Source organism: Schistocerca piceifrons, chromosome 4 (assembly GCF_021461385.2).
Source record: "Schistocerca piceifrons isolate TAMUIC-IGC-003096 chromosome 4, iqSchPice1.1, whole genome shotgun sequence".
Lineage (NCBI taxonomy): Eukaryota > Metazoa > Arthropoda > Insecta > Orthoptera > Acrididae > Schistocerca > Schistocerca piceifrons.
The window spans coordinates 634,879,935-636,033,367 of record NC_060141.1 but is presented as its reverse complement, the minus strand read 5'-3'; the positions used below and the strand labels follow the sequence as shown (position 1 = coordinate 636,033,367).

The 1,153,433-nt window shown below is 43.7% G+C and overlaps 2 protein-coding genes, 1 long non-coding RNA gene, 1 other non-coding gene and 1 pseudogene across 4 annotated transcripts in view; 3 read left to right on the top strand and 2 right to left on the bottom strand.

The window, feature by feature from the left end:
• Positions 1-229,007: 229,007 nt before the first annotated feature.
• On the top strand, positions 229,008-229,125 carry LOC124796757 (annotated as a pseudogene).
• Positions 229,126-290,933: 61,808 nt separating this feature from the next.
• Positions 290,934-1,098,792, top strand: LOC124794967 (protein slit-like). Its single transcript, XM_047258696.1, is given in 33 exon segments — positions 290,934-290,999; positions 330,368-330,439; positions 569,509-569,580; positions 911,202-911,273; positions 947,498-947,569; positions 990,365-990,597; positions 996,532-996,673; positions 1,018,788-1,018,859; positions 1,025,690-1,025,761; positions 1,048,733-1,048,804; positions 1,050,458-1,050,529; positions 1,051,219-1,051,290; positions 1,057,182-1,057,267; positions 1,057,270-1,057,338; positions 1,060,196-1,060,346; positions 1,064,294-1,064,440; positions 1,064,545-1,064,619; positions 1,065,456-1,065,527; positions 1,065,606-1,065,766; positions 1,068,859-1,068,991; positions 1,069,124-1,069,195; positions 1,069,405-1,069,476; positions 1,072,017-1,072,088; positions 1,072,453-1,072,524; positions 1,072,609-1,072,772; positions 1,074,833-1,075,049; positions 1,077,447-1,077,586; positions 1,077,984-1,078,153; positions 1,084,785-1,084,992; positions 1,085,085-1,085,319; positions 1,090,287-1,090,510; positions 1,090,588-1,090,887; positions 1,097,281-1,098,792. Coding segments are annotated over 33 exon segments (4,110 nt in total). The 5' UTR covers positions 290,934-290,979; the 3' UTR covers positions 1,097,508-1,098,792.
• On the top strand, positions 991,420-991,494 carry Trnat-cgu. The gene has a single exon. It is a non-coding gene; the product is annotated as a tRNA-Thr (tRNA).
• Positions 1,051,690-1,066,552, bottom strand: LOC124794968. Its single transcript, XR_007016632.1, has 3 exons — positions 1,066,531-1,066,552; positions 1,065,422-1,065,535; positions 1,051,690-1,051,754 (listed from the first exon to the last, which is right to left on the bottom strand). It is a non-coding gene; the product is annotated as an uncharacterized LOC124794968 (long non-coding RNA).
• A 12,580-nt stretch (positions 1,098,793-1,111,372) lies between the features above and the next one.
• LOC124796081 (cell division cycle protein 16 homolog) overlaps positions 1,111,373-1,153,433 on the bottom strand; it is a 69,562-nt gene continuing 27,501 nt past the window's right edge. The window contains exons 5-6 of the mRNA XM_047260167.1: positions 1,131,496-1,131,688; positions 1,111,373-1,111,775 (exon numbers count right to left, since the gene is read on the bottom strand). Of these exons, the coding sequence (XP_047116123.1) occupies positions 1,111,615-1,111,775; positions 1,131,496-1,131,688 (354 nt within the window). The 3' untranslated portion in view covers positions 1,111,373-1,111,614. The remainder of the gene's footprint in view (positions 1,111,776-1,131,495; positions 1,131,689-1,153,433) is intronic.

Below are 1,153,433 nucleotides of genomic sequence, written 5' to 3'. Positions count from 1 at the left end.
CACCACCGCCTCCGAATTTTACTGTTGACACTACACACGCTGGCAGATGACGTTCACCGGGCATTCGCCATACCCACTCTCTGCCATCGGATCGCCACCGTGATTCGTCACTTCACACAACGTTTTTCCACTATTCAGTCGTCCAGCATTTACGCTCCTTACACCATTTACGGAGTGATGTGTGACTTATGAGCAGCCGCTCTACCATGGAATCCCAGTATTTTCACTTCCCGCCTAACTGTTATAGTGCTTACAGTGGATCCTGACGCAGTTTGGAATTCCTGTGTGCTGGTCTGGATAGCCATCTGCCTAATACACATTATGACACTCTTCAACTGTCGGCGGTCTCTGTCAGTCAGCAGACAAGGTCGGCCTGTACGCTTGTATGGTGTAAGTGTCCCATCACGTTTCCACTTCCCTATAACATCAGAAACAGTGGACCAAGGGATGTTTAGGAGTGTGGAAATTTCACGTACAGACGTATGACACAAGTGACACCCAATCACGTGACTACGTTCGAAGTCCGTGAGTTCCGCGGAGCGCCCCATTCTGCTCTCTTCCGATGTCTAATGACTACTGAGGTCGCTGATATGGAGTACCTGGCATTAGGTGACAGCACAATGCACCTAATATGAAAAACGTATGTTTTTGGTGGTGTCCGGATAGTTTTGATCACAAAGTGTATGACTTCACAGCCAATGTCAATCCCCTTTGGTCGAAACTGGCAGGTTGTCTGTAGACAGTAACAAAAAGAATTTTAATTTTCCTTTACAATGATTGCATTCCCCACGCTCTTGAGGGTTGCAAAACGAATAAATTTTTAGCATTTATGGACTTGAAATCGGAAAGAGGACACGTGACGTCCCCTCGTTCAGTTGAAATCAGAAATCTTTCACGTGCGGCCCCTCGCTCACTGTGTGATGCAATCTTTGTCTTGACCCTCCCAATTTACGAAAGAATTATTAAGGATTCAATCGCAGCTAAATATATGTGACACGCCAGATTATAAATATGACTGCTGGTCGTTTGATTCGCAGCAATTTTAGCTGTGCTCTTACATTCATGCCTAGCCGCACCGTCGGAAATCGTGACATACACTTATGAGCCAAGAGATTACCACTACCTGCTTAATAGCACCTTTGCCCGTCTCTGGACGAAATACATAATTGATCCTGCGTATCAGGGATCCGACGGTTGGTTGGTAGGTTTTTGGAGGTATCTGGCATTAGAGTCTACTCACAGGTAACGTAATTCGCGTAGATAACAGGCTGCAGATTTGGGTTTGCCGTGTTTGCGGCCGATAGCGACCCAGATGGGTTCCATAGGATTTACATGAGGCGAATTTGCGTGAGTTCACTATAATGCTGTAGCATGGTTTTGGCTCCGAGACACGGACAATTATACTGATGAAAGATGACACCGCCGTTGGGGAAGACATCAAGCATGAAGGGATGGCGCAGTGGTTAGACACTGGACTCGCATTCGGGAGGACGATGGTTCAATCCCGCGTCCGGCCATCCTGATTTAGGTTTTCCGTGATTTCCCTAAATCGCTCCAGGCAAATGCCGGGATGGTTCCTTTCAAAGGGCACGGCCGACTTCCTTCCCCGTCCTTCCCTAATCCGATGAGACCGATGACCTCGCTGTCTGGTCTCCTTCCTCAAACCAACCATGAAGGGATGTAGGTGATACGCAGCAGTCAGCGTGTCTTCGATTGCCATCCCAGCTCCCATGCAAGCGCAGGAGAAAGTCTCCCATCAGCCTGCATCGGTGGCGCACTGCACGTTTCGAGCCGCCGTCACCTCGATGACGGCGTTTGTGGAGACGACCGTCTACCTAGTGTAGGAAAAATGTGATTCACCCGAAGAGCCGTCACGTTTCCATTGATCGACGCGCGAGTACTGATCGTCACGTAACCGCCCAATCTTAAGTGACGATTTTGTTGGGTCAGCTTGTGAACTCGTAGGGGTGGCCTGCTGAAGAGCTCCATGATCAACAATGTACGATGAACGACGTGCTGTGAAACACTTGTAAGTGCTCTTTCGGCAGGGATACTAAAGATCTGCCCTACTTTGCAGAGCAGACAAGCCTCCGAACACCAAGTTCTTTGAAGATTCGTGAACGTCCAACCATTTACGCCTAGTGGTAGTTCCACAGTCCTATGTCTTTCCATTAATGCTCACGACAGTAGCACGTGAACATCCAATCAGCTTCGCAGTTCTCGAGATGTTCACAGACTCTGCGTAATAATAATGTACCCTTTGTCAGAGTCGCTGATCTCAATGGATTTCTCCCATTTGGAACCCATATCTTCGTCAGCATTATCCCACGTGCGTGTCTGCTCCGCTTACATACTTTTGTTACCGAGTCACGTACTCACAACGCACCAGGCAACATCCAACGTCGCATTGGACAGGGATCATAATATTTTGACTTATCAGTGTATTCCGAAATAAACAGCCGAATATTTGTGACAGGCAAGAATTTAGTGGCACAGGCAGAAGAGCTTGTATCTTAGGAAGACACCAACCAACAAGTCCTAGAAGAAGGACTGGAGAAAACGATATAAGGCTAAACAAAAAACTGCAGCCTTTCTCCTTCAAAAGCCATTAAATGGGAAACAACTCAAGCGAAACAGTTTAGATGATCTTTAATGTTTTTTAACAGGAAACTGCAATTCATCAAAACATTACATATTCATAATTCACAACGTTAATTATTAATAATTCACACTCAAAGTCATGCTGAGGCACATCAGAGCTCGAAAATTACAATAAAGTAATAGGGCGGCCCCCAGTCAAGGTCAGGACACAAACCTACAGACGACACAACAGATCTCAGACGTGGACATGGGAACCAGACCCCTCTCCTCCCCCCCCCCCCCCCTCCCAGCGACCGGCCGAGAGAGAACAGGTTGTACACTACACCATATACAGCAAAGCGCTCTTAAGCAGTGAACTGGTTAAATGAAGCGAAAGTCTTTGCTCCAGCTCTAAAAGAAATCCAGTAACTAATATTGACATTTCGGTACCACTGAATGCACCATCACTCCGATCGTGACGCTAATTATTGAAGTTAACGGATTCGAGTGAGATACACACTTAAGCCGGAATTGCTACTCCAAGAATCGAAATTTGCCACAGTCTTAATAAATGCAGGAGGAGTCTTCAAACTATAGCAATGGCCTGTTATTAACTTAATGATCAAATCAGAATTTTTTAAGAACATCAGTTGTCCTCATGGAATTGTCTAGTACAGTTTATATATAATTCATCAGAGGCAAGCATCATATGAAAAAAATCCACCTGTTTTTGTCGAAGGTGGTTGTAGTATCTAAGGGAAAAGAAAAAAGTTACTGGCTGCAAGGGACAAGTTTGTGCCACCTAAGTGGATATCTCTTCAAAAGGCCAACATAGTGAGAAGATGTTACTTAGAGTTAGACACAGGCTTCTGGGCTTAAAAGTAAGTCACAGTCTGCACTTTAATTAAAATTGTGCTCTCAAAAATTTTAAAAACATTTACTCTAAACGTAAGTCAATTTCCCCACTGGATAAAGTTGAGCATGTGCCGCAAACCCTTTAAAAATCACATTAAACGAAAATGAGGGAGTGCATCACAACAAAAAATCGAAAAATCAAGAGAGAGGCCAGCGCAAGGCTGTTTCAGACAAAATCAGTTCCCTGGAGAAAATACAAATGACGCTCATTGTAAACATCAGTAAGTGGAACCGGGCTCTTTCCTCGACCAAGGAACCCGGAGAAGGCGTTGACTCGATGTCCAGCAAAATTCTCTTGTGAAGATGTTTTGGTCGTCTAGTGCAGAAGGAGATACTACCGATGGGCTTCGCCGAATCGCACGAAATTCTCTGGGAGGTACCCGGGAACTGTGCGAGTAAGTACAGCAAGGGCAGGACTAAGTTGGGCCAGGACGACACGTCAAAAACCGCAACGCCCGGCACGGTTAAAGCAGACCGCCAACGCTCACATCAGAAAAATTAGGAACGACTGTCCTGAAAAAGCTCTTACGTTATTTGATTTTCACACAGCTGAGCAAGACTGAACATACTCAGACAGTTCTCTCTTTACTTATTCTGATCATCACTAAACTGACACACAATATTTTTTAGTGCAACGCAATCTGACTTTCAATAATCCCTACAAAAGAATGACCCTGACTGACAATAACCTATACCTTTCAGGAATCACTTACCTCACAAAAATCTTCGTTTCTCGAACTGCTGCAATATAGCGAGCGCCACTACTGCCAGCTAAATAAAAGATTCTAACTACTGAGGGCACTAACTACTGACAGGCATAGTTAGCAAATGAAAGATTTTTATGGAGAACAAACATTGTATTTACCTTAATAGTGTTCAAAAGTCATAATATATATACATAATTTTCTGACATCCAGTGAAACAAATTTCCTTTTTCTGACGGACACACGTCCACATCGTCCGCTCAAATCTCTGTTCCCACATCCACCACTGCTGGCAGCTCACCTCCAACTAGTGATGGGGAGCTCGTGAATGAGTCGTTCAAATGAACGCTTCACTCCAGTGAAGTGTGAACTAACCACTCAATTTCAATGAACTGGTACTTCAAACTCTTCACAGGTAGCACACTCCACACTTTTCCTAGTTCACTCACTCTCTTCCCCTCTCCCTCTCCCACTACATCGGCGCTACGTCACTCATCCTCCCTTCAATTCAGTCCACCCTCTACTCAAGGTCCGTAAAAAAAATACCTCTACTGCCTGTCGACGAATCGCGCGGTGTTTGGGGCGAACGATAGGTTTACGAGGGGTTGGGGAAGTTAGGGGCGAGGCGAAAGCAGCGTCAGTTGCCTCCTGCAGTGCTGACATCATTACCCGTGACTATTTCTGCAGTTAAACTTCGCGTCCACGGGTAGCCTACCCTTGGCAGCGCTTGCAGACAAATGAATATTAAAGATACAAACGAAGAGGCTGGCTGTGTGAGCACGCACAGCCAACATGAAAATAAAAGGTTTGTTAATAACACTGAAAGAGGGATTTTACCTGAAATCGTGCCAATGATTACAGGTGACAGTTTACGTTTTGAAGCTAGAGGGTTATTATTCTCAACAAAAAAAAAAAAAAAAAATAAAATCCACAGGAAAACTTCTGAATAATTACTTAATGCGGGTATGTAGACTTTGTGGCAGTGGTAAACAAACTCATTCTATTTTGGATTAAATTTTTAAAGGTATATAAAATTGGACTGCATTACGTTGGTAGCCCTAGTTTTCAGTCCATTAATACAACAAATAATGTTTCATTTGGCAGCTAAAGACTTTTTTGGGCGCTTCATGAGAAAATGTCGAGCAAGATTAAATATAATACCTTCTTTATGTGTGTCAGGCTTCTCTGTTTATCTTTCCTTTGTCCCCTTCGACCATGCTCTATTTAACTCACTGTCAGACGCTGTAAGAGCGTGAAACGTTGCGTGCACGTTACTGCATAGTTCGGCCATCTGTTGGTAAAATTATGAAGTATTACGAAGCTTTATTGTAAGACCGAGGCGAAGCGAGCGTAGCCGCGGCTGAGCGGCGAGCTGGGCAACTTCGCTATGCTTCCGTACTTCATGAATGAACTACTTCATTTGAACGCTTCACGGCAAAGAGTGAAATGAGTGAAGTAGTTCACGGGAATGAACGAGTTCGACCCATCTCTACCTCCAACTGCCCAACGCTACGCGCTGTTCACATCCAACTGCCCAACACTACACAAGCGAATATTCCAACAATGACTCCAACCAACCACAGACTGCACACAGCGCAGTCAGCGATTTTCATACAGAGCCCTACGTGGCGTTACCAACATAAAAACCTAAACAGCCTTCTTACAAACGGTGCGCCAGCAGTGCAGACCACTGGGCACACCAACCACCATAACCGCCCAGTTCCGACTGCCCATTCCCCTTCCGAACAACCCACTTCCTCTGCTACCAGAGGTAGAACCAAAGACCCTCTCACGGGCAAAGACGGCACTCAACTCGTCTGGCGCGATCTTTCGAACTCTGCGCACTGCTCATCTGCATGTCATTTAAATTGTAGTATTAGACTTGTTACTAACCATACTATCGGAAATCGTTATATATCCGGAGAAACCGGTCACATATTTGTAACAACACGGAATGTAAATGTAATTGCTGGTTGTTTCACTCGCCGAAATTTCGTTTTTCGTTTTTTTAAACAGACTGAGGTATCTAAGTGGAAGAAACTCATTATGAGGGAGCACGCTCTTATATGTAAATTCATCGAATACTGCAGAACATACTTTTGTTGAATTAGCCGGCCGGAGTGGCCGAGCGGTTAAAGGCGCTACAGTCTGGAACCGCAAGACCGCTACGGTCGCAGGTTCGAATCCTGCTTCGGGCATGGATGTGTGTGATGTCTTTAGGTTAGTTAGGTTTAAGTAGTTCTAAGTTCTAGGGGACTTATGACCAAAGCAGTTGAGTCCCATAGTGCTCAGAGCCATTTGAACCATTTTTATGTTGAATTTATTGGAAACGGAAAGGTGGGAAAAAATTGCACACTACATGACGCCAGAATAATTTATTTAATAACGGGTTTCGTAGCTTAGAAGCCACATCATCAGGTTATAAATGTTAAATCATGACATTAAACTTACGACATGGACGGGATCGAGCATTCCTTGTCTATGAATAAATGACGTAGTTAGTGATTATTCATAGACAAAAAATATTCTGTCCAGTCTATGTCGCAAGCTTAATGTCATGATTTAAGATATCTAACCTGATCAAACCGTTCCTAACTTATGACACTTGTCGTTCAATAAATTATTTACTAGCGCAGGCAAATGATTATTAGTTAGGATGCCTACTTATGGCTGCTGCTGTCCCTCATACTAGACAATGTATTACTTTTATGTTTCTTGCTTCCACTCCCAGTTTCCTTACAGTTTGTGCTGTCCCCGCCCCACTCATGAGTTTTATTATTTGCTTAGTTCGGCTCTGTCTAAATTTTGACTAAATTCGTCGAGTGGAAGAGGGGACGGCGCAGCTGGTGTAGAAAATGTCGCATATGGCGATCATTCACCAGTAACTGACGCTGTCTGACTGCTTCTCGTGATTACTCTTATTCAGAACTCCTTTTTTACAATAGTTAGAGAGATTTATTTCGGGTCTTGAGGTACCGCCTACTGCGTTACCGGCCGTTAAGTTGCTTCTTCCTACTTTCGCTGTTATACCCAAAGTTCCTCATTATACATTCTTCGTTTTTTTTTCCTCCGAAGTCCAACAACCGCCTCGGAGTATCCCGCCGCCGCCACTCTGGACCTCCATGGAGCGACGTCATCAGCCTCCCTGTGTTTGCTCCATGGCGGCCCGCTACTTGCCGCCTCAACGAAACTCCGCGCCTGTTGCTGGCTCTGTGTTTGAATTATCTGCACGTATAAAAACCAAATACTTCCGCAGTATTTATGCACTTAGCTAACAAATCCTAACCCGCAACTCAATTTTATCATTTAACCCTTTCGTGAGCCGTGGGAAACATGCTTCCCACTACAATGATCTCGCTCCTAGTCCCGTGGGATTCACAGTTCCCACCTCTGTATGGTGCTACTACCTAGTGAACAGTATAGGGTACTACTTCCAGTCGGAAGTTGCCGCCGTTTTTGCTGTACCTTCGCGCAAAGACATTGTATAGCTGAGTGTTGCTCTGTAGAGGAGCCTTTCAGTGCTGTTTGCGTGACATTTTGTGATTTTTTCCTCAAAGCAATAGTATAAGGTAAATACTTTTGATTTACCCAAATTTATGAAGGAAAAAGTAAAATTCGAACGAGGGGAATTCCAGTTTGAAACAAAAGGAGCCGTTTCTGCAATAAAATGGATGGATAACCTTCCTGTCACTTTCCTGTCCTCAATTCATGACCCATGAGAAACAGCCACAGTGAAAAGGAAAAACAAGGATGGTACTAGTACAGAGATTCCTTGTCCTGAAGTTGTGGCAGAATACAACAAAATAATGGGAGGTGTCGATAAGTTTGAGGTATGCTATTGGAAGACGTTCTGTAAAATGGTGGCACAGAATATTTTATTTCCTGGTGGACGTTGCATCAGTGAACAGTTTTATCCTGTGGAAAATAAGTAAAAGAGAAAGTGGACAGCATGATCAGCTCACATACAGGATCCATCTAGCCAGACAATTGATCGCTGGCTTCTCACCCCAAAAAAGGCGTGGACAAAAACCTGTCTTTCTGGCAAAAAGGGGTAAAGTACCTGAAGATTTTCGTCATGTGGCTGTAGGGGAGCGTCAACCCAGTTTAGGAGAAACCTAGTGGACGTGCCGTCATTGTAGTACCAAAGCTGCGGAAAAGAGCATTCGCTGTGTTTGTACATATTGTCAAATACCACTTTACATAGACCCATGTTTCAGAAAATTTCATGGCAAGTAATTGTGAACAATCATTGTAACAAGAGAAGTAAATTTATCAAATAAATATGACATATATTGAAAAAGTTGTTTTTGTCATTTAATTCCAAGGAAGGACAGTGGGAAGAATACTTCCCACCTTGTTGTGTGACTTCACTTTCACAATTGGAGCAAATTTGATATTCTGTATGATAACTACACCTATCTGTTAACTACTATCTGCTCTCCACTCATTAAAAAAAACTGCTCAATAATTTTGCCCACGAAAGGGTTAATTAGAATTTGTGCTAGGCCAGGGGCGATAGATGGTGCACGCAACAGACCACTTGTCTGTTACACCACAAGTTATAACATTTTACATTCATAACGTTAAATATATGCTCAGGTTTGTCAAACGTCTTTTTTTAACACAGGTTATTAGAACATTTCTTGACCGCTAGGTTCATCAGTTAGATCACCTACTTTACAGCAGATGAATTACTTTACTGCCTGCGAATTCCCTTTGGCCCATAATGGCCCTCGTGAGTTCATCGCGACGTTTGATAATAATTAAACGATGGGAACTATTGTGTTGTAGGCTATGAAGCACCTTGTCAATAGTACTGTATGAAGCCTATGCGCTTAGTTCTGCTCCACATATCTAGAAGTACTTGCAGACTTCCGGTAAGAAATTATATTGGGAATAGACTTCCGTTGCAGCTGTACTCTTGTAATCTACAACCGAAACTGTGCTAATGAGACACGGGAGTTCCGCACTATTAGGCCGTGGGAGCCCTCCTCGTTGCAGCCGTAGCAAATGAAGAACTTCCTCGTTCCGGCACGCTGCCTCCCTCCCAGCTGCCCGTTGCCCGCAGCCCATCCTCTCCTTCTTGCACTGCTCGCACCGTTGTGCACCAAATAACAAAGACCGACAGCCGTTCTTTGCGTACACCGATGCATCTAGATGTTCACCTTGTTTCATAGCTGCTTCGTGTACTAGGTTATTTCGTTCGATTCCCGAACGCATTTGCTTCTTCAATGAACCACGCTATTCACAACCAGTGTAAACCACCACGCGCTGATTTTCCACTTCATGTAAACAAACCCAACGCTCGACAAATTGTATGAGAAAAAGAAACTTTCCAGCAGATTCTTAAAAAAACATTCTATATCTTTATAAAAATCATTGTACGTTTCACATACCCTCCAAAACGATTGCATCGATTTCATCTGCAGTTGCTACTGACATTACTTACAATTTAGAAAGAAGCGCCTGTAGCGGTAAGAGCCACCTGTCTTACTTAAGAGTGGAGTTGGAGGTGAAAAGGGAGAGGAGGGGGACGTAGAAGTCACGAAAGTCTGGAGCAATTTATTTTAAGTTTTGTTTCCAAATAACTCATTACTTTCATTATTTGTGCAAAAAAATCTGCAGGCTGGGGTGGCGGGGGAGGATAAATAACCCCTCTCACCCATAGGGTTGGGGCAAAGCTGTGAATCACTGACGTGAAAAAATATTACATAACGATCGACGTTAACGTCGAATCGATTGGTTTCAGGGTCGCTAGACATATAAGGAACAGCCCCGACGACATTTCATCCGAACAGTTAGCATAGGAACGAGGGAGGGGTTGCAGAGACAAAAATGGTTCAAATGGCTCTGAGCACTATGGGACTTAACTTCTGGGGTCATCAGTCCCCTAGAACTTAGAACTACTTAAACCTAACTAACCTAAGGACATCACACACATCCATGCCCGAGACAGGATTCGAACCGGCCCCAGACTGTAGCGCCTAGAACCGCTCGGCCACTCCGGCCGGCGGTTGCAGAGACAGCCACATATCAACATATCTCCGAAACTCTTAAGCAATTTCTACCAGACCTGGAACACGTATCATGTGTTATCTGAAAAAGATTAGTTTAACAGTGATACTCCCTTATGGGGTGAGGGTTGGGTAGGGTAAAAAAGGGGCGACATAAAAGCGTAATTCAGGAACGCCTCGAGCAATTCCAATCAAAATTGGTATACATATGTGACTAATTATTTGTATAAAAATTCTGTAGGACCTAGATACCCCTACTATCGTTAAGCGTGCGAGTGGGGATGAGCTGACATGGAATGCTTTAAAAGTATGAAGCGCAATTGGTCTCTGACATCATCATCATTTAAGACTGATTATGCCTTTCAGCGTTCAGTCTGGAGCATAGTCCCCTTATAAAATTCCTCCATGATCCCCTAACATTGGTGCCTCTTCTGATGTTTAAGCGTATTACTTCAAAATCATTCTTAACCGAATCCAGTACCTTCTCCTTGGTCTACCCCGACTCCTCGTACCCTCTACTGGTGAACCCATGAGTCTCTTGGGTAACCTTGCTTCTCCCATGCGTGTAACATGACCCCACCATCTAAGCCTATTCGCCCTGACTACTACATCTATAGAGTTCATTCTCAGTTTTTCTTTGATTTCCTCATTGTGGACACCCTCCTGCCACTGTTCCCCTCCACTAGTACCTGCAATCATCCTAGCTACTTTCATATCGGTAACCTCAACCTTATTGATAAGGTAACCTGAATCCACCCAGCTTTCGCTCCCATACAACAAAGTTGGTCGAGAGATTGAACGGTGCACAGATAGTCTTGGTACTGACTTCATTCTTGCAGAAGAGAATAGATCGTAGCTGAGCGCTCACTGCATTAGCTTTGCTACGCCTCGCTTCCAGTTCTTTCACTATGTTGCCATCCTGTGAGAATATGCATCCTAAGTACTTGAAACCGTCCACCTGTTATCCTCCTATTTGGCACTCAATCCGCTTATATCTCTTTACCACTGACACTACTTTCGGTTTGGAGATGCTAATCTTCATACCATAATCCTTACATTTCTGATCTAGCTCTGAAATATTACTTTGCAAACTTTCAATCGAATCTGCCATCACAACTAAGTCATCCGCATATGCGAGGCTGTTTATTTTGTGTTCACATATCTTAATCTCATCCAGCCAGTCTATTGTTTTCATCACGTGATCCATAAATAATATGAACATCAGTGGAGACAGGCTGCAGCCTTGTCTTACCCCAGAGCCAACTCGCTTTATTTGTTCATGAGACCCAGAAAATATTAGATACAGTCTCCCAGGTAGATGCTATTTTTCTTGACTTCCGGAAGGCGTTCGATACAGTTCCGCACTGTCGCCTGATAAACAAAGTAAGAGCATACGGAATATCAGACCAGCTGTGTGGCTGGATTGAAGAGTTTTTAGCAAACAGAACACAGCATGTTGTTATCAATGGAGAGACGTCTACAGACGTTAAAGTAACCTCTGGCGTGCCGCAGAAGAGTGTTATGGGACCATTGCTTTTCACAATATATATAAATGACCTAGTAGATAGTGTCGGAAGTCCCATGCGGCTTTCCGCGGATGATGCTGTGGTATACAGAGAAGTTGCAGCATTAGAAAATTGTAGCGAAATGCAGGAAGATCTGCAGCGGATAGGCACTTGGTGCAGGGAGTGGCAACTGACCCTTAACATAGACAAATGTAATGTATTGCGAATACATAGAAAGAAGGATCCTTTATTGTATGATTATATGATAGCGGAACAAACACTGGTAGCAGTTACTTCTGTAAAATATCTGGGAGTATGCGTGTGGAACGATTTGAAGTGGAATGATCATATAAAATTAATTGTTAGTAAGGCGGGTACCAGGTTGAGATTCATTGGGAGAGCGCTTAGAAAATGTAGTCCATCAACAAAGGAGGTGGCTTACAAAACACTCGTTCGACCTATACTTGAGTATTGCTCATCAGTGTGGGATCCGTACCAGATCGGGTTGACGGAGGAGATAGAGAAGATCCAAAGAAGAGCGGCGCGTTTCGTCACAGGGTTATTTGGTAACCGTGATAGCGTTACGGAGATGTTTAGCAAACTCAAGTGGCAGACTCTGCAAGAGAGGCGCTCTGCATCGCGGTGTAGCTTCCTCGCCAGGTTTCGAGAGGGTGCGTTTCTGGATGAGGTATCGAATATATTGCTTCCCCCTACTTATACCTCCCGAGGAGATCACGAATGTAAAATTAGAGAGATTAGAGCGCGCACGGAGGCTTTCAGACAGTCGTTCTTCCCGCGAACCATACGCGACTGGAACAGGAAAGGGAGGTAATGACAGTGGCACGTAAAGTGCCCTCCGCCACACACCGTTGGGTGGCTTGCGGAGTATAAATGTAGATGTAGATTTACTCAAAAGAAAGAGCTTCACAAATTCACAAAGTGAGGAAATTAATAACGCGCTGGTGCACCTCTGGTTCTTACCCAAGCAGTTATTCGGCTTGGCGTTCATTCATAGATTTGTTGGATGTCCTCCTGAGGGATATTGTGCCAAATTCTCTCCAATTGGCTCCGATCGTCAAAATTTCATGATGGTTGCAGGGCCCTGCTTATAATGCTTCAAGGGTTCTCAACTGGGAAGACATCAGGCTACCTTTCTGGCCAAGGCTGGGTTTGGTAAGCACGAAGACAAGTGGTAGAAACTCTCGCCGTAAGCGGGCGGGCATTATCTTGCTGAAATTTAAGCCCAGGAAGGGGTAGAGTATCGTTGACGTACTGCTGTGCAGCAACAGTGCCGCGGATGACAACAAAAGGGATCCTACTACGAAAAGAAGTGACACCCCAAATCAGGCCGTAAGGCGCGCGACACTCAGGCTGGTATCCCACTAGTGTCCCTGGCGTCTTAGCTGATCATCGGGGCTCAGTTCGAATCGGTACTCATCACTGATCTTCTACCGTCCGTCCCCGGTAGCTGAGTGGTCAGAGCGACAGAATGTTAATTCTAAGGGCCCGGGTTCGATTCCCGGCTGGGTCGGAGATTTTCTCCGCTCAGTGAATGGGTGTTGTGCTGTCCTAATCATCATCATCATCATCATCATCATTTCATCCCCATCGACGCGCAAGTCGCCGAAGTAGCGTCAAATCGAAAGACTTGCACCAGGCGATCGGTCCACCCGACGGGAGGGTCTAATCACACGACAGTTACATTTTCCTGATCTTCCATTCAATGAGATTCCATACCGAAGTCGTGTCTGGAGTTGCCAAACCCTAGCTTGGACAGCAATGTCGCCGGATCTCTCCCCAATTGAGAACGATTGGAGCATTAAGGGCAGAGCCCTCCGACCATCTCGGGATTTTCACGATCTGACGCGTCATTTGGACAGAATTTTGCACGATATCCCTCAGGAGAAAATTCAGCAACACTGTCAGTCAATGCCAAGCCGAATAACTTCTTGCATAGGGCCAGAGGTGGAAAGACGTGCTACAGGCTTACCCAATTTGTGAAGCTCTTTCACATGAATAAATCAAAACAAAATTTCTGAAATTGTAACCATTTGTTCGTCTCTACGTGTACATCAGAGCTACCCGTTTCCGTCGCGTTCGGATAATTTCTTCGTGGTGGACATTTTTTTCTGTCTTGTTCAGCGCGTCAATGTTGTCTTGAGAACAAGTACTACAGCGAGCCAACGATGTTGTCAGCGTGTTTCGGGCCCAAAGTTCATGCCACGTGGCTGAATAGCACAGATGCATTTAACGTCCTCTCTGGAGTCGTGTACAAATATTTGTGATGTGTATCATCACCACAAAACGTTGTGCTCAGTGCTGAGTGTCATTATTGCTGAGCGTCATTACCCCAACTTCGCTATTCCACACAGTTACCAGCGTCTCTCGCCGGCCGCGGTCGCCGAGCGATTCTAGGCGCTTCAGTCCGGAACCGCGCTGCTGCTGTGGTCGCAGGTTCGAATCCTGCCTCGGGCATGGATGTGTGTGATGTCCTTAGGTTAGTTAGGTTTAAGTAGTTCTACGTCTAGGGGCTGATGACCTCAGATGTTAAGACCCATAGTACTTACAGCCATTTGAACCTTTTTAACTAATTAGACCACTATGTCATTGCGGAAAATTTCAGAACCTCCTTTGAACAGCAGCAGCTTGGAAATATAGTAGATAATGAAAAGATAATTGAAGCTAATCGAACACAAGGAACATCAATTGATATAGTGGAACATGGTTATGCTCGCTAACTTGCAGGAATTTCCAAGTGTTTAATTTACGGAGTAAAGATGTTTCGTTATGGGTGAAAAGGGAGGAGGAGATATATGATACATATTTAGGAATACTGGGTTAAAATCCACATAACGCTTGGCAAAACACCTCGTTACAGTTCATATGGCTTAGCCTACAAACACACATAAAAGCGCAACAGAATAATCAAATTACAATCGACTCATCATACTAGACGTTATTTGCAAAGGCTAAAATATAAATCATAGTGTGAGTCACGTTTTATTAGTACACTGCCTGCCACTTGATACGTTGCATTCAAAAATATCTGACTTTCCAGTTCCTTCATATACGAGGCGTATTTTTTAAGTAAGTACCGTTTTGAAATTTAAAAAAAGACGTGCTAAGATATCTCAATAATTTTATTTTTACATGAAAGCCTGTACCTTAATCTACGCACTGACGCCATTACAGTCTGATTCTTCTTTGTTTAAGTTGGGTGTTGAATGTTTAAGATGCCTCCGATAATCGTGAGTCCCGCCGATTGTGAAGTACGGGCTGTTATAAGATTACTTAGTGCTAAAGGCCTAAAAGCGATCGATATTCATCGTGAGATCTGTGCAGTTTACGGAGAAAACATTATGAGTGATGGAACGGTAAGAAAGTGGGTGAGAGCATTTAAAGATGGTCGCACAAATGTGCATGATGAACAACGGACTGGGCGTCCTTCGGTCGTTAATGGAAGTTTGGTGCAGGAAGTGGACAATAAGGTGAGAGAAAACAGACGCTTTTCGATTTCCTCCTTGCGGGATGACTTTCCTGATGTTGCTCGCAGTGTTTTGTATGACATTGTGACCGAGCACTTGAATTACCGAAAATTGTGGGCACGTTAGGAACGGAAATTATTGACGGATGTGCACAAAACCAAACGTTTAGACAGTGCATTGACTTTTCTAGAGCGGTACCACAACGACGATGACGATTTCTTAAGCCAAATTGTTACGGGCAACGAAACGTGGGTGGCCTACGTCACACCAGAATCAAAGCAACAGTCCATGGAAGTTGAGCAAGGGCATCGTTTCGCTGCAAGACAATGCCCGTCCGCATGTGACGAATCAGACCAAAGATCTCATCACATCTTTTCGATGGGAAACTTTAGATCATCCTCCGTACGGCCCCGATCTTGCACCCAGCGACTACCATCTGTTCCTGCACTGAAGAAACACCTGGGCGGTCAGCGTCTTCAAGACGATGACGAAGTCAAAACAGTGGTGATGCGGTGGTTAACAAGTTAGGCGGTAGACTTCTATGAGGAGGGTATTCAGAAACTGGTACAACGTTATGACAAGTGCCTCAATATTGACAGAATTTATGTAGAAAAGTAGATTAAGGTACAGGCTTTCATGTAAAAATAAAATTATTGAGATATCTTGGCACGTCTTTTTTTAAATTTCAAAACGGTACTTGCTTAAAAAATACGCCTCGTATATGTAGGAGATTGAATGATGACCACTAAAACCAACACTTGCGTCACTCTTCTGCCAGTGTCGTGTCGGCTTGGAGAACATCTGTTGCCAAACCGTATAATACAAATGTGGTTAAGCCATTTAATAATTATTTTAGAGAGCAAGATTCATTGCTGTTTCGACATTCACCATCCATCTCTCGGTAAGTCGCCCCGCCATGGATATCGAAGTTAGGCGGCTTGTTATCGGCTCGTATCAGCGGATATTTTCTTAACAACGTTTAGCTTCGCTTGACAAGCAATATTTCAAAGCGCGAAAGCGAGGATCTTCCCAGGTTGTTACCTTACTCTTTACAGAGGTTCCTTAATTACTACACACAACAAGAATCCCGTTAACGAATTGAGATTTATCACCCGCCGCTCTAGCATATGAATTATAGTCGTCGGTCCCGGAGTTAAGTGGGCTAAAGACGAAACAATGCGACCTCGCGTATCGTTTTCTTACAAAACAATTCGAGCTTTGTGAAAACTGTCACGGTTTCCTGAAACCACATGCCCGTTTATGGAGTAGTATTTCTTCGTAACTTCAACCGAGCACGGTATTCCAATATTCGTGCCCCTACTGAAACAACAGTCAGTAAATTATATTAACATTTTGAAATGGTCCGAAGCGAATCAGTTGTCATTAAAGTATGCCAAGAACCAACACACGCAGTTCAGTGCTCCTTAACACATTCCATGAATTACAATTTTTTTAAAAAATCAATTGAATTCAAGGGAATTAAAAATCAAGTTTTGATACCGACAGAAGACGATAACCTGAACTGGATAACTGACACTGAAGACTTAATGAAACGCCATACCACGCCTACATTTACAGCATGCAAGATTGCAGCTTACTTCGGTGATTTAAAAACGAAGCAACCGGCAAGTATTATAATTCGCTGAAGGCTATTTATAGTAGCGAGAGGAAACAAGTTATTTGTACAGTATGCCGCGGTATCCAAATTTACAGTTGCCTCTCCTCATTCGTCGTTTAACAGATTGTCATTATACACTGTATATTGTCCTAAATAGTCAAATTTCAAAGGCTTCCTGTTTTCTTGCCCTCAGACTACGCTTCTCTTGAAACCATAATAAGTCTACACTTCACACGGACACTTTAAGTAAATTATTCGTTAGTTGCCCATCCGAAAGCCTCGGCATACAGCAAGTACGTAGGTATCCCTCCCGTTTCTGTTCCAGTTTCCACTGCTTCTCCGCATCTCGAATCGCTACTTGTTCAACTTTCACCGAGTCAGGTGGCGAAGTGGTTAGCACACTGTATTCGCAGCCCACTATCAAGATTTGTACTTTTTTTAATTTTTTAATTTTTTAACTATTTAATGCTGAGATTCACAGCCGTTATACACTGAACAGCTGAAGAAACTGGTACACCCGCCTAATATCGTGTAGGACCCCAATAGCACGCCACACGACGTGGCACGGACTCGACTGATGTCTAAAGTAGTTGGTTGGCTGGTTGGTTGGTTTGGGGAAGGAGACCAGACAGCGTGGTCATCGGTCCCATCGGATTAGGGAAGGATTGGGAAGGAAGTCGGCCGTGCCCTTTCAGAGGAGTCATCCCGGCATTTGCCTGGAGTGATTTAGGGAAATCACGGAAAACCTAAATCAGGATGGCCGGACGCGGGATTGAACCGTCGTCCTCCCGAATGCGAGTCCAGTGTCTAACCACTGCGCCACCCCGCTCGGTGTCTGAAGTAGTGCTGGAGGGAATTGACATCATGATTCCTGCAGAGCTATCCATAAATCCGTAAGAATTCGAGATAGTGGAGATCTCTTCTGAATAGCACGTTGCAAGGCATCCCAGATATCCTCAATAATGTTCATGTCTGTGGAGTTTGGTGGCCAGCGAAAGTGTTTAATCTCAGAAGAATGTTGCTGGAGCTACTCTGTAGCAATTCTGGACATGTGGGATGTTGCATTGACCTGCTAGAATTGCGCAAGTCAGTTGGAATACACAATTGACATACATGTCACCTATCAGAGTCGTATCTAGACGTATCAGGGGTCCCATATCACTCCATCTGCACACGCCCCACACCATTACAGAGTCCCCATCAGCTTGAAAAGTCCCCACCTGACATGCAGGGTCCATGGATTCATGAGGTTGTCTCCGTACCCCAACATGTCCATCCACTCGATACAATTTGAAACGGGACTTGACCGACCAGGCAACATGTTTCCAGTCATCAACAGTCCAATGTCGGTGTCGACAGGCCCAGGCGAGGCGTAAAGCATTGTGTCGTGCAGTCATCAAGGGTACATATCGATGATGTTTCGTTGAATGGTTCGCACGCTCACACTTGTCGATTGTCCCGCATTGAAATTTGCAGCAATTTGTTTAAGCGCTGCACTTCTGTCACGGTGAACAACCCTCTTCGGCCGTCGTTGGTCCTGTTCTTGCAGGATCTTTTTCCGGCCACAGCGATGCCGGAGATCTGATGTTTTACCGGATTCCTGATATTCACGGTACACTCGTGAAATGGCCGATTGGGAAAATCCATCGCTACCTCGCTGATGCTGTATCCTACCGTCCGTGCGCCGACTATAACACCACGTTCAAACTCACTTAAATCTTGATAACCTGGCATTGTAGCAGCAGTAACCAATCTAAAAAATGTGCCAGACACTTGTTGTCTTATATAGACGTGTTCTGCCATTTTTCATATCTCTGTGTTTGAATACGAATGCTTAAAGCGGTTTCTTTGGCTCTTTACTGTAAATTTATGCTTGAGGATTTTTTATTTGAAAAGGGCCAAACACTTTACTTTTTTCATTAATAATTAATTTATTTCGGCTCATTGGGCTGTTGTTTGATTTTCAAGGGGACGAAATTAGCTAGTCGCAGATGACTTCTGCATTTACAAGGGCGTGCTGAAAAATAATACCTTTCAGTTTATTATTTTGTCTTCGGTTTCTGTTGAGGTGTTATATGTCATATATATTAGTCGGTGAAGTTTCCTCATTCGATGACGCAACACTCTGCCGCAAGAGGGCTTCAAACTGTAGCGTGTAACATGGCGGCGTGTAATGTAACTACGTCGGTGCGTGAGAAACATCGTGCTGTCACCGAGTTTCTAACCACTGAAAACATGCGTCCAATTGAAATCCATAGAAGAATGAAAGCTGTGTTCGGTGATGATTGTATCGACATTGGTAATGTGGTACATTGGGTTATTCGTGCCACGTAAAGACGGAAACGGTGGTGCTAACCGCAACATATGTGACAGAGTGCGGAGTGGACGATCGCGTAAGGCAACTGACGAGACTCATCGGAATCGGGTTGATGAAGTCAGCAGAGAAAGTCGTCGAATGACAATGGTAAGTGGGGCATGTCACGAGAGCGTGTACACGCCATCGTTGCAGAATTGCGGTACAGAAAAGTGTGAGCACGCTGGGTGCCTGTGATGCTCACTACTGACATGAGAGGAGATAGAACATTTGTTAACAGTTTCTTTTGCATTTTGAGTGTGAGGGTGAATGGTTCCTTAACTACACTGAGACAAGGGATGAAAGGTGGATGCACCATTTCGACCCCGAAGACAAGAAAGCATCAATGGAGTTCCGCAACAGAGCATCAGCGACGCCAAGTAAATTCAAGACAAGGGCATCAGCAGGCAAAGTCATATTCACAGTGTTCTGGGATGTTCAGTGTACGATGCAGTTGGAATTCATGCCTAATGGGCACCACCATTAATTCTGCAAGGTACTGCGAAACCATCTACATCTACATCAATACTCCGCAAGCCACCTGACGGTGTGTGGCGAAGGGTACTTTGAGTACCTCTATCGGTTCTCCCTTCTATTCCAGTGTCGTATTGTTCGTGGAAAGAAGGATTGTCGGTATGCCTCTGTGTGGGCTCTAATCTCTCTGATTTTATCCTCATGGTCTCTTCGCGAGATATACGTAGGAGGGAGCAATATACTGCTTGACTCCTCGGTGAAGGTATGTTCTCGAAACTTCAACAAAAGCCCGTACCGAGCTACTGAGCGTCTCTCCTGCAGAGTCTTCCACTGTAGTTTATCTGTCATCTCCGTAACGCTTTCGCGATTACTAAATGATCCTGTAACGAAGCGCGCTGCTCTCCGTTAGATCTCTATCTCTTCTATGAACCCTATCTGGTACGGATTCCACACTGCTGAGCAGTATTCAAGCGGTGGGCGAACAAGCGTACTGTAACCTACTTTCTTTGTTTTCGGATTGCATTTCCTTACGATTCTTCCAATGAATCTCAGTCTGGCATCTGCTTTACCGACGATCGACTTTATATAATCACTCCATTTTAAATCACTCCTAATGCGTGCTCCCAGATAATTTATGGAATTAACTGCTTCCAGTTGATGACCTCCTATATTGTAGCTAAATGGCAAGGGCTGTTTCTTTCTATGTATTCGCAGCACATTACACTTGTCTACATTGAGATTCAATTGCCATTCCCTGCACCATGCGTCAATTCGCTGCAGATCCCCCTACATTTCAGTACAATTTGCCATTGTTACAACCTCTCGATATACCACAGCATCATCCGCAAAAGGCCTCAGTGAAATTCCGATGTCATCCACAAGATCATTTATGTATATTGTGAATAGGAACGGTCGTACGACACTCCCCTGCGGCACACCTGAATTCACTCTTACTTCGGAAGACTTCTCTCCATTGAGAATGACATGCTGCGTTCTGTTATCTAGGAACTCTTCAATCCAATCACACAATTGGTCTGATAGTCCATATGCTCTTACTTTATTCATTAAACGATAGTGGGGAACTGTATCGAACGCTTTGCGGAAGTCAAGAAACACGGCATCTACCTGGGAACCTGTGTCTATGGCCCTCTGAGTCTCGTGGACGAATAGCGCGAGCTGGGTTTCACACGATCGTCTTTTTCGAAACCCATGCTGATTCCTACAGAGAAGATTTCTAGTCTCCAGAAAAGTCATTATACTCGAACATAATACGTATTCCAAAATTCTACAACAAATCGACGTTCTGCATATCTGTTCGACGTCCCTTCTTGAAAACGGGGATGACCTGTGCCCTTTTCCAATCCTTTGGAACGCTACGCTATTCTAGAGACCTACGTACACCGCTGCAAGAAGGGGGGAAAGTTCCTTCGCGTACTCTGTGTAAAATCGAAGTGGTATCCCATCAGGTACAGCGGCCTTTCCTATTTTGAGCGATTTTAATTGTTTCTCTATCCCTCTGTCGTCTATTTCGATATCTACCACTTTGTCATCTGTGCGACAATCTAGAGAAGGAACTACAATGCAGTCTTCCTCTGTGAAACAGCTTTTTGGAAAGAAAACATTTAGTATTTCGGCCTTTAGTCTGTCATCCTCTGTTTCAGTACCATTTTGGTCACAGAGTGTCTGGACATTTTGTTTTGATCCACCTACCGCTTTGACATAAGGCCAAAATATCTTAGGTTTTTCTGCCAAGTCAGAAAACTGAAGGCACGTGTCGTCCACACATGGAACACCCTCTCGTTCAGCATGAAACTGCAAGAGCGCACACGAGCGCTGCGACATGTGAGCAAACCGACGCCTTAGGTTTCTGCAGTCGACATTTGTCCTCCAGTCATTCCTACTTTGCCGTTTTGCACTTCCTGCCTACCCGAAGTTTGCTGCTCCTGTTCTTCACTTCGCTCTTTTCTGTGATGATTTCATTCATGATGGTTGTAGATGGAGATATGACCTTATCGCCTCCATTGCGGCGTGATTGAAGAATATTTGACAGAGCAGCGCGACCGGAGATTTCTGAGGCGGTTAGTCGTTTCTTCCACTCACTCAAATGCAGATGCAAACTGAACGGAGCGCGCGACTGACTGAAAGCAGAGGTGGGTGAGTGAGTGGAAGTCGGTGTGCTCCCCGCAGCGAGGAGGGCCTAGCGGCGGCGGTCCGTAATAAAAATTTCTCGGCCATTTGCGCAGGCGCGGGCCGCGACAATGGTAGGGGCCGCGGGGGTTAAGCGGGCCCGACCGCACTCTGCACGAGAATTAGCTGCGAGCGGCTGGCATTGTGCGCGATAAATCAGCCGTGGAGCCTGCCGCCTGCCGCCGCCGCTCCCAGAGTGCCGAGCCGAGACCGGCCGAGCAAAGCCGAGCGCAGCCGAGTGTCAAGGAGCGCCCAGCAGCGACGCGGCGTCCGCACGCCAATAGCTGGGGACAGAAAAAAGATCGGTTTCATTTATGGCCAAACTTTTGGACAACATCAGTCTCACTTTTTGCCAAATTCGGTGTATCTTTTTGCCAAATTCGGTGCCAATTTTTGCCAGTTATGATGTATTTGACAGATTCAGTGCAATATTTTGCTAAATTCGATGCTGTCTTTTGCCAGAATCGGTGTTCTTTTTGTCACATCCTGTGTTACTCTTTTTTCAAATTCCTGTATTTTTTTCCAATTCATTACATTGTTGCCAATTTAAGTGTTATTTTTTGGCCAATTTCGGCGCTATTTTCGATGTCCCATCATAGTTATCTCGGAATATGTCATTTTAAGTTTACACACGTGCATTTGCCTTGAGGAAATAACTCAAAATGCAGTTTCAACATTTAATAACTGTCAGTTACAAATACTGCTGTCTTTCAAATTTATAACAATTTCTACAGGGGTGAAATGGCGAATTTCGCAATATCTAATAAAAATCGATGATTTCGTGTTATTTCGCTAAGACCTTCCAGCTTCGCGAAATGTTCCTGTCCCTACCTATGGCCATTGACTGTGCTTACACCTCGAATTAAATTAGCTGTCATTAGACAACTGGTGGGCTGGACTCCTCGCACCAGCAGTACACCAACGAAGATTAGTTTTGGCAAAGATTACTTCGTAAGATACAATGTTATGCAAAATTCTGAGCTTCATTTGATATGTAGTCCAGAAATTTTGCACTTTATGAGGCTGAAACAGCACATTTGTCTGTGCCATTAGAATATAATATACCAAAGGTTGTGCCATATTTCCCAAGATCCTGCAATGTTCACCAAGTTCCTCAAGGTGGGCCAAGTTCCTCAAGGTGGGCCAAGTTCCACAAAGTGGACCAAGTTTCTCAACGTGGGCCAAGTTCCTCAAGATGGGCCAAGTTCCTCAAGGTAGGACAAGTTCCTCAAGGTGGACCAAGTTCCTCAAGGTGGGCCAAGTTCCTCAAGGTGGGCCAAGTTCCTCAAGGTGGGCCAAGTTCCTCAAGGTGGGTCAAGTTCCTCAAGGTGGGTCAAGTTCCTCAAGGTGGGCCAAGTTCCTCAAGGTGGGTCAAGTTCCTCAAGGTGGGCCAAGTTCCTCAAGGTTCACCATGTTCTTCTAGGTTCGCAATGTTCTTCTAGGTTCGCAATGTTCTTCTAGGTTCACAATGTTCTTCTAGGTTAGCCAAGTTCCTCTAGAGTTCCCAAGATTCCCCAAATTCTGTAGCATTTCCCAAGCTGTTTATATTCTGCAAGTTTTCCCAAGGTCCAGTAGGTTAATTAATTTTGTAAGAAAACATCACTAATGCACTAGAAAAGCAACATAAACTGAAGAGGTTGAAAAAATCAGCCCACCAGTTGCAAAACAAAGGTTTATTAGATCTTAACCTAGGTTTCGATATTTCTAAAAATATCTTCTTCAGAAGGAGTGGTCATTTACCACTAGGCATTTATTCTGAAGTACGCTGAATGTAATCTGTTTGCAGTCTAAAGCCTTGGCATTTAATAATTCTTGTTTTTATGTCAATTTTATATATGACAGGAGCCATTCTGCTGCAACTAATGTTGTGTACCACCATATGATGTAACGAGGCCTACTCCTTGTGAAGAAGATATTTTTTAGAAATATCAAAACCTAGGTCAAGGGCTAATAAAGCTCTGTTTTGCAAATGATTGGTTGATTTTTTTCAGTCTCTTCAGATTTACATGGTTGCTGATTTGAGACATTTTAAGATTTTGCAATATAAAGTGGTTCTCATCTCTCTCGCATTGTTGTGAGGATAGCGCCATCTTCTCCTGTTTGTAGTTTGCCTGTCTCACTGGCAGTCCATACATTCTACCTCTTCTGTTGCTTCTTCAATGTCTCTCTTGATTGCCGTTGTCTTTATTTAATTCCACCCTTGCCTTCTTCGTTTGCTTTGGTAAGTGATCTCTCGACAGATTTTGGAAAAGTCGAAACCACTTTAGTTATATATATATATATATATATATATATATATATATATATATATATATATATATATAATACTGCTAGTTATTGATCATTAGCCTCATTGAGTACTAGGTGTGTAAAAGCACACATTTTCCATTGTTCCTAGCTTGATGATTAACGTTGTTAGAATTTATGGTGAAACCTTGAGCTGCCATTTATTTTCATATTCACAACTGAAGGTTTCACCATGAATTTTAACAATTATTTGGCGGCTGAATTTCCCCACCTGTAAGCTGTTTCTTTTTTCAGCAAGCTGAGCAACTTTCTACCATGATTTAGTTCGTCAAAAGGAAGGGGCGTGGTAAAGGATAGTTGTAGATAACTATTGTTTATGAAATAGCGCCCAACTGTTAACATTCGACAGTTGAAGCCTGAAACGAAATTACTCCTAATTATGGTGGTCACTCACTTGATGTATACAGCAGTGACAATAACATGAATCGTGTAGCCGCAGTTGATCGATAATTTTCGCCACCTTCACAATGGGAGACACGATTTGCGTAGCTGGTTTTATGGTTAGTCCTTATGTTAATTAATACACCACTTTCCACTTAAGTCATATCCAGTAAACAAACATGTGGAAATATGAAATGCATGTGTTAAGCTACAACTTAACAGATAAGCGAGTTCAGGGGGAAACGCCCTCGAAAAATTTACTTTCATATAAACTATATGCAGCAAATCGTTAATTTTCTTTTAAACTTGAAGTTATTGAACTTTGTACAACCGGGTCAAATACAGAAACTTTGACTCTTGGATCAGGCACATACAACCTAAGCCAGAGTTGAACATGCAGCGAAGTTGGAGGCTGATTGTATGAATGTGAAGTCAGTAGATAATACACTACCTACCGAAAAGTCTTTCTCTTGAATCAGTTTGTCATCTGTTTATAATATGGATTCAAAAGATACAAATAATTTTCACGTACAAGTGGATACCAAGATTTAATGTCACACACAAAAGAGATCCATTGAGATCCTTTTATTATTATTGCTGTTATTATTATTTGCTATTCTGGTATGAAAATTGAAATTACAGCTCTGTGGTACTAAAAGATTAAAAATACCATTTTCTCCTTTGACGTATTTCGATTTGCATCCACAGCAGCAACAGTTATTCACCATAGTTGTTATTAATAAATGCGTGGATAAATGCAGAGCAAGCTAGTTCGGCATTAGGTGAAAATGTAAACGCATCACGTGACAGTGTCGGGTTGATGTTAACGACATGCGCAGTATGCTATGCTCAGGCCGCGGAATTTCCTACTTTACGTATCTCTGGTGCGCTTTGCCGGGTCACAGGCGTAGAAGCAGTCTCGGATCGGCACTCCCAACCACTGGTAGACTGGCACGAGTGTGCATAATCTCTGTATTGCTGCGACAGTTGCCCATCTGGATGTCGCGTACGCTGGGGGCTGTCGGTTTTCATACACCCTGCGTTTACACCTCGGTCAGCGCCGGAGACGGCCGAGCGTGTCCGAACGCGATATTGCCTCCGGCTGCGCGGACGTCTACGGCATTCACCCGCGGCTTTGTTCGGCGACCCTGCGCACAGAGGTGCCTTTCAGACGGGAGCGTAATTACTGTTTTCGCTTCTGCGCACGTGATTCATTCGCACGCTGCTTTACGAGTCGGTGCGGTGACTTTACGGGGTGCTGAGAGAGGTAATATTTCAGAGAAGGTGTTGTTAATGGTAGCTCTTTCACTTCCTTTTGTTGCCACCACTGTGCTTCACACCCCAGTGTACGCTTTCAGCGCCTCCCAAGACATGTGGGGGTGTATTTTTTTTCTTGCTTCCCTGCTTTTATCCTTGTGCGGTCAACCAGTAATGAATATAACTCTTCTCTCGCAATTTTTACTCTTCCCGCGAGGTTACTACAAACAGAGCGCTAACTCAAATTTGGATGAACTGTGGAAGTATCTGTCCTTGTCCGTAGTTAAGAAAAATATCTCGGCAGACATTGTTAGCGATAGTCGTGCGGAAACCACATAAGAAGCGGATTAAATTTACAGAAATACCGTGTGATCAAAAAGTCAGTACAAATTGGAAAACTTAATAAAGCACGGAATAATGTAGACAGAGAGGTAAAAATTGACACACATGCTTGGAATGACATGGAGTTTTAAAAGAACCAACCCATACTGTTAGACGCGTGAAAGATCTGTTGCGCGCGTCGTTTGTGATGATCGTGTGCTCAGCCGCCACTTTCGTCATGCTTGGGCTCCCAGGTCGCCGGACCTCAGTCCGTGCGATTGTTGGCTTTGGGGTTACCTGAAGTCGCAAGTGTATCGTGATCGACCGACATGTCTAGGGATGCTGAAAGACAACATCCGACGCCAATGCCTCACCATAACTCCGGACATGCTTTACAGTGATGTTCACAACATTATTCCTCGACTACAGCAATTGTTGAGGAATGATGGACATATTGAGCATTTCCTGTAAAAAACATCATATTTGCTTTGTCTTACTTTGTTATGCTAATTATTGCTATTCTGATCAGATGAAGAGCCATCTGTCGGACATTTTTTGAGCTTTTGTATTTTTTTGGTTCTAATAAAACCCCATGTCATTCCAAGCATGTGTGTCAAATTGTACCTCTCTATCTACATTATTCCGTGATTTATTCAGTTTTCAAATTTATGCTGACTTTTTGATCACCCGGTATATGGGATTAATGGGTTCGCCGTTTCCTAATGCTCTTGAAATTAGAATAATTCTGTGGCTTATGTTCGACAGAGCCCACCTCTCAGCAACGAAACAACTACAGACCAATATATTTTCATGGAAACCGAAAAATCTTAAAGTAAAAGAGTGTATATGCTCAATTTTGTTTCACAATGATCTGAATAATCGGTCCGGAACCGCGCTGCTGCTCCGGTCGGAGGTTAGAATCCTGCCTCATGCATGCATGTGTGTGATGTCCTTAGGTTAGTTAGATTTAAGTAGTTCTAAGTCTAGGGGACTGATGACCTCAGATTTTAAGTCCCATAGTGCTCAGAGCCATTTGAACCATTTAGTCTGAATAAAAGAAATAATTTTAAATAGTACTGCGGTATGTTGAGAGAAGTAGAAAGAGGGAGGTGGAGGAGGAGGCGGAGGAAAATAGGAGATCTTAAATGCTTTCTGGTTGGCACCAGTGGGATGTGCTAAGATTCGATTTGTAATTGACTATAGTGCCTACGTGTATACACTGATGTGACAAAAGTCATGGAATTTCTCCTATGTCGTATCGGATCCCCTCTTGCTCGGCGTAGTGCTGCAACTAAACACGTGGCATGGACTCAACAAGTCGTCCAATGTAGAAATACTGAACGAAGCTGCCTCTATAGCCGCCGATAATTGCGAAAGTGTTGCCGGTGCAGGATTTAGTGCACGAACCGACCTCTCGATTATATCGCATGAATGTTCGATGGGATTTATGTCGGGTGATGTGGGTGACTGTATCTTTCGCTCGAATTGTCCAGAATGTTCTTAAAACCAGTTGCAACCAATTGTGGCCCGATGACCTGTTTGTGAACATGAAGTCCCTGAATTGCTGAAAATGGCCTCCAAGTAGCCGAACATAACCATCTCTAGTCAATGATCAGTTCAGATGTTTTTTATTCCAGTCTTTGATCACAATATCAATTCTTTTGATGAAGACCGGTTTCAGTCCGTAATGACCATCCTCAGATCTGAGGATGGTCACATTATTATGGAGCCACCACCAAACGCCCAGCGCCTTATTGACAATACGGGTCCATGGCTTCATAGGGCCCGCGGCATACTCCAAACTTACTATCAATTCTCACCAACTGAAATCGGGATTCATCCGACCAATCCACGGCTTTCCAGTCGTCGATGGTCCAACCTATCCAGTGACGAGCCCAGGAGAGGCGCTGCAGGCGATGTCTGTTGCTATCAAAGGCACTCGCGTCAGTCCTCTGCTGACATAGTCCATTTAACGCGCGATTTCGCCGCACTGTCCCAATGGTTATGTTCTTCTTACGTCTCAATTCGCGCACGTAGACGTGCTCTCCGCGTTTTTAACCGCCACCTTACGCTGGGTTCATTATACGAGGTGTGGCTAGAAAAAAACCGGACTAGTACTGGTGAAACAATAAAACGAATGCAATAAGGCTGAAAGTCGCGTGGCCTGTCACGTGACTCTCGCTCCGCCTACTGCTTGAGCTTCATCTGCCTCCTGCACTCAGTCTGCCCGTGGCGTCTGTTTTAAGTAGTTGACGTTTTGTCTGTGCGTCGGAAAATGTTGAGTGTACAGAAAGAACAGCGTGTTAACATCAAATTTTGTTTCAAACTAGGAAAATCTGCAAGTGAAACGTTTGTAATGTTACAACAAGTGTACGGCGATGATTGTTTATCGCGAACACAAGTGTTTGAGTGGTTTAAACGATTTAAAGATGGCCGCGAAGACACCAGTGATGACACTCGCACTGGCAGACCATTGTCAGCAAAAACTGATGCAAACATTGAAAAAATCGGTAAACTTGTTCGACAAGATCGCCGTTTAACAATCAGAGCAGTGTCTGAGTTAACAGGAGTTGACAAGGAAAGTGTTAGGCAGATTCTTCATGAAAGTTTCAATATGAACAAAGTGTGTTCAAAAATGGTTCCAAAGTGTCTCCCAATTGAACAGAAGGAACGCTGAAGAATGATTTGTTCTGACATCCTGGAAAACATTGAAAGTGATCCCACCTTCTTACAAAATGTTATTACTTGCGATGAATCGTGGTTTTTTACTTACGATCCCGAAACTAAACGCCAATCGATGCATTGGAAAACTCCTGGTTCTCCACGACAAAAAAAAGCACGAATGTCAAAATCGAAATTCAAGGCAATGATGATTGTTTTTTTTTTGACATCAAAGGGATTGTGCACATTGATTGGGTACCAGAGGGACAAACAGTAAATCAGCATTACTACATTAGCGTCCTGGCTACCCTACGTGAGCGAGTACGGAGAAAACGGAACGATTTGTGGAGAAAAAAGTCATGGATCCTTCACCAAGACAATGCCCCAGCTCACAGTGCGTTGTCAGTGAAGACGTTTTTGGCAAAACACAACATTCTCATCTTAGATCATCCACCCTACTCACCTGATTTGGCCCCCTGTGACTTTTTTCTTTTCCCTAAAGTCAAGTCACCTTTGAAAGGAACTAGATTTGAGACTGTTGAAGCAGTAAAAGAAAAAGCGACGGAAGTAATGTATGGACTTACCGAAAATGATCTGCAGCATTGCTATGAACAGTGGAAAATTCGTATGGAGCGGTGTAGAGACCGAGGAGGAGAGTACATTGAAGGAGATAACATGAAATTGTAAATAATTGTAAATAAATGTTTTTTCCAGCATCAGTCCGGTTTTTTCCTAGCCGCACCTCGTAAACAGATGCGTGCAACGTGTCGTCGAGTTCATCGGGATAGCAAAAGAGTCAGTTGTATTTCGTTCACTAGTTCTTTTACCAGTTCCACACCTTCCTCTGTTGTGTGGGCCAACCTCCATTTCCGGCCTGACAATCGGTGACGATGTCATCGTGGATCCTATTGCCATCTCCAGCACCCTGGGCCGCCATTTTGCGGAAGCTTCGAGATCTCTCCACTGTCACCCTGCCTTTATCCATAGGAAACGAGTGGAAGAGGGTCGGGCGATGCCCTTCTCTTCTCCGAATCGTGAGTGCAACAATGCCGCCTTCACTATAAGGAAGCTAGACCATGCGCTCAGTTCATCCCGGTCCTCCGCCCCAGGGCCAGACGCTATCCACATTCCGATGCTGCAGCACCTCTCTCTTGCGGGCAGGCCTTTCTATTTAACACATACAACCGCATCTGGGCTGAGGGCACATATCCTGGACGCTGGGGTCAAGCCACAACCGTACCCATACCTAAGCCCGATGAGGACAAAATCCTTCCTTCCAGCTACCGCCTCATCTCTCTTACCAGCTGCGTTTGCAAAGGTGACGGAACGTATGATTCATGCCCGGCTGGTGTGATGACTCGAATCTCGTCATTTACTCACGAATGTACAGTGTGGATTTCGAGCGCGGCGTGCTGCAGTTGACCATCTAGTTACTTTGTCCACCTATGTTACGAATGGTTTTCTACGGAAATCCGAGACTGTGGCCGTGTTTTTCGGTTAGGAAAAGGCGTATGACACCTGCTGGAGAACTGGTATCCTCCGTACTCTTTACACGTGGGGCTTCCGTAGGCGCCTGCCCTGTTTTATTAAGACCGAGTTTTCAAGGTGTGTGTGGGTTCTGCCTTGCTAGATCCCTTTATTCAGGAAAATGGTGTGCGGTTCTCTGTCCTGAGTGTCATCCTCTTTGCTATCGCCATTAACACTATAATGGCCTATCTCCCACCGGGCGTCTCCGGCTCCCTTTTTGTTGACGATTTTGCCATCTATTGCAGTTCTCCAGGGACCTGTCTTACTGAGCGGCGTCTTCAGCGCTGTCTTTATCGTCTTCACTCCTGGAGCATCGCCAATGGCTTTCGCATTTCCAATGACAAAACCGTCTGTATGAATTTCTGGTACCGCTAATGGTTTCTCCCACCGTCTCTACATCGTGGGCCTGTTGCCCCTCCGTTCGTTGACATTACGAAATTCCTAGGTCTCGTGCTCGATAAGAAACTCTCTTGGTCCTCCCATGTCTCTTACCTGGCAGCCTGCTGTACACTGTCTCTTAATGTCCTCCTTGTCTTGGGGTGCCGATCGAATCACCCTCCTCCGTTTGTACCGGTCCCTTGTCTATTCGAAACTTGACTATGGGTACTTTGTTTATGCATCTGCACACCCATCCATTTCATGCCTTCTCATCACTATCCACCAACGTGGCATCCGTTTGGCCATGGGTGCCTTTTACACCAGCCCGGTTGAGAGTCTGTATGCTGAAGCTGCTGAACTAGCGCTGTCCTACCGCCGTGACTTCCTCCTCGGCAGGTATGGATGCCGTTTGTCTGCCATGCGTGGCCACCCTTCCTATGCCTCCTTCTTTGATGATTCCTTAGATCGTCAGTATGGGGCTCGTCCCTCTTTCCTGTAACCTCCTGGCGTCCGCTTTCGCCACTTGCTACAACGGCTTAACTTCACGCTACCAGCAACTTTCCCCGTGGATGTGAACCCTTCACCATCTTGGCTTCGTGAAGCGGCCCACGTTAAACTTGGCCTTCATTCGCTTCCTAAGGACACTACTGCAGCCTCGGTCTATCGCATCCACTTTCACGACCTTCGCATGGAACTTTATGTACACTGACGGCTCTGACCGTGGGGTCGGGTGTGCCTTCGTCATTGGCAACAGATACTACCTTCATATATAGTTAAAATATGGCTTCCCGGCCATTGACCTTCTTGTGCGAACGCACACGCTATGCCAAACTCTTATGGCACTTGGTAGATTAATCTGCCACGAGTAATGAGTATGATGGGCAAACATCTATTAGGTGCACTACGAATGTAGTGGTGTGGCCATGTTGGGGAATGTCGGTCTCACGGGGAGCGTGCAAGGGATAAGTCCCTGCAGGCGCACTATCCTCCGTGCCCTCGGTGGCTCAGATGGATAGAGCGTCTACCATGTAAGCAGGCGATCCCGGGGTCGAGTCCCGGTCGGGGCACACATTTTCAACATGTCCCTGTTTGCAGCAAGGGTGCCCATTTAATTATCATTCCAATTGTCATTTTCCACACCATATAGATATCTGTTGTAACCCTTCTTGGTAGATATGGTAGACATGATACTTTGCTCGTAGTACTTGTGACCAGGAACCCGATGTAACGAATTTCAGTGGAAAAGTAGTAGTACGACGTTTGGTATACAGTCTATCTTACGGCGTAATGGCCACACGTTTCCTTCGAAAATGGAGAGGAGCGGCGTCCCGAATTTTCAGTCAATTTGGAGCTTTTACGTGACCTGGAACTGTAGGAAACTTGTTTAATCCCGTCATAAATGTCGGAGCTCTTCGCAAGGGCCCGGCGGTGGGGCGAGAGGCTGTGAAAAGCGCGGCTGTTACTCGACCTCAGCTGAGGACCGCATCATCTTCGGCGGCCATCGACCGGGCCGTAAAAGAAGCGCCGGGATGGGCCGTTCGCCGTTGTCCCGACCCTTCGGTGGCATCGGAGAGAAGAGCGCGTTACGGCGACAGCGGCTTTAGTGGCAGTAAAGGCGAGCGCCGAGCGCGCGCCCCGCGGGGACAGGCGGACGTCGGCGGCCGGATCCGAATTTCAGATGAGGACCGGCCGGAACCCGCGGCCACCCGACCTTAACAACGTCGCCCGCCTTTTATCGATGTTTTCGTCGTGGCTCACATCTCCTCGCCTGGTGCACTCTGGTGTAGAAAGGCGGTTCTGTGGTAGCGTTTATCCCGTCTTACGCGGTCCGCTATTGTTCACGATGTGGCAAACTTATTTACGCTATTTTGTTTAAAACTGACCTTCTGAGGCCGTGGCTGTGTACAAACTACTCGATTCTTGCATAGAAGGGCACAGCAAGCGGCCACAGTTAACAATGCTATTCATTTACACATATATCACCCTTACAACGTCGCACCGACGACTTCAACCTCAGAAAGCTGTTATGTTTTAGTTGTTATTTAGTTTGTAAGATGTCAGGCAAATTCAACACCTTCCATGAAAACCCAGACATGATAGCAAATCCGGCAGTATGTCACATAGCTCCGAATAAATCCTGACATTAAATTAACCAAAGTAATACGATCAACGAGTGAGCAAATGGAATACCACAGACAAACACAAGAACGCATAAATGCATGTCATACCTTCCCACCGTGAAACAGACGCAGTTCCTAGGGAAGAAACGAGAACAGAAGCCGAGAGCAGAGTCGTGTAGGCTAGGAGGCCCTACGATAAGGGACGGACACCCACGTTTCCAGCCGACCGCCAGGACCACCCCCCAGCCCATGTTAAAACATAGGGTCCTCCAGAAGAACAGTATAGATCTTACGATAACACTAAATGGGCCACACCAGCTGCAAGTTTTAGCGTGAGACTTTTTCGCGTCTCTGTTACGTAGCAAACATTAAAAACATTGCCCCACCACGAAAAGTATAACGTTTCTCATTGGATAGACAGAATTTTTGTAGGCGGAGCTTAAGGTTAACATTGAGACCCTGATTGGTCAGTTGAAAACACAGCCAGATAGCTTTTCTTAAACCAACTTCGGTAAATTGTAGTAAGGAGAGAGTTGCTTCCGAGTCGGCGAGGTGCGTGGAGCTGCGCCGCCCGCTGCCCCCTGACACAGCCTAACCAACGACAAGGTCATGAATGCACGCGATGCCACATGAGAGCACATAAGCACTCAGAACTGCAGAAGTCTCATCAGTTACATCCCCTTTTTACGTAATACTAGTGTCGATCGTCAATTAAACTTCGTGGTTTTCACATTTGCTACTTGAAGTTAAAATCTGAAACGCGATGATTTTTCTGTTATATAATTATTGAGAAGCCACATCAGCCACTGTAATTTACGACAAGTTAAATAAGTAATTAACGATAATTGAGGGTCACTGTAGACCATTTTGATAGTTTTCTCTTTTATAAAACTTAATTTAAACCTAGATTATAGATGTGATGTGGCATATGTCATCCTTCGATCCATTGTAGAACCTGGAAACCCATTCAGGGAATATTCGTTCACATTTTTGTTGAACGCAGTTGGTTTTTATCATCGTGTATTAAAATATTTCCTTTTATCAATAGTGCAATTTATAAACAATGTTTTGTGAGTAGAATAAAAATTCCAATGGTAAACTTAACTACTTTTTCGACGTTATTTTACCAGCTAACTAAAAATAGGAAAGCCTTGAAAGTGAAGTGGAGCTGACGCTGAAATCATTAAGTACTTGATTAAATCATCGCTAGTCTCACTGAACTCTTCTGAACTCTACATGTCATGTGTGGTCTGGCGTCTCCTTACCAGCAACAGGTCCCAGGTTCAAACTAGTCAATTCCCTAAAAAACACGCTCAGAGCGTCGTTGCGCGAAAGTGGTAGGGAGACACGACTTAGAACAAACAGACACCAAGCAGAATGTTAGAATTTGTCAGCTGTTTTACCCCCTCTGTAGCCGATGACATTGTAATTCTGTCAGAGACAGCAAAGGACTTGGAAGAGCAGTTAAATGGAATGGACAGTGTCTTGAAAGGAGGATATAAGATGAACATCAACAAAAGCAAAACGAGGACAATGGAATGTAGTCGATTTAAGTCGGGTGATGCTGAGGGAATTAGACTAGTAAATGAGACGCTTTAAGTAGTAAAGGAGTTTTGCTATTTGGGGAGCAAAGTAACTGATGATGGTCAAAGTAGAGAGGATATAAAATGTAGACGGGCAATGGCAAGGAAAGCGTTTCTGAAGGAGACAAATTTGTTAACATCGAGTATAGATTTAAGTGTCAGGGAGTCGTTTCTGAAAGTATTTGTATGGAGTGTAGCCATGTTTGGAAGTGAAACATGGACGATAAATAGTTTAGACAAGAAGAGAATGGAAGCTTTTGAAATGTGGTGCTACAGAAGAATGATGAAGATTAGCTGGGTAGATCTCATAACTAATGAGGAGGTATTGAATAGAATTGGGGAGAAGAGGAGTTGGTGGCACAGCTTGACTAGAAGAAGGGATCGGTTGCTAGGACATGTTCTGAGGCATCAAGGGATCACCAATTTAGTTCAGTGTGTGTGAAATCTTATGGGACTTAACTGGTAAGGTCATCAGTCCCTAAGCTTACACACTACTAAACCTAAATTATCCTGAGGACAAACACACACACCCATGCCCGAGGGACGACTCGAACCTCCGCTGGGACCAATTTAGTAATGGAGGGCAGCGTGGAGAGTAAAAATCGTAGAGGGAGACCAAGAGATGACTACACTAAGCAGATTCAGAAGAATGTAGGTTGCAGCAGGTACTGGAAGATGAAGAAGCTTGCACGGCATAGAGTAGCATGGAGAGCTGCATCAAACCAGTCTCAGGACTGAAGACCACAACAACAACAGCGAAAATTCCCTTGGGTGGTGGTGTCCTACAGCCAAGAGCGGTGTCAGAGACCGCCTGTTTAATTGTAATTGTACTCAATAACGAATGAAAGCAATGTAAACAAGTCTCTAAGATATTTCTTTTTTTCCGTTGTATGGGGATTGCCCATTTAGCAATCACAGCAGTGTAACATCAAGTATGACGATAGGAGCGTTACGGGCAAAACAACGTCCAGTACCCAAGCGCAGAAAATCTCCGAAAATCTCCGAAATCTCCGACCCGGGCGCTTTACTTACAAGGGAACCTCCCCATCGCGCCCCCCTCAGATTTAGTTATAAAAGGGCACAGTGGATAGGTCTTGAAAAACTGGACACAGATAAATCTAGAAAACAGGAAGAAGTTGTGTGGAACTATGAAAAAATAAGCAAAATATACAAACTGAGTAGTCCACGCACAAGATAGGCAACATCAAGGAGAATTGGAGCTCAGTGGTTAGCGTGAGCAGCCACCGAACGAGAGGTCCTTGGTTCAAGTCTTCCCTCTTTATTTTCGCGAAGTTATGATCTGTCCGTTCGTTCATTGACGTCTCTGATCACTGTAATAAGTTTAGTGTCTGTGTTTTGCGACAGCATTGCAAAACCATGTGATTAGTAGACGAAAGGATGTGCCTTTGCAATGGGAACCGAAAAGTTTTGATCGCAAGGTCATAGGTCAACCGATTCCTCCACAGGAAATCACGTCTGATATATTCTATACGACACTGGTGACGGCATGTGCTTCATATGACAGGAATATGCTGTCGACCCACCTAACTTGTACACTTGGCGAATGGGTAAAAAGATTCTTCTACCTTGCCCGATTTAGGTTTTCTTGTGGATCTGATAATCACTCCCAAAAAAGTGATGAAAACATGAGAGTTTGTCACATAAACTGAAAATAAAAAAATTAAAATTTCCATTCGAGGGAAGACTTGAACCAAGGACCTCTCGTTCGGTGGCTGCTCACGCTAACCACTGAGCTCCAATTCTCCTTGATGTTGCCTATCTTGTGCGTGGACTACTCAGTTTGTATATTTTGTTTATTTTTCCATAGTTCCACACAACTTCTTCCTGTTTTCTCGATTGATCTGTGTTCAGTTTTTCAAGGCGTATCCACTGTGCACTTTTATAACTAAATCTGAGGGGGGGGTGCGATGGGGAGGTTCCCTTGTTAGCAATCCACCGCGCTGGGTGCGCAGCTACTTAGATAGACGATAGAACAGGACTGATTTTAAGTTACGTCCACATTACACATGGGTGAAATCTATTGTGTTGATGTGTGTGTGTGTGTGTGTGTGTGTGTGTGTGTGTGTGTGTGCGCGCGCGCTCGTCTACACCCTATGAGCATATTTCTACATCCGGAAAGTGTTTTACATATATTTTTCTATTTCGTAAACACAAGCAGTCAACACAGGAACATCGAAGTAAGCAAGCTCAAACTAAACCTAACCAACCTTACTACCTTAAAGAATAGTTTAAATAGCTTTCATTCATTATTTTTTCGAATTCGGCATTTTTTGCGAAATTAGCTACATTTTTTGCCAAATTAGCTACTTTTTATTGCCAAATTCGGTGTAATTTTTTGGGTAGTTTGGTGTCATGTTTGCCAAATTCGGAATTGTGTTGCCAAATTTTCAGTTTTTTTTTTGTCACATATGAAGTGGTTTTTCTGCGAAAGCGCGTGTCGTTCTTGTGCCATATTTAGTACTTTTTACCCGATTCAGTGTTGTTTTTTTGCAAATTCGGTATTTTTTGTATCAAATATGGAATTACTTTTTGTCAATTTGCTGTTGCGTTTTTGCCAAATTGCGTGGTTTTCGCCAAATTCTGGGGTTTCTTTTTTGTTTTCAAAACTCAGTGTTGCTTGTTCCAGATTCAATGTTATTGTTTTCACCAATTTTATTTGGTCTCGCGGTTCTAGGCGCTCAGTCCGGAACCGCGCGACTGCTACGGTCGCAGGTTCGAATCCTGCCTCGGGCATGGATGTGTGTGATGTCCTTAGGTTAGTTAGGTTTAAGTAGTTGTAAGTTCTAGGGGACTGATGACCACAGCTGTTAAGTCCCATAGTGCTCAGAGCCATTTGAACCCCATTTTTGAACCAATTTTATTTTTGTTTTTCACCAAACAGAGTTTTATTGTTTACGAAATTACACATTGTTGCGTTTTGGCACTTTTCATGTTTTGCCAAATTCGATGTTTGTTTTTTCCAAACTCAGTGCTATTTTCGTCGTCACATCAAAGTTTGTTATGCGGGAAATGAATTGTCATTCAGTATTATACACGAACCTTAGCCTCGCGAATACTGTAAGTTAAAATGCTGTTTTAACATTCAATAACAATCAGTTACTAATATTAGTAAACTGCCGTCATCAGATTTACAAAACTTTTGTACAGTAAAATTGCAGATTTCGCGGTAGCTCGTAAAAATCGCTCATTTCCCGTTATGGCGATGAAAAGTCCTAATTTCGCGCTATTTTTCCAGTTACCGTTTTCGTGGAATTTCCTGTTTCTAGTTATTAGGTACAGTTACAGTTAAATAGGCCCTTTCTCACATCGTTTGTTTTTGCTCGTAATTAGGTGCAGTTGGAGTTAAACAGGTTGTTTCTTAAATCGTTTTTTGCTGTGGGGCGCCATCATCCCGAGAAACTTTAGCCAGAAGGAGCAGAAAGCGGACGAACAAACAACAACAAAATCTAAAAGAGAACAGCCGTCTGAAGTTGGACATGTTGGTTCGAAACGGGAAATGGTGCTATTTGTGTAAATAAACAGCTTTATTAACAAATTATGTAGCTGATTCATAACTGAAACAGTTTCCTTTGCGGCCGTCGGACATAGGTAAGAGACGGTCTACAGAGAGAACACGTTTTATGCGAAATCTGACAGTGTTGCCTAAAACGGAAACGTGTCTTTTTTCTTTGACAATAACTGTTATTTTGAAAGGAAAACATTTAATCTCATTTACATCGTTTATTGAGTTCGTAAGTCACTCACTCCCAAAGAATGGCTACACTCACCCATGTTTATACTAGAAGTTGAATGTAGTTCCATTTTGACACTCAAGGTTGGCACTGCTGTATTTAGCTTCCAGATTGTTGGAGAAAGGAGCGAAATCGGAACCACATTCGTAACCAACAAAAAGGAGTGAGAAACTGGCTCGCAAACTTCTTGCATCGGAAACATTAAACTGACATCCTTACCTTGTTATTGACAGGGTAGAAGGTAAGGCGGGATCACTGCGCTAATTTTGTTCCACCACAACTGAATTATAAGATTTTTCGTACTGTGTCTTTTTGATTAAATCATATATCAGAGAGAATACACACAAGGTTTATATTTTAATGAATGATTAAAGGGAGCAAGGATGACTATGTTTTACCTTTTCGTCGACAACGATATTTGAGAAGATGGAGCACAAACTCAGGTTTTTGAAGATAATAAGCAGTGATCTTTATAACGGTACCATCCGGACTTTTTGCTTCAGCCCCTGAAATCAGAATTCTGGATGGCCAGACAAGGATTTGAATTCTGGTCTCTCTAAATGCGAATCAGATGTTTTTACGACTTTTTAAAACAATTTTACTTCTTCGTATTCAACAATTTGCCCCATTCAAAATAGCCCCCATTCGATATTATGCACTTATACCAGCGCTTTTTTCAATCCCCAAAGCACCTCTGAAACTCCGTTTTCGGGGTAGCTCTTAGCTCTACAAGCGATTCGTTTTTAATCTCAGCTATGGTTGTAATACGACTGCCTGTTTATTGCTTATTTTCGGATGCATACGAAAGTAACATGCAACTATGTTGCGAATAGACATTATTTCAGTATCACTTTTGACCAAAGGTTCACAAACAGGCAACGGAGTGGGAGTAGGTGCATTATCGCGGTGGAAGAGCCATGAACAGTTTCGTCCAAAACATTCGAAATCATTGATTTATTTCATGACTTGAGCCATTGATATGCTAACTTCTCTGTAATTCGGGGCTCGTTCATAATCTTTTCATTCACCTTTCCGACGATTTGACGCTTGCTGACAAAGCGGCATCCGAGGCTCTTGTTATCTTCGGCTTCAGGTCTTCTTCAAAACGCTTATACCCCTCGTAAACAATTATTTTACTCATATCAAACTCATCAGAAGCAGTATTTAACGTTCCTAAAACCCTGTCAAACTCTGTTCCGTCCTTATAGAAATATTCAGTACAGTTATCTGATTACTTTTATAAATAATCCCCGATACTATAAAATACCTGTTAACTTTTCGACTACTGACAACAGGTTAAATATCAGATATGAGCAACACTGTACAGGTACTTTTAAGAAGTGTTTACCAACACATTAACGAAAATCCCCCTCATTTCTTAACCCGATAAGCATATGTAAAAATATAAGGGTGGGGAACCTCTTTTACTAATTCCACGATACGTTAGCTTAGATGCACGTACAGTATTATTAACAGCAATTCAGTATATTGGTTGTTTGGAATTTACAAGGAAAGTCGGTTTTTAGGGATAAAGAGGTTAGTGCCCTCTATATCTATAGTGGAATAGCCAAATTGGACCAACCAAGCATCTGACTGACATTTGGCGCCATCTATGAGGTATTTAGTAAATATGAACAATATCCTTATTATGATTTTGTCATATGATGACATGGTTGGTGACCATGGCTGTTATTTGAAGACAAATGTTGATGATGTTGAGACAGCAACCAGCCACAAATTTATTTTAAGTTCCTTTAAGTTCCATTTTCACCACATTTCTGTCGTTGCACAACATGTGGTGAAAATGCATTCAGTGACAAATGTGAAGTGCTCAATTATGTGTTTGTGTGTGCAACGATGTGAATGCGGCGAAAACTACAAACGTTGTCTGCTGGACGAAAACTATGTAAACAAGTACTCAAAACCAACTTTTCACATGACTCGCATCCCAATGCAAATCTGTGACTCAACCAACTTTGTGACGTGCTTATAATTATCTATAATTTATATTTTAGGATAAGTAATCAGTAAAAAACGCGGCACATGTTGTAATGAAAACATGAAAGCCTTCTGACGATGAATCTTAATGATTCGAAGTCGGTAACGGTACCTTTTGAATAAAGGAAGTTAAAATAAATTTGTGGCTGGTTGCTGTCTCAACGCCATCAATATACTTATCATGTTTTAATAAAGAGAGATATAAAGATAAAAATATTTAAGCCATATCAACTAATAGGTGTATACAGCACGTGTCTTCTTGTGTCTTATAAAATTTAAAAAAAATTAACAAGTTTTAACCATCTGACGTAATTTAGATGTTTTAATAATAATAACGGACTCACAAGGAGTGAACATGGAAATTTTATTACATGCCGGCCAATATGTAGTAAGTCTGACTACAGTGTGAAGAATTTTACTTATGTTTCATTTTATGCATTTCTCACGTAAATTTGAAGTGGTTTACTTCCCTTGAATTTTATATCGCAGTTCATGTAGATGGCACCATGTAACCAACCGATGTGTTCTCCATACAGCCTGCCTTCCGCAAACAGTAGTATTCAATGAACTGTGGGTGAAGCCCGATCAACAGGGACTTACATGTAATGATCGAAAATAATAGTGGTATATAATATACAAACCATATGACTTAAGCCATTACTTATAACTTTTTATGACATCATCTGACTATGTACTTCTTGTATTCTTAGCATTCAGCACGCCGAAATCTAGATCTGTATAATAAAATTTAAAAAGGACGACTGATTGCTGCAATCTTAAGCTACAAATTTATTAAGCTGTTACTTTCATTTGAATTTCACCTTCATTTTTTTTATTATGAAGAGATGAGTCAAGTTACGCAACTGAAATCTACATCTTCATGAATTCCTTCTGCATTACACAAGCACGCCAACCGCAGAATCAGTGACAGGTCGTACGAGGCTCGTTCGGGTACGTAACGCGCAATCAAGCCATCTCAGACATCAGTAAAAGCAGACAGACCTGTTCCGCCGATCATTACGAACGTTCACTGAAGAGATTTTAATGTATGTCCATACATTCTGCAGCATTTGAGATCAGTTTTGCGTCAGCACAATTCGCCAGTCTGTTTTAATCACAGTAACATTCCTCCATCGAACGGCAATTACTTAGAAACGTCTCTTTTTTTTGTTCCGAAGCTCGACCTTGCTGGTCTTTGAAGTAGATACGTATCGATACAGCGCGCCATCGAAGAGTTTTCTTGCTACAGTTGCAATGCGCGTGCTGCTTTAATTGCTCGCTATTGGGAAGACAGACGCCATCCATCCAGTCGAGTGCCGCATCATTAGCGCCAGACGTCACTGGGTGGTAATAAACGTCGTCCCATCTCAGCGGCACGGCAAGCAGTTTATTAAATTTTGCGGGCAAAAAATGTCAGCTGTTATTAAAATTCTGGACCGAAGAGAATCTTATTTCGCATTTAATATCTGGTTCCACAGTGCTTAAATATTTTATTCGGATCAGACATTTTTGACAACGATTATTAATAAGAGCATATTAAAAGTGGAATCCTCTCATTTTTCACATTTCCTTTTCGGTGTTTTCCTCTGTACGTTAGGAACAAGAGTTAGTAGATTTGAAAAAGTTCACCGTTTCCACAAAAAATTATTGATAAAAGCATGGCGCTTTCTCTTATACCGCAGTTGATTATTGATGGACGAAAAAGTGTAGTCACAGGTGTCTACCAGCTACGACCATCTTTCATCTTCTTCTAGGGCCGGGGGTGGATGCTTGATGTTTAGGTGCAACTGTATTAGTGCTTTTCTGCTCTACTTTGTTCTTACGTGGAGCGAGAAGAACTGGTTTTTATCTAAATATCTTGGTATCCACCCTCAGTGAGGTTCCGATTTCGTGGCCAGCACACAGTTTTAACCTGTCAGGAATTTCAAAACACTGCACCAGTGCACACTCCGCTGAAAAGGAAAAGACTCGTTCTGGAATAATCACTCTTTCTCTGTGCAAAACTTTATAAACATACCTCAGTTACGCCAAACCAGCCTATTCGCCTTCAGTGTGCGGTCACATGTACGCAAAAGCAACGCAGTTCGTTTAATTCGCTAGGCGATTAGAAGCAGCATATATCACTCAGTCCTGATTTAGGTTTTCTGTGGTTTCCCTAAATCGCTCAAGGCAAATGCCGGGATGGTTCCTTTGAAAGGGCACGGCCGACTTCCTTCCCCCTCCTTCCTTAATCCGATGAGACCGATGACCTCGCTGTCTGGTCTTCTCCCCGAAACAACCCAAAGTCTTTCTTTGGAATTTTGAGCCGGCGTCGGTGGCCGAGCGTTCTAGGCGCTCAGTCCGGAACCGCGCGACTGCTACGGTCGCAGGTTCGAATCCTGCCTCGGGCATGGATGTGTGTGATGTCCTTAGGTTAGTTAGGTTTAACTAGTTCTAAGTTCTAGGGGACTGATGACCACAGTTGTGAAGTCCCATAGTGCTCAGAGCCATTTGAACCATCACTCAAAGATGCTGTGGTCTCTCAGGATATTATGATGTGACTGAAATGATGTATTAATTGGCGACTCCATGGAGTGCTGTGTGCACAACGACCATATATGTTAAACTAAAAGGAAAGTCAGCGTTGGCCGTAATATTGATGTTTTATTGGTGGCAGAATCGATTTTCGATCACATAGGGATCATCTTCATTGCTGATATGTACAAATGAAACTCAGACACTGGTATCAAGTTATCAATAACCAAAACTGAGAAGCGATCACAATAACTCTTACTGCGATCGCTTCTCAGTTTTGGTTATTGATAACTTGATACCAGTGTCTGAGTTTAATTTGTACATACCAGCACTGAAGGTGATCACTTTGTGATCGAAAATCGATTCTGCTACCAATAAAACATCAATATTACGGCCAACGCTGACTTTCCTTTTAATTGAAATGATGTAGTTCCGAACGTACTGCCGAGTTGTGGTTTCCATTTTATGCACGATGTTTCGACGAGGGACCCAATCGTCTTCTTCAGGCACAGTGAGTACAACTCGCAACACGTGAAAGAGACCACTGAGTCAGTCCACTAAATATCATGCACACCTGGAAGCACAACTTCAAGTCGACCTTTCACGGGACGTGAAGACAAGTGGATGAGGTGCTGGTGACGTCACAGCTTGGAATTCCGCGTTGCAAAGCTTGGAATGAAGAATCTGGCATGTCAGATCTTTGTCTCGTGGACAGAAACGTGGTCACTCTGATGCGACGTCGTGGTTACCTCTCAAGGAGAAGTGTGGAGCCGCCATATTGTACTTCGTTAAGCTGACGCGGGTTTTCTTTACCAAATGGTTCAAATGGCTCTGAGCACTATGGGACTTAACATATCAGGTCATCAGTCCCCTAGAACTTAGAACTACTTAAACCTAACTAACCTAAGGACATCACACACATCCATGCCCGAGGCAGGATTCGAACCTGCGACCGTAGCGGCCGCGCGGTTCCAGCCTGACGCGCCTAGAACCGCTCGGCCACACCGGCCGGCTTTTCTTTATCATAGAGTACATGGTACGAATGTAAACTGTTTCACAGCATCAGCAAAATGAGGATCTCTCGAAAATGTGTAAATTTCAGTTATGAGCTGTTGTAATGAAACGACAGGAAGGTAGGTATTCTTTAGGGAAATAGCTTCCTATACATGATGTTTTTACTCTCATAACTTGGGTACTATGGAAGTATACCGTTTCAGTGCCACAGCACAATTGTGATCTAGCAATTGGACGTCCTTTTGGCACAATTTACAAGTTTAAAATTAGAAAATGGCATTTGTAGATGCAGTCTGTGCACGGTAAATGCCATTTAAGGACGAATGACAGCCATTTCTAAACTGTAGCGTAGTTGACAGTATTGAGAGCCGTGTAAAAAAAAGGTAGCAGTTTCGCGTTTAACTCCTTCCACATTTTTTCACCTTTTGTTTTCTAAAAGATTCTGAGTGTTTCTTATTAATTTAATAGATATCGCCTGGGGAGAGATCGGGACTGTGTGGAAGATACGTAAGGGCTTCCCAGCAAAACTTCTGCAGCGTGCTGGAAAAAATGTGGGCTGACCTACACGTTGGTGAGAACTACAGAACACAGTTGTGGCGGCAGAGAAGGCAGCAACCTTGAACTCAATATGCAGTGGCCCGACCTAATGTATCGTGGAGCTATGTGTTTAGGGAGGGGGGAGGCGAAGAGGGGGGAGATATTGGCGCCAGGCGCTGGCTTGGCGTTGGCGTCAGAGTGGGCGGTGGCCGCTTCTCGCTGGAACAACAAAGGCAACAACAGTGGCTGCTGCTCGGTACGGAGAAAGCACATTCGTCCATTGCCAATTCCGCGGCGTGACTGTAGAGTTGCGCTCTAACTAAACTACGCTTCGGTAGTTTAGCTACAATACATAAATGGCGTAGTAGCTGGTAGCATTACCGGCAACAATGGACACATTGTGGACACATTGGCAGGGAAAGAAACAAAGAAATGTGTATGAGTGAAACTGGGAACCACCAACCTCTCTTTGTTTGTTCGTTTGTTTGGTTGTTTATTTTGCACTAAAATACACAAACTCACATCGGAAACGTAGGCTTCCGCGGCCGTTGCCACATTCAATTAAATTCTTCTGGGTTTGAGGCCGCATTGTCATCTGTAACAATCCGACGTTTCGGCGACTATTGCAAGGCGCCTTCCTCAGTGTGTATTGCTAACTACTGAATGAGCACTAGTTTGGATGCTTATGTAGACTACTGGCTATTGAAATTGCTACACTAAGACGAAATGCAGATGATCAACGGGTATTCATTGGACAAATATATTATACTAGAACTGACATGTGATTACATTTTCACGCAATTTGGGTGCATACATCCTAAGAAATCAGTACCGAGAACAACCACCTCTGGCCGTAATAACGGCCTTGATACGCCTGGGCATTGAGTCAAACAGAGCTTGGATGGCGTGTACAGGTACAGCTGCCCATGCAGCTTCAACACGATACCACAGTTCATCATGAGTAGTGACTGGCGTATTGTGACGAGCCAGTTGCTCGGCCACCATTGAGCAGACGTTTTCAATTGGTGAGAGATCTGGAGAATGTGCTAGCCAGAGCAGCAGTCGAACATTATCTGTATCCAGAAAGGCCCTTACAGGACCTGCAACATGCGCTCGTGTGTTATCCTGTTGAAATGTAGGGTTTCGCAGGGATCGAATGAAGGGTAGAGCCACGGGTCGTAACACTTCTGAAATGTAACGTCCACTGTTCAAAGTGCCGTCAATGCGAACAAGAGGTGACCGAGACGTGTAACCAATGACACGCCATACCATCACGCCGGGTGATACGCCAGTATGGCGATGACGAATAGAGGCTTCCAATCTACGTTCACCGCGATGTCGCGAAACACGGATGCGACCATCATGATGCTGTAAACAGAACCTGGATTCATCCGAAAAATGACGTTTTGCCATTCGTGCACGCAGGTTCGTCGTTGAGTACACCATCGCAGGCGCTCCCGTCTGTGATGCAGCGTCAAGGGTAACCGTAGCCGTGGTCTCCGAGCTGATAGTCCATGCTGCTGCAAACGTCGTCGAACTGTTCGTGAAGATGGTTGTTGTCTTGCAAACGTCCCCATCTGTTGACTCAGGGATCGAGACATGGCTGCACGATCCGTTACAGCAATGCGAATAAGATGCCTGTCATCTCGACTGCTAGTGATACGAGACCGTTGGGATCCACCACGGCGTTCCGTATTACCCTCCTGAACCCACGGATTCCATATTCTGCTAACAGCCATTGGATCTCGACCAACGCGAGCAGCAATGTCGCGATACGATAAACTGCAATCGCGATAGGCTACAATCCGACCTTTATCAAAGTCGGAAACGTGATGGTACGCAATTCTCCTCCTCACACGAGGCATCACAACAACGTTTCACCAGGCAACGCCGGTCAACTGCTGTTTGAGTACGAGAAATCGGTTGGAAACTTTCCTTGCGTCAGCACGTTGTAGGTGTCGCCACCGGCGCCAACCTTGTGTGTATGGTCTGAAAAGCTAATCAATTGCATATCACAGCATCTTCTTCCTGTCGCTTAAATTTCGAATCTGTGGCACGTCATCTTCGTGCTGTTACAACTTTAATGGCCAGTAGTATATATACTATAGAGGCGTGCTGTCATATGATGTGAGGGTGAGGAGGAAGGGTATTAGGAGTTCATTTCATTGGCCTTTGCATTGCGTGTTGGTGGTTCTGAACTTTCTCTTCGGAGGAGAGGGGGAGGGCGCCATTGCAGGGATCCTTCATGTTTCCGGTTCTAAGTGACGAATGCATGTTTCGTAGGCTGTGGCAATGTTTGTCGTTGCTCCTAATAGTCTTCTGCTAGGCGGCGAGGAACCCAAAGGACACACAGCGTTGAGTACCCCAACTGATGGACCAGAGTGTCATCACTCTCAACAGGGACGTCCAGTTGTGCAGAGAGATGTTTGATTGTGATCCGTGGATCACCAGGAAGGAGAGTGTCTGCGCTTTCCAACATTGCAGGAGTCACAACTGTGAGCCGCCGGTCGGCACACGGGAGATCGGACTGGTTTGCGCGATCTTGCGATTATGACAAACGCCTTGTCCAACGACTCACCGTGCTTTTGATCACTGCTTTGTCTCTGTAGACATCCTGTAAGTGCCTACGAATATCTACAGTGCTCTGGTTTCCACCAAAAGAAACTCTGTGACACCTCCGTTACAGACACCATTTAGAAGGCTATGTATAACGCAGCCACGCATTGGAACTTCATGGGACTATAGGCGGCTGAAGCACCAATGTTCCTAGATGCCCCACAAAATATTCCGCATTTCTACAATCGGAATCAGACGAGAAAAAACATGTGTTGAATTACTTATTGAACGCCGTTATGTTCCCATCATATTTTATTATTGCTTAGCTTACATTGGGCCTATGTACTTTATATTTTGTACAGTATTTGGGCTCTGTGGCTGCCAACAGAAATCAGCCCCAAGTCTGTATCAATACAACATGTCGTCTACAATACAGTTATCATATAGTAATGTTTGGGTTGAACTTTATAAAATAGTCTCTGAACTATGTACGAGGGTAATCGCAAAAGTTAGGTGCTCTATTTTGTATAAGTACACAGACTTGTTTATTTCTACAATTGTTTACTATCAGTTTACAGCTTGAAAAAATGTTCAAATGTATGTGAAATCGTATGGGACTTAACTGCTAAGGTCATCAGTCCCTAAGCTTAGACACTACTTAACCTAAATTATCCTAAGGACAAACACACACACACCCATGCACGAGGGAGGACCCGAACCTCCGCCGGGACCAGCCGCACAGTCCATGACTGCAGCGCTAGACCGCTCGGCTAATCCCGCGCGGCAATACAGCTTGAACATTTAGCTATTTTTCGACATAATCACCATTTTTGTCGATGTATTTTTGTTGACGCTGTGGCAGTTTTTGTATGACCATGTCATACCAGCTCGCCGCGATGCTTTTCAGAAAGTTATGAACCTCTTCTTTCACCTCGTCGTCGGAGCTGAATCGCTTTCCGGCCAAATGTTCTTTTAACCTAGGGAACAGGTGATAGTCACTGGGCGCCAAGTCAGGACTACAGGGTGGGTGGGTGATTATGTTTCACTGAAACTGTTGCAGGAGAGCAACGGTTTGACGAGCGATGTGTGCGCGAGCGTTGTAATGGAGAATGTGTACGCCCTTTCTCAACATTCCTCTTCTCCGGTTCTGAATTGCCCGTTTGAGTTTTTTCAGAGTCTCGCAGTACCTGTCAGCGTTAATTGTGGTCCCAGCGACTCAGCTCCGACGACGAGGTGATAGAAGAGGTTCATAACTTCTACATCTACATCTACATCTACATCTATACTCCGCAAGCCACCCAACGGTGTGTGGCGGAGGGCACTTTACGTGCCACTGCATTACCTCCCTTTCCTGTTCCAGTCGCGTATGGTTCGCGGGAAGAACAACTGTCTGAAAGCCTCCGTGCGCGCTCTAATCTCTCTAATTTTACATTCGTGATCTCCTCGGGAGGTATAAGTAGGGGGAAGCAATATATTCGATACCTCATCCAGAAACGCACCCTCTCGAAACCTGGCGAGCAAGCTACACCGCGATGCAGAGCGCCTCTCTTGCAGAGTCTGCCACTTGAGTTTATTAAACATCTCCGTAACGCTATCACGGTTACCAAATAACCCTGTGACGAAACGCGCCGCTCTTCTTTGGATCTTCTCTATCTCCTCCGTCAACCCGATCTGGTACGGATCCCACACTGATGAGCAATACTCAAGTATAGGTCGAACGAGTGTTTTGTAAGCCACCTCCTTTGTTGATGGACTACATTTTCTAAGCACTCTCCCAATGAATCTCAACCTGGTACCCGCCTTACCAACAATAAATTTTATATGATCATTCCACTTCAAATCGTTCCGCACGCATACCCCCAGATATTTTACAGAAGTAACTGCTACCACTGTTGTTCCGCTATCATATAATCATATAATAAAGGATCCTTCTTTCTATGTATTCGCAATACATTACATTTGTCTATGTTAAGGGACAGTTGCCACTCCCTGCACCAAGTGCCTACCTGCTGCAGATCTTCCTGCATTTCGCTACAATTTTCTAATGCTGCAACTTCTCTGTATACTACAGCATCATCTGCGAAAAGCCGCACTTTCTGAACAGCACGGCGGCGAGCTGGTATGACATGGGCATACAAAAACTGCCACAGCGTCTACAAAAATGCGCCGACAGAAATGGTGATTATGTCGAAAAATAGCTAAATGTTCAAGCTGTAAACTGATGTAAACCATTGTAGAAAAAGGCGGGTCTATGTACTTATAAAAATAGGAGACCTTACTTTTGGGATTACCCTCGTATTTTGGTGGAACAGTGACATGTGCCCCTTTTTCCACTACCATTGCTTTAGATGACCTGTCCTGGGGTATACCTTTTTATTCTTCGCTGTGTTCGCACAAGAAGGCGGACGCTCGGTAATTCATTAACACAACTCCAAAAGTAAGAGTCGAACTTTGTAAGAAGATAGGCAAAGAAAAGACGCGCAAGAGAATGTCATCTGTGGCGACGTCGGGCAACCCGCCCAGGCAGAGCCGCTGAGTGCTGAGGCGTAGGCAGCGGGGCGACAATGCGCCGTAAGTCAGCAGGCAGTCAGCAGCTGTATGGCCGGCTGGCTTTTTGTTGCATTCCGCAGCTCGCGCCCGCTGCCGCTGCTCGAGTCGCTGCGCGGCCGTTCGCACTCGGCCGCCTCCGCCATTGTTCAGGCCGGGCCATTGTTCGCTGCGGCCGTGCCCATCTGCCCGAATCAATTAATTCTAAATTACCGCTCGTCCAACGTCTTCTACGCGCGATACGAGGCGTCGTTAATAAATAGTACCGCGGCCCGAGGTCTCCGATAACTTTCTTCGCCTGGCATTACAGCTCTCGCGACGATTTATGTGCCGTCTTTTCGGACCTTAAAGAGTGCTCGTCATCGCGGAGCAATGAAAATAAAATGTAAATGGATTTAAAACTGTTTGTCCCCCAATCTGTCCAGCGCACTGGAAACAATCTGCGGATTCTACACTACGCAAAAAATACACCAAGTGACAAAAGTCACAGGATAGCGATATGCACATAGATGGCGGTAGTGTCGTGTACACAACGTATAAAACGGTAGTGAATTAGCGGAGCTGCCATTCGTAGGCGGGTGAATCATGTGATTATGGCACACGGCGTGAATTAACAGACTTTGAACACGGAGTGGTAGTTGGACATAGAAGCATAGGGGTTCCATTTCAGACATCGCTAGGGAACTCAATATTCCGAGATCCTCAGTGTTCTGGATTGGCAGGAGACCAACCCACTAAATTGAGAGGAAGCCGAAAGGCACGCGTTTAAGCTCACGCAGGCTGGCGTGAGGTCTGGAACAGGACAAGGTAATTAGAACAGAAAAAAGGAGGAAACTGGTGGAATACTTAACTTTAATCCATTAATGCTGAACGTCGCTCTTGTCTGTACATTCTTTACAATATCAATAGCAACTGATAATGGCGCCTAGATAGGTCGTAGCAAATGACGTAGCTGAAGGCTATGCTAACTATCGTCTCAGCAAATGAGAGCGTATTTTGTCAGTGAACCATCGCTAGCAAAGTCGGTTGTACAACTGGGGCGAGTGCTAGGAAATCTCTCTAGACCTGCCGTGTGGCGGCGCTCGGTCTGCAATCACTGATAGTGGCGACACGCGGGTCCGACGTATACTACCGGACCGCGGCCGATTTAAAGGCTACCACCTAGCAAGTGTGGTGTCTGGCGGTGACACCACACACAGTGTCTAGAGTGCGCCGAGAATACCGAATTTCTGGCATTACCTCTCACCACTGACAACACAGCGGCCGAAGGCCTTCACTTAACGACCAAGAGCAGCGGCGTTTGCGTAGCATTGCCACTGCTAACAAACAAGCAACATTGCTTGAAATAATTGCAGGAATCAATTTGGGACTGACAATGAACGTTTTCGTTAAGACAGTGCGCCGAAATTTGGCGTTAATGGCCTATGGCAGAGAACGTCCGAGGAGAGTACCTTTACTAACAGCATGACATCGCCTGCAGCGCCTCTCCTGGACTCGTAACCGTATCGGTTAGAGCCAAGACGACTGAAAAACCGTGGCCTGGTCAGATGAGTCCCGATTTCAGTTGGTAAGAGATGATGATTCTGTCAGAGACGGCAATGGACCTGGAAGAGCTGCTGAACGGAATGGACAGTGTCTTGTAAGGAGGATATAAGATGAACACCAACAAAAGCAAAACGAGGATAATAGAATGTAGTCGAGTTACCTTGGGTAATGCTGCGGGAATTAGATTAGGAAATGGACGCTTAAAGTAGTAAATGAGTTTTGCTATTTGGGGAGCAAAATAACTGATGATGCTCGAAGTAGAGAGGATGTAAAATGTAGACTGGCAATGGCAAGGAAAGCGTTTCTGAAGAGAAATTTGTTAATATCGAGTATAGATTAAAGTGTCAGGAAGTCGTTTCTGAAAGTATTTGTATGGAGTGTAGCCATGTATGGAAGTGAAACATGGACGATAAATAGTTTAGACAAGAAGAGAATAGAAGCTTTCGAAATGTGGTGCTACAGAAGAATGCTGAAGATTAGATGGGTAGATCACATAACTAATGAGGAGGCATTGAATAGAATTGGGGAGAAGAGAAATTTGTGGCACAACTTGACTAGAAGAAGGGATCGGTTGGTAGGGCATATTCTGAGTCATCAAGTGATCACCAATTTAGTACTGGAGGGCAGCGTGGAGGGTAAAAATCGTAGAGGGAGACCTAGAGATGGATACACTAAACAGATTCAGAAGGATGTAGGTTGCAGTAGGTACTGGGAGATGAAGAAGCTTGCACAGGATAGAGCAGCATGGAGAGCTGCATCAAACCAGTCTCAGGACTGAAGACCACAACAACAACAACAACAACAACAACAACAACAACAGCTGATGGTAGGGTTCGAGTGGGCCGCAGGCCCCACAAAGCAAATGACTTCAGTTGTCAACAAGGCACCGTGCGAGTTTGTGGTGACACAATAATGGTGTGGGCTGTGTGAGTGGAATGGGTCCTCTGGTCCAACTGAAGCGATCATTGATTAGATTAGATTAGATTAGATTAGATTAATACTAGTTCCATGGATCATGAATACGATATTTCGTAATGATGTGGAACGAGTCAAATTTTCAAATACATGACATAATTAAGTTAATTTAACAACATACTTAAGTTAATATGTAACTTTTTATTTTTGTGTTTTTTATTTTTCTTTTTTGTTTTCTTCCTTTTTTTTCTTAATTTATATCTAAAAATTCCTCTATGGAGTAGAAGGAGTTGTCATTCAGAAATTCTTTTAATTTCTTCTTAAATACTTGTTGGTTATCTGTCAGACTTTTGATACTATTTGGTAAGTGACCAAAGACTTTAGTGCCAGTATAATTCACCCCTGTCTGTGCCAAAGTTAGATTTAATCTTGAATAGTGATGATCATCCTTTCTCCCAGTATTGTAGTTATGCACACTGCTATTACTTTTGAATTGGGTTTGGTTGTTAATAACAAATTTCAGAAGAGAGTATATATACTGAGAAGCTACTGTGAATATCCCTAGATCCTTAAATAAATGTCTGCAGGATGATCTTGGGTGGACTCCAGCTATTATTCTGATTACACGCTTTTGTGCAATAAATACATTATTCCTCAGTGATGAATTACCCCAAAATATGATGCCATATGAAAGCAATGAGTGAAAATAGGCGTAGTAAGCTAATTTACTAAGATGTTTATCACAAAAATTTGCAATGACCCTTATTGCATAAGTAGCTGAACATAAACGTTTCAGCAGATCATCAATGTGTTTCTTCCAATTTAATCGCTCATCAATGGACACACCTAAAAATTTGGAGTATTCTACCTTAGCTATATGCTTCTGATTAAGATGTATATTTATTAATGGCGTCATACCATTCACTGTACGGAACTGTATGTACTGTGTCTTATCAAAATTCAGTGAGAGGCCGTTTACAAGGAACCATTTAGTAATTTTCTGAAAGACAGTATTGACAATTTCATCAGTTAATTCTTGTTTGTCAGGTGTGATTCCTATACTTGTATCATCAGCAAAGAGAACTAAGTTCGCCTCTTCATGAATATACACTCCTGGAAATTGAAATAAGAACACCGTGAATTCATTGTCCCAGGAAGGGGAAACTTTATTGACACATTCCTGGGGTCAGATACATCACATGATCACACTGACAGAACCACAGGCACATAGACACAGGCAACAGAGCATGCACAATGTCGGCACTAGTACAGTGTATATCCACCTTTCGCAGCAATGCAGGCTGCTATTCGCCCATGGAGACGATCGTAGAGATGCTGGATGTAGTCCTGTGGAACGGCTTGCCATGCCATTTCCACCTGGCGCCTCAGTTGGACCAGCGTTCGTGCTGGGCGTGCAGACCGCGTGAGACGACGCTTCATCCAGTCCCAAACATGCTCAATGGGGGACAGATCCGGAGATCTTGCTGGCCAGGGTAATTGACTTACACCTTCTAGAGCACGTTGGGTGGCACGGGATACATGCGGACGTGCATTGTCCTGTTGGAACAGCAAGTTCCCTTGCCGGTCTAGGAATGGTAGAACGATGGGTTCGATGACGGTTTGGATGTACCGTGCACTATTCAGTGTCCCCTCGACGATCACCAGTGGTGTACGGCCAGTGTAGGAGATCGCTCCCCACACCATGATGCCGGGTGTTGGCCCTGTGTGCCTCGGTCGCATGCAGTCCTGATTGTGGCGCTCACCTGCACGGCGCCAAACACGCATACGACCATCATTGGCACCAAGGCAGAAGCGACTCTCATCGCTGAAGACGACACGTCTCCATTCGTCCCTCCTTTCACGCCTGTCGCGACACCACTGGAGGCGGGCTGCACGATGTTGGGGCGTGAGCGGAAGACGGCCTAACGGTGTGCGGGACCGTAGCCCAGCTTCATGGAGACGGTTGCGAATGGCCCTCGCCGATACCCCAGGAGCAACAGTGTCCCTAATTTGCTGGGAAGTGGCGGTGCGGTCCCCTACGGCACTGCGTAGGATCCTACGGTCTTGGCGTGCATCCGTGCGTCGCTGCGATCCGGTCCCAGGTCGACGGGCACGTGCACCTTCCGCCGACCACTGGCGACAACATCGATGTACTGTGGAGACCTCACGCCCCACGTGTTGAGCAATTCGGCGGTACGTCCACCCGGCCTCCCGCATGCCCACTATACGCCCTCGCTCAAAGTCCGTCAACTGCACATACGGTTCACATCCACGCTGTCGCGGCATGCTACCAGTGTTAAAGACTGCGATGGAGCTCCGTATGCCACGGCAAACTGGCTGACACTGACGGCGGCGGTGCACAAATGCTGCGCAGCTAGCGCCATTCGACGGCCAACACCGCGGTTCCTGGTGTGTCCGCTGTGCCGTGCGTGTGATCATTGCTTGTGCAGCCCTCTCGCAGTGTCCGGAGCAAGTATGGTGGGTCTGACACACCGGTGTCAATGTGTTCTTTTTTCCATTTCCAGTAGTGTAGAATGGGTTGATATTACCCAATACTCATCTGACCAGAAATCCTTGTCTTCCTTCCACTTCACTTCACTGACCCCTACTGTATCTAGATTGAGCCTTTGCATTTCCCTTTTAAGATTTTCTAGTTTCCCTACCACGTTCAAGCTTCTGACATTCCACGCCCCGACTCGTAGAACGTTATCCTTTCGTTGATTATTCAAGCTTTTTCTCATGGTAACCTGCCCCTTGGCAGTCCCCTCCCGGAGATCCGGAATCTTTTGCCAATGGAGAGATCATCATGACACTTCTTCAATTACAGGCCACATGTCCTGTGGATACACGTTACGTGTCTTTAATGCAGTGGTTTCCATTGCCTTCTGCATCCTCATGTCGTTGATCATTGCTGATTCTTCCGCCTTTAGGGGCAATTTCCCACCCCTAGGACAAGAGAGTGCCCTGAACCTCTATCCGCTCCTCCGCCCTCTTTGACAAGGCCGTTGCCAGAATGAGGCTGACTTCTTATGCCGGAAGTCTTCGGCCGCCAATGCGGATTATTTATCAAAATTTAGGCAGTGGCGGGGATCGAACCCGGGACCAGAGACGTTTTTGATTAAGAATCAAAGACGCTACCCCTAAACCACGGCCATTGATTGAAAATGGTTATGTTCGGCTACTTGGGGACCATTTGCAGCCGTTCACGGAAGTCATGTTGCCAAACAACGATGGAATTTTTGTGGATGACATTGCGGCGTGCCACCCGACCACAGTTGTTCGCGATTGAAGAACATTCTTGACAATTCGAGAGAATGATTTGGCCACCTAGATCATCCGACCTCGAACATCGCTCATCAAACATTTATGGGACATAATCGAGAGCCGGCCGAAGTGGCCGCGCGGTTCTGGCGCTGCAGTCTGGAACCGCGAGACCGCTACGGTCGCAGGTTCGAATCCTGCCGCGGGCATGGATGTGCGTGATGTCCTTAGGTTAGTTATGTTTAACTAGTTCTAAGTTCTAGGGGACTAATGACCTCAGCAGTTGAGTCCCATAGTGCTCAGAGCCACATAATCGAGAGGTCAGTTCGTGCACAGTATCTATCACCGGCAACACTTCCGCAGTTATGGACGGCCATAGAGACAGCGTGGCTCAATAACTTCCAACGGCTTGTTGAGTCCACGCCGCGTCGAGTTACTGCACCATACCGGCCTTAAGGGGCTCGACACGAAACTAGGTCTCCCATGACTTTTGTCACCTCATTCTTTATGATCATCTTTGGAGAAATAGAAATATTAATAAATGAAAGCTATGCATACAAAATACGGAAAAGTTAACAAAACGTAAAAATAGAGAAATGATGATCAAACAAGACATGCAACACAGAACGAACAGAGAAACTTCAGAAATCGTCGAGACATGGGTGCACTATAATACAGTTGTACCACCAGAAGCACTCTATGGATCAGAATCGACCACAAGTGGAGCATCGAGCATCACAGAGACAAAAAAAAGTAATATTCTCAGAAAAATTGTTGGGGCTGTACACAGACATGGTATATGAATGAACAGAGAAACAAAGAATCATACGGACACACAGACATGATCAGGAAACGTCGACTAATATTCTGTGGCCACGTTAACAACACCAGATTCACGAAAGGATTTTTGATGCGGTAAACAGTTGAATAAAAAAATTGTTTTTAAGAAATAGAAGAAGACCTAAAACAACCACGAAGCACTTGGGAAATGATAAATGAAAAAGACAAATTCTAATCCAAAATTATGAACACGAAACTTGAAGTAAAAGAAAGGAAGAAAACCGGGAAATTATGGAGACCAAAGGAAACAGGAACACAGGCAAACAGTGAAGAGGTTTTGGGAAGAGACGAAGAACGAAACAAGAAAAATTGAATAATCATACAACATTCAGGTTAATCACTGTCTTAAGAACAAAAATGTGTGATAACAACAACAACAACAACAATAATAATAATAATAATAATAATAATAGCATATCATCACAAAACATTCTCAGTGTAGAAACTGAACTAGCTAACAATGTTCTTTGAAAGATATAATCGCCATTTGACTATAAAACAGGTTTTAGTTCATAATCTAGATTTTCGGCTTAGGCCATTATCAAGTGTTACAACTTCCGTTGAAAACGAATTACATCTCCTTATGTCTGGCTAGACAAACAATTAATGAATTTACTTTTGTATGGACATAAAGTCATACAAAATTTTTTGAACAATATAACCGCCATTTGACTGTAGAACACGTTTTATTTCATAATCTTGAGTTCAGCCTGAAAACTTCCAAAAGCTACTCCCTCATAGAACACAAAAATAAATTCCGCCAGTTACTAGCAGAAATATATGCATTACATATTTATAATAAATTTTGTACGTAACGCATGTTAAGTATAAGAGACTTTTTAGTAAAAACATTATCTCATATGTATTTTTAAAGAATAACTATGTATAATTATTTTTTGCTGCACTTCGATCAATTATTTATGTAGTACTGCTGATAACATATCGATGTTAATGTCATCTCTGACACCTAATGTAAAAAAAGTATATCTTTGCTCTGTAGCGTCTTTGCAAGTTATCAGAACACGTGAAACACGTGAAATCAGTTCGTTGTGAAAGTGCTAATGGTGACCGACTGTTTACTCTGTGTTTTCGTGATAATGTTTATAACACTGGGACACGTTTACCGTGGTACTACTGCGAGGTACACGAAAAGTAACAAAAACTCAAGCCTTCAAAGCCACCAAGACACGTTCATTTAAGTACTAGTTGTAAACAGTCATTCTGCAGTTTCCAAATTTCATTTATCTTCGTTTTCGTTGTGAATATTTATCTGTTAACATATTTTCGTGACAGAACAACCAACGTAGGAGTAACAGTTCATACTGTAGTGCAGTCATTTGATGGACGAAAGTTCGAAACCAGTAATGGCGTGGCACAATAAAACGCGTTGAGCAAAAACGTCTTTAAATTAGCGGTCGGCATCTGGTTTTATAACATATTTTATAAATGATTTGTGTTGTCTTTAGGTATTTTATAGCCTACTGCCAAAAAAAAGCTTCGCTTTGTCACTAGACGACTAATGCTGATGTAGGCGTTGTTTGCCTAGTCTATTACTTTCGTGTTTTGTTCCAGCGTCTAGCACATATTTGCCAACATGGATATAGATCTCAGCATACATTGAGAGTCATATCACCTCTCACTCTCTTGTATAGGGCATTTATTTAGACAATATTGTCGTGCACTATATTAAAGTCATTTATCTAAAAACATTTTCATTCATGTTTTTCGTCTTGTACATGTTTCCGTATTTCAGGTCCTCCTAACCTCATTCAGTGGGGGGTTTCTTTTATATAAATTTTGAGTAGCCTGATCCCTTAACAAATAAATCTTTAAAAATTTCCATCAATGCATCTAGAATACATATATAACTGTCAAACTCATAATAATAATTATTGCATATATTGCAGATAGATGAGAGTGCTATTAGGTTGGATGCTAACACTAGCTTCCAGACTAGGTAAGAATAAGGAAAAAATCTAAAACGTGTGTTCACACAAGCTGAATTGGTACAGTTGTAAAAAAAATTCCTGAGCGTAAAAGTATGGTCGAATTTATTTCCCTGGTGAAACCAGCATTCCGTCCCTGTTGCGGATGCCATCTTATCTTTATTCGAATAACAAGACATTCTTTAAAAGTCATAACTTTTGCCTTTAGCCTTGACGTTTTTGTGACCTTTTTTTCCAGATTAGATTTTGTGAGTGCGTTATTTGGTAACACGAAATTATGAAAATGCGAGAGTCACCTGCTGTTCCAATAATTAATTTTGTTTGTGTTGTTGGTTGTCATGGTTGTGTGTAAATATTTGACAGCTATGAATGAGTGATGTCTGACAATGAGGGCATGGCAGTCGCGAGTCGTGAGCTTTGCGACCACAAATATTTTTACCGTGGATTTTCCGACAGTTTTAGTAATAAGAACATCTCTTCACATTTTATCCAGGTTTATGACTGCCTATGCACATAGACATATGAATATTTAAATATTTTTTTTAACTTAAACACCCTAAATGCCCCGAGTTGTTACGTATTTCTGTAACGTCTTTTAACCTCTTCTCTGCTTTGTGTAACTGGTTTTCTTTTTTGAAGAGTGGGGCCATTGGCATCTATTTTAAATTCAAATATAATATTTAATACGTCCTCATTGAGCTCACTTATCAGAAACAACACGTTCGAATTTTTTTGACAGCTTTCATGAATCTGTGCCACTGGTTAAAATCATTCCACATTACAATTAGTGTACCAGGATTTTCCATCCATTGATTGACTGTATAGCCTTCCAATTGCGTGACCTTCTCTCCAGGGCGCATTTCCTACATTATTACCATCCAAGCTTCATCAATTCTGTTCAGTGCAAGATGGGGCATAGCAGCACACATGCAGCAAATAATAGAATTTCTTTTGCATCCGTGTATTCCTCCAACAATCTCAACGCTTGCATTTTCTTCTACAGGCATTGGCTGAAGTGAAAATTTCAAGCGGAAAAGGACATTTCGGGAAACACTTTTTTCACAGTTTTAAATATGTCTATTTCAAAGTATAATACTGCACTCCTCTGCGGCCGCCCAGGCACCTTATTTTTTCTATCTGGAAAAATTTTTTCATATATATTTTGAATTTTGTCTACGAACAAAGCATATAAAACAGGAAATACCTTCGTCTCCTCTTCTGTGCTTCCGATGTCTACGTATCTTGTGTACAGTTGTTCGAACTGTTTCGAACAACACTCAGATGCACCGTCCATGAGAACTTCCATTTTCGAACAGAATTTTCTCCAATTATTAGTAACCGAACACCAAGATCCTTATGTCAGGAACAGAACCATCGTCAATTTTCAAAGAACTGCTATTTCAGTTAATTTCAAAGTGTCTCCGCGCAGTTGAGTCTCCGAATTAGAACCGGGGTTTTGGGTTGCACCCAGTAGCTCCTCTTCGTACTCTACACAGTCCAGCCTTGGAGTTCTCACAATGTGCCGTACTTGAGACGGAATATAAAACTTTTATCTTTCGACTCTTGAAAATTTTCTTTGAACATTTTGAAAATAGGAACTGCCTTTTCTTCGAGGACTCTTTCCCTGTTAGTTTCTTAAACTGTACATTTACGCCGTCGGGTGTGCGAAACTGATTCTATCTTTTGTAGTTTGTAAACGGTCTCGACACTTACTCCATTCGAAATTCATGCACAACCACTTCGTAACTCGTCACACTTTGTGTGCACCCAGTGGCGATGACCATCCTTCAGGAGACGCGGCTTCCGTTTCGTTGTTGTTATTTCCATTACTCACAGTATGTAGAATTCTAGTAGCGCACGAAACTGCAAGGAAACGGACGCTGTCGGTGAGGAGACTGTCTGCCTGACGGTGACACTATCTGCTGCTGGTGAACGGTTGGCGTAGACCGGCAGTGGGGGAGGCTCAGGTCGGAAAACCGGCTGGTAGGAAGTGCCACGGTACCTGTGGCATCTAAGAAGAAACGCAACGGGCGGAAAGTCGATGTAGCCGGCAGTCGGGGTACGTGCCGTGGGGGAGTAGTCTTCTGACAGAAGACTCGAAGGTAAACAAACAGGGAAGAATGTGGATGAAAAAGGAGGAGAAGTCTGTAAAGCACTAGCAAGATATGGGGCGGAGATATACAAAAGAAAATATTGAGAAGAGTCGGACTGGACCATACTGAGCAACAGCAGCTCCATCTCTCTCTCTCTCTCTTCCTCTCAATCTCTCTCTCTCTCTCTCTGAGACAGAGACCCTTGTATACTCTTTTCGGTTACTCACTCATGCTCATAAATTAAGGATAATACTGATACATGGTGAAATAACGCTCTGCTGGGCGGTTTGCGAATTTAAATCACCTCGGGGTATGACCATGAGGTGCATTTGACTTGCGGTCGTCGCACGGTGGCGCTGGCAGCAGTCCACATACGCAGAGGTGTGTTGGTGCTGAAACACGTATGTAACGCAGCAGCGATGGCGAGGCATTGTAGCATCTGTGACCAGAGAGTATGCGCTTGACCGCGCGAGTGTTGCGAGCGGTTCTCAGTGAGTAGCAGTCAGTCAGTCGTTGCGAGTCTGTCAGTTCAGTCGTTGCGAGTCTGTAGCTCTGTCTAGTTGAGAGCAGTACTCAGTCTGTAGTCGTCATGCAGAGCGGTCGGTCAGTAGTAGCAGCCCAGTGCGTTGTGTGATGTAGGCGGTCGGCAACACTGGTCAAGATGAGGAATAACGCAGCAGCGATGGCGAGGCATTGTAGCATCTGTGACCAGAGAGTATGCGCTTGACCGCGCGAGTGTTGCGAGCGGTTCTCAGTGAGTAGCAGTCAGTCAGTCGTTGCGAGTCTGTCAGTTCAGTCGTTGCGAGTCTGTAGCTCTGTCTAGTTGAGAGCAGTACTCAGTCTGTAGTCGTCATGCAGAGCGGTCGGTCAGTAGTAGCAGCCCAGTGCGTTGTGTGATGTAGGCGGTCGGCAACACTGGTCAAGATGAGGAATAAGGTATACTGTTAATTAATATAATCATTAGATAATAAAAAATTATTATTGGGAGACTTGTTGGAGAATAATTACAATAAATAAAATTTTTCATTATCTAATGATTATATTAATTAACAGTATACCTTATTCCTCATCTTGACCAGTGTTGCCGACCGCCTACATCACACAACGCACTGGGCTGCTACTACTGACCGACCGCTCTGCATGACGACTACAGACTGAGTACTGCTCTCAACTAGACAGAGCTACAGACTCGCAACGACTGAACTGACAGACTCGCAACGACTGACTGACTGCTACTCACTGAGAACCGCTCGCAACACTCGCGCGGTCAAGCGCATACTCTCTGGTCACAGATGCTACAATGCCTCGCCATCGCTGCTGCGTTACATACGTGTTTCATAACTCAACACAGCAGACGCCACTTAGCGAACATTTGTCAGATTTACGCAGCGTGTATAATGTGAACAATTTACAGAGACTACGCGAATTAAAATCTGAAAAGCTACGCGACTTAAAATCTGAAAAGTTACGTAACTTGAAGTACGAAATGACACAAACAAACAGATTCACACACAAACCCGAACGTGTTTTTAAATTCAATGACGAGTACGTAGATTACGAGCAATTTCTATCTGTAAGAAAATGTAAAGAATTTAATAATGACAGCGTACAGGTACACGCTTTGCACTGTATACGACAATTTATCTTTGTACATTCACCGCTATTACCTGTAATGCAGAAACTAGCTTTGAACCTGAGGCGACAATTTGCTATTGTATTTTCATCAGCATTACGTATTATGCAGAAACTAGAATTAGCAAGAATACAGCGATTTGCTTTTGGAATTTTACCGCTATTGCTTGCAACGCAAAAGCTAAAATTTATTTGCAGTGCGTATTAGACCTCAGGGGATTCATTACGCTTTAATGAATATGTGCCGTAGCGAGCATAGGGCCCCGAGCTGTAGTAGTGCTGTTTCATCTTTAGTTTTCTGCACTGCTGCCTTCTCTTCTACTATCCTTTATATCTATCAAAACTGCTCTTTAACTATTGCTCTACCTAGTATTAAGAAACGAGTAATGAAAACCCGATATGACAAATCTTTTACCGAATGTGACAATTTTCAGTAGGCACTCCCGTAATGACAACTACCGCCGTAATTTTAATTACAGATAAAATCGTAATCATCAGTATGTATAAAATTTTGAGCAATCGGAACCACATTTTTGTAACAATAGATGTTTTCCACCACAATAGCATGAAAGTCAACCGCTTAGCATACCTAACCAACAATGCAGTCTACAAGGTCAACCAAACTTTAATGTTTCGCCGCGTGCACGTATAGTCCCAGCTCCAACAAATAGTAACGCATGGCAGCAAAAATAACTACGTACAGACAACAGACCATTTCAATTCCTATCGCAATGCGCCGTATAGAAATTACTATCATGACAGACGTAAAAATAACGAGTACAATTTTCAGCGTACATTTAATAACAGTCGATCTTATTAGCAGCAACAACATCAGCAACAACAAATAATCATGAATGAAACAGACAATAGGTGTCATCCATAGCGTAACATGTCAGTAAGAAATAACAGAACAGTTCATATAGTGGGTATGCCACAGCATCCTCCCGTAAATAACAGCACGTACGATAGAATTTGACCAGATACAGCACAGATTGCATATTACAGTAACGCAAACATTACTTTTGACACGCAGAATTTTGTTCACGAGAATGTTATTTGAAACATGCTTTGTTGAATGCTCCACTTTTATCGCACCCAGATCTTACTAGAAATTTTTCCATTGCCACCGACAGTTCTAACACCGCTTTAGGCGTACATATTTTCCAGGAAATAGAAGAAGATGGCTGTATAGTAATTAAAAACATCGCATTTGCAAGTCGCATTTTGTCACCCGCTGAACGAAATTATTCCGTTACAGAATTAGAAACATTATGTGTTGTATGGGCTTTCACGAGATTTAGGCACTTTCTTTATGGCAGACATACCACCGTCTACACAGACCACAGAGCGATACAATTTTTACTTTCTGCTAAATTCACACACGATAGATTAAGTAGATGGAAACTGTATTTACAGGAATTTAATTTTACAATAGTTCACATTCCCGGCACGCAAAATGTTGTAGCAGACGCACTATCGCGTTCTCTCGGCAACAATCAGCAAGACGTAGCAACCAACTTCTGTAAAGCAAATTTCAGTGTCATGTACATTCAGCAAGTTGCATTTGAAAACTTTATTTCATCGTCATTACAGGACATAGCGCAAGAACAAAATAAAGACAATGTGTGGAAAGAAGTTAAACACCTTTGGCTAGATAAGAATAATGTTACGATTAGAAACCACTACACTGTACGCAATGACATTCTGTTTCGCCGCTCTCATCCTGACAGCAACAATTGGTTATTATGCATACCTGACGAACTGGTTAACAAATTAATTTGGTACACTCATTTAAGTTACGCACATTACGGAGCACGAAAATGTTTTCTTATACTGAGACAGAACTGTTATTTTACTAACATGGAAAAACGTATACGACGAGTTTTAGCGTCTTGTAAAATTTGCCAGAAAGCTAAATCAGACACCACTTCACATATTCCTCCATTATATCCCATTATACCTGTTAAATTAAGACATATGGCCGCAGTAGATATTTTTGGTCCGATTCCGAGAACTAACAGAGGTTTTTGCTACATCTTTGTCGCTGTTGAGCTCACTTCAAAATTTGTTACTTTCACTCCGTTACGCAAAGCTACTGCTAAAACTGTTTCAAATGCATTTGTAAAACATTTTCTATCTCATGTAGGGCATGTGATGAAAGTAATTTCTGACAATGGATCTCAATTTCGTAGTAGCGTATGGACACGCATGTTACGAGCCAGAAACATTTCTCCGATCTATATATCCAAGTACCACGCTTCTTCGAACCCTTGTGAAAGATTAATGAAAGAAATTGGTAAATTGTGCCGAATATACTGCCACAAAAGACATATTGATTGGGATACACACATACTCTCATTCCAAGATGTAATTAATTCCATTCCAAATGAATCCACTATGCTATCTCCGACTGTTATACTGAAAAACGTTGAACCACCGAACAAAATTAAAGAATTAATAGAATTTCCCAAAAGTCGTCGCCTAAGACACCACGAAATAATTAACATTGCGCTGAACAACATCAAAAGTGCCGCAGAGCGCCGGAGAAGACAGCAAAAACAGGTTTGTAGACGCCGAGACTTTCACGTTGGACAGAAAATATTAGTACGTACACATTATTTATCCAGTAAATTAAAAGGTAAGTGCAGTAAATTTGAACTTCTATACGCAGGTCCATATCGGATTCGCAGCATCCCTCACCCCAATGTTGTACATGTCGAAACTTTGAGAACTAGAAAATCGAAAGGCAATCACCATATATCAAACATTAAACCGTTTATTGAGTGAAACCACTGTATGATTCAACACACTATGATGCCATTTACTAATGCAATTATTTCACGTAACTAATTACTGATGATTATCGTATTTTTTCTTGGCAAGTGCCCGGCAAGGTAAGGTTAGCAGGTCGCTCTTCTTGTCGTTACACATCAGACCGTGCATATTTTTCCAGATGAATTTACACATTTACGACTATTTCAGCAATTATATTTATGTGACTACTTATTGATGATTATCGTATTTTTTCTTGGCAAGTGCCCGGCAAGGTAAGGTTAGCAGGTCGCTTTTCTTGTCGTTACACATCAGACCGTGCACATTTTCCATTTTTTTGGTGTATGTGACTGTACTCCAGTTTTGTTTGTATGGACTATGAAATAGTTAAGATGTAACACACACCAGTCGACTTTGACATTTTTTTTTGCCTTATGACATCTCAACATCGTGACTGTTTCACATTTTTTGCTGCTGCATTGTATTATTCTGTGTATATCTTTGTTTTTGAACACTGTCAATGTTTTTGACATATTACGTTTTCTGTCATGTTATGCTGTAGGGTTAATTATGTTACCATAAACCAGTCATTATCTAGTGGGTATATGATTTAAATGCAGGACATTAATCTTTGTTCATCAATTTCAGAAAGGAATGATGATTCTAAGAAATAAATTTAACATAAATGGGAATTTCACCTACGGAATAAACGAAAGGAGATGCAATAACTTTATGAGGAAGAGTAAAGGGATCAGGATTAACAAGCATTAACAAGACTATACTATACTCATCACAGAATAGCAGTCTTAACTAATTTTTTCTTTCAGAATACAAGGTGATTGATGCAGGCTGTCAGAGAGAACTACACATCTTAGTTTTAGTGATGAAATATGCTAGAGATAAGGAATAGTTATGTAATGAGTAATGAAGTGATTTTTTGCAGATGATAATGAATACTGATGAATAATGATGAAGGATATGGTATTATGAATAATGAAGTTTTTCTTTACAGGTGATGATAATGGTGAAGTTATGATGATATGGATAATGAAGTTTTTTTTTCTTTACAGATGAGGATAATGTTGAAGTAATGTATTTATGCTACGTAGTTATTTAAGTATTTGTTGCAGTTTGCTTTGACAGCAGGTGTTACATTGCATAGTAGGATGACTGAAAGTTTTGGAAAGGACAGCTATGGAATACATTTTTATACACATTTCACTACCTGTTAATTCGAAGTTCACTACTTTTCAGCATAGTGTGCGTTTCTTCTTTCAGGTCAATAATCCGTTTTTGTATTTTTTCCAGGAGAAGTTTTTCATGATACTTGCTAAACCTGTTACTTATTATACCTGTTCTAGAACTTGCATTTTTTTTTTTTTTTGTATTTTACCCATTTGTGTTTATCATTTATAAATGTGATCACATGTACTGCCTTGTTACATAATCTTGCTACAGCTGACTCATGACGAATGACGTTACCTATCCTCATTTGCAGCAATAGGTCAAAAACAAATAGTGTTATGTTTCAGCAATTAATTATCGATCCCAACGCAATGCATTGCTAACAAAAAAAAAAAAAGAAAAAAAAATATAAAATGTATTAACAGTCCCAAATAGTGATACCAGTTTGAGAAAATTATGAATAATACTGATCAACTCTGAATAGCATGTCACTTGAGTAATGACCTCTTAATGAGACTATATTCAAAATAATGCTTTGTCACTAGCTAATAACTGCCACTGTCTATTATAATGATACTACATATAATGCCTGTGATTATTAATGATTTGCCTGTAATTAACTGATTTTAATAATGACTTTGTAATGGTCTGAATACTACTGAAGGAGGAACACTGTTTATTGTAATGTTACCACTTATAATGCTTGTGATTACTAATGATTTGACTGTAATTAACTGATTTTAATAATGCCTTTGTAATGATCTGAATACTACTGAATGAGGAACACTGTTTATTGTAATGAGTACTTGTAATGCCCATGATTATTAATGCTATGACTGTAATTAACTGATTTTAATAATGACTTTGTAATGGTCTGAATACTACTGAAGGAGGAACACTGTTTATTGTAATGTTACCACTTATAATGCTTGTGATTACTAATGATTTGACTGTAATTAACTGATTTTAATAATGCCTTTGTAATGATCTGAATACTACTGAATGAGGAACACTGTTTATTGTAATGAGTACTTGTAATGCCCATGATTATTAATGCTATGACTGTAATTAACTGATTTTTAATAATGACTTCGTAATAATCTGAATAATACTGAATGATGATTTTATTCAATACTTGCTGGCCACTGAGTGCCAATAATTAATGTCACTCCACGAATTGTGATTAATTATGCCATTGATTAGCTCTTGTTTCCAATGTTGATACTTTGTAACCAGAAAAGAATGTGACTGTTTAATAATGCTTTGTAATTAGAAGAAGGCTAATGATTCTTAATATATTGGAATTTCAAATGATTAATTAACGATGCCATACTTTGTTGTTGGAAATGAATGTGACTGTTTCATAATGCTTTGTAATTAGGAAAAGACTAATGATTCTTAATAGATTGGAATGACACATAATTAATTAACTATGGTACTGTTTAATAATGCTTTGTAATTAATTAAGGCTAATAATTCTTACTATACTGAAATGACAAATGATCAATTAATTAACTGTAATTAGACAAATGATTAATTAACGACAAATGATTAATTAACTGTAATTAGACAAATGATTAATTAACGACAAATGATTAATTAACTGTAATTAGACAAATGATTAATTAACGACAAATGATTAATTAACTGTAATTAGGAGAATACTAATGATTCTTACTATATTAGAATGACAAATGATTAATTAACGACAAATGATTAATTAATTGTAATTATACAAATGATTAATTAACTGTAATTAGACAAATGATTAATTAACTGTAATTAGACAAATGATTAATTAACTGTAATTAGACAAATGATTAATTAACGACAAATGATTAATTAACTGTAATTAGGAAAAGGCTAATGATTATTGGAATGACAAATGATTAATTAACTGTAATTAGGAAAAGGCTAATGATTCTTAATTATACTCTGTAACTGAAAAGAATGCGATTATTTCATAATGCTTTGTAACCAGGAAAAGAAGGCTACTGATTCTATGTACAACAATTAATGAACATTTTTCTGTAATACTACATACTTGGTACAGAAATGTTCAATAACTGGGCTATGAATGCCACAAACTACTAATTAAGTCTGTAATTGTCAATATTATGTGACTTGATGTCCTTCACCTCATAAGCTGACTACCCTGAATTACTGCAATGTCCATTTGTCCTGTTTATCCCAGTGATCATGGAGCACTATCTTTGGTTTTGCACTAATTCTACGTTGGTGTGCCTTGTAAGAGTGTGGTGTTGACACGACATGCTGTCCACCACCATGAGCGATGAAGACATTATTATGGTCCCACTGTTTGGTGTACCTAATGTACTGCCAAAATGAAAACATGGAACATTACTACGGCAGTTCAGTGTCTTGGCTACACTGATAAATTCTGATGGGAAAAGAACTTCAAGTTGTGTCACTTGGTGTTGTACTTCTGTGAAAGATATGGACTTTCAGAGCAGCTGTGTGCAATCTAAAGTGCTACAACCATGATGCAATCCTTCCCTTTCCTATCCTGATTCTTGTCACATAAAGAAAAAATTTTTTGGTAACATCATTTATGTTCATAGGTTATACATTTTTCGATTCGCTGAACTCCAATGCGAGTACACTTATGTCACTTGTCAACATAATATTTTTTTGCCAGTCTGTTTATTTGTTCTGAATATGCTAAAGAATTTTTTCAGTGCCTGTGCACTTTATCTGTCAAATAATTTGTATATACTTTTCTGATTTGCTACTATGTTTTGTACTCACATTTTGTCTTTGTCTGATATATTTTGTACTTAGTGCGTGTGCACAACATATACTTTATGTACTACATCTAATTATTCTTGCCAGTCTGTTTATTTGTTCTGAATATGCTAAAGAATTTTTTCAGTGCCTGTGCACTTTATCTGTCAAATAATTTGTATATACTTTTCTGATTTGCTACTATGTTTTGTACTCACATTTTGTCTTTGTCTGATATATTTTGTACTTAGTGCGTGTGCACAACATTTAAATACTCTGTAAGTTGTAGAATTTTGTTAATTAAAGAAAAATTTTGCCGCGCTTGGCAAGTCCAAATGACTCACCATCGCTGCCAAATTTTTGCCCCCCCAGTGGAGGGTTATGAAACACGTATGTAACGCAGCAGCGATGGCGAGGCATTGTAGCATCTGTGACCAGAGAGTATGCGCTTGACCGCGCGAGTGTTGCGAGCGGTTCTCAGTGAGTAGCAGTCAGTCAGTCGTTGCGAGTCTGTCAGTTCAGTCGTTGCGAGTCTGTAGCTCTGTCTAGTTGAGAGCAGTACTCAGTCTGTAGTCGTCATGCAGAGCGGTCGGTCAGTAGTAGCAGCCCAGTGCGTTGTGTGATGTAGGCGGTCGGCAACACTGGTCAAGATGAGGAATAAGGTATACTGTTAATTAATATAATCATTAGATAATGAAAAATTTTATTTATTGTAATTATTCTCCAACAAGTCTCCCAATAATAATTTTTTATTTCAAAAGCATTTTCTTAAAAATTTAATTTTTATTGAACTGAAGATCTCGTTGCACTTCCCATTTCATTCCACTTCTTTTGAAGAAAAATTTCACTAGAATCACAAAAAAAAAAAAAAAGGAGAATATTATTATTTGCAATGCAGTTCCTCCAAGCGGTGCGCAACAACAAGAGCAGATATGTGACATCCATTTATTCTGAGGTAAGACTTTAATTCTGATTGTTTTACACAGGGCCAAAGACCGATATTTCGGTTTAATTGAATTTTCTTGTCACTGAATGGACTTTAATTTTTTGAAGGACTTATATTTGAGTCAGATTGCGAATTTCACATTTTTGTTCCCATTGTCAGTACATTTCATTGTGGGCAGGTTACGCATAGAGCCATGTCCGTCAGCATTTTTAATTAGTATCGTCATTTTTCTTTTAAAATTTTTGTAGGGAGGTTACAGTGCATGTCAGAGTACGGTGCAGCGAGTAAGTGTGCAGACGTTTTCAGACGTGCTAATGGTGACTGTGTGTTGAAAATGGCTCAAAGAACACATGTTGATGACGTTATGAAGGGTAGAATACTAGGGTGACTGGAGGCTGGTCAAACACAGCAGGTCGTAGCGCGGGCCCTCCGTGTGCCACAAAGTGTGATCTCACGATTATGGCAACGATTCCAGCAGACAGGAAACGTGTCCAGGCGCTACAGTACGGGACGTTCACAGTGTACAACACCACAAGAAGACCGATATCTCACCATCAGTGCCCGCAGACGGCCACGGAGTACTGCAGGTAGCCTTGCTCGGGACCTTACCGCAGCCACTGGAACAGTTGTCTCTAGACACACAGTCTACAAACATGGTTTATTCGCCCCGAGACCTGCAAGGTGCATGCCACTGACCCCTGGTCACAGGAGAGCCCGTAAAGCCTGGTGTCAAGAACGCAGTACATGGTCATTGGAACAGTGGTCCCAGGTTATGTTCACAGACGAGTCCAGGTATAGTCTGAACAGTGGTTCTCGCCGGGTTTTCATCTGGCGTGAACCAGGATTCAGTTACCAACCCCTTAATGTCCTTGAAAGGCACCTGTATGGAGGTCGTGGTTTGATGGTATGTGGTTGGATTATGACTGGTGCACGTACACCCCTGTATGTCTTTGACAGAGGTACTGTAACAGATCAGGTGTATCGGGACGTCATTTTGCACCAGGGGGTGCAGTGGATCCCACTTTCCTGCTGATGGATGATAACGCACGGCCCCACCGAGCTGCCATCGTGAGGGAGTACCTTGAAACAGAAGGTATCAGGCGAATGGAGTGGCCTGTCTGTTCTCCAGACCTAAGCCCCATCGAACATGTCTGAGACGCTCTTGGTCGACGTATCGCTGCACGTCTTCAAACCCCTAGGACATTTAAGGAGCTCCGACAGGCACTGGTGCAAGAATCTGAGGCTATACCCCAACAGCTGCTCGACCACCTGATCCAGAGTATGCCAACCCGTTGTGCGACCTGTGTACGCGTGCGTGGTGATCATATCCCATATTTATGTCGGGGTACATGCGCAGGAAACAGTGACGTTTTGTAGTACACGTGTTTCTGGAGGGTTTTCTCAACTTATCATCAATACCGTGGACTTACAGATCTGTGTCGGGTGTGTTCCCTATATGCCTATGCTATTAGCTCCAGTTATGTGTAGTGCCACGTTGTGTGGCCCCATATTCTGCAGTTATCCTTAATTTATGTGCGTGACTGTAGATGGAGCCATTCTGTTAGTCTAAATGAAACAATGAAGAAAGAATCGCGATATTGGTGCAAAAAATGCGACATCGGGTTGTGTATTTCCAATGTTTTTAATTTGTATTATACAAAAGCGAATTATTGAAATGTGTCATTGTCTATCGTGTTAATATCAGCGTACTAATAAACAGACTAAGTAGTCTTGAGGATTAAAAAAAAATGGTAACTGTTGGTAGGTGAGCGGGGGCAGGGAGCGAAGTCGAAGCTTGCCTGAGGCACCGGATGCTCTGATTACTCACCTGCTCTAGGCGCCAATCACACTGAATCTACACGAGACGCGGTACGACGAGGCCTATGAGAAAGACAGACCGTGGCGGCTACGTCACAGCACCTGACATTACAGGTCTTAACGAGTGCCAGCAGCCGTATTTCAGACGAGTTTAATAATTGTTGACTGCGTATTTAAATGCATGAAAGTTCTCGATAGCACACGACAAAATTAAAACTTTTAGTGGGTAACAGTTAAATATCGATTTCATGTAGCCGAGCGCTCGCGAAGTGTGCTGAGAAGCTGACTAGTCTGACGTTACAAGTTCATTGCAGAACCCTTGTATCTTGTTGGCCCCGGCGATACAAGTTGCGACAAAGATCACGTGACGTGGCGTTGTCGGTGCGACACTCATGGTCCCAGGACGGTACGATACAAGCTACAAGATAGCACGAATAACGTTTCTGTCCGAGTTGCAATCATGAGCTCTCTTCTGAAGAGGACGTTATTGTGGCTTATTATTTAAAGCTCAGAAAACTGAAAAAGAAGAGGAATTATTGGGCACACCCATACAATATCAGTATATCCTGAGCTATCTCTCAGTACGAAGACAAGTTCCATGAATTCTGCCGAAAGAGTCCAGACAGTTTCCAGTTCATTTTTTTTTTTTTTTTTTTTTTTTTTTTTGCAGAAACTAGTACCAGCTACACTGACAAAACAGGACACAAATTTACGATTCACCGAATGCTCTCCTGCTGATAAGCTAGTCATTACATTACAATAGGATAAGTTGCTGCAATTGTTTGAGTGACGTTAAAATGCCTAGTAGGGTATTTTATTCATTGTCGTACATACTTATGCAAGGATAATATTTCAACAATTGCTGAATTTCGCAACGTAGTATATGATTCAGCTCGAGGAGTATCCAGAAAAAACGTTGCTGGATTTGAAATGAGATCAGCCATCATCGATGGTGTAGCGCTGAGCATTGAACTCTGCGTAGGGCAGACACTGTGTTAGAACAACTGGAAGAAGCTGGCTTCCTCCAGTTGGTCATTCAGAAGTAACAGGAATTTCGATTTCAAATCTCTTATGCCTGTAACGAAGTTTCCTGAGATCAGGGAGCATAGACTGAAACGAACATCCAATCAGAATCATCTGCTTATAGTTCCCGGTGTCTTTTTAATTTCGGTAAGTTATTTCACTTCCAGTTTCGGGTTGTCAGGTCCGCACTCCGCATAGCAGTTGGCAATAGCCTCGCGTGTGGCATCTCGTCGTGGACAACGTCCAGTTTATCTCACGTACTTCCTCAGTAACGGAAAGAGGCTTGGTGCTCCTTCGATGTGTTAGCTATGTTACATGCACAGTAACGTGTGACCTAAAACACATCAAACGTAAACTAGCCTGTGACTACATTCTTCACTACAAACTTTTCAAAATATGCACGATGTTTTACTTGTTTTCCAAGTGCCAAAATCGGTACGGCGGCCGGCACGCCAGTCGAGAACGATAGAGTAGAGGGCTGTGAAATGACGTCAGCCAATTCAACGCTGACCAACCCCTCTCAATGATGACAACGCGACAGTAGTAGAAGAGGACACTACGCCGCGCCCGACTGGCCCCGGCCAGTCGAAGAGAAGATTCAAGACTAGCGACCTGAACAGAAGCGTCAGCTGTATTACTTTGCTTTTATTAGAAATTGTATATACTGAAGAAGCTTGTTTGCCTGTCGCCCTTTGCTTGCGACACACATGTTAATATTTAGCGTTAATTAGCTCATTAATACGATTTGTTTGAATTGACGTCTAGCGGTCCGAGAAAGCAGGTTTCCTAGGGACTCCATATTCGAGGACTAGGCAGGATTTAACAAAAATAACCCTGGTCAATAGTGAAAAGAAAACCAGTTCATTGTCAGGCTGTGAAAGACGTGAGAAAACCAATTTTGTTTTCACAAAATATTTTCCTTAGAATCTCATGAGAAAGATCGTATATTGGGCACACGCAAATCCAAAAACCGTGGTTTTAATTTTTTATGCAGCAAGTGTAGAACATTCGCTGAGGACTAAGCAGAGAGACAGGGGTAGCTTTGTTTCATATACATATACAGGGTGGTCCATTGATAGCGACCGGGCCAAATATATCACGAAATAAGCATCAAACGAAAAAACTACAAAGAACGAAACTCGTCTAGCTTGAAGGGGGAAACCAGATGGCGCTATGGTTGGCCCGCTAGATGGCGCTACCATAGGTCAAAGGGATATCAACTGTGCTTTTTTTTTAATAGGAACACAATTTTTTATTACAAATCGTGTAGTAAGTAAAGAAATATGAATGTTTTAGTTGGACCACTTTTATCGCTTTGTGTTAGATGGCGCTGTAATAGTCACAAACGTACAAGTACGTGGTATCACGTAACATCCCGCCAGTGCGGACGGTATTTGCTTCGTGATACATTACCCGTCTTAAAATGGACCGTTTACCAATTGCGGAAAAGGTCGATATCGTGTTGATGTATGGCTATTGTGATCAAAATGCCCAACCAGCGTGTGCTTTGTATGCTGCTCGGTATCCTGGCCGACATCATCCAAGTGTCCGGACCTTTCGCCGGATAGTTACGTTATTTAAGGAAATGGCTCTGAGCACTATGGGACGCAACTGCTGAGGTCATTAGTCCCCTAGAACTTAGAACTAGTTAAACCTAACTAACCTAAGGACATCACACACATCCATGCCCTAGGCAGGATTCGAACCTGCGACCGTAGCGGTCATTTAAGGAAACATGAAGCGTTCAGCCACATGTGAAACGCCAACCATGACCTGCAACAAATGATGATCGCCAAGTAGGTGTTTTAGCTGATGTCGTGGCTAATCCGCACATCAGTAGCAGACAAATTGCGCGAGAATCGGGAATCTCAAAAACGTCGGCGTTGAGAATGCTACATCAACATCGATTGCACCCGTACCCTATTTCTATGCACCAGGAATTTCATGGCGACGACTTTGAACGTTGTGTACAGTTCTGCCACTGGGCACAAGAGAAATTACGGGAAGATGACAGATTTCTTGCACGCGTTCTATTTAGCGACGAAGCGTCATTCACCAACAGCGGTAACGTAAACCGGCATAATATGCACTATTGGGCAACGGAAAATCCACGATGGCTGCGACAAGTGGAACATCAGCGACCTTGGCGGGTTAATGTACGGTGCGGCATTGTGGGAGGAAGGATAAATGGCCCCCATTTTGTCGATCGCAATCTAAATGGTGCAATGTATGCTGATTTCCTACGTAATGTTCTACCGACGTTATTACAAGATGTTTCACTGCATGACAGAATGGCAATGTACTTCCAACGTGATTGATGTCCGGCACATAGCTCGCGTGCGGTTGAAGCGGTATTGAATAGCATATTTCATGACAGGTAGATCGGTCGTCGAAGAACCATACCATGGCCCGCATGTTGACCGGATCTGATGCCCCCAGATTTCTTTATGTGGGGAAAGTTGAAGGATATTTGCTATCGTGATCCACCGACAACGCCTGACAACATGCGTCAGGGCATTGTCAATGCATGTGCGAACATTACGGAATGCAGCCGGCCGTGGTGGCCAAGCGGTTAAAGCCGCTACAGCCTGGAACCGCGTGGCCGCTACGGTCGCAGGTTCGAATCCTGCCTCGGGCATGGATGTGTGTGATGTCCTTAGGTTAGTTAGGTTTAAGTAGTTCTAAGTTCTAGGGGACTAATGACCTTAGAAGTTAAGTCCCATAGTGCTCAGAGCCATTACGGAATGCGAACTACTCGCTGTTGAGAGGAATGTCGTTACAAGTATTTCCAAATGCATTGAGATTGACGGACATCATTTTGAGCATTAATTGCATTAATGTGGTATTTACAGGTAATCACGCTGTAACAGCACGCGTTCTTAGAAATGATGAGTTCACAAAGGTACATGTATCACATTGGAACAACCGAAATAAAATGTTCAAACGTACCTACTTTCTGTATTTTAATTTAAAAAACCTACCTGTTACCAACTGTTCGTCTAATATTGTGAGCCATATGTTTGTGACTATTACAGTGCCATTTATCACAAAGCGAAAAAAGTGGTCCAACTAAAACATTCATATTTCTTTAAGTATTACACGAATATTTAATAAAAAATGGGGGTTCCTACTAAAAAAAAAACGCAGTTGATATGCGTTTGACCTATGGCAGGGCCATCTAGCGGGCCAACCATAGAGCCGTCTAGTTTCCCCCTTCAAGCTAGAGAAGTTCCGTTCTTTATTGTTTTTTCGTTTGACGCTTATTTCGTGAGATATTTGGCTCGGTCACAATCAATGGATCACCATATATATATATATATACATATATATATATATATATATATATATATATATATATATATATATATATATATATATATATATATATATATAAGGCATATCTGATGGCTCGAAATTTGTATCGTACGACACCGTTGCTTGAAGCAACGAATACCCCCTGTTGTTGGATAGGCACAATAGAGACAGGCCTAAGTGTCGGTGTCATATCGCTGTCGTCCCAGTGTGAACCAATTAAGCCGCTTGACATACTTTTATATACGCTCCGCCAATGGAGGTTGCTTCTGCCTCGTATCACGGGTACTTTTCGTATATTTTCACCTCAGTGAGAACCGCGCCTTTCGGCTGTCAATGAAAATGTACAGTATGAAATTTTTTCACTTGCTTCCTGGAAGAGAAATGATGAAAAAAGAAAAACAGATACAGCCTTAAAACGAAGTTTAGACTGCTTAGCTTCTTCAGAGTCGTAAGTGACTTTGGACGGAACAGAAAGCTAAATACCTCCCACGTCACGGATTTAATAACTGGTGGCTACCGTACAGATATCAGATCAATATTGTGTTTCAATGAGCACACAGAGGAGGTTAGTTGCTCTCAGTCTGCGGTCTGACCGCGAGGGTCCGCAGAGAGAGAGAGAGAGAAACGCTGACCACAGAAAGCGATCTGCCCAACTGTTCCTCCAGTTTCCAGTATCCACATCAGCTCTGGGGGCAGACTGCTGGCCGTTCTGTAGGGTCCGCACCGGGAGGGATGCTCGTCTCGTCCTGTGGTCAGCGGCTGCATACAGACGATCATCTCAACGTCGGTCGCCTTTGTCACACGCACCCACGGAAACCGATTTTTAAACCCTTATTTCTAGAAAGGACAACACAATCATTGTTATTTTTCTTCGCAGGCAGACGGCTTCGGTGTTATAGTGCACCGCCTCCAGTCCCCACTGGGTGATCACTGACGGAAAAAAAAAAATCAGGAAGGAGTAGTGCGACATAAATTAAGGTTGGCAGGTGCGTTTCTGCATCTGAAAGATGATGTCTAATCAAATTTCGCGCCAGTCGCTTAAGAGTGGCGCAAGTAGCGCCACTATAAGGATGCAAATCAGGTTTCCTTTAAATACACGCTGTAACGGTTGTGAGCATTAGTTACCATGGACGTCGTGTAACAGGGCTACGAAAAGTTGGATGTTCCTTCGGCGATACTGCAGAAAGACTTGGCAGAAATGTAGTCCCTGTAGATGACTGCTAGCAGCTGTGGTCACGAGAATGTACTGTCGCAAGAAGACCTTGCTCCGGAGGCCAAGTGGCCCTACCGAGAGGGACGACCATCGTGTTCGACTTATGGCTCTGGCATATCGTACTGAATCTTCAGCAACAATCTGAGCAGTAGTTGGTACCACAATGACACAACGAACTGTTACAAATCGATTGCTTCTAGGACAGCTCCGAGCTAGACGCCCTGTAGCGTGCATTCCACTGACCCCAAACCACCGCCATTTACGACTTCAGTGGCGTCAAGCGAGAGCTCGTAGAGTGCAGGATGGAGATCTGTAATGTTTTCTGATGAAAGCTTGTTCTGCCTAGGTGCCAGCGAGGGCCAGTTGAGGTCCTGCAACAAACCTGTATGCTTGCTAGACACACTTGACCTACAACTGGAGCTATGACCTGGGATACGATTTCGAATGACAGCGGGAGCACTCTCGAGGTTATCCCACGCAGCCTGACTGCAAATATGTACGTTACTCTGGTGACTCGACCCCTTGGGCTGCTATTCATGAACAGCATACGAGAAGGTGTTTTCCAAGAGGATAACGCTCGCCTACATACCGCTGTTGTAACCCAGTATAATATACGATGTGTCGACATCTTGCCTTGGCCTGCTCAATCACCAGATCTGTCTCCAATCGAGCACATAAGGGATATCATCGGACGACAACCCCAGCGTCATCGACAGCGTTACCGTCACTATATAGACCGACTAAGTGCAACAGCCATGGAACTTCATCCCTCAAACTGACTTCCGCACCGTACAACAATGCATGCACGTTTGCTTGCTTGCATGCAACATTCTGGCGTTTACATTGGTTATAATGTACCAGCACTTCACATATGCAGTGGCTTATCTCGCGCTTACAGTGTTTATCACTTAAGTATGTTACCTAGACGAATGTATTTCCGAAATTTCAGTATTCTACATTAACTGGGCTGCGATCTTTTTCCCATAAGTGTAGATAGATATTTGCTGCAAGAGGTCCAAAACATCGACGTCTGTTAAACTGAAGTATCACCTATGATGTGTACGCTAGCAGTACTAGTATGTCTTCAGTTTCACTGTCATATACGGAAGCAAAAAAAGTATGCCATGGTTTATTTTAAAGGAAGTTTTACTGATGCTAAAATCCTGGAGAATCGATGAGTACCCTCTATACGAACGAGTACTAACAGATTTCAAAGTACGATCTTGAAATCATTAAACGTAAAACATTCAAGAGAATTAAATGTAAAACATTCTAGTTTGGCTTTAGTATATGACAGTGAAAGTGATAGTTCCGTTAAGACTGATTACTCTTTCATAACGGTATACTATAAAGATATTATTAATCGATTCTGTTGCAGTCAGACAGACCATTTTGTTATCCTGTAATATTGTAAACATAGGATAAAAACCAGTTGCCGTTTATTTGTATATTCTGTTACAGATCTCAAGATAGGTGACAGTCTCAAACTGTTCTGTTTGAAATAATAACAAAAAATGGAAAGAAAGTCGATCTGATGTTTTGTGAAATGTTTTGCCTAATACTAATCAATAAATTAGCGCAGATAAACTTCTGACGCACCTCATTTGCAATACCTGACTTCGAGCATCATTCAAAGGTGCGGCGAATGTTTCTCTAATCTGTTTTATTTTTTACTTCCAGACAATAATTTCGCAAACATTTGACAGATATCTTTTCCTTTTTATTTTTGTTTTTAGGATGATGTTATTGTCTTCTCGAAATGTCCTGAATTTAGAACTCGCTTGAAAGGAAATCATTTTAACAGTTCAGTATCACACCACTATAGCTTTTTTGAACAAAATAACTAGACCTCGCAAAACTGTTTGACGCATTACGTGGCTTCGTGGCGTCTGCTGTTCTTGAATGGTATAAATTTAGTACTTGAGTCGAAGGAAGCCACTTTAAAAAACAAATACCACACCAATGCAACTTTTTGCACGTAAAATAGCTAGGTCTTGAATTTTTTGATACCTCATTTGCCTTCCTACCTTCTTCTGTTCTCTATATGTCCTAAATTATAGTACTTGATTCGAAGGATGCCTTTTTGACAGTTAAATATCTCACCGATTTAACTTTCTATGTGCAAAATAACTAGGCCTTGAAGAGATGAACTTTTTGACACTTCATTTACTTAGCTAGCAGTAGCTGTTCGTGACGTCTTTGTATTTTCCCTCAAATCAGTAAGTTTTTCTTAATTACCCTGATTCTTTTCAAGCAATTAAATATTCTCATGAAACTAGACCTCGGGCAGGTCAGTTTGATACCCAATCTGTTCATTCCCAACTCTTCATTTGTCTATGAAAATTGAGTCCAAAATACATCGTGTAATAGATAAGGCGTATTATGTTTGCGCAGCTCAAAAGTTGTCAAAAACAGCTATCGGCGGACGGAAAGCGATAATCACTGGTATCTCCCTATGCCAAGTATGTCCAGCTCTCATAAAGTATACATATTCCTGACTCTGACATTGTTACGTATTTAAATTTTTCATTCACTTTGATTATGAATTCCTGTTGTAGATTGTTCGTCATGGGCGTAATCCCGACGCTAGCGGTGTAGTACTAAAACAGCTATTACTATGTGTGGGATGGTGTGTAATTTGTTGTAACTGCAAATATGTCGATACAGATAGAGAGAGAAAATGTGATATTTCGAGACTTCATTGCTCTACCTATTGTTATAATAACGAAAGGTACTGCAGAAATTCAACTATATGGGAGATATTATCTCCACTACTTCTTGAGTGTTTGTGGCTATGTTTGTGTGTCTGTGTAGGTGGATGCGTTTTGTGTTTGCGTCAGGGAGTAGACTTTATATTAACACACACACACACACACACACACACACACACACACACAGAGGGAGAGAGAGAGAGAGAGAGAGATTCCGATAACAATAGGATATAAACCATTAGCAGGTAAAGAAACAAGAGGGGAAAAAAGTGGTCATTCACTGAGGATAAACGAATACCTATACGTCGCAAAAAATCACTTCGCTTTTACGAAAACCATTTGCAGTTTATTTTATAACTGAATAAAAAGCAGGGAGAAAGAGGCCTTTGTTCTCTGTGGATAAACGTGGAAACTTTTATCGACAGCATATTCTAGTTTTAATTTTCTATCGAAATGTTAACTCATGCATTTCAAAGTGGTCCATCTCCATGCCTCAGCGGTCAGTGCAGCTGATTGCCCTGCGGAGGACCATGGTTCAATTCTCAGTACACCCAGAAATTTCTCATTGCAAGGAAGACAGGATTTTGAATGCGTGTATCTGAAAATATAGACAGAAAAATACTGTGTCACTGTTTCATTTTACCGGATATGTGTCTTCCTATCCGCAGTTTAGCAATACGAAGAGTTGCCAGCAGGTCTAAGAGTATCGACACTAATCTACAAAGGACTTGGTAATCTTGTATCACTGCCATTTTATTACGTCCTGCGTTTAGGCACCTCCAGTGCATATTGCTAAAACGATTATCATGTTCACACATCGAAACAAACAATTACACATACATTCGAATAATGGGAAGTCAGGTTATCACTTGACTGTTTTATATTGCAGTGAAAGATCTGTCAATTTTCCTGTGATATCTTTTCAGGTGAATCGTTGACAATTTTTACATTTAATATTCATTGCTTAGCCATTTCGGACGTTTCCCTTGGTTTTCCTAGTTTATCTGTTTCCTGTCTTTCTGAGAACGTGGCGGTCTTCAGTGGTTTTAATATGTTTTACTTGCTGCCTTTTGTAACTGTGTGCTTAAGTAACTTTATAGCATGTATTATAGGACTTTCATTAACCTTGGTACGTGGCACACGTGAGTATAGTTTCTGGTGTTTCTTTTGAATTGTTATACACTGAAGGAAAAAAAAGGCAACACTAAAAAATAATTAATGTAGAGTAGTGAAATTTCGGGAATACATTTGTCTTGATAACGTAACTAAGTGTTAACATTTCAAGCTCAGAGGTTAATGTAAGTGCGACATAAGCCATCGCAAATGTTAAATGCTGGTACATTAGTAACCGTTGTAACCACTAGAATGTTAAAAAGAAGCATGCAAACGTCCATGCATTTTATTGTACAGGTGACAGATGTCAGTTTGTGGGATAGACTTCCATGGCTGTTGCAATTGGTCGGCCAATGCAGGGACGATTAATGGTATTTGTAGATGACTCTGGAGTTCTCGTCCGAAGATGTCGCTTTTTAGTTCTGACATATGACTTGTATAAGATTTCGGGGTAATACATTTGCTATCGAAGAGCATGAATATCTATACGAAATGCACAAACGAAACATATGATGTATCGCTGTAGAAACGGATTCTTACTTTAGCAGTGAAAGACCAGATACTGTAACACAGAGGGTACATGTTTGTGTTTGACTTTATTCATGATATGTATGAGGTCGTGGTTGTTAAAATGTAGATCTCAACCACTATCACAATACAAATGTGCTACAACTGACTTATTTCGAAAGAATAAGCCTTCATTATCAGAAATAATAGTATAGGAATAAAAGATAAAGATACAAAAAAAATGTTAAAACGTTGTGCTCACTTGTCTTATAACCATGAAGCACTTCCACGTCATTCGTCAAGCAACGAAAAAAAGCAAATGGAAAGTGCACGCGAGTAGCAGTTGCTATGACTTTCAGTATATTCACGACTGCATACGCCTTTTGTTTATTTTAAAAGTGATTGTTATCTGTAAGTGGTTGGTTATATGGAAGTTGTTGGCTACATAAAAGAAACCGGTGTGCATAGGCTGCGATGTGTGTGGCTGGCTGTGGCAGATAAAATAAAACTGTCTACAGATTGGTGCAAACATTCACGCACGCTACGAGTATGTTATAAGATCTTAGCATCAGGCCGCATAAATTAACGATTGAAAGCAAATATCAACGCAATTATATGACACCTCATTGAGAAACAAGAGTGTAAGCATCATTACACCAAACCACATATGATAATTTATTGCTATGCCTTTGGCGTGAGGTATATAATCTTAATTTATCGATGTCTTATTGACGTTCCTGATTTTCATTAACACAATTGCCTTCTTCATCGCCGGCCGCGGTGGACGAACGGTTCTAGGCACTTCAGTCCGGAACCGCGCGACTGCTACGGTCGCAGGTTCGAATCCTGCCTCGGGCATGGATGTGTGTGATGTCCTTAGGTTAGTTAGGTTTAAGTGGTTCTAAGTTCTAGGGGACTGATGACCTCAGATGTTAAGTCCCATAGTAGTCAGAGCCATTTGGACCATTTTGAACCTCCTTCATCGCATTTAAAATATGTTGTTGTTGTTGTGGTCTTCAGTCCTGAGACTGGTTTGATGCAGCTCTCCATGCTACTCTATCCTGTGCAAGCTTTTTCATCTCCCAGTACCTACTGCAACCTACATCCTTCTGAATCTGCTTAGTGTATTCATCTCTTGGTCTCCCTCTACGATCTTTATCCTCCACGCTGCCCTCCAATACTAAATTGGTGATCCCTTGATGCCTCAGAACATGTCCTACCAACCGATCCCTTCTTCTGGTCAAGTTGTGCCACAAACTTCTCTTCTCCCCAATCTTATTCAATACTTCCTCATTAGTTATGTGATCTACCCATCTAATCTTCAGCATTCTTCTGTAGCACCACATTTCGAAAGCTTCTATTCTCTTCTTGTCCAAACTATTTATCGTCCATGTTTCACTTCCATACATGGCTACACTCCATACGAATACTTTTAAAATAAACCATTTAAATTCTCACGAAGAACATGAGACACTTGCCCTAACATGTATTGTGCTTTGTTAATGCCTAGGAAACACATGTGAGAAAACTGGAGGAAACTACATGGCGAGAGAAACTAAACTTCTACAATGAACATTTACTTCCATAAAAACCTGTTGCTGGTGCCTGATTCACTTCTGAGACAACCTTAAACTAAAATCCTTATGTGACAAAAGGCTTTTACTTGTTGAAGCACATATGAAATTCAAGGAAATGAAAGAATGGAGCAATACTCTCGTAATTGCACTCATACAGAAAAAAATGAAAGACAGGCAGAAATTAGACCATCACCATACACAAAGTTATAGCAAAGAGGCTTGTACAGATTGACCTGTTAACTAATAAAACACACACAAACATGGGATGTAATAAGTGATTCGAAAAATATTTACACGCAGAAACGAATGAAAGAAAGGTAGGAAGCACGTGCATTATCATAAGCAGTAAAAATTGAGTACAAGAAACACAAATTCGAAAAAGATAAAGTGAAATGCAGAAGCGCCGATTAAAAATAACGAATAGGAAAAGCTGAGGACTCGATTTGTTTCTAGGAACACATGGTTCACACGAACAAAGCAGGTTTCAGAAACACAAAAATCCAGAAGCAATTTCACACAGAAAAACAGTTTAAACACGGAATTCAATTTAACGAAAGATTACGATTGGAATTAGGAAGACATGGAGCTGAAGACTCATTCAACGAATCACGAACACGTAAGTGCAATGGAAGCAAGCACACAAATAGAGAATACAAAGAAAACTCGAATAAATATTGAAACTGCAATAGGAAAAAGAATTACACACGAAGACACAGTTTCACATGCATTGATAATAAAAAAGAATTATTGTCACATAACCAAGTCTTCTCATGACGTACCCCACACTTTCACAGTTCAGAGTTCCAGGGGAATAAATCAAGTCCCTGAATAAATCAGTGAATCAGGGAAATCCCATCATTTCCAAATCTAAACAAGTCATGAAACATGATTTCGGAAGCATAGCTGTAAAAGAGGACGAATGAATCCCTCAATTACGGTGAAGACTTTCACAATCTTATCATTATTCTAATTTACCAAACACGCTCTTGACCGACGATATTCACTCACCAAAACCCAGTAGCTGTGTGTCCGAGCACCCTTGCTGACCACAGATCCATCCAGGTAAACGGAAGTGACCAAAGTGGCCACATCCGCCACGTACCTTATAACAGTCGAATGACTTACACAAAGCGAACGAAGTCTTCCTTAAGCTACTGAACGTTGGTCGTGCTCTCACTAAATAATCTCACTACAGCAGACGAAAAAGCTACACTACAGTCTCCTTGAAAATACATTGCTTGACGGTCGCACCGAGCGAGGTGGTGCAGTGGTTAGCACACTGGACTTGCATTCGAGAGGACGTCGGTTCAATCCCGCGTCCGGCCATCCTGATTTAGGTTTTCCGTGATTTCCCTAAATCGCTCCAAGTAAATGCCGGGATCGTTCCTTTGAAAGGGTGCGGCCGACTTCCTTCCCCATCCTTCCCTAATCCGACGAGACCGATGACCTCGCTGTTTGGTCTCCACCCCCAAACAACCCAACCCAACCTTGACAGTCGTTGGACAGGAATATTCACAGGTACTGAAGCACGATATGAAACACAGTGCATACGTAATATAGGTGGAGTGGTATATTTATAACGAAAAATGTAACAGCTTGCACCACATGAGAAAGCAAGATAAGACACAACTAAAGTTCAAGTTTGACACATGGCAGACTCCCAACATAAAGGTCGATATCGGAATCTCAGCAAGGAATATGCCGTATGGGAACTGATGCACATTTTGCACCTGTTATTCATACTGGGTACCGAACTGCTAGTGAGTCGGTGGAGGGATATTGCCCCACTCCTCTCTCAAGGTGGTTTTCAGTTCTTCCACGGTTGAGAAACACGTCTACCAAGACCATCCCAGGCATGATATATAGACTTTAGGTCCGGGGAGAAGCAGTCCATTCCATACGTTCAATAATTTCACTTTTCAGTGTCTGTGTAGGCGGGCACTTTCGTCCATAAACAGAAAGTCGGGACCTACCGTACTCCTAAACAGGCGCATATTATGCAGAACACTCTTTCTGAGATACTACTCTGCTGTAACGGTATATCGCGCAAAGATATGCAGCGGTGTTTGGCCATTATGCATAATGCCTGCGCACACCATAAAACCTAGACCACACCGATTACGCTCTTCAGTATTCTGTGATTATAACGGGTCTCTCTCTCTCTCTCTCTCTCTCTCTCTCTCTCTCTCTCTCTCTCCCTCCCTCCCTCCCTCCCTCCCTCCCTCCCTCCCTCTCCCCACCTCCTCGACACTAGCTGGTGACCGCAGTTGAGCGGTGAGCGGGAGTCGTCGAAGAATATCCCTCTGGACAAACTGTTACTGGAACCAAGCTACATGCTCCTTACACCAACGAACTCTTTCTCGACGATGGTGTGATTGAATTGGGACGTTTTTAACAGTATTCCGAGCATAGAAACTGGCCTGATTTAATTGGCACAAAATGGTTCTGACAGAGACACGTGCACCGTTAGCGGTTGCAAGGCCTGCAGCGAGCTGCCGATGAGTGAGATATCTGTTCCTTTTCACTACAAGAGCTACGAGTCGATCCTCGTGAGGCGTGGTGGTCCGTCTGCGACCACCGGCTTGCTTTCGCATAGCATTTTCCACCTTCAGGGCCTTCGCGAGATGACACTTTTGGACACACCCATTACAGTGGCCGCAGTAGTGATACTTTGAGTGCCTTCGAGTCATCCGACGTCTCACCCACGAGCGTAGGTATTCGAATGAAGTCTTCCAAACACATCGTCGTATCACACGTAATGTCGTACCAATCGGTTGCCCAACAACCTTCGTCAAATACCGTTCATCATGAACTGTAGAATGCATGCAGTGTGGGTGCACAGGCTTCGCTGCAGTTAACGCGTCCCGCCCTCTATATTTCCTTTTATTGTCATTGATCGTGTGTGTTTCTAGCAGTTATCGGTTTTTCCGTAGCAGCTGTCGGTGTTCTGTAGCAATTTTCAAGCGTTTACAAAGCAGACACACATCTTCGCTCACTCTTTTATGCAAGAGGGGAGGGAAGGGAAAGAGCATAGGAATATAAGATGCAAGTAATATAAAATAGAGTTATGGGTTGCATGGGAAACATAGGATAATAGTTATGCCTAGATCAACATGAACAGATGTAGCACACACGTCGTTTGCATAATAACAATTAGCTATGGTTGAAGCCATATACATATTCCACTGCCCACTCTTCTCCCAGGTTAAGAAGCGCACCGAAAATCAGAAGTGCTAATATGAGATGGAATACCAAAGTAAACCAAGCAAAATATCGTGAAACGGTTCTTACAGAGACATTTCAATTTATTCTCTGTATGACCATCTATTTAGAGATGGTTGCGGGACTCGGTTTTTCGATACACGATGTCAAATTAAACATCTTTCAGCCGTCTAGTTTCCAAATTTGTTTTATTTGGCTACCATTTTCTGCGTTTTATTACACCATCTTCAGACCCCTGACTGACGTGTAGGAATAATCTACCTCAGTTCCGAACAAAACAGTGGCAATCTGCAGATGATGGTTGAAGTGACCGCTACTAGTGCCAGTATTTCGGGCCCCTGTTTTGATCAGAACCGAGGTAGAATTTTCCTACATATCGGTCATGGCTTAGTAAAACGCTGAAACAGGTAGCCAAATAAAACAAGTTTGGAAAGTAGACGGCTGAAAGGTGTTTAATTTGACATCCTGTTTCAGTTTAATGTGTGGATGAATGATGTAGAAGCAAATTTCGGGAAGACAGGGTTACAAGGGATGCGACACAGAAGTTTTAGTGTTTTTATTTATGATTTTATGTTTGGCGCTTTTATAGATTCTCGCGTAATAATTTTGATGGTGAAGGCTTGCTGTTTCGAAACACGTCAGTTCTAGTGCACCTGCATCGTGAAAGTGGTAGAGCCTACATTTTAATGTGTGCGTGCGCGTGCGCGTGTGCGTGTGTGTGTGTGTGTGTGTGTGAGACAGAGAGAGAGAGAGAGAGAGAGAGAGAGAGAGAGAGAGAGAGAGAGAGAGAGATTAACAGTAGCTAAACCATATAATTTTACCACCTTACAAATAACTGCCGCCGTCCTTACGATCTTGATGTTTCGTGGATTTATTGCCTTGCGTGCTTAAGAGAGAGCACCGATGCCAGCTGAATCTCATGCAGGTCAGTCGGATCATCTGTGAGGGAAACGCACGCCTGCCGCGATCGCACGCCGCGTTTCCCACGAACCTGTCCTCTGTGGGAAGGGGGACAGCAGGAGCAACAGCAACAGCAACAGCACAAATCTCGTGCTGAGGTCTGCGGCCAGGCCAGGGCGGATCGTGATGCGGCTGCCTCACGCTAAAGCCACGCCCGTGGTTCACACGCCCACGCCTGCCAAGATTGCCGGGGCGCTCTGTAGCGAGCGCGAACGCTAGCCAACAAGTAGGGCGCTAAGTCTTGCTGTCTCTGACGCCTAAACGTTGGATGGGCCTCACCACTAGAGCGGGAGAATATTGTGTCTTCAAAAATACTACGTAATAATGGCAAAGAAATTTGTATAATTTAAATTCTACGAATTAGACATTCTTTGAAATTTTGAATGTAGCACGGATAAAATACAGAGAGCGAAAAGTTATTTACAACTTGTATCGAAACCAGACTGCATTTATAAGATTCAATTGAATTTAAAGGGAAACCGTAGTTGAGACGGGAGTGAGGGTTGCAGTCTGTTGCCAATGTTACTCAATCTGTACACTAGCAAGCAATAAAGGAAACGAAGAAAAAAATTTGGAAATGGAATTAAAATTCAGCGAGGACAAATGGTATATGGATGCATGGTGTGTCCTTTTGGACATGCCACACTACGCTTTCATCTAATTTAATTTATTCGCTTCGATGACCAGTGAACCCACAACCTTCAGTATGGATGCACATTTCCGTTCGACCTCCAGTGGGAATTAAATTAGCGAGTATGGAGGAAGTGGACGGGAATCGTGGACAGGTGCCGCTAGGTAGGGATGTGAGATGACTGGGGAGCGAGCCGAGGTAGACCGTGCATTTGCGATAAAAACTCTCCGAGCGGCGCATTGGTTAAGGCAACTGCCCACTAAGCAGGAGATCTCAGGTTCGAGCCCGAGTCCGGCACACACTTTCACTCGTTTCCCTGACTCCGCACGAAACACTGATGCAGCTTATATAAAGTTCCTTCCCTTCCTTTTCCTTTCCTTTTTCCCCTCTCCCTTTTCAGTTTATAAAAAAAAATTAAGGTTTGCTTATAACGTTATAATTATGACAGGCGACGAATGACCTCGAAGGGAAGATCAACGGAATGGATGGTGTATCACAAACCGGTTACCTACATCCAAGTATACATCTACATACAAACTACGCAAACCGCCACACGCTGGATAATGGACGATACATTGTACTACAACTACTAGTCACTGTCTTGCCTGTTCCACTCGCAACTGGTGCGGCAGAAAAATAACTGTTTATACGACTCCGTACGAGATGTAACTTCTGTTATCTTGCTTTCGCGGTGCCTGTTGAAATCTACGATGGCACCTGTAGGATCGTTCTGCAGCGACCCGCAAATGCCGGTTCTCTAAATTTTGTCGGTATTGTTTCGCTAAAAGAACGTTTTCCCTCCAGGGATTACCATTTGAGTTCACGAAAAGCATTTCCGTAATACAGAATGAGATTTTCATTCTGCAGCGGAGTGTGCGCTGATATGAAACTTCCTGGCAGACTAAAACTGTGTGCCCGACCGAGACTCGAACTCGGGACCTTTGCCTTTCGCGGGCAAGTGCTCTAGGTAGGAGACGAGATACTGGCAGAAATAAAGCTGTGAGTACCGGGTGTGAGTCGTGCTTCGGTAGCTGTGATGGTAGAGCTCTTGCCCGCGAAAGGCAAAGGTCCCGAGTTTGAGTCTCGGTCGGGCACACAGTTTTAATCTGCCAGGAAGTTTCATTTCCGTAATACTCGTGTGTTTTTCGAACCTATAGGTGACAAATCTAGCAGCACGCCTCTGAACTGCTTAGATACTAGTCTTTGACACTACATTAGTCCAGGGCCGGCGCAAGGCACGTGCGGCCGCACGGGGCGGCACTTTCTGACAAGGGAACCTCCCCATCGCAACCCCCTCAGATTTAGTTATAAGTTGGCACAGTGGATAGGCCTTGAAAAACTGAACACAGATCAAATGAGAAAACAGGAAGAAGTTGTGTGGAACTGTGAAAAAATAAGCAAAATATACAAACTGAGTAGTTCGTGCAAACATAGGCAACATAAAGGACAATAGGACCGCAGGGACGCCGTGGTCTTGTGGTAACGTGAGCAGCTGCGGAACGAAAGGTGCTTGGTTCAAATCTTCCATCGAGTGAAAACTTTAATTTTTTATTTTCAGTTTATGTGACAAAACTCTTATGTTTTCATCACTTTTTTGGGAGTGATTATCACATCCACAAGAAAACCTAAATCGGGCAAGGTAGAAGAATCTTCTTACCCATTCGCCAAGTGCACAAGTTAGGTGGGTCGACAACATATTCCTGTCATGTGACGCACATGCCGTCACCAGTGTCGCATAGAATGTATCAGATGTGTTTTCCTGTGGAGGAATCTGTTGACCTATGACCTTGCGATCAAATGTTTTCGGTTCCGATTGGAGAGGCACGTCCTTTCGCCTACTAATCGTACGGTTTTGCGATGCGGTCGCAAAACACAGACACTAAACTTATTACAGTGAACAGAGACGTCAATGAAAGAACGGACAGATAATAACCATGCAAAAATAAAGAAAGTAAAATTTTCACTCGTGGGAAGACTTGAATCAAGGACCTCTCGTTGAGCAGCTGCTCACGCTACCACGGGACCACGGCGCTACTGAGCTCACGTTTTCCTTGATGTTGCCTATGTGGCCCATGGACTACCCAGTTTGTATATTTTGCTTATTTTTTTCACAGTTCCACACAACTTCTTCCTGTTTTCTCAATTGACCTGTGTTCAATTTATCAAGGCCTATCCACTGTGCCAAGTTATAACTAAATCTGAGGGGGGTGCGATGGGGAGGTTCCCTTGTGAGAGGCCCTTGGAGGGAGCGGCTTCGGGAACTGTGGCATGGCGCCTGAACTACCTGCCGGCCGCCCCTGTTGAACAAGGGGAGGGAGGAGGGCTAATTTCTGCTTCGCCACTGTGGCAGCACCGTCGTGTTTACGCCGGAGGAACAAAGAGGGGGGAGCATTCTGGCGTACACGCCAGACGCCAGTATTCTTTTGAGTGGAGCGCTGCCAGCCTGTTAGCGCAGTGCGTTTACTCACAACTAATTTAACAGAAGACGAAATCTAATTTGGAAATTCGAATGCAATGTTCGATACTGCGGTTACATGTTAAGCCTGAAGCAGTTTCAGTGGCAGTTTCCGAGTGTTTTATTCTTCTCGCATTATGGAAAAAAAAATGGTTGAACATTACTACAGTCAAACATGTCTAACACCTACAATGGCTAGAAGTACAGGGTGATTCAAAAGGAATACCACAACTTTAAAAATCTGTATTTAATGAAAGAAACATAATATAACCTTCTGTTATACATCATTACAAAGAGTATTTAAAAAGGTTTTTTTTCACTCAAAAACAAGTTCAGAGATGTTCAATATGGCCCCCTCCATACACTCGAGCAATATCAACCCGATACTTCAACTCGTTCCACACTCTCTCTGTGGCGGCCGGCCGCGGTGGTCTAGCGGTTCTGGCGCTGCAGTCCGGAACCGCGGGACTGCTACGGTCGCAGGTTCGAATCCTGCCTCGGGCATGGGTGTGTGTGATGTCCTTAGGTTAGTTAGGTTTAAGTAGTTCTAAGTTCTAGGGGACTTATGACCTAAGATGTTGAGTCCCATAGTGCTCAGAGCCATTTGAACCATTTGAACACTCTCTGTAGCATATCAGGCGTAACAGTTTGGATAGCTGCTGTTATTTCTCGTCTCAAATCATCAATGGTGGCTGGGAGAGGTGGCCGAAACACCATATCCTTAACATACCCCCATAAGAAAAAATCGCAGGGGGTAAGATCAGGGCTTCTTGGAGGCCAGTGATGAAGTGCTCTGTCACGGGCTGCCTGCCTTGAACCAATTTCAGACGATAAGGTTTCATAACTAACCTTTTTCGTAGGACTCTCCATACAGTTGATTGTGGAATTTGCAGCTCTCTGCTAGCTCTGCGAGTCGATTTTCCTGGGCTGCGAACAAATGCTTGCTGGAAGCGTGCTACATTTTCATCACTCGTTCTCGGCCGTCCAGAACTTTTCCATTTGCACAAACACCCATTCTCTGTAAACTGTTTATACCAACGTTTAATACACCACCTATCAGGAGGTTTAACACCATACTTCGTTCGAAATGCACGCTGAACAACTGTAGTCGATTCACGTCTGCCGTACTCAATAACACAAAAAGCTTTCTGTTGAGCGGTCGCCATCTTAGCATCAACTGACGCTGACGCCTAGTCAACAGCGCCTCAAGCGAACAAATGTACAACTAAATGAAACTTTATAGCTCCCTTAATTCGCCGACAGATAGTGCTTAGCTCTGCCTTTTGTCGTTGCAGAGTTTTAAATTCCTAAAGTTGTGGTATTCTTTTTGAATCACCCTGTATTCCGAATGGGTAAATACGCTGCGAGTAATTGCAAGGGATAAAGACATTGCTAATAAGCCTCGCTTAAGGTGGGTTTCGATGTATTTTTGAAAACTTTTGCTATCCGTTTCTGAGTGATAGTCGGACGTTTTGGTTTTTGAGCCATGAAGCACCTGTCTCCATCTGCATGAACAACAATTAAACTCTGACCGGCGTTTTTGTTTTACAATACTACTCGCACACTAGATGTAAGCACATAATAAAAGCTTGAGACTGGCCACTCGGTGGCTGAAACCTAGGTAGATCAGAAAAGTAAAAACAAAAATTGCGATTGATTGCTGACATTTCATACAGATTTGTTTAAATAAAATTCCACAAACGTTTCGTAAAAACAACGGGGGGAGGGGGGGGGGGGGCAGTTTAGCAGCTCACTTGAGCCGGCCCTGTACATTACTAAACCTTCGTAAAATTTACGCTTCAGTTTGGCCTCTCTTCCTGGTCCCCGCCAATGCGGACACACGAGCGACATATGCTCTCCAGTACCTTCATGGCAAACATTGTTGTTAACAATGGCTAAATTTTTTATTGCCTGATTCCAGCGGTTTGCTGACCCTGGTGCTCTTGCCGCAAATATTACAAATGTTTGGTAATTGTTTGCTTGTTTTCTAATAGTCGGCATATTTGTTTTATCGATTAAAATTTCCCTTACGGAGACCATACAGGTGAAATATCAAGCAGGCACAGTTAGAACAGTGGTAATTTATATCACATTGGCCTTCTGCAATGCAAAATGTCTTTTGCTACAGAAATTAGCACAATGTGGATGGTACTGAATTAGATTTTGACGCTAATATACTGGGTGATTTGCCTGAGCAGCAGCAGCAAAAACTACAACCACCTCAAGGGAGAAAAGAATGTTCATTTTTTTCCTTCGAGCAAACGAAGAAGGACGATGACATTTTGTAACCATTGTTCAACAGCAATTTGAACGGGACCCTGAGCCAGATCTTGCTTAGATTATAATAACAGCGACTATATCAGAAGACTCTCTACTCATTTTGTATAAAATACTCTTGGAGCTATAATTTGTAACCAGTGCATAACATAAATTATGACTTTATTCCCGGGAACATTTTTAGCAGTAAAATTGGCGTTGTGTGGCATAAAACAGTACCTTTTGAACTTATCTTGTATGTAACATATTACTGGAGATTAATATTAGTAGCTAACTAGCACTTAACCTGTAATTTATGACTTCCTTTGAATAAAATTTCTAATAGTGAAATTTTCGATGGCTTATTAGCAATGTAACAAATGGTTCGAATGGGTCTGAGCACTATGGGACTTAACATCTGTGGTCATCAGTGCCCTAGAACTTAGAACTACTTAAACCTAACTAACCTAAGGACATCACACACATCCATGCCCGAGGCAGGATTCGAACCTGCGACCGTAGCGGTCACGCGGTTCCAGACTGAAGCGCCTAGAATCGCACGGTCACACCGGCCGGCAGCAATGTAACACTTTCTCCCTTCAGTGTCTAGGGGTTAGACCTGGTGGGGATACCAAACAGTCGAGCAGTACCCGAGAATAGTTTGCACTAGTGTTTCCTTTATACAATAGCTATTCCTTCCTGAAATTCTCCCAATAAACCGATATCGAACATTCGTCTTCTATACTAGCGACCTCATGTCCCGTTCCAATTCGCACCAACAAAACATCCCCAAAAATAAATCAAGGATGATGAAAAGCGATTGAATTAAATCAGGCGATGATGAGGGGCTTAGATTAAGAAATGAAACATAAGTAGTCGTTCAGTTTTGCTGTTTGAGCAGCCATATAACTAAAGACTTTGAAGTAGGGACGATATAAAATACGGATTGTCAATAGGAAGAAATGTGTTTCTTAAACATATCTGAGATTGTTGCCCGTACAGGCAGACATTACTTGTGGGACAAAAATCGCAGATTTGGACCTGAGACATCAGGTAACAACTAATTTAAATCAGACTATAGTTCGAATGTTTTCCCTCCTGCATATGTGTGATCTGATGTAGTAATTACCAGCAAACCTCCGAGTCTCTAACGAATCGAACTTCCACGCGTGAAACAGCTCCAAACGTCTGATTACTTTACGAATGAGTTAATGTGTTAAATATTTGCTTTTAGGCACGTGGCCGAGAAAATGTTTACGAAAGATTTCAAATCATGGTTAAAGCTTATTGGAAGTCTTCAAGTGCTCTCATTGTGAAACATTGAATGAATGTAATCAGGGTAATTTGTGTTCCATTGTAAGCAAAACTGTTTTTCGTTCATCCCATTGTTTCTGACATATCTATGGTACCGTGGGTCATACATACATGAAAATACTGTCTACAAAGTGTGCTGAAATTAGAGTCGCTAGTCAACAAGTAATAAATTAAAACGTCATGCCTGATGCAGAACTTTTACTGCATCAACAGCGAAAATGTAGTAAGCGATATTGTTTTTTCCTTTCATAATTTTGTGGGAGAGTGAGCGAGAAAAAGTTTCATAACGTTTCGACATTGTGTGTGAAGTTTGTTGCAAGTCGCTTAAGTTCTCTCGATCTCAAATACAGGTATCTGTGCACAGTCATCTATGCTGACTCCAGACAACCTTCCAATGTTGGTACGTTTTCAACTGCAAATTCCTTAACCTTTACTATAGAGGGAGTGGAAGGACTTAATCCATACAGTGACCATTTCATTTCAACATATTTATTTGCATCATGGATAAATCATTAAGAGAATTACAATCATAAGTCAGATAATAATACCTTTAAGAAACGCCACTCAGGCAAACTTTACAAACTGCTTGTTATAATACCACAAATGAATTAATCTCTTTGCAAACATTTAAAAAACCGCCACTCGGGCCAAGTAAATCATTTAAATATACTTTACATCAAATAACCAGGAAATCAATTATTATTTCCACATATACTGAAAACCGCGCCTCCCGACGACATATTACCAAACAACTTTCATAGTTTATAGACAGTTTGATCAATAATAACCCAGTTATTTCCCGATCAAACTTGACATACGCCACTAAGGCTGAATTGCGCCGCAATATTAGAAAACGGTTTCAACTAAGACACATTCTTCTAGAAATCCCTCAAAATTCCTTGCATAGCCACCACAAGTTTTAGAAAACTGTAGCTTGTACAATAACTGAGGCCCGAGATTGTGATGCCGCGACTTGGCCACGAACGGTGGAGGCGACTGAATACCTATCGTCGAATTAAGATGTGGACTAAGTTTGTACTTCCACCCCGTTCAGAACACCGAAATCGGAACCAAACAGCACACGCGAGCTCAGACGAGTTCCACCGCCCGTACGCCCGCTAGTAATTTAAAAGGGGAGGCTCTGCACTTCGGTTGCCCACTGCTTCCGATCTCTGAAACATAAATCAGAAGTGACAACAGGGAACCAAACAACCCTTCCTTCACCTTAATACTGAAACTTATACAGAAAACTACTTCGATAAAATTGACAATAATAAAACTGATTTCATTCCTTTAAGCAAAACCACGTACAGAATGATGCAAACGGAACTGGCTCATTAAACCCCAAGCATCACATGGAGCACCTTATGTGGGCCTGTAAGGGACCACACGGCAATCTTTAGACACGGAATATAGATCTTTCGGTAAGGATGCGCACACGTATCAATGTTTTAGACACTTACCAGTTGAAGTAAGAACAATACTATTAAGGAGCGAAGCACACACTTAATAAGAGGCATGAGATACCACATCAAAGTCCTTGTAACGCTTTGCTGGCTCAAGAACAATCATTATATTTCACTAATCGTTGGTTGGACTTGAATTACTTAACTTGATGCCAGCTGCTGGATCGATGTGGCGAAGACACTGGACGTTGCTTAGTCCGATAGTAACAGCGTATTCCTTCACGGAAGCGAGCGCATGCATAGCTTCACGAGGTTGCCAAGAAGCCACAGCGCCGGCCCGCTGTTACTGACCCCAGTACTGCCAAGCGCTAACTGCCACCCGTACCCACAAGGGAACCTCCCCATCGCACCCCCCCTCAGATTTAATTATAAGTTGGCACAGTGGACAGGTCTTGAAAAACTGAACACAGATCAATCGAGAAAACAGGAAGAAGTTGTGTGGAACTACGGAAAAAGTAAGTAAAATATACAAACTGAGTAGTCCATGTGCAAGATAAGCAACATAAAGCATACCGTCAATTTAGGAGCGCCGTGGTCCCGTGGTTAGCGTGAACAACTGCGGAACGAGAGGTTCTTGGTTCAAGTCTTCCCTCTGATGAAAATTTTATTTATTTTCGCAAAGTTATGATCTGTCAGTTCGTTCAATGACGTCTCTGTTCACTGTAATAAGTTTAGTGTCTGTGTTTTGCGAGCGCACCGCAAAACCGTGCGATTAGTAGACGAAAGTACCTTCCTCTCCAATGGGAACCGAAAACATTTGATCGCAAGGTCATAGGTCAACCGATTCCTCCACAGGAAAACACGTCTGATATATTCTATACGACACTGGTGACGGCATGTGCGTCGCATGACAGGAATATGTTGTCGACCCACCTAACTTGTACACTTGGCGAATGGGTAAAAAGATTGGTTCAAAATGGCTCTGAGCACTATGGGACTTAACATCGATGGTCATCAGTCCCCTAGAATTTAGAACTACTTAAACCTAACTAACCTAAGGACATCACACAACACCCAGCCATCACGAGGCAGAGAAAATCCCTGACCCCGCCGGGAATCGAACCCGGGAACCCGGGCGTGGGAAGCGAGAACGCTACCGCACGACGGTAAGAAGATTCTTCTACCTTGCCCGATTTAGGTTTTCTTGTGGATGTGATAACAACTCCCAAAAAAGTTATGAAAACGTAAGAGTTTGTCACATATACTGCAACAAATGACTGCAACAGTTTCACAGTCACACAGTTTTCCCTGTGCTCTGTCAAAACATATGTTTTTAACGTTTTCCAATTTTTTCCGTGTGTAGACCGTCAAATCCTGCATATGTCCAAGCAATTCTGAACATGTCCTGGAATTTTCGAGAGCGAAGTTGATTGTGTGAGTGCCTGAACTTCGATAATTGACACACGTCAATTGCTAGAAAATAAAAAAGTTAAAATTTTTACTCGAGGGAATACTTGAACCGAGGTCCTCTCGTACCACAGTTGCTTACGCTAACCAAGAAACCACGGCGCTCTTCAGATCACGTTGTCCTTGATGTTGCTTATGTTACACATCGACTACTCAATTTGTATATTTTGCTTATTTTTTTCATAGTTCGACAAAACTTCTTCCTGTTTTCTCGATTGATCTGTGTTCAGTTTTTCAAGGCCTATCCACTGTGCCAACTTACAACTAAATCTGAGGGGGGTGCGATGGGGAGGTTCCCTTGTCAGGCACACCGTGCTCGCTGTCGTCTCTCCGACGTCTCGCTAATACGTGCACTTCCGCGTGCCGTGCCCAACATTGTTCTCCCTTTCCTCTCCATACTGCCCGCTATATCCTGAGCCGGCCCAGGCCCCAAAGGCAAACTTCTGCCAGAGGGAATCGATAGTGCCTAACCAAAGATAGCCCTGGCACCAGTGCCGCCACGGCTCAAGTTTCTAATTTTAACGCTTGTCCTACAACAGAGCTTCACAACATACGTGCTCGCGGAGCAAGCTGTGAGCAGCAAGGAGCGAGCACGGAGCAGCGCGAGCACACTACCCCCACTACCGGACCAGAGCGGAGAGTGGGGAAAGTCACGTGGGGCACACAACAGCTGCCGCCAGTCAATGTAAATCCGCGGCCACCTGCAGGGATATCACTCACGAATTATTACTGCGACAAATGAAACAAATAAAGGAGAATGTACACATGCCACATAATTTTATTAGCTTAGTGTATGCCTCTACATTCGCAACTTGTGAACTGTTACACAATAAAAGGTGTCACTGAAGTGTGGGATTCTCGGTTGTCTTGTACTTTTTGCCCTTTACAATTGCGTCTATGTTCGGAGTAATTGTTCTTGTGCATTTTGGGCGCAGCGTGCAGTTTAAATTTCGATCAGACAATGCGTTTCTCAGGAGCGTCTTGTTACATTTCATTGCAGAGAACAGTTGTTCACAAAAATACGTGGAACCGAACATTGATATTATTGTAGCCGCCAGTTTGTGCAAACGAGGAAATCTATCCCGAGGGAAGTGTCTGTAGAATTCCAAAATGTTTTTCTTGTTCTGAAATTTGTGTCTGTATTCTCTGTCTCACTGCACGTCAATAATTTCTTGTTGCAGCTCAGGACGAATCTCTTAAATATTCGCTGAATATGGAGAGAACAGATCAAAATCACTGTCTAGTGCTGTCAGATCTCGAAAGCGCTGATCAACTAAACTATGTGAATAACGTTCACAGTCTTTGTGAACATCTTGCATGGATGATGATTTAGGAAAATGAGCTAGGTTTCCTGTTTCCAGCTGACTCATCCAAAGTGCCAATTTCATTTTAAAAGCTCGTATTCGATCTATGAAATCAGTAATTAGCAGATCTATACCGTGTAGTAAAATGTTCAAAGCATTCAGATGGCTAGTTAAATCTGCTAAGAACGCGAGATCACATTCAAACGTGGGCGCATTTCCCCTCCCTCCCCTCCCTCCCTACTCCGCGACCTTGTACCCGCTCGCGAGCACGTGCCTGAGCAGACGCGAGTACTCGCGCTCAAAACCGGCCAGTTGTTAAGCCCTGTCCTACAACGTTAAACTTTTAAAATAAGATTGTACCTCTTAATGTGTAGATTATGACAACATTTTAAATTTTTATTTTCGGTCGATAATTACACGAAATATTGAAACTAGAATTATTGTTGCCCCTATGCTGCAACTGGTATTGGGTTCCAGGAGAGCGTTTTCGTCGTATAGAATACCCCGTTAAGCGGGAGTTACGCAGATAGAGCACTGATAGGCAATTTAAGCCTACGGACTCAGCTCTCCACCTAGATTGCAAATTTAATCCAGTGCGTAAACCGGAGTGCGCAGTTCTTAAAATGTGCCCTCGTTATCGCACGCTGTTAGGCCTGGGCTTTCAAGTGCTCGATGCTGCTGCAGGAATCGCGCTCAGCTCAGCTCAGCGCGCCCTGCAGATCATAGCGGGGCGCTTCAAACCGCAGCCATCGAGTTCGCTGTTTGTTGTCGTACCCAAAGCCGCGAGCGCAGCCTAAATATTTGGACCCGGCGCTAGCCGATCCCCAGGGACTGTGCAGTCCGTGTCCGGCCATTAACGGGCGCCATGCACGGCCGCTCAAAGCGAGCGCCAGCCGTCGGCAGGGGTGCGCCTCTGTCCTTTCGCCGGCTGCCGTGACGCAATAACCACAGTCAACCCGCTGTAAGGCTGCATTCATAATGATACAGACAGCGGTAGTCAAACGCGGTCGCCATAGGGGTCAGGGAGGTTGAGTTGGGCTAGGCTAGCTTAGAGTGTATTCTGTATATGAAGTAGATTACATTTTAACCTCCTAAGGTGGGATGGACATCAAGACGCTTCTATGCTGGGAAGCGAGTATTGCACTGCAGCTTTTGCTGTTAAAAAGTCGCCGAATGCATGTGACAGATCCTCTAGTGTCTGACGCGGAGTTTCTTCCTCTTCCGCCCTTAACGTGTCAATTGTCTAAAGTTGTTGGTCATTCTGATTTGAACTTAGGGAACTACTTCCGTCGTTTACGAACGTCTACTGCACTGGGTGAAACGCCCCGCTAAACCCGCAGGAGAGGACAAGTATTAGGAATTTTGGAAAGGGGCCAGAATGAGCGGCTGTCAGTTACCCTCCAAACATAACATTTTATTTAGTTGTCCAAACATTACAGCGCAATTTCTAAGCTTGACTATCGACAGAAAACGACTTTAATTCTAAAATGGCTGAAGGCTCATGAATTAAATACATCTGCTATAATATATTTATTTATTTTTTGAGACAGAAGGCTCTAGGCTTTAACCTTAAACAGTATCTAAGGTCAAGTGATGTAAGACTTGACTAGTCAGATAGATTAAATGTTTTAAAAGCGGCTGAAGGCCGATAAATTTAAAACAACATAACTGCAATAACAATAGGCAGAAGGCCCAAGCTTTATGACCAATAAGAAACCTTACTCCAAAACGGCTGAAGGCCTTTGTTTAAAAAAAACTGGAACCAATTTTCCAAGGCAAAAGGCCCAAAGCTATTAACCTTAAATGGTATTTAAGCCCAAGTGATGTAAGACTTGATAAGTAAGAACCCAAAATTTTAAAGCGGCTGAAGGCCCATCATTTTAAGAACAATACAACTACGATAAATTTTCAACAGGCAGAAGGCCAACAGCTTTATCTTGAAAGAATGTAATACTTGTTAAGTAAGAATCTTTAAACTGAAAGCGGCTGAGGGCCCATGCTTTTAAAAAACAATACAATTGCAATAAATTTTCAACAGGCAGGTAGCCCACAGCTTTATCTTCCTAGAGGTAATACTTGATAGATAAGATTTTTAAAATTTAAAGCAGCTGAAGGCCGATGCCTTAAAACAATATAATAAATTTTCAACGGGCAGAAGGCCCAAACTTTATCTTCAGACAATGTAAGACTTGCCCAATTTAGAAAAACTTACTTTTAAAACGGCTGAAGGCCTTTGATTTTAAAAACACGATTAGAAGAATACAAATGCCAACCATCGGCTGTGAGCCATTAAAAATACACAAACGCCAACAAGAAAGGCAGTATAGGTAACGCCACTCAGAAGTTTCCAAGGGGCTCGGTCTGCCATTGAAATCTTATCTTTCGCTTAGGCCAGACAAGAAGTTGGCCAAACTTTACTCGATCAGCCGGCAACACAACCAAGAGACAGTCAGGGACCCACCGACAAGACGACTTGCTGACCACCGACCAGTATACGAGAATTCCAAAGCCAAAACATAGCCGCCCACAACCAAAAATACATTAAGCTGTCAAAAACTACACACCATGTTGGACAGCGACAGTAGGTGAGGAAAAGACACTGCCTGAATTTGCGTCAACGACCAGGGCAGGTAACCGGAACACTAACGGCCACAAGGCTAAAAATTCATCTGGTGCACATGAATTTCAAACCGACAAATATAGTTAATTCCACGACACGGCGGCTAAATCTTCACCAACTCGAACACTCACTGTTGCTCCCAGGAATACCGCCAACAGCGAACCACCAACCAAGTGGACAACGTGAACAGACATGGCTTCGGTAATTAAATCACCACTCAACTTTCATGTCCTGGTTCGGTGAACCACGAACCTCGTAGCACTCGGAACAGCCCCCACACGCTCCGACACTGCATAGAGACCGCCAGCGAGCTCGGTCAACTGCGCTTCGGGGAGACTTGCTTGCTGAATCGCTCCAACCGACCTGCTGTCTGCACACCGCCAAGCCGGAACTATAAGCGCCAGACCAAAGATGGTATACGGTGCAAATATCGATACACACCGGTGCTGCCACACATAGAAAGAGGAGGAACCACGGCATGACCGCAATAACCGCGGGAAACCAAACGCAGAGTGACAGCCAAGTTTTAAAGCAATGCATAAGCCGGGGTCAGCAAGGCTCACTGGGATAAACAACGCAAATGAACGCAAATGTTTTTGGTACCAACTGTTACGTTACTACCCTTGTGAAACTCAAAAAGCGTACAAAGGCGGATGTGTACCTGTTCTAGTATTCAGCTACCTACTTCACCATAAATTGCAAAACAAAAAAGGAATTAATTAATTACTGGAGAGTAAACAAGTCACTCTAACCTTAAAATGTCCTTAGCAGAACTTTGAAGTACACAGTGAGCTGATAAATGAGAAACGAATACCGACTTTCGCAGAAACATTACTAAGTGGTCTCCCTGATAGCTATAGGGCTTCCTTCATTTAATTCTGAGTTGTGTTTCACCCTGTCCGCGTGCCAAAGAAAAGCTGGCGACCTTTACTTACGTACATTGATTGGGTAACGTAGCAGTGCAGACAATTAATACGTGTCCGCCAATGGAAGTTTCCGATTAAAAACCAGCCAAAGCGAGACGTTTCACAATTCAGATTTTATTTTTTTACACTTGGGTCTGATGATGGCGTACTGGAACTTCTAAACTGGGTCCGTAATTAAATTAAATGCAAAAGAAAAGGCTGCAGGTGCTTTAATTTTCATTACATACTGATCGGCCGAAGTCCTTGTAACCAACTACGAGGGCAAGTCAGAAAGTCTTTGTCCCTATTTTTTATTAGCCATTGTAAGGCACGTACAGGTACTGACAAATATGCAAGTTATTCTACGTACATTACACTATTTTTCCACATAGTCTCCACACCGGTCCACAATTTTGTCCCATAGCAGCATTAAATTTGGGATGCCCGTGTAGCAGAATTCGTCCGGCCGATTATGAAACTACCGTCGGACTGCTGTCTTGGCTTCATCGTTACTTGCGAATGGCTTCATTCCCATAGGATACGCCAAGCTCCCGAGAAATGGCCGTGATGTGCACATCCCGATCTACTTTCACGATCGCACCCACGCGGGAAACGTCGTCAGTCAGCGACGAACGTGGCCTCACCGACCGCTCATTGTCTTGCAAGACTTCACGGCTCTGTCGAACTCATATCACCACCACCTCACAATTCTCAGTTTTCCCCATATTTAGGCTGCATTGGCCTGTAGATCTCAATGGACGTTCTTCTCTTGATCCTTGTTCGTTGCTCTAAAACCATGGGCGTGTGAAGCACAACCACCGTCTTTAACAAATGACAGCAGCATCGTGCGGCGGAGCTGCCGGCAGACAAGGCTGCCAAGAACCAGCACTGGGAATGGAAATGTTGGCCTCTCATTTACAGCCGTAATTTGGCTAGAAAAAACGGGGGGAGCAAAAGCTTTCTCATTCTCGTATTAGGCGAACGGACATATAGATTTTATGTGATGTTGTTCTGCATCTACTGGCGAGGTAGCGAAGAACAGCTATCCTTTGAAAACTGGTAACTGGTATACTGGTTGACAAAAATGGCCAACCGGATCCGGCCTGCCATTGGTTTCAACTCGGCTCCAGGAAGAAATTCGTGGGAGAGAGAGAGAGAGAGAGAGAGAGAGAGAGAGAGAGAGAGAGAGAGAGAGGCAGCCGCTCGCATTATATCCCCACCAGGATGCATCTCCCGGTATTTCCGCTGACAGTCGGCTCGCCACGAGTTTGCAGCTCATGACGGAGACCAGTGAATGTTTTGCTTATTCCATGCACGCGTAATGCCATTTCGCCGCCACTGGATTTGAAACACATTCGAAGGACCTGCCTGTGACAGAAAATCTCCTAATTTCTTATTGACTGCGATTGTCTGAGAATGCTCTTTTCTCGTATTAACGCTAGCAAATACTACCTCTTCGTCGGGAACCTATTATAACGCTGCAACTGTTGAAACTGAACGTCTTCAGATGTTTACATTTATTTACGTGTCGTGAGCATTGTGTCTTTACTAACGGCTTTCCAGTACTTTGCAACAGAAGTACTTAAGACATCTATTGTCAAACGTCGTAAAGTAGAGAGACGATGTTCACAATGCGTAAATAAATATAAACATCTGAAGATGGGATGAATATAAAGTGAATGTAACCTCAAAAAAGTGTCTTTTGGGGCATAATTTGCAGGCGTGACCCGCCACAAAGAGGTAACATTCATATTGCTGCGTTACCCCATAATATTAATGGCACGAACGCTATACTTTTAACTTTATGTGTAGCGCTGCTGTCACATCACGTGACTAGGCTGCCCTCGAGCTTAAGTACCGGGTGGTTAACATTAAAGCTCACCTACTGACGGAGGTCCAGTGTGAGCTGTAATTACCGATGGCAGCGAAACGTGGTACATATGCTAAAACGTGAATGCGGGACAGATTTACACTGTAAAACCGATTAGTTCCGATTGTGGCCACCAGGTGCAAATCAGACGCTGTTCGTATGATGTATGATATACACGCTGTCATTTGACAAGCCGTAACATGAGTGAACAAAGTGGCTGTCCAGAAGGGACACCATACGGTGCCAGTGAAATTGTTTTATGTGAACAGCAGCAATTAAAGTGCTGCACTGAGAGAGTATCGCCGACTGAAAGACCTGGGGAGAAGCCCGATGGTATTTCATGGTTAAAAGATCATGATTTTTATTTAATTTAAACGTATGGCTGGGGCCCCCCGTCGGGCAGACCGTTCGCCGGGTGCTGGTCTTTCAATTTGACCCGCTAAGGCGAACTACAGTCGATGAGGATGATAGGATGATGATGAGGACAGCACAAAATCCAGTCCCTGGACGGAGAAAATTCCCCGACCCAGCCGGGAATCGAACCCGGGCCCAGAGGATTGACAATCCATCACGCTGACCATTCAGCTACCGGGGGCTGACAAAAGATGACGATAATGAAATTCGAAAAGACGCATTTGCTTGGTGTGGTACGTGGAAGAGGAAGACATCCAAATTATTCACGAGGTTGCTACACATGGAAGACGAAGGCGTGCTATCCCGACGGACGTTACTGACGAAGTTGCTATTGCTGTAACTGACATGTAGCACGTGCCCAGAGTAGTGCTATATAGTGCTCGTGCAGTGTCGCGAGCATTGTCCCTCCCATGGTCAACATTACAGAATGTTTTGCGGCCTATTTTACACTGCTACCCGTACAAAATCCAGACGGTGTACGACCTAGAACGTCATGATCCGGAGCGACATTTTAAACTTGCTCTTTAGTTTCTGGCACCGTTCGAAGTTGATGACATGGGAGCGGGCAATATTCTTTGAAGTGCCGCGTGGAGTGTCCGCGCGGTTTGAGGCGCCATGTCACGCAGCCCCTCCCGCCGGAGGTTCGAGTCCTCCCTCGGGGATGTGTGTGTGTGTGTGTGTGTGTGTGTGTGTGTGTGTGTGTGTGTGTGTGTATGTTTTGTTTTCGATTGGTTGGTTAGTTTAAGCAGTATGTAATTGTAGGGACCGATTACCTCAGCAGTTTGGTTCCTGAGGAATTCACACACATTTGAACATTTTTCTTTGAAGCGACTGGGTACATTTTGCACTACAGGGTGCAGTGAACACACCGAACTGCCGAATTTGAGGTACTGTTAAGCCGCGTCTTGGGCACAAACGACCATTTCACTTGGCGTATGTGACTGTGTCGTGTGGATTCACAAGTATCTTTATTCTGGGTCCAGTGGGCCTGCCACCTGTACCGAGGCGCTTGCACGCTGTCGAGACTTCGTACAGCGTGTGGTTCCTGCTTTGGAATAGCGCAACTGTGTGGAAAGCACTGTTTTCAGGCAAGATGGCGCATCACGTCGTGTTGCTCGCCCAGCGAAAGATTTGCTTAATGCAACCTTTCTCCATCTTGTTATCTCCAGAGGTTTTCCAGATGCACGTCCTAGAAGATCACCTGAGTCGAATCCATGTGACTTCTGGCTCTGGGGATTTCTAAAAGAACGTATTTACCATCGACACTTTCGGTCTATCTGATCTAAAGGCCAGTTTTGTAGGAACACATTGTTCAGATAGCTCTGGAATTTTTGCGAGCAACTGTTGATCACGTCGTTTTATGGAAACGGCATTTCGTCGATGACTCCATGCCCATATGGAACAAACTGTGTAAACAATGTTTACTAATAAAATCAACATTATGCCTTACTACGTTGTTAGACCTCTTTTTGCCCACGTCCCGTTCTTAATCCACTACATATGGACATATTTCTATACATTTCTTACATTGACAAATCCAGATTTGCACCTGGTGGCGAATATTGGAATCTATTTTTGTCATAAATGGATTTCACGCTACAATATCTACGAAGTTTAGCTGCCATATGATAATTACATCCCACACAGGGCTTCTGTGAATAACTGCACGTTAATTACACAGAGGTGACAGAAGTCATCGGATACTTCCTATTGTCGTATCGGACCTCCTTTTGCATGGTGTAGAGCAGCAACAAGTCGTTGGAAGTCCCGTGAGATATTGTGCACTAACTGACCTCTCGATTGTGTCCCATAAATGGTTGATGGGCTATTTTCGATGTTGGGTAATCCGGGTGGCCAAATCATTCGTTCGAATTGTCCGGAATGTTCTTCAAACCAGTAGCGAACGACTATGGTCGGGTGACAAGGCGCATTGTCATCCATAAAATTCCATTCTTGTATGGGAACAAGACGTCCGTGAATGGCTGCAGATGGTCGAGTAGCCAATCATAATCATGTCCAGTCAATGATCGGCTCAGTTCGACGAAAGGACCCCTTTCATTCACTCAGCCCACACCATTATGGAGTCACCACCAGCTTGCACAGTGCCTTTTTGACAACTTGGGTCGGTGGCTTCATGGTGGCTGCGGCCCACTCGAACCCTACCATCACCTCTCTCCTACTGAATTCGGACTCACCTGACCAGACGACAGTTTTGCAGTCTAAGGTTCAACAGATGTGCTCACGAGCCCAGGAGAGCCGCTGTAGCCGATGTCGCGCAATTAGCGAAGGCACTCACGTCGTTTGTCTGCTTCCATAGCCCATTAACGCCATATTTCGCCGCACTGTCCTAACGGATACTTTCGTCGTACTTCTCACGTGATGTCTGCAGTTATTTCACTCAGTGTTGCCTGTCTGTTAGCACTGACAACTCTACGCAAACGCCGCTCCTCTCGGTCGTTAAGTGAAGGCCGTCGGTCACTGCGTTGTCCGTAGTGAGAGGTAATTTCTGAAATTTAATATTTTTGGCACACTCTTGAGACTGTGGATCTCGGAACAGCGAACTCCAAAATGATTTCCGGAATGGTAAGTCCCACGCATGTAGTTCCATTTACCATTACGCGTCCAAAGTGGTGCGGCCATAATCACATCAGAAGCCTTTTCACGTGAATCAGCTGAGTACAAATGGCAGATCCGAGAATGCTCTGCCTTTCAACCCTGTGTACACTATCATCAGACCAATGAGCCAGCAAAGGTTGCCTTTCGACCGCGAGTGTTCTTTAAAGTTGTTAATGTGGTAAGAACCACTGTTGAGAATAGGAACCCAGCTTCCTTTATTGCAAAAATTATGTGTTCCGGAACTCGTTATCTGTTTGTGATTCCTGCATATTGCAAAAAAACTTACGATGGCTATTGAGTCGTTCGGTTGTGGCCAAATGGCAACAAAGATGAGAGAATTTTCCCTCAGGGTCAGCCAGTTAGAGCGAAACTCGTAAAGAAGTTTGACGGTGTACGTTTCCGCTGGCGTGGCAGAATAATAAAAACGGCGGGGGGGGGGGGGGGGGGGGGATGTTCGCGAGCAGGGCTCCAGCGGAGTCGTTCGTAGCACTCGCCGATCGGACGAATCTCCGCCGGACCGTAAACACTTGGGAGCTTGGCAGCAAGCGTACAATTTTCTACTTCTTACTACACTGATTCGATAGAGCGGGTAACGCAATGTACTCGCATTTGGGAGGATGGCGGTTCAAGTTCTCGCCCAGCCATCCAACTATACGTTTCCTGTAGTTTCCCTATATCAAATAACGCCGATGCAGGGATACTTCACTCGAAAAGAATTCTGTAGATTTCCTTCCTCATCCTGTCCGATGTGAGCTTGAAAGCTGCCTATCACACTGACAGCTTTCAGACCTGTTACTTCACCCATGTCTTATAAAACTGCAAACATGCTTATGTATCAAGCATTCCACCGCAGCACGTAACACAATATTTGACGAACTTACAAGGAGATCAAACAGCAACTGTATTTTTGTAATTTTTCTGTATTTATAGTACGTGAAGTTCAGAACTCGAATATCAGTGCCACAATACATTTAAACGCAGCTCTTAAAAATTTTCCAGAAAATCTACTTTGAAGATTTACGAATGTACTTAGTACCACAAAGTAAGTATGATATTTCTGTAGGGAGTGCGGCTCTGTGGAGACGTTCTCGTATGCGAAGTGGACGGTGTGGGTTCAATTTCTGGCCAATGCAATTTTTTTTTTAAAAAAAGGGGACGTCCTATGAGTATTTCCGTAAAGGATAAAATGCAGAAAGATGGAAAAGAATCTATAGCGTTCGAAATTGTTAATTGCTGGTTCAGGTCCCGTCTAGGTAATTGCTTTTTTCGTTTGGTTCAGTTTAAATATGAAATTCATCAAATATATGCTAATTAAAATATATCTGTCATTTTTATGAAAAATACACGTATTTTTATTTATAATATCACACTCAAAAATCCAGTTTGCATTGCAAATATAAATTATTAATTGTTGATAATTTATGAAAGATCGGTAACAACGTTTGTTTCAGTTGAAGAAAACATTACAAATTAATTCTTTTCAAATTTATGTATTTCACTCGTCACGAAAATGCGCGTACAACGTGCACCTTTATTTAAGAATTTACCACAGCAAGGAATCCAACCTGGGCCGCTCGTGTGGTAGGCAACACTGCACCACAGCGCAATGCATTTGTCGAAAAATTAATCTCAATCTCCTCGAGAATTTTAGAGTTGCACCAAACGGGTTTGTTAGATTGATATATCAGTTATGAACTTTACGTACAGTATTACAAAAATCTGATTGTCGTGTCATCCCCTTGTCAGAAGGGATATAGCAAGTGGAACACTTTGGTGAGCAGCTGAGTTAGCTGGTGGGAAGTGAGCGCGGCCGCCTTCTTTGCCATTGACGGGCCTTCCAAACGACACGAGGCGAGGCGAGTCTAGCCTGTTCTTGTTGGTGCTTTCCGGCTGCAGCGGCGCTGCCATTGTTTGAGTAATGTATTGAAATGAAATGTACGTATAGTATTTTGCATTTTCTAGGTAGTTCGGCAGTCCGGTGCAAGGCTTTTAACGCCACTGCGGCGACTTGCGTGTCGCTTATGGTGATGAGGAAAACACACACACACACACACACACACACACACACACACACACAAGTCAGTCACGTGCGGAGAAAATTCGAACAGCTTGGCGTAACAGTATTTACAGCGTTTCCAGATCTTTAATACGCATTTACTGATGTTCAAATTTTGTTCGGTGAGGTGATCAGTTTCCATCAGAATACTTGGGCAACTGAATTCATCACATCCCCGTCTAGTATAAGGCTTTCAGTACTTTTTAATGCAGATTGTGCAGTTCTTTCCTGGCGGTGATTTATTACAATAGGTTGAAAGGTATCTTTATAATTAAGGGGTTGTTGTTGTTGTTGTTCGAATCCTGCCTCGGGCATGGATGTGTGTGATGTCCTTAGGTTAGTTAGGTTTAAGTAGTTCCAAGTTCTAGGGGACTGATGACCTCAGATGTTAAGTCCCATAGTGCCCAGAGCCATTTGAACCATTTTTGTTGTTGTTGTTGTTGTGGTCTTCAGTCCTGAGACTAGTGTGATGCAGCTCTCCATGCTACTCTATCCTGTGCAAGCTTCTTCATCTCCCAGTACCTACTGCAACCTACATCCTTCTGAATCTGTTTAGTGTATTCATCTCTTGGTCTCCCTCTTCGATTTTTACCCTCCACGCTGCCCTCCAATACTAAATTGGTGATCCCTTGATGCCTAAGAATATGCCCCACCAAACGATGCCTTCTCCTAGTCAAGTTGTGCCACAAATTACTCTTCTCTGCAATTCTGTTCAATACCTCCTCATTAGTTATGTGATCTACCCATCTAACCTTCAGCATTCTTCTGTAGCACCACATTTCGAAAGCTTCTATTCTCTTCTTGTCTAAACTATTTATCGTCCACGTTCACGTTGAGGGGTATCTTTACAATTAATCAGAATATGGGGGGTAAAGTATGGCCTCAATACAAATGTCGCGCAAACGGAGTACAGTAGGTTGTGCCGAACATCAGAGCTGGATGAAGCATGGAGTGGAAAATTCTGGCAAAAGAACATTTTTTAGATCGGTAAATTTAATTTAATTAATAAATTAAATCATTCCACTTCCATATATCATAGACTTTGCAGGGGACTCCGAAGTAATATGTGACGTAATAGATTGTAGGCAACAGCAAACATCATATTACTCACTACACATGTTCGTGTGTGCAATTAAATTTACCGAGCTAATAATTGTTCTTTTGCCAGAATTTTTGTTTACACACTCACTGCTAAAATTCCATTCCATGCTTCATGCAGCTCTGACGTACGGCACGTCCCACTGCATTCCGTTTGCGCGACATTTGTATTGAGGCCATACTTTACTCCCCAAATTCAGATTAATTGTAAAGATACCCCTTAATTGTAAAGATACCTTTCAACGTATTTCACGCATGGATGATTGTATGCTTTATGATAAAGCGACTAGGCTTTAAACAAAATAATAATCGCTTGACTCAAGGTTTATGAGGCTTATTTGTAATCCTGTGCCACTATTTAGCCGAGCGGTCTAGGATGCTGCAGTCATGGACTGTGCGGCTGGTCCCGGTGGAGGTTCGAGTCCTCCCTCGGGCATGGGTGTGTGTTTGTTTGTCCTTAGAGTAATTTAGGTTAAGTAGTGTGTAAGCTTAGTGACTGATGACCTTAGCAGTTAAGTCCCATAAGATTTCACACACATCTGAACATTTTTTTGCCACTATTTAAAGGTCCTATTATTCTGCCGATATTGTGGTGGATTTACAAACTGCATCTCATTACGACACGTAACTTTACAGGCTTTACGCCTTCATCAGGGAGACCATTCTTCGCGAGCTACTTTATAATCAGTACAGACGTTTCTAAAAACTGCAATCAGCGGAACTCCTCGATATTTCCTTGATTGCTTTTTATATCATAAGTTAGGTCGTCGTCTGAAGGAGCAGAGGGAATTGTTGGTACATCACCTTGCTCGAAAGTAGAATGCGGCATGGATGGGTAAATTAAATTTAACTATCTGGTTTCCATTGACAATAAGCATTTATTTTTACTAATAGCAAGCAGCAAAGAAAACGAAAAACAAATGAAAGGAGGTTACAGTTCAAGGAGAAGAAATATAAACGTTGAAGTTTGCCGACGACGCCTACTTCTGTTAGCAAAAGCAGTAGCTGAATGTAATGAATAGCATCTTGAAAAGACGTTATGAGGTGATCAACAAAAGTAAAAAATGGGTGATGGACTGTAGTCTAATTAAATCAGGCGATGTTGAACGAATTAGATTAGGAAATGAGGCACTAAAATTAATGTACGATCGCAGGTTCGAATCCTGCCTCGGGCATGGATGTGTGTGATGTCCTTAGGTTAGTTAGGTTTAAGTAGTTCTAAGTTCTAGGGGACTGATGACCTTAGAAGTTAAGTCCCATAGTGCTCAGAGCCATTTGAACCATTTGAACTAAAATTAATAGACGAGTTCCGCTATTTGGGCGGCCAAATAACTGATGACGCCTGAAACAGAGAGAATATAAAATGAAGACTGGTTATAGCACGAAAAGTGTTAAAGAGAAAGAGGAATTAGTTGACAAGTAATACAAATTTAAGTGTTATGAAGTCTTTCCTGAAGTAGTTGTGTGGAGTGTAGCCTTGTACGGAAGTGGAACGTACACGATAAGCAGTTCAGACAAAAAGAAAACAGAAACTGTTAAGGCTTTCGTGGCCACTTGTTGACGAATTGCCTATAGGCTTCTGTCTCGGGTTCTTTGGCCGACCAGCAATACAGGTTGAAGCTTTGACAATTCCAGCCACTCTTGCTGTCGAAACGTCAGAAAAATCACTAAATAAACGTCGACCAAAGAATCCGAGACAGAAGCCAACAGGCAATTCGTCAGAAAACAGACGCTTTTGAAAAGTGTTGCTACAGAAGAATCCTGAACGTTAGGTGGGTAGGTGGAGTAACTAATGAGGAGGTATTGAATAGAATGTGGTAAAAAAGAAGAGACTGACTAAAAGGAAACACGCTGTAGCAGAAGGGAATTGTCGGTTTGGTAATGGAGATCGATGAATGAATACAGTAAACAGGTTCAAATCGATGTAGGTTGCAGTACGTATTCGGAGGTGAAAAGTTTCCACAGTGTAGAGCAGCGTCAAGGGATGCATGAGAACAACCTTCCGACTGAAGACCACAACCTCAGCAACAACAACAGCCTTCTCGCCTATAATCAAACTTCACAGAACACTGTATGCCACTATCTTTAACTGAACTATCTGAACAGCAATTTAATTACACTTTGGACCTTTTGCGCCACCACTTATTATTTAAAAAAAAACATCCTTACCATCCTATTTTAAATTCTAGCGACCGACGCATACAGCCATTTACACTACTGGCCATTAAAATTGCTACACCAAGAAGAAATGCAAATGATAAACGGGTATTCATTAGACAAATATTATACTAGAACAGACATGTGATTACATTTTCACGTAATTTGGGTGCATGGATCCTGAGAAATCAGTATCTAGAGAAACCACCTCTGGCCGTAATAACGGCCTTGATACGCCTGGGCATTGAGTCAAACAGAGCTTGCATGGCGTGTACAGGTACAGCTGCCCATGCAGCTTCAACACTATATCACAGTTCATCAAGAGTAGTGACTGGCGTATTGTGACGAGCCAGTTGCTCGGCCACCATTGACCAGACGTTTTCAATTGGTGAGAGATCTGGAGAATGAGCTGGCCAGGGCAGCAGTCGAACATTTTCTGTATCCAGAAAGGCCCGTACAGGATCTGCAACATGCGGTCGTGCATTGTCCTGCTGAAATGTAGGGTTTCGCAGGGATCGAATGAAGGGTAGAGCTACGGGTCGTAACACATCTGAAATATAACGTCCACTGTTCAGAGTGCCGTCGATGCGAACGAGAGGTGACCGAGACGTGTAACCACTGGCACCCCATACCATCACGCCGGGTGATACGCCAGTATGGCGATGACGAATACACGCTTCCAATGTGCGTTCACCGCGATGTCGCCAAACACGGATGCGACCATCACAGTGCTGTAAACAGATCCTGGATTCATCCGAAAAAATGACGTTTTGCCATTCGTGCACCCAGGTTCGTCGTTGAGTACACCATCGCAGGCGCTCCTATCTGTGATGCAGCGTCAAGGGTAACCGCAGCCACGGTCTCCGAGCTGATAGTCCATGCTGCTGCAAACGTCGTCGAGCTGTTCGTGCAGATGGTTGTTGTCTTGCAAACGTCCCCATCTGTTGACTCAGGGATCGAGACGTGGCTGCACGATCCGTTACAGCCACGCGGATAAGATGCCTGTCATCTCGACTGCTAGTGATACGATGGCCTTTGGGATCCAGCACGGCGTTCCGTATTACCCTCCTGAACCCACGGATTCCATGTTCCGCTAACAGTCATTGGATCTCGACCAACGCGAGCAGCAATGTCGCGATACGATAAACCGCAATCGCGATAGGCTACAATCCGACCTTTATCAAAGTCGGAAACGTGATGGTACGCATTTCTCCTCCCTACACGAGGCATCACAACACCGATTTACGAGGCAACGCCGGTCAACTGCTGTTTGCGTATGAGTAATGGGTTGGAAACTTTCCTCATGTCAGCACGCTGTAGGTGTCGCCACCGGCTCCAACCTTGTGTGAATGCTCTGCAAAGCTAATCATTTGCATATCACATTATCTTCTTCCTGTCGGTTAAATTTCGCGCCTATAGCACGTCATCTTTGTGGTGTAGCAATTTTAATGGCCAGTAGTATACTACATCTCGTGTACGACTCTGCCGGCCGACTGATACTCCCCGCGGTGCTAAACAGAGATCAAGCAAACCCATTACTGAGGCCAGACATGCAGTTTTAATTAATTATCCACACAGCTCGCCAACGCAGTTCCCCTCTAGCTTCGCACGCGGACACTGATATTCGGACGAGCTGTGACACGAGCGACATTATACTCCCTAATCTTTCTTCCATTATTAGCATTTTTTCGACATTGTAACTGTAAAATTATCACTGACTGCCAGTATCCAAAAGTACCAACGTTTGCAGGTCACGCGCAATCTAGATGAGCAACAAATTAGTCAAGTGGCGATTGGCCTCCGCGCTTGTATGGAAGTGTGTCGCCTACATTGATTCTCACAGGTATCCATTGGTATATGAGGAAGATAGCACGGTGAATTCAACATTGACGTAGTTTCCTAGCTGTAACGTTCTGTGGCCGTTTAAATCATAAACTCTACCTGACCTAGACGGGATACCTAGCTTTAAAATTGTCCACACGAACACGATCGCACAGCACAAATTTCGAAATGTGTGAATATTAAAAATGTGTGTCGGATCGGGACTTGAACCCTGAAACTTTCCCTTTCGCGGACATGTGCTGTAACAACTCAGCTACCCAAGGACGATTCACGGCTCGATTTAATTGCGGCGGTACCTCATGTCCTACCTTCCAAATTTCACAGAAGTTCTCCTGTAGGTTGGAGAACTGTGAATCTTACTATATAGAAGTTGTACTTGCGGAAGTAATGCTGTGAGAAGGGCTCTTGAGTCGTGCTAGGATATCTCAGTTTGTACAGCATTCGCCCGCGAGACCTGAAGGTTCCTGTTTCGAGTTCTGGTCTGGCACAGACTTTTAATCAGGCGGAAAATTTCATGTCAGAACACACTCCACTGCAGAGAGAAAAATTAATTCTGGGTGTACACTGTTCGTAGCCAGTCAAATGTAATACTACAGCGCCACGTTTAAGAGGCATTAAGGCTAAGTCATCTTAGGCTCCACATCGAAAGGCACAACTGTTGATTTGTCATTACTGCTGCCCGCGCTGAAATAACGAAAGTTCACCTATGAAACTCGGAATTGCCGATAATACTACGCAGAGAAGCGATGTCAGTAACGCCTGCTCGTCAGCTGAACTAGTTTGGAGACTTTAATCTTGAAGTGACCGGATAGTTCTAACTGTACTGATTACTAGGGAGTCATTTGTCATTTTTGGTCTGCTGATGAAAATTATACAAACTGAAGTTCTATCTGAAGATCATATCATGCCAGATTACAAAAACTTAGATCAGCGCCTATAGTTCCATGCGAACTTTTCATCACCCAATCTTGCGAAAGAATAGTCCATAACAATGACCAAGAATGCCCCTTACCCATTCCAGACGGCACTATAAGTTACCCTAAGATCAACAACAGACTTCGATCGCAGTTTTCGGGATCTGCGCGCATACTCCCCTTCCCAGTGTGTCCGTGTCCGCCCCCGGTAGCTGAGTGGTCAGCGCGACAGATTGTGAGTCCTAAGGGCCCGGGTTCGATTCCCGGCTGGGTCGGAGATTTTCTACCCGACGGGAGGTCCTCGTCACACGTTTGTAAGTGTGACCGTACACTGCACATACCCTCTGTGTGTTCCTCAAAACTTGTACAGCTAACACGATCCGTGAGGATGTTGTCGTAGGTTGGATGTATGTCGATATAGTAGAGGCTACCTTAGTATCACTCTGTTGTGGTACTCCATAAGTTACAAGTAGCTCTCCCAGCGTTTTGGTATCCTTGAAGTAAGTAGGAGTCTGCGGCCATCCGATTACAGGGCACAACTGCTACCTCTCCTTTTTTGTGCCCACATGACCAAGACACCGGCATCGGTGGTGCGGCTAACTGGCTAACGCGATGTTGGAGTGCAGGCCGGTAATCTGAAATGCAAATCGGGTGCCCTCAGCGGCGAGTTCCGGTCGTTCCCCCGTCGCTGCGGCAATAAGCGTTAAATAAACCGATCCGAGGCGCCGAGCCCGGTATGGAAATGCGCAATGCACGTCCCTGTCCCGGCCTCCGTAAATAATCTCTCTCGCCTGCACTTCCTTAACGGGGCGCTGCTGTTGATAGCGGCGGATGCCTCCTCTCATTTTTACGTGACAGCGTTTTGCTTCGAGTCTGACACACACACACACACACACACACACACACACACTCTCTCTCTCTCTCTCTCTCTCTCTCTCCCCCCCCCCCCCTCTCTCTCTCTCTCTCTCTCTCTCTCTCTCCCCCCCCTCCCCCCCCTCTCCCCCTCTCTCTTACACACCACACACACACACACACACACACACACACACAGTGGCCGTCAGACTTAACACATCGCTTCGAATGGACGTTTTATCGCTCCACGTTCTTTTAGTCTTCTAGGTGTCAACGTAGTCTGAATTCTAAAGACCTCACGGCGCAGTACAATTCGGTATTGCCAGCCCTCCGACTTAGTGAAACCTTGAGCTCTTTATGATACTTAACCAACGTGTCGTATCCGTCGCACAACGTATAAATAGTTCTCAGATGTATGGTGCTTGATTAAAAAAAATATTTCGGTACTGGAAAAAAGAAGAAAGAAATTGGTACTGTGACCTTCCAGCGAGTGTTTTTGAAATTCAGACTTCTTAAAATGTTATTTTAAAGCTATTCTGCGCATTTTAAATATGTGAATACAACATTTGTTGTACATCGCCTCAACCGTACCAAAAGTTCTATCGGACCACATCTCAAATTCTTCATGTCTGATATTTTTCCGTAGGAGGTACCGGTAAGGCGTATCGGTGCGTAACGTGACAAAGTCTGCTCAGGTGTCGAAAATCTGTCCCTGTAGCCTTTTCTCTTCTTTTTTTACCAAAATCATTTGGTAATATCAGGAGGAAGCCCAGTCCTAAACAGGAAGACACAAAGCAAATTCACTTTGCATCTTTGTAATAAATAGAGTGCAATATAACAAACTGGGGCTAAATGGAGCGATTTCCTGTCCGAATTACCGAAAATTTTAATTATAAACATGCTTTTTATGATAATTATCTGAAACTGTAATTAGGAATGTAATACAGAGCGAAGGTAATGTTTAAACAAAACTGGATGAACTCTAATATTATGAGAAATTCTGCATATTATATTTAATTTAAAGGAACTAACGTTATAATATCACAAGCATGGGTAACAGAATTGAACAAATTTAAGTTACAACGTATGTTCAATGGTTACTTTAAACAAGCGTCATAAACACAGAATGAAATTATCACTCTGCAGCGAAGTGTGCGCTGATATGAAACTTCCTGGCAGACAAAACTGTGTGCCGGATCGAGATCCGAATTCGAGACCTAGAGGCCTCGCCTGCGAAACACAGAGGTCCCGAGTTCGAGTTTCGGTGCGACACACAGTTTTAATTTACCAGGAAGTTTCATATCGGCGTACACTCCGCTGCAGAGAGAAAGTTTCGTTCTGGAAACATCCTCGAGGCTGTAGCCAAGCCACCTCTTGCAGTATCCTTTCTTCCAGGAATGCTACTCTTGCAAGTTTCGCATGCGAACTTCTGTGACGACTGGAAGGCAGTACATAAGGTACTGACGGATGTAAAGCTATGACGAGGGGTCGTGAGTCATGCTTGGGTAGCCCAGTCAGTAGAGTACTTGCCTGCGTAAAGGCAAAGATCCCGAGTTCGGGTCTCGGACGGGCACACAGTTTTACTCTGCCAGGAGGTTTCATGCTATGTACATTATGCACATGTACATTACTGTACGTATTGAAAAATGAAAGACTACACTCTACTCGAAATTTATATGCAACATTAACTGCTGTCATCTGGATTTACAATGATATGGTCAACAGTAGCGGATGAAGCACTGTTATTTATAGTCTCATGACGCCGTGCCAGTATTTTCATCATCAGATCTTCTAAACTTAGCGATATGTATTTACTCTAACACTCATCTTGGTTACTATCTACATCTACATAACTGCTCCGCAATTCACACGTAAGTGCCTGCCTGGTAGAGGATTCATCGAACCATTTTCACACTATTTTTTACCGTTCCACTCTCGAACAGCGGTCAAAAAATGAAAGATTAAATCTCTCTGTGCGAGGTCTGATTTATTTTATTATGATGATTATTAGTCCTGGTTAGGTGGGCCTCAACAAAATATATACGAATTCGGAAGAGAAGGGTGGAGATTGAAATTTCGAAAAACGGCCTCGCTTGACGACTGCCACCGGAAATCGCGTATCGTATCAGTGACATACGTTCCTCACAATCTGCAACGGGTGACGCGAATGGGAAGAGAGAGGATGCGTTCAGTATTTTACGATAAATGGACTTCTATGGTGAATGCTTTCCGGTACACTAAGGCGGCATTTCACTTCGTGGTGGAGAACCAGTCCTAACTCCCTCTAATTCCGAATTAGGAAGTCCGAATTAGTAACGGTTCAATGTATTCGCATACTGCGCGAAATTGATAGCAAACAAATTTTAAGGCCTATCTGTAGAACATCGTACTGTGCACAGATTTATGCAGTGGGACAGCACATTGCAGCTTAAAGACTCCTGCAGTTCCATGCAGCCCTTCCATGCAGCCCTCCAGGTAAAACAATGCTCACTGAAAAGTCAATCACCTCGCTCCATGCTTCGTTTTCACTTATGCATTTATATACCTGGACGGCTAGATGTCACAAATACTGCTTACATGAAATATGACATACATTTTTGTACAAACGACGAAAATAATATCGAGGCCAAAATACAGTGTGTTTCACGTACTCTTCAGACGCTGTCTTCAGCGTTGCGCAGAAAGGAATACTCCAGTAGGGAGATTGTGATACCCTATGGCGTTCCGGCTAGTTCCTCAAACGTTGGGACGTGCCATATCGCTTTTGGTTAACTTGAGTTCACTCTGGAAAGAAGCCCGGTTCCGGACTGAAGCGCCTAGAACCGCTCGGCACACCGGCCGGCAATCACAGAGTCGCCATTATAAATCAGAAAGGTGAAGTCCGATTACCACGTGGAAATCTCTGGGTGTGTCCACCTCAAAGGAGGACGGAACCTACGCTAATCGAATACACCGAACATGGGCAGATCATCTACACAGCATATTTTTAGCGCGGTGCTCCAACTTCACCACAAAGCAATCGTGAATAAGCGTCATGGTGTGGGATGTCGAGAGGTAATCTTGCTGCAAGACATTGCCCATCCTTATACAGCAAACGTGAGGAGTGTGTGTGTGGGGGGGGAGGGGGGGGGCGAGGCAGACTGCTATGTCGTCAACCGTAGAGGAGGGGAGGGGAAGATGTGAGATGTGCTGCGCAGTTGTCGCGTGCCGGCGTGGGGCAAGAAGTTGAAAGGTCATCATCTTTGATACACCAGTAAACCAACACATCATATGTTTTGACGAAAGCATGAAGGCCGTCTAATAAGGAATTGCAGAAATTCGAAGTCGTTAAGGGTACTTTTTGAATAAAGTAACCTTAAACCAACTTGTGGCTGGCTGCTGTGCACCATCAACAGTTAGTTTATTTCATATAACAGAAACAGTCTGAAACCAAAATTGCATAAGACTAGGGAAAAGCAAAATCCGGGTGGCCAGACGCGGTGTAAGCGATAAAAATATCGCAATTAATAGCTAATCAAGTGTAGTTTTAGAAATATCGATTAATGAAATTTTCATGGACAATAAGAAATGTTTCCTTTGATGCTTTACATACAGTTTGAAAATTTTCAGAGGTATAAGCCTAAAATATGATGACAAGCAGATAGATGTCGACAGTGTGAAATTTAGGGAACTACTGTCCCATAATAAATTCAGTTGGGAGGAGCTTATCACAAAACTGCTGAAGCGCTTAAACAGATCTCTATTTGCAATGCACATTTATCTTACTTTGATTTCGAAATGTCATACGGGATTTTTTTTAACTTGTCAGGCCAACCTAAAGTTTTCAGAGACTAGAAATGTGAAATAATGATTATGTGTGCTCTTTTGCAAACCAAAACCTCAGTTCATGGGATCAATGCCTGAAATAAGAATAATCTTCACAAACATGTAAAGTCAGTCACTTTGGTCCAGAAAGGTGGCCATTGTTCAGGAACAAACATTATCAGTAATTTGCCAGCAGCAGTAAAAAGCTGAACTACTAATGAAGTTCAAACCACTGAGTACGAGGGGCAACCAAACAGCAGTGATAATACGTTTCAATTGACGACAACCGCAACACATGCATGAAACTGATGAATAAATCATGACTAGTTTCACATTGTCACATTGTCACATCGTCACATAACGAATTCTTGACCTTCAAAAGATACGAAAATACGATTAGTATCTTTGTATCTTCTTTGGGGCAAAGTTTGTCACCAGAAGATGTGACTATAATATCACGAAATTATTGGTGATAAATAAATCATTTTGATGCAGCTGTTGCGGTTTTCTTCAGTTGAAAAAATAAAGTTCACTTTTAAACGAACCTAAAAGATTTCTTGCTGGCCACCTCCCTGTACTCTATTGATGAATCTCCCAGTACAACGAACTGTGCGCAAAATGACTTTTCTATTTGCTGTTGCCTGGTTACAATAACCTATGAACTATCGTGTGCAGCTCAGTTTGTTGAGCATTTGCTCATTCTGTGTCAAGTTTGCTATTACCTGGTAAACGAAAATATTTTTAGGGTTTTTTTGACTTATTCCTCAGCCATGACGACCATTCCACTTGAGACCTATGGAAAGTACATTAGCACTTTTCTTTGGAAATATTCATTGTGTATTTTGGTGGCCACGAATCATGGAACGATCAGCCAGTGTTTCGGTTTTCTCCTAAACGTGTCACGGAGTTACCGGATGACGTCACGAGCAATGTGTCGATACCCATAAATGAGCGGCAGCACTATTGCTGTCGTTTCGATGAAACAGTTTTACGAGTGGATGTGTGCTCACCTTGTCCAGACTCATGTTAACAGTCTGCAACTGTAATGCACACCGATGTGTGCGTTTCAACACTACAACGTCGTACCAGTACTGGCACCTAACGCAAAGCGTTGACACAACTACCGATACTGGAGCTCACAGTCTGAATATCGTTCCTATAAAGTTGGGTACACGTACGGTAAATAGTTTTCCGTCTATACTGAATAGATAGTGAATGTTTAATTGTAACCACCCTATACAGGGCTATTACAAATGATTGAAGCGATTTCATTAATTCACTGTAGCTCCATTCATTGACATATGGTCACGACACACTACAGATACGTAGAAAAACTCATAAAGTTTTGTTCGGCTGAAGCCGCACTTCAGGTTTCTGCCGCCAGAGCACTTGAGAGCGCAGTGAGTCAAAATGGCGACAGGAGCCGAGAAAGCGTATGTCGTGCTTGAAATGCACTCACATCAGTCAGTCATAACAGTGCAACGACACTTCAGGACGAAGTTCAACAAAGATCCACCAACTGCTAACTCCATTCGGCGATGGTATGCGCAGTTTAAAGCTTCTGGATGCCTCTGTGAGGGGAAATCAACAGGTCGGCCTGCAGTGAGCGAAGAAACGGTTGAACGCGTGCGGGCAAGTTTCACGCGTAGCCCGCGGAAGTCGACGAATAAAGCAAGCAGGGAGCTAAACGCACCACAGCCGACGGTTTGGAAAATCTTACGGAAAAGGCTAAAGCAGAAGCCTTACCGTTTACAATTGCTACAAGCCCTGACACCCGATGACAAAGTCAAACGCTTTGAATTTTCGGCGCGGTTGCAACAGCTCATGGAAGAGGATGCGTTCAGTGCGAAACTTGTTTTCAGTGATGAAGCAACATTTTTTCTTAATGGTGAAGTGAACAGACACAGTGTGCGAATCTGGGCGGTAGAGAATCCTCACGCATTCGTGCAGCAAATTCGCAATTCACCAAAAGTTAACGTGTTTTGTGCAATCTCACGGTTTAAAGTTTACGGCCCCTTTTTCTTCTGCGAAAAAAACGTTACAGGACACGTGTATCTGGACATGCTGGAAAATTGGCTCATGCCACAACTGGAGACCGAGAGCGCCGACTTCATCTTTCAACAGAATGGTGCTCCACCGCACTTCCATCATGATGTTCGGCATTTCTTAAACAGGAGATTGGAAAACCGATGGATCGGTCGTGGTGGAGATCATGATCAGCAATTCATGTCATGGCCTCCACGATCTCCCGACTTAACCCCATGCGATTTCTTTCTGTGGGGTTATGTGAAAGATTCGGTGTTTAAACCTCCTCTACGAAGAAACGTGCCAGAACTGCGAGCTCGCATCAACGATGCTTTCGAACTCATTGATGGGGACATGCTGCGCCGAGTGTGGGAGGAACTTGATTATCGGCTTGATGTCTGCCGAGTCACTAAAGGGGCACATATCGAACATTTGTGAATGCCTAAAAAAACTTTTTGAGTTTTTGTATGTGTGTGCAAAGCATTGTGAAAACATCTCAAATAATAAAGTTATTGTAGAGCTGTGAAATCGCTTCAATCATTTGTAATAACCCTGTACATACAGGGTGACAATTACTGAACTATGTGAAATAAAATCTGAACGGTTTGCGTTAGGACGTTCAACCTGCACGGTTAGCCGCGGGGGGTGATGGGAATTAGCTAATAAGCATGCGCTAGACCTTGTTGTTGTTGGCCATTTGTACGTGAATATGTCACGGCACAGCGTGCCTGAGCGTATATCGCTTGTGATGAAGGCCTACTATGCGAACAGTAGCATTCCAACTGCATCTCAAAGGAAGTTTGCGACCGAGTTCAAGCTACAGACAACCGGTCCAAGTATGCTAACAATCAAGAATTTGATTCGCAAGTGTGAGAGAGCGGGTAGTGGTCGTGATGAAAGTGTTGGCAATGTCGGTCGTCCAAAAATGGTGAAAACGCCTGAAAACATCGGGAAGACTCACGCTTTGTTTCAAACCAGCGCCAGGAAATCGATCAGACGAACTGCACAACAGGTGGGAATCACCACTGCGACAAATTGTTTTTGAAGATCTGCACCTATTCCCACACAAAATTCAAACCCATCAGCCATTAAGCCCCAGGGCCATGTAACAGTGGTTGTGCTTCACCAACACTATTATCCACAGAATTGACGAACAGGATCTTGATGTTATATGGTTTGGTTTAGCAACGAACCCCTCTTTCATTTGGATGAGTTCATCAGTAAGCAAAATATTCCCATTTCGGGGACTGAGAATCCACATTTCCCGATCGGGAAGTCTCTTCACTCTCAACAGGTGACTGGGTGTGTACAATGCCCAGTCACGGAATAATCGGTACAATATTTCGTGAACGGTACATCAAGGTTTTGGAAGATGATTTCATCCTCATTATCAAAAAGTGACCATGATTTCGACAAGATGTGGTTCATGCAAGACGGAGCGTGACCCCATTGAAGCAGGAGAGTTTTTGATGTCCTGGAGCATCGCTTTGGGGACTGCATTCTGGCTGTGGGGTACCCAGACGCCACTGGCAAGGGCCTCGATTGGCCATCTTATTCTCCAGATCTGAACACGTGCGGCTCCTTTTTGTGGGCTATATTAAACACAAAGGTATACAGCAATAACCCCAAAACCATTGCTTAGCTGAGAACAGCCATTCAGGAGGTCATCGACAGCATTGATGCTCCGATACTTCAGTGGGTCATGTAGAATTTTTCTATTCGTCTGGGCCACATCACCTCCAATGATGGCAGGCATATCGAACGTGTCATAACCTAAATCTGAATATCTATAGTGACGTTTACATGTTGAATAACGTTTACATGTTGAATAAAGTGTGTGCACACCGTAGTTTGTAACTAAACTACTGGCCATTAAAATTGCTACACCACGAAGTTGACGTGCTACAGACGCGAAATTTAACCGACAGGAAGAAGATGCTGCGATATGCAAATTATTAGCTTTTCAGAGCATCCACACAAGGTTGGCGCCGGTGGCGACACCTACAACGTGCTGACACGAGGAAAGTTTCCAATTGATTTCTCATATACAAACAGCAGTTGACTGGCGTTTCCTGGTGAAACGTTGTTGTGATGCCTCGTGTAAGGAGGAGAAATGTGTACCATCACGTTTCCGACTTTGACAAAGGTCGAATTGTACCCTATCGCGATTGCGGTTTATCGTATCGCGACATTGCTGCTCGCGTTGGTCGAGATCCAATGACTGTTAGCAGAATATGGAATCGCTGGCTTCAGGAGGGTAATACGGATCGCCGTGCTGGATCCCAACGGCCTCGTATCACTAGCAGTCGAGATGACAGGCATCTTATCCGCATGGCTGTAACGGATGGTGCAGCCACGTCTCGATCGCTGAGGCAACAGGTAGGGACGTTTGCAAGACAACCATCTGCACGAACAGTTCGACGACGTTTGTAGCAGCACGGACTATCGGCTCGTAGACCATGGCTGCGGTTACCCTTGACTCTGCATCACAGACAGGAGCGTCTGCGATGGTGTACTCAACGACGAACCTGGGTGCACGAATGGCAAAACGTCATTTTTTTCGGATGAATCCAGGTTATGTTTAAAGCATCAACAAGGTCGCATCCGTGTTTGGCGACATCGCGGTGAACGCACATTGGAAGCGTGTATTCGTCATCGCCATACTGGCGTATCACCCGGCGTGATGGTATGGGGTGCCATTGGTCACACGTCTCGGTCACCTCTTGTTCTCATTGACGGCACTTTGAACAGTGGACGTTACATTTCAGATGTGTTACGGCCCGTGGCTCTACCCTTCATTCGATCCCTGCGAAACCCTACAGTTCAGCAGGATAATGCACGACCGCATGTTGCAGGTCCTATACGGGACTTTCTGGATACAGGAAATGTCCGACTGCTGCCCTGGCCAGCACATTCTCCAGATCTCTCACCAATTGAAAACGTCTGGTCAATGGTGGCCGAGCAACTGGCTCGTCCCAATACGCCAGTCACTACTCTGGGTGAACTGTGGTATCGTGTTGAAGCTGCATGGACTGCTGTACCTGTACAGCTCTGTTTGACTCAATGCCGAGGCGTATCAAGGCCGTTATTACGGCCAGAGGTGTTTGTTCTAGGTACTGATTTCTCAGGATCTATGCACCCAAATTGCGTGAAAATGTAATCACATGTCAGTTCTAGTATAATAGGTCAGTAGTGTAATGTACGTTTTTTCATATAATTCAATAATTGTCACCCTGTATAATATACGAGGATTGTATCTAGCAGTGGATCGCAAGCATTTGTTTTTGCTCCTACTGCTGTTGCTCCTGGTAGTGATGATGATGATGATGATGATGATGATGATGACGATGACGATGACGATGGCGATACCTTAGGGAAAGGACAAAATTGTCAACTCTATTCTAATAATGCTTTTTTTACCCCTATTTCGATAAAGGTTTGCAAAGAGTCGGTGTCGCGGAAATCGTGTCTCGTGGGTGTCGGCTCGCACGTAAACAAACGAGTGTTGTGTCAGAGAGAGGCGATCGTTGTTTGTGTTACGAGGCGGAAGCGCCATCGGTTTACGGCAGCGGGTTTGCTGGGCGGACGGTTAGCGCTCCCAGTGCGGCACGGGGAACCGGGAAAGCAAGGCCGCTTTCGCCGTAATGACCGCCGCGCCGCGCCGCGCCGTGCAGCCAACGCCGCGGGGTCACCTCCCAGTCACGCAGCTGCCGGTGACGTCACGCCGACTCTCCAGCCCCAGGCGCGATCGCGAAGAACGCGCCTCAGCATCGCGGCCTTACTTCTCCGCCGTCTTTCCAACAAATCGACACCAGTGGACTGATGTTCCACATGTATCCCTCAATAAGGAAGCGCCGTAAAAGACCAAAGTAGATGTACAGATGGTGTCAAGAATGGTTCACATGGCTCTGAGCACTATGAGACTTAACATCTGAGGTCGTCAGTCCCCTAGAACCTAGAACTACTTAAACCTAAGGACATCACACACATCCATGCCCGAGGCAGGATTCGAACCTGCGACCGTAGCGGTCACGCGGTTCCAGACTGAAGTGCCTAGAACCGCTCGGTCACAACAAAAAAAAAAAAATGGCTCTGAGCACTATGGGACTCAACATCTTAGGTCATAAGTCCCCTAGAACTTAGAACTACTTAAACCTAACTAACCTAAGGACATCACACACACCCATGCCCGAGGCAGGATTCGAACCTGCGACTGTAGCAGCCTCGCGGTTCCGAACTGCAGCGCCAGAACCGCACGGCCACCGCGGCCGGCTCTGTCACAACAGCCGGCTACAGATGGTGTCACACGGGAACAAGTTTCGCCGTAAGTTTGCTCGACGGCGCACATGGCTGTCGACAAGCAGACACTGGGAACGCCTAGCTATCTCACAAAGTAAGATCTGCGAAGTCGTTTGGTGTTAAACTACATGTTTCAATCGTCCACGTTCACAAGAAATGAACTTTTCTGGTTATTTTGTTCTGGTTATTTTGGAAAGGACGGAAGGAGGCTGATCTTTATGGTTCATGGTGAATTGAGGGTAGTGGCCGAAGGAAACACTTTTATTCAGTTTAAAGCGTGGTGTTAATGATTGCCGTCTTCCATTGCGATTTGAGATTCAAAGTTTGATTAAAACAGATGACTTTGTTATAATGCGACGGCAAAAAGAAGGGCGCGAGAGCTGAAATTATTGCTAGAATTTAGAGTGCTGTGTGTGTAGTGAGGCTAAAAATAGTAAAAAAAGCACCTCGAAGGAATTATCCAATTGGGAATTGGTAGACGTACAGAGACACAAAGATTAGAACTTAAGAAAAATTGGAAGATTTATTGAAGAGAAAGAGCTTCACAAATTGAGCAAGTCAGTAAGTAACGCGTTGGTCCACGTCTGCCCCTTAGGCAAGCAAATTTGTCACAAACTCACATTTTCGCGGTTTCGACGAAAAATACTGAACTGTAAACTTTGGCGGTCAGTGGATGAATGTGTGATGTTGGAACACAATTTCACCACGTAGTTAGAAAGGATAGTCAACAGGGGACGTGTCGATACCAGGGCACAATGAATTTGATAATTTCATTCCCTGTACTCAGCTGGACGGCAATTATGCCTCGCAGACAGGGGCGTGAACAATGTACGCAGACGTCAGCATTTGAGAGGGGACGTGTAGTAGGTTGGAGTAATTAGAAAATCGCTCGACATTTGAACAGACGCGATGGCACTATTCGATGATGTTGGCAGGTGGGTGAACCATGGACGAATATAGCGTCAAGAGCGAAGCGGTCGACTTTTAAAGCGACAACAGAACGTGAGGGTCGAACAATCGTCAGAGAAACACTGAGAGCCCCAGAATCATCATTGTTATCAATCCGACGTGCAACTGGTGCTTCAAGGACCACAAGGGCCATTAAAAGGGGACTCACAGAAAGTGGGCTGACCTCAGGCTGCTCCTTGCGCCGACTGCCATTGACCTCTGTAGACCAACAACCCAGTTTACAGTGGTGTCGGGCACATTCGGTCTGGATTCACATTGACTGGAGTCGAACTGTCTTAAGTGACGCGTCCTATTTCGAACTGAGCCCTGTTGACCAGGGAAGACATGCCTGGGAAGCCCCGACGTCAGTGGTATATCAACCTGATTGTCGCCCACAATGTTACCGACAGCCCCGACTGTCAGTTCATTTCATAGCAGAACCCCTTTGTCGACATCCGCGGCACCTTTACAGCACAGTGCAAAGTCGACGATATTCTACTCTCCGTTTTGTTGACGTTCATGCGAAGCCATCTTGGGCATTCATTTGAGCAAGACAATGCACACCTGCACACGGCAAGAGTTTCTACTGCTTAATTTCGTGCTTGCTAAACCATACAGGCCAGCTTGGCCAGCAAGGCCGGATATCTCCCTAATTGAGAATGATTGAAGCATTATGACAGGATGCACCTACCAGCTCAGGATTTTGACAGTCTAATGCACGAGTTGGACCGAATTCGGCATAGTATCGCTCAGAAGGACATCCAATAATCTGTCAATCAAGGCCAAGCCACATAATTGCTTGGCTAAGGGTCAGAAGTGGACAAACGCGGTACTGACCTGCCCAATTTGTGAAGCTCTTTCGAATAAATCCTTCAATTTTTCTGAAGTTCTAATCTTTCTGTCTCTGTACGTCTACCAATTCCCAATTGGATAATTCCTTCTAGATGCTTTTTTTCGTTTTTTAGTCTGATTACACACACAGCACTCTAAATTTTAGCAATAATTTGGTATTTGTTGTAATAATTGAGTCTTTACAGTACATAAAGACGTTTCTTTCCAATATGCAACAACTAAAGGAGTGATGCTGTGTATGTAGATTGAAGTAGTGAGTGAAAATTTATAGCCAGTCAGGGAATCGAACCCGGGTCTCCGCTTGCCAGAAAGGCGCTATATCCACTAAGCCACCTTGACAGAGATGTTCATAAAACTGCACGTATAACCCTCACATCCCTCCTTAATTCTCACTGCCACCTCTGTCTACTTTGAATTTCCCCTTACACATTTTTTTATGTAATATCCCAGTCTGATAATATGCTAGACTTTCTGTACTGATCGTAAAGCACAACCACTTCTGCAGATCTTTCTAGGAAGAATAAGAGTAGTAAGAGCACAGGAGCATGTGCATCTATATAACTAGGTGGTTTGTTGACACTTGATATAGTGTCGTATTGGAGAAGATAAAAGCAATGGAGATATGAGATGTTCTGATGGGATCAAGAATGGCAGAGCGTCTCTCTCGGGACACAAAGATTCGTAAGTGATTCTTAACTTGCCAACATTCTTTTAATCCACCAGCAACAGTTCAAAATGGTTCAAATAGCTCTGAGCACTATATGACTTAACTTCTGTTGTCATCAGTCCCCTAGAACTTAGAACTACTTAAACCTAACTAACCTAAGGACATTACACACATCCATGCCCGAGGCAGGATTCGAACCTGCGACCGTAGCAGTCCTGCGGTTCCGGACTGCGCGCCTAGAACCACTAGACCACCGCGGCCGGCACCAGCAACAGTGAGGATAATCCAATACTGTAGTGTCACATGCTAAACTTCACCAGTAATTTGATTGGGCTGTTTGCTCATTCAAGATGTTCGCCACAGTAGAAGCAAGCGAAACGTTTATCCATATCCTAACCAGTTAGACACCTGCCTCCTCAAGGAACTTTGGCGGTGGGAACAGTCCGTCCTGAGAGAACGGTCAAGTTGGCCAGTGGTTGCTACAAGCATTCGGCGGAGAAGCGGTTTCCTTGTTCTTTTTTCTCTACTTTTATAAGAATTTTAAGCCGTGGGCGGTTCTTTCAGTGAGAACAAAGTCGTTCCCCTTCATCATCATGGAATAGCGATTTGGTTCTACCTTAGTGACACTGATGGGTCATTTAATACAGTGTGAGGTGGCGCAGTGGTAAAACTGTGGACTCCTGTTAGAGGCGAGACGACAGCATCATCGGACCGTTCAGATTTAGGTAGTTTCCCTCGGTCGCTCAAGTTAAATGTCTGGACGGTCACTTTACAAAGGTCACAACCGATTTCTTTCCCCGTCCTTTCCCACCTCGAGCTTCTGCTCTGCCTCTGACGACCACCTTGTCGATGGGATGTTAAGCTCTGATCTTCCTTCCTTTTCTTCTCTCTCCTCTAGTGCCTCTAAATTCAGTGACATGTTGAACACATTTTTCTAATGCTACAGACGTTCATACGTGATTCTCAAAAATCCTGCAAGTATAATAAAACTGAATATTTTTGTAAAATAATTTCAACTGTGAATATTAATGTCGCTGCAAAGCCTTCATCGATAATTCTGTCTCACTGTTTACCAGTTTGTAAGAGCATCTGTATTCTGACAGTCGTTTCCTCTTTTATTGCAGGTGAGTACCCGAAGAGGAAACCATGCTGCTCTGTTCCTGGTGCTGTGAAGCAGTGCAAGCTCTGTCGGAAGGTTTGCTGCTGCTTCTGCGTTGTTTTGTTGTACCTCGCACCTTAAAAGTCGGCAAACAAATGTTTAAAAATCACAAACAAATGTTTAATAATCGGCAAACAAATGTGTAACTATGACCAATTTAGCAGTAATGTCGATGTGTATCACTACCTATACACTTTCAGGAAGCAAATATTTGGGCAGCACTTTGAGGCCGGCCGGGGTGGCCGAGCGGTTCTAGGCGCTACAGTCTGGAACCCCGCGACCGCTACGGTCGCAAGTTCGAATCCTGCCTCGGGCATGGATGTGTGTGATGTCCTTAGATTAGTTCGGTTTATGTAGTTCTAAGTTCTAGGGGACTGATGACCTCGGAAGTTAAGTCCCATAATGCTCAGAGCCATTTTATAGCACTTTGAGCAAAATGTCGAACAAAGAAACCAAGATAATATGCACTATTCGTTGCGGAATGAGCACAGTCGTTAGCAGTTTGAGGGCACTCTTAACGAGGCGAAACAGTGAGATGTAAAAGTAACCTTGGGTGTACCCCATGTTTGAGGTATACGGCATTTACTGTCATGATGTATGTGGGGTGATTAGCTGCCATTGCACCTATGGATTTTATGCAACTCACAACGCTTTCAAATACCACGTGCAAGATTTTGATATTCACTCACTTGCTATGCAAAAACCATAAGTCATACAGAAAAAAAAATGAACAGGACCTTTGCGTACCAGATATAATGCAGTTAAATTTTGCACTGGGATACATCTTCGCTAGAGGCCATAGTTTTCGATTTATTCAAGAAATCTTTCCAAAGGGTCCTTCAGATGCATTGCATTTTCTTGAACGTCTCGAGAACTGTGGCCTCCAGTAAAAACGTATCCCTGTACAAAATTTAACTACATAAAATTTCCTACAATAAGGTGCTATTCATTTTATCTGTAGGACCAATAGTTTTGCTCATAGCGAGCGAAAGAATATGAAAACCTTATGGTGGTTTTTGAAGGTGTTTCGGATTGCATAAAACCCATAGGTAGTGGCAGCTGAATCACCCAGAATACAAGATTCGATGGAAGGCATCTAAAGCACTGCTACGCTGTTTGCAGTCGATACTGCGGTAAAACAGGAAATTCTTAACAAAAGAAAAATGAAACGAAATTGAGGAAAATGTCCTGAAGACCAACGTTTTGGCAGAAACTCCCGTATAACATTCAATACCAATAAATATTATCTATTGGCTACTCGTTATTGTTCCGCTTACATGAGTTGCGATCAACAGTAACAGCTGTAAAATATCTGACTGTGTAGCTGGAGCTATCCAAAGTGAAACGACTACCTCATATTGGTTGTAGAAGAAACAGGTGACAGGTTGAAATTCCTTATTTGTAATAACTCTAAGTGATTCAGCCATGAAAGTAGAACCTTGTATGCGTAGCCTTCCGCGGGCGTTGACATCACAATTTAATATGATACCATTATCGTGTAATCTGGAGACCTGAATATGTGATTTTGAGGGCAGTAGGATTTAATAACAACATCTCATTCCTTCCGAGATCGGCGGCAACGCCACTGCAACTATGTCCAACAGTAACAATACACGGCAGCTTCCATACGGTACCCTTGGTACGAAGCTCCCACTATGTCTCGTCTGGGAAGTGCGTCAGAGAGGTGCGTGATTAATACTGTTGGCCGTTGCTTCCACCCCAACAACTGGCCAGAATGCCAACTGTTTAGTGGGCTTCCTCGTACTCGATACACCAAAGTGAAGCGGTGGTAACAACTCTGAACAGCGGTGCTGGCATTGTGTTTCTGTGTTCACTGCAAACTCTGCTTATGAGGAAGGGAGCTTCCTGTGACGGAATTTTACGTGCAATTTAATTACTTTCGCACAGTGTGACGTACTCGTAACGTATTACGAGAGGAACTTATTATACGACAGAGCTACTAATTATGAGCTGGTTGATGACATACGGGTAAAATAGTAGAAATTTCTCGGTGGACGTGGTTTTTATTTTCAACAAGGCTATCGTGCCTGAGTTTTATTTTACAGAATTCCATTTATCGGTTACACATATTACAACCTGTCCTTTCCAATTCCACTATTCGTAATTGTGTTCTATCAGTTGTACTCGCCTTTATTTGTGGATATTTCACACACACACACACACACACACACACACACACACACACACACACACACACACACCATCTTGTTCTTTTTTTTTTACATTTGTCGTCCCCAATTAAAAACCGAGCGAGGTAGCGCAGTGGTTAACACAATGGACTCATATTCGGGAGGACGACGGTTCAAACCCGCTCTCAGCCATAGGGATTTAGGTTTTCCGTGATTTCCGTAAATCACTTAAGTCAAATGCTGGGATGGTTCCTTTGAAAGAACACTGCTGATTTCCTTCTCCGTCCTTGACACAATGTGAGCTTGCGCTCCGCCTCTAATGACCTCTTTTTTGATGGGACGTTAAACACTAATTTCCTCCTCCAGTTAAAGCAGATATTTTTACACAAATATGCATATAATGATTGTTTAAGGTAATAAAACTAATCAGTTCATATTTCATTGTTTCCAGTAACTTCATGTGTAAGTTCGAAATCTCATGACATGTTCCAAAGCTACATTTAATTAAGTATGAAATCTGTTTAAATTTTTGAACACATGAACAAAATTGGGAAACTGAAAAATTAATAAAATAAGAAAAGTAAAATATGGAAAACGTTCCCAATGGTAACCTTTTTTTCATATATAATTCGCTTTAAGCATTACACTCCAACAGCAAATTTCATATCTATTACGTTAAATCCCAGTAGTATTCCATTGACCGTTTCGATGAGGAAAAGTCAAAAAGTTCTGCATATAATCGTTTTCTTGCTTTGCGTGTGATCCATTGCTCTCTCTCTCTCTCTCTCTCTCTCTCTCTCTCTCTCTCTCATGTATATCACAAGTGAGGCAAAATGTAAACTGCTCTCGTTTGATTTTACCATCATTGTGGTTAATAAGTACCGGTACTGGAAAACACCGATCTATCGGCGATTGTCGACGATGCCACCAGGCTCCATTCCCGTAAGTCATTTGCAGTGGCGTATCAGTTGTGGCTACGCACTAACAAGGCCTCTCAGGTCCCACGAGTAGAACATGTTGCATTTTTTTTTTTTTTGTATGATGTATTCCAACTGGACACGCAAGGGATTTATGAATGTGTACAAGCATCGATTAGTACACCTGCTGAGGCCTGCCCCTACATGAACGGTAACCATGTGGAAGATTTGTTGTAAAGTGTTCGTTCCCAAGCATATCTGCTGTTTGCATCCTTGGGGACTCTGTTATATGTTCAGTTGCTAACTTACTCAGTCATAATATGTCGTAGCAAGAAAACCATTGGTTTCTGGAGCCTTTTTTATTTGGATTATTTACTTGTTTGATTGTCTTCTAGTCTTCTCTTTCTTTTATACCTGCAATAGTCACACAGGTTGTTAAAGACGAGAATCGGAGAGTAGAACTTATGGTTGGCTTTGTAACTGACATCGATAGAGCTTCTTGGTGAACCAGTGTAATTATGCCACGAACACAAAAATGTTCCTTGTGTTATACCTGTTTATATTTTACTCGAACGACGTTTCAGATTCTGGCTCTGTGGTAAATCAAATTGATAGTAGTGACAGGGCCTATTCGAATAACTCAGACCTGAAAGTGTATCTGTTGCAGCGAAAAGGGGGGAGGGGACAATGGAGCGATAGGTTAAGTGCAGTGACATGGAAAACTACTTACAGGACAATAGGTTAAGTACCTGTCAATCAAAGGAGAACAATAGGTTAGCCCCTGAGTGGATACCTGCCCCTGATGTAGGCAAATTTTGCTCTGAGCACTATGGGACTTAACTTCTGAGGTCATCAGTCCCCTAGAACTTAGAACTACTTAAACCTAACTAACCTAAGGACATCACACACATTCATGCCCGAGGCAGGATTCGAACCTGCGATGTAGGCAACTTGCACTAACAAAATGCACCAGCATCCACTTCCTGATGAGGGAGTGGGGGGTGGCAGGGTGTGGGGAACAAATGGGTTAAGTGCAGTGACATGGAATAGCACTTAACAGTACAATAGGTTGACATGGAAAAGCACTTAACAAAACAATAGGTTTACCTCTGAGTGCATACATGCCCCTGATGTAGGAAACCCACACTAACAAAATGCACCACAACAAACTTTGTCCCACTACTAAATTGTAAAACGTTTGAAGATGCGATGTTACAATATGGGTTCGTTTTTCCAGCTTAGAGCGCGGTTCCTTTATTGCGATTAAAAATTGGTCTGTTTCGGAAGAGTATCAGGTTTTACAGCACTGTGTCCTGCATACAATGAGGAAACATAGGGAGATGATTAGTGTTCGTTTCAACATGACACTGCACCCTGTCATATAGCAGCACCTGTGAAGCAATCGCTTGTGGACAATAACATACCGCAGAGTCCCAATCTGAGCAGAATTGAACACCCCTGGAATGAGTGGGAAAGACGACTTCACTCGATGTCCCAGCACCCAACATCATTACCTTCTGTGGTTTCGGCTCCTGAGGAAGAATGGGCTGCCATTCCTCCACAGACTTCCAGACAACTCACCAAAAGTAGAGACAAAAAGACGAAAGGTGAACACACCGCTTGTCCAGATACTTTTGATCACATAGTGTGGATAACTGTTACTGTAGGACAGTACTGTGTTTTACTAGTTTTATGTTACACGGTCCAATTTTCGCCTTCCAAAGTTATTTGCTAATGACAATGTTTCGTCCAATGGAGAATTCACTGCCAAGCTTACTGGAGGGGTGTGACAGACTGTGCGAGAAGGCAGTCCTGATTCTTAGCAGCTCGAATATCTTATCTGGAGGTAGGGGGCGACTTTGCGTGGGAGTGCGGATGTCGTCGCCACAACATGTACGTGGGCCGTTATCTCTGGGACGGCGGCGTGTCACAGCTAGGGACTGTCGCCGGTGCCGCCTTCGTGTCAGTGCCAGCCTTAGACCAGCCGCTGCTGATGGAATGGCGTCAACATCGCCGTGAAGGAGTGCGCTACATGATAACATTAGAAACGTTTTACAACTGCTTATTTACTCGAGCTAAATAAAATACTATCATCGCAGCCGAGGTCCCCAGCGTGCAGTAGGCAGTGTCATCGACTAGCAAGAAGCTGAATCCAGTCCTGCAGGTTTAATATACCTCTGTCAGAGGTACTCGATCTGAAAGAGGAGGATAAGTCTTTGTATACGCGTCGTGAACAGCGGAGCTTAACTCATGGGTAGTCAGTCTGCGGCCTAAATAAAATGTTCGTGCGACTCGCGGTGCTCAAATCAAATGGCTCTGAGCACTATGGGACTTAACACCTAAGGTCATCAGTCCCGTAGAACTTAGAACTACCTAAGGACATCACACACATCCATGCCCGAAGCAGGATTCGTACTTGCGCCCGTAGCAGTCGTGCGGTTCCGGACTGAAGCGCCTAGAACCGCTTGGCCACAGCGGCCGGCCCGAGGTTCTCAACAGCATTTTATAATAATATGCAGCTAACAATTAACAGCAGAATCTAAAGCGTCAACTAACATTAAGAGCTTAAAAGGGTGCGGTAGTCAGTAAGAAACAAAAATACTGAGAGAGATGTGCTTCATTTTAATTAACGTTGGTGAATTCGGCCGCGAGCTAAGTAAAGTTTGACGCTTTTCTCTGGGTAAGAGGGGTAAATAGAGCGGCCATTGCGCGGTTAGAGAATATAAGGGGGGGGGGTAATGTTTTATTGTTTATCTTTCAGCTCTGACAACTCACGGGCGTGCGTGGCTTGTACCGAGAAGTTGCTTTGAAATAAATTTTTGACACGGGAATAACATGGGTTCGTACATTACACAGACGGTCATCTTTAAATGAGGTACTTATTTATACTAAAAGAACATTAAATTAATTAAGGCTGTTGTAATACAACGCAATGAATAGAAGAAAAATGACGTTCAAAACATTTAGTAAACATCTGTGATGGTGTTTCATATTGCATAAGCCATTTAAATAGCCGTCCATAAGGGTGTTATTTACTATACCGCTACCACATCATCTGCAGGCCGTAATTGACGCTAAGAGGATTAACTCCAATCGTATACGCGATTCATCAGTGGCCAGAATCTATTAACTGGCTTTCGCAGATTACCTGTAACAACGTTGTTGTGTCTCCTGAATCGTGTATTCAGCGTCAGTTAGCCAAATAATAAATATCATCTTAAGGACGGCTGCAGGTGTTTCAATTTATTGCGCAGGTGAACGGCCGATGTCCTACAAATCTCCAGTTAGAAGGATGGACAGATAAAATTTACGTATAGAATCTTCAGAAACAGTCTGAAAGGTTGTACGGCTGTTGCAGGGTAGGTTATACTGAGAAATAATTGTTAAGAAATAAAGTCGATACGTTGTATCTTTTCCGAGGTAATTAGCACTGGAGTAATTCAGTCAGGCCATTATTGCCGAAAATTCAAGCGGCCAGTCAGATACAATTAGTGTCAATCGATCTCAGAGCGGGTCCTATGTCCAATTTTCATATTACTCTGTAGTTTGGTTTTAGGTAAGGAAACGAATACGTTTGGCGACACTGTCTCTGGTAGGCCGCTTGAATTTGCGCTCGCAAAGACCTGATTGGCTAACTTCAATGCTAATTAACTCGGAAACGCAGCAACGTATCGAAATTTTTTCATAACGTTTATTTCTCAGCGCACCCTCCCCTGCAATACATCTTACAAGCTTCTCAGACTGTTTCTGACCACCTGATAGAGTCGCTCCGTAGCTGAGTGGTTGGCGGCACAGTAGCTCAGCGCCTCCGGTCAGTGGCTAGCCATTGTCTGTAACAAAAAAAGAAAAAAGAAAAAAAAAAAAAAAAATTGAGTGAAATTCTCACCGACAGAAAGTGAAAAATATTGTGCGACATCAGCACAGAAACTACTGGCAATATAACGATGAAGGAACAGATCGAAAGAAAGAAGACGGGGCAAAAGTTGTTAGCCTGCCTGGTTTGCGAAGCACCCGGATTCCAGTCCCAGTATTCCTCACGTACAGGCTATTAAGGCCCAAAAATACCGACCAGCCGCCCTGTCATCCTCAGCCCACAGGCGTCACCGGATGCGGATGTGGAGGGGCATGTGGTCAGCACACCGCTCTCCCGACCGCATGTCAGTTTCCGAGACCGGAGCCGCTACTTCTCAATCAAGTAGCTCCTCAGTTTGCCTGATAAGGGCTGAGTGCACCCCGCTTGCCGACAGCGCTCGGCAGACCGGTGGTCACCCATCCAAGTGCTAGCCCAACCCGACAGCGCTTCACTTCGGTGATCTGACGGTAACCGGTGTTACCACTGCGGCAAGGCCGTTGGCATTCCCTGTATTGCTACAGACTTTTTACTGGGGGCGGCGGGGGACTAAGGAGTAGGAGGACTATCACAGGATGCACACAGCCTCGTGATACCAACAGGGGAGGTACTTCAGTGAGAAGTAGCGGCTTCAAGGTCAAGAAAGCTGCCAACCGCGGGAGAGCAGAGTGCTAACCCTCGTCCCTCCATACCGTGTCAAATGCCACCATTAGCAGAGGATGACTCGGCGGTCAGCCGGTCCCGATAGGCGACAGTGAAGGTGCAACTTCAACTATTTAAATATGAGTACAATTACTATTATTAATGAATTAATCATCGGCTCAGACAAAACGCTCACTTCGTCAGGTAATTACTGTGGCGCAAATTTGGGATCGCTAAGGGTGAAAGCAACCTGAAACAGAGCACAGTCAACAGTAAGTGTTCAGAATGATGCAGACTTTCCAACGATTAGCTCCTGAGGTCGGCAGCAACGTATCGAACCGTTACTAGTGTATTGGAGGCTCATAATTTACTCATTTACGTAGGTTTCTGTGGTGTCACCGCCAGACATCACACTTGCTAGGTGGTAGCCTTTACATCGGCCGCGGTCCGTTAGTATATGTCGGACCCGCGTGTCGCCACTATCAGTGATTGCAGACCGAGCGCCGCCACACGGCAGGTCTAGAGAGACTTCCTAGCATTCGCCCCAGTTGTACAGCCGACTTTGCAAGCGATGGTTCACTGACAAATTACGCTCTCATTTGCCGAGACGATAGTAGCATAGCCTTCAGCTACGTCATTTGCTACGACCTAGCAAGGCGCCATTATCATTTGCTATTTATCTTGTGATGCATGTACCGTCAGACCGATGTTCACCAATTATGGATTAAAGTTAAGTATTCCAGATGTTGTGGTGTCGGTACCTGGACCGACACTGTGGAGTTGACTTCTGCAAAAGAAAGCTAAACTAACGCTGTGGCCGATAGTGCACGAACGGCAATAAACATACGGGCGTGAAGTCTGGAACATGAGAACTTATAAATGAATAAGAAGAAAAGTATGTAGATGCTTTTTACTTAACTTTTATTTATCCTTGGAATACATCTCTCTCTGGAATACTCGTACGCTATAGGCACTGATACAAATGGCTCCTTGCTAGTTCTTAGCCCTTAACTTCTGATGGCTATTGTGTCTCTCGGCTAATGAGAGAGAAAGGCTTCGTACAACTGGGCGATAGCTAGGTTCGCGTACAACTGGGCGGTAGCTTGGTTCTCGTACAACTGGGCGGTAGCTTGGTCCTCGTACAACTGGGGTCGAGTCCACTCTCGTATCACGAGACCTGCCTAGGTGGTGGCGCTAGGTCTGCGATCACAGTGGCGACACGCGGGTCCGACATGTACTACATGGACCGCGGCCGATTTAAACTACCACCTAGGAAGTGTGGTGTCTGGCGGTGACACCACATTCCTCCCCCGCAAATCGGCGAACGGTCGTGTAATAAGGCTTCCGCCCGCCGTGGGGAGGACCACATGTTGACGTATGCGATGAGGTGGGGAGCCTAACAACAGGCGAGGCTGTGCCACCCGCACCCGGCCATCCGGTCCGAGGGGAGCTAGGAAACGCCTGCAAAACTAGTCCAGGGTGCACGTCAACATGCGGTGTATGCGCCCGTGAGAAGACATGAGGGACCGAAGGGTCGACTTCCATGGCGTCGGGGTAGCCGACGCGCGATGACGTCATGTGGTCCGGAGCGGGCTGGAGTTCCATGGCGGAGGACAGCTGGTCACGGGAAGCGATCGGCGGCGCGTGACCCTGGGAGGCGCCTGGCGGCTGCAACGAAGCGTCGAATGCGGTCGGCGGCGGCGGCGGCTGCTGCTGCTGCTGCCGCTGCGGCGGCGGCGGCGCGTCGCCATGGGGCAAAATGGAAGGCATCGTCGGTAACACCTGGGGATGAGGCGAGCCAGTAGATGGGTCCCCAGGGCGCTGACCGGACGGCACCGTCGCTGAAAGCAGACGGGGAGCGGCAGAACCCGAGCGACGACAGAGGCGCAGCTGATTGAGATGCCGACGCACCTCACCAGAGGCCCCCAAAACCAAATACATCGCGCGGCCGAGGCAGCGAAGAATGCGCCCTGCGAGCCAACGCCGTGAACCTCGATAGTTGCGATAAAATACAACGTCGCCTGGAGCAAAAGCAGGAGTCTGCCGCTGCACAGGAACCTGATGCGGCGGATGCAGCAAAGACATCAAGGTGCGATGAGGACGACCGTGGAGCAACTCAGCCGGCGAGCGCCCATCTCGGGGCTGAGAGCGATACGAAGACAAAAAGAGCAACAATGCGTCCTCCCGAGAATGCGACTCTTTCAATTTCAACATCTGTGACTTGAAAGTCCGGACCAATCGTTCAGCGGCACCGTTGGACTGAGGCGAAAACGGCGCGGATGTCAGATGTTGAATACCATTGACCTGGCAGAATGACTGAAATTCTGCGGACATGAATTGTGGGCCATTGTCGGAAACAATAGTCTGCGGAAGACCTTCAATGCAAAAGATAGCAGACAACGCTTGGATGGTGGCGGAGGCCGTCGTGGAAGACATCCGGACAACAAAAGGAAAATTACTGAAGGCGTCGACCAGAACCAACCATCGAGCGTTCCAGAATGGACCAGCAAAATCAATGTGCAAGCGTTGCCAAGGGGAAGTGGCTTTTGGCCACGCAAAGACTTTCCGCGGCGGTGCGGACTGGTGTTCGGCACACGCCGGGCACGAAGAACACATATTCGTAATCGCAGCATCGATTCCGAACCAAGTACAGTGCTGACGAGCAAGTTGTTTCGTTCGCACTATACCCCAATGTCCTTGGTGAAGAAGCCGTAAAACAGAGGACTGTAACGAACGTGGGACCACGACTCTGGACTGATCATTATCAGAACGCAACAACAAAACACCACGTCGAACAAAAAGTCTCTCCTTGTGAGCAAAAAATCGGCGAACCAACGGATCCTCGATCCGAGACTTTGACAAAGGCCATTGCGTAGCAACAAAACGTAAAACAGTAGCAAGAACAGGGTCAGCAGCTGTGGCTGTAGCTACACGACGAAAATCAATCGGAAACGATTCGACCACTTCATCGGTTTCCGAATCAATGAACATGCAAGCAAGTTCGGAAGAATCGAATGCTTTATCCTCAGCAACAGGCAAACGGGACAACGCATCGGCGTTTCCGTGCTTAGCAGTGGACCGATACAAGATATCGTAGCGGTACTGCGAGAGGAAAATAGACCAGCGAATGAATTTCTGCGCTGTACGTGGAGGTACAGGCTTGGTCGGATGAAAAAGCGATGTCAACGGTTTGTGGTCTGTGATGATGGTAAAGTGACGACCATACAAGAAATCATGGAACTTAGTAACACCAAACACGAGAGCCAAAGCTTCTTTCTCTATCTGTGAATAATTTCTTTGCGCAGACGAGAGCAATTTGGACGCAAAGGCAATAGGGCGATCATGGGAGCCAACTTTGGGCGCAAGTACAGCACCGATCCCGAAATCCGATGCATCTACCATCAACAAAAGGGGTTTCTGGGGATCGAATGGCGTAAGGCAAGTATTAGTAAGCAACGCCGATTGCAACTGGCGAAAGGCGCGTTCGCATTCCGTCGTCCAGAGAAACGGAACACCTGTACGGCGTAAGCGATGAAGCGGAGCTGAAAGGAAAGAGGCAGTGCGCACATACACTCACACCTTGTGATTCTACAGTGTTCAATGTTCTTGCGACCTCCTGACGCAATGCGTGGGGAACAGTGCGCGCTCTGAAAAATTTCGGTTGCGCGTTGACCTTCAGTTCTAAATGTGTTTCATAGTTTTGAGCGCAACCTAAGCCCGGTGCAAAAATGTCTGCAAATTCGTCACACAGCCGAGAAACACTGTCTGTAGGCACAGTCTGATTCACTGATAGGACCTGATTTACAATAGACATGTTAAACAACTTAAATAAATCGAGACCAAACAAGTTCACTGCAGAAGAAGAACGAAGAACGTAAAATGACACAAGTTTTGTTTGTCCCTTGTATGTTGCAAGAAGGCTGCACTGTCCTAACACAGGAATTTCCTGTCCGGAATATGTAGTTAGCTTAACATTTGCGGCACGCAACGGAGGTGCGCCCAGTTGTTTGTATGTGTCGTGATTGAGCAATGAAACTGCAGCTCCGGTATCGAGCTGGAATGGTATCACTTGGCCGTCAAAGTCTAAGTCCACAAAAAGTTTATTGTCCTGCTGACGACAAGAGCGACTGTTTTGTGCAATTGGAACAGACACTGGTACAGAATCACTTGCTAATTGACGTGATTTCCGGCGACGTCGACGCACAGTTTTTGTGGGACGATCACAGTCACTGTTAGAGAAAGTGTCACTGGATGAAGTGGAATTAACGACATGAATGGCCATAGGCGAAGGTCCACGAGCCTGAGTGTCCTTGGTTCGATTCCGGCGCGAAGCAAAGGGCCTGGAATGATTGCGATTGTCTGATCTGAGCTTTTTCTGGCAAACACTTTGAACATGTCCTTTCTTATTGCAGAAAAAGCAAATAGCTTGGCGTGACGGGCAATGTTCACGCGAATGTCTAGTAGCACACCGCGGGCATGATTTCACTGCATTTGTGGGCTGGCGCGGCACACCTGGCGTAGCACGCGGCGGTCGCTGTGTGTCCGTGCGCGAGGCCCGGTTACCGGGCCGCGCGGCGCGTCCAGCGGGCCGGTTAATGTTACACACGGCTGGCGAAGTTTCAAAAGATTCCTGAGCACAGTCCAGTGTGTCCTGTCTATCCAATATGTCTATCACTTGTTGAAGGGAGGGATTAACTAGTTTCAAAATTTGCTCCCGTATGCGAACATCAGAAACGTTCTGTGCAATTGCATCACGCACCATTGTATCTGAATAAGAAAGACCACAGTCACATTCAAAGGCACAGTCCCTAGTAAGTCCTTGCAATGTTGCTACCCACTCCCTATTAGTTTGACCGGCCGTACGTTTTGTACGAAAGAACGTATACCGTTTTGCAACCACATTAACTGTTTCTTTGAAATAGGCATCTAAGGCAGACAAAATTTCCTCGTAGGACAAAGTTGCTACGTCGCGTCGGGGAAACAATTTCACTATCACACGGTATGTGGACACACCGACACAAGAAAGCAAAAACGGCTGCCGCTCATTACCTTGAATTCTGTATGCAGCCATGTGAAAGGCGAACTGACGAGACCACTCTTGCCAGGTCTCGTGGTTCGGGTCGTAGTGCCTAAAAGGCGGTGCAACGGCAGGTTGTGGCTGCGGTAGCGGTGAAGTGGCTGCGGCCGCATCGGTGTGCAGCGCACGTTGACCCTGGACGAGCTGTCCAAGGGCATCCAGTAACGCCTGCGTCTGCTGATTCTGCAAGCGATAAAATTCGGACAGTACATCTGGAGAATGTGGCGAAGCCATGACACAATTAAATAGAAACAATCAGAACACTTGAAACGTCAGCAATGGTACAAACAAAGTAATACAAACTCTTTAGCTCGTCGCCATATGTTGTGGTGTCGGTACCTGGACCGACACTGTGGAGTTGACTTCTGCAAAAGAAAGCTAAACTAACGCTGTGGCCGATAGTGCACGAACGGCAATAAACATACGGGCGTGAAGTCTGGAACATGAGAACTTATAAATGAATAAGAAGAAAAGTATGTAGATGCTTTTTACTTAACTTTTATTTATCCTTGGAATACATCTCTCTCTGGAATACTCGTACGCTATAGGCACTGATACAAATGGCTCCTTGCTAGTTCTTAGCCCTTAACTTCTGATGGCTATTGTGTCTCTCGGCTAATGAGAGAGAAAGGCTTCGTACAACTGGGCGATAGCTAGGTTCGCGTACAACTGGGCGGTAGCTTGGTTCTCGTACAACTGGGCGGTAGCTTGGTCCTCGTACAACTGGGGTCGAGTCCACTCTCGTATCACGAGACCTGCCTAGGTGGTGGCGCTAGGTCTGCGATCACAGTGGCGACACGCGGGTCCGACATGTACTACATGGACCGCGGCCGATTTAAACTACCACCTAGGAAGTGTGGTGTCTGGCGGTGACACCACACCAGAAGCTACGTACTTTTTTTACTAGACTCAACTCCTTTAACTGTTCCAGACCTCACGCCAGCCTGCGTGAGCTTAAGCGCGTGCCTTTCGGCTACCTCCTAGTGGCTTCGCTGTCTTGCCAAGTCCACAACAGTTTCCAATTAGTAATAAGATCGGTACATATGCGGCCCAAGATGCCGCCTTACAATGTTAGTATTGTCTCTCGAGCAAAAATTTTGACGAGCACTGTTTTAGCCCCCACTCGAAACCTATCTCAGTAATGTTAATGGAAATGCGTCGTATATTCGACGGATAATATTTGCCATATCTTTGGTGCTATTCTAGAGCACTACGCCCTGTACCGACACCCTCCCCCCCCACCAATTATTCATTTCATTTGCCGAATCGTCTAATTTATTTCGGTCATCCACGAGACACGGATACTCACAAGGTACACGGACAGCATAATTAAAGGAACTATCGACAAAAAAGATCTCTGAGAACCTAATAAATGGATCGGAGTTTTCCATTTAAAATAGTTTCGGGATCTGGCACTCAGTTTATCATCAACTCGCGGCCGTACCATCCATTAGAGATGAAAAATGTTGAGAGAATGTACCTTTCACAAAATAACAGTGCGGGCTCCGGAAAACAAATGAGCATCGAAGGACGGAGTGGGCGCCGGGAGAACAGAAAGGTCAGCATCGGTCGTAATGTCATGTCTTTTTTATTGCGTTGCAGGCCTAGATTCCAGCTGACAGTGCGTTATAAGTAGTCATGTAGACTTGAACGCAATTATAACGACACACATTCCAATGTAACTCGGCAGCTACAAGCTAATGCTTATACATGCCAGAGTTGCACCGGAAAGGGTGACGTTATACTACGTTGAGTTTACATGAATACATATAACGCACTGATGATAGCTGCATTGTCTGTAGAAATTTAGGTCTCCAGTGCGATAAAAAAAGACAGATGACATTACGGACAATGCTGACCTTCTTTCTGTCCTGGAGCAACTCTAATTTCACAGTCTGGTTGGTGTAGTGGCAACGAATACGTGTAATACTGATGTAGCACTAGAAGAACACAGTTGGGTCGATTGTGGAAATACCGAATAGAAAAATGGAATCTACAAACTTACTGAACACGCGAAAGCACCCATTAATCAGGTAAATACTCTCGTCACATTACGCTGAGTGAAGAAGCATTCCACCTCCGGACTTCAGTTTATTGTACGAAAATGCCATGTTCGAATTGATCACTTGCTTTCAGGCTGTGCTACAGAATTTGTGGTGTATTTTACTTGACTTGATCCTATTAGAGGTGGTACATTGATTATTTCCTCCGACTTTTGAATTGTGCTACCCAGTCGGTTATGGGGGTAGATAGATTAAGGTTGGTTCAGAACCGCGGTGCATCTTAGAATTTTTAATATTTTGATCGTAACGAATACCGCCAGAAGCGAAAGAAGTGAGATAAAAATCTTAGTACTTACCGGGCATCAAACCTGAAACCTTTGGATCCATGGTCTGGTACTTTCCCTCTGAGCCACCCAGCCGTCATCGGCTATAAATTTCGGGACTCCCTAGAAAATATTTCGAGACTAGATCGGATTTACTGCTTTGCCACGAGACAAAGCCTTATTCAAGCTATTCATTAAGAAAGCTTGCCTGCGCCTGTGGAGTTCCTACATCACGTGATAGCGAGTGCCGTTACCAATAAAATGAGGAATCTGATCCATCAGAACTTGGTGCAGTCTTCCTGCTGTGGCGGATGCCGTTTCCGGGAGTCCTCGAGGAAGGTAACAGATGAATGAGAAACCTAGATTATAGGTTATTTAGATATGGCTGGGTGTCAAAAATGCAATGTCCTCATGACTCATGTGAAATTCCTTGGAGAAAACATCCATGGCTGCATCGTTTTCCGTCCCGATACCCCTTGGTGACCCACTGACCTTTATTCGCCATCACTGAAGTAATTTCTTTCTCGTGGATGGTCTGCAGTATCCTCTTGAAACTAATTGTCAGACATCAATCTATTCCCCATTCTATTGTATCCCACAGGCCTACTATCACGTTGAGGTCTGCCACAGCTGATAAAGTGTGACACTAATTGTATTCGCTCTGAAAGCCTGGTATATTTTTTATTTCACGATGATCACCTTACTATCGTCTTTGTAGAAGCGCACCGGGCAAGGGGCGATACGGTACTAGTGCTCTTCAAGAAAGGAACATCTGTGTGTGGATCTTTGAGCACAGCTGTTATCATCTTGAAAGATGGGAGTGTCTACAGCATACTTACGAAGATGTAGAAGGAAACGCAACATTGAATGACTGAGAATGTTGAAATAACCTCCTGGTTCATGTTCAGTGACTTGAGTGGACAAAAGCCATGGTAGGAAGAATGCTCCTAGAAAATCACAGAGCATCTTCTAGCTTGAGTTACATCCTCCATACACTGCGTGGATCATACCTCACTGGTCTTTCGGCGAACTCTACGCCTTGTATCACTTGAAAAGAAGAAAAATAACTACTCATCGGACCATATGTAGAGACCTGTGCAGTCAATATACTCTTTTTCCCGTTGAAGACATGGATCTTTATTTGCTACTGTGAGATATTCGACATCAGATGTCCGTTGCATGACGTTCCCTTCACAATGTTTGCACAGAAAATGGTTGAGATGGTTGTACAATAGATTATTTCGTCAAAGTTCGCTTGTATATGAAAGCTCTGTGTTTATTAAGGTCTGATCTGTCGCGAAATGGAAACCTCGCTGAAAATCAAAAAAGGTTTATTTGCAACAGTTATCTACATTTTTCAGCTATTTCTCTGCATAGTCGCCGCTCCGACTTAGACATTTCTCGTATTGTTGCACCAACTTTCCAGCACCCTCTTCATAGAGGACAGCTGCTCGTGGTTTCCGCCAAGTCTCTACACTGGTATCCAGCTCGCTGTCTGTGCCGGAGTGTTGTCTTCATAGCCAGCAGCTCATGTGAGCAGGGATGAAATTCAGAGAGAGGCAAGTCAGGGCTGTATGATGAGTGATCAAACACTTTCCATCGAAAACACTGCAGGAGCTTCTTCATTTCCCTTGTAGCGTGCAGCTGAGAATTGTCACGAAGAAGGAAATGCATGAAATGTACGTTATGTCGGGATACACTTTCTAGGCTTCTTTACGTGGTCACTGTTCGGTCAGAACTGAAAAGAGTGACCTGACGCCATCGGTGTGCATGCTAGAGACAATGCCCAATACATCTGACCGATGATTAAACGGATTTTCGATGTGGATTCCATTTCGCGATCGATTGGAGCTTTTTCTCTAACCGTCTTCTGAGCAATTTGATGCGGCCCGCCACAGATTACTCTTTTCATCTCAGCGTAAAATTATAACACACGTCGTCAGTTATTTGCTGGATGTATCCCGAGGACGTTTTGATTACTAATCAAAGACGACTACTACTAGACCACGGGTGCAAGGAACGTAACTGCGAAGAAACCATGGGTTACGAAAAATACTTCATTTGATCGATGAGGGGAGGAACTAAAGAAATTTTCAGGGAAATTCAATAATACAAGTCACTTAGGAATGAAATACGTAAAAAGTGCAGGGAAGCGAAGGCGAAATGGCTGCATGAAAAATCTGAAGAAATCGAAAAAAAATTACTGTCGGAAGCACTGACTGAGCATATAAGAGAGTCAAAACAACCTTCGGGGAAACATTAAGAGTGCAATGGGAATTCTACTGTTAAATGGGGAGGTTCTCGACGGAACCGGCGAAAACCTGACAAGAAGGGACAGAATGTTAACCCTTTAGTGACCTTTGATAACTATAGTTCCCACTTATTTGTTTTTGCTGTAAGTTCAGTGGTAACCCGTTTTCCCACTTCTAACTTGTGCTGTCATCTCTATTAGAGTATGCTAAATACATGTAGATTGTCAACGGGTGTGCGAAAGCGGTTGTATTTCTACCTTGTTAGTCAATCAATGCAGAGGCGCAGTTTCCGCGTGAAAACGAGCCACTGTTTCGACCGCTACAGCGTTTTTTGTACAGTGTGCTTTCGTTTTGCGTGTGAAATGACTTGTGTTGTATTTATCTACTTTTATATTTGCGAGGGAGATAGTATTCGTGTATATTTGCTTGGTTTGACTGAAAATTATGTAAATAATACAAGGTAAGTTAGTGGGAACTATTATTCCTACTGAACTTGTGTGAAGTGCAATGAATATGGCTGTGCAATCGGCATCGTAGTTATTGTTTGTTTGTTATTGTTTAGAATGTGTGGACTGACGCCAGATGAGGTTTTCAGAATTTTGTACGCTTTACCCGAAGATGTAGAAGATAAGCGAAGAGGAAGGCCCGTTCATTTTCAAACACCAAAAAGAGGCGTGTCTGGAGTACCAGATGAAGTTCATCTGGAGAAAGTTGGAACTCATTTGCCTACAAAAGGTACAACAAATAGAAGATGCCGTCAATGTAGCACCAAGAACAAAGAAAAGATAACAAAAATAATGTGTAGCAACTGTCGTGTACCTTTGTGTGTAGCACCATGCTTCTCTAAGTTCCATAGTACATCACCTTAGTGAACTCAAAGGACAATACGAACTAATACAAATATAAATGTAACGTTTAACATGCTTTTTGTACTAAAAATAAAGGATATACATTTTTTAAAATTACTCCAGAGTTCGGTGGGTACAATAGTTCCCACTAATTTTTTTTATACTCGTAGGCTAAACTCTTAGTTTCAAGATTTAAACTATGATTTTATGAATGGTTTCTTAGCCCAATAAAGTGCTCTTAAAAAGTCTACAACTTCTGCAAATAATTTGGTCACTAAAGGGATAAGACATATGTCAAGACATTCGGGATAACTTCCATGGTACTAGAGTGAGCTGCAGAGGGTAAAAGCCGTAGAGGAAGACAGAGCTAGGGATACAGCCAGCAAATAGTTGGGGACGAAGGTTGCAAGGTTGACTGAGGAGACGAACTCGCCATGAGCCACATTAGACGAGTCAGAAGACTGGTGACTCAAACAGGAAATCCTCTAGACCTTAATAAATGAACAGCCCTCGTATATGTTATCGGCTTCGCCAAATAGATGCTATCTGTAGATGTGACAAAAATCCTCTACAACCCATCGCACAGATATACGTGTAACAAAAACAGGCACTTCGGACATAATGAAGTCAATTAAAAATTTTACGTGGTCAAAAGAAAAAAAAAGGATGTACGTGCATTCACTGTCGGAAGCATTTCCTATCAGTGGATTGAAACCAGTTGTCATTAACAAGAAGAGGAACTCATCTCTGGTCCCTGTTAGTTTGGACTTTATAGGAGTACCTTTACCGATCACCTTTCTTACGCTGTGTTAAATGGCTATGATATGTTAGTGATTCATTTGTCATCCGTTCTGAGATGCACACGCATACCAAGTTACTTGCATGACTTAGGTCAGCGTTGGAACGTCACGTGACCGCCACCTACAGCGCTCCAAAGCGAGAGCTGTGCTCTCTTTTAGGCTGCAACTAATATTTTGTTAGAGCCCACCCGGTTGGCCGTGCCAGGGCGGGAAGGAGCGCCTAGTCCCCAGCACAAATTCGTCCGGCGGATTTGTGTCGAGGTCCGGCGAACTGGCCAGTCTGTGGATGGTTTTTAGGCGGTTTTCCATCTGCCCCGGCGAATGCGGGCTTGTTACCCTTACTCCGCCTCAGTTACACTATATCGGCGCTTGCTGCGCAAACAAATTCTCCACGTACGCGTCCGCCACCATTACTCTACCACGCAAACATAGCGGTTACACTCGTCTGGTGTGAGACGTTCCCCGGGGGTGGGGGTGGGGTGGGGGGTGGGGGGGGGGGAGTGTCCACCGGGGGCCGAACCGCACAATAACCCTTGGTTCGTTGTGGGGCGGCGGAGGGGTGAAGTGGACTGCGGTAGTCGTCGTGGGGTTGTGGACCACTGCGGCTGCGGCGGGGACGGAGCCTCTCCGTCGTTTCTAGGTCCCCGGTTAACATACAATACAACATATGATATTTTGTTGCGTGTGCTTGAACGTCACTGCACTGAGTTTATAAATAAGCAGATTACTTCATGATGATCGTATGGTGGTGTCACAGTCTGACATAGTACCAATCTCGAGGACATCAGGGGCCATTTGTCATTTTTTGTAGGTGTGAGCCATCGCGCCAAAGCAGAAGTTTCAAGCACATTATGGCTTCTTTCCGCGGCAAGCACACCCAAACCGATTGTTATCCTCTATTTCACTGCACGAGTGGAGTTGCGTACAGTTGCTAGCAACTCAATTATCCTCTTGGCGATATTTTTTAATCACTGTAATACAGGCGCATAACATCCGAAGAGCTCAGATGCATTTCATTTCCAACACAGCATTTGGATGCTTACCGTCTTTTTCCGCCCGGTGCCGACCTCTTGTAGAGTTAAGAAGCAAGCGTACGTGGCAGCTCGTGGCACATTAAAAGAATTCGTAATCGGCGTGAGGTCAGGGCCGCGGCACCCTGACATTGCAACCGCCTTGTATCCCTCGGCACACCTGCTATTAAGTTGTTAGCCGCCGCTGACGACCCAATTATGACGGACCGTTTCCCCTTCCATCGCAGCCACATCGCCGAGCTTGTCTTGCCACAGCATGATCGCTGACGTCACCTCCATACTCTCGAGATGAGCCCTGTGTGGGAAAGGAGAGACTTCATCCGCGTTCGCTACTGATCATGGCGCCATATTAGACAAATAAACCGCTTCCAGCTGTACATGAATCTTTGTTTATAGGAACGCGACCGGTTGCATGATATCAAATCACATTCTCAGGTGTGAGTCTGAACAAAACATACAGTTGACATTATGATCCCAAAACGGACACGAATCCTAATAATATAAACCGTTTGACAACCAAAATGAAAATACACTTCGCTAAAACAATAAAGTTATAAGTTGGGGAGGATGGGTATTCAACCTGGCCTAAATAAAATGCTATTTCCCGCAAAAAGTAGGACGAATCAAATCCCCTGGTTGTAAAAAGTGACATGTTAAAACAGAATCAACCTACAACGAAATGGAAAAATAAGAATAAGTCCCAGCTACTAGCATCGGAGGGATACTATCCGCCGCTTCCCTATTTCTTTTGAGTTTTAAACGGTCGAGCTATCAACGCTCATAAAGGTTCATATAAAATCTAATGAGTACAGAATATGGATTGAGAGTAAATCGAAAAAAGACGAAAGTAATGAGAAGTAGCAGAAATTAGAAAAGCGAGAAACTTAACATCAGGATTCAGGGTCACGAAATAGATGAAATTAAGGAACTCTGCTACCTAGGCAGTAAAATAACCAATGACGGACGGAGCAAGGAGGACATCAAAAGCAAACTAGCAATGGCAAAAAGAGCATTCCTGGCCAAGAGAAGTCTACTAGTATCAAATATCGGCCTTGAGGAAGAAAGTTTTGAGAATGTACGTTCAAAATGGTTCAAATTGCTCTGAGCACTATGGGACTTAACTTCTGAGGTCATCAGTCACCTAGAACTTAGAACTGCTTAAACCTAACCAACCTAAGGACATCACACACATCCATGCCCGAGGCAGGATTCGAACCTGCGACCGTAGCTGTCGCGCGGTTTCAGACTGTAGCGCCTAGAACCACTCGGCCACCCCGGCCGGCTGATGTACGTCTGGAGTACAGCATTGTATGGTACTCAAACATGGGCTGTTCGAAAACAGGAACAGAAGAGAATCGAAGCATTCGAGATTTGGTGCTAAAGGCGAATGTTGAAAATTATGGGGACTGATAAGGTAAGGATTGAGGAAATTTTGCGCAGAATCGGAGAGGAAAGGAGTATATGGATAACACTGATAAGGAGAAGGGACAGGATGATAGGACGTCTGTTAAGACATGAGGGAATGATTTCCATGGTACTAAAGGGATCTGTTGAGGGAGAAAACTGTAGAGGAAGACAGAGATTGGAATACATCCAACAAATAATTGAGGAGGCAGGTTGCAATGCTACTCTGAGATGAAGAGGTTGGCAGAGGAGAGGAATTCGTGGCCGGCCGCATCAAATCAGTCAGAAGACTGATAACCCAAAAAAGTTAAAGTACAGTTGGAAGCGCTTTATTTGTCACATACAGATTAATTCAACTGCGACCATCTACAACATAAAACTGTGTTATTACGCCGTCGTTCACTGGTCGGAGGGTTTCATGTCTCACGGGGTATTAAAACTGCAGCCAGTCTAGTTCCGGAACGAAACGATCCATTCCTCACACATTTACCGCAATATATTTCAGATGCAAAGCATACACCTTGGATTTTTCGAACGCTATAACAAAAAAATAAAAAAAAATATTTGCCAACCCGTATCGAACACTGAGCTACAGTATAAATATGTTAGTGATTCATTTGTCATGCATTCAGAACACACCCGTGTCTGCACTGCCTAGTGTTTTATTCAAAATAGAGCAGCGTAAATATTTTAACTTCCCACATATTGACAGCCACAGCAAATAGTCAGTTCAATGAATTAATTCAGCTCCCGGTGTACGATATCCGCCTAAATATGTCATGTGTTCAGAGTGTTGCAGTACGGGCTGTATACATCGCAAGACGCTGAAACATAGTAGGTATGTTCATTAATCGGTGCGCTTGCGAAGTACGCTGAAAAAAGTATTCGCTTCACTTTCTACCATCATGTGAAAATGTGGCGCTGTAAGCAGTCAGAATGTGAAATATCTTCTGTTTTGACGTCTGTATGCTGTTTGTCACTTGTCGACGCCGCGCGGTCTTGGGTGCCTTGTCGTGGTCCGCGCTGCTGCCCCCGTCGGAGGTTCGAGTCCTCCCTCGGGCATGGGTGTGTGTGTTGTCCTTAGCGTAGGTTAGTTCAAGTTAAATTAAGTAGTGATTAGCTTAGGGACCGATGACCTCAGCAGTTTGGTCCCGTAAGACCTTACCACAAATTTTCCAAGTTGTCGACGCGTCGTGGTTTCTTTTGTGAAAACGACTGATGGTGTAAAGGGTTCAGTTGACGCTTCCCATACTAAATGCAATGGCTGTGGGAAAACAATATAAACCTCTTCTAAACCAGCACAGAACATGTCAGTATACAGGCGCTGTAATTTATTTACGTAGTAATATAGCTTACGCTGTTCTAAAAATGTTCAACTGTTGAAAATCTGAAAACTTTACATTTTCACACAAATAATCCTGTATAGCTCACTCCTTTAACAGCAACTGAGCAAAATAAAATTTACAAGTTTGACAAAGGAGTAGAGAACAATGCAAAGTAGTAACAATTAATGCCAAACATAACTACAACTACTAAATTTCCGTTACAAAGATTAATCCCCAAATGGTAATGGTGCCAGTTAATGGGTTAACAATGAGAAATAATGAAACAAATGATGAATCGCGCACGGCTGTTGTACGTGTCTCCTCGTCTGGATTGGGGAGACAACTGAATTCAGCCGGCAGCGGTGGCCGAGCGTTTCTAGGCGCTTCAGTCTGGAACCGCGCGACTGCTACGGTCGCAGGTTCGAATCCTGCCGCGGGCATGGATGTGTGCGATGTCCTTAGGTTAGTTAGGTTTAAGTAGTTCTAAGTCTAGGGGACTGATGACCTCAGATGTTAAGTCCTATAGTGCTCAGAGCCATTTGAACCAATTTGAACAACAAGGCGTGCGTGACTCTACACCGTTGCATGCACCCTCGTGCCTCTTCGTGCAACGGCCGAATCTACGTAGTGCGCACGGAATGTCGCACAGGTGGAAATTCATCTCAGGTGTGAATCAAATATCACACGCATACGTGCTGAGAATGTGGCACGTCTCTTCTTGCATATAATGAAAGGGTAGACACGTCGTTTAGCCGCAAGGCGCACAGGTCAGTGCATCTTAAGATACTTGAAACGTTTTTTCTAGCGTTGTTTGTATTCATTGCTCTATAGATGAAGAGTACTTGATCTGGCTATGTGGGGCAAATGTAGACCGCGGTGTGACGGTTCGGACTGTCCGCAGGTCTTCCCGGAACGTAGGTTTCGTCCGTTCCCAGAGCGCGCAGCAACTTTCTTCGGCGGGCGACGGTCCGGGGTTCGCGACCTGCGACCCGGCGGGGAGCCCATTTGCATAAGTCGTGCGGCGCGCGGCCGCGTCTTCAATTTGGCGGCATAAATCAGGCGCCGAACCAGCGCAGCGCAGAGCACAGCCCACACCGGACGGCCGCCGCGTGCACCGCCGACAGTCGCCGAGGCGCCCGTCTCCATTCATACCGGCTCGGCCACTGAACAACGCACTCCACTGTAAAGCGTCTTTATTTTCTAAAGCTGTACTCCGCAAGCCACCTTAACCCGTCCTCTCGCGTGTCGTGTTTCTGATCGCGAAGCACACCAGATGGGGGTATCCGCCGTAGTTGATGCACGCTCTGAAATAACCTGCAAACTGTTATCGCTATGAATTATAAATAAATAAGTACACTACCGGCCATTAAAATTGCTACACCACGAAGATGACGTGCAACAGACGCTAAATTTCACCAACTGGAAGAAGATGCTGTGATATTCAAATGATTAGCTTCTCAGAGCATTCACACAAGGTTGGCGCCGGTGGCGACACCGTGCTGACATGAGGAACGTTTCCTATTGATTTCTCATATACAAACAGCAGTTGACCGGCGTTGCCTGGTGAAACATTGTTGTGATGCCTCCTGTAAGGAGGAGAAATGCGGACCATCACGGTTCCAACTTTGATAGAGGTCGGATTGAAGCCTATCACGATTGCGGTTTATCGTCTCGCGACATTGCTGCTCACGCTGGTCGAGATCCAATGACTGTTGGCAGAATATGGAATCGGTGGGTTCAGGAGGGTAATACGGAACGCCCGTGCTGGATCCCAACGGCCTCGAATCACTAGCAGTCGAGGTGACAGGCATCATATCCGCATGGCTGTAACAGATCGTGCAGCCACGTCTCGATCCCTCAGTCAACAGATGGAAACATTCGCAAGACAACAACCGTCTGCTGGAACAGTTCGACGACCTTTGCAGCAGCATGGACTATCAGCTCAGAGACCATGGCTGCGGCTACCCTTGACACAGCATCACAGACGGGAGCGCCTGCGATGGTGTACTCAACGACGAACCTGGGTGCACGAATGGCAAAACGTCATTTTTTCGGATGAATCCAGGTTCTGTTTACAGCATCATGATGGTCGCATCCGTGTTTGGCGACATCGTGGTGAATGCACATTGTAAGCGTGTATTCGTCATCGCCATACTGGCGTATCACCCAGCGTGACGGTGTGAGGTGCCATTGGTTACACGTCTCGGTCACCTCTTGTTCGCATTAACGGCACTTTGAACAGTGGACGTTACATTTAATGTGTGTTACGACCCGTGGCTCTACCCTTCATTCGATCCCTGCGAAACCCTACATTTCAGCAGTATAATGCACGACCGCATATTGCAGGACCTGTACGGGCCCTTCTGGATACAGAAAATGTTCGACTGCTGCCCTGGCCAGCACATTCTCCAGATCTCTCACCAATTGAAAACGTCTGATCAATGATGGCCGAGCAACTGGCTCGTCACTATACGCCAGTCACTACTTTTGATGAACTGTGGTATCGTGTTGAAGCTGCATGGGCAGCTGTACCTGTACACGCCATCCAAGCTCTGTTTGACTGAATGCCCAGGCGTATCAAGGTCGTTATTACGGCCAGAGGTGGTTGTTCTGGGTACTGATTTCTCAGGATCTATCCACCCAAATTGCGTGAAAATGCCATCACATGTCAGTTCTAGTACAATACACTCCTGGAAATTGAAATAAGAACACCGTGAATTCATTGTCCCAGGAAGGGGACACTTTATTGACACATTCCTGGGGTCAGATACATCACATGATCACACTGACAGAACCACAGGCACATAGACACAGGCAACAGAGCATGCACTATGTCGGCACTAGTACAGTGTATATCCACCTTTCGCAGCAATGCAGGCTGCTATTCTCCCATGGAGACGATCGTAGAGATGCTGGATGTAGTCCTGTGGAACGGCTTGCCATGCCATTTCCACCTGGCGCCTCAGTTGGACCAGCGTTCGTGCTGGACGTGCAGACCGCGTGAGACGACGCTTCATCCAGTCCCAAACATGCTCAATGGGGGACAGATCCGGAGATCTTGCTGGCCAGGGTAGTTGACTTACACCTTCTAGAGCACGTTGGGTGGCACGGGATACATGCGGACGTGCATTGTCCTGTTGGAACAGCAAGTTCCCTTGCCGGTCTAGGAATGGTAGAACAGTGGGTTCGATGACGGTGTGGATGTACCGTGCACTATTCAGTGTCCCCTCGACGATCACCAGTGGTGTACGGCCAGTGTAGGAGATCGCTCCCCACACCATGATGCCGGGTGTTGGCCCTGTGTGCCTCGGTCGTATGCAGTCCTGATTGTGGCGCTTACCTGCACGGCGCCAAACATGCATACGACCATCATTGGCACCAAGGCAGAAGCGACTCTCATCGCTGAAGACGACACGTCTCCATTCGTTCCTCCATTCACGCCTGTCGCGACACCACTGGAGGCGGGCTGCACGATGTTGGGGCGTGAGCGGAAGATGGCCTAACGGTGTGCGGGACCGTAGCCCAGCTTCATGGAGACGGTTGCGAATGGTCCTCGCCGATACCCCAGGAGCAACAGTGTCCCTAATTTGCTGGGAAGTGGCGGTGCGGTCCACTACGGCACTGCGCAGGATCCTACGGTCTTGGCGTGCATCCGTGCGTCGCTGCGGTCCGGTCCCAGGTCGACGGGCACGTGCACCTTCCGCCGACCACTGGCGACAACATCGATGTACTGTGGAGACCTCACGCCCCACGTGTTGAGCAATTCGGCGGTACGTCCACCCGGCCTCCCGCATGCCCACTATACGCCCTCGCTCAAAGTCCGTCAACCGCACATACGGTTCACGTCCACGTTGTCGCGGCATGCTACCAGTGTTAAAGACTGCGATGGAGCTCCGTATGCCACGGCAAACTGGCTGACACTGACGGCGGCGGTGCACAAATGCTGCGCAGCTAGCGCCATTCGACGGCCAACACCGCGGTTCCTGGTGTGTCCGCTGTGCCGTGCGTGTGATCATTGCTTGTACAGCCCTCTCGCAGTGTCCGGAGCAAGTATGGTGGGTCTGACACACCGGTGTCAATGTGTTCTTTTTTCCATTTCCAGGAGTGTATATTTGTCCAATGAATACCCGTTTATAATCTGCATTTCTTCTCGGTGTAGCAATTTTAATGGCCAGCAATGTATTATTGCAGTGGAAATTATGTTTAAATCTGTAATGGAAGTATTCTGGTCTGAGTTCTGCAGTGCAAGTAAATTTATCTTTGAGCATCAGTATGATCAAATCCGATCACAAAGTGCACACTCATCAATGCTGAAAAAGTGTGTTTAACTTCAATCTTTATGCCTTTCACTGAATTTATTACATTCTATTCATAACAATTCTAACAAAATAACAGCAAGCGATCTCACGGAGTTTCAGCATAGTTATTCTGCGGCGAATCTGAAATGAACTGCTAACAGTGCATCAGATTTTGGACACTTCCAGTTAATTCAGAGTCTCCTTGCGTCTTTATAAGCAGACAGGAATCCGCATGTAAGCTAGTGCAACTCACTGCAAGGAGATTGAAAGAGCAGCAGTAGGTTGTAATTATAGTTGAAATTCAGTTTAAATAGTGATTTACCTAGGGGGCAATGACCGTGCTGCAGGTTCAATGTACCCGGTCATTCTGCACAGAGCCCCAAGACTTAAAAGACATCTGTCGCAGTAGATGAAGTATCTAGGATTAGGTTTTCAAATTACATAGTTAAAGTTTACCTAATATAAATTCATGTATTCTCTTCGTTAATAAGTATAAGTGGTACCTATCATTTGCTACAAGAATCTTCATCAAGCTCATGTATTAAAATGAAACACCTCCAGCCGTCCATTCAGTGTATTTATTGTATAGCAACCTGTTTCGGTGGCTCATTACAGCATCTTCAAGCCTTAACTGACGCTGAGGGGTGAACTGGAATCGTATACCAGTATACTAGTAGAAGTTATTCGTTAACTCAGTTGAATCTCCATCTCATTTTCGCTTTTAAATTGAATATAGTTAAAGTACAGTGCCTAATGTCAGTATGCGCTTGCATAATATCCATAATCTCGACGTCTTACTGACTACCGCCACGCTGAGTAACGTACTAAATCTATATATATATTTCAATATCGAAATTCGTTTCGTAACTTCATTCGAATAGATGAAGATATTTTTTGCGAAGGTACTGACCATAATCGAAAAACACCTTTATCGACAAGATACAGGTAAAAGGCAGTCCAGAAAAGCAAGAGACAGATATAAAACTTTTACACACAGTTTCATAATAGCAAAAGCTCGTACCGTGTAACTTGTGTTTACTTTCTGACGTAGACTGGCAGTCACGTTAAGATTTCTGGCCACTGGGGAAACATTCCAGTCGTTGGCCTATGCAACAAGTACTGCAGCATATACGGTATGTATAATAAATAACATGGACTACCGCAGATAACACTTTTTGCCGTATAAATGTTGTTATATGGTACTGAAATACGACAAATTAAACCAAAAACAACGGGCGTTTGGTAAATCATTGTGAGGTGGTTCAAATGGTTCTGAGCATTATGGGACTTCACATCTGTGGTCATCAGTCCCCTAGAACTTAGAACTACTTAAACCTACCTAACCTAAGGACATCATACACATCCATGCCCGAGGCAGGATTCGAACCTGCGACCGTAGCGGTCACGCGGTTCCAGACTGAAGCGCCTAGAACCGCACGGCCACACCGGCCGGCCATTGTGAGGTGGTATTGAAACGATATTCTTTCATAGCATGCAAGTTATAACACAAAACGCATCATACACAAGAACTTTTAACTACCTGTATGTTATTTTACTGTAACAAATGGTATCTAAAACGATGCGCTTTGGAGAGGCCCTCAATGTGCTTTTGTTTAGAAACAGCTTATATCCATACCACGTTGGCTACAATATAAAAACCACAGAATATGGAGTCCAGCTCCAGACTTATTGCAATATGGCGCCACCTAAGTCCTGTTTTTTGATGTAAGACTAATGCTCCACCTAAGTGACCACTTTACTCTCCACGAGGCAAAAATATAACATGCAACATTCTTCGTTGCACGCTTTAAAAAGTAGTGAAACGTGAAATTCCACGCTGTTCCTTTTCTACGAACTTTTTAACGTCCCATGAGAGGACGCATTTACCGTGCGTGGAGGAGTGTGCACCTTTCTCTGTCTCGTTCTAAAATGGTGCGTGGGGAGAACGACTGTACAGAGGTGCATTTTAGTTTTAATTTTTGTGATTCTCCGATCGCTGCTCATTTTTCTTCACGAGACCTAAGAGTGAAGAAGGACGTAGGGACGTCAGAAAGTAAGCTGCACATGTCGTCCCGCACTAAGTCCACACCATAATGGAAAATTTGGAAATTTGAGGTAAGTTCCTATGGGACCAAACTGCTGAGGTCATCGCTCCCTAGACTTACACACTACTTAATCTAACTTAAGCTAACTTACTCTAAGGACAACACACACACAGAGCCATGCCCGAAGGAGGACTCGAACCTCCGACGGGGTGAGCCGCGCGAACCGTGACAAGACGCCTCAAATGGCTCTGAGCACTATAGGACTTAACATCTGAGGTCATCAGTCTCCTAGAACTTAGAACTACTTAAACCTAACTAACCTAAGGACATCACACACGTCCATGCCCGAGGTAGGATTCGAACCTGCGACCGTAGCGGTCGCGCGGTTCCAGATTGTAGCGCCTAGATCCGCTCGGTCACTCCGGCCGGCCTGCATTTATATAACAATAATATACAGAAGAAGGGCGAAGAAATGAAAGCTATTTTGTTCCAGTTAAACGCACGAGAGAAGCAAATATAGCATTCCAGAATGAGATTTTCACTCTGCAGCGGAGTGTGCGCTGATATGAAACTTCCTGGCAGATTGTGTGCCGGACCGAGACTCGAACTCGGGACCTTTGCCTTTCGCGGGTACTGGCGGAAGTAAAGCTGTGAGGACTGGGCGTGAGTCGTCCTTGGGTAGCTCAGATGGTAGAGCACTTGCCCGCGAAAGGCAAAGGTCCCGAGTTCGAGTCTCGGTCCGGTATACAGTTATAATCTGCCAGGAAGTTTCAAATATAGCATTGTTACTATTTAAGTGGGGAAGTATGAAGCATAGTCAAAAATACACACCATTTGAGGACGTAAAGCAATCGACAGTTTAAATTGGAAAAGATGTTCTAAGTTCTCAGAATTATTGCGCACATAGGGGACAATATACTTGTACCACTATTGAAATAAGACCTTCAAATGGTGTACGGCTTCGTGAGTATTTGGCAACATAAAGGTTACATATATGAAGATTAGTAACTGTTCTGAAAGAACAGATACCCATGATGACTATGCAGCTTCTCTAGAAAGAAATGATAATTAATCGAAACCCTCTGCTGCCAACAGGTGTTGTAATTGGTTTCTGTTCTTTCGGAACAGTCACTATCTTCATATAGTTAAAGGCTACCGCATCATTGACCTCCTTCAGGGCGAATGCGCTCACTTTGCCCGAACTCTTACGGGAATCGTCACCTTATTTGGCGCGAGTAATGAGGAATGGGCAAATATCCTTTAGGAACATTACGAATGTAGGTTGTGGACAGTTGGGAATGTGGGTGCAAGGGATAAGTCCCTGCAGTCGCGCTATCCTCTGTACTCTCGGTGGCTCAGATGGATAGAGCGTCTGTCATATAAGCAGAAGATCCCGGGTTCGAGTCCCGGTCGGCGCACACATTTTCAGCTGTCCCTATTGTGGTATATCAACAACACCTGTTGGCAGTTGAGGGTTTCGATTAATTATCATAAAGGTTACGTGCCAGTAAGCTGCTTCCATCTGCTTGCCCGTAGCAGAAGACCATCTGCCATCTCCTGTACTGAATAGTAGGTCTACATTGGTAGCTGTACATCCAGTGACGGACACGGAAACGAATTAGAGTAATGTACTGCAGTGTGAGAACAAACAGTGCGCCATATGAACACTACGGGTACACCAGATGAAAATAACACACCTGACCGATACGCCACGTGCTGTAGTACGCTGTGGAATACTCTAAGTGTTCTTGTGTAGGGTGCGTGCTTGATACCAAAGCAAACACCCTTCCTATGGCGATAGTATTGTAACGCTGAACTAGCACATTCCCCATTCTGATAATACAGCTTCACTAAAAGCGCCTTTTCAGGTAACGTCAACATGCTGCGACTGCTGGCGCATATGATTCTCTCTCTCATTACAGCTCCTATTATACACGATTGTCATGCGCAGTCACTGACGGTTTGTTGTCCAGAGCCATCTGTCGGACATTTTGTGAACTTTTTATTTATTTATTTATTTATTGATTTTTTATTTCTAGTGAAGCCCCATGTCGTTCCAGGCGTGTGTGTCGGGTTTTGCCTCTCTGTCTGCATTGTTCCGTGGTTTGTTAGGTTTTCGGGTTTGTACTGACTTTTTGATCACCCAGTACATAAATGACTTTGTGGATAACATCGAAAGTTCACTGAGGCTTTTTGCGGATGATGCTGTAGTATATCGAGAGGTTGTAACAATGGAAAATTGTACTGAAATGCTGGAGATCGACGCATGGTGCAGTGAATTGCAATTGAATATCAATGTAGACAAGTGTAATGTGCTGCGAATACATAGAAAGAAAGATCCTTTATAATTTAGCTACACTGTAGCAGGTCAGCAACTGGAAGCAGTTAATTCTATAACTTATCTGGGAGTAGGCATTAGAAGTTATTTAAAATGGAATGATCATATGAAGTTGATCGTCGGTAAAGCAGGTGCCAGACTTAGATTCATTGGAAGAATCCTAAGGAAATGCAGTCCGAAAACAAAGAAAGTAGATTACAGTACACTTGTTCGACCACTGCTTGAATACTGCTCACCAATGTGGGATCCGTACCAGATAGGGTTGATGGAAGAGATAGAGAAGATCCAACGGAGAGCAGCGTGCTTCGTTACAGTATCATTTAGTAATCGCGGAAGCATTACGGAGATGATAGATAAACTCCAGTGGAAGACTCTGCAAGAGAGACGCTCAGTAGCTCGGTACGGGCTTTTGTTGAAGTTTCGAGAACATACCTTCACCGAGGGGTCAAGCAGTATATTGCTCCCTCCTACGTATATCTCGCGAAGAGACCATGAGGATATAATGAGAGAGATTAGAGCCCACACAGAGGTATACCGACACTCTTTCTTTCCACGAACAATACGGGGCTGGAATAGAAGGGAGAACCGATAGAGGTGCTCAAAGTACCCTCCGCAGATGTACAGGGTGTTTCAAAAATGACCGGTATATTTGAAACGGCAATAAAAACTAAACGAGCAGCGATAGAAATACACCGTTTGTTGCAATATGCTTGGGACAACAGTACATTTTCAGGCAAACAAACTTTCGAAATTACAGTAGTTACAATTTTCAACAACAGATGGCGCTGCGGTCTGGGAAACTCTATAGTACGATATTTTCCACATATCCACCATGCGTAGCAATAATATGGCGTAGTCTCTGAATGAAATTACCCGAAACCTTTCACAACGTGTCTGGCGGAATGGCTTCACATGCAGATGAGATGTACTGCTTCAGCTGTTCAATTGTTTCTGGATTCTGGCGGTACACCTGGTCTTTCAAGTGTCCCCACAGAAAGAAGTCACAGGGGTTCACGTCTGGCGAATAGGGAGGCCAATCCACGCCGCCTCCTGTATGTTTCGGATAGCCCAAAGCAATCACACGATCATCGAAATATTCATTCAGGAAATTAAAGACGTCGGCCGTGCGATGTGGCCGGGCACCATCTTGCATAAACCACGAGGTGTTCGCAGTGTCGTCTAAGGCAGTTTGTACCGCCACAAATTCACGAAGAATGTCCAGATAGCGTGATGCAATAATCGTTTCGGATCTGAAAAATGGGCCAATGATTCATTTGGAAGAAATGGCGGCCCAGACCAGTACTTTTTGAGGATGCAGGGACGATGGGACTGCAACATGGGGCTTTTCGGTTCCCCATATGCGCCAGTTCTGTTTATTGACGAAGCCGTCCAGGTAAAAATAAGCTTCGTCAGTAAACCAAATGCTGCCCACATGCATATCGCCGTCATCAATCCTGTGCACTATATCGTTAGCGAATGTCTCTCGTGCAGCAATGGTAGCGGCGCTGAGGGGTTGCCGCGTTTGAATTTTGTATGGATAGAGGTGTAAACTCTGGCGCATGAGACGATACGTGGACGTTGGCGTCATTTGGACCGCAGCTGCAACACGGCGAACGGAAACCCGAGGCCGGTGTTGGATCACCTGCTGCACTAGCTGCGCGTTGCCCTCTCTGGTTGCCGTACGCGGTCGCCCTACCTTTCCAGCACGTTCATCCGTCACGTTCCCAGTCCGTTGAAATTTTTCAAACAGATCCTTTATTGTATCGCTTTTCGGTCCTTTGGTTACATTAAACCTCCGTTGAAAACTTCGTCTTGTTGCAACAACACTGTGTTCTAGGCGGTGGAATTCCAACACCAGAAAAATCCTCTGTTCTAAGGCATAAACCATGTTGTCTACAGCACACTTGCACGTTGTGAACAGCACACGCTTACAGCAGAAAGACGACGTACAGAATGGCGGACCCACAGACTGCGTTGTCTTCTGTATCTTTCACATCACTTGCAGCGCCATCTGTTGTTGAAAATTGTAACTACTGTAATTTCGAAAGTTTGTCTGCCTGAAAATGTACTGTTGTCCCAAGCATATTGCAACAAACGGTGTATTTCTATCGCTGCTCGTTTAGTTTTTATTGCCGTTTCAAATATACCGGTCATTTTTGAAACACCCTGTAGATGCTACATAAACGACTAGTACGTGCGCGCGTTTCCTCAATTGGCTCGCGCCGGAGTGCTTGGTGTGCAAGATATGCTCCTCATACACGTGCAGGCAGAAACTTAGAAGATATGAAGCTTACGACCTATTTTTACAGCAACATTTTTTCCTTCCCTTGATCCCTACTACGTTTCTGTAAATATTGGGATCTTTTTTTCCGGATGCCCAATTGTAAATAGTAACAGTAAACTTTTAGTTGCAATAGATATAAGTAACTGGCACGGTAAGGCCAAACCTAAAATGTTTGCACGCGCAGCAAGTAGCAGACCAGAAGATAATTTTCGGCGTGCCACACTTGTTACACAAGGCCCGGCGTGTTGCGGTACGGAGTACCGTTGCTCGATGGTGACCGCCGATCACAGATGCCGGAACATAATGGGCCGCTAGTTGGGAGGCAGCGGCGGAAGCGCGCTGATGCGGCCGGCCGGCAGGTAAGGGGAACGTGTCGGGGCGACCGCAAGATTGCAGCCTGCTGAACAGGCGAGGGCCCGCCTCTGCCTCTGCCTGTGCGTTATCTGGGCCGCGGCATCGCTGCGCCTTCTCAGCCGCCGCTGCAGACATCCCATCTGCGTCGCGTGCCCGCCCTTCGCACCAGCGCAAGCGAATACTATAACCACTTACACAAAAAAGATTTCGGAAACCGTGGGAAGAAAGGTCAGATACGAAAATCACTTTCGAGGATGTGTAGAGTACAAACTTTAAGGACGAAAGTAACTTTCGCATGATGTGTCTCGGCCAAGTAATAACCTCGATGTACTTGGACCATACATACAACGATCTTCTATAGTATAGTACAGAAGGTAACTGAAATATGGAATGAGACGATCAGAAATGACCCTTATTCAAAGACTATAATCACACTGAAGTCACGGCCATCTATGATGGCCCTATGAGCATTTAAAAAGGTGACAGATGGTTCTTATTAGGTTCAAATGGCTCTGAGCACTATGGGACTTAACATCTGTGGTCATCAGTCCCCTAGAACTTAGAACTACTTAAACCTAACTAACCTAAGGACATCACACACATCCATGCCCGAGGCAGGATTCGAACCTGCGACCGTAGTAGCCTCGCGGTTCCGGACTGAGCGCCGAGAACCACTAGACCACCGCGGCCGGCGTTCTTATTAGAGTGTGTGATCACCACCAGCGGCAGTTAATGCTCTTCAAGATGCTCCCATGCTAGCTTATGTGTTTGTAACGAGTTCTTGTAAAAGAGCGTAGCTTTCCTCCTCTAGCCGCGCGCGATTAGCCGAGCGGTCTGAGGCGCTCCAGTCATGGACTGTGCGGCTGGTCCCGGCGGAGGTTCGAGTCCTCCTCGGGCATGGGTGTGTGTGTTTGTCCTTAGGATAATTTAGGTTAAGTAGTGTGTAAGCTTAGGGATTGATGACCTTAGCAGTTAAGTCCCATAAGATTTCACACATATTTTTTCCTCCTCTAGCGCGGTTGACATTGCTGCTTGGTCGTTGTTGCCTGTAGACCTTCTGCAGTACGTCTCGATGGGATTAAGTCGCAAGAATGGGGAGCTAGTCCATCTGGTGAATTCCCTCTCGTTCCAAGAGCTCGTCCACCTGTGCCTACGATCCAGTCGCACATTGTCATCCACAAAAATGAAGCCAGGGCCGAAAGCAGCCCTTAAAAGACGTACACAGGGAAGGAGTACAGTGTCTCAATAACGTTTGTAACTGCTCCTTCTATTGAAAATGTTCGTTGATGAAGTTCATGCTCAGACCAGCTAGCGGTAGAATGTCCGTTTACTGTTTGATAAGGAACGTTACAAAAGAAATCTGTCCTGCTGCACTACATTCACGCCGAGTGCGTATTGATTGTACCGGCCAGCTCAAATAATCACATACTCACCGACGTGTACGAACACAGCTACAGGTAGATGCATACAAACTGCTGTTATTGCACTAATCATGGTTACAGTCTATATAGAGCAATAGTTTCTTCACTAAAGATTTCAGTTTACGTACGCTAAATAGTCTGAATCAGTACGGTAACTTTTTTAGAGCGCTCTGTTATTAATCTGTATCGTTGCTCTGATAAAACGTTTCGTAAGCAGGTAATATTATTTGGTTTGAAATAAATATCAAACACGGTAAATTCCCGTTATTGTGGTTTATTATAGTCTAACCACATCCTATCATTGTCTTAAAGAAGTAACATTTCCCTAAGCTGGGTGGAATTAGTTACGTAAATTTCAGTCAAAGAGTGTGCAATAAGATCCAGATTTCACCAGTTGCTTTAACGAAATCTAAGTATTTTCTCACAATTGCCGGCCAGTGTGGACGAGCGGTTCTAGGCACTTCAGTCCGGAACCGCGCTGCTGCTACGGTCGCAGGTTCGAATCCCGCCTCGGACATGGGTGTGTGTGATGTCCTTAGGTTGGTTAGGTTTAAATAGTTCTAAGTCTATGGGACTGATGACCTCAGATGTTAAGTCCCATAGTGCTCAGAGCCTTTTGAACCATTTCGCACAATTCGATACTAATATTCCCTTCCTTTTTCGTTAAGTTACTAACGGTCTATCACTTTTGGACAAAGTTCCGTCTTCCATTGATAATAATCAATTTAAGACAAATTTCGCTTATTTTTCTACCTTGACTTTACGTAATGATATACTCAAAGTTGCTGATATACCGATTTCGAGCTTAGTGATTTCTAGCAGATAGCAAATCTCCAAAATGTAAAAACAATCTCGTATCGCCTACGTACAAGAGCACACGTTAAGTTACGACACAATCAAGCAAGCGCTAGAAGCACATTAACAATGTATAATGTTATCTTCTGTATTCCGCGGTGTCCTCAAAGATTACTCACAAGGAGTATTTGAGGTCACCTGCTCTACTCCGTGACCTATAAGTGCATTACTTTGCGATTTACTTTTACTTTAATTTTATACAAAAGGGATTCTGTTTTACTTTCTTTTGCAAAAATACTAAGTTACTTTATACTGGATTTCTTTTCTATTTCTTTTTACATTGTTTCTCTTCAGTGTACTTGCTGCTATTCAAGTGATGCTATCACAGTGGGACTTTGTTTTCTTTTTTTATGAAATTTGGATCTTGGGTTTGGAGCTTGTATTGGGTTCAAAATGGCTCTGAGCACTATGGGACTTAACACCTGAGGTCGTAAGTTCACTGGAACTCAGAACTACTTAAACCTAACTAACCTAAGGACATCACACACATCCATACCCGAGGCGGGATTCGAACCTGCGGCCGTAGCGTTCGCGCGGTTACAGACTGAAGCGCCTGGAACCGCTCGGCCACACCGGCCGGCGCTTGTATTGGGTTTTGGGTACTATTTTTATATTTTCATCGTTGTGTCCAAATGAAGCAGCGTTAGACGTTGAGCGGTGAGTGTACTGTACTCAAGGATTTGGACATCAGTATCGTTGTGCAACATTATGCCTCCCACACCTTGACACCTGGACCACCAAAACAATCAGGTTCGTCAGTGTTGCTGACTGCATCATGTGTTCACACGTCCTGTACGTTGAGCACGATCGGTTTGGGAGTCCAGGAATGTAGGCGTGCGGAGTCGTAATGTTGCATTGCCGTGCTGACCTCCAAATCTTTGAATACGATACATTCATCACATGGCGTTATTGTGACAGTTTAGTCCTTTCCCATGAGCGTCTTTTGAAGGGGGCTTTCGGCCCTGACTTTATGCATGACGACACGCGCCACATCGAGCAGCGTATGGACGAGCTCTTGGAACAATAGTGAAGTCGCCGATTGGACTGGCCTGTCCGTTCTTGCGGCTTCAATCCTATCGAACACGTTTGGTCCGCGTTGGCGAGACGTACTGCGTGTTGCACCAAAGACGATCCGGCAGTTGTCAACAGTGGCGGTAAAGGAAAGTAATACCCTAGCACAAGAACTCGTTACCAACCTTATCGCCAGCAGGGGAGCACGTTCCAGAGAACACGCTGCTATCCTTGGTGATCACACACAATTAAGAACCATTTCCCTCCTTTTGAACTGTCAATGAACTGAAACTGATCATCAATAAAGATATTTTTGCAATTTTTACCTAGAATTTTTAATCCATTCATTTTAACATAACGGATCGCTTGTCTCCCTGTTTGACAATGTCAAATAACAACAGAATATTTATACTTCATTCGCTTTGTCACCCCGGTTGCCTTTGTTTCCGTGAAAATACTTTCACAGCAGTGAAAATCGCTCTAATATGTCAATTCTTACAATGCAAAACACCAAATAATGCTGCAACCTTCCAACAAAATATGTAGACTTTAGTAAAGTGTGTTCAGTATGTTCTGTCAATATATGTACAGTACGTAACAAATGCAGAACTGTTCCTCAACAGGTATTGTTCAAAATGTAGCCCACCATGATCAGGGTTGAGGGTACAACGACACGACACCGTCTTTACGTCCAAGTAACCCGGGATTTGCGACGATCCTAGCAACAGGTCCATCTGAGTTTCGACCGGAGTCCTGTAAACCGGGCTCTTCACTCGCCGCCATAAGCAGTAGTTTGTACTTGGGTATCATGTCTGGTGAGCGAACTGACCATGGAACAGGTTCACAGATAAAAATGGTTCAAATGGCTCTGAGAACTATGGGACTTAACATCTGAGGTCATCAGTCCCCTACAACTTAGACCTACTTAAACCTAACTAACCTAAGGACATCACACACATCCATGCCCGAGGCAGGATTCGAACCTGCGACCGTCGCGGTCGCGCGGTTCCAGACTAAAGCGCGTAGAGCCGCACGGCCACACCGGCCGGCCAGGTTCACAGAGATCAGTTCTTTGTTGTCCAAACTGTAAATCAGTGTGGTTAGTAACAGCAAGCAGCGGATATGAATGGAACACGTTTGTGTGTGTGTTTGAATTCCTAAAGGACCAAACTGTTGAAATCATCGATCCGTAGATTTATACACCATTTAAGCGAAGTTATCCTAACAAGGGAACCTCCCCATCGCACCCCCCTCAGATTTTGTTATACGTTGGCACAGTGGATAGGCCTTGAAAAACTGAACACAGATCAATCGAGAAAATAGGAAGAAGTTGTGTGGAACTACGAAAAAAATAAGCAAAATATACAAACTGAGTAGTCCATGCGCAACATAAGCAACATGAAGGATATTGTGAGGTCAGCAGCGCCGTGGTCCCGTGGTTAGCGTGAGCAGCTCAGGAATGAGAGGTCCTTGGTTCAAGTCTTCCATCGAGTGAAAACTTTACTTTCTTTGTTCTCGCTAAGTTATGATCCGTCCGTTCGTTCATTGACGTCTCTATTCACTGTAATAAGTTTAGTGCCTGTGTTTTGCCACCGCACCGCAAAACCGTGCGATAAGTAGACGAAAGGACGTGCCTCGCCAATGGGCACCGAAAACATTTGCTCGCAAGGTCATAGGTCAACCGATTCCTCCACAGGACAACACGTCTGATATATTCTATACGACACTGGTGACAGCATATGCGTCACCTGACAGGGATATGTTGTCGACCCATCTAACTAGTACACTTGGCGAATGGGTAAAAAGATTCTTCCACCTTGCCCGATTTAGGTTTTCTTGTGGATGTGATAATCACTCCCAAAAAAGTGATGAAAACATAAGAGTTTGTCACATGAACTGCAACAAATGAATGCAACAGTTTCACAGTCGCACAGTTTTCCCTGTGCTCTGTCAAAACATATGTTTTTAACGTTTTCAAATTTTTCCGTGTGTAGAGCGTCAAATCCTGCATGTGTCCAAGCAAATCTGAACATGTCCTGGAATTTTGGAGATCGAAGTTGATTATGTGTGAGTGCCTAAACTTTGATAATTGTCTGAAAATAAAAAGTTATTCACTCGAGGGAGGCTTGAACCTATGACCTGGCGCTTCGCAGCTGCTCACGCTGACCACGGGACCACAGCGCTTCAGAGTTCACAGTGTCCTTGATGTTGCCTATATTACGCATGGACTACTCAGTTTGTATATTTTACTTATTTTTTTCATAGTTCCACAAAACTACTTCCTGTTTTCTCAATTGATCTGTGTTCAGTTTTTCAAGGCCTATCCACTGTGCCAACTTGGAATTAAATCTGAGGGGGGTGCGATGGGGAGGTTCCCTTGTAAGAACAACACACACACACCGCCGGCCGCTGTGGCCGTGCGGTTCTAGGCGCTTCAGTCCGGAACCGTGCTGTTCCTGCCTCGGGCATGGATGTGTGTGATGTCCTTAGTTAGGTTTAAGTAGTTCTAAGTCTAGGGGACTGATGACCTCAGATGTTAAGTCTGATAGTGCTTAGAGCCACTTACACATACACATCCATGCCCGAGTGACGTCTCGAACCTCCGTCTGGAGGACCCGCGCAATCCGTGCATGGCGCCCCTGACCGCGCGGCCACTCCGCGCGGCTGAGCACGTTTGTTTCCAACCATACACACAGCATCTACTGCTAACATTTTCAGTGTTCTGCAGACATTTTCACTTCAATACAAATACAAAAAAAAGTTTAGGAGAGAAATCAAACGAAATGCTATTACCCTGTAAAGGCCCGTCGGTGCCTTATACCGAGATACCCATAAAATAGTCCTGAACAACTACCGAAATAGGGTTGGTGTGCTTGGAGTTCAATTACATGTAAATTGCAGGTGGAGAGGGGAAGAAAGGAAAAAAGGGAGGAAATCACTGCAGTCAGCTGCATCAGGACATTACGCAGAATCAGCAGCGGCGATTGAAAATGTGTACTGGACTGGGATTCGAACCCGGGATCACTTACTTACTAGGCAGGTGCATCTCCTGCTTACTAGGCAAGTGCTTAAATCACTGCGCCATCCGGGACACAGCGTTATTGCAACTGCGCGGACTATCTTGGCCTCCTCATGGTCGATTCACACTGCCATGTTCGCTACTCTGAGATTCTTACAGAATGTCGGACGTATTTGTGCATCTGCACTGAAGAAGGTAGATCCACTGCCCAACTGTGCCAATCAATTATATGAATGCGTGGTGTCTGTTCTTTCGGTCACTACGTCCTACCTCCTGTCGAAATCTCAGAATAGTTCACAATCATTAAGGAAATGGATATGGGCTGCGGATAGGTGGTGCTCTATGGGAGTGTGGATGGCCGAGATTGTCCCTGCTGTTGCCATAAAGCTGTGTCCCCGATGGTGCAGTGATTTAAGCACTTGCCTAGTAAGCAGGAGATCCCGGGTTCGAATCCCGGTCTGGTTCACATTTTCGCTCGTCGCCGCTGATTCCGCTTAATGTCATTATACAGCTGACAGCAGTGATCCCTTTCCTCTCCTTTCCTTTCCTTTCCTTTCCTTTCCTTTCCTTTTCTTTTCTTTCCTTTCCTTTCCTTTCCTTTCTTCCCCTCTCCACCTTCAATTTGCACATAGTTCATCACAGCTGCGGATTTTAGGTTCTTGTGGACATGTCCGAAAGAACAGATACCAAGCATTCATATAATTGCGGCGCATTACAGGAAACAAGCAACATTACCGTCACTACCAGTGCTCCTCTGATGGATGTAGCTCCCACGGCCGACCCATCGTTCATCGCCATCCGTATTTCATCGAACAATTAGCGTCAGCCGGGCACATTTCCGAAGCAATGAATATTCCCCACCTGCTAGCCACTAAGCGTTTTACCAACGTAATTGATACGTCCCGCCGACAATTGTGAAAAGTTAAAAACTGCTCCGGCAGCGCTAACGATGTGCCCGCGGGATTTATATTTCCTGGGAGCAGTAACACTTCGTCTTTATGAAGGTGTCATACCCGTAAAACGGATGGGCGGTTTTAAATAGCCTGCTCTTGGATTTCAAGGGCGGCGAGCGTCGTTATACGCAAGTTTAAGCGACGGGGACGGATCGCAGTGCATTTCGTCCGACGGAAATAGAGCGGGGACACTTCTCCCCATCTCGCTGTGTCGCTCACAGAACGCAGGGGTCTCTCCATTAACGTCGCGAAAGAATGGAAATGTGATGATGCTTTCACTCTCATAATTAACAGCCTCCCATTCTTTCAAACTCCCTTCTTAAGTTCTTCAATTATAAAGCATTGTCATATTTACATTTCATATGTCACTCGGAATTCTTGCTGTATGTGACGAAGTACATTTGTTTTTGCCGGCCGGCGCTACAGTTTGGAACCGCGCGACCGCTACGGTCGCAGGTTCGAATCCTGCCTCGGGCATGGATGTGTGTGATGTCTTTAGGCTAGTTAGATTTAAGTAGTTCTAGGGGACTGATGACCTCAGAAGTTAAGTCCCATAGTGCTCAGAGCCATTGAACATTTGTTTTTAACTATCTCGGCTACAGTACCACACGTGATGCAATTGGCAGGAAGCAAAATACTGGCACTAATTATGTACGGAAGGATAGAAAAACTTGTAGTAACTAACGTCGGGAAAGATACGAGGGTGAGTCAAATGAAAACCTTAAATTTGTAATAACAAATCGAAATTTCGCGCCGTTATCCTGGAAGTTGGTAAGCGTGATACAAATAGCGTGCAGAATGGCCTGTAAGTGGCAGCATAGTGCAGATGCACACATACCGTCGCAGTTTCAGTATAAAGATGGCCGCCCTACTTGCGACTTGCACTAGGGAAGAACAGCGTTCTGTTATTCGGTTGCATTGCAGCAGTTGAAGCCATAGTGAAGGAAAACCGCAGAATGACACTGAATGACATTGCAGCATGTTTACAGATCAGTCATGGGTCAGCACACCACATTATGCATGATGTGCTCCAGTATCACAAAGTGTCTGCAAGATAGGTGCCACGGCAGCTGACTTCTGAAATGAAAGAACGACGTGTTGATGCTTGTGAAGAGCTTCTTCGGCGCTTTGAACGAGAAAGTGATGGCTTCCATCCAAGAATCGTTACTGGGGACGAAACCTGGATTCACTTCCACCAACAGGAAACGAAGAGAGCGAGCAAGGAATGGCGCCATTCCTCATCACCAACACCAAAGAAGTTTCGAACAGAACCATCAGCAGAGAAGGTTATGCTGACACTCTTTTGGGACGAAAAAGGCGTCATTTTGGAGCATTACATGCCTAGAGGGACCACTGTCACCAGTGCATCATACGCAGAACTCCTAAAAAATCTTCTGCGGCCTGAAATCAAATCAAAGCGACGTGGATTGCTGTCAGCAGGTGTCCTTTCGCAACATGACAATGCAAGGCATCACACTGCCCGTACAACAGTTGCAACAATCAAAGACCTGCATTTTGAGTGTCTTCCTCATCCAGCATACTCACCAGACCTTGCCCCAAGTGATTTCCACATGTTTGGACCACTCAAAGACGCAATGAGAGGAAAGGTTCCGTCCTGATGAAGAGGTACGCCACGCGGTGCATGAGTGTTTGCGCGGACTACCAAAAGAATTATTTTGTAAAGGAATTTATGCACTTTGTAAGCGCTGGAGGACTTGCATTGAGCGTAGGGGAGATTATGTTGAAAAGTGATACAGCTTTGTACCACTTCTGCACAATAAATAATATTTAAAAATATGTAAGGTTTTCATTTGACTCACCCTCGTAATTTCCGGAGAAATATATCTTAGAAGACATGTTGAAAAAAGTAAACCTAGGTCTGTAGCATTTGCAGGTACAGAAAAAACTAACAGTGTTGACTGGAGTATACTTTTTGAAATTTTGAAGCTAGCAAGAATAAACTACTTGGAGCGAAAGGTTATCTAAAACCAGCGTAGAAGATGGGAGTTAAGGAGTCGACGGACTTAAAAGGGAAGCAGTAGTTGAAAAGGAGTGCAACAAGGTTGATATTTAGAAGTTTTCCAGCGACATAGTAATTCTGTTAGAGGCGACAAAGAACTTGGAAAATCAGTTCAACGGTGTGGACAGTATCTTGAAAAGAGGTCATGACCGTCGGCAAAAGTAAAACAATCGTAGTAGCCTGTCGTCCAATTAAATAAGACAATGGTGAATGCTTTAGATTAGGAAATGAGACAATAAAAGTAGTAGATTAGTTTGCAATTTGCGCAGCAAAATCACTGAAACTTGTTAACATCGAATGTAAAGTTCTTAGGAAACGTTTACGGAAGATATTTCTCAAAAGTGTCGCCTTGCACGAAAATGAAATGCACCTCTGCAGATCATACAAGAATAGAATATGAGCTTTGGGAGCATCGCGATACAAAAGAATGCCGAAGATGAGATGGAATAACTAATGAAGAGATAGTGAATCGAATCGAGGAGAAAACAAATGTATGGAAAAACTTGACTAAAAGAAGGGATTCATTGATAGGACACATTCTGGGGTACCAGTGAGTTGACAGTTAGGAAATGTGGGGGCGATTGATTGTAGACATACAGGTCCGAAAGAACATTGAATCATACTTCATAACATTCCAGGCATTCCTATTTCGTATTTATTCGCCAATACCAGGCCCTCGACTCTCAATAAATACGTCCTTCCTGGCTGGGAATATGCGTAATGTACCAGTACAGGTTGGGTCTGGCCGTGATTGGTGCACGGATAGCCAAAGCGGTTAAGGCGACCGAACCCATAAAGCGGGAAATCCGCGATCGGGTCCCGGTTTGGCACAGATATTCATTGTCATCAGCCGATGATGGTTCATATTCGCAATTACAAATAGATTTCCTGTGTTGTAGAGGCAGTCCAAACCTGTCTACTGTAAGCAGGCTGAAATGATTGTGGGTTGCAGTCGTCATGCAAAAATGTAGAGCCTTCTACAGAATAGACTAGCGTGGGAAGCTGCTTCAAACTAGTCTTCGCATTGGACAGCAAAAGAAAAACCACAATAGGCAGATAAATGCTAATAGTGACTCCGCCGCAACAGGCCTCGATGTCCCAACGTGGCCGACTGACCGCCGTGTTATCCTCAGCTCAGGGGCGTCAGTACATGCGGATAAAGAGGGGCACGTGGTCAGCTCTCAGCTCTCCCGGCCGTATGTCAGTTTACGAGACCGGAGCCGCTACTTCTCAGTCAAGTAGCTCCTCAGTTTGCACCCCGTTTGCATATGGCATTTTTGGCTGGGAGTCTTCTTTTTGAGGAGTTCGGACGAGTGTTTCAAGACTTTACTTCATGCATCTTCGACAACTTGCGCGTCTGTAATGATAAGAACACATACAAGCAGTCCCGAGAGGAGAAAATCCCCGATGTGACCGGTAATCGAACCCGGGCCCCCTTGGTACCAACGTTAACCACAACACAACTAGTTGCTGTCTGAATAGAGTAGTTAGTTCGGCGCTACACCGGTGTCGTTGGGTGATGCGCGACACATCATGCGCAACGGATAACGGGAAATTTTTGAAGGACGTGATCGAGTAAGAGTGGTTCGCCCCACTACACTGAACTTTAGCAAGGTTGGGATGTGACAGATTTTGGTCACGTAGGTTCGCCGTTTACGTAAGTACAACGAATGTCTTGCTAAATACATCGACATTTTAAGTAAACATTTTAGTGTACTAAGATACAGGGTGTTTCAAAAATGACCGGTATATTTGAAACGGCAATAAAAACTAAACGAGCAGCGATAGAAATACACCGTTTGTTGCAATATGCTTGGGACAACAGTACATTTTCACGCGGACAAACTTTCGAAATTACAGTAGTTACAATTTTCAACAACAGATGGCGCTGCAAGTGATGTGAAAGATATAGAAGACAACGCAGTCTGTGGGTGCGCCATTCTGTACGTCGTCTTTCTGCTGTAAGCGTGTGCTGTTCACAACGTGCAAGTGTGTTGTAGACAACATGGTTTATTCCTTAGAACAGAGGATTTTTCTGGTGTTGGAATTCCACCGCCTAGAACACAGTGTTGTTGCAACAAGACGAAGTTTTCAACGGAGGTTTAATGTAACCAAAGGACCGAAAAGCGATACAATAAAGGATCTGTTTGAAAAATTTCAACGGACTGGGAACGTGACGGATGAACGTGCTGGAAAGGTACGGCAACCACAGAGGGCAACGCGCAGCTAGTGCAGCAGGTGATCCAACAGCGGCCTCGGGTTTCCGTTCGCCGTGTTGCAGCTGCGGTCCAAATGACGCCAACGTCCACGTATCGTCTCATGCGCCAGAGTTTACACCTCTATCCATACAAAATTCAAATGCGGCAACCCCTCAGCGCCGCTACCATTGCTGCACGAGAGACATTCGCTAACGATATAGTGTACAGGATTGATGACGGCGATATGCATGTGGGCAGCATTTGGTTTACTGACGAAGCTCATTTTTACCTGGACGGCTTCGTCAATAAACAGAACTGGCGCATATGGGGAACCGAAAAGCCCCATGTTGCAGTCCCATCGTCCCTGCATCCTCAAAAAGTACTGGTCTGGGCCGCCATTTCTTCCAAAGGAATCATTGGCCCATTTTTCAGATCCGAAACGATTACTGCATCACGCTATCTAGACATTCTTCGTGAATTTGTGGCGGTACAAACTGCCTTAGACGACACTGCGAACACCTCGTGGTTTATGCAAGATAGTGCCCGGCCACATCGCACGGCCGACGTCTTTAATTTCCTGAATGAATATTTCGATGATCGTGTGATTGCTTTGGGCTATCCGAAACATACAGGAGGCGGCGTGGATTGGCCTCCCTATTCGCCAGACATGAACCCCTGTGACTTCTTTCTGTGGGGACACTTGAAAGACCAGGTGTACCGCCAGAATCCAGAAACAATTGAACAGCTGAAGCAGTACATCTCATCTGCATGTGAAGCCATTCCGCCAGACACGTTGTGAAAGGTTTCGGGTAATTTCATTCAGAGACTACGCCATATTATTGCTACGCATGGTGGATATGTGGAAAATATCGTACTATAGAGTTTCCCAGACCGCAGCGTCATCTGTTGTTGAAAATTGTAACTACTGTAATTTCGAAAGTTTATCTGCCTGAAAATGTACTGTTGTCCCAAGCATATTGCAACAAACGGTGTATTTCTATCGCTGCTCGTTTAGTTTTTATTGCCGTTTCAAATATACCGGTCATTTTTGAAACACCCTGTATATGCCATGTAATGATACTTAAATGTTGTACTTTTGTGCCGACCGGAGTGGGCGAGCGGTTCTAGGCGCTACAGTCTGGAACCGCGAACCGCTACGGTCGCAGGTTCGAATCCCGCCTCGGGCATGAATGTGTGTGATGTCCTTAGGGTTAAGTAGTTCTAAGCTCCAGGGGACTGATGACCTCAGAAGTTAAGTCTCATAGTGCTCAGAGCCATTTGAACCATTTGCACTTTTATGTTAGGTTGTGTTATTGGGAATCTGGAATAAAAATCCCCGCAGTTTGTGGATGTGAAGTTGCACTACTTTACATATATAAGAAAGGCTTCTTTCATTGACTCACGAACTAGTACAGTTATGCGTGTTAGTACTTGTTTTGTTGGGGTCGTTAGTGCTATAACGTCTGGCCAGAAGATTCTATTACACCCGTAGTCGTTATCTCGGATGGAGTCCATCATTTTGAAATACAAAGAGGTTCTAACATATCAGAGATATAGAGAATTACTAGGGAAAAACAATGATGTCTTTCAGTTGAGAAAAGCTTTATTCATTCCGTATCTATGACTGATGTTTGGTAAGATGGGTGAAAGATGATGGCTTTAACACAAGCCGAACGCACTAAAATCGTCCCGATGCCAGAACGGCAGAATAGCTGTGGCAGAAAAAATCAACGAACACCACCCAGAAAGACCATCCGGTATCCACAGAGCTATAGTGAAACTTCTTGCGAAATTCCTTGTAACTGGCTGCGTCGCAGACAAATCGAAAGCTGATATTCGAAATGGCAGCGGATGAATCAACATCAACCACAATGCTACCGTAGTTCAGTAAGAGTCTGTGGTTCGGTACTTGTCGCTTCTCACAGGAAAGTAGGGTGTACTGGACACTAATAATGAGAGTTGCTTAAATTATATGAAGAATGGGTAAAGCAGATGAAAAAGTTCTTACAATGCGCTGGAAAGCACATCGAGCACGTTTTGCAGGTTTTGTATGTTGTCACCAGGACTTGCATCTATATGTACAAAATACGACATACTCGTAATTCGAGAAAGAACAAAGCTGCACTCGAAAGACACCAGTGTTTTTCTCATCTACACTCCTGGAAATGGAAAAAAGAACACATTGACACCGGTGTGTCAGACCCACCATACTTGCTCCGGACACTGCGAGAGGGCTGTACAAGCAATGATCACACGCACGGCACAGCGGACACACCAGGAACCGCGGTGTTGGCCGTCGAATGGCGCTAGCTGCGCAGCATTTGTGCACCGCCGCTGTCAGTGTCAGCCAGTTTGCCGTGGCATACGGAGCTCCATCGCAGTCTTTAACACTGGTAGCATGCCGCGACAGCGTGGACGTGAACCGTATGTGCAGTTGACGGACTTTGAGCGAGGGCGTATAGTGGGCATGCGGGAGGCCGGGTGGACGTACCGCCGAATTGCTCAACACGTGGGGCGTGAGGTCTCCACAGTACATCGATGTTGTTGCCAGTGGTCGGCGGAAGGTGCACGTGCCTGTCGACCTGGGACCGGACCGCAGCGACGCACGGATGCACGCCAAGACCGTAGGATCCTACGCAGTGCCGTAGGGGACCGCACCGCCACTTCCCAGCAAATTAGGGACACTGTTGCTCCTGGGGTATCGGCGAGGACCATTCGCAACAGTCTCCATGAAGCTGGGCTACGGTCCCGCACACCGTTAGGCCGTCTTCCGCTCACGCCCCAACATCGTGCAGCCCGCCTCCAGTGGTGTCGCGACAGACGTGAATGGAGGGACGAATGGAGACGTGTCGTCTTCAGCGATGAGAGTCGCTTCTGCCTTGGTGCCAATGATGGTCGTATGCGTGTTTGGCGCCGTGCAGGTGAGCGCCACAATCAGGACTGCATACGACCGAGGCACACAGGGCCAACACCCGGCATCATGGTGTGGGGAGCGATCTCCTATACTGGCCGTACACCACTGGTGATCGTCGAGGGGACACTGAATAGTGCACGGTACATCCAAACCGTCATCGAACCCATCGTTCTACCATTCCTAGACCGGCAAGGGAACTTGCTGTTCCAACAGGACAATGCACGTCTGCATGTATCCCGTGCCACCCAACATGCTCTAGAAGGTGTAAGTCAACTACCCTGGCCAGCAAGATCTCCGGATCTGTCCCCCATTGAGCATGTTTGGGACTGGATGAAGCGTCGTCTCACGCGGTCTGCACGTCCAGCACGAACGCTGGTCCAACTGAGGCGCCAGGTGGAAATGGCATGGCAAGCCGTTCCACAGGACTACATCCAGCATCTCTACGATCGTCTCCATGGGAGAATAGCAGCCTGCATTGCTGCGAAAGGTGGATATACACTGTACTAGTGCCGACATTGTGCATGCTCTGTTGCCTGTGTCTATGTGCCTGTGGTTCTGTCAGTGTGATCATGTGATGTATCTGACCCCAGGAATGTGTCAATAAAGTTTCCCCTTCCTGGGACAATGAATTCACGGTGTTCTTATTTCAATTTCCAGGAGTGTATTTCTGTTTTTTTATGTCACATAACCTCATTTCGGTTTGAAACTTAAGAGTTGCATCCAAGAGGGGGACTACCAAAATGGCCGCCGTGTTGGTGAGATAGCCTCACAGGTTCCGCCATCCCGTTCCTCTACCATCTCATACAACGTGACTAAAATTCCGTTTATTCACCTGCTATTGTTTTGGAAGGGTAGGTCAACACTTAAGCACCAACCTGTACTACTAGACTAGGAAATGTGAAACTGTGGATTATGAAACTGATTTCTAAGTTACTTTCACTAAATCACAATTTTTGTTTTTCGCTTTTAATAAGCTGTACTTATATAAAAACTTCACTTTAACGTAGGTGCAATCCCCTCACGTGCAGTGAGAATTAATGAATCTATTCATGATTTGGTGGTTGATGGCACGTGACTTTGATGGCATGTAATATCCTATTAACCAGAGCACTTTCACATAGCAAGGGAAAAAAAGAAAGAAAGAAGAGTATACGAACGATAACAACGCCATCACCTTCTATCAGATTCTGTCTTCCGTCTCCAGATCAAAGCGTTGTGTAATGTACTTACAGTTATTCTCTCCCTTGCTCAGCCGTATACTGATAACTGACGGCAGTTTGTTTGGACTGCTTTCAGGACAAAACAAAAATATTTCACGTGCGAGAGTATAGGTACAGAAATACTGCAGGTAGTCGCCGCTGTTGAGCAAAAAACGTTAGCACTTGTTATCGACGCATTCGAACAATGGGTGCCACGAGCAGTTATCACATTTGCGGACTGACAGCGGTTCGCTCAAAACTTGTGAGCGACAGTTTCCAAGCGGCGTGTACTGCGGACGTCCGGTTTGTCTGTGTCACAGTTGCCGGAAATGTTTTCTTTTATTCCCTGCAAAATTTCGCGTTTCGAAATATTACACAAGGGGAACATTCGAACGATTCTGTGGCTGAACGGCTGCGATAAAAATGAATAGGGTACGATACAGAGCGTGGAGCAATTCTATCTCATGTAACATACCTTTATAATACGAGAACGCGAAACTTCCTAGATGAGTTGCTTCACTCCGTGATTGATAATTCTTGTTAGTGATACAGCTTTGTTTCTGAAGCTTCTCAGATCACATTTACTTCCCCCACATATCCCTAATATATCCCGTGGTTGAAAGGGGATCGTTTAAAGGTGTGGCAGGCAGCGAAACATTTTCAGGGGAGCCGATTGAAAGGTCACTACAGTCTGTCTGACGAACATGTTTCAGGGGGGTAACTGCGGCTAATAACGATCTTGAGACAGCTGCAGTCGCTTGCTCTGTTTCAGAAGAAGCCTCTCCGCCTGTAAGATCTGGGCCTTCGCAGAATGTGTGCGCTGTTTGCATAGCGGGTGCGTCATGCCAGATGTGGAACGGTTCCTTCAGGATGTCGATGCAGCTGCAGTTTGTGGCTCATGCCGGTACTGAAGATGCGATCGGGAGGGATTCTCCTGTTTCCAGCGGATATCTGAAATAAAGGCAGCCACTCTTGCTTGCAAGACGAAGGCGGGCTTCGCAATCTTGAGAATCTGTGAGAGGGAGAGGACCAACTGCAGACCTTTGGTAGACTGTCGAGTGGAGGGTATGAATCAGAGGCGACCGTGTAGGCTGTAGTTTCCATCACCTGCACTACATGGACAGGTCTCAGGTTGTGCTTAACAGATCAGGAGATAGTAGCGGGGACTGTTAGAGATGGACTGGGCCGTCTTTTAAGTTAGTGTCTCGGAAAAGCACGAATTCGGGTTCACTCTTAAAAGGAGCAGGTAAAACACAGGACGAGGGTGGACATCGGAAACAATGGTATTACAGTCGTTACTTGTCGTACGTGTGTCGAGAATCAACCAGAGCTCCAAGCCCTCATAGAAAGAACTGAAGCTGAAATAGTTACAGGTAGCGATAGCTGGCTAAGGCGGGAGATAAATCAAACGAATTTTTTTACCAGGGACCTAGCAGTATTCAGAAAAGATAGATTAAATTCAGTCTGTGGTCATGTTGCTTCTGGCTACTGAAACTGTTTAACAATTACATGGAAACAGGTCAGATTCCCACAATCTGGAGGAAGGCTAAAGTTATTGCCATTTTAAAACCAGGCAAAAATGCTGATGACCCCAGAAATTTCCGACCCGTATCACTTCTCTGCCATATCTTTAAAATCTTTGAAAGAATACTCCAGGATCGCCTCTCCAGTGCCATAGAACCCTACCTAATCCCCCAACAAGCAGGTTTCCGCCCAGGGAAAAGCACTACATCTCAGGTAATTAACCTCACGCAGCTGATTGAAGACGGCTATGAGAACCGGAAAATAACCGGTGTCGCCTTTATAGACTTGACAGCCGCATATGACACCGTCAACTTACGTCTGCTAATGATGAAGCTGTATGCCATTACCAGGGACTTTAAATTCACATCCACAGTTAGAAGTCTGTTAGAGAACCATAGGTTCTCTGTGGAATTCCAAGGGATGCATAGCAGGTGGCGGGCCCAGAAAAATTGTCTCCCTCAGGGCAGCGTACTGGCACCCTTACTTTTTAACATATACACCAACGATCAACCACTGCCAGCTGGTACGGAAAACTATATCTACGCCGATGACCGTGCTATGGCCGTACAGGGTGACTCCTTTGAGGATGTTGAGACAAAGCTCACGGATGCGCTAGACATGCTCTGTCAGTACTACGCCGACAATCAACTCAAGCCGAACCCTAGCAAAACACAAGTTTGCGCCTTCCATCTCCGTAACAAGCAGGCATCCCGTAAGCTGCGTGTCTTCTGGAAGGACACACTCCTCGAACACTGCGTTAACCCCAAATACCTAGGAGTAACCCTAGACAGGGCTCTGACGTATAAACAGCACTGTATTAACACCAAAATGAAGGTGAGCGGCAGAAATAATATTCTTCGGAAAATAACGAACTCCTCCTGGGGCGCAAAGCCAGAGGTAGTGAGGACCACAGTTTGCTTCCCAGCAGGCGAATATGCAAGCAGTGTCTGGTACAACTCTGCCCACGCTAAACAGGTCGACATTGCTCTGAACGAGACCTGCAGGCTCGTCACTGGATGTCTGAAACCGACGCCAACAGACAAGCTCTACCATCTTGCTGGGATTGCACCTCCTGCAGTGCGAAGAGAAGCGGCAGCCTATAGTGAAAGAGCGAGGGCTGAGATGGCAGAGAGCCACCCCCTCCACAAAACTCAGCCAGCCACCAAACGCTTGAAATCTAGACGCAGTTTTCTCAGAGCAACCGAAGATTTTAGCGACCAACCTGGATCTAGGGTGGAGAGATGGAAGCGATCGGGAGAAGGGCACTGGGTGGAACCAAAGGAAGAATTGACACCAGGTTACGATGAGGACTGGGTGATCTGGAGACCACTAAACAGGCTACGCACCAACACTGCACGGTCAAGAGATAACCTTCTGAAGTGGGGATATTCTACTACACCTAATCTCTGCGAATGTGGAGAGGTGCAGACGACCCAGCACATGTATAACTGCCCTGAATGTCCTTTACACTGCACTTTAGAGAATCTGATGTTGGCAACCCCAAATGCTGTCGACGTAGCCCGCTTATGGGCCAAATGCCTATAACATTTTGTTTCTGTGCACACATATTTGTATATATATTTTATATATATTTTCATATGCCTGTAATTAATTTTTTTTTCTGTGTGCTATTCATTTTTTTATATTCCTGTATCCATGGTGCTTCTGACACGAATAAAAAAAAAGAAGTCTGTGGTGGCGTGATTTTTGTTGTTAGGAGCACTTTATCTTGTGCTGAAACAGAAGTAGATGGAGGCTGTGAGATATTATGGGCAGAGCTTATATTCGTCATCCGGAATAAATTAATAATTCATCGACCTGAGATGTTATAGTTGGTGGGGTTTTCAAGAAAAATTTGAGTCTCATTTAGAATACGAACCCGACTCATACAGTTGTAGCTGATTTCAACCTTCCATCGACATATTGGCAAAAGCACGAGTGTAATGTCGATGGTCGTCACCCCGAAGATGCTTTACACGCCATGATGCTACTGGAGGCGGTGCTTCCTATCGAGCTTCCAGATGCCTTATCCAGTCATTAAAGATGTATCTATAGTTTATAGTGGATTCTGAAAAACGGTGCATCTCACTGCTTTCCTCTTACAGAAGTCGCTCTCAGAAATTTATGGAGTGATGACAGAAAAAAATTGAATGACTGATGGACCTAATGCTGGTAAGTCGCCGTTGGGGGACCGATCTCCTCGAAACTCTGTTACTGTTTTGTAAATAGATTTAAATTTCCACATCTTCATAAATATACGGATAAGAATTTGACAAATTAAAGATCTGTGCCGGATTAGGATACGAACACTATCCCTACCTTACGTGGGCAGTGCGACAATATTCAGTCAGTTAGATCACGTGTCACGGATCAAGGTTAAGCATAAACCTGTCTAGGGTTTCTCCCCTTTATATGAAAGAAAATCTGTAGCGATGTCCGACAAGCATTCCCATCTGTCGAAATGCTGAAGAATTGTGAGTTTCTGAGCTGGACTAGAAACATTACGTTTAACTTTAATTAGCAGGAATACGAAAAAATTACAACTCCCAAAATCCGAGATCCACTGTACTCTACAGGGAGGAAAATATTTTGTGGATTTTGTTTTACCAATTATTATTCAGGAATTATTATTTATAAAAGAAACTTAGTTGTTTATCAGCGTCCATGCGTCTGCGATGGAAACAAAATCGACAGATGTAATTTCCAGAATACACAAGGTAACGTGATATAATGAGTATAAATGATGTAGTAAAAAGCGTCGGAAGCTCTTCACGACTGTTCGCAAATGACGCGGTTGTCTTTAAGAAAGTATCAATGCCAAATGACAATATATATTTGTAGAATGACGTACAGAGGGTTGATGAACGGCGCAGGCTCTAGCAGCCGACCCTGAATGTAAATAAATGTAACACATTGCGCATACATGGGAAAAGAAATCCACTACTGTACAGCTACACTACTGATGAAATATTTGTGGTGTTACCGAAAGGCACCACACTTGCTAGGTTGTAGGCTTCAAATCGGCCGTCGCGCGGGATTAGCCGAGCGGTCTTAGGCGCTGCAGTCATGGACTGTGCGGCTGATCCCAGCGGAGGTTCGAGTCCTCCCTCGGGCATGGGTATGTGTGTTTGTCCTTAGGATAATTTAGGTCAAGTGGTGTGTAAGCTTAGGGACTGATGACCTTAGCAGTTAAATCCCATAAGATTTCACACACACACACACACACACACACACACACACACACATGCAAATCGGCCGCGGTCCGTCAGTACACATCGGACCCGCGAGTCGCCACTGTCGACGCTAGCAGACCGAGCGCCGCCACTCGGCTGGTCTTACGAGACAAGCTAGAACACTGCCCAGTGCTACAGCCGACTTTAATAAGAATGGTTCACTTGTTATAGCTTCAGAGATCTCATTTGCAGAGACGCTAGTCAGCATAGCCCTCAGCTAAGTCAGTAGCTACGACCTAGCCAGGCGCCACATACAGTTAATGAATTGACAATTGATCTATATGTGTGAAGCAGTCAGAATTGTAAAGAAATATTCGCAGTTCAGTCTATAACTGCACTTGTAAATATTATTGTACAAAGTCAAGATCGACGTTCACCACTGATGCTGAATTAAAGCTAAGCATTTAGTTGTATTCCTGTCTACTAACTTTCTAATCACCTAAGATGTTCCTCACGTCAGCTTCTTGATCAACGCGTGCAGTTAATGGCCACACCTCTTGATCAAACTAAGAGTCAAATTGCGTGACTTAGCCGGGTCAGCTTTTTTCCATGAGACCCATAGTTCCGCCTCATACATAACAATATTATTGGAAACAGTATTTGCCAGCCGCTGTGGCCGAGCGGTTCTAGGCGCTTCAGTCTGGAACCGCGCGACCGCTACGGTTGCAGGTTCGAATCCTGCCTTGGCATAGATGTGTGTGATGCCCTTCGGTTAGTTAGGTTTAAGTAGTTCTAAGTTCTAGGGGACTGATGGCCTCCGATGTTAAGTTCCATAGTGCTCAGAGACATTTGAACCAAACACTATTTACTGCAAAATATCTACGAGTAACTATGGGGAGTGATCTTAAGTGGAATGACCTCATCAGACAAATAATAGGACAAGCAGATTCATAAGAAGAATCTTAAGAAAATGTAACTAATCCACGAAAGAAGTGACTTACAGGGCTGTTGTTCGGCCGATTCTTAAATTTTGTTCACCAAGAGGGACAAATTCCAACAATCAGGAATATATAAACTTGAATGTCAAAGTTGTGATGCAGTATACATAGGCATGACATGCAGGAATTTTGAAACAAGATACAAAGAACATATCAGATGTTGGAAGTATGAAACAAACCATTCCACATTTGCAGAGCATTTAAAACACTACAACCATCATCCTACAAACATGGAACAAGAAATGAAAATTATGAGAATAAGCAACCATGACAAACATCTTACACAAACACAAGAAAACTTCCACATCCAGAAAGCCATAGCAGAAAACAAACATGTGATAAATGAACAAACACACATCAGCACAAGCTCCCTACTACACTTAATAAAGGAAATGATAACATAAAACAAGAAAACTCTTTCCCACACCATCTGGACACACACACACACACACACACACACACACAAATTATACCACACCAAAATACAGACACACACACACACACACACACACACACAGCATAAAAAAATATATCTCACACCAAAACACATACACATACACACACGCACACGCACACACAGAGCACAAAAAAAAATTAAATTAACATCACACCAAAACACACACACACACACACACATACACATACACAAACGCACGCATAAATGCATAAACGAACAGACCAGAGATACTTTAACAATTACACTCATAAGTTTCGATCTTTGGCAAAAACATTTGACAGTCGGCAACAGAAACCAAAACATTGCATTAAAACAAGCGTTCAGTGCATAGTGCTGTGGAATGTGGAAAAAACTGCAAATTGGCGTTCATAAGAAGAAAAACAACACCAAAAATGCAACAGGAGCGTAATATGTAAGAAATTGTCCACGCAACCTGTAAGTACAGTTCAAAACATTACTACTTAATAGGAAATAGCAACCACCAGAACTGTTTATAACCTATAGGCACGGTGACAAAAATGTAAATAAAATAGCTAACATATGTACATATTCCAGGCCACTGATGATGCCTTGCAGAAAATAAAGGCGAAACGCGTATGGCACTAAAATTGTGTTTTATTCAGTTGCTGTCAGACGGTCCATAAGTAAAAATTATCAATATACCGTAATATTTGTTCACCAATTTGGGACCCTTAACAGGTATGACTGATAGAAGAGGTGGAGAAGGCCTAGGAAGAGCGATGCGTTTCGTCACGAAGAGTTTTAGTCGATGCGAACTCTAGTGACAGACACCACAAGAGAGTTGTTGTGTATCAGGAGAGGTCTACTACTGAAATTTCGAAAGAGTGCTTTCCGGGAAGAGTGGGACAGCTAATTACTTACTCCCACATACGTCTCGCGGAATGAAAATTCGAGCTGAAACAGTCTTACCGACAATCATTACTCCCATGCGGTATTCGCGAGTGGAACTGGATAGGGGTGATCCGTTATTGATAACAGAATTACCTCCAGACACACATCATCACGTGGCTTGCGGAATATTGATGTAGATGTAGGTTATACAATGCTTAAGATGCTCATACTATAGACCATCACCTAAATTATTTTAGACTAATGCTGGGTGATGTCTTCAACAAAACCGTGTCCAGTTTCTTGATGCGTCCCTAATAAAGTCAGTAGTGATTACTCTTTCTTCCTAGCCCTTCGTACTATTCTTTACGGTGCTGGACCTTTGCCATCAGGGCGTTTGGACGGATTCCTGTTCGCAGTTGTCTCATAGCTCCTCACGTAGAAGAATAAATCGTGACATACGAGTTTCATCAGTACCTGCCATCTGAAGTGCACGGCGTGTACAAGACATTCTGCCACATTAGTCTGTACCAGTATCCTGCAAAAACTACAGGTAGGCAGTTGCACTGTAGCCCGCCGTGTGGCCGAGCGGTTCTAGGCGCTTCAATCTGGAACCGCGCTACTGCTACGGTCGCAGGTTCGAATCCTGCCTTGGACATGGATGTGTGTGATGTCCTTAGGCTAGTTAGATTTAAGTAGTTCTAAGTTCCAGGGGATGGATGACCTCAGATGTTAACTCCCATAGTGCTCAGAGCCATTTGAACAGCCTACCCATAGAACGTGCCGCGGAGGAACGCCGCCAAGTGCTGGTTGGAGGACAAGGCTTAGACTGTGCGAGGGTCTGGTTGTGTTTATAAAGAGCTGCTCCCCCACTCTTCGGCTGGGCGCCTGTCCCGTCTGCTTGTTGCTAGCCGCGTCCCCTGGTGACCAAGCTGTGCAGAATTGGGTCTTGACCTCCTTAACCTTAGCGACAACATCCTGATGACGGGATACCAATTCGATTCTACACAGAGTACGCGAAAGAACTTGCCCCCCTTCTAACAGCCGTGTACCGCAAGTCTCTAGAGGAACGGAGGGTTCCAAATGATTGGAAAAGAGCACAGATAGTCCCAGTCTTCAAGAAGGGTCGTCGAGCAGATGCGCAAAACTATAGACCTATATCTCTTACGTCGATCTCTTGTAGAATTTTAGAACATGTTTTTTGCTCGCGTATCATGTCATTTCTGGAAACCCAGAATCTACTATGTAGGAATCAACATGGATTCCGGAAACAGCGATCGTGTGAGACCCAACTCGCTTTATTTGTTCATGAGACCCAGAAAATATTAGATACAGGCTCCCAGGTAGATGCTATTTTTCTTGACTTCCGGAAGGCGTTCGATACAGTTCCGCACTGTCGCCTGATAAACAAAGTAAGAGCCTACGGAATATCAGACCAGCTGTGTGGCTGGATTGAAGAGTTTTTAGCAAACAGAACACAGCATGTTGTTATCAATGGAGAGACGTCTACAGACGTTAAAGTAACCTCTGGCGTGCCACAGGGGAGTGTTATGGGACCATTGCTTTTCACAATATATATAAATGACTTAGTAGATAGTGTCGGAAGTTCCATGCGGCTTTTCGCGGATGATGCTGTAGTATACAGAGAAGTTGCTGCATTAGAAAATTGTAGCGAAATACAGGAAGATCTGCAGCGGATAGGCACTTGGTGCAGGGAGTGGCAACTGACCCTTAACATAGACAAATGTAATATATTGCGAATACATAGAAAGAAGGATCCTTTATTGTATGATTATATGATAGCGGAACAAACACTGGTAGCAGTTACTTCTGTAAAATATCTGGGAGTATGCGTACGGAACGATTTGAAGTGGAATGATCATATAAAATCAATTGTTGGTAAGGCGGGTATCAGGTTGAGATTCATTGGGAGAGTGCTTAGAAAATGTAGTCCATCAACAAAGGAGGTGGCTTACAAAACACTCGTTCGACCTATACTTGAGTGTTGCTCATCAGTGTGGGATCCGTACCAGGTCGGGTTGACGGAGGAGATAGAGAAGATCCAAAGAAGAGCGGCGCGTTTCGTCACTGGGTTATTTGGTAACCGTGATAGCGTTACGGAGATGTTTAATAAACTCAAGTGGCAGACTCTGCAAGAGAGGCGCTCTGCATCGCGGTGTAGCTTGCTCGCCAGGTTTCGAGAGGGTGCGTTTCTGGATGAGGTATCGAATATATTGCTTCCCCCTACTTATACTTCCCGAGGAGATCACGAATGTAAAATTAGAGAGATTAGAGCGCGCACGGAGGCTTTCAGACAGTCGTTCTTCCCGCGAACCATACGCGACTGGAACAGGAAAGGGAGGTAATGACAGTGGCACGTAAAGTGCCCTCCGCCACACACCGTTGGGTGGCTTGCGGAGTATCAATGTAGATGTAGATGTAGATGTAGATGGCGCTGTCCACACAAATCAAGCTCCCAGCACTGTAGCGTCACGCGATATGAGACTGTAAACACGAGTTTCAGGCGAGTACATACGTTTGCTAGTGTACGTGCATCAGTCGCCCTCAAATTTCTCTCTCTCTCTCTCTCTCTCTCTCTCTCTCTCTATATATATCTCTCTCTCTGTCGTTTCCATGTGTCCATCTTATCTTCCTCCCTCTCTCTTCGTCTTGGTATCTCCGTCTCCGTTTCTGTCTCGGAACACGTATCCAATTTCGTTGAGGTATTTATGGACTGAGCTGAAACAAAATTTCGATCTATCCTCTCTCCCTCCCGAAGATTCCCTATTTGGGAATGTATATTTGTTTTTGAGATGTAGACTCAGCTGAGCCTTAAAAAAAACTGCAAGAAGATCAGCAACAATTTCTAGAAAAGAAAAAAATAAGAAACGACCAAATAATAAAGAGAATGGAAGTAAGAGAAAGAATACACAACGTGGTAGATAGAAGGAAGTTACAACGGTGCGGGCATGTTAAGAATGGAAGAAGCCAGAATTCCGAAAATGGTCCTGGAATCGGAGCCAGAGGGAAAGCAGAAAAGAAGACGCCCTATGACCATCTGGCTCCAAAATGTACGACTAACAGTGAGAAGAATTGGCGCATAGGAAGAAGATATACAAGATCGAGACGAGGGACATCCTGAGCAGATACATTAAGATCTTGTGTAAAAGATGTAATAATTTCTGATTTTTTGCTATGTTGGAGACAAACCTTTGTACAGAGGAAAATCTCGAGAAATAAAAAAAAAAGACTGAATTAGACAAAATGCTTCTGTCTGTCTTCATATGTGGCACCCAGTGTCAACAAAAAATATCAATTTATGTATCGCCCATTTTCCCAAAAGAACTGCGAAATACTATACGGAGTAAGGACTTTCAGAAGTGTGAAGCTGTTTTTAATGGATAATATGGTGTACAAGGAGATGTCGGCTTTGCGTTTAGCAAATTTCCCAGGTGCTTTTGCGAATCATTTGTCTACAAACATTGAAATGTATTACGTCAATATGCAATTATATAAAACCGAAGAGTTTACAATATTTCAATTTAAGAAAAAAAATGAAACCTGGTACACAAAAATGAAAAGTATAGTATTCATTCAGGAATATACTAGCCTCTTTCCGTTGTATAATTTGTGTATTGGTATCTCAAAATTTTTTTGAATCATACCGTAAGTACCACAGTACAGCAGCAGACCACTAATGCAGTATTTACTTGCGAATGGAGGCGACACAAAATACTGCCTGCAGTCAGATAAACAGAGAGGCAAACTTTAGAGTATAAAGGGTTTAGCAGTTTTAGGTGGGGTGTTTTGAACTATATTTGCTTAAGATACCAGTAAAGGTCGGAACTGAACTACCACGTCCACTACGCTGCCACGTTATAGTGTCCGCACTGTCTTAGAATGGATAAGAGTCGGTAAATACTGCAACAATTTGTAAGGAATCTTTGCGATTTTTATTCAGCCCCCTTCGCGTCGAAAGCTTACTTGTAAACAATTTTTGATTTTCCAGTATCTGTATTTTCCAAAAAGACAAAGCAAATTCTTGTTGTGGTATGAAATCATTTGCACGAGTCACGCTGGTAATTTACTATTCTGAAATTCACTGTTCTTGACTATGTTTGTAAGACTGCTGTTTGCCTAAGCACTTGACATTTAAGACTAAAAATATCCATTACCCCTGTCATCCACTGCATGATCATTAAGGTGTAACTTGCCGAGTGAAACCTAGAGACAGCTTCATCGCTAGGACTCAGTTACTGGAGGGGAAACTGCAGTCTAACCACATCAGATGGGAGACTAAGCTTGCGCCGGATATTCCTGCAAAGGAAGCGCTAGCCCCAGCAAACGACGTCCCTACCCTGCTTGGAAATCATTCAGTAACCTTAGGATGAGCGTCTCCACCTCAGCAAGATCAACAGGCAAAATTAAGCCATTCTTCCAGACGATGGGAACGTGTCCTGCGAGAGCTGAATTCCACAAGATTCGGGTTACTTGCTAACATGAAATGATAATTAAATGGACACTCTAGCTGCAAACAGGCGTTGATGTACTTCATTTCTAGCAAAGCTGCATGGTAATCCACGGTAACTGTTCTTTCGGGAACAGATATTACCGTCATATATAGTTAAAATATGGCTTCCCGGCCATTGACCTTCTTGTGCGAACGCACACGCTATGCCCGAACTCGCACGGGACTTGGTAGATTAATCTGCCACGAGTAATGAGTATGATGGGCAAACATCTATTAGGCGCACTACGAATGTAGTGGTGTGGACATGTTGGGAATCAGTCGGCTTTCAGCCGTGTTACCGTGCGGACGGGCTCGGCGCGCCGGGCAGTGCTCCGCAGGTGTTGTTGTTTACCCGCTAGCGCGCGGTCGCGTCGTTGTCTTGCCGTATAGTACCTGTACCGACCCGACATGGCGTTCTCATATCGAAAAGCTACAATCAAACTAACGTTCAACGCATCGTACACGAGACCGAAGGCCCATGAAATTGAACGGTTTCTACGAGACATCATGCACATCGAACCACAAGAACTGATAGGAATTCATCTGTCTATTGTAACCAGCACAGTGTACCTCAAACTGATTGACGAAGCGGCCTGCGACAGATTACTCCAACGATCTGCAAACGGCTTTCGCTTCTGTCACGCAGACGGTAACATGAGCGTGGTAGGAGTTGACCATGCTGGTCTGGGGGTGCGTACCGTGCGCATCTTTGAACTACTGTTCGAAGTCCCTGCCAACCTAGTCGTTGATGCGCTGCGGCCATACGGCACAGTTCTGAGCCACACAGAGGAGAAATGGAACACATTCGAAACGTACCCTGTCCTTAACGGGGTACGACAAGTGCGCATAGAACTTAAGAAGCACGTTCCATCGTATGTTTTCGTTGGTGGCTGCCGCGCAATTGTTATATATGATGGACAACCGAGGACCTGCTCGGGCTGCGGCCAGGAGGGCCATGTTAGAACTGAGTGTCTGCAGCGCCACCTAGTTCAGGTGCCCCGCAATGAACTTCCCCATCGATCCACTATGACCTCTCTCCCGCTAACATATGTGGAGGCGGCACGACATGATGTGATGGATGATCAAAACCTGCTACCTCCTCAAGCCGCTGCCAGCTCCGTTGGAGAGTCAGCGCCGTCGACGACGCCGCAGTCCAACGGTGCAGAGGTTCCTACAGCCTCCGCCCACCGCAACGTCGTGGGCACCCAGCCACCGTCACTGTCGGGATCAGACACAGGGGTTCCTAGCGACCGAGACTGTGTCGAGCCCCGCCCTCCAGTGGATGTCGAATCTCGGACCCGAAAGCAAAAATCACCCAAGCGACACAAGAAGAGGCGATTGTCAGCTGACGAACAGGACAGGAATGTGAAGCCGGCGGAAGACATCGACTTCGTTGACTCGCCCACAATTGCAACGGACTCCAGTGGCATCATTCACCAGAAGGTGCCTGCAGACAAGGAACACTCTCCTAAATCTGGTGGCCCAGAAAACGAGGCGCACTGCGTCGACTCCCAAAATGTGGGCTCCTGTGAAAGCGTCCAGCCCCCAATGACATCACAATCGTCTCTTGGTGATTGGGCAGACGATATGGAGGCAGATGATGCACAGCAAACATCGATATCTCCACCAGAGCCCATGGCTGACAATGAGCCCGGAGGGCTCTGCCAGTCAGGGACTCCTACGGCACAGTAATGCACAGCATGCAGGTGGATGGCTGTGTGGTGTGTGAAATCACTGTGGGATTGCACCGGCACACTGCCTCCGCCTCTTGATATGTCTCAGTCATACCGTGTGGGAACAGTCAACGTAAATGGTGTCCACTCCACTGTCAAGACCCGCATGTTACACGACATGATCAGAGCGGCAGACTTGGACATTGCCCTTCTCCAGGAGGTCCGTCCCGAGCTGTGTTTAGACCTATATGGCTACACCACGTACAGCCTACCCGTAGGTGATGGCGCAGGAGGAACGGCCATCCTTCTCCGAGATGGCATAGACGCGACGGACGCGACGTACTTGCCGAACGGGCGAGGCATCGCACTCACACTTGGCGCAGTGCGCCTCATTAACGTCTACGCTCCCTCCGGTAATTCGCACCGCGGTGACAGGCATGTCTTCTATTCGGAGGAGTTGGCCCCACTTTTGCAAGGAAATATGGACCATTACATAGTGGGCGGCGATTTTAACAGTGTTCTGCGGCCCGAGGACCAGATACCGCATTACGTCCCATGCCCCGCTCTACAAGCATTGATACGTGACCTCGCGCTCCACGACACATGGCTCTTGCATCATGGAACGGCCGGCCGCGGTGGTCTAGCGGTTCTAGGCGCTCAGTCCGGAGCCGCGCGACTGCTACGGTCGCAGGTTCGAATCCTGCCTCGGGCATGGATGTGTGTGATGTCCTTAGGTTAGTTAGGTTTAAGTAGTTCTAAGTTCTAGGGGACTGATGACCATAGATGTTAAGTCCCATAGTGCTCAGAGCCATTTGAACCAGCCATCATGGAACCCAGAGTGGATATACGCACTTTACCAGCCATTCTGCCAGTCGTCTGGACCGGATATACGTCTCGCGTGCTCTCCGCACAGCAACCCGTGATGCAGAACTCTGGCCGACGGCCTTCACGGACCATCTCGCGTATATCTGCACTGTCACCTTGCCCCGACAACTCACAAGACGCAGCAGGGGCCCGTGGACGCTGAACGTCTCCCTCCTTCGCGAGGAAGCGTGTCGGCGAGCAGTCTCTGACACGTGGCGTCGATGTATCAGGCGCCTGCCTATGTATGCTTCCACGTTGCTGTGGTGGCTGGGATGTGTCAAACCTGCCCTCCGAAAGACCTTGATGGCCTACGGGCGTGACAGATCGAACTGGCAAAGGGCAACATCGGAATTTTACTATACAGCGTTACGTGAGCTGGCGACGCAACCGCCGTCTCCCGAACGTCAGATGTCCGTACAACGCATCAAAGCTCGTCTACTTCGCATCAGGACAGAGCAGTTAGACGGTGTCCGCATCCGCGCGCGAGTGCAAGACTGTATCCCCAACGAAACAGCGTCAGTGTATCACATTGTGCGCGAGAGACGCCACCGCAAACGTCAGCTCATTACGGCGGTAAACACGGAGGACGGCGGGCGCGCAGTGACACAAGCGGACATCGCGCACACGTTCGCCAGACACTATGGGGCCTTGTACATGGAAGATCCGCGGAATGTACGTGATTATGACGGGCTGTTGCACGATTTTCCCGCCCCTCGGGACGTGGCACCCGATGATAGTCTGCTGTTGCCCATTACACCCGACGAGCTGACATCGGCCTTGGCACGTGGAGCACCGAACAAGTCGCCTGGACCGGACGGTTTACCCCTGGAATTCTACCGCACTTTTTATCACCTTATGGGTGACAAGTGGCTCCAAATGTTTCAAGACCTGATCCGCCCTGATTTCACTGTCCCCACAGAATTCACAGAAGGCATCTTGATCCCAGTTCCGAAACCGAATGGTGGTTGTAGGTGGCAGGATTTTCGCCCACTCACACTCCTCAACAACGACTACAAGATCTTCGCCCGTATCCTCCGCGCGCGTCTCCACACCGCTATCGGGAAAGCCATCCACACCGATCAGACATGTTTAGGTGGTGTCAGCAACATTCATACGGCGTTAGGAGCATACCGCGACGTAATTGCTTTGACGGCGGCCTGCAAAATACGAGGCGCCCTTGTCGCCGTAGATTTTGACCACGCATTCGACCGCGTCGATCACGGCTTCTTACGCGCAGTTTTGCATCGCATGGGCCTCTCTCCGGAGTCTGCACAGGTGGTCCTTCGACTGGTCCACGGAGCGCGCTCCCGCATGATGGTCAACGGTTATCAGTCTGGTCATATTGTTGTTGGACGGTCAGTGCGACAAGGGTGCCCCCTGTCGGGCATATTATTTGCTGCAGCACTTGAACCAGCTTTACATGGTCTACGGCAGCGATTAACTGGTATCTCCTTGCGGGACGTGACCTTTTGTTGTGGTGCATTCGCCGATGACGTGGTGTTCCTGGCCAGATCAGAGATGAAATGCATATGGCGCTACAGTGGCTACGCCAGTACGGGGCGGTCGCTGGGAGCGTCATCAACGTGAAGAAGACAAAATACATGGATGTCGGAGGGGGGATTTCCCACACAACGGCGGTGCCCTTTGACAAGGTGCCCGTACTCAAGTGTTTAGGAGTGCAATTCTATAGCAATGTCCGCCGCACGGCGGCGGCTACGTACCGCCGGCTCCTACACCAGACACGTGCTCTGCTGCAGGACAACAAACTGCGTCGCTTGGATATGCTCCTCAGAACACGTTATGTCAACACCTATCTTGTCTCAAAACTGAACTATTTTGCGCATATCCTTCCCTTGACAGCTACGATGGCCGACAGATTTCAAGCAGCATATGGACATTTCGTAAGCACCGGTCTGGTTTTTAAAGTCCGATACGCCACCCTGACACTGCCGCAGCGGGCGGGCGGTATCGGTTTAATTCACGTATATAACCGTGCGCGATCGCTTTATCTCAACACTATGCGTCGCACGTGGACCTCTGCCCACGCCACTCTGACGGGCACCCTGATAGCGGAAGTGGCACCACACTCTCTGCATCCCCCGGTTTCTGTAGGACACATTTCACCGGCACTCACCCACATAAGAGACTTCTTTATTGACTTCAGCTACTTACGTTCAGAACTTTCGACGACACGGAAGCCCAGCACAAAAGACTATTATCGCCTCTATCAGCAGCGGCAACCTGTAAATACGGTCACCCACAGACACCCTGAAGTTGCCTGGAACACGGTGTGGCGAGCGGTACACACGCCTTTTCTACCTACGACGGTGCGTTCATTGTGGTACGTAGTTGTGAATGGGAAGTTCGCTACTCGTCAGAGGTTACATTCTGTACATCTGACGGACGACCCCTTGTGTCCGACATGCTCAGTCGCTGACTCGGATGCACACCGTCTGACGTGTGCCGCGACCAGCGAGTGCTGGCTACTGACGCAGCGCATGCTGGCATTACTCTTGCGGCGATTGCCGGAGTCTATCTCCCCTGATGACGTATTGCGCCCCGACGTCGTATACTTTCCATCAACCAGAACGAACGCCGTTAACTGGCTAAAAGGCATGGCCGTTCACTACATATTTTGCGATGCTCCCAAAGGTACACTCGACTTTTGGTCCCTATTGATGACGACACATGCAGCTTTCAGCCGCCACCCGAAGTACAGAACTCGTTTCGCAAATTATTTAGGTTCATTATTTGCGGATCCTCCTGCTCACTGGGGCGTTCCGGGTATGAGACGCTGAAACTGAAGACGAATCCTGGAGCATATTGATCCTCTACGGACGGAATAGGGGGGAACCCCTCCCAACAGACGAGAAGACGACTCGGACGCTCGGCTACGGCAGTTGTAGGATCTTTCTTTGTAATGAAACAAAATAAATCTATAATACAAAAAAAAAATGTTGTAAAAATTAAAGAAATAAATACATAAAAAGAACAACATCGACAAACCCACTCCATCCTCTTCCTGATCCTTCGATCCTCGAACTCGAACACGTTGCTTGGGCGTGGCGGCGGGATGGCCAGGCTTCGGGTGTCGACCCCTGCCCTACCCGTCGTCCTGCTCCTGCAGCGGTTCATTAGGGAAAAAAAAAAAAAAAAAAAGATGGATAGAGTGTCTGCTATGTAAGCAGGAGGTCCCGGGTTCGAGTCCCGTTAGGGGCACATATTTTCAACATGTCCCCAATGAAGTACATCAACGCCTGTTTGCAGCTAGGATGTCCATTTAATTATCATTTCATTTCTAGCAAAGCTGCATGGTCATCCACGGTAACTGTTCTTTCGGGAACAGATACTACCGTCATATATAGTTACTTGCTAACCTACTGGAACAGTCGTGCAGAACACAGTTGTTACCGAGACAAATAAAAAGGTCACCGGAGTGCTATCTTCTGGCAATGCTGACCGGATAGGAAATGAATCAGTTTAAAAAATTACTGGAGTATTCAATTGATAGAATAATATTATTACGAAAATAAGCGTTGGAGTACTTGAAATAGTTCTATATTCTTGTAATAGGCAACTGTCTCTGATAACATTTATGTTCATAAAGAAGAGAACCGAGTGTAACCAACAAAACTCTAAGCTAGAAACGCCCATTAAAACATCAAAGGATTATGTAGCGGCAGTTCGTTCCATTCATTAACACAGATGTAATATCACGATGTAATATCAAAAGGATAGTGCCATAGGCCATATGACCCGCCAGGGTTGCCGACCGCGCTAACGCGCTGCTTCCTGGACTCAGGCGCGCCGGCCCCGGATCGGATCCGCCCGGCGGATTAACGACGAGGGAGGCCAGCCTGGATGTGGTTTTTAGGCGGTTTTCCACATCCTGCTAGGTGAATACCCGGCTGGTCCCCATGTTCCGCCTCAGTTACACGCGTCGCAGACATTTGACACACGTCCGCACTATTTCACGATTTGCACTAGACACAGACAGTTGGGGTACTCTGATTCCGTCCTGGGGGTACGAGGTGGCGGCAGGAAGGGCATCTGGCCATCCCCAACACTAACACTGCCAAATCCGTTGTAACCACGCCGACCCTGCAATCGCTGCCGTACTATGGCGTAAGCAAAAGAAAGACAGGAAGTGCCATAGGCCGTAAGGTCAATCATCCTGCTACAATCACAGGACTAAACACAGTGCCTTCAAAGGAGGTTAAATATTCTCTTTGCATTCAGTAAGAAACAAACTGCGGGAGAGTTGGAAAGAACAGAATTCAAAGTTCCTTTTCTGAAAAGGAAGACGTACTATTATCTTTGCGAAACAGCAGTCCAAATGCAAAAATAGTGATTGAGTGTGCGTGAGTTTTTTTCTTTTTTTAATATTTATCTGACGGGTGAACCTAACGTACTAGCTGGATGCGATACAGCACAACTGTTGTGATGAGTGCTTTCAGCATTCCTTTCTTCTACGAGCGCTGCTGCAAGGCGTCCCTAAAAGAAAGATGCGGCCTGCGGAGACTTCTCGAAGCCTTTACATATCATTGTTTCCGGGGCAGCTTGTTATTATTAGCACACGGGAAGACCGTCGAAGCAGAAGGAACGAAAGCAAGAGGGAGGCGGTCCCCAGCGACCACGAGCGCTGAGTTTGCATAGAGGAGGAGGGGCGCAAGGCTCAAGTCGGCGTGAGGGGGCGACTCCGTAAACACACGCCGGAAGTTCCGCTCCCTGAAGGCTCCAGAAACGCACAGACCTAGCAAATATCCTGAGGAATTCGCAGTTTCTGTTACGGGAATGCGTATGCGGCTAGTGTTCGTTTTACAGATTGTGGTTGCAACCCTCTGATTACCTCCATCTGAGATTAAACAATTATCCAAGGCTCGCTGATTACTTCGACCGGCTGTGCTAAAACGGAGTCATCCTTACTGGTATGAATGTTTCTCTCACTTACTTCCGTCTTATCAGATAAACAGGAAACAGCTGCCAACAATACACTATTAGCAATGCCTCACTGAACCGGTTACCAAGTACTCCTTGTTTCTCGTCTGACACATACAAACAAAACATCACCACCACCCCTTCCTCTCGTCTATAATTGATACCAACATGGAGTAATACGCAAAATTTTTCTGCTTGGTGTACTTCTGCTTCATCTGTCCATTGACAATATGCGTACGTACTCACAAACGCCCACCCACATCACACAAAAAAGTATACAGAATATTAAACTACAATAAAAATAATTAAGTAATTGATGAAGTTCATTTTAACTAACGAACAGTGTGTTTAATTTAAAGTGAAAATATTGAACATAGTTGTTATGGCACGTTTTCTCTAATGTTGACCAATATTATGAACAGTGTCATTGTCGTTCCAAAAATTTTGCAAGATGCCTGAGTGCAGCTAGTATCGTATACACAGAAACTGCTTGTCGAATAACTGCGAGAGAAATTAATAGTACTGCGCACGTTGTGTCAATTACACTGAATACTGACAAAGTGAGTTTATTTTCTACAGTTTCTGGAATGAAGGTAGATTAACTTTTATTATTTAATTTCTACTGTAATGAATTGTTTCTGGCGTTTTATTCATTCACTGAACTGGACTGACATGACGGAGTTCGCATCGTATGGCGCTGTAGTGCGTTCTATATTATACAGGTGGATGCACGTAGCAAACTCCTGTGTCGAAAGGAGTATTGGCAAGGTGATTTGCATGCAATGAAATACAAACTTCGCAAGTCATGAGGCAGGTTGCTGTTGTTGTTGTTGTTGTTGTCGTCTTCATTCGAAGACTGGCTGGTCCCGGCGGAGGTTCGAGTCCTCCCTCGGGCATGTGTGTGTGTGTGTGTGTGTGTGTGTCCTTAGGATAATTTAGGTTAAGTAGTGTGTAAGCTTAGGGACTGATGACCTTAGCAGTTGAGTCCCATAGGATTTCACACACATTTGAACATTCGAAGATTGCTTTAATGCTGTCCCCGTTAGTCAATCCTGCGTCAGCCTTATCTCTGAATTACATACAGCCATTTGAATTGAGTCTTAGTATTCCTCTAACATTTGGAGCTCGTAGTAGTGCCCTGCATAAGTTTCTCGAAACTGACGATTCCTTGATGTCTCATGATGTACCCATCAAACGATCTTTTAATCCATCTGTGTCGTGCATTTACTTTTTCCCCAGTTCCATTCAGTGCATTTTCACTAGTTATTCGACCTATCCATCTAAGTTTCAGTATTCTTACATAACACCACATTTTAGAATATTCTATTCACTTCTTGTCTTAACTGTTTATCGCCCACGTAACACTACCTTGCAAGGCTACATTCCAGGAAAATATTTCAGAAAAGATTGCCTAACGACTAACCACTTACATTTATATTCGGTGTCAGCAAATTTCTTTGTGACAGAAAAGTTTTATAGCCTCCCTATTTCGTCCATTATCAGTTATTTTGCTGCCCACATTGCAGAACTCACCTGCTACTTCTAACGTTTCCTAATCTAATTTCCACAGCATCACCTAATTTTACTTCATTCCATTATCCTTCCTTTGTTTTGATTAATATGCATCTGATGACATATTTCAACACACTATAGTTTTGTTTAATACCGTAGCTGAGTGGACAACGGCACGGTAGCTCAGCGTGTTCGGTCAGAGGGCTGCTCGCCCTCTGTAATAAAAACCTGAGTAAAGGAATCAAGGATCAACCCGAACGGATGTCTTGTGACGTCCCCGCAGACCGAACGCAATGAAAAAAAAAAAAAAAAAAAAAAAAAAAAAAGTGGACAGGGCCCTGGCTTTTCATGCCTGGTTCCCGGGTTCGATTCGCGGGTGAGTTGGAGATTTTGTCAGCTCAGGGACTGGGTGTTTGTGTCGTCTTCATCGTCATCATTTCTTCCTCAACGACGCGCAAGTCGCCGAAGTGACTCGCACCAGGCCACCGCCGGGAGGCCATCGCCACAAGACACTTCATTTTCATTCTGTTTAATCGAACTTCCAACTCGTTTGAGTGCAATACAAAAATTTTTGAGTCATTTACTTGCAGATAACTTTATTTTATTACCTGACTGTAATAAACAACACAGGGAGAATATAGTGAGAGTAGGAAATATTTGGGCGAAAGCGTGTTACGAAAGATGTTTCCGATCAAAGAAAAACAAAATATGAAAGTCATGGAGGCGGTGCAAAACTTCTATTTTAATTTTTGAGCACTCTAGTTCTACATAACCTGTTGTACAGTGGATGGACAAAAGAATGGAAAACAACAAATTACCATCCGCAATACGTCGTAGGAAAATCGTTGGCATTCTAAAACAGCTTCCAGTCATCTCTGAATGGATAAATACAGGTCCTGTATAGTTTTGAAGGGAATCTTATACCCTTCTTCCCGCAAAATATTGGCACGTCCAGGTAACGGTGGTAGAGGTGGATTACTATGAAGGAATCTTCTCTCCAAAGTAGACCACCAAAGCTGAATCATATCGAGATCTGGTACGTGTAGTGACCAGGGTAGATGCTGCAATTCATCCTCGTGCTCAGAAAACCAGTAGTGGACGATGCGAGCTGTGTGAAGAGGTGCCCTGTCGTCTTTGAAGACAACGTCACCGTTGGGAAGCAAACTTTGTACCATGGGACGGATCTGATCACCCAAAATGATCACATAACCCTTGACAGTAATGCGACCTTGCAGAGTAACCATGGGACTCATGGTATACCACGATGTGTCTGCCCAAATTATCATCGAACCCTCACTGTTTTGCACTCTTGGGACGTAAACTCAGCCAGATGTTGGAAACAGTATGAAACAACTCATCCGATCAAATGACTTTCTTCCATTGCTTCTTACTCCAGGGTTTATGGCTTCGGCACCACATTGTCATGTTACGGCATTTGGATCACTGATATGTGGTATACCACACTGGGTAGCCGCGCGGTCTCAGGCGCCTTGTCACGGTTAGCGCGGCTCCCCCCGTCGGAGGTTCGAGTCCTCCCTCGGGCATGAGTGTGTGTGTTGTCCTCAGCGTAAGTTAGTTTAACTTAGATTAGGTAGTGTGTAAGATTAGGGACCGTGACCTCAGCAGTTTGGTCCCATAAAACTAACCACAAATTTCCAAATTTCTGTGAGTGGTTTCGGAATTGCAGCTTGCCCTGCAATTCCCTGATTGTGAGACTCCCATCGCGTTCTTTTGTTGATGGTAGCGTTCGCGAGTTCAACAATCAATTCCTCAGTGACGTTTGCAGCTGTCGTCCTTATACTTTTCGTCACAATCTTCTTCAGTGACAGTCCGTCGCGATCACTCGACTCCCACTTCCGTGCACGTAGTGGATTAGCCCCGTAAGTGGTATAAATCTTCGTTACGTTGCCTCTTGAAAGACTTCGACTACCTTGGTTACGGAAGAACCTACCATATGAGCACCAACCGTTCGCATAAGATCGAATTCACTTGGGTCCGACCACAACAGACACTTGGAATGTACTAAGGACGTTGCACAGGTGCCGCTTGTTGTCAACCTGCAAGCTTGCCTAACGTCTGCATTTATGTTCGATCGTGCACTTCTAGCGTTTTTCTATATTTTTGTCCATTCCGTGAAAAATATCAGGATATACGAGGAGGAGTCCGTGTAAGCAAGAGGGGATGCAGGGTGACAAAGTAAGCAGTTTGTGGAAGTCTATGATGACTCAGAGTAGATAGCAGCGCTTAATGAGGCAGTGTGGCGCGGGGTTGGAGCCTGACAGTGTCCAGCTGTCGGCATGGCGCCCATGGCACTTGAGCGCTTCCGGCGTCCATACAGCACCAACTCCCTACACTCGCCTCCAGTGTAGTCTGACGGCAGCTTTCTAGCAAGTTGACACATTCATCTAGGTAATGTATAAGCCATCTCTTCAGCCTTCTCATATAGTCTGTCCTCTAGTAAGGTATACAGGTTTATCGATCTTGGAAGTACACTACTGGCCATTAAAATTGCTACACCAACGAAGATGACGTGCTACAGACGCGAAATTTAACCTACAGGAAGAAGATGCTGTGATATGCAAATGATTAGCTTTTCAGAGCGTTCACACAAGGCTGGCGCCGGTGGCGACACCTACAACATGCTGACATGAGGAAAGTTTCCAACCGATTTCTCATACACAAACAGCAGCTGACCGGCGTTACCTGGTGAAACGTTATGCCTCATGTAAGGAGGAGAAATGCGTACCATCACGTTTCCGACTTTCATAAAGGTCGGATTGTAGTCTATCGCGATTGCGGTTTATCGTATCGCGACATTGCTGCTCGCGTTGACCGAGATCCAATGACTGTTAGCAGAATATGGAATCGGTGGGTTCAGGAGGGTAATACGGAACGCCGTGCTGGATCCCAACGGCCTCGTATCACTAGCAGTCGACATGACAGGCATCTTACCCGCATGGCTTTAACGGATCCTGCAGCTTCGTCTCGATCCCTGAGTCAACAGATGGAGACGTTTGCAAGACAACAACCATCTGCACGAACAGTTCGACGACGTTTGCAGCAGCATGGACTATCAGCTCGGAGACCTTGGCTGATGTTACCCTTGACGCTGTATCACAGACAGGAGCGTCTGCGATGGTGTACTCAACGACGAACCTGGGTGCACGAATGGCAAAACGTCATTTTTTCGGACGAATCCAGGTTCTGTTTACAGCATCAAGATGGTCGCATCCGTGTTTGGCGACATCGCGGTGAACGCACATTGGAACCGTGTATTCGTCATCGCCATACTGGCGTATCACCCGGCGTGATGGTAGGGGGTGCCATTGGTTTCACGTCTCGGTAACCTCTTATTCGCACTGACGGCACTTTGAACAGTGGACGTTACATTTCAGATGTGTTACGACCCGTGGCTCTACCCTTCATTCGATCCCTGCGAAACCCTACATTTCAGTAGGATAATGCACGACCACATGTTGCAAGTCCTGTACGGGCCTTTCTGGATACAGAAAATGTTCGACTGCAGCCCTGGCCAGCACATTCTCCAGATCTCTAACCAATTGAAAACGTCTGATCAATGGTGGCCGAGCAACTGGCTCGTCACAATACGCCAGTCATTACTCTTGATGAACTGTGGTATCGTGTTGAAGCTGCATGGGCAGCTGTACCTGTACACGCCATCCAATGAAGGCCGTTATTACAGCCAGAGGTGGTTGTTCTGGGTACTGATTTCTCATGATCTGTGCACCCAAATTGCGTGAAAATGTAAAAAATGTAATTATATGTCAGTTCTAGTATTATATGTATGTCCAATGAATACCCGTTTATCATCTGCATTTCTTCTTGGTGTAGCAGTTTTAATGGTCAATAGTATATATATATATATATATATATATATATATATATAGTGTCTCATCTAACTCTGGCACCTCAAATATCTCTGGAACAGCAATAGGTTTTCAAAAACAATGCCACCAGCATAAACGTATGGCAGGAGCTTGTTGTTGTTGTTGTTGTGGTCTTCAGTCCTGAGACTGGTTTGATGCAGCTCTCCATGCTAATCTATCCTGTGCAAGCTTCTTCATCTCCCAGTACCTACTGCAACCTACATCCTTCTGAATCTGCTTAGTGTATTCATCTCTTGGTCTCCCTCCACGCTGCCCTCCAATACTAAATTGGTGATCCCTTGATGCCTCAGGACATGTCCTACCAACCGATCCCTTCTTCTAGTCAAGTTGTGCCACAAACGTCTCTTCTTCCCAATCCTATTCAATACCTCCTCATTAGTTACGTTATGTACCCCCTAATCTTCAACATTCTTCTGTAGCACCACATTTCGAAAGCTTCTATTCTCTTCTTGTCCAAACTATTTGTTGTCCATGTTTCACTTCCATACACGGCTACACTCCATTCAAATACTTTCAGAAATGACTTCCTGACACTTAAATCTATACTCGATGTTAACAAATTTCTCTTCTTCAGAAACACTTTCCTTGCCATTGCCAGTCTACATTTTATATCCTCTCTACTTCGAGCATCATCAGTTATTGTGCTCCCCAAATAGCAAAACTCCTTTACTACTTTAAGTGTCTCATTTCCTAATCTAATTCCCTCAGCATCACCCGACTTAGTTCGACTACATTCCATTATCCTCGTGTTGCTTTTGTTGATGTTCATCTTATATCCTCCTTTCAAGACACTGTCCATTCCGTTCAACTGCTCTTCCAAGTCCTTTGCTGTCTCTGACAGAATTACAATGTCATCGGCGAACCTCAAAGTTTTTATTTCTTCTCCCTGGGTTTTTAATACCTACTCCGAATTTTTCTTTTGTTCCCTTTACTGCTTGCTCATTATACAAATTGAATAACATCGGGGACAGGCTACAGCCCTGTCTGACTCCCTTCCAAACCACTGCTTCCCTTTCATGCCCCTCGACTCTTATGACTGCCATCTGGTTTCTGTACAAATTGTAAATAGCCTTTCGCCCCCTGTATTTTACGCCTGCCACCTTTAGAATTTGAAAGAGAGTATTGCAGTCAACATTGTCAAAAGCTTTCTCTAAGTCTACAAATGCTAGAAACGTAGGTTTGCCTTTCCTTAATCTTTCTTCTAAGATAAGTCGTAAGGTCAGTATTGCCTCACGTGTTCCAACATTTCTACGGAGGAGCTTAGGAACTTTATATATTGTTTCTCAGTAATTGCAATCGATTTCAAAGCACAAACGATTTAGATCTTAAGAACATGGTGTGGTAAACGCTGTATTACACAGTTAATAAGATTCTTCTGGGTTTGTGGCCGCATTGTCAACTAGAAAATTCCAACGTTTCGGCGACTGACTAACGCGAGTCAGCAGTACACCCTGAGGACGGCGACTTGCAATACGTGTCGGAATTTTATAGTTGACAATGCGGCCCCAAACGCAGAAAAATTTTATTGACTGTGATAACGGCCGCGGAAGGCATAATATCTCAGGTAACCATAACCTATACGTAATCTACACATCACCGGGTATGGCCACGCCATGAATCACCGTAATTGGTGGTGCACTGATTATGATCACTTGATACACCTGCAGACGTGTAAGCGTGCATGGATTAGCATGTTACGTACTCGAAGATGAAGCCTCTTGCACTTTGAAATAGACTGAACTTAGAGAAAAACAGGAAATACTCAGTTATTTCAGAAAGTGACTCAGTGCGTGACACTACAACGGGGCATGACTCAACTATGAAGAAATCACAGTTGCTTTGTGTACTATAACAATTCAATTATTCGACCCTTGTAAGTGTCACTTAAATTACGAATTGATCGATGTCAGACGAAGTCTTAGACAGTAAAAAGTGTTTGCTTGGTGTTCAGCGGACTGTGATGGGTGAGATGTTTCTGAATAGCGTTTACTGTTTCACGCCACCTCCGACTGACCGATTGCTGTGAGGTGTTCCCCTAGCTTCATATTCTGTTCTGGCTGAATCTCCGAGTGTCAGTCTGAGAGGCAATATTTACCGCTCCACTGCCAGCTAATACATTTTCCTTATTAACGTCCTTTGCTTGCTTTCAAACAAACAGTTGCTCAGTTATAACGCGAGCAAATTACTTGCTTCATTACTACATCTGCCGACTGATGAATTATTTCCTGTAACTGGTCGCTATATCGCTTTGGTCGACACTACAAAGAAATTTCACTGTCTGTTTTTAAGCCACCCACACGCAGAAGGCTTCGATACGAAACCTGTACTCAGTGATTCTTTGTAAGGACATAATTCTCTGTGAGGATGTAACCACAGTCGCGTTAATCACTCGGGCACGCACCGTTAAAAGTGAACCGGTGATTAAAGTAATTGTTCTTCGAATAGGAGCGTGAGGTCTGCGTGTGTGGCACCATATAATAAACGTCGCGCGGTGTTAGCCCTGCAAGAGGAATTGTGGCGTCTCTATCAACGTGGCCAATACGTTACGCCCTGTGCCCGCAACTCCAATAGCGTTACGTTGTGGGGTCGCTCCTTGTAGTTGATTGCTGTTCTTACTTTTGTAAGCGGCCATCGCTGTTATTGTGACACTATCATCGTCGACTGTACGACGTTCTTTCGACGCAGGGAAGCCCTCTAGCGACATCTTTTCAGTCCTCAGTGGGATGATGAACCTTAGAAAGGCACCGCGCCTATTCGTCATATGCAATTTTCACCCAAATTTATAGTATGGGCAGGACTGAAGAGCCAAAGAAACTGCCATAGGCATGTGTATTCAAATACAGAGATATGAAAACAGGCAGGATTCGGCGCTACGGTCGGCAACGCCTATATAAGAAAAGTGTCTGGCGCAGTTGTTAGATCGGTTACTGCTGCTGCAGAGGCAGGTTATCAAGATTTAAGTGAGTTTGAACGTGGTGTTAGAGTCGCACGAGCGATGGGACACAGCATCTCCGATGTAGCGATGAAGTGGGGATTTTCCCGTACGACCATTTCACGAGTATACCGTGAATATCAGGAATCCGGTAAAACATCACATCTCCGACATGGCTGTGATCGGAAAAAGATCTTGCATGAACGGGACCAACGACGACTGAGGACAATCATTCAACGTGACAGAAGTGCAACTCTATCGCAAATTGCTGCAGATTTCAATGATGGGCCATTAACAAGTGTCAGCGTGCGAACCATTCAACGAAACATCATCGATATGGGCTTTCGGAGCCAAAGGCCCACTCGTGTACCCTTGATGACTGCACCACACAAAGCTTTACGCCTCGCCTGGGCCCGTCAAGACCGACATTGGACGGTTGATGAATGGAAACGTATTGCCTGGTTGGACGAGTCTCGTTTCAAATTGTATCGTGCGGATGAAAGTGTACAGGTATGGAGACAACCTCCTGAATCCATGGACCCTAAATGTCAGCAGGGGCTGTTCAAGCTGGTGGAGACTCTGTAATGATCTGTGGTGTGTGCAGTTGGAGTGATATGGAACCCCTAATACGTCTACATACAACTCTGACAGGTGACACGTACGTAAGCATCCTACCTATTTACCTGCATTCCGACGGACTTGGGCAATTCCAGCAGGACAATGCGACAGCACACACGTCCAGGATTTCTCCCCGTTTCTCAACTCTCGTTTCTGTCATCTTTTTTTTCGTTAGTTTTTTGTTCAATTCGAATACGTACATCATTTTAATACATAATTCATCATATATATGCCAGGGAACAACTACCTAGCTGTGATTTTCTAAGAAAAATACATGTCCTCTTATGTATAACAACATATCACACGCAGAAATTCTATTTTCATCGCAGACATAAAGTCTTAATTACTGATTTATATAAAAGATCCGTATTAAAACACTGCTTAAATTTAAAAAAAATTACGAATTAAATTTTTTCTTCCTTTCGCATTTTATGCTTCACGAAAATGCTCATGGAACACGCATCGTTCTTCAAAATTTTACCCTAACTGGAAATCGAAACTGGGCTTACCACGTGAAAAGAGAGCATTCTACCATAGAGGCATTCAGTGTGTGAGAAAAAACATCTTCCTTTGGGGTGTGAAAGGTGTTGGAAAGACTTCAAAGTCGTTTTTCTCGATATTTTTTGAGAGCTGCATCGTCGTCTTTTGAGGACTGATGTTTGGATTCTGAACTTCATGTATACAAATGTAAATTAATACAAAAATGCGGTTGTCGTTTGGTTTCTCCTTAAGACTGAAAAGACCCTCCATATAGACGTCAAGGGCTTAATATTAGTATCGAAAAGAGTCAGAGACATCGTGTGTACACTTGTATTCAAAAACCTGCCAAACCTTGTTAAATATTAAATGAATAGAAATGAGTTTAAAACTAAATTACAAGTCTTTTTGATTGGCGGCTCCTTGTAGTCCACCGAAATTCTCAGAAAAACTTATCATTAGTGTTTTAGGTTACTTAACAATAATAGCACTGTACTACAATATTTCATACTCCTGTTTAATTTTATCACATTGAAATTAAATGTACATGCTTCACTTCTTTCCACATCCCAGGGACACTCAATTGTGAATCCTTGGAACACTTATAACGTAATATGAAGAAGCGCAGTAAACCATTCTAAATTCACCGTCATTCATTACAGTTTGTAAAAATTCAACACTACCTTGAAATTTTAAAAGGTGAGAGAAACTATATTGAGATGAGACCTACCGTAAAATAAACAGAAGGTTAGATGAAACAGTACTACATTGTAAAAAACAGGGTTTGAACCTACCACGTCCTGCGGTGAGGGGTCTCTTTATATCAGGATATCGGGTCCGATAAGTTTTAAATGCGTTCCTGAGAAGCGAAATTTCGGACAGTTTCTAGACAACTTATTTGTTGTATTAGCTGCTGGGTGAAGACAACTAACGAATGTATTCATTACAGCATCCAGTTTCACAGTCATATTAGTTGTTAGGTGGAAAAATTGCCATTTGGAAAGGACGAACATTCTCGCGGAGATACGCAAGTAGTCGATGTAAGTAGTTGTGGCCCTGCGCAAATTTTCTTTCTGAAATATCCGATAAACGTACACTCGCCTTTAAATAAATATCCTAAATATGCCAGTCGAAAATAGGTATGTTTTTGTTGTAAAAACAAACAATACGCGCTAACTATCACTTTATATTCGTACACACAGTGCTCATTCCTGAATAATTGTTCCAGTTCCTTTTCGTCAGTACGCGCATTCCAGTAGATGAATTTTTCCGGCAATCGTCAAAACTCACAATATCTGAAAATAATGGCATAGCCAAACTGCTTGCAATCTTTAACAGGCATACTGTTATTCCAAACTGATTTTGCGTTAGTTGTCGGATAACAGTGTAATGATTTCTGACGTGGAAAAGAATTTTCATGACAATTCGGATATGCTCTTTGCAAGTGGAACCGAAGAACGTCGTTGCACAGAATCCTGGGTTCAATCACATTTCTTCTAGCAAGCGCACATCGTTCTTTTCTTCATGCCATGAATGATAAAAAATTGAATGATGCCGGTATTCTTTAAAAGAAGCCAATTTTTTGTGATGAAAAGACTCTGCAACAAATCAACTAATACAGACCCGTTGAAAGATATATTTCATGGCTTTTCAACGACAAAATTCGACAGTCTTTGTATGTCCGACGCAACATCATAATTGCTATATGTGTGAATTTACAACATTTCCAACAAAAAGCTTGTTGCGTTGTTAAAAATTGTTTGCAAGTCAGTATGTTTTTTTGTTGTAAGGTTTCACGTTTTTGTCCAAACTTCTTCTCCGTCATCATCCGTCAATTATTTCTTCTTTATACTCACTACAGGTAATATGTTTCTTGTGCCCAAGGCGAGTCGAACAAAAACTCTCTTTAGGTCGTACTCTCCTGATCTGCGCCAGTGTCCCCTTCCGCCTAGCTTGCTGGTCACGTTCGGATTTAATTAAAGCCTTCATGAGAGTTTCTCTCCCTGCGGGCTGTATTAATGAACTTCACCAGCGCAGACTCCTGCGGCTTCTTTAACCAGTGTAAGGAATTCTGTTCGAGTCTAAAGTGTTCGCCATTTACACGACTGCAGTACTTTGGGCTTCCGAACAGCTTATAGGCTTCATTACTAATTAGCAATTAAAGGAACGAGTCATTTTCACTGAATTTTACAAACCAGATTAAAATCTCGAAGCGCATACAGACAGTGAGAATAATATTTATTGATAATTTCGCGCTCCGTCCAGCGACAGTCTTATAAATACCAGAAGTAAGTAGCTCGAGAAGTTTCAGCTTGGAGAAATTGCCTTTTTGCGTATTTTTTTTATTTTTACCCGTAATTGCACGAATCCAGCTGGATATACTTCTTATTTTATTTACATGTTGCTTCGGAAATATGGCGTCTGGTGCTGTTTCTCTCAAGAATGTAAGATAGTGTATATCGGACGGTCGATGGTGGTGTTGGAGTCAATTGTGGTGGGGTGGGGGTGGTGGTGGTGATGGTGATTGTGGTGGAGTAGTCGATAAGCCTTACCATTTCATTTGGCAGCTCTTCACGGAAGACAGTTCTTTGCTGCAGTTTTCATCACTTATTGCTGGTAGACCGTTTTACTCATGCTCATAGTCTGGATTCATTCCAGCCATTGCTTCTGGGCACAGGAATAAAATTTTCGCAAACGTTAGTGGACATACATGACTCAGTATTCATTCTCGTACTGATATGGATAACGAGGATGATGGAATGTAGTCGAATAAAATCAGCTGATGCCGAAGCAATTAGATTAGGAAATGAGACACTTAAAGCAGTAAATGAGTTTTGCTATTATGGAGCAAAATAACTGATGATGGTCGAAGTAGAGAGGATATAAAATGTAGACTGATCATGGTAAGGAAAACGTTTCTGAAGAAGAGAAATTTGTTTAGATTTAAGTGTCAGGAAGTCTTTTATAGAAGTATTTATAAGGAGTGTAGCCATGTATGGAAGTGAAACATGGACGATAAACAGTGTACACAAGATGAGAATAGAAGCTTTCTAAATGTGGTACTACAGAAGAATTCTGAAAATTAGATGGGTAGATCACATAACTAATGATGAGGTACTGAGAAGAACTGGGGAGAAGAGGAATTTGTGGTACAACTTGACAAGAAGAGGGGACCGGTTGGTAGGACACTTTCTGAGGCATCAAGGGATCATCAGCTTAGTATTGGAGGGCAGCGTGGAGGGTAAAAATCGTAGAGGAAAACCAAGAGATGAATACACTCAGCATATTCAGAAGGATGTGCGTTGCAATAATTATTTGGAGATTAAGAGGCTTGCACTGGATAGAGTACCATGGAGAGTCGCATCAAACCACTCTCTCGACTGAAGACAACAACAACAACAACAACAACAATGATCTGGACAACTAAATAAAGCAAATACCTAAGTTAATATAATTCTTGAGGATTTGCAAAGGTCAGTCATACAGTATCGCCCCTGATTTTATTTTGTTTTACCGCAGGGCCCGACATGTACATAGACAGTTCATCTAATGATTTTGATAGATTTTGATGAGTGAGTTTGCGAGTATCAAAACATGTCACGGACATACGATATCTTTTAACTGCAGTGACTTAGAAGCTTAAATTATTTACAACGCCAGTAGACCGTAGACCCTAGTACGTGGCATCAATTTCAACTTGACACTTATACCTGTTCCTGAGGAAAAAGCGTCTTAACACACGGACAGACAGACAATAAAGCTACCCTATAAGGATCCTGTTTTTACAGATTGAGGTACGGAACATTGAAAAGGAGCAGTACTTTGTTACTCCGCCTCTTAAAACAATGAGTCTTTCTCTGGCCTTCAGCTGCTGAGAACAGGCTGTTATCTTTTTCACTTTCGAACGGCACAGTAAACTTGTTTTCAGAAATGTTGATATTTTCAGGAACGTTCTCTTACATACTTGTTTCTCAGCCTTTCCTAGTGTCGACGAACACTGCGCCTGCAAGAAAGAGGCTGCTGTAGAGCGTTCTAAGTGCTGCCTCCATCTGAAGAGCTCTTATCAGCGTCACAGTCGTAGGCTGGGGGACTCTTGGTACGCAAAAAGGAAACTCGTCTGTGGCTCATAATGAGCAGCCTGTGTGGTGGAGTCTGCAGTTATCGTACGCACGCCGCTCTTGTGGCGGACGCGTCCTGCTTCCCAGCTCCTACCGAAGACACCCAGACTCGGGTTGCCGCCTTGTTTTGTGGAACTCGTTTGATATGTCCACAGTATATAGCCACAGTAAGAACTATTTTATAAGATGACACTTTTCTATTCGGAAAGGACAACGTTATAATGATATGTACTACCTTCTATAGTATATCTGACATAACCCCCTTTACTAGCAGCAGTCTTCCGTAAATCACTGGAGGAACGAAGCTGTCTTATTGGAAAAATGCAAGTGTCATACCCGATTCCAACAAGGGTTGTCGAACAAGCACACAACTGTAGACTCATCTCGTTGACTCACTTATTATTATTTCTGCAGACTGAATAATCTTCTCTGTAGGAATGAACACGGATTCCACAAACAAAGATTGTGTGGAACTCAGCTCACTCTATTTGTCCACAGGACCCAGTACGCAGTAATTACGGGCGCCCTGATGGAAACTACACTGTGCAACAGAATTGAAGAATCATAAGTTGGAAACCCCAAATTTGTTTTCCATGCCGATGTATGGTGCAAAAGCGTTGCGCCCTGCGATGCCGCCCTCGGACACTACGACACTTCAGACAGCAACACGTTGACATATGCGAAAAAAAAGGCCAGAGTTCAGAAGTTCATGTGAGGTGAAAGATGGGTTAATGTCGCCATATTGTCACCAATTTTCACCTTCAGCTCTGCCAAGAGCCACTGTGGACTTGTGGACGTGTCGCGCGATGTGAAGGTTGTCACACCGTCCCCCTTTCCCACATTTTGCCCCTTCTTTTGAAGCCTGTGCGATAGACGTCAGAACAGCGATGCCCAGCGTTGAAATCGCGTGTTTTCTTATGAGTAGCCGATGAAAACGTTTCAGAATGGACACGAAAAGGCCTCTGAGAATGTCATGAGGGGCGCCAGTGAAACCACGTCTTTCCTTTGGACATAGATTCCAACATCATTCACTATCGAGAGTTACAGTGTACAGTGCAATGATAAAGAGGAAGATGTTCATTTCAACCCTCGTGTAAGAAGATTATAGCCTAGCAACACTCATGTACGTGATCTCTCCCCTCTGGAGAGCTGTGCGACCGCAGTTTACGCTCTTGTGTACAGGCTGGAACGCCTAAGCAACGTTCAAAATCATTCGACGAAATTTGAACGTGATCTGAAGCAGCAAATCGTGCTTATGGTTTTCTAGTCCACCAGTTTCACGCCATTGTGTGGCGTGATCGCAGAGCGGTGAGACATTGATACGTGCATCGATACAGTGGCAAAAGGCCGTTCTGAGACCCCGCTGTTCGGCATTACCCTCAGTGGCACCAGCTCACATTATTGAGGATTTTAAAAATTTGCCTTTACAAAGAAACCTACAGGGTAGACCTAGACACCTGCAGGCCAGCAACCACTTAACGCATCTCCAGTGCCAGCTGCCTACCTGCAGGCGTTTAGGACTACTTCACAGCATTTGTTTGTAAAGACACAGTTTTAAAAGTCATAATACATGTGGGCTGGTCCTACCGAAGGTACTGCCGAACTGTGGTGTCTTGCAATTGTATTCATGCATGTCTAAGTATCACACCTCACCATGATCACGCTACAAGAGGGTGTAAAATAAATGGGCTGAAAATGCATAAGCACCGTTCAAATTCATCGAATTGCTTTGAATGTTCCCTAGTAGTCACGATCTCTTCTTGAGAGCAAAAATTGCGTTGTGTTGCAGGCCAAAGGAGTGTGATCACGTTTAATTTTAATGCAGCCCCACAATGTCCTTACAGAGGAGTTGAAACGGTGGCGGGGGGGGGGGGGGGGGGTGTCAGCAACGTTGTCGTCAGTAGGGGAGAGAGTGTCATGGAAAAAATAAGCTAGATAGAGTGCTAATCATCCAAACAACTACATTTCTCAATGAGTGAAAGCAGGTACAGCAATTAGTCACAACTTGTGTTTATTGTAGCAGCTCTGCTTTTCAGTCACTGAGTGACCATCTTCAATGCAGCAGATAAAGCTAACACAGTTCAGCCGTTATTTGGCCCAGTCCTTCATGGACTACATTTGAGTGCGATTTGAACTCTTGTCGTGTACAGTCCACGAGGGACTACGCCAAATTCGGCTGAAATGTGTTAACGTTGCACTGAAGATCGTCACTCAGTGACCGATATCTAGATCCGGTACAATGAACACAGGTTGCAACTGATTGCTGTACCATCTTTCACGAATTGAAATAAGTACGGTCGCTGAGCACTACCAGGTTCCAGATGGAGCCAAATTAAAAAAAAAATGCGTTTTGCTTTGGGCCGGGATCTCTTCACGAAATTTCACTTACCGACTTTCATATACGACAGCCAAAATATTGGCGTGACGTCCTCGTAGATAGGGAGGAATGACCATTGTAATATAAGTGAAATCAAAGCTCGCATCGGAAGATTTCATTTCTCCTACGTCTGATAGTGGTTCTATGAGATATCTGCTCAGAAGTTAAATGTGAACTGCGGAGTGATCATGTAGATGTAAATCATAGCATCAGACATTTACAAACACTTCTACGCAACAGTCACAAAAAAGGCTAACGTCTTAAATAATTGTCATTCGTTATTACGTGGTTTTCAGTGTGTAAGGTCTTACCTTTCTCTCTCTCTCTCTCTCTCTCTCTTTCTTTCTTTCTCCGCTAATACAAATAGGAAATACCGAATCTGTCATTTTGGTCTTTGTATTGTAACAGTGTTGAAAGAGCTTTTCCAGTTACTCGATTCTGTGTGGCCCCGTAGACGTGTTTTTCTACGTAGGTGAAAAGACTTTTGTGAACAACTCTTTCTTCTTTGTGCGGGCTCCGCTGGGACTGCTTCCAGAATAGACTGTTCGGTTTCTCAGAGCTAACGGCGACGCAGTCCGGCCGGCTGTTATTCTTCAACGGCAACAGCTGTTACAATTTGCGCGTCGAGGGTCTTTCCGAACTCGTTTTAGCATACGTTGTTTGAGACGCAGCGGGAAACACCCTGCTTAGTTCTTTCAGTACCGGATAGCGGGGCAGATACGGCACACGAGGGCATTGTGAAGCTGCAGTGACGTATTAGCCCAACTGCTTCCACGTCATCACGCCCATGAAACACCTGCTTTGTATTTCGATTACTTTCTGGTATTTATTCACGAACTGCATTGTGTTCAGTGACAACTGACAGTTCCCGTTCCACTGGCAGGGAGCAGACTACTGAGTGATCACACACTTCCATCGCTTCCGTTACATGCGTTTTTTTTAGTTCCCGTTAAAATATTAATTTCAGATATGAAGCCAGTAAAATTTCAAGAAACTGTTGCTGAGTGATGAGAGAAGGGTGACGACAGGGGAAAAAGCCTTTTGTTAAAAACTTTTGAAAAAGTTGTTTCATGTAATCGGCTAAGAACGTCCGAGCCGCCATCTAGCTTCAACATGAGGTAGGCAGTTGATGGAGAACAGATCTGTGGGCGGTACAGGCTCAGAACAACGAAATAATACGCACGAAATCAATAACCCGCCATTGTATCACAGGAACAACAAAATAATGAAGTTAGTTATTCAGACATTGCTTTATATTCGTTCGGGACTGACCAATATATTTTGCGTCAGAGCTATTGTTATAACTGATTTCTTTTTAAAGGCTGTCGACTCACTACGGAGCGCGGTACCTGTAATGATTCTGGAAGAATATATAATTTGTTGTCGATTTAGTAGCGAGTCGTTCCCTTTACAGGCTGAATAAGACGGAAGTTAGATTTTTAAGTATTAAATCAGTTTCCTGTTTTTTAATTGTTGCGTGAAGCTGAGACAGTTATTTACTTATTGTTTTTCCACTGAGTACTGTTTGTTGGCTGTCGGTGCTCATAGTGGTGAACATTGCTGAAAGCAGTTAGATGCGTAGTCTAGGATCCTAGTCATTATTATCACGCTGGTAACTTAAATTTTCCAGGAGTGTGTTTATTTTGGGCCCCTTGTAGCTATAGCCGGCCGATGTGAGCGTGCGGTTCTAGGCGCTTCAGTCCGCAACAGCGCTGTTGCTACGATCGCAGGTTCGAATCCTGCCTCGGTCATGGATGTGTGTGATGTCCTTAGTTACGTTTAAGTAGTTCTAAGTCTAGGGGACTAATGATCTCAGATGTTAAGTCCCATAGTGCTCAGAGCCATTTGAACCATTTGAATCTTGTAGCTGTAGTTCACCCGAGACGAACTATAAGAACCTTTTTTTTTTTTTTTTTTTACTGAACTTCGCTCGGGATTCAATCCTTAGGTCTTATAGGAATGGCAGCTGCCACATACTGCAGATGTGTTCGCTGTATGTGAATTAAAACCCCTTTCAGTTGCATAAATTACGATATTCATCTGTTCCCTTGACATCTTTATATTATTTCGAAATGAATTCTCTGACTTTGAATTCTTTGAATCAGCTGTGTTCGCTATAGCGACATATGAAACTCTGTGCTGGTTGGGGACTCTAACCTCGATTTCCAACTTATTGCGAGAGATCGCCTTAATGACTTCGGCTATCCGTGCACGTTCTCTGGACTGACCCAAACCTGCGTATGTCACTTTGTCTACATCCTTATACAGTAACCAAGTAAATTCATCCCTAATGCTCGCAACATTTTTTGGATTCCCTGCATAGAGCAAATGAGACAACGGGGAATCGAGGCCAACGTTATTATCGTCGTGTGGCCCCCAAGACTTATGATACTTGCAAGCATGTCTGAAATAGCAAACACTGTTGACAACAGCTGTGCGAAATACTTCGAAATACGGGAGTTTGGATCGTTCTGGGGATCGAGCACGGATAGCCAAATTGGCTATTACAGCTACACTATTACAGAAACAATTTAACTGGATACAGTGGAACTTTATGTTGTACTTAACTTACAGGAATTTAAAGCATGTATAGTGTTTCTGCGAGATAGTACACCGCCAGCACACACGGAGTTATTAATTCGCGAATTCTTATGTGAAACCTTGCCAGACAAATGGATCAGTATAGACGATCCATTATTATGGGCACTACGTTCACCAAACATAACCCCTCTTGACGTTTTTTTATCCGTTATTATTAAGTGTTCACTTCACCACTTCCTGATATGCAGATTCTTAATTTTTTACTGCAAGAATACGAGATGCTTTAGAGGTGGTGACAGGTGAGATGACGGCAAAGACTTGGGAAGAAATTGGACATCGCCTTCACATTCTACGGGCAACAAACGGAGCTCGTGTGGAAGTGTATCCATAAAAAACTATGAGCTAAGTAGACCAGAACGTCATGGTCTGTAATTTTCACTATTATGTTAAAATATAGTAACACAAAAAATTCAGTTGATATTGAAACTTTAATCAGATAGTGTATTGTGACCTCTATAAGACAAAAACTGAAATACTGGGAAATTCATAATGGAGTAAAAATTGATTTTTATCTTACATACAGAATTACGTGTAATTTTTATTTTCGGTACACTGTACTTCCACACAATTCGAAACAAAAGGTCAAAACAAATTTTATGCCTTCATTTATTAAGTTGTTAAAGAATAAAGCAGGAGTATTTTCCAATGTCTTATTTTGTGTATCTTAAAAAGCATTTTAGTAGAAGTCAATCTTTTCAACTAATTAATGAACATATGACATATTTCAACCTGAAATGTGTGGTCTGTTGTCGAATAATCTGATTCGATGTGTAGGCAAGCACTGTATTATTATTCCTGTAAAATTTTGTTTTCGTAGCTTTAAAACGGATGTGATAGCGATACCTAAGTATGAAAGAATTTTAATTCCAAGAAATTTCCATTTTTTTTGCCTTCATATCGTCTAGGTTCCCATAACTACCATTTGCAACAAATCACGTAGCTGTCTCTAGGATAGTTTCTTAGGGATAAATTTTTGTAATGTGGGAGAGACTTTACGACCACGCTGTAGAATCGTACGCAAAATGAGTGAAATCAGTGACACATTGGGTGTATGTTTGCTTTGGCAGTAGCAATTTCAGGCGTTTATGTGCAGTGTCTCGCGTCAGTGCTGTACGGCAAGAGTGCGCAGCTCCAGTGGAACGGTGTAGGCCCGGCGCTAGACGAGAGAGGCGCCACACGCACCTTCTCTCTCTCTCTCCCCCCTGCTGTGGGCGTCCCCTTATTACGGCTTTGTGTCTGGCCTAACGGGTCGCTTCAATATTTATGGCTGCGTGCGCCGGTAATGTGTAATCACGACATTATTCCCTAAATATTTGGTCGGATCTGTTTCCGTGACGGAAAGGCATATCATCTCCAGAGCTCCACGTGGGAGGCGGGCTGAAGACACGTCAATAAAAGCTGCTCCGCTGCCTCGACCGATATTTCCTGTAGCTGCTCTTTCCGGCCCTGGCCGTCGCTACAAGGCGCTCGCGTGTAAACAAGGTCCTTTAGGTGGTTGCAGATAAGAGAGATCTGAGACGTCACACGGTATCTGGGCCGCCTTACTGTGCAACGGAGTCCCCACCTAGACTGCAGCTTCATCACACCCACGATGTTCAACTCAGTTTTAGTAGGGTGTCTAGCTGTCCGATTTACTTCTTATTTTATGCTGCCTGACAAAAATAGTGAAGCACGTTGAAGACATGGATGGATGTGGATGTAACTTCGTACTCGTAGCTGCAGTTCTCTGTGACAGGTAGAACAGACACAAGTGGATTACTGCTGTTCGTGATTAGTGATGTTACCAGGTCTGGTAGCGTATACAATGGGCAGTTGTTGAATGATCACTGTGAAGGACGCGGGGACGCTGCGTACTCTTGTGAGACAGCGTTTTCAGCGCCTAACAGCCTTCCAAAGGGACCTCATTCTTGGCCTTCATTTGGCCGGCTGGTCGAATCGAGCAGCATCCAGATTCGTGGGGCATTCGGTCGTGACAGCAGCCTGATATCGGAGTGCATGAGAACGTCAAGGCATTCATAATCGTTCTCATGGTTTCAGTAGACGACGTCTGACCACCATGAGGGCTGGTATTGTGCATCAAGCACGAGGTAACCCCTTCACATCTGCGCCTGCCAGCCGAGAACAAATAGTGGACTCCCTGCAACATTCCCTTTCATCCCGCCCCTTTGGTTGTGGACTACCAGCAGCCGCGTTCGGTAATTACCGTCCCATACGTAGGTTGCTGTCAATACCACAACACAAATGGCTGCGTTTGGAGTGGTGCTGTGACCGGTAAGCAAAGCATGGACTACAGAACAACTGGGCAAATTGGACGGAGAAGGAGCTGGCGTTGTGAGATAGATCACGAAATAAAATATTCATTAAATGTGATAACATAAAGAAGCGAGGTGCCCGGATTAGCCTGTTGCTATATCACCACCACCAAGTGAGGTCTCTCACTCCAGGCTTTGTCATCATCTTTCGACGATTTAGTAGTTTCCACAAAAGCTCTTCACTTAAACATGGTTGAAACACACTCGTCGCAAAAGTTAAGGACGTCATAGGCCATATTAATAACTCCGTGGAAAGCGAGAGCACGTTGCTAGACGTTTCCCAGTCGCGTACAGAAGCTGGACGTCACACGGCGCGAGGGCAGCGTGACTACAGGGTCAAATGGAGCTGGCAACGCAAGACGAGGCAGTTGAAGGGGAACACAGTGTGCGTCAGTCGGCAAGCAATTATGCTCCACTGTGGTGCCGGTCTTCATTATACACCGAAGAGCGAAAGAAACTGGCACACCTGCCTAATATCGTGTAGGGGCACCGCGAGCACGCAAAAGTGCTGGACTCGACTAATGTCTGAAGTAGTGCTGGAGGGAACTGACACCATGAATCTTGCAGGGCTCTCCATATATGCGTAAAAATACGACGGGGTGGACATCTCTCCTGAACAGCATTTTGCAAGGCATGCCAGATATGCACAACAATGATCATGTTTGGGGAGTCTGGTAGCCAGCGGAAGTGTTTAAACTTAGGAGAATGTTCCTGGAGCCAATTCGGGACGTGTGGGGTACCGCATTGTCTTGCTGGAATTTCCTAAGTCCGTCGGAATGCACAATGGACATGAATGGATGCAGGTGATCTGACAGGATGCTTAGGTACGTGTCACCTGTCAGAGTCGATCTAGACGTATCAGGGTTTCCATAACAAACCAACTGCATACGCCCCACACCATTACAGAGCCTCCATCAGCTTGAACAGTCCTCTCCTGACATAAAGAGTCCATGGATACATAAGGTTGTCTCCATACCCGTACACGTCCATCCGCTCTATACAATTCGAAACGAGACTTGTTCGACCAGGCAACATGTTTCCAGTCATCAACTGCCCAGTATCGGTGTTCAGGGGACCAGGCGAGGCGTAAATGGTTCAAATGGCTCTGAGCACTATGGGACTTAACATCTTAGGTCATCAGTCCCCTAGAACTTAGAACTACTTAAACCTCACTAACTTAAGGACATCACACACATCCACGCCCGAGGCAGGATTCGAACCTGCGACCGTAGCAGTCCCGCGGTTCCGGACTGCAGCGCCTAGAACCGCACGGCCACCGCGGCCGGCCGAGTCGTAAAGCTTTGTGTCGTGCAGTCATCAAGGGTACACGAATGGGCCTTCTGCTCCGAGAGCCCATATCCATGATGTTTAGTTGAATGGTTCCCACGCTGACACTTGGTGATGGCTCAAATGGCTCTGAGCACTATGGGACGTAACATCTGTGGTCATCAGTCCCCTAGAACTGAGAACTACTTAAACCTAACTAACCTAAGGACATCACACACATCCATGCCCGAGGCAGGATTCGAACCTGCGACCGTAGCAGTCGCGCGGTTCCGGACTAAGCGCCTAGAACCGCGAGACCACCGCGGCCGGCCACACTTGGTAATGGCCCAGGATTGAAATCTGCAGCAATTTGCGGAATGGTTGCACTTTTCTTCAGTCGTTGTTGATCTCGTTCTTGCAGGGTCTTTTTCCGGCCGCAGCGATGTCGGAGATTTGATGTTTTACTGGATACCTGATATTCACGGTACGTTCGTGAAATGATCGTACACAAAAGTCCCCGCTTCATCGCTTCCTCGGAGCCGCTGTTTCCCATCGCTCGTGCCTCGACTATTACCCCACGTTCAGAGTCATTTAAATCTTGATAACCTGCCATTGTAGCAGCAATAACCGATCTAACAACGGCGTGTTTTGCCTGTGTACATATCTCTGCATTTGAAAACGCATACCTGTACCAGTTTCTTTGGCACTTCAGTGTAACATCGCTTGGAGAGAAAGTCTTCATGAGTTCACACGGGGAAGAATCATCGGGAAACTGGAAAAAGGACGGTGATGGGTGTAGCCCAGGAGTCTGATAATGCTCAAGGCATTTATCCCCGAGCATGGCGAGCGTTCCGAACCAGAGGCGCTGCTGATCGAAGGAGATGGTCGATCACGGTCAACTACAGCACCATATGACTGCTAAATTGTGCAACTGACGAGAAGGGATACACGTCAAAGGGCGACTGCAATTATAATCACATTTATTAGGATTGCAAGGCAAACAGTCTCACGCAGTTCAGTGGCACGGGCAATGCAGGGCTGTGGTCTCTCTGCTCGACAATCAGTAATCTGTGTTCCGTCGACACGCGCACATCGGAGGCACCTTTTGCGGTGGTGTCAAGAGAGTGGGGACTCAAATGAGAGTAGATTCACTGTGAGTAGTGATTCTGGACGGACTCTAGCACTTATAGAGTTGGGGACACGTAATGCACACAGGAACATTGTCGAACATGATCCTTTTGGTGGGCCAGGTGTTATAGTATGGGGAGGCATAGTGTTGCATGTGCTGTCTGACCTTCAGATCTTGATCCTGGTACATTCACCGATCAATGTTTCTGTAACCACCATGGATGCCTTTTCAAGGTTGCATGCGCCTCTGACTTCGTTTTCTGGATGATAATGCGCTGCTGCATCCATAACACCAGATGGGCGAGCTTTTCGAACGAGAGGATGTTCGTTGAATGGACTTTGTCTGCCCGTTTCCCCGATTTAAGTCCAATCGAGCACTTCTGAGGAGACATTGCAGCACGTCCACGTGTATTAAGGACCATGCAGCAGTTGTCAATCGCCCTGGTGGAGGAATGGAACCCCCTACTGCAAGAACTCGCCACCAAGCTGGTGGCCAGGATGGGAGCGTGTTCCATAACATGCACTGGCGTTCGTGGTGATCACACACCCTATTATGAACCATGTCCCCCCTTCTGCAGTGTCTCGGGGACCATAATCAACCGCGGTGACTTGACGGTGATTTTTGTCTGTGAATAAAAGTGTTATTTCTGGCCGTCCGCTGTAACCGAGCGGTTCTAGGAGCTTCAGTCCGGAACCGCGCTGCTGCTACAGTCGCAGGTTCGAATCCTGCCTCGGGCATGGATGTGTGTGATGTCCTTAGGTTAGTTAGGTTTAAGCAGTTCTAAGTCTAGGGGACTGAGCCGTGCGGGTTTAGCCGAGCGGTCTCAGGCGCTGCAGTCATTGGACTGTGCTGCTGGTCCGGGCGGAGGTTCGAGCCCACCCTCGGGCATGGGTGTGTGTGTTTATCCTTAGGATAATTTAGGTTAAGTAGTGTGGAAGCTTAGGGACTGATGACCTATAAGATTTCACACACATTTGAACACTTTTTTCTAGGGGCCTGATGACCTCAAATGTTAAGTCCCATAGTGCTTAGAGCAATTTGAACCACTTTTGTTATTTCTGCTTGCCTCGTTGCGTATTTCTTTCAGTGCTAGCAGTAGCAGTTGTTTCTACATATGGTCCAAGTTTCATCGAGCTATGTTACCTGGCAGTGACACATCATGTGAAAATTACTTTCGTCCTTAAATATCGCGCACCACTCTACATGCAAACTCTTTTAGATGTAAATCAGTTCATCAGCCTACAGTTAGCTTTTACGGAAATAGCACACCATATAATTCTGGTATATAACTGTCACATCATTTTACTTGCACAACTGATCGTTAAACACACATCTTGTGACCAAATGGTTGAAAAGTGCCAGAAAATACTTGGCGTAATTTAACTGCTGTATGAGTCATTGTGCTAGTGTACAGGCAAATTACGAACTCTTGATAAAAAGGGTGTTAAAAACTTTATGAAAAATAAAAATTGACATTCTGCAAATTTAATAAGGGTAGGGACGCCAGGCGGGTGTTAGTCTTGAGGCTTAAATAGAAATGAGTCAGATCATCAATCTTGGTGAGTTAAGTCTATGAAAATAAAAGATTATTTCCAGAACATGATGTACGTCAATCTCCATGAATTTAATAAGATCCTCGACACCCTCTTGTTTCATAGCGTGAAGCCGAGTAATAACTATCAGCTGTCCTCGCCGTTGAGACATCCGCCGCGGGTTGCATTCAAAGGGAGAGGGAGAGGGAGAGCGAGAGAGAGAGGAAATTTGTCAGCGCATTCGGCAAGTAATGACTGTCGCACCGCGGGGGGAGGGGGGAGACGCTCTAGGTGCCGCGACTTGGCAGCAATCTGTCAGGCGTACGCTTTGTAATTACCCGCGGCAGCTGGAGGGGTGGGCCGTGAAATATGACGGCTACGAGGGGCGGACTTCCCTGATGCTTGTGATTCGCGGCACGTCCCCACGTGGCACCGCCACACGTGTCAGACGCGCATTCTCGTTGTCATTGTCTGCCGACGCTTCGCCGCACTTCGTGGACAGTAACGCTGCACGCAAACCGCTTAGTCTAGGCTGTCATGTTTCCTTTCGCCTCCTGAACGCTTTTTTTGTGGTAGCCGCAGTGACGCCTTGGTTTGTTTATTATTCTTACGAGCACATCACAGTAATCTACATTGCTAGCGAATAAAACAGCCACATCAGCTAAGATATGATGCGTAAACAGAATACACTGCTGGCCATTAAAATTGCTACACCAAGAAGAAATGTAGATGATAAACGGGTATTCATTGGACAAATATATTATACTAGAACTGACATGTGATTACATTTTCACGCAGTTTCGGTGCATATATCCTGAGAAATCAGTACCGAGAACAACCACCTCTGGCCGTAATAAAGGCCTTGATACGCCTGGGCATTGAGTCAAACACAGCTTGGATGGCGTGTACAGGTACAGGTGCCAATGCAGCTTCAACACGATACCACAGTTCATCAAGAGTAGTGACTGGCGTATTGTGACGAGTCAGTTGCTCGGCCACCATTGACCAGACGTTTTCAATTGGTGAGAGATCTGGAGAATGTGCTGGCCAGGGCAGCAGTCGAACATTTTCTGTATCCACAAAGGCCCGTACAGGACCTGCAACATGCGGTCGTGTATTGACCTGCTGAAATGTAGGATTTCGCAGGGATCGAATGAAGGGTAGAGACACGGGTCGTAACGCATCTGAAATGTAACGTCCACTTTTCAAAGTGCCGTCAATGCGAACAAGAGGTGACCGAGACATGTAACCAATGGCACCCCATACCATCACGCCGGGTGATACGCCAGTATGGCAAGAGGAGTCTACTAGTATCAAACATAGGCCTTAATTTGAGGAAGAAATTTCGAAGAAAGTACGTTTGGAGCGCGGCATTGTATGGTAGTGAATCAGCACAGTGGGAAAGCCGAACAGAGGAGAATCGAGGCGTTTGACGTGTGTTACAGAAGAACGTTGAAACTTTGATGGACTGATGCGGTAAAGAAATAGGATATTCTGTAAAAAACCGGAGAGGAAAGCAATATGTGGAACCAGCGAGAAGGAGAAGGGACAAGATGATAGCGTATCTTTTACAATATCAGGGAATAACTTCCATGGTTACAGAAGAATGCTTAAGTAAAGTTCTATGTACTGACTTGGCAGAAAATCCTAAGAAATTTTGGTCTTACGTCAAAGCGGTAGGTGGATCAAAACAAAATGTCCAGACACTCTGTCACTAAAACGGTACCGAAACAGAGGATGACAGATTAAGGCCGAAATACTAAATGTCTTTTTCCAAACCTGTTTCGCAGAGGAAGACTGCACTGTAGTTCCTTCTCTAGATTGTCGCACAGATGACAAAATGGTAGATATCGAAATAGACGACAGAGGGATAGAGAAACAATTAAAATCGCTCAAAAGAGGAAAGGCCGCTGGACCTGATGGGATACCAGTTCGATTTTACACAGAGTACGCGAAGGAACTTGCCCCTCTTCTTGCAGCGGTGTACCGTAGGTCTCTAGAAGAGCGTAGCGTTCCAAAGGATTGGAAAAGGGCACAGGTCATCCCAGTTTTCAAGAAGGGACGTCGAACAGATGTGCAGAACTATAGACCTATATCTCTAACGTCGATCAGTTGTAGAATTTTGGAACACGTATTACGTTGGAGTATAATGACTTTTCTGGAGACTAGAAATCTACTCTGCAGGAATCAGCATGGGTTTCGAAAAAGACGGTCGTGTGAAACCCAGCTCGCGCTATTCGTCCACGTGACTCAGAGAGCCATAGACACGGGTTCACAGGCAGATGCCGTGTTTCTTGACTTCCGCAAGGCGTTCGATACAGTTCCCCACAGTCGTTTAATGAACAAAGTAAGAGCATATGGACTATCAGACCAATTGTGTGATTGGATTTAAGAGTTCCTAGATAATAGAACGCAGCATGTCATTCTCAATGGAGAGAAGTCTTCCGAAGTAAGAGTGTTTTCAGGTGTGCCGCATGGGAGTGTCATAGGACCGTTGCTATTCACAATATACATGACCTTGTCGATGACATCGGAAGTTCACTGAGGCTTTTTGCAGATGATGCTGTGGTGTATCGAGAGGTTGTAACAATGGAAAATTGTACTGAAATGCATGAGGATCTGCAGCCAATTGACGAATGGTGCAGGGAATGGCAATTGAATCTCAATGTAGACAAGTGTAAAGTGCTGCGAATACATAGAAAGATAGTTCCCTTATCATTTAGCTACAAAATAGCAGATCAGCAACTGGAAGCAGTTAATTCCATAAATTATCTGGGAGCACGCATTAGGAGTGATTTAAAATGGAATGATCATATAAAGTTGATCGCCGGTAAAGCAGATGCCAGACTGAGATTCATTGGAAGAATCCCAAGTAAATGCAATCCAAAAACAAAGGAAGTAGGTTACAGTACGCTTGTTCGCCCACTGCTTGAATACTGCTCAACAATGTGGGATCCGTACCAGATAGGGTTGATAGAAGAGATAGAGAAGATCCAACGGAGAGCAGCGCGCTTCGTTACAGGATCATTTAGTAATCGCGAAAGCGTTACGGAGATGATAGATAAGCTCCAGCGGAAGACTCTGCAGGAGAGACGCTCAGTAGCTCGGTACGGGCTTTTGTTAAAGTTTCGAGAACATACCTTCACCAAAGAGTCAAGCTGTATATTGCTCCCTCCTACGCATATCTCGCGAAGAGACCATGAGGATAAAATCAGAGAGATTAGAGCCCACACAGAAGCATACCGTCAGATGGCTTGTGGAGTATGGATGTAGATGTAGAAGATTAGATGGGTAGATCCCATAACTAATGAGGAGGTATTGAATAGAATTGGGGAGAGGAGGAGTTTGTGGCACAACTTGACAAGATGAAGGGATCGGTTGGTAGGACATGTTCTGAGGCATCAAGGGATCACCAATTTACTATTGAAGGGCAGCGTGGAGGGTAAAAATCGTAGAGGGAGACCAAGAGATGAATACACTAAGCAGATTCAGAAGGATCTAGGTTGCAGTAGTTATTCAGAGATGAAGAAGCTTGCACAGGGTAGAGTAGCATGGAGAGCTGCATCAAACCAGTCTCTGGACTGAAGACCACAACAACAACAACAACTTCCATGGTACTAGAAGGAATTGTAGACCGTAACAATCGTAGGTGAACACAAGGCCTGGAATACATCCAGCAGATAATTATAGAGAACGCAGGACGCAAGTGCTACTCTGAGATGAAGATGTTGGCAAAGGATAGGAATGCGGTGCGGGGCGCGCAAACCCGTCAGAAGACTGATTATTCAAAAAATTTCTCGGCTTAACTATATACAGTTTCATACATCATGAGGCAGCAAATTTCTGTTTGATACGGAGCTGCTTTTGCATCACTACAGACTGGTATAGCTTCTGTGCAAGCTGCAGATAACTGCGGGAGCAATATTTTCTACGTGATTCACCGTGAAGTTCAGTACCTTGGAATGAATCTGAACTCTGATATTTGCGAGTGTGGCACTAGAGCGGGTATAAGACGTCATTTGCAAATGCTGTGAAATTGGACACGTTCCAATTGAAAGACGCGATACTGGACAACGGCGCTATCTGTGGAGGGGGGGTCGAGGATTGGTGTGCGCTGAGGTGGTCGTGGGCGGTCGCGGACAATGGCGATAAGACGCCATTGTTGCAGGCGCGGGTCCCACCCGCCAAAGCTCCGTTCGCACTGGCAGATCTGCTTTGGAGGAGGCGGAGGCGATCACTCCAAAGACGTCCGCCGATGCTATCGGCCTTCCTCTCGAAAGCGAAAACCCAGATGGTGTCTTTGTGCAAAGCTGTGGATAGGATTAAAGTCTAGCTGAGATAATGGCACAGAACGCCACAGTTCCAGATAACTGCAAGTAAGGGAACACCGTAACTGTTATTCAGCATAGAGCGCGACCATTGTATTCCATTGTCAGACACAGGCTGTAACGTGGCATTTTATTTACACTTTTGCGAAACTTTTAGACCTTGTATGGCTTTATTAAAAACTAACGTTTACATACAGACAGTTAGGGTGTCTGTTCTTTTGGACATGCCCGAAAGAACAGATAACACATATACAGGGTGTCCCATTTATCTTTACCACCCTAAATTACTGTTTGTCCAGATTCAAATTACAAAATGTTTCAAGCAAATGTACTTTAGCCGTCAGGGAGACATTAATCAGCATGATTGCCTTTGTTGTAGCTTTTTTTTTTACAAAGATATGAACAGCGGTATGACTTTTTAAATGACACACTGTATTTTTTTCTTCGATATTTCATTTCCTCTCCTAAAGACCTATTCAAAAACGTATCACAGTGTACCAGTTCACTGAAACACAACGTTATTAATTACATAACACAACATTGACATTGACGCTCCCAGCACTTAGGGCAGGTACTCGGGGTAATGGAACACATTCACGTGCTGACGTTGACAGAGGATAAATGTAAACATAAGGAGAATGCCCACCCGTCATTCCGTCAACTATCGCCATTTGAAGAGTTGTGCGAGTAGAATGTACACCAACAAAGAGGAGGTAGAAATACTAGCCATCTATGGCTCTGAGTAGTATAGGACTTAACTTCTGAGGTCATCAGTCACCTAGAACCCTAGAACTTAGAACTACGTAAACCTAACTAACCTAAAGACATCACACACACACCCATGCCCGAGGCAGGATTCGAACCTGCGACCGTAGCGGTCGCGCGGTTCCAGACTGTAGCGCCTAGAACCGCTCGCCCACCACGGCCGGCGAATGGAAGTTAGCAGAACAGTAATTGCGATAGTGTTTTCTTATGTACGGGTACATTTAGTACAGTACTTTAGTCCTCTTAAATACTGTTGTGTAGAGTAGGCGTACAGTAAAGGCTGTCTTTCCTATAAACTGCATCGACATAATGTTTCTTTAATTGTTGTTGCTGAAGGTAGGCGAAATGCTACTACGCAGGCAACGGAACTGTACAGAGAGTGATATCCTGACAAGAACCCAACTTCCCGACGGATGTTTTCCCGTCTTGTTGCGACGCTTCAGGAAACGGGAAGTTGCAACCCACGACAACGCAATCGTCGTAGCACTCGCACAGACCAAGCTGCCGAAGTTACTGTTCTCGCTACAACCCCAAATCCAAGGTTTTCACCGCCTGCCACCCTGGTTACTGAAGAAGCCCGGAGTGATTTTAGATTTATTGCAGTACAAGAGAGATTGCACTCCTGCCACCATTTTTAATGCAGCATTTTCTGCCATTTCATCTGAGCACCACGACTATGTAGCTGTTTTTACGGATGGGTCGAAACAAGGGGATTCTGTTGGTTGCTCAGTTGTTTTTCCATATCGTGTCCTCAAGGTCCGACTGCCTCAGACTTTTACTGTCTTTGATGCAGAATTGTTTGCGATCTTGCGGGCACTGGAGCACATGAGACATTCTTCCTCTCCTAAATTTCTTGTCTGTTCCGATTCACTCAGTGCCCTTCACTCATTGCAACGTTTGTATCCGGCAGACAAAATTGTCCAGACCATCCAGGATGATCTCCTCCGACTACAGCGACTGGGGAAGGTTGTAGTTTTCTGCTGGGTTCCGGGGCATGTTGGCATTGCTGGGAATGAAAGGGCAGATCTCGCAGCCAAGGAGGCGTGTCTTGCCCCACAAGTATCTCAGTGTGCTATCCCCTTGCACGCACTCACCTCGCTGTTGAGCTCACGGGTCATGCGTCGGTGGGAGGATGAGTGGCTGGAAGTGACTGACAATAAGCTCCGTATAGTCAAGCCCACAACGCGTGTGTGGTGTACTTCCTTTCAGCCCCATCGACGGGACGAGGTTCTCCTCACTCGGCTTCGAATAGGCCACAGCCCTATGACGCATGGCTTCCTGCTCCGGCGAGAGGACCCTCCAATGTGTGGTGCTTGCGGCGTCCAGGTCACTGTGCGCCACGTTTTATTGGATTGCGTTTTATTTTCTGACCAGCGGGTCGCGGCTGACTTGCCAGCGGACCTGCCATCTCTTTTAGGCAACACTCGGACGAATGTGGCTAAAGTTTTAAAGTTCTGTGCCCTGTCAAATGTTTTTACAAAGATTTTAGGGAGAGGATTTTAATTTGCTCACTGTGTGACAAGCTCGCCCATATTTTATGTAAGTGGCCAGCCAATAACAATTTCCTGTGACATTCTTGTTGCTATGTTTCCCCTTTCCTTAGGTTTTACTTTCTTAGGTAGCATTTTCCTTCTTTTCCTGCTTTGTTTGAGTGTGTTCTTTAGTTTTCTTAGGTCTGTCCACATTCGTTCCTTTTAATGTGTGTCAGGGCGCTGATGACCTCGATGTTGAGCGCCCATAAGCCCCAACACACCACCACCACACCACCGCTTCCGTTGCTATGAATTCTCATGTGAGCACACGACAGCTTCAACAAGAGATTGGCATTCCTAAAACCAGTGTTCATCTTATTCTTACACGTCACCGGTTCCATCCTTACCATGTACACCTATATCAATAATTCCATGGGAATGATTTCCAGAATAGTGTACAGTTCTGTCAGTGGGCACAGCAACAAATCCTCGCCAACCCGAACTTCTTCTCCAATGTTCTATTTACCGATGAATGTTCCTTCTCAAACAAAGGACAGGTAAACACAAGGAACATGCATTATTAGTGGCAACGGCCTTGCCGCAGTGGTAACACCGGTTCCCGTCAGATCACCGAAGTTAAGCGCTGTCGGACGTGGCCGGCATTTGGATGGGTGACCATCCGGACCGCCATGCGCTGCTGCCATTTTTCAGGCTGCACTCAGCCTCGTGATGCCAATTGAGGAGCCACTCGACCGAACAGTAGCGGCTCCGGTCAAAGAAAACCATCATAACGGCCGGGAGAGCGGTGTGCTGACCACACGCCTCTTCTATCAGCATCCTCAGCTGAGGATGATACGGCGGTCGGATGGTCCCGATGGGCCACTTGTGGCCTGATGGCAGAGTGCTTTGCGCATTATTAGTCCAGCTACAGGTGGAACATCAGCGTCAATGTAGAGTTTACGTCTGGTGTGGGATGCTTGGTACTACAATTATTGGCCCTTATTTCATCAATGGCAGTCTAAACGGCACAGCATACGCAAACTTCCTCAGACGAATTCTTCGTCCTCTTCTGGATGAAGTGCCGCTAAAAACCAGAACGCTTATGTGGTTTCAACACGATGGATGCCCAGCACATAATACCTTGCGTGCACGTCGTGTTCTGAACCGAAGGTATCCTGCCAGATGCATTGGTCGAGGGGAACAGTTACTTGGCCTGCTAGGTCTCCTGATTTAAATACTCTGGTCTTTTTTCTTTGGGGATGCATTAAATACGTTGTCTATCGCTACATTCCAACAACACCAGAGGACATGCAGGAACGTATCGTGCTTGCTTGTAATACTCTTCAGCAGGCAACACTGGAAGCAGTAAAAAATTCTTTCACTAAACGAGTGCACCAGTGTATCGGTGTCCAGGGTCACCACTTTGAGCACTTCTTAATGTTCTACTCCTGGGCAATGGTACAGGGGAGTTAAAGTCAATTTTGTTTTATGTTTTTACTTGGTTTTCATTTGTTTTCTGACAACTCCAGCAAGTGGACGAGTTTGTGATCCCAGGCTCAAAGTCAGGGTTGTGTTATGTAATTAATAACGTCGTGTTTCAATGAATGGTACACTGTGATACATTTTTGAGTAGGTCTTTAGGAGAAGAAATAAATTACCGAATAAAAAATACAGGGTGCCATTTAAAAAAGTCATACTGCTGTTCATATCTTTGTAAAAAACAAAGCTACGACAAAGGCAATCATGCTGATTGATGGCACCCTGACGACTAAAGACCATTTACTTGAAACATTTTGTAATTTGCACCGGGACAAATAGTAATTTAGGGTGGTCAAGATAAATGGGACACCCTGTATATAATTAAGGCGAGACTGGCCAGTGACCCCTTCAGTGCAGATGCACAACACACGCCAACTCTTACAGCGATCGGCCAAACGCCTAGACTAATGAGGATAAAGGGCAAGGGCATCATGTGAGTAGTTTTCGGATAAGTTGAGAATTCGGATCTGATGGGAGGAGCGTTGCGATGCGATGATCACTGTGTCCAAATGGCTCAGTGGTCAGACTATTTGCCTAGTAAGCAAGAGACCATGGTTCGAATCCTGATACAGCATAAATTTTCAACTTTCCTCATTGATGTAAATCAATGCCCACTAGCAGCTACGTCTCGTAATTCCTTCGTGTATTGATAAATAAATTAGCCTCTGGCTGCAGGGATGATTTTCAGTTTCTTTGTTGGAGTAGCGATTTCGCGTCTACCAGCCGCAGCTCCAGATGCTCCTTGTAACACATACATCTAACCGTGACTTCCACGTGAGCATAGCTTTCTATCACAACAACTCAACAATTTGTTCACCATTTGTGGTGTTGTACACTCATTATGTACAATACCACACAAAACTGACATCTCGGCAGTCAGCAGAAGTCGTCGACACATACAGCTTCACACTTGTTGCAGCGATGTAGCATCCAGTCAACATGGTGCACCAAGCTGCATTCATGAAATTTATTAGGAGGAAGCGATAACTGTGCGAAACACATTCATGAGGAACTGGACGATCAGGTACAATGATCGATAGGTAAAATTTGTGTTACGTGAACATACCTGTGCAGTGACTTGTAGTAATATCTTAACTAACATATCTGCAGATGCAATATTTCGATGTAGACGGAAAACTCTCTCGGTTGGAATAATCATTAAAATACATATACTTTATTTCAGAATAAACTGGAACCAAGAAAGCGTTAAGCTTTCGTGTAATGCTACCAGCCATTCAGGGATAACAATGAACTTCTTGCTTCTAGAAGCTACAATTGGACATAGTCAGAACAGCTAGACTAAAGACATAGAGCATCAGCTTAACACAATGACTTCTTTTATTTAGTTTATTTACTCTACATTATAGCCTTTTACTAGATGGTATTATCTTTCTGCAGATTTCCATATACACTTTAAGGAAAATAATGATATGGTTAAAAATATAGCAAATATTATTATTATTATTATTATTATTATTATTATTATTACTATTACTGCCACTGTTATTACTGGTGATACCACCATCATAACCACCACCGTCAGTATTACAACTACTATTACTACTACCACCACCACAACCACCACAATTAACTCTACTAGTTTTATGACGTGAAACCACTCACAGAAAAGTGTCAATTTAACAGGTTTTGAATCATTGATTGCTCGCAGTAACTCAGTTCCCTCCCGTGCCGTAGGTTTACTGCCAGCTCCATGGGCATGACAGAAGACATTGTGAAGGAATCTGATATCTTCGTCAATTTCAGTTTGGTTGCACACTTTTCTCCAGTGCTTCCACATTGCAGGAGTCTTTCCTATGGTGCTAGGGCGTGTTGCAGTATTTAACGTCATCTGTCGTCGCATGACAATCTCGCGTCACCTACCATGTGATGGCGAGCGTTCTTGGATGCATAGACCAGTACTTCAGTGGCGCTGCTGTTCTAGCAGTGAAGTGAGAACAGTTTGGTTCAAATGATGAAGTGTAACAGTAAGGACTGCATCGATTTTAGAAACCAGTCTTTTCACAACAGGTGTCCTGCCTTTTCTTTTATCTGTATCCTCCCATTTAGTTTGTACAGTGTGGTCCATTGATCGTGACCAGGCCAAATATCTCACTAAATAAGCGTCAAACAAAAAAACTAAAAAGAACTAAACTTGTCTAGCTTGAAGGGAGAAACCAGATGGCGCTATAGTTGGCCCATTAGATGGCGCTGCCATAGGTGAAACGGATATCAACTGCGTTTTATTACATATTCGCGTAGTATGTAAAGAAATATGAATGTTTTAGTTGGACTACTTTTTTCGTTTTGTGATAGATGGCGCTTTAATAGTCACAAACATATGGCTCACAATTTAAGACGAACAGTTGATAACAAATAGGCTTTTTAAATTAAAATACAGAACGCAAGTACGTTTGAACATTTTATTTCGGTTGTTCCAGTTTGATACACTCCTGGAAATGGAAAAAAGAACACATTGACACCGGTGTGTCAGACCCACCATACTTGCTCCGGACACTGCGAGAGGGCTGTACAAGCAATGATCACACGCACGGCACAGCGGACACACCAGGAACCGCGGTGTTGGCCGTCGAATGGCGCTAGCTGCGCAGCATTTGTGCACCGCCGCCGTCAGTGTCAGCCAGTTTGCCGTGGCATACGGAGCTCCATCGCAGTCTTTAACACTGGTAGCATGCCGCGACAGCGTGGACGTGAACCGTATGTGCAGTTGACGGACTTTGAGCGAGGGCGTATAGTGGGCATGCGGGAGGCCGGGTGGACGTACCGCCGAATTGCTCAACACGTGGGGCGTGAGGTCTCCACAGTACATCGATGTTGTCGCCAGTGGTCGGCGGAAGGTGCACGTGCCCGTCGACCTGGGACCGGACCGCAGCGACGCACGGATGCACGCCAAGACCGTAGGATCCTACGCAGTGCCGTAGGGGACCGCACCGCCACTTCACAGCAAATTAGGGACACTGTTGCTCCTGGGGTATCGGCGAGGACCATTCGCAACCGTCTCCATGAAGCTGGGCTACGGTCCCGCACACCGTTAGGCCGTCTTCCGCTCACGCCCCAACATCGTGCAGCCCGCCTCCAGTGGTGTCACGACAGGCGTGAATGGAGGGACGAATGGAGACGTGTCGTCTTCAGCGATGAGAGTCGCTTCTGCCTTGGTGCCAATGATGGTCGTATGCGTGTTTGGCGCCGTGCAGGTGAGCGCCACAATCAGGACTGCATACGACCGAGGCACACAGGGCCAACACCCGGCATCATGGTGTGGGGAGCGATCTCCTACACTGGCCGTACACCACTGGTGATCGTCAAGGGGACACTGAATAGTGCACGATACATCCAAACCGTCATCGAACCCATCGTTCTACCATTCCTAGACCGGCAAGGGAACTTGCTGTTCCAACAGGACACTGCACGTCCCCATGTATCCCGTGCCACTCAACGTGCTCTAGAAGGTGTAAGTCAACTACCCTGGCCAGCAAGATCTCCGGATCTGTCCCCCATTGAGCATGTTTGGGACTGGATGAAGCGTCGTCTCACGCGGTCTGCACGTCCAGCACGAACGCTGGTCCAACTGAGGCGCCAGGTGGAAATGGCATGGCAAGCCGTTCCACAGGACTACATCCAGCATCTCTACGATCGTCTCCATGGGAGAATAGCAGCCTGCATTGCTGCGAAAGGTGGATATACACTGTACTAGTGCCGACATTGTGCATGCTCTGTTGCCTGTGTCTATGTGCCTGTGGTTCTGTCAGTGTGATCATGTGATGTATCTGACCCCAGCAATGTGTCAATAAAGTATCCCCTTCCTGGGACAATTAATTCACGGTGTTCTTATTTCAATTTCCAGGAGTGTACATATGCCTTTGTGAACTTATCATTTCTGAGAACGCATGCTGTTACAGCGTGATTACCTGTAAACACCACATTACTGCAATAAATGCTCAAAATTATGTCCGTCAACGTCAATGCATTTGGCAATACGTGTAACGACATTCCTCTCTACAGCGAGTCGTTCGCCTTCCGTAATGTTCGCACATCCATTGACAATACACTGACACATGTTGTCAGGCGTTGTCGGTGGATCACGATAGCAAATATCCTTCAACTTTCCCCGCAGACAAAAATCCTGGGACGTCATATCCGGTAAACGTGCGGGCCATGGTATGGTGCTTCGACTACCAATCCACTTGTCATGAAATATGCTATTCAATACCGCTTCAACCGCACGCGAGCTATGTGCCGGACATCCATCATGTTGGAAGTACATCGCCATTCTGTCATGCAGTGAAACATTTTGCAGTAACATCGGTAGAACATTACGTAGAAAATCCGCATACATTGTACCATTTAGATTGCCATAAAATGGGGGCCAATTATCCTTCCTCCCGTAGTGCCGCCGAGGTAGCTGATGTTCCACTTGTCACTGCCATCGTGGAATTTCCGTTGCCCAATAGTGCATATTATGCGGGTTTACGTTACCGCTGTTGGTGATTGACGCTTCGTCGCTAAATAGAACGCTTGCAAAAAATCTGTCATCGTCCCGTAATTTCTCTTGTGCCCAGTGGCAGAACTGTACACGACGTTAAAAGTCGTCGCCATGCAATTCCTGTTGCATAGAAATATGGTACGGGTGCAATCGATATTAATGTAGCATTCTCAATACCGAGGTTTTTGAGATTACCGATTCTCGCGCAGTTTGTCTGCTACTGAAGTGCGGATTAGCCGCGACAGCAGCTAAACACCTACTTGGGAATCATCATTTGTTGCAGGTCGTGGTTGACGTTTCACATGTGGCTGAACACTTCCTGTTTCCTTAAATAACGTAACTATCCGACGAACGGTCCGGACACTTGGATGATGTCGTCCAGGATACCGAGCAGCATACATAACACACGCCCGTTGGGCATTTTGATCACGATAGGCATACACCAACAAGATATCGACCTTTTCCGCAATTGGTAAACGGTCCAATTTAACACGGGTAATGTATCACGAAGCAAATGCCGTCCGTACTGGCGGAATGTTACGTGATACCACGTACTTGTACGTTTGTGACTATCACGAATGTGTAATAAAAAATTGGGGTTCCTATTTTTAAAAATGCAGTTCATATCCATTTGACCTATGGCAGCGCCATCTAGCGGGCCAACCATAGCGCCATCTGGTTTCCCCCTTCAAGCTAGACAAGTTTCGTTCTTTGTAGTTTTTTCGTTTGATGCTTATTTCGTGAGATATTTGGCCCGGTCGCCATCAATGGACCACCTTGTATAAAAGAAATCTGGATACTTATTGCGAAGGGTTTGATACCTGAAAACAGTTCTTTTATTATTGCCATGTATCATAATTACAATGGATAAGTTGCTCCTGCGCCAGTATCCCCATGAGCCGAGGTGGGGTGGCTTGTGCGCCTCAATGATCAGATAAGCGCACTGCAGGCTCGTTCACATCGGAAGGATATCTGAGGAGAGATCAGACAATCATATGTATATGGGAAATGGCAGCCGATGTTTCAGTACTTTCAGGGGCAACTATCTTCTGATTGGCTGATCTCGCGTCGTAACGTTAGCCAACATGGCCTTGCCATGTTGCTACTGCGAACAGATGAAAGGTGTTATATTTCCAGGGGGCGGGGGGTTAGTTCACCTGTGCGGCTGATGATGGCTTGCTCTTGCGCAAAACTAGTCCTCCATTCGGATCTCCAGGCGGAGACTTCTTGGCAGATTAAGGCCATGAGGCGGATAGAGACTCCAACTCGGGACCTTTGCCTTTCGCGGACATGTGCTCCACCATCTGAGCTAACCAACCACGACTCACCGGCCCTGCTCGCAGTTTTACGTCCTCCAGCACCTCGTCTGCCGCCTTCCAAACTTCAAAGAAGTTCTGCTGCATAACTGGCGGGAAGAAATATTTTTGCGGAGACATGGCTTTGCCACACCCTGTTGGATTTTCCCAGATTGAATTTTAACTCTGCAGCAGAGAGCGCCTGAATACGAAACTTATTCCCAGATTAAACCTGTGTGCCGAACCGGGAGTAGAACCAGGAACTTTGCAATTCGCGGGCAAGTGCTCTACCGAACTGGTCTAATAATGAATAAGAAAATAGGTTCAAATGGCTCGAGCACTATGCGACTTAACCTCTGAGGTCATCAGTCGCCTAGAACTTAGAACTACTTGAACCTAACTAACCTAAGGACATCACACACATCCGTGCCCGAGGCAGGATTCGAACCTGCGACCGTAGCGGGCGCTCAGCTCCACACTGTAGCGCCCAGAACCGCACGGCCATTCCGGCCGGCAAGAAAATAGGAATTCAGATAAAGTGCTATGTACGGCATAGAGAACGCACTATCGCAACCAAGGTAGACACGAAGCCAATATCATCTCATTCTGAACACAGGACTAACTGCGGGAAATTTCACAGTTGTGTACTTAATATTACAGCACAATCGGCGGTGGCAAGATGGTCAAATCAGTCGCTGCGCTCTCGCACAGACGGATCAGTGGCATGTGTGAGACAGACGGGCGGCCCGCGGCGCTGCCGACAGGACAGCCAAACAAACAAGTGAGACGTGCCATTAGGCGAGACCAATCCTTCTGTAAACCTGACGGGCGGCGGAACGGCTCCGTTTCCGTCCACCGGCCTGTGGACACAGAGACCACACACGACATCAGAGCAGTAACCACGGTAAACTGACAACCAGCTAAAATCGTGAAACGGTAAACGGAAAAGAAACAGTGAGATCTAACACACAGTGTCTTCTTCTGAATCGATAGACATAGCACGTACAAGGTGAGCCTGAACTCCACCAAGTTTTGAAGGCTGCTCGGGGGTATATTCGAGTAAAGGATCGTTTAGTAAAAGCCGGAGTTTTTTAAACGAATCTGTTACGAGAATGGAATGCAACACATGAATTTTTCAGCTGAATCCACCTCGAGCGCTATGCAGTTGTGACAGCGCTGGACGAACTTCTCTGTTCCACGTGCAAAGAATTCTTGGGGGCGTGCGTGTAACCACTTACGCACTACTGCCTGGACTTCATCAGCGAACCTCTAGCCATCAAGAGCTTCTGTGAGTGGGTACAAAATGTGACTATCTGCGGTCCGCTGTGTCCGAGCGGTTGTAAGTAGGCAGCTTAGGTTTTTATGTTGGTAACGCCACGTAGCGCTCTGTATGAAAATCACTGACTGTGCTGTGTGCAGTCGGTGGCTGGTTTGTATTGTTGGAATATTTGCTGTTGTAGTGTTGGGCAGTTGGATGTGAACTGCGCGTAGCGTTGCGCAGTTGGAGGTGAGCCGCCAGCAGTGGTGGATGTGGGGAGAGAGATGGCAGAGTTTTGAGAGCGGATGATCTTGACGTGTGTCCATCAGAAAAAGGAAATTTGTTTAATTGGATGTCACAAAATTATATATAAAATGACTTTTTACCGCTATTAAGGTAAATACATTGTTTATTCTCTATCAAAATCTTTCATCTGCGAACTATGCTATCAGTAGTTAGTGCCTTCAGTTGTTAGAATCTTTTATTTAGCTGGCAGTATTGGCGCTCGCTGTATTTCAGTAGTTCGAGTAACGAAGATTTTTGTGAGGTAAGTGATTCATGAAAGGTATAGGTTATTGTTAGTCAGGGTCATTCTTTTGTAGGGATTATTGAAAGTCAGCTTGCGTTGCGCTAAAAATATTGTGTGTCCATTTAGTGTTGATCAGAATAAGTAAAAAGAGAAATGTCTGAGTACGTTCAGTGCTGCTCAGCTGTTTGAAAATCAAATAACGTAGAAGTTTACCAGCACAGTCCTTTATAAATTTTTCAAAGGGGACGTTTCACGGTTCTAGGCGCTTCAGTCCGGAACCGCGCTGCTGCTACGGTCGCAGGTTAGAATCCTGCCTCGGCATGGGTGTGTGTGATGTCCCTAGGTCAGTTAGGTTTAAGTAGTTCTAAGTCTAGGGGAGTGATGACGTCAGGTGTTAAGTCCCATACTGCTTAGAGCCATATGAACCATTTTTTCCCCCTGACTATCTGAAGGGGAATACGGGGTTCGAGGAAGCAAACGAACTTCAAGTCAGCCTGCACACATCAATGCGCTTTTCTTTCAATTCTGATGTCAGATATTTTGGAAACCCCCTCGCACACGCTTCCTCGAACATCATCACGTCATGAACAATATGGTGGGCTGATCCGACACTAATGTTCACACTGCTGCAAAATCACGCACCGTAGTACGCCCGTTTTCCATTCCAACTCCTCAACTATGGCAGTGTTGTTCCCCGTGAATGCACAGGTAGAGCGTCCTGGTTGTGGTGATTCTTCAACACTTGTTGCACCCCATTAAACGTTTCTGCCCAGTCGTACGCTTGGGTTCAGCTCAAACAACCTTCACCAAATTTCTCTGTCATCCGACGCCGAATTTCCATTGGCTTCAACCCTACAGCTAACAGAAATGTAATGACACTCCGCTGCTCCACGTTGGTGCCAACCAGCCAGAATGCTGCCATCTAGTTTCACTGATTCCCAGCATCCGGTTCGCGAGGCAAGCGTGCCAACCAAATCTGATAAAGTTTCCAGGACACCAACGAAAGATAAAGAAGAAGCACAGATTTTGTCGAAGTTTCGTATTTTTTATACAACTTTTACGCTTATTTATTGAGTGGATCTTGAATTTTGGTACAACGGACCCGTGGTCTTCGGTGACTCGTTTCGATTAACTAAATTTCATTTTATTTTTTCTTCACTGTTATCTTTGTATCCGTATTGCACTGAACATATTTGCACAAGAATGCAAATGACGAAGGTGAGCGCTGTCTGTGTTGTTTGACAACAAAAAAGACTAATAAAGTCATCAGAAGATCAAAACAAACTACAATACGGTTTAGAAAAGATATCTGAATGGTGCAAAAAGTGGCAGTTGACCCTAAATAACGACAAGTGTGAGGTCATCCACGTGAGTGCTAAAAGGAACTCGTTAAACTTCGGTTACACGATAAATCAGTCTAATCTAAAAGCCGTAAATTCAACTAAATACCTAGGTATTACAATTACGAAAAACTTAAATTGGAAGGAACACATAGAAAGCGTTGTGGGGAAGGCTAACCGAAGACTGCGTTTTATTGGCAGGACACTTAGAAAATGTAACAGACCTATTAAGGAGACTGCCTACACTACGCTTGTCCGTCCTCTTTTAAAATACTGCTGTGCGGTGTGGGATCTTTACCAGATAGGACTGACGGAATATATCGAAAAAATTCAAAGAAAGGCAGCACGTTTTGTATTATCATGAAATATGGGAGAGAGTGTCACAGAAATGATACAGAATTTGGTCTGGACATCATTAAAAGAAAGGCGTTTTTCGTTGCGACTGAATCTTATCACGAAATTCCAATGACTAACTTTCTCTTCCGAATGCGAAAATATTTGTTGACGCCGACCTACATAGGGAGGAACGATCACCACGATAAAATAAGGGAAATCAGAGCTCGTACGGAAAGATATAGGTGTTCATTCTTTCCGCGCGCTATACGAGATTGGAATAATAGAGAATTGTGAAGGTGGTTCGATGAACCCTCTGCCAGGCACTTAAATATGATTTGCTGAGTATCCATGTAGATGTAGAAAACATTCCATTCACTCACGGTACTTCCTGTTGACAACAGTAATTGCCATTTCACTCTTAGCTCCCAAGCCTGCATTCACTAATGCTCGATTCTGTCTTGGGTTTATTTATTAGGCAGTGTTCTCTGTACTTTAACAGTAAAAAATACAGGGGGTGGACAAAATGAAAAGACGTATAACATTAACGTGCCTAATGCGGTGCAGAAACCCGTTTGCGTTTGAAACAGCTCCCAGTCGCTTCGGGATGGATAAATACTGGTCCTGTATGGTTTTCAAGCGTTCTTTTATTATTTATGCAAAACAATGACAAGTTTATGTAACGTTGATGGAGACTGGTAGCTATCTCGCACCGCTCTCTCCAAAGAAGACCACAAAGACACAAGAATATTGAGATATGGTGATTGTTTTGGCAAGAGAAGATGTGACAATTCATCCTCGTGCCGACAAAACCAGTGCTGGACTATGCGAGCTGTATGAACAGGGGTCCAGACGTCTTGGGGAACACAGCATCACCATTGGGGAAAAAACGTTGTACCCTACTTGATCAGCCAAAATGGTGATATAGTCCTTGACAGTAAAGCGACCTTGCAGAGTAACCATGAGGCCCATGGAATATCACAGTACGGCTGCCCAAATGATCTACGAACGCCAGCAGTGTTTCAATCTTGGGAATTTAATCCAGCCAGAAGTTGGGCACGGTGTCAAACAAGACTCATCCGACCAAATGAGTTTCATCAATTGCTCCACAGACCAAGTTTTATGACTTCAGCACCACGTGTTTCTGTATTGGTCATTTACGTCACTGACAAGTGGTTCTGGAATTCCAGCTCGCAACTCCCTGCTTATGGAGCTCCCTTCGCATTGGTTTGTCGCTAACAGTGTCCGCGAGTGCGACATTAAAGTCTGCAGTGAGACACAATCCTTCTCAGTTAGCACCCGACAAAACCTTTCGTGTGCGTCGTGACGGATAACGTTTTTTTCGCTTTTCCTGTATGCGGTATGAATCCTCGATACGGTGTCTCTTGACACACCAAACACTTCGGCTACCATGGTTACGGAAGAACGCACCAGACGTGCACCAACAATATGCCCACGTTCGAATGCACTTAGCTCGGACACAGCGCACTCACAACTACACGGAACACTATTGTGACCAAGACTGACGCTTGCAACATATCGAGGACATTGCAAAGGTTGCGATCGTGATCATGTGAAGGGCTTATTTCAATAGTGGTACAAGTCCATTACCTCCACTTTTCTGCCTGTAATGCTTCTGGGATAACGAGGATAATGGAATGTAGTCGAATTAAATCGGGTGATGCTGCGGGAATTAGATTAGGAAATGGTACGCTTAAAGTAGTAAAAGAGTTTTGCTATTTGGGGAGCACAATAACTGATGATGCTCGAAGTAGAGAGGATATAAAATGTAGACTGGCAATGGCAAGGAAAGAGTTTCTGAAGGAGAGAAATTTGTTAACATCGAGTATAAATTTAAGTGTCAGGAAGTCGTTTCTGAAAGTATTTATATGGAGTGTAGCCATGTATGGAAGTGAAACATGGACGATAACCAGTTTGGACAAGAAGAGAATAGAAGCTTTCGAAATGTGGTGCTACAGAAGAATGCTGTAGATGGGTAGATCACATAACTAATGAGGAGCTATTGAATACAATTGGAGAGAAGAGAAATTTGTGGCACAACTTGACTAGGAGAAGGGATCGGTTGGTGGGGCATATTCTGAGGCATCAAGGGATCACCAATTTAGTATTGGAGGGCAGCGTGGAGGGTAAAAATCGTAGAGGGAGACCAAGAGATGAATACACTAAACAGATTTAGAAGGATGTAGGCTGCGGTAGGTACTGGGAGATGAAGAAGCTTGCACAGGTTAGAGTAGCAAGGAGAGCTGCATCAAACCAGTCTCAGGACTGAAGACCACAACAGCAACAATGCTTCTGAAATTAATGATCCAAACAAACAGAATCAAATGTTCATGTCTAGCAAGAAGCCACATGTTTGAATATTTCTGGTATCTCAACTGCAGATTTTTCAGCGCTCATTTAACTTCAGATCTCTGTATCTCAAAATGAACAAAAATGGACTTGTACCACTACTGAAATAAACCCTTCAAATACACAGCGCAATATCCAGTCGTGGCTAGCGTTTGCATTTATGTTCAAGCGTGCATTTTCCGCGGTGTTGTCATATTTCCGGCCTTCCCCTGTATCTGTACATATAGGTTTATTGTTGAAGAGATGCCCGATATCCACTTCTTGTAAGGGTTCACTGTCTGCAATGGAACAGCGGCATGACTACACTATGCCGAGCAGTTACCGTGACGACGACAATCATACCACAGTACTTTTGTATCTGTGCATAGGCGTTTGTGATTTAAATTCTTCATTTTGATTACTGCGTATTCCGGGCTTCTACACTGTTCTGAGGATATTTTCACAGAAAAAGGTATTTGCTATAGCAACTAAATAAATTGTTATTACATTACTGCTCTGTAACGAGTCCCCGGATAGCACGGGTCGCTTCTACCAGATTACTCAGAAAATATCCATGAACAGGATCTCTGCAGTAGAGTATCAATAATCAGTGATAACATAATGCGGGGGTTGCCTTAGATTACGTATTTTTTTTGGACGGACACACCAGGTTTACAAAAATATGCAGTGTAATCGTATGAGATGCATAAGACGCATTGTTAGCATGAGCTAGGACAGAGCGGAATGCCTGGTCTATGGCAGGGGTCTCCAAACTACGGCCCACGGGCCGAAACCGGCCCGCGAGGGCCGGCAAACCTGCCGGACATCCACGGTATCCGATCCGCCAAATATTTGAGGTGGTACCTATACTGGCAACAATTGAGTTTCGAGGCCTATCGCGACCAATACACCGCGACATTGGCTCTGCTACTCGCAACAAGACTACATAACTAAACGTATTGTTGCGCCGCTTGAAATAACAATGCGTTGACATACTCTACCTCTGTTACGTCTTGCAGTAATAGTGTTGCTAACAATGATTTTGAGATTTCGTTAGCTTTGTACGACGCTTTCGTGAAGAATGTGCAGTGACATACTTTTTTGTCGGTGAAATTCTCCAGAATAAAATACGCCAGAATTTCGGTCAGGTACGTCCACCAATCAAAATTATGTAATTAAATAAAAATCGTATTTCGTTTCAGTGCTAGCTATTCCCACAACCTTAGATTTTTTGCGATTTCATCTTTCCTTTAGCCTTACATTACGGTGATCGTGGAGTGCTATGGTGCTTTAATCCCACTAGGTAGATATTGGCCCTTATGACTTCGTGGAGGAGTCAATGCGGCCCGCGGACTAAAATGTTTGGAGACCCCTGGTCTATGGGAAATTAGTTGCCTACGCTATTACCTTTTGGGTTCTACAGAATATGTTGCGACAGCAAGTAAGCGTGTTACAAACCATTAGGTCCGAGACAGCGTATGCAGAGTGACTTAAATTCCTTGAAAGTCATGGTCTTCGCCTGTCTTTCTGGGACGTCGTATTCTCCCCAACACCAATCTTCTACCATTCAATAAATTCTTTTGACTCCTCCCCAAGAACGGGTACCTACGTATGCCCCTAATTCGATACCATCACTCTCAACATCACCCCTATCTATATATCTATCTTCTATATATATACACTCCTGGAAATGGAAAAAAGAACACATTGACACCGGTGTGTCAGACCCACCATACTTGCTCCGGACACTGCGAGAGGGCTGTACAAGCAATGATCACACGCACGGCACAGCGGACACACCAGGAACCGCGGTGTTGGCCGTCGAATGGCGCTAGCTGCGCAGCATTTGTGCACCGCCGCCGTCAGTGTCAGCCAGTTTGCCGTGGCATACGGAGCTCCATCGCAGTCTTTAACACTGGTAGCATGCCGCGACAGCGTGGACGTGAACCATATGTGCAGTTGACGGACTTTGAGCGAGGGCGTATAGTGGGCATGCGGGAGGCCGGGTGGACGTACCGCCGAATTTCTCAACATGTGGGGCGTGAGGTCTCCACAGTACATCGATGTTGTCGCCAGTGGTCGGCGGAAGGTGCACGTGCCCGTCGACCTGGGACCGGACCGCAGCGAAGCACGGATGTACGCCAAGACCGTAGGATCCTACGCAGTGCCGTAGGGGACCGCACCGCCACTTCCCAGCAAATTAGGGACACTGTTGCTCCTGGGGTATCGGCGAGGACCATTCGCAACCGTCTCCATGAAGCTGGGCTACGGTCCCGCACACCGTTAGGCCGTCTTCCGCCCACGCCCCAACATCGTGCAGCCCGCCTCCAGTGGTGTCGCGACAGGCGTGAATGGAGGGACGAATGGAGACGTGTCGTCTTCAGCGATGAGAGTCGCTTCTGCCTTGGTGCCAATGATGGTCGTATGCGTGTTTGGCGCCGTGCAGGTGAGCGCCACAATCAGGACTGCATACGACCGAGGCACACAGGGCCAACACCCGGCATCATGGTGTGGGGAGCGATCTCCTACACTGGCCGTACACCACTGGTAATCGTCGAGGGGACACTGAATAGTGCACGGTACATCCAAACCGTCATCGAACCCATCGTTCTACCATTCCTAGACCGGCAAGGGAACTTGCTGTTCCAACAGGACAATGTACATCCGCATGTATCCCGTGCCACCCAACGTGCTCTAGAAGGTGTAAGTCAACTACCCTGGCCAGCAAGATCTCCGGATCTGTCCCCCATTGAGCATGTTTGGGACTGGATGAAGCGTCGTCTCACGCGGTCTGCACGTCCAGCACGAACGCTGGTCCAACTGAGGCGCCAGGTGGAAATGGCATGGCAAGCCGTTCCACAGGACTACATCCAGCATCTCTACGATCGTCTCCATGGGAGAATAGCAGCCTGCATTGCTGCGAAAGGTGGATATACACTGTACTAGTGCCGACATTGTGCATGCTCTGTTGCCTGTGTCTATGTGCCTGTGGTTCTGTCAGTGTGATCATGTGATGTATCTGACCCCAGGAATGTGTCAATAAAGTTTCCCCTTTCCTGGGACAATGAATTCACGGTGTTCTTAATATATATATATATATATATATATATATATATATATATATATATATATATATATATACACTCCTGGAAATTGAAATAAGAACACCGTGAATTCATTGTCCCAGGAAGGGGAAACTTTATTGACACATTCCTGGGGTCAGATACATCACATGATCACACTGACAGAACCACAGGCACATAGACACAGGCAACAGAGCATGCACAATGTCGGCACTAGTACAGTGTATATCCACCTTTCGCAGCAATGCAGGCTGCTATTCTCCCACGGAGACGATCGTAGAGATGCTGGATGTAGTCCTGTGGAACGGCTTGCCATGCCATTTCCACCTGGCGCCTCAGTTGGACCAGCGTTCGTGCTGGACGTGCAGACCGCGTGAGACGACGCTTCATCCAGTCCCAAACATGCTCAATGGGGGACAGATCCGGAGATCTTGCTGGCCAGGGTAGTTGACTTACACCTTCTAGAGCACGTTGGGTGGCACGGGATACATGCGGACGTGCATTGTCCTGTTGGAACAGCAAGTTCCCTTGCCGGTCTAGGAATGGTAGAACGATGGGTTCGATGACGGTTTGGATGTACCGTGCACTATTCAGTGTCCCCTCGACGATCACCAGTGGTGTACGGCCAGTGTAGGAGATCGCTCCCCACACCATGATGCCGGGTGTTGGCCCTGTGTGCCTCGGTCGTATGCAGTCCTGATTGTGGCGCTCACCTGCACGGCGCCAAACACACATACGACCATCATTGGCACCAAGGCAGAAGCGACTCTCATCGCTGAAGACGACACGTCTCCATTCGTCCCTCCATTCACGCCTGTCGCGACACCACTGGAGGCGGGCTGCACGATGTTGGGGCGTGAGCGGAAGACGGCCTAACGGTGTGCGGGACCGTAGCCCAGCTTCATGGAGACGGTTGTGAATGGTCCTCGCCGATACCCCAGGAGCAACAGTGTCCCTAATTTGCTGGGAAGTGGCGGTGCGGTCCCCTACGGCACTGCGTAGGATCCTACGGTCTTGGCGTGCATCCGTGCGTCGCTGCGGTCCGGTCCCAGGTCGACGGGCACGTGCACCTTCCGCCGACCACTGGCGACAACATCGATGTACTGTGGAGACCTCACGCCCCACGTGTTGAGCAATTCGGCGGTACGTCCACCCGGCCTCCCGCATGCCCACTATACGCCCTCGCTCAAAGTCCGTCAACTGCACATACGGTTCACGTCCACGCTGTCGCGGCATGCTACCAGTGTTAAAGACTGCGATGGAGCTCCGTATGCCACGGCAAACTGGCTGACACTGACGGCGGCGGTGCACAAATGCTGCGCAGCTAGCGCCATTCGACGGCCAACACCGCGGTTCCTGGTGTGTCCGCTGTGCCGTGCGTGTGATCATTGCTTGTACAGCCCTCTCGCAGTGTCCGGAGCAAGTATGGTGGGTCTGACACACCGGTGTCAATGTGTTCTTTTTTCCATTTCCAGGAGTGTATATAAAACAAAGTCGGGTTTGTTACAACACTTATAACTCGAGATCTGCTGGACCAATTTTCATGGTTTTTGATTTGTTGGATTTGTCTCCGCCCCGAATAGCAGAATACATCTTAAAAATAATGAAAAATGCGTTATTTTCCCTAAAAGTTCTTTAGTTTCGGAGCTGTCAAATTTTTTTGTCAAAATCTGTAAGTAATTATTGACATTTATGCATGCGTTCATAAACTATTTAAAATGGATGAATAAACTATTATGTGTATTTTTTTTGAAAAAGATTGAAAAATATTACGCGTGCGTTCAGAAATGTGTAATGAATACTTAATCTATATATATAAAAGAGAGTCGTGTTAGTTACACTATTTATAACTGAAGAACGGCTGGACCGATTTGGCTGAAAATTGGTGGAGAGGTAGCTTAGAACCAGGAGACGGGCATAGGATACTTTTTATCCCGTTCGACCGCTATAAAACGTAGTATAACAGAAACGCATCTGGCGTGGAATAACAAAACGTAAATTAGATTTAGTAGTTCAAACGAATGTACCCCTGTTGAACCCCCAACAAAAGGAAGTTTATGATACATTAATGAAGGCAATTGATGATGGAAATAGTGGTTTATATTTCCTGGATGCCCCTGGTGGAACTGGCAAGACATTCCTCATGTCAGTAGTTTTAGCCACTGTTCGTGCGAGATCCAACATTGCGGTTGCAGTTGGTTCTTCCGGAATAGCAGACACATTGTTAGAAAGATGCCGTACGGCTCAGTCAGCATTAAAATTACCGTTAAATCTTCAAGCTATTGAATAACCAACATGTAATATTACAAAAAACTCAGCAGTGGCCGAAGTTTTATCAGCATCCAAGATCTGGGACGAACGCACAACGGCTCATAAACGTGCATTAGAGGCACTTAACCGAACATTGAAAGATCTACGCAATGACTCGAGATGTTTTGGAGGAGCAATGATTTTACTGTCTGGCGAATTCCGCCAAACACTGCCAGTAGTTCCAAGATCAATGGCTGCAGATGAAATAAATGCTTGCCTCAAATCATCGAATCTATGGCGCTTTGTGAAGAAACTTTAACTGACAACAAACATGAGAGTTGCATTGCTTAATGATACATCTGCTGAAGATTTCTTTGAGCAATTGCTGACTATCGGTAATGGTCGAGTACCCGTCGAAGAATCGAGCGGATTGATTTCATTTCCTCATAATTTCTGTAACTTTGTCTCATCGAAAGACGAACTTATCAACAAAGTATTCCCAAACATCATTACTAACTACAAAAGTAATGAATGGTTGAGTGAGGAGCAATTTTAGCGGCTAAGAATAAAGATGTAGATGACCTAAACTACATAATTCAGAATGAGATCATTGGTAAAATGCATTCATTCAAATCTATTGACTGTGTAACAAATGAAGATGAAGCTACCAACTATCCAATTGAATTTTTAAACTCTTAGGATGTGCCTGACATACCACCGCACAATTTACGCCTAAAAGTTGGCTCCGTAGTAATCATGCTTCGAAACATAAACCAACCAAAACTGTGCAACGGTAAACGTTTTGAGGTAAGTAAATTGATGACCAATGTTATTAACGCGACGATACTCAAAGGAAAATTCGAGGGTGAGGAAGTTCTCATTCAGAGGATCCCGATGGTCCCAACCGATGTGCCGTTTGAGTTTAAAAGACTTCAATTTCCAATCCGTCTTGCATTCGCCATGACCATTCACAAATCACAAGGCCAATCCTTGAAAGTTTGTGGTTTAAATCTGGAATATCCATATTTTTCAAATGGTCAATTATATGTGGCATGTTCACGGGTCGGAAGACCATATGCGTTGTTTGTTCTTGCGCCTGATAATAAAACAAAAAATGTCGTGTATCACAAGGTACTGAATTGAAGAGTGGAAGCTATGCACCAAAAAACATAAAGAATCATTAAAATACTTAATTTTTATTTGTCCTAATAAAAAATTGAGCTTAACATCCAAAATCTGATTATTTATTGGCTTTAAGGCGGAACAGAGTTCGCCGGGTCAGCTAGTTTTGTAATATTTGTAAGCTCCGAAGCCAGTACCAACAACCTATCTTCTCGCATCACTAAGCAGCTTCAACCCTCACTTGATATCTCCTCTCCTATTAGAACGGAGTTCCCTCCCCGTCGCACCCTGAGCCTCTCCCCCTTCTCACGCTCCTCCGACCCATCAAGGCTATCTATACCTCCCTGCTTTCTTAGCCCTAAACCACAGCCCCATTCACGACCTGCTATAGTCACTTTAGCTTAACCCACAGTCCACTAATCCTCCAAAAACTCATGAACATGTTAGTGCAGTTCTCTTAAATAACGTTTGCCAACTTGCAGTATCAGAATATAATACGCCATTTCTCCCTACGCTTTTGCTGCGCAGGGTGCGAAGTTTCAGGATGAATATGTGAAGTAGCGAAAAGAAGAATTAAGGGTTAATGGAACGGATTTGAACCACATACTTTTGCAGATAATATTTTATTTTAAAATTCTTTTATGAAACAGAATTGCTCCCAGTACATAACCTACAGATGAGGAAATATATATAGTAGTGTTTATAGATAAAAATAAATGTTATTATTTTATTATTATTCGAATTTGGGCTACCCAAGAGCGCGTGAAACAGCTCATTTGACTTTTTTAAACTTTTTGTTTGTCTTCCCAATACTCATTCATTCTTGCTCTCTTTCTCTTATTTCTTCTGTCTATGTCCCTCCTCTCTTCTTATGTGTGTGTCCTTCCGGGGACCATTCCCTTTTGTATTTTTCCCTGAATTTAGGTCTATGTATTTGCCTGTTATTTCCAACTCATGTAGATCTTTATTAACTTCTATAACTCATGAAATTTGGTGTTTGACGTTTCTGTGAAAACAGTTGAATATTTTTTTTAGTCAGCCTCTTCTACTAATTCTACATGTATACTCTGCAAATCACATTTAAGTGCCTGGCAGAGCGTTCATCGAACCATCTTCACAATAATTCTCTATTATTCCAATTTCGTACAGCGAGCGGAAAAAACGAACATCTGTATCTTTTCTCGTGAGCTCTGATTTCCCTTATTTTATTATCATGATCGTTTCTCCCTATGTAGGTCGGCGTCAACAAAATATTTTTGCATTCGGAGGAGAAAGTTGGTGATTCAAATTTCGCGAGAAGATTACGCCGCAACGAAAAACGCCTTTGTTTTAATTATGTCCACCCCAAATCCTGCATCACTCCAATGACACTCCCTCCCCTATTTCGCAATAATACAAAACGTCCTCACCTTCCTTGAACTTTCTCGATGTACTCCGTGAATCCTAACTGGCAAGGATCTCTCATCGCGCAGAAGTATTCCAAAAGAAGACGGACAGGCGTAGGGTATGCAGTCTCTTCAGTAAATCTGTTACATTTTCTAAGTGTCCTACCAATCAAATGCTGTCTTTCGTTTGCCTTCCCCACAACATTTTCTTTGTGTTCATTTCAATTTAATTCTTAGTTCACTTTCGCAATGTACCTATTACATTCTCAGATTTTTCGTAAACCTGCCTGTTGCTTCTCAATTTCCAAAACCCATTTTCATTCCTTGGACGCAACAATTTTCTAATTATACTTCTTTTTAAGGCCATCGTGCCAATATTGTAAAGAACAACTTGAATACCTATTTCTGTATTTGCATTGTAGCCTGAAGATGACGTTTGTTCTGCGGAACATGTTGCATCATTAAATAGTTTAAGTAACTCAACAAGTCTTGTGATCAGTAACGGTCTCTGAAACACCTTTTATTATTCTTCTTTCTTTCTTATTTAACTGTTATTATTATTTAACTGTTGGGCTGTGTACATTTCGAGACATTCTAAGCCGTAAATAAAGCGATTTTAATCGTCACACTACAATGCTTCAATTTTGTATTAAAAGACAAAGAATTTTCCGTGTATGTGGTCTTTGTTATGTGGTCTTTGTTATGTGGGATGCCATTTCAATTTTTATGAGTATATCTACGTTAGCTGTTTTGTCCAGAGGATTTGGCTGAATTACATCCCGCAAGTATTTAAATTCTGAAACCTTCTTTATTTTTCCATACTTTTTTCCACGTAATTTGGTACAACTTTATAGTACGTCATGTAGACGGTTTTTTCGGACGTAATATTTGACCTATTTTTTCCTGGTATCTAGCCTAGCGGTGTAAGGCGCTGCAGTCCTGGACTGTGCGACTGGAGGTTCGAGTCCTCCCTCTGGCATGGGTGTGTGTGTTTGTCCTTAGGATAATTTAGGTGAAGTAGTGTGTAAGCTTAGGGACTGATGACCTTAGCAGTTAAGTCCCATAAGATTTCACAAAAAAAAAAGAATTTTCTGGTACCTCTTGGAGTGTGTTTATCTGTTTCGTTGCATCTTCTAGGTTCTCTGTTAAGAATGCCATAACATCTGGAAAAGCTAAGCAATCATTTTCAATTGGCGACTTCTCTTAGTCAATGGAAGATGTTAAACAACTCAGTCATCTTTTCTTGAGGCTCTTTTTGTTCCTCCAATACGCTTTCATTGTTTGCGAGAAGGCTTGTTTACTTTTTTCCGACCACTTTGGTCTGTACTGTTTTTGTTTTGGTTGCTCTGATGTAATTTCCCATTTGTCTACTTTGCGTCTGAAGGAGTCTCTTTCTAAAACGTCGTTTGGTCTTACGTTTACATTTTTGAGATCCTTTCGAATTTCGTTTAGCCAAGGTGTTGAGTTCCTAAGTGATGTTACATAGTCTATTATTCTTTAGTCAGTCGCTTTCCTGGTTGTTTGTTGAGATGACCAAACAATTTCATTTGCCGTTCCTTAATGTCAATTTTGATGCTTGAAAACTCTTCTGTTGTGTTGTTTGATTACAGTCTGTAACCGTCTTCGGTAGGTCTTGCTCCTAAAATTTTCTCCATGATCTTTCTCTCTCCTTTTTTGATTCTTTCAAGTTAAGTTTTCTTTTAATCGTCAACGTTCGTTTGCTTTTATGACTGTAGTGCCGAACTTTTGTCTGTGTGATTTGCTCAAGGCCTGTCGGTTCGCCGGCCGCTGGTGGCCGAGCGGTTCTGGCGTTACAGTCTGGAACCGCGCAACCGCTACGGTCGCAGGTTCGAATCCTGCCTCGGGCATGGATGTGTGTGTTGCCCTTAGGTTAGTTAGGTTTAAGTAGTTCTAAGTTCTAGGGGACTTACGACCTCAGCAGTTGAGTCCCATAGTGCTCAGAGCCATTTGAACCATTTGAACCTGTCGGTTCGATGAGTTCTCCGAAGTATTTCGATGAGTTCTCCGAAGTATTTCAATTATGGGAGCCTGTTGAATTTACTGTATTTTCTTTTCAGGTTGGTGATTTCTGTCTTAGAACATAAAAACTCGGTTTTCTCAAATGAAATTTGTAACCCTACTATTTCTACAATGTTTGTCTCGAGCTGTTTGACGGTGGTCTCTTCGTCGCCTGCACGTATCGTCAGGTTGTCCCTAAATGCGAGGTACGGTATGTAGACGTTATTTTTGGGAAAGCCCATTAAGATTGGCTTTCAAAATCCACGTTTGTTGAGTTCTTTTTCCCATTCTCCTATAACCTCGTGTAAGACAACGTTGAAGGGAATTGGAGAGGATAGTTTGGAGAATTGTTTCAATGTCAAAAGGTTCTGAGATTTCCCCTGTAAATTTTACTTAAGATTTCGTGCCAGTTGTGTTTGTTTTACAAGTTCTCGTGTTTAGGGACCTAGTCCCCTCTCTTCTAAAATTTGGAATAGCGAGAGTCTATCTACCGAGTCATATGCGTGTTTGTAATCTACAAATGTGCTTACTAGAGGTTTTTGTCTAAGGGCTCGCATTTTGAGTAAGATTTTGAGGCTAAAAATCTGCTCTGGACACTACCTGTTCTGTCTGAATCGTGCTTGATATTCTGCTAATTTGGCTTCTCATTGCTTTTGTGCTCTGTACAAGAGACAAACTGGTAAGATTTTGTAAGTGGTCGGTAAAATGGAGATCCATCTGTAGTTATTTTAATGATTTGTTGACTTTTTTATGTAGTGAATGAATTAGAACAGTGCTCCATTATTATTATTGTTATTATTATTTTGCACTATCCCGCAATCGTGCTCTATCGTTTGAGTATTAATTATATGAACTACTGGTGCACACGTATGGAACTTTCCCACATTTAGCGTTGCTGAGCAGCGCTGGACATTCCTCAAAAGGGCAGCTCAAACTCGGCTCGGCGGGACCGGGATCACGTTCAGAGTGGACAGTTATTTGCCGAGCCAGTGTTTGAAGAGCAGCCGGCATGATTCAGTGGCGACAGGGGATTTGCAGCGGCGTTTTATCTCGTCAGGGGCCAGGGCGTGGCTGTCACGCGTGTCGGGGGGGGGGGGGGGGGGAGAGGGGGGGGAGGTGCCCGCAGTGGCAGCGGTAATTGGCACGCCGTTTGATTGGTAATTAATATCACGCGTGACGGCGCCATTAATTAACTTAGCGCAGCGCAGGTCGGCGCTTGTTTCGCACCGCAGGCCGCTTTTATCTGCACTTCTGCCACACCCTCCTCCCGTGTCTCCGTCTGCCATTAATTACCGTCTCTTTTAGAGTCAATAGGGGCGGACAATAAAAAAGTGCCATCATTTTATTCCGCCCGCTTCACGCCAAAAGAATATTAAACGCGCCGCCATCCAAAAATCTGCAGTGGTCTCGAACTGTACGTGCCGTAGCGGCGCACTCGAAAACGGAAGTATTTCCGTCGCCCTCAGCGCTCTGGAAGTCACAGTACTGCATACAGGTTTTACCATGTGTAGAGCAGTTCAACGGAATGGACAGTGTCTTGAAAGGAGGATATAAGATGAACATCAACAAAAGCAAAACGAGGATAATGGAATGTAGTCGAATTAAGGCGGGTGATGCTGAGGGAATTAGATTAGGAAATGAGACACTTAAAGTAGTATAGGAGTTCTGCTATTTGGGGAGCAAAATAACTGATGATGGTCGAAGTAGAGAGGATATAAAATGTAGACTGGCAATGGCAAGGAAAGCGTTTCAGAAGAAGGTAAATTTGTTAACATCGAGTATAGATTTAAGTGTCAGGAGGTCGTTTCTGAAAGTATTTGTATGTAGCCATGTATGGAAGTGAAACATGGACGATCAATAGTTTGGACAAGAAGAGAATAGAAGCTTTCGAAATGTGGTGCTACAGAAGAATGCTGAAGATTAGATGGGTAGATCACATAACTAATGAGGAGGTATTGAATAGGATTGGGGAGAAGAGAAGTTTGTGGCACAATTTGACTATAAGAAGGGATCGGTTGGTAGGACATGTTCTGAGGCATCAAGGGATCACAAATTTAGCATTGGAGCGCAGCGTGGAGGGTAAAAATCGTAGAGGGAGACCAAGAGATGAATACACTAAGCAGATTCAGAAGCATGTAGGTTGCAGTAGGTACTGGGAGATGAAGGAGCTTGCACAGGATAGAGTAGCGTGGAGAGCTGCATCAAACCACTCTCAGGACTGAAGACCACAACAACAACAGTGCTCTAGAACTTGTACGTCAAAAAACGATCAAGTCGGTTGAGAAATTTTTCTCTGTAAATTCTTTCGGGTCTCCCTGTTCTTCATGCTGCCTACACCGTACTTGAAACTCGTACCTGTTAAATTCCTGCAACGAATAATGTTCCATCTCTTTCTCCACGTACACGTACACCATAATTACTCTACCACGCAGACATTGAGGTTACACTCGTTTGGTGTGAGACGTTCCCTGGGGGGGGGGGGGGGGGGGGTCCACTGGGAGGCCGAACCCCACAATAACCATGGGTTCGGTGTGGGGCGGCGGTGGGGTGAGTGGACTGCTGTAGCCTGTGGTGGGATTGTGTACCATTGTGTGTTACGGCGGGGACGAAGCCTCTACGTCGTATCTAGGTCTCCAGTTCCATACAATACAACACAATACAATACAATGTTCCATCTTCTACAGCCAAACATGGGCTGTAAACGCTAGTCATCTCCACCCGGGACATAAACAACTGTGTTGTTTCCTAAGGTAGCATCACAATGTCGGTGCGGCAGACAGTTGTTACGAAGCATAAAACGTTCAAAAGCATATATCACACTGGCATTGCTAACTCAGTGGCTCGTACTACGTGATACAATTTCTTACCATTGGTTCCCCATCTGAAATTAGTTTAAGAAGATTTTCTGTGAACCTAGGTCCACAGTTGCTAAGAATTCTTTGAGTAAGTACATGGCGCCTGCAGTTGTTAAGTTTTGGTTTATTTTCGTACTATGGAACGATTTCGACTTCACAACTTTTTCAATCACACTGTTAAAAACTGTTTTACAGAAACGATGTCCCATATTCGGCAAGTAATTTTTGTTAGTTTAAGTTAAAAACAGTGACTGAGCAGAACATAAACCACGCCAAATGAAATGTCTAACTAGATACATTAGTCAGCTGTTTGATGATCAAAAATCTGCGATCACAGATATTGACAATTCTGCGGAAGGTGCTGTCAGAAAGGACTTACGCTATGTTTGTAATGCCATTGAAGTTGTGACGCAGGAATACATTGTTAGTGGTAAGTGACTGGGGCATGTGGGGCTATAAATACTTATCAAGCTTAAAAAGATTCATTAATAATGTAATTCAGCAAGTCAGAGCTAATGAACGTAATAAAAACATAAAGAAAGTTTACTTGTGCTCAAATTCAACAAGTACACATGAACTGAATATCTTACACAAAATGCCAGTCAGGCAAAATCGCCGTGAATATTGAAGCCATCATCCCACCGAAGCACCAGGTTGAAGGTACCAGTTTGGTAAAACATGGTACCGTGCTGCGCGAAGTAGTCCGTAACTGTCTGTTGCACATCGCCGTCCGATCTTTCAAGGTTCAAAAATGGGTCAAATGGCTCTGAGCACTATGGGACTTAACTTCTGAGGTCATCAGTCCCCTAGAACTTAAAACTTCTTAAACCTAACTAACCTAAGGACATCACACACATCCATGCCCGAGGCAGGATTCGAACCTGCGACCGTAGCGGTTACGCGGCTCCCGACTGTAGCGCCTAGAACCTCTCGGCCACTCCAGTCGGACGACCTTTCAAGGTCTTTTTTTTTTTTTTTTTTTTTTTTTTTTTTTTTTTTTTTTTTTTTTTTTTTTTTTTTTTAAGGACTGAAGGTGTAATAAACGCATGGAGAGACCAGGACTATAGGACGAGTGCTCAACTATCGCACACTTAAGTTGGCATCACTTCTACGTTACGACATTTGCGGTATGGGGAGGTGCGTTATTTTGAAGCGGGAGCACACGGTGGTACACCCTTCCATAACGGTGGTTTTTAGATGAACGTGATACCCCATGTACATTCTTCGTTCTCCGTTGGGTATCTACCGGTGTTTGTCCTTCAGCAGCCACGAAAAGAATAACAGTACATTGGTCCTGTTTGCGCACATCTGGTAATAACCTGGCCAAAGTTCAGGTATCCGCATTTACCAAACGCACGTCGGAAAGACACGAATACCACACTAATTCCGTGCCTACGTGTCGGTGATTATTTAACCGCCTCGGAATATCGCTACGTTGCATATACGTCTCAGCAGTGTCCTCAAGTGGAATCTTTTTGGTCGCCTCTTATACGTAAAATACAAATGAGAACTGACACAAAACAATTAAGCTAGTATTAATTCTACCAATAAACTAAAGGCAGCGAAACGTAGACAACTTAAACAATACAGAATAAGTCCTACGTTGTGTTGGAATATAGCCACGATAGAGAGGTCCAGCAAAATCAAACACTAGGCCTACCGACTAAATATGAGAGCACCCATTTCAACACAACTGATCAACAATATGAAAGCGCACCCCCAGCCTCTATTTCCGTAAATTCTCATTAACCGAAATGTTTTTCTACCGACACAGTTACGTCTTGCAGTGGCGCAGCAGTTAGGATAATAGTACCAAGAGAGCACTGAACCCTCCAACTGCCAGCGAATCCCCCCCAGAATGCTAGCGACTGCACAATGGCTGTCTTCTTCACGCACCACCAACAAGACACTCCGCTTACGCACCGCCGGTGAAGAGCGTACACCACGGGTATCGTCAGCACGACCTCTCCTGGAGTCGAGACGCGTGTCCGTCCGTCCATCCATCCGTAACGGGAACTGATGTCTGCTTGCTGATAACGAGTTCCTTCTGCTCTAACTGCACAAGGCTGCCACACGAACTTGCAACTCTCTCTCTCTCTCTCTCTCTCTCTCTCTCTCTCTCCCTCCCTCCTTCCGTGGATGCCACAAAACATCACAGTATAAGAAATGCACTGCCCGTATTATGATGCGGAAGTAGAGAACGACAGCAGCGCTCCTAGTGGTCTGGCAATGAACTTCGTACGCCGGAAAATATGGTGGCAAAATGCGTATTCCCGCTTTTAGAAATACGAATATTAGATGACAACATCTTTTCATTTATGCTTTGTGGGTGGGCCTCGTAAGCTAGTGGCAAAGAGCCTGGCTTGAAATGTGTTTGAGAATACTCGAAACTTTGTAAGGTTACAATCAAACACTGAAATTACTTTCTCGTAACAGGGATTCACGCTCATGTAATATTTTGTAAATGACGTCGTGGTCGCCTTTTGGCTGTAAAATTACTTATTTGTAAAACTTAATTTTGAATTTCGACCATATGGCAATTGTCAAGTGGAAATAATTGCGATTTAGCACACGCTAAAACCTAAAAATCGTCCGACATGGTTTCATAGCACTGTCTTCTTGATTACGAATTCTTGCGTGTATTGTACTCTTTGATTTGCCTTGTAAGTAGGTTGCTCGTAATCTGCTTGATTTTTGCTCACAATTTTTGCTTGATTGGAGTAAATGTTTCCATATTTGTTACTGTTTCACAGAAAAAGATGCTGCTTTCGTCGCATGGTGTTCTCTTAACCTACAGTATCTGTTAACAGCGTGTGAACATATTCGATTAACTACTGCTGCATTTTTAGCTTTTGCATGAAATACTGATATAGTCACAAGAACGACAAAGCATCTTAGTGACAAACAGCAACACCATTTCAAGCAGAATTCCATAATCACACCGACACAAGCTGTAATAAAGATGAATACAAATAATGTCAAAAGCCGCTAACATGGTGTTCTCCAAAAAGCTAGTTTTCCAAGCATCTCAATATTTATGACGTCATATCTCCTGAACTTCATTTCCTACAAAGATACAATTTTGCAGGTACATTCGGTCGTATATGCGGACATCGTCTTCAAAATGTTATGCGAATAGAATCAGTAGTAAAAAAAGTAATAAATTAAAACGTCTTGCTTGATGCTGAACTTTTTTGCTTTGATCATTTTTATTAGGCAATTTTTCCTCGCAACCGCTGATAAAAGCGGTTGCACAGACTGAAATTTACGTTACAATAACTTTGGATGTATTGCTTTCACTGTCTGTGATCTCCTCAACATCGCCACCACAAAAAAGTCATATCAAAATCTCCTACAATCACGTAGCACAATCTCCACGCCAGCTGTCGCTTTTGTTTGCTATAACCGAATGCAACAATGCACTGTATGTGTAGAAGTACCTCAGTGTACCACTAGATGTCTGTCTTGCAACACCGTTGATGGTTTGAGGTACCTAAAAAAAATCAGTTAAAAGGTGGTTTCGGGAATAAACCAGTGTTACTCAAAGGATTAAGGTATGCGTTTTAGAGCTGATGTGTTCTGGACGTTTTCGCTTCGAATGATCGTTTCTGTCTTATCCCTGAATATTGGCCATTCCTTCTGGGTCCTGCGTCTGCTGAGACACGGGGGATGGAGGAGAGTAGAAGCTGGGGGCGGGGGTTCGTAGAAATAGACATGGATGGGGAAGGAGTCAGATGTGGCCGTTCTTACACGGAGGAAACAAAAGTCGTGCGGTATCTCGACGTGGCACGGACTCAAAAAGTCGTTTGAAGTCCCCTATAGCGATAATAAGCCATGCTGCCTCTATAGGCGTCCATAACTGCGGATTTTGTACACGACTGACCTCTCGATTATGTTCTATAAATGTTCGACGGGATTCATATCGGCGACCTGGGTGGCCAAATCATTCGCTAGAATTGCCCAGAATGTTCTTCAAACCAATCGCGAACCATTGCAGCCCAGTGACATGGAGCATTGTCATGCATAAAAATTCCATCGCCGTTAGGGAACATGAAATCCATGAATAGCTGCAAATGGTTGCAATTTTTAGTCTATGATCGGTTCAGTTGGACCAGAGGATCCAGTCCATTCGATGTAAACACAGCCCATGCCCTTATGGAGCCACCACCAGCATGCACAGTGCCACCCTTGAACCCTGCCTTCAGCTCTTACCAACTGAAATCGGGACTCATCAAACTAGGCAACGGTATTCCAGTCGTCTAAGGTCTAATCGTGATGGTCATGAGCCCAAGAGAGGCGCTGCAGGCGATGTCATACTGCTAACAACAGCTCTCGCGTCGGTCTGCGGCCATTGCCCACTAACGCCAAATTTCGTTGCTCTGTCCTATCGGATACTTCCATCGTACGCCCCACTTTGATTTTTGCGGTTGTCTCACGCACTGTTGCTTGTCTGTTAGCACTGACAACTCTACGCAAACGCCGCTGCTCTCGGTCGTTAAGTGACGGTCGTTGCCCACTGGAGAGGTAATCCCTGAAATGAGGTATTCTCGGCACACGCTTGACACTGTGGATTCCGAAATATTGAATTCGCTAACGATTTTGTAAATGGTATGTCCCATGTGACTAGCTCCAATTACCATTCTTGCGTTCGAAGTCTGTTAATTCTCGTCGTGCGGCCGTAAACACTTCGAACCCATTTTCAAATGCATCAACTGAATACAAATGACAGCTCTGCTAATGTTCTGCAGTTTATATCTTGTGTATGCGAAACTACCGCCGTCTGTGTAGGGGCGTACCTCTATTACATGACTCCACAGTGTAACTGTCTGAGGTTTCACCTAAATTGATGTATGACTTTGCTTTCTTTCTTTCTTTCTTTTGCTGGTGCCTTTTTCCCGCAATGACGCAGGGTCGGCACAATTAATCGGAATTGGCAAGGTTAATTTGAGGGGTGGCCGGATGACCTTCCTGCCGCCACCCCGTATCCCCCGGGACGGGATTAGTGCATCCCAACTGTGTGTCTAGTGTAATCCATGGAATAGGGCAAATGTGTTCAGATGTCTGCGAGCCGTGGAACTGAGGCGGAAAGCGGGGACCAGTCCGGTATTCACCTAGTGGGATGTGGAAAACGGCCTAAAACCCACATCCCGGCTGGCCCGCACACCGGCCTCCGTCGTTAAGCCGCCAGGCGGATTCGATCTGGGGCCGGTGCGCCTACCCGAGTTCAGGAAGCAGCGCATTAGCGCTCTTGGCTGACCTGGCGGGAAGTTGATGTATGACTTTATGGAACAGCAAATATCATAGTCGAATCGGGATATGAACATTTTGCGCTTTGTCTTGAGCTTTGAGTCGCATTACTGCCACACCACGTATCATTGTAAGTCTCATTGCCTCAGCGTAAATTGTTTGTACAACCAACCTACACAGCCTATACCTAAACCTCCACTACACTAATAACTTCTGATCTGAAACTTAAAGTTAGGCACCTCTTCAGGGGACTTACGCTCCCTGGTAAGAGGCGGCGCACCGCCTGGATGGAAGGATCTTAATTGTGGTTCCTCTCTTTGGAGCCCAACCCGACGGATACCTATGGTAGATCGGGGAAAACCACCGTTCAGGTCGTGTTGTCGGCGGGGCCGGGAGGTGCTTGCGCCTGATGTACTCTACTAGGAGCTTTGTAGGCTCAACACAAACCGTTAGCATTATTACCTTATTACTTTTACCGCAAGTACCCTTTCATTAGCAACTTTGAGCCAAGCACAAAATCAATTACCTCTCTGTTGTATATCGTAAATAGTTTAGCAGGCTGGACATGGGGGTCTTAGTCTTAGTTTCTAGCTTTAACGTACCGTAATCTCTTCTAGTTAAGTTAATTTTTAGGATGGCAGATGTTAAAGGCATGGTGAGCGACGGCCAGCGTCTTGAGGGTCATTCCAAGACCCGGGCCGGCGCCCACAACCAAGTGACGGGCAATATTATACCTATCTCTTCTCTATTCAATTCTCTTACTTCCTTCTTTCTAAATATTTAATTTCGTTTTGTTTATTAATATCTCACTTGATTTTGTATTAGTTATAAGTTTTTCTAGTGCTGCACAAAAAGAGATATCAAATGGATGTAAACAACTAGAGCCCCCCTCCACGTGGCGGGACACGGGCAACGGTGTGAGTGGGGACGGGAGCCGGTGTGGTGTCACTCTCAGTCACACCGGACCCCGGACCCAGTCACAGCGGCTAAGTGGCAACATACGACCCACCATAAGAAATTAGACGGTGGGTCATAAAATATAAGCAGCTAGTGAAAAAAAAAGAAAGTCGCATTGTTCTGTGCCACTGGTAGACAAACGCACTGCAGCTCCAACTTTGTGACAGGTCGATTGACGACCTAAAGTAGAACGCAAAGAAGGAGCACTAACAATGAAAAATGCTTACGTAAAGCTAGATGGGCCAATTAAGGGAATAATACTAGGAACAGGACGAAAGACGACAAGCGCGAGTCGAGATAACTTTCTCGCTGCAGGAGGAAGAGGCGGGCGCTGCGAGCAATCTCATCTCGCGAGAGAAAGCGGGAAGGAGCCGGCAAGGGCCTCTCGCAGATTGCGTTAAGCTGAGTAATGACGTGGCCGTTGTTTGCATACAGCCGGCGAGGCGGGGACAATTAGGAGGCGCAATCCATCCTCCGGTTGCTTTATGGAGGCTCTTAAAGCGGCGCGCGCGCTAATTACCATCGCTGGCGCACCTGTTAGCCCACGTGGCGCCCACGACACGCGAGCGGTCCTACCTTCATCCGCGCTGCTACTCCAAAAGCCGAGCTCATGTGTGTTGCATGTCTCAGCTTTTCTCTTTTAGAGACGTCTTGTCCACCGTAGCAGTTTCACAAGTAAAATGGAAAAGCACACTGTATCAATACGTCTAGAGGTCGCCTTCTGCAAGTGAATATTTTTAAAACAGTTTGTCTATAATATAAATACACTCCTGGAAATGGAAAAAAGAACACATTGACACCGGTGTGTCAGACCCACCATACTTGCTCCGGACACTGCGAGAGGGCTGTACAAGCAATGATCACACGCACGGCACAGCGGACACACCAGGAATCGCGGTGTTGGCCGTCGAATGGCGCTAGCTGCGCAGCATTTGTGCACCGCCGCCGTCAGTGTCAGCCGGTTTGCCGTGGCATACGGAGCTCCATCGCAGTCTTTAACACTGGTAGCATGTCGCGACAGCGTGGACGTGAACCGTATGTGCAGTTGACGGACTTTGAGCGAGGGCGTATAGTGGGCATGCGGGAGGCCGGGTGGACGTACCGCCGAATTGCTCAACACGTGGGGCGTGAGGTCTCCACAGTACATCGATGTTGTCGCCAGTGGTCGGCGGAAGGTGCACGTGCCCGTCGACCTGGGACCGGACCGCAGCGACGCACGGATGCACGCCAAGACCGTAGGATCCTACGCAGTGCCGTAGGGGACCGCACCGCCACTTCCCAGCAAATTAGGGACACTGTTGCTCCTGGGGTATCGGCGAGGACCATTCGCAACCGTCTCCATGAAGCTGGGCTACGGTGCCGCACACCGTTAGGCCGTCTTCCGCTCACGCCCCAACATCGTGCAGCCCGCCTCCAGTGGTGTCGCGACAGGCGTGAATGGAGGGACGAATGGAGACGTGTCGTCTTCAGCGATGAGAGTCGCTTCTGCCTTGGTGCCAATGATGGTCGTATGCGTGTTTGGCGCCGTGCTGGTGAGCGCCACAATCAGGACTGCATACGACCGAGGCACACAGGGCCAACACCCGGCATCATGGTGTGGGGAGCGATCTCCTACACTGGCCGTACACCACTGGTGATCGTCGAGGGGACACTGAATAGTGCACGGTACATCCAAACCGTCATCGAACCCATCGTTCTACCTAGACCGGCAGGGCAACTTGCTGTTCCAACAGGACAATGCACGTCCGCATGTATCACGTGCCACCCAACGTGCTCTGGAAGGTGTAAGTCAACTACCCTGGCCAGCAAGATCTCCGGATCTGTCCCCCATTGAGCATGTTTGGCACTGGATGAAGCGTCGTCTCACGCGGTCTGCACGTCCAGCACGAACGCTGGTCCAACTGAGGCGCCAGGTGGAAATGGCATGGCAAGCCGTTCCACAGGACTACATCCAGCATCTCTACGATCGTCTCCATGGGAGAATAGCAGCCTGCATTGCTGCGAAAGGTGGATATACACTGTACTAGTGCCGACATTGTGCATGCTCTGTTGCCTGTGTCTATGTGCCTGTGGTTCTGTCAGTGTGATCACGTGATGTATCTGACCCCAGGAATGTGTCAATAAAGTTTCCCCTTCCTGGGACAATGAATTCACGGTGTTCTTATTTCAATTTCCAGGAGTGTATAAACAGCTAGAATTATTACAAGAGCAGGCAGCAAAAATAGGATTGCAAATTTCATTCGAAAAAACAAAATTTATGACTGACATCAAAGATGCACCTTCTGATCTCAAAATTGGTAATAACTACATCTCTCGAGTAAAAAAATTTAAATATTTAGGTGAATGGATTGCAGAAAATTGTAATGAAAAGAAATCTGTCAGATCAAGAGTCCAGAAAATGGAGACGGCGTTTCAGTTAGCAAAAAACGTTTACAACAAAAGGTCTCTCTCGTGGAACTGCAAAATAAGACACTACACAACAGAAATTAAACCAGAAGCTCTCTAAGCATCTGAGACACTAAACCTTCAACATAGAACACTAAAGAGGGAATTAGAAGTGAAAGAACGTAAAATAATGAGGAAAATCCTAGGACCAAGAACTAAAGATGGTGTGCATTATCCAAAATCCAATGCAGAAATATATAAAAATATCTCCAAAATAACAGACACAATGCGCATGAGAAGAATCCAATTCATGGGGCATTTAGAAAGAATGGACTGACAGGTTAACGCACAAAATCCATGCATTTTTAAAGAACAAAACTACAATACCGAAATGGTACAAATAGACGGAAAAAGACCTGAGACAATTAGAGTCCAAATCTACATGACAGAAATGAAATCAGAAAACTCACAAACACACGGGGTTTTGAGGAAGAAGAGAGAAAAACTAAACGACATACGTGGTCTACGCAACGAAAGCTAGCCCATTCGTTGCTTATGAAGGAATACTGGGCGAAAAGGAAGGCCAACAAATGTTGATTACGCGTGGTCCTAAGTGATCCATCCGCGAAGAAGAAAGAAGAAAATATTGGTTTATTGGAAGAATAGAAAGTCTTGCATCTGTAACTTTTTACACTATCGTGTAAATAGTTTTTAAAATGACAATGAGGTAGATTTATTTGAAGTCGGCAAGCCAGAGGTCACAATTGTATGACTTTTCTGACTTTCAGTTCTAGGTAAACAAGATGTTCTAATAAGAAATATGCGTCTGCTACAGTTTAATTGATGGTATCATGGTTTCATTCACGTATTTCTAGAAAACACAATTCTATTGGTACATACGCAATTGGGAGTTGCTTGTAATTCCATTCAACAACCTAGTTAGCGCTAGTAGCGTTCTTGTTATCTTGCACTATGTCCTTATGGCAATACACTTTTAGCTCGATTATTCGGTATTTTATTTAACGTAAATCTCTGTACAACCTGTTCTCTTCTTCTGTAGAGACGATTACTTTGTATCATAAATGCATTCAATAAAGAGGGCACTGATGGGGTCTACCACAAACATGGATCTTAGATGCGTAGGTCTTTTGTAAGCAGCTGGCTGAGTATGGATGTACCTGTTCGTAGGCATTTCCTTCACGATAAATGCCTATGTTTGAAGTTATTTTTTGTGCATGATTATATGAGTCCACTGAAGATAGTCTTGGTATCATTTTACCTCGTAACAATGTTCTCTGCCGGCCGGTGTGGCCGTGCGGTTAAAGGCGCTTCAGTCTGGAACCGCGTGACCGCTACGGTCGCAGGTTCGAATCCTGCCTCGGGCATGGATGTGTGTGATGTCCTTAGGTTAGTTAGGTTTAATTAGTTCTAAGTTCTAGGCGACTGATGACCTCAGAAGTTAAGTCGCATAGTGCTCAGAGCCATTTGAACAATGTTCTCTACCGTAAAATAACAAATATGTTTGTGTATTGGTCATTTAGGTTTGTCTTTGAGTGTTCTTATTTTATTTTAGCAATGAAGATGATCACTCTGTGATTAAAATCGAAATGTTAAAAAAAAACTCTTTCAAATTTACGACCAGTGCTGGAGTTCCTCTTGTTTGCAATAATAAAATCGAAGTTATTCAATCTTTTGCCACTGTAAAAGTCTTATTTGGAGCAGACGCCAATCGCTTTTCTTTAGTTCCTTGAAATCAAATATTTCCCAGTCTTTCCCTAAAATCCTTGTTTCGCCGACTTCTGCATAAACATCCTGGTTTGTGTTTGGATTCAATATTTCTGAAATTTTACGAAGTTTCTTTTCTACTCGTCCAGAGGTAAAAGGGAATATCCTCGAACTGGAAAGCAGAGAAGTACATCAGTCACACGCACTGGAGATTCTTTGAATAGCCAGAAGGCAATTACATGAATAACGTGATCAGTTTTGTTTTGGCCAGCACATCCATCTGCGAACGATCTGAGAAATGTGACAGGTATGCCAATTTTTTTAAGAAATCGGTGATGGCCGAGGAATTTTCTTGTGGCCCTTTGTCTGCCTGCGTTTCATTCCAAGTGAAAAATGTAGGTTCTGTACCTGCCACATTTGTTACACAAAAGAAGTACAGAGATATATGTCTTGCATAGTATGCCTCATCAGTAGATAATTTTGGGAGAGGTTGTACCTGCTGTAAATCAAAGGCAAATGTCAGGCTATAGTCATACATTTGCTTCATTAATTTGTGGAAAGCTAGAGCTTTTAATTTGTGACCCAAGTTCAATCATTAGCTTATTCTTTGTGTTGATGTCTGTAGCGGTTTTCATTTGGTGATACATTGTATGGCAGAAGCTACAGGTATCACTTGCTGGCATTCCAAAACCTAGATTAAATTTAGTATTAAATATTTTCGTATAAAATGTTTTCTTCACTTTCAGATCAGATGTGACTGAATTGCTATACTTCTGGAGTAGTGACTCTCCCTTGCGTGAAGATGTGAAATGAATTCAGTTACCTTTTTCCTTTTTGTACCGTACTTTCCAGCTTTATGGTCTCCTCCTCTCGTGTCAAGCACTCCTTCACCTGTTTTAAGGCCGTAAGCGATGGTATGCACTCTTCTTTGACCAACGTCAAAAGGGTTCCTGAAGAAAGCAGCACACACAGGAACCCTACCACATTTGAATAAACCTGAAAAGCATTAAAGGTAGCAATTACAATATTATTCCTCTAACACGTTTTATCAGAGTAATAAATCGTAAGTTTGACGTGTCTTTACTTACGTGATACTGCACTGTTAGAGCAGTTGGTTTATTTTTCGGATCATTCCGTACTCTCCTGCGGTTAGGACTGCTCACATTGAGAAAGAAGGAAAGCCTTTTATCTTGTTCCTTTTTGTCTGGTTCAGCAAACACTACACTTTTAGTTTTGTGTAGACTGTTAACAGAAATCTACAACAGCAAAAGCGTCCTACTTTATGTTGGCAAGGAGGTTCTAAGCTCATGAGATGAGGAACCATATCCCGATACCTGACAATAAAAAATTACAAGAGAAATAATTATACAGGTAAGTACGAATAGATTAATGTGTATAGATTTGCAATAACAGTAATTTTATTACTCTTCACTCTTACCTGTAATCAAACTCTAATTCCCTTTTTGATTTGGCCTTCATTCGTTATCTCGTTCCACGATTCACTTCCTCTCCAACAGTCACACATTCTACATCTACATCTACATGGGTACTCTACAAATCACATTTAAGTGCGTGGTAGAGGGTTCATCTAACCGCCTTCACATTTCTCTATTATTCCAATCTCTTATAGCGCACGGAAAGAACGAACAACTACATCCTTCCGTGCGAGCTCTGATTTCCCTTATTTTAACGTGGTGATCGTTCGTCCCTATGTAGGTCGGTGTCAACAAAATATTTACGCATTCGGAGGAGAAAGTTGGTGATTGGAATTTCGTGAGAAGATTCCGTTGCAACGAAAAACGCCTTTCTTTTAATGATGTCCAGCCCAAAGGCTGTATCATTTCACTGACACTCTCTCCGTATTTCGCGATAACGCAATACGTGCTGCCCTTCTTTGAATTTTTTCGATGTACTTCGTCAATCCTGTGTGGTAAGGATCCCACACTGCACAGCAGCATTCTAAAAGAGAACGGACAAGCGTAGTGTAGGCAGTCTCCTTAATAGGTCTGTTACATTTTCTAAGTGTCCTGCCAATAAAACGCAGTCTTTGGTTAGCCTTCCCCACAACATTTTCTATGTGTTTCTTCCAATTTAAGTTGTTCGTAATTGTAATACCTAGGTATTTAGTTGAATTTACGGCTTTTAGATTAGACTGATTTATCGCGTAACCGAAGTTTAACGAGTTCCTTGTAGCACTCATTTGGATGACCTCACACACTTTTCGTTATTTAGGGTCAACTGCCACCTTTCGCACCATTCAGATATTTTTTCTAAATCGTTTTGCAGTTTGTTTTGATCTTCTGATGACTTTATTAGTCGATAAACGACAGCGTCATCTGCAAACAACCGAAGACGGCTGCTCGTATTGTCTCCCAAATCGTTTATATAGATAACGAACAACAAAGGGCCTATAACACTACCTTGGGGAACGCCAGAAATCACTTCTGTTTTACTCGATGACTTTCCGTCAATTACTACGAACTGTGACCTCTCTGACAGGAAATCACAAATCCAGTCACATAACTGAGACGATATTCCATAAGCACGCAATTTCACTACGAGCCGCTTGTGTCGTACAGTATCAAAAACCTTCAGGAAATCCAGAAATACGGAATCGATCTGAAATCCCTCGTCAATAGCGCTCAACACTTCATGTGAATAAAGAGCTAGTTGTGTTCCACAGGAACGATGTTTTCTAAACCCATGTTGACTGTGTGTCAACAGACCGTTTTCTTCGAGGTAATTCATAATGTTCGAACACAATATATGTTCCAAAATCCTGCATCATATCGACGTTAACGACATGGGCCTGTAATTTAGAGGATCACTCCTACTACCTTTCTTGAATATTGGTGTGACCTGTGCAACTTTCCAGTCTTTGTGTATGGATCTTTCGTCGAGCGAACGGTTGTATATGATTGTTAAGTATGGAGCTAATGCATCAGCATACTCCGAAATGAATCTAATTGGTATACAGTCTGGACCAGAAGACTTGCTTTTATTAAGCGATTTAAGTTGCTTCACTACTCTGAGGATATTTACTTCTACGTTACTATTGCTGTCAGCTGTTCTTGATTCGAATTCTGGAATATTTACTTCGTCTTCTCTTGTGAAGGCATATCGGAAGGCTGTGTTTAGTAACTCTGCTTTGGCAGCACTGTCTTCGATAGTATCTCCATTGCTATCACGCAGGGAAGGGATTGATTGTTTCTTGCTGCTAAGATACTTCACATAAGACCAGGATCTCTTTGGATTTTCTGCCAGGTTTCGAGACCAAGTCTCGTTGTGAAAACTGTTATAGGCATCTCGCATCGAAGTCCGCTCTAAATTTCGAGCTTCTGTAAAATATCGGCAATCTTGGGTATTTTGCGTCTGTTTAAATTTGGCATGTTTGTTTCGTTGTTTCTGCAACAGTGTTCTAACCCATTGTGTGTACCAAGAAGGATCAGCTCCGTCGTTTGTTAATTTATTTGGTATAAATTCACTCGCTGTAATGCTCTCCATCTTAGCACAACAACGTTTTTACGTCTGACTTCTGTAAGTCTAACAGACAGAATGATAAACTTCATACACAACAATGCTGTAATACTGAAAACTAATATTAACTGGTCATTGTTGCTCAGTTAAAGGGTTTCGCTTTAGTCCACCAGTCTTACATTGTAGCCAACATAGCGTGATAAAACAAAGTAAAGGCAACAGTTGGAATTAATGTAGTTTGATTCAATCATACTAGAGGACAAAATGCTATTTGTTGCATCTGCTACTTTCCAGCGCTCTTTTTGAAGGTGTTAAAATGCGTTTGGACATAATCTGATTGCAGGAGTGTGTAGAGCGGGTAATAAAATACCGGATTTCGTATCATACTCAAGTTTGTCCACCAGTGGACATAATGCATTTTGAAAAGTTGCTCATCTTAGATTCAACATGCCCGACGTTGATAAACGTGTTCCCCTAATTTTTTTATACAGTGTATTTGATGACTGTCGGAAATAAAAAGCACTACAAACGGCTTGCGTTGCACTTTCTCCAGCCAAAATCTATTGCACGCACGTAGGCTGCATGCGTCTTACGTAACGAGTGTCGCTCTTTGGGCGTCAGGGAAAGGTTCAGAGTCCGCAACGCGTCAGCCAGCTGCGAACAGCAGAATTCCGCCGCCGCCGCGCAGGCACGCCCCCGCCGTAATCGTCCGCTCTCCGGGGGCTCCTTAGCGGTAATAAACCCATTTCCGGAAAAATAAAGGTCGCAGGTTGACATTTTAGGGCCTTTGGGTTGATGGCTCGCCCTTTAGAGCGAGCAGGTAGCGCCCCTCCGCAGCCGAGATGTAAACGGCCCCCACAGGTGTGACTCACTTCTCTACCGCCTGTTCCCTTCTCCACTCACACACGCGGAGCCAGCGGGAACTGCGCGCTGCATTTCACCTGCAAACCAACAGTCTCCCCTTAGTACTACATGGACGAACTACTCCGCCACTACTTCCGCCGAAATTCTAATATAATCTTTTCTTCTCCTCTTGGCCATCTGAGGATAGTGTTAATTCGCGTCAGCTTCGATTCTTCTCGTCTTTATACTTGCCCAATATTCTTTGATATTTCGCAACCTTTTTCTCTCCTCTGCTCGTGATAATTTTCCACGGGGTCTAATTATGTCCTAGAAACCTGTGAAAGGCTTAATTTTTTATACGAAGATCACTCTGCTGTAAATCCGTGGTTCTTATATTTCCTTTCTTCTTTTCCTTCAGATCTCTTTGGACCTATTCGATCCAGCTTGCTTTTGTTGTTTTGCTCACAAGAAACTGTATTACTTGATTTGTCAACCTCCTTTCGTCCATTTAAGGATGTGTCTGAAGAACAGGCTTGTCTTTTCCTGATATGTCCGACTTGTTGGAAGAGTTGGAGATTGAAAAGGCCAAAAAGCATAAGCCCCCAAGGGTATTCAATGGACAAAGCAGTTTTGTGCCTAGCGCCTACTTTGCTTTGTTTGATAACATACAACGATACCCACTTAATGCCTCGCTTATTTATATCCAGCCTTCTCGCTGATTTATGTCGAGAACAGTATGCATTTGCCTTACTTCCATACATTCATCGCTCTAATCCTGTAACTTATTATACGCTACCTATTCATGGATTGTATGGCCAGACAATATAATTTTATTAATTGACGGTTAATATGTTGTATAAAGGTTTTCTGTGGGAGGCATATCAAGATGTACGAAAAGCCCTCCTGTGGTTAAGTTCTTATGATCCCTGCACACCTACGCAACATCTTGGTTGCCTAGCCAACAGAAGGCGCTGATCATTGATCGGTCGTTTCTTCAGTTATGTTGTCGTATAGACATTTTATCTTTTATAGCTAATTTATGGGTTACTATAGGCAGTGTATTACGTATATTTTATTTTTGACCGTAAATTCACCACAAAAGTCTCAGATCTAATATCTTTATATATTTCTTTTTAATAATTTTATATGGTTAACTGTATTCGTCTTTTACATTATCACAATTGGTTTCTATAATAGTTATCAAAATTTAAAAGTCTGCTACATGTATTATACCTAATGTGTTTTTATCACATTATGGTTCTTAGGTAAATGAAGAATACATCTAAGCCCACAGTAGCGACATATATGAATCATGTAGGCAAACAGATTTGTGGTAGCTACGGCACTTCAGTAGGTTTTGTCCAGTAACACCAGTTGCAAAATCACTCTGTGGACGATGTGGCCTATTTTACACCAGATTTGTGTTCTACGTGACGATGCTTTGCTGAGTGTATTTATATGTTTTGACGATGCCATTACTGCTTTATCTCATTAGGACACGGTGTAGAACAGGTACGCTTCACCTTATTTTATCTGTACATTTCCCAGTTTGTATGAGAGTATATTGTGATATGAAATTCTATATTGTTTTGAAAGATAGACAGCCCACTAGATATACATTTGTTATAGTGTAGATCTGGAGATGGTCATTACTGACTGAAACCGGTCATCGTTAAAGGAATTTATATTGTGATCATAGACTGGAATAAAAAACATTTGACAGTATTGGATCACTGTTCATATTCGCCACTACGTGGCAGCTGAAAAAAAAAAAACACATCGGAGATGATCTGCATTTGGCCATACGATTTAAGTTGTTAGTGATTGTTATTCCAAGATGTTTAGTTGAACTGACAGCTTTTACTTTTGTGTCCTTATGTGGATGATCGTATACTTTTCATGATTTAAATTGCCTCCTTTCGCATCATACAGATATCTTGTCTACATTACTTTGCAATTGGTTTCTATCTGATGACGTTACTAGACGGTGAATAGCAGTATAATCTGTAAACAATCTAAAAGGCTGCTCAGTTTGTCTCCTAAATCATTTACATAGATTAGAAACAGCGTGGATTTAATTTGATATCCCCTGCACAAGTACGACGTTTTCAGAATCCGTGCTGACTGTGTGTCAATAAATCGTTTTGTTCGAGATAATTCCTAATGTTTCAGCACACTATATGTTCCAAAATGTGCAGCAGACCGACTTTATTGATATGGGTCTGTAATACAGCGGATTACTCTTTCCTTCCTGGCTTGGTGACCTGTGCCAATTTACCATCTTTAGGTACGCACCTATCGTCGGTTGTATATGATTGCTAAGGGTGGAGCTGTCGTGAAAATTATGACGTTGTCAAATTTGTGAGGGTTTATTATTATTACTATCGTTCTTAAATTAACTGCATGAACCATGTTCTCAAAGTTTCGGACAAATGCTTTTCGAAAATCACATTTCTATGAAGTGGGATTTCTTGTTTGTTATGCTAGAGCTATGTACGAAGTACTGATATAAACACACTAGTATTATTACGTTAAAACACTGTATGTGTTTTATCATTACTGTAGTATGCTTTGCCGGCCGGGGTGGCCAAGCGGTTAAAGGCGCTACAGTCTGGAACCGCGCGACCGCTACGGTCGCAGGTTCGAATCCTGCCTCGGGCATGGATGTTTGTGATGTCCTTAGGTTAGTTAGGTTTAACTAGTTCTAAGTTCTAGGGGACTGATGACCTTAGAAGTTAAGTCCAATAGTGCTCAGAGCCATTTGAACCATTTTTGTAGTATGCTTTACCCTGGTATACGAGTGCAGCGAGTCTGAGGAACGGCATGTGGCAGCAAGGACGGATTGGTCGACGGCTAAAACAATTCACAAATCCGAAAGGACAAACCGAAACGTGAAATCCAAGGAACGTCAACAGTGTAGAAACAAAGCACTAATAACAAATGAAGGGGAAAAAACCAAGAGCAAGTGAATGAGCGTGCTCGAAAATGACGTCGGCGATCGGAAAGCTTCGGCAACCTCATAATAACCGAACCAGGAAAATGTTAACACTTTCCTACCAGCTTGGGCCGCCAGAGGGTCTTGCCAACTGACGCAGAGTCCACGCCACCCACTGAGAGGACGCGAAACCAACAATTTTCGATGGCCATCGCGATCTCGATGCTAGAGTCCCGTGGCGGTACTAAAGTTAGTAGTATAAAATTGTTGGCTTTTATGTGGGACGTTAAGTGTGGGTGACCGTAAGTTTTATTTGTGGAAAGGGGGAGGTGGGTAGGAGCAGGAGACCGTCACTGGAACTGCATCTGCCGTGTCATCGCTCGACTAGCTTACCCGTGACATATCGAAGTACTCCTCTTGAAACTTCGTGACAGATAAAAACTGTGTGCCGGACCTGGACTGAACCCAGAACCCTGCCAATCATAGGCAATGCTCTTACCGGCTGAGCTAGCCAGGTATGACTCCCGACCTGTCCCCACAGCTTCGCTTCTACCGGTCTGTCTTTCCTACATCCTGCATACCTTGCGGGGCCCGTACTGCTGGAAGAAAGCTATAGCGGAGAATTGGGTTAGCCACATCTCAGTTTCCAGATTGAATCCTTAACTCCGCAGCGGAATATGCGCTGTTTTGAACCTTCCTGGCATATTACAACTTATTGCTTAATCGGGACTCGCACCAGGAAGCTTCGAAGCAGTTTACAGTCTTCTGCTGAGTTAAATATGCAGCTAAGTCTCTTCCTTTCTCTCTTTTCTGTGTTTTCTTGCCTTCTAGTTTTTCCTCCTGTCTCTGTTCCCCTTACTACTTCTTTCTCAAGCAAGTGGCAGTTTAACAGAAGGTGTATATCTTGTCCTACATCTACCGAGTTCCAGTTCAGCAACACCCATCATCGCAAATGAGCTGTCCCGTGTTACACAGAGCGCACGTTCTTAGAGCTAGGCATAGAAAACTGTTAAATTATTGAAATAGAGGCCAGATAAGGCTTAAGCTTCTGAAAACGAAAGTCTATTAATAAAGTCTACAGAAGAGAAAGAAGGGCATGAGTTACTTGCAGAGTGGAGAAATGCAGGCGGATGAAACTAGATTAGCGAAAGTAATGAGTGGGAGTAGTACGGTTGCGAACCTGTTTACAGCATCCTTTCCCTAACTATTAACGTTCTGCAACAGGAAGTCGACATAATAAAAGAAATTGGATCTAGAAACAGAGCTTTCCAAAGCAATCTATAGTAGTAACAAGAGGCTTACTGGAAGCTGGAGAACCTCACGATCTATGTTCGCGATATGCAGCAGTAAAAATAGGCAAGAATGAAATTACAATGAAATGAACATCCTTAACTGCTTACAGGCGTTGACATACGTCAACGGGGACAGATGAAAATGTGTGCCCCGACCGGGACTCGAACCCGGGATCTCCCGCTTACATGGCAGACGCTCTATCCATCTTTTTTTAATTTTTTTTTAAATCTTTGTGTTTGGTTGTTGCTGACGTCGCAAGATATCCTGTTCAAGTTCGGTGGTTGATCCTTCCACTCAGTTTTTTACTACAGAGGCCAACCGGCTCTCTGACCGAACACGCTGAGCTACCATGCCGGCGGTCCATCTGAGCCACCGAGGACACAGAGGACAGCGCGACTGTAGGGATTTATCTCTGGCACGCCTCCCGCGAAGCCCACATTCTCAACGTATTGTCCCGCACTACATTCGTAGTGCCCCCGCCCATTATACTCATTACTCGCGGCGCGCTGCCGATTCCCGTAAGAGTTTGGGCACTGTTTGTGCATTCGCACAGAAGAAGAAGATGGTCAAGTGGCCGGTGAGCCTTAACTATATATATATATATATATATATATATATATATATATATATATATACATATACACTAAGATGGTATCTGTTTCTTTCGGACATCTTAGTATATAAAAATAGGCAAGGATTCTTTTGGTTTACACTTATTTATTGTCGCGGGACACTAGAACAGTTGTTTAAATAGAGTCAGGGGGTGATGAATATATATATATATATATATCAACGCATTTCTCACACAAGGTGTTTCCTGAAAAAATAATTGTTAGCACAGAGATTCATGAGCCTGACTTAGGGGTGCAGATATCTCTGAGAAGGCTGCCGTGAGACCCTGGTATTGTTTTCTTATGTGGTGCTGTGCACGACGCGAAGTATCTCTCGCTTTAATGCTTAAATCTTCACAAACGGTATCGTTATCCTTGGACTGAATTGCACGACAATCTAATTTGTGATAACTTCATGCTAAACTGCTCTCTATCTACGTTGAAATCAGCTATTATAATGCAAGTTACAAACGCTTGTAGCCCAAGGTACACTAGCTCCAATGAAAAATCGCTTTATATTTTATGTAAGGGCCACGGATGAAAATGCACCTGTAGCAGGTCATATCGCAAGTCAGGCAGGAGAAAGGCTCACGCTCTGCAAATGGCTCGGTCGTGATCCATTTAATGCTGACCAGCTTGAACAGATTCTGCGGTTTTCTAACACACCCGAAGGGTCATAGAATTGATGGAAACGCTATCGCTACTCGCTGTTATGCTGACACGGCATCTCCATTTAGACCTTGTCGGCTATAATGTGGCATTTTGCAGTGGATGTGAAAAATCAGTATCAACTAACTTGGGTCGAGGTGGCGCAGATGCGAAATTCGAGATCTACTTCCAGATCCACGTTCGGCCATCTAGCTTCTGCATAACGCTAGTGAAAGAATGACACCTTTCAACAAAACACTGCATGTTTCCTTCCCATTCTTGTAATGTAGGAGTTTGTGCTCCATACCTAACGGCCCCAACAGATTGGTAATTCCCAATCTCCCTTCACATAGCTTCAGGACAAGATGAAAAGCAATTGAGCTAGAAATTCTGAGTACTTGGTGCAGTGTCAACGGTTAGAACGGAGTATCTCAAAGGATAATTAAAATTTTTATGGGTCATTGTATAAAATGTAAAGTACTTTAAATGTGTGAACCATAAACAGGACATTTCGGCCGTGTACCGACATTCCTCAGGGCAAGAGTAGTTTTACTGGAGAAAGGTGCCCTTATTTAAGGCTGCCGTGAAGCATTGTTAATTTTTTTTTTTTTTTTTTTGTGAAAAGGGGCACCTTTCATTCAGTAAAACAAGTCTTGCCTTGAGGGAGACTGTTGTGATACTGTCGAAACATTGGTTTTATTTTTTACTAGCATTTTCCCACTGCTTTGCCTGCATATGCATTCGACAGCGGCGCGGGATTAACTAAGCGGTCTTAGGCGCTGCAGTCATGGACTGTACGGCTGGTCCCGGCGGAGGTTCGAGTCCTCCCTCGGGCATGGATGTGTGTGTTTGTCCTTAGGATGATTTAGGTTAAGTAGTGTGTAAGCTTAGGGACTGATGGCCTTAGCAGTTAAGTCCCATAAGATTTCACACACCACACACATTTGAATTATTTTTTGCATTCGACATTTATACTGAACACCCTTCCTCCTCCTCTCTCAGTGTCCATCTCATCCCCCCCCCCCCCCCAATCTCTGTCTGGCTATCTGCTCCTCCACACTCTCTCTGTCTATTCATCTCCTCCTTCCCCCTCTCTTTGTTTATTTCCTCCACCACCTCTTCCTCTCATCATATCCTCCTGCCCGTTTTTCTTTCTGTCTCTCCTTCGTCCTCTTCCTTTTCCGTGTGATTAGCACTCCTCTACACTTTCCAATTGTCTCATGCATAGCCCCTCCTTTCATCGCTGTCCATTTTTTCCTCCTCCATATTCTATCAGTCCCCTGCTCTATCCATCTCAAAATGCCCACCACCCTCTACACCTTGCACTTGCCATACACATCTCCCCTTCCTCTCTCTGTCCATTTCTTTCTCCCCTTTGCTCTGTCCATTCCCTGCTCTATCCATCTCAGCCTGTCCACAGCCAGTCGGGAACCGAGCGACCGCTACGGTCGCAGGTTCGAATCCTGCCTCGGGCATGGATGTGTGTGATGTCCTTAGGTTAGTTAGGTTTAATTAGTTCTAAGTTCTAGGCGACTTATGACCTCAGCAGTTAAGTCACATAGTGCTCAGAGCCATTTGAACAATTTTTTTTGTCCACAGCCATGCTCATCAGCACATGTAGCTCCAGCAGTACAGTTCCCCTGATAGGAAGCTGCCATGGAAAGCAAGTCAATAAAGCAGGCCAATAGTACTCCATCGCAACACATGGAGGGCAGGTTATATGCGAGTCCAGTGTGTTAACCACTGCAACACCTCGCTCGCTCCTTTAACCCAATTAATGGCCTTGTTGCAGTACAGTTATCAGTTTCCTTTCCATTGTTACATTACAGCAGAGTTTGCGGCAACAATCAGTCTTATTAAGAAATCGCAGTTTCAGTGTGCTTGACATCGTGTTTGTAGTCGCCACTAGTCTACGGTCCTATCCCAACACCAGCTGTTTTTTTGTTCAGTCTTGTTATCACTGGCATTAATTCGCGTTTCTTCTGTGTCGTATACAGCCTCCGAGAGAGGAGAGGGGAAATCGGAGTGACTATTACGTTATTTATTTATCAGTCTTTCCGTAATAATTCATGATTCATAACTCTAAAAATGGTTCATATGGCTCTGAGCGCTATGGGACTTAACATCTGAAGTCATCAGTCCCCTAGAACTTAGAACTACTTAAACCTAACTAACCTAAGGACATCACACACAACCATGCCCGAGGCAGGATTCGAACCTGCGACCAGACTGTAGCGCCTAGAACCGCTCGGCCACTCCGGCCGGCACACCGTCTTCTTCGAGGTAATTCACAATGTTCGAACACAATATTTGTTCCAAAATCTTGCTGCGTATCGACGTAAACGATATGGGCCTGCAATTTAGTGGATTACTCCTACCTTTCTTGAATATTGGTGTGACCTGTGCAACTTTCCAGTCTCTGGGTACGGAACTTTCGTCGAGCGAATGATTCATGTTGATCCCCGTTTCTGCATATTCAACGACTAGGGCTGCATTCCATTTAGTAGCCCTTTTACAAATAGCCGACCCTGCCGTACGATACTAAGCCCTCTTGCAGTATTATTAAAATCTTTATCTAAAGGTCTCTTAAGACGGCTCGTTAACCTCACGTTCGGCAGGTCGCAGGTCGCACAGCAAGCTGCGGCGTAACCGGCGTCTGAACGTCGGGAGTTGCGATCCTAGCGTGAAACGCGCCACGCAGCGGTGCGGCAGCCACGCCAAGCGCCGGCGTGCAGCCAGGCCGCCCCGTGTTTGCTCATTACGCCGCTCCCCGGGGCCCAATTACACCTGCAGGCGGCCCTGCGCGTGCCTACGCCGTGCTCCCGAACTCTCGCTTGCCGTAGTAGCAGGTGGGCGACACCTCGCCGTTTAGTGAGTACGCGCTCACGCCCATGCCTTTACAAACTTTACAAGCCTCCGGTATCGTACAGGACAGTCAGAAATCAGTTAGTTCTCCTTCTGGCTGTGCAGATCCGTTGGGGAACTCTGATTATGTCAATATAACATTTGGCTGGATGGAATTACTGTAGTTAGTTAGTTGTTGTTGTTGTGGTCTTCAGTCCTGAGACTGCTTTGATGCAGATCTCCATGCTACTCTATCCTGTGCAAGCTTCTTCATCTCCCAGTACCTACTGCAACCTACAGCCTTCTGAATCTGTTTAGTGTATTCATCTCTTGATCTCCCTCTACGATTTTTACCCTCCACGCTGCCCTCCAATACTAAATTGGTGATCCCTTAATGCCTCAGAACATATCCTATCAACCGGTCCCTTCTTCTTGTCAAGTTGTGCCACAACTTCTCTTCTCTCCAATTCTATTCAATACCTCCTCATTAGTTATGTGATCTACCCATCTAATCTTCAGCATTCTTCTGTAGCACCACATTTCGAAAGCTTCTATTCTCTTCTTGTCCAAACTATTTATCGTCCATGTTTCACTTCCATGCATGGCTACACTCCATACAAATACTTTCAGAAACGACTAGCTGGCACTTAAATCTATAGTCGATGTTAACAAATTTCTCTTCTTCAGAAATGCTTTCCTTGCCATTGTCAGTCTACATTTTATATCCTCTCTACTTCGTCCATCATCAGTTATTTTGCTCTCCAAATACCAAAACTCCTTTACTACTTTAAGTGTCTTATTTCCTAATCTAACTCCCTCAGCATTACCCGACTTAATTCGACTACATTCCATTCTCCTCGTTTTGCTTTTGTTGATGTTCAACTTATATCCTCCTTCCAAGACACTGTCCATTCCGTTCAACTGCTTTTCCAAGTCCTTTGCTGTTTCTGACAGAATTACAATGTCATCGGCGAACCTCAAAGTTTTTATTTCTTCTCCATGGATTTTAATACCTACTCTGAATTTTTCTTTTGTTTCCTTCACTGCTTGCTCAATATACAGATTGAATAGCATCGGGGAGAGGCTACAACCCTGTCTCACTCCCTTCCCAACCACTGCTTCCCTTTCGTGTCCCTCGACTCTTATAACTGCCATCTGGTTTCTGAACAAATTGTAAATAGCCTTTCGCTCCCTGTATTTTACCCCTGCCACCTTCAGTATTTGAAAGAGAGTATTCCAGTCAACATTGTCAAAAGCTTTCTCTAAGTCTACAATTGCTAAAAACGTAGGTTTGCCTTTCCTTAATCTAGCTTCTAAGATAAGTCGTAGGGTCAGTATTGCCTCGCGTGTTCCAACATTTCTATGGAATCCAAACTGATCTTCCCCGAGGTCGGCTTCTACCAGTTTTTCAATTCGTCTGTAAAGAATTCGCGTTAGTATTTTGCAGCCGTGACTTATTAAACTGATAGTTCGGTAATTTTCACATCAGTCAACACCTGCTTTCTTTGGTATTGGAATTATTATATTCTTCTTGAAATCTGAGGGTATTTCGCCTATCTGAAAAATATTACAAAGAATTTGTGGTATCGATAGTTCCGATGCCACAGCGTATGTGCACGCTCGTAAGTTGGCACTACGAGAGCGGACGAAATAAGCCGATCCCAGCGCTCTCTAGCCGACGCTGTGGAGCTCAATGAGAGCCTCTCTACTTTCTGCCCAGTTGACGTATCGACTTAGCTTCTACTTGTAGGGGGCTTGCCATTATAGACTTCGCCTTTGTAACTTCTAGTAACTGTTAGCTTTGATACATGAACGGCTTCGCACCTACGTGCTCATCAGTACCAAACGTTAAGTAATGTGTTTCTGTATATTTATACACCAGTGAAGGTGCTTTAACTTTACGTGTAGTACCGAAGTGCTTTACCTCACCTGTTCCTACTCGCTTCCTTCATTCGGTCCAGTTTACAGATCTCAGAAGCAGACCCACGCGCCGCCTTCCAGGCGGGATACAAAAGAATTAAAGAAACTTAACGGTCGGCAGCTTATTATGTGTTCAAAATTACTGCCACTGCAATCACTGCCTATTAACGGTGAAAACGTTACGCAAGAAGCTTGATTTGTTGCAAGGCGAAAACAGCAAAAAGTTGCTAAATGTTGCTCTAGCGTTTTTTACACTTGAAATAGAGTACCACGTAAATTAAAGTGTTGAAAGTGAGGCCTGTAGAGTCAGACTCATTACATTTTGGAAAGTATCTGTGATAATTCGGTTACAGAAGTAAGTATAACTGTTTCTCGTTCGTACTCATAGGTTCCCTAAGGATAAGGAAGAAAAAAAAATAAAAACGAAAGCAGCTTTGGATACAGGCCCTGAAACGGAAAAACTTCAAAGTCTTACCTTTCATCTAAAAAATCATTTTTTTAACTGATAGTTTAAACTTTTGTAAAAATAGTGGGAACTGAACCTTTGAAGTGCACCTAAAATTGATACTGTAAAATGGACCTGCTCCTAAAGTCGACAATTTTGGCACCTATCGTTGACATAATTCCCTTATCCCATTTTCTTTTATAAGTGACCAGAGCTCAACACGTGGCGATCCAATGTTTAAAGTTTTGACACGAGCCCACTCTTACTGTGTAAAAGAATTTTAACGACATTTTATTTTAACTGATAGTTTATAGTAATTTCGTCCCACTGCCAAGCAGGGTGGTGTTCGACGTATTTGTTAGATTTTGTAAATGGTACTGTGAACAAATCCAGGTCAAATGTAGTTCTGGAATAATTTTTCGCAAATAAAAAAGTAATTTTTGGTGGAAGCGTTTGGCAGTCAATTGAGAAATGTGGGGAAAATACGATACAAACAATAGGATGGCAGCCGCTGATTTGAAATCCCGCCACGTTTTGCCAACAGTCACTTGGTATATGTTGGAGCCACACCAGCCCTATATGTTCTGCACAGTAAGGCCAGTCTACTAGTACCTATGGTCGAAGCGTACCGCTGAAGTTGGTTGGCGTAGTATATTACAAAATGAGCGACTATGACACTTTTATAATACAAATGACAGTATAAAAATATACTATATAAAAATACACTGTCGTATATTACGTCAACCAAGATCAGCGATACGATCGCAAGACATGCAGAAGACATTTCTACTGACATTAAGATTGACATATCGATAGTCAAATCGAAACTAGCCTCGTTTCAAATGAAACAAACTTACTGTTACCAGTCACTGTTTAGATTTACATTTCTTAATATGAGACGTGTGTGTGTGTGTGTGTGTGTGTGTGTTGTGTTACGATTTTTTTGGAGGAACTTATGGCACTTTCTCCAGTGGTCACAGGTTCCTTTCACTGTCGTAACAGTTCACATGTGTACTGTCATATTTTGTAACAAATACCAGATAGTTCACAGACTTCGTCGTACAATTAAAAACGCCACAAGGAAGAAAAAAATAGCTAATCGTGTAAGACAACAGTTACCTCCCAAACTGAACCAAAACAACCGAAGGGAACACACATTCTACACACCTTTCCACAACAACATCGAACGTAATACTGCAGAAGAAGGTTCAGATGGCTCTGAGCACTATGAGACTTAACAGCTGAGGTCATCAGTCCCCCAGAACGTAGAACTACTTAAACCTAACTAACCTAAGGACATCACACACATCCATGCCCGAGGCAGGATTCGAACCTGCGACCGTAACGGTCGCGCAGAAGAAGGGGCACTACTCTGCAAAGAATTAAAACACAACGTACAAGCTCCACTGGACCAAAAGAACTAAGAGAAGTTCATTGGCCGTATTTGATTACAAAATATGACAGTATATATGTGATGCGTTACGACAGTGAAAGGAACCTGTGACCACTGGAGAAAATGCCTTAAGTTCCTCCAAAAAATAGTAATACAATGTTCACAAACTTCATATTAATAAATGTAAATCCACTTGATTACTGAGGTTTAAGCCTTTGAAATGCATCCTGTAAATAAATAAACAGTGACTGGTAACAGTGAAATTGTTTAATTTAATGTCAATAACAGTCACGGCAAAGTCTAACCTAAAATGTTCGTATTTAAAGTTAGTCTTGTTTTAACCGCGTTATTGTTTTCTTCATTGCTGATCTGTTTTGTGTTAGCGTGTCTTAAAGTCACCCCTGTGAAGTTTGTGAACAGTGGTGAAGTAGTCCAAGAGAGATGTGGAAATAGCGGTACCTCAGAACATCACAAGATTGCCACGCTACACGAACGAAGTGAGTGATCACTTTCTAAAAATTTTCATGTGAACAGCAGACAAGTACACAAAATGACATACACAATTACTTCACTACTGGCCATTACACCACGAAGATGACGTGCTACAGGAGCGAAATTTAACCAACAGGAAGAAGATGCTGTGATATGCAAATGATTAGCTTTTCAGAGCATTCATACAAGGCTGGCGCCGGTGGCGACACCTACAACGTGCTGACATGAAGAAAGTTTCCAACCGATTTCTCATACACAAACAGCAGTTGACCGGCGTTGCCTGGTGAAACGTTGTTGTGATGCCTCGTGTAAGGAGAAGAAATGTGTACCATCAAGTTTCCGACTTTGATAAAGGTCAGATTGTAGCCTATCGCGATTGCGGTTTATCGTATCGCGACATTGCTGCTCGCGTTGGTCGAGTTCCAATGACTGTTAGTAGAATATTGAATCGGTGGGTTCAGGAGGGTAATACGGAACGCCGTGCTGGATCCCAACGGCCTCGCATCACTAGCAGTCGAGATGACAGGCTTCTTATCGGCATGGCTGTAACGGATCGTGCAGCCACGTCTCGATCCCCGAGTCAACAGATGGGGACGTTTGCAAGACAACAACTATCTACATGAACAGTTCGACAACGTTTGCAGCAGCATGGACTATCAGCTCGGAGACCATGGCTGCGGTTACCGTTGACACTGCATCACAAACAGGAACGCCTGCGATGGTATACTCAACGCCGAACCTGGGTGCACGAGTGGCAAAACATGTTTTCGGATGAATCCAGGTTCTGCTTACAGCATCATGATGGTCGCATCCGTGTTTGGCGACATCGCGGTGAACGCACATTGGAAGCTTGTATTCGTCATCGCCATACTGGCGTATCACCCGGCGTGATGGTATGGGGCGCCAACGATTACACGTCTCGGTCACCTCTTGTTCGCATTGACGGCACTTTGAACAGTGGACGCTACATTTCAGATGCGTTAAGATCCGTGGCTCTACTCTTCATTCGATCCCTGCGAAACCCCACATTGCAGCAGGATAGTGCACGACCGCATGTTGCAGGTCCTCTACGGGCCTTTCTGTATACAGAAATTGTTCGACTGCTACCCCGGCGAGCACATTCTCCAGATCTCCCACCAATTGAAAACGTCTGGTCAATGGTGGCTGAGCAACTGGCTCGTCACAATACGCCAGTCACTACTCTTGATGAAGTGTGGTATCGTGTTGAAGCTGCATGGGCAGCTGTACCTGTACACCCCATCCAAGCTCTGTTTGACTCAATGCCCGGGCGTATCAAGGCCGTTATTACGCCCAGAGGTGGTTGTTCTGGGTAGTGATTTCTCAGGATCTATGCACCCAAATTGCGTGAAAATGTATTCACATCTCAGTTCTAGTATAATATATTTGTCCAATGAATACCCGTTTATCATCTGCATTTCTTCGTGGTGTAGCAATTTTAATGGCCAATAGTGTATGTTATTTTTCTCTCTCTCCACAGGATGAGCACAGCCTGCTGGTGAGGTATCACCTCGAAATATGTCGCTAAATAAACAATTTGGTAGTCGACAAATTTTGTGACTGGTAGGGTTATCATATCAGTAATATAGTGCTGTACTAGGAGACGACGCCTCCTGAGACCATAATGAAGCGAAGCGCCACATTAGTGCGTGGGCGGCCTCGCGTTGTTGTCCTAACAGCCACCTGCTCGTCGCTGCGAGAAGCCAACAGGGACAGGGCTGTGGCAGAGGCGCAATTAGCCTCCACGGGCGGCGGAGTTTGGCGTTGCGCTGCGGCCTGTTACTGGCGCGTAGTTTGGCGTAACAGTGCGGCCTGTTGCTGCCGCCCCCGTCTCGTTAGCGAACTCTCGGCCACACAATATCTGCAGCTGCGTCCGATATTAAACAGGCCATCCGTGCGTGCTGGCATCGCGCTCGTAAGTGCGTCCAAGCGGAACGCCCACTGGCGAGGGCCGACAGCTTATTGCTCGCAGGCGGCCGCAACTGCTCGTACGCAATGTGGAGCACGTCCAACGGGCTGTCGGATCAACCGAATAACCGCTCTGAATTTTACAGTCGAAATAAGCCGGTATTATTCATTCCACAGACCATTCCTTTACACTTGTGCGTCACATACGATGTTTTCTTTCACAGTAACTCATTCGGGAAGAGAAACACACACGACTTTTTTCCCTTGAAATATTTATTTGTGCATTAGTTATCTTCTGGTTCCGCAATCTGTTAGTGGTATTGTTTTAAGTGGTGTGTTCATGAAAAACACATACTAAAAGACGAACCAAATCTACAATTCTGAAGATATGGCAATGAAATTTTGTACAATGCTTTAAGGGTGGTAGGACGCCAAACGGGCCGACTTGGAGCAGGAGAGGCACCACAGGACATTTCAGTTTCCACTGTCTATACTTTTACAAATAAATTTATAGAACTTTGTCAGCATGACCAGGGAGGATTCAGAATTTACAGTCATAGCAGTGGAAGTTCTAAAACATAACGAAGTAATTTTTTTTTACGTGTGAAATTTCATATTTTTTTCACTTACTAATGGCAGCATTTGTTACTATAGGTACACTTTTCTTCATAAGTAAGAGAGATTCTTCGATGAATTTTGCACAGCATACAAACCACACTTAAAGGTGCAAATGGTTCAAATGGCTCTGAGCACTATGCGACTTAACTTCTGAGGTCATCAGTCGCCTAGAACTTAGAACTAATTAAACCTAACTAACCTAAGGACATCACACACATCCATGCCCGACGCAGGATTCGAACCTGCGACCGCAGCGGTCACGCGGTTCCAGACTGAAGCGCCTTTAACCGCACGGCCACACCGGCCGGCACACTTAAAGGAGTATGAAACTCTAGAATTTTCCAAATCTATTAACAACTATAAAATTTGTGTTTTTTCTAAACATGGAAGTTTAAAATATAACAGTTCATTCGTTTTTTCACAAATTAAATAAATTCTAGAGTTTCATACACCTGTGAGTACGGTATCTATGCTGTGCAAAATTCATCGAACAATCTCTCTAACTTATGAAGAAAAGTGTACCTATAGCAACAAATGCAATCATTAGTAAGTGAAAAAATGATGAAATTTCGCACGTATAAAAAATTATTTTGTTATGTTTTCGAACTTCCACTGCAATGAGTGTGAATCCTGAATCCTTCCTGGTGATGCTGACAAAGTTTTATGAATTTATTTGTAAAAATATAGACACTGCAAATTAAAATGTCCTGAGATGCCTCTCCTGCTCCAAGTCGGCCCGTTTGACGTCCTACCCCCTCCCCCCCCCCCCCCCCCCCTCCTTAAGTGAAATCAACATATTTACTGTTCAGTTCCTGCGAATCTTTTTGTGGAATTAAAATTTTTATCTTACAAAAATTTTGTGTATACTTTTTTTTCGGAAACGGAATTTTCTCCATTTAATCTCATTGTATATGCTAAGGTTCTCTCATGAGCTTTTTTGAATGTATCGAACAGAAGAATTTGAATATTTTTTAATTATGATTCTGTAAGTATATTATAAAATTCATGCAAAATTCCAAGCACTTAACACCATATCTCAGCTAGCACTCAGTTTGTCAAAATATACCAAAGAGACATCATTTATTGGGTTTACAGAAATAAATGTACAAAATCTCATAATTCTAGTCTGCATAGATTCTGAGAAAAAGGTATGTAAACTCTATAACATATAATCTTCAGGAAATGCAATTTAAAGTGCAACCTAAAGTTTTTTCTTATGTCACCTTTTCAAAACACCCTGGATTTGTAATCAGATTCCTCTTTCCCTTCAAGGCTTCTGTTCTGGTTTCTTGCGTTCTGCCTTCTTTCCTGTACCAGGTCTTCAACTAATTTTTCAGCTGTAGAGAGGTGCTGGAAATCTATTCTGCTGAAATGTCTTGAGTGAAATTTCCTGTCTCAAAGCTCATTCTCTCTCAAATATTCATCCTCCCTACTTTTCATCCATTAAATACAAGAAATGCACAATAAGTTGTAATCACACAAATGTAGCGTACGAAAATGTGGGTTTAGGACATGGTTTCCATATGAGAGAATTTAGAGACTCATTTGGATTCTGGGTTTTGTCTTGAAAAAACTTTTTTGGACTTCGAATATCGGCTGGAAACCTGTAAGTGAGCTTGACAATATCCAGGGTACAATTTGGAAGCCTGTTCTTACGAATATATGTGGTTTTTACCCCTCTGAGTCGCTAGAAGTCGAGGTCACAGTTTCGTCAGATGTTGTTACTAGGGACGTCACATCATTGCTGGTTTGTTGCTGTTTCTCACATCTTGAATTCACTAACTTTTGCAAATGCGGTTTATTCAGTTTTCTATACACTCTTTGTGACCGTGGCGTCATTGAACGGTGAAAGAATCGAACACTTTAGTAAATCTCCTTCACTAGCTCAAGACAAAACAAGATTTGCTTCTTCTTAAACAAAGCAACTTGTTTGTTATTGTTTCTAATTTACGGAACAGAGTCACAGACGATCTGTCGAACTAATGAGTATGTATCACAGTCTTCTACACACATCAAAAAAAGTTTTGCATCACCCCGGTTTCCAGAACTGAAGACAGACGCTGACTGTGGATGTTATATCACAGACACAATCCCTTTCACTGCTCAGAGGAGAGGTGTCACTAAACCCGCCCAAAGATGTTAACAACCATGCACGAGCAGCGCCTATTAGACAGAGGGGGTCCGACAGCCGATCACTTCGTCATTCCACCAGTAAGTAAGTACACGGCTCGCGTTGTCTGTAGTTCAACCATGCCTAGACGGTCAATATCGCGGTTCGATCGCATCCGCATTGTTACTTTGTGCCAGGAAGGTCTCTCAACAAAGGGAGGGTCCAGGCGTCTCGGAGTGAACCAAAGCGTGTTGTTCGGACGTGGAGGAAATACAGAGAGACAGGAAATGTCGATGACATGCCTCGCTCAGGCCGCCCAAGGGCTACTACTGCAGTGGATGACCACCACCTACGGATTATGGCTCGGAGGAACCCTGACAGCAACCCCACCATGTTGAATAATGCTTTTCGTGCAGCCACAAAACGTCATGTTCAACTCAAACTGAGCGCAATAGGCTGGATGATGCGAACTTAACTCCCGACGTCCATCTCGAGGTCCATCTTTGCAACCACGACACCATGCAGCGCGGTACGGATGGGCGCAACAACATGTCGAATAGACCGGTCAGGATTGGCATACGTTCTCTTCACCGATGAGTGTCGCATATGCCTTAATGCAGACGATCGTCCGAGACGTGTTTGGAGGCAACCCAGTCCGGCTGACGCCTTAGACACACTGTCCAGCGAGTGCAACAAGGTGGAGGTTCCCTGCTGTTTTGGGGTGGCATTATGTGTGGCCGACGTACGCCGCTGGTGGTCATCGAAGGCGCCATAACGGCTGTACGATACGTGAATGCCAACCTCCGACTGATAGTGCAACCATATTGGTAGCATATTGGCGAGGCATTCGTCTTCATGGACGACAATTCGCGCCCCCATCGTGCACATCTTGTGAATTGCTTCCTTCAGGAGAACAACATCACTCGACTAGAGTGGCCAGCATGTTCGCCAGACATGCACGCTATCGGACATGCCTGGGATAGATTGAAAAGGGATGTTTATGGGCGACGTGACCCACCAACCACTGTGAGGGATCTACGCCGAATCGCCGTTGTGGAGTGGGACAATTTGGACCAACAGTGCCTTGCTGAACTTGTGGTCAGTATGTCACGACGAATGCAGGCATGCATCACTGCAAGAGGACGTGCTACTGAGTATTAGAGGTACCGGTGTGTACAGCAATCTGGATCACCACCCCTGAAAGTCTCGCTGTGTGGTGGTACAACATGCAATGTGTGGTTTTCATGGTCAATAAAAAGGGCGGAATTGATGGTTTATGTTGATCTCTACTCCAATTTTCTGTACAGGTACCGGAACTCTCGGAACCGAGGTAATGTAAAACTTTTTTGATATGCGTACTTTCTGAAAGTAATTCGTGGAACCGTCGTTCACACAGCTGGTATTGAAATGGTGCTTCAAAAAGAGGGCGTGCATAAAGGTCATGTCACACATTTCATTATTTTTCAGGCACTTCGGATGCTGTTTAATCATTGAAACTTTGCTAACTTATTGTCCACGAGTTCTACTAATAAATAAATAAATAAAACATGAACGTTCCCTCTTAAAAGTAGGTCCATTCCAATATTTTTAATATATACTATCACACAAAATTTAAGGATGAAATTAACTTTAGCGTAATGTGTCACTGCTATGTAACATAGCTCGATGAAACTTGGAGCATACATAGAGAAAGCTGTTGCAGTACAGTAAAGAAGATATGCTTTCTGTAATTAATTCGTGTATATGCTCTCGAAGCTACAATATTCTTTGCAGTTCTATCAGCTGTTGTACGTTGCTAACATTAGATCTGAAGACGTCTAGATTGTTGGCCGAAATTAAACTCAAATAAAGATCATTTGCGATTTAGACTTCATGGGTTTTCAATTCCTGCCGTAAACGAAGAATTCAAATGAAGTTGTGAAAACGATGCCATTGCCGCCTAATGAACAGCCGGCCTAACCCGAAAGATCAGCAGTGCCTGAGAACGCAAAAAGGGGAATGTGGTCGAGCGGTATAGTGCGTGGCTGGAAACCGAAAGATGGTGGGGTCTACCTCGGCTGTTTTTTTTTTTTTTCACTTTGCCTTCTATTCACCTCTCAGTTATGTGGAGGTACACACTGAACGCCAAAGAGACTGGTATAGGCATGCGTATTCAAATACAGAGATTTGTAAACGGCACTGCGGTCGGCAACGGCTACATTAGACAACAAGTGTATGGCGCTGTTGTTGCATTGTTTGCTGCTGCTACAGTGGCAGGTTATCAAGATTTAAGTTTGAACGTGGTGTTATAGTCGGCGCACGAGCGATGGGATACATCATCTTCGACGTAGCGATGAAGTGGGGATTTTCCCGTACGACCATTTCACGAGTGTACTGTGAATATCAGGAATCCTCTAAAACATCAAATCTCCGACATCGCTGCGGCCGGAAAATGATCGTGCAAGAATGGGATCAACGACGACTGAAGTGCAACCCTTCCGTAAATTGCCGTAGGTTTCAATGCTGGGCCATCAACAAGTGTCAGCGTGCGAACCATTCAACGAAACATCATCGATATGGGCTTTTGGAGTAGAAGGCTCACTCGTGTACCCTTGATGACTGCACGACACAATGCTTTACGCCGCGCCTGGGCCCGTCAGCACCGACATTGGACTGTTGATGACTGGAAACATGTTGACTGGTTGGTCGAGTGTCGTTTCAAATTGTATAGAGAGTATGAACGTGTACGGGTATGGAGACAACCTCATGAGTACATGAACCCTGCTTGTCAGCAGGGGACTGTTCAAGCTGGTGCAGGCTCTGTAATAGTATGGAGCGTATGTAGTTGGGGTGATAGGGACCCCTGATACGTCTATATATGACTCTGGCAGGTGACACGTACGTAAGCATTATGTCTGATCACTTGTATCCATTCATGTCCACTGTGCATTCCGACGGAGTTGGGAAATTCCAGCAGGACAACGCGACACCCCATGCGTCCAGAATTGTTACACAGCGGCTCCAGGAACACTCTTCTGCATTTAAACACTTCCGCTGGCCACCAAACTCCCCAGACACGAGCGTTATTGAGCATATCTGGGGTGCCTTGCATGGTGCTGTTCAGAAGACATCTCCACCCCTTCGTACTCTAACGGATTTATAGACAACCCTGCAGGATTCGTGGTATCAGTTCTCTCCGGCACTACTTCAGACATTAGTCGAGTCCATGTCACGTCGTGTTGCCGCACTTCCGCGTGGCGAGCTCGCGGGGGACCCACACGATATTAGGCAGGTGTAGCAGTTTCCTTGGCTCTTCAGTGTTTATTTCGAAATATGATGTCAATTTCAGTCTGCCGATTTCTGCTTGTCTCAGATAAGCAATCTTAATTCGCACTCTTAATCCTCTGCAGATTCTTTGAACAACAGGCAGGGAGTTACCCAGTTTTGAAGTGTCGTAATAAATACGACCAATAACGAAAACATAACGCCTCATCATCAGGCAGACATGGGAATCTTACAATTTGAATTAATCAAATATTTTAACCAATAGTTTCCCTCAACTGATTGAGAAAAACTGTGTATTGAGAAATAGGCGAATCCAAAACTTATGGTGTTTTCTTTTTGATGCTGAAAGTAAAACCTATTTCGAGAAACTACTTCAGCAACTTTGTTTCGTATATCGGCAGTACGTTCTATCATCAGTGCAGCAGATGGTTCAACTTTAGCTTCCTCCCTTCCGTGAATCAAACCAAGATGTGGAAACGATTCTTTGCATGGCACGGCGAGAAAGTCCACGACAAAGAATTGCTCCAGTGAGTGTCAACAGTGCATACTAAGCTTCACAAGAGGACTGCTGTAACACGAGCTAAACATGTACAACACGTGTGTTTCTTATTTTTTATTTTATTTGTGTCGTAACAGCCAGCCTACGATACATATTGAATCACTCACACACATGCGCCCATGATTCACGTACAATTTATGCTGGCTGTAAACATATACTACTTACGTCATTGTGTGCTCCCATCATTGCCATCGGGTGTCACTCCAAACGGCGGTTCCGTATGGAACATATTACATTCAAGTCTTTAGACAGATTTCCTGCTCTATGCTGCTTATATCCTGTAAGTTACATGAAAGGATGATATTCAGCTGCTTAACGTGAAATTTATTCATAAAGCTACGCCTAATAAGTCTTCTAGCTGTAGACACTTAACTCTACCCTCGCTTAGCCGGGCCGGGTCGCTATTTATACGACAAAAAGGCTTTCTAAATTGTCATTGTTTGAGTTCATTGCCCCTCATAACCAACGTGATTAGTGGGCTTTTGTTTCGTGAAATAACACTACGCACACTTGTTGACACTGATTTATTTGCTTAAATTATTTTCTACCATTAGCTCGAAGTTGACATCTCGGTTCTCTCATGTCAGAGATTCGTACCTCTGCTTGGACGTCGTACAAAAACCAAAGCAGGAGATCGATAACTCAATTACTTACTAAGTCGTAAGTTTCATAAGCTTCCGCTGATGATTATATTTCGATTTTCTCGTTAATACTTACGATATGCATGAAAGAACTACTTCAGTACTATAAATAGTCCATTGTGTCATCTCATTCATATCTTTGCTTTTTCATATTCTCGGTGACAAAGCGTCTCTAGTCTGAACTATTTGATACTACCTTATTTCCATGAAAAGCTGCGTCATTCAGCAATAATCGCCAAATTCATCCTGTTTTTGTTAACATAAACGGATTTATTACAATTTGTATACTGAGTTTTTTGTTATTTGTGTTTCAGAGATCTTCAAGGAAACAACTTGACGGTCATCTTCGAGACGGACTTCGAGGACATGGGGAAGCTTCGGATCTTGTAAGTAAAACTCGAATTATTTTCTAGACTATCTTATAATAAACTGTACAGCTGTTAAGAATATTTACTAGATATTCTTAATAAGAAAGCACTAAGAAATTTTGTCGATACAGAGAAGATGCCTTTCAGTAGTCCCGCACGTCGCTCTTGCGATGAATATGAGGAACTTACAAATACGTTTATATTTGTGATAGCTATCCGACGAGCTTATAATCATGTTTCCTCATCTCTCTACATCGTTATAATGAACATATGCGTTCACCAAGAAAGAAGGAACAGCTGCTAATTAGTAGGGCTTACAAATCAATTTTGTAAGAAAGATAATCAGAAATAACAGACTTTCTTTCAGTGATCTGCACTAAATTGCATAGTGATATGTGTGCATTTTCGGTGTAGAAGTATACGGCTAAGCGACTGAAGTGACGTGACAAGTCATAAATATTTTTGGTATTCAGCTTCAGTAATTTCACTATCCTTGCAGAGAGAACCGTTTCCCTGTCATTAAGTTATATCGCTACACTGTATAACAATCTCAATACAACATTTGTCGATGAACTGAGAAAATTACTGAAAGAAGATACACCAGGGGCTTGCAGTCACTCTCATTTCTTTTCCAGGAAGTACAGTTATGAGATTACACTTTTCTTGAATATTTGGTCATTATTTTGATTTTATTATCCCATTGAGAAACAGCCCAATGTATTTTGTTGCTCATTAGGTCTTCTGAGATACTTTCGTTGATGGATTGTTCTTATCACTATAAGTGGTAATTTTTCTTTATATCCTCAGAACATTTTACTGAGTATTACTAATGTTCATTAATTTTCTTTGCAAGTTTATTTCATTTTTACCAAGTTTTTGTTCCAAATATTTTGATTTGAAGATTATGATGATATCTCCATGTTGAATATTCTCGAATCTTTGGCCAGGACAAATTACAAATAAAAGTCAAGCTTTTGGTGAATACCTCCAACTTTTCTTCAGTTCCTCTTGAATATAATGGAGGTAATCGTAGAAAGCTCGAGTTGCCGTGGCCAGTTGCCTGAGAATATATTACATGAATACGAGGGCTTCTTCGCTACATCGGAGATGCTGTGTCCCACCGCTCGGGTGTCGACTATAACACCACGTTCAAACTCACTTAAAACCTGACAACCTGACGTTGTAGCAGCAGTAGCCGATCTACGAGGGATATTCGGAAAGTTAGTTCCGATCAGTCAAGATATGGAAACCACTGTAAAAATCTAATAAAGCTTTGTACATATGTGTTCGACAGTGTCTCTAGTATGCCTGTCGGTTGCATCACTTCGCTCTTTTCAGTTCTGAGTGCATGGTGAGCACATCAAGATGCGTGGAAAATAGTGTCTCCCGCCAAGAATGAGATCCAGTCGAGAGATTTCGCCTGATGAAGACAACATTTTCGCACAGAAAACGAGCTATAGATGAGCGTAGAGAATTGGCGGGAAGAACAGGCGGCTGCCTTCTATGACGAGGGTATTGGAAGTTGGTACAACGCTATGACAAATGTCTAAGTCTGACTGGTGACCTCGTAGAGCAGTGGCTGGAAGCTGTAGCTAACTGTTGCAGATAAAATATTTCTGATTTTCAAAGTGGGTTCCATTACGCGATCAATCGGAACTTACTTTCCGAATAGCCCTAGTAACAACTGCGCCAGACGCTTGTTGTCTTCCATAGGCGTTGCCGACCTCAGCGCCGTATTTTGCCCGTTTACGTATATCTGTATTTGAATACGCATGCCTATACCAGTTTCTTTGGCGCTTCTGCCTATATGAAAGGCTAAAAGCAAACAGAAAATAAATATGTAAGGATTGCGTACCATCTTCAGAACAATAATGATACAATATTACTTCTATATCTATAAAATAATAATATTATTTACGAAGGTCTTACTTCTGGTATGAAAGTGGTGATTCCGAACACGTTTTCCACGGGAAACTCAAGTTTGGAAATAGAATTTCGTTATTGGGGCTACGTTTGAGAGCAGTTCATAGGGTTGAAGATTTTTAATGGATGCGTCATGAATAAGCTTCGACGACGTTTTTATCCACAAAGCAAATAAAATGCCCTCAGCTCTAGTATTGTACTCCATCTACTTTTACTAGAGACTGTTATAAGGTTTTAGGTGGTATGCTAAGTTCAGTGAAGTTGAATGAACACAACTGGAAACTGTGAGGCAGATTTAAACTAATTATAGTTATCGGGGGAGCAAATAAGGCAATATGAAGGATGAATGTTTCCTTTCGCGATGAGTTAAGTAAGGCAGGAAATTTCTTTACAAGGAAGAGGAATGGACTGAGCGGAGGCTGAAAACGCAAAGAAAAAAAAATGTAATGTGAAAAATCTGGTATTTTGGGTTCAAATTGTTCAAATGGCTCTGAGCACTATGGGACTTAATATATGAGGTCATCAGTCATCTATAACTTAGAACTACTTAAACCTAACTAACCTAAGGACATCACACACATCGATGTCCGAGGCAGGATTCGATCCTGCGACCGTAGCGAACGCGCGGTTCCAGATTGAAGCGCGTAAAACCGCTCGGCCACTCCGTTAGGCTGGTATTTTGGGAAAATATTCTATTGCCGCCACTTGGCACAAAGTGGTAGCGCCTTCCAGCAGCAAAGATAAAAGAAGAAGCATTCGTGGGTTGGGTTGTTAGGGGGAAGGAGACCAAACAGCGAGTTCATTGGTCTCATCGGATTAGGGAAGGAAGCCAGCCGTGCCCTTTCAAAGGAACCATCCCGGTGTTTGCCTGCAGCGATTTAGGGAAATCACGGAAAACCTAAATCAGAATTGCCGGACGGTGGTTGAACCGTCGTCCTCCCGAACGCGAGTCCAGTGTGCTAACCACTCCTCCACCTCGCTCGATATTCGTGCTGCCATAGCTTTAGGACAATGAACATTTCGAAGCACGTTGGACATTAAACACAAATGAGAATTTGGGTATATTTCCGGAAGACGACAGAAAACTTCCTCGAAAGAAAACGAGCTACCAGTACCAAAAATAAAGCATGTTGAGTGTCAGGGTTGAAGAAAATCAGCAGGATATGCGGTGCCATCATTCTCTGAAGATACAAGTGATGGGCTCCCCGGACTACTTCCCCAGGGTTGTATGGCCCTATCAGATAAACATTGCTAAAGATCGAATAAGGACATTTTTGCTATTAAAAGACGATATTATATAAAGTTACCGAATTAATCTTGCATTATGATTTGAGACAAAAAAGTCACACAGTGTTCTGGGAATGTTCATTTAAATTAAACGATACGAAGCAGATACTATGATAATACTGTATGATAACCTAATAAAAGTCCGCCCCCGGTAGCTGAGTGGTGTCGGCACGGTAGCTCAGCGTGTTCGGTCAGAGGGTTAGCTGCCCTCCGTAATAAAAAAAAAAAAAACTGAGTTAATCGACCAATAACGAACTTAAACGGATATCTTACGACGTCCGCCCCGAGCAGATGCAACGAACAAAAGAGAACAAAATGAGATTTGAAAAAAAAAAAAAAAATGTCGTCAGCGTGACAGAACGTCAATCCTAAGGGCTCGGGTTCGATTCCCGGCTGAGTCGGAGATTTTCTCTGCTCAGGGACTGGGTGTTGTGTTGTCCTAATCATCATCATTTCATCCCCATCGACGCGCAAGTCGCCGAAGTGGCGTCAAATCGGAAGACTTGCACCCGGCTAACGGCCTACCCGACAGGAGACCCTAGTCACACGACATTTATTTTTTTTACCTAATAAAAAGATTTTTAAAATTGTATTTGATATATCTTGAAACTTATCAGAAATATAAAGAAACGAAGTTGCAATAACTCAGAAACTATCTTTGATAGGAAAAAAATTACCCAGATTTCAATTCAGTACTGAAAGTTCAACCTGGACCACCAAGTATTTCACCAACCTTTTTATAATTTACGATACCCCTCAACCACTGTGTTCCCTCTATTGCTCTTCATTCCATTGTATGATCACTGGAGTCTCAGTAGCGTCGCCAACACGAAATAATGGAGTCAAAAAAGCATTTCCGTATCGCGTATATACGTCCTGGGCTGATACATAAAACAGGAAAAGAAAAATTCTCTAGCAGCCAGATTTAATCTCCGCATATATCGCGAAACTTCCCTGACTCGCAGAGAGCCGAGCCATAGTTAGCGAAATTGTTCTGTAAAAACCGTTGGGGCCGAAACTTCTGGCCGTGCGGTGCTCGCCAGAGTTGGCTTTCTGACAGCGCCGTGGACGCGGCGCAATTTCTCCTCCGCTAATTAAGTGGGCCATATTTACGAGCCTGAACCGCCAGTTCCTCCACTTTTTGAAACAAAAACAATGTTTCGTCCGTGAATTACCAAAATTAAGTGCGAGTCATAATTTTCATTCTGAAATTACTCTTTCACGTTCATATTAATTAATGTGGGAGGATAAATACCGCCTGATTTTTGTTCTCCATGAGCGCCGGAAACCGCAACACAAAGTAGTCATATGTGCATATGTAGAAGCTTGCTGTAGCAAGGTGGTAAAAGATTGCCCGGTTTAAAAATAACAATGAAGGTTACCTTTCAGAATATTTCCATGCTCTGTATCTTCATAGCATGATACACCACATTATATCTAACGTCTCCAGAGTAATGAGAAATTAAAATCAACATACTGTCATCGATTTCAAAATGCAGTTTTATTGTACGGAATCTAATAATTAAACGTAGTCAAATTGAATACAGTTTCAACAACACAGTGAACATTTTACTGTATCCCTCTGAATAAAATGATTACCGTGAAATTTTTGAGTATTAATTGTCCGAGAGGTGGGACACATCGCATTGACAACAGCAGTACTATGGTAAGAATAATATGAAACTGTAGACTTTTTAGGTTAATTATTGTTGAAAACTTTGCTGGAGAAAGTCAGCAATCCAAACAGAATATTTGAAATTAATTACAAAACAGTCTAGATCGCAAAGGCACCTTTACTACAGGGTGACCGGTTTCGAGCATCAGACGATTATCTCCAAAAAAAAAACCTGTAATATGATACAAGATATGAATTAGAGAGATACACAGAAAGAACTTAAAATTAGCTATAAAATTACAATACATGGATATACAATGTTGAGAATGGCTGTACACGGAGAAGGAACCGCTAAATGACGACAGTCAGCTGCTGGAGAGAGCAGCGCAGCTATTTCTTAAATATTGAAGGCTGCGCCTGCAGCTAACAGCATGATGTCAGTTAGCCAGTCAGATATAAGTCGAGATTATTGTGTAGTAAAAGCCGTACTCTTTAGTAAATTGAATATCAGAGTTGAGTATAATAATTTTACAATAAAGCAGAAACAGCTTGTTAATGCAGCTGTTGTCAAATAAATATACAGAGAACTTTAGAAAAGGAAATAAATGATTTTATATCCTTCTTCACACTGATTTTTATTGTGACCCTTATTATTGTTGTGCTTCACGATATTTTATTCACATTAAGTGGATAGTGACATTTTAATGTTTCATATTATCTTCTTACATTTGTACTGTGTGTTTACATTGTATAAATAATTGGCACGTTAGGTCACAGCACGGTATTTTTAATTTATACTTGTTCGTCATGAAGTTATCTTAATTTTTGACGTTACTTATTTTTTCACTAGTTACAACTTAATATATTTTCGTAATATGGGCACATATTTTTCTTTACTACTGCTAGCCTCGCATAACGCTGTTGTTGTTATTTGCTAGCAAATTACGATCAAGAACTATTTACAACATATCGAGGCATACATTAAGGGCTACATTTATGTTCTGGGACTGCATCTACGAGGCGTTCTCTACTGAGGTTCATTTATCGATGTTTGTGGCCGCTTCAATTGAAAACGCCTGAGATCAGCGTCTACCATCTCTATAGTAATCACACCTCAAAAGAAGTTTTGCATCGCCTCGGTTCCGAGAGTTCCGGAACCTGTACAGCAAATTGGAATAGAAATCGACATAAACATCATTTCCGCCCTTTGTATTGATCATGAAAACCACACATTGCATGTTGTACCACCATACAGCGAGACCTTCAGAGGTGGTGGTCCAGATTGCTGTACACACCGGTACCTCTAATGCCCAGTAGCATGTCCTCTTGCACTGATGCATGCCTGTATTCATCGTGGCATACTATCCATAAGTTCATCAAGTTGATCCAGATTGTCCCACTCCTCAACGGCGATTCGGCGTAGATCCCTCAGAGTGGTTAGTGGGTCACGTCGTCCATAAACAGCCCTTTTCAATCTATCCCAGGCATGAAACTTCCTGGCAGATTAAAACTGTGTGCCGGACCGAGACTCGAACTCGGGAGCTTTGCCTTTCGCGGGCAAGTGCTCTACCAACTGAGCTACCCAAGCACGACTCACGCCCAGTCCTCACAACTTTACTTCTGCCAGTACCTCGTCTCCTGCCTTCCAACCTTTACAGAAGCTCTCCTGCGAACCTTGCAGAACTAGCACTCCTGAAAGAAAGGATATTGCGGAGAAATGGCTTAGCCACAGCCTAGGGGATGTTTCCAGGATGAGATTTTCACTCTGCAGCGGAGTGTGCGCTGATATGAAACTTCCTGGCAGAGCACTTGCCCGCGAAAGGCAAAGGTCCCGAGTTCGAGTCTCGGTCCGGCACACAGTTTTAATCTGCCAGGAAGTTTCATATCAGCGCACACTCCGTTGCAGAGTGAAAATCTCATTCAGGAAATATCCCAGGCATGTCGATACGGTTAATGTCTGGAGAATATGCTGGCAACTCTAGTCGAGCGATGTCGTTGTCCTGAAGGAAGTCATTCACATGTGCACGATGGGGCTACGAATTGTCGTCCATGAAGAAGAAAGCCTCGCCAATATGCTGCCGATATGTTTGCACTATCGGTCGGAGGATGGCATTCACATATCGTACAGCCGTTACGGCGCCTTCGATGACCAGCGGCGGCGTACGTAGGCCCCACAGAATGCCACCCCAAAACAGCCCGGAACCTCCACCTTGCTGTACTCGCTGGACAGTGTGCCTAAGGCGTTCACCCGACTCGGCTACCTCCAAACACGTCTCCGACGATTGGTTGAAGGCATATGCGACACTCATCGGTGAAGAAAACTCAATGCCAATCCTGAGCTGTCCATTCGGCATGTTGTTGGGACCATTTGTACCGCGCTGCATGGTGTCATGGTTGCAAAGATGGACCTCGCCATGGACGTCGGGAGTGAAGTTGGGCGTCATGCAGCCTATTTTGCACAGTTTGAGTAGTAACACGACGTCCTGTGTCTGCACGAAAAGCATTATTCAACATGGTGGCGTTGCTGTCAGGGTTCCTTCGAGCCATAATCCGTAGGTAGCGATCATCCACTGCAGTAGTAGCCCTTGGACGGCCTGAGCGAGGCATGCCATTGACAGTTCCTGAATCTCTCTATCTTCTCCATGTCTGAACAACATCGCTTTGGTTCACTCCGAGATGTCTCAACACTTCCTTGATTGAGAGCCCTTCCTGGCACAAAGTAAAAATGCGGACGCGATCGAACCGCGGTATTGACCATCTAGGCATGGTTGAACTATAGACAACACGAGCCGTGTACCTCCTTCCTGGTGGAATGACTGGAAGTGATCGGCTGTCGGACCCCCTCCGTCTAATAGGCGCTGCTCATGCATGGTTGTTAACATCTTTGGGCGGGTTTAGTGACATCTCTGAACAGTCAAAGGGTCTGTGTCTCTGATACAGTATCCACAGTCAAAGTCTATCTTCAGGAGTTCTGGGAACAGGGGTGATGGAAAACTTTCTTTGATGTGTGTATTTTGTGTAGCATGCTCTCTTACGCGTTCCGATAACTGAGGATGTTGAGTGCAAGTGCTAATCTAACATAGAGGGCATTTTTTTCAAGTTATCAGTCTTCTGACGGGTTTGATGCAGCCCGCCACGAATTCCTCTCGTGTACCAACGTGTTCACCTCAGAGTAGCATTTACAACCTACGCCCTGAATTACTTGCGGGATGTATTCCATTCCCTGTGTTCCTCTGCTGTTTCCTCTAGTACCATGGAAGTTATTCGGTGATGTCTTGACAGATGTCCTACCATCCCTTCCTTTCTTCTTGTCAGTGTTTTCCATCTATTCTTTACCCCGACGATTTTGCGGAGAACCTCCTCATTCCTTACGTTATCAGTCCACCTAATTTTCAACATTTTTTTTGTAGCACCGCCTCTCAGAGGCTTCGATTATCTTCTTTCCGCGTTTTCTCACAGTCCATGTTTTACAGCCATACATTGCTGTGCTCCAAAATGTATATTCTCGGGAAGTTCTTTCTCGAATTAGGGCCTATATTTGATACCAGTAAACTTCTCTTGGCCAGGAATGCCCTTTCTGCCAAAGCTAGTCTGCTTTTTCTTTCCTTCTTGCTCCGTCCATCATGGGTTATTTTGCTCGCTATGTAGCAGAATTCCTTAAGTTCAGTCCTGATGTTAAGTTTCTCGCTGTTATTTCTGCTAATTCTCATTACTTACGTCTTTCTTTGATTTACTCTCACTACATATTCTGTGATCATTAACGAATTCATTCCACTCAACAGACCCTGTACTCTTCCTCACTTTCACAGAGTGTAGCAATGTCATCAGCGAATCTTGTCATGACATACTTTTACCTTGAATTTTAATCCCACTGTGGAATATTTATTTCCGTCGTTGCTTCTTCGACGTATACATGTTGTTCGTAAATTCCTATTACAGACTTCTAGGATGTGTAGAGGGGAGTAATTATGGAATACTTTGTGTAGGCCGGCCGCTGTGGCCGAGTGGTTCTAGGCGCTTCAGTCCGGAACCGCGCTGCTGCTACGGTCGCAGTTTCGAATCCTGCCTCGGGCATGGATGTGTGTGATGTCCTTAGGTTAGTTAGGTTTAAGTAGTTCTAGGGGACTGATGACCTCAGATGTTAAGACCCATAGTGCTTAGAGCCATTTGAACCAATTTTGAGCCGCGCGGGATTAGCCGAGCGGTCTAAGAGGCTGCAGTCATGGAGTGTGCGGGTGGTCCCGGCGGAGGTTCGAGTCCTCGCTCGGGCATGGGTGTGTGTGTTTGTTCTTAGGATAATTTAGGTTAAGTAGTGTGTAAACTTAGGGACTGATGACCTTAGCAGTTAAGTCCCATAAGATTTCACACACATTTCAACATTTTGAACCAATTTTGAACTTTGTGTAGGAACCAACGTCTGGAAACGTACCGCTTCCGTTCTACGACGGGTTCAATTCAAATGTTTAGCTCATCCATTTCAGATTGAGAAATTGTATTAGGCGTGACGCAGTATCGTTATAATATAATAATACTAAAAGAAACATAATGAAATATTCTTTTATCACTTAAATACATTTGTTTGTATTAACACTTAAACATTATGTTTTCATATTATTCCGAAACAGAAAAGAACACAGACTACGTACAGAACAGTACTGATGCATTACAAAAGTGGCTGGATTGGCGACCACCGACGTTGTTACAGACATTGTACCTACGAACTTCTGGTACACACTCTCCATCCAACCTGGTATCTCTTCAGTTTCTAGTGCAGCGGCCAGAACTCGTGCCAGTACGTCCATTCTGTCTCTACAGGAACTTTGTAAATTAAACTTTGCATACGACCCCAGAGGAAATAGTACACGTTATCCTGACTACCCTATTGCACACCAGGTCAAACAGCTCTGAGACTTTTTTCTTTCACTGAGAAGACGTGGACGCGTTGTAACTAACCTGTTTCTACGGGTTATTACGTTAAGAGTGGGAATGGAAATGCTTATTGATTGTGAAATTAACGTGAGAAGATCAGGGTCGCCACCGACTCTAACCATGCAACTAATCAAAGGTTTGGCCGAGTCGGAAAATAAATTAATTTGATCACAGACCAAAAACCATAAAAATACGTACGTCGTGATATCGCTCATAGGGGATGCGATGTAATTAATAGTATTTCCTCTGCACTGTCCACGAGAATCGACCATTTAAAATAAAATAGCACATGCATGAACACTGTGCAGAAGATCAGCTCTCAGCAACAAACCGGAAAATAATACTTAATCTAAAGCATTTTCTTTAAAATAAAAGGGGAAACTAATCACTGGACCTGTGCGAAAGGAAACGTTTTGGATGTTCTAACAGGAAAGCTACGAGACGAGTGGCTTAGGTGCGAAAACATAACTTCGGAATGCAAGAGAAAATTGTGTATAAAATCATTTATTCCTAAGATGTGGATGTGAGACATGTACACAATTCCTGATAACATTAATTCCTAAAACATTAAAGAAAAGCATCGATACATACACCGTTATAATCTTCACTTAAAATCATAGTTTTGAATCATTCATACAACTGCTGTTGCCTGATCGCAATAACTCGTGAAACGGTACACGTTTCGCAGTACACCCGCGTGCCGACGTGGTTTGTGGAGACGCAATTTCTAGTTATCGTGGCCAAGTTGCAACAATATCACATCACACAATCATGAACAGTTAACATTCTTTAAAACAAACATGAGACCGGACAGTTAGTGATGACGGTAGCCCAACAAACTTTAATGTTCAACCACGTGGTCGGTTCCCCAAGGACGAAAGAGACATAAAGCAAGGAAAATTTACGAGAAGACAAAGCTATTAATATTTAGAAAAATGAAAGCTTATCTTATCGACACCTTTGTGTGGCGTTCTTCCGGTGGATCCCAGTCTGCTATAGAAATTCACTAAAAGAAAAATCTGCCAAAGTTTTGCATCCCTTGCTGCGACAAGGCACGCAATCTTTCTGAGTTGAAAAGCGAGACCGAAAGCTAACAACTCTCCCCTCGCCAAGTAACAACGCGCCACGCGGTCAGTCTAACTCACCCTCCTTCGACTGGAACACAGCTGTGGACGCTTCCCGTACCGGCGGCAGACTGCCTCCCTTTTTCATCTCCAGCCTCCTCCACGCTCCGCGTGGCCCGGGAAACCCAAAGGTGCCATTTACGCCACCAACCTAACGCAGGCGGATTTCTCACAAGTAGCGCAAACCTCTTTGCCCTGACCACTACGAGAGTTGGCTATTCTGTAGGCGTACAATTGCTGTTGAATCTGTATCACTATCGCAGACTTTCTGCAGCAGACTACGCCACCGTCTAGCAGCGTGACACACAACCACATTCATTCAATCACACCACTATGAGAGTTATGAGAAAAGATCAACAAGGAAAGGAAAGAGAAATGCTAGTGAAAATGGGCTACCGGACTAATGAATGGTGGCTACAGGACCCTTTCAGCGTTACACATCTGAAGTGAAGCCGTCGTAGAACGGAAAGGGTACATTTCAGGAGATGCGTTCCTGTTCAGAATAGGATGCACTCAGTCCCGTCTACAAATCCTAAAAGTTGGTATCGGGAATTTCCGAACACCCTATTGACTGAACGGTAGGGGCGAACGGCTACATCCCTTTTTTACACGCTTTTTAATCCAATCACTTCGTTCTGGGCATAGGAGAGACAATCGTGGGGCACCACAGGAAACGGATTGCTCTGAGAGAGAGTGAGGGGGGGGGGGGGGGGGGGGAGGGGTGGATGTATGGCATGCACGTTCCGCGCAGACCCCGGGGGCGACAGAGTCTCGCGAAGAAGCATAGGGGAACCGTTTTCGTCTTTTCTTTCGAGCACTCAAGAGCGACCACTCGGCATTGGCAAATGCAAAAAGCCCACGTCCTGTGCTTTGTGCTCGCGCGCTCCGAGTGAGAGGAGCCAAGGAAAGGAAAGCGCCGGGGACACGGTGCGTCGCGGAGGTGGCCCGGCTGTCCCGGGAACGTTCCCTGGGGACAAAGGGGGAGGGGCGCGCAAGACGCAGCAGCCGTAGCGGGGAAAGGCTCTATTAAATTCTCACAGGCGAGGGCGCGCGCTGAAAGCGGCGAGGCGGCGTTCTGCGGCTGAAGCTGGCCAATTAATGACACAGTGGCGGCGCTGGCGGCGGGTGCCGGTGAGCTGAAATACAGCGCCTCTGCCGGCGACAGCTAGCATCGCGGCACGGCCCGCCCTAGCGAGGGAAGCCGCGGCGGTGACTTTGGCTGCCCCGCGCCGCACTTTCCGCGCAATTAACGGCTGCCCATTGCTCTCCAGAAATGACGAGAAACGTTAATTGCCCCCGCTGGCATCCAATACGAAACAGATTGGGTTACACATCTGCACAATCCGCACGTAAATAAAAACGGACTATATTACTTTTACGGCGATTATTGAGGAAATTAACTTAGCCCCGGATTCCTGTTTGGTGTGGAGCCTCATCATGAGACGGTGGTGGCTGGTGCTCATTTTCGTTGGTATGGCCCAGATAAAAAATGAATAACTTTATAACGGGATTGTTCCGAACTGTTGTACACTACTGGCCATTAAAATTGCTACACCACGAAGATGACGTGCTACAGACGCGAAATTTAACCGACAGGAAGAAGATGCTGTGATATGCTAATGATTAGCTTTTCAGAGCATTCACACAAGGTCGGCGCCGGTGGCGACACCTACAACATGCTGACATGAGGAAAGTTTCCAACCGATTTCTCATACACAAACAGCAGTTAACCGGCGTTGCCTGGTGAAACGTTGTTGTGATGCCTCGTGTAAGGAGGAGAAATGGGTACCATAACGTTTCCGACTTTGATAAAGTTCAGATTGTAGCCTATCGCGATTGCGGTTTATCGTATCGCGACATTGCTGCTCGCGTTGGTCGAGTTCCAATGACTGTTAGCAGAATATGGAATCGGTGGGTTCAGGAGGAACGCCGTGCTGGATCCCAACGGCCTCGCATCACTAGCAGTCGAGATGACAGGCATCTTATCCGTATGGCTGTAACGGATCGTGCAGCCACGTCTCGATCCCTGAGTCAACAGATGGGGACGTTTGCAAGACAACAACTATCTGCACGAACAGTTCGACGACGTTTGCAGCAGCATGGACTATCAGCTCGGAGACCATGCCTGCGGTTACCGTTGACACTGCATCACAAACAGGAACGCCTGCGATGGTGTACTCAACGACGAACGTGGGTGCACGAATGGCGAAAAGGAATTTTTTCGGATGAATCCAGGTTCTGTTTACAGCATTATGATGGTAGCATCCGTGTTTTTCGACATCGCGGTGAACCCACATTGGAAGCGTGTATTCGTCATCGCCATACTGGCGTATCACCCGGCGTGATGGTATGGGGTGCCATTGGTTACACGCCTCGGTCACCTCTTGTTCGCATTGACGGCACTTTGAACAGTGGGCGTAACATTTCAGAGGTGTTACGACCCGTGGCTCTACCCTTCATTCGATCCCTGCGAAACCCTACATTTCAGCAGGATAATGCACGACCACATGTTGCAGGTCCTGTAGTGGCCTTTCTGGATACAGAAAATATTCGACTGCTGCCCTGACCAGCACACTCTCCAGATCTCTCATCAATTGAAAACGTCTGGTCAATGGTGGCCGAGCAAGTGGCTCGTCACAATACGCCAGTCACTACTCTTGATGAAGTGTGGTATCGTGTTGAAGCTGCTTGGGCAGCTGTAACTGTACACGCCATTCAAGCTCTGTTTGACTCAATGACCAGGGGTATCAAGGCCGTTATTACGGCCAGAGGTGTTTGTTCTGGGTGCTGATTTCTCAGTATCTATGCACCCAAATTGCGTGAAAATGTAATGACATGTCAGTTCTAGTACAATATATTTGTCCAATGAATACTCGTTTATCATCTGCATTTCTTCTTGATGTAGCAATTTTAATGGCCAGTAGTGTATATTACGTTTACGGCGTTTATTGAGGAAATTAACTTAGCCCCTGTTTCCTGTTTGGTGTGCAGCCTCATCATGAGACGGTGGTGGCTGGTGCTCACTTTCGTTGGTGCGGCCCAGATAAAAAAATCAATAACTTTATAACTGAATTGTTCCTAACTGTTGTAATATAACTTTCATTTGTATCATTTATGGCAAAGGAAATGAACCTTTCAGCAGGTTTCTTTCTCTTCAAAATGGTTCAAATGGCTCTAAGCACTATGGGACTTAACATCTGAGGTCATCAGTCCCCTAGAAATTAGAACTACTTAAACCGAACTAAGATAAGGACATCACACACATCCATGCCAAGCAGGATTTGAACCTGCGACCGTAGCAGCCGCGTGGTTCCGGACTGAAGCGCCTAGAACCACTCGACCACAGCGGCCAGCCCTTTCGATTCATACACGACAATATACTGACAACCACACTTTTGCAGATAATATTAGTCGTTTCGCTTGAGCGTACAGAAACAGAAGTGGCAGCATGAATATCTTTAATCAGTTCTTCAATGTAATCGTGATACATACAGTCTAAAAGTTCATTTTGTATAGTGTGTGATGTATATTTACAGATGGAAGAACTAGAGCTTATCTAACACTGTCTCAAGTCTTTCAAGAAGAGCAAGCAAATCCAAGAAATTAACACTGTTAGCTGACTCCCGTTTACCATTGGGAACTCTTAGTGCCAACTCATCAGTTCCATAAAACGTTAAGCACTTTGCTATTGTGTTTAACATGTTTCTATTCGTCATAACTAATTGATTATGTTTCTGAACCTACATTTCATACGCTGACTCAATCTGAGCAGCAATATTAATGGTGCAGAACATTTTGTATTTACAAGAATTTTCTTAATGTTATTCACTTTCCTCATGTTTCTTAATTCGTTTACGTAAATGATTTAGATCCTGACAGCCATCTGTTGTCCACAATCCTCCATCAAGCGACACACAATAGAAACAGTGTTAACGATGATATATTGCTGTAAGTTCTGTTCTTCTTTATACTGAGTTGAGACATCAAGAAATCTTTTGGTTGATGTCTATCTAGCCACATAATTTCTAGATTTTCTTTCTTACTTAATAAAGTGTGTTTTTAGCGGACAATTTGCTTTACTCATTTTGAAATCACTATAAGAACACTTAAGTTTCAAGCACAGCTCCAGAATATGGAACACTGTTGAGAGATAGAACGGTTTCCTATTTGCGACGTTTTCCATTGAAGAATGGCAATAGGGGAGCGGGGTAGGGGCCTGAGGGATGCAGTAATGCACATGACAGCGACTGCTGGCAGGTGCGGTAAACGATGTGGGTGAAAATTCGGGCTACAGGCCCAAGCTAGCTGTCCGCAAACACTGTAGACTTACACTCAGATGGGAGAGTGGTAACGTGACAGACAGAAGGGGAGAAAGAGGGCTGTGCGCCAACTGGGCCGTCCACCAGGTGCGCAGGAGGTGACCCTAAACTATGCCATGTCAAGAGGCAAAGCAGAGAGAGAGAAATAGCTCTATCACTGTGATTCCAGTTTTCGCAGCCGGCGTTGTAGTTCATGTAAGGGCTATCTGTTACTGCCCCCTTTTTTTCTTTTTTTTTGTATTTTTGTTCGTTGTCGATCGTTGGGTGTGGTCGTTGCGGACGTCACATGACATCTGTTAAAGTTCGTTTGTTGATGCTTCCACTCAGTTTTTTTTATTATAGAGGCCAACCAGTTCTCTGACCGAACACGCTGAGCTACCGTGCCGGCTATTCCCTCGGCATTTCGTCACTTTGATGAATGCTTTGCGTGGAGGGTGAGGGAGAATTAGCGTAAACGCATGGCGAGGCTACTCGCAGCTCGAGTAACGTTGTGTGTAACTGCAACAGACCTGATTACCTTTAGTCTCTGTCACATGTACTACATCAAAATCATGTCGCACTCATCCTGTTTCATATGGTACTGAAAAGACACACAGAATAAAATTATACCACAAAATTCCTGGTGGGGCCAGACCCGTCTGGCCCTCAAGAGTGATCCACCCTTGTCATGAGGTGAGTCTGCTATACGTACCTCAAATTAATATGTGGTAGGCTCTGACCGTTACGGGACCATTTCTTGTAAACATCAATTGTGCTACACAACTGTCTAGTAGTAATTTACCTGTGTCTTTAGAGTTATTTGGATTTTGTTGGGAGCTGTACCGTGGCTAGCGTGATGACTGGACAAAGATGATTGTTTCAAATTATGAAAACATCCAGTGATCAGTGTACTAATCATTTGTGGTCGTAAAGAAGTGCTAAATGAAGTAAAATGTTCTGGTTTAATTGTTGTGTTCTAAAATTTTATGGTTTCAATTATCAGATTAGTATGAGTGGTGTGATGCAAAACGATTCCGTTCCTGCTCCCCTACACCGATACCTTACGAGTGGCAACCGTAACAGGACAATCCCAAAGTTCCAAGTTTGTGTCTTGCCACGGCCGCCACTTTGTCTGTGGTTTGGGGGGGGGGGGGGGGGGGCGGGGAATGGTGGGCGTCCCTGCTACTTGAATAATCGGAACCAAAAACTTATAGGATACAACAGTTAAATTCAGTGATTGATACACGCATATGCCTTCCCTTTCTCATATACTTAGTACTGTCGCTGCTTTTACAACTTCAATCACCCTATCCAACTCCCAATGCTAGACATCGACTCAACCCCAAATACAATTCTTTGTAGTCCAAGGACACAGATAGCTTGAATATTTCGTCCTTAAAGTATGGTAACGCGAGGACTGTGATTGTCGATAAGTATAACGGAGCTGACTGTTTTATTACACAGATAGCTTACTAAACCAGTCTTTCAAGTGACAGACCAGCGCTCCTTAGCACTCCTCACTAAGCGACTCTCACAGTGCCTGGTTGCTGAGGTAGTTGATTCGCAAAATGTGTTGAGGGCCTCTTGTCTGATGCTGCGTACTTTTGTAGGACGATTGATGTCCACAAATGTGGTCATGTGGCGTACATATTACAAGTCAATTTGATGTTAATCATCACATACATCTGAAGATGTTATTGGATGTGTCGATATGGACAATGACAAAATAAAATGAAGATTATTTAACTACAGTCTGAGGCAAAGTTTATTTTACGTAATTAAACAATCGATTGCGTTTCCTGCAGCCCCGTTTACGATAAAAAGCTATAATATGCTGTTATAGCGTATTTCACATTTACAGCAAGGTTGGCAAGGATGGAAAAAGAATTAAGGTTTAGCGTGCGGTGTACAACGTCAGTACAGATGGAGACGGATTTTCAAACAGCTTATAGGTATGCAGCCGGGCGGTGTCTTCGGCAACTTCCTATATTTCGACAGATGCACACCCCGTTATTTTCAAGGTACAAATGCGACCTATACGAGATTGGAATAACATAGAATTGTGAAGGTGGTTCGATCAACCCTCTGCCAGGCACTTAAATGTGATTTACAGAGTATCCATGTAGATGCAGATGTAGAAACCTCTGTGTAAAGATATTGAAAACTTCGGTAGGCGGGGCTACACTGACCAAAATCCATAATACGACATATACACGAAGGCAACACACAAACGCCGTAAACAACTAGCGCCATGACAAAAAACATGCACTAATAAGCGAAAACATTATGACCACTGCTCACCGCGGAGCTGAATGCGTCTGGTGGCGTTACGGGCACATGACGCGGTAACAGAATTTATAAGCGGAGCAGACACGGACGGGGAATCACCTTAGCGAAGATATGAGCTGCAAATGACAAAATCTATTGAGATAAGCGACTTTTGACAAAGGGCAGATTACGCAGAGTCTGTGAACGAGTGTCTGAAAACGGCGAAGCTGGTAGAATGTTCACGTGCTACTGCCGTGAGCATTTGCGGAAAAAGGTAGAAAGAGAATGAAACTACCACTAGGCGCTAAATCGTTGCACGTCCACGACTCTTCACAGATCGTGGAGTTCGGAGGTTTGTCTGCTCTTTAAAGTAGAAGCACAATGCTGGCGCACGCACCGTTCATCGTACATCGTTGAACATGGACCTCCGCAGCAGGCCATCCCCTACGTGTTCACATGTCGACTTAACGACATCATCAATTACGATTGCTGTGAGCACGGGACCATCGGGATTCGATTGTCGATCAGTGGAAGCGTGTCGAGTCTTCGGTTGAGTCTCATTATTTCTACACTAGGTCACTGGTCGTCTCCGCAAACGCCGTTATCGAGGGGAACAGCGGCTCAGAATGTGCAGCGCATCACGAATGCAGCCTGGTGGGAGCCGTATTATGTAATTGGAGACATTCTCCTGCTCTTGCATGGGACTCTTGGTAGTAATCGAAGACACCTAACAGCTGGGAACTACCTACATTCTTTCATGTTTGATGTCTTCTCCGAAGGCGGTGTCATCTTTCAGCAATATAATTGTCCATGTCTCGGAGCCAGAAACGTAGTTCAAATGGTTCAAATGGCTCTGAGCACTATGGGACTTAACAGCTATGGTCATCAGTCCCCTAGAACTTAGAACTACTTAAACCTAACTAACCTAAGGACATCACACAACACCCAGCCATCACGAGGCAGAGAAAATCCCCGACCCCGCCGGGAATCGAACCCGGGAACCCAGACGTAGAAACGTAGTACAGTGGCTTGGAGAGCACTATAGTAAACTCACTATGAAGTTTCGGTGACTAAATTGGCCTGTTGTAAATTCTATGGAACCCATCTGGGTCGCTAACATGATCCATCGTGGCGTACTCAAACGAGCGGCCTGTTATTTACATGAATTACATGACGTGTGCGTAGACATCGAATGCCACATACCTCCACAAACCTACCGACGAACTGTCGGATCCCTGATACAAGGAATCAGTGACGTTTTTCGTTCAAAATTCGGGCAAACAAGATGTTAAGCAGGTGGTCACAATGTTGTGGCACATCACTGTATATGACCAGCATCAGAAGTTATCGGTTGTGAATATTAGTAACCAGCGGGTGAGCAAGTAGTATTAACTCTGACCGTTGTATGACCAGGGAGAGTCCGTGATTCTAAACAAAATTGAAGCAAAAACTCACATTTCTATTTATAAGCACACTTTCTAATTTCATTACAACTGCTTCCTCAATAACATTATCCCAATAGCAAGAAGTGCATATAAGACCCTCTATGTTGTTGTATTCCATAGAGTCACTGGTGGTGTCAGTACACAGTCCCTAAGGGACTGACCATCTCATCATCTGCCACAATTGCAGGGGATATGGTAGGCAATTTCCTTACGCAAATAAAGATCAACCCTTACAAACCCTAAAAGTCCCCTAATCTGAGAGCATGGTCAAAAAGTGTGTTTCTGCAGAGGACGACTAGTCCTATTCGAAATGATACATTAAGGAAAAAAGGCCTTAGACTTTTGCGTCACGACGTTATTTCCATCATTCACTCAATTCACACTTGTTCGATAGCACAATGGGCGTCTGTTCTTTCACTGTAACCAGTCTGGTGACTTCGAAGTGGACTAACTTGATCCTCCTGGACGGAAAGCCCAAATGCACCGCCCCCCCCCCCCCCCCGAACACAATTAAACCACCAGAGGCACTTGGAATCGACAGGAAATATAAAATGGTGATGCCCTTTCCAGGGCTAGAACCCTGGTCCTTCTGGGTGGAAAGCCCAAGTGCACCCCCTAACACATGGGAACTGTTCAGATGCGGGAGATGACGGTTAGGTTAGTGTACTTTACTTATTTTGGTCAGGAAACCGACCCCAAGATCGATCTTAATTACTTAATTAATCACAAAGATCGGTCCTAATTACACAACTATATGTATAGCACTATACAAGGACGCCATAAAAGCGCAATACACCGTAAAACCTGACGACACCATACAACTGGTGTTAGCCTGCTGATAAAAAATTTCGCAATACCACTCGAAACTAGCGAAACACACACTCAAACTCTGCCCTACACCTACAAGCTGGTGGGAAAAAGGCTGGCGTGTAAGGTACTATCTTTATTCTTTTTGGTGGGAAACACGTTCAACTGACGAGATGCTGGTGTTGGACAGTTTAAAAAGTGTATTACCTGTAAGCATACAATATCCTTCCCTGTTTGACGCTACAGATGCCTGCTCAAAAACCATCCTGCAGCTCAGGTAATCGAAGCCAATACACGCTACCACAACTGAGGGGAAAAAATGCGTCACAGTTCTAATAACACTTCGTCGTGAAACAACCAGCACTCGTAACGAACGGGTTATAATGCACATCTAATGGGGAAAATCGTCGTCAAGACTGCACAGGAGGCGGTAGTTGAATGTGCATTCTCCTCTATAGGCGTCCACAAACTGCCGAAAATCGAGGCCCCCTTTTTCCCTCCCTCCCTCCCTCCCTCCACCTACGGGGGGACACATACTCTTTCAAATTATATACGACGGTAGTATCTGTTCCCGAAAGAACAGTTACCGTGGATGACCATGCAGCGTTACTAGAAATGAAATGATAATTAAATGGACACCCTAGCTGCAAGCAGGCGTTGATGTACTTCATTGGGGACATGTTGAAAATGTGTGCCCCGACCGGGACTCGAACCCGGGATCTCCTGCTTGAGTATGATGGGCCGCCTTAAGGCGACGCTCCTACGGCAACACAGTAGCCTGTATAGTCAACAATAGGAGATAAAAGGACGACCGCCTCAAGTGCAGCTTGTTCACTCCAAAATATAGCGACAGAGCCCCCATGCACTGCCTCCCCTAGACAGAGAGCAGCTTTGTTCGGCGACTGCTTTGCACCACTTATCGATACGCTGCATACCTTCAGACGATGGTGCTAGACAACAAAAGGGAAATTAAGTACCATAACACTGTCCATCCGGAGGATGCTCCAGATGGCTATTTCAATAGTCGGCTGTTTGCGAAATAGAAAGCCCCTTCTGCAGTGCGTTCAGTACAAAGCGCGATGTCGGCATCACTCAGAAGCGTGATAAACAACCGCTATCCCGACCAAGGGAGAGCCATGGCCTCATAGGGAAGTCGCCCGCTGTTCTGCGCTGGACTATTTAACATCAACTCGACTCCTATAATAAAGCAACTATTAAATAAGAAAATCACAATCATTTTGCATTCGACAACAACAGTTGTATGGTATCGTCAGTTTTTGAGCTGTATTGCGCTTTTATACCATCCTTGTGTAACGCTATGCATATAGTTGTCGTCTAACTACGCCCGATCTTTGCGATTAATTAGGTAAATAGGATCGATCTTTGCGTCAGTTTCCCGACCAAAATAAACAAAGTACACTAACCTAATCTTCCACTCCCACATCTGAACAGTTCCCATGTATTAAGGGTCGCACTTGGGTTTTCCATCCAGTAGAATCAGGGTTCGAGTCCCGAAAAGGGCGCAGCCATTTTTAATTTCCTGTCAGTTCCAAGCGCCTCTGGTTGTTTAATTCCGCTAGCGGGGTACACTTGGGCTTTCTGCCCAGGAGGACCAGGGTTCGAGTCCCAGAAAGGATACCGCCAATTTTAATTACCCCTCAAAATTCGAAATTCCCGCCAATAGGTTAGGTTGGGGGTGGGGGAGGGGAAGAGTGGCTGGGGCACACGTGTAACTGAGAAAACACGTGATGTCATCGGGGGCGGGGGTGAGCGTGGTCGGGGGTGGGATGGGGGTGGTTAATTGATCAATTTAAATAACTTAAATATCTATTTGATATCAAAATTGCGCTACAAATGCCACTACTAGCAAAGTCATCAGCAAATCGTACCACTGATATGCTTACACCTTGAATTTTAATTCCACTGCTGAACCTTTCTTTTATTGCCATCACTGTCTCTTCGATGAGCAGATTGAACAGCAGGAGCGAGAGAAAGTATCCCTGTCTTACACCCTTTTTAATCCGAGCACTTTCTTCTTGGTCCCTCTTGGGTCTTGTTGAAACTAGTCATAATTTAATTTTATTCACTTGCAATCTTGGATATTAAATAAATTTGTTACAAAAAAATTTACTTTATGTTGTACATGGGAGTTAGCTTCTGGAAAATGAGGTAGGTATACGCCTATACGGACCGTAGACTCGCCGGACGTGCGACTGCATACCGGAGAGTGGTTTTCTTTGGGGCAGCTGTGTTCTCCATTCAGGCCGGGCCACCTGTAGCAGAGCCTGGTAGGAAACAAGTATCCCGTCCGTCTGATTTATTCTGGGCGCAGCGCGCGCGCCTCGCAGGGCCCCGCCACGATAAATTCCCGCGTTCGGTCCCCGTTTTAATTATTCATCGCGAGCCATTAGTGGAGGCAGGTTCCGCCTGAGTGCGCGCGGGCCGTTCGTGACCGTGGCCGGCAACGAGTCGCCCGCCACTGACTCAGAGCGAAGGGGTTGGCCGTGCACAGCCTCTCCCACCCCCACCACCCCCTCCCTCAGCGCACCACTACTCTCTGTCCCACCAGGTCACAAATAACTGTCAATTGAGCCCCGTCCGGAGAAGCGGAAATGGCCCCGCGGCGATCTGGGGTGGCGGGATACTGCAGCGAGGGTTGATTCCTGCCCCAGCGGCCAGTGTAACAAACTCCCTTGTCGGCGAGTTCACATACAACGGCTTTCAATCGATGCTGGATTTGACTATACAGGGTGTTACAAAAAAAGGTACGGCCAAACTTTCAGGAAACATTCCTCACACACAAATAAAGAAAAGATGTTATGTGGACATGTGTCCGGAAACGCATAATTTCCATGTTAGAGCTCATTTCAGTTTCGTCAGTATGTACTGTACTTCCTCGATTCACCGCCAGTTGGCCCAATTGAAGGAAGGTAATGTTGACTTCGGTGCTTGTGTTGACATGCGACTCATTGCTCTACAGTACTAGCATCAAGCACACAAGTACGTAGCATCAACAGGTTAGTGTTCATCACGAACGTGGTTTTGCGGTCAGTGCAATGGTTACAAATGAGGAGTTTGCAGATGCCCATTTGATGTATGGATTAGCACGGGGCAATAGCCGTGGCACGGTACGTTTGTATCGAGACAGATTTCCAGAACGAAGGTGTCCCGACACGAAGACGTTCGAAGCAATTGATCGGCGTCTTAGGGAGCACGGAACATTTCAGCTTATGACTCGCGACTGGGGAAGACCTAGAACTACGAGGACACCTGCAATGGACGAGGCAATTCTTCGTTCAGTTGACGATAACCCTAATGTCAGCGTCAGAGAAGTTTCTGCTGTACAAGGTAACGTTGACCACGTCACTGTATGGAGAGTGCTACGGGAGAACCAGTTGTTTCCGTACCATGTACAGCGTGTGCAGGCACTATCAGCAGCTGATTGGCCTCCACGGGTACACTTCTGCGAATGGCTCATCCAACAATGTGTCAATCCTCATTTCAGTGGAAATGAAGCTTCATTCCAACGTGATCAAAGTGTAAATTTTCACAACCAATGTTTGTGGGCTGACGAGAATCCGCACGCAATTGTGCAATCACGTCATCAACACAGATTTTCTGTGAACGTTTGGGCAGGCATTGTTGGTGATGTCTCGTTTGGGTCCCATGTTCTGCCACCTAAGCTCAATGGAGCACTTTATCGTGATTTCATACGGGACACTCTACCTGTGCTGCTAGAACATGTATCTTTACAAGTACGATTCAACATTTGGTTCATGCACGATGGAGCTCCTGCACATTTCAGTCGAAGTGTTCGTACGCTTGTCAACAACAGATTCGGTGACCGATGGATTGGTAGAGGCGGACCAATTCCATGGCCTCCACGCTCTCCTGACCTCAACCCTCCTGACTTTCATTTATGGGGGCATTTGAAAGCTCTTGTCTACACAACCCCGATGCCAAATGTAGAGACTCTTCGTGCTCGTATTGTGGACGGCTGTGATAGAATACGCCATTCTCCAGGGCTGCATCAGCGCATCAGGGATTCCATGCGACGGAGGGTGGATGCATGTATCCTCGCTAACAGAGGACATTTTGAACATTTCCTGTAACAAAGTGTTTGAAGTCACGCTGGTACGTTCTGTTGCTGTGTGTTTCCATTCCATTATTAATGTGATATGAAGAAAAGTAATAAAATGAGATTTAACATGGAAAGTAAGCGTTTCCGGACACATGTCCACATAACATATTTTCTTTCTTTGTGTGTGAGGAATGTTTCCTGAAAGTTTGGCCGTACCTTTTTGTAACACCCTGTGTAAAAGAAAAAATACAAACTACAAAGGGTTCGATAGTGCAAAATAGTGCAAGATGATTGTAATTCACGGAAAAAACCGAAGTAAGCTACAGGCAGATACAGTTAAATTACGAGTGAATGCTGAAAAATAATGACACCGAATTTTTTATTTTTGCATTCTTAAAGCTTATTGAGTAAAAGTAACGATATTAACATCCTGCAAGATAGACGTGATTAATAGCCAAGTATAAGTTTTTTAAGTCACGGTTGCAAAATACTAACACGGAATCTTTGCAGAAGAATGGGAAAACTGGTAGAATCCGACCTTGGGGAAGATCAGTTTGATTTCCGGAGAAACGTGGGAGCATGTAAAGCGATAGTAACCCTACGACATATCTTAGGAGACAGGTTAACGAACCTGGTCCGTGAAACCTTGAAAAAATTGTCAGTTTTCTATACTGTGTAACTCAGCCCATATGGTGCTTACCATCTTTTTTTTATATGCAGTGTAACTCAAACCCATATAACGCTTACCATCTTTTAAGACGTCTTCATGGGACATTTTTATGTTTGAACCACAGCTTTAGCTCTCACGCCTTTTTTGGGTTCAAATGGCTCTGAGCACTATGGGACTTAACTTCTGAGGTCATCAGTCCCCTAGAACTTAGAACTACTTAAACCTAACTAGTCTAAGGACATCACACACATCCATGCCCGAGACAAGATTCGAACCTGCGGCCGTAGCGGTCGCGCGGTTCCAGACTGTAGCGCCTAGAACCGCTCGGGCATCCCGGCCGGCTCACGCCTTTTTTAAATTGTATTTTTTTCTTGCAAGTGAAATAAACCATGCTAGTTATTTATATACATCATAGGTACACACTACTCAAAATACAAAGTACTAGAGATGGGCAAACTGAAACACGTAACTGTTTCGAAACAAATGAAACAGTACAATGTCATGTTTCGAAACAGTGAAACAGTTCGTATTTTGTAATCTAATAAACCAACACATTTTATCATCTTGAATTTCTACTGTAAAAGTATGTCCATATAAGCACAAATGAGGTGCGAGAGCGATAATCATGTAGCAGAAAGTATGAAACTATCACTTAGGTATCTTGGCAGTTTCGTATTTCCTGCAGCAAATGCGCTGCTTTCGTGTCGTGTGACTTTCATACTTTTCAATTGGCTGAGGACAACCATAGCTGAAGACAGAAGAACGACCACGAACGGAGCTAGAGGTGGGAGTAAACTGCAGAAACAACGAATATGCTACTGGGATTCCCACATTCCGTTAGTATGGGTAATATACCCAACCTGCTAATTTCCATGCACACAAGGGAATCATTGCGGATAATAGCCACAGTGACTATAGACTCACAAATAACGCCAAATAATTCGAATAAATAACAAAATATAACAGAAAAATTTTTGTCTTTCAAGGTGTTTCGAACCGTTACTATAAATTCACCATGCCTCCCAGCCCTTCCCGTTCACCATTACACTATCAGTGATATGTCAAACAGATTGCTTGCAATGATACCTACATCAAATTTATGTGTATGTCTAATAACTGTCACTCTACGCCTTTTTTTATTCAAAATGTTGTAGGCTTACTTGCGTTTCTTAATATGATTACGTATTTTTAAAAAAAGTGTAATTTAACTGAATGATTTTCACATATTCATTATTTTGAATGTGAATAGTATGTGTTGTTTTATTGTTTGGTTAGTGTTCATAAAGCAGATGTTACGCCATTTCGAAATAGGAAAGTCAGCTAGAAACGAAGCTTTATTTTCGGATAACTTGAGCTTCATGCTATTGCTTCTGAAAAAGATTTCGACACTCTAGAAAGTGTTTCACGAAGTGGTATGTTGTGTTTCAGTACCTGTGCTGAGCCCGAATCTCGTCGGACACAGAGCGGAATGAAACATCACTGTTTCGATACAATCAGTCCGTTCCAAGCACAGGTGGACTGAAACAGCCTTATTTTGAAACAACGATACAGTTTCTGTGTCTGGCTCGAGATCGAATCTGGTCCGTTATCCGAGACAGGGGCGGAATGAAACACAACTGTTTCGAAACAGTGAACCACAGCCGTTCCGAAACACTGAAACAGTTCCACGTATCGATACACTGTATCGAAACATAGAAACAGTGGCCAAGTCTACAAAGAACGTTTATTTTTTTCCTGTAAGTTCTTCACACTGTTATCTTTAAATCACACAATTGAAAATATGGTGCTGTCATAAACTGTGATTCAAAAAAATTTTAAGTATGATTATCAAAAATTTTGGAAATGAATGCAACAAACAGTCTAAAGAGTACAGAATATGAATTGAGAGTAAATCGAATAAAGACGAAAGTACCGAGAAGTAACAGAAATGAAAACAGAGAGAAACTTAGCGTCGGAACTGGGGATCACGAAGTAGAGCAAGTTAAGCAATTCTGCTACCTAGACAGCAAAATAACCCCTGACGGATGAAGCCAGGAGGACATAAAAAGCAGGCTAGCAGTGGCAAGGAGCGCATTGCTGGCCAAGAGAAATATAGGACTTAAATTGGGGAATAAATTTCTGAGAATGTACGTTTGGAGCACAGCATTGTGTGGAAGTGAAACATGGAGTGTGGAAAAACTGCGAGATAGAAGAATCGAAATGTTTGTGATGTGGTACTACGGCAGAATGTTGAAACTTAGTTGAAGTATTAAGGTAAGGAATGAACAAGCTCTCTGCAGGATCGGCGAGGAAAGGAACATACGGAAAACTCTGACAAGAAGAGAGGACAGGATGGTAGGACATCTATTAAGACATCACGGAATAACGTCCATGGAACTAGAGGGAGCTGTAGAGAGAAAATACTGCAGAGGAAGATAGGGACTGGAATAAATCCAGCAAATAATTCAGGCAAATGCTACTCTGAGATTAATAGGTTGGCATAGGAGAGTAATTCGTAGCGGGCTGCATCAAACCAGTCAGATGACCGATGACTTAAAAAAGACCACCTCTGAAGATTAGCACTTACATTCAACGTCCTTAGTTATTGGTACGCATGAGACAGGATGCGCCACCTAGTATGTTCCAAAACTCCTCGCATAAAAAGGAGATTCTTTTGGAGCTCTACCTCGGGTTTTGTCAGTAATAGAAAGGTAGTGGTTAGTGAGTTTGGCAGGCCTTTGGCCAGGGACCATTTGCATAGTCGTCTTAGTGCCATTATCCTACAGAAAAGTTCAAAGTGTGAATATTACGCATTTCCTCCTGCTTAAACAAATGGTGCAAATCGATCGGGTCCGCAGTTCGTGGTCCAGTTGCTGCCTCTGGATCACTGGGTCCCGAGTTCGATTCCCGGCCGGTGATTTTCTCCCCCTGGGGACTGGATGTTTGTGTTATCCTCATCATCTCATCCTCATTCGGAAAGTGCCGAGACTGGACATAGAAAGATTTGGAGCTTGCACGGGCGCTGATGACCACGATGTTGAGCGCCCCACAAACCATCATCGTCATCAAATCTGTCGGTTCGTTTTGCCTTTGATGTGATCTGCGTTGAGTCTTAAGAGGATTATGGAACCACCATCAGTTCATGAACCGTTCCTTAGAAAATCCCAAAAAAGGGTATTTTTGACATTTTTCGTACCAAAATCGAGCTGTGGATTCCAAGACCGCTATGCACAGCAACTTTTATGGTATATTCCTGAAATTTTTATGGTGTATTTCTAAGACCCCGATTTCGAACAACCTCGAAAATTTTCTCGATATCTTGCTCCGTTTCCGAGATGGGAATGTATGGAAAACACTAACAAGCAGAAGGGACAGGATGTAGAACATTTGCTAAGACATCAGGCAATAAGTTCCATGGTACCCGACACAGATGTAGAGGATAAAAACTGTAGAGCGAGACATAGATTGGAATTAATCCAGCAAATAATGGAGGACGTAAATTTAAATTTGCCTCTGAGATGAAAAGGTCAGCCCAGGAGAGGAATCCTGCTTGAATTGGTGTGGCAGGTGGCTGCGACTGATTGATTTGGTTAGTTTTTTGTGAGAATATGTCAGTTGTAATGTTTCTGTGAGGTTGCTGTTTTGCGACACGAAATAGAAACGTATCTGTGTAAAATTTTGTTTTAAGCTTGGAAAAACCAGTGCAGAAACACACCTAACATTCAATCTTTTGGAGACAACGCTTCAGGCCACACAGAGACTTACGACTGGTGAAAGCGGTCCAAAAGCAAAAGTGTGTGGATCATTCTTCAACCTTTTTTTTAGCTGCTGAACAGGAGACAACTAAAGTGCGCGTCATTTATGACGACGGCCGAGTTTAGGTTCGTTCTGCACATCTGACGTCACAAAACACAGTCAGCCAATGAACAGAGAACGACGTTGCCAGAACTCGACTGCAGTACAGAGCACGGACGAGTGTCTTCAGTTTTAGAAACGTTCAGTCATAAATAAAGTAACTGAACGAAAGCAATGTCTTGATAGCAGAAATTTTTTATAGAAAGTTTCGAAAAAAGTATTCTTTATACCAGTAGCTTCATAGTCTATTATTTAATTAAACCAAACAAGCAATAAGCCTCCTAATTCAGGCGATAGCAAGGAAAGATGTTTGTATCATTCTCACTAACCGCTTTTTCGCAATAAAGAACAGCGGTAATTGTTTATTTCCTATTGTACTTCGACGAAACGTGAGTAATTGATAGTCATACTAACAGTGTTTGTCGGTATTTTGCGTCCTCGTTTAAAGTCCTCCATGAAGATTGTTGAGCGATGGGCTGCGTAAGCGTAATAGTTCAAGTGATTGACTGCAAAGCCAAAGGCTCCGAGTTCGAACCTTGTTCAGTGCTTAATATTTTCTTTATTTGAAAACAATGTCGAAGTGTCTTACTTCATTAATTTTATTCATTTGAATGTAATTTTTTGAAATTTCTAGTGGCAACTAAAATCGACCATACGGAAAGTATACGCTATGGACCTTTACCTCTGCAAACTCTTCAAAATTTCGTGCAGTGGTTTACTCCATTTAATGCTGCACAATAACTGCGTTGAACATCGAAACAAAATTAAGTCATTTATGGGGGGAAGGTATCAGTCAAGAATATGTGTAAAAATCAAATTTTTTGGCCAAATAGTTTTTGTGAAATCGAATGATAAGTGTGTCAAAGCAGTCGGAACACCATGTGTCTGCACAGGCGAGCAGTGCAGTGATGACAAAATCGCGCACAGCGTGGAATGCGGGGAGCAAGTCTCTGTAGCAGCGAAAGGGTTAATGCGGCCGTGGTGGCTTTACTTCATAAGCTGCGCGCTCCTCACTAAACCTAAGTTTGCTTCGCGCGTGCAACTGGCAACGCAGCAATCTCCCGCGACTGGGCGGGAGATAAAAGAATTGAACAATAGTGCTGCTTGCTCTTTATTTCACAGAATATAACGCCAGTCGTTCGTGTTGACACTCAGGTCAGTCCCGGAAACCACTTTGTCCGACGCCTCCTTCTTATCGACAGCGGCGGAAAGACAGGGGAAGCGAAGCCTTGTCAGGTGGAGTAATGGAATCCGTGGCTTTACCGGAGCGCGAGGCGGCAGTCGGTCGGATGCTCCGCGGCGACAGGGGGCGTGATTTTATTACCCGGAAAGGCCGGCACGCCGACAGCTCTCCGCCGCCGGCCCGCATCGGAAGCGGCGGCCCGGCCCTGTCGAATGCATTAGGTCGGCCGGCTACCGGCTACCGGCTACTGGGGCCGCTAATGTATTCCTTCTGTAGCCGGCCTGTCCGCATCCATAAACAGCTGACTGTCGGACACTTGCTGGCGCGCCCTACCCCCATCAGGACTTGCTGCTGTGTGCTGTGCCTCATGTTAATACTGCCGAAGCCGCTCCCGCCGATTCCACAGCATCTTGTTGGTCGGCGTGTAACATTGCCATAGCTTTTCGGTTTCTTTTAATGTATCATCCTGTTCGACCGCTACAGGGCATATCGAAAATATTGGCAAACTACTGGAAGCAGTTATTCGCTCCAAACCTAGGAAACGTAGGCCGTTAAAGTATGTAAGATTTTCAGTTGCTGAAAGAACTTTGTTAAGAGAACATTTATACGTTTTTAATTCCCCGTCCACAAGGTGCATTGGAAGGGCATCAACAAAAAAGGTTGGATGAAAACCCAAAAAAATGGTTCAAATGGCTCTGAGCACTGTGGGACTTAACATCTCAGGTCATCAGTCCCCTAGAACTTAGAGCTACTTAAACCTAACTAACCTACAGACATCACACATATCCATGCCCGAAGCAGGATTCGAACCTGCGACCGTAGCGATCGCGCGGTTCCAGACTGAAGCGCCTAGAACCGCTCGGCCACACCGGCCGGCACCTGAGCTAAGGCAAACAGGTGGGAGGGGCGGGGGAGCTGGTGGTTTTCCACTCGATCTTGTGGGCAGAAGATGTCAAATTATACTAAAAAAAAAAAAAAAAAAAAAAAAAAAAAAGCACAGACCCGCCTCCACGTGGCGGGACACGGGCAACGGTGCAACCGGATGCGGGAACTGGTGTGAGTTTCATCAACTACATCAGAGTCCGCACACCGGTCGTAGCGGCCAAGTGGTCAAAATAGACCCACCTTAAGCACTTAGGTGGGTTAATTATGACGGTAGTGGATATTCATGATCGTCTTTATAATTTTAGGAGAAATTTGTATTGATGAAGTATGAGCCGGCCGCTGTGACCGAGCGTTTCTAGGCGCTTCAGGCCGGAACCGCGCTGTGCTGCGGCCGCAAGTTCGAATCCTGCCTCGAGCATGGATGTGTGTGATGTCCTTAGGTTAGTTTGGTTTAAGTAGTTCTAAGTCTAGGGGACTGATGACCTCAGATGTTAAGTCCCACAGTAATCAGAGCCATATTTTTTCGAAGTGTGACATATTCAGATTCCTATTTCTTGACTAGTAAAGGTACATGTGTACATGTAAATCGACGAGATACAGTGTATCAAGGTCTGAAATATGATTCTGATAATGATTGTGGCCGAAAGTCGTTAAGGTTTACATTTTTAAAACATGAAATATAAATAGCGCTCAAGATGGGCAATTACACTGAATAATCACGTGAAGATATACAGCGACCCGACGTTTAAAGTTTGTTGTAATTCAAAACAGCCTTTGATTGCATTTTTTTCCTTTATTTTGTGACCAGATATGATAATCATCATATGTGTTAGTCTTTCAGAATTAGTAAACAAAATGTAAAAAAGAACTCTTAACCTATATTGAAAACACAATAAAACTATAGTCAACACAAATGACCCGCCGTATGTGGTACCTCAGTGACTGCATGCTGACTGTGACCCTGTTTGTTTATGTACGTTTGCTATTTCGTGTACTGTGCACAGAAAATTGTATGCGATGTTTAATACGTGTGAGCTTCTGCACAAGTGCGCCACAACAAAACTTACAGACAGTATAACTATGCAGCACCTTACACATCGAAAAGATCACGAATAAATGACATAACACACAGAAAACTCACTTAAAAATTGGTTAAAAATTGGAATCATTTAGCGAAACGTGGTATGCAAAGTATAAATAACAGAAAATCCTGACAGGTGGCAGAAGTTATTTGTAAACGAAACCATTAATGTTAGTTATGACTCTGTTACAGTTCTCATTATTTTAAAAAAATGCAGTAATCTTTCTTGTTTTTCTTATCCGACGAGCAGTAGATTTTAGTGCAGTGACATTATTGACACTCGAACTGACGATTTTCATATTTCAACGGGAAGTAGTATCTTTTTTTTTCCTTGTAATTTTAAACTAGCATGTACAAGAATATGCATGCCTCAGGTCTGATAAATCTTTCTGCAAGTCATTCGCAAGAATGGTCGTCCCTCTTTCTCTGTATCAATTTCTTTATATGTAAATTATAGTTATTTAATATTTTTAAATTAGTACTGATAATAACTAAAAGAATAAGGGTAAGATGAACAGTAAGAATAACGATGTACTTACTTCATACTGCGGCCGTTAGTCTGGGCTGTTGTGTAACATAACGCAAAAAAATGTTTATAGTTTTGCTTCTGACTATTTTGAAACCAATCCACGAATACAGTAGACATTATTTGGCTCATTGGTGTGGTACAAACGTTCCAACGCCGACCGATGCCTCATTAACATCCGTCAAAGGGAAGGAATATAGGTGCATGAAATTCGCCACTAATGATCTGTCTGTATGCCGCATAGCATATTCTCTTTATGAGGAAAAGCCACCGCCTCGTCATCGTGGACAATCGAACATAGCTTCAGTTGTTGAATAATAATCACCGCTGCGTCGTGTGTTGTCAAATATGCATTGCAAGCCTGTAGTAAAACTTTGATGAAGAGAGGAATTTCGATGTACTACAAAGATGATGCTAAAGATTATGTACCACAAATAATTCCTTACGATATCGCTCACTACAGTAAGCAACGACACGTTTGAGGTTGAGGCTGAACTCGAGTATAAAGGAGAGTAGTTCGAATTCTCAATAAAATCTTCTTGGTTTTAAAGCCACGTTAATGCGAATAGTTTTACTCCTGATGACGATGGCGGAGATAGTCATCGAAACCTTGGGAGTTTTATTAAAACTGACGCGACTTGAAAATCGAAATATTTTATTCAGACATGCCGCCGCGAAAGTCTCCGAGGACACAATTCGTATTCTCTCTGATTCTCCCATTACGTTTTACGCGATTTTCTCAGTTGCTGGCAGAAAATGTGTGAGTTGCTCCTTTAATGTTGCCAATCCTTACGTAGCAACAACAAAATGCAGTTCAAAAAATGTCTCTGAGCACTATGGGACTTAACAACTGTGGTCATCAGTCCCCTAGAACTTAGAACTACTTAAACCTAACTAACCTAAGGACATCACACACATCCATGCCCGAGGCAGGATTCGAACCTGCGACCGTAGCAGTTGCACGGCTCCGGACTGAGCGCCTAGAACCGCGAGACCACCGCGGCCGGCAAAATTCAGTTGCAAACCGAAACGAAAACGCAGCCGCACTACACTTCACAAAACAACTCTCCCGATATCCTACTTCTTCAGGTGGTCCTTGGATCACCCGATAATTGTTCGCGGTCTGTTGAATGGTTCTCGTACAATTGGGATATCTTCAGTTTCGTTTCATCGACAAATCAAGTCAGCAAATCATTACGCTCTGAGGGCTATAATGTTATGTGTATAGGAGTAGACAAGGAAAACTCACGTTAAGTAATAATTAAATAACTCACGTTAAGTAATAATTAAATAACGGAACGAATTTTGACAGCACAGAGTGAGTTTTTTGAAGTGCAGTGGCAGACTAAATCCGTGTGGTGACCCGGCGCGGTCGCAAGGCAACGATCTTACCACTGAACTTCTTTTATTGACAATTGTCTCGGACCGAACAAGGTGGTGCAGTGGTTAGCACACTGGATTCGCATTCGGGAGGACGACGGTTCCAACCTGCGTCTGACCATCCAGATTTAGGTTTTCCGTGATTTCTCTAAATCGCTTCAGGCAAATGCCGGGATGATTCCTTTGAAAGGGCACTGCCGCTTATTCCCCATTCTTCCCTAATCCGCGCTTGTGCTCCGTCTCTAATGACCTCTTCGTCGACGGGACGTTAAACACTAATCTCCTCCTCCTAAATTGTCTCGATCGCATTTAGGGGGCTCGATAGTTTACCGGTTTCGACTGTGATGCAGCAACGGCACGAGAACTGCTAGAAACGTTCCTTTCGTCGTACTTCGGAGCTTCTGTGGTGTCGCGCGAATCAGCATAAGCCTAAATCCAAGCATTATTTTCGAAAAGTTAGCGGAAAAAGTTACACGATATACTACTCCACTTATTTAATAGCAAGTGTTTACTGGCGTATCCCGATTACTTTTCTGCGGTGCCACACTACCCATTCAGTTTAAACCATTAAACTCGCGAGTCTTTTAAAGAATCTAATTCCCATCTTCACGTGTCTGATTGCTTTAAAAATGAGTCAATGTGTCAGATATTTGGCTTTGAGCGTGTAAGCGAGAAAGAGTTTTGTAAAGGTTTGAAATATGTGCAAAGTTTATCGATAGTCGCTCAGTGCTGTCATTCTCAAATACTGGTAGGATAAAGTTCGGGTGTTTGCGAGTAATCAGTGACGCTGCCTCAAGACTTTCACACAGTTTCTAAGTGTCTTATTGCGCTAAACATTGAAACCTTCCCGTCTCCTCTATATCTCTTTTGTTACGCAACCTTCCCTTCTACAATAACCTATGAAACTATCCCTTAGGATTTCTATCTTTTGCTTAATAATAACAAATGAAATCTTCCCTCTGAAATTAATTCTCTTTCTCAATCTTCGCTTACAAATTTAAATGCTGCTTATTAAAAGTGATTTTCTGATTATTTCGACGAAACATAGAATGTGTCGTCGTCGTGGCCCTCAGTCGTTACCTGCAATAATCCAAAACTGTTCCTTACCTTTTTTTACTGTTACTGGATCGCCATATGACTGCTACATCGAACTGCGACATGACTATACTTACTCTGTTTTACTATACTCTGTTAGCTGCTAGTGGGTTGTCATAATAAGTGGCTGTATTTATTCCCAAAGCTGACGTTATTCTTTAATTAATTTGACTGAAGTTACGTAATTCATAGTAAAACTTTTTCTTGACAACAATAAAATTTTGCAAAGTTTTACGTTGATGGTTTTTGGGATGGATTATAATCATAATGCAATATTGCTGCCAAAAATTAATTATATTATGAATGAAATGATTTTACAAACATTCAAATGGGACTTACTTTTTACAATAATCATACAACTAGCATTGCGCAAACATACCTTCAGTCGTCTTGAGTTTCTCAAAAAAAATAATTCGATAATATTAGTTCCTCTTATGATTATAGTTAGCTGATGTCTCTGTACATCCGTTTATAATCTCTTGTAAATCATAGCTGGTGGCTGGCAGGCACACCGCTCCTCTCAACCTCTCGCTTCAGACCTGCTACCGACTCACTTCACATCTCGCTTACTACTGACTTCCTACGAACGCTAAAGTGCGGTCTCTCCCGCCAACAATGCTTTCTAGTGCAGACAATCCCTGCTACCATTACAAAATGTATCAATGCGCGGTCTTTCCCGCTCTTTTCTTAAATGTGTCCATACGCGGTCTCTCATAACCTTTTTAAAATTATATCAATGTGCGGTCTCTCCTGCCAACAATACTTTGGTGCAGACATTCCCTGCTACCACAGTTATTTCCAGCATGACAAATATTAATATTCCGACTTAATCCAATTAATAAAATATAAACATCATTCGTAAATTGTGGTTTGACAATAGACAATAGAAATATACACTTCTTACAACATTTAACATAAGATTATATCTCTTAATGAATAGGTAGTGACAAAATTTTAAATGTGGTCAATAATTACGCGAAATATTGAAAATCAAATATTCGTTGCCCCCGAAAGCCGTTAGACAACCTGGAATTGGTATTAGGTTCCGTGACACGGTTTAGTAATATTGAGAATGAGCCAGAACTCGACTTTCACAGATGATAGTTTGGACTAAGACAAGGGAAAAAAAGCTAGTAAATGTGGTATTTGAAAAACCTTAAGAGCTATTAGGACTAGTCCATCTGCGATACTGTGAAACACATTTCTTCTGCTGCTAGCTTTTTCTTTCTATATTTTGGTTGGAGGTAAAGCGGATCAAAAAAAGAAAGAATGTTCAGTAAACCTGAGCCCTAAGTTGCATACCTTAAGAGCTATTTAGAAGAAAGGACGTGTTTCACAGTAGCGAAGATGACCAACTGCTAATAGCTCTTAAAGTATGCGCTTTAGAGACCATGTTTACTGGACCCGTTTTTTCTTGTTCATGGTCAATAATACCTCTTCTGAAATTATGAAAAGCAAAGAGCTGCCAGTAGTAGAGATGTGTTTCACAGTAACGAAGATGAAAAAGCACTAATATTTAAGATATACATGATAGATCCTATATTGTCTACAATTTTTCCCTTGTTTGCTCCACACTACCTCGTCTGAAAGTTTGTCGGTCGAGTTCCCGTTCCCCTGTAGACAAGGGTCGCCAGCTTTGCTCTCAAAGTCAATAATTAAAAGCCTTGTAGCTTTCTAATTACTTTCAGGGAAGATTCCGAGATCTTGTGGATCGGAATGTGTTCAACGCATGCAGTTCAACAAACTACCTCCGACTGGATACTAGCAAGTCTCGCCAATACTCACCGCAACAGCACAACGAGAATACAGTTCAAAGTTAGTACAGGAAGAGACACACAAACAAACCACTCTCAGATTCCCACGGACCCGAGTATAATTTGCTGGCATCTACTCAACCGCGCTAACTCCGTCTCCATTGCTTCACGGAATCTTCTAGCTAGCTACTGTCTCCGCGACATTATGTAAGAGCTCTCTCTGCCAGCCAAGCACCAGCCCTATCACTTAAAAGCAAGACTCTTCCGGAGCACCGGAAAGTTCAGCACGAAATCCACACCTGCACACTGCTGTGCATTATAGGTGTCTCTCAGTTTCACTTACTGCATGAAATAACTTGGTTAGCTTCGAAGAACCACCCTCTTCCGACATCCGAAATGCGAAAACACCAGCTCTACACCACGAGGACTGGCTCCACGGGTTTATTTAACGGATAGGCCTTAAGCCAAGAATAATCGGTAGCTGAATGTAGGCGTTTCCAGTGACCATTTCCTGCTCCCAGTAAGAAAGATTTTGTAGGGTGCTGCTTCCTTGCAGCGCTTTCATAATTTTTTTCTGAAACATGTTTGAGAAAACACAGTCTCTCGAGGAACATTTATTTACTCGTCCTTGAAGTCAACCTAGTCGGCTCCGACCACCACACATGTAGGAGGAATAGGGAATTACTGAGCAATCATTTTCAGGCCGAACAAAAAACCCTTTCCTCCTGCAGCCGGAAAGTGGCCAAGGTGACTGCAGTATCCAAAAAGGTTAGCACACATTTTCGCCCGAGAAATTATGTGTTACAATCTTGTTATGAAATCAACATTTTAAGAGGCTATGTAGTGATCATAGTGGTGAGTTAGTCCTCCCCGTTAGCTGAGTGGTCAGCGCGGTGGAATGCCACGCCAAGGGGCCCGGTTTCGATTCCCGGCTGGGGCAGGAGATTTTCACCGCTCAGGGAGTGGGTGTTGTGTTGTCCTCATCATCATTTGATCCTCATCTCCAACGCGCAAGTCGCCCAAAGTAGCGTCGTATGCAATAAGTAGTATGCAATAAGTACTTGCCCTCGGCGGCCGAACTTCCCCGAATGGGGGACTCCCGGCCCACAATGCCGTACGCTCATTCCCAGTGGTCAATTAGAATCAGCTGATAAGTTGGTCTGTCCAAACACAATAACTCCAGATGAACTTTGTTAAGTGGGTGACTCTGTTTTGTGAGCACATTATGTGTCAAAAAATTTAACGCTTCTCCTTTGTCCATTGCCGCTGTTTACCACTGATCTTGTAATCGTGAAATGTCGGTTTCTTTTTCTCTAAAAAATGTTCAAATGTGTGTGAATTCTTATGGGACTTAACTGCGTAGGTCATCAGTCCCTAAGCTTACACACTACATCTACATCTACATCTTCATGACTAATCTGCAATTCACATTTAAGTGCTTAGCAGAGGTTCATCGAATCACAATCATACTATCTCTCTACCATTCCACTCCCGAACAGCGCGCGGGAAAAACGAACACCTAAACCTTTCTGTTCGAGCTCTGATTTCTCTTATTTTATTTTGATGATCATTCCTACCTATGTAGGTTGGGCTCAACAAAATATTTTCGCATTCGGAAGAGAAAGTTGGTGACTGAAATTTCGTAAATAGATCTCGCCGCGACGAAAAACGTCTTTGCTTTAATGACTTCCATCCCAACTCTCGTATCATATCTGTCACACTCTCTCCCCTGTTACGTGATAATACAAAACGAGCTGCCCTTTTTTGCACCCTTTCGATGTCCTCCGTCAATCCCACCTGGTAAGGATCCCACACCGCGCAGCAATATTCTAGCAGAGGACGAACGAGTGTAGTGTAAGCTGTCTCTTTAGTGAACTTGTTGAATCTTCTAAGTGTCCTGCCAATGAAACGCAACCTTTGGCTCGCCTTCCCCACAATATTATCTATGTGGTCTTTCCAACTGAAGTAATTTTAACACCCAGGTACTTAGTTGAATTGACAGCCTTGAGAATTTTACTATTTATCGAGTAATCGAATTCCAACGGATTTCTTTTGGAACTCATGTGGGACACCTCACACTTTTCGTTATTTAGCGTCAACTGCCACCTACCACACCATACAGCAATCTTTTCTAAATCGCTTTGCAACTGATACTGGTCTTCGGATGACCTTACTAGACGGTAAATTACAGCATCATCTGCGAACAACCTAAGAGAACTGCTCAGATTGTCACCCAGGTCATTTATATAGATCAGGAACAGCAGATGTCCCAGGACGCTTCCCTGGGGAACACCTGATATCACTTCAGTTTTACTCGATGATTTGCCGTCTATTACTACGAAACTGCGACCTTCCTGACAGGAAATCACGAATCCAGTCGCACAACTGAGACGATACCCCATAGGCCCGCTTGATTAGAAGTCGCTTGTGAGGAACCTAAATTATCCTGAGGACGAACACACACACTCATGCCCGAGGGAGGACTCGAACCTCAGCCGGGACCAGCCACACAGTCCATGACTGCAGCGCCTCAGACCGCTCGGCTAATCCCGCGCGGCTTCTTTTCCTCGTTACAGCCTTTATTTTGCATTTACCTATTTGTAAAGAGAAATGCAATTGTGTAGATCATAGATAAAATACGTACCCCATGTGTGCTTCGTCGTTTTGTGGTTGGTTCGTATTGATAGCGCCAAGTCTCGTCACCGGTGGTGATTTTTTCCAGAAAAGAATTGTCCGTGTTTTGCATTTGAATCAAGTCGCAGCAGGCGTCCTGGAGTCATTGTTTTGGTTCGCGAGCCAGGGCGAGCGGTAAAAACTATAGACACATTTGTTTCTTCTTCAACATTTGATCTAGAGATGTTCCTCTATTGCGATTTGTGACAGAACAATTTTGACACACTACTGCCACACAACCACTGTTTAAAACTCCTTGCTCAAAACTGACTGTTCGAATGCACATCTGTTGTTTACAGTTGTTATCGCCAGCTGCCACCGTAGTTACTGCGCTAGAGTCGCTTATTCGCCAGTAATAAAAAAAGTGAGTACCGGAACTTATTGGAAGGAAAGTGTGTAATCAGTCTACAAGCATACTTAACAACTTGTGAAGGTATCTCACTTGAGTTAATTACGTTACTGAGTTGATGTGTTTTACGGAAGGCTAGAAGTAAACGCGTGTGACATGTGCGTTTCGTTGTGTTGCAGGCAGCTGCAGGACAACCAGATCCACACGGTGGAGCGCGGCGCCTTCCAGGACCTGATGGCGCTGGAGCGGCTGTAAGTAAAGTACTCTGCAGCTTCGTACCATACGGACAAGTGCCACTTGTCATTCAGCACTACTCTCTTTGTGAAAGGGAATTTTCTGGACATGTGTTGCGGTTATAACTTGAAATTGACGGTTTTCTCCAAGTTCCGGTATAATCAGTTTCAAGTAAAAACATTGCTTTGCTGCTCAGATTGTATTAAACAAATATTCTCGAGGGGAAAAAAAAACGAGAGAAATTATCGGTGCACACGGGTTTGAGCTTCGATTCGCAGTTGGCCACACCATGTTTTTCGTAGTGTAGACATAAATCACCATAGGTGGCAGTGTTAATTGGTTTATCCATTGCCCTGATGGCAATACGTTCATGTTAATAAACGGCAATAAATATCTGAAGATACTTGAGCCTGATGAATGAAAGTAGTAGTAAATGAAATAATATGCGGACCACGGCGGTTCATCTGTACATTAATTCTTAACCGCCGCTGTATCTTCTGCAGGCGATGATGATTTTCTTAATAATTCTCTCAGGATTGCTTACCTGGATGCAGTGCACAGAGTTACTTGTCATAAAAGAACTTTTTTTTCGTTCATAAAGACTTACAATACTTTTATAGTTGTGCGTCTTGTTTGCCATTGTGGCCGGCCGGAGTGGCCGTGGGGTTCTAGGCGCTACAATCTGGAACCGAGCAACTGCTACGGTCGCAGGTTCGAATCCTGCTTCGGGCATGGATGTGTGTGATGTCCTTAGGTTAGTTAGGTTTAATTAGTTCTAAGTTCTAGGCGACTGATGACCTCAGAAGTTAAGTCGCATAGTGCTCAGCGCCATTTTTTTGCGATTGTGACTCAGCAGCGCCTCTTCGCTGTATCTGTCTTCTACACATATCACATACAGTATTTGATGCGACACTGGATATACACTTTATAATGATACGCAGTACACCGTAACGCCAACCAACCGCCGTGATTTGCTTAGTATGTACAGGCGTCAAATCGGAGCCAACCAAGCGGTTGGCGTTGGTTAACGGGTCGGACTGCCGACGGTTAAAGTCAAAGCGTTGGCGGCACGTTTGTCTTGAGACGCATCTCAGTGTGGACGCCGGGTCGAATCTTCGTTGGTTTGTTGCAGTTTGCTGTGTCTGTTGAACGTGTGTGTGTTAATGAGATTAAAAATGCTGGACTATGGAGCGGAATACGGAGACAGCATTAAAGCTGACAATTTTATCAGGAACGGAAATGTTTATGGGACCCAGCGAAGTGCGATTATAGCAATAAACTGAAAAGACTATCTTGGAGCGAAGTAGGGTGACTGTTAGAAAGTAATGTGAAGACTGCGACAAAGAAAATGGATTCTTTATTGACGTGTCTTCGCCCAGTAGCTAAATATCTCAGTGTAATCTTTATCCTATCTGCTGCAGGTACATTTGTAGCCGGCCGATGTGGCCGAGCGTTTCTAGGAGCTTCAGTCTGGAATCACGCGACCGCTACGGTCGCAGGTTCGAATCCTTACTCAAGCATGGATGTGTGTGATGTCTTTAGGTTAGTTAGGTTTAAGTAGTTCTAAGTTCTAGGGGACTGATGACCTCATATGTTAAGTCCCATAGTGCTCAGAGCCATTTGAACCATTTGTACATTTGTCCTGAAAAGTTGTCATCTTTGAAATTCCAGGGCGTACATAATTAAATAAGATTTCGAAATCTGTAGCTTTCATTCGGATAAAATATGAAATTCCCCGTATTCCAAATCAGCTGCAAGGTCAGACTAATTTGTCTCACCACACTGCTCCCTACCTTTTAAAAGAGAGATCGTCCACCAGTGTCATTTATCCGTTTCTGACGATCAGCTTCTTGCAGTAAAATAAATGGTGCACGTGCGTCGACTGATAAATCGTCCTCTACCTTAGAACTGTAATTAAAGCGTTATTTTATGATAATATCGAAATGAGAGCAACCACGACAAGTTATCAGAGCCAGCTGCGATCCTGCACGACCGAATCCGTTGATCCGAATCCTCTATTTGGTGAGGATGAGAGGCCGAACGCGAATGTATTGGCGAGCAACGTTCGACCGAATCCACTGGCTGTCATTCGTTGGCCTTCGTTAGCACAGTGTGTACACGCCTCTCCTAGGAGGTACCGAAGTGAACACGCGTCTGTCGTAAAACCGCGAGATGTCCTCGCTCGTAGGTTGCCGAGTAGAGACTGTGGTGCCCCCCGTGCGTGCGGCCGGCTGTTGTAGCCGAGCGGTTCTAGGCACTTCAGTCTGGAATCGCGATACCGCTACGATCGCAGGTTCGAATCCTACCTGGGGCATGGATGTGTGTGATGTCCTTGGGTTAGTTAGGTTTAAGTAGTTCTAAGTTCTAGGGGACTGATGACCTCAGATGTTAAGTCCCATAGTGCTCAGAGCCATTTGATTTGAACCGTGCGTGCGGTGCATCAGCCCCCGGGTGCGCGCACGCATGCCCTGGCCAGCCGCAGGGCTCAGCTCCGGACCTGCGCCGCTCCGCGCCTGCCGGTTGCCCGCTGCCCGCGTCACTTGGCTGCGCCCGCTCTCTGGGTCAGTATCTCGCGCTGCCCATCTGGACAGCCGATTAGCGGGAAACAGACTGCGCCGCCACACGCGACGCAATTTTTCACGATTTGCTACGCTGCCCGCCGACCGGCGAAATTTCCATCGCCTTATTAAATTCCCTCCACTTCTCAGCCCTCCGTAGCAGACATGTGCTTGTACGGCAGCCGGCTCACACCTCGACTGAAAAAATTGTTGAAAAAAATGACATTATATCTTGCTGGCAGTGACGCATCCATGCGTAAAAAGTAATCAGAATTTCGACACTGTCTGTTCCTCACGTATGCGGTGGCTTTGCAATTTCCAATTTAATCCTGGCTTTATAATTCAAAGTCTGCTAAGTAAAAATAGAAAGAACAAAATTTCATCATCACACTAAAAATTTACATCAAACATTCGTAAAAAGGTTACGAAAGTGGGCACATAGACTCAACATAATACACATCTCATCTCATATAGCCATATTCGACAGTGCCATTGTCTACTGGCATAGGTTCTCTTCCAATAGAGAACGGTACTTCTATATCAGATGACATCTGTATTACGCTGAGTCTATATGTTCACTTTCGTGAGCTTGTTACTAAATGGTTGAAATGGCTCCAAGCACTATGGGACTTGACTTCTGAGCTCGTCAGTCCCCTAAACTTAAAAAAAAAAAGAATGGTTCAAATGGCTCTGAGCACTATGGGACTTAACTTCTAAGGTCATCGGTCCCCTAGAACTTAGAACTACTTAAACCTAACTAAGGACATCACACACATCCTTGCCCGAGGCAAGATTCGAAGCTGCGACCGTAGTAGCCGCGTGGTTCTAGACTGAAGCGCCTAGAACCGCTCGGCCACCACGGCCGGATTTTTACTAAAGTTTAATTTAAATACTCAGTCTGACAGTGAAATTTGGCAGCGCGTAATGCAAAGAAGTGGGAGACGGAAGTACTAAGGAATGACGAGATACGTTTGAAGTTCTCTGACGCTATAGATACAGCAATAAGGAATAGCGCAGTAGGCGGTACAGTTGAAGAGGAATGGACATCTCTAAAAAGGGCCATCACAGAAGTTGGGAAGGAAAACGTAGGTACAAAGAAGGTAGCTGCGAAGAAACCATGGGTAACAGAAGAAATACTGCAGTTGATTGATGAAAGGAGGAAGTACAAACATGTTCCGGGAAAATCAGGAATACAGAAATACAAGTCGCTGAGGAATGAAATAAATAGGAAGTGCAGGGAAGCTAAGACGAAATGGCTGCAGGTAAAATGTGAAGACATCGAAAAAGATATGATTGTCGGAAGGACAGACTCAGCATACAGGAAAGTCAAAACAACCTTTGGTGACATTAAAAGCAGCGGTGGTAACATTAAGAGTGCAACGGGAATTCCACTGTTAAATGCAGAGGAGAGAGCAGATAGGTGGAAAGAATACATTGAAAGCCTCTATGAGGGTGAAGATTTGTCTGATGTGATAGAAGAAGAAACAGGAGTCAATTTAGAAGAGATAGGGGATCCAGTATTAGAATCGGAATTTAAAAGAGCTTTGGAGGACTTACGGTCAAATAAGGCAGAAGGGATAGATAACATTCCATCAGAATTTCTAAAATCATTGGGGGAAGTGGCAACAAAACGACTATTAACGTTGGTGTGTAGAGTATATGAGTCTGGCGACATACCATCTGACTTTCGGAAAAGCATCATCCACACAATTCCGAAGACGGCAAGAGCTGACAAGTGCTCGTATTAAGAAGGGTGTAAGACAAGGCTGTAGCCTTTCGCCCCTACTCTTCAATCTGTACATCGAGGAAGCAATGATGGAAATAAAAGAAAGGTTCAGGAGTGGAATTAAAATACCAGGTGAAAGGATATCAATGATACGATTCGCTGATGACATTGCTGTCCTGAGTGAAAGTGAAGAAGAATTATGATCTGCTGAACGGAATGAACAGTCTAATGAGTACACAGTATGGTTTGAGAGTAAATCGGAGAAAGACGAAGGTAATGAGAAGTAGTAGAAATGAGAACAGCGAGAAACTTAACATCAGGATTGATGGTTCTGAAGTCAATGAAGTTAAGGAATTCTGCTACCTAGGCAATAAAATAACCAATGACGGACGGAGCAAGGAGGACATCAAAAGCAGACTCGCTATGGCAAAAAAGGCATTTCTGGCCAAGAGAAGTCTACTAATATCAAATACCGGCCTTAATTTGAGGAAGAAATTTCTGAGGATGTACGTCTGGAGTACAGCATTGTATGGTAGTGAAACATGGACTGTGGGAAAACCGGAACAGAAGGGAATCGAAGCATTTGAGATGTGGCGCTATAGACGAATGTTGAAAATTAGGTGGACTGATAAGTGAGGAGGTTCTACGCAGAATCGGAGAGGAAAGGAATATGTGGAAACACTGATAAGGAGAAGGGACAGGATGATAGGACATCTGCTAAGACATGAGGGAATGACTTCCATGGTACTAGAGGGAGCTGTAGAGGGCAAAAACTGTAGAGGAAGGCAGAGATTGGAATATGGCAAGCAAATAATTGAGGACGTAGGTTGCAAGTGCTACTCTGAGATGAAGAGGTTAGCACAGGAAAGGAATTCGTGGCGGGCCGCATCAAACCGGTCAGTAGACTGATGACAAAAAAAAAAAAAATCACAGCCCACAGGAGATGCTCCTGATCCATATATAAACCGTCCGACAGTTGCCAAAAACACTTACCTATAGTTTTTTGCGTCACATCGTCGACAAATTGAAGATAAACTTTTCGTTGCTGTCTCACATTTCTGTCGCTCGGCATTGCCAGAAACACGCAGTAGTGGAAGAGAGCTCACGCAGAGACAAAGGGCGACAGTTAATAACGATTTTAATGTTTGACATCATAGTTAATGAATTTTCTTCGCTGCATTGTTCACATAAATACGAAAAAAGCTACGTAATCCATACACACTCCTTGTCCCAAAAGTCCAAACAAACTTTCACTTTGCTGCCCCCTTGACCACCTACACACTGCTTCCACCTCACTCTCACATTTCCCGAATATATTTTTGTGAGCCGTTGATTCGCTGGGGTTGGGAAGTGTGAACAATGCTTCAAAACGATCCCTTCTTTTACTCAGGTTCTAGCGTAATTTTCTTTTCTTGCCTTTTCGATTCAGGACCACTTCGTTAGCTATACGACGTATTCATTTTACCTTAGGTTTACTTTCAGTTAATGCTGAAAGTAACAGATAATTTATGTATCATTGTTTACAAAAAATCTATCGCAGCTGTCGTTACTTTTCTGTAGCTCGTAACCGACAAGTCAAAGGAACATAGAACCGACGAATCGTTGGTTGATGAACGAAGGGATAGTGTTCTGTAAACCAAAGATACACGGACAAGGATTGTTTAGTATTGGCTCCTCTTACAACTGCACACAAGACTAGATCCCTCACAATCTATATTTTTCAAGGGGCCTGAAGGTGGTGTAATAAAATACTGAATCTGGTTGCGTAAGTAAATGAAATGCGAAAAGATATTTATACTCACAGATCGTCTACGAACAGTCTGTTGATGCTCCAGACGTTATGTGCCTAACACTCCCATGTCGATTTCATCTCGTTAAGAAGTAGTGTTGAGTTGCGTGTACTAGGAAGCTCTAAATCGAGTCGCAAATGTAGTCGGATGTTCGGTAAGATCGCAGTTTACTGAGTAAACGACAATGCGGAGTTGTATCGCATGTATTCCGGAAAGTATGGAGCAGAGTTAACCTGGGCCCCTTTGCATACGGCGCTTTGGATTTCATGGATAAACAGAGCGAGTTGTGTGTTGCACGATCACTGCTTAGATAATCGGTGTTGATTTTTTTATAGATGAGATATTGGTTTTCCAAAACTGTCATAGAACGTGAGCATAAAACATACTTCAAAATACTGCAACACAACGACGACTCTTGCAGTTTGCGAGTACAAGATGCAGGCTAACCTAGCGGAGCCTGCACTTCGCTTTTTTTTCAGATTTTTATTTCACTATTATGTTTATCAGTCGAAGTTCAAATGAGCTTTTGTATATTATCGTTACGCTAGACAGAACAAGTCTAGATAAAGATGTGTCGGATGCATGAACTAACGATGCACGGAAAGTGATCTCGTGTCAGGGGCCACTGTAGTTCAACAAATTAACACCGGAACCATCACAACAGTCTTCCTTCGTAACGAGATCGCAGCGCCAGAAATTGTTCGAGTCCACACACTGCGGCGTCGCATCTGTATTGGATTGGAAGGCTTCCGGCTGGACGTAGGTATAAGAAAGCACGCAGTGTGGCTGTTACACAATCAAACAGCGATTACACTCAACCTTCTGAAATAATAGTATATTTTACACTCTTATTTTTGACTGAAGGCTTGTACGTTCGTGTAAAGGTTATCGCGTAGGAGCAAGGAATTTGGTGGTGTGGATTGATTCTAGTTTTGAATGGCCACATTGAAACAAAAACGCCACCACCAGATAAGACACACAAAGCAGTTTAATCTGGATATATTTTATCTCCTGGCCCGGTTTCGCATTAACTCTTTACACGCTTAAAATCATGCGGATCTCTTCTTCATTTTTGGCTCGTATGTCTCGAGGAGCAGACATTGTTGACGACGGGCAGCCGTCCGAAATTTCCTGGATATAAATTTGCTGAATACGAGTAACTTGGCTTTATCTGTGTTAGGTATAGGTGTAGTACCTATTGGTGGAATATGAAAATGTGTGCCAGACCGGGACTCGAAGCTAGATCCCCCGTTTGCCGCGGGATGTCGACTTAACCATTAGGTTATCCGTGCACGCCTCCTGAGCCGACCAAAACTCGCGTATGTCACACTGGCTACATACTTATACCATAGTTTCTGAAATTCATCGCTAAATACATTAAACATATTCGCAATTGGGAATATAGACAATCATTAGCTGCAGAAAGGAATGACGACAGTGAAAATTTGTGCCGGATCAGGGCACGCACTCGGATTTCCCGCTATCCGAGCACGACTCACGGTGAGGCACACACTTTCATGTCGTCAACCATATGTCTATAGCAATACTCGAACATCCATTACGTTTATTCCCGTACAGGGGAGACATTTTACTTGAAAGTCGCATGCCTGGTGTCGGCGTATAAACATGAGGGTCACTCCGAAAGAAATGGACACTATTTTTGTAAAAATACGGTTTTCGTTCTGCATGTGTGAAAGTTTTACAGTGTGTAGATACATCCTTCCCGCTTGTTGTCAAACTTAGTTCAACCGGTTCCCGTGAGTGACGCCGTCACAGCATGTCTTCAAGATGGCTGCTACACTTGACGTTCGTCAGAAGCAACGTGCTGTCATAGAATTCCTGCACTGTGAAAACTAGACAGTGGGAAACATCCACAAGAGGTTGGAAAAGGTGTATGGAGATGCTGCTGTCGATCGCAGTACAGTTAGTCGGTGGGCAAGTAGGTTACGTGATGAAAGCGGGCACGGCAATACTGAGGATTGTCCTCGCAGCGGCAGGCCTCGTACTGCACACACTCCAGACAATGTGCAGAGAGTTAACGAATTGGTGACTGCTGACAGACGCATCACAGTGAACGAATTGTCACGCTACTTTGGGATGGGGGAAGGATGTGTTTGCAGAATACTGAAAGTGTTGGCGTTAAAAAAGGTTTGTGCCAGGTAGGTTCCCAGGATGTTGACAGTGGCTCACAAAGAAACAAGAAAAACGGTATGCAGCGAAATTTTGGAACAGTACGAGAATGGTGGGGATGAATTTCTTGGAATAATTGTGGCAGGTGATGAAACATGGGTCCATCATTTTTCCCCAGAGACGAAGAGGCAATCAATGGACTGCCATCATGCAAATTCACCCAAGAGGAAAAAAAAAAAAAAAAATTCAGAACCACAACTTCTGCTGGAAAAGTTATGGGTAAGGTGTTTTTCGATTCCGAAAGACTTTTGCTTGTGGACATAATGCCAAATAGAACCACCATAAATTCTGATGCATATGTGACGACACTGAAGAAACTTCAAGCTCGACTGAGTCGCGTTCGACCACATCGTCAAAAGCAGGATGTTTTGCTGTTGTATGACAATGCAAGGCCACATGTCAGTTAAAAAACGATGGAAGCGATCACAAAACTTGGATGGACAACACCGAAAAACCCGCTTAAACAGTCCTGACCTGGCTCCAAGTGACTATCATCTCTTTGGAAAACTGAAAGACTCTCTTCGTGGAACAAGGTTTGAAGATGATGACTCCCTTGTGTACGCTGCCAAATAGTGGCTCCAACAGGTTGATTTACCGTGCGGGTATACAGGAGCTGGTTCCAAGATGGCGTAAGGCAGTTGAGAGGGATGGAAATTATGTGGAGAAGTGAAAATATTGTTCCTAAAGGATGTATCTACACACTGTAAAACTTTCAAACATGTAGAATAAAAGATGGATTTGAAAGAAAATAGGGTGTATTTCTTTTGGAGTGACCCTCGTATATTGCAGTGCCTGTGTTGTTCAGAATTACTATGCAAAGTTCCTTTAGACATGCATGGATGTCCAGAGGAACTTTCCATCGTAATTCTGAATAACACAGGCTCTGCAATACCGTATTCATCACTACCTTCTCGCAGCACCAGTGATAATGAGACTATAACGACGTTATCGCCTTTTCCCGTCTCGCCATGTAATATGAAAGACACCCTCGTGCCCCGAAACCTAATATCGTACAGGTCTATGTTCTGGGAATAGTAGAAAATATCCAACAGTATAAAAGCAATGGCATGACTACTACATATCGATCCCAAGGCAAACTTATGACTGCGGAGCCCAGGGTAGAAGGATAGGACAACCACGAGAAGATGGTACCATCAGCTTGAAACGGTACAGTAGTTTCCACTCCATAAGCAGTAGGATTCGCTGCTCGCTCGCACCGGGAAGTACAAACGGAGGCCGGCCGCGGGTGCAACGGAACCCCATGTGGACGGATAGAGAATGCGTTAGGCTTCATTATACATATTTATAAATGTCGCGTGTCATGTATTTCTTGTACTTGAATGTGGATCTGAACGTGAACTTTCCTAATCCTCCTCCCACCTTTCCATAAAGCGTGGCCAAATACTAGATGGGAAACAGCTGAAGTAGTTTTGTAGTATAGCAGTGCCAACCTTACTCCTGGGTAGGGGATCAGAGATAAAGCACAGGCAGGTCGAAGTCAAAGACGTTCCAGTATCATAAGATTTGGGGTGGAGAAGTTGGTCACGGCCAAGTGGTTCGACCATGCCCTCCACCGGGGCCCAGGAAAACTTCCGGGTGAACGCTATATGCTAGGAGCTCTACAGAAAACGCGTAAGTGAGCAGACTTGTCCTCAGTGTGTCTGTCTCGATGTTCACAGGAAGAAAGGTATTTGAATATTTGAACTAATTCTTTTATTTCCAGTTTCAGATTATGTAGGGAAATGAATGTACACAATGATTGCTTTCTCGTTTATTTCGGAAATTCTGTGTGGAAACAGAGTAGGCTCCCATCCTTTGCACAAAGCCACGTGGTGTCGCAAGCTGCAAAGTCTCTACAAAAGTTCCAATGTATAAATTCTATCGCGCAAATCGAGTGCAAAGCAGTATACTCAAACGCGAGTGATTTATTTTGGTCGAAAAACTGAACTGTAAAAATGTTTCTGTGTGTGAAGGGGGTCTTAGAACACGTGGTCTGCCTCATGCTAGTAATAGTGAACGTGATTGAGCATTGGGTAGCCAAATTATAACATCGAACGGTCACACTAATTCGCCGCCTTACGGCATAGTTAAATTAGTTGTCTTCACTCCCTTTGTAGCTGGATGTACTGTAGTTTCTTTGGTCTATCGTTCGTTTCCGGAGGGCACAAGTTTCAAGTAGCGACAAAATAGACATCGCTCCGCTAAACTTCTTCGCCCCCCTGTGTTAATGTATCTGGTCCCCAGTTCGCCCATTATCCTCCTCTCACATAGTGGATGTTCTATGTAAAGCAATGGTAGAATTTGGTTGTACACATTTGGCCAAACGCAGTTCCATCTTGATCGTAAAACAATAATGTGCGTCCAGATTAGCAGACAATATAGCCGAGCTATAAGTTGTTAAAATGTAATCCCTGGCCGGCCGAAGTGGCCGTGCGGTTCTAGGCGCTGCAGTCTGGAACCGCGAGACCGCTACGGTCGCAGGTTCGAATACTGCCTCGGGCATGGATGTGAGTGATGTCCTTAGGTTAGTTAGGTTTAACTAGTTCTAAGTTCTAGGGGACTAATGATCTCAGCAGTTGAGTCCCATAGTTCTCAGAGCCATCTGAACCATTTTTGTAATCCCTGTAAACTGGAATACTTACTGTAATCGCTGTAAAGCCGATGATTATGTTTAAAATAAATGGATTATGAATGGTCATCAATCTTTAACATACCGTAAAAGTCACAAAGGAGTCAAGTTAAAAGAATTCATTTAAAACAAAAGATATAGAACGTAGGGACCCACACATCAGCATGTGAGCCCTCCAGCCCTGTGCCAAGTAACGTGCAAAATAGGGCACGCCCTGTTCTCTAGGTAGCCCTATCAAGCGCCCCTCTCCAGTTATCCGTTGCCCCATTTTCATTCAGGGCTAGTTGCAATGTCTACCTTTTTTAATAATGAGCCGGTCGGAGTGACCGAGCGGATCTAGGCGCTACAGTCTGGAACCGTGCGACCGCTACGGTCGCAGGTTCGAATCCTACCTCGGGCATGGATGTGTGTGATGTCCTTAGGTTAGTTAGGTTTAAGTAGTTCTAAGTTCTAGGGCACTGATGACCTCAGAAGTTAAGTCCCATAGTGTTCAGAGCCATTTGAACCACTTTTCTAATAATGCCGATGTCAGATGTCGGTTTTCCCCTGGTTGTGGATCAGTACAGAAACAAGAAAATCCACAAAAATCACGAGGGCTGCGTAAAGCAGAAATACGAGCGTTGCCAGAGGGTTTTAAGCAAGTACGGGAAAAAGCATAGTTTTCTCCACAACAAAACGGTTAACTTTCATCTGGCGTCCCTACGCCAAAAGTCTTGACGGGAATCTTTCAAGCTTTAAATCGCTTGGTTTCGAAACAGCTAAAGATGTCAATTCTGAAAATGTTCATGATGATAACAACCAAAGGGTCTACATCTATGACAGACTGACGGGAGCTGTTCCTAGAGTTACCCAGTTCTACCACAACGACTGCTGCTTGGCATAATCGTTGCGAAGCATTGGTAGTTGACGATCTCAATTCTGCCGCCGCGTCTTCGGGCAAATAATCCACTTCACTGACGCACTGAGCGCGGCTCCATTGTTTCACAGGTACTGCCGAAACACACACTATCGAGCCTACCAGCTGTTATGCCAATGACGTGCTCGCATTTCGGCAGGCAACCTGCCGCCCAATCGCCTTGCTTGCCGCCGGAGTTGGCGTTTGTAGGCGAGTCACGAGGAGCAGTCTGAGAGCAGGGCGAGAGTAGTTCCGCACATTCCCCGCGGCTAGCGACGCGGGGTGGCGGCAGCGAGCCGACAAGTTTCCGGGCGATTAAGCGGCGGAGTGCCGGTAGGCTCTCAGCGGACCGCTGATTGCATCCCTCGCTGCCGCTGCTGCTGCAACCGTCGCCGACAGCCACGAACCCCCCCCCCCCCCCCCTTCCAAACCCACCCCTGTCACGCTCCCCAGCCTCATTCCGTCCTCCGGCAACACACCACACACGTCGCACAACATCCCTACCGCCGACAGTATTACTTCCTTACAAACACGTGCAGTCTCAATGGTTGCCAATTCCCATGGACATATTGCATTTTGTAAGATCTAAATCAATATGGAAACCAAACATTTTCGTACTTGTGATTTACATAGAGTTCGAACGTGTGTCATCCGTAGTTCGTGGTCTCGCGGTCGCGTTCTCGCGTCCCGGGTTCGATTCCCGGTGGGGCCAGAGATTTTTCACCTGCCTCGAGATGACTGGGTGTTTGTGTTGTCCTCATCATTTCATCCTCATTCATGAAAGTGGCGAGATTGGGCTGAGCATAGGCTGGAAATTTTTACGGGCGCTGATAACCGCGCAGTTGAACCCCCCCCCCCCCCCCCCCAAACCAGTCATCATCATCATCTTCATCAAACGTGTGTCAAGTATTTCTCATCAGTCTGCGACTTTTACCATATACAGAGAAATGGTTCAAATGGCACTGAGCACTATGGGACTCAACTGCTGTGGTCATAAGTCCCCTAGAACTTAGAAATACTTAAACCTAACTAACCTAAGGACATCACTCACATCCATGCCCGAGGCAGGATTCGAACCTGCGACCGTAGCGGTCGTGCGGTTCCAGACTGTAGCGCCTTTAACCGCTCGGCCACTCCGGCCGGCCATATACAGAGAAGGTCCAATGAAGGGTGGCACATTTCGTCACGGGACCGTTTAGTAAGCGTGAGAGCGATGCTGAACAACCTTCACTGGCAGATGGTACAAAAGAGGCGCTCTATACCGTGGAGAGGTTTGCTGTTTTAATGTAATACACGGTCCGATCACATTTATGAGATGATCACCTATGTTCTACGTGAACGTGGCATAACCACTCACAGACGGCAGATGCCAGCACCAGTAATGGAAAGTATACAGGGTGTTACAAAAAGGTACGGCCAAACTTTCAGGAAACATTCCTCACACACAAATAAAGACAAGATGTTATGTGGACTTGTGTCCGGAAACGCTTAATTTCCATGTTAGAGCTCATTTTAGTTTCGTCAGTATGTACTGTACTTCCTCGATTCACCACCAGTTGGCCCAATTGAAGGAAGGTAATGTTGACTTCGGTGCTTGTGTTGACATGCGATTCATTGCTCTACAGTACTAGCATCAAGCACGTCAGTACGTAGCATCAACAGGTTAGTGTTCATCACGAACGTGGTTTTGCAGCCAGTGCAACGTTTACAAATGCGGAGTTGGCAGATGCCCATTTGATGTATGGATTAGCACGGGGCAATAGCCGTGGCGCGGTACGTTTGTATCGAGACAGATTTCCAGACGAAGGTGTCCCGACACGAAGACGTTCGAAGCAATTGATCGGCGTCTTAGGGAGCACGGAACATTCCAGCCTATGACTCGCGACTGGGGAAGACCTAGAACGACGAGGACACCTGCAATGGACGAGGCAATTCTTCGTGCAGTTGACGATAACCCTAATGTCAGCGTCAGAGAAGTTGCTGCTGTACAAGGTAACGTTGACCACGTCACTGTATGGAGAGTGCTACGGGAGAACCAGTTGTTTCCGTACAATGTACAGCGTGTGCAGGCACTATCAGCATCTGATTGGCCTCCACGGGTACACTTCTGCGAATGGTTCATCCAACAATGTGTCAATCCTCATGCTGTGTGTTTCCATTCCACGATTAATGTGATTTGAAGAGAAGTAATAAAATGAGCTCTAACATGGAAAGTAAGCGTTTCCGGACACATGTCCACATAACATATTTTCCTTCTTTGTGTGTGAGAAATGTTTCCTGAAAGTTTGGCCTTACCTTTTTGTAACACCCTGCATAAGGGTTGTAGAGGGGACACGAGAAACAGTGCAGTCGTTGTCGTAATGTGCAAATGGGTACGTACAGGAGGACAAGATCATTGGCTTTCGGACCAAGGCTGAAAGTATTTGCGTAAGGGATAAATCTGTAAGCTGTTCGCGTGCCGTCGTGGTTAAGTTTACGCGTGGCAACATGCGCTATCCGAAACCGGTGAGACAACTGTGGTGCAGCGCAGGCCATAAATGACAGGAGTGAAACGATGACTGCGGAGATGTGCACAAGCAGAAAGACCACCTAGATGAATTAAGGTGGCTACCAACAGTGTCTCATCAACGACCGTTCAGTGAACGTCACTGCATACGGGCCTCCGCAGCAGACGCCTGATTCGTGCACCCAAGTGTACTGTCTTCGTTGATCCATTTTGGACCGTGGACAACGGCTGGCATGAACTTCTTGATGCAGTAATTTACCAACAGCCGTATGTATTGTAGAAATTTATTTTATTTTATGAACTTCTATGTGCTACCAGTTTCGGCATTACATTGATGCCATCTTCAGGCCCCACACGTCATAGTCGTAAAATCGCTACACACGGAAGGAGCCATATAACTGGATCCGTGAATCAAATCGTCATGCAATAGCTCTTGGTGGCCAGGCGACACAAACTGACTATGGTCCCCTCCCCCAAACCAATCAATGAAGTTACGGACTTCTTCACGCATCACGACACGGTGTTTTACCAAACGGTTATCTTCAAAATGCTTCAGATGGCTCTGAGCACTATGGGACTTAACTTCTGAGGTCATCAGTCCCCTAAAACTTAGAACTACTTAAACCTAACTAACCTAAGGACAACACACACATCGATGCCCGAGGCAGGATTCGAACCTGCGACCGTAGCGGTCACGCGGTTCCAGACTGAATCGCCTAGAACCGGTCGGCCACACCGGCCGGCAAACGGTTATCTCCAACTTGGACCGACGTTGCTCGTAATTTAAAACCTTTACTGAACTCTTTCTCGCTGACGACCTCCATAAAATGACGAAACGAAAAAAGTTTATCGCTTGCTAGTAACCTAACTGCCACATGGAGCATGACACATGTGCCATTGAATGTACCAGAAAAATTGCATCATTGTACGTCATTAAGTTCAGGAGATATGACGTCATAAACACCGAAAACTAGCAAATCATGCAAGACTTTTAAATTTATTAATTCGTTGCTCTTAACTCGAGTAGTAATACTTCTCTCAGACAATATCTACATTTGCCGCTAAATGTACCTGCAAAAATATGTCATTGTACGACACATGATTCAGGAGATATGACGTCAAATACTGAGATGCATGAAAAACTGGCGTATCATGCATGACATTTTATTACTTCTTTGCTACTAACTCTGTCCGCAACACATGTCGCAGACAGTAGGCACATATAAAACTGGATGTACCTGCAAAATTGTATCATTGTAGAGAACTTGGTTCAGGAGATACGACGTCATACTGGAGAGCAACATAAGCTGGACATTCAGGTGAAATGTGTGTACAAAAAACGCGTGAAATACGATACAAATATGTTTGACATGTGCGTATGGGAGCAAAAACACATATAAAAATCTCATCCTAAGCCTTTGGAACGATTTCATTCAAATTTGGTACGCATATTAATTACAACATGGAAATAAATATTGTAAGGCTAAGAACTAACAGCCTCCTATTGGGGTGAGTGTGATAACTAAGAGAGAGGAGGGAGAACGAGAAGATGGACACAGAGCGGCGGTTCTGGGCGCTTCAGTCTGGAACCGCGTGACCGATACGGTCGCAGGTTCGAATCCTGCCCCGGGCATGGATGTGTGTGATGTCCTTAGGTTAGTTAGGTTTAAGTAGTTCCAAGTTCTAGGCGACTGATGACCTCAGAAGTTAAGTCCCATAGTGCTCAGAGCCATCTGAACCAGTTTGAAGCGCCTAGAACCGCTCAGCCACAGCGTCCGGCTGAGGGAGAGCAGATTCTTGGAGAAAGTGGGAAAAGGAGATTTACAGAGACAGAGGAGGAAGAGATGGACAATGAAGGGGGACTGGAGAATGTGGACAGAGGAGGGGTTGGTGGAGATGGACAAATGAAGAGGATAAGTTGATGAACAGGGATGGGGGGATAAATAGAGAGATGATGGGTGGATAAAGACATAAGGGGTCGTTAGAGAGAGTGGGGAGGAGGTGGTTCAAAAATGGCTCAAATGGCTCTAAGCACTATGGGACTTAAATCTGAGGTCATAAGTCCCCTAGAACTTAGAACTACTTAAACCTAACTAACCTAAGGACATCACACACATCCATGACCGAGGCAGGATTCGAACCTGCGACTGCAGCAGCAGCATGTTTCCGGACTGAAGCGCCTAGAGCCGGCCGAAGTGGCCGATCGGTTCCAGGCACTACAGTCCGGAACCGCGCCACCGCTACGGTCACAGGTTGGAATCCTGCCTCGGCCATGGATGTGTGTGATGTCCTTACGTTAATTAGGTTTAAGTAGTTCTACGTTCTAGGGGACTGATGACCCCAGAAGTTAAGTGCTCAGAGCCACCTGAACCAGTTTGAAGCGTCTAGAACCGCTCGGCCACAGCGTCCGGCTGAGGAGGTGGTGTTTAGAGAGAGGGGGAAGCAGTAAATGAAAATCGTGAGGGGGAAGCAGGAGATATTCAGAGAGAGGAGAATATGGACTAACAGAAGATTGGAATAAATAAATATACAGGCAATGCCAGGTTCCTTGGCAAGTGTGTGTCTAAAAGTTGAACCTGTCGATTCTAAACCGGGAACGGCGCCGTTTGTGTAAATACACTCCTGGAAATGGAAAAAAGAACACATTGACACCGGTGTGTCAGACCCACCATACTTGCTCCGGACACTGCGAGAGGGCTGTACAAGCAATGATCACACGCACGGCACAGCGGACACACCAGGAACCGCGGTGTTGGCCGTCGAATGGCGCTAGCTGCGCAGCATTTGTGCACCGCCGCCGTCAGTGTCGGCCAGTTTGCCGTGGCATACGGAGCTCCATCGCAGTCTTTAACACTGGTAGCATGCCGCGACAGCGTGGACGTGAACCGTATGTGCAGTTGACGGACTTTGAGCGAGGGCGTATAGTGGGCATGCGGGAGGCCGGGTGGACGTACCGCCGAATTGCTCAACACGTGGGGCGTGAGGTCTCCACAGTACATCGATGTTGTCGCCAGTGGTCGGCGGAAGGTGCACGTGCCCGTCGACCTGGGACCGGACCGCAGCGACGCACGGATGCACGCTAAGACCGTAGGATCCTACGCAGTGCCGTAGGGGACCGCACCGCCACTTCCCAGCAAATTAGGGACACTGTTGCTCCTGGGGTATCGGCGAGGACCATTCGCAACCGTCTCCATGAAGCTGGGCTACGGTCCCGCACACCGTTAGGCCGTCTTCCGCTCACGCCCCAACATCGTGCAGCCCGCCTCCAGTGGTGTCGCGACAGGCGTGAATGGAGGGACGAATGGAGACGTGTCGTCTTCAGCGATGAGAGTCGCTTCTGCCTTGGTGCCAATGATGGTCGTATGCGTGTTTGGCGCCGTGCAGGTGAGCGCCACAATCAGGACTGGATACGACCGAGGCACACAGGGCCAACACCCGGCATCATGGTGTGGGGAGCGATCTCCTACACTGGCCGTACACCACTGGTGATCGTCGAGGGGACACTGAATAGTGCACGGTACATCCAAACCGTCATCGAACCCATCGTTCTACCATTCCTAGACCGGCAAGGGAACTTGCTGTTCCAACAGGACAATGCACGTCCGCATGTATCCCGTGCCACCCAACGTGCTCTAGAAGGTGTAAGTCAACTACCCTGGCCAGCAGGATCTCCGGATCTGTCCCCCATTGAGCATGTTTGGGACTGGATGAAGTGTCGTCTCACGCGGTCTGCACGTCCAGCACGAACGCTGGTCCAACTGAGGCGCCAGGTGGAAATGGCATGGCAAGCCGTTCCACAGGACTACATCCAGCATCTCTACGATCGTCTCCATGGGAGAATAGCAGCCTGCATTGCTGCGAAAGGTGGATATACACTGTACTAGTGCCGACATTGTGCATGCTCTGTTGCCTGTGTCTATGTGCCTGTGGTTCTGTCAGTGTGATCATGTGATGTATCTGACCCCAGGAATGTGTCAATAAAGTTTCCCCTTCCTGGGACAATGAATTCACGGTGTTCTTATTTCAATTTCCAGGAGTGTAAATAGCATTGATAACAGTGGCTGAGTTGCTTGGTGGCTTCTTTGTGGTATTCACCCGACTCTATAAATACTGTTAATGATCATAAAAATGTAGAGATAGTAATATTAAAAAATCATCATTACGTATGTTGATATGAGCTCATACGCTTCCACAGTCAGTGTCATTTTGAATAAAATAATTTTATTCAGTTACATCCTTATAAAATACTAAAGGCAACTAAATTTCCGATATTTCGACCGACTTTGTAACGGTCCTCTTCACTGCCTTCTTCAGTCGACGCATCAGCAATTTAGTTGCTTTATTGATTTATAATGATGCGGCCTCATACCCAAAATTATTTTAGTCATTATAAATGTTTCTCAAAATATATAAAATATTTTAGATAGATTTTTAGTATTACAACTTTTAGCCTGAAACAACTTTTCATTGTTTGTTTTACATATGAGTATGAACAAATTATATTGTAATGTTTTGTAGTACTTCATACACAACAATAAGTGGGCTATAGAGTGGTGCAGCAGCTGTTGTACGGAAGCGGGACAGCGGCAGAAATGATTAGCGAACATCTAAATACAGTAAACAGAGATTTTACGCAAGGCATATTTTTTTATTTAACTAAGGCGTTTAATTGTGTTGATCACAAAATATTGCTCTAGAAGTTGGAACATTACGGAATACGGGGAGTAGCTCACAATAGGGTCACCACTTACTTTAGCAACAGACAGCAAAAGGTCATTATTCACAATGTTGAGAACGGCTGTGATGTGGAGTCTGAGTGCAGTATGGTCAAGTGGGGGGGGGGGGGGGGGGGGTGACCCAGGGATCAGTGTTGGGGCCATTCTTGTTCCTTATTTATATGAATGATATGCCCTGTATTATTACGGGTAACTCTAACATATTTCTATTTGCTGATGACACTGGCTTGATAGTAAAGGATGTTGTGTGCAACATTGGCTCGGTTTCAAATAGTTCAGTACATGACCTAAGTTCATGGCTTGTAGAAAATAAACAAACGCTAAATCACAGTAAGACTCAATTTTTACAGTTTGTAATACACAATTCAACAAAACCTGACGTTTTAATTTCACAGAATGGGCATATGATTAGCGAAAGTAAACAGTTCAAATTTTTAGGTATTCTGATGGATAGTAAACTGTCGTTGAAAGCCCACGTTCAAGATCTTGTTCAAAGACTTGATGCTGCTATTTCTACTATTCGAACTGTATCTGAAAGTGAGAAATCGTTCGACACGTAAATTAGTCTGCTTTTTTTTATTTCGTTCGCTTATGTCGTATGGCATTATATTTTGGGGAAACTCTTCGCATTGTAAAAGGATATTTTTGGATCAGAAACGGGCGGTTCGGGCAACAAATGGTATAAGTTCACGACCCTCTTGTCGACCCCTGTTCACGAGTCTGACATTGGCCTCTCAATATATATCCCTTACTGTCATTTCTTGTTAACAATATTAGCTTATTCCCAAGAATAAGCAGCTTTCACTCAGTTAATACTCGGCAGAAATCCAACCTGCATCTGGGTAAGACTTCCTTCACTCTTGTGCAGAGAGATGTGCCGTATACTGGTGCATCCATTTTCAATAAGCTACCACTCCAGTTCAACAATTTCAGCAGTAATCCACGCGCTTTCAAATCGAAACTGAAGAGTTTCCTCATGGGTCACTTCATCTATTCCGTCGAGGAGTTCCTTGAAAAATTGAAGTGATTCTTGTTGTATTGTTGACTGCGTTTACTAAAACTTATGGACTGACTTTTTCGGGTTCATAAACATTTTATTTATATGTGTTATTACTTTTATGTTGTAAGTTCATGTACTGACACGTTCCATGACCTTCGAGATTTGCTCCTCAATTTGGTCTTACGGAACTTGACGTATAAATAACTTGCACCTTTCGCTACGCGTTGCAAAGAAACTTTACAAAACAATAATCAGCAATAAAGGCCAGCAATCACAAGAAGCCAAAGAGCATTGTGCTGTGTGAGGCTCTCGTTACTAATGCACGAGCGAACCGTCGAAGGCTGCCCAAGACCGAAGACTGTCACTGAGCCGTTTAGTTGTCGCCATCCATACTATGTCGTAGCGACAGAGGGTGCTCTTTGTCGCCTGCTGAAGCCGTGATCAGCGGGCGTGCATTATTGGATCCGCCGGGTCCCTGTCCAATAGCTATCGGCGTCTGTCAGAAACGTCCGTTTCCGTTGCCATCTGTCAGACGCCGGGGAGGATCTATGATACCACGTTTACCATCTGTTTAAGCGTAACTGAAGATCAGAATTTTGTGTTGCATGAAAAATGTTATCGGATTGGGTAGTAGCTTCAATGAGCGTGTCGAGTTGTATACTAAATATAGTGAGTCACTCACCAATTCCATTGTAAGCTGCTGTGGCGGTTATTCTAAAACCGTGTAAGCTGTCGGAATGACGCGGCTCGGCAACGTTGTTCCGCTTGTGTACACCCCGGGGAGTGGAGGACGCGGCAGCGACACACGGGATTCGCGCCGCGGTGATGGATGGACCGTTGCTGCCGCCGGCCGTGAGTCAGCGCCGCCGCACCGCAGCGCGCCGGGCGGCGCCTTGCGAAAACACACCGCGCCCGTCTGATTAATATCGCAGATTTATTGCTGGCCCTGCCGCGTCCGCAAATATTGACGCTGCCGGCGCAGTTCATTAAACTATGTTTACACTAAGAGGGGAGCATTACCCGCCAGGCAGTAGTCTAGTGGAAAAAAAGAGAACTGGCCGTCGTGCGCGGGGAAATGAATTACCAGATTCCTGGGGAGCCGCCACAGCCGGCAGTGGCGCAGATAGCGCCGCCACACGAGGCGAGGACAAAGCCGGCAGCGTGTAGTTGGTGCTCGCCGCCTCGCGGCCGCGAATACAATTGCGCGTGGGCCGCCTGCTCGGACGCGGGATTATGTTGTAAAAGCGAGCGGCGGAGACCGCAATTAGAGTAATCGAGTCTGGCGGGGAGTGGGGCGTGGCGTGTGGGCGACCTAATGGTGATGAGGCGGCCTCTCGAGCGCTCCTTACAACCGCACCGCGGCCAGCACCCTCTGCGGTCCGCTTAGCAGCCGGGGGCAGCCGCAGCGTGCGGAACTTCACACTGCCGCCAACTTAAGAGTCGACGGAAGCACGTCTTAATGCGGCACGCCAACTGGCGAACAATTGTTGGACCGCATTCGAATCCTATAAGTACACCGGATCGAAAGGAGGTGGCTTACAAAACACTCATTCGACCTATACTTGAGTATTGCTCATCAGTGTGGGATCCGTACCAGGTCGGTTTGACAGAGGAGATTGAGAAGATCCAAAGAAGAGCGGCGCGTTTCGTCACAGGATTATTTGGTAAGCGTGATAGCGTTACGGGGGGATATTTAGCAAACTCAAGTGGCAGACTCTGCAAGAGAGGCGCTCTGTATCTCGGTGTAACTTGCTGTCCAGGTTTCGAGAGGGTGCGTTTCTGGATGAGGTATCGAATATATTACTTCCCCCTACTTATACCTCCCGAGGAGATCACGAATGTAAAATTAGAGAGATTCGAGCGCGCACGGAGCCTTTCCGGCAGTCGTTCTTCCCGCGAACCATACGCGTCTGGAACAGGAAAGGGAGGTAATGACAGTGGCACGTAAAGTGCCCTCCACCACACACCGTTGGGTGGCTTGCGGAGTATAAATGTAGAATGTAGATGTAGAAAGCTAGTCACCCACAGAAGACGTCACTCTAAGACTGTATAACGTCACCTCTAGCTTCGAATTTTCTCGTGTTTTACTTGGTAAAAAACTTTCAGTAGCCAGGATCGCATAATTTCGTCTTTTTGACAATCGGTTTCAGCAGAAGATGACAATTATATCTGTCGAAACCGGTTTTCAAAAATAAAAACGAAAATATGCGGTCTTGGTTACTGAACGCTTTTTGTCTCTAGCTATAATAATGGTCTCATTTCGGCGACGAATTCTTCAGCTAGGCCATTTATAGATGCAGAAGTTGGATCAAATGGCTCTGAACACTATGGGACTTAACATCTGAGGTCATCAGTCCCCTAGAACTTAGAACTACTTAAACCTAACTAACCTAAGGACATCACACACAGCCATGCCCGAGGCAGGACTCGAACCTGCGACCGTAGCGGTCGCGCGTTTCTAGGCTGAAGCGCCTAGAACCGCTCGGCCACACCGGTCGTCACTGCAGAAGTCATTGAGGGTTACATCATGTATGTTTCGCAGTGAGCAACGGCCTTCCGCAAAGTACCCGACTCCAAAAGATGATGCAGAGAGTCCGCAAGTTACTTCATGTACGAAATATCCAACTGAAAACACTCATTCATCATTAAATCCTTCTCCGCCTCGTGATGACTGGGTGTTGTGTGATGTCCTTAGGTTAGTTAGGTTTAAGTAGTTCTAAGTTCTAGGGGACTGATGACCATAGATGTTAAGTCCCATAGTGCTCAGAGCCATTTTTGAAATCATTAAATCTCGTAGATCCATCAAATTTCCGGGATGGTACAATCTACGTTTCATCCGCTGTTCCAGATGGTCTCAAACATTTTGCACGGGTAGCACTAGCTGCGGCTGGACAATTTCTGTGACGTAGCGGTAATAAATTATACGCGGTGATTCCGTGATGAGGTTTCCAACTTTCAAGGATGCTGGAGAAAGGTAAATGTTTCAATTTGACGTAAGGGGCCCTAGTGCGGAAACGACCGAATCGAAAGGTGTGAGCGAAATCCCTTCTCATACCTCTGACAAATGGCTCTGAGCACTATGGGACTCAACTTCTGAGGTCATCAGACCCCTAGAACTTAGAACTACTTAAACCTAACTAACCTAACGATATGACACACATCCATGCCCGATATACCTCTGACAGTGGGACACATGTATCGGTACTGTTCTAAGACTGTTGAGTAGGCAACATTCAGAGGTTGTATATGGACCAAAACAAGGAAAAAAGTGTAGTAAGTAAAGACTTCAAAATGCTTACCTTAAGAGCTGTGAGCAATTGCTCGTCATCGATACTGTGAAACACACCTTTTCTTCTGTAAGCTAATTGGTTTCCAGATTTTTGGAGGAGGCTGTGTGGACCAAAAGAAGAAGAAATTCCTAGTACATGTGGGCTCTAAAATGCATACGTTAAGATATATGGGCTCTTGTTTAGTAGAATAGATATTTCACAGTAGCTAAAATGAACAGGTATTCAAACTTCTTTTGCATTTTAGATCCCACGCTTCCTAGACTTTTTTTCTTGTTGTGGTCCTCCGCACTACCCACCTCTGAAAGTTGCGTACCCTACTGTTGTAACAACAACAGTACCGGTACATGTATTCCGTTGTCAGACGACTGGGGCGGTCCCAGACCAATGTCACTTACTTCAAATTGATACAGTTACTCCGCTCCATCACCCCTGAAAGTTTGTAACATCATCGCGGAATAACACTGTCCACACAAGCTACAAGCTATCTTAGTGAATCGTCTGTTAGTGAGTGAATGAGTATGCGTATGGCTAGGGCCTCCCGTCGGGTAGATCGGTCGCCTGGTGCAACTCTGTTTAGAGTGGCAACCGTATCAAAATCCCTACAGTAGTTCCTGTGATAAGCCTTTACATACAAAAAAAGTGGCGAGGGCTTTAATTAATAAATGTTGTGATAGATATGTATAATCTCTGGTCAAGCTTCGCTTCTGTCTAGAGTTACAGCGGCTGTTTGCTTTACTGATTTTCCCGCCGGTTATCGCCTCCTCTGTAGCCGAGCAGCTCAAAGCTCCCATCATTACCGCGAAATGTCACTCCAGACGCCAATTAGACATGGAGCAAATAGCGAAACGTATATAGCATATTCATAGTTACTATAACTTATATACACAAGCTGTCCTCGTGAATCGACTGTCTGTTAGTGAAAACAGTATGAAAATGCCTGCCATTGTTCGTGAGATTAGCCTTTACATTCATACAGCAAAACGTGGCGAGTGATTTCAATTAATAAGATTTATAAAGATAGGGTACTTCTACTGGCTAATCGAGGTGCTGTAGGTTATCTAAGTATTCAATGAGGAAAGTACGCGTGCAGCCTTGTGATGTTGTCACCTCATCAATATGTAGAACAAGAGGGCTTGGTCACCTATAACGTTGAAACAAACATGGCTGATGTTCGTGGTAGCTTGAACGAGTGAACTTAAGTCGCGATACGAAGAACACTCCCGAAACATCACAGAACTATCTTCGATCTGAACTACACCCGCCACAAGCTGAGATCTAAACACTTCATTGGAGCTTCGGAGCACTCGAAATCTCACATCATCTCCAAAAGAGGCATATGGTTTCGTTTCATCTTGCATCTTAGAATAACTAAACAGCTGACTGCTGTTTGATTTCCCCTCGTGCGAATACATCTAATTGTGTCTCCTGTTGCAGTGTGTATACGATTTTCCGTGACCTCTATCGAATTTGTTGATCGTTTCATTATACCACTTATATCATTTGACACAAACCTGTCTTCGAGCGGCGGACAGATGGTGTGGAATCCACCGGGAACAGATCTTTCTCACAGCTAAAAGTTCATGCAAAATCGAATGTACTGCCGCGCGGCTCCCCCGTCGGAAGTTCGATTCCTCCCTCTGGTATGGGAGTGTGTTGTCCCTAGCGTAAGTTAGTTTAAGCTAGATTGAGTAGTGTGCAAGCTTAGGGACCGATGACCTCGGCAGTTTGGTCCCATAAGACCCTACCACAAATTTCCAATTTTTTTCGAATGTACTGCAGCCTTCAGTGTTCGTAAGGACACGTATTTCTCACGCTAATTCTCTTACCGATACCGTTCAATCATGCAGCGGACAGCATCGATGAGTTCTGCGAGAACAACCGATTCTGCTAGACGTTCATGACACTCATCGCTAACGGAACATCGACGAAAACGAAATTTTAAAAATCAACTATGAACTTTCCCTGAATGTGGTTAATTACGATTCGAGTTAACGTTTTTGAGTTACGGCTTTATGAAAGTCATAAAAAATCTCCCAAAAATCTTAATGAGAAATTTCCGGTTTAGTAACTTCGGGAAATTTTGGAATAAAGAAATAGCTTATTGATTCCCTTTTGTTATTATTTTACATTTACAAAGTACTGTATTTTTTCACTAATTGCAATATATTTCATGTTATAACTTCCTTGCACGCTACGTAGCTCTTTAGTGGGTACAGTAGCGCCGACAGCTGTGACCGAGCGGCTCTAGGCGCTTGAGTTCGGAACCGCGCTGCTGCTACGGTCACAGATTCGGATCCTGCCTTGGACACGGGTGTGTGTGATGTCCTTAAGTTAGTTAGGTTTAAGTAGTTCTAAGTCTAGGGGACTGATGACCTCAGATGTTAAGTCCCATAGTGCTTAGAGCCATTTTTGATACAGAGGCGAGTACAGATGCTGTTAACGAACTGAGAAATCAGATGATGATTTATTCTACATGTCATGTCAAATAGTAAAAATAATACATAACTTTGTTGCTGTAGTTGCAGCATCAGTTGATAACACTAGATTTTAAACTTCCTGACAGATTAAAATTGTGTGGCGGACCAAGACTCGAACTCGGGACCTTTGCTTATGCAAAGGCCCCAGGTCGAGTCTCGGTCCAGCACACAGTTTTAATCTGTCAGGAAGTTTCATATCAGCGCACACTCCGCTGCAGAGTGAAAATCTCATTCTGGAAGCATCCCCTAGGCTGTGGCTAAGCCATGTCTCCGCAATATCCTTTCTTCCAGGAGTGAAGTTTGGAAGGTAGGAGACGAGATACTGGCAGAATTGAAGCTGTGGGGACGGGTCGTGAGTCGTGCTGGGTAGCTCAATTGGTAGATCACTTGCCCGCGGCAGGCAAAGGTCTCGAGTTGGAGTCTCGGTCGGGCACACAGTTTTAATCTGGCAGGAAGTTTCATATCAGGGCACACTCCGCTGCAGAGTGAAAATCTCATTCTGGAACACTAGATTTGGATGTAGAAATATATACAGATACAAAAGATTTATAAATCTGTCATTCTTCAATACTAAGTCTATTCAGAAGTAGTCGAGCCCTGGCCACTACGAAAGTCTGTGAATGTTATTCACCTGGCACACACACAAAATGGGGCCAGTGCGTGAATGTTAGAACGTAAGTACGCCCACCGCTGAAGCTCCAGAGAGGGGATGCTTGCACCTAATTGGCAACGGCGTAGTGCCCTAGTGTCGCGGTGGCGGCTGTAGGAAACGCCGGCGGGGTGGCGCTAGTATTTGAAAGTGTGGCCGACAGGATAGCGGCCGATACTGCGTTTCAAAGACACATATCGTGGTAATAGACGTTTTACTAATTCGCAACGGTATCAGCTCATCCAAAGACAAGATCCGTGTATAATCGAATACGGCTACACCGCGGCTTCTCAATTATGCAGAGCTGCTGCCGCACCAGAACCGCACTGACTTAAGGAAGTGTAATAAATAGATTACTACGCTATATCCCTGACGATGAAGCCTTTCGTGCTTCTAAGTCGATTTCAATTAGTGAAAAACAATAAATGCAGCTGGTTCGACATAAAATTAATAATGAAAGGGAGTATGCAGTACTCTTCAAATAAGACCTCTAGCAGCTGACGTTCACACCTCTACGAACAGTATGGCAGCAGCAAGATAGCCTTTCGGCGTTGGGTTTAGCAGATACGCGGAGGGGAAACGATATCAAGGCAGTCGAACGGCAGGACATTGACACATCACTACCTCTTCCCTACCCGCAACCCTCCAGCTCCGAAATTCCTCTAAACCTTTCGTTTTTGTCGTACTGTGCCAACGACATATTGGACGTACGAGTAAGAATTGGTCGGCGACCGGATGTCGGCCGTTCCCTTCCATTTGTCAGCTGAATACCTACACGCGCCACGGCAGTGTAACGGTTGACGACATAACCGCGCGCCATCGGTCGTAAAAGTTGAGTGCGTTTCATGACTTGTTGCGCTCGACGAGTTGTTAGCGGCCGTGTAATCAGCGGGGGTCTTTTTCCATTCCGCCGCTGATGAAGCTGGCTTTCCGGAATGAGATTACGCGAGTGGCGGGCTTCTGCGAGTGTCGCGCGGTACGACGTAAACGCAATTATCGTCACAATGGACGCGACGCGACGCTATGAATTAAGGGAGACCGCCCGACGAACTGGACGCTGGGGGAAGAGGCGGCCAGTCGGCACAAAAGATATGGACAGGACAAAGCAGCGCTGTAGTTGTACACTCCTCGTGTATCGGCTTTGTGCAGTTTTATGGCTTAAGACCGGAGACCGCGCTCGTATAGAAGCTACGAGAATGGATGCCGTCGTAAACTTGTTTTACGCATGCTACTGACCTTATCGAAGGCTGTCCTTCGGGGTCAATAAGGACTTGTCTCGGAATTATTAGATGAGGCGAGAACAGTGGATAGAACAGTTGCCTACGGTGATGACATCAACGCTGCACACACTGCCTAATCCAAACTGAAGCAAGAGTCGAGGATGAGTGATGCGCTGATGTAGAAATGGTGTGTCGGCAACAAATTAAATATAGTCCTCAGGTTTTCGATGCAGCAGTCAATTTCCATACAGTACTTCTGAGTTAAAGAAGAGTTTGAAAATACCAATTCAATTGTAAGGTTTTTTTATATTTTCCAATTCGTAGACCACGAACTGTTTTGGGCTATTATAGACCCTCATCAGGGGTGATACTGAAAATAAACAGGAGACCGAAGCTAATGGGAGTTTTACACACTGTATTACACACGAGGAAACAAAAAAGAAGTACCATATCACTTTTTCTGATTTTGAAGGTGGCAGGGGTAAAATACAGGGAGCGAAAGGCTATTTACAACTTGTATAGAAAGCAGATGGCAGTTATAAGAGTCGAGGGACATGAAAGGGAAGCAGCGGTTGGGAAGGGAGTCAGACAGGGTTGTAGCCTCTCCCCGATGTTATTCGATCTGTATATTGAGCAAGAAGTAAAGGAAACAAAAGAAAAGTTCTTAGTAGATATCCATGGAGAAGAAATAAAAACTTTGAGGTTCGTCGATGACATTGTAATTCTGTCAGAGACGGCAAAGGACTTGGAAGAGCAGTTGAACGGAAAGGACAGTGTCTTGAAAGGAGGATATAAGATGAACATCGACAAAAGCAAAACGAGGATAATGGAATGTAGTCGAATTAAGTCAGGTGATGCTGAGGGAATTACATTAGGAAATGAGACACTTAAAGTAGTAAAGGAGTTTTGCTATTTGGGGAGCAAAATAACTGATGATGGTAGAAGTAGAGAGGATATAAAATGTAGACTGGCAATGGCAAGGAAAGCGTATCTGAAGAAGAGAAATTTGTTAACATCGAGTATAGATTTAAGTGTCAGGAAGTCGTTTCTGAAAGTATTTGTATAGAGTGTAGCCATGTATGGCAGTGAAACGTGGAGGATAAATAGTTTGGACAAAAAGAGAATAGAAGCTTTCGAAATGTGGTGCTTCAGAAGAATGCTGAAGATTAGATGGGTAGATCACATAACTAATGAGGAGGTATTGAATAGAATTGGGGAGAAGAGGAGTTTGTGGCACAACTTGACTAGAAGAAGGGACCGGTTGGTAGGGCATGTTCTGAGGCATCATCAAGGGATCACCAATTTAGTACTGGAGGGCAGCGTGGAGGGTAAAAATAGTAGATGGAGACCAAGAGACGAATACACTAAGCAGATTCAGAAGGATGTAGGTTGCAGTAGGTACTGGGAGATGAAGAAGCTTGCACAGGATAGAGTAGCATGGAGAGCTGCAGCAAACCAGTCTCAGGACTGAAGACCACAACAACAACATTTTCAGAAACAGAGGTCGGGCTAGGTACAGTAAAACATGGGCTAGTGGCAGAGCGACATCAGACAACACAACTGATGACTGCGTGGATGAAGAAGTATGAGATGAACACCAGGACACTTACTTTTTGTGCTGCGACCCCTAGCGCTGCGATGGAGAGTACAGGACGCGGAGTACCACCAGCGAGCGCAGAGCACGGACTAGCGTACACGAAGGAGGAAGCAAACTGGTAAACCACATTGGCAAAAATTCTGCCATTTTTGACGGAAAGAATAACGCGGAACCAACTAGCACGGCAGTTCACAATTTGGTGATTCACATGAAAAAAAAAATTACAAAAAAGTTGCACGAAAAGTGTTGAGGATACTTGAGTGGAATAGAAACATATTGAAACGGGCAGTAAAGAACTGTAGTTAAAGGTTTAAGTGGTAGCCGGCAGCTTAAAGCTTCTGCATAAACCGTAAAACAAAATGAAACTTATTTTTGAAGGACATCATCTTTACGCCAGTGACTGTTATAAGTTTTTATTACACTATTGCAATTTCGGCCTTAGGCCATTATCAAGTGCTGCTGAAAAATACAGAATGTTTCGTTCGTTGAAAGTTGAGCAACATTCATTGTTTGCCTAGCGAGGCATAAGGGATGTTGCTGAACTTTCAACGAACGAAACATTCTGTATTTTTCAGCAGCACTTGATAATGGCCTAAGGCCGAAATTGCAATAGTGTAATAAAAACTTATAACAGTCACTGGCGTAAAGATGATGTCCTTCAAAAAAATTTTATGATTTTGAATCCCAGCTACAACAAGTTTATACAATGAAACTGTTTCTTTTCCGTGAGTGGCATTCGTATTTAAATGTAATGGGGAACACATATCGTGACGTGGAATAACGTGCCAATAATGACGAACTGAGGGAACATACACAAGTGCCACTCCTATTAAAAAACATATTGCTACTAAGCAAAATGAGAGGTACCTAAATCTTATAGTCCTCATTGTCATAAACCCCTATACTATTTAATAGTTAGCAATAAAGGGACACATTGAGAATAGGAGAAATATAACGAGATACCAGTTAGGAGTTTCACTATAGTTCTGTACTGCCCCTGTTTCAGAATGCTCTTTACCACTCTAATGTACTCTTAACCATTGCCAAGGAATTTTTTTGTAATTTTTTTTGCTTGAAAATCAATAACTCAAACTGTGAACGGCCTGGCTGGTTGGTCCCGAGTTGTTCTTCCCATCAATAGATGACATTACTTCTGCCAATCTGGTTTACCAGTTTACTTTCTCCTCCGTTTATTCTAGTGCTTGTTCTGTGCTCGCTGGTGGTATATTGCGTCCTCTACTATCCATCGTAGCGCTAGGAGTCGCAGCACAAAACGATAGTGTCCTGGTGTTCACTTCATACTTCTTTACCCACACAGTCGTCCGTTATATTGTCTGGTGTCGCTTTTGCATTGACCTATGTTTTACTGTACCTAGCCCGAGCGCTACTTCCGAAAAATGCTATATGGTACCTTGTTTTTCTTTTCTCGTGTGTAGTACTCAGTGTAAAAATTATTATTAGCATCGGTCCCTTGTTTATTTTCAGTATCACACCTGATCATGGGCTGTAATAGCTCGAAACCGGTTGTGGTCTTAGCATTGGAAAAGAAAAAAAACCTTACAACTGTAGCGATATTTTCAATCTCTAATATAATGTTCAGTTACGGATGTACCCCCGATAGGACTGTTTGTACTCCTAGGTTGTAGACTGCGTCATACTGTATTCTGTATCAGTGTTTCATCCACGGGCTTGTTATCTTAGGTTTGACTGTGTACTTCCTATCTTTCTTGCCTGATTTTTCACATCAAAGACGAAGTAGAAACCTGTGTCGTTCATATTCCCTACAATTGTCTGTTTTCAGATTGTAATCCCAGGCAATACCCAGCCTGCCACAGACTTTCCATGTAAACAGGTATAAATAACCGAAAACTGTCCGTAATTTCGAAAACTGTAGGATGACGAGAGAACAAGAAAATAATTTTTTTTTTGATGAGACGTGTATCAATATTTGGAAGTCGGAACTGATAAATAGCAGAAAGGAATACCCGGTATTTGAAATAAGTGCAGCACGAAGATTAGCGGAAGCTGTTCTGAGGCGAAATTAATGTGAAATAGGCCCGTATGTAAATTGGAGCTGAAGTCGCGTAGTCTAAGGTACGTGCCGTACACTTTATCTTTATACCTCACAGCCGACAAAACACAGAGCTTCGCACACCCGGGAAAAGAAATGGCTCAGCGAGGCACTGTTATCAGGACCTCTGCTACACGGTGCTTAATTCCCTTATATCACCATGCAGATAACAGGTGAGAATTGCAATTACTGGTACATTGCCTGAATGTCAGAGATAGTCGAGAAAACTCGTCAGTTCATTAGCGCGCTTCGTCTGTTTGCGCAGAAAAACATTAAACCGAGCTCCCACCTCACTTAGAAAAAGTAACTTAATTATATCCAGTCACTGACCCTCACTGTGCTAAATAAGAAACCCAAGTGTAAGAATTTAAATACTGGATTGAGGCTGACGCTAGGGAATTTGGGGAACGTGGAGTCGCAGTCCCTACTCTGGTATGTTTTATTGCATGGAAACGGTAATACCAGTTTTTAAAAAAAAATAATGTTTCATAAATTGAAAGTTCTGAAGCTATTCAGATGTCAGACCATGAAAAATAAATATAAAGTTACTTGTGACGTGGAACAGTGGATCGGATAGGTAACTAGAGCCAATGTTCCATCGACTACTGTAAGAACCTTCATACAAATTTAAATGTTCATACCATACTAAGGATCTGTATTATGATTTATCTTTGTTAATTAATCCATTTTGTTTGCAAAGTAAACGAATGCCTATTACATAACATAATAAGAATTTGTATTGCAAAACTAGATGAAAATATTGTCATTTTCGGTGTTTGTAGGCAATACTACTGTGATTAACGTCGAATTATGAAAATCGATATTTTATAGTTTTTGTATTGAAATTCGATTAGTGCTTTACTGTGAACCTTCATGGTAGGAAAACTAGGCAAATCAATTTTATAAAAAAACTAATCTGTAAAGTTCGAAAAAGGTTCGGTCTTGATTGCAAAATATTTAATTCATAGTAACCATCATCATAGAAGCACTGAGATTCTCCTTTAACGGTCGACAGAGGCAGCAAGCGGAGCCAAACCTATGCCAAAAGGCACATTCGTCGACTGCTCCACTTTACTGAAACTTGATTTATATCGCTGTTTTCCAACCATGTCACCAAAACTCATTAAAAAACGGTTGTTAAATTGTTGAGTACAGGACAATGGCTAGTCTGAGCCACAATGGACTCTGTTGAGCTTGTGGAATTTAGTGCGGAGAATATGTAAAACGTATTAGCTAAACAATTGTCAGAAAAATTGAATAAATAAAAAATTTCACGGAATTGGCATTTTGATTTACGAGACAAGAATATGTAGCTCATATTGCAGATTTTGACTGCATAGGTCTCCATGCTTCTCTGTCTTCTGCGTTCATCTTCATTCTTTGGTACCCTCCTTGTGGCCTGCTGACATCATCCAGCACCTGGAACCTTCTTCTGTCCTTCTCTCTCTTTCCCGGAACGAAACCTTCCATAGCCTCTACTAAAAGGCAGTCTCTTCTTAGATTGTGGCCTATCCAGTTTAGTTTCCTGTTTTTCACCGTCAGCAGAATCTTCCGTTCTTCAGCAGCTCTTCTCAGTACTTCTTCATTCATGACTTTATCAATCCAGCTGATCTTTTCCAATCTACGGCATATCCACATTTCACAAGCCTTTGATAGAGTTTAGTGGGATAAGCTATTAGATATCTTGAAAAAGAAGGGACTAAAGTGGAAGGAGAGAAGACTGATCGCAAATCTGTACCTAAATCAGAAAGCTCGGGTACGAATAGGTAATGGGATCTCTGAAGACAGTAAGATTGGGAGAGGTGGTAGACAGGGCAGTTGTGTCTTGCCGATCCTATTTAACATCTATCTGGAGGAAGTACTGGAAAGCTGTTTGGATGGAACAAGAGGCGTCAGGATAGGTGGGCGGAAAATTGAATGTAGATGATTTGCAGATGACATGGCGATCCTCACACAAAGTCAAGAGACGCTGACTCAAATGCTAAATGACCTGAATGAAGCCTGTGCAGCATATGGTAAGAAAATTAATAAAAAGAAAACCAAAAGCATAGCCAGAGGCCTAGAGAAAAGTAAAGTGAAAATTAATTTGGGGTCAGAAATCATAGAAAAGGTAAGAGCATTCGAGAATTTGCGAATTTGGATTAAAGAAGACATGGATTGCCAACAAGATATCAAAGTGGGAATGGTTCTGGCGAGAGAGGCATTTCGAAAGCAGAGAAGACTCCTAACTAGTTGTTTAAACAAGGAATTAAGGAAACGACTGTTTAAGTGCTTAATATGGAGCGTGCCCTTGTATGGAGCAGAAACTTGGATTTTGAGAAAGCAGGATGAGTATATGTAGCTCAAATCTTAATTTTTATATAAAAGTACGCTGGGCGATAGACCTCAATAAAATAATTTTAACTCAGTATTCGCCACAAGACAATTATCTTCTTTCCCGACGTTGTCCCGTATCTTCACAGGTTAGTCATGTTAAACTGGATTCTGCGATCTTATGGTAGAGGGTGGCCGGATTCCAGTCCTGTCGAAACCAGTGCTGTTGTCACGGCTCTCCACAGCACTATTCAAGAAGTTATAGGGGTTTGGAACGAGAGGATCACTGCTTCCTCTGACCTTTCACCAGGGTATCTATAGGCATACAGACATCCGTCTGACCACCACAGACAGAAAATAGGGTTTTCTCTGAACACGACAGAATGCCAGCGAGTGTCCCATTTTCTCTCTGGTTTACACCATTCTGTGGTGTCGTGTCAGAAGTAGCAATGTGGGGCAACTCGAGATCTCAGCTTGCAGTAACCTTAATGGCTCTGAGCACTATGGGACTTAACTTCTATGGTCATCAGTCCCCTAGAATTCAGAACTAATTAAACCTAACTAACCTACTGACATCACACACAACCATGCCCGAGGCAGGATTTGAACCTGCGACCGTAGCGGTCGCGCAGTTTCACACTGTAGCGCCTAGAACCGCTCGGCCACCCCGGCTGGCGCTTGCAGTAATCCTCGACGGATCGTGCTGACTCTATAACCGTAACATGTGTATATTCTTCAGATGCAGTCGAACAGTCCTGTCCTAGACTTAGTCCTGTTCTATCCTGGTCTTGGTGTAGTCCTTGTGGGTGGACTCTTGCCTAGTCTTCCTGCCACACTGTTCTCCTGAGAACATCTTGTAGCCACTCGCTCTGCACTGCAATCTGGCGATAAGAGGCATCCATGTCTGTCAAGCCAATGACTTGATCTTTCTGGAAGTCCTCTGGACATGCTATTGGCAATCTCGACGTAAAAAGATCCAGTAACATTAAATACACGTTATATACTCACACTATTCATTTGTAGTGTAGCGTCCCCAAAGCCTTATAGCAAAGCATTTCAGAGGGCGAGGGCATGCCATATGCAGCAACAAGGCTGTTTATTCATTCCGAGAGGGGCCAGGCTAGGCGCCGCATTCCTTGAGACACAGTGGTATCCTGGCCCGAAGCAGTAAAATATCACAACAGCTGATATACTGTCATGTCCATTATATTGTCCGGGCTGTTATGCCGTGGTCGGTTGATGAATTCTGTGTCAATTCCCAACGTTTCGTCCCCGTCTGCGGAGGACATCTTCAAGGGGGTCTGTACTCGATGGTAGGTCCAACACACCCACTGGCTCGCTGATCAGAAAAGCCTATTTTCTGTATGGCTCGCTGGTCAGCGAACAGGTGGGTGTGTTGGACCTTCCATCGAGTACAGACCGCCTTGAAGATGTCCTCCGCAGACGGGGACGAAACGTTGGGAATTGACACAGAATTCATCAACCTACCACGGCATAACAGCCCGGATAATTATAATGGACATGACATTTCCGGCCGTGAAAGTCTAAATTTTAGTAGCTGATATACTGGCTTGTATATAAACTTGCAGATTTTAGTTGACGGACGAACAACCCAGCAGGGTCTATTGGGACGTGAGAGCTACACTAGGTGAGCAGGGAACATGTACCAGCCAGCAGCCGCCATCAGTTCGGGCCTTCGCCATTGCAAGGCATCTCTTGGTACTGGCACCTATCCTGGGACAGTACCGTACTACTGAAGGGGCCTCTTCCTGGCTCACTGCAGCAGCAGCAGCAGCAGCAGCAAGCTCCTGCTATGAGGACAGCAGCTCAGCTACAGGGCAGAGTCACTGCTCACCTGTTATCGCTGCGGCACCTGTTCATCGAGGCAGAAATTCTCACTGAGGAGCTGGTTTCCCCTGCCAGTATTCCGGCCATCGGCAGCGCCACTGACACCGTCAGTTTTCTGCTTGGTTTTCCATAATGGGTCACGTGTTTCTAAGCTGGGCGCTGGTGTCAGTAATCCTGGGCGCATGTTGGAGCTGCAGGTCAGGCAGCCTCTGTCAACACAAATGGTTCTGATCACTATGGTTCAAACCTAACTAACCTAAGTCACACCGGCCGGCGGCGCTGTCAACACACCACACGCAGTGTACGACCACTTGTTAAGATGTGGTGTGGTCGATGCACCACAGCGTCCATCTGTAGCTACATGAGTCATAATAAGGAACATGTTAACACTGTTTCACTGAAGCCCCTAAGGCCAGTATCATTGCCACAAACCTCAGCCGCGAACCATCCCGACACAAGAAGTGTCCGCAGCTCGTGGTCGTGCGGTAGCGTTCTCGCTTCCCACGCCCGGGTTCCCGGGTTCGATTCCCGGCGGGGTCAGGGATTTTCTCTGCCTCGTGATGACTGGGTGTTGTGTGATGTCCTTAGGTTAGTTAGGTTTAAGTAGTTCTAAGTTCTAGGGGACTGATGACCATAGATGTTAAGTCCCATAGTGCTCAGAGCTATTTGAACCATTTGAACACAAGAAGTAACACGACACCACCGAATCAACTTCGGTGGGAACTGGGCAGATGATGGTTGAAGTGATCGCCGTAGCAAAAATCTACTAATACCAGTATTGCTTGCCCCTGTTTTGATCACAACCAAGGTAGAATCTTCCTAAAATGACGCAGTAAAACGTTGAAACTGGTTGGCAAATAAAGTAAGGTTGGAAAAGAGACTGCTGAAAAGTGTTTAATTTGACATCCTATTTAGTAGAAATAGTTTATTTCTATACTGAAAACAGGCTCGCATAAAGATGACAGTTTAGTCCACATATATCTCGTAGGCATACTGAAGTGTCCATTTGGTAGCAGTCTGCCAAGATTTTCAAGGTGTAATATCTCCAATTTCCGTCAATGTACGGGGGACCAATCTAAAGGTAAGTTTGGTCATTGGTTTTGAAAGACAAAATAACGCAGCAGGTGACACAAACAAACGCCTTATAAGTCCAAACCCGTTGCTGCTTCAACGATGGAAAGGGTGTCAGCAAAGTATGAATGACACAAGCGCAGAGTACCGAAGAAGAGAGAGTAGCAGCAGACCGCCGTGCTCATGGTACACATGACGATGGCAGACGGACGTACTGAAAACGTGGGCGCCAATGGAAGTGCGTGATGTTGTCCGGTATGAATGGGCATGTGAGATTAGTGGGTTCGTCATGCGTGAGCGCCGACAGACCGTTTATGGTGAAGAGGTCTTGTGTCCTCATATGGTTGCACGTTCACACAAGGAAGGCAGAGAGTGGAGGATGAAGGTCGAAGTGGGCGTTCCTCCACTTCCACAAATGAAAACAACATTGCTGGAGTACATGGTGTTAGCGGACAGGCTCGTGACGGTTTTCAAATGGTTCAAATGGCTCTGAGCACTATGGGACTTAACATCTGTGGTCATTAGTCCCCTAGAACTTAGAACTACTTAAACCTAACTAACCTAAGGACATCACACACATCTATTCCCGAGGCAGGATTCGAACCTGCGACCGTAGCAGTCTAGCGGTTCCGGACTGAGCGCCTAGCGTGACGGTGTCAGATGTACATTGTCTGTGCTGAGGCCCATCAGGTGCTTCATATTGTGTAGGATTACCGAAAAGTGTCTACAAAGTGGTGCCAAAAAATGTGACCCCCAAATCAGAAGGGTACAAGAATGGGAATCAGCCTCGATGACTCGATGGGCTACACCCAAAAGAGGAATGAGTTCCTGTTCAAGATCATCACAGGTGATGAGACATGGGTACACTACTTTACGAGAGAATCCAAGGCCGCCTCAGTGAGGTGAAAGCATAGCAGTTCACCAGTGAGGAAAAAAGCCAAAGTATACTGGTACATGGAAGGTGTGATTTTCCCTGACCTTCATCAGCAAGGGACTATCAGTGAGCACGCTACTTCAACACCCTCACCAAACTCAGGTCAACCATTCGACGGAAGAGAACAGGGCTCTTGAGAGAAGGTGTTGTGCTCGTGGACGGCATCGCAAAACCACACAAATCAAGGCTCACACAGGATCAGGTTGGTCACTTCCGATGGGAGATGTTGGATCACCCGGCCTGAAGCCCCAATCTTACCCTATCGGACTTTCACCTGTTTATTGCATTGAGAGAAACGCTGTCGGGATGTCACCACCAAAACAATGCTGAGGTGTAGCAGACTGCGCGACAATTCCTTGCATCACTGGACACCGAGTTTTATCGGACTAGTTTCTTCAAAGTGACTGCATGCTACGACAGATTTCTCAATGCCGGTGGCGACTACATCGAAAAATAGTGCAAGGTGTATATTTCGTGATGACGTGGTGTATTTTTTATGAAAACTAAAAGGGGAGGGAGGAAAGAGGAAAGAAAGGGAAGGAATTAAGACTAGCTGCGTCAGGACTTTGAACGTAATCAGCGGCGATGAGTGAAAATGTGTGCCAGGCCGGGACTCGAACCTGGTATCTCCTGCTTATTAGTCACTGCGTTAACCACTGCTCCAACCGAACACAGTATTTTTAGCAAATGCGCGGACCATCTCAGCAGCTACCCGGCTGGATCGCATTTCCACCTAGAGCCACCTATCGACAGTCCCTGTCCAAGTCCTCTCCAAGCTTGCTAAATTTAAGTTCCCATTTCGATTAGGATGTGCTATTAAATAGCCAGGAGATCAATATGATTGTCTGGCTGCCAGTTAGTAAATCCTACAAAAACCGAAACTACATGTTTCCATCTCAGTAATAAATTGGCAAGCAAACAACTTGACGTTCGTCTCGAGGGATATCGGCTCCGATCTACTGAGCATCCAAAGTACCTTGGAGTCACTTTGGACAGAGCGCTCACTTATAAACGACATCTGGAAAATACTGCAGCCAAACTAAAGACGAGGAATAATATTCTCCAAAAGCTGTGCGGCACTACTTGGGGCTCCTCGGCTGACACGCTACACACGTCGGCACTCGGATTGGTCTACTCGGCCACGGAGTACTGCGCTCCGGTCTGGGTGAACAGTGTTCACACAAAAAAATAAAAAAAATTAAAAAAATCGACGTGCAGCTGCTGAATAGCACGATGCAATTTGTCAGCGGAACCATGAGATCAACCCCAACACATTGGCTGCCAATTCTAAGCCACATACCATCTGCGGACCTACGCTGGAAAAATGCTCTTTTCCGGGAATATAGGAAGAAACTCGACAACGCCCAGCTCCCTACACACTTCGACATGCGTGACCTGGAAATAAACAAAGTTCGGTCTAGACATCGAACAATGATAACAGCCAAGGAATTGCAAAGTATCAACTTCGATGCAATAAAGAACTGGAGGGAACAACGGCGAGAGGTGTGCCCTGAGCATTGTCAAGCCCTCCCCTGCATCACTTAGAGACCGCCCGGATATGAACGACTACGTAAAATTTGGTCACCCCTTAACAGAATACGGACAAATCACGGAAGATGTGCAAATGCTCTTCATAAATGGGGAAAAACACAAACTCCCAACTCTGACTGCGGAGCCAGCAGACAGACCATCCGCCACATCGTCCAAGAGTGCCACAGAAGAGTATACAGTGGCGAGTTCAGTGATTTTCTGATGGCAACAGACGCTGCAAAAGACTTTATATATAATTTTGATGTTTGTATTGACCATATATGTTGTGTTGGCAGAAGAGCCAACACCGTGTTACGAATGGAGGCCTAAATGCACGCGTTTTAGCTCACGCAGGCTGGCGTGAGGAGGGAAGAACTATACTGACGTGAAGTCTAGAACATGACAAGGAATGAGAATTCAAAAAGCGGACGTAATTAGTTTGATACTTCACTTTACCATTAATGATGAACGTCGCTCTTGACGGTACATGATTCACAATATTATCTGTTCAGAGTACATAGTAACTGAATATGGCGCCTTGCTAGGTCGTAGCAAATGACGTAGCTGAAGGCTATGCTAAACTGTCGTCTCTGCAAATGAGAGCGTATGTAGGCAGTGAACCATCGCTAGCAAAGTCGGCTGTACAACTGGGGCGAGTGCTAGGAAGTCTCTCTAGACTAGACCTGCCGTGTGGCGGCGCTCGGTCTGCAATTCACTGACAGTGGCGACACGCGGGTCCGACGTATACTAACGGACCGCGGCCGATTGAAAGGCTACCACATAGCAAGTGTGGTGTCTGGCGGTGACACCACAATATACTGGGTGTTACAAAAAGGTACCGCCAAACTTACAGGAAACATTCCTCACACACAAAGAAAGAAAATATGTCATGTGGACATGTGTCTGGAAACGCTTACTTTCCATGTTAGAGCTCATTTTATTACTTCTCTTCAAACCACATTAATCATGGAATTGAAACACACAGCAACAGAACGTACCAGCGTGACTTCAAACACTTTGTTAAAGGAAATGTTCAAAATGTCCTCCGTTAGCGAAGATACATGCATCCACCCTCCGTCGCATGGAATCCCTGATGCGCTGATGCAGCCCCGGAGAATGGCGTATTGTATCACAGCCGTCCACAATACGAGCGCGAAGAGTCTCTACATTTGGCACCGGGGTTGCGTAGACAAGAGCTTTCAAATGCCCCCATAAATGAAAGTCAAGAGGGTTGAGGTCAGGAGAGCGTGGAGGCCATGGAATTGGTCCGCCTCTACCAATCCATCGGTCACCGAATCTGTTATTGAGAAGCGTACGAACACTTCGTCTGAAATGTGCAGGAGCTCCATTGTGCATGAACCCCATGTTGTGTCGTACTTGTAAAGGCACATGTTCTAGCAGCACAGGTAGAAATCACGGCGGTGAATCGAGGAAGTACAGTACATACTGACGAAACTGGAAACATGGAAATTAAGCGTTTCCGGGCACATGTCCACATAACATCTTTTCTTTATTTGTGTGTGAGGAATGTTTCCTGAAAGTTTGGCCGTACCTTTTTGTAACACCCTGTATAATCTTGATGTCTCTATTTAATTGTATTGCCCATTATCTGTATGTTTTATTGTGTTTTTTATGTATGTCTTTGTTTAAACATTTGTAAGAAGAGTAAAATGATGTACACTGCCATACGCTAAACAAATAAAGATTCCCGCTGTAGGTAGTACGTAAATGTGTATCCGCATTGAAGGTTTTGGATTCATTGCCCATTTATATGAATGCAAGGTGTCTGTTCTTTCGGGTCCGCAGCCGTGATACACTTTATTTTTTTTTGCAATAAAGTTTTCATGTGAGAAACAATAACAATATTTACTTTCAGATCGACCCTCGTATTTTACACAAAATTGGGTGCTCTAGACTAGAAACTTAGGTACATACAGTTAGTACAAGTATTCACCTAGTGCGACGTAACTTCGGTGTGGTGTCGGACTCCTTTGTTGTGAGACAGCAGAACCCCCCACCGCCGCAGCCGCCCCCACACCTGCACCTGCTGTAATGAGCCGGGTGCGGGCTGGCGTTTGTTGGCTGGGGGCCGCGCCTGCCTCCATGCTAATGGCCCACAGTCTTGCGGCCTCGCGCTCGCTAATGCCGGCCTCCATTACACTCGCGCTTCTGCACTTTTATTTCGTTTTTCCGTAAAGTTGCCGCGGCCTCAGGAGAGCGCCGGTCTGCGTCGCGCTAATTCCGCCGCGCGCCTCAGCTCTGCTCCTCCCCGTTCGTTAAGGAACCGGGCCATTTGGCGCGCCTCCATCTCCCCTGCTGAGACGTCGGAACAGAAAACTACGAAACTTCCGTGCCAGAAAGAAAAAGATTATTCGTCTCAGTTTCGTCCACAAAATGCTACTCCAGGCACTCAAATCATTTTAGTAATATTTGTCATAGTAAAATTGTTATTTCTTAGGAAACTATAATTAAAAAAAGCTAGTGTATGTCTGAAACTCTGGTCCGATGTGAGAGAGCACCTGATGGCTCTAACCCAGTGGTTCCCAGCCTGTGGGTAATTACCCCTGCGGGGTAAAATGAAGTTTTCTTAGAGGTGAGAACTAAATCATTCGTTTTTATTTCAGTTCCGAAACTAAATTATTTTCCAGACATCATTACTATTATCACAATTTTGTAAGACTCTAATACTGATTATATAAGTTATCAGTTCAAAATGGTTCTGAGCACTATGGGACTTAACATCTGTGGTCATCAGTCCCCTAGAACTTAGAACTACTTAAACCTAACTAACCTAAGGACACCACAAGCATCCATGCCCGAGGCAGGATTCGAACCTGCGACCGTAGCAGTCGCGCGGTTCCGGACTGCGCGCCTAGAACCGCTAGACCACCGCGGCCGGCTAAGTTATCAGTAATTACTTTTTCTCAATTAGTAGCATTAATGCAATGAAGGTTACAGGTTCCTCACATAGTCCACCACTACGCACATATGTTGTGCTTTGGCCCTTTACAGCCGCGCGGGATTAGCCGAGCGGTCTCGGGCGCTGCAGTCATGGACTGTGCGGCTGGTCCCGGCGGAGGTTCGAGTCCTCCCTCGGGCATGGGTGTGTGTGTTTGTCATTAGGATCATTTAGGTTAAGTAGTGTGTAAGCATAGGGACTGATGACCTTAGCAGTTCAGTCCCATAAGATTCCACATTTGGCCCGTACTACGCTGATGATAAAAGTGAGACATATGCGTAACAAATGCTGAATATCGCAAGAAAATATCTTCTCCAAATTGTAGACAGTAGCTGCAGTAGTCCAGAAATTCCTTCACTATTCGCTTCGAAACAGATAATTAATCCACAGCACGACACAGCGTTGTACACAGTATTATTATTATTATTATTATTATTACTACTGTTAGTGGCTGTGGTCAAACACAAAGGATTAACAGCCTGAAGTCTTGCAATTTCTGCAAATTCAGAAATAAGGAGTGCAGTAATAAAGTGATTTACGAACAGTAAATATATGGCATACATCTTAACTTGGTTGGTTTTAAACGGTGTTGTAGTGTGCAGGTCAAGCTAGTGCCGCAGTGGAGAGGAGTAACGCAGGAGAATAATGTGTTGTAACAACTGTTTACCCTCACTGTGGGCAGTTGGCTTTTTTATCTAAGAAGAAGTGCTGAGAGTGGTGAGCAGCACTTGTGATGCATCACGAATTCCTTCGTCATCATTCTCTCTCTCTCTCTCTCTCTCTCTCTCTCTCTCTCTCTCTCTCACACACACACACACACACACACACACACACACAAACTAACTAAATATCAGTCATCCTTCATCAGTTTAAAAATAAAAGCGTTCCAAGAAAAGTGTTTCATTCTACAGTTTATTTAGGTGTTAAAGCTGGTGATAACGTGCGGGAGCTGGGGGAGGGCCGGGGGCAACAGACTCTAGTTCATGTTTAATTGCACTCAGGAGCAATGGTCTAAGACAATTTCGGAACCACTGGTCTAATCAGATCGGGTAGGATAAATAAGTAAAATAAACAGGTTACTAAATATTTAGCAATACCAAAGCCATTCAAAATTAATATATTCGTTCATAGAAAGGTCACTGTAAATACGCTGCCTGACTAAAAACAGGCAAGCATCCAGAAAGGGAGGAGGAAACGAAATGAAACTTCACGGATGGGGAGAGAGTGCAATGTTACTTCACTGATTCAACTTTCGAGTCAACTTTACAGAGAACTCGACAGTCTATGAGTTCACCACCCCTGGCCGATGCATGTCCTGATGTGGTTGGTAAGGGTGTCAAAGCTATTGTATCCTCTCCTGAGGCAGACTGGCCAAATACTATTGTAGCTGCCCTCGATATCCTCTATAGTGGCGCCGGGGCGGAACTGGCGTCTGCACTGCTCCCACACATGTTCAGCCGGGGACAGATCTGGGGATCGAATGGATTGGAAATAACAGACCACCAGTTGCAAAATATAGGTTTATTAAAACTTTAAAACTTGACCATGGTTTCGACGGTTTTGAAACTGTGAGTCTTTCCCGGTTTTGAAACTGTCTTTTTCAGATTCATTGTACGTAGAATCACATATTATCTACATCTGATGGGAGAGTCGTTGATTATGTCTAGTACATCTACTTGTTATACGCTTAATTACCATTGATGACGTGTGATTCTGCGTACAGTTTTGAAGCTGTCGAAACCATGCTCAAGGTTCAATAAACCTATGTTTGGCAGCTGGTTGGCTGTTATTTCCAATCCGTTGGAGCTCTTGTATACACAGTTGCTGAAGCGGAACCATGTTTAAAATCCTAGGGTCTGGGGATCCTGTTGGCCACAAGAGTACCTCGTCATCACGCAGACCAAAAAGATGGCTCTGAGCACTACGGGACTTAACATCTGAGGTCATCAGTCCCCTAGAACTGAGAAATACTTAAGCGTAACTAACCTAAGGACATCACACACATCCATGCCCGAGGCAGGATTCGAACCTGCGACCGTAGCAGCAACGCGATTCCGGACTAAAGCGCCTAGAACCGCTCGGCCACAGCGGCCGGTCATCACGCAGACAGTTCGTAGAGAAACATGCCATGTGCGGACGAGCATTCCCCTGTTGAGAAATATTACACGAGAGGGAACACATGAGGATGCAGGATAGGTTGACGTACCTGAATTTATCCCCGATTCCTCGCCACATCATGACGCCAACAGTAACACCATGACCGTCAATTTGAGAATACTCGAATGTTCAGGAGTGAATATGTTGTGGATATTCGACTAAATGAAGAATGCAAGCAGTACATTCTCAGTGTTGTCTACTGTGGACTCCTTAATTGTAGGCTATGCTTCCGACAGATAAACTTCCCATACCTTGTGGTCTTGCAACTGCCACGGTGTTCCGATGATTTGTTTCCAGGCTCCTGGTGATTTGGCTTGAGCAAATGAACTAGATCGGATCGCAGCCGGCGCCATTCCAACTTTCTTATAGCCATTACGGGCACAACTAAGTAGACACTGAGCTTGTTACTGCTCCGGGTGTGAATAGGTCACGACTAATTCGTAAGAAGAGCTCTATTGGCCGAACACTTAACCTAGTGCTTCCTGTATGGAAACAATAAACCTCTGGGGTGGCCAGGAGGCGTTATATTAGAACTTAGTATTTAATTAATACAAGTACTTGCTGTTAATTCATATATGATATGTTCGAATTGATGTATTTTGGGTAAGCAGCGATGGTCCTTTCACTTCGAGCTCTTCGGCATGCCGCGAGATCGCGCTGCTTCTGACTTTCATGTAGGAGACGCCGCGCAAGCGCGAAAGGAGGAGTAGGGCTTGGGCAGTACGGAAGGGACCACTCTGCTAGCAGACAGCAATACCTGAAGATGGCGCAGGACAGAGGAGAAAGTTGATTCTGAAAGGCGGCAGGTTTTCCTTTTTGGAAGCGGCTAAGTTGTGGTAGCTACATGTAAAGACGTCGCCTCTTTCAGGTCATCCCCGTTGCCGTTATGGAACTGCGATTCTGTGTGGCAAGTATCACAAGCATTTAAGGGTAGTTAACGCTGACCGCCTAGCGTCATCAGTATTCTGATTGCTTTGATGCGGCCCACCACGAATTCCTCTCCTGTACCAACCTCTTCACCTCACAGTAGCACTCAACAGCCTACGTTCTCAACTATTTGCTGTATGAATTCCAATCTCCGACTTCCTCTACAGTTTTTGCCCTCTACAGTTCCCTCTAGTACCATGGAAGTCGTTCTTCGATGTCTCAACAGATGTCCTATTATCCTGTCCTTTCCTCTCCGATTCTAGCCGGCCGAAGTGGCCGAGCGGTTCAAGCGCTTCAGTCTTGGAACCGCGCGATCGCTACGGTCGCAGGTTCGAAACCTGCCTCGGGCATGGATGTGTGTGATGTCCTTAGGTTAGCTAGGTTTAAGTAGTTCTAAGTCCTAGGGGATTGATGACCTTAGATGTTAAGTCCCATAGTGCTCAGAGCCTCTCCGATTTTACAAAGAACCTCTCCATTCTTTACCTAATCAGTGCAACTTACTTTCGACATTCGTCTGTAGCACCACATCTCAAATGCTTCGATTCTATTCTGTTCAGGTTTTCCGACAGTCCATGTTTCACTACTATACATGCTATGCTCCAAACGTACAGTCTCAGAAATTTCTTCCTCAAACTAAGGCCTACGTTTGATACTAGTATACTTCTGTTGGCGAGGAATGACATTTTGCCAGTACTAGTCTGCTTTTGGATGTCCTCCTTTCTACGTCCGTCATAGGTTATTTTGCTGCCTAGGTAGCAGAATTACTGAACTTCATTTCCTTCGTGACCATCAATACTGATGTAAAGTGTCTCGCTGTTCTCATATCTGCTACTATTCATGGTTTTCGTCTTTCTTTGATTTATTCTGAATCCTTATTCTGTATTAATGAGACGGTTTACTCCATTCGTTATACCAAGTAATGCTCCTTCACTTTCACTGAGAATAGCGATGACATCCTTTCATCTTGAATTTTATACTCTTGAACCTTTCTTTTCTTTCCATCATTACTTCTTCGATGTATAGAATGAACGGTAGGAGCGAAAGACTAGACCTCTGCATAGACCCTTTTTAATCCGTGCACTTGCAATTTAATCTGCTTCGGTGGAAACCTGTTGGAATTAAGTTAGTCCTTGAGGCTTTTAAATGAATTTTTGTTAAATTATGTTAAATTATTGGTACTTCTTTAAAAAATAATTTTCATTTTAATGTTAAGGGGTGCCTTTCAAACTGTGTTAGTGTTTAATTTGATTTATTGCCGCCTTCTATTTCGAAGTTCAGCCCTTTTTAAATTTAATCCTTAGTGCCCATTTTTTGGAATTACGTTCTCTTTCACTTGGTTTGAATGGCGCTTTTAATGAATGCTTCGTGATCTCTTATTATTATAGTTTGAGTGTTTGACTTAAAGAAGAAATGTGTTAAGGGTACCAGCGTGTGCCTTGTGTGAACTGTTTTGTGATGCAATAAATTTGTTATTTTTCTATTGAGTCTGCGATCACAAGTTTACCGCAGCCGAATCTCCGCATCCTATACCGTTTCAAAATGTGGCGGATTATGTGATGTATGATATTGCCTTGGGATTTCTGAAGTTAACAGAAGCTCCACTTGGCAGGTATTTCATGTAGTTTTATTTTAAGTTATTTTCCTTCTGTGTGCCAGTTACTCTGTGAGGCATTAGTCTGTTTTTTAAAGCATTTTTCTTCTGCACATGCTAATCTTTTTGTGAATTATTAATTTATTGCTAAGTAGCGTGCTATCTTCCCTCAAACGTCCGAGCCTGAAGTTTATTATTAAGGTACTAACTATTTCAATTATCAGGGCAGACTGAATTTTGGCATACGTGTGAAGATTTAGTGGAGCTACGCATTATGTACGCATTTGTCTTAACCAAATCTTAATGTAACATCTTTTGCAGCTCATCAGATTATCCGTTGCAGACATTTTGTGAGTGGTTACTGACGGTAATCGGCGAAGAAACGATCCTTCAAAGGAGTGAAACAAGACTTTCATTGGAAACTGTCCAATATTTAATTCCTGAGGCAGACAATTATTTAAATTCGATTTTTGGCCATTGTAGGACTTTTAATTAATAAACGTTAAGAATTCATCTGCCCTTTATTAACACAATTCTCGCTCCCACTACCGACTTGTGGTAAAAATGTTGACCATGAAAATTATCCCCCGATGCCGTAACCCTTATCTTACCATTCTGTTCCTTCTCATGGTTAATGATTTCGACATATTTCTGTGTCGTCGATTCCTTGGAGAACTTCCCCATTTCTTAATCTATGAGTCCACTTAATTTTTAGTATTCTTGTGCAACAGTGCATCTCAAACTCTTCGATTCTCTTATTGTCTGGTTTTTCCACAGTCTGTGATTCCCATCCGTAAAATATTGTGCGGCACACGTACTTCTTAAGAAATTTCGTTCTCGCAATAATTCCTACCTTTGACTTATTCTTTTTGCGAAGAGTTCTGTTTAGATGACTTTTAAATGAGTTTGCCACTCCGGAGAAAGCGCAGGGAAGCTAAAACCCGCGTTAATGAGGGCTGTAGTTTATTAGTCTATCAAACTGTTCCGCGTATGTAAATAGCTTCTTCTTCACCACCGCTGACATTCATGGCACCTAAAAAAGCGGAAATTATGCAAGTCTCCACATTTCTTGAAGGGGCATACATTTCCAGTACACTCTGAAATATAGCCAGCGGGCTGCGATCTGTTAATTTAAAAAAGTGGAAATTATTGCAAGACTCCCATTTCTTGAAGGGGCATACGTTTCCACTACACTCTGAAATACAGCCAACGGGCTGCGATCTATGAATCACCATGGCGTCTAGTTGTATTAATAGAATTGCTTGGAGTAAATATAAAAGTGTTTGAAAGTTGTCATTCTCCAAAAACGACAAGAAACTTCTTGCCGCATCAAATTAGTTGGTAAACTCAAGCTTTCAACTACGTTGTCGCTATTGTCGGGAGTTACCCGTATTATTTATTGGACGTGTTGTAGCTTTTTACTAATTTCACCAAACTAAGTCGTGGAGACGTGCCGAACTCATGGAACTTACATATATAAAATGCTTGTGATATATCACTCAGTTTTCCTGTTCTGCTGGGAGTTTATTGGAAACGAAATCTACTAATTAGTGTTCTCTCTCCTGCACAACACCCAAGGAAATGTTATATATGTCTTTTTCTGTCTAGTGTGCACTAAATAAATGTTGTAGCTTCTCCTGAAAAGTCAATGACAAATCCCTTGATGGAGTACGCGAGGTGATCCAGAACTCCACCGACGACTTTCAAAGGTGGTAGTATGGACCAAGACAAGAAAAAAAAGACAGGTAAACGTGAGTTCTAAAATGCACACCTTGAGAACTATGAGCACTCCTCTTTCTTTGATACTGTGGAACAATCCTGCACACCTTGAGAACTATGAGCACTTCTCTTTCTTTGATACTGTGGAACAATCCTGCTGCGAGACCTCGGGTTTCCATACTTTTGAATGACGTAGTTTTGATTAAAACAAGAAGAGAGTAAAGAAAATATGGGCTCTAAAATACATATCTTAAACACTATGAGTACTTGTTCAGTAGAAGATGTGTGCTTCACAGTGGAAAAAATGAACAAGTGCCCATAGCCCTTAAGTATACATTTTAGAGCGTCTACTTACTGACTTTTCTTTTCTTCTTTGGTCTCTACCAGTCCCTCTCAGAACATGGATCAAACGGCTCTCGCCAACGACAATACGTTGCGAAGTGGCAACGTTGTAGGAAACGCAGAGACATTAACGTATTCAACAAATGGTTGAGGACGTTGGGTAAGTGTTGTTGTGTGGTGAAAAGGTTGGCACAGCAGAGAAAACTGTGGCGAGATACATCAAACAATGACCTAAAAAAGTATAAAAATTACCAAAGACCCATCAATTATCACTTTATACTTGTTCGAATCACTAACTTACACAGTTTTTAGAAATACTGATCAGTCTCTCAAAAATTTTGCTACGGTACTGGATTAGAGCTTAAGAAAATTTGAAAATACGATTCCCATGTGTAGGGAAATTATTCGTCGCTTCGTAACTAACAGAAAAATTCAGATTAACGTATGTCTATTCCTCAGAGACAACGATTTTCAGTCTTGCTATCTTCTAACTATACGATCTAGCATCATAGATTTTGTGTCGTTCAAATTCTCTTTTAAGGTTCCAAGTGATACAGAAAACTTTAGGTCTGTATGTAGTCATAAGATTTAAATTATCACCCCGAAGAAAATCAGTCTGCGAGTACATGTCTTGGAGATGATGATTGGTCCTTTTCTGCGGTTTAAACATTCAATGCGACACGTTTTTCCCGAGCGTAGATTGTCATCCATCCATCTGGATTGTAGATCCTGACTGTTCGGCAAATTTTTATTTCATAGCCCTCTATAAATTGTGGATATCGTATTTACTGTCAAGAAAAAATGTGCAACACATGAAAAGGGTGTGACTCGCACCAAATCGTCTGTGGATATTGATTAATTTTTCATACTGTAGTACTACAAAATAATATTAATATTTGTTCCTGGGCCGTCATGAGCCAATACTTCTGCATCGACACTATTGACTTGGTAGGTAGCTTTTAGTATAATGATCGATAATGTTGGTGAGTTGGTTTGTATCAATTACTTCGCTACATTGTCTTTGGTTTTGTCTATTCTGGCTCAATTAATGGCCTAGCTTTATTGCTGTAAATAATGAAAGTAAGAGTTAATTTTGCTTCCTAAAAGCTAACCCACACTGTTGTAAATGGTGCGTGACTATCGTAATAAAGTCCATTCTTATCCTAATTTTGTTTTGTATATTATGAGTTCGGCGGATCGCATTTCCGTAAAAGAGCCTAGATCTATCGCAAATTTTCCTATTTTCACTACCGCAAAACTGCACATATCTTTACCGCAAAATGTTCGATATCACTACAGGAAATATGAAGTGTGCAACAGCTTGCCTTTAACACTGACATCGCAGCACACTGCTTGCTCCGGTGAAACAGTTGTCGTAGAAAGGGACAGGCTGGATCTGATGCGTAGCTCTTTTTACGTAATCCAATAACGATGATATACCACGTTGATACTTCTCCCACAATTCAGCAGCAACACCATGATTTTTTCAGCCACTTGTACTTCATTTCCTTTTATAACGGGCAGATAAATTTCACTTAGCAATTGCTTTAAAGCTTTCGTAAAGTCATGGATAGAAGGCTGGGGTTTGTAAAATTGTTGTTTTAAATGTCGATGAAAAGACTCCGTACCGTTTGTAATTCTGATTTCTTCTGTTGAAATACTAGCTCATAAATTAGGGCGAAATTTAGCACCTTTACTCACAGTTTTCAAGTACATATCTAGAAAAAAATTACTATGAAAATTGGAGAACGCATTCCCCAACTTTAGCTTCTGCCCATAGATTCAACACACAATCCTCGATGTGGTGCCATCTACAAGGATCAATATGTGTGCAGGATTGGATAGAATAAACCCGTAGCTCGAAAACTTACGTAGGATATAGTTAGGAATTTAAGTTTCCGTAATGAAAATTTATCTTTTGCGGTAAAGAAAATCGTATTTTTTGCGATAATGAAAATTAATTTTTCCTCGATTTCCTTTGCGTTTTTGCTAGCGTTGTAAAAGTACCATAGGCTGCCGTAAACAGTCATAAGCAAGCATACACTACAGTAGGTTTCCTCGAAGCCTTGGTCAGCTAAGGTCGTAAAGGCGTTAGTGTACGTTAGATGTGTTAGGTACTATCGCTTTGTTAACGTATGGGATCAGTGTCGTACTAGATTCCCCTAGAAGCCGGAAGCAGTGAACCGTCTTGAAAGCGAGTGAGGATACATAAAGGGCTGCGTAACGTACGGAATATTTTTGTTCAACATACCTATCGTCCTGTCTGCTACTTAAAAGTAAACATTATTTACAGCAAAATTAAAATTGTGAATGTTTAGTTCAGCTTTTATTCGAAAATTGTTGATTTGTAATATGAAGCAGTGGGATGTTGTAGGAAAATTGAAAAGAAGCAATACAGATTTATCTCGTAGCGTTAGTAAATGCATTTAATGCATTTCCCTTAAAAAAAAGTGAACTAAACGCATAACTAAAACAACAAATTGCTTCAATACTTCGTAGAACATAAATGAAACATGCTTCTGTTACTCGTAACAACTTTCACGCTTATCAGTAATCACGGAAAACTCTTGTCTTTGACCATGATGAAGAACATTCCATTGAATAAGAAAGAACAATAATAATTATATAAGTTTTTTATGTTTGTGTATGTAAACTGGACTTGCATCAAAACTAATTGCTTTGGTTACATGAAAGTGCAGAATTGCGCGAGCATCTAATTTTTTTATTACTTATGAAGTGCAATTTAATTTTTTAAGGATAAAAAATACACGCCGGTCAGAGTGGCCGAGCGGTTCTGGGCGCTACAGTCTGGAACCGCGCGACCGCTACGGTCGCAGGTTCGCATCCTGCCTCGGGCATGGTTGTGTGTGATGTCCTTAGGTTAGTTAGGTTTAAGTAGTTCTAAGTTCTAGGGGACTCATGACCTCAGAAGTTAAGTCCCATAGTGCTCAGAGCCATTTGAACCAAGCCATTTGATATAAAATACACACTGGTTTAACACTGGGTGATGCGCGGTTCTAGTTAAGTGGAAAACAAACAAACAAGGAATCGTCGGCTCCCACCTGCTCGCTTATACATTCATTCTTTCTTTACTAATCCTACCACTAACACCGTTAACCTTACCATTCGCTATGTCATTTATGTAGTGCACTGAAACTACCGAGCCGGCCGCTGTGGCCGAGCGGTTCTAGGCGCTTCAGTCCGGAACCGCGCTGCTGCTACGGTCGCAGGTTCGAATCCTGCCTCGGGCATGGTTATGTGTGAGATCCTTAGGTTAGTTAGGTTTAAGTAGTTCTAAGTTCTATGGGACTGATGACCTTAGATGTTAAGTCCCGTAGTGCTTAGAGCCTTTTGAACCATTGTTGAAACTACCAAATTGCTGCTTTGATAGAATGCAACACTAGGTTTTACATATTTGCTATCAGCCTGTGGGCCGGGAGCCGGTGGCGACCTTGGCTTCTTTTTAATTCCTTCTGAAGTATTTTGCACATGCTGTATGCAAGGAGTAAGGTGTATACGTTGTACGACAGGACACAGAGGAGAATGTATGCTTCGAGAAAACTAGTGCTGGAGTATTACAAAATATTTCTTGATTGAAAAACTTTACTAACAGGCGTATGTTTTGGTTTATTTTATTTTATATCTGAAATAAACCAAGACATACGGCTATTGGTAATGTTTTTGAACCACGAAATACGTACCAGCCGATATCCCCCTGGCCATAATGGACCGACAGACTATTACAAAACAGTCTAAGAACCTTCAACATCGGTGCTTTTTTCGCAATCGAGGCGGGTTTCTGGTTTTTTAATACAAAACAGTCTCTGTATGTCCATCTTTTCAGAGACTGTTGTGGGACCTCGGATGTTCAGTACAGAATGTCAAATCAAACATCCTTCGGCCATCTAAATTGTTATTTTATTGGGCTAACAATTTCGGTGATATATTACGCCATTTTAAGGCCCCCTCATCGGCGTGTAGGGGGATCCCCACCTTTGGTTCAGTCAAAATGGGAGCCAACATTCAATGCCTGGTATTCGTACATTTGTACTTGAGACAGTGATCACTTCGAACATCACCTGTAGGCAGCTGATGCTGGCCCCTATTTTGATTGAACCAAAGTTGAGAATCCTCCTACACGCCGGGCAAGGAGCTTGAATATGGCATAATTCAGGGTGTATCAAAAAGAATCATCTGATTAAAAAAAACAAAACAGTTATGTTATTTGAGATATGTGAGTGAACAATGTGCTGTCGGATAGAGCAAACTCTCGAGTTTTACATGGTTCCCGCTAGGTAGCAGCAGTATGCGCCCGCTTCAGTTATTGTAAAAGTGGTGTCGGGACAACAGAAAGCGTTTTGTGTTCCAAAGTTCTGCGCAGTGCGGGTCAGTAACAACTGTTCACCGTGACTTTCGTACTAGGTATGGTGTGGATCCTCCTACAGCACAGAGCATTAGAAGATGGGATGAACAATTCCGAAAAATAGGTAGTTTGTATGAAGGCAAATCGCCGGGCCGTCCCCGAGTGTCTGTCACAGACTTCGAACGCATCCCCAAACCGTGAATATCGCGTAGAGAGATACCGTGCATCTCAAAGGGGGCAATATGAACACCTATGAAAAGGTATGAAAAAGGTACGAGTTTCCCGTCCATGAAAAAAATTTCATTGTATATGATTGTTAGTTTCAGAAATATGTTGTTGTTGTGGTCTTCAGTCCTGAGACTGGTTTGATGCAGCTCTCCATGCTACCCAATCCTGTGCAAGCTTCTTCATCTCCCAGTACTTACTGCAACCTACATCCTTCTGAATCTGCTTAGTGTATTCATCTCTTGATCTTCCTCTACGATTTTTACCCTCCACGCTGTCCTCCAAAGCTAAATTTGTGATCCCCTGATGCCTCAGAACATGTCCTACCAACCGGCCCCTTCTTCTAGTCAAGTTGTGCAACAAACTCCTCTTCTCCCCAGTTCTATTCAATACCTTCTCATTAGTTACGTGATCTACCCATCTAATCTTCAGCATTCTTCTGCAGCACCACATTTCGAAAGATTCTATTCTCTTCTTGTCTGATCTATTTATCGTCCACGTTTCACTTCCATACAAGGCTACACTTCATACAAATACTTTCAGAAACTACTTCCTGACACTTAAATCTACACTCGATGTTAACAAATTTCTCTCCTTCAGAAACGCTTTCCTTACCATTGCCAGTTTACATTTTATATCCTCTCTACTTCGACCATCATCAGTTATTTTGCTCCCCAAATAGCAAAACTCCTTTACTACTTTAAGTGTCTCATTTGCTAATCTAATTCCCTCAGCATCACCCGACTTTAATTCGACTACATTCCATTATCCTTGTTTTGCTTTTGTTGATGTTCATTTTACATCCTCCTTTCAAGACACTGTCCATTCCGTTCAACTGCTCTTCCAAGTCCTTTGCTGTCTCTGACAGAATTACAATCTCATCGGCGAACCTCAAAGTTTTTATTTCTTCTCCATGGATTTTAATACCTACTCCGAATTTTTCTTTTGTTTCCTTCACTGCTTGCTCAATATACAGATTGAATAACATCGGGGAGAGGCTACTACCCAGTCTCACTCCCTTCCCAACCACTGCTTCCCTTTCGCGCCCCTCGACTCCTATAACTGCCATCTGGTTTCTGTACAAATTGTAAATAGCCTTTCGCTCCCTGTATTTTACTCCTGCAACTTTTAGTATTTGAAAGAGAGTAGTCCAGTAAACATTGTCAAAAGCTTTCTCCAAGTCTACAAATGCTAGAAACGTAGGTTTGCGTTTCCTTAATCTTTCTTCTAAGTTAAGTCGTAGGGTCAGTATTGCCTCACGCGTTCCAACGTTTCTACGGAATCCAAACTGATCTTCCCCGAGGTCGGCTTCTACCAGTTTTTCCATTCAGAAATATAGACGTGCCAAATCAGATGGTTCTTTTTGTTACACCCTGTATATCGCCGAAACTGGTAGCCCAATAAAATAACGATTTAGACGGTTGAAAGTTGTTTTATTTGAGACTCTCATTACGAAATTGATCCCCGTCCGCTGGATTCCATACGTTGCGGCATCTGCGCGCTCTAGCACAACACAGTTACAGCATCTCGGACTCTTTGCCGCAACATACATCTTAGGCGACAGCACTGTGGAGTGACGTTACGATGTGGAGAGCCACAAACGGCCAGCGGCGTGCAGCGAGCGGGTGGGAGTAGCGACCGGCCTTGACGCGGCTGCTGTGAGCGAGCGGCGATGCAGCCGCGGGCCGCAGCCCGAGGCCCGGCACGGCAGGCCGCGCTTACGTAAGGCAACAGGTGTGCTGCGCTGCCCGGCTAGCCCCAGCTCACCACCTACCGGCTCTGACAGCCAGGCAAGGACGGAGAATCCCCGCGGAGCTTGCGGCCTGCTCGACTCGCCAGCAGTTCAGCTTGGCGTCGCTGAGTGAGGGCCCTTCTGTCTCCACAACCAGTAGAATTCACATGATCAGTAATACGTAAACCAACAGTTGATATACAGGGTGTTACAAAACGGTACGGCCAAACTTTCAGGAAACATTCCTCACACACAAATAAAGAAACGCTTAATTTCCATGTTAGAGCTCATTTTAGTTTCGTCAGTATGTACTGTACTTCCTAGATTCACAGCCAGTTGGCCCAATTGAAGGAAGGTAATGTTGACTTCGGTGCTTGTCTTGACATGCGACTCATTGCTCTACAGTACTAGCATCAAGCACATCAGTGGTGTCACCGTCAGACACCACACTTGCTAGGTGGTAGCCTTTAAATCGGCCGCGGTCCGTTAGTATACGTCGGACCCGCGTGTCGCCACTGTCAGTGATTGCAGACCGAGCGCCGCCACACGGCAGATCTAGAGAGATTTCCTAGTACTCGCCCCACTTGTACAGCCGACTTTGCTAGCGATGGTTCACTGACAAATTACGCTCTCATTTGCCGAGACGATAGTTAGCATAGCCTTCAGCTACGTCATTTGCTACGACCTAGCAAGGCGACATTATCATTTGCTATTTATCTTGTGATGCATGTACCGTCAGACCGATGTTCACCAATTACGGATTAAAGTTCAGTATTCCAGCAGCTACGTACGTTATTGGCTATATTAATTACCTTGTCCAGTCCAGACCTCACGCCAGCCTGCGTGAGCTTAAACGTGTGCCTTTCGGCTACCCGTCTCTGTGGATTGGCGGTCTTGCCAGTCCACAACAGCATCAACAGCTTAGTGTACATCACGAACGTGGTTTTGCAGTCAGTGCAATGTTTACAAATGCGGAGTTGGCAGATGCCCATTTGATGTATGGATTAGCACGGGGCAATAGCCGTGGCGCGGTACGTTTGTATCGAGACAGATTTCCAGACGAAGGTGTCCCGACAGGAAGACGTTCGAAGCAATTGATCGGCGTCTTAGGGAGCACGGAACATTCCAGCCTATGACTCGCGACTGGGGAAGACCTAGAACGACGAGGACACCTGCAATGGACGAGGCAATTCTTCGTGCAGTTGACGATAACCCTAATGTCAGCGTCAGAGAACTTGCTGCTGTACAAGGTAACGTTGACCACGTCACTGTATGGAGAGTGCTACGGGAGAACCAGTTGTTTCCGTACCATGTACAGCGTGTGCAGGCTTTATCAGCAGCTGATTGGCCTCCACGGGTACACTTCTGCGAATGGTTCATCCAACAATGTGTCAATCCTCATTTCAGTGGAAATGTTCTCTTTACGGATGAGGCTTCATTCCAACGTGATCAAAGTGTAAATTTTCACAACCAACATTTGTGGGCTGACGAGAATCCGCACGCAATTGTGCAATCACGTCATCAACACAGATTTTCTGTGAACGTTTGGGCAGGCATTGTTGGTGATGTCTCGTTTGGGTCCCATGTTCTGCCACCTAAGCTCAATGGAGCACTTTATCGTGATTTCATACGGGACACTCTACCTGTGCTGCTAGAACATGTATCTTTACAAGTACGATTCAACATTTGGTTCATGCACGATGGAGCTCCTGCACATTTCAGTCGAAGTGTTCGTACGCTTCTCAACAACAGATTAGGTGACCGATGGATTGGTAGAGGCGGACCAAGTCCATGGCTCCACGCTCTCCTGACCTCAACCCTCTTGACTTTCATTTGTGGGGTCATTTGAAAGCTCTTGTCTACGCAACCCCGGTACCAAATGTAGAGACTCTTCGTGCTCGTATTGTGGACGGCTGTGATACAATACGCCATTCTCCAGGGCTGCATCAGCGCATCAGGGATTCCATGCGACGGAGGGGGGATGCATGTATCATACATTTCCTGTAACAAAGTGTACGTTCTGTTTCTGTGTGTTTCCATTCCATGATTAATGTGATTTGAAGAGAAGTAATAAAATGAGCTCTAACATGGACAGTAAGCGTTTCCGGACACACGTCCATATAATATGTTTTCTTTCTTTATGTGTGAGGAATGTTTCCTGAAAGTTTGGCCGTACCTTTTTGTAACTCCCTGTATACAGGGTGGTCCAGAGATAGTGACCGGGCCAAACATCTCACGAAATAAGCATCAAACGAAAAAACTACTAGCTTGAAGGGGGAAACCAGATGGCACTATGGTTGGCCCGCTAGATGGCGCTGCCATAGGTCAAACGGATATCAACTGCGTTTTTTAAATAGGAACCCCTATTTTTATTACATATTCGTGCAGTACGTAAACAAATATGAATGTTTTAGTTGGACCACTTTTTTCGCTTTGTGATAGATGGGACTGTAATCGTCACAAACGTATAAGTACGTGGTATCACGTAACACTCCGCCAGTGCGGACGGTATTTGCTTCGTGATATGTTACCCGTGTTAAAACGGACCGTTTACCAATTGCGGAAAAGGTCGATATCGTGTTGATGTATAGGTATTGCGATTAAAATGCCCAACGGGCGTGTGCTATGAATGCCGCTCGGTATCCTGGACGACATCAACCAAGTGTCCGGACCGTCCGCTGGATAGTTACGTTATTTAAGGAAACAGGAAGTGTTGAGCCACATGCGAAACGTCAACCACGACCTGCAACGAATGATGATGCCAAAGTAGGTGTTTTAGCTGCTGTCGCGGCTAATCCGCACATCAGTAGCAGACAAACTGCGCGAGAATGGGGAATCTCGAAAACGTCGGTGTTGAGAATACTACATCAACATCGACTGCACTCGTACCATATTTCTATGCACCAGGAATTGCATGGCGACGACTTTGAACGTCGTGTACAGTTCTGCCACTGGGCACAAGAGAAATTACGGGACGATGACAGATTTTTTGTACGCGTTCTATTTAGCGACGAAGCGTCATTCACCAACAGCGGTAACGTAAACCGGCATAATATGCACTATTGGGCAACGGAAAATCCACGATGGCTGCGACAAGTGGATCATCGGAGACATTGGCGGGTTAATATATGGTGCGTCATTATGGGAGGAAGGATAATTGGCCCCCATCTTATCGATGGCAATCTAAATGCTGCAATGTATGATAATTTCCTACGTAATGTTTACGCTCCTTACACCAAGCGAGGCGTCGTTTATCATTTACCAGCGTGATGTGTGGCTTATACGCAGCCGCTCGACCATGAAATCCAAGTTTTCTCACCTCACTCCTAACTGTCATATTACTTGCAGTTTGGAATCCCTGTATGATGGTCTGGGTAGATGTCTGCCAATTACACATTAAGACTTTCTTCAACTGTCGGCCGTCTTTGTCTGTCTCTGTCTGTACTAGCGAATGTTTGGAGAAATTTGAATTTAGTTGATTACTGAGCGAGTTTCCCACTCCAGGGAAACTACAGCGTCGCTTGGGGAGTCATTATGAGAAACAAGGTCCGTTGCCATGTCAGACTGACCCATTTATGAGACAAGTCCTTTCTCCAGTACCCCCGACATTCATGGTATCTAAAAAGCCAAAATTATTGACAGGATCTACGTTTATTAACGAGTTGTGTTTTTCGAACACGTTCCGAAACACAGCTAACGGGCCATAATCTTCCGTTTTCCGTCTTTACTAGCTATATTAATGCCTCTGCCCATAAACAAACCTAAATATTATAGGAACACTTTTGTCGCCCTGCCGCATAAAAACATGACACCGATACAGAAATACGTACTTTCATTCACGCTGCGGAATATACTCACATGGAATCGTAATGGAGTACTCCTCTTAATACTGCGTCTTTTCTTTTTTTTTCTTTAAAAAAAAAAAAAAAGGAATAGTAAATCCCTGCTCTCCACCTCACCTTCTGCAAGCAATTGAGAATCAACTTTAACATACACTCCCTGTACTTTCTTTTTTTTCCTTTATTTTCGGCCTTAAAATCTAGGTTTCTGGTGAAACGCGACAGGTTGTTGCAATGTTTAAAAAAATTCCACAGCACGCCTCGTCGTCAGTTGTTTAGTTTTAGATTTACTTTTCAATTATTTCTCTAACTTGATGAGACTAAGACCTTCCGACTTTCTCCCACTGCTGAAATATGGCTTTTCAAATGCAGAAGTTTTGAATTAATTTGTATGATTGTTTCATTAAATGCAACACTGTATGTGAATGTAGGCTTTCCGGCATACTCTTCTGATGAAAAGCTCTCGGTTTTACAGCTGGATAGCAGCATTAAGACACTGCGACGTTCCAACGCGTCATATCATCTCTGGCCACGCCATAGTAGTAATGGTGAGGTGGCACCCAGCGAGTGAGTATGGAAGAGCAGCTTGTACCGTCCCCCGCCTATGTTCCCACCAAAAACAACTCAAGCTCCCATCATACCCCAAAGGACGGATTATTAAATCAGTATATTTGAAAAAAAAAAATGGCTATTCGTTGGTAATAAATGTACCCAGTGCCATCTCAAAATTGTTTCGTCGTTAACTGATAGACTGACGGAAGATTCAGTCAGGAAGTAAGAGGAAGAAAAGCAGTGTAATCTCCGAAGATGTCTTTTTAGCACGTCTTATTAGATCAATTTCCTGTTTGTCTCTCTCTTTGGTATAAATTTCGCAATTTATTTTAAATTAAGTTCTCGATGAGTTAGAGGTATGACACTTAAAACATCGCTCAGAACAGGACGCCAATACAATATTGACTCACTCTCTTGTCGGTCTGTTCAGTAGGGTCGGTGGTGGGAGTGAAAAAGTTAAGTAACACCTGTCATCTCGGTTGCCATGCAAGACCGGCAGATTCTACATGTAGTATCTGAATATGTTCTAGTCAGTGGACAGGCACAGCTGAGAAGAGAGAGGTTGGAAGAGAGGATGGGAAAAGGGAGTAAGGAGATGATGTATGATGCAATATACGTGACATATGCAAGTACGGACAAAGAGCAATTGGTAAAATGCTAGGGAATATATATAATTAATTAAACAAAAAAAGATTTCATCAACAAAATCCATTACAAAATTTCGCACACACAATACTAAAAAGCAGAAAATAATTATTTGAATAAAATTACAGTTTTAATGTAACATGTTTTTTAGATCAGAGCAAAAAGTATTTATTTTACTGACACCCGTACAATCAGTCATGAAAACTTGTGCTTGCGAATTTTTAGTAGTTATGATAATACGAGGGCATTTCGAAAAGTAAAGATACAATGACTCGCAGTCCTTAAATAGAGCATTTATTTATAAAACGTCAGTTACATCTTATTAACTGGATTATTTGTTATTTTTCGACCTAATCTCCCCCGTTATCCAAACATTTGTTAAGTCGGTGCACAAGCTTTTGCATCCCACAGTCGTAGAAGGTTGCCGCCTGTTGTCGGAACCACATTTCAACTTTATCTTTGATCTCTTCATCGTCGTGGAATGATTTTCCACCAAGATGTGACTTCAGGTATCGGAAGACATGAAGTCGGTGGGCGCAAGGTCCGGGCTGTATGGCGAATAGTCCAGTACGTCCCATTTGAATTGTTTGAGTAGTGCTTTGGTTACGAGCGCTGTGTGAGGCCGAGCGTTGTCACGAAGCAAGCGGACTCCACTTGTCAGCATTCCCCTGCGTTTGTTTTTAATTGCCCTTCGAAGACGTTTCAAAGTCTGGCAATATGCAGTAGCGTTAACTGTCGTCCCAGGAGGCATAAATTCCAACAGAAGACGGCCTTGTCTGTCCCAAAAAACAAAAGCCATGATTTTCTTCGCTGAAATCCACATTTTGCATTTCTTGGCTTTTGATGAGTGCGAATGGCGCCATTGCATTGATTGTTGCTTGGATCAGGGGTATGGTGATAAACCCACGTCTCGTCGCCTGTCACAATGTGATCAAGGAACTCATCACCTGCTTCAGCGGCCGGCCGAAGTGGCCGTGCGGTTAAAGGCGCTGCAGTCTGGAACCGCAAGACCGCTACGGTCGCAGGTTCGAATCCTGCCTCGGGCATGGATGTTTGTGATGTCCTTAGGTTAGTTAGGTTTAACTAGTTCTAAGTTCTAGGGGACTAATGACCTCAGCAGTTGAGTCCCATAGTGCTCAGAGCCATTTTTGAACCTGCTTCAGCATAACATGTGAGGAAGTCGAGTGCAAAGCCCATCCTTTTTTTTTTGTGTTCTTCCGTTAACAGTTTTGGAACCCAGCGCGCACACAATTTCCTGTACCCTAACTTGACAGTCGCAACGTCATAAAGAGTTGTCATTGACACGTCCGGTATGATCTGATGCAATTCTTTCAATGTGAGACGTCTATTCGCACGAATTGCTTCCTCCGTTCTCCGAAAAAGGGCATCAAAGATCACAGATGGCCGACCTGTTCTTTTTTCGTCATGAACATCGGTCCTACCTTCAGAGAAATGACGACACCATTTCGTTACATTTTGTCGATTCATAAAGTTCCCATAAACAGAAACAATTTCTTTGTGAATATTCGCTGGTCCCTGACCTTTTGCATGAAGAAAACGTATGAAGGATCCCACTTCGCATTTGGCGGGATTCTGAATAGGCGCAGCCATTTTAAACACGACCTACTCCAACCAGAAGCAACGTTCAACTGCCGAACGACTGCGAGGAGAAAGCTAACGGTTCAAGCTTAACACTAGTGTTGCCAACTTGCTCGCCAAAACTCTTCTGTTCCTCTGGCGTACTGTGTATCTTTACTTTCCGAAATACCCTCGTACTTGTAAGACTTACCCCATGGAAAATATGACACGCATGCAAAGTACGAGGGCAGTTCAATAAGTAATGCAACACATTTTTTTTCTCGGCCAATTTTGGTTGAAAAAACCGGAAATTTCTTGTGGAATATTTTCAAACATTCCCGCTTCGTCTCGTATAGTTTCATTGACTTCCGACAGGTGGCAGCGCTGTACGGAGCTGTTAAAATGGCGTCTGTAACGGATGTGCGTTGCAAACAACGGGCAGTGATCGAGTTTCTTTTGGCGGAAAACCAGGGCATCTCAGATATTCATAGGCGCTTGCAGAATGTCTACGGTGATCTGGCAGTGGACAAAAGTACGGTGAGTCGTTGGGCAAAGCGTGTGTCATCATCGCCGCGAGGTCAAGCAAGACTGTCTGATCTCCCGCGTGCGGGCCGGCCGTGCACAGCTGTGACTCCTGCAATGACGGAGCGTGCGAACACACTCGTTCGAGATGATCGACGGATCACCATCAAACAACTCAGTGCTCAACTTGACATCTCTGTTGGTAGTGCTGTCACAATTGTTCACCAGTTGGGATATTCAAAGGTTTGTTCCCGCTGGGTCCCTCGTTGTCTAACCGAACACCATAAAGAGCAAAGGAGAACCATCTGTGCGGAATTGCTTGCTCGTCATGTGGCTGAGGGTGACAATTTCTTGTCAAAGATTGTTACAGGCGATGAAACATGGGTTCATCACTTCTAACCTGAAACAAAACGGCAATCAATGGAGTGGCGCCACACCCACTCCCCTACCAAGAAAAAGTTTAAAGCCATACCCTCAGCCGGTAAAGTCATGGTTACAGTCTTCTGGGACGCTGAAGGGGTTATTCTGTTCGATGTCCTTCCCCATGGTCAAACGATCAACTCTGAAGTGTATTGTGCTAATCTTCAGAAATTGAAGAAACGACTTTAGCGTGTTCGTAGGCACAAAAATCTGAACGAACTTCTCCTTCTTCATGACAACGCAAGACCTCACACAAGTCTTCGCACCCGAGAGGAGCTCACAAAACTTTAGTGGACTGTTCTTCCTCATGCACCCTACAGCCCCGATCTCGCACCGTCGGATTTCCATATGTTTGGCCCAATGAAGGACGCAATCCGTGGGAGGCACTACGCGGATGATGAAGAAGTTATTGATGCAGTACGACGTTGGCTCCGACATCGACCAGTGGAATGGTACCGTGCAGGCATACAGGCCCTCATTTCAAGGTGGCGTAAGGCCGTAGCATTGAATGGAGAATACGTTGAAAAATAGTGTTGTGTAGCTAAAAGATTGGGGAATAACCTGGTGTATTTCAATGCTGAATAAAACAACCCCTGTTTCAGAAAAAAAATGTGTTGCATTACTTATTGAACTGCCCTCGTATAATGGTTAGGAGGTGAGCTACTGATGCACCAATCATGTATTACATACATCCCTTGTTTTTTGTTATAGTACGTCTTACAAGTGTTGTCTTAGCTGTTAAAAATTCACAAACAAAAAATTTCATGACTGTCTATGTGGGACTAGGTATCCGTATAGTGCTAGGAGAAATTATTTTATACTTTTTAGTCCGATATAAAAACGTGTTGCATAAAATGTCATTTTTATTTAAATAATTACGTAACAGTGTGTTGGCAAGAACTTGACCGTTGCTACAGTTACAGATAAAATAAAGACTTCTTAATTCAGGAAAGTCCACTATGCAAGCCTGTTTGCAGATAATGTCGGCTGTATGAGAGGAGGGAACAAATGATCCGGAGTAATATTGTTTGGAGAAAAGAGGGCAATAAATATTCACGACGGTCGTGCTCTGTGCTATGCGGGCCGCGTCTCGCCAATTGGCAGGGGCGCGTCGAGCAGAAGAAGCGCTCATCAGCGGCCGAGCAACTGGGCGACAAATCTCGTTACGGCCTACGTGAGCGGCAGCCGGCAGCGGCGCGTCCTTCCCGTGTTTTGTGCGCACGTCCCGGCACAAATAATGGAAACATTCTCTCAGGGGACTGCAGCTAACTGCATTAGAAGGCTGATATAAACGTCAGCGCCCGCACGCATTTCTTCTCAGCGACGACAGATGGAATTTCTGGCAGCATTCTAATGCATGAAAGAGCATTTCATTTCATTCTCGTTCCAGAAAAATACGGTTAGCTGTAAGATTTGGTGAGTGTGTAGGCGACAAGTTTACAGTACCCATTGCATTAATATCATTCATTCATTCATTTATTCATTCAGTACTCTCATTCATTCATGATACATTCCGTAAATCCCATCAAGAGGGTGAGCTACCAGGGATGTGGAACAACTTAAACATTAGCAGACAGAAACGACCACTCCAGGCTACTTCTACACTACTGACCATTAAAATTGCTACACCAAGAAGAAATGCAGATGATAAACGGTTATTCATTGGACAAATAAATTATACTGGAAATGACATGTGATTACATTTTCACTCATTTTGGGTGCATAGATCCTGAGAAATCAGTACCCAGAACAACCACCTCTGGCCGTAATAACGGCCTTGATACGCCTGGGCAATGAGACAAACAGCTAGTTAACATACTGGGAGTGATATCTAAGTGCAAAGCAAATAGAGCTAAGCTTTTTGGTTAATTTATTCACATGCCGGCACCACCTCAGTTTTTTATCCATCTAGATGCCCCCAAAAAAGTCGCACTTGGCGTTACATCCAACTTGTGCCTATTGTGATCTGTACTTTTACTGTCTGCAATTATTTGTTTGAAATTGCATAATAATATATACTAAGCGTCAAGCTGTTCCCAGTGTACCAGTCATGAGCCTCTGCAATAATTCTCCTGGCTTTGTCTGATGTCTATGTGGTTTCCCTTTTATCCACGTGACATCAGCAAACGTCGCAGTTTTTAAACAGTCTTCCACTTTCCCAGGAAAATAATTTATTTGGATCAAAATCGATTTTCATTATAATTAGCAATGTTTACAACGATGTCACAAACTCGGATCAAAAAACAAATACCGCAAACAACGTAATAAACTATCCATTTCTCATATTCTCATCGGGAGGGAAGAGAAATTAGAATCTAGTAAGAGTGAACTGTTGTGTACGTGTTTCTGTGACAGCAAGGACTTGGTCAGACGATCATCTCGCTTTCCTTGTCTAAGATACCATTGAAAAGATGGGTCGCCGATAGAAACAAAGCGAACATTGCACTTCCGCTATGTATTCGGCCGTCTGGATCCCGTCCCAGATGAGTAAACAATTTTCACTTTAGATCTCAAGCACACAGGTTCTGCAACGAAATGGAAAACTTTGTTGCCGTCAAATAACCGTGGGACCAAATACGTGATTGCTATGAGAACATCAGAGGAGTAATTCTCGTAACGCTTTGAGATACGGGTCTGCCTTACAGTCATCGGACCAAAGGGTTCCAAGAATTCTCCGAAATTACACCTCGTAAATTATTCATCACACATGATCTTAGTGACGGAGGTATTGGAAGCCAGACAAGGTTGAGTCAAGACATACTTTGGAACGTTGCCCAACAGCATTCACTCCGTAGCTGTAAAGTGACAGTGCGGTGTGCAAGTTCTATGTATGATGTGTTGGGTCCCCATTTTCTTTCTTTTTCAAAAGGAAAGTATCACTGTAAGGATGATTAGTCATCGATACTGCTGAAATGAACTGAACTTTCTTCGACCAAATGTGGGTGACATTATCAATGAACGTGGAGCAAAAAGTTGCAATGGCTTCATAACATCTCTCCGTTTTTTTGGAATCCTAAAAGAAGAGGAGTAATTCAGTCCTTTCTCCTTTCTGTATTATCACATATGACTAGCATATGTCACATTGCGATATATCCTCTCCAAAGTCCCGCTTGTTGCTTTCCTTGATTAAAATCCGGCGGCCGGTGTGGCCGTGCGGTTCTAGGCGCTTCAGTCTGGAACCGCGTAACCACTATGGTCGCAGGTTCGAATCCTGCCTTGGGCATGGATGTGTGTGATGTCCTTAGGTTAGTCTAGGTTTAAGTAGTTCTAAGTTCTAGGCGACTATTGACCACAGATGTTAAGTCCCATAGTGCTCAGAGCCTTTTGAACAATTTTTGATTAAAATCCAAAATTTCTTCTGTGTAGGTGGTGGTAATTTTAGTGAATATCTTGATTTTTACGAAGACGAGACATGGATCTGCTGCTATTTCCCTTCTAGCAACGTACAACGTTTATAGCACTGACAAATTTTGGAAATCATATTCTTCTCCAAATACTCCGTTCAAAATTTATGAAGCTTAGTTTACTTCCAGCTTTTACCATTTATATTGAAATACCATCACCATTACGGGCGCCTCTCATTTCTTTATACGGTGAGTGGCTTCATACTCCTCATTCGGCAGTGTTCAGAGTGGAGAAAAGCAACCTGAAAAAAGTATGGTCATAGTAGGGCAGAGAAGGTGGAATCAGGATTTTCCAGAAAACCCTAGATCGGCCACAAAACAACACCCAATCAGCGACGAGCAAGAAGTAGTCAGTACTCGTAAAGATTTTGGTCACAACGATTTCTAAAACCGTGACATCACGGAAATTTCGAGAAGATGTGCCAATCATTGCTTTGGTGGTGCCAACTTTGTAACGGTATTGGAGTCAACAGTTCCACCATTTCCTGTAGACAACTGTGATTTAGGAAAAAGAGTGTGTATAAAATTTAATTTCTGTTTTATTTTTCATCGTTGTTTTACTTTACACTTATTGTTGCACAGTGCTTGCTAGGATAAAAGTTCATTCATGCTCTCTGTAAATTACCAAAATTTTAGAGACGTGCTATCTAGATTCCATTGTTATTAACATTTCAGCTTACAATGTTCTTGCAGTGCAGCTTAACAAATCAATGGCATTAAGGTACCATCAGCATAGTCGATTGAGTAGTCAAGCTGCACACAGAAAACGTAACAGAAAATTGGCGGGTAGCGAAACTAACCATGAAGAGGAATTCAAATTTTGCATACCTTCAATTGAAACCATTATACTGTATTTAGCTAGTTTCGTTAGTAACTACTATGTTTAGCTTTTATTAGCTGGGGCAAGTTAATTTGAATGCATACTCTTCCACAATTTCGTCGCTGATGGCTGTCGTCTTATCGCTGTAGCTCCACAACGGTGCATTTCAAACCATGGTTATCTGGGAAATATTGTCAGATTCAACGTACCCCGCCCTGCTCTCACGTTATTAGCGGTGTTTTCCTCTATCCTGTACAGTTGATAAACTAATTTAGCTTTCCTATAATTTAAATTACATTTCTTATAATTATCTATGCTAATAATAAAACTGTAAAATCGTCGTGTCTACGTTTGATTGAACGCCCTAATCTCCAAAACTACAGGACGAATTTTCATGGTGCGTAACTTTAGCGTACCTTGGCCATATGGGCTTTATTTCATCAAAATCGGAACACGGGGAAGAAGTTATTATAATTTGAAGATTTACCTAAAATCGTCTGCTCAGCTTAGTAGTCTGGATGTTCAAACATCACATCGTAGTACATCAAAAAACCAATGGATGGCGCTGTTTATTTTTTGATTCAGTGACGGATATATTTTCGGAAGTTTACATCAGTGACAGAAGTAGGTGCCACACAGAGAATTTACTTGCCTAGGATATACGGATTTTCATCAGGCTGCCTTCTATTAGGAAAGTGGGTGCACTCAGCGACTGTTACGTAATTTATAAATGATAAAGCGCAGCAATCAGTCGTCCTTTTTTTTTGCAGGTTTTATTATGCAAATCTAGATTTCGGCTAGTGCCTAGGCATTATCGATGCACTATGTTTTAATCTCGTTTCATGCTAGTTCCCTGTTGATCGGGCGTCAGTCACAGTTACAGTATTCAAAGAAGTCACAGTCACAATATTCAAAGAACTGTGACTGATGCCCGAACAACAAGGAACTAACATACCTCGAGATTAAAAAATAGTGCATTGATAATGGCTACGCACTAGCCTAAATCTGGATTTGCATTAAAAAACCTGCAAAAAAGTTCGACTGATTGCTGCGCTCAATCATTTATATATACGGATTCACTGATTTCGCTCTGCGTATTAAAAAACGACATTGCCTTGCTTCTTTGGATAGGTTTTATTTATATTCTTTGGTAGGAAAAACGAATTTATCGAGTTTGCTTTGTGATTTGGGAGCCTACTGATTACGTTTTTATTTAATTTTGTTTACAAATCAAACTGCGTAGAAAAGGGTCGAGTTCATCTTAATACACAAGAATGGCCAACAGACAGAGGACTACGATGCGGCCTCAAGAAGCCAATGAAGATCTTGAGGAGAGACTTATTGCGGCTCGATTACATCAGGTTTTAACTTGCTCTTTTGCTACTCCTTTCGAAAGCGAAGCGCGACGTAACTTTGATGCATTATAGCGCTCCTCAGAACCCTTCGAGTTTTTGTACCCCGAATCCCGATTATTCCTATCATTTTACGTTAAACGTGTATATGCCATGAGCTTAAACAAAGCACAAGGCCAGACGGTGCGTGTTTCAGCCGTGAGTATTAGCATCAGTTCCTTTTCTCGTGGCCAGCCGTACGTGGCGATCTCCTGTATTAGCGAAGCACACAAGCTCTTCGTTCATGTCCTAAACCGTACTACTTCAAACTTAGTGTACAGAGGAGCTTTATAAGTCAGATTTCACGCTTACGGAGTCTCAGGCAGACCTACAAATAAATACCTGCGCAGCGTCAGGTTCCACAGGTAGTAGAAACATAAAATTGTTTTGTATAGGTCGAAAAGTATTTTTTGTGACATACGATCAGTTTCGGTGCCTTATACACCACCATCTTCTATTTTTTTTTTCAGTTATTGAATTTCAATTGCAGCTTAGTACGCCGCTCTTCAGCCGACAGATTTTGTATCATCATCTTCTATCTGTCCTACACACATTATAAAGTCTCCCACCGCGGTTTCTGCCGGTATGTTCAGGCTAATCTCGGGAACTACTGTGGAGATTTTGATACGGTTTTCACTAATGGACGGATGGATTCTCGAGTAAGGTTTATGTATATAATATATAAATATTTCGTGCTAATTGTCTGAACTACGATAGATTAAGGTCCACCGCCATGGTGAAAATGATTCCATTGTCATCTAGCGGTGAATGGCAGAACTTCCTAGAATTATCCGCACACAGGCGTAATGTCGCTCGACTGTAGCATCAGGCCGGCGGAAACTACCAATACCCATTTCCTAAATGATCTGCGATGCAAGACGTATCAGATATTAAGTTGAGAACTGGATGGCACGGTAGCTCCGAGCACCCATCATTGTCACGATATGTCACACCAAACGTCAATGAAATATGGAACACACAATGTTCTTGTCTCCTGAGAATTTTTCTGCCCTGCACTGTTTAAACCGTTTAAGTTATACACTGAACAGTCAGAACATTATGACCACCGACCTACGATCGATACAAACCCGTTCAGGCGATAGCAGCGTCACCTGGCGAGAAATGACTGCTACGCTACTGGCCATTAAAATTGCTACACCACGAAGATGACGTGCTACAGACTAGAAATTTAACCGACAGGAAGAAGATGCTGTGATATGCGAACGATGAGCTTTCCAGAGCATTACACATGGTTGGCGCCGGTGGCGAGACCTACAACGTGCTGACACGAGGAAAGTTTCAAAATGGTTCAAATGGCTCTGAGCACTATGGGACTTAACATCTATGGTCATCAGTCCCCTAGAACTTAGAACTACTTAAACCTAACTAACCTAAGGACAGCACACAACACCCAGCCATCACGAGGCAGAGAAAATCCCTGACCCCGCCGGGAATCGAACCCGGGCGTGGGAAGCGAGAACGCTACCGCACGACCACGAGATGCGGGCCGAGGAAAGTTTCCAACCGATTTCTCATACACAAACAGCAGTTGACCGGCGTTGCCTGGTGAAACGTTGTTGTGATGCCTCGTGTAAGGAGGACAAATGCGTACCATCACGTTTCCGATTTTCATAAAGGTCGGATTGTAGCCTATCGCGATTGCGGTTTATCGTATCGCGACATTGCTACTCGCGTTGGTCGAGATCCAATGACTGCTAACAGAATATGGAATCGGTGGGTTCAGGGGGGTAATAGGGAACGCCGTGCTGTATCCCAACGGCCTCGTATCACTAGCAGTCGAGATGACAGGCATCTTATTCGCATGGCTGTAACGGATCGTGCAGCCACGTCTCGATCCCTGAGTCAACAGATGGGGTCGTTTGCAAGACAACAACCAGCTGCACGAACAGTTCGACGACGTTTGCAGCAGCATGGAATATCAGCTCGGAGACCAGGGCTGCGGTTACTGTTGACGCTGCATCACAGACAGGAGCGCGTGCGATGGTGTACTCAACGACGAACCTGGGTGCACGAATGGCAAAACGTCATTTTTTCGGATAAACCTAGGTTCTGTTTACAGCATCATAATGGTCGCATCCGTGTTTGCGACATCGCGGTGAACGCACATTGGAAGCGTGTATTCGTCATCGCCACACTGGCGTATCACCCGGCGTGATGGTATTGGGTGCCATCGGTTACACGTCTCGGTCACGTCTTGTTCGCACTGACGGCACTTTGAACAGTGGACGTTACATTTCAGATGTGTTACGACCCGTGGCTCTACCCTTCATTCGATCCCTGCGAAACCCTACGTTTCAGCAGGACAATGCACGGCCGCATGTTGCATGTCCTCTACGGGCCTTTCTGGATACAGAAAATGTTCGACTGCTGCCCTGGCGAGCACATTCTCCAGATCTCTCACCTATTGAAAACGTCTGGTCGATGGTGGCCGAGCAACTGGCTCGTCACAATACGCCAGTCACTACTCTTGATGAACTGTGGTGTCGTGTTGAAGCTGCATGGGCAGCTGTACCTGTACACGCCATCCAAGCTCTGTTTGTCTCAATGCCCAGGTGATTGTTCTGGGTACTGATTTCTCAGGATCTATGCACCCAACTTGCGTGAAAATGTAATCACATGCAGTTCTAGTATAATATATTTGTCCAATGAATAACCGTTTATCATCTGCATTTGTTCTTGGTGTAGCAATTTTAATGGCCAGCAGTGTATATCGGATGATGGTACGTGAGGTATTGAAATCAGTTTCATGTTAATGAAAACTTTGCAGTTGAGACAGAAAAAAACTTGTATTACCAACAGTGTTGCGGTTGCTACAGCCCAATGACGATGTCACCATTTCTTAAAATTGCACCGGACGTTTGTTACGGCATACCTTCAACAGTGACGCGGACTATTACGTTTCCCACCCTTGTCTACGTAGAGGTCTGTGGCCAACGATTTCGATGTTGTCCGAAAAGTAAATCACAACAATAAAAGCAGATGGACTGGAGGCCAGTCAATAGCGATGGCGGGAAAGCTATCAGTGAAAACGCGTTTTTCGCTGAGCGTGCGCGGAAGAAGGGGCCCGGAGACACGCAGTCCCCCCCCCCTCCCACATGAGAGCGCGTGCTCACACCCACACATTCGCTGTCGCCGCGGCACTCAGTCGCGGCCTTGCCGTAATGGAATTTGTCCGTCTGCACTCGGGGCGCGCCTCCCGGCCACAGTAATATTATTTCGGTTCCCCGGCCGCCCGCCCGCTCTCCAGAGGGTTAATCAATAGATAATGGAAGGGGATCCTGCCTGCATTCCGCGCCCGCCCCAGGGCTGACGAACGGAGAAGTTAAAAAGGGCTGGGAAGGAGGGGCGGATAAGGGCTGGGGACGGCGGAGAGCTCTCGCAATATCGCGGCCGCTCTCGTTTACAGGCCCTCAGGGCGCGCCCTTGAGCCTCAGACTGCGTGCCTGCTGTCCTTGGCGGATCATCTCAGGACCTGCGCCTTGGAATGTCCTCCGCCATTCGAGACCACACACGGCCCCTGCCCGAGGGAGCGGTTTCGTCGGCGCAATACATCCGCTGCAGCGTTCTGGCATTCTGTGAGTGGTTACCTGAAACGCCAAGTGTGGAGAAAATAAACACACTGCTGCGCTGGACTGGCAGAATTAGAAGACGAAAAATGTGGTGGATCATCTGAAGAACTCAGCTTCTTATGACTGTGTCGAATATTTTAATTACAAATCAATAACAATAAGTCCTGTATTGCGACATAAATTAGTCGACATCTGACGTTTAAGGTTCGAAGTTGTGACGCTGTCACGACAAGTAACCAAGAAGCCGACATAGACGCTGCTCTCCGCAACGCTAGAGAATCCTTTTTAGCACACCTTATTTCCTACGAAAATCCCGTAAAAAATTTAAAATTCACGTGTGGTAGACATCTAGTGAAAACTTTTGTATGTCCATCCTTTTAGCAGGAGGTCTCTGAGGCGACGGTCACTTACTATCGTGATAAAAAAATACAAATGTAAGTAGGCTGTTTAGGTTTTTATGTTGGTAACGCCACGTAGCACTCTATATGAACATCACTGATTGTGCTGTGTGAACGCTGTGGTTGGTTTGCATTGTTGGAGTATATGCTATTGTAGTGTTGGGCAGTTGGCTGTTAACAGCGCGTAGCGTTGCGCAGTTGGAGGTGAGCCGCCAGCAGTGGTGGATGTGGGGAGTGGGATGGCGGAGTTTTGAGAGCGGATGATCTGGACAGAGACAGTAAATTTGTAATATTGGATATCATGGACTGATATAGATATTATGACTTTTGAACACTATTAAGGTAAATACATTGTTTGTTCTCTATCAAAATCTTTCATTTGCTAAGTATGCCTATCAGTAGTTAGTGCCTTCAGTAGTTAGAATCTTTTATTTAGCTGGCAGTAGTGGCGCTCGCAGTATTGCAGTAGTTCGACTAACGAAGATTTTTGTGAGGTAAGTGATTGATGAAAGGTACAGATTATTGTTAGTCAGGGCCATTCTTTTGTAGGGATTTTTGAAAGTCAGATTGCGTTGCGCTAAAAATATTGTGTGTCAGTTTAGTGTTGATCAGAATAGGCAAAGAGCGAAATGTCTGAGTACGTTCAGTTTTGCTGAGCTGTTTGAAAATCAAATAATGTAAGAGGTTTATCAGCACAGTAATTCATTAATTTTTCAAAGGGGACGTTTCACAAACACCTACAGCCGTCCCTATGATTTTATTTTATTGTGTCGCTACCGGTTTCAACTCTTCATTGCGTCATCTTCGGGCTGTTCCTGATGCGGTACAGGTTGATATGATGGCAGTTGATGGTTGGAGTGCTGACGCATTATCTGCGAATCCAGCAATGCTGGCAACTGATGGGTTATGCATGGGGATCATATCAACCTGTACCGCATCAAAAACAGCCTGAAGATGACGCAATGAAGCGTTGAAACTGGTAGCGACAAAAGGAAATAAAATCATAAGGACGGCTGTAGGTGTTTTTATTTTTTGTCACGATCTCGTGAAAACGTTTATTCGCTCGTGCTTCGAATTTTCTTTGTCATAAAATACTCTATTCTCTCGTCCGTCTAATTTTCTTCCTGACAAAATACCGTCAGATTTGAATCGCTAATAAGTGCTACGACACTAACAGTGAATAAAAAGTTGTTGGTCGTAGAATGGATGTGTAGTGTTGGCAGAAGAGCCAACACTGTGTTTCTAGAGGAGGCCGAAATGCACGCGTTTAATTACACGCTGACTGGCGTGAGGTCTGGAACAGGACAATATCTTGAGAATTGCAAATAAGGTACTTAGATGATGTAATACTTAACTTTAATCCACAATGTAGAACATCTCTCTTGATGATACATGCTTCCCATAATAAATATCAATTGAATACGGCGCCTTGCTAGGTCGTAGCAAATGACGTAGCTGAAGGCTATGCTAACTATCGTCTCGGCAAATGAGAGCGTATCGGTCAGTGTAGCTTCGCTAGCAAAGTCGGCTGTGCAACTGGGGCGAGTGCCAGGACGTCTCTCTAGACCTGCCGTGTGGTGGCGCTCGGTCTGCGATCACTGACAGTGGCGACGTATACTAATGGACCGCGGCCGATTTAAAGGCTACCACCTAGCAAGTGTGGTGTCTGGCGGTGACACCACAGGATGTATCATGTCTAGAGATACAGTCTACCAAAGCTACGGTTCGGTAGTTTTGGTACAATACATAAATGACGTAGTAAATGGTAGGATTACCGGTAGTGTTGGTACCATTGATAGGAAAACAAAACATAAATGAATGTGTGAGAAAATGAGTCTTGTCGCAACTGTGACGAATATTGAAGTAAAGCAAAGATTCATGTCAGGAATATTGTTATCCACAGATGCTGCTTTATGATAAGATGCCTAGTCATTATTATACAATAATCGTCTCTGAGCTTTTTCTCTACTGCACGCAGTGCAGAATATTGCATATCCTTCCACATGTAGCATTTGAGCGCAATAAGGGGACCATACCATAATCACGAGAAACACCCCCATACCGTAACACCTCCTTCTCCATAATACACTGTTGGCATTACAGATGATGGTAGCTAACGTTACCCTGGCATTACCCAAACCGAAACACGTCCATGGGATTGCCACAGGATAGAGCGTGATTCACCTCTCCAAATCACTTGTTTCCAATCGTCCGCTGTCCAATGGTGCCGCTCTTTACTCCACCCCAGCGGCGTTTAGCATGCACTACGGCAACGTGTGGCTTATGAGAAGCTATTCGACCATTGTACCTTGTTCTTTTTAACTCTCTAGGCTCAGTCACCGTGCTAACTGGAGTGCTGGTAGCACTATGGAAGTCAAGAGTGATCCCTTCCGTTGATTTCACGTGATTGATTACGACCTCCCTCTGCAATACTCGACTGCGTCTGTCAGCAAGTACATGATGTATGCGCGGTTTTGGTTTAACTGTCTTTGTTTCTTCGCGTTTCCACTTCACTATCACCTCACCAACAGTCGACTTTAGAAGCCTCAGCAGGTTTGAAATGTCCCTGATCGAGATGTTACTCAGGCGACATCCAGTGACCAGTCCACGTTCGGAGCCACTGGGCGCCACTGATCAACCCATTATGCTGTTACGCTTCTCTGTTGACAACACAATACTCCCGCCCCCTTTAATACTAGCGGGTATGCCTGTCGTGACACCTGGTGGGCGATTACGCATTGTGTAAGGGTATCCGGATACCTTTAGTCAGAGAGTATATATCTAAAAATAGACGTATCCCTTCTTTACTAGAAATTTTTCAAATGATTGTATCTCGAAAATTTCTCATTTGTGTGCTTTCCTTTTGGTACCGCAACTCTTCCTTTATTGTCCTTGTCATTCTAATAATTTTGTGGTTTCAGTGATTTTAGAGATGGACATCTGTAGTGGGTAAGGAAAGATAGAGATTGGAATGCAACCAAGAAATAATTGAGCACAAAGCGTGGAAGTACTGCGCAGGAGAGGAAATAGTAGTGACTGTACCAAATCATTGAGAAGACTGATGGCTAAAAAATTAAAAATTTGGCGTCCCCCTATGACAGAGAATCTCCGACGTAAGCTACGCATTGCTTATTTTCGATTCTCTGCTCTTTCAAAAACTCGTAAATCTATAGAAACTTCGTTGCTACTCCTGCTTCTCTGCATGACACCTGAAATATATTAAGACGGGCGATCGAATAGTTTCCGTTTGAGGGCGTTGCTGCAGCGTTTATGCAACGTATTGCAACGCCGATGCGGTTATATAAGCACCGACATGTAGGCAAGGGATTAATGTGGTATTTGTGTGTCCCAGACGTGCGTGCGGTAAATATGGAAACGCGAAGTGTGGCGACGTTATTATTAAATGTGTCTGATGAGGACCAACGCGCTATTATTCTATTCTTACCTGCCGAAGGTCGAAAACTGTGTCTGATGAGGACCAACGCGCTATTATTCTATTCTTACCTGCCGAAGGTCGAAAACTGGTAGACAAAATGGATCGAATGGCTCTGAGCACTATGGGACTTAACATCTGAGGTGATCAGTCCCCTAGAACTTACAACTACACTACTGGCCACTAAAATTGCTACACCACGAAGATGACGTGCTACAGACGCGAAATTTAAGCGACAGGATGAAGATGCTGGGATATCCAGATGATTAACATTTCAGAGCATTCACATAAGGTTGGCGCCGGTGGCGATACCTACAACGTGCTGACATGAGGAAAGTTTCCAACCGATTTCTCATACACAAACAGTAGTTGACCGGCGTTGCTTGGTGAAACGTTGTTGTGATGCCTCGTGTGAGGAGGAGAAATGCGTACCATCAGATTTCCCACTTTGATAAAAGTCGGATTGTAGCCTATCGCGATAGCGGTTTATCGCATCGCGACATTTCTGCTCCCATTGGTCGAGATTCAATGACTGTTAGCAGAATATGGAATCGGTGGGTTCAGGGGGTAATACGGAAAGCCGTGCTGGATCCCAACGGCCTCGTATCACTAGCAGTCGAGATGACAGGCATCTTATCCGCATGGCTGTAACGGATCGTGCAGCCACGTCTTGATCCCTGAGTTAACAGATGGGGACGTTTGCGAGACAACAACCATCTGCACGAACAGTTCGACGACGTTTGTAGCAGCATGGAATATCAGCTCGGAGACCATCGCTGCGGTTACTCTTGACGCTGCATCACAGACAGGAGCGCGTGCGATGGTGTACTCAACGACGAACCTGGGTGCACGAATGGCAAAACGTCATTTTTTCGGATAAATCTAGGTTCTGTTTACAGCATCATAATGGTCGCATCCGTGTTTGCGACATCGCGGTGAACGCACATTGGAAGCGTGTATTCGTCATCGCCACACTGGCGTATCACCCGGCGTGATTATTGGGTGCCATCGGTTACACGTCTCGCTCACGTCTTGTTCGCACTGACGGCACTTTGAACAGTGGACGTTACATTTCAGATGTGTTACGACCCGTGGCTCTACCCTTCATTCGATCCCTGCGAAACCCTTCATTTCAGCAGCATAATGCACGACCGCATGTTGCAGGGCCTTTCTGGGTGCAGAAAATGTTCTACAGCTGCCCTGACCAGCACATTTTGTAGATCTCTCACCAATTGAAAACGTCTGGTCAGTGGTGACAGAGCAACTGGCTCGTCACAATACGCCAGTCACTACTCTTGATGAACTGTGGTAATGTGTTGAAGCTGCATCGGCAGCTGTACCTGTAAACGCCATCCAAGCTCTGTCTGGCTCAGTCGCCAGGCGTATCAAGCCCGTTATTACGGCCGGAGGTGGTTGTTCTTGGTACTGAGTCCTGAGGCTCTATGTACCCAAATTGCGTGAAAATGTAATCACATGTCATTTCTAGTATAATACATTTGTCCAATGAGTACCCGTTTATCAAATGGTTCAAATGGCTCTGAGCGCTATGCGACTTAACATCTGAGGTCATGAGTCCCCTAGAACTTAGAACTACTTAAACCTAGTCCGCAGCTCGTGGTCGTGCGGTAGCGTTCTCGCTTCCCACGCCGGCTTCCCGGGTTCGATTCCCGGCGGGGTCTGGGATTTTCTCTGCCTCGTGATGACTGGGTGTTGTGTGCTGTCCTTAGCTTAGTTAGGTTTAAGTAGTTGTAAGTTCTATGGGACTGATCACCATAGATGTTAAGTCCCATGGTGCTCAGAGCCATTTGAACCATTTGAACTTAAACCTAACTAACTAAGGACATCACACACATCCATGCCCGATGCAGGATTCGAACCTGCGACCGTAGCAGTCGCGCGGTTCCGGACTGAAGCGCTTAGAACCCGTTTATTATCTGCATTTCTTCTTGGTGTAGCAATTTTAATGGCCAGCAGTGTATACAATCACCGATATGTAGGCAAGGTCCCAGACGTGCGTGCGGTAAATATGGAAACGCGAAGAAATGCGACGTTATTATTAAATGTGTCTAAAAGACGACCAACGTGCTGTTATTCTATTCTTGCCTGTCGAAGGATAAAAACCGGTACACGTACATAGGAGAAAGAAAAATGAATATGGGGCAGCATGTCTGTCCGAAACCATGTCTGGGAAAACTGCGACAAGAAGTGTGCTGCCTCATGATAATGTACGCCCCCATATTGCTGATGTAAAGCAAAAGTTACGGCAGCTCAAATGGGAGACACTCAAGGACCCGGCTTATCATACCTTCGGTCCTACACAAAAAGTCTTGAAGGGGCATCGACTTCTGTCAGAAGAAGATGTGCAGCCGGCCGAAGTAGCCTAGCGGTTCTAGGCGCTTCAGTCTGGAACCGCGCGTCCGCTACGATCGCAGGTTCGAATCCTGCCTCGGGCATGGATGTGTGTGATGTCCTTAGGTTAGTTAGGTTTAAGTAGTTCTAAGTTCTAGGGGTCTGATGACCTCACATGTTAAGTCCCATAGTGTTCAGAGCCATTTGAACCGTCGTTGGTATTGCCTCAATCATCACCGCGATTATGCCTGATTGGCATACCGATTCTGGGCTGCGTGGACTGCGAAATAAAATTTTTTAGTCGGCACTTAGAGAAGAGACAACGTCAATATCTGCCCTCTGTCTTTTGTCAAAAGACCATCCAATCGCTTTCCTCGTCGCGTATGACAGCACTACAGACGACTTTAGGGAACCCACTAGTCGAAATCTTCGGTGTCCTCGTTGTATTCGTTGACTAGCTCTAAAAAGCGTGGTCAGTAGAGCGTCGTTCACTCGAAGACAGCAGTCGCCTCTGGTTGCGACGGAGCCGCGCGCGTCACTGACCGAGCCCTGCTCAGCCCGGTCCAGCAGCAGGATAATAGACGACGGGCGTAACCGGCGCCGTGTTCGGCCAGGACCGCGGCCGAGGCACGCCGGAACAATCGCGGTGGGGCGAGGCGGGCCGATTAACCGCCGGCCGGAGCCCGGAATCCAGGCCGGGCTATCAGATGGTCCGGCCCGGAATGCACCTGCTGTCCGCGCGACCGCCACCGCCACGTCCGCGGCTCCTTTTGCTCGTCGCGTCAGCTCCGCACGCCGCCCAGCTGTGTGTTCAGAGACCATTTGTCGGGCGCGGACTACCTCCGGCCGCTCGTCTTCCGCGGAATGCCCGCCGGCGCTCCGGATGCCGTCGCGTCGTGAACAAAGCGGCAGCGCCACCGCACCAGGAGGTGGTTCGTATTGGGATACAGAAATACGAGCAGGTTCGGCACGTAGCGATCCTTCTGAATATGCGGCTGCAAATTACGGCCAAGCGAAAGAGCAAGCTGCGTCTTTCCTACGAACTTGACTCACATTAACAATGGTACTTTAAGTCGTGCAGCCAACGAACGGTAAGCAACAGAGGGTTCAAAGGTGTAACATATTCACTTTCTTCGCATATTATATTAGAAGGTTGCATTCGGTAAAAAATGACTTACGGCACGTTCTGTTGTTAATCTTGTTGTCCTCAGTAAACCGTGATTTTTTTTCAAAGAATTTTTCTGAGAATTTCTTCTACTTACTAGCGATTCATCAAGAACATTAACACATTTAATCACACTACGTGAGCGTAGAAGTAGTTGCCAGGGAGTAACTGATGAAATCATAAGGAAATTCCTTTTTAACAAATGGTCATTTATCAACTTTAATGGTGCCTAAAGCGTTTTTTAAAAGAAACAGATTTATAATTATAATCAGAAAGCACCCACTAAATATCAAAGTTACAATTTATTCAGAGGCAGAAAGAAATGAGTTTTGACTGTATGAGCTTTCGGGCAGAAAACCTCGCCGCTCCCTTTTGACACGGCCGTAGTTACGACCGCTCGCAACAGCCTCTGAAAGACTACACTGGTGCAAATCTGCAACACACCAGATTACTTTAAACTAAGAGTCTTAACAATTTACACAAGCACACAAACTATGCACCCCCCCCCCCCCCATTGGAGGGATGGAAATGGTACAAAACACTAGCAGTTAAAATATTAACCTTGCCACCGAAGGTGCAACTTGATTTTAACTTCTAAGAAAAGTCTTACGGTGAAAGGGTGGCAGCTTTATATACTAAAATGATCATTTAAATAAAAGCCCATGAAATGCAATCTTACATAAAATTATACAAGGTTGGCTCAACAAGTTACCATGCTCTACAGTACACAGACACCGCCTCTCAAGATGATAGGCAAGATCAAAACATATTTCAGGAATTAGGCCGTTACACTCCAAGCAATAAATTCGTTAACTCACCGAATCCGACAAACATGACAGAGGCAGCTACTAACGTACGGCAGATTGATAGATTGATAGGGAGATTACCGAACAACCTGAACCGCAGATTGCTCTAACCCGCCCCTACTCCACAAGGGAAAAACGGATCACCCAATTCATAAATAACCACCTTCCCGCGGGTGGGCAAAGGGAGAAGAATGGTGGGACGACCCCAAAACAAAGCGGCTGGTGACTTCACCAAGAAAACAAGTAGAAATTAACAAGTAAATGAAACAACATATCACCAGTCACTTAACATCTAATAAACTGCGACTTCTGGAGAAGACCTGGCGCAGCACCCCCAAATCGCTCTCGCGAACCGTCCGCTGCCAGTCGCTTCAACGGACGCAGGAAGGCGCGCCGATCTCCCGTCTCACGGCGTCGCAGCTCCCACCGGCCAGACCGATGTCGTGGGTTGACTCCTGTTGCTCTCGTGTCGACCGCGGAGTCACTACCCTTCGTTATATGGCGCGGCCCACTGGACTCAAGTGGCGACCTCACATGCGCCGACGCTCAAGGCGGACAAGTCATCTTGTGTCTCAGTGCGCGACCGACCAGCCGATCGATCCAACCGCCAATGACCATTGACTGAGCAACTCGAGCAGACCGGCGGCCTAACGCGCAGACTCAGATGCAGGAACTAAGCCCCGACCGGGCGACCATTCGCTGAGTTCTCTTACTGGCGGAGTGGAAAGACTCTCATTTATCCGGCTTTAAAGATTGATCCGAACGAAAGCATACTAGCACTCCGGACGACAGACAGACAGACACCAACTGCCTCACAATGCGGACGAGAGACAGACTAGCAAGCTGGGGACGAGAGACTGACCCAGATTGACCCACTGGGGAGCTCATAGCGCCACTTAAATGCACGTGAACAGCAACCCTTCCCCCTTTCCCACCAGAGGGAGACACCAAAGCTGCCATTACTACAGCGGCGCCACTGCCAGAAACGGAGGGCGACTGCTTCACACTACGCGCAAGGCGCGCTCTTCAAAACAGCAATTTTTACCACTGCTCACTCAGTCTAAAGAATGGCTCGATGCTGCTGTTCACAGTAGTCTATACTGTGCAAATCTTGTCTACATCTACGTGATTACTCTGCTATTCACAATAAAGTGCCTGGCATGGGGTTCAATGAACCACCTTCAAGCTGTCTCTCTACCGTTCCACTCTCGAACGGCACGCGGGAAAAACGAGCACTTAAATTTTTCTGTGCGAGCCCTGATTTCTCTTATTTTATCGTATGATCATTTCTCCCTATGTAAGTGGGTGCCAACAGAATGTTTTCGCAATCGAAGGAAAAAACTGGTGATTGAAATTTCATGAGAAGATCCCGTCGCAACGAAAAACTCCTTTGTTTTAATGATTGCCACTCCAATTCACGTATCATGTCTGTGATACTATCTCCCCTATTTCGCGATAATACAAAACGAGCTGCCCTTCTTTGTACTTTTTCGATGTCATTCGTCAGTCCCACCTGATGCTGATATCAAACCGCACAGCAAAACTCCAGAATAGGACGGACAAGCGTGGTGTAATCAGTCTCTGTAGTAGACCTGTGGCACCTTCTAAATGTTCTGCCAGTGAATCGCAGTCTTTTGTCTGCTCTATCCACAATATTATCTATGTGATCGTTCCAGTTTAGGCTATTTGTAATTGTAATCCCTAAGTATTTAGTTGAATTTACAGCCCTCAGATTTGTGTGACTTATCGCGTAATCGAAATTTAGCTGATTTCTTTAGTACTCAGGTGAATAACTTCACACTTTTCTTTGTTTAGGGTCAAATGCCACTTTTCGCACCATACAGACATCTTATCGAAATCATTTTGCAAGTCGTTTTGATCATCTGATGACTTTACAAGACGGTAAATGACTACATCATCTGCAAACAATCTAAGACGGCTACTCAGATTGTCTCCTATGTCTTTAATATAGATCAGGAACATTAGAGCGCCTATAACACTTTCGTGGGGAACGCCGGGTATTACTTCAGTTTTACTCGATGACTTTCCGTCTATTACTACGAACTGCGACCTTTCTGACAGGAAATCACGAATCCAGTCGCACAACTGAGGCATACTCCGTAGGCACGCAGTTTGGTTAGAAGACGCTTGTGAGGAACGGAGTCGAAAGCCTTAACGCGTAATTTACTATCTTTGTCGAATATTTCTTTTATTCCGTAATTAACTCTTTCGCTGCAATATACATGCTCTCTGCATTCCATGCTAAGTGATGATTTGTTACAGCTGCATTGCTTGCAACATGCTGGTGCCAATGTTGAGAGACAGCATTCCAGCCGATATGGAAAACTTTCATTCGATTTGAAGAAAACAGTTCGCTAAAAAAATTGTTTTTTTGCACATGTATAGTCTGATATCTTCGCTCAATAAAGGGCTGAACTTATTGTCTTTATTTCTCCTACTTACTGCGCTCATCAAATTAAGTGGAACAGTGCAGGAAATTTTAAAGAATATGCAAAGGTAAAAATGCATTGCGTAAACATTGCTTGTGGTTGATTTTAGCTGATACACTGCTCTGTATGAAATGTGAATAAGATACCGAAATTTTTATTTAACTGCCGGCCGGAGTGGCCGAGCGATTCTAGGCGCTTCAGTCTGGAACCGCGCGACCGTTACGGTCGCAAGTTTGAATCCTGCCTCGGGCATGGATGCGTGTGATGTCTTTAGGTTAGTTAGGTTTAAGTAGTTTTAAGTTCTAAGGGACTGATGACCTCAGTTGTTAAGTCCCATAGTGCTCAGAGCCATTTGAGCCATTTTTATTTAACATTGAAAGCGGAACAATATGTCATTTCGTCCACGAGTTGTCGACTTTTATATCCGAAGGACTTGCCCATTTCTGTACCGTACATCAGGAATTATGTGGTCATAACAGTCATATTCCATAAACGATTCAGTATGTTGAGTTTATCTGAAAATCATAGCACACAAAGAGCCACATATGTGTTATAGTAAATACTCCAAACTTTTTTATTCCGCGAGATATGGAATTAACTCGTCTGCAGCAGCTCAGGACACGCAAAGACGTCAATAGCGCTGTAGGAAAATCCAATCGGCGTATATGTACACGTCCACAGCACATGAGAAATGGCATAGCAGGACGTGTATATACGTCCGCAGCAGCGAAAGGGTTAGCTTTTCAAGCACAGACGGTGAAGAATTTTTAACGTTACCTCGCTGATTTAATTTCGTGTATCATATGTCTGCTGCCAATGTGCGAGCTTTTAGTCTCCTGTCTTCATTCACTTTCTTGGTCCCAGCACTGGTAGAAGCAAGACGCAATTTTCAACTGCTCCCCTTAAGTACTCATTGTTTGCATTATATAGGGTGATCAGAAACAGTATGAAAAGTTGGAAAGGGTGTTGCAGGGGACGTTGTGCTGAGACATATTTGTTAAGAAAAAAACTTCAGTTTGTTGCATAGTTTTCGAGCTATTTAGCATTGAATTTAGCCATAGAGACCGCTGCACGCGCAGTTTCAAGCTGCCCACCAGATACGATTAGTGTTAGGTTGTTCTCTCAGCGTAAACGATAGTGCACGGGACTGCTCAGCCTTTGGTTCTGGTTCGATCGTTACTACCTTTCCCTGTTCAGTTTATGTATCACTCTCTTGTTCGGGTTTAGGGAACCAAACGAAAGGCACGTTGGCGACGCCGTCTCCGACTGGCTACTTGAATTTTCTCGCGCAACTACCTGATTGGTAGTTAACTCGGAAACGGCGTAAAGAATTCTATTTTCTCACTTAACAATTATTTCTCAGTACAACCTATCCTGCAGTAGATTCACAACCTTTTCAAACTGTTTCTGACGGCCATGTATATGTATATCAGAGCGGTGCCCAATGCTGAAGGACGTAGCGATACGCGTAACACAATGGACTTATTAAAATTAACGTAAATGAACTTATACGCATTTCTCATTTACATCTGAATGTTCTATTGCTAAAAGATGTCTCTTTCTTTTGAAGCTACTGTTCTTTCTTAGTACTGTGACGTTCCACAAGTTTGCTTTCTACGCTACTACGAGAGAAAATAACTACGGGTAAGCTGATGCAACATTTTATACCTGCAGACTGCCCTGATTGTTCCACTGATAAAATTGCCTATAAAACACGATTTTAATGTGATTTACATTTCAAGCTCTTCATTATTTTCATTCACAATTATTCAAACGTTTATTAAATTATTCGTATTTAACTGAGCAATTTTGTGACGATAACGTAATTCATTATTTTTATTTCATGGATGCTGCATCTCGATCGTCCAAAATTACTGTAACCTACAACTATATGAACCTGCTTAATGTGGCCAACAAGCATTTGCCTTTCCTCTGCAGTTTATATGCGTCCTCTCACCATTGCCATAATGACGATTCCGTGATTCCTCTGAATTTGTCACATCAGCTGATCCGTTCTGTTGTCAGATTGTCCCGTGCAGTTGTTTCCTCTCCATTTCTATTCATCACCTTCTCACTAGTTAACCGGTCTAAGCATTCTTCGCTAGAAACACATTTCAAAAGCTGCTGTTCTTCTCTGAGCTGTTTATTGCGCAGGGTTCACTTTGGTACTAGGCCAAACTATACACACTTCCTGAGATTTTCCAATGCCGCTTCAGATTTCTTCCTCACAGTCAATATTCCTAGATACTTTCTGGAATCTTCACGAGGATTTCCTTGTGTTTCTAGTCAGATGACCGCGGACACCAGAAGATCCTGATTAAGATCCCAGCAGAGAGGTAACAAGACAAAAGTTACGAAAATCTGCAGATATGTTTTCCATTACTTTGTTGTACGTTTTTTGTATTTATCATACAGCCCTTTTGATAGACTGACAATTAGAATGCCATCGCGAAACCTCAACTTTGGAATTTCTTGGTGTTCCGGAATGTGTCGCATCAAACTGTTTGTCTGAAATGAGAAGTTTTTCTCACTATACAAACTGACAGGATTATTTAAATTGCTAGGTAGTGTATTTAATATCAGTTAATGCCACTGAATGACGAAGGAAATGTGATTCATTAATCCGAAACTTATATCTCCTTGTGAGACCTTTAATGGTCCTTGAACAAGATTAGCAAAAAAAAAAAAAAGATGGCTCTGAGCACTATGGGACTCAACTGCTGATGTCATTAGTCCCCTAGAACTTAGAACTAGTTAAACCTAACTAACCTAAGGACATCACAAACATCCATGCCCGAGGCAGGATTCGAACCTGCGACCGTAGCGGTCTTGCGGTTCCAGACTGCAGCGCCTGTAACCGCACGGCCACTTCGGCCGGCTCAAGATTAGCAGTTGTTACCAATGTGCTCTACCGAAAACGACAAATAAGCAACATTAGGCCAAGTGGGACCCTGCGTTGAATATAGTATCAATTCAGGGACTAAATTGTAAAGCTTTATTCGTAATCGGAGCCCAGTGTGGTGCGCATTTGTACCAATGTCAAGTATGGGGTATAAACACGTCTTTACGAAGTAAACAGAGCATGCGGAACCAGTTGTCAGTGGCTAACTGACACCGGTAAGAGAATGTCTCAAGGATCTATTGTCTCAAGGCATGATGGCAGAACATATTGGAAAAAAAAACATTGCCAAATGCGAGTAGGACTCAAGTTTCAATGCAGACCTACCTTCGATACAGATACTGGCATGATATCAGTCCCGGGAATTCCAAGACCGTATTAAAATCTCTATAGCAGTTCCTCAGACTAGCCTGGACAGGCAAAAAGAAGAAGTGGGGGGACTTCAGTTTATAAATGTAGATATAGAAGATTTAATAAAACATTTTTTATTTGATTGCTAAAGCATAACTACAACTTACATTTTATGTTTGCGTGCAAAAATAATAGTGTTCATCTACTGTGCTTTTCACGGACAATGAAGGAAATGTATGTCCTAATAGCAATAATCATATTTTTACGTGATATAATTACAAGTTAACAATTTTCAGATTTTTTTCACTTTACTTGTAATGTGAAACCTTGCTTCTTGTCAAATATCATGATTCTGCCTCAGCTAGAAGTAATCTATAGGTTTTGATGAATCGGTTTGCGAGTTTCAAAATATGTGACATAATAGGCGGAATCTTTTGATTGGATCGACTTAGAAGCTTAAATGTTTTAGACAACCAAAGGGTCATGGACTTACGGATATGAGAAATTTGAACTTGATACGCCAACCCTGTTCCAGAGAAGAAGCCATCTTAACAGACGGACAGAGAGATGCAAAAAATTGATAAACATTCTTTTTGTGTGATATGATTCAAATTAACAATTTTCGGATTTTTCATTTATGTGTATTATGAAACTGTGGGTCTTTGAAAATTTCGTGACCGTATGTCAACGGGAAGAACGCTACAGGTTCTGATGACGTAGTTATCGAGTATCAAACTGCGTGACATAAATAGCGGAATATTTTGACAGGATTGAAATGGTTCAAATGGCTCTGAGCACTATGGGACTTAACTTCTGAGGTCAGCAGTGCCTAGAACTTAGAACTACTTAAACGTAACTAACCTAAGGACAGCACACACATCCATGCCCGAGGCAGGATTCGAACCTGCGATCGTAGCGGCCGCGCGGTTCCAGACTGAAGCGCCTAGAAACGCTCGTCCACACCGGCCGGCCGACAGGATTGACTTAGAAGCTTAAAATTTTTACACCGGCAAGGGATCATAGACCATAGTACGTGACATAAATTTAATACACCAACCGGTTCAAGAGGGAAAGGGGTATTAACAGAGGAACAGATAGATGCATCAAAATAATGAACAAATATTTTTTCGTGCGGTATAATTACAAATTAGGAACTTTCGTATTTTTTTTTCCTTTACTTGTAGTGTGAAACTGTAGGATTTCGGAAACTTCATGATTCTAGGTCAATTGGAAGTGCCTTACAAATGTTCAAATGTGTGTGAAATCTTATGGGACTTAACTGCTAAGGTCATCAGTCCCTAAGCTTACACACTACTTAACCTAAATTATCCTAAGGACAAACACACACACACACACCCATGCCCGAAGGAGGACTCGAACCTCCGCCGGGACCAGCCGCACAGTCCAAGACTGCAGCGTCCCAGACCGCTCGGCTAATCCCGCGCGGACGGAAGTATCTTACAGGTTTTGATGAATGGGGTGTGGAGTACCAAAAACGTGATAATACTGACGTTATATTTTGACTGAATTGACTTAAAAGCTTAAAATTTTTACACTGCCATGGCATCATATACCTCAATATGTGACATAAATTTGAATTTGATACATCTGCCCATTCCTCACAAAAAGGTTTCTTAACGGTCGGACAGACACGCAGAGAGAAGGACGGACACAAAGCGATGCTATGAGGGAATCACAAAAAATGCAACACCTTTGTTCGACAAGTGAGGGAACGTAACAGAAACGACGAACAATCCAGCCCTTAGTCGAAGAAGAGCACTTACAAAATTTGCAAACCGGCTGACTTGAAGGGACATAAACGGCGTGGTGATTACACCTGCTATCAGAGCAGTTGTCGGCAGTGCAGAGATGGTGATAACGTCTGGCCGTACCCGCGCTGTGGCGGAAGCAGTAGAGGCCTGAGTGTTCCGGGATACAGGCCGTGTCGCGCTGTTGTAATGGGGCGAGCAGGAGCACAGCCATTACGTGGGCCGGCATGGCAAACGCTATCTGCGCATCGCTGGCCCGACTATGCTGTGCCGTGCCGTCCTCCGCTATGGCTTCATCCGGACCGTCTCCAGATGCCCCCCCCCCCCCCACCCCCACCACCAGCACTCCACCCTTACTCCAACCAGCGACGCTGTTGCAGCAACACCTCCAAACCGGGACGTTCGTGATGTCAGTAGCAGCGCCATACGCGGGTGGCTGTCACGGGGAACGTGTTTAATTCCGAAGGTGTACGGGAAGGTGTCGTCGTTGAATGACTGTAGGAGGATACAAGATGACTTGGACAGGATTTGTGATTGGTGTAAAGAATGGCAGCTAGCTCTAAATATAGATAAATGTAAATTAATGCAGTGAAAAGGAAAAAGAATCCCGTAATGTTTGAATACTCCATTAGTAGTGTAGCGCTTGACACAGTCACGTCGATTAAATATTTGGGCGTAACACTGCAGAGCGATATGAAGTGGGACAAGCATGTAATGGCAGTTGTGGGGAAGGCGGATAGTCGTCTTCGGTTCATTGGTAGAATTTTGGGAAGATGCGGTTCATCTGTAAAGGAGACCGCTTATAAAACACTAATACGACCTATTCTTAAGTACTGCTCGAGCGTTTGGGATCCCTATCAGATCGGATTGAGGGAGGACATAGAAGCAATTCAGAGGCGGGCTGCTAGATTTGTTACCGGTAGGTTTGATCATCACGTGAGTGTTAAGGAAATGCTTCAGGAACTCGGGTGGGAGTCTCTAGAGGAAAGGAGGCGTTCTTTTCGTGAATCGCTACTGTGGAAATTTAGAGAACCAGCATTTGAGGCTGACTGCAGTACAATTTTACTGCCGCCAAATTACATTTCGCGGAAAGACGACAAAGACAAAGTAAGAGAGATTAGGGCTCGCACAGAGGCATATAGGCAGTCATTTTTCCCTCGTTCTGTTTGGAAGTGGAACAGGGAGAGAAGATGCTAGTTGTGGTATGAGGTACCCTCCGCCACGCACCATATGGTGGATTGCGAAGTATGTGTGTAGATGTAGATGCAGATGTAGAAAGGCGTAATTTGTAACGTGACGCGCAGCAGCAATTCTTCACGCGGAATGAGGACAAATAACTCAACCAGTCTCCATGAAAAAAAATTCGTCCACCAACCGTTCTGTCGACTGCGTACTGTTTACCAGCAGATTTTTCGATCTCCCAGGAATGTACATATAGAATGATTCAAAAAGAAAGAGCATATTTCTATTGTTTATGATAGACAAACAACGGAAGACAAAGCGCATGTCACTGGATAGAGAAAGGTTCGAAGTTCTGCGTTCGCGTAGACACTATACTACACGCACAACATTAGCACCCTGCGTTGCAAGAAAACATGAAACGATAGTCCATTTCATTCCACACACACGGATCAACAGATCCCTGTTTATTGAATCGACAGCTTCAACAATTCGATTTCTCAGCTCTTGAAGAGTAGCTGCCATCGGTGGGACAAAGACTGTCTTTATCCCCACAGAAAAAAATCACAAGGAGTGATGTCTGGTCGTCTTGGAGGCGGGAAACAATGAGCAAAATCTTGTTGTCCACCTCTTCCAATCCACTTTGCGGGACAGTGTTAAGAAAACACTGCACCGCAAGGTGAAAGTGACACGGAGCGCCATCGCGCAAAAATGAAATCACTGCAATATTCGTGAACATGATGAAACAACCAATTTTGCAGCGCGTCCTTTCACAGTTCCCTCCACGGAAAAGAACAATCCGTAAACTCTGTGAACAGAAACGCCAAAATACACGTAGAGTTTCGGTGAATCTCATGTTCAACAATTACGCCAGGATTTTGTGACCGCCAGATTCTTACATTATGGCGGTTTACTTTACTCGACAGATGAAACGTAGATTCGTCCAAAAAGATGAGTCGTTCGGAAAAAGTAGGTAGGTAGGTGGTTAGTGTTTAACGTCCCGTCGACAACGAGGTCATTAGAGACGGAGCCCAAGCTCGGATTAGGGAAGGATTGGGAAGGAAATCGGCCGTGCCCTTTCAAAGGAACCATCCCGGCATTTGCCTGAAACGATTTAGGGAAATCACGGAAAACCTAAATCAGGATGGTTGGAGACGGGATTGAACCGTCGTCCTCCCGATTGCGAGTCCAGTGTGCTAACCACTGCGCCACCTCGCTCGGTTCGGAAAAAGTATCCTGTGCCATATCCAACTAATAATGTTACAAGACCCGATGCTGACAGCATAGATCAACTGAAACGGGTCATAGTAATAAAAAGAATAGTTTTTGATCTTGGCAAATTAGATTCTTCAAGAAAAATGTAACTTCCAAATCGCCTTCAAACTGACGCTGTGTTGAACATATATTTTCCTGGAGAACTGTAATGCAAAATTCGTACCTTCTGTTACGATCGCCAGGACGCAATTGCAGTAGTAACTGGAACTTGTAAGGCTTCATATGCAGACATAGTTTCAGAGCGCGCCACACCGTTGTTTGAGGAAGTTGGAGTTGCTGGCCTGCCCGTCTTGTGGACTTGCTAGGGCTCCGTGGGAACGCATCTCGGATTCGCTCAACATTTTCGCGAGACGTGCGTGACTGACCAGTGCTCTTCCCTTTGCATGTGCAACCTGCTTCCAATAATTTTGTATGCCAGTCATAAATCTGCTTGTTCAGAGACGGCTTCCTGCCGAATCGACGGTGGAATGCACGTTGTACTTGAACAATGGATTATTTCGCGCTAATTCCAACACGCAAGGTGATTTCGCTTGTGGTGTGGTCGCCATGTTGCTACAAACAAACAACAGCGCAGCTGTGTCAAAACTTTGAAACTTTCTGTATCCAGTAACACATCTAATGTGTTTCTAGCTTTTATAGTTTGTCTGAAACAAAGAGCTAAAATCTAATCCTCCTTTTTAAATCACTCTGTGTTTGGACGCCAACTGACTTTCGCTGGTATAATCAACATCTACATCGATGTACATGCACCGCACCCTACCATACGAAACGTGGCGGAGGGTATTTGTACCACTGCTGCGCGGAGTGGCCGCGCGGTTAGAGGCGCCATGACGCGGATTGCGCGGCTCCTCCCGCCAGAGGTTCGAGTCATCCCTCGGACATGGGTGGGTGTATTGTTCTTAGCATAAGTTAGTTTAAGTAGTGGGTAGGTCTAGGCACCGATGTTCAAAATGCTCAAATGTGTGTGAAATCTTATGGGACTTAACTGCTAAGGTCATCAGTCCCTAAGCTTACACACTACTTAACCTAAATTATCCTAAGGACAAATACACGCACCCATGCCCGAAGGATGACTCGAACCTCCGCCGGGACCAGCCGCACACTCCATGACTGCAGCGCCTGAGACCGCTCGGCTAATCCCGCGCGGCTAGGCACCAATAACCTCAGCAGTTTGGTTCCTTAGGAAGTCACACACATTTGAACATTTTTGTACCACTGTTAGTCAATCTCTTCCGTGCCCCATTCGTAACGGAGCCAGAGAAAAACGGATCTATGTATAGCACCGTACGAGTCCTGGTTCCTCTTATAATGTCTTCGCGTTTCTTACATGAGATTTATATTGGTGACAGTAGGATCTTTCTGTAATGTGATGCAAATACTAGTTCTCTAAAATATTTCAGTAGTGTTTCGGGAAAAGAACGTCCTCTTACCTACAGGGAAGCCTAACTGGGCTCACGGAGCAAAATACACTTACCCTTTACCACAATCTGTATGTCCGTTTCTCACTCCAAAACAAAACAGACGATAAAACGTTTTATCAGAATTAAAAAGTGGCTGAAATCAGTGTTGATAACATAAAAAACTGATTTAGAAAGGGCTTGTTAATACCGACCAAATACTAAATTTTATTTTGATACGTACCGGTTTCGGAGTGTTATAACATTTTCATAACACCGATGTGCAAATAAACAGATTTATGCAATGGACAACGGAGTTTCGCATCCAGCAGTGCATTCCACCACAATGAGGAAAATTTCAAAGATAAAAAGAGCTGCCACAGGAACGTACTGACGGCAGACACACGTCATGTATCTATCGCAAGTGCCCTACCCCCCCCCCCCCCCCTCCGCCCCCTCTCCTCCCACGGTCCCTGACGCTACTTAAGCAGCTTCTTTTATCTTGTGGCTCATGAAGTCACTGACAGATCGTCAAAGGAACTGTACGTCATAATGGCATCTCTAGAATCGTATGATATTTTATGTATCGTTAATTTAGATTGAGGGTAAACCAACACTATAATTGAATCATTCGTGATGTAAAAAGGCAGTCCTTTACACTGCAGGCTATTTACGAAGGAAATTCATTTGTAAAATGTAGAATGAACTGAGCTGAAATGAGGATCATGACGCGAGAATCATAAACAAATCCAGTATTATTAGCAAGTCAGAAATGAAAGGTTTGTTATCACCAATCATATCAGATGATCGCATTTTAACTGCGAACCATGAACCATGGACCTTGCCGTTGGTGGGGAGGCTTGCGTGCCTCAGCGATACAGATAGCCGTACCGTAGGTACAACCACAACGGAGGGGTATCTGTTGAGAGGCCATACAAACGTGTGGTTCCTGAAGAGGGGCAGCAGCCTTTTCAGTAGTTGCAGGGACAACAGTCTGAATGATTGATTGATCTGGCCTTGTAACAATAACCAAAACGGCCTTGCTGTGCTGGTACTGCGAACGGCTGAAAGCAAGGGGAAACTACGGCCGTAATTTTTCCCGAGGGCATGCAGCTTTACTGTATGATTAAAGGATGATGGCGTCCTCTTGGGTAAAATATTCCGGAGGTAAAATAGTCCCCCATTCGGATCTCCGGGCGGGAACTACTCAAGAGGATGTCGTTATCAGGAGAAAGAAAACTGGCGTTCTACGGATCGGAGCGTGGAATGTCAGGTCCCTTAATCGGGCAGGTAGGTTAGAAAATTTGAAAAGGGAAATGGATAGGTTAAAGTTAGATATAGTGGGAATTAGTGAAGTCCGGTGGCAAGAGGAACAAGACTTCTGGTCAGGTGACTACAGGGTTATAAACACAAAGTCAAATAGGGGTAATGCAGGAGTAGGTTTAATAATGAATAGGAAAATAGGAACGCGGGTAAGCTACTACAAACAGCTTAGTGAACGCATTATTGTGGCCAAGATAGATACGAAGCCCACACCTACTACAGTAGTACAAGTTTATATGCCAACTAGCTCTGTAGATGACGAAGAAATTGAAGAAATGTATGATGAAATAAAAGAAATTATTCAGATAGTGAAGGGAGACGAAAATTTAATAGTCATGGGTGACTGGAATTCGAGTGTAGGAAAAGGGAGAGAAGGAAACGTAGTAGGTGAATATGGATTGGGGCTAAGAAATGAAAGAGGAAGCCGCCTGGTAGAATTTTGCACAGAGCACAACTTAATCATAGCTAACACTTGGTTTAAGAATCATGATAGAAGGTTGTATACATGGAAGAACCCTGGAGATACTAAAAGGTATCAGATAGATTATATAATGGTAAGACAGAGATTTAGGAACCAGGTTTTAAATTGTAAGACATTTCCAGGGGCAGATGCGGACTCTGACCACAATCTATTGGTTATGACCTGTAGATTAAAACTGAAGAAACTGCAAAAAGGTGGGAATTTAAGGAGATGGGACCTGGATAAACTGAAAGAACCAGAGGTTGTACAGAGTTTCAGGGAGAGCGTAAGGGAACAATTGACAGGAATGGGGGAAAGAAATACAGTAGAAGAAGAATGGGTAGCTTTGAGGGATGAAGTAGTGAAGGCAGCAGAGGATCAAGTAGGTAAAAAGACGAGGGCTAGTAGAAATCCTTGGGTAACAGACGAAATATTGAATTTAATTGATGATAGGAGAAAATATAAAAATGCAGCAAATGAAGCAGGCAAAAAGGAATACAAACGCCTCAAAAATGAAATCGACAGGAAGTGCAAAATGGCTAAGCAGGGATGGCTAGAGGACAAATGTAAGGATGTAGAGGCTTATCTCACTAGGAGTAAGATAGATACTACCGACAGGAAAATTAAAGAGACCTTTGGAGATAAGAGAACCACTTGTATGAACATCAAGAGCTCAGATGGAAACCCAGTTCTAAGCAAAGAAGGGAAACCAGAAAGGTGGAAGGAGTATATAGAGGGTCTATACAAGGGCGATGTACTTGAGGACAATATTATGAAAATGGAAGAGGATGTAGATGAAGATGAAATGGGAGATACGATACTGCGTGAAGAGTTTGACAGGGCACTGAAAGACCTGAGTCGAAACAAGGCCCCCGGAGTAGACAACATTCCATTGGAACTACTGACGGCATTGGGAGAGCCAGTCCTGACAAAACTCTACCATCTGGTGAGCAAGATGTATGAAACAGGCGAAATACCCTCAGACTTCAAGAAGAATTTAATAATTCCAATCCCAAAGAAAGCAGGTGTTGACAGATGTGAGAATTACCGAACAATCAGTTTAATAAGCCACAGCTGCAAAATACTAACACGAATTCTTTACAGACGAATGGAAAAACTAGTAGAAGCCGACCTCGGGGAAGATCAGTTTGGATTCCGTAGAAATACTGGAACACGTGAGGCAATACTGACCTTACGACTTATCTTAGAAGAAAGATTAAGGAAAGGCAAACCGACGTTTCTAGCATTTGTAGACTTAGAGGAAGCTTTTGACAATGTTGACTGGAATACTCTCTTTCAAATTCTAAAGGTGGCAGGGGTAAAATACAGGGAGCGAAAGGCTATTTACAATTTGTACAGAAATCAGATGGCAGTTATAAGAGACGAGGGACATGAAAGGGAAGCAGTGGTTGGGAAGGGAGTAAGACAGGGTTGTAGCCTGTCCCCGATGTTAGTCAATCTGTATATTGAGTAAGCAGTGAAGGAAATAAAAGAAAAATTCGGAGTAGGTATTAAAATCTATGGAGTAGAAATAAAAACTTTGAGGTTCGCCGATGACATTGTAATTCTGTCAGAGACAGCAAAGGACTTGGAAGAGCAGTTGAACGGAATGGATGGTGTCTTGAAGGGAGAATATAAGATGAACATCAACAAAAGCAAAACGAGGATAATGGAATGTAGTCGAATTAAGTCGGGTGATGTTGAGGGTATTAGATTAGGAAATGAGACACTTAAAGTCGTAAAGGAGTTTTGCTATTTGGGGAGCAAAATAACTGATGATGGTCGAAGTAGAGAGGATATAAAATGTAGACTGGCAATGGCAAGGAAAGCGTATCTGACGAAGAGAAATTTGTTAACATCGAGTATAGATTTAAGTGTCAGGAAGTCGTTTCTGAAAGTATTTCTATGGAGTGTAGCCATGTATGGCAGTGAAACGTGGAGGATAAATAGTTTGGACAAAAAGAGAATAGAAGCTTTCGAAATGTGGTGCTACAGAAGAATGCTGAAGATTAGATGGGTAGATCACATAACTAATGAGGAGGTATTGAATAGAATTGGGGAGAAGAGGAGTTTGTGGCTCAACTTGACAAGAAGAAGGGACCGGTTGGTAGGGCAAGTTCTGAGGCACCATCAAGGGATCACCAATTTAGTATTGTAGGGCAGCGTGGAGGGTAAAAATCGTAGAGGGAGATCAAGAGATGAATACACTAAGCAGATTCAGGAGGATGTAGGTTGCAGTAGGTACTGGGAGATGAAGAAGCTTGCACAGGATAGAGTAGCATGGAGAGCTGCATCAAACCAGTCTCAGGACTGAAGACCACAACAACAACAATACAATATCTAAAAGCAGTGTATGAAAAGCATTCTGCTTTTATGTCAACGTCTTACTTATTTCGTATTAGTTGCAATGTCGGCTTGCGTGGAACATAAAGTGTTAGAATCGAGGTAATTTGACATCGATTATTACAAGAAGTAATTTCTAAAAGGTACCCAAAAACTAATGTAGTGCGTTTGTATACGGTTTCAGGGCTTTACGTCATGGGAGCCGTCCCCCCAGAATAAGTAAGACTCAAATGATAAAAAATTGGTTCTGTCAGTAAGTATTAGCAACATATGTTTAATTTCAAAAAACGAGACCAGTAGTGAATGTATGAATCATATGTTGACAGCCAATTGAATTAGTATATGAAAACTGATTGTTATGAAAAGAAACAGGAAATTGCAAGCAGTGTTACGTTATAGTCGAAAGTGTACTTTAAGGTTCGTCAGAACCAACTTTTAACCCCTTATTGCCGAGTGCCACGAATTCGCATCATACCAATGCGACGTTAAGAAATGGAAGCTTAACTGTTTTTAAGCGCCAGTCACAGCAGGTCTGCACAACGCTACCAACGCTTGTGACAAATGCTGCCATCTCTTGAATGTTTCGGGTAGTTCTAGAGCGACACGATTTTTGATTTTTTTTCCTCTCCTTCGTGTAGAAATTTATCGGAGTATTACAGGGTTAATAATCGAAAACTTACGTTGGAACTTTTATCCCGAAAGTAATCTAACAGATATCAATCATGTGTTTACTGCCGACCTTAGAGTGTTCATAGCTGTGGATTAATGGATGTTGAATCACACCACTAAGCATATTTCCATCAGAAAATACAAGTTATCAGCAAATTCTCACACATAATGATCGAGCACAGAAACTAGATTAGATAAAACACATGTTATACAACAATTCGGAATATTAATTTAATACAGCCGTCGTAATCTGATATCGGGAGTAATCCTACAAATCTGAGTGGAATGTTGACACTATAATTCGTGCTACAGTTTCTAACCTGCAGAGCTCTAGAGTCAAACCTGTAGCTTAGCGCGGGCCGGAGTGGCCGAGCGGTTCTAGGCGCTTCAGTCTGGAACGGCGCGGCCGCTACGGTCGCAGGTTCGAATCCTGCCTCGGGCATGAATGTGTGATGTCCTTAGGTTAGTTCGGTTTAAGTAGTTCTAAGTTCTAGGGGAATGATGACCTCAGCTGTTAAGTCCCAAAGTGCTCAGAGCCATTTGAACCATTTGAACCTGTAGCTTAGCTCGCCTGTAAGCAGCCAAGATAGCGTCCAATACAGACATCGGGCTATATCAGTTAAAATTCTATGCATACAGCAAAGTTGAATTCCTATTAGTGGTCATCACCGAACTCAAAGCTATGTATCTGAAGAAAACATACAGATACATACCGTAGTGCATAAGTAACTACTATTCCCCGTATTCTAACAAAAGCAATCTTAAACATGAAACAAATGCACTGCCACACAGGGATGATGTTCACAACGTCGGTTAAAATGTAGCTTACAGCACCTATAACAATTATGAGAGACGTACAGTCGCTGATATTGAATCAAGCTCGCACGTATACAGTATTCGTATCAGCTCATTCATAGGACGAGGAGCCTCAGCAATAAAGTAAATGAAGATGGTATTTGTTCTTACGGACATGTCCGAAAGAACAGATACCATCATAGACCATGCAGCACTCTTAGCTTGAAATAATAATTAAATCAAGACCCTAAGCTTTCGACAGGCGTTGATATACATCAACGGGGATAGTTGAAAATGTGTGCCCCGATCGGGACTCGAACCTGGGATCTCCTGCTGTTTTTTGTTCTAATTTTGTTCGATGTTGTTCGTTGCATTTGTTCAGTGCGGATGTCCGAGGACACTCGTTCCAGTTCAGTGTTCAGCCTTTGACTCAGCTAACCCTCTGACCGAACACGCTGAGCTACCGTGCCGGCATCCATCTGAGGCACCGAGGGCACGGAGGATGGTGCGACTGTAGGGATTTATCCCTTGCACGCTCCCCGTGAGACCCACATTCCCAAAGTAATGTCCATACACTACATTCGTAGTGCCCCTGCCCATTACACTCATGACACGCGGCAGACAATCTTACCGAGTCCCGAAGAGTTCGGGCAATGCGTGTGAATCCAGCACAGAAGAAGAAGAAGGTCAATGGCCGGTTACAGATACCATCTTGATATAGTTAAGGCTAAGCGGCCATTGACCTTCTTCTTCTGTGCTGGATGCACACGCATTGCCCGAACTCTTACGGGACTCGGTAAGATTGTCCGCCGTGAGTAATGAGTGTAATGGGCAGGGGCGCTTCGAATGTAATGTGTGGACGTTGGGAATGTGGGTCTCACGGGGAGCGTGCAAGGAATAAATCCCTGCAGTCGCACTATCCTCTGTGCCCTCGGTAGCTCAGATGTATAGCCGGCACGGTAGGTGAGCGTGTTCGGTCAGAGATCTGGTTGGCCTCTGTAATAAAATACTGAGTGGAAGGATCAACAAACTAACTTCACCGGATGTCATGTGCCGTCCGCAACGACCAAATCCAACGATCAACAACGAACAAAATGCAAAAATAAAAAAGAAAGAAAGATGGATAGGGGGTCGGCCATGTAAGCAGGAGTCCCGGGTTCGTTCCCCATTCGGGGCACACATTTTCAACTGTCCCCGTTGATGTATATCAAGGCCTGCCGACAGCTTAGGGTCTTAACTATCACTTCAACAATAAAGTGTTCGTGACTGAAATAGTTATCGATACAAATAGATAGAAGAATGAGCCGTGAGCAGCTATGCATTTTAAGTGACAATAAATAATAGGTTTCAAACAGTTGTTCATCTGAATGACTTAAAAGATAGCGAAATTTGTTCACCTCAAGACAGAACTTCTGAAAATGATTTAGTAAGTGAAGGGAGTGTAGATAGCAATAGTTCTAACAGAATATATTCGTCATAAGCCGTTCGACATCCACTACTGGATTAAGTTTTCTTTCAAACTTTTGCATACATTACGGTCTTCAGCCATACGCGTCCACGTTCTTTCATGCGTATTTTCTAATGTAATCTACCGACACTCCTTTTGGTCGTTACTCAGATCTTTTCCTGACTGTCAGAATCTAGCAGAGTACTCCATTTCTCCATCGTACACACAAGATGAGGGTAATGCTTCAAATTACAGTCGCAATAAATAAAAAATAAATTATTTGACAGCCGCAATAGGGCAACCATCTTTAATAATTATATATAGGTTGTAGAACCACCCTATATCATATTTTCATAAGTAGCATTCAACGTTCATAAGCATGAATTTGTTCTACGAACAAATGAAGGAAGAATCCATCATGATAATTTTACGTGCAATGCACCTGTCGAATTTTCACCTCCTACAGTTTGGTAGCACCACGCACTCTGAAAACACTTGACTATATAAAGAATAAGAATATTCAAGAGGTACGGCAGGAAGGGTGCTCGAAAGGAAGCCTCCGTTATTCAAACTTGCAGCTATCAGACGGATGCCATCCTGAGTTTGTTATTGAAATAAGTTGGAACGATTCAATTAAAGTCAGTCTTTTTTAAAATAAGAAGTTAGTCACGAGGAAGCAAGCCTGTCAAATTAAATTAGATAGCGTTCTGTGAAGCAAGATGAGGGAACACAATGGCTATAACGAATTGACGCGGAAGCTCCAAGTGTGTTGACGCGTGAAAGATGCTGGAGAATAAAAGGCTGGGTGGGAGGCCGAAGAAGGTAGATGGTGAGAGGGGTGGTGGGAAAAATGGTGGGGGGGGGCAGGGAAGAATTCATTTCAAAGGGAGGGGTGGGCAGAGACGTCTTCCCAGCCTGGCTGCCAACACACAGCTTCCGACAACACGCCACTCTCGGTTTGGTGATGCCAGACGGCAGGGATTATCATCTTTTTACGAGAATAATACGGGTGATGAACTGTAATACACGGTTGTATGCTAGAACACGTTATAAACTATGTTACATATCCGATACAACGTTAAAATTAGGGAAACAGGCGTAGATGTAGGTTACGTCAGAGGACAAGCGAATTCTTTGAGGTCTTGGTAAGCTCGTGAGTCGGTTTGACAAACAGCAGTAGAGCTGTTGTTCTGCTTTTCACAATATATATAAACGACCTAGTAGATAGTGTCAGAAGTTCCACGCGGCTTTTCGCGGATGATGTTGTAGTATACAGAGGGATCCTCTGTTGTATAATTGTATCATAGCGGAACAAACACTGGTAGCAGTTACTTCTTTAAAATATCTGGGAGTATGCGTACGGAACGATTTGAAGTGGAATGATCATATAAAATTGATTGTTGGTAAGGCGGTTACCAGGTTGAGATTCATTGGGAGAGTCCTTAGAAAATGTAATCCATCAACAAAGGAGGTGGCTTACAAAACACTCGTTCGACCTATACTTGAGTATTGCTCATCAGTGTGGGATACGTACCAGATCGGGTTGACGGAGGAGATAGAGAATATCCAAAGAAGAGCGGCGCGTTTCGTCACAGGGTTATTTGGTAACCATGATAGCGTTACGGAGATGTTTAACAAACTCAAGTGGCAGACTCTGCAAGAGAGGCGCTCTGCATCGCCGTGTAGCTTGCTCGCCAGGTTTCGATGAGGTATCGAATATATTGCTTCCCCCTACTTATACCTCACGAGGAGATCACGAATGTAAAATTAGAGAGATTAGAGCGCGCACGGAGGCTTTCAGACAGTCGTTCTTCCCGCGAACCATACGCGACTGGAACAGGAAAGGGAGGTAATGACAGTGGCACGTAAAGTGCCCTCCGCCACACACCGTTGGGTGGCTTGCGGAATATAAATGTAGATGTAGAATGTAGATGTAGGTCTTTTGTATCCTGCTACAGTTTCCTGCTGAGCATTTGAAGTTTTTGGATTCAGGATACATGTTCCGTTGACTGCCACCGCCAGCCATCATGCTGTAATATGGTCTGAAGATGTTCACATTTTAAACGAAACCGGTTACAGTTACCAATAATATTTTATTGCGGTGGACGCTGTTTTTAAGTCAATTTTAAAATATTGTATCAAGACCTCTGATATCCTTCACGAGAAATGTTCTCAGAAATTGGTAACGTATTGTGTTTTTGATGTTTCCATCTCCTGTATACTTTGACTGTATATTGTGGGAGGATAGAAGTATTCATTGTTAATTTATGTCACTGTTTCACCAATTGATACTGTGTTCTCTAAACAATCCTGGACTATGTAGTATTCATTAGTAAGGAAGTAATTGTATACTTTAACGGACTTTGCAAATATAGAGATTTTAGTTCTCTCTTTAATGTAAAAAAAAAAAAAAAAAAAAGGTTCAAATGGCTCTGAGCACTATGGGACTTAACTTCTGAGGTCATCAGTCTCCTAGAACTTAGAACTACTTAAACCTAACTAATCTAAGGACATCACACACATCCATACCCGAGGCACGATTCGAACCTGCTACGTAGCGGTCGCGCGGTTCCAGACTGTAGCGCCTAGAACCGCTTGGCCACACCGGCCGGCTCCTTAATTTCCTTGGACAGTTTATTACACAGTTTTATTGCCCTGTACAAAACGTTTATTGTTCGTTTTTCAAGGTAAATGTAAGTTTTAGCTGACATTGTTATGAAAGCTGCTGTTTACTATAAGAATTATATATCCTTCTAAATGTGCGTAACAGATTGGTAGTTTATATCAAATTTTTCAAAGTTCAGACCGTGTCAAAACAAATTAAAACTCGAGCTTTGGAGGATAACACTATCGTCTTCTCCAGGAGATGACTGCTGGAGTCGAAGTCTGCTTCCTTTATTGTGGTATTCAAGCTGGTCATTGGTCGGGTGACCCCGCTTGAAATTCCAACTTCTATTGGCGGTGGCGCAACTTAGAGGGCAGAATTCGAATGCGCAAACACAGGAATCGATATACAGAGCACACAGAATTGAAGACCATGGTCACCCGAGTTCTGAGTTGGAACACCTTCAGAATGTGATCAGGGAAAACGCATACAAGCGTCATCAAATCAGAGCTGCATTTGCTGGTAAACGTAGACGGCAGACCCGTTCAGCCAAAATAAGAACACAAACCCACAACATTACTCCGATTCTGCAAGGCGGCCTCAAGCAAAATTGGGAACATATTGTGTAAATATGGTATTAGACCAGTATTCTTGCCTCCACAGAAAATTAAATGATTGTTACGTCGAGCGCAAGACAACCTGGATTGCAGAGTATCTGGTGTCTACACTGTGTCTTATGAAGGTGGCAAAAATTACGTAGGGCAGACAATCCGTTGACCGCTACACTGAACTCACATGGCACGTAAATTACATAAATTGTGTAACTTCATTGCAGATGACAATATTTGACAGCTGTAAAACCTCACCTCATAACAGATCTAAGTACATAAATCTTGAGAAATCGGCGCTAGAGGGACAGAGTATTGCGGGAGGACATAAAATCAACTTTGCAATAATAAAAGTTCTCTTCTATGTATCGACCTGCTGGGATTCTGTAACATAAGAAGCGATAGAAATTCACATGAGCAGTAAAAACTTTAACAGAAATGAAGGTTGCAATCTGAGTGGTGCCTGTAGACGAGAAGCTGAGAAGCATTATGTCAAAAGAAATTAAAGAATAAATCCTAAACCTTAGGCGCTCTTCTCACTGAGGCGATACGATATGAACCATGATTCGACACAGAAGCAACCCGCATTGGTGGAGTGCGTAGAAACGTTGTTGAAACGACTTAACTGGTTCACACTGGGAAGACAGCAATACAGCATCTATCTGATTCTCTGCCGTATTGCCCGGTGCAATAATCAGTGTGCTAGGTAGGTGCTCTACTCAAGTGCATCGTACAATACACGGGGAAGGAAATTTCAGGTCATCTAGTGTGACTACAAAAATTGTTTTATGCAGACCAAACGGCGCCAAACCGTCTCTGCAGTTACTTCCTCAGTAAAAATTTTACTTTTCACGTAAGAAAATTAAAAACCACTGTTTTGGGGCTCGTGCGTGTTCTCCACTACGAAACTCAGTCAAGTCTTCGAAGGAAGCACTTTATAATTCACGACATACAGAAACGGGTGGCGACAGTAGGCAAAAATGGCTCTGAGCACTATGGAACTCAACTGCTGTGGTCATAAGTCCCCTAGAACTTAGAACTACTTAAACCTAACTAACCTAAGGACATCACACACATCCATGCCCGAGGCAGGATTCGAACCTGCGACCGTAGCGGTCGTGCGGTTCCAGACTGTAGCGTCTTTAACCGCTCGGCCACTCCGGCCGGCACACAGTAGGCAATATCGATAATTTTTAAGAGGCGCACATAGCGCCTGAAGATGACATATTGAACTGCCGAAACTGTTAGCGAAAATAAAAGAACTTCTGTATTTGCACGGCTGTTTCGCGAATTTCTTTGTTAAATATTTGGAAGTTGTCTGAGACGAGGTTGGCAGTGATGCGTCACATACGAGCCTATTGACGCCTGCTGTGTCTTGTTGCTTGTCGTATCGCTGCTATGTGAACAGTAATGTCACACGGATAACTGTCGCGCCACATAACCTTTATTGCAACATGGTGAGTAGCATTATACTCTGACTCAGTGAGAATGGCGCCTTAAGAGAACAGCTGATGCTGAAGGTGGTTTCCAACCCTCTTCCGCTCCTCAGCCACAGCGTGGTGGGGAAGGAGACCATACCACCACTTTGCTGACTGCATGAGAATTCTGCTCTTCAGATGACGTCACTGCTAATAAAATAATTTCAAGCGACATCAGCCTACCAATGACAAGCTTCAATGCCACTAAAAAGGAAGCAGACTCCGTTAGCGGCAGTCAGTTATCTCCTGATGAAGAAGACGGTGTTAATCTTCGAAAATTCGAGTTATAAAGCCGAGCTCATGCGGTCCGAACTGTACTCCGTTCATCGTACGAATAAACCTCATGTAAACTTTACACTATGTATTCTTCCGCGTTTGCTGGAACCTCATTGGATTTCGGTTCACGTGGAGCAGAAGTCAAGATGTCTCGAGTACAGTCAAGTACGATAATGATGATGTTTGATTTGTGGAGCGTTCAACTACGCGGTCATCAGTGCCCGTACAAAGTCCCAACTTTTACACAGTCCATTTTCTTTTCACAATCCACTGTAGTCACTCTCACAAATGATGATGATGAAATGATGATAATGATGAAATGATGAGAACACCACAAACACCCAGTTCCCGGACAAAGAAAATCCCCACCCCAGCCGGGAATCGAATCCGGGACCCCGTGATCCAGAGACAGCAACGCCAGCCCCTAGACAAGTACGATAATGAGGATACGTTTTACGCCCTGCGTTACGCGTACATCGACTCAGCGACAATACGGGACAACAGCTTTGCCGGCGCATTTGACCTAGAAAGCACTGGCCAGCCACCTGGTCCAACTAACCTGCAGTGATGTGAAAAGTTGTAGTAAAGACGCAAAAAGAGACGGGTAGTGAACAACATGGCCTTGAATGGCGTTTAATTTTTGAACAGAAAGAATTATTGGTAAAATTGAGGCGATGCGCTTCTCAGGTGACCTCATGGAAAACATAACATGCTCTCGAGGTTAGCTAACATAGTACTGTAATTAAAACCGAGAGTGATGAAAACTCCTTCAACAAGGGTAATTTTTCAGTGTGAGCTATGTGCGGCGCAAAAGCGCACTGCTGGGATTTCACCATGGAGTTAAATATTGAAGCCACTGAAATTATTACAGTCAGTCGTTAGTAATCTCTGAACTTCTTCCATATCGGTCTCCGAGGAATGCGGTACATTTCAGTATTATTACGTTGATAATGAGGCGATCAGCAACAGAATCCCAAGCCACGAAAAGGTCCACATTTTCTCCTCCTCTTTTGTGACGTGCTGTTCTGCATGTCGCCTTCGTTCACCAGTGACGTCTCACAAAGCTTCGTGCATTAGTTCCAGAAGTTTGGCAGCTTAAATTTCTTGTTATTTCTCGCGACAAATCTCTTAACTTGGCTCCAGATGCATTCTGTTGGGTTCAGATTGCAGTGTTGAGAAGTGTAAAAATGCAGTGAAAATTGTTTTCCGTGTTTCTACGACGCTTATTAATCTGGCTCGTGTGTGACCACATCTGTCTTATAAAACAATGGGCATATTCAGGCAAAGAGTACCCGATTTTTAGTTTTTCTCCAAAAATTTTAATCGTGTAATGTTTTCTTAACTTCAAAATCTTTAACGATTTTTTATAATATATCCATAATTACGAATGTGTATTTACAATGAAAACTAGAATTCTGTGTGTGGTATGTTATTAGAAACTAGAAAAAATGGTGATTAAGTACGAGTTAATTAAGAAATATTTGATAAATTTCACATTTAAATGATTTTCGTCTTCAAACCGAACAAAAAAAAATGTAGATCATAACGGGTTGCGAACATGCACCCACCAGCCCGCCCGATTATCAGTCTACGACACTTTTTTTGTTCCGTGTTGTTCGTTGCGTTTGGTCTGGGCGGACGTCACATGACATCCGTTTCTTTTTTTTTTTTTTTTCTGAGGGCCACTGCCTCTCTGACCGAACACGCTGAGCTACCGTCCCGGCACTACGGTCACGCCACGAATGTAACCGAAATACCATCCCTAAAATTTGTTACATTATGTTCCTCGAAAAATGTCAAAGCTGATTTTTCTCTGTAATGCTGTGAAAAATATTAACAACAACTTGTTTCCAACCATTAACGGCGTTGCGCGCACATTTTTTAGTACGAAGCAGGAAGCACTGTCATCCATTTTCGCGGTGCAAGTGAACAGCGAGACAGCGGACGAGAAGGGCTTACAGAGGTATCTAATAAATAAGTCTGAGCTACTTCCACGCGCGGAACAACACCAGTGTACGTGAGCTACGGCTGCTGATCAGTAATCGTGTTTGTTTACATCAGCTTTATTGTTATGGTGAACAGAGTACAGAAGATACACTATTGGCCATTAAAATTGCTACACCACGAAGATGACGTGCTACAGACGCGAAATTTAACCGACAGGAAGACGATGCTGTGATATGCAAAGGATTAGCTTTTCAGAGCATTCACACAAGGTTGGCGCCGGTGGCGGCACCTACGACGTGCTGACATGAGGAAAGTTTCCAACCGATTTCTCATACACAAACAGTAGTTGACCGGCGTTGCTTGGTGAAACGTTGTTGTGATGCCTCGCGTAAGGAGGAGAAATGCCTATCATCACGTTTCCGACTTTGATAAAGGTCGAATTGTAGCCTATCGCGATTACGGTTTATCGTATCGCGAGATTGCTGATCGCGTTGGTCGAGATCCAATGACTGTTAGCAGAATGTATCCAAACGGCCTCGAATCACTAGCAGTCGAGATGACAGGCATCTTATCCGCATGTCTTTAACGGATAGTGTAGCCACGTCTCGATCCCTGAGATAACGGAGGGGGACATTTGCAAGACAACAACCATCTGCACGAACAGTTCGACAAAGTTTGCAGCAGCATGGACTATCAGCTCGGAGACCATGGCTGCGGTTACCCTTGACGCTGCATCACAAACAGGAGCGCCTGCGATGGTGTACTCAATGACGAACCTGGGTGCGCGAATGGCAGAACGTCATTTTTTCGGATAAATCCAGTTTCTGTTCACAGCATCATGATGGTCGCGTCAGAGTTTGGCGACATCGTGGTGAACGCACATTGGAAGCGTGTATTCGTCATCGCGTGGCGTATCACCCGGCGTGATGGTATGGGGTGCCATTGGTTACACGTCTCGATCACCTCTTGTTCGCGCTGACGGCACTTTGAACAGTGGACGTTACATTTCAGACCCGTGGCTCTACTCTTCATTCGATCCCTACGTAACCCTACATTTCAGCAGGATAACGCACGACCGCATGTTGCAGGTCCTGTACGGGCCTTTCTGGATACAGAAAATGTTCGACTGCTGCCCTGGCCAGCACATTCTCCAGATCTCTCACCAATTGAAAAAGGCTGGTCAATGGTGGCCGAGCGACTAGCTCGTTACAATACGCCAGTGACTACTCCTGATGAACTGTGGTATCGTGTTGAAGCTGCATTGTCAGCTGTACCTGTAGACGCCATCCTAGCTCTGTTTGATTCAATGCCCAGGCGTATCAAGGCCGTTATTACGGCCAGAGGTGGTTGTTCTGGGTACTGATTTCTCAGGATCTATGCACCCAAATTGCGTGAAAATGTAATCACATGTCAGTATAAGATATTTGTCCAATAAATAACCGTTTATCATCTGTATTTCTTCTTGGTGTAGCAATGTTTAATGGCCAATAGTGTAATATACTAGGATAACGGCGCGAAAGACGTCGATGTCAGACTGGCAGCTGTACTGACAGTCATTTAGGTTAGCTTTTCTCTAAATTCATTTTAGAAAAGCGGAATAAAAAGGCATTGGAAGCTGTACACAGTGCACGAGCGCGGAAGGCCTACGGTGGCGTGAGGCAGCGAGCAGCAGTCTGCGGTGGGCAGTGGCCAGTGGCCGGACGGACGGCCCAGTGGCCTGTCCCTGGAGGTCAGGCAGGCAGGCAGGCAGTCGGCGCCGCTCTCCAAATATTGACCGGCTCGTTATCTCGGCGGCGACACTCTGAGCGCTAACCGACGCTCCTGGGCAGGCGGCACCGCCATCAGAAGCACCTCGCTGCACTCCGAGCCGCGGCTAAATGGCGGCCGAATCGAGCAATCTGCACAACCGGTCTTCTTTCCTCTCCCTTGCTCAACTAAACCAAAAACTTGACAGTTTAAGCTGTTTGTATGGACAGTGACGTCGGACCTACGTTACAGTATGATGATGTTATAAAACGCTGTTGCTAATTACGTCTGAAAACTGCATGGTCGTTAAACAAATAGTCGTAAAACGACAAACAGCAAACTTATAACTGTAGGGGAATTGACACAGCCCTTCCTAGTCAATAAACAGATTTATAACAGCAAGTATACTGTATTGTTCTACTGACTTTTATTAATCAGCCGGCCGGAGTGGCCGAGCGGTTCTAAGCGCTACAGTCTGGAACCGCGCGACCGCTACGGTCGCAGATTCGTATCCTGCCTCGGGCATGGATGTGTGTGATGTCCTTAGGTTAGTTAGGTTTAAGCAGTTCTAAGTTCTAGGGGACTAATGACCTCAGAAGTTAAGTCCCATAGTGCTCAGAGCCATTTTTTTTATTAATCTCGGACTAGTTTTCGGCTTATTCGACCATCTTCAGAAATCAACTGATTAGCATGTGGAAGGGACACTGGTTCAAAGAAGGGCAGCGCGATTTGTATTATCGTGAAATATGAGGGAGAGTGTCACAGAAATGATACACGATTTCGGCTGGACATCATTAAAAGAAAGGCGTTTTTCGTTGCGACGGAATCTTCTCACGAAATTCAATCACCAACTTTCTCCTCCGAATGCGAAAATATTTTGTTAACACCGACCTACATAGGGAGAAACGATGACCACGATAAAATAAGGGAAATCAGAGCTCGTACGGAAAGATATAGGTTCTTTCCGCGCGCTGTACCAGATTGGAATAATAGAGAATTGTGAAGGTGGTTCGATGAACCCTCTGCCAAGCACTTAAATATGATTTGCAGAGTATCGATGTAGATGTAGATGTAGATTACGTAGTGGGTGCTTTGAACGTCACGGTATTACAATGTCTGCCGGCCGGAGTGGCCGAGAGGTTCTAGGCGCTACAGTCTGGAACCGCGCGACCGCTACGGTCACAGGTTCGAATAGTGCCTCGTGCATGGATGTGTGTGATGTCCTTAGGTTAGTTAGGTTTAAGTAGTTCTAAGATCTAGGGGACTGATGACCTCAGAAGTTAAGTCCCATAGTGCTCAGATCCATTTGAACCATATTACAGTGTCTGTTGTGGTCGGTTTCCTGTAAATTTTGAAACTGTGTGTATTTTTAGTGACATCTGTGTTGAGATTTAAGAATTAATAGATGTTTCACCAATCTCCGTGGTGACCTGTATGTTACTGTGTTGTGAGTTTAGATGTTTAAGCAATGTGTTCAGTTGTCTTTTGGTTCAGTCTTTGCTTGAGTAACCTTCTGTGTAGGACGGATAAGTGTACTTCTTAGTGAACCTTAAATACGGAATTATTCTACCAAGAAGAAACGGAAGAACCCATAAATAACAGACTTACAAACAAATAAAACGAGCGATTGAAATGCTCGTTACCCTCATTGAATAGTAAGGGACTGATCGTTGAGTTTGGCCACTGTGCGCAACCATAACATTGTCAAAGTGAGAACAATAAGCTTAGGTGTGCAGCAGGTTGTGTTTATTATTAGTCGGTTGCCTAGCCATGGAAAAGTTGTAGCAAAATTTAAAGGATCTTGTAAATGAAATCGGGTCTGAGTGTAACAGATTTTTATTTCCTCTAATTATCGGATATACCATACAAGTAGTTACCAGAGAGCAAAGTTTTTTTAAAAAAATCTGGACTGAATTCACACAAAATGACGCTAGCAATATCGGGAGGCATCAAATTGGAAAACTGCATAGGGAAAACCCAAGAAATTATCCTGATTTGTGCAGCTCTGGAATACGACTTTACTGAGATAAAATCATAAATTACAATCAAATGGACAACTCAAGTTGTGTGGCAGAACAAGTAAATAGTGAGCTGCTCAGAGTACGGATCGTGCTACCACAAATTGCAAAACTTAAATTTCCCCAAAATCAGCAAAGCGTGTGACCATCAGCACCAGATAAAGGCCGGGAGGACAACGGTTCTGTAGCCGAAACACAAATGCCACGAAGCTTATGTCTCCCTCGTCCACTCTCGGGACGATTCATTGCTGTTGCTAATGTGATGGACAAGACCATCATTTCATAAAAGAACGGAGAAATGCAGTAGAAAGTTTCTGTTCTTGGCATACAAAACACACATTTATAAATACATGAGATTGGTGCTGGCCTAGGGAAATGTCTCCTCGATTAGTTCGTCTCTTTCCGCCAAGCATGGTGGCAAGGTGAGTCAATTCGATCGGATGGCCAAACTTTGGGAACACCAACAGTGGTCTTTCTCATGCCGGACTCGCGGTGCTTCAGTGTCTCGATCTTTGATATTCGTGCAGAGAAGGCAAAAAATGTCGTACTCAGTTATTCTCTGGGGGCAGCATGTCATCCCCTACCCTCAGTTTGACCAGGTGTCGGCTCTGCCAACAAAAGCATAAAGCATGCCGCAGCCTCACTTCCACGAAAACTGCCCGCCTCCCTGGGGAAGATCGCCTCTCCTAATGAGGTTCGCTGACTGCATTCTATCGACAGCAGGACCATGAGTGTAAAGTCTCTGAGAACACACCTTATTTACTAACATACATACATACATACTTGTTGGCGCTACAATCTGTGTAGGGTCTTGGCTTCCTGGACCATCTCTGCCCACTTTTCTCTGCTGGCTACCGTGGCTCTTTATCTTCTAACTCCCATGCTTCTCAAGTTCTCCACGTTTTCTAGCCGTCTGGTCCTTGGTCTACTCCATATACGGCGTCCACCTGGTTTTCCTTTGAAAACTTTCTTATTGTGCCGCTCTCCACCATTCTTTCTACATGTCCCAACCAAAGCAATCGATTACTCTATATTTCTGTAATAATATCTGGTTTGTTACACAACTCTCTGATTTCGTTATGATAAATGGTTTCTTATACTACCCTCTGATCTCCTTATTATTTCTGATTCACCAAAGCTACCTATTATTCACTGGACCGTAGAACCTAAGTATCTACCTTTTCCATCTCTGTGGCAACTCATGATTTTGTGTAATTGTCCAAGTCTCCGAATCATACATCATCACAGATCTCACTTCTGTACGATACACAGTCAGCTTCAGAGTCCTACTAAGGCTTCCCTCTTGGTTCTTGTGCATTTTGAATATTACCCGTCTTTCCGTGTAGCTTACCCCTATTTTTCTCAGAATTTCGAAAACCTTGCACCATTTTCACTGTCGAACGCTATTTCCAGGTCGACTAAAGTGTCTTGATTTTTCTTTAGTCTTGCTTTCGTTGTCAATCGCAGTGTCAGAATTGCCTCTCTGGCGCCTTTACCTTTCGTAAAGCCAAACTGATTGTCATCTAACACATCCTTAGTTCTGTTTTCCATTCATCTGTATATCATTCTTGTCAGTAGCTTGGATCCATTAGCTGTTAGGCTGATTGTGCAATAATTCTCACACTTGTGGGCTCTTGCAATCTTGGGAATTGTGTGGATGATGTTTTTTCCGGACGTCTGACGTATATTGCGTCTCATACAGCCTGCACACTAACATGAATAATCGGTTTGTAGCCAGTTCTCCAAATTATTTTAGAAATTTCGCTGGAATGTTATTCACCCCTTCTGTCTTATTTGATTTTAAGTCTTGCAAAGCTCTCCTAAATTCTGATTTTAATATTGGATTCCCTATCTCTTACCTATTGACTCCTGTTTCTCCTTCTGTGACGTAATCAGGTTAGTCCTCCTCTTACAGAGCCCTTTCCACCTCATTCTCTCCGCTGCATTTAACAGTGGCAGTCCTATTGCACTCTTGATGTTACAACCCTTGCTTTTAATGTCACTGAAGGTTGTTTTGAACTTCCTGTACATTAATGGGGGTAAGGAGCGTTGATAATAGGCGGTTTATAAAATGATTTGTAATACCTGCTCCTATTACTGTGTAGGTCAAACTGACAGAGCGATCCAAGTTAGTTATAAAGAACCTTTACTAGAAAAGATGGGTTGTAATGTGTACCACTCCACATTTCCTGAACATTTACTCCTTATGAATGGAACACACACAACAATGGTGTCATATTCTATAAATATTGTAGAATATTACTCCACTGTTGTGCGTGTTTCCTTCTTATGTATAAAGTATTCTATAAAAAATCGACGGAAAATTTACTGATTATTAATCATTCCCCTAAAGATGTGGGTGAACCGTAATTTTTTATGAGGAGGTTAAAGGGCGAAAATTTGACGCCTGTGAAGAACTAGAAGTTTTTAAGTGCACACTCATTAGTGATGATAACACGCTAAATTGACCAGCTGTTACTTGCGAGTCGACAGTTTCTTGAAGATGGTACTTCACACTAGTTAATGTAGTTACAGTTCGTTGGTGTCGTCCAATGGTCATCCATTCTCATAAAATTTCTATTTTCATTGTAAAGTATTTTCTTTCGTTCTATTTACCCTACTTTTTACTGGTATAATTCACTTTCACTTTTAAAGTTTTCCCTCCTCTTTTTCCTTCCTTCTCCCCACCTCCCACCCTCCCCCGATTTTTCTGCCTAAAAACTTTTCTCAGTTTCTTTTTGGTATAACGTGGCGATCGATAGTTTAACTTTGTCTGTTTGCTATGCGCGTATGTTTTCGCGCAAATACTTCACCTACCGATGTTTCCTATTCCGTGCACTGCGACAACTTTGTCAGTCGCCGCATGGCATCAGCCACCTACGGGCTATTGCGCTGCCGTTTAATTCGGTGCGCATTTTAATGTGAAGACTTTTACGCTTTTTATCTCCAGTGAGAATGTTTTTAATCGCTTTTATTTGATTTTACTGATGGTCACACCTTCTATGTTACTAGATACGAGTTTCTTCGCTCTGAAATTTGTCCTCGCAAATGTGTGATATTACGTGTCCGTGTACTTCTGAGAAAGACGATGTTACTATTGCTGAGACCATAGTCAGTGTATAACACTCCTGTCCGCTACTGCTATACCATAAACTCGAAGCTGGAGGCAGTTTGCAAAACAGAATTATTTTGTTAGGGTAATTATGGTATAAAGCAACAGAGCAGTGTTACCCTCTGAGAGGAAGTTTGTTATGTTGACCGTATTGTACCTAATGGAAGTGGCTTATCGGAAGTGAAAGAATTACGTAAACATTTAAACAGTAACAAATAATATTTTACTTAGCTATACTGTTTAGAGAGTAAAGAAAACGGTCGCCAGCCTAATTAGGCAAGAGAATTATTAACATTCTTGTTTAAGACATTAGGTATGAGTAACTTTAACGGATAACGCAACCTATAATTTACCACACGCGAGTGCAATGAACTCTGACACCTGCCTATGTTAACGTTAGGGTCGGAACTAACAACTAGAGCAGCACAAACTATTTGCAGAAATATAACAGATACCGAAACACACTATTACTTTCAAGACTTATTCAAACTGAATGGTCTTTATAACATTACTATTAATATTCACTGCAGAATCATTAATTGGACACAGGTTAAGTATTATTTTTCAAACACTTTCCTAGTTGACATAGAATTATAAATGTTGTTCACTGCAAAATTATGAGCTGGTAATAGGTTGAGTCTCTCTCAGTTAAATACTTTACTATTTAAAATGAAAGTTAATTGGAATTCACTAACAGGTTACTTATCACTGTCTTTTGAATAAAGATATTATTGTTTTCATAAATAGTGGTAAAGGATAACCTGTGGATCTTATTACACTATTAATATGCACTTTCAATACCCGAAAGAAACAAGTGCTTAGCAAGCCAGTATAACTTTCCACAAATGAAATTCACGACTTTTGCTGCAGTGAGACACTATGATGACACATTTACAAGAAACTGAATCACCTTTTAACATTTACTACAGGCAGCACTATGATCATTAACTAAGCAAAACTTTATAAGCCTCAGTTTTAAGAACTTTAATTTTTAAAAGAAACAGCAAATTGTCTTTATTACCACATTCTACTTTCAAGTAAATGATTAAATTGGTGACTTTGAAACTCCACTAAACTTTAAATTAGACTGTTTCCATCCCAGGAAGGCTTTCACAAGACTACATTTACTACCTCCCACAATTTCATTAAATCCACAGTAAATCTAAACACTCACTTCGTACCAAAGATCGAACAACATTATTAAATGTTCTGAGGCTTTCATTTTTTTTTCCACAGACTAGGATACTCGGTAATCATAATTTAAATGGAGAGGAACCTGAAAGGTGTTGTGATAGGGAAAAATCAAGGTAGGTACATAAATTTAGATACCTTATATTTGTGCACACTAAATCACCAAATAAGCTGATCCTTCACTGTACATTATTATAGTACTCCTTTACAGTGATTGCGAAATGTGGTGGCAACTGCATGTTGGTAGGCGGATCTGCGGACAGAATTGCTGGACTCTGGCCTTTCTTGGTGGCGATGATGAATACCAATTCCAGAATCGTTCCAGCTATTTATCTGTCCATCCGAGGCATTGGAAAGTAGCAGAAAAAGCCTCTCTCGGAATCAGCATAATATAAACCTTTACATGTCAGTGCACAGTTTGGTAGCTCGTCCTCGACTGACTCTTGGTTCCACCTTTTCTACCTAGGCCAACCACAATTTGCGCGCGCTACACAGTTCCGTTCCCGTGGGGAACCACTGCACCTTTTACACACAGAATAACTAAGAATCCTAGGTGAAGGTCAGCAGTTTACGTAACAGCAAACAAATACAATAAATAAAACAGAACATTTGCACATATTGACATTTCTACCAAAATTATTCACACAAAATTACAATTATATACAGTAAGTTTTGTTCCCTACAAATGGGACAAAGAATTTAAATGACAGATATACTACTTTGCATAGAACCAAACCACGACATCAAAGTTTGTACAAAGAAAGGAGTATACAATTTTGTGTTATCTATTCAATCAAACAAATGTACAGAAGCTTAACGATGTAATATTAAATGAAACAAAAGCAAAATAAATCAGTAGAGCACTAGAGTTATGGTGTTACAAGTGGTTGTTAATAACCCTTTGTACCTGCAACAGGTTGGCTGATTTTCTTAAATCATTCATCTAACTGTAATTAGTGAGGGAGAAATTTCTGAGAATGCACGTTTGGAGTACAGCATTGTGTGGCAGTGAAACATGGACTGTGGGAAGACCGGAACAAAAGAGAATCGAAGCCCTTGAGATGTGGTGGTGCAGAAGAATGTTGAAAATTCGGTGGATTCATAAGGTAAGAAATAAAGAGTTCTCCGCAGAATCGGCGAGGAAGAAGGAAAACATTGACAAGAAGAAGTGACAGGATGGTAGGACGTATGTTAATATAGCATGGAACAATTTCCTGGTAACAGAGGGAGCTGCAGAGTATAATAGGTGTAGAGGAAGCCAGAGATTGGAATACATCCGGAAAATAATTGAGGACGCAGTTTGCAACTGCTATTCTGAGACTGAAAGATTGGCACAGGAAAGGAATTCACATTAAACCACATGAAAGCTGACGACTCAAAAAAGAGATGTATGAGCACTTTGTCTTCTTTTCTGGTAATAAATATAATTTTTAGTAACTTTAACAGTAAAGGCAACGTCAGGATAGGTTCCGCTTTCAGTTCTGGAAGTGCCTTAACCCTTTGAGTATCTGTTTTATTAAAAAAAATATGAATGTATGGTTATTTTAATTACTGTCTTGGAGGCAACAATATGAAAAGAATATTTGCCGCCGATTCGCTGTCCAATGGGGTTGGTTGGATTGGGAGATGGAGGGATATGACGTATAGGATTATATGTAAATATCTCGAGGGTTTGAGAACAGACTGCGCAAAAACTACAAGAAAAATGAAAACAGGTACACATCATTGGGCAGAGCATCAGTCCAGGTTCGTAACTCACTCTACACGTGCTCAATATGAGCTTCGTCTGTGACGTGGAAAGCGCCAATTTGTGGGTGCAAGTCGTTCACATGACGTGTCCGGGAAGGCGCCAAGGCTGTCCAAATGGCTCTAAGCACTAAGGGACTTAACATCAGAGGTCATCAGTCCCCTAGACTTAGAACTACTTAAACCTAACTAACCTAAGGACGTCACACACACCCATGCCCGAGGGAGGATCCGAACCTGCGATCGTAGCAGCAGCGCGGTTCAAATGGTTCAAATGGCTCTGAGCACTATGGGACTTAACTTCTGAGGTCATCAGTCGCCTAGAACTTAGAACTACTTAAACCTAACTAACCTAAGGACATCACACACATCCATGCCCGAGGGAGGATTCGAACCTGCGGCCGTAGCGGTAGCGCGGTTCCAGACTGTAGCGCCTAGGACCACTCGGCCACTCCGACCGACCGCAGCAGCGCGGTTCCGGACTGAAGCGCCTAGCACCGCTCGGTCACAATGGCCGCCTGAGGCTGTCCACTTTGCGAATCTGCTAACTCGGTTGCCTATCTGCAGGTGCGAACTAATGCGATGTGACAATACGGAGACGGTGGTTAACGATGAAACTTTAGGAAAGCACAACCTACAGTTGCAATCTGTACGTATAAGTAGTCTGATTACCAGTATCAGGCTTCCCTTACGAGTAGAGCACTGATAAACAGCAAAAACACGCAGGAAATTCTATCTGGTTCTCTGATAACCTATCGTGGGACACTTACGGGGATGGAGAAAATAATGTAAACACCTGTACCTACTTCTGAAAGGTTTATTAATAAGGGATTGGACCCCATTTTCCCGTAATACAGTTACGATTATCCTTGGTGCAAATGGCTCTGTTGGCTGTCATGACTGTTGTTACGCCACTCTTCGATCAGAACCTCTTCTAATTCCTGTAATGACGAGGAAGATGGAAATCTGCTCCGGAGTCTGCGCTCCAATACGGCCCTCAAGCTTCGATAATGTTCAAGTTCGGGGAATGTGCTGGACAGGGAAGACGCTGCAATTCAGTCGCATGCTCCTCATACCACGATTGTACTGTGTGAAAGGGTGCATTACCGTCCTGAAATAAGGCATCATTGTTGGGAAACAACATTTGAATCATGGGTTGCACCTGATCACCTAAAACGTTCACATATTTGTTTGCTGTAACACGGCCTTTGACAGTAATGGTTGGACCAGCAGAATAACATGATATGGCTGCCCCTAGCATCACACTTCCAACTCCGTGCTTAACCGTTGGAATCAAGGAATCAGTTTTGTAGGGTTATTTTGGCGTTCTCCAGACGTAAACCCGGAAATAACGAAAACGTTGACACGTCGGACCATATAACGTGTTTCCACTGATCAGTCGTCCAGGATTTACGCTCCTGCCACCATGTTTTACGCTTCTTTGAGGTGGTTGTCGTCACTAATGGTTTCGGTATAACAGCTCGTCCATGAATATTCGCTTTATGGAGTTCTCTGCGGATTGTGTCGATAGATGCGGGGTCTCAAAGATGGCTATTGGCTCTGCAGTTACTTTAGCAGCCGTGATTTTGTGTTGTTCTGACACAATTTGTGTCAGCGTACGACGATCGTTGTCATTTAGTTTTGATTTGCGTCCATTGTTACGTTTACACAATGACGTCTTTCCATGTTTTGTGTAGACTGTCATGACTGTTGCAACCGCTTCTCTTGAAACATTCAATAAGTTGGCTGTCATGGTTACTGATGCTCCAGCTCAAGGGGCCCCCACTATCTGCCCTCTTTGGAACTCTGTTAGATCTTTCATTGCACGTCGACCTCGGTCTCTGAACGCAAACATGAAGCTTGCACTACTCATAAACAACCTGCACTGATGCCCTAGTGCTTACTGAAGACGCACAGTCCAGCGCGACACGTGCCTTACCTGCATTGTTGACCGTCGAACACAACCATCCCAGTACTACCACTGTTCACATTATTTTGCCTATCCCCCGTACGTCCCGATGATAGTCTGCTAGCGCCAGCAGTGTTGGGCAGCCGGAATCCTGTGTACCGATGTCTGACCGCTGGCGGTCCTTGGGCAGCCACAGAGGAGTCGCCGTGCAGCCTATCTGTCCTTTACGGCCCGGCCTGCCATTTATCTTAGGCGTGTCCTCCCACGCCTATCTGGCGCGGCTTTACGGGGCCCCATAACCGAACGGCTACGGCTGCAGTCGAGCCCTTCGATAAGGGGTCAGTCGCTTCTCGTCCTCCGAGCCTCGCCTGTCGATCACGCGTCCAGTCGATCCCGCTCTCCGATAGACAACTTGACATCACTTGCTGCACGGTGTCACGCACCAGAGTCTCGGAAATCCCGTCAAGTTTCACCAATATAGAAGAAAGTGGGCCCTGCAACACGTGGAAAGTCGTAGACATCTACCCACTTATTTCCCAAGTTGACAGCCATGGCTCGCAATTGAGTTGCGGTGTTATTAGATTTTATCGTGAGGTCAGCGCAAGTTGCATTCGAGAGGCCTTCAGCAAATATTTCTGTTCCTCTCCTTTTGTGGTGAGCACGATTTGCCCATTACTGCCGTGTCTGAGGCTAGTGAACAATAAATATACTGGTATATAAAGCCAATGTCCTGACTGACTCATCAATGCGCAGCCCGTACTGCCAAGGATAGAAACATCAGAATTGGGGAGAGTGTTTATCTTACACTGTAGGCATCGTTTAAGAAGAAACTTTTCGAAATTCCACCTCTAAAGGGGTGAAACAGGCGATGAAAAGTTTTTTTGGAAAATATTTTGCTGCTGATGCGATTTTGAAGCTAGAACTACGAAGACTGATATTTAGTTACAATACCTTTAACTAGGGACTCTTCCATTTGGTCCGTGTTTGCATACAAAAACAACAGTATCAGAAATTGAGTCCGCCTTGATGCAAAAAACCTTGTTATTTGTTTACTTATTTATTTTCCCAAATTAGTTTCGGCGACGAAAATCACCATCAGTAACACATTATGCCGGCCGGAGTGGCCGAGCGGTTCTAGGCGCTGCAGTCTGGAACCGCGCGACTGCTACGGTCGCAGGTTCGAATCCTGCCTCGGGCATGGATGTGTGTGATGTCCTTAGGTTAGTTAGGTTTAAGTAGTTCTAAGTTCTAGGGGACTGATGACCTCAGAAGTTAAGTCCCTTAGTGCTCAGAGCCATTTGAACCATTTAGTAACACATTATTAGATGTTTTATCGAAATATATTTATTATCAAAGAACTTTCGAAGCTAAATCTATGTGGATTTGTATTTCGTTTCACAATTAGAAGTAAAACAAATAAGTGTTTCAGAGTTTTTGGGAAATTCAGCACTTAGGGAGTTCAAATGGGGAATAAAAATGTTTACAAAAATATTTCGCTATATTAAAACGGTTTTAAAGCTGAATCCTTGAAAATCTGTATTTGACTTCTAAAGAAATATGTATTACGGAATGAAAGTTTCTTTGGAAATATCAACACAAGTACTGAAAAGGCAGGATTTATAGAGACCTCCAACTGTAGCTGCCTGAATCGCTTTTTGGTCAGAGGTAAATTCGGAAAAGACCATGCTTTTATGGTCATAATTAGCATACAAAGTTTAGAAGACGTCGCAATTTGTGAACAAAAAAGAATCCATTATAATAAAAAAATCAAAAAATCTGTGCAGACCTTATGTCAACGCGAGCGAAGCAGCGGGCGCTGAGCTAACCTGTTACAAAACGTGTCGTTTTAAAGCGGATAATGAAACAGCATTATTCCAATACGTTGAGGATACCATCAAATAATCATTTCTGCGTCGAGTAAAACGTGATAATTTATAGTATGGATCTGTGAATATGTTAATACCAATAACACCGACGCTATGAATGAGTGACATATGTAAGTGAACTGAACTGGAACAATGCAAAGAAAAGCTATCACGGAATTAAGTATATTATCACAAAGTTAAAGGGTCACGGAATTAGGTGTGATATGAGGAGCACTCAATAAGTAATGCAACACATTTCTTTTCCTCGGCCAATTTCGGTTAAAAAATGAGGCATTTCTTGTGGGGCATCGAGGAATTTCCTGCTTCAGCCCCTATAGTTCCACGAAGTGCCGACAGGTGGGACGCATTATGTAACATTCAAAATGGCGTCTGTAACAGAGGAGCGTTCCACACAGAGAGCTGTCAAACAAGTAAGGTGGCTTAAGGCCGTCGCATTGAACGGAGATTATGTTGAAATAGAGGGTTTCGTAGCCAAAAGAGTGGGGAATCTTAACGGCAACCAACATAATTTCAGAAAAAAATGTATTGCACTGCTTATTGAACGCCCATCGTGTAACGAGATTAGATAGAATGGCCGATTCATTCACTGAATTGCATTACTTCAACAATTTCGCGTTTCTTGATTGTTCTTCATCGAGGATTAGTAGAGCATTGTGTTAGTTTCCTCTGCATAAAATTTGAAATTTCTTTGTTTAGTGATTGTTTTGTTTTTCTTATTTGCAGTTCATAATATTACGATGTTAGGCACGTTTACGTGCATGAATCTTTCATTCAGCCGGAAAGAGAGAATTTATAGTGTACGAGGGTTGCCCAGAAGGTAATGCACCACTTTTTTTTTCTCAGCCGAAAACAATGGTATGAATAGGAAACGTTGCGTATGTATTAATTGATGTCTCATGAGTGAACACGCCAAGTTTCCGTCTCTTCCGACAGATAGCGTAGCTGCAGGACAGTTTCAAAATGGCGTCTGAAGGTGATGTACATTTTTATTGTAATCGAATTTTGTTTGTTCAGAAAAAGCAACGTCTTCTGAACTTTGCATGCTAATTACGACCATAATAGCATGGTCTTTTCCGAATTTACCTCTGGCCAAAAAGCGATTCAGGCAGCTACAGTCGGAGGTCTCTATTGATCCCGCCTTTTCAGTACTTGTGCTGATATTTCAAAGAAACTTTCTTTCCGTGAGATATACTTCTTTAGAAGTCAAATACAGATTTTCAAGGATTCAGCTTTATAACCGTTTTAATGTAACGAAATATTTTCGTAAAAATTTTTATCCCCATTTGGTCCCCCTTAGGGCTGAATTTCCCAAAAACACTGAAACACTTATTTGTTTTACTTCTAATTGTAAAACGAAATACAAATCCTCACAGATTTAGCTTCGAAAGTGCTTTGGTGATGAAATATTACAAGGAACATGCCGTCATTGATTGACTGTCTCACTGCAGAGAAAGAAACTGTGGGGAATATTCACAAACGCTTGTGCAAGGTCTATGGAGCATCTGCCGTCGACAGAAGTACAGTTAGTCGCCGGGCACACGGAGGGTGAGGTCATCAGAAGGCAGTTCGGCGGAGCTCCACGATTTGCAGCGATCGGGGAGACCATCAAATGGTTCACATGGCTCTGAGCACTATGGGACTTAACTTCTGAGGTCATCAACCCCCTATAACTTAGAACTACTTAAACCTAACTAACCTAAGGACATCACACAAATCCATGCCCGGTGCAGGATTCGAACCTGCGACCGTAGCAGTCGCGCGGTTCCAGACTGTAGGGCCTAGAACCGCTCGGCCACCCCGACCACCCGGGAGACTATCCACGGCTGTCCCACTTACATGTTGAAGCGAGCTGGTGTTGTCATTCGCGAGGACAGAAGCATTACGTGGAAGACATTTTGAGGACGATGAGTAGGTGATTCTCACAGTGAAGCACTGGTTCCGCCACCAGAACAAGGATTGGTACCGATAGGTCGTACACGCCCTTGTTTCGTGCTGGAGGAAGACCGTAGAATGGGATGGAGATTACATGGAATAATAGGGTGAGTAGACAACACAACATTCTTTCGTGTGTGTAATTCTTATTATGTTCAATAAAGAATTGTTGAAGAAAAAATGCGGTGCATTACTTTGTGGGCAACCCTTTTAAGAAGATGCTGTTCATAAAGAATTTCTGGTTTGCTGCTCTGTCTCTCCACTACGGAGGCAGCTGTCAGTATAATCGGATGTTCCTGCACTAGTTCGACACGCCCCGTATTTGCAGCGTTCCCCGACGTCGCGATTTGGCCGCCTTTGTGCGTACATCTGTCGGCGGCGTCAACCAGGCAGCGCCGTGCATCCCAAATGAGCAGCCGCCCTGCGTTTCCCCCCTCTTAATTGCTGGCCTTTTGTAAGCCATTATTATTTCGACGATTGCCAGATGGCGGAACAATGGCGGGGCCATCGACTTGGCTGACACGGCGGCCTGGCTCTCTCTAGCGACGCGTTGACAAGTGGGCGTCGACTGCGCCCGGCGCGGCGCGGTTGTTTCCGCATCCGCGTGGCGCCCTCCATGTCGAGTGGCGCCAACGACTGCCACTCTCTGACATGCCGCTTGGCGGCGCCTGCTTCGCCACCGCTAACTGAGCACTTGAAATCTTAATACGCCCATTGACGCCTTGTGCCCACGCTACTTTTACCTATTAGGTGTAGATACATGAGCTCATGATCTGGTAGCCGAAACAGAGTTGTATACGAACGGCGTGTTGAGAACAAATGCCTCCTCATTAATTATATGAAAACTGTAAGAATGCAGAGTCTCGCGGCGATAACATTGAATAAAATGTTGTCGGGTTTCCAACCGCGTCAATTGGTTAAAACCACTGAGCTTTCGGCCAAGCACTCCTTGGCCATTGTCAAGTGCTGTGACTGCCAGTGGGTTGTTGGTCCGCCCTTATACAGGGTGTTACAAAAAGGTACGGCCAAACTTTCAGGAAACATTCCTCACACACAAATAAAGAAAATATGTTATGTGGACATGCGTCCGAAAACGCTTAATTTCCATGTTAGAGCTCATTTTAGTTTCTTCAGTATGTACTGTACTTCCTCGATTCACCGCCAATTGGCCCAATTGAAGGAAGGTAATGTTGACTTCGGTGCTTGTGTTGACATGCGACTCATTGCTCTACAGTACTAGCATCAAGCACATCAGTGTGTAGCATCAACAGGTTAGTGTTCATCACGAACGTGGTTTTGCAGTCAGTGCAATGTTTACAAATGCGGGGTTCGCAGATGCCCATTTGATGTATGGATGAGCACGGGGCAACAGCCGTGGCGCGGTACGTTTGTATCGAGACAGATTTCCAGAACGAAGGTGTCCCGACAGGAAGACGTTCGAAGCAATTGATCGGCGTCTTAGGGAGCACGGAACATTCCAGCCTATGACTCGCGACTGGGGAAGACCTAGAACGACGAGGACACCTGCAATGGACGAGGCAATTCTTCGTGCAGTTGACGATAACCCTAATGTCAGCGTCAGAGAACTTGCTGCTGTACAAGGTAACGTTGACCACGTCACTGTGTGGAGAGTGCTACGGGAGAACCAGTTGTTTCCGTACCATGTACAGCGTGTGCAGGCACTGTCAGCAGCTGATTAGCCTCCACCGGTACACTTCTGCGAATGGTTCATCCAACAATGTGTCAATCCTCATTTCAGTGCAAATGTTCTCTTTACGAATGAGGCTTCATTCCAACATAATCAAATTGTAAATTTTCACAATCAACATGTGTGGGCTGACGAGAACCGCACGCAATTGTGCAATCACGTCATCAACACAGATTTTCTGTGAACGTTTGGGCAGGCATTGTTGGTGATGTCTTGATTGGGCCCCATGTTCTTCCACCTACGCTCAATGGAGCACGCTATCATGATTAAATACGGGATACTCTACCTGTGCTGTTAGAACATGTGCCTTTACAAGTACGACACAACATGTGGTTCATACACGAAGGAGCTCCTGCACATTTCAGTCGAAGTGTTCGTACGCTTCTCAACAACAGATTCGGTGACCGATGGATTGGTAGAGGCGGACCAATTCCATGGCCTTCACGCTCTCCTGACCTCAACCCTCTTGACTTTCATTTATGGGGGGAATTGAAAGCTCTTGTCTACGCAAACCCGGTACCAAATGTAGAGACTCTTCGTGCTCGTATTGTGGACGGCTGTGATACAATACGCCATTCTCCAGGGCTGCATCAGCCCATCAGTGATTCCATGCGACGGAGGGCGGATGCATGTATCCTCGCTAACGGAGGACATTTTGAACATTTCCTGTAACAAAGTGTTTGAAATCACGCTGGTGCGTTCTGTTGCTGTGTGTTTCCATTCCATGATTAATATGATTTGAAGAGAGGTAATAAAATGACCTCTAACATGGAAAGTAAGCGTTTCCGGACACATGTCCACATAACATATTTTCTCTCTTTCCTGAAAGTTTGGCCGTACCTTTTCGTAGCACCCTGTATACGCTAGCTGCCGGCTGTGACGTCACTGGTGCCCGTGACATTGCCATATATGGGCATGTTTTGAGTCGGCGTTCGATGTGCCCTCTTCAACCGCGCGATCGCTGGATCCCTCGCAGCGCTGAGCTGCAAGCCACCGTCTCTATTCAGGGTGTTTGTGGTAATTTTTATTCCAGTAGCTTCCTATATTAAACTGTCCCAGAAGCCGTTAGTGCGAGGCACGACAGAGGTATCACCAAACTTTATGTGGTGGCCGTTTTCTAGCGCATGCTCAGCTAACGCAGATTTCTCTGGATAGCGTAGGCGATAATACCTCTCATGTTCTTTCTTGTGTTGTTCCACAGTGCGCACCGTTTGTCCGATGTTGGTTGGTTGGTTGTTTGGGGAAGGAGACCAGACAGCGTGGTCATCGGTCTCATCGGATTAGGGAAGGAAGTCGGCCGTGCCCTACAGAGGAACCATCCCGGCATTGGCCTGGAATGATTTAGGGAAATCACGGAAAACCTAAATCAGGATGGCCGGACGCGGGATTGAACCGTCGTCCTCCCGAATGCGATTGTCCGATGTACTTCTGGCCACATTCACAAGGTATTTCGTAGACTACAGGTGTTCTGAGACCTACAGCGTCTTTAACTGGTCTCAGTAATTGACGGATTTTCGTTGGAGGCCTGAAGATTGATTTGATATTGTGTCTTTTTAACAGGCGGCTTATCTTGCCCGACACAGAGCCACGGAATGGCAGCAAAGCAAGTTTCTTTTCGTGCTCTTCGTCGGTGGTCTTATTCTGATATTTCCCAGAAATCACTTCTTTCGCTTTATGGGTGCTGTAGCCGTTATTCCTGAAAGCCTTGCGTAGGTGGCTCAGTTCGTGGGGCAGGTTGTCGTCGTCTGATATTACTCTTGCACGATGCACCAATGTCTGTAATACTGTGCGTTTCTGTGCTGGATGGTGATGGCTGGTGGCGTGCAGGTACAGGTCTGTGTGGGTGGGTTTTCTGTAGACGCTGTGGACGTCGAGGAAGTTCAATGCATTAATCAATTGACGCGGTTGGAATCCGGAGAACATTTTATTCTATATGAAAACTGATTGAATTTTCTCATTTTGAGAAGATCGAAGGAGCGATCTGCTTAGGTGTCAAAAACATTCAACAGCGAAGATCGCATAAATACTTCTTTAATTAAGGCAACCAGTTTCGACAGACTTTGCTGTCATCTTCAGGTCTTAACAAATCTTTTTGCTACGAGACGTTTCATTTTACGTTGGACCTCACGCCGAGATGTCATGTGGATAAAAATCAGCACATTACAAAACGTTTAACAGAACGAGTTTAACCTGAATGCTTACTTTGATATATTCAGAGACCTACTAGTTTGAGTAGCGTGGAGCACCCCAGCGGATTGGCGTGTGCCGGCCGCCGGCGACGAGGAGACTGGGCTGTCCGCTGTGAAAAAAAAAAAAAAAAAAAGTTCAAATGTGTGTGAAATCTTATGGGACTTAACTGCTAAGGTCATCAGTCCCTAAGCTTACACATTACTTAACCTAAATTATCCTAAGGACAAACACACACAACCATGCCCGAGGGAGGACTCGAACCTCCGTCGGGACCAGCCGCACAGTCCTTGACTGCAGCGCCTGACCGTTCGGCTAATCCCGCGCGGCTCTGTGAGCTTAACTACAGGGAAACATGGAAGTCATGCAGAGAAGCCACGTCATATTCGCAATCGATACTGCACTCTAATATAATATCGATTATCAATTTTCTATTTTTAATTAAGGGTCACTGATTTATTAACTGTCTTATGATTTCGTTCACAGTTTACTGATCGTAGGATAGAAGACTTTGTGATTTTTTTTTATTTTATACTTTTTATACTGGCATTCATAAAAGTTGTATGTTACCTAACCAGACTAATGGCTGTATTGTATATTATTTGTACTTTTTATGGATTTCAAGTATGAGTCTAATTTCACACATAGTATACCAGTATATGTTTTGACAGACGCTCGTTTAGCCAAGGGTGAAACTTTTCTACCTAAAGACAATGCATACCGCATTTTAATCTTTATATTGGCGACACTGGTTTACTATGTACTCTGGTTAAAATGCCCTCTGCTGGCATTAGATTTTTGTATAAATACTGACGCAATCTGAGTATTAGTAGACACATGTTTAACTTGACGATGATTTATATCAGAATATTTAACGGTATGTATGGCTGCCATACATGGCTATAAATATTTTATAATTTATATTTCATGCATCACTTGGACTTGAATAGATTTAATCATAACTAATTGAACCTGGTCGCTTACACAGTATTTATATTTGCAACAGATCTGAAGTTTTCGAAAAGCCGAAACTGGTCATAAAGAGTAAAGAAATCTATGTGATCAAGACGGACTTGTGAAAATAAAAGTGACCAGCAAATGCTTGACATGCCACAACCCCACAGCTCGACCAGCACACACCATCGACCGCCAAGGATACAACAGCCACCCAGGCACTGCGCCAAATCCATCCCGCTCGATGGCGTCTCCTGGCTCCCACTGCTATGCAGACTCCCGCACTGCTCTACCATCTCTTGTTGCTCTACAGCAAACCGCACCAGGCGTGCAGTACTGCGACATATCACACAGCACACATACATTCCAACGGCTGATGAGGAACCGCGGAAGTCCAGGTCTGCAGTCAGATCTACCCAGCCCTTTCGCCCGGAGGTGTGACCTCCTCCGCGATGATCTCAACGGCAGCACTGCACGGCCTCGCCTGCGGACGGCGCTGAAGTAGTGACACGCCAGATGCCAGTGCTCTCGTGTTACATAGCTGGCGCCGCCACCGTCTAGTCGAGGGACCCTTGAAATCACCGTGGACTGTGACATCCAGTGATGGCATCAAGGCGGGTGAGCTGTGTTGGCCCCAGCATATGCGTTGGTTTAAACCGTGGCTGTTACTCTGCATTTGGTTTCCCGCGGTTATAGCGGTTATGCCGTGGTTCTTCCTCTTTCTACGTGTGGCAGCAGCGGTGTGTATCGATGTTCGCACCTTGTACTATCTTTGGTCTGGTGCTTATAGTTTCCGGCTAGCCGGTGTGCGGCAGTCGGTCGGTTGGTGTGGATCAGCCAGGAAATCTCCGGGCGGCGCAGTGGGCCGGGCCCGCTGGCGGTCTCTACGCAGTGTCTGAGTGCGTGGGAGCTGTTGCGATTGCTACGAGGTTCGTGGCTCACCGACCCAGGACATCAAAGTTGAGTGGTGATTTAATTACCGAAGCCAGACTGTTCACATTGTGGCGTTGGTTTTCATTGTTGGTTGTTGGGTGTATTCCCATGAGCAACAGTGAGTGTTCGAGTTGGCGAAAGTTTGGCCAACATCCGGTGGAATTTAACTGTATTTTGGTTATTTGAAGTTCAAGAGCACCAGCGGAATTTTCTGCCTTGTGGCCGTTACCGTTCCGGTTACCTGCCCTGACCGCTGACTTAAAATTCAGGCAGTGTCCTTTCCTCACCGTGTTGTCGCTGTCCAATACGTATGTGTAGTTCTGGCAGCTTATGCATACTTGGTTATGGGCGGGGACGCTTTTTACGTTTTGGCTTTGGAGTTCCTTGTGTACTGGTCGGATGGAAAGCAAGTCATCTTGTCGGTGGATCCGTCGACTGTCTCTTGATTGGGTTGCCGACGGATTGGATATAGTTGGGCCGGCTACCTGTCTCCCCTAAGTGAACGTTAATATTTCAAGTGCAGACCGACCCCCCGAAACTTCTGAGCGCCTCTGGCTGTACTGCCTTTTCTTATTGGCGTTTGATTGTGTATTTTAATGGCTCATAGCCAGTAGTTTGAATTTGTATGCTTTTAGTTGGGTTTTAAATAATGGGCCTTCAGCCGCTTTAAAACTGAAAACTCATTACTTGTCAAGTTTTGCATTGTTCGGGCCTTCAGCCTCATTTAAAATAGCTTTTCTTGGAAAAAACTTTGGGCCTCCTGCCTTTTGAAAATTTATTCTAGTTGTGTTTTTCAATCATGGTCCTTCAGCCGTCTTAAATTTATAATTCCTTACTTGGTAAATCTTGGATTGTTTGGGCCTTCAGCTTCCTTTTTTAAAAATTATTTAAGGATAAAGCTTCGGAAAATTTATTGTAGTTGTGTTTTAAATCATGGGCCTTTAGCCGTTTTAAAAATTAAAGAGGTTGTGCCCTTAAGCCGTAAGATTGTGTGACATATTCAGTCGATAGTTAAACTCGGAAATTTGCGCTGTAATGTTTGGGCAACTAAATAAAGTTATTTGTGTTCAAGTGTAACTGATAGACGCTCATTTTTCGCCCATTTCCAAAATTCCAACTACCTCCTCTGTCCTGCGGATTTAACCAGCCGTTTCAGAGTATAAAGGGAGAAACCCTTATGCCACAAAAGTGAAGCCACCACCGCCATATTGGTGTGTCCTTAATATCTGGTGCCAGTAAGTATTCATACTGCATTGCAGTGATACTTTATACTGTATCAAAATACATACTCAGAAATGACTGCCTATTAGACGTGTCAAGGCTAAGAGAGTAAGTGTCACACAGTATTTAACGGAGAGACTCACTTCCTGGTCCCAAAAAGATGTTGCCCCTGGGGCTTCAGTCGATGGCTGCACTCCCCTTATTCCAACTTCCTTGGACGTTACAAACGGAACCAGCAACCTGACACTAATAAATCCAGCTGTCGAACTACATCAGATTGCATCCTTTGTCGCTCATTACCTTTAAGTATCAACTCGAGGTAACCATGACCAGCTTTAATAGTTTCTTTGAGAAAGAGATTTTGTGGTTTTGTTACTTTGGCCCCAGCTTGATATCAAGCATTACAGATCCGTCATCCTGTTCATGAATCATGCTGTTATTACTCTATAATTCGAGTGTGAAGAGTACCTGCGATGGAAAGGTATATTGAGACGATTACGATACGCATATCGCTGTTGGGAATTTAATAGACGTCCGGAAAGGGATCATCGGTTTTCGGGAAAAGACGGACAGCACTTCTAAAAACAAGAACGAAGTTTGAGAAGTCTTCTCTAGAATATTTGGCGAAAATAAATAATAATGTAAGGGACAGTCTGAATAATCAAAGTAGAAATTATGGATCTGCACTTGTTAATGACGCCCGAAGCGGCTGCGAGAGTGGATGAAAGCCAGCCAAAATATAATAGTGGAACAATTCTTCGTCCAAGTGAATCAGCCGCAAAACAGAGCCACTTCTGTCGCACACAATTTAGGGAATATTTCCGCGTATTGGACTTCAGGCTAGGTGTATGGTATTCCAAAAAAATTCTGCATCATGGGGTCATTTACTGTTAAAATTCCGGGAGCCTATGTAGTTGGAAGAGACAACCAGTATAATGCTTCTCCTACGTATGTCTCACGAATAGAGTGTGAGATAAGATTAGTGGTATTGTATTGTGTGGAACTGGGGACCTAGAAACGACGGAGAGGCTTCGTCCCCGCCGTCGCCCTCAGTGATTCACAACCCACAACAGGCTACAGCAGTCCACTCACCCCACTGCCGTCCCACACCGAACCCAGGGCTATCGTTCAGTTCGGCCCCCAGTGGAGTGGACCCCCCCCCCCCCCCCCCTCCCCACGGGAACGTCTCACACCAGACAAGTGTAGCCCCAATGTTTGTGTGTTTGAGTAATTACGGTGTACGCTTATGTGGAGAATGTGTTTGTGCACCAATCGCCGACATTGTGTAACTGAGGCGGAATAATGGGAACCAGACCGCATTCGCCGAGGCAGATGGAAAACTGCCTTAAAAAACCATCCACAGACTGGCCGGCACACCGGACCTCGACACTACGGCACGTCTTCCCGCCCGGAAAGCAGTGGTTCAAACGGCTCTGAGCACTATGCGACTTAACTTCTGAAGTCATCAGTCGCCTAGAACCAATTAAACCTAACTAACCTAAGGACATTACACACATTCATGCCCGAGGCAGGATTCGAACCTGCGACCGTAGCGGTTGCTCGGCTCCAGACTGTAGCGCCTAGAAGCGCACGGCCAGGAAAGCAGTGCGTCAGACCGAACGGCTAACCGGGCGGGCAAATCAGGGGTACTTGAGTTCATAGGCTCACCAACAATCTTTCTTCCCACACACTTCTAGCGAGTGGAACAGTAAATGGTGAAGATGACTGTGGCACACAAAATATCGACTGAGCGAGGTGGCGCAGTGATTAGCACACTGGACTCGCATTCGGGAGGATGACGGTTCAAAACCCCGTCCGGTCGTTTTCCGTGATTTCCCTAAAGCTTCAAGGGACCGATGACCGTCGCAGTCTGGTCCCTTGAATCCCCCAAACCAACCAACCAACCTAAAGCTTCAAGCAAATGCCGGGATGTTGAAAGGGCGCGGCCTGTTTCCTTCCCCATCCTTCCCTAATCCGATGGGACCGATGACCTCGCTGTTTGGGCCCTCTTCCAAATCAACCAACCAGCCAACAAAATACCGCCTGCCGCACAACAGAGTATAGGTGTGTAAAAGTGTAATGCACACGAGAACTGCGTGGTTACAAACTCATCCTCAGAGAGTACACTTGGCCGTATACAATGAGCGTCGTCCATGACAATGTTCCAGCAAAACAAGTGTTTCGTCGCACGGTCTGACGGAAAATAATTCAATGAGGACATTCAAGACATGAATTTCTGAAACCGCTAAGTGTTTTGGATCTCAACTACACTGATCATTCTGTGCACTCCCCAACAGCCGTGGCAAGCTCTGCAGTTAGTCCTGTTTCAGATACTAATGTAGACCCAACACTACTTAACTTCACCTCTGCTCCTTTGTATGAGCCAATTGGTGCTTGAGGTAGACACTAGCTGTAGACGTTAACAGTGTAATTCTTCAAATTGAGGTCCACAGTCTGTAGACGTGGTTCTCACTGAGGTTACGATGTGTGATACATTACATATGCGAGTCACAGTACCTTCGTTGTTGGAGCACTGGTTACACTTGGATGACAGTGACACAACTTTAATGCGATTCTTTGTCATATCAGCCCGCGAGACCAGGAGTGCTGGTTGCTCAACACAAGAGCATCTTTTAATACATGGGCAGGGAAATTTCAAATCATCTGATGTGCCTAAGAAAAGTTTTGTGCGGATGAAGCAAAGCTACATCCATCTCAGTTTCTCAATAAAATTTTTACTTTTCGTGCGAAAAATTAAAGACGACTGCACAGGGTTTCACATGTGTGCTTCGCTATGCTATTTTTCTCATTCGATTTTGAGGAAACTATTTGGTAAAATAATCACATCTACACAGTCTGATGATGAACTGATTTTCTTTCCTCTGTTGCCCATAGTTATTGCGATACTTCTAAATTAAGTAAAACATGGCGTATATTTTGCAAAGTTCGCAGTAAAACGTGTAGTCGCTGGCTAGGTCATACAATGATGCTTATCAAATGTAGCTAACACATCGAAATTGTTTTTACCACTGGAAGGAGAGATATACTTCTTTTCCAGCCACGACCAAATAGTTTACGTCGTAAAACTGGAGACTGTCCATGACGTGGCTGACACCGATGTTACACGCAAAGCTGTTGCCACCTGCTATGTCTTGTGGTTTGTCGTGATGCTCCAGTGCGAAGACAGGAGTCGGACAGATAAGAGTTATTTCATATGACCTTTACCGCAACGCGTGTGTTACAAATCGTTGCACCTCAGTGAGAACCGTGTCTTAAGTGAAAGCTTTTGTCTTTTATTTTGTTGTAACAATTTGACAAAAGTGCTATAAATTTTAGGCAGTCAGCTGATTTCGGCCTCTGTGACCATTTTCGAGTAATTCTAAACAAAGACAGTCGAGACATTAACACTGCAGCATTTCTTTTTGTTACATGCCATGAACAGAAATTAATGGTTATTAGAGGAAATCACGGAGGAAAGTATAAAACCTCTTGAACGACGTGATTAAAAAAAAGTATACAAACAGGCAGATTATTCTGAAATGTACACCTAATTTCAAAATTACATCGGGGCTTTCCCTCTGTAGCAGACAGAGGGGCAGTGGACAAGTCGATGCTCTTCAGCCTGTGTTTAACAAAAATAAAAGTAATATAAAAATAATTTAAATTAGATGAACAGTGATGAATTCAAGACTCGATATCGGTGATGTGAGTTCCATCGATTGTCTGCAGGTAATGATTTTGGAAGTTTTAAGTAATATTAGTAGAAGTTTCGATAATGTGGGATAGGAAGGAAAAAATGCTGAAAGTACATATCGGAGAGGACATGGGTAGTTTATGGGTGACGGTAGGACCGTGGCAAGTCTGGGGATTGCTGCCTTTATTTTCTGTGGAAGGTATAGGGTGGCTAATCGCTGCAGGAATTGTAAATCTCAAGGGTGATTTCATGATGTCCCAATATATGATCTATCTGTACTATATGAAATAATTATGCATAAACAGTGAATGTAAAAACGCAAGTGCTAGTATAAAACCCAAATAAATGTATTTAAAAACTGCGAAACATATATTTTGCGTTTAAAATCTGCAAACGCTCATATAGTCGTTGATCTGATAGTGAAATCATGTAACAAGTTTTTTTGTCCATCTGTAGGATGACTCGAAAATGATGAAAGAGAGCCGGCCCCTGTGGCCGATCGGTTCTAGGCGCTTCAGTCCGGAACCGCGCTGCTGCTATGGTCGCAGGTTCGAATCCTGCCTCGGGCATCGATGTGTGTGATGTCCTTAGGTTAGTTAGGTTTAAGTAGTTCTTAGTTCTAGGGGACTGATGACCTCAGGTATAAAGTGCCATAGTGCTCAGAGCCATTTCAACCATTTTGAAGAATGAGAGTGAAATCAACAGATTTTGTGTAATTTAAGTAATTATGTCTATATGTCTATTATTGTCTGATTATGACAGACAAATAGAGGAAAATGACATCATAATAATGTGTTTGAAAGGTACATAGTACATTAACTAATGGAAAAAGTTAAAAATTAATTATCGTTAAGTATCACCAGCAATGCGATGAGCCTTTCACACCCCAAATGCACAGAAAGACGTGATAGTTTTAAATGCAAAATAACCGACACTTTTCACCTAATGTTGGCGCCTCAGTTGATCCTGTTAATGGGCATACACTCAAAAATGGTTCAAATGGCTCTGAGCACTATGCGACTTAACTTCTGAGGTCATCAGTCGCCTAGAACTTAGAACTAATTAAACCTAACTAACCTAAGGACATCACACACATCCATGCCCGAGGCAGGATTCGAACCTGCGACCGCAGCGGTCACGCGGTTCCAGACTGAAGCGCCTTTAACCGCACGGCCACACCGGCCGGCGGCATACACTCTCTGATGATTATTTAATACTCTGTTCAAACAGACGACCGATCCATTATCATTTCCGCCGTTAAATGCAGGGAAAACTGTTTGTAAATGCGAAAAATTGCTGCTGAAAGCTCTGTAGCAGCTGTAAGACTACAGAAGTACCTAGTTGCCGCAACGAGACCACGAAATTTGTCCGTTTTTCCGTTCCTGTTATAAGTAATAATCTGACAGCTGGTTTTCCCCTTACTACCACGTATGCTCCTACCACACTGCGACGGATTAATCTCGTCGCAGTTCGCGCATTGACCTGGGCGGGTCTGCTCGGCAAACATTTAGCCCAATCACAGGCCCCGACATTTAATTGGAATCCGAGTGATCCGTTGGTGCGAAACAGGCTCACACCAAGTAAATTACAACGAAGCGGGCTTCCCTACTGGCGCTGTTTGTTGTCACAGCTTGTTAGCGGATTTGTCCACTTTTCCGTACCCTGTCGGGCAGCCGTGCGTCGCGTCTGCTTTGTTTACGTTTCGAAACGCCCACGTTGCTGCCAGTGCGCCGAAACTGCCGCGCCTCGTGTGGACTTCCTTGTTATTGAGCTGATATGCGCTTGTTAATCATGGAGTTAATAACGCTGCTACTACGATTCAGAAGAAATATCTTGCCTTTAGCTGACTTTGCACGTTCTCCAGTTACGCTGAAATAGCCTTATATAACCTTTAATTAATTACTTAGTGACCTGTAACTAACTTACTTTTTCATGAAGTGGTATATCATTCTGCAGTACACATCTGAATAATGTACTGGTCCTGCACATACAGGGCTATTACAAATGATTGAAGCGATTTCAGAAATTCACTGTAGCTCCATTCATTGACATATGGTTACGACACACTACAGATATGTACAAAAACTCATAAAGTTTTGTTCGGCTGAAGCCGCACTTCAGGTTTCTGCCGTCAGAGCGCTCGAGAGCGCTGTGAGACAAAATGGTGACAGGAGCCGAGAAAGCGTATGTCGTGCTTGAAATGCACTCACCTCAGTCAGTCATAACAGTGCAACGACACTTCAGGACGAAGTTCAACAAAGATCCACCAACTGCCAACTCCATTCGGCGATGGTATGCGCAGTTTAAAGCTTCTGAATGCCTCTGTAAGGGGAAATCAACGGGTCGGCCTGCAGTGAGCGAAGAAACAGTTGAACGCTTGCGGGCAAGTTTCACGCGTAGCCCGCGGAAGTCGACGAATAAAGCAAGCAGGGAGCTAAACGTACCACAGCCGACGGTTTGGAAAATCTTACGGAAAAGGCTAAAGCAGAAGCCTTACCGTTTACAATTGCTACAAGCCCTGACACCCGATGACAAAGTCAAACGCTTTGAATTTTTGGCCGGGTGCAACAGCTCATGGAAGAGGATGCGTTCAGTGCGAAACTTGTTTTCAGTGACGAAGCAACATTTTTTCTTAATGGTGAAGTGAACACACACAATGTGCGAATCTGGGCGGTAGAGAATCCCCACGCATTCGTGCAGCAAATTCGCAATTCACCAAAAGTTAACGTGTTTTGTGCAATCTCACGGTTTAATGTTTACGGTCCCTTTTTCTTCTGCGAAAAAAAGTTACAGGACACGTGTATCTGGACATGCTGGAAAATTGGCTCATGCCACAACTGGAGTCCGACAGCGCCGACTTCATCTTTCAACAGGGTGGTGCTCCACCGCACTTCCATCATGATGTTCGGCATTTCTTATACAGGAGATTGGAAAACCGATGGATCGGTCGTGGTGGAGATCATGATCAGCAATTCATGTCATGGCTTCCACGCTCTCCCGACTTAACCCCATGCGATTTCTTTCTGTGGGGTAATGTGAAAGATTCAGTGTTTAAACCTCCTCTACCAAGAAACGTGCCAGAACTACGAGCTCGCATCAACGATGCTATCGAACTCATTGATGGGGACATGCTGCGCCGAGTATGGGAGGAACTTGATTATCGGCTTGATCTCTGCCGAATCACTAAAGGGGCGCATATCGAACATTTGTGAATGCCTAAAAAAACTTTTTGAGTTTTTGTATGTGTGTGCAAAGCATTGTGAAAATATCTCAAATAATAAAGTTATTGTAGAGCTGTGAAATCGCTTCAATCATTTGTAGTAACCCTGTATTGTCACATCACACAGGATACCACATTTCTGGCACTGGTGTAGCCAGCGTGATTGGAGAGGGGGAGGGGGTGGGGGTATACTGGCTTTTACATGCTTCAATAATTAAAATACTATGTCATGTAGTAAGATTATATTGTAATCGACCGCTAAGACGTACTGTTATCAAACAGTTTCGAATATAGTGTTTTACTGCCACTGAGAGAAAGGAAATTTATCTCGGTACTATTCACACAAGCTTTGGTTCCACATCTTGGTCGAGATTGATATAGAGAGTGTGGTGTCTCCGCCAGACACCACACTTGCTGGGTGGTAGCCTTTAAATCGGTCGCGGTCCGTTAGCATACGTCGGACCCGCGTGTCGCCACTATCAGTGATTGCAGACCGAGCGCCGCCACACGGCAGGTCTAGTCGAGAGAGACTCCCTAGGACTCGCCCCAGTTGTACAGCCGACTTTGCTAGCGATGGTTCACTGACTACATACGCTTTCATTTACAGAGACGACAGTTTAGCATAGCATTCAGCTACGTCATGTGCTACGACCTAGCAAGGCGCCATATTCAGTTACTACGAATGTATTCTGAACAGTTAATATTGTGAATCATGTACTGTCAAGAGCGACGTTCATGATTATTGGATTAAAGTTAAATATCAAACTAATTACGTCCGCTTTCTGAATTCTAATTCCTTGTCATGTTCCAGATCTCACGTCAGTATAGTCCTTCCCTCCTCACGCCAGCCTGCGTGAGCTAAAACGCGTGCATTTCGGCCTCTCATTAGTAACACGATGTTGGCTCTTCAGCCAACACTACAAAGAGATGTTGTATTAGAACAGAAATAACTTTCATCATGTTGAGCACCACAGCTGAACTGACGACACTAATATCAATGAATAATGAAAACCACCTCAGCTGTACTACCACAAATTTACATTAGACTAAACTACATTACTTAATAAAGAAAACTTGGTGCGTAGTAAGCCGTGACAGTAGCTAAAACACCTACTTGGGCATCATCATTTGTTGCAGGTCGTGGTTGACGTTTCACATGTGGCTGAACACTTCCTGTTCCTTAAATAACGTAACTATCCGGCGAACGGTCCGGACACTTTGATGGTGTCGTCCAGGATACCGAGCAGCATAGATAGCACACGCCCGCTGGGCATTTTGATCACAATAACCATACATCAACACGATATCGACCTTTTCCGCAATTGGTAAATGGTCCATTTTAACACGGGTAATGTATCGCGGAGCAAAGACCGTCCGCACTGGTGGAATGTTACGTGCTACCACGTAGTTATACGTTTGTGACTATTACAGCGCCATCTGTCACAAAGCGAAAAAAGTGGTTCAACTAAACATTCATACTTCTTTACGTACTACACGAATTTGTAATAAAAATGGTGGTTCCTATTTTTAAAAAAACGCAGTTGTTATGCGTTTGACCTATGCCAGCGCCATCTAGCGGACCAACCATAGCGCCGTCTGGTTTCCCCCTTCAAGCTAGACAAGTTTCGTACTTTGTAGTTTTTTCGTTTGACGCTTATTTCGTGAGATGTTTGGCCCGGTCACGATCAGTGGACCACCCTGTATAAATTCTCAGAATACACGTTTGTGATGTAATGAAAGTGCACGTGCACTGGTCGAGCAACCCTGCATTCACAGAAGATAGGCGTGTTCTGTGAAATATAACAGTGTCGCAACAACAGACCAATTTTTTTCGAAATGTTTCGGGAATATGTGAACCAGTTGGACGATGAACAACCTACCCTGGCTGGGACCAACAGGATGGCACCACACGTCACACCTCTCGAGTGACCATGGCTGAGGTCGAGTCATTTTTCCCCAGCAAAGTGATTTCGAATGGACTGCAGCCCCCAAAGTCATCTTGGTTTAAGGGGGGTAGGACGTCAAACGGGCCGACTTGGAGCAGTGGGCATCACCGGACATTTTAATTTCTGGTGTCTATACTTTTACAAATAAATTCATCAAACTTTGTCAGCATCACCAGGAAGGATTCAGGATTCACACCCACTGCAGTGGAAGTTCGAAAACATAACAAAATAAATTTTTTTACGTGCGAAATTTCATCATTTTTTCACTTACTGATGGCTGCATTTGTTGCTATAGGTACACTTTTCTTCATAAGTTTGAGAGATTCTTCAACGAATTTTGCACTGAATACATACCATACTCACAGGTGTATGAAACTCTAGAATTTATTTAATTTATGAAAAAACGAATAAATTGTTATATTATAAAATTCATGTTTAGAAAAAACACAAATTTTATAGTTAATTACCTCAATTTTTACCACAGTTTTTAATAGATTTGGAAAATTCTAGAGTTTCATACACCTTTAAGTATGGTTTGTATGCTGTACGAAATTCATCGAAGAATCTCTCTTACTTATGAAGAAAAGTGTACCTGTAGAAACAAATACTGCCATTAGTGAGTGAAAAAAATGAAGAAATTTCACATGTAAAAAAATTATTTCGTATTTTTTCGAAATTCCACTCCTAAGAGTGTGAATCCTGAATACTTCTTGGTCATGCTGACAAAGTTTTATGAATTTATTTGTAAAAGCATAGATTGTGGAAATTAAAATGTTCAGTGGTGCCTCTCCTGCTCCAAGTCGGACCGTTTGACGTCTTACCACCCTTAACACCACCTGACTTTTTCCTCTGGATGGCCTAAGAGGCAAGGTCTATAGGAACAAACCACAAAACTTGAAGGATTTACGAGAGAACATCATCCATGAAATCCAGGCAATAACACCAGAGGTTCCGGCAGCAACAATCGAGAATCTGCAGCGTCGTTTTCAACTGTGTTTACAAGGACGGTCACTTCCAGCATCTTTTGTGATTCACCTTTATTTCCGCATGAACAAGGTATGACATGTTCATTTCATTTCCTGATTTTTGCGCAAAGCGTTTAAGGGTAACTTAAGCAAATGTTTGTCAGTGGGACCTCTTTTCGAGTTGGTGTACAAAATGAGTTGCCCGCCTTCGAGCTTTTTCGATGTCCTCCGTGAATTGTAACTGATGCTGATCCCACACCGCACAGTAATAATGTAAAACAGGGGGGACGAGAGTAATGTAAGCAGTCTCTTTAGTAGACCTGTTACATTTTCTAAGTGTTCTGCCAATAAATCGCAGTCTTAGGCTTTCTTTCCTCCACGGCATTATCTACATGATCGTTCCAGTTTAAGTTATTCGTAATTGTAATCCTTTGTATTTAGCTCTGTTTACAGCCTTATAATTCGTTTGATTTAATGTGTAACTGAAATATATCGGATTCTTGTTGTTTGTGTTGTTGTGTTAAGTTCTTGGCGTCGGACGAGAAGTCTTACTTACACTACTGGCCATTAAAATTGCTACACCACAAAGATGACGTGCTACAGACGCGAAATTTAACCGACAGGAGGAAGATGCTGTTATATGCCAATGATTACCTTTTCAGAGTATTCACACAAGGCTGGCGCCGGTGGCTGCACCTACAACGTGCTGACATGAGGATAATTTCCAACCGATTCCTCATACACAAACAGCAGTTGACCGGAGTTGCCTGGTGAAACGTTGTTGTGCTGCCTCGTGTAAGGAGGAGAAATGCCTACCATCTCGTTTCCGACTTTGATAAAGGTCGGATTGTAGGCTATCGCGATTGCGGTTTATCGTATCGCGACATTGCTGCTCGCGTTGATCGAGATCCGATGACTATAGCAGAATATGGTTCAAATCAAATGGTTCAAATGGCTCTGCACACTATGGGACTTAACATCTATGGTCATCAGTCCCTTAGAACTACTTAAACCTAACTAACCTAAGGACATCACAGAACACCCAGTCATCACGAGGCAGAGAAAATCCCTGACCCCGCCGGGAATCGAACCCGGGAACCCGGGCGCGGGAAGCGAGAACGCTACCGCACGACCACGAGTTGCGGACAGCAGAATATGGAATCGGTGGATTCAGGAGGGTAATACGGAACGCCGTGCTGTATCCCAACGGCCTCGTATCACTAGCAGTCGAGATGACAGGCATCTTATCCGCATGGCTGTAGCGAACAGTGCAGCCACGTCTCGATCTCTGAGTCAACAGATGGGGACGTTTGCAAGACAACAACCATCTCCACGAGCAGTTCGACGACGTTTGCAGAAGCATGGACTGTCAGCTCGGAGACCATGGCTGTGGTTACCCTTGATGCTGCATCACGGACAGGAGTACCCGCGATGGTGTACTCAACGAGGAACCTGCGTGCACGAATGGTTAAACGTCATTTTTTCGGATGAATCCAGGTTCTGTTTACAGCAGCATGATGGTCACATGCGTGTTTGGCGACATCGTGGTGAACGCACATTGGAAGCGTGTATTCGTCATCGCCATACTGGCGTATCACCCGGCGTGATGGTATGGGGTGCCATTGGTTACACGTCTCGGTCACCTCTTGTTCGCATTGACGACACTTTGAACAGTAGACGTTACATGTCAGATGTGTTACGACCCGTGGCTCTTCCCTTCATTCGATCCCTGCGAAACCCTAAATTTCAGCAGGATAATGCACGACCGCATGTTGCAGGTCCTGTACGAACCTTTCCGGATACAGAAAATGTTCGACTGCTGCCCTGGCCAGCACATTCTCCAGATCTCTCACCAATTGAAAAGTTTGGTCAATGGTGGCCGAACAACTGGCTCGGCACAATACGCCAGTCAGTACTCTTGCTGAACTGTGGTATGGTGTTGAAGCTGCATGGGCAGCTGTACCTGTACCCGCCATCCAAGATCTGTTTGACTCAATGCCCAGGCGTATCAAGGCCGTTATTACGGCCAGAGGTGGTTGTTCTGGGTACTGATTCCTCAGGATCTATGCACCCAAATTGCGTGAAAATGTGTTCACATGTCAGTTCTAGTATAATATATTTGTTCAATGAATACCCGTTTACCTTTGCATTTCATCTTGGTGTAGCAATTTTAATGACAAGTAGTGTAGTGTGTAAATGTGACGAGATGCACCGAATCACGCCTGTTGACGGACAGCGCTCAAAGCCTGTGCCCTGTGTGTGTGTGGCATGGCGCGGGGACAGATTGGTGGTTGTGTCCACCCGACACCAGCCACCCCGCGACATAATACGCCACGTACCCAGGCGTCGCCCGTGAGCGGCGGGGGTGGTCCCTGTACCTGCCGCCTGCTTGGAGCCTCGATATCAAGTGTCCGCCTCGCGGGCCCTCACAGCCGTATCACTTCTGCTGTGTATGTGGGGGGCCACAGGTAGAAACACACGACTACAAAAAACTCCAAGGCTTTTTCCCACTGCTGCTCCAGCCTTATATATATCCACGGAAACAAACAAGGCTCCCAAAGAGTGTTGCGTCTAATAACCACTGCCTCTCCTCTCACCCTTCTACCTCTGCCCCCCCCCCTCCCCGTCGCCCCCCGCCCCCCTAACATCTACCACCAATTCTGAAGATAGCCACCGAGCCTTTTTTCTTTTTTTAAATGTGTCTGTTTTTCCATTGGAATATCTTCTAGTACTATACTAGTCTTTTTTGTGTCTGCAGGATAGGCACGGGAAGTTCGAGGGGCAGTCAATGAATATTGCAACACTTTTTTTTCTCTCTCATTCCCTCCATCTCCATCTACATCTACATGGATACTCTGCAAATCACGTTTAATGGCCTGGCAGAGGGTTCGTCGAACCACCTTCACAATTCTCTATTATTCCAATCTCCTATAGCGCACGTAATTAACACCTATATCTTTCCGTACGAGCTCTGATTTCCCGTATTTTATCGTAGTGATCATTCCTCCCTATATAGGTCGGTGTCAACAAAATATTTTAGCATTCGTAGGAGAAAGTTGGTGATTGCAATTTCGTGAGAAGATTCCGTAGCAACCAAAAACGCCTTTCTTTTTATGATTTCCAACCCAAATCCTGAATCATTTCTGTGACACTCTCACCCATATTTCGCGATAATACAAAACGTGCTGCCTTCCTTTGAACTTTTTCGATATATTCCGTCAGTACTATCTGGTAAGGATCCCACACCGCGCAGCAGTATTCTAAAAGAGGATGGACAAGCGTAGTGTAGGCAGTCTCCTTAGTAGGTCTGTTACATTTTCTAAGTGTCCTGCCAATAAAACACAGTCTTTGGTTAGCCTTCTCCAAAACATTTTCTATGAGTTCTTTCCAATTTAAGTTGTTCGTAATTGTAACACCTAGGTATTTAGTTGAATTTACGGCTTTTGGATTAGACTGATTTATCGTGTAATCGAAGTTTAACGAGTTCCTTTTAGCACTCATGTGGATGACCTCACACTTTTCGTTATTTAGGGTCAACTGCCACTTTTCGCACCGTTCAGATATTTTTTCTAACTCGTTTTGCAGTTTGTATTGATCTTCTGATGACTTTATTACTCGATAAACGACAGCGTCAGCTGCAAACAATCTTCCTTCCTTTTTTTCTCGGCCAAGTTCGGTTGAAAAATGCGGAATTTTGTTGTGCAACATCTTGGAATATTTACGCTTCAGCTCTTATAGTTTCATGAAGTTCCGATTGGTGGCAGCGCTATACATAGCCTTCAAAATGGAGTGTCTAGCAGAGGTGCAAACCAAGCAGAGAGCTGTCATTGAGTTTCTTTTGGCTGGAACCAGAGCATCGCACATATTATAGGCTCTTGCAGAATGTCTACGAAGACCTGATGGGTCGTTGAGCGAGGTGTCTGTCATCATCGGAACAAGGTGGCGCAAACCTGTCCGATCTCCCATGTGCCGACAGACCACATGCAGGTCTGACTTCTGCGATGCTGGAACGTCCGGACACTCTCATTCGAGGTGATAGACGTATCACAATCAAACACATCGCTCCACATCTGGACACTTCTGTTGATAGTGCTGACACACTCATCCACCAGCTGGGGTATTCATAGATGTGTGCCCGCTGGGCTCACCACCTAACAGAAGACCATAAAGAACAACGAAGGACCATCCTTGCGTTACGAGGCTGATTGTGGCAATTTTTTGTCGAACGTCATCACTGGCAATGAAACGTGGGTTTATCACTTCTAGCTGGAAACCAAACGACAGTCCATAGAGTGGCGCCACACCTTCTCTCCTCCGAAAAAAAAAAGTTCAAAGCCGTCAGCTGGTAAAGTCAATGTGATGGTCTCCTGGGACTCTGAAGGGGTTCTTGCGATTGACTTCTTCCTTCGTGCTGGTACGATCAACTGTGAAGTACATTATGCAACCCACATGAAATTGGAGAAACTACTTTGGATTTTTCGTTGCCGGCCGTGGTGGCCGAGCGGTTCTAGGCGCTACAGTCTGGAACCGCGCGACCGCTACGGTCGCAGGTTCGAATCCTGCCTCGGGCATGGATGTGTGTGATGTCCTTAGGTTAGTTAGGTTTAACTAGTTCTAAGTTCTAGGGGACTGATGACCTCAGAAGTTAAGTCCCATAGTGCTCAGAGCCATTTGAACCATTTGATTTTTCGTCGCCACAAAAATGCAAACGAACTTGTCCTAACCATGACAACACAATGCTTTACAGAAGTCTTAGCACCCGAGAGAAGCTCACAAAACTTCGTTGGTCTCTTCTGTCTCATCCTACCTACAGCCCGGATTTCGTAACGTCGGAGATCCATCTCTTTTGCCCAATGAAGGATGCATTCCGCGGGAAGCAGTACGTGGATATTGGGGCTCCGACATCGTTCAGTAGAACAGTACCATGAGAGCATACACGCCCTCCCAGCCGGACGTAGTGGCCGAGCGGTTCTAGGCGCTTCAGTCTGGAACCGGGTGACCGCTACGGTCGCAGGTTCGAATCCTGCCTCAGGCATGGATGTGTGTGATGTCCTTAGGTTAGTTAGGTTTAAGTAGTTCTAAGTTGTAGGGGACTGATTACCTCAGATGTTAAGTCCCATTGGTCAGTCATGTGAACAGAAATAAGGCACGTGCATATTAATTAAGCAATAGCCGACGTGGGACTACATAAAGAAAATGATGCAATGGTGACGTTCATTCCATAGATGTTGCACTGCACCACTTTTGTGACTATTGAGGGAATCAGCACCAGCGGTTCAAGCAATATCTTCATACGAACATCCGAAAACAGTGAAGCAACGTCAGACAATAAAGGATGAGAAAGAATTAATCATTCAACGGATTTCATCTCAGTTTGGAGTTTATGGTATTGGCACGACAGGGCAACTAGCCGAGAAAGGTACGAAACGTCCAACACTGTTACATTGCTCTAAAAAGAAAAAAAAAAACTAATAAATAAATATTTTCGAAGGGTCGTCTAGAATATTTTGCACTTCAGAATGAAACTAGGAAATGAACACCTGTTTCACAATAGAAAAGTTTTTTCGAAATATCCACGGAACGTAGCAATGGCAACAGAAAGATTAATTATGGCACATGATTGCCTGGCTTATCATTAGCATCGAACTGGCAAGCATTCATCGCCAAAATCTGTAATTCGTCATAAAGAAGACAATGTCAGGAACTGGCATAATTAGGCAACAGGTGAAAACTTACTATAGCATTAAACGTTACCAACGGTAGCAGTGTATTGGGGAGTTCGGAAAAGAATGAGTATGTGTATAAGAAAAATGGCTCTGAGCACTATGTGACTTAACTTCTGAGGTCATCAGTCACCTAGAACTTAGAACTAATTAAACCTAACTAACTTAAGGACATGACACACATCCATGCCCGAGGCAGGATTCGAACCTGCGACCGTAGCGGTCGCTCGGCTCCAGACTGTAGCGCCTGGAACCGCACGGCCACTCCGGCCGGCTTTGTGTATAAGAGACTATCGGTTTTAAGAAATGCATCGCAAATTGCGAATACGATAGTACAACGGCTATACGATTTACTTGTACCATATGAGAATTTTGTGCCAGAGCCGACCCAAACTACCGTATCTCCTAATGCCTACGTCCCGTAGTGTCGCATACAAATCGTATGATTCCCACCCACACAGAGACACTGCTTTGCTCGTTAGATTACCTTGCTTTTGCATGAAATACAGTAGGGCAGTGTGTATTTTACAATGTCAGTATACTTCGACGCTGTGTTCCTTTGGCCAAGCATGCTTGTCCAGAGGAATATTGCATCGAACTATAAAGACACTGTAAAATACACACTCTGCCCAGCTGTATATTCAGTTTTATTGCGGTATCAAATCCGAGTAAAAGCTCGAGCTTTTTCATAGCCTTCGCCAGAAGCAACAAAGACGACAGAGGAGAGATCGTCGAAAACTCGAGTTTTTACTCCGATTCGATGAGGTAATAAAGCGGAGATTGTTTTATGCAAGTCTGTCCTCCGGAGAAATTTTGTTCTGAAATGACTGTGTACCACTGTTATAAGAGCATTATATAAAGAAATGTCTAAAACAGAACAACTTTGCACTGTTTCTTAGCTACATGTGCTTTTATGATCCTAATTAGTAACTATGACGGTAAAATTAGAGGATATTATGAACTTAATGACGAGTATACAGGACCAGACGACTTTTTGCCATGCTCTCCCGTACCGCCCAGAGGCAACAGCCGGAGATTGCGCAGGAACACAAGAGACAGCCGCTGTTGCGAAATGCGGAAAGGACCAAGGTCGACTCAGCTGGGCAGGTGTTCTCATTTCTTGCGCTTCCTTTTTTTCGCTACTCGCACCAACGCAGTCGTTGCGTGGAATCTCCCGACAACGAGCAGAAACATTTTACGAGGTCTTCTGCATCAGAATATTCTCTTAAGGTGCTTCTAAAGCGATAATGCACGACAATTTATCGCCAATTTCCTATCGTTTTACAACCGGGACGCTATGTTTACATCCATAAAATTGTAAAACGAGGGAACTGTTTTGACTTCAGCTATGTTATCATGTTATACACTGTTTTTTCTACAGGCTGCCTCGTTCTGAATTTTATGACAGGTCATTCGGAAAATAAGTTCCGTTGAAGAATTCCGGCAACCTGCTGTGCAACTCTTGCAATTTGAGGACCGAGAATTTGTGTTCTAGTCTGGCAATGTACAGCATTTGCTTCAGTTGTGACTTACGTCAGTAACATTAGTTTGCAAATAGAAGATGAATCGAATGGACACTAGTGTAGGAGTGTGTGGCAATGACTCTCATCTTCGATTCACGAAACACAACAGCAATACAAAATCGTCGTAAAATCTGTGAGATCCGTGAGTATAAACCAGTAATCGAATCTATGGTTCGTATGTGATCTCGAAGCTCTAGCTAGGATGTGAGAATGTCCACAAGTAGGTTTTATCGTCGTAAGTGAAAATGGTTATTTTTGTGTATGCTGTTTCGCAGCTTCAATAAATTAAATTAAATGCATTTCTTATTTGTGTATTTCACCAAATATGGTGGAATAGACGTATATAAAATTCATTTCATACTACTGATGAAAACTGAAGTGGTCAGCGTAAACAGACTTTTCTTAGTGATTATAAATTTAGGAAACAGAAATGCGTTAAATCGTCAACTTCAGCAACATAACGTGTTGTGTCAAAGCAAATAACAAAGATAACTACTCTAACTCCAAAATGCACCTGCTGCGGTGGAATGGATGCAAATCAGAGTACATTTATGTGAGGAGCGAGAACTTTATCACACAATTGTGAATCTGGGCACTCGATATTACCAGAACTTGTTAACACAGAAAGTCACCAATCCAAAGGAAACTGAACTGAATGGAAAATAGTTTAAGAAAAAAGCAACAAAAAACACTAGTACACTAATGGAGAATTATTATGTACAAGGGCATAAAAAGCGAATATTCATATCTGATCATACAAATTGATATAAAAGAAGCATATTTTAATATTTATATGTTTACTATGACAAAGCAAGACACTGAAAAATTGCAGAGCATTCTTTAGCGCAGTAGTTCTCATACCTGTAATTAAATGTGTTTCTTTTCTCCTGCTCCAGTCACATAATAGTCATAAACAAATGTCGCCACGGAATTCATACCATAACGTACTAAGCACCAAAGCGTATGATCCGTCACACTGCATGGAGAATGTCAAGCAGAATGAAACAGGCTGCATCAACAGCAAAGCCTGTAGACAAAAGCAGCCGAAAATCCATAAAGTAAGTCAATTTCTGTCATCCTTTCCAAATATCACTGATTCAATGTTCTGAATAATAAGAAGTCTGTCTTTAAAGGCAGTTATACACCATAGTACATACTTAGTACCTCAAGCGATGAATATGTTTCAGTTTTCCCTTCAGATACAAGCACGTGAATGTCGAAAATACTAGTTCCAATAACACAAGTGAATTCAGAAGAAATTTCTGAGCATTTAACAAAACCTTAACTTGATTTCATGTGTAGTTTACTACGCAAACATAAAAAGCAGCCGAAATGGTAACTGCTGCGTTGGAATTGTGTACTAGTGTATGTGAAAATTCCGCCGACATGTGTTCAGTACTAGAAGAAAGAGCTGCTGGCGCTAAAAGAAAGCAATTGCTTCTTAATTTTAAATACCCGCTAATTCACGACTTGTATGGCCTGGTGGCTAAAGAATCGTTGTTTTGCATAGCAGAACTATGTCATTTAAAATGCAGTCAACATACGTGCAGTGGCGGTTAATATGTAACTGTAGGAAGCCAGCTGAAGATGAGTGTAAGTCTGAAAGAACACCTGACATTGTTCCTGTGTTTGTTGCTGTCGTTGTTTTCAGTCCGGTTTGGTAGCTCTAAATTGGACTACCCTCCGTAAACCTCTTCACCTCTGCATGCTACCGCAACGTACATCTAGCTGGACCAGATTTCTGTGGTGAGGGCTTGGTTTTCCCCGCACTTCCATCCAGTATCAGGTTCTCGATGCCTCAAGATTGCCCTATCAGCCTACTCCTCCTTTCAGTCGGGTTGTACAACATAGCTTTCTCTCCCCTGTTCTTTGTTATTTGCATGTTCTACCAATCTAATATTTTACGTTACTCTGTAATACCATATTTAAAATGCTGCTGTTCTCTAATTGTCTGTAATGTTTGTCAACTAAGTTTCATTTCCATGCAAGGCATCAGTTCAGACAAACACTTACAGAACTTATATTCGATGTTAACAAGTTTCTCATTCTACAATTTATAGCCTTTTTACTTCGACTGCCGTCAGTTATTTTGCATTCCAAACAGCAAAACTCATCTAGTACTTTTAGTGTCCAATTTACTGATCAAATTCCCTCAGCATCGCCTGCTTCGACTACACTTCAGTATCTTTGTTTTACTTTCGTCGCTTTTCATCTTGGCAGTAATAGAGTTAAATAAAGTGGCAATATGTTGCACTATTTGTATTTGTTCAAGTAATTAAGAGCTATTTTCCCTGTAGAAGCTTCCAGGAAGAGCTGTATACATCAGCAAATTGTTACGTGGACAGCTGTGACATCAGTATAACCGTCAGCACGTTTTCAGCTGAATAGGTGTGTCATCGATTACGTTCCAGCGTCGTCCAACGACCTAATGGCGTGCTGCCTAAGCCACCGGCCAGATAGTGTTGTTAGCAGGTGTCTGGAATATCTGGTGCACACGTGTCGCCTTCAGCCACACCTGCGGCTGGCTATTCCTGGGGAAATCAGCTCGCTAGCAATAGTCAACCATCTCACATTCCTCCCCGCTTTCCTGGTCTCCCTCTCTTCTCTCTTCCTCTGCCCCCCCCCTCTCTCCCACCCTCTCTCTCTCTCTCTCTCTCTCTCTCTCTCTCATCCACTCACACATGCGCGCCCACGTACACGATGAGCAGCGCTTCATTTGCTCACATTTCTCACGGTGATAGGAAGAATACCCGTAGGAGGGAGTTGGGTGAAACACCTGTCCGGAGCGACAGTGAGGAAAAGCCGGAAGCTCCGCTCTTGGTCTCCTTAGGCACGTCCGCGCGCCATTTTTTGTGATTTGGATGGCTTTCCTCTGGTCGGAAAAAAATCGTCTTGGGAGCAGGCGAGAGAAGAAATAAAAAGGAACCGAGGCAACCAGGTGAGAATTTGAGGCACAGGTGTTCAGCTAATATAACACCGGCGTATTCTGTTTTAGCTAGAACCCCATGATCGTAGTTCTCTTTTCTTACCTTCTCATTCGTTCCTTTATGGATAAGCGTATCCCTTAACAATTATTTACATTCAGCCGGCAAGTGTGTGAAGATCCTTTATGTAGCGCAAATCATTAATTTTTCTAAGGAATGTAAATAAACCACGGCCGTTCCACACTTAGAAAATATTTTGTTTAGATGATGGATGACACCTTTTATGTACAATCATTCACGTTTCTCATGTTTTTAAAAAGTTCATGAAAAGACAGATTAGGATTCTAAAATTACAGTATTATCCTAATTTGTACCCTCTCCCATTTTTTTGAGACGTTTACTGGTCATAGAGTGATCAATGGACTCACACTTGGAAATAGCAGAATTAGATTACATGTTGCAACCATTGTCACACAGCTTTAATATTTCAGAATCCACGAAGGTAAGTTTTGCAAAAAGACCATAGTCCTGTTTTCTTACCAAAAAATACGGTTAAACGGTTCACCTAACACATATTTGCAGAAGAAAAATCGTGTCCTCGTCGGAGAAACGAGTGAGCGAGGTTGAATGAACTATCCTGCCATGCGTTTGCGTTAATACAAAGAAACGTCTGTAATACTACAACAGAAGCGAAGGACGACGATTTGAGACGATGCTCCTCAAGAACGTAATTCAGAATTTTGTCGAGTTAGTATAGTGCTTAGTCGCCCATCGACCTCGTATTCCAAAAGATGCACCAGCCTATCAGTGAAAAGTCTCTGATAAATGAGTGGTAAGTTGATTAAAGACATTGAAGTCCGCAGCTCGTGGCGTGGTCGTGCGGTAGCGTTCTCGCTTCCCGCGCCCGGGTTCCCGGGTTCGATTCCCGGCGGGGTCAGGGATTTTCTCTGCCTCGTGATGACTGGGTGTTGTGTGCTGTCTTTAGGTTAGTTAGGTTTAAGTAGTTCTAAGTTCTAGGGGACTGATGACCATAGATGTAAAGTCCCATAGTGCTCAGAGCCATTTGAACCATTTGAAATACCTTGAAGTGCGGCACACCTAGAACGCCACGGAAATCATTTGTCCTTTATTCCCGTTAACAAAAGATCTTCGTCCTGTTTTCGAGTATCCTGTTTCGATGCTGAAGCTCTTTTATCTTATAACGCCAATTGACTGTACATTCTCTTCGGTGTACGTAAGGAGCGGTTTTATATCACGTGTTTACAGTTGACAAGTATCTTTGTAAGGTATTCTGATACAAATGTTTTGAGGCCTCCAACAGCCGGTACGGGGGTTCTGAATGTTACAAATGTAAAAATATTTGTAATTAGTTAGCATAATTTCATCAAGATTTTCTGAAACGTAGAAAAAAATTCACGTCCCCATTAGAATTTAATATTGTATTGTAAATCAAAAATAAAATATAAAATAAGAAATGAAAGCAGTATATGTTGAACTGAAATAGTAGAACCAGCGCATTTTTTTAAATTTTTTATTATTTGGGGCTCTAGAAGACAATGAATGAGTAGATAATAGCGAAGGAAATAAACAGACGTTTAGCTATTGGTAGTATTTTAAAACTGAAATTCTAAGATTCGAAACAAAGAGGCAGTACATATTACCAAATCTGACTTAAGTCAATGAGACATCGACTTTTCATGGGAAGGCTTATTCAGAATTGCTGAGCGTTAAACAGTGCGTTCGTCAGCTCTGTTTCTCAGATTGTGGTATGGTGTACATCCACAATAATAAAAAGCTTCACGTACAATGTTCAGGATATGTGTTCATATCGCTGTGGTATATTAATAGTATTAGTAAAAATGGATAACATTCATATGGCTGGATGATCGCGGAACTAAACGGATGATCGGTCCATCCTAAAACGTATTAAAACATTCGTCCAATTAAATTGTGCAGAAGTACGGTTGCCACACAAAATATCAAAAATTTTCTTGCTATTGCTATCACCTAAAATTGAAGGAAATTCCCTTGTAGACCAAAGGCTTCCCTCCCATCAGTATAAAATACACACGACGGTAAAACACGGTGTGCCGCGAGTGGGATATCGCAAATATTGTATTATTGTATTTCAGTGGGCCCTCATGCCGCAAGAGATAATCATGCATCATTGGGCAGTGTCCGATACGATGGTGAGTAAGGACCACTGCGTCCCTTCTTGGACTTCGAAAAGAAGTGCACAATGGGCGAACTGGTAGGTTTGACGGACTGCAAGTTTGTTGTTGACGTTTTACAATCACTGCCTTTCCCACAAACTGTATCATAAAGAATCACCCGATTAAAAAAAACACTACGTTACTCGTATTTGAGATACATAGGTGAACAACATACTGTTGGGTAGAGCAAACTGTCGAGTTTTACCTGGTTCCAGCTAGGAAGCAGCAGTGTGGTCCCGCTTCAGTTGTCGTAAAATGGCGTCGGGCCAACAGAAAGCATATTGTGGTATAAGTTTTGCGCAATGCGGGTCAGTAATAACTGTTCAGCGTGACTTTCGTACTCTACATATAGTGTGGATCCTCCTATAACACAGAGCATTAGACGATGGCTTGAACAATTCCAAGAAACAGTTTGTTTGTGTAAAGGCAAATCGCCGGGCCGTCCCCGAGTGTCTCACACAGACGTCGAACGCATCCGCCGTAGTTTCACAAGGAGTCCGCAGAAATCAGTTCGTCGTGCAGCTCGACAGCTCAACATGTTCCAGATATCCGTCTAGCATGTGTTGAATCGACGTTTGCACATGAAACCATACAATATTCAGCTACTGCAAGCTGAAGGTGAGAAACAACAACGTGTGGAGTTCTGTAATTTCGTTCTTGGCAATCTGGAGGATAACAGGTTTCTTCCACACTTAGTGTTTAGTGACGAGACAACATTCCATTTAAGTGGAAAAGTGAACCGTCATAATGTGAGAATATGGGGTACGGAACAACCACATGAAGTTGTACAACATGAAATCGAGTCTCCAAAATTTAATGTGCCTCGTGCAGTTTTACGGGAAAAGTTGTATGGTCCATTTTTCTTTGCCGAGAACACTGTTACAGGAAGCACATATCTCATTATGCTTGAGAACTTTCTTTTCGCACAGTTGGAGACAGATTCGAACGACATCATTTACCAACAGGATGGGGCACTGCCACACTGGCATCTGGAAGTGCGGGAGGTTTTAGATCAAAGGATTACTGAACGATGGATCGGTCGCACTTTACCAAATGATTCAGCTTTACACTACTGGCCTCCAAGGTCAGTTGACCTGACTGTTTGTGATTATTTCTTGTGGGGGTTTACAAAAAACTCTGTTAATATGCCTCTGTTACCGACAACAATGAATGAACTGAGACATCACGTAACAGCAGCTGTGGAAGCTGCAACTCAAGACATGATTTCTGCATTGTGGGAACGATTTGAATACCACATTTGCATATGCCGTGCATCTCAAAGGAGGCGAATTGAATACTTATGAAAAGGTATGGAAAAGAAACTTTTTGATATTCCCCTTCATAAAAAAGAAAATTCATTATATATGTTTATTAGTTTCAGAAACATATACGACTCAAATTGGATGATTCTTTTTGATGCACGCTGTATTATCCACGTATTCCATGGAACCACAGCTGTTGGAAGCGTGCCGGCCGGAGTGACCGTGAGGTTCTAGGCGCTACAGTCTAGAACCAGGCGACCGCTACGGTCGCAGGTTCGAATCCTGCCTCGGGCATGGATGTGTGTGATGGCCTTAGGTTAGTTAGGTTTAATTAGTTCTAAGTTCTAGGCGACTGATGACCTCAGAAGTTAAGTCGCATAGTGCTTAGAGCCATTTGAACCATTTTTTTTTGTTGAAAGCGTGATGTTAGGAAGAACTCCGCTAACGGATGGTGAAATTGTTGTTTGTGAAAATACGATTGGTTTCGCGGCTTTGTGCAACAACGTTAAAAGATCACAGGCATACCAATCTCTCAGTCGTTCGTGCGGACCGTTTTTTCTTTGCCATATACCAAGCTGCCCACTCGTCACATTGATGCAGGCAAGTTTTAAAGAATGGAGCACATCTTCTTTACCTTTCGCTCGCCATAGAATTGACCATATTCTCTGAAAAAAAAATTGTGAGTAGGAGCGATGGGTATGCCTATGATAGTTTAACGTTGTTGCACCTGATGATGCGGCTTCAAGCAGTGAACCAGTGATGTTTTAATAAACAACACTTTCAACAGCTCTTCGCGGAGATCTTCCGAAAATCATACTGCCTTCCCTGTTCAGCCAAACACTGTCACCCACGACTCCACATCCCATAGCTCTCGCTTCTGTCAGCTACCTCATTCTTCTCGATTCCCTATGTACAGCGATCCGGCAGAAGGTTTCCTCCTCATTCCGCCTGTGCAGGGAGCTTTTGCTGGATACATTTGCTGCTTAGTCTTTGAAGATATGAAACTTCCAAGACTCATGTGCTCCGGTGCCTTCTTGACCGCCCATAGCTGTGCATAGTACACATGCGTATCATAGAATGTTCTTTCAGACATCCACGTAAGTATTACAAGCCTAGGTGGGCACACGATGATAACAATATTAGTCTAGTGATTCTGGTAATTTTTACTAGACCTCACTCTGTAGAAGTCTGAAGGTAGCGAGCATCAAATAAAGGGAGCGAATAATTAACTATAAATTTTACAGAAATTTGACTGCAGCTATAAGAGCCGAAGGAGAAGAAAGGGGAGCAGCAGTTATGAAAACAGTCAGACAGGGTTTAGGTCTTTCTCTGATGATATTCAGCCTTTACATTGAGCAAGCTGTGAATGAAATCAAGGATAAATTTGTAAAGATACACGAAAAAGTTTGAAGTTTGCTGTCGACCCTCTGTCAGAGGCGCCAAAGACTTGGAAGAACGGAATGGAAAGTGTGTTGAAGATGAACATTAAGAAAAGTAAAACAAGGCTGGTGGAATGTAGTTGAATTCAATCACGTGATGTCAAGAAATTGAATTAGAAAATGAAACACTAAAAGTAATAGACGAGTTTTGCTATTTGGGCAGCTAAGCAATTGACAATGGCCGAATTGGAGAGGATATAAAACGGAGACTGACAACGGCAAGAGAAACATTTCTGTTAAAGAGAAACTTGTGAACGTCGAATATAAATTTTAATATAAACGTAGGCTTCCGCGGCCATTGCCACAGTCAATACATTTTTTTTTGGGGGGGGGGGGGGTTTGTGACCACATTGCCAATATGTAAAAACTACGGACGTTTCGGTCACTGCTGCAAGTGACCTCCTTCAGTGTTCAATTAACAAAAATACCCTGCAGAAGGTCACTTGGAACAGTGACTGAAATGTCTGTAGTTTTTACATATTAACAATGTGGTCACAAAGCCAAATGCATTTATTGACTATAAATTTTAACGTTACGAATTTTTTCTGAAGGTACTTGTATACGGAGTATAGCTTTATGCGGAAGTGAAATAAGTTCAGAACAGAAAAGAATAGTAGCTTTTGAAATGTAGTTCTACAGAAGAATGTATATTAGGTGGACAAATCAAATAATTAATGAAGAGGTATTGAGTTGAATTAAAGGGAAGTATTTACGGCACAATCTCACTGAGCGAAGGTATCGGTTAATAGGACCCACCCCGAAGCATCAAGGAATCATCAGTCTGCTGATTTGGGAGTTGGGTGGGGGGGGGGGGGGAGGGATGTAGAGGGTAAAAATTATAGAGGGAGACAGTGTCTCGAATACAGTAAGCATGTTCAGATGGACGTAGGCTGCAGCAGTTATCCGGAGATGAAAAGGCTTGCACAGGATAGACCAGTGTGGAAACCAGTCTTCGTACTGAGACCGCAACAACAGCGCACTTCTCTTTCCAAAAACGTTACAGTACTCCACTTCTAATCCCGTGCTTTCACTGCGATCTGAACAGATTAATCCTGTTCGTGTGAACCTTGGGTCAATAATTTAAAGATTTCAGGTTCAGAAGTGAAGTAAAATAAATCATAAGCGCTCAAATGCAGTTTTAAGAGAGCTATTCGGAAAATGAGATCCGATCCGGCGGAAAAAGGAAACCACAATGAAAATCAGATGAATCTATGGACAAATGTGTTGGGGAGTGTCTCTTGTACGCCCGTCGATAGCGACACATCGTTCTTTTCAGTTCTTAGCGCACCTGGAAATTGGTGTCTCCCGCCAAGGATGAGGGCTTGATGAGAAATTTCATCTGATGTCACACAGCCCACATAACTTTCATGCGTTTCCTTCTTCATGACAATTCTCGGCCGCACTCTGCAGAGGCAATGTACACTGAAGAGCCAAAGAAATTGGTACACCTGCCTAATATCGTGTAGGGCCCCCGAGAGCACGCAGAAGTGCTGCAACAGACGTGGCATGGACTCGACTAATGTCTGAAGTAGTGCAGGAGGGAATTGACACCATGAATCCTCCAAGACAGTCCATAAATCCATAAGAGTACGAGGGGCTGGAGGTCACTTCTGAAAAGAAAGCTGCAATACATCCCAGATATGCTCAATAATGTTCATATCTGGTGAGTTTGGCGGCCAGGGGAAGTGTTTAAACCCTCTGTAGCAAAAAAATGGCTCTGAGCACTATGGGACTCAACTGCTGAGGTCATTAGTCCCCTAGAACTTAGAACTAGTTAAACCTAACTAACCTAAGGACATCACAAACATCCATGCCCGAGGCAGGATTCGAACGTGCGACCGTAGCGGTCTTGCTGTTCCAGACTGCAGCGCCTTTAACCGCACGGCCACTTCGGCCGGCCCCTCTGTAGCAATTCTGGACATGTGGGGTGTCGCACTTTCCTGCTGAAACTGTCCAAGTCCGTCGGAATGAGCAATAGACATGAATGGATGCAGGTGATCAGACAGGATGCTTACGTACGTGTCACCTGCCAGAGTCGTATCTAGACGTATCAGCGGTCTCATATCACTCCAGCTGAACACGCTCTACACCCTTACAGAGCCTCCATCAGCTTGAACAGCACCCTGCTGACATGAAGGGTCCATGGATACATGAAGGTGTCTCCATATACATATACCCGTACACTTTCATCCTCTCGATATAATTTGAAACGAGACTCGTCCGACCAGGCAACATTTTTCGAAAATACCAGTTTCTTCGTGGCTTCAGTGTAAATGCGCCTGCAGCGTTTTCGAAGGGAAGTGGTTGACCGCCGACCCTACGGCCCGGATTTGGCTCACTCTGAGTTTCATCTATGCTCATATGAACCACTGGCACAGACAACGAGCTGCAGACCAGCATAGAAAAGAGGCGGATAGCACAGGCAGCTTCCTTTTATGACGAGGGTAATGTAAAGTTGTCTCAGTCAGAGCGGTTTACTACACTACTGGCCATTCAAATTGCTACACCAAGAAGAAATGCAGAAATACTGATGATAAACAGGTATTCATTGGCCAAATATATTATACTACAACTGACATGTGATTACATTTTCACGCAATTTGGGAGCATAGATCCTGAGAAATCAGTACCCAGAACAACCACCTCTGGCCGTAAGAACGGCCTTGATACGCCTGGGCATTGAGTCAACCACAGCTTGGATGGCGTGTACAGGTACAGCTGCCCATGCAGTTTCAACACGATACCACAGTTCAGCAAGAGTACTGACTGGCGTATTGTGCCGAGCCAGTTGTTCGGCCACCATTGACTAGACTTTTCAATTGGTGAGAGATCTGGAGAATGTGCTGGCCAGGGCAGCAGTCGAACATTTTCTGTATCCGGAAAGGTTCGTACAGGACCTGCAACATGCGGTCGTGCATTATCCTGCTGAAATTTAGGGTTTCGCAGGGATCGAATGAAGGGAAGAGCCACGGGTCGTAACACATCTGAAATGTAACGTCCACTGTTCAAAGTGCCGTCGATGCGAACAAAAGGTGACCGAGACGTGTAACCAATGGCACCTCATACCATCACGCCGGGTGATACGCCAGTATGGCGATGACGAATACACCCTTCCAATGTGCGTTCACCGCGGTGTCGCCAAACACGGATGCGACCATCGTGATGCTGTAAACAGAACCTGGATTCATCCGAAAAAATGACGTTTTGCCATTCGTGCACCCAGGTTCGTCGTTGAGTACACCATCGCAGGCGCTCCTGTCTGTGATGCAGCGTCAGGGTAACCGCAGCCATGGTCTCCGAGCTGATAGTCCATGCTGCGTCGAACTGTTCGTGCCGATGGTTGTTGTCTTGCAAACGTCCCCATCTGTTGACTCAGGGATCGAGACGTGGCTGCACGATCCGTTACAGCCATGCGGATAAGATGCCTGTCATCTCGACTGCTAGTGATACGAGGCCTGAACCCACCGATTCCATATTCTGCTAACAGTCATTGGATCTCGACCAACGTGATCAGCAATCTCGCGATACGATAAACCGCAATCGCGATAGGCTACAATCCGACCTTTATCAAAGTCGGAAACGTGATGTTACGCATTTCTCCTCCTTACGCGAGGCAACGTTTGACCAGGCAACGCCGGTCAGCTGCTATTTGTGTATGAGAAATCGGTTGGAAACTTTCCTCATGTCAGCACGTTGTAGGTGTTGCCACCGGCGCCAGCCTTGTGTGAATGCTCTGAAAAGCTAGTCATTTGCATATGACAGCATCTTCTTCGTCCGCCCCTGGTAGCTGAGTGGCTGCCGGCACGGTAGGTCAGTATATATATATATAAGTGTTTTCGGTCAGAAGGTTGACAGCCCTCTGTAATAAAAAAAACTGAGCTAATCGATCAACAACGAATTTAAACGGATGTCTTTCGACGTCCGCCCCGAGCATATGCAACGAAAAATAGCGGACAAAACGAGGTTTTTTTAAAAAAATTAATAAATAAAAAAAATAGTGGTCAGCGCGACAGAATGTCAATCCTAAGGGCCCGGGTTCACATCCCGGCTGGGTTGGAGATTTTCTCCGCTCAGGGACTGGGTGTTGTGTTGTCCTAATCATCATCATTTCATCCCTATCGACGCGCAAGTCGCCGAAGTGGCGCCAATTCGAAAGACTTGCACCAGGCGAACGGTCTACCCGACGGGAGGCGCTCGTCACACGACATTTACATTTTTAGCATCTTCTTCCTGTGAGTTAATTTTGCATCTATAGCACGTCATCTTCGTGGTGTAGCAATTTTAATGGCCAGTAGTGTAAAACATTTTAGGTTTTGGCAATAGTTTCCGTTTCGCGAGCGACCGGATCTTATCATCTGAATAGCCGTCGTTTATTCCGTGGTATTACACTGTAAATCAGGTAATTAAAGTTACATGACATTTAAATTTTTAATGACTGTTTAATACGAGCGTATGTCGCAAAAGAGCATTGAGAGCTGTTGCGTTTGCACACGACCGATAAACAGTCAACGGCAAAATCCGGTATCGCTTTCCGTGATGTGAACTGGTACTACAGATACGGAGAATTCACTCGGATGTTAATGTTTAATGTCTGTTTCGTGTAAGAGACCGAATAGAGGTTGGGAGTAATGCATTTACCGGTGTGTCGTTTCGACCTTATCGTCACGTCGACGTAAATCAGTGTCGAATTTCGTGATATATCGAGTAAATACAGTCTGATCGGACGTTAGCATTTAATGGCTCCTTCACACGATGCGCCGGAGCGCCGTATGCAGTGCCGTGTCGTTGCGAACCGATCGATCACCGTCAGGACCGGCCGGTGATGGGCTGTGGCGTCGCACGGGATGTGTATTAATGGCGGGCAGTCGCTCAGCTGGTGTCGCGCACACGGGCGCCGAGTGAATTTAATTGGTGTCGTATTACGGCATGGCGTGCACGTTAAATCAGCCGCAGAGTGCCGGGCCGCGCCGCCAGCCCATTACCGCTGCTGGCGCCAGTAATTATGGCGCTGATTTATGTAATCGGCCGACTATAATCGTGGCGTGCAAGACGGCCGTCAGATGGGCCACTGCCGCAAAAATGTGCCGCGCCTCCGTGCTGGGAGTAAAAGCTGCGGGGTTCCTTGCCAACGCCGCGAGCGTAATACGGCCGTCTTATGCGCCGTCGAGATCGTGGGCGTGAAGTCGAAAACTCTCACCACTTCCAAAAGACCAACTGCGTCCAAATTCTGATTTTCATGATTGAGAAATAACCACTACAAACTGTTTACCTTTTTCCCAAAGCTTTGCGCACATATGCATTTGTCAAAAAATGGATCGAATGGCTCTGAGCACTGTGCGACTCAACGTCTGAGGTCATTAGTCCCCTAGAACATAGAACTAGTTAAACCTAACTAACCTAAGGACATCACACTCATCCATGCCCGAGGCAGGATTCGAACCTGCGCCCGTAGCGGTCTCGCGGTTCCAGACTGCAGCGCCTAGAACCGCTTCATTTGTCTCACACACACACACCCACCCACACACACACACACACACACACACACACACACACACACACACACACACACACACACTTGTATATAAATATAGGGTGGTCCATTGGTCGTGACCGGGTCAAATATCTCACGAAATAAGTGTCAAACGAAAAAGCGACAAAGAACGAAACTTGTCTAGCTTGAAGGGGGAAACCAGATGGCGCTGAAGTTGGCCGGCTAGATGGCGCTGCCATAGGTCAAACGGATATCAACTACGTTTTTTTAAGATAGAAACCCCCATTTTTTATTACATATTCGTGTAGTACGTAAAGAAATATGAATGTTTTAATAGGACCACTTATTTCGCTGTAATAGTCACAAACATATGGCCCACAATTTTAGACGAACAGTTGGTAATATGTAGGTTTTTTAAATTAAAATGCAGAACGCAGGTACGTATGAACATTTTATTTTTGTTGTTCCAATATGATACATGTACCTTTGTACATTATCATTTCTGAGAACGCATGCTGTTACAGCGTGATTACCTGTAAATACCACATTAATGCAATAAATGCTCAAAAAGGTTGTCCGTCAAACTCAATGCATTTGGCAATACGTGTAACGAGATTCCTCTCAACACCGAGTAGTTCGCCTTCCGTAATGTTCGCACATGCATTGACAATGCGCTGACGCATGTTGTCAGGCGTTGTAGGTGGATCACGACAGCAAATATCCTTCAACTTCCCCCACAGAAAGAAATCCGGGGACGTCAGATCCGGTGAACGTGCGGGCCATGGTATGGTGCTTCGACGACCAATCCACATGTCATGAAATATGCTATTCAATACCGCTTCAACCGCACGTGAGCAATGTGTCGCACATCCATCATGTTGGAAGTACATCGCCATTCTGTCATGCAGTGCAACATCTTGTAGTAACATCGGTAGAACATTACGTAGGAAATCAGCATACATTGCACCATTTAGGTTGCCATCGATAAAATGGGGGCCAATTATCCTTTCTCCCATAATGCCGCTCAATACATTAACCCGCCAAGGTCGCTGATGTTCCACTTGTCGCAGCCATCGTGGATTTTCCGTGCCCAATAGTGCATATTATGCCGGTTATGTTGGTGAATGACGCTTCGTCGTTAAATAGAATGCTAGCAAAAAATCTTTCATCGTCCTGTAATTTCTCTTGTGCCCAGTGGCAGAGCTGTACACGACGTTCAAAGTCGTCGCCATGCAATTCCTGGTGCATAGAAATATGGTACGTGTGCAATCGATGTTGATGTAGCATTCTCAAACACCAACGTTTTTGAGATTCCCGATTCTCGCGCAATTTGTCTGCTACTGATGTGCGGATTAGCCGCGACAGCAGCTAAAACACCTACTTGGGCATCATCATTTGTTGCAGGTCGTGGCTGACGTTTCACATGTGGCTGAACACTTCCTGTTGCCTTAAATAACGTAACTATCCGGCAAACGGTCTGGACACTTGGATGATGTCGTCCAGGATACCGAGCAGCACACATAGTACACGCCCGATATCGACCTTTTCCGCAATTGGTAAACGGTTAATTTTAACACAGGTAATGTATCACGAAGCAAATACCGTCCGCACTGGCGGAATGTTACGTGATACCATGTACGTTTGTGACTATTACAGCGCCATCTATCACAAAGCGAAAAAAGTGGTCCAACTAAAACATTCATATTGCACGAATATGTAATAAAAATGGGGGTTCCTATTTTTAAAAAACGCAATTGATATCCGTTTGACATATGACAGCGCCATCTAGCGGGCCAACCATAGCGCCATCTGGTTTCCCCCTTCAAGCTAGGCCAGTTTCGTTGTTTGTAGTTTTTTCGTTTGATGCTTATTTCGTGAGTTATTTGGCCCCGTCATTATCAATGGACCACCTTGTATGTATATATAGGTGAAGCAAGCAGCAACCTTGCTACGGAGACGCACTCGTGCTTCTTACAGCCAAGTATGCGAGTTTTAAAAGAGTCGAATTGTGGTCTGCTGAGAGGCGGGATGGTCCTTTCGGAGAACTGCCACAGAAGTTGGATGTGTATCGTCTGTTGTGCAACGATACTGGTATCAGTGGTTAAGTGAAGATTCTCACACACTCATACGAGATTCTGAACGCCCACGCAGCATAGATGCCCACCAGGATCGTCGTATTGAAAGGGCAGCAGAGGCAGTAGTTAAATATTCCAAGACATGTTGCGATTTCATCGAAAGGCTGTGGGCATACGAATTTCCAAATTAGCGTTACTTGTAAATTAACAGATAGATACAATACATAAGAAGAAAGTGCAGAAGAATAAGACGATTGTCATACTTTTTTTACTATGATATGAAAATCTGGGCTAAAGAAAAAGAATTATAAATCCTGCATCTCAGTACACGTACTGTCTCATGGGATTTGGGAATAAGTGTCCACATGCGCATGAATAATTCAAAATTCCAAAGAAACTACTGTACTCAATGAGTGATAAGAAAACGGAGAAAAGATTTGCACTCCAATCATATTTCCTTAAACAGGTGTGCACTATTCTGGGGGTTCAGCTATCAGTAAGTTTCCGAAGGCCATACTCGTATGAGTATGCCACATTCTTTTTTTTTCTTTTGTAGTCAGCTATCATTATGTAGGCATTGCGTAAAATGTGTTCATTGTTAGTCGTACCAAGCAAGAAGCGAGCGCAGAAATTCTAACAAATTCCTTGTACTTTTTTTACTGTCAGTTAGGGAGAGCAATCTCAAGACTTACCAAATTTAAAACTTCATCCATTGGTGATTGTGGTGTGTTTCATTTTTCCTTGGTTTACAAGCTGCTGAAACAACCTGAAAACTACGGTGGTATTGCTCGATCGTATACGAGGCCGATAACCTTTTGTATGGTTCTTATTGGTTGTCAGGACTGTCGCAGATCCCGGGAAATTTCGGGAACAGTTCTTAAAGATTTGTAGTGTAAAGCTTTTATGAAAATATAGCACACCACTTGCTTTTTCATAAATAAAAATTCTCATTAATTATTTTGACCAAAGGTTTTAGACAATTGTGCCATCATAAATGGACCTTTGTTTCATTCCTCAGTTAATATATTTTGGTGCATTCATTTATCGTGCGCACCCAAAAGAAAACGTTCATTGAGAACTGGAATGAACTAAAGACTTGCTGAGACAAGATCAAGTAAAGTAATTCACTTATTTGTAGACATATTAAGATACCGTTTTTGCCATTATTTCTGCAAACGTGGTTGTTCGAGATTCCCACAAGCCAAAGAATACAAAAATTATTTGCAGGATCAGTCCAGGAGATAATATTTCACGCTAGGACTGTGACGGATTTGACATACGACACAAATTAATGCAGCTAATAGCGGACCATAGTTGGTTTTTGGACTTGTGTAGAACGACTTGAGTTGAGCTTACGTCCATCTTGACACGCGACGACGAGTAAATACTGCCGCAGGCGCAGAAAACTTTATGATCTCAGTGTCAGCGACAGTGAATGGTCAATCTAGGTTGGCATTGATCGGCTAAGGCAAAACTATCCAGTTAGGAACTCACTCAGCGACAGGCATGACATTTAAATTTGTAATTCCTTTATTGTTAACTGTACTCGCAACCCATTTTGCAGACAGTTTCTGCATATACCATTGAATGTACTCGCAAAATAATGTAATCGCACGACTGATAGTTCAGGAGATGTGACGCCACAAGCATTGAAATGCGTGGAAAACTTGCTTTTCATGGAACGAAGAGCAAGTTGCCCACACTATACTCGTCCAGTGTTTTGATAATGAGACGCTTAGCGACTTCCAACAAACTTTAAACATAATTTAAGATCTTTTGTAAACTTTTTCTGTTTAACTGCATCACATAATAATGAAAGGATAGTAGTTTATTGATTACTAAATGCTCCTTGTTCATGCGGTGAAACTTGAATGTCAAACAAGTTTTAATTTATTATTTCTTTTACTTTATGCAAGAGAGTTCGATTCCTTAAAGAATCGGGAAAGCGGGGTGTTGGACAGTTTCTGCATATTCCATTGAATGTACTCGCAAAACAATGTAATCGCACGACTGATAGTTCAGGAGCTGTGACGTCACAAGCATTGAAATGCGTGGAAAACTTGCTTTTCATGGAACGAAGAGCAAGTTGCCCACACTATACTCGTCCAATGTTTTGATAATGAGACGCTTAGCGACTTCCAACAAACTTTAAACATAATTTAAGATCTTTTGTAAACTTTTTCTGTTTAACTGCATCACATAATAATGAAAGGATAGTAGTTTATTGATTACTAAATGCTCCTTGTTCATGCGGTGAAACTTGAATATCAAACAAGTTTTAATTTATTATTTCTTTTACTTTATGCAAGAGAGTTCGATTCCTTAAAGAATCGGGAATGCGGGGTGTTGATGGTGGACACATACTCGCAAGCTATTTAATGATGTGTGGCGGAGAGTACTTCATGCAACACAAACACTTCCCTCCTTTCGTGTTACCATCGCTAACGGTGCGTGGAATGAACAAATGTCTGTGTAATGTCCTTGTTATTTCGAATCTCCCGAATTTTTCCTTTTTGCCTTTTAGTGAAAGGTATGTGAGAGAAAGAAATGTTTTGGTTGATTCTTCTTTACTTGCTGACGGATTAAAAGTATGTGCCAGACAGGGTAGTTATTCCCCAGAGAGACCTTACGCTGTGTCTAACCCGTCACTCTCCGACGTCCTATCTTCCAGAGTACGTAGATGCTCTGTAATCTTTGGAATGTGACACTGGTAGTTTTGAAGCTTTCAAGTCGTTTCTTGATAACTCAGTCGGTAAGAGTAATGTGTGTGAAAGGCAATACTCCGAAGCTATTGAACTAGCCTAGAGGTAGAAGGTATCTCGCTGGGCAAATTACGTAGCCTTGTTACGTTGATCTACGTTTTCCGGTGAATGCAAGTACAGCTATTAATGGCTCCGTAAGCTAAATGACCATCCTTGAGTCAGCGCTGTATCTTAATGGCCTTCCTATCGACGAAGTTTCAACCTTAATTGAGAAATGGTCCTGCGCACGGGCGTTGTATGTATAAGAAAAGTACTCCGCACTGCTATCGTTATAGAGGTCATTGCTTTGCTGGCCTACCGTTCCTTCACCTTCTCCTCTGAAGCGACATCGGACGATGGTACCGAAGTAGGATTTTTCTTATTTTTGGTAACAGAATTCTGAAAGTTTGTTAGTGTGAAACAGATGGGTTTAAGAAAAAGGCATAGAGAGTTCAGCTGTGTAACTCAGTTAGCTTTATTAACCTTGAAATAGCAGGTGTTTGGATCATTGCAAGCTCTAGTACATCTAACAAAAGAAGATTGCGCGGGCATGACTGACATAAACCATGGGCTCCACCTACCAGAATCGCTTTTTGGTCAGAAATACATTCGGAAAAATCATGCTTCTAGGCCTTAATTACTGTGAAAAGTTTAGGTGTTGCAATTAGTCGACTGCATAAAAATTCGATTAAAGAAAACAAAAAGAAATAATCTTTGCAGACCGTACAGTGTATGCGAGCGAAGCAGCGGATGCTATGCTAGTTATAGTATAATCACTCTGAATAGTTTGTAGTTATGTCATCATTTACTCATTGTTGTTGTTGTTGTTGTGGTCTTCAGTCCTGAGACTGGTTTGATGCAGCTCTCCATGCTACTCTATCCTGTGCAAGCTTCTTCATCTCCCAGTACCTACTGCAACCTACATCCTTCTGAATCTGCTTAGTGTATTCATCTCTTGGTCTCCCTCTACGATTTTTACCCTCCACGCTGCCCTCCAATATTAAATTGGTGATCCCTTGATGCCTCAACACATGTCCTACCAACCGATCCCTTCTTCTAGTCAAGTTGTGCCACAAACTTCTCTTCTCCCCAATCCTATTCAGTACTTCCTCATTAGTTATGTGATCTACCCATCTAATCTTCAGCGTTATTCTGTAGCACCACATTTCAAAAGCCTACTATTCTCTTCTTGTCCAAACTATTTATCGTCCATGTTTCACTTCCATACATGGCTACACTCCATACAAATACTTTCAGAAATGACTTCCTGACACTTAAGTCTATACTCGATGTTAACAAATTTCTCTTCTTCAGAAACCCTTTCCTTGCCATTGCCAGTCTACATTTTATATCCTCTCTACTTCGACCATCATCAGTTATTTTGCTCCCCAAATGGCAAAACTCCTTTACTACTTTAAGTGTCTCATTTCCCAATCTAATTCCCTCAGCATCACCCGACTTAATTCGACTACATTCCATTATCCTCGTTTTGCTTTTGTTGATGTTCATCTTATATCCTCCTTTCAAGACACTATCCATTCCGTTCAACTGCTCTTCCAAGTCCTTTGCTGTCTCTGACAGAATTACAATGTCATCGGCGAACCTCAAAGTTTTTATTTCTTCTCCATGGATTTTAATACCAACTCCGAATTTTTCTTTTGTTTCCTTTACTGCTTGCTCAATATACAGATTGAATAACATCGGGGAGAGGCTACGACCCTGTCTCACTCCCTTCCCAACTACTGCTTCCCTTTGATGTCCCTCGACTCTTATAACTGCCATCTGGTTTCTGTACAAATTGTAAATAGCCTTTCGCTCCCTGTATTTTACCCCTGACACCTTCGGAATTTGAAAGAGAGCAAAAAGAAATAACCTTTGCAGACCGTACAGTGTATGCGAGCGAAGCAGCGGATGCTAAGCTAGTTACAGTATAATTACTCTGAATAGTTTGTACTTATGTCATCATTTACTCATACCCTCTTTTTAAACAGCGATTAACGAAGTGTATAGTAGAATAACCAGTAAGAATGATACAATGTAAATGTGATGAATGGCGGTATGGCGATGGTTAAATGCCAGTGGAGAAAAGAAAAATGAAAGTGGAGAATCACTGATACATGAAACACCACAACTCCTTCGCAATGCCAAGTCCAGTGAGACTGTCCGCGGTTGGCACCTCCGCTTCGCCACGAGATGGTGGCCCCGGCGGGGGCGGCGGTGATGCGGGCGGAAAGGAAAACAGAGAATGACGGCCGTAAAGAAGGCCGGGGGCATTAAGGAGGTAGGGACGTCCGGCACAAGAGCGCGCCACGGATATTTTATCGCGGCACAAAGCCATCGGTAAACAGAGTCCCCTTTTTAGACGCGCTGCCTGCCGGGACGGAGAGCCAACAAAAACAGTCTGCCTATTGATCCCACATGGGGTGTACCGTAATCAAACAGAATTACCTCTACGAATAGTATTCAAAATTAGTTTTGGTGTAGGATTCATTTGGCTCTCTGACGCTTTTTGTTTTGTGTTTTATTGTTCGGTCCCTGTGTTGGGGATACACAGTACTGTTTTCTTCTTTGTTTTGGGGTGTGACTACAGCAATGTTACTCTGGGACTGGTTTTCCCTGTCGAGTTCCTTCAGAAGTGGTACTACCAGATAACATGTGTCGCTCGTACAGCACAATTAGCGAAGAGGGAGAACAGAAGAAAATAAAGCTTATTCACGCCGTCATCTATTTGTAAAGAAACATGTTTCTTGCACTAAAAGTTTACTGAGGCAAGATGACCAATGACGTTATGGTAGTGTTTTCGAGTCCTAAGGTCTGGTATTGCTGGTTCAAAGTAAGATATAGGGTTACGAAGAATGTCAGATTCGGATTTAGGCCATAGACGTTGAGAGAATTGTGGGCATGAAGGTGATGTGCTGTTTTCTTTCTCCTTCCTGTTGTTAAGTAACAAAGATACAAATGAGCTGTTTGGAATATCTTCACCTGCGGTGGATACTGGAATCATTCTCGCTGTCAAGGGACAGGAATTGGCGGCGAATGCGCTGCACAATTTCTACTGTATTATTGCTTTAAATGAATACAGACAGCTACGGAAGAAAGTCGATTGACAGATCTCGGAGAAGAGAGTTTGTATACAGTGTTCTTAAAATCTCTGAAGATGGGACACGGAAAAGGGTTATTATTGGCTTACAGAAATCTGAAGTTGAACTGTTGTAGAGGAAGATCGTTGATACTTGTACCAACCAGATGAAGAAAATCAAACTCCCACGCTTGTTTCCTGTAGACAAAATGTATTTCCATCATGGTTGAGATAAACAGTACCTCAATGACAATGATACGACCGATTGAAAACAACTAGAAATTGCTAAGCCACGTGAACCTAGGACTGTGTAGGCCATTGGTAGCGTTCTGAACGAAAATCGATGTTCTGTACTATGATGAAAATTTAGCAGCATACTGATCAGTACATAAATTAAGACTGCATTCAATAATCAATAGGCATTACTGCTAAGTAATACTTCCGTTCTTGAATATCACAAGCATACGGATAATATTTTGGAACGGAGTGTAAATGCAATGTCTACTCCATCAGGAGGAGCGCGATTTTCGTGTCAACATATTAACAGAGACCAGTGCCCTCGAACGATTAAAGGTGCTTATTAGGGCTCCTGTCCGCCCCGGTAGCTGAGTGGTCAACGTGACCGATTGCCGTCCTACGGGCCCGGTTTCGATTCCCGTCTGGGTCGGGTATTTTCTCCGCTCAGGGACTGGGTGTTGTGTTGTCTTCATCATCATTTAATCCCCATCAGGCGCGCAGGTCGCCCAATGTGGCGTCGAATGTAATAAGGCCTGCACCAAGACGGCCGGACCTGCTCCGCAAGGGGCCTCTCGGCCAATGACGCCAAACGCTCATTTCTTAGGACTTCTGATAACTTATCGATATATCAATATTTTCCCCAAAAATGCGTAGGCGACATTCCTTTTGTCGACATATCAATATCGAAATGTCAAAATCAAAAATCGATATCTTTATTTTATATCATATTTTTTTCCAATTTTCGGTAAATATTTGAAATCGTTCTTTTGAAACTGTAACAGAAAAAGATTCTGCTTTCACTGTGTGAAGCAGTCTTACTACTTTTTGAGCTTTAATCACATCCAGTCTTTCTCTTTGACTGTGTAAAGCAAGTATAGGTGGCATAAAGACGCAGCCCAATTGCACTGACGGCGTTAAAAACAGTTTTTAACGCAACTAGTGAGCAATTTCTTCACGGGTCGGTATTCTTCAAAACCAGTTGCTGAAACTGATAAACAAAAATCTAAATGACAAGACTGGTCTGTACGATTGGCGGAGGCGTGTGAGAGGAAATGCTGGCGCAATCAGTGCTCGGCGCTTCACCACGCAATTTTGAGACTCCAACTGCTAGATCGTTAGCGTATACAGAAACGAAAATAACACCGAAGTCTACATGAAGTGCTCCGGACAATTCCGATACGTGACGAAACCGAACGACGGATCTATTGGACTCCTTTCATTGTGCCACTTACATGCAGTTACCATTGTTAGTATCGTGAAAACGTGAACGTGCATCGTTTTTCTTTCAATTCTTGCTCTAAGGGGGATAAGCAGGCTGCTAGTTTGTTGATGTACAGAATATCTAATAACAAATCAGTACTTAAATATACAGGTCGAAAACTGGCAGTATATTTACAATGTGCAGCTGGTAATTTTTTTGGCCAGTACGTCGATTTTGTCTCCGCCCATATATCGAAGTATCGATACATGCCATCGATATAACGTGAGCCGATAATGATGTCTTTAAATACCGGTATTACGGATACAGGACGTTTTTAAAAATATCAACTTTTCTAGTGCTTATACGGTGGTGAACCCGAACTATTTCGATAAAATTTAGGAGATTGCTCGGGATATTTCTTCGTATAAGGAACCTGTGGTCTATGGTGGCTAGTTACAGAGTAATTGCATTTACAGAAACTTTCTGGCAGATTAAAACTGTGTGTCGGACCGAGACTCGAACTCGTTACCTTTGCCTTTCGCGGGCAAGTGCTCTACCATCTGAGCTATCTAGGCACGACTCACGAACCGTCCTCACAGCTTAGATTCTGCCAGTACCTCGTCTCCTACCTTCCAAACTTCACAGAAGCTCTTCTGCGAACCTTGGAAAACTATCACTTGTGGAAGAAAGGATACTGCGGAGACATGACTTAGCCACAGCCTGGGGAATGTTTCCAGAATGTTCTGCAAGGTTCGCAGAAGAGCTTCTGTGAAGTTTGGAAGGTATACTATGTGATCAGTAGTATCCGGACACCCGCCAAAACATACGTTTTTCATATTAGGTGCATTGTGCTGCCGCCTATTGCCAGGTACTCCATATCAGCGACCTCAGAAGTCATTAGACATCGAGAGAGAACAGAATGGGGCGCCTCACGGAACTCACGGGCTTCTAACGTGGTCAGGTGATTGGGTGTCACTTGTGTCATACGTCTGTATGCCAGATTTCCACACTCCTAAACATCCCTAGGTCCACTGTTCCCGATGTGATAGTGAATTGGAAACGTGAAGGGACACGTACAGCACAATAGCATACAGGCCGACCTCGTCTGTTGACTGACAGAGACCGCCGGCAGTTGAAGAGGGTCGTAATGTGTAATATGCAGACATCTATGGAACCATCACACAGGAATCAGAACCCACTGAAAATGCTATGACAGGCTGGAGGTGAGAAAGCTTGGATTTCATGGTCGAGCGGCTGCTTATAAGCCACACATCACGCCGGTAAATGCCAAACGACGCCTTGCTTGGTGTAAGGAGCGTAAACATTGGACGATTGAACAGTGGAGAAACGTTTTGTGTAGTGTCAACCGTAAAATTCGAAGGCGGTAGTGTTTTTCATGGAGAGGGCTTGCACCCCTTGTTCTTTTGCATGGCACTATCACAGCACAAGCCTACATTGATGTTTTAAGCACCTTCTTGCCTCCCGCTGTTGTAGAGCAATTGAGGGATAGCGACTGCATATTTCAACACGATCGAGCACTTGTTCATAATGCACGGCCTGTGGCGGAGTGGTTACACGACAATAACATCCATGTAGTGGACTGGCCTGCACAGAGGCCTGACCTGAAACCTATTTAACACCTTTGAGGTGTTTGGGAACTCCGACTTCGTGTCAGGCCTCACCGACCGACATCGATACCGCTCCTCAGGGCAGCACTCCATGAAGAATGGGCTGCCATAATCACCTGATTGAACGTATGCCTGCGAGAGTGGAAGCTGTCATCAAAGCTAAGGGTGGGCCAACACCACATTGAATTCCAGCATTACCGATGGAGGGCGCCACGAACTTGTAAGTCATTTTGAGCCAGGTATCCGGATACTTTTGATCACATAGTATAGGAGACGAGGTACTGGCAGAATTGAAGCTGTGAGGACAGGTCGTGAGTCAAACTTGGATAGCTCAGATAGTAGAGCACTTGCCCGCGAAAGGCAAAGGTCCCGAGCCTCAGTCCGGCACACAGTTTTAATTTGCCACGAAGTTTCATATCAGCGCACACTCCGTTGCAGAGTGAAAATATCATTATATTGCCTTTACTGTCGTCATACATGCTACGCTCTCTCTCTCTCTCTCTCTCTCTCTCTCTCTATATATATATATATATATATATATATATATATATATATATTGCTCGCTTTCTTTCTAAGTTATCCCGGAAAGTTATTCCACAAGATATTATTGAATAGTAATATCGAAAACAGGAACATAATTGAACTTACCTGTTTGAACAACTAAGTAATATTTTACTCGAGTTGAAATTTTCATCACTACGTAGGCCCTACACTCAAAAATTTGGAAATGCTCCGATTCATGTGGTACTTCAGTTGCTGCTACGACTATTTGCTGTACACAACTAAATAAAGTCTGCTTTGTCAAAGTTAAGGAAGAGACCATTTCCAGAGAACCACGTAACAGTTCTTTGAAGAGCCACCATTAACAATTTCTTCTGTTGTGTTCCTTGTTAACACTAATATCGTCTAGAAAAGGCACAAAATCTGTTTGATATTTAAGGTCATTCGTATACATAAATAGTAATGGACGCAAAATTGAACCCCGTGCGACTCCTTTCGTGATTTCTCGCCAGTAACTAAGCTTTTGTCTCCATCCAACATGGTCTGAATTATTATGCAGCTTTAGTATGATTCAGACGAGTTGGCCCAGTGGTACCTCGTATACCGCAATCGAATGCCTGTCGTCATCTCAGCTTCCGTTTCCTGGGAAAATGGAAAAGTCGGAAGTGGCTATCTCCAAGTGTGACTTCACGACGCTCCTGTCAGTTAACGATCCCAGACGCAGGCCATTTGGGACTGAAGCTAAAGGAGACAGTAAAGCAGTAACAAGATTTAGTTAATTAGACTTTGTTAACTGTAAGCCGTACAAAAGTTTCGCGGCCCGTTTCAGGAGCATTGATAAAGTGTTACGGCGGCAATAAAGTGGTGCGCACCGCGGGTCGCGGAGACGAGAGCTGTATAGCGCCCGCTGGTGCCGCAGCCGGTGTAGGCCGCGGCGCTAACTGTCTGGCGGGCATATTGCGCCTCGCGGGCCGCCCTGGAAGGGCACGGCACAGCGCGTTCTTTTAATACCACGCCTCGCCGGCTTATTATTAATGTTGGCACAGACCGCAATAAAGAGGCGCCGCCAATAACGCAGACGCAGCCGCAGGTGCCCCGGGACTGGGCGCGGCAATAAGGGACAAGCCGGAGGCCCTGGGCCGCCCTGCTTTACGGCAGCTGCCGCGTTCCTCCCACTACACGAGCTGCTCCTTTTGTTCCCTCGCTGTCCAAAGTATTACCGTCTCTCCGAACCGAAGGTGGCACTGCGTGAGAACGAAATGCTGCCCGTGGCAAACCGCGGGCTCTCATACTATTGAAACAACTCCAGTTCCTTTTCGTTGTGACCTGCAGCAAATAATCAACACTTTGCACCGTAAGGGGGTTTATTGTAAAATCATCGATATATTGAAAAATCTCTATTGGTAGTCTTAGAAGACCTTGAGTTGCTATCTGACTTAAGTTGGCTCTGTTTAAACGCGCGGTGATGCCCCCAGTATCATTTGCGTCGAAATTGTCATTACACTTGTAAGTAGGCTGTTTAGGTTTTTGTATTGGTAACGTCATGTAGCGCTCTGTATGGAAATCACTGGCTGTACTATGTGCAGTCTGTGGCTGGGTGGCATTGTTGTAATATTCGCTATTGTAGTGTTGGGCTGTTGGCTGATAACAGCGCGTAGCGTTGCGCAGCTGGAGGTGAGCCGCCAGCAGTGGTGGATGTGGGGAAGTGAGATGGCGGATTTTTGAGAGCGGATGATCTGGTCGTGTGTCCATCAGAAACAGTACATTGGTAAGAATGGATGTCATGAACTGCTATATATATTATGACTTTTGAACACTATTAAGGTAAATACATTGTTTGTTCTCTATCAAAATCTTTCATTTGCTAAGTATGCCTATCAGTAGTTAGTGCCTTCATAGTTTGAATCTTTTATTTAGCTAGCAGTATTGCAGTAGTTTGAGTAACGAAGATTTTTGTGAGGTAAGTGATTTCTGAATTAGTCAGGGCCATTCTCTTGTAGGGATTATTGAAAGTCAGATTGCGTTGTGCTAAAAAATATTGTGTCAGTTTAAGCACAGTCACGTATAATTTTTCTAAGGGGACGTTTCACACTCTAATTATTAAACAAAAATATGGTGATTGCTAGCTACGAAATCAATAATGTGGTGATTAGCATATGATACCAAATTAAGATTTATTCAGAACAGGATGAGCAATATTTGTAGCCTAACGTGACAATCCAACTAGCCTATCATTGGCACAATGCATCCTCTTTTCCTAACTACTTTAGGTCAACACTGAACCCGCAACTGACTCTATTGAAGTTCTGCCTGAACGGACACAGACTCAGAGAGCACCAGTCAAAGAGCTAGCGGAATACGAACTCATTTAGAATTACAGTGCCCTACTTTGGCTTATGATTGCTAATATCACCGTAATTCTCCGTGATAATTACGACGGTCGGCCCAGCCAACGTCGTGATGCCGTCCTTCCCATGAGCGAGCTTGGCTTTAATCTCCAACGTGGACGTGGTTTGCGTCCGTAAACTCCTGTACGCAAGTGTTCAATTGCTGAGTCTGCCACTAGTCATTACTTAAGCTACTTGCACATATGCCAAGAGTAGTTGGTCGACTCAAGTGCGCGGCAGCAAAGGTACACTTCAGATTGCATATGAACACCACAAGTTAGTACAAATCTGTTTCTCTCCTCAGAGGAACAGATAATGCTACGTATGTGGAGTCGTATGCTCTAAACTATTCAGACTTGGAGAGTAACCACTGGACTCAATGCCGGTAACTTCTCTCCACGCTCTCCCGGCAGGGCAGCCAGACACCGCGACTGCTCTCCTCCACAGCCCACCCCAGAGTCCCTCTTCAGAGTTTTTGCAAACCTGGCCGTTCTTTGCCGCATCGACCCGTGCGCGTTGGTAGCCAGTCACGACACAGACTTCCATGTATCCGTGCGTGTTTGTACCCAACCATGACACAGAATTCTCCCACCGTTACTGTTGCCGCCAAACTTTTAACACGTATCTCTACGCTCTCTGCGCCAATCCCGTCACAGTCTTCCGCAAATTTTCCACTGTGGTGCGAAATCGTCTTTCTCTCTTTCGCATATAGCTCCTTCTCGCTTCTTGTTGTGATGGCCCAGCCTCTTCGAACGTCTTTGGTGGTCTGAAGTGTCAGCCGACAAAGGGGTCCGGCCGCTTCCATCCAGTTAGTTTGACATGACCTTCCTTAGGGGTTCCGGCCGTGTTCCATCCTCTGAGCCCATCTCTTTAGTCTGACATGTCACACACAACTTCCTTTTCTGTGTCCATTCTCTCCTACCGGTGGGCCAATTATCAATTATTATTCGGTGTATTATTACTGATTTAGCGTCACGTTAGGTGCAAAATCTGCTACCTTACAACTTACCTGCGTGCAGTTAATTTATACATTGAGCATACCCTGGCAAAAAATCTTACATGTTAAATACACTGACGGAGAAACAATCGCAACACCGTAAAGGAGCCGTTGACATGTCTCTACACCTGAAAGATGGTGTGTGTCAAAATTTCGCGCCGGTCGCGTAAGAGAGGTGCCACTAACACCACTTTCAGGAAGAAAAATCAGGCTAGCTTCAAAACGGTCGTGGGCGTTAGCTGCTTTTCAGATAGGACGTGGTGAGTTGATGTTAGTCAAGAATGCTTTTAAGGTGACAAAGACGCCGCTATCCCCACCTCACTGAGTTCGAACGAGGCTGCGAAAGATGGCTACGAGAATCTGGAGCTGCGATATTGCAGAAAGACTTGGTAGGAGCCACTGTACGTCATTGCCGACCGCCGTGGTCTACATCTACATCTACGTGATTACTCTGCTATTCATAATAAAGTGCCTGGCAGAGGGTTCAATGAACCACCTTCAAGCTGTCTCTCTACCGTTCCACTCTCGAACTGCACGCGGGATAAACGAGCACTTAAATTTTTCTGTGTGAGCCCTGATATCTCTTATTTTATCGTATGACCATTTCTCCCTATGTAAGTGGGTGCCAACAGAATGTTTTCGCAATCGGAGGAGAAAACTGGTGTTTGAAATTTCATGAGAAGATCCCGTCGCAGCGAAAAACGCCTTTGTTTTAATAATTGCCACTCCAATTCACGTATCATGTCTGTGACACTATCTCCCCTATTTCGTGATAATACAAAACTAGCTGCCCTTCTTTGTACTTTTTCGATGTCATCCATGAGTCCCACCTGATGCGGATCCCACACCGCACAGCAACACTCCAGAATAGGTCACAAGCATGGTTCAAATGGCTCTGAGCACCATTGGACTTAACATCTGAGGTCATCAGCCCCCTAGAACTTAGAACTACTTAAACCTAACTAACCTAAGGACATCACACACATCCATGCCCGAGGCAGGATTCGAACCCACGACCGCAGCGGTCGCGCGGTTCCAGACTGTGGCGCCTAGAACCGCTCGGCCACTCGGCAGACTCACGAGCATGACCATCGTGTATGCCGTTTGGGTCTGGCGCATCGCACAGCACCTGCAGCAGCAGTATGAGCAGTGCTTGGCACCACAGTTGCACAACCAAATATTACAAATCGGTTACTTCAAGGACAGCTGCGTGCCAGACGCCCTGCAGCGTGCGTTCCACTGACACCAAACCATCGCCATTTGCGGCATCAGGGGTGTCAAGCGATAACTCATTGGAGGGCCAGGGTGAAGGTGTGTTGTTTTTTTCTGATGAAAGCTGGTTCTGCCTCGGTGCCAGTGATGGCCACGTGTTGGTTAGGAGGGAAGGCTTGCTACAACCTTTCTGCGTGCTAGGCACATTGGACCTAACCTGGAGGTACAATCTGAGGTGCGATTTCGTATGACAGCAAGAGCACTCCCGTGGTTATTCCACGCACCCTGACTGCAGATCTGTACGTCAGTTTGGTGATTCGACCTGTTGTGCTGCCATTCATAAGCAGCATTCCAGAGGGTGTTTGTCCAACAGGTTACACCACTACTGTAACCCAACCAACTCCACAAAATGTCGACATGTTCCGTTGGCCTGTTCGACCACCTGATCTGTCTCCAATCAAGCATATATGGCACATCATCGCACAACTTCAGCCTCATCTACAAACAAAGTTAACCGTCCCTCTATTGACCGACCAAGTGAACCAGACATGGAACTTCATCCCACAACTTACATCTGGCACCTGTACGACACATTACATGCACGTTTGCATGCGTGAATTCAACATTCTGACAATTACGACGTTTATTAATGTACCAGCATTTCATATTTGCAAATAGCTTACCTCGCGTTTGCATTAACCGGTGATCTTGCAATGTTAATCACTTAAATATGCTACCTAGACAACTGTATTTCCGAAATTTCATTACTCTACATTAATTGTTTTCTGGTATTGCATTTTTTCCCGTCAGTGTAAATAACCTGCCAAAATGTGAAGTATCCAGAAGGAAAAGAGGAAACGGAATGAAAAGTCACGGATTTAGAGGTGAAACGAATCTGTATCTTTGTGACGTTTGTTCAGTACTAAATGACAATACAGCTGTGACAAATGAACTGTTCGATACCTTTCATATTCGAAACGCATTTCTTTGAAAATTGCAAATCTTGCTTTCATTATGGGAGTTTTAGGGGCTATTATATTTATGGCGATTATTATTTGAAATTTTATTTATCATATTGTAGTTTTACCATTACATTTTGAAAATCCATTTCTTTACATTTTCGCTTTCTCTCCAATATGTCCTTTTTATTTCCTTTGCAAGTTATCGAGAGATAAACTTACTTTTGTCCATGCACAAATTGTTAAAAATCCGGTGCTAAACTTATACACTCCTGGAAATTGAAATAAGAACACCGTGAATTCAATGTCCCAGGAAGGGGAAACTTTATTGACACATTCCTGGGGTCAGATACATCACATGATCACACTGACAGAACCACAGGCACATAGACACAGGCAACAGAGCATGCACAATGTCGGCACTAGTACAGTGTATATCCACCTTTCGCAGCAATGCAGGCTGCTATTCTCCCATGGAGACGATCGTAGAGATGCTGGATGTAGTCCTGTGGAACGGCTTGCCATGCCATTTCCACCTGGCGCCTCAGATGGACCAGCGTTCGTGCTGGACGTGCAGACCGCGTGAGACGACGCTTCATCCAGTCCCAAACATGCTCAATGGGGGACAGATCCGGAGATCGTGCTGGCCAGGGTAGTTGACTTAAACCTTCTAAAGCACGTTGGGTGGCACGGGATACATGCGGACGTGCATTGTCCTGTTGGAACAGCAAGTTCCCTTGCCGGTCTAGGAATGGTAGAACGATGGGTTCGATGATGGTTTGGATGTACCGTGCACTATTCAGTGTCCCTTCGACGATCACCAGTGGTGTACGGCCAGTGTAGGAGATCGCTCCCCACACCATGATGCCGGGTGTTGGCCCTGTGTGCCTCGGTCGTATGCAGTCCTGATTGTGGCGCTCACCTGCACGGCGCCAAACACGCATACGACCATCATTGGCACCAAGGCAGAAGTGACTCTCATCGCTGAAGACGACACGTCTCCATTCGTCCCTCCATTCACGCCTGTCGCGACACCACTGGAGGTGGGCTGCACGATGTTGGGGCGTGAGTGGAAGACGGCCTAACGGTGTGCGGGACCGTAGCCCAGCTTCATGGAGACGGTTGCGAATGGTCCTCGCCGATACCCCAGGAGCAACAGTGTCCCTAATTTGCTGGGAAGTGGCGGTGCGGTCCCCTACGGCACTGCGTAGGATCCTACGGTCTTGGCGTGCATCCGTGCGTCGCTGCGGTCCGGTCCCAGGTCGACGGGCACGTCTACCTTCCGCCGACCACTGGCGACAACATCGATGTACTGTGGAGACCTCACGCCCCACGTGTTGAGCAATTCGGCGGTACGTCCACCCGGCCTCCCGCATGCCCACTATACGCCCTCGCTCAAAGTCCGTCAACTGCACATACGGTTCACGTCCACGCTGTCGCGGCATGCTACCAGTGTTAAAGACTGCGATGGAGCTCCGTATGCCACGGCAAACTGGCTGACACTGACGGCGGCGGTGCACAAATGCTGCGCAGCTAGCGCCATTCGACGGCCAACACCGCGGTTCCTGGTGTGTCCGCTGTGGCGTGCGTGTGATCATTGCTTGTACAGCCCTCTCGCAGTGTCCGGAGCAAGTATGGTGGGTCTGACACACCGGTGTCAATGTGTTCTTTTTTCCATTTCCAGGAGTGTATTTAAGATTACTTAAGCTGTATATAAGTTATCGCAGACGTGCTGCAATGCCATCTAACAAACTGTTTGTGCTCTTTAAATGTAACATCTTTGTTTACTTTACAATTTTTGGAGAGAGTCTATGCGAGGATATGGAGGAGATCTGACGTGGGGAGCCAAGTCAGGGACTTGTCTTTATTGTAACAATATGTAATGTTTGCTTATTAAAACCGTGTGTGAAGACGTTTATATTCAGCAATTGTTTTGTTCCAAAATAGATTTCAGTCATCAGTTACATACGTAGGAAAATGTTATGCTCTTTAACACCTCTTGACCTAGGTCCCCATAGAGATCATACCATGAATTTTTTACAGAATGACGAGCAGAGCCAACATCTATGACTACGAGAAATCAACATGAGTTTGTTTTTTTTACTTCTGATTATTGCAACAAAAATATACGCGCTGCCTACCTACAACTTTGGTTCTCAAATTGTAATAAAAATGGTTCAAATGGCTCTGAGTCCTATGGGACTCAACTGCTGAGGTCATTAGTCCCCTAGAACTTAGAACTAGTTAAACCTAACTAACCTAAGGACATTACAGACATCCATGCCCGAGGCAGGATTCGAACCTGCGACCGTAGCGGTCTCGCGGTTCCAGACTGCAGCGCCAGAACGCGCGGCCACTTCGGCCGGCCCAAATTGTAATACCGCACGTGTTTACGCCGGTTTATTCAGATAGAAATGTCCAAAAAACTAATGTTGCACTCATAGTGTTTATTGGACCGTGGAAACCGGATTCTTAAGAGAGGGTATGTAATGTTACTTCAGTGAATACAAAGTCGAGTTAAAGTTACTAAGAACTTTGCATTATGAGCCCACTTACCAGTAAGACTCGCACCCCCTGTTGCCCGGACGCATTCATTGATTCTTTTGCGAAGGGTTTCATAAAGTAGTTATATCCTCTCCTGGGGGGAAATGGCAACTGTTGTAACTAGTGCTTGATATCCTCGATACTGGTTGTGGAACAGAGGACACGTCCGAAATGCTACCGCACACTTTCCACTGGGAACAGACCTGGGAATCTTGCTGGTCAGGTGAGTACCTCCAGACACGCCCCCTGTTTGGAATAGCGTTTCCTGTTCAAACATGGCACCACCACAATTGTCGCTGGGCGGCGGCTTGATTATGCTCTGAGGAACATTCACATGGCGCACTTGGGTCGAGTGGAGCTCGTGCAAGGTACCATGACGGCCAAGGAGGCATCGTACATTGGTTACGGACCAAGTACGCCACTTCATGACGATCATGCTTCCCGAGGGTAGTTGCATTTTTCATCAAGTAATGCGCCATGTCACGAGGCCAGGAATGTGATGGAGTGGTTGGAGAAACACAGTGGCGAGTTCCAATTGACGTGCAGGCCCCCCAGCTTGCTAGAGATGAACCCGGATTGATCACATCTGGGATGTGATTGAACGTGGCATCAGAGCTTATCGTCTCTCTCCCTGGAATTTTCGGGGATTAGGTGATGTGGTACCAACTCCCTCCTGAGACCTACAAAGGCCTCACTGCTTCCATACCACGAAGCGTCGCCGCTGTTATCCGTGAAAAAGGTGGACATGCCGGCTAGTAGGTAGGTGGTCATAATGTGTTGGCTGATCACTGCAGTGCTTCGTTTACAGTCCCGGCCTATCTTCTAGGTTTTGCGGTCAGATGTGGTCCAAGGAGTATGTCTGCCCTCACATGCAGTCATACGAAATATAACTTTTCAGTAATTTTATACAACAACTCGTACCAATAACGATTCATCTCGCGACATTCAACGTGCTGGTGCTTAGAAACAGCATGTATTCATAGAGTGTAACGTATTAGATAAAATCCATCGAAGACGTGCTTCTGCTGAACACGACAAGTACAGTATGGCGTCTTGGTTTCTGCTTGTGACGTAGGGAACGTTCTTATTTCCTGTCGGTTCTACTTTACGTGGCACGTTGCCGAAATATCGTAGAGTTATTATCTGTTTCACGAGACAAACGCCTTCTCAAAGAGAAATAACAGGAAGTGACGCCACAAAACTTGTTCAGCGTCAGGCAACGTTAGCTAACTCGTACAGTGCCGACGGCTTTAGAAGTACAGGCCACTGTTAAATGGGCTATATTGTAGGCACTAAACCATAACTTTCGCCTTTTGTTAAGTTTTATCCACATTGCTTATCACATGGTAGCTATGGAAAAATGGTTCAAATGGCTCTGAGCACTATGGGACTTAACATCTGTGGTCAATCAGTCCCCTAGAACTTAGAATTACTTAAACCTAACTAACCCAAGGACATCGCACACATCCATGCCCGAGGCAGGATTCGAACCAGCGACCGTAGCAGTCGCGCGGTTCCGGACTGAGCGCCTAGAACCGCGAGACCACCGCGGCCGGGCGGTAGCTATGGAAACTGGAGCTGTTTTAGTTCGATGGAATTAAAATACGGTCTGTTTCAATAGTATCTACTGCATTTATGTACAGATATAACAAAAATGTGTTCGCTATTTCATAGTTGCAGCGACGTCGATAGCAAATAAAGCGAGACCTTGAAATACGTCAATAGAAAATCAAACAGGCCATGAAAAATATTTATAAGCTAAGAAATATGTAAATAACACTTATAGTGTATAAGAAAAATATTTTGTAAAATTTATTTAAATTATTTGCATATCGATGGTGATAGTGAAGTATCCACAGCAAGCTCTTTCTTGGCGGGAGAGCCCGCTCATTGATACACAGGGGAGCGTGGCGAGATTCGCGCAGCATTGTCGATAGAACACTCTTGAGTCAACTTTGTGCAGTGAAGTTGTGTGTTGAGGACAGAGCGGTGTGCCTGTTCGCCACCAGCTATATACTACTTGAAGAATACTGTAATTATACAATTCGTAATTATTTATGAATTATTAAAAATCGAGGTCACGAAGACATCAAAGGTATTTAAGCGTTAACTGCATATTGTAAGTTCGTTGTACCTTTTTTATCTGTTTTATGTAAACGTCCCAAACTAAAGTTTTATAAATTGAATGACTATACAGAGTTAAAAATTTATATTCAATCATTTTCTGAATAGATCAGTATATCTCAGTCAATATCGTATTATTTTTCATTGAACCCAGTAACCACAAGATTTAACTTTGTTGAGTTTTCTCGATTTTTTATTTAATAATGACATCGTATTTGCACCAGTAAATTCAGTCAAAAAAGCAAATGAATAATAGTACAGTTTTAGCTCACATATTTGCAAAAGCCAACCCAAATAATTGTCAACAATAGATCAGAGTGAGTATATCAGACATTGCAGTCAGATGGCGTTATCCAGAGGCGACCCAGTAAAATAAAAGGTAAAGGAAATATATACGTATGTTTTCAGGTTCACTGCATAGATAACAAGTACTAAGGACCATGGCATAAGCTTATGTGTTCACGTCGAAATAATCTCCTTCTTGATTGTTGTTGTTGTGGTCTACAGTCTTGAGACTGGTTTGATGCAGCTCTCCATGCTACTCTATCCTGTGCAAGCTTCTTCATCTCCCAGTACCTACTACAACCTACATCCTTCTGAATCTGCTTGTGTATTCATCTCTTGGTCTCCCTCTACGATTTTTACGCTCCACGCTGCCCTCCAATACCAAATTGGTGATCCCCTGATGCCTCAACACATGTCCTACCAACCGATCCCTTCCTTCTAGTCAAGTTGTGCCACAAAGTTCTCTTCTCCCCAATCCTATTCAATACTTCCTCTTGGTTACGTGATCTACCCATCTAATCTTCAGCATTCTTCTGTAGCACCACATTTCAAAGGCTTCTATTCTCTTCTTGTCCAAACTATTTATCGTCCATGTTTCACTTCCATACATGGCTACACTCCATACAAATACTTTCAGAAACGACTTCCTGACACTTAAATCTATACTCGATGTTAACAAATTTCTCTTCTTCAGAAACGCTTTCCTTGCCCATTGCCAGTCTACATTTTATATCCTCTCTACTTCGACCATCATCAGTTATTTTGCTCCCCAAATAGCAAAATTGCTTTACTACTTCTCCTTTTGATTAGTCACATTAATATTGTTACCAAGAAAGGCACAAGGTGTACAACATAGTGTAGTTTATCAGATCAGACACGTTGTCCAAAGCAAGTCCAGACAGGAAAGCTGCAAGGCACAAAAAGTTCAATTCTCTTTCTTTCTTTTATTAGACGGAAAGCAAGTTAAATTATTTTATTCAACCTTTAAATACTGCTGAAGGTTTAAATCATACAAAAAGTACTTGGATGTGGAATACAGACCGCACGTGCAGATGACTTGGCGCTGTTGTGTGGCTGCTGGATGCCCTCGGGGGTTCTTGGCCGCGCATCTGTTAGGAGGGAGAGCGGAACCCCTCTCGCAGATTATGCCGAGGAATGCGACGCTGTTGCGGCGCGGCGCACGCCTCATCAATAACCGCCACCCTTCTTCACGAGCGCCGGACTGCAGCGGGGGACCCCCGCGAGCTAACAAGTGGTACCGCCACCCACTGCACCACCACTCCGCCGTTTCCGCTACACTGGGGCTCTCAGCTACGCAACACCCCTCCTGATTGAGATGCATTCGCCTGCTTCACCGTCTTAGTCATCGCCGGTCTTGAGGCATGCGACAAAATGAAACAAATTTTCTTAATGCTTTATACTGATTTTTTTAAAGAACATCATATCCGCCGCTAACTGTAGAGATTGTTTATTTCACTACCGTAATTTCGGCCTAAAGGCCATTATCAAGTGGTACTGCAGTAGGTTTTGCTTCAACATGATTCAAACCTTAAAAACCTGCGACGTATACATGTCGGATGATTTTTTTCTGACTGGTTTGATGCGGCCCACCACGAATTCCTCTCCTCTGACAACCTCATCATCTCAGAATAGCAGTTGTAGCCTACGGCCTCAATTTTTTGCTGAATGTATTCCATTCTCTGTCTTCCTCTACATGTCCCTCTAGTACCATGAAAGTTATTCCCTCATGTCTTAACATTTGCCTTAGGTTCCTCTCCCCTCTTCTCAGTTTCTTACACCTATTTCTTTCCTCTAAAAATCTGCGGAGAACATCCTGCGCCATTACCTTATCAGTCCACCTAAGTTTCAACATTCTTCTGCAGCTCCCCGTCTCAAATGCTTCGATTTTCTTCCGTTCCGATTTTCCCACAGTCCATGTATCAATACCATACAGTGCTGTGCTCCAAACGTACATTCTCAGAAAGTTCTTCCTCAAATTAAGGCCTAGCAGGCTTGTCTTGGCCAGGAATGTATAGGAACCACTATATGCGACTGGTTTCCGTAGACTTCTAAGAACTTCCCGGTCGACGTGGACCTTTAATACACCACAGTTGCCGTTAGAGGTGTGATGGGTCCACGTCTACTGAGAAGGATTTAGAAGTTGACGGAAACCATTTGGATATAGCGGTCCCTATAGTAAACAAACGATTGGATGACTTTCCTAGTTTCCTGTATACGTACCTGAGATGGTGACAATGAGGCGCCGAAAGTGGTAGCTGAATAAAATTATTAATAAAATGACGGCTGTTGGTACGTATTTTCTTCAAGTCTTCGACCAACCGCAGTCCTATTCCATTTACACCAAATGGAATTACAGAAACCTCAGTACCTGTAGCTAAATTTTTCAAGCAGGTTTTCAAGAGATATTTATCGTCTTTCTTCTGTTGTCGTTGTTGTGGTCTTCAGTCCTGAGACTGGTTTGATGCAGCTCTCCATGCTACTCTATCCTGTGCAAACTTCTTCATCTCCCAGTACCTACTGCAGCCTACATCCTTCTGAATCTGCTTAGTGTATTCATCTCTTGGTCTCCCCCTACGATTTTTACCCTCCACACTGCCCTCCAATACTAAATTGGTGATCCCTTGATGCCTCAGAACATGTCCTACCAACCGATCGCTTCTACTGGTCAAGTTGTGCCACAAATTTCTCTTCTCCCCAATTCTATTCAATACTTCCTCATTAGTTATGTGATCTACCCATCTAATCTTCAGCATTCTTCTGTAGCACCACATTTCGAAAGCTTCTATTCTCTTCTTGTCCAAACTATTTACCGTCCATGTTTCACTTCCATACATGGCAACACTCCATACAAATACTTTCAGAAATGACTTCCTGACACTTAAACCTATACTCGATGTTAACAAATTTCTCTTCTTCAGAAACGCTTTCCTTGCCATTGCCAGTCTACATTTTATATCCTCTCTACTTCGACCATCATCAGTTATTTTGCTCCCCAAATAGCAAAACTCCTTTACTACTTTAAGTTTCTCATTTCCTAATCTAATTCCCTCAGCATCACCCGACGTAATTCGTCTATCTTCTAGTCTCTGCTATTTAATCATTGCTCCCCTGGAAAGGAGGCTGCAATCATTCGTGAAGACCTTCTTTGTAAGCACTTGATGTTCCTGTTGAGTATTATGCAACGTCGGGCCGAGGAACGGTAGGAAATCCCTTTTGTTTACAATCTCCAGTTTTAAAATATGCCATCAAATTACCAAAAAATCTTGCTCTAACCTTCAAACAGTCGTAAATCAATAATTCTTGTTGGACCTCTGTTTTAGTCGTACGACGTACCATCGTCACGTTTACAAAGCTGACGTGCACCGAGGTGACGATAGTCAGGGATATCTCCTAATATCGTGTCAGACCTTTTCCTGCTGGGCATAGTGCAGCAGCTCGACGTGGCATGCCCTCAACAATTCGTTGGATATCCCTTGCAGAAATACTGAGCCATGCTGCCTCCTTAGCCGTCCATAATTGCCAAAGAGTTGCCGCTGCAGGATTTTGTGCACGAATTGACCTCTCCGTTATGTCTCATAAATGTTCTATGCGATTCATGTCGGGCGGTCTGTATGGCTAAATCATTCGTTCGAATTGTCCAGAATGTTCTTCACATCAATGCATACAATTGTGGCAGGGGAACATGACATCGTTGTTTGAGAACATGAAGTCCATGAATGAGTGCATACGGTCTCCAAGTAGCCGAACATAATCATTTTGAGTAAGTGATCGATTCAGTTGGATCATAGGACCCAGTCCATTCTTGTAAACACAGCCCGCACCGTCATGGAGCCACCACCAGCTCGCACAGTGCCTTGTTGGTAACTTGGGTCCATGGCTTCATGGAGTCTGCACAACACACGAACCCTACAGTCAGTTCTTACCAACTGTAACCATCTGACCAGGCCACAGTCTTCCAGTTGTTTAGGGTCCAACCGAGCTCAGTAGAGGCGCTGCAGGCGAGTCGTGCTGTTAGCAAAGGTACTCGCGCCAGTCGTCTGCTGCCATAGACCATTAACGCCAAATTTCGCCGCACTATCCTAAAGGATATGTCCTTCGTACGTCCGACATTGATTTTTCTGGCTATTCACTCACCGTTGGTTGTTCGTTATTACTGACTACTCTACACAAACGTCGATGCTCTCGGTCGTTAGGCAAATGCCGTCGGCCACTGCGTTGTTCGTAGTGAGAGGTAATGCCTGAAGTTTGGTATTCTCGACACGCATTTGACACCTTGAAACTTGGAATATTGAGCTAATTATGAGTTTAATAAGTCACTAACGCGAATTCTTTACAGACGAATGGAAAAGTGGTAGAAGCCGACCTCGGGGAAGATCAGTTTGGATTTCATATCAATATTGGAACACGTGAGGCAATACTGACCCTACGACTTATCTTAGAAGATAGATTAAGGAAAGGCAAACCTACGTTTCTAGCATTTGTAGACTTAGAGAAAGCTTTTGACAGTGTTGACTGGAATACCCTCGTTCAAATTCTGAAGGTGGCAGGGAGCGAAAGGCTATTTACAATTTGTACAGAAACCGGAAGGCAGTTATAAGAGTCGAGGGACATGAAAGGGAAGCAGTGGTTGGGAAGGGAGTGAGACGGGGATGTAGCCTATACACGATGTTATTCAATCTGTATATTGAACATGCAGTAAAGGAAACAAAAGAAAAATTCGGAGTAGGTATCAAAATCCATTGAGAAGAAATAAAAACTTTGAGGTTCGTTGTCAGAGACAGCAAATGACCTGGAAGAGCAGTTGAACGGAATGGGCAGTGTCTTGAAAGGAGGATATAAGATGAACATCAACAAAAGCAAAACGAGAATAATGGAATGTAGTCGAATTAAGTCGGGCGATTCTGAGGGCATTGGATTAGGAAATGAGACACTTAAAGTAGTAGATGAGATTTGGTATTTGGAGAGCAAAATAACTGATGATGGTAGAGGTAGAGTAGATATAAAATGTAAGAAGTGGTTTCTGAAATTATTTATATGAAGTGTAGCCATGTATGGAAGTGAAACATGGACGATAAATAGTTTAGACAAGAAGAGCATAGAAGCTCTCGAAATGTGGTGCTACAGAAGAAAGCAGAAATTAGATATGTAGATCACATAACTAATGAGGAGGTATTGACTAGAACTGGGGAGAAGAGAAATTTGTGGCACAACTTGACTAGAAGAAAGGATCGGTTGGTAGGACATGTTCTGAGGCATCAAGGAATCACAAATTTAGCATTGGATGGCACCGTGGAGGGAAAAAATCGTAGAGGGAGACCAAGAGATGAATACATTAAACAGATTCAGAAGGATGTAGACTGCAGTACGTACTGGGAGAAGAAAAAGCTTGCACAGGATAGAGTAGCATGGACAGCTGCATCAAACCAGTCTCTGGACTGAAGACCACAACAACAACAACAATTTCCGAAGTGAAATGTCCCATGCATCTAGCTCCAACTTCCATTGCCCGTTCAAATTATGTTAATTCCTGTCATGATGCCATAATCACGTCAGAAACGTTTTCAAATGAATCATCTGTGCACAAATGACAGCTCCGACAATGCACTGCCCTTTTATACCTTGTGTACGCTGCTGTACCGCCATCTGTACATGTGCTTATTGCCGTGACTTCTGTCATCACTTCAGTGTACATTGTCTGTTGTATGACTGAAATTGGAAGTTCCAATAAAAAACACTAAGTTACCTTTGAGGCCGGCCGGTGTGGCCGAGGGGTTATAGGCGCTTCAGTCTGGAACCGCGCGACCGCTACGGTCGCAGGTTCGAATCCTGCCTCGGGCATGGATGTGTGTGATGACCTTAGGTTAGTTAGGTTTAAGTAGTTCTTAGTTCTATGGGACTGATGACCTCAGATGTTAAGTCCCATAGTGCTCAGAGCCATTTTTTTTTCTTACCTCTGAATGATTCCTGGAACACTACTTAAAAGGTGAAAATCGCCACTTCCTTAAAACACAGTTTCGTCTAATTTCTCCTGTAATCTTCAAGAAACAATTTGGAAATTTCTTTTGTGCGTCAGTTGCGTCGGGTCTGCAAGAGAAATCCGCCATTTCACTTCGTCGTGCCTGTGCGTGTTTTTTTCGGCAGTAGAGACCAATTTCATTGCCTCACGTAGGCTGTGAACCCGGCGAAGTCATCCAGCACTGCAAAAATGTCCCTGCGCCGCCAAGTTGAATAATCTCGGTTTTTTCTGCGAGAGTGAAGGAACAGGACGATATTGTATGGACGATAAATAATGTCGGTATCTGCGGCGTGTATCGGGATTATAAAGTACATTCGGACACGCATGCGCACGTAATTAAGCTCTCCCAATGCGACGATTGCGCGCTCGTTTATTGTCAGCCCGAGCCACAAATCGCAGCCGGGGGACAGGTTGGCGAAATAGTACCAGCCACCTCGCCTGGAAAACACGTTTCAGACGCTGTTGCGTATGGGTAAAGACCTCCGCGTGTGCGCCTACGTTTACAGCTCCTTACGACTAGGCGACCGCCCGAGATTGGGGAACGCGTCTCATAACCGCGTGAAGCAGTAACAAAGCACAGTTGAGGCACTTTTGTAGCACCGAGTCTGACTTGGTCGCTAATCACGAGCGACAGCATTAAGCAACATATTTCTGGTGTGCCGTGTAAGCCGCATTAGCAGCCTTCAGTATAAACGCAAGTAAATGAGGCTAGATTCTTGTCTTAAAAATACACGCTGACTATGTGTAGTTGAATGATGACCGAGGTTTCACTTAATCAATGCGAGTTAGTTTATTATTTAGACAGGTACATGTTCCACTGGTCATTTGAGAGATTCTTATATCGAAAGAATGTGGAATTAGTCTGTTTACAGGATATATATGCACAATCACGCAACTTCAATTAAAGTATTCTTTTTACAAGTTGCCAGTCCACGGACTAGGGGGAGTTGACCAGGAGAAATGATTTTAGGTTACAGTTAAAACTTGCCTTGCTACCTGTCAGAAATTTTATGTTATTGGGTAAATAAGAAAAAAAAATTGCTGCTGCATAGTGAACGCGTTTCTGAGTCAGTGGCAATATTAATAATGGATAATAAACGTGATTTTTTTCCTCTAGTGTTGTAGATGCGAACAGCACTATAGTCCTCAAATTGTGAAGGGTTATTTATGACCAATTTCATTAGCAAGTACATGAATTGTGATGGTACAATTAAGATGCCAAAGTCCTTGAAGAGGCACCTACATGACGACCGCAGATGAACGCAACATGTTATTCTTACTACTCGCTTTTTTGCAAGCAATATTTTCTTTCTAAATGTTGACTCATTCTAAATAATTATAGTATGAAAGATTATTGACTGAAAACATACAAAAAATGTTTCGAAGACTAGCAATTGCACAAACAGCAAAAGTAGCCGAGGTGGTGGCATGTTGATGACTCTATTCTAGACATTACTTTCTGTAAAGACGCGCCAGAGGTACACATATAGCATTTCTCCGACAATAAAGGCAACTCTGCTGAAGCCTTCTGCACACCGTTTGCCTCGATACAACACATCCAATGGATGTTGCGAGCTCACGTACCAGTTGCCATACAGTACTAAGGTGGTAATGTCGTGCCCTTACAGTCAAATAACGATCCATTCTTCTGAAGTCAAATTCGGTCAACCCAGGCCAGGTCCTCGGGATACAGTTTCGGTCTCTATAAACTGCCGCCACATCCGAGAAACAACAGAACGGTTCACACAAAGCCATCGGACCAAATCAGTTTGCGGCTGTCCTGCTCCCTTTCTTCCTGTGGTCCTCCACCGCAGAGAGTCTGGTAGGCATTTTCTCTGTGCCATACTGCACTGTCTGTAATTGTGTACACGGCAAAGACTACCTGGTTTCATAGGCGCCCTGACGTAATCGTTGTCATGATTATCCGTATATCGGAATGCCATCTTCCGTGCAGTACACGACCGCATTGACAGTACGATTCTAGCGCGGGTTAGACACAGGGTAGGGAAATAGCGGTTTGTTGCTTTAATTTTGGACACCAGGGTGTATTTCCGTAGAGGCGAGACATTTTACTTGATACTCGTTTGCCCGATGTCGGCGGATAAATACGATATTGCACGCATGTCCGAAGGAACATTGCATCGTAATTCGGAATAAGACAGGTACTGCAATATTGTATCGATAGAGAGTGTCCGCACGTTCCAATCTTACAGGAGTCGCAGCTATGTGCGACCAGGCGGCACTCGGGAGATGGTACAGGTTTGCGCGGCCTCATTGCGATGATGACAGACGCCCCGCCCAACGACTCACCGTGCTTTTGTTCGCTGCCAGGTCACCATAGAGATTGTGCAAGCGCTTATGAATGTCTTTGATGCTCTGGTTTTCCGGCAAAATAAACTCAATGAGAGCTCTCTGCTTGGAACGCACCTCTGTTACAGGCGTCATTTTGAAGGCTACGTATAGCGCTGCCGCTTATTGGTACTTCATGAAACCACAGGAGCTGAAGCGCGTAAATTCCACGACGCCCCACAAGTTCTACATCTACATCTACATGATTACTCTGCAATTCACATTTAAGTGCTTGGCAGAGAGTTCATCGAACCACAATCATACTATCTCTCTACCATTCCACTCCCGAACAGCGCGCGGGAAAAACGAACACCTAAACCTTTCTGTTCGAGCTCTGATTTCTCTTATTTTATTTTGATGATCATTCCTACCTATGTAGGTTGGGCTCAACAAAATATTTTCACATTCGGAAGAGAAAGTTGGTGACTGAAATTTCGTAAATACATCTCGCCGCGACGAAAAACGTCTTTGCTTTAATGACTTCCATCCCAACTCGCGTATCATATCTGCCACACTCTCTCCCCTATTACGTGATAACACAAAACGAGCTGCCCTTTTTTGCACCCTTTCGATGTCCTCCGTCAATCCCACCTGGTAAGGATCCCACACTGCGCAGAAATACTCTAACAGAGGACAAACGAGTGTAGTGTAAGCTGTCTCTTTAGTGGACTTGTTGCATCTTCTAAGTGACCTGCCAATGAAACGCAACCTTTGGCTCGCCTTTCCCACAATATTATCTATGTGGTCTTTCCAACTGAAGTTGTTCGTAAATTTAACATAGTTGAATTGACAGCCTTGAGAATTGTACTATTTATCGAGTAATCGAATTCCAACGGATTTCTTTTGGAACTAATGTGGATCACCTCACACTTTTCGTTATTTAGCGTCAACTGCTACCTGACACACCATACAGCAATCTTTTCTAAATCGCTTTGCAACTGATACTGGTCTTCGGATGACCTTACTAGACGGTAAATTACAGCGTCATCTGTGAACAACCTAAGAGAACTGCTCAGATTGTCACCCAGGTCATTTATATAGATCAGGAACAGCAGAGGTCCCAGGACGCTTCCCTGGGGATCACCTGATATCACTTCAGTTTTACTCGATGATTTGCCGTCTATTACTACGAACTGCGAACTTCCTGACAGGAAATCACGAATCCAGCCGCACAACTGAGACGATACCCCGTAGGCCCGCAACTTGATTAGAAGTCGCTTGTGAGGAACGGTGTCAAAAGCCTTCCGGAAATCTAGAAATACGGAATCAACTTGAGATCCCCTGTCGATAGCGGCCATTACTTCGTGCGAATAAAGAGCTAGCTGCCTTGCACAAGAACGATGTTTTCTGAAACCATGTTGATTACGTATCAATTGATCGTTCCCTTCGAGGTGATTCATAATGTCTGAATACAGTATATGCTCCAAAACCCTACTGCAAACCGACGTCAATGATATAGGTCTGTAGTTCGATGGATTACTCCTACTACCCTTCTTAAACACTGGTGCGACCTGCGCAATTTTCCAATCTGTAGGTACATATCTATCGGTGAGCGAGCGGTTGTATATGATTGCTGAGTAGGGAGCTATTGTATCAGCGTAATCTGAAAGGAACCCAATCGGTATACAATCTGGACCTGAAGATTTGCCCGTATCAAGCGATTTGAGTTGCTTCGCAACCCCTAAGGTATCTACTTCTAAGAAACTCATGCTAGCAGCTGTTCGTGTTTCAAATTCAGGAATATTCCATTCGTCTTCCCTGGTGAAGGAATTTCGGAAAACTGCGTTCAATAACTCCGCTTTAGCGGCACAGTCGTCGGTAACAGTGCCATCGTCACTGCGCAGCGAAGGTATTGACTGAGTCTTGCCGCTTGTGTACTTTACATACGACCAGAATTTCTTCGGATTTTCTACCAAATTTCGGGACAATCTTTCGTTGTGGAATCTATTAAAGGCATCTCGCATTGAAGTCCGTGCCAAATTTCGCGCGTCTGTAAATTTTAGCCAATCTTTGGGATTTCGCGTTCTTCTGAATTTCGCATGCTTTTTCCGTTGCCTCTGCAACAGCGCTCGGACCTGTTTTGTGTAGCGTGGGGGATCAGTACCATCTCTTACCAATTTATGAGGTATGAATCTCTCAATTGCTGTTGCTACTATATCTTTGAATTCGAGCCACAATAAGTTGCGCATTATTTATTTATTTTTTCAAACGAAATTCACAGAGAAAAAAATGTGTTCATTACTTATTGGATGCCAGTCGCAAGCTGTCCTAGACATAGAAGAAGTGCTGTAATTGTACGAACATTTGGGCCGGTCGATTGCGAAGATCTTCAGGGCGTCAGGGACCGGGATACGCGGCCATCCATGCGGCGCGTGAGACGGCCGGGCGGACCCCGCACTGTGGCGACGCGGCCTGCCATTATACGTGCCGCCGCCCGCGGCCGCCTTTGTGCGGGGCGGCGACGCTCAGGATGCGGCGTAATTAAATTAATTTCCCCCGGCGTCGCTGGCGGCGCTGGACCGCCGCTCGTAACCGTGACGTCGCCAGCCAGCTGTTCAGCCCCCTGTCTTGCGTAACTCCCTCGCACCAAGTACTGCCGTCTTCCTCCTTCATATATCGGTCTCACAAAGGACGTCGACTGCTCACTCTCCAAATTGTCGAGATGGTCTTTCTTAATCTGGTGCTTGTGAGGTCCCGAGAAGACACACCTCTGTGTTACTTCTACAAATTATTTATTTACACTACTGGCCATTAAAATTGCTACACCTAGAAGAAATGCAGATGATAAACGGAGATTCATTGGACAAATATATTATACTAAAACTGACATATGATTACATTTTCACGCAATTTTGGTGCATAGATCCTGAGAAATCAGTAACCAGAACAACCACCTCTGGCCATAAGAACGGCCTTGATACGCCTGGGCGTTGAGTCAAACAGAGCTTGGATGGCGTGTACAGGTACAGCTGCCCATGCAGCTTCAACACGATACTACAATTCATCAATAGTAGTGACTGGCGTATTGCGACGATCCAGTTGCTCGGCCACCATTGACCAGACATTTTCAATTGGTGAGAGATCTGGAGAATGTGCTGGACAGAGCACCAGTCGAACATTTCCTGTATCCAGAAAGGCCCGTACAGGACCTGCAACATGCGGTCGTGCATTATGCTGCTGAAATGTTGGGTTTCGTAGGGATCGAATGAAGGGTAGAGCCACGGGTCGTAACACATCTGAAATGTAACGTCCACTGTTCAAACTGCCGTCGATGCGAACAAAAGGTGACCGAGACGTGTAACCAATGGCACCTCATACCATCACGCCGGGTGATGTGCCAGTATGGCGATGACGAATACACCCTTCCAATGTGCGTTCACCGCGATGTCGGCAAACACGGATGCGACCATCGTGATGCTGTAAACAGAACCTGGATTCATCCGAAAAAATGCTTTGCCATTCGTGCACCCAGGTTCGTCGTTGAGTACACCATCGCAGGCGCTCCTGTCTGTGATGCAGCGTCAGGGATAACCGCAGCCATGGTCTCCGAGCTGATAGTCCATGCTGCGTCGAACTGCGTCGAACTGTTCGTGCCGATGGTTGTTGTCTTGCAAACGTCCCCATCTGTTGACTCAGGGATCGAGACGTGGCTGCATGATCCGTTACAGCCATGCGGATGAGATGCCTGTCATCTCGACTGCTGGTGATACGAGGCCGTTGGGATCCAGCACGGCGTTCCGTATTACCCTCCTGAACCCACCGATTCCATATTCTGCTAACAGTCATTGGATCCTGCCTCCGGCATGGATGTGTGTGATGTCCTTAGGTTAGTTAGGTTTAAGTAGTTCTAAGTTCTAGGGGACTGATAACCTCAGATGTTAAGTCCCATAGTGCTCAGAGCCATTTGAACCATTCGAAGCAGGACTCATCACTGAAGCCAATTATACTCCAATCAATGTGATCTACGTCGAAGACGTGTCTGGTGACGCCCCGGACTATGGTGGAATACGAACCTAACTGTCGCCTGCCATACTGCCCGACAACCAGGAGTGATGGTCTTGAGTTCTATTTCTTTTCGTAGCAGGAGCTCTTTCTTTGTCATCCTCGGTATCCTTACAGCACAGCGGTACGTCGACGATAATTTACGCCCGGTTTTGTTATCTTGCACGGCAAACCGTCCTAGGTTTGCATTTCAGCAAGATAACCCCCGCCCGCACACGGACAGCGTTTCTACTACTCGTCTTCGTGCTTTCCAAACTCGGCCATGGGTAGCAAGGTTGCCAGATCTCTCCCCAACTGAGAAAGTTTGGAGCATTTGGACAGGGCCCTAGGGCCCTCCAAAAAGCTCAGGATTTTGACGATCTAATGTGCCAGTTGGGCAATTTGGCACGAGTATGTTCGAGTATAATGACTTTTCTGGAGACTAGAAATCTACTCTGTAGGAATCAGCATGGGCTTCGAAAAAGACGATCGTGTGAAACCCAGCTCGCGCTATTCGTCCACGAGACTCCGAGAGCCATAGACACGGGTTCCCAGGTAGGTGCCGTGTTTCTTGACTTCCGCAAGGCGTTTGATACAGTTCCCCACAGTCGTTTAATGAACAAAGTAAGAGCATATGGACTATCAGACCAATTGTGCAATCGGATTGAAGAGTTCCTAGATAACAGAACGCAGCATGTCATTCTCAATGGGGAGAGGTCTTCCGATGTAAGAGTGATTTCAGGTGTGCCGCAGGGGAGTGTCATAGGACCGTTGCTATTCACAGTATATATCGATGACCTAGTGGATAACATCGGAAGTTCACTGAGGCTTTTTGCGGATGATGCTGTGGTATATCGAGAGGTTGTAACAATGGAAAATTGCAGTGAAATACAGGAGGATCTGCAACGAATTGACGCATGGTGCAGGAAGTGGCAGTTGAATCTCAATGTAGACAAGTGTAATGTGCTGCGAATACATAGAAAGAAAGATCCTTTATCGTTTAGCTATAATATAGCACGTCAGCAACTGGAAGCAGTTAATTCCATAAATTATCTGGGAGTAGGCATTAGGAGTGATTTAAAACGGAATGACCATGTAAAACTAATCGTCGATAAAGCAGATGCCAGACTGAGATACATTGGAAGAATCCTAAGGAAATGCTGTCCGAAAACAAAGGAAGTAGGTTAGAGTACACTTGTTCGCCATACTGCTTGAATACTGCTCACCGGTGGGATCCGTACCAGATAGGGTTGATAATTCGCTACAGGATCATTTAGTGATCGCGAAAGTGTTACGGTGGTGATAGATATACTCCAGTGGAAGACTCTGCAAGAGAGACGCTTAGTAGCTCGGTACGGGCTTTTGTTGAAGTTTCGGGAACATACCTTCACCGAGGAGTCAGTCAGTATATTGCTCCATCCTACGTGTATCTCGCGAAGATGGTTCAAATGGCTCTGAGCATTATGGGACGTAACTTCTGAGGTCATCAGTCTCCTAGAACTTAGAACTACTTAAACCTAACTAACCTAAGGACACCACACACATCCATGCCCGAGGCAGGATTCGAACCTGCGACCGTAGCGGTCGTGCGGTTACAGACTGCAGCGCCTAGAACCGCTCGGCCACTTCGGCCGGCTCTCACGAAGAGACCATGAGGATAAAATCAGAGAGATTAGAGCCCACACAGAGTCATACCGACAATCTTTCTTTCCACGAACAGTACGAGACTGGAATAGAAGGGAGAACCGATAGAGGTACTCAAGGTACCCTCCGCCACACACCGTCAGGTGGCTTGCGGAGTATGGATGTCGATGTAGATGTAGATATCCCTGAGGAGGACATCCGATCAATGCCAAACCGTATAACTGCTTGCGCGACGGACAGAAGTGGGACTTGCTCAATTTGTTTAGCTCTTTCTCTCCAATAAATCATGAAATTTTCTTGAAACAGTAATCATTTATTTGTCTGTACATGTACATCACATGTACCAATTTCCGTCCCATTCGGAAATACCTCCGTGGCGCGTCGTTACTTTTTTTTAAACGAGGTTACCAAACAGTCCCATGCGATAAAAGATGTAACTGGATTAGGCAGCCCCATTTCAATGGTTCAGGTACTGTAGGAGAAAGTCGGGCGTTTTCTCGATATCCGCAACATCACACAGAGCATATACAATAACATTCACAGGAAAAATTAAGAGATCCTTGACCATTCAGTTGGCTGTGAAGAGAAAAAATCTGTGCATAAATATTGAAGTTGGCTTAAAGGACTGAAAATCTTTCCCAAACGGCATACCAGCGCGACTTTATTCTGTACAGTTTCGTCAGCTGCAGACGTTAATCTGTGACCCTGTGTCCCCGTCAGACACTGGTCCACGAACGAGTTCTGGTGAGCACGAAAGACCTGCGTGTCATCCACAGAAAATCCTTGGCATCCCGATAAAGTCACGTAGCGATTTCTCTTTCAACTGCTGAACTACCTTCTTCGGACAAATAGCTGGGGAGTCGTAATGCCTTTCTGAAATATTATCCAGTGCCAAGGAGCGCGACAGCCGAAGAAATCTCGTGGAGCTGTGCGGTGAAAGGAAGGGCAGAATGGGACGCTTTAATCCACCACGTGCCCGCGCATCGCACACGAGGATTTGCCGCAACCAGCGTTCGCTACCGCGCTGACAGACTACAAAAGAACGCCGCTTTTAAAAGCGGGCGCTCACAAACGGCCGAATCGGTGCGAGCGCGTACGGTTCGCGGCGGACATGTGGAAAACAGGATTCTGGGATGAGCCGAGGACGCCGCTTTGCGTATATTCCACGTCGAATACAGATCAAAGATCCGCAATCGGCTACAGCGGGCACGAGCGTAAATGCCGATATCGGTTAAATTCATATCGAGCCACAGATTTTCGTTTGTACGAGATATTATGGCCCGCTGTTGTTTACTCTGTAGTTCGGAACGGATTATTTGCACTTAAATTTTCACATATCGCTTTTAAACACGCGAGATCTGCGCTGACCCAGCACCGTGGCTCGAGGGGAACTGTGAGTTGAGGCAAACAATATACGTCAACAAGAACTCTACGCAAGTTGCATCTTCCTGATTCTGTGATCAATATATAACCATTGCTTTGACCATCTCATATACAGGAGTCCGCAGAAATTTGTCCCAGACGAAGCAAGATTCTTAAATTGTCATTTTCTTGTTTAACTGATTAGGTGAGTTTGAGGACGTGCTATAACCCAAGAACGAAACTTACCAAGAAGTGAATGAAAATTATTTTGTCTCAGAAAGTAGATATTTACCGTCTAAATTATGGAAACATTTTAACCACTGTAGTCTGAAATGATTCCATCATTTAGAAATCACACTGAGACTGTGGATCCGTGCATATTTATTTATATAATGTATTTTTGAAAAGCAGGAATGTTTTGACACACAAAAGATAAGCATGTTTCCTTAGAATATGCTAGATAGATCCTTTTATAACAGTACTTTTTTTAATATGGATGCTTCTTTTCGATTTAATGATCTTAAGTGACGCGTTCATATTAATAAATCCAGTATGTGAGCTGGGAAATATAGCTACATAACTCACCAATAGTGCTGAGTCGACATTTCTTCTTCTCCTTCCTTAGCGCTTGTCCCGCATGCTGGTAGTTTTCGCTGTTTTGGTTCTCTGTCATCATTTTACCCAGTCTTGGTCTGATCAGGGTGCAGGCCCGAGATCTTCAGACTTCGCGCAAGATGTCAAGCCACCGCTGCCTAGGTCATCCTACTGACCTTTTACCATTTTTAAACTAAAACCAGTCTTCGCCACTGTCGTTGTGTATGCTATAAGAGCATGCCCATACCATCGTAAGTGCGTTTCATCTTACCTACTATTTGTTCTACTCCATATAACTTTCTAACTTCATCATTTGTGCGTGACATAATCGTGTAGACGTAATTCAGATGTCCACCTGAGCGTCTTCTGTTGAAGAACAGCATTCGGCACTATCCAATGCAACTCAATGGATTAGTGATCGGAAAACTGTACGCCAGTCACAGACCGCCGTTTGAGCCATGTGCTGCTCAGCAAATTAGAAATTTCTGCGTCGAGATTTCCGTCAGCAGCTGTTGCCGAACCTAGGTACTTAAAAGTTCTCTTTATTGAGAAGTCAACGCCATCGATTTTGATAGTATCCAGATCTCTAGTGGTGACATACTGCGTTTTCTGTATGTTGATTCGAAGAACTACTTCTGCAAAAAGCGGAAAAACCGGAAATAAAAGTAAAAACGTTTATTCAACTTCCAATCTTTACCACTGCTTACTCAGAAATCTTCACGCATAGCCATGTTCATGGATTTACCTTTTTAATACTGGCTGATATAATTAGAATTGATCAAAATTTGTTTTGAAAGCTACCTTTTGGACTATTTGCGCAAAATGTAACCCATGGCTAGCTTTATAACCTCCCAGAAAAACGCCCAAATTACTCATTGGAGACGACTCTTAATGGTCGCGTTCTTAGTACTGCAGCATTTGTCCAGTTTGACACGTCATGTGCAATCGCGTCAACTGGACTGTAGAGTTCTATAACTGCATGTTGCTCTGTGTTTGACCGTACAAATTTTGAGAAGGCCCCAACTCCTGAAGGGAACGTCTCTACGACCTCGAAAGTCCACACGGTTTTCTTCTAGACAAATGGTAAAATTTATCTGTGATTAAGCTCTGCAACAGGGTGGACTGCGGGTTCCATACAGAAATTAGGGATATTGTGCACCTCACACCAACCGAGTCCAGCGCACACAGTTTCGAAACCGTTTCCACAAGAAAGGAGTTCTGGTTACTTTTGGTCTATCTCTCGCAGATATTGCACTGCTGGCTGTTAAAGTGTAGCGTAACAGAACCAACTTTTTCTTAGCTTTTACAATAGAGTAACGAATGAAGGCCGTTGGAAGTAAGAATTCTGTAGCAGAGAGAAAAGTACTTCAGCTGCAGCTTCTGTACACTACAAGTAATCAGGAGTGCTTAGACTCAGCGCATATTACCGTAGCCGATGTGCGCAGTGACCAGTTTTCGTCCAAAGCGCTGAACGAGTTCATTCGTTTGTTCGGAAGGGGAGGCTGAAACTGTCTGCCACCTTTCGACCGGTCAGCGGGAGAATCGAGGAGCACGCCCTGGAATCTTCCTGTAACTGTTTTACGGAAACTATTCGGTAAAAAAAATCATTTTTGGTTTTCTTGTAAGTTTATATGTCACATACACTACGATGTGCCCATCATTTCGTTAACGGTCATAGATACTGTGATATTTACATGGAAGTAAGATATTGCACGAAATTCGAAAAAGTTTGCAATGAAAAATAGGGTTCGCTATGATTTTATGTCTGGTGCATATTACATAATATTATACTGCTTGTGAAATTTAGCTAACATGTTGGATTTTTCTTTAGACTTGGGTGGACTCTCTTATCTGTCACCAGACTCGAGAAAATTGATACAATGTAGCACATTCACTTGCGATCGCGCCGCGCCGTAAAGCCAGAGTGAAATACCCACAACATTAATCATATTTCATAAACTGTTTCAGATATCAAAACGAGATTTTGGCAAATGATAGCACACAAAGAGGAGGGTATTTTTTCCGTGTGGTTATTATGCAAAACTTCGTTATCTGTCATGTTATTCCATTAACTACGGACTTTTTCGATGAGCGAATGTAATTTTTAAGGGCCATCGATAGCTGGTGAAACGAGAAATGCTATTGATTTTGGGACAACATACGTGAAGACATTACACACTTATTTTGTACCATGGACCATAAGATACTGACCATACTTTTCCTCATTTCCTCTCTTAACAGGCTTACTAAACCACTGTTTCAGAATTCTCTCGCAATTGTCTTGCACAACATGTTATTGTGGTGAAACTGTATAAACTCCAGTCTGTTTTGGCAAAAGAAGCAAATTTTAAGATGGCAACAAGAGAAATGTGTGGGTTTCTCTCAAAATTCGTCACTCGTGACGCAACCAGGCGAAACTAAATCGCCGCATTTTCGACTGAATTCTTTTTACATACTAACCAAAGCAGATGTGACAGATCTTTTTGAATAGTCACCGTGCAAATATGGACCTGGCGGGGCCCTGCTTAATATTTACAAAAAAGTGAGTGAAGGCTTCAGTTTAGAATGACACTTTCCCTCCAGCGCTCAGCATTTCCCCTACAGCGCCTCCTCACTGCCCCCCCCCCTCCTCCCCTCCCCCACTACCGCTCTCCACTAGCGTGTCCTGCCATCTGCAGATCTACTGGCTGCGGTATTCTGATCAGACTCCACTTGGTTAACACTCCTATTCAACACTGCACCTTGATTCAGTAGAATTCTTCTTGTGTTGAATTGCTATAATAATAATTATAAAAGGTGGCAATTTTATTTACGCACTGACTTTTAAATAGATATGATGGTATCTGATACTCAAGTACTAATGCAAAGAAACACAATGATTCTAAAATGCTTTAAATTCTTGCTATGGTTTAATCTTTAAAATTTAATAATTCTCTTCCTGTTAATATTTAATTAATTAACTTACGTCGTTCAGATTTCGTAACGCTGACGGCGTTAAAATTTAAAGTTGTTCCGTCCCTGTTTTGTTTTCTTTCAATTGTTGCGAGCCAGCGATGGTGCAATGCTGTTCGCTTTCAAGTCTACACATTTATAAAAGTCAGGTCCAGGAAACACTCTTGTGATCACGGTTGCGATTTAGACGGTATTCGCGTAACTGTACTGTTCAAGAGTTATCGTTTCCGAAAGATGCAGGTTCGATTAAAGCTGTGTGCACTTTTGCGCAAATAATGAAAATATTCCTAACACGTCGCGTAACAAAAAGTAACATGCGAATCACAACCGTGGTCAAACCAAGAAAATATATGATGACATAAATCTTCTGCGCTGTTATTCAGGACAGGTTTAGATTAAACACCGCAATTTTCAGCCTTTAGAAATCACAAGACGATACACTTTAGAGATATTTGTTTTGAATAACTTGTATTACCTTTTCTTATACAATATCCTGATTGTCCGCAAGGATTATCTCTCTCTCCTTTTTATAGCCTTTATACATTCACATTACATACATCGATTAAGAAACTTTTCTTTCTCTACCGACCAGTACGACAACATAATCCGCCCCGACAAAATGTCTTACATAGTATCAGTTCTCACTTAACAGTCATATATAGTTTCGTAGTACAAACAATGCTAGTTTATTCCGTGCACTAGAAAGTCTTTGATTCACTGAGCACAGAAATTAAAATAATAAAATTATAATTACATTTTTAATATCGTCAATTCTTCTTTATATCGAAAATAAGGTTTGACATTGTCGTAATATTATTTTTCATCGTTGTAGCACTATAGTGTCCACAAATCAGTCCGCCTCCGTAGCATAGCGGTAGCGTTAGCGCCTACCACGAAGGGGGCATGGGTTCGATTCCCGGCAGGGAACTGGGTGTTGTGTGTCCTTCATCATCATTTTCATCATCATTGACTCGCAAGTCGCCGAAGTGGCGTCAACTAAAATGCACTCGCAATACGGCGGCCGAACTTCCTCGAACGGGGTCTACCGGCCAACGGTGCCATACGATCATTTCATTTCATTTCAGTGCCAAAAAGTTTTACTTTATTTTTCTACTGAATAACGCTGTCCTAAACATTACTGTTCGACTGACTCCAGCCCTCAGAAGAGCTGAAAAGAAGTCAACGTAATTAGTCTCACATTTCAAACAATAATAATTAGGCACATACTGAAATGTAAAAAATTAAGATAGAATATTTCGTACCTCAGGTCTAGTAAACGTTCAACACGAATCCATACTGAGTGAGAGTGAACTTGTATGCAAGAGCAAAAGTTGAGAGATAGGGAGGGGCGAGTGTGAGATGACAGGCAGCTGGAGCAGTCATGTGGAGAGCTGGTGCGCTCCCCGTCCGGGCTAATAATTTAGGCCGTAATTAGCGCCGGGAGAGGGGGAAGAGTGGGAGGGGTGGGAGAGGATGGAGTGGGGAGGGACGGAAGAAGAACAGGGCACGCCGGCACGGCCTAAGTCATCGTAACGGCGCACAGCTTGCGAGCAGATGGTGTTCCGAACCGTAATACCTACGTGTAATGCGTGAACTTTCCCTTGTTCTGAAGGCTTCGTCTCGCGCTTGCTGTCACAAATGCAGTACTGCGACGAACTTGCGAGACTGTGCGTATTGTTCCGAGATAAGCACGGAGATTCCACTTCACGCAGTATTAGACAGCTGAGGTGCTAAGAAATTCACGGGACTCGCAATCCTTAAAACGATCTGACATCAATGTCTCTTTTCTTTATGTGCCGATTCTTGGCGTTCTCCACAGATCCTTCAGCTGGTGTTTTTATTATTTTTCTGCCCATTGACCGTCCATTACTGGTGGCTGTACAGGGTGTCCCATGACTAATGGTCGGTATTCAAGGATATGAAAGAAACAATAATTCTACGCTAAAAGTCGAGTAAACATGGGCTTTCAAGTGCATGCCGTAAGACCTACGGACACTTGTTCATCTTCGCTACTGTGAAGCTCATCTCTTCTACTGAACAAGTGCTCACAGTTTTTAAGAAAGGCGCTTTATAGCCCACATTTGTCATTTTTGCTTCGAATGATCGTTCCTGTCATGTCCCTGCGCGTTGACTGTTCCTCTCGGGACGCTGTGCGCACAATACCTAACACAGTTCTCTAGAAATTGTAGAAGAGAATAAATAGTGTTTAACATAGATGCATACAGCGAAGAGCTAAAATATTACCACAAATGCACACCGCGAGATCGAACTAAACCTCTTGGAGTTGCGGACGCGTAAAGCTACGCGGTGAGAAAAGTGTATGAGCGGGGCAGAGACGAATAAGGATTCATTCTGTCGACGATGTGGCCGAAAAATCCACTGACATAAATGACTGTGACAAAGGGCATATTGCTACGACTCCGCACGAGGGAACAGGCATATTACTAACGGCTAAGATGTTCGGCTGTTGTCGTTCTGACTTCGTGAACTTCTATGAAATGTGATAGAGGGCAGTGAAACCACAAGTCATCTGTAAGATGTTGGACGTCCACGCCTCGTCATGGACTATGAAGGTCAAAGGCTTGCATGCTTTGTAAAGCAGGGCAGGCGGTGATCAACATCATTCAACGCCAGGGACGCTGGCAGGTGGGCCAGTATGTGGATATGGGGGACACCCACGTGGACTCCCAGAGGACCTGTGGTAATAATTAAGGGCATCATCGGAAATGTAAACCACGTGAACAATTTTTGTAAGTCCATCATTATAAAGATGACTGTGGGATCTCGGCTGGTCAATACAAAATGTCAAATCACAGCGTCTTCAGCCGTCTTCATTTGCAGTTATTTTATCGAGCAACCAGTTTCGGCGCTACATTACGCCATATTCAGGCCCCCTGACAGGCGTGTAGGAAGAATCCCAGGTCTAGTCAAAACAGGGGCCAGCATTCAGTGACTGGTATCCATAGATTTTTGACACACTTTCCGACTCAGTCACTGAATGCTGAACCCTATTTTTACTTGTCCAGACGTGCGATTCTTTCTGCTTGTCTGTCAAGGGCCTGAAGACAGCGTAATGTGGCGCCGAAACTAGCTGATCAATAAAATAACAACTGCAAATGTAAATGGCTGAATGTGCTTTGATTCGACATTTTACGTGAATAATCAGACAAAATACATCGCTTCATGGCCTCGGAAGCTCCTGGATTTCACACCTACAGGAAAGAGACCGCCAGGGAGACACAAGAAGCGTTGGAGGGATGGACTCCATGAAGATTTAAACCAAGTGTCAAAAGATGTGAACGGATGGCGGATAGCAGCAATGGACAGAATACAGTGGAGGAGGAAACTTGTAGATGCGTGCTGTCCACTGGGCCTGTAGCAGTAGTAGTAGTAGTAGTAGTAGTAGTAGTAGTAGTTTACTTCTGAGGTCATCAAATACATCATACACTGAAGAGCCAAAGAAACTGGTGCACTTACCTAATATGGTGTAGGGCCCCCGTGACACTCAGAAGTGCCGCAGCACGACGTGGCATGGACTCAACTAATGTCTGTAGTAGTGCAGGAGGCAAACGCGGTCATGAATTCTGAGGGCTGTCCATAAAGCCGTAAGAGTACGATGGAGTGGCGGTCTCTTCCGAACAGCACGTTGTTAGGCACCCCAGATATGCTCAATAATGTTCATGTCTGGGGAGTTTGGTGGCCAGTGGGAATGTTTAAACTCAGAAGAGTTTTCCTGGAGCCATTCTATAGCAACTCTGGACATGTGGGGTGTCGCATTATCCTGCTAGAATTGCCCAAGTCCGTCGGAATGCACAATGGACATGAATGAATGCAGGTGATCAGACAGGGTGCTTACGTACGTGTCATCTGTCAGAGTCGTATCTAGACATATCAGGGGTCCCATATCACTCCAACTGCACATGCCTCAATCATTACAGAGCCTCCACAGGCTTGAACAGTCCCCTGTTGACATGCAGGGTCCATGGATTCATGAGGTTGTCTCCATACCCATATACGTCCATCTGCTCGATACAATCTGAAACGAGACACGTCCGACCAGGCAACATGTTTCCAGTCATCAACAGTCCAATGTTCGGTGTTAACGGGCCCACACGAGGCGCAAAGCTTTGTGTCATGCACTCATCAAGGGTACACGAGTGGAACTTCGGCTTCGGAAGCCCATATCGATGATGTTTCGTGGACTGTTTCGCACGCTGACACTTGTCGATAGAGCAGCATTGAAATCTGCAGCAGTTTGTGGAATGTTTGCACTTGTGTCACGTTGAAAGACGTCGGAGAGTTGATGTTTTACCGGATTCCTGATATTTACGATACACTCGTGAAATGGTCGTAGGGGAAAATCCCCACTTCATCGGTACCTCAGAGATGCTGTGTCCCATCGCTAGTGCGCCGTCTATAACACCACGTTCAAACTCACTTAAATCTTGATAACCTGCTATTGTAGCAGCATTAACCGAACTAACAACTGCGCCAAAAGATAATCTATCCGACGCACAGAGTAGGTCTAAAAGTTTTCCATTTGTTTTACTGTTTTCTTTTTCTTTCCGGCATCTCTTCGTTTAAATGGCGTCACAATGTAAGTCTCAAATAGTCAACTGAAAACCCTTAAGGTGAGATGGTGATTCAAAGTGTATGCTGGCTTATAAAATTAGCTGAAGAAAACAATAGAAGATTTTACCATTTAATTTTTCAGTCATGAGACTGCCACAGCTGACGCCATAACAAGCCACCATAACTACAATATTATATTTTCCTAGTTATGACTAATAGAACACTAGAAAGAAGAAATGAGCAATGAGTCAACGAATACTTCAAGAATGAAAATACGATTCGTTGTGTGGTAAACAGATTAAGCACAGAAATTAATTTGTTAGGACCGAAAAGTACGGTGCTACTGCGAACTTGCGCCCTACGTATTCTGCCAGGATGTTTCCTTTGTAGGAGTACGGCCAACTTCCTTCTCTATCCTTCCCCTAACCCGTGTTTGTGTTTCGACGATAATGACCTCGTTGCCTATGGGACATTAAACCCGAATCTTCCTTCCGTCCTGTGCATTATGTACTACGATTTAGATAAAATGATAGCTCAGCACGCTTCAGCATGAAGAACTGAAGGAAAACCAAAAGCGAAGTTGGTGTGTTTGTATGTGAAATCTTATTTGACTTAACTGCTAAGGCCATCAGTCCCTAAGCTTACAAACTACTTAACCTAAATTATCCTAAAGTCAAACACACATACCCATGCCCGAAGGAGGACTCGAACCTCCGCCAGTCCATGACTGTAGCGCTTGAGACCGCTCGGTTATTCCCGCGCGGCAAGCGAAGTTGGAAAAGTTCTCCTAAACAAACACATATTCGATGCCTCTTTTTGACCTCGGGACACATGAGGAAGGTCTCGTTCCTTTACTCCTCCTCTCCAATGAGCATCAAGCCGTTCAAAGACCTCAGCTGCGGCGGGTACGAGGAAGAACAGCGATTTTCGCTCGTGTCTACTTGCAGCGGCAGCGAGCGTACGGCGTGCCGTATAATTAATGAGCACGCCCAGACGCACTTCCGGCAACTCTTCCTTCTAGCGGCAAATACTGCAATCGCGCAGCGCGCGCACCAGCTGCTAATTCCATAATTAGCAGCCGGCCTCATTAATTAGTGAGCAGGCGATACTTTTGTCCCGTGATTGCGGCTCTACGGGGCTCTCGCCGTTAAACCAGACAACGGTGACGTCACAGACACGTCTCCACGCTGTCACCAACAGGCGCACTCGTCCAGGTACAACCGTTTTCCGAAAATAGAGGTGCTCATTTTTCCGACATTATCTGGTTAACTGTTGCTTCTGCAACGCACTGTGGACTTAAATATAAATTAAGAATAAAACTAAAGCGATTTCTGAATATTCGTCTGCAAACTCTGTTCAGGCTATCGCAAAAGGCTCGGAAGATAACTTTGCACAAACGTAAACAGGTACAATCCCATAGACGTAAATTTGTGCACACTTCACATGCAACACCTGGTTGCCTCCGCTGCGGTCACAAAAACAAACACTTGAACTGTATCACATCCGAGTTACATGTTTACATTTACGTTTGCTGTAGCAGGGCGCATGTTAGTGTGACCTTTCTGCTGAACTACGATTTGTGGTACAGTTTTTTTTATTTTTTTTTATAATTACGTACAAGAAAAGATTGCGGAGTACGAAGCATAGACATTTGTACACGAACAAGCCCGTTTGCAGTGATTTGGGCCACATTTGGCTTGGAATCTCATTGACTGGAGTGGAATTGTCTTCACTGTTGAGTCCTGTTCCTTTGTTCATCAAACTGTTCGATACTAGTAGAATTCTTTTGACAAAGATGAAACGTCCCCTTAGAAAAATTTATGAATGATTGTGCTGGTAAACCCCTTACGTTATTTGATTTTCAAACAGCTGAGCTGAACTGAACGTACTCAGACTTTTCTCTCTTTACTTATTCTGATCATCACTGAACACGATATTTTTAGCGCAACGCAGTCTGACTTTCAATAATCTCTACAAAAGAATGGCCCTGACTAACAATAATCTATACCTTTCATGAATCACTTACCTCACAAAAATCTTCGTTACTCGAACTACTGCAACACAGCGAGCGCCAATACTGCCAGCTAAATAAAAGATTCTAACTACTGAAGTCACTAACTACTGATAGGCATAGCTAGCAAATGAAAGATTTTGATAGAGAACAAACAATGTATTTACCTTAATAGTGTTCAAAAATAATATATAATATATATATCAGTTCATGAAATCCAGTCTTATAAATTTACTGTCTCTGATGGACACACGTCCATATCATCCGCTCTCAAAATTTCGCCATCTCTCTCCCCACATCCACCACTGCTGGCGGCTCACCTCCAACTGCGCAACGCTACGCGCTGTTAACAGCCAACTGCCCAACACTACAATAGCGACTATTTCAACAATGCCCACCAGCCACAGACTGCACACAGCACAGTCAGTGATTTTCATACAGAGCGCTACGTGGCGTTACCAATATGAAAACCTAAACAGCCTACTTACAAAGAGCACCCTCATTACCTGTGTTCATTGCTTCTTCCGTCATGTATTGTTTTGCTTCCAAGTTAGCAGATGCCTTAACTTCGCCTAGTTCATGGTCCGCAGTCATGAGGTTAAGTTTGTAGTTTATCTCTTTTCTGCCATTCCACATTACTTTCGGTATTGTTCGGCATATACTTAATCCATATTCTGTGCTCAGTATATTGTTCATTTCGTTCATTGTGTCGTGGAATTCTTTCTCGCTTCCGCTGCGTGTCATCAGCGAATATTGTCATTGATGTCCTTTCACCCTCAACCTTTCTTTTGTTCCCGTCACAGCTTTTAGGCGTGGACTGACGACTGTGGACAAACGACTGCATCCCTGTCTCACACCATTTTTAATCGGAGTGTTTCGTTGTTTCTTTTTGTTCTCTCTTGGTTCTTATGTATATTTCCCGCTTGTCCCTATATAACATCAATAATATTAAAACCAAATTGATGGAAGTAGTCCATTAAGAGCCGAACACAGTTAGTGAAAGTTGGGATATTTGTGCCAAAGTTTGTAGCCACTCTTGGGGAAGCGGAGGGAAATTCCTAATTAAGAGTGAGTTAGTTAAGTAGTATGAATTTTTCAGCAGCGCACACAGCCGTAGGGCCGGGTGGGCCATTTCGCGATGTTTGTGGCGCGCCGTAAATTATAGACGGACAATGCAGGCGCCAGAGCAGCTGGCTCGTGGCCCGGTCTTAATTTCACAGCAATTAACTCCCAGCCACGGCACCAGAGGGCTGGCCGGTCGGCGTCTCCTGCCACCAGCCACGGGGCCCCAGCGGACGCCGTTTATCTGCAGGCACCTCTCGCGGGCCGCGGGGTGCAGTAGTTCGTCACCAATCTCAATGACAAACTCGTAACTATATGCATGTATAGGAATTCCCAAGTAATGTAGACGCTGCTCATATTTCATAAATGGCGGAACCATAACACCATTAGACAGTGGCAATCATTAATACACTGAGGTGAACAAAGTCGCTATATGCACATATACAGTTGGCGGTAGTATCCCGTGCACAAGATATAAATGGGCGGTGCATTGGCACGGCTGTCATTTGTGCTCAGGCGATTCATGTGAAAAGGTTTCTGACGTGATTATGGCCGCACGACTGGAATTAACAGACTTTGAAAGCGGATAATGGTACTTGGAGCTAGATGCATGGGACATTCCATCCCGGAAACCACTAGGGAATTCAGTATTCCGATATCCACAGTGTCAAGAGTGTGCCGAAATGTTGTTGTTGTTGTTGTTGTTGTGGTCTTCAGTCCTGAGACTGGTTTGATGCAGCTCTCCATGCTACTATATCCTGTGCAAGCTTCTTCATCTCCCAGTACCTACTGCAGCCCACATCCTTCTGCATCTGCTTAGTGTATTCATCTCTTGGTCTCCCTCTTCGATTTTTACCCTCCACGCTGCCCTCCAATACTAAATTGGTGATCCCTCGATGCCTCAGAACATGTCCTACCAACCGATCCCTTCTTCTAGTCAAGTTGTGCCACAAACTTCTCTTCTCCCCAACCCTATTCAGTACTTCCTCATTAGTTATGTGATCTTCCCATCAAATCTTCAGCATTCTTCTGTAGCACCACATTTCGAAAGCTTCTATTCTCTTTTTGTCCAAACTAGTTATCGTCCATGTTTCACTTCCATACATGGCTACACTGCATACAAATACTTTCAGAAATGACTTCCTGACACAAATCTATACTCGATATTAACAAATTTCTCTTCTTCAGAAACGCTTTCCTTCCCATTGCCAGTCTACATTTTATATCCTCTCTACTTCTACCATCATCAGTTATTTTGCTCCGCAAATAGCAAAACTCCTTTACTACTTTAAGTGTCTCATTTCCTAATCTAATTCCCTCAGCATCACCCGACTTAATTCGACTACATTCCATTATCCTCGTTTTGCTTTTGTTGATGTTCATTTTATATCCTCCTTTCAAGGCACTGTCCATTCTCTTCAACTGCTCTTCCAAGTCCTTTGCTGTCTCTGACAGAATTATAATGTCATCGGCGAACCTCAAAGTTTTTATTTCTTGTCCATGGATTTTAATACCTACTCCGAACTTTTGTTTCCTTTACTGCTTGCTCAATATACAGATTGACTAACATCGGCAATAGGCTACAATCCTGTCTCACTCCCTTCCCAACCACTGCTTCCCTTTCGTACCCTTCAACTCTTATAACTGCCATCTGGTTTCTGTACAAATTGTAAGTAGCCTTTCGCTCCCTGTATTTTACCCCTACCAACTTCAGAATTTGAGAGTATTCCAATCAACATTGTGAAAAGCTTTCTCTAAGTCTACAAATGCTAGAAACGTAGATTTGCCTTTCCTTAATCTTTCTTCTAAGATAAGTCGTAGGGTCCGTATTGCCTCACGTGTTCCAACATTTCTACGGAATCCAAACTGATCTTCCCCGAGGTCGGCTTCTATCAGTTTTTCCATTCGTCTGTAAAGAATTCGCGTTACTATTTTCCAGCTGTGACTTATTAAACTGACGGTTCCGTAATTTTCACATCTGTCAACACCTGCTTTCTTTAGGATTTGAATTATTACATTCTTCTTGAAGTCTGAGGTATTTTGCCTGTCTCATACATCTTGCTAACCAGATGGTAGAGTTTTGTCAGGACTGGTTCTCCCAAGGCTGTCAGTAGTTCTAATGGAATGTTGTCTACACCGGAGGCCTTGTTTCGACTCAGGTCTTTCAGTGCTCTGTCAAACTCTTCACGCAGTGCCAAAATACCAAATTTAAAAAAAAAATGGTTCAAATGGCTATTAGCACTATGGGACTCAACTAAGGTCATCAGTCGCCTAGAACTTAGAACTACTTAAATCTACCTAACCTGAGGACATCACACACATCCATGCCTGAGGCAAGATTAGTTAAACCTACCTAACCTAAGGACATCGCACTCATCCATGCCTGAGGCAAGATTCGAAACTGCGATCGTAGCGGTCGCGCAGTACCAGACTGTAGCGCCTAGAATCGCTCGGCCACTCCGGCCGGCACCAAATTTCAGATATTACCTTTCTCCACGGGCAACGCAGTGGCTGACGGCCTTCATTTAACGACCGATAGCAGCGGCGTGGTAACAGACAAGCAACACTGTGTGAAATAACTGCAGAAATCAATGTGGGACGTACGACAAACGTATCTGTTAGGACAGTATAGCGATATTTGGCGTTAATGGGCTATGGCAGCAGACGACCGATTCGAGTGCCTTTGCTAACAGCACGGTGTCGCTGGGCTCGGGACCATGTCGGCTGCACCCTAGACAACTAGAAAACCGTCAGGCCTGGTCAGATGCGTTTTGGTGATACGATTCGATTGTGGCGCAGATCATACGAAGCCATGGACTCAGATTGTCAACAAGGTGCTCTGCAAGCTGGTGGCGGCTCCAAAGGATGTGTTTACATGGAATGGACTGGGTCGTGTGGTCCAACTGAACCGATCATTGACTTGACTCGTTTGGTTACCAGGGGATCATTTACGGCTATTCATGGACGTCATGTTCTCAAACAACAGTGTCATGTGGCCGGGCGACAGATGTTCGCGTCTGGTTTGAAAAACATTCTGGACACGTCGAGCGAATAATTCGGCCACCCTGATCGCCCGACATGAATCAAATCCAACTTTTATGGGGCGTAATCTAGAGGTCATTTCGTATACAAAATTATGCACTGGCAAGACTTTCGCAATTATGGATGGCTATACAGACAGCATGACTCAGTATTTCTGCAGGAGACTTCCAACAACTTGTTGAGCTACTGTATTACGCCGTGCAAGAAGAGGTCCGACACGGTATTAGGAGGTATCTCATGACAATCTGTCCCTAGTTCAGTGCGGAGACCAAATTTTATAGACGAACGAACGACGCGGCGCCCGCTCCACTAGCCAATGACAATGGGCAGAAAATCCGCAAAAAGCACTAACGAAGTGCGACGGCTAGTGGTCCACTAAAGTTCATTCAGGGAGACCTCTTTGCAGCACCAAAAATACGGGAAAAACGAGAGTGCAAGCGTTGGTACTACTGCTTAGGAGAATAAGTAAAGGGACTTCTTTGGCCTCTACAAGACATTCAAATGGCTCGCCCGTGTTTTCAGGCTAAACGTCAAGGCGCGAATGGTAACCATTTTGACTGTAGGAGAGAGAATGCTGAATTTAAAGAAAAATAGAACAATATTCGTCGTTCCCATCCTCGCTCAATCATCAGTGTGACTTTGAAACAGAAAATTTAGAGCAACAAGAGCGTGCTATTGCAAGACGAAAAATGGTAAAAATACTAAAGAGGTTCTATTTTTTCGTGTACATTTAATAAACAAATGAAATTTCAATGAATAAAAATTTGTGTATCATTACTGACACACACCGCTACGCAGTACTGTTCTAGTCTCTGTCATTTTTTCATGGTTATTATTTCGTGAGTACTGAACGTGTTCGCATGGGAGGAAAGCTGCGTATTTTTTTGGGCTGGCCAGTGCATCACCGGCGGTGTGACCTTTGCGTTCTTTCGTGCTGTAGTTAGCTATTAACATAGTTGTGAAATTTAAAACAAGTATCGAAAGGAAACGCTTCAAGAATTATATGTTTTGTGTCGTCTCGTTGCCGCTATAGGCTTGTACTATGGGACGCAAGGAGAGGATGTTGTTTGGTGGCTGGTACCCTCTTCCCTCTACACAACTGCGCACTATGTGTTAACACGGTTCTTTATCCATAAGAACAAGAAGTTGCTCTTCCATAATAGTCAACTTTAGCTCATTGCTGGTGAAGTACAAGTCCCGCTATGTACACTACTCTGGTCGCTAGGTACTGACTAAGCTGGAGACTGGACCCTGACTCTGTATGTGACTGGGCTGACTGTCTGTGACTGACTGGGGCTGTGACTGCTAATGACTGACTGGGCCCTGCAGTCAGCGGCGGCGATCTAAATACTTGCGGTCGAGAGGGCGTTGGCGGACCGTTGCTTGCGAGTTTGTCGTTGACCTGTCTCCGACGTTGATTAATGGCGGCCATTGTACATCCGCTTATTCTGTAAAAGGAGCGGTTTTCTGTTACAGCAACTTATTAACAGATCCGGTGCCAATGTGCCTGTTTTTCCGTATTTTCATTTTCCGCAGCCACGTGCTTATGTAAGATGACGAACTGCGACAGGCGGCACCATGATTCCTGCTGAATATGTAGCTGCTGAGTTGGTCACTAGAATAACTGGTCACTTGCTGTTGAAATATTCGTATTTACTGACGCGTTACGTGTACAGCCCATCATCAGAACATGAAAAGTAAGTCTTCATACTAAATATGGAGTCACATCTGTCAGCATCAGGAACTCGAATGTGCCCGAAACGCGTCAATAAGTAAAAATTTTTCAACAGCAAGTGACCAGCTACTCTAGCGACCTATTCAACAGTGGCGTACGTCTCCTCTGTTTCCTTGTACCGCCACTCAAAAATATTTTGCACATTTCACAACAGTACGTTGTTATATACTCGGTTATTTTTCGGCGTTTCTAGGTAGTTAGTCTTGCAGCAGACTGATGGTAAATGCAACAGTGCAGCCAAAAGACCTTACAGTCCGCTCTCACCAGATGCTTAAACAGAATTTCGTTGTGTTCAGAGATTACTGTTTTTGTGTTTAGTAGGGCTCAAAGTTGTTTCATATCGTACAAGGAGCATATACACGTGCTGTGCGCGGACGATCCTTTAGAAGAGGCTAAGAGTAGTAGTCCTTAGTTCCACTTGTAGTACTAACTGATAGTTTCCTTCTGAGACTCATAAGGCTGTTTCCTGTTGCGCTTACGAAGGTTAACCGTTGCAACAAAAATCATAGTCAGGTGCTCTTTCACTATGGCTTGCCGGAAAAACGGCTGTAATCAGTTTCAAGCAAATACATTAGTTAAAATAAATAAAGACAACAGTTGACTTTCAACTGTAGCGTACAAATCGGCTCATGCGTGACCGAACGTTAAAGATTCATTCATTCATGACCCCACTTTCATTACGTTTCACAGGGATCGATGACACTATAGTATTTAAAAGCTCCCTCCCTACATAGCCGGAGCATTTGTGTGTATGTTGACAACGAAAATGATTAAAAACAGTATCTGATCTACGAAAGGCATCCTCAGTTTGTTGAATAAGAGCTTGTTCATCGGCAAATTGCATTTTATTTAGGTACATTCTTCCATTTATCCTGATTCCTGGTCTTCCTCTGAGCTTCCAGTCGCTAATTATGTCATGTTTGCAAACATTAAAAAATGTAGGGGTTAATCTACTTTCTATTGTTAATAATTATGACTTTGTTTGTATGGTAAAGTACTGAAAAAGGTTCGTCTTCGTAGTGAAAGGATTTATATGTTTCACATGGAAACCAAGACCACATAATGCACATTTTCATTTCTTGATTATAATACTTTCTAAAGCTTCACACATGCACTGAACTCCCAGGCAAAGTCTGATTTTCATCCTTGCATAACATATCGCAACACTGAATCGTCATCGATTTTTCGGTGTCATTAAATATTTCTATTACTTTGTAATACATAATATAAAGCATTTTCTCTGCTATTTCCACTGTTGGTGAATTGTTTATGCATTGCTCTGGAAGTTTCTATGTCTTTGGAAATGAACATTGTACTCGGGAAATTTAGTAGTTTACGATTCAAGATGATGTATAGTTTATGAATAACGATTCATCATATTTTACTCCCGAATAAGATGTGACGTACGTGTCTTTCTTCGCCACATTAACAGCTTGGCCTATCAGCCATGCTTATGCGCAACAAGTTCTTCTTATAATATCCGTGACTTAATTTGGTCGCGAAATATTTGTAGAACAGTTTCTTGAACATTTGGTTGCATCGTGTTGTCAAGAAGAGCGTGTGTTTTCCGTTCTTTTGGTCACTGTCTTAAAGGTCTTTTTTTTTAATTGTAACGTAAGTCGACTGTCAGAATTTTGTTTTCCAGCGACATTACCCCATCTTCTGATAACATGCAGGAGCAACGCGTATATTTAACGCTGGAGACTGGAATCCATAGAAGCGTCTAGTAGAGACCAATCTGTGGGTTGTCGAGTGATTGCCAGTCGTTACAGTTTCCTGTTACTTCTTCTGGGTATTCGAAGGAAGAGAATAAGGTCCCGTCGACAATAAAGTCGTTAGGACAAGCCCGGATTGGGAAGGAAGGAAACAAAATACGATTTCACATATAATTAAAAGCTATTGTGTTTATTAGTATCCAAACATACGAGTGTTACTACTCGCTAATAGATACACAGTATCTATATACGTTACTACATAATTCGACAAGTATAGTTCATATATAGTCATCTTGAATTTTCAGTTGCAAGAAGAATAGCGGAGGAATAGTTCTGAGATTTTACGACAAACGGCTCTGCCTACGCATGTTACTAATCAATATCCTTTGTATGTTGCGGAGAAAGCCAGTACGTCTGTACTGCACTGCAGGACATGAGTTCCATTTTCGCAAATTATATTTTTTGTCCTCTGTGAGGATTTTCGATCGCCTAATCAATTTCTTTGCATCGTTGTATAACTCCTGAGGGTATTTTCGTTCTATCGCTGCAACTACAAAAAAAGTGGGTGTTTTTTTTTCACCAGACGCGTTTCGCTTTATTGGGATACAACATCATTACGTCCACACAAATGAAGAATTTAATGACACCTTGCCAAGCATTTCCAGTTGGCCTCTGTTACCACGATGTTTTATCTCAATAAAGCGAAACGCGTAGCACGCACTTTCTTGTAGTTGCACAACAGAACGAATATACCCTCAGAAATTGTAAACTATGGACAATATGGCCACACAAATGAAGAATTCATTGTATAACTATGATACATTTTCTTGATCGCTCAGACAGAATGCTTCTGCAGTCAGCAAATGTGGAAGTTGCGGAGAGATCATCATGTACTCAAATTTAGACACATTAGTAACAAATTTAACCTGACAGCAACGATTTGCATTTCGTTGCTTAGTTGTTGATAAGGTGTTATCTGGTTTCTCTATTCTAGCTTTATTGGTATAATAATAAGTGTGATACGTTACAGTCATAAGGGAGCGAGTAGCAGGAAGTGGCGGAGAGACGTGTGGATTTTCTATGGAAACAGCTCTTCTGAGAGAAGGAAGACGACGATAATGCAAGCGTCAGGCAACAAAGACGAGTCCAACAAGTAGGGCCGCGAGGACTCCGGCGACTGGTACAAGCTCTTCCCTTTTTTGTCGTGCTTTCCCCTTGTCCCGTATGGCAGTGACACGAATTAAAACGCCCCTGCGTTTATCCCATACCGCAGCTGTGGACATGGGGCGAAGTATTATTGTGAGAGCACGTACGCGAGACAAATAAGTGCGATTAAATATGTAAGCCAGATTATGTGGGAGGTGGAATGATGATGAGGACGAGGGGCCGGTCCGCTGTTGCCAGCCCTTTCGCCCTCCGCCCTACGCCCTAGGCGGATGTCCTCCGCAGGGTCGGGCGATCCAACTCTCTCTCTCTCTCTCTCTCTCTCTCCTGCTTCACAAAGCGCTTTGCTGCCTTGTTTCATGCACGGCCGTAAAAGCGTAGCGCCCTCCTCGTAACTAGTGACTGACGAGGGACAAAATGCCTTTCCCCCAGCACTGAGGTTCGGCAGTGAAGCATAACGGTGTTCAGTGAATCAAAACCGAAGGTGGATTTCGGCTGGAAGACGAGTGGTAAGGTCTTAACTCGTTTCTGTTTTCAAGAAAGGTGACTGATAGATGGGCATAAAACTATATCACTGAAACAAAATTGTTGAGGCTTTCGTGGCCACTTGTTGACAAACTGCCTACTGGCTTCTGTCTCGGGTTCTTCGACCGACGTTCATCTAATGATTTTTCTGACGTTTCGGCAGCACGAGTGGCTGGCATTGTCAAAGCTTCACCCTCCAGGGAGTTCACCACCGGCAATGGAGGGTGAAGCTTTGATAATGCCAGCCACTCGTGCTGGCGAAACGCCAGAAAAATCATTAGATGAACGTCGGCCGAAGAACCCGAGGCAGAAGCCAGTAGGCAGTTTGTATATCACTAAAGTCAGTCTGTTGTAGAAATAATTACGGTTTACGTTTAGTACTCACGACTTATGGCCTTCCTGGAAACCTTAAATATCACTTGTGGGTATCAATAAGAATTCACCAGACAGCGGCCCTGTGAAACTCATCAAGATCTCTTCGTACACGAAATTCAAAAAGAGGTTAAACACGTGTTTATAGACTAACGAAAGGCTTTCGATAAAATATACGAGCTTGCAAAATATCGGGCCGTCTTTCTGATTCCATTCTGGATAGATCTCAACGACCTGTTCTTAACTGGACGAAATCGTTATACGTGAACTTCGGACGTATGCCAAGAAAGTGTCATAGTGCAATTACCGTCCACAATATTCATAAGTGCCGGCCGGGGTGGCCGAGCGGTTCTAGGCGCTACAGTCTGGGACCGCGCGACCGCTACGGTCACAGGTTCGAATCCTGCCTCGGGCATGGATGTGTGTGATGTCCTTAGGTTAGTTAGGTTTAATTAGTTCTAAGTTCTAGGGGACTGATGACCTCAGATGTTGAGTCCCATAGTGCCCAGTGCCATATTCACAAGTGATCTTGTGGATGATGTCAGAAGCCCCCTGAGATTGTACAATATATTGTACATGATGCTTCAGAATGAATTTTCTCTCTTGCAGCGGAGAGTGCGCTGATTCGAAACTTCCTGGCGGATTACAACTGTGTGCCTAACCTGGAAAGTTTCGAGTCAACGCACATTGCGCTGGAGAGTCAAAATTCGTTCTGGAGACAATCGCTCAGTCTGTAGCTAAGTCGTGTCTCCGCAGTACCCTTCCTTCTAGCAGTGCTACATGGAAACGTGTGCAGGTGAACTTCAGTGAATTATGGAAGGTAGGATATACTTTAATTCATCCACGAAAGTAGTGGTTTACTGAGAAATTTTAGACAGATTCTGGAGTACTGTTCATCAGTCTGGGAACCTTACCAACTAGGAGTAACAGAAGAGGTAGAGAACGTTACGAAGAACGGCATGTTTCCTCACCCGATCGAGAACTCGGTGCGAGAGCGTTACAGAGTGTGCTCGACAAACTCCAGCGGCAGCCATTACAAGAGAAGTGTGATGTATCACGGGCAGAGTTACTGTTCAAATTCCGAGAGTTCACGACGCAACAATAATCAGGCAACTAATTATTTACCTCGTCATACGACTCACTAAACGGCCATGTTCCGCAAATCAGCGAAAGTCGTGCTCATACGGAAGTTTACAGACAGTAGATGTTACCACGCACTATTTGCTGATAGAACAGAGAAGGTGTAAAATGGTAGTGGTACCATAGGTGCTCTCCCCTACACACCGTAAGGTGATTTGCGGAGTATAGACGTAGATGTAGATGCAGCTTAACATAAATGTTGTAGCAGGTGTACTGTATGTGTCTTCCGGTCTCTCATGAATCAGTATGCCTAACAACTTCGGCTTTTCTACACTTTGCCGGCCGGGGTGGCCGAGCGGTTCTAGGCACTACAGTCTGGAAGCGCGCGACCGCTACGGTCGCAGGTTCGATTCCTGCCTCGGGCATGGATATGTGTGTTGTCCTTAGGTTAGTTAGTTTTAAGTAGTTCTAAGTTCTAGGGGACTGATGACCTCAGAAGCTAAGTCCCATAGTGCTCAGAGCCATTTGAACCATTTTTTTCTACACTTTATTATTGTTCGTTGAGAGTGACTGCTTGCCTCGTACCCTCGCCTTAGTTTTCCATATTAATCTAGGCTAGTGCCAGGCTAGTATCACATCTCTGCTTCAGAAATGTAGTTAAAATATGAAAACACACAAATAAAAGTGTACACGATTTACAGGTGGACTGTACATGTGACTTTCCTCCCTCAGGATGACTCACGCACGTGTTAATAGGTACTGCGACAGATTAAAGTATGGTTACTGAGTCCAATTATGAATATGGTGACTATTTGAAGCTAGCGTACGTTGTCACATGGTGGGGTAAACGCAGAAAATAAAGAGAGAAGAAATATGGTATTTGCAACTAACACTGAATGCGCGATTTAGTTAGTTAACGACGAGAATATTACTTCTTAAATATTTCCTGCTTTCCTTATAACGCAGGGACCACAGACGGACCAAAATTTTAAGTAAATGTCATACAAGGAAACATCACCACCTCGACCTCACGTTTTAAGAAGTAAAAAAAAAAACAAAAAATTTGGAAAATATCAGCCCCAGCAAACGCCCCCAGCGCAAAATTGGGGCCATAACTCTGGTAGTAAACAGTTCTGGCCCTCTGACAGTCCAGCTCTTAGACTTTCGCTTCCGCCTTTTGTTTTTCACTCGCTCCGCCCCACTGCAGCCGCTTAATGCCCGAGCGCAAAGTACTTAGACAGCGCAGAGAGTAAGAGGTTCGTGACGTAGGCAACATGCTGTGTTCATTGTGTTAAACTGCTCGGCTTCTCACCTGTAGCTGGTGCCAGAGATCTTTTTGCTTTGAACATTTTTATGTTGCGATTCACAGATGCAGCGTCAATGAATGTAATGAGCTGTCGTGTTCAAATGATTCTGAGAACTATGGGGCTTAACTTCTGAGATCATCAGTCCGCTTGAACTTAGAACTACTTAAACTTAACTAACCTAAGGACATCACACACATCCATGCCCGAGGCAGGATTCGAACTGCGACCGTAGCGGTCGCGCGGTTCCAGACTTTAGCGCCTAGAACCGCTCGGCCACTCTGGCCGGCGATCTGGAGTTCAAAAAGGTTCAAATGGCTCTGAGCACTATGGGACTTAACTGCTGTGGTCATCAGTCCCCTAGAACTTAGAACTACTTAAACCTAACTAACCTAAGGACATCACACACATCCATGCCCGAGGCAGGATTCGAACCTGCGACCGTAGCGGTCGCGCGGTTCCAGACTCTAGCGCCTAGAACCGCTCGGCCACTCCGGCCGGCCGAACTGGAATGTCATTACAAATGTAACGTAGCACTACATAATTATTAACATCGCTGTTCTGCGTTACTTTCGCTATAATTTAAACCTGGAACTCTTAAAATGAAATGAATCTGAAGGAGATGCTATAGTCTTCAACGTGATTGGCATGATTAAATTATAAATGGAAAATCGTTAACTCCATTTCGTAATTATTCTTCAGTTACAAAGGTTTATTAAATTTGTTTTTGAGACCTATATATAGCTATAAAGTACCCATACGAGAATATTGTTAAAAAGTATTGAACGTTTTTGTGCGTTGACATACTACGTTCTCTCATTCATACTTACTATTTTTCGTGTAGAATAATATGGCTGTTTCGAACAAGATTTCAAAACACGTTGGGCAGAAGTGCTACAACTTCTCCCCTCCCTTCCTCTTCCCCTCTTCCCTCACTTTCAACATCTGGGAAATAGGAGGACTCTGGCTATCATTCCTCTTTATAGTACTTCGCACTCCGGCATTAGGCGGCTGAAGTAGAGGGCATGGCGGGGATGTAGGCGACTGACAAAAAGACAGTGCGCGCGAAGTTTCATTAACGTCGTTATGCAGCAGGATTTTTGGAATATATTGTGTCAAACATTATGAGTTACCTCAGAGAGAACAGTCTGTTGACAAACAGTCAACACGGATCTAAAAGATTTCAAATTGGTTCCGTATTTATAGATTTCCAGAAGCCTTTTGACACTGTACCACACGAGCGACTTGCAGTGAAATTGCTTGCTTATGGAGTATCGTCTCAGTTATGAGACTGAATTCGTGATTTCCTGTCAGAGAAGTCATAGTTCGTAGTAACTGACGGATAGTCATCGAGTAAAACAGAAGTGATTTCTGGCATTCCGCAAGGTAGTGTTACAGGCCCTCTGCTGTTCGTTGCGTAAATAAACGATTTAGGAGACAATCTGAGCAGCCGTGTTAGGTTGTTTACAGATGATGCTATTGTTTATCGTGTAGTAAAGTCATCTGAAGATCAAAAGAAATTGCAAAATGATTTAGGAAAAAAACATCTGTGTGATGCGATAATTGGCAGTTGAGGTCATCCACATGAGTTCTAAAAGGAATCCGTTAAACGTCGGTTACACAATAAATCAGTCAAATCTAAAGACCGTAAATTCAAATAAATACCTAGGGATTACAATTACGAACAACTTAAATTGGAAAGAACACACAGAGAATGTTGTGGGGAAGGCGAATGAAAGACTGCGTTTTATGGGCACAATACTTAGATGCAACAGATCTACTAAAGAGAGTGTCTACACTAAGCTTGTCCATCCTCTTTTAGAATGCTGGTGCGCAGTGTGGGATCCTTACCAGATACTATTAACGGAGTAGATCCAGAAAGTTCAAAGAAGAGCAGCACGTTTTGTATTATCGAGAAATAGGGAGAGTGTCTAATGGACATGGTACAGGATTTAGGGAGGACATCACTAAAATACAAGTGTTTCTCTTCGCGGCGGGACCTTCTCACGAAATTTCAATCACTTTCTCCCCCGAATGCGAAAATATTTTGTTGAGTTCGACGTGCATAGGGAGAAACTATCATCACAATAACAATAAAAGGAAGTAAGAGCTCGAACGGAAAGACATAAGTGTTCGTTTTTTCCACGCGCTGTTCGAAATTGGAATAACAGAGATCTTTAGTGAAGGTGGTTCGATGAACCCTCTGCCAGGTGCTTAAGTGTGATTTTCAGAGTATCTATACAGCTTATATTTAGATGCAGATGTAAGTGCACACTGTCAGGATTATGGTCCAAATTTTCGGGGGTTCGATTGTGGGTGTTATCTTTCCTCTCTAAGATATGAGGTCGAGTTGGTGCCGGCTCCTTATTAGACTGTAATTTCTCTTGTACATCCACCTATTCTATATTCACTAAACCGCTGTGCAGTACACAGTAGAGGGTGGTTCCTTCTGAGCACAGGATGGATATCTGCTTCAAGGCCTCTTTCCGCACTGTAATAAGTCTTCAAAGATTTCTATGAGAGCGATACGTAAGGGGTTGTAGTACAGGCGTAAATTCCTCACTTAATGCTGGATCTTGAAACTTCGTAAGCAGACATTCAGTGGTTAATTTGCACCTATCTTCAAAAATCTGCCAGTTCAGTTTCTTCAACATATCTGTCACGCTGTACCATGAGCTCCGTGACCATTCGTCTTGCCATTCCTCGCATACCATCGTATTCCCTGCTCGTCGTATTTGGTTCGGGGCCCACAAAGTTGAGCGTTATTCTAGAGTGGATCACGTGAGTATACTATCAACGAATCGAAATCTTCCACCTGGTTTACCTACGACTGATCTATGTGATCATTACGTTTCATATCCCTCAAAATTTTTACAACTACAGGAGGTCGACTAAAATTTGGAATCACGGAAAACACAACAAATAACCTTCTCCAGTGCGATATAGGAAAACCTTTGGCATTCAAAACAGCTAACAGTCTTCTCGGAATGGATAAATACGAATCCTGTATCGTTTTCAAGGGAATCTTAACCATTCTTCCAGCAAAATAGTGGTAACGGCGATGGACGTGGATAGCTATCACAGGCTCTTCTCTCCAAACTAGACCATGAAGGCTCAATAACAATGAGATCTGGTGGCTGAGGTGTCCAGGATAGGTGCGACAATTCATTCTTGGGCTCACAAATATCTGTTCTGGACAATGCGAGCTGTGTGAACAGGGACCCTGCCGTCATGGGACAGAGCATCACGGCTGCAAAACTAACATTGTACCACGAGATGGACATAACGAACCAAAATAATCGCATAATCCTTGACAGTAATGCGACTTTGCAGAATAACCACGGTGCACACAGAATACTAGGATATGGCTGCCCACATCATCATCTTGTGTTGGTGCTGATAGGTTTCGAGCCGCGCGGGGTAGCCGCGTGGTCTGCGGCGCCTTGTCATGGTTCGCACGGCTGATGGTTCAAATGGCTCTAAGCACTATGGGACTTAACATCTGAGGTCATCAGTCCCCTAGACTTGGAAGTACCTAAACCTAACTTACCTAAGGACATCACACACGTCCATGCCAGAGGCAGGATTCGAACCTGCGACCGTAGCAGCAGTTCGGTTCCGTACTGAAGAGCGGAGGTCCGTCCTCCATCGGGCATGGGTGTGTATGCTGTCTTTAGCGTAAGTTGGTTTAAGTTATATTAAGTAGTGTGTAAGCCTAGAGACCGATGACCTCAGCAGTTTGGTCCCATAGAACTTACCACAAATTTCCAAAATAGGTTTCGCGAGCGTGACATTCATTTCTGCAATGACTTTTGCAATTTTTCGTCAGAATCCTCTTCATTGACAAGTCGTCACGATCACTCAACACACACTTTTGTTCGCGTTGTAACTTGGTGGATGATGCAAGTGGTATAGATTTCAGAAAAACGAAACATTTCGGCACTTTGGCTACGGAGACACCCACAATAAGAGCACGAACAATTTTCCCGCCTTCGAATTCACTCAGCTCCAACGTAATGCACTCACATCTACACAGAACGCAGTTCTGACCGCAGCTGAAACTTGCAACGTATTGAGGACATTGCACAGATACCGCTCATGGTCAAATACAATAGTGCAACCTACAGGCTTCGTCAGCATGTACATTTCTGGTTAACCATGTACTTCTCGCAGTGTTTCCATATTTTTGGCCACCCCTCCCCCCACCCTCCTGTAGGTATTGATTCATTGATATTGTAGCTTTCTTCGTTTTATGCACTATTTTCCGTTCTAAACGCTGAAAGCAAGTTGCTAGGCTCACACCATTTTGAACTCTTACTAAGATCTGACTGAATGTTTGTGCAGCTTTCCTGGATAGTACTGAAGACTGCGAGAAGTCCTCAAGGACATTAATATACAATAGGAACATCAAGGATCTCAACAAACTTCCTTGGGAACACATTACGTTGCATCCCTGGAGCTACGTATAATGAAAACATTGCATAAATAGTCACGTTACAGAAACTTGTTTCCACACATCTTTCCCAGCAAAGTACAGGTCCCTTTCGGTGTAACAGCGATCATGCTCTAGCATCCTCCGCCATCTGTTCCCGCGCCGAATCACGGCGTAATGCTGAGTCAGCCTCTCGCGCGCTCAGCGCTGGAATACGTAAATATTGGAGGAGACAGACTGTGTTTATTGACATTCCCGCCCCACTGTAGCTCGTAAATAGCGGACTCTTTCGCCTAAGCCGGACGCCTGCTCTCCATCCACGAAAACAAAGTGGCCACGCAGTTCTTGTTATAAAACCCGGGAATAGCGGCACCTCCTGTATTCATAAATCGCTTCTCAAGCGGCTCTGGGAAACAAACACAGCTTCCAAATGCACCTTGGACTCCGCCCCGCTGAGACCGCCTTAGCGAGGCACCGTTCTCTTATAGTCTCTTCCTGTACGACGTATTCTCCCTGCGTTGCACAGTAAAAGATATTTATAGATTCTTCCGTCACTTTTTGCTAGAACAACTTTTTATTTAATGTTCTTGTACTAATAATATTTTTTATTTTAAACATAGCTGCGCAACAGCAACGGTTCCACGTAATAGGATTAAAAACAGCCGACCAGTTGCAAAGGATAAAGTAATCTTTACCTAGGTTTCGATAGATTTAAATCTATCTTCTTCAGAAGGTGGCAGTATTATATTAACATGGAGTGATATGTCATTGTCGTTTTTACAAACATCTGCATAGCTCCATTAGTCAAAATAAAATGTAGCCCTGAGAATAGGGTTTGTCAGACAAATAAAAATAAGTACATGGAAGTTGGAGAGCGCATAAGCGACTGGGTAAAATCGGCCAGCGTAGTAGCACTGCAGCCAGGGCAGGTGGCGCTCAGGTCGCGAACTATGTGCCGATTGGCGTACTGAAGCAACATGTAAAATATCCATATTAATTGCGTCCTTAGATAGAGTGACAATAAATAAAAGGAAAGCATTTAACACTCCCGTTATGACATTGTGGGAGCCTTAGGAACAATAACGTAGATACATACATCAAAAAGGCAGGTGGCGCTTACGCCATAAGTTACATGCAGTGGCATATACAGCCAGAATATAAAAGTTATATTATCATATTAGTGAAGCACATAAATCGTATATAAATCAAAACTTTAAGAATAATCAGTAATGGCTCTTAAGACATAAATTACGAAACCTGGTCAACAATCCAGTTAATATACATTCTCAGGGAGCCAAGGTTTTAGAATAAGAGAAAATTACATGAGGGCCGATGTAGTGGCAGCCATACATCGTGAGAATACCACATTACATAAAAGGTAGTGAGCTTAAAGATTTGAAAGTGCATTGTAGCTTCCTGAGGAAATAGACCACTGAGGTTATCAACATTAATGTTATATATTAAACAGTACGGGTTTAAAAGCTTCGAAGAATTGTCTACAGGCAAGGTTCAACTGATCGTTCAGTATATTACCGTCTTTGAGCTCTAGATGTTTAAAAATAAATAACTCTTCCCACAGATCTAGTCTCCGTCCTTTGACTTGTCTGTGTAGGATAACCGTGTCTTCTAACTGTTTGGGCGTATGGCCTGCTATCAAGAGGTGTTCAGCGAAAGTAGAGTTGTGAATATTCGCTCCTTTTTTACCTAATAGATGTTCTTTATATCGTGTTTTCACAGCTCTGCCTGTTTGACCAATGTAGTATGAGGGGCAGTTATTACAGGTTAGTTTGTAAATACCTGAATTAGAAAACCAATCGCTGGCAATCTCTACTGACTGTATAAGATAGATTTAAATCTATCGAAACCTAGGTAAAGATTACTTTATCCTTTACAACTGGTCGGCTGTTTTTAATCCTATTATAATTTTTTTTTTTTTATTTCAAACCGGTTTTCGGCTTATTGGGCCATTGTCAGGAAACAACCGACTGGCGTTCACAAGAGACACTAGTACGTTGGAAACCAAACAGCAGAATCTTTGGTCCTTTCATTAGGCGAGAAATGTAGATTCGAACGCCCATGACTCGTCTCTTGCACCAAATACGTTAAACTACAATTTGTGAGATGGATAGTATCAGATCAGCACATGACGAAAACACACAGTTTTAAAATATAGTCTATAAGTTGTGAGAATCTAATAGTTAAAGTTCTAATTAAAAATAAATTACGACGTAATGACATTTATATTGTGGTGTAATTCTCTGAAGATGAATGTGGTCATTGGGCAGCATGCCGGGGAGTGTGTGTATCTGGTTGACTGGATCATGTAGAGCTTAAGAAGGTGAATGTTCCCAGCTGTAACTGATTATTTAGAACTGCGTGGGGGTTTTGTGCGAAATGCTTATTTATATGAAGGGTCTCCAGTAGGCTAATTCTCTACCAGTTCTGTGTTGTCTTCGTATCTATGACCTTCCGTTAGAACATGTTCAGCAAAAGTGGAGTCTGATTTCTGTAATTTGCATCTACGTTCCGTTTCAGTCAGTCTAGTTGCTATGACCCTATCTGACTGACCTGTAGGCAGTTTGTTACAGTCAATGCAAGTGATTTTATAAACACCTCTAATAGTGAATAAATCAGTTTATTTTATTTTATTTTTTTCACTGACGTTGAATACGATATGAGCTGTGGTGCACCCTATATGAAGTTTTATAAAAGTCGGTAGATTTTGAGAGTTTTGGCTAATTAGTTGAATGAAATTTCTAAATAAAAGATAGTACACTTCTTGATTTTAGTTACGGCTGCTACTGCAGAGAGAGCGTAAATGTAATTCGTTTTTCAACCTATACTGACAGTTATTTGTAATGTTGTTAAACACTAATAAAATCTTGTAATAGTTTTTTCAACGCGAGTAGACACGTAGTGGAGCAAGAAAAGAAATTGTAATATTGCCAGTATTAGCAGAAACAAGAAATTTTGCCTGTATTGACCACTTCCATGCCAGGTGTCTTGAATGTAACTGTGTGTGTGTGTGTGTGTGTGTGTGTGTGTGTGTGTCAGATATTATCATAAAGTCTCAAACAAGAGGATCCGTTGTAAATGCGGTAAAAAAGGGAGAAGTGCAGCTACTCTTTCTTCAGTTGAAACTTTTATAAACAATGATTATTTTTACTTCAAATGAAATCAAGTTCATTGACTTCAATAGACTGAATGAAAATTGAATTCAAGCCAAAATGATCATTGTTGGCTTAACGGAGCGCTTGGTCACGAGTGACCGCGTATATAGTTAACGTTGATACAAAATGAATTACTTTGTAAAAGAAGTTAATCAGACTTCGAATTAAGAAGCAGATACGATTTTGTAGTACTTAAGTAGCTAACGATAGAGTCCTTAAGGCATCAGCAAACAAGTCGCTTCCAGCTTAATTTAAAGGTTGGTCATTTTACAAAATGAAACAAGTTTTTAATGTAATACTCCGCCTATTATTAGCAAATGTCTGAGCGAGTACTCTTACATCCGTATCATCGCAATGCCTGGAAAAGAAGAAGAAAATAATCTAACGTCGCGTACTTCGTAGATGGAGTAATTACAGCTTTATAGACTGCTTTTTCATAAGTACAACCAAAAGAAATAGTTCGTTACCGTTCAGTAGTCGCCGTAATCCCACAAACATTTTAACTGAGCTAATATTAAGAATTTTTCCGTGACTGTACACAAGCAGGACTATCACTCCTAAAAACAATTCTGCCAAGTGCAAGGGTTCACCTTTGCGGTTTCGTCAAAACATAAGTTAGTGTGTGTGTGTGTGTGTGTGTGTGTGTTGACTGGTGAATGGAAGAGACAGACCGGCATTGGAGGCGTGGACGCCGACTCTTGTAGACGTGATCGTGCATGACGGAGCACATACCTCGGGGTATGACATTGCTCTCAATGTTAGCCCGTTACGTTGTAAGTCGGTTGAAACGGAGAGTGAGTGGTGATACGTATCTAACGGTCTAGTTTTTTGGTCCGGAGTTTCATACCTCTATTTCGCAATTTCCTAGCACTGAGCGCAATTTTACAACCTTGTTAGTCTCACCTGCAGCTGTTACGTTCGTCGTTCTGTTTCATACACCAGATGGCGCTGTTACGCCGCTTTCACACTATACGGTTTTGACCGTACGGCAAAAAGCCGTACGAGTTTTAGCCGTGCCTGTGTTGCTTTCACATTACACGGCTTTTTGACGTGACCAGTTGTTGGTGTCTATTCAGTTTGCTTAATGTGTGTATCAAGATGAACCGTAAACGAGTTGTTGCTTTGTGGTTGCTTCATCGTCGCCGCAAAAGAAAAGGTCGTCTTTTGTGGGTACACCCCATTAACCAGAGAAGAGACGAAGTGGGTTTATTTTATACACTCTTTGAAGATTTGAGGAACGACGGAAATAAATTCTTTAACTATTTCCGAATGTCTATTACCTCGTTTGACGAATTACATAGAAAACTAAAGGATGTGTTACAACGACAAAACACACAATTCCGCAATTGCATCCAACCTGTTCAAATGCTGGCTATCACGTTAAGGTAATTTAATACATAAAAACTAGTTCTGTTTATTTACTTATTTATTTGTGTTTTACATTTTTATTACGCTCAGATTATGAAGTAGAAAAGTCAATATCAATATCAGCAGTTGAAACCAAAGAGTTTGTAGCAGGACTGACTGTACTGTCACTTTGTGGCGACAGGCTCTCTGCAAAAACGTTGTAGAACTGCGTTGTTGATGGTGGGCCTTCATGGCTACTTGTGGAAGGCGAAGGGTATGGTGGTGGCACTTTATTAATTCGTTGATAAGAACTGCGACCTTGAGAAGTCTGTAATGGTTGTTCGAGAAAAGTAGTTGGGTTTGGTGCAGCTGGAGGAGGACGAATCTGATGCGTATGGTAAGAGGATATTGGAGCAGCATTTTCCATAGGTGAATAAGAATAAGCTTGAAATCTATTATTATAGGGCATGGGAGGTGTGTAATGGGTAAATGGAGGAGGTTGAGCTGTCAATATATTTCTCCTTTCATATATATTTTCTATAACTTTGAGGACTCCCATCTGAAACTGAAGATAATCCTGTTCATCAAATTTTTCCAGATGAGGCTTCAGACTAAGTAAAAATGACATTTTGCTGCAAGGTTTGTCTTCTTCCAGAGCTCGTAATATTTTCATTTCGATTGCATCAGGTTTTCTATGTTTTCTGTTTGTATGGCACTCGCTTTTGGATGTTTGTTGTGTGGGTGCTGTATCAAATGGCCCAGAAACATTCTCAGTATTTTCGACGGAGCCCTGCGTTTCTATATCTTCTTCCAGTCTGGCGGTGCGTTCCGATTGAAAACTGTCCTCCGTCTCTCGAGCATCATACAGCTTTTTTAGAAACTGCAGCTGATCAGAATATACATACTTTTTCATTTTCTTTGCTGCTGAGCCACTTTTTTTCGCAGCTTGAATTTTTATGTTTGACTTCACAAAGGAGTCTCGTAGATTGGTCCACCTCCGTATTACTTCTATACCTACATCAAAAGAAAACAAAACTGTATGAAAACATTTTAATTTTGTATAGAAAAAAGCAAAACTGTAACAAAAAATGTCCACTGCAAACTAAATGTCACTGATTTTTTTTCGTTTTGTTCAGGTATCTGGCAAGCGGTTGTTCCTTCACTGACTTACATTTCCAGTACAGAATTGGGATTTCTACAGCAAGTAAAGTGGTTAATGATGTATGCACAGCAATTTGGTCATCACTGCGGGAAGAATGTATACAAAGACCGACCAAAGAGGTATGGGAATCAATAGCGGCTGGATTTGAACGTACTGCTAATTTCCCCCACTGCTTAGGAGCGGTGGATGGAAAACATATCCGTCTTACTGCCCCATTTAATAGCGGATCAATGTACTTCAATTACAAAGAATACTTTTCTGTGGTTCTGATGGCTGTAGCGGATTCCAACTACAGGTTCATTTATGTCGACGTAGGAAGTTATGGCAAAGACTGTGACTCTTCAGTGTTCAGACGGTCCAGTTTATGGAAGTCAATAGAAAGTAATTCCCTGGAATTTCCAGACGTCCAATGTCTGCCTGGTACGGAAGGTCCAAAAGTACCCTACTTCTTCGTGGGAGACGCAGCATTTGGCCTACACACGCATTTGCTCCGGCCTTTTGGGGGAACAAACTTGACAGTTGAGAAACGTGTATTTAATTACCGTTTGTGCAGAGCAAGGAGGTATGTGGAATGTGCTTTTGGCATCCTCACCAATAAGTGGCGGTTGTTTCACCGACCTTTAAATGTTCATCCAGATTTTGCAGTAAAAATGGTTAAAGCTTGCATTGTTTTACACAATTTTGTACGTCAGAGAGATGGATTTATAATTGAAGACACCACATCCTTCACTGGTTTGGAAGACTTAGCCCAAGATGCCAACATAAGAGGAGGACTGACAGCCAACGCCATAAGGAACACTCTTTGTAAATATTTTATGACAAATGCTGGAAGCGTGTCATGGCAGATGTCAAAGATATAAATTAACAAGCCTTTTCCTTTTTGTAGATTGTTTGTGAAAGCCTGCGACTGTATAGTAAATAGTTTTCTTTATAAATAAATTACTGCTACCACTCACGTTTTTAATCGTTTTGTTTATATTTTGTACGACGCGTTTCGGGAAATAATTCCGATCTTCAAGTGCGTTTTTTTCTCTAAGTTTTCATTATGTGTAGTGTTTTTTTATTTGTGAGGTCTTGTGCGTGTTTCTCTTATAAATTACAGTAAAGAAAACAGAATGCAAGACCTGACACATAAAAAGACACCACACATGATGAAAACTTAGAGAAAAACGCACTTAAGGATGGGAATTATTTCCCGAAACGCGTCGTGCAAAATATAAACAAAACAAAAAAAACGTGACTGGTAGCAGTAATTTACTTATAAACAAACGATTTACTTTTAGAATAAAATTTATAACGTTAAATAAAAACTGTTTAAAACGTATTAAATGTAATATTAATATATTAAATAAATACTTACCAAACGCATTTTTATCTTTGTCTTCCATCTCATCAAAATCTTGCTTCAGTGCTACGCAAACTTCCCGCCAAGCATTCTTTGTAGCAATACGATCTCTATACGCATCTAGAGTTTTGTCCCACAGAACAGGTCTTACTTCCACCAAGGTTATCAAAAGTTCAGTATCAATTTCATCCATTCTTCTACACTTTTCAGTAAACAAGAATAAACACAAATGAATAAAACGACACTACAACGAACTAGTCGACGCCGTACGGCTCAAAACCGTCCAGTGTGAAAGCATGCACTTAGTCACGTAGGCCACTGTTGTCGAACTTGCCGTACGGCGACCGTCTGTTGTAGTGGCAAGACACGGCTGCAGCACGGCACGGCAGCGGCATTTTGCCGTCGCCGTATAATGTGAAAGGCGCCATACATTTCTTCACACCTACAGCCGTACGGCTTTTTGCCGTACGGTCAAAACCGTATAGTGTGAAAGCGGCGTTACGGTGCTAATACGGCCTTCTCTAACGACTGTTACTACCTTTAAACTTTCTCTGGCCGCAAGCCTGGTTCTACGGTGCGCCGCTGCAGGGCCGTACAAGGAACACCTCGACTTGGTAGACCACAAGGCATGCAGGCATTGTACAGCGAACTTTTAGGGGAATTATGAGATATCTTCCATTCACCTGCTGAACATTTTGACAAAATTTCATGTGATTTTACATATCACAGAAGACAAGAGTTCCGTCTGTAATTGAATGTGAAATGTTTCTTCTGCATCTTCTTCACGTTACGTATTGGGCAGATGATTACGCATTACATTTCGAGTCTGTTCCTTGTTTATTGGTCTCCAGCGTTCCGGTTTCATTTTTTTTTTTTAACAGTCTCTAAGGATTCATGCTCTGTCGGTGTTCGTACCATATTACGCTATTTTCCTCCAGTTTCCTACATAATGCCTTTTTCTGTCTCAACATCCTGATTCTGCGTACCCTTACATCTTTTAATTCTTTTCCAAAAATACCTCTTTTCTTGCCTCCTATTCAAAACCAATGACTCACTCCGAAACTGCAGTTTCGGAATATCGACCTCTTCATAAAACGGTGAATGGTACCTTTTCGTGTTTTTTTATATATTTTTGTAAATTACTTCACGTATCAATTTAAATCTCTTCGCCTTATTTCGTATGACATAGTCGTAATTCTTCAAAATACTTTATGGACATTTCAATTTCTTGTCTGACCTGTCAGATTAAGATTTTCCATAATTTACCTAAATCGCCTAAGACGAGTTTTTACGTTTGGTTTACAGACCAGTTTTGGTCGCAATTTCATGGAAGTTTTCTTGGGAGATAATGGCTTCTTTTCTATTGTTGGAGATAATTATTAGGTCAACGAAGGCCAAATATTGCAAATAATTTTTATTTACATGTAGCTTCCCAATACGTATTCCTCTAACTTACTTCTCCCAGATGCAGATTACTTTTTCCTATACCATACTGAGTAACAGTGGGACAATGTGTCCTCTTATCGGACAAAGGTTTAGACATTTCACCTGAGAATTAATCTTGTTATATGATGTAATTTAATGTTTGTTGGATGACGTTTCGTCTAGTATGAATCCTTCTGACATGCTGAAGAACACATGTCCGTGTTAATCCCATTCATCGTAATCTATGTTTTCCGAAAGCTTACAGCCGTGTCTTTAACATTTCAAATAATTAAACACTGCACCAGTTGTGTTTTTTTATCACTCATATCTCTACACGTTTCAGGAATTTATTTCCGTTTACATTACTACTGAATGTGATGTTTTCCATTTACAGCAGTACTGAATGTGATGTTTGCCTGTGTTGTTCTGCTTCTCTTGTCATGTGCTCTTCTTTTTATGGTTGTACTTGAATCGTAAACTCGGAAGTCTTTAATCTTTTTAGACGCTAATTTTTGGAAACACTACGTCTTGTTCACCTACAGTACTTGCAGGTATTGTGCCCCCTTCATTACGCAGAAATTCACACTCGAGCAAACCATTACTCACACTGTTTGTTTAAATAAAATCTGAACATGATACAAAATATATGAATTTTAAATTAAAAAAGTTTTCGCATAAATTTACATCGTCTTGCCTACTTCATAAAGTGTTGTGGCAGGACGTCCATGCATGGACGTCTTTCATTGAATATATATAACTGTAATTAATTTCCGATATACATCTGATGATGGAATGTGTACTCCGTAGTCGAGCATGAACACTACCTTACCAAAGATATGCGCACGCCTGCTATTGAACATTAATGCGGGTTGTGTTCACCCTCCGTATTTATGACGTCTTGAACACTGCTAGAGCCACTTTCAATGAGGCATCTGAATGCCTTGGAGGGGTGGCAGTCCAATCTCCCGCAAGAGTCGAAACCAGGAAAGTTAGTGATGCACGCTAGGGCCTGGAACGGAGGCTACGTTCTACCTCATCCTTAAGTGTTCCACTGGGTTCAGGTTGGGACTCTGGGAAGTCCAGTCCATTTCAGGAATGTTATTGAGCACAAACTGTTGCCTCACAGATGCTGCTTTATCTCCGGGTGCATTGCCGTACTGATATAAACGAGCATTGTCTTGTGACTGTTCCTCTACTGTACGCAATACACAGTGCTACAAAATTTGTTTATATCCTCCAGCATTTAGAATTTTCTTGAGCGCAATAAGCGTACCATACTAGCCTCGAAAATCGCCCTCTGTGCTTCACTGTTGGTACTACCAATGATGGGAGATAACGTTGTCCATGCATTCGCCTAAACCCAAACCTTCCAACGGATTGAAACAGAATGTAGCGTAATTATTTGCTCTAAATCATTCGTTTCCAGTCATCCACTGTCCACCGTCGTCGCTCTTTACACTACCTTAAGCTTCGCTTAGCTGTGACTGCACAAATTATAATGATTATGTTGGTTTCTGGGGCGCTCAACATCGTGGTCATCAGCGCCCCTACAAGTTCCCAATCTTTCCATTTCCAGTCTCGCCACTTCTCGAATGACGATGAGGACAGCACAAACACCCAGTTCCCGGGCGGAGAAAATCCCTGGCTGGTCGGGAATCGAACACGGGACTCCGTGATCCAGAGGCAGCAACGCTAGCCACTAGACCAAGAGCTGCGGACGACTGCAGAAATGTGAGACGTTTGAGGAGCATCTCGACCCATTTACCCCATTCTTTGAACTCCCATAATGAACACTCTTTTGTTGCAAAAAGAAATAGAAAAATGAGTCATCCTGACAGTGACGACAGCTACTAACAACAAAATTTACACTCTTGGCAGTTTGATTAACAAGAATGTTAAGTAAATACTAATGCTAATCATAAAGAAAGGACTGAATGAAAGAATACTATATGATACGAAACAGAAACTTTAACGAAATAATTCAAAAAATTATTAATTAGAAGGTTAAAGCTCAGACCATTAATTGAGATGTTAACTTTACTTCTCTCTTGTACCCTAGCAATAGTAGTACGCATGTTAAGCGCTGCTAGGTTGTTTTAAAACCCATCTGAAGTTTAAAAGTTTTACGGTTGCAAGTATTAGTCAGGAATTGGACTGAAGTAAAATCATCTTTACCGTTTAGACAGATAACGGGATAGTTGCTATATGTGACAGAAAAATAGCTCGTGTGATTGTTGATTTGTGATGGAACTTAGCCTTCATGATACTTAATAGTCACGAACATCAAAGGACAGAGAAAGAGACTGATCGCCGACATAAACTCAATTATTAGACTTTAGTAGGCAACAGATAAACGCAATCACGAAGAACTTAAAACTGCGCCGTGTTGTCAGAAGCTATCGTCAAAGACAGAATTGCTGATACTAATAGACACAATTCCCTGAATGAAAAATCGGTGTGTGTGCTCAGTATAGGGACAAATAATTACGAAGAACAATAAACTTTAATTCAACTTTAATTCTTCGTGTCGCTTACATCATTTAATGGACATTTAAAGTGTATTTGTGGGATTAACTGATTCTTCGGATAACATAAAAGTGAAAAATAATTTTGTGACAATTTCACTGTAAACAGCAATAAGTTTACACCGAAATACGGCGCATAGTGAACATTGCTCAAGAGTATGTTATCTCTGGAATTACGTCGCGTAGTTGTTGAATACGCGACGTAGCGACGCCTTGACGACGGATTGATAATTAACAACTCAATACCCTCGCAAAAATCATGATGTGACATCGGCTTGAGTGATGGTTTGATGATTCAAGACATTATGTTTTCAACGTTTGAATACCAGGCATAAGAACTACAGTCAGGAAGTTCGCGTAAACTGAAAAGTCTGTAATTTCCAAGAATGATTGTCTATCGAAGTCGCGGGGTGTAAACGATACATATCGAACGTGCGATCCTAAATCGATCACGCGTCTCTGGTGGTGGGCGTTATGAGTATGTTTATGGTTGTCACTGCAGCAATGACAAAAGAAGACCGTTACAAAAATACTTGTAATTACAAGGGAGATGACTTACCTTACTCGTCGTTGGTGTTGTCGTCATGTGAAAGGCCATGTGAGGTGTACGCTACGGGAACTATTCCCTTTTTGCCATTAACTCCCGAAAGTATGTAACTAAGAGCAACTAAGGGAGCGACGGAAAACAGATAAAAATGAAGATCGCAAATAATTGATCATAACGCCCGCAACAAGAGTCGCGAGATCGATTTAGGATCGCACGTTCGATATGTATCGTTTGCACACCGCGACTTCGATAGGCAATCATTTTTGGAAATTACCGAAAAGTCTGTCGCGAATACCCAACGGACTTTTGGTTATCATTTCAGATCAAGGGAGTCATCGCGTTATCGAGTCGTGCAGTCGCTATATTTATAAGTGGAGAAGATCGATAGACATCGAACACCATTGCTTTAATTACAAGCAAGGGCGGCGCACACACTCCGGCGTGCTGCTCCATCGAGACGTTGATATCAGTTTTCAGACAGTATCTGAAAAATAACCAAACTGCGCGAGGAGTTTGTTTTTATAATAGTTACAGATTGACGTTGTCGTGATCGACGGACGCCGTTCCACGTCATCTCGACTGGGACAACCATCACCATCGGGCCGAGACAAAACGAGACGTCACACTACGCACCGTTGTTGGACTTATGGTAGTACTTTGTAACTCGCGATTGATTCCTCCCGCTAATTTCATACGATTTTTACAACCACCATCCGGAAAGCCTAACGATCCTTGTCCGTCAGTACAAGAGGTCTGGCTGGTCTTGTGTTAGCTGCGATTGTTCCTTTGCTTTACCACTTCAGGATCACTTCACCGACCGTGGACGGGGGGTGGGGGGGTGGGGGTGGGGGTTTAGAAGGATTGAAATGTCCCTCACCGATTTGTTATTCAGGTGACCTTCAGCGACTAGTCCCCGTTCGAAGTACCGAGCCGCCCTGGCCGTCTCACTTTGCCGTTACTGCTTCTCTGATAACAATACAGGGCCTCCCGCGTCATTTTGTACTGGTCGGGCTCGCCTCTCGTGACGTCTAGTGGTCAGTTCATTACATGTTGTTGCCCTACTCAACGGGACGGTGTAATCTCATAGGCATATACAGTCAGTATTGTAATAGGCTGAAAGGACATTACCAAGCCACAAGAAAGCATAAACTATATGGAAGATTGGTACGTCAATCACGAAATAAATGAGGCAAAACAGAAATGTTAGTGCCCAGAAATGGCGGGAGAGCACCTGTATCGGCTGAAAATCTGAAAATCGTACCAGATTTTTAAATATCTAGGCGCCACAATATTAACAAGTGCCAAAGTTTTACAAAACAGTTAACAGAGAAAGCACTGGAAGCAGTAATGGCTGTCCATGACACAGAACACGTTAAATCCCTCAACTCGGGGACAGCATCAGCAAGCAGTGGCACTTTTCGGAGCCAAACTTTCACCAATACTGACGTCAGCATAGAAATAATCGGACCACATCTCACAGCGAAACCATAACGACAATGGAAAGAGTAAAAGCGACCTTTATAAGGAAAGCGATCGGCGTATCCGAAACAACACGGTGCAGACTCACCTGCCTGCTGGCGAGAGAATCCTTTTTCATTGAAGACCTACGAATAATCTTGATGCTGCCCGGCACCAGCGTTTCGGAAAGTCGACTAAAAACAATATAAATCTGACAAAGTCACACAGGAGGTAGGTGACCATTATTATGATAATCAGTAGTTCTGCATTCAGACTAACGGGGACGCTGTTGTTAAAGTCAAACATCAGGCAAGGAATGACTTTTTTGCTCAAATGACGCGTTTCGGAATGTATCCATCATCAGAATTCCAGGAGCGATCCCTGCTCGTAGTTACTGCTTTCCAAGCTGTATGCGAAACATTCGCAGAGTACAACTTAAAACGCCTTATTTATGTGCAGCAAATAGCTCCTGGATATCTGATGATGGATACATTCCGAAACGCGTCATTTGAGCAAAAAAGTCATTCAGTTGCCGATGTTTGACGTCTACCATTGCGACCCAGCCTGAATGCAGAAACACTGATAATTTTCTAAAAACATTGAAGGAAAAATGAGAAACTGTACTTCCAGAATTTTACAGTACAGGTGCCGTCGTTGACTGAAAATGGACAAAGGAAAGCATCGAGGTGAGACACGTAATCACCAGAATGGCTCTCCATAATTTCCACCACCTTATTTGCATATAATGAACTAAAATTAACGTGCGAGTGTAAATCTATTATTATTATATGTAGTATGAATAATCAACATCAATAAGGCGCAGTTTGATGAAGTCTGTAATCTCTCACGTAAGAAAATACACTAACGGAAAATAGAATCTCCAAACGAAGAATGAGATGAGATGTGAAACGAAAACTGGTAATTGTGTTTCATCATCTGAAATTTCATGTCTATTCAAATTTTGCCCCAGTCGCATAAGAGTGGCGCTAATAGGGCCTCTTTGAGGATGCAAATCAGGTTTTTTCAAAATACACGCTGTAACGGTCGTGAGCGTTGGTTATCTTTGAGATTGGACTTGGTGAGTTGATGTTGCTCCAGAATGCCTTTAAGGCGTCAAAGACGCCATTATCAACACTCCACTGAGTTAGGCCATGTAATAAGTCTACCAGAAGCTGGATGTTCCTTCTTCGATACTCCAGAAAGACTTGGCAGGAATGTAGCCACTGTACATGACTGCTGTCAGCGGTGGTCATGAGAATGTACGTTCACGAGAAGACTGGGCTCCTGACGACCACGTGCCACTACCGAGATTGAAGACAATCGTGTTTGGCTTACGGCTCTGGCGCATCATAGCTGCATCTGCAGCAGCAATTTGCGCACCAGTTGGCACACAACAAAATGTTAGAAATCGGTTACTTCAAGGACAGCTCGGAGACAGGTGCCCTGTAACGTGCATTCCACTGACTCCAAACCACCGCCATTTTCGACTTCAGTGGCGTCAAGTGACAGCTCATTGGAGGGCTGGGAGGAGGTCTATTGTGTTTTCTTGATGAAAGCTGGTTCTTCCTTGGTGCCAGTGATGCTGGTGCATCGGTTAGGAGCCGGCCTGTTAGGGCCTGAAACCGACTTGTATACCTACTAGACGCACTCGATCTACATCTAGAGTTATAGTCTGTGGCGTGGTTATGTATGACTGCAGGAGCAGTTTCGTACTTATCCCACCCGCCCTGACTGCAAATTTGTAAGTCTGGTGATTCGACCTGTTGTGTTGCCATTCATGAATAGCATTCCATGGAGAGTATTCCAACAGGATAACATTCGCCCATATACCGTTACTCCAACCTAACATACATTGTCGACATGTGCCCTTGGTCTGTTCGATCGCCACCCCTGTCTCCATTACGTGGGACATCATCGGACGGCAACTCCAGCGCCATTCACGAATACCATTAATCGCCCCTGTATGATCGACCAATTGCAACAAGTACGGAACTCCTCCCAACAAACTGACTTCCGCCACCTGTACAACACAATACATGCACGATTGCATGTTTGCATTTAACATTTTGGCCGTTACACCGGTTATTTATGTACCAGCATTTCACATTTGCAGTGGCTTATCTCGTGCATGTTACAAATCGTCATCTTGCAATGTTAATCATTTAAATATGTTGACTAGACAAATCTACCACCGAAATTTCATTACTCTATATTAGTTACACTACTGGCCATTAAAATTGCTACACCACGAAGACGACGTGCTACAGAAGCGAAATTTAACCGACAGGAAGAAGATGCTGTGATATGCAAATGATTAGCTTTTCAGAGCATTCACACAAGGTTGACGCCGGTGGCGACACCTACAACATGCTGACATGAGGAAAGTTTCCAACAGAATTCTCATACACAAAGAGCAGTTGGCGATTAGCCGAGCGGTCTAAGGTGCTGCAGTCATGGACTGTGCGGGTGGTCCCGGCGGAGGTTCGAATCCTCCCTCGGGCATGGGTGTGTGTGTTTGTCCTTGGGATAATTTAGGTTAAGTAGTGTGTATGCTTAGGGACTGATGACCTTAGCAGCTAGGTCCCATAAGATTTCACACACATTTGAACAAACAGCAGTTGACCGGAGTTTCCTGGTGAAACGTTGTTGTGATTCCCCCGTGTAAGGAGGAGAAATGCGTACCATCATGTTTCCGACTTTGATAAAGGTCGGATTGTAGCCTATCGCGATTGTGGTTTATTGTATCGCGACATTGCTGCTCGCGTTGGTCGAGATCTGATGACTGTTAGCAGCATATGGAATCGATGGGTTCAGGAGGGTAATACGGAACGCAGTGCTGGATCCCAACGGCCTCGCATCACTAGCAGTCGAGATAACAGGCATCTTATCCGCATGGCTGCAACGCATCGTGCAGCCACGTGTCGATCCCTGAGTCAACAGAGGGGGGACGTTTGCAAGACAACAACCATCTGCACGAACAGTTCGAAGACGTTTGCAGCAGCATGGACTATCAGCTCGGAGACCACGGCTGCGGTTACCCTTGACGCTGCATCACAGACAGGAGCGCCTGCGATGGTCGACTCACCGACGAACCTGGGTGCACGAATGGCAAAACGTCATTTTTCGGATGAATCCAGGTTCTGTTTACAGCATCATGATGGTCACATCCATGTTTGGCAACATCGCGGTGAACGCACATTGGAAGCGTGTATTCGTCATCGCCATACTGTCGTATCGCCCGGCGTGATGGTGTGGGGTGCCATTTGTTACACGTCTCGGTCACCTCTTGTTCGCATTGACGGCACTCTGAACAGTGGACGTTACATTTCAGATGTGTTACAACCCGTGGCTCTGCCCTTCATTCGATCCCTGCGAAACCGTACATTTCAACAGGATAATGCACGACCGCATCTTGCAGGTGCTGTACGGGCCTTTCTGGATACAGAAAATGTTCGACTGCTGCCCTGGCCGGCACATTATCCAGATCTCTCACCAACTGAAAACGTCTGGTCAATGGTGGCCGAGAAACTGGCTCGTCACAATACGCCAGTCACTACTCTTAATGAACTGTGGTATCGTATTGAAGCTGCATGGGCAGCTGTACCTGTACACGCCATCCAAGCTCTTTTTGTCTCAATGCCCAGGCGTATCAAGGCAGTTATTACGGCCAGAGGTGGTTGTTCTGGGTACTAATTTCTCACGATCGATGCACCCAAATTGCGTCAGTTCTAGTATATTTGTCCAATGAATATCCGTTTATCATCTGTATTTCTTCTTGGTGTAGCAATTTTAATGGCCAGCAGTGTATTTGTTGGAGTTGCGATTTTTTCCGTCAGTATAGTTACCTTTTCTTTAATGATCGAAACCTTGGTGAGCTCATGCTGCATCCTGTGACAGCTGTGTAACGAACTTGGTCCGTAGCTGCAGCGCCGCTTATTACGCAGCTGGCCGCGTGGGCGTGCCCCGCTGACAGCTGCCGCTCTTCTCTCCACTGTGCCTGTCTGACGCGGCGCGTTTCTGTTTCTTGTTGCAGGCGGCTGAACAACAACCGACTGCGGCACATACCGGACATGCTCTTCGGGAACATGCCCAACCTGCTGCGCCTGTGAGTACCATCCGTCTTGCTCCGCGGGCGACACCTCGCGCCGCGGCCAGAGCGGCTCGTGAATTATGCATGAGGCAGCTCCGCGCCGGAGATATGTCCCTGCGCACTTACTTAACGCGCCGCTCATCTGTTCCGCATAACGCTAATTACAGGCGCGCGGCCTCTGCAAATGGACGCTCAACTGTTATTTCTCTCTCGGCGTGAAATCGAGAAATTAAGAACCGGTGCACCCTCGAGTTTCTTTAATTACTGCAGTAGCGACCGCATCTGCGCTGAGTGATGAATCCTCTTAAAGATGTCGCAAGAGCGCAATCGCGTCGGAAGGAGGTCATATTAATTTTACTGATAAATCTCTGTTACGCATTTGCAGCAAGCACATTGCGCCACATAATATTTATGTAATTAACGTCAGTAGTTGCCTGCACCTAGCAGATTAAAGGAAGGAATTTTTTTCCTATTACAGAAGGCTTCCCCTACCTGCTAGTAGTTTTTTTCTCATTACTCTTGTTTAATCCCTCACGCCCTGTATGGACAGGGGGGGCGGGGGGGGGGGGGCTGTCGGTGGTACAATACTCCGCTCTTCAGCCAAGAGCATTCGTGAAGATGTAACAAAGATGGTAGAAAAATATGAGGAGTGTTTTCATATTATATAGACTAATGATGGTCAGCTGAAAGGACGAAAAAACTATAGCCTACAGTTTAATCTGTGATATTCTTCAATGAGAAAACACTGGAGCACTGCACTTTCTCTTAACTTCTGAAGAACTTGCAGTGGTGAGAAGTACTGTGGAAGGAGAGAATATGGTCCTTAGAAGTTGAAGGCTGTAGGTAAGAAGATGGGGGCCCTCTTAGGTGTGGAAACTAAGGAAATGACACGTGGGAGGTAAAGTGGATAGTTGGAATACAGACTGAAGGCCAGAGGGTGAGGAGGAGTAATGCTGTGTGGAGAAGGCAGTCTACATCTACATCTACGTGATTACTCTGCTATTCACAATAAAGTGCCTGGCAGAGGGTTCAATGAACCACCTTCATGCTGTCTCTCTACCGTTCCACTCTCGAACGGCACGCGGGAAAAAATAGCACTTAAATTTTTCCATGCGAGCCCTGATTTCTCTTATTTTATCGTGATGACAATTTCTCCCTATGTAGGTGGGTGCTAACAGTATGTTTTCGCAATCGGAGGAGAAAACTGGTGATTGAAATTTCATGAGAAGATCCCGTCGCAACGAAAAACGCCCTTGTTTTAATGATTGCCACTCCAATTCACGTATCATGTCTGTGACACTCCCCCCCCCCCTCCCCCCCCCCATTTTGTAAAGCTTCTTTCAATAATCTTAAAGCGAAACTCATTCTTATTATAGTTTTTTCCCAAATTAACACACTGTAACGAATATAAGGGTCGGTGGCAAAACCTAGTCTCACGGTAAACGCGGATTTAACCCCTTAAGTTACACAGTGGGTTACAGGAAATGAAACTTCCCACCGTAAAGATATACTGGCATTAACAAACACGGTGAATTTTAGTAATAAATGTATGCTATCATTTTCCCTAGCACAACTGGACGCAGCTTGCTTACCTCACGTCTTTAGATGTGCCGTAGCCTTTGTCCCGCTTGATTTCTTCTTCTTCGGTCGCGAGCTCTAACGCTTGTCCCATAAGTCGTGCACAATAATGTGAAAAGTGGGTAGGTTTAGATGCTAAGTGTAATAAAAACAGCAAAATATTAGTATGCGAACTAATTTTGTTTTCTTTCATTAACTGCAAAATTAGTAAAACGAATCCTAGAGCCAGTCTATCGTTATATTCATAACAAGATTCTCCATCATTAATAATTAGCTCCCGAGGACGGCAAAAGTCACCAAAATGATTCACACGATCTTAGAATCAACATGAGATCGCACAAATATGTTTTCCGAGGCTACTTTGCGCCCAGCGTTGTAGGTGAATCCCCACTGCCGCACCCTGCTCCAGTACGATACGGCTCTCGTCTGCCCGTCCGTTCTCACGCTATGTGAACATGTGGCACGTCGTCAGATGAGTCTGCCTGTGATCCTACCTACTCGCTAGCCTCCCATAAGAACATAGTTACAAAATGTAGTAAACATGGGCAGGAATGTGGCATAAACGCCACAAATCGTCAGTACGGGTGCACGATCTTAAAGCTTTACAACGTGGCCGGCCGAGGTGGCCGACCGGTTCTAGGCGCTACAGTCTGGAACTGCACGACCGCTACGGTTGCAGGTTCGAATCCTGCCTCGGGCATGGATGTGTGTGATGTCCTTAGGTTAGTTAGGTTTAAGTAGTTCTAAGTTCTAGGGGACTGATGACCTCAGAAGTTAAGTCCCATGGTGCTCAGAGCCATTTGAACCATTTTTACAACGTGGTTTCAGTTCAGGAGGGCGATCATGGGGCCTCTGTCTCGTAATTCCACTAACAAACACAACAGTTCACTTCTCAGGCACACTGTTGGTAACTAACCTATGCCTGGGCATCACAGTTGCCCAGACCAGCAGCGTGTAATCTCTGTCTCAGTCACCAGTAAGTCATGTCATAGCCCTAGTAATTTAAAACCTACGAATAGTGACGACCATTGATTAGTGGTAACATAGCTTGACGAAGTCGTCAATATATAAAATATTTATAAAGTAGTCTGTAAGTAGGCTGTTTAGGTTTTTATGTTGGTAACGCCACGTAGCGCTCTATATGAAAATCACTGACTGTGCTGCGTGAAGTCTGTGGCTGGTTGGCATTGTTGAAATATTCTCCATTGTAGTGTTGGACAGATGGATGTGAACAGCGCATAGCGTTGCGCAGTTGGAGGTGAGCCGCCAGCAGTGGTGGATATGGGGAGAAAGATGGCGGAGTTTTGAGAGCGGATGATCTGGATGTGTGTCCATCAGAGAGAGTAAATTTGTAAGACTGGATCTCATGAACATATAATATATATGTATATATATTACTATTATTATTGGTGTTTTGCCCTTAAAGAGCGCATTTGGACTAAACTACATGGCCAGTTCCTTTTGCTGCCTTCCTTGCTGCCCAAACTTCCCTCATTCGCTCGCTGTGTTTCTGTTTCCGGTCCTCTGTCCATGCTTCTTGTCGGCTTTGTGTCTTCGGCTTCATCTTGATTGCCTTTTTGGTTGCCCATATTTCTTTCATCTTATGGCTGTGATCTTGCTTGCGTTCTTCGGTCCATTTTATGCCTGGTCGTTTGTCGCATTGTATCTCATGTAGTTTACTTTTCTTAATGATGTTTCTGAACTTTATTCTGTCGTTTATTGTGTCTGCTGTTATGTTGAGCTGGTTCAGGTCGTTTTCTACCTCTGCCACCCATTTGTTGTTTCTAGTGGTTACCCAGTCAAAGATCTGTTTGGTCAGCCTGTGTGATGGCATTCTGTATAGGTGTCCATAGAATTGTAGTCTGCGTTTTCTAATCTTTTCTGTGATTGTCTCCGTATGTTTGTACAGTTCCTGTGTGGGTTTCTTGATCCATATTCCATTGTTGTTAGTTGCGCCAAATATTTTCCTAAGTATTTTCCATTCTACTTTTTCTAATTGTCTGATACGTGTATGCCCTAGGATTAGTGTGGTCTCTGCTGCATATAGTGCCTCGGGGTGCACCACCGTGTTGTAATGGCGTAATTTGGCTTTTTGTGAGATAGACTTCTTGTTGTAATGATTCCACACTACTTTGTATGCCTTGTCCAGTTTAGTCTTTCTTTCTTCGTTTGAGTCTCTGCTACGTCCACTCATTTGTAGTGTTTCACCGAGGTATTTGAAGTTTGCTGTTTTGTAAATCGTGCCATACTTTGTGTTCAGAGATGAGAGTTTCTTTGTGCTCATAAACTGTGTCTGTTCGTAAGAGATCTGTAGTCCAGTTTTGAAAGCGATTTCGTGCAGTTTTTCAATAGCGTCTTTTGTTTCCTTTATACCTTTCGTGACAATCGCCAAATCGTCTGCAAAAGCCAGGCATTTAATCTGTAGGTTTCCTAAGGTTATCCCCTGTTGTGATGTTTCCCATTCTTTTATGACCTTATCTAACACCAGATTGAAAAGGAGAGGTGAGAGGCCATCGCCTTGTCGGACACCTGTGCGAATTTCAAAGGGATCTGATAGTTCCCCACAGAACTTTACTTTGGAGGTCGTGTTGGTTAAAGTTTGCTCTATGATAGCCCGTGTTTTGTTGTCTACTTTGTATTCTGCTAGAATTTTGAAGAGAGTTTTCCGGTCGATAGAGTCGTACGCCTTTTTGAAGTCAACAAAGGTAATGATCAGGTTCTGTTTGTGTTGTAAAATCATTTTCAGGTTCCAAATTTGTTCCGCACAAGACCGCCCTTTACGGAAGCCTGCTTGGTATTCCCCAATCAAGTGGTCGGTTTGGCATTCTAGTCTGTTCAGTAAAGCTTTAGAGAGGATCTTGTATGTGACCGGTAGTAGGGATATTCCTCTGTAGTTGTTCGGGTTAGTCTTGTCACCTTTTTTGTGTAGTGGGTGTATCAGGGCAGTTTTCCAGTCGTCAGGAATTTTTATGGTCTTCCAGATGTCTTCCAAGATCCTGTGGATGTCTTTGGTGAGTTCTGGGTCTTGTAACTTTCAGATTTCCGCGATGATGCCATCTTCTCCTGGTGCTCTACGATTCTTGAGTGACTTTATTATTTCTTTAACTTCTTCTAGAATTGGAGGTTCACTATCTGGATTGTATGTGCTCGTTTCTGTCATCATTTCTTCCATGGGTGGGTCCGTGTTGAGCAGTTTTTCAAAGTACTTTGCCAGAATGTCACAATTGTTTTTGGTATTGGTTTCTAGGGTTCCATCCAGTCTTCTGAAGCACAAGTTGGGTGGTTGATATCCACTCATATTTTCTCTGAACGTTCTGTAGAAGTTTCTTGTATTGTTCTTCATGAAGTCCGATTCGATCTCTGTCAGTCGCCGTTTGTCATACTGTCGTTTTTCACTGCGAATGATTTTGCTTGATTGCTTCTGTGTTTTCAAGGAGTTCATCCAATTCTCTTGGGATTTATGGCAACTAAATTTTTTCCATGCACTGATTCGTTGGTCAATAGCTTGGTCACATGTGTGGTTCCACCAACGGTGTTTCCGTGTTCGTAGTGCTTGTGCTAGTTTCATGGCCTCTCGGATTCTTCGTGAAAGTTGTGTCCAGTCCGTCGTTTTCTCCATTTTAATTTTGTGTAATATTTGTGTCTGGTTTAAAGTAACGTATTCTGGATATGGTCTAACAATTTTGTTCTTCTGGAGCTTTTTCTTGGGCAAAAGACGAATCCTGATCTGTAGTAGGTGGTGGTCTGAGTCGAAGTAGCCTTTACGGGTGTCTATGTTCAAAATTTCTTTTTGTGAGTCTTTCTGCACTATTACGTGGTCGATTTGTAGTTCTTGCTTTCCGCTGGGGAATTTCCATGTGGTAAGTTTTCGTGTTGGTTTCTTGAATTTTGTTGACATAATGGCGAGGTCGTGGCTTTTGCAAAAGTCTATCAGATGTTTTCCGTTTTTGTTGGTGTCCTTGTGTGGAGTATGTTTTCCTGTGATATGTCTGTATATCTTTTCTTTTCCGAGTTTGGCGTTGAAGTCTCCCAGTATTATTTTGACTCTATGTGCAGGAATTTTTCTGATAGTTTCTTCCATTGTCGTCCAGAAGTCATCAATTTCGTCCGGGTTTTTCCTGTTGTAGTCATTAGTCGGTGCATGTGCGTTGATTATTGTGTAGGATTTATTGGCTGATTTCACTGTGATGGTGCTGATTCTTTCGTTTGGTGACGAAAAGTCGATTATGCTGTCCGTGATGGACCTGTGTACTGCAAATCCTGTGCCAAAAAGCCTTAGGTTTTTCAGTTGTCTCGATGGTTTTCCTTAGTATATTCTGAAATTCTCCGTGTTGAAATGGTCTTCGTCTGTGAATCGTGTTTCTTGCAGTGCACATATTTTGATTTGAAATTTTTCGAGAGTGTCTGTCAGTTGTTTCATCTTTCCTGTCTTCATCAGTGTGTTCACGTTGAGTGTGCCGATGTAGTGTTTGCGTTTGGTCTTGAGGGAGTTTGAGAAGCTCCGATTCTTCTCATGATGTCCGTGAGCCCCCGGAATCCGATGCTCACGACAATCCCAGTCTATTGACTGGGGCCCGGAGTAATGAGATTTTTCTCGTTGTACCATCATGATGTTTAGTAGTTGGATGTATGGCATGCTGCCGAGTACAACCTGACTTTCCAGATCAGGAGGTTGGTTGAGGCCGCCACTGACATGTGGAGCAGACGCCTTTTGTAGCCGCCCACTGTGGGAACAGACGCTACTAGTAGTTTTGGTCCGCCCCGAGTATTTCATTTCCTCGGTACCACCTATATCTAGGAGGCATTCCCCTATCCGCCACCTGGGGAGGCGCTCGGTATATATATATATATGAGGTGAGCCGCCAGCAGTGGTGGATATGGGGAGAAAGATGGCGGAGTTTTGAGAGCGGATGATCTGGATGTGTCCATCAGAGAGAGTAAATTTGTAAGACTGGATCTCATGAACATATTATATATATATATATATATATATATATATATATATATAATGACTTTTGTACGCTATTAAGGTAAATACATTGTTTCTTCTGTATCAAAATCTTTCATTTGCTAACTGTGCCTATCAGTAGTTAGTGACTTCAGTAGTTAGAATCTTTTATTTAGCTGGCAGTATTGGCGCTCGCTGTATTGCAGTAGTTCGAGTAACGAATATTTTTGTTAGGTAAGTGATTCATGAAAGGTATAGGTTATTGTTAATCAGGGCCATTCTTTTGTAGAGATTATTGTAAGTCAGATTGCGTTGCGCTAAAAATATTGTGTGTCAGTTTAGTGATGATCAGAATAAGTAAAGAGAGAAATGTCTGAGTACGTTCAGTTTTGCTCAGCTGTTTGAAAAGCAAATAACGCAAGAGGTTTATCAGCACAATCATTCATAAATATTTCTAAGATGACGTTTCAAGTCTAGTCTTGTGATTTTCTAAGACGGGTACGATTTTCCGGTGGTCTAAATTACTAGTAATTGTATTTAACTTCCTCTCCACGAAAACCTTACATGTTGGAACCTGTAGTTTGAGATGTTGATACAAGAACGGAATTTTAACTTTCCAATGGAAATGGCGCATCTGAAACTTCCTACTGTCTCCTTTACTGCGACCTGATCCTGGGACAATTGCCCTTCGCGGGGAAGCGCTCCGCCGACTGAGCTACCAAATCGCAACTAACGATCCACCCTCACACCTTTCCTTCCGCCAGTGCCTCCTCTTCTACCTTCCAAACCCACGCAAGTTCTCATGCGTACCTTTGCATCTTGTCAAAGTCGCAACACCGTCGCATGGCACACGGAAGAGCACAGCCGCGAGAATTGATAGTGGCACTTTATTGCACACGTACTGCGACTGCAGACCTTGCAGTGTTCGGGGAAGAGGACGCTGAAGTCAGACTCCCAGAGTAGCCGCCTAGGTGGGGAGGAAATAAATGAAACGCGCCCCCTTGAGTGTCTGCAGCAGACAGCATGACGGATGCGGCTTCTAACTGGAAACTGCACGTAGGTCAGCTTACAGCGGCTACAGGATGAAGATATCATCGAGACAGAGAACGAGCCGTACAGCGTGCTGGTCTCTTTGGCGCGGGCTGCCACTGGCTCCGGCTCATGAATATCCTCTCCGAGAGCGGCGAGATATCGCTCCCAACACGGAACGTGGCAGTATTCTCGCGGCGCTGCCACTGGGGCCCTACGTCGCTTTCCTTGCGAAGGCAACACCTGGAAAGGCCAGTTAACAGTGCCCGCCGCACTAGTTCTTCTGTGTGGGGCTTTGAGCGCAACACGTGCCATCTTATTTCCTCCGCACACATCAAGATGCACCTGTTCCTCCGAATCTCCAGAGATAAACAGTTGTGGCAAGCGTCTGCCCAAACTTACATAAGACTGGCTTCTTAGGCCCATGTATGGTAGAATGAAATTTTCCGTAAGTAACCTGTTCTGCTGTGGTGGGGCTAGTCCATGGTTCATTCAGCGGAAAGATATTTCGAACAAGTTCCTGACTCACGCAATTACAGTTGGTTGTGACTTCAATCTGCAATCGGTGTGTGGGCGAAAATGCATGACTGAAGTCTTTGGCAGTCTAAAACAATGTCCAAAATTATGCACGCTCCGGGCCGCGCGGGATTAGCCGTGCGGTCTTAGGCGCTGCAGTTATGGACTGTGCGGCTGGTCCTGGCGGAGGATCGAGTCCTCCCTCGGGCATGGGTGTGTGTGTTTATCCTTAGGATAATTTAGGTTAAGTAGTGTGTAAGCTTAAGGACTGATGACCTTAGCAGTTAAGTCCCATAAGATTTCACACGCGTTTGAACATTTTTGTGCACGCTCCAGTCACATTAATGTGATTACCGCCTATGTTCGATGTCAACGTGCAATAGCACGGTAGGTGGCATCACTAGACGTGGAGAGTATGTATAGAGTGTGTCAAGGGGACGCGGAAAACAACATAGTCGTTGTGAGTAATGCGGAAACGGAGTGATTTATCGGACGTCCAAAATGGAATGATCATCGGCTTTCGGGCCATGTGTGGCAACATTTCCGAAACGGCTAAGTTTGTAAACTGTTCGCATTCCGCCGAAGTTAACGTATATCAAGCACGAAAAATGACGCTATCCAAAACCTGCTCAGAGACAACTGTGGGCCGCGTGGGATTAGCCGAGCGGTCAGAGGCGCTGCAGTCACGGACTGTGCGGCTGGTCCTGGCGGAGGTTCGAGTCCTCCCTCGGGCATGGGTGTGTGTGTTTGTCCTTAGGATAATTTAGGTTAAGTAGTGTGTAAGCTTAGGGACTGATCACCTTAGCAGTTAAGTCCCAAAGATTTCACACACATTTGAACATTTTTTGACAACTGGGACCATAGATAACACGGGTGAACGACGGCTGCGGAGATGTTTATGTGCAACTGTTGAGCAACTTGTAAGGTGGCTATAATTTCGCACCTTACAAGAACTCATCCACATACTTTGCCGTGATTTACGAAAACAATTAGGTATCATGTGGTAGGTTGTACATCGTATATATGAAGGAGACTGACATTGTCACGTAGGTCTTGTAAGTAATTGTTAACGCTTACTGCATGATAGGTGACGGAGTGTCTTTATTATAAAAACGGCGTAATGAATGATTGCCTACACTAGTAGAGGTTGGAATGCCAGTGGAGATGGAACGACAGACAGAACTCAAGCTCTGGGTCGAAGGCCCGCACAGGTGTTGGTCCTGCGTAAACACAGGAAGTAGCTAGACATACGTCGTGGCACCTGAGCTGTGGAGCACTATAGAGTGATGGCCGGTCACTATTGTAGTAGGGGCCGGAAGGATAACCGGATAATACTTCCGAACGCTGAAATCTTGGACGCAGGTGAGAGGAACGAAGAAGCGGCACCTCGGAAATCACACAGGCTGGGTTATTTCCAACGATTTTACTCAGAAGGTTTTTCCTAGCAAATTTTCCGCGCTGGACGACAAAAGACTAAAATATGGTTGGTCGGCGTTCGGAAGAATGTGTAGAGAGGGAGAATATTCCGTGGTTTCGGGAATATGATTCGTTTTCGTAATTACGTGGTGGGGAGCCAAGCCTTGCTGGTAAGCCAGCGCTGGAGAGACGAGGTCTTCCCTTGTGAGCGCCCGTGTGTGACGGTCGCTCGGCATCAGCTTTTGTTGGTTCTGACGGACTTGCTGTCTTTGCTCTCAGGAGACTTTATAGTTAGAACAGTTAGCTACTGTACTGTTTCGAACTTATACGATTCTGGACTTCGCCTCCGGGTTGAAAGTCGTCGTTGAGTACGCTGCGTTCAGTGATTGAGAGCACTTCTTGTGCCTATACTTACGTTGAGACGTTATTAGAACTCCGTTCTTGTGGCTGGCAGTTCGCGTTTCTCGTCTGTAGAACACAGAGAAGAGAAGACAGCATTAGATTTTATTAGTCAGAGGACCGCCTTCTGCCGTCCTAGTGTTTGAAAGAGCTTTATTTTGTGGCTGGAGCTCTTCCATCGACGCAGACGTGTACGAGAACCAGCACGCCGACGCACCAGAGGCAGTACACACGGTGATATCGCAAATTGCTTCGGATTATTAGGGCTATAAAGCTAAACAGTTGTGATCACGTTAGTTTGTTTCCACTTAGGCTCCTCACCTCTGTAGATCATCTTTGAAAGTAGTGTCTTCTAGTGTTTGGTACGCAGAGAATGTCAGTCATTTCGCGTTATTTATGTTAGATCGCGTGGCCATAAAAGGAGGCAGAGTTGGGCAATTGATTAAAATTTTACTTAGGAAATACAGACATTTGTCAGAAATAGGTGTTTTTCTTTTTTTAATCTGGAATAAACGTATAATAAGAAACAACATACATCGTTTAGTAGTATTAGTTTCCTTCATCATTCATTTATGTTTAGATTGTAATTTATGGAATTAAGATATCCTAAGATCTGCTTCAGGGGGTAGTCAGACAGGGCCAAATCTTCATACCTCGCTAACAGGAAACAAAGGGTGTCAGTGCAAGGGACTAGTGAATTAAGTCCTCAGTCATCATCAGAATGGGAAGAAATTACATGTGGTGTCCCACAAGGATCCATCTTAGGGCCATTGCTTTTTCTTGTGTACATTAATGATCTCTCGTCAGTTACACTGCCAGAGGCAGAGTTCGTTTTGTTCGTAGATGACACAAGTACTGCAATAAATAGTATGTCGAGTGCAGTTCTAGAAAGATCTGCTAATGATATTTTCATGGATATTAATAAATGGTTTAAAGCCAACTCACTGACATTAAACTAAGACTCACTAAATGCAAATCAGAACCTGTAAGAGGTTTCCACCCAGCATATGCATAAAGTATGAAGAAGAGCAGATAGAAGAGGTTGATAGTTTTAAATTCCTGGGATTACAATTTGATAATAAATTCAGTTGGGAGGACACACCACAGAACTGCAGAAACGCCTTAACAAATCTGTCTTTGCAATTCCAGTGTTAGCAGACATAGGTGACATAGAAATTAAAAAGCTTGCATACTTTGCCTACCTTCATTCCATAATGTCATATGGTATAATATTTTGGGGTAACTCTACAAATCAACCAGAAGTTTTCAGAGTCCAAAATCGTGTAATACGTATTATTTGTGGAGTAATTTCGCGGACGTCCTGTAGAAATCTCTTCAAAGAACTGGGTATACTAACTACTGCCTCTCAGTATATTTACTCCTTAATGAAATTTGTCCTAAATAATATAACTCTTTTTCCAACAAACAGCTCAGTTCATACATAAGATACCAGGAACAAAAATGATCTGCTCAAGGACTTAAAGGCACTTACTTTAGTTCAAAAAGGGGTCCACTACTCAGGAACACTTATCTTCAATAATTTGCCAGCACACATAAAAAATTTAGTTACAAATAAAGATCAGTTTAAAAGGAGTCCGAAAGACTTACCAGTGGCCAACTCCTTCTACTCCATTGACGAATTGTTTAATAGAAAAACATGATGTGTTGTATATATTCATACCATTAGTATCGTTATTTCAGCTTAAAATTATGTATTGTATATACTCAGACTATTAGTATTGTTATTTCAGCTTAAAAAAAAAAGAGATGTTCCACATCCACGAGGATCTCCTCAGCACGGATCTAAGGAACGAAAAACTAATCTAATCTAAGCTAATCTTCATTTTAGCGTTTATTATTTTCCGTTGCGCACATTCATTTTTACACGCGCCTGGAGTAGCATCTTGGAAACTGACCGCCCTGATGAACCAAAGAGCTACCAGCACTACCTCCACAACGACCGGTCAGTAAACGCTGCTGCGTATGAGCCTTTGCGGCAAGTGCCCGGTTCATGCATCCGTTTTGAGAGCTGACGATTAGCAACGTAGGCTAGAATTTGCGCGGCAGTACCGAAATTGGACGTCTGCCGAGTGGCGACAGGTGACCTTTTCAGATGAATCTCGTTTTGCGGGCCGTCGGACAGGTAGCTTTTGAGACATGGGAAGGGTCCAGACCGAAGGAGGGAGCGTCATGGGCTGCGTAATATTTTCGTTTCATTCCCTAGGTGATCTAGCCCTTCTGTAAGGAACAGTGGATCAACAATATCACCTATACTTGTTTTGTAAATAAAACTGCCATTCCTGCTGCTGGTTACTGTATTTATCTCATACGCGTTTCGGCTTCTCCTGCTCTAAGGCGTCATCGGTGGGATCTATAACGATACAGTTTTGTTGTTTATAGATTATCAAACAGTTCACTTCGCGTTTTTTTGTAAAAAAAGTAATTACTTACGATTTGCTGATCTGCATTTCCTCACATCTGGTCTGGAGGTCGCACTACCACTTTTATCACTGCCATATAATCACATCTTTGTGTTCTCGCTTTCGATACACTGTTCACCATGTTTCCCACTCTTTTTTGTGGTGGACTATTGTTCTTTTGCCACTCGATACAACTATTTCGTCGTACACTTCTTTTCACAGCGTAAATATTGCGAGACAAAAAAGAGATCTCTTGCGCGCGTCGTTTGGTGATGATCGTGTGCTCAGTCGCCACTTTCGTCATGCTTGGCCTCCCAGGTCCCCAGACCTCAGTCCGTGAGATTATTGGCTTTGGGGTTACCTGAAGTCGCAAGTGTATCGTGATCGACCGACATCTCTAGCGATGCTGAAAGACAACATCCGACGCCAATGCCCCACCATAACTCCGGACATGCTTCACAGTGCTGTTCACAACATTATTCCTCGACTACAGCTATTGTTGAGGAATGATGGTGGACATATTGAGCATTTCCTGTAAAGAACATCATCTTTGCTTTGTCTTACTTTGTTATGCTAATTATTGCTGTTCTGATCAGATGAAGCGCCATCTGTCGGACATTTTTTGGACTGTTGTATGTTTTTGGTTGTAATAAAACCCCATGTCATTCCCAGCATGTGTGTCAATTTGTACCTCTCTATCTACATTATTCCGTGATTTATTCAGTTTTCAAATTTATATCGACTTTTTGATCACCCGGTATTTATATGTTTGCTGCGGAGGATGGCCACACAAACAAACTTGTAATATCATCTATCCTTGGAGATCGCCGGCCGTTGTGACCGAGCGGTTCTTCACTCTTCAGTCCGGAACCGCGCGACTGCTACGATCATAGGTTTGAATCTTGCCTCGGACATGGATGTGTGTGATGTCCTTAGGTTAGTTAGGTTTAAATAGTTCTAATTTCTTGGGGACTGATGAAGCTGGAGCTGGTTTGAATGGGGTTGGGGTTGTTTGGGGAAGGAGACCAGACAGCGAGGTCATCGGTCTCAACGGATTAGGGAAGGATGGGGAAGGAAGTCGGCCGTGCCCTTTCACAGGAACCATCCCAGCATTTGCCTGGAGTGATTTAGGGAAATCACGGAAAACCTAAATCAGGATGGCCGGACGCGGGGGCTGATGACCTCAGGTGCTGAGTCTCATAGTGTTCAGAGCAATTTGAACCATTTTTTGAACCTTGGAGATCTTGTCCACCCCTGTATGCAGTTTTTCCTCAGCACGATGGCATCAACCAGCAATGTGTCAAAAAGCTCGCAGTGTACGTGCATGGTTTGAAGGACACCACGATAAGTTTACCGTTCTCCCCTGGCCATACGCCCCTGGCCAACAAATTCCCCGGATTTAAACCTAATCGAGAATGTGTGTGACCATCTCGATCGGGCTGTTCGCGCCACGGTTCCTCAACTAAGAGACGTAGCACAGCTGGCCACGTCATTGGAGTCGGCGTGGCTCCACGTCCCTGTCGGTATCTTCCAGAACCTCACAGACTCTCTTCCTTCAAATCTCGCTGCGGTCCGCCGCTACAAAAGGTGGATATTTGGGCCGCGTTAATATGCTGGATAGTGTATTAAGTGCTTTATCCGTAAATTATTTTGAGCAGTTAGTTAAGCAAACTAGTAGAACTCTTAGCAACAAACAATCCTGAGCAAATAGAGACCGTCACGACGGATACAGGAATTATAGACCTCTAGGTCCTTGTAGTGAGACTGACTACCGTAACATCCAGATGCGCCAACAAAAAACTAAGAGAGAAAGAACTGTGACTGACGCCCGAACAACAAGGACAATAGAAAATAGTGCATTGAGAATGGCTAGCTACTAGCCCAAATCTGGATTTGCTTTATAAATTCTAAAAAAAAAGGACGACTGATTGCTGCACTCTATAATTTACAAGAAAAAGTAGATATTATGATGGAAGAATCTTCTTTACAATGAATATGTTTACTGGTCATTGTTGTGAGGACGCTGATTTGTGCGCATGTCACGTGAATGATTATGTAGCCTTTCCCTTTGGATCGTTCATTATGTTTCAGCGCTACTTGTAGTATCATTTCTGTATACAGGGTGATTTTTATTAATGTTTAAACCCCCAAAGCGATGAAGATGTCGCTGAGACAAGTACTCTAACGTACCACGGAGTCGCTTATGTCGGGAAATACCACAAAAGTGGACGAGAAGTGTAGAACTTGTGATGTCACCAGATGCCTTACCTCGCTGCACATGCAGCGATTGGGCTTGGGCATGAAGGGAAGCTTGAGAGACGCAATACCTCCATTGGAGGTAACGGTGCAAATTTCCAACAGCTATTGTAAAAGTAATCCGCTGAAAACGTAGAAGTTACATAATTAATGTCCTTGGTGTAATCAACAAATAGTTGTTCCTTTGCTTTCTTTCCTTTGTTTAGAGACATTATTTACTGGTAACGAGTGCGGAAGCTTACACTCATTTACTTGTGACGGAGTACGGTAGGTCTTTGTTGTACAGTACTTTACAATAAACGAGTGGAGACCACGGGAAAAATAATAAATCTTACGTCAGTGTAAACACAAAATTTTGTAAGTCTATGAAAAAAGACCTGCCTACCAGATTCAAGCCTCGAACACTAAGCCCCACGCGCTCAAGTCCCGATCGTGGGCCCAGAGCCACACCGACGTGAGTACTCTGGGATGGTCAGGTGTGGCAGATTATTAGTCTCAACTGCTGCACGTGCTGCGAGGTACGTCTCATTCACTTTTGCGGTATCTCCCCACATCTTCGGCCCCATGTGTCTTATATTAAACTACTTGTCTCAACATCATCTACGTCGCTTCGTTGGTTTTGAAACGTTAATAAGAATCACACTGTGCATGTAATTTTTATTTTGTCGCGCCTTATTCTTCCTTTTGACGCCTACCAAAAGATGACCTACTAGCTACACTGAAGCTGGACACAATTAAAGAAAATAGTGACCCACGCAGTGTTTTTCAAATGGTTCAAATGGCTCTGAAAACTATGGGACTTAACTTCTAAAATCATCAGTCCCCTAGAACTTAGAACTACTTAAACCTAACTAAGGACATCACACACATATCCATGCCCGAGGCAGGATTCGAACCTACGAGCGTAGCGATCGCGCGGTTCGAGACTGTAGCGCCTAGAACCGCTTGTCCACTCCGACCGGCACGGCGTTTTTCATTCATCAAGTAATTTCAGCATGGTTTTTTTCATATTCGAATAAATTTTAGTATACTTTTTAATTTCTTTAATTTCTCTTAGTATTTTCCTTATTAAGTATAATTTTGGCCAAATTTATTGCAATATTAAAACATTTATTTTTACCTTTCATCACAATTTACATCTTAGGCATTTGCGGCACGTCAAACGGGGGTATAAGTTCTGTCCGAGAGGGGAGGGGAGCGTGTGGTGTGCGGGGAGAGAGAGAGAGAGAGAGAGAGAGAGACTCTGTTAACAAACCGTGGATATCCCACCCCATCAGAACCAAGCCTTGGATCCGTGTCTGCAGTAACAAACTTGAAGTAGTGGTCTGGGACAGGCAAGTTTCAACCAGGCAAGTTAATAATAGACGGACCAGGAATTTCTTGTAGGTTTCTATGGAACAAGAAAAGACCGAGGTCTACGGGGTGGTTGGTGGATGACGTTAGGAAACATACAGGAGCATCAGGGATGTGTGTAGCTAAAAGCGATGTTTGTAGAAGTCTATAGGAGCGGTGTGTGGTTGTGCTATTGAAGCGTCTCCGAGTAACTACGTTTCCCTTCGGAGCGTAACAAGGGGAAAAATAAATGGCGCGTGACTTTTGAGCACAAAAGTCAGGCTGTGTGGCGAGGAAAGCTGCGGTAGGCGCGAGGAGAGAGCGCCAGGACTGCTAAGCAGGCGACAGCCACTCGCCAGTGCGGCGTCGGCTGCCGCGAACAACCGCCGCTGATTGTCGCGAGGCGGGCCCACAAATCGCATCACCGGCTGCAGCACAGCATAACACAGCGCAGAACTGCACAACACACACAGTGGCGGAGAGGCGGGCACCGCGGCCCGCAAGGGAGGCCTCGGCGGCCGAACACTGACCGCTCGCTGCCGGGTGTCCATCAGCGGGAATGGGCACAGACAAATTGCTCCTAATGTAAAGATGGATCACGCGTCCCGTGTTCCTCGCCCTCTGCTTCTCAGTATCTCAGAGGCCGAGACCCCGTTCAGCATCGTCTGCACTCCTACCTTGGTGGTAACGAGTGTCCTGTCAAGTTTTACTAATCGCACTTGCTTCTGTTCTTAAATGGAACAAGTAAAAGGGAAGTTAAGAACAACTATTTGCGCTCAGCATCGCCCTCGTATGCATGTGTCACATGGGTGCCAAGATAAATGAGATCCCGTGTTATACTGAACGTGATTCACTGAAGGGCCAAAGAAACTGTTACACCTGCCTAATATCGTGTAGGGCCCCCGCGAGAACGCGGAAGTGCTGCAACACAACTTGACATGGACTCGACTAACGTCTGAAGTAGTACTGGACGGAACAGACACCATGAACAATACGAGGGGGTGGAGATCTGTTCTGAACAGCACGTTGCAAGGCATCCCATATATGCTCAATAATGCTCATGTCTGGGGAGTTTGGTGGCCGGGGGAAGTGTTTCAACTCACAAGAGTGTCACTGGAGCCGCTCTGTAGCAATTCTAGACTTGCGGGATGTCATATTGTCCTGCTGGGATTGCCCAAGTCCGTCGGAATGTACAACGGACAAGAATGGATTCAGGTGATCAGACAGGATGCTTCTGTACGTGTCACCTGTCAGAGTCGTATCTAGACGTATCAGGGGTCCCATATCATTCCAACTGCACACGCCCCACACCATTACAGGGTCGCCCCCAGCTCGAACAGTCCCTGCTGACATGATGGGTCCATGGATTCATGAGGTTATCTCCATTCCCGTATCCGTTCGATACAGTATGAAGCGAGGTTCATCCGATCAGGCAACATGGTTCCCGACAACAACATTCTGATGTCGGTGCGCCGACCGAAGTGGCCGTGCGGTTAAAGGCGCTGCAGTCTGGAACCACAAGACCGCTACGGTCGCAGGTTCGAATCCTGCCTCGGGCATGGATGTTTGTGATGTCCTTAGGTTACTTAGGTTTAACTAGTTCTAAGTTCTTGGGGACTAATGACCTCATCAGTTGAGCCCCATAGTGCTCAGAGCCATTTGAACCATTTTTGATGTCGGTGCTGACCGGCGCAGGAGAGGTATAAATTTTTTTTGTCGTGCAGTGCTCAAGGATACACAAGTGGACCTTCGGCTTCGAGAGGCCATATCGATGATGTTTCGTTGAATGGTTCGCACGCTGACATTTGTTGATAGCCCAGCACTGAAGTCTGCAGCAATTTGCGAAAGTGTTGCACTTCTACCACTCTGAACGATTTACTTCAGTCGTCGTTGCTCCCATTCCTGCAGGATCTTTTTTCCGGCCGCAGCGATGACAGAGATTTGATGTTTTACCGGGTTTCTGATACGGTACACTCGTGAAATGGTCGTACGGGAAAATACCCACTTCATCGCTACCATGGAGATACTGTGTCCCGTCGCTCGTGCGCCGACTATGACACCACGTTCAAACTCACTTAAATTTTGATAATTTGCCACTGCAGCAGCGGTAACCGATCTAACAACTGCGCCAGACACTTGTTGCCCTATGTAGGCGTTTCCGAGCGCAACGCCTTATTCTTCCTGTTTACATATCTCCATATTTGAATACGCATGCCTATATTTATACATTCTCCAGAGCCTGCAAGAAGAATTGCTAATTGCAACAAAGAATGCACAATGCTTAAGACAGTCTATTGCATGATGTCGTACGGTACCTTTACAAGCGTCTGCATGCAACTTTTACTGTGAGATGTATGTTTGATTTGGTTTGAATTTTTACCATACACTCTTACAGTGATGTACCACCTGTCACATAACTTGTCAATAACATGACGTTGTCCTTGAGGGTGTTGCATTAATTTTTCGGCGTTAGGGGTATAAGTACAGATATTTTTATAGTCCACTGAGGAGAATGTACTGAATAACATTACATCAGTATTTACTTCATCATCAGACTAATTTTGTGATGGTGGTAAGTTCCTATGGGACCAAACTGCTGCGGTCATCGGTCCCTAGGGTTACACACTACTTAATCTAACTTAAACTAACTTACGCTACGGAAAACACGCACACCCTTGCCCGAGGGAGGACTCGAACCTCCGACGGGGAGCAGTCGTACGAACCGTGGCAAGACACCTGAGATTGCGCGGCTAACCCGGCGGCATAAAACTAATAATCATAGCTATTAGGAGTAGTTCGTTTCCAGGTTGGTTAGTACCTTCAAGTACATGTGTCAAGAGCAAGCCATTAATGGTAATTCCGCCCGTAGGCAGCAGATCAGAGTTGAGGTACAGACACGTGGACGCAAAACGGTTAGTCTGTACTGATAGATGTAGTCCACTTGTTGGTGCAGCTACGACCGTGAGAAAACACCAGTTAGTAAATTATTTGCTGTGTTTGCGGGAATACTGTTAGATGCAGAGAAAAAAAAAACAACTAACACACCGAAGTCTAGATACGATTCTGACAGGTGACACGTACGTAAACATCCTGTCTGATCACCTACATCTATTCATGTGCATTCCCATGGACTTGGGCAATTTCAGCAGGACAATGCGACACCCCACACGTTCAACATTGCTACAGAGTGGCTCCAGGAACACTTTTTTGAGTTTAAACATTCCCGCTGCCCACCAAACTCCCCAGACATGACCATTATTGAGCACATCTGGGATGCCTTTAGCGTGCTGTTCAGAAGAGATCTCCTGCCCTTCGTGCTCTTACGGATTTATGGACAGCCCTGCAGGATTCATGGTATCAGCTCTCTCCAACACTACTTCAGACATTAGTCTGTTGCGGCACTTCTACGTGCTCGAGGGGGCCCTACTGTACCAGTTTCTTTGGCTCTTCAGTTTATTATTCTTGAAGAATCGAGTTTGCCAAGGTCGCTAGTTCATTGCTACAACCGGTATCGACAGATCTATGGTGTCATCATCGGATCTTCTAACACTGTTAGGTGTGCTTGCATGTTAAAACGCTGAATCATGTAGTGATGTTGCATCAGGTTTTTTATTACAACTTGACGCAACATCACTACGTGACTTTCAGTGTTGTATGAAGCATGTACATCTAAAAGTGTTGCAAGATGCGATGATGACACAGTAGATTTATCGAAACCGGTCATTGTAACAAAAAGAATTGCTAGCGATTTTAGCAAACTTGATTCTTCAAAAATAATATCCTTCCACATAATATGAGTAAATGAGACGTGCGCGAAGTTTCGCAAAAATTGTTTCAGGTGTTATATAAGTATGCGCACCACCCACGCCCCCTCCCCGTACATGTAACGCTCCTCTACTTTATGCTTGGCCGTTATGCTGCCGCACCGTTTGTGGAGCCAAGACGTCAGCGATTGCGGTGCTTTGCGTAGAACACTCGTTCTTTAATAGTGCCCAACGCTGAAACTCAACTACTGAATTCGGCTCCATTCGCGTCCACACACCACAATGGTTGCGGCGTGTTTCTACGTGAGCGTCCACGAGGGGGCCTGGTAAGCCGATGTGAATGAATGGGCAAAAGGCGGACTGCGTGATTAGTCGCGGGGACCGTCTGGTCGTATTAAGATGGATATCGGCGTCCTTTATTTTAGCTTTGCGTGCGCCCTATCCCGCGGGAAGATCGGCCCACATCGGAACTCTCGATCTCCAGGCCCATTCTGCCCGCCACCGTTTCGGCCAAGACGGACTTCAGAATCGTATGCACCTGCAGTAAATGGGACATCAGATACTAAACCGTTTATTTCATACTGTGACTGCCATTCTGGAGTCACTGAGTTCGCAATTTGAGCACTGTATGTGTTGGCTGCCGTTTCGAGGCACCCTCAGTTACAGTTAACAAGAGCCACAATCATGTCAATAAAAGAGTGCTTAGAATGCGAGTCCCCACTCGCGTTACTCAGCTACAAGGAATACGAACGTTTTTTGATTTGCAAATAGTAGCTGAAAAGCTACGTTTTGTTTTTATTCCCTTTATTTACGCTTCTTTTGTTTGCGACTAGTTTCGGGGCAGCAACCTTATCTAATGCGCTCATTCGTATATGCAGCCAAGCTTCTCTTATATGGGAATAACTCATGCAACATACATGGATGTATTTGTGTAACACTCGAGCTGATGTGAATGCATTGAAAAGCAAAAAAGGAAAGCCTACATCATTGCCTCACGAGAGTTCGTCAGCGACAAAGTTACCGTCAAGAGTGTCCCAGGGAAGTGTGACGGGATCGATGTTATTCTCTACATACATAAATGACACGATGGATAGGGGGACTCACAATCCGCGTCTAAAACAAATGTAAATGTCGTGTGACTAGGGCCTCCTGTCGGGTAGACCGTTAGCCGGGTGCATGTCTTTCGATTTGACGCCACTTCGGCGACTTGCGCGTCGATGGGGATGAAATGATGGTGATTATGACAACACAACCAGTCCCTGACCGGAGAAAACCTTCGTCCCAGCCGGGAATCGAACCCCGGCCCTTAGGATTGACATTCTGTCACGCTGACCACTTAGCTACCGGGGCGGACAATCCGCAGCTGTATGCTGATGACGCTGTGGTGTGTGGGGAGGTGTCATGGTTGAGTGACTGCTGGAAGATACAAGCTGTCAGACAAAATTTCTAGTTGGTGTAATGAATAGCAGCTTGCTGTAAATGTAGTGTTGTGTACATAGTTCCGTGTAGTCAGCGCGTACACAACTTTCCCACTAGAGCGCGCCCCGCTAAGCACAACAGCGCAGGCGCAGCGCTCGTCCGTCTCCGCACTACGAGATGGCGCTGTCTTAGAGACGGACCAAATTCTGCTTCCGCCGATCCGCGCATTAATATGTAACGCAGCCAATGAGATTGCTGCTAAGGTAGAACCTTTTCTCCTCGCGGATCACACTCGCGCAGTGATACCTGAACGCTCAAAGTATTATAACGAGTGTACAGACCTCCGATTTGTTAGTCTGCATTAGTCTGCACCAGTCTATAGTCAAGTTTCAGTCTGCGCCTAATAAAATTACCATATTCCTGTACATAGCCATGAAGATAAATGTATAGACACTTTGTCAAGTATCAGAGATATGTGAGAATAAGGTTAACGTACCAAGACCAAGGGAACTTCAGATGGTCAATTGTAAATAGCATCCAGAACCAAGTTAAGTTATTTTTATGCTTCTTATTATTTTAATAAATGTGTGTGAAAATTAATCAAGTTCTGTTTAAAGTTGGTCACCGTCAATCTGCTACTCTAAGCGTGCGAGTGGCATTTCTATCGTCTGACATAACGGCAGAAGATAAACACGCCACGATAAGGCCACGAGACATATTGCTGACACTCGCCTACTTCGTTAGAGCGACAAGTCAAATAATCTGATGGTGTGTGTACCGAAGGTCTTACAGTACGCACACCACATGTAGGAAGATGTTACTTGATGCAGATGAGGAGGAAAAACAAATCCATAATGTTCGGATACACCATTAATAGTGTCCTCTTTAACACAGTCACGTTGTTTAAATATCTATGCGTAATGTTGCAAAGCGACATGAAGTAGAACGAGCATATAAGGATTGGGGTACGGAAGGCGAATGGTCGACTTCAGTTCATTGGGACAATGTTAGGAAAGCATGTCATCTATAAAGAAGACCTTATATTGAAAAATAGTGCGAACCTTTCTTGAAAACTGTTCGACTATCAACTACGCGTTTCACCTTATTTAGGCATCTTCAGGCTGATCTCCTTTAGACAGTGTAGCTAAAGAGCATCGTCGAGTACATCAAGCCAACATCGCCTTCGTTAACCTCAGTAAATACTTTCTAGATGGACATGAGTGACTCCAAGACCTGCATAACGCGTACACGTTCACAGGAGAAAATAATAGATTCAGATGGGGCTTAAGTAGTTAGCATGCGTTATGCAGGTCTTGGAGTCACTCATGTCCATCTAGAAAGTATTTACTGAGGTTAACGAAGGCGATGTTGGCCTGATGTACTCGACGACGCCCTTTAGCTACTCTGTCTAAACGATCGTTCTAAGAAATACTAAATTAAGATTAGCCTGAAGATATCTAAATAAAGTGAAACGCTTAGTTGATAAATAAACAAACTAAAATTGCAACGAAGACTGTTTTCAGCTGTTCGAATGTTTAGGATCGCCGTAAGGTCAGATTAAAGGAAGATATCGAAGCAATTCAGAAGGGAGCCCTTGATTTGTTATCGGTAGATTGGATCAGCACGTGGGTATGATGCTTCTTGAAATCAATTGGGAAACCCTGGAGGGAAAACGACGTTCTTTTCGCGAAATACTATTGAGAAAATTTAGAGAACTGGTGTTTGAAGCTGACCGCAGCGATTTTACTGCTACCAACGTACATTTAGCGTAAGGACCATGTAGATAAGAGAAATTAAGGCTCGTACAGAGGCATTTGCGAGTGGAACAGGAAAGGAACTGATGGTACTCTCTGCCATGCACGGTGGTTCGCGGAGTACGAGGTGCGACCATAAAGTAATGAGACCGATTTTCTTTGCAAGATGTGGCAACCCTGCAGGCTTGCGTGGGCACAATATTTTCTACCTCGGCCTTTAAGCTGCTTCTAGTCCAAGTGGCACATCGATGCAACTGCTCAGTTCTGAGTTGTGCTGTAATAAGTTAACACGTGTTTGTGTCTCTTGTCACGCAACCGCATAATATTGCGCAACGGTATGCCATTTCTTTTCGCGTTAAATTGGGTGAAAACGTGACAACAACTTTCAGTAAGCTTCAGACGGCTTCTGGAGAGGAGGTTATGTCAAGAGCTCAAGTTTTTCGTTGGCATAAAATGTTTTGGGAAGACAGAACGAATGTTGAAGATGAAGACCACAGTGGACGACCATCAACCTCACAGACGGATGTCAACTTGGCCAGGGAGGGTGAATTCGTACGATCTGATCGAAGATTATCTATGAAAATGATTGCAGAAGAACTGAACATCAATCGAGACACGGTTCGTCTAATAGTAACTGAAGATCTTGGTACGAGAAAGATTTGTGCAGAAATGGTCCCCAAAAATGCTCTGTCAGTACAGCAATTTTTAACCTCAAAACAAATTTCAGTACTATCACAGCCACCTTATTCACCAGATATCGCTCCGTGCGACTTTTTTCTATTTCCAAAAGTCAAAACGGCGGCCGAGGGACACCATTTTCAAACAACACAAGATGTCCAAAAACCTGTGACGAGGGTCTTGGAGGATATTACAGAAGATGAGTTCCAAAATGTTACCATCAATGACAGAAGCGCTGGAAAAAGTGTGTGCAGGGAACTACTTTGAAGGAGGCAAAACTGAACTTGACTGAAACGGTATGCAACATTTTGTTCCACATCAATATCATTACTTTATTGTCGGCCGGCCGGTGTGGCCGTGCGGTTCTAGGCGCTTCAGTCTGGAACCGCGTGACCGCTACGGTCGCAGGTTCGAATCCTGCCTCCGGCATGGATGTGTGTGATGTCTTTAGGTTAGTTTGGTTTAAGTAGTTCTAAGTTCTAGGAGACTGATGACCACAGATGTTAAGTCCCATAGTGCTCAGAGCCATTTGAACCATTTTTTGAACTTTATTGTCACACCTCGTATGCATATGGATGTAGATGGAGAAGATAGCAAACTAATTCAGGACGTGGTAAGAGGTGAACTGACTCTAATTCAAAGAAACATAATGTGCATGGTCACTGGGTGCACAGCTGATCCGCTTCCTGACTTTCGTGAAAATGACAGGTGATTAAAAGAATTACCTGCAGTGTTACTACTGCAAGGAGTCTGGAGAAGAAAGTAAAGTTAAACAGGGTCTTATTCATGCAACCGCTGGAATCTTGCATCACCACCGGTCATAAATAACGGTGTTAAATTCCAGTTCAACAACCCCTCTCGATAGAAAGTGACATGTGAGAAATGACCCCCAGAGGTACACTAAGAGACTGAATAATATAAACGAGGTCGAAAGTAAGTTTCATCAACAACAGACGCTCATATTGCAGATGATGCGCTGTTTGAGGAAAGCATAGAGACATGTAAGGAATATAAAAAGTAAAAGAGCATGAAACTAATTAGAAAAACATTTAAAATTAACGTTTTCCATTGTGTAACAATCTATATTCCACGCGGTTTAGGATATAAAAATGTAAGATTGATAGAGACTAGTTATAGCTTAAACCAGTCTGTGAGTAATAAACAAAGCAGTAACGCCAACATGTTCGGTTCGGACTGTTAGTGGATTTTTTACATATTTCACGATTTTGGCATGAGTGCCATTCACCGCTGACAACTCACCATGTAGTGCGTCAATATATGTTCTTCACTATCTGTTGTGAAGCCATAGGAAAACTATACCACGACATCAGGTGTGATTTATCTTTGCAAAACATGTTGCCCTTTTCCAATTAAATATATCAGGTAATGTCTGATATGTCATTACCTCCGTTTTTATAGTCTTTAATGTTAAGTGGGTACCGTTCAACCACATTTATTTACTTTCGAATGTGTAAGATTAACGAAGACCACTTTATATAGTTATTCCTCTCGAACTTCTAAGGTATCTGTGGGTGTGTTGCGTGTGAATCGTAGGAATTTAAGGCCGTTTTATGGTTTCTACAGGTTGTCTCAACGCACTTCGAAGCACGGTTAAGCCCATTCACAAAGTATCTGATTTTGTTCGATTTTTGCTTACTTTTCGTACAGGGAAGAACTGCAGCAAAAACTTTCTCATCGTCTCACCTTACGCTAGGATAGACCAAGAGAACCTCAGTCAATTAATTCTAATTCAAAGAAATAGACTGCACGTGGTCATAGGGTGGCCACGGCATTTGCTCGAATTGTCCAGAATGATCTGTAGCTCGCTGACATGGCGCATTGTTATCCATCGACAGTTCCATTGATTTTTGGAGACATGAAGTCCATGCATGGCTGCAAATTGTCTACAAGTAGACGAACATAACCATTTCCAATTAACGATCGGTTCAGTTGGACCAGAGGACCCAGTCCATTCCATGTAAACACGGCTCATACCAGTACGGAGCCCCACCAGCTTGCACAGTGCCTTGTTGACAACTTGGGTCAATGGCTTCGTGGGCTCTGTGCCACACTCGAATCCTACAATCAGCTCTTACCAACTGAAATCTGGACTGATGTGAGCAGACCACGGTTTTACAGTAGTCTGGGTCCAACCGATATGATCAAGAGCCCAGGAGAGGCGCTGCAGGCGATGTCGTGCTGTTAGCAAAGGGACTGGCGTCGGTGGTCTGCTGCCATAGCGAGATTTCACTGCGCTTTCCTAATGGATACGTTCGCCATACGTCCCATATTGGTTTCTGCGGTTATTTCACGCAGTGTTGCTTGTCTATTAGCACTGACAACACTACACCAACGCCGCTGCTCTCGGTCGTTAAGTGAAGGCTGTCGGCCACTGCGTTGTCCGTGGTGATAAGTAATACCTGAAATTCGGTGTTTTCGGTACATTCTTGATGCTGTGGATCTTGGAATACTGAATTCGCTAACGATTTCTGAAATGTAATGTCCCGTGCGTCTAGCTCCAGCTACCATTTCACGTTCAGAATCTCTTCAACGTCGGAAACCTTTTCACATGAATCGTCTGAGTGCAAGTGACAGCTCCGCTAATGGAGTGTCTTTTTATATTTGTTTACGCGATATTTCGGCCATCTGTACATGTGCATATCGCTATCCAACGACTTTTATCACTTTAGTGTATTGTTGATTCAGGAAGCAATGCTCGCTCCTGAGACGTTTCTACTCTGTGAATGATTCCCGTGATGAAACGAACCAAGTTCCAGCAATGTATTTTTCACGCGGCAGAGACTCCGCCGCGGCGTGATGTTTAATTTATTTGCTTGTCAAAAGCAACTGGCGGCGTATGTGGGCTTCTGTCGGGCTGCAGACAACCGTGAAACAGGCAGCGGCGGCGGCGGGACGGCGTCTGAATGCGGCCTATCCCGTCCTAGCGCTCCGCACGCACGCTCTGCCCTTCTTCCGGGGATTTGCCCCGACAAAGCGTTGCGCGGTCGCTGAATGGGACACATCACCGCCCTAAGCTGGCTTTTCTTCGCGGGAAGTCGACGTGAGCCGCGCCAGCAGCTAGGAATGCAGGCCTGGCCTGGCCTCCTTAATTTCCTTACCGGGGCGCAGACATCCTCGTCAAGACGGTGTGGGCGCAGCGGCCAGTAAATCAGTGTCTCGCAATTGTTTTCTTCTTGGCGACAGACAAGTGGATTAAGAAAGAAACAATCGAACATACAGTGGTTCGTTTTCCGTGTTACTCGAGCACAGCAGTAACGGGCATATTTCAGATGACGAAAAACTTTGTTGGTGACAAATGTGTAAATTACATTGGCGGACAAAAAGTTACTCTGCCTGGAGGAACGTAAATATAATGATAATGCAAAGTTTTAAATATGGCTGCTTGGTTCAGTGACCGTTTATAAATTAAAATTGAAACAAATGAGCCCTCGTTCACTATTATTTTTAGTCTTATTGACCAGGTTTCAACACTTCTAAGTGTTGTGGTTGGCAGGAGAGGCTACACCGTGTTACTAGAGGAGGCCGAAATGCACGCGTTTTACCTCACGCAGGCTGGCGTGAGGTCTGGAACAGGACAAGGAAATTAGAATATAGAAAAACGGACGTAGCTGGTGGAATACTTAACTTTAATCCATTAATGGTGAACGTCGCTCTTGACAGTATCAATAGTAACTGGTAATGGCGCCTTGCTAGGTCGTTGCAAATGACATAGCTGAAGGCTATGCTAAACTATCGTCTCGGCAAATAAGAGCGTATTTAGTCAGTGAACCATCGCTAGCAAAGTCGGCTGTACAACTGGGGCGAGTGCTAGGAAGTCTCTCTAGACCTGCCGTGTGGCGGCGCTCGGTCTGCAATCACTGATAGTGGCGACACGCGGGTCCGATGTATACTACCGGACCGCGGCCGATTTAAAGGCTACCACCTAGCAAGTGTGATGTCTGGCGGTGGCACCACAGCAAGAGTGCCTTCATCAGAATTAAAATGGCCTATAACATAGCTACAAATTTATAGGAAAAGACATTTTTATATAAAAAGTGTAAGTACTGTCTAACAATAAGAGACAGAGGCAGTACTTAAATGTCACATATAAAATAATTAACAGGCTAGAAGGGCTTTAGTCACAAAATATATAAAAAGGAATGTACAGGTACGAGCAGCCCATAGTGGATCGCATTCAGGCATTCCTTTTTATACAGGGTGGTCCATTGATAGTGACCGGGCCAAATATCTCACGAAATAAGCATCAAACGAAAAAACTACAAAGAACGAAACTCGTCTAGCTTGAAGGGAGAAACCAGATGGCGCTATGGTTGGCCCGCTAGATGGCGCTGCCATATGTCAAACGGATGTCAACTGCATTTTTTAAAATAGGAACCCCCATTTTTATTACATATTCGTGTAGTACGTAAAGAAATATGAATGTTTTAGTTGGACCACTTTTTTCGCTTTTTGATAGATGGCGCTGTAAGAGTCACAAACGTATAAGTACGTGGTGTCACATAACATTCCGCCAGTTGCTTCGTGATACATTACCCGTGTTAAAATGGACCGTTTACAAATTGCGGAAAAGGTCGATATGGTGTTGATGTATGGCTATTGGGATCAAAGTGCCCAACGCGCGTGCGCTATGTATGCTGCTCGGTATCCTGGACGACATCATCCGGACCGTTCACCGGATAGTTACGTTATTTAAGGAAACAGGAAGTGTTCAGCCACATGTGAAACGTCAACCACGACCTGCAACGAATGATGATGCCAAAGTAGGTGTTTTAGCTGCTGTCTCGGCTAATCCGCACATCAGTAGCAGACAAACTGAGCGAGAATGGGGAATCCCGGAAACGTCGGTGTTGAGAATACTACATCAACATCGACTGCACCCGTACCATATTTCTATGCACCAGGAATTGCATGGCGACGACTTTGAACGTCGTGTACAGTTCTGCCACTGGGTACAAGAGAAATTACGGGACAATGACAGATTTTTTGCACGCGTTCTATTTAGCGACGAAGCGTCATTCACCAACAGCGGTAACGTAAACCGGCATAAAATGCACTATTGGGCAACGGAAAACCACGATGGCTGCGACAAGCGGAACATCAGCGACGTTGGCGGGTTAATGTATGGTGCGACGTTATGGGAGGAAGGATAATTGGCCCCCATTATGATACACGATTGACCTATGGCAGCGCCATCTAGCGGGCCAACCTTGGCGACATCTGGTTTCCCCCTTCAAGCTAAACAAATTTCGTTCTTTGTAGTTTTCTCGTTTGACGCTTATTTCGTGAGATATTTGGCCCGGTCACGATCAATGGTCCACTCTGCATTGTGACTAAAGCCCTACTGGCCTGTTAATTATTCTATTTGTGACATGTAAGTACTGCCTCTGTCTTTTATTGTTAGTCAGTACTTGCACTTTTTATATAAAAATGTCTTTTCTTATAAATTTGTGCAGGCCTAAGTGGCCGAGCGGTTCTAGGCGCTACTGTCTGGAACCGCGCGACCGCTACGGTCGCAGGTTCGAATCCTGCCTCGGGCATGGATGTGTGTGATGTCCTTAGGTTAGTTAGGTTTAAGTAGTTCTAAGTTCCCGAATCCTGCCTCGGGCATGGATGTGTGTGATGTCCTTATGTTAGTTAGGTTTAAGTAGTTCTAAGTTCCAGGGGACTGATGACCTCAGATGTTAAGTCCCATAGTGCTCAGAGCCATTTGAACCATTTTTATAAATTTGTAACTATGTTATAGGCCATTTTAATTGTTTTAATTCTGATGAAGGCACTCTTAGAAGTGTTGAAACCTTGCCAGTAAGACTAAAAATAATAGTGACCGAGGGCTCATTTGTTTCAATTTTAATAATGATAATGGTTTCAACGTTGTCAACCAACAGATAGTGTAGTGGTATAACTACCAGAGCACCATCTGTGTCCCCCCTTTACTAGGGAATACTCACATCCAGAAAACTGTGTGGTGCAAACGTGTGAAACAGGCAGACAGGCACGATACAGAGACTCACTCGTGCCTCCTTCAGCCATCAGAGCGAGTTTAGAATCTGTGGTATTCTGGCCTTCCCAGTCACGGGATGGTACTTTCGGAGAATTGCCAGTCAAGTTGGATGTACCGCGTCAATTGTGCAACGATGCTGGTATCAGTGATCACGGGGAACATTCTCACATCCAGAGACGAGGTTCTGGACGTCCACGCAGTTCAGACGCCCACCGGGATGGTCGTAAGGGCAGCGGTGGCAGACCTTGCAGCTTCCACAACACAGGTAAGAGAGCTAGTGAACCCACACGTGTCGACACGAACCGTTGGAAACGTGTTAGTTGTGGAACTACGGGCACACACATCTCTAGCTTGTCTTCCACTTACGCCACAGTACCGACGTGCACGACTCTTGCCGTCAGAAGATCACTTGAAATGGCGCGCCATGGTCTTCAGTGATGAAAGCAGATTCTGCCTGCTTGCTGCAAGTGATGGTCGTTTCCACGTATGACGTAGACCTGCTGAGCGCTATCTCGAGGATTGTATTCGTTCAAGACACACTTGCTCCTTGCCAGGTCTGCCGTGCGATAAGCTACAACTCTCGTTCACCTTTGGTGTTTCTAGAGGGGGGGATGCTAACCAGCGACCGGTACGTGCAGAATTTTGTTAGACCAGTTTTGCCGTTTTTGCAACAGGAAGGTGTTGCGTTGTTCCAACAGGATAATGCTCGCCCACACACTGCCCGTGAAACTCATCGTGCTCTGCAAGACGTGCAGCAGCTTCCCTGGCCAGCGCGAGCTCCGGATTTGTCTCCAAAGTAGAACGAGTGGGGTATGATGGGACGAGAAGTGACTCGAGCGACTCGTCAGCCAACAACCCTTAGAGAACTACGGGAACAGGTTGAACGATCGTAGCATAGCGTATCCCAGGACAGTATTTGCCATCTGTCTGATCCACAAGACCAAAATTCAGTAACGAAGACAAAAATCTAGAGAAAGCTACTTCACGTGGTCCACAGACAGCCGAAATCAAAGAAAGAAGAGGTCATATCGATTTCGTATCACTACTACAGATAGAAAAGAGGGCAGTATTGACATGAAGAATCTGTTATATGAATTTCTTTGTCAATTCGTTTAGATGATGGACATTTGTGTTCTATAATGCATGTGCGAAGTACCCTCAGACTTCAAGAAGAATATAATAATTCCAGTCCCAAAGAAAGCAGGTGTTGACAGATGTGAAAATTACCGAACTATCAGTTTAATAAGCCACGGCTGCAAAATAATAACACGAATTCTTTACAGACGAATGGAAAAACTGGTAGAAGACGACATCGGGGAAGATCAGTTTGGATTCCGTAGAAATGTTGGAATACGTGAGGCAATACTGACTCTACGACTTATCTTGAAAAATAGATGAAGGAAAGGCAAACCTACGTTTCTAGTATTTGTAGACTTAGTATTTGTAGAGTTAGAGAAAGCTTTTGACAATGTTGACTGGAATACTCTCTTTCAAATTCTGAAGGTGGCAGAGGTAAAATACAGCCAGCGAAAGGCGATTTACAATTTGTACAGAAAACACATGGCAGTTATAAGAGTCGAGGGGCATGAAAGGGAAGCAGTGGTTGGGAAGAGAGTGAGACAGGATTGTAGCCTATCCCCGATGCTATTCAATCTGTACATTGAGCAAGTAGTAAAGGAAACAAAAGAAAAATTCGGAGTAGGAATTAAAATCCATGGAGAAGTAATAAAAACTTTGAGGTTCGCCGATGACATTGTAAGCCTGTGAGAGACCGCAAAGGACCTGGAAGAGCAATTGAACGGAATGGACAGTGTCTTGAAAGGAAGATCAGTTTGGATTCCGTAGAAATGTTGGAATACGTGAGGCAATACTGACTCTACGACTTATCTTGAAAAATAGATGAAGGAAAGGCAAACCTACGTTTCTAGTATTTGTAGACTTAGTATTTGTAGAGTTAGAGAAAGCTTTTGACAATGTTGACTGGTTTCCCCCTTCAAGCTAAACAAATTTCGTTCTTTGTAGTTTTTTCGTTTGACGCTTATTTCGTGAGATATTTGGCCCGGTCACGATCAATGGTCCACTCTGCATATTTTGTGACTAAAGCCCTACTGGCCTGTTAATTATTCTATATGTAACATGTAAGTACTGCCTCTGTCTTTTATTGTTAGTCAGTACTTGCACTTTTTATATAAAAATGTCTTTTCTTATAAATTTGTGCCGGCCTAAGCAAAAAAAGCAAAACAAGGATAATGGAATGTAGTCGAATTAAATCTGTGATGCTGAAGGTATTAGATTAGAAAATGAGACGCTTAAAGTAATAAAGGAGTTTTGCTATTTGGGGATCAAAATAACTGATGATGGTCGAAGAAGAGAGGATATAAAATGTAGACTGGCAATGTCAAGGAAAACGTTTCTGAAGAAGAGGAATTTCTTAACATCGAGTATAGATTTGTCAGGAAGTCATTTCTGAAAGTATTTGTATTGTGTGTTGCCATTTATGGAAGTGAAACGTGGACGATAAATAGTTTGGAAACAAAGAGAATAGAAGCTTTTGAAGTGTGGTCCTACAGAAGAATGCTGAAGATTATATGGGTAGATCACGTAACTAATGAGGAGGTACTGAATAGAATTAGGGAGAAGAGAAAATTGTGGCACACCTTGACTAGAAGAAGGGATCGGTTGGTAGGATATGTTCTGAGGCATCAAGGGATCACCAATTTAGTACTGGAGGGCACCGTGGAGCTTAAAAATAGTAGAGGGAGAGCAAGAGATGAATACGCTAAGCAGATTCAGAAGGATGTAGGTTGCAGTAGGTACTGAGAGATGAAGAAGCTTGCACAGGATAGAGTAGCATGGAGAGCTGCATCAAACCAGTCTCTGGACTGAAGACGACAACAACAACATGACATAAAGTATGTAAATGCGGCTTAAGCTATGCCGACGTCCTCTTAAGAGAAGCGAATATAGACTGACACACTTTATAGTGAGATTTTATTGGAGAATGGCACAATAAACGTAATCGCTATCGTAAATACACAAAGTTGACATTAAAACTGTTACTATGATTCTGTCGGAGTTGCATTGAGAAAAATCCTTTATTTGCAGTGACTAGTTGCGAACATGACCATCGCCTTCACCGTGAATAATGGCACGTAATACAAACAGTATATTTGCAAATAACCAGAACCATCACCAGTTGTCTGGTGCTGTTTGGAATGAAGAACTGATAATTCACTGTAGAGGAGTTTGTATACCTTACTCATGATGATGCTGGTTGTATTACGTGTCAGTAATTACGACGAAAGTGATGGTTTGATTACGGAATTACGTCCGACATTAGTCATCGCAAATAAATGATTTTTCTCACAGCAACTTTGACAGAATTACAAATAGTAGTTTTAATAGAAGTAAATTGCTAAACCATTTTCCGGCATCATGCTGAAAGTTCATAAATTTGACAGTAGACGGGACAGGAAATGTTGTCTTTTTCAATACATTTTGTTGCGGTCGCTACATAAACGTTTTACACACTTGGGCAATGAGCTGGGGTGACACTTCTCACCCTGGTGGGAACTTCCCATCTTCTCTGACGATCAGAAACATAAGACGCCTTCGTCGCACACTCTCTCCAATTTCCTGGGAGACGTAAGTCTCCGATTTCCTCACACATTATCTCCTAGTCCCGATGAGTCACCATGCAGCTAGAAGGAATGTCCAGATACAATTTTACTTTTCGAATTTATGCATGATCGGCATATTCGTGTTTTGTGCCGTAGCTTGGGAAGCTCATCTCGGCCTCACCCGTTGGCGGAACGCACGGCAGTTCCCACTGCACTTCCCCAGTGCGCCCAGTTGTTTCCCCCTCGCTAAGAAGATGAGAATGACAGAGATTGGCGCGATGTACCAGGGTACCAGTTTAAGACTATTATGGAAGGCCAAGCAACTTTTATTGAATGTTGAAAATGACGCAGATATATGACACTGTTTTTCAACGTAGTCAAAAAAAAATCTCTGTCAACTACGCTCGGCACTTTCTACCAATCGTTCAGTTCCTCAATAGCAGAAATCATCTCCTTGACCATGTAGCCATTCTAAAATCGCTGTGCGAATTTCCTCATCGTTGGAAAATCTTTTCCCCCAGAATGCTCTTTCAGCTTACCGAAAAGATGTAAATCACAGTGGTGCAAGCTTTTCACTTTGTGACAAATCCTTCGAAATCTCTGATAGAAAACGTTGAAGCAAAACTTGGGTTTTGTGCGCCGTGAAGTATGTTGCGTTACCGCCCAAGGGAACAATGCATTTCCACGCCTCTTGTTCTTTAGAGCGTTGCGCAGCGATGTCAGCGTTGTACGGAACGAATCGGCATTAATGGCTGTGCCCTTTGTCATAAGCTCTGTGTACACAGCTCCTTCATTGTCGAAGAGAACCGTGGTCATGACCTTCCCTGCTGATGGCGCAACTTAACATTTACTTCACAGAGGAGAGTAGACGTGTCTCCATTCCATTAACGCTCTCTTGCAGGTACGAAACGATGGACCCATGCCTCACCGCATGTAATGATGCGGCTTAGGAAATTATTGCCTTACACAGAGTAACGCTCAAGGAAGTCAGAAGACTTCATAAACCTTGCGCCTTTGTGTGCACGTGAGCCGGCCGTGGTGGCCGAGCGGTTCTAGGCGCTTCAGTCTGGAACGGCGCGACCGCTACGGTCTCAGGTTCGAATCCTGCCTCGGGCATGGATGTGTGTGATGTCCTTAGGTTAGTTAGGTTTAAGTATTTCTAAGTTCTAGGGGACTGATGACCTCAGATGTTAAGTCGCATAATGCTCAGAGCCGTTTGAACGATTTTTTTGTGCATGTGACAGTGAAGGCGGAACCCGGCATGAGCGCATTTTCCAGTACTGCAGACGATCTCGGACGATGGGATGGGCACTGCCTATTGAGATGTGCATATGTGCATTTGCTCACAAGGGAAACTTGGGAGCTTCCCCTCGTTGATTTTAGAGATGTTGGCAGGGTGGGTAGGGAAAGACCAGGACTTCAAAACATGTAAACAGAAAGACCCAAGTCGCAATCGTTTTCGATAAAAATTGAATTTGAAAAGGCCTGCTCAAATACAGGGCGGGGCAAATCAAAAAGGCCCAGATGAGTATATATTATTGGGCGTCAATGCTTGCATATAACAACTTCCCGCGACGCGCCCATTAACTGTACGCCCTGCCACGTGATCAGCACCGGCTTGGATAGTAGTGCGGGCTGTGTCAGCCAGGATGGAGCAGTGTAAAGGGGATGATCGTACTCACAGTGGAGCAACAGGTGTTTCTTGTGGAAAGTTACGTAACAACAAAGTCGTGGAAACAGTGTGGTCAGTTGTTTGGTGAGAAGTTTAATGGTGTCAAAGTTCCAGCAAAGAGTGCCGTGCAATGCTTTGTCCGAAAATGGCGTGAAACAGGATCTGTTTTGAGCAAGTCAGTAAACGTTCCGAAACGTGCCCGCAGACCAGAAAATGGGGCTGCATTTCACCAGAAAATGCTTCAGAGTCCTACCAAACTAACCCGACGCCTGTCGCAAGAGACCAGCATATCACGTCGATCATGTTGTGACCGCTCAGTGTCATTCAATACGATCACGACGAAAACCCTCGATCGACGTTAGCACTCGTGGTGTCACTCGCCTTCATACATGGCAGTAGACGTTTGAAAATTCGTGACGCTAGCTCAATGGTCGTCCATTGATTTAAATGTTATTCCCGGCTGACTCTTAATTCAATTACTGCCACGGGGGTGAGGAGAAAGAACATATCCTGGTGATACCAGCATTATGCGTATTTAGATGTTCGATTAATCTGAATGGTTTGCGATGTTCCAGCGATTCTATTCGAACTCTATGCTGATGTACCGACAAGGACCATTTTCGCAGATAAACATGCAAGTACGTATTGGATCTTCAGTTTCTCAATATAGTTCGTCGCACTCACACATTATACATCCGCTGTAAGAACAATTTCATGCATTTACATTTTTTGGTGTCCCACAATATTGGTTTGCTAAATACGAGGGCAGTTCAATAAGTAATGCAACACATCTTTTTTCTCGGCAAATTTTGGTTGAAAAAACCGGAAATTTCTTGTGGAATATTTTCAAACATTCCCGCTTCGTCTCGTATAGTTTCATTGACTCCCGACAGGTGGCAGCGCTGTACGGAGCTGTTAAAATGGCGTCTGTAATGGATGTGCGTTGCAAACAACGGGCAGTGATCGAGTTTCTTTTGGCGGAAAACCAGGGCATCTCAGATATTCATAGGCGCTTGCAGAATGTCTACGGTGATCTGGCAGTGGACAAAAGCACGGTGAGTCGTTGGGCAAAGCGTGTGTCATCATCTCCGCAAGGTCAAGCAAGACTGTCTGATCTCCCGCGTGCGGGCCGGCCGTGCACAGCTGTGACTCCTGCAATGGCGGAGCGTGCGAACACACTCGTTCGAGATGATCGACGGATCACCATCAAACAACTCAGTGCTCAACTTGACATCTCTATTGGTAGTGCTGTCACAATTGTTCACCAGTTGGGATATTCAAAGGTTTGTTCCCGCTGGGTCCCTCGTTGTCTAACCGAACACCATAAAGAGCAAAGGAGAACCATCTGTGCGGAATTGCTTGCTCGTCATGTGGCTGAGGGTGACAATTTCTTGTCAAAGATTGTTTCATGCGATGAAACATGGGTTCATCACTTCGAACCTGAAATAAAACGGCAATCAATGGAGTGGCGCCACACCCACTCCCCTACCAAGAAAAAGTTTAAAGCCATACCCTCATCCGGTAAAGTCATGGTTACAGTCTTCTGGGACGCTGAAGGGGTTATTCTGTTCGATGTCCTTCCCCATGGTCAAACGATCAACTCTGAAGTGTATTGTGCTACTCTTCAGAAATTGAAGAAACGACTTCAGCGTGTTCGTAGGCACAAAAATCTGAACGAACTTCTTCATGACAACGCAAGACCTCACACAAGTCTTCGCACCCGAGAGGAGCTCACAAAACTTCAGTGTTCTTCCTCATTCACCCTACAGCCCCGATCTCGCACCGTCGGATTTCCATATGTTTGGCCCAATGAAGGACGCAATCCGTGGGAGGCACTACGCGGATGATGAAGAAGTTATTGATGCAGTACGACGTTGGCTCCGACATCGACCAGTGGAATGGTACCGTGCAAGCATACAGGCCCTCATTTCAATGTGGCGTAAGGCCGTAGCATTGAATGGAGATTACGTTGAAAAATAGTGTTGTGTAGCTAAAAGATTGGGGAATAACCTGGTGTATTTCAATGCTGAATAAAACAACCCCTGTTTCAGAAAAAAAAATGTGTTGCATTACTTATTGAACTGCCCTCGTATTATGACGATACGTTCTATACAACTTCCACAAATATTGTTTATCATGTAGTCAAGACTACGTAATGAAGCCAAAATAGTGGATAAAATTGAAATGTAATTTGTTTATTAACACTTTTCTTTCCACTAACTAAATATGAAATATGAATCGGGATTGGAGGTGATGATCCTATCCTTCTTTTCAGTATTAGAATGGTCGATATCGCGTTCTGAATAACGCGTGTCATATGATGTCCAAATATCGACACGACCCAGTCTCTCAATTCGGCACTTAAATGTCTATTCTTCGCTCTCGAAATGTTCGATGTGATTGTCTTTCACACGCAGGGTTCAATTTAACGGTGTATGCACTGTTTTTGGTATTTTAGGTCCCCGTTAAGTAATATCTAGTAGTTAATAAGCGAACTATTTTTGAGCTGGCGCGTTGTTTGTATCAGTTATCCCCGCAACCGTCCAAGGATAAGATTCTGTTAATGTTACGCGCACACGCGTTTCACAGTTTCATAAAATGCAGAATTAAGTAAACTATAGCTTTCCGTTGCGTACAACTTTCGTGGGTTCCACAACCATAATAGTTTCCCGAGAGTATTTTTCCCAGCTAACACAAAGTTCGATTTATGTTGTCGGAATCATTTTCACTTCACCCGACAATAAACGTCTCTGATCACTTCGTCACACGTAATGTATTTTAAACGTGCTTGAAGAGTCTTTAAATCTCCTCAACGAATTTCGCAGTCACGTACCACTTTTTCGTCGACTAGCCCGATCGCGATAACTGAAGATAGAGAGCTCAATAATGTGTTACATGTATGTTTTACATGTATTAAAAAACAAACGCGGCCCTATATCTTTCTATCCCGCTTGATCTTTGCTACTTTGCTTTTTATTACTTTCCATTATATTGCTTCTTAGTAATACTGTGCAGTTATTAAAATTTCGTATTACTTTCCCCTTTTTAATTCTTCGAAAATAAAGTCTATTTATCCCCGATTTTAATTAATATGATGCTAATTGACACGCCTGCCCGCAAAGTACCGTTATAACGTAGACGAATTCTCCGCCTGGACCCGAGCATGCATCCCTACCGAATGTCTGTTGCTCATGCCTTAGAACCAGCAGATCATCCTCAGCGCCTCCAGTTGCTGTTCACTAACAATGAATGGCTCAGACATGGATCTGTTATTTACGTCTGATAAAGCCTGGTTTCACATGAGTGGTTGTGTCAACTCACTGAATATCCAGTTGCTGTTCACTAACAATGAATGGCTTAGACATGGATCTGTTATTTACGTCTGATAAAGCCTGGTTTCACATGAGTGGTTGTGTCAACTCACTGAATCACAGTTTCTGGGCAGCGGAGAATCCGCTTAACTTACACAAAACTCATTGCATGATTAGAAGGTTGGGGTTTGATGTGCAGTGTCTGTACGCCGCATTATTGGTCCCGTCTTCTTTCATCAGACACTGATTTCGGCGTGTTACATTGGCAATATTGTGAAACGTTTGTGCCCGCATTAACGAAGTAGGAAAATACTTATATTTACGTCCAAAAGGATGGAGCAGCTGGCCAAGCAGTCGGCCGAACCTTGGACACATTTACATAGTCTTCACGCCCTGTCAGAGTTGTTGGCAGAGGCCAGTCTGGTCGCTGCCCTAGCTTGCCACCCAGGCCACCTGGTCTGTCAAAGTGTGATTACTGTATGTGTGGAGCTCTCAAGTATACCGCAACAACCATCAAAGTCTTCAAGAACTGCAGGGGAACATTTCGGACGAGACTTCAGCAATTCCAACAGTTCAGCTTCGATTCGCCTTCAGCAACTTGCTGACAAGGGCCCAAAAGTGCCAAGACATGAATGGTGGTCACTTTCAGCATCTGCTGTAGTCATGTCAGCGCTGTATTTCTTTTCCCCTGCCATGTTTCTTTGTACCCTACAACTCTATTTTTCGGGCCACTTTTATTTGCACCACCCTGTACTATGTTGGGTCGCTAGTATGGGTAAGGGCCTTGTTTCATAAACTGCGAGGTCGCTGGATCGAATCTCACTGCTTGTTCTACTTCTTTGGCGTGCCATCTGCACACTGAAAAAGCCATGCGCGTCGAAAACTTCGGCGTTCATTACGTGTGTTGTATATCGCAATGATTATTGTTTTCCATGTTTCTACGATCAGTGTCATTCTGAATCAAATGGTTCAAATGGCTCTGATCACTATGGGACTTAACAACTGAGGTAGGTCATCAGTCCCCTAGAACTTAGAACTACTTAAACCTAACTAGCCTAAGAACATCACACACGTCATTTCCTTTCCTGTACCACTGGCAGACAGAGCGAGGGAAAAACGACCATCTATATGCCTCCGTATGAGCACTAATTTCTCGTATCTTATCTTTGTGATCCTTACGAGCAATGATGGCAGTAGAATCGTGTGGCAATCAGCTTCAAATGCCGGTTCTCTAGCTTCCCTCAGTAATGTTTCTCGGAAAGAACGTAGCCTTCATTCCAGGGATTTTCATTTGAGTTCCCGAAGCATCTCCATAACACTTACGTGTTGTTCGAACCTACCGGTAACAAACCTAGCAGCTCGCCTCTGAACTGCTTCGATGTCCTTCAACCCAACCTGGTACCGACCCCCTACACTCGACCAGTTCTCAGGAATAGGTTGCACTGGATCAATATATGCAGTCTCTTTTACAGATGAACTACTTTTCCTGAAAGTCTGCTAATAAACCAAAGTCGACCATTCGCTTTCCCTACCACAGATCTCACATGCTTGTCCTATTTCACATCACTTTGCAACGTTACGCCCAAATATTTAAACAGTTTGACCATGTCAAGCAGGAATTAGTAATACTGTATCCGAACATTACAGGTCTCTTCTTCCTACACATCCGCATTTACTGACAGTTTTCCACATTTAGAGCTAGCTGCCATTCGTCACACCAACTAGAAATTTTATCTAAGTGGTCTTGTATCTTCCTACAGTCACTAAACTTCGACGCCTTACCGTACACCAAAGCATCATAAGCAAACAACCGCAAAACGCTGGCCACGCCTTCCGACAAATCATTTATGTACAGAGAGAACAACAGTGGTCCTGTCACACTTCCCTGGGGCACTCCTGACGATGCTCTTGTCTCTGATGAACACTTGCCATCGAGGATAACATACTGGGTTCCATTACTTGAGAAGTCTTAGAGCCACTCACGTATCAGTGAACTTATTCTATACCATAGTATCCTAGTTAACAGCCTGCAATAGGGCACCGTGTCAAATCCTTTCCGAAAATCTAGAAATATGGAATCTGAATATTGACCTCCATCCATAGTTCGCAGTATATCATGTGACAAGAGTGGAACTGAGTATCGCACTAGCGATGCTTTCTAAAACCATGCTGATTCCTGGACATAAGCTTCTCAGTCTCAAAAAAGTTTAATATTTTCCAACTGAGAATATGTTCGAGGATTCTAGTAAACCGAAGTTAGGGATTGTAATTTTGCGGGTCCGGTCTTTTACCCTTATTATATACTGGAGTCACCTGCGCTTTTTTCCAGTCGCTAGGAACTTGGTGCTGGGTGAGAGATTCAGGATAAATGCAGGTTAAGTAAGAAGCCAATGCCGCAGAGTACTCTTCGTAAAACCGAACTGGGATTCCATCCGGACCTAGTGACTTATTTGCTTTCAAATCTTTCAGTACAGTGCTGAAGCATTACAACAGTTGTTCGATGTGGCGGCCACCAACGCTTTTACAGACATTGTACTTACGAAGAACGTTCTGATATACACTCTCCATCCTACTTGGTGTATCTTCAATTTCCAGTTCAGCGGGCAGAACTCGTGCCAGCAGATCTTCCTCTGTCTCTAAAGGAGTGTTGTAAATTAAACTTTGCAAGCGACGTTAAGTGACATTAAGTAACCGTCTGACGTAATACATGTCATCCTGCCTACCCTATTACATACCAGGACAAGCAACTTCGACACTTTTCTCTTTCCGTTAACAGGCTGTTCGCGTTGCCTATCTGAATTAAAACCATCGAAGAACGAAAACGGTACATTTTCGTTCACAGTTTCCTATTCAAAACATTATGTATTCACTCATCTCTTAAAGTCATAGAACTGTGTAATGGAAATTTCTGAACAAGCTGTACGTTGTACTTGTCACAAATGTAGATTCAGTAGTATAAATAAAATGATTGCATTGATTTGAAAGTTGTAGGGTATACTTTTCTTATTTCCAGTGTCCTTAAGGAAAAAAATCACATTTTTCAGGATTAAGTACAAGAAATGGCTCTAAGCACTATGGGACTTAACATCTGAGGTCATCAGTCCCATAGACTTCGAACTACGTAAACCTAACTAACCTAAGGCTATCACACACATCCATGCCCGAGGCAGGATTCGAACCTGCGACCGTAGCAGCCGCGTGGTTCCAGACTGGTGAAGTACGCCATGTAAACAGTTGTTAATTAACAACACAACAATCGCCCAAAAATGGTTCAAATGGCTGTGAGCACTATGGAACTTAACATATGAGGTCATCAGCCCCCTAGAACTTAGAACTACTTAAACCTAACTAACCTAAAGACATCACACACATCCATGCCGGAGGCAGGATTCTAACCTGCGACCGTAGCAGTCGCGTGGTTCCAGACTGAAGCGCCTACAACCGCTGGGCCACACCGGCCGGCCAACAATCGCCCAAAAAAGTATTGTAACACAAGCTTTTCATCTGCAAAAGTCCCCCTTATTAATTTAAATATTTTAAAATTAAGTGTTTTTCTGTCATGTGTTACTCTAAGGGAGACAGGCAGGCTGCCAGCTTGTTGATGCACAGAATATCTACTAATAAATCGGTACTTAAATATACAATTCTTAAACCGGCCGTATGATTACAATGTGCAGCCGATATTTTTATAGACTAGTAGATCGACATTTCTTCCTTCGATATATCGATACTTCCTGCTGAAACAAAGAGAGCACATAATATTATTTTTAAATATCGATACATCGGATTTCCGATATTTTTAAAAATACACTACTGAACATTAAAATTGCTACACCACGAAGATGACGTGCTATAGATGCGAAATTTAAGCGACAAGAAGAAGATTCTGTGATATGCAAATGATTAGATTTTCAGAGCATTCACACAAGGTTGGCGCCGGTGGTGACACCTATAATGTTCTGAGATGAGGAACATTTCCAACTGGCTTCTCATACACAAACAGCAATTGACCGGCGTTGCCTGGTGAAATGTTGTTGTGATGCCTCTTGTAAGGAGGAGAAATTCGTACCATCACTTTTTCGACTTTGATAAAGGTCGCATTGTAGCCTATCGCGATTGCGGTTTAACGTATCGCGACATTGCTGCTCGCGTTGGTCGAGATCCAGTGAGTGGAATCGGTGGGTTCAGGAGGGTAATACGGAACGCCGTGCTCGATCCCAACGGCCTCGTATTACTAGCAGTCGAGTTGACAGGCATCTTATCCACATGGCTGTAACGGATCGTGCAACCACATCTCGATTCCTGAGTCAACAGATGGAGACGTTTGCAAGACAACAACCATCTGCACGAATAGTTCGACGACGTTTGCAGCAGCAAGGACTATCAGCTCGGAGACAAAGGCTGCAGTTACCCTTGACGCTACATGACAGACAGGAGCGCCTGCGATGGTGTACTCAACGACGAACCTGGGTGCACGAATGGCAAAACGCCATTTTTTCGGATGAATCCAGGTTCAGTTTAGAGCATCATGATGGTCGCATCCGTGTTTGGCGACAACGCGGTGACCGCACATTGGAAGCGTGTATTCGTCATCGCCATACTGGCGTATCACCCGGCGTGATGGTATGGGGTGCCATTGGTTACACGTCGCGTAACGGCACTCTGAACAGTGGACGTTACATTTCAGATGTGTTACGACCCGTGGCTCTACTCTTCATTCGATCCCTGCGAAACCCTACATTTCAGCAGGATAATGCACGACCATATGTTGCAGGTCGTGTACGGGCCTTTCTGGATACAGAAAATGTTCGACTGCTGTCCTGGACAGCACATTCTCCAGATCTCTCAACAATTGGAAACGTCTGGTCAATGGTGGCCGAGCAACTGGCTCGTCACAATACGCCGGTCACTACTGTTGATGAACTGTGGTATCGTGTTGAAGCTGCATGGGCTGCTGTACCTGTACACGCCATCCAAGCTCTGTTTGACTCAATGGCCAGGCGTATCAAGGCCAGATGTGGTTGTTCTAGATACTGATTTCTCAGGATCTATGCACCCAAATTGCGTGAAAATGTAATCACATGTCAGTTGTAGTATAATATATTTTTCCAATGAATACCCGTTTATCATCCTCATTTCTTCTTGGTGTAGCAATTTTAATGGCCAGTAGTGTATCAGCAGTCCTGCTAGGGGGTGCAGGCCCGGTGTGGACAGTACACAGGAGCCGAGCCTTCCTCGCGCGGCGCCAGCGGGCCCCGCAGGCCGCGAAACGGCAAGGCCAGCGGCCGCGGGTGGCGACCTTGCGGGACGCGGCGCGCGGCGTTCCGGCCGGCTGGCCGCCTAACGGGACGAGACGAGACGCCGAACACCTGGCTGGCTCTGCTGGCTCTCCAGCCGCAGGTGCCCGCCGCTTCCCCGTGGACACGCTCGCTCACCAGAGTACAACACGCCAGTGCTTTACTTTCTTTTGCGTGCCGTGTTTTGAAACACTTCAGATACGTTGAAAATAATAAAAAAGCAATCCGTTGACTTCGTTCTTACGTTTCCATGTCTACAGCAATTTCAGTGACTTAACAGCATTCGTGAAGTGAGATGGATAACCTCGTTCAACCACGATTTTCTACAACAATTCTCTAATCACATTATCGCATGCTTTCATAAAATCCACAAAATTAAAATGGGTTTCCCTACTGCACTCTCGTCTCTTTTCTATGACTTGATGCAGAGTAAAAACACTGTCAACAGTTAACCGTCCTTTTCTAAAATCTTATTGTACTTCAGAACACGATAAGGATGCTGTAATTCTCCACCATTCTTCAATATACACTCATGCCCTTAAATTAAGGATAATGGTGATACATGGTGAAACGACGCTCTGGTGGGCGGTTTGCGGGTTTAAATTACCTCAGGGTATGACAATGCGGTGCATCTGACCTGCGGTCGTCGCACGGTGGCGCTGGCAGCAGTCCACATACCCAGAGGTGCATGTCAAGAGTACGGTACAGCGAGTAAGTGTGCAGACGTTTTCAGACGTGCTAATGGTGACTGTGTGTTGAAAAGGGCTCAAAGAACACATATTGATGACGTTATGAGGGGCAGAATACTAGGGCGACTGGAGGCTGGTCAAACACAGCAGGTCGTAGCATGGGCCCTCCGTGTGCCACGAAGTGTGATCTCACGATTATGGCAACGATTCCAGTAGACAGGAAACATGTCCAGGCGCTACAGTACGGGAGGTCCACAGTGTGCAACACCACAATAAGACCGATATCTCACCATCAATGCCCGCAGACGGGCACGGGGTACTGCAGGTAGCCTTGCTCGGGACCTTACCGCAGCCACTGGAACAGTTGTCTTCAGACACACAGTCTACAGTCGACTGAACAGACATGGTTTATTCGCCCGGGGACCTGCGAGGTGCATTCCACTGACCCTGATCACAGGAGAGCCAGTAAAGCCTGGTGTCAAGAACACAGTCATGGTCATTGGAACAGTGGTCCCAGGTTATGTTCACGGACGAGTCCAGGCATAGTCTGAACAGTGATTCTCGCCGGATTTTCATCTGGCGTGAACCAGGAACCTGATACCAACCCCTTAATGTCCTTGAAAGCGACCTGTATGGAGGAAGTGGTTTGATGGTGTGGGGTGGGATTACCATTGGTGCACGTACACCACTGCGTGTCTTTGACAGAGGAACTGTAACAGGCCAGGTGTATCGGGACGTCATTTTGCACCAGTATGTCCGCCTTTTCAGGAGTGCAGTGGGTCCCACCTTCCTCCTGATGGATGATAACGCACGGCCCCACCGAGCTGGAGTACCTTGAAACAGAAAGTGTCAGGCGAATGGAGTGGCCTGCCTGTTCTCCAGACCTAAGCCCCATCGAACATGTCTGAGATGCTCTCGGTCGACGTATCGCTGCACGTCTTCAAACCCCTAGGACATTTCAGGAACACCGACAGGCACTGGTGCAAGAATGGGACGCTATACCCCAGCAGCTGCTCGACCACCTGATCCAGAGTATGCCAACCCGTTTTGCAGTCTGTGTACGTGTGCATGGTGATCAAATCCCATATTGATGTCGGGGTACATGCGCAGGAAACAGTGGCGTTTTGTAGCACATGTGTTTCGGGACGGTTTTCTCAACTAATCACGAATACTGTGGACTTACAGATCTGTGTCGTGTGTGCTCCCTATGTGCCTATGCTATTAGCGCCAGTTTTGTGTAGTGCCACGTTGTGTGGCATCACGTTCTGCAGTTATCCTTAATTTATGAGCATGAGAGAGAGTACATGGTGAGTCACGCAAGATGGAACGCCCCTTTTATTTCGTGAACCGTTACGCATAGCTAAATGCTGTTTCCGGCAAATGTTAGAGCGTCGAGCTACACCTATGGTTTTGTTTGGTTAATGTTTTTAACGTTATTATTAATGGAGGTAGTAACTCCATTCGATAGCTCTTGAGCAGACTATTACAGTGATATAGCGCTTGTTAATGTTTACGTTGAAACCTGTCGTAAATAAATTCGGGAAATATCCTAGAATTTGACAACACGGTGGCTGAAATCGGCATTAGCGATGCAAACACTGCCAGGCAGAGCTCTCGTGCTACCCTGCGTCAGAATGTCAACACATTTGCCTTTTACTTGTCTGCGCTGAAGGCCGCTCATTTCTGCTTCAACATTAGTTGCTTGCAGACATTTACACCTGGCTATACTAATTCGATAAGGTGAGTGTAAAAGAAATGCCGTAAGAACAGGACAGCGGTACAGTGCTACCTATCCGCATCGCCAATGTCCGACGCGACAGTTAGTTGTGCGAATTAGTAAGACACTATTGCGGACAGCCTACTTGAACGTCAAAAAGAGGATCCTTCACAAATTGGCTGCAAGCATTTGGGGCATACAACCAGAGACGTTCATAAATGCTGCCCTGACCTTATGCTACTCCGCCGCGCAGTATGTTTGTCATGTTTGGTACAGATCTAGTCATACTAAAGAAGTTGACACTTCTCTCAACGTATCATGTCGACTCATAACTTGTAGCTTGAGACTAACACCAAGTGATGAAGTTAACTGATTGGCAGGAGCGCCCCACAACATATTAGAAGTTTCCATGAGCGGGAGATCTAAGCGCTTGCCACACACGCGCACCCATTATACGAATGTCAACCCGCCGACCAACGACGTGGTGATAGGCAGTTTCCTCCAGACAACTGAAATTCAAACAAACCGCCTCAGACTGCTAGGTTAAGATTATTGAGATCGAGAAATAGTCTCTTCTTTGGTTGGAAGTTACCAATCAGACACTATTTGATGTTTTATACGTCGTATCATTAAGTACCTTGATGCAATGCAGTTGGTACTTGTACTTCTAATAGGAATACGAAGTAGCGCATATACTATGGTACGTCAGTAATTTAATATCTAAATCATTATCCTTATTAAAAGTATTGCCACTCCCCAGATAGTTGAAGTGCTGAACTTGTTCCAAAATCTAATCTTTAACTACAGTTTCGTTTGATACTGGATATTTCTCTTGGAATACCGTCTTTTAGTTTTACTTAATGACAACTTAAAAATTATAATCCTTTCAAATTAAGATTAAAAGATGGATTGAGTTTTTAGTTCGTCTTCAGAATTTGCCATTAGTACAATGTCCTCCAGATATAATCGTGTATTCTTGCTTTATGGGTCCCTTCTGACGTTCTTTCTTTCCATTTCCGGAAGGCATCGTCTAGATCAGTGGTTCCCAACAAGTGGTCCGCGGACCTCCAGGGGTCCGCGAGCTATGCCAGAGGGGTCCGCAAGATGCTATTAGAACAAAAAATATATTATGTATATTTCGTATGAGAACAGATTTTTTGTTTTGGCCGCTTCCTGCATCTAGGGTCTTCCTAGAGCCAACTGACACTAGCACACCTAGTAGGAAATTAGTGTTTTCTTATTTTTCACACATGTCTACTCAATGCAACCTCAAGTGTAGTACACTTGAAAGACCAATACACTCAGTTTTAATATTTTCCTGTCATTTTCAGTTCATACTCAATTTTTATTTTTTCAAGGAGTTTGTTATACTAAACACCGAGACTTGAAGACAAAGATTTTGAGCAATAATCAAAACTTTAAAAATAACGATGATGGTTAAATTGAAAAAGTTTTAAGCTCAATTTTTTTTCAATAATGAAAATGTCAATATGTTTTCTAAGTACCAAAATAGAAAACGTATAAAAAGTCTCTTAATTTGGCTATTTTTAGGTACTTGAAACTGTGATATGACAAGGTACCAATCATGCTCGATGAGGGGGTCCTCGATAAAATTTTGTTGGGAACCCCTGGTCTATATCATTACTAAAAAAAGAGGTGATAAAGCACATCCCTGGCTCAGATCTATGTTTTTGAAAATTTCGTCCTCTGGGTAATTAGGAGCGTAAAGTATATGTTATACAGACTCTTGCCGACTGGCATGAAATGTATTTATTTACAATTGCGACTTCAACTGTTATGCCACTCCCAAACAACAGCTGTAGGAACATAAATTGATAAATTTCTTAAACAGCAGTTGAACATTAAGAATACATTCTGTTCTCAAAATGTTTTACAAAAACAAAGTTCTTGTGGCTTTTAGACCGAGCCATGTTGTAATCCACGGAAATGGCCGCGAAGGCACACGAACTTTCATGATCAGATTTTTTTTTTTTTGTAAGTGTGTGTGTGTGTGGGAGGGTGGGGGGGGGGGAGGGAGGGAGGGGGAGAGAGAGAGAGAGAGAGAGAGAGAGAGAGAGCGCATGTTGACAATGACAGAACAGTGAGTTTAAACAAGTGGCTTCAAATACATTTGTATTGTGACTTCACTTATAGCGTAGAGAAACTGCTTCAATGAATTTAGCGTATATTATGCAGCGTTGGTCCTGATGCAGTTGCCTCAATTTATACCCGGGTATCAACTTTATTGCCAAACCCAATCAGTGACAGAGTTGCTCAGATTAGTCCTTGGGGGAATCCCCTTGTGAGTCAGCTGGAAGAATGGAGGACGTGGAACGAATGTGCGACGTGATGTGGACCTCATCGCTTCGCAGGGCGACGCTAAAACGAGGCGCAGCCGTAACGACGCCGCGGGGACCGAGACGGGCGCTGGGTTTTACTAGTCACGCCGCCGTCTCTCGTGTAATTGTCGCCGCGACGCAGTGGCTGGCGTAAACAGCGCTAGCGGCCGGGAATGGTTACTCACGGAGATTTACCTCCTCCGTCCGCCGGCGGTGCTTTTATCCCTTTAAAGAGCTTTCGCTTGTCCCACTTAGTTAAAAGCTGACGGGGCAAAAAACCAATTACGCGGCTTTAAGGGGATTTACTCAGAAAGCCCGCTCCTGGCGTGTCCGCCGCGCCGCGTTCTGCCCGCACTGGACGCTCAACGTACCAATCTCGCAGTGTTACCAACATTGGCAGAGCGACATGTTATTAGAAAATCTGTAGTACCCGCACAACTCCGAAGACGGCTGGCTTTTCTCCAATGTTTTCTCATTGTCACATTATCTATCTAGGTCTCCATCTGCACTTTGCTAACCGCTTTATGATGTGTAGTAGAAGTGTCCCACTGGTACATTTCTTTCCTGTACCAGTCGCGAATAGTGCGCGGCAAGAATGATTGTTGGCAAGCCTCCGTGTAAGCTCGTGTATCTCTAATCTTGCCTTCATGCTCTCTTCGTGAAATATGTGTTTGTGGAAGCAGTATAATGATAGACTATCCTAGGCCTCAAAATTCTAATACTATACCACCTCGTGACGCACAACGCCTCTCTTGTAGCGTCTGCTACTGGCTTTGGTTGAGCGTCCCTGTGATGCTTCCGGGTTTACTAAACGAACCTGTGACGAAACGCGCTGCTCTTCTTTGGATCATCTGTATCCCTTTAGTAAATCCTGTCTAGGAAAGGTCCCAAATTGACGAGCACCACTGAAGTGTCGGTCGATCGAGGGTATCTGCCTTTCCTGCAGTTTGTTTTACGAGGTCGTTCCAGTTTAAATCATGTTTTTGTTGTTGTGGTCTTCAGTCCTGAGACTGGTTTGATGCAGCTCTCCATGCTACTCTATTCTGAGCAAGCTTCTTCATCTCCCGGTACTTACTACAACCTACATCCTTCTGCATCTGCTTAATGTATTCATCTCTTGGTCTCCCTCTGCGATTTTTACCCTCCACGCTGCCCTCCAATGCTAAATTTGTGATCCCTTGATGCCTCAGAGTATTCCCTACCTACCGGTCCCTTCTTCTTGTCAAGTTTTGCCACAAACTCCTCTTCTCCCCTATTCTATTCAATACCTCCTCATTTGTTATGTGACCTACCCATCTAATCTTCAGCATTCTTCTGTAGCACCACATTTCAAAACGGTTCAAATGGCTCTGAGCACTATGGGACTTAACAGCTGTGGTCACCAGTCCCCTAGAACTTAGAACTACTTAAACCTAACTAACGTAAGGACATCACACACATCCATGCCCGAGGCAGGATTCGAACCTGCGACCGTAGCAGTCGCACGGTTCCGGACTGCGGGCCTAGAACCGCGAGACCACCGCGGCCGGCTCCACACCACATTTCGAAAGCTTCTATTCTCTTCTTGTACAAACTATTTATCGTCCATGTTTCACTTCCAAACATGGCTACACTCCATACAAATACTTTCAGAAACGACTTCCTGACACTTAAATCTATACTCGATATTAACAAATTCCTCTTCTTCAGAAACGCTTTCCTTGCCATTGCCAGTCTACATTTTATATCCTCTCTACTTCGACCATCATCTTTTATGTTGCTCCCAAAATAGCAAAACTCCTTTACTACTTTAAGTGTCTCATTTCCTAATCTAATTCCCTCAGCATCAACCGACTTAATTCAACTACATTCCATTATCCTCGTTTTGCTTTTGTTGATCTTCATCTTATATCCACCTTTCAGACACTGCCCATTCCGTTCAACTGCTCTTCCAAGTCCTTTGCTGTCTCTGACAGAATTACAATGTCATCGGCGAACCTCAAGGTTTTTATTTCTTCTCCATGGATTTTGATACCTACTCAGAATTTTTCTTTTGTTTCCTTTACTGCTTGCTCAATATACAGATTGAATAACATCGGGGATAGGCTACAACCCTGTCTCACTCCCTTCCCAACCACTGCTTCCCTTTCGTGCCCCTCGACTATTATAACTGCCATCTGGTTTCTGTACAAATTGTAAATAGCCTTTCGCTCCCTGTATTTTACCCCTGCCACCTTCAGAATTTGAAAGAGAGTATTCCAGTCAACATTGTCAAAAGCTTTTTCTAAGTCTACAAATGCTAGAAACGTAGGTTTGCCTTTCCTTAATCTTCCTTCTAAGATAAGGCGTAAGGTCAGCATTGCCCTACGTGTTCCAACATTCCTGCGGAATCCAAATCATTGTGTACGCATATTCCTAGATATTTAACCGATCGTTATATCCTATAATAACGGGTATTTTTCTGTTTCTCTGCTATACGTTATACTTGTTTGAGTCATCTGCCTGCACCTGTTTCCAATGGCAAGCCTTTGCATGTCTTCCCGTATTTTGCTACAGTTTAAGTATTCGTCGGCCACCATTTGCTGTTATTCTACACAGTGTGTGTGTTCTCGAGTAGGTGTTTCGCCGATAAAATATAATACCCGATGCAAATATCCTGCGCATAGCACTGGAACTGTTCCGAACATTTTTTCGTGGAAAATAGAGGTAGATCTCACCAGATACTGAGGGCTGTGCCGTTTCACAAACGGAAGAACCAGGAAGAGTTTGAAGGCACCAAGATGATATACAGAGCTTATGGCCAAACTTTGAGTAAACATTTCTGACACGTAATGGAAGGAAGTGTGTTGTATGGATATGGATCCAGAAACGCTTCTACCTCTTCATTCTTACATGAAATATTCAAAATACCTTCTTGGTTGCGTTTAGTCAGAATGTACAATAAGTCGTAATTCTTAGGACCACCGACAGTGTTTGTTGCTTCAATTGAGCGACGATAATGTTGACGCGAGACTAACTTATTTGCTCTACTACTATCAAGCATAGAGCATCAGCTGATCAGTGTTCCTCACGGGCTTAGTTTCTCGTGCAGCGCGATGGAAGTGTAGTCAAATGCGGAGTCTGCAGATACCCGTTTGCTGTACAGAATAGCAGACGGTTGTGGCCCTCACCGTTCGTATCGGGAGAGATTTCCAGAGCAACGGGGCCCCTACAGGAGGACATTTGAAGCAATTGATTGTCGCCTTACAGAGAATGGGACTTTTTAGCGTACTACTCGCGACTGGGGAGGCCTAGAAGGACGAGGACACTTCGGCTGGGAGGAAGGACATCTTCGCGCAGTTGACGACAACCTTAGTGTCAGCGTAAGACAATTATTTGGAACAAGTTGAATGATTCATTCAACAATGTGTCGACCCTCACTTTAGCGCAAATGTGATGTACGCGGATGACGCTTCGCTTCAAAGTAGATAATTAATGTATTGAAGAATTGTAGAAACAGCTCTTAACATGGAAATAAAGCATTTCCGGACCCATCTCCTTATAGCTTTGTGGCCGATGCGTAGTGACCAGCTTTCGTCCAAAAGAAAAATTTCGTTTTTGCTTTACTTGTAGCTTTATATGTCGTTTTCATGATGATATGACCATCATTTCGTTAATGGTCACAGTTATTGTGATATTTACATTGAAGTACGACAACGCGCGAAATTTTCAGTGAAAAATAGGGGTCGCTATGATTTTACGTGTGGCGCATATTACATGAAACGTTGCTGCGTTTGAAATTTAGCTAACATATTGAATTTTTATTTAGACTTGGATGGAGATCTCTGTCTGTCACTAACCTCGAGGAAATTGATCTGACGTAGCATGATCATTTGCTATCGCACCATGCCAGCGGTAAAAATAGTTTGGGGTATCGAAATGAGATCTAAGCAAATGATAGTACACAAAGGGTAGAGGATTTTTCCATATGGTCATTCCACTAAGAGCAGACTTTTTCGATGAACGAACGTAATTTTGAAGGGCCATCGATAGCTGGTGAAACGAAAAATGTGATGTGTTTTGGAACAACCATTACACTTTCTTTTTTTTTGCTGGGGACGTGTTTTTCACAAGATACTGACCATATTTTTCCTCAGTTCCTCACTTCATAAACCCAATAAACCACTGTGTGAAAATTCTCTCGCAATTGCATCTGTGCAACGAGTGAGTGAGGTGAGACTGTGTAAACTCCTCTGTGTTTTGGCACAAGAAGCAAATTTTAACATGGCAACAACAGAAATGTGTAGGTTTTACCCGAAATTCACTATTCATGATGCCTCTCTGGAAGTTACAAATGTTTAACAAGACAGGCGAAAATAAATCGCAGCATTTTCAGCGTAATTCTTTTTAGATACTGGCCAAAGCAGGGGCGACCATGCAAGAGTGGGCTTCAATTTAGAAGGCACTTGCCCTCCAGCTCTCGGCATTTCCCCTACAGTGCCTTCCCGCAATCCCCACCACTGCAACTCTCCCCACGCGTGCTGCCGTCTGCACATCTACTGACCACGGTATTCTGTGCAGATCTACATGGCGCCATTTACGAGAAGGCGCATTTTTGTGACTGGCAAAGAAAATGAGAAAGGGCAAAGAAAATGGGAGGTGAGGGAACAATGGAAGAAGAAGAGGAAAAGAAAGAGAGAAAGGATTGAAGGACATGAAAGAGGGAAAGGGACGGAAATGTAAGGAAATCAGAAGAATATCTGCCCTGGACTGTTCTGAGGAGCAGTTCCACAAGTCCTGTCTCTCTGTTTCACCGAGACATTTCAGTCTTTTTTTTCTTTCTTTCTGTCTTTTTTTTCTCTTACAAAACTGTCTTAAATAACAGATAACCATCTCACAACAAACAGTAAAATAAATTGTTGTTGAGCAACGCAAACAGTCACAAATACTTTTATTCGTCTTGGCATGGTCTCTAATCCATTCCAGGATAATGTACGAACTGTTGCACTGAAAACAGCACACATATTCTAAACAAATCATTGTGGCACGTGAAACACACTTCCGAATATTCCTCACGTCATTTTGAGCTTCACACATGTAGAGTGTAGAATAATAGCAACTGTCAGTCAGAACACATGGTGGGTTTATTGAATGCTCGATCTGTTTTGGGCTTGTGCGCATCTTCAGGTGGTTTTACATTCAGTTACTTGTTTCAGTGCTGAATGCTGGTGATCAAAACAGATGGAGTATCGATATCGTTTCCATATTATATGCATCACATTTCGTGAATGACAGGGATACTCCAGCTGTATTGATTCAAACATGGAGCATTGAAACGTATAACTAAATGTAGAACCCAGTCGTGTATTACACAAAATCGCCTTGCGTTGTGACAGGTGGTGGTTATTACACTACGCTCTATAAAGGAACAATCAAGGAGTTCAGCTGCGTCCATTGTGGATAAAATTTACTTCGCATATGTGCTTTGCACTCGATGTTTCCCCTAGTACATACTCTTTGCTTTGTAAACAAAACCATCGAGTGTAAAGAATGTGTGTGAAACTCAAAGTGACACGATGAATATTTTGAAGTGTGTTTTATGTGGCATTCACTAGTTAAGAACATGCGTGCTGTTTGCAGTGCAACAGCACAGGGGCCAGAGTAATACAAAATGCTGTCCATCGGAACATATTACTAGAACTGACGACTTACTGCTAATTAAAATATTTGTGTAATTATTAAGGTTAACTGTCTGAAGATGGGAATAAATCCCCGAAACCGTTTATGGCTCTGAAGTAAAAACATTTTAAAAGTATTTGTGATTGTTTGTTTTTATGCACCATTAACGGCCGTAGGGTTTACAAGATCCAGCATGGATAAAATAACATTATAAAATAAGTATTATTGTGGAACGTCAATACTGTGCCTTTCAGTTCTGAAATGTGTTTGTTGTTTTGTTTTTTACGGGTCTGTAGTTATCAGCAGTGAAACAGTAGAAAAGTAATTGCTCTATTTTTGTAAACAATGTGACTTTGGACTCAGGCAAACATCTGTGTGTAAAGCATTGTAGGTATATGAAATGGAATGATCACTTAGGTTCAGTCGTGGGTAAGGCAGGTGGTAGACTTCGGTTTATTGGTAGAATACTGGAGAAGTGCAATCAGCCTACAAAGGAGATTTCTTACAAATCACTCGTGTGACCGGTTCCAGAATATTGCTCAAGTGTGTGACCTGTAACAGATAGGACTAATAGGGAGTATTGAACGTGTACAGAGAAGGGTGGCACGAATGATCACGGGTTTGTTTAATCCGAGGGAGAGTGTCATAGAGATACTGAAGGTACTGAACTAGAAGACTTGAAGATAGACGTAAACTATCCCGAGAAAGACTATTAACGAAGTTTCTAGAACCGGCTTTAAATGATTACTCTAGGAATATACTACAATCCCCTACATATAGCTCTGATAGGGATCGTGAGAATAATATTGTAACAATTGACTCCACGCACAGAGGCATTAAAACATTCTTCCCGCGCTCCATATGTGAATGGAACAGGAAGGAAGCCTAATAATTGGTACAATGGGACGTATCGTCTGCTATACACATCACGGTGGTTTGCAGAGTGTAGATGCAGATGTAGATATACGTTGTGCAATGCTTTGAAATGTTTGATGCAAAAAATAATTATTGAGATGTTCACCTTTTACTTCACTGTACTGTTGGTCTCAGTAAATCAGTAAAAAAGTATGAGGATTAAACAATAATGGGAAAAATTCTATGGGACGGAGGAGGTCGGCATAGGCTGAAATCCATATCAATACATAATGTAAATGTGGATGAACGAATATAAGTCGACGTGTGCTGTGGGTACCAGCTACCTTAATTATTGTATGTCACGGTGTAAATATATACAGGGTGGTCCATTGACAGTGACCGGGCCAAATATCCCACGAAATAAGCATCAAACGAAAAAACTACAAAGAATGAAACTCGTCTAGCTTGAAGGGGGAAACCAGATGGCGCTGCCATAGGTCAAACGGATATCAGCTGCGTTTTTTTAAAATACGATCCCCCATTTTTTATTACATATTCGTGCAGTACGTAAAGAAATATGAATGTTTTAGTTGGACCACTTTTTTCGCTTTGTGATAGATGGCGCTGTAATAGTCGCAAACGTATAAGTACGTGGTATCACGCAACATTCCGCCAGTGCGGACAGTATTTGCTTCGTGATACATTACCCGTGTTCAAATGCACCGTTTACCAATTGCGGGAGAGGACGATATCGTGTTGATGTATGGCTATTGTGATCAAAATGCCCAACGGGCATGTGGTATATATGCTGCTCGGTATCCTGGACGACATCATTCAAGTGTCCGGACCGTTCGCCGGATAGTTACGTTATTTAAGGAAACAGGGAGTGTTCAGCTACATGTGAAACGTCAACCACGACCTGCAACAACTGATAATAGCCAAGTAGGTGTTTTAGCTGCTGTCGTGTCTAATCCGCACATCAGTAGCAGACAAACTGCGCGAGAATCGGGAATCTCAAAAACGTCGGTGTTGAGAATTGCTACATCAACACCGATTGCACCCGTACCATATTCCTATGCACCAGGAATTGCATGGCGACGACTTTGAACGTCGTGTACAGTTCTGCCACTGGGCACAAGAGAAATTACGAGACGATGACAGATTTTTTACACGCGTTCTATTTAGCGACGAAGCGCGATTCGCCAACAGCGGTAACGTAAACCGGCATAATATGCACTATTGGGCAACGGAAAATCCACGATGAGTGCGACAAGTGGAACATCAGCGACCTTAGCGGGTTTATATGTGGTGCGGCATTAAGGGAGAAAGGATAATTGGTCCCCATTTTATCGATGGCAACCTAAACGGTGCAGTGTATGCTGCTTTTCTGCCTAATGTTCTACCGATGTTACTACAAGATGTTTCACTGCATGACAAAATGGTGATGTACTTCCAACATGATGGATGTCCGGCACGTAGCTCGCGTGCGGTTAAAGCGATATTGAATAGCATATTTCATGACATGTGGATTGGTCGTCGGAGCACCATACCATGGCCTGCACGTTCACCGGATCTGACGTCCCCGGATTTCTTTCTGTGGGAAAAGTTGTAGGATATTTTATCGTGATCCACCGACAACGGCTGACAACATGCGTCAGCGCATTGTCAATGCATGAGCGAACATTACGGAAGGCGAACTACTCGCTGTTGAGAGGAATGTCGTTACACGTATTGCCAAATGCATTGAAGTTGACGGACATCATTTTGAGCATTTATTGCATTAATGCGGTATTTGCAGATAATCGCGCTGTAACGGCATGCATTCTCAGAAATTATAAGTTCACGAAGATAGATGTAGCACATTGGAAAAACCGAAATGAAATGTTCAAACATACCTACGTTCTATATTTTAATTTGAAAAACCTACCTGTTACCAACTGTTCGTCTAAAATTGTGAGCCATATGTTTGTGACTATTCCAGCGCCGTCTATCACAAAGCGAAAAAAGTAGTCCATCTAAAACATTCATATTTCTTTACGTACTACACGAATATGTAATAAAAAAATGGGGGTTCCTAGTTTTAAAAAACGCAGTTAATATCCGTTTGACCCATGGCAGCGCCATCTGACGGGCCGACCATAGCGCCATCTGGTTTCCCCCTTCAAGCTAGACAAGTTTCGTTCTTTGTAGGTTTTTCGTTTGACGCTTATTTCATGAGATATTTGGCCCGGTCACGATCAATGGACCAGCCTGCATACTTGCAAAGAGTTATCAGTGTTAAGAAACAGCATTATGAGCTAAATTCCCATCTTCAAATCTCTGTACCACTGCCAATCGTCAAACATGTACGCTCTGAAAATTTTTACTACGATCCTGCAGTTTTCTCTCCAGCACACTGAATGAGAATGCACGCTACGCCGAAGTTCCTGTTGTTGTGCTGAAGTTACTGTTGTTGTCGTTACTATTCGACCATGCCTTTCTCCATCGTGGAGTATCTGCTACTTCATTACTTTAAATGGTGTCATGGTCTCTGCCAACAAATGCCGACGTATTGCATGCGAATTTCTTATAACTGCACGAAACAACCATGTGTGCGAAGGGGCGAAAGAACGACCTGAGCGAAGGGAAACAGTACGCAGAATTCCTAACTGTCACGCTGCCACTGTGCAGTGCAAATTGCCGGAGTTCTCGTAACGCCGTAATGAAAACAGTGCTCGATACTGAAGTGACGTAACGGTACCGGGTCCAGAGACACGCGCTGAAGAATAGGCGGCCGCCCTGACCAGCGGCCTTGACCCGCTGGCCCGGCCATTGCTCATTCTGACAATTATTGAAGCGCTTTCTCGGTTCCTGCATATCAAGCGACCCAGAGAGGTCACCGCGTGTGGCCACCACACCAGTGATTCATGTGGCCGTCGCAGCCGCCGATGGCTTCAGATGTTCAAGTCCGCTTATTCAGGGTTCAGAATGTGTTTATCAATACGACTGTTAACACCTTGTTTATCTTAGTGATTTCGTATAAGTTATGTGGAATGTACCTTGTATAAATTATGTATGAAATGACTAGGAAAAATAAATGAATTGTTCTGTAGATTGAGAATAATTCTGTAAGTATACCGGGTGACCAAAAAGTCAGTGTAAATTTGAAAACTGAATAAATCACAGAATAATGTAGATAGAGAGGTACAATTTGACACACATTCTTGGAATGACATGGGGCTTTATTAGAACCGAAAAAAATACAAACGATCAAAAAATGTCCGACAGACGGCGCTTCATCTGATCAGAATAGCAATAATTAGCATAACAAAGTAAGGCAAAGCAAAGATGATGTTCTTTACAGGAAATCTTCACTATGTCCACCATCATTCCCCAACAATAGCTGTAGTCGATAATGTTGTGGACAGCACTGTAAAGCACGTCCGGTGTTATGGTGAGGCATTGGCGTCGGATGTTGTCTTTCAGCATCCCTAGAGATGTCGGTCGGTCACGATACACTTGCGACTTCAGGTAACCCCAAAGGCAATAATCGCACGGACTGAGGTCAGGGGATCTGGGAGGCCAAGCATAACGAAAGTAGCGGCTGAGCACACGACCATCACCAAACGACGCGCGCAAGAGATCTTTCACGCGTCTAGCAATATGGGGTGGAGCGCCATCCTGCATAAACATCGTACGTTCCAGCAGGTGTTTATCAGCCAGGCTGGGGATGATGCGATTCTGTAACATATCGGCGTACCTCTCACCCGTCACGGTAGCAGTTTTGCTGTCCAGCGCCATCTGTCGGACATTTTGTGAACTTTGTTTTTTTTTTTTTTGGTTCTAATAAAACCCCATGGCATTCCAAGCATGTGTGTCAATTTTTACCTCTCTATCTACATTATTCCGTGGTTTATTAAGTTTTCAAATTTATACTGATTTTTTGATCACCCTGTATATACCTTCGGTTGGTAGATACCTTTACCTGCAGATTGATGCCGCTAGTGACTGAACTTTTACTGTCACTCGCACTGGATGCTGTACTGAATAATTCAGATTCACGTCATTCTTCTTTTCGTCATTCTTGCTTCAGTTAATCAGTGTGCATAGCAAAAGCCGTCTCTTTATCAGGTTTGATTCCATAGGGAATCAGTTGAGCCCAGCGACTGTATTCCTTTCAAGTAGTAAAGGGTGCAACAATCAGTCGCAAATGATGTTTATTGTGTATCTGGATTTCGGTCACTGAGTTGCCAACTTCATTCCAGTAAACCATTTGTATATACACATAGTCGCAACTGTACTATTTATGTCAGTGGCTGAATTCAGTGTGAACGCAGGGTTTCATTTGTCAGTGAACGCTTATCATTATTGGTATATGAAAAAAATATATATTTATTACAAATTTTCACTCGTCGCTTCAGTATGCATTTATACATCGTAGGTGGAAAAGACTTGAAAATGTCTCTAAAACCATATAGTTTCGCTTGATTAAAAACATTTCTTAGAAGTAAATCGTTGAAAGCGCCATTCGTATTTATATTAAGAGTATAGAACCATGTAATTAGTAGATGGTAATGAAATATGCTTGACGGACGATGTGGCCGAGCGGTTCTAGGCGCCTCAGTCCCGAACCGCGTGACTGCTACGGTCACATGTTCGGATCATGCCTCGGGCGTGGATGTATGTGATGCCCTTAGGTTAGTTAGGTTTAAATAGTTCTAAGTGCTAGGGGACTGACGACCTAAGATGTTAAGTCCCATAGTGCTCAGAGCCATTTGAACCATTTAATGAAATATGCTTACCACTCAGGTATCGAAACAATCTGCCTAGAAATATCAAGTTTATGCATATCAAACCTTTAAGATAAAATAATTTCGGAATTCCTGTCAAATTTAATTCTTGGTGTACTGCACATTCTTTAGAGTATTTTCCCCGCTTGAGAAAATCTCTGTACTACGGTGTCAAGTTCAGTTGCGAGGTATATTAAACCACTCGTTCGTGATCTCTTATGAAATACTGGCACAGCTAGTAAGCATGTTTCATCGACAGTTTTTACTGATTTCACTGAATTTCATCAGGAATTTGTGTGAAGCGGTAAACAGAAAGCTGAACTCTGCTCTGAGGCATGACTGTGTTCTCTTGCGGTTTATGTGATCCACCAGAAAATTTGGTAAAGTGGGGCCGTAGAGTTATGGCTGCGCGCACTTTCGCCACATTCTAAGTTCTCTTGTAGCTGGGGTAAAAACAGTGTTTCGCGTGAAGAAGTTGAGGAAAGATGTATCCACAAAGTTCCACTGCTTTCAAGAGGAGCTACGCAGAAGGTATAAAAGAGCTATCATTGTAAAGTTCGCTCTTACGTTAGTACACTTTGGCAGGGTGTCACTCACCGGCTTTCAGGAACGTGAGCTATTACAAAAATGACGGCGACAGTAAAAACGAAGCTTAATAAAAAAAACATATTAAAGACACATGACTCTCCTAAACAAGCATTCGCTTTTCTGTGTGCTATTTCCAGTGACTGAAGCTGTCAATCCGAAAATTTTTCGGGTGCTGGATTAATATTTACAGCAGAGGCAAATTTTTTCCTCACTAAGTGCACTTCCAGCTAAACACAAGCTGGTTTTCGTATTGCTATGGAGCATTGCCACAAATTCACCACAAAAGACTGGAAGTTTCCTGGTGGAATATTGCCGCAAAACCGTAATTTTGTAAAAACTGGCCTATTGCATATCTTGGAGAAAATCTGCGATCAGCGGTTTTGTAACAAATTTTATTGTCCGTCTAGATTACATGTATTTCTAAAATAATGACTGGTTCTTAACTCTCATCTACCGCCAGTTTTAATCACTGACATAGTTTATGGTATTCATCAAGCTTTCAATGCGATAAATCGTGTCTCTGCAGTATGAACAGATTCTGTCAACAAAAGATTTTAAGTTTAAACTTTAATGAACTTTCAAGGAATTTATTCTCAATAAATGTTTATTAATTATATCTGCTTTATTTTTAATTTACTGCTGTTAAACGTACCAGATGTTATTTACGTCGGGGGCAACAGCAGCCAAATTTCCACATTTTGAATAAACTGATACCCACTGGCTGTAAAATACGAGGGTGAGTCATATGAAAGCCTTAAATATTTTTTAAATATTATTTATTGTGCAGAAGTGGTACAAAGCTGACTCACTTTTCATCATAATCTCCCCCACGCTCAATGCAAGTCCTCCAGCGCTTACAAAGTGCATAAATACCTTTAGAAAAAAATTCTTTTGCCTTCACCGCGTGGCGTACCTCTTCATCAGAACGGAACTTCTTTCCTCCCATTGCGTCTTTGAGTGGTCCAAAGATATGGAAATCACGTGGGGCAAGGTCTGGTGAGTACGGTGGATGAGGAAGACACTCAAAATGCAGGTCTGTGATTGTTGCAATTGTTGTACGATCAGTGAGGGGCCTTGAATTGTCATGTTGCAAAAGGACACCTGCTGACAGCAATCCACATCGCTTTGATTTGATTGCAGGCCGCAGGTGATTTTTTAGGAGATCTGTGTATGATGCAGTGGTGACAGTGGTCCCTCTAGGCATGTAATGCTCCAAAATGACACCTTTTTCGTCCCAAAAGAGAGTCAGCATAACCTTCCCTGCTGATGGTTCTGTTCGGAACTTCTTTGGTTTTGGTGATGAGGAATGGCGCCATTCCTTGCTCGCACTCTTCGTTTCCGGTTGGTGGAAGTGAACCCAGGTTTCGTCCCCAGTAACGATTCTTGCAAGGAAGCCATCACCTTCTCGTTCAAAGCGCCGAAGACGTTCTTCACAAGCATCAACCCGTCGTTCTCTCATTTCAGGAGTCAGCTGCCGTGGCACCCATCTTGCAGACACTTTGTGAAAGTGGGGCAAATCATGCACAATGTGGTGTGCTGACCCATGACAAATCTATAAACATGCTGCAGTGTCATTCAGTGTCACTCGGCGGTTGTCCTTCACTATGGCTTCAACTGGTGCAATGTTCTGTGGAGTCACAAATCGCTGTGCCTGACCTGGACGAGGAGCATCTTCCACTGAAGTCACACCATTTGCGAACTTCCTACTCCATTCGTAGACTTGCTGCTGTGACAAACATGCATCACCGTACTGAACCTTCATTCGTCGACGAATTTCAGTAGGTTTCACACCTTCACTACCCAAAAACCGAATAACAGAACGCTGTTCTTCCCCGGTGCAAGTCGCAAGTGGAGCGGCCATCTTTATACTGATATTGCGACTGTATGTGTCTGCACAATGCTGCCACCTACAGGCCATTCTGCACGCTGTTTGTAGCACTCTTACCAACTTACAGGATAACGGCGCGAAATTTCGATTTGTTATTACAAATTTAAGGTTGTCATTTGACTCACCTTCGTACTTTTTACTGAAAGTCACGACTGGTTTCGCGTCAATTGAAGGCGCGTCCTCAGTTGACAGATTCTTTTGAACAAGTCATAGCCGAAAGGTAGATGTCTTAGAGCCACTCCCCATCACTCATATCATGTTATAAACAAACAGCGCGGTAAAAGAGGCAATCCACAGTTACAATGAAGGGGGTAGTACAGCCTTGCCATGAGCTAGGAGGTGGTTGAGCGGCGGGAGGCAAGGCAGTACTGACCGCTCTGTAATACAGATGATAGTTGATAGACCTACGATGAGAGATGAAATCAGTCGTGATCGTATTGGAGGAGCCACCCGGCATCAATCTCAGTGCTTTAGGGAAGTTAACGAAGCGCTGATTCTCGATAGTCGGGCGTCCACTTAAACCTTGCGCCTTCCAGTGACGTAAATGTGATAGACCGAACGGTGATTAGACAGGTGGGGAGGGGGGGGGGGGGGGGGGGGGGGGAAGCCCCGCGTCGTGTAAAAAGCCGCACTAAATTTTTGATTTGACTGCAATCGCTTCAGGAGCTGAGCATCATAATATTGAAATTTCGCCTTGTTGTAAATTATTGTTCCATGAGGTTTAGTCCCGAAAGGTCGCTCGCTCAGCAGCTGAAAAAATAGGTAAGTCTATTTTTTCCTTCGTATATAGGTATAACTTTTATTTGAAAGGAAGAATCAACGAATTACTCATTGACGCAACTGCATGTAAGCTTTACTTTCCCGCTGAAATAACTGTTACAGTTGGTCCCCAAAATCAACATTTGTCAGGAAATTACGAAATGCGGCAAATTTCCGCAAATGTTTTGGGGTAAGCCCTCGCAGCTCCAACAATGTGACGACAAGTCTTCAGTGACAACCTCCACGGAAGTTGAAATTCAATACAGACTGTGTGAGAGTATCTCACCTGAAGACATAATTCCGCTTTCCAAAATAAAGATTTAGGGAAAACTTTCTGGCAAATCATCGAAACCTGTGCTTCTAACGTCGATACCCAGTAAACAACCAATTGGAGAAGGATGCTTTGGAAAAGAAAAGCTTGCTACTGAGAAATAAAGACGTGACGAAGAGAGAAAAGAGCGTGGTACAGAAACAAAACGACATAAACTAGTTTCCCTTACATCAATCTCAAAAATAGGAATAAAACAGACGGAACGGCCAGTTGATTATTCTTCAGAGTCAAGTTCAGATTTCTCACATAATGACAGTATCTTAGATATGGGGTCACTATTTGGTGAAGAGGAATCCGACGAAGGAGAAGGAGAACAAGAGCAAGAGCCTGGGACTTTAACGAAGACACTTTTACTAGGTACCTAGATAGCCTAACCTCAATATCTGAACTCTTTCTGGTTATCGTACTAAAACTTCTTACGTGAAGAAGAAAGTATTATTTCTTTAAAATTATTTTTAAGCATTGTGTTCGAATTGACAAGACATTCCAGTTCAGTACTCTGTTGGGTAACTTCGTTGCAATAAACAATGTTGTGATGGGCTATTTCAAGTGTTTTCATTGTGTAGTCATTCATTTTTATCCATGTTTATGTCAAGTGGGACAAAGACTCCCACTTCGGTGTTTTGCCCCATTTTGTGGGGTGAAACTCCGCAATTTTTGTTTTAGCTAAATTGTAAATTTCTCATACAGAGCTTGAATTTGGATGGGCTACAGGTAACAACCCAGCCTATGACTTCAACTTGAAAACATGGGCCGGCCGCGGTGGTCTCGCGGTTCTAGGCGCGCAGTCCGGAATCGTGCGACTGCTACGGTCGCAGGTTCGAATCCTACCTCGGGCATGGATGTGTGTGATGTCCTTAGGTTAGTTAGGTTTAAGTAGTTCTAAGTTCTAGGGGACTGATGACCACAGCAGTTGAGTCCCATAGTGCTCAGAGCCATTTGAACCATTTTTGAAAACATTGGAAAATCTACCCCTCACCGATCACAGTATCAGAAAAACTGGAAGTTGCGGTGTTTTGTCCCGACCTGCGCTATGGAATGGGTCTCATATGTTAGCCATGTATTGTCACAGAAGCAGAGTAAAGCTTTTTCAAAATTTCCCGGCTTATTAAAACTGTGTGCCGGACCGAAACACGAAGTCTGGGTCTTCCCTTGGTCCTACACAGGCTTCAATGTGCTAGGAAGTTTCAAGTTTCGGAACAATTCATGCTCCGTAGCTTCATGAAAGAGTAATTCTGGAAATAATTCTCTAGGGCTGACCGTGTTAAGTCATTTCTCCGCAGTGCTCTTTCTTCCAGAAGTGCTTCTCTTTAAAATATTATACAGGAGAACTCCTGCGAAGTTTGGAAAGTAGGATAAGAGTTATTGGCGGAAGTAAAGCTGCGAGGAAGGGTCGTTAGTCGTGCCTCGATAGCTCAGCAGGTAACAACATTGTCTCGACAGAGAAGGTTCTGGGTTTCAGTCCTGCTCTGCCATACACTTTTAGCTTGCCAGGAAGTTTCGGTAGCATATTCAGTCGATAACATGCAGAGTTTGGGTTCGCTTTAATGGATGGAATCTCTAACGTTTATCCGATAACAGCATGTATATGGTAATTAGTACATGAGAGCAAATAGTCTAAAGAGAGATGAAAAGTTGTAGTGAGTTAACAGAATTTTTTCCCTTTATGTGCGGATCGACAGTCCCAGTGCATAGTCTATATAAGTGATGGTCAAATTGCGTTCCGCGTTCCGAATCAATGTTCGTGTGGCCTGCTTTTCTCATACGTGTTTTATAATTTCCTTCCAGCCACTAACAGCCGAATTCAAAAATATCAGTCAACTCGAGAACTTCTTAAGAAAGCATTTTTCTTGTTCAGTAACAAACGTGATTAATTTTAATTGTCGTTGGGGAATTTCGTCGCTTACGTCAGGTGTACATGGGTAGGGGTATGTAGCGTGGCCACTGGAGGGTTGATAGAAGTGAGAGGGGAGGATGTTCTATTGTTTTTTTTTCCAGTGATGACAACTCAGTGCTTTTCAGAAAAGACATCCTGACACTTAAATCTACACGCGATGTTAGGAAGCTTCTCTTCTTCAGAAACGCTTTCCTTGCCATTGCCAGTCTACGTTTTATATCCTCTCTACTTCTATCATCATCAGTTATTTTGCTCCCCAAATAGCAAATCTCATCTACTACTTTAAGGTCTCATTTCCTAACCTTATTCCCTCAGCATCACCTGATTTAGATCGACTACATTCCATTATCCTCGTTTTCCGTTTAATGATGTTCATCTTATATCCTCCTTTCAAGTCACTGTCCATTCCGTTCAACTGCTCTTCCAGGCCCTTTGCTGTCTCTGACAGAATTACAATGTCATCGGCAAACCTCGAAGTTTTTATTTCTTCTCCATGGATTTTAATTCCTACTCCAAATTTTTCTTTTGTTTCCTTCACTGCAGTTATAACTATCGTTATTCTACAGTTACGTTACTGTGTAAAACAAACGTTGTAATTGCTAAAATAATGTATTTATTTATTTTTGTGTAATATAAAGGCCGATTACAACAGTTTTTTCACAGACTGGAAACCGAAATCACTGAGTTTGTCTTCAGTCATGAACATCTGATAAGAACACCGTCTGGGTCAATAATCTGTAAGTGAAATGTTGCGATTCCTTCTCGCCGCAAACATAACTATTGCCGAAGTTGCAACGTACGAAATCATGTCTTGTATTATCATTGGATGTCACGGTCGCCGACTGCAAACGAAGAACGTACAAATTTGCAAATATCCTTCTTTTAGAAATATTTGTGCACCCTTTCCGCATCGTAAAAATGTCCCGATATTATTAGCATGTGTAAAATATTTTAAAGTCGGAAATAGTCATATGGAAGACAGGCCATGCACAACTGCCCTTTTCCCCCTCTCCCCTCCCCTACCCTGCCTTCCCCTCTCTTCCCCCGTCTCGTCTTTCGTCCACATGCTGTCTTATAATTCACAAGAACATAGTTTGATTGGACGGAATGCAAAGGTAACTTGAGTTAGCAATGTAACAACCATAATGTTTCATGTTCTTGGCAGCACTTGATTTACGACATAGATTTAGCTATATGTTAAATATAAGTATATCAGATACGTACTACAATTTTTTTGATGTTTCATGATTCTAACCGAAATGTCACGAAGTTACTCTCATAAGCAGGTAGTATCGTTATGTTCTGGTCGACTAATTGGTAATCACCACGGATCGAAAGTAATCACAAAGCATTACTTAATCAACATATTCTGGAGCACTTTCAGTTACCCGTTGCATCCTTACAAGGAGATTTTTTTTCTGCATTAGAATAGGATGATGATGATGATGATGATGATTTATTGCCGGCCGAAGTGGCCGTGCGGTTAAAGGCGCTGCAGTCTGGAACCGCAAGACCGCTACGGTCGCAGGTTCGAATCCTGCCTCGGGCATGGATGTTTGTGATGTTCTTAGGTTAGTTAGGTTTAACTAGTTCTAAGTTCTAGGGGACTAATGACCTCAGCAGTTGAGTCCCATAGTACTCAGAGCCATTTTTTGATGATTTATTCTATATATCTTTGTAGACGCAAAACATTTCCTTGTTCTCGGCGAACAAAATTCTAATTGCACAACACGTTCCCCTCGGCGAATGCCTATATCGGAAACCTCCGCATGGAAAAAAAAGGGTCAATTCAGGAGACTCCTTTGTGAACTTCATCGCTTATGATTTCCTCATAGGGATTATCGTCAGCAACTGAAGTGAAACGTTGTCTACATGAATATGCGTCTGCCAGCACTGTCATCGGTTTTTTGAAGTGCCCCTAATGCCTGAGTCACGCAGCGCATTAACCTCACGCAACGTAAGTGAATCCTAAACTCGGTGCCGCTATAGCGCGAGGGTCGGTTGTGAGAGCACACGAGGGCTTCCTAATCCTGCAGGTCCTTATGTTTCGGAAGACCGTCGCCTTAAGCCGATTAAGTCAAACCGCCGACGCCTGCGGTAACCCCTAGAGACACGCCCACTGAGTGTGCCTGAAGACAGTACGCGGGTGGGAGTGGGTGATCATTGCCGTCATTACCATGGTTCCTCCTTTCATCACTGTTATCCATATCTGTCCGAGTCAAGATGTGAAGGAAGGGTATTAGAAATAAGTACTTGAATAAATGATTAATGAAGCGATTGCAAGCTACGAGGGGTGTTCATTAAATAGAGAAACTCAACTTTTTTGGCCAAATTCGACTGAAAAAAATGCAGAATTTATTGGGGGACCTCGTGGGATGTTCCCATTTCAACTCCTATAGTTTCATGAACTATCGATAAGTGGCAGCGCTATACGATCCTCCAAAATGGCGTCTGTAACAGAGGTGCGTTCCAAGCAGAGAGCTTTCATTGAGATTCTTTTAGCGAAAAGCCTGAGCATCAGAGATATTCATAGGCGCTTGCAGAACGTCTAAAAAGACCTGGCAGTGAATAAAAGCACGGTGAGTTGTTGGGCTAGGCGTCTCTCATCATCGCAACACTGTCGCGCAAACCTATCCGATCTCCTGCGTAGCGCTCAGCCGCACACAGCTGTGACTCCAGCAGTGTTGGAACGTGCGGACACTCTCATTAGAGGCGTTAGAAGGTGAACGACGGATTGCAGTTAAACTCCTGCTCGAATGGACGTCTCTGTTGGTAGTGCCGACACTCTCGTCCAACAATTGAGATACTCAAATGTGTGTGATCGCTGGTTCCCGCGCCATCCAACAGATGATCAACTAAGGATCATCTGTGAGGAACTGATTGCGAGTTACCAGACTGAACTTGATAATTTTTTTTTCGAACATTGTTACAGGCGATGAAACATGAGTTCATCAAAACATGGGTTCATGACTTCGAACCAGAAACAAAACGGCAATCTATTTGTTTGGTTCGACAAAGGATGCACTCTGTGGGAAGCAGTACATGGATGATGGGGAGGTAGTCGACGCTGCAAGACGTTGGCTCCGCTGTCGACCTGTAGAGTGGTACCATGCGGGCACACAGGCCCTGCCAGTAAGGTGGCATGAGGTCTTGGCATTGGCCGGAGATTATGTTCGAAAATAGGGTTTTGCGGCCAAAAGAGTGGGGAGTAATGTGGTGTGCTGGAATCCTGGATAAAACCAACCTGCTTTCAGAAAAGCAATGTGTTGCATTGATTACTAAACGTCCCTAGACGTTATATTTAAAAGTACGCACTGGAAGGTAGGTTCGAGGTTTTCAAAGAGTCTATATCGAGACCTTGGGAGACAAAGATAGGCTCGAAATCGAGATGTAATAGGAAAGCCATTAACCCCGACCTTGGTTAAAGAACAGTCCTGGCGTTCGCCTCAAGTAACATAGGGAAACCATGCGAAACATTTAATTTCTTTTCCTCATCAGAGCGTTTTACACCCTTAGCAGAGCCTTATTCTCAGGATCTCAGAACAGATGTTTTCCCCGACCAGCTTCTGTGCTTTTTTCAAAGTTCTACATACACATTCTTGCCATCTCTTCCCGTGTTTACCATGAGTTTTCTTGTTATGTTTCACGCAATTTTGGCACCAATGTAAAGAGAGAAAATGTCCAATCAACCAAATCGCCCTTTTCCTCAAATTTCTCTGAGATGAGGAACATATACACTCTGTAGTGAATTCTGTTCAAAATGGTTCAAATGGCTCTGAGCACTATGAGACTTAACGTCTGAGCTCATCAGTCCCCTAGAACTTAGAGCTACTTAAACCTAACTAACCGAAGGGCATCACACACATCCATGCCCGAGGCAGGATTCGAACCTGCGCCCGTAGCAGTTCCGCGGTTCCAGACTGAAGCGCCTAGAACCGCTCGGCCACAGCAGCCGGCAGTGAATACTGTCTTTACTGAACTGTTCAAATAGAGAAACATGCGATGCCCAGGAAAGTAGAGCCATCATCGTATAGAATCCTATTGTAAAATTACTGGTGAGCATATTAAGGACTCCACATTGTATTTAGGAGAAGTAATAAGAAACAGTATGAAATAAGACGAACATCAAATCAGTAGTAGGAGAAGTGAATGATTGGTAGATTAGTTGGAATTCTGGAAAAGTACGATGCCTCTAGAAAGGAACGCTTTTTTCCAAGCGCCACAGCCACAAACTTACTGAAGGACACTTACACTTTTCACTCTGGCTATTATGGAATCATTGCTATGTATACCATGATCAGCTGATTTCGGCTATTCGCCGTTTTCAAATGCGTGCTCTTACATTCTTAAGTTTAATAACTGCTGCCGTAGTGGCAAACGTACATAAATATGAAACTCACCTCACTACTTGCACAGAACATTGCCCTACCCGGCTTAATTCAACACTGTCGAGCTTGTATTCGTAACATTGTATCAGCATGGGGTGATGTGCAATAGCATGGTTATGAAGAAGCTTTCACACGCCAAGATTGCTAGTAAAGCATGTATTAGAGTTAGATAAACGGTTTCGGCAAGGCTGTGTTGCCATCTTCGGATCTTAGGTTTTATAACGTTACTGAAGAAAAAGATGATATTAAAGCGCATGAGATCCGAAGATGGCAACACAGCCTTGCCGAAACTGGTTATCTAAATCTAATAAATGCTTTACTAGCGGTCTTTCCGCTTAAAAGTCTCTTCAGAGTCCACAGCAAGTAACTGTTCAAAGGTGTACCGACAGCCAGTCACAACTGCCCATCTGATCGCACCTATCGGTATGTGATACTCGCAGACTCTTTCATCGAAACCTATAGGACACTTCTCATTGACCTAGAATCATGAAATTAGGCAAGAAGCAAGATTTAATAGCATAAGTAAAGGAAAGTAATCAAAGATTGTTAATTTGTAATTGTATCTCATGAAAGAACATTTCTTTAGTTACTCTATTCAAACTTAAAACATTCTCGGGTCTTGGAACTCCCGGGACTGATGTCTTGCCAGTATCATTGTCGTTAACAGGGAAAAATAGTCGAGATTCATTCTCGATACCTGACTTGGCGAAACTGTTAACACACATAATTAAGTTTTTACTGAACCCTCAGAGCGCGAGTCCTGCTAGCATCTGACCATTTTTTTTTCTTTTAAACGTCAAGTGATTCTCTCAGAGATCATACGGAGCCATGCGTATCTGGTCTTCCTCAGTACTTCGACTTATTTTTAGCCATTTTCCGTGTCGGTAGTTGAATTGCTTTCGTTTATGTGCGTACATTCTATCGATTATTTGTGGTTTAATGGACGCGATGAGAAGGAAATGTACGATCAGTTGTCCCTCAGTCATTCCACGAATGGAATAGAACATGTAGACGTATCGAAAACTTACGGTGTTTACGTCACCATTTGTTTTAATATATTGCTTACTGTACTTCCTTGTCCTTCCACGGCGACATGGTTCAAAAATGGCTCTGAGTACTATGGGACTTAACATCTGAGGTCATCAGTCCCCTAGAACTTAGATCTACTTAAACCTAACTAACCTATGGACATCACATACATCCATGCCCGAGGCAGGATTCGAACCTGCGACCGTAGCGGTCACGCGGTTCCAGATTGAAGCGCCTAGAACCGCACGGCCACCACGGACGGCACGGCGACATGAAGCTTGTTTTTAGCTCCTTCTCACTTGTTAGTAAAATTCTTCTTCATCGAAGCGCTTTCTAACTTTAGCACAATCCGGTTTTCAAAGACAGTTTTTCCCACCCTGCTATGGCTTAGGTGGTGGGGGAATGAGGGTGGAGTCAAAGATCTTCATGCTCTTATTTCCGCCAAGATTATCCACGTGGTCACCTTCCCCGTTTTACTCCGTCTGGGAGAGTGCGTTATCTAAGGTGCTGCTCCGTGTGAGGGACTGTCCAACCAAGCAAATCTGGAATTCCTTCAGTTTCTCTGTGATAACACACGTGTGCAATCTATAATGGATATGTCGAAAGAAAAACATTCTTTGCTGCAAGGGAAACAATATTTCATTTGGCGCGTTTCGCCCTTCTGGTACGTCACCATAAATTTTTAATATACTGCAAAATTTGCGTGGGGAGCTGTAAGGCTGAACGGAACGAGGTATTGCTTAGTGTGCAGAGTGTGCTGTAGTTTCAAGACCTTTAAGTTTGGTCCTATGCCAGCACTGCTATTTCAACAGATCCCGAGGTGTGCAAAGTACACACAATGGGCCCCACAGACTTGATGAAAGCAAATTTTGCAGTATATTAAAATCTTGTGATGATGCCACAAAAGGGCGAAATGCGTCAATAAAACTATCGTTTCCCCTTCAACCAAGACTGTTGTTTCTCTCGAAATACTACCCACGGTTGCTGTACCAGATACGTTATGGAGTGGGGAGAATTGTATGCTGGGTATTGTCACTGGTGACATAATCAGATACGTAAATGTCTAGTATTCAGTGGGGGCTCTGCCCCGAGTGACAAACACTGTGCAGAATCAGCTGAGCTCGAGCAGAATGATGCGGACAAAACACAGATACCACTGCCTCCACCCCCTCACCCCTGCACCTCCCCCTCTCCTTTGTCACCAACACCACCCCCGCAGTCATCGGCGGCGATATTGAAATTGGCCGTCGCAGCGACTGCGGCGGCCAGGCCGTGGTGTCGGCTGCGGAATAAATGATGACGCCATTAAGACAGCGGCAGCCGGCTGCAAGGGGTGGGGCCGGATTGAAAGAGGGCTGTGCGGTGTGACGTCATGTGCGCGTGATTCAGTATCGGTATCCAATATTAAACAAGGCTGGCCGGGCTAATCCATAGGCATGCCTCGGCGCCGGTATTAACATATAGATTACATTATTCGGCATTGTGGCGGCGCCCCCGCGCCCCCTGGGAGGTAGCGGGCCTTACTCATCGCCGCCTAGCGGCCGCCATCCAGACCCGGAGCTTCAGCTGGAGTTGGATGCCGTCGCGGTGCGATACGACGCCGACCCGCCGTCTCGGAAAGGCGTCCGCTCGCCGCACCGCTGTAACCCCAACCGTGTTTCTCCGCCAGCGGCGTCCACAGAGTGGGCAGCCGATGAAAGGCTGACTAATGGTGGCACAGTCCTAATGGCCGCGTCCGCAATAACGCCTCGGCTCAGGGATTAGCGACATTAATCAGCGAGCAGACGACAGCGCTGGTTATTACCGACTCTAAAGCACAGTGCCGGTATTACACGCGTAATACTGCATATCGCCAAATCAGAAAGACGCCGTCGCTGGATCGATCATCTAATCTCGTTCTGTATTGAAATGTTAAGTCACTTGCCGAGATGACTCTTTACAGCCTTGTACACCGCTGATCACTAACATTACAGCACCAGAAACGATAGAAAGAAATGAAGATTTACTTATTGTGTGTAAACAGTATTCTGCGGAGAATACAATATTAAATTTGTAAGTGATTCTGCGTTATAAAAGGTACAAAATTTACAAGAAGTGAGTGATACAGGGGAGCGCGAAAATAACTAAATAACAAAAACACTTCATTTCCAGGCTTAATAGGGTAGAGAAAAATCGACAGTATTCAAAACAGCTTCAGTCTTCTCAGAATGGAAGAATGCAGCTACTAGAATGTCTTCAAGACAACCTTATACCTGAACTGTATTCGCAGCTGCGAATACGAACAGCCATCACCTGTATACCGGAATGACAATGAAAATAATGCTAGGCTGAGACTCGAACACTGATTTCCCCTTTACGTCAGTGGTCCCCTTAACTGTTTTGGCTACCCGTCCATGACACACAGTCAGACAGACTTCCATATGTCGTCGTTCCTATGTTACTACCTGTACTCGTACAGAGACATTAATTCCCGTGGAGGGCAGGACATTTTATTTGAAAGTCGCTGCCTGGTATCGGCAGATAAGTACGATATTGCTTTGCCTGTATTGTAAGGAATATCAAATGGTTCAAATGTCTCTGAGCACTATGGGACTTAACTTCAGAGGTCATCAGTCCCATAGAACTTAGAACTACTTAAACCTAACTAACCTAAGGACATCACACACACCCATGCCCGAGGCAGGATTCGAACCTGCGACCGTAGCAGTCGCACGGTTCCAAACTGTAGCGCCTAGAACCACTCGGCCACTCCGGCTGGCAAAGAGTATCGATGCAGTGTTCCTTCGGACGTGGATTCATGGACGAATACAGGTTGTGACACAAAAACAACGACATATTAAAGTTTGGGTCTGGCCGTGGGTGGTGCACGGATAGCCAAAGCGGTTAAGGTGACCGCTCGAGTAAAGCGGGAAATCAGGATTCGAGTGTCGGTGTGGCACAAATTTTCACTGTCGTCATTCCCTTATACAGCCGATAGTTGTTCGTATTCGCAACTTGAATACATCTCATGTATTTCATATCGGCTGAAGTCGTCGCAGTGCCTGTTCCTTCGGACAGTGAAAATCTATGCCAGACCGACCCTCGAACCCTGATTACGTCGTTCTTCTTAACAACACAAGTACTGCAGTATCGTATAGAATGTTACAGCATTCTTGCTGCAAAATACTGGCAAGTTCAGGAAATGGGATGGAGATGGATACGGATCACACACTCTTCTCTCCAAGGTAGACCACAAAGAGTCAATAACATTAAGGTCTGGTCATTGGCCATGGGAGATGCGACATGTCATGCTCGTGGTCACAAAAGCAGTCCTGGACGATGCGAATTGTGTGAACGGTGGCCCTGTTGTCGTAGAACACAGCATCACCATTGGGGGACAGACATTGTACCATAGGCTGGACTTGATCAGACAAACTCTCGGCTATAACACGATCTCGTAAAGTACCCATGTGGTTCATGTAACACCACGATATAGCTGCCAAAATCATCACCGAGCCCACGCTTCGTTTCACTTTTGGGCATAACCTCGGTCAGAACTGGGAAAGAGTGTGAAACAAAACTCATCCGACCAAATGACTTCGTCACTACTTTTTCCCGTTACGCGCATTTGCGTAAGTGAAGAGTGGTTCCGGAATACCAGCTCTCTCTGTTGTTCCCTGATTAAGGAGCGCGCTTCATGTTGTTTTGGTGCTGACAAGGTTCCCGAGTCCGACTTTCGGTTCAGCAGTGACTTTTGCAGCAGTCGTCCTCTTATTTTTCGTCACAAACTTTTGTGTTGGCAGAAGAGCCAACACCGTGTCACGAGTGGAGGCCGAAATGCACGCGTTTTAGCTTACGCAGGCTGGCGTGAGGAGGGAAGAACGATATTGACGTGAGGTCTGGAACATGACAAGGAATGAGAATTCAGAAAGCGGACGTAATTAGTTTGATACTTAACTTTATTCCATTAATGATGAACGTCGCTCTTGACGGTACATGATTCACAATATTATCTGTTCAGAATACATTCTTGAAGAGAGTAATTATAGTAACTGAATATGGCGCCTTGCTAGGTTGTAGCAAATGACGTAGCTGAAGGCTATGCTAAACTGTCGTCTCTGCAAATGAGAGCGTATGTAGACAGTGAACCATCGCTAGCAAAGTCGGCTGTACAACTGAGGCGAGTGCTAGTAAGTCTCTCTAGACCTGCCGTGTGGCGGCGCTCGGTCTGCAATCACTGATAGTGGCGACACGCGAGTCCTACGTATACTAACGGACCGCGGCCGATTTAAAGGCTGCCACCTAGCAAGTGTGGTGTCTGGCGGTGACACCAGACAATCCTCTTCCATGACTGTCCGTCACGATCACTGAACACACACTTTCGTGCGCGTTGTGACTTAATGCATGCAATATAAATCTTCGATACGGTGCCTCTGCAAACGCCACACCGTTCGGCTCCCTTGGTTATGAAAGCACCCACCATACGAACAGCAATCATTTGCCCACGTTCGAATACACTTAGCTCGGACATAATGCATTCACGTCTAAACAGAACACTCTTCTGACAATGGCTGACACTTGCAACATGTTGACGATATTGCAGAGGGTCCATTCGTGGTCAACCACAACAGATCAAACTGCAGCCTGGGCTAGCAACAGCATTTTGTTCAAGCATGCATTTCTCGCGGCGACTCCATATTTTTCTCCAACCCCTGTACCTCTTGCAGCAACAGAGGCTCTAAACCAGATGGTCATGGAATTGTACCGAGTTTCAGTGACAGGCCCGCCTACGTAATTCAGCGCTGTTTCAGCTCAGCCAGACTTTAGCAATCGTAGTGATTAGCAAGTAGTGGCGCGGCGCGCCTTTCTTACCTATGCCCAGATGCATTCAATGGGTGCTCAATCAACAGTCCAATATCTCAGTATCGATGTAGGTCAGGACAGCCCTGACTACAGGTGGTTCCACGTTGTTTTGTTGATAGCTGTCACAAAGAAAACTCTGTGTGAATTTCTAAAGCACCAAACTGCTGAGGTCATTGGTCCCTAGATTTACACACTACTTAAACTAACTTATGCTAAGAACAACACACACACCCATGCCCGAGGGAGAGCTCGAACCTGCAGCGGGAGAGGCAGTGCAATCCTTGACATGGTGTCTCGAACCACGCGGCCACTCCACGCGGCTGTCACAAAGACCTTGAAGATATGGTGCAGGCATTCCATATTCCCGGGTATGCGAACCTGAGGTGACCGAAATGTGTACCCAACGGTACCCCATACTATCATGGCCGCGCGTAGTGGCCGTGCGGTTTGAGACGCCAAGTCACAGATTGCGCGGCCCCTCCCGCCGGAGGTTCGACACCTCCCTCGGGCCTGGGTGTTTGTGTTGTTCTTAGTATAAGTTAGTTTACGTTAGTTTAAGTAGTGTGTAAGTCTGTGGACCGATGACCTCAGCAGTTTGCTCCCTTAGGAATTCACGCACACACACACACACACACACACATACACACACACACACGCAAACACACACACACACACACACACTCCTAATGCTAGTTGCTAACCGGGTGGGATGAAAAACACAGTGTAAAAATGTTCGCTCTCCTCGGAGGATCCACACACGCAAACGTCTATCGGAACACGAGGGAAAACATGACGTAATGCCCCCGCTGTGTCCAGTGTCTTCGTTGGGCGCTCAACTAACGGCGCTCCTCTTTCTGTCGCCACGTAAGGCTTGCCGCAACAGTATTCGTGATGACAGTCCGTGGGGCTCCAGATGACGCCGTACTGTCAGAGTGTATACTTATCAAAACGTAAACAAGCTCATTTTTCTACTCAAGATGCATGTCGAGCGAGCGAACAATATTGGGCGCTTGAGCAGTTGAGATTTTGCATGGTAACTGTGGACTTCCTGAATCCATGCTTTTCATATACACATGGCATGGGGTCCTGGATAACACAAACAGCAGCATTGCGAACTATAAACCGTCGCCTTGATAGTCCGCGAATATCCCATTGTTGAATTCCGATAGGTGTTACAAGAGGCATAACACGATTTTCTCACACACCGCCAACATTCTACTGCGTTTTCTGAGTGAAAAACCCGCTGTGTGATCCTTCCTTACACGCAGAATATAGATGTCATTACTCTGTTTTGCGTAGTCGCAGAGAAACGCTAATTATTTGCTTATCCTTGCTTGTAGTACATTTCATGTCAGTTTGACGCTTCTTGCATTCCTCCTTCGTGATGTTGAAATTTAATGGCAAGCAGTATATTAATAATATATGCTGTTTACTCGTGGACTATATTATCGGTTCCAGAGTTATATAACCCCATCTTTTACGACTGTCCAATCAATAGACTGCGGAATACACAGAGGAAATCAAATGGGTTACAGATATGTAGAAGACATTTTGTGCAAGGCACAACAAATACAGGGCGTCCAAAAATTATCTTTACAACTTAAGACTTTAATACCTTTGAAACTGTACTAGGTATTAACAAATGGTTTTCAACATATGATAACTTTCCATTTCTCTCCACGTACGATTCAAGATCTTCACGGTGACGCCTTCAAATGGATTGTGAATAAGTACATTTAAGTCCTTGGTTCGGTACAACACATCCTTTAAAAAACCACACAGGGAGAAGTCTAATGGTGTGACGTATCGGACGTCATCTGTATGAACCAAGCCGCACACTGAGCTTTCTCCTGTTGTGTCCATATTTTATTATGTTTTCTAGTTCAACTTTGAGTCAAAACTGCATCAACCGGAGGGAAATAATCTTTGTGCGTCATCTTATTACATATTGAAAACCATTTGTTAATATCTGGTGTAGGTTTAAAGTTATTAAATTCTTAAGCTGTAGAGCTAAGTTGTGAACATCCTGTGTAGATATGTGGCCTGTCTGAGAAACTGAATTACGAAACTTGTAAGTTAAGAACCTATATCTAAGTCGATAAACAATGTCAGACAGATGTACACCCCTTCATGACGATCATGTTTCACGACGGCAGTGGCATTTGTCAACAAGATAATGCGCCATGTCAGAAGGCCAGGAGTGTGATCGAGTGATTCGAGGAACGAAGTGGCGAGTTCAGATTGGTGTGCTGGCCCCCCAACTTGCTAGATCTAAAACCGATTTAACACTTCTGTGATGTGATTGATCTCGGCGTTAGATCTTATCGCCCCCTTCACGTAAGGCGGGTACCAGGTTGAGATTCATTGGGAGAGTGCTTAGAAAATGTAGTCCATCAACAAAGGAGGTGGCTTACAAAACACTCGTTCGATCTATTCTTGAGTATTGCTCATCAGTGTGGGATCCGTACCAGATCGGTTTGACAGAGGAGATAGAGAAGATCCAAAGAAGAGCGGCGCGTTTCGTCACAGGGTTATTTGGTAACCGTGATAGCGTTACGGAGATGTTTAATAAACTCAAGTGGCAGACTCTGCAAGAGAGGCGCTCTGCATCGCGGTGTAGCTTGCTCGCCAGGTTTCGAGAGGGTGCGTTTCTGGATGAGGTATCGAATATATTGCTTCCCCCTACTTATACCTCCCGAGGAGATCACGAATGTAAAATTAGAGAGATTAGAGCGCGCACGGAGGCTTTCAGACAGTCGTTCTTCCCGCGAACCATACGCGACTGGAACAGGAAAGGGAGGTAATGACAGTGGCACGTAAAGTGCCCTCCGCCACACACCGTTGGGTGGCTTGCGGAGTTTAAATGTAGATGTAGATGTAGATGAATTTACGGGAATTGGGTGACTTGTGTGCGTGCAGATGCGGTGCCAACTCCCTCCGGCGACCTACCGAGGCCTCGCTGCTTCCATGCCACTATGCATCGCAGCTGTTATCCGTACCAAAGGTCGACACACCGGCTATTACGTGGGTGATCATAATCAGTGCTTTTTTTCTAAAAAAAAAAAAAAAAGTTTGAGGGTACTCCGACAATGGATATAATGCAGCGAAAATTTATTATTCCAAAGTCCAACATTCTGGACGATCATTTTATTTTCTATCATGCACACGTTTGTTCACTGCATTTTCACACGTAGGTTCAGTACTCGGGTTTGCAGTTTCGCTTTCGTCATCCACTGATGTTGAACTTCCTGGCTTTTCACTCGCACAAAAATGGCTCTGAGAACTATGGGACTTAACATCTATGGTCATCAGTCCCCTAGAACTTAGAACTACTTAAACCTAACTAATCTAAGGACAGCACACAACACCCAGTTATCACGAGGCAGAAAAAATCCCTGACCCGCCGGGAATCGAACCCGGGAACCCGGGCGTGGGAAGCGAGGACGCTACCGCACGACCACGAGCTGCGGACTCACTCGCACACAAATTATTGACAGTTTTTGGTTTTTTAGGTGTAGGAGAACAAGTAAAATAGTTTGTTAGTGTTCTGCTCATCTGTCACCTCCAACTGAACTTACAAGTTGCAACGAAAGACAGGACACACTGTAAAACTTCGCACAACCGACAAGAACGGAACAGCAAACGCAAACGAATAAAGAACAACAAAACAAAGATGACAATGAATCGCGAAGGATCATGGTAGCGGGACCGTAGAGACATGTATCGGTAGCTTGGCGTCTGAGTGTACACATATCCGTTTAGCACTACCCACTATTAGCGGTCGAGGACACTACATGCTTGTCGAACTGGCTGCCAGCGATTTAGTTGTCGAGAATGGTTGCCGCAGCTTCTAAATGCTTGAAACAGTCAATGACATCGCTTTTCCCACCAAAACCTGCACTGATATCGTTCGTATTGCAATTACCAACACGTAAAAATGAAATAAAATATTTACGTCCATGAAATAAATCTTTGGCACTCTCCCAAGTTCTCAACACCGTAAAAAAATTACTTTGTCGACGAAAACGTTTAGGGGTACGCATCCCCCAGCGTTCCCCCAGAAAAACAGCACCGGTCATAATATTCTGGCTGATCAATGTATGTTACTTGACAGTGACACATTATGCGAAAATTACTTTCGTACTTAACTTCTGCTCATCAGTGTATTTCATGCACCTTACGATATAAAACTTAACTTACATCATCTTCATGTGGGCTCGATAAATGAGGTGGGTTGCCTCTCCTCAGGTTCGTGAAATATTTTCTGGGCCAACTTTATTTTGCTCACCCAGTATTTCGTATCATTTCAATTTTTCGCCCAATGGCTGCAAGTCTATAGACCATTACCTTATTAGCTGTTTACGAGTTTTGTGAACGCTCGTTTACGTGCAATTAGCTGGCCAGGATTAAGATACAGCTACAACAGACACAGTGGAAGCAGTCAGGAGAGAGAAGCTGGCGGTGTTATCGCAGCAGGCGCCTCAGCTGCGGTCGTCCCGTAATAGCCGTGCCGCGAGCCCGCATGCATAAGACACGTTCGCGATGTTTGGGGAAGACGAACCGTGGGCAGGGCTGGCGCGGGGTGGCGTGCCGCGCCGCTCGCTCCAACTTGGCCCATCAATAAGTGAGCAGCGCGTTAAACATGCAAGGCCAGCCCGCCGCTCCGGAACTGGGGCGCTTGTCGCGGACTGCCGCCCGCTGCCGACTCGCACGAGACCTGCGAGGCGCTACATAAAACATGGCTCCTCTGTCTCACTGCGACGCCGCCGCGCGAATCAACAAGCGAGCATCTGCTCCACCTAAGTGGGCGTGTCCGGAGATAACGGGGCGCGTCTTTTTGAACGACAAGGGCGGTGCCGCTGTGCTGCAAGCTGTTGCTGTGTGTCCGCAGCTCGTGGTCGTGCGGTAGCGTTCTCGCTTCCCACGCCCGAGTTCCCGGGTTCGATTCCCGGCGGGGTCAGGGATTTTCTCTGCCTCGTGATGACTGGGTGTTGTGTGCTGTCCTTAGGTTAGTTAGGTTTAAGTAGTTCTAAGTTCTAGAGGACTGATGACCATAGATGATAAGTCCCATAGTGCTCAGAGCCATTTGAACCATTTTTTTTGTTGCTGTGTCTCGGGGACATCTTTCGGAGAGGTGTGAAATGATCTGATCAAAGGAAAAACGTGCACAAGTTAACGGGCCCAAATATAGTCCCTGCTTCTAATTTCGTCCCCTTAGTTATTTCCCGTTTCCACAGTTGGTAAGAAATGTTTAACTGTGCGTGCATGCATGACCTCAGTCCATGCTGAGTGAGTCTGGTGTGTGAAGCGTGTTAAGCTTCCGCGTACGAGGGAATTCATCTTTTTACATTGAATCTTCGTACATTCATAGTTGAAATGGAGGACAGTGGGACGTCAGATGGTTCAAATGGCTCTGAGCACTATGAGACTCAACTGCTGAGGTCATTAGTCCCCTAGAACTTAGAACTAGTTAAACCTAACTAACCTAAGGACATCACAAACATCGATGCCCGAGGCAGGATTCGAACCTGCGACCGTAGCGGTCTTGCGGTTCCAGACTGCAGCGCCTTTAACCGCACGGCCACTTCGGCCGGCTAGTGGGATTTATATTAAGAATGAACAAATACCTCCAGCTGTATGTAAGGTTTCGATTTTATTTTGGCAACTAGTTTCAACGTTGTAACAACGTCATCTTCAGGCCCGTTCACTTGTTGACGTCAACTGCGTGCGGCTGATACTAGAAGTCAGTGGTGAGATAGGGACGTGGTCCGTGTGGAAGGTGGTTAGTTGACGTCAACAAGTGTATGGGCCTGAAGATGACGTTGTTACAACGTTTAAACTAGTTGCCAAAATAAAATCGACACCTTAAACACAGCTGGAGCAATTTCTTGATTTTTAGTATAATTTTTTACATTGAGGTGAGCTAGTGCCGCAAGCAAACTCACAGCCTGCTATTCCTAGTGCGAGAACTGGTGTTCAAATATTGGGCGTTACTTCAGCCATGTGTTGTAATTTTTGCCGTGTAATCGCTATGATCAAAGGTTTGGCCTATGACATATGTGGGAATGTTCGTATCTTTGCCCCCATGCAGTTCCTGTTTTCATCCTCGGTACGAAATTTGGAACTGTTACTAAAAAATGCACTTTATTTGCTATTTAGAGAGCTTATTATACTTCTTCCTACTTTTAAGAGGAGATCGGAGAGAAATGGATTCGTTGCACAAAATACTAAGTTTCTTATCACGAAACTTGCTCTTCATCTACATCTACATTTATACTCTGCAAACGGCCGTGAAGTGCATGGCGTAGGGTACGTCCCATTGTACCAGTTATTAGGGCTCCTCCCCGTTCCATTCACGAATGGACCGCAGGAACAATGATTGTTTGAATGCCTTTGTGCATGCAAATGCTTCTAACGGCTCTGAGCGCTATGGGACTTAACTTCTGAGGTCATCAGTCCCCTAGAACTTAGAACTACTTAAACCTAACTAACCTAAGGACATCACACACATCCATGCCCGAGGCAGGATTCGAACTTACGACCTTAGCGGTCGCGCGGTTCCAGACTGTAGCGCCTAGAACCGCTCGTCCACCTCGGCGTGCAGTAATTATTCTAATCTTGTCCTCGTGATCGCTATGTGAGGGATATGTTGAAGATGTGCTGTATTCCTAGAGTCATCATTTAAAGCCGGTTCATGAAACTTTGTTAACAGGCTTCCTCTGGATGGTGTACGTCCATCTTCGAGACACTTCCAGTTCAGTTCCTTCAGTGTCTCTATGACACTCTCCACAGATCAAATAAATCCACCCAGACATACAAATTCATATGAGACTTATCTTCAGAATTCTGAAAATAAGTTGAAACCATTGTTCATTCATGGCCTTAAAGTGACGTAAAATAGTCAAAGTATTTGGAAAAATTATAATGGAAAAATACATTTTAAGTAACTGTATTTTTGAAAATTTTCGTGAGGGGCACAATTGCCTGAACATTTTTGTATTTCTGTTTTTGTAGGGTTAACGTTTATCCCCAATACTGGCTGTAGTATTTTAAAAAACTAAAATGCAAGTTGCCTGCAAGTGGAGAATAAATTCAGGAATTTGTAGGCAGTTCGATAACCTTTCAGGGCTTCTACAGATCTTAACCTACAAAGGTGACGAAATTTAGGTCTCCGACCTTACTCTTCTCCTGTACTTATTTTTAACCCATTGTCCCGCAAGGAAGAGGGGGGGGGGGGGGGGGGTTAGCTTCTGTCTTCTACATTGGCGTCAAACGTAGGTGAATTTGGAAGAGAACCTTCGACGACAGAAAGTAGTTACTATTGAGATGGCTTACTTGCTAGGACCAACTATATAGCCTATTTCCAGGGTCAAGACAAATTACTGTAGAAATTATGGCAAGATACAAGATTAACAGCTTATAATAATGTATTAAATGAAATAATACTTTACTTATCTTGAGTTTGTAGAGGATGTGGGGCAATGTAGTTCATAGTTTACTTACACTGATCTATCTAAGATCTATGTAGCCCTGAACCCAGTGAGAGATGACTAATACAGGTGATCCAGGAGGAATGATCGATACTCAGAGATATGACAGGAAACATTATTCGAAGCAAAAAGTCCAGTAAACTTGGGCTATAACATGAATTCTCTAAAACCTGTGAGCACTTCAATACTAAGAAACAAACCTCTTCTGCTGCAGCCTCTTGGCTTTCCATATTTTGGCCGGAGGTAGTATGGACTAAAACAAGAATAAACTCTGGTAGTAAACATCGTCACTAAAATACATATCTTAAGAGCTATGTACGTTTGTTCGGTGGAAGACATTTGTTTCACAGAAGCGAAGACGAAGTGCTCAAAGCCCTTAAAGTATGCATTTTAGAGCCCATGTTTACTGGACATATTTTCCTGTTTTAGTCGATACTCCCACCTCTCAAATTATGTAAAACAAAGAGTGTGCCGTAGAAAAGATTTGCTTTGTGTTGTAGCCGCAAGGCGCGTGTCTGGGCACCAAGAGGTCGCGGGATACACTCTCAGTCGGACTACGGATTTTTCAGTCCTCGTTATAAAGTACTACTCACAGTCTAGCTTCGTATTCACAGAAACAACAACTACGATTATAATAATCTGTGGAATTATACGACAGCAACAAACGGGAGAATCAAAGTTTTAACCATTTTGATAGAATATGTTTTTGGAGAAACTTTACAGTTGAACAACTTATTTTGAAACAATTAACATCCTTCCGACATGGACCTATGTTAAAAGAAAAATAATAATATACCTTTCGCGTTGATGAAAATCTCAATCTCTTTTGTGGCTGTTAATTATTACTTTGAGGCAAATGGGAAAAGGGCAGCGGTACTTTTTCTATGGTACAACAGTATGCTTCATTTCCAGGCGTTGCATGGCCATCTTCTTGGCGTCTACGAAGCAACCAACAGCTGTTCTGTGTTGTGCTTCTGATGATGCTGAACTGGGCTACGCCTCGTGCGTCTTTCGGCAATGACAGCACGATTATCATTTCTGTTGCAACTAGGATCATGAATGACCTTCCAGCAGAAGACGAAGCGATTTCCATCAGTCATAGCAGCACAGTGTCCTATTCAAGGAGTGTGTCTCAGTCGCCTCTCTCCCTAAGTGTTCTATAAAAATCACCTTGGCCATGTACTTTCTTTCGACTGGTCAGTTCAGATTTTTCATCCTGCCACTCGACTTAAGTTTTAGCAATATTAATTGATTTTTTTGTAAAGCCTTTTTTTCTTGCGCTAAAAGAAACACTTGCCATAAATGTTCATTCTATAAGCATTGCTTACTTCTTTTATTGATGTCTACCACACTCTGCAACTTCCGTGTCTTGCTGTGATATAACGTCTTGTTTTAGTTATGACTCAAGTAAAAGAGGATTGTATCATTTCTGTTTCAATGTTCACCACGTGTACTGAAAGTTTGTTGTTCATGGCACAGCTTACAACGTTAGTTCCCTGCTATTCGAGAAACGAACTAAAATATTGTTGGCTTCCTGTGTCAACACAAATGCCGGATGGACAGCTGTTTGGCACATATCGTCCGTCCGAAAAATTGTGAGCCATTTAGGCGACGTCAGCCCAGTAACTACGGTAACAGCTTGAACTAACAACTGTAAACAACAACAAAAAAATCGCTCTGAGCACTATGGGACTTAACTTCTGAGATCATCAGTCCCCTAGAACTTAGAACTACTTAAACCTAACGAACCTAATGACATCACACAGATCCATGCCCGAGGCAGTATTAGAACCTGTGACCGTAGCGGTCGCGCGGTTCCAGACTGTAGGGCCTAGAACCGCTCGGCCACCCTGGCCGGTTGTAAATAACAGATGTGCATTGAACCAATCAGATGTGAGCAACAGTGTTCAGTAGTGTGTCAATGTTGCTGTGTCACAAATGGCAACAGAGCATCATCTCTAAGTTAATTGTTCAAGACAGTTTCCACAATATTTTAAGAACAGAAAAGTATGTGCGAAGCTTGTCCCGCACACCTTGATTCCCAAACATAAACAACGACGCATAGGTGCCTGACGCGATTTGATTGAAATGCAAAACGCAAATTATCCTTTGTGGAAAAAATCTTCTGCGACGGCGAACCCACCACAGAACAACAATTGCAGAAATTCACATGAAGGGTCAACGTGTGACGATGTAACCGACATTCAAAAAGCCAAAGTGCCGCCAGATTTGTGAACAACATCCAAAAAAAGAACTTTTCTGACAATTTCACATGGTTATATGAACGTTCTGTGCGCTGTATTCAAGTGAGAGGGGACGGGGGGAGGAGGTCTGAATAGAACAAGTGATGTGTTGAAACCATCATCGTAACTTTTCTCGGTCTTAGTCTAATCTCGAAACTTTTTGGACTTACGGGGTAGTACGGATCAGCTCGTGGGAAACAAAAGAAAACAGTTTGCCAAAAATTGAGAGAGAGGTCCTTGTAGAAATGACCCTTTCAATACCGTTGTTGTCTGCCACCATTCTAAGAAGTAAGTGTTGCACTAAGAGGTTTCATAATTTCAGTGAGCTCCTCCCAGTTCCTACTACTGAGTTAACGATACGCTCGTCGCTACGAATATAAATTGCTTTTTCTCGTCTCTTGTTGCGTACACTCACTCAAATCGTACAGCTGTATTATATCTTTTTATAACAGGAAATTATCTCCCATCTCTTCTATTCAGAACAAGTGACAGAACGTGCACTTGACACCTGCTGTTAGTTCTGGAACTTCTAGACTATGCACAGAGCAATTTAGATGCGGGACGGTGATAGAAGGCATGACAAACATTCCATTGTCGCTTCTGTACTCGAGCTGCGACATTAAACTTCGCGCTTCTGGGCGCCACTTCATTCCAAGCGGGAAGTCGTAGAAGCGCCCCCCCCGCATTAACGAGTAATGGGAACATCAGGCGGTTCGCGTTTATTGCCACATCAGTAGCTAAGTCTTTAAATATTGAAACACGTCCTCAGTTTTGGCACCAACATTACGTCGCTTGTCACGAACGATCGAGAGGTAGTCGATAACGGAAATATGGATCCCTCCATCACTGCTTTGACCCATAATGTCACTAAAATTGCGGATTTAAACAATTCGTCGAAATCCAGTGACCGTATAATACGAGCCATTACAAGAACAATACTGATATTCCTGATATCACATTCGTTAGTTTCGCCAAGTTACAACCAAACTGTCACCTTTCAACAAAACCTACAGCAACATCACGAAAGGCAAGGTTAAGGGTTCGCGTCTTGGTCCGGCACATATTTTTAATCTTCCAGGAAGTTTTAAGCCAGTGCACAAAGTGAAATTTCATTCTGGGAACCTCGACGACGATCTGCGCGCTTCTTCATTCTTTCGTCAGAGTGTGTATGAAAAAATACAATATAGAATAGAAGTGAATGTACCGTTTGCGCAAGGAACAATATGGTTATATCACGGGTCAGAGCTAAAGTCTGGTATCGATAAGTTGAATTCGTCACCCTAAATAGCTCACACTGAGTTCTCATGACGGAAAGTAACTACTATATTGTCCTTTTCATAGTTTTGTATGACAAGGCGGCTGTGTTTAATTTTCCCACTTTAACCGCAATGGATTTCAAAATCACGTGGCTCTCACATACTGTGAAAAGCAATGTACAATACTTCTTCCAGTATCTCGTGTGTTCATGACTCAGAACCATGCATCTCCATGTATGACTGCATATCAGATCAGTTTGCAGGTTGTACTGAACCCTCTCGGCTTAGTCGGTTTAGACGCAGCCTTAGCCGTCAGCCACTTCACGAGATGTGTTCCGGAGGAAGTACTAAGTTCCCCGAATTTTCTTGGGACGTACGCTCTCATTTTAACAAACCTTTCTGTGAACAGCAACGCCTCTCTTGTCCGCTACCGGAGTGAGATGATCTGCGTAATGCTCTAGCCATTGCTAAACGCACACTTCACGAAACGTGGCGCTCTTCTTTGGATTTCGTTAAGTTAATACAAGCATATGGTCTGGTAAGTGTCGCCTGCTAACGAGCTGTACTGAGCAAACGGACGAACTCGAAGTTATTAGATCTGTCGATGAATTACATTTCACTCGGATTCTTAGAATAAGTCTCAGTCTACCACCTGCTACACATGCAACTAGTTTCATGTTGTAGTTCACTCTGAGTGTGTGCTCCAAGATATTTTGCCAGTGTTATTGTTCCCAGCTCTTAATCGCGTATAGTGTAACCAACGATAATGGGTTTTTTCTTACTATTTATGCCCAATACGCAATATTCCTTTACTTTGGGTCAGCTTTCACTTTCTATGACAACCGTAGGTCCTCTTCAGATCTTCCTACATTTCACTACAGTATACTGACTATTCAGCGATTATATTTCCAATAGGCTCACAAATGTTCTTTCGCCATAAACTGGATAATTTTTTATGGGTTTGATGTGGAGGGCATCTGAAACTGAAGTAATATATTTGTAAAGTAGGAAACCGCTTCAGTTGGAATAAAAATTTGTTTAATTCCACGACCGATTTCAGAGCATTATAGCTCCATCCCCAAGGAAGGGAAGACTATTTATAAATATATCCAAAGAGTTACGAATGAGATAATCCGGAGAAAGATGTTATACTCAGTTAAAAACAATCTTACGCGTGGCTGTCATACCAGTCACTATGGAAACTGAAGCTCACGCCCTCCCACGTGTAAGGGACTGAAAACCACAGCACGTTCCGTAGGCAGAGATAAGAAGACAGAATGCCGTATAAAGGCCACGCATAGCCAGAGAGCACCTCACCGAGACCACCAAGGAAGTACGTAGCTAAATCTGCCAAGGGTTTAGGAGGACGTGACGTCGCGTACGCTGAACATATGAACCAATACGAATCGTCAACCATACCAAGAAATGACGCTAAAAACGGCATGTCAGTCGCTGCTTCCTAACACTTCCCAAGTTACTTTTGAGTTCTATCTGGTATGCAGTCACAATCCTGGTCCCATGCTCCTTAAGCACGTATTCTATTCATTGATTCTCAAGAAAGTCAAATAACGCGCTGTATACTACATCTTTACATAAACTCTGCAACAGACGATACTAGAGCTGTAAAATTACCGTAGGCCATCTAAGCAAGCTCAGACTAGGGTAGTTTTCCTTGTAGGTCGTACCTGCCTTACTTGTGCGTTAGGTGTGTTGCATATCTATGAGGCATTACCCTATAACGATCGTCTTCTTTTCGTATGCTTTCAGTGTCTTATTAGATTCCTCTAAAAACCGGAAGTTGTGAACTGTCTACGAACTGAGTGAGGATATATAAAGAGCCAGATGACATACAGAACATTTTTGTTCTACATAGTCATCCTCTTGCCTGTTACTTAAAAGTAAACAGTATTTATAGCCGAATTACAATTGCCAATGTTTAATTCAGGTTTTGTTCGAATTTTTTTATTTATAACGTGAAACACAGGATGTTGTATTGAAAATAAAGAAAACAATACTGATTTATCATATAGCACTAGAAATCGCATTTCCTCGACAAAAAGATAAAATAGAAACACTGCAAAGAAATATCAAACATTGCTTCAATATTTCGCCGAAGGTATATAAAACATGTTTCTGTTATTCATATACAACTTTTGCAACTATCAGCAACAACAGGAAATTGTTGCCTTTGATCATGATGATGAATGTTCTATTGATTACAAAATAATAACAGTAATTATGTATATTTTTTGTTTGTGCATGTAAACTGTACTTGCATCGAGAGTAGTTGCTTTGATTACATAAAACCACAGAGTTTTTATTACTTATAAAATGTAATTTATGTTCTCAAGGATATAAAATAAACACTTGATTTACACTGAATGATGTTCAGTTCTAATTACGTGCCAGACTAACAACCAAAGAAACTGAAAAGTAAAGAGAAGTCATCAGCTGCAGTTTCTCTTTTACTCATGCATTTATGTTTCTTTCCATACCAACGCTACCAATACTACCAGTAACGCTACCATATACTGCGTCATTTATGTAGTGCACCAAAACTACAGTACAGAGGTTTTGGGAGAGCGCAACTTCAGATGTCACCCATAAAACAATGAATGTGATTACGAAAATAGTATTAAAAGCACCACACCAAATCGATTCCTCCTTCACTGCGCTTTCGTTCTTTCTTGTCTACCACAGTTTATTTGACAATTAACACTTTAACGTTTTCGAAGTTAGATGTTACGTTAGCCTTATATTCATTGCTAGCTGGATAGGGACAAGATCAGAAACGCATCCTTTTCATATCTTCTGTCTCCATAATATAATTCGGTTTAAGGGGAAAGCATTTAAATACGTCCACTCTCGTCTATCATGCTCAGGTAGTTGTCTGTCCCACCGGACTTGGAGCTTTAGAAGCCGGATTAATCCACAACGTGGGCGCTGATTAGGCTACGCGGAGAATGCTGGGAGGCAATATTTTGTACTGGATGTCCACCACTCCATTCCTCATTCCTGGCCACAGCCGAGAAACTTGTAAGTGGGACGCGCCTTCATAAATTCTCTTTCTTTCTGCGAACCATACCAGAGCGGAATAGGCGGGATTAAGCTCAGCCAGCCATTTGGGCTGGCGCCAACATTCTGTTCACTGCACAGGGAGCTTAGTTGGGCTCGGTGTACTGCTGTGGCTGACGTGTGGAGCCAATCCATAGATTAGATTTATTTCTCAGTACCCACCTAACTCTAATACCAACTGCACGAAACGTTTCGGGGCCTCGCCGGAAAAAAAAGAGGTACAATATGAAACACAAAGATTCATAATTCATGGTATGTGATTTATACGTGTCTGACGTCCACATTGTTTTAAAAATAAGTGAAGTGTGGAAATATCCACCGTTCTAAACGCCAAATCTCACCTTGTATCTTTTCTTGTACATACTCGTAAAATACTTGGTTCTAAAAAATTGAGAACAAATTTTCACATAATTGAATTATTCTGCTGAATTTATTACTGCTACAGATAATGAGGCAAATTAGGAAATAAATTATGTGTTAAGAACTTTTTAGGTGTTATACCGGGGAACTGACTGGTTCTAAATGTCAATAAGATGGTTTTCGTGTCAAGTACCATTAGTATTAAGGCACTACGTTTTATTTGTGATTATGCAAATACAGACATACAACAGTAATATTTTAACTAGTAGAATCAACGAAGACCATTTCTCGTATCTTTAAATTTTTTACTTCAGAATAACAAAATTAATTCAAGAAGAAAACCTGTTGTCATTGATTTCTGTTTCTTACATAACTCCATTCTTGGGATTTGATGTTACAAAGTTTATTGCGCAACTTCTTTCGTTGAGATATAAATGGCAATATCGTCAAAAGGTCTTTCTGTTTTGCAAGTGATAAACTTGGCTGTCTTTCAGATAATCTACAGCATGACAAACATCAGTCAAGGTCTTCCATTCTTTAAATACAGTGACATTTTTCCACTCTTCTGTTCATGGTAAGAATTTTAAATTACTGTGTGAGGTCGTTGACTATGAGAGACTTTGATCAAACTGCTTTTAGTGGGTGTGGGTGTGGGTGTGAGTGTGGAGGAATGCGCTGTCATTGGTCTTCTGACTTGTTTGTTAATGCACGCCACGATTTTCTCTCAGACAACAATCTTTTCATCTCAGAGTAGCTCTTAAACGCAAAGTCCTAAATTTAACTGGAAAATGGAAGGAGAGTATTAACGGGGAATTAAAATTAACAGAAATTACAGCTTGAATTACCATTCGTATGCAGACGACATCATATTGCTGGAAGAGAATGAAGATAACCTCAAAGGGCACTACATTTATCAGATAAGATTTGTGAAGAGTACCATGTGACGATCATGGAAGAAATACAAAATCAACGGCTTTTAGACTAAGATATCCTACAATACAACAGGCCAAGCATTTTAACTACTTAGGTTGCGAGTACGACGAAGACACAGAGAAGAAATTAGCGAAGTTTGGTACATATGTAGAACAATAAAAGGATATCTAAAAAATAAACCGATGGAAAAAAATATTGTACTTTAATAAGACAATGACACTTCCAATAGTTATTTATGGAAGTGAAGCATGCGTTATACATAAACGTCAAGAAAGCAGCATACAGGCAACAGAGATAAGATTTCTAAGAGCAGTAAAGGCATGCACAAGATCCGACAGATTTCAAAATTCGTAAATTAGACAAGAATTAAATATATTTAATCTCCTCAACAAAATAGGAGAAACTGGAACGAATATCTCTAATGAATTAGTAGAGAAAAGACTGTCTTTCCATATAAGAGGAGTTTAGCCATCTGAGTGAAGAAGTGAAGGAAGAGCGAGGAAGCGATGGGTAACAGGCAAAACGAAACAAAAATGGCTTAATGCTTGAAGTGAGGATGAACTCTAATGATGTTATGGCATTACTGACCAGGAGACCCCTAATGGTGTTGTTTAGCCCCATAGGGCAAGTCATTTTACTTGACGAGGCTTCGTCGACTTGCACGGTGATGATGACGTCATGATGATGACAGCACAACGCCCAGTCCCCGAGCAGATAAATCCCATATTCGGCTGAGAATCGAACTTTGGTCCTCTGCGTGGCAACCGCTCTGGCCACTAAGCTATGTAGGTAGAGAAGTGGTGGTGGTAGTGGTGGTGCTGTTGGTGGTAATAATAATAATATTGCAATCCCTCTCTCCCTGTACAAATATTGCCTGTAGCGGCATAGAAGTATTTCCCTGATGTCTTAAAACGTATCCTAGCATTCTCCGCTTGTTTATGGTTAGTACTTGCCAAATATTCATTTCGTCACCGATTCTGCAGACTTCGTCCATTAGCTGTCAGCATATTCGTGCAACACTATTTCACACGCTTAAATTATCTTCTTTTCCGGTGTTCCCACAGTCCATATTTCATATACACTCCTGGAAATGGAAAAAAGAACACATTGACACCGGTGTGTCAGACCCACCATACTTGCTCCGGACACTGCGAGAGGGCTGTACAAGCAATGATCACACGCACGGCACAGCGGACACACCAGGAACCGCGGTGTTGGCCGTCGAATGGCGCTAGCTGCGCAGCATTTGTGCACCGCCGCCGTCAGTGTCAGCCAGTTTGCCGTGGCATACGGAGCTCCATCGCAGTCTTTAACACTGGTAGCATGCCGCGACAGCGTGGACGTGAACCGTATGTGCAGTTGACGGACTTTGAGCGAGGGCGTATAGTGGGCATGCGGGAGGCCGGGTGGACGTACCGCCGAATTGCTCAACACGTGGTGCGTGAGGTCTCCACAGTACATCGATGTTGTCGCCAGTGGTCGGCGGAAGGTGCACGTGCCCGTCGACCTGGGACCGGACCGCAGCGACGCACGGATGCACGCCAAGACCATAGGATCCTAAGCAGTGCCGTAGGGGACCGCACCGCCACTTCCCAGCAAATTAGGGACACTGTTGCTCCTGGGGTATCGGCGAGGACCATTCGCAACCGTCTCCATGAAGCTGGGCTACGGTCCCGCACACCGTTAGGCCGTCTTCCGCTCACGCCCCAACATCGTGCAGCCCGCCTCCAGTGGTGTCGCGACAGGCGTGAATGGAGGAACGAATGGAGACGTGTCGTCTTCAGCGATGAGAGTCGCTTCTGCCTTGGTGCCAATGATGGTCGTATGCGCGTTTGGCGCCGTGCAGGTGAGCGCCACAATCAGGACTGCATACGACCGAGGCACACAGGGCCAACACCCGGCATCATGGTGTGGGGAGCGATCTCCTACACTGGCCGTACACCACTGGTGATCGTCGAGGGGACACTGAATAGTGCACGGTACATCCAAACCGTCATCGAACCCATCGTTCTACCATTCCTAGACCGGCAAGGGAACTTGCTGTTCCAACAGGACAATGCACGTCCGCATGTATCCCGTGCCATCCAACGTGCTCTAGAAGGTGTAAGTCAACTACCCTGGCCAGCAAGATCTCCGGATCTGTCCCCCATTGAGCATGTTTGGGACTGGATGAAGCGTCGTCTCACGCGGTCTGCACGTCCAGCACGAACGCTGGTCCAACTGAGGCGCCAGGTGGAAATGGCATGGCAAGCCGTTCCACAGGACTACATCCAGCATCTCTACGATCGTCTCCATGGGTGAATAGCAGCCTGCATTGCTGCGAAAGGTGGATATACACTGTACTAGTGCCGACATTGTGCATGCTCTGTTGCCTGTGTCTATGTGCCTGTGGTTCTGTCAGTGTGATCATGTGATGTATCTGACCCCAGGAATGTGTCAATAAAGTTTCCCCTTCCTGGGACAATGAATTCACGGTGTTCTTATTTCAATTTCCAGGAGTGTATATACCTTGCTACGATCCTTGTGTATATCCCCATTCATTTTTTAAGTCTATGTTCGATGACATCTTTAGACGAGGCATGTCCTCTTTAAGTTAATGTCGAACCCACATCGTCCATCGTGCATTATTTTTTTATCAAGTTAGGAGAACTCCTTCACTTCGTTTACTGATTAGTCAAAGGCAAGACAACCTAGACATTTGCATAGATATACACAGTTCCCTTACGATTTTGTTTCAGTTACCTATTTGGAGTGGTGGAATCTAGATGAGCTGGCAGCCATAGCGTGTGACGAGTAATGGCGCACGTCGCTGTCAGCAGTACTGAACGTTATCGAGCGGCTCATTTCTCGTGTTGCGCAAGCGGCCACATCGATTACGAGTGGAGAACCGCAAACGAAAGTAGCACGTCCACCGCGCGGCTGTTGGGCCGCTTCTGTGATGTCTTCTGCCGACCACATGAGCGAGATCCCTGGCAGACTTCGGGAATGCACTGGAAGAAGGCAGGCTGTAGAATACATTTTCCTCACTGTAATCTGAACAGGTGTTGGTCAAATTGTGGGCTCTGATCGCCAGAATCTGCGCAAATGTACTGAGTTAATTCCAAGGAGACTAAGAATGCTGTAGAAAGGGTACATGGCTGAGACACTGGGGCAATTTGAACAGCCCTCAGTAACCTTTTCTTTCAAAACAAAATATATAGTCCAGGGTAGCAATTGATAAGGTGTAAAGACGAAATAACATTAAATTCCAGAATGACTTTCACCTTGCAACGAAGTGTTCGTTGCGTTAAAAAATCCTCTCTTGAAGATTAAACCGGCGTGCCTGATCGTGACTAGATCCCGGAACATTGCCTTTTGCAGGGAGTACTCTGCTTGAACAAAGTATGCAGGAGAAATGTAAATTGGAGAGAGGAACCAGTAGACATACAACTGTGACAACAGGGTGTGAGTCGTTCCTCGATAGTTCAATTGGCAAGAGCGTAGCCCGCGAAAGCCAATATTCTCGGTTCGAGTCCAGGTCCGACCAACTATCGATATAAACTTGTCCAGTCGATAGTAGAGTCAGCTGACGACGAACGATTGCCGGTCAGCGCACGGACAGTGCGTGTGATACCAGTGAGCGTGCTGTCCGTGTGTAGAATGGAGAAGGCGCGCTATCTATGTGTGTTTTACTGAGGGCAATTGTGATGGCCCGGAGGCTCGTCACGAGCATTTCGGAGACTGCACGACCTGTTGGGTGTTCGAGGAGTGCTGCGCTGATTGTCTTCAACACGTGGCGAAACAAAGGTGAAAATGTCGTGCGATTGGGCGGCCATCCTTTATTACAGATGTCGGGCGTCGTGATGGACAGACTGGTGAAACAGGACAGGGGGCCAAAAGTGGCGGAACTAACATCAGACTTTGATGCTGGGTAGAGGACAAGCGTGCCTGAACACACAGTGCACCGAACACTCCAACGACGGGCCGCCGCAGCCGACGACCCAGGCATGCGCCAATGTTAACACCACGACATCGGCAGCTACGACTGAAATGGATACGTGACCATCGGCACTGTACTTTCGCGCAGTGGCAGAGCTTTGCATGGCCTGATGAGTCCCGATACCTTTTAATCATGTCGACGGAAGGTCGCGAATCCGTTGTCTTCCAGGGGAAGACGTGTGCTGCGGGACGGAGACAACCTGGCGGCTTCAATATGCTGTGGAGAACATTCAAGTGGTTATCCGAGGGTCCAGTGGAGCTCATGCAAGGCACCATGACGGCCAAGGAGTATCGTACATTGGATGCAGACCACTTCCGCCCCTTCATGACGAACATGTTTCCCGACGGCAGTGGTATAATGATACAATGAAGGCTTCCACGACCGGATGTTTCAGCTGCCGAGAATTCTTCCTGGTTGTATGGCCGTGGTCCATGGAACTTTTCTGTTCCTGACGTTTCATCCAAAGCTACGTTGGACATCTTCCGACGTGCTCCTGGTTGCGCTGCGTCTTGCCGACTGACGAGTCGGATGTCGAAGAACGGCCTAAATACCGTGGAAAGTGGAAGTGGTCTGGATTTCGCGTGATAACAGAGGTAAACCTTGTCAAGGGTAAAATATAACTATTGATCATAGGTTTATCTCTGCTATCACGTGAAATCCAGACCACGCCCACTTTCCACGGTACTTAGGCCGTTCTTCCACGTCCTACTCGTCAGTCGGCAAGACTCAACACAACCAGGAGTACCTCCGAAGATATCCAACGTACTTTTGGACGAAACGTCAGGGATAGAAGAGTTCCATGGAACATGGCCATATAACCCGGAAGAATTCTCGGCAATGCTCTACGTCACAAGGCCAGGTGTGTGTCGGAGTGATTCGAGGAGCTCAGTGGTGAGTTTCAGTCGATGTGCTGACCCCCTCCTCGCTAGATCTGAGCCCGATCGAACACATCTGGGATGTGATTGAACCCGGCGTCAGAGTTCGTCGCCCCTCCCCAGAATTTATAGGAATTAGGTGATATGTGTGTGCAGATGTGGTACCAGCTCCTTCGAACGACCTACCAAGGTCTCACTGGTTCCATGCCACGACGCGTCACCGTTGTTATCCTTGACATCCGTAAACATACCGGCTGTTAGGTAGGCGTTGATAATGTTCTGGCTGATCAGTGTACAGTTTCAGTATGAGAGGAAATCTCATACTACTCAACTACTGGAGCGTCACCTACACTTCACCTATACTCAGATCACCGTATAGTTTATGGCGAATGATACTTTGCGTACCGCAGTCACTTCTGTCCTGTTCAGTCCCGAGTGGTGCACTTGACCAACGGCTATTGGTTAGCCTGCGTTTGAGTTCGAATCTCTCCAATTACTCCGTTATGGTCATTTCGCGAGGTATATTTGGGACGAAGCAATACGTTGGTGGGCTTTTCTAAGAAATTATCTCTCCGGAGTTTTGACAGCACCAAAATGCCCAACGCCACATTCGCAGCGTCTGCCACTACAGTGGGATAACCATATCTGTGACGGCTTTGCACCCTGATCCCGTGACGAAACGAGCTTCTCTTTTATTGTATCTCCTCTATTTCCTTTATCAGTTCTAGGCAATAAGAGTTACTACAGTTCTGAACATGGCTGTTACTCAGTAACCATACACTAGTTTCAACATAGGATTAAACAACCAACGGGTTTGCACACAAACGGTAGGTACATTGACCTAGGTTCCTACCTCTACTAGGGGTGTCTTCATCAGAATGAAATGTTGCTAAATGTTAGAAAATGTAAAACATCTACTGAAGAGACCACCTACACTACGGTTGGCCGTACTCTTTTGGAGTACTGCTGTGCGGTCTGGGAGTACGACAAGAAAATTCGAACAAGGACAACACGTATTGTATAATCGAGAAATAGGGGAGAGATTGTCACGGAAATGATATAGGATTTGGGGTGGAAACTATTAAAACAAAGGCATTTTTCGTTGCTGCAGGATCTTCTCACGAAATTACTGTCACCAACTTACTCCTCCAAATGCGAGAATATTTTGTTGACGCGACCTACACAGGGAGAAACGATCATCATACATAATGTAAATCAGAGCTCGCATGGAAAGACATAGGTGTTCGTTTTTTCCGCTTTCTATTCGAGATTGGAATAATAGAGAATTATTGTGAAGGTGATTCGATGAACCCTCTGCCAGGCACTTCAGCGTGATTTGTAGAGTAGCCATATAACTGTAGATGTAGGTGTAGATGTAGAAACATCTCTGTGGTAGATGGGTCAAATCAAATCCTCCGACTTTCTTGTGTTACGGTTTTAATACATTTTGTGAAGATGTGAAGAACATTCTTCTAAAGATATAACGCCTGCCGGCCTTCCTGAGCATTTTCACCCTATGAAGATATTTGCATCTACTCTTTCGCCGCTGAAGGGTGCTTTCCAAGGTTTGTTTCTCTGTCTTTCCTGTTCCTACGACAGCAAAATAATGGGACAGAGAAGCTCTTAAAGAAAAGGAAATACCTAAACAGAAGAATACACGCGTAGCGAAGAAAAGATCAGTTTTCTAGTAATCTGCAGGTTTTTTTTTCCCCACTCTCATTTAGACGAGACAAAACAAAATAATCTCTTGACTCAACGAGAATGAGACACGTTCTTATATGTTATATTAGAGCTGACATAGCGATCCAGCCGCACGAAGAAAAAGGAGCATGGGCAGCAGGAATGAAATGGAGCTACTGACGACATCACCCCTCATAACAAAAAGTCCATCATGACAGTAATCATTCCTACAATTTTTACTTCGAGATATCGTCCTTAATGAAAAGATCAATTCTCCGCTGGATCGGCAGCTGTTATTTAAAAGTCTTTTTCCCGAAGGAGGTGCCTCCAACCTATTATCACCATTATCGAATTCTCGTTAAAGTGAACTCTAATCGCTCTCAATTTCCTGAATTGCTGTGAAAACTAATGTCGGCAGTTGCAAGCAAGTAGCTGTTTAATTCTTCATAGCATGAATATTTCAGTCGTGCTTCCGATTTTTGCCTGTGGCTTAAAGATTGCACTGTTTCAACAGTTCCGCGCAGATGGGCACTTTACATTGGACAATTTGATTACTGCTCGAGACGTGATCTAAATGAATGGGTGTTGAAACTGTCTTGTTCTGTTACGCGCCATTGAGGATAGGAAACGAGGTTGATACGTTATTCTTCCTCCGTTAATTTGCGAATGCTGTAATTTTAATGAAAACTCTCCTACGGAAAATCCGTCAAGTCGATATATTTTGAAAAGTGTCGACGATACGACCGTGGCTACTCCTCAGGTGAATGGGTCATACGGTAGACTGCTGTCTAAAGACAAAAATATATGGTATTAGCTGCACTAAAAGCTCCAGTGGTGGACTGGAAGTACATAACAGACTCCTCGTAAAGTAAAACAACGGGATGAATGAGTGGATTGATCTCATAATTTATCAAACTTACTTTTTGCAACTCGTATTCATTAAAGTCTTTTGTGGCAAATGAAGTTATTAGGCCAATATTACGTTTATCTGATAACGAACGAAATTTTAATTTTCTTTTCCGTAAGTGCATGGCATTTAGCGTCCAGTCTGCAGTGTTGAAGATTACCTGTTCTTACGAATGATGAGCGCTCTTTTGGAACACAGCTGACGATTGGTGGATGTTACTTGTGACAAACAAAATCCTGAGCTTACAGTCGCTTTGAGGTTTTCACACCGGCCCTTGTGGCCGAGGGGTTCTAGGCGCTTCAGTCCGGAACTGCGCTGCTGCTACGGTCGCAGGTTTGGATTCTGCCTCGGGCATGGATGTGTGTGATGTCCTTAGGTTGGTTAGGATTAAGGAGTTCTAAATCTTGGGGACTGATGACCTCAGATGTTAAGTCCCATAATGCTCAGAGGCGTTTGAACTTTTTTTTTACACTCGCTCATCGTCAGGTGGAACTATTGTTACATTCAGAAATATGGCTAACGTTAATTTCAAAGTATATGACTTGCGTTCAGCAGCTATATTATGTAGTTTCGCTATGTGTAAAATTTTTTTGATGTCACTCATTCTTTGCTGCGGCTGCTATATCACCACTGTTAATTTATTTACTAACTTAATTTATTAAAACGAGCACCGATCAACATCGCTTTCTGTCCACCGTGCTTGATTAAGACTCCCTCGAAACATTTGTTCCTGTACCATTGGCTCAGTCATACACACCGAGCAAGATGGAGCAGTAATTAGCTTACTGGACTAGCATTCGGTAGGGCGGCAGGTTCAATCCCCGACCATCCTTATGTTTAAGGTTTTCTATGGTTTTCCTATATCGATTAAAGTAAATATCGGAATAGTTCCTTTGAAAAGAGCACTGCCGATATCCTTCGTCATCCTTCTCCTAACCCAGCGTTGCACTTCGTCTCTAAAAATTTCGTCGTCGACGGGACCTTAAACCCAAATCTTCATTTCTTGCTTAAATCAGTACTGTCTGTTAAAACGGATTTTTGATAATCTCCAGGCTGCTACATAAAAATGTCATTATACAGTAATCAGATGTCTATCTAGTAGTGTTCATAAATAGGCCTTTAGATCTAATAATGTCAAACCAAGTAGCCATCTTGCGCAGTCTCCGCTATCGAGAAAGTGAAGATCTAAGAAGGGAAGGAGAAAGTGAAATAAACTCTACATGTTAAGAGGGTACGTGATGTTATTAAACTGAGTACACACTGCAGCCAAATTTACAATTAAGCTGGCAGCATGAACTTATCAATATGACGTCTCACGCCCTCTGGCCTGGACGCATGGTTCAAATGGTGCAAATGGCCCTGAGCACTATGGGACTTAAAAATGGTTCAAATGGCTCTGAGCACTATGGGACTTAACATCTACGGTCATCAGTCCCCTAGAACTTAGAACTACTTAAACCTAACTAAACTAAGGACGTCACAGACATCCATGCCCGAGGCAGGATTCGAACCTGCGATAGTAGCAGCAGCGCGGTTCCAGACTGAAGCACCTAGAACCGCTCGCTCACAACAGCCGGCCTGGATGCATGAACTGATTCGGTAGGGAAGTGTGTAATAAAGCCGTTGTATCCTCCCCCGAGGTAAACTGGCCCGCAATTGTTGTAACTGGTAGTTGATATCCTGATACTATCCCTGGAGCTGAATTGACGTCCGAGCTGGCCCGACACATGTTCTCTCAGGGGCAGATATAGGGGTCTCGCTGGTCATAGAAATTTCTCAGTATTTCCCAATCAATTCAGAGAGACACTTGGCATGCGCGGATGAGCACTATCTGGTAGAAAAATTGGCGCTACAACACTGTCGTATGAAAAGCAACACGAGAGGACGTAGGATGACCTGAAGTCATACCCGATGGCTCTACACACTAAGACGTCAGGAGGAACATCTCCTTTCTCTCCGAACATTGGAAGAATTGGGTCTCTTCCCAGATTACTTCCATACTCCTCGAGGATATTTATCCGGAGATGAGCTAAAGCACATCGCTGAAGATAATGCGTCGCTGTTCAACACCAATCCATGCTTCCCGGTCACGACATCATTCCAAACGCAGCCGTCTATTTTGTGCTGTTAAAGGCAGCTCACACATAAGACGGTAATCCCCTAGTCTGGAAGCTACTAGTCTCCGACCAACGGTGTGCTTTGACGTAGAATGATGGACGAGGTCCAGTTTGTTCTCGGATGGCAAGTGCAAGTGTGTAGTGGTTACGACGCGATATGCTTGGTACACAGCGTGGAGATCCTTATTTGTGGTGGTTAGACGCGGTCGATGGGAACCTTGATGGCGAATATGCCTGCCCTTACTTCCCCATGTAGCCATAAATCGGGCCACCGTCGCATCCGAATGCCCCTTCAATAAGAATATTACTTGATTCGACTTGTTAGCCAAATGGGAACTCACTTTGTGCGTCTTTTCAAACAGTGTCAGGCGTCGATAATAATGCTATATTAGCACCCTTTGTGCCCATCACAGTGATCGCTCAACATCTGACGCTGTTCAGATTACATATATGCCCCACTAAGCGTAGAGCAACAATGAACACGAACAACGCTAATGGCATTCTGTCACAGAGAACTGCAGGTCTAGTCGTTTACATACCAACCAATGGTGTGTACTTGTGCGAAGTTAAATTGAGATCTGACCACGTCTTCTAGGTGCTTCAAAAAATGGAGCCAAGCGGGTTACGATCCCGCTTTCCAGAATGTAAGCCGTGTGACCACCTAGCACTAACTCCTCTATCAAGTGTAGCATCAAGGCTGCGCACACGAAGAAACATTTTACCCTGACTTGGAAGATATACTCTCGGGAAAAAAATAGCAACACCAAGAAGGAGTTGTGCGATATGAACGAAAGTTGGTAGCCGTGTTTCTACATCTGAAAGATTTTTATACCTTGATTCCTGTAGGTACAGCAATAATTATTGTTGCTGATGTAAAGTATGCTCGTGTGTCAACGTCGTCTATTCATACTTCGCGCCAATCGCGTTAGAGTGGCACAAGTAGCGCAAATAACGTTTGGCTTAAATACACGCTGTAACAGTCATCAGCGTTAGTTGCCTTTCAGACTGGACGTGGTGAGTCGATGTTGGTCAAGAACGCATTTAAGGCGACAAAGATGCGTTTATCAGCATCTCACTGAGTTTGATACAGGTCATGTAATAGGGCCTCGAGAAACTGGTGTTGCTTCTGCTGCGATGTTGCGGAAAGACTTGTCAGAAATGTAGCCACGGTTCATGATTGGTGGCAGCGGTTGTCACGAGAAGGTACGTTCGCAAGAAGAGCAGGCTCTGGACGACCACATTGCACTACCGAGAGGGAACAACATCTGAGCAGCAATTGTCGCTGCAGGTACAGCAGACTGTTACAAATCGGTTACTTAGAGAACGTCTCCGAGCCAGACACCTTGTAGCATGCTTTCTACTGATCCCAAAGTACCGCCATTTCCTTCTTCAGTGGTGCCACGCGAGAGCTGATTGGAGGGTACTGTCAGAGTCTGTCGTGTTTTCTGATGACAGCTGGTTCTGCCTCGGTGCCAGTGATGGCGGTGTGTTGATTAGGAAGAGCCCACTTGAGAGCCTAAAACGGACCTGTCTGCGTGCTAGACATACTCGATATACACCTGGAGTTAAGGTCTGGGGTGCGATTTTATATGACAGCAGGAGCACTCTCGCGGTTATCCCACGCACACTGTCTGAAAATTCGTACCTCAGTCTGGCGATTCGACCTGTTTATAAAATGACTTTTTTATATAATTACATGAATATTTATATATGTGTTTGGAGAGAGAGAGAGAGAGAGAGAGAGAGAGAGAGAGATTGATTTTTGATTGAGATTTTTACTTTAAGTCGTAACTGGTACCTGAATTTTGGTTGCTGCCTCCTTGAATGATCAGCTTCTGCACCAGTTGGTGACGTATTGCAATTTGGAGGAAGTTATTGTTCTTTAAGGTTTAAAATACACCTCTGTTATTTACTTGGCCGTATTGCGGATAGCTATGAGCCCAAGTTTTCGTAGCTTTTCATACAACTCTGTCGATTGATAGACGGCAACGACGATTAAGTTTACCTCTTTTTCCAAAAACAAGATATTTCTATTTTTCACTTCCAGAAAATTTGTATACATAAATGTTTGGCAACTCTTACACATACTTTACTCGGTTTTATCACTAAAATATCAATTTTCATTAAATGTAACAATACGTTCTGAGCGACGGCCTAGCAACACGTCCTCTTTCCACAAGATACAGATTAACAGTTCTCTTTTTTTTAATAAATCAATTGTCTTTTTTTTTTAGAGTCCATACTTAAATATTCACAACTACTATCGTTGCGAGGATTGCTTCCTAAAGAGTTTGTTGTTGTCCAGCTGCACTTCACTTCACTTCAAGTACTTTTTGAATCACATTTACGTTTACGGTATCTACATACATTACTGCGCTTCTCAGAATAAAATCAGGCACAAATTAGTTAAAAAAGAAAAGCAGTGAGGCACACATAACATTACGTGCTGTGCTGCCATTCATGAACATCATTCCAGGGGGTGATTTCCAACAGGATAACGCTCGCCCACATATCGCTGTTGTAACCCAACACGCTCTGCATAGTGTCGACATGTTACCTTGGCCTACTCAGTCACCAGATCTGTCTCCAATCGAGCACATGTGGGACATCATCGCACGAGTCCGCCCCCGGTACCTGAATAGCCGGCACGGTAGCTCAGCGTGTTCGGTTAGAGGGTTAGCTGCCCTCTGTAATAAAAAAAACTGAGTTAATCGATCAACAACGAACTTCAACGGATGTATTACGACGTCCGCCCCGAGCAGATGCTGCCAGCACGGTAGCTCAGCGTGTTCGGTCAGAGAGCCGGTTGACCTCTGTAATAAAAAGCTGAGTGGAAGGATCAACCACCGAACTTGAACAGGATGTCTTGCGACGTCCACAACGGTCAATAACGAACAAAATGAAAAAAAAAGTGGTCAGCGCGACGGAATGTGAATCCTAAGGGCCCGGGTTCGATTCCCGGCAGGGTCGGAGATTTTCTCCGCTCAGGGACGGGGTGTTGTGTTGTCCTGATCAGCATCATTTCATCCCCATCGACGCGCAAGTCGCCGAAGTGGCGTCAAATCGAAAGACTTTCACTCGGCGAACGGTCTACCCGACGGGTGGCCCTCGTCACACAACATTATTATTATTGTCATCGGACGACACATTCAGCGACATCTACAAACGGCATTAACGGTCGCTGTACTGACAGACCAAGTGCAACAGGTCTGGAACACCATCCCACAAACATCCGGCACCTGTACGACGCAACATTCTGACGGTTATTAATGTACCAGCATTTCACATTTGCAATGGCTTGTCTCGGCTTACATTAATCTGTAAGTATTTTACCTAGACAAATGTAGTCCCGAAATTTCATTGCTCTACATTAATTATTTTTTCGTGTTGCGATTTTTTCCCATCGGGGACGGGATGGAGGAGCTCCTGAGCTGTTAGAGTGCCACGTGAACGTAAATCCTGTGTAGAGCCCACGTAGCTCGCTTGTAGCGCAGAGTGGAGCAGGTGAGGAAAGTCAGTCGCGGGCAGCGAGGCAGTACACGGCGCGGCGCGTCTAATTGTTATTTATCGCGTCCGCGTCTGCCTAGCGTCCACGGCGGCCATTGTGGCGGCCGGCCTGGCCACCTACGGGGCGTCCGCCGGCCGGCTTATTTAATAACGCTCCATTAAAACGCCGTTACTCACGCCACGGGCCATAAATTTCCCACCGCCGCCGCTGCCGCCATTCACCCAAGTGGTCACTACGAGAGAGGCCGCGATCGGATCACCACGCCACCCTGCCAGAGGTGCATCATCCAGAAGATGCCCCAGTTTCCAGAATGAGATTTTCACTCTGCAGCGGAGTGTGCGCTGATATGAAACTTCCTGGCAGATGAAAACTGTCTGGAAGGTAGGAGACAAGGTACCGGCAGAAGTAAAGCTGTGAGGACGGGGCGTGAGTCGTGCTTGGGTAGCTCAGTTGGTAGAGCACTTGCCCGCGAAAGGCAAAGGTCCTGAGTTCGAGTCTCGGTCCGGCACACAGTTTTAATCTGCCAGGAAGTTTCATATCAGCGCACACTCCGCTGCACAGTGAAAATCTCATTCTGGAAACATCCCTTAGGCTGTGGCTAAGCCATGTCTCCGCATATCCTTTCTTTCAGGAGTGCTAGTTCTGCAAGGTTCGCAGGAGAGCTTCTGTAAAGTTTGGAAGGTAGGAGACGAGGTACTGGCAGAAGTAAAGCTGTGAGGATGGGGCGTGAGTCGTGGTTGGGTAGCTCAGTTGGTAGAGCGCCCGCGAAAGGCAAAGGTCCCGAGTTCGAGTCTCGGTCGGGCACACAGTTTTAATCTGCCAGGAAGTTTGATGCCCCATGTGTTCCGGCTCCGTCTCACCCTCACTTATGTGGTCTCCATCGTTACTGACAATCGCTTTACTTTTTCACAGTGGTAAACTGCAACAGCGTGTGTAACGGTAAAAGCGTCCCCTGTCACACAACGCAGCATGATGTGAATTCTGTAGACGCTGGATGCAGGATTAGCAAGCGGCATTTACCCGGGTCAGTTTTCTCAGATTTCACTCTAGCAGACTGGACAACTTGGCGCTAACAAGTACTTGTATCTGGCGTTAAAAAGCGGAAGTTTCTTAGCGGTTCTCGTTAGGAGCCGAGGAAATGTTTGTGCATGAAAATCAGCTCAGAAAATCGGCAAGCAAAGGGGAATTTACATAATTCACATAAGTTATACATTAAGTTGCCGTAGGGCATGGGCACACTGGGACACACTGGGACACGAATCGGTTTCAGCTGCTGAACACTTTATGGTGCATTTGTTCAAATGGTTCAAATAGCTCTAAGCACTATGGGACTTAACATCTGTGGTCATCAGTCCCCTAGATCTTAGAACTACTTAAACCGAACCAACCTAAGGACATCACACACATCCATGCCCGAGGCAGGATTCGAACCTGCGACCGTAGCAGTCGCGCGGTTCCGGACTGCTCAGAGCCATTTGAACCATTTGAACCATTGCAGCATCTAGTGACAAACACCTGTATGTAGCAGACTGATGAAATATGGTGTCTGCATCGCCAGGTGTGCAGCATCTAGTCACAAACACATATAATAGACTGCTCAAATATTGTGTCGACATCACTCCATATGCAGCATCTAGTCACATATATGTGTACATAATGGACTGTTCAAATACTCGTATCATGTATACATCACCCCATATGCCGCATCTAGTCCTAAACACCTGTGTGTAACAGACTGATCAAATATCGTGTCTACATCACCCCATACGCAGCATCTAGTCACACGCAGCTGCATGTAACAGACTCCTAATAACGCTCCTGACAGGGATGCATACATGTGTATGTAACAAACTCGTCAACTACTCGTATCATGTTTACATCGTCCCGTATGCGGCATCTAGTTGCAATCGCCAGTATGTAACAGGCTATTCAAATATCATGTCTACATCGTCCCGTCTACTTACTGTCACCTGTAGCCTAGCGGGATTAGCCGAGCGGTTTAGGGCACTGCAGTCATGGGCTGCGCGGCTGATCACGGCGGAGGTTCGAGTCCTCCCTCGGGCATGGGTGTGTGTGTTTGTCCTTAGGATAATTTAGGTTAAGCAGTGTGTAAGCTTAGGAACTAATGACCTTAGCAGCTAAGTCCCATAAGATTTCACACACGTTTGAACATTGTTTTGTCACCTGTATGTAACAGACCAGTCAGCTGTCCCCATCGAAGTATATCAACAACATCTGTCGGCAGCTGAGGGTTTCAATTAATAATCATTTATATAAACTGATTGGAAACATTCCTTGTAGAACCACTAGAAGTTCTGGAAACACTTTTTGGTGTAAAAAAACTTTCCACGTCTTTTTGTTTGTTTCTTTTCTGTGCGCCAAGTCGTTGTCTTCCTCTGTCGTAAATATAAGAACTCATCAATACTTCCCAGAACTTAATAATTAAGTTGTAATTTATCTGAAAATAATTTGAAATAATCCTTGGGTAACGTATAATCAATACTTTCAAAAGAAAATAATCTATGGTAATGTAGGAGAACTAGGCGTTGGTGTATCAGGCCACGGGTTTCTAAATCACAAAGAAACTACCGAACCAACTGAGCTGAAATATTGCATGGATATAGCTAAAATGTCTGAATTAAAAATGGAAAGTACTAACGTTTTTCTTCATACTGCAGAGTCCTAACGTAATTTGCTACAAAAAGAGTTTATTCTTTTTTGCTGTACCTTGAGTCGGTTAGTGGAAGTTAAATAACTGTTTCTTCAAGTTAGTGTGTTGCATCTGTTTACTAATAAAAAGGCCTTATAATGGTTTAAATGGCTAAGCACTATGGGACTAAACATCTGAGGTCATCAGTCCCCTAGAACTTAGAACTACTGAAACCTAACTAACCTAAGCACATGACACATATCCATGCCCGAGGCAGGTTTCGAACCTGCGGCCGTAGCAGTCGCGCGGTTCCGAACTGAAGCGCCTAGAACCGCTCGGCCACCATGGCCGGCTGGCCTTATAACATGTCATACATTTTATGTTCTGACGCTTACTTCGTATTAAGCATCAAATTTATTACACTTAGTATGACGTGCAATTGGTTCACATGTTTAACATTTTGTGGGTACTTACGAAAAACAATACGAAAGAACGATGTTTACAATGCGATGTCACGTTTGGAGGCAATCGATGGTACCTAGATTGCAGTATCTTACAACGTCCATCAGCTGCAAATATCAAGTTCAGGAGACATTATCTGGTGTGAGTGTGTAAGTGTATTTTTCATTTGGCGACATCTAGATTGCCCCAGATGGTGTACAATACGCAGAATCCATTCACATTGATGTGACCACCGCCTATGTTCATCAACGTTCAATAACCACTCACAAACGGCAAGTGGCAACATGGACCGTGGAGGGTATATAAAGTGGAGTCATTGTCGTAATGCAGCAACGGAGCAATTTATCTGACATCCAAACAGGCATGATCATTGACTTTTGGGCCACACTGGAAGCATTTCTGAAACGGCCAAGTTTGTATACTGTTCGTGTGCCGCCGTTGTTGTGCACGGCAAAATGGTGCTATCCAAAATCGGCGCCGAATCAACTGTGTTGCACCACGGGCCTTAGGTGACAGGGATTAACGACGATTGAGGACACGTGTACGGGCGAATGGACGTGCATCTGCTGAGCAACAGACGACCCAGGTGAACCTAGGGGCTACCAACAGTGTGTCCTGAACATCCGTTGATCGAACATCGCTGTTTATGGACCTCCGCAGCAAGCACCTACAGTAGTTCAGGCATTCGTGCTGACTGCTGTTCATCAGCGACGAAGGCTGAAATTTGCACACCAATACTGAAACTGGACGTCCACTGGACGGCAACAGGTGGTGACCTTTTGTGACGAATCACTTTCTATGCTCCATCAGACAGATGGCCGTTGGCGTGTACGGCTTGAAACGTCTGAAAGCAAAGACGTCCAGTCCCGAGGAGGGAGTGTTATGGCCTGGGAAATGTTTTTTGGCCATTCCCTGGTTGATCTCGTCATTTTGGATGGCACAGTGGATCAACACAAGTATTGCACCTATCCTTGGGTACTATGATGACTCTTACATGCAGTTTGTTTTTCCTCGGCACGATGAAATCTACCATGCAACGTGTAACGCAACTCGCAGTGTACGTGAGTGATTAGAAGTCCTCGTATTGAAACCCAGTCGAGAATCTCTGCAACCACCTTGATCGGGTCGTTCGCGCCGTGGATCCTCAACCGAGAAACCTAGCGAAGCTGGCCAAGGCATTGGAGTCGACTTGGCTCGGTATCGAATGGTTCAAATGGCTCTGAGCACTGTGGGACTTAACTTCTGAGGTCATCAGTCCCCTAGAACTTAGAACTGCTTAGACCTAACTAACCTAAGGACATCACACACATCCATGCCCGAGGCAGGATTCGAACCTGCGACCGTAGCGGTCGCGCGGTTCCAGACTGTAGCGCCTAGAACCGCTCCCCCACCCCGGCCGTATCGCTGTCGGTACTTTCCAGAACCGCATTGACTCTCTTCCCCAACGTCTCCCGCTGCAAAGAGTGGTTATTCAGGCTTTTGACAGGTGGTCTCATTAATGTGACTGGGTGGTGTGCGTTGCACGCCCTACTGCTGGGGACAGGGAAATTTTCACCCCGTATCGTTTATTACTGCAGCAAGCAGAGTAGAGAACTTTTGAGAGAAGTACGGCAAATCGACGCTTGGTTCGCAAGTAGCAGAATCCTCCGATACTGTTCGCTTGCAATGTCATTGATTATTCCTCAGGGTCACACGTGAGAGCTGTCTGACGGAACAGGGTGTCTGTCGTTTCACGTATTGTCCTTACAGCTGTGTTCAGAGGACTGTAAAGCTTGTCACTTGCGTCTTTCCAAACGAAATGGGTTCCTGTTAAGTTACTGACAGGATTGTATGCTAGGCTGTACGTAAGGTGTCAGTGTATGAGTGGACAGCCGAACAGAGCCTCACAGTCAGGCATTGTGGCATGGCGGCCAGTGGACGCGCGAGGCCCCATTAGACGGCGGGTCGCTGTGTAGCAGGCGGCGGCGCGGCGTGTGTTTGCCGGCGTCGCGCGCCGCTGTTGACCGTGCAAACACCTGGCCGCGCCACGCCACGCCATGGCGCTACCTGCCGCCGTATACACTGCGCCTGTCAGCCGCCCGCCATCACACACTGCACGCCAAATATTTACACACTTTCTACAGAAATTGCTATCCACTGACGAGGTATCGCGATAAATGTGAAATTCGCCCTTTCTCCGCCGTAGATTTACCTGAGCGAAAGGCGTACTGCATTTTTCATATGATACGGCTGGTACGTGGTTCATCAATATTGATCTATGAACCTCCTCCCTTCCACACAGTCTACGTCTGTGGCTTTATGGTACGAGGCGGGCAGCTTTGAACGCTGCTTCCTCTGGAGCGTGCAAGACAAACCTATTTGGCGATACGGCAGTGTCTTGGCGGCGAGCGTATCGGGGAGAGCGTGCAGTTGCCAGTAACAGCGTCCAGCCGAGCGTGCACACACAACACAAACGACTTTGTGTTTCTAGCGCGCGACCGAGCCAGGTGGCGCAGTGGTTAGCACACTGGACTCGTATTCGGAAGTACGACGGTTCAAAACCGCGTCCAGCTATCCTGATTTACGTTTTCTGTTATTTCCCTAAATCGCTTCAGAAAATGGCGGAATGATTTCCTTCGCTAATCTATCTCTAATGACCTCGTTGTCGACGGGACGTTAAACACATCTCCTCTAGCGCGCGCACTGAGCGGCCAGCCATGTCCTTCGAAGAAATTATAACAACGGTAGAAGAAAAGCCAGAAACTTGGCAGTCTAATAATAAGAAAGAAAGAATAGCAATGAAACTTAATATTGACGGTAAGTAAATATTTTTATTGTGTCATTTTCTTCTGATACAAGTAATTCACAAACATTTCTTACCACTAGTGATGTTCGATGCAATTGTTTTAATTATGTAATGCTATTTTCGTTTAAAATAAAATTTCAAAAAGCAAAAAAAAAAAAAAAAAGGAAGTTGAGTTTACTCTTCTTTGTGTCAAGATAACTAGATGTTCTTCCTCTGGCGATATAGTTCAATGGAGCCGGCCGGAGTGGCCTAGCGGTTCTAGGCGCTACAGTCTGGAACCGCGCGACCGCTGCGGTCGCAGGTTCGAATCCTGTCTCGGGCATGGATGTGTGAGATGTCCTTAGGTTAGTTAGGTTTAAGTAGTTCTAAGTTCTAGGGGACTGATGACCTCAGAAGTTAAAAAGTCCCATAGTGCTCAGAGCCATTTTTGATATGATTCAATGGTAATTGGTGCATAGTACTCTCAAGCGTGTGTCGATCCTTTACGAAACGTAGTAAAATCCCGACACAGATATTGTCGCGCATTCATGAGATTTATGAGGCTCTGATCGTAAAACTCTGCAAACAGTTCTCTGTTTCACTAGAATACTTGGGGCTTCTCGTACTCTGAATAAATCTACTTCCGGAAATGCATTTCGTTACAGTATCGAATCGGATGAGAATGCGTCCGCCTGTATTGTTTGTCTCGTGTATGAAGAACGCTGCTACACACCGCTGAACAAAGAACTGCTATTCGGGACATTACAGCTCGGCTCGCGATCTGACGTCACCGAGCTTACTGCCTGCGCCAATGTCGCCATTCTAGCGTAGTACTTCTGTAACAATGCTAGTAATGTTGCCTGCTACATCTACTGCAGCATGAATATGGTTTATCATCTGGACTGTTAATCTTCTGTTCCCCACATGGGTTCTATTCGTGAGGCCCGGCGTAATACTTGTAAAACACTGCAGGTGAATACTGGGGATCTTCCTTAAACAGGACTTACCAGTTCTCTTCTTGAGCTGACCTCCTGCTACGTCCGCTGTGACGGGTTTTGAACTTCCGTCCCTTGTGGATTTTCTCTGATCTTATCAGCCTTACTAGCAATCTGAACTACAAGCCGAGTCAACTTCCTCGCTATTACACGAATTTTAAAAATGTGTGGGCTATTGTGAAATAGTCTCTTGTGGCAGTGTTGAAACATCGCGGCGTTCAGACGTCTCATGATCATCGACAGAACATCTCGAAAAGCGATTTGCAGAGTTTGAAGTAACTGTTTCGTGACAACATCAACCTGATATCGCTAGAAACAGACACATTGGTCAAATAATTTGAAGTGTAACATTGATGTGGACACTGAAGCGAGTAAACAAAGCTCCATTTCACGCAAAAATGGTTTGAGTACATGGTATTTTTTGTGATTTTCATCCAAATTTTGGTAAATCTTGCTTTGAAACATCCGTTCCGTTCTAATACATGCCGTGCCAATATGAAGCACTTTTATGGAACACCCTCGCGTTAAACTCCGTTGCTTTTAATATCGAAATATCAGTATAATCTAGAAGAAATTCCCAGCAGTTAAAGTTGGTAACATATTTTAGTGATCGTAATGAACACTGTGTCAATAATAAACACAATAAATAGTTAAATATCGTCATCATATTCGTATCCTTCCAGCGACCTGGGTAGGGTGTTTGTGAACAATTTCCCTCCATTTTACTGTATCTTGATATACTTTATATCTTAACATTGTTTTCCAGTTTTCTCATCTATTCTTGAGATCCTCCTTAATCTGACGCGGATGTCCGTTTCTGGGTCGTCCTATAGGTCTTTTCCCCTGCACATTTATATCCCAGTATTGTTTTGGCAGGCAGTTATCCTTCATTCTTTTTAAGTGTCCAAACTGCTTGAGCCTGTAGTACTCAGCCATTGACTGTATCTCTCCTCTGATGTCTTCATTCCTTATTTTCTCCCCTCCAAGCTACTACAACGCTGATCGCAGAAACTTCATTTCGCATGCTTATGACTTGCTCAAATATACATTGTTAATTACACAGCAATCCAGGCTGTATGACAGAATCAATAGGAGATACGTTTTAAACATGGTCTGTTTGTCTCCCACAGGAACGGCCCCGTCCCAGACATGATTCCACACACGATGAAAAACATCAGATCCCTGTTCAAACAAATTTCGGGCTTGCAGCCGGTCGTCGTTCAATACTTCGCACGATATTTCAACTGGGTACCTGCCAGTCAACTTCAGGTGAGCCGTCGCAGTCCCAGTTGAAATATCGTTCGAAGTGTTGAACGACGACCGGCTGCAAGCCCGAAATTTGTTTGAACAGTCAATTCGCCGGGAAAATTTTAAAATTCACGACATCAGGTCCCTTTCTTACTCTGTGTGTACTTCTAGTTTGGCAGCTCCATTAATTGTTATTGTACTTCCCTGTTAACTGAAAACTTCCACGCATTCAATTTGCTCTCCATCTAGCATCAATTTGCCCTAGGCACGTATCCTATTCATAACCATGGCTACAGTTTTGCTATTGCTTACTGTCATCCGGTACTCTTGGCGTTGCATTCATCTGATCTTCCCTATACCTTTCCTTGTTTCTCCCAAAATAACTGTATCAAGACAAGAGTACTGAGATCAGTATTTCCTGTCTCCTTGATTTCCTTCAAAATCACATTCATAAGTTTAATAAAAAGTAATGGGGAAGTGCAGTATCCTGTTGCACTCCTCTCTCTCTCTCTCTCTCTCTCTCTCTCTCTCTCTCTCTCTCTCTCCCTCTTTGTATCCTGAGGCAGTCCGATCTCTCATCATCCACTTGTACCCACATTTTTCAGCCCACATATAGCATTTGCAACTTCCTTTATTAGGAACCATTAGTTTTTCTAAACACTCTCAGATCTTAAAGTAAATATAAAATATAAAATACAGAAATGTTTATCGGAAACTCGATGTATTACGTTCTAACAAAGATAGATGCAGAAAAGGAAACAGATACAATCAGTGTAACCAGTTCCTCAGTAGCAAAGAAAAAAATAATGATAGAAATAGCTGACAAATACTATTACGTCCCATAGCACTTGTTGCCGCAGAATATCTAAGCAGAAACACATAGTATACGTAGAAATTAGTCGAACAACCAACAAAAGCCTGGTTACAGTTACCCTCCAGCCCTTCCCTATTTTTATCCTCCCCATTTCTGCCTTGCATACGTTTTCGTTAGTAGCTTCTGTGTCAGGAGCAGCATTCGCTACGGCCCAACCCATAACGACTGAAATTTGTGGCCGCAAAATTAACTTTTGACATAATTTTACGGCTGGCCGTGTGATTCAGAAAATTTACTGTCCGCCTATAAATAGCAGGTTCTGTTGCGCCTACCAGACGGGGTCCTTCCCTCTGCGAGGTGCGTCTCTGAACAACGAACGAACCAGACAGTTATGAGTGGCCGCCTTATGACAGTGGCTGCAATTAATCATGCGGCTGACGGCTTTTAGGAAGCCAGGGAGTGTAGAGGGCGTTCCAAAGTATTGGGGTCAAATCTATGCAGACGGTAGAGGATTCCAAAGCGATTAGATAAGCAGCCAATGCTTGACAATGAATATTTCAGGAGGTGCTAGATCTTTGATGACTTTGATGTGTGTGTGTGTGTGTGTGTGTGTGTGTGTGTGTGTGTGTGTAGGGGAGGGGGAGGAGGAGGTTTAGTGTTTGTGGCACATTATACTGATACCGCTATCTTAATCTGTTATCTGCTAGCAACATAAAAATCCGTGCACAATCTCCATGCTTCTAATGCTAACGACGTACATATGTGACAAGAGCTGAGCGAGCCTGGAGTGATGAAGTCAGATGTAAACTTTTTGAAGTCTTGTTAGTAAACGCTTGCGACGTGGTCACGTGACATAGCTTGTAACGCTGCAAGCAGTTTCGACCGACAAAGCCTTCTGTATTCGAAACTTGATGGTTTCAGACAGTAAATTCCATATGAGAGAGACACTGAAGCTCCAAAGGAAATTACTTATGCTTTAAAGAGGCTTACGTCTGTTGAAGTTATTTTATTGGTCTTGACGCAGTCGCTGGGCTAAGACATTTTTCATGTATTAGTGTGTATGAATTCTGAAGAAGGGTGTATTACTATAGCTGAAACCATGGTCAAGGTTTAAAATAAGCATAATTTAGTGCAACTGTGGGCTGCTTTTCATTCCAGACAGTGAAAAATGTACATGTGCTCCGTGAATTGAAAACAAGGAACTGAGCAATATCAGGTTAATCCTTACGACCAAAAAGCACATAATAAATTGCTTTTTTGGTCTTAATAGTGAATCGTGTAGCTTTTCATTTCTTAGATTTTTCGAAGACTGCTGCAAATTCATTTAAATAATTAATCATCATTTACACAATACACTTCATCCTCTTCTTCTATTTTCTTGTACTGATGTCGTAGAGTTGGTAAAGTGTTGAAAGCATGTGTACGTCAGTGTAATTTTTAGACGTTCTCTGAATAGAGATTACATATTAAAATAAATTTATATCAGTCTTCGGAAATGTTCCATAGATACACCTACATTTTGTTGTGGTCTTCAGTCCTGAGACTGGTTTGATGCAGCTCTCTATGCTACTCTATCCCGTGCAAGCCTCTTCATCTCCCAGTACCTACTGCAACCTACATCCTTCTGAATCTGCTTAGTGTATTCATCTCTTGGTCTCCTTCTACGATTTTACCCTCCACGCTGCCCTCCAATGCTAAATTTGTGATCCCTTGATGCCTCAAAACATGTCCTACCAACCGATCCCTTCTTCTAGTCAAGTTGTGCCACAAACTTCTCTTCTCCCCAATCCTATTCAATACCTCCTCATTAGTTACGTGATCTACCCACCTTATCTTCAGCATTCTTCTGTAGCACCACATTTCGAAAGCTTCTATTCTCTTCTTGTCCATACTAGTTATCGTCCATGTTTCACTTCCATACATGGCTACACTCCATACAAATACTTTCAGAAACGACTTCCTGACACTTAAATCTATACTCGATGTTAACAAATTTCTCTTCTTCAGAAACGATTTCCTTGCCATTGCCAGTCTACATTTTATATCCTCTCTACTTCGACCATCATCAGTTATTTTACTCCCTAAATAGCAAAACTCCTTTACTACTTTAAGTGTCTCATTTCCTAATCTAATCCCCTCAGCATCACCCGATTTAATTTGACTACATTCCATTATCCTCGTTTTGCTTTTGTTGATGTTCATCTTATATCCTCCTTTCAAGACACTGTCCATTCCGTTCAACTGCTCTTCCAAATCCTTTGCTGTCTCTGACAGAATTACAATGTCATCGGCGAACCTCAAAGTTTTTACTTCTTCTCCATGAATTTTAACACCTACTCCGAATTTTTCTTTTGTTTCCTTTACCGCTTGCTCAATATACAGATTGAATAACATCGGGGAGAGGCTACAACCCTGTCTCACTCCTTTCCCAACCGCTGCTTCCCTTTCATGCCCCTCGACTCTTATAACTGCCATCTGGTTTCTGTACAAATTGTAAATAGCCTTTCGCTCCCTGTATTTTACCCCTGCCACCTTTAGAATGTGAAAGAGAGTATTCCAGTCAAATACACCTACATACATACCATATATATATATATATATATATATATATATATATATATAGTGTGTGTGTAGGTGTATTTATGGAACATTTCCGAAGACTGTTATAAATTTATTTTAATATTTAATCTCTATTCAGAGAACGGATTTATAAAAAGCTCATCTAAGACCATCAGATATTTTCTGCAGAAACTCATACAGACAAAATATTAACAAATCGGATGTACTGCCTGAGAATTAAATCACCATCAGACATAGGACAAAGTGGACTCAAAGAAGAAAAAGAATCCACAGGTAGAAATGAGAGCTGCTTGGAAATTCCGAAGATTGGAGAGTAATAATAATAATGATAATACTAATAACAATAATATATGTGCATGTATAAAAATATTCACTGCTGACTGATCAGTCGTCGTATTAGTGTACAATAATCGCCACGCCCAACAGTTGCTATTGCCGTGGCAGTGCCATGAGTCGTTAGTGTACTGGCTGTCCTTTCAATGCTGAGTCACTTATACCCGAAAAGACTCAAAAGACTCTCTGTGTTCATGCAGAGGTCCACCAAACCTTAGACCTAAAGCCAAGATAATACACCCATAATGCGAAGGTTTCTCGCTTCAGACGAAGATCTAAGAGGAGGGGTGGGGACAATTTATAATAATGATTTATATCTTTAAATATATCAATATCCAAGGTTTTTAGATAATTTGTGGAAAATAAAGTAGGGTGAAAGCAGTCAAGAGCGTCAGTTACCTTTGTTTCTATGAAAATACCCCCGCAAAAGTGAAACAGCTCGTAATATGTAATTACTAAAAGGTAAACCAGCCAACGGCCTTGCGGCAGTGGTAACACCGGTTGCCGTCAGATCACCGAAGTTAAGCGCTGTCGGGCTGGGCTACCACTTGGATGGGTGACCATCCGATCTACCGAGCGCTTTTGGCAAGCGGGGTGCACTCAGCCCTTGTGAGGCAAACTGAGGAGCTACTTGATTGAGAAGTAGCGGCTCCGGCCTCGTAAACTGATATCCGGCTCAAAGAGCAGTGTGCTGACCACATGCCCATCCATATCCGCATCCAGTGACGCCTGTGGACAAAAGATGACACGGAGGCCGGTCGGTACCGTCGTGCTTTCCGAGGCCTGTTCGGACGGAGTTTAGAGATTTAAATGGCAAAACACAAAACAAAGAGTAATGCAACAATCCTCAGACTTAAAATTAGTGTGACTTGACTTGGATGCCGCTGCTGCAGGAACAACTCACCAAACCATCGTTGTTCCGCTATTCCAATGCATTTAGTGAAACCATAAACAAGGTACATTCTCCCAGCCCTTTGCCAGTAACGCTATCCGTACTGCTGTGTATGACTGTTAACGTACAACCAGCACCGCCGGAAACACAGACCTGAGGCGCCTTGTCACGCTCCTCGCGGCTCCCCCCGTCGGATGTTCGAGTCTCCCCTAGGGCAAGTGTGTGTGTGTGTGTGTGTGTGTGTGTGTGTGTGTGTGTGTGTGTGTGTGTGTGTGTTGTCCTTAGCGTAAGCTAGTTTAAGTTAGATTCAGTAGTGTGTAAGCCTAGGGACCGATGACCCTAGCAGTACCCAGAGGAACTTAACACAAATTTCCAAAACAAACCTGAGACAGAACCGAGCAGTACGGAATGCATACTTGAAGACGAAGTTGCCATTACGTTTGCCAGTAACAGGTACCATAAGTGATCGGATCAAAATTTGTATCCAGACAAGACACGTAGCGCATACCGTCTACATTCTACATTATTGTGTACTGTTTTCACTGCAATACAAATACAAAACTAACTGGGGCAGAACACCAAACAAAACACAATAACTGCGTTCTGGACCAGCCTCAGATGTGTGTGTATAAAACTAGTGTTAATAATTTTTGATAACATAATTGGAAAACAGCGATATGATTCAATTTTTATAAAGTAATCAGACTTGATTGCAAATTTTTGTATGCAAGGTAACATGTTTCAGTCTTCCAAGATCGTCAACAGCCGACCGAGCGATCTGTAGATACGGCAAGCGTAACAAAACACACACGAAAAGATACATTCGTCAACTGCTCGTATCAGAATATCTTTTTTTTTTTTTCGGTCATCAGTCTACTGACTGGTTTGATGCGGCCAGCCACGAATTCCTTTCCTGTGCTAACCTCTTCATCTCAGAGTAGCACTTGCAACCTACGTCCTCAATTATTTGCTTGACGTATTCCAATCTCTGTTTTCCTATACAGTTTTTGCCCTCTACAGCTCCCTCTAGTACCATGGAAGTCATTCCCTCATGTCTTAGCAGATGTCCTATCATCCTGTCCCTTCTCCTTATCAGTGTTTTCCACATATTCCTTTCCTCTCCGATTCTGCGTAGAACCTCCTCGTTCCTTACCTTATCAGTCCACCTAATTTTCAACATTCGTCTATAGCACCACATCTCAAATGCTTCGATTCTCTTCTGTTCCGGTTTTCCCACAGTCCATGTTTCACTACCATACAATGCTGTACTCCAGACGTACATCCTCAGAAATTTCTTCCTCAAATTAAGGCCGGTATTGATATTAGTAGACTTCTCTTGGCCAGAAATGCCTTTTTTGCCATAGCGAGTCTGCTTTTGATGTTCTCCTTGCTCCGTCCATCATTGGTTATTTTACTGCCTAGGTAGCAGAATTCCTAAACTTCATTGACTTCGTGACCATCAATCCTGATGTTAAGTTTCTCGCTGTTCTCATTTCTACTACTTCTCATTACCTTCGACTTTCCCCGATTTACTCTCAAACCATACTGTGTACTCATTATACTGTACATTCCGTTCAGCAGATCATTTAATTCTTCTTCACTTTCACTCAGGATAGCAATGTCATCAGCGAATCGTATCATTGATATCCTTTCACCTTGTATTTTAATTCCACTCCTGAACCTTTCTTTTATTTCCATCATTGCTTCCTCGATGTACAGATTGAAGAGTAGGGGCGAAAGGCTACAGCCTTGTCTTACACCCTTCTTAATACGAGCACTTCGTTCTTGATCGTCCACTCTTGGTTGTTGTACATATTGTATATGACCCGTCTCTCCCTATAGCTTACCCCTACTTTTTTCAGAATCTCGAATAGCTTGCACCATTTTATATTGTCGAACGCTTTTTCCAGGTCGACAAATCCTATGAAAGTGTCTTGATTTTTCTTTAGCCTTGTTTCCATTATTAGCCGTAACGTCAGAATTGCCTCTCTCGTCCCTTTACTTTTCCTAAAGCCAAACTGATCGTCACCTAGCGCATTCTCAATTTTGTTTTCCATTCTTCTGTATATTATTCTTGTAAGCAGCTTCGATGCATGAGCTGTTAAGCTGATTGTGCGATAATTCTCGCACTTGTCACCTCTTGCCGTCTTCGGAATTGTGTGGATGATGCTTTTCCGAAAGTCAGATGGTATGTCGCCAGACTCATATATTCTACACACCAACGTGAATAGTCGTTTTGTTGCCACTTCCCCCAATGATTTTAGAAATTATGATGGAATGTTATCTATCCCTTCTGCCTTATTTGACCGTAAGTCCTCCAAAGCTCTTTTAAATTCCGATTCTAATACTGGATCCCCTATCTCTTCTAAATCGACTCCTGTTTCTTCTTCTATCACATCAGACAAATCTTCACCCTCATAGAGGCTTTCAATGTATTCTTTCCACCTATCTGCTCTCTCCTCTGCATTTAACAGTGGAATTGCCGTTGCACTCTTAATGTTACCACCGTTGCTTTTAATGTCACCAAAGGTTGCTTTGACTTTCCTGTATGCTGAGTCTGTCCTTCCGACAATCATATCTTTTTCGATGTCTCCACATTTTTCCTGCAGCCATTTTGTCTTAGCTTCCCTGCACTTCCTATTTATTTCATTCCTCAGCGACTTGTATTTCTGTATTCCTGATTTTCCCGGAACATGTTTGTACTTCCTCCTTTCATCAATCAACTGAAGTATTTCTTCTGTTACCCATGGTTTCTTCGCAGCTACCTTCTTTGTACCTATGTTTTCCTTCCCAACTTCTGTGATGGCCCTTTTTAGAGATGTCCATTCCTCTTCAACTGTACTGCCTAGTGCGCTATTTCTTATTGCTGTATCTATAGCGTTAGAGAACTTCAAACGTATCTCGTCATTCCTTAGTACTTCCGTATCCCACTTCTTTGCGTATTGATTCTTCCTGACTAATGTCTTGAACTTCAGCCTACTCTTCATCACTACTATATTGTGATCTGAGTCTATATCTGCTCCTGGGTACGCCTTACAATCCAGTATATGATTTCGGAATCTCTGTCTGACCATGATGTAATCTAATTGAAATCTTCCCGTATCCCCCGGCCTTTTCCAAGTATACCACCTCCTCTTGTGATTCTTGAACAGGGTATTTGCTATTACTAGCTGAAACTTGTTACAGAACTCAATTAGTCTTTCTCCTCTTTCATTCCTTGCCCCAAGCCCATATTCTCCATAACCTTTTCTTATACTCCTTCCCCTACAACTGCATTCCAGTCGCCCATGACTATTAGATTTTCGTCCCCCTTTACATACTGCATTACCCTTTCAATATCCTCATACACTTTCTCTATCTGTTGATCTTCAGCTTGCGACGTCGGCATGTATACCTGAACTATAATTGTCGGTGTTGGTCTGCTGTCGATTCTGATTAGAACAACCCGGTCACTGAACTGTTCACAGTAACACACCCTCTGCCTTACCTTCTTATTCATAACGAATCCTACCCCTGTTATACCATTTTCTGCTGCTGTTGATATTACCCGATACTCATCTGACCAGAAATCCTTGTCTTCCTTCCACTTCACTTCACTGACCCCTACTGTATCTAGATTGAGCCTTTGCATTTCCCTTTTCGGATTTTCTAGTTTCCCTACCATGTTCAAGCTTCTGACATTCCACGCCCCGACTCGTAGAACGTTATCCTTTCGTTGATTATTCAGTCTTTTTCTCATGGTAACCTCCCCCTTGGCATTCCCCTCCCGGAGATCCGAATGGGGGACTATTCCAGGCCACATGTCCTGTGGATACACGTTACGTGGTTTCCATTGCCTTCTGCATCCTCATGTCGTTGATCATTGCTGATTCTTCCGCCTTTAGGGGCAATTTCCCACCCCTAGGACAAGAGAGTGCCCTGAACCTCTATCCGCTCCTCCTCCCTCTTTGACAAGGCCGTTGGCAGAATGAGGCTGATTTCTTATGCCGGAAGTCTTCGGTCGCCAATGCTGATTATTTATCAAAATTTAGGCAGTGGCGGGGATCGAACCCGGGACCGAAGACGGTTTCTGCATCCTCATGTCGTTGATCATTGCTGATTCTTCCGCCTTTAGGGGCAATTTCCCACCCCTAGGACAAGAGAGTGCCCTGAACCTCTATCCGCTCCTCCTCCCTCTTTGACAAGGCCGTTGGCAGAATGAGGCTGATTTCTTATGCCGGAAGTCTTCGGTCGCCAATGCTGATTATTTATCAAAATTTAGGCAGTGGCGGGGATCGAACCCGGGACCGAAGACGTTTTGATTGTGAATCAAAGACGCTACCCCTAGACCACGGGTCTAGAATAATATGCTGCAAAGCACAGTACTCTGATATGAAGTACTGATACAGACACGATATATATATATATCTCTGAAAATGATCTAGAGAGATCTAGAGAGATCGAAACATGTCATGTGTGTAAAAAATGTGCGATTGAGACTGAAGAATAATTGAAAATTGTTTTAAATATCAATAAAATTGCTGTTCACTCACTACGAATATTTCGGCTATATTATTGTTACTATTACTATTATTATTATTTAATCCTAGAGAACTGAAGGGGGAACCACAGCATATTAAATTGGGGGGGGGGGGGGGGAGAGCGGGGAAAAACTAAGAAACTCTAAACACCCCCTCACCCTCCAGAAAAACCCTCAATCCATTCCTGGCTCGCGTGGTGCTTAACGAAGTACTTTCCAATCTTCCTACTATAAGCACCCAACCCTGCAGAACGATACTTGAGAAGAAAAACAAAGTTCAGTCAGGAATTTGAAACTGTGAGACGTATGTTACAAAACCGTTCAATAATGTCGTAATACGTTCCAAATGGTCGTATGTACTGTAAGAGCCTCTGGTAACGTTTGGAAATACACTCCTGGAAATGGAAAAAAGAACACATTGACACCGGTGTGTCAGACCCACCATACTTGCTCCGGACACTGCGAGAGGGCTGTACAAGCAATGATCACACGCACGGCACAGCGGACACACCAGGAACCGCGGTGTTGGCCGTCGAATGGCGCTAGCTGCGCAGCATTTGTGCACCGCCACCGTCAGTGTCAGCCAGTTTGCCGTGGCATACGGAGCTCCATCGCAGTCTTTAACACTGGTAGCATGCCGCGACAGCGTGGACGTGAACCGTATGTGCAGTTGACGGACTTTGAGCGAGGGCGTATAGTGGGCATGCGGGAGGCCGGGTGGACGTACCGCCGAATTGCTCAACACGTGGGGCGTGAGGTCTCCACAGTACATCGATGTTGTCGCCAGTGGTCGGCGGAACGTGCACGTGCCCGTCGACCTGGGACCGGACCGCAGCGACGCACGGATGCACGCCAAGACCGTAGGATCCTACGCAGTGCCGTAGGGGACCGCACCGCCACTTCCCAGCAAATTAGGGACACTGTTGCTCCTGGGGTATCGGCGAGGACCATTCACAACCGTCTCCATGAAGCTGGGCTACGGTCCCGCACACCGTTAGGCCGTCTTCCGCTCACGCCCCAACATCGTGCAGCCCGCCTCCAGTGGTGTCGCGACAAACGTGAATGGAGGGACGAATGGAGACGTGTTGTCTTCAGCGATGAGAGTCGCTTCTGCCTTGGTGCCAATGATGGTCGTATGCGTGTTTGGCGCCGTGCAGGTGAGCGCCACAATCAGGACTGCATACGACCGAGGCACACAGGGCCAACACCCGGCATCATGGTGTGGGGAGCGATCTCCTACACTGGCCGTACACCACTGGTGATCGTCGAGGGGACACTGAATAGTGCACGGTACATCCAAACCGTCATCGAACCCATCGTTCTACCATTCCTAGACCGGCAAGGGAACTTGCTGTTCCAACAGGACAATGCACGTCCGCATGTATCCCGTGCCACCCAACGTGCTCTAGAAGGTGTAAGTCAACTACCCTGGCCAGCAAGATCTACGGATCTGTCCCCCATTGAGCATGTTTGGGACTGGATGAAGCGTCGTCTCACGCGGTCTGCACGTCCAGCACGAACGCTGGTCCAACTGAGGCGCCAGGTGGAAATGGCATGGCAAGCCGTTCCACAGGACTACGTCCAGCATCTCTACGATCGTCTCCATGGGAGAATAGCAGCCTGCATTGCTGCGAAAGGTGGATATACACTGTACTAGTGCCGACATTGTGCATACTCTGTTGCCTGTGTCTATGTGCCTGTGGTTCTGTCAGTGTGATCATGTGATGTATCTGACCCCAGGAATGTGTCAATAAATTTTCCCCTTCCTGGGACAATGAATTCACGGTGTTCTTATTTCAATTTCCAGGAGTGTAGTAGATACTGCTGGATGAGAAGAAAAAAAGGCCCTTCGCTTTCTGTAGATGAAATGAAATCAGCCCCTTGCTTCTCTCTAGGGACATCCTATACGTAGCTGTTGTGTGTGAGTCGCCTAAACGAATTCTGGAATTGTGGAATAGCGGAGGAGGGCTACGGGTCGCCTTGAAAAGCGACGGAGGTGGGGCAGGGTTCGCAGGAAGTGGTAGGAGAACCAGGCAGAGGGCATGGGAGGGGGGGGGGTGAAGGGGGGTGAGGTGGAAGGAGGAAAGGAAGGAAGGCTGCCTGCAGAGGCCCTGGTTTGATTGCAGCGGATCTGCTGAGCGCTCGAGAGGCAATAAGATTCCCGTTACAGGCGCACGAGCGCCAACCTACTCCAGGGCGATCCCTGTACGGCCAGCAGCTGGAAACAGGTGCTACGTGGTCATATTCGCGAGCAGGCTCAGGATTCCAAACACTATCTCAATTCCGTCAATTAGTGGATAAATGCAAGGTGATGCTCGTAACAGAGAAAAATAACCCGATTACAAAATTTGTGGTGCACTTCTTGAGCAGTAATATTTAGATATAACATTTTTGAAAAAACATAGCCAGATACTCATTCTGACTTTTTTTGTCTCAAATCGCTCTGTCAACTTACTGTGGTAGGTAACATGCAGCACAAATGGTTAGTAGACTCTCCTAGTTTGTCGAAATCTCATCGTACCATGGCCGGCGAATCCTTAATACAGCCTGGCATCGCTGCGAAGCGTCAGGAAACATGTTGTCTCAAACAAAGGTTGTTCGCCGTGACGTAATCTATCACTCCTATACGTATGATGCAATTACTTTTTAACACCCTGTACTTCCCTGTACTTTTTCAAACAGTTATCATCATGTGATCCCGGCGGGGTCAGGGGTTTTCAACTGCCGCGAGCTGACTGGGTGTTTGTGTTGCCCTCATCATTTCATCATCATTCATGAAAGTGGCGAGATTGGACTGAGCAAAAGTTGGGAATTTGTACGGGCGCTGATAACCGCGCAGTTGAGCGCCCCTCAAACCAGTCATCATCATCATCATCATCATCATCATCATATGTGATCCAGTTCCGGCGCCTTATTTGATGACACAACCGGCAGTAGGCTGTACGGCTGTACATGGTCCACCCGAACTCCACCGAAAAATCGCAGGAGTTGTATTTTCATAAGAGGAATTCGTGGTCTCCGGTGGCTGGTTACAGAGTAATTACATTTATTCCGGTACCTTATCCCCATTTACATCTATGTCTTTATTTCATTGCAGAGCAACGGTTCAAATGTCGACTGTATGTGCTCTATGTCTTGTTCCATTCACCCCCGCTACTTGCTGTTGGCAACAGCAATGCTCAGTTTAATCTTCGCCCTCAAGCTTGCATTGAGCACTGTTCGGTCCTGTCTCGAATTTGTTTCTCTGATGGTGTTAGTTGTACGTTAGCAAAGGAATATGAGTAGGTAAGGAATATGAGTAGTAAGTTTGGTCGATATGCATCTCGTTCTTACTGAGAGCAGTGGGAGAGCGGCACAGCAGTACTATTCTGATCTGTTCCACCAGGTACGACAACCACAGTACTCCAGCAGTTAGTCGCTGTACACCCTCCCGTCGCCATGGTGGTCGACATTGCAAGTAAGGGAACAGTTCTGCATTCGTTGTGTACACTATTTTACAATGAGAGGGCAGATTAAACACTCAGTGATAGAAGTGTAGCTGTTACGTCTGAGCGTGGTTGCGCTAGTCTGCATTTGTGTTGTACGTTTTGATGATTGCATATTACCGAGTCTTCAACTGTTGTGAAGGTATTTTCACAGAAATAAGAATATCCGGAGTTATGAATTACCTAGAAGAAAGTCTATTGACACACCGTCAACATGGGTTTCGAAAACATTGTTCCTGTGTAATACAACTAGCTCTTTATTCACATGAAGTGTTGAGTGCTACTGACAAGGGATTTCATATCGATTCCGTATTTCTGGACTTCCGGAAGGCTTTTGACACTGTACCACACAAGCGGCTCGTAGTGAAATTGCGTGCTTATGGAATACCGTCTCACTTATGTGACTGAATTTGTGATTTTCTGCCAGAGAGGTGACAGTTCGTAATAACTGACGGAAAGTCATCGACTAAAACAGAAGTGATTTCTGGCGTTTCGCAAGGTAATGTTATAGGCCCTTTGCTGTTGCTTATCTATATAAACGATTTGGGAGACAAGCTGAGCAGCCGTCTTCGGTTTTTACAGATGACGCTGTCGTTTATCGACTAATAAAGTCATGAGAAGATCAAAACAAATTGCAAAACAATTTAGAAAAGATATCTGAATGGTGCGAAAAGCGGCAGTTGACCTAAATAACGAAAAGTGTGAGGTCATACACATAAGTGCAAAAAGAAACTCGTTAAACTTCGCTTACACGATAAATCAGTCTAGTCTAAAAGCCGTAAATTCAACTAAATATCTAGGTATTACAGTTACGAACAACTTAAACTGAAAGGAACACACATAAAATGTTGTGGGGAAGGCTAACCAAAGACTGCTTTGTATTGGCACTTAGAAAATGTAACAGACCTACTAAGGAAACTGCCTACACTACACTTGTCCGTCCTCTTTTAGAATATTGCTGCGCGGTGTGGGATCCTTATCAGATAGGACTGACGGAGTAAATCGAAAGAGTTCAAAGAAGAGCAGCACGTTTTGTATTATTGCGAAATATGGGAGAGAGTGTCACAGAAATGATACAGGATTTGGGCTGAACATCATTAAAAGAAAGGCGTTTTTCGTTGCGACGGAATCTTCTAACGAAATTCCAATCACCAACTTTCTCCTCCGAATGCGAAAATATTTTGTTGGCACCGTCCTATATGGGGAGGAACGATCACCACGATAAAATAAGGGAAATCAGAGCTCGTACGGAAAGATATAGGTGTTCATTCTTTCCGCGCGCTATACGAGATTGGAATAATAGAGAATTGTGAAGGTAGTTCGATGAACCCTCTCCCAGGCACTTAAACGTGATTTTCAGAGTATCCATGTAGATGTAGATGAACCAATCAAATAAATCATCATTACATTATTTGTAATGAACCACGGAAGACAACAGATCCCTATCACCATAACAGAAAATATCCCTGAAAAAAACTCCGAATTTTCGCCGTATTATAACTCTCCACCTCCGTACGAGAGTGCGCAGCGTACGAGTATGTGACTGCCATGCGGAGATCCTGTTTTCAAAAAATGGCTCTGAGCACTATGGGACTCAACTGCTGAGGTCACTAGTCCCCTAGAACTTAGAACTAGTTAAACCTAACTAAGGACATCACAAACATCCATGCCCGAGGCAGGATTCGAACCTGCGACCGTAGCGGTCTTGCGGTTCCAGACTGCAGCGCCTTTAACCGCACGGCCACTTCGGCCGGCCGATCCTGTTTTCAATATCCGGTACTGCCAGGGATTTTTCCTTGCTGGAAAGACTGGAACTGGGTGCATTCGGCATCGTGAGGCCAACTGAGGAAATACCTGATTGAGAAGTAGTGGTTCCAGTGTCAAGAAAGCTGACAACAACCAGGAGAGCGATGTGCTGGGTGTGCTGACTACATGCCGCTCTGCAACGCATCCCAATGACATTGGCGGGTGTCGGTAGCATGGCGCGGTTCTCTAGGCCTGATCGCGGAATTACCTGTATTATGGCTACACGTGGCAATGGTCGATAAGAACGCTAACGAACGCTCGTGGGATTTTAACCACTTGAGACTACTAGCGACCCGACAAGATGATATGAATTCCTACCACTGCAGCACCAAGCAACGAAACGAATTATTTGATAATATACAAGAAATTAAGCAAGATAACACACGGCTACACGAGACCCAAAAGATCTGCGTGCGCTCGCATTTCTGGTGTACCTGGGGCGCGCAGCGTTTTCCAAGCCGCCCCTCTCTCTGAGGCGGCTCCACCTGGCGATAAATAAGCGTAATTGCGTAGCGGAGCTCCTCGGTTGCGTACTCTATCAGTACAGGCAACTTTTGTAATAAACATTTAGGGCCGGGGCATTTTTTTATCGCGGAGGATTTACAGCTTGAGGGAGCCCAGCCGCAGCTGCAGGCCCCCTATCGGCCGCTCGCCTGGTCCCACTTTGGCCGCATACGCTCCAGTTGCCGGAACTTGCCATATTTCGTTCGAGTCGGTAACAGTGCTGTCCCCCTCCGAACAAACAGAGGTTTAATAAACTGGAGGGACGTAACGAGTTTCTGCAGCCTTCACTCTCACTATGGTATTTTGTCCACGAAAAATTCGTTTTCCTAATTTTATCTGTAGCCAATTACACCATTTGAAGTGAGTTTGAACTCTGACACAAGACTTCTCTTCTGCTTCCACTGCAGATCTCATTTTTACAGACGGAAATGCTGAGCTTAAAAACTGCATCAGCGAGAAGGCGGTATGCACGCAAATCACCATGAAGTGTTTTAAATGCTTGGATACGTAAATGGTTAGGATTACAGGGCTCCCCCAGACCACCACTCCAGATTGTCAGGTCATACGGCGGGCGACAGTCTGGTTCGTATTCCACCGCTGTCCGTAGCGTCTCCATACACGTCTTCGGCCTCGAATCTCATTGATTAGAGTAGAATTGTCTTCAGTAATGAGCCCCGCTTCGAACTGATCTCTGATGACCAGCTTAGTCTTGTCTGGAGACGCCCCAGACAGCAGTGGGATACCAAACTGTCTGTCGCCCGACAACCAGGAGTAATGCTCTGGGGTGCCATTTCTTTTCATAGCGGTACGTCGACGATATCCTATGCCTCATGGGAATCCATCCTAGGCTTATATTCAGCAGAATAATGCCCGCCTGCGCAACGCTACTTTGGCCAGCAAGGTCGCCACTTGTCTTGGGAATGTTTGGAGCCTTATGTTCAGCGCTCTCGAACCATCTCGGAATTTTGACTATCTAATGCGTCAGTTGGGCAAAACTTGGCATGATATACCTAAGAAATACCGGGTGATCAAGAAGTCAGCATAAATTTGAAAACTTAATAAACCACGGAATAATGTAGATAGAGAGGTAAAAATTGACACACATTCTTTGAATGACATGGGGTTTTATTAGAACAAGAAAAAAAAAACAAAGTTCACAAAAGTCCGACAGATGGCGCTGGACAGCAAAACGTCAGTGACTGCGCATGACAATCGTGTATAAAAGGAGCTGTAATGAGAAAGAGAATAAGATGCGCCAGCAGTCGCAGCATGTTGACATTACCTGAAAAGGCGCTTTTGGTGAAGCTGTATTATCGGAATGGGGAATGTGCTAGTCCAGCGTTACGATCCTATCGCCATAGGAAGGGGATTAGAACGGGTAAAGGTCCGTTGACAAATGCGGCTGTGGCGAGAATGATTTCGAAGTTCGAAGCCACGGTTTGTTTAGACGATAGATCCCGTAGTGGCCGACCGAGCACAAGGCGTAATGCTGCTGTGACAGTTCAGGAAGAAATGGAGACTGTAGCGGGTTCGTCTATGCACGGGGAAGTCAGCGCTCGTGCAGTCGCACGTCGCACTGGCATTCCATACACTACTGTTTGGGTGGCACTTAGGCGTACCCTCTGATGCTATCCGTACAAAATCCATCGGCATCGTGAACTGTTACCTGGCAATTCAGTGAAGCGGAGGGCATTTTCGGTGTGGGCGTTTCAAAAGATGGCGGAAGATGACGATTGGTTGAATAACGTGTTGTGGACCGACGAAGCACATTTCACGCTCCGAGGGTCTGTCAACACCCACAACTGCAGAATTTGGGCTACCGAAAATCCTAGAACTGTCGTGGAAATTCCATTGCACGACGAGAATGTCACGGTATGGGTTGGATTTACCACATCTACCGTTATCGGGCCTTTTTTTCTTCGAGGAAATGCGTGATTCTGGTTTTGTAACTGCTACCGTGACGGGTGAGAGGTACGCCGATATGTTACAGAATCGCATCATCCCCAGCCTGGCTGATAAACACCTGCTATTGCTAGACGCGTGAAAGATCTCTTGCGCGCGTCGTTTGGTGATGATCGTGTGCTCAGCCGCCACTTTCGTCATGCTTGGCCTCCCAGGTCCCCAGACCTCAGTCCGTGCGATTATTGGCTCTGGGGTTACCTGAAGTCGCAAGTGTATCGTGATCGACCGACATCTCTAGGGATGCTGAAAGACAACATCCGACGCCAGTGCCTCACCATAACTCCGGACATGCTTCATAGTGCTGTTCACAACATTATTCCTCGACTACAGCTATTGTTGAGGAGTGATGGGGGTGGAGATATTGAGCATTTCCTGTAAAGGACATCATGTTTACTTTTTCTTACTTTGTTATGCTAATTATTGCTACTCTGATCAGATGAAGCGCCATCTGACGGACATTTTTTGAACTTTTTTATTTTTGTGGTTCTAATAAAACCCCATGTCATTCCAAGCATGTGTGTCAATTTGTTCCTCTCTATCTACATTATTCCGTGATTTATTCAGTTTTCAAATTTATACTGACTTTTTGATCACCTGGTGCATCCAACAACTGCTTTAGTGAATGGCATGTCTAATAGCTTCTTGCGTAAGGACCAGTACGTTACTGACTTGCTCAATTTCTGAAGCTCTTACTTTTCAGTTTCTCTGAAATTTCAGTCACTTATTTGTCTGTACATGTACATCACATCTACCGATTTCCGCCCCTTCGTACAATTCCTTCGCAGTGCGTCATTTTTTTATCTTAAAGAGTGTAATTGTTAAGAAAAAGTTCGAAACCTTGCGTCGTTTGCGAATTAGTGGTTAATTTAGCCAATGAGGCTGTTTCACCTGCAGATTCAAGCGGACGGTATCGCCAAACGCATTCTCCGCTTGGTTTCCTAAAACTGATCATGAGAGTGAAACAAAAATTGGATATGGGACATTAGTAAAGGTCGAAAGCGAGCCAGAGGCTGAGCAGTCTCGTGTGCTATCATCTACGGTATGAGAACTACTATCACTAGTTTTTCCTGGCAGGCCGCTTGAATTTGCACGCGCAATGCCTGACTGGCTAACTTCAATGCTAATTATCTCGTAAACCGCGCAATGTAACGAATTTTTTTCTTATCTCTCGGCACTGGCTACCCTGCAACGCTCTAACAAGCTTTTCAGAATGTTTCTGACCACCCTTTATGCAGAAAGATTACGCACTGAGTTTCTCACTCATAAATCAGATCTCAGCATTGTTTCTTTGTAAAAAGATTGTGTTATTCCTCGTGTAAGAGGGGGCGGTCTATGAGCACGTAATTCGACAGCGGCAGGATCGTGGCCTATCGTGACTGCTGTTTATAGTTACGCCGTATTACTGTTTGTGTTGATCGGGTTGACCGACTGTCATACAGGCTGTCATACAGGCTCTCTACGGCGCCAAACAACTAGCACGCGAGAAGAGATATATGTTCACTGCACGACAATTGCTAAGGAACAAGTGACACTTGCTAAAGAACAACTGCCAATTGCTACGGAACGCGCGACGAATTGAAGTAAAAGGGAATTTAGAGGGCCGACGTGTTAACTATAGCCAAGCCTGTGCGTAACGCACGCAAACCTTGCAGGGAAGGGTTAAATGGCTCTGAGCACCATGGGACATCTGAGGTGATCAGTCCCCAAAACTTTTTTTTTTTTTTTTTTGGTCATCAATCTACTGACTGGTTTGATGCGGCCCACCACGAATTCCTTTCCTCTGATAACCTCTTCATCTCAGAGTAGCACTTGCAACCTACGTCCTCAATTATTTGCTTGACGTATTCCAATCTCTGTCTTCCTCTACAGTTTTTGCCCTCTACAGCTCCCTCTAGTACCATGGAAGTCATTCCCTCATGTCTTAACAGATGTCCTATCATCCTGTCCCTTCTCCTTATCAGTGTTTTCCACATATTCCTTTCCTCTCCGATTCTGCGTAGAACCTCCTCTTTCCTTACCTTATCAGTCCACCCAATTTTCAACATTCGTCTATAGCACCACATCTCAAATGCTTCGATTCTCTTTTCTTCCGGTTTTCCCACAGTCCATGTTTCACTGCAATACAATGCTGTACTCCAGACGTACATCCTCAGAAATTTCTTCCTCAAATTAAGGCCGGTATTTGATATTAGTAGACTTCTCTTGGCCAGAAATGCCTTTTTTGCCATAGCGAGTCTGCTTTTGATGTCCTCCTTGCTCCGTCCGTCATTGGTTATTTTACTGCCTAGGTAGCAGAATTCCTTAACTTCATTGACTTCGTGACCATCAATCCTGATGTTACGTTTCTCGCTGTTCTCATTTCTACTACTTCTCATTACCTTCGTCTTTCTCCGATTTACTCTCAAACCATACTGTGTACTCATTAGACTGTTCATTCCGTTCAGCAGATGATTTAATTCTTCTTCACTTTCACTCAGGATAGCAATGTCATCAGCGAATCGTATCATTGATATCCTTTCACCTTGTATTTTAATTCCACTCCTGAACCTTTCTTTTATTTCCATCATTGCTTCCTCGATGTACAGATTGAAGAGAAGGGGCGAAAGGCTACAGCCTTGTCCTACACCCTTCTTAATACGAGCACTTCGTTCTTGATCGTCCACTCTTATTATTCCCTCTTGGTTGTTGTACATATTGTATATGACCAGTCTCTCCCTATAGCTTACCCCTACTTTTTCAGAATCTCGAACAACTTGCAACATTTTATATTGTCGAACGCTTTTTCCAGGTCGACAAATGCTATGAAAGTGTCTTGATTTTTCTTTAGCCTTGTTTCCATTATTAGCCGTAACGTCAGAATTGCCTCTCTCGTCCCTTTACTTTTCCTAAAGCCAAACTGATCGTCACCTAGCGCATTCTCAATTTTGTTTTCCATTCTTCTGTATATTATTCTTGGCTCTGAGCACTATGGGACTCAACTGCTGAGGTCATTAGTCCCCTAGAACTTAGAACTAGTTAAACCTAACTAACCTAAGGACATCACAAACATCCATGCCCGAGGCAGGATTCGAACCTGCGACCGTAGCGGTCTTGCGGTTCCAGACTGCAGCGCCTTTAACCGCACGGCCACTTCGGCCGGCCTGTATATTATTCTTGTAAGCAGCTTCGATGCATGAGCTGTTAAGCTGATTGTGCAAAAATTCTCGCACTTGTCAGCTCTTGCCGTCTTCGGAATTGTGTGGATGATGCTTTTCCGAAAGTCAGATGGTATATCGCCAGACTCATGTATTCTACACACCAACGTGAATAGTCGTTTTGTTGCCACATCCCCCAATGATTTTAGAAATTCTGATGGAATGTTATCAATCCCTTCTGCCTTATTTGACCGTAAGTCCTCCAAAGCTCTTTTAAATTCCGATTCTAATACTGGATCCCCTATCTCTTCTAAATAGACTCCTGTTTCTTCTTCTATCACATCAGAACTTAGCACTACTTAAACCTAACTAACCTAAGGACATCACACACATCCATGCCTGAGGCAGGATTCATACCTGCGACCGTAGCAGTCTTGCGGTTCCGGACTGAAGTGTCTACAACCACTCGGCGACAGCGGCCGGCTGCAGCGAGGTCATGGGTCCCATCGGATTAGGGAAGAATGGGTGAGGAAATCGGCTGTGCCCTTTAAAGGAACCATCCCTGCATTTTGCCGAACCGATTTAGGGAACTCACGGGAAACCTAAATCAGGATGGCCGGACGCGGGTTTCAATCGTCGTCCTCCCGAATGCGAGTCCCGTGCGCTAACCACTGCTCGATCCGATTAGTGTGACATTCCGTGTGGTATAGCGACGTGTCTGGAAGACATCATCTGAATGCTTGCGATCGTGGACGAGCAATTAGATGGCTCCAAGCCGCTCCAAGTGTCGCAACTGCGGCCAGAGTAATGAGTGTGTCCAAAAGTGTGATCTTGCAGTTAAAAAGGGTCGGTGAAAGTAGAAATGTTATCCGAAGCATGTCGGTGGTCGTATGTGGACCATCACACGGCAAGAGGATCGATAAGTAGCCGTGGTGGCGAAAAGGGACAGACATTTCACTCCTAGGCATTCACTGCAAATTTTGCAAGCACTACCGTGTCAGAACCATCAGGTGGTTTCTAGGCTCGAAAGCCTGTTAAAAGTTTCCCACTTTAACTATGTCATCCCGCTGGAAAGAGGTTTTTCATGTAGGGAGCATGTTGATCGGGGTTAGCAACAATGACCCACAGTGTATGTCCATCCTTTTAGCAGGAGGTCTCTGGGACGACGGCCGTTTACTATCGTGTCAAATAAAAACACCTACAGGCGTCCTTCTGATTTTATTTTATCGCTACCAGTTTCAACGCTTCAGTGCGTCATCTTCAGGCCGTTTTTAATGCGGTACAGGTTGATACGATCCCCATGCATAACACATCAGTTGCCAGCATTACTCGATACGCAGATAATGTGTCAGCATCCTTCCATGGTTGGAGTGCTAACGCATTATCTGCGTATCCAATAATGCTGGCAACCTATGTGTTATGCATGGGGATCATATCCACCTGTACCGCATTAAAACAGCATGAAGATGACGCTCTGAAGCGTTGAAACTGGTAGCGATAAAATAAAATCATAAGGACGGCTGTACGTGTTTTTATTTGTCAAGATGATCCACGGTGGGGTTCCCCGACGAATCCCGCTTCATGTGGCAAGTGATTCTGGACACCAGTTAGTGTGAAGAGAGAGGGAAACACACCACAGAATGTTCATGAACGTCGTCGGTATGGCCTAGGGCACATGGCGTGGGCAGGCGTTATTCACAGTGGCCGAAGTCCGCTGCATATCTTTGCGCAAGGTATCGTTGCAGCACAGCGGTATTGCAGAGAGATCGTTCTGGATATTGTCCGTCTGTTTTGGGCTGTGGCAGGTCCCGAATTTCTGTTTATGGTCGACAACGCCCGCCCGCACAGGACTGCTGAGATGTCGACGTACTGGAAAGTGAAGATATTGAATGTATGGGATGGCCTGCACACTCCCCGAACCTAAACCCTACAGCGCACACCTGGGATTCTCTTGGTAGACGTTTTTCTCAATGAATACCCCTTATGGAAGCGGGCAGGAACTGTAAAAGGCCTTTACAGACGAATCCTTATCACTTAGGTAGCCAGCATTAATAACACGTCCAAAATTTGCTTTAGTGCCCAAGGACGACATCTTCCTTACTAAGATTTCCATCGATCTTGACCTGTATCGAACATGAACGTGATTTATGTCTGTTATCCGACTTTCCCATGTGGCTAAATCTGTATCATTTTTCGTTACAGATATACCACTCCATCTCTATTACGCGTGCACTGTGTTTAGTGTGATCCATCATTGCCTGTGACTGTTTCTGTCCAAAAATGTCTCTGTTGTCAAGCAGAGTAGTTCGCTCGACAATGCTGGACCGTACACCCTAGGCACAAACCTTGAGTCAGGAAGTGGGCTTGTTGCAGCAAGACAAATATTCAAACGGACAGTGCGGCGATGTCTGGAGCATCTGGAATGTCCGCTCGCCAAACATTGTTGCGACTTGCCTTAACAAGGTAGCTGAGAGACGCGCCAAATGGGGTGCGCCTGGCTACAAAGCTGGACACACGAGGTACCATGTCGTCTTTTCATACGAGTCCTGTGTTAGCGTGCAAGATCAGGATGGACGTAATCATGTGTGGAGCCTCCAAGGAGAACGAACGTTACCAGCCTGCATTTTTCACACAAGCCCACTTCGTAAAATGACGATATGAGGAGCCGTAAGGAACACAACACCATACCTTCGGCTCATATAGCCGGTAATTTAAACAACAGCTGGCTTGTTAAATGCCGCTGTACCTCGCCTTCACGGTCCAGTGAAGTTATTTTTCAACAAGATAACGCAAGACCACATTTTGCCCGTTGTGATTTGACCTCGATACAGGGGATGGGCAACAGCTGCCGTGGCGAGCATGTTGTACAGATCTCTCACCCATTGGAAACATCTGGTTGAGCGGTTATCAAGAGACTGAATCCCACCAATCGCCAATCATAGCGATTCGTGAACTGTGGCACAGACCTGAAGCAGCATGGAATGACGTACTCGTACTCGTAAGTTTTAATAAACTGACAGCAATAAAAAATAAAATTACAATCTGTTGATAACTAGTTTCGGTTGATTGACAACCATCTTCAGGTCAAGCTTTCTAAAGCCTCATTGTCCATGTTCACTGTTGGCACCAACACTTTCGTCATTCTTATACGTCCTGCCGTTGTCTTCCTAAAACAATCACGAACTCACTGTAACGCACCTGGCTGTCCTCTGACTCGATCAGCGTGCGCATTGTTGAAGGGCGTGGAATAAACTAATGTACCATAGCCGGAAAGTTAGCTGATTACGGTGCGGTGACGCAATGGATTTCCTCGACCAGTCAGTCGATCATTAATCGCTTGTGGTTCGTGTCGTAAGAAAGCGGGGTGCAGTCACGTCATGCATCAGCTACACCCGTTGCCTTCCTGCAAGGGAACTTCATTATTCGGGTGGGTAAATTGTGCGCGGAAATTGCTGATCAGCACTTGTTAGTTTGTCTGATAAAGTATATGGTCCAGTTCCCGCCAAAAGACTTCTGCTAATGGTCGCTCTAGGATTTGCACTTGCCCACACAGTCAAAAATAACTGAGCAAGGAACATCATCAGAAAGATAGCATACCCCACTAGCCACTGTGGTTTAGCCGTATTCGATAAAAGTAAAACGACCCACATCTCAAAAAGTGTTTACTCCCGGACTCGTCAGTATAAAACTTTTTTTTTCAATTTTCGGCTAGTGCTTTCTTTTGTTTAACATCCTGTATAGGGGAAGTTGGCTGACAGAGGTCTGTTCGCACTGATGTAGAATTCAACAGGTAAGGATGTATTTAAATTGCATGTAATCCTTAGACAACAAACGATACAGGAACAGTCACGAATATAATTTTTTATGTTTCCTAAATACATATTTCGTGACGCGTCACATTTGTGACAGATATTTCATACATTTCCTGACGGAAATGTATTGCGGAAACTTTTATAAGATTTTGTAGCAAGATAAATTTTCCGCTGCGGAACATTCGACATTTACGTAACTGTCGCGTGCGGGTAGTCTAAAAGGGGTCGCCATGCTCGATGTCGGCTGTGCTCGAGTAAAAACTTCTCCAAACCAGGTTGGCAGTATTGAACACTTGTATAACCAAGAAAACGCCACGTGGCAACTTAAAAGTGTTCTACTTTGCGTTTCGGCAATACTACATCACCGCCGAAAAGAACTAATTATGCCTGTAGTGTCGTCAGTTTCTTGCAAACGACAAACTCTGCTTTCTTCTGGCTGTATCTTAGTTTAATATTGCTTTTTGTATACGAGATTCGAAGATCACACGTCGTATTTTGCCAATAACCGAAACCGCCTTCTTGCTTTACTCATAAATGTTTACGTTGCTGCTGCGTCGCTTAAAGCACAAGCGTTTTGCCACACATTTCGAACGTTAGACACTCTTCTTCTTCTTTTCTTCACTTCAGGGAGTAGGCTTATAGTCTGGTCCGTCATCACAAAACCCACATTTTCCTTTGTGTTCCTACAGATCTGTTTCCTGTAGGTCTATATTATATTACATATCTGACTGTTCTTGCTACACCATTCTTTTAAGGTGCTTCTTCCATTTTGTTATCCTAGATTATACTCTTTCATTCATGCAAAATGTATTTCTTTCCTTATTTCGGAATTTTTCATTTGATCTGTTAGAGTAGATCGTTTTCTTTCCTTAAAAATTTCATTTCAGCTCACTGTATTCTTCGTTGGTATTTCTTAGTAAAATAAAGTAAAGTGGTCTGGCATTATTTTAGAACAGAGTGGGTATTTTCTTTTGAAAGCCATAACTTTCATTTTATTTTCTGTTATTTTCAAGTCATAGAGATTGCCTATTAAATCCGTTCGACGTAGAGCAAATTGTAAATCAACCTACGTCTTTTATAAAATTGTTTGCTGATCAGCAAAGAGTACAGTATTTAAAATTGTGTTTGTGGGAATTAATTTTATTCCTGGGTTAATTTGTCGTCAACACACAATTAAATAAAGTAGGTGGGAGACTGCACCCTTCTCGTACGCCTGTATTAATTGCTATTGATCCTGATCTCTCCTGTATTAATTAAAATTTTGTTATTTAAAAACAATCTTTTTACCACTCAAATATATGTATATGATGACGTTGTCTTGCCATTACATGCCACAACACATCTCTGTTAACTCTGTCGAAGGAATTTTCATGCTCTACAAATGCGGTATGAGTCTTCAGGTTACGTTATCGTCTCTTGTCAATTATCTGCCGCACTATTGCAATACTGTCAGTTTATGATCGTCATTTTTTAAAATCATGTTGCTGCTCTGGTAAGAGGGCGCCAGCTATTGTTTTCATTTTGTCATTAATTATTCGTGCATGTAATTTACAGCCACTGTTCAACTGACTTACTCCACTATAGTTTTCACCAGCATTTTTAGTACCTTTTTTATAGAGTGATATTATTCCCGCCACTCTCCAGGCTTTGGGTTTTATCTTCCATTTCCAACATTAATGTTATCGTGTCCTGCTGCTTTCCTGTTCATCGGCAGCTTTAATACTACTTCTAACTCCACAATGTAGTATTGCTTTCTTTGTATATTTCATCATCTTGTTCTTTGTCCTTGTCTGTTTTTATGAGTTCAATTTTATCACTGTTTTCTGCTCATAGTTTTTCTGCGCATAATCCTTGATGGTGTTTCATCCAAGTTTCTTTAACTATTGCAAGTAATCGTGCCGAATCTTTTTCCCGCTTGTTGTTTCAGGAGTTCATAAGCCATTTCTTATCTACTATGTCCATCACTTTCATTGTTTGATACCATTTTACCCCCGGGTTCTTGATGAGCTTCTCTCACTATTTGCTTAGGATAGTTACTTTTTTATGCTGTGCTTTCGTTTCTTCTGTATTTTAAGCTTTGTGATATATCTTCATTCCATATTTTGACACTCTTCGTCTTCCTAAATTTCTTTTACTTCTCTGTAGCCTCCGTCGCTGCCTGGATCATACAAGCTTTAATGTTTTCCCATTCTGCAGTTGTATTATGTTGCACGCTTATTCGGGACAGCGCGAAGTGGTGAGACACTGAATTCGTATTCCTTAGGGTGACCGTCCAAATTCCCATCCGGTCATCCAGATTCTTCCTTTATAAAGATCTCGACGCCGACGGAAGGCTAAACCTTAATTTATCTTCTTTAATGTGCTTTTCTACGAATACTTGAGAAAGCTAGCATTGTAGTTCGAGTGTCGCATTGTCCTCGGTGCCCAGTGTCTGTTCAACATCTCAGCCATTACAGACGAGTCGATGAAGTGAAAGCATGCTTGATGTGGCTGTGTAACTAGCCTACAGGAAAGCTTCAGCGCTAAGGCATCGACCTATGTAGGAAGAAGCAACCAAAACAAAATGCTATCAACGTCGTCCTGAAAGCATGCCTCGTGGGTGAACGCACCATTTTGTAAAGCGGCCATATTCGTCAATTCCAAACAGAATCCAGTGACGGTATAAATTTTTAAGTATTTTGCTTCGAACTGGGGGTTTTACTGCCGGTTGTCATAACGTTATTCCCTCGCAGCTCGTCCGCGCATCGATTTTCGCACGACGGCGGCTATGAATTAGCAATGCCTACCTCGCTCTACTGATCCGCTTTCAACAGCTTTGGACATATTCAAGTTTTAGCTTCTCTTCTACCTGCGCACGTTTCTTTTGCTTTATACCATTTACAAAATATTAACCCGTTGCCTTTATCACCGACTGAATACTGTACTCATTAAAGATGCTGGTCTTGTATCGGTGAAGCACGGGATACAAATCTGCCATATACCGATCCTGGTTTAACATTCATCATGTAGGCAGTAAGCTTTAGCTAATGCCACCTTGGTTCCTCTACTGAAAGTGTGCTCTGTGAATCCCATTCAGAATCAGCGAATACTGTTAACAATGTGGAAACGTTTGCATCCATGTCTATACTCCGCAAGCGGTGTGTGGGAGAGTAATTTCTGTGCCACTGTCACTTCTACGTTTCATGCTCCAGTCGCCAGTGGTGAGTTGGAAGAATCTGTCGGTAAATATCCGTGAGACCTCAAATCTCTCTTATTTTACTTTCAACATCTTTTCGCGATGTGTAAATAGGAGGAAGGCAAATATTGGTCGACTCCTCTAGGAACGTACTATCATACGTTGATGCACGACACGACCCTTGCAGGATCTGCCACTAGAGTTAGATGAGCATAGCCCTGACACATTCACGCTTACTAATTTAAATCATAGCTATACACACTAGTCGTCTTCTGATCTTCTCTTTTTCCTCTATCAACCCTACACGGTAAAAGTTCCAGACTGGAGTCTCTTCGTGAGTGTAATACACTTCCTGAGGATGTAGAATTAAACCGCGACTTCCCTGACAATCAAAATAAAATGGTTCTGATTTGGGTCAGGGGAACAGTGTGGCATTCCAGACACGTAACTGGCGCAAGTGGCAGTTCGCGATGATAGAACAAAACACAGACGAATTTAATGCAGATTCCTCGCAAGCCTAACATCCAAAGCGAGAGACGCGTGGTCAATGGAGTGCTGAAGTAGATTCCTAGACCAGAAAATGAGAGGTATCGATGTCGGTCGATGAGGCCTGGCGCGAAGTCGGCGTTCCAAAACACCCCAAAGCTGTTTTATAGGATTCAGGTCAGGAGTCTGTACAGGCTAGTCCATTACAGGGATGTTATTGTCGCGTAACCACTCCGCCACAGGCCGTGCATTATGAACAGGAGCTCAATCGTGTTGAAAGATGCAATCGCAATCCCCGAATTGCTCTTCAAGCAAGAAGGTGCTTAAAACATCAATATAGGCCTGTGCTGCGATAGTGCCACGCAAAACAACAAGGGGTGCAAGACCCCTCCATGAAAAACACAACCACACCGTAACACCACCGCCTCCGAATTTTACTGTTGGCATTACGCACGCTGGCAGATGACATTCACCGGGAATTTGTCATATCCACACCCTGCCATCGGATCGCCACATTGTGTACCGTGATTCTTCACTCCACACAACGTTTTCCCACTGTTCAGTCATCCAATGTTTGCGCTCCTTACTACAAGCGAGCAGTCGTTTGGCATTTACCGGCGCGATGCGTGCCTTATGAGAAGCCGCTCGACCATGAAATCCACGTTTTCTCACCTCCCGCCTAACTGTCGTAGTACGTGCAGTGGATCCTGATGCAGTTTGGAATTCCGGTGTGATGGTCTGGAAAGATGTCTGCCTTTTACACATTACAACGCTCTTCAACTGTCGGCGGTCTCTGTCAGTCAACAGACGAGGTCGGCCTGCACCCTTTTGTGCTGTAAGTGTCCCTTCACGCCTCATTCTGCTCTTCCACGATGTCTAATGACTGCTGGGGTCGCTGATATGGAGTACCTGGCAGTAGGTGACAGCACAATGCACTTAACATGAAAAACGTGTGTTTTTGGGGGTGTCCGGATACTTTTGATCACATAGTGCAGCTATGTCGGTGCGTGAGAAACAGTTCTAGTCGCACAAAACGAACATCCAGTTGAAATCTATAGAAGAATGAAAACTGAACACAGTAATGACTGTATCGATATCAGTAATGTGTGATGTTAGGTTGTTCGTGCTTGAAATGAAGGAAACGGTGGTGCTAACCACAACGTGTGTGACAGAGTTAAGAGTGGACGACCGCGAACGACAAGCGACGAAACTCATCGGAATCGGACTGGTGAGCTCATCAGAGAAAATTGTCGGATAACATAACACGGCTCGCAGGCAAGTGTGACATATCATGAGAGGCCATCATTGCGGAACGTAGGTACGTGAAGCCGTGTGCTCACTTCTGACATGAAACAGACGAGACTGGACACCTATCAACAATTTGTTTTGCGATTTCAGCCCGAGGATGGTGAGTTTCAAAAGAACTGAAAGCACGAATTCGAAGAGTTGAAGCACCCCTTCCTTCAGCACAATACCATACCAAACAGAAGGACTGTGACACCTGCAACAATCCGACGCCTTGATTTACTGTCATCCTCCATACCGTCCCGACTTGGCCGCATCCGATTTTCATCTGTTCCCAAAACCTAAAGAATACCTTACAAGGGAACCTCCCCATCGCACCCCCCTCAGATTTAGTTACAAGTTGGCACAGTGGATAGGCCTTGAAAAATTGAACACTGATCAATAGAGAAAACAGGAAGAAGTTATGTGGAACTATGAAAGAAATTAGTAAAATATACAAACTGAGTAGTCCATGCGTAAGATAGGCAACATTAAGGAAAATGTGAGGTCACGAGTGCCGTGGTCCCGTGGTTAGTCTGAGTAGCTGCGGAACGAGAGGTCCTTGGTTCAAATCTTCCCTCGACTGAAAATTTTACTTTCTTTATTTTCGCAAAGTTATGATCCGTCCGTTCGTTCATTGACGTCTCTGTTCACTGTAATAAGTTTAGTGTCTGCGCTTTGCGACCGCACCGAAAAACCGTGCGATTAGTAGACGAAAGGACGTGCCTCTTCAATGGGAACCGAAAACATTTGATCGGAAGGTCATAGGTCAACCGATTCCTCCACAGGAAACACATCTGATATATTCTATACGACACTGGTGACGGCATGTGCGTCACATGACAGGAATATGTTGTCGACCCACCTAACTTGTACACTTAGCGAATGGGTAAAAAGATTCCTTTACCTTGCCCGATTTAGGTTTTCTTGCGGATGTGATAATCACTCCCAAAAAAGTGATAAAAACATAAGAGTTTGTCACAGACACTGAAAATAAAAAGTTAAACATTTCACTCGAGGGAAGAGTTGATCCTAGGACCTCTCGTTCCGTAACTGCTCTCGCTAACCACGGGACCACAGCGCTCCATGACTGCCAATGTCCTTGATGTTGCCTATCTTTTCATGGACTACTCAGTTTGTATATTTTACTAATTTTTTTCATAGTTCCACACAACTTCTTCCTGTTTTCTCGAATGATCTGTGTTCAGTTTTTCAAGGCCTATCCACTGTGCCGACTTATAACTAAATCTGAGGGGGGTGCGATGGGGAGGTTCCCTTGTTAGAACACTTCACTTTGATAGCGATGAAGTGGTGCAAGGAGAGGCGAGGTTTTGGCTCCGTCAACAAAGTCAAACATTCTTCAATGACGGTATCAACAAACTGGTCTCTTGTGGGAGAAATGTGTTCGTCGCCAGGGAGACCATCGTACGAAAATATGTAGGCATGGAGAATAAAGATGTCTAATGTAAATAAAGTTTGCTTTAATTAAAAAGCGTAAGAGTGTTCACCTAAGAAATTCGGATGCATTACTTTTGGGCACGCCGTCGAAATGGGCCTTGTAACATTAGCCAACAGGCCCTTGCTGTATTCGCACTGCGAATCCAGCTCTAGCGTGCGGATTAACGGTTTCCGTAAAATATTTCGGATGTAAAACTGTCCCCCACTCAATTGTTAGAGCACAGACTACTTGGGAAAATGTCGTCAGGATAATCTAGAGTGGAGGCCCTCATCAATATTCGGATTGAAGACCACAACAACACATTAAGGAAATATTGTTAACCTCCATGCGTCATGCATACGAAGTCTGGCAAATTATTTAAAGACACAATTCATGAAAAGGAACTGACGCTAATGATCGGTGGAAAACGGTTACTCAATTTCGGTTTTCGTCTTCCACAAACTGTACCAAATGTCAACGTCTTGTTGCAATAATTTATCAACAGTCGTATGTTTTGTAGAAATTTATTTTATTTTAGGAACGTTTGTGTGCTACCAGTTTCGGCATTACATTTATGCCATCTTCTGGCCCCACTCGCCATAGTCGCCTGGCCACCAAGAGCTGTTGCAGGACGATTTATTCATGGATCTAGTTATATGGCTCCTTCCGTGTATAGCGACTTTACGACTATGACGAGTGGGGCCTGAAGATGGCATCAATGTAATGCCGAAACTTGTAGCACTTAGAAGTTCATAAAATAAAATAAATTTCTACAATACACACGGCTGTTGGTAAATTATTGCACCAAGAAGTTCATGTCAGCCGTCGTCCCACGATCCATAACGGATCAACGAAGATTAAATGTCAACGTGGTGATTATCTGAAGCTTCAAGGGCCAATGAGTCTGCTGCGTCCGCATCCCAGATGAACAGAGTGGTTAAGTATGCTATACTAGCGACAACCGTAACAGACTTGTCAGCAGGAAAGTTGTTGTCCCTGACCAAAGTGGGAGAGCAGGCGATTGGTAGCGCACCCCAAGCGCGCCCTCCCCGGCCTCGAACCGAGTACTGCCTCGTTGAAACAACGCGATGCGCAGTGACGAACAAGCCGAGGGACGACCGCGGACGCGCCACAACTCGTTACCCAGCACAGTGGTGGTGGAGTGCGGCACCGGCGAGGTTCGCGCCGCCACCGCCGCGAGGTGTGGCGTGGCGCCGCTGGAAATTGCCGTATCCAATTACCGCCGGCCGTAATGTATTCCGCCCCGGGCCGGTAACGCTCGGCCGCGCCTTCCCTGTTTACTGCGGACACGCGTTACGCACTTGCGGCGCGGGGAGTCGATAGCGGCCCGCACGCCTCAGTCCAATTTGTCGACACGGCGCACGCAGCTTAACATCGCCATTACCGCTATCAGTGACATCCAGACGGCAACTGGCCGGCAGCGCGGTGAAGCACGAGGCCTGTTGGAGGCCGATTTCTCGAAAAATAAAATTATTCCATCTCACAACTGCACTGCCGGCTGTCCTTGTTACGAACGATTATGAGATATAACGACAGGAAGGAATATTCCGCAATTAATAGAAACAGTGTAACGGCAAATTGTCGGACAAAACAACTGGAGAAAATGAACAAGATCGCACTTAACCCAACTAACAAGGGGATGCTACGACTTTGCCGGCCGGACTGGCCGAGCGGTTCTAGGCGCTACAGTCTGGAACCACGCGACTGCTATGGTCGCAGGTTCGAATCCTGCCTCGGGCATGGGTGTGTGTGATGTCCTTAGGTTAGTTAGGTTTAAGTGGTTCTAAGTTCTAAGGGATTGATGACCTCAGAAGTTAAGTCCCATAGTGCTCAGAGCCATTTGAATTTTGCTACGACTTTAGGATCACAGATTTACCTTAAACTTTGTACACATTTAATAGGCCATTAAAACAACATAATGTGCAAGTAGTAAGGTGGAGCGAAAAGAGGTTATTTAAATAGACGAGACAACACTATAGGATCAACGTCCCTAATGCCTGGACGTTAACCCAAAGTTTCTTCCTTCTTCAGCGACAAAGATGCTGTTGTACACAAATAAGTGGCAACTCTTGAAAATTGCAGAGAAATGCAGCAAGACTAGGTGCACTTCTCTGACAACAGTTGTGCCAGAAATTGTTGAATAAGTTACTGCTGCCATAGCTAAGAATGCTGGACGCAGTGTGTAATCTTCAAGCTGTGTCACGACAGCTGAACATTCCATAGTCAGCCATTCGAAAAATGCTGCGAGCATTTGTGAAATGGTATCTCTAGTGCGGTTCCAGGCTGTCGTGGATGCACATGGTCGCCACGTTGAGCAACGTTTGTAACTTGGACCATAAACTTGGTACAAAATTAACAAATGTTATCACCCTTTCGTGTGGAATTTAAACTGTTTCTCTTTAAGAAGGTTTATTCGTTATTCTCTTGCGCATGTCCTTACGAATCTTTCCACAAAGTTTCCTCGTCCTAGAATCAATCGTTTTTCATTGGGCTCTCTCAGGCAGTGAAGGTATAATTGTAACCACCTATTGCTTCAATAACTATCTCACAAGACATAAATGTGCAGAAGCTCTGTTTCAAAAAATTTCATCGGTGTTCGGTCGTCATGACGTAGGACGTTTCGGCCAGTAACGCAGGTGGTCTTCGTGATGGTGACGGTATATACCTGTCGCAGTGGCCAGAACGACTAAAGCGTTTTGCACCATGCTGCTAGCATGCGCCATAATTTTACACAGCCTAGAACGAGTTTCCTTAGTTCAATAGAAGGCTGCACTTGTAGACCGGTGTGTCGGTCCGCGGAGGCCTCTTCGCCGGGAGACGCCGCGCGGAAGGAAGCGGGCCCTTCTTTATCGCTAATGACGCAGCTGTTTATGCGCCATAAAACAGAGCAGCAGCGGCCGGTGTTTTGTGTTTCTCGCAATGCGAGGCATGGCGGCCCGTCTCGTAATGACCGCTTTGTTTACAGGCCATAAAGCGCGCTGCTATCGCCGGGACAGCGCAGCAGCGCTGGCTGGCGCGCACCGTCGCAACGTATTCCAGCCCAGCCCGCCCGGAAGCGGACCACAGCCGCCACCTCCAGCCTTGTCCCGTCCTGAGCCCGAAATAATAATCCGCAAAGTGCGATTACCGGGTGCTCTCACGTTATGTCAGATCACACCCGTTACAAAGCACGTGTTCGAAGCCGTTCTCTTGTGTCCTCCGTCGGAGACTTTAAACACACAAAATAAATACATTTATGTACACTACTGGCCATTAAAATTGCTACACAAAGAAGAAATGCAGATGATAAACGGGTGTTCATTGGACAAATATATTATACTAGAACGGACATGTGATTACATTTACACGCAGTTTGGGTGCATAGATCCTGAGGAATCAGTACCCAGAACAACCACCTCTGGCTGTAATAACGGCCTTGATACGCTTGGGCATTGAGTCAAACAGAGCTTGGATGGCGTGTACAGGTACAGCTGCCCATTCAGCTTCAACACGATATCACATTTCATCAAGAGTAGTGATTGGCGTTTTGTGACGAGCCAGTTGCTCGGCCACCATTGACCAGACGTTTTCAGTTGGTGAGAGATCTGGAGAATGTGCTGGCCAGGGCAACAGTCGAACATTTTCTGTATCCAAAAAGACCCGTACAGGACCTGCAACATGCGGTCGTGCATTATCCTGCTGAAATGTAGGGTTTCGCAGGGATCGAATGAAGGGTAGAGCCACGGGTCGTAACACATCTGAAATGTAACGTGCACTGTTCAAAGTGCCATCAGTGCGAACAAGAGGTGACCGAGACGTGTAACCAATGGCACCCCGTACCATCACGCCGGGTGATACGCCAGTACGGCGATGACGAATGCACGCTTCCAATGTACGTTCACCACGATGTCGCCAAACACGGATGCGACCATCATGTTGCTGTAAACAGAACCTGGATGCATCGGAAAAAATGACGTTTTGCCATTCGTGCACCCAGGTTCGTCGTTGAGTACACCATCGCAGGCGCACCTGTCTGTGATGCAGCGTCAAGGGTAACCGCAGCCATGGTCTCCGAGCTGATAGACCATGCTGCTGCAAACGTCGTCGAACTGTTCGTCAGATGCTTGTTGTCTTTCAAAAGTCCCCACCTGTTGACTCAGGGATCGAGACGGGGCTGCACGATCCGTGACAGCCATGCGGATGAGATGCCTGTCATCTCGACTGCTAGTGATACGAGGCCGTTGGGATCCAGCACGGCGTTCCGTATTACCCTCCTGAACCCACCGGTTCCATATTCTGCTAACAGTCATTGCATATCGACCAACGCGAGCAGCAATGTCGCGATACGATAAGCCGCAACCGCGATAGGCTGCAATCCGACCTTTATCAAAGTCGGAAACGTGATGGTACGCATTTCTCCTCCTTACACGAGGCATCACAACAACGTTTCTCGGGGCAACGCCGGTCAACTGCTGTTTGTGTATGAGAAATGGGTTGGAAACTCTCCGCATGTCAGCACGTTGTAGGTGTCGCCACCGGCGCCAACCGTGTGTGAATGCTCTGAAAAGCTAATCATTTGCATATCACAGCATCATCTTCGTGTCGGTTAAATTTCGCGTCTGTAGCACGTCATCTTCGTGGTGTAGCAATTTTAATGGCCAGTAGTGTATTTCCATTTACTAACCCAACCCATCGTGTGCTATTCTAATGTACATGCACTTTTGCTCCTCTCTCCTTTCATCACGCCGTGCATATCCTCGAACGACATGCACTCCACCTATTCTTCCAGATCAGCTTACCCTCCTCCACCCATATCCTTTACCAACTTAACCAAATTCCCCAGGCTACACTTCCATCTTGAAAAAGCGCACACTTCATTCGCCGTGATCGCAGTGTAGACATCGCACAATAGTAGAAATCACAAGCGCAAATATAAAGCTTACCCTTAAAATAGGCAGCGCGGCACACTGATTGCCCTGATTAAACACTTATCCCTAGAGTGGGATAGGCTGGAGCTGATGTGCAGTTCTTTCTACGTACTCCAGTAACTATAATTCACCACATTGATAGTTGGCCGTTGTGACCGAGCGGTTCTAGGCGCTACAGTCTGGAACCGCGCGACCACTACGGTCGCAGGTTCGAATCCTACCTCGGGCATGGATGTGTGTGATGTCCTTAGGTTAGTTAGGTTTAAGTAGTTCTAAGTTCTAGGGGACTGATGACCTCAGAAGTCCCCTAGTCCTCAGAGCCATTTTTGAACCGCATTGATATCTGTCTCACAGTTCAGTAACAATACGATTTTCACGGTCACGCCTATTTATTTGTATTTTATAATGCAGTGCGTTACAGCACAGATAATTTTCACTTGCAGTTGCCTTAAAACTTCCGCAAACTCGTGCATAAAAGAATGGGGTTATTAAAAATTGTTGTTTTAAATCTCGATGAAACGGCTGTGCACCATTTGTAGCAATAATTTCATCTGTCGGTATATGCCTCGTAAAATTACGTAATTTTCAAGTACATAGTCTAGAAAACAATTTAACTGATTGTGATTGGGAGCAATACTCAACTCTGTGAGATATAAATCTTAAAGCAAAAGCAAACATATTTCAAAATCTTTAGACTATCTTTCGATTTCTTACCCGAGCTAAGTGAAAACTGCAACCCATAATGCGAACGTTTCGAAGCAGTTTCTGTGCCGCTTCATGAACTGCGACTTCAGAATCTAAGATTAATGTTTCAGGGTTTAAATTTTTAATGCACGGACTACGAAAACCATTCCACCTGCATTCGTACGCTGATACAGTTTTTGAAAACATCAGACAAAAGGCAACTTGTACTTACTCCACGGTAGTATACAGGATGAGTCACGAGGTTTTCCCCCGGTTGCCGGAGGTTATCCTTAGGTTATTTGGAACAAAAAATGTTGATCCATAATGAAGGAGCTACAACAGAGTTCTGAAACATGCCACGGCGTATGTAGCGATACACTTCTGTTCACAGGACACACGATCAGTCTTAGGTAGACAAGTGTAGCGAGTGGTACGTTTCCATAACAACCACCTTGTTGATACTGCCGTCACTGTTTACTGTTATTGTCTCCTGTGTTCAGTACATTTCAGAGGTGCCTTACAAGTTTTCGTCGCAGGAGTATGGAGAGATGGCGTACATTTTGGGCTCCTGTGATGGTAATGCGAAAGCTGCTGTTGCCGAATATCACTGTCGGTATCTTAATCGTAGGATTCCGAGTGCCAAAACATTTAGTGGAACATATCGAACATTGCTAGAGACTGGTACTCTTCCCAGTATTCGTATTGGCTTAGAAAGACATCGTGGCGTTCAAAAACAGGAAAACATTCTTAATTCAGTAGAGCGCACTCTTCGTTCAAGTACAAGAAGCCTAGCTACTCGACTGAACGTTTCACAACCTGAGGTATGTGGGATTCTTCATGAGAATGGACTGTATCCTATTCACGTGAAGAAAGTTCACCATTTGCAGCCACATGGTTATGCTAACCGTTTGCACTTTTCTAACTGGTTAAATGGAAATCGGCATGACATGCATGTCTGGGTAGACGAAAATCCCCATGCCACGGCAGTATCTCAGTTTCGACGCAGATACAATGTCAGTGTCTGGTGTGGTGTTGTGTGTCACCAGGTCCTGGGGCCGTTTATTCTCCCGGGAAATTTCATGGTCAGATTTACGTTAACTTTTTACAAACAAGACACCACATTTACGTCGAACATGACGGGGCACCTACACACTTGCACCATGTGGTAACAGCTTATCTTAATCAGCAATTCCCACTTCGATGGAAAGGTCGCGGGTGCCCTATCAACTGGCCTGTCAGATCCCCGGATTTGACACCCCTATACTGCATCTGCACCTGCTGGTGGATGAAAGACATCGTGTACGACGTTAAGGTGGAAACACGGGAAGAACTGATACAACGCATTTTCGTTGCCGCGACGTCAATAAGGAACGGGCATGTGAAATTACGAAATGCTACTCGCGCGGTTCACTCCCTTGTGAATCTTTGCCTTCAAATGCAGGGACGAAATTTTGAACACTTGGTTTAAATCCACTCTGAATGCAAGAGACTGTTACAAAATTGTGTAAATTAATTATTATGTGCATTTTTTATAGTGAAATCCTACTATAAAAGATTTTTCTGCCATTTTCTGAATTTTTCAATTACTGTAGCTTCTTAATTATGATATGATCCCGTTACTTTATTTCCATTTTTTGTTCCAAATAACCTAAGGAATACCCTCCAGAAACCGGTGGAAAACCTCGTGACTCACTCTGTATGTATGTAACGTATAAAGCTGAAAGTGTTTCGTATCCTATCCGCTAATACAGTATGCTTATTACCACACAGAAATTGCGAATTTTACTCAGCAGTGAGAAATACCATATTATTTTCCAGATCTACGAAGCAGAAGTTTTCGTCTCGATTTCTTAAAATATCTAATGTTTTTAATTGCTCTAATCCCTCCGTTTCAGTACTACGATGGGTGGGCGTAAGTTTCCTTCGGGCGCCATACAGTGGTAAACGAAAATTAATTGACTCGTTATTGTGTATTTCATAGTTAGGTGACCTAGATAATTCCGTCCGTATTATCTTAATAGGGTGTGGAGTCAGTTCTTCACAAGTTTTTCTTTTGGAACTATTCCGCATAACACTTGATTCAATGACATTAGCGCTTTTGTTTTCAGGATCATGGGTGTGTCTGCAGTCTAATGATGAAATGAGTGAAAGAGTATATTTCAAAGTTTCGACACAAATTTTCTCTGTGAACGTCCACAAAATGTCGTCCTTCCTCATTTTATGCTGTTTTCTGTATTTAAAACTGTCCTCACTAACATATTCCGCTCCACGGTTTGTGATATTTTTTATGAAATACAGTCTTTAAAAGCTTGAAGTGACATGAAAAATGTAAATGAGCTTCGATATAACAGTTGAGACTTAGTTCCCACTACCTACGCAAAACAGTAACTTCGCACTGTGTACATGGAGCTACCGAGCACAACATACAGTTTACAGTAACATTCGCCTGTGGCCATAGACGACACGCAATCTTCGACCTAGCGCCATCTGCAAGCAGCAGTAGTTACGTACGCAGGATGGGACAGAAAAAATGCGGAGTTGCGAAACTTGCGTAGTGCGTAATTACGCATTTAATTTAGCGATAGGTCTATTAACACTTTGCCGTCCGCACGTCTCGTACAAATTCATTCGCTTGGCGCCGGCAGCACTAAGTCGGATTACTTGGCTTGTCGCCAGCCGCTTGTCACCTTTCCTTTGATGACAAGCTTCAAACACATTGACTTTTGCGTGCTTTAATTTTCCGAAAATCCTCTATTTTGCCGTATCGTCCCACAAACTCGAATTTTCTTTTCAAGTAACTTCTCTGCAAGTTCTATACCGATATGATAATTATCCATGCAGAGGTGATGTCACATTCGATCAGAGTGTGTCAATAGTTCCGTCACTGTTTTTGCTAAAGGCTGTCCAGCGCCGGAATATATCTTGAATGAGGAAATGTATCCGTACTCGAATCACACAGCATCCGAATGAGTATGCCATATTTCGCAATTTTCGGCGGATTGTGAACTTTAAAATTTAACCGTCCACGCCACGGTATCATTCCTTCATCAATTGAGATGTTTTGACTTAGATTAAACGTTTCTTTAAACTTTTTGAAAAAATAATCAATTACGAATTGCGCTTTGACAAGTCGGTCGGCACTATCCAGTTTATTGTTGCTGTCGGAAAAATGTAAAAATGATAATATTTGTCTGAATCGGTTGCGGGACATCGTTTTGCGAAATATCGGTGTGTCTATCAACGGATTCGTTGACCAATAACCATTGATCCTTGCTTTTCTTACAATTCCCATAAGGATAGCAAACCCAAACCATTTTCTAAGTTTGGGTCCGGTAACGTCGACAGATTTGGCATTTTTTTAAAATCTAGTTTCCTTCTATTGCAATTTTGACTATAGTACTTTTTGGTTTCGTTGCTAATGTATTCAAATAGTTCGTTCCCAATATATAATTGTACTATATCCTCGACGCTCTGTGTATCTTTGGAAATATGTTTGGACCCGGGGATCCTTCAAATTTATTATTGGTCTTCGGTAACTCAAAGTCTGACCACGGTGCACTGTCTTCTTCGTCTGATTGAGCCGAATCAGTTCGCAACCGTAGCGTTCGCCGAATTCTTCTTGGACGTATTTCACTATCTTCCTACGATTCTGCTCCACTTTCATTTTTTTGATATCGTATGTCTTCTTCCCAATCGGCCAAGTCGTCCAGAACATAAGACAAGACGTCCGCGCATTCATCGTAAATAATCCTATTGTCTCTTTTGTCCGCCATGATGAAAGAGCACAAGTACTTTTAAAAACAAAACACTTGTTGACGTGTGTAACTTATTGTTACCTAAACAAAACACCAACAGAAAGCAAAAGATACTAAAGTGCTGTCGCCGGCCACTGCGCGATACTATGCAGACGACACCACTGTGGTGTCGCCGGACGGCATAGTGTTGAAATTTATCTTTTGCGGCAATGGAAAAGCATTTTTTGCGATAAAGAAAATTAAATTTTGCGGATTTCCTTTTACGTCTCTGCGCATTTGCGATCCAGCAGCACGTACTCGTGAATGGGGCACGGCTGTACCCTAGACTGAATGTGTCAGGCACTGTTTTCGCCAATAAACTCAGGACAGTCACTGTCTGCAAAGTCAACACAGAGGGTGTCGATGACCGTGACAAATAATTCATTAACACTACAATTTAATTCCTCCAACTAATCAAATGTCTATTCAAACACAGTTAAAAAAATGATCCCCTAGAAAATGTGTCACAAAATTTTTGGGTCTATGGGTTCAGCAAGACTTAAAGTGAGACACACATATAAATAACTTGTCAAGAAAACTATCATCTGTGTGCTATGGCCTAAGAATTTTAAAGGCTACAACAAGCAATATTGCAGGCATACTATGCACAGCTCCACTCACTAGTCCCATATGGGATCATTTTCTGGGGATACTCAACTCACAGCGTAAAGGTTTTTAGAATGCAAAAAGGAGCTGTAAGAATAATTTGTGGCGTTAAAAAGATGGAGTCCTGTAAATCCCATTTTACGGAGCTTGGTGTTCTAAATGTTCCAAGTTTATTCATTTATGAAACTATCTTGTTCACTAGGGACTACCTCCTGAAAACAGGCAAACTGCTACAGAACAAAAATGTACTCAACTATAGTACCAGAGGGAAATCAAATATACATCAAAAATATCACAGAACAACCACTTATCAGAGGAGCATTATTAACATTGGTGTAATACTACACAATAAGATACCAGAGGAAATTAAAAATGCTACTCATCCAATATTTAAAGCTAAACTAAAGGCTTTTCTAATAAAGCACTGTTTCTATTCTGTCAGAGAATTTCTGAATACGTAACAAAATTATTTGTAATAGGTACCTATTTTTAATTTGGCTACTATTTTGCTAATACTATGTAGATTAGATTAGATGAGTACTTGTTCCATAGATCATGAATACGACACTTCGTAATGATGTGGAACATGTCAGGTTAATAAAAGGTGTCTATACAAGATATTACATTAGACAAAATATTACATGACACTCAATATTTTAAATTTTTTTTTTTTTTTTTTTTTTTTTTTTTTTTTGTGGGGTTGGGAAATTACCCACTTGCTATATCCAAAAATTCGTCTAATGAGTAGAAGGAGTTGCCATTAAGAAATTCTTTTAATTTCCTTTTAAATGCTATATGGCTATCTTTTGATGCTATTAGGTGAATGACCAAAGACTTTTGTGACAGCATAATTTACCTCCTTCTGAGCCAAAGTTAAATTTAACCTTGAGTAGTGAAGATCATCCTTTCTCCTAGTGTTGTAGCCATGTACACTGCTATTACTTTTGAATTCGTTGGGATTGTTAATAACAAATTTCATAAGTGAATATATATATTGTGAGGCTACAGTGAAGATTTCTAGTTCTTTAAATAAGTGTCTGCAGGATGATCTTGGATGAGCAATTACTCTGATTACACGCTTTTGTGCAATGAGCACTCTTTTACTTAATGATGAGTTACCCCAGAATTGTAACTTATCTTTGACCTGTCCGTTATCAATTGTACAGTTTGTGCTGTATGATAAAACTGGACCAATAAAAAATCAAATCAAAGCAAATCAGGCAGTATGCACATATTATAAACCGTGGTCTTCGGATGGATCTCCGCCGCGATCCGAAAGATTCCATCCCCCCGGTGGTGTTCCGTTCCTTTTTCCGTCAAATTTTGTGGGAGTTTTTTGGATGCTGTTGTTTTTTACACTGATGGCTCTAAATCTGCTGATCGTGTTGGGTATGCCTTCACGTCCTCTGTTGGAACGGAAAGTCATCTGCTGCCACCTACATGTGGGGCGTTTACTGCGGAATTGATGGCAATTTCCCTGGCCCTTACCTTTATTAAACAGTCCCTACACAACCGCGTTTTGTTATGCACGGACTCGATGAGTGGCCTTCTTGCTATTGACCAGTGTTTTTCGCGCCATCCCTTGGTCTCTGCCATCCATGACCATCTCGCTGATATTCACCGCGCTGCTTGTTCTATTGACTTCCTTTGGGTCCCTGGCCATGTGGGTATCCCGGGTAATGAGCTAGCTGATCGTTTGGCTGGGGGAGCAGTTACTTACCCTCCGTTTTCTGTAGCCCCTCCTGCAGCGGATTTACAGCTTCACATCAAATCCCACTTCGCACAGTCATGGGCCAATTCTTGGGAGGCTACTCCCCTGTCTAATAAACTTCGTGCAATTAAGGTGACACCAGGCCCGTGGCGTTCTTCCTTTCGCATCTCCCGAAAGGACTCGACCACACTGTGTCGTCTCTGCATTGGCCATACTCGGTTGACCCATGGTTTTCTTTTGCGTGATGAGCCACCCCCACTATGCGGTTGTGGAGCCTTCCAGTCAGTAGCCCACATTTTGGTTGAATGCCCCCTTCTTTTGGCTCTGCGTGCTAAGTACATGCTCCCCCATACTTTACCTTTGATGTTGGCTGACGAATTCCGGATGGTCTCTCTGGTTCTCGATTTCCTCCGGGAAAGTGGTTTTTATTCTCAGTTTTAAGGTTTTTAATCTCTCTCTGGTGTTGGGGCGGGGCGGTGAGTGTTTGGGTGTCTCCCACTGTAAGCAGTGTTCGGAGATTCCTGATTCACCTCCCTGACCGAATTCCTCTTTTCTTCCCCTTTTACTCTGTTTTTACCCTTTTTTTTAAGGCTTGGTTAGTCTTTCTATTCCCATACGTACTTTCTACATTATAGCAGTTGTACCTTTTAAGTCACAGGTGGTCTTGCCTATGCTGCTTCAGCATAGTGTTGGGTTCGTTCTCTTGCCGACTTCCCTCATTTTGTTTTTTACCAATGACAACATGACTGCCTTTTTACGTTTTTTCCCTTTTTCCGTTTTATTGTTCTGACTTTACTGAGTTGTCCCATTAGCGGAATGCCGCATATTTGAAACAAGGGACTGATGACCTTGCTGTTTGGTCCCTTAAACCTCAACCAACCAACCAACCAACCAACCAACCAACCATAAACCGTGGTGCCTCTGAACACAGTCTCTGAGGGTGTTACTTTTTTTTTTTGGCAGTGTGTAATATTAGGCTGTTCGTATTATTTTGTCCAATCCCTGCAGCAGCTTCGTGCTCTAGAACCGAGCGCCTCCCAGAGGGACGAATGACAGCTGCGACTTTGTGTGCGCTGGCGACCCTCCCAGGCACACTCTCCCTGCCACTGTGCCGCCTCGCCGTGAGCCGAGACTAGGCTGGAGGTGACGGCGTTGGCAGGTGCACGGCGCCTCCAATCTCGGCGCACCTAACAAGCGAATTTGAATACGAAAGAATGCAGATGATAATCTTGCGGGAGCAAGGGCGCGGCGAGGCAGAGGAGAAAAACTTTCTTCTTTTTCGGAAAGAAGGGAAAAGCCCGAGGCGGCGGTGGCGCTGACGGGGGCGCCGGAGAAATTGGAGCTGAAAAGCAGTAATTCTGCGGCGAGGGGGAGCGAAACCTTAAATCTGATTAGGGCGGCGCTTCTTCCCTTTGTGCCGGGAATGGGGCATAAATAACCCCCGTGAATATAGAGGCGCTCGTGCCCAGGGCTGCGGCGGCAACGCGATTACGCGCCGGCAGCCCGGGACGGGCTGGGAGCTGCGGCCCAGGACAGCGCTCCTGCGGAAATCCCAGCACCGCTCGCTTGCGGCCGTCTCATCAGCCCTATCGCGTCTTCATCACCTTTGTCATAGACCGGCAAAGAGAGGCGCCGCACTCCGAATTCTACCTGCATAGTCGGTCGAGGTTGCGTTGGCCTCGATCTGGCATAGATCGTTGGAGTCAGTCGAGGAACTTTTGTCGCAGAAACTACCAGCTGGGTCAGTAATTTTTGAGAAAATTTCTCGCGCAGAAACATCGCTATGGTTAAAAGCACATTACAAATATATCCAAACAACTTCGACAGCAAAAACATTTATTTCGATGTTAACAGGTGTGGTGTGGGTACTGTAAGACCTTCAGTACACACACCATCAGATTACTTGACTTGTCGCTCTAACGAAGCAGGCGAGTGTCAGCAATATGTCTTATCGTGGCGTGTTTATCTTCTGCCATTAGGTCATACGATAGAAATGCCACTTGCACGCTTAGAGTAGCAGATTGACAGTGACCAACTTTAAACAGAACTTGATTAACTTTCACACACATTTATTAAAATAATAACAAGCATAAAAATTACTTAACTTGGTTCTGGAGGCTATTTACAATTGACAATTTGTAGTTCCTTTGGTATTGGTACGTTAATGTTATTCTCACATGTATCTCTGATACTTGACAAAAGTGTCTATACATTTATCTTGACAGCTATGTACAGGAATATGGTAATCTTATTAGGCGCAGACTGAAACTTGACTATAGACTGGTACAGACAAATGTAGAACTCGTACAGACTGGTACACACTAATTGTGACTGGTACAGACAAATGCAGACTGACTAATCGGAGGTCTGTACACTCGTTACAATACCTCGCGCGTTCAGGTATCACTGCGCGAGTGTGATCCGCGACGAGAAAAGGTTCTACGTTAGCAGAAATCTCATTGGCTGCGTTACATATTAATACGCGGATCGGCGGAAGCAGAATTTGGTCCGTCTCTATGGCAGCGCCATCTCGTAGTGCGGAGACGGACGAGCGCTGCACCTGCGCTGTTGTGCCTGGTGGGGCGCGCTCTAGTGGGAAAGTTGTGTACGCGCTGACTACGTGGAACTATGTACATAACATCAAACATGATAGACGAGGAACTTTTGTCGCACAAACTGCCAGCTGGATCAGTAATTTTTGAGATCAAATCTCGCGGAGAAACAGCGATATGGCTAAAAGCACATTAGAAACAGACCCAAACAACCTCGACTGCAAACACATTTATTTCGATGTTGACAGGTTTCGGTCAGATTTTGGCCTTTCTCAGGCCCTCAGATCATGATCGTAGGCGGTGGCCGTGAATGAAGCCGGTGTTTTTTATTTCAATCTTTGATTACAATATGAATTCTTTAGACAATGACCGGTTTCAGTCCGTAATGACCATCCTCAGATCTACACTCCTGGAAATGGAAAAAAGAACACATTGACACCGGTGTGTCAGACCCACCATACTTGCTCCGGACACTGCGAGAGGGCTGTACAAGCAATGATCACACGCACGGCACAGCGGACACACCAGGAACCGCGGTGTTGGCCGTGGAATGGCGCTAGCTGCGCAGCATTTGTGCACCGCCGCCGTCAGTATCAGCCAGTTTGCCGTGGCATACGGAGCTCCATCGCAGTCTTTAACACTGGTAGCATGCCGCGACAGCGTGGACGTGAACCGTATGTGCAGTTGACGGACTTTGAGCGAGGGCGTATAGGGGGCATACGGGAGGCCGGGTGGACGTACCGCCGAATTGCTCAACACGTGGGGCGTGAGGTCTCCACAGTACATCGATGTTGTCGCCAGTGGTCGGCGGAAGGTGCACGTGCCCGTCGACCTGGGACCGGACCGCAGCGACGCACGGATGCACGCCAAGACCGTAGGATCCTACGCAGTGCCGTAGGGGACCGCACCGCCACTTCCCAGCAAATTAGGGACACTGTTGCTCCTGGGGTATCGGCGAGGACCATTCGCAACCGTCTCCATGAAGCTGGGCTACGGTCCCGCACACCGTTAGGCCGTCTTCCGCTCACGCCCCAACATCGTGCAGCCCGCCTCCAGTGGTGTCGCGACAGGCGTGAATGGAGGGACGAATGGAGACGTGTCGTCTTCAGCGATGAGAGTCGCTTCTGCCTTGGTGCCAATGATGGTCGTATGCGTGTTTGGCGCCGTGCAGGTGAGCGCCACAATCAGGACTGCATACGACCGAGGCACACAGGGCCAACACCCGGCATCATGGTGTGGGGAGCGATCTCCTACACTGGCCGTCGAGGGGACACTGAATAGTGCACGGTACATCCAAACCGTCATCGAACCCATCGTTCTACCATTCGTAGACCGGCAAGGGAACTTGCTGTTCCAACAGGACAATGCACGTCCGCATGTATCCCGTGCCACCCAACGTGCTCTAGAAGGTGTAAGTCAACTACCCTGGCCGGCAAGATCTCCGGATCTGTCCCCCAGTGAGCATGTTTGGGACTGGATGAAGCGTCGTCTCACGCGGTCTGCACGTCCAGCACGAACGCTGGTCCAACTGAGGCGCCAGGTGGAAATGGCATGGCAAGCCGTTCCACAGGACTACATCCAGCATCTCTACGATCGTCTCCATGGGAGAATAGCAGCCTGCATTGCTGCCAAAGGTGGATATACACTGTACTAGTGCCGACATTGTGCATGCTCTGTTGCCTGTGTCTATGTGCCTGTGGTTCTGTCAGTGTGATCATGTGATGTATCTGACCCCAGGAATGTGTCAATAAAGTTTCCCCTTCCTGGGACAATGAATTCACGGTGTTCTTATTTCAATTTCCAGGAGTGTATAATATACAAATATATACACCTAGTGAGCAGTGTGTCTTTTAACGTAATAAAGCAATACATATCAAAATATACTATAGTACAACCAGGGAGATGTACAGAAAATATGGTAAAACGTACCTTTTTTACACCATGTCCTAAAGTGATAAGGCCGTAAGGTCATCGTAAAACATATAAATATAATCAGCCTAGCATCGTCATATAGATCTGAAATAAGGTGTACAATAGGCCGCATCGTCCACACAGTCATTATTGCAACTGGCTACTGAAGTACAGTAGCTACCAGAAATCTGTTTGCCTACACCATCCCTAGATGCCACTACTGTCATCTTAGATATAGTCATCATTTACGCAAAAAACTGTCATATAGACATTTTATCTTTCATAGGCAATGTATAGGTTGCTACAGACAATGTAATACGTATATTAATTGTTGACCGTAACTTCACCATAAGAAGGATCGGTCCTGTTGTATTCACACATTTCCTTTTAATAATTATATATGGGTAACTGTATTCGTCTTTTAATGTATCACAGTTTAGTTTCTATGATAGTTATCAGTTTTAAAAGTCTGCTACATATATTTTACATAATGAGTTTTTTATCAGATTATGTTTTTTGCCTAAATGATGACTATATCTGAGCTGACAGTAGCGACATCTAGGGATGATGTAAGCAAACAGATTTCTGGTAGCTACTGTACTTCAGTAGCCAGTTGCAATAATGACTGTGTGGACGATGCGGCCTATTGTACACCTTATTTCAGATCTATATGACGATGCTATGCTGATTATATTTATATGTTATGACGATGCCATTATGGCCTTATCACTTTAGGACATGGTGTAAAAAATGTACGTTTTACCATATTTTCTGTACATCTTCTTGGTTGTATAATAGTATATTGTGATACGTATTGCTTTATTATGTTGAAAGATACACTGCTCACAAGGTGTATATATTTGTTTATTATAGATCTCAGGATGGTCATTAAGGACATCATTACGTCGCTGTACGGTAGTGAAGTATGGAATGTAACAAATGAAGAAATAGGTTGCAGATTGTAAAAAGTGAGATTTTTAACAGGAATGACAGGGTACGCGAGCAGATACAGGAAAAAAGAAACCCAGAAATAAGAGTAAAGCTACAACTGTAAAGTACACATAAGCGAACGTATCCAAGACTGTAGAACAAACTGGGCAAACAATTTAGATAGCTTCGATTATATTTGTATTCTACAAAATATGTACACGTAACATTCAAGGGGAAACAGTCAAAAAGGCGACCAGGGATTAAATGGAAAGAGCAGCATCGTCACTAGCCTCGGAAGTTAGCGACAGGGCACACAATCTAAAGCGTGAAGAAAGAAAAACAATAAATCTGTGCAAAATACTTAGTATTGAAGACACTCTTGAACATACCGTGAATAGATCAGCAATACTCGTTCTTCATCGTTCGTATTTCATATAGAGGTCATTATTTTTTCAATAAAACTTCAAATAAAATCGAGTTTCCAACTTTTTATTGCGGAATTAAAGACAAGTGAATGAAGCTCTAGCAAACCTATGCTGATTGTACCCAATCGTAAATCCCTCTTAGAGGCCGAAGCAATCGACTTAGCATGTCTATGAAATACGCTCACTTCACTAAAAGGATTCTTTTTTACTTGCATCTCGAATTATATAAAAGAGGGGAGCCCGAATGGCCGAAGCGTGAAACTAAATCCGGAAGTGTGAGGGCCGTGCCGTGCCGAGCACAAACACCGGAACAGGAACAGACAAAACAAACGAAACTAACTGGAAGCCAGCGAGACAAAGCACAGGCGCCCGGGACATTCCGCTGCTGGGAACGCCGTCAAGGCCCGATAAGGAAGCGTGTTGACACAGCTCAACCCCCCGGGCGGTGCACGTTCATGAAGGCTCGAGATTGTATTTTGCTAACTGGACTGCAGTTATCTGAGAACTGTGTAATTTCACAGAAAGTGACGATTCATACTCATTACTCAGTTCTATACGTTCGTTTATGACTTGCAAATGATACGTTTATTCGGTTACATCCACAGTGGAGGTCTGTCCTTTTTTGCCATTTTTTCTGTGAGGGCAGTGATAGTTTTTCTTCACATGCGACGCACATGACGTTAAATTTGTTAAACATTAAGCTTAGTTGCCAGTTTTTGCACCAAGTGTTGATAATCTGCATCTCTTCCTACATTTCGCAAGAGTTTCATGATTATGAGACCTCGATCTGTACAGCAGTGTCGCCTGTGGACGTAATGGAGGAGCCATTGACGTGATATAGCCGATCATTTACACATGCCGCCGGCCGGGGTGGCCGAGCGGTTCTAGGCGCTACAGTTTGGAACCGCGCGACCGCTACGGTCGGGCATGGATGTGTCTGATGTCCTTAGGTTAGTTAGGTTGAAGTAGTTCTAAGTTCTAGGGGACTGATGACCTCAGGAGTTAAGTCCCATAGTGCTCAGAGCCATTTGAACCATTTACACATGCCGATTTTGGCTCGTTAGGGGGTAGGAAAAGTATGTAACCGGACCGCAATGAGTAAAGCCACTAACACAAGCGTCTTTAACAAAGACTTATGACAACGAACCGAGTGTTCTGTACGGACAAGTTACTCTGTAACTACAATATATGATCTGAAGATGGGCAGCTAGCCCGAAACCAGTAACTGAAAATAAAGAATAGTGATCGAAGACTGAAACGCCATATTTTATTTTCTTTAGCAAAGGGCAGACTGTTATGTGCCTAGCCCTGCGCGTGGGAGCAACATTCGAAAACGGCGGAGATGGTGGGTTGTTCCTGTGCTACTTTCGAGAGCATCTATGGCAGTGGTTCCCAATCTGGGGGTAATAACCCCCTGAGGGGCAAAATAAAATTTTCTGAGGGGTAAAAGCTAAACGATTTGGTTCTGTTTCAGTGACGAAACTATTTTCAAAAGATCATTACTATTATCACAATTTTGTAAGAGTCTGATATTTACTATGCAAGTTGTCAATCATTACTTTTTCTCAATTAGTAGCATTAATCCGGCGGAGGTTTAGAGGTTCCTCACATAATGCACCCACTGCGCACGCATATGATGTGCTTTGTTCCTTACATTGCTGATGATAAAATCGAGACATGCACGTATGTTGTTGTTGTGGTCTTCAGTCCTGAGACTGCTTTGAAAAAATGGCTCTGAGCACTATGGGACTTAACATCTGTGGTCATCAGTCCCCTAGAACTTAGAACTAATTAAACCTAACTAACCTAAGGACATCACACACATCCATGCCCGAGGCAGGATTCGAACCTGCGACCGTAGCAGTCGCGCGGTTCCGGACTGAGCGCCTAGGACTGGTTTGATTCAGCTCTCCATGCTACTCTATCCTGTGCAAGCTTCTTCATCTCCCAGTACCTACTGCAACCTACATCCTTCTGAATCTGTTTAGTGTATTCATTCTTGGTCTCCCTCTACGATTTTTACCCTCCACGCTGCCCTCGAATACTAAATTGGTGATCCCTTGATGTCTCAGAACATGTCCTACCAACCGATCCCTTCTTCTAGCCAAGTTGTGCCACAAACTCCTCTTCTCCCCAATTCTGTTCAATACATCCTCATTAGTTATGTGATCTACCCATGTAATCTTCAGCATTCTTCTGTAGCACCATATTTCGAAAGCTTCTATTCTCTTCTTGTCTAAACTATTTATCATCCATGTTTCACTTCCATACGTGGCTACACTCCATACAAACACTCTCAGAAACGACTTCCTGACACTTAAATCTATACTCGATGTTAACAAATTTCTCTTCTTCAGAAACGCTTTCCTTGCCATTGCCAGTCTACATTTTATATCCTGTCTACTTCGACCATCATCAGTTATTTTGCTCCGCAAATAGCAAAACTCCTTTACCACTTTAAGTGTTTCATTTCCTAATCTAATTCCCTCAGCATCACCCGACTTACACGTAATAGATGCTGAATATCTCAAGAAAATGTCTTCTCCAAATTGTAGAAAGTACTTGCAGTCGTCCAGAATTGCTTCATTACTCGCTCCGTAACAGATAAATGAATTAATTGACAGCACAGCAGTAACTACATCTACACAGATACTCCGCAGGCCACCGTAAGGTGCATGGCGGATGGTTCCTGTTCCGCAAATAGTGAGGGAAAACGACTGTACGCCTTTGTGTCTTCCTTACGCGCTATGTATGTTGGCAGTAGTACAATTGTTCGGCATTCAGCTTCAAATGCCGGTTCTCTAAATTTTCTCAATAGTGTTTCTCGAAATGAACGTCGCCCTCCCTCCAGGAATTCCCATTTGAGGTCCCGAAGCATCTCCGTAACACTTGTTCGAACCTACCGAAAACAAATTGTGCAGCCCGCCTCTGAATTGCTCCGATGTCTTCCTTCAATCAGACGTGATACGGATCGCAAACACTCGAGCAGTATTCAAGAATAGGTCGCACGAGCGTCCTATATGCGATCTCCTTTACAGGTGAACCACGCTTTTCTGAAATTCTCCCAATAAACCGAAGTCGACCATTCGCCTTCCCTACCACAGTTCCCACATGCTCGTGCAACCTCATATCGTTTGCAGCGTTATACCCAGATGCTTATCGACTTGACAGTTCAAATAGTTCAAATGGCTCTGAGCACTATGGGACTTAACTTCTGAGTTCATCAGTCCTCTAGTACTTAGAACTACTTAAACCTATCTAAACTAAGGACTTCACACACATCCATGCCCCAGGCAGGATTCGAACCTGCGACCGCAGCGGTCGCGCGGTTCCAGACTGCAGCGCCTAGAACCGCTCGGCCACTTCGGCCGGTGACTTGACAGTGTCAAGCAGGACACTAGTAATACTGTATCCGAACATCACAGGTTTGATTTTCCTACTCATCCGCATTGACTTACATTTTTCCATGTTTAGGACTAGCTGCCATTCGTCACAACAACTGGAATTTTTGTCTAAGTCGTCTTGTTTCTTCCTACAATCACTCAACTTGACACAAACAAGGCTGTACGCAATATTATTATTATAATCATGATTAACATGTTAGACACAAAGCATTAACAGCCCAAAGACCTCCAATTTGTGATCGTTCAGAACTAAGGAGTCCAGCAATAAATTGATTCACAAAAAGTTAGTGCACGTATCTGAACTTGTTTGATTTTAAATGGGGTTGTAGTGTGCAGGTCAAGCAAGTATCACAATGGAGAGGAGTAATGCAGGGGAAGCACGTTTTGCAACAACTGTGTACCCTCACTGTGGATAGTTAGCTTTGTTTTTATCTGAGAAGGAGTTGTGGGTAATACTTGCGATGCACCGCAGATTGCTTCATCATTCATTCCACACACACACACACACACACACACACACACACACACACACACACACACACACACACACACCATTCGTCTTTCATCTTTCATCATTTAAAAAAAATGTTTTCCAAGAAAGATTTTTCATTCCACAGTTTAGTTAGTAGCTAAAGTTGATGTGAGGGGACGGGGGGGGGGGGGGCAACAGACGGCAGGGGGAGAAGGTGGGGGTACTAGCTAATGTCTGATTGCATTTAGAGGTAACGGTCTTGGAAGGAGGGAACCATTGATCTATGGAAAGCAACTCCAACGACAGTGAAGTCGCCAGTAGGCGACAATTAGTTGGACGTCCACGCCTTATCACAGAACGTGAAGGTCGGAGGCTTGCCCGCTCTGCAAAGTAGGATAGGCGGCGATCTTTGGTGTATCTAACGACAGAGTACAATGCTAGGCAAAGGCATTTCGGTGCACAGCGTTCAGCGCACATTGCTGAATATGGTGCTCTGAAGCAGACCTCTATTTTTACCCAAAGACATCATCAGTTACTATTGCAATGGGGATCAATGAGAGTTGACCGCGCATAAATATAAATGTTTCACTTATGTGCTGGCGTAAGCTGTCGCCACTGCACTGGTCGGCATAGATGAAGCGCGAAGATCGATTAGTAGACGCAGGGTCAAGCGGGCCTATCACGAGAGAGGCCAAAGACACACCCACAAGCAACACGCCACCAACGCACTCTCGACAGTATGTCTTTAGGCCGCCGCCGCTGACCCGAGGGCCTCATTCAATCGTTTAGTCTCACTCAAGCATCCAGTCTGGCATCTGACAGTTACTCACAGAGCGGGTGTATTTCGTCACAGGCTACGACAGTACATAGTGTCCAGATTAGTGTCTATAGCAAGATTAATTTATCTCAACCAGAATTGTTCTTTACCAGCAGTGAATAATGTGCTTTACATAAGTCTGCAAGAGGACTATTGCTGATGAACTTGTACCACAACATATGAACTCTATTACAGATAAGTAAAGTTTCCAGTTCACGTAAATAAAGAACAGTATTAATCCGCGTGACCAGTTGTGTTGTAGAAAGACGATACTGGCCACCCATAACAGCATCCTCTTCCTCACCTCCTTGCAGTACAAGACTCTACAACTTAGTCGTATGAATCATGCGTGAGGTTGATCGTTGTGGCCGAATGTGCCGTCATCCAGGCTGTTCAAAACATGCACCACGCCACGAATGCTTGCTGGTAAGGGCACTATTTGCTATGAGAAACATTCATATGGGTTTCCACGATACATGTGGTAGTAATCGATGGCACCAGCTGTGGATTACGTGGCCATTATTGTGGACCGCCTACCTTCCTTCATGACTGATGTCTTTGCTGGTGGCTGTGGTATCTTCCACCTTGATAACTGTACATATCGCGAGACCAGAATCGTTGTACAGTTGTTTGAGTAGCATGAAAGTGAACCCACGCTCACGCCTTGGGCGCCAAATTCGCCTGATCTAAACTTGATGGAGTACATCTGGTAGACTACTGGGCGTCAGCTCGATGCCTGGAAACCACTTATAGGCCTGAAACTTTTCTGTGATGTATAATACACGTGGAGAAGCTTCGTCAACTGTCCAGTCCATTCCCGTGAAGTATTTCCAATCATGGTTTCATACAGAATATTATTTAATTTCAATTCCAGTGATGGTAATTATGGGCCCATTGCATAGTTAATCGATAAGTCGACAAACTTAATTGACAAAGTAATACATTAACATTAATTTTCCTGAGCCATCTCGACCCACCTATGTGTTGCCTGGGTTCAGGACCCTTGGATGTAGAGGGGAGACCATTTTTAATACCCTCTAATCGGTTAAACTCAGAAAGACACCAGATGCCGTAAATAAGAGTGTATGCCATTGAGTTCAAAAGTCGCCTCATATATACCTGTCATATACTATACTTGACATATGCTACAGGTGTGTCCCTATATAAGGGCGCTAAAGTTTTGTATCTCAGTATTGAGTGCTTGTAACTCCTTCTGTTGGTTAAAGACCACGTTAAATATTATACACAAATAACTGTATTTAGGCTTTATTTAACGTGTTATACGGCCATTGGCTGACAATGATGTATTGTTGGAGACACTATTTACGTCATGTAATTTGCTTGTCATGCAGCAATGGTTATACACCTCCTAAAGTGGCTTCTTCAGACTCCCATGGGTACAGCTTTCTTTCTTTTACGTATTTGTTGATGTACTACGTTTCTTTTTGTGCTTGTAGTTTGCATTCCTTTAAGTACATTAATATTACTCTCTTCACAGAGTAAGAGATATGAAGATGACCAGAACAATGGTCGAAACTGGTCACCAGTAAATAAATAAACATCGTTATGCGGTTGGGACTGTAATTATATAAAAAAATTTAATGTACGGAAGTTCTCAGGTTTCTGAGTAATATATTTTTTAACTTTTTTGAAATTACCTCGAAGCAGGTGTGTGTGTATTTTGGTACTGTTACTTGTGTTGGTGCCATTCTGACCTGAACCACTTGTTTGTGTTGTACTACAATTGCATCACAGGCACAAAATTATGAAATACGAAACGATATCTTATTTTGTGCGTTGTTTGGGCTCTGGGAGTAAAGCATATGAGTGGAAAACAAACTAACAAATACCTGATACAGTTTTATTAGCCATGCATTACATGTAACATAGCGTGACATATCACGCGGCCCATTGGCTGTAGGAAAAGCAAAAAAGGGTCGAGAAAATGGTATGGGAATCAATAATATACTATTATTGGATAGTCCATTCATCTGTTTTATTGGTGGTACCTAAATCACACGATCGATTTCGAAAACACGCTGTTTCATCTTCAGGCTTCCTTACGACAATCTAGCTCAGCCGAAGCAATGAAGTGCGTAAAGTGATCCGAAGCACAATCACATCTAAAATCGTGTCTGCTCAACGAAAATTAAACCGTGAAACTTTGGTTACTGTATATATGGTCTTAATATTGGGTGCGCATAAGAACTGTCAGACTAATGCTTACAACAGCATTACAGATATTCGATGTAGTTAAGTTTTGGATAATTTTAAGCACCTCACTTTTTCAGGTCGTGAAACTGCAACATGAATGTCTGTAGACGAAACAGTATCATTTCGAAATCGATCGCGCTACACAAATACTCTCAGTGAAACAGCTAAATGGATTATCCAGCGAAAGTATATTAATGACATACAGCTGAATGCCCTAAGATTCCATTCATGAACATGAATCACACCGGAATATAGTCGACCTCCATAGATGATTGGTCAGAGCGGTGAAATGCCATGCGAGGGCGACGGGTTCGATTCCCGGCCGTGTCGGAGATTTTCTCCTCTCGGGAACTGTGTTTTGAGTTCTCTTTATCATCATTTCATCCACATCGACACGCAAGTCGCCGAAATGGCGTCAATCAAAAAGACTTGCACCAGGCGACTGGTCTACCCGACGTGAGGCCCTAGCCACACGCATCCACCGAAATACATGGAAATCATCCGTATCGGAACACTAAAAGAAATATACCACAAATAGAGATATAACAAAAACACTTCTTTGACGAAGACAAACAAAACAGTGGGAATAGGACTCTCTCTCTCTCTCTCTCTCTCTCTCTCTCTCTCTCTCTCTCTCTCTCTCTCTCACACACACACACACACACACACACACACACACACACACACACACACACACAAAATGAACCAGACATCAAGTTTGCCGACGTAAATTTCCGGGTTGTTTGGTAGATTTAGAGAAACGACATAAAACGTCGGAAACAAACAATAGAAACAGAGTCTTCGGCATTATACCTGCTTGATCTACAGACCGCATGAGTTTACGCAGCACACAAAAACCAGAAAACGGAGCAGAATTCTATGCCGGCTACATGTTCGCCAAGCACATGCCAAGGTAGCTTTGCCGCAGCGTGAATTTGTCGCTCTAGAAATGTTAATACACCAGTATTCGATCTGTCCAAGCCCAAACGGGGAAAGAAACTAGCAGATTACAGCTTGTCTGTCTGTCTGTGTGTATGTGTGTGTGTGTGTGTGTGTGTGTGTGAGAGAGAGAGAGAGAGAGAGAGAGAGAGAGAGAGAGAGAGAGATGAAAGGACACGTTATGATGAAAGGAAGTGAAATAGGCTTTTCAGTCTTTCACTGTTGACACCATGTTCTTTCATCAGGCTGTGCCCTTGCCTAGCGACTATCAACCATTCTATTCGGTCACCCGCGGCAACGTTCCCAGCGTAGTCTGTGGCCAGTCACCGCCGTGACAGCCGCGAGGCCGCCCACAATTGTTCCTCGACGCGTCCAATGAATATGAAGAGCGAGGCGCACCCTAGCGCCCTGCTGGGAGCCGTGTTCGCCTTACGAGTAATCTCGCTGCAGAGAGGCGCCCCACCAGACATTCAAATGCGTCCTGCCAGATCCCGTAAACAACGAAAATTCGTTTGCAACATTCACGATTTAAAAGCTCCTAGGTACGTTCTAATCGCATTCGGAATATTATGAGGGCGCTAGTCTGCAACAAGAGTTTTCGCCAAAACTCTGTTCCTGCTGACCATTAGAAAAAAAAAAGACACCGATGTGAAGTCCCCGTTCAAACGAACAGAAATGAAAAAATGGTTCAAATGGCTCTGAGCACTATGGGACTCAACTTCTTAGGTCATCAGTACCCTAGAACTTAGAACTACTTAAACCTAACTAACCTAAGGACATCACACACACCCATGCCCGAGGCAGAATTCGAACCTGCGACTGTAGCGGTGGCGCGGTTCCAGACTGTAGCGCCTAGAACCGCTTGGCCACCCCGGCTGGCGACAGAAATTAATCTGAATGCGAAAAGCACATGGTCACTAGAAACACGACAGATTCGTAATGGAAGAACGAAGCAGTTACACGGAGCAGTAAGAACGAAAAGATTTGCAACTAACTGATGGCGCTATCCGCTACCAAGGCTCTAAGAAATTGTACACACTTGTCCGAGGGGCAAAGAAATATTTGCGTTAATGGAGTTAAGAGCGACACTTTGTGTTTATTTCAATACTACAATACTAATAAATGCTGAGAAACTACAGTATTTTTGTCATCTTTCTTCTGATTTCGGACGTTTGCAAGTGCGTACTACAAATTTTCCACGCTACAGATTTTTATATGCCTAAAGGTGGCTGTTAACGATTCGCCCGGGTAGCTTCACACGTCAGCACGCCGCTTTCGGGATTCGGAGAGGCACGTCTATCCACGGAGCCAGTCTTGGACTTGGTTCCCGGCCGCTGTGGCCGAGCGGTTCTAGGCTCTTCAGTCTGGAACCGCGCAACCGCTACGGTCGCAGGTTCGAATCCTGCCTCGGGCATGGATGTGTGTGATGTCCTTAGGTTAATTAGGTTTAAGTACTTCTAACTTCTAGGGGACTGATGACCTCCGATGTCATAGTGCTCAGAGCCATTTTGGACTTGGTTTCTAGGCGGTCTCCCACATTCTACCAGCTGAATACCGGGCTAGTACCGACCACGTTCCGCTTCCGTTACACGATTTACAAATATGTCCAGAACGTTCTCACTCTTTCTCATACGGTAACACTAGACGCAGGCGGGGTACACACATTTTTTCTCGAAAGGGGGAGGGGAGGAGGAGGAGGAGGAGGAGGAGGAGGAGGAGGAGGAGGATGAGGATGAGGAGGAGGGGTCGGGCCGCTGGCCACCCTCTATCGTTAAAACTGCCAATTTCAGATTACCATACCAACACCGTGAACATACGGAATAAGGACAACAAAAAGGGTTTCGCAGAAATGGTATTTCTGCTGGCCAGTTGGAAAAAAGGATATCTTTTCAGAGGAGTCTCTTGGCGGGCAGTAAATATTTCAGATAAGAGTCATCTTCTGTCTGTATATAATCCGTGTATGTGCCAGTGGGGCACCTACGCATTCCTTCAGATCCTTTTCCGTATCGGCTGGCCGTCGTACCTTCGTTTCTCTGTTCCGTTCATGACGGAAGGGATTTAATGGTGAGTCATCCATTCGTGCTATATGTCCGTAATATTTCTGCAAATTTTTGTTGGCACTGACGACTGAGTTATGTGTATGGAGTAAGGCATTTCGTAGTTGAACAAGCTATCCTTTCTCATACCGTTATCTCAGTAGATATACGCTGATAACTACCCAAGAATATGATTTGTTTTCTGAGGAATTTGCAAATAAGAATGTTATTAGGTCAGAATGTGATCATATTTACACTCGTGCACGAAACTAATTGTTCTACAGCAACACCCTGCAAGTTACTTTGCGGTGGATGGCGGAGGATACTTTGCGTGCCACTCTTACCCGTGAGCCGGCCGCGGTGGTCTCGCGGTTCTGGCGCTGCAGTCCGGCACCGCGGGACTGCTACGGTCGCAGGTTCGAATCCTGCCTCGGGCATGGATGTGTGTGATGTCCTTAGGTTAGTTAGGTTTAAGTAGTTCTAAGTTCTAGGGGACTTATGACCTAAGATGTTGAGTCCCATAGTGCTCAGAGCCATTTTTTTCTTACCCGTGCCCCCTCATTTCCCTGTTCCAGTCGCGAGTGGTTCGTGAAAGAACGATTGAGGGTGAGCCTCTGTGTGAGCATGAATCTCTCTCATTTTAACTTCCGATCTTTCCGTGAGTTATACGTAAAGGGAGCAATATATTTGTTGAGTTTTCTAGAAAACGTGCACTTTCGAAACTATAACAGTAAACTACATCGTAATCCACAACGTCTCTGCCACTGCAGTTGATTGATCATCTTCGTCACGTTCTCGTATTCACTAAACGAACATGTAACGAAGAGCGCTGCTCCTCTATGGGTCTTCTCTGTTTCCTCTATCGGTCCTATCTGGTACGGATCCCATACTAACGAGCAATATTCAAGTAATGATCAGACGAGGCTTTTGTAAGCTATCTACTTTAACGGACATCACTTCGTACGCATACTCCTATATATTTTATAGATATAACTGCTTCCAGTGACTGTTTTGCAGTCGTATAATCCCACAATTACGGTCTCTTTCTCTGCGTGTGCAAAATACGTTACATTTGTTTATGATGAGTGTCAACTGCCACTCTCTACACCAAGCGTCTGTCCTCTGGTTTTGGTTGATACGATTTTGTTTATTACGCAGGTAATATTATTATTTATTTATTATTATGTATTTATTACTTAGTATTCACCATAGGTGAATGATTTTTATTTAGTCTTCATCAATGTATTCCTGATACGAAGATTCAACTGCGGAAAATAACGTATCGAGTCTGCGGATGCTCTTTAAGAAGTAAAGAAAGTCTCACAAAATACGCCACACACTGGTCTATGCCTGGGTAGCTAAAATAAGAAAAACTTTTTTACACTTCGAATAAGACAGAGTCGCAGATTACAAGTGTTCCAGCGCCCATCAGCATGACTATATCTACATACATGCCTTTACTCTGAAACCTTTACGAAGGGTATAGGGTACTTCTTATTGCAACACATATTAGACTTTCTTCCCGTTCCATTTGCATAAGGAGAGCAGGGAGAGTAGCTGCGTAAATGTCTCTTTGTTATCGGTTTCTACGAGTAATACGTAGAAGACTCTAGTATATTCTTAGATTCCTCACTTATATCTCTTCTTGAAATTGTGCGAAATTTTCGTGGCATAGTTTATGCCATCGGTTCAGTTTTCTCAGCACTTTCGAGACCCAAGTGAATGAAACATATTTGTGTCCATTTTTGCTACCCTTCTTTGCACACGTCAAATATTCCATTTTAGTCTTGTCTTTTATGAGCTCCACACACTTGAGTAATATTCTCGGATTTTCGCTGGAGTGTTTGTAAGGAATGTCCTTTGTAGGCTCATTGCATTTTCGCAGTGTCCTACCAGTGAAACAAAATCTACCACCTGCGACTCAGTCTATGTGACCGTTCTACTGCACATCCTCACAGAATGTGACAATTTCTGTTTGTATGGGTTGGTGATTGTCATAATGATTGTAGTCATAATATGTTACGGTTCTACGTAGTACACACATCTTGAATGACATACGGTGATAGCCCAAGGCCTTATGGTGTGTGATGCTATTGGCTTCAACCACGAATCACAGGTGGTACGTGTCCAGGGCACTGTGACTCACGCGAATGACATCGTGCGCCCCTTAACCATACCATTTCTGCACAACACCCCATTCGCCATTTTCCAGCAGGACAATGCACGATCACATGTTGCTGCACGAACCCATGCCTTCGTGGTGTCACAGGATGTCGGCCTTTTGCCTTGACCCATCAGATCACCAGACTTGTCACCAATTGAAAATGTGTGGGACATGATGAAACGACTGGGGCAGCGCTGTGATCCAGTGCCAACCACCACAAAAGAGCTTAGGTCAATGGAGCATGGATGGCTATACCACAAAACGCCATTCGCGACTTATATGCGTAGATGCCATCACGCATTGGAACAAGTTATTAGTGCCCATGACGGACCCTGTGCTTACGAGGCAACAGGGGCACGTGCTGAACCGCTGCATGCTAATCAGTTCTTCAGAATGTACTAATATAAATTTCCTATGAATGTGAAAGTCGTTCAAGGTGTTCTGTTTTTCTGAACATGAGTGATACGTGTTACAAACCGGACACAATAGGAAGGACCAGGCCCCTTTGCTTTTTTCTTTTATCACTCGCTTATTACATCAGAGAAATGCACATTTCAAGACAAAATTTAACTACATGAAATATTACTCCCAGTAAAGGTTAACATAAGCAGTGACAAAACTTAGTTCTCTTAAGGGTTTCTGCTGGCAACAAATTTTAAGGAGGCAATGTGAGGTTTATATCAATTTAGCTCAAACACGTAGCTAGTGATTGAATCACGACACAGACTAACAATTTCGGCAACAAATAAATAGCGTGAATTTGTACTCACAGTAACCAACTAATCAACAGCCTTGCCATTGAATAGTAGTATGGCATTTGGAACGAATTAGCGACACCCAGCAACTAGGGGAGTTAATACCAACAGTCTTCAAATGTCTTGCTCCCCATTAAATAAACAAACGTACAGTAATTAAATGAATAACAAATCAAACACCCTACGCTCCACTCAAACTCTTCGGTGGAAGCCAAGCAAAAATGAGGATTCCATTAACTGACTAGCACTGAAATTACACTAAAGCTCATCTCTGTGTTCCCAGACACACATGGGGCAAACTTATACAAGACAAGATTTTGAAGGGAGCACATTAGTAAAACTGGTAGTGCAACTAACTCGTGCCACTGAAAATTAAGGTACTAGACCGGGGCACAAGGTGGTATACAATGAGGATGCGTTAGTGCTATACTGCGCTCCAAAATATTAATTCAAGTGGCCAGTTCAAAATTAAGTACACATAAACAAGCATTAATTAACGAGCAGTGACACCAGGTCGCTCGAAAGGATGACAACACTTAATTGAAAAGACGAATGCCGGAGGCGGCGCTAACATCAAGCACCTTCAAAAAATGGTTCAAATGGCTCTGAGCACTATGGGACTTAACAGCTGTGATCATCAGTCCCCTAGAACTTAGAACTACTTAAACCTAGCTAATCTAAGGACCGTAGCGGTCGCGCGGTTCCAGACTGTAGCGCCTAGAACCGCTCAGCCACACCGGCTGGCTCAAACACCTTCCCCGAGTTTTAACCAGGAGTCACTTTACGCTATACAAGTAAACATTTAACCAAGCACAAGGAAGGAACTCCAAAGAGAAAATTCAAATAAAACCCCCAAAATACTGTAAAGGACAGGGAACCCCAACTATTTAAATTTAAAAGAATTAGCTCTCCCCAAAGGCAGTGTAAACGCTAAGGCCACACTTAAGAGGCCACCAAAATTGGTTACAAAAAGTCTTATACATTTGCTCCTTTTCTTTAAAAGAAACACAAGTCTGCTTAACTTCTGCTGGACGTCCGGTATGGCTCGTGTAGGATACACCAGGCAGCAACCCAAGCTAGGCGGTCGCAAGGCATGGCGAGCAAAATCAGGAGAGCAGACAGGCAGGCAGCCGACACATATCTTCCATCCTGACCCGGCAGACCGCGTACAACCAACGCCACATACACGAGGTTGCTTCCCACCTCGTACCTCGCGGCGTGTCAGCAAGTCGCCCGAGCAAACGTCAACTGCCACTCGCCCCGCGAATGCGGAAAACAACAAGGCAAACAAAGATAAGAACTTAGAAGGATCGATAATGGACATCCAAGAGACTGGCGCGCCAGTAACGAGCGCCACGGGTCAATGAGTGTGTTTCCTATATTGCTTAAAATTAAAAACCGATATTAAAGTTTCTGTGTAAATGCTTTACATTTCATATTGCACGCTCACGTGGGTTCGTATACAGGGTATTACAAAAAGGTGCGGCGAAACTACCAGAAAACATTCCTCACACACAAATAAAGACAAGATGTTATGTGGACATGTGTCCGGAAACGCTTAATTTCCATGTTAGTGCTCATTTTAGTTTCGTCAGTATGTACTGTACTTCCTCGATTCACCGCCAGTTGGCCCAATTGAAGGAAGGTAATGTTGAATTCGGTGCTTGTGTTGACATGCGACTCATTGCTCTACAGTACTAGCATCAAGCACATCAGTACGTAGCATCAACAGGTTAGTGTTCATCACGAACGTGCTTTTGCAGTCAGTGCAACGTTTACAAATGCGGAGTTGGCAGATGCCCATTTGATGTATGGATTAGCACGGGGCAATAGCAGTGGCGCGGTACGTTTGTATCGAGACCGATTTCCAGAACGAAGGTGTCCCGACAGAAAGACGTTAGAAGCAATTGATCGGCGTCTTAGGGAGCAAGGAACGTTCCAGCCTATGACTCGCGACTGGGGAAGACCTAGAACGACGAGGACACCTGCAATGGACGAGGCAATTCTTCGTGCAGTTGACGATAACCCTAATGTCAGCGTCAGAGAAGTTGCTGCTGTACAAGGTAACGTTGACCACGCCACTGTACGGAGAGTACTACGGGAGAACCAGTTGTTTCCGTACCACGTACAGCGTGTGCAGGCACTATCAGCAGCTGATTGGCCTCCACGAGTACACTTCTGCGAATGGTTCATCTAACAATGTGTCAATCCTCATTTCAGTGCAAATCTTCTCTTTACGGATGAGGCTTCTTTCCAACGTGATCAAATTGTAAATGTTCACAATCAACATGTGTGGGCTGACGAGAATCCGGAAGCAATTGTGCAATCACGTCATCAACACAGATTTTCTGTGAACGTGTGGGCAGGCATTGTTGGTGATGTCTTGATTGGGTCCCATGTTCTTCCACCTACGCTCAATGGAGTACGTTATCATGATTTCTCTACCTGTGCTGCTAGAACATGTGCCTTTACAAGTACGACACAATATGTGTTTCATGCACGATGGAGTTCCTGCACATTTCAGTCGAAGTGTTGGTACACTTCTCAACAACAGATTCGGTGACCGATGGATTGGTAGAGGCGGACCAATTCCATGGCATCCACGCTCTCCTGACCTCAACCCTCTGGACTTTCATTTATGGGGGCATTTGAAAGCTCTTGTCTACGCAACTCCGGTACCAAATGTAGACTCTTCGTACTCGTATTGTGGACGGCTGTGATATGATACGCCATTGTCCAGGGCTGCATCAGCGCATCAGGGATTCCATGCTACGGAGGGTGGATGCATGTATCCTCGCTAACGGAGGACATTTTGAACATTTCCTGTAACAAAGTGTTTGAAGTCACGCTGGTACGTTCTGTTGCTGTGTGTTTCCATTCCATGATTAATGTGATTTGAAGAGAAGTAATAAAATGAGCTCAAGCATGGAAAGTAAGCGTTTCCGGACACATGTCCGCATAACATATTTTCTTTCTTTGTGTGTGAGGAATGCTTCCTGAAAGTTTGGCCGTACCTTTTTGTAACAGCCTGTATAATCTGCGTGTAAATGCTTCTACGGAAATTGTAAACGTATAGTGAGACTGAAAGGACGAGAATCGGATGTTGGCGCCGTTGATTACGATTCCTGTGGGCTGCTCGTGGAATGCCGCCTGCGTCCTTGCGGCACCCCCTGGCCCACGGGCCCTGTAATATCGAAATTTGATACGCGCCTTTCCTCTCGTCTCGCCATTACACAGTGCCGCCAACAAGCCGGCACTAATACCGTCTGCCGCGGGGTCAGCCTGCGACGTGGGTACACGCACACGCGTAATCGCCGTGGAGCCAGAGGCTCCCACAGGCGACAGAATGCCTTCACGCGGCCGCATTGGCCACGGTTCCCAGCGCGCAACGCACCGTGTCGGTAAACGCCGCGACGCCAAAACTACGATCGCATTAAACGCCGGCCGCCTTACCAGCTCGGAAATGCTTTCCTCCCATTTCTCCTATAGTGTACGCCTGCAGAGTGGGGGGCGGAACCACTGTGAAAACACCTCTGCGACAAAGGCCGCTGATGCGCCGAGTAGTAACATCATTGTCTCAATATCCTGGGCTAAATGTCTTCGACTGCTGGCTTGTGATATGGCCGTGATCACATATTTGCCTATCTACCTCTACATCTTTGCTCTGCAGACCACTGCGGAGTGGAAGGCAGAGGGTACTTCCTCTTCTTCCTCTAATTCGCGTGTGGTGCATGCAGAAAATGACTGCTTCATCTGTTTGCGGGCTGTAATTGTTCTAATGTCTTCACGAGCAATACATAAAGAGTTGTAGTTGATCCACATTTAGTATCAGTTTACGCACACATATACGGGCGTCTAAAAGTTTGTAGGGATATTAAATGGAATGATCACGTACGTTCAGTCGTAGGAAAACCAGGGGACAAACTTCGGTTATTGGTAGAATACTAGGGAAATGCAACCACTCTAGGAAGCAGATTGCTTGTGTAACACTCCTTTGACACGTACCAACTAGGACTAACAGGGAATTACTAAAGTACACAATGTAGGGCGGTGCGAATGCTCGCGGACTACTTTGTTTCATGGCAGAGCGTCAAGGATATTCCAGAAGAACTGAACTTGGTTCAAATGGCACTGAGCACTATGGGACTTAACTGCTGTGGTCATCAGTCCCGTAGAACTTTGAACCACTTAAACCTAACTAACCTAAGGACATCACAAACATCCATGCCCGAAGCAGGATTCGAACCTGCGACCGTAGCGGTCGCGGAGTTCCAGACTGTAGCGCGTAGAACTGCTCGGCCACTCCGGCCGGAAAACTTTGTTAGTGTGTCATTTATATTCCTGATTTCTCGTATTACAAAGAAGGTGTTTTTAATTTTTAATTGGTATTTATTGTTCTTCTGCATAAAATCGTGGTCCTCCTTTTTTAAGAAAGTGTATCCTGTGTAAATGGTTATTTGAGTAAAGAGGACACATTGTAAGCTGCAAGCTCAGTTCAAAATTTGTTCTTTAGCTGCCATGTTGTTCTCTACTGTTGCCAAGTTGAAAGTGAAATATGTGGTTTTATTACATGAACCTTCAACACTTTAATATTTGGCATGTACTGTGTGTACTCGATGTGATTATCTTATAATATAATATGATCTTCATGTTTGATTTTTACGTTTTATACTTTTTTTACCACCGAAGATGGTCATACTGTGACAAATCGATTTGCTGCAATAAATGATTTCAAACGTCTTACAACTGAGGCTGCCATTTTTCTCGTTTACGGTACTAATATTGCGGTCGTTGAGCACGCGTTTCCCAATGGAACAAGCTTTGGGGTGAGTTTGAACGTCGATTTCGCTGCAGACACCAGCGTCCAACATCACTGGATAAAAAGAGTGGAGTAGACTTGTGGAGTAGCTTCTCGTAACAGGCACATTAATAGGCAGTGCTAAGAGACGCTCGAGGTGAAAGGGCGTTGCCACTGGGCAGTAGATGCCTGGAAACGAGTGATCCTGAGTGGTGAATCTTGCTGTTCCAGTTGGCAAAGCAGGTGGAAGGGTTTTGGTTTGACGAACGCCTGGTAAACGTTATCTTTCATGTGTGGTGCCAACAGTGAAGTACAGAAGAGGTTGTGTTGCGGCTTGGGGGTGTTTTTCGTGGTTACGCGTTTAAGGAAGTTTTCAATGTAGAAGAATAAGAACACATTTTATACCATTGTGCCGGCCGGGGTGGCCGAGCGGTTCTAGGAGCTACAATCTGGAACCGCGCGACCGCTACGGTCGCAGGTTCGAATTCTGCCTCGGGCATGGATGTATGTGATGTTCTTAGGTTAATTAGGTTAAAGTAGTTCTAAGTTCTAGGGGACTGATGGCCTCAGAAGTTAAGTCCCATAGTGCTCAGAGCCATTTTTATATCATTGTGTACTGCGTACCATACAGGAATAGTCTGGAGACGATGAGTGTTTCTGTCGTGACTCTTGAAATTTTCCCGGCATAAAGAGTACTCCACGAAGCTTCAGGATTGTAGTCGCATGAGTCGACGTCTTGCCACGATATTTCGACTGACAACCATTCAGCCGTCTTCTCTTGAGTGACAAACCGAAAAAAAATGTGGCTAACGACGGAATATTATTAATTAATAATTCCTGACCTCGAAGTGCTACACATTCACCTGAATATGGTTCGACGGTTGTCAGCCGAAACATCGTCGCCAGAAGTTGACGTCATCTGGCTGCAGTCCCGAAACTTAGTGTAATATTTCTGTCAGCTTGACAATGCATGCTCTCATAAAGCAGTATCTGTGGCTAACGACATGCCTGAAATGGAGTGACTTTCTTGAGAGTCCCAATCTGAAGCTAGTGGAAGACCTTTGGGATGAGTTAGAACGTCGACTTAGCTTCAGACCCCCGGCATCCAACCAACTGTGGTCTCGGGTTTCGAGAAAGAATGGGCTGCCAATCCTATACACATTTTCAAACACCTCATTGAAACTTCTGAAATTTTCCCGGCGTATTTCTTCTTCTAATAATATCCGGGTTTGCAGCCGGATCCCGTCGACATTCTGCCACGATATTTCGGCCCAGAGACGTCCGGCCATCATCAGGTGAGTACACGACTACTAGTTGTGTACTCACGTGCTGATGGCCGTACGTCTCTGGGCCGAAATATCGTGGCAGAATGTCGACGGGATCCGGCTGCATACCCGGAAATTAATAGAAGACCTCATTGAAAGTGTCCCCAGCAGAGTTCAAGCTGTCACAAGGGCGATGCTTGGACACAGCCGAAGTTAATATCCACTAATAGGTGTCCGCATATATTAGATCAAACAATGTAGTCATTTTCATGTTGGGTTAGATGCGCAAAGTTAGACGTACGAAACTTTCTGGCAGATTAAAACTGTGTGCCGGACCGAGACTCGAACTCGGGACCTTTGCCTTTCGCGGGGAAGTGCTCTACCTCGGAAGGTAGGAGACGAGGTACTGGCAGAAGTAAAGCTGTGAGGACGGGGCGTGAGTCGTGCTTGGTTGGCTCTGTTGGTAGAGCACTTGCCCGCGGAAGGCAAATGTCCCGAGTTCGAGTCTCAGTTTTAATCTGCCAGGAAGTTTGATACCAGCGCACACTCCGCTACAGAGTGAAAATCTCATTCTTAGACGTACGAAATTATAAAATTAGTTAAATTTGCGCGGAAAACGTCGCAGAAAGGTAGGTAGGGAAGGTTGGGGTACGTCGGTACGGCTCTGAAGCAGAGAGAAGACTGGTCAGCCAGCGCGCCCGTATCCTGCGCGCTGACGTCTCCGGCCGGAGTGACGCGTGTTGCGGTCAGCGGGAGGCATCCGGCCGCGACGGGGTGGCAGGCGGGAGGGAAGAGGAGCAGGACACGCATGTGCGTGAGTCCACGTGTGAGCGCGCTAACTGGCCGCCGCTCGCCAAGGAGGATGTACGCTCGCGTCCGCCCGCGCTGGGCCTCCCCGACCACGTCACGTGCTCACCTTGCGGCCCGAGCCTGCTGTACCAAAGTACAGTCGCCCCCTCTCGCCCACTGTGGGCCAATACCCGTAACACTACCGACCTCCCATGGACCGCCACGAGCCGAGGAACTCGAGTGGGCTGCCGTACAAGGCCGCAAACAAGGAAATAGTCGAGTACGAATCAATAAGCACTCAGTCAGGAGACCTATTCAGGACCCCATGGTAATGAACATCCAAATGTTATATGTGGTGTCACCGCCAGATACCACACTTGTTAGGTGGTAGCCTTTAAATCGGCCGCGGTCCGGTAGTATACGTCGGACCCGCGTGTCACCACTATCAGTGATTGCAGACCGAGGGCCGCCACACGGCAGGTCTAGTCTAGAGAGACGCCCCGGCACTCGCCCCAGTTGTACAGCCGACTTTGCTAGCGATGGGATGGGGGTTGTTTGGGGGAGGAGACCAGACAGCGAGGTCATCGGTCTCATCGGATTAGGGAAGGACGGAGAAAGAAGTCGGCCGGGCCCTTTCAAAGGAACCATCCCGGAATTTGCCTGGAGCGATTTAGAGAAATCACGGAAAACCTAAATCAGGATGAACCGTCGTCCTCCCGAATGCGAGTCCAGTGTGCTAGCCACTGCGCCACCTCGCTCGGTGCTAGCGATGGTTCACTGTCTGCATACGCTCTCATTTGCAGAGACGACAGTTTAGCATAGCCTTCAGCTACGTCATTTGCTACGACCTAGCAAGGCGCCATATTCAGTTACTATAATTACTATCTTCGAGAATGTATTCTGAAGAGATAATATTGTGAATCATGTACCGTCAAGAGCGACGTTCATCATTAAAGGATTAAAGTTAGGTATCAAACTAATTACGTCCGCTTTCTGAATTCTCATTCCTTGTCATGTTCCAGACCTCACGTCAGTATAGTTCTTCCCTCCTGACGCCAGCCAGCGTGAGCTGAAACGCGTGCATTTCGGCCTCCACTCGTAACACGGTGTTGGCTCTTCTGTTAACACAAAATTATATCTGTACACTGAGGGGACAAAAGTCATGGGATACATCTTAATATCGTGTCGGACATCCTCCTGCCCAGCGTAGTATAGCAGATCGACATGGCATGGACTCAACAGCCGGCCGCTGGTGGCCGAGCGGTTCTGGGCGCTACAGTCTGGAACCGCGCGACTGCTACGGTCGCAGGTTCGAATCCTGCCTCGGGCATGGATGTGTGTGATGTCCTTAGGTTAGTTAGGTTTAAGTTGTTCTAAGTTCTAGGGGACTGATGACCTCAGATATTAAGTCCCATAGTGCTCAGAGCCATTTGAACCATGGACTCAACAAGCCCTTGAAAATCCGTTGCAGAAATGTTGAGACATACGTCCTCTGTAGCCGTCCGTAACTGCGAAAATGCTGCTGGGGCAGCATTTTGTGCACGATCTGCCTCTCAATTATTTCCCGTAAATAATCTATGGGATTCATGTCGGGCGATCAAGGTGGTCAAATCATTCGCTCTAACTGTCCAAAATGTTCTTCATACCAATCGCGAACAATTGTGGCCTGAGGACATGCCGCAGTAATCTACAAGAATTTCATCGTTGTTTGTGAACGTAAGTCCAAGAATGGTCTGAGACGGCGTGTCACGATCCACACGGCTCTTCCACCCCCCCTTCCCCCCCCACCCACCCCCACCCACCCCCACCCCCCTCCGTCGGAGGTTCCAGTCCTCCCTCGGGCATGGGCGTGTGTGCTGTCCTTAGCGTAAGTTTGTTTAAGTTAGCTTAAATGGTTCAAATGGCTCTGAGCACTATGGGACTTAACTTCTGAAGTCATCAGTCCCCTAGAACTTAGAACTACTTAAACCGAGCTAACCTAAGGACATCACAGACATCCATGCCCGAGGCAGAATTCGAACCTACGACCGTAGCGGTCGCGCGGTTCCAGCCTGTAGCGCCTAGAACCGCTCGGCCACAGCGGTCGGCTAAGTTAGCTTAAATAGAGAGGGGCCGATGATCTTAGCATTTTGGTCCCATAAGACCTTACCACAAATTTAAAAATGGGTGCCAGTTGACTCCAAATGGCTGAACACCTCAATTTCCAGTCACTGATCCGTTCAGTTGGAACAGAGGACCCAGTCCACTCCGCGTAAACACAACCCACACCATTATTGAACCAGACCAACTTGCACAGTACCTTGTTGAGAACTCGGGTCCATGCCTTCCTGAGGTCTGCCCCACAATCGAACCCTACCGTCAACTACTATCAACTGAAATCGGGTCTCAGCTAACCAGACCACGGTTTTCCGGTCGTCTCGGGTCCAACCGATATGGTCACGAGCCCAGGAGAGGAGCTGCAGGTGATGTTGGGCTGTCAGCAAAGGCATTCGCGTCGGTTGTCTGCTGCCATAGCCCTTCAACTACAAATTTTGCCGCACTATCCTAACGAGTACGTTCGTTGTACATACCACAATCATTTCTGCTGTCGTTTCAAGCAGTTTTACTTGGCTGTTAGTACTGGAAACTACGCAAACGCCGCTGCTCTCAGTCGTCAGTTGAAGGCTGTCGGCTACTGCGTCGTCCATGGTGAGAAGTAATTCCTGAAATGTGGTATTCTCGGCACAGTTTTGACACTATGGATCTCGGATGCTGAATTTTCGCTAGCCATTCTCGAAGCGGAATGCCCCATGCGTATCGCTCCAACTACTATTCCACGTTCAGAGTCTATTAATTCTCGCCCTTCTACCATAACCACGTCGGACACCTCTGCACATGAATCACCTGAGTACAAACGACAGTTCCGCCATTGCACTGCCCTTTTTTACCTTTTGTGCACCATACTACCGCCCTCTGTGTGTGTACATATCGCTACCCAAGCACTTTTGCCATCTCAGTGTAACTTTGCTGTAAAATCCAGTAAACGATTTTGGCTGCCGTCATCTTCAGAGGAGTTAATTAGCTTTAAACGGCTTTTTTCTTCCTGAAATAGGTGTTGTGCTACAGCAAACAACACCTTTCCGTCGACTGGTCTCTGTTGGAGCTTCTATGAGGGCGTGCTAAAAGTAGCGCTTCCGAATTTTTTACGTGAAAGCTCTTGAAGATTTTTAAATAACGCAAACTTAATTGTCATCCTACATGTTTATTCTTCATCTCTATGTACTTTCAGCCTTCAGCTACTAGCGGGCACCGCATTGTACCGTCTAACGTAGGGGTGTGTGACGTAACTTTTTCTGTGCGTGAGCAAAATCGTGCTGTAATCGATAAAGTCAAACGTTCTAGAGTGATGGCATCAGCAAATTGCTCCATTGCTACTGGTAAACCTTTCGGGGTATAAGGTCGTGGTTCATGAAATTGTTCTGTTCCTAACGTTTCGTCCAGAATTGCGCTGACCATCGTCAGAGGCTTTGCTCCTCCTCTTGCTCAGTCGGCAATGCCACTGAAGATGTCCAGCGCAGTTCTGAATGAAACGATGGGAACAGTTTCGTGAACCACAACCTTATACCTCGAAAGGTTTACCACCCGCTATGTCATCCGGTCGTGAAAGCCTTCATTCTGAACTGGTCCGTGTTTGAAGAGATGAATTCGTCACCAGAGAGACTATGTTGAGAAATAAATATGTAGATATGAAGAATAACGATGTGGAACATTAATAACGTTTGTCATATTTAAAAAGCTTTGAGTTTTTACATAAAAAAGCAAGTCCACGACGTATGCCTGAGCAGGTAGATCCGGCCACGCACGTAGCTGCCAACGGCTCTGTTTTTTCAAGTCGAAAGACTACGGGAACGTAGCGTCAGATCGGCAAATAAAAGGTCCGGCAGTCGCCACGTCCGCCCCATTCAATTTGAGCTTCGAGCTGCACCATCAGCTGTAGCATCACTATTCGTGGACGCGACTTGCTATAGGCAATAACCCCCTTGCTGTAGTAGAGGTTTGCTGTTCGTTACTGTGTACAGAACCCACCAATTTGGTTAGAATTCACTAGTGTCATCGTTCGCCTAATGAGCTCGAGTATGTCGCGCTCCGATCGCAAACCGACGACGCCAGCAAAAAATGGCTCTGAGCACTATGGGACTCAACTGCTGTGGTCATCAGTCTCCTATAACTTGGAACTACTTAAACCTAACTAACCTAAGGACATCACACACCCCATGCCCGAGGCAGGATTCGAACCTGCGACCGTAGCAGCAGCGCGGCTCCGGACTGTAGCGCGTAGAACCGCACGGCCACCGCGGCCGACGACGCCAGCAATGTGGTAGGAATCATCGATTGCCTGTCAAAAAGGTCACAGTTTGTATTAATTCATGTAAAGTCGTCGAGTAAAACAGAAGTAATATCTGGCGTTCCCCGAGGAAGTGTTACAGGCTTATAGGCCCTTTGCTGTTCAAGTCTATATAAAAGACAGGAGATAATCTGAACAGCACTCTTAGGTTGTTTACAGATCTTGCTGTCATTTACTGTCAAAGTCATCAGATGATCAAAACCAGTAATAAAATGATTTACACGAGATCTCTGAACGATGCGAAAAGTGGCAGTTGACTCTAAATAATGAGACACGCGAGGTCATCCGCATAAGTACTAAGATGAATCCATTAAATTTCGGTTATACAGCATATCATACAAATCGAAAGGCTGTGATTTCAACTAAATACTTAGGGATTACAATAACGAATAACTTAAAATGGAACGATCACAAAGGTAATGTTGTCGCGAAAGCGAACCAAAGACTGCGATTTATTGCCAGAACACACAGAAAATGCAACAGAGACTGCCCACACTAGGTTTGTTCGTCCTCTTCTGGTCTATTGCTGTGCGGTGTGCGATCCACATCACATAGGACTGACGGAGCACATCTAAAAAGTTCAAAGGAGGCAGTTTGTTTTGTATAATCGCAAATAGGGGAGAGAGTACCATGGATATGATACGCGAGATGATGTGACAATCCCCAAAGGTGTTTTTGGTTGCGGCTCCATCTTCTCGTGAAATTTCAAACACCAACTTTATTCTCCGAAACCGAAAATATTTTGTTGGCACCCACCTACATCGGGAGAAACCATCACCATAATAAAATAGGAGAAATCAGAAGTGCCACGGAAAGATTTAAGTATTCGTTTTTCCTCCGCGCTGTTCGAGAAAAGCATGGTAGAGAATAGCTTAAAGGTGGCGGAGGAGATTTGTGTTTAACGTCCCGTCGACAAGTAGTAGTTTAAAGATGGTTCAATGAACCCTCTGCGAGCTACTTGATTGTGAACTGTGGAGTAATTAGCCCAACAACGAAGACAAAAAAATAGTGAATAGGGGAAAAATTCGTGTGGACGCAAATTTTTGTGCAGGGGGAGGGAGGGGAGGGGTGTGTCACGAACAACATACTATAAACCGGATCTTCGAGGACTGAGCTTTGGTGTGGGGTGGAGCATTTAAAGCTCACTTGTTTTTAGGTTTTTCTTGCATAATTCGAAAACCGCGGCTTCTTTCGGAAACGGTTCCCAGTGCGAAATTTAACTACATTAAATTTCCTACAAAAAATCTTGTTCATTTTTTCTAGAACTAATAGTTTCTGCGTTGCAGCGGATGGAAATACTGCAAATTCTTAAAAATAGTTTTTCAATACATAAAATTAATGTTTATTGTTACGAGGGTAGCCCAGAAAGTAAGGCCCCGCATTTTTTCTTCAACAATTCTTCATTGAACGTAATGAGAATTACACACAAATGAACGGTCACACCCTATTTTTCCACGTAATCTCCATCCCCGTTCTATGGCCTTGCTCCAGCGCGAAAAAAGCGTGTATGCCGTGTCAGAAACAATCTTTGAATATCCAAGAGTGCGGATAATTGCATCCACACTTCCTATACTGACTGACAGATGCAACGCCAACTGCCGAGTCGTAATGCGTCTGTCCTCGCGAAGACAACATCACCTCGCTGCAACAGGTGTGACAGCCATGGATGGTCTGCTCGAGCGCTGCAAATCGTGGAGCTCTGCCGAACTGCCTTCTGATGATCTCACCCTCCGTGCCCAGCGACTAACTGTACTTCTGTCGACAGCAAATGCTCCATAGCTTCTGCACAAGCTTTTGTGCGTATTCCTCACAGCTTCTTTCTCTACAGTGAGAAATCAATGTCGGCACGTTGCTTGCAACGTACATCACCTACAGACACCATTTTGAAACTGTCCTGCACCTCACTATCTGTCGGAAGTGACGGAAACTTTGCGCGCTCACTCAGAAGACTTCAAATAATACATACCTAACGTTTCGTATTCGTAGCATAGCACTGTTTTCGGCTGAGAAAAAAAAATGCGGTGTATTACTTCCTGGGCAACCTTCGTAAACGAAGTGGGTTAAGACCAAATATTAAATGACTGTACCATATCTAAGTACGGTAGATACGTATTGACGGATAAATTGTGTTCTGGGGACCTGACAGGTAGCAGTGGAAGGGAGCAGGGGTGGAGGGTAGAAATGTCATCAAATCGAGGTCACTTACTCCCCTCATTTGCGGGTCTGCAAAACGAAGATCGAGCAGCTGAGTCTGTACTCTCTATGGCCCACTATACGCTGTTTCACAACCGTACCGACCCTTCCGCAGCACGTCTTGTAAACCACTGGCGACGCAGTGCGCACACACACCTAGAGAGTTTTTATTTTCCACAAAATCCGTTGTGTGCAGACACGCCTGGGAGGTGGTTGTTTCCCATAAAATGTGTTAATGTTTGTTGTTGTGGTCTTCAGTCCTGAGACTGGTTTGATGCAGCTCTCCATGCTACCTTATCCTGTGCAAGCTTCTTCATCTCCCAATACTAACAGCAACCCACATCCTTCTGAATCTGCTTAGTGTATTCATCTCTTGGTCTCCCTCTACGATTTTTACCCTCCACGCTGCCCTCCAATGCCAAATTTTTGATCCCTTGATGCCTCAGAACATGTCCTACTAACCGGTCCCTTCTTTTTGTCAAGTTGTGCCACATACTCCTCTTCTCCCCTGTTCTATTCAATACCTCCTCATTAGTTACGTGATCTACCCATCTAATCTTCAGCATTCTTCTGTAGCACCACATTTCGAAAGCTTCTATTCTCTTCTGTCCAAACTATTTATCGTCCATGTTTCACTTCCATACGTGGCTACACTCCATACAAATACTTTCAGAAACGACTTCCTGACACTGAAATCTTTACTCGATGTTAAAAAATTTCTCTTCTTCAGCAACGCTTTCCTTGCCATTGCCAGTCTACATTTTATATCCTCTCTACTTCGACCATCATCAGGTATTTTGCTCCCAAATAGCAAAACTCCTTTACTACTTTAAGTGTCTCATTTCTTAATCTAATTCCCTCAGCATCACCCGACTTTATTGGACTACATTCCATTATCCTCGTTTTGCTTTTCTTGATGTTCATCTTATATCCTCCTTTCAAGACACTGTCCATTCCGTTCAACTGCTCTTCCAAGTCCTTTGCTGTCTCTGATAGAATTAGTGGAATACATATATTAGTTACTAATAATACTGCACATAGCCGCGCGGAGTGGCCGAGCGGTTTTAGGCGCCATGTCACGGATTGCGCGGCCACTCCCGCCGGTGGTTCGAGTCCTCCCACGGGCAGTGTGTGTGTGTGTGTGTGTGTGTGTGTGTGTGTGTGTGTGTGTGTGTGGGTATTATTTTATTATACTTTGTCTTAATTGTATCATTTTCATACCTCTAATTATCTGTTGTAGATGAAACACTTCTTAGGCTCCCACCTGTGGACTTACTATCCGTTTCGGATTTGTTGTTGAAAACAGTACGATAAGGTTGGAAAGTTATCTGTAGCCAACCTGCCTTTATTAAATGTAGCCTGGAACTGAAATCCATGCTATTTAAGGGACTTAATACATTCTCCGAAAGTTAGCTGTCAAATTTAAAAACTGGAATACATAAAAATATAAACACTCATGCTAAAATGGGAATTGTGGGAAGGGAACTGGGGGAGGCGCAGGTTCATGAGCCACATCAACCCCCTCCCACTCCCTCTCCTCTCTTCGATACTACTGTCGTGTGAATAAAATAATCTGTGTATGTGTCGGTGGTCAGTGATGTTCTGTAACAACTCTTCACATCCGTGACAGTTCCTTGCGGATCGTCCTATTACTGTGCGTCTTGAAATCGTGGAGCGGGCGCCGTGCGGCCCGTCTAATTCGCGAGAGCACAGCAGGGCTTCGGCACCCTCCGACAGCCGCGGGCGCGCGCAGCACTTAGCGCCTGCCCCGGTTCCCACGCCCCCCACCCCCACTTCCCTACAATCCGCCCCCACCTAGTGCCGGAACAATGCCGCCTGATTGCCAACACGGGCGCCCCTGGCTGCAGCGATGCTGTCAGGGGAATCTCGCACACTACTGTACCTGCTGGACACCATGCTCTGTAGCCGTCTCATTCTTTGTGCAGCACAGAATTAAGGGAGATTTGCTATCGATGAACCACGTAAAGAATATGTGTAAATAAATCCTTGGATATTGCAATAAACATTTTATTTCCAGTCTAATCAACATTATCTCTTGCATTTCACTAGGGGAGACACAGAAATCATAACTATTCACTGTTAATGAAATATTTGAAAAATAAAAACATGTACCATCGAGCCAATCAAGGCGACTGCTTTCCCTCGTTGTCCCAGACGTTGCCATGTATAGCGTGTAGAGTAATAGCTCTCAGATGCCATACACATCTAAATAAATGTCAATGCATTTCTTTTTTTTAATTTGTAGCTGTTTTCCTTGGCGTCTGAAAGCGAATAACATGTATTCGAAGCTAAGGAGGGTAAAAGTAGCAATGTTTCTTCGAATACTTTTGACTGATTACCAAAATACGTATCAACTATTACGAAAAATATAATGGAAACCGATTACTAAACTTCGGTCACACGATAAATGAGTCAAATCTAAAGGCCGTAAATTCAACTAGATACCTAGGAATTAAAATTTGGAAAGAACACACAGAAAATGTAGTGGGGAAGGCAAACTAAAAACTGCGTTTTATTGGCCGAACATTTAGAAAATGTAACAGATCTACTAAAGAGACTGCCTACACTACAGTCGTCAAGCAGTGCTGCCCGGTCTGGGATGCTTATCAGATAGGGTTCACGGAGTACATCGAGAAAGTTAAAAAAAAGTGCAGCACGTTTTGTATTGTCGAGCAAGAGAGGAGAGACTGTCACTGACATCATCAGTATTTGGGGTGGAAATCATTAAAACGAAGGCGTTTTTCGTTGCTGCAGAATCTTCTCACGAAATTTCAGTCACCAACTTTCTCCTCCGAATTTTGGCGACGCCGACCTACATAGGGAGAAGCGATCATCATAATAAGGGAAATCAGATATCGCACGGAAGGATATAATCTATTCGAGATTGGAATAATAAAGAATTATAATGAAGGTGGTTCGATGAACCTTCTGCAAGGCACTTAAATGTAATTTGCGGAGTATCCATATACACTCCTGGAAATGGAAAAAAGAACACATTGACACCGGTGTGTCAGACCCACCATACTTGCTCCGGACACTGCGAGAGGGCTGTACAAGCAATGATCACACGCACGGCACAGCGGACACACCAGGAACCGCGGTGTTGGCCGTCGAATGGCGCTAGCTGCGCAGCATTTGTGCACCGCCGCTGTCAGTGTCAGCCAGTTTGCCGTGGCATACGGAGCTCCATCGCAGTCTTTACCACTGGTAGCATGCCGCGACAGCGTGGACGTGAACCGTATGTGCAGTTGACGGACTTCGAGCGAGGGCGTATAGTGGGCATGCGGGAGGCCGGGTGGACGTACCGCCGAATTGCTCAACACGTGGGGCGTGAGGTCTCCACAGTACATCGATGTTGTCGCCAGTGGTCGGCGGAAGGTGCACGTGCCCGTCGACCTGGGACCGGACCGCAGCGACGCACGGATGCACGCCAAGACCGTAGGATCCTACGCAGTGCCGTAGGGGACCGCACCGCCACTTCCCAGCAAATTAGGGACACTGTTGCTCCTGGGGTATCGGCGAGGACCATTCGCAACCGTCTCCATGAAGCTGGGCTACGGTCCCGCACACCGTTAGGCCGTCTTCCGCTCACGCCCCAACATCGTGCAGCCCGCCTCCAGTGGTGTCGCGACAGGCGTGAATGGAGGGACGAATGGAGACGTGTCGTCTTCAGCGATGAGAGTCGCTTCTGCCTTGGTGCCAATGATGATCGTATGCGTGTTTGGCGCCGTGCAGGTGAGCGCGCCAATCAGGACTGCATACGACAAAGGCACACAGGGCCAACACCCGGCATCATGGTGTGGGGAGCGATCTCCTACACTGGCCGTACACCACTGGTGATCGTCGAGGGGACACTGAATAGTGCACGGTACATCCAAACCGTCATCGAACCCATCGTTCTACCATTCCTAGACCGGCAAGGGAACTTGCTGTTCCAACAGGACAATGCACGTCCGCATGTATCCCGTGCCACCCAACGTGCTCTAGAAGGTGTAAGTCAACTACCCTGGCCAGCAAGATCTCCGGATCTGTCCCCCATTGAGCATGTTTGGGACTGGATGAAGCGTCGTCTCACGCGGTCTGCACGTCCAGCACGAACGCTGGTCCAACTGAGGCGCCAGGTGGAAATGGCATGGCAAGCCGTTCCACAGGACTACATCCAGCATCTCTACGATCGTCTCCATGGGAGAATAGCAGCCTGCATTGCTGCGAAAGGTGGATATACACTGTACTAGTGCCGACATTGTGCATGCTCTGTTGCCTGTGTCTATGTGCCTGTGGTTCTGTCAGTGTGATCATGTGATGTATCTGACCCCAGGAATGTGTCAATAAAGTTTCCCCTTCCTGGGACAATGAATTCACGGTGTTCTTATTTCAATTTCCAGGAGTGTAGATGTAGAATTTTGTCCATAGTGGTCTATTTAGGCCTTAAATTAGACAAAATTCGAAGTGGTTCCTTAAAGGCAATTCGCACGGCATCGGGTAACGATACTGTCCCCGTGCACACCACGTAACTTTGTATTGCGAATACGCCAAAACGGCTGCTCTTACATTCAAATGATGGCTGCAAAAATATAATCAGTGTTATCATATCACTACAACGTTTCAGTAATTAATACTAGTCAGTTTCTGGAACATGGTGTAAGCCTTACCTTCTTTCACTTCTGTTTCGTGTCTCCGCGGAACAACCCACCACTAAGGTGACGAATTTTTGTCAATAAGATGTAAACTTAATGAATGCATTCCTATTGTCAACATCCACAGAGAAATCAATTATTGGTTTTGCAGCATTGAGGAAAAACATTCCATAGAGAGTAGAGGACATTTTCCCGTTTCGTTGATTCCCGTCGTAAAACCTTCAGTTTAGTACATGATAGAAAGGGTTTCAATTCCATATGCTGAGCAAAAATTAAGTGTTATATGACAGTGTTCCGTCGCAGTGTTTCCGTGTCAGTAAGGTGCCTAGTGAAGTTTCTTCTTGGAGACTCACCTTCCACCTTTGCGAAACTGATCGAGAGCTGGTACGCTGTCAGAGATTACTATTCTCCGGTGCGCTATTAAGGTACATTTCAGATCTCGTCGAAAAGAAAGCTGCAGTATTTACTGTGTCGCTACTCTAAAGAAATTTTTCACTTTTCCGGCAGGTAGATAATTCCAGTTTTAACTCACCATGACATTTAATAATTAAATCCGGTTTTGTTGATTACAAATTGAAGTTAGCTTGGGAGTGTCTTACGAATGACGTGAATCACTGCAGGGGGTCCTCGTTAAATAACTTGGAGAGAAAACCACAAGATGGTGTGTGTGTGTGTGTGTGTGTGTGTGTGTGTGTGTGTGGACGCGCGCGCGCGCAGCACACCAGAGTTGCCAGTTTGTAGAGGCTTTGAATTAAACGAGGAGGTAATACTTAAGCTGGTGAGCTCTTACATAATCCATAATAATGTACAGAGCAAACAAGCTGCGATCGTCAGTTTCCAACTCTGTGAATACAGAGATTGCATCAGAGCATAGAAGAATTCAGCATGCTAAATGGACTCCGGCCTACTCATTTGCGTCGTGGGTAACTTGTAAACTAAGTTTCATTCATGGCTACTAGAAACACAGAGTGGATACACGGCGCCCAGCTCCACAGACACCGCCGCAGAAACTATGTTAAGAGGAGCGCTCCACTAGCAACCAGCTCCAGGGACAAACAATAAATATTCTGGTATTTCCTCCTTTTTAAGTGTGAAACCTATTGACATTCGTCACTCAATGAATGTCTACTATGGAGACGCATTTTTGTCACCGCAGCAAGTTTACGAAATGAATCGTTAATTCTTATTTCGTCCGTGGCCGACGCTGCTTATCTGAGTTAGTATCTCCGTATCAGTATGTGTATCCTTTGAGCGGTGTCATTCAGTGTATCCCTTGAGCTGCGGAATATTATATCTAATTCTTTAACTGCATTAAAAAAATAAACGTCACGAAACAATGTCTGCCTTGACTTTAATGGGGGCAGCTATGCTCCTGTCTGTATGAGTTCTGTAGGAGACCTGAGGAAATAAGCGTTTTTATTACATACTGAAGCTGCCATTCGCTAAGGAATACAGACATAAGCGTCAAAACGTGTCTACGCAACAAACAATACACAAATGATTTGACAGTTGTAGATAAATTTAGTGTGCTCACTGGTGCTCTATGCCAACAATAATAGGACATATGAAGATTGGCGAACTTTTACAGAAGCTCGAAATTTAGCGTGGACTTCAGATGCTTATAACAGTTTCCACAACGAAACGTTGTCTCGAAACCTGGCAGAAAATCCAAAGAGATTCTGGTCGTATGTGAAGTATGTTAGCGGCAAGAAATCAATGCCTGTTCTGCGCGGTAACAATGAAGATACTATCGAAGACAGTGCTGCCAAAGCAGAATTACTAAATACAGCCTTCCGAAATGCTTTCACGAAAGAAGACGAAGTAAATATTCCAGAATTCGAATCGAGAACAGCTGCCAACATGAGTAACGTAGAAGTAAATATCCTCGGAGTAGTGAAGCAACTTAAATCACTTAATAAAAGCAAGTCTTCTGGTCCAGACTGTATACCAATTAGGTTCCTTTCGGAGTATGCTGATACATTAGCTCCATACTTAACAATCATATGCAACCGTTCGCTCGATGAAAGATCCGTACCCAAAGACTGGAAAGTTGCACAGGTCACACCAATATTCAAGAAAGGTAGTAGGAGTAATCCAGTAAATTACAGGCCCATATCGTTAACGTCGATATGCAGCAGGATTCTGGAACATATATTGTGTTCGAACATTATGAATTACCTCGAAGAAAACTGTCTATTGACACACAGTCAACATGGGTTTACAAAACATCGCTTCTGTGAAACACAACTAGCTCTTTATTCACATGAAGTGTTGAGTGCTATTGACAAGAGCTTCAGATCCATTCCGTATTTCTGGATTTTTGGAAGGCTTTTGACACTGTACCACACAAGCGGCTCGTAGTGAAATTGCGTCATTATGGAATATCGTCTTAGTTACGAGACTGGATTTGTGATTTCCTGTCAGAGAGGTCACAGTTCGTAGTAATTGATCGAAAGTCATCGAGTAAAACAGAAGTGATTTCTGGAGTTCTCCAAGGTAGTGTTATAGGTCATTTGCTATTCCTTATCTGTATAAAGGAACTTCGGTTACACGATAAATCAGTCTAATCTAAAAGCCGTAAATTCAACTAAATACGTAGGTATTACAATTACGAACAACTTAAATTGGAAACAACACACAGATAACGTTGTGGGGTAAGCTAAGCAAAGACTGCGTTTTATTGGCAGGACACTTAGAAAATGTAACAGTCCTACTAAGGAGACTGCCTGCACTACGCTTGTTCGTCCTCTTTTAGAATACTGCTGCGCGGTGTGGGATCCTTACCAGACAGAACTGACGGAGTACATCGAAAAAGTTCAAAGAAAGGCAGCCCGTATTACCGCGATTGTCACAGAAATGATACAGGATTTGGGCTGGACATCATTAAAAGACAGGCGTTTTTCGTTGCGACGGAATCTTCTCACGAAATTCCAGTCACCAACTTTCTCCTCCGAATGCGAAAATATTTTATTGACACCGACCTTCATAGAAAGGAACGATCACCACGAAAAAATAAGGGAAATCAGAGCTCGTACGGAAAAGTTATAGGTCTTCATTCGTTTCGCGCGCTATACGAGATTGGATTAATAGAGAATTGTGAAGGTGGTTCGATGAACCCGCTGCCAGGCACTTAAATGTGATTTGCAGAGTATCCATGTAGATGTAAATGAAGGTGAACGTACGAGGTGTGTGAGAAAAAGTAATGAGACCGGCAACAGTGCTAGCGATCTAGCAACGCTGTGTTGTTGTACCTGTGTAGACTGGTTTGTTCATCCCTTCCAGGTGCTCAGTCCCAGTTTCAGCTCCGAACAGCGACACAAGTGAGGTTGTGTTTTTCTTGTGTGTTATGAAAATGGAACAGTGGAATCGAGAGCAACTTTATGCAATCAAGTTCTGTGTTAAACTTGGGGAATCTGCGCATATGAACTTTGAAAAGTTGAAGTAGGCCTATGGGGAACATTCCTTACCAAGAATACAAGCTTTTGGCTGGCATAAATCAGTTTTTGGAAGGCCGAGAACACGTTGAACATTAACCTCCTTCAGGAAGACCTTGAACTTCAAAAACCGATTAAAAGGTCGAACTTTGGCATGCTCTTGTGATATCAGACCGACTTTTAACAATAAGCATGATGGATGACCTGTCGAGCTTAAACACTTTCACCATGTATCAAATTTTGACAAAAAATTTACACATGTGAAGGTCTGTGCCAGAGAATGATAGCGAAAAACCTCACAACGGAACAGAGAAACGTGTGCGTCGATCTTCTTCAGAAGACTGCCATGACCACGAATGGTTCAGTCGTTGATTACAGGTCCTGATTTTTTGACTACGATCCTGACACAAAGAGGCAAAGTGAGGAGTGGCACACAGAGAGATCTACTCAACCGAGAAAAGCTCGAATAAGCAAATCAAAGATCAAAACAATGCTGATTTGCTGTTTGCCAGCAGGGGTATAGTGCGTAAGGCATTTGTTCCACCAGGACAAACTGTCCACCAAGTGTTTTACAAACATGACCTTGGAAGGCTCAGGACATTGCAGACAAGTGGATGCTTCATCGTAACAACGTCTCAAGTTACATGACCACTTCTGTCACGGTGTTTTTGACCTCAAAAGGCATTCCTGTTGTCCCACAGCTCCGCTATACACGTGATCTCAGTCCTTATGTCTTCTTTCTATTCCCGAAGTTAAAAAAATTTCTTTAAAAGGACGTCATTTTGGGACTCGGGAGAAGATTTAAAAGAATGTGGCTGACATGTTAAATGACCTAGTAGCTGAAGCCTTTCAGCGGTGCTACCGAGACGGGGAACGACTACTCTGCCGGTGTACAGCTCCCGAAGGGAACTACTTAGGTGACTATATTGTCGTTTGAAGAAAATAAAACCTTTGGTATGTAAAAAAATCAGTCTCATTATTTTTCACACACACCTCGTATTTGTAACTAGTTCCAATAACTATAAGGTTAGCATTTGAACTCTCTAGATATCTGCAAAACATGTAGATTTCTCGAATAAAAGGAAAGAATATGGTCAGCTTCCGTATACATCGTATCCGGCAGAAAAGTGGACAGGATACACTCAAAAATATACACAAATGTCTAGAAATGGGTACGGAAAATCATACATGATGCACTTTCGTTCTGTCAACAAATTGCGGAAGAGAGAAAGTTACAGCTACCCGGCAATATCTCCATATTTCTAGCTGAAACATTCGCTGTTATACAGGCAATAAAATACGCAGTATCCCTCAAAATCCTCAACACAATAATAATCGCCGACTTACAAAATGTTCTGAAACCATTTAGTTGCAAGAATTCGAACAAACGTACTACTAAATAAACCCTCATGCAAAGAAGGCTGGCCAAATTATAGAATTTTTGTGGATTAAATGTCATTCCAGATCCTCCACTGGCGAGAGTTGCAATTAGCAGTGGAATACTTCTGGACATAAAACTCATAAATGCAGATTACGTCCTGAAAATAAAACAACAAGTGACTCTTCCGTCGTCGAAGAATGGAACGAAAGTCAAAGCACGAGAGGTGGTAGCTATGCCTGTTTAGAGCCATTAACCCGAGGCAATGATAGTTTATAAACTCCGTACATGCAAGGAACATAGTAGCATCTATTTTAAGAATGCGTCTGAATCATGAATCTTCTCCTGCCCACTTGCATAAAAGCGGCATATTGGATACACCCTACTGTCACTGCTATGAGGTAACAATTGCTGATACAAATCGCATCCTATTTCAGTGCAGTCTCTGTGAGAAAGGCAGAGTCAAATTTTTGAAGGAGATTTGGTCACTGACAGTCACTTAGCACTACCCTTGTTCCTCGAGATACAACCAGAAGGGCATATGATACGATAACCAAGCACAAGAAAACATAAAAATCTAGAAGGAATGGTGAGCTTAATTCATGAACTGAATTACTGCATCAGTATAAACGAGTGATTAGGTGCCAGCTGTATCCAGTTGTCTAACGGAGAAAATATGACACAATCAATGTGTTGACTAATTTATGAACGTATGTCCTAAAATGTATGTGTGATGAAGATCATATATTACGTTGCTGTGTTGTTCAATCCTCTCAAACTGTAATGGCAAAAAATGTATGTATGCTAGAAGACAGTGATAATTAAAAAAAAAAAAAAAAAGATCTGGCAGCGGAAAATACAGCTTGCTTGCGAGTGCAGAGGCTGTTGACCCTTACTGGCACAAGTTGATTATCATAAATTCTAAAGTTCTGACAATATCGAAAACAAAAATGCAATTCCTGATGTGACTTCCTTTCTTTAAGTCACCACCATAAACTAAGTAACAAGCTGCTCACTGCCAGTGACCTCCGATACCAGCGGTAGTTATAAAGTTTCAACATGAAAAAAAGTCAAGCTGAGTCCATGAAACTTCCTGGTGTGTTAGTCCGTATCTACACATTCACCCTTCAATGGATCACTTGGCAGAGGCCTTAGTTATAGATGTCTGCATCGTGACACTTCGGGGAACATTACGCCTCGAAGATCACCCCCTAGCTTGTCGGAAAATGCTTGTAATGTAATGGTTTCTTCATCCGAGGAAGTAAAGGAAGTCACTAGGTGTCGTATTGGCAGTAACGGGAGTGAAGCAAAATTTGACACCCCAAAGATGTAGCATGTGTAGAGTGAGCTGGGACTTTGTTGGCGCACAAAAACACCTCCATGCTGAGTCTCCTGCAATACTTCGTCTCGACAGCCGTTCGTTATCTCGTCAGATTTTAGTGGCATGATCGTTGGCGGCCTGCTCGTTAAGAGCGTAATCTGTTAGCACTACACCAGTAAAGCCCAAATTCTTTTGAGAATCGAGCTCCCATGTGTAAAACAGCTTGAAACGTCTGAACGGGCTAACGTGTTAAATATTTGACTTTAGGCATGTAAGCCAGAAAAAGTTTGTGAAACGTTTGAAGTTATGCTTGAATTCTGATGGAATTCCCTGAGTGCTCTCACTGTCAAATTATAGAGGATTATAGTCTGGATAATTTGCGCTCAATTTTAAGCAAAACTATTTTTCGCACATCTCAGTGTTTATGACGTCAAATCTCCTGAACAATGTGTCGTACAATGACAAAATTTTGCACGTACATTCCGTGATATACGTAGACACTGTCTGCAAAGTGTGCTGTGCGTAAAGTTAGTAGTAAAGGAGAAGTGAATTGAAAAATCATGCGTTATCCTGAAATTGGACTTCGCGAACAGTGGACAATATTATGCAACAAACCTTCTTTTACTTCATAATTTTGAGGGGGTATTACCGAGAAGAAATTTCGTAAAAGTTTGAAATTATGTGTAAAGTTCGTTGGAAGTCGCTGAGTGCTCTTGTTCTGAAATACTGGATGAATAAAATCCGGGTATATGTGCACCATTAGTTGCGCTACCTCAAGACAAACACACTGCTTGTAACTGTAATTCATGTCTTGTTGTGTTAAAATTTTAACATATGATTATGATAAGAAGAAAACAGTCTTGGTTGTGATGTCGAAATTACTGGTTTTTTATTCATCACTAACGCGCGTTTCGCCTAATTCAAGGCACGTTCAGATTGGCCGATAAATGTAGATAAGCAATTTAAGGATCTCGACGAGAAAACATCCTCAAAAATAAATTATCCTCGTCATGTGCAAGAAAAATAGTCGAGGCAAATATATGTTCCTACCATGTACTAAAAGCATAGCTTAGGATAACATTGTCGGGACGCGTAATGTGGTCCAGTAAATACAAGGCAGGATCAGACCAGTACAGTGTGTGAAATGGTAAACTTGCTGGAAGCGGCGTTCTACATTCTGCTGTCACTTAAGCAGAATAAATAAATAGTACTTTCAATCTCGCAGTCGAGAATATTTTCTTCTCATTTTACGCACTGGTTGCTGTATCATCACCCTATAGAGTGAGAAACCTTTTATAAGGTTAAATCTCTTAATGAGATGATTATGAAAGCATTTTAGATTTCCACATTCGGTCAATAGCTATGCAGAACACCGAAAATCAAATATTTGTTGGCCTAGGAAGCTTTTCGATAGGCAACCTGCAACTGTTCCCTGGTTCCGGGATAACGGTTTAGTGAAGTACACAGTGTTTCACGATTCATGTTCCACACTTCTAGAGGTTGCAGAGGCCACTTAGTAGATCTAGTTGTACATAGGAACCCATGTCCAGAAACGTCATCCAACGACGCTACCTAGTGTCAAAGTTATAAGCGCCGGCGCCTGTAAATATATGTATATAAAGGGTTATACCATGTTGCTGTTACAAATTTTCTAGGATAAATGTATCAGTTTGAGGTGAGGAACCCCGTGCCGGTAACGGACCACTCGAAAGCTTTGAGCGAAAATCTTTCTGCATACCTCTGAAAGTGGAATGCATGTACTGGTAGTGTTCTCGCAAATACTGTAGAGTGGGCAAATTTGAGAAATGTTCAAATGTGTGTGAAATCTTATGGAACTTTACTAAGGTCGTCAGTCCCTAAGCCTACACACTACTTAACCTAAATTACCCTAAGGACAAACACACACACCCATGCCCGAGGGAGGACTCGAACCCCCCCCTTCCCCCTCCCCCCCCCCCAGGGCCATTTGCACAGTCCATGACTGCGGCGCCTCAGACCGCTCGGCTAATCCTGCGCGGCGCAACTTTGAGAGATGGTAGTACGGACCAAAAGAAAAAAAATAGTAAGCATGGGCTCTAAAATGCATACCTCAAGAGCTACGAGTACTTCTTCGTTATAGATACTGTGAAACACACCTTTTCTACTGCAGACTGTTTGATTTCCACATTTTTCGAGGAGGTAGTACAGACCAAAACAAGAAAAAAAATGTTTGGTGGACATGTGCTCCAAAATGCATAGCTTAAGAGCTATGAGCACTACTTGTTATTCGATATTGTGAAACAGATTTCTCTGCAAGCTACTTGATTTCCGCGTTTTTGGAGGAGGTAGTATGGACTAAAACAAGAAAATAATATCCAATAAATATGGGCTCTAGAATTATACCTTAAGAGCTATGAGCACTTGTTCACAGTAGCGAAGATGAACAACTGCTCGTAAAGCCTCAGGTACGGATTTTAGATCCCATGTTTACTGGATATTCTTTCCTTTTTTTGGTCTGTGCTACACTACTATCTTAGCAGCAAAAGTACCGCTGCATGTACTACACTGTCAGATGTACCAGAAAGGTTTACACTTATAACTTACGACTCGTTCGTTTCCAGTACAGGGACTGTTACCTAAAATTGATACATTTAACCTTCTCCATCATCCTAGAAAGTTTGTAACAACATCACCGATTCGCCCTTTACGTAGACACACGTTTACAGGCACCGGCGCCTATAAATTTTACACTTTGTAGCGTCTTTAGATTTCTTTTCCGGACATGGGCTCCTAAGTAAAACTTGATCTACTAAGTCCCCTCTACAACCTCTAAAAGTGTGTAACATGACTTACGAGAAACCATGTAGATTGTGGAAGCACGAAGAAACAAAATCACCTTGCGGGTCTTCGTCGTTTTAGGCGGTGGTGAATTCACAAGTCTCCACTGCTTCATTTGCACCTTTGTCTCGTGATCATAGTGGTAATCCAGCACTTGCCTTTAGGCGGGTGAAGAAGTGAACGGCATTGACCTACGACTGCTGCAACGTGTTCTTTGTTGCGTCTGTTCGTCGGAGTTTTTGAATAGATGTGAGCAGCGAACTTTGATGGTCAAAATAAAGTGTAGGATGTTGAAAACCAGTGGATGACTGATTTTCATTTTCTCTTCCCCATATTTTCTTTCTCATACACCGGGAACTCAGACTGGTTCGATCCCACTGCAAGCTTCTGCATCAAGTCGTACACTTGCACCAACTCACGATGGATTGTTGTAACGTTGTTGACCTACAACGCAGAAAACCACTTACTTCGTGAATGGAATGCACTCCTCTTGCGGCGTGCTACGGTACTGGGAGGCGGGGATTCAGTGCGTAACAGGCGCGCTGACGTGCACCGAAAACAACACAAAAAAATCAAGTACGAAACTTTATTTCGAGGAGGTGATAATATTGTAGTAGTACAGGGAGAACTGTGTGGTAAGCTTTGGTCAAACGTGCGCACTGCAAAAATGAGACGGGCGGTCCGTGGAGACCTGCGGCTACGCTGGCGCAGATGTCCGCCTCCCTCTACTCCTCCTCCTCACCACCCCCACCTACCCTGAGGCCGAGCTCCGCTGAGCGGCGGTTACCGCCGCCGCCAGGTAATTTCCGTCTCGGCCGCAATATCCGACGCGGCGCTGTACGGCCTCCCAGATTAAGACAAACGGCACGGCAGGCCATTCGCGGGGAAAGGCTTGCAACTCCCCTAGCACCGCCGACATGCCCCTCTTCCAATTGCTCCACCGTGGTGCTGTCACAAAGGGGCTAGAACGTTACTGTACATTTCTTCTAGATTCAACGCTTGTATCCCGTCACACAGGAGACATATGCTGGCGTTCAATAAGTAATGCAACACTTTTTTTTCTCCGTCCATTTCGGTTGAAAAAATGCTGAATTTGTTGCGGGACATCGTGGAATATTCCCTTTTCAGCCTCTGTAGTTTCATAATTTCCGATAGGTGGCAGTGTTATCCATATCCTTCAAAATGGCAGATGTAATGCAGGTGCGTTCCAAGCAGATAATTGACATTGAATTTCTTTTGGTGGAAAACCGGAGCATCGCACATATTCGCAAACGCTTGCAGAATGTCCACGGAGTCTTTACAGTGACCAAAAGCAGGGTGAGTCGTTGGGTGAGGCGTCTGTCCTACCTCCCGCGTGCCGGCCGACTGCACACAGCTGTGACTCCTGTAATGTTGGAACGTGCGGACAGTCTCATTCGAAGTGATCGACGGATCACAGTCAGAAATCTCACTGCTCAACTGGACGTCTCTGTTGGTAGTGTTTACACACTCGTCCACCTGTTGGGATACTCAAAGGCCCTGGGTTCCTTGCTGCCTAACAGAAGACGATAAAGAGCAACGAAGGACCATCTGTTCGGAATTGCTTGTGTGTTAGGCTGATCGTGACAATTTTTTGTCGATCTCGTCACGGGTGATGAAACATTGTTCATCACTTCGAGCCGAAAACAAAACGGCAATCCATGCCGTGGCGCCACGCCATCTCTCCTCCGAAGAAAAATTTGAAATCCGCACCCTCAGCTGCTGAAGTTATAGCTACGGTCTTGTGGGACTTTGAAGGGGTGATTGTGTTTGATGTCCTCCCTCATGGTGCAACAATCAACTCTGAAGTATGTTGTGCTACCTTCAGGAAATAGAAGAAACGAATTCAGCGTGTTCGTTGCCAATAAAAATGCAAACGAACGTCTCCATGACAAAGCAAGTCCTCACCCAAGTCTGCGCAACAGAGAGCCACTTACAAAACTTCGTTTGACTGTCCTTCCTCACCCGGCCTACAACCCGGGTTTCGAATTTTCCTACTTCCATCTGTTTGGCGCAATGAAGGATGCAGTCGCGAGAAGCAGTACGTGGAAGATCGTAAGGTCATTAATGCAGCAAGACGCTGGCTGCGACGTCGACCAATAGAGTGGTACCATGCGGGCATACAGATTTGCCCAACAGGATAGCTAAGGCCGTCACGCCGGCCACTGTGACCGAGAGGTTCTAGGCGCTTCAGTCCGGAACCGCGCTGCTGCTACGGTCGAATCCTGCTTCGGGCATGCATGTGTGTGATGTCCTTAGGTTACTTAGGTTTAAGTAGTTCTAAGTCTAGGGGACTGATGACCTCAGATGTTAAGTCCCATAGTGCTTAGAGGCATTTGAACCATTTGATCTGAAGGCCGTCACATTGAGCGGGGGTTATCTTGAAAAATAGGTTTTTGTAACCAAAAGAGTGGAGGGTAATACTGTATGATGCATTGGTATCCTGAATATAACCAACCAACTATCATTTTAAAAAAATGTTGCATTACTCATTGAATGCTCCTCGTATTCTGTTAGAGAAAGTTGTAACACCCTGAAATATTAAGAGAACATACACAAGGAACGTTCCGAAACTAAGTTTCGTCATTATTTTTCACATAGAAACCTTCTTGTTAGAAACAAATACAACATAGCATCATCAACTATAAACCTTCACTATTTTTCGACATAGGCGCTACTTACATTGAGACATTTCCGATAGCGTGCAGACAATTTCAAGAAAGCATTCTGTTAAAACTCGTGTCCCGCGATTCGAGGAACTGTCGCACAGACTGCTCAGCCTCAGCATTGGTTTTGATGTGACGTCCTGAGAGTGCAGATTTCAATCAAGGGAACAGCTGAAAGTCCGATGAGGTAAGATTGGGACTGTAGTAGATTTTATTTTATTTATTTATTTATTACCAAATTATAGACGTGTTCCTGATGTTTAAAACAGGTCGTACATCTTACAATTTCCATTTTTCATCTTTTTAGTTGTCTTTTCTTTTGTTATATCTACACAATTTAGAAAGAATGATACTTTTCAAAATAACAATAATTTAAGGTTGAAATATAAATAAAATTTTGTTGTTTTTTTAAGAAGAATATAAAAAGATGATAGGATAGAAGAGAGATTTGTTAGTGCCATCACCGAATGTGACTGATGGTGAACACCTCGGAATGGTTTCTTCGAGCCGTTGACCACGTTGCACACACACAAATGGTTATTAGTAAACATATAATATTGCTTGTCCTATTTATTACTAATCCTATGTATTAACTACTTTAGGTTCCCATCCATGAACAGCATTTGGTGATTTCTTGACTAGATCGTCAGCACTTTATGCTTATTTACTGTCACATCTCAACTTCCTCCTCCTGTTCCTCCTCATTGTCACTATTCTCGCTGTCGCTGTAGGTATCTCTGTCCACCCTCTGGAGATTCTTGTTACGTTGCACATAGGCATGTCTGTTATGTCGTGTCCGCATGTACTCTTCATGTGTTGTTTTTGAAATACTGTTTGTCAGTGCGTTTAATTGTGCCCATTGTTCTTCGTCTTTTATTGCTGTGTATATATCAACGTCTGTATCTGTGTAGTCTAAGTGTAGTGTATGTCTATTGTTCGCGTATTGCGTAAGACAGTGTGTTCTGGGGAACCTTCTTCCCCGCATGTGCATGTAGGTGTCTGCCTCAGACTCACGCGGTTTAAGTGCTTGGGATAAGGTCCGTGTCCGGTTAAGAAATGTACCATACCGCGGCTGGGATCGATATGTCTCATTCTCAACCGCTCCCTTATGTCAGAGAGGAAGTCGTGCAGTCTACATCCCTTATCACTTACATACCACTCACCTTGCGATGTATCCAAACGCCAACTTTTAAGGTTGTAGGAGATCCAGTCTCTCCCATCCGAAGCCACGAATCTGATCCAGTGTGAGCCTTGCTGTGTGTGTGTGTGTGGCGTTGCGTGGTACTCTACTTCGCCGGCCGCGGTGACGGAGCGGTTCTAGGCCCTTCAGACCGGCACCGCGCGACTGCTACGGTCGCAGGTTCGGATCCTGCCTCGGGCATGGATGTGTGCGATGTCCTTAGGTTGGTTAGGTTTAAGTAGTTCTACGTTCTAGGGGACTGATGACCTCAGATGCTAAGTCCCATAGTGCTCAGAGCCATTTGAACCATCGTATTGTATTGTATTGTATGTTAACCGGGGACCTAGAAACGACGGAGAAGCTCCGTCCCCGCCGCAGCCGCAGTGGTCCACAACCCCACGACGGCTACCGCAGTCCACCCCTCCGCCACCCCACACCGAACCCAGGGTTATTGTGCGGTTCGGCCCCCGGTGGACCCCCAGGGAACGTCTCGCACCAGACGAGTGTAGCCCCCATGTTTGCGTGGTAGAGTAATGGTGGTGTACGCGTACGTGGAGAACTTGTTTGCGCAGCAATCGCCGACATAGTGTAACTGAGGCGAAATAGGGGGAACGAGCCCGCATTTGCCGAGGCAGACGGAATACCGCCTAAAAACCATCCACAGACTGGCCGGTTCACCGGACCTCAACACAAGTCTGCCGAGCGGATCCGTGCCGGGGACCAGGCGCTCCTTCCCGCCCGGAAAGTCGGCAAACCGGGCGGGCCATTTGAAAAGATGGTTCAAATGGCTCTGAGCACTATGGGACTTAACATCTGTGGTCATCAGTCCCCTAGAACTTAGAACTACTTAAACCTAACTAACCTAAGGACATACACACATCCATGCCCGAGGCAGGATTCGAACCTGGGACCGTAGCAGGGCCATTTGAACCATACTCTACTCTCTCTGATGATCTGGTTGAAAATATCTTATGACCAACCGCAGGATGACGACACAAAATATGGCAGGTAATAGTAAGGCGTGGCACTGCTGAGAAACACGCCACAGCATCTCTGCGTATTCTCTGTCTCTCTGCTTACGACGCTGCTAACTGTCAGAGACTGTGGACAACCCCTCACATGCTTTCCGAGAGATGAGCCATCGCCAAAAGGAAGGCCGACGCGGACGACCTCGGCCCGGTGCCGCGTCGCGTGATGGATCGCCTGCGGCGGGGAAATAAAAACCCCGAGGCGAGCCTCGCACTAAATTAGCTTTAAACAACTTTGGTAATTAAAATTTCCTGCGCGATGCGGCAGCCTCCCTTGTTTACAAAGTCCGCGCCGAGTAACTCCGATAAGAATGGGTCCGGCGCGGCGCCCAAGTTTTATGAATAAAGGCAGCCCCTGGAATATCCTTAATAAACGTAAGCGTCGCAGTCGAGACGGGCGGGCAGTGCCTCTTCTGCTTCCCCTTCCCCTTCTGCTTCTGCAGCCGGTCGCACGCCTGAGCGGCTTCGGCAAGCGAACCGCAGCCAGTCGGCTACTGCGCTGTCGCAGCCGGTCCGGCCCGCCTGTTGTAACTCCCGTCCTGCGAGACGGCGCCCGACATAATTGATGATCGCTGCCAGCCACTGCAACCCGCCGGCCGCTTGTTTCCGCGAGAAACCGGGTTTCCTTTTCTTCTCTGACCTTTGCAGGCCCAGCAATTACCGGCCCAGATCCGAATGCAGTCGAGCGTTAAATTTCACCTCTCTTCTTATTTCCACTGTCGAAAGCATCTGTTGCGCAATCACAATAGCGACAATAACGAGATGGCGCAATTTATATGCCTCATTCGTCGACTGAATATACAGTAGTACGTGCTCGCAAATCGTCTTAGATTTGGAATCCAATCACTATCCTTTTCTTTTCCTTTACAATGCACTCCCCCCCCCCATATACAGGGTGTTTCATAATACATATTACACATTTGTAGAGGTGACTTGGTACATCAAGTTTTACATAGGAACCCATGCCCGGCAGTGTCGTCCAACGATGCTACAGAACAGCAAAGTTATAAGCGCCGGCGCTTGGAAATGTATGTATAAATAGGGTGATTCCGTGTTGACGTTACTTTCTAGGATGATGGCGAAGGATAAATGTATCAATTTGAGGAAAGGACCCCTACACTGGAAACGAAAGTGTCGAAAGTTGTAGCGAAAACCGTTCTGATACACAGTGGAATACATGTACTGGCACAGTTGCTGCGAAGATTTTAGGGTAGGTAACTTTCAGAGGTGGTAGCATGGACCAAAGCAAGAAAAAATGTCTAGTAAATATGGGCTCTGGAATGTATACGTTAAGAGTTATGAGCACTCGGTCAACAGAGGAGATATGTTTCACAGTAGCTCCTCAGGTACGAACTTCAGAACCCACGTTTACCGGAATTTTTTTCCATTTTTTGGTCCATTCTACCACTTCCGAGAGTAGTTACCTTATAATCATAGCATCAGAAGTACCAATACATGTACTCCACTGTCAGAGATATCAGAATGCTTTTCGTTTATAACTTTCGACTCATTCGTTTCCGCTACAGGGACCCTTACCTCAAGTTCATACATATATCCTTCTTCATCATCCTAGATAGTCTGTTTCATCATCAGGGAATCACCTTGTACTTCTACAGGTGCCGACGCCCACAATTTTGTTTCATCATTAGGGAATCACCCTGTATTTCTAGACTTGCGGACGCCCGCGATTTTGGAGCACTGTAGCGTCGTTGGATGATGTTTCCGGACATGGTTTCCTATGTAAAACTTGATGTAATAAGTCCCCTCTGTAAAATCTAGAAATGTGTAGCATTAATTATGAAACACCCTGTATATATAGGCAACGGCCTTGCCACAGTGGATACACCGGTTCCCGTGAGATCACCGAAGTAAAGCGCTGTCAGGCGTGGCCGGAACTTGGATGGCTGACCATCCAGCCGCCATGCGTTGTTGCCATTTTTCGGGGTGCACTCAGCCTCGTGATGCCAATTGAGGAGCTACTCGACCGAATAGTAGCGGCTCTGGTCAAAGAAACCCATCATAACGACCGGGAGAGCGGTGTGCTGATCACACGCCCCTCCTATCCGCATCCTCAACTAAGGATGACACGGCGGTCGGATGGTCCCGATGGGCCACTTGTGGCCTGAAGACGGAGTGCTGTATATATAGCGTAGTCAGAAACAGTGTGAAAAGCTTGTAAGGGCGATGCGGGATAAGTTGTGCTGATAAATAACTGTTATGTCAAAAATTCGATACGTTGCGCCGTTTCCGAGTTAATTAGCACTGAAGTTAGTCAATTAGGCCGTTGCGTGTGCAGATTCAAGCGGTCCGCCAGAGACAGTGTTGCCAAACGTGTTCTTCGTTTGGTTTCCTAAAACCGAACAAGAGAGCGATACAAAAATTGGACATGGGCCAGTAGTAATGATCGAAACCGAGCCAGAGGCTGAGCATATGAAGATGGTATCTTGTTATAGTTAAGGCTAACCGGTCATTGACCTTCTTCTGTGCAGATGCAAATGCATTGCCCGAACTCTTGCGGGACTCGATAAGATCGTCTGCCGCGAGTAATGAGTGTAATGGGCAGGGCCACTACGAATGTAGTGTGTGGACGTTAATGTGGGAATGTGGGTCTCACGGGGAGCGTGCAAGGGATAAATGGCTCAGATGGATAGAGCGTCTGCCATGTAAGCAGGAGATCCCAGGCTCGAGTCCCGGTCAGGGCACAGATTTTCATCTGTCCCCGTTGATGTATATCAACGCCTGTCGGCAGCTTAGGGTCTTGATTTAATCATCATTTCAAAGACTGAGCGCTCTCGTGCGCTATCTTCTACGCTATGAGACTAACTGCTATTAATAGTATTTGGCATGCAGCTCGAATTTGGCTATCGTCAATCCTAATTAAGTCGGAAACGGCGTAACGTGATGAATTTTTTTTGTCTTAACAGTTTTTGCTCAGTACAGCCTATCCTGCAACACCCTTACAAGCTTTTCAGACTGTTTCTGACCATCACTGTTTTTGAGTTATTCAAGAAGAACGTGTTTGACGATCACTTTTGTGCGTTTTTGTTGAATAATTCGAGATCATGGCCTCTACCAAAAACGTATGTCAGTACAAAATTAAATATATGAAATTTTCTGCAAAAAGGTCCTTCAATCTTTTTCATTAGGACTAACAATTTCGGCGTAGCGAGCGAGAGAACACGAAAATCTTCCACGTGGTATTTGAAGGCATTGCGGGTTACATGAAACCCACAGGTAGGGGCATAGTGATTCAGCTGCGTATGTATAGAGGGTGAAGAAAAATTCGCGCTCTCGGACTTCGCAGCGCGATTCCTCACATACTAGCAATACAAGAACGTCTGTAACAAAATTTCGTCCTGTGCATATTTCTGGTCGTAATTGCACCTTAAAGACTGGCAATCTGGCAACACTGTAATCACATTTACGGTAACTCTTCTGTCAGGAGACAGGAGTAGCAATGTGCAGTTGGTGCTGTGGCTAGCGCTTTGAGTTAGTACGCAGAAAGTCAAGGGTTCGATTCTGGGTTGAGATGTATTTGTTTTTATTTGCTAAATGTGGTCTGCCCGGTGCGGTATCTGGTATCTTAATCGTCATACAGAGATTACAGTGGGTCTTCTACAAAACATTTGCACTTACATACTACGAACACAGAAATGGAAGTACAATCGTTTCCACTGGTCAGCTTGTAAAGAAGCCTTTTGTACGACGTGGACGCGAATTGTTTCATACCACTGTATTTTCTGTGTACCCTCCCCCAGTGGTCCCATCGATTAGTACCAACAATTATTGATGACTGGGTGTTGTGTGCTGTCATTAGGTTAGTTAGGTTTAAGTAGTTCTAAGTTCTAGGGGACTTATGACCATAGATGTTGAGTCCCATAGTGCTCAGAGTCATTTGAACCAACAATTATTCTTGACACGCTCAGCTGAATAACATTTCGTTATGGTCTTACGTCACCAGCAGGGGTAGCAAAGCGCTTTGCAAATAATTTCCAAACATATACTAGGTAAATGTCGGATACTCGTGGTTTAAGAAACGATATATACTGCAGTATTATATGGCAGAATGAAATTGGCAAATAAATACTCGTTCAAATACGTTTCGATCTAGAATCGAACCCTCGACCTCCTGAATGCTAACCCAAAGCATTGTCCACTGTACCAAGTGCACAGCGCAACTGCTACATCCTGACAGGGGTAGTTACCGTACATGTGATTACAGTGTTGTCAGATTGCCGATCTTTAACGTCCATTTGCTGCCGGAAAAAGCACAGGATTAAACTTTGTGAGAAACATTTTTGTAATGCTAGTATGTGAAGATCCGCACTGTGAAGAGAGAGTGCACGAATTTTTCTATGAACTAGAACTCAACCGACAAACTTTCAGAGGAGATTGTATGGACCAAAACAAGAAAAATGTTTAGTATACATGGGCTCTAAAACCCATACCTTAAGTGCTCTGAGTACTTCTTCATTCTCGCTACTGTGAAACACATCTCTTTTATACTGAACAAGCACTTATAGCTCCTACGGTATTGACGCGCGGAGTGGCCGCGTGGTTTGAGGCGCTGTGTCACTGACTGCGCGGCCCCTCCCGCCGGAGGTTCGAGTCCTCCCTCGGCATGGGTGTGTGTGTGCTGTTCTTAGCAGAAGTTAGTTTAAGTAGTGTATAAGTCTAGGGACCGATGACCTCAGCAGTTTGGTCCCTTAGGAATTCACACACATTTGAACATCTTACGGTATACATGTTAGAACCCATGTTTACTGGACTTTTTTCTTGCTTTGGTTCATGCTACCACCTCTGGAAGTCCGTCGGTGGAGTTCTGGTTCACATGGTACACATGCAGGGTTCGCCTCCTAAGAGTTCCCAGGCGCGTTTTATCTGGTGTTCCGGGCACTTGTTTGTTGATTTGTTTCTGCGATATGCAGATGTAGTCAGCCAATCCACATACTGCTCATCATGTTCTTCATGCGACGCCTAGCGTCGACAGGAAGCGTCGGTTTGTTTCCCGTTACAAACAAAACGATTTTTAAAGCGGGATTTTACATGCCCGCTCGATAGGATTGCCGCAGATTAGTCTAGTACGATATTCTTTGGATCGATATGCATTAATAGGGACAGTAAAACTGGAATAACGAGTACTCCAGCAACGGCAGCACAATCCTGGGCCGCGATGATTGCTACCGCCATGCAGCAGCACTATTCAGTCGCTGATTCTTCTTGTTTCACTGTCATTATTAATGCAAACCCATAAAACGGAATGCCGCACTAGACTAATTTGGACCGCTCCATCGAATGGGCACGTAATATTCCGCTTTAAAAATCACTTTGCTTCCCGTCGCTTTTGACTGACACTGGGCGTAGCGAAAAAGAGGCGATGAGCAGTATTTGTTTGGGCTGATTCCAGCTACACAGTATGAAAGGGGTCTTTCCCGTTTGCCATAAATGTGAATGAGGTTGCGAATTTTAAAAATGTACTCAATGTTGTAACATCGATATAACGATATTATTTTTAAAATTGTGTTTGAGATCAGAGATGTTGGTCAGAGAGGTTGACTTTGCTTTGTCAGAGTAATTCAGAGAGTAGTAGCATCATGGAGGTAAAAAAAATAAGGGAGATGGCGGTACAGACTTACGTGTACGTTGTTTTGAAGCCAGAGTGGGCGCCATTTTAAGTAGCAAGTAGCCCAAAACATTAGCAGACTACTGTTTACGAGTGCTTCTTGTTCATTATTTCTGTCGTGTGCGCGCAACAACTGTTTTAAATACTAAAAATTATAGAGCTTACATGAATAACATAGTGTGAGGAAGGCAATTTCGAACATTTTTCTGTTCTTGATTGCGTATTTGCTCTAAAAATACGACACAGTCAGAGTGACGTCACGGAGAAGTGTCAGCGAGGTGAACTTTGGGGGTACGAATGCGGTGAACCAAATGTTTTGGGCTAATTAAGATGGCGGACATCGGCTTAAAGTTTGTGACGTAATGCCACCTCCCTTCATTTTTTACCTCCATGAGCAGCACAGTCTAATAAATACAGTCACGACATTCTGTGGCGCAAAAGTTGTTGCCATTTGAGAGTTGGAGCAACACAAGCGCTCCAAGCGGTGAAAAAGCAGACATTCACATGCGTCTAAGGATAATGTGTCTTTTTAATTAAATTCTACTTAATTAAGGAACAGTTGTTATATTTTTGCGTTCCAATACTTGTAAAAACACCTGTCACACTGATTCAAAAACATACGCTATGGCTCATTCATGAAGAAATATTATCATATATATATATTGAGCAAATGAGGTAATATTAACGGAAGAACGATAAAAGCCAATTTTTAAGATAACCCAGTCTTTTTATATTTGTAGGTATGTACCTTCTCATTGTTAGAACACTGGATATGGTTGAAGTTTGCTGTAGAAATTTTATAGTGAAGTATTTGGTGTTGTCTTATAGTTGAAACGCGTGCCAAGGGAGGCAGTTGTACACAGGAGAGGTTATTAAGAAATCTTTCGCAGACTTGTTTGGGTATGAGAACATTATGAAAAAGGTGTACTGTCGTTGTGGCTAAACGAAGCACAGTTAAACTTGATGTCCATCTTCTCATTTATCAGTCGTTAACATTAGTTCCCCATTTTCATTTACTTTCGTGACTATTTGCACACTCACACTGCACATCGAGAGTTGTGTACTGGGAAACATTTACGAAAATTGGTAACATACCGTCTTACAATGCACATCGCATGTACGGCAAATGGAATTTTATTTTTGGCATTCAGGTCGTCATTCCAAACAGCAACAAGCTGCAGAGCAGACGAGCGTTCCGTGAGCGCAGGTAGGCCCATAAATTTAATTACCTTCAGAGTTAATGTCTACTGTAAGGCACAGTGATTGGTAAAGTACACTCCTGGAAATGGAAAAAAGAACACATTGACACCGGTGTGTCAGACCCACCATACTTGCTCCGGACACTGCGAGAGGGCTGTACAAGCAATGATCACACGCACGGCACAGCGGACACAGCAGGAACCGCGGTGTTGGCCGTCGAATGGCGCTAGCTGCGCAGCATTTGTGCACCGCCGCCGTCAGTGTCAGCCAGTTTGCCGTGGCATACGGAGCTCCATCGCAGTCTTTAACACTGGTAGCATGCCGCGACAGTGTGGACGTGAACCGTATGTGCAGTTGACGGACTTTGAGCGAGGGCGTATAGTGGGCATGCGGGAGGCCGGGTGGACGTACCGCCGAATTGCTCAACACGTGGGGCGTGAGGTCTCCACAGTACATCGATGTTGTCGCCAGTGGTCGGCGGAAGGTGCACGTGCCCGTCGACCTGGGACCGGACCGCAGCGACGCACGGATGCACGCCAAGACCGTAGGATCCTACGCAGTGCCGTAGGGGACCGCACCGCCACTTCCCAGCAAATTAGGGACACTGTTGCTCCTGGGGTTTCGGCGAGGACCATTCGCAACCGTCTCCATGAAGCTGGGCTACGGTCCCGCACACCGTTAGGCCGTCTTCCGCTCACGCCCCAACATCGTGCAGCCCGCCTCCAGTGGTGTCGCGACAGGCGTGAATGGAGGGACGAATGGAGACGTGTCGTCTTCAGCGATGAGAGTCGCTTCTGCCTTGGTGCCAATGATGGTCGTATGCATGTTTGGCGCCGTGCAGGTGAGCGCCACAATCAGGACTGCATACGACCGAGGCACACAGGGCCAACACCCGGCATCATGGTGTGGGGAGCGATCTCCTACACTGGCCGTACACCACTGGTGATCGTCGAGGGGACACTGAATAGTGCACGGTACATCCAAACCGTCATCGAACCCATCGTTCTACCATTCCTAGACCGGCAAGGGAACTTGCTGTTCCAACAGGACAATGCACGTCCGCATGTATCCCGTGCCACCCAACGTGCTCTAGAAGGTGTAAGTCAACTACCCTGGCCAGCAATATCTCCGGATCTGTCCCCCATTGAGCATGTTTGGGACTGGATGAAGCGTCGTCTCAAGCGGTCTGCACGTCCAGCACGAACGCTGGTCCAACTGAGGCGCCAGGTGGAAATGGCATGGCAAGCCGTTCCACAGGACTACATCCAGCATCTCTACGATCGTCTCCATGGGAGAATAGCAGCCTGCATTGCTGCGAAAGGTGGATATACACTGTACTAGTGCCGACATTGTGCATGCTCTGTTGCCTGTGTCTATGTGAATGTGGTTCTGTCAGTGTGATCATGTGATGTATCTGACCCCAGAAATGTGTCAATAAAGTTTCCCCTTCCTGGGACAATGAATTCACGGTGTTCTTATTTCAATTTCCAGGAGTGTATATTTGTGAAAATAATATCAGTATCAGCTCAGAGGCTTAAAACCAGTAAAAAATCTCGATGAAGTGCTATGCTATGAATTTTCAAGCAGTTTTATCAAAAATAGATGCGTTGATTTTTACTTTCATTTGCTGTGTAACTACAACAACAGTTCTGATACAGTGATTGTTTGCAAGACTAAAAAATAAAGATAAGCGATATTCAGGGCCAACATTTTAAACTCAGACATTTAGTTTTGCAGTCAGATGGCATACGTAAATTTCATTGGAAACGTATTGCCTTCTAAACGTATTGCTTTCTCCCAGACGATATGTTTGATGTACCGGCTAATCTGGATTTCGCATCGTGTAGCGTGAACTCCACATACAGTATTTCAGTTCGAAAACTAAATTTTCACATAATTCTGTTGCCCTGCACCGAGATTTACAGATTTCGCTATCAAAAGTAAGTTTGATACATTTCGAAGATACCAACTTGACACTTACCAACACGACTTTGAATATATAAGAAACCTTCCAAGTATAAAAACACGCGTTACGGTTCCTAGGAGGGACCTCCAGTATATATGCATCACGTTTCAGATAGGTTTTTTTTTATATCTGTAACTTAAAAAACAGTACGTGAAAGGAACATTTATTTTGATAGGAAAACGTAAGAAATTTTTACATAACTGGAAATGTTTACATAACTGCATAGGTTTCCGAGGCTGGAGTCGGTTGACATAGCTTTTTTTGGTATGATACCGCGTTATATTACAGAAACAATTACTTTTTAAACCAAAGTAACATAATTCTTCCTACATAGTTATATTTTGTCTGCTTATTTTCCGGTGAACTACAGCAACATGTTATACAGCACATTACATTTTTCTGTCGTATAGCTGATGTGTTTAAGCCGTGCACAAATCATTATAAATCAAATTTCTGTCAGTTTTAGCTACAGAGTTAGAAATCTTTAAAGCTCTGTAGCTGGATGCAACATACCGTGAAAAATTGTCTGTGCCCAGATGAATAATGAATGGCTGACTCTTCTTTTAAGCAAGTGCCCTTTTTTTCTGAAAGCTGAACTCTAGACGACCTGCGGGGAAGATGTACAGCTGATGGTGTCACGGAGTGTCACACTTTCCGCGATGCGCTTTGTGAAGTCATGTTCAGTTACAAAATGGTTCAAATGGCTCTGATCACTATGGGACTTAACAGCTGTGGTCATCAGTCCCCTAGAACTTAGAACTACTTAAACCTAACTAACCTAAGGACATCACACACATCCATGCCCGAGGCAGGATTCGAACCTGCGACCGTAGCAGTCGCGCGGTTCCGGACTGCGCGCCTAGAACCGCGAGACCACCGCGGCCGGCGTGTTCAGTTACATTTTAGATGTTACCTTGCACTGGTGTACGCAAACGAGATTCGGTTTGCCACGAATACTGACGCTAGATGATGCATACGTCATACTGATAAAAGGGCTCATACACCAAATTCTGTGTAAATTTGAATCTTTTTTTTTCACTGAATTAACGCCATATAGGTTCTCAATGAGTATAAATTTAGTTTCCTCTTCCCCTTCTGTATGTTTCAAAATTTTGAAATTTGTATAAGTTCTATGGGGCCAAACTGCCGAGATCATCGGTTCCTAGGCTTACACACTACTTAACCTAACTTAAACTAACGTACGCTAAGGACAACACACACACACACACACACACACACACACACACACACACACACACACACACACACACACACACCCATGCCCAAGGGAGGATTCGAATCTCCGACGGGAGGAGCCGAGCAAACCGCTACCAGGCGCTATGGACCACGCGGCTGGGTGTTTTACTTTTCTGTCTGGTAGTGTACCCTCTCGATTGTATTCTGGAACACAGGCCATTACGAACTGAACATCCCGAATGGGAGACATTTGTGTAGGGATCGCACTTTATTAATAATTATACAGGGTGTTACAAAAAGGTACGGCCAAACTTTCACGAAACATCACTCACACACAAATAATGAAAAGATGTTATGTGGACATGTGTCCGGAAACGCTTAATTTCCATGTTAGTGCTCATTTCAGTTTCGTCAGTATGTACTGTACTTCCTCGATTCACCGCCAGTTGGCCCAATTGAAGGAAGGTAATGTTGACTTCGGTGCTTGTGTTGACATGCGACTCATTGCTCTACAGTACTAGCATCAAGCACATCAGTACGTAGCATCAACAGGTTAGTGTTCATCACGAACGTGGTTTTGCAGTCAGTGCAATGCTTACAAATGCGGAGTTGGCAGATGCCTATTTGATGTATGGATTAGCACTGGGCAATAGCCGTGGCGCGGTACGTTTGTATCGAGACAGATTTCCAGAACGAAGGTGTCCCGACAGAAAGACGTTCGAAGCAATTGATCGGCGTCTTAGCGAACACGTAACATTCCAGCCTATGACTCGCGACTGGGGAAGACCTAGAACGACGAGGACACCTGCAATGGACGAGGCAATTCTTCGTCCAGTTGACGATAACCCTAATGTCAGCGTCAGAGATGTTGCTGCTGTACAAGGTAACGTTGACCACGTCACTGTATGGAGAGTGCTACGGGAGAACCAGTTGCTTCCGTACCATGTACAGCGTGTGCAGGCACTATCAGCAGCTGATTGGCCTCCACGGGTACACTTCTGCGAATGGTTCATCCAACAATGTGTCAATCCTCATTTCAGTGCAAAAGTTCTCTTTACGGATGAGGCTTCATTCCAACGTGATCAAATTGTAAATTTTCACAATCAACATGTATGGGCTCACGAAAATCCGCACGCAATTGTGCAATCACGTCATCAACACAGATTTTCTGTGAACGTTTTGGCAGGCATTGTTGGTGATGTCTCGTTTGGGCCCCATGTTCTTGCACCTAAGCTCAATGGAGCACGTTATCATGATTTCATACGGGATAGTCTACCTGTGCTGCTAGAACATGTGCCTTTACAAGTACGACACAACATGTGGTTCATGCACGATGGAGCTCCTGCACATTTCAGTCGAAGTGTTCGTACGCTTCTCAACAACAGATTCGGTGACCGATGGATTGGTAGAGGCGGACCAATTCCATGGCCTCCACGCTCTCCTGACCCCAACCCTCTTGACTTTCATTTATGGGGGCATTTGAAAGCTCTTGTCTACGCAACCCCGGTACCAAATGTAGAGACTCTTCGTGCTCGTATTGTGGACGGCTGTGATAGAATACGCCATTCTCCACGGCTGCATCAGCGCATCAGGGATTCCATGCGACGGAGGGTGGATGCATGTATCCTCGCTAACGGAGGACATTTTGAACATTTCTTGTAACAAAGTGTTTGAAGTCACGCTGGTACGTTCTGTTGCTGTGTGTTTCCATTCTATGATTAATGTGATCTGAAGAGAAGTAATAAAATGAACTCTAACATGGAAAGTAAGCGTTTCCGGACACATGTCCACATAACAAATTTTCTTTCTTTGTGTGAGGAATGTTTCCTGAAAGTTTGGCCGTACGTTTTTGTAACACCCTGTAGTACAAAGTAATATCACCAGTCACACTTACATTTTCAGCAAGTACACCAAGTCCTTTCATCCATACATGTATCTTTTCATCATTACTAACTTTACGACAGGAGCGAGTATACAATGTAAATGCCATATTACTGTAAACACAACTAGGTCTACTCTGGGTCTTGGGGTCTATTCCACAATGTCAGGTCTTGTAGGCAATGACATCTCGATCGGCGAAAGATTCAAGTCCAGGAAGGGATGCATTTTCACAACGAACAATGGGTAGCGTAAACCAACCACTACCAGAATTTCCAGTAGCAACATCGAGAGTAAAATTCACCCTGCAGTAGTCACTCACGCCAGCGGAACCATTCCGCTGTGAGCTCTATCTGCAACAGCATTGAAGCGCTATGTCTCCTCGACGTGTGTATCGTCATCGCCGCCACCGCATGCCCCTCTACAAACACGTCTTAAGCCTGGAAAATAAACTTGAAGGAAATGGGCCAAAAAAAATGGCTCTGAGCACTATGGGACTTAACTTCTTCGGTCATCAGTCCCCTAGAACTTTAGAGCTACTTAAACCTAACTAACATAAGGACATCCCACTCATCCATGCCCGAGGCAGGATTCGAACCGGTGACCGTAGCGGTCGCGTGGTTCCAGACTGTAGCGCCTAGAACCGCTTGGCAATCCCGGCCGGCGAAATGGGACAGCACAAGCTGTTATACTGAATGGACCTATATTCTTTCGTGGCTGCAGGGTGAATTTTACTCAGACGTGTGATGCGGACAGGGTTCCCGTTGCGTCCTTCCGTGCGACGTGGCTGAAGGTCGCAGCGAGACACTGGAGAAGCGGGGCCTAAGTGAATTAGGGGACGCTCTGTGGCAGTTTTAACCGCAGGTGAGTTGGATAAAGGGCGCGCTAATGGAAGCGGGCACGTGCGTCCCCAGGGCCTCCTCGCAGGTGGAATTTCCGCCGGCAGGTGAGTGGCGCCAGAAATCGCGTTAGCGCCGCGGCCACTGGCGCCAGCAACTGCTGCTTCTGCTGGCACTGCCGCCGTTTGATGTCTGCCTGCGGCCGCGCCGCTAATGGGAAGGAAAGGTCCCGGTCTCAGCGTGCGGTCTTCCTCTCGTCCTGCCACAGGGCTCCTTGGAGACTTCATCTCAAGGACGCTCACGGCGGGAGGCATCAAAGACCCTGTGTTCCACGAGTAGAGGCAGCACCTGCTGGTCCGCTAGTCGGGCAATGTTCCTCACATGAATCATCTGGCAGACAATATTCAGAGTCAAATGAGACTACACGGTTCCAGAGACCTTGATCAAGTCTCGAAAATATATTGAGAAGTTCCATGCCCTCTTTTGCGTGTCTCCTCTCATTTTTATCAATTTCATTTATGTTCTATGCCATTGCACGGTAGCAGCAGGCCGAATAAGGTTATTGTAATGAGAGTATTTGTACTGAGAGCTCAAAAAATACTTTTCACTTGATTCCTAAACATGTTTTACTTCCGTGGGTGGCTTGGGCGAGGCGAGCATCGTAGGACGCGGCACACTGCGTTTCCGGTTGGGAGCTGCGCTTCCCTGAATTCTGAGGGGTTCGTACAATAGGCTTAAGTGCCTGGCGGAACGACTGACGTCGGTCGAGTTTCGCCTGTTGTATGCAGGGCGAAATGACCTGCGAGACGTCCAAGTGTCGCCGCAGTTTATGTGTATACCGTTCCGGCTCGTCTGGAACGAAGATTCCTGGCACCAACTGACTGCATTGTCCTCGCCGCGCCGCAGAATATATTGGGGCATCAAGGATTGCCCAGTCTGAGAATAGAAGTTAAAGCCATACGGCTACGCCTTCAATAATAAAAATTGACATTAAAAAAATAGCTTTTTGGTTGTCATGTTTTTTTATGCTTTTAAATGATTTAAAAATACATTAGCTGTATGGTAATTTTTTTTATTGTCATGATTCTGAGAATACCTGTGCACTGTGCCCTGCTGGGTGTGACTGTCTGGCACTAGATGGCCAGTGGTCTAGGCAGCTTGTGTTCGTAGCCGGTCAAACGGCAAGTTCAGTGCCCTCAGCTGAATAGCAGAGGCATGATTGGTCAACTTAGACTGAGGCTAGTTGAGGCCCTGCTCGAAATTGGAGGAAACGGTCGCTACTGGCGCGAATGATGAGGCAGTGTGAGGGAATTTTGGAATCAGAACTGAATGCTGATTGGCGGTTTTCGAGGAGAGTAGGGAGTTGAACAATGCTGGCTTCGTTCTTGCATCGCATCACAGAGGAGTTTCGGAATCTGATCTTCGTCGGAGTCGGACGGTCTAGCGACTTGGTCGCTCTTTTCGGAAGAACTTCGAATTCTCGGACAGCCTTCGTGGCCAGGGGCTGACACAGAGTTGCTGCACGGCAGAAGTCGGCGCCTACATCATCAGGACGGTGCCTACTGATGACGTGCTGCAGATTTCAGTACTGGTACAGTATTTTTCGGCTCCGGCATTGTAGGACCTTATCAATTTTATACTGAATCCCTCAGCAGGACGCGCGCTCGCTTTGCTACAAGTCCACCTTGCTTGTTTCTCCATGTGATCCCATTTGAGCTGTCACTACTAATGTCGATACTGCTGTATAGTCGGAAGATTACTATTTGATTCATTAGGACCTCCAGTCATTATTGTTGATCTATTGCATCGCAGAGAGTAAGAGCCCCTTGTTCTCGAACCAACTCTTATTCTCATAATATTTCAGTGTACCCTATCCTTTAAACTACTGTGTGTGTCGACAATCATGTCCATTTATGTTCTGATACACAGCGTGATTCAAAAAGAATACCACAACTTTAGGAATTTAAAACTCTGCAACGACAAAAGGCAGAGCTAAGCACTATCTGTCGGCGAATTAAGGGAGCTATAAAGTTTCATTTAGTTGTACATTTGTTCGCCATTTCAGCCAATAAAGTTTTTGGTCCCTTTTTCTTCGAAGGTGCTACTGTAACTGGACTACAGTATCTGGAGATGTTAGAGAATTGGCTGTTCCCTCAGCTCGAACAAGAAGCACAACAATTCATATTTCAGCAGGATGTAGCGCCACCACATTGGCACTTATCTGTCCGTAACTACCTGAACGTCAACTACCCGAGGCGATGGATCGGCCGCCAGGCAGCCCGTGACAGAGCACTTCATCACTGGCCTCCAAGAAGCCCTGATCTTACCCCCTGCGATTTTTTCTTATGGGGGTATGTTAAGGATATGGTGTTTCGGCCACCTCTCCCAGCCACCATTGATGATTTGAAACGAGAAATAACAGCAGCTATCCAAACTGTTACGCCTGATATGCTACAGAGAGTGTGGAACGAGTTGGAGTATCGGGTTGATATTGCTCGTGTGTCTGGAGGGGGCCATATTGAACATCTCTGAACTTGTTTTTGAGTGAAAAAAACCTTTTTAAATACTCTTTGTAATGATGTATAACAGAAGGTTATATTATGTTTCTTTCATTAAATAAACATTTTTAAAGTTGTGGTATTCTTTTTTAATCACCCTGTATAATAAATCTCATTGTGATATTTAATCCGCATATAATTTCGTAGATATAGGCAGAATCCCATTTCCTATTGTTTATTATGATAAAGTTCTCTTTTTTTGAGTAGATTACGATTTTTATTAAATTATTGTGAGTATACGCCTTTTTACCAACTAGCGGGGTCCACCACCATTTCCTTCCGTTACCGTTGCACGCATAATTAATTAGCTGGTAACATAAGGAGGGGGTCTCATTCTCATGCAAAATTCGTCTGAATTAAAGAGGTACAAACTCTTCTCCATCCCAGCACATCGCAATATGGCGTATGTATGCAGACTGAAGCGACGAATGAAAATTTGTACTAAGGTAGGGATTCGAAAATGTATCTCCTGCTCACTAAGCATTTCGAATTTAGTGGGAATACCAAGTGAGCTGAGGCATGAATGGGAATTTGGACTGAGGTGGGAAGCGAGCTAGGGCAGTCAGCCATCGTGCCAGGGTGGCGTACTGGTTGGCATATCTGCCTAGCGAGCGGTAGACCTGGATTCGAATGCCAGCCGTGGTACAAATTTTCATTTGTCGCTTCAGTCTGCATACATACAGTATTCATAGTACCCACACCCTTCTTTTTCGGATGTACGGTTTATAGTGTTCCTTAATTTGTTTCTTCTTTTTATTAAGAGGGCATACTGAAAAGTAATGCCTCCGAAATATTTATTTTGTTCTCAATATCGGTTTAGCAATTACATGCCATCCATATTACTTGCTCTACATCCCCGTTTCGCTGACGCAAGTTGCAACCCTCTGCCGCAAGAGGGCTCTGAATTGTAGTGTGCAACATGGCGGTGTGTAACATAACTGTCAGTGCGTGAGCCGGCCACAGAAAAATGAAAGCGCGAATTCGAACAGTTCGTCCACACATGGAGCATCCATTCCTTCAGCATGACAATTCCACACCACACACTAGCACTGCGACGTCTGCAACAATCGGACGCCTTGGATTCACTGTAAACGATAGTCCTCCATACAGTCCCGCATTGGCCCCATCCAGTTTTCATTTGTTATCAAAATTTAAGGGACAGCTTGTAAAACGTCACTTTGATAGTGATGAAAAGGTGCAGGCCGGGTCGGAGGTTGTGTCTCCGTCAACGAACACAGACCTTCTACAGAGACAGTATCAACAAACTAGTCTCTCGTTGGGAGAAACGGGTTTGTCGGACTATGTTGTGAAATAACTACTGTATGTAGAGATGAAAAATAAATACATAGAATGTTAATAACATATGTTTCATTTAAAGAGATAGTTTTCTCATAAAAACCCAGTCAGGTTTTCCATCGTCTCCCTAAATATCTTCAGGCGAAAACCAGAATGTTTCCTTTGAAGCGGGCATGACCGATTTTCTTCCATACCATTGTCGGAGCCGAGTCACTGTTACATATGGCTGTCTCTTCGAAGCCACGTTAACACTGATCTTTCCTTTCTCCCCATAATTGGCATGAAAAAATCTCATAACGGTCTTCCCAAGTCCAGAGTCACCAACGTAACAGAGGGGAAATGACTCACAGTTTCTAAGTTTCATACATTCGTGGCGCTCTTTACTACCGATAATGTCGTTTCATATCCTCAAAGCGAATGTATTTTCACGCGACGTCTCCATCAAACGCCCCGGAAGAATAAAATCGTAAAATCGGCTGTACGTCGTAAAAGATGAAGGTTAACCAAGTGGGAATAACTTATGTATGTTAATGAAGCTATACCTACGCAGCATTTGTGATTCTGAAGACACGGCGCTTGTAAATCAGACGTAATAGTGCTCACACAGACGGAATGCCAACTAAGGATATTCATTTAACACTCAGTTACTGGGAGCCACCCATGAACCACGACTTTAAGGAGTCTTCCACTAGCAGTTTGGCGTCCCGAGTCGATGGCTGGCATGTGTGTGGTCTGCTGTTAGCTTGCTTTTCTTTTATATCGTCTTGTCATTTTCATGGCCATGGGAAAATAAATCCCTTCTCTTTTGAAAAGGACAGTCTTCATTAAGCCGTTTCCTGATAGATTTTTACACTGCCGGCGCCGGCCGGAGTGGCCGAGCGGTTCTAGGCGCTAGTCTGGAACCGCGCGACCGCTACGGTCGCAGGTTCGAATCCTGCCTCGGGCATGGATGTGTGTGATGTCCTTAGATTAGCTAAGTTTAAGTAGTCCTAAGTTCTAGGGGACTGTTGACCTCAGAAGTTAAGTCCCGTAGTGCTCAGAGACATTTGAACCATTTGAACACTGCCGGGCCGGCCGAAGTGGCCGTGCGGTTAAAGGCGCTGCAGTCTGGAACCGCAAGACCGCTACGGTCGCAGGTTCGAATCCTGCCTCGGGCATGGTTGTTTGTGATGTCCGTAGGTTAGTTAGGTTTAACTAGTTCTAAGTTCTAGGGGACTAATGACCTCAGCAGTTGAGTCCCATAGTGCTCAGAGCCATTTGAACCATTTGAACACTGCCGGTATAAGCTTAACAATAGAGTGTATAATCTACATCTCATCTACATAACTACTCTGCAATTCACACTTAAGTGGCTGGCAGAGGATTCATGGAACCCCCTTCAGACGATTTCTCTGCTCTGCAGTTCTAACTTAATGCCTGGCAGAGGATTCGTCTCATCACCTTCAGACTCTCTACCTTTCCACTCACGAACAGTGAGCGGGAAATGCGAATTCGTATTCAGACGAGAAATTTGGTAATTGAAATTTCAGCAGTTTGCCCCGCTTCTCAGCTCATTTCCAGAATTTAATAATTTAGTCATGAGACAAAATTTATTGGGTTTATAGAAATAAGTGTACAAAATATTATAATGCTAGCCTTCACAGATTCTCAGAAAAAGGTACATAAACATTCAAAACATAATTTTCAGGAAATGGGATTTTAAGTTCAACTTAACCTTTTTTCTTATGTCACCTCTTCAGCAGGCCCCAAATTTGTGCTCATGATCCACTTTCCCTCCAAGGCTTCTCTTCTGGATTCTTTCCTTTGCCAGGGTTCAACTGACTTTTCAGTTTTTTTTCTCAAGATGTCTTGAGGTAAATTTCATACCTTCTCATTCTGTTTTATTCTCTTTAATACCTCCATCCTCCCTACGTTTCCATCATTAAATCCAAGAACTACATCGTAAGTTGCAATTCTGACAACTGTAGCAAATGGAAATGTGGTTTTAGGGTGTTGTGTCCATATGAGTGGATATACTGATTTTGATTCTGGGTTTTGTCTTGAAAAAATTTTTTTAGATATTCAACATCAGCCAGAAACCTGTAAGTGGCCATGAAAATATCCAGGATACAATTTGAAAGTCTATCCTTGTGAATGTAGGGGGCTGTTGTCCCTCTGAGCCTGTAGATACTGAAGTGTTGCTTCAAAAAGTTGGTGTGCGTCGCGTCATACATTTAATTATTTTTTAGGCACTTCGGGTGCGATTTCATCATTGAAACTTTCAGGATTTATTGCCCATGAGCTCCAGTAATAAATAAAAAATAAATTGGATTCGTGATTTCCTGTCAGGAAGATCGCAGTTAGTAGTAATAGACGGCAAATCATCGAGTAAAACTGAAGTGATATCAGGTGTTCCCCAGGGAAGCGTCCTGAGACCTCTGCTGTTCCTGATCTATATAAATGACCTGGGTGACAATCTGAACAGTTCTCTCAGGTTGTTCGCAGATGATGCTGTAATTTACCGTTTAGTAAGATCATCCGAAGACCAGTATCAGTTACAAAGCGATTTAGAAAAGATTGCTGTATGGTGTGGCAGGTGGCAGTTGACGCTAAATAACGAAAAGTGTGAGGTGATCCACATGAGTTCCAAAAGAAATCCGTTGGAATTCGATTACTCGATAAATAGTACAGTTCTCAAGGGTGTCAATTCAGCTAAGTACCTGGGTGTTAAAATTACGAACAACTTCAGTTGGAAAGACCACATAGATAACATTGTGGGGAAGGCGAGCCAAAGGTTGCGTTTCATCGGCAGGACACTTAGAAGATGCAAGTCCACTAAAGAGACAGCTTACAGTACACTCGTTCGTCCTCTGTTAGAATATTGCTGCGCGTTGTGGGATCCTTACGAGGTGGGATTGACGGAGGACATCGAAAGGGTGCAAAAAAGGGCAGCTCGTTTTGTATTATCTCGTAATAGGGGAGAGAGTGTGGCAGATATGATACACGAGTTGGGATGGAAGTCCTTAAAGCAAAGACGTTTTTCGTCGCGGCGAGATCTATTTACGAAATTTCAGTCACCAACTTTCTCTTCCGAATGCGAAAATATTTTGTTGAGCCCAACCTACATAGGTAGGAATGATCATCAAAATAAAATAAGAGAAATCAGAGCTCGAACAGAAAGGTTTAGGTGTTCGTTTTTCCCGCGCGCTGTTCGGGAGTGGAATGGTAGAGAGATAGTACGATTGTGGTTCGATGAACCCTCTGCCAAGCACTTAAATGTGAATTGCAGAGTAATCATGTAGATGTAGATATAGATGTAGAAATTGAAAATTGTCATTTTCGGTCCATTTTATGAACGTCCCCCCTTAGCTCTCTCCTCATTAAACACTGGTGATCTTCCAGCGCTAGGATTCGGATCGTCTGCTAGCTGATCGAGCGCTACCAAGCCACAGTCGTGCGCTGATGATCTCGGTTAAGAAGGTGAATGTCCCGTAACGGGAGTGGAATGGGGATGACGAGCTGTTAGCTGTAACGAGTGGCGGAGAGGTGTCGCTCTGACGAACGCGGCCCGAATAAATCACTCGCGCCCAGCTAGCTGGTGTCGGGTTGCGGCGGGCAGCGTGACGATAAGGCGCATTCCTCCGCGATAGCGTCTGCGGTCGGCGCCTAATCGCCTTAAAGTAGGAGCAGACCCGCTGTACACCGGCTACCGGCACACGCACTTAACGAACCTCTCCAGGAGAAGCAAAGGGGGGGGGGGGGGGCGGGTGGGGAGGGGTGAACATGTCGAACCACAGTCTGTTGCCTCTGATGGCGCGCCTCGGCGATCTGTAGACACGGCGATTCTGAACACAAATGTCAACTTTTGATTATTCTTGATAAGCAGAAATTTTTAAATCTTGTACATTCATCACAACAAAATGTGTAGGTAAGCAGCGATGAGCAGGGATTAGTCATTGCCAGGTCAAGATAATAATTATTCCCCAAAGGAAAACTATTTTATTTCCTCAGTCCAGTGCTGCACTAACAGAATAAAATGCGTTAGTTAGTTGCCTAAATGCTAGCGTGAGAGACACACACCAAATATTTTTACGACAGGTTGAACTCTGGTCATATAACCAGGACCTAGCCCAGGTCACCGGCACTCGATACGACTGGGCATGACTTAGCACAAAAAAAAAAAAAAGAAAAAAAAACCTTACCAGAGCGTAGCAATACCAGGCTCACACATTGGGACGTACAGGGTAAACAGTTTCATGAATATTTAAACCCCAGAAGAGTCGGTGCTATGAAAATACAGAAAAGAAATTAATAGCAGGAATTACACTATCAGTATTCACTAATAAAATCAGTTAAGTAATTACGACGCGGAAAATAGAGAGTAGAAATTTATGAAATTATGACTATGAACTTGAAAAAAATACAAGGTGAAATTAATAAGTATGCTAAGCTTCTCTTACGACCAGAAGGCAATAGAAAGCCTGTGCCTCACACCTTATACAATGTCAGAAGCAGTACTAGGTCGCATTGCCCTATCCTTATTGGAGTTGATGAAACTTGGCAGCCAAACAACAATCGCCATGATTGTTCTCATCAGAACAGATGGCAGGCTTTGCAGAAAACGAAAACGGGGGAAGCGAATATTCAGAAACGTTCTCATCACTTCAGTTCCTTGGTGACGACACTCGGCGTGTGAGATGGAGTCGGCAGCAGTAAGTTCCTAGTCTTCCACTAGCCCATGCTTCCAGGCTACTCATGTCCTCGCGGAATATAATCCGACAGCGACGTCTTCGACTAGCTGCCCACTGCCCGCGTTTCCGCCTTCCACTTGTCGGCTCCTTCCCGAAATCCAAATCAGAATGCATGTCGGACTACGCGGCAAGCCGTGTAAAAAGCTGGCAGGTGGACAGACGGCGAGACACTGACCAAGGACTACGAAACCACTGGTCCCAGATCATGGAAAAAAGATAGTCTAAAACTCCGGAAAATTAACGAGGGGCAACATGAGTTGGACGAATATACTAACGCGGGAACCGTGTGTGCTATATTCACAGACAACAGGTAAAGACAACGTTACTACGTTAGTCCAAGTTGGAGGATTGTTCACCTCATCAGTGCTCTTGATCCGTATTTGCAATATTTCTTCTATCTGGGAAATAACGCAAATACTTGGCTGCAGACAGGCCGTGAATACTGTGCTAATTTTTTTTGCTGGCGATAGACATTAGTGATCAAGTCTATCAAATTTGTATTGCCACGTAAATGACCCGCAATTACTTCTCAATGTTCACTGGAAAGAGTCTCTAAAATACCATGGCAGCAACACCAGCAACCGTTACGAGATTATTTCGAATGATAAACAGCCCACAGTTGCACTAATTAGTGCAACTGTGGGCTGTTTTTCATTCGAAACGACTCGACCAATATTTGAAGTAGTGCTCTAGGGAGTTGACACCGTGAATCCTGCACGGCTGTCGGTAAATCCTTAAGAGTACGAAGGGGTAGAGATTTCTTCTGAACAGCATGTTGCAATGCATCCCAGATATGCTCAATAATGTTCATGTCTGGGGCGTCTGGTGGCCAGCGAAAGTGTTTAAACTCAGAATAGTAGTCCTGGAGCCACTCTGTAGCAGTTCCGGACGTGTGGTGTGTCGCATTGTCCTGCTGGAATTTCTGAAGTCCGTCGGAATGCACAATGGAAATGAATGGATGCAGGCGATCAGACAGGATGCTTTACTGTCAGAGTCGTATCTAGACGTATGAGGGGTCCCATATCACTTCCCCAATTGCATGCACCTCACACAATTACAGAACCTCCTCCAGCTCAGTCCCCTGCTGACATGCAGAGTCCATGGATTAATAAGATTGTCGCCATACCCATACATGTCCATACGCTCGATACAATCTGAAACGAGACTCGTCCGACCAGTCATCAACAGTCCACTGTTCGGTGTTGACGGGCCCAGGAGAGGCGCAAAGCTTTGTGTCGTGCACTCATTAAGGGTCTTCGGCCCTAAAGCCCATGCCGATGATGTTTCATCGAATGGTTCCCTCGCTGTCACTTGTTGATGGCCCAGAATTGAAATCTGCTGCAATTTGCGGAAGGGTCTCACTTCCGTCACGTTGAACGATTCTCTTCAGTCGTTGTTGACCCCATCTTGCAGGATCTTTTTCCGGCCGCAGCGGTGTCGGATTTTATGTTGCGCCGGATTCCTGATATTCACGGTACACTCGTGAAATTATCGTACTGGAAAGTCGTCGCTTCATAGCTATCTTGGAGAGGCTGTGTCCCATTGCTCGTGCGCTGACTATAACACCACGCTGAAACTCCTTAAATGTTGATAACCTGCCATTGTAGCAGCAGTGACCGATCTAACAACTGGGACAGAGACTTGTTGTCTTACTTAGGCGCTGCCAACCGCAGTACCGTCTTCTGCTTGTTTAAATACCTCTGTATTTAAATTCGCGTGCCTGTACCAGTTTCTTTGACGCTTCAGTGTATAACCAGGCGCCATTCTCTCCCTTCTAGAGCTGTGGGGCATCCCAGTCAACGATGATGTTCGCTGGAGCAAAATATTGTAATGGCAAATCCAATCCTTCTATCACAGGATCGATATCTGCATCCCTAGAACTCGCACCGTGAAACGCCGACATGGAATGCTTATACTGTAGTTTATATTTCTATTCTTAAATATGAAACTGTTCGATAAAGCAGCGACGGGGGACTTTATACACATTATTGTTACTAAGGTATGAAGCCGAGTTAGATTGACATGGAATCTCACATTCAATGCGCCCTGCTGGCTCTTGTTTCTCGTGACGGACAGACAACAGCATACTTCCACGTACTGACAAGACAGCAACTAAGTGCACACAACATGACCTCAACGTCAGAAATATTTCAGCTCTGTAACCAACGGTAAGTGCGTTGTTTAACGTGCTCGCACTGTCCTTAGTCGGCTATTTCAGAGAGTGTAATAAATACCTTAAGGATATTACTATGGATTATTTGACCGAAGATTCACGTAAACATACGATTCACAATAGTTATTTGAGGAGTTTCGTCACTTAAAATCGGGTACAGGAACATCCTCCAGGACCGAAGCAGGCCCGTCTGTACCGTTATTTCTCTATAAATATTTCACTTGTTTTGTCTAACACCCAATTTGTCGAACTTAACTAATAACCTGTAGCGTTCTGTTGTGTTTGATTGTTTCTCTTTCTACAACGAGTCTCACAGTGTTGCTAGTGAGAAGACCTTGTAAGTGTTACAGCTCACGATTGTCCAATTTTTTTTTATACGTTACAATTGCTCTCCGCAGTTTTTTTGCAGGGGCAGGGGAAGACTCCGTATGTTACTGGTATGGTGTGTCCTGAGCACTGCTTCATCCTATGCCTAACGCAGTGTTGGAAGGGCTTTGGTCAATAGAGAAATCTTCTCACCGTTAATGTTATCTTTCGAAACCGAAGCCGGTTTTTCCCCTTCGAGCAGCTCCTCAGTTATTCTTAAGGGTGAGTACCCCATTCCAGCGTTCCTAGCTAAAACAGTCCTTGACACTGCTGAGAATCGAAACTGTATTTTACCCGCGACCATCGACTCGCTGGTTACTCAGATACAAACACCGATCATCTTAGATATGACTACATCGTGGTGTCCGAGACCTTTACCTCTGGAATAGGACTAAATTCGTGTACTTATTTCTCGTATTTCCAGATCATGTCTATGATACAAAGCACGGGTCCAGCGCGGGAAAACAATCGTCGAAAAACCGTATCAAATTACGGCAAGTTTGGTCTGTGTCGCTCTACAATCGATCTATCTGAAATTGGCTGCTCCATGTGCCCTACGCTATTACCATGTGAGCAGGTTCAAAATATACTTGTCCCCTACCGACGTATCAGCTGGTATAGTAACGTAAACTTTACATTTTCTCCTCTGTAGATCCAAGCGCAGGAAGCAAAATAAATACCGAAATCGAACCGTTCCTCTGAGAGCGAAGATACCGAGATGAAGGCTACGCAGTTTCGAAGTGGAATCCGTGGCGAAGTTTTTCAGTCTCTATGTTTGGATTTTCAGAATTATTACTATAGTTCCAATAGTCGATGTACCAATTTTATTGTGTTTTTCGCTGGTACAGTCGAGTAGGCGTGCCGTGACGTCAGTGGGCTGCTATTCTCACCAGACGGAGATACCAGTCCGTCTCAGCGGGGAATCGAGGACAACCAGCTGGCGTATGCAAATGTCTGGACCGAGAAGCCGCGGCCTTCTGCCGAGAAATGTACTGCGACTGTCTCTGCCCGACCTTGAAGCTTTCCCGCTCCGAAACCAACATTCCACATGATCCGCAGCTCAAACCATGACTAGCGGTGAAATAACAGCTCTCTTACGTACGTTGTAAATAATTACACTGTTTTTTACTCTTTCTACTTTTTCTTGCACGATAAGTGCAAAATGAAGCAATGCGGAAAGAAACCTTTATATGCAAAGTTGGAGGCCCTGGGAGCACGGTAAATTAAGTCACTTTTATTCATATATAGTACCTTATAGCCTAATACGTATAATTTAAACACAGGCTGCATTCATTCTTACACAAATTATTACTCTTAACAAGAGTTTTTTGTATATATCGGCAACTGATTGTACAGTACACATTATTACATGCAACACAATATAGCTTCCCATCACGAAAGCTAATTATTCCATAACTAAAATCTAGATCTATTATGAAACCTATGTCTTCTGTTATCATACTAACATCAGTTCTTGTCTGTACTGACTTGGCCACACGTCCTGTTCTTCCTGCCACTGCACTTCACTATTTCCGAAGGTGTGCACTTCTTTTGCTGTCTATCCCAGCTACCAGATTTAGGGACCTAACAGTCCAGGGTCCGACCCGTAGAACACAAGTTCTGTTTCTTCTGATGAGTAGTCTCCGTCCGGAGATCCGAACAGAGGAATATTCTACCTCCGGAATATCTTACCCAGGATGATGCCATCAAAATTAAGCTATAGAGTAGAGCTAAATAATTTCGGGAAATATAACTGCTGTCGTTTTCCCTTGCTTTCAGCTGATCACAATACAACATTGCAAGGTCACGTTGGGTACTTTATAAGACCAGATCAGACAATCTTGCAGACTGATGTTCCTGCAACTACTGAAAAGGTTGCTGCCCTCTTCAGAAACCCTGTATTTGTTGGGCAAGTAATCCTTTGATTTGATTGAATCTTCGGTGCGGCTATCTGTGTCGTAGAGGCATGCAAGCCTCTACACCTCTGCAAGGACCGTGGTTCGTGGGGGACGGTGGAAACTGGCATACCAAAAAATATAAACGTTTTTACTAAAATGCTTTTAGACCCGTTACAATTTTTTCAAATTATGTTCCAAAAAATATTTCTTTCTTGCTGAAAAGATCCTATAGTGAATGACGTTGCATACTGATATAAAGGCACCTTTCAAGGCTCAAAATAATAAGTTACGAAATTTTGAAAATCACCAATAATAAAATCCCGAGTATGTTAGTACACTGGACTTTGACTAAAATGTCGTGGAACTTGGAGTCATATTTTAGTTTTTGCGTTGCTGTGCAGTCTAACGATGTATTTCACAACGGTTTCCAGTGAACATAAATCTTGAAGGTGCTAGATGGTGCACAGAGAGTATGTTTACCTCGTATCACTGGCGAGCATTTGTCGCTCAACTGACGAATTATAGTCACTTTCTCTAATGAAGTAGCATCACATAATTCTTCACTTTCTGAGCAGCTAAATTCAATGTCAAACATAGGCTGACTGTAGTAATCCTTTTTTTAAAAGCATTGCCTAAACAACAATACGGGAGAGAGAGACTGAAAGGCGCGATTTGTTGACGATTATCCAAAGCTGTACACATTAAGACGATATCTAGTGACAACCACCTGAATCAAAACACCACAGCCTTTCTGTCTGTCTCTGTCTGTCTGTCAAGACAGCTCTTTCTCAGGAACGGGTAAAAGTGTCACTTTGAAGTTCCATCGGAGAGGCGCCAAGAGAAGGGGTGAAATGTGGGTAAGAGTGGGTGTGACGACCTATCCATCGTGTGACTTGTGATCGATGGTGGTGGGTAGAACTGACGCCCTCTAGCGCCAAAGACGTATCTCTCAGTGCTGAAAAGAGTATTAGGAGGGGTTTAATTGTTTTGAAAGTCAGTTCTTAAGTTGGCGGAGTATACTCGTGATTACTCCCACCAGCAGTGTAAACAGTGGCCAAAGATAACTTCGCCGCAGTGCGGTTTATCACTTGGAAAACGACGGTGTTCGATATACCAAGCTGCCAACCTGGAATTTACGTGTGTGATGAATGGGGGATGATGAGTTCTCTGTTGAGACCAGTGTAGTCCACTTGAAGAAACAGTTATCCCTTTACTTGAGATTTCAAGGCCGTTCATATAAAAATAAACTTGTTTGCATTCAGAACTGCTATCGTCTACGAAGCACACGACCTGTTGAACAGATGGTCGACGTCCTGACATACAGAAGTGCCGCCGCCTGCGGAATACAATCTGTTGTGCGCATGGTCGAATGCTGCGTACTCTGCAACAGCTGCAGTGGCTCTCGGAACTGATCGGGCCGGCCTGAGAGTTTATAGCAGTGGCTCCAACCCCCCAGAGTTAGAGCCGTGTTTGGAGGACGCTAAGGCGACACCTCCCGAGGATTACAGCAGCTCTGCTGCTGGGCCGAATTTAGGGCTCTCCGCAGCCGTTAAGCACTCCAACAGGAGCCAAGTGCATCTCATTCCCGTGTAGGCGCCTCTGTCTGTCCGACCAACACTGGCAGAACACGCACCAGACTGGAAATATAGGCAACGGTAACACAATACCCAGAGCTGGGGCTTTTCAGCTGAAAACATCTCGCGTCTCTCTCACTCTTCAGAGCCTTCATTATTATTTACGCTTTATTGTTGTGTCGATACAAATAATATTTGCATCATTTTTAGGGTTCCGCACCTCAGTCGGTAAAAAAGGAACGCTTATAGGATCACTTCTGTGTGTTAGGCTGTCCGACAGATGCGGCCCCTTTTCTCAGGAACGAGTATAAATATTAAGCTGAAATTTGTTTCGGATACTGAGATCTACGGTCACCGGGCGGTGTGAAAAATTTAAGCTTCTAATACAGTCAAAAGATACGGCCATTTACGTGACATTCCGGTACTCGCAGACTCACTCATCGAAACCTATAGGGCAGTTTCCGCTGACGTAGAACAACGAAATTTGGCAAGAATGTAGGTTTCACAGTACAAGTGAAGGAAAAAATTCCGAAAGTTAATTTGTAACACAAAAAATATTTTGTAAGTCTCGGGCTTTCGTGCCCGTTGTCACTAAAGTTAAGATCTTGTGGGTTGTTAGGCAATAGTGTTCTAGCAATAGTGGATACTGAAACATCCTGAAGAAGATCCCAGCACAGGGGTCGGAACGTAGATTATTTTGAAGTAAATATGAAGCGGCCTAACAACCCAGAAGATTTTAATATTTTTGTCCTTAAACTTGCATTGCATTCGTAATCCATCAAAAACCTCAGGAAGTACTGTAACATTTTGGTCTGGCTTCCAGTAACATATACAGTGGATCACGAGAAAGGTTTGTGTTTATAATTTACAAATATTTCGTGCTCACTGGCTGAGCTACAATGTAGTGAAGTTCTCTGCCTATATGAAAAGAATGCCTGTGCCATGTAACACTGATAGGCTGAGACTGCCCTCCGTATAGAATCACTTAGTTGTCCGCTTGCCTGTCTGTCTGTCTCTTAAGACAACTTTTTCTGAGGAACGGGTTGTTGTTGTGGTCTTCAGTCCAGAGACTGGTTTGATGCAGCTCTCCATGCTACTCTATTCTGTACAAGCTTCTTCATCTCCCAGTACCTACTGCAACCTACATCCTTTTGTATCTGTTTAGTGTATTCATCTCTTGGCCTCCCCCTACGATTTTTACCCTCCACGCTGCCATACAATACTAAGTTGGTGATCCCTTGTGCCTCAGAATATGCCCTACCAAACGATCCCTTCTTTTAGTCAAGTTGTGCCACAAATTTCTCTTCTCTCCAATTCTATTCAATACCTCCTCATTAGCTATGTGATCTATCCATCTAATCTTCAGCATTCTTCTGTTGCACCACATTTCGAAAGCCTCTATTCTCTTCTTGTCTAAACTATTTATCGTCCACGTTTCACTTCCATACATGGCTACACTCCATACAAATACTTTCAGAAACGACTTCCTGACACTTAAAAATATACTCGATGTTAACAAATTTCTCTTCTTCAGAAACGCTTTCCTTGCCATTGCCAGTCTAAATTTTATATCCTCTCTAACTCGACCATCGTCAGTTATTTTGCAAAACTCCTTTACTACTTTAAGTGTCTCATTTCCTGATTCCCGCAGCATCACCCGATTTAATTCGGCTACATTCCATTATTCTCGTTTTGCTTTTGTTGATGCTCATCTTATATCCTCCTTTCAAGACCATTCCGTTCAGATGCTCTTCCAGGTCCTTTGCTGTCTCTGACAGAATTACAATGTCATCAGCGAACCTCAAAGTTTTTATTTCTTCTCCATAGAACGGGTAAAGGTGTCAAATTGAAGTTCTGACCTCCATCGCAGAGGCGGCAAGAGAAGGGGTGAAACGTGGGGGTGTGACGACCTATCTATCGTGTGACTTGTGCTCGATGGTGGTGGGCAGAACTGGGGTGCAATCTGGTACTAATATGACATAGTTAGCCCACCTTGCACCTCACACGAGCCTCAGAGCTCTGGCCTTTTCTCGTATGTGTAGATACCTTGCACTTTGAAGCATCGCCGAGCTCGAGGGTGATGTTGTAGGGCTACACGCTTTTGCACCGTAGGCTGTAGGCACCTTTGATCCAACTTTCAAATTTCTGCGTCGCTATGAGAGACAATAATGGGGTTTCGAAAAAGAGACATTTGATTGAGTCGCTGTGTACATACATAATTAATTTTGTATGAAATCCTCAGAGCCATGTCCTCCTTGCACTTATTCTTTTTCAATATTTTTTCATATTATTATGGCTATTTAAATGCATAACTCTTCCTGTGTGGGTTATCAGGGAACGTACTAGCCATCCGTATAAGTCAGGTGACATGACCGATAAATTGGCATTTGTGGAAAGTCGCAGGCACATTCCAGCTTTCTAACTGAAGGATAGAACTGTCCGGTTAATACATTAATTGTTTCATCTCTCGTTGTAGTCTACCGTTTTTAAATTTGCAGCAAAGCCATATCGAAAGGCAGATCCCTAATTACAAGGGCGCACTGGTGATTGGTCTCGGGTCATGCGCTGCCTACAAATGTCGAACTTGAAGGCAGAGAGCAATATACGACGGACATTCAATAAGCAATGCAACACATTTTTAAAGCCCAGTTTCGCTTGAAAAAAATTTGTTGTGAGACGTCGTGGAATTGGACTCGCATCGGGTGGACGACGGTTCAAACCCGTCTCCAGCCAACCTGATCTAGGTTGTCCGTGATTTCCCTAAATCGTTTCAGGCAATTGCCGGGATGGTTCCTTACGTGGTTTCCCTTAATCGTTTCAGGCAAATGCCGGGATGGTTCCTTTGAAAGGGCACGGCCGATTTCCTTCCCCATCCTTCGCTAATCCGAGCGTGTGCTCAGTCTCTAATGACCTCGTTGTCGACGGGACGTTTAACACTAATCTCCTCCTCCCCCTCCTTCGGAGGCCTGACAGGAACTGGTGTTACCACTGTGGCCGATGTTTTGGTAGTAATTGGACACTTCCTTTGAATGAGTCGGCCATGGCCTTACAGTTTGTTTTTATAATAATTGTTGTGTTGGCAGAAGGGCCAACAGTTTTTCTAGAGGAGGCCGAAATGCAAGCGTTTAATTACACGCTGACTGGCGTGAGGTCTGGAACAGGACAATATCTTGAGAATTGCAATAAAGTACGAAAATCTTGTAATACTTAACTTTAATCCACAATTGTAGAACATCTCTCGTTACGGTACATGCTTCATAATATTAATTATCAATTGAATACGGCGCCTTGCTAGGTCGTAGCAAATGTAGCTGAAGGCTATGCTAACTATCGTCTCGGCAAATGAGAGCGTAGTTGTCAGTGAACCATTGCTATGAACGTCGGCTGTACAACTGGGCGGGTGCTAGTACGTCTCTCTAGACCTGCCGTGTGGTGGCGCTCGGTCTGCTATCACTGACAGTGGCGACACGCGGGTCCGACGTATACCAAAGGACCGCGGCCGATTTAAAGGCTACCACCTAGCAAGTGTGGTGTCTGGCGGTGACACCACAATAATAATAATAATAATAATAATTCACCGTCTGGTGGAAACCTTCCAATTGGACGCTGCTTTGGCGAGTTGATTGTGACTTATCTGCTCTAGTAGTCCTGCCGGGAAGAGAGTATCTACACTTTAACGTGGCAGCGGAACCACATGTCATTGCTTGCTAATCTTCAGATAACGGAGAGGTGAAGGCTAAGTTAAAAGCAGACTAAAATAATCTGTGATCCGATCGCGATTCCATTTAGCGGTCTGTCTGTTTTCAGGCACGTTCTTTAACACAGGATCTTAGGACCGACTCCCTTGTCTCTGTTGATGAAGCTGTTGACGTTAGGCCGGCCGAAGTGGCCGTGTGGTTCTAGGCGCTGCAGTCTGGAACCGCGAGACCGCTACGGTCGCAGGTTCGAATCCTGCCTCAGGTTTGGATGTGTGTGCTGTCCTTAGGTTAGTTAGGTTTAACTAGTTCTAAGTTCTAGGGGACTAATGACCTCGGAAGTTGAGTCGCATAGTGCTCAGAGCCATTTGAACCATTTTGTTGACGTTAAATCGTTGCATACACGTCTGGCACAGTATACAAGGTGACGGAGTTCCCTCGACCGCGACTTAACGTAAACACTGTGTTGCAAAACTGCTGTTGCGTCAGAACATCTCTGTGTACGGGCAAGCTATGCAGTAGACAGGTTCTTGTTTCCGCGGTCCATTATAAATAGTCGTAATTGCTGCTGCGACCTTAATAAAGCGGCCAAGTTACTTCAAGGTCAGGAATGTATTACTGTACCTGCCGAGGAAGTACGCTTAAAGTATTAGCTGTCAAGACACTTTTTACATATTCGTGACTTACGGCAGCGACTAATGTCATATCTAACGATTAGCAGAATTCCAATCAGCAAAAAAACTACACAGTATAACTTCTGCCTACATCCCACACAACATACAGGAAGTGGAACAACAACCGATATGAATACAACAACTCCGCTCTACGCCCTTTGTGATGTAGGCTACAATGGTATTCAGCACAGACACAAATAAGGAAAGGGAGAAGTTGCGAAAGCCGGTGGCAGGAATCCAAAATTATCTGTTCGTAACACTTTGTAATTACTCTACTGGCCATTAAAATTGCTACACCACGAAGATGACAGGAACAAGATGCTCTGATATGCGAATGATTAGCTTTTCAGAGCATTCACACAAGGTTGGCGCCGGTGGCGACACCTACAACATGCAAACACGAGGAAAGTTTCCAACCGATTTCTCATACACAAACAGCAGTTCACCGGCGTCGCCTGGTGAAACATTAATGTGATGGCTCGTGTAAGGAGGAGAAATGCGTACCATCACGTTTCCAGCTTGATAAAGGACGGATTGTAGCCTATCAAAAATGGTTCAAATGGCTGCTGTGGTCATCAGTCCCCTAGAACTTAGAACTACATAAACCTAACTAACCTAAGGACATCACACACATCCATTCCCGAGGCAGGATTCGAACCTGCGACCGTAGCGGTAGCGCGGTTCCGGACTGTAGCGCCTAGAACCGCTCGGCCACTCTGGCCGGCTGTAGCCTATCGCGATTGCGGTTTATCGTATCACGACATTGGTGCTCGCGTTGGTCGAGATCCAATGACTGTTATCAGAATATGGAATCGATGGGTTCAGGAGGGTAATACGGAACGCCGTGCTGGATCCCAACGGCCTCGTATCACTAGCAGGCGAGATGACAGCCATCTTATCCGCATGGCTGTAACGGATAGTGCAGCCACGTCTTGATCCCTGAGTCAACAGATGGGGACGTTTGCATGACAACAGCCATCTGCACGAACAGTTCGACGACGTTTGCAGCAGCATGGACTATCAGATCGGAGACCATGGCTGCGGTTACCGTTGACGCTGCATCACAGACAGGAGCGCTTGCGATGGTGTACTGGGTGAACCTGGGTGCACGTTGGCAAAACGTCATTTTTTCGGATGAATCCAGGTTCTGTTTACAGGTTCATGATGGTCGCATCAGTATTGGCGACTTCGCGGTGAACGCACATTGGAAGCGTGTATTCGTCATCGTCATACTGGCGTATCACCCGGCGTGATGGTATGGGGTGCCATTATTTACACGTCTCGGTCACCTCTTGTTCGCATTGACGGCACTTTGAACAGTGGACGTTACATTTCAGATGTGTTACCACCCGTGGCTCTACCCTTCATTCGATCCCTGCGAAACCTTACATTTCAGCAGGATAATGCACGATCTCATATTGCAGGTCCTGTACGGGCCTTTCTGGATACAGAAAATGTTCGACTGCTGCCCTGGCCAGCACATTCTTCAGATATCTCACCAATTGAAAACGTTTGGTCAATGTTGGCCGAGCAACTAGCTCGTCACAATACGCTAGTCACTGCTCTTGATGAACTGTGGTATAGAGTTGAAACTGCATGGGCAGCTGGACATGTACATGCCATCCAAGATCTGTTCGACTCAATGCCCAGGCGTATCAAGGCCGTTATTACGGCCCGAGGTTGTTGTTCTGGGTACTGGTTTCTCAGGATCTATGCACCCAAATTGCGTGAAAATGTAATCACATGTTAGTTCTAGTATAATATATTTGTGCAATGAATACCCGTTTATCATCTGCATTTCTTCTTGGTGTAGCAGTTTTAATGGCCAGTAGTGTAGTTCTCGTTATGAGGTGGCTTGATGTGCTTCTTGTGCCTCCTACTTGCAACTTTTTTCACATTATTACTACTCGTAGAACGCAGGCTGAGTATCGTCTTCCTTGTACTCAGTCCTGATGCTCTCTAAGTCTCCTACCGAACTGTGGCCGACCAGCGATGGACGGGTGGTTTAAGTCAGCTTTGACAGGAGGCGCTGAACTCGTAACTGGAGTCGCGGCGCTGAACGCTCTTTCCTTTAGCGCGCGGGTCAGCACCTTCTTGTTGCCGTTTCGCGGTATACAGTCTATGCTTTGAGAGTGCACCTTTCACGCTGTATAAAACCTGAGAAAGCAATATCCTCGTGGCACTGGTTCTCGAGCACCTCGGTCATGTTGGTCTTCTATTGGTGTAGTCCTCTGCGACTGGCAGAATTCATTGCCTCACAAAAACTTTCAATCCTCATTCGTTCTAAGAACAAGTAAAACAAGAAATAAGTTGTGTAGAGACATAACACTATAATCGTCGAGTTTTAGGGACTCGTGACTCCGTTTGGAAATTACTGAATTTTTTATCATCGGTTGTAAGTACTTTCCCTCTCTTTTAAAGAGAAGAGGAGGTAACGTAGCAAATTATTACGAGTTGCCATCTTGCATTGAAAGAGTAGCTTGCCGCGGAGCTGGGAGGAGGGCAGATGTTCTCACGCTCCCACAGCTGACGCTAGCTACTGGACCGGGCGAGCTCTGTACTTCAATTGTGCGTGCAGTACGTTACACCTACTGTCTATGAATCTGAAGAAGTACTACTAAATATTAATCGATCTTTTTAATGCTTCTTGTACCAAATTCTATGGATAAGACGAGGCCTGTTTTTTTAAGTAAGTACCGTCTTGAAATTTAAAATAAAGACGTGCTAAGATATCTCAATAATTTTATTTTTACATGACAGCCTGTACCTTAATCTACTTTTCTACATAATTTCCGTCAATATCGTGGCACTTATCATACCGTTGTACCAGTTTTTGAATACCCTCCTCATAGAAGTCTGCCGCCTGACTTGTTAACCACTGCATCACCACTGTTTTGCCTTCGTCATCGTCTTGAAGACGCTGACCGCCCAGGTATTTCTTCAAGTGCAGGAACAGATGGTAGTCACTGAGGAACAGATGGTAGTCACTGGGCGCAAGGTCGGGGCTGTACGGAGGATGATCAGGATTTTCCCATCGAAAAGTTGTGATGAGATCTTTGGTCCGATTCGTCACATGCGAACGGGCATTGTCTTGCAGCAAAACGATGTCCTTGCTCAACTTGCCACGTCTTTTGTTCTGAATTGAACGGCGCAGATTGTGCAATGTCTTACAGTAAGCTGCTACATTGGTTGTCTCATTACGAGGCAGAAATTCCACGAGCAATACTCCTTTTCTGTCCCAAAAAATGGTGTACATGATTTTCCGGGCAGAAATTGTTTGCTTATACTTCACTTTTCTGGGTGAATCTGGATGCCGCCATTCTGTGGACTGTTGCTTTGATTCTGGTGTGACGTAGGCCACCCATGTTTCATCGCCCGTAACAATGTGGCTTAAGAAATCATCACCGTCCTTGTGGTACCGCTCAAGGAAAGTCAATGCACTGTCTAAACGTTTGGTTTTGTGCACATCCGTCAACATTTTCTGTACCCAACGTGCTTACAATTTTCGGTAATTCAAGTGGTCGATAACAATGCCATGCAAAGCACTACGAGAAACATTAGGAAAGTCATCCCACAAGGAGGAAATCGTAAAGCGTCTGTTTTCTCTCACCTTATTGTCCACTTCCTGCACAAACTTTCATTAACGACCGAAGGACGCCCAGTCCGTTGTTCATCATGCACATTTGTGCGGCCATCTTTAAATGCTCTCACCCACTTTCTCACCATTCCATCACTCATAATGTTTTCTCCGTAAACTGGACAGATCTCACGATGGCTATCGATCGCTTTTAGACCTTTAGCATTAAGAAATCTTATAACGCCCGTACTTCACTGGCTGCGGGACTCACGATTATTGGAGGCATCTTAAACACTCTGTACACAACGTAAACAAGGAAGAATTAGACTGTAATGGCGTCAGTGCGTAGACAATAGATGGAGGTACCCAGTGCGCATGCGCAGAACGCCGACCGCAGCGCTGCTGCCGCGGTGTGGCAAAACGGTATTTACTTAAAAAAAACACGCCTCGCAGAACCATATTGCTAAAATTTCAAATCAATAACTTCACTATTTTCGGGGATATAACACATAATAACCGTGCTGGCATTGTGAAATCGAGTTAGGTACTGTAATGTATTCATCTGTATATCGGCCGCGTGGGGTAGCCGTGTGGTCTAGGGCATCTTGTCACGGTTCGCGCGGCTCCACCCGTTGGAGGTTCGAGTTCTCCCCCGTGCATGGGTGTGTGTGTTGTCCTTAGCGTAAGTTAGTTTAAGTTAGATTAAGTAGTGTGTAAGCTTAGGGACTGATGACCTCAGCAGTTTGGTCCCATAGACCTTCCAGCAAAATCTGTAGTATCAGTTGAAACTACAATCGAGGATAGGTTCACATAATATAATTTTCTTTGGTTTCATTGCCACAGGTTTCTAACGTAATTAACAGTACATTGGAAAATTATTATTTCATTGTCTTTTGGTTGTGTGAGTGTTTTGAAGAGACTAAGAGAGTGAATGGGGGACATACATAAAGTGAGAATGTGATATTTTATTATAATTATGTAAATGAAAGTGTGAGAAATTTGTTGTGTATTGGGGAATTTGAGACGTACGTCCTAGTGAGCTTGATCTTGTAAAGGGCAGTCAGAAGGGGGTTGAGAATTAAATTTATTAATAATTTATATTGTGAAAATGAATCGTTAATTTGTTTTCATTAATTTCTAATCTAAATTACTGGTGGCAATGTGATTGGCTGACATTAAAAATACTGCGAGTATAGGAGTGCTCGGGATGATGTGACTGGCTGCTTAACATAGGAATTCAGCATTTCCCGCTCATACTCTTTGGCAATCATGATAGACATCGCAGGAGCATTTGACAACCTGTGGTGGCCAGCACTGTTTCTGAGGTTACGCCAGATGGAAGTACCCGCAGCCCTATACAACAGTCTTTTAGACTACTGCAGAGACAGAATAGTGGAATGGCGCGTGGGCAACCGGAAGGTAATAAGGAAAATTACCAAGGGATGTCCGCAGGGATCGATCTGTGGACCCATCTTCTGGGACATAATTTTTGAACCTCTCCTGCAACTGCTGGAGGAGGATATGAGGACAGACGGTGCTGTCGCCTATGCAGATGACCTACTGGTGGTCATCTCAGCAAATACAAGAGCCCAGCTAGAGGAGAAGGCGAGTGGCACACTGCAGACAATAACACAATGGTGCAACACAAACAAACTCAAGATAGCGGGCAACAAAACAACATACACACTGCTCAAAGGGCAACTCAGACGCAATCCATCTATTAAAATACAGAACAACAACATAAAGAGAATGACGGTAACCCGCTACTTGGGCGTATACATAGATGAGAAGCTGAACTTCCATGAACATATCAGAATAACAACAAACAAGGCAGAAAAATTACTACATAAACTGGCAAGGATTAATTCAGGACAATACAGACTTCCTCTGTCAGTCACACGAACTTACCACTGCGCACTCTTCGAATCAGTGCTAAGCTTTGCGGCCAGTACATGGGCGCACAGACTCAACCTCGTCACAAACAGAACAGCGGTTAGGCGAGGGCAGAGAAGCGTCCTTCTGCGACTATCGGGAGCCTTCGGCACTACATCAGTTGAAGCACTGTGTGTCGTGCTAGGAATTTTCCCGATAGATATCACAATCAAATATCGGGCCGCTCTGTACTGGTTAAAGATGGGTAGACTAGACCAGGTCAACATATTGACTGGTTCCCCGCTGAACAATAAGCGGGACCTCAAAAAATGGAAAATCGACACATGGCAACAGGAATGGGGCACAAGTGATAAGGGACGGAGAGTCTATACATTTTTTCCGAACATAACGGAAAGATTAAGAATGAAACATGCCGATCCTAGCCGCGGCATGGTGCATTTCTTGACTGGCCACGGACCTTATCCCACGCACTTAAATCGCGTGAGTCTTAGAGACACATCAACGTGTACATGTGGAGGTATGGGAACCCCCGAACACACAATCCTATTCTGCGGGAAATACAGACAGCACAGGAACACACCTGGGATACAACACTTACAGACAGAGGAACACATATACGACGCGATCAGAACACCTGAACTTTGGGACATACTGAACGCACTAACAGACAAAATTTCTGACGAATGCCACAAAGAATACAGGAACAGAAGACCACACAGACAATAAACCTATATGCAGCACCCAGACAGACACCATAGTGTGGAAGAACTAAACTAAGTCTCAATATAAAACAACTGACATGCAATAGACTTACATAAGTAGACCTAAAACTGACAATAGATTAATGTATAAAATTAGACATAAACAGTGTCGGCGCACCGTCGCAATTGCCATCAGCTACCACGGCACTCTAAACCTGTATACAAGTAACCAGATAGAACATAAATAGAGATATCAAACGCCACAACTAGAATAGAATAGAACTTCCTAGGCTAAGGTTAGGGGACTGAGGATCAGAGGCTTGAAGATAAATCCCAAGACGCTCATCCTCAGTCCCCTACGGTGGTGGGACTATCATCTCTTCCTTTCCTATCGTCTTTTCTCCTCTTCAGACTAAACTATTCCTTGTATTTCCTTCTTCCAATTCAAAATTAATTTTTGTAAAATTTTTGTTAAATCGGTTTTGGGAAAGCTGCCAAAGTAAAAAAAAAAAAAAAAAAAAAAAAAAAAAAAAAAAAAAAAAAAAAAAGCACAGACCCGCCTCCACGTGGCGGGACACGGGCAACGGTGCGACCGGATGCGGGAACTGGTGTGAGTTTCATCAACTACATCAGAGTCCGCACACCGGTCGTAGCGGCCAAGTGGTCAAAATAGACCCACCTTAAGCACTTAGGTGGTGGGTCGTAAAATCAGGGCGGCAAGTGAAAAAAAAAAAAAAAAAAAAAAAAAAAAAAAAAAAAAAAAAAAAAAAAAAAAAAAAAAATTTCCCGCACGTTTGAGTGGGGCTGTGCGCGTCAGCTCTGTGAGTCGAGATAGTCGCTTGGGATCTGTCTTCTAGTAAACACCTATGTTAAATCGCGCTTATCAAATCTGTACGAAAATGAAGAAATCCGCAAGTTTGATCGGTTCTCGTGTAGTTGACGAAAAGCGACTACAGTGCTGAGTACTTTGAGAAAGTATGAGCTTTGTGAGTGATTTGTTTTAGGGGATTTCACGTCGTACATAAACTCCGCGTGCCGTGTTTCGTGCAAATTACGAGACATTATGGCGAGTACTTCTGTACAAGAAGACTACTGAAAGACTGAATGTGTTAACTCGTAAGTATTCGTCGGTGAGTGAGTGTTTAGGACGTTTAAATTACCGGGGCGGACTAAACATCATCTGGCTGCTTTTGGGTGTTACTGACAGTCACTAACATTGGATAATTAGTGTTGGGATATTAAATAAGGACTCGATAGCCATTTTATGCATTTTGAAAACAATAAACCAGTTTACAGGATATTTTAGACATTTTTCAAACGAGTCATTCAATGATCGCGATCGGCCAGTAGTTTAACTTTCAGATGCTGCCCGTGGACTGGAGTTAAGTGGCCTTTGCATGGTAGGTATTTTATCTGACTTTTCGTCAACTCTCTTTTTATCGGCTAAACTAGTATCTACCATCGCAGAATGTAGGGTTAGGCAACCTGAAACCTACCTAAGTAGGTGGATTGATTGTTTATAGTTCAGTGAGGAAGCAACGCCCTCCAACCCCCCCCCCCCCCCCCCCACACACACCACGTGAAAACGGGGAAAAAAATAAACTTTGGTTAGTGCAATGACTTGATTTGACATTTAGACTTCGCCAAGTACTGTAAGTCTAAAAGCTGTGTAATTCGCTACTAAATACCACGACCTGTTTGATGACCTAATAATAAATAATAAAAATTTTTTGAAAACATTATCAGCGATTTTATATAATAAAATATATATAATTAAAAACAGTTTTGATGCTGAACTGACTGTTCATTCAGCGTCGTGGGTCGGCACAGCTCGCTCCATGGAAGTCCACCTGCCGTTCTGGAGTCTGAAGATGATCCTTAAGTATTGAAACCGGTCCCTCCGATTAAAAGAAATTTGCTATCAAAACTGTTTTTAATTATATCCATTTAATAATAAATGAATTACAGCGGAAGCCAAACAAAAATCTGTCTTCGTAGCAGTCGGGAAGCGTTTGACCCAAAGAGCTCAATTCAGATCCCGATGGCAGAAAAATATTCAGTTTTATTTGTCCGGCAGAATGAGAACTGATGAAGTAATGTACCAACAGTCTCTGCGGTTTTTTGTGAAGTGACACCTTTGATGTTTGAAATACAGTATATTATAACTGCCACTAACAACTTGCCGTGAATTTCTATTTCTATTGAACAAGCTTCGAGATGCCCATTACTGCAAATCTAAGAGTATCAGTATTTTTACATTTGTATTCCTTCTTAATATAAGTGGTATTTCCTACTTCGTATTGTTATTTCTCAGTGGCTGATAGTTTGTGAATTGCCATAAATTCTTACGTAAAGTTCTTACTCCACGTTGTCCCAACGAAGCGAAAGAAAACTTCACAACCACGATCGACAGCCAGCCAGTTACAATACCGACAACACGCGTTACATCGTCTACGATTCCTCACATTGCTGGGGAACTGCGAGCGATCACCTGTACAATCTGCGACTTTCCCACACAGGTGTGATCTATGGACAGATCGCTAAACGTGACGACAGATTGCGGTGCTCCGTAGCTCGTGCATGCGACTATTTAGACGAAAACAGTATTCCTCAGTACTTGGTGGCAATGCCTCAAGACGTTAGTGATTTGTTTTCAGGAAGACAGCGCAAACGGTCGGGTAATTTATTCCTGTCCCGACTTGAAATGTTCGTTACGATCTGGTGCTCATTCCCCACGTGAGCACCTAGTTACCAGCGGAGCACGTTCAGCATTAGAGCTGACGCAGATTATGCCATACGTCATCGTCCTTCAGCGACAGCGCGCGCCTTGAGTTAAATGTCTTTCAAAATGAAATAAGACGGATCTTCACAGCAAACTGGCACGTGTTTGGCCTCACGGCTCAGCTATGTTTCCTATTCAAGGTCCGATCCTCTCAGAGAGAAAGACTTGCGACCATGTTAGCAGACCGAATGCAAGTTTCACATCAGTGGGTCTCCATCAGTTTCGCCCACAGGAACATCATAAAATGACGCGTACGTTACGAAACATAATTACATGTATACTTCTGCAATTACGTATGAACTAGCGAGCCCATGACAGTCTTCCGAAGAAACTTGAGGTCGGCGGAACGTATATGGAAAAATGAATCGCTGACTGAAAATTTTACAGAAAAGATGACATCAAGGGAAAGCATTAGCTGCCTGGTCTTGGCTGTGCTTATAGAAAGTCTCGAAGAACAGCAGTTACGTCTCTGTAGCTGTTTTAGGCTGATTAAAAAAAATGGTTCAAATGGCTCTGAGCACTATGGGACTCAACTGCTGAGGTCATAAGTCCCCTAGAACTTAGAACTACTCGAACCTAACTAACCTAAGGACATCAGACACATCCATGCCCGAAGCAGGATTCGAACCTGCGACCGTAGTGGTCGCGCGGTTCCAGACTGTAGCGCCTAGAACCGCTCGGCCACTCCGGCCGGCTAGGCTGATTCAGAATCATCCATTCGATGGCTGACTATTCAGGGATTGCCATGTCATCGCTACTTACGTGGTATCTTTAACCTCCAAATTCAACACGAGCCCAACCTGCATACTTGAAACAGCTATACACACATCTCATTGCTGACACAGTACATAGCTTCGTGTTGTATCAGAAATTCAGATCTGTATGTAGTTGCGCCAGGTCTACAAGTTGGACTGGTGATCAGTTTGGAGATTTCGTCCTGAAAAGATCTCAGAACGTCAAGTGTTGAATATGAGGTTCCCGACATGCGCTACGGCGTGTAATGAAATATGCCAAAAGATAGTTATGAGTCACTTCAAAATGGCTACGGAGCCAAAATTGCAACAGTTGCAAAAAGAAAAGAAAATATTAGCCAAAAAGACGAAAGTATTATCATTCATTCTATTCTACATGACTGCGACGCCCAAAAATAGGAAAATCATCTAATATGGTAACATTCTTTCCCTCAAGCAGAGGTATGCAAGAGATCGTCCAAACTGGAAGAGCGCTATTCATATTAAACTTGAAAATATAAGTGAATTTATCATGGTGCCACAGGTTGCAGCGAAAATCCAAAGTCCTCCAGGAAAGCTCCACAGAAAAGCTTTTTTACATTCACTCCAGTTATAGACCACAATATTTTACAGGTGGTAATTAATGTCGGTCTGTGATGAACGTCTTCGATACGGAGTAGAGACTATCTTTTAATCAAACCGAGACATGCCAAACAATCTGTGTCGTAAAAATATAAATGTTGTATGGCATTGTTGACTGGCATATCTCACGAGATGGGTACAGCCACCTGTCGGTTAGGGTGTTGTTTCTCCGCGCACATTGGCTCCTTCCTTTGCAAATATGTGACAATTGTTTCGTATTTGTGTTTGTATAGTATAGTGCTATGTTGGTCTTGTATGATAGTGACGAGAGTGAAACCATGTGTCGGCACACAGTCCACTACTCTCGAATAGTACCAAGAAGGCCCCCAGGCTTAATGATCCCATTCGAGGGACGAATCATCGTCAACTGTGTTCCATGCCCTCACATCATCACACTGCAGGTGGCTTCGAATTTAATCCAGGACACTGGCGCAAAGACTGGTGATAAAGGAACGTTACGCCACACCTTTCCTTCTCTTGCCGACCAAATATTGGCAGTGAAAATGTTATCCACCACCAGGTTTCGAACACGCGTGCATTAACGATCTTGGATAAGGAGCGGGTTTAGCTACCTCGTTATTATGTATATTTTCGTGGTGAGAAAGTCTAGTTTTCTGCTAGACTAACAACAGTAAATTGTTACTAAGTATCAACAATAAGTAAGTAACAGTAAGTTGTTACTAATAACAGTAAGAATCAATTTCCCACTAAATGTAGCAACTTCCATGTTACGACAGTAAACTATACACCAAGAAGTCACAAAATAAACATCCAGTGAACGAGTTATCTACAGTGCGACGAAATAAATCTGGTACGTATTTCTTGATTTTTAGATTACGTGATTGGTTGTCCAGAATACTCAGTTTTTTTTATTTTCGTCCTTTTCTATTTCTTCTCGGTTTACAGTCGAGAAGGATGTGCGGCGAACCGTCCTTCACCCCGCTGTAGTTCCGTATCTACTTAGTCTAAGATTCACTGGATTTCTCCTTGGGCATACAAATGGAGACAGCACCTTCCATAGGCATTTCGAAGATTAGACGGGTCTCCATATCGCCAGAGCAGACGGTGGCGAGCGAGCGAGCTTGTTTTGTTGGCGGGCGTGGCAGACCAGAGAGGTTCATTTGGCCGGGCAGCGCCTCCATTTGTCACAGGCCGGCGACAATGCCGACGCTCCGCCAGCGATATTATATGCCGTAATTTATCGTCGCCGGCCGCGGCGGGAGAAATACGGGCCCGTTAAAATTGTTTGCGACTCGCTGCTCGCAGGAGCGCAATTAATATCTCCGTTTTTAGGCGCGCGCTGGGTTCGACGCCGGGTTTGTTTGTCAGGTGGCGAGGCGGGCGTGTATAAACACGCCAGTCGTACGCGCCCGGGCGCTCGTTAGCCGCGGCCGCTTCGAACGCTCGGGTTCCCCGGTCCGCCGTCAGAGGCGCTCGCGCTGACTGATGACAGAGGAGGTGTCAGGTTTCTGGTCTCGTGCGGCTGGCTATTCCAAGGGGCGCTGGGGCAGCGGCGGAGCTCAAAGGCGATGCGGGCCCCCGTCAGCCCCGTTTGACGAGCTGACGGGGTATTACCGAAGGGGAACAAAGAACGCTGCGAGAAACCCCGTCAAAGAGCGTCTCGAATACCATCCCAGATGCGGGCTGTTTGCTCAAATCTGTGAGCACTGACGCGGTAACAGAGCAGTGGACGTTTTCGCGTATGACTCAAACGTGCTTTGAGAGCAACTTTTGTATCATCCTCTTGTTTCGTTTTTATACTGGTTGATGCACATGAATATGTTCAAAACAAGATGTGCAATAGATGTGGTGTTTTCACGCAGTTTATTTTCGTCTACACCTACATTTGCATGATTGTTCTGCAGCTAACACTTAACCCTCTATGGACAGAATTATGAAACAATAAAGACAAAAAGTGATAACGCTGTCTCACAATAAACATATACTGATAAAGAATACATTAAGTCATTTTTATATATTTTGTAAAATGGCTCAAATGGCTCTGAGCGCTATACGACTTAACTTCTGAGGTCATCAGTCGCCTAGAACTTAGAACTAATTAAACCTAACTAACCTAAGGACATCACACACATCCATGCCTGAGGCAGGATTCGAACCTGCGACAGTAGTGGTCGCTCGGCTCCAGACTGTAGCGCCCAGAACCGCACGGCCACTCCGGCCGGCCTATATATTTTGTAACTTTACATATTTGTTACATTAGGCATTTAAAGCTACAGATAAATTTTGGCTTGTGAATGATGGCATATCGATGGTAGGCAATGAATACGTCGCCCATTTTGCTAAATTTTATTGGAGAAGCAGTAACGGTTTCTTAAAATATATATTAAGTGATACAGGCAAAGTTGCTACATATGGAACTAGATAGCAGAAGCCACTGACATTTTAGAGAAATCCATACACTTCCAAATCTCTCTTTGATAACAGAGTTACTGGTTACTGGGATCAAGTGTTTTCACAGACTTTTTTGACGTATAAAAATATTTATGAGTTTGAACCTCTTATCCTCATAATTTATGTTGTTTATGAAAGTCCAGGTTCCTTTTCTTCTCGAAACACAAATTAACATCACGCATCTGGCAGAAAATTGATGGACTTCCTTTGTAGTATGGCTTCTTGCGTCTCTCTTTCTCTCTTCGCAGACACAACTGCCTAATGTTCAACATTGTCCTGATGGCCAATCTTCTGCGGAATTGGCCTAATGCCATACTTCTGTTTTCTACTTCTTTACATATTCAGTACCTACACCTGAAAAAAGGTCTTCCCCTCTTTCTCCCACTTACGTTCTTGCTCATTATGCCCATGGAATCTGGTACTTCAGCTTTGATCTGACGAAGTGCTTATTTTCGGGTATCCCAAGATTGTCGCAGCCACGAAATTATTACCTTCATGTCAAGAACGTGAAAAAACAGCCAATGGTAGTACTTCTTCAGTCTGCTGATGGCCCTGTATAAATCAATTAGTGAGTCTAAAAATCCACTCCTCCCATGAACCCGTTGTAGAAAACGGATAGTTAACTTTCACTGGCCTTCTTATGCAATCGGTTCACCTTACTTAATGCACACAAAAAAAAAGTTTTGCATCACCTCGGTTCCGAGAGTTCCGGAATCTGTACAGAAAATCGGAATAGAGAAAAACATAATCATTTCCGCCCTTTTTATTACTCATGAAAACCACACATTGTATGTTGTACCACCGTACAGCGAGATCTTCAGAGATGATGGTCCAGATTGCTGTACACACCGGTATCTCTAATACCCAGTAGCACGTCCTCTTGCATTGATGCTTGTCTGTATTCGTCGTGGCATACTATCCACAAGTCCATCAAGGCACTGCTGGTCCAGATTGTCCCACTCCTCAACGGCGATTCAGTGTAGATCCCTCAGAGTGGTTGGTTGGTCACGTCGTCCATAAACAGCCCTTTTCAATCTATCGCAGGCATCATCGGTAGGGTTCATGTCTGGAGAACATGCTGGCCACACTAGTCGATCGATGTCGTTGTCCTGAAGGAAGTCATTCACAAGATGTGCACGATGGGGTTGCGAATTGTCGTCCATGAAGACGAATGCCTCGGCATTATGCTGCCGATAGGGTTGCACTATCAGTCGGAGGACGGCATTCACGCGTCGGACAGCCGTTACTGCGCCTTCCATGACCACCAGGGGCGTACGTCGGCCCCACATAATGCCACCCCAAAACAGCAGGCCCTCCACCTTCCTGCACTCGCTGGACAGTGTGTCTAAGGCGTTCAGCCTGACCGAGATGCCTCCAAACACGTCTCCGATGATTGTCTGGTTGAAGGCATATGCCACACTCATCGGCGAAGAGAGCGTGATGCCAATCAATTTGGCATGTTGTTGGGCCCATCTGTACCGCGCTGCATGGTGTCGTGGTTGCAAAAATGGACCTCACCATGGACATCGGGAGTGAAGCCTCATGCGCATAGTTTGAGTCGTAACACGACGTCCTGTGTCTGCACGAAAAGCATTATTCAACATGTTGGCGTTGCTGTCAGGGTTCCTCCGAGCCATAATCCGTAGGTAGCGGCCATCCACTGCAGTAGTAGCCCTTGGGCGGCCTGAGCGATGCATACTATCGACAGTTCCTGTCTCTCTGTATCTCCTCCATGTCGGAACAACATCGCTTTGGTTCACTCGGAGACGCCTGGACACTTTCCTTGTTGAGAGCCCTTCCTGGCACAAAGTAACAATTCGGACGCTATCGAACTGCGGTATTGACCGTCTAGGCACGGTTGAACTACCGACAACACGAGACGTGTGCCTCCTTCCTGGTGGAATGCCTGGAACTGATCGGCTGTCGGACCCCCTCCGTCTAATAGGCGCTGCTCATGCATGGTTGCTTACGTCTTTGGGTGGGTTTAGCGACATCTCTGAACAGTCAAAGGAGCTGTCTCTGTGATAAAATATGCAAAGTCAACGTCTATCTTAAGGACTTCTTGGGAACCGGGGTGATGCAAAACGTTTTTTGATGTGTGTAGTTTCAGTAGAGGAGGCACTGGTGAAACAGTCATGACTCTCCATCAGCCTCACGAGAGACCAAACTCCTCTTCTTACCGTAAAATACTGCACGATTCGTTACCTAAAATGGGAATAGTTTGCTTGCGAATGACTATATTGATAAACTTTCAACTTTTAAAAAATAAGCTCAGAAATTCTACGAATAATGTCTACCGTAATCATTTTTTATCCAGATATTCCTCGGAATTACCTTCATCACTTAATATTTATTTGAAGTTGATGACTTACGTTTTTCAAGACCAGTAATAGTAAATATCTAAAGATGAAATACACACGTCCAGAACTCCCAAAATGCAACTGTTCAAGTAGTTGAAGAAATTCTCTCAGTGCAGCGTAACATCCTATAGTTTTAGTCTGAAAGGTTACGAAGCTACTAAGCGCAGGGACTACGAGAAAATGCTTCTCGCTGTGCAAATACAGCATTGTATTGTAAGAGCTACATATTTGTCAAGCTCGTCAGTGGAGGGATAAGTGTACAGCAGAAGTTTCATAGGAAGTCAAATGATCGTATGGCATTATGCAGTTGGGGCGCCCGACGCTATGTCGGCGATTTGTGGGTCGATTAAGATAAGATAATGAGGACAGGATAGACATCTAGTCCCGTGAAGAAAATCACCGACACAGCGGGAATCGAGCCCGAGACCTCGAGATCTAGAGGCAGCAACACTAACCTCGAGTTGCGAACAGAGGGTTCATAGAACCGCTCTTAGACTGTTTTGTACTGTTCCATTCTCGAACAGCACGTGGAAAAAAATGAACAGCTAAATAGTTCTGTGTGAGCTCTGATTTTTACTGTTTTATCACGACGGTCCCTTCTCCGTTGTAGGTGCCATAGGGCAACAAACCGAAAATATTGATTAATTATGAATCGTTCAGTTACAGAAAGATGGAAAAACAATCGGCGTATAATTAATCATCATTCTACACACCTTAAAAATCTAACTAGTTGCGATCTAAATGTCAGAAATAATTCACTTTCAGTTGCTTTCGCGTGCGTTTACGTATACTCGATCTTCAGCAAAGATTGCCAATTTTGAACTGTTTCTGCCCACATAGTGACGCTGAACACAGTCTAGCTCGATGGAGCCAGCCTGTGTGTGCCGGCCGCGGTGGTCTCGCAGTTCTAGGCGCGCAGTCCGGAACCGCGCGACTGCTACAGTCGCAGGTTCGAATCCTGCCTCGGGCATGGATGTGTGTGATGTACTTAGGTTGGTTAGGTTTAAGTAGTTCTAAGTTCTAGGGGACTGATGACCACAGCTGTTAAGTCCCTTAGTGCTCAGAGCCATTTGAACCATTTTTTTGAGCCAGCCTGTGTGTGTTGCCAGACGGCAAAATCATGCATATACGAGTGGTTTTCCTAATATTTACGGTCAATTATTTTAAATGCGCAAATTTTAGGTTAGGCTTTACTGTGACTGTTATTGACACCGAGTGAAATAAAAAGTTTACTGTTGTCAGTCACTTTTTTTCCCCCAGCGCATTTCAAAAACTTAAACCTCCTTCAGGTGGATGATGATGTGTAAACATCTGAAAGAAATTACACAGCGACTGTAACAAACAGTAAATTTGCTGTTTCATTCGATTTTAATTATTCATTTATTTTGCCAAGGTTAAGTCCATCAGGACCACTCTTACGTCTGACCAGCCTTTCTACATATTTTAAATTATATTCAGTGCAACAAGCCTGATATAAGAGGAATTACAATTAGTATAGAAACCAATATTCAGATACAACTTTGGCGTAAATATTGGAAATAATAGCAAATGGCTCTGAGCACTATGGGACTCAACATCTTAGGTCATAAGTCCCCTAGAACTTAGAACTACTTAAACCTAACTAACCTAAGGACATCACACACACCCATGCCTGAGGCAGGATTCGAACCTGCGACCGTAGCAGTCCCGCGGTTCCTGACTGCAGCGCCAGAACCGCACGGCCACCGCGGTCGGCGGAAATAATAGCAGCTCAGCAGGAAGTTCTTTATATTTGTTAATGAGAGGTACATCAATAATGATAAAACTGCAGGCAGGCAGACTGAAACCCCGAGCTTTGGCAAACATGGACGTGAAAGACAAGGGGGAGGGAGGAGACAGATAGAAAAAAGGACAGAATGCATGTTATCTTGTTCCAGCGCCGAACAGCAGTACTAGAGAAAGAGTTTTCGCTTAATGGGTCGGCATAACTAGGATAGTAGATAAGCGACATCTTGTGTTGTGATTACGATGAGATGATAGGTATGAAACTTCCTGGCAGATTAAAATTGTGTGCCCGACCGAGACTCGAACTCGGGACCTTTGCCTTTCGCGGGCAAGTGCTCTAACAACTGAGCTACCGAAGCACGACTCACGCCCGGTACTCACAGCTGTACTTCTGCCAGTACCTCGTCTCCTACCTTCCAAACTTTACAGAAGCTCCCCTGCGAACATTGCAGAACTAGCACTCGGTAGGGCACACAGTTTTAATCTGCCAGGAAGTTTCATATCAGCGCACACTCCGCTGCAGAGTGAAAATCTCATTCTGGAAACATCCCCCAGGCTGTGGCTAAGCCATGTCTCCGCAATATCCTTTCTTTCAGGAGTGCTAGTTCTGCAAGGTTCGCAGGAGAGCTTCTGTAAAGTTTGGAAGGTAGGAGACGAGGTACTGGCAGAAGTAAAGCTGTGAGTACCGGGCGTGAGTCGTGCTTCGGTAGCTCAGTTGGTAGAGCACTTGCCCGCGAAAGGCAAAGGTCCCGAGTTCGAGTCTCGGTCGGGCACACAGTTTTAATCTGCCAAAAAGTTTCATATCAGCGCACACTCCGCTGCAGAGTGAAAATCTCATTCTAGATGATAGGTACTTCAATAGATGCGTGGGGTTCATGCGAGCCGAGAAGTCAACGAAGTAGACTTTGCATGTGATATTCAAGTATTTGTCTGGCTGCAACCATCATAACTGGGCACACGAGACGATGACCCTGGTTATATAGACAAATGTTGCAGATGTATCGCACACAACCACTCAAAGGTGTATGACTTTAAGGCTGACAGTCTTAATCTACTCAGTGACTGCAACAATGATGGTAATTATATTTAACGGTACTGTTTGTACATCTTAAATCGAACATAGCCTACTTTTGCTTCCGAATTGATAGTATAGGTGATTTGAATCGCAATGTAGTTTGTTGTAGTTTAGTGAAAATACCGAAACATTGCCATTAACTGTTGCAATCAAATCATCTGCGCCTACTGGTGCGCAATCCAATTGGCCTCGGGGGGGGGGGGGGGGGGGGGTGTTGAGTGGAGGCTGCTTGATGGAGTCTTAAATGTGGTGCGGAATGTTAGGTGAAGTTATTTTACTTTGGGATAAGCAAGCCACTAAATGCGAAGAATGGGATGGTGAATCAGCCTGCCGGCCGCGGTGGTCTAGCGGTTCTAGGCGCTCAGTCCGGAACCGCGTGACTGCTACGGTCGCAGGTTCGAATCCTGCCTTGGGCATGGATGTGTGTGATGTCCTTAGGTTAGTTAGGTTTAAGTAGATCTAAGTGCTAGGGGACTGATGACCACAGATGTTAAGTCCCATAGCGCTCAGAGCCATTTGAACCATTTTGTGAATCAGCCATCCATTTTCCAAGAAAATCAAGCGCATATTTGTCTTTAAGCAATGTAGGAAAACCTATAACTGGGTGGCCACACGGGGATTTCAAGCGCTGTCATTCCAAACACGAGTCCAATGTCTGATCACTACGCTACCTCGTTTAGTGAGAATGAGGAGTAGGTGCCGTAAAGGTGATAGCTAACAAGACTTTTATACTATTGGAGAAATGTCTCGATTGATTGAAGAGAAACTGTAAACTACACAGCGCGTTCCCCCAGTATGAAAGCACTAGATCGATTTTTTGCCCGTAAGAGTTAAGGAATGCTCACTTATACACACATGAAATTAATGCAGGATTACAACAGATATGCAAAATTCACACGTCACCATCTCGGAGGTTGCACAATGTGACAATGTGCAATGATCGTTGTCTTCAAATCTGCGAGAATGTATTGCAGCTAACGCAAATGAGCTTTAACATACCTGCGTAATCGTCTAAATGATGAAACCATTTTAACCATCTCTCTTCAATGCATCATGCATGTAAATTACATTACTGGCCAGTTCCGGTCTTTTGCCATTTTCAAATGCGTGATACTGGTGACGTGTAATTTTAAATTTGACACACTCATCACCAAAGGCCGAAACTGGCCATCAATGAAATTTATTTGCGTGGTACATTAAAGGAATGTAACTAACGGCCTACGATGGTTAAAGTGGTTAAAAGTGGTTCCATCATTTAGACGATACGTTGAGGCTGTGGGTCCGTACATGAGGAAATTATCTACTTGCTTAATAACTCATTGGCCTGAGGCAGACACCTGACTCCCAGTGCAGCTACCAACATGCACATCAGCTGGCACCATCGCTACAGCCTGAGCTACTAACATTGGCCATTGCCCCCTTTACCACGCTAACACTTGCTTCCGTGTGTGGTGTCAACATTTTTTCGAGTTTTCTGTTTTGATTGTCTTTCATATGTCATATGGTACTGCCTGTTTGGTAAGACATTGGCAGAGTATGGACAGGTATAGTACAGCATGTTCTGTGTAACATCCACGGTAAGTCCACGTGAACCTCGTCCCACGGTAGCACCGCTGATTTGGGACGCTATGGTGAGTAGCGAAGACAGAGGGGCGCCCACTGAAGCACCCTCCGTCCACCAATAGAATGATTGGGGGGGGGGGGGGGGCGGTCATGTGGGGCGGCTTGGTGAGAATGCGTCGGTATTCCAGACGCTCTCTTGGTGCCAGCACGGTTCGCGACCAAGTTGATTGGTTGATTTTGGGGAGGGTGGCAAACAGCAAGGTCATCGGTCCCATTGGGTTAGGGAAGGATTGGGAAGGAAGTCGGCCGTGCCGTTTCAAAGGATAGTGTACCCTTTAGGAGTAGGCTTTTAGAAAAATAACATGTCGAATAGTGACTGGGATCAGTCCTTTCCTTCGAAGGTTTCCTCCCAACACCACCGGACGCCCCGCTTTCCCCTTATTTCCCATTCTGGCCAAGTCTAGGACGTACATCTCTTTCCGCAACCTGCCAAATGGCAGAACAATCGACGTTGGCAATCGTGAAAATAATCAGGTACGTCAAGAGCCTCTGCTTGGTGTTATGGTTCAAATGGCTCTGAACACTATGGGACTTAACATCTGAGGTCATCAGTCCCCTACGACTTAGAACTAAAACCTACTTAACCTAAGTACATCTTCTTGGTGTTAAAATAGCGGAATTAGTGCTACACGAATCAGCGCCACGTATTGACGCCTTACACGCATTGGCTTTGTGTGGTGATGCAGTGTCTCGCAGGTCAATACCGTTTGTTGCTAGTTCTCTCAAAAATGTTTGGATCACATTATTCTAACACCTGTCACAAGCAATGATTTGGGGTAAAAATATGTCCCATTATTCGTTTTTCGCTAACTGCCCAGCATGATACTTTTTCACGCCTTTAGAAGCTCGCAACAAACACGTTTACTGTCGAAACGACCCTAAGAAACGTCCAGGTTGTCTTTTCAGCGCCATTTTTGTCACTGTTGTGCTCAGTATGTGACTGTGCGCATAGGGCCTGTGTGTACTTCTATTGAGTAGGAAACTGCGCATCAACTGCAGCAAGAATAGCGTTATCGTCTCGTGGTTTAAATGGTTCAAATGGCTCTGAGCACAATGGGATTTAATATCTGAGGTCATCAGTCCCCTAGAACGTAGAACTGCTTAAACCTAACTAACCTAAGGACATCACACACATCCATGCCCGAGGCAGGATTCGAACCCGCGACCGTAGCGGTCGGGTGGTTCCAGACTGTAGCGCCTAGAACCGCTCGGCCACCCCAGTCAACACATGTACTGGTACTGCTGTTGCTAAGATTATACGGTAACAACTCTCAGAGGTGGTAGAATGAACTAAAAAACGGAAAAAATTTCCGGTAAACATGGGTTCTGAAGTGCGCGCCTGAGGAGCTACTGTGAAACATATCTCCACTGTTGAACGAGTGCTCATAACTCTTGAGGTATGCATTCCAGATCCCACGTTTACTAGACATTTTTTCTTGTTTTGGTCCATGCTACCACCTCTGAAAGTTACCTACTCTAAAATCTTCGCAGCAACTGTGCCAGTACATGTATTCCACTGTCACGGCCGGCCGTCTCGTGGTGAATTGTACATGTAATCACATCGAAACTCATATGACGTTGCTGAGGTTATTTTCATATGTGCAGTGTTATTGAAATCACATTAAGAATTTACTTTTAACTGAACTACTCAATAATCATTCCGTCTTTACGAGGACCTCAACACAGATTCGGAACAGCGATTAAAAAAAAAAAAAAAAAAAAAAACTTGCGTTTGCTTGATATTTCAGTTATGTTGTTCATAATTTGAACTGAAAACATCTAGACTACTTTGCATATCTTTAGGAATAAGCATTTCCCCGCATAGGAAGTCCAGGCAGTAGCGAATCGTGACCTCGGCTGCGTTCTTCATCAGAACTCATTGGTCGATGTCACGAGGTAACGGTGCTTGCTGGTGATGTTAAACGGAGCGTGAAGTCCGCTACGGCGCTCGAAATGGCGCTGATGAGGCAGCAAGTCGATTACTGGGAGGCGGCGTGACAATCGTCACCCGCCGCCTCCAAAAGCGCCACCGCTAATTCAATTTCCGTGCGGTCACGCCGTCGTTGACACGACTGCTCTACTCCTTCGACGACTGCAGAGAAGATTGGCCTTCCCAGCAGCACCCCAGTAAGTCGGCGGTGAAGCTCTGTGGGACACCCAACAGAGGCTAAGCGATGATAGCAGCTCTAGTCTCATGTTTTGCAAAGTATCTAGACGATTTCAGAAAATACACAACTGGCCGTTAAAATTGCTACACCAAGAAGAAATGCAGATGATAAACGGGTATTCATTGGATAAATATATTATACTACAACTGACATGTGATTACATTTTCACGCAATTTGGGTGCATAGAGCCTGAGAAATCAGTACCCAGAACAACCAACTCTGGCCGTAATAACGGTCTTGATACGCCTGGGCATTGGGTCAAACAGAGCTTGGATGGCGTGTACAGGTACAGCTGCCCATGCAGCTTCACACGATACCACAGTTCATCAAGAGTAGTGACTGGCGTATTGTGACGAGCCAGTTGCTCGGCCACCATTGACCAGACGTTTTCAGTTGGTGAGAGATCTGGAGAATGTGGGCGGCCAGGGCATCAGTCGAACATTTTCTGTATCCCGAAAGGCCCGTACAGGACCTGCAACATGCGGTTGTGCGTTATCCTGCTGAAATGTAGGTTTTCGCAGGGATCTAATGAAGGGTAGAGCCACGGGTCGTAACACATCTGAAATGTAACGTCCACTGTTCAAAGTGCCGTCAGTGCGAACAAGAGGTGACCGAGACGCGTAACCAATGGCACACCATACCATCACGCCCAGTGATATGTCAGTATGGCGATGACGAATACACGCTTCCAATGTGCATTCACCGCGATGTCGCCAAACACGGATGCGACCATCATGATGCTGTAAACAGAACCTGGATTCATCCGAAAAAATGACGTTTTGCCATTCGTGCACCCACTTTCGTCGTTGAGTACACCATCGCAGGCGCTCCTGTCTGTGATGCAGCGTCAAGGGTAACCGCAGCCGTGGTCTCCGAGCTAATAGTCCATGCTGCTCCAAACGTCGTCGATCTGTTCGTGCAGATGGTTGTTGTCTTGCAAACGTCCCCATCTGCTGCTCAGGGATCGAGACGTGGCTGCACGATCCGTTAGAGCCATGCGGATGAGATGCCTGTCATCTCGACTGCTAGTGATACGAGGCCGTTGAGATCCAGCACGGCGTTCCGTATTACCCTCCTGAACCCACCGATTCCATATTCTGCTAACAGTCATTGGATCTCGACCAACGCGAGCAGCAATGTCGCGATACGATAAACCGCAATCGCGATAGGTTACAATCCGACCTTTATCAAAGTCGGAAACGTGATGGTACGCATTTCTCTTCCTTACACGAGGCATCACAACAACTTTTCACCAAGCAACGCCGGTCAACTACTGTTTGTGTATGAGAAATCGGTTGTAAACTTTCCTCATGTCAGCACGTTGTATGTGTCGCCACCGGCGCCAACCTTGTGTGAATGCTCTGAAAAGCTAATCATTTGCATATCACAGCATCTTCTTCCTGTCGGTTAAATTTCACGTCTGTAGCACGTCATCTTCGTGGTGTAGCAATTTTAATGGCCAGTAGTGTAAGTTACACGTGTCGTCACACGATAAGACCATTGTACAACAACTGTGTTGCTGTATCGGAAGAGAATATACACCGAGGTGACAAAAGTCACAACGATATGCACATGTGCAGATGGCGGTAGTATCGCGTGCAGAAGGTATAAAAGGGCAGTGCATGGGCGGAGCAGCCATTTGTACTTATGTGATTCATTAGATACGGTTTCCGACGTCATTATGGCTGCACGATGGGAAATAATAGACTTTGAACGCATAATGCTTGTTGCAGTTAGACGTAGCGGACATTCCATCTCGAAAATTGTCAGGGAATTCAACATTTCGAGATTCGTAGTGTCAGGAGTGTGCCGAGAACACCGTATTACAGGCATTACCTGTCACCATGGACAGTGGCCGACGGCCTTACTTAACAACAGAGAGCATTGGCGTTTGGGTAGAGTTGTCAGTTCTAACAGACAAGTAACACTGCGTGAAATAACCATTGCGGCGAAATTTGACGTTAATGGGCTATGGCAGCAGACGACCGACGCAAGTGCCTATGCTAACAACACGACATCGCCTGCAGCAGCACTTCTCGTGATCATATCACTTGGACCATAGACGATTGGGAATCCGTGGCCTGGTGATACGACTCCGGTTTAAGTTGGTAAGAGCTGATGGTAGGGTTCGAATATGGCGGAGACCTCATGAAACCATGGACCCAAGTTATCAAGAAGGCACTGTGCAAGCTGGTAGTTGCTCCATAATGGTGTGGGCTGTGTTTATAAGAAATGGACTGCGTCCTGTGGTCCTACGCGATCGATCCTTGACTGGAAACGTTTACCTTCGGCGACTTGGAGACCATTTGCAGGCATTCAGAGACTTAATGTTCCCAAACAACGATGGAATTTTTATAGATGACAATGCGCCACGTCCCCGGGCCAAAATTGTTTGCAATTGGTTTGAAGAACATTGTCGACAATTCGAGCAAATGATTTGGCCACCCAGATCGCCCAGCATGAATCCCGTCGAATATTTATGCGACATAAAATGGTTCAAATGGCTCTGAGCACTATGGGACTCAACTGCTGTGGTCATAAGTCCCCTAGAACTAAGAACTACTTAAACCTAACTAACCTAAGGACATCACACACATCCATGCCCGAGGCAGGATTCGAACCTGGGACCGTAGCGGTCGTGCGGTTCCAGACTGTAGCGCCTAGGACCGCTCGGCCACTCCGGCCGGCTATGCGACATAATCGAGAGGTCAGTTCGTGCACGAAATCCTACACTTGTAACACTTTCGCGGTTATGGACAGCTTTAGAGGGAGCATGACTCTCTGCAGGGACTACCCAGGACCGACTTGTTGAGTCCATGTCCCGTGCATTTGCTGCACTAACCTGGACGAAGGGAGGTCCGACACGATATTAGGAGGTATCCCACAGTTTTTTCACCTCATTGCATAATCCGAGTTCCCTGCAAACACATTTATGCTGCTGTACAGAGCTACGGGTAACAGGTGAATCACAATGTACAATTGAAATGACTTAGCAACAGGAAATGTGCTCCAAAGCTAAAGTACGCAGTACAATTAAATTCCTGTGGGGAAAAACGTCTAAATTGCATAGAGATTCAGCGTGAAATTTTGGCAGTATGTGAACCAAAAACAATGTCGCATCCAGCCTTAGTGAAATGGTGGTCACCAGCAGCCAGGTCCACAGCTCGTGGTCTAGTGGCTAGCGTTGCTGCCTCTGAATCACGGGGTTCTGGCTTCGATTCCTGGCCGGGTAGGGGATTTTCTCCGCCTGGGGACTAGGTGTTTGTGTTGTCCTCATCATTTCATCGTTATCATCATTCGTGACAGTGGCTAGATTGGACTGGGAAAAAAATTAGACAGTGTAAAAATTGTGACTTTGGACGGGTGTTGATGACCGTGCAGTTGAGCAGCCCCCCCCCCCCTCCCCCCCCAAACCAAACATCATTATCATCAGCAGCCAGATGAATCAACGTAGCATGGGCCACACTGATGTGTACTGACACATTCGAGTATTGTAGTACCTGCACAGCCGCAGCATAACTGCTCATGCAGCAGTAGCTTTGTCAAGAATGGTCATCGACTTGACATACTGCAGATAATGTTGGTGGCAGACTCATGGACAAACTCTACTAGCAGTTTATCAGGGTGAATGTCCTAGATGGTACCCCATCAAGGCACCTCATGGCTCTGCATGAGGAAGATGGGTTGTAAAGTATTATGTCACGGCCTCTCTGTGAGAGCACAGCCTGTGACAGCATCATCTGCTTCCAGATACATGTTGGGGCTGTTTTTCCAGAGTGATGGTACTTTGTCAGCTCACCAGGTTCCATCAGATAGGCTTCCAGGGGCCTGGAAGGCACTTAAGTCTTCTCATCAGTGAAGATTAAAAGTGACCCAGCCGTCCAGATCAAAGTTATCTGGGCAGACTGTGGATATTGTGTCATAAGTTCCGTCTCAGAACTGGTTAGCTGCAAATTGAGAGCTAAGCTGTGTAAATTGGAGTATTTGTACCGAACAGTCTATGCTGATGGCGTTATACTGTGGCAAGAATAGCTGACTGTATTGTAGCGGCGGCACCATTTAGGATAGGGAAAGTTAGTTTTGTGCGATATTCTGAGCACAAGTTACAGCCAGGTGCGGGCTGGAGTGCAGTAAGTTACGCATACCAAAAGTTGCGAAGTAGAATAGAGGCCACAGGGCCGTCAAATTGCTGAAAGAGTATACGTAGCTGTTTTGCATGTCGCAAGTCGCAGGCAGAAGGGGGCCACTGGCCAACCTAGCGTGTTATGAGTACATGAAGCGAAGCGGTGCGCTTGGCAAAACAGAGGTGCACAGCCAAATATAAATAGGTGCCATTTTCTAACGAGATTCATTCAAGTGCGGCAGCTCTCCTGGGTGGCTGGGCGCGTCACACCACCAGCTACACGCAGCAGCAGATGGGGCGCCAGCGCTTCAGTCCACAGCGGGTCGCTGGTTCGACCCTCTGAGGCCAGCCAGTGGTGGGCCACGCCACGGTTCACTAGCACGGGCAGTCGTCCTGGCTTCCAACACATGCCAGAGGCATCCCGAGGCGAGGGCCACAGATTCGGACTCCAGATCACAGATGCTCGTTGTCGCCACGATCTCAGCCACACCGGCACGGAGCTGGCTGCCTGTAGCTCACACCGAGCAGTGCTGAGTCGGCGGGGACGCAGACTGCCGAGTCGACTGCCGGCAGCCTGGCGACGCCACAACTCCACTGGCGTACAAGGCTCGCCACAGCATTGTCTTGCACAGGCCGCTGGGGTCCTTCCTCAGCATTGTGGAGCCCTGTGATGCAGACAGTGGTATAAGAGGGCACTGTGGTTGGAAACAATAAATCATTTGGAAAGCTCGGACGAGTCTTTAACACTGTGCCTTGTACCTCTTTCCACTACATTTGGTCATCCTGATACATTTGGTGGCAGAATTTGCCACTACATTTTTGTGTTAGCAGAAGAGCCAACACCGTGTTACGAGTGGAGGCCGAAATGCATGCGTTTTAGCTCACGCAGGCTGGTGTGAGGAGGGAAGAACTATACTGACGTGAGGTCTGGAACATGACAAGGAATGAGAATTCAGTAAGCGGACATAATTAATTTGATAACTTTAATCCATTAATGATGAACGTCGCTCTTGACGGTACATGAGTCACAATATTATCTGTTCAGAAGACATTCTTGAAGATAGTACTTATAGTAACTGAATATGGCGCCTTGCTAGGTCGTAGCAAATGACGTAGCTGAAGGCTATGCTAAACTGTCGTCTCTGCAAACGAGAAGGGTATGTAGTCAGTGAACCATCGCTAGCAAAGTCGGCTGTGCAACTGGGGCGAGTGCTAGGGAGTCTCTCTAGAGTAGACCTGCCGTGTGGCGGCGCTCGGTCTGCAATCACTGATACTGGCGACACGCGGGTCCGACGTATACTAACGGACCGCGGCCGATTTAAAGGCTACCACCTAGCAAGTGTGGTGTCTGGCTGTGACACCACAAGAGTACTCTATGTTTCTGAGCCTGTTAGCACACTGCAACATGTTGCAGTGTCACACCTTGTCCTTCCACCCTTTTAGTTCATTTATTTCTGCATTTTAAGTTTGCTCTAAAGTGGTTCTTGTGTGCGACTTAGGCGTGTTTGCTTCAGGGTGCTTGGTCAACAGAATGACGTTGTGCTCTCTTCTTCATGAGGTCACCCATCCGCATCAGCACCTTGGTCATCCACGTCGAGTTTTGTGTGGAAATCCACTCATTGGTTCAAATGGCTCTGAGCTCTACGGTACTTAACTTCTGAGGTCATCAGTCCCCTAAAACTTAGAACTCGTTAAACCTAACTAACCTAAGGACAGCAGACACGTCTACATCTACATCTAGATTTATACTCCGCAAGCCACCCAACGGTGTGTGGCGGAGGGTACTTTACGTGCCACTGTCATTACCTCCCTTTTCTGTTCCAGTTGCGTATGATTCGCGGGAAGAACGACTGTCTGAAAGCCTCCGTGCGCGCTCTAATCTCTCTAATTTTACATTTGTGATTTCCTCGGGAGGAATAAGTAGGGGGAAGCAATATATTCGATACCTCATCCAGAAACGCACCCTCTCGAAACCTGGCGAGCAAGCTACACCGCGATGCAGAGCGTCTCTCTTGCAGAGTCTGCCACTTGAGTTTGCTAAATATCTCCGTAACGCTATCACGGTAACCAAATAACCCTGTGACGAAACGCGCCGCTCTTCTTTGGATCTTCTCTATCTCCTTCGTCAACCCGAGGCAGGATTCGAACCTGCGACCGTAGCAGTCGCGCCGTTCCAGACTGTAGCGCCTAGAACCGCTCGGCCACCCCGGCCGGCTCACTCATTGGTGTGCCTATAACATGCAGTATTGGCCGTTCTTCCTGGTTCCCATTTGAACCTAAATATTGTTTGCCTGTGTTTACTTCCGCCTCTGGCGCTGGGCAGAGTGAACGTTTTCTTAACAATGGTCCGAAATAACGTTCTGAGGCGCAACAAGTATTAGACGGTGTGCTATCGTTTTTCACTGGGCAGCACACCAAAAGGAACAGCCATCTGTCTTTCAAACCTCGTGCGAGATCTTCCCCATCGTGAAGCACCCCGTTTCGGAAGCAGTCGTGTGCGCTCGTGTGCGCCCGGCGGAGGCGATAGCATCGCCAGTGCGCGGCTGGCCTCGCCGAGCCGTAGTGTGGCTGCAGATGGGCGCTGAGATAGGTGGCGACGCGCCTAGCCGGCTGCGGGCAGCGCCTCGCGGCCATTTGTCAGCCGCCGCCGCTACCGGCAGCCGCTGCGTCCGCCGCCACTACATCAACAGGCGCCGCACTGACCAGCCGCGGCCGGGGTAGACCTATCTGTCATACCGTAACATATTCCTACACTCTGTCAGTCGCTGCGTCCACTAGTTCGCTGCCTATAGGTCGGTCCCGGCTGTGCAAGTTCTCCATTTTATTACGCTTACCAGACTGAATCAAAAGGCTGGCTAACGGTCTAAGTAGGCTCACTGGACAAAAAATTTGTCATCTCTAAAGATACTGTTGAAAGCATCATTTAATACCGTGTAATTCCGCCCCTGGGAATCTCGTGGGTTCGGTTAGGAAGTGGGGCCGCAAGGTTGTGGAGGTACGCCGCATCCCAGTTAAGCACTCGCCGAAGGTTTGATCGCCCAGTTCCACCAAATTGCGGGGATACTGATGTCGGGGTTGCATCCTCTGTTCCAGCATGTTTTACAGATTTTCTATGGCTTTCAAGTGAGATGATTTTCCAGGCCAGTCGAGAGTGTTCGGAAAAGCAGTCACGTTTTCTTCCATCCCGATGAACTTCGCTGTTGGCATATTGCCAGGTGACCAACTCCACATGTTCATTGCATCCGTTTCCGGTCGCAAATCTCTCGCTAACAGGTGGGGATGCGCAGCTATTCCTCTCGGGTTTGGAGGCGATTTTGGTTCAAAAGTCGTGAAACGCTTCTTCGGTCCCCCGCCTGCAGGATCAAAAATGGTTCAAATGGCTCTGAGCACTATGGGACTTAACTTCTGAGGTCATCAGTCCCCTAGAACTTAGAACTACTGAAACCTAACCTAAGGACATCACGCACATCCGTGCCCGAGGCAGGATTCGAACCTGCGATCGTAGCGGTCGCGCAGTTCCAGACTGTAGCGCCTAGAACGGCCAGTCAGGATCTTTTCCTGACCAAAGTTCTGACGTGTTTCGTGGCCACGTGTGTTACACCACTGGTTACAGACACTCTGAAAAGCGTGCTGCGAAACGCCAACAAATCCAGCAAGTTCACATGCTATATGACCATGTGTACGGCCAAACACTATTGTTTCTTTTTGCCACTCTGTCACGTCCTTATATTTACGCATGTTTACGTACAATGTCCGCTTGAAACATAAATGTCTGACGCTACTGTCCTATGTTCACATGAAGGCAGGGACTGATGGCCCTGCCAGCCGAAGTGGCAGTGCGGTTAAAGGCGCTGCAGTCTGGAACCGCAAGACCGCTACGGTCGCAGGTTCGAATCCTGCCTCGGGCATGGATGTTTGTGGTGTCCTTAGGTTAGTTAGGTTTAACTAGTTCTAAGTTCTAGGGGACTAATGACCTCAGCAGTTGAGTCCCATAGTGCTCAGAGCCATTTTTGACTAATGGCCCTAGCAGTCTGGTCCCTTCAATCCCACAAACCAACCAACCACAGGAAGGCAGTGCGCACGCGCTTTAGCATATAACTCTATCGCTGCGCTATCTGTAAAGGCATAACGATCTATCTGTGCGTGCGCACTGGGATGACTAATTTTTTTATTGAGTGGGCTTAGTATCTTACTTTAAAAAAGGTGATAAAAATAAATAAATAAATGTGATAAACAGAGACGTACAAGCCTCTTAGATTCAGCCCATGCCATAATCCTGAATACAAGACCAAAAGTTTCATGGAAAAATTGACTGCTGACGAGCAGTTGAGTTTTAGAAAGGGATGCTCAACTACTGACTATCTTTTCACACTACAACTTGTAGGAAAAAGACGAGAATTCAGTAGGGAAATACATCTTGATACTGCGATAATGTGAACAGAGAAATGCTATGGATCACAACGGCTGAACGAAGTTAACCGTCTCAATTCATAAATTGCGTTAAGTGTCTGTTCACAAACACGGAAATTATAATAGAAGCGGGAAATACAGTCGCAAAGTCAATGAACACAAACAAAGAGGTAAGGCAAGGGCGCCTTATTTCCCCGACTATCTTCAATAAATACGTCGATGAAGTTTTTAGTAAATAGACAACGTTGTATAAAATACGAGTGTTATTACATCATGACATTACACTAAATGCTGCATTTTATATGCGGAAGACATAACTCAGTTTGCAAAGATTGGACATGATTGGAAGTTTACAACATTTAGCCTCAGGTTACAACCTAAAACTGTCTGTAGTTAAAACGAAAGTGATGGCATTTTAAGACATAGAACCAGTAAGATCAAAGCCCAGATCGAAGATCATCTCAGTCCCAGTGCCAGCATCCAAGATATCAAGGACCATATACGACAGCTGCGTGTCAGCAGAATCAGTGCATGCATACATGCTATACTGATAAGTGGGCACATACTGCCGAGTTCTTTGTAATCACTGAAATTACTTAATAAATCATGAAATTCATTTCGTTTCCTTCGCCGCTTCTTAGTGCTTCACTTTTTTCTCAGACAGGGTATCCGTCAAGAGTTGTTATTATTACGAGATATTGTTGGTTTTCGATTTACTTTGAATTGACAAGAGTCGTGGGAAACGTTCTAGTATCGTCTCGGAACTCCTTTTGCCAGGGGTAGTGCAGCAAGCAGTGCAGCGACTCGATGTGGCGTGCACTCAACAAGTCGTTGGTAGTCCCATGCAGAAATATTCAGCCATGCTTCCTCTAAGCGGGTCTTAATTGCTAAAGAGTTGCCGGTGCGCGATACTGTGCACAAACAAACCTTTCGATTATGTTCCATGAATGTTCGGTGCGATTCACGTCGAACGATCTGAGCTGCCAAAACCATCCGCTCGAACAGTCCAATGGCGAACAACTGCGGTCCAATGAAATAGCGCATTGTCATCCGTAAAAATTCCATCGCTGACTGGGGACATGACGTCCATGAATGACTGTAAATGGTCTTCTAGTAGCCGAATATCCACAGGTTCTAGTCCATTCCATGGAAACACAGCCCACACCATTATGAAGCCACCATTAGCTTGGTCAGCCTCCTTGGCGTAGCGGTAGCGTCACCGCCTACCATGCAGGGGGCCCGGGTCCGATTCCCGGCAGGGGACTGGGTGTTGTGTGTCCATCACCATTTTCATCATCATTGACTCGCAAGTCGCCGGTGTGGCGTCAGCTAAAAAGGACTTGCAATACGGTGGCCGAACTCCCTCGAATGGGGCCTCCCGGCCAACAACGCCATACGATCATTTCATTTTACCACTAGCTCGCAAAGTGCCTTGTCGCCAACTTGCGTCCGTGACTCTGCGCAACAGCCGAACCCTACCATAGTTCTTACCAATTGAAATCGGGACTCACCTGCCCAAACCACGGTTTTCCATCATCTAGGGTGCAACTGATTTGGTCACGAGCCCAGGAGAAATGCTGCAGGTGATGTCGTGCTTTTAGCAAAGACACTCGCGTCGGTTGCCTGCTGCCACAGCCCATTAGCACCAAATTTGGCCACACTGTACTAATGGATACGTTCGTCCTTCGTCCCACATTGATTTCTTAGGTTATTTGACGCAGTTTTCTTGTCTATTTGCACTAACAAATGTACGTAAACGCCACTGCTATTATCGTTAAGTGAAGGTCGTCGTTCACTGCATTGTCCGTGGTGAGAGGTACACCCTGAAATTTGGTATTAGCCTGCCGAAGTGGCCGTGCGGTTAAAGGCGCTGCAGTCTGGAACCGCAGGACCGCTACGGTCGCAGGTTCGAATCCTGCCTCGGGCATGGATATTTGTGATGTCCTTAGGTTAGTTAGGTTTAACTAGTTCTAAGTTCTAGGGGACTAATGACCTCAGCAGTTGAGTCCCATAGTGCTCAGAGCCATTTGAACCAAATTTGGTATTTTCGGCACGCACTTGACACATCGCATCCGGGAATATTCAGTTCCTTTACGATTTTCGAAATGGAATGTTCCGTGTGTCTACCTCCAACTACCATCCCGCGTTCAAAGTCTGTTAATGCCTATAAACGTAGGCTTCCGCGGCCATTGTCACATTCAATAAATTTTTTCTGGGTTTGTGACCGCATTGTCAATACATATACGAGGGTCAGTCAAAAAGTAATGCCTCCTATTTTTTTTTCTACGTTTAATTGTCAGGAAATTTAAATGCAATTACATAGGTTGAAAACCACAACATTGAGGATCATTTTGTCATTTTTCAATGTAATCTCCGCCCATCTCTACAGTTTAGGTCCATCTTTGAACAAGGGCATGTATCCCAGCACGGTAAAAATCACAGCTCTGCTTCCTAAGCCATTGACGCACGGATGTTTTGACGGCCTCCTCATCTTCAAAATGAATCCCACGATGAGCTTCTTTTAGTGGCCCGAACAGATGGAAGTCTGATGGTGCCAGGTCAGGGCTGTATGGGGGATGAGGCAAAACTTCCCATCCAATTTTGACAATCTCGTCAGAGGTGTGACGACTGGTGTGTGGTCTTGCATTGTCATGCAAAAGAAGAACATCTGCCATTGATTTTGTTGGGCGAACTCGCTGAAGACGTGCTTTAAGTTTGTTGAGGGTTGTGACGTATTGAACAGAATTTATTGTGCATCCCTGCTCCAAAAAATCAACCAGAATCACACCCTCTGTATCCCAGAAAACTGTTGCCATAACTTTCCCTGCCGATCGCACAGTTTTGAATTTTTTCTTCCTCGGCGAGCTTGTGTGACGCCACTCCATTGACTGCCTCTTTGATTCGGGTTCAAAAAATTGCACCCATGTTTCGTCCCCGGTCACAATTTTTTTCAGAAACTCATCTCCCTCCAAACGGAAGCGCTGCAAGTGTTGGGAGGCTATTGCTTTCCTTGCCTCTTTATTCTGATCGGTTAACATTCTTGGAACCCACCGTGCACAAACTTTTGAGTACCCCAATTGTTTAATAATCGTGATCACACTGCCTTTACTAAGAGAAATAATGCGACACACTTCATCTGCAGTCACCCGACGGTCACCACGAATGATGTCATCAACTTGCTGAATGTTGTGTGGAGTCACTGCACTCACCGGCCTGCTGCTCCGCTTTTCGTCAGTCAACGGTGTTTGCCCTTCAGCTTCCTTACAACGACGAACCCATCGTCTAACAGTGCTGACATCCACTGTCACAACACCATACACCTTCTTCAGTCTTTCATGAATGCGTATGGGCGTTTCACCTTCTGCATTCAAGAATTCAATCACACAACGCTGTCTCAAACGAACATCGATGTCGGCCATCTTACAAACTTCTGCTGTGCTGCCGCCTGTTGACACAGAAAGTTACTACTGCAGTGGATTGCAGAAGAAGGTTTGAGGAATGGCGCCAAATTCAAATTTTTCACTTAACCTAATTTCTTTAAGTAGAAAAAAAATGGGAGGCATTACTTTTTGACCGACCCTCGTACATAAGACTACCGACGTTTCGTTCTTTGTTGCAAGCGGCCTTCTTCAGGGTGTTTTTGTTTGCAAAAAGACCCTGAAGGAGGTCGCTTGTAACAGGAACCGAAACATCGGTAGTTATATGTACAGGATGGTCAGAAAATGTGTGAAATGCTTGTAGGGATGTTACAGGGCAGGTTGTACTGAGACATAGATGTTAAGAAAGAAATTCGATACGTTGCGCCGTTTCCGAGTTATTTAGGATTGAAGTTAGCCAATCAGATCGTCGCGCGCCTAAATTCAAGTTTCAGCTAACGAGACAAAGCACTCGTTGGGCAACCCCGCCCCTGGCAGGCCGCTTGAGTGCGAGCGCATGACGTCCTGTTAGGCTAACTTCTATGCTAAATAACTCGGAAACGGAGCAACGTATCGAATTTCTTTCTTAACATTTATGTCTCAGTACAACCTGCCCTGTAACATCCCTACAAGCATTTCACACATTTTCTGACCACCCTGTATATTGAAAATTAGGTCACAAACCCAGAAAATTTTTATTGAAGCTCTTAATGCTTGTCGTGTGGCCACAATCACGTCGGGAAGCTTTTCACACGAACGACAGTCCCGCCAATGCACTGCCCTTTCGTACCTTGTACGCGTTCTACCGCCGTCTGTATGTATGCATATCGCTATTCCATTACTCTTGTCACCTCAGTGTAATTCACTGAGGCATGAGCGTCTGGTGTCTAGTAATAAAAAATTTTATGGATGATACATTAATTATTATTTATTTCTATAAACAATTTCCTTACAATGTCAGTTAACTTAAAATAAGTAACAGCCTTGATTTAACGATTTCCTGTAATACGTTAGATTATTTTTGCTAATTGGTTATATAAAATCAAACAGAAAAAACATTACAGTCACTGCAGACGTGATACGCAATCTGTTGCACTAATCCTGTGCAGGACACTCTCTACATATGAATACCGCAAAAGCATGTGACAAGAAATTTTAATATTCTCCGTTCATTTAGCTGATATTAAGCAATTTTACGTTATATAATTAGGGTATAAGTATCGGGGCGTCGCCAGGCCACTGAAAAGCTCTGTTATTAAACAGAATGTTGGCGAAATTTATGGCTGTAATTTCCTGTTCGCTTCATTACAGTATTTTAGTACCATTTTCTCAGTTGCCGAGACATAATGTCCCGAAATAAATGAAATTTTTTCCTGGAAATATGTATCCTCAGGTACGTAAATTGAAAATTTTTTTGAGGAACAGTTTTATTGTGCAATATAAGAAAAGTTGGCAAATTATCTCAACATGTAATAATCTACGTACGTATGTTATTACTATCAGAAAACTACCATCTCCTTTATTGTTAGTTCGTGATTAGCAGGTAACACGTTTACTACTCTACGTTTAAATTTGTCAATTAATTTTTGTACTACATTTGTGACTGTCGCGTTCAGTCATTAGTTAGCACTTATTAAACTGGACTAATGATCGTGTTTATCACGACATGATTTTGGTGAAAAAAATGCGGTGTGCTGTAAACTTTACCTGGGATAATAAATGGTTCACCATCACCGCAGTATTATCGTTTCCATGCCATTACAGTATCATCATCATCATCATCATTATCGTTATCTGCTGGACAAAGGAGTCGTGCAAGTTTCTCCGTCCATAGCGGTCTTCATCAATACTCATTCACATTGTTCCAACGCTTTTCTACCACCATCTACACACTTTCCAGTAGTTATTTTCACGATTTTTAACAAATAACTGTTTTGGTGAACACACCATCCTTTCGCCTGGCTGCGTGTCCTACAAACATTTAATTTTCCGTACAGCCATAACTAGGTCTTCCACTCCTCCAGTTTGTTCCTTTGCTCATTTGTTTCTCTTCCTGTCTCTGCCAGAAATTCTCACCATGCATGCCTGCACTGATAGCTGAACAACTTCAGCCGTGAAGATGGTCGAAGACTGAAACGGGTAGAATTTGGGTTTAAAATCAAAAAATCTGATGGTTCAAATATGCCTTATATGAACACCTTTCGTTTATTTGCTTTTAACATTAAAAGTCTACGTGTCACTGCCGTAAGTCAGAACAGGGTGATCTCAGCCTCTCTTTTCAGACGCATTGTAAGCTTAGTCACGAAAATTCTCTTCATTCATAGCTCTCCGGAAACACTCCAGGCTATTTTTATTCGTCTGTTTAATCTGCCGTCCAGCCAGTCCTTGTCCTCGGCTGCCCTAGATACTAAAAGTCATCAACTGGTTTGGTAACTCCGTTGTGTTGTTGTTGTGGTCTTCAGTCCTGAGACTGGTTTGATGCAGCTCTCCATGCTACTCTATCCTGTGCAAGCTTCTTCATCTCCCAGTACGTACTGCAGCCTACATCCCTCTGAATCTGCATAGTGTATTCATCTCTTGGTCTCCCTCTACGATTTTTACCCTCCACGCTGCCCTCCAATACTAAATTGGTGATCCCTTGATGCCTCAGATTATGCCCTACGAACCGATCCGTTTTTCTAATCAAGTTGTGCCACAAACTTCTCTTCTCCCCAATCCTATTCCGTACCTCCACATTAGTTATCTGATCTACCCATCTAATCTTCAGCATTCTTCTGTAGCACCACATTTCGAAAGCGCCTATTCTCTTCTTGTCCAAACTAGTTATCGTCCATGTTTCACTTCCATACATGGCTACACTCCATACAAATACTTTCAGAAACGACTTCGTGACACTTAAATCTACACTCGATGTTAACAAATTTATCTTCTTAAGAAACGCTTTCCTTGCCATTGCCAGTCTACATTTTATATCCTCTCTACTTCGACCATCATCAGTTATTTTGCTCCCCAAATAGCAAAACTCATTTACTACTTTAAGTGTCTCATTTTCTAATCTAATTCCCTCAGCATCACCCGACTTAATTCGACTACATTCCATTATCCTCGTTTTGCTTTTGTTGATGTTTATCTTATAACCTCCTTTCAAGACACTGTCCATTCCGTTCAACTGCTCTTCCAAGTCCTTTGCTGTCTCTGACAGAATTACAATGTCATCGGCGAACCTCAAAGTTTTTATTTCTTCTCCATGGATTTTAATACCTACTCCGAATTTTTCTTTTGTTTCCTTTACTGCTTGCTCAATATACAGATTGAACAACATCGGAGAGAGGCTACAACCCCGTCTCACTCCCTTCCCAACCACTGCTTCCCTTTCATGTCCCTCTCATATAACTACCATCTACTTTCTGTACAAATTGTAAATAGCCTTTCGCTCTCTGTATTTTACCCCTGCCACCTTCAGAATTTGAAAGAGAGTATTCCAGTCAACATTGTCAAAAGCTTTCTCTAAGTCTACAAATGCTAGAAACGTAGGTTTGCCTTTTCTTAATCTAGCTTCTAAAATAAGTCGTAGGGTCGGTATTGCCTCACGTGTTCCCATATTTCTATGGAATCCAAACTGATCTTCCCCAAGGTCGGCTTCTACCAGTTTTTCCATTCGTCTGTAAAGAATTCGCGTTAGTATTTTGCAGCTGTGACTTATTAAACTGATAGTTCGGTAATTTTCACATCTGTCAACGCCTGCTTTCTTTGGGATTGGAATTATTATATTCTTCTTGAAGTCTGAGGGTATTTCGCCTGTCTCATACATTTTGCTCACCAGATGGTAGAGTTTTGTCAGGACTGGCTCTCCCAAGGCCGTCAGTAGTTCTAATGGAATGTTGTCTACTCCCGGGGCCTTGTTTCGACTTAGGTCTTTCAGTGCTCCATCAGACTCTTCACGCAGTATCATATCTCCCATTTCATCTTCATCTACATCCTCTCCCATTTCTATAACAGTGCCCTTAAGTACATCGCCCTTGTATAGACTGTCTATATACTCCTTCCACCTTTCTGCTTTCCCTTCTTTGCTTAGAACTGGGTTTCCATCTGAGCTCTTGATATTCATACAAGTCGTTCTCTTTTCTCCAAAGGTCTCTTTAATTTTCCTGTAAACTTTCCGTTGTAAACTTGTACAATTTCTTTTCGCTTTTTTGATTATAAATTTGTGTGATCTTTTTCAAGCCTTCGTTCACACTTCCCTGTTAGGTTTGTCCATTCGTCGCTGAAGTTAATTTGCACTAGGAGCAAACAGCACATCTTCAGTAAATGGTAGCCGGTTCAGCTACATTACTACCTTTTCTTTCTAGTTGAGGGGTCAGAAAACTTCGTTAGGGCTGCTGAGAATAGATTGATCATAAGGAACCTCCTTGCTTTGGTATGTTTTCAGTTCGTGCTTTTCATTATCTTGAATAAGTAGCATTGATATTCAGTCTTATTTTGCCCTTTGTTATCAAGTTATATGTTTGATGCCTGTATTGTTCAGAAAAAAATGATATTATGCCACTTTTTAAATGGCATGGGGAAACTGAACGCATAGTGTACGTCCAAATATGGCCGTTAGGATCATTACTGGCACTGACACATATACTCCCACATTCTTAAGAAGAAAGAGTCGCATAAGTAGCGTTTTCCGGAATCCAACATCTACACGCCTGGGGTCATGTAAGCCACATCTGGTCGTAGATATTTTCGATGTTACCGAGATGTGGAAAGAGCGCTATAACGAACATCCACACCAGAACGCCAGCGTAATTCAAAATCCAAAGATGAATACTGCAGGGTTTGATCTTCCACGTCCCAAATGGTGTAGACTCATTCGCATCCCCATCCCAACGGGACAAGGAAGAAGTGGCCACATCTTGGAGGAGTGGAGTTATTGTTGAAAGGGCTGCACCTGGTGCGGAGGAACAGACAACAGGACATATTCTGGAGAACGGCCTACTCCATGTTTCGATGGAAGTCTGAAAGTCTTGCACGAAATGACACCACGTGCTGTGCGATCTTGTTGCCCAATTTAAACATTAACCTCTAATTAATTGTGTTTGTGTATGATCTGTAATGCCACACGATAATACTAGTAACATAAAGGGCGATCAAAAAGTTTCCGCTAAAAGGCCGTACAGGCTGGAATCGGTATGCCAATCAGGCTAAACCGGTGTGAGCGTCGAGGGAATCATTTCAACGATGCACCTGGTTGAATATACGCCGTGGTAAGACACCGTGTCCTGCGGCGTGAAAAAGTCCGTAACTGCCCGTGCACAACCTCATCCGACAGGAATCGTCGTCGCCGGCCGATGTGGCCGAGCGGTTCTAGGCGCTTCAGTCTGGAACCGCGCGACCGCTCCGGTCGCAGGTTCGAATCGTGCCTCGGACATGGATAGATGTGATGTCCTTATGATAGTTAGGTTTAAGTAGTTCTAAGTTCCAGGGGACTGATGACCTCAGATGTTAAGTCCCATAGTGCTCAGAGCCATTTGAACCATTTTGACAGGAATCGTCGACTCTTCAAGGTCGTTTTTAAGGGACAAAAGGTGTGATAATCCCATGAGAGGTGCTCGCGTATCTTCCACCTGAGTTGGCGTAACTTCATAGTTACGACATTTGCGATATGGGGACGTGCGTTGTTTTGAAGCAGGAGCACCCGCTGTCGCACCATTCCACAATGGTGGTCTTCGACATACATGCTGCCCCATACACATTCTTCATTCGCCGATGGATGTCTACCGGTGCTTGTCCTTCGGCAGCCACGGAAGAATAACACCACGTTGCTCTTGGTTGGACACATTTGGTAGTAACGTCACCACAGTTCACGTTCCCCCACTTACCACACGCAAGTTACAAAGACACCAGTGCCACACTAATCCCTTGCCTCCATATCCGTGCCTATGTATTCGCGTCGGAGTCGCGCTACATTGCATATGCACTCCAGCAACGCCGTCAAACGGAAATTTTTGATGGCCCCTTATACCTGTATAATCATTTTTTACGTCCAAGACCGCTTAAAAATGACAGTAACGGGGCGTGGGTCTTTAGATGTGATTAATCTACTAACAGCTTCCTCAACGTATGTAAGAATTCTAGTTAAGCTTTCTGAACATCATGAAGTCATCTAAGGAATGTCATTGAATTATACACATCGTTACATTTTTTTTATATATGTTACGGTTTGATGCATAATTAATTGACATATTTTATAAGACTAATTATGTTCAGAAAGCTTAACTGGAATTGTTATAAGGGGGACTGATGACCATAGATGTTAAGTCCCATAGTGCTCAGAGCCATTTTTGAATTGTTATATATGTTGAGAAAGCTGCTAGCATATTAATCAAATGAGAAGATGGCAGTTTGCTGCCGAAACCGGTAACGAGAACATTGCAATTTTTATCTTGGACCTAACAACTTATAATAGAAACCAATTTTCAGAATTCTGGAAGGCATGACTTCATCAACAATTCTGGTCAAACAAGTTGTTGTTGTTGTTGTTGTTGTTGTGGTCCTCAGTCCAGAGACTGGTTTGATGCAGATCTCCATGCTACTCTATTCTGCGCAAGCTTCTTCATCTCCCAGTACCTACTGCAACCTACATCCTTCTGAATCTGTTTAGTGTATTCATCTCTTGGTCTCCCTCTACGATTTTTACCCTTCACGCTGCCCTCCAATACTAAATTGGTGATCCCTTGATGCCTCAGATTATGCCCTACGAACCGATCCGTTTTTCTAATCAAGTTGTGCCACAAACTTCTCTTCTCCCCAATCCTATTCCGTACCTCCACATTAGTTATCTGATCTACCCATCTAATCTTCAGCATTCTTCTGTAGCACCACATTTCGAAAGCGCCTATTCTCTTCTTGTCCAAACTAGTTATCGTCCATGTTTCACTTCCATACATGGCTACACTCCATACAAATACTTTCAGAAACGACTTCCTGACACTTAAATCTATACTCGATGTTGACAAATTTCCCTTCTTCAGAAACGCTTTCCTTGCCATTGCCAGTCTACATTTTATATTCTCTCTACTTCGTCCTTAATCAGGTATTTTTCTCCCCAAATGGCAAAATTCATTTACTGCCTCAAGCGTCTCATTTTCTAATCTAATTCCCTCAGCATCACCCGATTTAATTCGACTACATTCCATTATCCTCGTTTTGCTTTTGTTGATGTTCATCTTATATCCTCCTTTCAAGACGCTGTCCATTCCGTTCAGCTGCTCTTCCAAGTCCTTTGCTGTCTCTGACAGAATTACAATGTCATCGATGAACCACAAAGTATTTATTTCTTCTGCATGGATTTTAATTCCTACTTCTGCATGGATTTAATTCCCGCAGTGGCGGGATTCGAACCCGAGACGCAGGACGTTTTGATTACTAATCAAAGACGCTCGTCCCCTTCCCTTAATACACAGAAATCGACGCAGCGACCAGAGTACCAAATGTTCCGTACTTGGGCGAAAAATTCGACTTGTGCGGCAAATCATTTCCTGCTGCTGTGGGATGTGTAAGAGAATGACTCTAGATGGTGCAGTGACAAGATAACCGGATTTGCATTCAGGACGAAATCTTAAATCCCCTTTAGGACGTTTTAATTTACATTCTTCGTCGCTTACCTAAGCCGTTTGAGGCAAGTACCGGGATGGTTCCTTTGAAAGGGCTCGGCCGATTTCCTTAATCTGAGCCCATACTCCCTCTGTGAAGACGTCGTTGTCGACGAGATGTTGTAAGCCCTAAACCCTGCTTCCTTCAAAAGGAGCAACTTGTTTCGAGAGGAGCTACTAGTATCGCGTTGCCATGGTGGCCTACGCGCCAGGGGCGGCCGTGGGACGGACGAGTTAATAATCCGTGATTAGCGACGGCTGCAAGACAAATGACTGGCGGCAGCTGTCTCGCGCCCGTGACGGACGTGCGTAAACAAACGTTACCTAGTGGAGGGGCAAGATGTCTGCTGTCGCCATAATAAATCGATCCCAGGCATCGTCGCCGTGGACCCAGCTCCGCCGCTGCCATTTGTTTCACTCTCGTTTTCTTCACTGCGAGACACACGACGTGTATCTGTGGAAGAGTCACTTGTTTCGACTTTCAGAGTAAATCTTTCTTGCAGCAGCAGTAGAAGACGCGATTCATCTCTGTCTCTCTCTCTCTCTCTCTCTCTCTCTCTCTCTCGCTCTTCCGCACGCATATAAAATTACGTTACTTTTCACTACGGTCACTAGTTCACATAATGAAGTGCGCTCGAATGTTCAGTCGAATTGTGGATTTCATTTCTCCGCTTGATACATCAACCGTCCCAGCAGTCTTATTCAGCTGCTACGATCTGTGTCCTTACACATAGTTCCCGCCTCCTGGATTCCAACCAGACTGAACTACACTGACGGAAAAAAAATCACAACATTGAAAGGAATTAATGTAGAGTAACATATTTAAGTGCTTAACATTGCAGCTTAATGTACGCGCGAGATAAGCCAGTGCAAATGTGAAATTCAGCTACATTAATAATCGTGGAAACGCCAGAATGTTGAATGCAAGAGTGGAAACGTGAATGCAATGTTTTGTACAGTTGCCGGACGTCAGTTTGTGGTATGGAGTTCCATGACTGTTGTACTTGGTCGGTCAAGTACAGGGACGGTTAACGCTGTTTGTGGATGATCCTAGAGTTGTCATCCGATGGCATCTCATGCAGCCAAGGCAACATGCCGATAACCTGTAGAAAATGTTGGATTGCAACAGCAATGAGTGGGCGAGTGTTATCCTGTTGAAAACACCTCCTGGTTCAAATGGCTCTGAGCACTATGGAACTTAACTTCTGAAGTCATCAGTCCCCTAGAACTTAGAACTACTTAAACCTAACTAACCTAAGGACATCACACACATCCATGCCCAAGGCAGGATTCGAACCTGCGACCGTAGCGGTCGCGTAGTTCCAGACTGTAGCGCCTAGAACCGCTCAGCCACTCTGGCCGGCCACCTCCTGGAATGCTGTTAATGAATGGAAGCACAACAGGTCGAATCACCAGATTTGCAGTCAGAGAAGCTTGGGATAACCACGAGATTGCTCCTATTTTTATATGAAATCTCATCCCCCACCATAATTCCAAGTGTAGGTCGCGTGTGTCTAGCACGCAGAGAAGTTTGCTGCGGCCCTGAACTGGCATCCTCCTGACCAAAATGCGGCCATCATTGGCAGCGTGGCAGAACCAGTTTTCATCAGAAAACAGAACAGACATCTACCCTGCCATCTAATGAGCTATCGCTTGACACCACTGAAGTCACAAATGATGGTTTGGGTTCATTGGAACGCACGCTACAGGGCATCTGGCTCGGAACTGTCATTGAAGTAACCGATTTGTAACAAATCGTTGTGTCATTGTGGTGCCAACTGCTGCTCGGATTGCTCTCAGTAGTGCCAATTGGCCGTCCAGAGACCGGTCATCTTGTGGCCGTACATTCTCGTAACCACCATTGCCAGCAATTATGCACAGTCGCTACATTCCTGCTAAGTCTTTCCGTAATGTCGCAGAAGGGACACCCAGCTTCTTGTAGCCCTATTACACTACCTCGTTCAAACTCAGTGAGGTTCTTGATTAACAGCAACTCCCCATGTTCAATCTCAAAGATATCGAACGCTCACGACCGTTACAGCGTGTATTTATAGCAAACATGATTTGCGTGGTGTTACTAAAATGTTCAAATGTGTGTGAAATCTTATGGGACTTAACTGCTAAGGTCATCAGTCCCTAAGCTTACACACTACTTAACCTAAAGTATACTAAGGACAAATACACACACCCATGCCCGAGGAAGGACTCGAACCTCCGCCGGGACGTGGTGTTACCAGCGCCATTTTTAGGCGACTGGAGTGACAGTTGAACAGATGTCATCTTTCAGATGTAGAAACACGCCTATCAACTTCCGTTTACGTCGCATAGCTCCTCCTTGATGCTGCGATTTTTTCCGTCAGTGTGTTATTGTTATAGCACTGCTACGTACAACAGAAAAAAATTGGAAATTTGTGGTAAGTTCTAAGGGACCACACTGCTGAGGTCATCAGTCCGTAAGCTTACACACTAATTAATCTAACTTAAACTAACTTACGCTAAGTACAACACACACACACACACCCCCACACACATACACCCCCCCCCCCCCCCACACACACACACACACACACACACACATACCCATGCCTGACGGAAGACGCGAACCGTGACAAGGCGCCCTAGACCGCGCGGCTGTACAACAGAGCTACGTCATTTTACGCTCATTTGTTTCCCTGTACCCTCACTGTTGTTCTGTGAAACATAAGCTCACTTGACGCTTTCAGCTGTGATGGATGGCGAAGCCGGCAAAATCTTAATAATGTTAGATTATAGCATTGTCACTATCGTATATTCTAGTATCAAAGTGAAAAAGTGCAATAGTTTCACTTTTCTAACATTCTTGGTAGATATACGTAATATAATACTGAAAAATCCTGATTAATTGCTGACGACAAACTGGAGCAAAATCTGAGCACTATTGGAAACGTCAGGCACATAAACGTTAGTACGAGGGTTTTTCAGAAAGTGATGAGGAACGATCGGTCACGAAATGGAAACAACTATGAAAATTCGACGAGGCTTTTCACAGATGTTTGGGCAGTGTCTCTAGTATGCCCGTCGATCGCATCAAGACACTCTTTTCAGTTGTGAGCGCACTGTGAGCAAGTAAAAGTGCCTAGAACAACGATGTCTCCCGCCAAGTAGGAGGTCCCGCTGTGAGGCTTCGCCTTAATTAATGCAGCCCACTTAACACAACTGCCATGCTCTTCCTTCTTCATGGCAATTCTCAGCCGCGTTCTGCAGGGGCAGTGAAGACGCTCCTGCAGCCTTTTCGATGGGAATGTTCGATCACCCACAATACAGCCCTAATTGGCTCGTCCTGAGTATCATCTCCATTCACATGAAACGCTGGATACGAAGACAACACTTGGGAGCAGGCTACGCGCTATAGACCAGTGTAGATAATTATCGGAATGCACAGGCGGCTGCCTCCTATGACGATGGTGTTGCAAATTTGGTATAGCGCTCCGACAAATGTGTAAGTCGGAGCGGCGACTACGTAGAGAAGTACCTGGAAGATGTAGCTAAATGTGCAAAGAAAACATTTTTAATTTTCACTCTGGTTTCCATTTCGCTACTGATCGTCCCTAACTTTCCGAACAACCCTCGTATATGACAATTTGTATATTTGTGAAATGCATAAACTTTACATTTGAAATTCTTTGACTTGTTTTGAGCTTGTGTTTAAGAATGTGCTGTATGATGGCAAGAGTATGTATGTCTACTCATACTGTACTTCAAACTCATGTATCCACTACTGGAAACAGTTAAGTTATTTTTCGATTTGTCTTAGGTTTGTAATCTTATATTCACAATGTGACACTTTGTAGTACATCAAAGTAATCTCACCACCACCTGAATTACCCAAATTCGGAAAAAAATTGGTGTAGACATTCAAAGCATTTGAATATGGGCCCCCAGGACTCGAAATACATCGTGTATACCAATAAAATGACTATTGTGACTGGAGGCGGTTGTTCTTTACTTTACAAGAATAAGGTATATATTTTTTCTGTTAATAATGTTACAAATATACACTACTGGCCCTTAAAATTGCTACACCAAGAAGAAATGCAGATGATGAACGGGTATCCATTGGACAAACATCTTATACTACAACTGACATGTGATTACATTTTCACGAAATCTGAGCCCAAAGACCCTGAGAAATCAGTACCCAGAACAACCACCTCTGGCCGTAATAACGGCCTTGATACGCCTGAGCATTGAGTCAAACAGAGGTTGGATGGAGTGTACAGGTATAGCTGCCCATGCAGCTTCAACACGATACCACAGTTCATCACGAGTAGTGACTGGAGTATTGTGACGAGCCAGTTGCTCGGCCACCATTGACCAGACGTCTTCAGTTGGTGAGAGATCTGGAGGATGTGCTGTATCCAGAAAGACCCGTACAAGACCTACAACATGCGGCCGTGCATTATCCTGCTGAAATGTAGGGTTTCGCAGGGATCGAATGAAGGGTAGAACCACTGGTCGTAACACATCTGAAATGTAACTTCCACTGTTCAAAGTGCCGTCAATGCGAACAAGAAGTGACCGAGCCGTGTAACCAGTGGCACTCCATACCATCACGCCGGGTGATACACCAGTATGGCGATGACGAATACACGCTTCCAATGTGCGTTCACCGCGATGTCGCCAAACCCGGATGCGACCATCATGATGCTGTAAGCAGAACCTGGATTCATCCGAGTAAATGACGTTTTGCCATTCGTGCACCCAAGTTCGTGGTTGAGTACACCATCGCAGGCGCTCCTGTCTGTGATGCAGCGTCAAGGGTAACCGCAACCATGGTCTCCGAGCTGATAATCATGCTGCTGCAAACGTCGTCGAACTGTTCGTGCAGATGGTTATTGTCTCGCAAACGTCCCCATCTGTTGACTCAGGGATCGAGACGTGGCCGCACGTTCCGTTACACCCATGCGGATAAGATGCCTGTCATCTCGACTGCTAGTTATACGAGGCCGTTGGGATCCAGCACGGCGTTCCGTATTACTTTACTGAACCCACCGATTCCATATTCTGCTAACAGTCATTGGATCTCGACCAACGCGAGCGCCAATGTCGCGATACGATAAACCGGAATCGCGATAGGCTACAATCCGACCTTTATCAAAGACGGAAACGTGATGGTACGCATTTCTCCTCCTTACACGAGGCATCACAAGAACGTTTCACCAGGCAACGCCGGTAAACTGCTGTTTTTGTATGAGAAATCGGTTGGAAACGTTCCTCATGTCAGCACGTTGTAGGTGTCGCCACCGGCGCCAGCCTTGTGTGAATGCTCTGAAAAGCTAATCATTTGCATATCACTGCATCTTCTTCCTGTCGGTTAAATTTAGCGTCTGTAGCACGTCATCTTCGTGGTGTAGCATTATTAATGGCCAGTAGTGTAGCTAAATGAATGCACTGACGAGAGTGCAAGTTCACCGAATGTTGTTTGCGTAAATATATATATATTTTTTTTGCTCAAGGCAGAATCGTATTTTCACATTTATATATTAGGAAGCAAACATGGACAAAAATGAGCTTTAACCACAAGATGGAAAATACAACGTTTCGTTAGGAGAAGCAGTTTCAACCATGTTGTATAAAACGTGTTTTATGTCTCCCAGATTTCACAGCTATTCTTACGATGCACTTTATACTTCTAATTTTATACTTCTCTGAACGAGGTGTTGCATTTGTTCGTCGTAAACCCGAAGGTCTTAGTGAAGACATCTCGGAGGAAATTGCCCCGTAATTCGACGCCTTGTGTATCGTGTTACATTATGCGCAGACGGGCAACGTCCGATGTGCCCGAGACCTGCGGCAGCCTGGTAAGGTCAGTATTTTACCGCCACTCACGGTGCTGCGTTATTCAACAGGCCGAAATATTGGACGTGTTAATCATGAATCCTTCCCGCGGCGGCGGGCAGTCAGCCGGCAGAACAGCACCCCTTGCCGCGCCACAGCCGGCGACCGTAAACACTCCAGCACTCCAGCCTCGCCGCGGACATGCGTGCACAGGTCGGCGCTCCGTGTTGCACCGAGATGGGGCGCTTCGATAATTCCTGAACGCTCAGCGTATATGTCTTTCATTTACATTACGAAATAATGCAGGTGCCTTTCCGCTATTTTGCATCGGCTCGTTAGAAATTTAAATTGCGCCCGTACATAATGTGTATTATGTTGCGAGATCTAATCGCTGATTGAATCGGGAGATAAGGAGGGAGAAGGTGGAGGGGAAGCGGTCTACTTTATGTATTCAGATCGGCTCGACTCTAAGTAGCGAAGAATTTAATTTGCATGAGGCATTGAGGTACGCGTGAATCGAAAGCGTGCTGCACAATTGTATACGCGTTTGCAACGCTGTTGTGGAGCAAAAGGACTCTGCTAGGCGCAGCCTGTTCCGTTCCGGGATTGCTGTAAGGCAATACGCTCTCACCCCCCTCCGCCCTCTATGTCTCATATACATACTGGTCAAAACAAATGATGCGTATTGTTAATACTGGACATAGGAAACAGATTTTTTTTCTGTCAGGTACAGTTTATAATGGGTCACCCCCTCTAACATTTCCTGTTTTTTATATAGAATTAACGGATTCCATGTGTACTATCGTTTCTTGTATAGGTGAACATTATATCAGCCGTCTAATTGAATGAACGTCGTATGATTTTGCATAGGATGTGTTATATTTCGGGCTAAAATATGTAAAAATAAATTAATTTCTTAGTACTCTGGATGTACGGTTAAAATTACTGTTCTTTTACAAATAATTGAAATTACGAAATTTCTGCCATATTTAAAATTCATATTAATAATTGCACAGTCTAATGCTAATTATTAAATTTATTTCTGGATTTTTTTAATAAAATAATGATATAATTTGGTAAAGATTCTTCTCCTGTAGAGGAAGTTTGTAAACTCTTTTGCTTTGTAAACTAATTGAAATTGTGAGTACTGCAGAATGTAAGTAGTAGTGGTCATGCCTCTGATGGAATCAGACGTGTATTTGATTGTATCACTAATAATGTAATTTGTGGTGTGATAGAAGTGGAAATCGTGAAGTCGGTGTGGTTTAGAAGAATGGGATAGAATAAATAGATATTCATAGCAACAGGCAAATCTTCTTCAATTATTTCGTCTTCAGGAACCCACAACGTTATATCAAAATTGCAGCCGCAAGGATGTACCCCTAGACACAACAAGAATTAAAACGAACAACAACAACAAGAAGAAAATGAAGATAAGTAAAAGGTTTTTCTAATGTATATCTTACGTCTCTCGAAGCTTTCTATACTTTGTGAACACAGTAAGAAAATTTACACATTTACATTCGATAAACACAAAACTAGAACCTTACAAGAGCTCCCACTACAAACACCACAATTTCTTCTCACTTAATTGGTTAAGTGACTATGTTTATAACTGGTTTAGGGACTAAGTATGAATTTGATTTGAAAAACATTATTACTCTTTCTACTTTAACACAACTTGATTCAATAATTTTGATTAACACCTTTTTATTAACCAATTAGCCCTCCTCGTAACTGTAGATGCTTTTGAATGTTGTTGGGCATACTCCTTACCAGATTGTCCAGATAAACACGTGGGATATTGTCCCATTCCTACACAGCGGCCTTTATGATGCCCTGTATGGTCTCCTGCGGAACAAGACGATTGAAAACCGCTCCTTTAACGTGACTCATGCTTTCCCAAAGCCGGCCGCGGTGGCCAATCGGTTCTAGGAGCTTCAGTCCGGAACCGCGCGACTGCTACGGTCGCAGGTTCGAATGCTGCCTCGGGCATGGATGTATGTGATGTCCTTTTTGCTTTTTGCATTCTCAAAGCAGCCGAGATCTCGAGAATGTCGGGGCCATTAAAAGCGACTGATTCTGTGCTCCACAAGGAAGGGGGGAGGGGGGGGAGGTGTTCAGAAGATTGTGCCGATGGGGGCGTGCATTGTCGTCTACCGGCGTGAATCCCTCTCCAATACTTTCACCAAATGGAGCCACAGTGCATCCAAAAATGTCGTCCCGATATTCCTCACCAGCCATCCTCCCATTTACTGACACATGGAATGTCCTGCGGCCCTCTATTTAAAGCGACTTTCCAACGATTGTGGTTACAGTTTTGAAGTTTTGTGAATTGTGCAACATTTTTCCCAAGATTTTAGAGAGGTGGTCTTAATGAGTTAACAGGGTGACTGGCTCACCCATGTTTTTTGTAAATGGTCAACCGGTCACATTTGCCTATGCTGTTGTCTTAGCTCCTCTTTGTTTTCCTTGTACTTTAATCCATTATATAGCACTTTACACCCTTTCTCCGTTGTCTTCAGACGCGTGAGATGGAGTGATGTGTAAGTCAATGCGAGTGAGGTGGGAATGAGTGCATTAGTATCGTTTTGTTTGTTTCATCCTCACTGCGTGCAACAATTTCAGAGATTTTATCCACATTCGTTTCTTATAGCATATCCCAAGGCAATCAGACCTCGCCGTTGAGCACTCATAAAGTGGAAACACACACACACACTAATAAAGCCAAAAAAGCTTCGTTGTTTTTTGCAAAAATGTAAGTACTACATAGAAACAACAGAACATTCATGTTTTACAGAATCAACATGCCTGTTTGAATACTCCGTGTGTAGCATTTATATTTTTACGCCTTTTTTGGCTTATTGCTTTCTTAATTTACTATATTTACACATGATGGTTCGATGTGCTTGAAACATTTTTTTGTACATATGTCCTCAAGGTGGCCATCACAGATTGAAATTAATTACCTAGTGTAAAATATTGTAGTCCGCAACTGGAATAAATATATTTAAAAAAAAATTTATAGTTACTTCTATGTGCTGTATCCTATATTAAATGAAATCTTTTTAGAACATTAGTGTAGTTGCCTGTACATAATGTGAAATACGTAGCATATCTGGTTGAATGTAAGAGAAGGCCAGACGTTCCCAATCTTGCGAGGATAAATAAATAAGTAAATTAAAATAAATTAATATATTGAGAGAATTCTGGGAAAGGGCAGCGCATCTATAAAGCATCCTGCATACAGAACGCATTCGCGACCAAGTAATGAGCACTGCTCGTGAGTTTGGGGTCCTCTCCGGATCGAATAAATGAAGACATGGGAGCCATTCAAAGGCTTGCTGCGGTATTTATTATTCGATCATTACGGAGCGCTCCGTGAGCTTATATGGGAATTCTCAGTGGGAAGAAGATTATGATGTCGCGAAACGCTGTTGGTGATGTTTAGCTAACCAGCACTTGCAGCTTACTACAGAAATGTTGTAGGCGTACTGTCTCCAATTTTTACCTCACGTGTGGACCTTAAAGACAAAAAATAGGGGGGATTAGGACACGTGCAGAGGCACATCACATTACTTACCTCCATTTGCCAGTAACAACAACCAACTGGGTGACAAGCAACGGTACACCACGCAGTGTATACTGGATTGCGACCTGTGTAGATATACACTGCCGCAAAAAAAATTAGTGCACCCTTTTAGAGGTTTCCATTTCACTCCACATTTATTGCTGGAACAGTGCGTATGGAGTACATGAAATGATTACATCTATAGATCAACAGCGCAATCGGTTCTAAGGTACCAGGTATCGCGTCATACTGAAATACGTGGTGTACCTTAACGGAGGGCAGTACAGGCAAACTCCCGTCCAGTCATCCTGATTTAGAGTAAGTCTTTCCCTGTCTATTTTGGCCTAAAATCTCGAGTGTTCGACGATTACAACCATCGCCATCGTCAGTAGCAGTTCATCACTTAAAAAGAGACATGGTTCGCTAAGAGATGAGGAGTCGTGCGAATCATTTCTCATCCCACCAAATCCCACACGTGCTCGACTGGAGACAAGTCCAGAGATCATGCTGGCCAGGGAAGTTGCTGCACGTCTTGCACAGCACGCTGAGTTTCACGGACAGTGTGTGGGTAAGCATCAACCTGTTGGAACAACACATCACCTTCCTAGAGCAAGAAAAGCAAAATAACGGTTCTAACCAAATTCTGCACTTACCGAGCGCTGGTTAGCTACCCCTCCAGAAACACCAAAGGTGAACGAGAGTTATAGATTACCACACCCCAAACCATAAGGCCTAGGTTGGGGTCAGTTTGTCTTGGACGAACGCACTCTACGAGACAGGCTTCGCTAGGTCTACGTAGTAAGCGTAAACTGTGGTGTCACAGCCAGACACCATACTTGCTAGGTGGTAGCCTTTAAATCGGCCGCGGTCCGTTAGTATACGTCGGACCCGCGTGTCGCCACTATCAGTGATTGCAGACCGAGCGCCGCCACACGGCAGGTCTAGAGAGACTTCCTAGCACTCGCCCCAGTGGTACAACCGACTTTGCTACCATGGTTCACTGACAAAATACGCTCTCATTTGCAGAGACGATAGTTAGCATAGCCTTCAGCTACGTCATTTGCTACGACCTAGCAAGGCGCCATTACCAGTTACTATTGATGCTGTAAAACATGTACCGTCAAGAGCGACGTTCACCATTTATGGATTAAAGTTAAGTATTCCACCAGCTACGTCATTTTTTTCTACAGTCTAATTTCCTTGTCCTGTTCCAGACCTCACGCCAGCCTGCGTGAGCTAAAACGCGTGCCTTTCGGCTTCCTCTCATACCGGTGTTGGCTCTCCTGCCAACCCACAACATAAACGACCATCACTTTCGTGCAGGCAGAACCTGCTATCATCGCTGAAGATCACATCGATGCTGTGCCCTGAGTGGAAGACGGGCTATAGGTGTGTGTGCCCCCTTAGTCCCACTGGTAATAAACGGTTCGCAACCATTCGTGTTGACACGTCTGAGCCCACAAGCCCTCTTATCTTTGCTGTGGAAGCTATATAGTTTGCCAGCACTGCCCACAATACGACGATCCTGATTGTCGTTTGTGCTGGGTGGACGTCCAGAACCTCGTCTATGGCTGTGAGAATGTTCACGTGTCTATTGATACCAGCATCGTTGCACAACTGACACAGCACGTCCAACTTGGTGTGGCAGTTCTCCGAAAGGACCATTCCTCCATATGGAAGGCCACAATATAACCCCTTTCAAACTCGCTCAGTTGGCTGTAGGAAACACGAGTGCACCTCTGTGGCAGGGTTGCTTGCTTGCTTCTCACATTTGCACCACACTGAGCCTTCTGCTGTGACCATTCCGCATTAAAGGGTAGACACAGAAGGCACTGTTGTAGCTATGCCACCACGCTCTGTGTTGCTGGACGACTCTGAAACCATTACGAGGTGCATTCAAGTTCTAAGGCCTCCGATTTTTTTTTCTAATTAACTACTCACCCAAAATCGATGAAACTGGCGTTACTTCTCGACGTAATCGCCCTGCAGACGTACAGATTTTTCACAACGCTGACGCCATGATTCCATGGCAGCGGCGAAGGCTTCTTTAGGAGTCTGTTTTGACCACTGGAAAATCGCTGAGGCAATAGCAGCACGGCTGGTGAATGTGCGGCCACGGAGAGTGTCTTTCATTGTTGGAAAAAGCCAAAAGTCACTAGGAGCCAGGTCAGGTGAGTAGGGAGCATGAGGAATCACTTCAAAGTTGTTATCACGAAGAAACTGTTGCGTAACGTTAGCTCGATGTGCGGGTGCGTTGTCTTGGTGAAACAGCACATGCGCAGCCCTTCCCGGACGTTTTTGTTGCAGTGTAGGAAGGAATTTGTTCTTCAAAACATTTTCGTAGGATGCACCTGTTACCGTAGTGCCCTTTGGAATGCAATGGGTAAGGATTACGCCCTCGCTGTCCCAGAACATGGACACCATCATTTTTTCAGCACTGGCGGTTACCCGAAATTTTTTTGGTGGCGGTGAATCTGTGTGCTTCTATTGAGCTGACGGGCGCTTTGCTTCTGGATTGAAAAATGGCATCCACGTCTCATCCATTGTCACAATCGACGAAAAGAAAGTCCCATTCATGCTGTCGTTGCGCGTCAACATTGCTCGGCAACATGCCACACGGGCAGCGTGTGGTCGTCCGTCAGCATTCGTGGCACCCACCTGGATGACACTTTTCGCATTTTCAGGTCGTCATGCAGGGTTGCGTGCACAGAACCCACAGAAATGCCAACTCTGGAGGCGATCTGTTCAACAGTCATTCGGCGATCCCCCAAAACAATTCTCTCCACTTTCTCGATCATGTCGTCAGACCGGCTTGTGCGAGCCCGAGGTTGTTTCGGTTTGTTGTCACACGATGTTCTGCCTTCATTAAACTGTCGCACGCAAGAACGCACTTTCTACGCATCCGTAACTCCATCACCACATGTCTCCTTCAACTGTCGATGAATTTCAATTGGTTTCACACCACGCAAATTCAGAAAACGAATGACTGCACGCTGTTCAAGTAAGGAAAACGTCGCCATTTTAAGTATTTAAAACAGTTCTCATTCTCGCCGCTGGCGGTAAAATTCCATCTGCCGTACGGTGCTGCCATCTCTGGGACGTATTAACAATGAACGCGGCCTGATTTTAAAACAATGCGCATGTTTCTATCTCTTTCCTGTCCGGAGAAAAAAAATCGGAGGCCTTAGAACTTCAATGCACCTCGTATTAGAACAATCTCTGTACCCCGGATGTCATGTGCCGCCGCCGGTTCAAAATCGACGTCGTCTTTCCGGGTGTACTAATTTCTTCCGGCAGTGTATGGGCAGATGTAGCATTTCATTCATTTCAAGAGGTCTCTATCCAAGTCGAGGTTTTTATTCAAGGTGACACACGCCGCAAACGTCTGCGCGCTTGCCCAGAACTCTCCGCGGCGACACCAGAAACATTACGCTCTTCCTGCCCAGGAAAATGACAAGTGCGACAGCGGTGAGAATCGCGGTACCTCGTGGGTGGCCCGCCTGCGACGACCACACTAATTGTGACTTAGTGCTCATTAAGGGGCGCTGCACAGGCACTGCGACGACTCGCGCAGGCGCACTTTGTGGCCCAGAAGTGACCATAAAGAAAACCCCAGGGCGGGGAAACCGTTATGGAGGAATCATATCTGCGCCGGCGTGACCGCGACCTGAAATTTCGTTAAAATTCTCGCGACCCGACCATCATTGTTATAATTCCCTCTCTCGTCAAGCGGCCATTACCTTTCCCTGCGGTCGCCGGCTTCCACGTGAAGCACTGTTATTACCAGCAAACGGCAACGTCAAACGCTAACGTCGCTTCCGCCTCCTAAAGCTTGACGACCGTCGATCCTTCACTAAACTCTCCTGACAGAATTACGACTCCTCGAGTACCACAACAGAGATATGTAACAGCTGTTAAGAGGGTACTTTAAAACTGTCGAAAAACGCCGCGTAACGACCGGTCTGGTTGCTGTAGCATTCCATTGTTGTGCCAGAACGTCTCCTACGAATGGATTCGCTAGTCTTACGTATGGACAAGTAAACTCATACTCCTATGAAGCATTCAGTCCACTTTCTTGAGCTCTTAAAGTGGATACGTAACACCACTACAGATGTGACATGTGAAATGTGTTCTTCGCAGACACCTGTTCATCTGAGGGTTCCCAGCTCGACAAAGCATGGAAACCACTTACTTCACTTCTGCGCTGTCAGAGGAGTTATTGTTCTGAGTCTTCACTACCAGGCATTTCAACACGTGCCATCCATTTAACAGTCAACCACATAATCCGTAGTTACTGTGGATTTTTTAACGATGCGCTTGCTCTTACCATGGAGGTGGTGCTAAAGACCGCTGAACGATGCTTTAAAGCCTGCACCGCAGTACTGAATGCCCCAAACCATTAGCAGACTGTTTCGATTGCTTTTTGATCTCAATTTCTGTAGTGTTCACGCAAAAGGTGTGTTAAATGTTACTGTCCTTTTACGGATAACACAGTGTCAGGAAGGCATTTTCAGACATTTTTCTGGTCTAGAACAAGTAATAAGACGCATTTAGCCTCTTTAATGTAATTTTATTTTTGTCGTACATTTCGAATAAAGAGAAATAAATAATGCACAAAACTGCTTTCGTAATCCAGCATTTTCATATATACGCACTGACGAAACTAATGTTCGGTCTGTCCTCTTCCAGGAAATGCTGGGAACATATTTTGCTATGTTTGATCGGTTTCCAATCTTCGTTTCTCAAAGCATTTGCCTGTACAGCGATTTCGAGTTGGGGTGATAGGAAATCTCATGACGAATGATAGAAATAAAACTGCTACAGTAAAAGTAAACAGCGCGACCAAAATTTATGTATATAAAAGAAAATATCTCTTGAACGAGTCCAGTTACGAATGAGTTGTGATTCCATTGCACTTTTGACTATAATCAGAATGATTAGCACACCTGTAAATGACGCAAGTTGGCGCTTATGATCAAAACACTTCCACCAGAAAAATGAAGTCGGGGACGTATGTAAGCTGAAAAGATGCACATGGGAAATTAGTACAGTGTCACGGTAACTCTGACTGGTGAGCACATCGTGTTCAAAGATGAGGTCAGTACTCTCATGCAACATTATGTCTGTGTCCTTATGAAAGATCTCCTTGTTATAAAACTAAACTCCTCTCGCACAGGCCATGAAGGCCCAAAGGTACCGACTAGCCGCCGTGTCATCTTCAGCCCATAGACGTTACTGGATGCGGATGTGGACGGCATGTGGTCGCCACACCGCTCTCCCGGCCGTAAGTCAGTTTCCGAGACCTGAGCCGCTACTTCTCAATCAAGTAGATCCTCATATTGTCTCACAAGGGCTGAGTGCACCCCTTAAATTTAAAATTTAAAACAGTCTTGATCGCCATCTTGTTAAAATATTTTTTTTTTTATTGGAGTGAGTGACCGGTTTCGACTCTATGAAAGAGTCATCTTGAGACTCTAGAACGGTGGATAGACATTGCTAGATGAGTTCCGTCGACCCTCGACGCTCGTGTAACTGCCGCCAAAGAACAGTCAAGTGACATCAATACCCGTTAAGGTTTCTCGGGAAGGAAGTTTTGACTGTGTCGCCATCTGTTACCAACATAAAGGTAACTTATTTTCGCCGCGCTCACTCATGATATAGCAGTTTACTTTGTGCTTTTGTGTCTTCGTAATATTTATTTTATTGTTACGCTTTGTTTGCGTGGCAGATTCCAAATGCTCCCTGACGACTTGTATATTCTTGTCCATTCTGTGTCTTTGCACGACCGATATCAGTTATCTTTACAATAACGGAACAGAGCTGACTCCCACAATGAATATAAATAAAAACATAAGTTAACGAAGCAATTTCCATTAAGTAACGTATAAGTGAAAAAGTCAGCTTTAATGACAGAGAAAAATATAATTGCTTATGATGTTATTTGTTACACAAGGAAAAAACGTAATAGATAAGGTAAATAGTAACTATTGTTCGAAGTGTTTGTATTTATATAGTTTCCCTAGCAAATAAATGTTGATGGTTTGAAATGTTTCACTTACTTGCACTTCAACAAACAATATTGACCTAGAACATACGTTATGAAGTTTGCTCTGGCCATTAATAAATTTTGCGGTTATTAGTTCCTCAGTTCCTATACTCTGCTCCCACTTTTCCTCCACGGATGGTAATTCGTAGCCTCACTTTCATCGTTCGGTAAGGGCTAAGCAAATTATCGTGACATGATGGGGCGGACAGAGTAAATGCACGCTGACGTGACAGCGCAGTGATATGATGACCGTTAATTTTCTCTTCAAAGTGAAGATTCCAGTTTCTTAAAGATATCATGTGCAAGTTGTTATGGTGTCTACAGATCGCCTGTATCAAATCAACAACACGTGCTAAGGGAATCTGTCTGTACTAGTAATGTAAAGACATTCAAAATTTATAGGACTAATTATAGAGAAACCTAAGCCGTCCCGACAACACGTGATCATGGTGGCAGTGTACGTTGACAACATAAAATCAATTCTGCGCATCTGACTGCTCACTTCAGAGGTATTTGGACTATGTGGTTGCCAACAGTGTTCTCCTTGAGGCACAAGCGTTTACTCCACACCATTCTGTGAAGCTGTTTAAATTCTGCCAACGGCTCATCTACAAAATTGTAAGGTTATCAATCGAAATGTCGGAAGAATAAATAGTATCATCGCCGATTTGCGCCCGAAAGATTGGGTATTGATGTTTCTTGCCTGCCTCCTTCGTGGGATCGTAAACCTGGTATCCTTTGACTGATTTTTAGAATTAAATGTAATTATCACGACTGTTTTTGAACTTCTGTGGTAGTGAATATAGAGACTTGTATGAAAGCATTACATACTAAAACGCAGAAGTAATGGGAAAATTTGTAGGTGGTCATCAGCACGGATTTGTGGACTCACTGACCGGCCTATGTTCCGTCACAGCTGCCAACTACCATTCCATTTGAAGTCAATGTTTCAAAAACACAACGAAACTTTTACCTCCCAGAAATAGATATATTGAGCTAAAGTTTTCTTAAGTGCTTTACTAAGCCACATCAAAAACAGAGTACCGTATCTGTCTGTACTAGTAATGTAAAGACATTCAAAATTTATAGGACTAATCAGTATGATCCATCACCAAGATCGTAAATATAATAAAAGTTACTAGGCTAGATTATCAGACACAGCTCCAAATTTAGTTGAGCGTATACCTCCAATATCATCCATCGTTGTTTCAAGGCATCTGGTGCAGTTAAAACTAAGGTTATCTGATCTTCATTTATCGAGTCCATATCTGGTATTTATGGCCAAACAAAGTTGATTCCTGGTTTCCAGAGATATTTGACGTTATATGTTATACCTGAATCACTGCCTGAACCACAATAGTTAGCAATTTGAGTACTATATGACTGACATTTTTTCCTTATTGTAGGCACATTAACAATTACAAATTAACCTTCATCTGTATACTGATGGTTAATGGTTGTATTGCTTAGTTCTACAATGTCACTGTCATTGGCATCAACACTATTCAATAGGTAACAATGACCAGTAACTTCAAAACAGAAAAATCGTGTACATGACCTCAGAAATCGTAATATGTTGGCTGATCCATGCTGAGACCCGGGACAACTCCCGGGCTTAATTTAAAGAAAACACCTGGAAGGGTGGCCCAACTTGATGCGGCATTTACCATTCCCAAACAAATATTGTTTATTAATAACAATTCTATCATAAGACAACTAACAGTTACCAAAATTCTAGCCAGATTCACAGAAACGGTTAAGGTTTTTAAATTAATATCACAATGCGTAAGGACATTTGCATTATACATAAAATTACAAATGGTACTCGGAAAACATGTCATCTGTGCAATACAGCGGTGGACCGATTACAAACAGTTAACTGGTTAAATAAACCCGCGGCGACACTCTGGCCGAGCGACTAGCATCACAGCTGTGGGCCAATCCCACAAGGGCTTGAATAAAAGTTCAACACATCTACACTGCAACAGTGATCTCCAGGCGTACTCCAAGGCAAGAAATTAGAAACAACTACATGTTGTGTTCCATTAGCCGCCTAACCACTAGGAGCTATACAGTCACTTTAAGTTTTCCTTTTACTGACAATACAAGGGAGCATAAGGCGCTTTGGTGTCAAGCCCATGTTATTCTGCTTCCACGTAGACAACACACGGCCGAGCTGGCACAAACGCTACCCACGTATAAACAAATGCTTCACTGATTAACACAAGGCTGTTACTCATAAATCAAGTCATGTACTTAAATAACCTACCGGGCCCCCAAAACACTATTAAAATGATAATGACAATTAAACCCTTATTTTTTCTAAGAAATCAAGAAACTCGGTACTCAGTTTGCCCAAAGACTTTTATCAGAAGGACCTTGCAATAATAGAAACACTGAGCCACGGCTCACATGCATGTGAACAAAAACTAATCAGTGATCTGTTTTGAGAATTAATCGAGCAGCATTCATGATACAGCTGGAAACACTGATGGCTTTGCAGTTAAATGATATTGGTGGATTTCGCACATCCAGATTTTAACAGCCTTTTTCGTATACAATATAGATCATAGCAGGTTCGCCAACTGTTGCACAAGAAAATCGGCGCTACTTGGCGCCACCTAGTAGATACTGATGGAACTTCACCACCAAAAAGCTGAGAGCCGGCAGAGACCTTTCGGATTGTGAGTGGTCAAAGTAACTACGGCGGCCAATGTAAAATGGTTCAAATGGCTCTAAGCACTATGGGACTTAACATCTGAGGTCGTCAGTCCCCTAAAGTTAGAACTGCTTAAACCTAACTAACCTAAGGACATCACATACATCCATGCCCGAGGCAGGATTCGAACCTGCGACCGTAGCAGCAGCGCGGTTCCGGACTGATGCGCCTAGAGCCGCTCGGCCGCAGCGGCCGGCGAGGCCAATGTATATCTGGCTTACGGTACTGCAGTTTTTGATGGCCAGCAGTGTACAAATGAGTTTCGCATATGTAATGGAAGAGCGTAGGCTCACGCTGGTGTGGTGTCGCTACCTACCTCAATTCAACCGGGTAGGAACCCGGCTGCAGCTGTGGGGCTCTCAGACACGGCGGCAAGCGGCTGGCGTCATCTGTGCCGGCGATCTAAGACAAGCAACCGTGGCCGGTGTCTGGCGTCGTGTCGCTTCGCCGCTATCTACGGTTTATTTTCTCGACGCGGTTCCGCATTACTGGCCCCGTGCCGTATTAACGTTCCCACGTGCCCCCTGCCACACACGACGCTACACCGCCCTTCCCACCGTCTCTCGCGCAGCACGCATCCGGTACGTTTTTGCAACTTGCAGATGTAAAGCACAGTATTACAGACTTTCAAAACGGCCGTCTCACACGCACACTTCGAGAGGATACCAGATTTTGGTGGACTCCGATTCTTTATTGGGAACTTTGTGCAGCAGAAAAAACTTTTCATAAGCTATTGGAACAGTAATTCCCAGCCTGGAGTTAAATTACCCCCTGAGGAGTAAAATGAAATTTTGTGAGGAATAAAAACTAAAAAAATCGTTTCTGTTTCAGCCAATAAACTAATTAATTTCAAATGATCAGTACTATTATCACAATTTTGTAAGACCATAATATTGATTGTATAACTTATCAATGCCATGTATGGAAGTGAAACATGGACGATAAATAGTTTAGACAACAAGAGAATAGAAGCTTTCGAAATGTGGTGCTACCGAAGAATGCTGAAGATTAGATGGGTAGATCACATAACGAATGAGGAGGTATTGAATAGAATTGGAGAGAAGAGAAATTTGTGCACAACTTGACTAGAAGAAGGGATCGGTTGGTAGGACATGTTCTGAGGCATCAAGGGATCACCAATTTGGTACTGGAGGGCAGCGTGGAGGGTAAAAATGGTAGAGGGAGACCAAGAGATGAATACACTAAACAGATTCAGAAGGATGTAGGCTGCAGTAGGTACTGGGAGATGAAGAAGCTTGCACAGAATAGAGTAGCAAGGAGAGCTGCATCAAACCAGTCTCAGGACTGAAGATCACAACAACAACAACAACAACTTATCAATAATTACTTTTTCTCAGTTAGCAACATTAACGCAGTGGAGATTGAAGGGTTCCTCACGTACTCCACGACTACACACATATGTTGTGTTTTGTCCCACACATTGCTGATTATAAAAGTGAGACACATACATAACAAATGCTAAATATCTCAAGAAAAGTCTTCTCTAGGTTGTAATAGCATCTGAAATCTTCCAGAAATTGCTTCATTACTGGCTTCGAGACAGACAAATGAATTAATTGACAGCACGACACAGAAGTAACTACCTAAGGGTACTATAGTGTTGTAAACAGTGTTGAAGAAAAGCAGGAATCAAGTGATTTACAGAAAGTAAGCCTAGTGCACACATCTGAATCTGTTTGATTTAAAACGGATTGCAGCATGCTGGCCAAGGAAGCGCCGCAATGGAGAGGAGTAACGCAAGGGAAGTTTGTTTTGTAACAAGTGTCTACCTTCAAAGTGGATAGTTAGCTGCATTATATGAGAAGGGGGTTTGCGTAGCACTTGCGATGAACCACGAATTCCTTCCTCATTCATTCTAACACACACACACACACACACACACACACACACAGTATCATTAATGTTTCATCATCTTAAAAATAAAGATCTTTCAACAAACGTCTTTCATTCTACAGTTTAGTTAGATCCTAAAGTTGGTGATAACGTGTGTGGGGGGGGGGGGGGGGGGAGGGAGGGAATACTAGCTAATGTCTGATTGCACTCATGGGTAATGGTGTATGAAAGTTTGGGAACCACTGTATTAGATTCTTCAAAATCAACTGTTCTAGCATAAGACTTATTTTTCCAATCATTAAATTATATATAAAAATATTTCGTGGGATTGAAGTCCACCGCTATTCAGTTTTAATACTTATTTAATTTAAAGCCACTGCCAAACGCAGATAAATGTCCATTTTAACTGTTACGAATGTGCGTACGTCGTAAAGGAACACAGCCTTCACAGTTGTTTCCCGGCTGTTCCTAAGCAATAACCGAAAAGTCATTTTTGCGTCTGAAAACATAGGTTTGTCGTGGATTAGAACAAAAAATTATAATGCAGCCCTGTTGTTCTTCAACGCTACCATATATTCTACCATATTCTCATTACGGTTGCTGCGCCTAAGAAGGAGAAATCATTTTTATTCGTTAAAGAACTTTCCACGGAAACCTGCAGGTGACTAGTAGCTGGTCGGATCCGGCCGTGGCAGTAATGAATCGTTAATTTGTTCGCAACGGCTTCGTGACACATACCGAGCGAAGTGGCGCAGTGTCAGCACACTGGAGTCGCATTCGGGAGGACGGCGGTTTAAACCTGCGTCTGGCCATCGCGATTTACGTTTTCCGTGATTTCCCCAAGTCGCTTCTGGCAAATTCCGGGATTATTGCTTTGAAAAGGGCGCAGCCGATTTCCTTCCCCATCATTGACCGAATCTCAGCTTGTGCTCCATCTCCAATGACCTCGATGTCGACGGGACGTTAAACCCAATCTTTCATCCTTCCTTCCTTCCTTCCCTCGTGATGTATAGTTCAGCCATACTAAAACATATGTGGATGCAAATCTTACGTCAAGACCACAAATTTTCTTTATTGATTATCGCTTCTGGCTCATTTCCGAACCATCTTCAGGTCAATATAAAGTATTGTTCAGTGTGCGACAATCATTAAACATCGTCGTACTCTTAGAGCTAAGTCGGTCTAAAATGAAAAAATGGTTGGTTATGTATGATGACAACATTAATCACTAATCAAATATTGTTACGGTGCCCATATTGCCACACATGGGTACCAATCAATGCTCGACAGCAATGACAATCGCATCGCCCATGAGCAGATGTAAACAAGATATCACTTCTAATAATCACAACAGAAAGAGGTGGCTGACATCTGTCACACAGATGCATCCTTGTTTCTGGTAAACAAACATTAATGTGAGAAAGTTAAATGACATGTGACTTATCTTTTCCAGTACCAAGCGACACGGAATGACACTTATGCTGCATTTATATGCTGCATTTATATGGCCATCGCGATTTAGGTTTTCCGTGATTTTCCCAAGTCGCTTCTGGCAAATTCCGGGATTGTTGCTTTGAAAAGGGCGCAGCCGATTTCCTTCCCCATCATTGACCCAATCTCAGCTTGTGCTCCATCTCCAATGACCTCGATGTCGACGGGACGTCGACGGGACGTCGACGGGTGGTTAATTATTAAATGCCAGCTCGCCGAGAGCAGATTTTTTTGGAACAAATAAATAAATAAATATACAGGGTCTAAAGCGCTTTTTGATGAAGCTGGATGCCTCAAAATGAAAGGACACTTGAAATTGCTCGATAAGTGAGAAATTGCATGAGATAAAACAAGGAAATTTGGCATAAAGGCAAACGTTCACGCCGCGCGGGATTAGCCGCGCGTTCTAAGGCGTTGCAGTCATGGACTGTGCGGCTGGTCCCGGCGGAGGTTCGAGTCCTCCCTCGGGCATGGGTGTGTGTGTTTGTCCTTAGGATAATTTGGATTAAGTAGTGTGTAAGCTTAGGGACTGATGACCTTAGCAGTTAAGTCCCATAAGATTTCACACACATTTGAACACAAACGTTCACAAAAACACGTCTCCACTCAAAACATCGTCAGGGAGACTAACAGCCCTTCAGATAGGAAATACTGGTTTGAAACTGCCTAGAACTTGTAACTATAGGTCAGGGAAAATCACGTATAAGGAAGCAGTAGAAAAAAAAAAAAAAAAAAAACTTCGGCGTTACCGCAGATACTCAAGTTTAGATGTGTAGCGGAGAGATGATTGCCTAATGGGTAGGGAGCCCACACTGCTGCTGTGCATATAAAAGTGAAGAAAATCGACTCGCCACCCACGTCTCTTGGTAACTAGGAACGGTCCTCCATCGAACTGTCGGCTATAGTTGTACCACATTATCTTACGTGATTTGTCTCCGCTTCGACGTTCCCAGGCGCTCTTGCAAGACTTCTACCCAAATCGTTGAGCACTGCATATCTGCTTGTCCGAAGCATATTGTGGTTTGAACTATGCTTAAGCCTGCTGAGAGCAATTAGTTATGTCCGCGAGAACCTCGACAGATGATTGACGTATCATTAAATTGGAAGGCATTATCCTGTGGCTGGCACCATCTCCAGATCTCAGATCAGAGTTATCCTGCTCCCATAAAGACTTCTGTGTGGAAAACCCAAGTCGTATCTGTCTGGTCTCATTGTTCAGTCGACGTCAGGGATATTTAAGATAGCCTAGTGCAGTTAAATTACGTGCCACTGCAAGCATATGTTGAGATTGGTCGTCGCCACTTTGAACATTGTCTATGAGCGACCAATTGCTTTTCCTTTTCATCTGACTACATCTGCATCTACATCGATACTCCGCAAGCCACCCAACGGTGTGTGGCGGAGGGCACTTTACGTGCCACTGCATTACCTCCCTTTCCTGTTCCAGTCGCGTATGGTTCGCGGGAAGAACCACTGTCTGAAAGCCTCCGTGCGCGCTCTAATCTCTCTAATTTTACATTCGTGATCTCCTCGGGAGGTATATGTAGGGGGAGGCAATATATTCGATACCTCATCCAGAAACGCACCCTCTCGAAACCTGGCGAGCAAGCTACACCGCGATGCAGAGCGCCTCTCTTGCAGAGTCTGCCACTTGAGTTTATTAAACATCTCCGTAACGCTATCACGGTTACCAAATAACCCTGTGACGAAACGCGCCGCTCTTCTTTGGATCTTCTCTATCTCCCTCCGTCAGACCGATCTGGTACGGATCCCACACTGATGAGCAATACTCAAGTATAGGTCGAACGAGTGTTTTGTAAGCCACTTCCTTTGTTGATGGACTACATTTTCTAAGCACTCTCCCAATGAATCTCAACCTGGTACCCGCCTTACCAACAATTAATTTTATATGATCATTCCACTTCAAATCGTTCCGTACGCATACTCCCAGATATTTTACAGAAGTAACTGCTACCAGTGTTTGTTCCGCTATCATATAATCATACAATAAAGGATCCTTCTTTCTATGTATTCGCAATACTTTACATTTGTCTATGTTAAGGGTCAGTTGCCACTCCCTGCACCAAGTGTCTATCCGCTGCAGATCTTCCTGCATTTCGCTACAATTTTCTAATGCTGCAACTTCTCTGTATACTACAGCATCATCCGCGAAAAGCCGCATGGAACTTCCGACACTATCTACTAAGTCATTTATATATATTGTGAAAAGCAATGGTCCCATAACACTCCCCTGTGGCACGCCAGAGGTTACTTTAACGTCTGTAGACGTCTCTCCATTGATAACAACATGCTGTGTTCTGTTTGCTAAAAACTCTTCAATCCAGCCACACAGCTGGTCTGATATTCCGTAGGCTCTTACTTTGTTTATCAGGCGACAGTGCGGAACTGTATCGAACGCCTTCCGGAAGTCAAGAAAAATAGCATCTACCTGGGAGCCTGTATCTAATATTTTCTGGGTCTCATGAACAAATAAGGCGAGTTGGGTCTCACACGGTCGCTGTTTCCGGAATCCATGTTGATTCCTACATAGTAGATTCTGGGTTTCCAGAAATGACATGATACGCGAGCAAAAAACATGTTCTAAAATTCTACAAGAGATCGACGTAAGAGATATAGGTCTATAGTTTTGCGCATCTGCTCGACGACCCTTCTTGAAGACTGGGACTATCTGTGCTCTTTTCCAATCATTTGGAACCCTCCGTTCCTCTAGAGACTTGCGGTACACGGCTGTTAGAAGGGGGGCAAGTTCTTTCGCGTACTCTGTGTAGAATCGAATTGGTATCCCGTCAGGTCCAGTGGACTTTCCTCTATTGAGTGATTCCAGTTGCTTTTCTATTCCTTGGACACTTATTTCGATGTCAGCCATTTTTTCGTTTGTGCGAGGATTTAGAGAAGGAACTGCAGTGCGGTCTTCCTCTGTGAAACAGCTTTGGAAAAAGGTGTTTAGTATTTCAGCTTTACGCGTGTCATCCTCTGTTTCAATGCCATCATCATCCCGTAGTGTCTGGATATGCTGTTTCGAGCCACTTACTGATTTAACGTAAGACCAGAACTTCCTAGGATTTTCTGTCAAGTCGGTACATAGAATTTCACTTTCGGATTCAATGAACGCTTCACGCATAGCCCTCCTTACGCTAACTTTGACATCGTTTAGCGTCTGTTTGTCTGAGAGGTTTTGGCTGCGTTTAAACTTGGAGTGGAGCTCTCTTTGCTTTCGCAGTAGTTTCCTAACTTTGTTGTTGTACCACGGTGGGTTTTTCCCGTCCCTCACAGTTTTACTCGGCACGTACCTGTCTAAAACGCATTTTACGATTGCCTTGAACTTTTTCCATAAACACTCAACATTGTCAGTGTCGGAACAGAAATTTTCGTTTTGATCTGTTAGGTAGTCTGAAATCTGCCTTCTATTACTCTTGCTAAACAGATAAACCTTCCTCCCTTTTTTTATATTCCTATTAACTTCCATATTCAGGGATGCTGCAACGGCCTTATGATCACTGATTCCCTGTTCTGTACATACAGAGTCGAAAAGTTCGGGTCTGTTTGTTATCAGTAGGTCCAAGATGTTATCTCCACGAGTCGGTTCTCTGTTTAATTGCTCGAGGTAATTTTCGGATAGTGCACTCAGTATAATGTCACTCGATGCTCCGTCCCTACCACCCGTCCTAAACATCTGAGTGCTGCCCGCCACGAATTCCTCTCCTACGGCAATCTCTACGTCTCAGAGTAGCACTTACATCGGAGTTCCTCAGTTATTCGTTGGATATATTCAATCTCAGTCTTCCCCCACAGTTTTTGTGCTCTTAGGCTCCCTCTAGTACCATGAACGGTATTCCCTAATGTGGTAACAAATTCACTATCATAAAGAATTGTTAACTTGTGGCAGACAGCCTTGTGACATATACCGAGCGAGATGACGCATTGGATAGCACACTGGAGACGACGGTTCAAACCCGCGTGCGGCCATCCAGGTTTAGGATTTCCCAAATCGCACTGCTGATTTCCTTTCCCATTATTGACACAATCCGAACTTTTGCTGTCCCTTCTTCGTGTTAGTATTGGGGGGGGGGGGGGGGGACAGGAGGAAATTAGGACGTCCCATCAACAAAGAAGTCATTAGAGACAGAGCACAAGCTTGGATAAGGGAAGGATGGAGAAGAAAGCGGCCATGTCTTTTCGAAGGAGCCATCTCGGCATTTGTCTTAAGCGATTTAGGGACATCACGGAAAATCTAATTTTGGATGGCCGAACGCGGGTTTGAATAGTCGACCTCCCGAATGCGAGTCCAGTGCGCTAACCACTGCGCTACTCCGCTCGGTTTGATAGTATTCGGATCAGTAAAATCATTAAATTAATTTTGCGTCTCAAATCGAATAGCAAAAGCGTGCGTTAGGAAGACAACTGCACGCGTAACCTAAAATCAGTCGAGATTGAGATTACCCAAACAAGAAAACGGTAACATTTCCGATATCTGAAACTAATGGAAAGAATGAAAAAGAAATTTTTAGTTGTCTCTTGGGGTGGATGATGGGTGAGTTGGGGGAGGACAGGAAACAGCGAGGTCATCGGTCCCGTCCGATTAGGGAAGGATGGGGAAGGAAGCCGGCCGTGGCCTTCTGAAGGAACAATCCCGGCAGATTTACGAAAATCACTGAAAACCTAAGTCAGGATGGTCAGATACGGGTTTGAACCGTTGTCCTCCCGAATGCGATCGCAGTGTGCTAATCACTGTACCACCTCGATCGGTAGTTGTCTCGTGAGATTCAAAGCTAATAAAGAACGATTACTTTGTAAAAGAATTGAAAACTAAGTAGAATATATTTTGAACCGAATAAAGTTAGCTGTGCTACAATAAGAAGCTCGGTTTTGGAAAATCGGAACAGTTATAAACATTTACTTGAAAAATATTGTCCGAAAGCAATCAGTTGAACGGAAATATTATACAAAGAGACTTCCAATGAGACTGAAACTATTAAGAGTACGATCTGCCAGTCATGTTTTCTCCCTCAGGAAGTCTTAAAACTCCACTGCAGTGAGAAAATTCATGCCAGTAACGTTCGTTCACTTCCTGCACGCCCGGGAAGTTATGCGACTTAAAATAGCTTCAACCAACAACATTCATTGACTGTAAACAGAATTTTGACAGAGCTGTTCAATATGACATACAAAAAATCATTTGGAAAATAAAATAAAGGAAAAGCAAAGCAAAATGAAAGTACAACTGACATTTTCCTGTTTAAACATACGCATCATTACTGTACCAGATTCTTTAAAAAGAACACGTCACTTGTTCGCGGCACATAGACTTTCACAAGTTTCTGGTGCGCCGCGAGTGCGTAATACGTAAATATCGCTCGGTTCTCCACCATTTACCTCTGCTCAGCATTATCGCGAAATTAATAGCACTCTCCACGAAATATAGTGCCTCGTGATGTGTTCCACGAATCAATACCGCCCGCTTTTTGATTAGGTGCAGATGTAATTGCCCATATTTACGCACTGCAGTTATTTTCGCAATGAATTCCGGATGGCTAATATCACGTGCGTCCACTTTTGCGAGGCTTGCATTTTTTAGAGAGTTATGACCGGTTAGTCCTTCATCTAGCGGCCCATTGTTCCAAAAACAATTGGCGACCACACGCGTCGGTGAATTTAAATCCACGCGCCTTTGTCGCTGTTTCGGATTGAATTATCACGGATTGTCTCCAGTTTATTGGAAAAAAAACTGTGTAGCCGTAATTTAAGGTACATAGCAGTATTAATCAACTTTTCAGGGTTTTGTTGTTTTGTTGCTTAGTTGCTTAAAGGTGAAAGGCTAGTATACAATTCTCCAATTTACTGTGTCTGGACAGGACACTACAAGGGTACATTCCTTAACGTCAACATAATAACTTGAACATTTTATAAAAATTTCTCTATTTAAACTCTTGCTACCTTAAAAAATTAAAATACTTTTAGGATCCGAACTAGAAAATATAACTGAAATGCCATTAATTTCACCTTTAGACATACGCTGACGTTTCACGAAAAGTACGTCAAATTAAAAACCCATTAGCAGTTGAAACGACAAAATGTTTTAAAATTTCACCTGTGTCATGAAACAAAACGAGCTGCAGAAGTGTGTACTTTCTAAAATTGAAATGGATTACAATTACTCGCAAATTACTTTTAACAAACGATCAATAGGAACAAATGTGCCTGTAGATTGTCCAACATTATTTATCTTTTACAGTAACATACCAAGAAACCTAATCAAAATAATAGTACCGTAACATGTACGAGAATTCAAAGCGAAATGCTCATATATAGTTTTCGACATAGCGTTACCACTGTTCCATTTGTGCATTTCGTCTACATCTTCTTTTTTGAAAGCTTTTTGTGGTCATAATTCTTTCATCATAGTTGACGTCCGCAGCTCGTGGTCTAGCGGCTAGCGTTGCTACCTCTGGATCACGGGGTCCCCGGTTCGATTCCCGGCCCGGTAGAGGATTTTCTCTGCCCAGGTACTGGGTGTGTTGTCCTAATCGTTTCATCATCATCATCATTCTTGATAGTGGGTAGATTAGACTGTGTACAAAAATTGGACTGCGTAAAAATTGGGACTTTGTACGGGCGCTGATGACTGCGCAGCTGAGCGCCCCACAAACCTATCATCATCATCATCATATTTGACGCGGTACTTCAAAACTGAAGGTAACGAAATAACCTCCGATATTAAAGTCACGATATAGGGCTTCCATAAATAATTGGTTCGTTTTCAAAGGTCTATGTTTTCCAAAGTATTATCTAAAATTGGCAAAGCGTGCAGCACACAGTGGTGGAGGATATATGTCACTATATACATGTATTACAAATTTTAGATGTTTTGTCATTAATATCAGACACTTTCAGTACAGCCTCAGTGGAACACGCTTGGGAATGAACCGGTCGGTTCGAAACTAGTCATCAAAAAATGTTTGTGGTGCAAATATGAGAACATTGTAATAAACTTTTCATGAAAGTGTTAGCAGGCTTCACTTTATCTGTGAAACATTGGTGTTTACAAATAATTATTTTTAAAGACAGTCTTGATCACGATTTATTTATCAGTATTTTGATTAGTGATTCTCCAACAGAAAGAGGTTCCTACTCAATGATCTGAAGATGACCACAGTAGTGGTCGAAACCGGTCACCTTGATTAATAAATCGTGATCAAGACTGTTTTTAATAGTAAATATTTGCAAGACATTGATCACTGCCACTCCCACAATTTGTTCAAAAGTAATTGGTGTTTACCTATAATATGCAGCAAATTCCCTCTGGTTGTCTGATCACCTATTGTGCGATACATACTTCCCGGTGGGGGTGCAAGGATTAAATGTTTGTGTGCTAATTCTAATTTAATCTAATCTTGTCTTCATGGTCCGAATGGGAGCGATACGTAGTGGGCTGAAGAATATCTCCAGATTCTTCACTTAATACTGATTCCTGAAACTTAATATGTAAAGTTTTATGTGGAAATGTGTCCTGTCTTCATGCGCCTGACAAGTCAGGTATTTCAGCGTTTCCGTGACATTCTCCTATTAGTCAAAAATCCTGCTATCATTCTTGTCAACTCCCTTTTTTTTCTTTTTTTTTTTTTTTTTTGTCGGCCAGAGTGGCTGAGCAGTTCTAGGGGCTACAGTCTGGAACCACGCGACCGCTACGGTCGCAGGTTCGAATCCTGCCTCGGGCATGGAATGGATGTGTGTGATGTCCTTAGGTTAGTTAGGTTTAATTATTTCTAAGTTCTAGGCGACTGATGACCTCAGAAGTTCAGTCGCATAGTGCTCAGAGCCGTCTTTTTTTTGTATGCGTTCAGTGTATCTTGTTAGCCCTGTTTGATATTCTGGGATGAAGCACGTAAATGATTTGTAAGCATTTCCCTTTGAAGATACCTGCATTTTCCTACTATCCTATCAGTATACATTGACGAAAGTGGAGTATGGAGGTCGATAATGGATAGCGGACTGGATAGGTGAGGCAAATACTTTAGCGTGCAAAATTTAAGGTCTAAAGTAACTTCCACACGATGAGCCACTGCCAAATAACGTAGCTCGAGGGAACCAGTCATAGAAAGAATTGCTACAGTGTAGTACAGAAAGTAACGGAAAGAAATATGGAATGGGACGAACAGAAATGACACTTTTATTGAAAGACAATAATTACACTCAAGTCACCGCGATCGTTTTGGTGATCCATGTGTTACGGTGTGGGGGACATAAATGTTGTATGGAAGTGTAGACCTCATCTTTGAACACGGTGCACTCACCAGTCAGAGTTACTGTGACACTGTACACCTTTCCCAGGTACGTCTTTTCAGGGTACATACTGCCTGGGCTTCATATTTCTGAACGACAAAGCGCAACCACGTCTTGGAACGAAAGGATATTCGGCGAATGGCCTGGTTTCTCCGTTCCTCCGACTTAAATCCCATCGAGCATGTGTGGGATTCTTTGGGGAGATGTATTGCAACACATCCGCATGCATCGACCGCCAACCAAGAGTTGTCAACCGTTCTGGTTGCATCCTACCACAAGAGCTCCTTGTTAACCGTGTGGGCAGCCTCGGAGAATGTGGCAGAGCATGTATTACTATCCGTTGTGTTAACACATCCCATTCAGAAACATGTCTTGCCGTTTGAAATACGTAGGGAACACTCACTAATAGTGGTTACTTGAGTATAATTATTGTCTTTGAATAAAAATACGAGTGTTGTCCAGAAAGTAAGTTGCGATCGGTCACGAAATGGAAACCACAGTGAAAACCAGAAACGTTTTATTTGCAACAGTTAGGTACACCTTCCACCTACTTCTCTAATTTTGTATTCGTAGCCAGCGGTTCTTGTGAGCACAGATGAGACTCAGGGGGAGCCAATTACGGACTATACAGGGTGATTCAAAAAGAATACCACAACTTTAGGAATTTAAAACTCTGCAACGACAAAAGGCAGAGCTAAGCACTATCTGTCGGCGAATTAAGGGAGCTATAAAGTTTCATTTAGTTGTACATTTGTTCGCTTGAGGAGGCGCTGTTGACTAGGCGTCAGCGTCAGTTGATGCTAAGATGGCGACCGCTCAACAGAAAACTTTTTGTGTTATTGAGTACGGCAGAAGTGAATCGACGACAGTTGTTCAGCGTGCATTTCGAACGAAGTATGGTGTTAAACCTCCTGATAGGTGGTGTATTAAACGTTGGTATAAACAGTTTACAGAAAATGGGTGTTTGTGCAAAGGGAAAAGTTCTGGACGGCCGAGAACGAGTGATGAAAATGTAGCACGCATCCAGCAAGCATTTGTTCGCAGCCCAGGAAAATCGACTCGCAGAGCTAGCAGAGAGCTGCAAATTCCACAATCAACTGTTTGGAGAGTCCTACGAAAAAGGTTAGTTATGAAACCTGAACGTCAACTACCCGAGGCGATGGATCGGCCGCCAGGCAGCCCGTGACAGAGCACTTCATCACTGGCCTCCAAGAAGCCCTGATCTTACCCCCTGCGATTTTTTCTTATGGGGGTATGTTAAGGATATGGTGTTTCGGCCACCTCTCCCAGCCACCATTGATGATTTGAAACGAGAAATAGCAGCAGCTATCCAAACTGTTACGCCTGATATGCTACAGAGAGTGTGGAACGAGTTGGAGTATCGGGTTGATATTGCTTGTGTGTCTGGAGGGGGCCATATTGAACATCTCTGAACTTGTTTTTGAGTGAAAAAAACCCTTTTTAAATACTCTTTGTAATGATGTATAACAGAAGGTTATATTATGTTTCTTTCATTAAATACACATTTTTAAAGTTGTGGTATTCTTTTTGAATCACCCTGTATTGTGGGTGATCAAACATGTCTCATCGGAAACGCTGCAGGAGCGTTTTCATTCCCCCTGCAGTGTGTGGACTAGAATTGGCATGAAGAAGGAACTGCTTGACAGTTGTGTTATGTGGGCTGCATGACACAGGCGAAATCTCTAACCAGGCCCTCATACCTGGCGGGAGACGCTATTCCCTACACATTTTTACGTATTCACTGTTCACTCAAAACTGAAGAGGTACGCGACACGATTGACGGGCATACTAGAGACACTGCCCAACACATCTGTGCAAAGTTTTACCGGATTTTCCCAGTGGTTTACATTTCGCGACCGATCGTAACTTACTTTCTGGACAACCCTAGTATCACATTTGTTCGTCTCACTGCGTATTTCTTTCAGCTATCTTCTGTACTATACCGTAGCAGTTGCTTCTGTGTCTGGTCCAAGTTTCATCGAGTTATGTTACTTGGCTGTGACACATCATGCGAAGGTTATGAGGGCTACACTTTTGTTAACTGAAAGGCAGAGACAGGGATTCAGTGGGAAAGTGGAGCGGAGTGGTGGTACACTGAAAGTCGAACACGCCTTATTACAAAAGTTTATTAATTTTCAGTATCCCAACAACCATTTTATTCATCGGATGAACAGTCAACACCGTGTCCTACGGTTTCATCTATTTTTCTAATGGCAAATGTTAGTCTCCCCTCATTAGTTAATCAGTTTCATCTTACACTGGAATCCTTTGCCCTTTTGTTTTGTTTTCTAACATTCACTTACAGAAGTGAATTTAAACAACAATATTAAAACAATTTTTGAACTACCTTCATTGAACAAATTTTCATTCACTCCCTTAAGTTGTAATGTTTAAAAAATCTCAGTCAATACCAGAAGACGGTTTTTTTACAATAATCTATAAACTAACAATTCCAGAGAACGCTTGCTATAAAATTTCCACAAGTTAAATCAGTCTAACAAAAGTATTCACGGGAACACTTGATAACAAATAATTAACAAAAATTCACGCAGAAAATGATCAGCCCAAGGTCTCACGTGATCATTTGCAGTTAGTTAACCAAAGGAAATGCAATTTATAAAATTCAGTTTACCAATAACAGTTACCCTTCATATTAACGTGAGAGCTCTCCACTATTTCCGTTAATTACTACACTGTCCCAATACACACAGCCTTCAAACAAGAAAAAATTCTAGTGTACTATAGAACTGTACGCAGTGACATGTCATAATAACAGAAAAGAGAACCTCTTGTCAAAGTACCATGTACAGACTGACCTCACTTAAAATTACTTAACATCTACCCATCCCTTGGACAGTTCGTGCCTTTGTACTACTCGAACCACACTTCTCAGGCGTGACTACCAGAACAACAGGTACTTCTCGACCAGTACAGCAGGTTACAGTTCTTGCCTTATTTCCACCAAACCAAATCGACTTATTCGTTACCGGCGTTGTCCATATTTCTCCCCTCGTAGAAGGTCACCTTCACAACACAGTTCTGCGAGGTTCTAGAGGTGAAACCAAAACCAGTCCCTTCGTTTTCAGTGACCAAAAGTGACATAACATCATTGTACACAAGATGGCTACCATGGCGTGCCGTCTTCTTCCTACGAACTAGCGAAAGTCTGAGCTGCTTCACACACGCACGCTCCTCTGCTCCCAGCGGCCTCATCAGAGCCGTCCACACGCTAGCCGTTACGCTCGCAAACCCTTCTTGCGCTTGCAGAGCCGCAACTCCTTATAAAGTCTCTCTGAAGAGCACGTACATTGAGTGAGTGTTTGTCTTTATATGCATGAGTGACTGTGTGTGCTCTTTTGTGTTGAATACCTACAGCGTCGGTTTGATATAGGGAGATGTGTGGAACTGCTTTCACACTACACCCTTCCGTTGTTGTAGCGATCTGCTTCAGCTGCTGCAGACGCTGTATTGAAGCTGAAAGTGTTAAAGTTGCGGAGGAATATTCGTCTGGGCTCTGTTGCATAGCAATCGGATTTGCTTTCAGTTCTTGGAAATTGGTGAATTTAAATGATCCGCGAAATTACTCCTTATCCGAAAAAAGCATCAAACTATTTGATTAGAACTGAACGCTACCGTCGGAAATGTTCTCGAGCTGGTATTCATTAATAGATCATAATTGAAGTATACATCAATTGCGGAATAAATATGTACCTTCTTGAAATGAACAATCTTTTATTCACTTTTGTGTCAATGAAATTCTTCTCGTAACATGAATTATCTGTTCACTGGCTTATATACAGATATATAATACAATTTCCTCCAAAATCTCGCAGTGGCGTCGATTTCTACTTCACAAGAATGAGACCTCCAATCAAAATTACTTCTTAACAAGAACAAAGACATCCTACACTAAGAATAATTATCTGAGTACTAACCGCCACAGAGTAATAAAGAACATCTTTGTCTCTCTCTCTCTCTCTCTCTCTCTCTCTCTCTCTCTCTCTCTAATACCGTCATGTCAAGTCACGCTGCTTTCTCTCGTATTGCATGATACATCATATCCTCCTTGTCCGCGCACGCGCTCTCTTTCTAGGTGGCCTCGCACGCCTCATCCATACCACCAATGACGTGCTATGAAGACAAACCAGAAAATCGACCCAGCAGGAATCTCGAACCGTTTAACATGGTTCATTAACCTCCGATCGGTCGCGAAATTAAAACGATAGTGAAAATTTAAATCTGACAAAGTTTTTCGCAGATGTGTTGCACAGTGTCTGTAGTATGCCCGTCGACCACATAATATTTTCCACTTTTGACCGCACTTTGAGCGCATAAAGGTGCAAAGCAATCATATACAACCGCTCGCACACTGATAGATCTGTACCTGCAGATAGGAAAATTGCGCAGGTCGCACCAGTGTTTAAGGAGGGTAGTAGGAGTAATCCATCGAACTACAGACCTATATCATTGACGTTGATTTGCAGCAGGGTTTTGGAGCATATACTGTATTCAAACATTATGAATCACCTCGAAGGGAACGATCTATTGATACGTTATCAGCATGGTTTCAGAAAACATCGTTCTTGTGCAACGCAGCTAGCTCTTTATTCGCACGAAGTAATGTCCGCTATCGACAGGGGATCTCAATTAGATTCCGTATTTCTAGATTTCCGGAAAGCTTTTGACACCGTTCCTCACAAGCGACTTCTAATCAAGCTGCGGGCCTAGGGGGTATCGTCTCAGTTGTGTGGCTGGATTCTTGATTTCCTGTCAGGAAGGTCGCAGTTCGTAGTCATAGACGGCAAATCATCGAGTAAAACTGAAGTGATATCAGGTGTTCCCCAGGGAAGCGTCCTGGGACCTCTGCTGTTCCTGATCTATATAAATGACCTGGGTGACAATCTGAGCAGTTCTCTTAGGTTGTTCGCAGATGATGCTGTAATTTACCGTCTAGTAAGGTCATCCGAAGACCAGTATCAGTTGCAAAGCGATTTAGAAAAGATTGCTGTATGGTGTGCAGGTAGCAGTTGACGCTAAATAACGAAAAGTGTGAGGTGATCCACATGAGTTCCAAAAGAAATACGTTGGAATTCGATTACTCGATCAATAGTACAATTCTCAAGGCTGTCAATTCAAATAAGTACCTGGGAGTAAAAATTACGAACAACTTCAGTTGGAAAGACCACATAGGTAGTATTGTGGGGAAGGCGAGCCAAAGGTTGCGTTTCATTGGCAGGACACTTAGAAGATGCAACAAGTCCACTTAAGAGACAGTTTACACTACACTCGTTCGTCCTCTGTTAGAATATTGCTGCGCGGTGTGGGGTCCTTATCAGGCGGAATTGACGGAGGACATCGAAAGGGTGCAAAGAGGGACAGCTGGTTTTGTATTATCACGTAATAGGGGAGAGAGTGTGGCAGATATGATACGCGAGTTGGGATGGTAGTCATTAAAGCAAAGACGTTTTTAGTCGCGGCGAGGTTTATTTACGAAATTTCAGTCACCAACTTTCTCTTCCGAATGCGAAAATATTTTGTTGAGCCCAACCTACATAGGTAGGAATGATCATCAAAATAAAATAAGAGAAATCAGAGCTCGAACAGAAAGGTTTAGGTGTTCGTTTTTCCCGCGCGCTGTTCGGGAGTGGAACGGTAGGGAGATAGTATGATTGTGGTTCGATGAACCCTCTGCCAAGCACTTAAATGGGAATTGCAGAGTAATCATGTAGATGTAGATGAAAGGTGCTTTTAACTATACTCTCACCCAAGAAGTGTGAAAGTGCCTTCTCTGGGGTTGCACCTGATTTCATGCGGCCCAAGTGACGCAACTGCCATGCATTTCGTTCTTCATGACGATCCTCAGCCGCGCACAGCAGGCGCAACAACGATGCGCCTGCAGCATTTTCGATGTGAATCTTTGATTACCCACCCATACAGCCCGGACTTGGCTGCCTCTAATTTTCGTCTCTGCTCACGTGAACCGCTGGGTATGAAGACAACTTTTTGACACAGATAACAAAACTGCAGTCCAGTGCACAGAACTGACAAAAATTACAGGCGGCTCCCTTAAATGAGAGGGTACTGGAAAATTGGCACAGTGCTACGACACATGTCTCAGTCGGAGCGGGACTATATTGAGAAGTAGCTGGGAGGCGTAGCTAACTGCGGCAAATAAAACATTTTTCATTTTAACTGTGGTTTACCTTTCGCGACCGATCAAACTTTACTTTTCGAATAGCCGTCATTATTATTCCCTCAAGTTTTGCTCTCTCGTGCACCTCATGCTCCTTTAGACAGGCAACCCAATTTGCGTGATTTAAATCCGTTACTGGTGAATGTAAGTTGGGTTGCCTAACTTAAAGGTGCATGATATACACTACTGTGCATTAAAATTGCTACACCAAGAAGAAATGCAGATGATAAACGGGTATTCATTGGACAAATATATTATACTAGAACTGGCATGTGATTACATTTTCACGCAATTTGGTTGCATAGATCATGAGAAATCAGTAACCAGAACAACCACCTCTGGCCGTAATAACGGCCTTGATACGCCTGGGCATTGAGTCAGAGCTTGGATGGCGTGTACAGGTACAGCTGCCCATGCAGCTTCAACACGATACCACAGTTCATCAAGAGTAGTAACTCGCTTATTGTGACGAGCCATAATCTCGGCCACCATTGACCAGACGTTTTCAGTTGGTGAGAGATCTGGAGAATGTGCTGGCCAGGGCAGCAGTCGAAAATTTTCTGTATCCAGAAAGTCCAGAAAGGTCCATACAGGACCTGCAACATGCGGTCGTGCATTATCCTGCTGACATGTAGGGATTCGCAGAGATCGAATGAACGGTAGAGCCACGGGTCGTAACACATCTGAAATGTAACGTCCACTGTTCAAAGTGCGCGTCAATGCGAACAAGAGGTGACCGAGACGTGTAACCAATGGCACTTCACACCATCACGCTGGGTGATACACCAGTATGGTGATGACGAATACACACTTCCAATGTGCGTTCACCGCGATGTCGTCAAACACGGATGCGACCATCATGATGCTGTAAACAGAACCTGGATTCATCCGAAAAAATTACGTTTTGCCATTCGTGCTCCTAGATTCGTCGTTAACTACGCCATCGCAGGCGCTCCTGTCTGTGATGCAGCGTCAAGGGTAACCGCAGCCATGGTCTCCGAGCTGATAGTCCATGCTGCTGCAAACGTCGTCGAACTGTTGGTGCAGATGGTCGTTGTCTTGCAAACGTCCCCATCTGTTGACTCAGAGATCGAGACGTGGCTGCACGATCCGTTACGTCCATGCGGATAAGATGACTGTCATCTCGACTGCTAGTGATGCCAGGCCATTGGGATCCAGCACGGCGTTCCGTATTACCCTCCCGAACCCACCGATTCCATATTATGGTAACAGTCATTGGATCTCGACCAACGCGAGCAGCAGTGTTGCGATACGATAAACCGCAATGGTGATAGGTTACAATCCGAACTTTATCAAAGTCGGAAACGTGATGGTACGCATTTCTCCTCCTTACACGAGGCATCACAACAACGTTTCACCAGACAACGCCGGTCAAATGCTTTTTGTGTATGAGAAATCGGTTGGAAACTTTCCTCATGTCAGCACGTTGTAGGTGTCGCCACCAGCGCCAACCTTGTGTAAATGCTCTGAAAAGCCAATCATTTGCATATCACAGCATCTTCTTCCTGTAGGTTAAATTCCGCGTCTGTAGCACGTCATCTTCGTGGTGTAGCAATTTTAATGGCCAGTAGTGTTTTTTACGTGCCAGTTTTATTTTGCCGGCCTTGTACTGTTAAAATTTGTTCTCTTCGCCACATAGTGTAAGGTTGCCATTGGTGTGCGGACAGTTTATGTTGAAATGCTCTCTGTTCGTGTCATCGCTGGAGCAGTAATCTTCAGAACTTGTATTGGAAATTCGTACCGATACGGCTAGAACGCATTTCCTGACTTCTATACTAAACTGTGCCGCGGGTGACTATGTGGGCGTGGTGCAGCAGACAGTACCCAGGAGCCAGCCGGGGCCGTGTAGCACGAACGCCCGTGCCGCCCCTACCAGCAGCCGGCAGGAGATCAAAGAACGCGCGCCGCCGTCGCTGCTCCTCCTTATCGGGACTGCCGTCGCAGGCTCGATTTAGCTGCTAATGTTGCCTCCTGCCGCCCAGCTCCGGAAATGGTGCTTGTAATAGCGCGGGGCCCAGCAAAAACCAACCCGCAATATCTGCTCGCGACAGGCGCTCGTCCGCTCCTTGGATCGCACGAACACACTCAACGCGGACGCTTTTTTATCGCCCGTGCATTGTGATTTGTGTTGTTGTTGTGTTGTGATGCACTTGTCCATTCCAGTCAACCCTTCTTCATCTCCACATATCTACCGCAGCCTATATCCATTTCAACCTACTTGTTGTATTCAACCCTTGGCCTCCGTCCACACTTGTTTACTCCCTGCACTTCCTTGCCTTACCATAGTGACGGTTCTTTGATGCTTCAGGTTGTGTTGTATTAACCAAGCCCTTCTTTTCGTAAAACTGTGTCATATGAAGAGGTCGAAAAATTCAGCCAGCCAGTTGCAAACGAAATGTTTATTTAGCCCTTGACCTAGGCTTCGATATCTCTAGAAATATCTTCTTCTGAAGGAGTGGGCCTCGTTCTATCACATGGAAGTAATTTGCACTAAGTGAAGCCGAGCGTCTCTTGTCATATATAAAATTGCTATAAAAACAAGAAAAATCACATGCCATGGCTTAAGACAACAGCCAGATTACAATTAGTGTACGCCAGAATAAATGCACAAATGTATTCGTCCACTATTTAAGATTATGTCATATTATTTCTTTTTTCCCCAGTCCTCTTTAGTACCTCGTTTGTTATTTCATCTGCTATCCACTCGTCAGCATTCTTCTGTAATACCACATTTCAAAAGTTTATATCCCTTGTCTTCTGAACTACCTATCGTCCATGTTTCACTACCAAACAAGGCTAAACGTCAATAATTGCCTTTAGAAAAGATTTCACCTTTTAGATGATAACAGATTTCTATTTTTATTGTTATTGCCAGTTTGTATTTTCTGTCTTCCCTACTTTGGCTATCGTTAGCTTTTTGGTTTTAAAATAGCAAAACTAGTAATTTTAGTGTCTCATTTCCTACTCTAAACCCCTCAGCATCACCTGATTTAATTCGACTACATTCCATTACCGTTGCTTTTCTTTTATTGAGGTTCAATTCATAATCTCTGAGCAAGACTCTATCCACTCCATTCAACTGGTCTTGCACGTCCATAGCTTGCCGGTGTGGCCGTGCGGTTCTAGGCGCTTCAGTTTGGAACCACGTGACCGCTACGGTCGCAGGTTCGAATCCTGCCTCGGGCATGGATGTGTGCAATGTCCTTAGGTTAGTTAGGTTTAAGTAGTTCTAAGTTCTAGGGGACTGATGATCACAGATGTTAAGTCCCATAGTGCTCAGAGCCATTTGAACCATTTTTTGCACGTCCATAGCTACCTCACAGAATTACAGTGACGTCGGCAAATCTCAAAATTTTTCTTTCCTTTCGATGAAATTTAATTTCCTTCCCTCATTTCAAACTTTCAGTGTAGTCTAGTCAACAGAGTCAAAAGCTTCCTCTAAACCCATAAACGCTAAAAGGTACGTTTGTCTTTCCTCAACCTACCTACAAGGTTTGTCACAGGGCCAGTATTGCCTCACGAGTTTCTAAATTTCTCTGGAACCCAAACTCGTCTTCCTCTGGGCTGGCCTCCACTAAGTGTCCCGCTTTTAGTTAACTAATTCGTGTCAATGTTTTGCAACCATGGCTTACTGTGACATACGCTACCCAAAAACTTTTCATCATTTGATGTTTTTTGGGCGCTGGTATTTATCAATCTCTCTACCAGGGGATTCTTTCACATTTGGCGGTGCATCAACTTCATTATCATCATTGCCATAATCGTCGTCATAATCACTACCTACAGCCATCAGATTTCCTCTGCAGCGAACACCGCCATCACCAAAGCAACGCACCTAGACGCAAGCTGACTGTAATGAGCTGATCAAAAAGTGATAGTTATACCTGACGTTTCCCTCTCAGTCGCATTACGGCTATGAATTTAGACCAAACGCAAAGTCCTAAACGAACATAGCAATGACTATGAATCACCGTTTTGCCTAAGATTCGTGGTTTCTTGAAAAGCATTTGACAATCCATTAAAATCTATGTGAACAGCCCTTGAGAAACAGCCACTCATCAAAGCTTTGTTAGCTCACTGAAAAGTATAAAAATGTAGGAGTGCCCAGGAGACTTCTGAAGGAAAGTGCCTAAAAGAATTGTAAGACGCGTCAAGCAAAGACATTCAAAACTATTCTCAGCAATTCCAGAGGAAGTTTTCAGATCTCAACTCTGGAGACAGGAAGATAGGTTTACAGAACATATCCGAGCCACTACCTTTTTTCTTCCGATGTTTGCTCGCAGAGTAGGTAAACATCGACAACCAACAGAAGAAGCTTGAAATAAGACTCCAAAATCATAATGAAACTAAATGTGTAATCAATTAAGCAGAAAATAGTGCATATTAACAATGGAACCACAGAATCAGTGGATAAGAGTTTGTACCTGGCACAGTTGAAGACAAGGATTGCGTAGATAACAAAAGAAACAATCGAGAAGGGCAAAAATTATCTGTAGAGCTATTGAACTAACTTTCCAAATGTCTTTTAAACAGAGATATTACAATATGATTGTATTACCGGTTTTGATTTATGTCCTTGAGACAATCTTCTTACACGATTACTATTCAAACACTTAGAATATGTTCAATGTACAATTGGGAGATGTTTTTTGAGAATTACCAGGAGAGACCGAAAAACAATGAATAAATCGGGAAACAGACTGAAAGAGAAGACGTGATTGTTACTGTAATGAATGATGGATGCGCTAAGAAAATTCGTAGCTGGATCGAAAAATACAAGGAAATATCAAATAGACGACCTAGTTGAAGGTGGTTCCATTACATTAGAAAATACGTTGGACAATGTGTATACTTAGTATACTAAAAACTCTCTCTTCAAGATGTTCCTCCAGATAGTTTGATAGTGCGTATCCACTTCTTCTGCACCAGATCTTCTCATTGGCATCTGCATATTTCAAAGCAAGGTAGTCTCCTTCTACTTCTTCCCTCATTTTTCCACCCCAGTATCCGATGATGAAATCCCCTATTCCTTTTTTCACTTACATTATCCTTATCACTTCTATCCTCCTTACGTGATCTTTCCTTGCGATTCTTGCTGATCTTCTCTAGAAATCCACCTCTGATGTTTAACATGTTTCTGAATAATTGTTCATGTCTCTGCTCCATAAAGCCAACGACCTTACCGCAGTGGTAATACCGGTTTCCGTCAGATCAATGAAGTTAAGCGCTGTCGGGCTGGGCTAGCACTTGGATGGGTGACCATCCGATCTGCCGAGCGCTGTTGGCAAGCGGGGTGCACTCAGCCGTTGTGAGGCAAACTGAGGAACTACTTGACTGAGAAGTAGCGACTCCGGTCTCTGAAACTGACATACGGCCGGGAGAGCGGTGTGCTGACCACATACCCCTCCATATCAACACCGACTCAAAGGAAGGTCTTGGCGCTTGTTGGTGACGTCACGTCAGCTAGGCACGGCGAACGCCACGTCAGTTGCAGGCAGAAACGCCTGGGCATGCTTATCATTATAAATCTCTTACTTTTGGACAAAATGTTTGGTAATGTTTTGGATTCTGCAGTTTTATTTTGATGAAAGATTTTCTTACTATCGTAAAGCTACAAATGAAGATCATAGTTCTGTATTACTGAATCCTGTCGAAACAAACGTAGATCAATTGAGAAGATGCTTTGCCCCATTGCAAGCTTCGGAAATTTTACATTCAAGTAACTATATTTACTTCATCCATTTTGTTATCGAAACTTACCCCAACCCCCTTACAATAAACTCGTTTCTTTTATTTATTTTCGTTTGACATCGTCACTGGAAATGTGAACTAATTTACATGTGTAAATGTCCAACTGTTGCCAGTCATTAGATTACAGTCGTTTTCAACGAAAGGAATTCTAAACAGGAAACAAAATAGCTTCATACATCGAAAATACTGCTGAGCTTAAACTTTTTAAAGATGCACATTAGAAAAGATAAATATTCCCCTCTTGCAACTGAAAGGAGAAACTTTATAAGATAAAAAAAAAATATTTGATATAACAAGTATCTCTCTTTTGCCTGTTCTTCTGTCCCCCACCCCCTCCCCCAACGTGTGCAATCGCAAGATATTTCATTAACATTCAGTGCTCCTGACCCCATGGTCAACCAAGATACCTAAAGAAGAGCACCAATATGCTCACAGTTTCTTGTAAAAGCAACCCAGTACAAACGTAACTTCCTCAGATTTACAAATAAGGTAAAGAAGCACGAATTCTGTTGCTGCTGGACCATGAAGTTGTTTTTGTATGTCAATCCTTAAAACAGGTGCAAATTTAAGTTCAGGAGTACACTATTTGTTAAGAAGTGTAATGAATTGCACAATTAATTGATTGTGGAAATCTGTCCGAACAATGTGTGTCGGTAAACTACCGCCAATAGTTTCACATTCTCCTGTGTAAGGGAGGGAGACACCATTATGAGTATGCCTGCAACAGACCTGGCGTTCGCCGTGCCTAGCTGACGTGACGTCACGAACAAGCGCCGAGGCCTTCCTTCGAGTCGGTGTTGTCCATATCCGCATCCAGTGACGCCTGCGGGCTGAGGACGACACGGCAGCCGGTCGGTACCGTTCGGCCTCCCGAGGCCGGACGGAGTTCAGTAGTTTGCTCCATTAGAACTATGCTCTCTAATATCGATTTGAATATGAGGCTTTTTGTTCTGTTCATCGCATTCCTGCTCCGTAAGACTGAGCTGAGCACTCCCAGTGACCGTGCGTCCTTTAATAATTATTTTATTAATTTCTAAATTTCAATTTCCCTCTTTTTTCTTAACAGGACTCCAGTTAGCAAAAACAGTTGACAGTTTTTACCTTTTTCCCTTTCATCCATGCCATTAGTAAGATAATCTGTTTTTCGATAATTAATCTGAAAACCTTTTTGCACCATTGCTAGCTGATTACATGCATAATTTCCACCGTCCCCATCTTAAGCTATGACGACCTGGTCATCAGCAAATAATAACTGGTGTTGATATGTTGCAATTTCAGTCTCCAAACCCATTCCTTTAAATTTACGAGACCAGTTCCTGAGACTGAAATATAGTGAATAGCAGTGGTGGTGAAAGCAAACCAAAGACTTCGATTTGTTGGCAGAACACATTAACAGTGCAAGAGGGCTAGTAAAGAGACTGCTTAAACTAAGCATGTCCTCCCTCTTCTGAAGTATTCCTGTGCGGTGAGTGATCCGCGTCATTTAGGCTTTACAGGGGACATCCAAAATGTCCATAGAGGAGCAGCTCGTGTTGTGGTTTCGGCGAAATAGAGGAGTGTGTGCCACGGATGTAATACGTGAATTGGGTTGGAAATAATTAAAACAGCATGAAATTTCAACCACCAAATTTCTGCTCAGAGAGTGAATATATTTTTTTGGCAGCCACCTACAGAGGGAGAGATGATCATCATAATGAAATAAGAAATCAGAGCTCGCGCGATAAGATTTAGTGTTCGCTTTTCTGGCGCGCTGTTCGAGAGTGGAACGGTAGAGAAATAATTTGAAAGTGGTTGAATGACCCTCTGTCAGGCACTTAATTGTGAACTGTAGTGTAATCATGTAGATGTAGATGACATGGGGCAGCCTTGTAATAGATATTTGCTTGTTTTGAATTTCTGTAAAAGTATATGTTTTTACTTAAGATATATTGTCTTTACATGTCTTGATTATTTTTATTAAATGATCCTCTACGTCTGCTGTATGTAATGCTTTCCAAAGTATTTTTCGTGTAGTGGTTTCACATGCCTTTTTTACTTCTATGAAAAATAATCCAGTGCTTTTTAATGTTTCTCTACATTGTCCAAAATCTGTCAAATGTGAAAATACAGTCTATACGTGATCCACCGGCTGCCACTGTTTTATTATTTTCCTTAAAATTCTCATTAAAGAATTTGTAACACAAACTCCTCGATGTTCGAACAAAGTTTGTGATTTCGTTTCTTAAATATGACAGGAATGTAACGTAGATTCATTTTCTTAGGTATTACGTCTCAGTGGAATACTTTCTTGAATAACCTTGTTATTAGTTTCACGACTTTGTTGCACAATACTTTCGAAGCTCCATATTGATAGCACCTGGTCTAGGTGATTTACCATTGATTTCCTGATGTTGATGATGCTTATTGTGATGATGATGATGATGATGATAATGATGACAACAACAAATGTTTATGGATGGTGATGGAGATGATAATTATGATGACAAATAGATTATGATTATAACAAATGAATGTTTATGATGACAAATGCCTTGTTACGATGGCAATAACTTATCGTAATGATCCATTGACGCTGACAACGATGGCGACTTCAGTGATGACAAAGGGTGTTGATGGTAATGTTGGTGGTGGTGGTGGTGGTGGTGGTGGTGGCGATTGTGATGATAGCAAATTAATTATAATAATGATTACGACAAAGAGGAGGAGGACAACGAGGAGGAGTCCAAAAAAAGTGCATCTTTCACAAAAACAACCTGAATTTGATCACTTGTTTTTGACGTCTGAGGACGCACATTACCATTTGAGTCACATCTTCACATCTGCACGCCATGTCAGTAGTAAAATGACCTTTTTACCTCCGGGTTAATTTCCATTTCACTAGTATCTTCTGTAGAGCAAACGTCTTATCTCCAAAGCACTCTTCCCATTACGCCTGGGCTTTCGAGCGCCGGACACCAGTTAACATCCCGAGAATAGCTCTTCTGCGGATCAGAATTAGACTCTTCTGAAGTTCTCTCTCCATGAATCATCCCGGTCCTCGTCCTCCACACGGTATTTATTCGCTCTCTTCCTCGCGTATTTTCAGCCTTCCCCGCATACCTCTTAACGGTGTCGCCTGGTGCACGTACGAATTCTTGCGGAGATTAAACCTTCAGCGTGACCGACACACCATTTCTTGCCTCACTGCTGACTGTTGGATTTGTCACGGTGATTCACCGTTTCCTCGAAGAGTTAAATACGGCCGACAACAACCCATGGACGTACATCCTGTTAAAGGGTCAAAGAAATAGAAATTTCTTTTTCGCCTCGTAGCCCAAAGTTTTGACAACAATTTTAACTTTGACGTATTGCCTGTTGCCTTTTGTCTCGGGATCTCTGCCGACGTTTGTTTAAATATTTTTCTGGCGTTTCATCAGCGCGAGCGACATTTTCCCAATGCTTCAGTTGTGTATTGACTGAACTGCTATTGGCGGACAGGGTTGGGCCTGCGACAAGGTAGTTCATGTACCTGTCGCGATAACGTCTGAGGTTCTTTTCCTGTTCATTACTGCTGAGTTTCTCCCCTTGTTGTCCGCAACGGTCGTTCGCTGCAGCACCGGAACCAGGATCCGTTTATCTTTACGCTTCCTTCTTCGTTGTTAAAACCACTGTCTTGACTTTCAGTGGGTTTGCAGCGAATACCATTATGTGTTCGGTGTGACACAGTAAGTGTTCCTCCACGGCTCATTTCTTCACCTGTCCCAGCCTCCAGTACCTTTTATGTTCGATGAACCTGGTAGTGATGAATCGTCATTGCAACATAAACTACACCGCGTCCACACGGTAAGCGGTATACTTCCAACATAGCGAGTGAGTCCCTCTTTTTCTTTGCTGATCTAAAGTACTCTCTTATCTTCTTTGTCCATAAATAACCTTTACGCTGTGTTTGGGCAATTTACGACCGATTCTTTCCGTCATTGACGGGTCGTATATTAACATTGGAAATGGTTTAAAACAGAGCAAATGGCATTCCTTAGCGAGGAACCAGTTGGCTCAAAAATTGAACTGTAGAATAAAACCTACATATTTAAGTAAGTCGTCTTCCATTCTCAAAGGGGAGGCGCAGAGAAAAAAATTAAGAAATACAAAGTCCGCCCCACAGAAAGTGTGACTGATTTTATATTCGCTGGACCGCCACTGCCATCTGTGATCTGATGCAGGAATTAAGTAGCAGGGTATTTCGACTACCTGCCGTTATAAAAGGACGAGCGTTGGCATCATACATTGCTCGTAGTAAATAAAACTGTAACAGTACGTCTTGACCCTCGGTCATGAAAACAGCAATGGAGCAACATTAAGTTTTTTTTCAAAGTGGGTAAGAGTGCCACAGAAACTTTTGAAATGGTACATTGAGTTTATGCTAGTGAAACAATGAGTCGTAAAAACATTTTTAGTGGTATGCAAGATTTCGTGATGGAAGAGAGGGCTTTGAAGATGATAGATGTCCAGGAGCTTCAGCGACACTTGAAGAAAATGTTCGAAAAGTGACTGAAATTCTTCGAAATGATCGTTGTGCATCTACCAGGTTAATTGAGGAGCTCACTGAAATTCCTATAACTACTGTGCATCGCATTGTGACTGAAAATTTGGGCAAATAGAACTGTTGTCGCTTTGTGCCCCGCTCACTCATGGACGATCAAAAACATTTCAGAGTGAAACACTGCAGAGACATGAAACAGTCGGCCGATGGGGACCCAGACTTCTTGTAATGCATCGTAACTGGTGATGAAACATGGTGTTTTCAGTATGAGCCACTTACAAAGCACCAGAGCTTGGAATGGAAAGGTCCAGAATCTCCGAAACCGAAAAAGGTGCGAATGCAGAGAAGTCGTGTTAAGACACTGCCCACAATTTTCTTTGATTCCAAAGGAGTTCAGTCCAGAAGGTGAAATGGTGAATGCACATTATTACTTTGGTGTTATAATTCATTAATGGGCGAGTATTGTTAGAGTGAGACCCGAACATCGCAACCAAGGAACATGGTGTTTGTTGCATGTCAATGCTCCGGCGCAAAAAAGCAAGATCGTACGCCATTTCTTCGCTTAAAAAGGTATAGTTGCGCTTGACCACCCTCCTTATTCGTCTGATTTGGCTCCGTGCCACTTCTGGCTCTTTCCCAAACTGAAAATGGCGATGAATGGTCGATGTTTCGACACGATTTCCGATATCCGGAAAACTACGACAACAGTCCTGAAGGCAATTCCAATGGTTGACTATCGGAATTGTTTCGAATAATTTTCCCAATGCTTTCAGTTGTGTTTTGACTCACAAGGAGACTCTTTTGACCAAAAAAGGCATGAATAGTAGAAACAACCAGCGTCTTGTATTTTACTACACATCAGTCACCTTATCTTTGGGATGGACTGTGTATAGCTCCCACTCCAAAATTAGCACAATTCACAACGCAACACCAGGAATAGCTATTTCGCCGCTGATACATCGATATTGATGCTGGTTTGACATACCGTATTAAATGGCGTTTATGTGGTATTCCCTGTATATTCATACGTTGCATATGATATTCTTGACATATTCTATGACATATAACGCGACTGCTTATCCTAAGATAATAATGAAGCACTTGAAAGTGGCTGCAGAGACCAAATTACAATGTCTTTTCTCGTTGTATATACTGAAACCGCTTGCTCACCTCCGTATGTATGTGTAGGCTAATCTCAAAAACTGCTGTAGGAATTTTAATCGGGTTTTGACAAATAGATATACTGATTCACGAGGAATGTCTTTTTATGTAATTTATAAATGTTTCGTGCAAATTGAATTATGACGGATTAAAGTTAAGCTATGAAAATCCTGCCATTGTCGTCTAATGAACAGTCGCCATAATTCGAGGCAGCAGCTGTGCCTTGAGAATGCAGCAAGAATGGCCTGATTTGCATCTGATGTGGAGGTTTAGCTGTAGACCGAAAGAGTGTGGGATCTAATCCCAGCACCGTCCATTTTTTTTACTCTTTCTTTTAACGTAGCGTTAACCCCTCAGTTATGTGGAGGAAATATGACGATAATTTCGGACTGCCAATTTCTGCTTCCATCAGAATTAGCAGTCACAATTAGCACTCTTAATTCACTCAGACTCTTCAGACAACGGGAAGTGAGATACTAAACTTTGATAATCATAATAAATATGGCCTATAAAGAGAAGATAACCACGTCAGCCTGTAATGTGAGACTTTCGGTTTGAAATAAAATAATATTTTTGACCAATGGTTTTCCTGCGTTCGTTTGAGAACAACTGCATAGCGAAATAACATGCGAATCCTAAATATGTGGTGGTTTATTTTTTATGCCGTGAGTAATCTACTTCAGCGACTTTGCTTCGTTTGTATACAGCAGCACAGCAGATGACTCAGCTTTCAGCTTTCCTCCTTCCTTGAATCAGACCTAGATGTGGACATGATTCTTTGTGTGGCTCGGCGAAGAAGGCTGCCTCAAAAAGTCCACGACAAAGAATTGTGGTAACAGATCTCAACAGTGCGTCGAAGTGGGTAAGAAGCTTCAGAAGAGGAGTGCTTTAACACGAGCTAAACTTATACTTCATGCGTGTTTTTTCTTTCATTTGTGCCACGTCGGCCAGCCGGTGATACATACTGAAGCCGCTCACAAACACCTACATCAATGATTTGCGTACAATATTTACATTGCTCATAAACATATTACTTACATCACGATGTGGTCCCATCATTGCCATGAGATGTCACTCCAAACGTCAATGCATATAGAACACACAAAACCCATGCCTCCAGACAACTGTCCTGCCGTGTGTCGCTTCATCACTTAAGTTATGTGAAAATGATGATACTCAGTTACTGAACGTTGTTTATCTATTTGAATAGCTGACTTAATTCCTTGTCTATGTCTTCGGAAAGAAAGAGCAAAAAACAAAAAAAGGGACATACAGGTGAATTGTTGTTATTATGATCTGTGATGTATGTAATCGGTGGTTGTATTAACTCGCTGCTAACAGCTTTATTTATTTCAAAATTACTTATTTGCTTCATAACTACACAAATGGCCATTAAAATTGCTACACCACGAAGATGACGTGCTACAGACGCGAAATTTAACCGACAGGAAGAAGATGCTGTGATATGCGAATGATTAGCTTTTCAGAGCATTCACACAAGGTTGGCGCCGGTGGCGACACATACAACGCGCTGACATGAGGAAAGTTTCCAACCAATTTCTCATACACAAAAAGCAGTTGACCGGCGTTGCTGGTGAAACGTTGTTGTGATGCCTCGTGTAAGGAGGAGAAATGCGTACCATCACGTTTCCGACTTTGATAAAGGTCGGATTGTAGCCTATCGCGATTCCGGTTTATCGTATCGCACATTGCTGCTCGCGTTGGTCGAGATCCAATGACTGTTAGCAGAATATGGAGTCGGTGGGTTCAGAACGGCAATACGGAACGGCGTTCTGGATCCCAGTGGCCTCGTATCACTAGCAGTCGAGATGACAGCCATCTTATCCGCATGGCTGTAAAGGATCGTGCAGCCACGTCTCGATCCCTGAGTCAACAGATGGGGACGTTTGCAAGACAGCAACCATCTGCACGAACAGTTCGACGACGTTTGCAGCAGCATGGACTATCAGCTCGGAGACCATCGCTGCGGTTACCCTTGATGCTGCACCACAGACAGAAGCGCCTGCGATGGTGTACTCAACGACGAACCTGGCTGCACGAATGGCAAAACGTCATATTTTCGGATGAATCCAGGTTCTGTTTACAGCATCATGATGGTCGCATCCGTGTTTGGCGACATCGCGGTGAACGCTCATTGGAAGCGTGTATTCTACATCGCCATACTGGCGTATCACCCGGCGTGATGGTATGGGGTGCCATTGGTTACACGTCTCGGTCACCTTTTGTTCTCATTGATGGCAATTTGAACGGTGGACGTTACATTTCAAATGTGTTACGACCCGGGCTGTACCCTTCATTCGATCGCTGCGAAACCCTACATTTCAGCAGGATAATGCACGATCGCATGTTGCAGGTCCTGTACGGGCCTTTCTGGATACAGAAAATGTTCGACTGCTGCCCTGGCCAGCACATTCTCCAGATCTCTCACCAATTGAAAACGTCTGGTCAATGGCGGCCGAGCAACTGGCTCGTCACAATACGGCAGTCACTATTCTTGATGAACTGTGGTATCGAGTTGAAGCTGCATGGGCAGCTGTACCTGTACACGCCATCCAAGCTCTGTTTCACTCAATGCCCAGGTGTATCTATGCCGTTATTACGGCCAGAGGTGGTTGTTCTGGGTACTGATTTGTGAGGATCTATGCACCCAAATTCCGTATAAATGTAATCACATGTCAGTTCTAGTGTAATATATGTGTCCAATGAATACCTGTTTATCATCTGCATTTCTTCTTGGTGTAGCAATTTTAATGACCAGTAGTGTATTATGATCTGTGACGTATGTAATCGTTGGTTGTATTTACTCCCTCCTAACAGCTTTATTTATTTCAAAATTACTAATTTGCTTCATAACCACATTGGAGGCAGAAAATAGAGATATTATTGCAACCCACGATGTAGATGTGCCCTCGCGATTGGCGACACCTACTAAAGTGGAGAGGATTTTTCGAAAAGGACAGTAGCGTTTCTGTGTCCCGCCACGTGCGGACCGCAGCAGCAGAGTCACGGCCTCACTTTGCTCGATTATCTCCGCAGCAGGTGTACCACCGGCAGCGTTTCCCTGGCGTCGCGAAGTTGTTTCCGAGGCGGCGGCTGCCCCCTTATCAATAAGGAGCACTCCCCTCGCGCTTGGCCGCTCGCCGACATAACTCTTCATTTGGTGGTAAGCTGGGCGAGGACCGCGGGCAGTAAATCTGTGCTCCTCCCGCCAGCCGCTGTAGCCCTCATAATGCCGTGGCGAAGGCGCCGACAACACGCCGTCTTTACCGGGAAAAATAATATTGTTTGGCTCGCGAGAGTTACGGCTGTTGCGCAAACCTCGTCCCAAAACTTTTTTACTTAAGCACATGGTATTCCACAAATAAGCTGGCATTTTAATGCCGTTTCTCACCGTCTGCCTCAAGCTTAATATGAATGCATTAAAATTATTACTTTCCACGGCCAAACTGATTTATATCTTCTCTCTTTTATGTCTTGTTAAATAATGAACGTTATAAACTATTTGAAGTTGTAAATGTAACTAACTGTTTACATATTCAGATATGTTAGACCTAGACGTAGCAAAATAAAATGAAATACTCTGTAATTGCTTACCGATTAACAGTCCTACAACAGACAGAATGGTTTATCCTCGCAAATACTAGTTTGTCCCTAAAATTAACTGTCCTTACCTTGGTGTTGAGTGGACGTGAACGTGGATCCCTATCATACCACCATTCCTTCTGTTTTTCCTGGAAAGAAAGTGATATCTCATCATCACTCACTGCAGCTTTTTTACTACCAATTTTTGATTACTTCTATTTTTATTTTATAACCAATCTTCCTAATTTTGAGGCGCCATTCGCATGCATTCTGTTCGAATTGTCGGATTTCTTTCCTGTTCTCTTAGACAGATGTTGATCAGGAGACGAAATGAGTTCCACAAACTATGTTACCGGTTACAGTGAACAATCTTTTATTCAAGGCGTACTCATTCGGTCTACTAAAAACTTAACTTTGCCATCTCTGTTTAGTTTCTTTCCACTTTTTAGCAGTTGCTTCTGTTTTGAAAATTTTCATTATGACATACGTTTTCGTAACACATTTTGTCTTTAAACATGACACCATGTTATTACGAGTATAGAAAGGCGCGCAAATCCGCGAAATTCATATGCTTTCCTCATAATCCATAATTTTTTATTATACGTCATTAACAGTCTGACGTCCACAGCTCTAACGTACATTTCTCACTCATACAGTTGTCCCATATGCATTTTATTTCATTAATCTGGAAAAAACGATTTTCCCCTTCAAGGGCAGCATTTGCTTCGAAAGAATCGATCACGCAGATCTCTAGTTGCACGCTTCACATAATATCACCAGCACCGTGGGCAGAGAAACCTTGGTTCGTTATGCGTTTCTAAACTTGTGACAAACTTCATTTTAGTATCATATCGAAAAAAAGTTGCTATGGGATATCTAAACACACTTATTACTGTATCGAAAATACTCTGCCGCGCGGCTTTAGCCGAGCGGTCTAAGGGCGCTGTAGTCATGGACTGTGCGACTGCTCCCGGAGGAGGTTGGAGTCTTCCCTCTGGCATGGGTGTGTGTGTGTGTGTGTTTGTCCTTAGGATAGTTTAGATTAAGTAGTGTGTAAGGTTAGGGACTGATGACCTTAGCAGCTAAGTCCCGTAAGATTTCGCACAAATTTGAACATTTTTTTTTTTAATACCCTGATAGGAGCAACACTTTAGCCTGGATGAAGGGCCGGCTTTACACACTGAAATAGTATCTTATGTGCCCTTAGGGAAGCAATAGAGCCGTCGCTGTTCATGTTATTTACTTTTTTTTTTTTCGTTAATTTACAGATTGCAACCCGCCGTGGATTCCTCTCCTGTGCCAACTTCTTCATCTCAGAGTAGCACTTGCAACCTAGGACTTCAATTATTTGTTGGTTATATTCCACCCCTTCCTCACAGTTTTTACCCTTAACAGCTCCTTCAAGTACAATAGTAGTTATCCCCTAATGTCTTAATACATCTCCTATCACTATGTTCCTTCCTTCTTTCAATATTTTTGAGAGATTTCTCTCCTCAGCGACTCTGTGGAGAACTTACTCATTCCTTAACTTATCAATCCATGTAATTTTCAGCACCCTTCTATTACAGTGGCACTTCTCAAATACTTCGATTTTCTTCTTTTTATATATGATTTGCTCCAAACGTACATTCTCAGAATTTTCATACTGCAGTTACGGCGGATTTCTAATAGACTGCTCCTGGTCAGGAATGTTCTCTTTTCCAGTGTGTTTTTTATGTCCTCCTTGCTTCATCTGACTTGTATTAAATAACTTCCAAGAAGGCAAAATTCCTTCACTTCGTATAATTCGTGACCTTCAGCATGTTGTTCCTCGTTACTCGAATTTCTGATACTTCTCATTACTTTGGTCTTTCTTCGGTTTACTCATACAAATGACACTCTCCGTTAAGTGATTAATGTGAATGGAAAACCAAAAACGAAGTGCTCGGATCTGGAGGGGAATAAGACAGGGATGCAGCATTTTGCCCCTTCTGTTTAATGTGTGTATCGAAAACTCAATGAAAGAAATGTAATATTCAGGACTGTGATAAAAATTAGGGCGAATGGATTTAAATTAACACATTCGCTGGTGATATTGCTATCATTTTTAAATGTGAGGACGAATTGAAGGAACAATTGACCGGAATGAACAGTCTAATGGGCTCACACTGTGGATGAAGAGTAAACCGAAAATATACGAAAGTAATGAGAAGTAACAGATTTATTGCAGATGACGCCGTTTTGCATAGTGGTATTTTGTACGGTAGTAATTGTAGTCCGTCCAAATGGAACTTGACAGATATCAGCCTGGTGCAAAGACTGGCAACTCGCTCTTAATGTGGAGAAGTGCAGAATTGTTCCCTTCACGAAACGGAAAAGCGTGGTAGCTTTTGATCAGAGGTGTAAAACTACCATGGGCCACACTGTTATAAGTAAGCGTAGACTGCTACAGTTTTCCTAGTAGTTTTGGTCAATTAAGATCATACCCACATTATCTGTACATTATGTGCGTTGCAGACGTGTTGGGCGTTACGTCATAACGATCGCTTTCTTTACATATGCGACAAGTGTCTTACTAGATTCTCTTAAATACCAGAAGTGGTGAAATTACTAGAAAGTGAATGAGGGTGTATTAAGGGCCAGGTAACGTATGGAACATATCCTCGTGTCTATTACTGAAAAGTAAACAGTATTTATAGACAGATTCTTACTGTCAGGTTCCATTTCAGATTGTTGATTTGTAACGTGAAACAGAGGGATGAGCTAAAAAAAAAAAAAAAAAAAAAAAAAAAATACGTATTTAACATATAGCGCTAGAAAACGCAATTTTCTCAACAAGAAGCTAAAATTAAAAAGTTGCAAAATGAAAGTATATAAAACGGTTAGTTTTGGAAACCTTTATACCAAACATCACTTCAATACGTCGTCGCACTTACGTAAACCATGTTTCTGTTATTCATAGACAATCTTCGCATATAAGGAACATTTTCTCAAAATCCACTCAAGCTAGAGAGATGAAATTTTTATACAGCACTCCTAGTGGTCAAACGTACATTGTAAGACAGCGATTTGGCAATATGTTCAGTAGTTTCATTTCAGTTTAATTATAAAGCAATTAATTGTAAAAAAAATTTGGGTCATTAATAAAAAAAATAATTGGAAGGAAACTAGAAAAGATACTCCAAAATCCCTCTGTCATAACTGCAATACTAAACCACTCTATATGTAAAAAAAAATTCAAACTTTTATATTTGGTAGTTTATTCATAAATGTTCCTCAAACTTAGTGATTTTAACATGGGCAGCATAGGCACCTCCGGCTCCCCTTAATAGACAGACAGGAGGATAAGTACGTAGAGCAAAAATGTTCCGCTTGATACGCAGTTCTTTATATACCCTCAATCAGTTTCTAGACGGTTCACCATATCCGGTTTCTAGGAGAATGTACTAAGACACTGGTTGCGTATCCAGACAAAGCGATAAAAACGAGGTAACGCCTGGTAGGTACCCAACACACCGAATGTACAGGTAACATGGGCAGGATCTTAACCGTCAGTGGCCGAGCGGTTCTAGGCGCTTCAGTCGGAAACCGCGCGACCGCTACGATCGCAGATTCGAATCCTACCTCGGGCATGGATGTGTGTGATGTTCTTAGGTTAGTTAGGTTTAAGTAGTTCTAAGTCTAGGGGACTGATGACCTCAGATGTTAAGTCCCATAATGCTCAGTGCCATTTAACCGGTCAAGTCTACTGGGAAAACTACCACAGACTATATTGACTGAAGACAGTCCATGGTAGCCTACACTAGTTTTACAACTCTGGGCCTGACCGAAATTGATTACCGAATTACAATAAAATAAGTATTTCCTGGATTGCTGTGGAATCTTATTGTGAATATGTTGTAACTCGTAGGTATAGTCTGTAGCCTTCAACACGCAGTTGACTATCTTCACACAAAAACTTACCAAGAGGTCGTTGATAGGTGTTACCAGCCGGTCTAAAACATTTCTTGGGTCGACCGAAGCGTCCGATCCCACCCGTCGGCTTTGACCCGTGACGTAAGGCTGTTGTGATGTGTGACGTCACGACGGCGCGGAATTTAGTTTGTGAGTGTGGCGTGTTTGTAGGTGTCGTTTTGATGTGATCGGTGGTGCTCTCTGGTGGTGTGTTAGGTGATGTTTTTGGTTTAGTTTGCGAGTGTGGCGTCGTGTGTGAATTTTGGTAAATTGCTTTTTTTATGTCTTTGGTAGGTATGGATATGACTGACAGGGTCAACAGTTTTCGGTTGTCGGCTATGATGGGGGACAGTGCGTTGTCTCTAATAAAATTTCTTCAACTATTCGGATTTCTGGATGAAGTCGTGAAGTGCTCAGTATGTCGTGAAGAAATGAGGCTTACTTAAAGTTCCGGCGTCTCGGACCAGGGACGGCTGTATGTGGAGATGTCGTAAGGATAACAGGTCAAGGGAAGTGTTCGATCCCAACGTGCGGCTGTGAATGTTGGGAGATTTTTTGAGCTATATGGGTCAAGGGAAGTGTCTGATTCCAGATAATATTGTATTTAGTGGTATTAGGGGAGTTTCGTGATGTCTGTTTTTTCGTCGTTTTGCGTGGTTTTGTATGGGGGTGGGTGTCTAAATTTGTTTACATTTAGTTTGTCTCCACCCAAAAAACCCCTGTTTCCCGCACTTGTCCCGTTAGTGTCATTAGGCTTTTGTGTAACGTGTGTGTGTGTGTGTGTGTGTGTGTGTGTGTGTGTGTGTGTGTGTGTGTGTGTTTATTTTTGGATGTATTTTCGTCCTCATAATGTGTACGTAACGACTTTATATGCGCCATATTGGAATCGTGGTTTATGGTCGTTTCCACCATATTTGTGACGTCATAGGTCAAAGCAGACGGGCGGGATCGGATGCTTCCGTATTTCCCATTTCTTCAAAGAAAGTACCCTTAACCTCTACTACACACATTTCTCCTGGCTTGTACCTGGGAGAGCCTAGCATCCCAAAATTTGTGGGCCCAGGCCCTGCTGAGGAAAATCGAGAAACCCACGACGTGTTCGATAAGTCTTGAGCCCCTTCCCTGCAGTTACCATCGGGTAGGAACAACAGTTGAAAGCGTCCGCGAAGAGATAATCCGAGCGCCGCTACTGTGTCCGCGGGCACCTGTTGAGTAGCGGGGCAGCCGGGTGGTGTCGGCGCATATTCAACAGCTTATTAGGCCCGCGTGCCGACATCGCTTTTAATTGTCCCCGGGATTTAGAGAGCCGTCGCCCACACGTGGCCGGCCGGCGAGGCGCCCATAAATCGTAATAAAGCCACAGTAAAACAGCCAGTCATCTTCCCGGGCGCGCTCGTTAAATTAATACATATTCAACAGGGGGGCGACGATGAACAAAGATACGGACCGGCTGAGCTCCGTACATCACCGCACCGACCCAGTATTAGTGAGCTTTCTATAAGGCGCAGTGTAAATAGAATTCGATCTGCCCCGTGGACACCTACACGGGCGACGTTTATAGGCGTATGGGTCACGCCGTAATTCCTTATTAGCTGCTGCGGCCATATTGGGTGGTACGCCTGATATAAAGGTAACGCGGACAAGGTCTCTACTGAGAAAGTCTGTCAACATTAAAGTTGAACGTCGTGCTGATCTTGTCTGAAGAAAAGGACATTCGGCACAGGAGACTCATAATTGACATACCTTTTTTTGTATGAAGAGTATGGTATGTTTGTATACTTTTGTAGGAAGGCACGTCTCTTGCTGCATGTTTATTTGGTTCGCCCGTTAGGTCAGCCCCATTTATTCCTTGCCAACAGGAAGTTTTAAAATATTATCTATAGATTTAAAGAGTTTAAGAAAAAGTGCAATTTTCCACCAGAAATGTGCTTTTCCAACGCAAGGGCCACGTATCACTTAAAGTAACTGTCATTTGCTTTGAATTGTGCTCCACAGTTTCGACATGGTGTAAGAAAGATATTTACTTATAAATCCAGAAGCTGCTGTTAGTAGCCGGCCGGTTCTAGGCGCTTCAGTCTGGAACCGCGCGCCTCCTACGGTCGCAGGTTCGAATCCTGCCTCGGGCATGGATGTGTGTGATGTCCTTAGGTTAGTTAGGTTTAAGTAGTTCTAAGTTCTAGGGGACTGATGATCTCAGATGTCAAGTTCCATAGTGCTTAGAGCCATTTGAATCATTTTGCCATTAGTACAGATTGCCGTACGAAAAACGGATCCCGAGTACAGACTGCTCGCCAATCACGTACGAATTGTTGACTGCTACGAGCAGTTGCGACAACAAATAGATAAACATATAATAATTAGATAACAAAGAAATAGCAAGTAAGCTAATGCAAAGGTCTATATTTACTTAAATGGACTTGTCTTTTTCTTTACATTCCATTAGTTGCTGAAAATAACCCCCTTGGGCTTCAATGTGATTCTGCGTGCGTCCTACCACTTTGCGCAACTCTACCGCATCAGTTCTAAAACTTTCAATACGAATATTATCCTTCATGTCTTCGAAGGTTATTGTGTTATTTGTGTACACTTTTCCCTGTACACTGCCCCACGGATAAGAGCCACATGTGGTTTGGTTCGGCAAATGCGGCGGCCACAGTCCTTTGCTGACAATCGTTTCCTCTGTGATTTCGTCAAACTGACTCGTGTGAAATGTGACAGGTCACTCCATCCGGTTTAGACAGATTACGTATGTTATCTGTGAGTAAAATTCCTCAAAGATTGCATATACACAGCAGTGTTTACTGTTGTTGCAAAAAGTATGGGACGCACAATCGGACTTGATAACACGGCACACCACAGACCGATTTTTTCGCCATTAAGAGGTTCCTCATTAATCGTGTAGGGACTATTTGTTGAGGAGTATCTGGAGTTTTAGGAGTTCACATCTACTGTCGGACTGAACCAGGTGCATCACTCATGAAATTCAGCAGCAGATCCAACATTCCACTCGCAATTGTTAGACATAGCCAGGTACAGTAACGCACATATTTTCCGTTGCCTTCCTCCTTCGGTTCTTGGACACACATAATTTTGTAGAGCGTCATTCCTGTACGGCGTAAAATATGTTAACAACTTGGCATCAGGTTGATACCACCCCACTGGCGCTCTACAGTTGGTAATGGTATAGCAAGTTTCTGTCATTCCAATAGCTGTTGCGCAGAATCTGGCGAACTCAATGAAGCACATCTGCAAAGCCACACCTCCAGAGGCTAAGTACCAAGAGTGCCCTATGCTACCGCACCATCGGACAGCCGGCGGCAGCCGCTCACCCAATCGCATTTGGAGCCACTTAGCTTCGATACCATAGCTCGTGCTGCCTCAAGGAGCCCCGTCGTTGACAGTATGGTAACTGTACTCTATTTCGTGTTGCATTATTTATAACAAGTCTTCATACGGTTGGAGAAATACAAGTTCTAAATCTTCTGTTTGCTGTGTTACTTGTTCACTAACCATTTCTGCGCCAGCTTTCTTACGACGATAGTTGCTTTAACGTTCTGTAATCCATCTCTGCATACTGTTGTGTATGAAGTGATACACAACAGACAGACCCTATGTGAAACGTTCACTTGTTGTGACAGTTTACGTGTCGACTTGTTTGGACTCAGAACCATTCATCCTCGAATATCTGTGATCACAGAAGGTGTGACAACGGATAGGGCTCGATTCTTTTTCCGTTTGCAACTGACCCTGTAGTATGCCACTTTGTCACCATATTTTGTGTATCGATCATTGCTGGTATGTAAATGCAGGAAACTTCTTTGCAATCTATGTCACGAAGCGGTAGACACGTACGCCTCACTACTGCGATTTTTTCTTGAAGAGGATACATTTCGCTTAAATATTTGCTTCAAACGTCTTAACCAAGTTGCAATGGTTTTCGTACTGCCAATACGAAACATAGACGCAACGGCTTTAGAACAATATATGAAAATTCACGGGCAACAATGAGCAGTCTAGTCATCGAAGCTGGTTTTTCATGCGCCACCCTGTGTTATTCTCCTAGCGATCCGCCCCGGCCTCGCACGGGTAGCACTGGATGCTGTATCTATGGCCGGACGGACGACTTGTCTCGTAGCGACAATTTTGGTGAAGGGACAGTGCGTGGACTGATGATATCAGGGAACAACGCTAGGTAACTGAGTATGATTACTATCACACAAATTAAGCGATTAAAGCAACACACGACACTTGCCGGCGTACTGCAACGCCTAAAGGCGTGAGCGGACTGCTCGACCGCAACACGCTAACAAAGCGAGCCGTGCATCAAAGACTCCTTGGCGCTCATTCGTCGACAGGGTGGTCGCACAGTGCGGCGCGAGAAACAAAATCCATGCGGTAATTGCCGAGAGCAGATTTCACATAGACGGAAAAACGTAGCTGGGGACTGTAATTCATCATAGTTCAGCCATTTTGCACCAAGTGGTTATAAATAATACACACCAATCTTCCATGTGAATCATTGTATCCATTTGTGAAAAACATTATGAAAAACTCTACAGTAGTACCTGGGTTTAGGCAGAAAAAGAACTTTAACCGTAACATGTATAGAAGGGCAATATATGTATAGATTCTTTCGAGTAGCTCAATGTCCTCGTGTAAGTATTTAAATTGGACATCATGTTGGTGAATTGCACCCCCTTATCCAGTTATCCAACTGGTAAAAGGCGATCAACAGTTCCGTTTGTGGCGAATCTCCATATCAATGAGAAGTGGTTGCTAGGTTGAAGAAGAAAGAGAAAAGAATTCGTGGTCCACCTGGGATTCAGTCCTAAGAGTTTCCATTACTAAGGCCGCAGTAGCCCATCAAACCCGAGTTCCAGTGTAATTTTAAAAATGAGGCCTACAATTTAACATGGACTCCAAGCCACGTTTCGCTTCTGATCATCCACATCTTTGAGAGGTAAATGCTAGGTTAAAGGAGAGTGAAAAATCCTTGGTCTGGCCAGGACCTTTCAGTTTTGAGGTAAAGCGGTTTACCAACAAATCAGCAGTCTGTTTTTGCTCAAGCCTCGAATTTATCTGGAGTTGCGGCAGCTGCGTAACTAGATGTCAATGCGATCGTTTTCATAGTGTCGCTGGTCTTTAATTCATGATAGTTCAGCCAGTTTCCACGAAATATTTATAACAATCATGTACACGACATTCCTCGTGAATCGACCTATCTATTAGTCAAAACAGGATGATAATCTCTGCAGTGGTTGCTGAGCACACTTCTCGTACCTCTGTCAGCTGCAGCCAGAACTTTTGGAACTTTTTCAGTCTATTCTCTCATTCCCATCTGTCTGTCATGTTGAAGCAGACACTGTAGGCAGTGCACAAAGTGGTTACCGCTCATCCTGACACGTCCTTCAGCCCTTCTTCGCAGTGAATAAGGCGCTTTTTCTAATATACCTGGCTCATTTCGGATCTGTCATATGCGTGTATCACATGCTCCTGTAATGTTGCACGTCGTCGAAGGGTTGGGTATACATTAATGTCTTTAGAAGTCCCTAATAGCCAGAAATCCATCGGATTCGGGCCCAGTGAATGAGTCGGCCACGCTAGCCGACCTCCGTGGCCAGTCCGTTGGCCATGAAAAGTTACCGTGAGGTACTGTTTCAGGATTCGTAGAAAATTTGGTGGTGCCCTGTCGTGCAAAAACCATAGTCGTTCGTATTCTGCAAGAATAAAGTTCTCCAATAGCATTGGTAATATATCGTGCAGAAATCTGTGACACATGGACCTATAAGTCCGTCATCAACAATTCCTCCCCTTACATTGGTACTGAAGGGATCCTGATGCCTCAATTTCACGATTGCCGGGAGATTGGCACCTATTCATATCTGTGTATTGTGGTAATTTACTACGCAACCTCTTGAAAATCCTGCGTTATCTGTAAATAGAATGCAGGCTGTGCACTGCAGATCTTCAGCGGCCCGTATGACAGCAGGCATTGGTTTCAGGATATGTCATCACAGGAACTTTTCTCATAGTTTTGATCAGTAGACTTTTAATATATAAAACTGAGTATACCTTTCAGTATAGGCTAACTGTTTTGGCTCCACGCATCGACTCTGCAACACCTGACTGCTCCCAAGGGGAAAGTAAGTATTAATGGCTTGTATTTCCACATAGGCCGGGAGGTTCTACCCAACGTAAAAACATACAAATTGTAACAGCTATAATTATTAGTCAGCAGATGACATAAATACTGACGTAATGTTTTTCAGTACATCGTCTTCAGTCACCCACAGAAATATCTGCACTTATACAAATTGCACCTTATATATACGAGGGTGGGTCGTAAAGTTCTCGAAACGGAATAGAAAAAAAGTACTTACATCACTGAAACTATTTTATTTTTCAATGCAAAGAACTTGGTCCACCGATGTTCCAGTGCCTTGATCCCATCTCGAAAATGAGTTTCTTCCAGGCCTGCAAAATAGTTGTCAACTCCGGCTATCAATTCTTCATGTGAAGTGAATCTTCGTCCACCAAGAACAATTTTCAGTTTTTGGAAGAGAGAGACGTCTGACGGAGCCATATCAGGTAAATAAGGCGGGTGTGGCAACAATTAATGTCTTAGTTCGTGTAATTTTGCCATGGCGACAGCACATGCGTGTGGGCGCGCGTCAAGAGTCGCGACACCCTTCTTACAGATAATTTTTTCATTTCTAATTCTTCAGTTAAAATATGATATATCCTTACAGATGACATCTGTCGAGCCTGAGCTATTTCACGCACTTTCAATCGGCGATCCGCGATCACCATTTTGTGCACTTTTGCAATGATTTCTGGAGTAGTGACACATCATGGCAGACCAATCATCTAAGCTCTCCCGACCAAATTTAGATTCATTCGTCCACTCGGCAACAGCTGAAAATGAAAGAGCAGAGTCCCCCAGTGTATTCTGGAAATCGGCATGAATGTCCTTTGCTTCCATATCTTTCTTTACGAGCTACTTAATCACTGCTCGAATCTCGATTTTTTCCATCTTCGCAAATCACTACGCGGGAACAACAACAAACAACAGAGCCACGTCACCGCCACACAGCTCTCTTCCAAGAGCACTGACGTGGCATGTGTTTACAGTCAACTGTCCAATGAATGTCACGTAAACGACTCGTTGCGCTAGCTCTGACCTCTCGTGGTGATTCCGAGAACTTTTCAAACCACCCTCGTATACCTATATATATACCTGACTAAAAGAAGGGATCGGTTGGTAGGACAAGTTCTGAGGCATCAAGGGATCACCAATTTAATATTGGAGGGAAGCGTGGAGGGTAAAAATCTAGAGGGGAACCAAGAGATGAATGCACTAAGCAGATTCAGAAGGATGTAGGTTGTAGCAGTTACTCGGAGATGAAGAGGTTTGCACAGGATAGAGTAGCATGGAGAGCTGCATCAACCCAGTATCTGGACTGAAAACCACAATAACGACAACACATACACATACAGGGCTATTACAAATGATTGAAGCGATTTCATAAATTCACTGTAGCTCCATTCATTGACATATGGTCACGACACAATACAGATATGTAGAAAAACTCATAAAGTTTTGTTCGGCTGAAGCGGCACTTCAGGTTTCTGCCGCCAGAGCGCTCGAGAGCGCAGTGAGACAAAATGGCGACAGGAGCCGAGAAAGCGTATGTCGTGCTTGAAATGCACTCACATCAGTCAGTCATAACAGTGCAACGACACTTCAGGACGAAGTTCAACAAAGATCCACCAACTGCTAACTCCATTCGGCGATGGTATGCGCAGTTTAAAGCTTCTGGATGCCTCACGGTTTAAAGTTTACGGCCCATTTTTCTTCTGCGAAAAAAACGTTACAGGACACGTATATCTGGACATGCTGGAAAATTGGCGCATGCCACAACTGGAGACCGACAGCGCCGACTTCATCTTTCAACAGGATGGTGCTCCACTGCACTTCCATCATGATGTTCGGCATTTCTTAAACAGGAGATTGGAAAACCGATGGATCGGTCGTGGTGGAGATCCTGATCAGCAATTCATGTCATGGCCTCCACGCTCTCCCGACTTAACCCCATGCGATTTCTTTTTGTGGGGTTATGTGAAAGATTCAGTGTTTAAACCTCCTCTACCAAGAAACGTGCCAGAACTGCGAGCTCGCATCAACGATGCTTTCGAACTCATTGATGGGGACATGCTGCGCCGAGTGTGGGAGGAACTTCATTATCGGCTTGATGTCTGCCGAATCACTACAGGGGCACATATCGAACATTTGTGAATGCCTAAAAAAACTTGTTGAGTTTTTGTATGTGTGTGCAAAGCATTGTGAAAATATCCCAAATAATAAAGTTATTGTAGAGCTGTGAAATAGATTCAATCATTTGTAATAACCCTGTATAAGCTGAAGAAACAAGGAAGTCTCTAAACTCAAGCGTTATGTATGTAGCATTATTATTTGCTTCCACAACGTTACACTTTATAATCATGAACACGTGGTTAATATCACTTTGATCTGTAAAGATCGTATTTCACGATATAATACGGTTATGGTATTATACAGACCCCCCCCCCGTTGTTCCTTCAGATAACTCTATGCACTTCTTACGAACTATGTCCAGTTCTGCCGTATTTCGAAACTGAGCGTAGAATAAACAAGTATTATTTAATAGCAGATTTTGTAATGATCATTGTTTAAGGCTCAGATTGGATAACATGTTCTCAAACCCATCGTCGTCTTCGTAAATCCAAGTCTTTGCTGCTGTTAGGTTGATTCCTCCAACCTCTCACAGAGGTCTGACTCGCCAATACACAACGACCACTGCAGCGCTTTCTGGAGTCACTTAAGTCATCCGCTACACTGTACCCTCTTGGATCAGTTGACTTGAACACAAGTTGTGCACATGAGTAACCTCGAACTGCGGGAAACCGCCCTCAACAGAGTCCATCGCTGTGGGAAACAACGAGTGCTGAGTCGCCGCAGAATGATTTGGACTATCACAGTGGTTAGCTGCAGCAAATCAGGAGTCACTTAAATACTGCCGCACCTCAACCGGCGAACAGGCACGATATCCCGCAGCAACACTACGCTTTGGTCCACTGTAATAAAATGCTTTAGTTAACGTTACGTAGTAGTTTTATTTACACTTTTGGTTTCGATTCAGTTAAGAGTCATTTTCCACTGTATTGACAGTTTGTGCCGAGGACTGCACGGTCACGTAATACAAATTTGTAATTTCTTACGACGTACGCAATTGTCAGCTAGAGACTAAATTCCCTACATGGTAATACAATTTGTTTTAATAGTTTCTGTTACGAAATTACTAATTTTATTGTGTGACAGTACAGTCCTCGGACGATTTATTTCTGTGACCAATCAATAATTCTGGAATCAAAAGCTGTGTTAAATTTCATTCAGTGAAATCTTTCTCTTGTTTCAGGGACCTCAGCCACAATCAGCTGGAGATTATCGGACGGAAGACACTGAGAGGCATCCCTGCGCTAAAGACACTGTAAGTGTTCAGCCTACACTATTTCGCACACTTTGTCATATCAGAACCACACTTAAATACTTCAAAAACTGTTTAAAGATTCTACTCTACTAGAAAAATAAGATGCAGTCGGTACCCATGAGACAGCACGTACTACCTCATAAAAACGGGATTCTACCTGGGCATAGACCCCGGGTTCTATCAGTGATAGAAAGGTAGTGTCAAGTGTTTTGGATATCCTTTGGGCTAAAAATGATTTGTATATGCAACAGAAAGATCGTCGTATTGTAAGTATCTTACAGTAGAGGGTCAAAGTGTGAATATTACATACTTATTCCTGCTTAGACAAAAGGGGAAAATCGGTTGGGTCTTTTTGCTCCTGATATGGTCTATGGTGGACTTTAAGGATGAATCATTAGTTCACTGGCGGTGCCTTATAAAACCCGAAAAAGGCTTTTTACCACTTTTTCGTACCAAAACCAAGTCGCGGATTCCGAGACAGCTACGCACAGCAAATGGCTGAGCTTTTTGTAATATATTCATAAGGTCCCGATCTCGAACGACCTTGAAAATTTTCTTGGTATTTGTATCCGTTTCCGAGATACTGAGATTCAAATCACCCTACCTGTACACGTAAAATACACACGTAAAAAGCGGTATGAGACGAAAACGTAGATCATACAGTGACAAAGCACGGAGAAATATGCTGTAAAGTATCTCTGTTATCATCAGAAGGATTCTGGGAGCCCCGTGTTGTAGTAATGAAGCACATGCAAAATTTTTGTTGAAGTAAAATCCAGTCGAAGGTGTAAAATAAATTTTACGTTATTTCCATTTCACATAAATAAACTATCAAAATTTAATTGAAAGTTCTTTTGTATGAATGACATGCCCTGCTTTGGCAGGGAAAAGAAGGAAACCAGCGGAAAAATGCTGTATCAGAGCATAAAAATCGCTAATATTCTCATGTTTAAAAGACTCTGGCTGAAAAGCTGGGGACCGCCTACCTCATCCTACCATCCTCAGCACCTTGAAAAGCGTCCCCAGAAATTTTGGTATGCGAACACATTCGCGCTTTTTTATGGTGAGAGAAAAGAGAACAGTGGCTTTTGGAAAGAGACGGAAAATTAATAAATATTGTAAGATAGTAGGTAGTGGTTGTGGTATAGAAAGAGCGAAGGCGACAATGGCAGTGTGAGAGAAAGGGAGGAACACAGGGACAGTGGAGCATAGTTGACACTTACAGAACAATGGTAGGAAAAGATTAAAGGAGAGAGTGCCAGTGGGAGAGGAATATTGAGAAGGAGAATGTAGAAGTGATTGAGAGACAGTGATAGTAAGAGACAGAGTCTATTAAATTGACAACGAGGAAGAGAAAGATAGCGACAGGGAGAAAAGACAGCAGCAGTGAGAAGAAATGAATGATATAGTAGCGGGAAGATAGAGCAAGCGGAAAACAGTGACACTGATAGAGGGGACAGTATTAGTAAGACAGAAGGAAGTAGACCGCGGCTGAGAGACAGGAGACAGTAACAGAGGCACAAAGCGATAATGACAGTGAGTTGGGCAAGTGGGAGTGGATGGGTATGTGCGATCGCCTAGTGACTGTGAGCGAATTACTGTTAGGAGAGCAAGTAGGACAGAGAGTTTAGTTGTTATAAAGAGCGTGAATATGTTGGAATGTCAAAATTTTGGGAAAATTTTTAAAGGTGCCGAGGAAGCTAGAAAGAGGCGCTGGTGTCCCACTTTGCAGATTCATTTAAACAGGAGCATATTCGCCTTCTTTTTTGCTCCGATAGGTTAATTTTTCCGCTGGTGCATACAGTATTGACATCTTCATATTCTCCAGTGGTTGACATAGCTTTTTTGAAAAAACAATGCTATTTTACGCAAAGTAGATACATTGCCTTAGGGAAAGGCATGACCGCTTTGCAAAAATTTTATTACACATTTCAGCCTCTCCGCAACAAGTTACAGAAAAGAGAAGAGAATTCACTAAGGAAACCTGTCTTGCTGTTATTGTCAACAGAGAAATGGTGTGGCATAAAATGTCTGAACAATGTTATCCATCTCATCTCGTAACTGCTATTAACAGTCAATACACAAACACCGAAATAACTGTAGATATGGGAAACATAATCACAAAGCCAATGGACACAGAAAAGGGATAAAACAAGGATGCTGTATTTTCACAACACTCTTCAATATATACGTAGATGAAGTGATCAGTAAACGGAAAATGGTGAATAAAAAACTACTATTTTTAGCTCGTGACATTAGTTTAAATGCAACCCTATAAGCAAATGATCTAACGCTGATCGTAGAGATTGAAGATTGCCTACAGATGGGAGTTTATTAGTTGCGACAGAAAGCCTTAGAATACAAATTAAAATTTTAGATGAAATGAAAGTGATGGCATTTCATGGCATACGACCAGCAACATAGCAAAATAAGTCCAATTAGTCAGCCTATTGGAAGCCCTGGAAATCATCAAACATCTGGCCAACAATGTTGATTTATTATTAACTGACCAAATACAGCTCAAAACTTTCCCACTTTCAAAGTTCGCTTAATCCTCACAGCTCTCTTTGCTTCCCACGCTGTGTGTTCCTTTCTAATTCTCCATTTTCTTACATTAAATGATTTTTATTTTACTGTTATTGCCTATATAGGACCTATATTATAATATAACAGTTGCCAATTCTATCTTTTACTCAATTTCTGTATCACTATCCATATATAATATCTCTTCAAGCTATTCTTTAGCAGTCTTATCAAGCACTAATTTTATTTTATCGGGATCGTTAATTTCATGTAAATTATTATAAAGATATTGTTTTTAGTTTAGTATTAATGTTTTTCTGGTTTTCTCTCCTTACATATTGTTGACCTTTATACCTTTTTAATTGTATTACCATCGTACCATCAAAGATGACATTTACTGTGTGCTTGTGCCTCATTGTAAGTGCGCAGCATCTTTTACAAATATAGGAACTTCTCTGCCGACGGTAGTCAGTGAAAGCCTGATAATGGCTTGTAAGCCGAAAACCTGTTAACTAAACAAATTAATCCTCTATATCATACACAGTATTGTGCTTTTCATTTATTATTATGGTGTCCTGCAAGAAGCGGCGGAAGAACCAATTAATAAGGAAAAAAGGCACTATGAAACAAGTCGTCATAGTAATGACTTAGAAAAAATTCCGCAGCTACACTACACAATAACGTAAGCAGTCTAGAAGAGAACGAGTCCTAGCGAGCAGTAACGGGTAGAGTAGAAAAAAAGTCACTATAGGGCCGTGATTATTGTCAAACAAGTGGTCTCAGGAATTTCAGCAATAAACCGGAATAAATCCACATTTTGTTCTAGACTGTTGGACGATGCGATCTGGACTTGGGAAAATCTTTGACCCCCTAATTTCGTTGGTAAAATAAACCCTGTGATAATTGATCTAGGCTCACAGCAGCACGCCAGGGGGTGTGTAACGCTACGGCCTCGTTTCCAACGGCTGACAGCCGAGCGACAGCATCGCGTCGCATGACCTGCGAAGCGTCAATTTCGGGACATTTACAGTAGTGGACACAACGCGTTACCCGTCAAATGACACGTGTAAAACAAGCTATCGCGTGCGATCGCGCCGTCTCCCACACGCGAACTGCTCGCCGACCGGCCGTCCGTCTTTATGGCCTCGGTACACGACACCCCGGCTTCAAGGGGAACTGGCGCCAGCGAAACAACAAGCCTTGAGCGACAATTTTCGGTTCCCATTGATACACTCCATACAGTAACTTCCAGTTTGTATTTCATGAAGTACGACAGTTCTGTCGTTAGGAGACAATCGTCATTGGTACATCTGTTAAAACAGTTTCTATTTCCAGACGCAACAACACTCACGTTTTTAGATTACCATCACAGCGGTCATTTTCAAGTCACTGTCACTTCGTGACACCGCATGGTTGTCCTGCACAATACATTTATTTGAAGATGACCCCCTTACAGGGTCGAAATCAGTAATCTAAAAGGATTTGGTCAGGAAAAAAATGGCTCTGAGCAATATGGGACTTAACATCTGAGGTCATCAGTCCCTTAGACCTAAACCTAACTAACCTAAGAACATCACACACATCCATGACCGAGGCAGGATTCGAACCTGCGACCGTAGCAGCAGCACGGTTCCAGACTGAAGCTCCTAGAACCGCTCGGCCACAGTGGCCGGCGATTTGGTCAAGAGATAAAAAATTATGTTAACACTGTATTTGCTAACAGCGGAACAGCTTATGCGTCTCTCGACACACGCCATTGGACACACAGGCCAGTTCTGAAAATTGTCCAGGATAATATCACGTTATGGGATGGAATGATGAACCTCCCTTCATCATCGACATCAGTGAGGTTGTGAGGGGTCAACTTGTAAAATGGCTCTGAGCACTATGGGACTTCACATCTGAGATCATCAGTCCCCTAGAACTTACAAGGGAACCTCCCCATCGCACCCCCCTCAGATTTAGTTATAAGTTGGCACAGTGGATAGGCCATGAGAAACTGAACACAGATCAATCGAGGAAACAGGAAGAAGTTGTGTGAAACCGTGAAAAAAATTAGTAAAATATACAAACTGAGTAGTCCATATGGAAGATATGCAACTGAATGCTAGCTCAGCAGCGCCGTGGTCCCGTGGTTAGCGTGAGTAGCTGCGGAGCGAGAGGTCCTTGGTTCAAGTCTTCCCTCAACTGAAAATTTTACTTTCTTTATTTTGCAAAGTTATGATCTGTCCGTTCGTTCATTGACGTTTCTGTTCACTGTAATAAGTTTAGTGTATGTGTTTTGCGACCGCACCGCAAAACCGTGCGATTAGTAGACGAAGGGACGTGCCTCTCCAATGGGAATCGAAAACATTTGATCGCAAGGTCATAGGCCAACCGATTCCTCCACGGGAAAACACGTCTGATATAATCTATACGACACTGGTGGCGGCATGTGCGTCACATGACAGGAATATGTTGTCGACCCACGTAACTTGTACACTTAGCGAATGAGTAAAAAGATTCTTCTACCTTGCCCGATTTAGGTTTCCTTGTAGATGTGATAATCACTCCCAAAACAGTAGTGAAAACATAAGACTTTGTCACATAAACTGAAAATAAAAAATTAAACTTTTCACTCCAAGGATGATTTGAACCTAGGACCTCTCGTTCCGTAGCTGCTCTCGCTAACCACGGGACCACGGCGCACCTTGACTACCAGTGTCCTAAATGTTGGCTATCTTGGCATGGACTACTCAGTTTGTATATTTTACTATTTTTTTTCATAGTTTCACACAACTTCTTCCTGTTTTCTCGATTCATCTGTGTTCAGTTTTTCAAGGTCTATCCACTGTGCCAACTTATAACTAAATCTGAGGGGGGTGCGATGGGGAGGTTCCCTTGTTAGAACTACTTAAACCTAACTAACCTAAGGGCATCACACACATCCATGCCCGAGGCAGGATTCGAACCTGCGACGATAGCGGTCGCGCAGTTCCAGACTGAAGCGACTAAAACCGCTCGGCCACACCGGCCGGCGGTCCACTTGTACATGGAGCCTGATTTTGTAATATAATTTATGAAAAATGACCTAAAATTGCTGTCATGTGTAGAAGAGATTTTATCTTTGACACCACTAAACCAAAGATGTTGCCTGAGCGGCAGAATCGATAGTAAGTAGGAGCACGCGGAGCGCATAGCAGTTGCCGTTTGCACTCTGTTATAGGTAGGATGGAAGACTTAAAGCTAGAGGCTAGCTGTGACAATTCAACTGTTGGTCTGTGGACGCAGCAGAAGACACTTTTTATAAAATGAAGTGATGAATAATATTGTTTGTGCTCACAAAGAACACAAAGTGTACTACGCTGCGTCCACAAAGAGCACAAACAATATCATTCATCACTTCATTTTATAAAAGCTGTATTATGCTGCGTCCACAGACCAACAGCTAAATTCTCACTGGTAGCCACTAGCTTCAAGTCTTAAATCCTACCGATAACAGAGTGCAAAGGCAACTGCGCTCCGCGCGCTCCTACTTACAATCGATTCTGCCATTCACGCAACATCTTTGGTTCACTGGTGTCAGAGATACAACCTCTTCTACACATGGCAAACGTTTCAGGTCATTTTTCATGAATTATATTACAAAATCATGTACAAATGGACTCCGCAGAAAGTAACGGAATATTTGGAACAGGCGAAAGAAGAAATCGACAGAGACTCTGTAACAGAGCACATTTCGGCATCCGCCAGATCACGGGTACTACGCGAAACGGTGAATAGATTTCCACTTACTCCGAATACGAATCCAGCCTTTTGGAAGATTCGTTACTTCGTAATTATAAGTAAAAACACTATTTTGTTATTTTCATTTATAATTAGGAAGGTGGCCCATCAAGTAGCGACGGAAGAATCGAGGACATTCTGCGGGAATATATTGTTGGAGAAGTTGCAAAGTTCGAGAAGTTACAAAAATTTGCACCTACGTGCTAGTGTGAAAACTTTTCACTATAATGCCCTTCGGCTGTTACTCTGTAATACCACTACTACGCCGCCTATTGAAGCACTGAGGGTAAGAATTTTCAATGTTGATGGCAGCGACAATATCGATTTGTCCACATAGACAATAATGTGACGGCCAGTCGTACAGCGTACTTACCCTGTGAACATTTATATTGATTATTGTTTTCTTAAGTTAAAGGAAATGCATGTTAAATTACATGTAATACATGGATTGGGAAGTCCCGAAGGCCAATTCTTATATCAACGATGATAGTTCAATGCATCGTAATGTAAGGAGAAAGTGAAATGAAGAGGAGACAAAAATTTCTTGACGGGCTAATTAACTGAGCACGGCCTTAACACTACTTCAGGTCTGTACGTGATAAGAATGCACTTCGAATGAAACAACCAGTTTACAGTTATCATTCACTGTTTATTTCCACAACCCTTTTTGAAAAGTTTAAATTTCCATCATAAGGTGGATTCATTTTTGTTAATACTAATTTATTTGTGTTAATACCACAAGTGTCCGTTGTGTTACGATTTTGGAATAACCTATGGCACTATCTGGTAGAGAAACGAAATACTATTTCAGAACACGGCTTTGTGTAGGTCCTTGACTAAAAACTAAAAATTAATATAAATGTGCAATTAAAACAACTAAAATAGGACACCTTCAGCGGTCACGGACTCCTTTTTCTGTCGCAATACATCACAGTTACGTTCAGTTTTTAGTCAAAGATCTCCTCAGAGCTATATTCTGAAGTAGCGTTTTGTTTTTCTACTAGATCGTGTCACAGGTTACCACAAAGTTTTAACGCAACGCGCACATGTCATCACACACCTGATGATGGAGGTTTAAACCTTCGAAACGCGTTGTATTTCATTCAGTATCAATAATAAGCACGGTAAAACCTCAGCAGCAGTTAAAGAATCCACTTGTTACAAGAACTTTTTTGATGGACTTGGAGAATGCCCCATCATCAGGATATCAGAAACAAATTTTGATGCTAGTACGAGGTGCATTCAAGTTCTAAGGCCTCCGATTTTTTTTCTAATTAACTACTCACCCGAAATCGATGAAACTGGCGTTACTTCTCGACGTAATCGCCCTGCAGACGTACACATTTTTCACAACGCTGACGCCATGATTCCATGGCAGCGGCGAAGGCTTCTTTAGGAGTCTGTTTTGACCACTGGAAAATCGCTGAGGCAATAGCAGCACGGCTGGTGAATGTGCGGCCACGGAGAGTGTGGTCAGGTGAGTAGGGAGCATGAGGAATCACTTCAAAGTTGTTATCACGAAGAAACTGTTGCGTAACGTTAGCTCGATGTGCGGGTGCGTCGTCTTGGTGAAACAGCACATGCGCAGCCCTTCCCGGACGTTTTTGTTGCAGTGCAGGAAGAATTTGTTCTTCAAAACATTTTCGTAGGATGCACCTGTTACCGTAGTGCCCTTTGGAACGCAATGAGTAAGGATTACGCCCTCGCTGTCCCAGAACATGGACACTGGCGGTTACCCGAAATTTTTTTGGTGGCGGTGAATCTGTGTGCTTCCATTGAGCTGACTGGCGCTTTGTTTCTGGATTGAAAAATGGCATCCACGTCTCATCCATTGTCACAACCGACGAAAAGAAAGTCCCATTCATGCTGTCGTTGCGCGTCAACATTGCTTGGCAACATGCCACACGGGCAGCCATGTGGTCGTCCGTCAGCATTCGTGGCACCCACCTGGATGACACTTTTCGCATTTTCAGGTCGTCATGCAGGATTGTGTGTACAGAACCCACAGAAATGCCAACTCTTTTAGGCGATCTGTTCAACAATCATTCGGCGATCCCCCAAAGCAATTCTCTCCACTTTCTCGATCATGTCGTCAGACCGGCTTGTGCGAGCCCGAGGTTGTTTCGGTTTGTTGTCACACGATGTTCTGCCTTCATTAAACTGTCACACCCACGAACGCACTTTCGACATATCCATAACTCCATCACCACATGTCTCCTTCAACTGTCGATGAATTTCACTTGGTTTCACACCACGCAAATTCAGAAAACGAATGATTGCACGCTGTTCAAGTAAGGAAAACGTCGCCATTTTAAGTATTTAAAACAGTTCTCATTCTCGCCGCTGGCGGTAAAATTCCATCTGCCGTACGGTGCTGCCATCTCTGGGACGTATTGACAATGAACCCGGCCTCATTTTAAAACAATGGGCATGTTTCTATCTCTTTACAGTCCGGAGAAAAAAAATCGGAGGCCTTAGAACTTGAATGCATCTCGTAGATCTACCAGTTAACACGATACTTTGATAATAAGAAGATGGCTATTTTATGCGCGTGGGGAACTCTTGCAGCCGTGGATCAATTGATGTACCCAGCTGCGAGAAGACTTTAAAGAAAAAGGTTTGATGAGCGTTTTAGAGATACAGGTGTGCACCGACCGTGGTGCACATTGTTTTGAAGAAGTAAAATAAAGCTACTGCGAAATATTTGTAGTCCCCATGTATTTGACTGTATCTCAAGACGCAACATGTAGACTCCATCCTCCCCGTATTCCCTCCCTTGCTACCAACACTAGCTCCCCAGCGTTACCGTCATGGGGAAGGGCAGGCCCCTACCGTTTGCGAGTTCCGCGTCTCAATAAAGAACTAAACTCTTCAAAGCGCGCCTCGCCTCTTCGACCACGCCCTATACTTATTACGGCCGTTCCCGTTGGTATTGAGTTTCCCTCTCGCTACATGGCCACAGGGATTTATGTTCGAGAGCCTTTCAAACGTCTTCCTTCCCCCCACCCCGTCCCCAACCCTGTGAGTTTTTTCTCCGCCTATTTCGCAAATACCTTCTTTGCTGCAGACAGAAGACGTGTGTTTTCCTGTCAAGAATCGTGCTAGCCGCAGTGTCCACTTAATACAGTCTCAGACAAGTTTTTCCCTTTTGCTCTTCCACCTGAACTGCTTCCAAAGAAGTCATCTGGATTAGCCTGGCACAGATGCAACATTTCCGCTGCTGCTGAGAACGATACTTAAGTGGGTAGCCCTCTTTGACCGCTGGAAAAATACGTGATTTTTGTGATTTTTTTCAAGTAAAATAAATATTAGTGTTAAGTATGACGATACAGATTTATTACTTACACTTTTGTCTTTAAAAAAATCATTTTTGCATCCACATCGGACACTCCCCGAAACCGATGCTCTATGAGGAAAGACCCATTGCTGCCGGAACGTTGATCATCTGTGGGAATTCCCAGAGCTCTCGTACTCGACGTGTAATACTATAATTTTGTGTAAACCATTTTCAATGTATTTTCCACCACATTTCATAGAATAGTTGAAAAACATTGAGTTCTAACAAAACGGCGACGTGTTGAAACAAATGTTAATTTCATCGCCCACAAAAACGAGAGAAAAGCGTGCACCGAAAATAGACTTTTGAAGATATCTCAAGACTGCTACGTGTGCTGACAAAGCAAACGATTTAGAATTCCTTGGTCAAAGTCTGACCAAAATCATACGAACCGTTCACAAAGTTATGTTTACTTCAGTTTCAAAAATACTGCTTCGAGAAAAACGCGTTTAAAGTTTCGTATTAGATTTTTTGAAGTTAATTTAAAAATGCCCATAGCGATTCCTGGACCATAGAGCAGTCCTTCCGTACCCAAACCGGGATCCTCCTCCGCCTTCTTCGTGGCTACGGCGGTCCTGCGGGCGTCTTTGGCAGCTTCGGTCATCCGCTACTTTGCTCGCTCCATTCGCTTTTCGTCCGCTTTTGCGCAGCAGTTGTAACAGGTCGGCCCGATCTCTACTTCTGGCACTTCATAATTCCTGTTACGGCGTCGTTGAAATTATATTTAGGCAAATTTTTCCCACTGTGAAATGGTTTCGGAGACACTTCTCCACAAATCGCCTTGTAACTCCATAACAGAGTTTCTGGAGAACTCAAGATGAACACTACAATAAAGCACACACCCCAGAAAAAATTTTCAGCTAAAAAAACAAAAGATCGATTTTTCAAATTTTCACAGGCTGTACCATTTGGTTTTGCTTCCTCTACAGGCGTGCTACGGTAATGTGGCTCAGGGATTTCAATGTGTACCAGGAGTGCAGACATATACCTGCACCAAAATCAGAAAAAAAAAATTACATAACTCTATTTTTTCGAGATGATAATTAAATCTTTATGAGTACCCCTTGCACGACCTCTGCACACATAATGGTACTATTTATAGAAATCATCCATGTCTTTATGCAGAGCTTATTAGGTGTGAAACGGTTGACTGGTAGCGTTGGTTGCTGGTGCAGTGTTGCTTCTACATTTATCACATCAATGTTCTTGTTATGCTGTTGTGCCAGCGTCGTATACGACAACAGCAAAATAAAAGTGTGAAAAGTGTGAAAAGCGTAACTACCACAACGAAGAATTTTTGAACTGGCTTAGTCTCAGGGAGGTAGCACTCTATGCCAATGACACAGCTGTATACATTGCATCGTACCTCTGAATAGAACAGGCACTTCAATATATTATATACTCGTACAAGAAGTATCGTAATCTTATTTTAATGTGTGTATATGCAGACGGAAGCGACGAAAAGAAAATTTATACCAAGGCTAGGATTCGAACCCGGGTGTCCTGATCACTAGGCAGTTGTGCTAATCACAACGCCACCCTGGCACAGTGGTTTTCAGAATGCACAGACTAGCCTAGCACACCTCCCTCCTCAGTGCAAAGTCCCATACATGCCTAAGCCCAGTTGGTATTCCCCCGAAACTCGAAAAGCGTTACAGAGCTGTACGGCTGCTTTGGACTAGCACCTCCGCATCGAAGGAAACAGGGGTCCTGCCTGAAACTCAAGCATAGGTTCTTTAATCAAAGGAAATCATTGGTTCCAGAGACATTTTAGTTTCGAATATATATATATATATATATATATATATATATATATATATATATATATATATATATATATATATATATATATATATATCCAAACTTGGTACAAGTTTTCATACGTTGCTTCAGAGATATTTTCACGTTTCAGATATTTATGGTGTACGTATGCAGACTGAATAAATCACGGAATAATGTAGATAGAGAGGTACAAATTGACACACATGCTTGGAATGACATGGGGTTTTATTAGAACCAAAAGTTCAAAAAATGTCCGACAGATGGCGCTTCATCTGATCAGAATAGCAATAATTAGTGTAACAAAGTAAGACAAAGCAAAGATGATGTTCTTTACAGGAAATGCTCAATATGTCCACCGTCATTCCTCAACAATAGCTGTAGTCGAGGAATAATGTTGTGAACAGCACTGTAAAGCATGTCCGGAGTTATGGTGAGGCATTGGCGTGGGATGTTGTCTTTCAGCATCCCTAGAGATGTCGGTCGATCACGATACACTTGCGACTTCACGTAACCCCAAAGCCAATAATCGCACGGACTGAGGTCTGGGGACCTGGGAGGCCAAGCGTGACGAAAGTGGCGGCTGAGCACACCATCATCACCAAACGACGCGCGCAAGAGATCTTTCACGCGTCTAGCAATATGGGGTGGAGTGCCATCCTGCATTTTTGTTCTAATAAAACCTCATGTCATTCCAAGCATGTGTGTCCATTTTTATCTCTCTATCTACATTATTCAGTGGTTTATTAAGTTTTCAAATTTATAGTAACTTTTTGATCACCCGGTACATCACAAATGTTTGAGACGTGAAAAGGGTTTCTAGAACCATATCGTTTCATTTGATTAAAGCACTTGTGCCTGGGTTTGAGGCAGGATCCCCCGTCTCGTTCGCTGCTGAGATGCTATTCCCAAACAGTTGGAGTGCCTCTGCAATGCTGTTCGAGTTTAGGGGTAAACAGTGTGGACGAAGGCGTGGAAGGGAATTTGCATTGAGGAAGGAGGCTTGCAAGTGTAGTCCATGCAGTTGTGCGAAGTCACTGGGCCAGGGTGGTGTTGTGGTTACCGCATGTGCCTAGTGAGGAGGAGACCTAGATTCGAATCCTGCCTTGTTACAAACATCTGTTCGTCGCTTCAGTTTGCATGTATAATCGTAGATGTTTAAGATTTTTAAAAGTCTCTATAACCCTATATTTTCATACTCATTTTAATACATCGCAAATTGCTGTAGCATCTGTATAAAAGAACACACTTGTTGAGCCCTGCGGTAGGCAGGAAAAAGAACTAACAGTCAATTTGAATACACTTTATCATAATTAAAGAATAAACGCCTTCTTGGCATACACTAAGTTTTAAACGCAAGAACAACAAGAAAACCCACAACTCTTGTGGTGACAAACTAAAAAAGGAAACAAGGCAATGGAAGAAAAATACTGATCCAAAATCTACTCTACACAATACAACGTGCTACTACAATGCAACAGCGAGTGAATACAATGCTAGGCCGGCGTAAGTAATGGCCGGAGCTGTTCCTAGCGGTTTGTAAACACTGACGGTCTAGGCGTGCTTGTAAAGCCTGGTCGCTACGTGAGTCACATGAGTTCTGATTGGTGGAATACTGTCACATGTTGGCTGGCGCAGTAGTTCCGTGTTTCTGTGCGCTGGCGATGTTTCTCTCCGCGTTCCTGAAAGGGGGTCGGCAACCCATCTTGCGTGTCGGTTGTGCGGGCCCTCTAACAATAAGAGGCCGCTACGACAACACTGGTGCAAAATTAGGAAGGAGAAAATTAACCCGATAAAATGCTAAGCCATCTGTTTCGTGACCAAGATCAAACTCCCAAACCGCCAGTTGTCCACTGGTGGCCAGGATATTCCTTGGCGTGACTCAGTAACATATTTAGGCCTGGAAATTGACCAACATAGAGGAAACATATCATAAAGCTGCAAAGAAAAGTTGCGTACTCTTATCTCGACCATAATCATCCCCGAAGGGCGCAGGATTAACATTGGAATGCAAAACTCCTTCGAATACCTTAAAAGTAGTTATACTCGGCATAGCAAAGCAACTTAAATCACTTAATAAAGGCAAGTCTTCCACTCCAGATTGAATACCAGTTAGGTTCCTTTCAGAGCATGCTAATATAATAGCTTTATATATTTAGCAATCATATACAAACTTTCGCTCGGCGATAGATCCGTACCTAAAAAACTGAAAAGTTGCACAGGTCACACCAGTGTTCAAGAAAGGAAACAGGACTAATTTGGTGACTTACAGACCAGTAATACCGGCGTCTATTTGCAGTAGGATTTTGGAAGATGTATTGTGTTCAAACATTATAAATTACCTTTAAGAAAACGATGTAGTGACATATAGTCAGCACAGATTCAGAAAATATCGTTCTCATTCAACACAAGTAGCTCTTTATTCTCACTAAGTAATCGACAGGGATCTCAATTTCATTCCGTATTTCTAGATTTGCGTAAGGCTTTCGATACCGTCCCACACAAATGAAGTTTATTCAAATTATGATCCCATGGAATTTCAGTTCCGCTGCTGGATTCGTCATTTACTGTCAGAAAGATTAAGATTACAATCCGTAGTAATCGATGGGAAGTCATGGAGTAAAATATATATCTGGCGTTCTCCAAGGAAATGTTATAGGCCCATTGCTGTTCCTAATCTACACAAGCGATTAAGGGGACAATATGCACAGCCATCTTAGATTGGTTGCAAATGACACTGTCATTTGCCGTCTAATAAAGTCGTCAGAAGATAAAAACCAGTTAAATAATAATTTAAACAAACTATCCGTATGGTGTCAAAACTGGCAAGTAACTCTAAATAATGAAAAATGTGAAGTCATCCACTTGAGTACTAAAAGGTATACGTTAATTTTCGGTTACACGATAAATCGCAAATCACTTCAACTAAATACCTGGGGATGACAATTACAAACAACATAAATTGGAATGATCACATAGATAATGCTGTGGGTAAAGCAAACCAAAGATTGCATTTTATTGGCAGAACACTTAGAAGATGAAACAGGTCTGCAGAAAAGACTGCTTATTTTATGCTTCTCCGTCCTCTTCTGGAATATTGCTGCACGGCATGGAATTCCTACCAGACAGGATTCACGGAGGACATCGAAAACGTTCAAAGAAGGGCAGCTCGTTTTTTACCATCGCGAAATAGGGGAGAGAGAGTCAAGGATTTCATAAGCGAATTGGGGTGGCACACGTTAAAACAAAGGCGTTCGTAGTTGCAGCAAGATCTTTTCACGGCATTTCGATCTCCAACTTTCTCCCACGAGTGCGAGAATACTTTACTTACACACACCAATGTGAGAGAAATTATGATTGTAATAAAATAAGAAAAATGACAGCTTGCACAGGAAGATTTAAGTGCTCGTTGTTTCTATGCGCTGTTCGAAAATGGAATAGCAGAGAAATAGTGTGACAGGCACTTAACTGGGAATGGCGCCATTTAAGAGATTTCAAGCACATGCAAACATTAAGTACAGACAGTTACACAAAATCTCATTCCCTAAAAACTCAATTTCTACAACACATTACCGCATCCTGATGTCAGACAGGCACAACCCAATGGCACTTCAGAATTCAGCCCTACCCAGAGAGTTTGATCTTTTGGTTTACAAATTTTATTTTTTAAAGCTATACAGGGTGAGTCACCTAACATTACCGCTGGATATATTTCGTAAACCACATCAAATACTGACGAATCGATTCCACAGACCGAACGTGAGGAGAGGGGCTAGTGTAATTGGTTAATACAAACCATAAAAAAATGCACGGAAGTATGTTTTTTAACACAAACCTACGTTTTTTTAAATGGAACCCCGTTTGTTTTGTTAGCACATCTGAACATATAAACCAATATGTAATCAGTGCCGTTTGTTGCATTGTAAAATGTTAATTACATCCGTAAATATTGTAACCTAAAGTTGACGCTTGAGTACCACTCCTCCGCTGTTCGATCGTTTGTATCGGAGAGCACCTAATTACGTAGGGATCCAAAGGGAACGGTGATGGACCTTAGGTACAGAAGAGACTGGAACAGCACATTACGTCCACATGCTAACACCTTTTTATTGGTGTTTTTCACTGACGCACATGTACATTACCATGAGGGGTGCGGTACACGTACACACGTGGTTTCCTTTTTCAATTACGGAGTGGAATAGAGTGTGTCCCGACATGTCAGGCCAATAGATGTTCAATGTGGTGGCCATCATTTGCTGTACACAATTGCAATCTCTGGCGTAATGAATGTCGTACACGCCGCAGTACATCTGGTGTAATGTCGCCGCAGGCTGCACAATACGTTGTTTCATATCCTCTGGGGTTGTAGGCACATCACGGTACACATTCTCCTTTAACGTACCGCACAGAAAGAAGTCCAGAGGTGTAAGATCAGGAGAACGGGCTGGCCAATTTATGCGTCCTCCACGTCCTATCAAACGCCCGTCAAACATCCTGTCAAGGGTCAGCCTAGTGTTAATTGCGGAATGTGCAGGTGCACCATGATGCTGATACCACATACGCCGACGCGTTTCCAGTGGGACATTTTCGAGCAACGTTGGCAGATCATTCTGTAGAAACGCGTTGTATGTTGCAACTCTTTGGGCCCCTGCAATGAAGTGAGGACCAATGAGGTGGTCGCCAATGATTCCGCACCATACATTTACAGTCCACAGTCGCTGTCGCTCTACCTGTCTGAGCCAGCGAGGATTGTCCACGGACCAGTAATGCATGTTCCGTAGATTCACCGCCCCGTGGTTTGTGAAACCCGCTTCATCGGTAAACAGGTAGAACTGCCACGCATTCTCTGTTAATGTCCATTGACAGAATTGCACTCGATGATTAAAGTCATCACCATGTAATTGCTGATGTAGCGACACATGAAACGGGTGAAAGCGGTGACGATGCAGTAAGCGCATGACACTACTTTGACTCAGTCCACCGGCTCTCGCAATGTCCCGTGTACTCATGTGTGGGTTCATGGCAACAGCAGCTAACACACCAACTGCACCCGCTTGTCCTGTGACGGGCCTGTTACGGACCCGTTTGCGTGCTACGACCATACCTGTTGCATACAGTTGGCGGTAGACGTTTTGCAATGTGCGGCACGTTGGATGCTCTCTGTCCGGGTACCGTTCTGCACACACCCTGCAGGCTTCAGCTGCATTTCGTCGACACTCGCCATAGATGAGTATCATCTCCGCCTTTTCAGAGTTCGAATACACCATGGTCACAGTTCCTACAACACTACACTATCACAGACGTCTGGTAACACGGTGTACTACAGTTGGTCTGCGTGCGGAGACGAATGCAGAATAACAATAGCAGCAAGCGCTACATGCGGACACTGCGACAGCTAGACCAAACCAAACGGTGCACTACAGCCACACTCGTAAACACGGTCGTCATCGTAAACATGTCCCTTCAGATGCTGCTCGCCGACCGTGGCCCGTGTTTGTTACAACACGTAACTGAACGTCGGAGGTTTCAAGCGTCAACTTTAGGTTACAATATCTCCGGATGTAATTAACATTTTACAATGTAACAAACGACACTGATTACGTATTTGTTTATATGTTCAGATGTGCTAACAAAACTAACGTGGTTCCATTTTTAAAAAAAACGTAGGTTTGTGTTAAAAAACATACTTCCGTGAATTTTTGTATGTTTTGTATTAAACAATTACACTAGCCCCTCTCCTCACGTTCGGTCTGTGGAATCGGTTCGTCAGTATTTGATGTGGTTTACGAAATATATCCAGCGGTAATGTTAGGTGACTCACCCTGTATTCCTCAGGGCAAGGACTATCATGAGAATACAAATAAAGTTCCGTCTGGTGGCAGTACAAGCACTCACTAATGAGGAGAGCCGTGCGTACAGCGGCGTAGGACATTTTGTGTTTGTCGTCCTGTCGGATGGCTGCATTCTGACCAACGTAAATGAACCGTGACATCTTCTTGTTTACAAAATAATCTACGTGATTTCCACGTAATGCTGTTACCAGCCTCGCTGCTTCTAGTAGTGAATCTTCGTATTCTTCTTTTTTCTCTTTTCTTGTAGGTGGGTTTGAGTTACAAATAATTAATGCAATACGAAAATACATGTGCTTTGCGCTGGATGCTTGTAGTTGTTGTAACATTATGTGATTGCCCTATCATTTTAAATCATTCACTAATCGAGCAGTCGCTACGGTTAGCAAATAATGTTGCGAAAGTGTAAAAGGTGAACGACGTGTCACGTAACTTGTTTATTGTTAAGCGCCGTCAGAGATGCAGTGAGTTATTGACTTTGAAAACCGCGGCGCGAAAAACCGACAGAAGAAGAACACTTTTACACTTTTTTTTATGTACGAGATATTCTCGATGAACAGTTACTCATTTTTCTCTTGTAACTTGCCGCCGTATTATTATCGTTAAAAATAATATTATTTTAGTGTAAAGTAAAAGTGCAATACTGAAAGTGCAATATTGCATAGCAGTAGATTTATTGTGCGACGTGTATGTGAAAACGTCAAAGGAATTATTTTCATTACGAGAAGAGAAGTGCCAGTCAAAACGGCATCCATGTTAAATCCTTCATTGCAGTGTAAGTTCATCTATTAATTGCCATAAATTCAGAGTTAAATGGAACTGGTGTATGGACTATTTATTTATTATAGAATCTATGTCTCACTCCTTTATGAAGTTATTTAATTTTCTTTGTTTCTGCCAAATAGAAAGTTCACAGTCACGAATTCTTTCGTCGAGATCGGACGGAAGTTGCATGCGGCGAAATATTTTCTCCGCGCCATATTCTACTGGTAAATGCATGATAAACTGCGGTCCCTTAGGAAATTCGTGTTGAGCTATCCAAAAATAATTATATTTTGAATAGGCATTTACTCTCCTCTGCAATGCAACTTGCGACTGATCAGACGATCCAACAAGAAACAGCCGCACACGGTCGGCGTTCGCAAATATATTTCCACCACTGATTATAGCTATATGTTACAGCACAAAAGTAAACATATTGCTATAATTAGCGACTACGAACTGGGACATTTATAACTGTATGTTTATGTATACACATTACGTAAACATATAATTGGCGCCCGAACAGGGACATTTATAGCTGTATGTTTATGTATACACATTACGTAAACATATCGTTATATTGTCCTTAAGCGCAGAGAATTACTGAATGACACTCTCGAAGTGTACGACACTTCGTATGGTGCCTTTTTAGATGGAGAGCATTGCTGGTGCTATTATCTTCTCTAAGCAGAAAAAATTTCATCCTCTTCGTCACAGAGCTACAAGTTATTTTCTAGCACAAACTGGATGAATTAACAGAACGTGTAGAATCTGAAGCCCTGTTCTCACCTCACTGCATTCCAAGAAGGGCTATTTTTCGCAACACTTCTGCTGGGACTTGTGCAGGAATTGCCTTGCACACAAAACAAACTTCTTAAAAAAATCCTGTTATCTGTGCTCTGATTCGTTGCTTCTGAAAAAATCACATTCAGCTTACGGACAAAAGGAGTCTAATGGGCTACAACTCAGTAGTTGAGCTAGGCGATTTCTGGGACAGCTTGCATTGTTGCCAAATGTATTCAAGATGGCGGATCCAAGATAGTTGCCATAGATGAGAAATGTAGCCCTGATGTCAAGGCCTAACTTCCCTCCCCCATCCTCCCTCCCCCCTCCCCTTCTATGCCATCACTCCTGGAAATGGTGGGAAATGGTCAGTCTCTGACCAGCTGCTGGAGAGGAAGGTTAGGTTAGTGTACATTACTTATTTTTGGTGTGAAAATGTAATTCTGAGCTGGAGAGGAAGGCAGGATATTTAATTAAATTATTTATTTATTTATTTATGGCTCAAGTGGGATGCCTTCAGTAACCTAACTCAGAGACCTGTGTTTGCCTTGACGTGCAGGGACCAACTGATCTGGTTTGCACCATATTCACTAGAGGGCACTGTCGGCCTCCTTCACCCGTCCCCCCAGACTCGACCTCACCCACCTCTCACCACCACCCCTCCCCTGGAAATAGTGGGAAACGGTCAGTCTCTGTCCAGCTGCCTCTCTGGTTAGTGTATGTATACACATCTATATGTATAGTGCTACACAGTGAGTGTCTAAAATCGCAATACGGCTCAGAATTGATGATGTCACACAGCTGGTGCTACCTGCTGAAAAAATTATGACACCACTGAAACCTAATGGCAAGCGAACTCAAAATAAAAATTCTTCACAGCACGCTCCCTTCACCTACAAGTCGAAATAAATCTATCTGCTCCACTTTTGAACTGGCAGAAAAAAGCCCCAGTCTAAAACGGTAACTGAAACAATCCCTAAAACTGGTATATGCCTAGAAATTACTGAGAAACGAGCACTGCAGAGATGTTAAAAAATCGGACTACACGAACATGCTAGTGTGATGTTCATCACATCTCTGAAACGCTGAGTGGGCTTAGTTAATATTTGATAAGCCACTTATTTTTTATTTTCCTAACTTTTCAAAGCAAGCTCTACAATGGGAAACCAACACTCGTGTCTGAGCACAGATGGGGAAATCAGAACAACTACATATCTTAAAGTTCATGACATATTTCGAAATCCATAACAGATTACGAAAAAATAGACACGCAGCACATCGGATGTTTAAAAAATTCTTCTAGAATTCGAAGCACTGTCCTACAGACGTGGAAAAATGGCTGGAATTTTCGGTGAATTTTCGATGTCTCACAACTGCTGGTCTGGAGCCACAATGGTGGGTGGGGGACAGCAGCCCACCTGTCCAAACCAGAGGAGGCTAGTCTGCTTGGATTTGTCTCTGAACACTCGAGCGAAAAAAACATCACGTGACTCTCCGACGTCACGTAACTTACCGTAGATGTCCTGTCCTGTCCCTGTCTTGTTCGAAGCAATCTGTGGAGATTTCAATGCCTCCACACACAGAATATTTTGTGACTCTCAGACGTCATGGAACTTCCTGTGGATGGAGCACATTGATTGCTTCTTACTGCATTTACGCATCAAATTTCTGCTGCTGGTGTGGGAGCACTATCCACCACTTCCTACAGTCGAACAAATTACGAGAATTTCAGCAGAAAACTATTTTTGTACAGATCCAAAAAACATATGGCAGTCATATTGAAAAAGTGATCTACAGATTGTGAAATATGAAAACTATTGCTAAAGACACTTAGTTACACTGCTGTGCTACTGTCGAGGAAAGCGTGAATTTTTTCGGCGTGAAACCGAACTTCAACCAGGTTATCTCACAACAAACGATTGTACCACCATGACGTATCATTACGTCGCTGTAGTAATTTCTCATATCGAGATCTTTTGTACAAAGGACTCTGAAGGAACGAAAGTGGCTTCCCTTTAAGCTACACCTACACCAGCAGCTATACGGAAACGATTTCCAAAATCGGGTATCGTTCTGCAGACGTCTCCTAAATAAAGTAGCCGTAAATCCGGGTTTCATCAGACAGATTTGAGCAAAATATTATGACAATGTGCGTAATAGCTTGTCTGTCGGGCATCACGGATCCGACAGTTTGTTGGTAGGTTTGTGGAGGTATGTGGCATTAGATGTCTATGCATAGATCAAATAATTCGCGTAAATAACGAGCTGCTAATCTACGTACACAGTGATGGCGCCCGATAGCGACCCAGACGGATTCCACAGGATTTATATCAGGCGAATCTGGTAGCCAAGACATCAAAGTGACTTCACTATAATGCTCCTCAAACCACTGTGGCACGATTCTCGCTCTCAGACGAGAACAATTATACTGCTGAAAGATGACATCGCCGTTGGGGAAGACGTCAAAGATGAAGGGATACAGGTGCTTCACAGCAGTCAGCGTGTCTTCGATTACTACCACAGGTCCCACGCAAGTGTGGCACGCTGCACGTTTCGAGACGCCGTTCACCTAGTGCAGCAAAGTGAGATTCACCCAAAGAGCCGACACGTTTCGATTGATCGAAGGCCGAATCCCAGTAGTCCCGTGCCCACTGCAGTCGTGATTGATGATGTCGCTGGGTCAACGTGCGAACACGCTGGGATGGTCTGATGCGGAGCTAGGTGTTCATCAATGTACGATGAACAATGTTCTCTGAAACACTTGTGCACACATCAGCATTGTGCTCTTTCGGCTGAGATCTATCCTATTTTACAGAGCAGACAAGCCTCCGGAACGCACGCTCTGTAAAGAGTCGTGGATGTCCAGCCATTTAAAGCCAGTGGTAGTTTCACTGTCCGTCTGTCTCTCTCTGTAGATGCTCACAACAGTAGCACGTGTACATTCAACCACTTTCGTCGTTACCGAGATCCTCCTTCACAGGCTTTGCGTAATAATAATCTTTCCTTCGAGAAAGTCGCATATGTCTGCGTATTTCCCGATTTGCAACCCTTATCTTCGCTAGGGTGACCCCAATCCGTCTCTGCTGCACTTATATACTTTTCACAGTGCATCACATGCCCGCAACATCCCAAAGCGGCATCCAACTGTAGGCAAAGGTCATTGGTCATAATGTTTGGCTTTGTGTGTGTGTGTGTGTGTGTGTGTGTGTGTGTGTGTGTGTGTGGGCGCGCGCGCGCGCTCACAGCCTCAGTTCACCCTAATACGTTTTAAATGAGCACCTTCAGCTAGAGCCAATAGACAATTTTTTAAATAATTTCCTTGGGCTGCTCTCAAATCAAATAGAAAGTGGACCCCTAACAGTCCCAAATCTGCACAAAAAACCTGTTTCATCAATCGATATAAAACTGCACAAATATAGACTATCATGATCAGCAAATGTTCCGCTCTCAACCCACCCTCCAGCTTTTTAATTTTGTATTTCCTGCAACTAACATAACAATTACTATATAAACAAAAGTCTGTATATATATAAATGAGAGTACATATATTTCTAACCTGTAGTATGCAATCAGCTGGCTTTAAAGTATTTCGTCAGAATTTCCGGTGACAATTCCATGAAAAAAAAAAGAGATGACATACCAAAAATAGTTTGTCCTACTGTCTTTTAATAATACGTTTGTTCTTATAGTGCAAACATTTTTCTGTTATTAAAATGTTGCATTTTGCATTTGCCCCACCATCATCTTTGCTCTATTTATGCTCTTGGTCAATAGGAAATGAATTATGTCTTAGTATCTTTGCTTAATGATAATCATTACATTGTAAACAAAAGCATCAAGTGTATAGCGCATGTGTGATGCTCAATAGTTGCATTGCGAATATTATGAAGTGTGCCACAGTAATTCATTTACAATGTGTGTTGCTGTTTGCAATGTGTGCTGCACGTACATCGATTTGAAAACCACGTGGACCACAACAAAACAAATCGTCATCTACTGGAACTTATGTAAACGAATACCATTCTTTCACTTTGTATCCAAATAAATGCAAGAACTTTAGGATGTTTCTACTAATGAAACAACTTAGAAAGTGACACTAAATATTCATATGTTGTTATGCAGCGTAGGAGCAGACAATATGCTGTTGATCAAAACATCTATGTAACTGAAAATATTAGCCATCTAAACACGGGCATGGTAGCCCGAAACCGGTTATGACAAAAAAAATGGTTCAAATGGCTCTGAGCACTATGGGACTTAACATCTGAGGTCATCAGTCCCCTAGAACTTAGAACTACTTAAACCTAACTAACCTAAGGACATCACACACATCCATGCCCGAGGCAGGATTCGAACCTGCGACCGTTGCAGTCGCGCGGTTCCGGACTGAAGCGCTTAGAACCGCTCGGCCACCGCGGTCGGCCCGGTTATGACACTAAAATAAAACATTTAAAAAGTATTTATGGCTGGTGGCGTCATTCACCCACTGACTTTAATAATTTAAGCTGGTTTATGCTCACTGGTGCAAAAACGTGAGTTCCATTCCCTTCTTGAAACTCTTAGAGGTCAGTCTTTCTTTTTTTATCTCGGCTGTGTTCTTCCTCAGGTCTCAAGCTATCTCTATGCCGAATTCCATCGAAAATCGAAATCAATTCAGTTGTGAAAACTAACGGCCAGAACTGCTTTCAGATTTATGACACTGATATGGGTTGTGGATTTAAAGAAAAAGAACCTAATACTGCACGTGCCATTGTGTTTCTCTGTTTCTCAAATTATTTCTTACGTCATAAATATGAATGGACTGCAATAGAACATATACATACTGGATATGCAACTTATGAAGATAAGAGTAGAAGAGATTAATCAGATTTTTGTGAAAGTTTATTATAAATTATGAAATATCTTTAAATATTTTGCAGACCACTTGGAAAATTGATTGAATCTGTTTCACGACTGTCGTTAAGTATATGTGTCCCAGATTTATTTCTGTTGATAAAAATTTCTAGTTCTTCATACAGCAACATCTTGCGTTCTTCGTTTTGTGTATGCAGTATCTTAATGTTGTTTTGTGCACTGACGGATTGATGTCCTGTGTTTTTATATGGGAGGCTACTGGACATTTGTGTTCTGTGTTCTATCGAAAGGCGCTGATGTATTCTACACTCCTGGAAATTGAAATAAGAACGCCGTTAATTCATTGTCCCAGGAAGGGGAAACTTTATTGACACATTGCTGGGGTCAGATACATCACATGATCACACTGACAGACCCACAGGCACATAGACACAGGCAACAGAGCATGCACAATACCGGCACTAGTACAGTGTATATCCACCTTTCGCAGCAATGCAAGCTGCTATTGTCCCATGGAGACGATCGTAGAGATGCTGGATGTAGTCCTGTGGAACAGCTTGCCATGCCATTTCCACCTGGCGCCTCAGTTGGACCAGCGTTCGTGCTGGACGTGCAGACCGCGTGAGACGACGCTTCATCCAGTCCCAAACATGCTCAATGGGGGACAGATCCGAAGATCTTGCTGGCCAGGGTAGTTGACTTACACCTTCTAGAGCACGTTGGGTGGCACGGGATACACGCGGACGTGCATTGTCCTGTTGGAACAGCAAGTTCCCTTGCCGGTCTAGGAATGGTAGAACGATGGGTTCGATGACGGTTTGGATGTACCGTGCACTATTCAGTGTCCCCTCGACGATCACCAGTGGTGTACGGCCAGTGTAGGAGATCGCTCCCCACACCATGATGCCGGGTGTTGGCCCTGTGTGCCTCGGTCGTATGCAGTCCTGATTGTGGCGCTCACCTGCACGGCGCCAAACACGCATACGACCATCATTGGCACCAAGGCAGAAGCGACTCTCATCGCTGAAGACGACACGTCTCCATTCGTCCCTCCATTCACGCCTGTCGCGACACCACTGGAGGCGGGCTGCACGATGTTGGGGCGTGAGCGGAAGACGGCCTAACGGTGTGCGGGACCGTAGCCCAGCTTCATGGAGACGGTTGCGAATGGTCCTCGCCGATACCCCAGGAGCATTAGTGTCTCTAATTTGCTGGGAAGTGGCGGTGCGGTCCCCTACGGCACTGCGTAGGATCCTACGGTCTTGGCGTGCATCCGTGCGTCGCTGCGGTCCGGTCCCAGGTCGACGGGCACGTGCACCTTCCGCCGACCACTGGCGACAACATCGATGTACTGTGGAGACCTCACGCCCCACGTGTTGAGCAATTCGGCGGTACGTCCACCCGGCCTCCCGCATGCCCACTATACGTCCTCGCTCAAAGTCCGTCAACTGCACATACGGTTCACGTCCACGCTGTCGCGGCATGCTACCAGTGTTAAAGACTGCGATGGAGCTGCGTATGCCACGGCAAACTGGCTGACACTGACGGCGGCGGTGCACAAATGCTGCGCAGCTAGCACCATTCGACGGCCAACACCGCGGTTCCTGGTGTGTCCGCTGTGCCGTGCGTGTGATCATTGCTTGTACAGCCCGCTCGCAGTGTCCGGAGCAAGTATGGTGGGTCTGACACACCGGTGTCAATGTGTTCTTTTTTCCATTTCCAGGAGTGTATATATGTAGTGTAAAAATTATTGCCTGTTTGACCTACGTATTGATATAGGCATTGACTATTTACGGTTATACAGGGTGGTCCATTGATAGTGACCGGGCCAAATATCTCACGAAATAAGCATGAAACGATAAAACTACAAAGAACGAAACTCGTCTAGCTTGAAGGGGAAACCAGATGGCTCTATGGTTGGCCCGCTAGATGGCGCTGCCATAGGTCAAACGGATATCAACTGCGTTTTTTAAAATAGGAGCCTCCATTTTTTATTACATATTCGTGTAGTACGTAAAGAAATATGAATGATTTAGTTGGACCACTTTTTTCGCTTTGTGATAGATGGCGCTGTAGCAGGCATAAACGTATAAGTACGTGGTATCACGTAACATTCCGCCAGTGCGGACGGTTTTTGCTACGTGATACTTTACCCGTGTTAAAATGGACCGTTTACAAATTGCGGAAAAGGTCGATATGGTGTTGATGTATGGCTATTGTGATCAAAATGCCCAACGGGCGTGTGGTATGTATGCTGCTCGGTATCCTGGACGACATCATCCAAGTGTCCGGACCGTTCGCCGGATAGTTACGTTATTTAAGGAAACAGGAAGTGTTCAGCCACAGGTGAAACGTCAACCACGACCTGCAACGAATGATGATGCCCAAGAAGGTGTTTTGGCTGCTGTCGCGGCTAATCCGCACATCAGTAGCAGACAAATTGCGCGAGAATCGGGAATCTCAAAAACGTTGGTGTTGAGAATGCTACTTCAACATCGATTGCACACGTACCATATTTCTATCCACCAGGAATTGCATGGCGACGACTTTGAACGTCGTGTACAGTTCTGCCCCTGGGCACAAGAGAAATTACGGGATGATGACAGATTTTTTGCACGCGTTCTATTTAGCGACGAAGCATCATTCACCGACAGCGGTAATGTAAACCGGCATAATATGCACTCTTGGCCAACGGAAAATCCACGATGGCTGCGACAAGTGGAACATCAGCGACCTTGGCGGGTTAATGTATGGTGCGGCATTATGGAAGGAAGGATAATTGGCCTCTATTTTATCAATGGGAATTTAAATGGTGCAATGTATGCTGATTTCCTACGTAATGTTCTACCGATGTTACTACAAGACGTTTCACTGCATGACAAAATGGCGATGTACTTCCAACATGATGGATGTCCGGCACATAGCTCGCGTCGGTTGAAGCGGTATTGAATAGCATATTTCATGACAGGTGGATTGGTCATCGAAGCACCATACCATGTCCCGCACGTTCACCGGATCTGACGTCTCCGGATTTATTTCTGTGGGGAAAGTTGAAAGATATTTGCTATCGTGATCCACCGACAACGCCTGACAACATGCATCAGCGCCTTGTCAATGCATGTGCGAACATTACGGAAGGCGAACTACTCGCTGTTGAGAGAAATGTCGTTACACGTATTGCCAAATGCATTGAGGTTGACGGACATCATTTTGAGCATTTATATCATTAAAGTGGTATTTACAGGTAATCACGCTGTAAAAGCATGCGTTCTCAGAAATGATAAGTTCACAAAGGTACATGTATCACATTGGAAGAACCGAAATACAATGTTCAAACGTTCCTACGTTCTGTATTTTAATTTAAAAACCTACTTGTTACCAACAGTTCGCCTAAAATTGTGAGCCATATGTCTGTGACTATTACAGCACCATCTATCACAAAGCGAAAAAAGTGGTCCAACTAAAACATTCATATTTCTTTACGCACTACACGAACATGTAAAAAAAAATGGGGGTTCCTGTTTTAAAAAACGCAGTTGATATCCGTTTGACCTATGGCAGCGCCATCTAGCTGGCCAACCACAGCGCCATCTGGTTTCCCCCTTCAAGCTAGAAAAGTTTCGTTCTTTGTAACTTTTTCGTTTGACGCTTATTTCGTGAGGTATTTGGCCCGGTCACGATGAATGGACCACCCTGTATATATGACAGGGGATTAAAATTTATCTTGGATGCTTTTTTTAGGCAAAGGGGTAGATTACGTATGTTATCACGGAATTCGTTTCAGCCACAGTGCAGTCTTTGTGCTACATGTACGTTAGTACAGTCGCCCAATCTGGTAAGGCTATCGCGACCCACAAAGCTAATTGAAATTGCAGATGTAGTTGTCAGTGGAACGACAAGCGAGCACAGAGCCGCTTTCGTGCGGCCCTGCGGGGGCTGAAGTATATTGTAGTCGCAGCGTGTTGATCGTCGTCGGAGGAGGTCAGGCTCGATCGGCCGTTGTCGGTCCGGGGTCGTAGCAGTAAATCCGGGAGCCGTCTAGGGCCGGATCATTAAAGAGGCCCCGGCTGTACGACAGAGGGGCCTTAATGTATGCGGAGGGCGGCGTTTATGGCCGACGGCCTCCTCTTCGCCCGCCAGTATTGGCGGCCCGGGACAAACACGGAGCGCGCTTAACTGCCGCCTGAGGACATCACAGGGCGACCCGGGACCGAGGGCTGCGCGACACGGCCCGGAGCGGAGCGCTTACAGCTTGTTCCGCTGTAGCGGGCGGCACCCGGCACACTCGTCGCTTTATTGCTCTCCCAATCCCGCTGAAAGCACCCAGTCGTCACTACGTAGGCACAAGTGCGGCGCGAGAAGAGGGCGGACGAATTTGTGACGCAAAAGTGTGTCAGCTGCGCTGGTGGTAGTGAGATCTTCTGTATTTATAGGCCGCGTTATACTCCTCTACAAACTGTTTCAGCCACCGAAGTTTCGATCCTTCTGCTGGGATCTTCTTCAGGATTCTGTTTCGTCCCTGGATCGCAATTACAACTCAAAAGTTCAAAAGTAGCACGTAATTTTTTACCACCATATACAAGGCTGGAAAAAAATTAGTAGACCTGGAAAAAGGACGTCGATTTTGATCCGATAACGGAATAAGCTACCTAGGGAATAGGAGGTGTGCTGATAATTTTTTCAACGTCATCCGCCAACTGTGTCTACCCTTTATAGCAGTGATTCCCTACAGGTGGTCCGCGGACCCCAGAGGTCCGCGATCTGTGCCAGAGGGGTCCGCAAGATGCTATTAGAATAAAAAAATACACTACTGGCCGTTAAAATTGCAACACCAAGAAGAAATGCAGATGATAAACGAGTATTCATTGGACAAATATATTATACCAGAACTGACATGTGATTACATTTTTCGCCGGCCGAATTGGCCGTACGGTTCTAGGCGCTGCAGTCTGGAACCGCGAGACCAATACGGTCGCAGGTTCGAATCCTGCCTCGGGCATGGATGAGTGTGAAGTCCTTAGGTTAGTTAGATTTAACTAGTTCTAAGTTCTTGGGGACTAATGACTTCAGAAGTTGAGTCCCATAGTGCTCAAGCCATTTGAAACAATTTGATTACATTTTCACGCAATTTGGGTGTATAGATCCTGAGAAATCAGCACCCAGAACAACCACCTTTGGCCGTAATAACGGCCTTGACACGCCTGGGCATTGAGTCAAACAGAGCTTGGATGGCGTGTACAGGTACAGCTGCCCATGCAGCTTCAACACGATACCACAGTTCATCAAGTGTAGTGACTGGGGTATTGTGACGAGCCAGTTGCTCGGCCACGATTGGCGAGATATTTTCAGTTGGTGAGAGACCTGTAGAATGTGCTGGCCAGGGCAGCAGTCGAACATTTTCCGTATCCAGAAAGGCCCGTACAGGACCTGCAACATGCGGTCGTGCATTATCCTGCTGAAATGTAGGATTTCGCAGGGATCGAATGAAGGGTAGAGCCACTGGTCGTAATTATGAAATGTAACGTCCACTGTTCACAGTGCCGTCAATGCGGACAAGAGGTGACCGAGACGTGTAACCAGTGGCACCCCATACCATCACGCCGGGTGATACGCCAGTATGGAGATGTCGAATACAGGCTTCCAATGTGCGTTCACAGCGATGTCGCCAAACACGGATGCGGCCATCATGATGCTGTAAACAGAACCTGGATTCATCCGACAAAACGACGTTTTGCCATTCGTGCACCCAGGTTCGTCGTTGAGTACACCATCGCAATCGCTCCTGTCTGAGATGCAGCGTCAAGGGTAACCGCAGCCATGGTCTCCGAGCTGCTAGTCCATGCCGCTGCAAACGTCGTCGAACTGTTCGTGCAGATGGTTGTTGTCTCGCAAACGTCCCCATGTGTTGACTCAGGGATCGAGACGTGGCTGCACGATCCGTTACAGCCATGCGGATACGATGGCTGTCATCTCGACTGCTAGTGATACGAGGCCGTTGGGATCCAGCACGGCGTTCCGTATTACCCCCCTGAACCCACCGATTCCATATTCTGCTAACAGTCATTGGATCTCGACCAACGCGAGCAGCAATGTCGCGATACGATAAACCGCAAACGCGATAGGCTACAATCCGACCTTTATCAAAGTCGGAAACGTGGTGGTACGAATTTCTCCTCCTTACACGAGGTATCACAACAACGTTCCACCAGGCAACGCCGATCAACTGCTGTTTGTGTATGAGAAATCGGTTGGAAACGTTCCTCATGTCAGCACGTTGTAGGTGTCGCCACCGGCGCCAACCTTGTGTAAATGCTCTGAAAAGCTAATCATTTGCATATCACAGCATCTTCTTCCTGTCGGTTAAATTTCGCGTCTGTAGCACGTCATCTCCGTGGTGTAGCAATTTTAATGGCCAGTAGTGTGTATTAAATATATTTCGTATGATAACAGATTTTTTTGTTTTGGCCGCTTCCTGCATGAGGAGAGCTTTGGCAAACGCTAACTTCTGCGTCTAGCTTCTTCCTAGAGCCAACTGACACTAGCACACTCCAGCGCGAAGCTAGAATTAGATAGAGGCAAATAGCTCTGCTGTATGCCGTTATACAGCGCGCGCTGCCTCTTTCTAGCTGACAACTGACGGTCACTTTGCGTAGAAACTCGCATTTCAGACGACAATCGGCCATTGTTAATTTATTGCCCGTACTTTCACAGACCGTGTTGCTTACATACGATATTCTGTATTAAAACAGTAGTGTTTGTAAAGCGTTGTTTTTCGCGGAAGCTACGGTTCGCGTGGTTAAAAATTGACCGTTTGTTAAAATGTTGAACTCGTCTCATTAAGAACTGAAAATTAAAACTAACTATAATGATGGAGTACACTGTTGTAACTGTATTTTTTCAAATAAATATTACCTTGTATGAAATTAGTGTTTTCTTATTTTGTACACATGTCTACTCAATGCATTGTCAAGTGTAGTACACTTGAAAGACCAATACAGTCAGTTTTAATTTTTTCCCTGTCATTTTCAGTTCATACTCAATTTTTATTTTTTAAGGGGGTTTGTTATTCTAAATAGCCAGATTTGAAGACAAAGATTTTGAGCAATAATCAAAAATTTAACAATGATGGCTAAATTGAAAAAGTTTTAAGCTCAATATTTTTCAATAACGAGTATGTCAATGTTTTTTCTAAGTACCAAAAATAGAAAACGTATAAAAAGACTCTTAATTTGGTTTTTTTGGGTACTTGATACTGTGATATAACAAGGTACCAATCATGCTCGATGACGGGGTCCTCGAGAAAATTTTGTTGGGAACCCCTGCTTTATAGGCAACACTCACAGCCAGAAGGCAACCATGCAACAGAGACGCAAAAAATGCCTCCGACAGCCAACTGAGCGAGTTTGAAAAGCGTCAAATTGTGGCCTTCCGAGTGGCAAGATGGTCCTTCCGGAGAACTGCCAAAGAAGTTGGACGTGCTGCGTCAGTTGTGTAACGGTTCTGGTTTCAGTGGTCACGTGAACATTCCCACACCCGTAGACATTCTCCACGCAGCACAGACTACCTCCATGGATACTCGTATAGTAAGAGCAGCAGTGGCAGACCGTGCAGCTACCACAGCACAATAAGAAGGCTTGTGTGTCAACACGAACTGCTGTGAACCAGGTATTAGCAGTGGATTAAGGGCACGCACACCTTTAGCCCGTCATCCACTCACGCCACAGCATCGACGTGCAGGCCTCGAGTGGTGCCGTCAGAGAATTACTTGGAAGATGGAATGGCGCGCCGTGGTCTTCAGCGATGAAAGCACGCTCTGCCCGCAAGGAAGTGATGGTCGTTTGCGCCCACGACATAGACGTGGTGAGCACTGTTTCGGAGAGTGTGTTCGCCGAAGACACAGTGGCTCCACTCCAGGCCTTCTGGTCTGGGGTGCGAAAACCTACAACTCTCGTTCACGTTTGGCGTTTCTAGAGCGACGTCAACCAGCGCTCGGTACGGGCAGAATGTTGTTAAACCCGTTCTTTTGCCGTTCTTGCAAGAGGATGGTGATGTCTTGTTCCAACAGGATAATGCTCGCCCTCACACTGCCAGTGAAACTCAACGTGCTCTGCAAGACATGCAGCAACTTCCCTGGCCAGCATAATCGCCGAACTTGTCTCCAATGTGTGTATGATAGGATGAAAGTGGTTCGTGCGACTCGTCGGCCAGCAACTCTTACAGAATTTCGTGAACAGGTCGAGTAGCCGTGACATAACGTAGCCCAGGAGGGTATTCGCCGTCTACACGATCGACTGAATGCCAGAGCCAGCGCCTACAATGCCTCCCGTGGAGACTACACCACTTACTTATACGGGTTTCAGCATGGGTTGATACGTGGTACCTCAGATCTATTGATCCTTAAGGGGGGTAGGACTTCAAACGGGCCAACATGGAGCAGGAGAGGCACCACAGGACATTTTAACGTCCACTGTCTATACTTTTACAAACAAATTCATAAAACTTTGTCGGCATGACCAGAAAGGATTCAGGATTCACACTCTTGGCAGTGGAAGTTCAAAAACGTAACGATTTTATTTTTTTTATGTTTGAAATTTCATCATTTTTTTACTTACTATTGGCTGCATTTGTTACTATAGGTACACTTTTCCTCATAAATAGGAGAGATTATTCGACGAATTTTGCACAGCGTACAAACCATACTTACAGGGGTATGAAACACTAGAATTTCTTTAGTTTACGGAAAAATGAATGAGTTGTTATATTTTAAACTTCATGTTTAGAAAAAACTCAAATTCTACAGTTTATTATCTGAATTTTTACCGCAGTTTTTAATAGATTGGAAAATTCTATAGTTTCATACATCTGCGAGTATGGTTTGTGTGCTGTGTAAAATTCATCGAAGAATCTCCTTTACTTATGAAGAAAAGTGTACCTATAGCAACACATGCTGGCAATAGTAAGTGAAAAAATGATGATATTTGACATGTAAAAAAAAATTATTTTGTTATGTTTTCCAACTCCCTCTGGTACGAGTGTGAACCCTGAATCCTTTCTGGTCATGCTGACAAAGTTTTATGAATTTATTTGTAAAAGGATAGACAGTAGGAATTAAAATGTCCTGTGGTGCCTCTCCTGCTCCAAATCGGCCCGTTTGACGTCCTACCCCCCTTAAACGTAATCATTTCATGCGGTCCATATGCACTGTTGCAACAATAAATCCTGAGTGAATTGGAAAGCTCTACAACGGTGTACTAACTATTCTCTCCGGAAGCGTATTTTGAAACTGAGGGCTACCCGAAATCGACTTGTAGCAGTCCACGGTTTGAGCCAAGTCTCTGTGATCACGTCACAGAAGATAGGACCACAGACTGTTCCTTGAGGGTAGTGACTTCTGCCAGGTCGTCCATTTTGCCATATCATGTATTGTCCCTGACAGATAAGGAAATACATCTTTGAACTTTTAAATTTGGGATGTCGATCATTAGACCACTTTTTTCATTCATTGTTCTTCTAACTGGTTCGATGCAACCTGCTACGAATCCCTCTCTTATGCCAACCTCTTCATCCCAGAGTGCCATTCGTACCAAACGTCCTTCATTTTCTGTTGGATGTATTCCAATCTATACCTTCCCTTACAGTTCATACCATCTACAGGTGCGTCTAGCATCATGGAAGTTGTCCCTCATGTCTTAACATATGCCTTATCATCGTGCTCCTTGTTCTTGTCAGAGTTTACCATATGCTCATTTCTTCGCCGATACTACGGACCACTTCCTCATTCCTTGTTTTATCAGTCCACTTAATTTTCAACATCCTTTTGTAGAACCACGTCTCGAAGGCTTAGGTTCTCTTCTTTTCCGAGTTTTCCCGAAGTCCACGTTTTATTACAATTCTGTGCTCCAAACGTAGATTCTCAGAAATTTCTTCCTCAGATTAAGATCGACATTTGATAATAGCAGACTTCTCTTGGACAGGAATGTCCACTTTGCTAATGCTAGTTTGCTTCTTGTGTGTTCCTTGCTTCGTCCGTCCAACTTTATTTTTCTCCCAAGATAGCAGAATTCCTCAACGTCGTCTATTTCGTATTCACCAGTTTTGATGTAATATTTATCGCTAATCTCATTTCTGCTACTTCTCATTTCTTTCGTCTTTCTTCAGTTTACTCTCAATCTATATTCTGTACTCTTTAGACTGTTCATTTCTTGGTAATGTCACGTGGCCGTCCGGAGCCAGCTCTTCTTGCGTCTCTCTGTAGTACCAGCTGCTGCTCAAATTGCAACTGCAGATGCAGTGCAATGCACCAGAGATAGAAGCTCAACACAGTGGTCTTCTTGCGACCGAACATTCTCATGACCAACGCCGCCAGCAATCACGTACAGTGGCTACATTCCTGCCAAGCCTTAGTGCACTATCCCAGAAGGAACATCAAACTTCCCGTAGCCCTATTACATGCCTCGTTGAAACCCAGTGAGGTGTTGAAAATAATGTCTTTGTCGTCTTAGTTACGTCTCAAATGTAACTAACGCTAACGACCGTTACAGAGTACATATGAAGCAAAACTAATTTTCTTCGTCGTAGTGGGCTACTAGCGCTACACGTATGCTAATGGCACGAAATTTGAATAGCCATCATCTGTCAGATGTAGAAACACGCCTGTCAACTTTCGTTTGAATGTCTCAACTCTTTCTTGGTGTTACTATTTTTTTACGTCAGTATATGTTAAAAAATTCCTCATTTTCTGAAAAGCTTTTCTTGCTGTTCCCACGCTGCGTCTTATATCGTCTCCCCACCGGCTATAGTCACTTATTTTGCTGCCGAAGTAACAAAACCCATGTATTGTTTTAGTGTTTATATTCTAATCTTATAAATATACTTCTCCTTCCACAGTGATGACTATCCCAAGGACGTATATCACCCCATAAAATTAAAAATAATTATACATATTTACTAAAGAAGAGTTAAGTTAATGTTCCTTCGACAGGTCGTAAGCGAAACGGTCGTCTTTTTTGAGGCATATCAAAATTTCTGTTGTGTGCTTCTCACAGTGGAAATTGTTATCAAATTGTAATCCCAAGAATCTGTCACTGTCAACCTCATCTGTCTGCTTCTCTTCATCGTTTGTACGTGTGCTGGATAGAAACCTCTTGCAAGCTATGACGAGCATGTTGTGTATCTTTTCGAAGTCTGACACACTTCATTAATATCCCTGAATATATAACTAACAACTTTTTCTAAAGCTGTGCTTGATTAACTGTTCATCGCAAATCTGGGATCATCTACGAACAAAACAAACTTAATTTCAGGTAATGTAACTTAACTGATGCTTGTAAGAAAAAGTAAGACCCTTAAAATGGAACCTTATTTGCCGGCTGAATGACGTCTGTCACCTAAGTTTTGGACTCTTTCCTGTTGACATCCTTTGTTTCCTGTTAGACAGATATGGTTTGAATCATTGCAGAGAAATTCTAGTGAGAACTGTGGAGAGCGCCAGCTGTGTCGATCGTTATACCACATGCTTACGACGTATTTGTAAGAAATACATACACCCTTAATCACAAATGAGATAACTAGGAATTTCCCTCCACAAGTCACGAATCTACGAGAATTAGTAGAAGAAAACCTGTATTGGGCAGGAAGGTATTTGCGTCTCTTCGTACCCTACAAAAATAGAAAAAGTTCTTCCCTTGGGATCCGAAAAGGAAACTTGTACAAACGCCTGTACTTCAGATTTTTTACTACTGCGATGTTATTCTGCAAGGTCTTTCTCAGCAAGGCTCACGGTGTCTGCTGCTGGTGACGAGCGACTGGATACGATATACGCGTACCTGTGACGTTAATCATTGTGATTCTGTTTCACCACCTTACGCACAGACATACTGCCTAAGTACAGACAAAGAGACTTCCATACACTCTGTCTCGTCTTATCAACGTGTACACTCATATCTGTATCGTCTGATCAACACAGCTGAAACACACGTTCTCAACAAAGTAAAATCCCAAACATCCAAGTTCATCACTTGACCGCCTGCCTTAGATTATGTTGCTTCACGCACGACTTGTGAATGATCTTCCTCACTACATCAAGGAACTATACCTGTCAGCTTTAATAGTCAGTTAATGTCTTATCTACTAAAACAATAACAATATATGCCTTCGCTCGGAACTCAGCCTTTACCCCACCAGACATTCTGCATTTCCCAAAGTCTTTAACTGGTGCATTTTATCTGCATTTCTCATATTTATAACCCGCTATTTTATAAAACCTCACTTTTGTACAACCATAAAGACATTTATTATTATTATTATTATTATTAGCAGCTAGTATTATTTCTATTAGTTATAAATCAATTACGTTTTTATAAATGGCATTAGATGTACTGAAATCTTTTTTAAAGTCATCTTTTTACTTCTATTACTACCATTGTCTTACTGTTGACCATATTATAATCATCATTCATTAAGTAACTGTGATGAAAAATTCATTCTATGCGATAAAATCTTGTGCGATATAAAAATCCCTAATCTGATGTCGTTAAATCAGTAGAAAAGTAAGGAATGCTCCATTTTTGCAGGCACCTGGACAACAACAGGCTGACCTGCTTGGACGAGACGGCCATCCGTGGTTTCAGCGAGCTCGAGATGCTGTGAGTACACCCTCAACATAGTTCAAATTGTTCGTGTTTCACTCCTAATAAGCCAGTCTTTCCAACGAAATGTACGAAACCAGAACTGTAATTCCAATTTTGTGAGCGATAGGAGCGAGAAAATAACTGTTTCAGGTACGTTCTTGACACCTAGCGATATCATCTGATATCTAAAAAAGGACGACTGATTGCTTCACACTATAAGTTATAAAACATTATGTTTTGGCCTAGTCATCCAATTGCAAATAAAAACAAGATTTTTTTTACAAACAACCAGTTTTTAAATAAAAATTCGTAAGTGGAATAGGAGGAGTTGTCCTGGGAAAATGATTTTACGTTATATGTAAAACTTGCTGTGCCACCTGTCAGACGTTTTTATGTTGGGAAAATGATCAAAAATTTTGTCCCTGCATATTGAACTCCTTTCTTGAGCCTCTCTCTCTCTCTCTCTCTCTCTCTCTCTCTCTCTCTCTATTCGTTTAGTCGGTTCCGACTCTTCATGACCCTATGAACCAAATCACGCCACTTTTTCCTGTCTTGCACTTTCTCCCGTAGACCTTCCAGGTTGGAACACATTGCTTCTGTGATGCCATCGATCCATCTCATCCTCTGACGTCCTCTTCTTCTAGTTTCTTCAATCTTCCCCAGCATTAATGTTTTTTCCAGCGAGGCATGCTTTCGCATTGTGTGTCCAAACTAGGTCAGCTTTTGTTTTAACATTAGACCTTCTAGGGAGAAATCTGGTTTTATTTGCTCCAATATTGATCTGTTGGTTCTCTCCATATTGTGAAAATACGACCTGTCTCAGTTACAAGGTGACAGACATTGAAAGGAAGCAAATAAAATTTTTAAAAATAAAAAATAATCTACATCTACATCCATACTCCGCAAGCCACCTCACGGTGTGTGGCGGAGGGTACTTTGAGTACCTCTATCGGTTCTCCCTTCTATTCCAGTCTTGTATTGTTCGTGGAAAGAAAGATTGTCGGTATGCCTCTGTGTGAGCTCTAATCTTGCTTGACTCCTCGGTGAAGGTATGTTCTCCAAACTTCAACAAAAGCTCGTACCGAGCTACTGAGCGTCTCTCATGCAAAGTCTTCCACTGGAGTTTATCTATCATCTCGGTAACGCTTTCGCGATTACTAAATGATCCTGTAACGAAGCACGCTGCTCTCCGTTGGATCTTCTCTATCTCTTCTATGAACCCTATCTGGTACGAATCCCACACTGGTAAGCAATATTCAAGCAGTGGGCGAACAAGTGTACTGTAACCTACTTCCTTTGTTTTCGGATTGCATTTCCTTAGGATTCATCCAATGAATCTGTCTGGCATCTGCTTTACCGACGATTAATTTTATATAGTCATTCCATTTTAAATCACTCCTAATGCCTACTCCCAGATAATTTATGGAATCAACTGCTTTCTGTTGCTGACCTTTGGTAACACGAAGATAGATTAAAAAACCACGTAAAGACCAGACGAGTGGCAGAGGGGTAGCTTACAGTGCAACACCCCAAAACAAACTGGACAATGTGTGTCAAGAAAGCCGTTTATTAACGAAAAGGGGAATATAAATAAAATAAACACATTCCACAACTCCAGTCTATACACATTCCAGGAAGACTGGAATACTGACACCGCGGAAGTAAACGGTCAGCCCGTGGAGGCCTCGTGCACGCGCAAGCGACGTGCGGTGGCAACTGAAGAATCGGTGTTTTTGACTAGTCAGTAATTATTAATTTGGCCTGACAACGAATATAGGATTTCGTGTTCTGGGCCACTTAGTTCTTATGATTTAGTTTCGTGAGTATAGTTAATTATTTTTTATGTTAGTGGATTTTAGAGTCTGTTATTATTTCACGATTCATTGTTGTGCAGATGTCACCTGAGGATGTGGTTTCCAGGATCACGAAACTTGTTAGGGCCCGATAATTAAAAAAATTAAATATAGTTGAAGCGGCTTCTTAATCCCCAAGATTATTCGTCACGCCTATGGGTGCCCTGTTACAAGGATTTCCGTTTACGATTAAATCCACACAGCAGTACGTCACAGAGTTTGTATCGCACGCTACACACTGCCAAGAGAGCGTGTGTTCCAGCCGTTGCTGCGAATGTGGCTTTGCACAAAGCACGGACGAGAGGGACATTTCGATTATTTCTTGTTTGTTTGGAAAGAGTGACTGAAACTTAAGTAGCCTCCATCCTTTAAATTATTGAAAAGAAGGGTATCTTCGCCAATCGCTTCACGATGATTTGCAAAGCACAGTGGTAGCTGCTGGCACGTAACAAGACGACTAGAACGTATACGGATTCACTGACCGACATAGTAATTCGTCACCTCTCTTCTGTATTTAAATTAGTAGCAGCGCTTAGGGTATTCCCCGCTCCGGTATCAGGACGACCCGTTACTGGGTGTCCGGCAGAAGCGTGGGCGTGAGAAGTGCAGCCGTTGCCCCCCTCCCCCCCCTCTAGCGGACTCGTGCGCAGGCCGGCGCTCCTGACAGCTGCGCGTTTTATTGCCAGGCGAAAACATTCCTACGCGCCGCGCCGCCGCCGCCGCTGCGCCTCCCGTTTAAAATTCATGAGTATACGCGGCGCCGGGAGGCGTCCTGCCAGACGCTATACAGTATTCATCCGCGCCTCCAAACTGACAGCTCTTGCCCGCTTTTCCGACAGCTTGCTTATGCGCGCGTCTTCGGAAGTAGCGCCCCTACGAAACTTTTGTGTTTCACCTGTGTGGGACCAGTCTAGCAGCGTAAGAGAACGCGTAACACCCGCTGCTGCTGCTGCCGCTGCTGGTTAGTGTAGGACCCCCTACATCATTAGCGTCCGCACAAAAAGAACTGCACACTTATGGAAATGTGCATAGCAAATGAATATGCAGGATGTGCGGAAAACAGGTTCCAATATTTACAGGGAAGAGAAGAAAAAAGTTCCTACAAACGATGGTCGTAAGATTCACATCTTCGGAGTGACAGTCTCTACCATTTCCATCAGAGATCACAGTGTCTCTGCGCTACTCTTCATAACACGGGCAGGACGTGACCGCCGTCCATTACAATGCAGCCTCCAACCCTACGTCTCTAATCACGCGTTCGTTGAAACACCCTTGGTTGTTGCCGGACTGTGTCGCAGGCACTAACCACACGTTCTCATAGTTTATCCACATCGTTTACGGGGACCGCATATGCCAAGGTGTTTACGTGCCCTTAAAGCCAAAATCCACAGGGTTAAGGTCAGGAGAAAGTGCAGGCCGAGTTATTTGCCCTCCCCGACCAATCCATCGCTCCCGAAACACTCATCTGAGGTGTCGTCTAACATGAGGTTGAAAATGGACCGGTGCCCCATCATGCTTGTACCACATTTGCAGTTGCTCATGCATGCAGTGGCACATTCTCCATCAGCACAGGTAATTGGCTCCGAAGGAAGTGACGATAGCTAGCGGCAGTCAATGCGTTGTGTAGAACTTTGGTGGATGTGCAAGTTGACGTACAACCGTGGTCTAGGGGCAGCGTTTTATATTAGTACCAAAAATTCTTTAGTGCAGGGTTGGAATCCCACCACCGCTTAAATTCTGAATAATAATCATCCTCATTCTACCAACGGCCTTGTCAAAGGGGGCAGAGGAGTGGACAGAGGTTCAGAGCGCTCTCTTGCCCTTGGGGGTGCGAAACTGCCCCTAGGGGAGGAAGAATCAGCAACGGTAGTTCGCTGCTGTGGTTTAGTGCAGATATTACTAGTGATGGTGGAACGAACATACGAATGTACAGACTGTGCTGTTTTACGATGTATGGACACGTGTGCTCGCACTACTTAGCAGTGTAACGAATGTATATAACAGCAAATGACAGAGACATATAACTCCCCACCCAGTGGTGTCCACGTAACCTTCCAAGCGCCCGAATGCTGACCCTTCCCCCGAAGTCTCCTCCAAAAAAACCCCCAATCCCCGTGACCCACCCACTCCCATGGACGCGGCCCCGACCCCCGCCCCCGCCACGCCTGCCACCCACACCTTTGTCCTCTCCAATCCTGACCCTCAATTCCTTGATGCCCGCTCCCTCACTCTCGCCATCCGGAAATACTGCCCCAATGCTCCCATCTCCCAACTGATTCCTCGCAAGGACTCGGTCCTCATAAAATCCCCCAATGCTTCCTTCCACACCGACCTCCTCTCCCGCATCCCTCGTATCCAATTTGGCCAACGTGCAACCCTCACCCCCTACCACACCCCGTCCTCTCCCCGTCAGCCTCAACCTCCCCGACGTCCGCCGACCTTCACCGCTGTGATCACGAGGCTTAGCCCCGTGATCACGGAGGCTAAGGTGTTGGCGGAACTAAACTCCCGGCCCGACATCGAAATCCGCTCGGCCCGTCGCATCTTCAATGATGCTGGGCCGACTTTTCTCATGCGGATATTCACTGAATCCTCCTCCTCCATTGACCGCCTCCTCACCGAGGGAGCCCTCATCTACAATCAGCGCCATAAGGTGGACCCCTCCCGTTCCCCAGTCCAATCCTACCGCTGCCAACGCTGTCTCACCTACAACGACCACGTTACCTCTGCCTGCAAGAACCCCCCTACTTGTCCCCACTGCAAAGCTTCCCACTTCCTCAAGCATTGCCCCAACCTCACCTCTCCCCCCTCCTGCAACACTTGTAATGAACCCCATCCTACCTACTCCTCGAAGTGTAAAGCGAAACCTCCACCAGTAACCCCTGAGCTCACCGTCCCTGTCCGTCCTGTTGATGACCCCATCCACCCCAACAACTCGCTCCGCCCTCCCCCTACGGCTGAGGACATCATCCGTTTCACCACCATTGTGCTCCAAAACATCCACCCCTTCCAGCGCTCCCACACTCTTTCCCAAATCGCCCTCGCTGCCCGTTCCATCTTCCATCTTACCACCTATGCCACTTACTCCCACAACCAGGCCCACTTCACCTTCACCCCCCTCACCACCCTCGTCTAACTCTCCCTTCCCATGGTACAACAACCGTCCCGTATCCTGTACCACAACGTTCGCTCCCTGCCCACCCACAAACTCCTCTTCCTCCACACCCTACGTCAGCACCGCGTGGATGCCTTCGTCCTCAATGAAACCTTCCTTCAGCCCCGTATCTCCGTCTCCACTGCCCCTTACACCCTACATCGCACCGATAACCCGTACCCTCTGGCACGTGGCGGAGTTGCTATAGGCCACCTCAAGCACCTCCCAGTCCGGCACCAACCTCTCCTTAACAATCCTGCTGAGCATCTCACCCTCAGCCTCTTCTTCCCCGCCCTTACCATCACCTGTGCCACCATTTATGTCCGCCCTCGCACCCCCATCCCATACGATTTCCTGGCCCACATTGACCGCACCTTCTCCACCTCCGTGATTGCCGCCGACCTCAATATCCACAGCCGTGATCCTGCCGACCTCCGGCGGTGGCATCAGTTTCTCACCACTCTCCAGGGAGACCTGGTTCCCCTGCCCCAGCACACCCGGCCCGAATCCAACACCACTCCTGATGTAGTCCTTGCCTCTCCCAACCTTCTTGGGCGCATCACCGCGGATGTCCTTGACCTCATTGGCAGTGACCATGCTCCTGTCCTCCTCACTATCTCTACCGGTCGCCATCCCCGCCACACTCCTCGCCCTGACGTCCCTCCTAAACTTGTCCATGATTACTCCCGTGCCAACTGGGATGCCTACCGGGATTCCATTCACACCCAGGTTGACAGTCACGACCTTACCCTCCAGTCTCCTGATGACATCTCTCGCACTGCTGCCTTCCTGCACCAGACCTTGTCTGACGCCGTCGCCACCCATATCCCCACCAAAGCCATCCCCCTCACCGCCCTGCCCTGCCTCCACAGGCCGTCCTTCTCCTTCGGGAGTCCCGCCGCCTCTACCGCTCTTTTCTCCGCACTCGTGACCGGGATACACTTACCCGCCACCGGCAATTACAGCGACACATCCGCAACCTGCTTGTTGCGAAGAAACGCCGAGCCTGGCGCCAGACATGTACACACCTCAACACCACGCTCCACATCAACTCTTCCAAGTATTGGTCTGCTTTCCACCGCCTTACTGGGAACCGCCCCACCCCCCAGTACCCTCTCCTCCTTAATGACCGTCCCTTTCCTGACAACCTCAGTAAGGCCAACCACTTTGCCTCCCACCTCTCTGATGTTTTTTCCATCCCAGATGATCCCCACTTTGATTATTCCCTCTTCCCTGATGTCATGGACCGTACGGATACCTCTGTTCCTCCCCTTGCTCCTAGCTTCCAGTACTTGGGCCACACCCCACCATCTGCACTTAACACTCCCATCACTACACAGGACATCAGCCTCACACTCCGCACTAAACGCAACACTGCTCCCGGCCACGACTGCGTTACCTACCGCCACCTCAAACACTGCCCTCCCTCCTTCCTTTCCCTCCTTGCCGCCCTCTACAATGTCATCCTTGCCACTGGCTTCTATCCCGACCTGTGGAAAACCTCCCGTATCCTGATGTTCTCCAAACCCAATAAGCCTCCATCTGATGCCTCTTCCTATCGTCCTATCTGTCTCACGTCGGTGTTCAGCAAGCTCTTGGAATCCATCCTTTCCCGGCACATCCATCTCCACCTCCACCAAAACCACCTCCTCCCAAACACCCAATGTGGCTTTCGACCTTCCTTCTCTGCTGATGACCAACTCCTCCGCCTCACTCATCTCCTCTCCCTCCAGCTTAACTCCCGTCGCTCCGCCATTTTTGTCTCACTTGACCTTGAAAAGGCCTACGACCGTGTCTGGCATCCCGGTCTCCTGTTTAAACTCCAAACCTACGCCCTTCCTATCAACTACATCCGTCTGGTGGCCTCCTTCCTCTCCCGCCGCCCCTCCTACGTTACCATCCATCATGCCAATTCCCGCACCTTCTACCCCTCTGCCGGTGTGCCCCAGGGCTCTGTCCTCTCCCCTCTCCTCTACCTCCTGTACACGGCAGATATGCCCCAACCCCCCCCTCCAGTGCACCTCTTGCAATATGCTGATGACACCGCATTCCTCGCCCTCGCTCCTACCCTCCAACGGTCCCAACGCCTTCTCCAGACTCACCTTGACCTTTTTGCTGCATGGTGTAACCAATGGCTCCTGAAACTAAATCCTTCCAAGACCCAGGCAATCATCGTAGGTCGTACCACTCGCTCCTTCCGGCTCCTGGATTTCTCCCTTACTGTCTGCGCACGTCCTGTCCGTCTCACCCCCACCCTCACCTACCTTGGCCTCACCATTGACCGTCACCTCACCTGGATCCCTCATCTCTGATCCATCCAATCCAAAGCCCACAACCGCCTCCGCCTCCTCAAACTCCTCTCTGGCCGGACATGGGGGTTGCACCCCTCTACCATCCTCTACACCTACAAATCCTTAATCCGTCCCATCCTCTGTTATGCCAGTCCTGCCTGGATATCTGCCCCCCCCAAATTCTATCAGTCCCTCCAGATCCTTGAGCGTCATGCACTCCGCCTCGCCTTCCGTATCCGCCTCCCGTCCCCCACGCGGATCCTCTATGATCTCATTCCTTTCCCCCATCTGCTCCTATTCCTCGAACATATCCGCATCCTCTACACCTCCCGCCGTCTTGAACCCCCTCACCCCCTGGTTGCTCCTCTCCTCTCCCATCCCCGCCCCCTGCCACGTCTTCACCGTTGTGTCCCCCCTACCCTCCATCTCTACACCCTCCATCTCCTTTCCCGAGGTGGCTTCCGTCAACTCCCCCTCCCGGATGATGCCCTCTCTCCCTCCATTTACCCTTCCTATCAACTCTGATCCTCCATCCCCCTCCTTTCCTCTGTCCTTTCCCTGGGCTCCCTCTCCCCCCCCACTTCTGTCCTGTTCTTCCCCCCCACTAAACCTCTCCCTACCTCCCTTCCCCCCCCAGTCCTTTTGTATTCCCCTCCTCTGCCTACCCCACTCCCTGTCGCGTCTGCCCCCCCCCCCCCTCTTATGGGTCCTCATCCTCCTTCAGCTCCTTTCCCGGCTCCCCCCTTCGCTTTTACTCTCCTTTCCCCCCCCTTTTTCGTTTTCCCATCTTCTGTCCAGTTTCCCCCCACCTGCTCTCGACTGTGGTGTCACATTTGGCAACTTTTTAGTGCAGTGTTCCAGTGACAATTCAGTGTTGTTTGTCTTTCTCGTGTTGCGGACAGACACCATGCTGTCGCTCGGTGTGAATTTTATTTCCTTTGCGAACAGAATCCAGACTGTCGCCGTGTTTTTTAATTGTCTATTGTTTTCCCTGTCTACTTCGTATGTATTTTTATTAGCGTCATCCTCCCTGTGTTGTTGTTTTAAGTTCCACGATTTCTTTTCGCCTTGTTACTCTCTAAGTCTCCGATTTTATCGCCTGTTGTTTTTCTTATTTGTTCTCTTGCTCTTTGTCACAAAATCTGTCGGCTGAAGAGCGGCGTACTAAGCTGCTGCCAGCCTGCCCCCTTCGGGGGGAATTGAAATTCAATAAATGAAAAAAAAAAAAAAAGACATATAAAAGTGTCAGCTTGTATCAAGTAGACATGGCTTAAAGCCAAATCGTCTGCACTTGATAAAGGCCAAAGGCCGAAATTGCAATAGTGGAAATGAAAAGTTTAACAGCCACTGGCGTAAACATGATGTCTTTCAAGAAATTTCACATGAATGTGAATCCCAGTTACGAAAAGTTAATGATTAATGACTTCAAGAAGGAAATGGAAACCACTGCGTTAAAGACACACAAATTGGATCCACGGACCATGTGGCCTGTAATTGAAAAAGTGCCATGATGATCTCTCCACTACCAAAAGCACCCATTCGTATCTCTGGAAGGGGAATGCCAGTGGTGGAGGTGAACATGAGAAAAAGGTTAAATAAACAACGAAAGGATAACGTTCCACGAGTAGGGGCATGGAATGTCAGAAGTTTGAATGTGGTAGGGAAGCTAGGAAATCTGAAAATCAAAATGCAAAGTTACAGTGTACAGTTCAAAAATGGTTCAAATGGCTCTGAGCACTGTGGGACTTAACAGCTGAGGTCATCAGTCTCCGAGAACTTAGAACTACTTAAACCTAACTAACCTAAGGACATCACACACATCCATGCCCGAGGCAGGATTCGAACCTGCGGATAGTTCAGGTATACATGCCGACGTCGCAAGTTGAAGATGAAGAGGCGGAGAAGGTATATGCGGATATTGCACGGGTAACTCAGTACGTAAATGGAGATGAAAATCTGGTACTTATGGGGGACTGAAACGCTGTTGTAGGGGAAGTCCAGGTGGACGCCTGTCCAAATGTTGATATTAAATTTGTATTGGTGACGTCTCTCTTCAAGTGCATGTGGGTTGGCATCCCCCCATACGTGGGTACTATGGTAAGTCACGGTACCGTCTCTCGTTAAGCCCACCTCAAACATCGCCTTCGCCGTGATGGGCAGAGGATGAGCACAAGTTTGGAGAAGCCATTGGCAGAGTTGCAATCTGCCAGGCTGATCGTGTGACAGCAGAGTTCGAACTCGCTGCTCAAGGTGGAGATGGAGCAACTTTTCATGGAGGACTCCCCAGACAACGGAATTAGCAACGCCCTCCCCTGCAGCTACTCCTCAGACACTCGTTCCAGGATTATACGATATTGCAGTTCCCGTGTTGTTCTGATTACGCCGGCCGCGGTGGTCTAGCGGTTCTAGGCGCTCAGTCCGGAGCCGTGCGACTGCTACGGTCGCAGGTTCGAATCCTGCCTTGGGCATGGATGTGTGTGCTGTCCTTAGGTTAGTTAGGTTTAAGTAGCTCTAAGTTCTAGGGGACTTATGACCTCAGCAGTTGAGTCCCATAGTGCTCAGAGCCATTTGAATCATTTTTTGTTCTGATTACGATGCAAAGTTCTTTTGGACATGGATGTACGAGTACGGGTCGTAGACGCATGACTGACGACATATAGACGTTAGGATCTGGCCGTAGCTCGTGAACGGATAGCCAAATGATAAGCCGAACCCTCGCGATAAGCGTGAAACCCCGGTTCGAGTCCCGGTGCGGCACAAAGTGTCATGTCGTCAATCCATTCTACAGATGATGGTTGTCCTTATTCGCAATTTCGAATACATTTAATATGTTCCAGGGTTGTCCTTCACATTTTCTAATATGCATTGTTCCACATCAGGTGTGCGAGTTGTTTGAGTCTGTCATGATCCTATCTTCGCGGTGCAAACAACCACTTTTCCGAAAGTCGCTAGAACAGGGAAAAATTTGAAATTTGTGGTAAAGTCTTATGGGACCAAACTGCTGAGGTCATCGCTCCCTAAGCTTACACACTACTTAATCTAACTTACGCTAAGGACAACACACACACCCATGCCCGAGAGAGGACTCGAACCTCCGCCGGGGGGAGCCGCACGGACCGTGACAAGGCGCCTTAGACCGTGCGGCTATAACACGGTACTAAACATCTTTACAGATGGTGTACAGCATCGTGGATATTTGGTAACATAAAGTTTTACAGTTTACATTCCCGTAGACTACTTCCATCTGTTAGCCCATACCAGAAGACCATACAGTTATCTACCGCCTCTTGTGTTAAATAGTAGGCCTTTATTGGCAGCTGTATGTCCAGTGACGGACACGGAAATAAATTGCAGTAATTTACTACTTTGTCACAACAATCAGTGTCTCGTATACGCACAGTAAGTGAAAAGAACATACCTGACGGATATATTACATTCTGTAGCATGCTGTAGAATAATGACGTGTTCTAGTGTTGTGTGCATGCTTGACACCAATGCAAAGACGTTGTAGCGTGTGAACGTCTAGAGCGTATGCTGTTTCCCCATTTGACTCGTGCAAAGTGCTCGATGTGCTAGATATGTTCCTCGTACATACGCAGACCGCAACTCCAAACATATGTTATAGGAACTTTTCTCTTCCCTTCATGCAATAATGTTGGAACCTTTTTTACAGACCTCCTGTGTATATAGGATTTTTCTGAAATGTTGCGACAGATTTCGAGAGGTTGTAGAGGATGTCTTGAGAATCAAATTGAATATAGGAAACCTGCATCTCGAAACGTCATCAAACGACGCTACGGAGCGTGTGTCTCCTATGAATGTGATGCTCTGAAATTTCGGTGGATGACGGTTTCGGATATGGGTTTGCATTTGCAGTTTATTTTTCTTCTGTAAACCGTGAAAACAATGGAGATTTTAGACGATTCCGGGAGAAAAATAAACTCTGGATGGAAACCTGCGTTCGAAACTGTCATCCACCAAGCCAAAAGAAATCTCGCTCATAGGAGGCAAGGTCTCTCGATGCCTCGATGCACAGCTGGCTAAATCTTCTCCAGTGGCGATAGTGACAATCAGTCGCAATCACTGTATAGCAAACAACAGAGCGAAAAGTTTCTCTTCCAGTCAGTCAGCGTAAAAAGTCACGTTTGCTGCCGAAGGAGTAGGCTTGTGGCAAGCGCCAGCGTCTGCAACTCCGATCTGTAGCGTCGTCAGATGGCGTTTGCAGACACGGATTCCTTCTTCGATTTGTTTCTCAAGACATGCTCTACAACCTCTCGAAGTTTGTTGAAACATTCCCGGGACATGCTGTATATATAAAACGTAAGTGCAGTTTGTCTGTGCAGGACGCTGTAACTCAGCAAGCCACCCACGCAGTACCATGGAGAGTTATGTGGTACGGTAGCCTTCCATCCTTTAGCTATGAAGAAGACTTAAATTTGGAACTGCAGGAGTTGAATTTCAAGTTATGGATGTCAAAAAAATGGTTCAAATGGCTCTGAGCACTATGCGACTTAACTTCTGAGGTCATCAGTCGCCTAGAACTTAGAGCTAATTAAACCTAACTAACCTAAGGACATCACACACATCCATGCCCGAAGCAGGATTCGAACCTGCAACCGTAGCGATCACGCGGTTCCAGACTGAAGCGCCTTTAACCGCACGGCCACACCGGCCAGCATGGATGTCAAAAGAGGTCATCGCACCAGTGGACTTCTTATGAGAAGTTGATGCAGCAGATGGGAATCGAGTGCCAAAGTGGCCGATCTACCAGAATGCTGCTGAATGTTCTAGACTGTTCTAGACAGAATTCTGTGGAATGTTCCTGAATCTCCGATAATGTTCCACAATGTTGACGTTTACGTTCCAATCTTTAATTGGTTTGTCTCATAATTAAAACATTCACTGTCATTTTCTATTTCCAAGGTAGACTAGATTTTTGAATTTATATTAATTAGATAAAAAAGAATATTTCTAGAGCTTTTCTATCCATGTGACCAAATTACAAATGTATCATCCACTTACCGATACTACTGAGGCGGTGTCTTATTTCCTTTCTCTAGAGCTGATTATTCGAATTTTTCCACGTAATAATTAGCGATCGCAGCCCCAATGAGTTACTCATTCCGACACCATGACGACATCATAAAGTTCATCGTGCTATGGGAACTTAGTAGAAGGAAGGCAATGAGTAAGAATAACAATCTAATCACCTGGGAAAACATCCGCAATATTAATCGTAACTTTGTTCTCTAGAATCATAATGAACAAAAATACTATGTCGAAACTTAGAATACCTTCAGAAGCCAAAGTTATCACTTCAACTTTTTCGTTGAAATGACACGAGTCCACTTTGATGTTAAAAGTTTTAAAAATTGCTTCAATAACCCTCTTTATTCACAATGACAGTAGTGTTCTATTTGTCATTCACCAGCAGCTATCCCACTACCTGCCATCTATTTTAACAGTGAACTATCTAATTTTTAAACACTGTCGATTTGTTGACTCGGCACATTTACCTTACAGTACCCTGTCAGTTCAAAAATTTTCGCAAGTGGCTTAATAAAAAATTGAAAAAAGTTAAGATGGCGGTATCAGTGCTTCAGTTGTTTTACATAGTCTCTCCCCAAGTCAATACAACCTGCCGAACCTGTCGTAAAAATACTTCGGGATGCCGTTCAACTCGGCGTCTCTTTGGCTTGAATGTCGGTTGTGTCGTCATAGGTGTTTCCCTTCATGTGAATTTCTGCACTTTTTCGTTTTGTGGTAGATTCGTTTTGGTAACGCAAAGTCTCGTCAACAGTGATTTTTTCCAGAAAAAATTGTTCGCGTTTTGCATTTAAATGAATCTCAGCCGGGGTTCACTCATTGATGATCTTGTTCGGCAGTCGAACAGTGCGAGACAAAATCTGCACACACTTTTCTCCAAAACATTCTAGAGAATGTCTTGAACAGTTTATTTAAATATGTTGCTGCATTCAGATTTGTGACACACTTCTGCCGCACGGCCACTACTTAACGTTGCCTATTCACAACTGACTGGTGGAATGCACATCTGTTGTTTCCAGCTGTTAGTTACGCTACGGATGGGAAAAAGCGACCAGTTAAAACCGATACCGGTGTTTTAGTTCTGAGTAACCGGTATTTTTCAGTATTTGTTTGGTCTCCGTTATAATAGATTTTTTTCCATTTTTAGTAATAACTGGAAAAAATGGCATATCTGTTTTCCGTAGCAGCAATCCTAAAATTTTTGATTTATCAATAAACTTTTTTTTGAAAACGAATGATGTTTATTCGTAAAATTTCCAGTCCTTTGAAACATTCTGTTTCTGTAGAACTTGAAAAGAGCAATCAGTACTATTATAACAATAAGTCTACAGTTGCAAACTAGAAACAAATGCTTGACATACCAATTGGTACAGCACTGCAGAGACAATATTGTACCTGTTGTGTACGTGCAGTGTGCGAGAGTTGGCCGCCGGTCGGAGTGGCCGAGCGGTTCTAGGCGCTACAGTCTGGAACCGCGCGACCGCTACTGTCGCAGGTTCGAATCCTGCCTCGGGCATGGATGTGTGTGATGTCCTTAGGTTAGTTAGGTTTAAGTAGTTCTAAGTTCTAGGGGACTGATGACCTCAGAAGTTGTTCCATAGTGCTCAGAGACATTTGAACGATTTGGGAGTTGACCCCACCTGGTCTATACGAAAGTTTCTCGCTGTTGTCTTCGGGCTTCGTATAAATGACATTTGTAACGCATGAAGCTGCTGTACAAATTGTTTTATTGTACGACCTCTCTAATTATTTTGATCAGAGCAGACTCCGTTCATTGTACGGGTGAAATTAATTTTAAAAAGCGCATTTGTTGGCATTTGGTTAGCTGAAATGACTACTTCAATGATTGACACGTAACACTAATTATTTGAATGATCAGTAAAAGCAACAACAGCTATAATCAACCACTATGTTGTGCTTTGCGTACAATATTTATTTTAACAGTTGTTGCAAACATGGCTTGCTGAATTTGCTTACATTTTAGGTTCTAAAAATCGCTCTCTCCCCTTCGGAGCGTTGTGTTAATGCAGTGAAATTTCCGCTGCAGCGCAGTAGATCAGGATTTGACTGTGTGCACAGTGAGAAGCCGTCACAGGGACTTCGTTTGTTTTCTCGCCGGCCAAAATCTCTCGTCGTGGCTACGTCCTCACTAGCGCCGTCTTCCCAGAATCGCACTGGACCGCGGCCAAGAACTTCTGCGAAGAAGAAATTCGTTCTGCCTGCAGCAGCAGCAGCTCTAAGCGTATTCACCGCGAGAGTCTCGTAAAGTCAGCACGACAATTCAATTCGTTTCGACGACGACTTAGCATTTGCGGTAGCGTCGTGGCTCAAATGGCTCTGAGCACTATGGTACTTAAATTCTGAGGTCATCAGTCCCCTAGAACTTAGAACTATTTAAACCTAACTAACCTAAGGACATCACACACACCCATGCCCCAGGCAGGATTCGAACCTGCGACCGTAGCGGTCGCGCGGTTCCAGACTGTAGCGCCTAGAACCGCTCGGCCATCCCGGCCGGCGGTAGCGTCGTGTTCATGGACTTAGCCACGCCACGTCCCACAGTGCTTGTAAATTATCCGCAGCCAATCATAATGTCCTCTCACTGCGAAAAACTTAGGACTATCTACATTTTCGTTCAACCCAATCTGTCACCAATATTACAGACAGATACGTTGGGGAAAGGAATACTCATATTTATAGCGTTTATGGTTTTAGAAAAGTTTTGAAAATACTGACTGGACTAAATTCCGTAGTTATCAGGCATAAAATACAGGCAGCGAAAGGCTATCTACATCTCGTACGGGAACCAGGGTCGAGGACGTAAAAGGCTGCAGTAACTGAGGAGAAAATGAGATAGTGTTACAGCCTATCCCAGATATTATTTAATTTGTACTGTGAGCAATTAATGAAAGAAAACCAAGGTGGGTTCAGAATCGAATGTGACCGGGAAAGAAGCCTTCATCTCTAGGATCAAGAAGATGGAAATATCTTACCAGGTGGCTAGAGGGGCTTATAACAAACAACAGATGTCGGTCAAAGCAAAGGCCACTCTATGGTTTACAAACCACTCGTTCGAGCAATTCTAGTCAACCTAGGACGCTTCCCAGTATGGATTAATAGAAGAGATAGAGAAGATACAACAAAGAAAGGCATATTTCATCACTGGATTCCGGCAGCAGACGCTAGAAGAGAGATTTGTATGACAGAGATGTTTGCTGTCGAAATTCCGAGATCGTACATTCGAAGAAGGCCCAGGCAGTATATTCCATATCGGAAAATGTCTGTTGCCAATTGACTACGACGGCAAAGTGGAAGAGATTAGAATTCGCGAATGGAACAGTAAACTAATAGATGGTAGTGGCACCAGAAGTACCCTCTGCCACACACCGTAAGGTGGCTTGCGGAGTCTGGATGTATGGATAGATGTAGAATGTATAGGAATAATATCTGAACGAAAAATGTGAAACCGAGGCAAGAGTGAATTTGGCGATGCTCTTAGGCCGGATAAAAGAGAAGTGTGAATACAGAAAATGGTAAAACAACGAACAGTTCAAATGGTTCAAATGGTTCAAATGGTTCTGAGCACTATGGGACTTAACATCTGAGGTCATCAGTCCCCTAGAACTTAGAACTACTTAAACCTAACTGACCTAAGGACAACACACATATCCATGTTCGAGGCAGGATTCGTAGCGGTCGCGCGGTTCCAGACTGTAGCGCCTAGAACCGCTCGGCCACACCGGCCGGCCACAACGAACAGCACTTGCATGTGGAAAAATTGAGCGATAGCATGCGGGGCAGTTCTTTCGCTGGTTACATAACACGAATGATCCCGAATAAACTGCCCAAGAGGATTTTCATCCACGATCTTGTAAAAAAGAAAACAACAAAGGTGCTTGGTTCACTGAGGAGACAAGGCTCACAGCTGGCTCGAAGGAAAGAAGACGACACATTGCTAAGACGGCCAGGATAGTCATCGAAGCATTATGCGAACCGCTTACTGCAGAAAGGCAACATCTTCACATTTCCTACTTTTAAACTACAGACATGAAGCTGAAGAAAACTGGCTTAATTCCATTTATCTCCTGTCATGTAGTTCTGGTTTCTTGATATAAGTGAACTTGTATGTTTACACATGTAAAAATCAAGTATGACGTAAGGTGAAAAGAGGGGGACGATTTTGTTTGTGTTGAACCTGTTCCCTTTGTACAATTCACTGGATTTTCAAATTTTTTTAAGGTTAACTTAATTGTTTTAAAATGGAATTGTACATATAAATGTCTTTTATTGTAATAAAAGCTATGTGTTACATATTTTTGAATAATATTTGACGTTTTGAATGGTTGTATTGCTCAATTAACTTCATCTACATCACGACATGCCGTTGTTGTCGGCCTTGATGTGACTGAATTCCAAAATTGCATCTTGTCTAGAGGGATATACATCTAGAGGGATATACACCAAAGATTTCTTGATGTCATCCATTTTCTTGTTATTTATAACCAGTACAGATATGTAGGCTTCTTTTGAAGGGAGTTCAAAAGGTCGTACAGCCTTTCGAAAGTTAAAAGTGTGCATCATTAAGCCAAAAATATTCATCTTCAGCTGAAAATGTCATTTCATGGCATTTTGAAATCCTGAGAAACCTTTTCGTTTCTAGAAACGGCTGTACCATACGAATCATCGTTCAGGCAGATTTTTTTATAGAATGTAGGCCACCAGGGGCTGTAATCGATAAAAGAATATATCCTCATTTGAACAACGGAAAACCCATTATCGCTTTTTCGGAATATTTTATGAGGTCAACAGCTTCATCTACTGTGTAGCTTCTTTCCTGTCCCGGACTAGTTTCCTATCTGCAGCAAACAGAAAACTGACAACATTGCCAGACCGGTGTTAATGTGCGAACAGGTTTCATTTTTGCGTTAAAAATGCATTGATCCACTCAGAACCATAACTCTAAAAAAAAAAAACGTTTACTTATAAATTTCGAACTAGCTGCCTTTCTGCAGTAGCCGACTTATGTACAAAAGCGTTATCAGTAACTTGACTGGATCGATTCGCCCCTTCCACAATACAAATCTTCCCGTCCATTGCATTATCGTTCATACGACAACTCCCGAAACAAGGCCTCGCATTAACAACCTAAGTACGGATTCACGCCCCCTGTATCTCGCGCGAACATAGTAGAGAACTACGCTAACAGTTTCAAAGCCCACGCGTGGAAAAGCGGGTGTGAAAACACGACTGCAATTTTCCCTCCGCCGATAATGTACCGACACGCGGGCGCGGTCGTGTTTTCACCGCGGCTTATTCACCGAAAGCGATTTAGTGCCGGTAACTCCCGAATATAACGCAACCTTTCCATTGCGAAACAAAACACGGTCGCGCTAAAAAAAAAGGGAAAGGCCTGTAGTAACAATTCTTTCTATTGAATAGGAACAGTATTCACATTTCTGTCGCCTCCACCTCCCCACCCCCCTTTTTTTACGTATCGTTTCTGTCGCACGGCACACCCCTCCTCCCATCCCCTTCGGCACCGCAGCGACACAAATAATAAAAGAAAAAAGTGTCCGTGTGAGCTATGGCGGCTGCGCGGGACGCGACTAAATCACACGCGCCGCACTCTGACGTCCTCGCCCTGTTTTATTGGCCTGCACTGACTGATGTTATTGGCGCCGATACCGTAGCTCGCTCTCTGCCGCAGACACACCGAGGACGCGCCTATCCACACGACGCAGTGAAATGGGGGTCCTTAATAAAGCGTGACCCACAGAAGCTCACAGCTATGGTAATTTCAAGCAAAAATATTCAGTCAGTTTTCGGGCGCACATTCGGAGCAGCATCTTCCTATAGTTCATCTTCTGATGTTTCGGTTATTAACCGTACGGCTATCATCAAGGTGAGTCGTTAACTTAGTTTTACGTGTCCAGACGAGTTTACACTGATGAAAGAAAAGCAACACCAAGAACGAGTTGTGCGACATATCTTTTCAAATTTCGCGCCTGTCGCATAAGAGTGCCGCTAGTAGCACCACTATGACGATACAAATCAGGTCTGTTATAAATACACGATGCAAGGGTCGTGAGCGTTAATTATCTTTGAGATTGGACGTGGTGAGCAGATGTTAGTCAAGAACTACTGTTTTACAGAGGAAGACTGCACTGTAGTTCCTTCTCTAGATTGTCGCATAAATAACAAAATAGTAGGTATCGAAATAGATGACATAGGGATGGAAAAACAATTAAAATCGCTCAAAAGAGGAAAGGCCGCTGGACCTGATGGGATACCAGTTCGATTTTATACAGAGTACGCGAAGGAACTTAGCCCCCTTCTTGCAGCGGTGTACCGTAGGTCTCTAGAAGAGCGCAGCATTCCAAAAGATTGGAAAAGGGCACAGGTCATCCCAGTTTTCGAGAAGGGACGTGGAACAGATGTGCAGAACTATAGACCTATATCTCTAACGTCGATGAGTTGTAGAATTTTGGAACACTTATTATGTTCGCCCGCATCTCGTGGTCGTGCGGTAGCGTTCTCGCTTCCCACGCCCGAGTTCCCGGGTTCGATTCCCGGCAGGGTCAGGGATTTTCTCTGCCTCGTGATGGCTGGGTGTTGTGTGCTGTCCTTCGGTTAGTTAGGTTTAAGTAGTTCTAAGTTCTAGGGGACTGATGACCCTAGATGTTAAGTCCCATAGTGCTCAGAGCCATTTGAACTTATGTTCGAGTATAATGATTTTTCTGGAGACTAGAAATCTACTCTGTAGGAATCAGCATGGGTTTCTAAAAAGACGATCGTGTGAAATCTATTTCGCGCTATTCGTCCACGAGACTCAGAGGGCAATAGACACGGGTTCCCAGTTACATCACGTGTTTCTTCACTTCCGCAAAGTAAGAGCATATGGACTATCAGACCAATTGTGTGATTGGATTGAAGAGTTCCTAAATAACAGATTGCAGCATGTCATTCTTAATGGAGAGAAGTCTTCCGAAGTAAGAGTGATTTCAGGTTTGCCGCAGGGGAGTGTCGTAGTACCGTTGCTATTCACAATATATATAAATAGCCTTGTGGATAACCTCGGAAGTTCACGGAGGCTTTTTACGGATGATGCTATAGTATATCGAGAGGTTGTAACAATGAAAAATCGTACTGAAATGCAGGAAGATTTGCAACGAATTGACGCATGGTGCAGGGAATGGCAAGTGAATCTCAATGTAGACAAGTGTAATGTGCTGCGAATACATAGAAAGAAAGATCCCTTATCATTTAGCTACAATATAGCAGGTCAGCAACTGAAAGCAGTTAATTCCATAAATTATCTGGGAGTAGGCATTAGGAGTGATTTAAAATTGAATGACCATATAAAATTAATCGTCGGTAAAGCAGATGCGAGACTGAGATTCAATGGAAGAATCCTAAGGAAATGCAGTCCGCAAACAAAGGAAGTAGGTTACAGTACACTTGTTCGCCCACTGCTTGAACACTGCTCACCGGTGTGGGATCCGTACCAGATAGGGTTGATAGAATAGAGAGGATCCAACGGAGAGCAGCGCGCTTCTTTACAGGATCATTTAGTAATCGCGAAAGCGTTTCCGAGATGATAGATGAACTCCAGTGGAAGACTCTGCAAGAGAGACTCTCAGTAGCTCGATAAGGGCTTTTGTTGAAGTCTCGAGAACATACCTTCACCGAGGAGTCAAGCAGTATATTGCTTCCTCCTACATATACCTCGCGAAGAGACCATGAGGATAAAATCAGAGAGATTAGAGCCCACACAGAGGCATACTGCAATCTTTCTTTCCACGAACAATACGAGACTGGAATAGAAGGGAGAACCGATAGAGGTACTCAAGGTACCCTCCGCCACATACCGTCAGGTGGCTTGCGGAATATGGATGTAGATGTAGATGTAGATTATGAACATCTCACTGAGTTCGAACGACGTCGCGTAATACGGCTGCGAGAAGCTGGATGTTCATCCACAAACAGCGTTAACCGTCCATGTGTTGACCGACAAAGTGCAACAGCCAGAGAACTCTATTCCACACACTGACATCTGGCACCTGCACAACACAATGCATGCACTTCTGCATCTTTGCAGTCAACATTCTGATGGTTGCAGCGGTAATTAACCTACCGGCATGTCCGAACTACGGGTTGTACCATTCTGCAATATAACTGAAGGCCGAAGACAACAGCGAGAAACTACCTGATAAGACAATATTCAAATCTATTTCGAAGACTTAAAACAGTATTGAGACTAGAAACTACTTTGTTAGCACAGAATAAAGTTTCTCAGTCTTGTCAATGCTGCGTTGAAGAGCCTTCGTAGCTGGTCAACTTAATAGTTATGATTGAGCTCGCAGAATTACGGAATTTGTGACAGTCTGCTCTGGCCTCGTTGTGTTGACAGCTTCAGAAAGTGCATGGTAGTGAGTATGGGCCAAAATCAGGTAAGAGCGCACAAGTAAATAATGAAATATAGAAAAATGGTTCAAATGGCTCTGAGCACTATGGGACTTAACATCTGTGGTCATCAGTCCCCTATAACTTAGAACTACTTAAACCTAACTAACCTAAAACATCACACACATCCATGCCCGAGGCAGGATTCGAACCTGCGACCGTAGCGGGCACGCGGTTCCAGACTGAAGCGCCTAGAACCGCATGGCTACACCTTCCGTCTGAAATATAGAAGCATTAATTTTAACATTTTGAATATCTCAGTATATTTAACCCAAAAATTCCCGAAATATATTAATTAATATGATTTCGTTGTAACTTATCTTATTCTGCAGCATCACCTTCAAAGTACTCCATTCGGGAGGAAAACATCAACGTGTCTACCACTTTTAATAATCCTAAAAGACTTTCCTTATGCGGTTCAGTTTGAGTGTCATCAATTACATCAAATCTTCGTACTATTAACTTGATTTTTTTTTCATCATGAAAGAAGTGACATGGAGCTACGTCTGGTCAGTACGGCTCGTAGGAAACTACAGATGTCTTGCTTCCACTATCAAATTCCTGCATAATATTGGCCGTATTCGGTTGTCCATTGTCATGGTGTAATACCCAGATGTTTCCACGTCGTGTCGTGTGTCAAACATTTATAACAGAACCACAGATCTGTTTTTATGACCACCTGTCCGAGAGGGAAAATCAGTTTATGGAAAAGCCTGCCAGTATCGGAGGAACACAGCAACAAAGACCTAATGTTGTTCGACTTGTCGAGCTTGTTTTGGCCGAGGTGAAGGGCTCTGCCGTTACTGTGACTACGGCTTAGTTTCCAGGCCATTTACTCAACTTTCATTACTAATGACAATCACTGAAAGAAACTTTGGCTAGCCTTGAAACAGTTGTTGAAATTTCCTGTAGACTTCGAGGCGAAGTTTCTTCTGATTGTCTTGAAGCACAAGCTTCACCGCAAACCTTCTCGTGCTCAATTCTGCTGACAGTACGTTCATACGTACCACAAATTAATCCCAAGGTGTTGCAGCGACCTAGGATGACCTGTCTACGTGCTGACAGAATGAGATCCCTCACTTTCTGAACATTTTCTGGTGTGATGTCAGTTGACGGCCGTCCTTAAAGATCGTCGTCAATCGATGTTCGCCCGACTTTGAAACGCTTGTAGCAACTTTAAGTCTGTGTCGTCGCCTCCAAAAGCTTCCTTCAACATTTGGTGAGTTTCCCAAGTTAGTAACAAAACGTTGCACAAACACGCTCTCCTCACACATGATTTCTTTAGTGTCGTGGGCAAAAAAAACCTTATTAACTCTGCGTTCTGTTTTAGGGAAGCTATTTAAAAACCGCAAAATCACGGCATCACGACAATGGAAAGACACTCACTAACAATCAATGAAACTACTCATTCCGCAGCCACACTAATTCAAGGAAGATGTATGGAGAAAGGCAGCAATATTTCAGTGTACTAGCAACCATTTGCGAGATACCAATTGCTAGTTTTAATATACAAATTGGGGAGATTAACATGCGAAAAATTTAGATTTAGAGAATAAATTACCAGGAAGATGGCTTTACCGACTAATACGTATTTTACGCATGTTAAAAAATTAAATGGTCATTAACTATCTTCCGTCATGATCAGTGTTATACTTTTCCCAACGAGAAACATTTAAGTTGACCCATTTTGAAAATCGGTGATGTGGAACACATGTCTCTCTAAAACTTAGATAATTCGATGTTTTCGTTTGACTCTTAGATTTTCAAAGTTAAAATGTTGTTTTCAGACGGACTTGAACAAGATTACAAATATGGAAAATGTATAGCAAGTCGGTACTAAAGCACATTTCTTCTCATGACAAACATATAATACTACATATATATATATTAAACATTAAATTTTGAGATGGCATTAACATGTCACATTCCACTGCTTTTTTGCATTCTTTGGAGCTACTGGGGCGTATACATTCCACTAACTTCAAACGATGATCAAACCAGCAGCTTTACCGAAGATTGTAGGAACGTTTCGAAACAGCGACCATAAGGTACAGGAAGCAGCTACACGCAGAGGTCCAGTATGGGCTGTAATCATCGTATAGAGGCGAAACTTGTTAGATATGCTAGTATGTTAATGCGGAAACAAGTTACATTAGAAACAAATTAGTGCTGTGACGCCAAGGTGCAGACATGGCGCTCCACACAGTTTTTATGACGATATGGTATCCACCCTGTCCATCGAAGTTGGTGACATGTGGCCGGGCAACATTCTATGGAGTGACGAGGGACATTATACACCACAGTGTGCAGTGAATACACAGAATTGCAGAACCTGAGGGACTGTTAAAGCGCGTTTTGTGGGCGAAGGGTCAGTGCACTCTCCGTATGTGACTGTGTGGTCTGGATTCACAAGCATCTTTATTCTCAGTCAGTTCTTCTCTGAAGAGAATACACCCAGAGGGCCTGCGAAGTGTATCGTGACGTGTGCACGTTATCGAAATCTCCTTGTGCAGCATGTGATTCTTGCCTTGGAAAACCACTGTTCTCATGCAAAATGAGGCAACACCTCACGTCGCTACTCAAGTGGTAGGTTTGCTTAACGCAACCTTCCACGAACGTATTCTCTCCAGAGGATTTCCAGATGCGTGACGTGTAAGATCCATGAATCCACGTGAATTTTGGCTCTGGGGTATCTAAAAGACAATTCAGTCTCTCCTTGATCTGAAGGCCAGTGTACAGCAACTGCTGACCACATCGTTTTACGGTTGCCGCATCTCTTCGAGTTCTCCGGTGCTCATATTAGACAAATTGTGAAAGTGGCGGTTAATAATAAAATCAGCATTATGTCTTTCACACTGTGGCCGAGCGGTTCTAGGCGCTTCAGTCGGGAACCGCGCGACTGCTACGGTCGCAGGTTCGAATCCTGCCTCGGGCATGGATGTGTGTGATGTCCTTAGGTTCGTTAGCTGCAAGTACTTCTAAGTTCAAGGGACTGATGACCTCAGATGCTAAGTTCTAGGGGACTGATGGCCTCAGAAGTTAAGTCCTATAGTGCCCAGAGCCATTTGAAAAACGTAGCCAGATAAAATTTTTCACACGCAGCCTGAAGGGCTAATGTGAAAAACAAACTAAGAAGGAAATACAAATTCCCAAAGCACAACTGGTTCAAATGGCTTTGAGCATTATGGGACTTAACTTCTGAGGTCATCAGTCCCCTAGAACTTAGAACTACTTAAACCTAACTAACCTAAGGACATCACACACATCCATACCCGAGGCAGGATTTGAACCTACCACCGTAGCGGTCGCGCGGTTCCGGACTGTAGCGCCTAGAACCGCTCGGCCACTCCGGCCGGCTACAACTCCAGAAGGGCTGATTTTAAGGAACAGCAAACAACAACCAACAACGCCTGAAGGGATGATGAGCTGGTGCGTTTCTGGCGCCAGTTTCTATCGATCGTCATTTTGATCTTTGAGTCGACTTCGATGCTTACTTGTCTTCTGCTCACCTTTAGCGGCGCGGATTTAAAGGCAGCGCGTACGCTCCGCTGAGGAGGTCTGTCGGCATCGGCGGTGAGCGAGAGTCACGTGGGACAGTGTACGTAGGTAGGACGGCAAGAGGACGAGTCGGACAACGAAGGAGCAGGGCCAGCGGCTACGGCACGTTGAGTCGTGAGGGCAGATCCACAGCTCATGGTGATTTGGTTGCCCTAGAGGTCGGACGGACAAGCTCCTTCGAGTCTGTTATAGGCTACGCCGACCGATTGAATTGGAGTCTCCGAGTTGCTTCGGTGGGTTGCATGCGGCTGAAGTGAATATGCCAGTATACTAAAAATCCTTTGGAATTGTTTTAGTTGTTGATCATTTACCTCGGTGTCGTGACTAACTATCTTGACGGCAGTTGAGGAAGTGTGGCTACGGCCAACCAACAGACTTGAAGCGTGGTTAAAGACGTAGCTAGAAGCTCAACAAGTAGTGAGTAAGTCCGGCTCTGGCGTTTCAAGACACGCCGAGATACGTCCTCTGTTCTATCTTGTAGTTCATTTGGTAGTTTGGCGTGTAAATGTGCGCCGATATAATTCTGGTCATCTTAATTTTAGGGCATAATTTTTAGCTAACTTATTAACCAAAGTTTAAGGGCTGGCACTGGCCAAGTAACTCACGGAGGCTAATTTGTTTCTGTTCAGTTGTATTGATCACCTGTTCTCTGGTCCGGCGGAGGTTCGAGACCTCCCTCGGGCATGGGTGTGTGTGTTTGTCCTTAGGATAATTTAGGTTAAGTAGTGTGTAAGCTTAGGGACTGATGACCTTAGCAGTTAAGTCCCAGAAGATTTCGCACACATTTGAACATTTGAACCCGTTCTCTAGATAAGATTGTGTAGTTTATGTCACAGAATATTGTCTGCCGTTGATTTGTGTTGTGCGCTCTGCTACCAAGTGTAAATGTGCGCCGAGATAATTCTTGTCATGTTAACCTTAGGACATGATTTTTAGAGAACTCGTTAATCAAAGTTTAAGGGCTGGCACCGGCCAGGTAACTCACGGAGACTAATTTGTTTCTATTCATTTGTATTGATCACCTGTTCTTTAGATAAGATTGTGTAGTTTATGTCTCAGCTGATTAAAAAAAAATTGCCACTACCACAACCAATAACGCCTGAAGCACTAATTTAAAAAAAAAATTGCAACTAACAACCAGTACGCCTGAAGGGCTGATTCCAACAAAAAAGAGCAAACTGCAACCACTAACGCCTGAAGAGCTGATCGTAAGAAATAACAACTACAACCAATGATGCCTGAAGGGCTAATTAAAGAAATGCAATTAGATACTCTTTGCATGTATGTGTATGTATGTATTTATTGAACTGCAGACCTAGAAACGACGGAGAGGCTTCGTCCCGCCGTAGCCCTCAGTAGGCAGAATAAGGGGAACCAGCCCGTATTCGCTGAGGCACATAAAAAATTGCCTTAAAAACCATCCACAGGCTGGCCGGCACACCGGACCTCGACACTAATCTGCCGAGGACCGGCACACCTTTCCGCTCGAGAAGCAGTGCGTTATACCGCACGGCTAGCCGGGCGGGCTAAAAAACTCAGTAATTAACTAGCACTTGAAAAGCTAATTTTCAAGCATGCCTGAAGGACTATCTTAAAGACATGCTATTTGACAACAAGGCATTTGACTTTATAATTAACAAGACACTTTAAACAGAAGCAAAAGGTTTAGCAGAGGAATCACAGTAATAGGCTGACTTTAAAATTTCCGCAGATGACAATTACAGTCGATAATAAAATAACTGAAGCTTTGCTTTTCAACTCTAAATTAGTGCGAACTGCTGCGCGTTTTGCTCATACATGACCTGGTCGTTACACTACAGCCGGCTCGCAAACCACCATTTTAGCGTGTGAGTGTCCACAAGTCTACAACAAACTAAAACATTCAATTACCAGCCGGCACTGACAGTTAAATACAATACTAACAGAAATGAGAACCTAAACTGAATTATGCTGACCCCGCGTTAATAAGTTGGCGCTGCAAGGAGACATTTTGTTACTGAAATATAAGTTCGCGGCCCCAGCCGCCAATTAAATAAACACTCATGAGATACCAGCACGCCTGATAAATCGTACACAGCAAACACTCTCTCGTGAAGTTACTAAAGAAACCATAAAAAATCTTAATATAGGGAGGGGCAGATTCAGCCGACACAGAGATCAGACCAACACGTACAGTCAGGCAAACTTATTAGAACGGCTGGCAATAGCGGAAGAATCTTGGGGAGGTACCACACACTCTGGAGAAGCAAATAATAATTATGCTCACCGTGGCAAAAGGCTGCTGATTTCAATGCTGATCTAGCAAAACCGGAATGGATAGCCTCTAACGAATCCCGTCTGTGCGTCTCACAAAAACACCGAGGCCGTCATTCCATAATTCCTTAGTTACAGGTTTCAACTAGCACGTTGCACCGTGCAAACGGACCGTACTGAAACCTCCATAAGCAACAGCGTACGGTCTACTTGTTCTCTCCGGCAAGGCCGGTCGTGTCTACTTCGTCATACAGGCCACTACTTCCTGCTAAAAGCACACACCGTGCAACCTACACGCTATCACGTGCCAAGCCAATCCAGAACTTACTGCTTGACAGTTCGCATTGACAGCCAAGGCGCCACCCTCTACTGCATACCCCTCCGAAGACTCTCCCACTGTGCTCTCTAACCTCTCTGACAAAGATTACTAGCCGGCCGGAGTGGCCGAGCGGTTCTAGGCGCTTCAGTCTGGGAACCGCGCGACCGCTACTGTCGCAGGTTTGAATCCTGCCTTGGGCATGGATGTGTGTGATGTCCTTAGGTTAGTTAGGTTTTTAGTAGTTCTACGTTCTAGGGGACTGATGACCTCAGCTGTTAAGTCCCATAGTGATCAGAGCCATATTTGAACAAAGATTACTAGCCGTAAATAGGAAAGATAATCTAGCCCATAGCTGATAGCGATTAGCGATCCGGCTCACACGGCCGCTTTCTTTCTCGATCCTTCCCTAATCCGAGTTTGTGTCCCGACTCTAATGATCTCGTCGTCGACGGGGCGTTAAACATTAATCTCCTCCTTCTCGTACAGGGTGTCACAGGAGGAATGTAGAGTATTCATGGATACGGTAGAACCGATAATTCGGAGGAAAAAAATCGAGTAAATATGGACTCTAAAATGCTTACCTTAAGGGATATGAGCACTTCGCCATCTTCGGTACCGTGTAACAAATCTTTTCTGCTGCAATCTCTTTGCCTTCCAGATTTTGTGTGGAAGTAGTATGGACCAAAACAAGAAAAACTTGTAAACATTAACTCTGATATGTATTCCTAGAGAGCTAGGAACATTTGTTCAGTAGAAGAGATGGTTTCACTGCAGCGATGATGAACGATTGCTCATAGCTCTTAAGGTATGCCCTTTAGAGCTAAAGTTTACTGGACATCTTTTTCTTGTTTCAGTCCATACTAACATCTCTCCAAATAGTAGTAGTAGAAGAGATTTGTTTTACAGTACAGAAAATGAAGTAGTACTCATAGCTCTTAAGGTATGCATTTTAGAGCCCATATTTACTAGACTTTTTTGCTTCGAATGAAAGTTCCGTTCATATAACTAAATACTGACCGTTTCTTTAAGGACAACCTGTATATCCGTAGTGATTTTTACCAAGTTTGAAAAGCTTATATAGGGTATAAGACAGATATGTAACATGATCCTGCGCTCAAAACTGTGTATTACTTTAGTAGGAAATACGTGTGACATCAACCACGAAAAGGTTAATTGTGATAGCAAGCGAAAGTGACGGCACGGTTCCTCGTCGTTAAACTTCGTTTAAAAGTTTCGGGCCGGCCAGCAAATTGCGTTAGGCGCGGCGTGTAAACTTTATAAATGCCGGGCCTGCGATCCATCACTTTGCGGGCGGCGGAGAATTTATCAGCGAGCCGCAGCGAGCAACCACGGATGGAGACAAATGGCGCACGCTTCTCGGAGGGGGCCACTTGCCCGCGCCCAGAGAGCGGCTGTCAAGCGTGGCACAGCCGCACGCCAGGTTGCCGCGCTATTAGGCGCGAGGCTGCGGGGGTACGTTGAAGGCATGCATCCGCATTTCTTCAGTCTGGAATGTCACCAACTGCATCTCTTCAGTGACGAGTCCCGCTTCGAATTGGTCCCCGGTGTTCAGCGAAGACGTGTCTGGAGATGCCCTGGAGAGCGATGGGATACCAATCTGTCGCCACCCCCCCTATCCCCCCCTACGACCCAACAACCAGGGGTGACGCTCTGGCGAGCCTTTTCTTTCCGTAGCAGGTCCCCTTTGGTTGCCATCCGTGGCACCCTTACAGAACAGCGGCACGTCGACGACGACACTCTACGCCCTGTTTTGTTGCCCTTGATGGCAGGCTAACCTGTGGCAAACCCTACCTAGGCTAGCAAGATCGCCAGATCTCTCCCCAATTGAGAACTTTTTGAGCATTATTGGCACAGCCCGCCAACCAGCTCTGGACTGTGACGATCTAACGGGTTAACTGGCAAAGGTCCCGTGTTCGAGTTTCGGTGTGGCATAAAGTTTTAAGCAGACAGGAAGTTTCGTATCAGCGCACACTGCTGAGTGAAAATCTTATCCGTATGCAAATCCTGTTAACAATCTGGTGTCGAACACGATTATGAAATTCATTAGGGTTATTTTAGTGCTGTCGTTGCAGCTACACCAAAATTCATGTTTTTTCACCAGACGCGTTTCGCTTTATGGAGATAAAGCATCATCAGTAGTGGTGATTTCTGCTTCGTTCCTCGCTTACATCGGGAAATGCCGTTTGCTGGTACAGCTTTGGTGTTTTTCTCCGTTAGACACTGATACTTGTAGTCTTTTAGTTGCTCTGCAAAATTATGCTTTTCTCACAGCACACATTTTCGAACACCATTTTCTTCTAGTTGCAACGGCAGAATGAAAATACCCTCAGGAATTTCTTAATCTTGTTCGACACCAGATTGCTAACAGGATCTGCACATGGATAAGTTTTTCACTCAGCAGTGTCCGCTGATACGAAATTTCCTGGCTGCTTAAAACAGTATGCCGGACCGAGACTCGAACTCAGGACCTTTGCCTTTCACCGACTGAGCTACCCAAGCACGACTGTACTTTCGTATCAGAGCACTCTCTCCTGCTGAGTGAAAAACTCATTCTGGAAACATCTCCCAAGCTGTGGCTAAACCTCATCTCCGGAATATCCTTTCATCCAAAAGCGCCAGTCCTACAAGTTTTGCAGGAAACCTTCTGTGAAGTTCGAAAGATAGGAGATCAGGTACTGGTGGAAGTATGTGAGGAAGCGTCGTGAGTCGTGCTTAGGCAGCTCAGCTGGTACAACACTTGCGCCGGAAAGGCAGAGGTCCCGAGTTCGAGTCTCGGTCCAGCACACAGTTTTAATCTGGCAAGAAGTTTTAGGATGTGTAACGCTTCGTGAAACATACCTTAAGTGTTTAATCCTTTGCGTATCATATCCTGAATATCTGAGAAAGTACGTTTGGAGTACAGTTTAAAGCAATTACAAAATCTGTATCAATTGCAAAATCTGTACCAAAGAGACAAGTAAGCGATGTAATAAAAGCGTATTAAAACACTTCAATTTTTCTCCGTCAGCGAGTCCCAGTGCAAAAATTATATCCTCTGCGAAAATAAACGAGCAGTAAGCGTATACAGTTTTCATGATGAGTAACACACCTATGTAAGTTAACTAAGTAAGCACTTAACTTAAATCAAAATGCGTTGATCGCCGGGAAAGTCAAACTGTAATTTCTGGCCGGCCGGAGTGGTCGTGCGATTCTAGGACTGTGGGAAAATCGGAACAGAAGAGAATCGAAGCATGTGAGAAAAGTGCTGCAGGAGAATGATGAAAATTAGGTGGACTCTTAAGGTGAGGAATGTGGAGGTTCTCTGCATAATCGCTGAGGAGTATATGGAAAACACTGACAAGGAGGGGAGACAAGATGATAGGAAATCTGTCAGGCCGTCAGGGAATAACTTCCACGGTACCTTAGGAAGCTGTAGAGGGTAAAAACTGCAGAGGAAGACAGAATTTGGAATACATTCAGCAAATAGTTGAAGATGTAGGTTGCAACTGCTACTCTGAAATGAAAAGGCTGGACAGGAAAGAACTTCGTGGTGGGCCGCCACAAACCAGTCAGAAGACTGAACACTCAAAAAAAAAAAAAAAAAAAAAAAAAATCATCAAGGGCACCAGCGGCATGTTTATCCTTCTAATATTTCTGTTACATGTAACTGACGACACAGAGCTCAGCAACTTGTCGCAATAGGTAATGATATCTTGTAGTAGGCAAACAAAGTATTGGCGCATGCATATTTGGTGTTAAGTGGGTTCTGTATGCAGATCAAATTCCCCGCTCCGTTTGTAGTACACGACACGCCGGAAGTGGAGAGGACTCTGTTGATCTTAATGTTAGAACCAGCAGCGTTTGAAGGTTTATATCTGATGATAATAGTCAACCCTACAGTTTGAGTAAGATGCAGAAATTTGTACCCAATGATAAAGGCTGGGGCAATTAAAAGTAGGAATGTATGCATATAACCGCACCTGTGATGCGCACAAAACGTGTCCGTCCACCACGTGATTCACACCGGTTCAGAGCATAGTGCGGGCTGTGTCAGTGTGGGTGGAGCAATGCAAAGGGGACGATGGCACTCACAGTGGAGCAGCGGGTGTTCGTTGCGGAAAGCTACGTGAAAAGAAAGTTGTGGAAACGGTGTGGTCAGTTGTTTGCTGAGACGTTTCATGGTGTCAAAGTGCCAGCAAATAGTGCCATGTAACGATTAGTCCGAAAATACCGTCATATGATCTGTTTTGAACAAGTCAAAAAATATTTTGAAACGTGCCAGCACACCATAAAGTGTAGCTGCAGTTTACCAGAAAATGCTACAGAGTCCTACCAAAGCCGGCCGTTGTGGTCGAGCGGTTCTATGCGCTTCAGTCCGGAACCGCGCTGCTGCTACGGTCGCAGGTTCGAATCCTGCCTCGGGCATGGATGTGCGTCATGTCCTTACGTTAGTTAGGTTTAAGTAGTTCTAAGTCTAGGGGACTGATGACCTCAGATGTTAAGTGAGCCATTTGAACCATTTTTTTGAGTCCTACCAAATCAACCCGGTGCCTGTCGTAAGAGATCGGCATATCACGTCGATCATGCGGACAAATACTCCACCTGGATGTGCAGTCTGGTCGCGGCCCTAACTGGCCATCCAGGTCAGTGATGTATCAATGTTCGATTACTTTGTGTGGGAGCCCTCAGGTCTGAGGTGTTTTGCCACCTGTAGTCTGCAGCCTAACATTTCGGATGAGACTGCAGTAATTCCAGCAGTCCATCTTCCATCCGTCTTCAGCCACTTGCTGACAGGGCCTAAAAGTGCCAAGAGACGAATGGTGGTCACTTTCAACACCTGCTGTAGCCAGATTAGAACTGTATTTTCTTTCCTCTGCTGTGTCTCTTTATACACTGGAACTCTGTTCTCCGGGCATCTGTTCCATCCTGTATTACCTCTAGGAACGCGTCTGTCACATTATTTTTGTAGAATGCAGTGTTATCGATGTTTTGACTGAAGCGAAGTTTACTCGAGATGTAATCTTCAATTGTCGTAACTTCCACGTATCGACTCGGCTGGAGCTACATTAAGGGCTGGTTTTCATTTAATGTTTGTGCTTGAACGAGCTAAGATATACCAGTAGGACCTAATATTTCTTTTCTCGCCAAAAGGGCCATGCTTCCCATCCCGGCGTCCTTTAAGATGTACCGGTTCAAACCATAAGAGAAGTAGAGTTCCTGCATGGTGGAACACTTTCCTATTTCAGACATGACAACGAAAATTTTAATTTTGCAGCCAGAGCCACTATCCCGCTGTGCTGTATATAACAACACACGAGTGTAAACAAATAAAGCTATTCGGACAACGGGTGGAAATTCGTGACGCCGAGCATGTGGCGTAAACGCAGCGGCGCTCTGGAAGCACAAAGAGATTTTTTTTCTCTCTTTCTCCAACGGGCGCTTTGTTCTGCCTTTTGAAAACAATATTTCGCCCGCCCATTACGCATTGTAGCCATATGAATAACGAGAAAAAATAGCAATCGCCGGAGCGCGAATCTTTTGTTCCGTAACGAGCGGCGGCAACATCGCGCTAAGAGGAAAGCTGCACCGCGTTCTGTTTCCTTACTGTTTTCGTCCAAACTTTGCAGGATGGGCTAACAATTACGGGCTCTGTCCCTGCTCTCGTCATGCAAATGCCTTTCGGGTAATTCGCCATCGGTTTCACTGGCGTGAAAGCAGCTGTATGGAGAAGCTTTGTGCACTTTGTTGCAGGAATGATGAAGAGATGAGAGGTATGAATCATCCCAGAAATTACAGTTTGAATTTCCCGGCGATCAACGTATTTTCGATTTAAATTAAGTGCTTACTTAGTTAATGTAAATAGGTGTGTTACTCATCATGAAAACTGTATACTTTTACTATTTGTTTATTTTCGCAGAGGATATAATTATTTGCATCGGGACTCGCTGACGGAGAAAAATTGAAGTGTCTTAACATGCTTTTATTACTTCGCTTAATCGTCTCTTCAGTACAGATTTTGCAATTAGTACGGATTTTGTAGTTGCTTTAAACTAAATTCCCAATGAGCTAGAGAACTGAAACGCTCTACAGAACTGGATGACAGTGCAGTATTAACTAGTCTGAAGTATGGCGGAGGGTACTTTATGTTACACTGTTATTTACAGCTTTTCCTGTTCCAGTCGCGAATGTTCCTTGGAAAATACGATTGATGGTAAGCGTCTGTGAGAGCTTGAATTTCTCTAACTTTTATCTTCACGGTTTTTTCACGAGATATTTGTAGAGAAAGCAATACTTTGGTTGACTCAGGTGAGGAGAAACTGAAATCAGCATGAAATTTACCACAAGGCTTTGTTATATTCTCATCAAAATGAAATCGATTTAAAAATTCACACACACAAACTAAAGAGCAGAAAGTAATTATTTAAATAAATAACTTTCTTAATATAACACGTTTATAAAACGACTAAAAAGTATAAAATAATTTCTTCTAGCCGATACACATTCCTAACGTTATGCTAATAGTCCTGAAAGTTTGTGCTTGTGAATTTTTAATAGCTATTACAATACTTGTGAAATTTGAAACGAAAAATGAGTTGCGCATGAAGTAGATAGTAGTAAGCAGTGTAGAGTGTAGCTGTCGTTGAGAAAAATCGCGCAAAGTTCGTATCATTTACAGTGCAATAAAATAATTAGCGATTTAGGTGACTCATGCATCAATCATGTATTGCATGAGCCAACGTTTTTGTTTTAAATTGTATAAGTATTTTCATAAATATTAATAGTTTACGAGCACATATTTTTAGCACTACCTACTGATATGAGGCTGGGAGAAATTATTTTACACTTTTTAATCCATTTTGAAAAACGTGTTATATTGAAACGTTTTCATTTAATTAGCTGTTGTTAACACATTATGAATTGATGTCAATTGGGACTCGTGCTGTGCATAACGATCTGTATGCGCTAATTCAACTGATACCTATTGTTGAGAATAATACGAGAGATAGTCATGAAATAAATCTTAGACCGCGAACCTTACCGATGGTTTCATTCCTACTTCGTGTATTCACCCTTCAATGTGACACATTTTGGCAACTTTTGATGACTTGATGGAGACCTTGGTAGTAGACGTCTCCATTGTGGTTCGTTAGGAAAAGTTCAACCTCGAAAATAACCTGTGTGCAGTGTTCTCTTCAGGCAAAGATAAGAGGAACAAATCTTTGTCATCACGAAAATACGAAGGGGTGAGACAAAATTTGATAGCCCAAAGAAGTAGCATGAATGACAGTGCCCTGTGGAAAATGAATGTTGACGTTGTAGTGGAGCAAACATGCGCCCTTGGACCTCTGTCTGCGACTTTTACTCTTGACAGGCTTCCGTAACCTCGTCAGATGCTATGCTTTTATAACGGTTTGCGTGTTACGAGTATAATCTGCTGCCACCACGTCTTAACTGTCCCAAAATACACATCTTTCTTTGCTCCTTTGTATCGGTGACAGTCATGAACCCGGCCCTCGGCCATGTTGATTAGGCGGCTGAAGAAGTCATCTGGATTGGCCTTATACACCGCAATACTTCAGTGGTTCTTTTGAATGTGTATGAACTGTCGTGGAACCCAGTGAGCAGCATACTTTATAATATTCAAAATGTAAAAGATGTCAATACCTGATTTTCACTTTTTCCACTATCTCGTCGATAGTAATATGCTAGTCCTTGAGCAGCAGTGCCTACATTTCTCTTGCGGTTCCAGGTTCTTCACAGAGAGATGATCTGACACTTCGTTCTTCTTCATTCAGAATGGTTTGCTTACACTGAAAGCGACTGCAGCACCTGATCACTGTGTGCTATGACGGTGGAGATTTAATGTATCCTTCCACCGACTCAGAATGAAGTGTTCCAGCGTTGTTCCTATTCAGCAGCGAAAAAGACTTACCGCACAATACTCCGCTTTATCAAAGGGCTTCGCCATTCTCCTCTAGCGGTCTGCTACGGTACTGTGCCGCAGGAATTTCATTTTTCGCTAGAGGTGCAGACGGAAACCTAAACGTGTATACAAACAAAAACTTAATCACACAACTTTATTTTTTCGATGTGCTAATTAAAGCTTTGCACGTATCCTTCGTAGATGTTGCCCAAGGAAGGATATCTGCATTGTGGTATCTCCCAGTTTGTGGATTCCGAACTTACTCCAGTGAAAAGCTAAACTTTTTACATTGACGCTGTATCTTGTGTATTACTTTCGCCAGCTGCTTACGTCTTTGCTGGCTTTTCGTTCACACATCGATGAACCCTTCGATAAATAAACATACATAGATGCACAGTTAACACGTCATACAGTCTTTGACCAAAATTTGGCCACTTCCAGTCCATTTTCTGCCACTTTATGGAGGTCTTCTGTAATACAGGAGGCTGGACACAGCCGACACTGAATATTTTTTCTGTACTGTAGCACCACCTTGCCAGATTAAATGTTGATCTATCCACTCCTGATCTCAGTCTATTCAAAGATTTCCAAGTCATCCATTCCTCGTCATGCCCTGGTGGCAGAGTTTTGGAAACTCTTTTCCAACCAGAATGAAGGGAAGTCTTTTGCCTCCAAATAAATCACTTGATTACCCACTGTTCTTTTAAAACATAGTAATTCTAAGGGACGCAAAATCACCAATGAATTTTTGCTTTACTAGGCGACAATGAATACTGGTGACGTAACAAATGTACCCTCTCCACCTCTCTTGCGTTGTTACGGTATCTCTTTGCTGAGCAAGATAATAAGCATCTTCCGCTAAGACGTAGTGTACTCGTAGATTTAGTAGCAGACATACCCTGGAAAGGTATCAACTAGGCAGAAAAATACTGTGTACGCCTGGCAGATTAAAACTGTCTGCCGGACCGAGACTCGAACACGGGACCTTTGTCTTTCGCGGGCAAGTGCTCTACTATCTGAGCTATCCAAGCACAGCTTTAATTCCGCCAGTACATCGTCTCCTACCTTCCATACGTCACAGAAGCTCTCGTGCGAACCTTGCAGAACTAGCACTCCTGGAAAAAAGGATATTGCCGAGATATGGCTTTGCCACAGCCTGGGGGACGTTTCCAGAATGAAAGCTGTGATGACGGGTCGTGAGACGTGCTTTGGTAGCTCAGATGGTAGAGCCCTTGCCCGCGAAAGGCAAAGGTCCCGAGTTCGAGTCGCGGTCCGGCACACAGTTTTAATCTGCCAGGAAGTTTCATATCAGCCCACACTCCTCTGCAGAGTAAAACTTTCATTCTGCATTTAAATGTAGTTTGTATCTGTGAAGTTCGTGGTATTCTCTGTGCAACGAGGAGAAAGATATACCAGCAGGTGTTGTTATTCGGGTAGCAGGACCGTGATCTCGAGACCATAGTTTATGGTTGCACGCTCCCCTTTATCGAGACCCCACTAATACCATGCGAACATAGAATCGATGGTTTCAGGAGGGTCGCACTCAACGCCACGGAGAAACTCAACGGCCCCACGTGACTCGTGTTCGAGAAGACAGACACATTTTTCGCTCGGATATGTGCGTGATGCAGACACCTCACGCACGTCGAGTCAGGAAATGAGCGTGTTTGTGGCAATACAAGTACACACTCGGACAGCGTGGGGACGTCTGAGCTACCATGGACTGGCAACATGGTGACCTATGTTGTAGGCTTCCCTTGATGTGACAGCAGAGGGAGGTGTGCCAGCAGTGGTAACGCTCCCCTTAGCAACCTCCACATATTAAAATTTCAGTCTTACTGCAGTCTAGAGTAGTACCCTATTACTGCAATATTTGCAGTAAAGTTCTAAAGGGCAAGCATTACATACTGATAATATTACTTAACTTGTAGTTGGCGTCAGATTTCCATTACACAACCTTGTTGAAAATAAATATGGTCCTGGGTGTCACTTCAGACAGTACTCAAGTACGATGTTATTATCTTTATATAAATACTTTTATTTCCACTTAATGCGATTTCAGAAACGGAAACATTTTCGTATACAGAATGTCACATTGTACTGAAGAGACAAAAGTCATGGGACAGCTATGTGCATGTATATAAATGGCAGTAGTCTCGCGTACACGAGGTATGAAAGGGCAGTGCATCGACTGAGCTGTCATTTGTACTCAGATTATTCGTGTCAAATGATTTCCAATGTGATTATGGACGCACGACGAGAATTAACCGACTCCGAATGCGGAATGGTATTTGGAGTTAGAAGCACGAGACATTCAATTTCGGAAATCGTTATGGAGTTCAATATTTCGAGATTCACAATGCCAAGAGTCTGTCGAGTATACCAAATTACAGGCGTTACTTCTCACCACGGGCAATGCAGTGACGACGGCTTTCACTTAACGACCGAGAGCAGCAGCGTTTGCGTAGAGTTGTCAGAGCTAACATATAAGCAACACCGCACGAAACAAACGCAGAAATCAATGTGGGACGTATGACGAACGTATCCGTTAGAACAGTGCTGCGAAATATGGCGTTAATGGCCTGTGGCAGCAGACGACAGATGCGAGTGGCTTTGCTAATAGCACGACATCGCCTGCAGCGCCTGTCCTGGGCTCGTGACCGTATCGGTTGAATACTAGATACTGGAAAACTGTGGCATGGTCAGATGATTCTTTATTCCCATGAAGTAATGAGTGCTGTCGACAAGGGATCTCAGATCGATTCCATATTCCCAGATTTCCAGAAGGCTTTTGATACCGTTCCTCACAAGCGACTATTAATCAAATTGCGTGCCTGTAGAGTATCGTCTCAATTGTGTGACTGGATTCGTGATTTCCTCTCAGAGAGGTCACAGTTCGTAATGATAGACGGTAAATCATCGAGTAGAACAGAAGTGATATCTGGCGTTGCGCAAGGTTGTGTCATAGGCCCTATGCTGGTCCTGATTTACATAAATGATCTACGTGATAATCTGAGCAGCCCACTTAGATTGTTTGCAGATGACGCTGTAATTTACCGTCTAGTAAAATCATCAGACGATACAAAATGATCTAGAGAAAAATTCTGTATGGTGCGAAAAGTGGCAATTGGCACTAAACAAAGAAAAGTGCGAGGCCATCGACATGGGTACTAAAAGAAATCCGATAAATTTTGGGTATACGATAAGTCGCACAAATCTAAGGGCTGTCAATTCGACTAAATACCTAGGAATTACAATTACGAGCAACTTAAATTGGGAACACCAAATAGCTAATATTGTGGGGAAGGCGAAATAAAGAGTGCGCTTTGTTGGCAGAACACTTAGAAGATGCGACAAACCCACTAAAGAGACAGACTACATTACACTTGTTCGTCCTCTGCTGGAATATTGCAGCGCGGTATGGGATCCTTACCAGATAGGATTGATGGAGGACATCGAAAAAGTACAAAGAAGGGCAGCTCGTTTCGTGTTATCGCGCAATAGGGCTGAGAGTGTCAGTGATATGATACGCGAGTTGGGGTGGCAGTTACTGAAACAAAGGCGGTTTTCTTTGCGGCGAGATCTATTTACGAAATTTCAATCGCCAACTTTCTCTTCCGAATGCGGAAATATTTTGTTGACACCCACCGACGTGGGGAGAAATGATCACCACAATAAAATAAGAAAAATCAGAGCTCGAACGGAAAGATTTAGGTGTTCATTTTTCCCACCCGCCATTCTAGAGTGGAATAGTAGAGAAGTTGTATGAAAATGGTTCGATGAACCCTCTGCCAGGCACTTAAGTGTGAATTGAAGAGTAACCATGTAGATGAAGAAGTAGATTTCAGCTGATAAAGAGTTGACTGTAGCGTTAGAGTGTGGCGCAGATGCCATAGAGCCATGTACCCAAATTGTCAACACGGCTCTGCACAAGGTGGTGATGACTCCATAATGGTGTGGCCTCTGTTATATGGAAAGTACTTGGACTTCTGGTCGAACTGAACCATCACTAACTGGAAATGATTGTTTTCACATACTTGGAGACCATTTGCAGCCTTTCATGACTATTTGCCGTATCACCAGGCCACTACTGTTCGCAGTTGGTTGAAGAACATTGTAAAGAATTCGAGTGAATGATTAGGCCACCCAGATCCCCCGACATGAATCCCATCTAACATTTATGGAGCGTAATCGATAGGTCAGTTTGTGCACAAGATTCTACACCAGCAATACTTTCGTAATTTTGGACTGCTATGTTATTCTAGAAGCATCCAGAACATTCTGTGAATCAAATTAGAGGTACTACGATTTCTGCTTTTAATATTTAAGACAGTTCAGAATAAAGCTATATTTTTCGTAAAGGAGAGATTTTAGAAATATTCTGCAAACAAAAAACTTTTGTGTGAGTGGGAGAATAAATTGGTAGACATTTTTCAAAGTATATGCCATGTCAAAAGATTTATATATGTGTTGAATAATCGGGTTTCTGCCGGTTATTTGCGTCTTTCTTGAGCGAATAAACTGCAGAACCCGATTATTCAACATGGCAATGCTTCCCTGGGAAGGCCTGAAGAATGACAGGTCTAGATAAGTTGGTAAAGATTTGCCATCAATTACGAGGGCTATCCACAAAGTACATTACGTTTTGGAATTAAAAATAAATAAAGTATTGGAAATTTTTTAAATTATATACAGATGAAAGCCACACTTAAATACTACTTTTCTACATAGTTGACATTTAAATTAAGGCACTTATCGTAGCGATGGACGACCTTGGAAATTCTTCGTCGTAAAATTCGGCCGCCTGCGCCTTCAGCCACGTAGTTACCTCTTCTTGAAGCTGTGCGTCGTCATCAAAACGCTGCATTGCCAACCACTTCTTCATTGCTGGGAATAAGTGGAAGTCGCTCGGTGCCAGGTGGGGACTGTACGGCGGATGAGGAAACAACTCCCACTTAAAAGATTCGAGAACTTCACGAGTGGCATTTGCCGTGTGGGCCCGGGGTTGTCGTGAATCAGCAAGATCTTTGAGCCCAACTTTCCCCTGCGCTTGTTTTGTATTGCTCTTCTGAGGTTGCGCAGAGTTTGGCAATACCTTTGAGAGTTTATTGTAGTGCCTCTTTCCAGGAAATCCACAAAAATCGTATTTCTACGGGGTTACTGATTAACCACGTGGTTGAAGGCGCAGGCGGCCGAATTTTACGACTAAGGAATTTCCAAGCTCGTCCATCGCTACGATAAGTGCCTTAATTTAAATGGCAACTATGTAGAAAAGTAGTATTTAAGTGTGGCTTTCATCTGTATATAATAAAAAAATTTCCAATACTTTATTTATTTTTAATTCCAAAACGTAATGTACTTTGTGGATAGCCCTCGTATAATACCACTTGGTGATTTGAAACGTCTGCTCAGTGTTTTTTGTGTGGTGTTAGGAAGTTGCACACTAACAATGATACGACACTGATAACAACACTGGATGTCCTGTCACAGCTGTGCATCCCACGTCCGGCCATCCTGATTTAGGTTTTCCTTGATTTCCCTAAATCACTCCAGGCAAATGCCGGGATGGTTCCTTTGAAAGGGCACGGCCGACTTCCTTTCCCGTTCTTCCCTAATCTGATGAGACCGATGACCTCACTGTTTGGTCTCTTCCCCCAAACAACTCAACTCAACTCATCAGCTGTTCACGCTGCAGTGGGAAAACATGCTGTGCTGCAAGTGCCACCAGTCGTGGCCGGCCCATGCCTCAATATTTTGTTTTGTCATGTTGGTAGGACACTGCATAGCAGCATCCTGAAATCGCTAGTGCAGTGCTGGGGAGCTGTTGTGGTTGCGCACACTGAGCTGGCGGACAGTATGCTGCAGTGCAACTGCAGCCTGTCCTTGCTGGCCCACATCTTATTGTTTTATTTTGTTGTGTTGGCAGGACGCTGCACAGCAACAACTTGACGTCGCTGAGTGCGGCGCTGGGTGAGCTCTCGCGGCTGCTCACACTGTGGCCGTCGGACAACATGCTTCACTGCGACTGCCACCTGTCGTAACTGTCCCACGCCACTATGTATTATTTTGTTGTGTTGGCAGGACGCTGCACAGCAAAAACCTCACGTCGCTGAGTGGGGCACTGGGTGAGCTGTCACGACTGCGCACACTGTGGCTGACGGAAAAAATACTCCACTGTGACTGCCACCTGTCGCGTCTGTTCCGCGTCACTATGTATTAACATCTTCAACTTTTGTAGTCCTGTCTTCCTCAGTTGCGTGTAATATTATGGTATATTGATAATTTTTACTTATGGACCGTCTGACAGCAACTAAATAAAACACAGTTTTAGTGCCACACGCGTTTCGCCTTTATTTTCTGCAAGGCATCATCAGTCGCCTGGAATACGTACATATGTTAGCTATTTAAATTACGTTTCGTCACAGTGCCTAGGTTATAAACAGTTCTGGTGGTTGATATTTCCTGTTAAGTAGTAATGTTTTGAACTGTACTTACAGGTTGCGTGGACAATTTCTTACATATTATGCTCCTGTTGCATTTTCTTACATATACCACACCAATACACACACACACACACACACACACACACACACACACACACACACAAATCAGAGCAAAAAATAAATAAAATAAAATAAAACACAGCACAAAAAACACCCCAATACACACACACACACACACATATATGCATACAGGAACAGATCACAGATACTTCAATAATTACACTCGAAAGTTTGGCAATAACATTCGATCTTTGACAAAAACATTTGACATTCGGCAACAGAAACCAAAACATTGCATTGAAACAAGCGTTCAGTTCATAGTGCTGTGGAATGTGGGGGAAAAAACCGCATATTGGTATTCATAAGAAGAAGAACAACACAAAAAATGCAACAGGAGCGTAATATGTAAGAAATTGGCCACGCAACCTGTAAGTACAGTTCAAAACATTACTACTTAACAGGAAATACCAACCACCAGAACTGTTTATGTAGTGTTGGCTCAAGAGCCAACACCGTGTCGCTACAGGAGGCCGAAATGCACACGTCTAAATACACGCAGACCGGCGTGAGGTCTGGAACAGGACAATGTCTTGAGAATTGCAATAAAGTACAAAATTCTTGTAATACTTAAGTTTAATCCATAATGGTAGAACATCGCTCTTGATGATACATGCTTCACATAAGAAATATCAATTGAATACGGCGCCTTGCTAGGTCGTAGCAATTTACGTAGCTGAAGGCTATGCTAACTATCGTCTCGGCAAATGAGAGCGTAATTGTCAGTGATCCATGGCTATCAACGTCGGCTGTACAACTGGGGCGAGTGCTAGAAAGTCTCTCTAGACCTGCCGTGTGGTGGCGCTCGGTCTGCTATCACTGACAGTGGCGACACGCGGGTCCGACGTATACTAATGGACCGCGGCCGATTTAAAGGCTACCACCTAGCACTGTGACAAAATGTAAATTAAGTAGCTAACATATGTACATATTCCAGGCCGCTGATGATGCCTTGCAGAAAATAAAGGCGAAACGCGTATGGCACTAAAATTGTGTTTTATTCAGTTGCTGTCAGACGGTCCATAAATAAAAATTATCAATATACCGTAACACTATGTATTATTTTGTTGTGTTGGCAGGACGCTGCACAGCAACAGCCTCACGTCACTGAGTGCGGCGCTGAGTGAGATGTCGCGGCTGCACACGCTTTGGCTGGCAGACAACTGCTCCACTGCGACTTCCACCTGTCATGGCTGGCCCTATACACAGTGTTTTACATTTTGGTGTTGGCAGGACGCTGCGAAGCAACAACCTGACGTCGCTGCGTGCAGCCTGCGTGAGCTGTCGCACCTACACGTGCTGCAGCTGGCAAACAATATGCTTCACAATGTGAATACCACCTGTCATGGCTGCCCCACAACTTAGTATTTTATTTTGTTGTGTTGGCAGGACGCTGCACAGCAACAACTTGACGTCGCTGAGTGCTGCGCTGGGTGAGCTGTCGCGGCTGCGCACGCTGCGACTGGCGGACAACATGCTGCACTGCGACTGCCACCTGTCGTGGCTGGCGCGTTTCCTGCGGCGCGCACCGCGCCTCGCCGTGCACGCCCGCTGCTTCTCGCCCAACCAGGTCAAGGGCCACGCCATCGCCACGCTACACGACCACGACTTCAAGTGCTCTGGTCAGTACTGTGCTGCCATAGTTTTCCTAGTCGTTAGCTCCAATCCGAAAGTCGCCACTCACACACTAGAAAATGGAAAGCGATATGCGATGAACACATTGACTATACGTTTTTGCATTCTTTTTCATCAGTTTTTTGACTGGTTTTTGATGTGAGCTGCCACTAACTCCTCACATAATATCACTTCCCCCCAACTGCTGCATATATTCCTAGATTTCTCCTGCAATTTTTAGCCTCTACAATTACTTTTAGTACCATGGAAGTTATTCCTTGACGTATTAACACACATCTTATCATGGTATGCCTTCTTCTTGTCAGTATTTTCCGTATGTTACCTTCTTCGTCGATTCTGGTGAGAACCTCTTCATTTCGCATGTTATCGCCCTACCTAATTTTTACATCCTTCTATAGGACCACATCTCAATTGAAATTACAGTGAAACCCAGACCTTTAGCTGCTTATAGGCGTTGATGAATATCAACAGGGCAGTGGAAAATGTGTGCCCCGACTGGGACTCGAGCCCCTGATCTCCTGCTTACATGGCAGATGCTCTATCCGTCTGAGCCACCAAGGACAGAGAGGATAGTGCGACTGCAGGGACTTATCTCTGGCACGCTCCCCGTAAGACCCACATTCCCAGCTTACTGTCCACACACTACATTTGTAGTGCCCCTGCTCACTATATTCATTACTCGCGGCAGTCAATCTACCGGTTCCCATAAGGGTTCGGGTAATGTGAGTGCATCCGCACTGAAGAAGATCACTGGCCGGTAAGCCTTATCTATATGGAGATGGTATCTGTTCTTTCAGACTATCCTCTGTGTCTTCGGTGGCTTAGATGGACAGAGCGTCTGCCACGTAAGCAGACGATCCCGGGTTCGAGTCCCGGCCAGGGCACACATTTTCAACTGTCCCGTTGATATTCATCAACGTCTGTAAGCAGCTAAAGGTCTGGATTTAATTGTAATTTCATTCTTCCAGTCGCTACGGTCGCAGGTTTGAATCCTGCCTCGGGCATGGATGTGTGTGATGTCCTTAGGTTAGTTTGGTTTAATTAGTTCTAAGTTCTAGGGAACTGATGACCTCAGAAGTTAAGTCCCATAATGCTCAGAGCCATTTCATTCTTCGAGAGCTGCAAGATCACCAATTGTATCTGCTCTTTCGGGCGTGTCTGAATATACTGTATATGAAGATGGTATCTGTTCTTTTGGACATGTCCGAAAGAACAGATACCATCTTCATATATCTCAAATGCTTCGCTTCTCTTCTTCTCCGGTTGGTTGGTTTGTTGGTTGGTTGCTTTGGGAGGGGGGGTGGGGGTGGGGAGGGGACCAAACAGCGACGTTATTGGTCCCAGGGGATTAGGGAAGGATGGGGAAGGAAGTCGGCCGAGTCCTTTCAAAGGAACCATCCAGGCATTTGCCTGAAGCCATTTAGGGAAATCACGTAAAACGTAAATCAAAATGCCCAGATGTGACTTTGAAACGTCGTCCTTCCGAATGCGCCACCTCACGCGATTTCTTCTCCGGTTCCACGCAGTCCACGATTCACCACTATGCAATGCTATCCTTCAGACATAAGAAAGGCCCTCCTCAAATTAAGTCCATTGTGTGAGACTTGTCGCTTTGTCTTGTCCAGGAATGCCCTCTTTGTCTCTACTAGTCTGTTCTTTTATGTCCTCCTTGCTTTGACGCATGTTGTTTTGCCTCCAGCATAGCAGAAAACCTTCACCTCATCTACTCCATGGTCACAAATGTTAAGTTTATCGCTAATCTCATTTCTGCTCGTCCTCATTATTTTCGTCTTTCTTCAGTTAGTCTCGATCCATATTCTGTACTCTTTAGACTGTTCATTGCATTCAACGCGTCGTGTAATTCTTCTTCGCTTTCACTGCCGAGAACAATGTCATAAGCGCATCTTACTGCTGATATTATTCTCCCAGAATTTTAATCCCAGTCTTGAAACTTTCCTGTTTTCGTCATTGCTTCTTCGATGTGTAGATTGAGAGTCGAAAGACTGTATCCTTGTCTGCCATTCTTTGTAATGTGGGCATTTCGTTCTTCGTCCCCATTCTTATCGTTTGCTCTTCGTTCTTGTTCAAAATGTATATTTCTTGTCACTCTCTATAGTTTACTCGTATTTTTGTTTAGAATTTCGAACACCTTGCACCATTTCACATCGTCGAATGCTGTTTCTAGGTCGTCAAATGCTAGAACGTACCTTGATTTTGTTGGCTTGCTTTCATTATCAAGTGCAACGGTAACATGGCCTCTACGGTGTCTTTATCTTTCCTAAAGCCATATTGGTCGTCATCTAACAGAGCCGCAGTTTTCTTTTCTTTAGCTTACATAATTTTTAAAAACTTATGGTAATACCAAACTATTAAAGATGTTAATAAAATTAAAATATCTAGAATTTGTTGATCACTCTTGGACAGGATTATATGATTTTCCTTAGAGTAAGGGAAGGTGCGGTAAAGCAGTTCCTCTGAGCGAAACTGAATTTTCAGCAACCGTGGTTGTTGATAGAAGACTACCATTTACACGTTTTGAATGTACATAGTATAAGGTACCACACCAAATATTTTTTGGTCAAAAAGAAAATAGCATATATAAACTATTATCTTTTTTCTGGAGTCTTACACAATGGCCACTTTCGCTCCCTAGCTGGGTAATGTGGGCAGTGCCATCGCAACAGCATCCCTTGTTGATTCTTCTAATTTTAGGACATATTTTCTAGACTTATTGATGAAGCAGTAACAAGTGGCTAGAGCAGACCGGTTACAATCGGATTTTTGTATTAGGCCAAATATAACAAAACAGTTTTAAGTAACATATTTAATTAATTCAAAAAGTGCTACAAAGGGATAGAAAATGGATGACAGCCCAGTATATAAAACTATTTAAAAGTCAGTTTGACCTGTAGTATTACGTGTCTAATATTGAACTAACTAATTCTAGTTGGGGTAAACGCCTTGACACCTTTTCCGTACCATTAGTGTGGCCATTTTTCTCAATTACGCACCATGTTGCCATTAGTGGTTCACAGAGTGACTATTCTTATTATAAATGTTAATAGTCTTGATCGCAATATAATTTAATAGTAACTATATAAACGGTTTCGGTTTACTAGTAAGCGTCTTCATATTATATGTGTACCGTAACTGGTATCCGAAATGTTGACAAAAATGAGACAATGGAATGAATGGAAAATTTAATAATAAAATCTGCCTATTCAACAGCGTTATTATTTGCCTCTGTACTTCTAGATGTTTTAATCCGCCAGGAAATTCTAAACCAGTGGAGACTCCGCTGCAGAATGAAAATACACCTAGAAACAATGCCATAGGTTTGTAGCTGAACCATTTCTCCACAGTATTTGTTCCGCAAATGCTATTCCCGCAGTTTATGTGGGTAAACTTCATTGATGTTTGACAGGTAATAGATGAGGTATAGGCGGAAGAAGATCTGTGGGGGTATGTCATGAATGGTACTGCGATAGCTAAGTAGACAGAGAAAAGTCTCAGGCTCGGGTACACAGTTTTAATGCGCCAGTAGGTTTCAAATCAGTGCGGACTCCACTTCAGAGAGAAAACTCGTTCCGGAAACTGAAGTTTTGACGGTGAAACTGTGATCTCTCGCTGGGTGATAAAAACGCTATTGTAAAAACATTAGAAAGATTTAATACTTCATTGTTATAAAAAAAATTGTACATGAATTGCTCAGCGATTCCCTTAAATTGAACAAAAAATTGTAAGTATTCCATTGACGTCCCTAGATCAGTTTCCTACCATCTTTTCAAAATGAAGCGGCAGCTGAGGCTGTCATACTCAGAATGTTTCCAGTGCTTTTCAGCGTCAACCTTGCCGGTCACTTAGAGATCGTAGCCATTCGCCCACCAAATGGGAATAATCATGTAATCGACTCACCTCGAGACTATCCAGTACTGCATATTTCGGCATTAGCCGGACTCTTGTCTTGTAACATAGCTGAAGTGAAGCAACAACACATGCCACCGCAAAGACAAGACACCGCCGTGTCGCGCAGTTAGCGCCGCGCCGTTTAGGCAGCCCGCGATGCAGTAGAACAGGCAGTGTGGCGTGGCACGTAGGCGCACAGTTATGTACTTCGATCAAGTGTTCGACTCACATTCTTGAAAATCAGTAAAATGACAAACTAGGTCAAAAAACAGACTAACTTCAGTCATCTATATGCTGTGAGAATACCATAATTAGGTACAATGATCGCAAACCAAACAAAAGAGGCAATCTCAAATTTTCCATTGAATGTCACACTAACCCCTTGCCTACATGTTGATGTTTACATAGCCGAATCTCCGCGTTGAATTGCATATACTTCGCAGCAACTCACTCATACAGCAGCTTTTTGATCGACTCTTATATATATCCATAAAACGTTCGTCATATAACTTATTCTTACTAAAAGTGACATTAATTACAGGACGAGCGTGCATACGTGATCATTTGTGTCTAGATCAGTATACTACATTAACTGCCTCAAAATTACAGGCTACAAGAAGATACGTGATTTATTCTTTGGACAATACGTTGAAAGGGCGAAGCTCCTAGCCCTACAGCTGATTGAAATAATGTATTCTCTTTCACCACAAAAACTATCAATGATCGTAGGAGTCAGCCTGAAGGTGCTCTAAATGGACAAATCACTTTTCACGTATAGTTTATCCCCGGAATCAACCAAAATGTATAAATCTGTGAAAAAGGATATACAGACAATATTGTACCTGTACTACATATTTACAGAAAGTAATGTGAATACAAAAATATTTAGCGTTTTTAAAACGTATTTCCAAAGCTGGCTGCTGCACTCTTTCGCAGGCAATTAGTGTTCTTACTAGTTTAATGAGGAGGGGAGAGTGTTGTAACTGGAGAACAGTGTACCTAGGAACACGTGATATGCAGCTTCTGGCCTTTTTTACTGTTTTTGTTATTGTGAGACACGAGGTTGTAAATATTACGAGTTCTACATAATTAAGTGCTGTAAAATATATTAAAGATATTTGGAGCCTATTGTTAATTCTTCAGGTACGGATTTTTATAGTAAATAAAATTCTGTACTTTTTAAAACTAGTTGCATACTGTGTGGATGATAAAGTTGTACTTCCACAGTCGTGGATCATCGTGTATCTTGAAAGGGAAGGTCCACTACGGAACATCTGATATCTGCAAATGAATCAAGATTTTTCCGATTGCAACTCTTTTAAATTTGAGTTTCTAGGTATATCACCATGTTGTGCCGTGGAACGGGTTTCAGAACTTAGAAGAACGTTGCTTTTACCCAGCAATTCTAACAATTTTAGAAAAAGACCGCAGCATACGTAAAGTGATTTCTTATCAGTTCAAAATGAAATAAGAAAATGTATTAAATTCTTATTACATGACTGGCTAGAGGCGAAAGTCTGACAACTATTTCTAGGTGTAAAACTCTTCCTTAGCTGTAACAAAAGCTAAAAACTCGGAGAAGTGCTCTGTCCACTGCTGTGTGTCTGTTCTCTGTCCGTCTTGTAGTTTTCGGGCAGTTGTCTTCTGAAACTACGGAGGTATTTCTGAATAACCCTGTACAGAGACTTCCTAGCGGATTAAAACTGTGTGCCGGACAAAGACTCGAACTCGGGACCTTTGCCTTTAGTAAGCAAGTCGTCTACCAGCTGAGGTACCTAAGCACGACTCACGATCCGCTCTCACAGCATTGTGGAACCCTGTACAGATTATACAGCGTGTAATATATGCCCACATGGGGCAAGTGGAACGAAACAATGGAGGAGGGAAAAGAGCACACTGAAACGTGCAAAGTGATAACATTTAAGTGGTTGTGAAATAAAATCCTAGCCTGTTACTGTAAGTCATAGTCAGAACGACGGCCGACCTGTATCGAGATCCGTTGTGCCGTGTTGCAGGCCTGGTGGAGCGACCCAGTGGCGAGTGTTCTGCGGAGCCACAGTGCTCGCACCCGTGCCGCTGCGCCGACGCCATCGTGGACTGCAAGGACAAGGCGCTAGCCCGCCTGCCTGACCAACTGCCGGACTCCACGGCCGAGCTGTGAGTACCTCACCATCTAACTTTTCGCCTCCATCCAACAATATTAACCTGTCGGTACACGCTCTGAAGTGCAATGTCATGTGTTACATGGATGTTTTTTTTCGTAAGTTTCAGTTTAGATAGCATTCGCGTGTTTTGTTTACAATAGGTCACAGTTCTGGTGGATGAAGGCTTCGATCGTCTTGTTTACTGGAAATTATAAGCTCTCTACTGTTGTTGTTGTGGTCCCAGTCTAAACACTGGTTTTGATGCAGCTCTCCACGCTCCTCTATTCTCTGCAAGCCTCTTTATCTCCGAGTGACTACTGCAACCTACATCCCTCTGAATCTGCTTACTCTATTCATCTCTTGGGGTCCCTCTACGATTTTTACCCCCCACCTCCGGATGGTTGTTAGTCAGCAAGAACCGGTAACCAGCAAATAGTATATTTATTTTGTCTTCCGACCAAAACTACTAAAATTTTAAACAAATGACATAAGCAATGTAAGATACGTCCTGACTAAATCACTCGCGACATTGTTTCGTCTCTGTGTTACCACCTTAATGCATATAAAGCGTCCAGGCGTCCCGCGTCCACAATCCGGCCCCAGACTAGACAGACTCCACACTAAACACTCAAACAGTGTCTATCATACGCAACCAGTGCTGCAGTTCAAATAGAACCGGAAGAAACGGTGCACCGCACCCATGGCTAATGTGAGCGGTACGCTTACAAACTGCACAGGCTTTTTAATAGTTAAACGTCAGACAGAAAATTAATTCGGGTTCTGTCATATAGGGTGACCAAATCAAGGACTTTCTCCATCTCATTCAACTCCGCGTCAGCGTCTCTATAAACATGCCAATTTTGAGCGACATAAATCAGTCCTTTCATCCAAACCCAAAGAGAAAAAACGACGAATATTTACCTCTTTCGCACAGTTGTCTTCTGAAACCACAGGATGTTTCTGAATAACCCTGTACAGAAACTACCGGCCAGATTAAAACTGTGTGCCGGACCGTTTCTTCCACGTGGTTCACCATTTATTCAGTACGAAATTAGAATTATATATTAGTACCTTCAGCTTCTGACGGGCGTTGATATATATATCAACGGGGACAGGTGAAAATGTGTGTCCCGACCAGGAGTCGAATCCGGGATCTCCTGCTTACATGGTAGACGCTCTATCCATCTGAGCCACCGAGGACACAGAGGATAGTGCGACTACAGGGACTATCTCGCCCACGCCTCCCGCGAGACCCACATTCTCACCTTATATGTCCACACACTACATTCATAGTGTCCCTACTCAACACACTCATTACTCGTGGAAGACATTCTTACCAAGTCCCGTAATAGTTCGGGTAATATGTGTGCATCCGCATAGAAGAAGGAGGTCATGGGTGGTATTGCCAGAACAGACACCATATCCATAAAAGTATATATTTATACAGTATGTCTACGAGCTCCTCTCATTGAAAGGGGAAATTTTCACTGGGCATAAAATTATTGCGCAGACAAAAAGCAATTATTTCACATATCCTCCATCGTGGGATGGACGCGCTACTTTCACTGTTTTAAGATCTATGTAATAGCTCAATTTCGTTGCAGCATAATTGAGCTTCGCATGATTTTTTTCCTTGTAAATACTTGACAAGGACGGATTAAAATTGAGGGCAATGGATCCTCAATGACAGTAATAATTTCCAAAAAATGACAAATGTCTACTTACTTGTTTTTTTTTCGAGAAGTCGCTTTCTTTTCTTCAGTATTCAAATTGACGATTAATTTCTTACGAAGCAGTGGGGAATATCGCTTAAGTATATTCTTTTTACTCCAATGGTTTTACATCACTAGATTTACCGTTGTGTTTCAATTAAAAAGTAATTTTTTCTCAATCTGGATTGAAGCGTAAAGTTTCATTTGATTTTCGGTTTGAGGCCATTTTCTTCTCTGTAATTCTGTATTATTAGGAGAAATAAGAGTTTAACATAGTGAATACTAACAAGGTCAAGCGGCCGATTAGGTAAGCACGTGTACTTGAAACGGGCTCTGCTAGAACGGTTAGTGTGATGGAAGGGGAACTCAGCATTCATAGAGAGAGAGAGAGAGAGAGAGAGAGAGAGAGAGAGAGAGAGAGAGCGTGCGTGGGGGTGGGGCAGGCTGTGTGAGCCTCTGGGGCGCCAGTGCCCATATTCTTGCATTTGCCCAGCCCTGCCTTAATCGTCTTCAGCTCCCACGTGCCTCTACATGTGTACGTACGTAATCTCCTCACCTTTCATCAGGTCGTCGACTACCAACAGTTTTCTTATCTTTTTCAACCCGGGAAATAACTCTTACCAAGCATCGAACACACTTTCACTTGGGTAAATAGAGTACCTCCATTTCATTACAGATTTAATTACGACCTCCACCTCAGTCTGTTCCATGATGCACTTGTTTTCCTGTCTCTCATAGAGAATCTCAATATGCGTCTGTCCGGCATCAAGGACCTACATCTGTGTTCCACAAGCCACGGAGGGTGCAGTGTGTACCACTATAACTTCGTCTAGGTGGCCACTGCGAATACCATGTAGTCGTGACGGCGTTAAGCCTTAGTTTTCCAGTATCGGGATGACACTCCCTGCATTCTGCCCTATTTTAAATTGGATTACCAATATCTTGACGGTTAAACAGTTTTATCACAATTGGGTAAAGATTGTTTGGTCATCAACTCATTATCGTTTGAAATAAATCATTAAATAAGTCTGTGTACCTCTAGATATGACTCTAATACCGCGAAACTAATTGAATGAAATAGAAACCTCTAAAAGGGTGTACTAAATTTTTTCTGGCAGTGTATATATACACACCTTCGAAGTCAGTAGTTTCTTACTTCATTACCGAAAAATGTTGTAGCATAAAGAAAGAATCAACCAAACCAAAACAAGTCTAGTCATGTTCTGCCGAAAAGAAATATAAACAAAAAAGGGGTAAAAGATGTAGCATAGGATGTTCCATGATGTTTAAAAGTAGAACATTGTGCAGGAATCTCGTGGACATTGTGTGTCAACCCCTTAACAACCTGTTCAGCAATATTACATAAAAAATGCATTTCTTCACAGGTGACCCCATATGTTGCCCGAGGTCTACTTCATTTGTGGGTGGAATAAACTTCCGACGATTCTTCTGATGGATTTCAGTCTGACATCTGCGTAGTTGTATGTGATCGTTTCACTTTGTCACTCTGTATGCTTTGTGCTTACTCCTAGGCATTTTATGGATATTATTGTTTGCAGTGTTTCTTTGCGTAATCACCTAATTGCACAATAATGGATCTTCGTGGCGATGTATGCACAATACGCTACATTTTGTTGTGGGTCAATTGCCAGTTTCTCCCCTAAGCATTGATCTTCTGCAAGTCTTCCTAAGACTTCTCTGTTGTACAACAGAATCACACACAAAAACCGTCACTGAAGTTCCTACGTTATGGACTTGGTTATTTATAGATATTGTAAAAATAATGGTCCTTAACACTCTTGAAGATTTCTTTTGACAATGCTACACTGTGTTCTTTTTGCTAGAAACTCGTCGACCCAATCACACAGTTTGTCTGGCAGTCCATATGCTCTTATTTCGTTCATCACGCGACAGTGCAGAACCGTATAAAACGCTTCCTTGAACTCAAGGAACACGAAATCTACCGAGACGCGCGTTTCTGCTGCTTTCTAAGTCTCAATAACTAACTGAATGAGCTGGGTTTCACGCGATCGTTGATTTCAGAATCCATAATGAAACCTGCAATGGAATCTTTGGCCTCCAGAAACGCCTTAATACACATTCTCCAAAATTCTACATTATACTGGCGTCAGAGATATAAAGCCCACAGTTTTGTGTGACAGTGCCATTTCTGACAAGGAAACCATCTGTTTCCTTTTCAAAATATTATCCTCAGTATCTGATTTCCATAAGTCAATGCTGCTAAAACACGCTGATTCTAATCTTTCCGTTCCAGAAACATCAGAAGTTTAGTTATACTGTGCAAGTAAAGAAACAGTTGTTGTTAAGATTTCCCTTTTTTTGGTGAAATCTACCAAAACCAAATCACTTTCACAAGCATCACAACTTAGGTGATTAACTGTATAATGTCTAAACAGTGAAGTTGTTGAGACTCACCACTCGAGGACTAGCCAGCAGCAGCTTCTAGGTCGCCTTATGGGAGCCTACATAAATCTGCACAAACCTTTGATAGGCTGTAACTTCTTATCAAAGTGTTCTGTATTATCTCAGTCGCTTCAGAAACAGAGAGCTGATTTTGTATCCCATATAGTTCCTCTGTTTTCAAATAGTCCACGTTTCCCCTAGGCGTTTCTGGATACAATTTAGACAATTACCAAAGTCCCATTATCTCGTATGGTTGCAGGACTAAGGAAATAATGTGCAATACTTACGTACAAAAGAATGAAGACATTCACTACAGCCGAAATGTTCTTCGCCGGAGAATTCACCAACTGTGTTGAAATTTAAATGTTTTATAGACATAGTAATGGGCTAAAATTTAATGTACAACCGGCTTTAAATAAAAAAGTAATAAAAGATTTGGTTGTGGCAACCCCCAAAAATCGCAGCAGATGTTGCTAAACTAAATACAAATGAAAAAGGACATGTGGGGCATAAATTAGCAAAAGCAATTAAAGCTGAACAAAATAAAATTTCGAATGAAGCAACAGTCATAGTAAAGATTACAAAACTGTTACTTCTATTAACGAAAAGCTTGATTCAAATAACGCAATAGTTACCAAAGCGGACAAATCAAATTCTATTGTTATTGTTAGTAAAGAGCAGTACATTAATAAAACATTGCAGTTTCGGAAAACGATATTACAGAAATCGGCATTGATTTAACAAAAAAGGTACAAGCCGAGTTAAAAAAGCTGTTGAAGAGGACTTTCTTCCTCTTCACAGAAAAGAAAAAATACGCTGCTCCGTCATGAATGCGAAAGCTCCACGACTTAGATCCCAGTTTCAGGTACATAAGGAAAATTGTCCTGCTAGAGTAATTGTGAATTCTAGAAACAGTCCTTTATGCAAAATTACTAAAATGCTCGATAAAATTTTAAAAGAATCTTTCGTGTTCGAGGATAAGTTTTCAATCACTAATAATTCAGCTTTGATCGCTGACACGGCCCGCCTAGTATCTCTAGACATTAAAAACCTTTATGCGAATGTGGCGGTAAATGAGGCCGTTAAGGTCATCAAAGAAAATTTGCTTGAGTACAAAACACTGTCTCAGCAAGAAATAGTCGAATTCATCGAACTGTTAGAATTCGTTCTGAAATATAATTATTTTTCTTTTAACAATAAAAAGATGGACTGGCTATGGGTTCCAGTATATCTGGAACCATAGCTGACATCTTTATAAATCATTTGGAAAAAAAGACTCCTCGTTAACCCGCAACATCCCGTGGATAAAGTTGTATATTACAAACGCTATGTAGATGATACGCTGCTTCTTATTGATGTACAAGAAAAAGAAGTTGCAGAAATAGTAAATAAATTTAACGAGTTACACAGTAAAATCGAATTCACTGTGGAAGAAGAGAAAAATGGTGAACTGCAATTTCTCGACTTAAGTATTAGGAAACAAAATGGTAGACATGTTTTTAAAATATTTAGGAAACCAACCACAACTGATGTGTTGATACAAAATAGTTCCTGCCATCCAAATAGCCAGAAACTTTCTGCTTTTAGATATTTGATAGGTAGAGCCTTTAGAGTCCCTATGAATGAAGAAGACAGAATGACTGAGCTGAACATCGTGAAACAACTAGCCAGAGCTAACGGATATCACCAAAACGTTGTCAATAAATTAATACGACAGAAACAGCGCGCGAATTCAAGGAAGAAACCGCAAATAATATTACGAGAGTCACAATACCATACTTCGGTGATATTTCGCAAAAAGTGGTTAACATTTTCAAACCTTTTAAAGTTGATACCGCTTTTCAGACCAATAATACGCTGCGGTTTAAACTAAGAAATAATTTACAGCAGGAAAGCGATAAATGTGAGAGAGCTGGGGTCTATAAAATTCAGTGTAACACGTGCAAGGCAAGCTGTGTAGGCCAAACTGGTAGGTCCTTTAAAGTACGTTACAAAGAACATAGCGATGCTTTCCGGCTTAATAATTCAGAAAAGTCAGCTGTAGCCACGCATATTTGAGAAACGGGACACCCCAAGTTGGGAATAGATCTGGATCTCGTTATTTTACATAGACAGGGCAAAGGCAAAAAGCTAGATCTACTAGAACAGCTGGAAATTACGATACATAGCGTGGATAATCAGAACACACTGAATGAACAGCTAACTGGTGATAAAAATAACTTTTTCAAACATTTCACTGGTTTCTTTTAGTAACTACATTTTTAGCAATGTTGAACACCATAGGCGACACTATTTTAGAGTTTCTTACATTTTGACGACTATGTGGAGATGCACCTTGGAAGACACGGCTGCAAGAAGGGAAGTAGCCACGATGTTTTAATATTATTATCAGTTTTATTGTGCCTGGTGCATGTTCCATTTTAGCGAGTTTTAACAGGTTCTTTTACTTTTTATTATTCTGATAATGGAAGCTTGACTTCCGAAACGCGTCAATCTTAGTGTTTTACACTATAAACAAGTGGTTGACCCGATATATTTTTTAACATTGACATGCACAACCACGACCTCTCATCCAGTATGGATAAAATCCAAGTTTTATAGATCATTTACTTTTTCGTATCAGTTGCACATTTTTTCTTTTTTTTTTTTACACAACAACATAGATCTGAAAATGATTCAGTTTGATCGAAACTAGTCACATCGTAAAAAAATGCGCAAATGAGGCAGAAAAATAAACTATACAAAAATATGTAAATGAAAATATTTTAAGGCCAATGTTTACTTCGATTAAAAGGCCTGAGAGGCCACAGTCTGTTTCTAAAAGGTATTCACTGACTTAGCAGCATCTTCACACGTAATGTCGGCAATTGGCAACTGGCCTCTCAGCCCGGAAGCTTTAACTGAAATACTCTTTTTTAGCATTTCAGAGAGCACGAAGGAACACCACAATTTCTGAGGTTTCCGAAGCGATGTATTTCGAAGATCTGCTGGGAACCACATTGTGCGGCATATCTTATAAGGATTCTCAGCTGTGATCGCGGAAAGAGAACACCTCGAAACGTCGCTGCCGTTCTGGGAAAGTTATGGCATCGCACCGCAACGTACGGTGCATTTCAAGGTAGCGCAGTCAAAACAGTGAGGAGTTTAGAGGAGAGCCTGGGAAATATAGCGGGCGTGCGCTGACAGTGATTGCCGCGGTGAGGCAGGAGTGTCCGGCCGGAGCGGAGTTAACATTCCCGACTGTGAAACACGGGCCATCCGAGCTCCTTCAGCGCCCAATAAAATTAAATCTCGGCGGGCGTCCGGCCAGCCGGACGAGATGCTAATCTCATTTGGATGGACGGCCACCCGCTCCGTGGAGCAGCCCTTAACTCTCCTAAAATATAGTTAGGCGCGCCGCCCGCAGAGGGCGTCCGGTCCCGAGTTTCGGCAACGCCGCGAAACGCGGGGAAGTCCCGCACCACGCGCTGTGCCAGCGGGGATTCCCCCCTCTAGCTGAAGACATTTCAACCTAGCGTGTTCCTTACTCATACTTTTCCGGTTATAGGCCACATTAGGTGTAATAATACGCATGTTTATTAACTCAGTACACAAATCATTAAGTAAGCACAACGATACTGCAACGCAAGCGGACGTAACAACTGACTAAAGTGCTCGTCATTTATGACGGCGACCGAGTTTAGGTTCGTTCTGCGCATCTGACGTCACAAAACAGTGTCAGCCAATGAACAGAGAACAACGTTGCCAGAGCTCGACTGCAGTGCAGAGCATGGACGAGTGTCTTCAGTTTTAGAAACGTTCAGTCATAAATAAAGTAATTGAACAAAAGCAATGTCTTGATAGCAGACTTTCTTTTATAGAAAGTTTGGAAAAAGCATTCTTTATACCAATTGCTTCATATTCTATTAATTAATTAAACCAAACAAGCAATAAGCCTCCTAATTCAGGCGATAGCAAGGAAAGGCGTTTGTATCGTTCTCACTAACCGATTTTTCGCAATAAAGAACAGCGGTAATTGTTTATTTCGTATTGTACTTCGACGAAACGTGAGTAATTCATAATCATACCAACAGTGTTTGTCGGTATTTTGCGTGATATTTTGTAGTCCTCCAGGAGATATATTGAACGATGAGCTGCGTTAGGGAATGGTTAAAGTGTATGGCTGCTAAGTGAAAGGTTCTGAGTTCAAACCTTGCTCGGTGCTTAATATTTTCTTGATTTAAAAACAATATCGAAGTGTCTTACTTCATGAATTTTATTCGTTTGAATGTAATTTTTTGAAATTTCTACTGGCAACTAAAGTCGACCATACGGGAAATATACACTATGGGCTTGTACCTATGCAAACACTTCAAAATTTCGTGCAATGGTTTACTACATCTAATGCTGCACAATAACTGCGTTGAACATCGAAACAAAATTAAGTCATTTATGGGGGGAAGGTATCAGTCAAGAAGATATGTAAATATCAAATTTTTGGACCAAATAGTTTTTGTGAAATCGAATGATAAAGTGTGTCAAAGCAGTCGAAACACCATGTTTCCGCACAGGCGAGCAGTGCAGTGATGACAAAATCGCGCACATCGCGGAATGCATGGAGCACGTCTCTGTAGCAGCAAAATGGTTAATGCGGCCGTGGTGGCTTTACTTCATAAACTGCGCGCTCCCCCCTAAACGTAAGTTTGTGAACTGTACTATGGCGCTGCTTCTCTTGGCGTGTACAACTGGCAACGCAGCAATCTTCCGCGTCTGGGCGGGCATGCGCAAACCGCCAAGATAAAAGAATTGAACTATATAAAACTGACAGTCATGGCACTTCTGTACAAAAGTTTCTGGAACTTTTGATAGACATTTCCTCCCCAGTTATATCGACGATGGGCTGTAACGTACCATGTTTCGATAGATCGTTGTTGATCTCCTAAATCTTGTAGATGTCCAGTCGATCTATTTCCTCGTTCAACACCCTGAGGACAGTTTCTGTCTTCTTGTACTGCTGGTTCAGGAGGCAGTCGTATTAAATTCCACTCATCTCTAGTTCTATGTTGTCTTAAGGTTTTGAAAGCCTTCATCACCTCCATAAAGCAGTTTCACGACGTGCAGCATATTTCTCAGCTTGAAAACACAAGATAGCACACAGCTGTATTTTTCCAAAATTTATCTACAATCTGTTTCAGTTGTTAACAGACAATCTTCAGCTTTGAAACTTCCTGGCAGATTAAAACTGTGTGCCCGACCGAGACTCGAACTCGAGTTCGAGTTCGAGTCTCGGTCGGGCACACAGTTTTAATCTGCCAGGAAGTTTCATATCAGCGCACACTCCGCTGCAGAGTGAAAATCTCATTCTGGAATCTTCAGCTTTATTTTGACGGCATAATTAGATGTGCTACAACTCATAATCGTAGCATACCAGAAGACGGCATGTTAACGACTGAAACCGGGTGCGTAATAAATTTTGGAGTAATATAGCTGTGTGAAGTTTTGAGTTTTCAACAGTTCCTTGAAGTTGTAAAGCATCGTCTTCTTAAAATAGTGTTTCTTACCTGTTTGACTACACTGGCACTGATACATGGTAATCCCCTTGACAAATTCTGTGAAAAAATTTACACAATTATATTCTTTATCACCAATTTGATCTCTGATTTCTTCTTTGGCTTTATCTCCTGTTTTATGGACAGGTTCTACATCGACGTCTACATCTGAATGGATACTCTGCAAATCACATTTAAGTGCTTGTCAGGCGGTTCATAGAACCACCTTCACAATTCTCTATTATTCCAATCTCGTGTAGCGCGCGGAAAGAATGAACACCCATATCTTAGGCAGTAGGCAGTCTCCTTAGTAGGTCTGTTACATGTTCAAAGTGTCCTGCCAATAAAACGCAGTCTTTGGTTAGCCTTCCCCACAACATTTTCTATGTGTTCCTTCCAATTTAAGTTGTTCGTAATTGTAATACCTAGGTATTTAGTTGCATTTACGGCTTTTAGATTAGACTGATTTATCGTGTAACAGAAGTTTGAGTTCATTTTTGCACTCATGTGGATGACCTCACACTTTTCGTTATTTAGGGTCAACTGCCACTTTTCGCACCATTCAGATATCTTTTCTAAATCGTTTTGAAGATTGTTTTGATCTTCTGATGACTTTATTAGTCGATAAACGACAGCGTCATCTGCGAAAACAACCGAAGACGGCTGCTCAGATTGTTTCCCAAGTCGTGTATATAGATAAACGATAATGTGATCCTTGGCTGATGTCCACGAAGCAGTTCAGAAGGTAAAGTTGCAGTTATTGTATTTGGAGTTGTGCGATAAGTTATCAATGTCTTTTCCTCTCTTTCCCAGTTAACCTTTTACACGGTTTCTCTAGAAGCGCTGGCTAATATTTCTGTTTCACTATTTGGAGCAGGGTGAAACGGAGTCTTAGTCAGGTGTCCTATGTCATTCCTGCCACGTAAATCTTTGAATTGCGTTGATACAACAAACAATCCTGCCGGAGTAAGAGCCGCAGGCAGCTAAGCTCTGTATTACAGACTGAAAATACCACTTCAGCTGTAATGTAGTTTCTTTTATTTTTCATTGCTTAGACCACAACCGAGATGGCGGCGCTCGGGATCACAGTACAAAATTATCACACCTGATGATGGGCATATAATACACCGAAACCGGTCGTGGCGTAAGCACTGTAAAATAAAAAAAAAGAACTTAGCAACTGAAGCGGTATTTTCAGTCTCTGCTTTGATACAAATTGTGTCCTATTGTCTAAAACTGTGGTCTTGTGGAATCCTACTGTGGCAAAAAATATTTGTAGCGCCTTTCTTGTGTTTTCTGTAGTTGTTGAGATGATTTCAAATATAAATGGGAGCTGTGAATGTATGTCCATATCTATGAACTAGGATGTTTTCCAGCATGGTCCAGCGTAATCAGCGTGAACCATTACCCAACTAAGTGTTTCTTGTGACCAGTTTCGTAAATTCTTTTCGGGATTTTGTTTTGCCACGTGGCGAGGCTCACATCGTGAAACCGTTTCTTCTATTTATTTCTCCCTTTATGCCCGCCAGCAATATTTCCTTGCCATTTATTTCATCCTGACGAAGCTCAAGTAGACGGCCACTGTGGCCGAGCGGTTCTAGGCGCTTCAGTCCGGAACCGCGCTGTTGCTACTGTCGCAGGTTCGAATCATGCCTCGGGCATGGATGTGTGTGATGTCCTTAGGTTAGTTAGGTTTACGCAGTTCTAAGTCTAGGGGACTTATCCTTTGTTACGTAATCTTCAGTTAGACTGGATTCTTCGAAGGCTATGATATCGATGTTACGGTCAATGCACGTTTGCTCAGACAGTCACGTTTGTCTTTTTGAAAGTCCTTTAACGCTGATGGGTGAAATACGGATAGTTAATCCAAAACGTCATTTTTGTTTGGCCCTGGGAAGAATCTCTATTCCAGCTTGCTTTCTTGCGCTGTTGTTTTTAATAGCCGTGAGAAATCTTTAATTTACTATGGTTGCCTGTGGTGTAGACTTTTCGCCATCCTGCCTTAGCAATCCGCTGTTCTGGCTACGCCATCTTGGAGCTTGTACGCACCACAGATCCCTTTACCGAAAGAGATATAAATGAGGCTATCAAAACACTGAAGATGAGGAAATGAGCCGGCTTGGATGGCATATTCCTAGAATGTATAAAACATGTTTGGGAACAGAAGGATGTAGGCTGCTGTAGTTACTCGGAGATGAAGAGGTTTTCACAGGATAGAGCAGCATGGAGAGTTGCATCAAACCAGTCTTTGGATTGAAGACCATGACAACAACAATTGGGGAACATGGAAGAACTTAGTTGAAGAGCTTCTACAGCAATATACTCGAGGCTGAAAAAGTACCTCAACAGTTAAAGATTGCACATACACTAGCAGTCCGCAAAACCGGAAGGCCAGTAGTTAACCACCTAATTGCACTGCCGAGCGTGTGCTTCAAACTATTGAAACGACTCGTTGTTAACAGAATTCAAGGAATAATAAATAATGTAACTCCAACATATCAAGCTGGGTTCAGAAGATAGCGCAGTTTATGTAAACGGGTTCTAACCCTGACATCCTACAGTGAGGCTGGATTCCAGAAGAAACTAAAGACACCGGTGGCCTTTGTTGATCTGTCAGCAGCATATGATACTGTGTGGATAAATGAAGCTAAAAAAGTGTATTCCAAGTAACAAATTGACGACACTTGTGGGGAATATGTTAATCAACCGTCACTTCAAGGTTAGCGTTGGACAAAAACAGAGTATGTCATTTACCGTAAAAAATGGGCATCCCCAAAAATCCGCCCTTCTTCTTCAACCTGTACACCACTGAAGCACGAAATACCACTATCAAAAAGTTTTGCTGTGCCGATGACCTTTCCATAGCTACACAAACCAGCGCACTCGAAGAAGGAGAAAATACACTCCTGGAAATTGAAACAAGAACACCGTGAATTCATTGTCCCAGGAAGGGGAAACTTTATTGACACATTCCTGGGGTCAGATACATCACATGATCACACTGACAGAACCACAGGCACATAGACACAGGCAACAGAGCATGCACAATGTCGGCACTAGTACAGTGTATATCCACCTTTCGCAGCAATGCAGGCTGCTATTCTCCCATGGAGACGATCGTAGAGATGCTGGATGTAGTCCTGTGGAACGGCTTGCCATGCCATTTCCACCTGGCGCCTCAGTTGGACCAGCGTTAGTGCTGGACGTGCAGACCGCCTGAGACGACGCTTCATCCAGTCCCAAACATGCTCAATGGGGGACAGATACGGAGATCTTGCTGGCCAGGGTAGTTGACTTACACCTTCTAGAGCACGTAGGGTGGCACGGGATACATGCGGACGTGCATTGTCCTGTTGTAACAGCAAGTTCCCTTGCCGGTCTAGGAATGGTAGAACGATGGGTTCGATGACGGTTTGGATGTACCGTGCACTATTCAGTGTCCCCTCGACGATCACCAGTGGTGTACGGCCAGTGTAGGAGATCGCTCCCCACACCATGATGCCGGGTGTTGGCCCTGTGTGCCTCGGTCGTATGCAGTCCTGATTGTGGCGCTCACCTGCACGGCGCCAAACACGCATACGACCATCATTGGCACCAAGGCAGAAGCGACTCTCATCGCTGAAGACGACACGTCTCCATTCGTCCCTCCATTCACGCCTGTCGCGACACCACTGGAGGCGGGCTGCACGATGTTGGGGCGTGAGCGGAAGACGGCCTAACGGCGTGCGGGACCGTAGCCCAGCTTCATGGAGACGGTTGCGAATGGTCCTCGCCGATACCCCAGGAGCAACAGTGTCCCTAATTTGCTGGGAAGTGGCGGTGCGGTCCCCTACGGCACTGCGTAGGATCCTACGGTCTTGGCGTGCATCCGTGCGTCGCTGCGGTCCGGTCCCAGGTCGACGGGCACGTGCACCTTCCGCCGACCACTGGCGACAACATCGATGTACTGTGGAGACCTCACGCCCCACGTGTTGAGCAATTCGGCGGTACGTCCACCCGGCCTCCCGCATGCCCACTATACGCCCTCACTCAAAGTCCGTCAACTGCACATACGGTTCACGTCCACGCTGTCGCGGCATGCTACCAGTGTTAAAGACTGCGATGGAGCTCCGTATGCCACGGCAAACTGGCTGACACTGACGGCGGCGGTGCACAAATGCTGCGCAGCTAGCGCCATTCGACGGCCAACACCGCGGTTCCTGGTGTGTCCGCTGTGCCGTGCGTGTGATCATTGCTTGTACAGCCCTCTCGCAGTGTCCGGAGCAAGTATGGTGGGTCTGACACACCGGTGTCAATGTGTTCTTTTTTCCATTTCCAGGAGTGTATATTGTCTAGAGACGTAGAAAGTCTCAACACATATTACAAAGCATGTAGGTTCCAACCAAATGCAGCCAAAAAGCAACTATTCCACACTGCTTAAACAACAGACTTCCAAATCAACAGCTCAGATTCCGTCAGCAGAGGATTCGACACAATTTCCAGACTAAATATCTTGGTGCCACACTCGGTCGGTCTTTAACGTATAAATGACACCTGGGAAGCACTAGAGAAAAGCTAAAGACCCGAAACGTAATCATAAAGAAACTGAATGGCACAACCTGGGATGCTGAAGTACCCACTCTACGCACTGGAACTTTGACTCTAGTATACCCAGAAGCTGAATATTGTATCCCAGTATGGCATCACAGTGCTCACACAAGGAAATTAGATATCCATCTGAAATCCGCACTGGTCCATTGGCGACACCCCATCCGTAACATGCCTCCACCTGAATTTCGACGCTAAGGATCATCCAATCGAGAATGGAGAAAGCTGCATCACCCCGACTACTCCCGAGACCTTCCAATTTATACAGACTTAAATGAACCTCCTCCAGGTCACTTGATGTCACGCACTCCATTGTGGCATAATGGAAAAAACAACAAGAAGTTTGATGTTAAAGAAGAATGGAGGACGAATGGAATACTAAAACAATAAAACAGCAAGGTGTTAAAGATTCGTCTGCCATAGTACTAGGATTTGATCTGAAGAGAATGAGTGGACAAGACTGAACAGTATAATAATCGGTCACGCCAGGTGCAGTGCTATTATGCACACGTGGGGACTCTCCAGCCTGAGATTGTGGAACCCAAGAACAAACCGTTCAGCATATTGTCAGAGACCACCCTCTGAGAAAGTATGCAGAATCATTCAGTGACTTTATTAATCCTACTGCCTCTGTTATCAATTGGATTCATTCACTAGATGTTGAAGTCTGATTAAATGTATCTATTTTAATTAACAGATCTAATTTTACAGTTTAAAAGTCCTTCTTTTAGTGTTACTTAATTATTCATTTTCAGATTTTAAACATATTCTCTTTGTGCCTCAGTCCTTAAATGTGTAATTCCAAGTACAGTAACAGTCCACCGCTAATCATTCTGCACAGTTCTCTTGAAATGAGTGCGTGTAACAAAAATTTTCGTATACAATTTCCGCGGACATGATTTTTAAACTTCTCTTCTTGAACAGTTGGAAAAATGCATGACGACACAATGCTGTCTTATAAAATTATTCATTTACTATCGGCTTCGCTCACAGTCCATCTTCAGGTCACTGTACACAAGAACAAAACAGAAGAAAAATCCATGAATACCGAAACAGAATACAAGATCCAAAGAACTAATCCAGTCAGAAAGTTACAGATACTTACGATTGTTTCTTTCTTTTACAGTGGCAACACCATATGACATACATGTCTTCAAGGATAACATGATCAAGTCAAAATGTGAGAAACATTTGACGTCGACATTCAGTAACAAAGCAATAGCTCGATCAAAAGCACTCGAAATATTGGCAGGTTAACCTACAAGTACGATCAAAGAGATCACCAAAGCCAATCCAAAGATCATACTGCCAAAGACAATGCAAGCTCAAGGAGAATATCTACTTAATACTGTACGATAACTTAAAAAGTGTAAACAGTGATGAACCTTAGACTTTTATATAATTATATACACTTTCCATATTCGCTCACACACCTAAACTTTATAAGAAGCACTGTGTGATCATGCATTTCTCTAAGTATATCGACGCTGTCAACGGTAGCCCGAAAAAAAAAAAAAAGAAACACACAGACTGTTATCTTTCTAAAGACTCTCCATCTTCTCACGTATTCACTGATCATAAAGAAATCGTACTCTGTACTTAGGAAAACTAACAAAGGTACTGATAACCAAACTTTATCGTTCTGCGTGAGCTTTCATCCGGCACACGTTTTTAATCTATCAGAAAATTTCATGTGATACCGACGCCGGTGTCGAAAATGTCGCGACTCTAGCTACAGTAGCGCTATATTCCTCCTAGAAAGGTCGAATTTTCTATGTCAACAGATGTCAGCATACGTACTGACTAAATCTAAAGATTCACACCTGTTCTGCATATTCTGAACTCCACAACGCTGAATCCATCAAATTGTATGTAGAACAGGCTGGTACAGGCTACAAACAACAGAATTTTTATTATATTGTAGAGAACCTGGTTTTATTAAAGTAAATGGTCAAAAGTAGTTAATAATGGTATTTTACTGTTAAAATGTTATTTGCTTTTAAAATAATTCACGACTGTGTTCTGAACAAAATAAGGTTAAGTTTATGATTGTGCTGTCACTGGCGTGATGCAGTAGTGCTACTAATTTCCTACTGTTAATGCGCTGACGGAAAAAATCAGCACCCTCAAGGACTGTGTTAAGTGGCACCATGGTATATAACATGTGCATACTGTGGTGTTGTAGTTATAGAGATTCATTTGTCACGGTCACCGGCGATCAGATAGCTCTCAGGCGCCTGTCTGTGCGCCCTCTGATTTGACACTGCAGGCAGTTGCTGTGCTGAGTTCAGAGGTGAACAGTGTTTGCAACATTCGTACTAGGCTACAACCTCGCCCCACCGACGAATGCGTAATCCTGTTGACCAGTTTCAGTCACTTGAACGGGATGGCATTGTGGTCCTGCGGGAAGCTGGAAGGACGTTCCTACAGATTGCTGCACATGTGGTGCACAGTGCATCGGCGATGTGTGGCTGCTTCCAGCTGTGATTTGTGGGACGTTGCTACACCTACAGACCAGGTACTGGACGTCATCAAAGACAAGCGCACGTCAAGATCGACGCATTGTGCGTGCAGCGGTGGCAGACCAAACATCATCCAGAGAAGAAATCCGAGCACATGTTGCACCTGTTCTGTCATCGGGAATCACTGGGAACTTCAGCAGGACTAAGATCAAGTGCGAATCAGGCCAGGCAACTACTAACACCAAGACATCGCCAATCAAAGCACTGAGGTGTTGTGAAACAGTTGATTGGTGGGTGCAGTGACGCTCTGTTGCCTTCAGTGATGACAATAGGTTCTGTCTGTATGCGAGTGACTGCCGTCCACCTGTACGGCGTTGACTTGGTGATCTGCCTATTCCAGAGTGCTTTCGCCCACAGGTCCATTCCCAGAGTTCATGGTGCGGGCGGAGGGGGGGGGGGAGGCATCAATTACAATTTGCGGCCACATTTTGTGTTTCTACAGGGTAAACTAACCAGTACCCACTACATTTCACAGACTACTACCACGTGCTACTACCGTTTCCTCTACAGGAAGGCGACGTGCATTTCCAGTAGGACACTGCTGCGATGCGCCGTCCTCTTTCTGATATGCAAAAACCGCCCTGGACAGGAGGATTATCAGATCTCTGGCCAATAGAAGATGTGTGGGATGTTGTTAACCGCGAACTTACTCGTTCTCTAGGATCTGCAAGAACCATTACCGATTTGCAACAAACGGTGCAAAATGCTTGGGACAATCTATCGCAGGATGCCTGGTAAGGTACAGGATTGGTAAGCAGGGCATATGGGCTGCTGGAGTGGAATGCTGGTCCCATTTGTGGATACAAAAAATTATTTTCACCACGTTAATTAAAACATCACTGGTAAGAACACAATTATTAATTAGTATTCGCAAATGGCGGTGATCTACACCGATTATTCAATTGTATAAAAGCAATGAGAATAATTCAAAAATATTTAAAAGAAAAACAGCCTTATGGCCCCTACATTAATTCAATAAAAAAATTAGTTTTCACAAATATAATTTTAACGTAACTGCAAATCCGAGCTGACTAGTTGTGAATATGAAAAGTAAAAAAATTGTAAAAGCTATTAGGTTTCAAAAATACTCAAATAGCAAGATCTCATAAATACGTGAATTAACTATTATGGGAAACATTCGGCAATGTAATGTTATGATAGCCTGAAAGATCTACACAGCAATCAGCACATTCTCGACGTTTGGCGTTCACATCGGCCGCGCGTCTGAATTCCGTGCTCCGGAGCTCAAGTGACAACAACAGGCAGGAGGCCCTGCCCACCAATAACGGCTTCTAGAACACACAAACCCAGTATTAATACACAGTTTACTAAAATACTAAAACCAACAGCCAAGCACTGAGTAGGGTCAAATGCAGGAAGAGATGTTTAACGTTATAGTGTGACAACCGCAGTTACTACGAGGGTAATCCCAAATGTAAGATCTCCTATTTTTTTTTTATATATAAGTACAGAACTCTGTGCGGCAGTTGGTCACACTGTTATGAAGAGTGCTTCATGCGCTGTGTGTAAACATGCGCACGCCGCGCTGAGGCTCTCAGTCTTGGCCTGGCGGCCGTTGAGAATGGAGCTCCCGTTGGATGTTACCGCCAAATGCGAATTGCGCGCAGTTATTCGGTTTTTGAACGCAAAGGGCACTGTGCCGATTGAAATCCATCGCCAATTGACGGAAGTGTATGGTGAGTCGCGCATGGATGTCAAAAATGTTCGTAAGTGGTGTAGAGAGTTTGCAGCTGGATGATCTCTGCACGTTGGTTCCTGAGGTTTCCCGAAGCACCGCTCACAGAATTTTAACGGAAACATTGAACTACCGGAAGGTGTGTGCAAGATGGGTGCCACGCATGCTGACTGAGGACCACATGCGGCAACGAGGTGATGCTTCCCGCGCATTTCTTCACCGGCTTGCAGCCGAACAGGACAACTTTCTGGACCCAATTGTCACGAGTGACGAAACCTGGGCATACCACTCTACACCTGAGACCAAGCAACAATCACCAAAGCCGCGGAGTTGGCGGCGAGCTGGTATGACGTGGGCATACAAAAACTGCCACAGCGTCTACAAAAATGCATAGACAGAAATGGTGCTTATGTTGTAAATAGCTAAATCTTCAAGCTGTAAACTGATGTAAACCATTGTAGAAATAAACAGGTCTATGTTCGTATAAAAAAAGAGGAGACCTTGCTTTTGGGATTACCCTCGTATTGAAGCAACAGTTCATTAAACAATCTCCAATGACGTGAAATTTCACATGATAAATTTATAAACCACAACCAGCTCAAGGTGATAATGACCAGACAATCCGCACACAACCTTAAACACCATGTACCGTTTGACGGCGCAAAATTGTTACTATGATTGTTGACAACAAGAAGTTTGCAGTTGCAATTTAAATTGACGGCTGAAGTTTTATACAGATGAAAACTTTGGTTCACGAAATTCACCACTAAACATATTAACAATAAAAAATAATGAAAATGAATCGCCGAATATCGGCCGCACTTGTAATGCAACGGAACCAGGGCACAGCGCAGTTAGACGGACTTGCAATACCAAGTATCCCGGACCACGTCCAAGTGGTTTAAGGAATGACCAGCGAAAATCAAGGTGGCTACACGGAGCAATGACATCCGAAGGTTCCACCACAAAGTTAGTCCAGGAGCTCGCCGTTAAGATGCACGCCAGGGTATACTCCCGCCCTCTCCTCAGGATTGCAGATAGACACGACTCTGAAACAGAGCCCAAGTTGACCGGTGACTGCTTCCGGACTCGAGTTCCGTTCGCCGCCAGACCCAGGCAACGGGATGTCAACACGGTGCGTCCTCGCAGTACACAAAGCGCCACTTGACTACTCGTGATGCTCCGTGCGCTGTCTTCCCCCTCTCACTGCCGCCGACCGAGTCTCTGTCACTGCCCCGACCAAGTCTCTTCTCACAACCCGCGGACGTCCTAAATAGAGGGCTCTAGCCAACCAGGACGCCGCAATGCGCGTATCTTCAACAGAGAAACTATCCTGCCATGATCATCGCAGGAAGTCACGGCTCAGTGCCCTTCTGCAACTTTATGATCGTTTCCATGCGAGAAAATGTGCCTGCGTTGGCGCCAGAAGGAGGGGGAGGGGGCTACAGTCGGTATTGATGCGACTGTTTGGGCCCTCGTTATTGTGATGTGAGTGTTTCATTTGGTCTGAATTTATTATCTTATACTCCTACCATCACGAATTACCTGCACTTCAGTTGTCAATAAAATCACCTTGCCCTTGAGGACGTTGCATTTTCTTCCGCCATTGTATCTTCAGCGTTGTTAGTTTTTAATTAGGAAATTATTAATGTGCACCCCTTTAAGTAAACAATACAGGGTGCTCCACTAATCGTGACCGAGCCAAATATCTCACGAAATAAGCGTCAAACGAAAAAACTACAAAGTACGAAACTTGTCTAGGTTGAAGGGGGAAACCAGATGGCGCTATGGTTGGCCCGCTAGATGGCGCTGCCATAGGTCAAACAGATATCAACTGCGTTCTTTTAAAATAGGAACCCCCATTTTTTATTACATATTCGTGTAGTACGTAAGGAAATATGAATGTTTTAGTTGGACCACTTTTTTCGCTTTGTGACAGATGGCGCTGTAATAGTTACAAACATATGGCTCACAATTTTAGACGAACAGTTGGTAACAGGTAGGTTTTATTAAATTAAAATACAGAACGTAGGTACGTTTGAACATTTTATTTCGGTTGTTCCAATGTGACACATGTACCTTTGTGAACTTATCATTTCTGAGAACGCATGCTGTTACAGCGTGATTACCTGTAAATACAACATTAATGCAATAAATGCTCAAAATGATGTCCGTCAACCTCAGTGCATTTGGCAATACGTGTAACGGCATTCCTCTCAACAGCGAGTAGTTCGCCTTCCGTAATGTTCCCACATGCATTGACAATGCGCTGACGCATGTTGTCAGGCGTCGTCGGTGGATCACGATAGCAAATATCCTTCAACTTTCCCCACACAAAGAAATATGGGGACGTCAGACCCGGTGAACTTGCGGGCCATGATATGGTGCTTCGACGGCCAATCCACCTGTCATGAAATATGCTACTTAATACCGCTTCAACTGCACACGAGCTATGTGCCGGGCATCCATCATGTTGGAAGTACATCGCCATTCTGCCATGCAGTGAAACATCTTGTAGTAACATCGGTAGAACAATACGTAGGAAATCAGCATACATTGCACCATTTAGACTGCCATCGATAAAATGGGGCCTATTTCCTTCCTCCCATAATGCCGCACCATACGTTAACCCACCAAGCTCGCTGACGTTCCACTTGTCGCAGCCATCGTGGAGGATTGTCGTTACACGTATTGCCAAATGCACTGAGGTTGACGGACATCATTTTGAGCATTTATTGCATTAATGTTTTATTTACAGGTAATCACGCTGTAACAGCATGCGTTCTCAGAAAAGATAAGTTCACAAAGGTACGTGTATCGCATTGGAACAACCGAAAAAAATGTTCAAACGTACCTACGTTCTGTATTTTAATTTAAAAAACCTACCTGTTACCAACTGTTCGCCTAAAATTGTGAGCCATATGTTTGTGACTATTACAGCGCCATCTGTCACAAAGCGAAAAAAGTGGTCCAACTGAAACATTCATATTTCCTTACGTACTACACGAATATGTAATAAAAACGGGGGTTCCTATTTAAAAAAAACGCAGTTGATATCCGTTTGACCTATGGCAGCGCCATCTAGCGGGCCAACCATAGCGCCAACTGGTTTCCCCCTTCAATCTAGACGAGTTTCGTTCTTTTTAGTTTTTTCGTTTGATGCCTATTTCGTGAGATATTTGGCCCGGTCACTATTAATGGACCACCCTGTATAATTACTTGAAAGTAAACATAAATTAATATTGGCTAGTAGACTAGAAACTGATTATGTTGCTTCCCACCCATGTGTTCTTAAAAATGAGTAACAGACCAGTGGTAACATTGAGAAATGTGATTTTCCGAATATTCCTTCCATAGGAACATCTCGGAAGGTGAAGCAGGTAAGTCAAATTGTATGAAAGTTCCTGGTAGATTCGAACTGCATGCCGGGCGGGCACTCGAACTTGGCACCTTTGCCTTTCGCGGGCAAGTGCTCTACCGATTGAACTATCCAAGCAAGTATCACGATCCGCCCTCACAGTTTTACTTCCGTCAGTACCTCATATCCTACCTTACAAATTTAACAGTTGTAATCCACCAGGAAGTTTCAGAATAAAAAATCATTCTGGAATCAGAATACTTTGAAGTGTGAAAATTGATTGAATACCTCTGTCCGCAGGCGGCTGGAGCAGAATGCCATCACGGATATCCCACACAAGGCATTCGCACCCTACAAAAGGCTGAGTCGCATGTAAGTATCGACAGCTGGCGCTCGCTCTGCTTACTGCTGCTGCTGCTTGTTCTCTGCACCGACTTTGAAATTATGCCTGAGTATGTTTCTGCTCCTACATTGTTTTCCGTAATTTAGGTCCATATTACCATCTCTGAGTCCGCCCCCAGTGGTTGAGTGGCGCCGGCACGGTAGCTCAGCGTGTTCGGTCAGAGAGCTGGTTGGCCTCTGTAATAAAAAAACTGAGTGGAAGGATCAACAAAACTAACTTGAGCGATGTCAAGTGACGTCCGCAATGACCAAACACAACGATCAACAACGAAGGAAAAAAAAAAGTCAGCACGACAGAATGGAAATCCTAAGGGCCCTGGTTCGATTCCCGGCTGGGTCGGAGATTTTCTCCGCTCAGGGTGTTGTGTTGTCCTAATCAGCATCATTTGATCCCCATCGGCGCGCAAGTCGCCGAAGTGGCGTCAAATCGAAAGACTTACACCCGTTGAACGGTCTACCCGACGGGAGGCCCTAGTCACACGACATTTATTTATTTTACCATCTCTGAAAGTTGGCTACCCTACTACAACCTTAACAACAATAACAGTACCGGTACACGTGTTCCACTGTCAGAGGTATCAGAACGATTTCCGCTCATAAATTTTGACTCGCTCGTTTCTGGATCATGGTCCCTTAGCTCTCAGATCGGTCCCTGAAAGTTTGTTACATCATTACGGGATCACCATGTACACACACGGTACAAGTAAGTAGTTGTTCAAAATTTAATTCCAGTTTCCTGATGGAGACATTCATTATTCGTGAAAGGCAGCTTAAGTAAACTTTTCAGTCTTGAGTTATTGCTAGTCGGGCTATACATAATATCAGCAAAAATTGTGTTTCATTTTGTCATCAGTTTTCTGACTGGGCTGATGCGGCCCGCCACCAATTCCTCCCCTGTGTTAATCTCTACAGCTCAGTTTAGGAATCCAGCAGTCTTAATTATTTGTTTCAATATTCCAATCTCCGTCATCCCCAAATTTTTTTACCCTTCTCAGCTCCCTCGAGTGCAATATAAGTTATTCCTTGGTGTTTTAACATATTTCCTATCATCCTTTCTTTCTTGCCTACGTTCCTCATAGGTTTCTTTCCTCGCCAATGCTGTGGAGATACTCAGTTTCAAACATTTCTATAGCACCACATCTCAAACTTTCGATTCTCTTCTTTTCCTTTTTATCCACAGTCCATGATCAACTTCCATACAATGCTGTGCTCCAAACGTACATTCCCACTAATTTTTTCCTTCAGTTAAGGCCGATACTTGATACCAGTAGTCTTCTTTTGGTCAGGAATGCCTTTTCTTCCTGTGCTACACTGCTTCTTGTGTCCTTCCATGAGTTATTTTGCTTGGGAGGTAGCAAATACGTTAACTTCATCTATTAGTTCGTCGTCCCTGTTCTGGCGTAACTACAAGCTCCGTAAAGAAGGTGAAGAACGCAAGAGAAAAGAAGGCGGTGAAACGACGTCGGTCAATGGTGCGCTGATTAGGACCGCACCACGACGGGAGCGGCCTCCACAAGAGGTGAATATAAGCCCCGCTCCTGCCAGCCTCTGGCTGCTCAGTATCGGCTCATTATTCGACAATCGTAGAGCGGCACTAGCAGAACAGTTATACGTCTGGATAAGACTCTGACAGGTGACACGTACGTATGCATCCTGTCTGATCACATGCATCCATTCATGTCCAGTGTGCATTCCGACGTACTTGGACAATTCAAGCAGAACAATGCGACACCCCACACGTCCAGTAATGCCACAGAGTGGTTCCAGGAACACTCTTGTGAGTTTAAACGCACCCTGTGGCCACCAAACTCCCCAGACGTGAACATTATTGAGCATATCTGGGATACCTTGCAACGTGCTGCTCAGAAGAGATCTTCATCCCCTCGTACTCTTACGGATTTATGGGCAGGCATGGAGGTTTGCTGGTGTCAGTTACCTCCAGCACTACCTCAAGACATTAGTCGACTCCATGCTACGTGGTGTTGCGGCCCTTTGCGTGCCCGCGGGTTCCCTACGTGATATTAGACAGGTATACCTAGGGACCGATGACCTCAGCAGTTTGGTCCCTTGGGAATTCACACACACACAGATGTACCAGTTTCTTTGGCTCTTCAGTGTATCTCGAAAACCAATAACATTGGACTCGCATTCGGGAGGACGACGGTTCAATCCCGCGTTTGGCCATCCTGATTCAGGTTTTCCGCGATTTCCCTAAATCGCTCCAGGCAAATGCCGGGATGGTTCCTTTGAATGGGCAAGGCCGACTTCCTTCCCCGTCCTTCCCTAATCCGATGAGACCGATGACCTCGCTGTCGGGTCCCCTTCCCCAAACAACCCAACCCAACCCAATAACATTTGGACACATGTTACATGGAATATTTCATTCGAGTTGGTCTACAAAAGGACTTTCCGAAATGCTTACTGGCTCTTCACAGCACCGAGTATAGAGGTTCTTCAACAGCGAACCGTTGGCGTGGATCGGGCAGTGCGCTACCGCCCCTCAGCTCTCAGTGGTTAGCACAGACGCGCGGAACAGCGCTCGATTTGTCTGGGCGAGGGTAGAGCGGCCGACGGTTCCCGAGATGCTACGTCGGCCAGGCGCGGCGAGGGGCGTCGCTGACCGCTGAGTTATTGCCGCGGGGCGCAGATGGGCTTTCCGTGATCCACGTCCGGCTAATGACAGCCTGCGTGCTCCCCCGCAACCCGATCCGGCTGCCACGTATCGGCAATTAGGCGTGTCCTCAGTCCTGGAGGCTCGCCGTCAGCGGCGCCCTCAGGGTCAAGTAACCCTCTCCATAAACCAGCCCTTCTCCTAACCAGTATATCTTTCCTTCAACGCTCGGCTCCACATCTCTAGACTGTCACAGTTTAGCATACAATAGCTTTTCGTAATAACTGAAGGAAAACAGTCGAACAAGTAAACTGCTAGACAGTTGCTAAGAAACAGTCTTTTTTGGACAGGAATAGTCACTGGCAATGATGGACGACTTGACACACAATATATATTTAATAGAGGCGGAGTGGTGTATTAATAACGAAAAATGGGGCAGATTTTACCACATCAGGGAACAGAGTAACAGACATAAAGTAACGTTCATGTTTGACATAGGTCATACTCTTAATATAAAGATCGATACCGGACTCTCAGTAAGGAATATGCCCTCCTCGGGCACTAATGCACGTTTTGCACGTGTTGCTCATGCTGGATACCACACTATTCAAGATTGTCCCAATCCTCTCTCAAGGTTATTTTCAGTCTTGCAGGGTTCGAGGAAAGGGTGTTCGTTGAGAAACACGTTTGCCGAGAACATCCCAGACGTGCTGTATAGGGCTTAGGTCCGGGGAGTACGGCAATTTCATACGTTCAGTGTCTTCACAAACACGGATGCGACCATCATGAAGCTGTAAACAGAACCTGGATTCATCAGAAAAAATGACGTTTTGCGATTCGTGCACCATCGCAGGTGCTCCTGTCTGTGATGCAGCGTCAAGGGTAACCGCAGCCATGGTCTCCGAGCCGATAGTCCATGCTACTACAAACGGCGTCGAACTGTTCGTGCAGATGGTTGTTGTCTTGCAAACGTCCCTATCTGCTGACACAGGGATCGAGACGTGGCTGCACGATCCGTTACAGCCATGCGGATAAGATGCCTGTCATCTCGACTGCTAGTGATACGAGGCCGTTGGGATCCAGCACGGCGTTCCGTATTACCCTCCTGAACCCACCGATTCCATATTGTGCTAACAGTCATTGGACCTCGACCAACGTGAGCCACAATGTCGCGATACGATAAACCGCAATCGTGATAGGCTACAATCCGACCTTTATCAAAGTCGGAAACGTGATGGTACGCATTTCTCCTCCTTACACGAGGCATCACAACAACGTTTCACCAGCCAACGCCGGTCAACTGCTGTTTGTGTATGAGAAATCGGTTGGAAACTTTCATCATGTCAGCACGTTGTAGGTGTCGCCACCGGCGCCAATCTTGTGCGAATGCTCTGAAAAGCAAATCATTTGCATATCACAGCATCTTCTTCCTGTCGGTTAAATTTCGCGTCTGTAGCACGTCATCTTCGTGGTGTAGCAATTTTAATGGCCAGTAGTGGATGAAACTTACCAGGCAATACTCACGTAATTGGTCTCGATTTATCTAGTAACCACTTTCAGGCAATATGATTGTCCCAGAAAAGTAGTTAACCAGTCCATTGCATGTTTGCATCACTAGGCTGCATGCTCGGCTAAAGTGCGTGTGCGTGCTTCTGTTTTACTTCATTTTCAGCGTACATAACCAAAAGATCTATAGCGTAGCGTAGCTATAGATCTTTTTGAGATAGAAAACCGAGTGGCGTGTAGTAGTGGTTAGAGGAACTGGGTTCACACCCTCGCGTACTGCGTCCAGATTTAAATTTTCTGTGATTTTCACCGAGTGTTTAAAACAAATTACGGAACTTTTCTGTTATAAAGAATACTGCCGATTTCCTTCTCCATCCTTGACCGTTCGTACCTTGTGCTCCGTCTCCAATGACAATGTTCACGGAACGTTAAAGCTCAATGTTCCACTCTTTTTCGAGAAAGGACCATTTTAAGTACTGATTATTTTAGCTTAATATTTTTTATAAGTCTGCAGTATTCCGTGGCCGTTGCCGTTGAAGGTGAAACCTTGTTTACTCCATTTAATATTCTACTTTAAACTTTTGCAAAACTCGACGTTCCGTCCCCTAAGCTGGGATTTTCTTCAGCAGTCTTCTGGTGTCCCGGGTGGCTGAGTTTTGGAAAAGTTTGGAGAGGTATAAGATGAGGCCTAACATATCTGAAGATTTTACCTCCGCATTTTTTTCTCTTCCTTACCGCCTATTAACGTTCGATCGAACAAGAGTGCGCGTGCATTGTTTTGTCCTTATTTCTCGTGTTTGCTAATTGTTGCTTATTAACTTCTAAAACGCTTCTTAAAAGCACAAACTCGCTATCTTTGATGTTGTGACAGCGTACTACCACCATCGTCTGAGACACATAATCCGTCAGTTGCAGTCTTTTGTTTTCCACCAGATGTCGCCGTAAATACACTAACAACATTCGCCAAAAGAGGCACACCGAGCGCTTTAGACGGATTATGTTCTTTCTCTGTGAACGTGAAACTGCCTGATGCCGCTTTGCTTGACTTCCGAGAACTGTCTACGGCTAGACTGATGGGCGCAGTTCGCGCTTCCCGACTCCACAGACGGGCAGCGCAGATGCCACTCACACGATGGATGCGAGCTGTTTGTTTTCCCTCCAGCCGCTCGGAAACTGGCGGTCTGCCCACTTCTACGAAATTACGTCTTTGGATAACTTCTCTTATTGTTTGGACGCCGCGACGAAAGGGAAACCTTTGATGTTGCCATGAAAAGCACCGGTTATTGCTTTTTTGACATAACGTGGTGTGAAATAACGGCTCTTCCGCTCTTTATGTCTCCAGAAAGTGACCTTAGAAACGCGGTCGTAACATGTTAATTGTCAATAAACAGCACCAGCTCTAGTCAAGCGCAATAATGGCGGAAAACTTTCTGTACATGTGATGTTATAGCACTACCTCACGCAAATTTGCTTACAGAATACGAGTGTGTGATTGGAGGAAGCTTTGTCATTCCTATCTCTTCGGACATAATGTTACGCCGCAGAAACGCTGCGAACCACGGAAGAAACTCGACCGTAAATTTTACCGCGAGGCATTTCTCTTAGCTGAATTCCTTTTTATTGGAAAGCAATTGTTCGGTTTACTGCACGTCTCTATTTCCACAGAGTTTTTCATTACTTCCACAGACATTAAACCCTCTCGCACTAAGTCTGTCTCCTATACGAAATTACAATAGAATGAGCACCTTTCAAGATGGTCTGTGCTTAGACTTCGTCCATTCTCGTTTCAAAATCACGTTCACAGCCATTCTAGCTGCAAAACAAGACCACAGTTTAATCTACGTAGACAAAGCGACTGCGTGAATTTCAGGTAATATAAGCAATGTAATGAAAAGTAAGTTCCTTTTTTTATGTTCTTATACCATATGTAGCGCACTATTAAATGTTCTTACTGCACAATTGATTTTTCTTAAAGTTTGGTATCTGAAACAAAAATATATAGTCTTATTTAGTCAACCAAACAGATGCAATCGAAGTGACAATAAAATCCATTCTGATCTGTCTGCATTCACATTTTAGCAGCTATAGCATCTAATCATATTTATATTTTTAATCACGTTTGCCACACTGAAGTTAAATCGCTAAAAAGAATGGAGCATTGTTTGTGAATGTCACCATGATGATCGTTTGGTTAGTTAAAATTCACTATAATGTGGTTGTGTGTGGATGTGTGTGTGTGTGTGTGTGTGTGTGTGTGTGTGTGTGTGTGTGTGTGTGTGTGTGTGTTTGTGTGTGTGGTGTGTGTGTCAGAAGGCTTATTCTCGTGCACTCAACCTAGGTTCTGTGTAGCATCGCTAGAGGTTCACAATAGGCGTGGTATATCACTAGAAGTGACAACTACTTTTCTCCAAATTTTTCTCCGTCGTTTATAGATCTCTCACTGTTGGTAACTCTCCCGCATATATGTGATAAACCCAAAAACTGTATAAAAATTGTTTCATCATCGAAACTTCTCCTTCTTCTCACAGACGCACACTGAGTCTCGGAAGTGTTTTTATGTTTGTGCGTTTCCTTTCACGAGTAGCATTCGGCTTTGTATTAGAAAATGCAGACCATGCCGCCAATTGCGAAGTGTGGCTGCCTTGAATTCTGGGGACTGACCTGATATTTTTTCTGTTTTCAGAGACCTCAGCAAGAACCAGATCAGCAAGATAGCAGCGGACGCATTCTTGGGGCTCAAATCTTTGACGTCGTTGTAAGTAAAATACAATTTCGTAAGACAGGATTTTCAAAAGTATCGTGTAAAAAGTTTAAAGGTACAATGATATGAGCTGGCCAGGATGAGACTTAATCACATCTCGTGGCGATAATAACCAACAGATTTTGGTTTCGAGCGTATTTTCCTTGAATTCTTATCAAAGGAAATTAATTTGATGGTTGTTGTGTTTGTTGTTAGTGTTCGTAATAGTACCTTTTTAATTACTGTGTTTCTGACATATTGCCTTTGTCATCTTGATATACTGCACATAAAGAATGACATCGCCAGATTTCTTCGTATTGCGCACTGCATGGTGTGTGTAGCCACAGTCGTTCTAGCAGGTACCTTTAAAAAAAGAAAAAAATTGAAGAAAATAAGACGTGTGTGGGAACAAGTTTCGGTTGCTGCACAACAAGAATTATTTTAGATATGATGACACACACGTCATCGTTGTACTATCGAGAAATAGGGGAGATAGTGCCACAGACATGATACGTGCACTGGAGTGGCAATCATTAAAACAGAGGCGTTTTTCATTGCGACGGGAATTTCTCATGAAATTCCAATCACCAGTTTTCTCCTCCGATTGTGAAACCATTCTGCTGGCACCCACCTACATAGGGAGAAATGATCATAACGATAAAATAAGAGAAATCAGGGCTCGCACAAAAAAAATGTAAGTGCTCGTTTTTCCCGCGCGCCTTTCGAGAATGGAACGGCAGAAAGACAGCTTCAAGGTGGTTCATTGAACCCTCTGCCAGGCACTTTATAGTGAATAGCAGAGTAATCGCGTAGATGAAGATGTAGACGTATTTGAAGATGGCCCCGGGCTAAAACTGGCTAGTAATACAAAATAAATGTCGAAGTAAAAGTCGATCATGCCGCAGTACAGTAAAGGGCCTTTGGTGGAAAAACGTTTTTGACCTTCAGAAAATACATTGAGGCTGTGGACCCCATTATGAGAAAACTAACAGCCTGTTGTCATATTCAAGAGTCTCACATGGCAGGAGGAAGTTTAGTCCCTCGGAATGTCTGTATTTTTTGATAAAGGGACATGATAAGTGTGAGAATTGTGCTTTGATTGATGATATAACAATGCATTGTTATTAAACACAGAGGAGTACGTAGAGGAGATGTACAACTTGGAGATGATGATAGAAAAGAGAACGCCAATGATGTACGATGATTATTAATAAAGACAATAATATCCATAGATAGTGCACAGTGAACTTGACAAAATCTGAGAAGCTATAGCTCTCTGAGCTGCTCTGGAACAGTCAAAGCTTGTCTCTGGGCTATCTCAGTAGCTCCGTGCTGCGACTTTGTGATGTGATTTAGCGGCAAAGACATTATTTGAGAGAACGCTTTTGACGCGCAATTCAAGTGGCTTCTTTGGCGACAAGTATACTTGCCATCACTTTACCATGCAGTCCAACAACGGAGCGTTGTCGTATCCAAATTCCCACAGATCTTGAAATTGCACGATTCGACCAATCGACTAAATGAAGACTCGCAATGGGGCCCCTTTCGAACTTTCTCAAGTGCTGGTAACACTGTCTCACACGATAGGGCGGCATTTCCGTGTGCTTTACAGTAATCAGTCGACATCAACACTAACGCACTCTGGTGATCGTTCTACCTGTCACGGAGAACTGCAACGCTGATCACTTACATACAGGTCAATGGAGTGTACACGTAAGGAGTTGCAGTGACATCCGAGCATGTCTTCTGGGTGCTTCACTTTTTTTGTCAAGCATTGTAACTTCTTAAGTCTTGTCAGGCTCATCTTCTGATGAGCCATGGAGAGGTTCACAGATTCGTACTTGATGCTCGGCACTGAAGATTCCTTCACAATGACAAGATGACTGGATACACTTTAATGTATCACCTTGGGTTGTAGTCATTTGGCAAGTTACGTCAAAAGTTTAATTTATTTAGTTTGTGCTGTAGTGTCGATGTTAACATCCAGGCGGTAGCTGTCATTGCCTGTCAGCGACGGAGTTAAGCGCTATTCACTGTACTCACTATTTATTACTATTATTTTGTGAGCAATGAATGTCAACAGAAACGGGGCGGCATCCAATAACACTCTGAGCTTTCCGCAAACGACGAACTTGCATACAGAAGAGGGATTTGGTGGGGGGCAGCTGACGTTGTTAAGTTGTAAGGGAATGCAGGAAGACTTGAACAGGATCAGCTGTTAGCGCTAAGACATCCAGCTGATTCTCAACGTAAGTAAACGTAAGTGCAGTGCGTATAAATAAACGGAAAGAAGCCACATTGTTTGATTACATGTTTGGCTATCAGTCTCTGGAATCAGTCAGTAGGTCAAGTATCTGAGAGTATCTGTTTGGAGCGGCTAAAGATTATACGGCGACAGAAGTCTAGTCGTGGGACAGGCAGAGAGCACTCTGCGAAATATAATTCAGCCCCGATAAAGTTCGCTACCAAAAATCTCTCTCAAGCGCATCACGAGTGCGGCTGATACCCTATCAGTTTCGACTAACGTAAGAGACACGAGGACTGTAAGAGATGCGCAGGTCTTAGTGTATTTGCCCTATCAGTTTGACAGCGTCACAAAATACTTAATGAAATCGAGGGACACACTCTTCATTGTTAATGGCGATGGGCTGTAGTCCCATAATTGAGGTGCCTAATGCCTACCCAAGATTAAAGTTTTAAAAAATTACCAGAAATATTTTATGTCAGACAATGTTGTACTCTCACTAATTTTTTCAGTTAAATATGCCTTCGACATCCTCAAGATAACTATAAAATATTGAAACTTAAAAATATTAATTTTTTATACTTGTTTCAGCACAAAGTTGATTTTTAACAACGTAAATCAGTATTGCATGTGGATACTTTAAATTAGCAAGTTTGCACAGTTGATGGGAGATATCACGTGCTATAAACCACTTACTACAGGTTTTAACACTAATTAAGAAATGAGTTATCCAAACACCCAAAAAACTCATTTTTACCATATACGTGGGATTTCATGCTCTGCGCTTAGCCTCTCAGTTCCGAGAGGCTACCTTCCCAATATAATAAAAATATTACGTCTCTCAACTTTCAACCTGCCTAATGACATTTAAGGTAAGATAAGAAAAAAAACCAGCGTATATGGAGGGATCTAGACAAGCTTCCTGGCCAACTATAATACGCGAATGGAACTACGAAAAATTATTCATGTGCTCTGTACACTCTCCGCCACACGCCACATCACAGCTTGTGGAGACATGAAATGTACACTGCCCGAAAAAAATAAAACAACACCCTCAAGGTCTATGTTCTGTGGCACCAGAGTACAATATGTGGGTACTGAGAAGTTTTACTGTTAGTGATTCATTTGTCACGGTTAGCGGATATCAGAAGGCGGTCAGGAAACCTGTCAGTGCGTCCCTCTGTTTTGACTCTGAAGGCAGTAACTGTGCTGCGTTTAGGGATGAAAAGTGTTTGCAATATTCACTCTAGAGTACAACCACGCCATCCGACGAGGACATACTCCTGTTGAACTGCTGCGGCATTTGAACGCGGTCGCATTGTGGGCCTGCGGTAAGCTGGACGAACATATCATCGGACTGCTGCATATGTTGGACGCAGTGTATCGGTGCTGTGTCGCCAATTTCTACAGAGATCTGTGGAACATTCCCACAAACCTTGGTCTGGACGTACACGTAGAACAGACGCACGTCAAGATTGCTGCATTGTTCAAATGGTTCAAATGGCTCTGAGCACTATGGGACTTCAGACCCCTAGAACCTAGAACTACGTAAACCTAACCAACCTGAGGACATTACACACATCCATGCTCGAGGCAGGATTCGAACCTGCGCCGTAGCGGTCGCGCGGTTCCAGACTGTAGCGCCTAGAACCGCTCGGCCACCCCAGCCGGCTGCTACATTGTGCGAGCAGCAGTGGTCGACCGATCACATCCAGGGACGAAGTCTGGGCACATGCTGCACCCGCTGTGTCGTCAGTGAGCATTGGGAACCGCCTGCTTGCAGAAGGACTAAGAACACCTGTTAATCTGGCCAGGCAACCACTGACACCGCGACACCGCCAATCAAGGCTACTCAGGTGTCGTCAAAGAGTTGACTGGAGAGTGGAATGGCGATCTGTTATCTACTGTGATGAGAGTAGATTCTTAACTTTTCGTGGTCGGGGTGCACAATCACGAAGAATTTCTTAAAGGACGTCGTATTCGCCGTTGTCTGTCGAAATTATTTATTTCACAACTGCACTTTTAGTCTTTGGGCCATTTTGAAGTGGTACTGCAAAATATTTTGCTTCGTCACATGTCGGACTTTGAAATCCTCTGGCATGTATACAGCCATCGTCAAAAATACATCTAACCAGTATGTTAGAACATTGATTTGTAGCGATTTTTGTGAAGGATGTTAATATTGGTAACATTTCACGTAATTTACATTATTTTAAAATGTTTAGAGCTTTGCACACGTCTGATCTTACCGTATTGCTACAGAAAAGGCTTATTTTTGCCGCTGACGTTTATACATGTGAGAGGAAAAGTCTGACATTTGCTGAAGCAAAAACTTTGGCAGTGCCAGCTGAAAATGGCACAAAAGCCGAAATTGTAACTGTGACGTAAATAATTTCTACAGTCAACGGCGAATATGATATCCTTTAAGAAAAAAAAGTAGATATTGTCCGTACGCGAAAAGTGGACGTACATATGTATGGTATTAGGCTGGTGAGCTCCCTATTCCAGAATGCATTCGCCCACAACACACAGCTCCCGTTCCAGGTTTCACGGTGTGGGAGGCCAACAGTTACAACTTGCGGTCACGTTTGATTTTTGTGGAGAAGAAAGTAACCAGTGCCCATTATATTGCATATGCTGTCATCCCCATGCTATTGCCATTTTTTCGACGGGAAGGTGATGTGCTTTTTCAGCATAACAATGCACGTTCACATACGACTGCAGCAACGACGTAACGTGCTCTGTGTCGCATAACAACTGCCCTGGCCAACAAGATCACCAAATCTCTACAGTTGAACACGTCTGGGACATGATGAAGCGGGAACTTACATGTTCTCCAGGGCCTGCAAGAACCGTTTCCGAATTCCAAAAAAAGCCACAAGATGTTTGGGACAATCGATTGCAGGATGCCATTCGGCGGCTACACTGATCAGCCAGAACATTATGGCCACCGACCTACTATCGATATAAACCCGCCCAGGCAATAGCAGCGTCACCTGGCGAGAAGTGTCTGCTAGTCAGACACAGGCACACGGTGCATGCAGTATCAGTGAGCGTGCTGTCCGTGTGTAGAATGGGGAAGGAGCGTGATCTGAGTTTGACTGAGGGCAGATTGTGATGGCCCAGAGGCTCTGTACGAGCATTTCGGAAACTGCACGGCTTATTGGATGTGTGAAGAGCGCTGCGTTGATTGTCTTCAACACGTACTGCAACCAAGGTGAAACCACGTCCAGACATCGTGGGGTCGGGCGACCACCCCTCATTACAGATGTCGAACATTGTAGGATGGGCAGACTGGTGACTGTGGCAGAACTAACATCAGACTTAAATGCTGGGCAGAGTACTTAGGTGTCTGAACACACAGTGCACTCCTAACAGTGGACCTCATCAGCCGACGACACATGCGTGTGCCAATGTTAACACCACGACATCGACATCTACAGGCCGGCCGAGGTGGCCGAGCGGTTCTAGGCGCTACAGTCTGGAACCGCGCGATCGCTACGGTCGCAGGTTCGAATCCTGCCTCGGGCATGGATGTGTGTGCTGTCCTTAGGTTAGTTAGGTTTAAGTAGTTCTAAGTTCTAGGGGACTGATGACCTCAGAAGTTAAGTCCCATAGTGCTCAGAGCCATTTGAACCATTTTTCGACATCTACAACTGGAATGGGCACGTGACCATCGGCGTTGGACGTTGGTGTAGTGGCAGAGCGTTGCATGGTCTGATGAATCTCGATACCTTCTTCATCAAACCAGTGGGAGGGGCGTGAATCCGTCGTCTTCCAGGGGAACAGCTCCTTGACACTTGTTTTACGCTATGGAGACAAGCTGGCGGCGGCTCCGTTACATTCTGTGGACCATTCACTAGGGCAGGGCTTCCCAACCTGTGGTCTGCGGACCCCTTAGGGGTCCGCCGGCTCTTTCTAGGGGGTCCGCGGCCATCTTTCACCAAATCGTGTAAAATAATGAGTAAAGTTATTGAATAAAATGTGAAAATTAAATTCATCACTATTTTTTTTCGTGTGGAAAACATGTGTACTTTTACTTCAGGTCGTATCCCCAAGCAGCGATTGCGGTTCCTAAGTGGGAACGTATACACAGTTTAGTGCTGGAGAATGCGGCTTCTCTGATCGACTGTTTAGCAACAATACAGGGGTCGTTTGTGCACTGGCTCACGGCGCTAGATGCGCTGAAACCTTTTACGCATGCGCGGAGCGAGCTTTGTCGACCAGTCACAGCGCTCGCTGGCACGTATGCGGCTCCAGGCATCATTAAAAGTTAAAAACTTCCCTCGTCAGTGCACTACCTGTTTCATAAGTCGATTTTTGACCAGTTTATTACTTCTAACATGGATCGGTGGCTGTACTCATGATCATTGAAGAAGGCTGCAGTTTTTCCATCGCCTTCACAACAAGGGAAGTTTCCAGTTGAAATGAGTGAGGAGGGAGGGCGACCAAAGGAAAACTTTACATACATCTGAACATTTTTCTTCGGATTTCGCGAAAAACCACAAACACACACACACACACACACACACACACACACACACACACGACTGTTACGAAATATGCATACTCCTTACACAACAGTAGCCAAATAGTGGAAGTGAACAGACCATAAGCAACAGCTTGTCAACAGCGAACAGTTTGGACGTGACGTTGATTGCTCTTAGAGGGGGAAAGCTCCATCGCGTGAAATTTCAATTACCAAGTAATTTTAATCAGGCTATAGTGTGTTGAACAAAGAGAGTAAATCCACTAGTAAGTGTCTGGATATAGTGGGAATTCAAATTGGATCGTTAATTTCAAGTTGTTTTCATTCATCTCTAAACCAAAGACTATTGATACTTCGGGGGGGGGGGGAGGGGGGGGGTCTTTGGGAACATGGCACCTACATTAAGAAGCTTTCAGTTCCCATGGGTTTCGCTCTGAAATTTGAAGTTACTGTACTCTTGACTGATTAGGGGGTCCGCCATGGATTTTCGGCTGAAGAAGGGGTCCGCCAGGTGAAAAGGTAGGGAAGCCCTGCACTAGGGCATCCATAGGTCCAGTGGAGCTCTTGCAAGGCACCATGGTGGCCAAGAAACTTCGTACACTGGTTGCAGACCACGAACACCCCTTCATGACGATCATTTTTCCCGACGGCAGTGGCATTATTCAACAAAATAACATGCCATGTGACAAGCATGTCCAGCAAAATGATGGTCAGGTCCTGCAGAAAGTGTCATCACTTCTGTCTCTATGCTGTTCATTTTTGGAAGGCAACCTACGACCAGCTTAGAGACAGAAGTGATGACACTTTCTGCAGGACCTGACCATCATTTTTCAGGGCAATGCTCAAGCACGTACAGTACAAGCTGTTACTGATTTGTATGACTGATGGGGCTGCTAAGTGCTATACCACCTACTGCACTCCCATGACTGAAGCCCTCATGAGTTCAACTCGATTTCTAAACTGAAGGAAACACTTCACGGCATTCGCTTTAGAACTGCTACAAATTCGTCGGGCAATAGACCGCGCCACTCGAACTGTCAACACAACTGGAACTGCTAAGAGTATCCTACGACTTCCATATCGCTGGCAACGGGTTATACACAATGCTGGTGACTACTTTGAAGGTCAGTAAAACTTTGAAACACGTATCTATTTTGTACGTGCTGTAAATAAATAGCTGCCACTATTAAAGTTCCAAACCTCGTATTTTTAAAGTTTGTTGCAAGTCGCCAAGCGGTCTCATTCTCTAATACTGCACGAATAAAGTTTGGGAATTGACGCTTTGTATGCTACTCTTCCTTTTCACCCCCAGCCCTTTGATACGTGGTTCTTTACCGCAATGCGATTGTCACCTGACATTAAGGTACACATGTATCAAGTTTAGTTGATATCGGTCTAGTGATTTAGGAGGGGATGTGGAACACACACACACACTTCTATAATCCGTACGGATATGGATTTTGCCACCATAATTCGTCACCGACTGCGTACTTTTTCCAGACTCTTGTGCGCGCCTTTATACACAAAATAAAATCATGCGACTAGTTACTGCCGTCTTTTCGGAAGACAGGAGAGAAAGTGACAGCAGAGTGACAGACTTGTTTTCCGGGCAAAGTTAAGTTTAAGAAGTCTCGTCTGGAGCTTCCAGCACTTCGAGTTCCAGCCAGAGAGAATGGCTCGACCGAAGAGTTTGTAATCGGATTGCGCGTCGCTCGAGCCGGCAACCACTCTTGGGAAGACGCTTACAGTCTTCCAGGCGACTCACTTCTTTGCAACAATCACGTTAGCTTTCATTGAACTTAGCCGAGTGGAACGCAGTGCTTTCAAGTAAACACCGGAAGACGATTACGTTTCTCCGCGACATTAGTAGCTCTCTAGCACCGTACATTACTTTCGTGTATCCGATTTTAGGCCTACGTTGCGTTGACAGATGAGCGAGTCATTTACAACGTATTTTTTCTGGAGGTATTTGTTTGCTATGTGCTCTGTACAGGAGTGAAACGTGGACAATAAACAGCACAGACAAGAAGAGAATAGAATATTTCGAAATTGTAATCTGACGAAATTGTCGGTGACACTCGTCACCTCAAATCGCCAACGCAATGTTTGTACAAACCGTTCTACCAGTTTCGACCAAGGCCAGCGTCCCTCACAGCAACGACCCCATTTTCTTCGTGAGATTATTATCATAATTTTTGTATCTTACGTTGGTAATTGTTTTGAGTGGAGTAATTAAAGTGATGTTGAACTCTGTCAGCCTAACTTTGGTGAAAATAAAAGTTTAGCGAGAGTTTGTGATGATTATTCATATCGAGTTAATGTGCAAATTTATTGAGATAAGGAAGGTACTTTTTATCAATTGGAATATTTTTCATTACAAGGTGCTAAGTCAGAGGGAGTCTTTCCAAAAGAGTTTCAAACAACAATGAAGTTGTGTGCCGCTCAGCGTCGATTTAAGGAAAGTGGTAGACGACACATAGAATCAATGTTTATCACAGTCAGTATCTATACGTATCCTAATTTCTTTTCGTTCCCAGGCTGTCGAAAGCTAAACCTACAAACGAACAGAAATGTGCATTCACGGTCAACGACGACGACAAAACACAAAATGTGGTGCTACAGATGAATGCTGAAGATTACATCAAATAACGAATGAGGAGGAATGAAACGAACTGGGGAAAAATTTATAGCACAATCTGACTAAAAGAAGGGACAGGACATATACTAGCACTAAGGAAACGCCAATTTGCTAATGGAGACAAGTGTAAGGGGTAAAGTTCTAGAGGAAGACAAATGCTTGAAAAGAGTAGGCAAATTAAAATGGATACAAGGTGCTGTAATTACGCAGAGGTGAAGAAACTCGTAGTACAGGATAGGCTAGCGCAGGGAGCTGTATCAAACTTGTCTTCGGACTGAAGGCCAGAACAACATAGGGTCTTCGCCACCTCTTATCATCCAGTGGCATCCTGGGAGTGGAAAAATTAGTAAGCTGCTCTTCCACTACTGCTCACAATGCACATGGCTCTTATTACCTTTGTCCACAAACTCAGTGAAGGGAATGGTTCGTTTGGGCCTGATCGCGGAATCTGTGATTACAGTTTGTTATTACGTTTCTGAACAACTGTTCGACGAATTAATCGTCTGATCACCTCCATCTTGGCATCACCGTAGCTTGGCAACTGAAGTCGCACTTAAGAGTTTTTACAAAAATATTTAAAATAAAACCATTTAATGGAACAAATACTCTACATGACAAAAAAACTGAAGCACCCAGGAGGGAAGGAGAAAACGAAACGAAACTCTACGAGTTGAGAGTGTATGTAATGCTAGTTCAGTGAGTACAAAATCGAATCACATTTGCAAAAACCTTGGCAATATGAGTTCACTTATCAGTACGACGTTGCAACACCTCTGGCTTGGATGCAAGCACTGATTCCGTTGGAACAGCCGGTTTATCTTCTCCTGAGGCGAACTGTCGTAACTGGTCTTTGATATTCTGCCTACTGCCACTGGGACGGCATTGATGTCCAATCTGATCCCGCACATTTTCTGTCTGGGGCAGATCTGGGGAATCTTGCTGGCCATAAGAGCACCTCAGCATCATGCAGACAGTTCGTAGACACACGTACCGAGTGTGGACGCGCATTGCTCTATTGAAAAATGGCATAACGATATTCTCGCATGAGGGATAATAATACATGAGGATGCTAAATGTCCCTGACGTACCATTGGGCTGCTAGAGTTCCCTCAGTCTGTACCAACCGTGACCTGAAATACCCGCGGGCTCCTCACAACACGACGTCAGCAACATCATTGCTGTGCTTCTCCGAAACACGGGAAGAATGTTACCTTCCCCAGATCGCTGCCATACTGGGCAGCAGTGGTCATCCGGAGTAGTGCAGATACGCGATTCATCACTGAACACAGTGCGACACCATATATCAGCAGTCCACATTAGCCGGTCGTAGCACTACTCCAAACGCAGTCGTTCATGTAGAGGTGTTAACGGCAGCCTACACTCGGTACGGCAATTCCCTAGCCTGGCTGCTGCCAGTCTCCGACGAATGGTGCGGGATGACACAGAGTGTTGCAAGGAGTCTTTTACTTGATCTCGGATGGCAGGTGCAGATATGAACGGGTTACTATGTTCTTGATGTACAATACGCCGATTCTGCCTTGTAGTGTTCGATTCGATCCTCGAGGACGAGAATACCTGCTCTCATGTTCCCAAGCAGTCCAACGCCGGCCACTGTCACAGTCGAACACCCCAGAAATCTAGATATTGCACGATTCAACCAGCCGACCAAATGGAGACCCACAATGAGGTCAAAAACAAAAATGGTTCAAATGGCTCTGACCACTATGGGACTTAACTTCTGGTCATCAGTCCTCCAGAACTTAGAACTACTTAAACCTAACTAACCTAAGGACATCACACACATCCATGCCCGAGGCAGGATTCGAACCTGCGACCGTAGCGGTCGCGCGGTTCCGGACTGTAGCGCCCAGAACCGCTCGGCCACACCGGCCGGCCAATGAGGTCAATTTCAAACTGATGCTTATAACGCTGTATCACACGAGTACGCGGCAACTCCGTGTCCTATACAGTGACACTCAGCACCCGATACTGTTCACGTCCCTTACGTATCTTACCAGGCCTGGTAACAACACTAAACACGAACAACGCTATTGTCACCTGGTGGCCGTTCTACCTTGCACAGAAGATTGCAGCTCTATCATTTACATGTCAGCCGATGGTGCGTATGTGTAATAATTTACACTGACATCCGACGATGTCCTCTGGGTGCTTCAGTTTTTTGCCAGACAGTGTATATCTATAGCCTGTCAAAATATTCGACCTTAATACTAACACCTGTTCTCTTGTGTTCATCCCAATTTCCGCAAAACTTGATTCCACTGTGATGTTGTTACCTCAAAAACGTGATGTTTGAAGCATTCAATAGCTTCTTGGGGGCGATGAAAATCGCTGTCTTAGAATTTTTTTGTTTCATATAAGGAAACCGAAACGTCGATAAGCTTTAAATCAGGTGAATATGGGCAATGACACATTAATTCGATATTTTTTTCGTCATATAATAAATTGTTTGACTTGTGTGGCAGCTGGTATGTTATAAAGAATAATAAGGCGCCATTTCCGGTTGTTTTTCCTGTTTTATCCAATGCCTTGTGGCAAACAAATTATTGTATACCATTAAGCCTTAACTGTTCTTTGATCATCTGAAACAATACTCGTAACTTAACACGACTAACCCCGGCACGGTCCCGCTTGCAGGTGGCCTATGTGCTTCCAGGGACAACAAAAATTTGATTTTCAATAATCCATACAGTATCGACCGAATTCAAAAATTTCAAATGATGTTACAATCTACTCATTAAGAGCTATAAGAGTATGTTAAAGATTTAACAGAGTAAATCGAGTATTACAATTGACTGTGCAAACATCATGAGGCAACGTAACTCATTACGCACAAATTACCGAGACTATATTGATACAGTATCTGAGATCGACAGCACTTTGCGACTTCCAACACTCTTTATGCATGACTTGATACATCTATGAAACTTTTCTCGCTGACACTTACTACACTTCCGCTGTTCATTCAGTAAAACTGCAGCGTAAGGCATAACATTTTAATTTTGTACTTCTTTACTTCTATCTCTACTTGCAACACATTTTGCAAGCAGAATCCACATGCAGAACTGAATGTCCCTGCAAAATTATGTCATTGTACGACACATAGTTAGAGAGATATGACGTTTCATACATGGGAGTTCTGTTCTCTAAAGATTCGAAGTTGCGGTTTACTGGTTCAGCATAGCCAAGGAAACAAACGATTATTTTCTTGTAAGTTCTTCACGGACGAACCGCTTCTGTTAGTTTCTATTCATCTGAAAGTACCCAAACATTTGAATGATGCTTAGTTTCCAGGTCGTACGGATATGCCCTAGTTTCGTCTCCTGTTACGATGTTGTATACGTATTTAAAATTTTCTCGGTCAACATTTTGACCGTTGCGTTACATCTGCCACAATCCAGTTTTTGACCTTCGGTCTAATGGTGTGGAATCGATCGGCAAGAGATCATTTTCGCAGATAAATTCCTGCGCGTCCGCCAAGCGTGTCTAGAGGTCCCAGGTTCAAACGCAGTTGGGACTGGACCTTTTCCCCGTTCCAGGCCCTTCAGGGTAGCCCCAAGTCCAGCCAGCCTGCTGTAATATTAGCACCAGGGATGTTATCTTTCCCAGGTGTGAACGGCGACTGGGGAGATGTGCCCGCCTTCCTCTCCCTACTAGTGCCGCAGCGAAGAAAGACTATAATCTACCTCCAGTAGGCCAATAATAGGCTGGTCACTGGTTTGCGTCACAGACTTGCCTTTTACCTTTAAGTGTTGAGGCAGAATAGAATTTTATACTGTACTCGATCAGACTGATACCTGTATCTCACATACCGATCCTCTTCAATTATACAGTCCATTTCGGTCGACTAATTGCAAACATTTTTTGAAAGTTGTTGACTACCAAAAAGTTGAACGAAGCGGTTTGAGGCATTCTCGTTAACGTAGACCTTCACGAAAATCGAAAAAAATCATTCAATGAAAACTTTCACGTGAAATTTCCAGTTTTTTCGCAAAGCTGTTTCTTTAAACATTCGCTGTAAACAATCTACTCGATCAGTTTCTGAGCTAGCACTTTTTAAGCAATAGCAGATGACATATTATTTAAATTTATTAATGCCTTCTGAACATCACCCGTACTGCCAGCCTCAGAACGATTTTTTTTTTTTTTAATACTGGGCGTTCGGGAATTCCCGTTACAATCTTCTAGGACTTGGATAGGGGAGTGAGTACATAATATTTTGAATAGGAAAGTTTCCATGTGCGGAAATGTACCGTTTCCGTTCTTCGAAGGTTCCAGTTCACGTGTTGAACTCATCCACCTCTGCTTGAGGAATTCAATTAGGCTTGACGCAGTACGGTTACTACATAACATTCGAAAGAAAACATAACGAAACGTTCATTTATCATTTAAGAACACTTGTTTGTATTAACATTTAAACATTACGTTCTGTTCCTTGCAGTATGCTGAGTTATTTTTTGTTTTGGAATAATTTAAGCTTGTACTGTTTAAGTGTTAATGCAAACAAACGTACTTATAAGTTATAAATTAATGTTTCGTTATGTTTCCTTTTGAACTGTTACCTAATAACTGTACTACATCACGCTTAATTCAATTCCTTAAGCATAAGTGGATGAGACAACAACTTGAATTGAAACCGTCCTAGAACGGAAACGGTACGTTTCCAGACGTGGGTCCCTATTCAAAATACCATGTACTCACTTTCCTCTACAAGTCGTAGAAGTTTGTAATAGGAATTTCCGAACACCCACTATGTGGTTCGGTGGTAAAGTGCCAAACTACAAATTCGAAGGTCTTGGGTTCGATCCCCAGTCAGTCCTAGCCGACTTGCGCCGTGGTTCATAGTCCACGTTTGTAGGTGAGTAAGTCAGTTCAAAGTTCTGAGCAAAGTAACGGCATACCTCCACCAACAGGGCCATACCTAGTACAGCACTTCTTCTTTTTCTTTTTCTTATGCCTTTGTCCCGCATCGGCGAAGAGTTGGGATTGTTATGAAAGTATTTGGCATCGTTAATAATACACTCCTGGAAATTGAAATAAGAACACCGTGAATTCATTGTCCCAGGAAGGGGAAACTTTATTGACACATTCCTGGGGTCAGATACATCACATGATCACACTGACAGAACCACAGGCACATAGACACAAGCAACAGAGCATGCACAATGTTGGCACTAGTACAGTGTATATCCATCTTTCGCAGCAATGCAGGCTGCTATTCTCCCATGGAGACGATCGTAGAGATGCTGGATGTAGTCCTGTGGAACGGCTTGCCATGCCATTTCCACCTGGCGCCTCAGTTGGACCAGCGTTCGTGCTGGACGTGCAGACCGCGTGAGACGACGCTTCATCCAGTCCCAAACATGCTCAATGGGGGACAGATCCGGAGATCTTGCTATCCAGCGTAGTTGACTTACACCTTCTAGAGCACGTTGGGTGGCACGAGATACATGCGGACGTGCATTGTCCTGTTGGAACAGCAAGTTCCCTTGCAGGTCTAGGAATGGTAGAACGATGGGTTCGATGACGGTTTGGATGTACCGTGCACTATTCAGTGTCCCCTCGACGATCACCAGTGGTGTACGGCCAGTGTAGGAGATCGCTCCCCACACCATGATGCCGGGTGTTGGCCCTGTGTGCCTCGGTCGTATGCAGTCCTGATTGTGGCGCTCACCTGCACGGCGCCAAACACGCATACGACCATCATTGGCACCAAGGCAGAAGCGACTCTCATCGCTGAAGACGACACGTCTCCATTCGTCCCTCCATTCACGCCTGTCGCGACACCACTGGAGGCGGGCTGCACGATGTTGGGGCGTGAGCGGAAGACGGCCAAACGGTGTGCGGGACCATAGCCCAGCTTCATGGAGACGGTTGCGAATGGTCCTCGCCGATACCCCAGGAGCAACAGTGTCCCTAATTTGCTGGGAAGTGGCGGTGCGGTCCCTTACGGCACTGCGTAGGATCCTACGGTCTTGGCGTGCCTCCGTGCGTCGCTGCGGTCCGGTCCCAGGTCGACGGGCACGTGCACCTTCCGTCGACCACTGGCGACAGCATCGATGTACTGTGGAGACCTCACGCCCCACGTGTTGAGCAATTCGGCGGTACGTCCACCCGGCCTCCCGCATACCCACTATACGCCCTCGCTCAAAGTCCGTCAACTGCACATACGGTTCACGTCCACGCTGTCGCGGCATGCTACCAGTGTTAAAGACTGCGATGGAACTCCGTATGCCACGGCAAACTGGCTGACACTGACGGCGGCGGTGCACAAATGCTGCGCAGCTAGCGCCATTCGACGGCCAACACCGCGGTTCCTGGTGTGTTCGCTGGGCCGTGCGTGTGATCATTGCTTGTACAGCCCTCTCGCAGTGTCCGGAGCAAGTATGGTGGGTCTGACACATCGGTGTCAATGTGTTCTTTTTTCCATTTCCAGGAGTGTATTAGGGCTGGGATGCCCTCCCCGTTGCCACCCCGTTACTCCTCTCCCGCGTACTCCTCACAAGCTTGGTATTCACCTAGTGGGGAGTGGGAAACCGCCAAAAAACTGTGGACAGCACTCCGACACTCGTCGTTAACTCGCCAGGCGGATTCGACCGAGGGCTGGTGCATCTCCCCGCCTGGAAGCGGCGCTTTAACACGCACGGCTCTTCGAGCGTGTCATGCCGGGCAAAGCACGGTGGCGTTCAAGACGGTCTTTGGAGAGATCACTGCTTCACTTTGTGTGCAACAGCCTGAAGCGTTAAAAAAAAGGGCAATTATAAATTACATTCATTTAACCTGAAATTAAGTAAAATATCTAAGAAATAGGAAAGAAGTGCTGATAACACAGAACATACCTATTTATCTCCAGTATTATAATGTAAAAAATCGCTTTTCCTATGTCCCTACTTTTTACCTCTGATATAAATTCGTAAAGGGATTTATACTCTTCTATGCCTTCTGTTGCTAAGAGAGATAGTATGTTTGTTGGTCAACAACAGCCAGAGGACATCGAACGCTCCAGTAGTATTGTAGTTTCTTGATATCCTCTGTCACAGCTGAAAGAACTGTGGCTAACATCTTCCTCGCTGCTCTATTCACTTTCCGTAGTGCCATCCACTGTTCGTAGGTAAAAATTTAAAATTTGTATTCGACACAAGTTTCAAATCCTTGTCAGAATCCTGATTTAGAATTTCCGTGGCCTCTCCAAATCAATTCACACGACTTCTAGGATGGTTCCTTCAAGAAGGCCATAGCCAGTAGTGTTTTGCGCCGATGGTACATAAAACTCCACCCTTCCTTTTTCCTTACCTCCTTGTACATCTGAAAAGCACAGCGAGCTAGCTTGCAAGGCATAGAGGTGAACCAGACCTGGATCGTATGCGTCCTGCGGGTCAAGGCCATTGATCTTGTGCACAGGCCAGTCTGAGTGCAGTTTTTGGAACTATCCGAATGAGACGGATATCGGTAGATGTGATGTACATGTACAAACAAATGATTACAATTTCAGAAAAATGGATGATTTGTTCAAGAGAGAGAACTTCATAAACTGAACAAGTTAACATCGTGTTGGTCCACCTCTGGCCCTTATGCAAGCAATTATTTGGCTTGGCATTGACTGGTAGAGTTGCTGAATATCCTCCTGAGAAATATCGTGCCAAATTCTGTCCAATTGGTGCGTTGGATCGTGAAAATCCCGAGTTGGTTGGAGGGCCCTGCCCATAAGGCTAGCCGGCCGGTGTGGCCGAGCGGTTCTGGGCGCTACAGTCTGGAACCGCGCGACCGCTACGGTCGCAGGTTCGAATCCTGCCTCGGGCATGGATGTGTGTGATGTCGTTAGGTTAGTTAGGTTTAAGTAGTTCTAAGTTCTAGGGGACTGATGACCTCAGATGTTAAGTCCCATAGTGCTCAGAGCCATTTCAACCATTTGAACCATAAGGCTAAAAGTGCTCTCGAGTGGTAAGAGATCCGGCGACCTTGCTGGACAAGTTACGGTTTGGCAAGCACGATGAAAAGCAGTAGAAACTCTCGCCTTGTGCGGGCAGGCATTATCTTGCTGAAATGTAAGCCCAGGGCAACAAAATTGGGCCTAGAATATCGTCGACGTATCGCTGTGCTGCAAAAGTGCAGCAGATGATAACCAAAGGGATGCTGCTATGAAAAGAAGACTTTTTTTGTCTTAGAGTGTACGTACACGGTAAGTTCAAAATACAATAACACATGAAACAGACAGATGACGTACATGACTTCCTTCCTTTAGGGAAACTGGCGACTATGGCGAAAGAAGAGACTTTGGCCAGAAAGTACAAATAAAATAAATTTGATAAATCGTGAAAACAGTGGACAGTGTACGGCGGGATAAACGCTAGGAAAGAAAATATGTATCACTTGATAGCTGGCAATTACGTCGGCAAAGGGCTCCCATTCGCTTTCGAAGTTTTTTAAAAGAAGTTTGAAATGCTCGTTTCAGCAAGCAGGATGAAAAAAATGGCTCTGAGCACTATGGGACCTAACATCTAAGGTCATCAGTCCCCTAGAACTTAGAAATACTTAAACCTAACTAACCTAAGGACATCACACACAGCCATTCCCGAGGCAGGATTCGAACCTGTGACCATAGCAGTCGCGCAGTCCCAGACTGTAGCGTCTAGAACCGCTCGGCCACCCTGGCCGGCAAGCATGATGAAAGCCGTGGCAAACTGTGGAATTCAGCCTACAGTCCTTCCGCAGCGATTAATTTAGCCTGCTGGGCCCTTTAGCCGGTAGATTTGCGACACTCAGGGGACAAGGGGCCGCTCGTAAAAGTCGCAGAGGACCAAGAGGTGCGTACGCTTTGGAGACAGAGCATAAAGGCCCGTCAAGGGAATGATGCAGCTAAACAGCATTGCTTTCTGACCGTTCCGATTTCAGTGAAAAACTGCCTGCAACTACACGTAGGCACTAATACGCATTGGCAGAACTGCTTTGGTGATTTTGTGTTACACGTGACTGCTTCCGGGAGTCGTTTACTGGGTAAAACGCGTGAGTGAAAGCATTGCAAATGTCGGCTATTTCCATACCTAAGTTTTTCACAGTTTGTTCCACAGAGGTACATGACGCAGAGGCTGTTTAGTGGATAGTGAGGGTAACTCTCTTAGAATCAGGATGCCATTTTCTGGCTTTACTCGACACAGTGACACACTATATACTACCATTTGCACGCACTCCACATCCTCTACCACTGTCTAGTCAGATTAATGTGGCCACATGTCAAAGGCCTGAATAATCCCAGTTTGCAGTGCGGACTGCTGCAAGTCCTGCAGGAAGTGTGTCAATGAGGTTTGGGAGGTACTGACAGGGATGTGGAGCCATACGGACTTCAGTGCCATGGCCAGCTACACTAAAATTCTCAGTAGAGGATTCAAGGTGTGAACAGCCTGATCAAGATGGTCTCACAGATTCCCAACTGCGTTTAAATCCAGGAAGTACACATCCAGGAAGTATGGTGGCCAGGGGGATACAGCAAACTCAACCTGGAGCTCTTCGATCTATTCACGTAAACTGAGAGCTGTGTGACATTTGCATTGTGCTGCTGATGGATGCCATCATTCAGAGGAAGAACAAACTGCACACAATGGTGGGAATGGTCCCCAAGGATAGGTGTATACTTGTGCCGGTCCTGTGTGTCTAACAGAATCAAGAAATCACCCAGGTAATCCACAAAAACATTCCTCAGGCATAATGCTCCCTTCTCCAGTCAGGACCCTTCCGACTATTGTTGTAGGGTGTTTGCTGTTACGCATTTCACATTGTCATGCCAACAGTCATCTGTCCGATGGAGCATAAATCATGAGTCATCACTGTAAAGGGCAGCTGTTGTCACTCAGTGGACTACTAGTTGCAGTATAGACATGCAATTTCCAACCTTCGTCACCAATGAACAGCAGTCCACAAGGTTGCATGAACCACTTGTCTGCTACAGAGGCCCCCATATGCAGCAACATTCGCTGAGTGATCATTAAGGAGACACCGTTGGTAGTAGCCCTTGGTTCATCTGGGGCGTCAGTTTCTCACCGGTTGCATGTCTATTTGTCTGCATACATCTCTGCAGCTGTCGCTCACCCCGTCGTCTATGGCCCGTAGTGCACTACAGTTGCCTCGGCGCCAATGTGAGATAATGCCATTTTGCAATGCATGGTATACTTCAACCGTGGTGGCATGTGAACAGTTCGCAAACTTAGCCGTTGACCCAAAAGCCAGTGATCATGTCATTTTGGAAATCAGGCAAATCACTCCTTTTCCACATTATGGCAATGACTGTACTGTTATCCACATCCCCCCAACACATTCTTTTCATTTATCTATTTTTAGCTTTGTGCAGCAAAGCTCATACAGCCAGCAGTAGTGACAAAAGTGCCTATTTACATAACTGTAGTTTTCGCAGTAGAACAATAAAAAGAGTTTGATGAACAAACGTAAGTTCTTAATGTAAAATAAAAATGCTAAAAAAAGAAAACAGAACAGCCAGCAGTAGTTACTACATTGTCAAGATAACATTAGTGTAATTTCCACAAAAGAACAATGATAAGAGTGTGATGTACAAAGATAAGTTCATTAAATAAATTAAAAAACACAAAATTGTGACCCAGAGTGTGAACCAGGTTTGTTCCAGAGGAGAAACTTATAACTGAAAGCTAGACGACAGCATAGTTTACACAGATAGGTTCTTACACAAAGTGAAAACACAACAGACATCCCAGTTTTCAAACCTGGTTGGTTGCATGGGAGGGCAAGATCGACTCAACATATAGGTCAAAGTTGGTTATTGGCTTCTTGTAAACAGTTCACGGACAAGTAACAACTATAGATATCAAACTGGTGAAGTAGGGGAGTTACACTCATATGGACGGGCTAACCACTCACAACTAATTTTTTGTACCAGACCACCCATTCGGCCGAGTACTTGGTACACACCAATATGTGGTTCAGATCCGCCACCACCATTGTGTCCTGATCAGTGTCCAGAAGGCATGGTTTTCAATCGGAGTAGGTGGGTGGGATAAAACCCTTGTCCCCACCTCACGCAGAAGAGAGGTCACATGATGTCTACTAAGCTTCACCAAGGTGAACCATGGGCAAGAAGAGATGTTTGGTTGTATGGCCAGAAGGTGGCTGCCTATATAGTGCTGTGATATATGCCAGTCACAGTTCGAATCATCATAAGTAGCTTTCTTGGCCATCAAGTTGAAATCCGTAAAAGGAATTGGTGTTGGGCATAGCTGTCCTTCCGTAATGCTTCTCTTAGCATTTCATATGCCCTCAACTGTTAGTGCTGTCAGCTGCCATCTGTGAGTGGTAATTGCACATTGATGTTGAGCATAGGCAGTGGTCACGTAATGTGACTAGATCCTGTATATACACTGCAAGCCTATGTACAGTGGGTGCCAGTGGGGACGCTATACTAATATTAGAATTTTCTGTCCAACATATGGCACAACCTAAACAGATATATGGTGGAGGCATCACTGTCGCACATCCTGACTTGAATACAAGGTCTTGAAATTTACCCAACAAGTTTTCTACAAAACAATGTTACCTTTCTTCAAAAGAGAGCCATTTAAATTCTCTCTGTTACACTTTCACTTGGAGTATACCAACATGTTGTGATGATCCTGGCAGTGCATATCTGAAATCAGTGTATGTTGCCAAATGTACTTGATAAAGCTCCCAAACACTGAAACAGTAGTCTAGCATCGCAGATTATCCAGAGAGGTGTAGGAGTGACTAGAGTGACACAGGGGTGTGGTTTGCAAGTACCAGTTTTGTGGAGGTGACAAAACTTGCTAGGATCAGTGGCACGAGCTATAAAAATATTTTTTTTTTTTTTTCATTTCATTTCTGGGGACTTGTGGAAGTGGGTGGGCAGCTAGAGCTTTTGGATTGGGGCTGATGCTATTGCATGCATAATTGAATTTTACAGCTGAAGTAGTGTGTAAACAAAAATTATTCTCTCACATTACTTGAGACTGATGTCAATGATCTTAGTTTAGTATATAATTTTTGTATAGTGGGCACTGTTAGCATAGTCATTAAACTGTTTAACAATGTAAGGAAAATATAGATTGCTACTTACCATAAAGATGACACATTTAAGTTGCAGACAAGCAAAGACACCCACACATTAGCTTTCAGCCATAGCCTTCATCAGAAAAAGAAACATTCACAGAAGCAACATCACTTCATGCACACGTGACTGTCACCTCTTGCAGCTTGGACCAGAATGTCATTGGCACTGTCTGATTCTTTTTTTTTTCATACTTTTAATTTTCATTTTGAGTCTAAGATTATTGGAATGTGAATAAAAACTTTTGAGAATATTCTAGCTTTATTTCGTAGTTCATTGGCTCCTCTGAATGTAATCATTTGAGTTTGTAATTACAAGTCATTGAATTAAAAAAGTAGCTTCCGTATTCATACTAATAATGTAAAAGCTGTACTTTGCTTATACTACTGAGTTTTGATTAGTGTTTAGGTATCAAATTAATCTATCTCAAAAATTTTAAGGTGATTTCAATAACTCATTTGAAATACAATAATTTTGTGTAGGTACTTCTCGTCAAATTTAGTTTGTGGAGCACAACATATTTTTCAGGCTCAGTTAAATAAAAACGGAAATTTAGAATCATGTCCCATCTTGGATAAATTTCTGCAGACTGACAGACATTATTCCACATAAGACATAAGACAGTTGCTTGAAAGTGGTACCAGTAAGCAACATGTTGGAGATGTACTGAGAGTTCAGATATCATCATGATCACAGGAACTACAGGAATGGGACTTGTTCACAATCACAGTATCTTGAAAACTCTTGGGGAAATGTTGACATTGTTGCATTTTCTGAACAGACATGTGCAGTGACACACTATGTGATGAAGCAGATGCCAGCAAGCTGAATTGCAGTAAGACGATGCAGCAGTTACGCCACTCGATTCTCATTCTGGAAGAATGATATTTAAACCTCTGTCTGCTATACAGATCTAGGTTTTTTATGGTTGCCTTAAAATGATTAAGATGAATGCTGGGATGGTTCCTTTGAAAAGGACTCCATCAGTTTCTTCTCCATCATTCACCAGTCTGAATTTCTGTTGTCTATAATAACCTCATCATCAATGGAACATTAAACCCTAATCCTCATTCCTGCTTTGAATGCATTCTTCCAAAGACTTTCAAAACTGATAAGTACACAGTCCAGTCAATATTAAATAATATTTTTTAAAAATAATATGTAAATATCACAGTTAAACATATTGCATCTCCATTCTTCTTCTTGTTGCTAATTCCACAATGAGATTAGACTTACTGCATTTAAATTGGGCCAGAACATTGAAGTAACTTTAATACAGCTATTTGGCATGCACTCACAGTGTGTCAAAGTTGTCCTGTTTGAAATAGATGACATCTTAATCCTATGTTTTCTAAATGGTGAACAATTACCACGTCTGCACCACTAACATTTACATGCATAGCCTGTATTTCACAATTTATACAAGGTTCACTACTTAATTGGTTGCACAAACATTAACTCACATGCTGATTTAAATAGTAGCATTAATTAGCTTTTCAACTGTGTTTCAGAACGCTATATGGCAACAAGATAAAGGATCTTCCAGCAGGCATTTTCCATGGTCTGTCTTCACTACAACTTCTGTGAGTAAACTGTTCTGCGAACAACTGCAGTCTATTTGCTATTTCACTGTTGATAGTGTTCCGTAACTAGTGTTTCTACCTGTGCAGTTCTATCTCCGTCTCTTGTGTCCAAAGAAATAACATATATGTTTGATAATTTGAATATAATTATGCAACAACATTGACTTTCACACACATTATCTGCCTATTTCATTGTTTCATTTAAGATTCCTATTACGTTTTATGAAATAAACTAAGGTTTTGTGCTGCAATAATTTTGAAATATAGCTGCTCCTCTCATTGCTATCAAATTTAACTCTGTAGAACTTTAGGAGATAAGTAATTTTTGTAAGTCCGAAAAAAATGGCGATGTCTGGTTTTCCATTGTCACTGTTTTGTATTTCCTCAAAAAAAGGTTATAAGATGTAGAAAAGAGTTATTTCATATATATAGTATACCCAGGCTATGAACTGGAGGTGGGGTGGGGGTTGTAAATCACATTAATTTTGTTGAAGGGGAGAGGGGTGGAGGGAATGAAGCACAATTTTTAAAATATCTATTAGTCATCACATATATTAATGCTACCACTTAGTCATACTATCTATCATGCACTTAACTGAAAGAGTATAGTTTGTATGAAATTTGTGCATATTATTTTGCTCTAAAACAGATAACATTCAGTCATGTGCAAATGCGTTATATATTCACATTGTAGTAGTTTTAAGCATTTGCTGGTAAAACAAGAATAATGTCACGGATTAAAGATACAGTGCTAATGGTAGGTTTTAAAACATAGTAACATCTGATATTTTCATTTCCAAGGAGAACAATGGAGACACAGTTTTGAGATTTCACGATAAATGGCTCCAGATGCACTTGTTATTAGTCAGTATCAGTTGTATGTCTGACTTTTTACTGAAGTGATAGACATGCCTGTTTGGAGAGCACGGCATAAGACTAAGTGCAAATTGAGATCCGTATAGCACATGGGATGTGACATGACACTACAGTGCATTGCACATGTTCTGCACATACCACGCTAGTCCTGCACATATTGAGGCGTGTACGTTTACTTTGCACGCATCCTCTGATGACTCTCTGTGCTGACAGAATCGAAGCACATGCACCCTGTAATCTTTCTCAAATGATTATACAAAAACTGGTGCTACCAAACACATGTTGATCACAAAATGGAAAGTGCAAGAGATACATGCAATGTGACAAATTTGCATGAAAGAAAGCCAGAAATCAGACAGCTGGAGTATGGAAACTACCAATACATGTCCAGAACCACACACACGAGTTAACAGCACTGGAAATCACCACTGATGATGATTCCCAAATAAAAGAAGCAAAACGCATTGGCAATAAACAAACTACCTTCAATCAGTCGCATAGATGGTACATACCTCCACGAATTTGAAGCAACTAAGGGAAAGAGGCAAAACAGAAAAAATAACAATTGTTTTTTTTTCATTTTTACATATATATGTTGCAGAGTACTGAAATGGTTAATTCATATTTAAAAATAATAGAACTTCTCACACTGCACAAATGAACACAGTTGTCACCTGTCTCTGCCCTGTACAGCAAAGAGAATACTTGAAACTTTTAGACCAAGTATAGCAGTGTTTCTGGAACTGAAGTAAACAAATCTGTTTTTTCCTTTTGCAGGTTGCTGAATGCCAATGAAATTTCATGTATTCGTAAGGATACATTCAGGGACCTACACAGCCTAAATCTTCTGTGAGTAACATATGATGCAGTGTTTTGTTTTAACTTTTCATGACTTAGTAAATCATATATGTGTAGATAAATAGAAGTGCTGAATTGTCAACTGGCACAAACGGAAAGAAAGTTGCTAGCTTTCGGAATTATCCTTTTGTGACCATTTGTGTGTGCCTATTGACAACTCAATGCTTCTGCTCTTCAGTGAGTGGTCTGCTTCAGTCTAAAAGTATTTACATTCTACAAGAATTTTCCTACAAGAAGAAGATTAATAGTCACCATTTTCACCAATTTTTCATTGGCCTCAGTAAACATTTTTCTGAGCAGTATTATAGTCTAAACCTACTAATTGTTTGATTAATACCATGAGCTACACAGCCTCATAGTTGTTACACAAAAGTTGTGTTACATTTAAACTTGAAAATGTCACAATGTTTTTGCTAAACAGTTTTATTTCCATTAAGCATCGCACATCATATTTCATAGTCCAGGAAACCATAATTCTTTGTGGTAAAATAGAGCCTAATCTTCCAAACTTATTAATTTCTTCATGTTAGGAAACAAAAATTAGGAAATGGCTTTCATTTTTAGAAATAAATTTATCTTTCAAACATGTTTTTTCTATTCCTTTCAATAATTTTGTTAACTAATTTACCGGGAATATAAATTGTTATCACATCATAATTGCATTCTCTTTATTGTTGCAGGTCTCTGTATGACAACAACATCCAGTCATTGGCCAATGGAACTTTTGACTCATTAAAGAGCATTCAAACACTGTAAGTAATGTTTTCTTACAATATATGCATTAACATGCTGTATGTTTGGCCTTCATATTGGGTACGATGTTACACTTTGTATCACTTTATGTATTTCAGTGATTTGACTGAGTTGCCACAAGCACACCTGAAAATGAAATTGTGTGATTTATAAATCAATTATATGAATTAAATATAGTCAATAAAATAGCTGAATGGCTTGTCAAATAACACTATACTAATGAAGCACAGCTGAATGTGCTTAAGATTCCCCATGAAGATGAATTTAAAAAGACCCATTAGCCACTCTTTCTGTAAATTACCTGAATATCTAGATTCAAGGACTAAAAAGCAGTTGCTGCAGCCAAGTAGTTTTACAGAAGTACCACAAAACATTATGAAGTATGAATTCTAAGTGCCATTCACTCAGGCTTTTTATTACAGTATTTTTCACTATTGTTCTCAGATCTGGGTAAGAAGTTCACCTGTGGACAAGTATGCTATTAAAATGTTAAGCACATGTAAACTGTGTGTTACTGAGTATTGTACATGTTTGAGAGTGATTGATCCCAAACTGAAAAGAATATTCCTATCTATTGTCAACTGAATAGTTACTGCTACTCCCTTCAAACAATTTATTTGCATCAACCACAAAAGTCGTAAGTGATAAGGTGTTTAATACGTGTAAAACAAAGCAAAAGGCTAACAAAAGAGAGAGGTTGGATGAAATTCTTTTATTGTCAAGAAGACATTGTGTGAAACTCAGGAAAATTTTAAAAATTATGATGAAGACCTTGTATAATACAGAATCTAGATTTTCACTGGCAACAGACGATATTATTCTCTTGAGAGATAATCTTATTGCACTCTCTGCCACCGGAATCTGATCCTTTGTGCAATTATTTTGGTAACTTGCTCTTTCTGAGGACAAACAGTTCATTTTATTAATTATCAAAGCACTCAAGGTTGCCATATTCATACTAGGCCCAAAGTCATTAATGTTTTTTCTAGCAATGCTAAAAGCTCTTTCATAGGCATCATTAAAGGGAGGAACAAGCAGTAAAGCAAGTTCTCAGTGATGGATAATTTTTAAAGCCTCATGCATCAAATAGTTATATCGCACCAAGCAATATCAACTCTCTCTCTTCCCCCCCCCCCCCCCCCCAAAAAAAAAAAATAAAAAAGACTGGTATCTTGAAAACTCCAATTCTAATGTGTTTTTCATACACTCAGGATGTTAGGAAATAGCTCAGTCAACTTTACAACGTCTTGTGACGTCACTTGGTTAGAAATTTCCAACAGCTTAAAGGTGAATGCCTTGAACCTTGTGACATCACTTGATTTGAAAGTAGTTATCCTCCTATCTTTGAAGCTGACACCAAGGGAGGAATACTTTTCATTGTCTCTCAGCATAACCTATCTTAGAGAGCTGTGATGACGAAATCATTTAGGACAGATTCACTGTATACTCAGGAAGGAAATCATCACAATCTATACAATGTATGACTCGCGAAATGTAAACAGAATCTTTTTTAAAGACTTCAAATTTTGAAATGTCTATTTCCATAATTTCTAGTAATTGGCTGTAACTCTACACTTAAAGTGATAAATCTGTAACAATTACAGACAATCTGTAACAGTTGGCAGCCATGCAACTACCATAACAGAATGTTTTCAAATGTTCTCTCAAAAAACCCAAAGAAATTCTGGTATTATGTAAAGTCTGTTAATTATATGGAAGTTAGTGTCCAAACACTCATGGACGAGGCAGAAACTGAAATTGAGAATAGCAGAATAAACAGAAAAAGCAAACCTGAACACAGATCCACGACCCGACAGAATCACTATCAGATTCTATACTGACTTTACAACTGAGATCTCACTTCTTTTAACGATAGTATACTGTAGATCCCTTTAACAAAATACCATGCCCAGTAGCTGGAAGAAAGCACAGGTCACACCTGTCTACTAGAAGGAAAGCAGAAGTGACCCATAATACTACCATCCAATACCCTTGACATTTATTTGTTATAGAACCTTAGAGCATATTCTGAACTCAAAAATAATGAAGTATCAGATTTGATTCCTAATGGAACTGGTGTGCTCAGTGACTTGTGTTTATTAAAACTGAGAAATGTACAGCAATCAGTTGGTAATAATCTGTTTATTGTAGATCTAACTAGGTTTCGAACCACAGTGTGGCTATCATCAGGCAATAAGATGCAGTAGGGACTATTTGTGTATGCAAGTGATAATGATGACATGCCTTGCATGTTACCACACAGTGGTTGAAATCCAACTAGATCTGCAATAAACGTATTATTAGTGACTGACTGCTGTACATTTCTCAATTGTAATGAGGTATCTCAAACACAATGACCTTCCCAGTGGCAACCAGCATAGATTCCAAAAGCATCAAACATGTGAAACCCAATTCTGACTTTTCATCTTGAAAGCCATGTGAATTAATTTTGAACACACTTTCTGAAAACAGTTTTGAGCAGCTAGTTTGACAGCCCACATGCAATGGGAATATTTTAGACCTTGTAGATTCAGACAGGCCTGACCTTATTGATGGCATCGGTACAGACACTGCGCTTAGTTATCATGTCACCATGGTGACGATGGTTCCTAAAGTTAATAAATTCATCAAGAAGGCTAGGAGAGTATTTTTGCTATGTTCCTGTGTGATGGACATGGAGGAATTATGAGCAAAGTTTAAACTGATTGCAAATTGTGCTCTAGAGAAATAACTGGATTACGGCCAGTAAAGATTCACTGTGGTTTAATAATGAAAATCGCAAAATGCTGAGAAGACAGAGATGGTTACACTTGAGAGAGAGAGAGAGAGAGAGAGAGAGAGAGAGAGAGAGAGAGAGAGAGAGATGCGTGAAGGGATACCACACGTGGCCAACTCACACTCTCGCGCACTAGCAACTGGATACAGCAGTATCATTTATCAAAGGACTCTGTCGAGTCATTCATTGACTAGCCTGGCATGACAATAGAATACAGCAAAAGAAAAGCTGAAGTTTAAAATTTCATGTTTAAGAAATCATTCGCACAGGGGGGATCATACAAACACACCATCCTGGGACCGTCTCAGAGATTCCCATATGAAGGACATACTAGAGGCACCTGTAATGTAAGATGCAACTGAAAGAGCTGAAAACAAATAAGCTGCCAGGTCGAGGTGTAAAAACAGTTTGGTTTTATAGAGAATACTGTGGGATTAGCTGCTTACTTAGCTTGCATTTGTCATGAATCTCTCATCCAGTGCCGAGTCCCAAATGACTGGAAATAAATGCAGATGACTCCTGTAGATAGGAGGGTAAAAGAACAGACCTCCAAAATTATGGACCAATATCTTTAACATCAGTTTGCAGGAGAGTTCTTGAGTGTATTCTCAGTTTGGATGTAACAAAATTCCTCAAGACAGAAAAGCTTCTTTCCACAAATCAGCATGGATTTAGGGAGCATTGCTCGAGCAAAACTCAGCTAGACCTTTTCTTACATGTTTTCCTGCAAACCATGGATGGATGGCAACAGGCAGATTTTTCATACTCTTAGGTTTCAGAAAAGCATTCTACACAGTGCCCCAGAGTAGATTGTTAATGAAGGTATGCGTAGACAGAATAGGTTCTCAAATATGTGGATGGCTCAAAGACTTCTTAAGTAACAGAACCCAGTATGTTGTCCTTGATGGTGAATTTTCATCAGAGACGGGTATAGTCGGGAGTGCCCAGGGAAATGTGTCAGGACTGCTCTTATTTTCTATATACATAAATGATCTGAAGGGCAGAGTAAGAAGCAGTCTGTGGCTGTTGGCTCACAGTACTCTGGTGTATGGGAAGGTGTCATCATTGAGTGACTGTAGGAGGGTATAATTTGACGTAGACAAAATTTGTAGATGGTGCGATGCATAGCAGGTTGCCCTAGATGCATAAAAATGTAAGTTGATGCAGATGAGTAGGAAGAACAATCACATAATGTTCGAATACAGCATTGGTAGTGCAGACCCATTCCTGAGCACTGCTCGGGTGTTTGGGATTCCCACAAGATCAGATTAAAGGAAGTCATCAAAGCAATTCAGTGGCGATTTGTTGGCTTTGTTACCAGTAGGTTCAATCAACATGCAGTTGTTATGGAGATTTTTCGTGAAACACTATTGGAAAAGATCAGAGAACTGGCACTTGAAGCTGACTGCATGACAGTTCTGTTTCTGTCAATGTACATTTTGTATAAGGACCATAAATGTAAGATAAGAGAAATTAGGACTCATATAGAGGTACACAGACAATTGTTTTTCCCTCACTCCATTCCTGAGGAACAGGAAAGCAAATTACTAATACGGTACCAGGCACCCTCCACCATGTGCCATATGGTAGCTTGTGGAGCATGGATGTAGATGTAGATGTGGGGATTACAAAGACAAGATTCGACTGATTACAGAATGCGTGGAGGTATTCAAGCAACCATTCTTCCTTCATTCCATACATGTATGGAACAGGAAAGACTCCCAATAACTAGTACAATGGAAAGCACTCTCTGCCATGCACTTCACAGTATTTTGCAGTGCATGGATGTAGAAGCAGATGTTGAGTTCACAACCTAGTAAACAGAGACCCATGTAAGCTTCAGGAGTTGATAACTTATATGGTCCAGATTGCTAGCATTTGGGCTAAAATAATTTTCTGCCTGAATTGAGCCAATCCAAATATTTCACATATGGCATCATGGAATGTGAGAGTGTAAACTTCAGAAGTTTCAGTGAATCACTGGTACTAACTAGACACTATTCCAACAGTTAAGGTAACTGCATTCAGTTTCTGTAGGAAGCCTCACTTAACATCCATAACGTAAGTGTACTTTCTGATGATCAGCACACTTTTTTTCATTTGAACTGTGACAAGTGTATACAAGAGTTAAAACACACCTATTTTGGCATACTGAGAAGTGTAATTTGCTTTCATGATGAATAATAATATTACAGATATTAGACTTGTCAAAACTCTGTCAAATTAATTTTTAAGTAAAATCAGACATTAGGAAGCCGCAGGAAGCTAATATATATAGTGCAGTTCTAGACAATGTAATAAGTTCTAGACAAATTGTTTATAGAAGTACATTGTTTCATTTTTCAATTATACTGTCAGATCTGTAATGTAAGTATCTCTTGAGTACAGTATGTGTACTCAAAGAGACCAGAGAGATAAATATTATTATTGATGACAACAAACTTTCTTAAATTTTGTTGTATGAGTACTTGACCCAAAAATTACTTCATATGTTTATTTATAGGTGAGGGAATATTCTAAAAATGTTTCTCCTACTATAAAAGAACGACTCCTACAGAGGATGTAAACTCAGATTATTGATGTTTACTGGTTAATGAACCTCTAATTTTTTTTACATCAGTGTAGTCCCAGTTCTTGGTCATGTATCTGTTGCTATCTTTATAACATTTTATCACAAAAAAAAAAAAAAAAAAAAAAAAAAAAAAAAAAAAAAAAAAATCCACACAGAAAAATTAGATATAGTACAATGAAAGAGTGAGATTTCTATACTGAATGTATCACTGAGTAACAGTTTTTAAGATTTGTTTGATATTAATTATACAACAATAATAGAAATTCATAGAATCTCACTGTGGCCATGGGAGTGCACATTTGGGTGTCTGTGTGGTTGTTTGTGTGAGTGTACATACTTTAGCCAGAAATAGCATAAGAACTCAAACACTAGTGTAAATGCTGTTTCCTGTTACGTTTTTTGTGGTGCTCCATGCATAGGTCCACTATAGACTATTGATATTAATCATCACTTTCATGGAATGTTTTTCAATTTAATCTGACCTGAGATATGTGACATAGATACTGTTCATATCACTTTGTAATGCATTACGCTTTCTGTAGGCACTTGGCTCGGAATCCATTTATATGCGACTGCAACCTGCGATGGCTGGCTGAGTACCTGCACCGTAACCCCATTGAAACATCTGGAGCCGCTGTGATTCTCCAAAGCGCATGCAGAGGAGACGCATTGAATCTCTCAGAGATGAGAAGTTCAAATGTAAGGGTAAGCGAGCAGACACCTCACTGCTTTGTACGGGTCCTTTCCCTTTGATTACATGCTCACTACCATATAACAATCCTTTCCTCCTGATCTCTCTCTCTCTCATACCTTTCTTAATCACACATTCTAATGTTTCTGTTCTAATTAATCCTCAGATAATATATTAGTGTAGTTACTCAAACTTTTGAGGGAAATGTAAATACATCTTATTAGCAGATGAAAATGAAAGAAAATCAGTAATTTCCAGCAATGAGATTTTCAAATTTTGATTCAACAAAGTGAGTAAAATTGTTATTCATTTTCACTTATTGTCAGCTTAAAATTAACTTACTTTTTACAGCACATGCCACTGTTTTTAATGACAATTAGTACAATTATTCTGAATATGCAGCACTCAGACACAAAATCCATTTCTCACAATTACCTTAATATCTTTCTAATTAATATATCACTAACAGTGGTATGTAATTTAATATAGAAGAACTAATGGTATTAATACAATAAAGCTTCTGTAGGTAATATTTTATGGTGATTAGCACATATAATAAACAGTTAAAATCATAAAGAGACAGAAGGCTGGTCATTACATACCTTCTGGAGGCCCAGCTCTCAGTACCAGGATGCAAACATTTAAAATAGAAAACAGTCCTCATATTTCTCAGTACTGTGCATTCCTTTTCCAGGAGAAAAATAGGGTCTGGTTGGTGGAGGTTGGAAAAAGGCAGTGTGTCAGGGTGGCAGGTCTCCCAGATGCTAGGTTAAGAGGGATCTATCTGTTTTGAAGAAAAAGGGAGGTGAAGATGCAGAAAAGATATCAGAGAGAGGAGGTCAAAGATAATATATCCCTAAGCACTGTGCTACCTTCTATTTATAGGTGATCAAAGGCACAGAGTAGGAATACAAGATCGTTTGTGTAGAAAAGGAGAAGAAAATTAAAAGTGAAAAGAATAGTGCAATTAAGGAATAGAAAGTTAGGGGGAAAGGGATAGAGTTCAAAAGGGAAAAGAGAAAGAACTTACAACCATCATATTGGAGGTGAAATTGTGTGTTGAAGAGAGAATGGATTATATGATATAGCATATATAAGGTCCCTATGCGCACACTGTTTTGTGTAGCAACTGGGCACAGGATGTCCCCAAAGTGAGCAATGATTCTGTGTCCATTCATGTGTTCTGCCCATTTGATGGTGATCATCCCTATACAGAGAGCCTTGCAATGAGTGCGTGTCAATTGGTGTATATGATGAGTAAATTCACATGTTGCTCTGCCAGTGAAAATGGCAGTGGCAGTGGGTTGGGCTATTGGCCTGGTTTTATTGTGGAATGATTATAAAGGTAGGAATCTTGTCATATGGAGAATGGTCAGGGTAATTTGACAAGGATGTTGTGGAGGTTAGCAGGTGGTGGTGTGCGAAGGATATCATTGGAGAGAAAGTCTAATTTTAGGGCTTCATTTGAGAAATTCATAGCCTTGTTGGAGTAATCTATGAAGTATTAAAGACCTTTGTGTGAGATATGTTGCTAAAATGCATGGAAGAGGAAATGGCCTGACTGATTGTTTCAGCAGAGGTCCTGGGTAAATGTACTGGATATTGTGCCTCTTCATGGAAAGTGTTGTCCAACTTTCTTGTCTCTTCACAATTTTAACCACTTTCATGACTTCCAGAGACAATAATAATAAAAAATATATATATAACTTTTATAATGGGTATTCATTGTTAAGAGTTATAAATCATGGCACTAATGGACTTGTAATTATTTTAAATCAAAATTGTTATAACAAAGACTATGACATCATAACTTCACCACTTACCTCAGTAAATGTATAGGATCAGATATATGTTGTCACTCTCTTGTACAGTGATTTTTTGTAACTGTAAGCTTTTTAAAAAGTTTAGAATCAGTTAGAAACTTTCTTATAATTACTGTTTGTATTATCAATAACAAATAATTCTCCCTGTGGAGAGAAAGTCTCTGGTGTGCTGGTTTCCAAATAATGGGGAAAATAGTATTCATTGCTCATCATCTATCACAGATTACATGTAAATAAACACTGTTGCATTGTATTTAACTTGAACTTCACTTTACAACTGCATGTAAACCATTCCCAAACCTTACCTAATAACCGTACATGTTGTGGGGTGCTTGGCTCTAACCTTATATTTAATTTTAGGTGACTAAGAGCATGGTGTATGTTGCAACTAATGTGTGTTATACTTCAGTTTTGTCTCAGTAGGTAAGTAAGAGAGATTGTGTCAGAATAATAACTCAATTGTAAAATCACTGCCTTTTTTGGTAATGGGCTCTCAAGGTCATTCATCTAAAAGAGCCAATTAACAGAGTTATTTTGGAAATTGCAGTGTTGTAGAATACATAATATAATTTACTCCAACACTAAAAGAAATGCTTCACTAGCCAACATATTTCATATGCATCCTTGCATTTCAGTCGACTTTGTCTTTTTTGATTAGTTTGTTCCTGACATTCAATGAAAGAATTTTCATTTACCACAAACTGAGAATTAATTATCTGTATGGCAACACTGCTTTCAAAACAATTTCAGCTGACAGAGAGTAAATCCTGTTTCTGCTATTTTTGGATCATATCACTACTTCTCATTGGCACATTCCATTTCCTGTCTTTATATCGAAGTGTACCAGTTTTTCTTCTATGTTTTCCTCCAGTAAATAAGTGTAACTTTGATTTACAAAACAAAATAATCATTCTAAAAAATAATAATCATAGTTAATGAAAGTACTGAATTGACATAAATCAACAGTTGAATATGCACTTATAATTTTTACAACTTGTTGAAAATAAAAATTGCTAGTAAATATCAATGATTCTGCTGTCAGGTGTAGAAGAATACCGGACACGGTTAGCAGGTGAATGTCTCATTGACACTGAATGCCCTGCTGGGTGTTCTTGCGATGGGACCCTTGTTGACTGCTCAGGAAGAGGTCTCTCAGAAATTCCTAAAGACATCCCAATGTACACCACAGAACTGTGAGTAAATTGTTTAAAGATGTTGTATTACATTAAAGTAGGTTATTTTCTAACAAAGAGGAGGACCTTTGTTACACTATTTTAGTTGAATTCAAACATATAATTCACAAATATTCTTGTATTGGAAAATAAAATCTTAAATACTGTATGTCCCTACTATGTGCGCAAAAGTATAAGTATAGTTAATATGAGGGGTGTTCAGTAAGTAACGCAACATATTTTTTTCACTGAAAGAAGGCAGTTTTTATGTTGGATTTCAATAACCATATTATTCTCTACTCTTCTCCCTATAAAGCCTAATCTCTGTTCAATGTGACGGCCTTATGTAATCTTAGTGGGTGGGCCTGTATGCCAACAAGTACCACTCCACTGGTCAAAATCAGAGCCAACATCTTGCTCATTGATGAGAGTGTCTGCACTACCAACAGAGACATATAATTGTGCAGCAAGATGTTTAATTGTGAGCTGTGTGTGACTGGGCAGCAAATGGTAGACTGGACATGTTTGTGCGACCTTGTTGCAATGGTGACAGAAGCCTCGCCCAACAACTCATATGCTTTATTCACTGCCCAGGTCTCTGTAGACCTTCTGCAAGCACCTACAAATATCATTGATGCTCTGGTTTTCTGCCAAAAAAAACTCAGTGACAGCTCTCTGTTTGGAATACAACTCCATTGCAGAACATTTTGAAGGCTGTGTATAGGACCGACACCAGTCAGAATTTCATGAAACTATTGGGGCTGAATTGCGAATATTCCATGATGTCCTACAACAAATTATGCTTTTTTACAACTGAGATAGGCCATGGAAAAAAAGGTGTTGCGTTATTTATTGAATACCTCTCATATCTGTCATCATTACATAAAGTTTACAGTAATATACGTAACTCACATCACTATGATAGATTCATTTATATAACAATTTGGTATCACATTTTTAGCTAGAGTTGCAAATCGTTTGTCATAGGCTATGTTGGCTACACATTCGAAATGCGTCCTGCTGCTGCAGATTGTTGCTGTCCAAATAAGTTGTGATAAATACAATCCAAGACTTGATTAATTCTGTACCTAATGTAGCGCTTAACATGAATTCTGTTAGGGGCTAAAATGTCATGAATTTCGGGAAGGTCAAAAATGGCTCTGAGCACTATGGGGACTTAACTACTGTGGTCATCAGTCCCCCTAGAACTACTTAAACCTAACTAACCTAAGGACATCACACACATCCATGCCCGAGGCATGATTCGAACCTGCGACCGTAGCAGTCGCGCGGTTCCGGACTGCGCGCCTAGAACCGCTAGACCACGCGGCCGGCAATTTCAGGAAGTTTCATTTTCTTTTCAACGTTTTAATATCTCCCATCTGACAGTTTTAGTGGCTGTCAAATAATGCTCTCATGATAAATCTTTCAAATTCAAGATCTCAGCTTTGTGTTTATGTGGAGTTTACCAAATAATGCCTGACAAAACATGAAATCTGCTGTAGAACCGTGGCTATTGTGTAAAGATAATCACAAATAAACACATTTGAAACTGTCAACAACTATAAAAAAACTAATACCATTCAGATGCAAAATATCCATTAGAAGCAAAATAATAATTGATGTAAATTTAACAGAGCAAGTATCACATTTCTGCAGTTTTGGAAATTATATCTTTTAAAACACCAGAATGTAGAGAAAGCAGCTATTATATGGAACAAAAAAATCCAAATATATCAAATCTGAACAGAAATACCCTCAACATTTTATAAAACAATGACAGTACCAACCATTATGTACATTATTCAGACTATAGCTCTTGGTTCCCTTAAAAGATTGCAAGAAGAAATAAATTAAGTAAACAAAATTATTTTGTTATAATTTTTAGCCTTAAGTCACAGAAACATTATCATAACAGGTTTGATAAATGTTCTCCTGAGACATTACATCTAGTCTGCATAAGCTATCTTCCAAGAGCTACTTATACTACAATGACAAATATTCTTCATACTTAATAAATAGAAACAATATGAGATTTCTTTAGTACTTCTTCTCTATTTATTATCAACACACAACTATTTTTCTTTGCAGCATTATTGGCTCAGCAATATCATGAAGACATTATATTTTCTCCAGGCAATCTAAAATACTTTTGCAATTTTTGTCTGCAAGAAAAGTTTTTAGATACAGTTGTAGAATGCACAGAGTTTTATTTCACAGACTATGTTAACAGAGGCACTGTTCATACAAGTCAAAATAATTACTCTCCAACTATTACTGCATGATGCAGTTGTGTCTATGCTCTTGTTTGAAGGCAGTCTTTGGATACTTCAGAAACTGTAATAGAGTAGTGGTACAAAAAACTTCAGGTTATTACTCTGAGTCTATCAAGTCTGTGGCTGTGGATAATGTTGTGTAGAAACTATTGTGTGTAATGATTGTCATGTCCATCATGTGTAAAAGAAAGAAATCATGTTACAAGGAAAAAAAGCACATCTCAGGTTAAACAAACAATGTCACAAAATCCTAAGTTCAACAAATGTAGAAAGAAGCATATTCCAAAAACATAATTGGAGTTTAAAATACTTTAAGACTTGAATGGTGCAATGAATAAGTAACAGAGTACTGATTCATGAACTAATAAAAACTGTAAGCATTTTCTTGGTGAGTTAGACAAAAGATGAAACAAGGAATTCCAAGAGTATGTTACTCTTATTTATGAGACAGAGCATAATTGAATAAAAAATTGGCAAAGAATTTGTGAACCTTCAAAATTTATGAAGGCAGAAAGAAAGCAAAAAATACATATGTTACTTGTGAGTATTTTTTGATTGAACAGATTATTGAATAACAGCATGCAAGCAATGCTTATACAACAAAGTGTACTATCATTTGATTTATCAAGACATTTACAGTTTAGTGGGGAAAATCATCTTCTGAGTCAAAGGGGGCTATGACAGTACAGCAGGCAAGATGGCAAATCTGGCAGAGTCCAGAGGAGTGGAGTACAGTTGTAAACAAGGTGCAGCAGCAGTGCCAGTGACGAGATGGTGGCATAGTGTAGCTGGTGATTGTTTGCTTCAGGTGACTGTCCAGAGAGAATCGACTTCCACCCATTCTTCGGCTAGTTATACTGCCATCTTCACAATTCCCCACGGACCAGCTTGGGTGCTAGCAGTTACTGCCTGTTGTTGTGGAGCCACTACACATATTGCATCCATGCTCTTTACTATTGATGTATCTTTATCTGTTGATGGAAAAGATATATCAGTTACTTATGTCTGTTCACTGCTAGTATAGTTTGAAAACCAGAAGCTACAGTTCCAGCTAATCAGTTCTCCATTTTTCATCAATCACACTGATATTCTGATAGTAATGCCCAAGAGTTGACAGTACCTGTGCATGATAAGAAGGTTGAACATTCACAAAAGTGTACCTCACTTCTCTATTAGGAAAAAGTATTTCTGTTGCAGATAAGACATAGCAAAAGTAGTAAAGGTCAGCATGCACAATTCTAGCCAGAGCATCTGAAAGGGTAAATGACAGAAGAGCAGAATCAGGATAGCCATTTAAGGATTTAAACCCCTTCCTGCAGACAATACCTTCAGAATTAATAATAATTCACTTTGTATAAGTTGTAAGTTGGAAAGAGACTTCATTGAATCAAGCAATAAATTCAAACTCTCTGTCATAAAGAACAGTTTAATATCTTACAATAAAGAAGTTCAATCATTCTGTGAAAAACTGTGGAGGTGTTTTGACTGTGTTATTAACAGAAGTTTTTTCAAAATATGATGTCTTTACATTAGAACTGCTACATTGTTCTCCATTTCATTAGAGAGCAGACTCTTTGAATTCCACAGATTTAAATTGCAACACACTTCACAAAATAATCAGACATTTCTTTAGAAATAATGCAAGTCAGAGTTACATGTAGATATTATAATTACAGTTTTTCTTTCTTTCAGGTTGCAGAATGATAATGTAATCGGTCGAATAAAATCTGACGGGTTATTTGGTCGATTACCAAATTTATTGAAAATTGACCTGAGAAGAAACCGAATAACAGGAATCGAAGAAAACGCTTTTGAGGGCACGGCACGGTTAACAGAGTTGTAAGTGTGGTTTCAGTTACAATTATTTGCAAGAATGTCTACTTTGTCTGCAATTATTTCACAGTCACATTATCAATGCATGCATTCTTTCTTTTATGTTATAGGTTGTTGTCAGAAAACAAAATTAGAGAAGTTCATAACAAAATGTTTACTGGCCTCACAGTCTTAAAATTCTGTAAGTATTCAGCCTGTATGAACTACAACAAACATGTTGCACTGAACTGTATTTTTGTATTTACTATGTTGTAATTTCTTATATATTAGTTACATTTGTAGCTGCTCTCAATATCTCTGGTATAAAAATTGTATATAACAGAGCAATATCACGTTTGAAAACTGAAATAGTTATTTTCATGGTTTCAAAAATTGAGAATTGTTGCTGTAAGGAATTGTCTTATTAATTCATTCTTACGTGTTAATACAATTAAAAGTACACTTACATATTCGATATGCTTAAAATGTCTTCTGTGCACTGAAGAAAAATTCTTACTAACATCTATAATATACAGAACAGTAAGTTTGCTTTCTTCCTGCTGGCCGCAGTGATCTCGCGGTTAAGGCGCTCAGTCCGGAATCGCGCGACCGCTACGGTTGCAGGTTCGAATCCTGCCTCGGGCATGGATGTGTGTGATGCCCTTAGGTTAGTTAGGTTTAAGTAGTTCCAAGTTCTAGGGGACTGATGACCACAGCAGTTAAGTCCCATAGTGCTCAGAGCCATTTGAACCATTTTTTGCTTTCTTCCTAATGAAATAGTTCACAGGTGAAGAGCCAGATGTCATTGTCATACAAGCATAAAATTTCAGCAAGCAACTGGTGATGGAAGCTGTTGTGGTTGCTTTCCACATTATTGTGCCCATTGGACACTAACATCTGGCCACTCATCTGTGAACTATTTCATCATGAATTATGCAGGAGAAGTTTGACAAATTACTTTCTATATTTGTTGCTTTAATCTGATGAATTTATGTTAATTGTTCATACCTATTCCTATTTATAACTCATACTTTCCTTGCAGGTCTCTGTATGACAACCAGATAACTTGTGTGATGCCTGGCTCATTTGATTTCCTCACATCACTCCATACTCTGTAAGTAACTGAAAAATAGTATCTTCTTACAAAATGTTACATTTCCTCTGTTTGCATTTCAAATGAGTATAATTACAGAAATCTGCTGTCAAACCCGTTCAACTGCAATTGTCATTTGGCATGGTTTGCGGAGTGGTTAAGGAAGCGAGATCTAAGCACAGGCAGTCCAGGTGCCAGTTGCCACTGCGTGTAAAAGATGTCCTGTCATGAACTGCCACAGCATGAATTTAAATGTACTAGTAAGTACAAAAATGACTGACTTTGTGTGTGTGTGTGTGTGTGTGTGTGTGTGTGTGTGTGTGTGTGTGTGTGTACTATACAGCAAGTGATTACCTTTACTCCTTATATTATTTGCATTCACCCCTCCCACCCATACTTCTAGTACTGAATACAGTACAAGTAAATTTATAGTTGAAAGGCTATTGTGATGAATGAATGCATTCTAACAGATACGAAAACAAAAACAATAAAAGTCAATGAGACAATACCCTGATGAATAAAGTAATCAAATAAAAGCTACATCAGTGTTAGCCAAAAGTTTAAACAAAAGTGTGACATGCTACCAAGAAAATAATGCTCTAAGACACATTTATGAAAATGTATTTTTCATATTTTTGGGCTGAATTCAGAACACTTTTTCTAGGTAATCTGGCATGTTGAGGTCACTAAATATCGAGATACAGTGATTGAAAATTTCTGCTAGCTACATGGCAATCAGTGTTTATCATAAAACGGTATGACATGTACTATTGTAATACAAATAGGACTCATTATTTATAGACATTTATATATTTCTCTCTGAAAATGCCTTTGTAATCAAGTACACATTAAGCTGCTATCATCAGACAAAGAGCAATTATATAATGAAATTATCCTTTCCGAGTAGTAGCTTTCTTACTGATTTACTTTATTAAATTTGAATAGTATTAAGCTATATACTGATAGTTTATTGTTAAAACAGTACTCAGATTCTTTGACGTATTTGTCTCAGGCTAATGCATACCTTAAGTCATTCCACATTTCTGAACGTTCTCCTTCTTGATGGGATCTATGGAACACAAGAATGAATGAATGAATGAATGAACTGAAATTTTTAACACTGAGCACCATAAAACACAAAAAACAACTACTAGATCAAAAGATGTGAGAAGGCCTCAGTAACATAAACAATGACAAAAGTATTAATAATCAAAATGACAGGAAATAACTACACATAGCACATAAGTTTAGGAATGCATGTGCCTGTTTGTGTGGCAAATAAATGAGAACTTTTGATTGTTTTCTTAAATAATATTTGAGAGAAAACATTAGATAACACTTATAACGCCTCTCCATGTATTGTGACAGAATACAAAATAATTAGGACACTAGTCTAAGTACTACATCGTTTTTGAAGCTGTAAGTCCTTTGCTGATCCTTTCTTTGTGCATGGTTTAGGACCTAATGTTATGAGCTGACAGTGATGAATCAGTTTAATTCTAGGCACTGGACTTAAAAGTGTTAGTGATCAGTGGTTCAAGAGTCTTTTACAGAATGGTAGTGTGGCCATGAAATTGATTTCTTAAATGAAACAAAATACTTGAAGAAACAGCAAAAAAGAATTTTTAAATACATGTGAGAAATATGATACAATACCAGAGAAGGAAAGTTGCTTCTCACCATATAGCAGAGATGCTGAGTCGCGATAGGCACAACAAAAAACTTCACACAATTATAGCTTTCGGCCATTAACGCCTCTGTCAGAAGTAGACACACACATACACACACACACACACACACACACACACACACACACACACACACACACACACACAAAAAACACACACACACACACACGTCTGCAGTCTCAGAGAACTGAAACCGCACTGCGAGCAGCAGCACCCGTGCATGATGGGAGTGGCAACTGGGTGGGGGTAAGGAGGAGGCTGAGGCGGAAAAGAGGAGGGATAGTATGGTGGGAGTGGCAGACAGTGAAGTTTTGCAGTTTAGACAGAGGGCAGGAGGAAGGTGCGGAGGGGGGTAAATAGCGGAAGGGAGAGAAATACAAAGAAATTAAAAGACTGGGTGTGGCAGTGAAATGATGGCTCTGTAGTGCTAGAATGGGAACAGGGAGGGGGATGGATGGGTGAGGACAGTGACTAACGAAGGTTGAGGCCAGGAGGGTTATGGGAATGTAGAATATATTGCAGGGAAAGTTCCCACATGCACAATTCAGAAAAGCTGGTGTTGGTGGGAAGGATCCATATGGCACAGGCTGTGAAGCAGTCATTGAGATTAGGGATATCATGTTTGGCAGCATGTTCAGCAACAGGGTGGTCCACTTCTTTTTTGGCCACAGTTTGTCGGTGGCCGTTCATGTGGACAGACAGCTTGTTGGTTGTCATGCCTACATAGAATACAGCACAGTGGTTGCAGCTTAGCTTGTAAATCACATGACTGGTTTCAGAGGTAGCCCTGCCTTTGATGGGATAGGTGATGTTAGTGACCGGACTTAAGTAGGTGGTGGTAGGGGGATGTATGGGACAGGTCCTGCGTCTAGGTCTATGACAGGGGTATGAGCCATGAGGTAAGGGATTGGGAGCAGGGGTTGTGTAAGGATGGACGAATATATTGTGTAGGTTCGGTGAACAGGGGAACACCATGGTAGGAGGGGTGGGAAGGATAGTGGGCAGGACATTTCTCATTTCAGGGCACGATGAGAGGTAATCGAAACCCTGGCGGAGAATGTGATTCAGTTGCTCCAGTCACGGATGGTACTGAGTTACGAGGGGAATGCTTTGGGGGAGTTGGTGGGAGACTGGAAAGATAAGGTGCGGGAGATTTATTTTTGTACAAAGATGGGAGGATAATTATGGTCAGTGAAGGCTTCAGTGAGACCCTTAGTATATTTTGAGAGGGACTGCTCATCATTGCAGATGCATATCGCGACTCAGCATCTCTGCTATATGGTGAGTAGCAACTTTCCCTCTCTGGTATTGTTACATTCCAGCCTGGATTTTCCGTTGTTTGAGAAATATGATAGCCACACATTGCAATTATTTCTAATAACTGTAGTCAAATCTAGACTTTGGCATACACACTTTACTTCACAAAAATTCATTTCATTGAAAATGCATGAAGATGTGCTGTGAAAGTTATTTTAGCTATTTACTGAATTAAAATAAATGTTTGAATTGATGAAGCCGGCTGTCAAAAAAATAAGTACTATGTTGGTCTGAATTGAACATAGCTGGTAATTTTTTTTAATCTGCTTATTTATACTGCAGTTTATTTCTGTGACTGTCTTTGTTTGTTCTATTGTTCCACTGAGGGTTCAATATTTTCTTTTCAGGTGATAATGATCAAGGCTGCCTTGGAGATAACTATTGCCCCCCAAAATGCTCTTGTACTGGTACAGTTGTGCGTTGCAGCAGGGTGAAGCTAAAGGAAATTCCCAAAGGCATTCCACCAGAGACTTCAGAGCTGTGAGTTACTTCATTAATTATGATGCAATTTGTGGCTGATATGTTTTCCTGAACCCTTTTCCTAAACATCCACAATCCCATACCATTTTGGTTTTGGACATGCAGGTCAATAACGTCACGTGTTTGTTGCAGGTATCTGGATGTCAATGAAATTCAAATGATTCACAGAGAACGGCTGAGTCATCTAAAATCACTGACCAGATTGTAAGTTCATAGCATCAACCTTCTTGCAAAACACATAATGATAATCCTAACATTGCAAGAGTTGCCATTTCCTAACTGTTTGAGCAGTATGAAAGTGAATGTGAATGATTTAGTCCAGAGACAGTTCATTGTAAGAATAATGAAACTGACTTATTTAAGCTCATGTACACAAATATTCTAACATACTATTTTATTTTTTTGTTTGACAGAGACCTGAGTAACAATCAGATACAAATTTTGGCAAATTACAGTTTTGTCAACCTGACTAAACTGTCTACCCTGTGAGTACATTTTATTTTAAGAGTACAGAATTTTAGAAGATGAAAATATTGAATATTCAAGTGTCACATGCAACAACATTGCTCCATTAGCTTGATGCACAGAAGTATAGCAGTAAACACATACAACAGAGTTTTTTTAGCAGAATATTTTAGTTACATCACAAGGCATTGTGTTAGAGAAAACTTTAAAATGCATTTGAAAAATATAAAACAGTAATCTGAAAACTGCGACTCAGAGAGGAAAAGCATCATAATTAAAAACCATGTTTTGATTATATGTTACAGAATCACTTTTTATCCAGAAATAAGTATAGAATCCATGCACTAAATCAGTATTGTATTAATAACTGCAACAATTTGTGATGCCAAACAATTATTTTGATTCACAATTAAATAATTCAAAAGGTGGATGTACATTGCTAGCTTAACAGTCAGGATTTTATCCATTTCAGTTTTTGTGTATTCAGCTTCTAGGAGTCTCAAACTTATATTAGTTACTAATTGAAATAATTTGTATTTGGAATGCAAAAATAATATTTTTCTCCTACTTTGTCTTGCGCTATAGGAGCAAATATACAAGATATCGTTTCCCAGGTATCCATCACTGTAAAAATTGGGCTGAAAAGTTTTCTTCTTGAAAAAGAATGATGTAATTACACCAGACTTACATGAATGTATGGAGACATACACATTTTTTAGTTTAATATGTTTTGTTGATCCAGTCAGCAAATAAACTGTTATGATACGGAATGAATGAAGTTGTAGATTCACAAGCTGCGACATGGTTGCAAATAAAACAGTGACCCAAATATACAGAATAACACATGTCCTAATGTACTGCAGCCATAGTGCCATCATCAAATGTTAAATGCTAATTTTGTGTTTAACATTTGATGATGCCACTATGGCTGCAGTACATTAGGACATGTTTTTATAAAACATATCTGAAGATGGTCATTATAGACTGAAACCAGTAGTCTGATGACAAAAAATTATTGACCATAGACATAAAGTAAAGGAAATTTATTCTACATTTTAGATTATTATTAGAATGACAACAACTGGGTGAGATGGCGCAGCAGACTTCCATTCAGTAGGACGACAGTTCAAACTCTTGTTCGGGTATCCAGATTGAGGTTTCCTGTGATTTCCCTCAGTCACTCCAGGCAAATGCCAGAATGGTTCCTTTGAAAGCATACAGCTGATTTCCTTCCGCATCCTTGACACAATTTGAGCTTGTGCCATCTCTAATGACCTCAATGTCGACAGGACATCCTTCCTTTCTTCCTTCAGAATGATAACACTAACAAGCAATGAAATTTTCTCTTTCTTCCAGTATCATCAGACACTATACAGGGTGTTTCAGAAGTGATGGTCAATATTCAGGGATATGACAGGAAAGATCATTCGAAACAAAAACATCAAGTAAACATGGGCTCTAAAATGCAAACCTATGAGCTATGAGCAATTCTTGATCTTCGATATTGTAAAACAAATTTCTTCTACTGCAAGCTCTTTGATTTACATATTTTGGAAAGTGGTAGAATGGACCAAAAAAAGAAAAAAATGTCCAGTAAATATGTGCTCTAAAATGTTTACCTTAAAAGTTATGAGCACTTGTTCATTAGAAGTGTTGTGTTTCAAATTAGCTCTTAAAGTGTGCATTTTAGAGCGCATGTTTACTGGACTTTTTTTCTTGTTTTGGTCTGTGCTAACACTTCTTAAAATATGGAAAGCAAAGAGCTTGCAGTAGGAGAGATCTGCTTCACAGTATAAAAGATCAAGATTTGCTTATAGCTCTTAAGGTATGTGTTTTAGAGCCCATGTTTACTTTACTTTTTTGTTTTGAATGATCATTCCTGTCATATCCCTGAACATTGACCATATTTAAGACTACAACAAAGACTAAAATCTCATAAAGCATTTTAATATGTGATGTAAATTTTTAAAACAGGTTTAGGTGAGTGGACTGTATGTCAGTGAGAAAGAATGCACAAAGTGTACATATCACTAAATGAACTAAAATCAGAAATTGATTGATGTAAGAAGTGCGGGAGACAGCAGAAATGTTTTGAACATGCTAACCACAAGGGTTGCACTGCAATTTGTATGGCCTTACAAATTTGTTCAACAAAGAGGCCCCAGACTTTTAGAGGAACTTGCAATGCATTCCTGTTGTGCAATAACTTCAATTTATTTCTGTTACCACTGTGAAAATTATGGATCTGAAACTGAAAAAAGGCTATATTAACAAACATCTACAGCATTATTTAAAAGTTAGAGGTAGCATATGGTTCATGGTACACTACCTAGCATTTGATGAAAATGACATGGGGTTACAAGTATACCAGATATTTTCGATGTATGTGTACATATGCCAATGATGCCGTAGTAGCAGTGACATAATAGTGAAATTTTGATCAATACTTGTGTCTAATAGGGCAAGTGAATAATGATAAACTTAGTACATTACAATTAATTGGTACTTAGTCTGCTCTGAGAAAGGGCATGTAATGACTTCAATTTTTCTCTTTCCCTAGTATCATCAGTTACAATAAATTGCAGTGTATAGAGAGAGATGCCCTAGCTGGTCTCAAGTCCTTACGAATCATGTAAGTAATCCTCCACTTATATCTGTACTTTGTAATGTCATTTACTAGCAACTAGAGTTCATGTAAGAATGTGTCAGTCAAAAGTAAATCTAGGGGCATTTAATTTAATGTAGAATTAGCTAGGGCTCTCATTTCATTTATTCTAATATATGTATGACTAGTTGCAACTGGACTCGCATTTCTTGTAAAGCAACAGTTACAACAAAAAGTAATACAATATCTAATTAACTGGATCTTTAAATAAAAAGTTAAGCATAGCTGAATTTACCTAATGTACATCCTGACAAAGATGTTGAGAGCAAATATAATTAAGTCACTTATGCTGTTATTTTATGGAGAATAAGACTAATTTAATATCTTCCAGATCACTTCATGGTAATGACATATCAATGGTTCCAGAAGGCTCATTTATTGATCTGCAGTCAATTACCCACTTGTAAGTATGACATCAATTGCAGTATTTTATTACAGTATGTGTGCTTTCTAAATGTCTTCCAGTTACTTATGACAAATCTTTCAGGGCCCTAGGAGCAAATCCTTTCTACTGTGACTGTAAAATGAAATGGTTAGCTGAATGGGTAAAAAGAGATTATGTGGAACCAGGAATTGCACGCTGTGCTGAACCACCATCTATGAAGGATAAATTATTATTGACAACACCAGCATCATCATTCCAGTGCAAAGGTAAACATTCAAGTCAAAGTTATGTTAAACATTATTTTCTTATCAACAGTTTTGTAACTGTGTATTGCAATTTAAGGAATGTAATACACTAGCCACCTAAATATATTTGCTATTACATTTTTGGCCAGTTTAAGGTAAGCTGATGATGACGGAAAGATTCTTCATTTAAATACTGTAGCTATGTAAGAGAATTTTAGTTAATTCTATAAATTCAAAGGAAAAAAATTATGCCTATTGTGTTGGGTAAAGAAGACAAGGAAGTTTAAATGCATGTGTATAATATCCTGTTTTATGTAATTTTCAAAAGTCTTCTGTTTAATTTCAGTATCATATTTTGTCAATTGGCATAGCTTTTTCTTGCATATTAGGCTATAACACTACTTCACATTTAGGTGAATTCAGTTCACTTTCATTGTTTCATCATGAAACAAGCTCTCTACCGTTCTTGTCTCTTCTTATTGGCAAGTGTAATTCTTAACATGTGTCACAATTGAGAAGTTCATTGTAAAAAATAACAACTCCCTTTTCTCCTTGTTTTTCGTATATTCTGGTAGCCATGGCTGATGTCCATACACTCAATAATCAAACAAAGCAAAACAGGTCTTATCCTACATTACTATACCTTTGAAGTAGGGTGGTTTTGCAAAAGCAACCCATATCCAAAAAGGTTTTCACAAAAACAGCCTCTGGCATTTGAGAAAGTTTGTGGCAGTGCAATCTGAATGTTTTCTGTTGCCTCCCTAGAAATTTCTGTGCTATGTTGAGTGATCTATTGCCTATATTGTGTTTGTGCTTTTGATGAATGCTTTTCATGAATCCCAAAGACAGTGTTTTGTGGCAAAAAATGAAGATGTCCAGAAAGAAAGCAGTTGTGATAAATAAGATATACCAGAAGCTAAAAGTCCTAAACCTCAAGTCTCATTTTCTTTATTTGATAAGCAAGAGCTGAAACTTCTTGGTAACACTGATGGCCTCAGCAGAGGAAACAAAAACAGACTGAACTAGGATATTATTGACTCTGGCGATGATAGTGGGAGGGAAAAATGGAAATTTGGTTTGTAGAGTTCTCTGCATTTCTGATCTAACTTCATCTTTTTTCTGGCAAATGTTATCAGACCTTGAGTTAAATAAAATATAGTTGGAGAAATTCCAGGGCTATTGAAGATTCTATTTTATAAAGACGTTTCTTGCTGGATGTTACGCTACAACATATGGCACTGGGATTTATCAGGAACTATTCAAGTATTTCTAGATAGCAACATAAAAATACATTTGAGAACAGGATAATATTAAATTATTTAGTATATTTCTTTGCTGTCCTGAAAAATATTTGTTTTTGAGAAAGGCTGTTTTTGTATCCAGTGCTTCAATTAATATTTTTATGCTTGCGCTACAAATGCTCTGGTCATATTCTCAAAATCCTTTAAAACGTACATATAATTACTGTATTACATAACAGAAATAATTATAAGTTAGACTCCACACTAGTTATTCAAAAATGGTTCCTGCAGAATAATACTAACACTCCAATCTTCAGGCTTAGAATAATACAATATTTAATGCTGATTGTCATATGTGAATAATGAAGTGGTGCAACAAAATCCTTGTAGAATCACAACATAGTGATGCCATGATATTCCCTGCTGATTATATAATATAGCAGTCTTGTCTTCAGTTCTGAGCAGTCAGTAAGTTTACAGCAGTTACATATTCACCTTGTGAATAGCTCTCTCATATGCAACTACTCACACAAAAGCAGTTGTCAAGGCAAATGTTTCTGTGCACTGTAGAAGATACTTAAAACCTTTTAATATACACAAAATAAATTTTAAGGGAAGGCAAATTATAAAAATAATAATTCTAACTGTGGTGGAAAAGTTTGATGAATAAATGTGGTTTTATTGTTATTAAAACTTAACTGTCTAATAGACACAAATTAATGTAAAAACTGAGATTTTTATTCATTGTAAATTTTTTGTTGTCAGGCTCTTTAAATGATGATGTTACAATCCACCTTATATTTCTGTTATACTTTAATGTGTGGATATTTCATATTGCAGGTCATGTAAGCCCACAGATTTTATCTAAATGTGATGCCTGTTTCACATTCCCATGTGTCAACAATGGAGTATGCCAGCCATTACCTCAGAGACAATACAAATGCCGGTGCACACCTGGCTTTCATGGGAAGCATTGTGAATACATGATAGATGCATGTTATGGTAATCCCTGCAGGAATTCTGGTACCTGCAAAGTACTTGAGGAGGGACGCTTCAGGTATTTATATATCATTACCATAAAAATCATGATTATCTGGAAAACTATTTTCATTTCAGGAAAAAAATACCAAGGACTACAGTAAAGTGATTAAAATGTCAGCAGTTTAATTGCTTTAGTGTTTTATAATGACACAACCTAATACCAAAAATTATTTTATTCGAAAGACACTGGCCATGGAACCCTATTAACACTGCACTTTCTGTTTTTTAAGCTTTTCACAATATTCATTATAATACAACAAAAATAAGATGTGACTGTCATGCATTATTCATTCTAAAAGTAAGGGCAACACATCAAAAGGGAGTAAGCGAAGAGGGGAGGGGAGGGAAAATTGGGTTTGCAGAACTCTGGAAGTAAATAAAAACCTTCTGCATCATCCAATCCCTCTCAACTCAACGAGCTACTTTCCTGGATGTTGATTATTTCTTTGGTGGCTCCCATAAGAACCTCTATACATATGAACTGCACTAACTACCAACAGTAAGTTCATTTTACGAGTAGTTTATAATTCTGTATCGTTAAGTTCCTTCCTGTTTGTATACTGCATCTTCACTGGGAAGTGGGAGTTATAAAAGATAGTGACAACCCTGGCAAAGCATTTCATAACAATACTGTTATCAGCTAGGCCATAAAAAGACCTCCCATGGCATTTCTTCACATAATTGCAACAAACACAATGTCACTGGTAACTATTGACTGACCAGTACTCCCCACTCGACCACTTCTTCACATAATTGTAACAAATACAATGTCACTGGTAACTATCGACTGATCAGTACTCTCCACTTGACCACAACTTTCACCAGGGGTTTCAACTATCGGTACCTATTGCCATGCCCTGTAATGAGGGATATTCCACTTATCAGAATTCTGCCCCAAGTACTATTGTCACCCACCCAATATAAGCAGTATCCTAGTCTGTCTCCATTTCATTGTTGCTGTCAATCCTGTACCTTAACAGGTTGTTTGTCTGTGGATGACCCAGATGCAGAACATGTCCCATATGGCCATACTACCTCTTATTGTAATCGAGTTAAAGGAAATGTTTATTAAAACAGTGGCTGAAGGCAGTGTGTGGAAGCAGTCTTGATATCCAGCAGCTGTGTACTATTACCGTGCAGCTTTCTGTGTGGGTATGACAGCTAGCCAAACATAATTTTGCCTGAATGGCCTCCACAGAACTGTAGCTGAACATGCTGCACACCAGACAGTGATGCTTTCAACATCCTTTACCCTCACCCAATCTCCTCTTGTTTTCCACTCAAATCTTCTTCTGACCCAACAGTTTGTTTTCTTCTCTCTTTATGTCACTCTTACACACTCCACTCATCCATCTGTCCTGTCTCATTAACAGTCAGTTATCACACCCACAGGTGTTATAATTTGAGTTTGTGTGTGTGTGGGGTGGGGGAGGCTGGAACTACATTGAAACTTACCGATATTAACAGTCTTATATTTCAAACCAAATTTGATAAAATTGCAATACCAGCGGTAATGCATCCTATGGTAGTAATCTTCTAGTATGTAGCCTCATACAGAAAATGAAACAGTCCAGACTGCGTTTTTCAAGTGTCCTGTGAGACATAGAACATTACTAAAATATGGTTCAATATTTAGTAAAATCTCAGTACTGATCACTTTGTTTGTGACTGAATGAATATTTTGGAGACATATGTACAAATTTTTATTGGTATAATTTGTTACTGATTTTTTACATAAAAATTTAAATTTTCTACAAGTATTATTATTACACCACTTACCTCAGCCTTACTCACCAAGGAACTGTCCATAAAAAAAACAGCTTGCATGGATGCAATCTTCTTTTGTCGTGTTGATATCTGATATTTTTACCATTGTGGTTGCTGCTTCTGGGCTGCTGTTGAATTCTCACTTCACTTGAAAGTAATTATGTAAATATTAATCTAGCATTGGAAGATAGCTATTTAATATATGTGAGAAAGATGCTTTTTTAAGTACCAGCTTTCCTTTGTTTATACTGTGAAAAATTTAGCCTCAGCAAACACAACTGGTTTATGACAATTTAAGGATAGAAACTAATTGTATGCACAAAATTAATGAGTAATACACTAACAGCTGATTTTCTTTGTTTATGTATACCTTGAATTATTTCAATTACTTCAAGGTTTTTCTTAATTAAGAGATTTGTAGGATATGAGGGAGAAAAGCATGGCTGAATGCATATTAAACTCTATCATTTGATTAAGTGCAATTGTTTGATGAGTAGGAACTAGCTGAAAAAATCTGACTAGTGGCCACATTAACTGATTTAGCATCAAAATTACAAAACAAATTATTTTGGTATTCTTTGGCAAGAATTTATTGTTAAATAGAAATGAACAGTAAACCCAAAATAAATCTACATTCTCTTCGCAGCTGCCATTGTTCTCCTGGATTCACTGGTGACAGATGTGAGAGCAACATCGATGACTGCATCAATAACAAATGTGAAAATAATGCAACATGTATTGATCTGGTTCAAGCCTATGAATGTCGCTGTACACAGGGTTTTATGGGTATGAAATAATATCGTGATTTTTCATGATATTCTAACAAAATGTACTTTTTCATTTCATTTGTTATAGCATAGAAAAAAATTTATGAAAACTACACAAATTTGCACCCAAGAAAGAAAAATGTTTAGTATACAATGTGATTTCTTCCCTCCTCATATTGCTCTCTCTCTCTCTCTCTCTCTCTCTCTCTCTCTCTCTCTCTCTCTCTCTCTTCTGTCTCTTGGGACATCATACTCATCAGAAACCTGCCCAACATAGTATCTCTTTCCTTAAAGAATATTAATTTGCTGTCTGTGAATGTAATCAAACATAAAATTACATTTTAGATGAATATATTTTTCGCTGTAGACCTTATATTTAAACAGATATCTAAATTATGTGCTTCTTATTTTATTAGGAGAGTATTGTGAAACAAAAATACCATTCTGCACAAAAGAATACAATCCTTGTCGTAACGGAGCCAGGTGTGTTGACCATTTTACACACTATAAATGTGAATGTGCTCCTGGATTCAGTGGAGAAAACTGCACTGTAAATGTTGATGATTGTGTTAACAACATGTGTCAGGTAAATTTGGATTACTGTTTTAAGATTCATATCACTATTTTAATTCTTCTGAGCCAATACAGAGCTAAGTAGAGATAACTTCTGGCATTCTTTTGTTATTTTGTATCAGCTGAATGAGCTGTTGTTAATCTTATTTTCATCAGTTAGAGGTAAGCTGAAGCACTATCTAAATTAAGCCCATAACATGACTACATACAAATGCAAAAGGAAGTGGCAAGTCTTCAGGCACAAATCTACATTTACATTTACATACATACTCCAGAAGCTACCATATGGTGCATGACAGAGGGCACTAGTATTAGTCATTTCCTTTCCTGTTACACTTGCAAATGGAACAAGGGAAAAATTAATGTCTAAATGCCTTCTCACAAGCCCTAATTTATTGTATCTTGTCTTTGTTTCTTACATGAAATGTACTTTAGCAACAGTAGAATCATTATGCAGTCCCCTGCAAATGTCAGTTCTCAAAGTTATCTCAAGAGTGTTTTACAAAAAAGAGCATTGCCTTTCCTGGAAGGATTCCCATTTATGTTCATAAGGTGTCTTTGTAACACCCACGTGTTGATCGAACCTACCATTAACTAGTAAAGCGTCCACCTCTGAATTGCTTCGATGTCTTCCTTTAATCCATCCTTGTGGATGGGTATCCCAAACAATTGAGCTGTACTTAAGAATAGGTTGCACTAGTGTTCTGTACATGGTGTTGTTTATAGATGAGCTACACTTCCCTAAAACTCACTCAATAAACTGAAGTTGACAATTCACCTTCCCTAGTACAATCTTTACATACTCATTCCATTTCATATTGCTTTGAATTGTTATGCTTGGATATTTAATCAAGGTGACTACATCAAGCAGTACACCGGTATTTGAACATTACAGTATTGTTTTTCTTACTCATCTGCATTAACTTACATTCATGACACCAAATAGAAATTCTGCCTACATCATCTTGTGTCCTCCTACAGTCACTCAACAATGATCTTTCCCATATACTACAGCATAATCAGCAGACATCTGCTGATTGCTGCTCACCCTATCTGTCAGATTACTTAAGTATACAGAGACCTTATCACACTCCCCTGCGACACTCCAGACAATACCCTTGTCTCTGATGAATATTCACTGTTCAACACAATGTATTGGGCTCTGTTGCTTAAGAAGTCTTCGAGCTACTCACATGTTCTGTATGACTGCACCTTCATTAATAATATCTGCATTGGAATAGTGGGGAGGGGGGGCACTGTGTCTGACTTTCTCCAGAAATCTGCTGGGAATGTGGAACTTACTTGTTCCCTTCAACCAAAGTTCACAGGATAAAATGTCAGAAAGGATCAAACTGAGTTTTGCATGAGCAAGGCTTTCTAAACCCACACTCATATGTGGGCAAAAGTCTTTCTGTCTAAATGAAATTTATTATATCTGAAGATAGAATTAGCTCAAGACTTCTGCAGCTAACCAATGTTAAGGTCTCTAATTTTGCAGGTCCATCTTTCACCCTTCTTTTATACAGAAGTCACCTGTGCTTCTTTCCCAGTCACTACAGACTTTGTGCTTGGCGAGCTATTTGCAATAAACACAAGTTAAGTAAAGGGTCAATGCTATAGATACTCTCTGTAAAGCCAAATGGGGAGTTCATCCAGACATAGTGACATATGCTTTCAACTCTTTCACTTGTTCATCTATGCCAGATTCCCATTTTTATATACTCCATACAGGAATCTATGCAATAGCCAAATAATGATATGTCTGTATGATCCTTCTGCACAAATTGTTTGTTAAACAAAAAATTTAAAACTTCAGCTTTCCTTTTGCTGTCTTCTATTGCTACACCAGGCTGGTTGACAAGTGACTGGACAGAGACCTCCAACCTGCTCACTGTTTTCACATAGGCCCAAAATTTTCTTGGATTATCAGCTAGATCTTTTACTAAGGTATGATGGTGGAAGTTGTTGCATATTTCATGCATTAATCTCTTTAGATGCATAAATGTTTGCTAACTTTTGCCTGTCAACATTTCAATATTCAATTTTGAACCAAGACTCCAACAATCCCTGTTTCAACATCATTATCTGAATTTTGTTATTAATCCATGGTGAGTCTTTTGCATTCTTAATCCACTTACTAGGCATATACTTCTCCAGAGTGTAGTCCACATTTAAACATAGCCCATGATTCCTGTATGTCTGTAATATTGGAACTAAATTATGTCCATTAGTTGTACAAGTGCGACACTAAGAATTGCTTACCTGCCTTTTCCAGCATAAAAACTCTCCTAGACTTCTTGATAGATACATTAACTTTACTAACAATTAGAAATGATGATGGACCAGATGAAACCACCGTCAAAACCTCATAAAATTAAAAATTAATCAAGCTAAACCAAAACTCTTAGTTGTGAGTAAACAAAATATTATTGTCCAATGCTCACTTAACAATGAGCAGTTGGAGACATCAGATGGAAGATCAAAGGAGGGTATTACAAGCCAAGCCAAACCAAACCAACCAGGAAAACTGCTTTTAAAAAGAGAAGAAACCTTTTTGCATCTGGCTGCATAGACAGACATTTCAGAAAAAGGCCTCTTCCAGATGTGTGATTGGAGCATACTGCAGTACAGAAGTGAAACGTGGACACTCGGAGAAGCAGATAAACACAAAAAATAGCCTTCAACATATGGTGATACAGCAAAATGCTAAAGATCTCCTGAGTGGACAAAGTGTCATATGAAGAGGTGCTCCACAGAGTGCAGTCATGTCTCATGAACCTTATCCAACACAGAATGGACACATGGATAAGCCATCAGCCGAGACACAATGGTGTCATTATAATATCATTGAAGGGATAGTAAAAGGGAAGGACACAAGATGCAGAACAAGACTGCATTACATCAACCAGATGATGGAGGATACCAGCTGCACCACCTATACTGCTCTCCAGAGGAAGGCTGAAGACAGAAAAGCATTGCAGTTTGCTGCAAGTCAACAGAATGGTTGCAGACCTGAGAAGAACTATCATTGCTAAGATGAATCATGATCACTAACTCTTGCCTCTACAGGCTCTGCCAATAGGATCAGGCCTGTTTGTTGCTGCAAGGTCTAAAATATTTGTACTTGATATTGTTGAACTAGCTGCCAAAGACAGTTTTCGTAAAATGTGTTTCTATCACCTACAGTGAAGCCATAGACATCGTAGTTTATACTTGGTAGGTTAAAGTCGTCTCCAACTAATATTGCATGATTGAGGTACATCTGTGCTATGAGCATGAACTTTCTTTGAATGATTCTACAACTGCTACGCCAGAATCGGGTGGCCGATAAAAACACACAATGCTTCACAGTCAGATTCAGTTTCGACCTCAATGGACATGATATTTTTTGTCAGTAGCAATGAACACTCCTCCTTCTGTGACATCTAATCTGTCTTTTTGATATAGATTCTATAACTCATTAAATATTTCAGAACTGTCTACTTCAGGTTTCATCTAGCTCTCTCCTCTGGAGGACAGTAAATTTTGACAGTGTAAGCATCTTTACTTTGTGCACGATTTGCTTTCCCTCTCTGCATGTCAACTGGCGAATATTAATAAAAGGATCTCAAATTAATACCTAAGAAAAAAATAAAAAAGTAAAAAAAGTTCATTTCACTCTGCTATCCGAGCAGCTGCTTCCTGTGTGTGTATGCTTCCCTGGCCTGTCTAGAAAAGTCCTACAATTCTCCACCCCATATTACAAGTCCACAAATCTGCAGCCAAGACCATCATAGCAACAGCGGAACCTTGGCTCCAAACCAAAGGAACCTGATCAATTCTGGATATGATACTGAAAATTGTGAGTTCTGTGCCAGCAACCTTTACTACTTCTGCCAGCCACCCATATCAACTGAGGATGGCCTCAGAACACAAGTGACAGCTGTAATTGGTGCTAACATAAGCCACAACTTGCAGATGACTGCACCCTGCTCCCCCTGTAGCTGCAGCAGTGAATCCTCCACATCTTGAATGAGACACCCAGGCAGACATATGGAGTTCACATTCGGTTTCTTTCCAGCCCTGGATGCTGTTTCCCTAAGGGGCTCCATAACTTGCCCGACACTGGAGCTCAGCCTGGGACGCTATTTCCATGAGGGGCTCCATAACATGCCTAACACTGGAGCTTCCGATAAATAGTACACCCCTCCCCCTTGTGTGCATGCTCAAACCCTGCTGGAAGAGCAGCTACTTGTCCACTCACCGGGTCCATGAGCAATTGCCACATACTCAGTCCCCACATTGACTCTCCACTCCCAGCAACATAGATGTGTCACAGTCCACAACTCCCACTGCCGTGTGGACAGATCTGCCATGTCACATATGCTGTGATGTGCATCATTAAACAAGTGACGCCTGAGGTGTCCAATGTAACATGCTATATTCTCCACCACTGTTACACGCTGAGCCTGCAGCTGTTGGTGAACTGTGGCATGTTCATCTTACATACACACATAACATGGAAATACCCTATCCATCCTACTACTACTAATTTAAGAATTACTCTATAAAAGCATATAGAATAGGGTAAGTATGTAACCTTTTTCCCTCCTGGTGTGTCACACAGGCTAGCGACTGATTGAGCCACCTCAAGTAGTCCCTGAGTGTTCAAAACAAGTGACAACTGGAGTACAGGCTGGGTAAATCTTCACTACAGTTACTAAAATGAGGGATTACATATCTTAAAAACACAAACACACAAGGAAGTTAAGAATTGCACTATAAAAGCACACAGAAAAAGCTAAATCAATAGCTTGCTATTCTCCTGGTGTGTTACAGAGGCTAGGTTATCAAATCCAGGAGTCTTAGAACCAATGGCGTCTGTATACAGAAATGAAGATAAAGGTGTCAAAGCGAAAAAAATAGAAACTTTTAAAAATCAAATGAGGTAGTTGTGTAGACCTGGCAATACAGGTACTGAAGGTAGTGTGATTCATGTCAGTAAGTAGATATTTAATCTGGATGTAATGGGTTTCTTACTTTTTTTTGTTACTATTTTTTCTGGATATGGGGTGCACTGGTGAACATGTACACTTTTTGGAAGTTAAACTATTTTTGTTTGGGAACTTACCAAAATATTAAAACAATTTTTACTACTACAGGGTGCAAGAAAAAAGGAATATGAATAGATTGTCTGGCATTCAATGCTAATATTGTGATATTGCTTGCATCATTAGAAGAGGCGGTTAAACAAAATATGCAACTACAGAGACAAGTGGCTAAATCAGGCTTACAGATCTCTATTGAGAACATGCAGTATGTGACAAACATCAAGGCAGGTCCGAAATGAATGGCAGTAGGATGGAAAATTGAGAAGGTGGGGATATTTAAATACCTAAGAGAATGGATAGAAACTGGGTTGACAGAAGAGGTAGAAATAGGTGCATGAATAAACAAAATGAATTTAGCGCACAAATTAAGTACGAACATCTACAATAAGAAGAATATTTCGATCGATGCAAAATTGAGATGTTTCTGCACTTAATGCTTATACTCAACAGAAACTGTTAACCTAGTAAGAATAGGAGCCATTAAAAGACTAGAAATGGTGGAACAAAAAATTCTCATGAGGATATTGGGACCTCAAAGAACAGAAGATGGTCAATTTAAAAGATGAGTGAACTAAAAGCTGTATACCAAGATAGAGAGACTCTCAGACATAATCAGAAAAATGAGGAACATATTCTTTGCAAGCTTTTAATCTAGAACTGGACATCAATTATTCACATTTTTAAGTGTTCTGCTGTTGCTTTCCCTGAAGAATTGGCTCCCATATCCCCAGTGCCATTCTGAAAACTGAAACAATCTACTGACTGTCCCTACAGATGTTCACAACTTGCATAAACCATTTATTTCATCTTTGGTAATCATTTTTGTCATTTAAATAGTTAAATATAACTGTTCTTTTTTTCTTTTACTGTTGTTGTTGTTTTTGCTTACATTTTTACTGCACAGTTTTGACAGCTTGGACACCTTTGAACCATTTCTGAGACATTTCTCATTGGCGTAAATTAGCCTCAATATATTTAAAGTCAGTGAGCTCCTTGTAACCAGCTATTGCTTCTGTAGTTCTTAATCATGGAAAGAGACAGGTGTTCCCCCACTGTATACAGTAATCCAATGTCTAAAGGTATCTTTAACATGCAATAATGAAATATATTCTCCCATAGACAAGCACTACACAAATCTTGTCTCATAATCACATGAGAAGTAGAAAATTGAAACTGCTATGATAAGAGGGAATGAGTCAGTGACATTAATACAAACACAAAATAGTCATAAGTTCAAAGCAAATCCATTGTCCTAAATGATGATGTATGTCAGTATAATGTAAGTAATAAAAGTCTCTAAAAATTTGAACTGCCTATTTGTGTCTGTAAAACGATACACTTTGACTTGGTTAAGTAACCAGCCCAATAAGGAATTTATCATAAAAATATACTTGTACAATTAAGTCATAATAATATTCATAATCTAGTTTAGACTTGACAACATTTCTTCTCTTTTTTTTCATTTTTCATTGATATGAACAACAATTAATGTGTACCTTCCTAAGAGATAAGAGCCACTAACTATGCTGACATTCTTACTTTTCTTTAATACAGAATGGTGGAGTATGTGTTGATGGAGTTAATGATTACACGTGCAAATGTCCAGGAGACTTCACAGGGAAATTCTGTGAAGTTGCTCCAATGGTTGCAATGATGTATCCAAAAACTTCACCATGTCAACACCATGACTGCAAAAATGGGATCTGCTTCCAACCAATGGACTCCAATGATTATGTATGCCGATGTGCACCTGGTTATACAGGTACAGTAAATAAAGACATGAGGATTGCACCAGCTGCTTTCGTAATGAAAATTGCAAGCAGTGATATAATGAACATTTTCCTATGCTTTCAGGGAAAAGATGTGAATACTTGACAAGTCTGAGTTTTGTGCACAATAATTCTTTTGTGGAGCTTGAGCCTCTCCGGACCAAACCAGAAGCAAATGTAACAATAGTATTTTCTACAGAACAAGAAAATGGCATTCTTTTGTATGATGGACAATCAGAACATCTGGCAGTAGAGCTGTTTAATGGAAGAATAAGAGTGAGCTATGATGTTGGAAACTACCCTGTGTCTACAATGTATAGGTGAGGTACAGTTCCACTAAATTATTGTCATAGCCTAGTAAATAACTGTGCAAAAGAATACAAATGTAAACTTTCACACTGCAGAGAGACTAGAGAGAAACATCCAGTGGTATATATGATTTCATAGTTTTCCTCCCACTTGTATAAAGTCTTCTTATCTATATAATTAAATACAATAACTGTAAACACAACTCGTCCTTGTAGCGATTCTGTGCTAATGCAGGTATATGCTCAAAATTCTAGCAACATTTTCTGTATGGGAATCTCAAATTGTTTGAGCATAAGGCTTATGATTACATGACATATGGAAGTTTGGATCAATCCTGCATGCATGCTCAGGTAGCCAAAGAGGTTAAGGTGACAGCTTGTATTGTTGTTGTTGTGGTCTTTAGTCCAGACACTGGTTTTATGCAGCTCTCCATGCTACTGTATCCTGTGCAAGCTTCTTCATCTCCCAGTACCTACTGCAACTTACATCCTTCTGAATCTGTTTAGTGTATTCATCTCTTGGTCTCCCTCTATGATTTTTACCCTCCAATACCAAATTGGTGATCCCTTGATGCCTCAGAATATGTCCTACCAATTGATCCCTTCTTCTAGTCAAGTTGTGCCACAAACTTCTCTTTTCCCCAACTCCTCATTAGTGGTCTACCCATCTAATCTTCAGCATTCTTCTGTAGCACCACATTTCGAAAGCTTCTATTCTCTTCTTGTCTAAGCTATTTGTCATCCACGTTTCACTTCCATACATGGCTACACTGCATACAAATACTTTCAGAAACAACTTCCTGACACTTAAATCTATACTCGATGTTAGCAAATTTCTCTTCTTCAGAAACGCTTTCTTTGCCATTGCCACTCTACATTTTATATCTTCTCTACTTCGACCATCATCAGTTATTTTGCTCCCCAAATAGCAAAACTCCTTTACTACTTTAAGAGTCTCATTTCCTAATCTAATTCCCGCAGCATCACCCGACTTAAATCGACTTCATTCCATTATCCTCGTTTTGCTTTTGTTGATGTTCATCTTATATCCTCCTTTCAAGACACTATCCATTCCGTTCAACTGCTCTTCCAAGTCCTTTGCTGTCTCTGACAGAATTACAATGTCATCCGCGAACCTCAAAGTTTTTATTTCTACTCCATGGATTTTAATACCTACTCTGAACTTTTCTTTTGTTTCCTTCACTGCTTGCTCAATATACAGATTGAATAGCATCGGGGAGAGGCTACAACCCTGTCTCACTCCCTTCCCAATCACTGCTTCCCTTTCGTGCCACTCAACTCTTATAACTGCCATTTGGTTTCGATACAAATTGTAAATAGCCTTTCGCTCTCTGTATTTTACCCCTGCCACCTTCAGAATTTGAAAGAGAGTATTCCAGTCAACATTGTCAAAAGCTTTCTCTAAGTCTACAAATGCTAGAAACGTAGGTTTGCCTTTCCTTAATCTAGCTTCTAAGATAAGTCGTAGGGTCAGTATTGCCTCATGTGTTCCAACATTTCTACGGAATCCAAAGTGATCTTCGCCTAGGTCGGCTTCTACTAGTTGTTCCATTCATCTGTAAAGAATTCGCGTTAGTATTTTGCAGCCGTGACTTATTAAACTGATAGTTCGGGAATTTTCACACCTGTCAACACCTGCTATCTTTGGGATTGGAATTATTATATTCTTCTTGAAGTCTGAGGGTATTTGGCTGTCTCATACATCTTGCTCACCAGATGGTAGAGTTTTGTCAGGACTGGCTCTCCCAAGGCCATCAGTAGTTCTAATGGAATTTTGTCTACTCCCGGGGCCTTGTTTCGACTCAGATCTTTCAGTGCCCTGTCAAACTCTTCACGCAGTATCATATCTCCCATTTCATCTTCATCTACATCCTCTTCCATTTCCATAATATTGTCCTCAAGTACATCACCCTTGTATAGACCCTCTATATACTCCTTCCACCTTTATGCTTTCCCTTCTTTGCTTAGAACTGGGTTTCCATCTGAGCTCTTAATATTCATACAAGTGGTCCTCTTTTCTCCGAAGGTCTCTTTAATTTTCCTGTAGGCAGTATCTATCTTACCCCTAGTGAGATAAGCCTCTACATCCTTACATTTATCCTCTAGTCATTCCTGCTTAGCCATTTTGCACTTCCTGTCGATCTCATTTTTGAGACGTTTGTATTCTTTTTCGCCTGCTTCATTTACTGCATTTTTATATTTTCTCCTTTCATCAATTAAATTCAATATTTCTTCTGTTACCCAAGGATTTCTGCTAGCCCTTGTCTTTTTACCTACTTGATCCTCTGCTGCCTTCACTACCTCATCCCTCAAAGCTACCCATTCTTCTTCCACTGTATTTCTTTCCCCCATTCCTGCCATTTGTTCCCTTATGCTCTCCCTGAAACTCTGTACAACCTCTGGTTTAGTCAGTTTATCCATGTCCCATCTCCTTAAATTCCCACCTTTTTGCAGTTTCTTCAGTTTTAATCTACAGTTCATAACCAATAGATTGTGGTCAGAGTCCACATCTGCCCCTGGAAATGTCTTAAAATTTAAAACCTGGTTCCTAAATCTCTGTCTTACCATTATATAATCTATCTCAAATCTGTCAGTATCTCCAGGCTTCTTCCATGTATACAACCTTCTTTTATGATTCTTGAACCAAGTGTTAGCTATGATTAAGTTGTGCTCTGTGCAAAATTCTACCAGGCAGCTTCCTCTTTCATTTCTTAGCCCCAATCCATATTCATCTACTACGTTTCCTTCTCTCCCTTTTCCTACTACCGAATTCCAGTCACCCATGACTATTAAATTTTCGTCTCCCTTCACTATCTGAATAATTTCTTTTATTTCGTCATACATTTATTCAATTTCTTCGTCATCTGCAGAGCTAGTTGGCATATAAACTTGTACAACTGTGGTAGGCGTGGGCTTTGTGTTATCTTGGCCACAATGATGCGTTCACTATGCAGTTTGTAGTAGCTTACCCGCATTCCTATTTTCCTATTCATTATTAAACCTACTCCTGCATTACACCTATTTGACTTTGTATTTATAACCCTGTAGTCACCTGACCAGAAGTCTTGTTCCTCCTGCCACCAAACTTCACTAATTCCCACTATATCTATCCATTTCTCTTTTTAAATTTTCTAACCTACCTGCCCGATTAAGGGATCTGACATTCCATGCTCCGAACCGTAGAACGCCAGTTTTGTTTCTCCTGGTAACGACGTCCTCCTGAGTAGTCCCCGCCCGGAGATCCGAATGGGGGACTATTTTACCTCCAGAATATTTTACCCAAGAGGATGCCATCATCATTAACCATACAGTAAAGCTGCATGCCCTCAGGAAAAATCATGGCTGTAGTTTCCCCTTGCTTTCAACCGTTCGCAGTACCAGCACAGCGAGGCTGTTTCGGTTATTGTTACAAGGCCAGATGAGTCAATCATCCAGACTGTTGCCCCTGCAACTACTGAAAAGGCTGCTGCCCCTCTTCAGGAACCACGCGTTTGTCTGGCCTCTCAATAGATACCCCTCCGTTGTGGTTGCACCTATGGTACGGCTATCTGTATCGCTGAGGCACGCAAGCCTCCCCACCTACGGCAAGGTCCATGGTTCATGCTGAGTATCCTCATTGAACTTAGATGTGACAATAACATTAAACATGTTACTTTACATAATCCTGTCACATCAAGGAAATAAGTATACATATGTGTATCTTAATATTTTCAATCAATTAACGAACAGACCTATGACAAAGGCAATTCAAGATTCTTCCACTTTTCGCAATGTAAAAGACACACAATGATGTATTTAAAGTGATTTGTCACCATCCTCTTCTCCCTGTTTTTTGTCAATACCAAGTACGGGGGATTGAGGCACCATATTCTCTCATGTGGTAGCAATGAAATGACAGTTAACTTCCAGCCATAAGTCATGATTTAATTCATTCAGTATGCACTATTCAAAAGATAATTATCATGATTCTCTTCAGGTACATCCCCACAATATACTAAACAGATAAAAGATAGCCATTTACCCTCATTGTAATAACAGGTTCACCAGCATTATGTAAGTCTTGTGGAACACATTTACTGACATTCAGTGTTTTTAAAAATGCCATAACTCTTTTTACCACCCCTCAGAACAATTTTTACTTTTTTGCACTTTTGATGTAATATTTACTGCATCTCACCTATCTCCTAAAGCTGTTCATTAAATAAAAATTTCTGCCTACAGGTAAATTTCCTTCAGTCTACTTTTTTAAATTTCTTTTCAACCATTATACAAATGACTTTTTAATAAAAAGTTTTGAACAAGAAAACTGCTTTAAGTGTTCTGTGATTATAAGCAGTACATCGAATTACTTTCACTCAGGTACACAGAAAAGTTGTGCAATTTGTTCTAATGATCAGTGCAATAATAAAAAAAGATTATGACAAATATCAAACTTTACTAAACCTTGCAACAAGATGATACTATTACTCTGCAGATAATCCTAAATGATTTTGTCAGTGAAGTTTGCAGAACTAGCCTGCATTCTTATACAAATATAAAAGTTTTTGCATCTCATGAGATGATAAAAATTCTTCACAACCTTAAATGCCTTGCTTATCTTGCTGTTTATTTGCTTATTTGCTATTACAGTTTTACAGAGGTTAAATATTTTAACATCTCTTTTGTTAAAAATCTGGCCCTTAGAGCTGCCACTCATGCTTATTATTTTTTAAAATGATCTTTCTGCCTTCATTCCCACATAAATTTACAATGAATAAAAGTTTTGTTAAAAGAAATCATAACATTCTGATATGCTAGTTTCATGATTCTTCCATAGTTTGGAAAGTATTGTGTCAGTCAGTTCTACCAGAGACATGCAGCAAAACAATTTTTATGGCCATTCTCTGTCTCATGAATTATTTATAACAGTGCTCTGCAAACAGTAATGATGACCTGTACACCACAATATTTTCTTTCAGCTTTGAAATGGTATCTGATGGTAAATACCACACAGCTGAACTGCTTGCTATCAAGAAAAATTTTACATTAAGAGTAGACAGAGGCCTTGCTCGTAGCATAATCAATGAAGGTGAACATGAATATTTGCGACTTACTTCACCTCTGTACATTGGAGGAATTCCTCCAGAACCTGGTGAAGAAGCTTTTACACATTGGCATCTCCGCAATCTGACAAGTTTCAATGGTAAGTTCTCTTACACTAATGTCTCTGGGTCGAACAACTTTAAAAATCAGAAAAATAGATGAAATTGTTATTTCCAGGTTGCATGAGAGAACTCTGGATAAACCATAAGCCAGTTGACTTTGTTAATGCTGCTCGTCAGCAGAAAGTAAATCCTGGTTGCTCTTTGATGCAAGAAGAGCCAGTTGAGGATAGGGGTCTAGCTGATGACGACGATGATGAAGAGAGTGAGGAAGATGAAGTGGATGCCTGCCTGAATAATCAATGTCGTAGAGGTAGCAAATGTATTCCAAAGAAGAATGGCGAGTATACATGTCGTTGTCGACCAGGTTGGGGTGGTCGTTACTGTGAACAAGGTGAGCTGCCTCAAGCTGTTACTGGTGAGTGGAAGAGATTAACACAAATTAACAATCTGAGCACTAGTAATTATTGCATGATTTTGACATGATGGAGTAATGATGAAAGTAATGCAGCCCTGAAGGTAAGTTGTAACGTGTGTGTGTGTGTGTGTGTGTGTGTGCGCGCGCTTTTTACCAAAGTAATTACTGATAACTCAGAATATTTTGATAACTGTTACACCCAAATTCTCCATCGAGAAAAGGTGAAAAATTGTGTGCAATTAAAAAAAGAGAGAACTGCTTCTGGCAGTAACAACAAAGACACAAAACTTCATAACAAGATGGAGAGATGACTCTGTATCTGGTAATATCCTTCAGATCCCCAACATATTCTCCCGCTGACATTTGACTCACAATCTCATGAAAAATGTGACAACTGTACAAGACAGACACAATGTAATATTAAGACCCTGAAAAGCTTCTTCATCTGCTTTATCACTTGCCAAGTTCTTGTCATTTCACGAATGATCTGGTGTCTAATTGAATGAAGCTTCCTTCACTGCATTTGTTATGAAGATGGGTGCCTTGGACACTAAGTACCATTTTACGAATGATCTGCACAGCACCAATCAACACAGACCAGTGTGGGAGTTCCCATTTTCAATCACATTTTATCTACTGCAGCAATGTCATAGTTCATGAAGTTATGCAGAAAACATGCTAAATTTATTGGAGAACAGTACACTGTCAACAAGAGTAAGGGGAATAACTGAAAAATTAATGGAGAGCACATACTTGAAATCAGCATAGTTTTGAAATCATAATGACAAATTAAAATGCATGTCTCCAACTAACAAATCAGAGAAAGCAAATTAGGTGTAATAAAATAACAAAAAAATTCCAGTAATTTAATACCAAAGTATTTAATCTCTTAGTGGACCTCACTATATGAACCAATTTTTAACACTTATCTGGCTTACAATCAATAAACAATGTGAGAAAGTCTCCCAAATATTCTCCACATTTCTCACAGATATGACAGCACAACTACAAGTTCTTGGCCTGCCAAGAGATGACATCTACATCAAGAACTCCGTTTCTTCCTGCATTGACTCCAGAACTGATTATGGTTCTCAGCCAAGTGTAGACTTGAATAGGCTTCAAAGGTCCTGTGACAAGCTAGGTTGCAACTTCCTATACTTTCACCAAAGAGTTCAGAACTAAAGAGCCCCCTGAATGGCTCAGGAGTGTACTACACTTAACAGGCTCCTACCAACGTAGCAGATTGTATGTGGGGTGCACACAAGGGTTTTTAAATTAGACAACTCTGCATCCAGTCCAGATAATAATAACTGTACAGGAACACTGAATTATTGGTGTACGATCCACAGATATGCCCCTCCCCCCCCCCCCCCGCCCCCCCCCCCCACACACACACACACAGATGAGACAATTAAATTCCTAGTGATCAATTGGCAATATATTTTTTGCCTGTGTTTTAAGTGTTCCTAAACTGCAATGCAGCTCTCTTGGGAAGCAGAAAGCTGGCTAAAAACTGACACTGACAGAGGTGAGATTTTTGCAGTACACAAAAGTGTACATTGAGAGGGTAGAGAACAGGAAATGGGTGTGGTGTATTTGTAACACTAAGAATGAAATTCAAATTTACCAAGATACAAATTCAATCTGCATGTGAGATTTTTTTAGCAAGGCTCACTGGTAATTATTTGTATTAACCTATAATTGGCTCTTTCTATTAACCACCAGACTCACCTCCAGGTACAACCGAAAGCTTTGGGCAACTTAGGTACTAGCAGACTGAAGTTTCCCCTGATCATACTGTCATTACTGGAGGAGAATTTAATCTTCAAACAATCAACTGAGATAATTAGTTTTATAAGTGGTAGTCTTGACAAGAGAGCCTACAGAATGTCGGAAGAGCAAACCAAAGACTGCAATTCATTGGCAGAACACTTAGAAGGTGCAACAGATCTGATAAAGAGACTGCTTACACTACACTTGTCTGCCCTATTCTGGAGTATTGCTGTGCGGTGTGAAATCCTTATCAGGTGGGACTGACGGGTGATATTGAAAAAGTTCAAAGAAGGGGGCTCATTTTGATTATCATGAAATAGGAGAGATAGTGCCACAGACATGATACGTGAATTGGAGTGGCAATCACTAAAACAAAGGCGTTTTTCGTTGCGACAGTATCTTCTCATGAAATTTCAATCACTAGTTTTCTCCTCATGGAACAATTGGTGGTGGGAGAGGGCCTGCAAGATATACACTCTGTAAAGAAACTTCTAAAGAGCTGCAACTACAGCATAATAGTTGTGAAGAAAAATATATGTCAAGTGAGATATTTTTGGTTGTTAACAATTACTATAGCAGAAACTTATTGAAAGATCCCTAACAGAACCCAAAGAAATTTTACTCATATGTAAAAACTGTCAGTTAGTGCTCACTTATGAATTACGTGGGCACTGAAATTGGAGGTACCACAGCAAAAGCAAAAAGATGAACTCAATTTTCAAATGTTCCTTTACAAAGCAAAATCCAGGTGTGCTGTGCCAGTTTAATTCTCACGTTACTGCACAGGGGAGTGATTTAAATACTAGTACCAGTGGCATAAAGAAACTGCTGAAATCGCTAAAACTGAACAAGGCCCCAGCACATGATGGAATCTCTATCAGATACTATACATAATTTACAGCTGGATAGCCCTTCTTTAACCATAAATATGTATTATAAATAAAAAAAAAGTGTCAAGTAGCCGGAAGAATGCCTGGGTCATGCCTGTCTACAAAGAAGATTACTTACAAAACATTTAAGAGATTCATCCTAGAATATTGTTGAAGTAAGACTAACGGGATACTGAATATACACAGAAATGGGCAACTTAAATGGTCACAGCTTTGCTAGACTCATAGCAGGGTGCAACAGAAATGCTGAAAATCCTAAGCTGGCACAATTATTGTGTGACAACCTACTTATAAATATTCAAAAAACGACAACTAAGCGCACGTTACAGAATCCTACTTGTCACTGCCTTAGGGAGAGGCATTTAAGCAGTCATTCTTCAAATGGTTCAAATGGCTCTGAGCACTAAGGGACTTAACTTCTGAGGTCATCAGTCCCCTAGAACTTAGAACTACTTAAACCTAACTAACCTAAGGACATCACACACATCCATGCCCAAGGCAGGATTCGAACCTGCGACCATAGCGGTCGCGCGATTCCAGACCGAAGCGCCTAGAACTGCTCGGCCACTCTGGCCAGCAGTCATTCTTCCGCCGCACTATACGAAAAGAACAGGAAGAAATTTTAATGTGTGGTACAATCAGAAGTACCCTAAGCCATATATTTCACAGTGGTTTGCTGAGTATTAATGTATATATTGTATAAATAAGGCTTCAATTTCTTCTGCAAAATAAGTTTTGTTGTATGTTAATTATGCTGTGCAGTTTTTTATTCAAATGTATAAATTGGAAAACTGTGCTGTCATAATCCTTTTGTTTTTGATTGTTCAGCACCAGCAGAATTCGTTTTTCTCTTAGCAATGGGAGTCATTCCCGACTGTTCAATAGGTACATTAAGTGACTGGACAACATCTCAATTAGTTATCAGATCTGTATCACTGTAGAATAATGTTTCTGACTGAGAATGATTACGTTCGGCATTTTTGTCACTTAGGGACTGTGCATTTTTTTAAATAGTAATTTCCTTCCAACATATATCACAGATTCTTAAACCACTGACAGTTTGTGGGTACAGTTCAGGCATCCCAGATGTGATGTTTCTGAGCTTTCTGCTGTCTCGAAAAAAGTGATTTGTTTTCTGTAACACATTGCAACTCTATATTCTCAGTTTGTCTGCTTCCATCTTGAGGGGGGAAAAAAACATTCAAACACACGAAATGTTAAGGTACAAAATCACTTGTTTACAATTAGCCAGTAAGTATAACATTTTCATGATTGATTTTAGGTCACTTTATAGTTTCCAATAACATCTTGTTTTACTGAAGCACTACACATTTGACCTAAACAATAAGTAATCTTTAATACCAGTTCAGAAGTAATTAACTTATTACACACAGCCAACTCAGAATACGTTCACTCAGGAAGGGCTCCACTCGCTCTATGACAGTGAGTATACAGTCGAATTATTAGAAATAGAGCTTCTGTCTTCATTTTTTTTTACTAATGAAGAAATTACCATCCCAAATTTATATTTTGGCCTGATTTACAACACTACTTGTTGCTCATGGAATAAATTTGGAAATTTTAAAATATGTATTTTCTGAAAAAATTAAACTTCTAAATTTGTTCCAAAAAGAATTTTCTTATATGAACTTTTATATTATTGTATGTCCGCCCCAACAGCTGAGTGGTCAGCACAGTGGTCTGTCACACCAAGAGGCCCGGGTTCAATTCGGAGATTTTCCCTGTTCAGGGACTGGGTGTTGTGTTGTCCTCCTTATCATTTCATCATCAGTGGAAGGCAACGGGAAACCACCACTGGAATCACTTCCATAAAAGCTCATGAGGTGGACCTCTCTGACGAGGCTTCCGCCATGACAGGACCTGCTGTAAGGCAGAACGCACAAAGGGTGTGAAAAATGCTGTACAATGGTATTCGCCATAGGTCTTTAGCTCAGTTAGGAAAACTTCTATAGCAGTTCTAAAAACTGCTGTTCACTGTTTTTACTCCTTTATGATAACTTTACAGCTCTGTAATTCAGAAACAAGTTTCCATATCTGAGTAACATTTCCTAATTCTCGAAGTCTAAACCAACAGTACATCTGAAACAAATTTCAAGAAAATCTGAGATGGCGAGGTTTCGGCCATGAGCTGATTTCACATGGAATAATCCCTATTCAGATACTCTCAATTTCAGTTAATACTTCTGGACTGAGAGGCTGTGGTAGATATATAAAATTCCTCCCTAATGTTTTGTCTCCAACTGTAGAAGAAATCTTTGGAGGTAAAATAGCAATTGCAACAAGGGGTCAAGGAGCCCTTTAATTTATAGAGCTTTATGATTTTGGGGGCACTTCACCCCTTGTTCCCACAGTCAGAGACGAAACACTAGTTAATAGTTATAAAGTACACACCAATCAGCACTGTGAACTGACTCATTCCATCACCAAATAGGTCACATTATCTCACAAAACCTGACAAATACATTTTATACCATGAATAATGTGGAGGTCACTTAAACAGTGAAACTTGAGCCTCCACCATCATGTGACAGCAAGGAAAGTTGAATGGATAGCTGAAGTGGTCAAGGTGACTGCTCGTGATAAGTGGGAAACCAAGGTTTGAGTCCCCACTCAGCACAAACATTCATATGTCACTATTGGATCTGTACCTAATAGAGCTGATGTCATGGAATTTACACTCCTATTAGCCACGGTTCGTACTTTTAACTTCTAATGCTCCTCCCGTCCTTCATCATTTCTGCGTTTGTTCCTTTTGTTCAGCCATATATGCTAGTATAATGAGAGAGAGAGAGAGAGAGAGAGAGAGAGAGAGAGAGAGAGAGAGATGGGAGTTCAAATTGCAAAGCAAAGAATCATGTCTACTTTCAACATTCCTGTCTGCCTCTCAGCACTTTATTTTTTAAGGTGAGTGGTGGTTTCGTTGCTTACATTTCATTCAGAACTTTACATTATTAAATCATTGTAAACTGCATGATTACACAGAAAGTTACTACAGGCTTGAAATAATACATAATGTTTTACTGTGTGCCGTCCCAAGTCCCTTCTTTGCTTTTACACCCGAAACTTCCGCAATGTAAATTTACTTCTTAAAAATACAGGCAAGGTGGATGTGCACATTTATTCATTTAATAATGTGGCAGACATCATTTAACATTCTACATGATGTTTCTGAATTATATAACACTACTTCTGTAAGTACCAATTTGCAGAAGAAGTGCTTTGCACTTTTCATTGCTTCAGTAAAGGAAGTAAGATTGGCGTTAACTGTCCCATCAACTATATTCTTTATTATGTGCTTGCTGTTCTAATTTATATCAATACTCCATTTTGAATGCATGAAGCACGCTTTAAATAATGGTTAACACTTGCTTTTCATTAAAATACCATCTTTATGGTGTCTGCTTCACTTCATGTTCTAGTATACTGGACATACCTGAATAGGTAATTGATAATGACAGGCAAATTACTTGAAATTTGGTGCTCGGTTTTCAGGAAACATTTGAGTGATGCACTGCTTGTCAGCGCAAAGGAAAACAAAATGTGTCTTCACATATGTTTTCATATTTGATAAGATTTTGTACAAGTATATTTGTGCCATTGCACTGAAGTATTCAGGCAATTTTCCCATGTTTCTGGATATAGTTCTTATGTTAAAAAACAGAATTTACAATAAGAAGCTAATAAATTTATCCTTATCCACAACTTCCAGCTCCAACCTGTCGGAAAGAGCAAACTCGAGAGTATTACACCGAGAATGGCTGCAGGTCACGCAAGCCTGTGAAACTTGCCAAATGTGAGGGCACTTGCGGCTACAATTGCTGTCGTGCAAGGAAAACAAAGCGGCGCAAAGTTCGCCTAATATGCAACGATGGAACACGCTATACAACGGATGTTGATATTGTGCGAAAGTGCGCCTGCACAAGGAAGTGCTACTGACTATCCGGCCCCTCCTACACTCAACATGTAGCCCTGCCTGCGCAACACGACACAGTCGACTCTACCACACAACGGTCATTCACCTCTCATCCTGAGGAAAGTTATACTATGTGCATCATCAAAATTGCTATTTTCTATTTTGTAAATATTTCCATCTTCAGTGCACTATTTATTATTATTTCATGGTCTCTCTGTATTTGTTTATTTCTATTGCTCCCATAATGCCTACAAATACTTTCCTTACTGATGCAACCTCATCTAAAGACAATGAATTTGAACTTTTTGTGTGGTCATAATAGGACTAAGTTGTTTTATTTATATTTTGTGTCGTCTGCTTGCGTATGGATGGAGATAGGAGGGGCCTCGAAATCGAGATGAGCTGACAGCTTAATCAGAAGATGTGGCTCAGTGCATAGTTTCTCCCCTGTTTAATAAAATACTGTATATACAACAAACATTTTCTGCAGGATTTCATGAAATCACAAATCATTAAACCCAAAATGGACTTTGTATGTACCTGTCATTTTGCAGTGCCCGTGCAGCATTTTATTTTATTATTTGTGTTACACTGAATCTGTAACATGTACATTAGGGTATTGGAAGATGAAACTCGTCGTGTTGTGCATATTAGTTTCTTTGTTTAGTGTTTTCAAATGAAAGACTTGTATTTATGTAAAGAATGACCTGTACAATTTAACCTACAGCTTTCAATTTGCTGTCATGTTACCACACAAATGTGTAATACAGACATAACAGATTCACACGGATGATAGTTTTAATACATGTGATTATATTTATTATGACACAGTTCATTTTTATGTAAATAAATGAAGCTTATTAGACATTAGAAAATACTTTCTATATGGACACTGGCTGCTGATAGATTATCATCAGTGAAAGAGCTTGTGCTTATTGTTAATTATCATGTATACAGTATTTGATGTCCTAATTTAAAAATAGTGAGCTGTAATATTTTTTGTTTGATTGCTATATTTCTCTGAAATGGAGGATAAGCTTTCCATTATACTGTATAATGTTTCATGAGAACTACCATGTACTGCATTTTACACTGACATCTTGACTGCTGGTAATGTTCAACACTGGAGGTTTGTAATTACCGAGTGTTCTTGCTAACATGTAATACATATTACCAACTAGTGTCTGAATCTCTTTTGACCAAACTGTTGTAGAAAACAAGAATTGTATAATTTTTAAATATACCTCCTAAGACTTCCTGTACACCAAATATGTTTAAAGTGTTGTAAATAAAAGTCACAACTAATAATTTCTCTTCTTATGAGTCTCTATACTAAACAGATAGTGTTAACTTTGAATAATGAGGCTGTCCATGAATTACACTGCAGTATAGGTAAGGGGAATATGTAGCCTTCTAAAACGATAAAACAGGGCAAGAAGAAAGCGAGGCATAATTAGGTATGGCATCACAGAAGCTTCATATAATATTAAATTTTATTTACGTCCCCTTGTTTCAAATAGCAATTGTGTCTAAAAAATTGTTTCTCAGAATTATTAAGGCCAGGGAAAGGAGGTATCTCATTGAGGCCTATCTGTGAAACAGTGGACACAGTATTATCCCAGGCTCACTAGAAACAACTTGTACAACATGCATGCTAAAGTGATTCATTTCTCGTATTTCAGTAGGCATAGTGTTTTCGGATATGATGCATTTTGTAGCGAGCAAGCGTGTAATGCAGCTGCTAATACTGGATATTTCAGAAAGAATGGTCAACAGTTGTAATCTGGTAGCTACGCAATCAATCAGTAAAGAAAAACTGGTACTGTATAAATGGCCAAGAACTAGAGTTTAAGATGACTGCCGTTTTCTGCATTGTGAATGTGTTCTGTGTCGGTGACAAGTGTTTGTAATGCTTAGTTTCTGAAACACACATTATTATGTGAAATTTCCATCTTAAATGGTTACAGCATTGTCTTTTACCTAACTTTCAGGACTATCATGAATATTTCGATACTCTGGGGAGAGGGAGGGGGGGGGGGGGGGGGGGCGGACAGTGTGAGTTAATTTATGGACAGACCCAAACTGGTTTCTACAACATTTCATAGGACTTCTTCAAAAATTAAGCTGCTTGTGACAACATATTTCCCAAATGTTATAGCGTGCATAAAAATATTTATAAAAATATATATACTGCTCCAAATGTAAGGATTTCACTTAACAGGGGCACAGAAAATTCTGCTCATCAAAGTTCTCAGCGATGGTCAGACATACGATTCCTTTTGGCACTCAAGAACAAGAGTTCTTCCTTTTTGGTTTCCAGCTCTGATCATTAATATTTCAGTGGGAGCTGAAATGCAATGTTATGAAAAACCTATTTTTCAGAAACTGATCATTCTGTTCCATTCTACCTCATCCATAAGGCAATATTGTACTCCTTGATGTCAATTACACACTCTGGCACTTGCTGTCCGGCTCTCAATTTGATGACTGTGGGTTAGGTGTAACACTGAGAACGCAAATATAGAACAAACTCCATGGGTGTGTGTGTGTGTCTTTTCTTTTCCCCCCATTTTGTCTTTTTGTCTCTATTAGCACCCACCACACACTCCCCCCCTCCCTCCCCCTCTCTGTTTCTCACCATTTATTTTTTCAGTTTTTAATGGCACTGTTTATTTTTTCCTTGCTCATCTTTATTTCTCATTTTGTCCAGAGAATGGACTGAAGTGGAACAGTGCTTACCAATTCACTGTCTTTAATCTCCTACTTTTTCTAATGCCGCACCCTTCATTTTTGTTTCTCCTGGTCCTCACAGCAGGTGGGTTCATCTCACTGTGGGCTCTGGACAACTTGCCCCCTTCTTTCTAAGCTTCCCCTCTTTAATCCCTGAAGAAGAAAAGCTAGGATTAGATTTTTTAAAGTGTCTATAGTAGTACAGTAATTATTCATCCTGAAAGTAAGTGATTGCCAGTTACCATTTACTTTGAAATTGTACAGACTTGAAAGGTGAGTCAGGGAGAGACAGCATCAAATCACTAACACTATTTTTGGCAGCCTTATATTTTTGGCAGCCTTAAAGGAACTTTCCAAGCTCTACACTGGAAATAAGAAGGAGAATATAAAATCTTTCTCCCTCACAGTTTAGGGACAAAGTCCGACTCAGCATAAAATTTTAAAAGTTGCAAAACACTTTTGGTATTGTCGTTTAAATTGGATGACAGATCCTCAGAAGTCTGAGAGGTTCCGTCATGTCAACAAATAAAATACAAGTAAAAGTATGATGTACACATGGGGTTTTGTGCAGGCATCCCATACTGATGCAAAAACTTGAATAAGGCAGCTGTCAGTCACAGGGTAATGAGCATTGGCTCTATTGGGCAACACACCACGGAAAAGTGAATTTTCTTGGTCTCAGTTTGTTGTTTGACACCTACGACCATTCATCTTCCCAATGACCCATGATTTCCCTTTTGTTAGCAAGCCATCAGAATTACGAGGATAGGACTGCCTACAGTAAGAATTTCCCACAGAAGTTGGTTGCTATGCCTATTATATCAATGCATCTATTTCTAACAATGCATAGGGTGGAGAACTTCATTTCCTTATTTTCAGAAATTCAGGAGAGTATTGTAGGTATCCCGCTCTTTTCTGTAAAGTACACTTCCTGTATTGACCAAAGAGTACTCAAGGAGTCTAAGGCAGGTGTAAAGTTTCTAGTACGCTCAAATATATTTTAGATAGTACAAAGTTCTGCATCATCTACACTACAGTGTTAATATTGTGAAAGGGAAAGTCGCTACTCACCATATGGCGGAGATGCTGAGTTGCAGATAGGCACAAATATAGCTTTAGGCCAGTAAAGCCTCTGTTAAAATTATGCTAGGCTCAAATTGTGATGTGTATAGTGCATGTGGTGCAGTGCGTGTTTTTGTAACTTCACAGCTTCAAATGCGGCCACACAAATTGTGACGCGACGCAACTGGGACACAACATGAGCATGCGCCAGGTCACGCAGCATTGTGGTTGTGGCACAGTTTCTCGCGCCACACGTTCGTGAGCATTGGGGGAAGGGTGAGGCAGGGAGTGGGAAGACAGTCCTGCCATATGCCCACGTCAGCATGGCGCATATGGGCAGCAGAAGTATTGCCAAGCCGAAAAATCAGCCTTATGGTACACTGAGTTTTATTGTTACTGAGTAGTGTTTCGTTTTTCACCGTTTAAGCGCTCCATATCTATTTGTTAGATCACAACAGTTATCAGTTACATATATCTGTATACTTTTTTGTTTTGTTTATTCTTTTGTCAAGAACAATGCACAGTTCAATAACTGGTCAGCCATTAGCCACTGGGATTGCATCTTCTGTCTCCACAATGTTTTCAGATTGCAGGAAGGGACAGATGATTCTTCGCGAAGGTAGTGAATAAGGAAGTGAGGAATATTATAAAATCATGTGATCTAGAAGCCGGGCAGGAAAGTAAAACAAGGTTATCTACTTGCTGCCTGTTATGCTGACTTATCTCTACGATCTGTTATAAAAAGTCGAAAAGGCGTTATTTCCACAGGTATGACCCCCCCTTTGTGCTCCTGGTAAAAAGCGTCTGAGATATGAAGTACTATAATTATTTGGATATGGATGTAATAAGAGACGTTATACTACGTACATGTGGACAACACATTTCCCTGCAAGCTAGAAACAGTTAAGAAACCCTCACGAATAACAATGTTTTAATCGGCCCAGCATGACAAGAAAAAGTATTTCACTGGTTGCAAACACACTATCAGAATTAATAAACTAATTAAAAACAGGCTACACAAATGAAGCAGTGGTCAGTATTATTCTGAAAGCATGAGTATCCTGAAAAGAGTGTGGTGATGTGATATATTTATTTTGTTGAAATGTATTGCTGACAAAGGCAGATCTACTTTCATGACAATGTTTTTCGAACGACGTGAACTCTTCCTCTCACAAAGCACACTTGGCTAGCTTCCGCATTCCTGTCACATGCATTATTCTCAGATGCTGATGACACACTGACCATTGTGTTGTGCCACATATCAATTGCTTACATCTCTCAAAAACAACTATTTTATTCGCTAATCATGCATTATCAGTTTGGCAAGGCATAGGTGAGTAACCAGCATCACACATGTGTGTGTAATTTGCCTGACGCGTATGCTTTATGCTCAGACAAAGAAAAGGAATAAAATCTTTTGGTAAATTTCCATTCCATTCACTCAACATTAAAAATACCAAAATTCCAACAGAATAGGCGATTTATTTTTGTGTGAATTTTTAACCTTTTCTCATTCAAAGAAGCATCACCATTTACGAGTAATGGCCTCATTTCTCTTGTTGACAAATTTGACAGTACTTCTTTAGCCAAAACACAATATAATTTGTACAAACTCATTTTTGCAGCAGCTATTGTGACAGAATTCTGAAACAGAATGTATCATTAAACAAGTAATTGGCAACCAGAGAGCTCAATAGCTTATGAAAAGCCTCATTGTGTCTGTTTGTGGTAACTTATGAGAAGAAATGTCATGTTTATTTTCATACTAGAAAACTATTGTCTCACCAGCAGTCAATAACACTTAAGTAATTACAGTCAGTGGAATAAAATGTAAATGTTGTGTGACTAGGGCCTCCTGTTGGGTAGACTGTTCACCGGGTGCAAGTCTTTTGATTTGATGCCACTTCGGCAACTTGTGCGTCGATGGGGATGAAATGATGATGATTAGGACAAAGCAACACCCAGTTCCTGAGTGAAGGAAATCTCCAACCCAGCCGGGAATTGAACCCAGGAATGAAAAAAAATAAAACAGAAAGTATAACTTCTGATATATCATCATAGATAAGAAGGTTCAACGTGTTTACGAACTGGCAAAGTACTCTCCTCCTTGTGTGCCATCATGCGCCAAAATCTCATTTCAATGTCTGGAGCAGTTTAGAAGATATGAGAGATGTAAGAATATTTCATTCCCATGGGCGTGAGATTGGGAGTGAATGCGCTATGTAGGATCCATTTTCCAGAGATTGTAGGCAGATAGTGACCTCCTCCCAAGTGTAAACAAAAATTCAATATGTTAGCTAAATTTCATAAGCAGCAACACATGGTCTAGTATGCACCAAACTCAAAATCATAGCGACCCATATTTTTCATAGCAAACTTTTGAAGTTTTGCATAGTGCCTTACTAAAATGTGTGTATCGCAATAAGCATGACCATCAGCGAGCAGCACCACCAGTTCATGATGGGAGTGGCGACTGGGTGGGGGTAAGGGGGAGGCTTGGGTAGGGGTGGCTGACAATGAAGTGCTGTTGGGGGGCATGCAGGGACGAGGTGGAAAGAGGGTAGGGCATCTATATGCAGTTGGAAGGTTAGATGGATGGCAGCGGAGAAATGAGGAGTCTCCCACTGCCTCACAAAGTCCCACTGTCTGGCAACAGAGGAGCATTCCCCTCATAACTCAGTACCACCCAGGACTGGAGCAACAGAATTACATTCTCCGCTAGGGTTTCAACTACCTCTCGTCGTGCCCTGAAATGAGAAATGTCCTGCCCACTATCCTTCCCACCCCTCCCACAGTGGTATTCTGCCATCCACCAAACCTACACAATATACTCATCCATCCCTACACAACCCCTGCTCTCAACCCCTTACCTCATGGCTCATAGCCCTGTAATAGACCTAGATGCAAGACCTGTACTATACATCCTCCCACTGTCACCTACTCCGGGCCAGTCACAAACATCACCTATCCCATCAAAGGCTACCTGTGAAACCAGTCGTGTGATCTACAAGCTAAGCTGCAACCACTGTACTGCATTCTATGTGGGTGTGACAACCAACAAGCTGTCTATCTGCATGAATGGCCACCGACAAACTGTGCCCAAGAAACAAGTGGACCACCCTGTTGCTGAGAATTTCACTGACTGCTTCACAGCCTGTGCCATATGGATCCTTCCCATGAATATCAGCTTTTCTGAATTGCGCAGGGGGGAACTTTCCCTGCAATATATCCTACGTTCCTGTAACCCTCCTGGCCTCAAACTTTGTTAGTCATTGTCCTCTCCCGTCCATCTCTAATCCCAATCAAGCACTACACAGCCCTCATTCCTCCATCACATCTGGTCTTTTTACTTCTCTCCTTTTCCACTATCCCCCCCCCACTGCCCTGCCCACCATTTGACCTGCAGCACTTCACTGTCCGCCACCATACTATCCTTCCCTTCCCCACCTCAGCCTCCCCCTTACCTCCACCTAGTGGCCACTCCCATCATGCACTGCTGCTGCTGCTGCTCGCAGTGTGGCCTCAGTTGCCTGAGACTGCAGTCATGTATGTGTGAGTTACGTCTGTGTGTGTTTGTCATCTAATTTTGACGAAGGCCTTACTGGCTGTAAGCTATATTCTTGACAGTCTTTTTGTTGTGCCTATCTGCAACTCAGCATCTCAGCTACTTTCCTTTTCACAGTACGGTTACATTCCATCCTGGATTTTCCATTGTTTGATTTTTACACTATAGTTTTAGGTACATGGAATTTCAAAATCACTTTTAAAACAGTAACAGAGCTTCCAAGGATAAGTGCTCACTTGGCACCATGTTTATTTAAAATACAATTAAAATAATGATTATTGAACATACACCATGTCTAGTATTTCTGTCATTTATAAAATTAAGTCGACTCTCTTAATTAGCCAGAACGGTAAAATGCTCCAGACCTGACTTGAAACACTACTCTATCGCATTCTTAATTCTATAGAACATTTTCATTCTTAACTCCCATCCCCCACCCTCTAGTCCCTGACTTGAAACACTGTTCTCTGGCATTCCTAATCCTGTAGGAAATTCTCATTCTTAGGTGTATCCCTATGGGAGTTGTGCCCCCCCCCCCCCCCTTTCCAGTGAGTCAAGAGGTCGGAACAACGGAACAATAGGGGAAAAGGACAAAAAGGACAGGTTTCAAAACTAAGAGCTAGGTGACACCGAATATGTTGGCTGTTTTAATGAAACATTCGCCTGGTTTACCGTTACAGAATTTAGGATTATGAAATGAATTATATGCCCTTATTCCTTTAACACGGGGCCAGCCATGGCGAGTCAAATGGCTCGGGTCTGAGAGTTGGCTTCCTGCAACTTTGCTCGATTATTCTCAGATGTATTCAGTACAGTGCAATATTTTATTTACTATTGCGGTGTGGCATTTTTCAGTCGCCACGACTCTCCTGAGTTTGGAAGAATTGTACTGTCATCATCATTTACTCTTTGCTATTTGTTCGTGATAAGAAGGATGTTCACAGGTCCAATGGCTGTCTGCACAAAAAGATGCAGTCCAGCAATCTATCATCACAAGTCTTTAAAAATGAGTGCGCATGACAGAAGAGAAGCGTGATAATTCTTGATCTCTAAAATGCAGTCACACAGTTGACAGCTATGGAAAATTTGCTGTGAAAATTCATTACAGTACTAGGCAGAAAAAATTAAAGATTTAGTTGAGAGTGAAAGAGCAAAAAATTACAATGATAACCAAATGGGATTCATTGTTGTGTACGTCAGAATGCACTTTCTGCAAAATTGGCACGCATGGAGCACATGCAGAAATTGGTTTTACCAATAGCAAAATTCCTTTAGTAGCATTCATTTCACTGCCAGTGGAACAGTTTTTGATGGAACTAAATGATGAGTATGGGGACTCTCTGTATACATGATACTGCAAACTATATTGGTTGTGTCGAAGGGAATGGTTGGAATGATTTATCGATTTAAAGCCTGCTATTGTTGAATTTATGAAGGAAAAAGGAGTGGAGGAAAGAAAATTAGAACATCCGGAATGGACTGCAGACCTCTCATTTTAAGTGGCTTTGACTTCACACTGTCCACAGTAAGACACAGCAGAGTTAGAAACAACTGATTTCTGACTTGATGTGGATGCATTTAAAAAGAAAATCTCACTGTAGAAGGGACAAATTCTGACACACACAGTCTACTTCCCTAAGGTCATTGGCATTAAAGAACATAAAAGGTTTGAAGAGGCCATTGCAGTTTTGAAAGAATTACAAGCTTAGTTTTTTAGACATTGTGAGGACACTGCAAATCTTACATCTGCTTTCAAGCTGTTTTTGAGTCTATTTGTTGTTTCTGTTGAAAGCAGATGTAACTGACTGATTTGCAATGTACAGGTCTGCTACATTATTTTCCTCAGATAGTGTTCCACATCCCCATAATGAGGTTACAAAAGTGTTACAAAATTTTGATTAATGTGAAAGATTAAAGGTATTTTAGACTCCACCATTATTTCATTTAATGGGATGAGTATAGGTAACCACTCACCATGTAGGTGAGGTTTTGAGTCATCAACAGGTTCAAAACTTAAAATGTTGATGGCTCACCTTTCAGCTCATCATCATAACAACTGATGGTCTTGTGTAGCTCATGTACCTCTAATGAAACATTCTGCTTAATTTCAACACGTTTTCCATAATAATACTTCATGACAAAAACATTTATCTCGTTTCTCTTAACACAAGATTGGTTTGTGGCAAAATAACTGCGTAACAGCAATTTCTTGACAGGGAATGAAAGTTTCAACTATGTGACAAACAGAAGAAAGTTAAACCTAGTTATTCTGCATCTGTTTATCGATAGCCCCCGTGAAACATAAAAATTGACATTCATATCTTAATTTTAATGCACTCTTAGTCTTGCAAATAACATATAATGCACACAAACAAAAACAAGGAGATGTCATGCATGTGCAGATTTAGAAAGGTATAGCAAGCAGCATGGTGTGGTTTTTACAAGAAATGTTTGTTCCCTTAACAGTTAAAAATTTCTAATGTAGGAGGAATGGTTCTGATTACAATACTGTTACCTGTTTATATATAATTTTTTAAAATTTATTTTAGTTTTTCTCACCGAGTCTGGGGTGTCCCAAACTACTGGGCCATAGAACAAGTAACTACGTGTTCACTCAAGAACACACATTCAGAAACTCAAAAAAGGAAGAACAAAGATACATATACAGTAGACAAAGGCCATAAACTGCAGCAAAGCTGAATCCTATTGAGAATAAAAACTTCAGAATACCGATCACCTTTCTGCACAAGGGTTAAACGCAAATAATTTTTCTGACAACTGATCAGAGTGACTGCTATTGTTGTTCTGAACGAACCTATATTGTGAACGACATAACCTGTTACGTAACATATGTATAGAGGCAAAATTTCACAATGCTTGAACTACAGCCTGCATCAAGTTCACAAAATTATAGACTGCTGATTATTCTGATTGTCCTTTATTGGGCTAAGTTTATTTTTGGTGAATAGCCATATTTGTCCCAGAACATGACGGCAACACTGCAATAGACTCAAAACAGGGAAAGTAAACAATATTTCACTTCTGTGTCAGTGACAGACATTATTATTGTAGAAAAGTCTGAAATACTCAGTTTCTACATGTTCTCCATGAGATACTTATAAGAAACATTTAATCTGTCTCAAACTCAATGGATTTAATATTATACTCACATGAGCAATTAAATTAGAGATGGAAACTGGAATAGATTATCTTGTCACAGGTTTAGAATGTCACCAGACTAGCTGCTGGCATGAAATAAAGCACCAAATGGGAACAATGGATACATCTGATCTATGTGTAATTGTGGGATCCTAATGAATGAATGAATGAATGAATGAATGGGAAATTTCCAAAATCAAACAGGCTCTTGGGTTTTCACATCAAGGGTGTAATAAAATGAGCATCTAAATTCAGGGATAACCTTCACCATGTCAAGAGCCATGTTGATGACAGGGATTGCCACTGATTTTCACTGATTGCAACACTAGCTATACAGAACACGTGTAATATATCTCTCAGCAATTCAGTGATGCACAATAACAACTGCTGAGCACCACACCATACAGAATAATGTCTACATCTACATCTACATCTACATTGATACTCCGCAAGCCACCCAACGGTGTGTGGCGGAGGGCACTTTACGTGCCACTGTCATTACCTCCCTTTCCTGTCCCAGTCGCGTATGGTTCGCGGGAAGAACGACTGTCTGAAAGCCTCCGTGCGCGCTCTAATCACTCTAATTTTACATTCGTGATCTCCTCGGGAAGTATAAGTAGGGGGAAGCAATATATTCGATACCTCATCCAGAAACGCACCCTCTCGAAACCTGGCGAGCAAGCTGCACCGCGATGCAGAGCGCCTCTCTTGCAGAGTCTGCCACTTGAGCCTATCAAACATCTCCGCAACGCTATCACGGTTACCAAATAACCCAGTGACGAAACGCGCCGCTCTTCTTTGGATCTTCTCTATCTCCTCCGTCAACCCGACCTGGCACGGATCCCACACCGATGAGCAATACTCAAGTATAGGTCGAACGAGTGTTTTGTAAGCCACCTCCTTTGTTGATGGACTACATTTTCTAAGCACTCTCCCAATGAATCTCAACCTGGTACCCGCCTTACCAACAATTAGTTTTATATGATCATTCCACTTCAAATCGTTCCGTACGCATACTCCCAGATATTTTACAGAAGTAACTGCTACCAGTGTTTGTTCCGCTATCATATAATCATACAATAAAGGATCCTTCTTTCTATGTATTCGCAATACATTACATTTGTCTATGTTAAGGGTCAGTTGCCACTCCCTGCACCAAGTGCCTATCCGCTGCAGATCTTCCTGTATTTCGCTACAATTTTCTAATGCTGCAACTTCTCTGTATACTACAGCATCATCCGCGAAAAGCCGCATGGAACTTCCGACACTATCTACTAAGTCATTTATATATATTGTGAAAAGCAATGGTCCCATAACACTCCCCTGTGGCACGCCAGAGGTTACTTTAACGTCTGTAGACGTCTCTCCATTGATAACAACATGCTGTGTTCTGTTTGCCAAAAACTCCTCAATCCAGCCACACAGCTGGTCTGATATTCCGTAGGCTCTTACTTTGCTTATCAGGCGACAGTGCGGAACTGTATCGAACGCCTTCCGGAAGTCAAGAAAAATAGCATCTACCTGGGAGCCTGTATCTAATATTTTCTGGGTCTCATGAACAAATAAAGCGAGTTGGGTCTCACACGATTGCTGTTTCCGGAATCCATGTTGATTCCTACATAGTAGATTCTGGGTTTCCAGAAATGACATGATACGCGAGCAAAAAACATGTTCTAAAATTCTACAAGAGATCGACGTAAGAGATATAGGTCTATAGTTTTGCGCATCTGCTCGACGACCCTTCTTGAAGACTGGGACTATCTGTGCTCTTTTCCAATCATTTGGAACCCTCCGTTCCTCTAGAGACTTGCGGTACACGGCTGTTAGAAGGGGGGCAAGTTCTTTCGCGTACTCTGTGTAGAATCGAATTGGTATCCCGTCAGGTCCAGTGGACTTTCCTCTATTGAGTGATTCCAGTTGCTTTTCTATTCCTTGGACACTTATTTCGATGTCAGCCATTTTTTCGTTTGTGCGAGGATTTAGAGAAGGAACTGCAGTGCGGTCTTCCTCTGTGAAACAGCTTTGGAAAAAGGTGTTTAGTATTTCAGCTTTACGCGTGTCATCCTCTGTTTCAATGCCATCATCATCCCGTAGTGTCTGGATATGCTGTTTCGAGCCACTTACTGATTTAACGTAAGACCAGAACTTCCTAGGATTTTCTGTCAAGTCAGTACATAGAATTTTACTTTCGAATTCAATGAACGCTTCACGCATAGCCCTCCTTACGCTAACTTTGACATCGTTTAGCTTCTGTTTGTCTGAGAGGTTTTGGCTGCGTTTAAACTTGGAGTGGAGCTCTCTTTGCTTTCGCAGTAGTTTCCTAATTTTGTTGTTGTACCACGGTGGGTTTTTCCCGTCCCTCACAGTTTTACTCGGCACGTACCTGTCTAAAACGCATTTTACGATTGCCTTGAAATTTTTCCATAAACACTCAACATTGTCAGTGTCGGAACAGAAATTTTCGTTTTGATCTGTTAGGTAGTCTGAAATCTGCCTTCTATTACTCTTGCTAAACAGATAAACCTTCCTCCCTTTTTTTATATTCCTATTAACTTCCATATTCAGGGATGCTGCAACGGCCTTATGATCACTGATTCCCTGTTGTGTACATACAGATTCGAAAAGTTCGGGTCTGTTTGTTATCAGTAGGTCCAATATGTTATCTCCACGAGTCGGTTCTCTGTTTAATTGCTCGAGGTAATTTTCGGATAGTGCACTCAGTATAATGTCACTCGATGCTCTGTCCCTACCACCCGTCCTAAACATCTGAGTGTCCCAGTCTATATCTGGTAAATTGAAATCTCCACCTAAGACTATAACATGCTGAGAAAATTTATGTGAAATGTATTCCAAATTTTCTCTCAGTTGTTCTGCCACTAATGCTGCTGAGTCGGGAGGTCGGTAAAAGGAGCCAATTATTAACCTAGTTCGGTTGTTTAGTGTAACCTCCACCCATAATAATTCACAGGAACTATCCACTTCTACTTCACTACAGGATAAACTACTACTAACAGCGATGAACACTCCACCACCGGTTGCATGCAATCTATCCTTTCTAAACACCGTCTGTACCTTTGTAAAAATTTCGGCAGAATTTATCTCTGGCTTAAGCCAGCTTTCTGTACCTATAACCTCACTGAGGAGTACAGAAGTAACTGCACAATGTAATGTGTAAACGTCTGCTCACCACATGTTGCCATTACATAAGGGGTGATGTAGGTAGGTATGTACGCGCGCGCACGTGTGCGTGTGTTAGATACATATGTACAATTCAATTCCATTAAAATAACTTAACTAGATAATCTTCAATAACAGTAATAAAGTGAATAACAAAATTTAATATAAACAAATCAAAACTATACACATAAAACATTTTTCAGACATGGATTATAAAATATGTACACAAAAATCATTTCACAATAAATAACACATATAAAGGTTATTTACAATTTTTCTATCTTCTTATCAAATATTTCATACTACATTCAGAACATATACACTGCAAAACCGACATTGCAGTTTAAGAGGTATCTCCTGAACCTTTAAAGAAGGGCACAGAATCTGATATCAGTTATATCACAAGAGAGTTCTTTGGGGTATAAGATCAACAGTAACTACTCCAATATCCTAACAGCTGAGGTATCCTGCATTTCAACTTCAAAACTAAGGCTGCTTGTAGATGTTTCATGAAGGGATGGAAGCGCTGCCCTGTCAATGTCCAAATATGGTACAGTGCTTTGCCACAGGAAAGAATCTGCACTTGTTTCTGAAGAACCTACAAAATGCAGAACAATGTTAGGAATACACAAACAAGATAAAAGGTAGAGATTATGTTCTAAACATGCTATAAATCATGCAATGCAGATTTGTACTGATATTTATTTCCTTGACGACATTTTGTTACTGAGACCTAGGCCCCAGCCTTGGGGGCACAAATATTTGATTACCATTTCATTGCCTGCTTAAAAATTGCCAGGGTCTATGAAGACAGATATCTAAGTCTTCCAATACATTTATTTTGTAATTTGATTGCCTCCTATTCTTTTCAGATAGGAATAGCAAGCACAGCCAAACTGATTAGCCATTTTCAATCAACCGTTTCTTGAAGTGATAAACATCAGATAATTTGAACAAATCCCTCCTTGTGTTCCTTACTTTATGTGCCTTAACAAAGAAAGAAACACACACACACACACACACACACACACACACACACACACACACGCACACACACAAACCTACTACTCCTACCCCCCCTGTCCCCCCACCCCAATTGCCATAATGTTGTTATGATAGAAGATACAAGGCACAAGTTTGATAGCAGTAATCAACACCTCTTTTTACTGTCTATCTACTGTTCCCTGCCTCCTCTGCAGCTTAAGCAGATGTATTCCCTCATGACACTAATCAGATGCCATACACAATTGCCTGCCAATGTGTTACTTAATCTTGGAAAAATTTGTCGGTATGTACCTTCGTAAGTCCAAAGATGAGAGGGGAATCTGAAGCTGTGATGGCTAAACAGCAATGTCATCAGCACCCATGCATTAATGATATAATTATCACCATGGTGAAAATCTATGAAGAAAGGTCAATAAGATGGAAAACCAAGTTTCAAACCCCCCCCCCCCCCCCCCTGCCCCATTCACACACACACTCAAGAATCACGAGGCAACCATAATAAGGTGAGCTTCAGAAAAGCCCATAATAAAACCCCAATGAGACACAGCAAATAACTAGATGAAACAATGGATAAAATAACTGAAAAAAATCGTTAAAAAAGGGGACATATAACTGTGGCTAGTGGCTCGATAAATATTTACAAATAATGAGTGACCCAGCCAATTCGTGATACATTAATATCTTACGCACTATATTTTGGGAATAATTCCTGACACCACCTAAAATCTTAAAACACGAACATTTGCCTCATTATCAGTTAAAACAGAAGGCAGATCCTGTGGGAGACTCAGTTCAACCTTCAGCTTGTCATATGAAACACACTCAGTTAAAATATGTTGTACTGATAGCTGAGTCCCCCATCTCTGACATACTGGCAGCACCTCCCAATGTAAGAGGAAGCCATGTGTCAATGAGCAATGTCCCACTCTAAGCCGTGTAAGGGCTACTTCTTTGGACTATTGTGGGTGGGAGAAGATAAACCATGGTCACAGTGAAGGTTTTGTGGTTTGTAGTTTATTGTTCCTCACGTCCAGCCACTGACCCTCCCACCAACACATGGCCTTCCTGGTCACAAATGAAGTGACAGCCTGTAGAGGGACTGAACAGCAAGCAGCAGGAGGAAGGGAGCAAGCCTCCTTGGCAGCTGCATGAGCGAGTTCCTTTCCCGAATCACTATGTGCCCTGGAACCCAGCAGAAAATGCTTTCCTTGACTTGCCTTTGCAAGAGAAGAAGAGTGTCATGCACTTCTTGCACCATCCGATCTGCTGGGTACATCTGCCCAATATCAAGAAGGGCACTTTGAGAATCTGAGCAGATGAGGCATATTTTGTCATGATGCCATCTCATCCACTGCACTGCCCTCAGCATAGCAGACAATTCTGCTTAACAAACTGAAAACTGTGCTAGGAGCCCTATCCCGACGACAATGTCAGGGAATACTACAGGACAACCAAGAAAATATCCCTGCTTAGACCCATCCATGTAATAAAATCTGGATGGCAACGTAAAATCTAGTTAAATATAATTGTAAAAACATAGTCTAGGGTACAATGCTTCCTGTAACTAGTCAGTTCTAAAAGTAATCTGGGCCTCTTTAGTAGTCAGAGGGATGCCCTACTCCGCCCCTGGATTTGGATCTTAATGCCCCCCACCTGTAATAACTCAAGGCTCTCCCTTGCACGGATACCAAATGGCCTTGTTGCCAGTGGCTTATGATTGAACAATGGCTGCGCAACATAGCTGGATGCTGGTGATGTAGGAGTGGACAAAGCCCTATATGCTTGGTCAAATAGATAGCGGAGGCTGGTGCTTGCAACAGGACTCATGTGAGAGACTCCTGTCAACAGCATAATATCCTCTTGGTGAACCGCATCCAGCATTTTGAGGTATGAAGACCTTGCTGACTCATAACTCTGGCATCCGTATTCAAGCCGGGGTTGCACAAAGGGCTTATAAAATTGGAGGAGCAGATGGGGCCTCTCATCTCCCCAAGACCTGTGACTGACACATTTAAGGATGTCTAAGACCTTAAGACACTCAGGTTTTTAAGGTGTGGCAGTCAAGTTAACTTCTCATCAAAAGGAAGGCCCAAATACTTCACCTTCTCCTGAAAAGTGAGAATGGTATCTTCCAGTTTCACAACAGGTAAATTAAGATTAAAATAAACACAAATAGTTTTATCCTTTGGTGTAATACCATTCCTCCAACTGTCTCATGATCAGTTGCAATTGCCAAGTAGCCTTTGCAAGGTTGGAGGATGCACAGAAGGTGGAGAAATTATCCACAAACAAGGAACACAATATGAGTCGTTACACTGTGGACATACTGTTTATTGCAATGCAGAATGTTGTGACAATTAAAGCACTCCCTTGAGGGACACCATACTCCTGCTTAAAACAGTCAGAGAGGACAATCAAAACTTGTATCTAAAACATCTGTCAGAGAGAAGGGACCTTATGAAGGTGGGCAGATGTCCACAGAATCCCCAATGATAAAGCAGGGACAAAAAAATATGCCTCCAGGCAGTATTGTGGACCTTTTTCAAATCGAAGAAAACACTGATAAGATGTTGCTTACAAATGAAAGCATGTTGAATTGCTACACTGAACAGGGTCAGGTTATCGAGAGTGGAGTAATACTCCCCGAACCCACACGGGGAGTGACTGAGTAGGGACCTGGTTTTGAGAACCCACACTTGGCACCAACTGACCAAACGTTCCAGTGTCTTTCCTATGCAGCTTGTCGGGCTAATACTATAGGTTTTTCCACGCATTGGGAATGTCTCCTGCCACCCAAATTTCTTTCAAGAGCTGCAGGAGGACCTCCTTCGACAGTGGGTCCAACTGCTTCAACACGCTGTACATTATCAGGTCATTTCCAGGCATCATTTGTAAGGGACTTGTACAACTCTGCCATTGTCTGAGCTGTCTCTCGGCAATGTTACGACAGACCCCTGCATTTGTCCAGCTGCTACTGGCAGCCGTGAGTTGTGCCTTGAGAGCCTCCTAATGGCTTCCCACACTTTACTTGCAAATGTGGACCTATTGATGGAGTTCAGGAACTCTACTAACTCTCCCGAATTATTTGCCTCACCTTTGCACATGCCATTCGAAAGTTTGCAAGATTCTGATTTGTAGAACATTGAGTGAATCTGCACATAGCCACCCCTCCCGTCACTGACTGCAGAATGATACTGACCATTCCCCCAAGGGACAGTTCACCTCCTAGGAGTTACCACTGACTTTCGGATGGGTGCATCAGCGGCATGGTGGATAGTGGCCATAATGTGATCCAGCCAGTTCTGGATGCTGTCACACTGCTCAAAAACAGCTAACTGCTTGCAAAGCATCCAGTTAGCTTTTTTGAACAACCATATTGGTGACTTCCCTTCAGGATCTGTTCCATCAGGCAGATGAATCCAGGCTGGGTAGTAGTTGCCACCATGGAGTTCATCATCCACTCCCCACTGAGCAGTGTCTGCAAGGGCAGATGAGCAGAAAGAGAGGTCTATGGCTGTAGACGAACCCGTAGTGGTGTTAAAACAAGTAGCGTGGCCCATGTTCATCAGTTTGACATCTGTTGTGCATTTCAGATCCTCAAGTATTCCACTCTTAGGGCAAGTGGCGTTAGAACCCCATAACACAGTGTGTGCATTGAAGTCCCCTAAAAGGAGAAAAGGGCAGAGTAGTTCACTAAGAAGATGAGTGAAGACCCCACTGTCAAGAGGCTCATGGGGCGGTAGGTACAAAGAGCACACCGTGACAGTGACATGGGCCACTATCCGAACAGTAGCCACTTATATTGTTGTGGTTAAGGATGCAGGTGAGGAGTGAAAAGTGTCCCTGATGAACATTGGTACCCCACATTTCACCCTGTCACCAGTAAGGTCACCTTTTCTTCCAAGTAGAGATGTGTCAGTCTGTTTAAAATGAGTCTCTTGAGAACAGAGGCAAAAGGGTCTGTCCTGTACATGGAGCCTCAATCCCTCCAGATGAGTCCAGTATCCATTCATATTCCATTGGAGTATGGGAGCCATTTAATCAGTGTGGTCTCGATGTACCCCTGCCCTTCCACTGGGGCAGTGAGGTGATTGTGGAGCGAGATGGGGTGGAGGGGCCACCTGGGTCGGTGACGAGGCACCAACACCCATGATGTCCTCACCATAGACATGATAGAATAATGTCTGATGGCACCTGATAGAGATTTTGACCAGAATGCTGAGACCCTTTCTCTACTCCTTTTCCCAGCAAGGATGACGGGGAAAGAGGGTGGTGAGTGAAACCTTTCTTTGAATTAAGTGGGCATTGAGGGGCACTCTACTTTTGGGATGCCTGCAGGAAGCTCACTGCGAAAGCATTGCTGGCCTCATCTGTCATAGCTGCCTGGATCACAATGTCTTTAACTTTGCTTTGACATGTACAAGTGCAAATACAGGTGCTGGTGGTGGATAGTGCTACACTGAATGTTGTCTGCATCAAAGCATCAACCTTAGGAACAGGTTTCTGCACCAAGGAAGCATAAGAAGTGGCACAGACAGAGGGTTTCATCGCCTTATATTCCTCTGTGGCGTCTGTGTGGGGGATCGGCTTTGTCGCATTTATTTCCTGAATTCTGAGTACCTCTGCAATAACAGGGCGGTTTCGGCTCCAGACTGTGTGGCTCCCAGAGCAGTTAATGCAGTTTGCTGGAGATGTACAATCAGTCCAAGCTGCATGGATTGACTTTCCACACTTCCCACACGCTACTTCGCCTCTGTAACTCAATGCTGTATGACTAAATTGCTGGCAACTAAAGCAATGCATAGGGTTACAGACATAGGGCCTAACCCTCCGTGAGTATTCGTGCCATGGTGTGTTCGGGCAGCGTCAGAGAATTGAAGGTCACAATGCAGGTGGTAGTCTTCTCAATTTCTCTATTATTCTTACGTGTCCTTTGCCCCACATCCACTATCCTCTGTGATGCCCATTCTTGTTCAAGTTCAGCAAAATGTCATGGCAGGTGGCCACACCTTTGTCAAAGTTGAGAGAGATATGCAACTCAACAATGATGTCACGATCACCCACTTTTTGTGACTTCCTAAGCAGTTCCACCTGCTTTGCCGGGGTACACTTGACCAGCAATGAACCATTTTGCAACTGCTTCATAGACTTAAGGGTACCAGTAAGCCCTACTAAGCCTTTATGGATATAGAAGGGGACAATTTTTCAAAGGTCCCCACCTTCCTCTTGATCACTACAAAAGCATTCTGATTCATGACTTCTTGAGCCATGTTACTAATGTGAAGTTGATTATCAGGAGGATTAGCCCCTCTCATTCTTTTGCATGAATGGGTGTGAGTACTCCCAGGCAGTACATCTGTTACACTGGGAAGAGAAGAGGAAGACTTTGAGGGTTCTCTCTCAGTCCCACAAGCAGCTAGAGAAATAAGGGTGCTCTCAGAAAGAGTCCTGCATGCCTGAGTAAGCCTTATACAATTGAGGTGCGGAGAGTTCCCCAAAAACACAACATTTCACAGCTGGGCCACACAGTGGTCGCTGATGTATGCCCAGAACTTAGAGTGACGATGACTGGTGTCACTTACCAGTCCACAGCTCAGGAACCCCAGGGTCGCCGAGCCCAGCAAACAAATGCTGAACCCTTGAAGGCATGAAGGAGAAGCACTGACAAAATAATTTACGTACAGGAAAGATGAGACAAGATGAAAAAGAAAGGAAGAAAAAGTGGTCCACAAACAAGAAAATAAAATTGGCCAGAAAAGAGATGATAATATGACAACAAAATGTGTTAAAAAGGTAAATTAAAGAAAAAATTTGTTAAATACGAGACTTTGGATAAGGGAAAACGAGGGAGGCATTTGAAAATTAGATAGAGAAATGAGACTGAGACAAAAAAGGAAGATAAATTCGGGAAGGTCGAGTTAGGAAGGATGGGAATATGTAAGCTCAGATATAGCATCTGGCTACCAAGACTTACAGGATAATGGGATGATTGTGATACCACAGAATGGCTCAAGGCCTATACAAACCAGAGAAGTTGGCAATGAGAAGGAATAATATGATATGATTGCATGAGCCATGAAGCTACTGTTAACATTGTCCGAGTTGAAGACAACAGCATGTTCCGCTACTGGGTCAAGAAAACTTGTCTGTTGCTGGATGCAGCCTGCCAATGACAAGTGGATGCTGATCACATAGCACACTAGCTGCAACAAAGCTAGAAAATAATTTGACTTCATTAAAAGATTGCTCTAATATGAGATGCCTGTGACATCCAAGTTAAACCATACACTGCAGGCTGAAAATCTCCTATGTAGGAACCAACGGTGATCCCACATATGAAATCATCAAAACGACCACGGATGATGTTGTGTTCCTTAACTTCCAGAAGGTTTTTAACAGCTTCTCACTGAATGAAACACAAGCATATTGAAAATCAGACCATCTTTGTGAGTTGATTGGAGAGTTCTTAACAATTGCCAAATCATATTTCATGCAGAGGAACCTTCAAATATAAAAGTAACTTCTAGCATACAGTTACTGCCCACTATATTCCTAATCTCATTCCTTCAGCATCCCCTGACTTAAAATCATCAGCAAACCCTAAAGATTTTATTTCCTCTTTGTGAACTTTAATTCTCTTTCCAAATTTCCCGTAAGTTTTCCTTACTGACTGAGTTATGTACAGACTGAATAACATGGTGGATACGCCCTGCCTCATTGCCTTCTCTCCCTTAGAGATTGAATTTTTATAATTTTACAATTACAGTAACTTTACAAGGAAGTAAGATGATGATGCTAGACTCTTCTTAGTGTCATGCTCTTTGAAATTAACAATAAACTTACACTTATAAGCCATAATATATTGACTGCCTCTTAGTAGCAGGCTGGCCCAAGTCTGTAATGTAATACAGCTGCTTTTCTGCATGGCATGGATTTGACAACTCCTAGATTGGTTTCTGAGGGTATATGGCACCAGCTGTCTATGCAGAATAGAAGTCTGCAAATTGGGCATTTTGCTCGCTCATACACACTTGAGTCCACTGTGCTCAGACACAGGTCGCTCAAGTACAAATGCTCAAAGCCGGCAGGCTATTGTTGAATGAGGGGGAGGGCTTTGCCATTGTTGCAACAATTTTAGTAGTAACTTTGTGTCTGAAGGCTGGTGCTGCTTCTGAAATACTCCCACCAGCCGATGGAACTACACTCAGATCACTTTAGTTACAATGTGGACATACAATGAGGCAATAAAAGCCATGGAATACCTCTTAATATTGTGTCAGACCTCCTTTTGACCAGATTAATGCTGCAACTTCATGTGGTATGGACTCAACAAGTCACTGGAAGTTCCCTGCAGAAACATTGAGCCATGCCAGTCCGTAATTAGGAAAGCGTTGCATGAACTGACCTGTAGGTTACGTCCCATAAATGTTTGATGGGATTCACGTCGTGCGATCTGTGTGGCTAAATCATTTGCTCGAACTGTCCAGAATATTCTTCAAACCAATTGTAAATAAACAGCAATGGCCTGCTAACAAGGCACATGTCATCCATAAAAATTTCTTCACTGTTTGGGAACACAAAGTCCATGAACGGCTGCAAATTATCTACAAGTAGTTTAACATACCCATTGCCAGTCGATGATTGGTTCAGTTGGACCAGAGGATCCAGTACATTCTGTGTAAATATAGCCCATACCATTATGGAGCCACTACCAGCTTGTACAGTGCCTTGTTGACAACACGGGTCCATAACTTCATGGGAGCTGCATCACACTCGAACCCTACCATTGGCTCTTACCAACTGAAATTGGAACTTATCTGACGAGGCCGTGGTTTTCGAGGCTTCTGGAGTCCACCAATATGGTGTGATGCAGTTGATTCGTGCTGTTAGCAAAGGCACTGGTGTCAGTCGTCTGCTGCCATTGCCAATTAACACCAAGTGTCACAACATATACATCTGTCATACGTCCCACATCAATTTCTGGAGTTATTTTACTTGTTGCTTGTCTGCTAGCACTGACACCTCTACACAAAAGCCACTGCTCTTGGTTGTTACAAGAAGACTATCGGTCACTGTGTTGTCCGTGGTGAGAGATAATGCCTGAAATTTGGCATTCTTGGCACACTCTTGATACAGTGATATCGAAATATTAAATTCCCTAACTATTTCTGAAAGGGAATATCCCTTGCTTCTAGCTCCAACTACCATTACGCATTCAAAGTCTGTTAATTCCTGATGTGCAAAACCATAATCATGACGGAAACATTTCACATGAATTACCTTAGTACAAATTTGTGACACTACTGCCATCTTTTCATGTACAGATGTCTAGCTAGTGAATTTTGTCACCTCAGTGCCTGGGTGTTAGTGTCTTAATCATGACACATCACTGTAATTCATAAGAGAAAACAGCTTACGTTATGCAACAGCGAAAATTTGGAAACAGTTTGGACTCTGAGGAAAACTATGGAACTACCAACGTTTTTAATGTTGGTAATGAAAAATCACATTGCTGTTTTTTATAACAACATGTGTTTTATTGATTCAAATCTACATACGTGAACTAGACCATCTAAGAAATTAGAAATCTATCAGGAACAAAATTTTCTCCAAATTATTCTGTTACCGTAATTACAATGAATCGACTTGTTTCAGATCAAGACCGCTTTGTAGAACCGACAAAAGTTTACATGCCACACTGAAATTTCTTTCACTAGACAAATTTGAGGCTGGAACACAAAACATTATTCTTGCTAAATTAGATAGCTTGGGAAAAAGACTACTGTTACGCTTTCATCTCTCAAGCTGGTCATCGTTGTTACCACTATCCATCTGAGTTAAATAAAAGTCAACCTCACTGGCACACTGAGTATGCCATGGCCCACAGTCTAGTCACTCTGAAAAGAGAGATCCCATTGAAACTTCCTGGCAGATTAAAACTGTGTGCCGCACTGAGACTCGAACTTGGGACCTTTACCTTTCACGGGCAAGTGCTCTACCACCTTAGTGATCCAAGCACGACTCATGCCCCATCCACACAGCTTCACTTCTGCAAGTACCTCGTCTCTACCTTCCAAACTTCACAGAAGCTCTCCTACAAACCTACCCAAGTTCAAGTCTCTGTCCGGCACACAGTTTTAATCTGCCAGGAAGTTTCACATCAGCGCACACTCCGCTGCAGAGTCAGAATCTCATTCTGGAGAGACTCCATTTTTATGGCTTAGAACTACTTAAACCTAACCAACCTAAGGACATCAATCACATCCATGCCCGAGGCAGGATTTGAACCTGCGACCGTAGCAGTTGTGTGGTTCCGGACTGAAGGGCCTAGAACCGCTCGACCACCACGGCCAGCCCTAAATAAATAATTACAGATATCACAAAAATAGAGTAATATATTGCTGCCACGTTATAATTTTGTTCTAGCTTCTGAAGAACTGGTATTTTGTCACTTATTTGGGGCATGTGTATTTAATATCTCATCTATATCAGAAACAAACATTTTCAGTAATTGGTAGGGCGACTACAGAAATGTTACTATTCTGTGCAACACCTGGATTTCAACTTTTTCTTCTGTGAGACAGAGACAGCATTCTTTCAACATTTGTAGTATCTACATCTAACAGATGATAATATGACAGTTGTACTGTACTGCCAAATGCTAGTGATACTGAAACTGGCACCTTGCAATTAAATTATGTCATTCACTGAACACACAGCACATATTAAACAAGAAAACTGGGGCTACTGTAATTTAAACATACTTGTTTATCTTCAGGCCCTGCATTACAATGCAGCTTTTCAGTTCCAACCCACAATAAAACAAACTGTATTGTTGGAAACTTCTTGAATTCCAGTACTCCTATTGCATCTTTTAGTGGCTCTAAAAACGTCATGTTCTTTTACAGTGTTGTGGTCATAATTAGTAAGTTTTTCAGAGAAACTCTTTCTGGAAGCATTTGCATGATTTTATCGTACTGTCCAAGTACAGATGGTAGCACTCTAAACACGTTGTTCCATCTACTTTCCATTTCTTGCTCCAAGCTAGTCTGTACTTAATTCATGTCACCAGTTTTCTTCATGAAATAGACGGTAAGTATCTTTGGCAGTATAAGTCATGGAATAAACCACTGAAACCTGATTTATTAAATAATAATCACTGAAAATGTGTTTCAAAACATGTGTAAGGCTTGCATAATGCTGAAAGGCTGCAGCGCCTTGCATATATTAGCAACCTAGTCAGTGACAAATGAAATCTTATTAAGATGCTAAGATGCTGGGGATTTATTCCTAAGAATTTGAATAATGTTCTCCCAATGTATTTCTTAATAAATTCCTCCCCCCCCCCCCCCTCTCCAATTATGCTCTGGGGAACATTCACATGGGCATCCATGGGTCCAGTAGAGCTCATGCAAGGCACAATGACAGACAAGGAGTTTTTTGTTATGGTTTTCGGGCGCAAAACTGCTGTACACTGGTTGCAGACCACACACATTCCTTCATGATGACCATGCTTCCCGATGGCAGTAGCATTTTTCAGTAAGATAATGCAGCGTGTCACAAGGACAGGAGTGTGATGGAGTGGTTTGAGGAAGAAAGTGGTTGGTTCCAATTGGTGCACTGGGCGGTATTGTGACCTTCCTGGGGCAGTTTTCGAAATGTAGACTTCTTAAAACGTTATTTTAACATTTTTCAGAGAATTTTAGAAGTGTGAATACAACATTTATAATACTGGTAATAAAGAAATTCTATCATACCACATCTCAAAATCTGTGGTTCAGACTATATGGGGTATTGGTGCATATCGTCACAAATGAAGCATTGGGTGAAAGTGTGAAAATGAAATGAAAGATAGGGAATGAACCCATAACAGTGCTTAAGAGCATGCACTATCTCTTACTCGGTAGATATGGTCATTGTAATACTATAACAGTCTCAACAGCTTTGCCCATATGACAGATGGCAGCAGAACTTTACAGCTCACTGTCGGCGTCAAAATTTCCACAAAGTGGATCACGAGCAGAGCAGTGCAGAATGTTAACTGAGAACCTCTTGGCCTCAAATTTCATGAGAGGCTGAAGGCCAAATACATTCAGTGACACCGCAGCTGCTGTAAACTGATGACGAGGGGAAGAGATGAGGAAGAATAAGTGTGCATTGTGAGAAATAGGGTCATTCTGGTTTAGCTCTCTCCGCTGACAATCTCCTTTGCGTGAGCAATATATTCACTTACCACAATGAGCCACGAATTTGAAAAGGTGTCCACTGCAAAATAATTACAGTATTGTTTACCATGCTAAATTTTCAGCTGCACAGTACCTGTGTTGCTGTGTTGCTTTCCTCTCCTGTGCACTTGACACCTCTCCGTCCCATATTCCTATCCCATGCACTTGCTGCCTCCCTCCCATCCGTCAGCCACCCATCCCTCTATCCTCCCTCCCACTCCACACCTCCTTTCGTCCATCACCCCATTCTACGTGGTACAATTCCTCAATGTAGCTGGAGAGAGAGAGAGAGAGAGAGAGAGAGAGAGAGAGAGAGAGAGAGAGAGTCTGTCCTGTAGCCTGAAAAGTGATTCACCTGAAACCATACTCCTGTGCCTTTAAGTTCTAATGAAGTATAGGAGCCATTAGATAAATGGGTTTTATCCTTCCCCCTATTTTTCAGCTGGCTCTGGTTCTGTGGCGGTGAGGACTTAAGTCCAGGGATTGGTTGGTTCCATGAGGCAAATTAAAATTTTTTAGTTCTAGTGGCCAAATAGTCATTGGATTTGGTAGATAAAATTAGATCTGTATTGCCTTTTGGCATAGGATCTGCTTTTTTCCGGCTTCCAATTTTTATTTTGGAGGAGCTATGAACTTTTTGCACCAGCAGATACATCAATCTATTTTTCTGAGACTACCTGCTCATATTTATGGTATTCTCTGGCTGTCTGCAGGAGATTGCGAGTATCACTTCAAGCACAGTTTTGCACTGGATAGTAATACTATTCTGTATCTGTCTCATGTCATCACTATTCTTGATCCTTTTTTGACAGTCAAAGTGTGTGAGCTTGTGATAGTGAATCGAAGTACCTTGTAGGCCTTTTTTGTTTTGGCATATGATATTACTGGTGAACAGCTTTGGCACATTTCCTGCAAGTAGCTACATTTTGCATTTTGTGCTACTTGAGAGGAGCAGGCTATGCATTGGCACCATATTACCTCATTAACACTTCAAACAACACTACCCTCCTTGTGCACTCATCACAGTCACCTACACTGAAACCATTACATGCACAACAAAACATTCATGCTTCACAAAGGAAAGGTGCCGAATGGGTGCAATCAAGAAACCCTTTCCATTTATGTGGCTGAACCACTAGGTGATCCCCGCCACCAATGCCATACAATGATTACTTGTACGTTAATCCGCTGATTAAGAGGACTCCTGGATATCAGTTCATAAATGCAGAAATTAATGTGTTTGATTGGACAAAATATGTTTCACATTTAAAGTTTCATTTCCAATTAGGCCTGTTCTTGGTGGATGTTGATAATTATATCACCGTTAAATAATTCCGATACGTCCTTCGACTTTACATAATTCTGGTTCAGCTTGTCCACTGACAAATCACTAGGCTACCTAGAAAATAAACATGCATATAAATTTCTATTATATGATGATGGTGCATTGTCTGCAGCCTCCCAGTATATGTGCCTCTAATCTGTTTGACATCTCCTCTATAGTCACTCATTTCAAATTTTGTTAACATTTTAAGGAGGATATGAAGTACAAGCTTTTCGCAAAATGGATATGCTCAAAAGTGAATGAGCAACTGATGAAGAATATGCAAATAATAAATAAATAAATAATAAGACTTCATGGGCCAGGCCTTGTCATGGCAGGGTGGCTCAGTACTCAGTGATCAGACAAGGCAGGGAAGCTGAGCTTCCTGTCATGGAAGACGAGAGGGGAGGCATGCTAGTCTACAATGTGAGATTTTCAACAGCAATGAAGGCAGCAAGGAAAACCACTAATATGGTAGAACTGGTGGGATAGAGATCCTGTGAAATCCACTTTGCATCTGAGATGTAGCAAATGGCAAAGTGGTCAACATCTGATCACCGGAGGTGTGGCAGGAATTCTTGTTATGTAGCTAATACTACAGACTTTAAAAACTGGTCTTCAGTCCAAAACTTGAGATAGTCAAGTACCTTGAGGCACGGCAGCAATCAGTCTTTTACTCCAGGTCATAATCCACTTCTACTAAGAACAGTACTACCAGACTATTGAATTCTGGGGCATCTGCACCTACACACAGAGGGAGTTGGAGTCCTTTAGCCAACTTTGCCCACACACCAAAACCTTTTTCGACACACTAAATACAAAAAGTATCTCAAGAGCAAACCCTGAATGAACAAAGAATGCAAACACAGGCACACTGATGAAAAGGCAATGGATTTTGGGAACTACACAATTTCAAAAGTAAAACAGACAAACAATTACAGAAAAAACGCTACTTTTAAGGGTTACCTTTGCAGTCAAACAGGAGATACTCACCTGCAAAACAAATGTGATGCCTGTAAATAACAGGCTAATGAAAATCTCCCCTGAAGTGTGAAAGTAGAACATACACACTAATCAATGCACACATCCCAGTCCATATTGAAAATAAAGTCAACTACAAAAAGATAGACAAATAACGGAATGCTAGAAGAAACAGTATCTAAATTTCCACAAAAACATGCCAAAATCCTACATGATGATTTCAATGCACAGCTAGGCAAAGAATGAAAGTACAGAAAAACAATTGGAAAATTAACAGCACATAAATGGACCAACCAAAACAGATGAAGATTAATCAAACTCTGCAAACATCTCGACACACTTAAAAAAAAAAAAAAAAAAAAAAAAAAAAAAAAAAAAAAAAAAAAAAAAAAAAAAAAAGAGAGAGAGAGAGAGAGAGGATGATATGGAGATCACCAAGCTCACCCATAGGTGACCAAGCAGCAATCTCTTATTCAAACCACTAAGAAATTATGACCATCCATGTCAAAGAGAGAGCAAATGTTAACTCAGCCATTACCTGACAAGAATAGATTTGACACTAACCAGGTCCAATCACATTTCCCAGAAGCAGACAAACCGTTTGCAACAACTGCAAAAGCAAATTGACCAAAACAGCGCAAACACTAATTCCTCTGTAGAACAGGAAAAAGCAATGTTGGTGGAATGACGAATGTTGAGAATGCAATTCAATACAGACAGAATGCATACAACAATAAGACAGCAATAAGACGGAAGACTACTACAGAACAGTCTTGACAGTGAGGAAAGAGAGCCAAGTTAATCTTGAAGACCAAAAGGAAATATGAAAAGGGTGAACTACCGTATTTTACAATGCTATGATCTATAAGACGGACCTCAATTTTTAAGCAATTTTTTAAATAAAATTTTTGCCTTTTTTGTTATTAGACTGCAGGGTCAAACTAAAAAAATTATTAGTTTATAGAACTGAACTGAACTTTAGAATCCCTGAAAATCATTATCTGAACTCTCTTCTTCTTCTTCTTGTTCTCCTTCTTCCTCATCACAATTGTCCTCTTCATATATAAGAAGGTTTTCACTGCCATCAAGAGTATTACTTATGCAGCATTATTTAAAAAATTTAACAATATGTCTTCTCTCACTGTAGACCACTGGCGCTCTTGTTTGATTGTAAGTCATTTGAAAGCTCCCTTCAGCATGAATTCATGTTGGATTTCATCCATCATCCATTTGTTCCATTCCTCTCTAGTACACACTTTAAATGGTTTATTTATCAAGACATCAAGAGATTTCAATAGTGAAGTAAGTCCTCTTGGCATAACAGCAAGCTATGTATTTCCTCATCTCAATTCCTCTTCCACAGAATTTTTCAACTGACTACCAAACTGATCTAGCACACAAAGAGAACTTAAGCTTAGTATCATGAGCACAACATCAAGGACAACAGCGTAGTGCATTTTTTCATGTCCATCCTTCCTTCTCTCCCACACTCTGTAAGTTCATAATTTCATACCAGCCTCATCCATCCAACCCCTGTCATGTATGTGAACAACACTTGGCAGTATGTAGAAGGTTTTGGCATTATTTTGTGCTGAAAAATGATCACTGGATTAAGTTTAGTACTGTCACAACAACATGAAAGGACAACAGTGTAGTGCATTTTTTCATGTCCACTTATTTTTATAGTTACCGTTTTAGCATCTTTCATGGCAAAAGTTCTGTTATTCTGCACATCAAATGCCAGAGGAGTTTTTTCCACCTTCACTATTTGGCTTAGTTCCACACTGGTTTGCTTTCAATGTTGAATAATAAAGTGATAGAAGATAGTATTTTCTCTTCATACTCTTGTGGCATCTTCTGAGACTTTTTGGTTTTGGTTCGCATGCCAAGTCCATGACGCTTCATAAACCTGTAGCACCAACCACCTCCACCCTTAAAGTCTGTTAACTTCCGCCATAGGGCTAGCTTATGAGGGTTTGAATCATTTTTGTATTAATTCAAATGCCATTTTGATGGAGTCCTTGAATCGATTTCAAAATGTCATCTACTAGTTTTGCCCATTTTGCATTCAGTCCTCTATTTGCACATTTAGTCGTCCTCATTTTTTTCAGTTCTTTATTCGCCCGCCAATTGTGAATGGTTTTTCTGTCAGTGGAGTACCAAAATGCTGCTCAGCTACTCAGTTTCCTGCATATGCTTTCTGCATTACTTTCAATTTATAGCCCACATCATATGAATACATTTGATTTTTTTCCATTACGAAACGAGCTACTAACAAAAATACTGTACTGTTACCGATAACAGAAATCACTTTCAATTCAAGTCCACTACACCACTGACTGCAATGGTACATCGTAGGCTAGACAGTGTTCTAAGTTTGTGAGGCTGGGTGGGAGGGAGACAAATGTTAGCAAGCTTGTGAGTCCCCGCACTCATATCAATTTCGAGTATAAGATGCACCTGAATTTTGGAGGCAATTTTTCAGAGAAAAAAGTGCGCCTTATAGTCTATAAAATATGTTACTTGAAATCGAGAATGTCTTTGAAAGAAGTAACACATTAAATTTCTATAAGAACTGCAAAACTAAGCTCACAGGATAACTTACCAGATATTTCAAAGAACTACTAAACTGCGGAGAAACAGCGCAAAGATTCCCACTACAAGAACCAAAGGACACTAATCCAAATTCATTACGGCCAAATGAGGAAGAAATTGCTAGACTGATAAAAAGACTAAGAAACAAAAAAGCATCAGGGAAGATGGAATTGTAGCAGGAATCCTCAAATCACTAGGCTCAAATACCATTAAAGAAATTACCCAAGTGATGCAAAACATTTGACAAAAGGAACTGATTCCTGAAGATCAGAAAAATGAGTACATTCAACCATTACACAAGAAAGAGGTGTAAATAATTACAGGGGAATCTCACTAATATCAATTGCATACAAAATTCTATCCCAGTGCCTTCTTGACAGAGCACAGAAACAATATGAAACAAAAATCTGAGAGCACCAGGCAGTATTGAGACCAGGCCACTCACGCCCAGAGCAAATCTTGAACCTAAAGCTAATCCTAAGACAGCAGAGAATTTGTGACAAAAATTTGGTCTGCACATTTGTTGCCTTCATAAAAGCCTATGACTCAGTTGACTGTGAATTATTCTTCCAAATACCAAAATAACAAGGTCTAGGTCCGAGAAAGCTTGCAATCATAAAATACAATGGACAGATACAAAGTCAAAGGTTAAATTTATCATGGAACCCTCAGATCATTTTGAAATCAAAATGGGAGTGCAACAAGGAGATGGGCTGCCTCCATTGCTTTTCAATTGTGTTCTTGATGAAACAATACAAGAAGGCACTAACAGAAAAAAGTACTCAAAACTGGTCAAGTAATCACTTTAGGCAGAGGAAAGTTATCTGTGGATTGGCTAGCATTTCCAGATGACGTAGCAATATTAAATTGTGACATTTCGTCAGCCCAAAATAAGATTGAACTCTGGAAATAAACTGCAGGAAAAGTTGGTCTCCAGATATCCTTCACACAGGTGCGGTACATGACCTAGAACAAACAAGCACCAAAGTTCATGGAGACGAAATACGGCAAAATTAAAAAAATTCTACAATTTAAATAGTTCAGTGAAATCATTCAGGAAAATGGATTGAAACATAAGCAAGTGGAATTAGATGGCGAAAGTTGGAAACTGCATACTGACTTACCCAAATTAACTACGACTAGAAACATATCTCCAAGCACACAAAACTAATATGCTGCAATACAGTAATTAAACCAGAATGCCTTTTTGGATCAGGAACAATAATTCTGTACAGGAAAGCATACATTGAAAACACTGAGAATAGAGAACGCAAAAATATAAGAAAAATTCTAAGCCAAAAACTTGTAGTGAACAATACCAATTCACAAGCAGCCAGGAAATCAAACAACACACAAATATCCATAGGTTAAGATTCTAAGGGCACACTAAACGAACGAAGCATGACAGACTTACAAAATAAATAGTAAACTTCTGATAACATGAGTAAAGACAAAACAGACACATTGAAATGGATTGGCAACATCAAAATTGATCTGAAATTAGCATGCATTCCTGAAGATGTCCAAAACCATGAAACCTTCAGGTCAAAAATTAACAAATGGCAAGTTGATTAAGAGGAAAATTCAATGAAGAAGATTGAGAAAACATTGTATGAAGAGGGAAAGAAAGCCCCACAAGAGAATAAAAGGAGTACGGGGAAGGCAAATGCCTGGGATGAGAGGTTTTTAAGAGTCCTGGATCTTTTTCAAGCAGACAGCTTAAACAGTTCTTGATCTGGTACCCTATATGAATGCAATAAAAAAAAAAATGATAGTGAAAGGCACTAGAATTCTTTCAATATTTTGCTAACATGTTAAGTCCAAGAAGAAACTGCAGAAAACTGGCTCATAGAGATGAATCCAGAATGGACTGCAGTGTTACATCATTTAGGACTGCTGATTCTGATTATCTTCCTGCCACCATGTTTTCTGATGCTACAATAACACAGTTCCATCTAACGGTGGAAGACAATGGAGCAGAAAGCAGCAAAAAATGGAAACTAACAAACATGATTTATTACATTTGTGAAAAGCCTCATTTCTCACTTGGCACTGCATCCATTGAGAGGATCTTCTTCACCTAGAGGTGTGCCTGGTCAAAATAAAAAATAATTTGGGAGAGAAAAGAGCCATTAAATTAGTGAAGATCTATAAATTTTTGCATGCTTCTACAAAGGAATAAATTGTATTTTGTTTTCATTATGATACTACATTAAGTTAATTTTTTTTCTGGAAATGTAAATGATATTTAACAGTGTTTCTTAGAAAAGTCGAAGCACAATATTAATAAAATAAATTCTTATGACAGTAAATAGTTGCCTTCAATAAAAATGAAGACTCTTTTTAATTTGTTGAAGGATAGTCATGCAAAATTTGTATGTTCATTAGATTTTCATAATTAAATATGGTTGGCTGTTCTACACTTTTTTTTAAGTCTGGTTGCATTACAACCACCCTGGCAAATGCCCATCTTCTAAGTATTTGGCAAAATCCTAATGGGTTTATGTGCATATAATAATAACAGTAATAATAATCAACAATAATATAATAAGACAAAGAAGAAGGCCACAATGTGTGTTAAGATTCCCAACTTGATCTATGATTTTTGTAAGTTGTCAATTTCTTCACCTTCAACAGTGATTTGTTAACAGGAAAAATGCCAAGTTAAACTACTGTTCGGAATTAATTCTGAACTGTAGGTCCCCCTATAACTGAAAGGGTAAGTCAATTCAGAGATCAGTGGAAGGAAAGGGTGTACTTCTTCCATAAGTCCATGCCTAGTAAAGCATAGTGGTGTTCAAACCTATCTTTAGCTTGAGGGCTGCTTTACTTTAGTTGTAGCCAGGAATTCATTACCTATGAAGAATCATGTGTCCCAAATGACAAACACATATGAGCCTTGTTTTCAAAATTGTAATAAAATAACATGTAATAAATGACAAATAATTCACTTTAAAAATCTCAGATCAACAAACCACGAAGCGTACGTGCAAAAAAATAAAATGTTACCTCAACTCATGTGGTTAGAGAGAAATTATGTGCAAATGTACAATAGAATCAAATCATAGCATTTCATATGTTAGTAATAACAACTACAGGCACTTAGAATTGTGTTAATCAAGGAAATTCCAAAGCTCAAGACAAAACACATCAAACTGTTTCATCGATTCAGAACAGAAATTACTTACTTGAGAAGGGGGGTGTCTCTACCATTAACTGTTCCAGTAAATATCCCAACATAGTTGTACTAAATGTGTGATCTCTGCGTATGCCCAATGCTTTATGAAATAGATCTACTGCGTCTGATGTGTTTCCAAGCAGGGCATTCACAAAAGCCATGGCAGCATATGTTGATGCATTCATTGGTGAAAGTAACAACGCCTACATTCAAAACAGTGATAAGTACATGGTCAAAATTATATCTGCTTTGATTACTCAAGTGTCATCAGAACTAGAACTACCTTAAATTTTAATACTAAATATTGGCCATTACTGTAGTGTTTATTAAAATGGCCAAAAGAAAAGATAAACTGAACATTAATCCATTTCTAAATTAAATTAACTCAAACTCAAATACAGTCATTGGTAATGTTATTTATTAACTAAGTCATTTAGCTATTTACAGAGTTTCCACAATGACATGCTATTACTACAGTCTGGTTTCTGTACAACTTCTGTACAACTTCTAAATAACCTTCTCTCCATGCATTTTACCCCTACTACCTTCAATATTTCAAAGATCGTAGGCCAGATTACATTTTCAAAAGCTTTCTTTAAATCCTAATGACATAGATTTGCCCTTCTTTGACCTATCTCCTAAGGTACGATACATATGCACGTCTTGTTATCATTTTACAGATGTAGGCTGACGTGCAGAAGACATGTAAACATCTGACATAGATCAACAGACTGATAGTCAAATCGAAACCAGTTGTATTTTGACAGCCATCTTGTCCACTGCACTACATTCATGAACAATGTCAGTATCATGTTTGAAAACCGTTTTTCTCTAAAAGTTACTCTACTTCTGCAGAGTAGATATGAATGGAGGAGGAGTTGCCACATTTATTAAAAACTGTCATAAATTCAAGAACACTGACATTAATAAATTCTGTTTCGATCAGCATCTAGAAGCATGTGCAACAGAAGTAGAGTTCCATAACAGATCCTATATAATAGTAACTATCTACCGAGCACCTGCAGGAAATTATAATCTATTCATAAATCATCTACAAGCTCTTTTGGGTTATTTAACAGGAAGAAACAAAGAAATTTTGATTACTGGTGACTTTAATACAGATTTTCTAATGCAATCTTCCAGTAAACATTTACTGCAGTTAGTAATGTTGTCTTTCAATCTAACTCACACTGTAAACTTTCCAACTAGGATCACTAAATCCTCAAGGACAGCCATTGATAACATTTTTATAGACAAATCAAAGGAACAAAATCATATCATAAAACCTGTAATAAATGGACTATCGGATCATGACATGCAGCTCCTTGTTTTAGATTTAAATTCTAAGCAGATTATCAAGATTGCTAAATCTGAGTACAGGAGAGTAGTCAATCAAACCAAAAATTGGGTGTTTTAGAAAACTGTTCGAGGATATGAACTGGAAAGATGTTTATAGTGCTCATGACATGAATGAAAAATATAACACATTCATGAACAATGTCAGTACCATGTTTGAAAACTGCTTTCCTCTAAGTTACTCAAATTAAACAGAAGTCTATAATAAAACCATGGATTACACAAGGAATAAAGATTTCATGCAAGACAAAAAGGAAAATGTATCTGTCGACCAAGAATAGCTCCAATGCTGATGATTTAGCTAAATACAAGGAATAGTGTAATATATTAAAAAAAGTAATTCAGACATCTAAACAAATGCACTACAAGAAGAAGGTAGCAATGTCTGCGAACAAAATAAAAACAATATGGGATATAGTGAAAGAGGAGACTGGTAGAACCAGAAAGGAACAGGAGCAAATAGCATTAAGGATAGATGACACATTAGTAACCGATGGGCATAGTGTGGCAAATCTATTTAACAAGTACTTTATATCCATTACTGATAGAATGGGATTGTCAAGATCAGTAAATAATGCCGTTGAATATCTGAAACTAGCCTTTACAAATAGCTTCAGGTACATGAATATGTCACTCACTTCACCAAAAGAAATAACTTCCATAACAAAATCTTTAAAAACAAAGCATTCTAGTGGTTATGATGAAATATCAACAAAGTTAATTAAGGCATGTTCTTGTGAGCTTAGTACAATTCTAAGTTACTTGTGTAACCAGTCAGTTATAACTGGGACATTTCCTGACTGTCTAAAATATGCAAATGTTAAGCCTCTACTCAAGAAAGGGGATAAAGAGATACCATCAAACTCCAGAGCAATTTCACTTTTGCTAGCATTCTCAAAAATTTTAGAAAAAGTAATGTACAGGCAGCTTAGCAACCACAAATAACATATTATCAAGAACACAGTTTCACACCTACAGTGAAAATGTACTTACTTAATTAAATAACAAATTACAAGCAGCAGGTATTTTCTGTGATTTGTCAAAGACATTTGATTGTGTGAACCACAACATCCTTTTAAATAAATTAGAATTCTATGGTGTCACGGGCAGTGCTGCAAAATGGTTCAAGTCATACCTCACTAACAGGAAACAAAGGGTGTCAGTGCAAGGGACAAGTGAATTAAGTCATCAGTCATCATCAGAATGGGAAGAAATTACATGTGGTGCCCCACAAGGATCCATCTTAGGGCCATTGCTTTTTCTTGTGTACATTAATGATATCTCATCAGTTAGACTGCCAGAAGCAGAGTTCATTTTGTTTGCAGATGACACAAGTATTGCAATAAATAGTAGGTTGAGTGTAGTTCTATAAAGATCTGCTAATGATATTTTCATGGATATTAATAAATGGTTTAAAGCCAACTCACTGACATTAAACTTCGAAAAGACTCACTATATGCAATTCAGAACCTGTGAGAGGTTTCCACCCAGCATATGCATAAAGTATGAAGAAGAGCAGATAGAAGAGGTTGACAGTCTTAAATCCCCGGGATTACAACTTGATAATAAATTCAGTTGGGAGGAGCACACCACAGAACTGCAGAAACGCCGTAACGAATCTGTATTTGCAATTCGAGTGTTAGCAGACATAGGCGACATAAAAATGAAAAAGCTTGCATACTTTGCCTACTTTCTTTCCATAATGTCATATGGTATAATATTTTGGGGTAAGTCAAACAAAAGTTTTCAGAGTCCAAAAGCATGTAATACATATTATTTGTGGAGTAAATTCACAGACGTGCTGCAGAAACCTCTTCAAAGCACTGGGTATACTAACTACTGCCTCTCAGTATATTTACCCTTTAATGAAATTTGTCTTAAATAATATATCTCTTTTTCCGACAAACAGCTCAGTTCATACATACAATACCAGGAACAAAAATGATCTGCACAAGGATTTAAAAGCACTTACTTTAGTTCAAAAAGAGGTCCACTATGAAGGAACACTTATCTTCAATAATTTGCCACCAAACACAAAAAATTTAGTTACAAATAAAAATCAGTTTAAAAGGAGCCTGAAAGACTTGCTAGTGGCCAACTCCTCCCACTCCATTGACGAATTTTTTAATAGAAACAAATGATGTATATATTCATACTATTAGTATTGTTATTTCAGCTTTTTTAAAAAATAAAAAGACATGTTCCACGTCCACGAGGATCTCCTCAGCACAGATCTATGGAACAAAAAACTAATCTAATCTAGTTTCCAAGTTACTGATACGTTTGTGAAAATTTGCGAACAGTGATCAAGAAAGCCAAGAGAGCCACAGAAATGGAAACCCCTCAGCTCATCACAACGAGGCTACCATGCCATAAGAACAAAGTGAGTGAGTGTTTCAAAACATTTTCACACAAATATCAGTCCAGCTCTACAAAGTGACATTGCCTCTTACTAGGTTTTCTCTTCTTCCACAAGATAACCACAGCATTCTTGAAAAGACTATTTAACATTTGTATGATCTTATTGTGAAATTGTTTTTGTAATGCCATATAGCCTGATGATGAGGTTTTCACTCAAAAAATGTTGCACAATAAATAAATAATACATTAGTTAACAAATTTTGTGACTGGTAGTGGTAGTTAAAAACCTTTACATATTTCTTGAGACAGTCATGATCGAAAAATAGTCAAAATGGCTTCAAATTTCTCAGGAGTTGGCTTCTACCAGTTTTTCCATTTTTATATGGATAACTTGGGGGGGGCGGTTATTTTGCAAGTATAATATATCTTGCACACCATGTGGAACAATCTTGTCATGCCTGGCTCTCGTGTTTGAGTCCTGGTACTGACAATGATTTGTCCTTGCGGAGAGAACTGGATCTGGTCACACTTAGCCTCATAAGCCCCAACTGAATACTTATCTGAATGAGTAGCAGATCTAAGGTCAAGAAAGCAGTCAACAGGTGAGACAGCTATGCACTGACCCTACAACACACGCACACACACACACACACACACACAAATAGAGTAAAAGGCTTTGCTTTGCTTTTTGGTTCTCTTTTCTCCAAAGGTCCTTCTAATTCCTACAAGCAGCATCTATCTCTCCTGGAGTTATGCCTGCTTCGACAACCTCGCATTTGTTCTCTAGCCATGCCTGCTTAGCTATTTTACACTTTCTATCAACCTCAATCTTAAGACAAGTGCATTCCCTTTTGTCTGCTTCATTTTCTGCATTTTTATATTTTCTCTAATCATCAATTAATTACACTATCTCCTTTGTTATCCTCGGATTTCTACTAGGTTTTGTTGTTTTACATTAGTGATCCTCTACTATGTTCTCTATTTCATCTCTCAAATCTACCCATTTGCATTCTATTGTATTCCTTTCCACTGTTTCAGTCCAATATTGCCTAATTCTTTCTTTGAAACTCTCAACAACCTCTGGTTCCTTCAATTCATCCAGGTCTCATAGTCATAACTTCCTACCTTTTTTCAAATTTCTTCAGTTCATAATCAATAAATTTTGCTCCGAGTCCACACTTGCCTCAAGAAATACTTTGCAATTTAAAATCTGTTTTCAAAGTCTCTGTCTCATCATTATATAATAAAGTTGAGACCTCCCAACGTTGCCCAGTTCTATTCCATGTATACAAACTTCTTTCGTGATTCTTAAACAAAGTTTTAACATAATTTAATCATGTTCTGTGCAAACACTACGAGGCAGTTTTCTCTTCCATCCATTTTCAGTAGTTAGTTTTCTCTTTCCATTTTTCCTTCTCTACCTCTTCCCACTACTGAATTCCAGTCATTCATCACAAATTTTTTCCTCCCTTAATAATATGAATAATTTCCTTTATATCATCATACACTCTTTCAGTATCTTCATCATCTGAGGAGCTAGCTGGTACATAAATATGTACTACTGTGGTGGGTGTTGGTTTCATGTTTGTCTTGGCTACAATAATGTGTTCACTATGCTGTTCACTGTAGCTTACCCGCATTCCTATTTTCTTATTCATTATTAGTCCTACTCTTGCATTACCCCTATTTGATTTTATATTTACAACCCTATACTGACCTGTTCTTCCTGCCACAGCAATTCACAAATTCCTCTTGTCTCACAGGTAAGAACTGACAATTGATCACTAGAACTATTGTGCCATTCCCATTATAAAAAAGAGGAAGAACTTGTCCCCAGACACAACCAGTTTTGGAAATTTTCATGTGGATAGAAACTAGCTTAGTGAATAAGGCCTGAGGCAGAGTATTAATGCACACTGTATCTTGGCACTTTTGTGGGTGCAGAAGAATCAGCAGAAGTCAGATGATTTTGGGGCAGTACAGATTTGTTTTTGTTCATTGTCAACCTTAGCTACGAAACAATACAGCCTGCCATAGCAATATTGCATTGTGAATGCAATCTCGGTTTGAGTGTGTTGCTTGATCTGCAAGGAGGAGGCAGTGCATTTTTTTCCTTCAGCTCCTCCCCTATAGCCTATATACAACGGAGCAAATGCCTATTTACACCTTCATTATCACCCACGAAAACAGGCACGTTATATTTATATAGAACAACCTCCAAAGCCATCAATTCCATTACTGTGTTAATTCTGAAATTATCTCTTTGTAATAATTCAACATCAAGAACTCATCCCACTGCCCATCTTGTATAAGCTGAGCAAGCTCCACACTTAGAAATATCTGATACTTTTGACCTCCAAACAAAAGTGCTAATGTTTCCTGTCTTATGGGATATTCTTTGGGCCAGTAAATCTAATATTAATAAAGTATTTTCAGTACAAAGAAGTACACTATGAATATTATACTGAGAGTTGGCAACCGAACACTGGCTTAAGAAAGATTCAGTCACAGTTTTAAACAAATTAGAAAACTTTACACTAACTTAACAGTTTTTGTAGGAAAAAACAGAACCTATGGGGGTTCCTGTATACTGGTTAACAACTCATTAGAATATAAAGAAAAAAACAGTTTTAATTTTCTTAACGAAGAACTCATATTTGAAAGTTGCTGTGTAGAGCTAGAACAACATAATATTATTATTATCTCAATATATAGGATTCCAGGTAGTGATGTGACAAAATTATTTTTAGAGAAAGTCCAGTATCTGTTACAAAAACTCACAAAAGAAAAGAAGAAAAAAATAGTAATTGCTACTGATTTTAACACAGTTACAGTGGGTGAAACAAGCTTGTCAACTAAGTTTGTTGACTTAACTGAAGGATATAGCTTTAGACTAAATTTCACTCATTTCACCAGAGCAAATGAGCAACCTGCAACGTGTATAGACAATATTTTAACATATTAAACATTTAATGACAGTGCCAAATTCTCTTTAGACCTAGATATCTCAAATCACTAAGCTTTGCCCATTGATTTACAAAAAAGTAAATAAAGAAAATGGAAGGAGTTGTTCATGAAAAGACAGTTCAATGAAGAAAACATACACTTGGTCTGTTGTAGGCTGAGTGAGATAAATTGGTCATTACTAGACCGCGGATTTTAGGTAAAAACCTATTTTGTTCCTGAGTTCCTATTTGCATAAAAATTTGTACTTATGCGTTTCATGACTATTTACACTTAACAGCGTTAGTTCTATAGGACCTAAAAAAGCCTATTTTGACGTTAGTGCCTATTTTTGCCTATTTCGGCTTTAATATCCTAAAAAGTGCCTATTTCATCATATAAGACAGTGGCTCCAAGTTTTTCCACACTATACGACAGATGGAAAACAATATTTTCTGCCCAGCGTGCAGCAAGGTTTCATAGGCCTTAAGTTGAGCACGGATTAAAAAATCACAATGTTAATCGTAGACACCCTCTATAGCTAAATTACTGCCCTTCGCGCATTTTCTCGCTGCTGTCTACAGGCAGTCCTATCAAACTATTCTGTTTCGTGAAAAGTATTATACGTGAATTTTCCGGTTCGAAAAATACATCTACATCTACATCTACATTTATACTCCGCAAGCCACCCAACGGTGTGTGGCGGAGGGCACTTTACGTGCCACTGTCATTACCTCCCTTTCCTGTTCCAGTCGCGTATGGTTCGCGGGAAGAACGACTGTCTGAAAGCCTCCGTGCGTGCTCTAATCTCTCTAATTTTACATTCGTGATCTCCTCGGGAGGTATAAGTAGGGGGAAGCAATATATTCGATACCTCATCCAGAAACGCACCCTCTCGAAACCTGGCGAGCAAGTTACACCGCGATGCAGAGCGCCTCTCTTGCAGAGTCTGCCACTTGAGTTTATTAAACATCTCCGTAACGCTATCACGGTTACCAAATAACCCGGTAACGAAACGCGCTGCTCTTCTTTGGATCTTCTCAATCTCTTCCGTCAAACCGACCTGGTACGGATCCCACACTGATGAGCAATACTCAAGTATAGGTCGAACGAGTGTTTTGTAAGCCACCTCCTTTGTTGATGGACTACATTTTCTAAGCACTCTCCCAATGAATCTCAACCTGGTACTCGCCTTACCAACAATTAATTTTATATGATCATTCCACTTCAAATCGTTCCGCACGCATACTCCCAGATATTTTACAGAAGTAACTGCTACCAGTGTTTGTTCCGCTATCATATAATCATACAATAAAGGATCCTTCTTTCTATGTATTCGCAATACATTACATTTGTCTATGTTAAGGGTCAGTTGCCACTCCCTGCACCAAGTGCCTATCCGCTGCAGATCTTCCTGCATTTCGCTACAATTTTCTAATGCTGCAACTTCTCTGTATACTACAGCATCATCCGCGAAAAGCCGCATGGAACTTCCGACACTATCTACTAAGTCATTTATATATATTGTGAAAAGCAATGGTCCCATAACACTCCCCTGTGGCACGCCAGAGGTTACTTTAACGTCTGTAGACGTCTCTCCATTGATAACAACATGCTGTGTTCTGTTTGCCAAAAACTCCTCAATCCAGCCACACAGCTGGTCTGATATTCCGTAGGCTCTTACTTTGTTTATCAGGCGACAGTGCGGAACTGTATCGAACGCCTTCCGGAAGTCAAGAAAAATAGCATCTACCTGGGAGCCTGTATCTAATATTTTCTGGGTCTCATGAACAAATAAGGCGAGTTGGGTCTCACACGATCGCTGTTTCCGGAATCCATGTTGATTCCTACATAGTAGATTCTGGGTTTCCAGAAATGACATGATACGCGAGCAAAAAACATGTTCTAAAATTCTACAAGAGATCGACATAAGAGATATAGGTCTATAGTTTTGCGCATCTGCTCGACGACCCTTCTTGAAGACTGGGACTATCTGTGCTCTTTTCCAATCATTTGGAACCCTCCGTTCCTCTAGAGACTTGCGGTACACGGCTGTTAGAAGGGGGGCAAGTTCTTTCGCGTACTCTGTGTAGAATCGAATTGGTATCCCGTCAGGTCCAGTGGACTTTCCTTTATTGAGTGATTCCAGTTGCTTTTCTATTCCTTGGACACTTATTTCGATGTCAGCCATTTTTTCGTTTGTGCGAGGATTTAGAGAAGGAACTGCAGTGCGGTCTTCCTCTGTGAAACAGCTTTGGAAAAAGGTGTTTAGTATTTCAGCTTTACGCGTGTCATCCTCTGTTTCAATGCCATCATCATCCCGGAGTGTGTGGATATGCTGTTTCGAGCCACTTACTGATTTAACGTAAGACCAGAACTTCCTAGGATTTTCTGTCAAGTCGGTATATAGAATTTTACTTTCGAATTCAATGAACGCTTCACGCATAGCCCTCCTTACGCTAACTTTGACATCGTTTAGCTTCTGTTTGACTGAGAGGTTTTGGCTGCGTTTAAACTTGGAGTGGAGCTCTCTTTGCTTTCGCAGTAGTTTCCTAACTTTGTTGTTGTACCACGGTGGGTTTTTCCCGTCCCTCACAGTTTTACTCGGCACGTACCTGTCTAAAACGCATTTTACGATCGCCTTGAACTTTTTCCATAAACACTCAACATTGTCAGTGTCGGAACAGAAATTTTCGTTTTGATCTGTTAGGTAGTCTGAAATCTGCCTTCTATTACTCTTGCTAAACAGATAAACCTTCCTCCCTTTTTTTATATTCCTATTAACTTCCATATTCAGGGATGCTGCAATGGCCTTATGATCACCGATTCCCTGTTCTGTACATACAGAGTCGAAAAGTTCGGGTCTGTTTGTTATCAGTAGGTCCAAGATGTTATCTCCACGAGTCGGTTCTCTGTTTAATTGCTCGAGGTAATTTTCGGATAGTGCACTCAGTATAATGTCACTCGATGCTCTGTCCCTACCACCCGTCCTAAACATCTGAGTGTCCCAGTCTATATCTGGTAAATTGAAATCTCCACCTAAGACTATAACATGCTGAGAAAATTTATGTGAAATGTATTCCAAATTTTCTCTCAGTTGTTCTGCCACTAATGCTGCTGAGTCGGGAGGGCGGTAAAAGGAGCCAATTATTAACCTAGTTCGGTTGTTTAGTGTAACCTCCACCCATAATAATTCACAGGAACTATCCACTTCTACTTCACTACAGGATAAACTACTACTAACAGCGACGAACACTCCACCACCGGTTGCATGCAATCTATCCTTTCTAAACACCGTCTGTACCTTTGTAAAAATTTCGGCAGAATTTATCTCTGGCTTAAGCCAACTTTCTGTACCTATAACGATTTCAGCTTCGGTGCTTTCTATCAGCGCTTGAAGTTCCGGTACTTTACCAACGCAGCTTCGACAGTTGACAATTACAATACCGATTGCTGCTTGGTCCCCTCATGTCCTGACTTTGCCCCGCACCCGTTGAGGCTGTTGCCCTTTCTGTACTTGCCCAAGGCCATCTAACCTAAAAAACCGCCCAGCCCACGCCACACAACCCCTGCTACCCGTGTAGCCGCTTGTTGCGTGTAGTGGACTCCTGACCTATCCAGCGGAACCCGAAACCCCACCACCCTATGGCGCAAGTCGAGGAATCTGCAGCCCACATGGTCGCAGAACCGTCTCAGCCTCTGATTCAGACCCTCCACTCGGCTCTGTACCAAAGGTCCGCAGTCAGTCCTGTCGACGATGCTGCAGATGGTGAGCTCTGCTTTCATCCCGCTAGGGAGACTGGCAGTCTTCACCGAATCAGATAGCCGCCGGAAGCCAGAGAGGATTTCCTCCGATCCATAGCGACACACATCATTGGTGCCGACATGAGCGACCACCTGCAGATGGGTGCACCCAGTACCCTTCATGGCATCCGGAAGGACCCTTTCCACATCTGGAATGACTCCCCCCGGTATGCACACGGAGTGCACATTGGTTTTCTTCCCCTCTCTTGCTGCCATTTCCCTAAGGGGCCCCATTACGCGCCTGACGTTGGAGCTCCCAACTACCAGTAAGCCCACCCTCTGCAACTGCCCGGATCTTGCAGACTGAGGGGCAACCTCTGGAACAGGACAAGCAGCCATGTCAGACCGAAGATCAGTATCAGCCTGAGACAGAGCCTGAAACCGGTTCGTCAGACAAACTGGAGAGGTTTTCCGTTCAGCCCTCCGGAATATCTTTCGCCCCCTGCCACACCTTGAAACGACCTCCCACTCTACCACAGGTGAGGGATCAGCCTCAATGCGGGCAGTATCCTGGGCAACCACAGTCGTAGTCCGATCAGAGGATGCGTGGGACGAGCTGGCCGTCCCCGACAAACCCCCATCCGGACCCCCACAGTGATGCCCATTGGCAACAGCCTCAAGCTGTGTGACCGAAGCCAACACTGCCTGAAGCTGGGAGCGAAGGGATGCCAACTCAGCCTGCATCCGAACACAGCAGTTGCAGTCCCTATCCATGCTAAAAACTGTTTTACAAAGAACTTCTGAACTAATCTACAGAGAGCGCAAACAAATCGACAAAATTTAAACGGTTATTAAAATACAAGATTGCCTAGTAAATGCAGTAATGCTGCTACTTGCGCACTGCTGACACTGCTCGGCGGCGGAAGGAGACTAAGCGAAATTACACTATTCAGGTACTAAGACGCGATGCTACACTCTCAAATACTATAATACGCCCGAAATTTATGAATTAAACAATGCAAGTACCAAAAACACGCAAAGAAATTAAGAATTAAACTATGTAACAAACGAGTGAGCTAGGAGTATACGACTTGCTGCTCAGCTGCTTATCCAACGGCGGCAGGGAGCACACTGACTGTGACCAACCGACACTGGCCGTTCAAAACAAAAACAGTAGACAAACGACTACGCGAATTTACACTATTCAGGTACTAAAACGCGATGCTACAACTCTCAAATACTATAATACGCCCGAAATTTAGGAATTAAACAATGCAAGTACCAAAAACACGCAAAGAAATTAAGAATTAAACTATGTAACAAACGAGTGAGCTAGGAGTATACGACTTGCTGCTCAGCTGCTTATCCAACGGCGGTCAGATGTTTTTATCTGAAGCACCGTTATATTCTTTTCGCTTGTTCAGAAGGGGCGGCCATCTGTCAGGTGCCATATGTCCAGCAACGAGTACGGTACTTCCCCTACCGCTCCCATGCACCGCAGTAAAAGAGAGGGGGGGGGGGGGGGGGGGGGGGGGAAAAAAAAAGGGGGGGTCATCGTTCACTTTTTCCCAGCGAAAACAAATCAGTACATTGTGTAGCGACCAACGGTGTTAAGTGTTACTGACGTTCTAAGTGCAAAATAAATTCTAGTTTCTGTGTGAGAATACTACGCCATGCCGGAAACAGCTAGTTCAAAGTCTACTTGTATAACGCAGTGGCTGCAAGATTTTCCGCATTATACAACAGATGGGAAAATTATTTTCTGTCAAGCATGCAACAAGGAGGTTAGTTGATGTTTTTCTTAGACTTCTTCTTTTCCTGTCACTTAGGATACTTTTTTATCGCTATCCTTTAGTAATACGAAATACTCCTTATATGCGATTCTAAACTGCATTTCCCTTTTCTCTCGTATTAGGTTTCGAGTGTTAACAAATCTCACTTACCTCATCATGCAGACGGAATCGCACATAAAGCTAATGTTGAACGAAAGTCAAAATTTAAGCAAACTCTTTTAACCAATAAATCTGGTGAATCCTCCGAAGAAAAAAAAAAAAAAAAAAAAGTTCTGCAGTGATTTGTGACATGCACTTGTGGCAGCAAACATCCCCTTTCGGAAACTAGAAAACCCTATTTTCAGAGGTTTTCTTGAGAATTACTGCCATTTGTCTATTCCTGCAGAGTCAACTTTACGTAAGAATTATGTGGATTGAGCTTACAATGCTGCGTTGCACAGAATCCGACATGATTTTGGAGAATCTTGTATATGGATTTCTGTGGATGAAACTACTGACAGTCTTGGCCGTTTCATTGCAAACCTGAGTATTGGCAAGCTAGATCCAGATGCTCCATCCAGGGCTCATTTGATTTACTCAAAACAGCTTGCGAAAACTAATCAACCGCATAGCAGAGCAAGTAAGGCTACAATTTCCTAAAGTAAATAAAGTAATATCTATGGTGAAGAAAATTTTTGTTAACGCACCATCAAGAATACAGGCATTCAAAGAACAGCTTCCAGATGTCCCACCGAGCAAGGTGGTGCAGTGGTTAGACACTGGATTCGCATTCGGGAGGACGACGGTTCAATCCCGCATCCGGCCATCCTGATTTAGGTTTTCCGTGATTTCCCTAAGTCACTCCAGGCAAATGCCGGGATCGTTCCTTTCAAAGGGCATGGCCGACTTCCTTCCCCATCCTTCCCTAATCCGATGAGACTGATGATCTTGCTGTCGGGTCTCCTTCCCCAGAACAACCAACCAACCAGATGTCCCATTGCCGCCAGAGCCTGTTGTCACCCGCTGGGGCACGTGGCTGATAGCAGCAGAATACTATAGTACTAATCTCTCAGCTGTCCAGAAGGTAGTTGAAAATATACCGGAGGATGCTGCATCCGTAACTGCAGCAATGGAGCTACTCAAAGATTCTTCTTTAAAACGGGACTTATCTTACATTAGGGCCTACTACACATTTATGGCAAGAATAATTTCACAATTAGAAGGCTCAGGGAGACCTATCTATGACAATATTTCTTTGCTTGAAGAAGTGAAAATGAAAATTAATGAAGCGCCAGGTGAAGTAGGGGAAAAAGTACGCAAACAGTTTTGCAGAAGAACACTGGCCTGAAGGAGTTGTGTGCAGCTGCCGACATACTTAGTGGAAAATGCAGCACTCCTGACTGCATCATTCCTGTCCAACATGTGCCGAAAATGAAGTACGCCCCTGTCACATCTGTTGATGTATAAATTGATTCTGACTGACAAGTGCCACAGTTTTTCACTAGAAAACCTAGAAAAGATTTTGGTTAATGAACTATGGTCAGAATAAGTGAAACTGCGAATGTATTAATTAACCATTGCCACATCTTTTTTACGGAGATCTTTATCTTGCAGAAACTCAAAAATATTTGGAGTTATGTTCAACATTAATGTTTTAGATTGCTGTGCTCTGTAACTGTGTAAATATTCATTTTCCTTGTTTTAATGACTAATAAGATGTTCATACTGTCAACACTGTGTATTTTAATTTATTTTTATTTTCTCTGCATCATTTTTATTAGAGCCTATTTTAGGTTTTATAAAGCCTAAATGAACTAGTGAAGGAACCTATTTTAGGTGCCTAAAACACACTTTTTTATGACCTAAAAATCCGTGGTCTAGTCATTACAACATGAAAGCTCACGTTCAAAAAATTTTGATAAGTTCTGAAACAGCTTTTTCCATGTTTTCAATGAAACTTTTCCACCCATATTCTGTCACAGAAGGGCAAATAATAAACTAAAGTGGATTACTACTGGCATACTAATATCTAGTATATAAAGATACAACTACATACTGCGCTGAAATCCAATAACAGCCCTGAGTTCAGAGTTTGGCTTCCAAAAAGGCAAAAATACAATTTAAGCAATTAATGAATTCATAAATAAAGTTAGTTCCACATTACATAAATCACAAAAAGCTGCATAAATCTTCTGTGACTAATCCATAGCGTTCATCCGTGTGAACCATTCACTATTATTATACAAAATGCAAAAATATGGAATTAAGGGCATTGCCTTACAGTGGTGCAAGTCATATTTGACAAAGAGTCAGCAAAGGATAGCTGTAACATCACAGAAAAATACTGCTTGAAATGGAGAACTATCTCACAAGGGGCACCACAAGGATCAATTCTAGGTACAACCCCCCCCCCCCCTCCATAAATGACTTACCTATAAAAATAAATCATCATTCAGTTTTATTCGCTGATGACACATCAGCACTGATAGCAAATAAAAATGCAGAATAAATACCCAAAACTGTTATAAAAACTTTAGAAAATCTATATGTGTGGTTCCATCTAAATATTTCAAAAACACAACTAAACTAAATATTTCAAAAACACAGTTAATGCCGTTTAAGACAAAACAGTAAAAATTAAATGATACTTAAATTAAGCATGGAAGACTGGAACTAAACGAAGCCGAATGTGTTAAATTCCCGAGACTCTTTAGAAAATAAACTGAATACCCCAGAATTTGCTATGTCAATCTTAGACAATGTCACTGCCATAGACACAAAAGAGGTAGTGTATCACAGCTACTTTGAGGCAATAATGAGATACGCCATTGTATTTTGAGGAAAGACTAGCAGATACAAATTATGAGGAACAAGTGCACTGCAAAGCCAAGAGAATATTATCAGCCACTATTAAGAGACCTAGATATACAATTGTTCCCTCACTGTATGTATATGAAATAAGTCTTTTCACAAATAATAATCCAGAATTCTTTCCTCCAAATAACACCCGACATGGACATGAAACTAGAAACAAAGAAAGTTTTATTCTTCCTACACACAGACTCAAATGTTCCACACAGACCCCACAATATATGGGGATGAAAATATACAATTAGTTAAAAAAGAAAAATTTTCAAAAAGATTGAAACTGATTCAGTAAAAATAAAATTATATAGCACTCTGATACAAAAATACTATTATTCTACTGATGAATTTTTTAATGATGATCTGATCACTTGAGCAGGATAAAAATTAGTAGTATATATAGTCAAATATTCTATGTATATTCTATGTTGTATTCCATGTACAACCTATTATAGTAATAAATTGACAAGTCTCCTGTACAATAAATCAATGATTTGACATGTATGTTATCAGACAATAAAATTCTGACTCTGATTCTGAAACCTCTTTTTTGATGCTCCTTGGAGTTCCTACACTCATATACCAAATTTCTTTAAAGTTACTCATGTCAAAAATAAATAATTGAAGTCCCTATTTATAGTACACACGCATAAATTCCCATTCCCAAAAAACAGTAAACTTAAGAAAAAGTATATTAGCCACATCTACTATAGTGTAAATAAACATTTCAGGTTCCCTGGTCAAGCTATCACGAACAATGTCTCCATTACACAGCCACACGTAACTACTATTGTTCATCAGCAGTAGATGAAGAAAGAAAGAAAGAAAGAAAGACACACACACACACACACACACACACACACACACACAGAGAGAGAGAGAGAGAGAGAGAGAGAGAGAGAGCAACAGGGAGTTACATGCATTGAGAATAGAAAATAGTGCATTGAAAATGGTTAGCCATTAGCTGAAATCTGGATTTGTGTAATAAAATCTAAAAAAAGAATGACTGATTGCTGCACTCTATAATTTATAAGGTAAGACTATTCCCAAAAGAAGTTGGGAAAAGTAAAATGGCGTAAAACTAATGGGGAACCATTCCGAAATAGAAAGTGAAGGCAATGAACAAAAAAAGGAAAACATACAGTAAAAGGAAAAGCAGGAGAAGGTATTAAAATCACAGAGCAGATGGCCCAGGCTGGCTGATCAAAAGAATAAAAAATGATGATCCAGGCACTCTGCAACATACTAAAATCTCCAGCCTAAAAGAAAAGGTGAGTTGAACACACATAGAGAAAAGACAAACACCAAGGGAAACAAATGCAAAGAAAGAGGGACAACGAGGGAAAATCAAGGGAGGGTGGAGGTATGGGAGAGAAGGCCATCCATCCTTAGAGAGTATGATTAAAAAAGACCCTCACGAATAAAAGATAAAACTAAATCAGCCGATGAGATATTGTTGCTCAACACCACAGTTGGGGTGCTGGGAAGGTAAGTGCGGCACAGAACGGCTAAAATTGGCCAGTCCAACAAGAGGCAGACGACAGTCATACGGGAGCCACAGCGACGCCGAAGTGGGTCACTGCGACAGAGGAGGCGGGCACGTGTTAACCAAGTATGGCCAATGCAGAGCTGGCAAAGGACAACAGAGTTCCTGCAAGTGGCTCGCACGGATGACGACCACACATTCAGTCCCCGGCAGGCAGATATCTGGAATCGGTTTACCGGTAGCCTGTTTGGCCAGGCTGTCAGCAAGTTCATTGCCTGGTATCCCAACATGTCCTGCAGTCCAAATGAAGGTCACTGAAGGTCCACAGTTGCCAAGAGCATAAAGAGACTCCTGGATAGTCATTACAAAAGGATGTCGAGGGAAGCATTGGCTGAGGGCTTATAGGCTGATAAGTGCTCAAGAGCGCAATAGTGAAACACTGCAGCCATCTGGCAAGGAACACTGTTCTGAACCATCAGTGTAGACTATTTCCGAGTCCTGGAACTCGCCGAGAAGAGAGAAAAACTGCCAGTGGAGAGCCTTAAGTGGAACTGAGCCTTTTGGGCCTTGCGATAGGTGGAGCCGAAGCCATGACTGAGATCTGGACCATGGAGGTGCACGTAAATGGACCTGCAGGAAAAGTGGTAGAGGGGAAGCATCAGGTTTACTAAGAAGCAACCAGAAATGAACGGCGATGGGATTCCCAGTTCTGGGCCGCCACTGTGGGAGATGGATTGCCTTTTTAGGGAAAAGGAGACAGAAATTTGGATGGCGAGGCGAACTATGAATGTGGGCGGTATAATCTGCAAGCAGTAGCTGCCACTGGAGTCGCAATGAAGGAACACCAGCTTTGATGAGGAGGCTGTTCAATGGACTCATTTGGAAAGCTTCCGTTGCGAGCAGAATCCACAGTGGTGGATAGGATCCAACAGATGCAGTGCTGAACCATACACCAGGCTCCCATAGTCAATACAGGATTGTACAAGGGCTTTGTACAGCTGCACCAGTGTAGGATGATCTGCACCCAAGTTAGTGTGGCTCAAGCATCAAATAATATTAAGATGCGCCAGCCCTTGTCCTTAAGCTGACAAAGATGGGAAAGCCAAGTTAAGCTGTCGTCATAGACCAGACACAAAAAGCGGTAAGTCTCCGTTACATTAAGTAATTGGTCACCAAGGTAAAGTTCTAGTTGGGGGTGGACAGTACAATGACAACAGAAGTGCACGATGCAGGTCTTGGCAGCTGATAACTGAGAATCACGAGTAAAGGCCCACGACTGCAGCTTCTATATAGCTCCCTGCAGACAGCGTTCAGTCACAACAATAGAAGAGGAGCAGAAGGGAATACAAAAATTGTCAGCATATAGGAGGAGAGATACTGAGGACCCTACTGCTAACACAAGACCACTAATGGCAATTAAAAGGAATAGGACACTCCTGACAGAGCCCTGCGGGATTCCATTCTCTTGTATACAGGGCACACTGTGGGAAGCTCCGACGCGAACTCTGAAAGTGTGGAGCAACAGAAAGTTCTGTATAAAAATCAACAGCAGGCCCTGGAGACCCCGCCCATGCAGAGTAGCAAGGATGTGGTGTTGCCAAGTGGTATCGTAGGCCTTCGTCAGGTCGAAAAAGAGGGCAATAAGGTGTTGTTGCCATGAAAAAGCTGACTGAACGGCAGATTCCAGGTGGATCAAGTTGTTGAGGGTTGAGTGCCCTTGACGATAACTGCTCTGGCACGAAGCCACAGGCCCCCGAGACTCAGGCAGCCAACACAATGGCCAGCTCACCATACGCTCGAGCAGATTGCACAGAATGTTGGAGAGGCTGATAGGACGATGTCAACAGCTAGTGGATTCTTACCAGGCTTTAGCATTGGAACAATGATACTTTCCCACCGTCATTCCAGACGCAGTTGAAGACAGCAAGGAGGTGGTGCTGCTAAGCTGCTGACAGATGTTTAAGCATTTGGGAATGGGTGCGGTCTGGGTCAAGGGATGTGTCAGGACAGTCGACAAGGTCACTGAGAAATTCCCATTCATTGAAAGGAGAATTATACGGCTCAGCATGGCACGGAGCATAAGATAGGTATTGTTGTTCCACCCACTGTTTGAGGTGACAAAAGGTGGGGCAGTAATTATCAGATGCAGGGGTGCGAGCATAATGCTCAGCAAAACGCTCTGCGATTACGTCTGGATCAGCAGATACAGCCCCATGTGTAGAAATGCCAGGTACACCCGCAGAGTGCCTGATAGCCGTAAAGTCATTAGAGATTGGTTCAAAGCTGGGGAGGAGAGGTTCATGTTCCAATGGTTAAGACGAAGTGCTCCCAACAGCCCTACTTCCATTGTCTGATGAGTAGGAAGACATGGGCACATAGCCATTAGAAGGCAATGAGATCCTCCAGGGACAGGTGGCACTTATGATGCTGGGGGAGCCGCCTACACAGTCGCTAATGGCCGCAGCTATTTCCAGTGACCATCAAGGCACTGACTTCCACCGGGGACAATCTGAGAAACAAGGGGATTGCCCATTCAGTTGAGGCAACAATGGTAGTAGTGATGGTGTGGATCATCTCATTGATGTTGCCATGCAACAGATTACACAGTGGTAGCAGAGGTGAAAGCATCCCAGTCAGCCTTGGGAAGAGCCCATCGGGGCAAGTGTCGAAATGAGGGACACTGAGGCAGGGACAGGAGGAGTAGAACGTGGTCACTGCCACACAAGACTATCCAGTGATAGACGGGAGAAGGCCAGGACTGCAAACAGAGAGATCAATGGCTGAGTATGTGCCATGTGCCACACTGAAATGTGTGGGGGCACCTGTATTTAGGAGGCAAAGGTCGAGTTGAGTTAGTAGGTCCTCGACATCTTTACCGCAGCCAATAACCTGGGTTCCAATCCACAAAGGGTTATGGGTGTTAAAATCACCTAGAAGTAGAAAAGGTGGGGGGAGTTGGAAATTAGTGCAGCCAATACGTGGGGCAGTGTGTTACCATCTGGAGGGAGGTAGATGCTACAGATGGTAATGTCCTGTGTTATCCTCCCCCAGACAGCCAAAGCTTCTTAAGGTGTTTGAAGGGGCACAGGTTTGCTACAAACAGAGGTAAGGACAAAGATACAAACTCCACCTGACAGTCTGTCACATGTAATACAGTTTTTGTAGTACCCCAATAGCCACAAAGGGCGGGAGACCGCATTGTGGGAAACCAGGTTTCTTGGAGGGCAATGCAAAAAGCAGGTCTAACACTTAAAAGCTGTCATAACTCAGCCAGTTGGGAGGAAAAATCACTGCAGTTCCACTGGATGATGATGCTTTCCACAATCAGGGAAGGCATGTAGTGACCAAGGAGGCAGGTTACGCCTCAGCATCACCTGCAGTCACTGGTTGAGTATTTGTATCCATTGCCATTGTGGATGAGGTGTCTGTGAGATCCAGGTCCTCAGGGGACACTAAAATCTCCACCTCGTCCTCAGATGCAGAACAAAAGACCAAGTTATAGAAATATGTGGCTTGACAGTAGGAATGAGAGAGGAGAAAGAGTTCTGCAATAGATTTCAGGTACTAATAGGGAATACACTTACTCTTCAAGTATCACAAGAGGAGAAGGTATACTTAGAAACGGCAGGGAGAGGTTTGAAAATTTCAGTTGGATTACACCATGGTCAGACAAAGATTCCTAAGTCAGATGTTGGAACACGTATATCCAGGAACAGATATAGAATTAGATCACAATTATATACTAGTGATGAAGAGTAGGCCAAAGTTTAAGAGAATTGTCCAGAAGAACCAATGTAAAAATATATAGAAACTGAAGTACTGAGGAATGAGGAAATGCATTTTATGTTCTCTAACATTGTATATACTGTGATAATGAATAACACAATTGGCAGTTTGTTGAAGAGGACTGAACATCTCTAAAAAATGCAATCAAAGAAGTTGGACAGGCAAACATAGGTATGAAAAAGGTAACCGTGAAGAAACCTTTGGTTACGGAAGAAATACTTCAATTGAACAATGAAAAAAGTAGTATAGAAATATTTTGGGAAAGACAGGATTACAGCATTATAGGTAACTTAAGAATGAAATAAATAGTAAAAGCAAGGAAGCCTTGGCGAAATGACTGAAAGAAAATGTGAAAAGAAGTGCTCTTTGGAAAGACTAATTCAGTACACAGAAAAGTCAAAACAACTTCCAGTGAAATTAAAAGCAAGGGCACAGCACTAATTGTGCAATGGAAATTCCACTGTTAGGCACAGAGAAGAGAGTGGACAGGTCAAAAAAGTACACTGAAGGCACCTACAAGCAGGATGATTTGTCTTATGATGTGACAAGAAGAAGAAATGGGAATCAATATGGAAGACTAGAAGATCTAGTATGCGAGTCTTGGGAGATCTGCAATCAACAAGCTAGAAGGTTAGAAGCAAAAACACGTGTAATTGGCATTTATGACTAAAAATCATAATCCTCTCCACTACACTGTATAAAATCTGTATAAGTGAAGGAAATTAAACGTAAATACAATACCTATACAATAATTTGTGGTAATGAAGTTCATCAGTTCTTAAAAAATCACAGATGTGTAACACCAAGTAAAAACTAGTCACAAAATTGAAATTGCAATCTGATTATAATGTAATCAAGCGATTTTCCGACAAGCTATGACCACAAATTATATGTCGAAACACTCTGTTTTGAGAGGTCTTTCCTTCGTGCTCACCCATAAAAAAGTAAAAATTGATGAACATTGTGAATTAAACTGAAAACTGTGAAGTAAATTGAAAGGCACTGGAATCTAACATGTGGCGGTGGGTGTTTTCCTTCTGTAGCCAGTGGCAGTGCAGCATACTCTAATGATGCGAGCGCAGTGACCTCTAGTGTATTGCTTGTAAACTTTTCCTCGTTCATTGTGCTGAGTGGATTGATTACATTTCACATTACTTTTTGCAGGAATATACGTAACATGAAGTAGTGGTGCTTTGAAGGCAACCAGAAACTAGGCTATTTGTCAATGCCTACAGTGCCAAGATGATGTTTAGAGACGTGTTAGTCAAAGGAGAATCTCACAGCTGTAGCGAGAACTCTTAAAGTGTTTGTGGCTGTGCAACATGCAAAATATTTGTAACAAGGAAAAATATGAATGTTATTGTTCATTGTTTCCCTCACAGCAATTTGAGCTGTCCTCTTAGGTTCCTGCCTAACCCCACACTTAGAAATCGCCAGACGCTCAGAAACACACACCAAAGTATTTCTGACAAGGAAGAATATGAATTTTATTATTGCTCGTTTCACAGGCAGCAATGTAAGGCTGTTCTCTTAGGTTCATGCCTAACCACAACACATTTTGAAATAAATACGCAAATATTTATTTTATCCTTCATTCTCTAATCAGACGGAAATGTTAAATTAAAATATACTTGT